The sequence below is a fragment of the Lissotriton vulgaris genome, chromosome 12, assembly GCF_964263255.1.
Source record: "Lissotriton vulgaris chromosome 12, aLisVul1.2, whole genome shotgun sequence".
Classification (NCBI taxonomy): domain Eukaryota; kingdom Metazoa; phylum Chordata; class Amphibia; order Caudata; family Salamandridae; genus Lissotriton; species Lissotriton vulgaris.
Genome location: NC_141700.1, coordinates 597,324,375 through 598,313,258, shown reverse-complemented (window position 1 = coordinate 598,313,258; position 988,884 = coordinate 597,324,375). Strand labels below are relative to the sequence as shown.

Here is a 988,884-nt window from a genome sequence, read left to right as displayed (position 1 = left end):
CTGCATGCGCTGGAGAAGCAGAATCTGAAAGAGACACGTTAGTGATGGATTCCTTACCTTAGAATATCCCCAGGCGTCAGACTGGATCCGGAAAGTTTTTTGTCAGCAATACTCCTGCGCGTTGGTAGGTGGTGTTGTGCGGCTCTGTGTCCGTAGCGGGCGTCTTACGCGCCGAGATGACGTCACGTAGACTACTTAGGCGCCACTTATGTGTGCTGACGTCAGTTCTTTCTTTTTCCTCGCCAGCAAGCGCTGGCTGTATTTGAGGAGAAGGAAAGCTCACCAGAGCTGGAAAAGGGCATAAGACTGTCTGGAATCCTGCACATCCCAGAAACTATCTTCGATGCGCAGAGCACGTACCTTAGTCACTGTTTGACTAACTTTTTTGGGACTTTTGTCTGTCCCCTTTTTGTGTCTTTGATTCCTGGTGCCAAGTAGGGATGCCTTGATTTAAATCCTGTGGGGCCTGTCGCCATACGATGTCGGTGGCGGACACCCATGACGGTTGTCTCTACTGTCTGGACCGCGACCATGACTCTCGGTCATGTTCCAACTCTTTGGCCATGGCTCCGAAGGCTTTGTGGAGCGGTCCCGAAAGCTGCTGGAGGCCCGGCAGACGGAGGTTAAATTGCAAGGCTGACCTGTGGTGTTTTTGTCTAATTTTACAAGCTAAGGGTTCGAGGGTGAGTGCAAATAACATTGGCGACAGTGGGCAGCCCTGTCTGGTACCACGGGTTATCTCGATTGTGTCTGTGTTCCCATTTATTCTGACTCTTGCTCTAGGTTCAGTGTATAATAGTGATATCCATTTTAAAAATGGCTCCGGAAACCCCATCCGTCGTAGAACTGTGAACATGAAGGTCCACTCCACAGAATCCAAGGCCTTTGCCGCGTCCAGAAGGGCCACAGCTGCCGGTATGTTTAGGTCTAGCTGATGGTATAGTGCAAATATGGTGTGTATGTTGTGAGTAGTAGACCGTGTCGGCATGAAGCCCATCTGATCTGGCAGCACCAGAGTACACCGTAGTGGCTGTATTCTTGATGCTATAATTTTGGCGTCTATGTTAATTAGGGATAATGGCCTATAGGAGTCTCATTCAGTTAAGTCCTTACCTGGTTTCGGGAGTGCTATCAGGAGTGCCTCACATAAGGATTTTGGAAGTGTACCTTCCTCATAGGCCTCATTTCAGCAAGATGCGGAATCAGTAGATCTCAAAATTCTTTATAAAACTCCCCTGGGAGTCCGTCTAGTCCCGGCGCCTTATTGTTTGGGAGGGAGCTAATTGTGTCTATAATTTCGTCCTTAGTAATATGGTGGCAGAAATACTCCTGATGTGTATCAGGTAACCATGCCAGTGCCTCATCATCCAGGTACGCATTTATTTCAGATGTGGAGACCTCTGCCTGAGCAGTGTATAATTTAGTATAGTATTTGGTAAAACATTCTAAAATAGCTGGAGTGTCATACACTGGTTGGTGTTGGTCGTCCTGAATCTGAGTTATGAATGCGGTAGTGTGCGCAGGTTTGACTTTATAAGTCAGTGGGCGCCCAGGCATCCCACCCTCTCCATAACACCTAGCTGTGAATTTGCATGAAATATATTTTATCTCGTCATCTGTAAAGTCGTGATATTTATCTGTCTGGTGTCTGATTTCCGCTAATATTGAATTATTCGGAGTGACTTCAAATTCTGTTTCAAGTCTTCTAATGTGTGCTTCTGTAATTTTTAGTCGTTGTTGGATATCCTTCAGGATGCCTGCGTGTTTACTAATACAATGCCCCCTAACAGTCACCTTAAATGCCTCCCATAGTATCTTTGCGCTGCTAACCGAACCCGAGTTGTGATCGAAAAATTCTACTATCGCGTGATGCAGTTCCCCTCGGAACACCTGGTCCTGGAGCGCAGTTTGTCTCAATCTCCATGTAAATTGTCTCTGAGTGTGTGTCGGAATCGCCAATGTGAGGCGTACCGGGGCATAGTCTGACAATGTTTTAGGTAAGTGCTCTATTTCAGTGGTCCACATGCACACGTCCTGTGTCAACAACCAGTAGTCCAGTTTGGACCATGTACGGTGTGTTAATGATAGGCAAGTTCCTTCCTTACGGTCTGGGTGTCTTAGTCTAGTAATCATTTTTAATAATCTTAGATGAAATGTTGAATGAACTCAAGGTTTTGATCTTGTGACCATGAGCTGAAGCAAACCCCTGAAGTGATCTGGAGTCAATACATTAGTCAACTGAGCCTAGGCAACAACGCAGCTTCATGTTATTGCCAGTAAGCTGGCTGCCTCTCAGGACAAACCGGGTACATTACAAAATTATAACACCAGCCACCAAAACCATCCATGGTCCCTCTGATACACTTACCAATAACAGTTCTACCAGCAAATTAAAATCTGCTAATCGCGGCTGCCTAACTTCACTCAAGCCGGGCTGTGCAGCATCCAGAATGCAGGCCGTCTTAAAGTCCCACATTAGAACTCCCTTCATTGCACATCTGTCCAGGCCCTTGCTACAGGAGTTCATTAGAACCCTAAAAAAATCACTTCTCGATTCTCAAAAAGCTACTATTAATAACTACCCTAGAGGACCATCCAAAATAATTAATATTCACATAAACCAGTTATGGGTGGCGGAAACTGTCCTGTGACACACATCATGTTGTTGCTGCTTAAACTTTGTCTTGCATTCTCCCTCGCGATCTGTTTGTCTGTGCTATTTATTATTGATCATACAGTGCATTTTTAAACTCCTACCCCAATCTACCAATTCATGTAAACCATCCACTCTGTCTATGGTCCTATATACCCAATAATTCATAAACTCTCCTGTCCTGTTGTACGACATTGTATGCTGCTAGCAATAAATCAGATCCAAGTGAAAAATTTAACAGTCCCAATCATCAAATCAAAAATTGTAGAAGATCAGACACCAGAAAGGTACCTTGTCCTTGGGATGAGGATCCCACAGGAAGTGGTAGGTGAAGGGGAAGCACCAGAGACCTGGTGGTCTCCTGGTAGGTATCATTGGTGGGAAGTCCGCCAATCTTTTTTTTTTTTAACAACATTTATTGAGTTTTTGTGGTACATTACGGCCAGCGCCGGTTGCATATATTTGGGATACAGTACATTACAGAATAGTACTAACATATTCAAACAATAATAAAGTCTGTGGACATATGGTGGCCAATCATAATGAGCTCAACCATCCGCCAAGCGCAGTGGACGAACCGCCTTTCCATTGTTTGCTTCAGTAAAGCATGTTGTATCCTACTACCAGGAAAATAGGGAGAGGGTATTTTGCCTGTGCACCTTTGAGTGAGGGATGTTAAACCATTCCTCCGTCTTGGAGGGAAAAGAAAGAAGGCAATATATTTGGCCAGACAGACTTCTGAGCGAACCGAAAATCGAAAACTGCCTCTGGTGAAAAGTAAGTTGAAATTTCGGAGTCTCTTTATCGCGTGAGGTCATTAAAAAAACAATATATGCCAATCCGATATCACAGATATTCACTGTTTTGTGCTACTAACCCGGAGGCATAACTACTGGCACTAATTCATGAACTAGAGAAACTCACCGTGGCATCGGGACTTCACATTAATTCTTCAAAATATGAAGCCGTAAGCTTCACAAACAATATGGAAGCAATACATATGACTTGACGGACTTGTGGCTTACTACTAGGCCCAATCATATCCACTACTATTTAAGGAAACAAGAGACACTATATGAGATCAATTTCCCCCTCTGCTGGATACTTTATACAAGACTCTACAACAGTGGAGTCGACTGGAGCGCTCATATTAACGTTTTTCAAAATTAACTTCATCCCAAAATTATTATATATCTCGCAGACAGTTCCATGACGGTTCTCTAAAGAAACACTGACAAACATCTAGTTGAAAATAACAGCATTTATGTGGGAAGGCATGACCTCCAGGGTGGGAAAATCCTTCAGTAACTATGTATCTGTAAGAGGCATATGTTAGTTATAGATTCCTTACCGTAGAATTACCCCCAGTCATCACACTGGATCCAGAGAATTTTTCTCTAGCAGTACCCCTGTGGGTCGAAAGGTGGCGTCGGTGGACTCCGCGTCCAGCTTCGGCATCGTGGCCGCTGTGATGACATCGCAGTGTCTACTTAGACGCCACCCCTGCGCGCTGATGTAAGTTAGGACCTTACTTTCCACGCCAGAAGCGCAGAGCCATGAAAGACACTGACCACTAGTGCACCACAACTAGGGCCCTGCAAGGGAGTCCCTATCCCTAGAAGTCAGTACGCAGAGCGGGGAGGATGGGTGGGACGGTAAGGAATCTATAACTAATATATGTCTCTTACAGATACATCGTTAAAGAAGGTAAGTAACTTGTTCATCTGAGAGAGATAGTTACCTTAGAATAGATACAACAGCAATACCAACCCCGGAGGAGGGTCTGCAAACCTCTGGAATTGACTATCCAGGCTGTAGTGCATGGTGAAGTTGTGCATAGATGCCGCCTGCCTGATGTCAATAAGTGCGTGACAAAGCAGTAGTTGTTGCCATAGCTCTAGTCAAATGAGCCAGCAGCCTCACTGGAGGTTCCTTTTTTGCTAACGTGCAACAAAACTTTATACAAAGGACAACCCATGTTAAAATGGTACACTTTTGGACAGCCCGACCTTTCTTGGCACCCACATAGCCAACAAAGAGTTGAACATTCATTTTGTGCAGTCAAGGTAGAAAGACAGCGCACGTTTAAAGTCCAGATGGTGGAGTCTGCCCTCCTCCTTGGAAGGTTGGGGAAGAAGGAAAAAGGTGGGCAAAGTGATGGTTTTTCCAATGTGAGAAGTTGTAACCACTTTTGGGAGGGACAATGGTCTTGTCCTAAGCACCACTTTGTCCGGATGCACAGAGAAGAAAGGGGGCTTAGAAGAAAGAGCTTGAGGCTCACTCACTCTGTGAGCAGAGGTGAAAGCAACAAGGAAGGCTGTCTTCAGAGTGAGTAACCTGAGAGGACAGTTGTGAAGAGGCTCAAAGGGAGCACACATAAGATAGGTCAAGACAAGGTTCAAGTCCCACTGGGACATTACGAAAGGAGATGGAGGAATTAGATGAGTAATACCCGTAAAGAACGTATTTACAATAGGGGACTTGAACAAAGATGGCTGATCTGGTAGCTGAAGGAATACAGAGATGGCCCGCAAGATAGCCCTTGAAAGTACCCAGGGCAGAGCCTTGTTGAGTCAAAGAAAGTATATACGAAAGTACCTCTGAAAGATGAGCAGAACGGGGATCTACAGCCTTTGCTGTACACCGTGCCACAAACATATTCCATCGACAGGCTTATACGATTGTCGTGGAGGGACGCCTGGCTGCCAAGATGATATCAAAGACTTAGTGCCCAGTCCGGAGCCACAAGAATAACTTGGGCCCGGTCGCGTGTGATCTTCAGCACTCGGGGCAAAGTGGTATAGGTGAAAAGGCGTACAGGAGACTTCAGTTCTACTCGCGGCAAAAAGCGTCACTGAGCAGGTGCCACCTTGGAAATTCCAACGCGCAGAATTGCTGACATTGCGCATTCTCTTCGGTGGAGAACAGATCTAACCAAGGCTCTCCCCACCACTGAAAGAGTTCTTAAACCACCTCTGAGTGAAGACGCCATTTGTGATCCACCAGGCACCTGCGGCTGAGTTTGTCCGCCTTGGCGTTAAGAGAAACTGTCAGGTGTTGACCCACCAGGGTCATGCCCTGATGTTCCAGCCATGTCCAGAGACAAAGAGCCTCTTGACATAGGTTCCAGGGCCCCACCCGCCCTGTTTGTTGCAATACTACATGGCGTGGTGTTGTCGATGAACACCTGCACTACCTGGGGCCCTGAGGTCTAAGATAGGACGCAGGCCTTTGTCCTTCTTGGGCACCAGAAAGTAGCGGGAATAACAACCATGACCTACTTCTGGTGCAAGAACCCTCTCAATAGCTCCCTTGGCCAAGAGAGCTGAAGCTTCCTGGCGGAGAAGCACCAAATGATCCTCGAACCTGCAATAGAAAGACGGTGGCATGGAGGGAGGGGTAGTCTCAAAGGGAAAGAAGTGCCCCTTCAGACTATTTGCAAAACCCACCCGTCCGACGTGATGGTTTGCCAGTAGGGGAGGTGATGCGAATCCTGCTGCCCACTGGCCTTTGGTGACCCTGAAAAGTTGTACTAGGAAGGATTGGAGGCTGCTGCAGGGAAGGAAAGGGTGGACTGGTCCACCCGCTGACTCTCAGACCCGCATCACTGGGTCCCACATTCGTGGCCAAGCAGAGGCTGGGCAGCTTACTTGAGCCGGTGGCTTGACTGGGCCGGACGTGGTGGGGTGCTCCTTCCATAGCCACGAAAGGGGCGAAAAGGAGGCTGATGTGGACGAGACAACGCTGCAAGGCCCAAGGTTCTGGCCGTAGCTTGAGAATCCTTAAAGCGCTCCAGCGCGGAGTCTGCTTTGTCACCAAAAATGTGACGGCCATCAAAGGACATGTCCAGCAAGGCTGACTGGACATCCCCTGAAAAGCCAGATGTCCTCAACCAGGCATAGGGCCAAAGGGCTACCGACGTGGCAATCGTTCTGCCTTGTGAGTCAGTGGTATCCAGTCCACATTGCATTGTGAATTTGGCTGGAGCTCTTTCACCCACCACTGCTTGGGAGAGAACGGCCTGGGCCACCTCCAGGCACTGAGGCAGCACCTGTGTGACCGTATCCCAGATGGTATGGGAGTATCGGCCCAAGAGGCACATAGTATTCACAGACCGCAGTGTAAAGCCGAAGGAAGAGAACATGCGCTTCCCAAGATGATCCAGCTTCTTGGATTCCCTGTCTGGGGGAGCAGAAGGGAATGCGCCCTTAGAAGAGGCTCGGACCACCAAGCTCTCGCGGGAAGGGTGTTGGGTGAGGAAAACTGGGTCGCCCAGAGCCGGGCAGTGGCGGCGGGCAATCGTCATTTCCACAGGAGCCCCTGTGCTGGGCTTGGACTAAGTGCCCAGAAGGACGTCTGTGAGGGCTTTGTTAAAGGACAAGAGGGGTTCTAAAGAAGTTTCCCCAGGTTGAAGCACCTATGTCAGGAGATTAGTCCCGACTGCCACTGTAGGGAGCTCCAGGCCCCAGGCCTCGGTTGCCCTATGCACCTCCACAGCGTAATACTCTCCCTCCTCTGTAGCCACGGTAGTGGGAGAAAGCATGCCATGGACTGGCGTCACCCAGATCCTCTCTCCAGTCCGGTTCTTCCAACTGGTCAGCCAAAGGGTCTAGCGACCCCTCCCAGTCCTAATCACCACCATCATCAGGGTGATCGAGAACACCTGGGATGAACAAGGGAACAAAAGTACCCTTTGGCATTGGATTCAACGTCGGTCCGGCTTCGCGTCCATCTTGGGGAGGAGGATGGTGTTGGAGGGGGGTATAGCCAATGCCGGAGGCGTTGTCGCCGGGATCGGCATCGGGGAAGGTTGAGTAAGGTCTACCAGCGTTGAACCTAATCCAGGCTAGGATCCACGGGGACCCTCCGGAATTGAAGGCCTAGGGCCCCGACCGACTCTGCAGAGTCCGAAGGCACACCAGCGGAGTTGGGCTGCCCATAGATACGGTGAAGGGCTTCGTAAAACATATGAAGTTGGGCTGGGGACGCCCCAACTCCTGGAAACGGCGGGAGCCGCTGAGTCGTCCCTGAATCCAGCACCGGGGACGGAGCCTTAGCGCGACATTGCTCTGGGTCCCGCATCGCGTCAGGAGGCGAGGAGTGCGAAGACTTGGACGAGGTGTGGTGGCTCTGGGAACGGTCTCGAGACCTTCCCCTCGAGTGAAACCTGGAGCGAAGCAGCACCGACTCCTGGGCCTCCAAAAGCTTTCAGGACCGCTCTCGCAAAGGCTTTGGATTCGTGGCCTGGCAGTCGGGGCACTCCAGACACCAAAGGCACACGAGGTGTGGGTCCGTCAATGGCATCAGTTTGTGACAGACCTCGCAGGGCTTGAAACCATTCAGATGATGGGCCATCCCTTGCGCAACAGGAGTTGATTGCTCGAAGAAAGAAGTCGACAAAAGTAAAAAAAATCACTAATGTAGTAAGCTCACTCCAGATCTGCGCTAGGCTGGCGCAGAAAAAGAAAGAACGGATGACAGAACGCAGGGGCGGCATCAAAGAAGACAAAACATCATCCCGGCGACCATAACGCTGACGATGGACGCGGAGTCGACAGATGCAACCGTTCGACGCGCAGGAGTACTGCTAGAGAAAAATTATCCGGATTCAGTCTGATGCCTAGGGGTAATTCTAAGGTAAGGAATCTATAACTTGTAGTCTCTTTCAAACTGAGCAAGCTATACATTCGGGGTAAATCCTAATGATTATTTGCACAAATAATTTTACCCTGGCTCCCACCACATTTGAGAAGGAAAAACAAACTACTAAGCACAACTAACAGAACACAGTTGTCCACAAAGGAGGAGTGATGACTTACCCCCTCCCCATACTAGACAATCCGGAATTCTTGTGTCCGGGCCCAAAAGACAGATGTTTTATCAAATGGTACTCCATCAAGAGGCTATATTAGGAGACTTATTTGATACAGGCAAATTTAGGACCCCCCCCCCATCTTCCTGTTGCCAATAACGGAATTTAAGAGAAAATAATGCATACAGATATGATCAATTTTCCCATTGGGCGAGACAAAAGCACAAGACGGCAAGAACTAGAGCGTTAACAGATACAGAAATGCTACTGAGAAAAGGCAAAACTAAAAAGGAATTACCCAGCTATTTAGGGTCTTGTCTACTCTCCAAAAGCCCACCAACCATGCTTACATGGCTAAATGGGAGAAGGAGCTAGACCTGGACATACCAGAAGAGACATAGTTCAGTTTCTTGGCCAGGGCCCCCTCAACCCTAATCTGTAGTCAATACAAGAAGAACAGTTATAAGATACTAAAGATGTGGTACTTCACCCAGCACTCAAGGTTTGTGACTTCTACTATCTGCTGCAAACAAAACAGGTGATGGACAGAATGTGGATCAATGTCACACACTCACCCCAGTCCAAAGATCTGGGCCCAAATCCATCGTTTTTTTGCACTCCACACCACCCTGGGTTAGACAATGGCGATATGCAAATCAGCTCTGACCCTGTGCCCCATGGGAACAGTCCAGTCCGAACTACAAAAGCCATGTCCTTCCCAGAACGGAATCAAGCATCCGAGGACCGGACCGGTTTCGAGGTAACACCTCTCATCAGCCCGGCTAGCTTGACTCCAGTGGTGTGGAGTGCCTGGGACCCACGTCTGAGCATCCCCAGCGCACTTATGGCGGCAATTGCAAACAAAACAGGTGATGGACAGAATGTGGATCAATGTCACACATTCACCCCAGTCCAAAGATCTGGGCCCAAATCCCTTGTTTTTTTGCACTCCACACCACCCTGGGTTAGACAATGGCGATATGCAAATCAGCTCTGACCCTGTGCCCCATGGGAACAGTCCAGTCCGAACTACAAAAGCCATGTCCTTCCCAGAACGGAATCAAGCATCCGAGGACCGGACCGGTTTCGAGGTAACACCTCTCATCAGCCCGGCTAGCTTGACTCCAGTGGTGTGGAGTGCCTGGGACCCACGTCTGAGCATCCCCAGCGCACTTATGGCGGCAATTGCAAACAAAACAGGTGATGGACAGAATGTGGATCAATGTCACACATTCACCCCAGTCCAAAGATCTGGGCCCAAATCCATCGTTTTTTTGCACTCCACACCACCCTGGGTTAGACAATGGCGATATGCAAATCAGCTCTGACCCTGTGCCCCATGGGAACAGCCCAGTCCGAACTACAAAAGCCATGTCCTTCCCAGAACGCAATCAAGCATCCGAGGACCGGACCGGTTTCGAGGTAACACCTCTCATCAGCCCGGCTAGCTTGACTCCAGTGATGTGGAGTGCCTGGGACCCACGTCTGAGCATCCCCAGCGCACTTATGGCGTCAATTGCAAACAAAACAGGTGATGGACAGAATGTGGATCAATGTCACACATTCACCCCAGTCCAAAGATCTGGGCCCAAATCCATCGTTTTTTTGCACTCCGCACCACCCTGGGTTAGACAATGGCGATATGCAAATCAGCTTTGACCCTGTGCCCCATGGGAACAGTCCAGTCCGAACTACAAAAGCCATGTCCTTCCCAGAACGGAATCAAGCATCCGAGGACCGGACCGGTTTCGAGGTAACACCTCTCATCAGCCCGGCTAGCTTGACTCCAGTGGTGTGGAGTGCCTGGGACCCACGTCTGAGCATCCCCAGCGCACTTATGGCGGCAATTGCAAACAAAACAGGTGATGGACAGAATGTGGATCAATGTCACACATTCACCCCAGTCCAAAGATCTGGGCCCAAATCCATCGTTTTTTTGCACTCCACACCACCCTGGGTTAGACAATGGCGTCAACACCACTGGAGTCAAGCTAGCCGGGCTGATGAGAGGTGTTACCTCGAATCCGATCCTCGAATGCTTGATTCCGTTCTGGGAAGGACATGGCTTTTGTAGTTCGGACTGGACTGTTCCCATGGGGCACAGGGTCAGAGCTGATTTGCATATCGCCATTGTCTAACCCAGGGTGGTGTGGAGTGCAAAAAAACGATGGATTTGGGCCCAGATCTTTGGACTGGGGTGAATGTGTGACATTGATCCACATTCGGTCCATCACCTGTTTTGTTTGCAATTGCCGCCCTAAGTGCGCTGGGGATGCCCAGACGTGGGTCCCAGGCACTCCACACCACTGGAGTCAAGCTAGCCGGGCTGATGAGAGGTGTTACCTCGAAACCGGTCGGGTCCTCGGATGCTTGATTCCGTTCTGGGAAGGACATGGCTTTTGTAGTTCGGACTGGACTGTTCCCATGGGGCACAGGGTCAGAGCTGATTTGCATATCGCCATTGTCTAACCCAGGGTGGTGTGGAGTGCAAAAAAACGATGGATTTAGGCCCAGATCTTTGGACTGGGGTGAATGTGTGACATTGATCCACATTCGGTCCATCACCTGTTTTGTTTGTTTCTACTATCGGCTGGCATTTTTCAACAGAGAAACGGACCCAGGCCCACACGTGGTGATTTTGTGCTGACATGAAAAGATATTGGAAGGAAGTACTCCTCCAAATTATGACAATAACAGCAGTCCCCATACATCCTAATACACCATTGCTACTGTTTGGAGATACAAGGGTAGAACTAGTATACCCTCTTTTGTTTTTGATAATTAAGTTTGTTACATTTTTATACAAAGAAAACATTGGCAAGAATACACATTTCATTTGGAAAACAAAATCCCCCCCCCTCTCTTCCACCCCCCTCATTAGCAACGTCACACCCAATAATCACAGCAAAGGAAAGGAGTAGTCCATGAGGACCAGCAACAAGGGCGGAGTGGTATCGCTCACGGTGGCAACAAGCCGAACCATTTGCCCCACACTTTATTGAACAGTTCAGGGCAGCCCGAGCCTCAAAGAGGGACTCTTCTTGCACCCCACACCAATCCACACCCCTCCGCCATTTTTGCAGCGTTGGCGTCTCATCCTGTGACCAGTGGGCCGCAATATCTCTCTTTGCAAATGCTAGTGCTGTGCCCAGGAAACGCTTGTCTGCCCGGGAGCCATCTAATCTGTCAAACACCCCTAAGAACAAGTGTCTTGGGTCATGAGGAACTACCCATCCCAGGGCCTGCATCAGTTCCCGCTCCACCCCCTCCCACAACCGCCCCAGGGCCGTGCAGAGCCACACCATATGATAGAAGTCTGCTGGGGCGCCGGAGCAGCGCGCACAGTCCGCGGAGGCTCGTAGGCCCGCACGGAATAGGCGCACCGGTGTGAGGTAGGCCGCATGCAAGTAATAGATCTGGACCAAGCGCAGTTTCGAGGACGTGGTAAGAGTTTTGGGTGCCATAAGGGCATTGCGCCAGTCCGCTTCGTCCAGAGGACCCACCCACCCCATCCATCTCTCCCTAAGCCGATCCAAGGATGCAGGGCAGTTGTTCACCAGAGCTCGGTAAATTCGGGAGAGTCCTCCCTTCTCCAGGTTGCCCATCAGGACCTGAGCCTCTAGGGGGTTGAACTCTGGGAGGGAGGCAGGGTGGGATGTGTATATGGAGGGCATGACGGAGTTGCAAATATTTGTAGAATTGGGAGTGTAGGAGAGTGTGAGTATGTTGTAAATTGGAGAAGGAGCGCATGTGGTCACCCACACATCGCCGAGCTGCGTTATCCCCACCAGATCGCAACGGCGGAAGCCCTCCAACGAGGAGACCTCAGCCAGCCAGTTGCCATGCTAGAGAGGCGTCTGTCTGGTTAGCTTCCTGTCCCACTGTACCAGGCGAAGGGCAGCGCACCAGGCCGTGAACACCGCCCTGGTGATAGGGGACAGACTCTGTGGCACTGGGGAGCCGTAAAGGAGGCCTAGAATTCGTGGGAAGTCTAGGGTCGCAAGTTCCACCCGGTAGGCCGGATCGGACCAGCCGCTCGCGAACCAGTCATGAATCACTATGAATTTAGTAGCTAAGTAGTAATGAAGATTGGTGACTCCCATACCACCATCGAAGGGGGGTAGTCGGCAGTGGGACACGGAGATCCGCGATCTTCCGCCCCCCCCCCCCCCCCCCCCCACAGAAATCGAGTAAGAGCACCGTCCAGTTCACGGAACCAGCCAGCTGGAAGAGGGATCGAGGTGTTCTGCAGAATATATACAAAGCGGGGGAGGACCATCATCTTGAAAAGGGCACTCCTGCCCAGTGGGTTGAGGGGGCAGCGATTGCCAGGATCTTAGGTCCGCTTTCATGCGGTTGACCAGGGGGGTGATGTTAAGGGCCAATTCAAGTTCTGGCAGAAGGGCCACCCACACTCCGAGGTATTTAAAGGACTGCCTCCGAAGGGGGATCGTGTCCTGCCAATCAAAGCAGTCCCGGGAGGAGTGAAGGGGGACCAGGGTGGACTTTGCCCGGTTAAGGCGAAGGCCTGAGACCCGTTCAAACTCGGAAAGGGAGGCAAGCGACTTGGGGCCTGAATGCGCCGGGTCGGCCAAGTAGAGCAGGACGTCATCCGTGTATAACGCGATTTTGTCCTCATGGCTCCGGTCCCACATCCATCCCTGAATATGGGGATCCTGCCGTATGAACGCCGCCAGCGGCTCCATCGCCAGAGCGAATAAGAGCGGGGAAGAACTAGTATACCCTCTTACCACAGCAAAAGCGAAACAAATAACTCAAATGTTTCTGGACGTCAGACTAACCATATCATGGGTGTGGAAACAGCCCACAACACCCTCAAGTAATATGTGGCGGGCAAAACTACAAACCATAAACATGATAAAAAAATTAACAATGATCATTCACGATAAAATGCACATTCAAACCATGAAGTTTGGCAGAACAGCTTTTCCAAATGGATTTCCATTCCTACACTGTACGTTTAGGCAGTAATGCTTGGTAAGAACAATTGTTACTTACCTGTAAACAGGTGGTTCTCCAGTATTGGTGTCTTTCATAGATTCACATGCTTGAAGATTCCCCGTCGTCGAAGTGGGAGTCCCATGGTAAATATCATAGCAATAAGATGCTAATAACATAAGTATGTAAAAACAGAACACATAAAAAAAATACACAGTAGAAATGCATAGAAATACCAAGACATCATTCCTACATAGTAATACATGGCAGAGAGAAAAAACACTTGCAACATATCCATGTCATTATGTTAGTCCAAACTGCAGCCAATCAGGCGCAAGCACCCCTCCAGAACCTTCTCCTCAGAGCTCAGTCCCTCAGATTTTCGTAGCACAGGAGTGACAATAGAGTCTATGAGGAGAAGAGAGCCTCTGAGGGGAGGTGGGTGGGTTGCATGTGAAAGACACCAATACTGGAGAACCACCTGTTTACAGATAAGTAACAATTGTTCTTCTCCAGTATTGGGGTGTCTTTCATAGATTCACATGCTTGAATAGAATAGTGAGCAGTAGTAGCCAATAAAGGCTCGAAGAAACCATGCACCAACATGGAAGAAAACTCCATTGACTATAATAAAGGTATGCAAGTAATAACCATAAGCAAAATAACCATGATGGAGGAGGGAAGACAGCCGCTCACCTTAGTTAAAAAGATTGTGAAGCACTGCATGTCCCACTGCCGTATCTGCGTCATTGATGGCATCCAGGCAATAGTGTCTTGTGAAAGTATGCCTGCTGGACCACGTGGCCGCTCTGCAGATTTGATGAAGCGGCACACCGGCAAACAGGGCAGTAGAGGATGATATCGCCCTGGTGGAATGGGCCCTCACGGAAGATTGAAGAGGCCTGCCGTCTTGCTGATGGCAGAAAGCAATTGCTGAAGAAATCCAACGTGCAATAGTTGGCTTGGCAACAGGACGTCCCTTGCGCATGCGCCCATAGGCAATGAATAGTTAATCAGACTTGCGAAAAGGTGCCGTCCTATTGATGTAAAATTTAAGACACCTTTTAATGTCCAAGGAATGTAGGCGTTGCTCTGCCGGAGATTGAGGATTGGCAAAGAAAGTTTTTAAGAAAACAGGTTTGTTAATGTGAAAGTCATTAGGTACTTCAGGAAGGTCGGTGCGAAGCACTACACAGTCCGATTTGAAATGGAGGTTTAATGGTGAAAGCTTACTCTTCGACAGGATGTCAGAGCAAGGAGAAGGGCTACCTTCCAGGTGAGAAATTTTAAGTCCGTTCTGTGGATGGGCTCGAATAGTGCTTTCATTAGTTGAGCCAGTACAACATTAAGATGCCAAGTGGGAGGAGGACGCCGAATGGGCGGAAACTTCCAGAATAATCCCTTGAAAAACTGGTGAATGAATCTGGAGGAGCAGAGCGAGGTGGAACCATCTTGACGGTAGCGGGAAATCGCCGCCAAGAAGACTCTCAAAGTGGAATGTGAAAGTCCTGATTGAGCCAGTTGCAGAAAGAACGGAAGAAGCCGATCCGGAGTGGAATGAAGAGGATGAATATTGGCATCTGCGCACCAATGACAAAACCTCTTCCACTTGAGTTTGTAGGTTTTGACTGTAGACGGAGCTCTTGCCTGAGCGAGAATGTCCCTGCATACTGGTGAAATATTCAAACAGGCAAATTCAAGGTGCTCAGGTTCCATGCTGACAATTTCAAAGACGAGGGGTTCGGATGACATACTTGACCCCCGTCCATCGTGAGGAGATCTGCTCGAGGATGCAGAAGTATGGGCTCGTACTGGGAGAGGAGAAGTAGCTCCGAGAACCATGCTTGTCGAGGCCATCTGGGAGCGATCAGGAGGATGTGGCAAGGTTGTCCCCGCATCTTCCACAGCACGCGAGGAACTAATGGAATCGGAGGAAAAGCGTAGGCGAATAGATCGCACCAGTTCATCAAAAGGGCATTCCCGCACGATCCGGGGTGGGGATGCCAACTTGCGTAAAATGGGCATTTTTGGTTCTCCGGTGTTGCAAAGAGATCCAAGGATGAATGACCCCATCGTCGAAAGACTAGGTCGAGTGTTGGTTGGTGTAACTGCCACTCATGGGTGGACGACGTGGATCTGCTGAGGGAATCCGCTAGGATGTTGGAGACTCCTGGCAGATGAACGGCAGTCAGGGTGACGTGGTGACTGTTTGCCCAATCCCAGATCGACTGTGCCAGACGAGACAAGAGAGGAGATTTGGTTCCACCTTGCTTGTTGACATAGTGCATGCTGGTCGTGTTGTCCATTTGGATAAGGACTGACTCCCCCTTGATCACAGGATGGAACGACTTGAGGGCTAGATAGATGGCCATCAATTCCAGCCATTTGATGTGCCAAGAGCGCTGAGGCAGAGCCCATTTGCCATTGATCGACAGACCTTGAAGGTGAGCACCCCACCCTTATAAGGATGCGTCCGTCGTCAGCGTGAGTTCCAGAGAGGTGGTGAGGAAAGTGACCCCTGCCGCGATTTTGGACTGTTGCGCCCACCACTGGAGAGCCACTTTCATGCGAGAGGTGACACAGACTATGTCGTTGAAGGATCCGGTGACTTGACGCCATTGCCCGTCCAGTTCTTCCTGAAAAGGGCGAGTTTTCAATCTGCAATTCGGGATCAGAGAAATGCATGACGATGCCATCCCCAGAAAGGACTTCAAGATCCGGACTGTTTTGCGCAAATACGAGCCACGAGGCGGAGTATCTTCAGCTGACGCTCGTGAGACACGAACGCTTTGGCTACGGAAGTGTCCAGGGTAGCGCCCAGAAAGGTTCTGCAGAGAGCTGGGACAAACTGGGACTTCTCAACATTGATAGAGAGGCCGAGGGAGAGGAAGACCTCCTGACAGCGGTGAGTGTCCCGAACCAACTGGCTGCGAGATTGAGATTTGAGAAGGCAATCGTTCAGGTATGGAAACATTTGGATGACCTGGAGCCACAGGTAGGCCATCACAGGAGCTAACACTTTCGTGAAGACACGAGGGGCGGAGCGTAGGCCGAAAGGCAGCACCCGGAACTGGAAGTCTCTCCGTCCCACTCGGAAGCGCAAGTACTTTCGATGACGTGGAAGAATTGGCACATGAAAGTAAGCGTCCTGGAGGTCGATGGTGGTCATGTAGTCGTCTTGGGAGAGAAGACGCAAAATCTCCATGAGCGTGAGCATACGAAAAAATTGGGATTTGAGATATTTGTTCAGCGCTTGTAAGTCCAGAATCGGACGTCAGTCTCCTGATTTCTTGAGGATAAGGAAAAAATGGGAATAGAACCTCCTTCCTCTTTGAGACTTTGGAACCACTTCGATGGCGCCCTTCGTAATCATAATCCAAATTTGTTGGAACAACTCCTTGAGGTGGGGTGGAGGCGGGCCGGATGGAGGAGTGGGAGGAGGAATCCTGACGAACTCCAAAGCATGGCCCTTCGCTACAATTTCCAGAACCCAACAGTCTGAGGTGATGGAGGACCATTGAGAAAAGAACAGGGAGATTCGACCTCCAACTTTTGGGGGGAAGGCAAGTCATTGTCGTTTAGAGTTAGATCCTCTATATGCAGACTTTCCTCGATAGGATTTGGAGGACTGCTGACGGGAGGACTGCTGCTGCTGGGAAGAGTAGTGCTGATTGCCCTGGTTATAGGAGTATGTTTGACGAGATCCTCCACGAAAATTGGAGTTGGTGCCGCGTCCACGTGCGCCACGAAAAGGTTGTTTTCGGACCTGTAAGGTCCCTAAAGAGCGAGCAGTGTCAGTGTCCTTTTTAATGGCTTGGAGAGCCTCATCAATATGTGCCTCAAAGAGTGACTCTCCATCGTACGGCATATCAAGGATCTTTGCCTGTACCTCTTGACAAAATCACGTGGAGCAGCCACCCCTGTCGACGCAACACAGCTGCCCCTGCAAGCTGCCGAATCCAGTTGATGCGATGTCCACTGAGCAGTCTATGATCTCTTCAGCTGCTCTCTCTCCGTCCTGCAAAATTTTCAAGGCCTCAGCCCTGGAGGGCTCCGGGATGAGGGCTACAAGGGCAGCAATGTCAGACCACATCTGACGATCGTATCGCCCTATTATCGCTAAAGCATTTGCTGCTCTCACTGTGGTAGAGGCCATTGATGAAAATTTCCGCCCAATGGCGTCCAGGCGACGACCCTCCCGATCTGGAGGAGCTGTAATAGGTGATGCTGGGTTCCTTGAGCGTTGCTGAGCAGCTTGAGTGACCACCGAATCAGGCTTCGGCTGCGAAATCAGGCACGCAGGGGAACCAATGGGTGCCTTATATTTCTTTTCTAGGCGAGGCATTTGTGCAGGGATGGTATTTGGTGTCTGCATAAGTTTCAACCCTTCGTTCCATATGAAATCAATAATGGGGACTGTTAGGACCTGCTTAAATGGCTGATTCTTAAAATCATACAGAAAACAGTCCTCTTCTCTTTGGAATCTTGCCAGTTTAAACCGTTGAGCCGCTCTATCCATTAACTGATGGAAGCTGGCAATGTCCACTGGTGGGGAATCCCCAGGTGTCACTGGAGATGGGGACGGCGTCTGGATTTGGTAGTTGTCCCAATCAGCCATGGTGTTGTCGTCATCGTCATCATCCTCGACTTCTCCTTCTTCACGATCAGGGCGAACGTCATCCCCGTCATCGGCATAGACAGTAGTGCGTGTCCAAACTGACGTCTGGATTTGCGGGGATGGTGCAGATGGTGGTGCTAGCGGATCTACAGGAGGAGGTACTACAGGCACAGGTGCTGCTGGTACTGGCAAACCCTGATTGGATGGGGGAAATCGCCTGTTATAATCCTCCAACATATATTGTAGGTTAAAAAGGAGAGACAGAGGCAGTGTCGCTGTTGGAACCTGCACCGCTTGTTCTTCATCCTGAAAATAATTTCCTTCAGGTTCCTCACCATAGTCCTGGCACTTAATGACTAATTCCGAAGGACTGTGTGCAGCCCCAAAAGGGCCACCGTCTTCCTCTTCTGAACCAGAGTCCTCTTCAGAGCCAGTGGCAAACAATGGCGAAGGTGGCTGCTCGTCGTCTTGAATAGACAACTGGTCTACCGGAACCTGGCGACGCTGGTGTAGTGGGCCGGCGTTGGAAAGACCAGAACCTGACATTGAAAGTTGCAGCAATGATGCAAAAGAGGAGGTAGTCACCGTCGACGAAGTCGTCGTCGACTTAAGAGATGACGGCAGAAGCGTCAACAAGGAGGCAGATGAGGATTCCACCGTCGACGGCGCTGTCGTCGACGGGTTTTGCGTCGACGAGGTCTTCAACGTCGACGACGAAGTGGTCGTCGACGGAGTCGTCGACTATGATGACGATGTAGCCGACGACAAAGCACTCGTCGACGGGATCGACAACGAAGATTTAACAGCTCTCGCCGATGAAGATGTTGTCGACGACGAGTGAGTTTTCTGTTTCTTTTTCGTCGACGAGTGGATAGGAATCGTCGACGAGACATGTCTAGAGCCCATAGACATCTTCGTCGACATAGATGACGTCGACGTAACCGTCGTCGACGAGCCAGCAGCAGATGTCGTCACAGTCGCCGTCGACGAGCCGGAGACGGCAGATCTCGTCGTCGGGGCGATCGGCGACGCTCCCGTCGACTATTTTACATGTTTCTTGGTGGAAACATGACTGGAAGAAGCAGAAGACGCCTGAGAGTCATATCTCGTGGGTGTGGGCGAAGCAGGAGGAGATGAAGACACCGCAGGAGCCATAGAAAAAGAGCGTTTCTTTTTCTTTAAAAATGGAGAAGGCAAATCCTGTACACTGCTACGCTTACTGGCTGCTTTAGAAGTACTAGACATAAGGCTGTCTGGGTCAGAAAGTGGGTTATCCTTGTCCTCAAGTCTCTGCAACCAGAGGAGGAGATGACCTTCCCTGTCTTTATGGGTCTTAGTTGAAAAGGTCCTGCAAAATTTACATTTGCTCACCTCATGGTCCGGGTAAATACAATATATACACTTGCTGTGGGGATCTTCAGAGTATAAGCGCAGCTTCCCACAGGAAGAACAGGGTCTAAATAAAGACTTCTACTTAAAGGCATGTCAAACACTGGAATCCAGAAGAAAAGTTGAGAGAAACTGAGCAGAGCTCAGTGAGACTCCCTTGACACGACGTGTGGTAGAAAATCTGAGGGACTGAGCTCGGAGGAGAAGGTTCTGGAGGGGTGCTTGCGCCTGATTGGCTGCAGTTTGGACTAACATAATGACATGAATATGTTGCAAGTGTTTTTTCTCTCTGCCATGTATTCCTATGTAGGAATGATGTCTTGGTATTTCTACGCATTTCTACTGTGTATTGTTTTTTTTATGTGTTATGTTTTTACATACTTATGTTATTAGCATCTTATTGCTATGATATTTACTGTGGGACTCCCACCTCGACGACGGGGAATATTCAAGCATGTGAATATATGAAAGACACCCCAATACTGGAGAAAAGTATGTATGGATGACCAGTTTACAGTATGACAGATGTCAGAGAGGCACATGACATTCAAACGTAAACACATAGCTGTCCTATCTGTTGGAATGAACCCTTATGCCTTCTGGTGGTCCTTTGAGAGCCATCTCCTAGTTATCTGGAATCAGAGCACAACTGGTGGATACAATCCTTTCCAGCACTACTTTTCTGTTCATTGCTCCATAGAAATCCACAAGTAACTGGTAATCAGTTCTGTAAAGCTTTGATCAACAGAAAAGCTCCAAGCTTTTATGGATCAATCCTATTGAAATGTCCATCTTTAGAAGGGTAATGTGGTAGAACTCTGAAGACAACTTTTCTGGTAGAGAGTTTAGGGAGACTTGGCTGACCAAGCCTACAACTCCTCAACAATTCTGAGCAAAGTACTATCTCTTAGGAATGTAATCTTTAATACCAACACTCAACATCTCCGCTCCTTCTCAGCCGGTCTAAAGAAAGTTCCTAGATTTAATAGGGTCAGACTGGGTGGATGTGCTTTCAGCATTGCTGCGACAAAGCTGTGGAATGAGCTGGCACTTGATATCAGACAGTGTAACTCCCTGCTGTTGTTCAGAAAAAGGATTAAGACATGGTTGTTTCCTAGAATCTGACTCTGTCTTCTGATTACTGCCCACTTCCTCTGGTTCTCGGATTAAAATTGCCCTCTAAATTACGTATTGCAGCGCCAGGGTACCGCTGGGGTGTTAATTGCACTTAATAAATATTATCATACAACATGGATGGATGTTATGGTGAAGGTGTATGAAGACGGAATAGCACTACAAGACATCCATAAATATTACTCGACATCCCAAATATTGGTCATCAAAGACTTGGTCTTTTTGTTGGAAGAGAAAATCTCTAAGAGTTTATCCGGGCTATTTGACAATCCAGTATTCAACCAATTAGAAAGATGAACCAGAACACCCAACCATAGATATGAAATTACAGCACATGCTGAGTGCAGATCTTGGGTGGAAAAAAGTGTTGATAAATCACAAGTTGCCATCAGGGGGGTACAGTCCTAAAAGAAGTGACCTAGTTGGACGGATTCTCCAAGTAGGGCCCGAGCAGGGTGTCAACATTGGGGTACGTCTGGGACCAAAATAGTATAAAGTTTCTCATACAGCTGTAAACTGAATTCAGCATCAAGAGTACACAGGGATATTGATACCTAAGATTTAAAAACATGTTAATTATACGCATTTCCATAAATGCTTTACACTGGAGATCAATCTGAAATGAAGACCAAAAAGCCATTTCGCTTGTATATCAAAGACTGATAAATAATACCATTCACACAGATGACTTTCAGGAAGACTCTTACTCTTTCCATGGCGGGGACGGTGTCGCTCATTAAGATGTTGGTCCTCCCCAGACTTCTTTATTATTTCACCAAATTACCATTATACCTACCACCCTGCTTCTTCCGACCCAATGAGCGCTTGCTACGTGAATTTATATGGACCACATCGCAATGCAGAGTAGCACTTACGAAGTTGTATCGAACCGAGGGGGGATACCTCCCCTCTGCCGGCGGAGTGTGAGGAGATTTGCCTTCTCCGCGTTCCCCTGTATGCCCACGGTCAGTTATATCTGCCGTTCGATCAGGGGCAACTAGTTGTACCCAATCTAGAGCATTACTACTTAGCATCTCAACTACAGAGGGTGGTGCAGTGGGCAGCGGGACTAAATTTATAGGATACAGCTGGGGACGATGCTCCATACACATTAAATACTATTCTCTCCTTGTTTCATCCCTGTGGCAGGAAGTCTGCCCCTTCCCCCTGCTGTTACAAGTGGCTAATCGCTGCTTCCATACATCCCTGTTCCTCACCAGAAACATTAAAACATATGCTCCAGCGATTCCCCAGCTAGGGATGCCTAGAGGCAATGGGACAACCTCCCCGATAGACTTTGCCGCTTGGCACTCAACGGGTATACATATGCTGGGCGACCTCTACCAAGACGGTACACTCCTGCAGTACAGCGTTCTGACACAGGAGGAAGGAATATCGCCTAGACACTTTCTCATGCATGCCTCATGGATCAGTTTGCTGCGAAGTAAATGGGGGGCAGAACGCAAGAATTACAGACGCATCTAATGCTCCAGTATATACATGGTATGGGAGAAGGCCGACATCTCACTTGTTGGTTTGCAGATGCATTACGTCTACACACAGCAATAGATCTGACTCAGTTATGTGCAAAATGGGAGACAGATCTAGGTCGTCCATGCACAGTCACAGAATGGAATACAATTTTGGCGAACCCCACACATATTCCTCGCAAAATCAGGTTTAGACGAATACAACACATTATACACAGAGCATACCTGACCGTGGAACAACTGTTACTTTCATAGACATGATATGTGTTGTCCCAGGTGCTCTCAACACAATGCTGACATTATACACGTTATGGTCAAGTCCTAAACTACAACAATACTGGTAGGGGGGTAATACAACATTTATCCAATTGCACAGATAGACCGCTCTTGAACACATGGGGAACATGCATTCTGCCACAAATTGATTCCTAGATCTGGGCCTTGCAGTGGCCAAACGGCTCATAACGAGACGTTGGAAGTCTAGTGATTCCCTGTCTTTAATAGCCTGGTCCCACTCTATTCCCTATATCAGACAGCTGGAACTCGATCCTCAAAGCTCTTCAAATAGCTGTACACCCTGTCTCCGAAACGAGGTATCTCCGTTTGAGGAACCGGTACCTAGTTGCAAACGGAGGACCACTATCCACCCCTGCGGGGCTTATTCATTTCATTTCAAAATCTTTATTTCGGTTCCTTTAGACCATACAAGATAAATAAAAACACATACAGTTCCAAATACAAATAATGCAGTAAAAAAACCTTTACAAACAATTATACATAGGGAATATAATGGAAAGGGGGTTATGTGTTCCTATCGCCCCTTTGTTAAGACCATAACTACAAGTATAAATATGTTAAAAAAGGCATCATGAGTTAAAAAGAGGTTAACTCAGGGTTTTAAAACCTATTTCAGCAACCATTTAGTTGTACTCCCGGGGCTTATTTGGTGCCATGCTCCATATAGAACCGTATGAATAGGGGGGTGTAGTGGGGGGAGACATGCTGGTCTTACAGCCTACGATATGGACTTGCTGCTCATCTCGGGTGACTCGTTCTGAGTATTAGTATGCCTGGAGTCGATTGGTTTTATTTTTTAAAAGTTCAGAGATCTTACACTTGCTTGTAAACTGCATTTCTTATTCTGATATTACATGACGGATCAATCTATTATGCAATCTGAAACTAGCATCTACACTAGTGATCAATTGGACAACACACGCCTAACCACAATGCAATTTCTTTCTTTCTGCCTCATTGAAAAGTTTGGGACTGCTTAAGCATAGCTGAAATATGAACATACGCTACATATGTCAATTGATCTATGTAGTAAGCTACTGTATCAGTGATCTAAGTAATTTGTAATACTCCATTGTGGTTAACCATTGTAGCTGGGCACTGTGACACTCCCGAGACATTGAAAAAACATAAAGGAGACTCATTTTCGGTCTCCACAGCTGCACAACCTATTGTAATGAATTTAATGAATTAAATTCGTAATCAATGTATTATTTATTCCTTAATTTCAACCAAATCTATTTTATCCTTTCTTTGCTCTGCTTTCTTTTCAATTCATTCTATCCATTGTCCTTGGTTCTTTGGCTTTGTAAAAATCACAGGAGAATTGTTGTTTCCTTATGCCACATATTTATTCAGTCACCCAATGCATTTCGGGAAAAACTCCCTTCTTCGGGGGGTGTCTAAAGTACACAAAAGAGAAGTTTTACCTGTCAGTTAAATGGTAAACATGTTTTACAAAAACAATCGTTTTTAAACAACAACATTTTTGTACATGACAACAAAATAGCATCTACATTATTTTCTATCGCTCTCTCAAAGCGCACTCTATTGCTACCATGATTTTTATATGCACAAAATACTTCAAACGTTCCCGATAATCAACTGTTTCTACTCCCAATCTAAACTTTATTCAACATCACTGAATACTCGTTCTTTCCTGGAATAGTGCCCCCTCCCCTACAATCCTTGATTGAACTCATTCAAAGGCATCTGATATTTCGTGCTCACCGTGGCAATGGTTGTTAAAAAAAAGAGAGACTGCATCACCATCCTTGTTGTGCGTTTATCCCTCGGCGAAACCACTTTCCGATCCCACTCTTTACTTTACGAAATGGCTTTGCACAGTTCTGGTAAACGCTCACCTAAATCACCCTTCTCCCTTTGAGCTGCATTGTCACGTGGCCCACTAATTAGCATTGAAGCTCCGCACCGAACTACAGACGCTACGTTTCCTATCCCGCTCTAACTCCTTCCTGACACCACATCTCCCAGGACCCCTCCATTCTCCTCACAACAATGATGTAATCCGGACGGTCCCCTCCCGTACAGTTTCCATATCACTAAAACATATGAAACCCTGAAGTCCTTAAAATACCATTCACATGATAAATATAACTCCACAACCTCTATCTTTATGCATGTGTTCTGATACTTCACAATCATTTGTTGCCCAATGTCATTTAGAAAACTCTTTGTTTGTTGATTGTTTGTTGGTTTAGCGAGTGTGGCAAGGAAACCACCTCCTGCGCTCACAGAAAGTCAAAACTCAGTCCCATGTACTCATTGCTCCTTGCGCTTATTCTTGGGTGCAACCTCTCAGTTTGGGCGGAAAATTACTGATGACATTACCACATCCATATGTCTTGTATCTTTGCATTTTCTTTTTTTTTCCTTTGAAAATCATCAGTAAACAGATCAAACAAAAAAAAAATGAAATGAGCCTTTCCTGAGGGGGGTGGGTTTACTCTCCCCAAATGTTTTGAAGGCGACACGGTCAGTTTGATTTCTGAACTGTTTTCTGAGTTGTGTTGTTCTCTGTTCAGCTATTTCAAGATTTGCATTTTATTCTCAGCTTCATGCTTTTATGAAAAATGACTGACTGACTCTTTACCATGTATTTACTTTCTGTCATACCTTTACACTTTTAATAAACCTGCTGCCAAAAACAGATGTCCCCTGGTTGGTTTCCCTCCAGCTTCTTCTCCACCCTCTTCCTCAACAGACGTACCAGACTCAGGCTTAGCCGATGATTTAAGGTTAAAGGAGTCTTTCTGGTCACTCTCTTGCTTTCCCCCTTCTTTTTGGAGGCATCATATTGTAGGCTTTCCAGATTAGCCAGGTGTGCTGTTTCAAGTTGTGTCAAGGGGGATCACTCACACCCCCCACCCCCTTATGAAGATTCCCTTGTGCAGTCATTTGTACGCTCCTTTTAGTGTACTCTGTTGAGCCTTGGAGCCCAAATGCCCTTAATCATCTTAAATCATTTTTTAGACAATCTCCATACCACAGCCCCCCAGGCAGGTACTAACTCCCACAAATGAACTAGAGTGCACCCCCACCCTCTGGATCAACTCCTTCTTGACTCCCTCATTTGGGGCTTCGAAACGGCCCCTCCATGTCACAGCGGTTACATTGGGCCAGGCCTCTCAAACTGCCCAGGAGGGGATCACAGCTGACGCCGTCTTGAGCACTGCCGTGTCACCCTGACAAGGCCTCATCAAGTTCCGAGACTGGCAGCAAAGATCAGCCATCCAGAAGCTCCCTGTCGGCTCCAGCTGCCACCAGCCTCACAATGCAGTTCCTTGGTGTCCTGCGCATTTTAGAAGGGCTAATCAATCAAACAAATTTGTAAAGTGCGCTACTCACCCGCTAGGGTCTCAAGGCGCTGGGAGGGGGGGAGCCGCTACTGCTCGAACAGCCAGGTCTTGAGTTGTTTCCTGAAGGAGAGGTGGTCCTGGGTCAGCCATAGGTGGGTGGGGAGGGAGTTCCATGTCTTGGCCGCCAGGTAGGAGAAGAATCTTCCTCCGGCGGTGGGTTTGCGAATTCGTGGGACAGAGGCGAGGGCGAGGCTGGTGGATCGGAGCTGGCAGGTGGGTGTGTAGAATATGAGGCGGCTGTTGAGGTATTTCGGGCCCATGTCGTGGAGAGCCTTGTGTGCGTGGGTGAGGAGTCTGAATGTGATCCTCTTGTTGACGGGGAGCCAGTGCAGGTCTTTCAGATGGGCAGAGATGTGGCTGTGACGAGGGATGTCCAGGATGAGTCGTGCAGAAGCGTTCTGTATGCACTGGAGTCTTTTCTGGAGTTTGGCTCTGGTTTCAGCGTAGAGGGTGTTCCCGTAGTCCAGGAGGCTGGTGACGAGGGCCTGGGTGACAGTCTTCCTGGTTTCGGTGGGGATCCACCGGAAGATCTTTCGGAGCATGCGCAGGGTGTTGAAGCAGGATGACGAGACGGCGTTGACTTGCTTGGTCATCATGAGGGAGGAGTCCAGGATGAAGCCCAGGTTGCGTGCATGGTCCGTTGGCTTGGGTGCGGTGCCCAGGGCAGGGGGCCACCAGGAGTCGTCCCAAGCAGAAGGGGATGGTCCCAGGATGAGGACTTCCGTCTTGTCTGAGTTCAGTTTCAGACGGCTGAGCTTCATCCATTCCGCGACGTCTTTCATTCCTTCCTGGAGGCTGGCTCTGGCGGTGGCGGGGTCGTTTGTGAGGGAGAGGATCAGCTGGGTGTCGTCGGCGTAGGAGATGATGTTTAGGTTGTGTTGGCGTGCGATGGCTGTGGGAGGGCTCATGTAGACGTTGAAGAGGGTGGGGCTGAGTGAGGATCCTTGCAGAACGCCGCAGATGACTTCGGTGGCCGCGGATCGGAATGGGGGGAGGCGGACTCTCTGGGTTCTTCCGTCGATGATCGAGATGATCCACTCCAGGGCCGCTCCTTGGATACCGGTGTTGCTGAGGCGCTGTATCAGGGTGCGGTGGCATACGGTGTCGAAGGCTGCTGAGAGGTCTAGGAGGATGAGGGCAGCAGTTTCCCCGTTGTCGAGCAGGGACCTGATGTCGTCGGTAGCTGCGTTGAGAGCAGACCTCGGTGCTGTGGTTTGCTCGGAAACCGGACTGTGAGGGGTTGAGGGATCCGTTTGTCTCGAGGAAGGCGGAGAGTTGTTTGTTGACGGTCTTCTCGATGACTTTGGCCGGAAAAGGGAGGAGCGAGATGGGGCGGAAGTTCTTGAGGTCCGTGGAGTCCGCGGTGGGTTTCTTCAGGAGGGCGCTCAGCTCGGCATGTTTCCAGCTCTCCGGGAAGGGGGCGGATGCAAAGGAGCTGTTGATGATGTTCCGGAGTTGGGGTGCGATGATGGAGTCGGCTTTGTTGAAGATGTGGTGTGGGCAGGGGTCGGTTGGGGAGCCGGAGTGGATGGTGTTCATCAAGCGGGTGGTGTCTTCGGTGCTGACAGGGGTCCAGGTGCAGAGGGTGGTGGTGGGGGGCGTTGGTTCGGTGGTTGGGTGCGTGGTCTGTGCGCCGAAGCTGTTGTGTATGTCGGCGATCTTGCGGTGGAAGAACGAGGCGAGTGAGTCGCAGAGGTCTTGCGAGGGTGTGATGTCGTTGTTGCAGGCGCTGGCGTTGGAGAGCTCTTTAACGATGCTGAAGAGTTCCTTGCTGTTGTGGGTGTTGTTGTCCAGACGTTCTTTGAATGTTGTCCTTTTGGTGGTGCGGATCAGCTGGTGGTGTTTGCGGGTGGCGTTCTTGAGGGCTGTCATGTTTTCTGTTGTCTGGTCGTGGCGACAGGCTTTCTCGAGAGTGCGGCAGGTTTTCTTGGAGTTTTTGAGGACGTTGGTGAACCACAGGGCTTTTTTGCTGCCGGTTCTGCTGGGAGGGTTCTTCAGTGGTGCGAGGTCATCGGCGCAGTTGGTGAGCCACTGTGTGAGGTTGCGGGCTGCTTCGTTGGGGTCCATCGTGTTGGTGGGAGGGTTCCGGCTGAGGGAGGTGGTGAGCTGGTTGGCGGTGATATTGCTCCAGCTTCTGCGGGGAACCTGTTGCGGGTGGTGGTGGGTCGTGGTTCTCCTGAAGTTGAAGTGGACGCAGCTGTAATCTGTCCAGTGTAGTCCGGTGGAGTGGCTGAAGGAGATGTGCTTGCTGGAGGAGAAGATGGGGTCAAGCGTGTGGCAGGCGTAGTGGGTGGGGGTGTTCACCAGTTGCTTGAGTCCGAGGTTGGCGAGGTTGTCCAGCAGGGTGGCGGTGTTGCAGTCCTTGTTGTTCTCCAGGTGGAAGTTGAGGTCCCCATGGAGGATGTAGTCTGAGGAGGTGAGGGCGTGCGGACTGACTAAGTCTGCGATGGCTTCGCTGAATTGTGTGCGTGGTCCCGGGGGTCTGTAGATGAGAGTGTCTCTGAGGGTGGTCTTGGGGTCGGTGTGAATCTGGAAGTGAAGGTGCTCGGCGGCGGTGAGGGTGTCGTCGGAGTTGGTCGTGATGGGGATGATGTTTCTGGGGATGATGGCGATGCCTCCTCCGGTTTGGTTGGCGCGGTCCCTCCGGGTGATATTGTAGCCATCCGGGATGGCTATGGCGATGTCGGGGGCCGAGGAGGCATTCATCCAGGTTTCTGTGAGGAAGGAGACGTCTGGTGAAGTTGTGTCGAGGAGGTTCCAGAGTTCGACGGCGTGCCTGTGGACGGAGCGGGTGTTGAGCAGGATGCACTTGAGGTGGTTGTTGCTGGTGCTTGGCTAGGCGGGTGCGGTGCAGGTTCGGAGGCAGGTCTGAGAGAAAGCCAACTTGTTAGAGCATTGAGGGACACATTTGAATGTGTTCGCTCCCAGCCCCCAATGGAAACAAGATTTAATATTCCAAACCCAATACAATTTTGGTGGTAGTGATATTTGTTATATGTCAACTCCCATTCCCTCTGTCTGCACATAAATCTAGGTCCAACACCAGCCCCTCTGTCTCCCTGTGTCCATCTATTTTGTTTTGTGATAATCTGAAAATTAACAATCAATGTAGCCTGAACTGCAAATTAACAGTGAAAGTAGCTATAAAACTAAGGGCCCGATTAAGATCTCGGTGGATCTGGTCCTGCCATCACTTTTTTGACGGATTCACCGCCCGCCTACGTGGCAGACCACCCGCTCGATTTAGATGTTGGCATGTCCATGGACGAAAGACCGTCCGAGTGATGCCAACTCCGCCAGGATTTCCCGACGGCGCCATAGGCTAATGCGGCTGTCGGAGGACCTACAGCCAGAACTACTGCTACCCTAATCACGATGTGCCTTTTTGTCAGGACAACTGTGGTGGGGATATCTCCATACTTGAGTTGGTGGATTTGAAGGAAATGCAGTAAAAACATAACCTTTTTTTCTGTTTCCCACTTCCGTTTCTGTCTTGAACACCATTGTCCAGGTCTGTCCTTTGCTGATGCAACTTGACCACAATGCTCATCAATTAAATTGTTGCCAGGATCAAAAGTAAGTTTTTTTTTACACGTCTTACTATGAATCATGTGTTAACATTTCCTTTAGCCTTGTGTATTTTTTAACATTGCCCTTACATGCAATTTTATTCTTATGTGTAATGCATTAGTGTTCGTTTTACAACTTATCATTTTTAAATGAACACACCTGTATTGAAATTTTCTTTTTATGTGTGATGGTTTGTGGGGCTTATGGGTGTACATTCAATAGTGTGTGCATGTTGTATGTGTGCTATGCTATATGTGAAAAAAGCCTGAGCATGACATTGCCTACTTATATTTTTAAATCACACACAACCTATATGTGTTGTGACACATTATAAAAGTGGTATTTACCAGTCTCCACTCTACCTGAGACTCACTAAGTCAGGAAACCGCGCTTGGAACAACGCAAGCACAATGGGGAAATCTAAATTGGCTCAGCGCAAACCCGCCGGCTTGACGTCAACAGAGTACTGTTAACCAGTTTGCTGCGTCGACAGAGGTGCGCAACTTACACAATGAAACAGTTTAGCGATGCGGATGACGATTTAGCCACCACACATCTAAATAGGAAGATGGGACTCTATCAGCTCGACAGAGTACTTGTAACCGCCACTAGGAAGGGATCTAAATCATGACCCTAGTTTTCAAAGACCACATGATACCCTTAGGTAACACAAATATCACAATACTGCCTTTCACAAAAAGGGTCTATTCTGTGTATAGTTCTAGTATCAATATAAGTTTGAAGTGATTCCGTTCAATAGATTTTGCTGCAAGGGAGAACGAAAAGGTTTATTGGATCTAAAATAGAATATCATTTTTAGGTCTCGCCTGAGCCAGCGCTGCTCTGCTAGGCATTTAGTAAGTGGGGTTTCAAAGTGCTACCAAAGGCTCTTGCTGGACTCAAGCTTGCAGTTACGCTCGCAGCTGCCATCTGGCATTCTTATCTTTTCCTCATTAAGGGCATCGCTCAAGCGCATCGCTCGCGGGCACCCTCGCGATCACTTTCTTGGTGCGGCCACGCGGCCGCATCGCTGGCGATTACTTTCACTTTTGCGGCGCTCAGTGCTCGTTTACTGTACTCTCTGTATGCACAGACCCATCGCGAAAATGACTGTCCCTAAAATGTACAAACGTTTCTTCTACTTTACACTCCGTTTGTCAGAATCAGTGTTCTTACAGCGTGCGCGAGTTTGTACTTGTTAATCTTGACGCATTAGCATCACAAGTGCAAGGTAATTTATCATCTCTCACTGTAATGTAGTCGCTGGCACTGTGTGCAGGACAGTAGGGGACAAGGTATAAGTGGCTCAAACCATAAATCAATTAGAAAACAAAGCTTATGCTCAGTGCGCTATTTTAGGCAAATTATAGCTCACAAAAGACTGCCAATTGGGAGCCGGTTCCCAGGTGTGTGCTCTTTCCCCGTACGCAATCAGGCAGAAAGATGCAAATCTTAAGATTGTGAAGGTCTTAACATTTATTTAGCTTGTATATTTTATGAAGGCTTTAAAATGCGAGCCAGGCATTCGTGCGCACATTGATTTTTTTTCCCCAGCTCAACTGACATGGAATTTAAAGTGGGATGAAATGTGTACTTCCTGGGCTGATCTTGCAGTGTGAGGTGTACTTAATCAAAGCTGCTGGTCTGTCGAAAGCTTGCCAATGCAAGCCAGGTGGGCACGGAGAGATTGTACTACTGTGGGCATAATGGCCATTCACATTTCACACAATGTGACACGCGACTGTCAGTGAAATATCTTTTATAGATCTCAAGCCATTCACTGGAAATCCACACATTCAATGGACAATAACATTACTAAACATTATAAAGTAGGAAAACCCTTATTACAAACCACGATAAATGCCCTAATAGCAGCCAAAGTGCACCAACGCTGTCGTGTGAATGTTGTAAAGAAATAGTATTCGCTGTATATAATTCAGAGAGCATCTTGAAAAAACGCGTGCAGCGGGCTCCTTTCAGTGAGGGAGTTTTCTCACTTGGCAGCATTTTCACTACACCTGTTACCACACTATTTGTTTTTAAACATATGGAGGTCGGACCACCTAACAATCTTTTTCAAACACTTCACTTTGCATTGCATTGAACCTCTGATAAGTGTCTTCCACTTAATACTCCTTATGTAATAATGAAATAAAGACATGATTTTCTCGCCCTTAAGAAGAACACTTTTTTACTTGCTCTACAAGAAGGTGCAAGCAAGACTGTTCAGGTTTATTCATGGCTTATTCAACAGCGCTGGTCCACATTAAAAAAAATATAAAATGACTGACCATTCTACAAAGCACACACAAGTACCTTGACACTACTTAACATCAGAACAGTAACAGAAAAGCAAAATACGAAACCATGCTCTCACAATTTCAATGTCTCCCTAGAGTCATTGCACAGGGATCAAGACTTTACAGTCCACCCCAAGGTCTTCAACACAATGGAATTGACGGGATGCAAACTGATCATTTATAAATGTACCCAAAATGTTCTCCTACACACAAAGAACAGTGTGGAAAAGTGAACTCCAAGAAGCATAGAAATGCAAATTAGTGACATAATGTACTATTTACTTCCCTAGCAATACTGATCAAATGCATGAACCCCAGACGCAGAGAGGCCGGAGCCGAACATTCAGTTACAAACAGTCTCTCACCTCCAACGAGCACAGTTCCATTCCCCCGCTACTGACTACGCGAGGCCGGGCCACGCCCAGTCAATCTCCGCTTCACAAGGCCATCACTCCGACAGCCTCGCCCACTCAGCTCGGTAACCCTGATTTGCCAGGGTCGCTACAACGGCCGGTGGTGTCGTACAGCGATTGTCGCCATGTATGGCAGGCTGTGAAACATATTTAGCAGGATTTTCTAGTACCTAATGCGGAGCTGTTTACAGCACGTCCGCACTCTTGGCCATGCCCCCACTATCATTTTATCGTTTAATGCACTTTTTTTGTAAAAAGCTTCCAAACACGCCCTCGGTTGGTTGTCTCTAATGACTTGCCCTTAAACTCACTCACCTCTGTTCCTACCCGTGTTGGCTTGCCCCACCCTCCCTTCCTACTTCCTCCTTCTGTTGTCTGTGTTGCCCTTACTCCTCCCTACCTCCTGTTGTCCATGTTGACCCCCACCTGCCATAACAACAAAAAACAAGCATTGGCATAGCCAATAGGTCTCGCTTTTGGGATCTTCTAAGTATTTAGATATGCAGCACAATATCCTTGGTGCAAAAACATCAACTGTTGCATGGCTAAACATTTATAAGGTCCCAAAGGCGAGACCTATTGGCTATGCCAATATTTGAAATTTTTTGTTCTTGAGGGAAACCGGGCTAGTGCCAGGAGGGTCAAGGGTGAGTGGCAGGGAGGTGAGGAGTGAAAGCCAAGAGGGACAAGGGTGACTGTCACGCCATGGGGTGAAGAGTGAGTGCCAGAGAGGTGAGGAGTGAGTGCCCGGGAGATGAGACTTAAGAGTCAGGAGAGTCAAGGGTAAGTGCCAGGGATGGGAAGGGTGAGTGCAGAGAAGGGGGAAGTATGAGTGCCAGGGGTGAGGGGTAGCTGCCAGGCCAGGGGGGTTAAGGGCTAGTGCCACGGAGGTGAAGGCTGAGTGCCAGGTCAGGGGGATGAAGGGCGAGTGCCAGGGAGATGAAGGTTGAGTGCCATGGAGGTGAGACATAAGAGTCAGGAGGGTCAAGGGTGAGTGCCAGGGAGGGGAAGGGTTAATGCAAGGGGTGAAGGGTAGCTGCCAGGCCAGGGGGATGAAGAGCTCGTGCCATGGAGGTGAAGGGTGAGTGCCAAGGGGGCGAGTAGTGAATGCCAGGAGGGACAAGGGTGTCAGGGAGGTGACAATTGAGTGTCACGCAGAGTCAATACTGAGTGCCAGAGAGGGAGAAGGGTGAGTGCCAGGTGTGAGGAGTGACTGCCAGGCCTGAGGGGTGAAGAGTGAGTGCCAGGGAGGTAAGGGGTGAGTGACAGACTGCAAACAGTAGTAAGCTGGGGTCTAGAAGGAGGTGCAGAGATCATCACCCGTTGTGTGCCAGGCTGGGACGCACCAGTGCCAGGCCAGACTTGGGTGGATGCAAGAACCTCTGAAAGGCGGGTGCCAGGTCACTCGTAACCTTAGTACAGGAGTGGGGTGCGTAGGAGAGTGTAACATCTTAAAACAATAAACTATTCAAAATCCTGAATACTCCACTTTATGGTCTTGCAACCTTATTTGGAAAATAATTAGCAAATGAATGAGCTTTTGTAGTGGATTTGCAGCTTGTTACAGCAACTTATTGAGATAAAGTTTGCATTGCAAATAAGCCAAAGCTAACACAATTTGAATTAGGAACGGTAAGATTCGCAATGAACTAGAGACAAATTAAAAAAGGACTCCAGGATTGAACAGAGGATAGAGAATAATAAAAATGGGGGCAATAATGGTCTCCTTTTCACAGCTGACAGCCAAAAAAACAGGGTGTTGTGGAGGACTCGGATTCTAGTGGAATCAGAATGTTTAAGAGTCAATTTTTCATAAAACTTTGTTGCGGTTGTGTGTGTTTGTGGGTGGTTGTGTGTGTGGCTAAGTGTGGTTGTGTGTGTGAGTGGTTGTGTTTGTGGGTGTGTGAGTGGTTGTGGGTGTGTGTTTGGTTGTGGGTGTGGTTGTGTGTGTGGTTGTGTGTGTGGTTGTGTGTGTGGTTGTCTGTGTGTTTGTGTGTGGGTGTGTGCATGTTTGTGATTGTGTGTGTAGTTGTGTGTGGTTGTGTGTGTGGTTGTGGGTGTGTGTGGTAGTGTGTGTGGTTGTGCGTGGAGTGTGTGTGGTTGTGTGTGTGTGGTTGTGTGTGTGGTTGTGTGTGTGGCTGTGTGTGGTTGTGTGTGATTGTGTTAGTGTGTGTGGTTGTGTTAGTGAGTGTGGTTGTGTGTGTGTGGTTGTGTGTGTATGGTATGTGTGTGTGGGTGTGGGTATGGTTGTGTGTGGGTGTGTGTGGGGGGTTGTGTGTATGTTTGTGTGTGTAGTTGTGTGTGTGGTTGTGTGTGTGTGTGGTGTGTGGTTGTGTGTGGCTGTGTGTGTGGTTGTGTGGGTGGTTGTTTGTGTGGGTGGTTGTGTGTGTGGTTGTGTGTGTGGTTGTGTGTGTGGTTGTGGTTGTGTGTGGTTGTGTATGTGGTTGTGTGTGTTTGGGTGTGGTTGTGGGTGTTTTTGTGTGTGTGGTTGTGTGTGTGGTTGTGTGTGTGGTTGTGTGTGTGGTGTTTGTGTGGTTGTGTGTGTGTGGTTGTGTGTGTGGTTGTGTGTGGTGGTGTGGTGTGTGTGGTGTGTGTGTGTGTGGTTGTGTGTGTTTGTGGTTGTGTGTGGTTGTGTGTGTGGTGTTTGTGTGTGTGGTGTTTTTGTGGTTGTGTGTGGTTGTGGGTGGTTGTGTGTGTGTGGTTGTGTGGTGTGTGTGGGTGGTTGTGTGTGTGGATGTGTGTGTGGATGTGTGTGTGGTTGTGTGTGTTGTGGTTGTGTGTGTGCGTGGTTGTGTGTGGTGTGTGTGTGGTTGTATGCGCGGTTGTGTGTGTGGTTGTCTGTGTTTGTAGTTGAGTGTGTGGTTGTGTGTGTGGTTGTGTGTGGTTGTGGTTGTGTGTGTGTGTGCGTACTGTAATCCATGCAAGTTGCATGTTGGGAGCAATTAAATTAGGCCCAATACCAATTTGTATAGTTGGTAGGTATTGACGAGCAGAGTAAATACGTGGCCGTGCACGGAAGATACTACAAAGTTTCAGACCAATACGTTTATTCATAAGACTAATAATAATAAGACTATTTTGATGCAACTCGAAAAAGTTTGCACACCATGGTAATTTACATTTGGATTCAAACGAAAGTGATCGGACGGAGGCAGAGGGAAAAGCACGGGAAATAAAAACATTCAACTTAATGACCCGTGACGGAGGAGACAGATGGCGGCTGCGCGCGTGCACGCAAGCGTGTAGCACGCCAGTAGCACTTTGAAAACTCACCTACTAAATGTCTCAGGCAAGACCTAAAAATGCTATGCTACTATCTTCACTGACTGCATTATAACACTTTTTTCCCTCACACCCTCTGCCCTTATTGTTGCCTACTACTCTTTCATCTGTTTACCTACCACCCTGCTCTCCCTCCTGCTAGCAATAAAGCAACACGCATTGGCATAGCCAAAAGGTCTCGCCTTTGGGACCTTATAAGTGTTTAGCCATGCAACAGTTGATGTTGTTGCACCAAGGATATTGTGCTGGATAACTAAACACTTATAAGGTCCCAAAGGCGAGACCTATTGACTATGCCAATGCTGGTTGACTTTTTCCTTGTGGTCAGATCCATACGACATTTGGAATACTGAAACAGCCAAATGCACTAACTGGGTTCCAACTTTCGTGCAGATTCAAGCTGGCACCAAAGTTATTAGCAAATTAAAAAAATGCACTTTCTATTGACGATAACCATTTATAGCTGTCCCACCTGTTTCTATGTTGCCCATATAGGCCCTTCACTACAAATAATTTCTAGAGACACTTCTGCAATCTCAAATACGGTGGCTAAACATAATGGTCTGGAACACAGTTACATTAACTAGTTTTGCCACATGGAGGAGGGGGGGGGGGATGAAAACAACGGATTTCAATTATTAGCAATTATTAGTTGATTAGGTTTCACTTTGAATAAATGATTCCTTTAATTATTGCATTTCCAAATCATTGTGACTTTTAATAACCTTTATTTTATAAGTGTTTGATTGCATCATTTGGCACATATCAAAGGCACATTAGAAAATTACATGAAATTATAAGTTACTTAGTACAAAAATATAAGTGTGACACTTCTTCCGCCGGAATACAAGCATTTGCAAGACTGTGCATATATGTTATGCTTGGAGTTAAATTTTACTGGCTTGCCACAAGCAAAATTATTTTATCAGCAGTGTCGTACAAAATCTGATAAAACTGCATTTTTTTACACAAATATTTTTCAATATAGTACATGACAACCTTTACATGAATATCAGCTAACACATTTAGGTTTGATTTGCCTTTACCACAAAAAAGGAAAACACCTAACACCCTTTGCTTGTGCTGTTGAGATTACCCGTGCCAAGACATTAAATAATTGTTATTGTGCTTGAGCATGTCAAAATTAAACTAACAAATTTGATTTTAGTTAGCAGCATTGCATATAAGCACGAAGTGTGAGAGTTGGAAAAGTGATTTGTTCCAAGTTGTTGAGTTTTTTTAATTTAGTACAAATTATTTTTCAAGAGAGAATTTGACCTTTCTTGTTTTAATACATGCATCTTTCACATAATGTTAATTCATTTTCATCAACATTTTATGAGTATTGCTGTATATTTACTTTCTGGTACCGAAGACAAGGAAACAACAAACTTTTCGTACATTTTTTTTAAATACACTTAATAAGGAGAATTTTACACTATAAACATTTGCATTAGTGATACAACTGGAGTACGTAGGCAAAATCTACACCTATTTTTTTCTTTTACTGGAACAATTCTAAACTAGTGCCTTGATAGATGAATTTCATTTTTTTGCATGCAGTCTCAGGATTGGGCAGTTTTTTCTTGTTGAGGTCCTTGGCTTATGGACTGTGGTGGTGTTTCTAGAACAGAGAATTTCAAGTCCAGTGAGCATCGCCTGTGTGCTTCGTCACACAATACTTCGTGGTCCTTTTCAAGAGGAAGTCTTTCTGAGGCAGATTTACTTTTTGTAATACCCTCCTCTTGAAGGGGAAAATCAAACAGTCTTAGATTCTTAGGATTTTGACTGCACACCTGTAACTCTTTGTCTATGTGTTCATAATCTCCACAGCTCTGTTCGGACAAAGGGCTACTGTGATCTGTACAATCTAATATATCGCTACTGTCACTGGTATTTCCCAGGGCCTCTGATAAACACCCCACTTCAACCGTGTGCCTTCGATGCATTGGTTTTGTGTTTTGAATGGTTTCAACATCTTCTTCACCACCAAAACCACCATCATCTTCACTTGCAGATTCATCCCCATTTTTTAAGCGATCACATTCGATCCTTTCTGAATGTTCAACGTGTTTCAGCTTACTTTTATCAAAGCTTTTAATTTCCAACTGTAAACAAAAATAAGAATGGATTATTAGTTGAAGAAATGCAAGTTGACAATCCTATTAGCACCACACTTAATTTATGTAGACATATGAATATACTATAACAGAAAGCTAGGAAGAAGTAAAAGTATAACGAATGTTCCATTAAGTTAAGGAACATTCTTTTTCTGTTGAAAATCAGAGGCACATTCCACTTTCCATTTTTGAAAAGTACATACTTTAAACTGGAAGCAAGTTTCAATCACATAAAAAATCATAATGAAGCTCCTTAATTATCACATCCCGAATACCTGCGCCTTCAAACACACCAACACAATGAAGCTCACATCTCAAAAATACTTCTGACCAGTCTTCTAACCTAAAACCATGCAAGTGGTTGGATTTTTCAATTTCAGATAGTTGGACCACATAACTTTATTTTGAGAAGCATGAAGGAAGTATATTCATCTTGCAGATATGAAAACAAATACATATCTCATACCTTTGCATTTGAAATTTTGATAAAATCTTTATAATTGTAATTGTTGAAGACTGCAAAAAAGTGATGAATGCAGATTCGTAAATCAATCTTCAGCATTGGGAATTGCCTTAGAAACCATACAGCCTCTTGTGCTCATTTGGGGTATTGTGAACAAGAGCAATCATATCAAATCGATGTTGACCTTGCCCTAAAAGGGAGTTGGCTAGCTAAAAACTGACAGGCACTCTAAACCTAAGCACATTCTGGCTTAATGGAGTATTATCTGTGAACTGCAGCCTCAGTGCCTTTGGCACAGCAACACCCTTCCCAAAAGAATCACGTAGACAGCGAAATGTGAAGGATGGAAATTTGTGAACTAACCTTACTCACTGGAAATCCATCTGAGTAGAACTGCATTCCACTGTGCTTGTCGCACCTGTGAGGGTCAAGCTATAAATGGGCAGCAAGCACTTTGACATGAAAGCAGTAATCAAGAAAAAGAGGAAAGGAACTACTTGAATGTCACATGTAACGGAGGGGTGTGCTCAAGATTGGGAGGAGGGAGGTCAAAGGGGGGTGAAGAAATGGATTGTAATCCGACATCTGTCAAGATTTTCCTGAATAAAGCAGTTTGTTGGACAAGATTGTGATTCTAGGTAAAGACGAGAGCAGAGCTTAACAAAAGAAATTTGAGGAAGTGGTGCAAGAAAATGTGCTCTGAGCAGATAACCATTGCTAAATAAGGTCGTGGGACTAAAGAGTGGTTGCTTTATTTTGTATGCAACTCAACTCTACAGGGACTTGGTGGAATCCCTCCACCATGACATCTGCAAAACCAAGCCTTTATCCAATACTGACCATGTGGCAACAACTCTAATTCTAAAACAAATATTAATAAAGTGCCAGGATAAAGTCAGACAGTAAGTTATAGGTCTTGAATGCTTTTACTTGACTTCATGTACGTCATACATTTAAAGGTGAAAACATATGTCATTTTGATGTTCTTCATAAGTGGTCCTCACCCTGTTCACACAGTGCATCATTGTTATGCTGTATGTGAGAACCAAAACATGCTGGCCCTGCACAGAGGAAACAATAGTTTTCAGAAAGAGTATGATTTCCCACAACACTGACAATGATGCAGAGATGCTACATCTCTTTGATACACAGTGTGTTCAATAACAGATTTTGTCAATCAACTCCCCACCTGCTGAGGGGTACAATGGTCACAAATGAGACTTGTGGCGTGTCTGTTGTGACTGGGTCTACCACCAGAAGATTGTGAGGATGTGACCATCAGCACAGGCTGTATGCTTAGCATGTCGTGTGGGTTACTGAAGAACTGGTTCCCATTGTAACCTGTGGCATCTCTACAGTTTTGTGTGGGGCCGATTGGTCTGCACCAGCCTGCCACTTCCAGGCTTGTTTCAGACCCCCTGAGGTGGGAGCCTTGTGCTCTAGTGGGTCAGAAACAAAGCCTCCTCTGAGTGGAGGTGCTTCACACCTACCCTCAAGAAGGAACAACATTATGCTAGCCAGGGCCTCTCCAGCTAGCCCCACTTTCGGCAGCAAGGTCGGACGGAAAATTAGTAAGCAGGAGGTGTGTCCCCTGTCTCAGCCAGGGCCACCCCTAAGGTGTCCTGAGCTGAAGTTATCCTCTCCATTGAAATTCCTCCATATTGTTTGTGAGGGTTTCAGCCATTAGGATTAGGGGTATGCCGCCTGCCCAAAGGGAGTGGACATACAAGGGGTGTAGTCACACTAAAGGTAAGTAGCCCATTGGCTACTTCTTTCCAGCATGTTGTAATTCCCCTAAATTGAGTTTAATGGACCCCTGAACCTTAATCCTTAGATTCCTGGAGAGCTAAAGAAGAAGGACAAAAGAGCTGTACCAGCAGTGAAGACTCCTGACAACTGACTTGGTCCCAGCCCCACCAGCCTGTCTGCAGCCCTTGAAGAACCCTGCTCCAAAAAGCGACTCATTCTGCGGGCTCAGTGACCTCTAAAACCCTGGGACGACTGCCTGACTTCCCCAAAGACCAAGAACTCCAAAGGACAGCAGCCATGTCCACAACAAAAAACAACAACAATAACTCCAGTGCCCTGCTGAATTGCAGAACCAGATCTCTGGAACCACTTCTGCACCAGACGCCTCTGGTCTGAGTTGAAGTGTCCCAAGAAGGTTCCCCAGCGGTCCTGAGCTCGAGTCCAGCCTAGGGTGACCTCTTCTGGACTCCACAATGATGCCTGCTGCCTCAATACGAAGGGTCCCCCAATGGCGACCGGCTCTGGTAAGACTTTTTCGACGTTCAAAGACACGTCGCACCGGTAGTCCCCAGGCCTTGGGGAGTTCCCCCAACTGTGTCCTTGAGTTCTTCAGTATCTCAACTTACCTCCAGAGCCACCGGTTTCCTTCGTCCAGCTTCTGAGCCTGCAGCCTTTGTCTGAGACCATTGTTCTCCACTGATTTGTATTGGGTGCCCAACACCTGTGTTGGCACTCCACCTCTGTGCCGGAGAGGTTGTGTGTTTGATGCTGCCCCGTAGCCTTCCCACACTGCAACAAAGTATCTTTGGTTCCAAGTAATAAACATACAAAAAGTAATACTTTTTACACACAATTGGTCTCGGATATAGTCATTCAGTGTGGGTAATTATTTCTTGTCCGAGTGTGTACAACACATGTTTAACTCAGCCCTTTGATAAGCTTAACTGCTCGTCCACACTGCCACAAAGAGAGCATTAGTATTATCTACTTTAGTCTCTGTAAAGCCTCTGGGGATCCACTGGACTCTGTGCACACTATACCTTACTTTGGTATAGTATATACAGAGCCAGCTTCCTACATGTGGTTTCGTCCATTCTGATGATGACTGCACAAATAACCTCAAGGGGTCGAAACGTTGACAAAATAATAGTGTACTGTACTTTCTATGTAATCTAGGAGCCTGCAATTCTAAGCGTTTAGTTGAAATAACTGTGCATCCTCCTTTGTCTCTATTTATGCATACACTGTGTAGCACTAGCGCACTTCTTATTTGCTTACCTCATGTTCACTGCACAATTGCTTTGCTTGGTAACACCTCTCTAATTTTGAATGTATATATTAACAGACCTAAATCAGTTTGTCTTCTTAAGATTCTAAATATTGAATAATCAAAAAATATATTCTTTCTAGTAAAACCAATCTACGGATGGTTATTCACTAGGTTACTGTGGGATATCAGAACTGACTTTGGTGGATTGAGAGATAAACTAAGATGGAGGAGAATACAGATAGTCATTTGCATTTGCTGAGATGAGATGCTGCTTCCAGCGACACAGCCTTTATCAAGCAATCGTCATGCTAGGGGAAGATGTGAGACCCAACTCCCAAGCAGTGGGCTCCAACCATTACCATAATTTGCTGGACTCTAAAAGATGTTTCGAGCTAGGTAGGGAAGAGCCACAAAATGAAAATGCTGTCCATCCACCACAAACCTCAGTGACTTTTGTAGCAGTGCCATATTTATATAAGGAAGTATGTGTTATGCAGTCCAACAAGAGCAACCTGTCTGAACCACCAAGGCCTGATTAATTTATGTTGGGGGCACCATCATGAACTTCTTCCTGTACTTGCTGTGAAAGGGAGGGGGTGCATATTCAGCCAATGTGTGAAAGTTTCAATGTTAGGGAGTACCTGATCTAATTTTCCAGATGACCCATTGGTATGAATTGTTCATCCTACATTTTATGGTTTAAATCTTATTATTCTAAGCAGGGCATAACATAAACCCACTTACATCCGCAGGTCCGTTGGGAAAAAAAGAGACAATAAATCAATATGAGAGGAAAAGTAGAAGAAAAAGGGTAAACAAAATATTTTTTTAAAAGGACAAACAGAAGGAATACATACACTCGAGAAGATCATCATATATCCAAAAAGAAGTTAAAGTGTCTCATATGTAGGTTGGGTAGAGAATAGTCAGAAGGTTTGTCACTCATCCGAGATAGCTGGTTGAATGAGGTAAAGTAGGCGCAAATAGACAGGACAGTTCATTAAATTTGGTTGCTAAAAATCAAATACTAGAACCCTATGTTTTATCAACCGATAGAAGACTATTAGTGACAGTCGCCATTAACTTCTCTTATCCCACGAGTTCCCATGGTATATGAAGCCAATCCAACTTTGTCGGGATAACATTGGTACCCCAATGGGACACACCACCTGTTTAGTGGCTCCAATCATTAGTGTGATGGCTGGCCCATGGCATGATTTCAAGGAATACGTCAATGCATTTTGGGAGTCCCAACAATATATAACTGGGGAACCTAGGCACTTCCGTCCCATGAATTTGATCAATATCGGCCAGAATTTCAGACCAGAAGTGATGGATTTTAGAATACAGTGATAACAGGTGCGTAAGGGTCCCTGCTTGGCCGCATTGTCCAATTCCTGCAAGGGCGCCCCTAGCCATTAGGTGATTCTAGCCAGAGTGTAGTACCAATAGTGGGCTCTCTTAGGGAATATTTCCATCCCCACTGAGTTGCAAGCCGACACCCTGGCCCTGTGTACTATGTCATGCCATTCCTCAGGCGTGAACGCACGCTCGCACTCTTTTTCCCCACCTACGTTGTGCCAGAGTTTTGGCGTGTGATATGGGAAGAAGGAGGAAAGCATATATATCTGAAAGAATGTGTTTATCTGATTGACATGTAATTAGCCCTTTTTCGAATTTGGTCAGCATCTGACTAGCATAGGGGCGCATCCTATATTTTAGAAGAAACTCAAAATTCTTCTTCCCTCAGGGGTTGTGCAGCTGAAAGATAGCTGGGCATAAACAGATCTTGGAACGTGAAAGTCCATGGTAATATCCAGTGACGATGTGGGCGATCCCTGTGGGCTCTTTTGCCCCATATTTGGTCAAAATAGAGGATGTGGCATTACTTTTCAAGCATTTGAAAGAGCTGCCTACTTTCTTTCTAAAAAGCCTCCTGTTGCGTCAATCAACCGAGTTGGTATTTCTCCTGAAAAACCAGAAGCATGCATCAAGGAATTGTGTCTGTGCCTTTTTTTCGGACAATACATTTTATTAACATTGTACAACCAACGGGGAGTTCCCCCGGCAAATAACGTTCATGCAAATCACGGATTACAGATATAAAAGCTACTGATGAGGGTAGCATTTGAGGAGCAATACCGCAGTTAAACCAACAACCCCCACCTCCCGCCCCCCCTCCTTGCACCGCATTTCCCATTAAAAACATTGTACAGGCAAATAAACATATAGGCATATCTCCACGGTGGCCAATCCGCGTCTTGAATTGAGGATTCATTAAATAGTAAGTCTGTCAAAAGGGTCGGAATCTGCTGATGGTGATAAGAGGGAGAGGTCTATGCCCCGATAGGTAGCCCATGCTTTCCAGATCTTCCCATGCTTCTGTGGGCAGCCTCGGGCTTGAAACACCGCCACTTCGGCTGACATACACTTGTCTAAAGCAGATTTCCAGGCCGCCACCCCGGGTGGGGGTGGGGTGGGGGTGGGGGTGGAAGAGGACTTCCACGGCTGCGCGATGTCACTCTTGCAGCACCAGACCGTGTGCAAAATGAAACCATCGTCAGACTGGCATCTAAGGCATGTGGGGGACGGGATAGCTCCCATCTTCCAGAGCCGGAGACGGGTGTAGTACACCAGATGAAGGTATTTAAACTGGATTAATCTGTATCTGGAGGACACTGCAGAACCTCTGGGACTAGTGAGGGCCTCAGTCCAGTCATCATCAGAGAGGGTCGGTATATCCACCTCCCATGCTGCTCTCGTCCGGTGTAGGTTGGTCTTTGATTGTGTGGTCAGTGTCTGGTAGAGTTGGTGAATGTTATGTTCTCCTAGATCTCCCATCAACAGTCTACCCTCTAACGGGTGAAATTCTGGAAGAGTCGTATGGTTTTTAATCAGGGGAGACAGGGCGTGGCGAAGCTGAAGGTATTTATGGAATTGAGACTTGTGTAAGTCAAATTCCTCCTGCAGCCGTTGGAAGGATTTAAGTGTGGGCCCACGCATTACATCACCTAGCGTTGAGATCCCTATATCGTCGAATCTGCGGAATCCGGTCAGAGTCGCGACCGGTCGGAGGCACGTGTCCCGCCAGAGGCGGGTCTTGCATGTCAACAAGCCCCACCAACCCAGGGTCTTAGAGACGCTCCTCCATATCTGTATCACCGTGCGACAGGCCGGGGAAAGGGTCCTCAGGGTAGAGTTGCTATATAGGAGATCAAGCAGGGGATATACCTCCAAAAAGAGTCTCTCCACCGCGTAAGCCGGGTTATTGTGCGGGTTATACCACCAGTCATTAATGACTAGCAGCTGGGATGCAAAATAGTAGGACCGCACGTCTGCCGCCGCCATGTCCCCACAGTAAGTAGATTGGACACAGGTCGCCAGAGCCACCCGAACCGCCCTGCTGCCCCAAAGAAAGCTATTCAAGAGGGCATTCATTTGACTGAACCACGATGGCGGGATTTGATATGGGTAGTTTTGCAGTCTGTACAGCAAATGTGGCAATGACACCATTTTAAAAATTGCGGACCTACCGTATAAGGACAGGGGAAGATGAGACCATATCGTCGTCTCATCCTGGACCACCGGAAGCAGAGGTGCAATGTTAAGCGACCACGCCACGGTAAGGCATCTGGTAATGTGAACCCTGAGGTATTGAAACCCCTCATTTGCTATGACCCGTTGCGAGGCCCAGTCCTGACGGCCCTGATCTCCGCAGATAGAAACAAGCATTTACAATGCAATGGTCTCGGCATTGTTAAAGTTAGAGCTATTGCCATTGCTCATGATATTATTTTTCTAGAAGCAGCAAGACACTGTACAGGGCAAATTTTATTGCAGCAGGAGTCAATCACCAGATGTTAGACACAGAGCAGTGGGGGCCGGAAACCGGCTGAGACTGGATTACAGAACCAGGGGATGATGGGGGGAGCATGTGTCACTGGGGACTGGATCGACGCTGAACAGCACTCTTCGGGGTTTGTTTGGACATTTTTACATGATACTGATTTGCAATTTGGGATGGATGTACCCCTGGTGCAAAGAGGCGCAAAGCATCAGGAGAAATGATTTACTATTAAAATAGTCTGAGGTAGCAACTGCACCGCACAAGCACCCTGGCTGCATGGAGCAAACACACACGCATCTGGACAGGGACAATATATCCAGGATTACACGTGTCTGTAAAGTGCTGCGGCCAAAGTATGTGGTTCAAGCTGTCCCATACAAGATCTGTGCTCAGAGGCACACCATGGGGCTTATTTACAAGAGGCCTGTGCCGCCAGAGCATCACTTTCTTTTTACGCTGCGATGGCGCTGGCCTCTCAATCATTCCTATGAGGTGAAGGCAGGCCACCCTGCGGTGCGTTGCCTTACTCTGTGTCAAGGAGGTGTTCTATCGGGCTTTGATGTGGAAGTTACAACACCCATGGATTTTCATGTTGCCTCAGATTTACAAAGTCACGTAAACCTAGTAGTGCAGTGCCAAAACCTAACTCCTCCCCAGAGCAGGCGTAACAAGGAGAAATGTTTTCATTTCTCCTTGTTTTCTCCTCTTTCCATGAGTGCCTCATCCTCCATGGATTGTTTTTGTGCAGGAAAGCGACTGACTCTTCCTCGTGCCTGGCGCTGGCTGAAAGGACAGGAGTCTGTGTATCTTGTAAATACGGTGCATTTCTGCCCTTTCAAATTGGCGTGGGGCAGCGCAGCAAGAAGACTTGTGGTGCTGCCCTATGCCATTTTTTGTGAATGAGGCCCAGTGAGTTTAAACTAAATATAAATATGTGTGGAAAGTAAACAAACAAAAAAAGAAATAGAAGAGTAAGCGTGACAATAAAGGCACAGAAAATAATGTAAAATAAGCAAAAAAGTACAGGATAAATACAAGAGAAATAAAAAAGAGAAATTAAAATAAACAGAAGAAAGGAGAAAATTAACAAAAGGCCACTAAATACAAGAAACACAAAGCAGGAAAGAGTAAACAGGCAGTGGGAAGATAACAATTAAAAGTGAAGTAAAGAGGGGAGGGAGAAATAAGCAGTAGGGAAGAGTAAAGAAAACAGAAATGCGGCAGCGGAAACAAGAAGAAGAAATAAACGAAAAAGAGGAAATAAACCGCACATTGGCAAATGAAAGCGTGAACATGTGACTTTCAACAGAACTAGCATTTTACATTTTATTTCAAAATATGCAGCTAAAAACGCATAATAACGTTGCCAAAGCGAAGCGCTCGGCTCTTTTAAATGAGTTGCCTCTAAACACTTTAACTGTGAATTTTAAGAATAATAGAACCAACGGGACTAAGGCACTAAACCTCAGAAGGATAAACGGCTGAGCTGGCCCGGCCAAGACGGGACGAAAAGGCTCGACAGGCAGTTTCTATGATAGTCACTGCAACCACTGCCCAGCTCACTGAGCTGTCTCGTTGGAATATATTTAAAATAAAGGTCAATTAACGAAAAAATCAATTTAAGGAAAATTCCACAAATGACTTGCAGGGAGAGAAAATAACAGAATAAACTCAAGAAATATAGACAGCAAAAGAATAGAAAATGCTAACAGGGACAAACGTGTGCCCGAAGCGCTGCCTGATCTCATCCACTCTTCCTAATCAAAACCACCCAATTTGCATAAAAAGGACAGATTACCCAACACACAGTTTCTTTGCCGAATTTGTGTTTTCGTAGCACGAATCGGGTGGTAGATTGTGGTGCTAAAATCTGGAATTACCTGCTGAAGCTGTTAAAGAACGCGTAAAGCGCAAGTTTATAACTATTTATATCAATGCTCACTCGTGGCATGGAAGGGGGTTTACAAAAGTCACCATTTACCATATAAAACACCATTTATCGCCATTCATTCCTGACCACAACTTGGTAAAACAGCCGATAACTGAAATAAATAAATAAATAAAAATAAAAAAATTAACATTGGAGTGGTATAAATAAAGTATGGGGCCGTTTTTGTTTTAACATGTTAAATTTCCGTCTGCAGCTTGTAAGCGAACGCTTTACACGTAGACACCCCCCCACCCCCCAACCCAACCCTGTCGCAGCTGAAAAAACACAATTCAGGTAGAATGAGTGTGAATGCTGGTGCACCAATATGAGTGTTTCACTATTGACCCGCATGGAATGAACGCCAAAGCGGGGTCCGCGGCGCTGTCTGTTCACAGCACCCACGGGTGGGGGCAGGTGCGCGCACAATGCAGCGCAGGGGGGGGGGGGAGCTTTAATAGCTGCATTTCAAGAGATTCACAAAGAGTTGGACAACTGCTGAGGGCAAACAACGGAAGCGTGCTCTTGTAAAACAGAAAGAAAATAAAAAGGAAATAAAAAGACGGGAGCAAACAATCGGAGATTAAGAGAAGGGCCAAATTTAACAGAATGGACGAAGGGAATAGAAAACAAGAAACAACGGCACAAACAGGGGGGCAGAGGCTTACCTCATGGCCTCGGTAGACGCTGCTCGGAAAGCACAGCGTCCTGTAGGGATTCGGGGGCGTGCTCTCCCCTTCCCATTGGCTGGAAGGTAAAATTCCAGCCAATGGGAAGAGGAGAGGGCGGGACTTAAAAAAAGACCCAGAAACACCCCCGAATCGCGTCAAGGTGGGCCCTGAACTGAGTGACGCTCCTCTCCTCCAATGGCTGGCCAGCATTTACGAGGCCAGCCAATGGAGAAGAGGGGCGTGTTCAGGCCCCCATACTACACACATAAGATTTCGGCTCCGCCCACTGCTTACGCAGTGCGACGGTAGCCGAAACCTAAAAAGTATCGACTTGGACGGGTTGGCGTGTAGCCCTGTCGTTTTGCCAAACACCAGCAGAATTTGTAACACCCTCGGTCCGGTGACCCACGGGTCAGAGAAAAAGAAAAGCGCGTCGTCTGCATATAGTGCAATTTTATATGAATATTCCGGGGACCAAACAAAACCCCTATATGTCGCGTCCAGGTGCACCCACGCTGCTAGCGGTTCGATCGCCAAAGTGAAAAGAAGCGGGGAAAGAGGGCATCCCTGCCGTGTTCCCCTCCGGATATAGAAGGGATCTGAGTGGTACTCGCACAGAGCCCGTCAGGTCTGTGTATAGTAGTTTAACATAAGCTCTAAAGCGGGGCCCCAGATTCACAGCCTCTAGTAGTTTAAAAAGATACGTCCAGCCCAGAGAATCGAAAGCCTTATCGATATCGGCTAGGAGGACCGCCGCGGGGTGTCCCAACCGTTGGGCTTCGGCAACCGTGTTATGTGCCCGTCTTATGTTATGTCTGGTGGAACGTTGCAGCATAAAGCCTGACTGATCCAGATGGACGAGGTCCAGAATACAGGTGCGGAGACGATCCGCCAGCAACCTCTGATCGAAGTTCAAAAGAGATATGGGGCGATACGAGCCCGGGTCCTCCGGTGGGCTGCCCGGTTTGAGGAAAACGACAATTTCGGCGTGACGCCAGTCCGGAGGCAAGATCTCCTGCTCGAGCGCCTGGTGTAAAGAGCCGAGAAGATGGGGCCCAGTGGTCCCCATATGGGGGCGCAGGAAGTCACCAGGGAACCCGGTGGGGCCGTGTGCGCGGCCCGGGTGGATATTAGTGAGAGCGGCCTGCAATTCGTCCAAAGAGATGGGCTTGTCGAGGGCAGTGTCTGTGCCTTTTGACCATTCCCCTGTATTCCCTTCGAGTTAAAAGCAGTGTTTGTTTCGATGTATCCATATTGCTCGTGATCAGTAGAGAAAACTATGCATCAGTGCTCAGGCAGAAGTCAAGATAACGGGCCAACCATCTACCATAGTGGACTGGAATATCAGAAGAGTTTGGGGGAGGTATTTAAGGCTCTTGGGCCAACAGCCACTAACCTTTCTGATTTAGCTGTCCAACTTTTTGACACTGCCAGGGGACACACCTCTGGGAAGTCTAAATCACCAAGCATTCTGGGTTGCAATGGTGCTCAGAAACAAACCAAAAGATTGGTTTAGGTGAGGCTGATTGGTGTTTTTGGTTCATCAGTGAACAAATAGCAAAAACACTTGTTTCTGCAAAGCTGCACTCAGTAGGTGCCTTGTTCAAAACTAGATCTCTGCAGACTATACAAAAGATGTAAAAGTATTTTTACTTTAAAGGCAAGGTTAAAGATAGTGCTTACCATGCGATAGGAGTTACCTTGCGCTTACTCGAGTGGGGGGCTGAGAAGGAAAATATTACTTACCCTGTAAGTATCTGTTTCTGGCATGTAGTGCTGTAGATTTGCATGCTGTGCATATTCCTGCCATACAGTTTTGGGCTCAGACATGTGCAAGTCGTTTTTCTTCGAAGTCTTTTAAGACATGAGGTATGGTGACTCCACCTATTGCTGATAATGCACATGGCAATTGGCTCCATTGTTAGATTGTTTTTCCCGCTTGGATGTATATGAAGCACGGAGATGTAGGAGAGGATGACTATGCAAAGGAAGATTAAAGATTAAAGAAAAATGTTTCTGAAACTTTTAAAAGGCTCCCAGGGAGGACGTTGGGCACAAGTACATCTAGATGACTAAATGCCAAGTAAAGATGCTTGCAGGGTACATAACATTTTCAGTTTGTGTGATACAGTCCTCCCTAAAGTGATGGCTAGCCCGAAGATGTTGACGATTTTAAAAATGTACATAGGACAGCCTGGCCAACACTAGCTTGATGCGAGCTAAAGCATCCACAAAGTATAGTGTTTGGTAAAAATGTGGGGAGTAAACCACAGATCTGCTTTGCAGATGTCAGCTATAGGAATGTCTCCCAAGAAAACCAATGTAAGATCCTTTTTGGAGGTTGAGTGGGATCTGGGAGGGACAGGTAAAGGTTTTTAGCTTTGATATAACACGTATGTATGCATTTGACTAACCAGGATGCTATACCTACTTTAGAGAGAGCACGCCTTTGTGCGTTTTGAAGAGGGAGATAAGGAGCAACTGAGTCTTACGGAAGGGTTTTGTCCTACCACTGTAAAACATTAGGGTTCTCTTAACACCTGATGTTATGTAGAGCACATTCTGCAACTGATTCTGGGTGTGGAAAGAAAACTGGGAGTTCAATGGTTTGATTAAGGGGAAAGCTAGAGACTGCCTTAGGAAGGTATTTTGGGTTTGTCCTGAGGACTACCCTATCATTGTGAACTTGGAAAAAAGGTTCCTCCAGCGTAAGAGCCTGAAGCTCACTCACATGCCTGAGGGAAGTAACTTTCCAACAGACAAGAGTTCAGTGGCTCAAAAGGTGGGCCCATAAGCCTTGTGAGAACAATATTGGGGTTCCACATGGGAGCTGGTTACTCCCACGGAGGAATAATCTCCATGAAGGCCTTGATAACAGGGACCCTAGAAAAAAAACGTGTGTTCTCTGTTTTGAAGGTAGCCCCAATGGCAGCTAAGTGAAGAATGATAGAAGAATAAGCAAGACCTGACTTGTGCATGTGAAGCAGATATCAGAAATTCAGCCACTTTTAAGTTACTCTGTCATAGCAGTAATGGATTTACCGTCCCCCAAAATATAAATCCCATAGGATATAATGGGATTTATATTTTGGCGAACAGGATATATGTCACCGTTGTGACGGAGAAACCCATCCACCATCTCAATCAGGCCCAATGTCTTGAACTGCTGGTTTGAAGCGGTCAATATGTCTAGGAAGATAGTAGTACGCAAACAGTTTCCATTTGGCTGCATAGACCGCTCTAGCAATAGGCCTGCATGCTTCTTTGAGGGTGGGCATACACTCTGAAGGTAAATGGGGGTATTAAAACTCTAGGGCTTCAGGAGCTAAATCGCAAGATTGGGGTGTCTGAGTGTGCCCTGATTTTGTGAGAGAAGAGGAGCTCGGTTGGGCAGCTACTCGTTGGGCACTAGAGACCGGTTGAGGAGAGTGGTCAAACCGGGCTGTCTGGCCCAGGTAGGGGCTACTAGAATGAGAGTGAAAAGTCTGCAGAAGCTTTTGAAGCAGAAACAAGCATTGGCATAGCCAATAGGTCTCGCTTTTGGGACCTTAGAAGTATTTAGGTATGCAGCACAATATCCTTAGTGCAACAACACCAACAATTGCATGGCTAAACACTTATAAGGTCCCAAAGGCGAGACCTATTGGCTATGCCAATGCTCGTTTGTGATGTTGTCGGTGTGAAAAAGTAGTGTGCCGATAAATTCCTCTGCGTACATGTGCCAGTACTGTTGGCATATGTGTTCTCTATGTGCGCTTTTGATACCGCCTCTCTGTGCAAGAAAGCCTTACATAACTGGAATGTTGGATGTGTTTTAGGAATGTACAAGTGTCATGAAGAAGGCACCTAGGTGCTATTAAATTGACCACATTTCACATAGGCCTTGATATAACATAAACTTAGGCTGCGAGGAGAAGAGTTCTCAAAGCCTTTCCAAAGGCATAGTGATTTTCAAAAGTGGTGGTCCAGTTTGTTCCAGAGTACCACTGCGTGTTCACTGATAATTCTTCTCTTTCTGATCATGCTTTCTAAAAATTAGGGACAGAAAGAAGGACGAAATACCATGATGAAAACGGAACTAAAGGGACTACAGCAAGACATTTTTCAAAGCAGACGGGGTAACTTAATAGAAGGCTTGGTTACAAACACACAGAACCCTGAAGTCTCTATGTGGCGTTAATTGAGAACCCACGGTAATTATGAAATGCTGAAAGTAAGCAACCATTGTCTTTTTTGACGTCAGGCTTTCTGATACTGAAGAAGAAAGGCAAACAGACAACTAGTATAATGTATCGTCAACAAACCCAAAGTGATCCTGAATTCTTTATGGTAATCGGTCAATGAACGGCATTCAGGAGACGGGACTGCTGCCTGTTGAGCTATTGGAAGGACTACTGCTTTGCCTGGGAAATACCTGTGCAAAGGGATACTGGCATCCCTTTGGTCTCCCCCAGTGATCTTGTGAGGCTTGTTGGCTTCCCTGGGCTGATGGGCAGAGGCACGTGGTGAACGCTTTCTTCCTGGTTGTACTGTGCTGGGAAGCACGTGACGAGTGCTGGTGAAAGGGCCCTTGGTGTGTGGAGCAGCAGGAGGGGAGAGCTTGTTAAGGAAGAGCTCTCTCCCCTCCGCCCTGGCAGCAGGTGAGTGTGTGCACCCCCAGTGACTTGCGGTGCCCTCCACAGTGAAAGTGCGTGGTTGAAGTTGGAGCACTAGTTTGTGAAAATTGCCAAGTGCGGGGGAAGTGCTCCATTTTGGGGAGAACTGCTGTTGAGCCAGCATGCTTCCATAGGCTGGTGCTGAGTGCACCAAGTGGGAGTGCCCTGACTGCGAGGAGCCGCTGCAATAACGCCACCGACCACCAGTTGCCCAGAAACCAGGAAGTGCCTGAAGAGGCTGCACCAGTGGGCGGGGCCTACCGGCACAAGAACAACACAGGAACATTGAAGCCGTCCTGAGGCCGTACTTGAGAACGTCCTGCAGAGAAAAATGGGAGGGCCAAAAGTTGGTGTGATCTCCTGGGTGCCACTAAGGAGGGCAGTGGGCTCGGGGAGAGTGTAAGACCGGGCCTGGTGAGGTCATGGAAATTACTCACCTGCTCAGTGAAGGCGCAGGCCTGGGGCAAAAGTAGCAGAAACATCAGACACACAAATTCAGCCCGGTGACAAATAAGGAGGGAGGGGAAAAAGGGAAGGGGTGATTAGAGGGAGGGAGGGGGAGAAGGGAGGGGGTAGTGAAAGCAGAGAGCAAGGGGGTGGAAGAGCATTAAAACGAAAGTGATTTGCGCCCTGTATGGCTTAATGGGCCATGACAAAAAGCCAGATGGTGGCTCTGCGCATACACACGCGTGTAACCGCAAGCTTGAGGCCAGCAAAAGCTTGTGGCAGCACTTTGACAATCCACTTACTAAATGTCTCGCAGAGCAGCGCATGCACTGGCTCAGGCGAGACCTAAAAATGGGAGAGGTAGAAAGAGTAGGCAAATATTCCTGACCAGATCTTGCTACTCTCCTCGAGTGGGGGTCCGTCCGTGCGAGTGGACCAGCCATCTTGGGAGTAGCTGACCAGCAGAGTGGGCACTGAACTTGCTCCTCGGGTAAATTTTTAATTATTTCCTGGCACTTCCTTAACATTCTGTGCACTCGCTCGGTACATACCTGAGAGCAGAGGAGGTCCGGGCTAGCTGCGTTTCACTCTTCGAATGGGGTCCGTCCGTGCGAGCAGACCCGCCATCTTGAGAGTAGCTGACCAGCAGAGTGGTGGTCTAGTGTCCAGGACTCAAGGGGGCACAAAAGCCGACACTGGAGCGATCACGCTGCTTGTGCGGGCAGCTCAAAGTTGGGAGGCTGCTTTGTTGGAGCTACGGCTGTGGCTTCTGTCATTTAAAAAAACTGCTGTTTTTAATCTGGTGTGGGATACGTAACCTGGGGGCACTGAACTTGCTCCTCGGGTAAATTTTTAATTATTTCCTGGCACTTCCTTAACATTCCGTGCACTTGCTCGGTACATACCTGAGAGCAGAGGGGGTCCAGGCTAGCCGCGTTTCACTCTTGCTACTCTCCTCGAGTGGGGGTCCGTCTGTGCGAGCGGACCCGCCATCTTGGGAGTAGCTGACCAGCAGAGTGGCGGTCTAGTGTCCAGGACTCAAGGGGGCACAAAAACCGACGCTGGAACGAGCGCGCAGCGGGCGCGCCAAAGGCAAGTCTGTCTGCGCTCATCCGCGCCAAGGACGAGCTCAGCGCCGGAAATGCTGCTCCTCCAGGGCCAGGACGGGGGCCTGCTGCAGAGGGATAGACCAGACGGTACACCAGTAATGAACTTACTATTATTGGTGAGAGGGGAAGTGATAAAGGGACCCTCTTGCTGTCTCATACGGCTTTCCCTGTAGTGGACTTTGAGGGATGACTCCTTAGCAGGTGGGCTTCTGAATGTGAGGTCTCTCCCTAGACACAGTGTTGATATACAACTGGTGTTGGAGACTCACAAATTAGACTTCCTGTGCATGACTGAAACCTGGACTGTGCCGGGGTGTGAAGTTGATGCTGGGAATGCTTGCCCACCAGGGATTAAAATGCGCCATAAGCCCAGAACTAGTGGGAGGGGGGTGGGATGGGGGTGATTTTTAGAGATGTTATTGATTTGAACGTCTTTAACATTGAAGAGTGCAACGGCTGTGAATTACTTGGTTTCTCCATTAAGAACTCACAGAGGCCTGTTTTAACGAGTATCATCTACTATAGACCTCCGAGGGTCTTTACGCTTGCCCAGCAGCAGGCGTTACTGGAATTGTTTTCCAATATGGCCGTTATTCATAACCATCTGGTGATTCTTGGGGATATTAATCTGTGGCTGAATGGCACTTTGAACACAGGCTTCCTTAATATGATTCACTCGTGCGAGGCCCTTGGTCTCTCCAAGCGAATTTTACAAGCTACCCATACAGGAGGCCATCGGTTGGACCTGATCTTCTCTGAGATCAACCTCCTCACTGTTGGGGATGTGCTACCTATGGCCTGGACGGACCATTTTCTGATTAAGTTCTTTGTAAAGACAGGCACACCTATGGCAGGGACATCTGGACAAGCAAGGGAGTATGTTAGTAGGGACTGGAAGTCCCTTGCTCGGAAAAAAGACGTGTCACCCACGTTCGCGGTTGAGGAGTGCTTTACCCCCGCCTTACAGGCTGAGGTGAATTACGCTGCCCTCTGCTCGAAGATTATCTCGGTGCTGGACACCTCTTCTCCTTTCAAACATCATACGAGCAGGGGCAGACCCTCTGCACCATGGTTTACAGACAGACTCAAAAAACTGAGACTGGAATGTAAACAAGCAGAGAGAAGGTGGAGGCATGCGTACCTGGATAGTGACAGGCTGGCTTGGAAAGCTAAGCGGGGGGATTACAAGAAGGAGATTCATAGAGCTAAGGTAGAATACTTCTCAAAGGTGATTCTCGACGCCCCGAATAGCTCTCGTAGCATTTTCAATATCCTGAATAATCTTACCAGTCCAGAGTGTGCCAAGAATGAAATCCCCCCTCTCAGGAACTCTGCGAGAACCTTGCCAGGTTCTTTCAGGATAAAATCAAATTGATCATTGATGACCTGGGGGTGAAGCAGCAACAATCTTTGGTAAAAGCTGATTGCGATAGCCTGCCGACTCCCGGCGCTCTTTATGAATTGGGAGGAGTGGAGTCCCTTGCAGAATTTGCACAGCTGTCTGCAGAGGAGTTCAAGGAAGTGGCCTTTGGTATAACATCTGGGTCTCCGCTTGATCCGCTCCCATTAAAAATCTGGCAGGAATACGAGTGTGAGCTCTTCCCTACCCTTCGGCTGGTGTGTAACCAGTCACTTGCTACGGGAATGGTTCCACCTCAGTGGAAACAAGCGGTGGTGACCCCATTAGTGAAAAAGCCCTCCCTTGACCCGGACTGCCTTAAGAACTTTAGGCCCATCTCGCTCCTACCCTATCCAGCAAAAACTGTTGAGCGGGTGGTGGCAGGCACTCTCTCCAAACATCTTGAACAGCACAAGCTCCTGGAAGACGTTCAATTCGGCTTCCGTCCAGCTCATGGCACCGAGACGGCCCTTGTGACCGCACTGGATGAGCTACGCTGGCGGGCAGACAGGGGACAGGCAGGGGTTCTGATCCTGCTTGACCTGTCTGTCGCCTTCGATACGGTGAACCATGACATCTTGCTGGACAGGCTGAGAGAGGTAGGAGTTGCAGGGAGTGCCCTTGGGTGGTTTGAGTCGTTCCTCCAGGGTAGGGTACAAGCTGTGTCCCTTCCTCCCTTCCAATCCGCCTTCTCTACCATTTCGCATGGCGTCCCTCAAGGCTCGGCAGTTAGCCCAATACTTTTTAACATCTATTTGAAGCCCTTAATAGCGGTCATCAAACATTTTAAGATCAAACTGGTCAACTACGCTGATGATACGCAGCTGATTCTGTCCTTGGAGGGAAATGATTCTACCTCCCTGGAGGAATTCCACAACTACACGAGAGCCACTGCGGAATGGCTGAAAGCCAATTCGCTGCAATTTAACACCGGGAAGACCGTGGTGTTATACTGCCCTCGGCCCTGGATACAATCCTCTCTACCTAGCAACTTCTGGCCAAGGGACTTCTCTACTCTGGTCCAGCCTGTGAGGTAGTCCGGAACCTGGGTGTGATGTTCAGCAGCGATCTCTCCCTGGAGGCGCAGGTCTCAAAGGTGGTAGCTAGCTGTCTGACCATCATTCGCCTCCTGAGAAAAATCTTGCCCCTGCTCCCGCCTACTGCTCTGATAGAGGTGGTGCGCTGCACCGTGCTTAGTAGGCTAGACCATTGCAACGCTTTGCTGCTAGAGTCCCCACGATACCTTATGGATATGCTCCAGAGACTCCAGTCTGCAGCTGCTAAACTAGCCTTAGGGTGGCCTACGAGATCCTCCTCTTCAGGGGCTTTGGCTCAGTTGCACTGGCTCCCAGTGTGGCAGAGGGTGATTTTTAAGTCCCTATGTCTGACCTTTAAAGCCCTTCACGGTTTAGGCCCGGCATGTCTACAAAGGAAGTTTTCTTGGCATGTGCCAGCCCGTAACCTACGCTCCTCTTCGGCCAGGATGGTGACCGCACCGAGGTTCAGGAGATCCAGAGCAGGAGGTAGATCGTTTAGTGTGGCTGCGGCCAAGCTCTGGAACTCTTTGCCTATTGAACTTAGGCAGGTCAACGGCCTTCTTGCCTTCAAAAGGCAGTTAAAAACCTGGCTCTTTCCCCTCTCTCCCTAATCCTCAGCCTGTTAATAGCTGCACCAACAAAGCTGTCCTCCTTTCTTCCTCGAGTCTGCTAGCGCCAGGATGCCTCTCGAGGTGACAGTGCACTCTATAAGTGAAATAAATAAATAAATAAGATCATCCATAGTGCATTGCCAATTGACTCGATGTGGGAACCTGGAGGTGAAGTTGGGCATTTACGTTTCTTGACGGTGGTAAAGAGGTCGATGTGGGCTAACCCGCAATGGTGGTGGAAATATTGGAGCAGACCTTAGGGTTGGAGTTCCCACTTGTGGACATGTTGCTGCCTCCTGCTGAAGAGAATATTAAAAAGAGTGGGAACCCAATCTACCCTAGCAGGTTTGGGCAATGAAGTTTTCAAAAAAGGAGGAGGATTGCCTACAAGGGATTTTGTTTGTCTAGAACGTTTAAAATTGTTTGCAAAACTGTTAAGGTCCCACCCTCTACAGTGGTGGATAGCAGAATGAATCAAAAAAGAAATTCAATATAATCACAATTTATCAATTGAAAATGAACAATGAATCATACACTGGGAAACAAAATATCTTTAAAAAAAAACATTCATATATTTAATATATATGTATTTTAAAATGTATCAGGGAAAAAAGCAACAACACATAGTATGTAAGGTGACGTCAAATAACCTATACAATATACTATGTTGACATCTCTATGTCATTTCAAACAATCAATGTTATACAGAGAAAGATGCTCTAGTCGACGTTTCGGTCTGTCAAGGAAATGAAACCATCAGACCCTCTTAGGACAGAAGGTTGACTGTAGCTCTCTATATAATACAATGTAAAATAAACATATTGTAACACTGTATAAGAACAATCTGTTTAAGAAAAGCACCCGTGTGGAAAATGAAGAATGAGTGATTAAACTCAAGCCGTCACCAAAAGACAAAGCTCTGAGAAATTGATTTAGGAAAAGCCTTTATTAGTATTACTTACAAAAAGGTTTAATGATGAATTGTAACCGGTCACTTCTGTTTGGCAGGTATAGATGTTTAGATTATTTTAATAAAGCTGGAAGTTAGAAAAACAATTTTACTATCCAGCTAGGGACGATGTAACTCCTTAGAATTTTGTGATTAAAGAGGAGATAATTCTACACTTACATCGAAAATGTGGACCTGTCGCTATGTATCAAACAGGTTTTGAATGAAGGTCCAGCTATCTATTAGCGGCACCGCTGTAAGATAAAACATAGTTGTTGGAATTGATCGGTACATTTTTGAAAACAGACTGACAGTTTTGCATACGACTTTGCTGTCTATAGGTATCACGTTATTCATCCCATCAACCATATGAAAGTGTCCTCGCATGTCGATATATCCCTAACATTCATATCTGGTGGCATTATTTCGATAAAGATTTATTTAAACCGAGCAAATCACTGCTTTGTATTCGAAACACTATTCACTTATTTTACATGGCGGATTTGTATACCGTTGGGAGATTTAAAAATGCATCATGTGTCTTATACGAGCAACATAACAAATAAAATCTATTAGCTATTTAATGTCTTTCTGTCACTCAATACGAGGCATTGTGTAACCCATTAACATCAAAGTTGTTTAGGGGGTTCGACCCCTCGTTAAGTCAACCACCGATGGAATATTGAAACAACGTGGCTTTTACTTAACATTTGACCCAGCAATAGCACACTTGAAGTGGCGTCGGTTCAAGGATTTCTGACTATTGTTATGACGGAGGACGGCAAAAGGCTCACCTTTAGTCAGTGCCAGTAAAGTCGTGGACAGGTATTACTGATATTTAGCCTTCAAGGATAGACGGTTCTGTGAAAACGACAAATAAATTTAGCGCCTCATGTTACTTATCTTAATCGTATTTAAACAAAGAGGTATAGTTTAAACTACTTGGCTGCGCAAACTTACTGGTCGTGCCTTCGCTAGTGGGTAAAATCCAATTAGTTGTGGCGTAATGTTGAAACATCTGACCTGAAAGCCGGTAGCGTTTAAATAACCGGTCATGTGATGTGGAGAAAGTAAACAGTGATGTTGGACTGATCGTCCCAGAACAGTTGGAACGCCATCTTGGAGTGGTTCAAGATGTTTTTAATCGACCTGTAATCATTGTCTGTTAATATTATGACAAAGTCAAAGAGATATATTCTAAATACATCTATACATAGTGAATACCCTGTTTAGGGAAATGCTGGCCAAGTCATATTCACATAGCTGATTATGCGATGTATTTAGGCGCCATCTTTAAAAGAGGCCGTTACACGATTAGTAGTTAAGTTGTGCTCAGTTTGAAAGAGAAAGAAAAGAATACACAAGGAAGATTTAGAATGAATAAGTATTCTCATTTAAATATCATTTCAATTCATTTAAACCATCTTTTGATTCCTTAATGGCAGTTAAACCACAAAGAAAGGGGAGAAACAATATTAATACAATTACTCCTTTTCAAAAAGCATGATGAACAACACGACATTATGTATCAAAAAGTTGCATTTCTGTACTGAATCAAATCGGTGCATCAGTTCATATATGCTGCTTGAAGATAAATCTGTCACATTGAAAACTGTTATTTTGTTTGATTCTAGTTGATAGTTTTTTTTACAGAACCTATAAACAGTTTAACAATGTACTTTATGATAAAATGATGTGGATTTAGAAGAACATCGAGATCTCGTTTTGGATAGACATGTATATCAAAGACTTGCTGTCTAATCTTACGGTAACTTACATCAAGGTATAATTATGTGAAACAGTTCGATCTTTAGTATATCAACTTAGAAAGACATAACTAAACGTCCGTGTCACATCTTTTGGAACCATTCAATAACTTATCATTTTTATGTATAAAACAAGACAGAAAAACATTACATCTTTATAAGGTGAATATTTGTTACAGATAAGAAATGATTACATATCATTGTTCGTTATTTGCAGGTGGTTAATTGCACTGGCTATACAGTTAGTTCTAGAACAAGTACTATGTAACACTGGTGATGCACTTATAGACAGGCTAGGCTATGCCACTCAGTAGAAGAGTTTAGTCCTTTGTTTATGCTATCTGTCCTGCAGATCCATTGATTCTCTTTTAGAGTGAGTAGTCGATCTACATTCGATTGTCTAATTGTTGGTTTCACTACAGTGATGACCCACCGTAGCATGTCTTTTTCTGAGTGTTTAAATTCCACGTAATGCCCTACTAGGGGTGCTGTTTCTACCCTGCAGCGGATTCTTGATTGATGTTGCAGGATTCTCTTTTTAATCATTTGAGTGGTTTTCCCTATATAGTGAAAACCACAAGGGCATTGGATACAGTACACCACGTTTGTGGTGTTACAATTTGAAAACTCATTATTGTCATTGATTTACCATTGAGTTCAAAAGTTTTCATATTTTTCGTTGTACTGCAAGCTGCACAGTTGGTACATCGGTAATGTCCAAGTACTGGTGTCAGTTGTCTCATATTGTCAATGGTGTGTCTATCTTGTGTTTCATAAGCATGGACTAACCGATCTTTAATATTGGGTCCCTGTTTAAAAGCAAACATGGGTGGTTCTTGAAATTCAGGGAGACCGTTAAGCAATGTCCAATGTTTTTTCACATTTTTTTTGATGTCGTTAGTTGCTGTTCCAAATGTTGTGACACAAACCAATTTTGGTTGAGGACATTTTGCATTGACTTCCAGTAGCGCTGACCTATCATTGTACCAAGCGCGCTTGAGGGATTTCCTTAGTAGTTTAAACAGAAATATCGGTATTGTCAGCAGGTCTGTCATTTGTACCAACTCACCAAAGTGATCTCTTTGATACAAAACTTGAACTTTACAGATTTTTCAGATCTGTTAGACGTAAAAAAAAAAAATCTCGGATAGAACATCAAATATTGTACTAGATACAACAGGATTACACCATCGATCCACTTTCTTCCCACCTAATGCTTTGATAGCAAAATAATTGATAACATTTGAAAATGCTATAATTACCGAAATCGAGCATCTCTTTAAAAAGAAAGTGTCACTTAGACACAATCTTACAAAAGAAGAACAGATCTCCTTGAAAAATTTACAAGCCTTATCCGGAACAATAATCAAACCCGCGGATAAGGGCGGTGGTATTGTTCTTTGGGACAAAGAAGCATATAGAGTCGAGGTACTTAAACAACTGTCCAGTGAATTGAACTATAAAAAATTACTCTGTGATCCATCTAAGAAACTGTCAGAGCCAATAGCTTCATTGAGCCGTGAAGGCTTTGATGGTGGCTGGTTGAGTGCTAAAGAGGCTTCTTTTTTGATCAATACATCTCCCACAGTTCCAGCACTTTATATCCTCTCAAAGGTGCATAAAAACATCAGCACACCCCCCGGCAGACCTATTGTGTCGGGTTGCAATTCAATCCTTAAGCCTTTGGCCCAGTATGCTGATTTCTTTATTCGACCGTTCGCTACTGGGTCAGATGATTCGATCAGAGACACTACATCGGTAATCAATGCAGTGGATGGACATTACTTTGACCCTTCTAAAGAACTCTTAGTCACGATGGACATTGAAAGTCTCTACTCAAACATCCCTCAACAGGAAGTTTTAGACATTATACAACAGTTGTTGGAAGAGAGAGAAAGACCTCATAAAGTACCCACACACTTCATAATTGACTGCATTAAAATATCGATGTGTAATAATTTTTTTCTATTCGAAACCAGCTTCTATCAACAACTAAAAGGAGTAGCTATGGGGGCGGTTTACGCCCCCGATATAGCAAACATTTATGTAGCGGATTTCGAAAAGAAGATCATTTTTGACACTCTGAATCCATACAAAGAAAATATAATTAAATACCTCAGGTACATCGATGATGTATTTATCATTTGGAGAGGTAATCAAGAGGAGTTGCAAAATTTTCACTTTTGTCTGAATGGCAGGAATCCACATCTACAATTTACAATAGAAAGCAATGATTGCAAAATGAGCTTTCTAGATATAGAAATTAGGGTGGATAGTGATAATGTTCTGTATACGACCCTTTTCACAAAACCCACAGCAAGAAACACTTTGCTTAAATATTCAAGTCATCACCCGCGGGCTTTAAGTGACGGCCTCCCTTTTGGCAAGTTCCTGCGGCTCCGTAGGAATTGTAAAAGGGAGGACTATTTCTTTGAAGCAAGAAAGCTCAAAGACAAACTGAAAGCTCGGGGTTATCCCAATAAACTACTAAGGAAATCCCTCAAGCGCGCTTGGTACAATGATAGGTCAGCGCTACTGGAAGTCAATGCAAAATGTCCTCAACCAAAATTGGTTTGTGTCACAACATTTGGAACAGCAACTAACGACATCAAAAAAATTGTGAAAAAACATTGGACATTGCTTAAAGGTCTCCCTGAATTTCAAGAACCACCCATGTTTGCTTTTAAACGGGGACCCAATATTAAAGATCGGTTAGTCCATGCTTATGAAACACAAGATAGACACACCATTGACAATATGAGACAACTGACACCAGTACTTGGACATTACCGATGTACCAACTGTGAAGCTTGCAGTACAACGAAAAATATGAACTCAATGGTAAATCAATGACAATAATGAGTTTTTCTAATTGTAACACCACAAATGTGGTGTACTGTATCCAATGCCCTTGTGGTTTTCACTATATAGGGAAAACCACTCAAATGATTAAAAAGAGAATCCTGCAACCTCAATCAAGAATCCGCTGCAGGGTAGAAACAGCACCCCTAGTAGGGCAATACGTGGAATTTAAACACTCAGAAAAAGACATGCTGTGGTGGGTCATCACTGTAGTGAAACCAACAATTAGACAATCGAATGTAGATCGACTACTCACTCTAAAAGAGAATCAATGGATCTGCAGGACCGATAGCATAAACAAAGGACTAAACTCTTCTACTGAGTGGCATAGCCTAGCCTGTCTATAAGTGCATCACCAGTGTTACATAGTACTAGTTCTCGAACTAACTGTATAGCCAGTGCAATTGACCACCTGCAAATAACGAACAATGATATGTAATCATTTCTTATCTGTAACAAATAATCACCTTATAAAGATGTAATGTTTTTCTGTCTTGTTTTATACATGAAAATGATAAGTTATTGAATGGTTCCAAAAGATGTGACACGGACGTTTAGTTATGTCTTTCTAAGTTGATATACTAAAGATTGAACTGTTTCACATAATTATACCTTGATGTAAGTTACAGTAAGATTAGACAGCAAGTCTTTGATATACAGGTCTATCCAAAACGAGATCTCAATGTTCTTCTAGATCCACATCATTTTATCATAAAGTACATTGTTAAACTGTTTATAGATTCTGTAAAAAAAGTATCAACTAGAATCAAACAAAATAAGTTTTCAATGTAACAGATTTATCTTCAAGCAGCATATATGAACTGATGCACCGATTTGATTCAGTACAGAAATGCAACTTTTTGATACATAATGTCGTGTTGTTCATCATGCTTTTTGAAAAGGAGTAATTGTATTAATATTGTTTCTCCCCTTTCTTTGTGGTTTAAATGCCATTAAGGAATCAAAAGATGGTTTTAATGAATTGAAATGATATTTAAATGAGAATACTTATTCATTCTAAATCTTCCTTGTGTACTCTTTTCTTTATCTTTTAAACTGAGCACAACTTAACTACTAATCGTGTAACGGCCTCTTTTAAAGATGGCGCCTAAATACATCGCATAATCGGCTATGTGAATATGACTTCTCCAGCATTTCCCTAAACAGGGTATTCAGTATGTATAGATGTATTTAGAATATATCTCTTTGACTTCCTCATAATATTAACAGACAATGATTACAGGTCGATTAAAAACTTCTTGAACCACTCCAAGATGGCGTTCCAACTGTTCTGGGACGATCAGTCCAACATCATTGTTTACTTTCTCCACATCACATGACCGGTTATTTAAACGCTACCGGCTTTCAAGTCAGATGTTTCGACATTACGCCACAACTAATTGGATTTTACCCACTTGCGAAGGCACGACCAGTAAGTTTGTGCAGCCAAGTAGTTTAAACTATACCTCTTTGTTTAAATACGATTAAGATAAGTAACATGAGGCGCTAAATTTATTTGTCGTTTTCACAGAACCGTCTATCCTTGAAGGCTAAATATCAGTAATACCTGTCCACGACTTTACCGGCACTGACTAAAGGTGAGCCTTTTGCCGTCCTCCGTCATAACAATAGTCAGAAATCCTTGAACCGACGCCACTTTAAGTGTGCTATTGCTAGGTCAAATGTTAAGTAAAAGCCACGTTGTTTCAATACTCCATCGGGGTTGACTTAACGAGGGGTCGAACCCCCCCTTTCTAAAAATAGCACTAAACAACTTTGATGTTAATGGGTTACACAATGCCTCGTATTGAGCGACAGAAAGACATTAAATAGCTAATAGATTTCATTTGTTATGTTGCTCGTATAAGACATGATGCATTTTTAAATCTAACGCACTGGAAGGAGGAGTGATTCCACCCCTCGCCGGGTGCACTGCTTTAATGTCCAGGCATCACAAATTATGCCACACGTTAAATCTTTTGTTTTCTTCTTCTTTATTTTAATCACAATAATCCACATCTTGTTACATTCTTCTTATTTTCACATCTTTTCGCTCTGTCACAAGCGGGAACGCTTACATCTAGCTTTATTCTAAATGAGGCAGAAATGCTAATCCAAGCCTTCTTCTGCGCCACGATTGCACATGTAAGTTTTGTTCATGTTCATTAAAATCCATATACCCAATGCATTTCGGGCCTTTAAGTTTGGCCCTTCGTCAGGGGTTATCTAAAATGCAAAATACATAATTAACTCTATGTTCCATTCAGTGATACTGCATCTTAAACTCTCATAACATCTTTATCAAAACAGAGCTGTTGCTTAAACTAACGTTTTCCCGCTAATAAACGTAGCCTACCGCTACACATTATCCTGAATACCTCTACTCCCTTCCATGTCTTTCCACCTTGTTGTTATACTCCCCATGTATCCCAAAGCCTCCCACGTCATCTGTCTGCCCTTATCCCCCCTCCAGAATGCTCCTTCCTATGTGCGCCTCTAACCACGTACTGATATTCCATTGCTTAATGCACATTCCCCCATTCTTTTTCATCATTGCATATGCGTACCTTTTTACAAAATAATCACGTTCTCGTGCTTGCGTCTGCTGTCTCATCAGACTTCTGTTAAACTCCTACGCTTTTCAATGTGCACCCGCCTTCTTGAGCCTAAAGTTATCCCCGCCCCTATGTTGCACCTGTGCGTGGTTAGTCCACTACCCTTCCTTCTTTCGCGCTGTTGTTACACCATCCCCTCTTAATCACCGCCTACAGGCCCCATGTTGCAGTTCGTGGTCCATTCTAAATATCCGGCATCCTTAATCCTCACTGCTAACATTCCGAAATTCACCACATCAATGTATTCAACATAATTGCCCCGCCCTCCCGTAGATGTCAACTAACGTTAGTTTTCGTCTTGATATGTGGGGTGTATGTTATTCGTCCCCCAAATTACTATGTAATCTAATTACAATAACACTGATAAGACATATAACGTTCTCTGTGTACCATGCTTAATTCATGAACCTAATGAAAGCTGTTGCGAACAACTGGTTAAACCATCGTCCTGCTTGTGACATTTTTAATCTTTCATCAAATTTTATCAAATGTCTGCGGTGGGTGCTCCGAGGTATTTGGGCTGTAAAATGTCGAACTGCACTGTATAAGTTTCACGGTGCACACCTTCTTTATTTCACATTCAGTTGTTTTAATCATTTTAGTCGTCTTCTGTTGCGTGCTTCCCCGAAAAAACGCGGACAGCCCTGCCACGTTATTTGAATATAACGCACTGGAAGGAGCAGTGATTCCACCCCTCGCCGGGTGCACTGCTTTAATGTCCAGGCATCACAAATTATGCCACACGTTAAATCTTTTGTTTTCTTCTTCTTTATTTTAATCACAATAATCCACATCTTGTTACATTCTTCTTATTTTCACATCTTTTCGCTCTGTCACAAGCGGGAACGCTTACATCTAGCTTTATTCTAAATGAGGCAGAAATGCTAATCCAAGCCTTCTTCTGCGCCACGATTGCACATGTAAGTTTTGTTCATGTTCATTAAAATCCATATACCCAATGCATTTCGGGCCTTTAAGTTTGGCCCTTCGTCAGGGGTTATCTAAAATGCAAAATACATAATTAACTCTATGTTCCATTCAGTGATACTGCATATTAAACTCTCATAACATCTTTATCAAAACAGAGCTGTTGCTTAAACTAACGTTTTCCCGCTAATAAACGTAGCCTACCGCTACACATTATCCTGAATACCTCTACTCCCTTCCATGTCTTTCCACCTTGTTGTTATACTCCCCATGTATCCCAAAGCCTCCCACGTCATCTGTCTGCCCTTATCAGATGACGTGGGAGGCTTTGGGATACATGGGGAGTATAACAACAAGGTGGAAAGACATGGAAGGGAGTAGAGGTATTCAGGATAATGTGTAGCGGTAGGCTACGTTTATTAGCGGGAAAACGTTAGTTTAAGCAACAGCTCTGTTTTGATAAAGATGTTATGAGAGTTTAATATGCAGTATCACTGAATGGAACATAGAGTTAATTATGTATTTTGCATTTTAGATAACCCCTGACGAAGGGCCAAACTTAAAGGCCCGAAATGCATTGGGTATATGGATTTTAATGAACATGAACAAAACTTACATGTGCAATCGTGGCGCAGAAGAAGGCTTGGATTAGCATTTCTGCCTCATTTAGAATAAAGCTAGATGTAAGCATTCCCGCTTGTGACAGAGCGAAAAGATGTGAAAATAAGAAGAACGTAACAAGATGTGGATTATTGTGATTAAAATAAAGAAGAAGAAAACAAAAGATTTAACTTGTGGCATAATTTGTGATGCCTGGACATTAAAGCAGTGCACCCGGCGAGGGGTGGAATCACTCCTCCTTCCAGTGCGTTATATTCAAATAACGTGGCAGGGCTGTCCGCGTTTTTTCGGGGAAGCACGCAACAGAAGACGACTAAAATGATTAAAACAACTGAATGTGAAATAAAGAAGGTGTGCACCGTGAAACTTATACAGTGCAGTTCGGCATTTTTAAATCTCCCAACGGTATACAAATCCGCCATGTAAAGTAAGGGAATAGTGTTTCGAATACCAAGCAGTGATTTTGCTCGGTTTAAATAAATCTTTATCGAAATAATGCCACCAGATATGAATGTTAGGGATATACCGATATGCGAGGACACTTTCATTCGACACATTATATGTTTGTTGGGATGAATAACTTGATACCTATAGACAGCAAAGTCGTATGCAAAACTGTCAGTCTCTTTTCAAAAACGTACCGATCAATTCCAACAACTATGTTTTATCTTACAGCGGTGCCGCTAATAGATAGCTGGACCTTCATTCAAAACCTGTTTGATACATAGCGACAGGTCCACATTTTCGATGTAAGTGTAGAATTATCTCCTCTTTAATCACAAAATTCTAAGGAACTACAATGTCCCTAGCTGGATAGTAAAATTGTTTTTCTAACTTCCAGCTTTAATAAAATAATCTGAACATCTATACTTGTCAAACAGAAGTGACAGGTTACACTTCATCATTAAACCTTTTTGTAAGTAATACTAATAAAGGCTTTTCCTAAATCAATTTCTCAGAGCTTTGTCTTTTGGTGACGGCTTGAGTTCAATCACTCATTCTTCATTTTCCACACGGGTGCTTTTCTTAAACAGATTGTTCTTATACAGTGTTACAATATGTTTATTTTACATTGTATTATATAGGGAGCTACAGTCAACCTTCTGTCCTGAAGATGGTCTGATGGTTTCATTTCCTTGACAGACCGAAACTTCGACTAGAGCATCTTTCTCTGTATAACATTGATTGTTTGAAAAGACATAGAGAAGATGTCAACATAGTATATTGTATAGGTTATTTTACGTCATCTTACACACTAGGTTTTGTTGCTTTTTTCCCCTGATAAATTTTAAAACACATATATTAAATATATGAATGGTTTTAAAAAAAAGATATTTTGTTGCCCCGTGTATGTGTGTATTCATTGTTCATTTTCAATTGATAAATTGTGATGATTTTAAATTTCTTTTTTGATTCATTCTGCTATCCACCACTGTAGAGGGTGTGAACTTAAACAGTTTTGCAAACAACTTTAAATGTTCTAGACAAACAAAATCCCTTGTAGGTAATCCTCCTCCTTTTTTGAAAAATCCTGCTGAAGAGGCCTGCAAAATCGTTCTCTACTCTTGGTATGTATTGTATGTAACTCTGATGGCTTGTCCACCGCCAAATGTCCTGGGCTAGTTGAAACAACTGCAAAGAGTGTGTCCCACACTGTTTCTGAAGTAGAACATGGCAGTTATGTTGGTTCTACAAATGAGTACTACTTTTTGTTGGAGACTCGGAGGGAACACCTTGAAGGCTAGCTGGATAGACATCAACTGCAGGTGGTTGATGTGAAGACCCTGTTGATGGGGTATCCACATCCCTTGAACAGTCAACTCCTGTAAGGGCGCCCCCAACCAGTGGCAAGGCATCCCTAATGATGGTCATTTGTGGCACTGGGTCTAGAAAGGGCCGGCCTTACATTAGGCTTTGGCATTCCACCACTGCAGAGAGAGATGAGTGCAGCCTCAGATCAACACTAGATCCTCCCAATGACCCTCTGCCTGTGATCACTGCTACACCAGGCACTTCTTCAATGGGCACATCTTCAACCTTGCATGGGGGGGGGGGGACTATAGCAATGCAGGAGGCCATCATGCCAAGGAGGTGCATGACCTTTCTGACCTTTACCTGACGATCTCCCTGAAAGAGAGCGCGCAGTGTGTGGAAAGTCAAGAATCCTTGCAGAACTGGGGTATGGTTTACCTGTGACTCCTAGAGTCATATGTGTTGGTGATAATGACTCCTAGGAAGGGTTGGATCGGAAGCGGCTGCAAATGAGATTTTGTGTTATTGATGTTGAAGCCTAGGCAGTGTAAGAGATGAATGGCAACTTGCGTGTGTCCTAGCCACTGCTGTCTGTTATGCTTTGGATCAGCCAATTGTCGAAGTAAGATAAGATGTGGATACAGTTCCTTCTGAGGAGAGCGGCTACCACAGCAAGACACTTTTTGAACACCCTGAGGGCTGTGGTTACCCCGAAGGTCACTACTTTGAACTGATAATGCTGACCAATTACCACAAACTGGAGTAACTGGCGATGTGCAGGGAGGATGGGACTGTGGAAGCAGGCTTCCTTGAGGTCGAGGGCAGTCATGAAGTCACCTTGCTGAAGTAGTGGGATGACATCCTGGGGCATCACCATGTGAAAGTGCTCTGGCAGGATGTATTTGTTGAGGGGCCTAAGGTCGAGAACGGGCCTTAGTGACCCATACTTCTTGGGAATTAGAAAGTACAAGGAATACACACCATTTGCGCAATGTTGTGGCAGCACAGGTTCTACACAACCCACCTCCTTCCGGCTGAGGAGTGCGTGCAACTTTTCCTGAAGAAGGCACATTTGTGTCTGCTGGTGCGGATGTTTGGTGGTGTTAAATTGAGTTCTAGACAATACCCCTCTGCTATTATGCTGAGAAGCCTATGGTCCGAAATGATCTTGGCCAGCGGAACAGAACCCCCTGTAGTCTTCCCCCGACATGTGTTCTGTTGTATGGGGTGAGGGAGGAGTAAGGGACTCGCCGTTTTGAGGCACAGCCTCTTTGGCGGCTGTGTCTCTGCCCTTTCCTCTATTATTGCTGTTTTAGTACCCTCCCACTGTAATAGCCCTGAGAATGTGTCTGTTGCTATTGTTGGCTGGGGAATGAAGTGGATGCCTCAGGAGTGGTCTTTTTAGCCCCTCCACGGTATTGGGGACAGTGAAAGGTGCCACAGACAGATGTCTGTTGTGTCCCAATAGCCTTAGCAGTCTTGCTGTCTTTTTTAAAAAAAAGGAAAAATATTTTCCGGCATCTGGTCAACTTGCAGGCCGAATAGATGCTCCTCATCAAATGGCAAGTTGACTGGATGCTGCTGCACGTCTGGCTTCAACCAGACACATGGAGCCAGACGTGTCGGCAAAGGAGGACACTACAGATAATGCCCCACTTGCCTGGGTCTGCTGCATCGAGGGCACACTGAATGTTGGTATTGGACATAATTTTACTCTCTGCCTTGCTGTACTGGTCTGGGAGGTGTTGAAGCAATCCCTCCATTTCACCCCAGTGTGCCCTATCACACCGGTAGAGTAACAATGAAATTTGCAATACAGGCTCTGTCTTTTTACTCTCCCTATTAGGAGGGGGCATCACCTGTACTTTGGCCGTTGGCATGCTTATGGGCGGTATGGACAAACAGGGAGGTAGGTTGGATTTGGCCCCTACTGTAAGGAGGATCCGAAAGGGATGGATTGTATTTTTTTTAGCAACCCTAAGGGTGATCACTTGGTGCTTTACTGGCTCTTTAAAGATGTTGGGGACAGGCTTGAGCATACCCCTTAACATGGGTAAAAATTGCATAGACCTTTGGGTGGGGGAGAGGGTCTCAATCACAAGGCAGTTATCCTCCTGCTGCTTATGCATTTCTACCTTGTGGAAGGTGGCTGCCCTCTGAAGGACCTCATGATAAGAGGTAGTGTCATCCGTTGGGGACAGATTAGCGGGATAAAGTGAGATCAAAGTCATAGTCGTACATGGGGCCCAGGGGCATGTCATAGGGAGACCTAGAGCTGTCTCCACCAAAACCAGAATGAGGGGATCCCTGAAGAGAATCAGGTGATATGTCTGCTGGTGGTGAGGAGAGGAGAGGTGGGTGGGGAGAGGAAGGCAAAGTAGGAGAAGAAAGGTGAGGTGGAGGTCGGCAGGGAAGAGTAGGAGGTAGAGAGATGTCTCGGTCATGGTGCTAAGGTTTCTTGGGTGCGGACTCCATTGGTGGGTTTAAGTGCTTTATTAAAAGTCAGTTTCCCTTTGGGAGGAACAGGGGCCAATGAGGTGGTCAAAGCCGAAGTGCTTGGCTTCGTCATGAACTTCAGTGTCGAGACCGGGGAGAGCGCAAGGTCAAAAGCAGCAAGTCAGTTCCAGCCATAACCTTGTGGCACTGGTGGACCGTAAGCCTTGTGGCGGACTTACGAGCTCGACCCCGTCAAGGGTGATGCTCAACTTCTTGATGGTATTGAGGGTTGGGAGGCGGCAAGTCTGTACTTGCTGCGGCCGACTTCGATACTGGACGCTGGGCATGTGGGAGCTCAGCCACTTCGGTGGCAGAGCCGCATCTCTCCTCCAGTGTTAAGACCTGGGCCTCAGGCCCAGAGGTCCCTGGTTGCAGAACGCCTTCGATGTCCCGGTTCCTAAACAGGTCCAGAGTGTCCTCGGCTTTCAGGTGTGCCAGTGAAGCAGCTGCTACGCGTTACACACCGTAGTATCGGAGGGTGTTTTTGTTCCTGAAGGGGCGGCACGCCAAACAGAAAGACAGAGGTTTCACATCTGATGGAGGTCGATCCTCGTGTATTTGGCTTGACATTTCGGGCAGTACCGGAATAAAGTCCTTTCTATTACAGACAGACCATTTTTGGACATTGCGGAGCCGATGGATTCCAAGAGAAGTGATGCCCTGTGCAGAGGGTTGGAAGGTCTTGGTTTAGAAGGAAGGCTGCGTGACTCTTTGAACAGAAGAGTGTACGCGAAGATTGTAAGCACTGATGAGAGTGGTGAATATGAACAGGCACAGCGACACCACTATGTAGCATCGACCTGGAACTCAGTGGGACATGTCTGATTCCGCCGGTGGAGAAAAAACAATCTAGCAATGGAGCTAATGCTCATGTGCATTACCAGCAAAAGGTGGAGTCACTATACCTTATGACTTGAAAAACTTCTTGCAGAAAAACAACTTCCACACATATAAGCCCAAAACGTGATGACGGGAGTATTATGCACAGCATGTGTATCTAAAGCTACACACACCAGGAGCATAATATTTCTTGAGGGGAAGGTGGAGAACAGGCACATTTTCAATCGAAAAATTACATATTTACTCCACTAACATTCAGTAAGTCAATCAGTGCTGTGCCATAACATGCTGTTTTCCACCTCAAGGTTAAAAGTGAAAATAAAACAACTTAAGCTTTGTCCTTCTAGTCCATCTGATGTTATTTGGATAAAAAAGCTGTTATAAACAGATATCCATATAGAGGAAAACGTTAATTACCTTCAGTAATTATCTTTCTGGTGGATACTTAATCTTCCGGCACATTCCTCATCTGTTGAATATTCCCACTCACAGACTGGATGAGGAAACATTTTATATCTCTCTTACACTGATAGGGGTCTCTGTCTCTACCTTGACACCGGAAGTCACATATAGAAGTAATGTCAAATAGCCATCTATCGCCCACCCAGCACACTGATGTCAGTTCCCCATCTATTTTTCGGTGCTCGGAGAGACCAAGGTGAGAAACAACAGATCGGGGGAGGTGAGCCGAAAAGGGGAGGAATCTGAACTTAGAAAGAGCGTTACTGAAGGTAACTTACTTTTTCTTCAAATGAATACTTCTATCTGCAGATTCCTCAACTGCAGAATATAATCTAAAGTAGTACCTCCACACAGGTGGTGGGTCAGAAACAGAGATCAGATGTGTAAATCCTGGAGCACCCAATGTACAAAATGGCCCTGCCTTCTCATCACTGAATCCAAGCAAGAATGCTCAGCAAAGGTGCGTCAGGAAGCCCATGTTGTTGCACAACTTTCCTCGGTGGTCCATATAATAACTGGCTGCACTACAGATGTCCAGCCAGTGTAATGGCTCTTCCTCCTTCCGCAAATTAGTCTGTCCCTGGCCCAGAGCATCATGGGAACAGGGCAGACCAAACTACCAAGCCAATTCTTTTACTGGAAAGGAAACAAGCTTCCGGGGACCGGTTTCTGGCATTACAGCTGTCTTTGGTCCGGCTTGCTTGAATCCTGATGGTGCAATGAGCAAGGGACTCACATCTGAGTATACCCTTCCACGCTTGTGGTGGACAAAACGATTCAGAAAAGGGGGTGGTGATGGACAGAGTATCTGAATTAAGCAGAACACTCGTACCCAGTCAACAGATCAGGGCTTGATCCATCACTGTTTTTTAGCTCACTGCACCATCCCAGCTCAGAACCTGGCTACATGCAAATTAGTCTGTCCCTGGCCCAGAGCATCATGGGAACAGGGCAGACCAAACTACCAAGCCAATTCTTTTACTGGAAAGGAAACAAGCTTCCGGGGACCGGTTTCTGGCATTACAGCCGTCTTCGGCCCGGCTTGCTTGAATCCTGATGGTGCAATGAGCAAGGGACTCACGTCTGAGTATACCCTTCCACGCTTGTGGTGGACAGAACGATTCAGAAAAGGGGGTGGTGATGGACAGAGTATCTGAATTAAGCAGAACACTCGTACCCAGTCAACAGATCAGGGCTTGATCCATCACCGTTTTTTCTGTTGACTGGGTACGAGTGTTCTGCTTAATTCAGATACTCTGTCCATCACCACCCCCTTTTCTGAATCGTTTTGTCCACCACAAGCATGGAAGGGTATGCTCAGACATGAGTCCCTTGCTCACTGCACCATCAGGATTCAAGCAAGCCGGGCTGAAGACGGCTGTAATGCCAGAAACCGGTCCCCGGAAGCTTGTTTCCTTTCCAGTAAAAGAATTGGCTTGGTAGTGTGGTCTGCCCTGTTCCCATGATGCACTAGGCCAGGGACAGACTAATTTGCATGTAGCCAGGTTCTGAGCTGGGATGGTGCAGTGATCTAAAAAACGGTGATGGATCAAGCCCTGATCTGTTGACTGGGTACGAGTGTTCTGCTTAATTCAGATACTCTGTCCATCACCACCCCCTTTTCTGAATAATTTGGATTTGGGCTTTCCTTTGTGAGGGGGCGAAAAAGCAACAACGTTTTTTAGTTTTATGAAAGTCTTTAGTTCTGTTGATTTAATATATCAGAGCTCTTTTTACATCTAATGTATGAAGAGTCCTTTCCACAACCTAGTCTGGTTGAGGAAAGAATACAGGTAGCTCAACTTATTGGTTAAGGTGGGAAGGGAAGACCACCTTGGTAAGAAATTTTTGGTTGGTGGGAAGAACCACCCTATCCTATCATCTTCTAGAGTTAGTGCCTGGAGCTGACTGACATGACTGAGTGAAATGATGGCAATTAAAAAAGCGACCTTTCAAGATAGAAACTGTTGGGAAAAATTATGTTGTGGTTCAAATGGTGAACCCATAGGTCTTGTGGGAACAATGTTAAGATTCAAGGTAGATGCAGGTGGAACTCTAGGTGGGATCCCTCTCTTAAGACCTTCCATAAAAGCTTGGATGACTGGTACTTTAAACAAAGATAAGTGTTGCCTATTTCGGAGATAGGAGGCCACTGCAGTCAGATGTAATCGTATGGAAGTGAAAACAAAGCCAGAAAGTTGTAGATGTACAAGGTAACAAACAATGTTTTGTATTGTAGCATTAAATGGACTGATACTGTTATGACAGTAACAGACAAATCTTTTCCATTAAGCTGCACAGCATGCTCTAGTAGAAGGCCTACAAGCTTCTTTGAGAATGGTCATGCATTCTAGTGGGAGACTGAGATAACCAAACTCTATGATCTCAGGAGTCAAATCGCTAGGCTGAATTCCCTGGGATTCAGGTGCCTGATTTCTCCATGGTTCTGAGTCAGTAGGTCAGTGTTAAGAGGAAGCTTCTCGTGGGGAACTACTGACAGTTTGAGCAGTTATGTGAACCAGGGCTATTGGGCCCATGTGAGAGCTACTAGTATGAGTGTGAGGGATGTTTGCCTGAGCTTCCAAACCAGAAGAGGATGAGGCAGAAAACCGTAAACAAATATACCTGACCAATTCATCCATAGAGCATTGACCTTGGATAGTGGGTGTGGGAACCTGGAGGCGAAGTCTGGGCATTTTGTGCTGTCTGTGGTTGCAAACACATCTGTGTGTGAAAACCCCCCCTTGTGGAAGTAAAGGAGGAGGACTTTGGAGTGGAGTTCCCACTTGTGGACTTGTTATTGCATCCTGTTGAGGAAGTTACCAAAATCGTCTGTTACCAAGAGGTGTTCTGCTAACAGGTGAATGTTGTGATGTAGAGACGAACACCAAATGGTCTGACATAGGTGTGATAACTGTAGTGAATGTGTCCCCTCCACTAATTTTTGTACATAGTTATCATATTGTCCATCTGGAGTAAGACATCTTTGACGGTCAGGTGAGGTAGGAACACTTTATACTACGTGAACAGCTTGAAGCTCTAGGTAGTTAATGTGGAGACTCTGGTGTTTAGTGTCCCAGAGACCCTGGACTAAGATTGAGTAAGTGAGCCCCCCAGCCTGTCATTGATGCATCCGTTGTCAGGATGATGTGTGGAACAGGGTTGAGGAAAGGCTGCCCATTTAACAGGTTTCTGTTCCACCACTGCACAGAGTGATGAGTGCGGCTGTCTATCAACACTAGGTTATCTAATTGACCCTGTGACTGAGACCACTGTTGTGCTAGACATTACTGAAGTGGACATGTGTAGCCGTGCATGTGGCACTCTGGCTGTGAGAGGCTGGCCTGGTATATGATGTACACTTATGTAAGTGGACACCCTGCACCAGTCCAGACAACCCTTTTGGTGATTTAGAAGGTCTTAGACAACCTTAGAAATCTCTCTAAGTAGTAGCTGTGGAGCGCAGCCTTCTGGCTTAGTTCAGAAGGAATGTAAAGCAGCTTGTTTTTACCAGAATGCAATCTTATAGCTATTAAATGAAAAAGAACCACACACTGGATTTATAAAAATATGTATTATATAATACTCACTAACACATTCAGATACCTCCTACCCGGAGATATACACAATACTTTGCATAGAAATTACGGAAATAGCACAGAATACACAGTGGACCCAAGGGACTGACCAAACCATATACTAAGAAAGTGGTTTAAGAATACGACTCGTATCAAGACAATGTCCAGAGGACGTAGAATTGCCAGGGACCAAAGGATCCACCCAAGGTGAGAGACTAGGAGCCCCACGGAGACAGTGTGCAGTGTGGTGTAAGTCCTGGATACAATTTTAAAAATTAAGGACCCTTCCCATTGGACCCTGAAGAAATCCCGTGGAAGACAGATGGTTGGAGAGCCACCCCACCCATGGATACCCTATGACCCATTTTACCTACACCAGGGAAGCCAGGTGCATAGATGTGAAGTGGTGTTGGAAACCGCTGTTGAACCCAATGCAGGACTTAGGAGAAGTGCCTCTGCTGGAGAAGGAGAAATTGTCCAGTGGAATCCGAAGATGGATTCAAGTTGAAGACTTCCTGCAAGCAGAAGGGACAGAGTCTATATCACTCAGGGGTGACCTGGAGACCTGGAAGATGAATGCCCACCGATGTAGGGAGTTGCAGGAGAGTTGACAGTGACCTTGACTCTGTAGCTGAGAGGACAAGGAGACGAAGACCAGGAGCCATGCACATGCTGTCGGATGTCGAGAGTTGAGGGGTCAGTGTCCGCCGGGAGCACCAACAAGGCGTGGCAACTGCAAACGAGGACGTCGAAGAAGGTGCAATGTCGGGACCAACAAAGTCCAGGGGACTCACCAAAAGTAAGGGAGACAGGGCAGGGCCGAGCAATCAGAGGAGCCCAAAAGAAACAAAGTTGACCCTCAACAGGATCCACAGGCCGGAGGCACTGGAGTTGGAAGAGGACCTCGAGCAGCTCACCAAAAGATACAGGCCACAGTGCAAACAATGCGGTGTTGACAAAGATTCTAGTCACTGGAGATGCTTGAGGTTGGGGCTACTTGGAGCCCGAAGATCTTGGTGGAAGGGAGCCAACAAGCCTTTGCAACAGCAGGTCGATGTGTGGCTCCCATGATGGATACTAGCCTCAAACTTGGTGAGACGTCAGAGCAGGCTCCGAGAGCTGTGGCGAACCACCACCTGTGATGCTGAGCCTTTCGGAGTCCGTAGGAGCTCAGGATCAGTAGACCCGTCAGCTTAGTTGCGGTGTCTGCAGATGCAGGGAAGTGACTCCATCACTTCAAGGGAGATTCCTTCAGGTGTCTTGGATGCCCACCAGCCTTGGAAGGTTCCTGTATGGTGCACTGGCACAGACAATGCAGCAGACTGAAAGGGGGACAAAAGCAATCCCAAACAAAGCTAGGTGAAGTCGGGAGTGCCCAGACGTTAGAAGTTGAAGTGGTATCCGAATTGAATTGTGTCACCCAATGAATCGAGGGACCTACACCCAGGTACGCCCTTAAGTACCCTAAGGAAACGTTTGGGACAATTCAGGGGACCCTCCTAAGAGAGGGTTTGGACAGTGGGGAGGATGCTCCCATGTCCCCTGTCCAGTTTCACGCCAGAGCGGGAGCCAACGGTTCCCAGAGCTGTTTTGAACTTGACTACGCAAGGAGGCACCAAATGCGCCCCTCATCTAGACTGAGTGGCACTGGCAAGCGCACCCACCTGGCCCTAATACACTAAATCCTGTCTGGGAGGTGGTCACACCACCCTGTGACAGGATAGCTATTGTTCGGCCTTCCCCTGCTTGAGCTTGGCTCAGCAGCAGGAGGGCAGAATCGTGCCTCTGGTCGGCAGCAGCCACGTTGTCTTGAAGACTGGTATCGGGAACAGCAAGAGCCTAATGGAGGCCTGTTCCAGTGCTTGGAATCATACCTACAATACCGTTGACGGTGTGGAAGATATGATTCCAACAGGTTAGATAACAAACATTATAGGATTCGCTGCAGCTGATTTCGAGATGGTCATCGCGTAGTTATGCGTGGCCCCTCTATATGGTATATGGCTGCTTCACTTACAAACTGGGAGAATGGACTCTGTAGGATGCAGGGGTGTCCTGTTCATGCAGGGGCACCCTCACACTTAGAACCAAGCACCCTGCCTTCAGGATTTATAAGGCCTGCTATAGGGGTGACTTATAGCTTTTAAGTGCATTGACCCTAGATATAGGAAACCTATATCTTTTGTAAGTGGTGTTAGCACCAGATTACACAGGCTGCAATGGCAGGCCTGTAGATGCATTTTGAATGGTCTCCTATGGGTGGCATAATGCATGCTTCAGCCCATGGGGAACCTCTGGAGTACCTCTGCCCTATGTACCTTAGTACCATATACTAGGGACTGATAAGGATACCCCAGCATCCAATCTGGGATGTACCCAAGTACTTACCACAACAATTTAAAGGAGAAAGCAGAGAGACTGGAGTCCTAATTAGCAGGATCACAGTCAGACTAGTCAAAAACAGCTTAGCACCAGGCAAAAAGTGGTGGTAACCATAAAAGCAGATCCTACTTTCCTACACTGGTGATGCATGATATCATACCCAATAAGCACTTGATAGTTCTGGCTGTCAGCTGTTGATTAGGCTGGAAATGTGGTATTAGTGTCTGGATATTTTGGATTCTTGCTGTATTGAGATAGGCTAATCCCATGTGTGTGTTTATGATAGCCCTTTGATACAGTTGAACCTATAAAGGCTGAAGAAGCGATTTCTGGAAATTGATAGTGAAGCCTAGCTGATGGAGCAGGTGTATGGTAATTTGAGTGTGCTGTTGACACAGAGGAAGAGTGCTGGCTTTGATAAGCCAGTAGTCAAGATATAGGAAGACATGGATGTTTTGTCTGCATAAATCTGCTGCTACCACTGATAGGCATTCGGTGAATACTTGAGGTGCAGTAGTCACTCCGAATGGGATGACTTGGAATTAGTAATATTTACCTGCTATCACAAATCTTAGGTATTTGCGTTTTGCCGGAATATGAAAGTAGGCGTCCTTTAAGTCTAGGACTGATAGAAAGTCGCAATGATTAGAAGTGGGATCATGTCTTGGAGAGTGACCATATGGAAATGTTTTGACAGAATGTAATGATTTAAGGGCCATTGATCTAAGATTGGCCACAAAGATTTGTTCTTTTTAGGGATTAGGAAGTACAAGGGGTGACGCCTGACCCCTGATGTTGTAGCGAGACAGATTCTGTAGCTCCTTTGAGTAAAAGAGCTTGAACTTCCTGTTTGAGCATTGTTTGGTGTGCCAGGGAGAGCTTGTGAGTGCAAGGTGGAATGTTTGGAGGTGTGCTAATAAGCTCCAGAGAATAACCATGTTGGATAATGTTCAAAAACCCACTGCTCTTATGGATATGTTATGGATTGCTAAGTGGGGAGAAATTGTTTTAATCTTCCCCCGTCAGGTGCAGAATGATCTGGAGAAGGGAGTCACTGCTTTGTGGTGGGTGCAGCACCATGTAGGGAAGCACCTCTGCCTCTAACATTGGAGTTGCTGCCCCTGTAGTAGCCTCGGGGAATGGAGTGGTGACTCTGGCCTAGTGGTACGAGGAAGATGCATCAGAAGATGTTTTTAAGCCCGCCCTATAGGAGGAGAAGCAAAAGGAGCCATGTGGACTTGGTGTTTGTAACGCAACCATGGACTTTGCGACTTCTATGTTCTTTTTCATTTTCTAAAGAGCCTGGTCAACCTTTGGGTCGAAAAGGTGTTCTTTTTCATAAGGGACATTTAATAGGCTCTGTTGGAACTCTGGCTTAAAGTCAGCTATGCGCAGCCAGGCATGGCGGCACAACAAACCACTTGTGTTACTGCTCATAGCAGCAATGACTGTGGAGTCTAGGGCACACCTAATGGACGTGTTAAAGAAAAGCTTGACCTCAGCTACAAACTACTGCCCTCCATTTCGTCCCAATGGGCTCGATCGTATCTGGCCAATTCCCCCATGGTATCAGCAATACCCCGGCAACTGGCAGACTGCGCTGCTACTCTCTTGTCAGAGGCATCATAAGCTTAGTCTCCTTATCAGGAAGTGGAACATCACTCGCAGCATGAGGATTAGCTTTCTTACGGGCATTTGAGACAACCAGGGAGTCAGGTGGAATTTGCCCTCTGATATAAATAAGGTCTGACTATGAGGCTTTATATTTTCCTGGGAATGATGATACAGGCTTGTGCAGGATCTTTAAAAATATTGTCTGTATGTCGTAGCATACCCTTGAGCATAGGGAGATATTGTATTGCCTTATCTGTAGTGGAAAGGGTTTCTAAGAGAAAATCCTCTTCTAAAGGCTCCTTATGGAGTGATACCTGATGATAAGCTGCAGCCCTGCCAATAAGCTCCTGATAAGAGGTGGTGTCATCAGGAGGAGATGGCGCACCAGGGTTCAAGTCAGGATCAGTGCTTCCTTGAGGGTCAATGTTGTAGTCCGACCAAGGATCAGGGGGCTGTGGTGCATCGACTATCATCCCCTGTCCCATGCCCACCTGTGAATGAATGTGGGGACCCCTGAGGAGTGATGTTTGATAAATCACTCTGAGAGGTAGTGGGGAAGGTGAAGTTGGTGGAGATGGGTGAGTAATGGGTGGTGGTGGAGAAGATGGTGTAGGAGGGTGCAAGGGACTCGTGGCCTTGTCAGTCGTCTTCTTGGTTGGCATCGGCAGATCAATGGCCTCTCTGAAGGAGAGTTGATGCTTAGAGTGGGTGGCGCAGAAACCAGTCTTGGCCAGAATGCACCCAGTGTAAGGCTGTATTTGCCTCTGGCGGGAAAAGAGTTTCCCCTGTATTTTGTGGATAATCGGTTCCACTGGAGTATCAGGGTCAGATATCTGTGCCCATCTCAAAATCTTTGGAGTGGAGATGGATTTTTTGTTTCGGTGCTGAAGTGGTCGGTGCTGAAGATGGGGCTGGTTGGCTGAGCACCAAAATGGTCGGCTTTGGCTTAAGTTTCGGTGCCGAGAATGAGGGCGTTTTTTTTTTTGTTTGTTTTTTTGTTTTGTTTTTTGAGGGCGGGGCATCCAAATCGGATTTTCCGGGGAAACCATGGCCTGCTGGCAGTGGTGGCCTGGGAGACTTATGTCTGGTCGGAGTCTGATGTTTTTCGGGTGGCAGGATGGGGACTTCAGTACTCACAGTATGGTGACCTGGTGGAAGGTCCTGCAACTAGAGGTCTATTTCTAATTCGGAGTCAGAACCTTCAATGGAAAAAGCCTTTGCTCCAGAGGCCCCATGGAGTGCCTCCTCCTTGACATCCTGGTGTCCGAATATGTAATGCATTCATCTCCTGCAATGTGTCCTTTGGTCTCGTAGAGTTTTCTTCGATCCAAAAATCGGCAAGCCTCGCAATCCTCTTCCCTGTGTTCTGGAGACAAACCAGTTGCAGACCTGGAGAAGGTCGGTCCGTGGGTACCTGACATGGCACCTCGGGCAGAAACGGAAAGGAATCTGTTCCATCCGCAGGACAGTCTATGGTGAAGCCGAAGGGGATATAAAGATAGGTCCAGAAGGTGAGGCCCAAAGATCCACTGTTTGAGAGCATTGATCCGATGGTCAATAGTTTTCTGATTTCAAAATTCAAAGGTGGGAACACGTTCGATAATACCGGCGAGGGTACGGGTGAATCTCGAACTGAAAGGAGTCCGAAATGGTCTTGACTTGGAGCATAAGCATAAACGTCCGAACCAGACGGCAGAAAGAAAACAAACAATGGAGGCGATGTCCATGCGCATTATTACCAAGAGTAGGAGTCACTTTACCTCATGACTCGAAATACTTCTGTGATTAAAAATAACTTGCACACATCTGGATCCAACACTAGATGGCACGAGTATGCAAAGCATGTGTATCTACAGCCACACATTCCTTGAATGAGATGTACTGCTTTTAAACTGATGTTTGTCTAGTAAACAAAGTAAAAGTATAGTCCTCTCTTTAGACTGGGTGTCTATTTTTCAACAACAGTGCCGGTTTTCTGGTCACATAGTAGTTCACAAGTGAAGACCTCTGGAGCGGTTTATATATGTAGGTGTGGGTCCGTTTTTACATCTGGGGACCATCTGAACGATCTGGGATTGTGCTCCAACTTTTACCTTCAAATCAATCATTTGCTATGATAATTTTGTGGAGTGGTGTGCTGTTTGTGATTAGAGTTGTATGTGTGCTGGTATGAAAGTGTTGGTTGGCATGTGGGCTGCTGTGAGGATGTGATTGAGTTTGTTTTATGTATATCCTCTATATTAAATAATAATGATCTTTATTTAATGCAATGATTTATGCTATTATGATGTATTGAAAAAAATTGGTCTTTTATTTAATAAAATCTTTATAACTTTGTAATCATACTGTGAGATTTTTTATGTGGGGTTCAGGATTCAGTATAAATATATTAGTACCTCCCCGCGGCCTACACCTGAACATTATGGGCAGGTAATTCCCTTTTGCCTTGTTCTTTACCTTTCCCCATCTACCTGCCTTTAAGTGATGAGGGGTCCCCCTTCTTTGTAGTATTTCTTCACAGCCTTAAGCTGTGGGGGTTGTTGCCTTTGTTCTTATTGAGATTACTGCTGTTGATTCATATTTTTCTGCGTTTTGTGTTTATTTTTCATTGGTGGTGGTTTGCATTCTATCAATACATGTGCACCTAAATTTGATGAATTTTTAATTTTCATCTATCTTTTGATTGTTCTTTCATTTTTTATTCTCTATCTCTTATTTTTTCTTTTTTGTATTTTATTATTTGTTCCCTAACTATTGAATTTTTCAGAATGAAGAGCATCAAAACCTTCTGTTTTTCCGATGAAGATTTCGCCAAAATGATCGGCGCTTCATCAGGTAGTGACAAACAATTTACTTTGTCAAAAGGATTAGAAGGTGAATGGACCAAACTGTTAAATCTTAGGAAAAAGTCCAAACGGACAGAATTCCATGCCAGATTTATGCTCGACTATCTTAAGGCAGGAACCATCCCAATTGGACTAAGGGTTCGCAATATTCCTGGTCTATTTGTGGAGATCAGACAGTTCCTGGAGAAATGGGCTTTAATATCTAACTGATGCTCCAGGGACTGGATGATGCTCATCATTGAGACTGCGAGGGAGGTCATAGCCATTCTAAATAAGGAGATAGAGGAGTTGGAGGAGAAACGGAAACAAGACAATGTGGTAGAACTAGGCAAGAAAAAACTAGAGGAAATTGAGGCTGAACTCTATTCATTCTCAGAATACCTACTAAAAAGGAAAACTGAAGTTTAGGAAAGACATCCGCCTCTTTTCCCAAGAGCGTGCCTACCCATATCTAGCTAGCAATTTTGATAGCAACACGGATGGCCAGAATCAACAAGGTGCCACCCCTAGATGGGGGAACCGACGAGTAACCACCTTCTCAGACACCACCGATTCAGAGGGTGAGGGGTCTGGCAACTATGATTCTAATTATGACCCTAATTATAACCATTCAAGTAGGCAGGAATCCTTTGATAGACCACCCTGATCGAACGTTTTTTTGGGAACCGCCGAGGGAATTTCCGACCAAGAACTCGGAACCCCCCATCAGGGGAGTAACCATCAGGGTCAGGGCCAGCCCCAAATGTACATTCGAACCAGACAACATCAGTACTGGAAAACATAAAAGGTATTCCGGTTTTTAATCTTTCTAATGTGGAAGTGGAACCGGATACTGTTGGATTTTTATCAAGGGGCCTCTCATTCGTTCCGAATACCAACTTTTGTAAGTTTGAGTTTCTGAAGGATTTATATTTGTTCTTCCGGAAGATCAGACTTAGAAAATTCTTTCTAAATAGACCCCCAACTGATGTTACTGATAACAAATCAGGCTTAAAGCCCCCTTCCATCTTTACTCCCACGCTTTAGGATATTGGAACCGAGGTTTGTGTCTTTGAAAAAGCGGTTACCTCTAAAATAAACAAAATCTTGAAATTTGTCCCCAAGCCCTCCTCCAACCTCTCCAGAGATGAAGAAATGACCCTTGCATCTCTCAAGATGAACAAATCTCTCACGATCAAACCTTGTGACAAGGGTGGGGGTATCGTTATCTTCGATACCTCCACCTATATCGATAAAATGAACCATATATTATCTTCCTCTGATCACTATGTCGTAAATATTTAATTTACCATCTTAATTTCTATGCAGGTAAGTACTTAATCAATAATAACTCAATCGGAAAGAAAGAAAACAGAGTCCGTGGTGTTAGAGTTCTTAGGGGTTTTATTCCTTAAAAAGGAATGGTCATGACCTGGATATCTGGTTCTTACCACCACAGGGGTGTAAGAAGGGATAGAGCAATGTTTTATTGACAGTACATAGCTTATATACTTAATTTACATCATAGAAAACAGTGTAGTAGGCGGAACAGCTGAGAGTAGACAAGATAACAGCATCCACGTGTTACTAGTACGTAATCAGAAGGCGTGGACTAGGCGTAACTGGAGGTGTGTTCTAGAAACGTCACAGGTAGGTGTCACATGTGGGTGGCACTAAAACAGAAATGTTGCAATGTCAGCAGAAATCGGAAGCTTGGATGCGCGCGCAGCTGCATGACGTGTGATTGGCGTGAAACTGGAGGGTGCAGGGGGCTTGACATTTGCACTGACGGAAAAAGAGACAGAAGTCTGGCATGTCAGATCAACTTGTGCTTCTATCATATCTGATATCTGATGTTTAGGAACTGAGCTATCTGGGCGGAAAGGTCTCTGGGGCAGAAGCTATTCTATACTGACTGTGAGTGCGTGTATAAGCGCCTGAGTGTCTGCATGAGAAGTGTGGGGGCATGGGCCTTCCATGGGAGCATGGTAACAGAGGCTATGAATTACTTGCACGGAGACAGGCCGGCCCTTTGGCTCTGCAGCTGGGGAATGTTTACTGAAACTAGTAGGCAGGAATGCATCTTCGGAGAGGAAACAGATAACTTGAAGGTTGAATTCATTCTTGGCAGGCAGCAGGCTGAGCTAAGCGTGGTGGGCCGCGCTGGAAGTAAGGCAGAGTTCACGGGTACGGGGCAGCCTGGGCAGCCTGGGCTGAGGCTTTCAGAGTCAGAAGGAAGAAAGAGGCTCGATGGCAGAAATTCAGGGCCTACTTTGCCAGAGCTGAAAAACATGTAAAGTACACTACAAAAAGACGTTGGCATAGCATACTTAGGAACGGACTATCCAACCCATTCAGGGTGGGTCTGAAAGAGGACATGTTAACGTTGGACGCAAATGTATTTGCGTCTTCATAGCTGGCACAGGAGGGAAGTTACATGCACTTTAACTCGTACATGGAGACGGTGGGGTACACGATAGGGAACATAACTTGACCAAAAATTTATATTTCCTCATTCCCTCCTTGTTCCCTACGGACCCTTCATGATATATCGATCATCATAAATTGATCAGTTTGTTCTTGTAACATAATTTGTTCGTCTCTCTTCCGTTGTCTGTTTGAGAGAAAACTGGAATGTTCAATGCACGATGTGGCACACAGTCCACATATCGCCGGCCCACACTGTAGGCACAGGCAGCAGCTGAATATTATGACAAGGCCAAAGCCTAGGAACGATAGGATCTTCCATCCCCAAGCGGACAACGTTGTCCAGAACCAACCGGACCAAGTCCAGGTGCCTGGAGTCTGATGTATTAAACTTGCAATTTTGTGAAGACGTGTAATAGCTTTGTATACAGATGGCGCGTTTTCTGGAATGAAAACACAGCAACTTGACCCGATGACCTTACAGGCTCCACCTCTATCTGCCAAGATGACGTCAATAACAAGACGATTCTGAAGGACAACAACCCGCATGGCAGATTGCTCCTCTGTTAGGTTACCTAAGGCGGAGGCAGTTTCATGTACTACGGCTTCAAGTGTTCTAGTTAATTTACGTATTAATTTACTGTTTTGGACGGGGCCTAAAAAGAAAAAGAATCCTTTATTAAAATCGGTGTACTGTTCCCATGCCGTTTCTGTATAGTCGACAAGTGGGAGATCTCTTCGGAGTCTATTCTTTACTAGATTTGGGTTTCTGTGATAATCAGGAGGGGCTAGAAAAACAGGTGGCAGAAGGAATGCAATATAACAGGTACCATCCCAATCTGGAGGCAGACGTATGTATGCGGTATGACCACAAACAAAATAAGAATGTCGGGTAGCTTTAAAGGACGATTTACCATGATCACTGAATTCGACCACAGTGGTACATTTACTATGACCTAAGTGTACTGAACCTTTCTTCCTGACACATAATTCACCAGTGACTGGTAATACTGACATAGCGGGTAGAGCTGGTGCAGCTTCGGATTCAACAGTAAGAATCATAAGGTTAATTGTGTAATTACTTAATCCATATACTTCATTTTCTAGATCAGTTCCTATTCTAATGGGGAGTCCCTCCTTATCAGGGTAACAGACGTTGAGCAGGACTAAGTTCAGGTTTCCCCAAACCCAGCTCCCGTCGAGAACAGCAATATCAGGATCTAAGGAATTAATTATTTTGAACCATGCACCACAGGAGCCGTTATGAGTGAACGGGTACGGAAAGAGGGGCAGAGCTCCCTTGTAATTCTGGTAGGGAGGGAGTCGGCCACATATCCAGCAGTTTGTAGCGTTGTTAGTCTGATGGGAGTGATGTAGCATACTAATAAATGTGTTGTTGCGCAGCGCAAGTCTGTAAGAAAGTTCATGTGGAGGTAACTCGCTAAAAGAATGTTCAGCAGAAACATTGTAAGCAGATTGTTCACGCTTGAAAATAGGGCAATAGATTGGAAGAAGTACACTTGCAACAATTATCAGAATACTTAGAAAAAACATAATTAATAATGTCACTATACAGTGACTACGCAGTGATTTGCAGTATGTACGTTTCTTGAATTGTCTCTCTCTCTCTCTATCTCGATCTAGGGGATACATGTCAGAAACTATTTAACCGATTCACCTAGGGGAGGACTTAAACAATTAAACTGTCTGACTTGCTAGATCGAAGCTTGAGTCGATACTCCTCTTGGGGAGTTTTCTCTCGTTCAGGTAATTTAAAGTCACTAGGTTTAATACAGTCTTTGGTGGGGGTGGGCGAGTCAAGGTCTGGTTTCAGTTCGTTGCATAATTTAATATGACTCGTGTGGACCCACCCCTTTCTGCCCTCCAACTTCACTGCGGTCCTCGTAGTAAGAAGGACGGTCTTCGGTGCTTTCCAGCGGGGCTCCAGCGGGCTTTTCCTGTCAAAATTCCTCACTAGGACCATGTCGCCAGGACGGACATCATGCGGCTTTACATCGGTGTTGTCAGGAAAGGCTGCGGCAACCTGTGAACGACATGATTGGAGTGCAGACATCAAGGAGGCAAGGTAATCTGTCAACACGTTACAATCAACATCGGTAATTTTCTTAGGAATGGGCGTCCCCCACATATTCGGTGGTCTGCCAAAGACCACTTCGTACGGGGATAGTCCTGATCTCGAATGTGCAACCATTCTCATATAGAACAGTGCAACTGGCAGGGCGACTATCCAGTCGACCCCTTTCTCCTGGCATATTTTGGCAAGGCGGATCTTAAGTGTCTGGTTATGCCTCTCTACAAGGCCTGCGGCTTCGGGATGTCGGACACAGTGGAATTTCCACTGATATCCTAGCAAAAGGGAGACATGCTTCATGAGTTCGGATGAGAACGGCTGTCCGTTATCTGAGTACACGACACGAGGCAGGCCGTATCGTGGGAAGAATTCTCGAACCAGCTGCTTGGCAGTGGTCGGGGCAGTGTAATCTGAGACTGGGTATGCTTCGGTCCAACGAGAAAGTGCACAAACAACTACGAGGACATATTTGAATCCTCGACAACTGTCCATCTGGATATAATCCATCTGGAGGACTTCAAAAGGGTGGTCGGGAGGATGAAATCCACCTTGCTCTACAGGGACGCTTTTACCTGGATTGAACTGACAACAGATCATGCAAGTACGCACTTTCTGTTTTGCTGCCGCTCGTAAGTGTTTGTTGTACCAGAGATTCTGTAAACTGTCTAACATAGCTTTTTCTCCTAGATGTGCAGGACTATGTGCTGTATTTATCATGATTTGAACCATTGAGTCGGGGAGGAACCATGTAGGTTTTCCCTTTGTGACCCATCCTTGATCTGTCTGGATCCCTCCTAGTTCAGTCCATTTCTTTATTTCATCTGAAGTAGCATGTGTCTGAATATCGATTACGTCTAGGGTGGGATCCCTGACTGACATACACTGAGTTGGTACTATTGTCTTTGTCACATCAGTAGTCTGGGTGTGAGTCAATGCTGTATGTTTTGCTGTCTGGTCTGCCAGGTCGTTACCCTGGGAAACAGAATCTGTAGCCTTAGTGTGTGCTTTACACTTCATGACTGATATGCCCGAGGGCAAATGTATTGCTTCTAATAGTGCTTGAATGAGGGGACCGTGTTGGATCTTGGCACCATGAGAGGTCAAAAAACCTCTTTCTTGCCATAACATGCCGAAGTCGTGTACGACTCCGAACGCATAGCGGGAATCAGTGTATATGTTGACATTTCTGTTCTTGGCTAGAATACAAGCTCGGGTCAGAGCGATGAGCTCCGCCGCTTGAGCAGACAATGTGTCAATACGGTGTGTTTCTTTAACTTCAGTTTCAGTGGTCACTGCATACGCGGCCACTAATTCTCCTGTACTTGTTCTCATGCATGAACCGTCCACATAAAGTGTCAGGTCTGGATTTGTCAGTGGAACATCTGTTAGGTCTCGTCGAGGTTTTGTTACTGTATTAATGATCTCTATGCAATCATGCGGTGTTGGATCTATCATAACTGCAGGTAACAATGTTGCGGGGTTCAGGATGCTACAGCGTCTGATTTCTATGTGTGGCTGGAATAGTGTCAATTCATAACCTGTCAATCGTGCTATGGTCAAGTGTTGAGTCTGGGTTCTGTTTAAAAGAACCTCTACAGAATGTGGAACTTGAACTGTTAATGGATGTCCTAAAACAATTGAATCGCTCTGTCTGATTGCTAATGCTGTTGCTGCTACTGACTTTAAGCACGCAGGGAGTGCCTGGGCTACTGAATCCAATGTACTTGAAAAATAAGCGCAAGGCTTATGTGAACCTGCTTGGTCTTGAGTGAGGACAGACAGTGCTGTACCCTCACGTTCTGTAACAAAAAGTGTAAAAGGTTTGCTGTAACATGGTGTCGCTAGAACTGGTGCTTGGCATAACGCTTTCTTTAATTCCTCAAAGGCTTGTGTATGTTCCTGAGTCCAGGGAAGGACAGTCGAAGTCGCTGCCTCCTGTGTTGTTAACTGAATGAGTGGTTTGGCTAGAAATGCATACTGAGGAATCCATTGTCTACAGTACGAGGTGAGGCCTATGAAGGCCCGCACTTCCTTTTGTGTCCGGGGTTGTGGCATATTTACAATTAACTGAATGCGATCGGGAGTGAGCTGTCTCCCCACTTTGGACAGCAAGTGACCCAAGTACACAACTTGCTGAACACAGAATTGTAGCTTCGAAGGAGACACCTTGTGTCCCTTGTCGGCCAGAAAATGTAAAACTGTCAGTGATGCTTGTTCACATTCGGGCTCACTTCGTGCGGTGATCAGCAGATCATCGACGTATTGCAGTAAAGCGGTGTTAACTGGCATTGTGATACAATCAAGTTGTCTTTTCAGTGCTTGGCTATAGATGCTGGGGCTTTCTGTGAATCCTTGAGGTGCGCGTGAAAATTTGAAACTGCGTCCATTTAAACTGAATCCGAAGAGATATTGGCTCTCTGGATCAATAGGTACGCTGAAGAAGGCGTTCTTGAGGTCAATTACAGTAAAGAACGTCGCTTCTGAATCAATAGCAGTCAATAAGGATGAGATGTCGGGAACCACAGGGTACTGTGGAATAATGCATTTATTCAGTTCTCTTAGATCAATCACCAGCCGATATACTGGCGGTGCATTGGGATCAGTACGTTTAAGAATCGGAATGATGGGTGAATTACAGATATTGGAGTCGGTCTCTACGACCACTCCCTGGGTAATGAGCTCTTCAATGATTTCCAGTAAAGCCACTACAGCATCGGGTGGTAACTTGTATTGTCTGATTCTGGGTAAAACTACACCTTGTTTGAGTGTAACACGGTATGGGGTAATGTGCATACAACCTACATCAGTTGGGCCTTTTGCCCACAGGTGATCTGGTACATTTTTCAATCTGACATCAAACTCACGTAACATATAATGACCCTTGAAATCCCGCAAAAAGAGTCTGACTCCCTCCGGGGAACAGCAGATCACGGCTCCTAGAGCCTTCAATGTTTTAATTCCTAACAGATTTTCTGGACATGATTTCGTAAGTAACAAGTCAGTAACACGTGATAATGGACCCACAGCCAGGGGAACTGGTTCTGATACCTCATTTACAATGGGCTGTCCTGAAAAACCAAGGGAAACATTCTGTGAGCCTGAGAGGGGTGCCCCTGGAACTTCCTCATGGCTGATAGTGGTGCGACTTGCCCCTGTGTCAATTAAAAACTTTCTGTCTTTTCCCAATACTTGACTATGTACATAAGGACCCTCTTGATCTACAGGAATCTCAATAAGAGGCAAGCCACCCTCCCTCTCTAGGCTGTTTCATGTATATCGTGGATAATCGGGGTAAGCGGACTGGGCATACTGGTACATTTGTTGTGAAACTTGCTGGGTCGCGGAAATGGGCTGTGGCTGTGATACCGCTACTGTCTGTGCTGTAGATGATGAGGTATGCGTAGGCTGTGTATTCTGCATGGGCTGTATATTCTGTGAAGACTGATGCTGGTTATGGTCTTGTCTAGGCGGATGCGGTCTTTCTTTAGTTTTACCTGTTGCTATGTTATGTTTCAGAACCGGGCATTCGTGTACGTAGTGACCTGGCTGCTTGCAATAGTTGCATGTCCCTTTAACGGGAGCTGCGGTGTGACCTGTCTGGGTCGTACCCTTTCTGTGGCCGTCGGTTGGGACCGACTGGGCTACTAGCATTTTCATTTTTGTGTCTTTCATACGTTTCTGTTCCTGATCCTGTTCTTCCCTAATTCTGTTCTGATGATATTGTAACATTTGTAACATCTGTGATGGCGTATTGGCTTGCCATGTACTCTCGACCTTGTATACACGGTTTTTAACTGCTAACAGGGAATTTTCGACTAACTTTGATACAAAAAGATGCGGGTACGACTCGCTACTTGGTTTAAGACCACTATTAATAATGAAACATTTCTCGAATCTTGAATAGAAGTCACTAGTATCTTCGTCGGGTTTCTGTTTACAGGCTGATATTGCATCCCAGTCTTCCTTTCTAGTTGTCAATAATCTTGGCAGAACCTGTACTATCAGACCTGGCAATGCTTTAGTTTTCTCCCCAAGGCCTACCCCTGGGACACGTTTGTTCTCTTCGTCTTCTATTTCTGTCCATACGATCTTTTTCTCTCCCACCTCCCATTCTTTTTCTTTTAGTTTCTCGTAGATGCCCGTGGGCAGCAGTACCTTTAACATTTTCGTGATATCTTCGTACGTATAATCCCCCATCAGTAACATGTCTTTAAGCTCTCTATGAAAACCTGCAGGGTCTTTATCATGGCACGGGACTAGTTTCTTCATTTCTAACAGTTCTAACTTAGTCAAAGGCGTGTGTACATATACTCGTTTCAAGTTATGATCGTCACCCATAACTGGATGCACTTCTCGTAAGGGGTTCTGACTTTCAATGCCATGCCGACGTTCCATATGATACATTTTCCTTTCTGGGGGCGGGGTGGGAACATATTCGGAGCTTATGAAAGTGTCATATCTATGGCGTTGTTCTAGAATTATTTGAATTAATTTGGTACTTAAACCTCTCCATCTATCCATGAGTAGTTCTTGTAATGTTTCGTGTAAGGGACCTGGATCAGAATGTTTATTTCTGTATTTCGTGAGGAGGTGCTGAATCATGTACACACCTGCTAATTTCTGCTCGTCTGGGGAAAGGTTCAGGAATGTCTGTGCTACGGTGTCATCATTGTATATATCCGGATTTTCAGTCCATAATATGGCTGACCGGGCTAGTTCTTGTTCATCCATAGAATTGAGTACATGGTACCCTACTCGATCTCGAAGCCTTTTATCAGTTTCCTGGAACTGATGTTCAGCCGAATTCGGGTTTGTTAAGGCAGAGAAAAGAACTCTCTTGCTTTCTGGACGGATGCCTTTCCTAAGGTAAGTTCCCTTACCTACATACGCTATAGTGTCTGTAGTCTTTTCTGGTTCTTCAGGTTCTTCTTCCCCCTCGGAGGAAGCCTTTTCTTTCTCTTCTTTGTGTAGGTCTATCACCGCTTTCCTTATTTTCCTATACATACTGGCTATGCAAGTCCCCTTGTCGTGTTTTCCTTCAGATATATTTTGACCCCACTTGCTGAGGGCATCTAACTCACCCTGATTTGTCTCAGGCCTGTCTCGTTCTCTTATTAGGCAATTTATAAAAAAACGTAGTATCTGTCCTTGAACGTCAACTTTCTGATGCTCCATGGCATCCTTAATACTGTCGGGGTCTTTCCCAGTCTGAATAAACTGATATATTCTATCTAGGTGCTCTTTCATTCCTGGAAACATCATCAGGAAATCAGTAGCAGATCGTAACCGTAGTGATGCCATTATCATTCTATCGTCTTTGCCGGGTACTGGATCATATCTGCAAACTGTAAGTTGTCCTTTGAATATATCGAGACGGGGTGATTTGTACGTGTAGGGACTCTGCAAGTCCCCGAGCTGTAACCTGCGTGTTAATGGTGGAGTCTGGAGACCCCCCATCGCACCTCCTGAGGCGGAAGCTTGGGCATTATCTCTCTGTGTAGTCTGTATCTGTACTTGAATTTGTCCTTTAGTAGGGTCAGGTAGACGTGGCTTTGGTAGATTAACTTTAGGTATGGGAAGTGGCGGAGGGGGTGGTACTGGCGGAATGTGATCTTGGGGCAGGTTACCACCCCCGTCCCTGTCGTTAGGCAGGGCGCGGACAGGCAGATTGGTGTAAGCGGGTGCTACATCCTCTAGATAGGAATTCAGGAATATGTCTTTAGTAGTCTTGTGAGTTACTTTAGTTGGAACCAATGGTGACGGCAGATTTTTCGGTATTTCTGACATGGCCTCAGGCGAACCCTCGGCCGCGAGATACATACCGTTTACGAGGTTATTTCGTGCACGGTCTATTTGCTCTGATTTTACTCGGATCCCCTCAGTAATTAATTCGTTTTCTTGGGCTTTATCTGATTCTTTAAGTCTGTTCTCTCTACGTAGTTCTTTTTCAGTACGCTTATGTGATTCCTTACGCCAAAACTCTATGGCGTCTTTCTGAGATTGTCTGGCTTTCTTTTTCCATAATGCTTCTTCTACCTTCATGATGCACTCGGCATCCCATGTTCCAGTAACTGGCCATCTGTGTCTCTCGTCTAGATGCTTAGTATAATCGGCCCATAAATCTAGATACACTATGGCATCTATGCCATGCTTGTGATACATAAAGTTTCCAGGAGTATCCTTAGGGGGGATAGGAATTTCTTCCTCTAGTATCCCTTTCCTAGTTCCTATCTGCTTTAACTTGTTGAAAAACGGCATCTTGTTTACTCAGTACTGAACGCTCAATCCTTGCTACTTAATACTGGATACAGCTAGTTATACAAGAACACAATAATGCACATTAAAACAGTCACACTCATACCACGACATTAATCACATGAAGAAAAACATTTAAGAACACTTATTACTACCCCCTATATCAGATGTACTGCTAAACAGCACAGATACACTGCTGAGAACAGTGCAAGAACTTGAATTATCGGATGTACTGCTAAACAGCACAGATACACTGCTGAGAACAGTGCAAGAACTTGAATTATCGGATGTACTGCTAAACAGTACAGATACACTGCCTAAAACAGTGCAGACCGGACTTGTGTACCCAAACCCGTCTAGATACGTCCCAGCAATGGTACTCACCGGGAAGCACGGAAAGCAGAAGGCCTCGGAAAACTCGACTGGACTGGACTGGACCGGACTCGACTCGACTTGACACGTGGATACTTCGGAAAACTGGTGGGCCTCTTGACACCTCGGACCTTGCTTCTTTCGGCTAGGCTCTGGTCGGGATCCTCCGCACTCCTCACCGCCTCGTCTGGGTACTGATCGCAATCTTCGTCACCTCCGTGGGCCAGAGGGAGATACAGGAAATCCTGCCGGTACGCGTAGTTTCCTTCTAACTGATGGCAGGGGACAGAGCTTGCAACGCACCAACCGGCGCGTGAGGTGGGGGAGGGGTCCCTATTCGGGCGCCAAAATGTCGTAAATATTTAATTTACCATCTTAATTTCTATGCAGGTAAGTACTTAATCAATAATAACTCAATCGGAAAGAAAGAAAACAGAGTCCGTGGTGTTAGAGTTCTTAGGGGTTTTATTCCTTAAAAAGGAATGGTCATGACCTGGATATCTGGTTCTTACCACCACAGGGGTGTAAGAAGGGATAGAGCAATGTTTTATTGACAGTACATAGCTTATATACTTAATTTACATCATAGAAAACAGTGTAGTAGGCGGAACAGCTGAGAGTAGACAAGATAACAGCATCCACGTGTTACTAGTACGTAATCAGAAGGCGTGGACTAGGCGTAACTGGAGGTGTGTTCTAGAAACGTCACAGGTAGGTGTCACATGTGGGTGGCACTAAAACAGAAATGTTGCAATGTCAGCAGAAATCGGAAGCTTGGATGCGCGCGCAGCTGCATGACGTGTGATTGGCGTGAAACTGGAGGGTGCAGGGGGCTTGACATTTGCACTGACGGAAAAAGAGACAGAAGTCTGGCATGTCAGATCAACTTGTGCTTCTATCATATCTGATATCTGATGTTTAGGAACTGAGCTATCTGGGCGGAAAGGTCTCTGGGGCAGAAGCTATTCTATACTGACTGTGAGTGCGTGTATAAGCGCCTGAGTGTCTGCATGAGAAGTGTGGGGGCATGGGCCTTCCATGGGAGCATGGTAACAGAGGCTATGAATTACTTGCACGGAGACAGGCCGGCCCTTTGGCTCTGCAGCTGGGGAATGTTTACTGAAACTAGTAGGCAGGAATGCATCTTCGGAGAGGAAACAGATAACTTGAAGGTTGAATTCATTCTTGGCAGGCAGCAGGCTGAGCTAAGCGTGGTGGGCCGCGCTGGAAGTAAGGCAGAGTTCACGGGTACGGGGCAGCCTGGGCAGCCTGGGCTGAGGCTTTCAGAGTCAGAAGGAAGAAAGAGGCTCGATGGCAGAAATTCAGGGCCTACTTTGCCAGAGCTGAAAAACATGTAAAGTACACTACAAAAAGACGTTGGCATAGCATACTTAGGAACGGACTATCCAACCCATTCAGGGTGGGTCTGAAAGAGGACATGTTAACGTTGGACGCAAATGTATGTGCGTCTTCATAGCTGGCACAGGAGGGAAGTTACATGCACTTTAACTCGTACATGGAGACGGTGGGGTACACGATAGGGAACATAACTTGACCAAAAATTTATATTTCCTCAACTATAAGAAAATAGTGAGGAATCCTGAGCCTGCCCTTAAACCCCGTATATTGCGTATGGTTGAGAGAGCAGTTGACATGGGTCACATCCGCGAGAAAGAAGCAGAGTATTTGACTCCCAACTTCACTAGGATGCCCAATATTTATGGGGTCTCCAAGACTCACAAAAATCTCTGTGATCCCCCACTAAGGCCGATTGTGTCCACCATAGGATCGGCCACAGAACCCATGTCCAAATATATCGACCAATTTTTAAAACCTCTGGTCTCGTCCTTGGATTCCTTTGTAAAGGATACGGGTCACTTTTTCTCGAAAGTGGAGGGGATCCCCTACCTTCATGACAGGGAACTCCTGGTCACCCTTGACCTGGAGTCCCTGTATTCCAATATCCCCCAGGAAGGTGCGATTAAAGTTCTGCACGACATCCTTGCGTCTAAACCCGAGATCAGTAATGCTCCTTTCATTGTTGAATGTTTGGAAGTGGTTCTCTATGAGAACTATTTCGAGTTCAATAACTGCTTATTTCAACAGATCCGGGGAATAAGTATGGGCGCTGCGTGCGCCCTAAGTATAGCCTGCCTATACATGGGATTTTTTAAACAAATCTATATCTACAATGAGATGGCCCCCTTCCATGAAAAGGTTCGGGCCTGGTCACGGTTCATTGATGACATTTTCTTTATATGGAAGGGGGACCAGGAATCATTGAGTGAGTACATCATGTGGCTCAATGCTGCGGATCACAATCTAAAATTCACCTCACATTCCAGCAGTGATAGGATTGAATTCCTTGATATTTGGGTGGAACACCAGAATAATGAAATCTATGTATCTTTATTCACTAAGCCAACTGCACGAAATACCCCTTTGCAATACAGTAGCTTCCATCCGCGCTGTCAGAGGGACAGTATCCCTTTTAGTCAATGTCTCCGTATTAGGAGAAATTGTACAGACATTAAGGGCTTCCTTCTCCAGGGTGACATCCTGAAGGAGAAGTTGATTCAACGTGGGTACCCTTACAGACTTGTCAAGGATTCCTTTAAACGTGCTAGGTATTACAAACGGGAGGCCATGTTTGAGCATAAGGATCAAGACCCTGTGGACAAGATTGTGTGTATCACCAGACATTCCAACCTAAATAACAAGTTACAACAGGCTGTCAACTCTTGCTGGTATCTCCTCAATCTAGGTAACGATCAGGACCATCTGCCTAAACCCATGTTTGCGTTTAGGAGAAACAAAAATTTGAAAAACTACCTTGTGAAAGGGAGATTACCTGAATCTCAGAACCTGTCCCAAACCTCCATCGTGGGTACGAGTCCAGTTGTGGGCAACCATCGTTGCGGAAAGTGCCAAGCTTGCCCCAATGCGCTAACATTGTTACGCCGTCACGCACTGTCCTTCTGACCAAAATGAGCAATTGCCGCACCACCAATGTGGTATACATTATCCTTTGTCCTTGTAATCTCCCTTATGTTGGTGAAACCGGGCGGGAGATTCTCCTCAGAATGGGAGAACATAAATCTAACATTAGGACTGGTAAACTAGGTGTGCCCATTGTCTCTCATTGGCTTCAGAACAACCATTTCGAGAATGATTTGAAATGGTCGGTCCTGGAGAAAATTCAGGTCTTTCCTGGTTCTGACCCTACAGCCATACTGAGAAAAAGAGAAGTCTTCTGGTTATACTATCTTAACAGTGTGGAAAGGGGCCTAAATGAGGAATGCCCCTGGGCGAATGCTCTGTTACCATGAACTCCCCGCTGGAAATCTTGTGCTTAGGAAAGTCCTGCGGTTATGGTATCTACCGCCTTTCCTAAACTCTGCCTTTGAATACTGAAGTTGCTTCCCTTTATTCTTTATATGTGGCCCTATATGATTTATACAATTTTTAGGTTTGTGTATCCCCCCCTAGTGGATAGGAAAGTTCTTGCGGTTGGGTCATCTACCGCCCTTCTCAGAATTATAATTGAATAATGAAGTTGCTCCCTTGGGCCCTACCTGACCTATATTCTCATTGGCCAGTCTAGCACATCGAGTGTTCCACTATAATGTGTTAAGAAACGCTCTCGATGGCTGTTTCTAAATTTCTATACTGCTTTGTTTAATTGAATGAGTTCACAGATGTCTTATCTATTGGTGAGCCTTTTTGTTTAAAATTATTTTGTGTATTGTATTTTCATAAATTGAGATCCTTGGTGTAGTGAGTCTGCTGCGGCATCTTTACCATATTCTATAGTCTTTATGGCACTCCCTTGACAGGTTACTTGCTAAAGATGGCCGCCCCCGGAGCTTGAAATCTGCCCTAAAAAAATGTTGGTCAGTCTTCTATGACTTTAACGCACTTTAGTTTTGCGGTTTTAGATCGACCACACTGATAGCCATTAACGCACTCCCTTGACAGTGTACGTACTAAAGATGGCCGCCCCCGGAGCCTGAAAGCAGCCCATTATGAAATCTTGGTCCGTCGTCTATAACTTTACCACTCTCTAGTCTCGCGTTTTTAGATCGACCACTCTGATGCCGACACCGGCCTTGTTGTCCTTTTAAATCGAGCCTTTAGAGACTCCTGACCTGACTGGCGACCAGTTTGGGACCCGGCGCGAATCCGTCGTGAGGGTGGACGTTTGAAAGTCTGTGATCTCCTGGAATCACTACTGGTAAATATACTTAATAACACCCGTTCAATAGTCTGGGGATTTGCTTATATCCTTTAGTCCCAGAAGCTTTTTTCTAGATTCCCGGCGGTGCGGGGAGTACATAAGTAATACATATGTACGGGTGGTTTTCCAGTTGTGCCCCCTTTTCTTCAATTGTATGAGACTCGGGGTATTGTGCATATCCTGGAGTTTCCGAAGCCTGCTGTAAACCTACGGCGATATGGAGTGTATATAAGCAATATTAGTGTACGGGTGGCTTTCTCGTGTTGCCTGTTTGTTACTTGTATGAGGCCAGAGGTTCCGGGCTATCTAACCTGCCCCGGACCGTTAATTTGTCTGGATGATAGCCGGCTGATAAAAGCTTAGGCATACCGGCAGGCTCGGTTAGGGAACTATCCAGTTCCCAGCCTTTGGGTGCACATAAAATATGCAGAAAGACCAGGCTCCGAAGCAATCTCATACGCCAAAAAAAAACCCCTTGCGGGACTATTCACAACTTATTGTTTTGTCTACATGGGTTTTTTTAACGAACCTTGCAAATGAGATATCCTATATAATCTTTTCAGATATCCGCAGTGCCTTGTGAATTATTTACCTGACCGTGGAAATCTGCCTCGGAGTTTACCCGGCTGTTGTGGACCGACATTGCCGTGGAATTTTATTGGATAGGACTAAAAAAAATTTACTTTTCCAAGAAAAACGTATCGGTATGTGTCATCTGCCCTATAACTGGCCCTCCTTTTTAACAAACGATATAGTGCCATGGTTGACTTTTGTCCTGTATCTATTTTGCCTTGCTCTCCTTTTGGTCTGATTAGAGATAGAACGGAAGCCCTCCTTATTTGGACTGTACCTGTTGAGGCCTATAGTTTCACCTGAATACGTGTTGCGCCTCTCAACTTCGAGAATGGTATTTGTCTAGCTGTACTTAAGAACATCTTGATGCATGTGGATCTTAATCACCTTGGGATGTAGAAGTGTGATATATTTATTTTTGGGATTTTATTAAATTCCTGTTTGGTGCACATTAATCACTTTGTCTTGTAAGTATTCTCTTTTTAGTTTTCAATCACTGTTTACACTGGGTTTGAAATCTTGGTGCTTTTTGGATTCTGTCTAAATACCTTTATTATGTATATCTGGATGGTTTATTCCTTTTGAAGCACTACTCTAGACATGGAGTGTATTGTTTATTTTCACTATGTTGAAAAACTACCTGACTTATTAAATATGAATCATGCAGTCTCTCCCCTTTAATCAATAATGATTGCTTATTTTGATTGTCCTGAACCTCATATGCTGTCCTGTGAATTTTAAAGTATGTATGTATTTTCTTCACAGACATCCTTCCCCACTATGCCTTTGTATACTCCCACCCTGATGAAGGTGTAGCCCCGGCTGGGGCTATACACCGAAACACGAGTTTGTGTTTTTTACATCTGGGGACCATCTGAACGATCTGGGATTGTGCTCCAACTTTTACCTACAAATCAATCATTGGCTATGATATTTTTGTGGAGTGGTGTGCTGTTTGTGATTAGAGTTGTATGTGTGCTGGTATGAAAGTGCTGGTTGGCATGTGGGCTTCTGTGAGGATGTGATTGAGTTTTTTTATGTATATCCTCTATGTTAGACCTGTCTGCTTCTGGGGATGTTCTAACCATCATTATTTATTTTTGTCCCCCTTAGCCTCTCAGAGTTTCTATTTTTATTTTTATATAACCACCAGGAATTTTTCAGTGCTGTCAGGGGGCTAGGTGTTCCTTGACTATGACGCCATTTTCCCCTCATATTCTGTGAGGCCTAGTTATGCTCCTGGAAAATCTAGGGACACTCAGGAATGAATCTAAAATGGTGTCCACCAACTGCCATAACGGACATTCCAGGGGAACAGGCCCATAGGCTAATATGAGGAAGGTTCCAGAAACATCTAGTGGCTTCCAGAGGTCTCAGGCCACTCTATAAAAGGCCAGTGACCAGCAGCCATTTTGTGCAGTCTCAGGAGTGACCAGTGAGGAGAGAGGCGACGTGTGGAGGAGGATTGCGCACCAGTGGTGACCAGATCGACCTGTAGGCCGGCTGTCGCGTTATTGGGAAGTGCCCCCTTTCAGGCTGACCAAACCCCACTGTCACACCCTCCATAAAGTGTGACCAGAGACTTTGTGACTAGTTTGAAGAGCCCGGGTCGTGTTGTGAGAAGACCCTCGTAAATTGCGACAACGCAATCCCTTTTGTGTGTCTTGTACACCTGCCCTGAAAGCTATGGGCAGATCTGGAGGACATTGAATCAGCGCTGTGCCACCCGGCTGAGGAACGTCAGACCCATCCCATTACCCTCGTGACTGACCCTCATCCCGTGAAGTAAGGCAGTGACGCCGGCGGAGTCTCCTACCTGTGTGGAGCGCCGACAGCACGTCTGTTCCACACGCGAGCGGAGTGTTCAGCTGACCGCCTGTGAGGCGCGTGCGGAGAGCCCAGCTGACCCGCCTGTGGAGGGGAGAAAGTATCCGTCGCGTCAGAGGAGGTGCGCCAAGGCGGAGTCCGGAACCAGGAAGAAGGGCCCAGCGTGACTGAGGAGGCGTGACGAGGCGGAGTTTCACCCTGTGGTGAACCGGAAGGAGGCAGAAGCGCCGCCACGGTCCCGCCCGAGGAGCGACCCGTCAGGCAGAGGAGGCTGCAGCGTCGCCACGGTCCCGCCGGAGGAGCGACCAGTCTGGTAGTAAGCTGTCCCGTTCCCCCACCCCGAAGCCGACTCCACGAAGGTCCCGTCATCTGCGCTGAGGTCAGTCAACTGAGCGCAGGAGTGTCCGGACGGATCGCTGCACAGAACAAGTAAGCAGGGATCAAGGGGAGAGCGGGAGGCGGCAGCGCCGGCTGGCCAGGAGCACGGAGGCGGCCACAGTAAGAGACATAACTGATTAACTGAGGAATTGCCGGGGTTTATGTTACAGGCAACTTGGCTATTGGATATTACAATATATGGGCATTGATAACTCCGATTTTAACAACGAAAGGGGGAGAAGCAGCGAACAGAGGAAATAAAACATTAAGCTCCTGTGCCTGGCAAGTTAGCATCACAAGTTGGGAGAAAGGGGGCCAGTAACAAAAAGGGCCCAGTCGCATCCACTCGTCCAGCTAGTCCTTTGCCTAGCGACAGTTCCCATTAGGAAGGTGTAGCCATAGATTAGATATAGGGCAGCACTATTAACTTGCCTTATCTCTTCTAGCCATCTAGCTGGCTGCCTGATCTGTGAGGAGCACGGTTGGGGGTGGAAATCTAATGAGCTGCTCTGGAATCTGAGAGGAGAGGGGTAATGTACATGCCAAGATTATAAGAAGTTGCGCATTGAACCTGTAATGTGAATTTTCCCTTCTGTAACCATTGATTGAAGAAGTAATGTTGTGGAATTGACAATAACTTATCTCAAGTGAAATGTACCTGTGATTTACCATTGATATAGTGAAAAGTGTATTGAAGTCTGCGTAACATGTGTGAATTTATGCTGAGCCAAATGTAAACAGATTTTTGCATAAGAAACAGAAGGAACATTATTTTTATAAAAGGTACTGGTATTTTTCTAAACTGGTGCAGTGTCTTTTATTTTAGTGGTCAATCATTGAGTTACTGTGAGTGGGCCTTGTAAGCACTTAACCAACGCTCTAGAGTTTAGCTGTTCCTCTACTGAGCCAGGCTACCCTATGTAGTCTAGGATACCCTAGGTCTAACATAATTGGTGGCAGCGGTGGGATAACGGATTTGTGCTTACACTCACTTAGTAGTAATGCAGTGCCTACCACGGGACCACACCTGGAGTTTTCTCCCTGCGGCCCTCCTAATCTGAATTTTGCTTTTTCTAAATTTACTTCTGGTGGTGGGTGGAGGTTGACCCCAGGTCACTTTTTGGATTTCTCCTGTGTAAAAGTTTACTCTCTAAGTGGAAATGGAGGTAAATGTGGAAGAGCTGGAAAACTATACCGTGACCCAACTAAAGGACTGGTGTCAGCAGCAAGGGTGTTTTTTAAGAAAGGCGCCAGGAAAGGCGAGCTGCTGACCAGTATCCGGGCATGGGTGGAGGCTCATTCCGGGGAGGAAATAGATCCAGAGGGGAGTGACAGGGACACAGTCCTTGAGACCGCAACACTGTACCAGGCGGGAGGGGGGAACCTTTTAACAGGTCCTAGGACACCTTCCAGAGTGGGCAGCAGCGTCTCGGAGAGGGGTTTGACCGACGCCGAGCTAGAGGATAGGAGGGAGGAGAGGAGGATGAGATTAGAACTAGCCAGGATGGACATGGAAGGGGAGGACAAGAGGTTGGCACATGAGCGGACCATTAAAGAGATGGATTTACAAGCCCTAAACCTAAGGTCCCCCAAATCTGAGAATGGTGGCAGCGAAACCAAGTTGAACCCTAGAGAACCCAGACCCTACTTACCCAAAGATGTCATGGCTAGCTATGTACCCAGTGATGATATTGCAAAATGGCTAGCCGCCTATGAGGTCTCACTGAGGGCCCATGGGATCTTGGAGGCCCACTGGGGGGGTTGGTATATAAATACATGCCACCTGCTGGCAGGGATACCTTGCTGGCCCTGGAGCAAAGTGAGCAGACCTACTACCCTGCTATGAAGGTGGCGCTGATAAGGAAGTTTGGGTTGACCCCTGAGAAGTATAAGCAAAAGTTCCGGGGTAGCCACAAACTAGGCACGCAGAACTGGGTGGACTTTTTGGATTACGCCAGGAAGGCCCTGGAGGGTTGGGTGAAAGGCAGCGAAGTAGGGGACTATGAGGGTTTATATGACCTCATACTCAAGGAACACCTACTCGAGAAATGTCTTCCCGAGCTACGACAGCATCTGATGGACAGCAAGCTGACCAGCCCCAGGAAGCTTGCTGAGGAGGCGGACATCTGGGTTAGTACCCGGGTGTCAACTAAGGGGACTGGAGGGGATTCCCAGAAGTCTGGACAGGGCGCCCCCCAGAAGAAAGAGGGCGGGGATAATAAGAGGGAGTTCTCAAAAGGTCCACAAAATACCTCGCAAGGAAGGGGCAGAGGATTCATCCCTAAGAGTAACCCCCCTCGCAACCCTAATCCTGGCCAAAGCCAGCAGCCAAGGGTTGTTCATTGTTTTGAGTGTGGTGGTGTGGGACACTATAAAGGAGATGTGAGATGCCCAAAAAGACCACCCCCTCCCACTGGAGGAAAAGCCCCGGGAATAACTAGTGTAGTGCTCGGGGAGGAGATGCCTTTGGGTAACGGAGGGGAGCGGGCGGGTGTCACTTTAGAGTCCCTGGGTGATAAAGAGATGGTGCCAAAGACCCAACTGCCCTCTAATACTACCAAGTATGAGCAGTGGGTCACCATCAACGGCCGTAGAGGGGAGGCTCTGAGAGACACAGGAGCCAGTATGACTATGGTAAGGAGTCAACTGGTGTCTCCAGAGCAGGTCATCCCAGATGTACTCCATCCCGCCGTGATGGCTGACGGCAGATTGGGCCACTATCCGGTGGCCGAGGTTCCCTTTGAGTGGGGAGGGGTTGCAGGTCCACTTCGAGTTGCCGTAAGCCCTGCCGTGCCTGTTGACTGCCTGTTAGGAAATGATATGGAGCACAATGCTTGGAGGAGGGTGGAGTACCAGACTCACTCAGATGCTGGGACCTCCTGACTGGGCCTGTGTCAGCACAAGGTCCACGACTGCCCGAAGGGGGAGTTCACTTACGCTGGAGCCTGGAACAATGGCCCAGCCGGCTGCCAGAGAGGAGAAGGACAGGAGGCCGGAGGACCCTGCCTCGGCATCTCCGCCTCGTGAGACGGACGGGCCACCTGCGGAGGTGGATCTGGAGTCCACAGGGGAAGATGTTGCTTCCCTGGAGAACCTACCCATCCCTACTGAATGGCATGTGGAGGGAGGTCCTTCCAGGGAAGAGTTCTGCAAAGCTCAGAAGGAGTGTCCTACTCTTGAGGGGCTGCGGCAACAGGCCAAAGCCCAGGCAGCAGGGAACATTGTAGGGAGCTACCAGATTTACTGGGAGGATGGACTCCTCTACAGTGAGCCCAAGGCACCCGGACATGGTTCATCCAGGGCCTAGGTGGTCCCTCAATGCTTTAGAGCCTTTCTTTTGGAACTGGCTCATGAGATACCATTGGCAGGACACCTAGGACAGGACAAGACCTTTGCCCGGCTTGTCCCCCACTTCTACTGGCCTCGAATGAAAGTGGCGTCTGACACATATTGTCGGACGTGTGTGTCTTGCCAAGCCAGTGGGAAAACAGGGGTGAAGCTAAAAGCTCCCCTGGAACCACTACCTGTCGTTAGCACCCCCTTTGAGAGGGTGGGCATCCTGGTTTTAGTGGATCATGCCACACGGTACCCAGAGGCAATTCCTCTGAGGACCATCACTGCACCCGCAGTGGCAAGGGCCCTGATGGGGATCTTCACCCGAGTGGGTTTCCCCAAGGAGGTTGTGTCCGACAGGGGGACTAACTTCCTTTCAGCATACATGCGGGCTATGTGGAAGGAGTGCGGTGTTACCTATCGGTTTACCACTCCTTACCACCCACAAACCAATGGTCTTGTGGAAAGGTTTAATAAAACCTTGAAAGGTATGATAAGGAGTCTACCTGAGAGCCTGCGGAGGAAATGGGACGTCCTCCTACCCTGTCTCTTGTTTTCCTACAGGGAAGTGCCACAGAAGGGAGTGGGCTTCAGCCCCTTCGAACTTTTGTACGGGCACCCTGTACGGGGTCCTCTCAGCCTGGTGAAAGACGGATGGGAACAGACTCCCAGGAAGCTTCCCCAGGACGTGGTGAGCTACATGCTGGCCTTCCGGAGCCAAATGGCTAAGTTGTGGAAGCAAGCTTCTGACAACTTGGAGGCCAGCCAAGCAGTTATGAAGGAGTGGTATGACCACAACGCTCACCCAGTGGAACTGGAGCCTGGACAAAAAGTGTGGGTGATGGAACCTGGAGAGCTAAATGCCCTCCAGGACCGTTGGACAGGCCCCTTTGAGGTTTTGGAGAAAAAGGGTAAATCCACCTACTTGGTGGATCTTAAGACCCCGAGGCAGCCCCACAGGGTGCTGCATGCCAATCGCCTCAAGCCACATCATGAGAGGCCCGAGGTTGTCTTAATGATGGTGACCGATGGAGCAGAGGAAGAGGAAAGCGAACCTCTCCCTGATCTTCTCTCGTCCCAAGAAAAGGATGGGTCGGTGGAGGGAGTGATTCTCTCACCATCCCTGACTCCTGAACAGCAGAGAGATTGCCGCCAGATCCTGGAGCAATTTTCTTCTCTGTTCTCCCTTGTCCCGGGTAGGACCCACCTGTGTACCCATGACGTGGACACAGGAGACAGCCCACCGGTGAAGTCTAAGATCTACCGGCTGTCGGACAAGGTGAAGGCCAGCATCAAAAGTGAAGTCGCTAAGATGCTGGAGCTAGGAGTGATTGAACCTTCTAGTAGCCCTTAGTCTAGTCCGGTGGTTTTGGTACCAAAAGCTGCCCCGCCGGGCACCACACCTGAATTGAGATTCTGTGTGGACTACCGAGGCTTAAATTCCGTAACCAAGACTGATGCACATCCCATCCCACGGGCGGATGAACTTATCAACCGGCTGGGAGCTGCCCAATACTTAAGTACCTTTGACCTAACTTCAGGGTACTGGCAGATTTCCCTTACCGAGGGGGCGAAGGAAAGGTCAGCCTTCTCTACACCTCAGGGACACTACCAGTTTCGTGTGATGCCCTTTGGGCTCAAGAACGCCCCTGCCACATTTCAGCGGCTGGTGAACAAGGTCCTTTCTGGTATGGAAGCTTTTTCTGCTGCTTACCTGGACGACATTGCTGTCTTCAGTAGCAGCTGGGAGGACCATTTGCAGCACTTGCAAGCTGTTCTTCATGCCCTGCAACAGGCTGGCTTGACAATCAAGGCCAGCAAGTGTCAGATCGGACAGGGGTCGGTGGTGTACCTAGGCCACTTGGTGGGCAGAGGGACGGTGCAGCCCCTCCAGGCAAAGATTGAGGCTATCATAGCCTGGGAGCCCCCCAAGACTCAAACTGAGGTCCGAGCCTTCCTGGGCCTCACTGGATACTACCGTCGCTTCGTGAAGGGGTATGGCACCATCGTGGCACCCCTCACTGAACTTACTTCCAAGAAACAACCCCGACGGGTAGTCTGGACGGAGGCTTGCCAGCGAGCCTTCATGACCTTGAAACAAGCATTGTGTTCCGCTCCAATACTCAAGGCCCCTGATTTTGCTAGAGAATTCATTGTCCAAACAGATGCGTCAGAACATGGCATTGGGGCAGTGTTATCGCAGCTAAATGATGAGGGCTTGGATCAACCCGTGGTTTTCCTGTCCAGGAGACTACTCCCCAGGGAACGGAGGTGGAGTACCATTGAGCGAGAAGCCTTTGCGGTGGTTTGGGCTCTGAAGAAGCTGCGGCCATACTTGTTTGGCTCGCACTTCCTGGTTCAGACTGACCACCGCCCCCTTCGTTGGCTAATGCAAATGAAGGGGGAGAATCCCAAGTTGTTAAGGTGGTCCATCTCCCTACAGGGAATGGACTTTCGGGTGGAACATCGGCCTGGATCGGACCATGCCAACGCAGACGGTCTATCCAGGTATTTCCGCCTTAGTGATGAGAACTCCCAAGGGATTGGGTAGCTCCCCCCACTTTCAGCTGGGGGGGACGCGTGTTAGACCTATCTGCTTCTGGGGATGTTCTAACCATCATTATTTATTTTTGTCCCCCTTAGCCTCTCAGAGTTTCTATTTTTATTTTTATATAACCACCAGGAATTTTTCAGTGCTGTCAGGGGGCTAGGTGTTCCTTGACTATGACGCCATTTTCCCCTCATATTCTGTGAGGCCTAGTTATGCTCCTGGAAAATCTAGGGACACTCAGGAATCTAAAATGGTGTCCACCAACTGCCATAACGGACATTCCAGGGGAACAGGCCCATAGGCTAATATGAGGAAGGTTCCAGAAACATCTAGTGGCTTCCAGAGGTCTCAGGCCACTCTATAAAAGGCCAGTGACCAGCAGCCATTTTGTGCAGTCTCAGGAGTGACCAGTGAGGAGAGAGGCGACGTGTGGAGGAGGATTGCGCACCAGTGGTGACCAGATCGACCTGTAGGCCGGCTGTCGCGTTATTGGGAAGTGCCCCCTTTCAAGCTGACCAAACCCCACTGTCACACCCTCCATAAAGTGTGACCAGAGACTTTGTGACTAGTTTGAAGAGCCCGGGTCGTGTTGTGAGAAGACCCTCGTAAATTGCGACAACGCAATCCCTTTTGTGTGTCTTGTACACCTGCCCTGAAGGCTATGGGCAGATCTGGAGGACATTGAATCAGCGCTGTGCCACCCGGCTGAGGAACGTCAGACCCATCCCATTACCCTCGTGACTGACCCTCATCCCGTGAAGTAAGGCAGTGACGCCGGCGGAGTCTCCTACCTGTGTGGAGCGCCGACAGCACGTCTGTTCCACACGCGAGCGGAGTGTTCAGCTGACCGCCTGTGAGGCGCGTGCGGAGAGCCCAGCTGACCCGCCTGTGGAGGGGAGAAAGTATCCGTCGCGTCAGAGGAGGTGCGCCAAGGCGGAGTCCGGAACCAGGAAGAAGGGCCCAGCGCGACTGAGGAGGCGTGACGAGGCGGAGTTTCACCCTGTGGTGAACCGGAAGGAGGCAGAAGCGCCGCCACGGTCCCGCCCGAGGAGCGACCCGTCAGGCAGAGGAGGCTGCAGCGTCGCCACGGTCCCGCCGGAGGAGCGACCAGTCTGGTAGTAAGCTGTCCTGTTCCCCCACCCCGAAGCCGACTCCACGAAGGTCCCGTCATCTGCGCTGAGGTCAGTCAACTGAGCGCGGGAGTGTCCGGACGGATCGCTGCACAGAACAAGTAAGCAGGGATCAAGGGGAGAGCGGGAGGCGGCAGCGCCGGCTGGCCAGGAGCACGGAGGCGGCCACAGTAAGAGACATAACTGATTAACTGAGGAATTGCCGGGGTTTATGTTACAGGCAACTTGGCTATTGGATATTACAATATATGGGCATTGATAACTCCGATTTTAACAACGAAAGGGGGAGAAGCAGCGAACAGAGGAAATAAAACATTAAGCTCCTGTGCCTGGCAAGTTAGCATCACAAGTTGGGAGAAAGGGGGCCAGTAACAAAAAGGGCCCAGTCGCATCCACTCGTCCAGCTAGTCCTTTGCCTAGCGACAGTTCCCATTAGGAAGGTGTAGCCATAGATTAGATATAGGGCAGCACTATTAACTTGCCTTATCTCTTCTAGCCATCTAGCTGGCTGCCTGATCTGTGAGGAGCACGGTTGGGGGTGGAAATCTAATGAGCTGCTCTGGAATCTGAGAGGAGAGGGGTAATGTACATGCCAAGATTATAAGAAGTTGCGTATTGAACCTGTAATGTGAATTTTCCCTTCTGTAACCATTGATTGAAGAAGTAATGTTGTGGAATTGACAATAACTTATCTCAAGTGAAATGTACCTGTGATTTACCATTGATATAGTGAAAAGTGTATTGAAGTCTGCGTAACATGTGTGAATTTATGCTGAGCCAAATGTAAACAGATTTTTGCATAAGAAACAGAAGGAACATTATTTTTATAAAAGGTACTGGTATTTTTCTAAACTGGTGCAGTGTCTTTTATTTTAGTGGTCAATCATTGAGTTACTGTGAGTGGGCCTTGTAAGCACTTAACCAACGCTCTAGAGTTTAGCTGTTCCTCTACTGAGCCAGGCTACCCTATGTAGTCTAGGATACCCTAGGTCTAACACTCTATATTAAATAATAATGATCTTTATTTAGTGCAATGATTTATGCTATTATGATGCATTGAAAAAAATTGGTGTTTTATTTAATAAAATCTTTATAACTTTGTAATCATAATGTGAGATTTTTTATGTGGGGTTCAGGTTTCAGTATAAATATATTAGGACCTCCCCGAGGCCTACACCTGAACATTATGGGCAGGTAATTCCCTTTTGCTTGGGTCAGTTGCTGCACCAAGGAATGCTTAGTTCTTTTGTTAATAAATCTGCACACAAATCATATTCCAGAAGATCACATTGTAAGTCTAATTTCTTCAAAAAACGATGGAGAAGCTAATAAAGCGAACAGAGGTCAAGTACAATGTTTGGAGTGTTTGAGTGAATGTAGAAGATTACATAATTTCATGATAGTTAATATGGTTTCTTGGTCCACACAGCAAGCTGCAACATTGTAGAATTAGAACTGATCAAAAGAATATAAAAACTGACCTTTTAAGTAATACATAACACAAGCAGAACTACCTGCCCACTGATGCTTAGTAAACCTTCTTACTTGACTAAGGGGGTATAAAGAATAAGAGCCTGATTTAGATCTCGGTGGAAGGGTTACTCAGTCACAACGGTGAAGGATATCCTGTCCACCGAAATATCAATCCTGTAGTCGATAGGCTCCAAGTGGCATCGTAGTCCGAGCCAGAAGTGACGCCTGCATCACCTATATAGGCACCACCTCGGCGCGTTGACTTCAGTTACTTTTCACGACTTTCCAAGCCAGCAGCGCAAAGCCATGAAATGCAATGACACTGGAGTGTGCAAGCCAGGACCATGAAAGGGATTTCCCCAAACCTTGAAATCTGTCTGCAGAGCAGGGAGGATGGGTGGGTCGGTAAGGAATCTGCACCTAGATATTGTCTCTACCAGCTAATGTGTCACGAAAGGGAAGTTACTTGTTCATCTGATAGAGACATCTCGCTGCACATTCCTTACTTTTGAATAGATACCCAAGCAATACCATCCCTGGTGCGGACAAATTCTAAACCAGAAAGTCCTGAAGGACTGAACTGGTATAATGCCCATCCCTGCCGCCTGGCCTGGCAGTTTGGGCTGGACAGTTCCCATTGGGCGCAGGGTCAAGACTGATTTGCATATGGCTGGGTCCAAACTAGAATAGCATGGTGAGCAAAAAAATTATGGATTTTGGCCCAGATTTCTGTACTGGGGTGAATGTATGACATTGTTTTGCATTCTGTCCTTCAATTGTTCTTTTTGGACCGGACTGTCCGGGCAGTAAGGTTTGGAGAATGAGTGCAGGGACACCCATGTGGCTGCCTGGCAGATGGCCAGGAATGGCACCCCAAGTGCTAACACAGTGGTGACAGCTCCTTTCTTTGCTCCAAAATAACACACGAAGAGTTGGTCGCCCACCTGGAACACACTTGTGTGATCAAGATCGAACAACACTCTTTTTGGTCCAGACGGTGGAGTCCCTTCTCTTCTTTTGAGGGATGCTGAGGAGCGTAGAAAGTGGGCAAGATGACGGATTGGCCCACATGGAATGGTGTTACCACTTTTGGCAAGCAAAGCACCTGTTTATCTGGAAATGTTGGATGATAAAGCGTCCGGCTCACTCACCCTCCGGGCAGATGTTATTGCCACACGAAAGGCTGTTTTGATGGTGAGCAGTTGGAGGGGACAATCATGAAGAGACTTGAAAGGAGCTCCCATTATGAAAGTGAGAACTAAATTAAGATCCCACGGAGGCATAATGAAAAGAGAAGGAGGGAATACCGCTGGAGGGCTCCCCTACTGGATCAGGAAGGCTCACCTCCCTGGCACTTACGCGCTAGTGCGATACAGACATACAGACCCTGGGAGACCTATACCAGGTTGGCGCACTTATCCCATATAACTCCCTAGTGGAGGAGGAGGGGATGCCACCGGGACAATTCCTCACGCACCGCTCACTGCTTATGACCTTGACCGCCACATGGGCAGACATGTCAGCGGAGCCTAGCCAGCACCTCACCATACAATACCCTCATGTTATGGGGCGCAGGAGGCATCTGATCTGCTGGTTTGCGACGTCACTGCGCACACATACAGCGATTACCCTAGAGCCCCTACGACGTAAATGGAAACTAGACCTGGGGAGACAATTACAAGACAGAGTGGGAGAGGGTGCTGAAGTGTCCAGTGCGCACACCCAGGAACATGCGGTTTAGACAAATACAGCTGTTCATCGTGCACAGGGCGTACCTTACACCTAAGGCGATCCACGGGTAATTTCACCGCACGGATGCAGCGTGCCCCAGATGTGCTGAACCTGGAGCTGGGCACATCCACATGCTATGGAGCTGTAACTGTTTACACACATACTGGTGCAATATCAGCGAATCCCTACACGTGAGCACAGGCCGTGACATACCCTTTGACTGGACTACATACCTTCTACATCACTTTCGCGCACACCGGCCACAAAAGTGACATCCCGGTTCCTCGACTTGGGGCTAGTTGTCGCCAAGAGACTTCTCACTAAGAGGTGGAAGGCAGGAGACCAACCTGGTGTACAAGCATGGAGACACTCGTTCTCCGCATGGGTGAGAGCTGAGGGGACTGCCATCCGGCGAGAAGAGACACTAGGACTAAGGAAAGAGCCCATAGCTACTCAGTGGGAGGGACTACTCCAGACACTTCAGCGGGAGGTAGAACCAGGCTCAAGGGGACAAACTGAGGAAGGGGTGACGAGCCGGGTGTGACTGCAGGGGTCACGTACACGAGGTGTCGCGCTGTTTCCTGTACTCGACTGGTTGAATAGACACCTTGGGGGAAGGCAGATGGCGCCAGTGAGGGGGGTGGCATCCAGCCCAGTGTGTTGTGTTGTACTGCGAGGGGACGGAGGGATGGGGGTGTGCGGGGACACTTACACCTACACTGGCATCAGCACTGGTCTATGTTGTGGTTTTTGTGTTTGGTTTTGTTTGCTTTTCACTAGAAGACATCTGTTCAGCAGCCCAAACGGATTCAACTGAGACTTTATATGCCGGACTGAATGGAACATGCGGACACTACAGTGTAACCCCAACGTTCATGAGGTGTGCTGAATACTGAACTCACACTCCTTCCGGTACGGAGGGTGCCCTCCGTACAATTGTCACGTCCCAACCTCATGTACCATTCACAAGTTCCTAACATTGTGAAGTGATCCAATTTATGGTTAGACATAAGTGTATGTTGCCTATCATGTACATGTAAGCCAAAATTAATTAAAAACAGATTTAAACCAAAAAAAAATGAAAAGAGGAGGAAACATAGTTACAAGTCCTTTAAGAAACAAATTTACAATAGAGAACTTAAATAAAGAGGGTTGGGCAGACAGCCGCAAAAATGCAGACAATGCAATTCAAGGCTGTTTAAAGTAAATATCTTCTTCCCCAAGCTAACCAGCCTCTTGAATTCCCTGTCAGGGGGTGGAGAAGGGAATGCACCATGGGATGTAATTGCTTGGACCCCCAAGCTCCCAGGGGTGGGGTGTTGAGTGAGAAAGAACGGGTCCCCAAGTGGCAGTGGGCAATTGTCTTGTTTACAGGAGCCCCTGTGCTGGCCTTGGGCCAGGTTCCCAGTAGGACAATCTTTTAGTGCTTCATTAAAAGGGAGCAGTGGTTCGGAAGCTGAAGCTCCCGGTTGTAGCACTTACATCAAGTTGTTAGTCTTGACTGCCACAGAGGGCAACTCCAGATACAGGACCTCAGCTGCCTTCTTCACCACGATGGAATATGATGCTTCCTCCTCAATATCCACAATAGGAGGAGAAAGCATATCAGTATCTGGGGACGTGTCCAGAACACTGACATCACAGAGTTCCTCACAACAGTCCATATCCTGACCTTCTCACCGGTATTGTAAATGGTTCAATTACCCCCCTCCCATTCTTCCCTCAGGCCTAACTCTTCAGAATAGGGCTCATATTCAGACCTAGGACGCAGAGATCCTGCTGGCACAGACGTCGGTAGACATGGCTCTGGCTCCATGTTGTATGGTATCAGAATAGGGCTGGTGCCGCTTGTGGCTGCCGGGAGCATTGGCGTCTGGGCCCGCACCTGGGAAGATCACACAGGCACGACTGGCGCCGGTCCGATGGGGGCCCATTAGAGCCGAGGCCAGAGCTGCAGCTGCAGGATCAGATGGGACCTCCTTCTGACCCAGCGGGGCCTGAGGCAGGCCGGAGGGGTCACACTGATCAAATACGCAGCGCAAGGCCTTGTAAAATTCTTATACTTGAGATGGGGTTGTTTCAGCTCCTGGAAAAGCTGGGAGGCTCAGAGTCCGGACCGGGAGATTGAGGGTAGGAAAACCGCCGACCAGATTCCGACAGAACTGATACTACACCTTAGTGTCTACACCAGCCGGTACTGATGCTGTGCATCCTTGACACTAATGGGGTTGTTTTTAAATCTACAGGTACCACTTTTTAGGGTGTTGTAAGGGTGGTCACTACCTCACTTCACCTAGTTGTTGACTTCCACCAAAAAGTGAAGGTAGATCCTATTTGGTCCTGAAGAATTGCCAGCTAACAGATAAAAGGGCAAAAAACATGTTGACCTTTTTCACAAGTGCATAAACTTCACATCCTTAGAGTGGAGATATGCGCCCTTCTACTTTTAATTAGGGTGGGGGCCACCTTTCATTAAAATTATTTTGAGTGGACCGCCTTCCTTATTTTAATCATATCCCCATCACCTACACTGACCTAGGGCCCTCACACATACTTCACCCAATTGCATAAGGAATAAAGATCTCCGCCAAGAAGGCCCCATCGCGGGTGCCGATCGGGTATTGCAGCGCCGACCCGATAAGGAGCAGACCCGATGATAAAGCAAGACACCTAGCTGGCTGGGTGTGTGAGGGTCTTTTTCCGCAAGGAGAGGATTCCTCTCCTGACCTTTTAACTCTACACCACTATGTGGAGCCCATGATCACACACAACTACCTGCTTTAGACGTTAGGAACTGCATACCACTATTGTAGAGGCTAAGAGTCTGCTCTGATGATTCTGAAGAACCATGCCTTGAATTTTGATGCTCCTTAGTAGTCTCAGCTGACAGACGAGGGGAATTTGAAGCACACTTCGACTTCTTATGCTTCTTCCCCGAATGTTCCAATGACCTGGAATGGGAGGAAGACGACTCGGGGCTTCTGGAGCGGTCCTGCAACCTCCCTCTCGATCGGGACTGGGATATCCACGACGTTGCCTGCCTGGCCGCTAGCAGCTTCAGGGACCACTCTCTCAAAGCTTTCGGTGCCATGGCTCGGCAGTTCGAGCACAACTTGGAGTCGTGGATGCGCTCGAGACACCACAGACACACATGGTGTGGATCTGTAACTGACATGGCACAATGGCAGGCGCCACATGGTTTAAACCCTGTCTTTTTCGAAGACATCCTTAACAAATCCAGGAGAAAGAATTCCTCAAAAAATAACGTGACAAAACATCAAAATAATTCCTTCAAAAACTGACAGAGGAAGGGAGAGCTCTTTCTCCGGGTCAACACTAATGGGCGCATAAAGAAAAGACAGACGTCAGCGCACAGAGGTGACGCCTATACAGGTGACGGGTTGTCACTTCCAGAGCAGACATTGCTGCTGCCTGGAGCTGATCAACTCCATCTATTGGCGCTTTAGGGTACTGCTCAAGCAAAAATCTTCCGGTTCCAGTCTGAAACCTCGGAAATCAAATAATCTTTACATCACATCCGGCACATTTCCATCCTAAGCGCTACCTTTTCTCATCCTGCTTTTCACTGCCTGCTCTACTTCACTCCATATTTTAATTGGATTCAGAACACAAATATCTAGGAGTATGGTATATATACTTATTTTTTTAAAGATTTTCTTCTGTTGAGTTCTGAGAAACCTACACGAAGGAGGAGATCAATCTGGCGGATGGGATGGCATGGGAGAGGAAGCAGATAAAGTGAGGTAGAGTTGAAGGGAGAGAGATCAGTTGACAGATGATGCTAATGGAGAACGAGGCCCGGCTACTAGAGAGCTTTAAGGTAACTGACAGAGTTTAGGGCATAAAGAGACAAGAGAAGACAACCAGAAAGTAGGTATGTTGTGCGTGCCATTGTTTTCTCTGCTGTTTCAGGTTCTCCATAGGTCCCTTTCAGACAAGAAGCAGTGCCAGCAGTAGAATGAAACTAAGGTACTATAACATGCAGGGAATGTCCAAGCATTTGGGTCGGAACCAGGAAGTGCACCAATAAACAAAAGTGGATTATATGTGCTAAAGTATAATTTTACTTTACTCTTCAGCAGCCATGTTCATTAGCATTTTTGAGTTAAAAAAAAATATAAAACTATCTATATTACCTGTAATAAAGAAAAAACAACTGGATAGTATTTGCATTTCAGTTTAAATAATTAAACTCAAAATCACGGAGATAATTTTGCATTAACACCAGGACATGCAGATTAATCAGTAAGTTAACTAAAGCAATAAAGAAACATCAAATATCCTACCTGATGCACTGTCTGGTCATCAAAATTGGGAATGCTTTTGTCTCTTGTTATCGTTGTCCGCAAACTCTCTGTTCTATACATGAAATAACAATGAAGAATAAGACACAAATACATTGCCTGATGTATAGGTATACATCAATTAATACTCAAAGTTCAATCCTATAACTCCTTGAAAAATAAAATTAGTCTTATTCTTGCATATTCTACCCTGAACACACTGCCCACCGTCACTTTTTAAACAGCTTATCCTATCTTCTAGCATTCGACTGGGGGCATGTACATTTAACACAGCCAGGGGACCATTTTTTGGAAGCTAAATATCTACAAAATGCATGTCCACCTCTAATTACAAACTAATAAAAGGCTCAAACACTTGGCTGGTGAGCAGCCCAGACTACTATAACACTACCTTGCTTCACTCACCCATCCACCACCGTTGAAGGAGTCTTTAACTTTGCCTCATGTGTCAAATTTAGTGTCCCACATAAACATCCTACCTCATCAGAGACCACCAAGTTGGTTGGCTGACTGCTAATCTAAGAGCAGTATGCAATTCTACAACCTATTATTCAGAGCTACCTTTCTTCCAACATTACACATTTGGCCAAAGGAGTGGGCGTACCTCTCATAATTTGCTGTAGCGTAATTACGTGAAATTACAGCAAATTATGCTGAATTATGCAAGGAGCATTACCCTGCATCTAGTGCTATCTTCTTAGTGCAAAATGCACTTGTGTCCAAAATGGACGCGAGGATGCATTTTGCACTAAGAGAATACTGCCAAGTGCAACAGGGCAGAATCAGTCAGATGCCGCTGGTGCTCTGTTCTTGTGATAGGCATTTCCCCCTAAATCACTCCAAATGATACTAGCAGGAAGTAATCTTGTGTTCTATAACCTCATCTATCATACTGTTGTCACCTATCTACGTTTGTGACTGCTAAATACAGGGTTAACAAGCATTGGCAAAGCCAATTGGTCTCGCCTATGCAAGAGCTATTGGCTTTGCCAATGTGTTTTAGCCATGTTGTACACCAGTGTGGCTGCTGTTTAGCATGGCTAAAACTTAGTGACGTAGAGAAGAGTGGTGTGGAGTGTCGTAGAGTGGAATGGTGAAGAGTAGAGTGTCAGAGCGGAGTGACATGGAATGTTGTGTATTGGAGTGGCATGGAATGGAGTCGCGTGGCGTACAGTGGAGTAGAGTGAACTGGTGTAGAGTGCATTGGTATAGATGTAATTTGACAGCGATTAGATTAAGCATTAGCAGAAGACATCTTAGTTCTAGCCATTATCTTGACATTTAGCGGACTCCATTTTGTATTTACGGCAGCCATCTTGTCTGCTACATGCTGCCTCGTGCCGACCATGTGCTTTGTCCTATCTTCCTGTCCACGGCGCTTGAAATCTGCCCGGCAACAAGTTATATTTAGCATCCCTCACTTTTGCGCATGTCAAATAGGGTCCACATCTGTTAGTGATTAGTTCCAGATAGGAATGTGTTTGCCGACCCCCAAAACTGTTAGCTCCTCCCTGATCGATTGTGGCTCTCAATATTACCTTATATGTACATAAACTGTGCTCTTGTGTTTGTACCGCCTTCTTTTGAGCCCATTTGCGGGTATAAATAAACCATGCTTTCTTGGCTCGTGGTGCTACTTCTTGCAATACCGAAGGGTACTATTTGAACCGTAGCACCACCTCATGAGGTGTAATAAATGTTACTTTTTCTATTCCAGTTTCTGTGCCAACTTCTTCCTATTGGTCTGAGGACTTTGTGCAGAGAAGGGCAAACCCCTTGCACTAGCGGGTCTGGCTGAGGCCTGCTACAACATAGAGAGTTGCAGTGTAAAGTGATATATAGAGTGCAGAGGTGTAGGGTGCAGCGCCACAGAATTCATTGTCGTCCAATGCACATTATAGAATGCAATGGCATAGGTTAGAGTGTTGCATAGTAAAGTGCAGTGGCATAAAGTGCAGTTGTGCAGAGTAGAGTGTCAGACCGCAGAGGCGTAGAGTTGTGCAGAGTTTAGTGCTGGAGAGTGCAGTGGCGTACAGTGAAGTGGTGTAGAGTGGATTACTGCAGACTGAAGTGGTGTAGAATGGAGTAATGCACAGTAGAGTTGCGTAGAGTGAAGTGATGCAGAGCAGAGTATAGTGGTGTACAGTTCAGTGGCATAGAGTGCCATGCTGCAGAGTATAGTGACATATAGTGCAGTAGAGTTCTGTAGAGTGAAGTGGCGTTCAGTGGAGTGAGGCAGAGTAGAGTGGAGTGGCAAAGAATGTAGTTCTGCAGAGTATAGTGCCGTAGAGCTTCAGAGGCATACAGTGCAGTGGCGCAGAGTGGAGTAATGCAGAGTACAGAGGCGTGGTGTGCAGTATTGCAGAGTGGAGTGCAGTGTGGCATAGAGTGGTGTCGAGTGCAATGGCATGGGGTTAACAGTCATGTAGAGTGCATTGGCTTAGAGAGCTGCAGAGTATATTGGCGTAGAGTGCAGCAGCATAGATCAGTGGCGTACAATGCAAAGTCATAGAATACAATGGTGTGGATTAGAGTGGTGCATAGTAGATTGCAGTGGCATAGAGTGAAGTGGTATAGAGTGGCACAGAGTGCAGTGGCATAGAGTGCAAGATAGAGTGGTATAGAGTATAGTGGTGGAGAGTGCAGTATTGCAGAGTAGAGTGTCAGAGTTTAGTGGCCGTTATACCTTTCATCCTTAGAGTGGTCTTTTTGCAGTATCTTATTGTTAGCCTTAAGACTCTGAGCACTTTACCACTGCTTATCAGTGCTAAAGTGCATGTGCCTTTCCTCTAAACATGGTAACATTGGTGTAAATACAACTGGCATATTTAGTTTACTTATAAATCCCTTGCAAAGTGGCATACCATATAACCAGGGCCTGTAACTTCAATGCTACTAGTGGGCCTGTAGCATAATTTTTGCCACCAAAACAAGTAGCCTTTCAAACCAGTCTCAAGCCTGCCCCTGCAAGGCACAGGTGTGCAGTTTACTGGCACTTCAACTTGCCATTTAAAAATATTTGCCAAGCCTCAATCTCCCCTTTTATTACGCATAAGTCACCCCGAAGGTAGGCCCTAGGTAGCCCCAAGGGTAGGGTGCTGCGTAAGAAAAAGGTAGGTCATGCACTTTTAAGTTCTGCATGTCCTGGTAGTTACAAAACACTCAAATGTGTTTTTCACTACTGTGAGGCCTACTGTCAGGACCGTGGTGGTGAGTGCTGGTTTGTGTGGGAGTGACAGGAAGGCGAGTAAGCATTTTCAGGCATCAGTTAAATACCCACATTGGAAAAGGCAACATGCTTCAAATAGAAGTCTGTTAACCAGCTTAGTCAAGAACTTGCAAATGGCGAATGAGACAGTCAGAGGATTTGATATGACAGTCCTGGATCAGCGCTCTAGTGTTTCCCAGCGCACGAGAGCCAGAAGATTCAAACGCACTTGTTTTGGTGAGAAACAGTGCACTTCAACTGTAGCGTGAGACGCGTCGCGTCTTACGATCGAATTTGCCTTCTGTGAGAGATTCTGTGAGGCGAGTTGGAGAGTGTCTCAATTTTGGAAACCGGCAGAGCAATTTATTTCATTTCCTTCGAGCTTCAGTGTAAGCGGTCGAGTTTTTTTGCATGCACAACTAAGACTGTATTATCTTTAACGTTGAAGCGCTTACGAAAAAGTCATACGGACTTTCCTGGCAAAGCGGGTAACAGCTTATTCCTTTTCTCCTGAAGTTTATTGTGGCAAGAACGCTTGGCTATCTCATATCTTGTGTTAAGGTGCCTCACAATAAGGAGTCTGCTATTCAAGAGGAAGACATTGTTTGGTAAGCCTGTATCCTGTGGATTCCAGCAGGAAGATAAGGTACTGTTTATTTGAGCGTCAAAGATTTAGTCATTATTTTAATGGACTCAGTAGCAGGAAGTTAGATACCATACTTGGTGTCACATGAGTATTCACAAGACATGCATGCAAGGTCAATAATTCTACAAAGACTGAATTTGAGTATAGACCTAGCAAACTGATAAGAGAATTCCAAGAGACTTTATATATGGAATAACTCTTCAACATAGAGAGAAGCAATTGCCTCCGGACCGTAGGGTATGAAAGTGTAATATTTAGTAATAAGCATATAGAAAGAAATTGGTAGTATGTTTGTTGCATGACTGTTTCTTCCCCATACAGATTCAGTATATCTAGTCCCATACAGTGACGCTGAGGCACTGGAGGTGTCCAGTGAACATATCTTCCAAGGCAGTCTCTCTTTCTATCCACTTCCCCTTTCCCCCCTGCTGTTGCCATCACCAGGAATTGCCTTGCTGGTGGGGATACTAGTGGTGGGGCGTTGGGACCATCGTCGACTCCTGTGGAAGTTGTTTGGTCTCCTGACACCTACTCCTCTCACAGGCTAACATTGGAAATTCCTTAATACACTTTTAAGGTGTAATTACTGATTAGCAGGGAGTGGTAGTATCATGTTTGATATCTTTGGAATGGTAATGGCAAATTCTCTTTACTTGTGAAGATGGATTAGACATTACTATTTTAGAAATGTCACTTTTAGAAAGTTGACATTTCGCTCCTCTTACTACTCTGTGTGCCTGCAGCCTGTCTCCAATACACATTTGGGGTGGGTGACAGCTTCACTTTGTGCATTCCCTCTAGACAGCCAAAAACACAAGTACGTTAGGTGTGTCTGAGCACTCATCTGCATTCTGATGGCCCTTCTTGGACAGAACAGGAGGGAGGAGCTAACCCTTGCAAATGAATAGCTAGTGTCCTGTCCCTACACAAAGGGCTAAGTATCCCCTGCTGACAGTTTGGAGCCAGGGCTGGGAAGAAAGGACTGTGTGCACTTCAAAGACCCTTCTTTGAAGCCACCCCACTTCAAAGGCACAACTGTGTAGAAGTACTGGGGCTCTGACCCCATCAAATCAGACACTTCTTGAACTACAACTGGACCCTGTCAGAAGAACTGTTGTGCTGCATCAAAGACTGACACTCTGCTGTACTGCTGACCTAGAAAGTTTGTTTTTCTGCCGTGCTGCCCTACTGCCTGCTGCTCTCTGACCCTGCTGAGGAGAGCTCGACTTTGCCCTACAAATGAAGTAATCTCCAAAGGCTTGTTTGCTTGCCTACTGTTGCTTGAGGCTCAGGGCTAACAAGGCCTTTACCCCTGCTCCTGTTTCACTGGAAGTGGACCCAGATACTTGCGCCAGAGAAATCGACACATCTGCAGTCTGCAAGTAGCAGAAAAGGTGCATCAACCCTGTTGCGGGTATAGAACTGGCACATCACACTCAGAACTATCGCATTGCGTCCAGAACCACAGCTTTGGAACCCAGGCATCGCCGCCACTGCATGAAGAAGATAGACTCATTGCCTCTCAAGCGTGAATTAGCCCGGTGCATTTTCTTTGGAACCACCGCACTTGGAACTGGCGCTTCGCTCAACAGACACAACGCATTGCTGAAATGCGTGAGGAAAATCGATGCATCACCTGAACTGCTGGCCAGACATCGACGCAATGCTCCTCTGCACCCCGCATCTCGCTGTTGCAACCAAATCAAGGTACTCGGTTTACCAGTCCTGTGTGGCTCTTTTCCCCAGCCTGTGCTCTATTGCAGTCCGCCTGAACGGTTGACTTTGCCCCGGTCCAGCGCAGCCAGGAAACCCCCATAGGCACCTCTTACTGTTCCTAAGAGCTAAAACTCATTTTATTCTTTAAAAATTCATAACTCAACTTCTACTTATTTAGTTTTTGTTGATTTGGTCTTGATTTGTTGATAAAATGATTGTCTAGTTTTCTAAACTTCTGTGGAGTCTTTTTGAAGGGTTTTCATTGTGTTACTGTGTGTCTGCTGCACAAATACTTTACACATTCCCCCTTTGGATAAGCCTGACTGCTCTGTTCCAAGCTACCCGAGGGTGAGTACAGGTTATCTTTTAGTGTGTATCTGACTTACCCGGAATAGAGTGGTGGTTCCCCAATTGGACAGGGTGCACACCTCTGCCAACTAGAGACCCCATTTCTAACAGTGCCAGGGAGTGAAATGTTGCAGAGTAGAGTGTTGTAGAGCGCAGTGGCGCAGAGTGGCGATTACAGCAGTGGCGTAGAGTGCAGTGCTGCAGAGTAGTTTCAGAGTGGAGTGGTGCAGAGTAAAGTGAAGTGGTGCAGAGTAGAGTGAGGTGGTGTAGAGTGGAGGGGTGCAGAGTAGAGTGCAGTGACATAGAGCAGAGTGGCATAGAGTAATGGCACAAAGTGAAGTGGTGTAGAGGGCAGTGGCATAGAGTGCAGTTGCACAGAGTAGATTAGAGTGGCGTACAGTGGATTGGCATATAGTACACGGGCGTGGAGTGGTAAAGAGTAGAGTGTATTGGCATATAGTTCAGTGGTGTAGACTGAATGAAGTGGCCTTAACTGGAGCAGTGTAGAGCGGAGTGGCCTAGACTGGAGCTGTGTACAGAGGGACGGCCTAGACTGGAGCTGTGAACAGTGGAGCGGTCCTAAACTGGAGCGGTATAGAATGGAGCGGCCTAGACTGCAGTGGTGTAGAGTGGAGTGGCCTAGACTGGAGCTGTGAAAAGTGGAGCAGCCTAGAATGGAGCGGTTTAAAGTGGAGCGGCCTAGACTGGAGCAGTGTAAAGTGGAGTGGCCTAGACTGGAGCAGTGTAAAGTAGAGTGGCCTAGACTGGAGCAGTGTAAAGTGGAGTGGCCTAGACTGGAGCTGTGAAAAGTGGAGCTGACTAGACTTGAGTGGTATAAAGTGGATCGGCCTATAGTGGAACGTTGTAGAGTGGCGTGGCCTAGACTGGAGCAGTTTAGAGTGGTGTGGCCTAGACTGGAGCAGTGTAGAGTGCCATGGCCTAGACTCGGGCGGTATAGAGTACCGAGACCTAGACTGGAGTGGCGAAGAGTGCCGTGGCAAAGAGTAGAGTGTCCTTGATTGCATTGGCATAGAGTAGAGTGGTGTAGAGTAGAGTAGAGATGCATGGAGTGAAGTTAGCAGACAGACCATTTCACTGATAAAAGTATACAGCGGTTAAATAATGTGTGGAAACGTCATTCCCTAATGTATTGAATTGTTTTGATCGTTTTAAAGTATTAGTTTCTGCCACACTTCAGAATTAGCAAAAAAGGTGTTTCATCTGGGCTTTTCTACTTCTGAAAGATTTGCACAGTTCATTTAAGGACATTTACGTTTTGCTGTGTGGTAGAAAAAATAACATCATACAGCCTTCCTCAAGCACTCCCCTAGAGCCAGCATGATTGTCACATAAATCCTCTCACTTTTAAGTCAGAGAAAGAAAAGTAAACCCCATGCTCCCTCTGAAGACAAACTCTGACATTTGACCTCTGTCTTTGAATGCACAGCAAATGTAACAAGATAGGAACAAGATTTAAAGGCCTGTTTACTGAAATTGAGCACTGGTAGAAGACTACAGCTACAACTACTCGAGCTGGACAGCCTGAAACAAAGAGAGCCGGCAAACAGGAAGCAAGCAAATGTGAGATACAAACCCATGGTAAACAACGGAATTGGATTCTGAAGGAATCTTTCCAAATGTCCCCCAATATGTTGTTGGCAAACTAGACAGGTGTGCTGTCTAGAAGGCTTAGACCTAAAAATACAGCTTTAGGTTACATCGGTATGAAATTAACCGCTGGGCATTTTTGTACTTTTCCACTAAATGGCATCAGGTCACTGCTTAAATGTGAAACTCAACACAAGAACAGAAGACTAATGAAAGGAATACACACAGTCTAACAAAGCTAATGAAATAAGAATACCCACACAGGTCACCATACTTACTTGTTAAACTGATTTATCGATTGGACAAGGTGTGCACGCTTCCTGCGCACCTCATCATCTATCATTTTCTGTCTTGGGTTAGAAGATGCTTTGAAAAGAAAGGAAACACGGTCATCTTGAAATTTCGTGCAGATAAACTACTTATTTATTATGAAATTGTCCTAGCTACCACCAAAATTCTGCTTTGTATTCTTTATAAAAACACATAACATCTTCAGCTAGGCCCCTAAACATTTCAAAATAATAACCACTTGTAAAATTGTAAGAGCTGTAACCATCAGGTTCATGTGACCAACACCATTTCTAATGTGGGTGAAAGCAGAACGAATATCCGCTTTTTAAGTCGAGCCTAGAGGCAGCGCGCATGGACTACTCTGCAAAGCATGCTGTAATCCCTTCTGGGGGCATTGAACTCGCCCCTGCTTTTTGATTGGTTGCTTGGTCTGCCTTTAAAAATTCTATTGCTTTCATTGGTGAACAGTGTTAATTTGTCCTGCCCTGTTGCTGTTTTGTTACTACCCTGGCGACCTCCCCGCTCCATGGAGCTTTTTACTAGTGGCCATATATTTCTTTTACTGCACTACTTTTCTTTCTGCCCTCATCTCGCCACTTTTGGGTGAACGGCGCTGCCTCCAGACCCTGTTCTCTTATTCTCTACGTGCCTTTCACCAACACCTCATGCTTGCCACTTTGAAAGCATCTGTTATTAATTGTTTAAGATTTTACGCGGCCCTTTAATAATTTATAAACTGCGCCACTCTGCACGGACAGTGCAACTCCTCCCCTTTTGTTGGTTGCATCCCCTGTAGCTCTCACTACAGAGGGGCTGTGGCTGCCAACCTCCCATTGCGGCTTACGTAGTCCTGCAGCTCATCAGGCTTATTAGGGCGAATTGGATTCTCTCTTTGGATCCTTTTGAGGTAACTATTTGTATATAACTGTGCCAGTGTCTCTACTTTTTTCTTAATCTGCCTTCCACCTGAGGTATCTACTTGTCATGCTGCAGGGGGCGCAGTCTCAGCCTGTGTCAAATGGCTCTCACGTGTGCATCTTACTCTCTCCCAACACTTGAGTTGCCCAATGTTTTTGGAGCCTGGAGCGGCATGTACGGCTCCTAGGTTGCTGTTGTGAACAGATGCTCTTTGGGTACCGGGTGGCGGAGCTCCATGGGCAGGTACAGAACGTGTTGGCAAAGCTGTTGTGTTTGAAATATTTGGATTTGAGCTAAGTGTCTACAGTGTTGGGCTCGCCTGGTGCATTTGCCTATTTTGCTGTCAACAACCTGTTCGTCCGGCATAATCTGGTCTTTAAATATATTTGAACGTTTTGCTACTGGCATATGTCTGTGGAACGTTTCTCAGAGGTGCATGTGTATTTGACAAAGGCCATGCCCATGTGTGTTCATGCTCATCTGTTGTAATTTTGTGTTTTATTGGGCATCTGTACTGTTCAATGCCAACATGTTTTCCCGGTCAGTTTAAACACCCCCTGTCCATAAGTAATAGGTGTTTGGGTTTGGATTGGAGTGAGGAAGCAGGAAGAAGCTTGAATTTTTTCAGGAGTTATAAAAGCACTGTAAGAGCAGAGCTGGGGTGGAGAAGTGTGGCTCAATGGTTAGAGCGGCAGACCCTGATGCAGAGGTCTAGCCCGGGACCAGGGTTCAATTCCCCGCCTCGGCGGGTCTTGGGCTCAAAAATTCCACAGACCTGATAATTCTCACCTCGGTGCCTATTCTAATCATAGAGTCCCACTCTGCAACTCTGGGTAATAGCTTGCTTAATCTCCACAACGGCCCCCACAACGCTAAGGATGCCTGGCCTTCACCCTGGGGGTGCCCAGGAGTGGACGCCTCACAGGGAAAGCCAGGACGGGTTCCACAGCGGTATTCGTACAAGCGCCTTGAGACCCTTGCGGGTGAGTAGTGCGCTATACAAGTATCAATTTAGGGTTTTGATCCTCAACCAGCGGTCGAATTGCATAAGTATGGAAATGGTGATCCTGAGCACGGTGGAAGCAGGATAAGATACGCGATTGGTCTTTCACCTACAGGTACTCAAGTGTAAACTAAAAAGCACACCCTTTATATAAAAACATTTATGGATGTTTAATTGTTATATGGGAGATGCATTTTTCCAGTAGGGAAGGTCAGTCGGGTTAATGCAATCACTTCAGATGTGTGTATAACTATATAGGAGGAGGACTGGGGCCCTTGCAGAGGCCTGACCTCTCTGCTGGGCCCATCTTGTGGCAAGATGTCTACAACCTGGCTTGATTCTCCCTGTGCACAGGCGCATCAAGGAGGGAAAGTCCAGGGGTCAGCCCACTGTAGACTCAGCGCCAGGGCAGGCGTATGTGTCACTTAGGCTCACTACAGGGCTCTGTAGGGCGCAGATGTCAGGCCCCCGGGCAGCTCGGATTTAGGGCTTTGGCGCCACCTGGACTGCGGTGGATGGCTTGGATATGGGGAGACTGGGCCTGGCTGAGTGTGCCCAGGGTCTAGGCGGGTCATTGCAAGGACTGGGGGGGGAGGTGAGGGGGGGAGGGGGAAATCGGTGGAGGAGGCCCTCTCCCAGGATCCCACGCTGCTCGATTGGTGCAGCCGGATCCACCACTGCCCCAGTCTTCCCCCCAAAGCAGTCAGTGGTGCGTGGGAGTGACTGCGCCGGATGGGCCCAGACGTCCTCCAGCCGTTGCCCCAACACTCACCGGGAGCTGCGAGGAGTCATAGGCCCCGCCCGGGCCGCTGAAGTCGGGCCCCCCGGACTGGGGGCTCCTCAGGTGGGCTTCTCGTTCATTTAAGAGGTTGCCTGCAGAGGGGGGGGGGGCAACAGTGTCTTCAAGCGGTTTCACTCCTCCGCCGACCGAGATGGCGGTCGAAAAGGCAGTTGTGTCGCAGTGTGGCCCTAGTCATAGCCCCCTCGGCGCCAGGCCCCTGGTCCAGCAGGGCTCACAGAAGGCCACCTTCAGAAGGGTGTTTGGGGAGGAGCTGATGATGCCTGCAAGGGCTTTGTTCACCCTCTCTCCGCCACCTGAAATGGCGGCCGAAAAACCACGGTGCGGTCCCAGCTGCATCTTCCCCGGCATCAGGTCCCACAGCGGGCAAGGGACACGGTTAAGGGTCGCATCGACCAAACGCCACTTTACAAGTCTTTGGGGGATGAGGGGCAGTCCCGGGCCCCACTGCCCTGACCCTTGAATGGCCCCTGGAACGTCGGGTTGGCCGGCACTACCCCGTGTCCCCGCCCAGTGTCGAATTCAGCAGCAGAGTTGCAAGGCAAAGACTCCAGGAACCTTGTCAATGCAGACCATGGCCCTCAGGGAGTGGGGGACCGGAAGCCTTATGCTTGGTTGGGAGATTGATGCCCAACCCCCTCAAAGGTGGTGCTCAGCCTCAGCTTGGAGACTGGCAATTGGAGGAGGAAAGGATTTCTTCTGCTCGTTGTTGGGGGCTGATTGTTTCTCTGCCTCAGAGTGTAAACTGGGCTGAAAAGTAACCCAACAAGGGTGCTGAGCTGCGGTTCCGCCTCAATATCTTTATTTCCTTTGAGGCAAAGAGGGGGTCACCTTCAGATCGATGCGCCGTTGGGCGCAGAGTCGTGAAAATAATGCAGCATTTTCTTAGAGAGAAAGGCGAGGCAGATGGGCCTTGTCGTGCTCCAGGGACAGACAGAGGTGGCAAGTCTGGTGGAGGTCTATCCAGGGATACTGGAGTTCTTTCTATCACAGAACAATCATTTCAGGGTAAAATACTTCAGAGTTGGCCCCAAAGGGGAAGAGGCCCTGAACGGGGTGTTGCGTATTTTTGAGAGGCTGAGATTCGCAACGTAAATGAAACGGTGCAGGACACACCGATTGTCAAACCTAAGTAATCCAAAGTTAGGAGAGTGTGAACGGGCCAAAAGAGGATACCAAGAGGCTTGGATCCTAGAGGCTCTGCGGAAACAGACAGCAGAGAAAAAGGAGCCGATGTACATGCACATTATGAGTCATAGGTCGAGTCACCATATCTCAGGACTCAATACTTCTTCGAATGAAAACAAGTTGCACACGTCTGAGCCCAATACTAGATGGTAGGAGTATGCAGAGCATATGTATCTACAGCCACACATGCGACAAACAAGAGGATTTTTTATGTTCTGCAGAACCTATTTTTCAGATGCTTTTGTTATTGATTTCCTTAGTGCTGTTCCCCCAATGCGGACTGCTTCTAAACACGGGAGCCATCTCTGAAAGGAATTCTACAAACTGCATTATAGTTTTATAGCATCTCTGTAAGGGAAATACAAAACAGTGCACAGACATTGGAACAGAATGAGGCAGGGGGCACAGAAACACAGCACACAGTTTGTGCACATATGTGCATAGTGGTCTATGTAGACGTTTGAGCTGGGTAAAGTGATAGCTATTTTGAAATGTAGATATTTTGTTTGGATAGCAAAAAGTGTGAAAGAGTCAGATGTCCATGCATAATTGTAACCCCAACCATTACAAAACCCATCTAAAACTGGTCCACAGCATTCAACCATGAATGACTTGGGATCCTAAGACCTTTATCAATCCACTGACATTTATCCTTGGTTTGCTGTAATATATATTTTTCTGCTGAATGACACATATATTAGGACCTTCTAAAGGCTTTTATTTTACAACTAATAGATTGAACTGTTACTGATTCAAATGTAAAATGTAAATTAATATTTCTAAAGTGCATTGGTGTCTGTTGTCCCAGTTAGAAATTTATGATTTAAAATGTAAAGTTCCGCCAATAATGAAATGCACTTTTTGGCAGGAAAAGTATGTATGCCAACATACACATTTAAGAAAGCGGTGCACTATGAAAGGCAGCCCAGTGTTGCAGTTCAAGATTATTTTGGTCGTCTTCACATTTGAAAGGAAACCGAAAAAGTGGGCTTGCAATAAAAAAGGCCCATCTCATACAACATTTGGCCTAAGGTGTTGAGATTTAGCTCCTGCCAGCAAGTACTACAACACGCACACCTAGGCTTTCAAAAATTAGTATTGAAGCCCAAAAGTGTGGAGTGGGTGAAGCTAGCAATGTTACAGAGCTTTAAGTTCAGTCAAATTTAATGATAAACTGACATTATTTTGAATCTGATTTGTCTGAAATAGAAGTGTCTGCATGAACTTTTTAGGCGTTTCGGGACTGATTTAGATCTTGACGGGAATGATCCCACCATCGTTTTTTTGTTGGCCTTCCCGCCCGCTGCCTTGGCAGTACACCCTCCCCATTTTGATATTGGCAGGGCATTAAAGGGAAGACTGCGCGGTCCTGCCCACTCTGCCAGAATCCGTCCCCTATGTCAACAGCATCAGAAGCTGAATCAGCTGTTTGTTGGAGGGAGTCCCGCTGAGATTCCTGCTCTCTAGATTATGAAGTGCCTTTCCGTTAAGGCAACTGTGGCAGGGAAACCTCTTAGCTCGGGCTGGCGGAAACAAAGAAATAGAGGTTGGGACTTGCCTTTTTTTGGGGTCCCACCACTGATTCAATCTTCAACACCATTGTCCAGGCCCTCGCTGTGCCGCTGCTACTTGACCAAGATGCTCAGCCACCCAGTTATCGCAGGATTCTAAGGTAGGCTTTTGTGGTGGGTGCGCGTAAACAGTCAATGCTGTGTGTGTGTTGTTGGTGTGCAATGATATATGTAACAACAGTGGCCAGTACACATTATCTACATGTACATATTGACATATATACAACATATATGTGTCCTGGGAAGTAAATAGGTATTACTTAACTGTCTCCATGCCACCATTGCCCCACTATGTTAGGACTCCACTGCCAGTACAACAGGAACATCTAAATTGGCTGGGTGCAATCCAACCGGAAACGGAGTACTGCTAGCCAGCAGAAAAGACTGCTACTTCGGAGGTCTCCTGTCTATTGTTGCAACATTTAAATAAATAAGTTGGCCTGCCGTCAACTCAATGGAGTACTTGGAACTGCCACCGTGGTGGGATGGTGGTAAGACTGCCAAGATCTAAATCGGGGCCTTAGTGACACTGCCCATGCCTTGATACTCAGGAAAAACCACCTAATGGCCATTACTCTTTTCCCATTACAGTAAAAAGTCTAAAGGGAAAACCAGCGATATAATAGAACCATAGAGAGGGTAGTGACAATCCTCTGATATGATGGCCAAGTTGAAGATATTGTACTGCACAACATGCTTATTTGAATCCCCAGATAAACTTCTGCCAGCTTACTCTTCTTACCTTGTTCAAAAGACTTTGGAAAGATACAAAGGCATAGATTTAAAATGCAAAGATAATGTGGGAGTATGGCCATTTTGATAATACATCTACCATTAAGGCCTAGATGTTATTAATCTAATTTTTTTAAGATCAGCAATTATTTTAAAGTAGGGCGTTGTAATTAAGCTCAATGATATCCTTTAATGTTATGTATATTGCTCAGAAAAGTAACCGATTCAGCCTAGTAAGGCAAAGCTCTGATCTTAGAGCAGAGACATTACTCACCACCTGCTTTTTTATCAACATTAAGCTTACATCCGGGAAGCTGCTCAAATTGTTTGGCAGCCTTTTTGATCGCGGTTACGGCACTAGAAGGGGAGGAGATCAAATTAGCAAGGACTTTGAGATATAATTTGTGAAGGCATAAAGAAGGAAGAAAAACGGTCTTTTTTGAAGATCTAGGGATCAAGGTACAGCGCAAAAAGCTGTGGTGAGAGGAGAGAGCCTTGCTGTGTACTCTTGTTCATCTGAATAGGCTCTAACGAGCACCTCCCACAAACAATACAGGCAGTCAATGAAGTGTACAAAGCTAGAACACACTCCAGAAAAGATGGGCCGAAAACCATTGACTGCATCCCCACCACAAAAACTGCAAAGAGAATTTGTCAAATGCCTTTTCGACATCCAACAGGTTCATCCTAGCAGGTCTTCCCTCCATAACGAACCAATGCAGTTATAACTATATTTATGTGAGAGGTTGTATCTCAACAAGTGATGAATCAATGTAGATAAGAAGGTTGGGACCAATGGGTCTCTTCCCTGGGGTGGGTACACCCCCTATTATTCCACCCACCAGTGGGAGGGGGGCATAGGCCTCACTCTAGTTTGGCTTGGTTCCCCCATCTGCAAGATGGTGGGGACTGAGAGTTGTGCTCCACCTCGCCTCCCCCACCTAAGTGGTGGAGTTGGCAGAGGTTGGAGCATCAGTCTCAGGCCCGTGGATTATATAGGGGTTGTTGCTGGCCCCAAAGTGGAGGGTGACCCTGCAGAGGGATCGAGGGGCACAGTTGACATCAAGGACAGATCCGCCAGCAGGACCCCTTGTATTCTTAGGGCCTGTAGGCACTCCAGAGGGATCTGGTGGAGTATGAACTAATCGCAACATGTCTCTGAATTCCCGAATCTTTTGCAGTGTTGCAGATGGACCCAGGAATGTGGGTTGCATTGGGATGAGGGCTGGAGTCAGTTCTGATGACAGGGACAGGGTTCGCGGCCTGGATGTACCAGGGGCATTGTGCGACTTTGTGGCGGGAGTGACGGGATGAAAGGGAGCAGTGTTTGGATTTTTAGCTCTTATTCTTCTTTGACTTACCGGATGACCTGGATTTTGAAGGTCATAGGATAAATTGCAAGAACATGGCTTTTCGTTGATGCTCCACAACATATAACTAGGCCTTGCGGTCCCTGATGGCCTTCAGGTTCATTTATGTGCATTCCTCACACATCATTGGATCATGTGAGGAGCCTACACAGTACACACATCCGTCCGGTCCGTCACTGTCATATGCTTATGACAATCTTTACAAGGTTTAAACCTTGTTTTTGGAGGAGACATGCCCCTTGCACACTGCAGAAAGGTTGAAGAAAAAAAGAGTTTGTGCTGACAGAAGTTTACAGAGTGTGCTCTAGATCTACAGTGGATGGCAAGGATAGAAAGCAATTGGCGTCAGTGCGCAGAGATGAGGTATATGTAGGGCCCAACGTCACTTCTGAGGAAGTACGTACCCAACGCAGAGCTGCACAACGCAACCTCTACGTGCAAGAGAAAACTGCTGAGAAAATCTTTGAGATGCAGTCTGGTGCCTGGGGGAAAATTTGCAAGATGAGGAGTCTGCAGTTAGAAGTATCCATCACAATGTATTGTCCTGTGGTGAGCTATGAATTTCCCACCAAGCCCTAACTCTATAATGACGTCTCCAGAATGCAAGAAGGAGCTTCACACTGCCAAGTGGAGGAAAGAGTGGTTGGGAATGATAGGGAAAGAAAGAATAGTTATGGTACTGCTCTCTGGCACCGCCTGTTTACTTGTTAATTGTTGAAAACTGCTAAAGCTTTGGTTTGGTGTTGGGCCATTCTGGTTTTCCTCAAGACTGAAAAGCAAAGAGGCCAAGATTACAACTTAGAATAACAGTGATATCTAAAGTTATACTTTCTTTCTTGAACTAGTTGCATACAAGAATAACCACCCTTTCATACCTTTGCCTAGTAGAGTTGCCTTTCATATTGCTACATTGTAGGTGAAGCCTGAATGGTTCAATCAAATTTGATTTAGCGAGTTTTTACTCTGAGCAGACTATCCTTTGCTTAAGAAGTATATCACCCCAGTGCTTTATTTCATGTGATCACAAACAGTAATTCATATAAGCAGTTAACGTCACTGCCTCTTAACCTAATTCTCAAGCAGCATTTACTTCTCTACCTTTTATCAAGCAGTTATTCCTTTTTTTCAATTTCACAATTCTTCCTTAATCGTGATTGAATAAAGTGAAGTAATTCACTCATGTGCTCCAGATGCCTTGATTAGCCATCAAATCTATCATGTACTCAAAGTTACAGATTTCAAATGCTCTCTCTAATTTTTTCCCCCTCCAATGCAGTGCTTTACTAATGTTCTTGTCTTGTATAAAAATACATTCTTGCTGTTGGGTGGAGCATGCTACAGAAAACTATAAAGATTCTTTGAAGAATTGGCCTAACCGCTAAGGACCAACAGCTTTGAGAAACTGCACAGCAGTGCCTTACCTCTGGGTTACTGACTCGTGTTTTTTTCCCCTCTTTGAAGGTGCCCACTGAGGATAGGACAACCTCAGAAATTAAGGACTCTCTACAACTGACAAAACAAAGGTAAGTTATTTTCTGCAACAAGAATAAAATAGAGATTCTCCCTTGCTCTGTACTTTTGAACTGACCAGGTTTGAAAGGATAGCTCAGTATCATGTGATTTCCCAAAGTTCAACAAGGATGGGAAATTGGGAGAATCAATGAGATCATTCAACCTGTCACAGTAACCACCCAATTCACCCAGCTTGGATGCGAACTACAGATTTTTTTGGGGTTGGGGTTGTGGGTTTACATGTTACGGTCGTATGATTAACAAACGGGTGTATGGTAATCACAGCTTCAAGTCTCAAGTACAGCACAGTTGACTAACTTTATTGACTTGCAACATTTCTAAGAGAATGTTAGAGTTAGTCCCTCTGTGGGTAGCCACAATTCCATCTCTTCCTGAGCCCTAAACCCCTACTGCAAAGGAGACACTTTCCTCTATAGGAGGACCTAAAGGTGAATCCAGGGCAAATGCTGGAGAGGTTTCCAAGAAAGATGCCATCTAAGTGGTTGTCTTTAATGCCAGAAGCATGACAGTTCAAATCTGCCCCCAAAACACCCTCCACACTCTGCTAGTACAGCTATTGATAAGGGGGCGGGTTGAGGGGGGTCGGTGGAAGGTTGGGGAGATTTAGCTGGAGATGGTTCCATATTCAAGGCTAGAACTGGTAGAGGACCAGGAGCTGACAAAAGACCAGAAGGCAGGGCTTGCATCATAAAGATTACGGCACAATACAGAACCATTGACAGAGTAGGCTGACTTTGGGCCACAGTGGGCAAGGGGACGGGGCCTCCCGGATCAAGTCCAACAGGAGGCTCCAATGGATCCATGACCCAGAAAGACACACTACAAGGAACCCGGATGAATTTAAATTTCTGCAACACTGCCTCCCCGAAGACTGTAACCTGCTACAGAGCGGGTAGCTTCCAACAGAACCTAGGCACATTAGTTCCTAGTTTGGCATGAACTGAAGTTGGACGCAGAGGACAGACTAAGTGTGAGATCACCAACTGTGCAATAGCTCCATGGATTGGGAGCGCCTAGATGTCAAGGAACTTTGGTTATGTTTTTGTGTTTCTTCCTGGACTAATCCTTAAGACTGGTCTTTTGACTTGACATTAGACCTACCTGGCGAGGGCTATCTTACCAACACCAGCCTCACTTCCAGTATTCTACGATCTAGAGATTGGCCTATTTGTCCCTAATGGCCTTAAAGTGTCTCATGGAACTCTTGTACCATAACTTGGAGTCATGCATGGTCCTGAGGCACTATAACCCGATGTTGTGTGGGTCCGTCAATGACATCTGCTTCTAACATGCACAGCACAGCTAGAGACCTGTTGTCTTCGAGGGGGACATACCTACACACTGTCTAAGACTTCAGACTTTGGTTAAAAGACTCAGTAGCAGCGGAGTTCCGGATCTGCTATAACGGTTGTGAAAAAAAGAGGAACAGAGATCGGAATGCAGCTGTGGCGTCTTTATGCATCTCGGTGTCATCATGTCCAGAGGCAGGATGGCGTTGTACCAGAGATCAAAAGTGTCACATATTTCGGGCAGGAGCTATTGCAAGAATTTCCAGATTTAGGATGACCCCTGAGGAGGCTGTTACTGCTGGCACTGCTTGCTACGCTGACCAAAGAGATCATGAAAACAGCATCCATGGCAAAGTGAACATGACTCCTGTAGCTCTATTTGCGTAATGCAGTTTCCACTCCTTGCCCTTTCCTTAGAACCATATAGGAGTCTGTTGACCGGTTAGGTACAAGGGTTGCGTCAAACCTAAGAGGCCATTGGTGGTGAAAGAGCGCTACTAATGCATGGCATTGAGGTGAATAAGTCAAACCGAAAATTGCTTGGGCTTAGTTTGAAATGCCCCATAAAACCAAGTGTCTATTTCTCTATTCCTTGACAATTTTTCAAATTGAAACAGAAAATATCAGGCATAAAGTGAGGTACAAGTACAACACAACAGAATTAGACACCTTGAAGTGCGACCTCAACTGTACACAGGAAACTTTCTAAATAATACTCACAGAAAACAAATCTTTGCCACTAGCTAACATTACAATCCCATAACCCCTTTTCAAATTCCATTAGCACTAGCGGCCTTCTGAGAGGTTTACAGCACTTGAGGACATAACCTTGACCTTAGGCAGATAATCTTTAGGCTGGTAAGATTAACCCCAGGCTATCTATACCAGTTATCCACTCACAGCGGTATCTACTTACACAACCTTTCTTTCTTAATTAATGGCCACAGACACCTTCCTAAGAGCAGGCATGGAGCACAACATAGGGCGGGAAGCATAGACTACGAAAAATAAATGCTTACTTTTCTTCCTTATCTTGGCATTGCGCCTCTGAATAATTGTTGTTACTGGTTCTTCCACTGGTACAGAGGTTCCATTTTCGGAGGCAGCTTGTAGTAGCTTCATAATCTTAGAATTCTTAAAAAAATACAAACAATGCAAATAAAAATGAATACCTGAGTTTCCCAAAACTGCTCAAGAAACCTTTGTGTAACAAAGATAAAAGACATTCTAGACGTGCATTCATTTTCCAATGGTGGTTTACATCCTGAAATAATCACTTTGTGATGAATAAATCTCCTAACTAGCCTGTGCACAAGGGTCAAAGGCAAACGTGAAAGTATAGAACTGGCTCAGTTACAGTTCTTTATAAATCTGACAACAGAAACTGAGGTGTAATCACATTTCAAATTACTGTCAGAAAGAAGAAAAAAACAGCAAACAAAAATCGTAATTTTAGATTTTACAAAAAGCTTCTTAGAATGTTCAGTAAACCCGCATAAAAGAGATTTCTAGAAAACAATACCGAATGCCAGACAAATTGATTGCCAAACCCAATCTTTGTCCTCTTTCATTAAAAGAGTCGTAAACTGGACACCTCAACTGAGCTGTGGAACTGGGAGTCCACTTTCATTAGTCTTATAAATAGTTGAGCAGCTCCATTTAAAGTCTTAAATTCTGGCAGACAGGGTTGTGAAAAGCTGCAGGGGATGGTATACGAATAATGGTGAAGATGATGAAACAGTGGTTTGAATATCAGAATATAGTATACAGAAATACCGTCTGCCATAAATATTGTGGCCTAAATAAGGTGTACAGAAATGTCATCCCACTTGGTTTAGATTTTTTATTATTAAATCCACTGGGGCAATATCTTTGTAAATGATATTTAGGACACGATTTTTATATCCGAAGATTTTAAGACTGTTATAGAAACATCTGTGGAGGTTTCTATAGCAAACCTTGAGAAGTTGTATGATGATACTAGTCGTTTGAGCTAGAAGAACAAGTTACTTTCCTTTGCTAATGACTTACCTGTTAGAGACGATCTAGACAGAGATTCCTTAACTTAGAATATTCTCCAGGCGTCAGATTGGATCCGGAAATTTTCAAACAGTCGCTCTGCGTGCCGGTAGGTAGCATGAATTGCCTCTGCGTCTGTGTCGGCGTCGTCGTCTGCCCTGGGTGCGACTTGCGCTGTGCCTGAGTGCTGACATCAGCTACTTAACGTGACATTTCCTTGCCAGAAGCATGGTGCCACAACAGAATGCTGATGTACTAGTGTGCAGACATTTATTGCCTAACAAAATGAGTTCACAGAAGCAGAGTGTATGGGAGGGTCCGCTAAGGAATCTCCAACTAGACAGAGTCTCGTATAAGGCGTTACCAAAGATAAGTAACTTGTTCATCTGATAGAGGCTTCTAGCAGCAGATTCCTTACCTTAGAATGGATACCAAAGCAACCTCTTCCCGAAGGGGAGTCTGTGGACTGCATTATCCTTAGCAGTCCTGGAGGGCCGAATTGATTAAATGCCCATCAAGCTGGACCCAACAGTCTAGGCCACGGGTACTCATAGTACGGCCCGCGGGCCGCTAGCGGCCCGGCAAGCCTTCCCTGGCGGCCCACGGACCTTGCAGTACCCGTGTTTTATAAAAACATTTTTAAAGAGTGTCTGCAACCGGAGCACGACTCCGAGAGACTCTGCTGCTCTGTGGGGGCCGGGTGATTCATTTCAGTGATAGCCAGAGTGGAGCTGCAGGGGCCTAAGAAGAGGAGAAATACAAAAGCCCCATTAACATACAAATGGTCTTTTAAAGACCTGTGAAGTGCTCGGGTGCGGCTGTGTGTGTATGTGTGTGTGCCCGGGAAGCTGTCTCTGCCCAGGCACACAGAGGCAGGGTGAGATGACAGAGGGAGGTTAAGGGAGGGAGACCAAGGAAGAGGGAGGGAAAGGGAGGGAGACCGAGGAAGAGGGAGGGAAAGGGAGGGAGACCGAGGAAGAGGGAGGGAAAGGGAGGGAGACCGAGGAAGAGGGAGGGAAAGGGAGGGTGAGTGTGACCGAGAAAGGGAGACAGAGAAAGGGAGACAGAGAAAGGGAGACAGAGACAGGGAGACAGAGAAAGGGAGACAGAGAAAGGGAGACAGAGAAAGGGAGGAGGGCGACAGAGGGAGGGAGACAGAGGGAGGGAGGGAAAGGGAGTGAGGGAGTGAGGGAAGGGGAGTGAGGGAGGGAGTGAGGGAGGCAGAGGGAGGGAGGCAGAGGGTGGGAGGCGGAAGTGAGGGAAGGGGAGTGAGGGAAGGGGAGTGAGGGAAGGGGAGTGAGGGAGGGAGTGAGGGAAGGGGAGGGGGGTAGTGAGGGAAGTGGAGGGAGGGGGGGAGTGAGGGAATGGGAGGGAGGGGGGAGTGAGGGAAGGGGAGGGAGGGGGAGGGAGGGAAGGGGAGGGAGGGGGAGGGAGGGAAGGGGAGGGAGGGGGAGTGAGGGAAGGGGAGTAAGGTGAGTGAGGTAAGGTGAGTGAGGAAAGGGGAGTGAGGGAGAGAGTGAGGGATGGAGAGTGAGGGAGCGAGGGGGGAGTGAGGGGGATTGGGGGGAGTGAGGGAGATTGGGGGGAGTGAGGGGATTGAGGGGAAGTGAGGGGGAAGTGAGGGGGGAGTGAGGGGGATTGAGGGGGAAGTGAGGGGGGAGTGAGGGAAGGGGAGTGAGGGAAGGGGAGTGGGAAAAGGGGAGTGAGAAAAGGGGAGTGAGAAAAGGGGAGTGAGAAAAGGGGAGTGAGAAAAGGGGAGTAAGAAAAGGGGAGTGAGGGAAGGGGAGTAAGGGAAGGGGAGTAAGGGAAGGGGAGTAAGGGAAGGGGAGTAAGGGAAGGGGAGTGAGGGAAGGGGAGTGAGGGAAGGGGAGTGAGGGAAGGGGAGTGAGGGAAGGGGATTGAGGGAGGGAGAAAGCGAAGGGGAGTGAGGGACAGAGAGGGGGAAGGGGGAGCGGGGGAAGGGGAGTGAGGGTGAGGGAAGGGGAGTGAGGGTGAGGGAAGGGGAGTGAGGGAAGGGGAGTGAGGGAAGGGGAGTGAGGGAAGGGGAGTGAGGGAAGGGAGTGAGGGAAGGGAGTGAGGGAAGGGAGTGAGGGAAGGGAGTGAGGGAAGGGGAGTGAGGGAAGGGGAGTGAGGGAGGGAGTGAGGGAAGGGGAGTGAGGGAGGGAAGGGGAGTGAGAGAGAGAGGGAGGGAAGGGGAGTGAGGGAGGGAGAGGGGGGTCGGGGAAGGGGAGGGAGGATGAAGGAATGGGAGTGAGGGTGAAGAGAGGGTCAGGGACGGTGAGGGAAGGGGAGTGAGGGAGAGGAAAGGGGAGTGAGGGAGAGGGGAGGGGAGAGGGGAGGAGAGAGGGAAGGAGAGAGGGAAGGAGAGAGGGAAGGAGAGGGGGGGAAGGAGAGGGAGGGAAGAAGAGGGAAGGAGAGGGGGGGAAGAAGAGGGAAGGAGAGAGAGGGAGTGAGACAGTCAGAGTGAGGGAGAGTAAGGGGGTGAGAGGGAGAGTAAGGGGGTGAGAGGGAGAGAGGGAGATAGAGGGAGGGAGACAGAGAGAGATAGAGGGAGGGAGACAGAGAGCGGGTAACAGAGAGAGAGAGGGAGACAGATAGAGAGAGACAGACAGACAGAAAGAGAGAGAGAGAGAGAGACAGAGAGAGAGAGAGAGAGAGAGAGAGAGAGAGAGAGAGAGAGAGAGAGAGAGAGAGAGAGAGAGAGAGAGAGAGAGAGAGAGAGAGAGAGAGAGAGAGAGAGAGATGTGTCTACACGGGTCTGGTGGCTCAGTGGACGAAGACGTCCGCTGCAGGGACCTGTGTTCAACCTCATAGTCACAGTTTTTTTTGTTACTCTAGCCCTGTCCCCTTCCTCACTGACCCCGCCCCCACCGGTATGGCCCTCGGACACAAACCACACTGTAAATTTGGCCCCCGAGAGAAAGTTTGTGAGTACCCATGGTCTAGGCAATAGTGTTTGGCAAATGTGTGCAGCAATGCCCACATAACTGTCTGACAGATATCCAGAACTGGGTCTCCTCTAGCTAACACAGTGGTTGCAGCTTTACCTCTGGCGGAATGAGCTTGTAAGCCCACAGCCATTGTGTAACAGATTTTAATACGAAGGACAATCCATCTGGAGATGGTTCTCTTGTGAACTGCCTTTCTTTTATATGTACCCGTAAAACCAACAAAGAGTTGATCGCCCACCCAGAAGTCTTTGGCGCAATGGATATAAATGACAGCGCTCATTTTGGGTCCAAACAGTGGAGTCTCTCCTTTTCCTTGGTAGGATGCGAGCGTGCAAAGAAATTAAGCACTGTGATACTCCACTCCACATGGAAAGATGTAACCACATTTGGAAAAAGGAGGCATTTATCCTAAGGAGCAGTTTATCTAGTAAAGCGGTTGTGTACAGGGTTGAACCAAAAGTGACTGCAATTTGCTAACCCTCCTTGCAGATGTTATAACCACAGGGAAATCTGGTTTGATGGTCAGCAGACTCAGACAGCAGCTGTGCAAAGGCTCAAGTGGTGAGGACATTAAGAAGGTGAGGACTAGATTCAGGTCCCATTCGGGCATGATGAAAGGTGTAGGGGGAACATGTGCTGTTAACCTTTCAGGAAACGAGTCGCAACAGGTGGCATGAACACAGAGGGTTGATCTGCCAAACCCAGGAAGGCTGATATGGAGGAAAAGCACCCTTTAACTGTGCCCAAAGGAAGGCCTTGCCGGGCAAGGATAAAGGCAAACAAAAGGACTTCATACAAGGATCAATGGATTTGGCAGTACACCAAGCCACAAGTTTTCCCCACCCGTAGGCATAAATAGTTTTAGTGTGAGGAGACCTGGCTGCCAGAATGACATTGCATGCTTCGGGAGGGAGTTCAAAAACCTTCAACTGTTGCCACTCATTGTCTATGCATGTAGATGAGGAGTGTGCAGGCTCAGGTACAGGACCCTGCCCCGTTGCTGTGCCAGGTGATCCTCCAGAAGGGGCAGCCTGATAGGAGGACAGATGCTCAAGCTCAGGCCTTTGTGATATCAGACTCTCCTTGCTCAATCCAGGCCACTAGGATAACTTGAGCTTGGTCATTCTTGATCTACTTGAGAAATCTAATCAGGAGTAATATCACCAGAAAGGCCTATAGGAGCCCTGAACTCCACTTGCGAGGAAATGAGTCTCGAAGCGAGAGCCGCTTCAGAAACTCCAGCATACAGAAGTGCTGACATTGTGAGTTCTGGATTGAGGCGAAAAGATCTATCCAAGATTCTCACCAGTTGTAGAAGAGACATTGCACAACCTCCAGGCAGGTAAGCCATTTGTGATGCAGGAGGCATCAATGGCCAAGTTTGTCCAACCTAGCATTTAGACATCCGGCCAGGTGTTGTATAACCAAGAAAATATCCTGACGTTCTAGCCATGCCAATAGACGCAGAGCCTTTTGACACAGGGCCAATGACCCCATCCTGTCCTGCTTGTGCAATATCAACTGGTGGTGGTGTTGTCCCTCTACACCTGAACTAGACTTTCCTTAATGTGAGTAATAAGGGCTTTCAATGCCAGGCGAATCGCTCAGAACACCAGCAGGTTAATCTGGAGCTGAGAAACTACCAGAGACCTCTGATCTCCACCTCTCTCAGATGGCCACCCTAACCCAGGAGTGATTGACGTATCTGTCACCATAGTCCGCTCTATGTGCGAAAGGAGAGGGGTCTTCAGTTGATCCAGTTGCAGTTCATCAGCCACTAATGCAGATCTTTTGCAGTTTCCTCTGATATCGGGATCAGGTCAGAGAGATTACCCTGATGCTGCGCCCACTGGGACATCAGGTGCTAGTGCAGACCCCGCATATGTCAGCAGGCATACGTTACCAGCAGGATGAAAGAGGCCATAAGGCCCAGCAGCCTCAGAGCCAATCTCACTAAAATCCAGGATAAAGGCTTAAACATTGCAAATATAGTCTAAATATCCTGGACTCGCCGTTCCGGAGGATAGGTCTGAAACTGCACTCTGTAATGGATATCTCCAATGAAAGGGAGACTGCGGCACTGTGGTAGTAAACTGCAGTGAATGCAGGAGGTACGCTGTAGCCTGGGGTTGGGAGACGACTGCCTGGGGTGAGCTCACCTTCAACAGCTAGTCCTTGAGGTAAAAGATAACTGGAACCCGTGACCTCCGCAGTTGGGTTGCATCCATTACCATCACTTTTGTGAACATCCAAGTGTAAGGCTGAAAGGGAACACAGCAAGCTAAAAGTGCTTGTGGCCTACCCTAAACCGTAGGTAACGCCTGTGGGCAGGCACCGGATGGGTATGTGAAAATAGACGCTCTGCAAGTACAACACTATCATCCAATCTCCAGGGATTTGGAGGCTATGGCTGCTGGAGGGGTGAAGAGTGGTTTGTCAAACTGGGCAGACCTCTGGCCTGGGGTCCCACGGGCATTGTGGGTACTGTGTCCGCAGCCATGAAAGGACTGGGAGACCTATTGGCCTTGGTGGCTGGGCAGGAAGGGAAGCGGTTGGTAGCTCCTATTGTAGCCATGGATGGTGCATAAGGCTGAGCGGGGCTGGAGTGGGGCTAGAGCAGGGCTGTGGAGAGTCCTAATGACCAGGCAGTGGCCTTGTTGTCCTTAAAGCTCTCAAGTGCGGTAACTACCTTTTTGCCAAAGAGGCAGTGCCATTAAATACTATCTCTATAAGGGATGTCTGGACATCCCCCAAAATGCCAGCAGATCTCAACCAGGCGTGACGGAGTGCCACTGACACAATCGCTCTGCCTAGCGAGTCGGTTGCATTCACTCCACTGCTTATGATGAACTTTGCTGCGTCCCCTAAATCAGCGATATCCTGGGTCAGGATGGCTTAGGCCTCCTCCGATATTATGGGCAGCACTTGCCCAACAGAATCCCAAACTGTGTAGAAATATCCGCCCAACAGGCACGTGATGTTCACCAACAGCAGTGCAAGGCTGGCAGAAGAAAAAATCCTCACGCCGAAGGAGTCCAGCCTCTGGGATTACCTATTCAGTGATGTGGTAAGGAAGAAGCTAGGGTTGACTTTGCAAGTGGAGGCCTGCACGATAAGACTCTCTAGGGTGGAGTGCTGGGGGAAGAAAGCTGGATCCCCAGGAGCAAGGTGGTTGTGGTGTGTAATCGCCCGGTGCACAGGAGCCCCTGTGAAGGGCTCGACCCATGTCCCGAGGACGACATCTGTAAGGGCTTCATTAAATGGGAGGAGAGGTTCTGTGGGATGACTCCCAGCTGAAGCCCCTCTGTCAAGACATTTGTCTTGGCAGCCACCAAGGGCAACATTAGATCCAGGACCTCATCTACCCTCCTCACCACCATGACAAAGGAAGCCCTTTCCTCCGTAGCCGAAATAGGAGGAGAAAATAAGCCGGTGTCTGGGAAGGTGTCCAAACCACTGGCCTCCACCAGTTCTTTGTACTAGTTCTCTTTTCTCAGATCCCTTCCAATTGTACGCCTGACAAGGCCTGTCAAAGAAAGTAGGCTCTGACTGAGGTTTGAGTTCGGGCCACCGCCGGAATTAACGTCCAGCAACGCCAGTTCGACTCTGTATTGGAGTCGGGTATGACAATGAGGTATGTAGCACAGGGAACAACGTCACTGGGACCAGCTATGGGAAGGTTGCAGTCTCGCGACTAAAGCCTATCGGAATCCAAACAGATCTAATGGCTTGGCTGGTGCGGAGGACAGACCTGCTGGTGAGAATCCAGTTGTGGTACCTGCTGAACCTGTGGAGCCTGCAGGCACTCCAGACCAACTCTACATTCGATTTTACATAGCGTTTAGAGGCAGGCTACCTTCCACTTTTAGCCATAAGCCTTATTTAAAGGCTGTCCATAGCAGCTAAGGTGGAGCACACTGTGTTTGCAGCACAGTTGCATCCCAGGTATGCCCAAAGCACAGTACTTGTCCTGCCACCACTACGAAATCACCCGATACTGCGGGAGAGAAGATCAATCCCACTCCTCCTCAGCACCCGTAGCCACAGCCTATCATTTATACCGACTATGGCAGACAAGAACCATGGAAGAAGGTGGGAAGAAAAAACAAGACCAGGTATTTTGGACCAGCACTTGTGGTGAGGTATTCCCTTCCTCTGTGTAGACTGGGACCCCAAGGCAACCTAAAAAAGGCAACAGAAGGTAGGTTAACACCACAAATCCATACTCATACGCACATGATTAGGCATAGCACTTGGGCAACAGCAGAGAACTCTCTTACCCCTTACACAGGTTCCAACTGCTCTATATGAAGCTGTAGGTACTGTCCCAATACGGTGTCCTCAGCACACTTATTTGAGCTAAACTGTACAGAAAATCCAGGGGAATTAAGATTCCAATTTCCATAGAAGAAAACAATAGTCCCAAGAAAAAACACCTGATTCCAAAAAATAGAAGAACAGGGGAAAAAGCCAAAGACACAGCAAAAAAAACCTCTTCAAACTGAAGAGGGAAGGATACTTCAGTACTCAACCTCTAAATGGGTGCACCCATAGGAGAAACAAAATATCTATTGACCACTAGATCTTTACTGGACTCTAGGAGATCTCCAGCCATGGAGAAGATAAAAAAACAAGCATTAGAAATGCAATAGGTCTTGGATTTATTTGAGTTAGAGCTAATGGCATTGTAAATGGCAATGTCTTTTAGCCATGTGTTATGGAGCGTATGCCTGTGGTGTGTAGTAGAATTATGTGGGTTGGATTGGAATTGTAGCAATGGTGGCATGCTGCGCTTTAGATTAATATGTTTAAAAGTAAAGTGCACCATACTGCGATTGCTACAATAGTTAATTGTGGATGCGTTAACAATTGATGTGTACACTGATGGCTGGTGGTGTGTGTGCCTGTAAAAATTGTGCACTGATGGCTGGTGGTGTGTGTGCTTGGTGGAAGTGTGCACTCCGGCTGGAGGTGTGTGTGCTTGGTGGAAGCGTGCACTGATGGCTGGTGGTGTGTGTGCCTGGTAAAAGCGTGCACAGACGGTTGGAGGTGTGTGTGTCTGGTGAAAGCGTGCACTGATGTCTGGTGTTGTGTGCCTGGTGGAAGCCTGCACTGACAGCGGATGGTGTTTGTGCCCAGTGAAAGCGTGCAGTGACGGCTGGTGGTGTGTGTGTGTGTGGTTGTGTGTGGGGTTGCGTGTGTGGTGGTGAGTGTGTGGTGGTGTGTGTGTTGGTGAGAGTGGTGTGTGGTCTTATGTGTGTGGTCTTATGTGTGTGGTCTTTTCCTGCGCACTCACTCTTACTCTGCAGTCACTCTGCAGTCACTCTGCTCGCACTCTGCTCGCACTCTGCTCGCACTCTGCTCGCACTCTGCTCACACTCTGCTCACACTCTGCTCACACTCTGCTCACACTCTGCTCACACTCTGCTCACACTCTGCTCGCACTCTGCTCACACTCTGCTCACACTCTGCTCACACTCTGCTCACACTCTGCTCACACTCTGCAGCACTCACTCACACTCTGCAGCACTCACTCACACTCTGCAGCACTCACTCACACTCTGCAGCACTCACTCACACTCTGCAGCACTCACACTCTGCAGCACTCACACTCTGCAGCACTCACACTCTGCAGCACTCACACTCTGCAGCACTCACACTCTGCAGCACTCACACTCTGCAGCACTCACACTCTGCAGCACTCACACTCTGCAGCACTCACACTCTGCAGCACTCACACTCTGCAGCACTCACACTCTGCAGCACTCACACACTCTGCAGCACTCACACACTCTGCAGCACTCACACACTCTGCAGCACTCACACACTCTGCAGCACTCACACACTCTGCAGCACTCACTCACACTCTGCAGCACTCACTCACACTCTGCAGCACTCACTCACACTCTGCAGCACTCACTCACACTCTGCAGCACTCACTCACACTCTGCAGCACTCACTCACACTCTGCAGCACTCACTCTCACTCTGCAGCACTCACTCTCACTCTGCAGCACTCACTCTCACTCTGCAGCACTCACTCTCACTCTGCACACACTCTGCACTCTCACTCTGCACTCACTCTCACTCTGCAGCACTCGCTCTCACTCTGCACTCACTCTGCAGGTTTCAGAAAGCTCTCCACCCATCAGCGCGTCGTCAATCTGCACACACGCTGCACTCTTTTTTGTTTTTAAAGTTGGCAGTTCTGTGTTCAAGTGCCACAACCAGTGCTGTGAAGCAAAGTTGCAGATGTGGTTGCCACAGACCCTTCTCCTGAGGATGCTGTCTGCCCTTCCAAAAACAGCCAAGAGAATACAAGCCTCTACCATCTGTTGTCACGCACGTTTTTGTATTATAGGTAGCCCGTAGAAATCACCTCAAGTGAATCGTGTGTTCCATTATACTGAGAAGTTTAATCAAGGGTGACAAGTGTTCCACAAACTCTCTCCTTTCTATTTCACTCGGCTGTGCGTGTTCTCTAGCATGCACACTCACAACGTAAACCTCTTGATCCTAGCCAGTACCCAACTATCTTCTCTAGGTACGTATGTACGGGTACCAGTGCTTAACATGAGCGCGAGCCTATTTATAGAATTCAGCATCCTCAAGGAAGCAAGTGAAATTTACTGCATTGGGATGTAGTTCTCTGTGAAAATGCAGGTCTTCAGAGCCATTTTGAATTACAGTAATGTTGTTCAGTTTTAATTCCTTTCTATGTGACTGTATAGCCTTTAGGGATATAGTAACGCTAACAGACAACAGATTGTAAAGTGCAATTTTCATTTTGCCGACCCAGAGAATATTGGGATATAGCAAAAGTGGTGGAACTGGTATGGAAAGAGGCAAGGGATGGGAAGTGTGAGGTCATGTGTTCACAACAGGTGTGCATATTTTTTTTTTTGTACTGCAAGAGGATCAGCGACTGCTCGCATACGTTTAACTTTTAACTACCTCTAAGAGCAACAACTTCATTTCATACCTGGAAGGCTCAAGTACACATTCAATTTAAAGTTGTTTTTCCGATGAAACATATGCATCACAAACAACATATGGTAAAATATATATAAGCCTTTTAATTCCAATGTGTGCATAAGCAGATTTTGTTGGAAACAAAGCGTGTCTCGAGACAGGGAGCTTGGCCACAACTCGTTTGGATAAAATGAATACCTGCTTTATCCTCCACAAAGACAACCTGCAAACATCATCTCCAGCATCCTGAAGCCCTCATTAATCACTCTGTGAAATGTATATGATCAGATTAACGTAGGCATCGTCGTCTCCTGGTATTAAAAACATACTTTAATAGAACCAAGCCTGTTTCGTCATTCTTATATTGCCTCTTAATCACAAGAATACAAAACCTCCTGCAGATGGGGTGAAGGGAAACGATGACCGCACGCGCTTTAATATTTATATGAGTAATTGTAACACAGCACGGATAATGCGAGGTTTAGCAACTTAGCAATCAAGATATAAGGATGAATCAACTCTCCTTTACAAATCACTGGGCAGAACTAATCTAGGATATTACTGGCAGAAGAGAGCCGTATGTATTGATCACAGGGATATGTTCCGGATAAGCTTAGCTCTGTACAGATTAATAGAAGTGTTTTTCATGATTTAACAAAGCCACGGGCGTGGCACCATCTTCTGATTTAACCTCGCCCCGTAAAGTTCAAGAAGATAAACACGCACAGCTTGGCTCCTCGCTGTACACAGCGCCCTTGAATACCCCAGTCACACTCTCTCTGCTGCAAAAATACACTGAAAGATGCTGCACATTTCTTAAAAACGGACTAAAATGGCAAGAGTGAAGTTCAACCCGGGCTCAAGTGAAAACGACTGAGAGGCGAATCGTGAACAATTACTTTAGCACAACAAACCAGAAAGGAGGAACCTCTGAGCAGCGATAGAAACCGCCTTAAAATGTACTAACATCTCGCTCTGTGTTACGCAACATTCCGAAGAGCAGCAGGACAGATGCGTAACTCCGCATACAGATCAGGCGCATGTAGTGGACAGAGGGTTTAGAGACGCACACTTCCTTCAGTGGAAAGGACAGATTTTCTCTCCCGCCTATGGCCTATTGCGCGCTCTCTTCCGAAAAAACACGCACGAGAAGCCCAATCGGAATGCAGCTGCCAAAACAAAGGACGAAAATTCACGAGCAGCCAGGAATTTCTTAGGTAGCTTGTCGGAAACGCTAACTACAGGACTTTTGGGCTACGCAGTGTGACGTAGGCCCGAGCCCTAAACATGGGGAAACACTGGGAAATAAACTAAAAACGCAGCAGCGTTTTTAACACCGCTACGCATACGATCCCATAACCATAGCGGCGAGACAAAAACAAAATATACGCAGAACTAAATAGGAAGAGGGGAACAGGCATAAAATAACCTCAAATCTTCCCCAACCACAGGAGAACAAGAACGGAATGTCCCGCTAAATCGAGGAATCCAGCGTAAGCTTCTCAGTCCAGGTTACCAGCGTTCAGCTCTCCGGATCCACACAACAGGAAGTCAGGCAAATCGGGACAACAGGAAGTTCTGGGACTCCAAGATTACCAGCACAGACCTTCTGGGTCACAGGACGGGGAAAGAAACCAAGCACTGATTAAGTGCTGGAAAGGAGGTTATATACTCTGAGTAACCCCGGCTACATCCCCAAGTGCACGCCCAATCAAGCAAGCATGGCAGGCAAACAGAACAAGTAACAGAGGTAAGAGAACACCGCTCCGTTACTTCCCAACAGTAGTCTTAACCAGTCTCATGCCAGTCATTAATGGTTCAACCTTTCCCCTTCTTTGGAGGTATATGTTTGCTGCTGCTGCAGTCTAACCTCTTCAGACGGGCAATCTATGTATGAGATCTCCAGGATTCTTGCATTTTAATGGAATATTTAACAATGTTCTCTTAAGACACTGCTTCAGCCTTTTGCGGTCAAGTGTTTTATGTATGCTGACAAAATCCAGCTTTCTCTCAGTCTCACATCTGGGAATCCTTCGACCACAGTTGACATAAAAGCGACTCTGTCAACTATCTAAAGGCGGCTTTCCATCAATCAACTTGAACATGTAGGTGATTTTTTTTGACAACTATGCATTCTACATTTTGGAATTATGAATCCCCGACCTGGCTCCAAGGGACTTCTCCATAACTTCATTGACTGTTGACAAAAACCTTTGTTTTTTGTATGACTCTCACTTGTGCTTTTATATACAGATCACAGAGGTCACATAAAAGTTCCTTTTTTCAATTATACTGTATTTAACATATACCCTTTCTCCATTTTAACTTGAGTAAACCAGTGTAACCATGTGCCTTTACTTCAGGTTCAATTAAGGTAACAATGTATACCTGGGACTCTTAAAAAAGTCCCTATCTTGTCTGAATATGGCCCAGAATGTGGCTGCTCACATACCTTTAAAACAGAGTGAAACTAAAGATTTGACAACTGTGATAGCTCAAACATATTGGTGTTTATTGTTGAGAAAAATTAGGTTATTGCACGTTTGACTTTTTTCACAATGTCTTTCAGACTACTGACACATGGTTCAACTGTAACTTACTTTTTAAATTGGAACCCTCTATCCTTTGATGTCCTGTACTTTTTCCCTTGAGATTCTACCATGCTGTAATACGGGTAGGTGGATTAGCTTTTTGTCCCCATATTCAGTGTGCCCTTATTTATGCAGCTAACTTTTAATTGTACTTTCCACATCTCTCAAGAAAGCTTTATAAACCTGGTTTTCGAATTTTATCTCATTGCCAGGTGAAGGTGTACATTATGTTACATAAAATTACCTCAACCTTCACAAAAAAATTACACAGAGGAAACAAAGATACAAAGGTTCATCTCCCTATTGGATGCAAAGGAGAAAATGTGGGTACCTGTAGGAACTCCTAGATGCAAATAAAAATGAAATTTGGTGAATCCTTAGCATGTTAAAATCATATAATGTATCTGTAGACTCACTGCTATTGATCATTGTGATATTGTTGTATATGTGCCTCTTGTTCACAATTCAATATTCACAATAAAGAAGGCTAAAATGAACAAACATTTCACCTTAAAATGTAGATGTGCTTAAATACCATTTGACCTACAACCGAGTAGTATATCGGGAGTCGGAGGAATATGACTGAGCAAGTTATAAGATGGAAGATGGCTACAGTACCTCATGTGCATAGTCCATGGGTGTGCGCTGTTGTTTGTTCCAGACGTGCACCAAGGCTCCATAGTGAAGAAGAACCTCCACCACAACCTCGTGGTTCCCTTTTACTGCCTCGTGCAATGCAGTATTTCCCTTGTTATTTGAAATGTTAACTGAAGCACCATTCTAGAATGAAGCCATTGAAATCAAGTTAACATTATGTTGTGTGGAAGAGTTAAACAAACAAACACATCTGTAATGAAACAAACCTAATTAAATATTCCTCCTACGTAGAGACCAGCACTGAAACATTCAGCCAGTGATGGACTAATGCCCTAAATGTTCTTAATCTAAAATCCCAAAATGGTCATCTAATCCTTTATCCACTCCTCAATAAAAATAAAAAATAAAAATGCCAGAGCAGAAGACTGCAGAATGTATTTTACTCTGGTGCAGAAAACATTAATAACCTCAACAAACACTATGGCCCAAATTAGGAGTATTGTGAGATTCCCAGCTGCTGGCATTATTGTTACAGGCCAGAATGTCCCCAGGCAGTTCTTGCAGTTAGGAACTGGTCAGAAGGGGTATAAAAGTAGTACTGCCCATCAGTCCCTACTAAGTTTCAACCACAACCAGAAATGTGTAATAGGGTGGTAACCAATGTACTGTGATTTTTGGACTGGTTTTTTAATTGTCATTATGTATGTTTACTTGTGAATTGTAGTAAATGTCATTGTTTCACTTCTATTCACTTAATCACGTGTAAGTCAATTGTATGCTTTTGTTGAATTTTGTTTATGACAACCCCTTAAGTATATGTACATCAGTGTCGTTTATATAACTAATGATTTATAAAATAATGAATATACAGGATTGAATCCAAAAATGGTGTGTTTGCTCAGTTTTTAATTGGATATTTGTAATTCCAAAATAACACTGCAAATATTATCTATCTTAAGGACAAACAAAGCAATTGTTTTTCTTCCCAACAGAACCATTGTTGCATATATAGGCATTATTGTTACAGGCCAGAATGTCCCCAGGCAGTTCTTGCAGTTAGGAACTGGTCAGAAGGGGTATAAAAGTTGTGCGGACATGCAATTACCAGTAGGAACTCCATACATGGGCGATGGATTATGGGGCGGGGCGTAAAAGGAGGAGAGGGAGAGTTGAGGTTACAGGGTGGGAAGTGGTACTTGAAAATGGAAATATGTTGCTTTTTGGGTGCCCACATGAAGTACATGAACCGAACCTTGCGGATGAGGCCATCACAAAATATTTTATCAGTAAATGATCCATGAGGCAATGAGCCTTACATTTTAATTATAATACTGTAAAAATTATAGTTCAAAAGATGAAGACTGACTGTATGTAGTTGACTCCGACTGAGCAGCACACTGTCGTATTACTCCTTCTCGTAAAATGATGTTGCATTAATAAAGGGTATTTCGTACCTGGAAGTAGGAATTCATAATCCTGGGAGAAAGAGATTGGGAAAATAAAAAAGGAGCAGGTGTCCAGGAGAGAAAGGGGAGGAAGGAGGGCAAAGGTGAAAGTGTTGCACTGACTTGGCCAGTTAATAGGTCAGGATTATTTACCCTTCTCACTGTGGTTCAGTATAGTTTCTGTAGGAGCTAGGTATATTGTCCTAGTAGATATACTTTTCTTATTGAAACGCACCCAAGGAGGTTTGTTTTTCTGTAAGTAGATGTCAAAGGTATCTCAGTTTCTTTGATGAGTGTAGAGAGTATGACTTTGACTAGTTTGTGCATCTAATAAAGTATAGGCAATCCCACCATGAAAGGAAAGATAAGTTTGCTGAGCTTATCCTTTCTGTGAGGATCAGTTTAGTGCCCAGTAGTCCGAGAAGCTCAATCAAGAGGAGATTTGGTTGGTTGAGGCGAGAAGTGGGTTTGCATGCAAAGATACCTAGGGATGCTGTAGACATCAAGAAGTACTTGGATATTGAATATTTTTTTATGAAATCTTTTATTAAAAGGCAGATAGCATTGGCATTTGCATAACAAATGCATGTTTTATCTATCACCTGCTTCCACCTTGCAATTCCAGCAGAGCTTGAAATCGAGGAGGCCTACTTTGTGTAGCCTGTCTGAGGTCCATAACACGTTATGTGATGGCTATAGTCTTGTCTGAGCTAGGGGAGGTGTAATTTTTCGGAAATAATCTTAATTTGGGTAGACTATAATTGAGGTAAATCATAATTAGGAACATATAGGTTGATAATAAACAATTCAGTGTTATAGTTTTTGCTGTTAAAATTAATCACCATCATGAACAATCATTGTCTGGCAAAATAATTTTGATGTTTGATTTTTTGGAGACATGTACTTCTTTTTGCTTGCTGGGGAACTAAAACAATCTTCTATCCAACTATATTTAAATTGTAAGACGTCCCTGGGACCCGTTCTGGTTTTCTTTAGAAGGATTATAACCCCTATAAGTTTGTAACAAAAGTATAAAATATTTTCTCTTCACATGGTAATTAAAGCTCTTCGTGTTCAGACAAAGAACGTTTAAAATCTGGTTATTTATCTATAGTAGCAAATATTTACTCTAGAGTATTGCATAGGATGGTAGCAGCTTTTATATCCCTAATTGGCATACTGTGAGTTTTGAATTGTATCCTTATTAATGTGGTATTTGTTGTGAGTGAGCTTGCCTGGCTTGCGATAAGGTTGTGTAACTCAGTGACGGTGTTACAGCATAGTTTAAACATTAGAAGGGGTCAGTAGTCGTTTTGAGAATCGGCTGATGTCTGGGCAAGCCGACGACAACATTTCACTGGAAGAGATGGAAAGAGGAGAGAGAAGGGCGTTGAGAGACAGAAGAGAGAATAAACTAAAAAAAAAAGAGTTCATCCGAATGCTTCCTGTGAGAGCACCAAGGCTCTTAATCCCCCTGCATGTCAACTAGAGTGCAGAAAGCCATGAGCATTGACCCATCAGTGCTATCTACACAGTAGATTTGGTAAGTACAGCCTTATCGAAAATACAACTTCTGTCATGATCAACAAACAGATTCTTATATAACTATGAACTAGGGCGTACATGATTCTAGTGCAATGCTTATCGCTATAATTGCATCCTTTAAAGACAACTGGCAGAGTTATAGTTGCATTGACTATAGAGCTTCCCAGAGAACTGGGCATCAGAGGTTGTTTGATAATGGGCGATTAGTCTAGGCATCACATATGAGTGGAACAAGGCTATCTAGATGCTATTGGTTAGACTTAGATGTTATGCATTTCTTGCCAATCTTTCTCTTAAAGCCCACCTTGGAAGCATGTTGCCAAGGTTAACAACTATATCGGCTAGCTTTCCAGTAGATTTGGGTTGAAAGGATTATCAAACATATCAAAGTATTGAATTGTTATGTAAGACCACAGATAATATTTAGAAGATACATTGATCAATTTAGTGAGTGGGATATGTTGTGAGTTGTATGCAACATACAAGCATCCATTTATTCTTACTTCCACTGACTTTCCAGTGCTTATGTAATAATGAGACTTTGGTTTGAAGCAACAGAGGTGTTGGCAGAACACTTCAGGCTTAATCAACGCAACCTGCTTAGAGGTAAGAGTGTAGACAAACTAGATACCATATCACATTAAGAAGCATTCACTGAAGATCATGGGTTTCCCCCTGAAGGAAATGCCAAATTTGACTCCATTCCATGGAATTTGCTGTGCTTTTTTATATGGTTCAAAATATCCTCTGAATGTCTGTATCCAAAAGGTCCACAGATTAGGTCTTAGTGGTTTCTTTTTTCTAAGTGATTCTGGTGAAAGCTTCCCCAATGGAATTGTGTGTGCTGTTTCAATTCTCAAATGTTTTCTGAATTATATTCCCAGAGTTTAGGTACTGATGTTTCTAAGAACGCAGTGCTAGAGTGGGCCTCATTTTCTGAGCCTTCTCAAAGGCCAAATTGCCTACGGTCTCCCATGCAGTTGAGATCCTCTAGCTCAGTAACGTCTTTTGTTAGTGTCACAAGTTTAGCAGGCAGGGATACTGTGTTTGCTATTTTTCATCTTCTCAGGGAATTATTCTGGATTCCACTTCTGAGATTCTGTTTCCTAGATCTTTTAAATATTTCATTATACCCTAGATCTCAGTTTGCATACTATCAGTATTGGAGTTCTTTGCTTGTGCCAGTTCATGTAGGGCCAATATTATTTGGAGACTAAGGTCTATGTAATCTTTCAGATCCCATTTTGGATTTATCGGGAAGTCTGGGAGAGGAGGGTCTGATTTAGTTGTTTTCTGACCTGCTTTATTTTTTTGTCTGTGACCTTTTTATTTCTTTGGTCAGACATATTTGGAAAAATGATCAAGTACTTGATCTATGAATAAAGAAGGTACAGTGCTTCCAAAAGTGGGGTTTCCTTGGTCATGCTGGAGCACTGTACTATTTTTACAAACCAAAGACTGTGGTGCCAGGTAGATGCTAGTTAGAAACGAGCTAGGTGTTTCCCCTTAATGCACGGAGGCTGGGTTCAGAGAACGTCTCAGAGGTAGTCTCTTACAGTAGATGATCAATTAACAGACACTTAAAAAATGAGGCCTAGATGCAACGTGCTCATCCTGACCAGTGTACAAAAGGGTACAAAAATTATTTATTGCGTGATAAATTAAAATCTTTGCAATCGAAAACTCATTCAAGTTAGTCTATATTAAAATTAATCATAAATACAATTAGACAGGGTATAAAATCGATAAAAATACATATGACATTCCATTTCTGAGCAAAGTTAAAAATACAGTGCATGAACCAGACCTCCTGACCAGATCTTGGAACTAACACAGTGAGCTGTGTGACTGTTTGATTCAATGCATGAACCAATACACACAGACTTAGGGCCTCATTTATATGCTAGTGGAGAGGAAACTGTCACAACAGAGTTCCCCACCTGCCAACATAATCGTCTGCCTGCCTGAGTCGGCTCAGGGTTTGACGGTGGAGACTAGTCCGCTTCACCCGTGGTAAAACTCCTCCGATGGCCCCGACAGAGTAAGGGCCGTTGGAGGTTTGGATGTAGGTCGCCTACCTGATTTAGATGGGCAGATGCACAGCGAATTTTCAATGTCTGTCATCGCCAGGAAAAACCTGGTGGTACGGGGCATTGAAATGTGCTCTTGTACCTTCGCCATGGAAGAAAACTCAAATGGAGTTGGGGGGCACTGTGTCTATTATCCCAATGTTGGATCTTCTTTTGGAAAATAAAAAAACGTTATAAGTTTGCCGTACAGCACGATCATGTTGAGGGAGCCTTACAGCAAACGAACAATGAATTGAAGGAACCGCCATGATGGCGATTTCTGACAATGCTATAAAAATCTGCTAGGCCAGCAGACATTTTTTAATTTGGTACGCGACCTCAGTCGGGGCGAGAGAGTAATTTTCTCGTCGCCCTGTAGGAGCGGGCTGCCCCCCAACTTATAAGTCAGGCGCTTACAGCTAGATGCATCAAGCGAAAAACCATTCGCAAAGGGGCAGATTCTCAGAATCTGCCCCTCTGCGACCGGTATTTATGCATTTGGGATGCATCATCCCAAATGCATAAATTGCTATTTGCGATTGCATTTAAGGAATCTCAAATTGAGATTCCTTAAATGCAATGCATGAATGTAATATAGCTAGCGATTTTGCTGATAGGGGTCGCTATTTACCGTGAAATCAAACTTCATGGTAAATAGCGAAAACTGTGAAAAATGCACTAAAGTGCATCTTTCAAAGTTGTATGTTACACACACACACATGTCCTTGGGACATGTGCGTGCGCAATACCAGTGTCCAGGTCAATTTAAGAGGTGCAACAGGATGTCCTTTGGACACCCGTCACCCTTGAGTTTGCATTCTCAAATTGCGATTAGCTAATTGCTAATTGCAAATTGAGAATTTCCTCCCCATTCATTCCTATGGGCCTCTTGGCCCATAGGAATCAATGAGATGTCATTCCTTATTTGCGAGTCGCACTCTGCGAGTCGCAGATAAGGAATATTTAGGAATTGCTATATTTTAGCAAATCCTACATGCATCTGATTTTGCGAGTCCCTAAATGCGAATCCTTAAACTTCGCAATTAAGGACTTGCAAAATCGAACGTTGATGCATCTAGCAGTTAGTTGTTTAGGGCTTATGTCAGTGTAAGAAAGTGGTTTTGTATACACTGGACCAAAGTAAGGTATAGTGTGTACAGAGACCACAGTCCCCAGTGGTTTGGCAGAGGCTACAGTTAGATATAACCTTACTCTCTAAAGTGGAAGCTTGGTCGAGCAGTAAGGCAGTATCAGAGGACAGTGTAAAGCATTTGTTGTACACACTCAGTCAGCAAATGGCCTCACACACTCAAGAACTGAACTCTAGGCCAATTGTTTTGTATCAAAAGATATAGTTGTTTTATTTTAGAACCAACAAGGCATCAAAATATACTTTCTCAGAATGATTACTTTAGTTAAATACTTTTCAAATAGGCAATAGACTCTTCGAATACAATAGTTACAGTTTGTTGCAAAAGGCAACACTATTTCAAACACAATGCAACATTGAGCTCAATAGGAATTTCTAGTTAAATGCAATTAATTACTTTGTAGATCACTTTTCTAACCACAGGACTGGATCCTAGATTCAGTCCCGGGACACTAACTGTAAACAGTTAAGTAAAAGCGTTTTGGTTACAATAGTGATTTTTAAGTAATATTATTGCATTATAAAAGTTGACAGAAACTTTTCTGGATGAAATTACCAATGTTATCCTATGGAAGGAAATTCAGTTTGCAGGTAAAGTATGTTTACGTTACTTTTGTAATCCAGTGCTGGGCTCCTAGGTTCAGCATTGGGACATCTATCTAAAAGAAGCAAGTAATTACGTTTTTATGGTTGGCATGATTTTTAAAGAATATTTGTAAGTTTCAAAATCATAATATAAGAAACTTTTTCAGCAAAAAGCAGGCAATGATATCCTATGGTTAAAATTACTTTTCAGGGTCAGTACTGAGCTACAAGATGCAGCACTGAGGTCTCTCCTTATAACAGGTGAGTAAATCGGAATTCGTTTTTCGGCTGATTTTAGATGAATATTTTAAAGTTCCAAAACACCACACTTAGAAGAATTTCCAAGTGAAACCAGTCAATGTTAGCCTACGGAAGAAAAGTGAGTTATCAGCTTCTAGGTAAGTACTCGACTGGCAGAGTTAAGGTTCTGGGCAAATACTTAGGGGTCTTCCAGGGTCAAGTAGGTACAGTTGGTACACCCTCAGCGGCACAGGGGCAGCCGGATGCAGAGGTAGGTAGGCTCAATGTTATCCAATGAGAGGCACAGGGACTTCGGTTGGTGGCTGCTGGCTAGCAGGCCACGCAGCGGTGGGAGCTGGGCTCCTGGTCACTTGCTCAGGGCAAATGGGGAAGCAGGATAGAAAAAGGTTGCACTGCCAGGGGCACTCGGGCGGCTGGGTGCAGGGTGCTTTTGAGCAGTCGGGCGCTCAATATTATTCAATGGAGATCTTGAAAAGGGAAAAAAGGCTGCAGGCTCGGGGACGGAGAATCTTTAGGAGCAACCAACACTTCGAGGGGTAAGTTGGGATCTTGGAGGATAGGCAGGCACCCCGGAGTTCGATACAGGAGGCCGGGGGGGGCGCCAGGTGAAGGGGTGTCTTTTGACGTCGGGAAATTTTACCCTCTGCTGGCCGGGGTAGGAGGGGTCCCTGGTTCTGAGGCTGCAGGCGTCATCTGGGTCATCGAAGTGGGTCCTTGGCCACTGGATTCAAGGTCAGAATCGCTGGGGGGACGTCTGCAGGGTCTTTATCCACTCGGGCACAGGCCGGGCTCGGCGGGTGCAGAATGGGCTGGATTCGCGGTTCCTGGCTGGTAACAGGGGTATTGCTGTTTGAGCATAACCACTGCTCGTTGGAGTCCCAGACTCTAAGAGGGTCAAGGCAGGCAGGTCCTCCGGGGGCTCTCCACCCAGGGGACCAGCAACATGTCTGCTGTGTGGCAGCCTAGGCAGCCTCTCAAACAAGACATGGATTGCAGGTTAGGTTTCAGGGGGCATCTCTAAGATGCCCTCTGTAGAGCATTTTACATTAAATCCCGCACTGGCATCAGTGTGGGTTTAATGTGCTGAGATGTTTCGTATCAAACTTGTCAGTCTTCAGTGTAGCCATTATGGTGCTGTGGAGTTTGTGATGACAACCTCCCAGAACCATATACTCTTAATGGCATCACTGCACTTGCAGTGCTCAGGAATGGCCCTGGGTACTGTAGGGGCACAGGGCTCATGCACCTGTGCCCACACCACTGGCATAGGGCACCCAGCTAGAGGGGTGACTGATGTATGCCAGGGCAGTGAGTTTGTGGGCATGGCACACAGGGAGGTGTGCCATGGAAACTCTTTGTTTAGTTCTGTACCAGGACACTCAGCCTGCAAAGGCAGTGTGTGTGTGTGTCAGGGTACAGGGCCCCTAAGGGTGGCACAATAAGTGCTGCAGCCCTTAGGGGTTTTCTCTGGTCACAATGCCCCAGGTACCTAGGGTACCATTTACCAGGGGATGACATGTGGCCAGAGATGCGAATTGGGTTTTAGCTTCAATACAGTTTTAGGGAAGAAACACAGGCCCCAGGCACATGATTGGCAGGAGCCCAGGGCACACTCAGTCAAAGCACATCAGCAATTCAGCAAAAAGTGGGGGCAAACCATGCAAGAAATATGGCAATTTCTCACAGTCAGCCACAACTGTTTACTACAATTGGACACTCTGAGAGCTCTTGTTAAGATAGAGGGGACCATATGTTGTGAAAAAGGCAGTATTCCAACCATGTAACAAACGTGGAACCTTAAGAAACCATCATCAAAAACACTTGTGTGCAGACTTTTAATATTGGAATCTTGTTACCTACAGATTTTTATGAGAACATTCCACAGAACAGGTAGGTGGAAGGGCATATGAGAAATCTGCAGTTAGATAGAATATCTACCAGAAAAGTTGTTATCAAAGCTAAGTAGCTTGTTTTTTTTAATAGAGAGACTTTTTAAAAATTATTATTCTTTTTTATTTGTATTTTTCGTAACATTTACAACAATAACAAAGCGCAGTGCAATACTCATAAGCGAATCTGCCGGTCCGGTCTGAATACCATTACGTTTGCCATAATCTGTGCACGCCATTACAGTTCTTGTAGCACAAAGTGCTAATCCACAACTACATCAAGGAGTACTGTATAACGATATACATTTCAGAGACATCACTGTACATCACAATCTTGAGGACAAAACAGCTGCAAAATTAAGCCATGTCACATAGGGTTCCCATATGTCTCTCGGACAGGATCTGGTCAGCAGAAGTTCCCAATAGTTTGGTAACTGTGCACTACAGTATGTCACACTTGTAACCCACTCCTTCGCCATCGGAGGCAGGGCAGCCCCCCAGTGTAAGGCCACCTGTCTTTTGCCATTAAAAGTAACATTTCCGGCAGTTTACGTGATTTATGTGGCACTGTCTCAATAACCCCCAACAGGGATACCAATGCAGGCTAGGTCCAACCCAGTAATGGCTTTTATGTGGCGTAGTACGGTGATCCTGAAATTTGCTACTGGTTTGCACTGCCATGCCAAATGTAAGAAGCCCCATCTTATATAGTTGTATGGGAGTGCAGTAGAGGTACTTAAAGTGTATAAGCCGGAGACGCTAATTGGGCGTCAAGTGCTCCAACTGTTTACAACTGAGACTCCACTGTTCATCTGTAATACTGTCCCCCAGCTCCACCTCCCAGGCCCGACAAGAGGTCGGGACAATGATCGGAAATTACTTTTGTGTGCTGTTGTAAATGCGATAAATGAGTTTCCGCCCTGATTCCACGCTAACAGGTTTTCCAGAGCCGGCAGCGAGCCTGGAAATGCGGGGAGTGTGCTCTTGCAGGATGCACAGGGCGGACAGTATAATAGCATATGTAGAGCTGAGGGGGTTGTGTGATTGCCACCTACCTTAATATTATGATTAGACTCGCGCTCCTGTGCCTTGCGTTCCATAAGCGGGGGACAAACAGATTGTTAGGGAGTGGCATAGACGGGCGTATAGTATATCTAAGTGTGCCCGCTTGCGAAGACCTTCCCACGGCCATCTCATAACTTGGACCGGGTTTATTTCATCGCAGGGGCGCTTGTATGGGTGGAATAGTGCCGTGAACAATGGGAGAGGTGGCGCCCTATCTACTTCTATTGCAATGTGTGGCTGAAAGGGTGTAGGGTACACCCAGAAATGTAAAAATTGTGCATGTGTACTGTATGAGTAGAGGACAAAGTCCGGGGCTGCCATTGCCCCCCTGCGCTTGTGTTTGTGGTAGTGTCAGGATCTCCCAAGATATCCTAGGCTATCCCCCAGCCCACACCAGGTCAATCATAAGTGACCTGAGGCGGTTAAAGAAGTGCACCATGAGTGGTAAAGGGATGTTAACAAATAGATATAGGAGTTTAGGCAGAATAATCATCTTGACCACCGCTTTGTGGCCCGGCCGTCAGAGGGAAAGGGTCTTCCACCTTCTCACCTGGTCTTCAATCCAGGCCACCAGTCTGCCGTAATTGGCTGTCCATAGTTCCTGCAGGTTACTGTTGAACCATATGCCCAGATATCGAATCGGGCCTGACGCCCAGACGAACGGATAGTCAGTTGCAAAAGCCTGAGTTCCAGGCGTACGCGGGAGGAGCACGGATTTGCTCCAGATGAGGTCTACTCCGGCGAGTTCACCGTAGCGTATGACTTCACGTGTCATGGGCAACAATTTGTCTTTGGGGTTCACCATTTATAAAGTTATGTCGTCCGCATACATAGACATGGTGAGAGCCCTGGTTGTAAAACCAATCCCTCTGTTGGTATGGTGCTGCCGCAGATGCGCCGCCAATGGTTCTGTTGCGATAGCGAACAGTAATGGTGATAGAAGACAGCCCAGTCTGGTGCCTCGTGTGATAGCTAGCGGCTCCGATATCAGTCCATTCACCCTGAACCACGCCGTGGGTCGCGTGTTGAGAAGCTGGATTTGCTGGATGAAGACTGGACTCAGGCCCATTCTTCTGTGAAGTGGGAACAGGAATCCCCACTCCAGGTAATCAAACGCCAGGGTAGCGTCCAGGAGTGCCGCAATCGTAGACACATGGGGGGGGGGGCGAGGTAGTGCAGCAGCCAAAATAGTGTTCTAAGATTATGTGATGTTGATCTACCCGGCACAAAAACAGATTGGTCCGGCCGGATTATCAATGGTTGAAGCCTGGTGGCCAGAAGTTTGGTGAAAATCTTGGTATCCAGATTGATTAGTGAGAGTGGGTGGTATGACTCACATTGCTGGGGGTCCTGGTCTCGTTTTAAAAGAGTAATTATGATAGCCTCGCGCATCGATCCAGGAAGGATCCCCTCCTGCAGTGCCTCCTGATATACCGCTAGGAGGTGGGGGGCGAGCAACTCTGCGTATTCTTTGTAAGATTTTGAGGGGCTGCCAATGACCCACCGCACATCTTAGACGTTGAACGGTATGTCGAGGTGCTCTGCTGAACCATATTAGCTCTATGGAGTCAAAGTAGTTTTCAAGAACCGAATCTGGGGGGTTGTTTGAGATGTGTATAGTTGTGCATAGAATTCCCGCATGGTAGCAAGAATATCAGGTGGAGAGTGTACCATTAGTAGGAGTATTGAGCGATGTGATGAAGATGGAGCCCCATGGTGGTCGCAGGTGTCTTTCCTGGCCTATCTCCCTCGCCATTTCTACGCGTGGTTGCATGTTTGTGTAGGAACTTTATATCCCTATCAGCCTCTTCCTGATACTCGGTTAATTTACTGCGAATACACCCCAGTATTTCGGCTAACGGTGTCATAAGATTCTGTTCTTCCAGGGCATGCAGCTCGGAGTCAAGCCTACGGTCTCCACAGAACCCATGTTATGTTCAAAGTATTCTGTAATCTGCGTGTGGAGCTCCTCCCTGAAAGCTGCGTCAAGCAGAGAGTTGGGTGGTAAGCACCACGTGAATGGCTGTATGTAGGGTTGGGTACCTGAAGGGTCAGAGTGACTGCTCAATGGTCCGACAGAGTGCAGGCATGATGGGCCGCCTCCAACACCAAGGAATGCAGATCTTGGGATGTAAACCAGAAATCCAATCGCGACCATGCATTATGTTGCTGCATAATACAAGTGCCCTCCTGAGTGTTAGGATGAAATACTCGCCATGTGTCGAATAAACTATAGTCCCCAATCAGTCCCTTCAAAACCGCGGCTGCCAGTGGGTGATATGTACTTGAGGTGCGGACCCAGTACTCAAGCGTCAGTACTGTTTTGAAGTCTCCAACCCAAATTAATGCGGCGTCTCCCATGGATTGTATTTGATGCCACTCCTGCTGGAAAAAAGTGGGATCATCCACATTTGGGCTCATAGACGTTGGCGATGAGAACCCGTTGGTGAAATAATGCCCCCAGTACTAGTAGGTAACGCCCTTCTGGGTCACTGACTACCTTGATTGACTGCCAGGAAATGCCCAATCTGATTAACGTTGCCACCCCTCTGGAACAGTTGGAGTAGTAGGATGTAAATACCTTGCTCCACCTGGGGGACTTCAATCTATCGCAGGCTGTAGCCCTCATTTGGGTTTCCTGTAGGAGGCACACCTCGGCTGAATGTCTTGTGGGATATGATTGCACCAGCCGTGTCTTTCTATGGTCATTTAGACCACGGACATTCCAAGTAATGCATGTTAACTTAGACATACAGCTAGAAAAAAATATATATCTCTGTGGCGGCTAGAGTCCCTGCTTTTAGGCGTGTATTCAGTAACTCCCTGTAGTAACTCTCCTGTTGTGTGATGGCAAAGTCTGGACAGTGACAGGTATTCCCATTTTGTAAAATATCCAGTAAAGAATATGATGAGCACTGCAATAAACAAAAACAAACAGTAACATCCCCAGCCCACCCACCACCCACTCCAACCCCCCAATCAGGTTGAGTATATAAAACAGACCACCCAATAATTAACAGAACCCCTAAGAAGTAAGACTATAGGGAATCATCCCAGAGGGGGCGTGAGGTTGCCGGCATACTACCCTGTCGCATCGCAGCAGGGTGGCCGAGCATCATTAGAACTACCTAAACACATTGGCATGTTCAAAATCAATAACATGGAGGATGATAATAGTTACTCTCAATGATACACTGAACCAATCATAAGACAGGATCACTTTTGGGACACAATGTAGAGGTATATTTACTAGTCATTGTCACTTAGCTGACTCTGTGATGAGTTGTCTTTATCACAACCTTTGCGTGCTGTTGGTGTGCGTGTTTGGCAAATTTCAGTGCGGCACTCGCCTCCGTGAAGAATAGAGTTTTGCCGCTAGTAAGTACACGGAGTTTGGCTGTATCCAACATTGAGTATTTAGTTCCAGTTTTCTGTAGCAGTTTCTTGGCTGGGAGGAACTCTCGTCGTGCTGCCTGGACCGCTTGGGTGAAGTGGGGGTATAGTGAGATGGAATTGTTTTGGTATTGTAACTCCCCCCCCCCCGTTCCCGGCGGAGAACAGGGTCTCTGTCTCTGTAGTTGAGCAGCCGAGCCAGTATTGGCCTCAGCAGAGCGCCGGGAGAGGATCAAGGGTATGGTGAGCACGTTCCACCAGAAACATGGCTGACAGGTCAGCTCCAAACAGGTCCTGCAGGAGGCACTGCACGTATTTCTCCATGTTGAGTTGTGGAAATCGATAAAATTTAGGTATACATAAGCGGCGTTCATTTATGTTCGCCACAGCCACTGTTGAGAGCAAAGTAAAGATCGTGAAACAGTGCCAGCGCCATCTTGTCTAAACAGAGCCTTTGCGTGCGCGTAAGCAGCATCCATTTTAGATATTGCAGCCATTTCATTCCCTGCTAGTCACCTATGATTCACCCTGACCTCGCAATCATCCCCAGCATCCTGGCCAAGCCTGAACACAGGTACTAGGGTTGTAAAACCTTGTCAGCCTGACAATGCCCCGGAGTCACTTCCCGCGCCAAACCCACTTGTCCCTTCATCCTCCATGCACAGGCAAGCCCCCTTTTATAACCTCCTTTCTTGCACCTGGCCACTCAGTCCGGTCTCAGGCACTAACCGACCCCTGCAGACATAGTTTATTGCCCCCACACGGCAGGACTTGTAGCACTAACAAAGAAGTCTGATCTAATCACTAGCGCGACCCCTTTGATCTGACCGATCCCACATGTTTTAGGTCCTGTTGGAATGTCCAGCTGCGAGATATCGGTCATCTGTAAGACCTGGGTGGGGGTGGGGGGGGAGCATTTGCTGCTGTATTTGTGTGGGAAGTAGCTTAAGGCGGGGATTCCAAGGATGTTTCACTATGTAATAAACCGGTGTCAGGAATGTTTGACCATGCAATAAACTAGCAAGAGAAATGTATAAAAGGCCATGCCACAGAGATGCAGTTAGAGCACCTCCTGATGATAGCCCCGGTGTCAGAAGTGATGTGTTCTCCTCCTGGAGTAATAAACCTGTTCTTCATTTTCCACTTTCCAGCGCCTGCCTCGTTATTTTGATAACTAATATTAAGGTAAATTAGAGGTGGTTTGCACCAAGCGGCATCGAAAGTCTTGGGAGTCACAGCTGCTTTTTACAGGGTATATTTGTGGACTCTGGAACACCGGTAATGCGTACATTGTTTCTCCTTGAGTGAGCTTCAAGGTCTTCATTGTGCGCCTTGATGACCTCCAGTACTTTGTCCATACGGAGAAGGTGATGCTGCGTTTCCACCTGGCGATCATCCATGTCAGAAACTCTGTTTTCTAGTGTGTTCAGTCGGGTTTCGTGTTTATCCACTCTGTGCAACACTTGATCCATTTGAGCAGCAAGAGAATCTATCTTAGAGTCTATTTCTTTAAGGCAGAACTTTACGTCTCGCTGCATGGTCTTTATGTCTTCCTCCTGCTCCGGTTCTTGCTGCGTTTCTGGTATGATGGTCTGTGACATCAGCTCGATGTCCACTTGCCTAGTGGTGCGTATTTTAAAAGTTATTCTTGGTTGTTTGTTCTATGCCTTCCCCATCGTAGCTCTGCGCTGTGGCAGTACCATCCAGGGCAAGTGAAATCTCCAGTTGTGCTCGAGTGGGTGCAAACAAGAAGCAGAGGCCACACCACCCTCTCAGTGCTGCTACCCGGTGCTTGCTCACAATCTCAGTTGGGGTCTCGGTCGGGAGAAAAGGGGAAGGCACATCTACAACGCGGCAACCCAGCCTATGTCACGGGTTAAGGAAGCCGGAGCCTCTCGAACCGCACTCCAGAGAACCACCGCCCGCAACACCTTGCATAGAATACTGCCCGTCTTCCACTTCAGCGCAGTTAGGCCTTTCCCTCTGTGTTGCCCTTGGCAGGCACGATTAACGCATCCCACCAGTCGAATCCAGCAAGTTCACCTTACATCGTCACTGAGCCTCCGTCAGGGCATCCGTGTGGTCCGGCACCTCGCTGCCCACTTCCACCAGTCCTGCCGTGGCCTTGTTGCAGCACAGCAGCCCCCACAGCCAGATGCATAGAATTTTATCAAGCTTGTGGGAAGAGCACCCTGCGTCGCCGAATTATTACAGCCTTGCCCTCTGGGTTCTCCTCGCCGGGTGGGTCAATTCAGCACCCCCTCTTAGTGCCTTGAATTATGTGCTTGCCCCTCACTGGCCGATGCTCACTGCACCCAAGCACTCTACTCACTGATGCGGAGTGCTGATAACTGAGTCCAATTGGAGCGCACCAAGTCTTGCACCGAAGTTGGTCGTGAAAGTAGTGCCCAGTCACAGCACATTTGCAGCTAGTGTCGTCAATTGTGGAGGGGGCCCCCGCCAGTCCCCACAGCAGCTCCCTTTTAAATGCGGCCTCCGTACCTCAATATTGTGGGATCAGTCCTGTGCACTTCGCACTGCCTCTCCTTCTAGGCCCCTGCGCGGCCTCGATGGTGCTTAGATGCCGCCTCCATCGGGCGCGTCAGCAGTCCTCCGCTTCAGCGCTGTAGGGCGGCTCCGTCACCTATCACCAGCGGGGGTGGAGCATCCCAGAGGCCCACTCCTCAGCAGGCCTCTTGTAATCACGCTCCGCTGCGGGCCCGCCCCTCACGTCACGCTAGTGTGATCAGGCTTTACATGCTGGTTCAGGCCCCGGGACCCACCTCCGCAGCTCCACTTGCCTCTCCACATGGGCGCGTCCCTCAGCCGCGGCCCCCCTATCCAGGTAGGCAGAAGGCCGTCACCCAGACACAGCGATGAGCGCACCCCGAGGGGGGGGGTGGGCTTTGTCTTGGCCCGGAATCCCGGCTCGTGCGCCGCCGGAGCTGGCCGCCAATTCTCAGCGGCGATCACAGCAACAGGCAGCCGAATGTCAGAGCACAAATTACAACACTGCGTGCAGCTCAGTTTTCTACATGTGTGCCCCGTACTTGGGAGGCAGGATGAGGCAGTTTAAAGCAGAATAATTGCCGGATAGTATGCTCGGCCAGCAGAGCCCCTTTACCAAGCAGCCATCTTCCTGCTCGGCTTGTCCACGTCCCCTTGAATAGAGACTTTTAACTGTAGATTCCTCACCTTTTGAGTAGATGACAAAGTAGAACCTCCCAGGCAGTGGATCTGTGGAAAGGCGTGAACTCTGAAATCTTGCACAACCGATCAGATGAAGTGAGTCTCCAGCCCAACTTGATTGTCCAGGCAATAGCGCTTGGTGAGGGTGTGCAAGGATGCCCACATTAAAGGGAGTGAGAGGCCATGGAGAACCCAGCCGCAAGATGGCTGTTGGCCTGAATGACAAATCTGTCAATTACCCGTACAAAATAAGGGCATCAGGTCTAGCTCAGCAGCGCCTGGGCACTCCTAAATGAGCTGCACCAGTGGCGCCCAAAATCAGGGGAGAAATCAGAGCCGGGGGCCGCCTAGTGGAGACAAGCATACTGTGGCCTGGGGACTGGTGAAGGCACTTCTCTGCATGCTTGCGGGCAGAACGTAAGAAGCAGAGCAGACAGGGTACTTCTGAGTAAGTGAGTGAATGAGTGCTGGCGGGCCTTTTGAGATTGGGTGGCTCACGCACGACAGTTGGCGCCTGATCAGCATGCCACTTTGGAGTGCATCGGGCCTCCGCGGGCCGCACTGCGGTTGCAGCCTAGGGGAGGGCTAGGCGGGGACCTGACACCCATAATTCGGAGGTGGGAAAAGGAGAGTGAAGTAAGTGATGGGACGCGGTTGGCTCCAGGGGTGATTCTGATTCTGGCAGTACTGGGCACGTTCAGAGCCTGGGCCACGACACAGGAGGTTGGCTGGCAGGTAGCAGCTCCCCTCTCCTTGCAACTGCCTAGATGGAAGTTGGAGGACTATCTATGAGGATTGGAGTGAGGCCAGTGCTGCCAATTGGTGCCTGCTTGTGCCCCCCTGGATTGGGCCCCTGTGGTGTGGCGGCCCAGCAACAGTGCCCTATGCCACATCCTACTAGAGGAGTCTAGCACCAAGCAATGAAATACCAGCACACCAATTTGGCGCATGGGCACCTACATTGGGTGGTTGGCAGGGATGGCCTGGGTGGGACTTCTTGTGTCCCCCACAGCTACCTGGGGGTGAGGTAGACCATCGAAGGACCAGCGAATGGGCGGTAAAATCGAATTGCTTGAGACATATCTTATGAGCATGTGGCTTACTGAACTACACCTGGTGCGCGATAGGGAAAACAGACATGAGGCAATATAAGTTGACTTTCGAGAATTGCACACAGATGCGTATGACAGACTCACACCCGGATGACCAGCTATCAGGTCAGGGGAAGGGAGAGGGCTCACCTCACCTCTTGGCCCTAAAGCAAAGTCTGAATGCCATTGATACAAAAAGAGACATGCTGGCAGACAGATTCGACCGGCTCAAAGAGAAGGTAGATAAACACGAGAAGCGAATAGATCAACTTGAAAGTCACAGATCAGACGTGGAAGACATGCACTCCTCGGCCAGGGAGAAGCAGGTCCTGGAGGTTATTTGCAACAAAAATGAAGTCTTGGAAGCATAACAGGAGTTCCGGAATCAACTACAATGGGTCAAATGTAGAATTAATTTGAAACGAAGATTCCCACTCTATTCGAAGATGCCCTTTCAGCCATGCTCATCATTAAACGAGGCCACACGTCACTGGGCCAGCGGCCTCCCCCGGTTGCGCCAGTCTGTTAAACTATAGAGACAGAGATCTCACACTGAGATTGGCAAGAGATAGACAGCCTCCTATACCAGGGCAATACAATGTCCTTCTTCCTGGATTTCACAGTTGCTGTACAAACGGGATTGTATTCCCATCAAACGCTCACTGCAGAAATGGATACTTAATAATCTCGGAATCCTCTAGCGAAGCTTTGAATCCACCACTCTGCATTACTTTACATACCTGAAGGAGACTGCCAAGTTTTTCAAGGGCATTCCTGTGCGGAGGCGCTGAGCTGGGGCATCTTAGTGATAATGACTGATGTGGAGACTCCTACATAACGGACGGAAGGAGAATGTCCCGCTAGACAGCTGACAGAAATGGCCATTTTACAGACTCCTCTCCCAACTAGGAGATGGAAATACGCTAGACACTTGAGCACTCATGCCGGAGACTTGGACTAGGAAAACACTAGGCACTGTTGATCTTATCCTGTTCCAGGCACAGACCTTCGACCTGGCTGGGAGTTTTGGGCCTCTGGATCTCCCCCTCGGGATGATTCCCTAACTATCCTCTTTGGACAATTTGGGTGCAGTATGATGGGGGTGGTAATATTTGGCCCGATTTGCACACCGGGCTTTGCAAGGCCATGGTCCCTCTATCCTTCAACAACTGATCACTCCCACTACTCCGAATAGACCACTCCAGTCTGGGAATTTACATCTGGCGTCTATCCCAACTATCAGAAAAATAAGATGTGGTTGCTCATTCAGCTTTAATGTAGCAAAGCTTTGGTACTCCTTACTACCAGCTATTTGTGCAATAGAAAACGAGCTACGCTTCCTGAAAGCAATCAGAAGCAGGCTCTTTATATAGCTTAGTCCTTAAGGGTCTCCCTTGGTTGGGATGCTGCCTCAAACACAGCGCTGGGATGCCATTGGGTCGCTGTGAGCTCTATAAACAATGTAAATACAAATTGAATAGAAGTAGATTGGGGGGGCCAAAGTGAGAGGTTGGCTGCATGTTGGGGGTAATATTGAAGCAAGATGCATTTTGTCTGCAATGTGTATGGCTGGCTCCCCCCACCTGTTGCCACTCAGCATGATAATGCTTGCTTCTTAGACTGGCGACCCTAGTATGCATGACCAGCGATTTTACTTCCATCGCCAGCTTTTAATGCTGTTGATTAAATGTGTGACTGGGAATATAAGGGGGCTCAATGATAGGCGGAAGGCAAGATAAGAACTGGTATATTTGCAGTGGCATGGCATAGATATTTGTCTCCTACAGGCATTGCACCTCACCAATGGAACTCCGATGCGCCTGCGTGCATGTTGGATTGGGAAGCGACAAATGGCGTATTCTAACTATGCATGCGGGCTATCAGTGCTAATCCATAGGGGCTGTTGTGACTCACGCGTCATGTCTTATGCGATCAACAAGGCCGGTATGTTATGCTATCCGGCACGCTGAAGGGCCACCCCTTGAAGGTAGCATCAATATATGGCCCAAATGTAGATAACCTCCATTTCTTTGTGGAGATCTGGAGTTTGGTGGGGATGCTTGGGCCAGATTGAATTACTTGGGGAGGGGATTTTTATGTGGTCTTGGATGCTAGCTATGACAGGTCCAGCGACTCCAGATGTCCACAGTTGAATGTGGCCACGCAACTGCATCATAATGGCTGATATTCACCTCACTGACCTCTGGAGATCTTGCCACTCAGGAAGAGCAGAAGGTAAGAGCATATCACCCGCAAACACCACATGGTTGAGAATTAATTATTGGCTAGCGACAAGAGATGTAGATGTTTGGACCACTAACATCCTGCACCTTATGCAGATGCTCTTTGATCACGCCCCAGTCCTGTAGAAGATGACCTCCTCGGACTACATAACAGACGCTTTTGCATGGCGCTTATTGGCTGGTGTCCTTTATGACCTTGTCTTTTGTAGTGAGGTCCTATTGGCCGTTAAAGAATACATTGAACACCATGCCCAGTCTATATTCTCTCCATCCACACTGTGGGAGGCCTTTAAGGTGGTGATCCGGAGGGTTTTCATAGCAAAGCTAACTGGCGTGCTGCAGGCATTGCTTGGGGATGGTGAAGCTAATAGCGGAGATCTGCGCTCTGGAACTCCAATACTTTGCGACATGTCTGAATTTGCGATAGCAGCCATTCTTAGTAAACTCACAGAGTTTGATGAAACAGCACATAGAGAAACCCATTATTAAGGAAAGGAGGACTGTGCCCGATGCTATGAAGAGGGGGGATAGGGCGGGTAAGACTCTGACTATTATATAGTTGAATGAACGGATGAGCAGCATGTTGAGGTGGAAGCTATACAAGGCGAAATTACGATTTTCTTCTCGGAGGTTGTTCGGGTTAACACGCTGCCTTGTGATAAGGCTCCCGGCCTGGACAGCCTTACAACCACCTTCTACAAAGAGGCATGCCCCACTCCTGGCTCAACAGCTCCTCGCAATGTACGAGGAATCCCTGTCGAACGGTATACTCCACCCTTTTCTTGGAGAGGCATTGATTGGGATTATATTAAAACTAGACAAAGATCCCCAGTGCTGCAAATCATACTGACTATTATCTATGATAAATACTGATAATAAAATGTTAGTGAAATTGATACCCTCAAGGCTACTCCCACTTCAACCGAGTATAGCACGGCCATATCAGTCTGAGTTTGTACCCAGATGGTCAACGGCCCATAACTTGCACACCTTTTTTGCCCTTGTACATATCACTGACCCGTATCTCGGCACAGCAACGGTCCTCTTAGACCCAACCAAGGCATTTGATTTCTTCCAATGGCCTCGTATTTTTAAACTACTGCAGCGCCTTGGAGTGGGAGCACAAGTTTATCAGACTAACTGGCCTGTTATACACCCAGCCAGTTGCTACACTTCGGATTAATGAAACGCATGAACATCACTCGCACTGCAGCCTGGCCTCTATTCCCCACAGAGTTCTTGTCTCCATTGCACCAACGACGTCACTCTGTATGTTAGGAACCTGCAGGATAACTTGGACCCACTCATCAGATTTCAGTTTTGTGGCATTATGGATATCAATATCAACTGGGATAAGTCAATCATATTCCTGATTATGGCTGCCACCAGGGAATTTGACTCAGAGTTTGTGAGGGAAGCAGTCTGAAAATTAGGGATCTGGCTGAGCCATTATATGGATGAATTGCAGTGAGCTAATTATGGCAGGCTGATGTGCTGGTTGGGGGAACTGGTGGAGGGCTGCCTGAAGCTCCCGTTATCATTAACCAGGAGACTGGCCATTGCTAAGATGGTGGTTCTCCCTAATTTTCTTTCTCTCTTAATAAACCTGGCTCTTCCCCTGCTGGCCTACTTCCTCAGGCAGCTCAGGTCCCATCTGGTGACACTGGCGTGGGCGGGCGAACAGGCACGAGTGGTGTGGAAGATAATGACACTAACCTTTGAGCAGGGGGGGCAGGGGCACCAGATATGGGTGTGTATTGTACACTATTGGCTCTACCCTAGACAATTCCAGCCGCAAGTGGCACCTGAACACAACCATGTTTTCCCGTGGCCACTTCGGATGCCTTTGTAAATGCCCCCCTAGGCGACTGAGGACACGGATTGATTCAGTAGCTTGGACGGTGTGGGCGTGGAATGAATTACAGCGGAGGGTGGGCTGAACTGCTTATTCGCCCCGTCAGTACTGATTATTAGCCATACCTCATTGCCTATTACTCTGGACGCTGGCAATCCATTGGCTACAGCTGCCGGGAGGGCACCTTTGCTGCTCCACAAAAGACTCTACAGGGCCTGCAGCTTCACTATTGGACACATTCACCTATGATCAACTACAAGCTGCTGTGCGGGTGGTGTATGATTCCTTTCCAGAGGCCCCTTACAAATTTCTGGTCCTGGAGACGACTCTCACAAGCCTGTCCCTGCACAGGCTGGTCATGAAGCTATATGCAGGAGACTGTGCCGGTGTGAGTGCGCAATACCCGGCAGGCATGGCCTTCAGACCTTAAGTTCCCCCTTTCTGAAGAGCAGACAGAAATATTGCAGTACACAATCCAGGGCCCTGTCCCCAAACAATAGGCTGCATTTAATTCATTTGAAATATCTTCATGGGTTCTACCATATTCCGGCGGAGATGCACAGGATGGGTCTGGGCGATACAATATGTGCGTGCTGTACGGAGCGTCGATTTCTTGCATTTGGTGTGGGACTGGCCGAGGTGCAGCACTTCTGGGAAACAATCTTGGATGACTGTGACAAAATCACATGGCATGCCCTGAGCGTTCAGAGTTGATTCTAGGCTACATTAAGGAGGCCCTGCCTGAGACGCGCAAACTGACCGCTATCCTGATATTGTGGTAGACCCCAGAAGCCTCGGAAGGCCAGGTGTCTGCAGGATGTGGCCTCCTTCCAGGAACAGCTAAATGCTTACTGGAAATTGATGCCCACTAAACCTCGCCCCAAGGATAGATGGTCCCCTCTTGATATCTACTTGAAGGAGCTGGAGGAGGATGACTAGACTGCTGCCGCCCAAACTCCAGCAGAAAATTATCATGAGACGCCCCCCAGGTACAAGTCATGATATTTAGACCACATAGTGTGGTATGACATGAGCTGTGACTGCCCCGGGAAATATGTTGCACTAATTGTGGACGCCAACACTGCAGGTGGATTTTCAAGCTGAGTAGTTGTTTCCTCCCTGTCTCCCTCCACCCCATTCCAGGACATGTGCTGTACAGTTGAAATTGATGAAAACATTGTACTGCGCATACTGTACTTCCTTTTGTTGTACACTGTTTTGCTTGACAAACTCCAGTAAAAAGTTTTTTTTTTTTTTTTTAAAGGAGGCCCACATAGCTGCCTTACAAATATCCAAGACTTGCACATCTCAAGCTAGTACCATAGTAGAAGCCTTTGCTCTAGTAGAATGGGCACGTAATCCTGTTTTCTGGCAATCCAACTAGAGATGGGTCTCTTTTGCACTGCCTTGCTGTCTTTTACTTCAGAAAACTCGCCAAAAAAGTGGTTCATCTCATTGGAATTTCCTGCTTCTCTCGAAGTAAAAGCTGAGCGATCTTTTAGGATCCAGAATATGTAATTGCGCTTCCTCTTTCGAGGGTTGAGGCAGAACATACAAAGAAGACAAAAAAAGTTTACTGTTCTAAATGAAAGGATGTAACTACCTTAGGGAGAAATGCTACCCTTGTTCTAAGGAACAATTTATCAAGAAAGAAGGAATCATAAGTAGGCACCGATGACAAAACTTGAAGCTCACTCACTCGCCTAGCAGACATACTCTCTCGCCTAGCAGACATACAATGAGAAACAATGTCACCAAAGTCAGCAATCTTAAAGGACAACTGTGCATAGAATAAAAAGGCATACACATTAAGTAGGTTAAACCTAGATTCAAAACCACTGTGGCATTACAAACTGTACAAGAGAAAACATGGCTCAACTCCTTAACAAAACTCATCACAACGTGATCTGAAGAGATATAGTTGAGCTTCCAAATGTAAAAAAGCTGAAAGGGGTGTGTGACGGGGTGGGGCGTTCTCGTGAGGGACTGGACCAGACACGGGAATGGTGGTCAGTAGTTCCCCTCTCACCGGCTTCTGTCCCCTCTCAACAGCAGCCCGATCAGTATTGCACTGAGGAATGGAAACCGGAGAAACAACCTCTATGGAGCCAAGAGGAAGGAAACGGACACTGCTCCTTTAACTGGGACAACACCTTTTCCCTGACTGATGTCATCGCGCCAAGCACGTTAAAAGGAGGAGGAACCAGGAAGAAGACGGATGGCGTTTCCCAGGTGGAAGAAGGAGACGAAAGCGAGTGGAGGAGAAGAGAGAACCCGAAGATACTGGAGGAAGAAGACGAGACGGGCCAGGCGTGGAGTTCCACCGACGTCCTCAACAAGCCAGGAGGCCAACGATCCCACGAGCCGCCCTGCCACGTTCCCACGGGAGGAGCGTGGCTTAAACAGGTACGGGGCAGGGTAGCGGGTTGGGTGGGACGTCGCAACCAGCCTGCCACGTAAAACCCGCATGTACATAGCTGTATAATCCTGTACAGTCATAAAAAAAATCCTACCTTCTTCACGAGCACCTGAGCACTCTTGCCGCCCTTGTGTGAGCACTCAAGCACTAGGTTTCCTTCACTCCCGGCCCTCAGATACACTGATTCCTGACAACCGTCCTAATCCCTGTGTTTCTTTTCTTTTTCGGTTTGGTACCTAATTACGGAGGGAGATTCTTGAATCTCGGAGGACCCATCATCCCTTCTATACCGCCTACAGCCTGGATCCCCTACGAAACACCAAGGTGGACCCGGCGGCCTTCGCACGAGAGAGGCTCTCCAGTAGAAGGAGAAAAGTGTTTATAAAAATAAAGCCTTCATTAAAATCCCTCACGAAGGTGTCTGACTCCGTTACTCCTGCCCCGAAACAACTGGTGTCAGAAGTGGGATTTCCACCACAGTCAGTCTGTAGCAGCGAGATGGACGCCCTAATCCAGCATATCATAAAGGGGCAGTAGAACGACAACTCACCTCTGCCCAGGCAGACAGAGAGATGTTCCAGAACACTATAACTGCACAAATTGAAAGCCTCCATAAAGCCGTACCCATCCCAAACGTGTCGGCACCCGTAGAAGGCAGAGCCCCTGTCCCAAACCCTTCCGGAATTGCCTTACAGAAGTTTGGCCATGGAGAAGATCCTGACGCATTTCTATTGAATTTTGAGCGGGCCGCTAGAGCGTTAGGTTGGCCAGAGGAGAAATGGCCCTTCTTCTTAGCCCCATTACTGACAGGCGAAGCACAGTTCGCCTATCAGGTGGCCAACCCCATGGGAAACACCCCATATGACATTATTAAGGAGGTAGTCCTAGACCATCTAGAACTGGACACAGAAGCCTACAGAGTCCGTTTTCGGAAAGAACGGGGGACCCCTGGTGAAAATCCCCAAACCTTGTTTTTTAGACTTAAAATGTCCGCAGATAAATGGTTAAAACCCGAGACCAGCACCAAGGAACAGATAATGGCCAAAATCTACCTTTAGCAATTCATGGAAGCGCTCCCATATGCCTCTCAGAGGTGGCTGAGACAGCATTCTGGACTCACCATAGAACAGGCCATAGAGATGGCAGCTAACTACGCCCGGGCTCAACCCTGAACCCTGGGGTGGGACCATGAAAAAATTAGTAAGGGACGTCCTCACGCCAAAGTAGAAAAGAAACCGAAACCTGGGTTAGATATCCTACGACCAAGACAGCTCAGGATGGACTCTCCTATCATGCGTGGACCTCAATGCTTTGAGTATGGCGAATGGGGCCACATTGCACGCCTATGCCCCCGAAAGCGACCAACAGAAGAGCCTATGGAAGTGGGGTATCTACCCAAGATGGTTCTGTACTCCGCAGAGATGGGGTCATCCTTTTATGCGAGTGTGAGGATGAATGGCTACTCAGTAAAAGCCCTTTTAGATTCCGGGTGTAGGCAATCAGTGGTCCAAGAACGCTTTGTCCTCCCCAACCAATTTGTCCCAGGGGCGGTGGTACACATACGCTGCATACACGGGGATGTCAAACCCTATCCCCTTGCACAGGTAACCATAAGACCTACAGACAAAGAACCATGTATAGTAAAAGTAGGGGTGGTAGATTCCCTTCCTGAAGACCTGTTCCTGGGGGTGGATAACCCGGAGTTCCTCACCTATTTCAGAACACCATCAATAGGCCGTCCAAAGTTGTAGACGGACCGATACCTACACTAATAACTCCTGAACCGTGGGTCCTAGACCGTAGTTTTAGATTTGCACAAGCAGACGACAGGACCCTATATAACGCCTGGGAGAGTGCACACGTTTCCCAAAATGACCATCGTCCTTCTTATCCCCAATTTGTGATACAGAATGACTTACTGTATAGAGAGACTGAAGCAGGAGGAACAGCTCAGCTATTGGTGCCCGTATCCTTCCGGGATCAAGTATTATATTTTGCACATGCCCACCTCACGGCTGGTCATTCAGGGAGAGAGAAGACCACTGAGAGTATCTTGCGCTATTTCTACTGGCCTGGAATATTCAAAGACGTACAGAATTACGGTCTGAAGTGTGAGATTTGTCAGCGAAAGAATACACACAGACCCCCGGCAGCACCCTTGCGACCCCTACCTATCATCGGCACCCCCTTTGAGAAAGTGGGTATGGACTTAATAGGTCCCCTGCCAAAGCCATCAAGGGGTCATTTATACACCCTGGTAATTGTCGACTATGCCACAAGGTTCATAGAAGCCTTCCCATTGAGGGCCCCCACCACGTCCAACATTGCAGAGAAGTTTGTGGAATTGTTTTCAAGGGTCGGATTCCCGAAAGAGGTCCTAACGGACCAGGGGACCCCTTTTACATCACGTCTGATGAAGGAAGTCTGCGAAACCTTAGACGTACGTCACATTCGGACTTCAGTCTATTATCCGCAGACGGATGGACTCGTGGAACGTTACAATCAGACACTAAAGACCACATTAAAAAAAATGCTTACGGCACAAGGACCGAGTTGGGATCGCCTACTACCTCTGGCCCTATATGTACTCCGGGCCCAAAAACAGAGCAGTCTAGACTGCTCGGCCTTTGAGCTGCTGTATGGCCGTCATCCGAGGTCATTGTTGGAAATGACGAAAGACGCCTGGGAAACTGAGGAAGAACAAGAACAAAAATCCCTACTCGACTACACTCTCCAACTGAAGTCCAAGTTGGGGAAATTAAGGGATCTCGCATACTCCAATCTGGAACAACAAAGGAAGAAACCGAAGAAATATTATGACTGCGGGAAGAAGCTCAGGAGACTGAAGGTCGGAGAATGGGCACTACTCCTCTTGCCTTCCTCCTCCAGTAAAAGCAAGAATGAGTGGCTGGGTCCCTACTTGGTGACAGATACTATTGGAGACACAACGTATAGGTTACGGCTCTCCTCCTCTAAATCCCAATGTTACCATGTCAACATGTTAAAAAAATGGGTTGGTCCTGTCCCTAAAGGAATGAACCTAGCAGTACCCACAAGGCCAAAAACCATGTCCACAGTAGACCACCTGGTTATAAATGAAGAACTATCTGCCCCGATGAGAGAAGACCTGCATAGTACCCTGTTACCCTTTTCAGATATCTTCTCTGACTTACCCGGGAAAACAACGCTGGTCGAGCACGCCATTGAAACACACCCTGGCAAAATGGTGAAGCAGAGGCCCTACAGGATCCCAGCAGCTTGAAGAGAGGCGTGAGAAGTGAAGTAAGGGACATGTTAAGACTTGGGGTTACCCGCCCCTCAAAAAGCAGTTGGGCGTCCCCAATCGTGATGGTTCCAAAACCCGACGGATCAAAACGTTTCTGTATGGATTTCAGGGCCCTTAATGCCATATCTACCTTTGATGCGTACCCCATTCAGAGGGTCGACGAGCTGATTGAGAAGCTTGGAGATGCTGTATATATCACCACCTTGGACCTCACAAAGGGATACTGGCAGGTGCCCCTCCGTGAGGAAGACCGGAAGAAAACGGTCTTCATAACCGATGATGGACTATATGAATTTACGGTTCTTTCTTTCGGCCTTCATGGAGCACCTGCCACATTCCGCTTAATGAACACTGTATTACAGCCATTTCCTTCATTCAGTTCGGCGTACCTGGACGACATAGTAATCTACAGCAGAACCTGGGAAGAGCACTTAGAACACCTATCCATCATCTTAACAGCCCTAAAACAGGCCGGGCTACACGTAAACGCCAAGAAGTCTTGAGCAGCTTTCAACCGAGTGAAATATCTTGGGTATGTGATGTGAGGCGGTACCATTGCCCCCAGATTGAAAAAGTGAAGGCCATCAAAAGAACGCCCTTTCCCAACAACAAGAAAGAACTAAGAGCTTTTTTAGGGCTGATAGACTATTACCGCCGATTTATCCCTCGGTTTTCTGAATTAGCTGCCCCCCTGACCGACCTCTTATGAAAAGACGTCAGACCCAGAGAACTACAACAGCCCTCTCAAGAAGCTCTGACCGCATTTGAGAGCCTAAAACAAACACTCACTACCAAACCCGTCTTGATATCCCCCCGATTTCACCAAGACCTTTATTTTAGCAACTGATGCCTCAAACTTAGGGATAGGGGCAGTCCTATCACAGATGGGGGGAGGACGGGCTAGAACATCCTGTGCTTTATGTTAGTCGCAAACTATTCCAGAGGGAATGCAAATACCCCACAATAGAGCGGGAGTGTCTCGCTATTAAGTGGGCTATCGACAAACTGCAGTACTATCTGGAGGGGAAGCCGTTCATCCTCTATACTGACCATGCTCCCTTGAAGTGGATGTACCAAAACCAGAGCCACAATCCAAGGGTTCTCAGATGGTTCTTGTCTTTACAGCCTTATGCCTTTACTGTACGACATAGGAAGGGCATAGATAACGGGAATGCGGATTACCTGTCCAGAGTCTTCCCTCTCCCCGATAGGTAGAAGCCAAGGGAGAAGGTGTGTGACGGGGTGGGGGGTTCTCATGAGGGACTGGACCAGATACGGGAATGGTGGTCAGTAGTTCCCCTCTCACCGGCTTCTGTCCCCTCTCAACAGCAGCCTGATCAGTATTGCACTGAGGAATGGAAACCGGAGAAACAACCTCTATGGAGCCAAGAGGAAGGAAACGGACACAGCTCCTTTAACTGGGACAACACCTTTTCCCTGACGGACGTCATTGCTCCAAGCACGTTAAAAGAAGGAGGAACCAGGAAGAAGACGGACGGCGTTTCCCAGGTGGAAGAAGGAGACGAAAGCGAGTGGAGGAGAAGAGAGAACCCGAAGATACCGGAGGAAGAAGACGAGACAGGCCAGGCGTGGAGTTCCACCGACGTCCTCGACAAGCCGGAGGCCAACGATCCCACGAGCCGCCCTGCCACGTTCCCACGGGAGGAGCCTGGCTTAAACAGGTACGGGGCAGGGTAGCGGGTTGGGTGGGACGTCGCAACCAGCCTGCCACGTAAAACCCGCATGTACATCTATACTACTATTATAAAGAGAGAACACAAACCTTTGAGCCAGGTAAACTCGAAAAGTACACCACCAATCAAAACACCCAAGACATCTTTGAAAACCTCAGGGCAAGCAGGACATAGGCTATTAAAAATAAAAAATATACGTTGTTTAAAAAATTTCGAAATAAAAATAAAGTAGTCCCTTGCACGTAGAGCCGGCCGCGACGTCTTCGTGATTACATCATTTGCGTTTGCGCTCCCTGGCAACACTTCCGGAAATGGCGCAGAAGATCGCGACCTGCTGGGAGGACTGCAGCGGCCCTGCTTGCTGCTGGGTGAAGTGGCGGCCTATGCGGGCGGGTCGCATGGAGAGTGGCGGCCTGTGCGGGCGGGGCGCCTGGAGAGTGGCGGCCTGTGCAGGCGGGGCGCCTGGAGAGTGGCGGCCTGTGCGGGCGGGGCGCCTGGAGAGTTGCGGCCTGTGCGGGCGGGGCGCCTGGAGCGGGACCGGCGGCTCAGGTAAGGATCAGGCTCTCCGGGACACGGGCGGGAGGGGGCCGGGGGCAGAAGTGCACGCAAGCCTCAAATGCTGCCCCCAGCCCCTTTCTGCCCCAAGCAACGCTGGGGCGGGCTGCTAGTAGTTGTATAATCCTGTACAGTCATAAAAAAAACCCTACCCTCTTCACGAGCACCTGAGCACTCTTGCCACCCTTGTGTGAGCACTCAAGCACTAGGTTTCCTTCACTCCCGGCCCTCGGCTACACTGATTCCGGACAACCGTCCTAATCCCTGTGTTTCTTTTCTTTTTCGGTACCTAATTACGGAGGGAGATCCTTGAATCTCGGAGGGCCCATCATCCCTTCTATACTGCCTACAGCCTGGATCCCCTACGAAACACCAAGGTGGACCCGGTGGCCTTCGCATGAGAGAGGCTCACCAGTAGAAGGAGAAAAGTGTTTATAAAAATAAAGCCTTCATTAAAATCCCTCACGAAGGTGTCTGACTCTGTTACTCCTACCCCGCAAGAGGGTGCTAAATAACCTTTAACCACAGCTACAGAAAGGCCTTGCAGGGCAAATGACAAACAAAACGAGAATATCGGAAAGGGAAGCTTGTAAGGGTTGAACATGACCAAAGTAACTCCACATTACGAAGTTCTCTCACTGTCCAACATAAACAGTCTTTGTAGATGGATGCTTGGCTGCTAGGATGAAGTCAATTACTTGAAAAGGAAGATCATATCCCATCAGTTGTTGCCGGTCAATCTTCCTGCATGAAGGTGTTAATTGCCCAGGTTCGGGTACAGAACCCAACCATATTGCTGTGACAGGAGATCCTGCCAAAGAGGCAACCAAATTGGAGCAACGATGCTCATGGCCAGAAGTCCTGGGAACCACACACTCCTCGCCCCCAGACGGGAGCCACTAGGATGACTTGGGCCTAGTCTGTCTTGATTTTCTCGAGTACTCCAGAAAGAAGAGGTATGAGTGGAAAGGCATACACGAGTCCCAAGCCCCAATGTAGGCAAAAGGCATTCCCAGGGAAAGACTACCTTGGGTACTCCAACTCTCAACATTCTGGACATTGTGTAGTCTCTGCAGTGGTGAAAAGATGGAAACAGTTCTCCCCACAGCTGAGTAATACCCTGTACTACCTCCGAGTGTAAATGCCATTCGTGATCCGCTACCCCATGCTGGCTGAAATCGTCTGCTCCGACGTTTAAAGATCCTGCCAGGTGTTGGACAATCCGATATATGTAGAGATACAACTATGTGGCCAACATGCACACTATCTTATAATGTTAGAACTCAATGATCAAGGGATTTTATCAATGATGTGCTACAACCACCAATACGCCCTGTCCCCTTCGCGTCAATGTGGTGAATCCTGAATAGTGTGCAAGAGGGATGGCCCTTATTGCTAGTGGAAGCATGATTCCATTAACACGCAGGTGTTATCAACTGGTTCAAAAATTAGACTCAGGCGGATTTAATCCATAGGTTGAATGATTTACTGGTCATTCAATCAGCATTGATGAATATGCATGCTGTTTAATGCATTGAATGACCAGTAAATCATCCAACCTATGGACTAAATCCACCTCAAAGAGTCTAATTTTTGAAGAAGTGAATTTGAACCAGTTGGTAACACCTGCGTGTTAATGGAATCGTGCTCCCACTAGCAAGTTGGGCCGTCCCTCTTGCACACTTGTCAGCAATCAGATATATGCCCTGATCATTCAGTCACTTCCAAAGATTTACAGCTTCTAAGCACAGAACCAACAACCCAACTCTGCCTTGCTGAAATACAATATAGCGGTCGTATTGTCTGTGAGTACCTGAACTCTTTCCCTTCTGATTTTCAGAAAGAAAGCTTTTAAAGCCAAACAAATTGTTTGAAGCTCCAACAGATTTGTGTGAAGCCAAGCTTCTGCCGGAGACCAGAGTCCTCTGATCTTCATGTCTCCCAGATGGCCTCCCACAACCAGAAACAATGCGTCCGTGACTGCGGTTAGGTCCGGATGGGATAGGGAAAGAGGTCTGCTTGCTGGACCAATTACAGTTGAGTAGCAAACACTGCAGGTCTTGACATCTGAATGGAATCCTACAGATTTCATTGGTGCTCAGCCCACTGAGACTTCAAATTCCTGAGCCTGCATGTGCCACCTGGCATAGTCCACAAGCAGGAGGCAGAAGGCCCGGAGACACAGAGGTCTCAGAACCGCACTTGCTGAGACTTAGGCTGCAGTCTGAAACATCAAGATCATAGCCCGAATGTCCTGAATTCACTGAGGCAGCGCTAAAGCTAGAAAAAAACACCATATCTAGGATAGCCCCAATGAAAGGAAGCCTCTGTGAAGGAGTCAGGTGTGAATTCGGCACATTGATAGTACATCTAAACAGTACTAACAGGTCAACTGCCATCTAGAGATGGTTCGCAACTGTTGGTGGCAAGATAGCCATCAACAGAAGTCGTTGAGCGGTGGAAAGACTGGTATATCCAATCCCCGTAGATGGGCTGCAACCACTGCCATCACCTTTGTGAACACCTAAGGTGCACTGGTCAGTCGAAAGGGGAGGACAGAAAACTGAAAATGTTCCTGTCCCACATTAAAACGCAAGTAACATTTGAGATTTCAGGATGGACATGTGAAAATACGCATCCAGCAGATCTAACGTTACCATCCAGTCTCCTGGGTCCAAGGTAGGTACAACTTGGGCCATAGTGAGCATTGTTAACTAGTCTTTTCTTTAAAACCTTGGGTGCTAGTGATATTTCCCCTCCCATGCTGAGCTTTGAATATACCCATTGTTTGTGACAAGGTCAGCTCGTCACAAGCACAGCACAGGTAACACCCATGACGAGCTGACATTGTCACAAGCATCGCAGGGGTTAAATAAAATTCAGGGACGAAGACCCCCATCGTTTTTCAGTATTAGAAAATAACAAGATAAATAACCTGTCCCAATTTCTGCAATTTGAACGCTCTCAATTATTTCCTTTGATAAGACAGCCTGACCTTCTTCCTGAAGAATTAACAAGTAATCCACCAGTAGATATTGTGGTGGTGGAATGTTCAGAGGGAACGACTGAAAGAGTAGGGAATAACCTCGTGCCACTTTCTGGAGCACCCATTGATGGGATGTATTTCTTCATTTTAGGAGATGATAGGAGATTCAACTTCCAACAGGGAATCATGTCTTGGAAACACTGTAACATAGAGCTCTACTTCTCTCCAAAACGGCTTGGTGCAACAAAGGGCATATCCATTAGTGAGACCTGTACATCACTGGAGAATCTTGTGGATTGCATCCATGCATACTTTTTTTTTTTAACTGTATTTTTCCAGTTATAGAATTGCGGTCACAGTGCATGGCAAACATCAATCCAATACATCAATCAAATCATCCCTGACAGCAGTAAACCTAGAAGTCATAACACAGTGTAACCCCTGAAGGAGCAATCCAGTGTCAAAACAGACCAGCCCAACCCTCCACCCTCCGCCCGCAATCCCCAGCTCAACTGATCCGATCCCAGTCTGCAATATTGTCTAACTTAGAAGAGCAACAAGGCTGAATTGAACATAAAGGTCTGACAGGGAAAACACGGTTAAAAGCATAAACAACCATCCCATTAGCCCACTCCCTCAGGTACCAACCCATCATCCACCTGAGATGTAGAAGTTTGCATGGTGGCCGCAAAGTATGATCTCAGCGGTCCCCATATATCCCGCGGCCGTGATGCAGTTGGCAGGAGACTAGCGTATGTTTCAGTGTTAGTGTTGCAGTATGGCAGACTTCCCAGCCAGTCCTGAAGTGGAGGGGAGGATTTCTGGCCCCAGTAAATAGCCACCATTCTTTTAGCCAAAAGCAGCCCCAGTGACGCTAGTCTCCTGACTTTCCTAGGAATTTGTACAGTGTATCCCATCAGGGCAATCTCGGGAACGGGGACCAAAGGCAGCCCAACTATCTTCCCACGGGTCGCGTGAACCTCTTACCAATAGGGCTGCAGCCGTGGACAAGACCACGCCATGTGAATAAAATCAATGTGCGGTGCAGAACATTTCAAACAGGTATGTGGCCATTCAGCGTCAATTCTATGTGCCAAGGCTGGAGTAAAGTAAGAGCAGCGGAGAAATTTAAAATGTAGCAGCTTATGGCGACTATTAAATGAAATGTCTTTGGTGGCCTCACAGCCCTTAACCCATTGTTCATCAGTGATGGTGCACCCCGTGTCTGCCTCCCAGGCTTGTCTGAGGCCTGAGTCATTCGCCGGCATCATCCCGGCGCATGCCCTGCACATTTTGGAAATAAGGCGTGTGCCGTCATGGGACTCCACTACCAGAGTGAGCGGAGGGAAAGAGTCCGGCTCCGCAGGGTACGAGGAGAAGGTAGCGCGCAGCGCAGATTGCAATCGGGTCAGCAGGAATCGCGTCATGAAGGAGCAATCAGTGAACCGCTCATTCTCGTCTATTGAAAAAACATGCCCCCTGGGAAAAAAAAAAATCGCCCACTTTTGTGATATCTAGTGTGGTCAATGTGTTCTGCACCAGCCTTTTCCCAGTGATCGAGAGCCATCGGGCATTGGGTAGGGGCAGGCCGGAGGAGTATAGTAGTGTGGCACCAGTGCGCCTCTTCAACTTATCCCACGCCCAGGCCATCGAGGATACTGTCTGTATGTCATGTTTGTCACAAGGGAACCCCCAAGGGAGAATTTCGCGCAGCTCATTAGGCAGCACTAGGTCTGCTTCCAGACGCAGGAAGAAAACTCGCGCATCCGGGTGGAGTCAGGCGAACGCGTAGTGGCATTGTGCATCTAAATAATAGAGCTGGAAATCTGGCACATTGAACCCACCCTTGTCATACGGCAGTGTCATGATCAACCAGCGAACTCGCTGTCGCCTCCCGCCCATACCAAACGAGTCATAAGCGTCTGCAAGGTACGAGAGAATCCATCAAAAAGGGGGATTGGGATGTTATTAAAGAGGTATAAAAATTTGGGGAGCACCACCATTTTTAATTTAGCTACCCGGCCGGCTATGGACAGAGGCAAACGCAGCCAACGTTCAACTTGCTCCTCTAATTTATGAAAAGCCTGCCCGTAGTTTAATCGGATTATGTGGGGGTGTCCAGGTGAATATGTATGCGAGATACTTAACCGAGTCCTGGCACCATTCAAGGGGGAATTCGTATTCCCATTGGGTCGTGCAGGTCGTAAGCGGGAAAATAGTCGATTTGTGCCAAAACTGATGATTTCCCGAATAAGAGGGGACAAATTGATGTGTGGCTCTCGGACGTATAAGATGGTATCATCGGCATACAGAGAGGCAAGTAGGGGTCCCGTGTGGAACTGTAGTCCTCTGTGCAAATATCGTTCTTGGAGATGCCGGACTAGCGGGTCCATGGCGAGAATGAAGAAAAGCGGGGACAGGGGCAGCCCTGCCTGGTCCCGCAATGTAATCGAAACGGCCTGGACAGGGTGCCGTTCAAACGGAGCCTAGCCGATGGGTCACTGTATAGCAAGGACACCGTTGAAATGAAGCCATAGGGAAAACCCGTGTGTTGCATCACTTCTATAAAGGAAGGGCCATTCTAAAGAATCGAACGCCTTTTCCGCGTCCAGTAACACAGCGGCAGCTCGGACGTCTGGATTAATCCTGTGCAGCAAAGCGAACAACGTGCGGAGGTTCAGAGATGTAGAGTGCCGGGGAACGAAACCCGACTGCATGGGGAAAATGATATACTCCATTAATTGTGACAGTTTATTGGCCAGTACTTTTGCTAGAATTTTGTAGTCAAGGTTCAATAGGGTCAGCGGTCAGTACGACCCGCACTGTTTGGGGTCCTTGCCGGGCTTTGGAAAGAGCACAATTACTGCTTCTCGAAGCGTGGGGGGCAGGGTCTGCCGCTCTAGAGCCTCAGCGTAAACCTCAATTAATTGAGGGACCAAAATGTCCTTGAATTCTTTATCAAAATCCCCTGTGTAGCCATCAAGCCCCGGGGCAGAGGAGCCTCGCAGGGTGTCGATGGCCAAAAGAACGTCAGTGACTGATATAGGCTCAGCCATAAAGTTGAGCATGTATTTCTCCAGAAACACCAGTGCGATCTCGTCTAAGTAATCAGTTTGGGCAGCACCATCCGTGTCAGCTTTGGAGGAATATAGTGTGGTGTAGTATTGCAGAAATTCGTCCCCGATGGCTGACGTGGTGGTGAGTGTGTCGCCGGAGCCGGAATGGAGCTCCGTAATGTAGGATTTATTGTAAGGCGGTCTCAGCATATGTGCTAACACCCTGCCAGGACAGTCACCCTCACTGTACTTATGTGCTGTCTGGTATTTCCCCATGTACAATATTTCCCTCTCCGCAGTGTCTCTGTATTCCGAAAGGAGAGCGAGTCTCTCCGCCCGATCATGTGGATTCGGGCAGGTCGAGAGTCAAGAGTCCAGCTTGGCAATGTCTTGCTCAATGCGGGTCAATGTGTCACGAAGGTCCCTGAGTACTCCAGACTGTTTGGAGATACAAACCCCTCTCATGACTGCCTTAAACCCTCCCAAAGTACCGCCGCCGTGTCCATTGAGCCAGTATTTAGTTTGAAATAGTCCTCAATGACCTCGCGCACTTCAGCTTTAAAAACTTCGTCTAGTAGGGCCCTACTGGGGAATCGCCACTGCCGCTCATACCCCTCTGGTCGTGGGAAAAGTAAATGCAGGAGAACTGGGGAGTGGTCAGAATATGTGCTTGGGAGAGTAGTGAGAGCTAAACCAACCCACCACGCAGGGCGAAAGCAGCCAGTAATCTATTCTCGACCATGTACCATGTGGGCCAGAATAGTGAGTGTAGTTTGTGAGGGTGGGATTGCGTTGTCGCCAAATGGCAATCAGCGTATACTGGGCGCAGAGATCCTCCAGGGCCCGTCTAGCCCATGGTTTAGCGTCTGGCGCCGTAGATGTGCTAACTAATGTAGTGTTTATTAATAAATTCAGGCCCCCCCCCCCAAGGATGAGCGCATCAGAGTTATGTTTTACAATCCGGGCATTGAGATTGTGGAAGAAGTCGGGGAAATCGACATTCGGAGCGTATATGTTAGCCAGGGTGACTCTGTGCCCGTATAGGGTTCCTGTGACTATCACAAATCTGCCTCCCGGATCGCGGGTCACATCAATAAGATTAAATGGCATTCTTTTGTTGATCAGTATGGCAGTGCCTCTAGCGTAGTTGCTATAATTAGCAAAATATCTATGTGAGCCCCAGCTGGTTCCGAACTGAGCCGAATCAGTAGAGGGGAGGTGTGTTTCCTGTAAATAGATAATATCCACCTTATGTCGAATGAGATAGTGAATCACCTGGCGGCGCTTACGCGTGATATTAAGGCCCCTGACATTCCAGGTCATGAGAGAAAGAGCAGTGGGCCCCTAAATATTACCTAAACAAGCCATCAAAGGAGCATTGAAACACATGTCTGTCAGGACTGTGAAGCGAACCAAACGTAGCATGCAATGTGAAACTGGAAAGAAACCTAGAACATTCGTGGTGTGCAAACTTCCCCATAGCCCCCCACCCCCCGCCCTCCACCCAGCCACCTATCGTCCCCATGGTGGCCCACCCCTAGCAACGTAACACGCTCGGGAATCATAGTGGTCGCCGTGCAATTCGCTTCGGTACAACAGTGGAACCTCAAAATGCAATTAAATAACGTTGCGGATACACCAGGGGGTGGTGGCAGCTCAGAATTAAGCCGGCCGAGTGCCGCATATACCTATACATATCAAAATAAACAGTACAATCTCCCTCGTTCACAATGTGAATCACATATGGTCCTACAATATGCCCTCATTCAGCACCAGTGTTTGAAAACAGTTCTGCACTTGCGTCGGAGCCGGTGTGGGGAAGCCTGTGCGGCATCTTCAGAGTTCTGCGAGGGCCGTGACTTGTACGTGCGGCAGAATTCCTGGGCCTCTGTGGGGGAGTCAAAAATCTGTGACCTGCCACCCACGTCCACCTTGAGCCTCGCTTGGTAGAGCATGCCGTATTTGAGCCTAAGATTGTGCAGTGTAGCCTTAACCCGAAAAAACTTGCGCCGGGCCTCTTGGACCATCGGGGTGAAGTCAGGATAGAATGATAATTTGGAACCTTGCCAGTCCACATTGCCACGTTCTCTTGCTGGTCGGAGCGTGGTGTCTCGGTCTCTAAAGTTCAGAAGGCACGCTACAATGGGTCTAGGAGGGAGGCCGGCATTTGGCCTAGGCCCGAGCGACCTGTGGGCCCGTTCTACAACAAAACCTTGGGTAAAGGCCTCCCTCCCGAACAGATCAGACAGCAACCCTTCAACAAAAAGGTCCATTCGGCCCATGGATTTCGTCACGGGGACTCCCATTATGCGGACATTGTTGCGGCGTACATGCGCTTCCAAGTCCTCGTTTTTAATGGCCACTTCTTTAAGTAGCCGTTCTGCTCTTTCCAGTCGCTTCAGAGACTGCGCTGTCCCGTCCTCCAGGTCGGACACCCGAGCTTTAGCGACGTCAAGACGTCTGTCGTGGCCCTGTACCCTGGCGCCCAGCGACGCAATCGTTTGATCAAGGGAATCAAAGCGTGAGTCCAGCGCCTTGAACCCCGCTTTCATTTCCAGCAGCAATGAGGCGACGGAAGCCTCAGAACTTTCGGGAGGTGGAGCGCCAAGGCCTTTTTCCGCCATGGCCGTGCTATGCGACGTAGCGTCTTCTGTAACTTTTTCAAATGGCAAGGTTCTCTGCCTAGGATCTTTGCGTCCCATTCCGAGACTTCAGGCCAGCAGTCGGGAAATGGAGAGGGGCGGGGAAGGGGGGGTAGTGTGACACTCACTGGCAGGAAGCCTATTGAATATGTCCATAGGCTTCAGGAGCCCCAGGGCGCAAGGGCGCAGGCCAGTGACAGCTCAGGTTCCAGGCTGGGGACCGAGCTGGTTGTTAAAGTCTGGGCAAGACGGTGGCGCCACCCTAGAAGCCACGAGAGTAATGCAGCCAGTCGAGAGTGACCCAGAGCGGGTATGGCGCAGACGGGTTAAGGAGAGAGGGGGGGGGGTAGGGGGAAAGGTGTCTCACACTGGCAGCGGGCTTGACGACCGTGACCATGGGCTTCAGGTGTCCCATGGTGCAAGGGAGCAGGCTGGGAGCAATGCAGGTACCTGGATGGGGACCAAGTTGATTATTGAAGACTGGGAACAGCAGTGTCAACTCTTCTGGAAGCAGCGCAGATGATGCTGCTGTACGTGGGTGCCCCAAGGCCGGCAAGGTGCAGGTGACCAGCGTACAGAGGGTGGTTGCTGTGTCCTCACGACGTGGAGGTGGCAATTAACCTGCCGCAACCTAGATGCAGTTATCTGGGAAAGTAGACCAAGTTGCAGCGTGTGTGGCCCAGCGCCGACCCGTGATGTTATGTGGTCATTCAGTGAATCAACACGGCTATGCTCAGCGTCGGGTACTGCTGGGCGGCTGTAGAGCGCACACCGGCCTGCATCGGGGCCGCCGCAGCCCCAGACCAGCGTCCAGCCCCCAGCGTGTGTAATGGAAGGGACCTTCCCCCCCTTAGCAGGCCCAGTGTATCGCGGCTGCGGGGGGGGCACGGACCGCCAGCCCAGCAGCCGCAACGAAGCTGCGTAGCAGGCGAGGGGGAGCACGCAGAAATCACTGGCAATACTCACCCGGTCCGTTGGTTTGCAAGACAGCGGGCGCTCCAAGGATGGCAGTCGGACGCTCCTCGCTGCGCAAAGGGCAGCAGAGCCGCTCCGCCCCCCCAATGTCCTCTGGACGATGATCCTCCGCAATCTGATGACGGAGGCACCTGGCGATCAGCTGATCCTGGGCCGCTTCACTTCCACCGCCATCTTGTCTGTATTCAGGCTCACAGTGAGGGCTATATGTGAGGGAGATCTCGCATGAGGCCAGCTAGACGCTGGAGTTTCGCAAGCTGGCGGCCATCTTCGCCGCCGGCTCGGCCACGCCTCCGCATCCATGCATACTTAAGAAGGAGAACACTGGTAGTGACTACCCTATCAAGGCAAACTGTGGTATCCAGGTTTGTGTAGACAATATATTTGCCCATGTCCTGTCTATCATGTATCACCTGGGCTAAGAAGTCTCTAAGACTTTTTTCCCAAGCCACCAGCAAGATTTTGCTGGCCATGTCCCAAAGGGCCTGTGTGTTGCGGCACAGCAGACAAATTATATTTATGGGCTGAAGTGCTGGACAGGAAGAAAAAAGACACTCACCAAAAGCATCAATCATCTTGGATTCCCAATCCAGAAGGAGTGATTGGAAAGGAGTTTGGTTTCACCTTACTGGTCAAGGTTAGTACAAGACTGTCTGGCTTGGGGCGCTTGTAAGGAAATTAGGGTCGCCAGGCACCAGTTTGTGACATTTAGCGTACTCACACGCAGGCTAGAGCACTAGAGCACCTTTCTTTTTTTGGAGTGAGTGGTGGGATGAGGTCAAGTCCTACTTTGCTTTCTTACGTTTGTGTTTGAATTTGTACTTACTAAAGGAGTTCCAGCCCAAATTAAAACAGTTGTGGGAGCGGCATAAGGGTTAGGACTGAGTGACTTGGAGAGTGAGCAGGACCCACATAAATACTGCACCATCTTCTTCTGTTCAGGGACATACAACGCTGCCTCCTGGTCAGGGCACACTTATAACACAACTCCATGTCCTGAGCTGAGACGCCAAAGACACAATTTCTCTGTGTCCATGACATAGCTTAAAACCAGTTGATGTCTGTGAAGATTTCATTTCCTAGCACACTGTGGCATCATTTAGAAGTCATCGGAAAACAGACAAAAACAGTAGCGGGTCTGCATCAGAAGGCTTCTAAAGAAAGGAATTGATGTCAGCACACACAGGTGAAGCTTAGATGCAGCTGCGCTTTGTCAATTCCGGGCGATATGGAGCTGCAGGTTTTCACCTAGCGGCGTGCTCAAGAATGACTATGAAAAAGTCTTTGGATCCAGTCTGGTGTCTGGGACATATTTGTAGGTGAGGAATCTGTGGTTAGAAGTCTCTAACAGAAGAACAATTTACTTACCTTCGGTAGTGCTGCTAGCAAAGGCTTGGCCACCAGCTTGCGATTATGCTCACAAGCGCGCGTGCCTTGCTCCACACCTTCCCGACCAGCTCCTGCCTTCGGAAAATTAAATGCTGCTTAGCAGTGCTTTCGCGCACGCGCACACAACTCCCTCCGCCTCTCTATCTCTCTCTCCCGCTGTAGCCCCCATCTGTGCATTGCGCGCGGCCAATGCTTGTTCTGTCTATGCTGCCTGGCTAGTTTCAATACCTGAAACTCTAGTCACAATTTATTGTGTAGTAGCATTTCAAGCCACCTCACGCGGGTGCAGTTATGGCACCTTCTTACGTTTGGTATTTGTCTGCGCTGTGAATAGCAACTTTTTCCATTCTTTAAGTGCACATTTAGAGAACATGTCACTTCTGAGGCACAATTTCAAACATTACTTCCTTTCTGAAAGAATGTGGTTTGAGTGGGTGTATGTGAAGCAAAGCGGACAGACATGGCGGGATTTTCTAGTGAGTTTCTATACTGAGCCCGGGCCTAAAGAAAATAATTTATTTTCCAATGTTCTTTCTATTAATTGTCTATCTGAGTTAGGAACAAACATGGATAGTTTGCTTTTCCACTTCATCTATCTACCCAGCATCTAGGTAGTGGAAAGCAGAGGCATTACAACAGGCAAAATGGCGAAGTGATTTAAACATTTATTGCCTCCATGTGCAAGTCATGAATTCTGTCCATCAACTGTGGTTTTTGCATGAATTCGACAGGCAGCAGCAAGAGCAACTCAACCTTACATCCTTCTAAAGTCTGTAAATTGACTACCATTAAGTTAGGTAATAGTATAACTCATTTCCAGCGCTTAGATGAGGTGCAGCATGTAGTGCTATATTAAAAGGACTCTGTACTTTTGCTTCACTTGACAAAGACCGGAGCATCATTCATGAGTATCTAGAGAAGCAGTTGTCCCAGAGTACCGTGCTTTGCACCCCCTGGAGTTTAATCAATGTGGCTGCTGATCTTTTGTGGTAGCTCTCCCACCTGGTTCTGTGTGCGCGTTACCAGGTCACTGCCCGGCATCCGCCTGCGTTTTTCAATAAGGAATGAAAAAAATAGGTATATTGACCAGTCACCAGGGTTAAAGGCCAAGCTTTGCCACTTTAGATACTGCCATCAGTCATCAAAGCATACTACTGCGAAACAATCTCACAGGTGTGTGCTAGTTTAAATATGGAGTGTTAGGGTAGAATTCTTTGATTATAGGACTAGAAAAATTATTATGGTGCATCATTAAGGTTATGCATAATGCTACATATGCATAGCATGTAAAACTTTAAACCAACAGCACAGATACACTGCCTAGTGCAGGGCTGCATTGGAACTTTAAATAGGCCCGAGGCACCACAAAAAATAAAGGTGGTCCTAGTACTAAAAAGTGGTTCCCATGACAAAAGAAATAAAGAAGAGGCCCACATTTGCCAATCAGGGCAGTTTTGTACGTGTAAAGACATGCTGTATAAATACATGTGTGCTGTATTACATGATTTTATGCTTGCTGCTGTCAATTTTTGTGGCGATATCAGTGATAAAACTGCCCACCAGATTACAAAACAGGCCCAAAAAAACAGGATCACACACTGCCCTGCCAGACCAGCCCTTCTGGCACTGCCAGACTGACCTAAAGGCCAGTCAGACTTTGGCCTAGTGTGCAACCAGACATACACCCCAATATGCTAATAATACACAGGCTGGTTCAAGTAAATAACCCTTCTAATATTTCCTCAAATTTGGTCATCTGACTGTGCATTCCATATATAATTCTCTCATATGACACAATCTTAAACAAGTCTTGTAGCCTAGAATCTTAAATTGGCACTTGTGTTGACCTTGATCTCAATATCAATATTTTTATACGGTCGTAGATGTTGAGAACCATTTTTCATGTTTGTGCGTAATTTCTGGGATGTTTAATGTATCATGTAGAAGATCCTGCCGAGTGAAGCAAGACCTTCTAATTGCTTTTTCATTCCGTCTTAATAGTGTGTCCAGTAGTGATCAAGTGCATGACACTTGCACAGCAGATGCACACCTCCAGCACTCAGCTTCACCATCTGTAACCTAAACTAGGACTAGTGCCATCGGTGCACAAGTTTAAAATATCCAACTTTCAGCCTGGCTTCCCGCAGAATCACATTTCTCCATTCTTCATCTGAAAACGTAACCATCAATTAATGTTCGCACCAATGTCTGAGGTTTTCAGTAGTAAGGGGTGAAATGCAATGATCAGCAATAACTCCTAAGAGCCCCAACACAGCCCATTTATATATCTTCCAAGTGTGCAAGTACCTGGGCACTGCACACTGGACCTTATTTGTAGGATTAAGGCCAAACAGTTTATCCAAGCAATATGTTTCTTACGGATATTGTCAGAAGTGAGAGTGTGGCAGATCAAATTCAAACTGAAGATCAGCAAATGACTTAAAAGTCTGCCAGGCAGCAAACCAAGTGCAAGTACGCTTTATCCTTTCAGATCATCAAGGACAGCCTTGACGCTTCAACAAACATGTCACTGTTGTGCCATAAGGGCACACCTTTGCCCAACCCACACTTAATCTCATGTGAGCTATGTGTTAAGCATATAACAAACAAGCATTGGCATAGCCAATAGGTCTCGCTTTTGGGACCTTATAAGTATTTAGTTTTGCAGCACAATATCCTTGGTGCAACAACATCACCTGTTGCATGGCTAAACCTTGTACCTTATAAGTGTTTAGCATGAAACAGTTGATGTTGTTGCACCAAGGATATTGTGCTGAAGTTATCTAGCACAATATCCTTGGTGCAACAACATCAAGTGTTGCATGGCTAAACACTTATATAAGGTCCTAAAGGCGAGACCTATTGGCTATGCCAATGCTTGTTCTGGTAGCGACTATCTAACAGATTCCTCACTATAAATATTCCCCAGGCATCAGATTGGATCAGTAAACTCTTGAGCAGTACCTCTGCATGCTTTTCGGTGGTGTAGGAAGCTTAGTATCGATGTCGCATGCGGCTGATGTGTAGTGCACGGTCCTTACACATTAGGTTAATTCATGACTATTTCCATGCCAAAAAAGTGAAGCCACATCAGAATGATTTTTGCCCAATGTGAAGAATCTATTGGGATCTGTTCAGTAAAGAGCCTCCTTTGCAGAACGTGGAGGATGGAGGGGTCGGTTAGGAATCCGCGGTTAGACAGAGTCACAGTCAGAAAAAGAGTTAACAAAGGTAAATAACTGATTCTTCTGACAGATATCGAACTGCAGATTTCACACCTCAGAATGGATACCAAAGCAATACCTCCCTGAAGGTGGGTCTGTAAATTGGCTTAATCCAAAAAGTCCTAGAGGGCCTTACGGGCCTTGCGGGCAAAACGACAGTCCTGACTGTCCAGCCAGTCGTGTTTTATGAACATGAGGAGTGATGCCCACTTAGCAGCCTGCCAGAACTGCAGGACAGGTGCTCCACGTGCTAATGCAGTAGTAGTGGCTTGGGCTCTGGTGGAATGTGCCTGCAAGTCTTCAGGGGCCTCCTTTTTACCTAGTGGATAGCAGATTTAGAGGCACAGTACAATCTGTAGTGTCTTCCCACCCGGGGTACCCACCAATGACTATGCCACACACGGAGTCTGGTCTCACACGTTTTCATTTCTCTGCATGTAACCACGTCAACATTCTAAAGGAACCTTCAAAGCAATGCACTCTATCCATTACACCATAGCTCTACGGAGTTCATCAGGAGCCAAAAGGGTTTCGTCATTGTTAACTCGCACGACACTACATCGCCCCTTCTTTTAAACAAAAACATACCAATTTTTCAAAATATATACATTTACATCTCTTCAATTAATCTCTTTGGCACTGTAATAATTCGACCTGAACATGTTGTGTGAAGTTGAGACCTGCCACCATTAAGATCTAAAATCTGCTGCGATGGTGAAAAAGTAGCAGAAGCCACTTGTGCTTCAGAATCAGTACCCCTTTACCATGAAATCTGGTGAACAATGAATCAAATACAGAAAGTGAGAAGAGTCTCTGGTAATAGACTCCCAAGGCACTGGGCAGTCACCATGCTTCTTTAAGGTTGATACCACTTAAAAAGGTTCTGAATCAGATTTTATTTTCTGCATCTGACGTGCAAGCACTCTGTCTCCTCTCAGGAATATGTCTTAATTTTTTTGTTTCTGAACCAAGTACGAGTCCCTTGTAAGAGTTGCATTCTCATCTCTTTCTCTCTGATTGGTCCACTGAGGTATCTTTGTTGTCATTGTTCTGCTGAACATTAATGTTGCAGGACTTTCACAGGTTGTAGAGTGAGGTGTTTAACAGTAAGCTATAGATGGTGAATTTAACACAGTTTGTAAGGTAAGTTTCTAAAGTGCAGCACACTGCACAGCTTTTTTTGGCACACTCGTGCATTTCTCCTCAACCAGTCCATTGGACTGCGGCCACAGATTTGGCTCTTTTGATGCTTTTACTCTGTTGATCTAAAATGTCTTTGAAGTCCTGTCTATTAAAAGGCAGGTCATTGTCAGATTTTAGGATGGCTGGAACACCCCATGTCGCAAATATGCCATCCAGTCTCTCAATGAGTTGTTCTTGAGTAGCAGATGAAAGGTCTTCAATTAATGGAAATCGCTAGTATTCGGCCACAATCACATCAGATGAAATCCGCTGTCGAGTGGACCAAAAATGTCAATGATTATTCTCTCCCAGGCAGGCTTGGAGAGTTCTGACATGTTTAGGGTGTAATGAGTATTTTTTGTAGATAGGCAGTTGCATAGATTACAGGCCTTTAATTCCTTCTCAACTTTCTCGTCGAAAAACCAGACTATGTCTCGGAGAGCTCGTTTTGTGGCAACAATTCCCCTATGTCCTTCATGGGCCACTTCAATCATTTTCTGCTGCAGACTCTCTGGAATCAAGATTCTTGACACTCGCAATATAACTCCCTCTTGAGTTATGCACTGTTCATCTTTGACATTTCTTTATTTTTGATACTCACCCTCACTGGTGAGAAATCACGTGTGCTGGTTTCACGATTGATGTGTAATCAGATCTTTCAACTTTTGCATGTCATTATTGTGGCTGTGATAATCTGGACTAACAAAATGGCATCTGGTGTGCTTGATTTTACGATTGAGTTAATATAAGCTTCAGTTGACTTGGATAGAGTGCCACGACCTTGAAAGGGCACTCTCAAAAAGAGTTCTGATCCTTCCTGGATGAGGCACAATTTTATAATTGTACTCTTGTAGCCATAATCCCCAACACTCAATGCAAGAAGGCAACATGGCCTTTGGATTGCCAAATATTGTTAATGTTATTGAGACTTGTAGAGCGCACACTTACCCTAGGGTGCCCTGGCGCTAGCTCCCTGACCGTGGCGTAGTTGCAAAAGAGCCAGGTTTTTAAGGCCTTTCGTAAGGCCAGAAAGCTCGGGGCAGCCCAGATGGAAAAGGGTAATTCATTCAAGGCCTTGACAGTGCATGTAAAGAAGCATCTACCTACCCAGTTAGCTTTTTAAAATATGGATACCACCAAGCTTTTTGCGCCAGCCGACCGATGTGCCCTGTTGGGAACATACCAATTAAACTTCTGTGTGAGATATGATGGGCCTATGTTGTGAAGTGCCTTGTAGGCAATGGAGTTTTTTGGATCACAGTTTTAATTGAGCAAAATTTGGGAGTGCGAGACAGAAGTCACACAGCTGCATTTTGCAACACCTGTAACTTCATGTGTGCCGCTGTATGTTAATACCCATATTATTGCTATAGTCCAGCTTTGACAAAATCAAGGCATGCATTACAGATTTTTAGAAGTCTGGGGAAATGAAAAATAAGATATTTTTAATCATTCTTAGAATAAAGAAAGTCGATGGCACCAAGGCATTTATCTGATTGCCGAAGGAGAGCTTATTGTCTATGATCACTCCCAGATTTTTGCCTTTCACGACCAGAGTAGGTAGTGATCCCAAGTCACCTGGCCACCACCCTGGGGAACAGAAAGAGGGTTAATTTCAAAGAGTACAACCTCCGTTTTATTGGAATTAAGTTTTAGTCAATTACTGCTCGTACAAGAACTAACAGCTAAGATGCAGTCACAGAAGTTTTTGCCAATGATCTTGTGTTGGTTGGAAACCGCAACGACTATCTGAACATCATCCGCGCAAGGCAGGGAAAACTGAAATGATTCAATTACGGGGCCAGGGCTGCAACAAACATTAAACAGAGTTGGACTGGTGGAGGAACCCTAAGTGAAAAAAGTGTTCTGAAGTATAAGGATCTAAAGCAACAAATTGCCTCCTATCTGCAAGAAAGGATCGCATGAGGTTAAGGGCTGTACCCTGAACTCCTAAAGCTGTAGACGATCCTCCAAGATGCCATGATGGAGGTGTCAAAGGCTGCAGAGAGATCCAAAAGTATCAAGGCTACCTCACCTCCCCCGTCCAATGCCTCTCTGATTTCCTCCACTGATTTAATCAAAGCTGATTCTGTGGTATATCTGCCTCTAAATCCGTTTTGCGTATCGTCCAGCAAGCTATGCTTGGTAATGAAGGAATAGAGTTGATGATTCATGGTTTTCTCAATCATTTTCGCATGCAACGGAGGGTGGGAAATGGGGCGTAAGTTGTTCGGATCGTTAGGGTTTTGGTTGGGTTTCACAGGAATTGGTAAAATGTAAGCAACTTTCAAAATGTTGGTTAAACATCCTGAAACAAATATGGAGTTGAACAGCATCGTGAGATTATCAACGATGTTGTCCGGCAACAGTTTTAGAACTGCTACTGGGCAGCGATCTTAAGGAGAACCTGATTTCGCCGGGACGATAAGATCTCACACCTGGTTTGAGGCAAGTGGAGCAAAACTAGACAAGGAGGACAAATCTGGAGTGGCTACTGACTCTGTACTTTCAGAATAGAGGTAGCGTCTAAAGGTGTCCTAGGGCAGTAGATGTCATTAAAACTGCTGCAACAAACTCGCCCCCCTCCAGAACTCCACAAGACGACATAACAAGAAAGCAAACTGGTTCACCACAAAACTCATGCTGATGACTGGAAAAGACGTGGAGAAACCGCAAAACTCCACAAGCATGCTCCGCCTACAAAACAGCCACAACAATACACCAACTCATCAAATCCACAAAGAAGAACTTCCTCAAAGGCAGAATCCTCTCTAACACGCACAACTCCAAGGAACTCTTCGCCATCATATAGGAATTTGCCAAACCCAACAGCAAAACAACGGACGTCCCTCCCTCCCAAGACCTCAACAACAGACTCTGCTCCTTCTTTCACCTCAAGATCAAGACACTCTACGACAACTTCAACGACCAAGACCTCTGCACCGCCCCTCACCCCTACCACAGGAACGACACCCAACAGACCCTACTTACTTGGTCCCCACTCACGATAGAAGACACACTAAAGACAATTAAGAGCATCCACTATGGAGCAGCTTCTGACCCCTGTCCGCCGATCATCTTCCACAGGGCCGTCAGCCACAGCCATCGCACCCGAGCTACGTCAAACCATCAACAGTTCCCTCGAGACCGCCACATTCCCCGACAACTGGAAGCGTGCCGAAGTCCCCTCCTGAAGAAACCCTTCGCAGACCCGACGGATGTCAAGAACTTCAGGCCCATCTCTGTTTCCTTTTGCAGTAGGGGTCATCGAAAAGGCTGTCAAAACACAGCTAACTCACTTCTTCGAAGCCATCAAAATCTTAGACACCTCACAATCTGGATTCCACAGCAACCAATCAATCAATCAATCAATCAAAGAACTTGTAAAGCACGCTACTTACCCGCGATGGTCTCAAGGCGCTGAGGGGAGGGGGGGGGGGGGGGGGGGGGGGTTGGTGTAGCGTGCTGCTACTGTTCGAAGAGCCAGGTCTTGAGGAGTCTTCTGAAGGTGAGTAGGTCTTGGATCTGCCGTATGTGGATATGGAGGGTGTTCCAGGCTTGCTGGCGAGGTAGAAGAAGGATCTGCCGCCGTAGGTCGTTCATTGGATGCGGGGGACGGTTGCGAGGCTGGCGGAGTGGAGTTGGCAGGTGGTGGTGTTAAAGCGGAGTCTGCTGTTCAGGTAAGCTGGTCCGGCGTTGTGGAGTGCTTTGTGTGCGTGGATTAGGAGCTTGAAGGTGATCCTCTTGTCGATGGGGAGCCAGTGTAGGATTCTCAGGAGGGGGGGTGATGTGGATGCGGCAGGGGACGTTAACGATCAGTCGGGCGGAGGCGTTTTGGATGCGTTGTAGTCGTCGCAGGTGTTTGGCTGGAATTCCTGCATAGAGTGCGATGCCGTAGTCCAGTCTGCTGCTGACTAGGGCCTGTGTCACCGTTCTTCTTGTTTTGGTCGGGATCCACTTGTAGATCCTGCGAAGCATGCGGAGGGTGTTGTAGCAGGAGGAGGAGACGGCGTTGACCTGTTTAGGCATGGAGAGGGAGGAGTAGAGGATGAATCCTAGGATGGAATTCATGACCTTGCGTGTCTCATCGTCGTTGACGTTGGACCAGGAGGTCAGGCGGTTGACGCTGGTGGTGTTCACTGGGGGGGGTGGGGTCTGGCGTAGGCGGGGCGGTCGTGGTGTTGAAGCTGTCGTGGATGTCGGTGATCTTGCGGTGGAAGAAGATGGCTAGTGAATCGCATAGTTCGTGTGAGGGCGGGATGTCGTTGGCGCTCGGGTTGGAGAGTTCCCTAACGATGCTGAAGAGCTCTTTGCTGTTGTGTGCGTTGTTATCCAAGCAGTCTTTGAAGGAGGATCTCTTGGCTAGTCTGATGAGCTGGCTTTCTTGCTGGTGTGGCTGTTTGAGGGTTTCTTGAGCGGGGCGAGGGTGTTGGCGCAGTCGTCGATCCACTGTCTGAGGTTGCGGGCTGTAACGTCTGGGTTGGTGGGGTCGGTGGGTGGGTTCTGGGCGAGGGTGGTGATCAGCTGGTCTTCTGTGATTTTGCTCCAGCAGCGGCGAGGCAGCTTTGGGTGCGGTGGTGCGTGGTAGGTTTCTTGAAGGTGAAATGGATGCAGCGGTGGTCGGTCCAGTGGAGTTTGGTGGTTTGGTCAAAGGCGACGTGGGGGCCTGTGAAGAAGACGGGGTCCAGCGTGTGGCCGGTCGCGTGGGTGGGAGTGGTGACGAGTTGTCTGAGGCCGAGGTTGGCGGGGTTGTCGATCGGGGTGGCAGAGTGGCGTCGTTGTTGTTCTTGAGGTGGAAATTCAGGTCCTCGAGGAGGATGTAGTCCGTGGAGGCGAGTGCGTGGGTGCTGGCAATAGAGTCGCTGAACTGAGTCCAGGGTCCGGAGGGTCTGTAGATGAGTGTTCCTCTGAGCGTGGTGTTGGGGTCGGTGTGGATCTGGAAGTGCAGGTGTTCGGCGGTGTCGTCCGCGTGGGTGGCGACCTGGAGGGTGGACTTGTGGACGATAGCTATTCCTCCTCCGATTCCTTAGGCGCGATCCCTGCCGGCGATCTTGTAGCCGTCCGGGATGGTTATGGCGATGTCGGGCGCCGAGGAGTCCTTCCACCAGGTCTTGGTCAGGAAGGCCACGTCTGGGGCGGAGGTGTCGAGCAGATCCCAAAGCTCGACAGCGTGTTTGTGAGCGGAGCAGGTGTTGAGTAGTATGCAGCGGAGGTGGTTGGGTCCACTCCTTGGAGGTTTGGTGGTTCTGTCGCAGGTGAAGCTGCAGTTGCGTCAGGAGAAGGGTCCGTGGGTCCGTTTCAGGGCAGCCTGGAAGCAGGTGGGGTTTCGGCCAGCGTTGAGTGCGTGGAGGCTGCTGGCGTCGTAGTGGAATCTGGTGTCCTGGCGATTGCTGGGTCCAGGGGTTCTGGCGCTGGGCGCGGTCCAGGAACGGACGGGCGCAGACCGGCTTGCCTTAGGCGCATCTTCAGCGCGCCAGCGGCCGCCATTATAAGGGTAGGTGGGAGGGAGGAGCAGCTGGGAGGCGGGTGGCAGGGGTCAGCGAATGGGCGTGGGGCCGCAGCGGCAGGAACTGCAGGGAAGGGGAATGGGCACGGAAGGCAAAAGCGGATACAATGGCGCAAGTGGCAAAAGGGGCACAAGTACACAAAACAGCAAGAGGGACACAAGCACGCTAGCAAGACAGAACAGCAAGAGGGACGCAAGAGGCAACAGGAGCGAACAAGCATTTGCAATGCAATAGGTCTCGCATTATTAAAGTTAGAGCTATTGGCATTGTAAATGGCAATGCCTTTTATTTGTTTTTGCTTTTAAAACATAAATAAAAGGCATTGTCATTCTATGCTAATAGCTTAAACTTTCGCAAAAGTGAGACCTATTGCATTGCAAATGCTTGTTTAAAGGACGCCCCACTGTAACTCTGCACTCACTGTCACTCTGCACTCTGCACTCACTGTCACTCTGCACTCACTGTCACTCTGCACTCACTGTCACTCTGCACTCACTCTGCACTCACTGTCACTCTGCACTCACTGTCACTCTGCACTCACTGTCACTCTGCACTCACTCTGCACTCACTGTCACTCTGCACTCACTGTCACTCTGCACTCACCGTCACTCTGCACTCACCGTCACTCTGCACTCACCGTCACTCTGCACTCACCGTCACTCTGCACTCACTGTCACTCTGCACTCACTGTCACTCTGCACTCACTGTCACTCTGCACTCACTGTCACTCTGCACTCACTGTCACTCTGCACTCACTGTCACTCTGCACTCACTGTCACTCTGCACTCACTGTCACTCTGCACTCACATTTCTATTATGATATAATGCGATTTTAAGTGATATAGTGCAGGCTCATACTATCGATTCAGTATATTATAAAGCGATGAATGAATACAACACTTTAGAATATTTCCGTTTCCCACGTGTCATGTCAAAAGCCTGGCATTTCTTGCCCACGTCGATGCCATGGCTGTCACAGCCTTCTGGGAAGCCGAACCTTTTGTTTCCCCGCCACAGAATGAGATCTGCATATTCAGTGGAATGCAGTCACATCACAGTTGCTGTGTTGGGGTGAGACGTGTTGCCAAACAGCTGCTGCTTTGTCTTGCTGCCCCAGAGGTCCCACGGGAGCGGGCCATTTTTCGGGTTGTGTTTTTTGGACACGCATGGGATACGCTGTATAAAGGAGGGAGCTGAGGAGCGGCACGTACGCGCGCAAAAATAAACAACATGGAGTGTAGGGGGTTTGGGAGTAGAGTTGGGGGTCGGTGAAAGTGGTGCTGGGTAATTGACATTGAGGGGGGTGCTAATAATGCAGGCTTTGAAGGGGCCAAACGCAAGCCAACAATAGCAAAATGTGAGCCATCACTAGCAGCTATTAAGTACTTATGGGTCTGGGGGTGCAGTGGGAGCTTCTCTGTAGCACCCCATCCCCAAAAAGAGCACCTGAACAAAATATAGGATGCTTGTGTCGCTATTATAGAATGCCTCATTCTGTTGGATAAATTACATAAATTCGTTTATGATAAGTAATACTAACACACAAGTCTGAAAGCAGCGCCGCGAGGCAAGTAGGGTGTGATAGTAAGCGCTATCTAAAGCAGAAGCCATTTATCTTTTCAAACGTACACTCTCATGTGACAACCCAGGGCTGTACAGAAATGACGAGGCCGCCAGAGCTAATGACGCGTGTCCGCCCAAGATATGAAATGCCGTGATATTTAGAATAAAACATGATGAGTTCAGGGTCTGAGACCCCACCATCTGTGATTGTGGCAGCCCACCTAGTCGCCACTCCGCCCCAAAGCCTGCTCCATGATCTTAGTAAGTCCTAGTGTAGATAGGACGTGATTAGTAGCCGGGAATCTGTGTGCCCGGCCATGCTGAAGTGAGGAGTCGGGTTGTCACGAGCTAAGTTACTCTCGAAGTATTATTGTGAGGGTTCTGGGGACATGCATGTAAAAGTGCTTTGTCACGAGCTAGGGTATGCCTGGAGTGCAGAGCAACCATTTGGTCTGGGGCGGATTGCATGCACTGATGCATCGACATAGCTTTCACAAATTGATTCTGGTATCACTACCTGGTCTGGATTCAGATCAACGTGTGCCTTGCTCAGAACTTCACAGCCTCCTATCAGTTTTTACTGTGCACGGCTAACGCAGCACGGTCGTGCTCTTCCTCGTCTGTTTGAACAGGACTTCCGCAGCTTTAGACTCCCGGGCGCAGGCTCCTCACAACTCCAGCACACAGACTAGGCTGGACCGGGGCACCCACCGCTGGAGGTAGCAGACAGATCACCACTCCAGGCACCCGCAGCCAGGGGAAAACAAAGAGCACTCAAACGATTGTCCAATCACAGCCCAGGGTTCTACAGAGGGTGTGACGGACGTCTCTGCTGGCGCTGTGGTTGGTCAGTGCCTGGATCCGTCAGCCGACAGTCACGTGCAGCCGTCCCCGGGCAGGGTTCACGGTTATCTCTCTGACTGAGCGCGCGCGCGAGAGCCCCGCGGAGGCTGCAAGTAATGGCGGTAAGTGGGGCTTGGGGGGGGGGCTTGTATGTATGCGGCTTGGGGGGGGGGGGCTTGTATGTATGCGGCAGCGGCTGCCGGGAGGCGCTTGTATGTATTCGGCGGTGGCGGCGGCGGCCGGGGGGGGGTTCTCTGTATGTGCGTGCTTTTGCAAGAATGACACCTTCAATCGCGCACTGAAAAGAAGGAACGAAACACTTTAACGCCTTTAAGTAAAGTCTGCGCTATATAAAAATGCCTAATGACGCATTCGTGCAAAGTCTGCTATATAAAAATGCCCATATAATAAAATGAGTACTTCATTAAAGCCTAAAAAGCGAAAGCAATGAACGAAAGCGATCGCGCTCTAAGAAACGAAACCGAAAGCACGCTCACACAGACAAAGAAACATGCTGAAGGAAAAAGCGCGTGCACGCAGTGAAATCCAGCCGAAGAGAAGCGCGTGGCACTTTCTTGTCCTTCATTCCCCCGAGTCAGCTAGCTATAAGTCTCCACCTGGACGCATCCTTCGGATGCTAATTCCAGGCTCGACCTAAAAAGCACAAAAAAACGGCAAAAGGGACACAAGTGGGGAGTGAGACAACAGTGGTCAGTGGGCACAGACCACAGGCGGCAAGAGCACTGGTGGAGCTGCAGCAGGGGGGGGGAAGCGACCTACCTGGTAGGGTCAAGGGTCAAGAGACCCCCTCCTCCCCACCACAGAAAACAACCACGCCCCCCTTGATCAAGGCCAAACAACGGCCTTCATCTTCCTGGACCTTTCAGCAGTTTTAACACTGCCTCCCACCGCACATTAGCCACCGGACTCCACGATGCCAGAATCAGAGGAAAGGCCCTAGACTGGTTATGCTCATTCCTCACAGGCAGAACACAGAGTTTAAGACTCCTGCCCATCCCCTCAGAACCGAGTGATCGAATGCAGAGTACCCAAAGGATCCTGCCTCAGCCCCACCCTCTTCAATGTGTACATGGCCCCCCTCACAATGATTGTCAGAAGCCATAGGCTCAACATCGTTTCCTACGCTGATGACATCCAGTTCATCCTCTCCCTCACCAAGGAACCAGGCACAACTTCCAAGAAGAGATGAAAGCTGTCACAACCTGGATGAAGCACAGCTGCCTGAAACTCAACTCTAAGAAAACAGAAGTCCTCATCCTCGGCTCTACCCCCTCCACATGGGAAGAAACCTGGTGGCCACCCGCCCTCGGAAATCCACCCACCGAGACCGACAGTGCAACAACCTCAGCATCGTATTGGACTCTTCACTAGTTATGAATCACAAGCTCAACGCTGTCTCCTCCACGTGCTTCAACACCCTCTGCATACTACGCAAGATATTCAAGAGGGTCCCTCCCGACTCGAGGAAAACGGTCACTCACGCACTCGTCACCAGCAGACTGAAATATGGCAATGCCCTCTAAGCCAGAATCAACAAAAAACTCCACAAACGCCAGACCGTCCAGAATGCCGCAGCCAGGCTAATCCTCGACATCCCACGGCGCAACCACATCACCCAACACCTCCCCGACCTCCGCTGGCTCCCCTGTCGAAAGAGGAATAACTTTCAAGCTGATCACGCATGCCTACAAAGCCCTCCACAACATAGAACCTCAGTGACTGCCTCTCCTTCCACGCCCCTAAGAAAAACCTCCGCTCAGACGACCTCTCCCTAACCACCCTCCCACACTTCTACAGGACCAGAGCAGGGGAAGGTCTTTCTCTTACCTCACAGCCAAGACCTGAAATGAACTTTCCCTTCACCTCGGGCGAAGCCCGACACTGCACTAATTCAGGAAGGACCTCAAGACCTGGCTCTTCGAATGACCCAACGAAGCTGCTCACAAGGCCCCCTCCATCCCCCAGCATGTTGAGACCCTAACAGGTGAGTAGCAATCTCTACAAAAACCTTATTGGTTGATTGATTGAAAAATAACTTTGACTTTGTACTGAAAGTGCTTGGCAATATTATCACACAGCTGCTGTGTTCTATCGATTTTTGGCGTGCAGGGAGATGTAAGTTTCCTAACTGTAATAAACAGTTCTTTGGAGGAAAGATTTCACACTCTCAATTTTCTGTGCATAGCACTTAGTTTTTTCCTAAACTAAGAGGTATTTGTAGGTATCAGACGTTTATATTTGTCCTTCTCTGGCTGGCATACACAACTCTCCTAAGATGTTCTGGTCTTTTACAAATTAGGTTTTGTGGTTTTAGCAATTCGGAATACCAAGGGGCTGAGAGGCGATTAGGACCTACATTAATATTTAGCTCTAGTGCGACTGTGGTCACAGCTGCATCCAGCCAGCTCAAATAGGTCATAGCGTTTCTGTCAACATCCATGCTAGAAACCAGTTGTGACAAGAGGAGAAGCTCCTGAAGAGTATGCAGGCTGATTTTATTCCAGCTGTGCGTCTTTCTAGGGTTGAGCATAGTCTTAGAGGTGGCTGTGCCATGTGGGAGGGCTATGTCGAATAGAACAACAGAGTGGTCAGACCAGATTAAAGGCAAAGTACCTTTGAAATGAGACTAGGTGACTAAAAAATATGCAGTCAAGCGTATGGCCCCCCTACATGTGTGGGTCCCACCACCTGGTGGGATAAACCTAGAGAATTCATAGTGTCTATGAGGCGTGTGGACTCTGGGTCTGAACCAGCTTCTAAATGGAAGTTCAAGTCTTCTAACATGTTAGTAGAAGAAGAAGCTAGTCTATCTTTAAGTAGAGTACTGATATTGTCAATATAAGGAGCTCTAGGGCTGTGGGCATGACAGATGGAATTAGTTACTTACCTGTACACTATAGTTCTCCAGTATTATCTTTCATAGATTCACATGCTTGTATCTTCCCCGTCGTCATGGTGGGAGTCTCACGGTAACAGAATGACCAAAGCAGTATCATAGAGAAGAAAACTGCATAGAAAAGCCCATAGGGACTGTAGCATTTGGAAACCAGACCATCTCATTATTTGGTCCAAAAGTCAGCCAATCAGCATTGCTGCCCTGCCCTCACACTCCCCAGCAGAAGCTTCCTGCCTCAGATTTCCGTCCCCGAGTGAGAGACATGGATAAATACCGAGAACAGGTTCTGCCTGAGAAACGGGGAGGCGGGCGGGCGCATGTGAATCTATGAAAGATAATACTGGAGAACTACAGTGTACAGGTAAGTAACTAATTCCTTCTCCAGTATTACATCTTTCATAGATTCACATGCTTGTATCAGATTAGTAAGCAGTGCTCACAAAATTTGTAGCGTTTCCAGGACAGGACCCAGAAGGAAGTTCTGCAGCAAGGCAATGATATAATAATAATATCAAAAATAACACCATATATGCAGATATATATATATATATACATGTTCAAACATAAATGAAAATACTGTATAGAAATAAAAGTATACCATCAAATCATACCTTACTGAAATAGGCGTTTCAGAACAGCTTGTCCCACTGCCGTGTCCTCTTTCCACGCAGTGTCTAGACAGTAGTGTCTTGTAAATGAATGCACGCTCTTCCACGTTGCTGCTCTGCAGATGTCAGGCAGCGACACTCCTGCGAACAAGGCCATTGAAGTCGCCATCTTCCTTGTGGAATGTGCATTCACTTTAGAACAGAGCGGCTTACCCGCTTTCTCGTGACATTTCAGGATAGCTGATGATATCCATCTGGCAATACTCAGTCTGGACAGAGGAAGGCCTTTCCTTTGACCTTCGAATGCAATAAATAATTGTTTGGATTTGCGGAATGTCTTTGTCCGTTCGATGTAGAACTTTAGGCATCTAGAGATGTCCAGAGAGTGCAATGCCCTTTCTGCTTCCGATGAGGGATTGCTGAAAAAGGTAGGCAAAATGACAGGCTCATTGAGGTGAAAAGACGTAGAAACTTTGGGAATAAAAGTTGGATTTGTCCTTAATATAACCCTGTCCTTGCGGAATTGTAAAAAGGGCTCTTCCACTGAAAAGGCCTGAATTTCGCTAACCCTCCTTGCTGACGCAGCGCAAGCAGCAGGGCTGTCTTCCATGATAGGAACTGTAAGTCTGTTTTGTGTATAGGCTCGAAAGGTGGCCTCATAAGTTGTGACAGGACTGTATTGAGGTGCCACGGCACTGGTGGGCGCCGGATGGGTGGAAAAACTCTAAAAAGTCCTTTGATAAATTCCTTTATTATCCTGGAAGACCAGAGAGATGGCTCGTTTGGCTTCCTCCTGAAACGTGATATTGCTGCTAAGTGCACCTTCACCGAGGCATGCGACAGGCCTGCCTTAGATAGTGACAGCAGGTAAGGTAGAATACCTTCGGGGTGTACTGCTAACGGATGTAAGTTTTGACTGTCGCACCAGTGGCAGAAACGGGTCCATTTCGCTGCACATGTCTTGTTTGTTGACATAGCTCTGGCTTGCGAGAGAATATGCCTGCATTCCTGCGTAATGTTTAGGTCTTGGAATTCCCGCTCATGAGGTTCCATGCTGACAATTTTAGCGATTGCAGATCCGGATGCAGAATCTGACCGTCTTTCATGGAGATGAGGTTCTGGAATGTCGGAAGCTGGATCCTGCTGCCCTTCGACATCAGAAGTAGTTCTGAAAACCACGCCTGCCTCGGCCAGGCGGGTGCTATCAGTATGACATGGCACGGTTCCAATCTCATCTTGCGAAGTACTCGCGGTATGAGTGGGAACGGAGGGAACGCGTAGGCAAACCTTCCTGTCCAGTCCATGTGGAATGCATTTCCCCTGGATCCTTGCTGATGGTACCTGGACGCAAACTGAACGCACTTTGAATTGTCTCTGGTTGCGAACAAGTCTAATGTGGGAATGCCCCACCTTTGAAACAGGTTGTGAAGCTGAGTGTCGTGCAGTTCCCACTCGTGCGTCACGTTGGAAGTGCGACTCAGGGCATCTGCCCTTACGTTGAGGACTCCCTGTATATGTTGTACTTGAATTGAAATGCCGTTGTTTATCAGCCATTTCCAGATTCTTTGCGCCAACGTCGACAGCTGTTTGGATCTTGTTCCACCCTGTTTTAGCAAGTAAAACATAGTCGTGGTGCTGTCCGTTTGAATAAGTACCGACGATATGCGTATCCTGGGAAGGAATGCTTGAAGCCCCAGAAACGCCGCTTTGAGCTCCAACATGTTTATGTGAAGCTGTGCTTCCCAGTCTGACCAAAGGCCCTGAATCTCCAGCTCTTGAAGATGCGCACCCCATCCTTTCAGCAAAGCGTCCGTTGTCATCACGTAGTCGTGATCTTGAGGCATAAAGTGCAAGCCCTGGTCCAAGTTCTTCTGAACCTTCCACCATGACATGGCTACCTTCATACGGCTCGTGATGGTAATTCGATCCTCGAAGGTTCCTTTGGACTGAATCCACTGCTCGTCCAGTTGTTCCTGCAAAGGCCTCATCCGAAGACGGCAGTTTGGTACCAGTGGGATGCAGGATGATATCATCCCCAACATGGACTTGTACATTCTCACAGAAGTGGACCTTTTTGTCTGGAGTGACGTCGCAAGACCCATTATCTTTCTCATTCGGTCTTTGGAAGGATAGGCCTTCACTGCTCTGGTGCATATCCATGCCCCTAAGAATTGGATGCCCTGGGCCGGAGTCAGCAAGGATTTCTCCAAGTTGGTCCTTAGTCCCAAGCGCTGAAAAAGCCGAATGCAGGACTGTAGAGATCTTGTTGCCTCTCTGAATAATGGACCTGTCACCAGCCAGTCGTCCAGATATGGGTAAATGTAATGCCCTTGCAATCTTAAGTGGGCTGCCACCGGGGCCATGCATTTGGTGAACACTCTCGGGCCGATTTGAGGCCGAACGGCAGTACTTTGAATTGAAAGTGGCGACTCTCCACGATGAATCTTAAATATTTCCTGTGCTTCCGATGAATGGGAATATGGAAGTACGCATCCATGAGATCCAAAGACGCCATGTAGTCTTTTTCCTTTATCAGTTGTAGGATCTCTTGCAACGAGAGCATTCTGAAGGGTATTTTCTTTATGTATTGGTTCAGATCCCTCAAATCCAATACCTGTCTCCATTTCAGGGTTTGTTTCTTTTTGATGAGGAAGAAATGCGAATAGAAGCCTTTCCCTCTGAGATGTTGCAGCACTTCTTCTATGGCTCCCTTTTGCAGAAGCGAGAGAACCTCCTTCTGCATTTCCTGACGATGTTGGTTGAGCCTGAGCACTGGGGGATGATCTGGTGGCATTTCTACAAATTCCAGAGTATGACCCCTGCTTATGACATCTAGAACCCATTTGTCCGATGTTATGGACATCCAGTTGTTGAAGTATTGAGACAGATAGTGGTCGTTTTCCGGGATCTGCTGTGTGGGGAGCGCCGGCCTGAAATCATGGACGTCTGTTAGACTGTTGATTCTTCCTTCTGGTGTTTGTTTTGCCTCTAGACTGCTGCTGGAAAGAGGAGTTGGAGGACCTGTACTGGTTGTTGGCATTGTATTGTCGATATCCCTGTTGGTTATAAGGTTGATATCGATTGGTCTGAAAAGAGGATCTTTGATTGAATTGACCTCTTGCACCCCTTTTACGAAAGGACTGAAACCAAATAAATAAGTTTTCGCCATCAAAAGGCATATCGACAATCTTTGCCTGCACTTCCAGGCGAAACGATGTTGCTCTAAGCCAGCCTTGCCTGCGAAGCGAAACTGCCCCAGCCATCTGTCTGAAGGCCATAGACGAGACATCCATGGCGATGTCGATTGATTCGGCAGCAGACCTAGCTCCATCTTTAAGGATGGCCGCCGCTTCCTCCTTCCTATCTTCCGGTAGCGCAGATAGTATGGGTGCAAGATCGGACCACATTTGCCTGTTGAAACGGCTAATAAGGGCCATTGCATTGGACGCTTTAATAGTAGAGGCTGCCATGACCGCAAACCTCTTACCGGCACCGTCCATTCTCCGTCCTTCCTGGTCTGGTGGCACCAAGGAAGTAGCCACCGGGTTTTTAGAATTCCTCTGCGCTGCCTGCGTCACAACTGACTCCGGTCTGGGGTGCCCTATAAGACAGGCTGCTGCAGACTCTGGCGCTCTGTACTTTTTTTCAATCCGAGGAACAGAAACCGCTATGGAAGCCGGTGTTTTTAAAATCTTTAGGCCCTCTTCCCAGATATGAGGGATAATAGGTATTGAACGAACCGATCTTTTGGCATCGTCCTTGAAATCATACAAGAAACATTCCGTCTCCTGAACTTCCACATCCAAATTGAACCTCTTAGCCGCTTTCTCCATGATATCATGGAAACCTCCTATGTCTTGAGGAGGGGAGGAAGACGGTAGTGGGATAGGTGACGGGGCCGATGGCAAAATGTAATCATTCCATTCCTGCTCCGAAGCATCATGAACAAGTTCTCCTTCTTCAGGTTGTTCATCCTCGTCGGATTCTGTTAGGTCATCCCTTATAGTAATTACTGGCGGTGATCTCACCACTTGTTCTTGTGAGGCAGAGCTTGTTTTTGGGGGCTGTGAAGAAGGCACCTGCATAGATGGTTGAGAGGTGTTTGCCTCTGGGAAACGACGGTAGTAGTCGTTTATCATGAACCTAAGGTCAGATACAAGAGACACAGGTATGGAAACCGTCTCCTGCCGCTCTTCCTCACGTGATTCCTCTTGTTGCTCCTCCTCCTCATTATAATCACCAGATTCTTGAAAAGACTCGTATCTGGAAGATTAAGTTCTGTCCTTGAAGGAATATACTTCTTCTTCGTCCGTGTCCTGACTCTTTATCTGAAGCTGGGAAGGACTGTAGGCGGCACCTGAGGACTCCTCTCCATCTGAGTCCTGCTCTAACAATGAAGAAGGTGGTAAAGGCGAAATCTGCGTCCATGAAGTGAACTCCGCAGATTTGCTGATAGTCGCCGAACCCCTAGTTGACTGAAAAGACCGAATAGAGATCATGGTCTTCGACTGTGGCGATTTGAAAGCTTTCGCCGTTGACAGAATGATTTTCGTCGACGGGACCATCGTCGACGGAGCCTTTGTCGACGGGACCATCGTCGACGGGGCCCCCGTCGACATCCTCGACGTCGAACCTGTCGTCGACGGTCTCTTCGTCGACAGTGAAATCTTACTCGTCGACGTTGTTGTCGTCGACGCAGCTTTAGATCCTATCGTCGACGAAGCCGTCGTCGTCGACGAAGTCGTCGACGGAGCTGAAGTCTTCACCACAGATTTTGGAGCAGAAGCTAGGGAACTGGTCGATGGAGCAGACCCAGACCCTTTCAGATTTGACAGCTTCTTCAGAGGAGTAATAGGAAGAGAGGATGTTGCTTTCTCTTTTGTTTTACTCTTTTTAGGCTCCACTTTCTCCTCAGAAACAGAGGCCTTTCTCTTCTTGGGTGTCATTTGAGAAGATTCCTCCCCAGAATCTGAGCCTGATGTGGCCTTCTTCTGAAGCCATAACAGCAAGCGAGCCTCTCTGTCTCTAAGAGTTTTGACAGAGAAGGTTCTACAGTATTTACAATCCTTAGCAACATGTTTAGGATGAAGACAGTAAAGGCAGTCCTTGTGTGGGTCCTCAGAGTAAAGCCTGGCCTTCCCACAGGATCTGCAAGGCCTGAACAGCCTCTTTTTAGAGCTGTCAGCCATAATGAAGAAAATAGGTACACACAATACCTTAATCCAGAAGACAGGAAAATAGATTCCAAAAGGTCAAAAGTTCACTCAGGAACAGTAAACTGAGCAGAGCTCAGGGAGACTCCTTTCTCACACGAAGGCGGTTGGAAATCTGAGGCAGGAAGCTTCTGCTGGGGAGTGTGAGGGCAGGGCAGCAATGCTGATTGGCTGACTTTTGGACCAAATAATGAGATGGTCTGGTTACCAAATGCTACAGTCCCTATGGGCTTTTCTATGCAGTTTTCTTCTCTATGATACTGCTTTGGTCATTCTGTTACCGTGAGACTCCCACCATGACGACGGGGAAGATACAAGCATGTGAATCTATGAAAGATGTAATACTGGAGAATAATATGCCCTTAAAGCAGTGCTGCGTAGTGGCTTGGATGTTAAAAGCAAGTGCTTCACACTCCTGAGAGGGAGAAGCTAAAAAGGATATATGACAAATGTCTCTCAATATAAAATAGCAAGACCCTCTCTCATTCTTCCGGGTCTGACAAAAGCGTGCACTGCAAAACTAGGGGGGAGTCGCTTCCAACAGGCTGGGACCCGAGGCAGCATCTGTCCAAGTTACGGTGAGAAACAATGTATCCAGATGGTGGTTTTCAATAAACTCAGCACATTCTAAACTGTGCTTTACTATTGATCTTGCGATGACAGCGCAGAGAAGGGGCTTATCGCTCTCTAACCTAACTTTGTTAGAAAAAGTGGCCTTTAAGGAGGAGGAATTGGTGGCACATTCAAAGAGCAGCTTGGGAAAAAAACATGACAAGAGGGATATGACGAGAGTAAGGGTTAGAGTTAAGATCTATAGTTAGACATGGCCAATCCGACCTACCTTTGTTATTCAGTGCCAATAATTCTATATTGGAGTAGCGTAATCAGTTACCAGTGTAAAAGGCTTTGCGTACAGGAATACATGAGTGTTCACACATCCATACCACGCCTAAACTTTCTTTTTCAGGTTGTGAGTAAGCATACTCTGGTTGGGACAAACTCCTACTTTCATACGCAACAATATGCTTTCGAGCATTTAGCTGTCCGCAGTGCTGTGCAAGGATAGCACCTGAACCAATTTGGCTAGCGTCAACAACAACCTATGTATGAAGTTTTGGATTGAAAAGTGCCACTTTTTTGATTTTCTTAAAACTGTTCTCCCATCCATGTGAACACTGAAATTCAACACTCTTAAGTCAACTCTCTCAATGGAGCACTTACAGTGGCAAAGTTTCTAGAACAATAGATGGCCATATCAAGAAATTAATGCACCATTGAAACATCTTTGGGGGGGGGGGGGGGGGGGGATCAGCAACTGATAGCGCTTGTACTTAAGCAGGATCTGGTGTTATGCACCCATCAGAAAAGATATGGCCAAAGAACTCTACGTTGGGCCTGATTTAGTGTTTGGCTCACCGGGTTCCTCCGTCACAACCGGGATGTTATCCTGTCTGCCGTATTAAGAGCCCATTATATCCTATGGCACTTGCAATATGGCAGACAGGATATCTGTCACATTTGTGATGGAGTAACCTGCCCACCAAACTCTAAATCAGGCCTTTTGTCTTATGGCACTCATATTTATCTGCATTCAAATTCAAACATGCATCAGCCAGTAAACAACATACTTGTGTTAGAGTCTTATCGTGCTCTGTGGGTAGCTTCGAAAACCAATATATCATCACTATAATTGAACTCATTCATGATAGGCTGTACGATACGTCGAATGATGTCTTGAAAGAGTTGAGCTGCTGATGACACACCAATTTAGCCTTTTGTATTGAAACCGACTAACGTGTGGAAAATCTTGTAATGTACCTGCAGTTTTCTTCGAGTTCCAACTGATAACCTTTATTCAAATCAAGGCAAGAGAAAATGCTGATATAATGACACAATTAAGTTGGGCAATGTGTGGATCTGGATATCGTTCTCATTCAGTGACCTTGTTTGCCTGACGTGTGTCAACGCATATGCATACTGCACCTTCACTGTTCTTTTTGGCACTACCATGATGGAAGAAACCCATGGTGATGGACTCAATGATATGCTGAAGTACCAATTCAAGGTATTTTTCATTTGTAAATGAAAAGCAATTTGCCTAGGTCTTTGAGCAACAGGACGGACATCCTCATTAATATGCAACTTTACTTTCATAGTCTTAAGCTAGACTTACTATTTCATGGAGAGCATTCATGTTTCAGTTCACTGAAATCAAGTCCCATATCAGCAGCTGTGCTGAAGATGAGTAGACAGGCACTTGAGACTGGCACATGGATGTGTTCTTGTACCTTCGTTTTCTTGTGTTTCATCGTCACTACAAATAAACCTTGACTTTTTAAGGGTGTTGATGCAGTCCATGTATACACTTTTGTTTTCAATGGCATAAATTGCAGTAAGCTATGCAAGTCATTTTATTTCTGCTAAGGCATAATGTTTATCGACGCACCACTGTTGATGTAAAAAGCTATCAGACAACCATTTAGTTTCAGTGTAATTTATGTCGACTTCACCTGGACTGACATTTTTCTTCACATACGGGCCAAACATGTGCAAAATCTTTTTGAAGTAAACGTCCACATGTCACAAATATATCTTCACCTTCACTTGATACTGATATGGATGTACTGTTTGACGATGAGTTAGATGACAATCGACTTCATTCAGTGTCGATTTGGGGTATCGGACGTCACTGAGGGTTTTTGTGGGTGCAGGTCGAACGTAGTTTCTGAAGCATTGCAGTGGCCATTTTGCCTTCGGGCCACAATACACTTGTTTTTCCCTTTGCAAACCCACACAAAATAGTTCTCCTTCCCACAGCCCTCACATATCTACCCAATGGCAGGACATTTACCTTCATGTGGAAACAAAAATTCACATCTAAAAAATAACTTCTTGTTACGTGTAGACATCAGACTTTTGCTTTGACTTACTGTTCACACTCATGACGGATTCATTCTGGGCAACTCCAGTCCCCATGTCAGCAGCTTCTCAATCAGCACATTCTTCAGCTCTAGCACCTATTAACACTCGTTCCAGACTGAGTTTCTCTCAGTATTCGCCGTCTGAATGAATCAGACAAGCACCAATGAAGGACCCTCAATTGTATGGCTTCTTCATTAAATTATGTATGGCTTCTTCATTAAATTAATTGAACTTAACAGTGTTTGATGAGTGTGTCAAGATTTCTACAAAGTCATTGATGATTTTGTCAACTTTCTATCGTTCTTGACTGAAAATATATCTTTCATAGTCAACATTGGGCACTGAATTGAACTTAACATTCAAGTTTCTCTAGTCTGACTGTATGTGACTTCTTTGTCAGTTCATGCCATTTTCTTTATGACTTCCTTTATGATATTTTCTTTATGATTTCCTTTACGCCATCACCAGCAAGATTTTTGAGGTATTTGATCATCTTTTTGTTATCGGTCTCTTCAAATCTCTTTTAACCGGAATGATTCTCCAAGAGAGAGACGCTTTAGAAACTCCAACACGCAGAAGTGCTCTCATTGCCGATTCAAGGAAGTGGCAAATAAATCGCCACAGGGTTTCCCAGTTCTTGGAAGAATCCTTGTGCCACCTCCGGTTGCTAATGCGATTCATGATCCATAAGGGGTCAATGACTGAGTTTGTCTGCCCTGGCATTCAGAGATCCCTCAAGGTGTTGCACAGCCACGAAAATATCCTGACGTTACAGCCATGTTCAGAGCCGCAGGGCCTTCTGCCACAAGCTCCACAACCCCACTCAGGCCTGCTTGTTGCAGTATCACATGGCAATGGTGACACTTGGAAGTGGTGTTGTTTATGAATGCCTGGACCAGCCTTCACTTGATGGATGGTAGGAAGTCCTTCAATGCTAAGTGGATGGCCCTCACCTCCAGTAAGTTGAGGTGGAGCTGTGGCTCTGCCAGGGACCAGAGAACTTTAATCTCCACCTCTCCCAGATGGCCGCCCCATCCCAGAAGTGATGCATTGGTCATCCCTGTCAACTCTAGGTTGGTGACCCAATTCTGGTTCCGCCAAAAAGGGGGGCACAGCAAACTGGAAATGCTCCTGGCGCATGGTCAACATCAGGTAATGCCTGTGGGCCTGTAGGACAGGAATGTGGAAATAAGAATCCTGGAGATCCAGCACTACCATCCAGTCTCCAGGATCCAGGGCAGTCATGACCTGAGCTAGAAGGAGCGTTTTAAATTTCTTTTTTCATAGGAAGGGGTTGAGATGGTGAAGATATACGACAGGGCCAAGGTTGTTTTTACTTTTTTGGACCCATAAATTAGTGGGAATAGCAACTACAATCTACCTTTGATGCTGGTACCCTCTCGATGGCTCCTTTAATGGGAGCAATAGCTCAAAAAGATAAAACAAACTTGATTAAAAAAATAACTTAAGCGGCTCTCCGGATCATCACTGTTGGCGCAAAAAGAAAGGAACTGTCAGCGCTCTGTGAAGGCGCCTACACAGGTACTGCAGAGGTCACATCTGATGTGGACAACACTGATGCGAAGTCGCTGACTTGCTCAGAGGTACTGCTTAAAATTTTCCATATCCAGACTGACGCCTGGGGAAAATTCTAAGGTTAGGAATCTGCAGTTATTAGTCTCTTTCAGAAAGCTTTCCTATCCTGTACCAGGATGTTTTTTTCCAAGAGGTTTATTTGGACTTGCATCTGAAGTGTACTCCTTAACTCTTGTCACCAGATCTTGAAATTAGACCTTCATACGGTAGGGGATTCATCTAATGGTACCTTACCTTGCCCTGTATATAACGATCTCTAAATGGTCTTAACATCCTTAAATTCTCTTGGTTCTGTCATAAGGGATCTGAATTTGCTCAATGGACATCGCAATGTTCTTGTATTGTCGATATTCTTAAATCACGCTCCATGCTCATCAAAACCTTTGCCTTTCTTACCGTCAGGTGGCAGATGTCTTGTACAAAGCAGTCACTTTGCTTTTCGGATATACCTCAATTAATCTTTGAAAGTTTGTCATTGAGAGGAAAGTGATTTATTATATGATGTAGCTGTGCAACCTCACCATGTAAAATAAAATCACAATTCCATATTGGGTCCAGTCACATTTGTTTGTAAAATCTTAGCTCCGTCCTGGGTAGCTGTGGCTCAGAGCGGCCAGGCTTTATCAAAGGAACAAGTGTAAAGCATTAAGAAGTACCAAATAGTTCAATAAGAAGAAAATGCAAGACAATAAAAATCTGATATCAATGTATAACAGGTTATAATTTTATCTTCAAAAAGACACCTCAACAGCAGAAATCCACTTGAGGGTTTCGGAGTTATGAATTTTTAAAGAGACAATAAATCACAGTTTTCGACACATCGTAATAAATCATTGTAATCTACCGCAGCTCATGGTTAAGGGTTAGCCACAAGTGACTTGAAAAGGGTTCAAAGGGAACGTTTGGGAAAACCAACAACGGTAGGGAGCCAGTCATAGGAACCAATAAGGTCCAGTTGAACAGTTACCTTGCAGTTAAATCAGTCTCCAGGCCAGTTCTAGGGTCTATGGATGAACTTTCATAAAAATCAATGGAGTGGTCCTGCTATAAGGGATGCAGGATGCTGAGCCAGTATCGAGGGTCTTTCTGTGACCACAACCTAGCCCACAAACATGGAGCGGCAGTTACAGCAAAACCAGTGGTTCCCTTTAACTAGCAGAACTTTCTTGCTGGGAGACCAAATTGCACTCAGATGACTATCCTGGGTCCAGCAGATAGATGCAGGTGAAAGCTTTGAAGGTCAGGACTCGGTTTCCTAGGTTTCCCTACCTTGGTGTCTAACGACAATCAAGCTTCTTAATGCTGGGCTCTCAAAGTTGCAGACGTCTCAATGGCCCTGTGAATAGGGAGTCGGCCAACTGACGCTTGGATTCACACTCACTCTCCGGGGTATAGGGATGACTTTTCCTGGAGCAGGCCACCACAGGTACAGCCCTTTCTTTGCTAGCCCTAGGTGCAACCTCTCTTTTCTGGGTCCAGGGAACAGCAGGACAATCCTTCTGTATTTTCTCTAGTATATATGTAATCAGAGTTCTGGGTGCCACTTCTTTTTCTGTTTCTTGGCTTTGGGGATATGGCAACTACAAGCCAATGGGCTAACAGGTCCCCTCTCACCTAGTGATAAATTCCAGCAAAGTGTGGCATTTGGCTAAGGCAGAATGCACCATTCTGCCCACTTCCAACATGGCAGAACCTTTCTCTTGATGTGCACAGCTACTTGTCCACCCCAGAGGTGTAGACCTGGGGTCCACATGCCCAAGGAAAAACTTGTTTGGTTATGACTTTTTCCACTCGATCCGAGATGCCAGCCTGAATGCTAAAACAAAAGAGCAGCCCCTCTTGTTTGCGACTACCATTTGCCCATCAAAAGTGGCTTCCCCTTTGAAGCTTGTCTTTTGAACTCACACCCAAATGGGCCATCCAGCCAGGACAGGGGGTGGCGGGGGGGGGGGGGGGTTGTCACACTTCAACTCTTTGCAGATCCTTTGTGTTCCTTCCTGAGGCTCATTCACACCTGATCCCAGGAGGGCAGAAGGCTGTCTCGAGGACAGCTGCTTTTGGCATCTTATCATATTTAGTAGTCCATTCAGAACTTTGCACTGCTAAGTTCTGAGCATGTAACACCATACTAGTCTCTCTACAGTAAACATAGCAATGCAGGTTTTTTTACAGTCATGGCATGCAAAGTTGATAAAACATGTCCATCTGTTTAATATAATGCATTCTGCGTTTTTGGGCTTGGTAGGTCTGCCTTAAAGATAACTTACAAATATAAACAGGCATTCACAAAGTCAATAGGTTTCACCTATGGGAAATATATTGGTTTTGTCACTGTTTTTTTACACATGCTGCACAGCAGCATGAAGAAAGATGGTGGAGGTGGGTGGAAATACACTGGGAGGAGGGCGAAGATTGGGGGAACAAACAATGGACAGCGAGAGGAGGGCAGGGGTGGAGGAGTGCAACACAAGTGTGCAGCGGGGGATTGAGGAGGGAGAAGTGACATAGGATAAAGTACGCGATTAAGAGAGTCCAAGGCACAAGAGAGAAAGCATGGGGGCAGGCTCAAAGAGAGAAAGACCGCGAGCAAAAAAGTGAGAAAGGGTGAGGAAAGAGTCGCAAAGAGCGAGAGACACTGAGCGCGAGAGAGACACAGACAGCCAGAGGAGGCAGAGAAAGAAAAAAGAAGTTGAATAAGAAAGCAGAAGAGACTGAGCAAATGAGAGACAGCAAACAAAATATTCATATTAAGGGTTTTGGAGAGTGATGTGGAGAAAGGGAGAGATTAAAGGAGGAACCTACAGGGTAAGAGAGTAGATCTGGAGTGTGAGCAAGGAGGAAGAGAATCAGAAGAAGACAGTCACAACTGCCCAACGACAGACTTGCAGACGAGACCCATCTTTAAAGAGGGTGAGTTGAGCTGTACTCGCGAGAGGTGCTTGACTTTAGCAACAGTGTCACCCAACACCGTGCAAAAGAAGCAACAACTTGCTAAACACATGTTGGCTGTGGGACACCTTCACAACTATTGGATCTTGGCTGTTAGAACATGTGAAATTTATAAGGCATTGTGTTGAATGGAGGCATGAAGTCAAGTGGTAATGTCTTGTGGAGACATAAAATATATATTTACAATTGTATATACTGAAATATGTTTTCCTTATATATTTGTTTAACAATTATACTCCTTAAGGCCTTATTAAGAAAATAAATAATATCTCCCCCTGGCTCCCTTCTGTTGTCTGTCCTGTACGAATAAAAGTGAGCTACAAAACCCGGACTGGATTTAACTTGAACCGCAAATAGCAAGCTCTTCTTGCATCATACAGATCTGAAGCAGACCGGATCCAGTGACTAACCACACCGTGAACCCACGGCTTAACCTGCAAAATCAAGAAAATGCTTCCTAATAGTGTCACAGGCCTTAAAGAGAAAGGCCGAGCACGGGTGTTCACTCCCTACTTTGACGAACTCTGCTCTACAGACTTTCCAAATGGTGACTTCCTACCACCAACGTTTTCCCCATGAGAACAACTCGGTGATCTGTCATGGGGACTGCTTCATATGGCCACCAGATGGCAGCCACAGCACATACACACACAAGCTTTCGTTTTCTATGTTTAAACTAAATGTAGGTGGAATTGGTGCAGAGCTAAACACCATCTTTTGTGCTCACGAGTTGCTGTCCAATTTAGGTGAAATGTTAGAGCCTAGACAATAATACGGCAGACGTATTTATCAGGCATTTCATAAGCCTACTGATGGCTCTGTAGACAGACATGCATTGCTGGTGCTTGAATTTCACATAGAAACATGCGCACAAATAACATTAACGCATTGAATTTTAATATAACTTTATGCTGTAAGCTTTAAAAAATGGAAGCCTATCAAATAAAGATTAAACAGTGTCTCTATTATCTGAGAAGTGCCGTAAAATAAAGGAAATTTAAACAAATATGAAATAACAGTGGAACACCAGCAGTGCTTTCATGATGTGCGCCTTTCGTTAAAAGCTTTGGGGGCCGAGGAGCAAGATGGGCTGCAAAGTGAGCACTTGTAATGTTTGTACACACAGGGAGATTAGAGCATCAGACAAATGAGTGCTGAAGGCGGAGGATAAACAAAATAAGCACAGAGCTGTGCAGCAAAAACATTTTAAAAGGTTCCCCAAAAGTGGATGAAAACAGTACTTGGGCCTCGGGACACTGATAAGAGCAAACATACGAGGAACGACAGGCAATAGGATGCTACAGCTAATACAATCGGAGGAAAAGTAAGTGGCAGGCACGGGAACCAATGAAAAGCAAGGGTGACGGATGCAAGACCCTTTAAAGATTTATATTGAATACAATAGATTTCACAAGCAGGCAGGCGCGAAACCAAAAAAAGGAAGGTCTTCGCGTTTCTATTGGTGTAGATTATAAAATGAGCTGCAAGCCGGCAATAGTAGGCTGAGAGTCATGCTTTACTTTGTCATACTCATGGTGGTACAATAAGTGCTAGAGTCCACAAGGAACAATTTAACTTATAGGCCCTAGGTACCTCTAGTACCATTTACTAGGGACTTACAAGAAAATAAGCTTATGTCAATTGCGGTTAAGCCAATTAGACATGTACCTTTTTAAGGGTCAGAGCACTGGTACTGAAGCCTGGCTGGCAGACTCGGTGTACTTTCAGAGTTAAAAAACCAGCAGCATCAATCCAAAACTTGGGGGTAATCACGTAAACAGCAGTATTTCCTTACATTTATTATATATCTAAAACATGATTTGTCTAGCAGAAACAAGATTTAACCTTTTTAAAAGGACAGTGAAGTAAAGTGTTTCCCCTAACTGTACAGTTGTGGAGAAGTGTGGCTCAATGATTAGAGCGGCAGACCCTGATGCAGATGTCTAGCCCGGGACCAGGGTTCAATTCCCCGCCTCGGCGGGTCTTGGGCTCATAAAATTCCACGGACCTGCTAATTCTCGCCTCGGTGCCTATTCCAATCATGGAGTCCCACTCTGCAACTCTGGGCAATAGCTTGCTTAATCTCCACAACGGCCCCCACAACGCTAAGGATGCCTGGCCTCCACCTTGGGGGTGCCCAGGAGTGGACGCCTCACAGGGAAAGCCAGGATGGGTTCCACAGCGGTATTCGTACAAGCGCCTTGAGACCCTTGCGGGTGAGTAGTGCGCTATACAAGTATCAATTTATATTTTTACATTTACATTTTGTCTGAGACACCTGGACACACTTCTGACTTTGCCTTGACCGGACAGCCGCCGTCTCTTCCTAAGTGGACAACAACTATCAGCAAACATAACTGTAAGAAAATGCCTCTTTTTGTATGGTCACCCCTACGATTTTGAGCTGATGATACTGTTTTTTCAACTTGGAGTGCACAAAGGCATGCTAATTTGACCTCCGTGGCAGTGTCCTGACCCCAAACGATGATCTTACATTGGTTATACCCAATTGGCATAGTCTAACTTACACATAAGTCCCTAGTATATGGTACCCAGGGAATGTACGTTACAGTGTCACCCCAGGAATTGAAGCACTGGTAGTGCCACCCTGGGTATGACAAAGGTAAAACAAGACTTCCAGTCCACCATTAGAGACTGGAATAGCAGTTTTAATCTCCTAGCCCCACTTTGTCATTTAAAGCAATGGCAAAGCCAAACCTCACACTGCAATATGTGTAAGTCACCTCTATGGCAGGACTACTGCGCCTAAAAGCAGAATTCAGCATATTTCACTGGCAGAACATGCATTTTACATCATCTGGCAGTAAAAATGTGAAACAGTTTTGACTTGGTCGGCCCATTTGCGAGTACAGGGTTAAACGCTGACCACTCAGTTGTGCTAACTCCTGAACAGTGCACCCAAAGTTAGTATACACCAAAATATTAAACAACTCGTTACATTGAGCTCAACTTAGTGCTAAAGTCAAAATTAATGTAATATTTTGCAATGTGCAACTTTTACAAAGCTGCCACTTTTTGTTGCCTTTAGTCTCCTGTGTCCTTGACGACTGCACAAAGAACCTGTCCCCGAGAGGGCTTATTGCCCTCTTGGAGAGACGTATGAAAGGCACCCAGGAAAGGAGACAATAGAAGCCTGCACCGAAGAGAGGTGTTATCTCCCTCCTGCAGGAAGCCACACAGGTGTTGGCCCAAAAGGTGAGCTTCAAAGGAAAAGCTGCCTTTGAAGGGCAAATGGCTAACACTTGGAAGAGGGGCTGCTCCACTATCTAGGACAGGTAGACAGGCTGGCACTAGGGACAGGAAAGGGGAAACCAGCTGCTCTCCCATGCCCTTCTTAGTAGCCACACCTCTGGGTTGGGCCAGAGAGCTCTGGGTGCCGAGAGCGGGGTTCTGTCATGTTAGGAGTGGACAGAACTGTGCACCCTGGGATAGCCAGATACCATACTTCCCAGGGAGTGGTCAACAAAAGGGAGGTAACCTAGTAGTCTATTGGCTACTGGCCGCATTAACCCAGAGGTAACTTTGAGCATATAAAGGGAGCCCCTAGCACCCAGAACTCAGATCAGGACTGGAAGAAGGAACCAAGGAGGACTGCCTGCTGCACTGAGGAGCTGGCAAAGAGGCTGCACTGGTGTAGGCTGCACCTAGTGGCTAGCAAATTATAAGGGATTGTATCTGCTGTGTGCTGCTTGTGGAGAAGTCATGTACGGAGCCAAGCTGAAGCAAGGGACTCCAAGGGTCAGTTGGGTGACCGCCTGGTCGCAGCACAAGGCCACAACAGCTGAAGAAGCCTGCTGGGGCAAGTTGGCAGCCCAGAATCTTCACACCGCTGCCAATCACTGCTGTGCAGCACCAGAGACCAAGTCCCAACACAAAAAACGGCACCAGAGTCCATTGGACCCAGGAGAGTCTTCGGAGTGCAGCTTGGTAGCCCAGGAGACGTGTTATCAGCCAGGGAAGGATTTGACTGTGACCATGATACGGGGCGACTAGACTTCTACAAGGACCAAGAGGACTTTGAGGGACATCAACACTGTGGCCAGGACCACCTCACCCCATCTGTGGACTGAGGAGTAGCTGCAGGAAGAACACAGTCGGCCGCATCTGCATCTACATCATCCTTGAGCACTGTGAACAAGTAGTGTTCTTGTCCTAGAAGGGGACCAATTACCAAAACCAGTACCTTGGGTATGTCCAGGATCCAAGCATTGCTCCTACGTGAGTGGCCTTCAGCATCATCTGACCTCTCCTCCAGTCTGCTAACTAGCTCATGCAGGACTCTAATGGAACATTGGTAGTCTGCTGTCTGGGGCCGTATCGCAGCTAGAATTATCTCCCCTTTAGTCATATGAGTCGAGAGCTTCTGGTGGTCATCCCTTATGTAGCTTAGTTCTGCGACTAAGGACCGTAAGTCTCCAGTCGCAGGTCTTGGGGGTTGAGTAGGAAGGTGCAGCGACAGGCAGGGCCGACTAGGTAGTGGGACTGTGCTTCAGATCATAAGACAGCACACCATTTTCCCCCTTACTGTGCGGCCTACGATCCAGCTGTCGTACATAGTGCAGGGGACATGAAAATAGCTCAATTCACGGGTGGTGTGCCACTGTCACTCAGTGCACCTCCTGAGGATAAAAATATAGCACAGATGCCCGGCCCAAGAAGCAGATTAAATGTGTTAGCAGGGTGGAAAGGGCAGAGCGCTGCTAAGCACATCCGCTATCGTAGCCTGCTTGGCCACGCCCACCTAAAATCCAATAACGCAGTTTATTGGAAACAAAAGCTAAAATCCAATGACGCAATTGATTCTAGCTTTTATTTCCATTAAACTCTCGAGGGCAAGGAGAGTTTCAACCACTAAGCAGTATAATAGTAGAAAAACAAGAATCTAAATCATGGTTCATGTAGCACATTTAGATAAACCACCTAAATGTAAGCCTCATTCACTGTTCGATTGCACCACATTTCCGTGTGTTTAAGATGCACTGCAAAAGACACAATGACAACATTTTCATCCATTTGATCAAGCAATCAGTGATAAAAAAAAGAAAAGAAAATATTCCTACCTCTAACAATAATGCAGCAACTTCATGCTGACCATTCAAACAAGCATACATCAAAGGTGTACTTCCATTAATATCTTTCTTATTCCCTTTTGCATTGTAATCAAAAAGACACTTCACCACCTACAAGACAGAAAAAGTGTTATGAATTTTAACAATCTCTTTTTTTTTTTAAAAAAAGGGAAAAAGTCACGGTATGATATTTCCACTAGCCAAATACAGAATTTGAACTGCTTTTATAAGCTTTTTTCGACAGGTTGTTCCCACTGGTATTAAATTGCAATGACATAGGTCTATTTACAAGTGCATATTAGACATCCTATATCGGGTTTCTCCAATGAGTACCTCATGAGCTACTGGAAACTCACCAGCTATCTGTAAAGTAGCTCTCCTGTGTACAGCTCAGCCTACTGAATTTTAAGTTTTAGCTGGGGAGAATTGATATATGTGTAACACAATTGACAGTGTATATTCAAGACTAAATTATGTATAATACCTACCTGAACAGTCGCATCTTCTTCCACCAACCATCCAGACTCCTCCTCTGTTCAGGAATCCTTTTTGCAACCATCCCACGCATACACAGAACCGTATCAGGAGAACAAGCAGTCTCTTACCTCACTCGTAGAGGGTGGAACAACCGCCCTCTCCAAATCAGAGCCTCCTCCTCCTTTCTTGAATACGCAAGAAGCTGAACACCTGGCTTTTCAACCTTAGATAGAGCTAGGCTCACACACCTATGCAGCGCCAGGATATCCTCATGGGTGATAGTGTGCTTCACAAATACACAACATATTTTCAGAACTCAGTTGAATTTTGGAGAAAAATGGCTACATTTCCAAAATATATTTAGAGTGGATATTGGGATATTGGTTTCAAATCTTTTTTATTTTCTGTCGAAAACACATACCACAGTGCTATTTAAAAAAATAGCGTTAAGCCTACAACCCTATCCAAGGCCGGCCGCGTGACTTAACGATACATTGACAACGTTAGGATTCTATATAGTAAGCTATATTGTACACAGCGTTGCGCCTACAACCCCCAGAGGGGCTGGCCACGTTCCATATTGCATAGTGTAAAGTCATCTATTCCTGTGGTAAGGTTAGACCCCCCAAGGCCCATCTTCGTAACAAACAGGCAACTAGCCCAAACTCGACAATCAGCCCAACAGGACCCAGTAACCCAAAGAGGAACAGAGAGAAAGAAAAAAAGGATGGGCGAGAAGAGGGGGAGACAGCACAGCGAAAGTAAGGACAGTGTGCGCAGAGGGGGGACGACCCGGCGTCAGTAGCGTTGGGGTCGCAATGCAGGAGGATAGTTATGGCAGCAATCTACTCGGATCAGGGGGAGCAATGGCATCTTTAAAAAGGCGCAGCGTCCTGAGCTTGGTGGGCATGTAGCGCGCATGTTCAACAGATCAGAGGTAGTTAATTAAGGGTTGCCAAACAGTCTTGAAACGTGTGTCAAGTGCCTGCAGTCGCGCTGTGAAGAGCTCCAGCGTGACAACATGCCATAAACGCGCAAACCAGGCCGCGATTGGAGGAGCTTCAGCTTTTTTCCAATACAGGGCTATAAGCTGCTTGGCCGCTCCTAACATTTGGAGCGTCAAGATCCAATCGCTCCGGGTGAGCGCCTTCAGGCTAGCAAGTTTAATACCTAGTAGGATTGTGCTCGTGACTTCAGGCAAGGGGAACCCAAACACCCCCCCCCCTGATGTGGCAAGGACCTCTTTCCAGAATAGAGTTAGCGACGGGCATGTCCACCAAATATGAATAAAGTCCCCCGATGCAGACCGGCACCTCCAGCATAGGGGAGAGGATGCAGGGAACATCCTGTGCAAGCGTTGGGGCGTGTAGTACCATTGAGTCATGAGTTTATAGGCGTTTTCCCGCTGTGGGATGCTACAATATATTTTGGGGATATCCTGCCATAATCTACACCACTGTGCGGGAGTAATGTCTGTGTCCGACACTGATTGCCATTTGCGTTGGTAATGGTGAGAGGGCGGTGTCTCTGGATGCTGCAGAATCTGATAGACCCGGGAAATCAGCCCCTTTGATTCTACAGGGTTTCGGGCCAGTCTCTCAAAGGGGGTGAAGGCGCGTGTAGCCGCCTGATACATTTCCTCCTTGGACACCCAGTGTCTCAGTTGAGCGTATTGCAGCCCTGCTGCGGATGGGACACAAAACTCCTCCCTACACTGAGCTAAGGTCTTAAGCATACCTCCCTCAAATAGGTCGGTGATCACCCTGCAATCTCCTTTCGTCCATTTGGCAAAGGCACGGTGTGGTATGCCGGTGGGTAAGAGGGATTTCCCTCTATCGGGGTGTGCGGTGAAGGAAAAGTCGGAAGGCCTCTGCGTACAGCTACTTTATCCCATATCTCAAGGACCGTTCTTGTGGGTACCGCAACATAGGCACTCTTTGAGCGTGCCGCCCGATGATGCCATACAAGGTCCCAGATGGTTCGCCCCGCCACACCCGAGCCATATGCAACCATCCCTTCTCACTCTCTGTCACCCCCCATTCCACCACATATCGGAGGTGCGAGGCCCAGTAATAGTCCACAAGGTTGGGGCAGGCCAATCCCACCCTATCTCGCGTCGCCATCAGGAGCTTCTGCGAGAACCGAGGCCGTTTCCCTCCCCAAATGAAATTCGTAATATCGCGCTGGAGGCCTCGTATGCAACGCAGCGGAATAGGCATAGGGAGGCACTGAAATAGATATAATATTTTGGGGAGTATCGACATCTTGATGGCGTTAAGTCTGCCCAGCCACGACAGCGCTAGAGGTCTCCACCTCCGTAGGTCCTCGAGGACCGCCCTTTGACATTCCCGCCAATTGACTTGCGTCCAAGAGTCTAGAGAGGGAGTCACCCGGAGGCCAAAGTAGCGAATGTGCTGGGAGGCCCACTGGTATGGCACAAGTTTCTCCAGAAGGGGGATCTCTTCCTTTGGGATAGTGAGATTGAGGGCCCAGGACTTGCCATGATTGATCTTGAGGCCAGAGGCCTGCTCAAAGAGGCACAACGCTGTATGCAGTGCAGGGAGAGATTCTCGGGGGCGTGTCAGGGTGAGGATAAGATCATCTGCGAACGCCACCTTATTTTCGCGTCCGCCCATGAGGATACCATGTATATCAGTCGCCTGGCGAATCATCTCCGCTAGCGGTTCCACCACAAGGGCAAATAACAAGGGTGAGAGGGGGCACCCCTGCCTGGTACCCCTATGAATAGTGAACAGTGCCGTAAGTTGCCCATTGATCCGAATCCTAGCCTGTGGGGCAAGATACGGTGCCATGACCCGAGTGATCATATTCTGACCAAGCCCGATCTTACATAAAACCGCCCGCAGAAAAGTCCAATCCACCCGGTCGAACGCCTTCTCCACATCTAGCGACAGAAGACAGGCCGGGATTCCCCAATGATGTACTTTCCCCACTAGATGTGCAATTTTGCGCACCTTGTCTGCCCCCTGCCGGTTGCGGATGAAGCCAACCTGATCCGGGTCCACGAGACCTGGCAAATGGGGGTCCAGACGCTTTGCCAAGAGTTTGGTGTAGATTTTAAAATCAGTATTGAGCAAGGCAATGGGGCAGTATGACGCACACAGTGCTGGATCCTTCCCTGGTTTCAGGATTAATGCAATCTACGCCATACCCATATCGGAGGACGGGCCCTCGGTATCAGTAAAGGAATTATACAGCCTTAGGAGATGAGGCCAAAGCTGTGACTGAAACATGCGGTAGAAGAACAAAGGAAGACCATCCGGATCCGGGGTCTGCCCAAGGGGGATATCTCTCATGGCTGCTGTTACCTCTTCTTGGGTGATGTGACCTTCCAGAGTCTTTGCATAATGCGGGTGTAGCGGCGTCCCCGTGTAATTACTCAGGACGTCCGCCACCACATCTGGAGGTGCCTCTTCCTTATACAGGGCAGAATAGTAATCCCGGAACACCTCACACTTGTCCCTCTCCGAGGTGACCCTTGTCCCATCCGGAAGCTGGATATTGGCTATGTGAGCCTTGGCCGCACGCTCCCTCAAACGCCCCGCCAGCAGCCTGCCCACCTTGTCCCACCCCCTCGAAATATCTCTGCTGCAGGGCCAGCAAAGACTTTTCTGCCTTGTTGGTGCGCAGAAGTCTCTGTTGCCTTCTAAGGTTAGCGAGTCGCCACCTGGACTCCAGTGAGGGTCTACCCTGATCCCGCCGTTTCTCTAGCTTTATATCCTTGGCCAGGCTATCCTCCAGAGACCGAGCCTCACGCGACTGTGCAATTGAGAAAGTAGTGATATGACCCCGAATTGTGGCCTTGAAGGTGTCCCACACCACAGGGAAAGGCATCTCTGGCAGATCGTTGCTAGCAAAATAGGAGTCAATGGCACTCCTAATGCTTTCTACATCGGCCGCATCCAGGAGGATACCCGGCGGCAAGCGCCACTTCGCTTCTCGAGCAGGGCAACTCGACATGAGCATGATCCGAAAGGGAAATATCAGACATGGAGACCCCCAACATGTCCCGTATCAGGGCGTGGGAAATAAACAAATAATCAATACAGGAGTATGAGCGATGGGCGTGGGAATAGAAGGAGTAATCCCTCAACCCCGGGGAATGGTAGCGCCACCCATCGAACAGTTCCAGGTCTGTTACCAGCCCACGCAGTGCTGAGGACATGGCCCCAGCCCTGCTAAACGAGGCATCACTGAGATCCCAGACTAAGTTATAATCCCCCCCCCCCCAAATCAGCGAGGGGTCCCCTTGCGGGACATGCTCTTTCAGGAGCGTCCGGAGGTAACGATCCTGCATCTGATTGGGTGCATATACATTACATAGAGTGTAAGTGTGCCGCCCAATCCCCACACTCACTCTGAGAAAGCGTCCATCCCCGCCCCTAAAGGGCTTGGTCTCTCCTCGCCTGATGCCAGCTCTGCACAATATCGCTACACCTGCTGTCTTGGTGTCCGCCGCAGCCCAAAATTGGAGAGGGTACTTAGGGTGAGCCATGCACCCTTTATCAGCCTGCAAATGATGGGTTTTCTGAAAAAATAGGATGTCAGGACTCTGCTGCAGAAGATAGCGCCACGTTTGCCGCCGTTTATTGGGGGAGTTCAAGCCCTTGACATTAAGTGTCAAGACCTTCAAGGGGCTGGGTAAGTTAGCAATCATTACAGAATCCAGACAGGGCTCGTCCACGCCCCTTCATCCCATCCCCTCAGCCGCACACAGACGCAGGAAGAGTCATCCATTCCAACCTACACAGAGCGCCGCTGCCGCAAAGTCCCCCACCCAACGCACACATAGAAGGGGAGAGAGAAAGGGAAGAAAACCAGTGAGAAAAAGAGAAAAAGGGAAAAGATCAAGAAACAAAAAGGTGGCCAGACAGGCCACATATCAGTGTATAACATCAGCAGCATCCAACGGGGCTGTACTATACTGCCCCATGGACAGGGCATCCTACACCCAAGGGTTCGGATACTCTCAGGGATGTTACTCTCTCAGGGGCAGTCTGGGGGAGGTCTTCAGTAAGTTCCTAGGTCATCTAGAGGGAGGATCCCGACACCCCCCACCCCATCGACCGGGAGCTGGGGCGGGAATCACAGTGTTGCAACAGGTAGCAAACCTAGGGAGGGGAGCACTTGAGCTACGGGATTTTGTGTCCTAGTGCGTGGCAGGTGCCTGCCCAGATGATCATGGAGTCGATGGGTGCGAGGTGATCTCCTCATGGTCTCCCTCGAGGGACTTAATGTGCACAATGATGTCTTGTTTGGACTGTCAAGCAGACTGCTCATCTACACGAGGCGAGCGCCGATGGTGCTGAACCGTAGTCCAGGATAGCTTGGCTGGGATCCGCTCCTTCCTCCGCGGGCGAGTTGGGCTGGACGGCGGGCACGCCAGTAGGCGAAGTAGCTGTGCCGCCTCCAGATAGGTCCGTACCACCTTTCGCTTGGCCTCCTACTGGAAAATAAGAGCAAAAGGATGGCCCCATTGGTAGGGGATGCCCATGGCTTGCAGCTTCGCTGTCACCGGCTTGAAGGCCTGTCAACGTCGTAGGGTGTTGGGCGCCAGGTCTTGGAAGATCTGTATCTTATGGCCCCTGAAGCTAAGGTCTGGCTTGCCCCTTGCTGCACATAGGATGGCCTCCTTCTCTGTAAAAAAGTGGACCCTTGTCAAGATGTCTGGGATAAGCCCGGTCCTCCCCGCGGGCCTGGAGACCCAGTGGGCCCGATCCAAAGCCGGCGGAGAGGCATCATCATCGCCCCAGACTTCGTGGAGGAGTTGCGCCACGTACGTCAGGATGTCCTTCCCCTCTTCCCCGAGAGGAACCCCCCCGGATGAGAAGATTATTCGGGCGGCTCCGTTTCTCCGGATCCTCCTGCTTCACCTGTAGCTCTATGTTTTGCTCCTCCAAGCACCGCCAATCACTGCCACAAGTGCTCTTGGTCTTCTGTACGAGCATCCACCGTCTTTTCCAGCCAGTCCACCCGGTCTCCCAGGTCCGTGACCTCTCGCCGAAGGTCCCGCACGCAGGTGTGCACCTCAGAGTGTAGGGAGCCAATTTCCATCTTAAGCTCTGACATGAAGGAAGACATAAATGCCTGTGTCACCGGCATCGAATCCCCGGCGACTTGCGGTGCCTCTTCCACAGGAGCAGTCGCCCCCACCTCTCCCCACATCGCTACCACAGTGTTGTCCCTGGGGGCCGCCGCTTCGGCCTTGCCCCCTCTGGAGCGTGTCACTGCCAGTTCCAAAACGCTCCGCATGCCGCCCGGCAAAGCACTCTGTATAGGTAGGATGCAAGGTAGTAAGGGAGGGAAGTCCCCCGCCCCCCGCCGCTGTACTACATATCCGACAGTACCTAGGGCCGCAATCGTGGTATAGGTGCAAGCTGGTCACTCCCCAATTCGTAGCCCAACAATGTTCTCAGGGCACCCCACTGAATACCTCGCAGAGTGCAGTGTAGTCACCCCCAGTTGCACTCGGGGTCGGGGATCGCGCAGGCAGGGCAAACAGCGCTAGGCCCCAGAGCACAGGCGAAGAGTCAGTGTCCGTGGGCCACTCTGGGGGGGACAAGCTCTGGAATGGAGGGAGAGCGCCCGCCTCAACACGCTCCCCTCCAGCGGTGGTATCACTCCCAACACACGGGCCCCAAGAGTCAAATTTTCCTACCTTCTGAGGCAGAGGCTGGATGCTAATGGGGCTCAGCCAGCGCTTCCAGGCCGCTCCCGAGGGCAGTCACAAAATGGCGGTCTAGGGCGCCGCCGCGCAGCTCTCCCCTTGCTTCCCCGCAGCAGCCTGCCCGATTCCACCCCACGTAGATGCTCTCCAAGCCCCCCAGTCAGCAACACACTGGAGGATGTGGCCCCTAGTCCAGGTACAGGCCGTTGGGGGGCGGGAACACTCAGGGGCCAGAGTCGCCATGCCTTCCTACACACGAAGGCAAAATGGCAGGGGAGCGCACCCAGTTCTGCTGCTCACCTTCAGGGTCCGCAGTCTCAGGGGGCAGAGTCCACTTCACAACGAGGGACCTCACCCCCGGGGTCCCCTCCGGTCTCTCCTCAGGGCCGAAGCAGCCCAGTCTCCTCACCGGCAGTGCCAACGGCCCGGTCACGAGTCACCGGGGGCCTCCACAGGTCACTCGCCGGTTCACCAGACTCCGGTTACTGCAGGCGCCGAAAGGTAGGGTCTCCGCCTCCACTGGTCTGCTCCTTCCCGAAATTTCTTGGGCGGGGTGGGGGGAAAGCCGCCAACATCGCTCGGGGCCTCCGCTCTCCAAGCCCGATCAGCGCTCCTCCCCAGGTCCCGGGGCCTCCGCCAGCGCCGGAGGATCAATGGCGGCGGTCCAGTCACCCATCCCTGCTCAGCACCGTCCCGGCCTCTGCAGACCCCTCTGCCGCCAATGGGGTATCGCACCACACCACACCACAGGGTTCCAGTGACCCCCTCAGGGCCGGCAAGCTGCAGGACGGGGCTCCGTGCAGGATCTACAAGATGGCGGCTCCCGCCTCGGGGCCTCCGCCTACCCCTCGCCGTCGGTCCTTGTCGTCGCCGCAGGCCGCAAGATCACCGCACTGTAGGTGCCCCAGGTCACTCTGGGCAGCGTCCACTCCCAGGAGAGCAGTTGTAGCACCTCAGCTCCGCTATAATTGCTTATGCTGGTGGCGGATGCCGGGAGCTCCCCCGAGACACGTCTCACCACATCGCTGGCAAGACCACGCCCCCTAGAGTGGATATTTGAGTGATAAATCATATTGCCTAAGGAAGACTATTTGCATTACATTGGTATCAGGGACTTTACAGCTATGGCTGTTATGTATTTCACATGTAGAGGCATTAGAAATGGCCCACACCTTTTTTTAATTCTTTTTTTTACATTTCTGCTAGCAACCCTGCCTGATGAACTTAAGCGATCCCTGCTAGTAATCTTGGGGGCACTAAAGTAATCGTGTCTCACATGGCCACTATTACAACACTAATAATATTAGTAGCTCATGATGATTTTCATAGAACTTAAGAATCTCTTAGTACAGAAAAGGATGGACTCCCTGTCCTTTATATTCTTCTTAATTGATCCCATGAAACAAAGCCGAGCTGCTAGACAGTTGTCACTTGCCCAAAATTACATCAGTGTTTGCTATGCTTCAGAAACAACTTAAGTACCTTTGGGAACACTTTTTCTGGATGGATACTCCACTTAAGTATTCACCACCCCTGTATTTCACACATTCTGCACACTTTGATACAAGAAGACTAACAACTGTGGAAATAAACAGTGTGCAACACCAAACACTGGACCTTATTAATCAAAGGAATGCCGCTCAATAGAATGGACAGATAGGTCGGTGCTGGGAATCTGCTGTTAAACAGAGTATCCAGGAGAAAGAGCACCACTGATTGTAAGTAACTTGTTTTTAAAGGGATACTTCTAACTGCAGGTTCCTCACCTTTTGAATCGATACCAAAGCAATAGCTACGAAAAGGGGATGGGTCTGAAAAGTGAACTTCACCACTAGGAAGACCAGCAGGATCGAGCCGGCAAAATGGCCCTCCCTGTGGATATGAAAATTGAAACAATAGTGCCTAATGAAGGTGTGGATTGATGACCATGTTGTAATCTGGAAGATGTACAATAACAGAACACCCCATGCCAAGGTCATAGTGGTACCTTTTGCACTAGTGGAAAGGGCCCAAAGCCTCTCCGATGGGTCCTACTTGGTTACGGCATAGCACAGTTTGATATAAAGGACAATTCACCCTGATATGGTCCATTTGTAGACCATCAAATCTATCTTCGCATTGGCAAATCCAACAAAGAGTTGGTGGCCCACCACCTGCTCTGGTGCAAATTTTTCTTCTCCTTAAAGGGATATGGCGGGAAAAAAAGAGTGCGATGGACTTACCCCACATGGAAGTGCGACACAATCTACGAAAAGAAGGATGCTCTAATCCTAAAAACCAATCTGACAGGAAAGAAAGTGTTCTAGGATGGCAACACCAGTAAAGCCTGAAAACATCCTGAGAAAATCGCAATAAGGACAGTTTTAAGAGCCAATAACCTCACTAACTCTGCATAGTCCTAAATGGTGTGCACATCAAAAAAAATAAGAACCACATTAAATTCCCAAAGTGACATCATAAAAGGCACAGACGGAAATATATCTATATAAGCTCTTTCAAAAAAGGCATCACAATAGGTGATCTGAATAAGGCGGGCTGATTGGGCAAACAAAGTCTAAAAAAGCTGCTAAGTAACTTTTAACAGTGCCCAGAACACACCTCCCTGGACCAGAGGTAATAACAACAAAAGGATATCATACAATAAGGCTTCAGGAGGGAAGCAGTTCCAGTGGCCAGCACAGACAGACTTGATAGAAAGGCAGCGAGCAGCCAGGATCATATACACAACATTCAATGGCAGCAAAATTACTCAGGTGGTTCCACTTAATCTCCATACATAAAGGTGTAGATGGTCTAGTTTCGGGTGAAGGACCATGCCATGCTGCTGAGGCAGCATGTTCTCCCAACAAGGTAGCAGAAGTGGAGGGCATAATCCCAACACACCAGTTCAGAGCAACAGACTCTCTGGACTCAATCTGGGGCTATCAGGGTGAGCTGCGATCAGTACTTCTTGAGGTTCCTTCAGACATGTGGAGTGAGCAATAGTGGCGTAAAGGAGGGTTAAACCTCAGTGAGCAGAGTACAATTCTCCCAGAGAAACCGGAGGAGATAATTTTAAGGTTCAAATGGTCAGACATTGTGCGTTTATGGGGGAAGCAAACAGATCTACTATGGGCACACCCTACTGGGCAAACACACCATGTGTCACTTTCTAATGCAGATGCCACTCGTGGTTGGCAAAATAATGCTAGTGAGTTCATCTGCCCTGATGCCGAGTGAGCCAGCTAGGTTACTTACCTCCATGAAATCCCATGAGGAGTCAGCAACAGATGCAGAGCCACCAGACAGGCTGAAAGACCTCATGCCGCCTTACTTGTTATAGTACACCACGTGGCAGTTGTGTTGTCTGTCAGAAACTGGACAGACCTACCCATGATAGAAGGCAGAAAGGTAGGCCTGGACGGACTTCTGCTATGTGGAACTCTTCAAAGTGACCAAAAAACTCTGCTGCGCAGAGTTCCGCAAGCCGCGGAGTGCATTTGGTCATGCCATTCGCATTGATTTTCAGAACCGGGTGTCTGTCCCACGCTGTAAAATCAGCACGAACTGCACCATGCGCAGCGCAAGAGGACGTTGCTTCTTTTTTTGACGCTCAAGTAGATTTTCTACCTGAGCAACAGCTTTCTCAACACAAACTGAAGATTTCTCCACGTGTGCGGTCGCGACCATTTACGACCCCCTGCGTTGAGAAATCTCGCCTGGCGGTGGATTTTCCTCACTTGCAAACTTGATGTTGGCAAGTGCGAGCAAGGAAAAATCTCGGCTCAGCAGAGTTGAGTTTTTCAGAACTTCACGAAGCGCGCAAACTCTGACCAGAGCGGAGTTCACCTGCCACGCCTACGTTGAGGGTCACACTGCTCCAGACATTTGATAAAATAGCGCTGCTGCATCAGAGACCAAAGTCCTCTGATCTTCATGTGGTCCAGGTGGCCCCCACATTCCATGTTTGATGCATTTATCACAAGTGAGAGGTTTTGATAGGGTAAGGAGAACTGTCTGCTACGTGTTAGATTGGCATCCGTTATCCACAACTGAAGGTCCCGGACCACCTTGTCTGAGAAACTGATGTTGTCCGACAGGTATGCACACCACTGGCCTCACTGTAGCCAAGGGTTCCACTGCAGAGCATGTATGTGCCAATGAGCATGAGGCACTAGCAGGGTACATAATGCCAGGAAAGCAATTGGTCTCATAAGCTTGTGTGCCAGAACAAAGCGTCCTACCTGAAATATTGGGATTAAAGCCTGGATATCCTGGACTTGCTATGGTGCCATGCAAATGAGCAGCTTACCAGGGAAACTAGAAGGAGGTTTGGCCCATGCCACAGAAAGGCCATCTGTGAGGGAGTCATTTAAGCAACAACGGGTCAGACGTAGATAGCTCAGGTTGTGGAATTTTGGTCATGAAACTAGCTTCAGCGTGTCCACAGTAGGCAACTGCACATCCAAGACTTCCATGGTCCTGCATACAACCACAGCAAGGGAAGCACTTTGTCAAGTGAAGAATAGGGGCAAGGGGTGGGTGCTAAGGGCCCCAGAGTGGACTTAAGGCCAGTCTCTGGAGAAGTGTCAAGGCTACTAGCACTCTACAAATTCAAACAAAGACCTTCATCAGGTGAAGTGAGGGTGGCAAAGGTGATCCTCTCCTCCTCAATATCATTTTGATAAGGTACTGGATCATACACATGGAATGCATCAAATTCAAGCCAATATCAAAGCAGGAGAGCAACACAGGAGTCATCCAAAACAACAGGTCTCGCTTTAGTTATTTTATAGTGTGACATAGGATGGGAGTGAGCTGAAGTTGCCTCAGGTTCAGACACTGAAACCCAGATCTTAAACAAATTATTTGGCTAACAGATCCCTCTTCCACGCTGCAAAAACATGTAAACAGATTATAGTCACAGCATTAAATTTGATGGATGTTTTAACACAGGAGGAAAGGAATCTGTAAAACAAGACTGGTATGTTAACTGGTATGTTGAAGCTGGTGAGGTGACGTTAATGACGAGTAAAATGAGGAGAAAATAATTCTGAAAGGCAGCAAAGTTTAACAGACATTTAATAAAACTTGAAAAGTTATTCAATCTGTGTTCTGAAAGTGAATAAAGTCAAAATTATATACTAAGTGTTCAGGCATCTTTGCTCCACAGGGCACAAAAACGTACTGTCCTGACTGACACTACACTGCAATGCACATACTTTAAAGCAGCTTGGCTGCCTTAAGGCTACAGACACAGAAGTACCTCTAACAGTGCTTATACTTCTTGCTATATGTTCCCTTTTAGTAGAGGAATAAAGAGTGTTTTTCATGTTGTAAAAGTTTATTTAGATTTTTGATAAATTAGGTCTTTAGACTAGTATTTGTTTCAAAATAATTTTATAAAGAAAAGATGTTTAAAAAACAAGAATGTTGGGATCCCAGAGTTATTCAAAGAGTATGTAGGAAGCATACGGGCAACATCCTGAAAGCAGTCTCTTAACCACATCCGCGCTAGTGGAATTCTCCTTCTATGCTGAGTTTTTTAAAAACCCATGTTACATGACGAGCTGGGCTCGTCATCAGCGTGCGAGGAGGCTACACCATGACGAGCCCAGCTCGTCATGAGCCTGGAAGGGGTTAATGAAAGTATGGCTGACCTACACTTTGATCCAATGAGAATACTGACAAGAAAGCCTCCAAAGAACATTCTGTGTGGACTAGAGAAGTAACTGGTGAACTAATTAACAGCTTATCAAAGAGGCCACTTTCGACACCCCTATTCTATGTAACCCATCACCGAAGGAGGTGTAGTTTGTGCTTTCTTCTACAGGCAGTGTTCCAAAGTGGAGAGTGGGGTGAGGAAGAGACAGATAGGGTAGCATGACATTTTTACAAAAACGTTTTAAGCCCTAAAGTTCAGTTTAAGATGTGCAAAATCTGTAAATGTCGGGCACTAAAAGCAGATCCTGCGTGGCAGAATAAGAATCTGTGGACTTTTACTACTATGGAAAAGCTCCATGTGTAGTGAATGTTGTGTATCCGTGGCCACATAGGTGTTCCCAGGAGAAGAGGATCATTGGGAAGGTAGAGAAACCCAGAGTCATAAGATTCTCATCCATCTCAATAGTTTTCAAAACCAATATTCACACTTAAACTTGGTGCCAAAAACAGCGGAATTAATGATGCTAATTTGGTTTAAAAAAACACCAACTTCCCCATCATTTTTGAGGGCGTGGTGTGTATCCCTGTCAAAGGGGGAAATGGTGGGCAGAGAGGGTTTGAGCACAGAAACTCTGCTCTCCTGCAAATAGGTCATATTCTATACACAGGATCTGAGATGGTTTTGAATGCCATGAAAAGTACACCTTTACAGAAATTGTAGGCATAAGCATATAAATTGTAATAGACCTCTTTCTTTGAGAGCGGCCCTGACATTGTAATATTCATAATAATAATGGCTTGAGGCCTTTACTTTTAGATTCTCATACATTTGCCAGCTACTCCGAATACTCTACAACATATATTCAACAAAATACAACAGGATAGTCTTTAATAGTTCAGTCAGGTGCCATACCTGTTTCGCAATAGGCCCTTCCAAAAAGCTCAGTTTACCTGCATATTTCCTGCTTGGCAGGCCAGATGAAGTGGTACAGCTTGATTTGCATTTCTTGCACCAACACATGCACCATGCTTTACCAGAAGAGAGACCAAAACAGCATGCCCATATTGTGCAGCGATATGCAAAGGAGTAAAGCCATCCCGATTTGCAACATTCACTCCAAGTCCATTAGCTGGGACCTTGAGGAACTTCTGTGGGAAAACAATGCAATGGTTTATGTAACACAACAAGTAAAATATTTAATTAAAAAACTGCAAGCATGGTCATGAAATTGGTCAAATAAACGTAAAGGTAAAGTAATCTGCATCATCTGTTTTCTTCAATCAATCACATCTTTATTTTGTATTCAAATAAATGGATAAAAAGTACATAAGATCAAATAAAACAGAAATTCAGCACTGGTAATTATCAAAAAGATGATAAGTTCATGAAACAGCTATACATTGATTTAAAAAGTCATAGAACCACATACATATAACAGCGTTTCCCCACTAATAGATGGTAGTGCAAGTTGTAAAAGTGTGCCCCATGTGGATTAACCTCTCGGGCGCGGCCGCGATTCTGCGCGGCGTTTTTTTAAGTGGGCAGGTTTATGACGGCCCCCAGCCCTCATCAGCACACGCCCACTGAGGGCCGTCATCAGCATCGAAGGGGTTAAAGTGCATTTTACTGATTTTAAGTATGGCGAGCAAGAAATTATCAAACATAAAACATACGAATAGAGTTTCCAATAATCGGAAAGTTTCAAGAGCTTGTTTGTGGGATCGGATACAGAATTTTTTCAGCAGTGGGATAATTAATTTTTTCCGCTCCGCCGTGTAGAGTAGGCAAAAGAATAAAAGGTGTGAAATCGCTTATCTTAACCTCAGGAAACCGGAGTTCACACCCACACTACATTTCTTATCTTATCGAAACACAAAATCTGAATTAACAACCACACAATATGAGGGGCGTATTTTTTACCTGAATGGAGGCATGGCCCCATGCAAATGAGGCAAAGCCTTTGCCTGTGGGCCCATGCCGTGTATCTGACATGCATGCAAAGGAGATTGCAGGAGGCATAGAGGTAAGGCACCCAGAAGACAGCATTTGGTACCTCAAAAAAAGTCAGTCAGAAAATGAACTGGACTGCGGGAGATGGGGGAGGGCTTCTCTCTTCCCAAAACAGGCCAGTTGTAGAACCGTCTTTCACTGCTGCAGTCTTTCCAGGGTAGGAGACCCTGAGGCGCCTCGCCTGACTCCAAAATGGCAGCTGTCCCTCCCATTTTCAGGATTGGTGCAGTGGCACCCCAGAGGCACCCTGAGGGGGGAAAGCAGTAATAGCAGGGTCCCAGGATGAGTCTTAGCAATCCTTGAAAAGGACCCAGATGTGGGGACCCACGGGGCTTTCACTCCTTGCCTGACCTTAAGATGGCCACTAGGGGAGACTTTCCACCGCAAATTTGCCTCTGCTACAGAAAAAGGCAATGGTTCTAATTTTTCAATATGCAACAGGGAAAACGTGGCATCTTACATCAACATAAATTGCTATTTCAAAGTCAAATTAAAAGGCAGAAATAACAGGCTTGTGTTCATGTAATCCCATGGAACGCAACCATTTTTTAACTTTTGCAAAGTCCAGGCAAACTGCATAACAGAACGCAATTGATTTTGCCCATGATACAACATTGCAACATCTTCTTGTACAATTTCAACCACAGATGACACAATGTTATCTAAAGTGTAACTTCGGGAAGAAAGGGTGTTAATGCTATTATCTACAACAGCAAGCACTTTCTCTAAATTGGCTTGATCTATAGCTCTAAGCCTAGAAGCAGCTTCAATTTGAGACAGTTTCCAAACGTCATTGTAAGCAGCATATATTCATCTTTTCGATCTGCCACCCGCAGGGCCTTTCACAAAATCATTTAAATCTACAGTCTCAGTGAGTTGGGGCAAATGCGACTTAAAAGACGCTATGGATTGATGTCTGAGCCAGCTCTGGCATAATTTGCCTACAGAATAGGTGGTGACTGAATGGTGAGTCTGAAAACGGGGATCAATTTTAACCGCCGTGTAGCCAGGGGTCAGACCCAGAAAGCGGTGCTGGCAAGAATCCACACTTTTTTGCCATAGCAACCAGCCTTAGGGATTAATGCTGGAAATATTAAAAGAGGAATTAATTAACAATGCCTGTATTTCACTCAGGGGTGTACTGGTAAAATTATTCCAATTGGGATGTTCACCCAAATCAGGAAATGAAGGAGCATTTAATTTTTTAGAAGTAGCCAATCCAAAACATGTGGTTTGTGAAATAGTATCATTCAGAAACAACATATGGTTCGGGATGAGACATGCACGATGCAAAGCCTCAGTGCCTGGCACTTGCCAACTTTTAGAACCCCAAACAGCTTTAATATCAAAAGTATCTCTCCACAGTTCATAGCCCTCAACAGCTAACCGGTCTATAAAGGACTTCAAATAAAGTAATTTAGTGTGGGTAAGTCTAACCTTGGAAATTGACTGTCCAGTCAATTTAAAATAAAAAGCATTAGGGTTGAACTGATCAAAATCATTAAAATAGGAAAACTTATTCAAAAATGTTCTGGAGCAGCCTTCCACTGGTGTGGGACAATGTTCCCACTGCGTGAAATTAACCATGCTTCTAAATGAGCTAGTCTTATGCAGAAAGTGATTGCCAAAATGTTGGTAACAATACAAATCACAATAATTCGCAGATTCTAAATATAAATCTTCAGCCTCACAGGCAGCATAATATTTCAAATCAGTAAATAAAGCTTCAACCGTTTTTACATCCCAATCATCAGAGCGAATACTTTGTTTAACCACATCCCCCATAGAATTATGGAGCAGATTGGGAACATTAATAACCTCTGTGGGACCATGTATCTGGAACTTTAAAGCATCCCATACAATCCCATCTAAAACGGGCCAAGCAGTTAAATTCACAAATGTCTGGTCCCTCTTCATGATGTACGAAGAGGAGTGGGGGAGCCAAAGTTCCATCAATCACTCGAATTGAAGTTTTTCTTCAACATGGTGTCCATTGATAAAACGGAAAAAATATACCACAAATCCTATGGACATGAACAAAAAAATTGCAATCAGCACCAGCCAAATGCAAGTCCAAGGGGGAATCAAAAAAAGTTTTTTAAACCAGGTTGCAAAAATCGAAACTTTTGAAGGTGACTTAGATGTGGAAGAGCCAGTGTCAAATGAAAAACTGGAACGGATTAGCCACACGGGTCTCCAAATCAGGCATGGACAAGTCAGTGGGGTATGTATATTCAGTAGTATTAAGAGGATAACCAGCAGGTTGATTCAATAAAGTATTTGTAAGTGGACTCATTTCAACAGCAACATCAGGCCCGATGGGAGGATCCGGGGCCAAAACAGAGTGTCGCACCATTGCTGGACACGAAACCGCAGGCGTCATACTATACAGAATCGGCCACCCTGTGTGGTTTGACATTGTCAATGGAAATGTACCTGTTCCCCTTTCGCCCAGGAAGAGGAGGTAAAATGACTGTTGTTGTACCCTGCACACCAAGCACGGCAACTGGAGCTCGATAGGAAGGACCAAATTCTTTCTTGTTGTCGTTCTTCTCTCGGACCAGTTATCCAACCTTGGGTAGCCAGCCGACTACCGGAATCTGCAACACAGCTTCAGACATGGAGGGCACATGTTCCTTTGCAAGACTGTCTCTGGTCTTTTGTAGGTTCTGCAAAACATTAGAATGTTCATCTACGTCAAAGGATGCCGCTCCCCCGCCATGTCTAGCCCATCAAGGTCCGGAACAAACATCTTGATGCCAAAGAGCATTTCGTATGGAGTCCGCCCACCCAGAGACCTTCTAGAGAGATTATTAAGTGCACGTTGTACGCTATTCAGGTGGGTGAGCCAGTCTCTGCCAGCACCTAACACCTTCGCTGTCAATGATTGCTTTAAATCACAGCGGTTCATCCGCTCCACAACACTATTGCCCTCAGGCCGGTTTGGAGACGAAAATTTGACTTGGACCCCCAATGAAGCCATGGCATCCTTGTACGCCTTAGAGGCGAGCGCTGGACCCTGGTCCGAATGAAAGGTACCACACACAAAAATTCCCACAAAGAAACGCAAATCTCTAACGACAGTTCTAGCATCAGTGCTCCTTTGAGGCCACACCCACACTAAGCGCGTGCAAGAGTCAACTGCAACTAAGATGTACTTATACGCAGTATCAGAGGAGAAAGGACCGCAGTGATCTAAATAAACACACGCAAGTGGCTTATTAGATATGTACAACTGAGTTTGGGGCGGGCGTGCAGCGGAAGAAGGCTTAATTTGCTGACATATGCCACATTGAAGGACAAAATCACGTGTCTGTTTATACAAATCCCGCCACCAATACTGCTGCTGTAGGAGAGATACAGTAGCTGACACGCCGGCATGCGCAGACGCCATCCCGGCATGGGCCGCTGTAATCAAAGCTTGTCTGCGGTCCGCGTTGGGAATCAGTCTATCACCAACGTCGTTAATTCTCACATAAGGAACTTTATCGGGACTTAAGTGATGAGTACTTTGAAGGGAACCCCTTAGGATATTTATCTCCCTTCTCAGTTGCGGCAATAGCTGCCAAGATGTCATCATCAATCTTACTTTTGGAACGTGTAATCGCTGCCACTGCAAATGTTGCTACTGCTGTCTTCGCTGCCTCGTCTGCGAGACAGTTGCCAACAGCGTGAACCCCAACGTGCTGATGACCCAGAGTATGAATTACAAAAACGAGTGGGAGACGTTCTTTTAGCTCCACCACTCGAACCCAGATCATTTTATGTTTTATTGTGCGACCTTTGGAGTCACGATAATAATTTTGAGTCCAAAAGGCTAGATTGTCATTGAAAGACTGTACACAGTAGTAGGAATTACTCACAATAACAGTAGTTACACTGCGGTCCGCGTACTCCAATGCAAGCATCAGAGCACGTAGGTCTGCTTACTGGGCGGTACAGTCCCCTAATGTCTGTGTATGCACGACATCGGACTTGAATTCACCATCCACCATAGTACCAACCACAATTGCGCAGGCTGCGGAATACGCGTGTCTAGAAACTGTAGCCGCTTGAGCACTTCCATCAGTGTAAATGATACAACAAAAATCCTCAAGTGGGCGCATAGTCAGAGGAGCAGGATGAACAAACTCATACTGTAAGAACTCCTGACTCTGCAAAGAGGAATCGAAAATGAACGTTACATCTGGGGATGTCAAGGATGTAGCCCATTGTATCCACAGAGGGTGCAAGGCCTTGGAATTAGGTACACTGGCCTTCGTCACTGCCTCCAAGGCAGGATACGGAGTAACAACCACAATGCGTTTTCCCTGCTAAAGTGCACGTTCCTTAAGAATCGCCATTTGCACTGCTGTCAAAACTTTTTCCACAGTGGAAAACTGCAACTCGGCTGATGTGTACAGGTGTGACTTGTAAGCAATAGGAACTGTGTCTCCCTCATTAAAAGTGAGGTACGTGAAACCCACCGCCCCTGGCACGATTCTTATTACCAGGTTCGTGTGGTTATCACGAGTCAACAAGAATTTAGATTCAAGTAGGTCAGCCTGCAAAGATTGCAAGATGGCTGAATGTTCTGGCAGCCAGCACGATTTGGAAAAAGTAGGTTGTATCAATGCATAAAGCGGTTTGATACGCTGGGCATATTCCGGAATATATGTTCGTCCGAAATTCAAAAAGCCCAGTAAGGATTGTAGCTTCTTCAGCGCTGTGGGAGCCCGTAATAGTGCGCATTTCTCCAAGAAGTGAGGAGCCAAGCCTCTACCTTCATTGTTGAGCTCGTAGCCCAGGAACAACACTGTGTACTCTGCAATGTGTGATTTCGCAAAATTGAATTTATAGCCAAAGTCCGCAAAACGGCAAATTATGCGGTCAACATGGCACATATGCGGCCATAATTCGTCGTCTGAGATAAATGTCATCTACATACGAACATGCATCTGCGTCGAGCCTCTCCAGAAGAGAGACTATCCGGCGGCAAAAACGCCTGGACTATTTATGAAGCCCAGAACCAATCGAAGGAATTGGAGTTGTTTGCCACCATAGGTAAAACTCGTCCACTGACTACTAAGGGAGGACAGATTATGGGCAAAGAAGCCATTAGATTTGTATAGTGTGGTTTCGAACCTTTTACGTACTAGACTATCCACAAGAGCAGAACTGTGAGTATTCTGCACCGCACACGTTCGACAATGCCAGTTTAAGTGGCGGTAATCCAATACCAAACGTACGAGCCATCTGGGTTGGTCACAGTAAAAAGTGGGTTATTCATCGGAGACACAGATGTTTCAATCACACCTTGATATTCCAATTGTTCAAGGATTTTGGCAACAGAGGCTTTCGCCTCACGCCGTATGGGATATTGGGGTTGAGGCTGTGGCATCGACAGCAATGGAATCTCATGTCGAGGGGACAACTTGTCCCATCCACAGTGAGTACGGTACAACGTCGGCGTAAGTGCCTTAGCCCAATCTTCTGCAAACTGCAGAGCCTGCTTCTTCGGCACAGTGTGCACGAAAGCGGGGAGGATCACCTCCTCCCCTTGTGGAGCGGCTAAGACAAAAGGTGGGGGCCAGTTGACCTCCGCCAACAAAATATCATACGTAGTCGTTAGATTTTCCCCAAAAAACCCTTTTATGGTACGTTCTATCTCTCCTTCAATTACAAGGACAATTTCATAAAGCCTTTCAGAGGGAGCCACTCTAGTGTCAGCTGTCTCCACTACCACGAAGGTGTCAGTCGCTGTCACCCTCAGTAGTGGACGCAGGGCCTCTCGAACAATGGTAATCTCTGCCGCGCTGTCCAGCAGCGTCAGCACCCATGTCAGATTCCGAAGCTGCGTTCTCACTTTCTGTGGCATACCTCGCTGTTACAGCAGCAACTTTCCTCTTTTGAAACTGTGGTCTTTGACGTGGTGTCTCGTCCTGCTTGGCTTTTCCGTCAGCCTTACAAGGCAGCTCACGGCTCTGTTGGGCACCTTGCCCTCTGCCGACACCTCCTCCACCGGTGGCTGTTACCGATGTTTCCTGCAAAGAGCGATGAGAACGTTGTTCAGGAACCTGAAACCTATCAGGTGACTTAATAGTACTGCGGTCGCGCAAATCATATTTATGCTCAACAGGGGCAGGTGTAGGTGAAGCCGACTGGAACCCTGTTTCTGTTGATGCTTACGCTGTTTTTTGTTCTTACTCCAATTTTGTTTCTGAACTTTCGGGCGGTCATTCTTATCAGATGACCCCTGCTGAGTTTGCTGTTTCTTTTTCATCGCGAAAGGCTTAACACCTAAACTATTACGGCCTACGGTCTTATAAACCTCAGTAATAATTCTCGGTAACTGACGGGGTTTGTCAGCGTCAGAGACTTCGCGCAGAGCATTAGAGACTTGGAAACTTACCGCACCCACCTTGACATTTGCAAGGACGAGATCACGTACCATGTCAAACATTCCCACGAGACGCATCCCCAACTCCACAGTCGCCTCCGGTCTGTGTTCATCCTGAACACGCTTGATCACAGAGGGCAGGACAGTCATTGAAGGGGTCCCGAAGCACCTAGTGTAGACTGCTGCAAAATAAACCCCCAAGTTGTACACTCATTTACGTCAGGCACTAAGTCTTTCTGCAAACTCACGGTGAGAATCTGTGTTTCTCAAGAGGACTTGTATTAGGGAACACAGCTTCCAGTTGGTCGAATTTCTCGGCAAGCCAAAAGGCATCTCTTCCTTATCCTGGGGACGCTTGCCCATGACCGCATTAACCATGACGGGACTAAGTTTGAGTCCACCACCGTTAACTGGATGCGCTGCCCCACCCGGGAGGTTGCGTGTAATGTAATGAACCAGACCCCTATTGACTGCAATTGCAGAGTCATACAGAGGTCTCAGTTGCTGAGCTGTTAACTGCCCCGCCTGAGGATGTGGGGTGTAGGCAGCCAAAACAGGCCAAGTAGCGCCAGGAATGGACAACGGCCCTTGTCTGACCACTGTAATAACGTGTGAGAGGGCGCCATTAAACCAAACGGCATGCTGCCAAGCAGAAATTGGAATTTCCACTGTCTGATATGGAGTGTACACTGCAGGAGCATCAGCAGGGGTGTAAGAGTGAAAAACACCAGAAACTGCATCAACCGCGGGAAACGTCACCCAGGAGTACTACAACTCAAACGGGTATGTCACTTCAGCTGAAACCAAAACAAGCATTAGAAATGCAATAGGTCTCGCAGCATTAGAGTTAGTGCTTTTAGAATTGTTAATGGTTTTTTTTGTAAATCTTTAGCATGAGGTTGAGGGTGAGTGAGGGTGAGTGAGGGTGAGGGGTTGAGGGTGAGTGAGGGTGAGGCTGAGGGGTTGAGGGTGAGTGAGGGTGAGTGAGGGGTTGAGGGTGAGGGGTTGAGGGTGAGTGAGGGTGAGGGGTTGAGGGTGGGTGAGGGGTTGAGGGTGAGTGAGGGGTTGAGGGTGAGTGAGGGGTTGAGGGTGAGTGAGGGTGAGTGAGGGTGAGGGTGAGTGAGGGTGAGGGTGAGTGAGGGTGAGTGAGGGTGAGTGAGGGTGAGTGAGGGTGAGTGAGGGTGAGTGAGGGTGAGTGAGGGTGAGTGAGGGTGAGTGAGGGTGAGTGAGGGTGAGTGTGGGTGAGGGGTTGAGGGTGAGTGAGGGTGAGGGGTTGAGGGTGAGTGAGGGTGAGGGATTGAGGGTGAGTGAGGGTGAGGGATTGAGGGTGAGTGAGGGTGAGGGATTGAGGGTGAGTGAGGGTGAGGGGTTGAGGGTGAGTGAGGGTGAGGGGTTGAGGGTGAGTGAGGGTGAGTGAGGGTGAGTGAGGGTGAGGTGTTGAGGGTGAGTGAGTGAGGGTGAGTGAGGGTGAGGGGTTGAGGGTGAGTGAGTGAGGGTGAGTGAGTGAGGGGTTGAGGGTGAGGGGTTGAGGGTGAGGGGTTGAGGGTGAGGGGTTGAGGGTGAGGGGTTGAGGGTGAGGGGTTGAGGGTGAGTGAGGGTGAGTGAGGGTGAGGGTGAGTGAGGGTGAGTGAGGGTGAGTGAGGGTGAGGGTGGGTGAGGGTGGGTGAGGGTGAGTGAGGGTGAGGGAGGTTGAGGGTGGTTGAGTGAGGGTGAGTGAGGGGTTGAGGGTGAGGGGTTGAGGGTGAGTGAGTGAGGGTGAGGGGTTGAGGGTGTTTTTCCAATTGTTTTTATTTTGTATATTAACTTACAATGCCGGTTGCGTATTTTGGTTGCACTCCTTGAAGTTTGTTATAAAGTATTTAAGTGGCATAGTAACATTACAGCTGCCGTGATTTGAGTGCTTAAGTTCAGTGGTGGTTTATATTTGTCTCCTTAACAAATAACAAGAACATACATGGCGTAACCGAAAGGCTTGTGGTTTAAAACAAGCAATGTGCTGTCCTTGGCACAGGCGCAAACGTTCACCACTTGCATGCATGCTGGGCATGCATTAGTGAGGTTAACCAATTGATATGTCCATTCCCCGTCACAGGGTTGTAGGAGGCAGAGGCACATGGGCGGGCGGCGGGAGAGGGACGGAAAGAAATTACAGGAAGGGGCAAAAAGGGAGAGGCAGGCAGAGACCGCGCGGGAGGCGAGGGCCTGCCGGCGGGGAGACAGGCGTGCACTCCCTGAGAGACCGAAACAGCTCTCAGAGAGAGACAAAACTACAACCGCTTCCCTGCGGGTGAGACTGGTGTAGGTTGATGAGGGAGGGACCGAGACTCCCGGGGGAGAACGAGAGCGTCCGCCATGGGCCGATGGAGAGTGGACCCTGAAAGAGTGCGAGAGACACAACTGACTCCCTGTGGGCTAAGGGAGAGACAGAAAAGAGACGACTCTCGAGGAAGCGTCGGAGCAAACCCCACTCCTGATAGGAATTCAGTTTGTTAAGATTAAAACCAAACTGACCTCTGCCGATAGAGAGGACTTAATGTGAGGGTTTAAGCGAGAATGGCCTCTGTCAAGAGATAGGACTTCCGTCTGTGAGGGTTAAAGAGAAACTGGCCTCTGTCAAGAGATAGGACTTCAGTCTGTGAGGGTTAAAGAGAGACTGGCCTCTGTCAAGAGATAGGACTTAAGTCTGTGAGGGTTGAAACCAGACTGGCCACTGTCAAGAGATAGACAGGCCTTCAGTTATCCCACATTACTGGCTTTGAACCCTCATTTCATCTTGTCTGACCGTTCTCACACAACCACACTGCACGTTGTGCAAGACATCAACATTGCATTTAGGACGTGGCTTCTTGGGCAGCTGCCGACTTTACAATACGTTTCACTTCCTGACAGAACAAGAAAGGGTGGAGGGGGCAGGGGAGGAGGGGTCCGGGGAGGAGGGAAGGGCCAGAGGGACTTGATGGGAGTGGTGGGGAGGAGGGGGAGGGTATAGAGAGAGAGAGGAGGAGAGACAGGACAGGGGGAAGCAGCAGAGACACGGCGGGTAAAATAAACAAATAACACGGCGGGCAGGGGAGGGGGCGGAGAGGGGAGAGGAGAAATGCGACACGGAGGGAAGGGGCGGAGCGGGGAGGGGGCGGAGAGGGGAGAGGTGCGACACGGCGTTAGACGGAAGGAAGAGAGGGGAGGGGGAGGAGAAAGAGAAATGCGACACGGCGGGAGGGGGCGGAGCGGGGGAGAGGGTGTGTGTGTGTTGTTAGGAGACGGACGTGCACGCGCACGCGCTTTTAAGGTCAATGCGCATGCGCATAAGCTTAATGCGCATGCGCATTGACCTTAAAAGTCACGGGCACTGCAAGGAATCGCCACGATTCCTTGCAAGTTAGATAAAGAGTCGATGAGCCCCTATAGTCTCGCTTGCTCGATGCGCATGCGCATCGACAGGCGAGACCTAAAAACCACTGCCTGTCCCTCCATAGAAACGAGGTATTCCTGCAAATGATTACGCACAGCAACAAGACTGTGTGCTGGGAAGTCAACCGCAGCCATATAGAAACCGTAATAGTGAAGTACAATGCAATATGAAAAGGCATAACTGTAGGAAGGTGGCTACCTGACTATGGTTACCCCAGATTTTTTTTGCCTTGTGTTTAGCTGGTTTTCGACTTAGTTGGCCTGGTTCCCTGCTAATCAGGGCCCCAGGCTATCTGCTCTCTCTGTAAAATAGATTCCATGTACCCTAGGTGCATAACTAAATTGGCTTGGGTCACCTTATCAGCCCCTGTACAGAGCACTATAGGTGCCCAGGGCATAGGTGCATCCAAGGCCTACCAGGGGCTGCAGCATATCTTTTGCCACCCCTGGCTGGCTATCCAAAATTGACACAACTGGCTGATCACTCAGCTGGGGCAAGCTGGTGTAAACACCCCTTGCTTAGATATAGTATGCCTATATCTAAACCTAACTGGACACATATAAACCTATAAGTCACTCCTATGGCAGGCCTTAACAATCCTGGAGGCAGAATGCGTGGTTTAATGTGAAATGGGGCTCTAGCATGAGCTGAGCCTGTCTGCAGCTGTCGGGACCAATTCCCTTAGCTGTTCCGGGATAATGCCAAACCATATACTATTAAGTGCATTATAATCCTCGCGGTTATATTGTAACTTTGGTTTGGCTTTATCAAAACATGTTGTGTTATGTGTCATACGATTTGGAATACTATCCCCTCGACAGTCCTGTCGACGGGGATAGCATTCCACCCCTCTAGAGGGTGAAGACATGTTACTTTGCTAAAACGCGGTTGATTTTTAAAAGAGCCTCAGATCCACAAAATGGATGCTTCTACCACAGACACATGTCTGACCTCCTGCTGCTGACCGAAACTCAGCAGAGGAGGCCTGGACAAAGGCTTTCCTGTCGCAGGGAGGTGTCACACCACCCCAGACAGGAGATAGTGGATTGTAGCAGGGAGGTTTGAAAGAAACCAGACACTGCCTGGGGAGCACAAGGCTTCCCCTTGCATAATCCGGTCAAACCGGTTCTGGGGCACACCAGCCCCAGCTCCAGTGCGACCTGGACAAAGGGAAAGGGGTGTAACCACCCCCTTCCTGGGTCCCACCCATAGGAGGGGACCTAGCAGGATATCCAGCCCCCTAGATTGGTATAAGAATGGGAGCAGTGCCAACGCACTCAGATTATCCTGATGAAACATTTGAAACAAAACTCTGGACCCTTCGACATCCTACTCAACGTAGAACACTGAAGAATCTCCCTTGTGGTCAAGGAGTGACCACCCTGTGCAAACAGGCACCATCCAGCACCTCGACCCTTGCTTTGTTGCAGTTCCCGCCGGAACTCGAGCGACAGAGATCGACGAGATCAAGCTTGCCTGCCTTCTTACAGCCCGATCCACAGTCCCTGCAGAGCTGAGACCCGTGGAGGCGACCGGAAGCGTGGGGCACGCCATCTTGAAAAGGCCACGAGACGCTGACTGTGCAGCCCACGAGTGACCCTCGAAGCTGTACACCGGGGTTTGAGAAGCCCCAACCCTGAGCCACTCTTGCACCGAAGCTCACCCCTCTACACTCGACGAGTGCTGCGTGGGGCCCTTCTGCTTTCTTTGGGTCGACGCATTGGCCCGGTCACTTGCCAGCTGGCTTGTGGCCCCTGTGCCGGCGAAAACCTAAATACAACTTGCGATTCTGGTTGCTCCAGACTTGCACCCGCTCCTCTGAAAAGGAGCACCTGCTCTAACCCTCCTGGTCCGAGTGAGAAGCAATCTTCCAGTCCTGCGTGGATTGCTTTTGCCAAGTGTTGTTTGCTCCAATCTTGAAGCCGACTGCGCCGACGGCGAGAGCCTGCGTGGGACAGATCGTGACCTGCTCCTGGACGTCGCAGATGCCCCAGAGCCCACGTGACAGCGGAGAGAAGCTCCTCGACAACCACCTGATTGCGCCCGACATTGCCTGGTTCCGTCCTGGTTCCACCCTGGTCACTGCTGAGTGACCCAGACTCTGTTCCCTCTGCTTTCAGGTACTCTACGACTGTGATCCGCCCTTGGATCACACCGGACACTTCTCCTTCCTATCGCCTGCAGCATCTTCAGCTTCAAGCACCAGCAACCTGCGTGACGAAACCCGACACAACTTCGACCCTATGCACCCGCTTCCTGTGGGTGAGGTAACTCAACAACGCCGGTGTTCCCACACTGGTACACACCTCTAGTGTATGTGTCTCAAGTTTCATCCTTGTAGGTTAAGCGGAAGTCTCCTTTTACAGTAACTTTGCAACTTTTACGCACCATTGACATTGCATTGGTGCAAGCCGCGCTTTAAGCGCTGCACCCGAATCCCGCGGGCTTTTCCCGACTTCAGCATTGCTAGTACCGACTGCTCCCAGCGATTCCCTAGGCCCTAGGCCTAACCACTGTTTGATTGGTATCTCTTATACCACTTTCTTAATATATGGTTTGAGTGGCCACCCGCCCTCATCCATAATTGTGCAACTTTCATATGTTATACTGTGCTTTTGAATTAACGCTTGTGCCCCTTTGCTCATAAAGAGTACTGGGGATTATTTTAGAAATAAACACATATATTTTTATAATATAATACTCGTGTGGTGTCCTTTCATTTGATATTACAGGATTGTATGTGGTAAAACAGCTCGCTTAACACGACCTCTTGAGTTAAGCCTTTAAGGCTGCTTAGTCCATGCTACCATTAGGATAGCTTGTCTAATAAGGTTGACTTACAACCAGACACCATAAGGGTTGTTTGGACTGATACAAGGTGGTTCCAGAATTGGAAACATCATATATCAGGCCAACTTCTCACATTGGTGAGCAGCGGTGCGGATTTGAGCTTGCTGTCGTTTTACCATTGCAATCTTTTTATCAAATTGAAAGATCACATCAAGTACCTTAGGTACATATAAATCAAAAGCTTAGCATATTTAAGTTCTACTGAACTTAGTAGTTGTAGATTAAAGGGATTAGCACACCCTGACTACAACTCACTAGCAAGGTACAGTAGGAAAACACTTAGTGTAGGTAAGTGCACCACTTGCACCTCACTAGCAGTCATGTCTGACACAGTAAGAGCTTCAGGCTCTGCCCCTGTGACAGTTGACCTTACCAAGGCAACTTCCAGCTATGACAAACTTAGCCACAAAGACTTGAGTGCCTTGTGCATTGCAAGAGGGCTAAAAAGGGGTAGACACCCCACCATTCCTTCCCTGATAGCCATCCTGGAACAGGATGACTTAGATAAGGCGAGTGCAGCTCCCTTAGATTTAGGAGATGGAGTGAACCCCCCTGAGAATGAGACAACTCCAGAAGAGGAAGAAGAGGAGGAGGAGGAGGGCTCAGAAGTAGATGAGCCTGAGGATCAGGATCAGCAGGGTAACCAGGTACATGTTGGTAGGGTTAACCAGGCCAACTTGGACCTACATGGGAATGGAGAGGGCCAGCACCTCCCCAGACCATACACCATATTTCCTTCAGGCAATAGAAGAGTGAGATCCCCTTCCAGGGAGTCTCACATTTCTAGTGTCTCAAGAACCTCTCAAAGGGGAATGACTTCCCCCCAGAGAAGAGAGCATAAGGCCAGGATGAGGGCTGTAGAACTCCAGATAGAGAGGGAAGAGTTAGCCCTGGCCCAAGCTAAACTTGCTTTAGCAAGGGAACAGAAAATGTGTGGCTTAGATGCCACTGGTGGCAGCAACATAACTCCTAGAGAGAAAGACAGGTCCTATAATACTAGAAACCTGACAAAGATTGTGCCCCCCTACACAGAAGGGGATGACATCCACAAGTGGATAACTGCTCTTGGGAGAGCCTGCATGGTACAGCAGGTTCCTGAAGAACAGTGGGCAGCAATCTTATGGTACTCCTTTTCTGAGAAAGGGAGGGACAAGCTCCTCACTGTCAGACATGAGGATGCTAAAAACTACAAAGTCCTGAAGAGTGCTCTGATAGATGGGTTTGGCTTAACCACTGAACAATACAGGTTAAAGTTCAGAGACATCCAGAAGACACAGACACAGGACTGGACTGATTTTGTAGATTGTGCAACTAAGGCTCTGGAGGGTTGGCTACATGGCAGCAAAGTACATGACTTTACAGGATTGTATAATTTGATTATGAGGGAGCAGATCCTAAGTAATTGTCAGAACCAGCTCTTACACCAGCACCTGGTGGACTCAGATTTGACCTCTCCCCAAGAATTGGGAAAGAGGGCAGATAAATGGGTCAGAACCAGGATTAGGCCTAAGAATCAGGACAATAACCAGAAGGAGTCTACCAAGCCTCAAGATAAGGGTGGGGATAAAAGTAAAGAAAAGACTTCCCCAGGGCCCCAAAACTCCAAGGATGGGGGTGGGTCCCAAGACACTTCTTCAACTCAGAAAACACCTTATTGTCATGCCTGTAAACAGGTTGGGCATTACAAAACAGACAGCTGTTGTCCCAAGAATGGCAATAAAGAGAATATCCCTCCAAAGCCAGCTCCAACACCTCCTGTTACTGTCAGCAGTAATCCCCCAGGAAGTGGGAGCACACCCAGGAATCTGGGTGGGTTTACTTTTGGAGCCCAGGTAGACCCTGGCCTATCCAGGTCCCCATCCCCAAATGATCTTGTTTATGAGACTGGCATGGGGTTTGCCAACTTCTCTGATTGCCCAAATACATTGAGCAAATATAGACAAGAACCCATCATCAATGGTTTGAAAGTTGAAGCTTTTAGAGACACAGGGGCTAGCATCACCATGGTGGCTGACTGTATAGTCCCCTCTAAGCAACTTTTACCTGGTGCCACATACCAGGTAACAAACATTGATGGAATCCAAACAAATCATCCCATGGCAGTAGTAAGTCTCAGCTGGGGAGGTGTCACTGGCCCAAAGAGAGTGGCAGTGTCACCAAACCTGCCTGTAGACTGCCTACTTGGCAATGATTTAGAAATCTCAGCCTGGGCTGAGGTTGAACAGGAAATCTATTCTAAAATGGTAAATGCCACTGGAAAGGTTAGTGGGGCTGTGACAGCTACAGCCCCAATCCAAGATGTCCTTCCTGAAAAGGTTGGTAGGGCTGAGCAACTCTCAGCCCCATCTTTAGCTAACTCCCTTCCTGAACAGAATAGCAGAACTGTTAAGATAACAGCTCACACCCAAACCAAGTCTCCTCCTGAAAAGGTTGGTGGGGCTGCGATGGCCACAGCCCAAACTCAAACTGACATATGTGTTGTGAAGCCTGAAATGATGGATCACTCCACACAAATTGAGAGCATGGAGGAGGAAGAGAAATCTCCCCCTCACCAGACATTAGGACAGGATCAGCCTCCTCAGGGAACTGATCTTACCCCTGATGAAGGAACTGTCCCAGAGGTTGTTAGGCCTGGCCTGACAGAGCCTCTGATGGCAGTGGACCCTTCTTAGGTGGGACCCAGTCTGGAGCAGGTAACCTGCCCCTCTCAACCTTGCCTTAGTCAGCCCAGGGCTGCAGGGGACAAGAAGGACAGTGAGACCCAGAGGGCCCCCTGTCAAATAAAGCACCCCCATCAACAGATTAGGGGCACCGAAGCTAGCAGCCCTAGCCAGGTGAAAACTTTAAAAACTCCTGAGGGAGCCCCCTTAAAAGTAGTTAGGGACCTCCCACAGAGGGATTCTGTTGGGCACAGCCAAACCTGGGACCCAAAGGGCCCAAACCTGAACTGTCCCTCCAGTAAGCCAAAACAAGGGACCCAGCCTCCAGCTGTAGGCAGCCAGAGGTTGACCCTGAGAGCACAGTGCAACTCAGTTGAAGAGAGGAAGGCATACATGGTGGAAGATAATTGGAGGAAGCTGAGCCCTAAATTAGTGGAGCCTCACTTCAATACTCCATATCCAAACCAGCCTCCTAACTTGCAAAAACACACCCAAGGTAGTGATTCCCTATGGTGGAGAGCCTCTAATACCCCAAGGGTGAGGGACTGCTTAGTAGACCATGAGACAGGGGGTACTCATGCTAGTGCAGGTACTTCCTTATATGGCCACTCAGGCAATATAGGCTTACCTGGCCAAGGATAGCCTTATCTCCTTTCGTTTGGGGGGGGGGGGGGGGGGGTTATGTAGGAAGGTGGCTACCTGACTATGGTTACCCCAGATCTTTTTTGCCTTGTGTTTAGCTGGTTTTCGACTTAGTTGGCCTGGTTCCCTGCTAATCAGGGCCCCAGGCTATCTGCTCTCTCTCTAAAATGGATTCCATGTACCCTAGGTGCATAACTAAATTGGCTTGGGTCACCTTATCAGCCCCTGTACAGAGCACTATAGGTGCCCAGGGCATAGGTGCATCCAAGGCCTACCAGGGGCTGCAGCATATCTTTTGCCACCCCTGGCTGGCTATCCAAAATTGACACAACTGGCTAATCACTCAGCTGGGGCAAGGTGGTGTAAACACCCCTTGCTTAGATATAGTATGCCTAGGCTATATCTAAACCTAACTGGACACATATAAACCTATAAGTCACTCCTATGGCAGGCCTTAACAATCCTGGAGGCAGAATGCGTGGTTTAATGTGAAATGGGGCTCTAGCATGAGCTGAGCCTGTCTGCAGCTGTCGGGACCAATTCCCTTAGCTGTTCCGGGATAATGCCAAACCATATACTATTAAGTGCATTATAATCCTTGCGGTTATATTGTAACTTTAGTTTGGCTTTATCAAAACATGTTGTGTTATGTGTCATACGATTTGGAATACTATCCCCTCGACAGTCCTGTCGACGGGGATAGCATTCCACCCCTCTAGAGGGTTAGGACATGTTACTTTGCTAAAACGCGGTTGATTTTTAAAAGAGCCTCAGATCCACAAAATGGATGCTTCTGCCACAGACACATGTCTGACCTCCTGCTGCTGACCGAAACTCAGCAGAGGAGGCCTGGACAAAGGCTTTCCTGTCACAGGGAGGTGTCACACCACCCCAGACAGGAGATAGTGGATTGTAGCAGGGAGGTTTGAAAGAAACCAGACACTGCCTGGGGAGCACAAGGCTTCCCCTTGCATAATCCGGTCAAACCGGTTCTGGGGCACACCAGCCCCAGCTCCAGTGCGACCTGGACAAAGGGAAAGGGGTGTAACCACCCCCTTCCTGGGTCCCACCCATAGGAGGGGAACTAGCAGGATATCCAGCCCCCTAGATTGGTATAAGAATGGGAGCAGTGCCAACGCACTCAGATTATCCTGATGAAACATTTGAAACGAAACTCTGGACCCTTCGACATCCTACTCAACGTAGAAGACTGAAGAATATCCCTTGTGGTCAAGGAGTGACCACCCCGTGCAAACAGGCACCATCCAGCACCTCGACCCTTGCTTTGTTGCAGTTCCCGCCGGAACTCGAGCGACAGAGATCGACGAGATCAAGCTTGCCTGCCTTCTTACAGCCGGATCCACAGTCCCTGCAGAGCTGAGACCCGTGGAGGCGACCGGAAGCGTGGGGCACGCCATCCTGAAAAGGCCACGAGACGCTGACTGTGCAGCCCACGAGTGACCCTCGAAGCTGTACACCGGGGTTTGAGAAGCCCCAACCCTGAGCCACTCTTGCACCGAAGCTCACCCCTCTACACTCGACGAGTGCTGCGTGGGGCCTTTCTGCTTTCTTTGGCTCGACGCGTTGGCCCAGTCACTTGCCAGCTGGCTTGTGGCCCCTGTGCCGGCAAAAACCTAAATACAACTTGCGATTCTGGTTGCTCCAGACTTGCACCCGCTCCTCTGAAAAGGAGCACCTGCTCTGACCCTCCTGGTCTGAGTGAGAAGCAATCTTCCAGTCCTGCGTGGATTGCTTTTGCCAAGTGTTGTTTGCTCCAATCTTGAAGCCGACTGCGCCGACGGCGAGAGCCTGCGTGGGACAGATCGTGACCTGCTCCTGGATGTCGCAGATGCCCCAGAGCCCACGTGACAGCGGAGAGAAGCTCCTCGACAACCACCTGATTGCGCCCGACATTGCCTGGTTCCGTCCTGGTTCCACCCTGGTCACTGCTGAGTGACCCAGACTCTGTTCCCTCTGCTTTCAGGTACTCTACGACTCTGATCCGCCCTTGGATCACACCGGACACTTCTCCTTCCTATCGCCTGCAGCATCTTCAGCTTCAAGCACCAGCAACCTGCGTGACGAAACCCGACACAACTTCGACCCTATGCACCGCTTCCTGTGGGTGAGGTAACTCAACAACGCCGGTGTTCCCACACTGGTACACACCTCTAGTGTATGTGTCTCAAGTTTCATCCTTGTAGGTTAAGTGGAAGTCTCCTTTTACAGTAACTTTGCAACTTTTACGCACCATTGACATTGCATTGGTGCAAGCCGCACTTTAAGCGCTGCACCCGAATCCCGCGGGCTTTTCCCGACTTCAGCATTGCTAGTACCGACTGCTCCCAGCGATTCCCTAGGCCCTAGGCCTAACCACTGTTCGATTGGTATCTCTTATACCACTTTCTTAATATATGGTTTGAGTGGCCACCCGCCCTCATCCATAATTGTGCAACTTTCATATGTTATACTGTGCTTTTGATTTAACGCTTGTGCCCCTTTGCTCATAAAGAGTACTGGGGATTATTTTAGAAATAAACACATATATTTTTATAATATATACTTGTGTGGTGTCCTTTCATTTGATATTACAGGATTGTATGTGGTAAAACAGCTCGCTTAACATGACCTCTTGAGTTAAGCCTTTAAGGCTGCTTAGTCCATGCTACCATTAGGATAGCTTGTCTAATAAGGTTGACTTACAACCAGACACCATAAGGGTTGTTTGGACTGATACAAGGTGGTTCCAGAATTGGAAACATCATATATCAGGCCAACTTCTCACAATAACTGGGTAGTAATTCAAACAGAAAACCGTTTTAATTAGATCAAGCTTGAATAAACCTATGTTACTATAGGTAGGTTATTTATCCGTCACTACCGTCAACCGGAAACAATAGTGAGGGGGTCGTAGACCGATATAAGCACTACTCGAGTGTCTCACAATAAGACCACACTCGTTGGCGGCGCCATGTTACAGGGATTCTGCGCAAACACAGAACTGTGCACAAAGACTTAGGACCTCAGTGAATTAGGGTTTGCCAAAACTCACCTTAGTACCCACAATCCCCTACCAGACTAGCAATCAGTGTCACATTAGCTCTTCGTCCTATAGCAAAGAAACCAATGCCCCGACTCTTGACCAGGTCACTCCACTCACCGCACGGCCCCCGTGTGCCCTGGTCACCGCTGTTGCCTCTATTCGCCGCCACTCCTGCTGCCTTCTCCCCTGTGTGCTGTTGCTGCTTCTTGGGCTTCCGCCCTCAGGCTTGCCCCCTCGCCGCTTCCCCCGTGTTTGTTTTCCCGCCATTGCTGCTTCTTGGGCCTCTGCACTCAGGCTTGCCCCCTCGCCGCTTCCCCCGTGACTGTTTTCCCACCCTTGTCTCCCCCCTGCTCCCCGCCGCTGCTCCCCTGTGGCCCCGCCCCCTTCCTTCCTCCCGTTCCCCATTCGCCACCCCGCTCCTGCCTCCCAGCTGCTCCTCCTTCCCACTTCGCCATATATGGCGGGGACCGCGCGTACGCGCAGCGGGCGCACCGATGGAGGCAAGCCCGTCTACGCCTGGACCGTGCCCAGCGCCAGAACCCCTGGACCTCGCCGGAGCCAGCCAACCCGACGGAGATACGACACTGCCACCCTCCACACACTCAACACCGGCCGACAGCCAGCCTGCTACCAAGCCACCCCGAAATGCACCCACGGAGCCTTCACCTGCCACGCCTGCCACTTCACCTGCACTCGGTCCTGCACCGCGCAAGCCAGAACAACCGCCAACAACACCCACCTCAAGTGCATCCTACTCAACACCCGCTCCGCCCACAAACACGCCGTCGAACTCTGGGACCGCCTGGACAAAACAACACTGGACGTCGCCTTCCTCACGGAAACCTGGATGAACGCCACCTCAGCCCCCGACATCGCCATAGCCATCCCGGACGGCTACAAGATCATCCAGAGGGCCCGCGTCAACCGAACCGGAGGAGGCATCGCCATTGCCCACAGAAAAACCATCCTCATCACGACCAACACCAACGACACCCTCACCGGCGCGGATCAGCTTCACTTCCGGATACACACCGACCCCAAGACCACCCTCAGAGGGACCCTCATTTACAGACCCCCGGGACCTCTCTCACATTTCAGCGAAGCCATTGCAGACTTCATCAGCCCGCTCGCCATCGCCTCCCCCGACTACATCCTCCTAGGAGACCTCAATTCCCACCTGGAGAACGACAAGGACAACAACACCACCACCCTACTAGACAACCTCGCCACCCTCGGACTCAAGCAACTGGTCAACACCCCCACCCACTACGCCGGCCACACACTCAACCCCGTCTTCTCCTCCAGCAACCACATCTCCTTCAGCCACACCACTGAGCTCCACTGGACCGACCACAGCTGCGTACACTTCAACGTCAGGAAAACAACGACCCACCACCGCCCACAACAAACCCCCCGACGATGCTGGAGCAAGATCACCACCGACCAACTCACCACCTCCCTGAGCCAAAATTCTCCCACCAACACTACGGACCCCAACGAGGCAGCCCGCAACCTCACACAGTGGATCTCCGACTGCGCAGATGCCCTTGCTCCACTGAAGAACACTCCAAGCAACCACGACAGCAAGAAAGTCGCAACCTCAAAGAATCCAAGAAAACCTGCCGTGCCCTCGAGAAAACCTGGCGCCACAACCAGTCATCGGAAAACATGATAGCCCTCAAGAACGCCACCCGCAAACACCACCAGCTGATCCGCACCACCAAAAGGACAGCATTCAGAGAACGACTGGACAATAACGCCCATAACAGCAAGGAACTCTTCAACATCGGGAAAGAGCTCTCCAACCCCAGCAACAACGACATCACGTCATCGCAAGACCTCTGCAACTCTCTCGCCACTTTTTTCCACCGTAATATCGTCCACATACACGACAGCTTCGGCGCTCAGAACTCTTACCCTGCCACCGAACCTACGCCCCCACCACCACCCTATGAGCCTGGACCCAGGTCAGCACGGAAGACACCACCCACACGATGAACACCATCCACTCGGGCTCCCCAGCCGATCCCTGCCCACACCACATCTTCAACAAAGCCGACTTCCATCATCGCATCCAAACTCCGGGACATCATCAACAACTCCTTCGCATCCGCCACCTTCCCGGAGAGCTGGAAGCATGCAGAGATCAACGCCCTCCTGAAGAAACCCACCGCAGACCCCACAGACCTCAAGAACTTCCGTCCCATCTCGCTCCTCCCCTTCCCAGCAAAAGTCATTGAGAAAACCGTCAACAAACAGCTGACAGCCTTCCTTGAGACAAACGGCTCCCTCGACCCATCGCAGTCCGGATTCCGAGCGAACCACAGCACCGAGACTGCCCTCATCGCAGCCACCGATGACATCAGGACCCTGCTTGACAACGGAGAAACCGCTGCCCTCATCCTCCTCGACCTTTCGCCTGCATTCGACACGGTCTGCCACCGCACCCTGACAATCCGCCTCCACCACGCCGGGATCCAAGGAAAGGCCCTGGATTGGATCACCTCCTTCCTCTCCGACAGAACCCAAAGAGTCTGTCTCCCGCCCTTCCTCGCAGAAGCCACCAAGATCATCTGCGGCGTACCTCAAGGCTCCTTACTTAGCCCCACCCTCTTCAATGTCTACATGAGCCCCCTCGCAGCCATCGCACGCAAGCACAACCTCAACATCATCTCCTACGCTGACGACACCCAACTGATCCTCTCCCTCACCAACGACCCCGCCTCCGCCTCGGCCAAAGCCAACTTCCAGTACGGCATGAAAGACATCGCGGACTGGATGAAGCTCAGCTGCCTGAAGCTGAACTCTGACAAGACGGAAGTCCTCATCCTCGGCCCATCCATCTCCGCCTGGGACGACTCCTGGTGGCCCCCTGCCCTGGGCCCCCCACCCAAACCCACGGACCACGCACGCAATCTGGGCTTCATCCTTGACTCCTCCCTCACGATGGCCAGACAAGTCAACGCTGTGACTTCCTCCTGCTTCAACACTCTCTGCATGCTCCGTAAGATCTTCCGCTGGATCCCCACTAGAACCAGGAAAACGGTCACCCAGGCCCTGGTCACCAGCCGTCTGAACTACGGGAACGCCCTCTATGCTGGGACCACTGCCAAACTACAGAAAAGACTCCAGCGCATCCAGAACACATCAGCACGACTTGTCCTGGACATCCCCCGACACAGCCACATCTCCACCCACGAGAGACCTGCACTGGCTCCCAGTCAGCAAGAGGATCACGTTCAGACTCCTCACCCACGCACACAAGGCTCTCCACGACTTAGGCCCCGAATACCTCAACAACCGCCTCTCGTTTACACGCCAACCCACCAGCTCCGCTCCGCCAGCCTCGCCCTCGCCACTGTCCCACGGACCCGCAGAGCCACCACCGGAGGAAGATCCTTTTCCTACCTGGCGGCAAAGACTTGGAACACCCTCCCCACCCACCTGCGACACACCCAGGACCATCTCTCCTTCAGGAAGCACCTCAAGACCTGGCTTTTCGAGCAGTAGCGGCATTCTCTCCCCCCCCCCCCAGCGCCTTGAGACCCTGGCGGGTGAGTAGCACGCTCTGTAAATGTTATTGATTGAATGATTAGACAACCTAGAACATGCGACTTAGGACCATCTCAGGAATGGTGGGAAGTGAGAACACTCTTTTGTTATACATTCATACCAGTCCACAACAGGAATAAAATAGAGACACGATAAGGTTAAAATGTTTATTTTAACAACGTGATGTCAAGCGCAGTATTTTAATTAACATAAGCATACATATGATTAATAATAATACGGTCAGCATGGTTACAATTCAATAAAATACAAAAGGAGGAATCCTATTATAATGATAGAGCAAACAGGTGATAAAAGCGCCTATTTAAAGCACCCTCCCTATCTAGGAACTATGTATTATAAAACTATAGAAGGTCTCTAGAGTTTTTTTAGGGGGACCCCATTTACCTGTCCGCTCAGTAAGTGTAAATTACATCAGGACCAGTTAGTCTCTCTGCATGCCTCGAATCTTCCAAGTGTGTTCAATTCTGGCCAGTGTGCTATGATAAAGGCACCAGAACCCTACTCGGCTTGCAGCTGCCAAAATGTTGTGTCTAGAATGTGTAAGGACACACCGATAAACAGGCTCGCACGTTATGATGACCTTGGCGGCTCAGCACTCACTGTACAGACTGAGGGCACAATGTATGTCTAGAAATTAGAAAAACAAACCTTTTCTTATACATAGACCTTCGTGAAAGCTAACTCAGCAAAAGCAGTGCCGTGTGCAAAAGCGGCAAAAAGGAAAAATGGCGTTTAAACTCTTAATAAGCCATGTTAACTTAACATGCATGCAGAAAGAGGCCCATAAATCATACAACATCATCTCAGGGTTCAACACTCTACTGGTCTAGTCTGGAGTAATCAGGATGGCATATACCCAGCCTGTCTTAATCTACTTTAAAACTTGGGGCAGGAGAGGCTAAAGTGGCAGGAGAGGCTAGGGAGGCAGAGGAGGAAAGAAGTACAGAAAAAAGATGTCCCACTGCACTGCAGGTGAAACACATCTCCCGAGGAGCCCCAGGACAGAAACTCTTGCACACAACATTCGTGGCAGTGTATTTTCTCAGCAGTGGTGATTTAACCAAGGCACACTCCACCGGGTGAAGATGCCTCGCACCAGCCCCTGACAGAGATGCCATTTGTGGCCCACTAGATGGCATCTGCTGAGCTCTTCGACTTTGACAGTCAGCCATCCCGCTAAATGGTTTACTGTCAGGGAGATCCCTAGAAGATACTGCCATTTCAAGGGATGTATTGTCTGCTGGCAACTGGATTCTCAACCTAATGCTGCACGATAGATGTGTTATCTATAAAGACAGAAGCCCGCTTCCCATTGGCGGATAGTAGGAATGTCTTCAGAGCAAATTGGATGGCCCAAACCTCCAGAAGGATCCTCTCCCAGATGAATGCCCTAAAACAGAGATTCTGCATCTGCCACTACAGTGAAGTATGGAGAATTGCCATCCATAAGCCAGGGTGGTGTCCAACAGCCACCACAGAAGATCCTTGGCTGCTCACTTCAAGATGCAGAAGTTGTATGAAAGGCAGTCCTGATGCTGTGCAAACTGCAGATTGAAAGGCCCGCATGTGCCAACAGTCACTTGGAATCAGCAGGATGTGTAAGGCCAAGCCACAGAACCCAGGAAGGAGTCTGAAGCTTTGGGATTGTATCCTAAATATCCTGGATTCTCTGTGGGGCTAGAAAGGAACTGAACACCAATCTATCCAGGACACCCTAACTAAAGGGCCTCTTCTGTGCGGCTGCAGATGGGACTTACGCTGGCTCACGGAGAAACCCAAAGATGAGAGATGGGTGACCACTGTCTATAGATGGTCCATGACTGACTGCAGTGAGCAAGCTTTCAGCAGCCAGTCGGCAAGGTACAGGGAGACATGCATCTCTGATGAGCCAGGATGACTAGCATCACCCTCTTAAATAATCAAGGGTCTCAGGTGAAACCTAAGTGTAGAATGACAAATTGTCAGGATTTTGACATCCTGTCGCTAGAGGTCACTCACAAGGGCCCTTTACAAACCTGCCTTCATATCAGTATAGGTCAATATGGACATCAATACTTACTATACTTAGTTTTCCTTCAACTTTTAGAACAGGTTTCTGCTCCATGTCTATGATGCATTATGGTCCATGTAGTTCTCTCTGTCTTCAGACAGTTCCTAGATCACGTTCTGTGGTTGTTTCCTGTTCACTAGATTTGTTCCTGGATCTTACGGTTATTCGGACCCCTTTATGTATGCATTCCGGACTGTTCTCTATATTTGCACTGATCCATGCTCCGTTCCAGGTTTTCCCATTTCCTTTTTCTGTCCCCTAATTCCCTTGGTCTTCCCATCTCCAGGTCCCAATACAGCCTTCCCTTCATTGGTGGTTCCCTGATTCCCTGTACCTGGTTAAGTCCTTGCACCTGGCGTTCTCCCTGTACCTGTGCTCCTCCCCTGAGGTTCCTGCTACTTCAGCCCTGTGAGAGCAGAGTGTAGTGGCTTGCAAATGACTTCTATTGAGTCTCCTTGTGCTCTGTGTTCCTGCTGCTGCTATTACAACCTTGGCCTTAGTTACTGCTTTCTTTGTTTCCCTGTCCCCATTTTCTTTTTTTGTGCTTTTTTGTTGTATCGGTTTCTTCCCTAGTTTTCCTGCATCTGCTCCTGTCTTAGCCTTTGTTCATAGTCGCCTGTTTGCACTCTTACTTGTGTTCAGTGTTCCTGTTTGTCTGCATATTTCTGTCTTGCCAGGTTTCAGTGCAGATCTTTCCTAGCCTTGTTCTAAAAATTTCAGCCCTGTTCCTGAACCCTGATTCCAGTCCTGCTTTTGTACGAGCCGAGTTACTGTTTTGGTGTTCCTTATTCTGTTCCCTGTTTGTTCTATCTTGTATTGTTATCTGATTTTCATTGCTTCTTAGGGTGCCAGTTAGATTCTAAGGCTTGTACCTTTGGCAAGGAGAACCGCCCAGCACACCTTCTCCATAGGAACTGCTGGATGTCTCCCAATACTCTGTGACATTAATGTGTGCCTTACTTTTGTAGAAGATCTTTTCACCTCACAGAGTGATAATTTCATAGTTTACCTACTTTATATTCCTGTTGTGTGTACATGTGTTTTCCCTGCAGACCTCCAGTGCCCTATTCACAGCCTGTTCTAACCTGCTTCAGTCCTCAGCTTCTGTCCTGCTATCCTTCCAGCCTTCTGGTACGGTTTTGCTTGTATTCCCTTCAGAGACCACACACAAACCCAGTAATTAGCCTTGTCCTACTCTCACCCAGCTAGTCTGCTAAACGATCACCTAGCTAGTTTCCTGCTAGACCCTGACACAAATTGGTAATGGTTTGCCCCAACCACAAACCGAAGAACGAGTCAGTGAGATTGCCGAATCGGCATATGGAAAGTATTCATCCAGAAAATCAGAGGGCAGCATCCAGTACCCTAGACCCATAGCAGTAAGGGCCCAGGCAAGAATTAACATCAGGAAGGTGTTCAGGAGCTAAAGACTTAGAACAGGTGTGAGACTGCCATGTGTTTCGAGCACCAAAAACACACAGCAGAAGTCACCCTTGTGCCCCTCCCCAGGCCTCCAGGAACTTCTTTAAGGCCCTTTGTCCAGTTGTGATATGACTTCCTGTGCAAGAATAAATACATGCTTCACTGAAGTGTGAATAGGAAAAAGGTGGAAGATGAGGGGCAGTAAATGTGAAGGGGAGGGCATAATTTGGTTGCTTACTTTGAAGCACCAACTGATCTGAAGTAATAGCATGTAAGGCAAGTAGGAAAATAAATATTATATTCAGCCTCCTACTGGTAGCGCATGACCACGGAAGTGGAGCTTTTCTGCAGTTGCGGCAGGTGAAGAGGAAGAAGAGGACTGCTCACATTGGTGGGGTCTACGGCCTCTATCACGACTGTGTTCTCTTCACCCATGAAAAGGCTTTGTAGGCTGTTGCACAAGTTGAGAGATGCCTTTGGCTATATACAAGACCATGACATTGTCCTCTGAATATTTGATGCGGTTGGTGGAACTGATGGACCTGCGAAAGTAAACCTAATGAGAGAGCCTAAATGCATCTATCCATAAAGCACTTCACAGCCGAAACCGCTTTTTTCAGGAGAAGCCTGGAACCATTAAAAGGCATATCGATAAGGAACACCTGCATGTCTCAAGAGAATCCTATTGCATGCATCAAGGCATTACGTATATTCATTTCACTGGTGCCCTTGGAACAACCCAAACAATTTGCTATGTTGAGGCCTGCCATCAAAACATATTCTGCCCCTCTTTGGTTGTCTGGGCAAAAGCATTCCTGAATTTGTCAAGGATAGCCGGCAAGATCTTACTGGCCATGTCCTCAAAGGACATGAGTGTACCGACCCAGGAAATGTATTGTACCATGTACTCAGAGGGCACCTCAGAGGTGTCCCCTGAAAACTTACCAAACCTGGTGTGGTCTCTGACTGGCTGTAGGCAGTCAGCCACCACCCGACATGTTTCTGGACCCCTGGCTAGAAAGCCCCTGCTCCCTGGGACCAGAAAAAATGCACATCCTGGACAGAGGTGTCTCCTCTACCAGGATGGGCCAGTGTAAATGAGGGAAGCTTCAAATGCCTGCTGCCTTTGTAATGCAACCCTCAGCCTTCGCTAGTAACAGCAGATGGCAGCCCCTGGTTTACACCCACAATTTGGGCGGAAAACCGGCAGGAAAAATTCAAAAGAATAGGAGGTGTGCCCACCTCTACTAATTCCACCTCTAAGGTGGGGAATGAGAGGTGAAGCACAAATTTCAGTCCCCGCCATATTGAAGATGGAGAGACCCCTCCAATCAGGACTAAGGTGCCCATTGGCCCTACCCGTTACTCCCCTAAAACGCCTGCTAAATTTAGTATTTTGGTGGCTCCTCCAAACCTAGAAACCATATTAAAGACGACCTCAGAATAAAGAAGACAACCCTGCTGAGAAGACTGAAGACTATGACTGCCTTGACCCCAGCCCTACCGGCCTGTCTCCAGCATCAGCGAACCAGCAAATTGTCTTGCAGCAGGTGACCTCCGGGAGGACTGCTGCCTTCGAAAAAGACTCCAATCTCTAGATGACCTGTTCTGAAGAAACCTACTCTAAGGACTCCGGATCCCGGCGGATCCACGTCTCCTGCTCACTCTGCACCAGACACTGCTCCATGGCCAGGGTCTGAGTGGATCACCTGTGCAGTGAAGTCTCCCTGGCAATCCTGACCTCATGACCAGTGTTGGCTGACCTCTCCTGCTCTCCACAACAGTGCCTGCAGTGTGAATCCAGAGGCTCGCCCAGACCACGGCTGGATCCGGTAAGTAGACTCCGACATCCAAAGGCACCCTTGCACCCGAAGTCCCTAGGCCTTAGTGAGCTGGAATGACAGTGCCCTTATGACCCCCTACATCGCTACTTACCTCTGCTGTCGTTGGTCTTCCTCCTGCAACCTCTAGTGCGACTCCTGTAGCCGCTTTGCCAAAGGAAGAATCTCTATTGAAAAGCACCGGGTGCCAGGCTTTGAAATTGCACCCTGCACCGGGCCACCCCTGTGCCGCTGGTGGTGTTTGTTTGGTGCTGCTTTGTGGCCCGCCCTGTGCTTAACCTAACTCCTAAAGTTTGGCCCCTGCAACCGATCTACTTACCTGCAAGCAGCGTGGCTTCTGGCATCCCTTATCTCCACTGGAAAGCATTGGGCAGAACTCCAATTTTGGCCTCTGCACCCGGCCACCCCTGTGCTGCTGTTTGCACAGTTTTGGTACTTGGCCCTTGCAGATTTTTGGCCCCAAAGAGTGGGATTGTAAGTGCAGTACTTACCTGGTAAACCACAATATTTATTTCCCCATAGGACAACATTGGACTGTGCTGCAAAGTTTCGAAGTGTCGATTTTTCCAAGTGAAAATATTTTTTATTAAAAACGTACTTACCTTATTACGAAGACCTTGGTCTTAAAATAAAATACAAAGTATATTTTTCTACAATTCGTCTGGATCTCCTTCTTGAGTCATGTGTCATTACTGATCACTGTTGTACAATAAATGTCTTACACTGTGTTAGGCCTAAGGTGCTAGCCCACACTACCGCTAATAGAGCTTGTTGGGTTCTACATTGAGCCCTGTATACTTTTGGGAAACCCCTGGACTCTGTGCACGGTAGGTGGCAATATCATACACAGAGCCACCTTTCCACAGTTTTTTGGAAATAGTAGGACACACAGTCCGGTACTGCATCAGCTGCCCTCAAGCGCAAACAGGGGACTTGCACTCAAAATCTAATAGGGCATCAGATTGCAATGCCCCATCAACCTTTGTGCTGGATACACTAACAGCACCCAGCTCAGAAGCGCTCATGAAGTCCCAATGCCTTCTTGGCATCAAATGAGAGGTGTGCCAACATGGTTCCACCTCTTTTCCCTACTTCGATTAAAGGAATGGACTTCTTAGTATTGTTCCCCGTCTGTCTCCACATTATGAAACAGACCTCGGTGGGGTGTATTCGAGTCGGCATTACTTTTTGGGTTTTGCATTGCCAAAATAGATGTGAGCAGGGTAGCACCAGTGTTCAATAATAAAATCAGTCTAGATGGGGGATCCCTCTGTTGGAGGCAAGTTTGGTTTAAGTACTGACTAGATGGACACAGTCGTCACAGTTTGGTGGTCACCTTAGTACTACTACCTTGTTAAAGAACCTCGCAAGAATCTGGAGCAGGTGCGGTTCAAACACTTCAAAAAATCTGGCCATCAAGACATCCCACCCTGGCAGTTCAGAAAACTTCAGGTTCTTGACGGTTTACAGAATTTCTTCATTGACAATCAGTGCATTTGGGATCGTCTGGTCGGTTTCTGACTGCCACAGGACTGCTGCACTCCCAATACAGGAATTTCTCTTCTGTAGTCTCTGGAATAGAATTCTTCATAGAACTCTTTGAGGCGGTACAAATGTTCACTTTCTCCAATGCATATAGTGCCCCTGGTTTTAATCTCTGTATTGAAGTAATACACTTACTTTCCTCTGAGAAGGCTTGCCAACAGCTGTCCAATTTCACCAGCACACAGTTCGGTCTGTGAACCTCTGTTGTGTGCCACCTCAGAGCTCATCAGCTCTCTGTGTATGCACTGTGATTGTGCGTTTCTATGTGTTTTCTTCACTTCTACCAAGTGTGCATTTAGTCTGCTAAACAAGATTACCTTTATTTTCCTAAGCAGCCTGCACCCACTATCATTTGTCTCCTAATTCCTACTATCAATGCATCCCAGGGACTCTTTAGAGTAACCTCCCCATTATCATTTGCAGATCTCTACCATCCCAACTCTCTTTCTTACCTGGGCTTTCCTCTGTGGTCGTGACATAACAAGCACCCCTCCCCACACCATTCTAATAACTAGGTCCATGTCGCTCATTCTTCATGCCAATCCAACCCATTATTCTGTCCACTAAAACAGACTTTCTGAAGGTGTTCTATTTGTTTTTTGCCAACCTTCCAGAATCTCTTCAGTTTTTGGTGTGCTGTTGCAACTCTCCCATCTCACACTGCAAGACATTCTAGTTTAGACTGCTGGGGATGTATAGCTGAATCATCTGCCTGCTGCTCGGGTTGCACTTCAAGCCACAGGAAGTTTCTTTCCTTTGACAAAGATACTGAAGTCTATACACATCCTTTTCATGACAATATCATTCTAAATGGATAGTTCAACCTGTATCTTACTATTCAGGATTTTAAGAAAGTAGTCAGTTGGTGATTATCGTTCCATTTCTGAAAGGTCACTCGAAATAGATCTTGAAAAATTTGAAAGGCCACTCCATTGAAGGACACAGGTCTGCCACCATGTAATGTTTCCATAATTCATTTCATGTAAATAAAATGGTGGAGCCTTACCAATATAACCAGGGGAAAATAGGGTCTTCCTAGACCAGGACGTCACTCGATGCACTCTATTAATATTGGTCAGATATTCAAGAACTGATCCCAGCAACACTTCATAGAGGTACTGGATGAGTTTCTTTATATCTGTATCCTTCTCACCCCTTTGGGGCTCCAAAAATATGAAAGTTGTTCATGCATGATCTGTTCTCTAGGTATTTTGACATCTCCTGGAATACTAAACATTCTTCTTTAGAAAGTAGTAAACCTGCTTTGAATGCTTCTTAGTTGGCTGTCTGATCATCCATTACCTTCTCAGGTGCATTTACTCTGCATTTACTCTGGCGTCTACCTGTGCAACATCTTTATTAATCTTTTTATGTTCCGCTTCAGCTCCTCTTGAGGATCTGATTCCAATTTTGATGTCAAGGAATAACTGCTGCAATAAAATCTGGTTATGGTCTTGGTTTGCAAGGTTGCCACCCTGTTGTGAACTTTATCACTTCGCTGTAGTTGCTTATGGTGGCCCCTTCTTTTTTCTTTGCACCACCATGTTAGAGCAAGTCCTTAATAATCAAATCCCTTTCCCTACTGGATTTTGCCATTCTTGTTTCTGCCTACCATTTGCTAAGGTTTGTCGACTAAAGGTATGTCTGACAGCGCAACTCCTTTACACTGCCATGACTGGGATCAGTATATCGTGCCTGGTTTAGCTGTCATTTTGTGGTCCTTAGAGTGTTAGTGCCAATAGGGAATTATTCAATATCAACACAATGAAGCAGCTCTTTACTTTAAGTTGAACGTCACATTAAGTAATAAGCATGCAACTCTTCAGCACAGTCACCCTTCAGTCCACCTGGCCCAGTTATTTTCCCCTGTTGGGGGGGAGGGAGGGGGTCTTGTTTACTCTGTGCATCACCCCAGTTTATGGTTAATTATCATGTCCACTCTTCTGGCTCTTGAACCCCAACCACAGGGATCTGTTTTTCTTCCTTCATTGGCTGGTTATGCAGTGGTCTGCCACCCTGCTACGCTAGTATACAAAAAGAGGGTCCCAGTGAACCGTTAAACATTAATCACATTTATTCACAATAACATTAGATACATATACTCATTTGAGCGCATTGCTAGGCTAGTTTGTCATCTGGTCACGCACATCCATGGGACTCAGGTTTGGCTTTGCTGGTCTTTTGTTGGGAGCCTTTCTCACTGTCTTGATCTTAGCAGCTACTTCAGTGACACACTTCAACAAATGCGGCTATCTTATCAGCAATGAGATGATTCTTGCTGTTTCCTTGCTATGGCCATCTCAGCCCTCCTGCAAGGATGTATGACGTTACAACGCATACTTTTACCACGCATGCCTTTACAACGCAGTTTTTACATCGCAAACCTTTACAACGCATAGCGCTTTGGGGTGCTGGATAGTGAAAAGTTTAATTTACTATTTCAACTCCAGTCCCCGTGGACACTAGGGAAGGTGTTGGATAGTAAATTAAACTTATTCCCTATCCTAGAGCGCCCCCCAGCGCAATGCGTTGTAATGGTTTGCGTTGTAATGGTTGCATTGTAATGGTAGTGCGTTGTAAAAGTTTCGTTGTAAAGTTTGTTCACCCTCCTGCAATGATGCATCCAAGGAGTTATCATTTAATTCTAAAGAATGTGCCACTTCCTTTCCACCCTGAAGTGGGGCAAGTGACTCTCTGCTAATCAATGGCAGATGCTGGGAATCAGATCCATGCATCCAGAGCCATCTTGGACTAGACTGTACTCCCTCATCCCATGAACGGATGCTGTTCGAGAACTAATCAAAGAAGCAACTATTAGGCAAGTGCATACCCAAGGTTATGTCTTTGGTTATATCAACGGAGACACTCCTCTCCCGCACAGCGCCTTGAGACCCTCATGGATGAGTAATTACGTTTTAGCAACCCTGATTGATGTTCTTATTTCAGAATTTAGAAGAAACCATAATTTGTAACAAACAAAAGTAGCAGAGAAACATGGATTATAAATGTGTACTGTTTAATAGATGAGATCTCTAAACTGCTGCTGTAGGGTAAGTCTATTTCCCTGTGCTTTTTCTCTTTTCTGAATTACAGTTCAAATTCAAATAGATTTCTCTCCTTTTCAGTTTCTCTTCTTTACCCTTACAGGGCCATGGTCTCACTTTTACAATCACACGTTTAGACTACTACTCTTATTGGAATTATGTTACTTCTTACTTCTATGTCTCACATTTTTATTGCTTGTCTTCACAAATAACAACTGTCCCTCTACGAAGGATGAAAAGTTTCACTAGTCACAATTCTCTACTTCTTCCAAGTACCCCACCAATTCTAATTCCGACAGATGTTTATTGTTTGACATCTACTCCCTTCAATGATTATAGGTTTTCTAATAAATGAAAAAATGAATGTCGTTTTTAGTAGCATAAAATGGAATCTCTCCAAGCAAAACACCAATTGATAGGGCTTCTCCCTCCAGGAGGGTTCCCTTGTTCTTGTTCTTATTTGGATTCAGTGCATTTAAGAGAAATATAATTTCTGAAAAAACATTTACATTGAAAAACAATTCAATGGTTTATGAAGATTTCAATTTCAATCAAAACATATTGAAGTGAAGCCATACTGATATTCAATGAACCCCTCCTTTTTCATGTTTGTTCTATAAATATTTCTGAAAACCTAACCCTAAACTCAACCATAATCCCAACTCATCTGAGTCCTAACTGCAACTCTAAACTGTCCCTTGCCTTGGCCTAAACGCGTTCGTTAACCTTAACTGTAGACACACTATTACCAAAACCTTGCTCCTTACCTTGTCGCCAACACTTACTTTGAATTTTAAACTCAAATCTATTGCATGGACCATAATCTAACTCTGCTCCCACTTCTGATGCTATGATTACCCTCCCTGTAACACTATTAAGACCCAAACTCCAATCTCAACACTTACCCGAACCTTAATCGATACCATTACCATAGATCTGCCCGACAACTCTCAGACCTAACTTTCACACGTACTTACCATAATACTAAGTAGACCCTAACGTTCACACTTACGCTAACAACAACCTTAAACATGTGACAAAATTACAAAAACATGCTATTTTCTAGCTTTATCTACAGCGAAAAACAAAATCTGCTGTTCGCCAGGAAATTGTTTGTCATGTGGCCCAGACATAAGTGGCTGTTTATAGGAGAAACAACATGTCAGCACCGTTAAGCAGAGAAACGTTGGCTCTTCTGGTGAAGAGAGCATTGACATAACCCCAATCCTAGGGTGATCGCACTGTGTGAGATTTCACGCAAGAATAGCCTACAGGATCTACTATATTCGCATACAAGGAGACTGTCAGATACAAAAATGTGCTGTTGCAGACGGATCCAGAACACAAAGGCATTACTCAGACTTGAGGCACTGCACGTTGTTGAATCTAAAACCATAAAGCATCTAGCTTCCAGGTTGTGAGATGTCTTACCATAAGAAATCAGACTGTCCAATCCGGTCATAGAAACATCTTTAAAACACACTTGTTTGTTAGTGCCTCATGAAAGAAATCCTACTACATTACTACCTGATCATAAGAACTGGATTGATTGTTCCTCATTCTCGGTTACTGTTTTTTATGTAGTGACTTTTTTTCCTTTCTTTCTTATGCTAAATACTTTACAATGAGGTAGAGCGTCAAAACACATAGATAAAAAAAACATTAATAAACCCAAGTGTGTCCTTGACTTTAAACATTTTCTCAACTTTGAACTGAACCTAACCCTACCCCTAAAGGTAGCACGAATACAAACCTTAATGTCCTAAACATGATGAAATATGGGTCTCAGGTTTGTATTCAGATGAAACGAGGAATACTGTGTACACCAAATGCTACATCCAACAAAGGAAGACCATAAGCTTTATTTCAAGTTCAGAGTCCATTTTCCTTACAAATAACCTCATTTGTTATAACATGATATTGTATTGCATATTAGTTACAGGTCTCTCTCTGCAGTATTGTAATTTGTTTCTCACTCTCTTTATACTGTTCAAGTCAACTTACAACCAATTGTTGCAAATTGTGTACTTAGCATATCACATTTTATATGTCCATACTTCTTCCTCTAGAATATAGACTGTGCCCACAGGATATAAACTCTACAAAGGCTCAGTGGTAGCTATTTCTGACTCAGCCCAGTAACTAGCACTGACACACTACCTACTTCAGTATGTACATTTCTGCTTCCATTCAACTCCATCAACAAATTTATTTAAGGTGCACATCAACCCCGTTTTACAGGTCAGTATCTGTAAATCTCAAAATGGATGCATATACAGTGACTGTTCCATCCCCTCTTACTCGCTCACCTCTAACTTTGTTATTGTTATTCTCTTCTTCATAGGTTCTCTTTGGCCTTTTCTAGACTTCCGTTCTGAACTACACCTCCCTTTTTCTCCACCGTTTTAGCTCAGTACAGCTCCATTTTGCTGTTACAATAGCCATTTTCTTTTTACCTCCCTTACTAGTCAATAACTGTTTTAATGCCTGTCTCATTTTAGGTTTCCCTTATTGCTAAAAAAGGACTCCAATGTAAAATATATTTTGATAAAAGGTCAAACTGGGGAGAAATCAAAATAGACTCTAAATTCACAACTACACTATGCATACCCTTTTAATACTTATATATAGAGGCAACTCCCAGGGAGATTGCACTGTAATTACAGATATTTAACAGATAAATAAAGCAAATTCAATAACAAAAGAAAGTGGAAGAGATTATGAGCAAAGCGTTGTGCGGAAGTGACCACAGACTCCCTATGCTACACAATACTAAATCTGTTCATAATGTTTTAATTCACCACTGTTGTAGCATCAAGTATCATCTAAAAATGTATTCCTCAGGAGCACTTTTGAAAAGACTTCACTCTTACAAAAACTTCACTCAAAATGTTTACCTTTTGTGCAGGACCACACTTAGCACATTGACACAGAGGGTGACAGAACTCGACTTTCTCTGTCTGGACAGCTTCTTCTATTTCATCAAAGTCTTCATCCAGCCACTCAAAAAGATAACGTACCTAGTACAAATGGAATAAGAATACTTACAATTTATTATATATTAGAACATTAGTTTATGCTGCATATTTTGTCTTATGTTTAAGAGTCATTGGGTAAGGGCTGGTAAAACCTTTGGCTATGCTCTCACAAAGGAAAGGCATCCTAAACAAGAATTACATATTTGGATCCATCCACTTTACAAGTTAAATAAACGTCAGTGAAACTAAGCATACTGCCAAAACCCAAAATAAACAACCCAAAACACATTTAATAAAGCCTAAAACAAGGCTGTTGTGTCCTTAAGCCTACCCATGGCATACAAAGTAAAACCTGAAAGAAATAACCTTCAAGGTGATTCTAATACTCTTAGTCCTCTTTAAACCTCCTTCACAACAGGCTGGAGATATCCTACAGATGCCAGCATGACTGAAATAAGCTTCTCTAATAAAGTAGTCATTTTATAAGGTTTTAGCTCGATTCCAGTGGCAGTGAACATTTGCTTGCCCAGGATCCAAACACTTCCCAGTGCATCATCAAGTGTTCTCCCTGAGGTCCTACACGTTTCATACTGGCATGCTAGGCTGCAGTAGGACATACATTCCGAAGAGAAGATTACACAGATATTGTTAAGGAGTAAGACAAGTAAAGTATGCTAATCACCAGAAAGACCACATCACTTAGTCTGTTGCACTGTTTTCACACATTGGGAACATTATTCCACAGCAAAGAGTTTTTCAAAATGGAGAAAGCATAGGCAGGACAAGAATTTTAGCAAACAATCAACATAACATTTTGGAAGTCAGACTTAGCTTCTACAGTTGAATGTTTACAAAAAGCTTTGGAGTGGACCATGTTGCTGTCAAAGATCTCTGCAATTGGTAGATGCATCTAAAAATCCAATGACTTGCTGCTTTGCTCTGGATGAATGAGGAAGAGGTCTCTGAGGAATGCAAGCTCCTCAATGCTTGCAGCATTTTGAATAACACATGCCTATCTAAATAGCAATACTGCCTTTGCCTGTGTTGGTGAATGAATAATTGACACACATTTTTTATAGCACAAAACGGCTACTCAGATGAGTGGCCTGGTGCTGACAGAAGTGGTTAGGGGGAGCTATGGTGCACTTCAAAGGTTTGAAAAGCCAAGTTTTTAGGCGTTTCTTGAAGACTGAGATGTCTGAAATGGAACGTAGGGCAACTGGAAGACTGTTCCAAGCCTGAGCCCCCAAAAATCCAAAAGATCTATCACCCATCCGAGCCAGGCGTACTTTGGGAGTACGAGCACGGTCAGAGGAGGAGTAGGCTCTAAGATCGGGCTGGGATGTAGTGATTGACTCCTTTGTTTAGGTAGCCAGCTTCAATCCCATGGAGGGCCTTGAAGAAGACAACACAAGCTTTAAATGTGATCCATTCCTTCGATCTCAGCCAATGAAGTGACATAAGGAGGGGGGACATCGGAGACCTTGGTTTAGGTTGGAGGATCGCCCTGGCAGCAGCATTTCGTACTACTTGTAGGCGCTGTAAAAGGTAACAGGGAAGGCCCAAATACAAGACATTTGCGTAGTCCAGTCTTGATGTCACCAAGGCCTGGACTACTATTTTCCTGGATTCTATTAACAAGAGAGGAAGGAGGTTTTTCAACATACGCAAGGTGGCAAAGCAGGTGCCAAACAAAGTTTGGACCCGAGACTTCATAGACAAGGCGTTACAAAACTCCAAGGTTTCTTACAGCTAACTGCTCTGTATGTGGAGACGAGTATTCTTCAGGCTACCATGCTCTCCAGTTACTGATACCAGGTTGGCCAAAGAAGATAATCTCAGACTTATCTGAGTAGCATTTGAGCTGGTTCGCCTTAAGCCACTGAAAAACCTTAGAGAGACAGGCTCTGATATGAACACAGTCGAAATCTGCTCGTTTTTTGCAGGGAAAATCATTTGTGTGTCATCTGCGTAGGATATGATGTTTGCACCGTTTACCTCTGCAATGGATGCCAACGGGGACAAGTACAGATTAAAAAGAAGAGGGCTAACAATGGAGCCCTGAGGAACTCCAGCCCTTAGGCCAGGCATAGGAGTGGAAAAAGGGGAAGGCCACATCTCCTGGGCTCTGTCTTGCAGGAAAGAGTCCAGCCAGGACAATATTGTCCCGCCGATTCCCAAATTCCTCAGTCTGTCAATGAGTCTCTCGTGTGGGACAGTATCAAATGCTGTAGACAGATCGAGCAATATCAGGACAGCCCTTCCACCCTGAGCCAGTATTCCTCAAAAATACTCAGTTACTTCTAACCCAAAATGCCCTGCAAACTTCTAAATTTCTTTAAAATTGCACATTTTTCTTGCATTTCTGTGACTTAAGCTTCTCGAATATGCAGAACTCCAGACAATACTGGCCACCTAGTATTCCTCCACTTGTCCCTGATACCCCACTTGCATGGCTTGGCCTAGTGCTCGCAACAGGAACAGATCAAACCATGATCAACAGGAGTCCTAGCAGGAGGTAAAATTAGAGGTTTTCAGGGCAATGTGGGTAAGAAAACTATGTGGGATCCAAGCAAAGCACTCCCCACTGGCTTCCCCTGGGGGTCTAGTTTCAGTTATCAGTGGAAAAATGAGCGGTGTCCTTGTTGTGTGTTTGGGGCCTTTCTGGGCATCGACACTAGGCCTACAGACACAAGTGAGGTACCATTTAAATCTGGAGACTTGAGAGAATAACGAATAGTAGAACATTAGTTATTACCAATTGGATTTCTCTGCCTTTGTGCCTCCCAAATGTAAGTCAGTGTGCAAGAAAGAAGACCGAAACATACCCTCTACAGGTTAGTACCACTGCTCCTTTACTCCCTTACGGGTGTACGTCAGAAATGTATAAGTTTCCTTCTTACACATTTCACTCTCTATATTTTACCTCATTCATTGTTGTATAGTTGATTCACAATGGAAAACCATTGTAAGGTGCAGCTCAGTTGTCTCTAGGCGCCTTTGGTTCTGGAAGAATCTACAAAAGTTATTTATCTCAATCACTAAAAGGGTCGAAATGGCTGTCGCCTAGCATGACAAGAAGTTACAGATGAAAACAGTTTCTTCTGGAAAAACCTGAGGGATTTTATACAAATGTCCCCTTGTTGAATTCGTAATGTTGTGTACTTTCCAAGACTCTTTAGCTTTCTAGGATCACACATGGATTTCAGATCATTTTCAACCACAAACTGGAAATAGGTTGAAAGCACAAAAATTAGAAACAATTAGCACCTCAGTGAAAAATGGCAACACTGTGGTAAAAAAAAATTTTTGATTCAGCTCTCCATGTTCCTGAAAGCTGTTAAGATGGGGACTTTACCATAGCAAACCGTTCATTGAAGTTCTTAGGACAAAAGCAAAAAACATTTATGCAGGAGCACTTTTTTCAGTTTTTTTTTAAAACCCCAACATGTAGCTACATTTTGGCTGTTTTTTGGGTTTCACATAAGGAATCCCCCATAATTGGAAGATGTCCTGGAGCTTCTCTGGGTGAAGATGCCACTCATGGTGGGCCGGATGATAATGGCTAAGACTGTACGCTCACAAGTGAAGCACTAAGGCCAGGTGATTTCCTACCATGCAAATCTGATAGTCCTGAGCCCATGACCAGTCGTAGAGCTTCTCTGTAGAGAAGAGACAACCCCACTCCTCCCTGTTTGCTGATGTACCACATTGTAGTGGTGTTGTCCAGTATGACTTTGACAGACAGTCTGTGAAAGGAAGAGGAGAGGCTTTGCGAGCCACACGCAATGCCCAAAATTCCAACAGATTGATGTGTAACATCTGTTCTTCTGGAGACAAGAGGCCCCTGATCTCCAGTTCTTTCAGATGAGCTCCCCATCCTAGTGTGGAGGCATCCATGATCACAGTGGCCACCAAAGACAAGAGTGAAACGGTCTCCCTTAAGCCAGGTTGCTGCTCACACGCCACCATTGTAGAGCTGCTGCAGCGTCCCTTGAAATGTTAATGCATGCTTAAAGATCTTTGTAGTATTCAGCCGATATCTGTGAAGGCACCACTGGAGGGCCCTCATGTGCCAGTCTGGACTGATCGCTCCATTCAGAAATTTCTGAATTATAGCCATAATGTCTTCAATCCTCTGAGATGAAGGAAAGTCTTGATTCAATGTGGTTTCCAATACTGCTCCGGCTTGTTATTAAAAATATGAAGTCGAGGACAGGCACACCGGCAGCTTTTCCTAGCAGTGGCCGGCAACTGCTTGAGAGGAGGAAGAGCTGCATTCAGAAGTGCAATTATCTGTACACTGCTCTAACGGGACCGCTCCCTCCTCTCCGTCCCTGGGTCCTGCTTTTTTTTTCTTCTTCTTTTTTCTTTACCTTCTGCCGCCCCTCATGTCTCCTTTCTTTGCTGCTGTCTGATTTCAATAATGGAGGGCCTGAATAAAGCAATGAACAATTACATAGACGATTTGCTTGGACCAAGAGATCCTAGGGTTAAAGGATGGCTATTTTTGGACAACTACATCCCCACATTTCTCTTCACTGTCTTGTACCTGTTAATCGTTTGGCTCGAACCAAAGTACATGAAGAATAAACAACCAGTTGCTTGCAGGGGCATTCTAGTGGTGCACAATACTGCCCTTACTTTGCTGTCGCTGTACATGTTCTATGAGTTAGTCACAGGAGTATGGGAAGGCGGATACATCGTGATCTGTCAGGACACTCACAGTGGAGGGGACGCAGATATGAAGATCACTCATGTTTTGTGGTGGTACTACTTCTCCAAGCTCATCGAATTCATGGATACGTTCTTCATACTGCGCAAAAACAACCACCAGATCACAATTCTCCATGTCTACCACCATGCTGAAAATCTGGTGGTTTGTTATGAATTGGGTGCCTTGTGGCCACTCCTACTTTGGTGCCACCCTTAATAGCTTTATCCATGCCCTCATGTACTCTTACTATGGACTGTCTGCTGTTCCTGCACTTCGCCCATATCTCTGGTGGAAGAAGTACATCACTCAGTGCCAGCTGACTCAGTTTGTGCTGACAATGACTCAAACAAGCTGTGCGATATGGTGGCCTTGTAAATTCCCTATGGGCTGGTTGTATTTCCAGAACTGTTATATGATTACTTTAATTATCCTCTTTGCAAACTTCTACATTCAGACATACATGAAAAAGACGTCCTCAAAAAGGAAAGAGTACCAGAATGGGTCCACAAGTTCTGTGAATGGGTACACCAAAAACGGCTCTTCCCTGGACAACAATGTGAAGCAAAGGAAACCAAGAAGGGATTGAAAACCAAATAAATGCTATTTTGCTATCTTATACGATTGAAAACATTTGATTGTAAGCACAATAAAGTTGTGCACAATACTTTTACAGCTACAGTCACTATCCCTAGCTAGAATAACGCGATTTATGTAGGATTTAACCAGTGCAGCCATGTCTAAATATTGAAACTACACAAATAATAGATTTAATGTTTTGTAACAATGGGATAGTAGAGGCCCCGCTCCTTAGACTGTGGAAGAATGTATTATTGTAGTAAAATACACTGCTGTTGCCTTATAAGTAAATCCAGTAGGTGCTGAATAGTGATTCTTGATTTGATAGAACTGTATTCCAAAATTCATATTTTGTGTACTTGCCATTGTGCTTGTAATTTAGCTGTAACTTGCAAGATGCTTTTTTAGTAGCTAGACATATGCCTTAAACAACATTTTTTACATGCCAATCCCAATGGTCCTTGCAATATATTCCTGAGAATAAAAAATAGAGAATGCTTCAGCTTTTAAGTTGATTCATTATCCGGAGTTTAAAAAATATTTGGAAAATATCTTTACATCTGTGGAGGACATTGAGGAGTGACTGCCTCATACTAAGCTGTAATTGTTAGCCAAACCGTTTTATTTAAGAGAAGACAGATATGCAGTCACAGTCCTGTAAGATGCACTTATCTTTTTTATCATAGCTCTTTATTTTGTACTTGCAACTAATATGTAATATTAGCGTGCCACAAATGTGTGGGCAGTTCTTCATGTGTATGTTTATTACTGTATGTTTAAGACTTGAGTGTGGAGGTGTTCAGTTAAGAAACTTAAGTGACCTACAAGACAGGTTCCAATGAAAGAATGGTGCTGTAGCATGGAAGCTACTGGTATGTTTGTATGTATAATTACAGTCACACCATACCCAGGACTTTAAGTAGCATCGAAATTCGAAGGGCAGTTTTGAACTTTAAACTGTCTTCAGAAGTAAAGCAGCTTTCGAACCTTTTTTTTAAATTATGCACTGACGAAATAATGTATTATATGCGTTTCAAACGTGCCTGGTATGACAGACAAAAAATGAGAACTCTAGAAAGTATAACCCGTCTAACCAATCATGAAAGATCGGAAGTTGGGTGTTTTCAGTTAAGTATGTTTGTTGGATGTGGACCATTTTGCTAGGGAAGGTACTGGTTAGATAACGTGAATATTAGCACGAAGTGAAGTACACAATAATTAAGTGTTTTCACTTTCATCATTTACTATTTTGAATTACTTTATGGTTCTTAATCCTCAAAAAGTAGGCGGGTATTGCATTCCATGTAGCTGCAAGGAGTCGGGACACAACATGCCCTGATTATTTTCTAGGGATGAGACGAAAAAACAGGTACCTCCTATTACTCAATAAAGCAACTTCCTTGTTCTGTTCACATTTGTGAAGAACTGTCATTGTGCCATTTCGGTTACATTTCAGTGCCTGTACAGAGGTTGGTGAGATTTTGAAGCACAGCAGCTAAGTGGATTTGTGTCTAGTGTGGCTGGAAAGATGGCATGGCAGGGAAGGGTGACTGTATATTAAAAACAAAAAAGAAACACTTGTGGCCTTTGATAAATGCAGATGTTTTCTTCTTCCTCTGTCAAGAATGTTCCTGTTGCACTCTTTGGGCTTTGTGACTCAAATTATGAGGAACAGAGGCAGTTGGGTCGATGCCATAGATAAAAAACATGAAAAAAGCCTTGCTGAAACAGAACACATAAGAGTAGGGTCCATATTTTGAAGCGATTAAGTCTGCAAACTTGAAGTACGTTTTGAACTCCACCTGAGTTGTAGAATAATACGGTTTATCGCCTTGTTTGTTAAAAATCTTTTCTGCACCTTACTCGTTCAAAGAAAAATGCAAAATAATATAGTAAAAAATTAAGTTCCAAGTTTACATTTTTTTTTTAAAAACCCCTATAACAGACGAGGTAAAAACAATTAAACAATGTAAGTCCTCAATGGGGCTTAGAGCTGTTTCAGTGTGCACATTCCTTTTTCATTCTACTGGCACTGTACACAAAGGGTTTCCATTTAACCTTGACTGCTTGATATCCTTCAGATGTGCTTCGCCAGTCATGCAATATATAGTACAGGGTTGTCAGTTTCAAATGTTTTAATATTTTGTTTTATATTTATAAAGTTGGATATCAGTTTACTTTGTTGAAATTTTACACATCATTTTTAGGGGATTCACCAGTTGTCGTGTTGGCCTTGTGGACTTGTTTAATGTCCGTTTAAAAGGAGGCACATTTCTGTTTATCAGAAGTCTTACTGTTTATTCATTTGCAGCATTGGTTTACAAAGTCTTTGCATTCTTCTTGCAACAGAAATCCTATTTAAAATAGTGCTGTCTACAGTAAATGATTTAGACAACAAATCCCTTGAGCGCATTGTGGTATACCTACATTGTTAAATAATATCATCCATTACCAATAAAACATTTTTGATTTTAAAAAAAAAACCTGAAGTCGAACAGTTGAATTGTCTCCTGTAATTGGTAAGACACAAATTCCGGAGTCCTGGCCTTGAAAAGCAAGTCGTCCATGTAAAGGAACACAGAAATATCCTTCCTCCAGAGGTGAGCTGCTACCACCGCCATCCCCTCTGTGAGGACTTGTGGTGCAAAAGGAAGAAGGGCAAACAGACTGTGGTCAGATCCAACCATGAAGCGGATATACTTCTTATGTGACTGCAGGATAGGGATGTGGAAATAGGCATCCTGCAGTTCTACAGACACTGCCCAGTCTTCTGTGTTCAGCACAAGAAGAACTTATGCTAGAGACAGCATTTTTAACTATTCCTTTTTGAGGAAACAGTTCCAAATCCTTGGGTCTAGATTCAGAAATAGACTGCCGTCCTTTTTGGAGTATCAGAAAATAACTGGAGTAACATCCCTATCAATTTTCCTGCACTGGAACCAATTACACGTGAGTAGAAGGAATCAGACTCCTTGTTGAAGATTTTGCAACTGAATCAGTAGAAGAGACTCCAAGAGGGGAGGTACGGGATTGTGGGGAGGGCGGTTTTTGGAAGGGTTGGGCATACCCTCTTTCTACAATTTGTAAGATTCAAGGGTCTGATGTGCTGGACTTTCATGTTTGAAGAAAGGAGGATACCTGTCCTCCAACTGGTAGAACGTAACAAGGGCTGCTTTCTTGTTGTGGCAGGAGAAGAGAAGGCATCGGGAGGAATAGGTAGAGCTCGCTGTCTACCTCTCTGTTGCCTGCAGAGCTGATTAGATTGTAGCTGCATGCAGGAAAGTGCCCTTTTTGTAGGGTCACCCCCTACACTTTTTGCCCCGATGATGATGGTTAGGACTCAGAGTACACTGGAGCCTGCTGCCCAGGCCCCAGTGCTCTCTCCCTAGAACTGATATATGTGAATTGGTAACCCCAATTGGCAAAGGACTTTAACCCCCTTATAAGTCCCTAGTTCCCTAGTATATGGTACCAGTGGTACCCAGGGCATGGGTGTTAAAGGGGTCATCAGGGCCTGAAGCACTGTTTGTGCCACACTGAGTGACCCAAGTAAACTAATGACGGCAGGCATGCCATTGCAGACTGCAGGAGCAGTGTAAACTACACGAAATCTACTTTGTCCTAACCATGTGTTGCAAAGTCAATGCACTATATTTAGGTCTCGGCTAGATAGTGCACAGGCAGTCTCTTCGAGACATGTGGTTTACTCATTTCCTTCATTCCCGTTTGTGAAGGCATGCCTGTGCCATGCCCTGAGCTTGTACTTGGCTTTGCCCTGGATTATGGACCAAGTACTTGTGTTCATCCAGAGTTGGGTTTACTGAAGTGTGGATGTCGTACTCAAGCTGCCTGCAATAGGTTGCAATATAAGCGCTGTGGAAGGATGGGCAACTCTCAGCCTAGCACAGCTCAGTGACAAGGCTTGCTTTAGCTAAGGACTGGGCTGGTCACTGTAAACAGCAGGCAGAGAGCCTAGGCTGCTGGTCATGGAGGAGCACTGCCTTTTTATCTCCCTGTGTGATGCTGAGCGGTTTGCCCTCAGTCATTATAGTAATTCAGTGGTAAGCTTTTTCTTTTACTCCCTACTTCATATAATTTACAATAGCTTCTAGTATTGGTAGTAATAATGGCATTCAATGTTACTGTATTCTTAGATAAAAGTTTACAACATTTTAAAAAGAGCTATAAATACACAGCGTATATTGGTGGAACCTTATGATAAAAATAAGCATCGCTAAATACAAGCAGAGAGGATTCAGCTGAACAGTGTTTTTTTCAAGCAGGTAAAAAAGAAGTCAGAGCACATAATGAAACGGACCTTTGCACATGGAATTGAAAAGATGTGCAATATACGCAGAACACAGACCTGTTGTCAAAAATAGATCTACAGCATACAGGCAGAGAAGTAACAGATCAAATTCTTATGCTTAGATTATGAAGTGATGTGCAACATACTCAGAACACAGGTCTGTTGCAAACAACAGATCTGCAAACAAAAACAGGTCGCAAGCTCGTCTTGCTCAAAGGCTGATGAAGTACATCCAGGCAGTGCACATTTAGAGCAAATTAGGAAAGAATAGTGATAGTCAGAGGAATATTGTAAAAACACTTCGCTCTGCCCAAACCCAGAGAGAACTGAAGCAGTTTTGATAATTTTAAAACTATTATGAGTAACAAAAATTACAGCATTTAAGAACGTGTTACCATGGTACTGGTGGAATTGACAGAGTCCAGTTTGGTTGCAACCATCCGGAGAAAGTTAACAGTTTTGACATTTAGTAATGGGTTAGAAGGATTAAGGCTGGCAATGATTGCCTGCCGGCAGGCACGTACTCCCAGCTGAATGAACTCGGCATGTAGAAGAATTCTCCTTCACTGCAGCGACTGAGGGCAGATACATAGGATGTGGACTAAGGATTATTTTCGCATAAATGGCAACTTGTGTCATAGGGAAATGAGCGGTGCCAGCCCGAAAAAATGAGCATGAAGATTCCATTTGTCCAGTCTTAATGTCATTAACCTTGCCTAATCCATATAGGGTATGTGCAGGAAATGTAGTTCTGTTGCTTATTGGAAGAATAGGATTTTATAGCTGACCATGCAAGGGAGCGCTTGCTTAACTCTGACAAATCCGCAAATTATGACAATTTATTTGCCATGGATGTTGTTACATTTTTAAAGACCTGGTGACAGAGGTGTTTACACCAGGCCTCAGAAAGGGAGAATTCTACCAATGTGTCCTTGAGATCTTGCCTGTATGACTATATTGAATCAGTGCCCTCTAATTCGCACCACTTAAGACAATGCATGGAGTCGGGTGGTGCCGATCTGAGCAAGTGACAGAAGTTAAGGAAAGAGCTGCCTCTGGCCCAATGCTGTTTTATGATCATCAGTGTATAGCAGGTGTGTAATAAGATGGCCTCCTAGCTTGGATGGATGGCACTTTGCTTCGCCAAGGTGCTTTGACCAGTCAGCTTTGTATAGATTGTATAGCAGTCTGCTTCAGCCCAGAGTTTGTGGGAATCCTCCTTGAAATACAAGAGCTTTCGCCTGTTTTGATCCACACACAAGTGTTGGCCTGACAGACCCCAGTCCCGCAAGTTGTGCCAGAGGGGGACCTCTTGAAATGCTATCAAAAGCGACCTTGAAGTCCGCAAAGCAGAAATAAAGTGGTATTTTGTTTCCAATTGCTTTCTCACGCGTGAGGGCCAGGGCCATCAGATTCGAGGCGGTGTCACACTTGTCTCGGAAGCCACCTAGATGTTTTGTTATCTGATGATCTGCCCAGGCTCTCAGATCATCAAGCAACAAGCTGGTGTAAAGTTTGGCGTCATTATCTATTCGGGCAATAAGTACCCGGTGGCGGGGGTCTGATTTCGTGTCTCCTTTACAAACTGGTTTAATAATGGACCCTCTCTGAGAGTCTGGGATGATGTTAGTTACACGCAGTATTTGAACAGAGGCATTAGCACCTCAGACCAAAAAACAGGGCTGGGTGTAAATAAAATAGTATTAATTTGAACAATATTTGAACTTCCTGTGAACCTATTTTATCAGATTATTTCAATTAGGTCACTTCATTATTTCATGTCTGCTGTATATTTTTGCTTCTTGCAAGTGTTGCTCATATCAAGGCAAGTAAATAGTACATTCCATATGGTAAAAACAAAGATACTTTGTTGGATTTTGAAGTAACTTTTAAAATGTTATGTGATGTGTGCTGTATGTTATGTTATGTTATGTTAATATAGTCTTTTATAGCGCACGACTACTCCATAGAGTGTCCCGGCGCTTTTATTGACAACCTGTAGCAGAAAAAAAACACAACACAGTAAAATAACGCGGACCAGCAGAAAGAAAGAAGAGCGAACTAAAGGGCAAAGAGCCAGGTTTTAATGCCCTTCCTAAAAGTCAGCCAATTAGAGGTGCTGCGTAATGCAAGAGGCAGAGTATGATTTACATAGCAAATATTTCTAGGGCTGAGCTAGTGCATGGGCTCTAAGATCCTAACTGCCCTTCACCCCCACGCATGTTGTGTTGCTTGACTTGCTCCCCAGCCCCCCCATTATTTAGCTTTTTTTACTTTCTCCCCAATCGCCCTTCGCCCTATGTCGTGTTGTGGCTCGCTAAGCCCCTATTGTGTTGTTTGGTTCCCTCTCCCTGTTTGAATCGCTGCTACTCAAAATGACTAAAAGACATTGACAACACAAATAGCTCTTTGATTGCAGAGACCTGTTGGCTTTACCAATGCATGTGAATATACACCAGTCACCCCTATGAAAAGCCTCCTAAGCCCAGGGGTAAGGGGGCATTATATTAAAAGGTGTGGACATGCAATTAACATGTAAGTGCAAATTTGTATGCCCCTATAGTGGCCTTTACCATTAAAGGACACTATAAGGGATACGGTTTATAGGATATATGGGCTGGCACCTGAGCAAATCCGAGGTTGGCAGCTCCCTTATAATACCACCTAAATATGTTGTATTTGTTATCAAACAACGTGCCTCATCACTCTGGACACAAATCTTGTGCTGAGGATGATGTGGCATGAACCCATGTGTCTACCTTCGAAGTTGCCCAGCTGGTTGCCCAAACCTTTCATGTGCTCTGGCTGCCAGCTTGCACTTGCTGCCACCAAGACAGGAACCTGGCCCCCAGCCAGGAGGTGTGAACCTCCACAGGAGTAGAAAAACAAAATCCTGGACATGAAGGTGGTCACACCTTATCCCTGAAAGGCTGGCTAGCAAGTGGTACATCAAGGGGGTGAGATTCAAAGGCTGCACTGCCTGTGATATGCAACCAGGCTCCTTCCCAAAAGAGGAAATAGCCCTCGCCCTGCCCCCAGGCACATCCGCACCCAGGCAGGCAGGAAAGGAAAATGTCACTTACCCATTAAGCATGTGTTCTTGGCATGTACAGCTGTAGATTCACATGCTTTCCATACTCCTGCCATCTAGTGTTGGGTCCGGATGTTTGCAAGTTGTTTTTGTTCGAAGAAGTTTTTCGGGTCACAAGGTAGGTGACTCCTCCTTTTGGTGATAGTGCGCATGGGCATCGACTCCATTGTTCGATTGTTTTTTTCCGCCATCAGGTTCGGACGGGTATTGCTGCGCGAGGTGTACACCCTCAGAAGGCTATTACGCCGCTAGGGTGGGCTACCTCTCTGTAGAGCTAAGGAAAACTTCTGCCATTGTTAAAAGTCGTAGAATAGTGGGTTCTGGGTAGAAAAGTTGACCTTCATCCTCAAATGTGGTCACTTCAGGGGCAGATTAGCTGCTAGGGCTAGTAGCCCATTGGCCTCTTGCATCCACACACCTAAATCCCTAAATGTAGGATTTAAGGGCTATCCCTTGCACAGAACATTCGTTCTGACTTGACTTGCAAGAAGGAAAAAAGAAGAGACTTGTGTCTGCGACAACAGAAGCTGCACTAAACCAAAGGCGTGATGCTCTGCACCTGTGACAACCTTCCTCGAACTGCACAAATGCGTCTCGTCCTGAACCAAAGTTTGGTTCCCTCAGACCAAGGGACCCCGTTGAAAGCCAAAGGCATTACCAGATTGCCTAGACTAGTGGCACTAGTCCTCTGCAGCCGCAGGTAAAAACAGCATACCAGAACCAAAGAATCGCTGGCCATCAGGCCCTTGGAGTGATCGCCCAGAAGTAGATAGTTCAGTGCATTGAGGGAAATGTAGTCCTGACCGCCACAAAGTTTCAAGTGGCTACCGTGTTCCCCAGGACCTCCGGATGTTGAAAACCCCTTTCTGCTGTGCTTACTGCTGCCAAGGCTTGTTGGCCGACTGTCTGGTAACCAGCCCCTTTACTCTACACTGCACCTCGAGGGAATACCGCAAAACCTCCATCCAAAGTCAGCTCTGGCTTAGGTGTTGACTTTTTGCACCCTGTTCTCCACCAGCATCATGTGCAACTCTGAATGCAGGCTTCTCGAGACAGGTCAAACTGAACTGACTGTCGTGGCTTGGTGGTGGGACCCACACCTTTTCTCTCCTTGGGTTCCACGCAACTTGACCTGCGAGTGATCTATTGGCTCTACCGCTTTCTCCCCATTGACTGCAATGCAAACGTTCTGCAGTATTGAATTGTTGCGATTTATGCTTTCTTTTAAAATGTATAACTCTGGTTATATGCATCTGACCTCGTTCGTTTTGGAGTTTAAATTAATATAAAAATCTGCTTTATTTGAATAAATTGGTGTCTGAGTTATTTTGAGTAGTGTCAATTACTTATCGTTCTATGTTCGTACTCTGAAATGCTTAACATATGTTCCTCTAGTAAACCCCAACTGCTCTTTGCCACTCAACCAGGACAAAGCTAAAGATTTATTACTGCAAAATCAAGGACCCTCTTTGGAGTATTGCATAGTGAAGGACTAACTAGCACCACCACATAATACTCCACCTTTCTACACTGCTGCTGTTGTTGCAGGTTGTATTGCTGTCTGACTTGAAAGGAAAATCTGTGGTTAAAGACTTAAAATTTCCTGTACTGCCTTTGGCCTTTAATTAAAGTTTGAAGACCTAAGGATCTGACAGTAGCTTTGCTGTCATTGAATTGTTCTAGAGCAGTTAGCCTTTGCTCAAAAAAAGTGAGAACTCTCAAAGGGAAGGTCTAATAAAGAGTATTGGACATTCTGGGACAACCCAGAGTTCCTGAACCAAGTATGGTGATGAAGGGATTATTGATGTACCAATAGCCATGATTGCTGAATCTGCAGTGTCCAGGCCAGACTGGTTCAATTGCTTGGTCGCAGCTTACCCGTCTGTAATCAACTCAGAAAAATGTTCTCTAAGAACGTCTGAGAGTTTGGGGTTAACACCGTGGATGGAGCCTTGCAAAGCATGAACATATCTTCCTAGCAACTAAGTGGCATTAAGTGATTTTAATACCTTGTTGTCTGTTGAGAAGATTTTCTTAGCAAAGGGTTCCATCTTTGATTTCTGGATCCCATGGTAGATTGGAATAGATCTTGGGGTTATTTCTGAGGAGTATGAGGCTTGAACCACTAAACTTTCAAGAGATGAGTGGGCTGAAAGAAAAGTACGATGGTTGGTTTCTGGCAAATCGCAATAAAAAGGCACAGTAAGGGGCAAATTGAATGGGAGAAGAGGCTCAGATGTATGAGTGGAGGAATGAAGGACAGCCTATTGGGATGTTAGGCTTTACTTCTGTTGTTGGTAAATTTAGGTCCAAGGTATTCGCAGCTTTCCTTTCCACTGTACAGTAGGAGGTATGCCTGAGGCAGATAAGAGCATCCATTTCGGAGCTGTGTCCAGGCCACTTATATCTTTCAGAACTTCATATCTAGATTTGACTGGTTATGTTCATCATAGTCATCTTCACATTGATCATCTTGGGGAGCAATCTGACCCATGAAAAATCATCCATCCTCTAACATTCTCTGCCCCTTCCTTCTTGATCTATGAGGCCTCATGTGAAAGCCCAATGAATGAGGTTCTGGAGGAGGTAGCAAGAAAGGTCTAAGTGTAGGGGATAGGCTGTGTTCCTGCTGATATCGATGGAAGCGGAATCGGTGGAGTGTCCAGTGGCACCGGAAAGCTGTTGGGTTCTGGCAATGAAGGGGAAGGGCTGGGTTCTCAGAGAGGTGGTGACATCCTCCTTAGCGCCAATCCCACAGATGCTGGAGCCAGCAATGGATTCACCCAAGAGACCGTGTCAATGGGTAAAAAGGAGTAACCAGCCTCAGCTGAAACGGAGTCGGCATTCCTCCTATATTATATATGACAGGGGACCCATGGGGGCAACACGAACGCCAGTTGATGAATCCGTCCCCGGAGCCAGGAAGTCGGGGTATTGGGCTGCTGACTGAGCAACAAGGGAAACTGGATCAGACACTGGCGCAGGAGATGAGTCAGCAGGAGACAGCGCCAGTCTATCTTCTTCTTGTGGCGGTTGCACAACGTCCGATTTTGGACGAGGTGAAGCCACAGGTCACCAGGATGCCAGTCTTCTCTTCTAATTTTTTCTCAGAGATAATTTAAAAGATGGATGAGAAGGTGATCTTGACCTGGGGTGTGACTTCCGACAACCCCGTCTTTCCTCTTGAGCTCTGGCCGTAAACGTCTTAGCCTTACCTTAAGTGCCTTGGGGTGCATCTTCTGGCAGGATCCACACTTGTTGACTTCATGGTTCCAAGGCACAAAAGAAAGATTTCATAAGGGCCTGTAATAGACATTTGACCCTCACTAGCTCAGCATGGTTTGAAGCCAGAGCATTTTGGTTGAGACATTTTGATGAGAAATGCACAGAAATACAAATTAAGCCAGAGAAATCGTCTAATAACGATTACCTTTTTCCTGAGAAGTTTGACCGGAATGGGTTGATGGTGCAGAAAAAGGAGACCGGACGACAGCACACAGATGGGGGCGCTTTATGGCTCCAGTGACATAATGTGGTGCTGCAAGCGAGGCAAACTTGGAGCTGGCACCCCTTCCTGGTGTGGGAGAGCTTTTGGAGAAAAGTTTTAGGAATCTATAGATAGACGTATCCATCAGAAAGGGCTTAGCATTTTAGGTGAGAAAGGCTTAGCTGCCAAAGGATTAAACTGATGGAGAAGCAAGCAGAGCTGGAGGCTTTAGGGAATCAGTGGCTGGTCTTGACACCAATATTAATCTGGCAAGATTGAGAGGTCAGGCTGCATTCTCACGAAAGTCTGCCTAGAACTCTGTCCCATTATTTTTCGAGTGGTTTAAATATGGTTTTCATTCGGGATGGCTGATGGTATTGTCTAGTGTAGTGATTCTTAACCTGTGGTCCACGGACCCCTGGGGGTCCCTAACGCCTACTTAGGTGGTCCACGACTCTCTAGAAAATGAAATAATATTAGTAGATTCATAAAGTAGATACACATAACCATGCAAAATCAAAAAACTTAAGCGCTCTTTAAATTTGAAGAAATTTGAAACTGGAGGCGAAAAAATAAGTTGGTATCTTTAGCTTGATTTGTAGGAACAGTCCAAGTACAGAGAAAAGTAGTGCGGATGATTACTAGCCTCAACTGAAGCCCTAGTATGCTCCGACAAAAAAAGAGAATTTATTAGGAGCAAAGAAAAGTCAAAGTAATATGGTGGAGAATAGCATATTGCTTTGTTTTTTAGAAATAAACCAAAACTCAGAAAAGGCGCCAACCTTTCCATCAAAATTATAAATTCGATTTTTGTAAATTAAAGAAAATATTTTATAATTTGTGTATCTTCATGATTACTTGTTTCTGTAGTTTTGCATAGTTGTTTGAGGTTCAAATCTTATCAATTGTTTAAGCAGGGGTCCCCAACTTCTAGTATTGATTCAGTGAGGGTCCACAGAAGTCAAATGATTAGGAACCTCTTGTCTAGTGCAATTGAAGCCTACACAGTGCAGAACTTGGAATATAAAAGTCTCACCCAATCCGGAAGCCGCTTCTGACTAGAAAAAGAAAAGCGCAATCATCATCTGTTATGGAGAAAAAGTTCTTCATGTTGGGTTAAGTGCCTGCCAGGTGGTTCCACGGATCCGGGCTGGAAGATGGCCGCTACTGTGGGAGGCACTGCCAGCTGGGAGTAACCATTTTTTAAATGACGGGGCAGTATTCACGTTAGTGGCATGTTGGTGGCACTTTGGCCAAGGAGGGATAAACTGGTGCTGTGAAGACAGCATTGTAGGTCAAGCGGCTTCCTCCCTCCCCCTTGCTGCAGCTCCTAACGGGATCCTCGTCGCGCTGCTCTTTCTCCCCTGTGGAGCCCACCCAAGAGGAATCTAATAAGGACTGGGCCCCGGAGGAAACTGTCCAACAGACACTACTGAGAGATCTAATGTACCCCTCCACTATAGCTATAGTCCTATGTTGCAGCACACTCCAAATACTGTGACATTACATGTGTGCTTCGGCTGGCTGATTCCAGGGGTATGAAGGCACCATCAAGTGACTGCACGTGCTTCCCAGTGAAACAACATTGCGGGGGAGTGGGAGGCTCCACTGTGCCTCCTTGAAACAAATCTGGAAAAACTCTTACTGTGCTATGAGCTGGTAGGCCCGATGGTCCCATGAGTAGTTGCTAATGTGGTGGCGCTGTGCCCTCAAACACCAGATGGGCAAACAATACAGTACCAAGGCCAGGCCAAGCTAAACCTCAAGAGAAAGAGACCTATGCGATCCATCAGTAGTGATACGAGCAGAGAACATTTGATAGATAGATGTCTTGTAGAGACTAGTGTATAACGAAAACTTGCTCACTGAAATGAGACACAGCCTCGCACTGTTGATTCTAAGATCGATACATTGACCAAGAGATTAAACCAGGTGAGCGATAAAATTGATAAGCATGATGACTGCTGAGATCAATTAGAGAGCAGAGTGTATGATATTGAACAGAATGTCACGTCTCAAAACTAACACCTGCTGATAATGGGGAAGGTGCTTGAGATTATTAAGTCTAAGAATCAGGATCTGGAGGAACACTCCATGAAAAACAACATTAACATTTTTGGAATCTACAGTTATGGACAAAACCAAAACATATATAGAAAATATTCTTCAATCCGCGTTTGATGAGCAGCTCAGAAGTATGTTCTCTGTTGAATGTGTACACCGCTCACTGGAGCTGCGTTCTCCACCGAGTTCCTGCATCCAATTATCGCCAGTTTACTTCACTACAGAGACCGCAACACAACATTGAGGCTTACAAGGGAGGGAGGAAATCTGCAACACCAGGGAAACAAGGTCTCGATCTACCCAAATTTCACTCAGTCTGGTCAACCTGCTTGCAGAGAATTCCTGCCTGTTTAACAGTTACTGATATTATTATTATTATTATTATTAATTGAAATTTGTAAAGCGCAACTAAACCCGTAGGCGTCAAGGCGCTGAAGGATGGTAGGCAAGGAGCTCAGAAATCGCCAAGGAATGAGTTACAGATATGCTTCTTGAAATAACCAAGTCTTAAGTGCTTTACAGAACAAGGCATGGGATGGGATCCCCTCAAGATCGTTGGGGAGCGTGTTCCAGAGTCTAGGCGCAAGGAAGCAGAAGGCCCTTCCACCCCATCTGACCTTGGATATTCGGGGGACAGCCAGCAGGTTTTTACTGGAAGAGCAAAGTGCCCTACCAGGGGTGTAATAGGCCACAAGAGCACGGATGGCTTCCGGCCCAGTCCCATTAAGGGCACGATGAGTAAGGCAGAGAGCTTTAAAATTAATCCTCGCCTGCATGGGGAGCCAGTGCAGGTTCTTTCTGATAGTCGTGCCCGAGGAGCGTTTAGGGACATCCACAACAAACCGGGCAGCCGCATTCTGCACAGTCTGGAGGCGCTGGACCAGACCACTGCTAATGCCCAAGTATAGCGCATTGCAGTAGTCCAGCCTGGATGCAATGAGCGCAACTGCAACCTGTTTGCGAGCATCAGGGGAAAGATAATGAACAATTTTCCTAAGTATCCTCAGAGCGTTACAGCAGGTCGACACAGTTCTGCTGACCTGTTTGTCAAGCGAGTGAGTAGTGATAAAAGCCGGACTATCAAATGCCCTCATATGTCTGGCCAAACTACAGGTCACCATTAACAGAAAAATATCATTTACTGACCCTAAACTGGGTACAAAATGTTGCTACAGACACACTCAACAGGCTCCAGAAGATGCAGGTGACACAGCCAACAGCCTAGCGGGTCACTTCAGTGACAATGACTGATTTCACAGCTCTAATTCATCGGCTCCTACCAAGCAGCTCACAGTAGACAATGCCAGACTGACAAACACCAAAGACCCTATGGCTACACCATATACTTGATTCTTACCTATGCAGGCTGCCATGGTGGAGCACCTGAAACCCACTACACAGTGGTGTTTGGTTTCCCTATTTGCTCCTCGACCACCAGTCTTCATCTAGAGATGTACTGTCTACTCAGCAAACTGAGTAGACACTTGCATGGAGTCCAATTGGTTTCCCCTGGTCCTTTTTAGGTCTCGGCATCGAGACCTATTGCTGCCGAGTTCGCTCTCAAGGGACACAGAGCGGTGCACGAGCCGATCAGACATTGTGGACGCGCTTAGCAGGCCGGCCGAAGGCAGCACACATACAGAGACGGACGCGCAAACACACAGGCACACACACATCCCCTCCCTCACCACCCCCCCCCCCCACCACACACACTCACCGACCCCCCAAACTCACCTGGCTCTTCGGGTCAGTCTCGGCAGCAGGCAGACTCGGAGCTCTGCGTCTCTTCATCGGTGATCCTCAGCCTCCGTGCACGCTCACGGCGACTGCGTCTCGTGCTGCATCACCGCACTGTTTCGCGCCCGGCGATCCTCAGCTTGTTTTATTAACGTGGAAACCTGACATATGCTGACTGCCGGCTATTTTAGTAGAACACATTTTTTTTTCAGTTTGCGGTCAGGAGACAATGGGGAGTTCACACAGCCATTAAGGACGTTTATGGACTAACGAGTTCCAAATTGTGTCCATGTTGTGGTGTACGTGTACCGAGGACAGTTATGATGTCGCTTGTTATACAACATACATAACATACACCTTGCTTTCTTGGTATACAGCATAACATACTCTCTGAAAGAAGCACGCCCGCCCTTCGTTCGAATCTTTGTTTGTTGTGCCTTTTATTAACTTACATAAATACTCTGATTCAATGAAGATTTTGCGATTTGTCAAGGAACTGCGTTCTTCGGGAAGTACCCTGGCAAATCAGTGTACACATCTGATACCGGAGTACACGAGTCTGGTTGGAGAAAGGGTTTCTGTCATACTTTCCTTGAAGTTGTACATCTGAATTTCATTGTGCACAATATTACATGATGTTAACTAAAATGTTGTCCAACGAGTAGAACAGTAGAATCACGGTTGTCCAAAAAGGCAAGCATCTATACTTTCTTGCCATCTATTATTGTATGGTTTAAAAGGCTGTGCTTCACATCAAGTACGGTTCCATAACGTTGATTCTTCTTTGAAAGCTTGCTTACAGAAATAATGAGAATGCATTTAGGCATGCAGTATTTTATGAGCACAAGTGACATATGCCATTAAGCTCTAAAACACAATGACGAAATCAGGAGTACCTAGAACTGATGTCAGATGCATTACTACTATACATATATGCTGGTTGTTGCTAAGAAGCACTGACAATTCACACCCCTATGTGGTCGAAGTTTAGAAATTATGAAAACCGATCCTGTGTGTGTAACTGGTTGTGGGGGGAGGGATTGTTGCTGGCAGTAGTATGAGGGGGCTTGGTCAGAGATGCAGGTATGGCTGTAATTATTTTGTTTGCCTTTCACATGGAGGTAACTGCAAATACAATATTTGGTCTAGCAACAGATTTAAATGATATTTAAACATGCTGATGGTTAAACATATTTGGAAAGTGAACCCTGCAGTTAATAATGGTCAACAAATGTTCTAAATTGGTAATGTGTTGCGAAGAGAGATCTATGCCAATTGAATCAAAGCCTGTGACATACAGGTCACACACTTCTTTATGTTAGATATATTGTATTATTATGTGTTTGCATTTATACAGCGCTTCAAACCACTGACAGGTTCTTAGGCTTACTAGAATAGGGACAACATGCTACAACTTTGGGAGTGCTTGGCGGGAAGAATGTTATTTTTCTTTGCTGTGAAAACTCCATATTTTTGCACCATGAACCAAAGAATTTCTGCTTGTAGGATGTGTGTGGTAGTGTGGTTGAACGTGTAGGGTGGATTGGTGTGGGAGAAGTAGGAGGGTGAGGACAATGGAATGTTGGAAGCTGGGATTGTTACGGGGAAAAACGGGAGACAAGGTAAGATACCAGGCACCCTTATGCTCTGCCCTGCTAGCTGCAATTGTACTTAGATCAAATAAAATTTTAAATCTTCCTAGCTACAGAAACAATCACCTCAATGGCAACAAGCTGGAGCAGTCCGGACGGAGTGAGGAAGCATAGGTTGTGAGTTGATATTGGCAGTTTCTTATCGGCTGGTTGCGTGCAGACAAGCACAAGGAAAAGACAAACAGATGATAGACGGTATGCAGAGCAAATCAAACATTCGCCCCCAGTCAAGAGATCTGGGTTAAATCCATTGTTCTTTTGCTCACCATGCCACCCCTGTTTAGACTCAGCCATATGCAAATTAGTCTTAACCCTGTGCCTCATAGGAACAGTCCAGCCCGAAATGCCAAGCCAGGTCCTCCCTGGACCTGAAGCAAGCATCCTGGGACCAGTTTCGGGGTTTCACCCCTCGTCAGTCAGGCTAACTTGAATCCAGTAGTACAGTGAGCCGGAACCCACGTCTGGGCATACCCGGCGCACTACGGCCGAGAAAGCAAAAGAAACACAGATGATGGATGGAATGCAGAGTAAATAAAACATTCACTCCCAGACTAGAGATCTGGGTTAAATCCAGCATACTTTTGCTCAACATTCCACCCCAGTTTAGACCCAGCCATATTTATATCAGTCTTGACCCTGTGCCTCATGGGAACAGTCCAGCCTGAACTGCAAAGCCAGGTCCTCCCTGGACCAGAAACCAGCATCCTTGGACTAGTTTCGGGGCATCACCCATCATCAGCCAGGCTAGCTGGAATCCAGTGACACAGTGAGCCCAGGTCCCATGTCTGGGCCTATCCTGCGCACTTAGGGCGAAAAAGCAAAAGACACACAGATAATGGACAGAATGCAGAGAAAATCAAACATTCACCTCTAGCAAGCACAAGGAAGCAACATTTTGCGGCTTCAGCAGCAGAACTGTTTGGCAAGTCTCAGCCTCATTGCGGTAGGAAGGCCGGTTAAAGTGAGGAGGTGTGTCGGAGTTTCAGGGAGTGAGGAGGTGTGCCAGTTTTTCTTGGAGTGAGCCCCACCAACTTTAGATTGTGATGCTAAGCAGCATTTCGGGAGGCCATATTAAGAGTTTTGAGGGATGTAGTGTTCCATACTTTCATTCTGTTTTTACATTGTGTATCATTTTTAGGTCGAGGCCTCGTCCGCACTGCTGTGAGCAGTGGGCGGAGCCTAAGATTTAATGTTGTCCAGTATGGGGGCTTGAACCCGCCTCTCTTCTCCATTGGCTGGCCTCGTAAATGCTGGCCAGCCATTGGAGGAGAGGGCCGTCACTCGGTTCAGGCCCCGTCTTTAGCAGATTCGGGGGCGTGGTTTTTTTGCAGTTTTTAAGCCGTGACGTCATCCGTCACTCAACTGCTAAAAACACGCCCTCGAATCGCAAAATGACTGTGTTTCTCCGAGGCATTTCTGCCTCGCCTCAGAGAAACGTGGTCGTGTGGAGCGCTCCTCTCTTGTTTGGGGTAGGCGTGGATAATCTATGAACCAGAAGGAAAATGTTGACATGTAAGAATCTGAAGGTGGGGGCGGCACTGGACGTGCTTTGAGGAGCTCTGCAGCCGGCCCCTCGTTAAGCATGTAGTATCCTACGCATCCTGATGTTACTGCCCTAAAATCTGCTCCCGCTGTGCTGTGCCCTGCCTGGGGGCCCTGGAGGGAAACGTGATGCAATAAATGGAGCTGTGGCGCTGCGGCCGGGGCAGTGTTGGCTCCTGCGGCGCTGTTGGCCGTAAAGATCGTGGACCTATGTGACTATGGGAGACCCTCTTTGCCCGAGGTTTAGTGCCTGCCTGTGTCTGTTCCCTGCCCCCCGTCCCCACCCACCCCCCGCCTGCTACCAGATCGAGGTGAAATCTAGTACACTGGCTGGAGAATCGGCCTACCAGCTCTCTATGTCCCCGGTATTTCACACTCTGGGGTTCACGGAATCGGAGCTGGTCATTTACTGCGTTTACACTTCTCTATTTTTAGATCTCCGGCATTCCGGCTGCAGAGCTTTAGCTTCCAGGGAAATAGCTGCAGACAATTGGACGCAGCGATTTCCCCTGCGCGGCCGAGGGGCAGGGACTGGGATGTGGCGAGAGCGCAGACTGGCCTGCGCGTGTCCGTGGAGGGGTGGGAGAGAAGGGCGGGGGCTTGTGCACATGTCCATGAACCCTCCAAACACCCGGAGCTGTATTGCCTCCATGGCAGATACTAGGGCGCTAATGATTCAGAAGGTAGCTCAGTGGGTTAAGCGCACGCTGCAGAGAGTGGTGCCGCTTGCAGGTCGCTTGTTTTGCTATTTCGGATGGCTCGTTTCCATGCCGGGGTTACAGAAGTTCATGCCCGGGCTGGACGGTTCTTCTGCAACCAAAGGACCTGAGTGAAGGACAGAAAAGCTGTGCAGTCACGCGCTATGGGGAGAAGAGCCAAAGAAATTAGAAAGCGATTAGGAGCAAAGCCTTTTTTCCTGTTTTTATGACGTCTTGCCAAGCCCAACAGTTACCTTCCAGGCAGAGAGCTGCTGCTCTCCTCCGGGACACGGGGATAGATGCAAGGGGTACCAATCATGTCAACAGACCTCAACCAACAAAAACTTCAATTCATACATATAAAATGCAACCATATCCCTCTCATTACTGGCCTGCAACGTGCAGTAATGTGCCAGCCAACGCCTGGCGCGACAGTATAGAAGCTCACCTCCAAACCTAATGCACAGGACGTACTCATTGTGAGTGATGAGCAGTGTAAAGGTGAAGATCTCGAGTGTGTGGAGCCTTCCGCATTGTTTTCCATATACGTATATCTAAGTATAAGGAGACGGTATATACTTCTGAATGGGTATGTCCATAACCAAATAAAAAGATTGTTGAATTTTTTTTAAGCATTGTGACTGAGACTGAACTGTTGCTTCAAAATGTAATGTCTCGCTCTCCTGCAGTCCCCTGACTTAGTCCAGGGCTCTGTCCGGGTGCACCTTCACTCTGTCCTACAGTCCTGTCTGGATGCTCCGTCACTCTGTCCAGGGCTGCAGCTCCTGCTCTGCTCTCCTGGAGTCCCTTGACTCAGTCCCGGGCAGTTGGTCTTTCGACCCCAGACCTGCCGCTCTGTCCGGGGCTCCTTCACTCTGTCTGGGTGTCAGCTCACTCTCTCCTCTCTCGCCCGTCTCCCTGCCCTGGTCATTGCACCCTCCTTCTTGCCCCGGGCCCCTTCCGTCTGTCCCAGGTGGCTCCTCCCACCTTCAGTCCTGCCCTCAGACACCCCCTCCCGTGCAGCCCCGTCTCTCTGCCCCGTTCAGACTCTTTCATCTCCTCTGCCCCCCTCCTCCACGCTTTCCGGAGCAGCTGCTCTCCCCCCACACCCCAGCTCTGCCCCTTCACCCCCCACAGGTGCTTGATGCACGGAGGATGTGGAAGAAATTAAATATGTTTCAAGTATACACTTCTATTTAGTGTAATGGGCATTATACAATTTCATGAGTGTAACAGTTGCAAAGGCAAGTAGTGGTGCTATTTTAATTAATACAGGCAAAGCAGCTTTTAAATTTAATATTTCAAATGATTATTTTAGGGGGGAAACGGATTTGCGGACATTGTGCTAATAATTATAGGAAACCGTACTAAAAAATGTTAATTTGCTAATGTGAAGATTATTAGGAATATATAAGGTTGCAGTTTAGGGATGTATGGGGTGGCTTTATGGTTTTATGTCGATTTTATGTGTTTCCAACAGAGGATACATCATATCAAATACTAGTAATCTAAAAGCGTTTTAATGTTTAATAAATCCACAATTCTAATACATTGAAGATATAAATGCATACTTGTAATTTATATTTCTTCTGTGCCAAAGTATGTGGGCAAGTATGCCTAAAAAGTGTTGACATTTCTGCATTTTACTACATTTAGTAGGATGGCACACAACTCTATGGATTTAGGCGGTAGGTTTCTGTTTCTTCAGCAGACCGGCACCGACTGATTCCAGCCTCTGATCTTACAGATTTTCTTGAGGCTTGAGCAGGCCTCCGCAATGCACTGACGTGACGCCCTTGCAGTGAAAGAAAAAAAAAAACATACTAACCATTGCAAGCAGACTAGGGATAAATGCTGAAGCTTTTCTGGAAAGTTAATCTAGAAATGTCTTTAGGAGGGAGAGAGGTCAACAGCAGTAAATGTTTCTGCAACAAGTGTGTAACATTTTATATATTGTTGTTATAAAATTGATGCATATGATGGATTGCCACTTCGCAGTACTGATGATAAGGTCTTGGAAAATATTTGGCTCCTTAATTCGATGAAGCAGTGACCGAATTTGTAGAAGGCCAGGCTCTGAAGGAAGAAGTTTCAGATTTAGGGGTCTTTACCTTGGTTCATACTGCACATATGGCAAGCCTGTCCCTTCAGGGTGAAATTTCTTGAATGTCTAATAATTTTTCATGCCCCACATTAGGCAAAGAGCTAAGCATGTGCATCATTTTACCGCAAATGCAGTGAGGCTTTTTAACAGCGGACTAATTGTATGTGATTCATAAAGGTCTCAGTATGCTCACCAGACATGTTCAGAGGTTGCTATTGAAGCTTAACCCGTTTAGGGAAGTGTTGATGGCGAGATAGGAGGAGGTGTAGTATTTAGATCAAATAAATAGATGTATACAGGAGTTCAAGCAGAAGTTGTTAGCAGGAATTGCACACATTTTATATTGAAACCAGCTACATTGCTTTTCTGACAACTATCACTTGGTATTCAAAGGGGCTTGTGTACACATTGGTTAATTGAGAGGGTGCAATTGTCCTTTTGTTTTTCTGTGATAGTGGCGACTGGCACAGATGGAGCTCTGTGTTTAAATGGATTTGTGTAAACGTAAAAATGTAGGTGGACTGCTTCCCGCTTCCCAAAATGCAGATACTGATGGTTAAGCTCAAGAGAAGTTTAGTCATTCATACTGGCTCTCGAGTAAATGTTGCAAGGTGTTCTCTCCCCTGTATAGCGTGCACTCTTCATTTGTCGGAGTATGTATTTTAATTTAAGGGTGGGATTTTGTTCTTTTCACTGCTCTCAACCTTTGTGTGTGTGTGGGTCTGTGTGTGTGTGTGTGTGGCTCTGTGTGTGTGTGGGGCTCTCTGTGTGTGTGTGTGTGTGGGGGGGCTCTGTGTGTGTGTGTGTGGGGGGGGCTCTGTGGGTAGCTTTTTTTGTAGGTGGCTCTATGTGTGGGTGGCTCTGTGTGTGTGGGTGGCTCTGTATGTGTGGGTGGCTCTATGTGAATGACTCTGTGTGGGTGGCTCTTTATGTGTGTGTGGCTTTGTGTGTGTGGTTTTGTGTATGTGGCTCTGTCTGTGTGTGGCTCTGTCTGTGTGTGTGGCTCTATCTGTGTGTGTGTGGCTCTGTGTGGCTCTGTGTGTGTGGCTCTGTGTCCGCTAATACTCTCTACTTCTCTCTAATGCTCACCTATTGCCATTGTAAACGACAATACCATTTATTTATGTTTTTAAAAAAAATGAAAAAAATGCCATTTGCAATGCCAATAGCTCTAACTTTAATAAAGCCGAGACCATTGCATTGTAAATGCTTGTTTCTTTTCAGACCTAGTCTGGATATGGGGTGGAAGAGAAGGGGTTTCTTCTTCAGCAGATTGGGGGTGTTGAAGTGGGTGGGTGTTGGAATGTATTGATTGTCTGTTTAACGTGTGCCTCCCCAAGATCTTCCAAGGGGAAGTGCTTTTGTCTTGCCAACACTACATCTTTTCCTGAGGTGACCATGGGCCGCCACCCTGCTCTACAACTTCAATAATGGGGTTCCATTATTGTACTCCAGGAGATGACGGAGTTACTGAAGTGAGAGAACTAACGGCGGACTCCAGTGGCTGGACCTCTTCACTATGTTCCCCAAGTAGTGGTTAGTAGTGTGATAAAAGTCGGTGTGCACAATCAGCTCCTGTACCCGCCGTTGAGGGATGCCAACTGCTGATGACGGAGTTACCTTAATTTAATGGAACATCCGAGGCATGAATGACCCATGCAAGCTGCTTTAGGTGTTTGTGTATCTTAGGGGACATAATGTGGACATTAGACTGCTGCAGGAGCTGCACCTTACAGGGCACACTAAGACCAGGCAGCAGGAGGGATGGATTTGAGCGGCTGGGGCACATGTAGCTTCCTACTACATGAGGGGAGTGGAGATTGTCATTAGAAAGGGAGTGTAAGCGCCTACCCTAAATTCCATGGGTATTAAAGAGAAGGGATATATTATACTGCATGTCATCCCTATGGGTGAAAAGGCCATGATCACCTGTGCTTATGGCCCTAATAAGGAATGTCCAGACCTATCAATAACTATATGGCATAAAACTACTGGCTTTTGACATTCAACAGACATATGAAGCAGGGATTTCAATGTTGTACTGAATCATGAAACGTATAAGTCCCACTCAGCATGGAGGCCCCACCCACAGGGAGCCCTACAGCTGCAGCCCATCACGCCTGACCGTGATCTGGGTGATATTTGGATGCTTATACGCCATAAAGGCCTTCAACTCACTGCAGTGGCTGAATTTGTTTCCGTTACTTAGCAGGACTGGGTTTTGCCCCACCTTTACCAAGTGGGTCAGGATGCTTTACACATTAACCCACTGCATGCTAATAAGTGAACGGCACTAGATATCCCTTTCTTCTCAATTAGCATGGACACCTTACAGGGGTACACTCTGACTCCATCCTGTATGCCATTGCTATTGAGCTTAACTGTGCCAGCATCATGCCGGCTGCTAAATTACACCGTACAGAGACTCGTGGTCTTGTATGCAGACTATTTTACAGTCTACGTTTGACAACCTTTAAACAATCTTGCACCAATGTTGAGAAAATTCCTTAGATTCAGCAGCGTCACTGGGGAAACCACCAACTGGTCCAAATCTGATATTTTTCCCATTGATCCCTGTTACCAACCAATTCAAAATTGAATCTCCACTTAAGTAGGCTGTATCCACTGTCAACTATCTGGGGATCTGGATCTTAGAGTTATCAATGTAGCTTGGAAATAGAATTACGGGAGAACTGCTGCTTGGCTGAATGATCACACTTGTACCTGGGTTAAACTGCCGTTCTCTATAGCAGTTGATAAAATGGTAATTTTTACATAAATTTCTCGGTTTGTGAACATCCCCATTTCACTGATAATAGCCTTTTTAAGTTGCATTAGCACTCTTCTTGTTGAGTAGACATGGGCTGGGAAACAGCAGCGTTTTGCATGGAAGGGTGTTCCAGCAGCATGTTGCAGTTGAGGCTCAAAGTCAATCACTTGTTTATTGGACACAGTGATTTGCAAACCTTTGACGCGGCCTAGAAGTGATATCATTACGGGGAGATGCAGGGTGTGGAACTGCCTGCGTACGTAGTAGGGCTCGGTGGACCGGCCTGTATTTGAGGTGACTACCTTTGGCACGGAATCAAATGCTGCGAATGATATGTGCAGACATGCCATCAGTTGATACACATGCTCATGATAGGGGATCTTAAGGAATATAGGTTGTAATAAAATGTACACCATTCAATATAGTCCTATACCATAGACTGTATAGCTCATGCAAAGACGTACACTGTACATTCGCACAGGACCCTCCCCAAGCCTCCAAGCACTGGACTCCAGGTGCAGAGCGGGCAGAAAGATAAATCCTATTGTCAGGAGCAGATGGAAGAATACTGGACCCTTCAGCCTCTCAGGTCTAAAGCAAACACAAGGAGACAATGGACAGAGCGCTGAAACTTTTCAGACACTCATCCCCAGTCACAGATCTGGGTTGAATCCATCATCGTTCTTTAGCTCACTTCCCCACACCAGTTCTCAGGTCCAGACTAAAAAATATTTTGTGTCCATTCAGCATGAACCTGGTCGTGAAAGCCATACGAAACCGGATGTTGTGTGATGCTATGCAGAGTGAGGTGATGGAGCCAGATAGGATGTAGCATGTATTTGCATTTGGCTGCCTATAGTATGGTGATGACAGGGTAATAGTAGCCCCAATCCCCATTTAAGTTTTTTTAATACCAAGTAAATGCCTAGCGAATAAATGTATTTTGTTTCTTTACATTGGATTTTAAGAATCACTCTCTCATGGGCCCCACTTAGATTTTAGAAGTTGCTTTCTGTCTCCAGGTGTAGGCCCGCTCGCTACCAAACGCTGTTTCTAGAGAGCGAGGACTGCCAATGATGAAGCATGAAACCTGCTGTGTGAGGACAGTCCTTTACATTTTTTTGAGATGCCCAGGACTCCACTAATCCGTGCTTAGTGCTTGTCAGAATTCTGTCACATTTCTGAAAACAACTATTCATTCAGGGTATCTTCTTTTTGAGTGTGTATAATAGGTTCAGTAAGTTCCAATGTATTAATACTTTGTCATGCACCTATATATCTAATTGGGGTTTCACCAGCTGTTTCGGGGGAGATGTTCAAGTTGTACGTTGATATTAAAAAGCATTAATAAATATATTTTGTTTTAAAACGTGCCTGCCAGAATACCATGCCCTTAGGATATGCATGGAGGAGAAACTTACCAGAATCTAGCACTGGAAGGAAGTATCGGTCAGAAAATCAAGCTAGTAAAGTGTGGTGGTAAGAAAAGTGGGTCATGGGGAACATTCTAAAAAAATGTGGCAGAGGTGTTCATCAGAGAACTGTGCCAATATGAAAACTCCTCAATCTCAGCCTAGCCAAATAATGGTCATTATCTGGCTTTCCCCAACTCTAAAGAGACATTCATAGCCCTTTATAGGAAGGACTCTAGTATGAGTTCTAGCCCGAGATCCCTTGCAATCATTAAGGACTAAACTACAATTTGAGATGAAAGGGATATGGGCTGTTGCCTGCTAGGTGTGATGCAGGACAATCACGCCCTATCAGAATTTCGGGTAGGAGAGCTACCAATCACCATCAAGAAGGCTAACTGAGTAAATACTTTCTACAGGTTTTAACTCTGAATCAAGGTAAGACTAGTTCAGCCTTCCATCCTTTAAAGCAGTTTCACTGAGTACCTTCAAATTAGATACTTATTACACTTGTTACTGATAGCATTTTGAAACAGCAGAAGTGCAACATTAATAGAAAGATGAGCAACTGATTTTGAAAGACCCAGTGCTATCTGATCAGTGGGATCACTAGGCCTACCCCATGCTTATGGCCTTACTGCATCAAGGTATATAGGATTCAGGCTCATATAATCTCGTACTACTGTACTGCATTTTAAGTGAGACACAAGAAATGATGCAGGGACTGAATGAGGATATGGCATTACACCAAAGTGGCCAACTTAGGTACTAGGCAACCAGGTTCGTCTCTCTGCGTTAGCTTAACATCCTGTGATTCTGGGCAAATCACTTAATCTCCCTGTGCATACAAACATGTGTGTGGCTTGTGTAATGTAACTGGTGCTCATGTAAAGCTCTCCAAAACCTTTGGGCCGAGTTTGAGCTACATAAAATTGCAACAACCAAACAAATTGCATCTCCTTCACTGCTGAGCGATTTGGGCTGGCCATTTATTTTGTTGGGTATTTCTATGATGGGCGGAGGCCAGTTTTTGAAGGCCTAGGGCCACCACTGGGCCTTCATAAAGACTCTCCAACATCCCAGGATTTACTGCAGCAGGTACAGTGGGGCATAAGAGGGAGAAGAAAAAGGGAACAAGACAGCGCAAGATTAAAAAAAGGTGTGGGTTAGTTTGAACATTTTTCATTCCCAGTCGGGCCTTGCTGCTAAGAGAGCTAGTACTGGGATCTCGCTACCAGACAGACTGTGTGCTGTTGTAATGAGCAACATGGCCCCAGAAAAAGAGTGAAACACATCTTACTTTAAAAAGATATAAGTTAAGATGTATGCATTTCACTTATCATCTGAGATAAGCTAAAGCCACCAATTGCTGAATGTCAAACAATGATTAAAAATTCTTGAGACCTTTTTCTCAGGGCAAAACTTCACCGTTGCTTTAGCTCCAATCAAACTGCAAATCGACATATCTAAATAATGTTTTCATATAAAGATAAAGTGTTCCAGAAATGTGGTGCTTTACAAGGCACAACTCAAAGATCAAAGAGGCCAAAAGCGGTAAAGAAAAACTCAAAGTAATCCTGCTTCACTGACTGCCTGTGTTCAACCTGGTTAAATCCTGTAATCTTGGATTTCAGGCGATAACCTAGGACTGTGACCACTCAATACAGGAGAATCCCTTTGCAGCTTTTTCCACTTTAAGATTATTAGGTTTAAATGAAAACGACAAGGACCAGTGCAGTTAAACACTTCACCTTCAATAACCCACCATATGAGAAGAGTCCTGCTTTTTTAAGGTACAACTTCTCATGTGCATAAAGCACCCTTTAACCCTCTTTGAAAAGCTTTAAGCCAGGAGAGGCATATGCTAACGATATGATATTTTTAACCCAGAGTTCTCCCAGATGACTCAGATAGTCCTCACTATACATGACCTGAATGTGTTCTCACATGCAGACTTTGTATATTACAGCTACTTACAGTGCTGCACTTCATTCTAGTTCTTCAGTTGCACTTTATACATTTTACCAATACAATGCAGTATATAATGGAAGGTGCATTACTGTTTTAAGGTGAAATGCGCATCATTTTTACCACAACATGCTAATTAAAATACAGCAACTCGCTACACGACCCAAAATAAAGCATTAAAATGTGGGATTATCATTTGAGATTGGTACAGTGTTTTAGATAGCTTCGAGTGCGAGTACATAAGTTAGTGAGTTTGCAGGTGTAACAGTATCAATGGAGAGGTAAGAGGTCCTGTCACCAGAGAGACCCCTCAGCTCTCCAGAGAGGCGCAGGAGTGCATCTGAGAAAATCTCAATACATAAACCCATGTTTAATAGAGAAGAGCCTTGAGGGAGTTTAGCAGACTCTTGCTGAGAATCTGTGTTGTGCTGAGAGGTCGGAGTTTGAGTGGCTTGGAACTACAGAAAATGTCCCTGTTGCCCCATGGAAAAAGATCTCGGATTCAATCAGGCATTGGCAAAGCCAATAGGTCTCACCTTTGGGGCGTTTGCTTTGCCATGGTCTACAGCATACCTGATCATGTGCAGCATGGTTAAAGGAAAAAAAGTGAAAAAAGGTGCTATGATGTGGTGCCATAATCATTTGCTGATGCACGTGTGCACTTGCAAAATGAGGCAGTCATTCTAATTTCCAGAGTTGAATCTGTAAATAAATATGTAATACAAAAGCACTTTTTTGTGGAATGGAAGACATGCTAGGCAGCAGGTGGAGTGTAGCAACAGAAAGAGCTAGGCTCAGGGCACAGAGGACATGGGTAGGGAGAAGAAGGGTGAGGGAAGCAACACAAACGGCAAGTAGGAAGGAGAATCAATGGGAAGAGAGCAACGTGGAGCCAAGCAGGGGAGAAGCACATGGGCAAGGAAGCACCATGGGGAGTACAAGAAGGTGAGAACAAAATGGAGAGGCGGCAGAAGCATACAAGGGACAAAGTGCAGGGGGAGAGAAGTACACCAGGGACACATAAGATAAACAAATGCCCTCCTTTGGAGTGATTAACCCAAAAGAACAAAGATCTTGATAATGATGAAATGGACAGACACAAATAATGCTTCCATAATGAAGGAGAGGTCAAAAAAGGGAAAAACGAGTAAGAAGGAAATCTCAATAAAGCTCATTAAAAAAAATGATAATGAGAGTGGCAATAAAGACAACTAATGGAAAGACAGATGCGGGCTCTGTCTACTCTAACAATAGATTGTTTTGCCAAGGCGAGACCTAAAGAGCTGAATAGTGCCAAACGAAATATGGTGAAGCATTGGGGCTCAAGCTGGATCCTGTTCTATGTTCAACTCCCCACCTGGTGTTCCAGTGAGAATATATATGGCGGTGGCAGAGAGGTGTAAACAAGTTTTTTTACCCATTGACAAACTGGCGCCAGAAGAAGATGAGCCCTGAAGCCCATCAGAGTCGGGTAGCCTGAAGGATGCACAGGAGCTACTGTGGAAGCTTGACAAGACAGCACTGTCATATGATGATGGGCGGCCCTTTGCTGTTAGAAGCATGACGGCGAACCATGGTAGTGGCACTGAGCAAAGGTGCAGGTCCATAGCGACTGTCTCTTCTAATTACAAGGGTGGGTGCTTTATTGCAGCTTTAGAATTTGAGAATCTAGGAAATGGTTTATGTCACTGAAAGAAATTAAAACAAGGGCTACAAAGAAGAAGGAAACGTCACTACCTTGCAAACCAACATCTGTTTCATAGATAGGTTCTTTGATGTCATAACCCTTAGAATATTTAAGCCTGTGCGAGATGATTCTGGGGCACCTTATTATATGAGATATATTCTTAAATGGTAACTAATTGCTATTTTTCAGACAGATACATTGCAATGGACAACACATTTGTGCTTTTCTTTGTATAACATGCTGACATCTTTGGGTTTCTGAATTCCTGGGAAATACACAGCTAATATGGATAAATTGCTTGGCAAAATCGTTTTCCAGTGATAGTGTATGGGATGTGAGGCTTCCTTGTTCAAATAATACACTGTTGTGGAATTGTCCCTCTGTATCCGAACTTTAGCCATACTTTGAGATAGTGCAAAGGCTTTCAGAGAAAGATGACCTGCCTTGGATAGTAGGAGATTGTTTTGATAATGAGATTCTCTTTCTGACCACAACTCTCTTAACATGGGATTTTACAGCTGTGTGCTGTCCAATCAAGGATGCACATGTAACAATATAACAAACCGAAAGCAGATGTCCTACTTGTGAAGAGTTAAAGCATATCTTCCAAAGAACTCTTTATCTGCAACCACTTGCATACACTGATCCTCCAGACATTGTTGCACAAGTCTAGTATCTGCTTTGGCATTCAGGAGGATGAATATGGCTGATACCATAAAGAACAGGTGGGACTAAATCAGATGTGCTGTCAAGGTCAGAATACTCCGTAGATGACGGCATTACTGTACAATCAATGCAACTACGCTGTCCAAAGGGAAGGATTCTCCCTGGCGTCTGTCTGATTGTCTTCCTGTATATGATAGAATAAGGGCCTTATTTGGAGTTTGGCAGTCAGGGTACACCATCAAAAAACATGGTAGGCGCTCATTCCATCATATCACAAGTGCATCATAGACAATGGCACTTTAAATGCAGCAGATAGGACAGTTGCTAAGTTTTGACAAAGTATCCTGTACGCTAGACTCTAAATAAGGCCCCAGACTAAGGTGGCCGTGCTTTTCAGAAAAGGGTGCATATGTTCCCAGATAGAAGTAGGGTGGCAATGACAAGGAGGGGGAAATGCAGAGAATATAGTAAAAGTTCATGCAAAACACTGGTGAAATCTCATTGTGGTTTCCTATCCTGTGGCCTGTGGGTTACACACCGTTTCTTCTAATCTAGAGGTTGCTAAGGATTTCTTGGTGGTGACCCAGTCTAGGCTGGATGGGGTCAGTCCATGACAGGCGGTGCTAACTCCTTTTTAGCTTTTGCCTGGCGAAAGCTGCGCTCTGCGCAGCTTTTTCGCGCAGGCGAAAACCTAATGTTTACTGTGTGTGGGTTTGGGTCGGCCCTCGTCATTCATTGGCTGGCTCCATAAATGGAGCCTAGCCATTGGATGAGGGGCCTGTCCGTCAATGCCGGACCAGACACGGGGGCGTTCCCGAGATTCTTTGGCTTTTGCCGACGTCACGCGACGTCAGCCGAAAGCCGGGAACGCCCCCGAATCCGGTCCGGCATTGAAGGCACCCGGAAGAAGTCCAGGTGAGTGCTTGCTTTAATTTCCCGCTGTTCCCACCCCCTCTCCTGCTCGCAGCGTCTCCCGTCCCCGTTCCCGGCCCCCTCCCGCTGGTGACCGTGCTTTCCTGTTGTCTCAGCCAGGCCCGCTCCCCGCAGACTCCCCTCCCCCTGGTCTCCGTTGTTCCCACCCCCTCTCCTGCTCGCAGCGTCTCCCGTCCCCGTTCCCGCCCCCCTCCCGCTGGTGACCGTGCTTTCCTGTTGTCTCAGCCAGGCCCGCTCCCCGCAGACTCCCCTCCCCCTGGTCTCCGTTGTTCCCACCCCCTCTCCTGCTCGCAGCGTCTCCCGTCCCCGTTCCCGCCCCCCTCCCGCTGGTGACCGTGCTTTCCTGTTGTCTCAGCCAGGCCCGCTCCCCGCAGACTCCCCTCCCCCTGGTCTCCGTTGTTCCCACCCCCTCTCCTGCTCGCAGCGTCTCCCGTCCCCGTTGATGGCCGCGCAGGTGGCCTCGGCCGCAGCCCCCCCTTCAGGCCTCGGCAGTCCCCCGGAGCTGAAGCCAAGCGGGGGACCCGAGGAGCCGGGCGAGGTGGCCGCAGACAGCGGGCCGGAAAGTGGCCCGACGAAGAAGAGGCCTCTCCTCCCGGCGGCGGAGAGCCGGCCGCCCCCGAAAGCAACGGACCCACCAGCCCCCCGGAGCCTATCAGCCTGGTGGTTATGGTGCGCCCTACCGAGAGCCCCCAGAATCTTACTACCCGGCATACCCTCCCTATCCAGGCCGGGCCTACCCGCCCTACCCTCGCGCTAAGCCCTACCCTGGAGGCCCCCAGCGCTTCCTAGGGGGCTCTCCCACCGCCACCCCGACTCTGAACCAGTTGCTGACCGCGCCCGCCCGCGCTTACCCCGGCTACCCTCCCGAAGGTCCTGACGGAGCCCCGGCCCCGCAATATGGAGGTCCACCTGGAGCTGGAGGCTGGGGGGCCGCACAGCAGAGAGGACACCATGGACCTGCCAGTCCCGGCAGCAGCGGGCAGCCCTTGCCCAGGACTCCGCAGGTAAGAGAACTGGAAAGTGGGGCAAAACATGCGATTTATAGAGCCCTGTGCTTCCAAGGGAAGGTATGGTTGGCAAGAGGAACGGGGGTGGGAGGTGGTATGGAACAATGGGACGAAGCATTTTATAGTTATTTTTTTTAATGTAAAATAAGAAGTTACAAGATAAAAGCTCCTTGCAATACGGAATTTTTTCAAAACAAAAGTTGTCCGACCTCGCTGTTGCTGCTCGCAGCTGGGCGGAAGTGCGTCGGGTTGCAGCGGGTTTTTCGGATGCTGCAGCGCTTTGTAGCTCTGCTCGGATAGAGCGGCGGCTGTTCTCTCCCTGAGCATTGGCAGGTGGAGCAATTTTTGCCAAGGTTATGGATCGGTATCTGCTGTTCCTCACTTGGGAGAGTAGACCAGAGCCCGGGATTGCCACCAGTGGAGGTCTGTTTTGGAAATGTTTTTTTATACTGCATGAACACGTTCGATAAAATACACTCATTCTCCTCGTGTGATGTAGGTCAATGTCCTCTCTCTTTTGGTCTTCCTGTCTTTGAGATCACTGAACGAAAAATTCACTTGCTGTTCTCCACAATCTAAGGGAAGGCAGGGCACTCCGTTCTTATATTAGTATCATGGGCTTCCCAGGAGTTAACTAACTATACGAGCAGTTCTTTGTCCATCTTTGTGTATTTGCTGCTGTATGTGTATTCTGTTGCAGTGTCTCTATGTGCCTGTCCTTTTATTTGTATGACTGTCGGAATGTGTCTCTATGTGCCAGTTTGTGGATTGTGCCTGCTTGATTTTATATTTCTGTGTCCGTTTGTTGGCGTTTCTCTGTGCCTGTCTTTCCTTGACTTTGTGCCTTTCCCCAGTGTGTGTCTGCCTCTTCGTGTTTTTGTGTGCCTGTCCGATCGCGTGTCTCTGTGCCGTTTTCTGTCGGTACCTGACATGAAGTCTTTCCCTGAGCCCAAGGTTGTGCTTGGCGATGTGCGGGTTGGCCTGTTGTCCGTTTACCAGGATACTTATTTTACCTATCTTATAATGTGCGCAAGAATTTATGTATATATTGTGTGCGGCAATTTTGGGTCTATCGTGTGAACGAGTTGTGGTGTACTCGGGTCTACTGATCTTGTTTGTCGCTTCTTGTCTGGCTACATGTGTCATTTAATTTTGCCAAGGTTATGGATCGGTATCTGCTGTTCCTCACTTGGGAGAGTAGACCAGAGCCCGGGATTGCCACCAGTGGAGGTCTGTTTTGGAAATGTTTTTTTATACTGCATGAACACGTTCGATAAAATACACTCATTCTCCTCGTGTGATGTAGGTCAATGTCCTCTCTCTTTTGGTCTTCCTGTCTTTGAGATCACTGAACGAAAAATTCACTTGCTGTTCTCCACAATCTAAGGGAAGGCAGGGCACTCCGTTCTTATATTAGTATCATGGGCTTCCCAGGAGTTAACTAACTATACGAGCAGTTCTTTGTCCATCTTTGTGTATTTGCTGCTGTATGTGTATTCTGTTGCAGTGTCTCTATGTGCCTGTCCTTTTATTTGTATGACTGTCGGAATGTGTCTCTATGTGCCAGTTTGTGGATTGTGCCTGCTTGATTTTATATTTCTGTGTCCGTTTGTTGGCGTTTCTCTGTGCCTGTCTTTCCTTGACTTTGTGCCTTTCCCCAGTGTGTGTCTGCCTCTTCGTGTTTTTGTGTGCCTGTCCGATCGCGTGTCTCTGTGCCGTTTTCTGTCGGTACCTGACATGAAGTCTTTCCCTGAGCCCAAGGTTGTGCTTGGCGATGTGCGGGTTGGCCTGTTGTCCGTTTACCAGGATACTTATTTTACCTATCTTATAATGTGCGCAAGAATTTATGTATATATTGTGTGCGGCAATTTTGGGTCTATCGTGTGAACGAGTTGTGGTGTACTCGGGTCTACTGATCTTGTTTGTCGCTTCTTGTCTGGCTACATGTGTCATTTAATTTCTTCATATATTCTTGCGAGCATGTTGGGCTGCATTGTTCCTTATGCTGTGTGCACAAACCATGCTTCCAGGTGTTTGTGAGGTTGTCTTTCTGTCTGAGTGTAACTGACTCTGTTGTGGACTGTGGTATGCATGCGAGTCTGTCTCTGTATTAGTTGAAGCTTGTTGTTTTAGATTTTGATTCCTGAATGCGACACAAGTACACGGATCTCAGCGGGCTGAGTTCTGAGATTTCCCAGTTGATAACTAGTGATTGTGGAACGGTGAAACCAGCTATTACCAGCGAGTTTGGGTGAACTGTTTGGTAAGTAGCGCTCAGGACTTGAGGGATACCCGGGGAAAATGAAATAATGATTACCCCTTTAGGGAACCTGGGTTTGCCATCCTGGCTTTGACGAATGTGCGGTTCTGATTCGAGGCACATGTTTGTTTTTATCTGTCCCTCTTACAGAATTTGTCCCCATGTGACTCTCCTTCATGAGTTTGACAACTCACTGTTGCCTTTGAGTCATGCCCTAAACCCAGGAAGCTGATACAGTGAGTGCAGATAGTGCTTACTCTGTGAGAAGAGGTGCCGAGCCTCTGAATACTGTTTTTGAGAACCGAAGGGCTAGTTGGGGTTATGTGCCTTAGCTCCTGACATCTTCCTTAACCTGGTTCACGTTGTTGTATGTGATCCCCTGTCACATAATTCGTTGCTCCACTGTCACATAATTTTTTGCTCCCCTGTGATGCTGTGTGTGTGTGTGTGATGCTGTGTGTGTGTGTGATGCTGTGTGTGTGTGTGATGCTGTGTGTGTGTGTGATGCTGTGTGTGTGTGTGTGTGATGCTGTGTGTGTGTGTGTGTGATGCTGTGTGTGTGTGTGATGCTGTGTGTGTGTGTGATGCTGTGTGTGTGTGATGCTGTGTGTGTGTGTGATGCTGTGTGTGTGTGTGTGATGCTGTGTGTGTGTGTGTGATGCTGTGTGTGTGTGATGCTGTGTGTGTGTGTGATGCTGTGTGTGTGTGATGCTGTGTGTGTGTTGTGTGTGTGTTGCTGTGTGTGTGTGTGTGTGATGCTGTGTGTGTGTTGCGGTGTGTGTGTGTGTTGCTGTGTGTGTGTGTGTGATGCTGTGTGTGTGTGTGTGTGTGATGCTGTGTGTGTGTGATGCTGTTTGTGTGTAGGGCTGTGTGTGTGTGGGGGTGGGCTCTGTGTGTGGCTCTGTGTGCGTGTGGCTATGTGTGTGTGTGGGGGTGTGGGTGCAAATGCAATAGGTCTCGCATTTGCAAAAGATTAAGCTATTGGCATTGTAAATGACCATGCCATTTATTTATCTGTTTTCAAAACTAACACATAAATAAACAATTTGTCATTTAAAGTGCCAATAGCTCTAACTTTGTCAAAGGCAAAACCGTTGCATTGTACTTGGTATCGAATCCAACAGCGGCCATGATGCTATGGAAAGAAAGGACAAAGCATATTGACCCACTGTTGACACTATGGAAAGAATGGAGGAAGTATCAAAAAAAGACAGGTGGAGCATAAGAACCGAGCTAGGGGATGCTCATCCATGAAAAAGGAGACTGCTGTTCTTTCCATGCCCTCAGAAAGTTCTCTTTAGGCCACAGCCCCCTAGATTTGAAATAGCTTGCTACCTACCATTTTCAGAACAAAGAAAGGGGTGTGGCAGTTATTTTGATGAGAAAAGATAATGGGCCAGAAGGTGTGTGTGTGGGGGGGCTCTGTGTGGGTGTGTGTGGGGGGCTTTGTGTGGCTGTGTGTGGGGGGGCTCTGTGTGGGTGTGTGTGTGGGGGGGGGTTTGTGTGTGTTGGGGGGGCTCTGTGGGTGTTGGTGTGTGTCATTTGCGAGAGATAAAGCTAGTGGCATTGTAAATGACAATGCCATTTATTTATGTTAAAAAAAAACATAAATAAAAATAATGTCAAGAGCAATGCCAATCGCTCTAACTTTAACAAAGGCAAAACCATTGCATTGTAAATGCTTGTTATCTCCTGATCTGGGAGTGATTGGGACAGTGCTGGGCCAGTTTTAGGTCAGTCCTTAGATTAGAGGAACTGTTTCCAGTTTGATGAGACATATGATCAAGGGCAGAACTGAGGCTACTAGCCTGGGTCTGCTCGGGTTTAATCCAGAGTTTTAGTGTCCCACCCACTGTTGAAGAAGGAAGTAGCTGGGTTCAAATAAAGTTGTTCAGTTATTGACAAACTTAGCATACTCCATTTCCAAGTGGGTGTTATTTGCAGCAATGCGTACTTTGTTTCTCGTACACAATACAACATATTCAAACATTAAAAACCCATTCAGAGATTAAAAACCACACCCTATGTAGGTAGAAAAATCTTCTTAGGTTATTACCAGACATGGGACTACAGAATGTGTACTAGCTTCCTATGCTACAGTGTTAAAGGTGAAGAATTTGAGGTTCATTAAGCCAAACAGTCAACAGAGCCAACATCCCACTAAGAATGGTCCAATTTAAAGCTCCACCGCCCATAGAGGTAGATCAGAAAGAAGCAGAGAAAGAAAACCTGTGTCTTGGTAAGGACACTGCTGGTAAACAGGGTGTCCCTGTGGAAAGACAGCCTTTGAATACAGAAGGTTGGCGGAAAGATGTAGATTTGAATAAGATTTAATAATAGGCTTTAAAAGAGCAACTGAAATAAACAAACATACCTAGAAGCAAAATTAACGATTCAACAAAGTCCTAAACAGTAAAATGTTTTTCTCTCCAGGTTTTGTTTACAACAGCTGGAGTAGTTCTTTGCGAAAGGTTTTGGCACACAATACCGTCTGGCAGGAAAACAAAGCCAGAGGAAATGTCTCTTTATGTCGTGGAGCTGCTCTCATCATTCACATACATTGCACTGGACTGGAAAACTCCTTTAATCTAAAACTGGCTCAGGTTTACATTCTGCAAAGAACTCTAAAGCTGGTTGGTCGGATTACAGGAGAAAAATAAACCAAAAACACCTCTTCGGAATAAAATGCAAATGGAAGAGATGGAAAAGAAAAGCAGGAAAAGATCAACAACTAACTTTTGCAGAATATAAAAAGACATGTTGTTTGGTGCAGCAAGCATTCAACCTGCCATTTAAACTTTAAGTTCAACTAAAACAGGACACCTCAAATTCCAAACTTTACTTACTTAAAGTGGAGAAAAACGCCCCAGACTGGAACACCAACTACAAATGATACCATCCTATGGGGATCTATATGCCCAGAGCAATCTCGTAGTTTTTATTGTCAGAGTAAACAATAAAGCAAACATGCCGTCCTTCACAGAGTGATAAATACCCAGTGAAGCTATATTACAATCGACTTTAGGGAGTAAAGGAAAGAAATCATCAGCATAGAAATAATGCTTCAGATCATGTCTTTATATGGTTTTGTAAATATCTGCAAACATTTTTAAAAGGCAGGACAACCTGACCAATCAGAGTGACAGTCCTCTTGCAACCAGGAGTGAATTTAAGGATTGATCACTGTAGCAGCCCTCTCATATTCGACCTAGAGGCCTTTTACGAGAAAAGAGCCAGTTTTGCCTCTATCGAGTACATCCTTGAACAAAGTTGAATTCATTTTGAAAGCATAATGGCTATGGTAATCTTGAAAGTTTAGCTTTTTTCTTTCCTGGCACTATTCTTCATCTCAAACTCTACACTTGGCTACTCTGTTCTTTGGGAACTGACCATTCAGATCTTTAGGTACCTGCATCAAAAGCCATAACAGGCGTGCCATGAACTAACCATTAGTGTAGGTCAAGCAAGAAATCATAGGCACAACATGGATTCAAGTCAGCAATTTAAAGATGTCTTTCAGTGCATTCCAGCTTGAATAACCTCTTGCATCATCATGCGCAGCATAGTTCTCCAGCTAAGCTCCTTACTTCGCTGTGCTAATCAATGGATGCTAGGCCATTCATTACTTTGATTGCATGCTTTATGAACCTTAAAAAAAGAGCAGTAAGCTGGCCTGAGTCACCCGTCACATACGATTCTGCTGCCAGGGCACAAGTACGAATGTTTAGCGATCTTAATATAGGCTTTAACCAAAATGTATGTAGCTCTAGAAGATTACGACAGATGCATACAATGAGGTAATGATTCACCGATTCAGATGCAGCCCTACATAATAAATGCAACCGATCTGGGACACTTTTTAATCTGCCGTACCAGTGAGTCTTTAGTGGAATTGATTCAAATCTGTAGCACATCACCTGCCTTTTTAACTCAAGAGACCATGGTTGCTGAAAATATGAAGCAATATTGGGGGGAGTGGGGGAGGGGGGAATTGTAACCAATCTGGTCAATTTGCGACCACTATGTCAGTGATATGGGGGAGTTGTAAAATGCAGGTACCAGTATGTAATGAGACTGGTTTCTGAATTATTTCCTGTCCAACATGCCTAAAAGCAGCTTTGCGCGACTGTCGAGTAGTTTACTTATTAGTTTACTCTGAATGGCACTGTTCCAAAGCTCTTTAGCTTCTAGATGACGTTAGGACAACTCCAGAATAGGCGGATTCTAAAAAAACATTGTCAAATACTTTTTCGATGTGAGGCAACATCTTACTTTTATATACAGTAATGAAAATGTAGGTATTTTCTTAAAGGGTCCATCCAGTATAAAGGAAAAGTTCTCTACCCAGTCAAGCATCTTTAAAAATACCAAAAACAGGCGTTCTAGAATGTTGCTTTGTCTTGTGATACCAGATGAGGTTGTGAGATACTGCGATATTAAAACCTCAATGGCTCCTTTACAAGACTATCTTCAGTATAGCACACTAAGTACATTCTTTGGACATAGCAGCCTGATTTCTCAGCTTTATGAGCTAACAGAATTCCCTAGGAAGAAATTTCTTTAATAACCTTAGGACTTTGGGGAGTTTTCCCCGCTCACCAGCACACTTTATAATGGTTTTAATCTTGTATTTCAGAGAAGTACAAGAGGCAGTCCACTAACCTGTAGTGGATTTTCTCCCTTCATGGCGCACTTCCGCCTGGTAGCTGCTAATGCCCCCGTTGCTGCTGCTGACACTCTGGTCAAGAGTTTGAGGCCCTCTTCCACCCGCAGGTTCCTGCCTGTGACTCATACCTGGTGGTCTAGCGGCAGACCATCTCTGCTCTGCTGCGAGGGCTGCCCCTCTGTCTCAGCTTTTGGCTTTTTCTCCTGTTAAGGTAAAGCCTGGGCAGCACGCATGTGTGGTTCTGTGAGGCATGTAGTATTGAGTTAGGGATGTGAAGCTCCACCCACTCTCCACCCATATGTTTAATTGGCTTGTGTCTTTGTACTCGGTAGATGCTGCCTTCTGATTCCTTCATCGCCTTGTTAGTCCCTCCTTAGTACCGCCTTGTCTTCTTTTGAAACCTCCCATGGTGACTGCCCCTTTTACTTCTGTTGCGACAGGATATGTTTGAATTCGTATGTAAGCACTATTTTCTTCAATGGGTTTTTCGCTACAGCAAGCACAGCATAATTTCCTTATATTCAGCACACCATGCGCACTTTCACTTTCAAAGCTGCTGTTCCAGAAGAGAGGAGACAACTAAAGTAACGCTTTAACTGTCCCACTCTGTAAAGTGGCACTGATGTGTTTGTGTGTGACTGTAACCAATCTGGTCAATTTGCGGCCACTATATTTTGCTTTATTTAGTTATTTTCCCATATTCAGAACAGTTTTTTTCATTTATTTACCTCTTCCGTTCGAAGGCTGCAGTTTGGAACAAAAATGGCAAAGAAAGACGACATTTTAACAAAAGTGTTTCCTTCTCTTTTGAATCCATATCTCAGCGGAACGAATGAAGGGGAGGAAAGAGAAGGTAAGAACCACTTGCTGAAGTCACGGTTTTCCTTCACACAAGCTTGAACGAGGGAGGACATGGGGGTACACCGACCACAGACTCCCCTCCCTCCCGTCCCCCTCCGTCCCAAGGCTGCAGTTTGAAAGGAATACACCGGAGAAGACATTTCCAACAAAATGTTTCTTTCTTCTTTGAACCCATTTCACAGGGGAATGAATGAAAGGGTGGAAAGAAAAGGTAAGAAACGCTTGTTAAAGTCACGGTTTTCCTTCAGCAAGCTTGTAAGAGGGAGGACATGGGGCTCCAAGGACCACCTCACCCCAGCTCCCTTTCACCCGAGCTGGTAGGACAGGATGCAGTGAAAGCGCAGTGCGAACACAACTCACCACCCCACCCCGCTCACCTGCCAACACGCATTTGCAATGCAATAGGTCTCACATTTGCGAGAGTTTAAGCTATTGGCATTGTACATGACAATGCATTTTATTTAGGTTTTAAAAACCAACACAATGAAATGAAAGCCATTGTCATTTACAATGCCAATAGCTCAAACTCTCGCAAATGCGAGACACCTCTTGCTTTTCAAATGCTTGTTTTGCCTTCATTTCTGCTCTTTGTTTGATTCCACCTATGCCTCTATTCTGTCTTTTTCCTTTTTTCTCCTTTTTTCACCGCCCTCACCGCTGCGATCCCTTGAGACCCCACCCCCGCCAGTGACCCTTCCCGCTTTTTCCCACTTTCCAGCTGTCCAGCTCCCCCCACAGCATTACTTAATGCAGCTGGCGTGCCAAAGGCAAGCTCGTCTCCGCCTGTCTGCGCCTGGGCAGCGCCCAGAGTCAGGGACCCTGGTTCTCGCACTTTCCACCACTACGACGCCAGCCCCCTCCTCGCCCTCAACTCAGGATGCCACCCCGCCTGCCACCTCGCGTTGCCGAAGGAGACCCGGGCACCCTTCACCTGCCGGAACTGCAGCCACACCATTAGGCCAGCTACCCTCGCCGCCCAGCCAACAAACCTCGTACCCGACTGGCTCAACTGCATGCTCCTCAATGCGCAATCCCTTCACAAACACACCACAGAAATCTGTGACCTCCTTGATGCCGCCTCCCCAGGCATCACCTTCTTCATGGAAACCTGGACCAACCCCTGTTCTGGACCGGACATTGCCATCCCAAAAATCACCCGCAAGGACCGCACCAACCGACCAGGAAGAGGCATCGCCATCATCCACAAGAACATCCTCCGTCTGACCATGCACTCAAACAATCTAAAGACAACCATGGAACACTTCAACTTCCAGATCCAGACCAACCCAAACACCTTTCTCAGCTGCACCCTCATCTACAGGCCCCCTGGCACCCACCCACCATTCACTGACGTCATTGTAGACTTCACTGCACCCCAGGCTCTTGCACCCACTGATTACATCCTACTCGGAGACCTCAACATCCACCTGGTCAAACCCAGTGACCAGAACAACGCATCCCTACTGGAGACCCTCGCAAACATCGGACGCAAGCAGCTAGTCACGGCACCGACCCACACAGCCAGACACACGCTAGACCACATTTTCTCCACCAGTGGGAACCACTACTGCGTACATCTGGTTGTTTCCACGCCCACCGCACACCACTGCCCTCATCGCCCCCCAGTCGGAGCTGGAACAAGGCCACCACAGGACGTCTCGTAGACTTCCTCAGCACGATCATTCTGCCAACTCCAACAGATGCCAACACAACTTAGGGCGCAACCTTCATAGATTGAGCTCCAACTGCGCCAACACTCTGGCACCCCTCAAGAAGACACCTGGCAAGCAACACTCAAAGAAAGCAAGCAGGTTCACTCCTGCCCTCTACGAGTCCAGACGTCTCAAGAAGAGATGGAGGAACAACAAAACCCTGGAAACCCACGCAACCCTCAAATCCGTAGTCAACGCACACCACCTTCAACTCAAAACCACAAAGAAAACGGCCCTCCACGACATACTCAACGCCAACGCACACAACAGCAAAGAATTCTTTGCCATCATCAAGGAGTTCGCCAGGCCCAACAGCGAGATCACGGACGTCCCACCCTCACAAGACATCTGGAACAAACTTGCCACCTTCTTCTACCACAAGATCAGGCAGATCTACGACAGCTTTGACACCCACCACCACTGCACGCAACCACACTGCACCCGATAAGATCGTGCTCAACTGGACTTCGCTCACCACAGACAACACACTCAAGACTATGAAGAGCATCCACTCAGGAGCCCCATTGGATCCCTGTCCATATCACATTTTCCATAGAGCAACCGCCTCCAACGCTTCTAGCTTTGCCGCACCATCAACTGCTCCATCGAAACCACCACCTTTCCCGATGACTGGAAACATGCAGAGATCACTCCCTGCTGAAGAAACCGTCCGCCGACCAACAGACCTCAAGAACTTCAGACCTATCTCCCTCCTTCTCTTCGCAGCCAAGGTCATCCAGAAGGTCATCAATGCCAAACTCTGAGTTCATCGAAGAGAACGATGTCATGGACACCTCCCAATCCGGCTTCCGAAGCAACCACAGCATTGAGACCGCTCTCCTCGTCACCACCAACGACATCCGCTCCCTCTTCGATTGTGGTGACACCAACGCCCTCATCCTACTGGACCTCTTGGCCGCCTTCAACACAGTCTCCAAAGGGACCGTAATCACAAGACTCCACATTGCCGGCATCGCGACAAGGCACTGGACTGGATGCACTCCTTTCTGACCTGCCGAACACTGCGAGTCAGACTACCCCTGTTCCTATCAGAACCTACAGAGATCAGCTGCGGAGTGCCCCAGGGCTCCTTTCTAAGCCCAACACTCTTCAACGTATACATGGCCCCCCTCACAGCCATCGTCAGAAGCCACAGACTCAACATTGTCTCCTACGCAGACGACACCCAGCTGATCATCTCCCTCACCAACGAACCCACAGTCACCAGAATCAACTTTCACAAGATGAAAGACATTGGTACCTGGACAAGACCAAAGTAATCATACAGGGATCCACCCCTACAGGCTGCGACGACTCCCAGTGGCCCGCCACACTCTAAACCCCTCCACCCTTAGGGCCCAGGCATGCAACCTCTGCATCAAACTGGACTCCATGCTCACAATGAACCGCCAAATCAATGCAGTATCCTCATCATTCTTCTACACGCTCTGCCTGCTTTGAAAGACATTCAGCTGGATCCCCACAGAATCCAGAAAGACTGTCACCCATGCACTCATCACCGAAGCTCTTCAGCTTCTAGATGACTTTAGGACAACTCCAGAATAGGTTGATGCTAAAAGAACATTGTCAAATACTTTTTTGATGAGAGGCAACATCATACTTAGTTGCTTGTATATACAGTAATGAAAATGTAGGTATTTTCTTAAAGGGTCCATCTAGTATAAAGGAAAAAACTGTTTTCTCTACCCAGTATAGCAAAAATATAGGTGTTCTAGAATGTTGCCTTGTCTTGTGATACCAGATGAGGTGTTGAGATGTTCTGTGACAATAAAACCTAAATGGCTCCTTTAAGAGACTATCTTCAGTATAGCAACTAAAGTACCTTCTTTGGACAAAGCAGCCTGATTTCTCACCTTTATGAGATAAAGAAATTCCCTAGGAAGAAAATTATTTTTTAACCTCAGGAGTTTGGGGAGTTCTACCTCTCACCTGCCCACTTTAAAACAGTTTTAATCCTGTTGTTTCAGAGAAGTACAAGTTTCAACAGTTTTTTGGGGGAGAAAACTGTCCGGGGGGAAAAACTTGTGAATTCCCACAAAAGTGAGGTTGGAGGCATTCTCAAAACTATGCAGGCGGTTGTACTCTGGAATACCCACAAACCACTGTTTTGAGCATATTTACTCGCATGCTAAATGACACCGTAGTCATGCCATTCTACTTAAAGGGAACACATTTATTAGTGCAACTTCCCATTTTGTGCCTCACAAAGCTGAATTTACATTCGTAATACTGCTATTGTACCTTGTACTATAGTCCAGCAATGGTGTTATTGACACTAAAGCAACATGGAAATGAGCCTCTGATCCGGCTTGGTTGTAAAAGGCAGCATTTTACCTTTAAGGGGGTGGGGTGCATTCCACCGCAGCTACCACTCCACCTGCTTCACTAATGATAGCTACACCACTGACTATGCATGTACTCAAAGTTTAATTTGGGATCAGTCTTCTTGGTAGAAATCTATGCAGAGCTTCAAATGGCAGTCACATCGTTTGAAAGAAAATAACCACAATGTGAAAGAAAATAACCAATCAAACAAAAAATCTAATTAAAAAAAAACAGTAATCTGTCGGTACACATAAATCCAGCTTACCACAAGCTATGTAAAATAAGATTTTAAGGCCTTTAAGATCTTTCAGTTTATCTAAAAAAAAATAGTAGCACATTTATATGGCTTTTCTGCATTTAGACACAACTTAAATTAACATTTATTTTGTACAAATGATGAAAGTGAGAGGTTGACAGAATCATTAAACAATACATATCACAACCTATGTTTATAGTGTTTGTTAACCAGAAAGCCTGATCCTATTCAGCTGTAATTCTATGGTGAAACCAGAATGGGGCATTGCGGTGTTCAGATGATCACATGGGTGTATTATTCTATAGTGTGCCCGTATCCCCTAAAAATATATTTTTGAGACTTTGAGGTCCTATTTATGATAGGACACTGCTAAGTCAAGTTGGCATGGTACTGAATCGGTGCCGATTCTAGCCATGGACAGATGACAGAAGACAAAGGTCAAACATCAGTTCTGATATTGCTTGACTTATCAGCCGCTTCGGACTTGGTTAAGCATAAGATACTGCTGTCTAGATTAGTAAAGATTAGAAAGTGCAGATGGGACACTATTGGACTGGATCACATCTTATTCAAGAAATTTAACTCAAACTATCTCAATCCCCTTTTTTTCGCTCAAAGTTCAGAACAGTGAAGTACGGAGTACCTCAGGGCTTGGCTCTGATCCATATTCTTTTAAATATTTACTTGCGTCCTCTAATGACCCACTCATTCGATCCTATGGTATCAGCTTTGTCAACTGTCAGATGATACCCGGTTGATCCTCTCCTTAGACAATGACAGACCAGTGTCACTAGAGGTATTCCATAACTGCCTGAGGGAGGTTGTGAAGTGGCTGACCAATAACTCTTTACAGTTTAATAGAGACAAAACAGAAATTCTATGTTGCTCAGCCACTGAACCCAAGTAAACTCTCTAACTTCTGGCCTTGGACAAATAAGAGCAGTCCAGAAACATTTCAGTCGGTGCATAATCTAAGAGTTTACTTTGACAATACGTTATCCATGGAGACCCATGTTAACAAGACAGCTGCAACATGTTTTGCACTGCTTTAACGTGAGGAACAGTTTACCTATGCTACCACTATTAGCAAATACATTAATATTTATATTACTATTCTAAGCAGGCTTGACTTCAGTAATGCCCTGCTATAAGGCACATCAGATTAATAAGACTTCACAGAGTTCACGTTGCAGCAGCAAAGGGTCACTGAATAAACTAAAAGAGTATACATACCCTTACAAAGAAAATTCAAATCATATGAACCATCAAGAAACTTACACCCATCCTCTGCTGATCTCCTATGTATCCCGAAATTTCGGAAAGTGAGACAGGGAAGGCAGGTGTTCAGTGAGGGCAGCATAGTTACGGAACGAGTTACCAGCCACCTTAAGAGCCAGCAAGGACCTTCTTCAGTTTAGGAAAGCTCTTAAATCCTGGCTGTTTCCTAAATAAAATAGCTACACTGAAGTAAGGGCCTGTTCGCAAATTATCTAGTTTTTCCCCTTGTCGTCCGAGTCTAAATAAGGTCACAGACAGGATACCTTTGATGTGAAAGATGCGCTCTACAAATGTCTGATAATATTAATTGACACTGCTGAGGTACTTTAGTAATAACAGGGAGTGACAGGAGGCAGCCCACTGCTGTTACCATTTAACAAAGACAGGACACCGCTGAGCGAAAGCTCACACAGCATGGAGTGCAAACTTCACAAAACAAAGCTAGAGGATGCACGCCCCAATGGAGGCCTTTAGCTTTGATCAAAACTGGGGGATAGCTCAAGATGCTGTGAGAGTAAGCAATGATTAAAAGGGGAGAAAGGCATAACATTTAAGACCACATCTTACGTTTAATCAGCCTGTGTAAGGAACACAATGGATAAGGAGGTGCCTGCTTTGGCATTTTTGTATATGACTGGAGAAGGGACTCAAAGTCTATTTTAAACTCCGTAATCTCGCTCTCGTGGCCCAAAATGGTCTTCCAGACCACTGAAGGCACTTTGCAACTAATCACTGGGATGCATATATAAAAATGATATTTCAAACTATTCTTAAAAAATGGAGAGATCTACAATACGATGTTTTGTTTTTTACAAAATGCCAATAAAAATAAAAAATTAAACTGAGAAAAAGCAAAACAAAAAATGCAGCATATCTCCAAAAGAACTCACAAAACCTGCTCGTTGTCCTGCTGGTGGTGAACTCTGGACTGAGTGGACTAGAAATTTGACCTCTCGTTTAAAAAAGAATAACTGCTCTATAAAATAGGTATGCATACATACATGACTTTTGGTCAGCCTTCATCATGCGTTGTTTTGTTCAAGCGTCTTTAACATTTTGTTTCCTCTCTCCACAATGCACAGCATTGAACTATGGGTCACCCCACTTCAGCCAAACTGAGTGGACTTCAATTTTTTTAAATTAGCTTTAAACTTTTAAGGTCTATTGCATTGGTTTATAAATGTAAATGGTGTGTTCTCTAAACTTACGGCCTGATTTTGAGTTTGGCAAATGGGTTACTCTGCCACAAACGTGACAAATATCCCATCCGCTGTATTAGAAGTGCATTATGTCTTATGGCACTTGCAATAAGGCAGACAGGGTATCCATCAACAAGTTATCTGTCCACCAAACTCTAAATCAGTCCCATCAATTTGGATTTAAAAGGCTGTAATTTGCATTCGTGTGGACTAATTCTCATACAGCTAGATTCTCTCTGTGAACAAATAATCTTATCAAAATTTCTAGACCAAAGGAAGCATCTCTCTTCTGAAGTATGCCATGTTTCTCTAACTCTACCTTTAGTCATAGCTTCCTGTATCAAATCTACCTCCCACTAAAACCCATGGATCCAAACTCTCAAGAGGAAATACAATGTGAGAAGGAGTCTGTTGCCAGTGCACTGTGAGTTTTTAATATCTATGTCATAGAGCGTCAAACTAGACATACTTACAGCCAGTGCACAAACACTTTATGGGATAAAGTCAAAGTTTCTAAGCTCAATTACTACATTACTACATGGATTATGTACAACATGTCAATGACAAAAGAATTAACTGCATGTTCAAATGTTATGGTGAATAAGAATGTGAAATCAAAATTACAATATTCAGCTCCTGCCCATGGCTACTAAATAGTGTGCGAATATCAGCCTACGCTTTGAAGTAAACCATCTGAGTTAACCTGTCACCAAACCTTGTTTGTCACACATCACCTTTCTGTAGGGCAAAACAATATAACCGGTTTTTAAAACATCAAATGCAAAAGTAATAGTTAGCATCTTGTAGTGGAGTTTAACCTCGATGCCCTAATGAGATAATTTTTAAATTAAACTTTAGATCATTTAAGATCCATTTTGATGTTCCTTTTAAGAAATGGGCCAAGCACCCATCTAGGGTCTTCACTTTTATCACAGACGACAATCTCCAAGGACAATGGACGAGTCTTTGTCCTACATATAAATAGAATGCTAAATTTTAAAGATTTTTATTTTACGAAGGCATAATATACTTGTTTATGTAGTATGAAATATAGCTGGATTAACTCACCATTTCGAGATCACCATCAGCAACAGCTCTAAGGAGTTTATCTACCTATATTAAAGAAGAAAAAAATGACACTTTTTTTAATAGTGGACTTAGGCTACAGTCTCAGAGATAAATGCAATGTCCTTGTCAACCTCTCAATTGGATACTGTGGGGTTAAAAAATGCCTAGGGCACATTCATTTTTATCATTTGTAAGTGTTTGAGGTACACAGTAAGAAAGATAATCAAACCTTTCAATGCACTGTTGATCAACTGAAAACGAAAATGCTCATCTTGAGACATAATAAAAAAGCAAATCTATATTGAAACCCAGCAGCAACATTAAATTTCACTGGTTTAAAAACAGCATAAAATAACAGGTATTAAAGACAAACAACTAACAATACAATTCCAAGCCTTCTTTACAATGTGAGACAAAACGTCACTGACCAGTAGATTCTAAATAATATAATTTGTATTTATGTTGATGCCTTTTAATTGACAATACATTCTCTTGATTGTATCAAACAAACAAGCACTAGCATAGCCAAAAGGTCTTGCCTTAAGTATTTAACCATGCATCACATTATCCCGGATTCAACTGCATCTACTGCTACTTCACGTGCAAATGGTAAACGACCACCCACACCCAAGGATGGTTTTCTGAGCTACTTAATGAAAATATGATAAAGTCTCTTTAAAACTGAAAAAAGTGTATTTCTTTAACAACAAAGCTAAAACCAGTATAAAGAGGTACACCGTTTGACAAAGTTTAATGACACGAAAATCATTTCTTTAATTTAAGATATATTTATCAAGGTTTATATAGAGCTAACATGACCTGTGAGGGTATCAACCCGCTTTAGAAAAAGGGGGAAGTAAGAGCTAAGTATGGGGCACATGCATCAAGCTAGGCAATTGCGATTCCTTAATAGCGATTATTAAGGAATCGCTATCAAGGATTCGCAATTGCCTATGCATGTAGGTTTTGCAAAAATATTTGCGATTCCTACACATTCTCAAATTCGCAATTAAGGAATGCCTTCCCATTCATTCCTATGGACTTAGAGGCCCATATGAATGAATGGGAAGCCATTCGCAATTTGCGAGTACCAAATACGAACTCACAAATTGCAAATGCAATTTGAAAGTTGCTAGGGGGCCTTAAAGGCCACCTTGATGCACCCCAAATGTGGCATGTATGCTCATGTGGCGCACATGGCACTTGGAAAAATCCACTTTTGTGTATTTTTCAGAGTTTTTACAAATTACCATCAACTTGCAGTTGATGGTAATTAGCATTTCCGAAATGCTAAGTCGCATTTAGGAAAGGCTTTGATGCATCCCAAATAGGGAATCGTAATTTGTGATTCCCTAACAGCATTCACAATTTAGGTAATCACAAAATTTGCGATTACCTATATATTGCGAATGGGTTTTGGGTTGATGCATCCCAATTGCCTAAATACCGGTCGCAAAGGGGCCGATTCTGCGAATCGGCCCGTTTGCGATCGGTTTTTAGGTTGATGCATGTGCCCCTAAGACACAGACACAAGAGCAAACAGTCACATATACGAGAGGGATGCAAAGAGAGCAGATTAACCAGGTGATAAACTAGACCTCAACAGTAAGTCAGTAATATAGTAGTCATGATCAACAAGTGAGAAAAAACACGGAAAGGATCGCGGGCCAAAAAGCGTGCTCTTAAGGCAAAAATCTGTTCATCAGAAGTGTTTTCACTTCTTTTTTGAAAGAGGCGTAGACAACATCAGGAATATTGCAGAGAGTTCCAAATTTTTGGGGCGATGCCCAAGAAGGCTATTTTGCAAGTTTTCTTTTTGTGGAAAATATGGGGTTTCAGAGGGCTGGTACTACTCGATGATGGCATACGCCCGATAATTCTAGCTTTTGTGCCAAATACCTAGGGGTATTAAAAGGTGGAGGTTTGAGTTATGCACACAATTTTTATTACATTCTTGCCTCATAAGGGAGACATTTCAGGGAATTCAGATCTGGGAAGATGTGCTTGTTCCTTTTAGTTCCTGTGACGAGGCTTGCAGCAGAGTTGAGAGAATCCCTTAGAGGGGTCAACTTGTATCTAGGCAAGCCACAGAGTGTAGCACTTCCATAATCCATCCTAGGCAAGACGAGAGCTTAGACCGCAGAGTTAAGGTCGCCATAAGGAAAGAAGGGTTTTAGTTTCCTTAAAATGCTTATCTGATAATTTGCACCTTTGGTGGCAGTACAGATGAGCTCCTGCATGTTCAGGGATTTGACCAGGGTAATTCCCAAAGATCTTGCAGAGTCTATAATGTGAAGAGAGCTGTTACAAGTAAGTCCGATATAGAATAGTGTTGAGGACATGATTTCTACTGGGGAGGAGATTTTCAGATACAATTGGGTGTTGTCTGCATACATATGATAGTGAATATTAGAGGATGTCAAGGAGTCTGCTAGGGGTTCGATTAATACATTGGAGAGTAGGAGAGAGAGTAATTCCCTGTGGTACCCCCATGGTGACCACGGTGGGCTTGGACAAGGATTGATTAACCTTGACACTTTGGGATCGGTTATGGAGGAATGAGGTAAACCAGTGTAGGACGGACCCTGATAAACCCATCCTCCATTCAATTAGATTTAGGAGACTGTCATGTTTGATAGAATAGAACTCTGGTCAAGTGAAGGAAAAAAAGAAGACATGATTCACTCTGGTCCTGCACTTTTAATAAGTCAACCACTATGTCAGTGAGTGCCGATTCTGTGCTATGCCCTTGACGGAATCAGCTTGGTATTCGTCAAGGAGATGGAAATGATCTATGTGGTTGCAGAGCTGGATCTGGACACATTTTTCAAGAACCTTAGCCTGGATAGAAATGTTGGATATTGGGTGGAAATTGGTAAGATCTGAGCAATCTGCAGTTGTTTTTTTTCCAAAAAATTGGTTACTTGCCCTAATTTTAGGCAGTCGGGGATAGTACCTTGGCGGACCGAAGCATTTACGATCTTAGTACATAGAGGGAGAGTAGATCATTTAATCTCATTGAAGATATTTAGAGGTAAAGGGTCGATGAAATAATTAGAGGGTTTCAACGCTATAAGAATGATGTGAATGTCAATTTTGTTGAGGGGACTAAATGTGTGCCAGGAGGCATTGTTTTTTGGGAGAGCCCAGGGTGAATAGCTGGATCAGTAGTCTGTATGGGATGCGACAAGATGTGTAATATCACTGGTAGGAGCTTCCACGCTGACTTCAAATCTTTTTCAATGTTTTCCCAAAATGAAGGAAGCAAAATCCTCGCAGTTTGGGAGAGTGGTGGCCCACGTGCCGAGAAGGTTTGGTAGGTTAAGTGATTGTTGCTTGACAATTGCAAAAGGTTTCTTGGGTCAATTTCTTGCTTGCTCAAGCTGGGTTCTAAAGAAGTTGGCTTTAGACATTCTGATTATTTTATTATATGTTTTCCTCACTGATCTTAAACATTTTAGGTGCTCCATTAAGGGCGAGGATCTCCAGGTTCTTTCTGCTAATCTCAGGTTGCGTCTTTCAGTATTAAGGCTGCCGCTGAACCAAGGTTTTGAGACTTTGTTGGATATGTTTTTTAGTTTAAGTGGGGGGAGGGGGGGGGGGGGATCGAGTCAAAATAGAGGTATTTAGTGATCAGTGAGGTCGTGATCATCTACCATGTCCATCATGGGAGTTATGGAGTTGTAACTGAGGATAGATAAATAATAAGGGTTTATGTTCTAAAAACTTCTTATCCATTGTTTTGGTTTCTTTGATTGAGCTCTTTTCGGGATCACAACCGCTTTGATGAGGAAGATGATATGGTAGTGGTCAGGCCAGTCGCAAGAGACAATGGAATCCAGTGTGATTTTGTCCGTTTTTTCAATGATAAGGCCTAAGCTCTAACCCTTGTGAGTAGGGCTGTCACAGATTGGGTCAAAACGAAGTCAGATAGAAAGGATTTAAAGCTGTCACTGCATGGTCGTCAGGTTATTCCAGTCCCCAAAGAAGATCTGGGAGACTTGATGATCGTCGTTAGTTGAGAGGACTTCCGTTACTTGTTCAATGATAGGTAGATTGTCTCCAGGAAGGTGATAGATCGTGTGAAGTTTGCGAATGACTATTGTTGGAAGCGATGCAGATGCAAAGATATTCACAAGCTGGGGGAGCAGTGGCTTCTGACTGATTCACGGAGAGGGCGTTATGGTAGATGCATGCTACTCCTCCCAGGTCTAAGAGTTCCATCTATTTTAATGATGTTGTGACTGTGGGGGGGTACGGGGGACTAGTAAGCACTGTTCCCTGCAAGGTGCGAGCGCGCACCTCTGTCCTCCCGAGCGTGCAGTGGCTTGTGTGAAGCAAACACACGCAGCACATCCTGAGAGAGCGTTCTAGCGCCGAAAGACAGAAAATGCTCATGCACTTTCTTTTCTAACTAGAGCGCGGCTGCGGGGTTGATTTTGGGCCTTTTGAAAGTATTTATGTCACACAGCCCCACAGCTGAGCTCTATTTAGAAAAGAAATGCAGCAAGTCTACAAACACGAGGTGTGCTTTCAGAATCATCTGAAAGCGCACGTTCATGGTTTTATAATTGAGGCATTTCTTTTCTAAATAGAGTGCAGCTGTGGGGCTGATTGTTTGCCTTTTAAAAGTATTTATGTTAAATGCAGCCCTTAATGGGCGCTGTAATTAACAAATACTTTCAAAAGGCCCACAATCAACCCCGCAGCCATGCTGCATTAAGATAAGAAAAGCAGCAAGTTTAAAAGCACAACGTGTAAAGTACCTGTTGTGCTTTTAAACTTGCCGCAAAGCCAAAAGGACTAAAAGCGCTACAGTGCCCAACCCCCCCCCCTCCCATCGCCCCACCATCATGTGTCTCAGCTCGGGCTGCTGCGGCTCGAGCTGGGCAGTGTCTGGAGTCCTCGGAAGCTTGTTTCCGGTCCAGGGAAGGCATGGCTTGGCAGTACGGGCTGGACTGTTCCCATGAGGCACAGGGTCAGACTGATTTGCATATAGCCATGTCTGAACTGGGGTGGCAGAGTGGGCTAAAGAACTGTGATGGATCAAACCCAGATCTTTTGACTGGGTGCGAGTGTTTGATTGGTTCAGATGCTCCATCCATCACCACCCCCTTTTGTACCTGGAGTCTTTATTCCGGCACACCCAAGTTTTTCACGGGTCTTTAAAGACTATTTGCATATTTACATACCTTTGTAAACTGGTTACCAAGACTTAGTTTTTGTTCTGCTTACAGTACGCCCTGGGCACCCACTCTACCTATTCCTTACATTTGTAGGAGTGGCAAAAGAAAAATGAGAGTCATGATTTGTTTAAAGAACTTGCATAGACCTGCCTTGACACTAAATAGGGTTATAAATACAAAAGTATGTATTCATTTGTAATGTCAATTATCTGTCTTTGTTCCCTTTAATTATCAGTCATGGTTCGTTCAGGCAGCCCTAGAATACAATTAAAAGTGCTTTCTATTTAGATTTGCTGTATGCACAGATAAGTGCTGCAAATATTGCTTTAGGTGACTTATTTTTGTACCGTCTGGGACATAAAAATAATGAGCTGGCAACCCTAATCATAAGACTGGAAGTTGACAGCAGGATCAGCACATTATTATTACCCTCGATCCCTGATTAATGCCATAATAGCAATAGTTTAACATATCTGAAACCCTACGCCGCTGTCCATGACAAGCTGAGCTACTTCAAATGTCTGGGAATGCACCCTGCATTCAGACAACTCGCTCCTCATTCTCGCCCTTCACTTTCCTGCTCACCCTGTACTCACAGTGATCACAATACATGCACACTGATCACCATGCACTCACACCATTCACCCACTCAATCTGCACTCACAGTGATCATTTTGGACTCACAGTACACTTGTGCTGTTCACCCTGTACCACACCCTGCAGCTACACGAGCACACTACTCACCCTGCACTCATGTGATACTTCACTCACCTGTCCCCCTCACTGCTCAATCTGTAGTCTCACTCAAACAAGCCCATCACTAACCATGCATTACTTCGTCCCACTCTGCACTCACATCTGCACCCAAATTCATATGGTCACCTCACTCACCCTGCAGTCACTACTCTTACCCTACTCACACGGTTTCATCGCTCACTGTGCACTCTTGCACCCACATAGCGCAGAGGGTTAATGTGCCTGCTACAAAGAACGTGTACCATGCAGATCACAGAACTGAGTGTGAGTGAACTATGAGCAGAGCTATTAAAAAATTATATGTTTGTTAGACAGGTGCTATAGAGTGATGAGGTGCATTGTTGGTGAGTGGTAGTGGGGGAATTTATGAAGGAGGAGGAGGAGGAGGAAATGTGGGAGGGGGCGCCCAAAAAGACTGTTGCACAGTGTGCTACCGGTGCTAGGGCCAGCCTTGGCTGTGAGTGTTAGCCCCCTCCCTCCCCCTAAAGTTCAGGTCTAGTTGCTCCCCTGATCACAGCATCTGTCATGGGCTTCATGTAACAAATTCTATCAAAAGGCAAACCATCAGCCCCGCATTTAAAAAATAAATGCAGCAAGTTTTATATAGTGTGAACTCAAACCAAAATTATTGGAGCGATTTACACGTTTTATTTATTTGCATGCATGGGGAGATTAATTGATTTGCTGAGAATCACAGGATGTTAATCTGACTCAAGACTCAAAACCTATCTCCTAAGTTGGAAACTCAAGCATTAAACCACAACCTCTACCAAAAGAGTGGAAACATTTTCAATATTATATACAACTTTATGCAACAAACAATCATTGACAAAGCCAATAGTCCTGACTTCTTGTAGGTGTAATGGTACTTGTATTATATCTGGAAGCAAAGACGGAAGAAGCAAAATATCAATCAGGTGGCACACAAAACTAAGATTTTTAGCTTAATTGCTTTTAAGCCATGCCCTTAATTGCATTGGTCACGCCCCATTGACACACCCGATGGTTTTGTCATCCCACATAAAGCCCTGGTGTACAGGAGCGATCTGGTTCTTGGCACACATAGCCTTGGCTGCAGAGCACAGAGACCTTACTCTGCCGCACACAGAGGAAATAAATTAGAGGGAACATAGCTAGTAAGTCTAAATTCGGGGGAGAGGAACTGTTTAGCCAGGTTTCTGTAAGGACAATGATATCGAACTATTGTGTGAGGATGAGGTCATAAATATCAGACGCATGAATGACTGCCGAGCTGAAATTGAGAAGCATGCATTTTAGGTGGTTATTGGTGTAGACAGTGAGGAGGAGGGCATGGATGTCAATATCTGATAGGTACTCGGCCAGTCTCCTGGGTCGAGAAAGGGCATTAGGGAGAAGTATTGTTTTCCAACTAAGGTGATGAGTGTGAAGGATGTGGGCAGGCATTGTGACAGTTTGGGTACCAGACCGATTTATTAGGACTCTGTTGGACCTTTGAATGAGCAGCAACTCTGTGGTGATGGATATAAGTCTCTGTAGTTCATCCTTGAGGCGGAGCAGATTAAAAGAAATCTCGTCAACACGAGATTCCACGGAGGTGGGTAGTTGTGGGGGGTGAGGCCAGGTTGAGAGGGGATTCAAGAGTGGAAGAATGAAGGATTTCTGGCTCAGGAAGGTATTGCAAAGGGACAGTCAGTGTGGTGGCAGAAATAGAAGGAAGGAGAGAGAGAGCGAGGGGATTATGTGTAGGAAGGAAGACCTAGATGGCGACAGGATAGTCCTGTTAGGGTATATGGATCCAGATGTCTGGACCGAGGGTTGAATGTAGGAGTACAGGATGGACCCCCGAGGGAGAACTCGGGGGCCGGGGTGAGGTCATGAGGGAGGGATTAGGTCCTGGAATGAGGGAGTCCATGCTACTACTAGTAGGGGCGTATGGAGCCTGAGGCCTGGGTCAGCTCATCACTTAGTGAGACTTCAACTATACAGGATACATAGAATCACAGGGTAGGCTGGCAAGAGACGGGGTGGGGTAGCCTGGGTTAGTAGGGGGTATGGGCTAAGTGATTCTGGGGTAAGTATGGGCATCCCTAGGGATGCAGGATTGAAACCAGGGGAGCTAGAGTTGCTTTGGATGGGAGATGAGATCTTATTGTTCACAGCCCTTCTGAAGATGGAGGAGATCCAATATTGCTAGTCTGTCATTCAAAGATTGAATTAGTATGTTCCCATCATTGTATAGGGATATAGTAACGTCTCTCATACAGAAAAGCTAGGGAGATACTGAAAGTCTAAGACCGTGGAGTATTTCCTAGAGTTGGTGATTCGGAGTAAAGGGCATTCTTCCATTGTGCATGTCTTTTAGAGTAAAAGATGAGGTCACTAGTTAACGTTCCCTTACTAGAGCAGAAGTATGGGTCAAAGATAAGAGTCTCAGGATGGGATATGAGGAGTCTGTGTTTGAAGCTTTTGGACGCATTTTTGGAGATTAGGAAGATTCTTAGTTGCGAAGGGGTTAAGACCTGCAGGTTCTAGTTTTATGTACCTTGCTTTAGGAGAGATAGTGGACATGATGGCTGACCAGTTACCTCCCAACGGAGATAAGCGGTAAAAGCCCAGAAGGAGGGTTCCGAAGAATTCCAGATCGCTCTCCAAGGTCATAGGATGCGAGAAGAGTTAAGAGAAAGCTTTAAGTAGGCTGGTCGGGCCCTCAAGTGATCGCTTAGGGAGAGGAGCAGTTGTCCGAGCTAACAAGGGAAAGCTCATAATGCAGGCCACATGTGCACTATAGCAGTTTCAGCGTGCAGGAAAACAAGATTGTGATGGTATCAAGTGGTGAGTGAAACCCTCTCTGCCCTGGGACTGCGCCAAGCTACCAAATTATAGTGAGGCATTAAAACCCAGAGACATTCCAAGATGGCCGCTCCATACTGAGATCAGGGTTCCTAGAGGTAGCCATTAGTCGTACTTTAGTTTCTGGAAATTCCTCATACGATTGACTCCTATGACCCTTTCCATTCGAGGGCTGGGGGCTGCCATCTTGGGAAAGTGCAACAAGTAAAGAGAAGGGAGGGAGGGACACATAAAATAGAGGAAAGGCCTCCAATGGTCCTACAGACCAGTCCTGGGTAGCCAGAATCAGCCTCAGGGTTTGCCCAGGGTCACCACACTCCCAGTATCACACCACAAGTCCTGGAAAATAGCAAACACACCCTTCTGAACATAAAGAGCACAAGGGCAGAGTAGGGAGATCTATGCTACACCTACCAGTGCTAGCAGCGCACTCTAAGTGCTGCTAGGTGGCAACAATGTAAGGGCAGCAGGGCCTGCCGCCTGTAACCCAACTGGAGCTCCCTGTTGTTTCATGGGGACCCAAAGGCGAGCAAGAGTCATTCAGAAACACATTGAAAAGTAGCAGCATGGCCTCCTTGAAGGTCTCGATCTGCTGTGGAGCCAACAATGGCCCAGGAAATTTAGGACGACCTGGACCAGCTGAGAATTTTTTTCTGTGGATGGAGACTTCGAAGGGACGCGTAATATACCTGCGCCTTGTCTTTGGAGTCAGAAAGCGGGACGGGGTTGAGAACTGCTTCACTTTCTTATCCTTGGGCTTGGACTTGGACTTGGACTTAACAAAAGACTTGGAGTGCGAAGTTGAGTGGTCACAGAAAAATCCTTAGGAACAATACAGAGAATAAGTCAGCGTCTGCGATTTGGAGTCCAGTGGGACTTACATGAAATCTGCAACATCATGTGTTTGGCAACATACAGCTTTTCTTACCGGTCTCAGATCATATACAGGTGCATGATGATGCACTTATGACACAACTTAGTAGTGAACAGAAATCAAAGACATACTTCATGCAAGTCTGTGACCACCATCTGTTTCCTGCAGTCCTGGAAGAGCTTGAAAACTGTTGGTTCGGGAAGAGACATTTTTCCTTAGCACACTGGTGACATCATTTTAGAAGGTAATCTGAAAACCAACAAATTCAGGAGTGGAGGTCCGGGTCCAGTCATAGGCATGGAAATAGAAGAACTGAGGTCAGCGCGCGGGGTGGCACTTATTTGCAGCTCCACTATGCTACTTCTGGAGTAGTTTGGAGCCAGCTCTGTGCTGCAGAATGCACACAGTAGTATTGTTATGGAAAAGTTTTTGGGATCCAGTCAGTTGCCTGGGAAGAATTTTAAGGTGAGGAGTCTAAGATTAGAAGTAGCCATCTGAAAAAAATATTTGCATAGTGTGGGAACTGGGCTCTACCTACTTAATATCCCCAGATTTTTCGCTTACTGACTACCCCGTTTTGGAGTTTTCTTGTGGGTGTGTCTCACTCAAGGTCAATTCTGTGGAAACAGACAGAGTGCTACTTATCAGTGCCATATAAGCTCCCCTACTGTGCAGCTGGTTAGGAGGCCCTGAGCTAGTTACACACAAATGTGTGTGGGCTGAGCATGAGAGTGTACCATAGGGCATGAAATGGAGAATCCACCTGACCCCACTGAGAACAGGGACCTAAGGATTTGGACAGCAGATGGCACCCAAGGACTAGGGGTGTCATCTCCAGGGCCAATGGTGCTGGCCCCCTTACGCCCCTGAGTGACAGTAGAGAGATTGACCTGCTTGGGTTAGAGGGGAGAACCTGGAGGGTTCAACTGGAACTTCTGTGGACTGGTCCTAGAAATGGGTGACCCCATCAAGAGAAAAGCCTTTTGACTCTGCTGCTGAAAGAGAGGTGCCACGGGCCTTGGGAATACAGCTGGGAGAGTACTCTGCTGGCAGGCTGTGCAGGGGGCTGCGAAGGAAGATCACGGGTGAAGGTAGGGGCCAGGGGCCAAAACAAAGCACAGATGCTGCAGCAGTGGTAGGAAATCAAGCCCCAGAAAGAAAACCTTGAATGCTTGAAAAAATGCTGCTAGTGGAGAGAGCTTGTCTCCCCACCACCTTAGTCAAAATCGCCCCAAAAACCGGAGGTAACAAAGAATTGTCCACGGGGTACGAGGTGGTAAATCAAGCACATATTGCTCTGCTACACATTTTTCAAACTACCCTGGGGAGAGGCAAGCCCCCGGCGTCGGAGCAACCATCTTCATTCATTTTCAATGGGAGGGGACGAGCGTGGGGCCCCTTGCCCCTGAGAACACCCACCTGTAACACAAAACCCTCTCTTGACCATGGGCTCCAGTTTTCGGGGACCAAACAATGTTCCATGCTGGACACTCCTCACTGGGCCGTTTCTGTGGACACCAGCATCCAACCACCACCATCACCGCAGACAGGGTTGGCAGGAGGAAGGCAGTTTGCTGCTGGGGGAGTCCAAAAAATGAAACCAGCTCCTGCATGGTGCACAAGAAGCATGCCACTCATGGGTAGCTGGCGGGGTCTTTGAGGCTTTCCCTGCCATTCCCAACAAAAGGTAGCACCTGGGTGCCCAAGTGGGCACAGGCACCTGATATTGCAAATTGTGGGGTTGAATATTAAAAAAATGAAAGCACCATGGATAGTCTGTCAAAACGTATTCAAGTCGCGGATGCTGGAGTACAAGTGCAAGACATTGCAAGAGTTATTCTCGAGAAATACAGGATCTTCAGGCAAGATTGACAACACAGGCCCGGAGGAAAAACTGCGATTATTCTGAAGGACACATTCGCCTGCACAACCTCATGGCATCTTTACCTCTTTCAACAACATATCTTTCAAAACACCCATCACCTGGGCCAACCTGGCCATTCCTAATTTCACAACCTACACCCCCTCACCACAGAAGAATTACCACGACAGGCCCTGCACGCCGATGCTGGAACAACAGAACAGAAGTGGTTTGGGCTCCCACCCTCCACAAGAACCAGCCCGAACACACAGTCCACCTATCGAGCAACATCAACAACTGGATTACTGCCTACGCTGATACCATGACTTCTAGCAAGCGAAGTCAACTAGCAAAAAACACGACCACAGGCCATGGAGGAACTTCAAATTACCAAACGGTATTGCAAGACGGAGGTGGAGAGCAAGCCAAAAAGAATCAGACAAGGACATGTTCAAACCTGCCCGAGGAACTACCCATACCAGATCCAGGAAACTAAGAGGAAGCCCTTAGCCGAACGCAGCAACAACAGCAGCAAAGAACTTTTTGCAATCATTAAGAATCACCTCACCCACAGCAACCACCAGCAAAAGCACCCCAACACAGGAAATTGGTAACGAACGCTCAGGATTCTTCTGCAGCAAAATCACAGCAGTATACAACAACTTGATCCGTAACTGGACCCTAGAAAATTGGTAACAAGTCTACCAATATTGGAAAAAGAGAAACACCCTGACCACATGGAACACTATTACTGCAGAGGAAACCGCCACAATCATGAAATAATCCACTCCTTGGCCCGGTCTGACAAACCCTGCCCGCACCATGTCTACTATAAAGCGTTCATCACTATCAAGGAAACTCACCCTCAACACCTTGAATGACACAGCCACCTGTCTGGAAGTAAGGAAATAGGCAGCTGCCAATGCCTTCCTAAAGAAGCCCACAGCAGACACAGCCAAGCTTGTGAAATACCTACAAAACGATTCCCCTCCTAGCATACCCAAGCAAAGTCCTAGAAAAATCCATCAACAGACGTCATGCCAACTACAGCACCAAACCAAAAGTACAGAGACAGACCACAAGGCAGCAACAGACTACATCTGGATGATCCTTGACAGAGAACTGCAGCCGTTATCTTACTTGATCTCTCTGCGGCCTTCGACACAGTCTTCCACCGCACCCTGGTCCAACAACTGCACAAGACTGCCACCTAATCTCCCATCCTCCAATGCATATGCACATTTCTTACCAGAAGAGCACAAACCGTCAATATGCCACCTTACTCCTCTGAAGCCTGGGAGCTCATTTGCGGAGTTCCCCGGAGCTCCTCGACTAGCCCACCCTCTTGAACATCTACAGATTTCAGATAACAGATTTCACCTAAGCACACAACAATGAAAATATTCACATACGCCGACAAGATGCAACCGATACTGTCCTTCATGGACAAAACACTCATGCCAAGGAAAAATTGTAACTCCTACATGACTGAAGAGGCCACCTGAATGAAGTCCAACTGCCTTAAGTTGAACACAACAAAACTGAAGTAGTGATCTTCAGAAAGGATGCACCACTGCGGGACTCCACCTTGTGGTCTATAGACCTCAGACCCACTCCCACCCTAAGCCCACAAGCAAGAAACGTCAAAATCCTTATCGACAGTAAGATTGACATGTTCGCTCCACTCAACGCTGTCCCCTCGACCTGCTTCCACACCCTGAGAAAAATTGCTGAGAAAAATGTACAAGTGGCTACCAAATGACACCAGGAAGACAGTCCTCAAACCCCCTTCACCAGCAGACTGGACTATGGGAATGCCCTGTACGTAAGGATCATCAACAAAACTCACAAAAAGACTACAGACCTTTCAGACTGCAGTCAGGCTTGTTCTCAACCTCCCACGCCAGTTTCACATCACCCCACACCTAAGGGAGGTATGGCGCAGCAACCAGAGCGGCTGACTCCGGAGCTCGGGGCTCATGGTTCGGTCCCAGGCACCAGTGGCAGCTCAGCTCAACATCATGCATCTCTGGGCAATAGCTCACTTAATCTCCCAGACAGCCCCCAACACCTTGAAACCCTTAAGGAGGATAGGTTTGTGCTTTACAGACAGGAATTATATATTATGTTAGGGAACTCCACTGGCTCCGAATACACCAGCACGCACAGTTCAACTTTCTTATCCACACATAAAAAGCTCCTCATAACCCAGGCCCCTCTTACCTGAACAACTGCCTACATTTCCACCAACCCCCCAGGTACGTCCGCTCAATCGCACTTTCATTAGCACACATCTCACGCACGTCAGGAGGTCCCACCTTTTCATACATTGCTCCTAAAGCATGGAATGACCTCCCACACCATATCAGAACCTCCTCTCATCTTGACTTCCACAAGAAGCTGAAGCCCTGGCTATTCGAGGAATCCTCTCGAGGCTAGCCTCACATTCCCACAAAGCACCAGGATACCAGCACAGAGGATAGTGAGTTATAAAAATACACATAACATAATAAAACATTTCTTTAGGAGACTGCGCGCTCCCTATACCTTTGCTCATAAAGGGAGTAAGTCCACTGCCAACACAACTTTGATCGTCCACACTAACAGGCATGCTCACCTACAGGATGAGTTCCTGAAAGGCAACTGGAGCACAGTCATGGTACAATCATTTTCAGAAATTCCCTAACTACAAGATGCATCTTTGGACACTAAACCCTATCACTGGATTACACCACCAAAGACAGCCTCTTTTATCATGCTGAAGCAACCACAAGACGCCAAACCATGCAGTAAAAAAAACTCCAGAGTATAGAAGTACCCCTCACATATTAGAAATGGGACAGATGTTCCTAACAGGCTAAGCTTTTCATCTATTCTTGAAAACACTGAATGTTTGATTGTTAAGTCTACAGCATACAAACAATACAGCAAGATTCCAATTTAAATAATCTAAGTCAGTAAAGACAGTACACACCATGGAATTTAAAAAAATGAATCCATCATGTCTGAGTTGTTAAGGCAGGTAAATGCAATGCAGTAAATATGGTATTCTCCCTCTTCACCCATAAAATGCTGCCACTTTATGAAAAGCTACCTCACATTAGTAACCGTAAAGTTAACTCTGAGGCATGTCCTAAAACTAAAAGTCAGCCCGGACGTATCTCTATATAATCTCTTAATGGCTTAACTCAGCAGTCGGGGATTTTCCAAGGCATTCAACTACTGGCATGAGGAGGGAGACACAAATGGTGTTCATCATTCAAAAATGGGGCTTATTCCTGATAAGCAAAGCGTGTCCCAAATGTAAATACAATTAGAGAAAAGTAGTGCGAAAATCCCCTTTAACCAAACATGTTCTTAAAAGGGTTAACTTCAATAAATATTTTTCTTTAGTCACTGCAGTTTTATTACTTCTCGATTTTCCCATGATGATTATATTTTGTTTTAGGAGTAAATACATTTTTAAAAGTTCCTATCAGGAACCTGAAGGCGATCATTCAATAAATAAGCTATTCAAGTTTGCTAGAGCTTTACATGATAATGTAATACAAGGGAAGAGCTAATTCAATGTAAAACATCAAATTATATGGACGAGCCGCCTAGATGCAGGAAAATGTTTTACCGGTAACAGTCGGTTTGCACCTGGTTTGGATGCAGGCCCACATGTTACGCTCTCCTGACATTTAGTGGACAGTATTTTAGAACATCTGGGTGACTGAGTTCAGAAACAATTACATGCAGCTACCATTTGGAAATGAGTTCCTCTTTACAAAGTCAAAATATGGGTTATAGCAATCATGGGAACGTTTAAAGAATGATAGGCGCTCCGATTCCGTAGAATGCAGCCCTAAATGAATAGTATACAAGTGTGTTGGAATCTTGCTCAAAAAAAGCAGTTCATTCAAACAAGTGGCCGTCAGCGGAGGCAGGCTTGCCAGATCAAGCAAATGACACAGAGTTTCACTTTTGGCACATTATTGTACTAACAGACAGGCCCATAACACTAGTTAGTGTTTCTTACTCTTTGTACACCATCAATTGCAGATAAGGCTCAAATGCATGGCGAGTGCAAATAACCAACATTAAAGACTTACTCTAATATGGTCTAAAATACCTACTTTAATATAGTTTTTGCTACAGTATTTGAGCTTACCTCTTTATAATTGTTTTTTCCTTCTTCCTGTTTGGGATCAACAGATAATGAGGACAAACTGGACACTGATGACCCTCTGCTGAAAGTATCTGCGGAAAGCTGGGGAGAACGACTCAGTGACTGCAATGATATCAACACAACATTTTGAAGATAATTTAGTGCTCTTTAAATTAATACAATTTATTGAACAAGTTTATATGAATGTGCAAAGTACGTTACCTCAGACGTGCTTGGTCTCCTTTCAACTCTTGTATGGTTAGATTCCAATAAAGATAAAATCTAGATTAAAAAAATCAAATGTGGAAGCAAGCAAGAAAAAAAAAAGTTACAGGTCTGTAAATCATCAAGCATTATTGGTACATTCATAAGCCTTGCATGTTTTTTGATGAACCAAGCCCCCTATGCAGCTGCGGCCCAAAAACCATTGGGTCCCATAACCCCATTCAGAAATGAAATCATTAAGTGTTTTTAATTCCTGGACGTGGGGAACAAAGGAAATATGTGATTTTGCACTGATTTCCGCTTGATATTTCTCCATCCCAGGTCCCTTTTCCTGTGCAGATTTAATCAAATGCTTGTTACCAGCCAAAATGAATTCCTTGATTCTCATAATCTGGATTTGAGTGCTAAAATCTATTGGTAGCCTCTCCGCATCCTTATTGCTTAAAGCACATTCAGGACATTATAATAAGCCACAAAGTTTGCATAATAGATTTATTATGGACAGTAAAAGACAGCAAAGAAAGTTTGTGACAAGCTGAGAAGGGAATGGAGGTTTCCTGTATATCTATGGAAGAAACCAACACTGGACAACCATAGGTCAGGTCCACAATATTTTCTTCTTCAGCATTGGATGTGCCATAGAATCACATTCTTGATTGAATACAATACTTAGAAGCAGGAATGTAAGGAGGTGGGGGCTAAGGAATAAAGCATATCTAACCATGTACATCATACCTCAGGATCCTTGGGTTTTACATTTGAACACGTAACTTATAAGCACCTTATTCGCTCATGACCCCCATTTATTTTTTGTTTATTTTTTAAGGTAAAAAATGTACATTCATTATAAATAAAATACAGAACACTCCCAACTCTATCTAATGGTGTTATCCATTAAAGGAATTCACCTCCTTAAGATCCTTATAAATCTTACTGAGTTGGGTAAGTTCTAATTCGGTCTTAAGTGTGGCACCTTCCAACTGTTTCTTTTTCTACCCGCAACTTATCACTCAATCTTCCATGAGGTGTTCTTAACCCATAGAATATTTGCTGATGTTACACTATATGTCTGCACTTCAGCACCACGCCAATGTGCTGTGGTCTAGTGTGGAAGTGGATTATATATATATATATATATATATATATATATATATCACCCTTTAGTCCACGGGTTCTTAACAAATAAGGAGGAATCGACACTGGAGTGAAGTACAGACCAAGGATCATTTATTTAGCCTTCATGAATGGGTGCCCATCCCCCAAGTACCATTGAGATACTCTAGGAGAAGCACACTGACCGATGGGTTACATGGGTTTTATAGCAAAAGATCACAAACAAGGGACGCCCAGAGGTAAATAGAGCTTTGGGAAAAACACACAAATGCAGTAATGGCAAGAGTTGACAGCCTCGGTGTCTTGTGCAATTGCTACGTCCTAAGGCTGAACAACAATTTATGCTATCTGAGTACACTTTACTTGAGGATTAACCATTGTCTGAAAAACCATGAGTAGACGGCAGCTGTTCTTTTGCGCCGACTCTGCATGTATACACAGCCTAAAATTCCCAAATCTAGATTCTTTACTCATGTTTATACAGATGCAGTGTCAAGGATAGAGCCAGGCTGGAAGCAGGGCAGGGGTGAAAAATGGATGAGGCATAGTTTAATCAAAAAACGAGAGAATCAGATTTCCCATTTTAACACTAGCACACACTAAACAAAATATTAAAAAGAAATACTAGGATACAAAATAATAATGCAAGTAAATAGTTAAAATGCTAGTGTAATGGAGGATGAGACTGGAAAAAACAAGTAACTTTCATAAATGTTTGGTTCATATTTGCTTGTAGTAAGTGCAAGCAGTCTGTGTTGAAAAATGGGCCTACAAACTTCAGAGTTTCAAAGGAAAAATATTTGACAGTATCTTGATGACAAAGGGACTACTAGCTCTCAATGAACACTCATCATAGAAATGTCCATTCAAGGCTGGAAGTGAATGAATTGCTTTGCTATGAAAGAGCTTATCACAACCAACAAGCTGGAAAACTTCAGCCCAATGGCTGAGTTGCAATACAATTTTTACAGTGATGAGCAGATTATGTTTTTTTTTTTAATTATGATTAGAAAGTAGACAACTGTTCAATTGAACAAGCAAGATAAAGTGCTTTAAATAATCTTGAGTAGCGCCAGATCTGCAAGAAGCAGCCTTGAATTGGTGTTCTCTGGCAAATTTAAGGAACATTCTCTAATCATTGGTCTTCTTTCTAATAGTTAGCATCTTTAAAATACCCCATATCTTAATACATGAATATTAACATTTTAACCTTATCTGCAGTTGCTTGTCATAGCAATTTTTCACCTTCTAAAGAAGAAACAATAAACATGCTAGTTATATAGGATGACAGGAAGGCCCAGTGTAAATTAACTGGCAACAAGAGAACACATTGTGTTTTTAATTTTTAGATAAAAGAGAAAAACAATAAAAAAAATCATAAAAAAGCATGGTAAATGGCTGATCATTAGGCTTAGGGATTTCTTCTTGTGGAACCTCTGCAAATGTTGGGAAAGATACAATTTGTCAAATTATGTCGGTTAAAATGGACTTTGGGTTTATTTACAGCTTAGAGGATGTCAGACATGGCACTTTAAATTACCCACTCTGTTTTGATCATGCTCTTGCATGACCCCTGCAAATTTAGTATATTCCTATGAACAAAGGTGCCTGTTACTCTTATGGTGTTCGTCTGCCTCCTAAGTCTTTTTTTAGAGAACCTGCTATCCTAATAAAACCCTCAACCAGACATGTTGTCTTAATGAGCACCAAGGAGCAGTGTGTGTTAAAATATTTTTTTTAAATCAAGTCAATTATATGAATGTCATGGCAAACATGACTTCTGCCAGGCTGTCTTGCAATTACATAGATTTTTACCTTGTAATGTTACTTGCCATTCTGGACTACAATTTATTTACATGCCACTAAGGATTTGAACGTTGGGACTGGCTTGGTTTCTTTATCACTAGGGTCTCAAGTTAAGTGCTAAGTTTGTTAACCTTCTTGAAATGTAAAAAAACCAAAACATTATGCCTGGCAATGGTATCAACGTGGTGATTAATAGAAATTGAGATTTTGGCATCGGGCCCATTGCCAAGGTCAATGAAACAGCTGCCAAAACAGCCACAAATTGTAGCGGAGAAGCATTTGAAAGAACAAACTTTTCCTTTAAAAGGAAACAACCCTAAATATTTTCCTCATAAGGTCTTTAATCCAAGTTTAGTCTCTTCACATACTTTATGTTGCAGGTTTTCAAGTGTCTTTGATCAGCATGGTCAGGGATATTTAGGCACTGAAAACTGATAAATAGTGGTATGCCAATTAATGAGCCCGAGCACTCCCTTCTTTGATGGTTTTTACATAAGTGAGCTATCCATGAGTAGGAGAAAAATTATATACAAGACGTTGTGTCTTGATGCAACTTGGAAAATATTAACAGGATCACAATTTAAGTATTTCTATTTCATCACAAAATGTGTATTCATCAAAGTTTGTACTGGTGTTGGCAAAATGTAATTCTTATCTTCCGATTCAATAATGTGTAACCTATCATAAAATGTTTAATCTTTCACAGGAAATTGAATCTTATTTTTGCAAGTGTTTTACAATTTGTACCTGGTGAAATTGACATCTGCAACAAAATACCTTGGTTGAGATCCATTAGGGCACTCATGAAGAACTTGGGGTTGGAAATCTACTGGACTACACCTGTGAAGATGCGTTTGATCTCTAGAGCAAGGGTCAAACAAATTTACTGGGAGTTAATTACTGTGGAAAACATGACAAAGTCTTAGGGAACGCATTCACTGTCGTATATGCATTTTAAACCTGCCATTCATTATGAATTAACCATAGACAAGATGGTTCCTGATGATGCATGGAAACTGCATCTTCAATTTAGATACAGGACTCTACCAACCATATTGTTTTGTAGTAAATGACAAGTGAAGGCTTTGCCTGATAATTTGTGTCCAGAATGTTCAAAGGGAGGGGGGGGGGATCTTTAGTACATCTACTATTTTTTGCCCTCGTTATAATAATCTTAGCTGGAGCTGAATCATCCCCCAGTACAGGAATATTGCCACCAGACAACACCTCGAAGCATATAGAATTCTCAGCACAGACTCAAGTAAAGTAGTGGTGTTTGGTATGGCTTACTAGTTGATGGCTCTGGGGATCAGGGCATTTAAAGAGCATTCTAAGGGCAGAGAACTACCGATGTGGGAACTGCGACTATATTAGCTCATTCCTCTTGTCCATTTAGCTTCTATTTGTTGTCTAGCCGAGCAGAGAAAACTGAAATTGCAAAGGCTCTTACTCGGATTGTTTTTCTTTATGTGGTCAACACGTGCCATGACTTTATAGAAAATAGGATGGAAAAGTGCGATTAACTCAAGCTATAGTTGCACAGGTCACTTTAATTGATAATATTTACTGCAAACTGTTGTTAAAATGGCCTATGTCTCTGGTCGCTACCATCTAAAAAGGAGCAATCCAGTCCACTCTGTGACAGTTGATTGTATGCTGTCACCTAGGGGCCCATTGATGGCCAGGAGGGAATAACTTCTTAATTGTTAATTATGTCATTTTAAAGGCACGAGGTCTGGCCTATACACTTGCAAATGGATTGTGCTGTTACTATGATTTTACTTTTTATCTTGGGAGGACAGGGTTGAGATTTATCTTGTGTATATTTAATTCTGTGATCCTTTTTTTAACATTACATATATTTATTATTTACGTATGATGTACTTTCTAAGATCCAAGTGATCAAAATAAAGTTTACTATGATGACATCAGCAATTATCTCATTCTGAACAAGCAAAGATAAGTTTGGTTTTGAGAATATATACAACTGTATTTTGCAAGCAAGTAAGGACATTTATAAATTAATAGAATTTAAATAAGCTTAGTAATGTTGAGGGAGTAAAGGGGGCAATCTTTTAGGGCTTCCAGGTTGTGAAATATGGGTGAATATCTAAGCAAACCTATTGACTGATGTCACATAGAAGAAGCTTAATTAAGGCATGTTTCCTCACTGAATAAAAAAATCAATCGCACCCAGGTATGTCTAGGGAGAGAATGGCTGAAATACAGTCTGCGATAACCCCAGGCATCCATATACATTACCTGATTTTCCAAAGGAATGTTTGTAGCAATCCAAGTTTCATTTTTTTTGTTTACATTTGTTTATTGGGTTTTAGCATTCATTATGACATTTATGGCTCAGTACATTAGTGCAATGCTGTGGAAATACAATAATATACATTCTCAAGCATGAGCATTGTGCTGTCCAACCGTTTTATAACTGTTTGGTCCATGGTTACATAAATCATGTTCCTGCAACGTCTGTACTGTGCATCTTATAATATAGAACTGTCATGGGGAGTTGACACACCTCTCTCAGCGCGTTAGCAACCCTATATCTCATTTAGGTGGAATCTGTCGTTCCGGGTGTACATGACGGGGTCGTTGTGATGTGTACCCCTTGGTGTTGCCGTGTCAACCTTGTCTATGTGCGTTCCCAATAAATCTTTGGCGGGGGACACCGCCAGTTCGAACTAGCAAACTTTTCTAACTGTTGAGGCAAACAATTGGGAGATAGAAACGTAGGGGGAGTGGGAGTTTTTCAATTGAGCTTTGGTGGGATTTCTCTTATCCCTGGAATCCTGCTTCTGTACTATGTGGGGATGTGGTGGTGTGTGCAGGGCAGAGGGGCCCGGGGACACGAGCCCCTATGGTAATCCTCGTGTTGTCGAGGGGTGACCATTCTGTGTGGGTACCACTCATGGTTGGGCCCGCGGTGGCGGACTTTGTCGTGGCACCTCCGTAGTAGGGGGGGCCGGAACGGCCAGATGAACTTGGGATTGTGAGGGCATGGGCGTCTCTGGTGGGTTCGTTGCCTGTGTAAATTCATGCATTAATTGCGCCCATTCTAAGGAAATAGGGTGTTTGCGGATTCCCTTCAGTTCTTCCTCCCGGAGTGTCTCTTCCTCTGCTTTCCCCCATTTGTTCATGGCGCCTATCCAGGCTGCTTCCGGAGGCCCCGTAGGGGATCTCCAGTACATGGCTATTCCCCTTTTTGCCAAGAGGATGGCTAGGGACATAAATTGATATTGTACTTTCTCGGACTTCCGCCTGCGGAAGATCCCGAGCGCACATGCCTCCCATGTGGACATAGTCGTGATGTTGGTGATTGCCCCGAGTGTCCGATGAACCCTGTCCCAAAAACTGTAAAGTGTGGGGCAGTCCCAAAACATGTGTTTAAAGTCTGCTGCGGGGGCTTGACATCGGGGGCATGCAAAGTGTGTATCTGGGAAGAATTGATGGAGGCGGTGCGGTGTGAGGTGAGGTAGGCTCTGTGGAGAATATTGAACTGTATGTTCCGGAATCGCACATTTCTGGAAACTTTTTTGGGGTATTCCAGAGCTGTGTTCCATTCTTTATCATGGACTACCCTCCCCATGTCCGTTTCCATTTGACGTAAGGGCTGAAGAGATGGGAGGATCAGCTCACGCACAGCTTTGTAAATCCAAGTGACCAAATGACGTCCCACTCCCATGTGTAATATCGCGTGGATCACTGGGTGCGTTGGAGGTTCCCCTGTGTTAGGGTTCCAGTACCTACTGCTGCTATCTAGAATTGGTCTGTGTATTAGAAATTGCCCGGGAGGGAGATCGTACTGCTCCATCATCTTGTCATATGTCTTCAACTGCCCCTCTTCGAATAATGATTCCACCTCCGTGACAGCCAGATCCGTCCATACCTGGAGGGCAGCCGTAGTGTAGTATGCGTCCCCTTTTGAAAAGCAGACCAACGGCAGTAGGGGCGAGTACGGTGGCGAGTTCTAGAGATGCGATGTATTCTCATCATACAGGTGCGGGCTATGAACACCTGTAGTGGCCGTGTGCGTACAGGTTTAGTACCTGGCATTAGCAGCCTGTGGAGTGCCGGTTGTGGCATGGGGCCTTCCGTGGTAATAGTCTCCCCTACATGGCGCTCCGCCATCCAATACGATAACCATTGGAGTTGTGCCGCTAAGAAGTATGCTTCAAATGCCGGCGCTCCCAAGCCCCCTCAGTCGTAGGTAGGTATAGTGTTGACAACGCGACCCGTCGCCGCCCTCCTCCCCATATAAGCTCAGTAAGGAGACGGTCTAGCTCTTTAAAGAATGTTCTCGGTGGAACACCTGGGAAGTTAGTGAAATAGTACAATACTCGGGGACCATTATCATTTTTGCCAGTGCCACTCGGCCTATGGGGGCTAGTGGTAACGTTTTCCAAAATCCTACTGCCGACCTAAGTCCTGCTAGCTCCTTGTTTGAAATTGGATCCCTGGCTGGCCAGGGCTCGCGCCAAAGTCAGTCAGAGATCACCATTCCCAAGTCAGGGCAAGGGAGTTACACACCAAGATAACCCCTGCTCACCCTCTAGGTAACGTGACGCGAGCAGCAAGGCTAATCTCGGAGAAGATGTGTAAAGCGTTTGCGCGCGCACCCAGCAACAACACCCAAGGCCCGCCACAAAGGAAACTCCACACAAGGTTATATAAAAAATAGCCTTTGTATTATAGTAAAACACATTAGATAAAAACAGACACTTTACAATGTGCCAACAGGCACGGGCAGAATTTACAGGGGATTATGTACAGGACAGGGCCACATGCACTTGTTGTAATTAGAACTTTGTAGAAATAATAATACTTAGCACATAGTGCATGTAATGACTGTAGCACCAAAATAGTACATGTAGCACCCAACCAGTAATTACTGGTAAAGGGTAAGTACCTCCTACGCAACCCTAACCACCTTATGACAATATTACGCAGGGAACCAGGACCTTACTTAGCAGGACCTATGGAAGGAAAAACAACCACCTAGGCATAAAACACATAGCAAAGGGAAAGAAGCAAAACACATGATGCATAAAAACATTCAGAGGTGTAGGTAGAACAATTGCGCAGAAATCACATAAGGCGAGTAAATCACAAATTGCGGTAGGTGCACATAGGCACAACACTAGTACTGTCCCTCAGGCCAACTGGCCTCTCAAGGGCTCAAATGCCCTTAGTCCAAAATGTCAGGGCAGGCTGCACAGGCAGCCAAGAACAAACCTAAACGTGGCAGCTGCCCACTAAGTGCTGGGCAGCTGAAAGGCAATGTGAACACATGCGTTTGAGCCTCGTGGGCTCAAGAACAACGATGGGGCCAAACATAGTGGAGCCTCGCAAGCTCTGGCCAAAGCACTAGTGTCCCCCAAGAGCCTCGTGGCTCTAAATAAACAGAATGGCCCACTGAGCCTCTCTGGGCTCGAGCACGGTATGTCTAGGAGCCTCGTGGCTCTCAATAAAAATGTGGGGCAAGGTGGGAGTGGCCCGCTGTCAACCGGGACCGCTCTACCACTAAAGGAGAATGCCCCTGGACAACTGAGTCCCTCTCGGGGGACTCTAGAACAATGTGGCACCCCAGAGCCTCTTGGGGCTCGACAAAAAAATGGGCCGGTCTGAACCTCTCGGGCTCTAAATACACAAATTGCCCCGAACGTTGGAGCCCCCCCTCTGGGGACTCAGAAATGCACAAATGCCCCCTGAGCCCTTGGGGGCGCTTCCACAATTCGGCCGGTCGGGGGAGTCCCTCTTGGGGGACTCTGCATCAAGTGAGGCCCCACTGGCCTCTCAACACAAAGGCACTCGCACTGGAGGTGAGGGGCGGGCACCTGCAATGTGCCCCGACGACCCCCCTCTCCTTCTCGGCCACTCACCGGGTCTCGTGGCGGCTGGCGGAGAGCTCCCGCTCCTCGGGGCCCTCCGATGTCACGACCTCCTCGCTCTGCTCCGGGGCTCTCCCTCTCTCTTGGGAGCCCCGGGGTGGGGGGGAACGGCGGCAACTCTGGCTTCTGTCTTTGGATGCAGGAGCACGGGGTGGGCTCCCGTCTGCTTCCTGCTTTCTTTTACTCCTCCCCCGATGACGCGGCGGGAGGCTCGGCCTTTGGTGGATGTCCGCGGCTTCCCTCACACGGGAAACTCGGCCTCGGGGCAGCGGCGGTGAAAACACGGGGTTGATGAGGGGTAGGCTCCCTCCTTTAAATCTAAATATAAAGCGGGGAGGGCACTCACTCGGGGTGCAAAATCGGTAGTTCAAACGGGTCAAATGCCGGGTGGGCACCGGCTGAGAACGAGGGAAGCGCTCTCAAGCGCTAAGGACAAAATAAAGCGCTCCCAGGCGCTATAAATAAAATACAGCGCTCCCAGGCGCTATAAGCAACAATACAGCTCCAGCAAAGTTCTTAGGCAGGCAGGGGGGCAAGGCTGGGCCCAGAGCCAGCTCACTGGGCCTCCATGCAGGGAGGCAGTCCAAGTGGCGTTCCTCCTGGCGCCCAGCAGCAGCAGCCCCCCTCAGATAGGATCCTGGAAGAGAACCACATAATGGGGACACAGCCCCTTTTTATACAAGTAAATCCTTTGTCTGTAGGTGCAGGCTGGGGGAAAAACCAGGCGCAGCTGGTTTTGGAGTACTTTGTTTTCCTCAGCCACCCTTTCCATTCACTAGGGAGGCTAGGGTCATTAGACGCACCACAGGGGGTGGAGCCAGCATTGTGTGGGGAAAGCCCAGCCCTATTCAGGACCCAGGTGCACCCCTCCCTCACATCACTCATGCTAATCTCTCCACTCACCACCGGGGCAGACCCATCCAGACTCCTGGAGCCAGGCTCACCAGCCAGCTCCAGCCAATCACACTCCAGCACCCTTACTGCACACACACACACCAATGTCTAGAAGTGGCACTTCCACACTAGACACATTCACACCACAACATCATTGCGCAGTATTCAATCTCACGAGTTCGCACATACCAAACTCGAGCCTGCACTCCCCACACATCAGGAATTAAATATGGACACACACATTCCCAATGCATTCCTATGGGAGGACAGGCCAGCCTCACTACACGCACGCACTTTACTCTGGGACACAGGGAAAAAGTGTGCAGAGACCAAAAATCACTAACACAGATCACATACTAAAAGCAAAAAGATTAGGGGTGAACCTGCCAGAAGGGCCAAGTCCAACACGCCTCATGATGGTTCCCCTCGTACAGATCCTCAGGGGTGTGGTACAGTCGCACTCCCAGATATCTAGGGGCCTCTGCGTTCCATGGGAGAGATTGGGCACCAATCCGGGCCTCGAATGGGGCCAGGTGAGGGTCTTAGCGGGTAGATCGTGGATTTCTCCCAGTTCACCTTAAGGCCCGAGATTTCCTCGAAGTCTCTGAGTGTTCTCCAGATGGCTGCTAGATCTCTGGTGGCGTCCCGGACATATATTAATAGATCGTCCGCATACAGGGACACACAGTGCATTGTGTCTGCTAGGGGAATTCCCCAGTCTTCTCTCTCCCGTCGCAGGTGGATCGCTAGGGGTTCCACCGCAAAGGCGAACAGGAGGGGGGACAGTGGGCATCCCTGCCTGGTTCCTCTCTCTCCTGCGAACCCTGGGGAGATGTATTTGTCCATTCTGACCCTAGTAGTGAGGCGCGTGTAGAGGAGCCTTGTATATGCTATTAGATTCGGGCCGATATTGTTTCTTCGAAGGACCTCAAATAAATACGGCCATAACAGGGTGTCAAAGCCTTTTCAAGGTCTAGAATTAGGCACGCCGCGTTGGGAAACCGCCCCCCTATCGTGTCCTGTATGAGCAATCTAAGTTTCATACCGTATGCTACAACTTGCTCATCCACATTAAAATCTCCACCCTCAAAAGCAAATGTCCCTGGGCCAATATTAATGACAATTATTCTTACATCTTGAGGAGCAATGTAATTCCTTTGAAACCTCCACCATGATGGTTTCCTACTAGTGTGCCATTGTTTTGAATGCGTCCCAGCAGCTGAGAAGTGCCTTCATTCTCTCTGGGAATAAATAGTGAACTGTTGCTCTGGTTAGAAGTTCTAGTAAGGTGGGTTGTTGGATCCAAGGGCAGAATAATAAAGTTGTGAAAAAGAGGAAGTTATATCTTGTATGGAAAAGAAATTTAAAAAATGGCTATCCTACACCTAATATTAATCAATAACAAAAAAATTGATCATAGCTTGTTTGGCATTCAATAGATAACATTCAAATGATATTTGAATGCTGCATCAGTACCATCCTGTTAACTGCTTCTAAACAAAACAAACAAAATGAAAATAATGTGTGTCAAAAATGGATATGTTTCCAAATAGTTTTTTTATTAAAAAAGGAGAAGCAAATATTTATTTTCAGCATACCCTTGAGCTTCTCATTTAACCTGCGTAGATTTAGAAGGGCCAGATCCAAACAAGATTTTAAGTACATCCATAAAAATGTTGATAAAAATTAATCTACTTCCTAGTTCATACATTATGGCACTTACTTACCTAAACTGCTGCAAGGAAACTTATTTGGCTTTTTGCCACACCTAGGTCTACTAAATTACTAGTTGTGTTCGAGACCTGACTCTCCTGGACCTATGCAAGACATGCCTAATTAAACAAATAAATAAAGTGGAAACAAAATGTGTATTTCTGTAAAAATAAACAATACCTTGGGATTCAAAGCACATTGCATGGGAGTCTCCTTCATTCGGTTTTTTATGTCTGTTCGGGCTCCGTTCTGTAACAGCACTTCAATAATTCCTTGATAGCCCCATCTAGCAGCTATGTGAAGAGGAGTGTCTCCTTTTTCATTTCCAATATCAAGTCTGCAAGAGTGCACATCATAATACACCAATGCCTTCACACACTAGAAGAAAATAAAGAGAAATGCCATCCACATCCAATGGCAAAACAGACTTATTTTTTCAAACTCTTAATCTTATAGACACCAACAAAAGTTTATCATATATATCATATTAGAGAAAGATCATGGATCAAACAAAACCATGTCTATTAGATATGTGGTAAAAGTGTATATCAGTTGCTCTGTCCAAAGAACAGCACAACAAAAAAGAATTTTAGTGTGGAGTTGAGGGCCTGGATGTAAAACAAAGAATTCCCAAATGTTGAACAGAGGCAGTTCCTTAATAAGGTATTGTAGTGTAGTTCCTATATTCCCAATAGGCTCTGCGCATTGGAATAACATACTATATATTAGACGTAGGACTGAGGTCGACTAGGTCTCTATCGTATATATTAAACTTAATTGTGAGTGCCAGCTAGCTCAGAGGTAACTAGAAATGTTCTCGAATAAACAAGAAGGGATTAGTTTCAGACAACCGCATAAACATGACAACTTTGTTTCCCAAGAATAAGAAATCAATCTCTAGAGTCGCGGAAACAATAGATAACTATTTTACTCAGTTCATCGTGCATGCTTCGTTTCACCAGAGGTGCTGAGAAAATAGAGAGACAGGCTTTTTCAATAAAAAGTATTTATTGAACAGTCTTCTTTCTCAAGCATAAGAAATGTACTGCTACAATCTTAATACTGGTTATAAAGTACAAGGTATATAATACAATAAGTATTATAAAGTAGTACTGTAAAAGCATGATATGGTTTCTAAGCCATAAAATACCTAAAATACATACAGTGATAAAATAATAACTAAAAGTACTCAACTGGTGCTTCTAAAATACGCCTACCCCGGTGTACCTAACCTACGTCTAGAACAAGGGAAGAAGTAAGTGAGGTGCAGCTTAGGTTTTGTATTCTTTGCCAAGAATCTATCCAAGAATTCTCTAAGGGTCTAATCAGCTCCGTACCTTGGTTTAGAATGAAGGAGGTCTTGTATCTCTTTCTCAGAACTCGATTTCCCAGCAACCCGCAAGGATAGCCTGGAAACACTGGAGCTGGATTTCTCGGCAGGAGAAAAGACAGCGTCTCTCAGTGCGTCAGCTGGAGGGTCGGCTTCCTTCGGCACTTGCTGCTGCAGGGCGTCAGGCAAGAAGTTAGTCGATCTGCTCCAAACCACTGTGTGTTTGTCTGGGCAAATGAAGGCATATTTATACTTTGAAGGTGCAGAGTTTGACGTATGATTGGACTTAATAACGTCACTCAAAGACTCAGTTCTTTGAAAACTCCTTGATTTCCTAGATAAATTAGTATTCAGGCGAGGGGAAGTCCCTAGCTGCTGAAGGCGGGTTTTTCTAGGAAATCGTTGTTGTTTCTTGGAACTTAGTGGAAGTAGCCATGCCGTATTTGGGCTGCATAGGCTTAGTCCAAGTATGGTAATGATTTCTATGCCTATATAAGGATCTGGTAATTTATACCTATATAAGGGCATAAATCAGGAAAATTACACTAGGGTCCTAGATTCATTTACAACAGTATTAGGGCTAGGCTCTCTACCCATCTCAGTCTTTCATTATTATTAAACAGTACGAGCCCTTGCACTTTTTGATTGGAACCCATCCACTACTACTGATCTAACTCCACTGTGCAGGTTTGGGTAAAGATATGGATGAATGTTGTTCATCCCCCCCAATACCAAATGAAAGACATCAGGATGAATAAGGTTTTAAAACGTCTCTGAGCAGCAGGGCTTTTCAATCCCATCTGAGACTTTGAGGAATCATGGTTCAAGCATTTGATGCATTTCTTAATTCTCATGTTGCAGGTTGTAGTGGGGTCTGATTTCAGTGGCTCCACCCACAGCGTTTAAGAAGATGATAAAGGGTGGAGTCGAAGATGAGCCAAAATATAGCCTTGGTCATCTTGTCACTGGGGGGAATGAATGAAAGGCAGTTCCCAAACCTTCCTTTGCCAGCAGAGGCCCGGTCAGTCTCCAATTTACTAACAAGTACTGGATAAAATGTAATTCAGATATCCTTGCAAGTCTACCCATTACTATTGGTGACTTGTCTGATGAAATTATTCCATCTCTGAATCATGGCACAAGTACGGCCCTCTCAGTACCGAAACCCCCAATGTCTACGCTGGTCTCTTTGGAATGTGAATGGCCTTAGGACCAAGGTGGTCCTACCGGACTGGAATAAATGTATCGAGGAACACAATATCTGTTTGCGCCAAGAGACATTGTCTGTGAACCCTATATTCAAACCAGGGTCCCTTAACTTTCATGTTACACAAAAACCCATTCCGTGTGAGCGAGCCTCGGGTGGTTTAACTACATGGGTCAGAAGTTCACTTAATCGTAAATTCCGACAACTTGACATTGATTGCATGGATATTCAGGGCATCCTGCTCACAAACTATAAAAATCTTATGATTGCTCTTTTTTTGTATTTATGGCTTCTAAAACCTTGCAGACCCTTGAGGACTCTCGGGAATGAAGTTCTCTTCAATATCACCTTATTCTGTCAGGGGATTTCAACACCACTATGAGCTCCTTGACATAGATGATGTCCAGCTAACTAATGAACATCTGGATATTCCTCCTATAAAAATATGGGACATAGGCTGCTCTTCAGCTTAAGGCTCTTTCTATTGAGTATGGGCAAGGGCCACCAATGGCTGAACAAGATCAGACTTAAAAGGGTCCCACATGATCAATAAACAAAACCACTTGAGCAGTATCGACCATATTCTAGTGGATTTAGGGCTATGGCCAAAAGTTGATGACAGTCCTTTAAGGAAGGACGGAGAGCGATCACAACCCACTGTCTCTTTCTATGTCTGCCTATTGTGACAAACACCCCTCAAATCATTGCCTACTTTCCTATACAAGGGAAATCAAGTCTACAAATAAAATGCGGCACCTAAAGTAGCGCCAAGTAGTAGCCCTTCCGGATATCTTATCTGCCATTACTCCAAATGTTCTCCCCTAAAAAGAGGCAGACTCTAGGAGTGATGTAGACTTTGCAACCTTTACTGACCTGCACAAAGTCTTTTTGAAAGTATTTTGTCATACTTTACAATCTTTGGACAGCAACCCAAGAAGCACCCCCCCAAATTTAGCTCTTGGTTTAATGGGGAATGTGGTGATCTAAAAAGAATTTTGGTACAGGTCATAAAAGCAAAGGATGTGGCAAGCATTCCTGTTACAAGGAATACTTATAAAAATGGCTTTAGTTAAAGCAAAAATCTTCATGAGAACTCAAGGAATCAAGAACTGAAAGTTCCACCTCAACTAAAAAAAAACCCCCAAGGTTTCCCTCTATGAATACTGAAGGTTGCAGAATAAGTCTACCTGAGGAGTGCCCCACTGGGCGGAGATGTCCTGGACTACCTCTGGTAGAAGATGCCACTAGTCGATAGCGCAAGTTGTCTGCTCTGACATTCTGAGACCCCACTAGATGATTGGTGATGAGCCAGGTCCCTTGATGGTGTGCCCAGGACCACAGTCTCAAAGCTTTCAAGCATAGGAGGTGAGACACCTACTTCTCCTTGTCTGTTAACGTACCACATCGATGTTGTGTTGTCTTTCAAGATCTGGGAGGACCGACTTTGGATGGTGGGAAGGATGGCCTTAAATGGCAGCTGGATTGTCTGCAGATCCAGCAGATTGATGTAAAGAACCTGCTCTTTTGGAGAGCAGAGGCCCCTGATCTCAGATCCTCCAGATGGGCTCCCCAGATAATGGTAGAAGCATCTGTCACTACCGTAGTCACAGTCAGAGGTGGAGGGAAGGCCATAACAAGTTCGCCACGTTCCTTCATCAAGCCACTTCCACTGCATTGCTGGTGAATATTACAAAACATCTTCCCTGTACTGGAGCCACTGTGTGTAGGCACCACTGCATGGCCTTCATGTGCCGAAGTGCCTATGTGATCAGGAGAAGGGTTCTCAAGGCTGGTACTCTTTCACCTTGGTGAAATGATGGGGCCATTTCCTGGATATCAGTTATCCTCTGAGGTAGAAGAAAGGCATGGTGAAGGGTGGTATACAGTAATGGCCATATGAAATGGAGACACTGGGAGGGTAACAGGTTAGATTTGGGCTTGTTGATCGAAAACCCAAACCGTACAGCAGAGATGCTGTTGACTGCAGATGGCATGCCACAAGCCCTGGCGAACTAGCTCTGATTAGGCTGTCGTCCAGATATGGGACAACTGGGATGCCTGACCTTTTGAGATGATCTGCAGCTGCTGTGATCTCCTTGGTGAAGACTTGAGGTGCTGATGATAGGCCAAAGGGAAGTACTGCAAACTGGTAGTGGGTACAACCAACTACAAATAGCAAGTACTTCTGGTGTGACGGTAGGATAGGGACGGTGAAATACACATCATGTGGATCAAGTAACACTATCCAGTCTCCAAGTTCCAATACCAGTAGAACTTGAGCTAGGTTAAGCAGCTTGAACTTTTAATTTTCTAGAAAGAAGTTCAGGTCCCTGAGTTCCAAGATGGGACAAAGACTGCTGACCGTTTTGGGCACGAGGAAGTAACAGGCGTAACATCCCTGGTCCCACTCTTGCTCTGGCACTAACTCCAATCCCTTTCAACAGAAGAGTTGCAGTATGGCTAGGCGGTAGGAGGGTGGAGAAGAGGGAGGGGAAAGTGATAGGGAGAATGTAACCTGAAGAAAGGGGATGGCTTAGCTCTTTTCTATGATTTGAAGGAACCCCGCTGTCCGAAGTAAGACCCTTCCACACCGGAAGAAAATGAGAGTACTGCCCTCAAAAGGCTCCAGGTGAACTTGGGGAAACAAACTAGACCGGCTTGCCTGGCAGGGCGGAAGAGGAGGAGGAAGAAAAAGGAGAAGGGTAGCAAGGCAGATACACTGTCCTTTCCCTGGCTCTACCTCTGTATTGCCAGACAAGAGGATTAGGGTGCTGTGAGAGTTAAGGCTTATAATGTCTTGAACAAAAGGAGGGGGAGAGGATGTGGTCCAATGGCTAGGGTGGTCGCCCTCAAATCTTGGGAACCGTGTTAGAGTCCCGGCAATGACCCTTAATATCCTGTAATTCTGGACAAATCTCTCAATCTCCCCATGCCTAACAAAAATGAATGTGTCTTTGTGTAAAGCGCTCCAATACCTGATACCTTTGGGTAACGTTTGCGCTATATAAAACTCAAAAACAAAAAAACAAAAAAATCCCCTCTAAAAGATTAAAAGCTGGCGGTAGTAGGAGCTGCAGTGTAGTGGACTTGCTGGTTTTAAAACACACTAAAGCTGTATCAGCCATATCACCAAAAAGTCGTACCCCATCAAAAGGAAGGTTCATAAGTTTTGATTGGAGTTAAATGTGCAGATCCAAGCATGTCTCCAAATGGTCATGGAGGTGCCCATTGGCCACAGAATGTGCAACGCCTGATTTTATAATGTAATATTCAACAGGCTGTTAACAAAACATGCACATATAGTTGCAAAAGGGAAAACAGGGAGACTCAAAGGGTTTAAAGGATATGCAAGGAGCATTTTGTACTTAGAACAAGCATAGAAAACAAAAGTATCAGCACTGATTACACTGGATGTGGGTGTAACCCCAAAAACTTGTACACCTAAGTGCTCCTGAAACACAAAGTGGATGGCGCTATAGACAAGTGACACAGCGAAGAGTGGCGCAGGGTGGGCAATAGTGACAATATTTACAAGTTACTCTAAGGTTCACAAGTGATTATTTAGAAAAATGTATTACAGAGGATTAGCAATTTTGTGAACCAGAGATTTGCGCCAAGAGTTGTGCTGGGAGGTCAACAGCGTTTCGACCTGTAGTAAATTAAGGTCATCTTCAGGACCAGGTAAAAATGTTGTTTGTGCTGACCTGGGTATGGATGTGGATGTGGATCAGTGAATCACAGAGATAGGTTGGGGAAGCCAGAGGTCAAGATGCACAACCAGCTGGGGTGCACAGGAGTGATTTTCAAGGGGCTGCAGGAACGCTGAATCCAGGCAAATGGTTGGGGTCCAGCAGTATGGATTGTGACCGGTGTCATCACATGGACATCCGGTTTACGAAAATATGGGGGCCAACTACGGTTGCCAGACAGAAGAAGATCCAGATGGACCTCTACAAGGATCATTGACCCTTCCCTAGGCCATCAATTTCCAGCCCCCAGACGCAATTGAAATAACGCCTGTTATCGACCCCCATATCTATGTAAACTGGATGGCAATGCTCACTGGTGCTCGATGCGCCAAAAGGAATGCTGTGCCACCTGCAGCTGGACGATAGCATTGACCTACTCACCTAGCTGGACTGCTGGAGTGGAAGAAGGGATTTCTCCATGCTGCCAAAAAGGGGTCTAATATAGTTTAATTAAAGCGAATAAAGGGTTCGGACGTTCAAGAGGAATGCAAAAGGACTTCTGTGAGAATGCTGGTCTTGGTTTCTGTGGTGGGAAGTTGTAAAATCCACAACTTCGACAGCCTTCAGCATCAGCTTGTGGAACTAAACTACTTCAGGCATTGGTGGACCAACTGGGAAGTCCATAGCTAGCTCAGGAAATATGTCTATACCACTGGCAGAGGACATTCCTTGAAATTCATAAGAATCATGTCCACTCCCTCCATATGACATGAAATCAATAGGGTCAGAGTGCGTCCCAAAAATGTTTCATGCCTTCCTCCTCTGAAAGACGTTAGGTATCCCTATGGAATTTGATTCGAGGGGTGACCATGGCTGCTGCATCTGTGGTGCTGCAGCTGGCATCGGAGGTGGTGGTGGTGGCAATTGCTGAGGTGCTGTGTATCTGAGCGCCAGTTCTGAACAGTGTGGCTCTGGCGCTGGTTTAATCGGAGCGGTGTGGAAGAGTGTTGGATGCAATGGCATGAAAATCGGAAGCCGGTAAGGGGCTGCCAGCTCCAAAGCCTACATAAAAATATATTACATAGTGTTAAGGTACACCACTGGGTCCAACCCTGAGGTTAGGAACTCTAGGAAGAGTGGGCCACATTCTGAAAATCGGGCGGTGGCTGCACAGGTGGCAAAGGTCCGGCAGACTCAGGTCAACTAACTCCTGCTTCAAAGATGAAGGTCCTGTGGAAGTCTGACAGCAAAAGGGAGACTTACATTTAGAGTGTTTCTTCGACCTCCTATGCTTCTATTTTTAGTCCACTGATGAGGAGGATGGAGACCTAAAGTAATGCAGTGGACCGCTTGCAGCATTGATGGTCTTTCCTGGACCTGGCCATGAAGAGCTTAGTCTCCCGCTTTTTTATAGCCTCAGGGTACATGCTGAGGCATGAAAAGCAGCCACAGGATGCAAGGTCTGGACCCAGGAACCAAAGACAAACTGTCTCTCACAAACCTTGCAGGGTCTGAACCCTGATTTCCTGGGGAGAGGAGGAGGGAGAAATGGTACCGCTTCGAAATAATTTTTTGTGGGGAAACTCCAAGAGAACAAAGCTCAGGTCCAAAAGCGAAGGTGCAGAAAAAAAACGGAATGGAGTCGTTGCCCTGGGGGGCAGATGCTTTATAGCCTTGGTGAACTGATGTCACTTCTGGCTTCGACAGAGTCCAGCGCCCTCTACCGGCGACTTTAGAGCTTTGACGTTTTCAAGATCCAGTCTGGTGCCTGGGATAGTTCTACAGGTGAGGACTCTGCAAGTAGAGGTATCCATCAGATGGTTAGTGGTATCAACCATTAGTTTCATACTGCAGACTAAAGTGCAGCTTGTCCCCCCTTTTCAAGGAGAGGACACAGTACACAAAGTAAGCTTGAAGTAGACTGTTCTGGAAATGGGTGCTCAGCCTCTTCAGACAGACAGGACCAACTCCTTTTGCAATCATTCAAAAAAAAAAAAGAGATACCTCCTGCACAAGTGCCAGCAACGTCTCTGTGACTTCCAGTCTGTGCACACTGTTCCTCCACATAAGGACCAGCCAGTATGAGCTCAAGCAAAAGTTCAGACATGTTTTGCAGGACCTCACACAGAGTTCAGGCTCTAGCAAGATGTGAGCATCACTGCCTTTAGTTTCCAGTGATGATGATCTCCATAAACTAAGATCTACAGAAATCCAAGATAAAGAGAACAAGCATTTGCAATGCAATAGATCTCGCATTATTAAAGTTTGAGCTATTGGCATTGCTAAATAATTCAACACCAATAGCTCAAACTTTAATAATGCGAGACCTATTGCATTGCAAATGCTTGTTTTACTGGTACATGCCTTGTCCAAATAAGAAAAGTGTAGACGTTTAAGCAATTAAAACAGTTGTTCGCGAGGCAACCTGATACTTTCAGAAGCAAAAGGCAATTAACACTACAAGTAGCGCTCTATAGACAATTTAATTTCCGTATTAAAAATTAAAACTTGCATCCCTGATTTCTTTAGGGCCCAACATGCCAACTGCCTATTCTAAATCATTACGTTTCCCTCCAGATCTAGTCAAAGCAATATGAATTGTTTTTTTTCAAAGGAGTAAATAAGCTCTCCAAGTAATTACTCAGGAGACATAGTAAAACCGGGAGCCATCAATAACGTCCGCCACTGACAATTCACTGCTCAAAGTTGTTCCGAACCTGCTATTTGCCTTTCCTCCACAGCTTCAGGGGACTGCCAGATGCCCAAACTTGTTTATCCAGAAGGAGATTTCCTAGACAGATCTCCTTTGTTCTCAGGAAAACAGGAAGTGCTGTGAGTCTCCGGAAAATATCTACACACCCTGGCTTCCAACCTAGAGTCTCCAAGAAGGGGGAGGGCAGATGGTTTTATCGAGGGTGATACCATCAGGAAACAACAGAGGCAAACTAAGTATTTGAGGGTGAGGAAGATGTGAGGTGAATTAGAGTCAAACGGAGAGTGACAACTTCCAGATTAGAGGCGTATTAAGAACCATGCTTATCTGAGGTTAAGAGCACTCAAAAACAGGATAAATTCCTCTTATCTGGTCGATTACATTTTCTGCCACCAAATCCCACGTCTCTGTAAAATAGTGGCTCGAATCAGATGGGGTAAATAAAAATCAGAACCGCAAGGCTAGGGCAAAGGAGAAAATACAATGACGGGCTAAGGGGGGGCGCGCCCCGCACCTTCGCGCCATGCGCCTGCCGCTTGCACCAAGGCTTGTTTGAGCTCCGTGATGCCATCCTCAGCAAAGGCGCAGATTAAAGCTGCTGTTGGAGTGCTTCTTCAGGGTCATTATCTTAAAAGCTAGCCGCCTTCACTTCTGGGGGAACAGGAGCACTCAGCAATCTGCTTGTATCCCCCCTTTTGCAATTGGTTTTATCTGCCGCTGTTCCGCTGACTATTACAGCTTCACTTACGCACCAAAGTACCTTTTTAAAACTTTCACAGAAGAACTATTTGCCTTCTCTCAGGTTTTTTTAAACTCTTTGTGCAGTGTGCTAGAAGTGTTTGCTATAAAGCAGACAGCTTGTGGAATAAGGCTGGTGGCTACAGAGGGATAGTGTGGCTTTAGCCCTGCAAGCGGCACTGAAAGTGATCGCGAAAGCGATTGCTATTGGGGAAAAATAAATAAATAAATAAAAGAACACGCTCGCGAGTGGTGTGCGTACCACTGCGAGCCATATGTTTTCAATTATCGCGCCCGTGTCCGCTCTGTTTGAAAAAAACACGCAGGCAAAGCCCAATCACGCAACCCAAAAGGAAAAGCACACGCATGAGTGTGTGCGATTCCAGGGTCCGTTTTCAAATCTCAGACAAAAGGGCTCTTGCCCCTGCATGAGCACTGCTGCGCAGTGCAACGCAGGGCGCGAGCCCTAAAAAGCTGAGCAGCGCTCAGAGTGACTCCCGTTTACAACGATGTGCAGTTGAAAATCTGAGGGTCTGGCTTCTGTGTGGAGTGTTTTAGAGGGTGCGGATGTCTGATTGGCTGTGTTTCAACTTTGTTTCTTTTTACAAAAGGACATGGATGGGCTACTGCAGTGACTGTGCAATGCATTGTTGCCTATGATGATATGAATTACTACTATTATCATTTTACCGTGAGTCTCCCTCCTCGATGGCGGGGATAATTCAAGCATGTGAATCTATGAAAGAACCAATACTGAATAAAGGAATATTGAAAAAAAGAGTAGACTCTGTGTACTTGATTAACCTGATGAGTATTCGACATACAAACTTACTAGGCCTGAGATACAACCTAGCCGTACGCTGAGTGCAATGGGTATTAGGATTTAAACGTAGGGCTAAGACAATGGCATTCAAAGATTAGGAGATTTGAAAAAAAAGGCTTGGTAAATTCCGAATTTAGTGTATTCAAAAAGAGGTTACAATATTAGCCCTAGCATAATTAGAGGTTTTTTTTCTAACACTTCTCTGATATAAGAAATATACTGCCATAATTTGTCAACTCACTCATTTGGACAAGTCGATTTTGTACAACATAACATTTTTGTAATAGCTAATCCCAATGACAAATAGTTTATTTGTTAAATTCTACATATTTTTTGTTACGGTCATGTATATAAAAGAACCATTAAATTACTTTTTATCAGAAAGTTCTGCCTTTATAGGTGGGAAATTTAAAGAGCAGGGGATTGTGAATGGCATATGTTTAAGGAAGGCTCAATCTTTAATTCTCTTAGATCCTCAAGTATCATGCACTACACCAAGGAACGCATCTAGTTTCCATCTTAAATTTGGAAAAAAGTCAGTTTGCGTTGACGCTCATTAATTAAAAGTGATGTAAACAGCATTATTGGCAGTAACTTTAACTGCCCTCAACCTCAGCAGGTGCCACAAGATTTAAATTCATATAGTAAGCATTGTAGCACACATTTTCATGTAATCAAGAGTTCAGTTTCAGAACACAAATTTGCAATGCAAAAATAATAAAAATGCTTAACTACATGAAGACATTTTAATAATATCCAGCTACATGGCAACAATAGTTACTCACATCTTCATGGCCATATGTGCAGGCTAAATGAAGTGGCGTGTTTCCATTATTATCTTGAACATCTGTGCTGGCTTTATAGTGCAAAAGGAGAAGCTTTGAAAACAAAAACAACGTTACAAATGTATGGTGTTGCTTGCCTTAGTATAATAATAAAAATAGAACCCAAGCTATGCCCGTTACATCTCAATGACCCTTTAAAACTCCACAAACATGTACTTTTTCATAACATAAAATTACCTTTGCCTTTACTATCTACCATGAACCTACGAAACCAAAACCCACTGCAAATCCATGTTTGAATGCTGGAAAATATGGTCCTCCCTTACGTTACTTAACCTTATGTTTTGAATAATGAACATCCTCATCCCTCCTCAGGCCCTTTCTAAAAGTATCTGAAATGCACATAGTGACAAATGTTATCCCCTTTTTGACCCCTCAACCTTCAGGTTTCATTTTAAAGTGGAAATTAGATTTTATTTTTTCCTTGCATAATATGAACCCGGAAAAGAGAAGTGATTTTACAGACAAACAGAAACACAAAAGAATGTTTCATTACATAAAAGCTGCACGGATTCTGAAAATATGCACCATTGGTTAAATCACCCATTTTGGCTATAAAAAACCTCAAGGGCAGATTTTCGAATACCAACAGGGTTTTATTTTCATCCCACCACGGTATGCAACGAAGTGCCAAACCAGTTGTGCTATGGTAGTATTAGGTGGCTTACTGTAAAGAACATGAAGCAAAACGCTGATATTGGAGTACAACAGTCTGGGAAAGAGAAGAGTGCCTTACAAAAGTCAAAAGTCAACATGTATTATAGAGAAGTGTTTTTAAACACTCACAACATGGAAGGATCTGTCTCAGGTGATAAAAAGCCATCCTTAATTTGCAATCAGAATTAAGAACAATAGAGACAACGCCAAATTGAGCGTGGACCCATGTTCTTTATTGTACTGTATGATTTAGCCTGGAAAATATATATCATTTATAAATTTAAAGTCTAATAAAGTACCACATTTCAGAGGTAGTTTTGCAAAAAGTTTACACTCATTGTCTATTTCTTTTTACATAGTAAAAAAACATTGTTGTCATCAAGTTAGACATCCTCTTCTTTTGCTGCAGAAGGTAAAACCCCACTGAAAGTTACTTCTGTCACAAGCAATCCACTGTAGCGGTCTGCTAAAAACTGCCACGTGAAAAGTACATTAATACGACTGGTAAGAGTATTCAAATTATTGACAATGTTAGCAGGTCAAGGTTCTTAGATTTAATGGATTGCAAGCATGGCCCATCAACAAGAATAAGTCCAATAGCAGTGTACCAAAAATAAATCTACAAATCTTTGATAACAATTAAACTTCAAAAAGACACTGGCTTTATACTTAATAGACCTATTTTAGAGACAGAAATTCACAAAGGGGCTCAAGAACTAGCTCAACATGAAATTAATAACATTCCCCTTTGCTGTTCAAACCACAATAAAGTTGCAAGTCTCCACTGTGGGAAATCTAAGGACTGAGGAGCCTAGGGTTCTGAACACTTTCATGCTTGCAGGAAGCTGCAAAGTGGGAGGTGTATGCCTTTATTTAGTCTGCAAAGGTAAACTGCCTTCCAGACCTTTGGGTGGAGTCTGGACCAACAGGATACACTGGTTGTAAACTTTGAGAACCTTATTGTATTCTAGATAATCCTAATAAACTAATGTTTGACTCCATCAAATGTTGCACCAATGTGGCAGGTGATTTCATTATAAGACCTTGAGCTACATGTTTGGAGACTAGAAAAGGGTAGGTGAAATTTTATCTTCTGATCATAATACGTTTTCATTTTTTTATGTGCATCTATATTCCTCAGTAATTACCGTTCAACAAAGTAGCTTACATTGTTTTCAGGATATTCCACTTTAAAATGCACTGATGTCTGGCGGGTTCCTTGGGATACTAGTCACCAAAAGTTAAATTAGGATGCCATAGCATAATTAAAATTAGGAACATCTTCTGGGCCCGATTACTTATCTATAGAAGTTTTCAACACACTAATTGATTTAATGACACCAAAGTTAGCACAACAATAGCCTTTTGAAAGTTACCAAAACCTTTCTCGTATTTCTTGTATGTTGGTCTTCTACTACACAAATTAGACAAACATTTCACAGTTACCTCGAATTATCAACCTGTTGTTAATCAGAATTGATTGTAGAGTACTTACGAGGCTTGATAACATCAATTCAGAGTTCAGGTAAACCAGATAAGTTTCAGTTTGAGCAATAATGGTTCATCAAATATGTGCTTGTTATATTACCTATTAAAACAAACGAATATAGAAGAAAGGAAATAGCTGCATTTGCATTTGAAGCAGAGACCTTCTTGTAGCACTCGCTTAAATGAAACAATATGTATGATAACTTTCTCCATCTCATACAATGTTTATGACTCCCAAGGGCATTCGTATTTATGAGTGATCCCAACTTCTTTTTTACTCCTATCTTGAAGGTGATTAAGCTGCAATCATCTTTAACAAATAGTATATTAATTACTGATAAGTTTAAGATTTTTCTTATATAAAACCATTGCTAATTAAGAACTAACATGAAAGAGTGAACTGAGGTGTGGATACGATATTTATAAAGTTTTTAATGTAATGGTAGGGTGTTTACTATTACATTTGATCTGGTGAAGTCAATTTAAAACGATCATATTTATATTACTGGGTTATAAATACACTTCTGTTTCCAAAATATGTACATCCACTTATGATTCCAATAATGCTGCTCCATTTGGATCTTTATAGAAAATTAAATGCCCTCATTACTACATTTCTGGGAGCAGGCTAAATACCCACACCTCTGCTGGCTGAGGTAGAGGGAGAGATAAAGCTACAACTGGAAGAAAAGTCACAATAGTTAATACATATTATGGTATGTTCACCTTAACATACCCAAAAGAACTGGCTAAGTGCAGATTATAAAATAATACAGAAACAATGGAATGGGTTCTGAATTAAGAGAAGTTGGTTGCCCCTACTGGAGGGAATTCATTGCCCACTGGAGAGACCCTGATGTTTCAAGAAGACAATGACTCAAAAGATTTACGTTCAAGAACATCGAGCAGAATGTTAAGATGCATAGTCATCTTGCCTCAAGTAATTTCAGAATCTCAATTAAGTCAATTAAAATACTTACATTAAACGATAAGCTGCTCAACAGGCCCATAAGGAAAGGAATAGGTCTTGTTACACTTAAACAAGTTACTAATGCCAGTGGTATCAAATCATTTGACAGTTTACATTCACAATCCGGCCTAGCTATCAGTCTGAGGGAAAGAAGTGTTTTGGACTGAAAACCACCCTTAATAATTCTGAGTTAGAGCCAGAGGTGAGGAGTTGGGTAAATAATCAAATGCTACCAACGCTTCACATATGTATGTGATTAAAAGATGAACATACTGCCATCATCAAAAGGAAGTCTAAATTGAAAATTGAAAAGGGAAGACAGTAAAACAAACTTTAACTATGATTGCAGGAATGGCTTATGGACCAGATGCTAAAAGCGGTCTTCTTTTGCTGGTGTAACACAGATGGTTTGCTTTTTTAGATAATTCATTCACTGTGAAAAATGTTACATTTATTTACGTTTCAGCTAGGTGAATTGATATGATGGGATTGCAGTTCTCATGAAGGAACTCGGCAAAATGCAGTTGAGTGTAAAGGTTTTAGCACAAGTTCTTTAGAACTGACTAAATCTACTATTAATTTTAAAATTGATCATTTCTGGCAGATGGGGCTTACAATGACCAATTTGAAAACTGGTGGAATTGAATAATAAATGCCACTTGGCTAGTGACTTTTGATGACTGAACAGGAAACAGTTCAGTATGTTTGACTGTTTATTTAATACACATATTGAATCAATCAATACTTTATTCGGTGGCAGTTGGCCATCCATAATAGCAATATATAAAAAAACATAAAAATATAATTCATGTAATTGAGTCAAAATATACGCGCAATTCTACAGGTGGACCATATAATACTAAGAATTTAAAATGAGATCACAATACCACTATGTAACGTTGATAAAGGACAAATGTGGGTCAATAAAAATCCAAAAAATATAAAAGGTCTTCACATCTAGATGAAATGATTCCCACATTCACACAAAGTTCCTAGTGCATAGTTGGCTGAAATTCAGCTAAACTAGAGCAAAGAAGGGGGGACAAAAACCTTGTATTGGGTCTGCCATGCACTCCCCATCTGTCCCAGCAAACAGACTTAGAATTATTTTTTTTTTCTTTTGGGAACATAGAATGGCAGCAGATACACAAGAAATAAAATACACTTGGCGCAGATTACGCCACTCGGCATTACAACATAAATGTACACACTGTATCTTGTTACTTTGAAAGAGGTGAAAAAATGTTCTTTCTGGTGTAAAAGACAGCCTATAAAAAGGATGCCATACTGCAGCAAATCTCCAGAGTGGGCACAGATTGTAAGTATAGATACGCAGGTCAACATTGAGTGAAATGTGCCCCTCTTATAAAAGGTATAAATAGTGCTTCCTCTGGAGGGTACAAAACTTGCAAAAAAAACACCACTTGCATAGTATTCTGTTCCATTACATCACTGCAGAGACAGCTAGATAAAAACTGACCAATCCATGAAAGGTAACTAATTTTAAGCGGGTCAGCACAAACCTATGTCTTGCATTTAAAACTGCTTTAATATAGGGTTGCATACCATAAATACTTAAAATCAATTGATTTTTTTGAGAACACTAGGTATACAGATTTCAGATGCAAGTCTAACATTCTCCAAATGGGTCATTTTTGTAAAAAGTTTTTTTTTTCAAGTCTATGCTATTGGGAGCTAGTGTTTCATGCTTCTCAAACTACTCGGGATGACCCACATCATTACAGAAACGTTGGATATAGACAAGCCATAGAATGCGCTGATATAGACTTGATTTAAGACAGTCCTCGATTATTGCACAATTTAAATCAGTATGCACAGAAGTCCACACTTTATACCAAAGTAAAATAGGCTGTAGTAGGATCAGATCAGTAATGAATGGAGCTCAAAGTTCGGCGTGACATACCTGTACTGAAGTACTTTTCAGGATGGCAAGATGATATCTAAATAACTTCTTCTCCAACCATTGAATCTCTCTACATTTCTTTTATCCCCACATGCCTGCACCATAAAGTGCAATATTAAGACATTCAACTTTGTAGATTGACATCTGTACGGGTGGATTAGAACCCAGTTGTTTAGACAACACTCTGAGTGCCATAATGGCTTCACCAAATTGCTACTTCCTATTTGAAATAGCCTTCTTCCATAGGCACTCTTAATCGAATAAAGTCCTCAGATACGAAAAACTATTGGAGATGCCTATAGTTGCACCATGTATTTTTAGGTCTTGGCAATTAGTGGTGTTCTTCCCGCATTTCATAACAAAAGTGTTTGACTGGTTTACTAAAAGACCAAGATCCTGCATATATTCAGCAATATTGGTCAGCAGGGACTGATGGGCGAAAAGAGTACGTGCCATAGGGATGGCATCGTCGGCATAGAGGAGAGCCAGTACAGGGCGAGTCCCGACTTGTGGGAGATCTTTTGACGATGCTACGAGCACCGCACCTACATTACTTATATAAAGGGAGAATAAGAAGGGGGCCAGGAGACAGCCCTGCCTCACCCCCTCTCCACCCCAAATGCTTCAGTGCCTTTCCCTCAAACGCCATATCTTACCCTAGCTTTACAGCCAGAGTACAAGTCCCTCAAAAAACTAATGATCGGCATCTCTACCGCCAGCTCTTTCATAATTGACCACAATTTGGTGTGCATAACACAGTCTAATGTGCAGGAGAGGTCAACAAAAGCTAAATACATATTTCCTTCTTTGATTCTAACATATTTCCCAAGTAACATACTTAAATTAAGGCTCTGCTCAATTGTTCCAAAGCCTGAACGAAAACTGTATTGTAAGTCTGATAAAATGCTATGTGTATCTGCCCAATCTTGTAATCTATCCAAAATAATGCGGCCCGTAATCTTCACCAGGGAGTCAAGTAAAGAAATTGGCCTGTAGCAGGCCAGATTAGATTGATCTCTCATTTTATAAATAGGGACGATAATTGATTAGAAGCGGTCGTCAGGGGGAAGCTGCTAAGTTTGGGCGCTTACAAATCTAAAATCAAGAAACAAGAAATCAGAAACATGGAAGAGCAAATTACGTCCGGAAACTCCTCAGAACCGAAAGAACGGTTAGAAAAAAAGGCCCTGCAACGCAAGGAGAATCTATCCGATTATCTGGAAAATATAGTAAGAAAAAAAATGGGAAGCAAGCAAATTGTCAAACCACGAATATGGGGAAGGATGCGGAAAAATGCTGGCGTGGAGAACTAAGACAGACCAGACAAGGAATACAATATCTTGTATTAAGAATAACCAAACGACACTGAGTTCCGAGGACTCCGTGATCAAGCAGGAGTTTGCAATGTTTTTTTCCAAACTATATGAAGGAGATATAAACCCAACCGACGACAAAATCAAAAAATATTTAGATACCGTTTCATTACCATCACTAACGAAGGAGGAGGAGAATGAATTAAATAGTGAAATCAAAGTCGAAGAAGTAAGAACGGCGATAAAGAACTTGAAAAGAGAAAAAGCTGCTGGCCCGGATGCTTAGCCAAATTAATTTTACTCAGCACTGAAGGACTCAGTGGTAGTCCAGCTAACAGATTTAATAAATAAAGTTTATATGGACCAGGAAAATATTCCTGATTCTTGGAATGATGCTACGATCAGTATTATCTTAAAAACAGGAAAAAACCCGAAACACTGTGAATCCAACAGGCCAATTTCATTGCTAAATTGTGACTACAAAATATTCATGCAAGTCATAGCAAAGAGGCTATCCACAGTGATACCCAAACTTATCCATCCAGATCAGAAAGGATTTACAAAAGGCAGAGAATTACACGAAATAACACATGAACTATTTGCAACAATTGATATAGCCACCTGTGAAAAAATGCCTTTAACCATAATCACCTTCGATGCAGCCAAAGCATTTGATAGAGTAAACTGGGCCTTTTTAAACCACGTCATCAAAAAATACAATCTAGGAACAAGATTTGGCGGTACGATAAAAGAAATTTACAAAAAAACAAAAGCAAAAATATTAATCAATGGATCACTCACCAGTAATATTGAAATACAAAGAGGGACAAGACAGGGGTGTCCACTATCCCCCCTCATATTTAATCTTTATATCGAGCCACTCGCATGCTCCCTGAGAAATCACGCCTCAATATCCCCTTTCATTTACCGCATGTGGTCAAAGAAAGTGGCACTCTACGCGGATAACTTGATGATATTTACAGATAACTATGACAATTCCACCAACGCAATAGAGGACACGATTTCCAAATTTGGCAACGTATCAGGATATTTAACAAATCAAGCAAAAACTGAAGCCATGAGCTGGAACACACAACCCAATACAACATACTCGAGAAATAAAAAAATATCTGGGGGTTAACCTGGTCAATGAGTTGGAAACAATCCCCCAACTAAACTTGTATAGAGTCCTCACAGAAACAAGAAGACTACTCAAAGTGTGGGACGGGCTACCCCTAACCTTTCTGGGAAGATCTAACATCATAAAAATGTCAATCCTACCTAAGTTCACATACCTATTTAACACCATTCCCCTGGAATTCCAGAAACATGCATTAAAGAAAATCCAGGGTGAACTAGCCAGCTTCATTTGGGCATCTAAATGTACAAGAATTGCATGGAGCAAATTAAGGAGAAAGATAGAGCAAGGAGGAATAGCCAGCCCAGATCTTTTCGAATACTACAGGGCTTTCCACTTCAAGAACATGAGACCCTTACTTAGAAAATATCAAGCCTACCCAAACTTCCTACAGAATATGACAGGCAAAGTGGATCATTTTTTATTCAAATTCGGCCACCCAAAATTGAAAAAAATAAATAAAACTAAAGATCCTATACAACGCGGCAAAAATTTGGTACCAAATTAGAAATACAGTAAATATACCATATTACAGCAACATGGCACTGATATGGGATTCCCCTGGTACACCAGATTGTTTAAAAGATTCCTTGGCTCTACCATTAAAAGTAGCTGGAATTGAAACTTGGGGGCAACTCCTAATAGACAACTCCATAATTACGTGGGACCAAATTTTTTCAGCCACTAACTTAAACTTATCTAAATTCAAGTTCTACCAGTTGACCAGTTGGGCTAATTCTCTAACAGAAAAAAAACGGGAAACGAAGGCTTAGAGAATGAAATGATAAAATCCCTAGCAATAAAAAAAAGAAGTATCAAAATGGTACTGGGCCCTTGTAGAGGCCGGAGAGGAAGATGGCTCAGTTCCCGAAACAACATGAAGGAAAGATATGCTGGATCTAGACCTTCATACTCTCTGGCAAAAATCCCTAGAAAAATGCTGGTCCAGCCTAAAAGCAGCAGCTCTGAAAAGAAACCACTTACTCACAATCCATAGGTCATACTGGACCCCAAAAAGACTGCCGAAATTTAAAGGAGCAAACATAAAGTCCTGCCCCAAATGTGGATTGGAGAAGGCGAACGACATCCATATGTTCTAGGAATGCCCACTACTCACCGCAATTTTTTGGCATGAAGTTGGTAAGACGATAACTATGGTACTGGGTCATCAAATAGATGTAAGTATTACTTTAATTATTTTTGGGATTCCGCTTACAAATGAAATGGAGATAAGTAAACTTACTAAAAAGCAGGAAAAGCTACTGTTTGTATTAATATTATTGGCAAGGAGAGAGATTTGTATCAACTGGATTAAATCAGCACCTCCTTTGCATGCAAACTGGCTAAACTCTATACTAACAACGAATAAACTAGATAGGAAAGGGAACATAAGCAAAAAGTCACATTTTTGGGAACTATGGGAACAGTACTTCCAAGCAGCTAACTAATACCTCTGAAAGACCCGCTAACCATATCCAATGATTAAAACGATGACAATAATTCAGGTGGAATAAATTCTGCCGAGTAGCCAGGATGGCTAGCTCCCCTCCTTTGTAAGAATCAGAATTGTTGATAATGATAAAGGATAAAGGAGAAACCTGTTTACAATCAACACATAAAGGGATACTCCCCATCCAAGTATGAGAAACACGGGGCAGTGATGGGACAGAACATTGAAGGAACAGACTCCCGAAACTCCTTATACATACAATCGCAAAATGAGGATAAAGAAAAAAAAAAAAAAAAAAAAAAGATGATATCTAAAAAACTTCTTCTCCAATCATTGAATCTCTCTACATTTTTTTATCCCCACATGCCTGCACCATAAAGTGCAATACTAAGACATTTAACTTTGTAGATTAACATCTGTACAGGTGGATTAGAACCCAGTTGTTTAGCAAACACTCTGAGTGCCATACAGGCTTTACCAAATTGCTACTTCCTATTTGAAATAGCCTTCTTCCATAGGCACTCTTAATCAAATAAAATCCTCGGATACGAAAAACTATTGGTGATGCCTATAGTTGCACCATGTATTTTTAGGTCTCGGCAATTAGTGGTGTTCCTCCCGCATTTCATAACAAAAGTGTTTGACTGGTTTACTAAAATACCAAGATCCTGCATATATTCAGCAATATTGGTCAGCAGGGACCGATGGGCGAAAAGAGTACGTGCCATAGGGATGGCATCGTCGGCATAGAGGAGAGCCAGTACAGGGCGAGTCCCGACTTGTGGGAGATCTTTTGACGATGCTACGAGCACCGCACCCACATTACTTATATAAAGGGAGAATAAGAAGGGGGCCAGGAGACAGCCCTGCCTCACACCCCTCTCCACCCCAAATGCTTCAGTGCCTTTCCCTCAAACGCCATATCTTACCCTAGCTTTACAGCCAAAGTACAAGCCCCTCAAAAAACTAATGATCGGCATCTCTACCGCCAGCTCTTTCATAATTTACCACAATTTGGTGTGCATAACACAGTCTAATGCGGAGGAGAGGTCAACAAAAGCTAAATACATATTTCCTTCTTTGATTCTAACATATTTCCCAAGTAACATACTTAAATTAAGGCTCTGCTCAATTGTTCCAACGCCTGAACGAAAACCGTATTGTAAGTCTGATAAAATGCTATGTGTATCTGCCCAATCTTGCAATCTATCCAAAATAATGCGGCCTGTAATCTTCACCAGGGAGTCAAGTAGAGACATTGGCCTGTAGCAGGCCAGATTAGATCGATCCCCCATTTTATAAATAGGGACGATAATTGATTCGGCCCATGTTGGTAAAAACCCAGCAGTGCAGCATGACTTAAATTATCATTACACTAACTACAGTCTTGATTTGATATGTGCTTACTGTTACGTTCTGGAATCCCTTCTGGCAGGCAAGGTGCAGAGGAGTTGATCCATGGTAATCTGTGGCATTCACTGCCGCCCTTTTTGATACCAGCAAGTCAATGAATGGTGCTTGCCCTTCAGGGAAAAAACACACAGAAAATTACATTTCTTCAACAAAAAAACTGCAAAGCACACTATAAAAGCATTTCTGAAGCTTTGTCATAGCTTGCATTTTTATAAGTGGCGAAAAAAGTGAGAGTCACAATCTTTTAGTCATCAGTGTCCTAAAAGGCATTGTCATGGTCATCTCAAATTGAGACTGCTTACTCAGAAATAAATACAACTATTACAGGATTAAGGGACTCGCTCTATTCAAACAACCCACTGATGAATACCGTTTAACTAGGAACTAAAGCATATGAAGGGAAGGCTTCTACAAACAACATAAAATATAAACAGCTGCACCAATTTGAGTGGATGAGATTAAGATGCTTTGGTACATATTTAGGTTCTCACAAATGATTCTTCACAAAATTCAATTGATCAAAATGGGGCATACGAAAAGGAACAGTCCTAAAGCCCTACTACACTTCCTTCTCAAGAGATAATCATTGATCTTTAATAGTTATCAGGTAATAGGCATCCCTAGGCTTATTTATAACTAAAAGGAGTTGTCTAAATTATGAATGAAATCAAGATGTCTCTTCAGAAACTATTTCCGTAACAGGGGAAACCTCCTTAACCCCTTCCATGCTGGTGACGAACCCCAGCCGTCACGCTCTGCGGCGCTCGTGTGCTGATGACGGCTGGGGTTCGTCATGGCCCGCCCCTGTTCTTTTGTTTACCGCACAGCGGCGGAAACAGCCCAGCATGGAAGGGGTTAAACCTTTCTGCACCAAGAATGGTGATGCTTTTGGTTCTTAAGGAGATAGATGCAATGCATTTTTTATTGAGCCTAATGTCTATCCATGTTTTGTAAATAATCATCAGGTACCTAATGGCCAACAAAGACTGTGCATGCTATTTGTAGCTGTCAATACAAAACTGTGCAAGGATATGACTGTGATGAACAAGTTATGTAACATTGGCAAAACCCTTTCTGGTAGATATTCTATCTAACCGCAGATTCCTCCTCTTTAGAATATTCCCCAGGAGTCACAATTGATCTCCCAGCAGTGCTCCTTTGTGCTACCAGGTGACACCATGCAGCTCTACGTTGACTTCAATCCTCACCAGAAGTGATGGAGCATAGCCACATAAGCTCCACCCTGGAACACTGTCGCACTCTTTTCGTGCCCTCTGACACTGAGCACAAAACAACTGGCGGTACCTGTGAGCGGATCTCGAAAGGGGGAAATTCCCATCCAGTGTGAGCTGGTTGTCAAGTTAGTAGTGCTTCATGAACGTGCGTAGGAACCCCCATACTAGAGGCCCATGTGACTAAGTGTGTGTCTAGCTTCATCGAATGCTCAGATTATCTAGAGCCTAATCAAGCTGGCTTCCGTCCGGCACACTTAACCCGAGCCTGTGATTCCTGCTGTCTTGGACACCCTTAGAGCAAAGGCAGATAAGGGAGACCATCAAGCCTTGGTACTCTTGGATTTGTCGTCCGTGTTCGACACGGTCGACCATAAGTTTCTGTTGAACCGTGTTGAGCAGACGAGCCTACGTGGACCCGCACTCGGCTGGATAGAATCTTTCCTTGCGGATCGCACTCAAGCTGTGAGGCTTGGAACCTTTACTGCCCCCAAGCTCACTTGTATCTGTGGGGTCCCGCAGGGTTCCTCTTTATCCCCGTTGCTTTTCAAATGATATTTAAAGCTATTGATCCACTCACTAAGAAATAGAAACATTACCATCTTTAATTATGCTGATGACCTACAGATCATTTTCCCACTTGGTTCCCCGGACGCCGTGGTTGAGTTTCAGGCAACAATGCTTCACATCCAGTGTTGGATGGATACGAACCACCTGAAGCTCAACCCGGGTAAGACGGAGCTGGTATTGCCTGGGAAGAGTGGGGACAGCTGGGGCTCACATTTCTGGCTGGTGGAACTCCCCCACCCCTTCCGTCTCGGTGAAAAGCCTAGGGGTCATCATTAACTCTGATCTCTCGCTCCGAGGACAAGTGGGAGCAGTGATACTCAAACTCAATCTATCTAGGTTTGCCTGTTGGTCTACAAAAAAGACTTCAAATGGTCCAGAATCAGGCAGCTAGACTGATTTATAAGCAGCCGAAATGGCTGTCAGCCAGACCTGGACTGGAAAACCTCCACTGGCTTCCGGATGCCCAACGGGTAGCCTTTAAGACTGGATGCTTGGCCTTCAAGGCCTTGCATGGCAATAGTCCTAGATTCATTAGCAACATAATCTCCAGGTATACTCCTTCGCGTAATCTCCGCTCAGCTCACCTCTCCCTGTTAACCACCTCATCTTTTAGACACAAACGACAGGGAGGATGCAGTTTCTCTCACTTGGCCCCCAAATTTTGGAACTCTCTCCCCCTGACACTCAGAGACTGTGACAACCTTCTAAGTTTCAGGAGAGCTTTGAAAACATGGCTGTTTGAGAAAGCATTCTTCTAGCACCCTGGCCGCAACAGTCTTCTTCCAGCGCCATGAAACCCAATGGTGTCCGTGCGCTTTATAAATGGCTATTAACATAACATAACATTACATAATATAACCCATGTCGCAGCCTGACAGATGACAAAAACAGGCACTCCACATGTCAACTCCGTAGCAGCAGCCTTGGCTCTGGTGGACTGAGCCTCAAGTCATTTTGGAGGCAGCATATTGGTCAATTAATAACAAATCTTCATGTAAAGAATATCTACCTACATAAAGTCCTTTTCTGCACCACCTTACCGTTTTTGCCCCAGAGACCCCTCAAAAAGATTATTGAACACCCAATGATATTTGGTGCGATAGATGTAAAAGATTAAGGCTCTAGTTAACTATTCGGCTGAAGAAGAGGTAAGAGCTGCTGGAAGGCTAGCACATTTTGTGGGCTTCAGTAGGTTTAACACTTCCAATAGAAAGGGCTGGATTTGGAGGGATTGTAGGTGAGATTTTGTGGCATTTCTTGTGAATTAGAGGCTGAGTAGGAGTGAGATGGTAGCCTAATAGTCTGCGGGGAATTGTTGCGTGCTTTTGCCCTTGACCAGCCAATCTTCCAGGCAGGGAATACATGGATACCCCTCCCTTCTCTGATGGGTGGCTACTCCCACTGGCATTTAGCGAAGACTCTTGGAGCGATTGTGACACCAAAGGGGAGTACCTTGAACTGGCAATGATGACCACTTAGTATAAAGTGGAGCGGAGGTAGCACCGGTGAGTGGGATGGATGAGGATGTGAAACAAGCATCCTTGAGGTCTAGTGCCACCATGTAACTGCCTTATTGCAATAAAGGGATGGAGCAATTTAGAGGCGTGAGGTCCAAGATGGGTCTGAGGAAGCAGTCCTTCTTGGGGATAAGGAAGTAAAGAGAGTAGCCCCCCTTCCCCTTTGACGGAGGGGCACCAGCTCTATAGCCCCTTTTTGGAGGAGCGCTTATACCTTGTCCTGAAGAAGGATAAAATAGTTTCTGTTAAAGGTGTGAGTGAGGGGTGGGCTGTTGAGAGGGGGTATGAGATGTTCTGGCAGTAGCTGTGTTGAACCACTGCTAACCCCCACTTGTCTAATGTGATCTCCTGCCAAAGAGGGAGGAAATTCTGCAGGCTCTCTGACAGTTCTTATGTGATCGGAGTAGACACAGCTAGTCAATGTCTGGAGGTGGAGGCCCCTTTGCCAGAACCTATCTTGTTCCTGGCCCAGTTAGCATTGCCCCTATATCCTGTTATTGCTGCCCCTATAGGCACACCAGTTGTACCACTGTGCTGCCTCTTGATGGAATGATTGCTGCTGCTTCTCAAATGAGGGTGTATAGCCCGCTGAAGCAGCTTTGGAACCTCCTCTGTACACACCGGGTCGAATAGCACCTCGTAAGGGTATTGCTAGGTGGAAGGGGTGTACCTTCCCTATAGGAGTGGGGGCAACTCTCTGGTGAGGGAGAAGGCAATGGAGGTGGTTTTGGTGATGGAGGACGAAGTGGAGTTGGAGGTGATGGAGGAGGAGAAAGAAGGGTAATATAGGAGAGAGGGCTGTTGCTTCTGCCTTTATGCTTCTTGGGCGTAGGAGCTGAAGGGTGCTCCAAAGATAGCTGTTTCTTGAAAGCTATTTTCTCTTCAGAAGCAAAGTCTCTGAAGGTACTGCTGGAGTGGAGAATATAACCATCTGGGGATTGATGGACTCTAGTAAGCCCTGCTCGCGCCTCGCCAGAGTTTAGCTCCGACCTTACCGGATACCTTTTTAACCCCTTCAATGCTCACGACGAGCTCAGCTCATCATGCAGCACAGTGCCCGTGTGCTCATGACGAGCTGAGCTCGTCATGACCACACCCGTTTTAATTGTGGTCCAGCACAGGAGGGGAATACTGCACGCAGCGATGTGGTTAAGGCATTTCAGCTGCTTGCAAGTGTATTTCTTTTCATTGTTTATCTTTATTCACTAACCTTATTGTGGGAATAATGTTTCCGATCTGGGCAGCACCCGGATTCGCCATCCTTGCTACGCTTATCTGCACTGTTGGGTTGAGTTGGCGCCTGCCTCGTTCCGCCACGGCTGCTGTGCCGATTGCGGGGAGGGTGGAGCCAACTCTACCACTTTCCCTCACTTCCGGCCACCAATCACTTCCGGTGGGTCACGCTCCAGTCCTTCACCAGCGCCACTGTATTTAGGGGCTAGATGATGCGGACGCACAGCGGACGAGCGCAGTGGGCGCGCCCAAGGCGAGCCCATCTGCCCCCGTCCGCACATGGACCGGGCCCAGGCCACAACCCTTGGCTCTTTTACCTCCCTGGTCCACAGATACACAACTAAGGAACTGTTACAGTTTACTAAGGCCAAGAATAATTGTTGTATTTTGACCCCTTGTGAAGGTAGGGCAGATTGCTCTTGTGACTTTTTACTCCAAGAACATAAAACTATTAGAGCGCTCCCCTCTCCCCGAGCAATGATTTACCAAAACACTCAGCGATAATATTCACTGTGGACTCACCAATGTCATGTCCCTCGCTAGGCACAAGTAAGAAACTGCACACATGATCTCCAGTTTCAAATGAGATATGCTTTTTATTACAGAAACCTGGGCAGATGCTGCCTCTGACCCGGACTTTGTTACTTCAACCCCCACGGTATTTCGTTCTTTCAGAGTTGATAGGCCAATCAAACGAGGGGGTTGGAGTAGCAATAATTTTTAGGAAGCAGTTTGCAGCGACCTTTTATCCAACCTCCACCCGCTTCTATGAGGCCCTACAGTTTGCCTTCAACTTCAGCACTAGGAAGACCTTTAGAGGCATCTTACTCTATCGCCCTCCTAGCGCCAGAAGCACATTTAACCAGAATTTAGACAGTCTTCTAGAACCAACTCTCACCAGCAATGAGTTCACAATTCTGGGAGACTTTAATTTTTATCTCAAAGATATTGGGGACAAGGAGAAGGTCGCCCTACTAGACACACTGGGGGCCTTAGGCTTATCTGAACTGGTACAAACACCCACCCATGAGGCAGGGCACACACTGGATGGCATTTTTACCTCGGTGCAGGACTAATACTAACAGAAACCTTCCCATTGACATGGACAGATAACTCATTACTTAAGTTCGACTTATCAGTCCCCATTGTCCACAATAGGACCACAATACCCCACTCTCTCACCTACACAGCCTGGAATAAAGTAGATAAACTTGCGCTCCAAACACATTTGGAGAATACACGACCACTGCTGAATGTAAGCGGTCACTAAATACACAGACTGGCTTAACAAAGCAGTTAAGGTCTCAGTGCCTACTAAGAAAACCTCAGGGAATCGGAGCGTTTCTTCGGCCCCCTGGCTTTCCGACGCTTTGCGGAAGGAAAACAAAAATGCAGTCGATTGGAAAGACGCTGGAGAGTGAACTACCACACAGCGGATAAATAAGTTAATAAAATTACACTAATCCAATATAAAAACCTACTGATATCTGAGAAAAAGGATTTCTTCACTAAGAAGATTGAGAAAGCTAAAAACTCATCCCAAAAGTTGTTTGGGGGTAGTAAACAAGCTGGCCTCCTTATCTAAGAACGTAGGTATTAAGGGCGATCAAAAGTTTTGCGATGATAGCACAGTGGCCTTCAAAACCAAAGTTATGGAGATCTATAATGCTTTCGAAGACACGTCAGCCCACTCTCCCACCACACGACTTAGCAGCCCGAGTCCAAGAGAAACACCCTCCACTGTTTCTCCCCAACATCATCGGAGGCAGTGGAAAAATACATAAGAGAAGCTAAGTCAGAGTCTCATTATTTCACATGCCCGCCTGCTTTTCTGAAAGGGATCGCGGAAGTGGGGGGTCCTGGGCTCACAGAATCTTTAACTCTATGTTCAGCTCAAGCAACTTCCCATCTAGACGGAAAGATTCCTCCATCCTCCCATTGTTAAAAAACCCCAACCTGGATGTGTCGAACCAGAACTACTATCATTCCATAGCGTGGCTGCCGCTCCCAGCCAAAATAGTTGAAACGATTATGAATACACAACTAACCTAATCCATCCAGGAAAACGATCCGCTGGATCACTCAGTTTGGCTTCAGTCACAAGCACAGTACGGAAACGGAACGGAAAGACGGTCCAGTCAAAGCTGGATTATTGTAATGGGATGTACCTGAGCATACAGAAGTAATATCTAAAAAAGCTTCAGACTGTTCAAAACACATCTTCTCAGCTGTTGGTAAACATTACTAAGTACAAATCAGTTTCCAAAGAGATTCATAGTATTCACTGACACCCAGTAGCACAACAGATCAAATTTAAAGCCCTATGTTTAGCATACAAGGGATTGAGCCACACAGGACCTTCCTTTCTCAGAAATCTTTGTCTGGTAAGAACCGGCCAGACACCTACGTTCCACAGGGGCCAGACTCCTGACCATTGTTTCCTGTAAGCTGCGTGCATCAATCACCTTGAGCGTGCAGTGTGGCGTTTGAAGTGCGAACAGCGGCAGATAAGTTAAGCAACAAATGCCTCCTGCACCTGCTGCATTTCTTTTGTTAAAGGGGCGCAGCCGTGGGGGGAGATTGTCTGCCTTTGTAAAAGTATTCATGTTAATCGTAGCGCCCGATAATGCATTGCAATTAACATGATTACTTTCACAAAGACACACAATCTGCCCCACAACTGTGCCCTATTAACAAATGAAAGGCAGCAAGTCTACAATCACAACGTGTGCTATCAGGAGATTCTGTAAGCACACGTTGTGCTTCTAGACTTCCTGCCTTTCTTTTGTTAGTAGAGCGGGCAAACTGTGTGTGAATAGAATGCCTGGTGCAAGTTCTTAGAGGAATACGCCTGGACAAAACAGGACAACGCAACAACAGCAACCTGTGGATTGGACTTTTTTTGTGCCTCAGGAGTAATAATACTTTCGGGGGACTTTGACATTATAAAACATCAACAGAAGGCAACATTTTCATACTGCGCTTTGCAGGATAGGTTGTTAGTAATCCTTCCTTCATCAAGCCTCCTGGGATGGAATTGATATGTGCATTTGAACACATTTCATTTCATTCGGTGTGTGATGAACTGTTGTGTTTTATACACACGCCACTGCCTGCTTCCTTCTTTTACAGTTGGTTCCCTTCTGCCACTTCTCTCTGAGCTCTCCACTTCTCTGTTTCACTGAAACGAATGCATCTCCCTGCGTCCCATATAAAGCCCTTCACCTGTGGTGAAGGCAAGGCTTTAAGTGGGTCGGGTCCTGCTGGTTTTTGCCATCAGCCACAGAATGAAATTTTTTTTAACTCTGCAGCAGTGCCACTCTTCACTGCCTTTGATGTAACTAAAAAAATACTTATTATAGTTCTTTCAGACCTAAAGCATTTTCAATGTTATATACAACAAAGCCATAGTTGTTGCCCATTTATCTTATGCAACTAACAACCATTGGCAAAGCCAATAGTCTTGGCTTGTTGTAGGTGTAATGTTACTTGTTATATTATATATCTGGATGCAATGACAAAAGCAGCAAAAATACCTGATGGGCATCATACTATGCTAAGCACAGGTTTTAAGCTTATTGTGCTTTTAAGCCATGCCCTTAATTACATCGGGCACGCCCCTTTGAGAGACCCCGCCAGTTTTTTTTATCCCACTTAAAGCCCTGGGTGACGGCGTGTGATACTAGGCTCCTTGAGAAACCCACTGATTGAGCAGAATAATACGAGTGGAGCAGCACACTATGCTAAATACAGATTTGTAACTTGTGTTTTAAGCCACTCCCTTAATTACATTCGCCACGCCCCTCTGAGAGCCACCCCCAGTTTTTTTCAACCCACTTAAAGCCCCGACTACAAGCATGACATGCTTTGATGTGCCATTCCGTGGTGTCAACTGACTAAATTCACGCCTGTGACTCGCTGCAGGGGAGAGCGAACAGAGACAGCTATATTATTGTTTCAAAAGGACCAGCTGCAAAGTTCCTTGCCTTCACCAATTTTAAGGCAATAATAAATATGTCATAATAACTGTGGTGATTAAGTTCTGCCTGGAGAGAGAGAGGAATTTGCTCTAGTGGAGGTTTTAAGGTAGCGCAAAGGGTTAATATGCCTGCTGCAAAGAACGTGTACCAAGCAGATCACAAAGTGCATAGAATGAAAATTGGTTAGCAGGTTACTACTTTTGTCAGAGAGATAATTTTGTTTCTTGCAGTTTTTAAGTTAAAATCCTAATATAGAACAGTAAACTATTAATTGTCATCAAAGAACTTCATGCATACTGCAAGGTATAAATTAGAGCGTTATGATTTTTTCCCCAGTCATTTATTATCCTAATGTTGGAAAAAGGGTTCATTTGGGTACAAAGCGATTCTTATGAAAGAGAAACCCTAACCATGGTTTTACATTTTAAATTCCAAGTTTGTTCTTATCCAGACAAAGCACTCTTAAACTATACTGCCTACCAGTATGAATGACATCACTCCTTCACCTTGCAGTCCTCTGTCATATGTAACATTTCTTACACACTGATTTGCATACCTATGATTGATTGGCTATGTTGAATGTGCGTGCAATGTAAAGTACACCATACACTGGTATGAGTGGCGCTATAAAACGAATTAAGTGCATCTCAGAGAGAGGGTAATGGAGACTTGAGCGGCACTGTTAAAAGGTAATAGTGAGGGAATCACTGGCAGAGATGGTCATTGAGGGGCGCCAACAAACATTGTCTCACAGGTTGCCACCAGCACTAGGGCCGGCCCTGTGTCAGTCGTATTGTTTGCCTCTGAGAAAGTATTCATGTTCATTGCAGCGCATGACTGGTGCTGCGTTTAACATGAAAACTCGCACAATCTGCACTGATATTTGTCGCTGCACCCACACGCGCAGCCGGGATCCTGGTGCACATAACCTTGTACTGCGCACACAGAGGAAAGGAATTAGAGGGCGCATGGCTCCTGACAGTACAGAGAAATCGATCTACAGGCTGGGGCAGCCGTAGTTTCCTCTATGGCACTGCAAAACACTGGAATACGCTGCCTATTGAGCTCAGAAGCGCAGGCTCCCTCACCATCTTCAGGAAAGGGCTAAAAACCTGGCTAGTCCAGAATTAGACACCTGGCTGGGCGTATTGTGTTCATAGCACCAAGATAACCCCGGGTATTCGTGCGCTCAATAAATCTCATTAACATTAACATCCAACACCTCTTACAGTCTCTGTAGGACCGGTTGTTCTGAGTCATTGGAGCTGGCTGTTGACCGCATCCAATAGCAGTTTTGGTGCCGGTGACAGTCGACAGTGGGTTCGAACGGGGAAAGGCTACCTTGTCGGTACTGAGGGTGATTATATCTTCGAAGATCCTCGAGGCTTGTGGAGGAATCTTGGGACTTGACAGCTAAAGAGGGTTGGTGCCTGGGGCCGAGCGTGGCACAAACTCTGAAGCCTTTGTTTGTGCCTACTTGATCCCAAAGGCTATGGAGTCCCCAAAAGGTGTGTGTGGTGGTGGGAGGAGTCGATACACAACCCTTTAGGGGGTGATGCTCTGTCTGTTCATGAGGCCTCTTCAGAGGCTTGGTGCGGGAGTCTATGTCGACCATACTGTGACCCTTGCGGAGGGCTTCATGTGAGGACCAGAGGTTTTTGAGGAGAGGAAGAAGTCTTGTACTTCTTACTCCTTGATTAAGTAGGATGAAAACACCGCCTATTGGTTGGGTGACAGCAGATGAGGCAAAACGCTGTAAGACCCAGCATCCTCACCTTTTCCAGAGTTGAGCAAGCCCTCTTCTCGGATGAGGTCATGGGTGTTGCCAGAGTCTGGCTGCTGCATCTTCTGTTGAGCCCACCTTCTTGCTCATCTATACCGGAGTCGTCTTTGAGTGTAATGTGAGGCAGGCCTGGCATGTAGTGTTGCTTGGGTCACAGGAGAGGCAGAGGTGCAAACCTTGTGGTCACTGGACCATAGATATTTGGAGTGGCACTAGGGACAGTAAAGGAATGGCATCAGTTGCATCACCCTGAGCGCATTCCCTATGGAAACATCATTGACTATCAGTATGCAGTCCCGAAAAGAGGGGCCGAGACCCTGAGGTGGGGAGTTTGATGTTAAGTCTGTCTCTAGAGGTTGTTGCTGAGAAGAACGTGGGTGATGTAAGCCTTTCCCGAAGATAGAAATTAAAGTTTACAGTGTGGGCCTGAGTGGAAGAATGAAAAACGGAATGAAATTCAGAGCCCCAGTAATACAGGTCTGAAGGCGAAAAAGAAAAATCTAACATGTAGTCAGTGCTCATGTACACTGCCAGCTAAGGGAGGAGTCACTGTGTATCTTTTAACTTTAAAGACTTTCTTCAAATAAAATGAACTCAATAACATATGCATCCAACACTAGATGGCAGGAGTATGCAGAGTATATGTATCTAAAGTAACAAATGCACAGATACCCGAAAGCTTAGCTTGCAGGGGGTCTGTCTTCCGGACTCCACACGAGGCCACAAACGTGTCCCTGTGCCTGGCGTAAAAAAACTTTGTGGAAGGGTGCCAATCAGCCAGGATGACGTCTTCAACTGTTGGTAAGTCAAATACTGTTGGCTTCCGCTGGTCAAGCTCCATGCATGAAAGTGAAGATTGTGCAGGTTCGGGTGATGAACCTGCCCTGCTGCTACAACAGAAGATCTTCCCAATGTGGTAGCTTGATCGGAGGGCAGACACACGTCAACAAGTTCTAGAACTCCTGCGAGCACTGAAAGAACGGCCAGTTCTTAGTGACATCTTTTATTGACGTCTTATGTCCAACCTTACGTCAAACACGGCACCTTCCAGGTATAAATATACCAGTGTTTGCCTTAAGCAACACACGGTGGTGTGGAGCAGAGCGGCTATCTACTTATCTGAAGCCCAGCTGATGCGAGTGCCGAAGGAAGCCGTCCCTCCCATTTGACGCACTGAGAAAGACGCTGTCTTTTTCTCCTGCCGAGAAAATCAGCTCCAGTGTTTTCAGTCACCCTTGCGGGTTACTGGGAGATCAAGTCCTGAGAGCGAGATACAAGACCTCCTCCATTCTAAAAGCAGGTATGGAACTGATTAGATCCTTAGAGAATTCTTGAGTCAGATTCTTGGCAAAAACTAACTTAACTTAAACTGCAGCTCATTTACTCCTTCCCACGAACTAGGCTTAGGTTAGGTACATCGGGGTAGGTGTATTTTGAAGCACCAGTGGAGTATGTTTAGTCAAACTTTTATCATTGTATCTAACTGTATATATTTTATACCTTTTAAGTATCATATGGCTCAGAAACCATATCAATGCTTTTACAGTATTATTTCATGATACTCTTTTTACTGTACGCACTTTACTTTATAACAAGTATTGCAATTGTGGCAATTCATTTCTCTTGCATGAGAAAGAAGACAGACTGCTCAATAAATAACACCTTTTATTGGAAACGCCCATCTCTATTTCTCTGCACTCTGGTGAAACTAAGTATGCACGATTGACTGAGTAAAATAGCTATCTGGAGATATACTCCTTATTCTGGGGGAGCAAAGTTGTCATGTTTATGAGGTTGTCAGTAGCTGAATCCCTTCTTGTCTAATCAGGGAAGTTCACGCCTCCCTGTTTATTCGAGAAAGTTTCTAGTGACCTCTGAGCTACCTGGCAAACCTAAATTAAGTCTAACATATTCAATAGAGACCCAGTCGACCTCAGTCCTACGTCTAAACTATTGTTTATGTTATTCCAATGTGCAGAGCCTATTGGGAAAATAGGAACTACACTACAGTACTACACTCTGCTGACCCAATCTGGGGCAACTAGGATGACTTGGGCACAGTCCTTACTGATCTTCTTCAGAACTCAGTGTAGGAGAGGCAGAGTCGGGAAGACATATAGGAGTCCAGTGTTCCACCACAGTTTAATTGAGTCTCCTAGAGAGGACTTGTTTTGAAACTCTAAAGAGGAAATGGTTGGGCACTGCATGTTCTCAGCGGTGGCAAAAAAATCTAGCCAGGGTTCTCCCAATTGCCAGAAGTTGCGGTCGCTCCCCTCGCTCTCCTCGCTCCCTGGCTCCTGCTGAGATCGTAGCGCTTCATCAGCTAAACGGATTGGTGCTGGTATCGTTGCGCTCCATTTACGCTATTGTCCTTCCTATTGTGGCGATTACTGGGGCTGGTATCGTAGCGCTTCATAGACGCTACTGCATTTGCATATTGGAGCGCTTGTGTGCCGAGTAGTGCTTTTACTGCTCGCATTGTGTACTGTAACCTTGTTGTAACTGTGCCTGCGCCCCTGCCCACCCCAACCTCGTCCGGTCTCCATTTATTTATTATTGCTGCCATCTTGTTCCATCTTGATGTTGTTGTGCCTTCCAGCCCGCCCCTCCCCCCGCTCCCGCCTCCCAGCTGACACTCCCTTGCCCCTCCCCCCACTATCCATTTATGACAGATGCTTTTGCACGCAGCGTTCACGCGCAGCGATCGCGCCCAATGCGCGCCAAAGGTGCGCCAAAGGTAAGCCCGTCTACGCCCGTCCGCGCCTGGACCGCGCCCAGCGCCAGACCCCCTAGCCCCCGCAAACCACACTCCTCCCGCATAACGTATGACACCGCCACCCTCCTACCCCTTAACCCCGGACGCACACCACAATGCTACGAAGCTGCCCCAGGACGCACCCACGGTCCCTTCGCCTGCCACTCCTGCAAGTTCGCCTGCATCAAGACCCACACCAAATCCACTAACTCCAAACACAGCTCCGACTCTAACCACCTGAAGTGCATCCTGCTGAACACCCGCTCGGTCCACAGACACGCCACTGAACTCTGGGACCTACTCGACACTGCTTCTCCGGACATCGCCTTCCTTACAGAAACCTGGATGAACGCATCATCAACACCCGACATCGCCATAACCATCCCGGACGCTTACAAGATCATCCGAAAAGACCGCACCAACCAAACAAGAGGAGGCATCGCCATCGTCCATAAGAACACCATCAGAATCACGACCAGCTTCGACGATAACCTTGCAACCGCCGAACACCTCCACTTCCAGATCCACACCGACCCCAGGACCACACTTAGAGGCCCCCTCATCTACAGACCACCAGGAACCCGTAAACAATTCAGCGAAGACATCACTGATTTCATCAGCCCACATGCCCTCACCTCCAAGAACTACATTCTACTGGGAGACCTCAACTTCCACCTGGAAAAGAAAAACGACAGCAACACCACCACCCTTCTGGACAACCTGGCCAATCTCGGACTCAAACAACTTGTTGACACCCCCACCCATGTAGCCGGACATACGCTCGACCCAATCTTCACCTCCAGCAAACACATCTCCTTCGATCGCACCACAGCTCTCCATTGGACGGACCACAGTTGTGTTCACTTCAGCTACAAAACTACCTCGACCTACAACCCCCCACAACCTATTCCGCGAAGAAAATGGAACAAAATCACCACCGACCAACTCCTCACATCGCTCAACCAAAACCCTCCCGCCCTCTCATCGGACCCAAACCAAGCTGCCACCAAACTCAAACAAAGGATCACTCACAGCGTTGACGAATTAGCACCCTTGAAAAACCACCAAACCAAACAGGGTAGCAAAAAAGCCCCATGGTTCAACGATGACCTTAAGAAAACCAAGAAACTATGCCGTACTCTCGAGAAAACATGGAGAAAAAACCCAACCACTGACAGCCTGACCACCTTCGAGACAGCCACCCGCAAACACCACCAATTGATCCTATCCACCAAGAAATCAGCATTCAAGGATCGACTCGACAACAACGCCCATAACAGCAAGGAACTATTCAACATCGTCAAAAAATTTACCAACCCCACCGCAGCCTCAAACGACATTACTCCCTCCCAAGACCTCTGCGATTCGTTATCCTCCTTCTTCTACAACAAAATCGCCGACATACATAACAGCCTTGAGAACATTTCCAAAGAACAGTCCACTCCACCCACCTCCGAACCTAAACCGCCCTCTAACAACCTTAGCGCCTGGAACCCAATCACCACTGAAGACACCATCCGCCTAATGAACTCCATCCACTCAGGTTCGCCAACCGACCCCTGTCCCCACCACATCTTCAACAAAGCAGACTCCGTCATCGCACCCCATCTCCGTTATGTCATCAACTGCTCCTTCAACTCCGGTACCTTCCCAGAAAGCTGGAAACACGCCCTACTCAGCGCCCTCCTGAAGAAACCCACAGCAGACCCCTCTGATATTAAGAACTACCGCCCCATCTCCCTCCTCCCATTCCCTGCCAAAGTCATTGAGAAAGCCGTCAATAGCCAGCTCGCCGCCTTCCTTGAATCCAACAACTCCCTAGACACCTCACAGTCCGGCTTTTGAGCCAAACACAGCACCGAAACCGCCCTCATTGCAGCGAGAGACGACATCCGAACACTACTGGACAACGGAGAAACAGTTGCCCTCATCCTACTCGACCTCTCCGCCGCCTTCGACACAGTCTGTCATAGCACCCTCATACAACGCCTCAGCAATATCGGCATACAAGGAAAAGCCTTGGACTGGATCATCTCGTTCCTCGCCGGGAGAACCCAGAGAGTCCGACTCCCACATTCAAATCAGAGGCCACCAAAGTCATCTGCGGAGTACCACAAGGATCATCACTCAGTCCCACCCTCTTCAACGTTTACATGAGTCCCCTCGCATCCATCGCGCGACAACACAACCTTAACATCATCTCTTACGCCGACACCCAGCTGATCCTTTCCCTAACCAAAGACCCTAACACCGCCAAAACCAATCTTCACGAAGGCATGAAAGAAGTAGCCGAATGGATGAAAAACAGCCGCCTAAAACTTAACTCAGACAAAACGGAAGTCCTCATCCTAGGTTCACCCCCCTCGGCCTGGGACGACTCATGGTGGCCATCGGCCCTGGGCACAGCACCCATACCCACAGACCACGCACGTAACCTAGGCTTCATCCTAGGTTCCTCCCTCTCGATGACCAGACAAGTCAACGCCGTCTCATCCTCTTGCTTCAACGTACTTCGTATGCTCAAAAAAATCTTCCGTTGGATTCCCACCGAAACAAGAAAGACTGTCACCCACGCACTGGTCACTAGACGACTGGACTATGGAAACACCATCTACACCGAAATCACAGCCAAATTACAGAAAAAACTCCAACGCATCCAAAACGCATCAGCCAGACTCATATTGGACATCCCTCGTGAAGCTCACATTACCGGTCACCTGAAAGACCTCCACTGGCTTCCGGTCAACAAGAGAATAACGTTCCGTCTCCTCACCCACGCACACAAGGCCCTCTACAAACTAGGACCCGAATGCCTCAACACACGACTGTCCTTCTACACACCCACCCGCCAACTAAGATCCTCCAATCAAGCCCTCGCCGCAGTTCCGCGCATCCACAGATCCACCATGGGAGGAAGATCCTTCTCCTACTTGGCGGCCAAGACCTGGAATTCTCTCCCCACTCACCTCCGCCTTACACAGAACCACATTTCCTTCAGAAAGGAACTTAAAACCTGGCTATTAGATAAATAATGCACCCCCTCCCCCAAGCGCCTCGAGACCCTCTGGGTGAGTAGTGCGCTATACAAATTAATGAACTTGAACACTAAGATGTGACCGGTATAAGCAATCTGCCAGGTACCAATGGCTGAACTCATCGCACCTGGCATTCAATAACTCCCACCAGAGAGTGCAATGACATTCCAATGACCTATACAGGTGCATAGCCTCCTGGCACAGGCAGAGGACCTCACTCCACTCAGATTGTTACAGAACCACATGGAGGTTGTGTTGTCCATGAGAACGTGGACCATCCTTCTATTGATGGATGGTAGGAAGACCCTGAACTCCAGGCAAATGGCCTGCAACTCCGACAGACTGATCCGGACGCACCTTTTTTCCTGTCTGAGATTAGAGTTCTCTGTATTATACCTCCACCAGATGATCTCCTTAAACGAGAGGGGTCTGCTTGCGGTCAACCACTGAAGATCTTGCGCAGTCTCCTCCGAAACCTGGATGACATCCGATTTACTTGGTGCTGGGTTCACTAAGACTTCAGACCCCACTGCAGAGTCTTCATATGTCACCTGGCAAAGTGGACAAGCAGGATGCAGGAGACCAAGAAATCTTAGAATCACTTTCACAGAGATCCAATCCTGAGGAAGAAACATCTGAATCATAGCCTTAATGCTAATGAATTATTGTAACAGAAGAATAGCCTTGCACTGCACTGTGTGCAAGATCCCTTCTATAAAAGGAAGCCTCTGTGAAATTGACAGGTGTGACTTTAGCTCATCGATAGCGAACCCCAATAACGTCAGGGGTTCACAGTCATTATCTGAAGGTGGTCTATGACTGACAATAGCGAGCCCAGCTTCAACAGTCGTTGAGGAAGGCAAAAACTGGTATCCATAACCTGCAAAGATGGGTGGCAACAACCACCATCATTGTTGTGAGTTAAGAGGGACACTGGTAAGGCCAAAAAGGAGTATGGCAAACTGAAAGTGCTCTTCGCTGTTCTTGAACCACAGGTAATTTAAGTTGGTCTGCAGGATGGGCACATCAAAGTATGCGTTGTGCAGGTTCAAGGATACCATCCAGCCACCCAGATTCTGTGAAGACAGAACTTGGGCCAGTGTGAGCATTTTGAATTTATCCTTCTGCAGGAAGGATTTCAGAGGGTGAAGATCTAAAATAAGATGAAGGCCTTTGTCTTTCTTAAGCATGAGGAAATAGCCGAAGTAACAACCTTTACCTCTTGCAGAGTGCAGTACCCTCTCAATTGCCCCATGAGAAAGTACAGCTTGAAAACTTGGCAGCAAGATGGCACTTCTGAAACCGATCTGATGTGGAAGGAAGGTGTGGTGGGATGGAAAGATATGGGAGAGCTTAACTCTGCTGCCTACCTGGAGGATCCATCTGTCTGATGTAACAGATTGCCACCCTGTAAGAAAATGTTGGACCCTGCCTCCCACAAGGTTTTTGTGTGCCGCTTAGAGCAAACTAAAGGAGCTTGGAGTTTGACGCTAAAAATACAAGGGACTGGGAAGATATGTGTCCCTGGTGACCCGTGTGTTGCCTGCTTGGCCCTGATCCCTGACCACGAAAATACTGGGGTGACAGCAGGGGGTGGGAGAGCTGGCTTTGCATATACACCAAACCTCTGCAGTAACCTCAAAACTAAGAAGGAAACTGTCTGCGGGGGTCAAAATGCCCAAATAACGGAGTGTGGCCTGTTCTAGGGTACAATTAGGATTCACTTTGCTGGCTGAAGCTTGCACCACTAAAATTCTCAAGAGTAGGATGGATGCTGTGTTAGAATATCAGTCGCCAGGTGCTGGTCTGCGACGTTTGGCTACCTGCCTGGTGCCGGTGAACTAAACGAGGTTTAGACGAATTGCCCATTAGCATATCAGTTAGTTAGGGCTTTGTTGAAAAGTAATAGGGGCTCAAAAGAAGCAAGTCCAGACTATAGAAGTTATGCAAGGACATTTGTTTTAACTTTAACAGAGGGTAGTTGCTGATCCAGGGCTTCAGTAGCATGTGATAACTACAGAAAAGGAAGTGCTCTCCCACAGTGGCGACTCAAAGGAGGAGATCAACCCAGTATAAGGGTCAATATCAAGCCCCATGGTATCCTGCATATGCATGCATAAATGGTCATCACCATAATCTGAGGATAAATTATCCCCATCATCACCACTGTCATCTCTAAGTGGTAGCCAACCTTGGTCAGAATCGGAACTGAAAAGCTGATGGAGCCACGGAGTACGGCTCTGTGGTAGAGGGAGTATTAATGTCGTACTCAGGCTGTACGATAACTAGGTGCACCACAATAGAGTTGGAGTGTGCCCTCAGCCAGGGACAAGATACATCTGGGTCAGTGTTTGACACTGGGATCAGTAGCGGAGCCCCCTCTGGAACCAGCGATGCTGGGACCATCGCAGTCAATAAAAGAGGGACTGGGAGGGTAGGGGGGTGGGGGGTGGAGCTTGCCTGAGCCCAGGATGGCAGTGTAAACCGAGAGCTCAGTCAGACTATCTAAAGATACGTAATTTGTCCTGCATCAATCCTGGCTGTTAAAGGCTAAAAAGCAGTAGCGCCTATAAAGGAAGCTGCTCTGACCATTTTGAGTTGCTTCACAGGGGTGTGAGGTGCCTTGGGACGACGCGAGGCGTAGGAGAGCGATCTGGCCGGACGCCGGTGTTCTGCGGCTGGGCTCGTGTCGCAGCTTGTGGCGGAGACATAATTGGACTATCTGCGCACTCTACGAGCCTGCGGGCGAGAGGGGAGGGAGTTCGGTAGGCTAGCTGGAGGTCAACATTGCTGCTGACCCTCGCTGGAACTCTGGAGTGCTGCGGGAGAAGGAGCTGCTGAGCCCCTGCGTTGCGGAGGCCTGCGGAAGAGAGCTGGGTCCATCTGCTGTGCCCCGGAGAGATGCAAGATCTGCGTAGCTGGGGTGAGCGTGCTCTATGCTGACGGGCTACGAGAGTTGAAAGCCTGTGCTACTTGCTGCTGTTGGCTGCCTATCTCTCCCGCTATCGGCTTCTGGGTCAGTGGGGACCAAGGCAGAGGGTTTGTTGTAACCGGAGGAGGTACGCACTACACCATTGTGACCACAGCCGCAGGATTCCCAATACTGCATGGCGCTTTGTGCGCGGCGAGGGGGAGGTGTTGTGGCGCATCAGCGCTGTGGCACAGACACTTGAGTAGGCCCCCAGGCATTGTACTTTGAAGGCTGGGACAGTGTCGACCCCCAAGACGCAACGGTGAGCATTGCCTCTCCTGCTGTGCCCTTTGTGCTGCTGCTCTTAGCCAGCCCTATCTTGGGCTCTGCTGGAATTTGTCCCTGCCCTCTCCCCCTAGACACGGGATCATTGCACTTGGAGGCTGGGACAGTGTAGACCCCCAAGACGCAACAGTGAGCATAGCCTCTCCTGTTGTGCCCTACGTGCTGCTGATCTAAGCCAGCCCTATCTTGGGCTCTGCTGGAATTTGTCCCTGCCCCCTCCCCCTCGACACGGGATCAGGTGTGAGGCGCTGTGAGGAGACAGAGACCGGGGGTGCTGCGCCTCTTACATCACCAGTACTGGAGACACGTTGGGCGGGCCATTGGCTCCCATAGATAACAAGATAGATTCTTTATCCTACTGTATGGATCGCATGACGGAGCGCATGGACAAGCAAGTCGAAGGGATGGACATGACTGTGAGAAGCGTTACGGAAGTTGAGGAAGCACAGACTGAAATGGACTCATTGCACAAACAAATGGGCAAGCTTCTACTGACATCACACAACAAGGCGGAGGATCATGAAGCGAGGTCCCGTAGAAGTAAAATCTAAATTACCAGGCCGCCGGAATCCACAAGCGTCGGCAACATGGAGTTATGACCACGATGCTGGGCCGTGACATGTTTTCCTCAATGTTTGTGGTGGAGAGCGCGCATTCCTCGCTGGGCCAAAAAGCCCTGCCTGGTGCCCCGCCTAGGCCCATTATCGTCAAACTGTTAAATTACAGAGACAGGGATACAGCTCTGAAGGCAGCCCACGAGCGACAATCACTTCAGTATGAGGGGTCAACCATCTCTCTCTACCGGGGGGTCTGGCCAACAGCATGACCGGTTAGGACGTGCTAAGACGGAGCTCCCGCCGAGCTGCCTCAAGATCCGACACCATACCACACTGTATCGTACCTAAAACGAAGACGGGGAAGCTGCAGGTGTCCTGCATCACCTGAGGGCGAGAGACGTGCAATATCCTGCGCCCAGAACGGAGAAATCCTTCCGAAATCGTCCGCTCGTGCGCCAGACTACATCAAGATGGCGGCCGCCAGTGCTCGAGTGAGCAGAGCAAAGTAACGGCTGGAGCTTGGCCCCACGGATCGGACCTGAGGAAGGTAGGCGGCGATACAGCGAGCCTTATACACCCCGGACTGGCGCCTACATCAGCCTCCCTTTTCCGGCGGAGAGCAGCCACCGCAATGCAACCTACACAAAGATGGCGCCCGAACTAGTGTGGGATCGCCGGCGGCGCTGAGACCCGCGATCCGGTCTCCAGACTTACTGGCACAGGGAATCTAGCGCTAGACCCGGTAGGACGCGGCGGCTACCAGAGGGACGCGATGTGAGCCGCCCCTTCATCGACGGCGGGAATACCCGGGGAACGGAGGACTGGCCCCGCCCACTTCCTTGAGACCCAGCTTGAGACCCAGCTTACAGGATGGCGGAGTGCGGTCGAGTCACACCGAGGTCTGGAACCCTGTGGAGCGGCAGGGTGAGTGCACAGGCGCGGCAGGCGCCGTTTTCACCTGAGATGTTAATCTGGCCACGGTGAGAGAGACCAGCGGGGCCCCGGGACCCTCACAAACCAAGGGGCATTCAGGCGGGCATACCCCCGTGATTCAAGGGCAGAGGAAACTGCGGTGGGGCGTGAGATTCGACACAGAGGCATCAGGGGATGAACGACCCAGTACTCCGATAAGGCGCAGGTGATTGTGGCCCTTTTGCCGGCCGGACTGCCCTGGGACTGCAGTGGCGACCTCCGCTGGGTGTGACAGGGCTAAACTACACGCGTTGAAAGGCGCAGAGTGCACCTAGACGCCCTTGGCTGGCGGCGTGAAGTGAAACGCCGGGGACCCCCCCCGGTGCTGATAAGGAGGAGACGTGAGAGTGGGGGAGGCAGATCCCCAAGGCCCTTGCGGACGTGGATCTGAGCACTACTCCTGAGGGATCTGAGCCTACGACACCCTGAGAAGCCTGGGAGCAACTTCAGACCATATCCTACCCCCACCTGGGAAGAGGACGGGCTGGGCCACTGCAACTCATCATGGGGAAGAGGGAGACACTACCGAAAGGGCCCAAGCAAGGCCCGATGGATAACTTTGCTGCGCCGCGCCAGGTGGTGACTGGACTCCCGGCCCACGCGCGGACACCGACCTACTGATGGAGGCCATCCAGGCGTTGCGTACCGACATACAGGAGTCAAGGGCGGCATTGGAGACCAAGATTGGCGAGGTGGGCTCGGAAGTGACCCTCCTGCGACAGGATTTTCGGAATCTATCGGACAGGGTCACCAACGCGGAGACCCGGATGGGTGAGGCGGAAGACTATCACAACCTTGCAAAGAGACATGGCGGAACTCCAGGCCTCTCATCGGCAACTCCTTTGGAAAGTGGATGACGCCGAAAACGGGGCCCGTCGCAACAACCTGCGCTTTGTAGGATTTAGAGAAGGATGCAAGAAGTCTGACATGGTGGCCTTTCTGAAAGCCTGGCTGATGGATACATTCCCGACGGCGCAATTCTCGCCCTGTTTCATAATAGAGAGGGCGCATAGGGCCCTCCTTGCCAAACGGCCAACGGGGGCAAGACCGCGCCCGATCATTGCACGCTTCTTGAACTTTGCCGACAGGGACTTGATTTTGAGAGAGGCAAGGAAGTTGGGGGAGATCCGGTTTGAAAATACACAGATCATGATCTTCCCGGACTACAGCCAGGAGGTACAGAAGCAGAAGCGATCCTTCGATGCGGTGAAGGCGAAACTAAGAGACCTGAAAATCGCCTACATGCTACTGTTCCCGGCGAAACTTAAGGTGCTCTTTAATGGACAGACTCTCTTCTTCACGCACCCAGAGGACGCCTGGCAGTGGCTGGAGGAGCGACCGATCCTCAACAGCAGAGAGATCGCCAAACGGGATCTGCTAGACAGATCCATGAGAAACGCCACCCACTGGGAAATTCCTAAGGCTCAGAGACTAAAATCTAGGAGATCCAAGAGGCGGACACCAGTGACACCGTACAGAGGTCAAGGCACAGGGATGGCGCGAAGGGGGCGCTCGGCCTCGCCAAACGGGGCGACCGGATCAGGGACGAGATTTGCAGTACTGCGCATCACGGCACGCTCGGAGGGCGAGGACGAGGAGGCTCTAGACAGTCGCACTTCGGGAGGAGAAGAGGAAGAGGAAGAGAGACAATCTGATCACCCACTAGTACAAGAGATCCCTGTGCTGGAACAGGACTTGTCAGGACAACACAGTGCACCAGAATCTGAGACTCCGGACTCTAAATCATAAACTGATGTGGGCCTGGCTATGAGGCAAACTATGTATCTCACTGCATAGAGGTGTGGATAGCACCTCTGATACCAGACGGTTCCATGGGACTGGAGTGGCAGCCGGTCACAGGGAGCACGTAAGTTGGCACCCCTTTATGTTCTGTTTTACACTTTTGTGGTGTGTTTGAGTGTTTGGAAGGGAGGGTTTGGTGGGTGGGCGACAGGCCTACTCCTACGGAAAGCCATGTCCCGTCTTGGGGCAGATCTGGAAGGGAGGTGGGGAGGGGGAGGGGGGAAGGGGTTTCCTAGTTTGTTGGGGCAGGGGAGTGGGCGGGAAAAGTTGGCAGCAGAAGAAACACGAGCGAAGGGTCAGTCACGCGAATTGCACCTCTACATCACCTCCGTCGGGAGGGATTGGGTCTTCTACAACCATAGCGTTTTCTGATGGCAGATACTATGCATACACCTAGGGAGGAGGGCAAGGGGTTAAGGATCCTGACATGGAACGTTAATGGACTGGGCTCTAAGGTTAAGAGGGGCCTAGTGCACAACTATATAAAAAGAACTGACCCAGACATTGTTTTCCTACATGAAACGCACCTCAAGGGTACCCAATGGGCCTTCATCGCCAGGGGCCGTTACAGGGTACTGGCACATGCGGGATATACATGCGACTCCATGGGAGTGGTGGTTGAGGTTAAAAAGTCTCCACCCTTTACCGTCACCCACACATGGCTAGACCCACAGGGTAAAATGTAAATGTATGTAAATGTAAATGTATTGGCATTTATATAGCGCACTACTTACCCGTAGGGTCCCAAGGCGCTTCGACCGCTGCGAAACCCTTCCTGGCTTCCCTGAGAGATGGTCCCTTAATGGGTATCTCCAGGGTGAGACCAGGCATCCCCGGCGGTCTGATGGGGCCGTTAGTGAAGATGAGGCAAGCTAATGCCCAGAGTTGCCGAGTGTGATCGCTGATCAGAGTGGGCACCGAGGCGAGAGAATTATCGAGTCCGCTGACCCTGGTCCAGAAACCTGCCGCGCCGGGAATCGAACCCTGGTCCCGGGCCGTCCTCTGCTCTCGGGTCTGCCGCCTCTAACCAGTGAGCCACACTACTTCACATACGCTGCAATACAGGGCACCTGGAATAGACGCACATATACCTTGGTCTCGGTCTACGCACCTCCCAAACTGCAAACACGCACGAATACCGCTCTCACAAACATACTCTTGGACACAGCGGACACCATGCAGATAGTGGATGGAGACTTCAACGACGTAATGACTACACACCTAGATAGATCTGGGGTCAAGGCTGGAGGGGAACATAGGACTGCGCTGTGCGACCAGATGACCACAATAGGCTTGACCGATGTATGGAGATGGCTCCACCCGACACTTCGCACTTACTCATACTATTCCGGAGCTCACCAGACGTTTTCGCGCCTAGACTATATCTTCATGTCCCGACAATATCTGAGTCTGGGGGATGTCGCTGACTATAAGGCCAGAGAAATATCCGACCACTCACCGTTATACGTGAGAGTGTGCCAAAACTGTGGTATGGACATGGGGTCCTGGCGCCTCGCGGCATGGGATCTCCAGAACACGGCAATACTAAAGGGTGTAAGAGCTGACATCAAAGTATACATTGTAGAGAATGAAGGCTCGGTGGACTCGAGGGTCACACTGTGGGAAGCCCTAAAACCGGTCCTACGAGACAGACTTAGGTCCAGATTAAGGGAGGAAAGACGGAAACTTCAGACGGAGCTAACAGCCCTGGAAATGGCTGTACTGAGATGGGAGAAAGCCTACACAACCCACAAGTCTAACGACTCCCTGAGACGGTTACTTGATGCCCAGAAACAATACAGGGAATTAGTGACTAACGAGGCCAGGACCCAATCCTTAGCCACCCTCCATAGATTATATGACGTAGGAGACAAATCAGGGAAACTTTTGGCATGGCTCAGCAAAAGGGAACGAGCGGTGCGATGGATAGATAGCATCGCTAAGACTGGAGGAACGTTGGTAAACACGGACACGGAGATAGCAGAGGCGTTCGCCACCCATTACGAGGATTTCTATGCAGCTCGGGACCTAGCTACCCCTGAAACGGCCCTCCAGTACTTGGAGGATACCAACCTACCGACCATACCCCATGAGGCCCTGGAGGCAGACATAACATCGGACGACATCACGGCGGCCATTGCCAGGCTTCGGCCAGGCAGGACCCCTGGTCCGAATGGTTTCCCACCAGAGCTTTTTAAACGCACAGCGGACCTACTGACCCGCCATCTTAAGGGCCTATTCGCCGGCGCTTGTGAGGAAGGTAAACTACCACCAGATCTCGCAATGGCCACGATCGTTCCAATTTATAAGGAGGGAAAGCCAAAGGAGACCTGCGCCTCCTATAGGCCGATCTCCCTACTCAATACGGAAGTGAAAGTGCTGGCAACCATCATGGCGACCCGCTTGAGGATGGTCCTAACAGACCTTGTGCATTTAGACCAATCGCGCTTCTTGCCTGACAGGGCTACGAAATTTAATCTCAGGAGAGCCCACAACTGGCTCCAAGAGGTGGCGGGAAGAGACGACCCACACTGGATCCTCTCCTTAGATGCCGAGAAGGCGTTCGACGCGGTCCACTGGCCATTCTTATTTGCTGCACTCCACAGATTTGGTTTTGGGCCTAAATTTATTAAATGGGTGCGGTTACTCTACACTGACCCTAGGGCTAGAGTGAGGGTAAACGGGAGGCTCTCTTGTGAGTTCCAAATCCAGAGGGGCACTAGACAGGGCTGCCCCCTGTCCCCCCTCCTCTTTACGCTCGCCATAGAGGTGCTCGCGGCCAGAATCCGACAAAATGAAGACATCTATGGCTTCACTAGTGGAGATGCGGCATTAAACATGGAAAAGATCCTGCTTTATGCGGACGATGTCCTGCTTTACATCACCAAACCAGCAATCACGGTCCCTGAGCTCTTTAGAGAACTCGAAAGATACGGAGGGATGGCAGGCTACAAAATCTATTGGCACAAATCAATTCTCTACGATCCGGGGGGACGGAACCAATGGGGGAGAATACCGGAGGACCTACTGACAACAACTGAGGGCTTCCAATATCTAGGGATCTACATAACGGCGGATACGAATCTCTCGTTCCAAAGAAACTTTGAACGGATCATCTCTAATGCAGTAGCAGATATGGACCGCTGGAGACAGCTCCCACTGACACTACTGGGCAGGGCGGCCATGTACAAAATGATTATACTACCGAAATTCCTATACGCCCTGCAAAATGAATACTACCAAATACCGGCGGCGGTCTTCAAAAGGATACATGGGGATCTGCGGTCCTTTCTTTGGCTAGGGAAGCAAGCTAGGGTGGCCCTGTCCACGCTTCAGAGACACCAATATAGTGGGGGAATCTCACTCCCAAACTTGGAGGCCTACTACTGGGCGGAGCATTTGACCCCAATCAATGACTGGCTCCATACACCGGCAGATCACCCAACGTACGCGTTGGAAAGAACGAAGCTGGCGCCCACTAACATTTTAAGATATCTCTATGGGAACGTCAGTGGGGCACCCCTTCTCCCCGCCACATCTATAACGCTCAGGGCATGGGCGAGAGCCACGCGTCGCATGGGCTGGGAAAAGAAGCCCACACGGCAGACACCGTTGTGGCACTGCCAATGGTTGACTGAGTTACACAAACTACGCCGATTCCAGAGATGGGACGACATAGGCATATCCACAGTAGGAGACCTCATAGCCAAAGGGGAGTTGAAATCGTTCCAAGCCCTTCAGTCAGAGTTCGGACTCAATAAAACGCAACATTTTAAATACATACAATTACGGCATGCGTGAATAGCCCAAAACATTACGCTTACTGACATTCCTGAATACGCACCACTGGAAGGGAGGCTCTTACAGGAACAGATGGTGGGACAGGCAGTGTCCTTAACATACAAAACATTAACTAACCACATATTGGGCGACCTAACCAAACTTAGACTCACCTGGGAAGCAGAGGTAGGGATGATGGAGGACCTGGATTAGGAGATGGTACTGATGCATCCCCGGGAGGTGACAATAAAAGCTAGACTATGACTTATTCAATTTAACTTTCTCCATAGAACATACTTTGATAGAGTGCGTCTATGCAGGATGGGGAAGATAGATGAGCCACAATGCCTCCAGGGGGCGGGAGACTTTTTCCACACGGTATGGTCCTGTGAAATAATACAGAGATACTGGACCCAGATTTTTAGGGAACTGGATGAGGTCCTTGAGGCCTCGATACCCCGGGACCCCAAGTTAGCACTGCTTGGAATGACGAATGAGGTGGATCTGAGTCGCCCACTACTTATTTTCCTAGTCCTTGCATTGGTGGTCGCCAAACGTGATATAGCTAAACACTGGGGAGCACCGGATCCCCCAGACTTCGAGGAGTGGAGAAGGGGCCTAGACTTATATATGGCAGCGGAAAGGGTCACGTATAAGGCGAGGGGCTGCACGAAGAAGTTCCATAGAGTGTGGTCAAAGTGGAGGCACTACCATGGGCTAGATGGGGGGCTGTAGGAAGGTCCTTATCGGGAGGGACAATGGGCCGTAACCCTGGGACCGAAGGGATTTCTACCTGTGATCCCGACTAATGCTGCTGATCCCACAAGGAGCCGGGCCCCATAAGGTACGGCTGATCTAGAATACTTGATTGTCCCGGGAGGGATTGGGGGTAGAGGGGGGAGCAAGAAGAAGTGACTGAAACATCTGTCTATTTGTTGGATATGTACACCTTGTACGAACTGAACTTGTGTGTTCTTTTGCCCACTGGGGGGGAGAAGGGTGGGGGAGGGCTTAGGTTACGTTCTAAAATCAAAAATGAAGAAACTTGGATTGCCTGTGTACGTCCACGGGGGGTACTCTCTACTAGATATATTACACAACATATACTCGCCGCCCAACCCCAGGGATGTGGGCTAAATGGCTGTGTATCCCTTCCTGACACCAAGTAACCTCAACTGTGAGACCTTATTGTTACTGCGGACTGACTGCACCAATGGCTCCTTCTGTATCTGCAATAAAAATCTATTAAAAAAAAAAAAAAAAAAACCATCTCTCTCTACCCGGACTTTACAGTACGTGTCCAGGAAGCACACAGACAATTTGTTCCGTTGAAGAAGCAGCTAACAGATTAGAATCTTGACTACGCCATGTTGTATCTGGCGTGTCTCAGAGTGAACCGCCTTGGCGGTTCCTGCATCTTCACAGATCCAAGGATGCTGCAGAAAGCTCTGAAAGAATGGGCAAAAAAAAGCCCCCTGGCAGGGTGTCGCTCACCCTTGAGGGAGCGATGGGTGGCAGTCTCAATGACCAGGACTGATACCCAGGATCACCCTTATTGCAGATAAGACTGAGTTTGTATGGGGCATTGCAGGAACTGTTAATTATTGTTGCCTTGAACATATAGAGGGGGTAGGGATGATGGGGGACCCACTTGGGATTCTTGCAGTAATAGGTACGCTAAGCAGCAAAACTGCAAGGTTCAGTAGCAATGAAGAGAGAATTGTTAGAAGGAGATTTTTGAATGCTATTGTTGAAAACAGATAAAACTATATTGCACACAAATAATAATGTGTCGAAATCGGGGTTCAGTGAATTTTAATCATTTGTGCATCACCAAGTAAAGTGTCTTGATTTGTTTTGACCCTATTCAATTTCTTGTTTCCATCATTATGTTTAAAAACATTTTTTGTTGCTTTTACAATGAAGAACAAAAGGCAAAAGTAGTGGAGTTCATAGTGCATGTGGAAACATCTATCACACAGTTTTAACTGTTTTACTTTAGCACTGGGAAACCCTGTTGGAAAACTGTGCGCTTTATAAATCCTTAAAATAATTAAACTGGTACATACCAAGTTGTGCTTACTGCTGAATGTATACAGTTTATTTACAGGTATGTACATTATGTTGAGTACTACAGAAAAAGAAATCTCACAGCCTTTCCTTTCAAAGTTTTTACCCTGTATTTCTAGCGGGATCTATGACGCAGACCACAGTCGATTGTTTAGTGTTTTTTTAGGTCTAGCCTACGCAGCGCGCATGCGCAGCATAGGAAAAAGACCTTTAGCCATCGATTCAGTTTTAAGGCCAAAAAGATGCAAGCGTTGTTGCATTGCTTTCATTGGCAACGCGTGCACGTTTGGAGATGCCCTTGCGGGAACGAGCAGCTGGCGCCATATGTTATCAATTATCGTGCCTTGTTGCCCGCTCCCGTAAGGGAATCCAGCGCAAGCCCCCTCCTCTCTCCCCTCCCCCTGCTGCCGCACACACTTGGTTTCTTTAGTTTCTGAGCATGAGCTCGGTTTGTGACCAGCGAGAAAGGTTTGTAATTGTCTTAACAGGTTTCATTCTGCCGCTTCACCATAACATTTCAATGGCAATTAAATTCAGTGTTTCACGTTCTCCTGTCGTGTAAATGTGGTTCAGTATATTTTGGGGGTTCCCTCTGGATATTGGGGTAACTCTAGCTTCTCATTGGTTTGATGTGAGTTCAGAAGCGGCGTACGAGCCCTGGTCGCGTTTGACGTGGATGCAGACGATGAATGACGCCTCGCGCCACTCCCCCGCCACTTTCCCCTCATCTCATTATGAGCCCCGCTCCATGAAAGGGTGCTCTTCGGGGATTCCAAAGCACCCCCAGGGTGCTGAGCGCCAGAGGGGCGCTGGTGCTCCCTCCAGCAGTCTCCATATGACTGAGGTCCAAAGAAGAGTGTGTGGGGGTGCAGTGAGGCACCTGACCAGTACACAAAAATGTTGCACACATGCATTCAGAGGGCCGGGCACGGCCCAAGGGCTTAAGTAAAGGTGTTTAGACTGCTTGTGGTCGGAGCACAGTAAGAACCAAACCTAAGTGCTGTGTGTTATTAGCCCTAAGCTGCAAGATCCAGGGGGGTGCCCACTCTCCCTGACTTCAGCTCACCACAGGGGTGACTACATTTGTTTTCGCTCAGGGCGCTCCCTGAGAAAAAGTCAACTGTGAGTGCAGTCTGTGCTACCTGTGCCACTGCAGGGGGGAGACTGCAGCTGCACTGGGACAGCACATATGTTATGCCAACTCTGATTCTCTGTCCCAGCCTACACAGGGTGACCTACACCACAGACAGGGGCACGGCACACAGTCTGTAATTCATCAGTAGGGAGGCAAAGAGGCTGGTGAAATGCACCACAAACCGGAAGGGAGGACAATGGGGCTTTTGAGAGATGATACCCAAGACAGGGTGACAAGAAGGGTCTTGCTGTGCTCCCAGGACTTAGACACAACCTTTATTGCTTTGTCATTTAGTTTGCCCTAAAGCTGGGGTGTCCAAAGTAGGTTCAGGAGGGCTGCGTCCATGGCAGAGTTTTAGAACATCCTCATAAAATTAGATTTTATAGTTTACATATATAGTGGCTATCAACAAAGGCAGACATGGTTCTGGCCACCCTGGATCTTCTTTGGTCCTGGCTGCACTACTTACCCGTGTGTACCTACAAACCCCCTTCACATTGTTTTAAGGCCATCCACATCTTTTACTTTGCCCTGACTCTTGCCATTGTGCCGTCCCAGGGGTCAAGTCAGGACTCCAAGTCCCATGATGCAAGAGTAAAACCACCACTGGGTGACCTGCTCTCAAAAAATCATCTGAGATTACCCATGCTTCTCGAAGTTTCATTTTTTGAGGGTCTTTGCCTTTTGTACCAGGGCATGCTCTTTGTCTGCACCTCACTGTGAATGAAACACCAAAGTGTTTATAGGTGTTGTCCTGATACAGAAGCTAAGATATACCTCAGAGTGCCAGGAAGGGTAAATGCCAATGTCAGGAAGCTCACGAGCGACTGGCTTCACTGCATTAATGCTTTTCATGTATTATCTGTCCGTTTACGTGCATCATTTGACGGGTATTTTACAAAGCAGAAACTATACAAATTATGAAGTATCATAAATTTCAGACACAACAACCACGAGTTTCTGCCCTAAGTAAAGAGAGCTGTGTTTTTGAGGGGGTGTTGGTTAAAAGTGTTATGCCGCACGAACTAGATCTTTTTATTCTTTACCTTGCAGGGTATAGGGGTCGCTGTGACACCCAGTCAAATCCACATGCCCTGTATCTGCGTCTAAATAGTTGAACGACCCCAGAAGCACACCAAACTGCGATTCCTTTTGAGGACGGAAGGGACTATTTTTGTTGCGCCTTATTGTTCCTGGGGAAGGTTTCCTGCCCGCTGAAAAGTTGCAGTGAGGGGGCGGGGTGCATGACTTAAAGGGAAAGGCTCCACACTTCACATCAAACACCCCTGTTTGGTGGTGGGAGCAGACGGCTTGAAATCAGACATCTCGTTAAGGTTAATTAGGGGTCATTTGGCTGAAGTGCCAACCCCAGAAAAGGTGTTTTTCGCAATGCGTCTTCTCTTTGAAATGTGCCAGGAGAGCATTTTGGCTGTATTGCCTGCCAGCCTCCCCCTACTCAACATTCACGCAGAGTAATGGCTTTTGGAAAGAAGATGCGAGCTCTAGGGAGAAGAGGTGAAGCTGTGCGAAAAGACCAGCCTGGCTTTTATTTAAACACATCTTGCAAAAATAAACACACATCCTTGTTTGAAAGGTGTGCTCCTATAACCCACCGTGGGAAACGGGCTTCTGCGTTTTTTCTTCACAGAGCTGATATGCACATTTAAACCGTTAATTCAATATCTACTGCATGATCCCGTTTCTCTTTTAAGGAGATATGGAAATAGTTAACCTGGTCGTCCAACTTTTGAAAGATTTTTGTTCTGCTTAATAGAACAACTGGGCACGTTTTGTAAATAGCTTGTAATGTAAATGTGGTAATGTTGATTTTTCCATTTTTATATTTTATATTGTGGCTGTTTCACTCTGGCATGGGTCATCGTTGTACAGACTGGTGCCCCGAAGGAACAAGCATTGCCATAGCCAATAGGTCTCACTTTTGGGACCTTATAAGTATTTAGTTATGCAGCACAATATCCTTAGTGCAACAGCATCAACTGTTGAATGGCTAAACACTTATAAGTTCCCTAAGGCGAGACCTATTGGCTATGCCAATGCTTGTTTATTTTTAGCGTTATTGGCATGATCCAAGGCTTTTGGTAATATCACTCCATCTTCTTCGAGAGGCTGGAGAGTCAGATCACTGGGTTGGCACTCGCGCCTAGGAAAGCCACGGCACTCCAGGAGTGTGGCCGGGAGCTAAGTCCTGCCGGCGGCCTCCTAGCTTCGCAGTGACTCTTCTGTCACAGACGGTTCTTTCTCCTCCGGATGGTAATCTCTGGCCCTCAGCTTCTTCTTTCAGGCCGTCCGGTGTTCTCTCCTCCATGATTCCAATGGTGTCTGTCGGTAGGAAAATGCTACTTACCAGTATGCATCTGTTCTTGGCATGTAAATCTGCAGATTCACACACTGTGCATAGATCGGTATCTGGTGTTGGGCCCGGATTTTTGCACTTTGTTGTTGTCCTGGAAAAGTCTTTGGAAGTCATGAGATAGGTGACTCCTCCTTAGGATCATAGTGCGCATGGGCATCGGCTCCATCTTCAGATTGTTTTTTCGCCAGCAGGGAAATGATGGAGTTTTGTGAGTAACAGAAAAGATGCCCATGTATGCTGTATCTAAATAGGATAATACTGGAACAGATAAAGGTAGCCGGGGAGGCAGATGGGCGTGTGTGAACCTGCAGCTCTACATGCCAAGAACAGATGCATACTGGTAAGTAGAATTTTCCGTTCGAGGCATATGAGCTGCAGATCACATACTATGCATAGATTGTATAGCAGTACTCCACCTTAGCGGCGACCAACAGTATCTGTTGCAGTTGTTTGAAATAGTGTTTTGAGTACAGCCTTGCCCACCCTAGCTTGTTGTTTTTCTTGCACATCTACACAATAGTGTTTTGTGAATATCTGCGGTGTAGACCATGTAGCTGCTTTGCAGATGTCATCTAAGGGAATGTTCCCTAAAAAAGACATTGAATCCCCTATTTTTCTGGTAGAGTGGGCTTTAGGGGGAATAGATGATGTACGTTTTACTGTTTGATAGCAAATCTGTATGCATTTGACAATCCACCTTGCAATTCCAGATATGGGGTTGCCTTTATGTGGTGGCGAGAAAGATACGAAAAGTTGTTTTGTTTTGCGAAAAGGTTTTGTTCTGTCAATATAATAAATGAGTGCTCTTTTTACGTGTAGGTATGAAGAGCTCTTTCTGTGACTGTTTGTGGCTGCGGGATGATGTGTTGGATTAACACATCTAAAGGATTGATGTTGTTATTGTTGCAGTATATGACGAATCTTTTCCACTTAGCTGTGTACGCAAAATTGCCTGACCAACTTATCCATATCACATTGCCTTTGGACAATGGGTGTGGATATCTGGCAACGAAGTTTGGGCATTTGGCATTTTCGTGTGTGGCGAAGAGATCTATCTCTGGCTGCCCCCACAACTGGAAAAATGGTTGAAGAGCTTGCAAATGAAGTTCCCATTCGTGAATCTGTTGCGTCTGGCGACTTAACATCTGCTATGTTGTTCTGGACTCCTGGAACGTGTTGGGCTAGGAGAAAAATTTTCTGAGGAAAAACCCATCTCCATATGCTATGTGCTAGCTTAGAGCTGTATAGAGTGTGTCCCGCCTTGTTTCTGTATGTATTACAATGCTGTTATATTGTCGGTGCGGACTAGGACAGCTTAGCCTGATATTTGGTTTTGGAATGCCTTTAACACTAGGAAAATGGCTAGTAACTCCAGGTGATTTATGTGTAGCAACTTTTGTTGAGGTGTCCACGTGCCCTGTATAGTGTGATGTAATAGATGAGCTCCCCAGCCGGAGAGCGATGCGTCCGCTGTTAGCACTATCTGGAGAACCGGCTCGATGAACGGATGTTCTTTGGAAAGGTTTTTGGTGTTCCACCACTGCAGAAAGCGATGGGTGCGACCACCAGATCTGTTAGCTGAGCTTGGTTCCACTGACATGCTAAACATTGTTGTAGGGGACGCTTCTGGAGTCTTGTGTGAGGTACTCTAAATATGCAAGAGGCCATCATCCCTATCAACTGCATAAACACTCGAGCTGGAAGAGTGTTGCGGCTGAAACTGTGTTATGAGGGTTTGTATGCTTGCTATCCTGGGTGGACTGGGATATGCTAATGCTACTGAGGTGTTTACTGTGCCACCGAGGTACTGTTGTATGCGAGACGGTAGTAGGTGAGACTTTGCGTGGTTTATGGTAAACCCTAAGTCGTGGAGTAGTTGGATGGTGGCTGAAGTGTGTTGTAGACACTGGTTATATGACTTGCCTTTGATGATCCAGTTGTGTAAGTATGAGAAGACGTAAATTTGTTGTCTTCTTAGATGAGCTGCAACTACTGCTAGACATTTGGTGAATACCCTGGGTGCTGTGGTGACTCTGAATGGGAGTACCTTGAATTGGTAATGCTGACCGTCCACTACAAACCTGAGATATTTCCTGTGAGGGGTGTGAATGGGAATATGAAAGTAGGCATCCTTGAGATCTAGAGTGGCAAGGAAGTCTCCTTGTGGGAGCAGAGGAAGGACCTGTTGAAGTGTGACCATGTAAATATGGCCTGATTGTATGTACAGGTGTAGGGGTCTGAGATTCAAGATGGGTCTGAGAGAGCTGTCCTTCTTTGGAATAAGAAAGTACAGAGAGTAAACCTCTGTATTTTGCTGATGCAGGGGAACTGGTTCTATTGCATATTTTTGTAGGAGGGAAATTACCTCTTGCCTTACAGCGATAAGTGTTCTAGAGACATTGGGCGCTGTCTGGGTGGTATGTTTGGATGGGTAGCGGTGAGTTCTAGACAATAACCTGATTGAATGATTTGTCTTAACCACATGTCTGTAGTAATGTTGTTCCAGGCAGGTAGGAATTGTGTTAATCTTCCCCCGACTAGAGTGGAATGGTTCGGGGGGGAGTGGAGGGAAGTCATTGGGTGGGGTTGGAGGTGGAGCGATTATTGTTGGTTTTGCCTCTACCCTTGATATTAAGAGGAGCGACAAAAAGAGCGCCTGGGAGCTTGCGATTGCAAGGCTCCCATTGATTTATCTGTGTCAGTATCTTTTTTCATGTTTTCTAGAGATGAATCTTCGGCAGGGCCAAAAAGGTGTTGCTCATCAAATGGCTGATTAAGTATTGAACTTTGCACCTCTGGTTTAAACCCTGAAATGAGTAGCCATGCAGGTCTACGTAGAAGGACACTTGTGTTAATGGCTCGGGAGGCAGTATCTGCCACGTCTAGAGCGCAACAAATGGAGGTGTTTGTTATGAGTTTACCCTCCTGTATAAGATCGTTGGCTTTGGTCCTGTATTTGTCAGGAAGATGTTGCAATAGGGTCTCTAGCTCATCATAGTGTGCCCTGTCATATCTAGCCAGCAAAGCCTGCGTTTTGGCGATTCACCATATATTGGCCGTATGTGACGCAGTGCGTTTACCAGAAGCGCCAAGAGTTTTGATTCCTTGTCTGGAGGCGGAGCCTCCCCTGACGTTTGTGAATTGGCTCTTTTTATGGCATTGGAGACCACTAAGGAATCCTATGATATTTGTCCCTTGATGTAAACAGGGTCTGTAGGGGCAGACTTGTATTTCCTCTCTATCCTGGGGTTAATAAGCCTAGCCCTAACAGGATCTTTGAACACCTCAGGTGTGTGTTTAGTTACCCCTTTTAACATGTGGAGAACAGAAGTGGGCCTTTGTGATGTATCAAATGTGTCCATTAAAAAATCTCTGTGAACGAGTTGGTTGAAACCTCTGGAGGGGAAGGCCTAGAGGGATACATGTCCTCCTGTGGTACGTTAGGGACAGCTGGTGTGTTATAATCATCCCATGGGTCTGGGGTGTAAGGTGGGCTGGGATCCCCAAGTGGTTCATCATGTTCACCATCCCCCCTTCATCAGAGGTGTCATCATCATCAGCTGGTGGAAGAGATGGGGGTGGAGATGGAGTAAGGGAGTGGTGTGGAGATGGAGGAGGAGGTGGAGAAGGTATTCTGAGAGGAGATGTTGCAATGTCTCTCTTCTTTGGTGGAGATGGAGCCGGTAGATGCATGTCCATTGTTCTCTTTTTGGAACCAAGAGTAAGATGACCTGTCTTTGGGTCTTTTAGAAGAGTTTTTTGCTTTGGATCTAGTTGAAAAAGCTCTTCTGATTGCGGTTGGTCTTTAGGCAACTATTTTTTCGGTTCCGAAGGCTTGCGTGGAACCGGTTCCGGAGTGGCTTTATGCTCCTTTGGCTTGGAAGTGCGAGTTGTTTTAGCCGATAGCTTTTTTGGTACTGAGGATTATTTTGGCTCCCAAGTCTGAGAATTTTCCGTCTTGAGTGGCTTTTTGCTCGGTTCCGATGACTCTTTTGGAGCGGGGGGGGGGGGGGGGGGGGGTCGGTGTCGACAGGTTTTGGTGCCAAGAGTGTTGACGTGGAGGCAGTGGTCAGCACGGAAGGGGACGGCATTTTCTTTTTGGGTGCCGGGGTTTGTGTTTCGGCACTGATGGCAGGCTGACTCGTCCCGAGTGGCCTGTAGGCTTATTTGTGGACTTTTTAGCCGGGCCCGAAGCCAGGGCATGAGAAGTCTTTTGTCGGTCTGCACCTGGGCCCGAAGGTGAAGGTGTTAACAAAGCCTTTTTGGGGATTGGGGGAAGTGGGCTGGGGTCGACGTCACTACTTACGACCCGCTGCCCTGAAATGATGTCTTTGGAGTCCTGGGCTTCAGAGGCGCTGAGGAGGCCTTCTTCGACTCGCTCCTGTTCTGGTACATCGACGCCCTCTTGAAAGATGTCGTCTGGAATGGACGTCGACGATCGAGCCATGGTTGTTCGAGCTCGACGATCCCGAATATCTTTCTTGGAGCGGAAGGAGGCGCAAGCTGGACAGTCTCTGGCCTTGTTCTCCGGCGAAAGGCAGAGGTTACACACCTCATGAAGATCTGTGTGTGGAAACTTGGATCCACATTGAAGACACTTTTTAAATGGAGTCCTTTCCATGAGCCAGATATCTTGGCCTAGGTAGACCCGAAGAAAGCATTGAGGGCAAAATAAATGGAGCGTAGAGGGGAGGGGCATGGAAGGAGAGAAAGGGGGGATAGGGGAAGAGACAACAGGGAGAGATGAAATGAAGTCTGTCTAAAGGCCGACTGGGTAGGTGATGACCAAGAAGGGAGACCACGGCCCATCACCCTATAGCTAAACCAGGTAGCTCCATCGGGCATTCGACAAAATAGTTCAGTCTCAATACATTGAGAGAGACGAAAAGGAGAGACAAAAATAGAGGGAGGATGTGGGAAGAGACGACAGGAAAGACGAAAGGAAGTCTGTCTGAAGACCGACTGGGTAGTTGACTTCCAAGGAGGGATTCCCCGACTTGTCTCCCCTATAGCTAAACCAGGTAGCTCCATCGGGCATTCGACAAAATAGTTCAGTCTCAATACATTGAGAGAGGAGAAAAGGAGAGACAAAAATAGAGGCAGGATGCGGGAAGAGACGACAGGAGAGACGAAAGGAAGTCTGTCTGAAGACCGACTGGGTAGGTGACGTCCAAGGAGGGATTCCCCAACCTGTCTCCCCTATATCTAAACCAGGTAGCTCCATCGGACATCAGACAAAATAGCTAGATCTCAAATGATGAGGAAAAATTTGCAGATAGACAGGGTGGGGACTAAGGGTCAGGACAGGTGAAGGCAGAGGTCAGCAGCAAGAAAGTGTAGAGGAGTAGAGCGAGGTGATAAACAGGGTGGGGACTAGGGCCATGACAGGTGAGGGCAGAGGTCAAAAGCAGGAAAGTGGAGAGGAGTAGCGCGAGGAGTGGTATGGGGAAGGTAGTTCGGCAAGAAGTTCCCATGGATCTGGTGGGCTATAGTTGCCAGCTTAGCCAATGTGCGGGTACTCGGCTGGGAAGAGGGAAGGATGAAGGGGGAAGGAGCGAGATGACGACAGGAGAGACGAAGGAAGGTCTGTCCAATGTCCGGCTGGGTAGGTGACGGCTGAGGAGGGAATCCACAGCCCATCTCCTCTATAGCTATCGGGGTGAATTGAATTTTCCTTTGCTGCTTCCTTAACTGTATTTGAAAAACTTAAAAGGAATAATTAGTTTGGTGTCTAAGAACTAATAACATTGGTAGTAGAACAGAAATGAATTCACAAGTCTGTTTTGTGGTCTCGAGCTTATGGATATTATTAATAGTTATGCTATAGTATGCAATTTTATAGCCCACAAAATCAATCATGAGGTGTATCCAGGGGTAAGTAGTTAGTGGTAGGACCTGTAACTCAATTCCAGTCAAAAATAAACAAACTGATAAATCAGTTAAGTGCAGCTAGTTAAATGAATAACCTGAAGAACAAAAAACAATGGTGTATAATTAGAAGATATTTTTGAGACACAAAGTACAAAACAGAAACTAAAGGACTTAATATTTGGCTTCCTCTATAGCCTTCTGCTCATGCTAGAAGGAGCTATGATACCTACAAATCACGTATATGTATGTTTTGTAGTGAATCTGTAGTAACGCTAAGCCACAATATTCTTTTATGTCCATATTTTCTAGAAGAACATAGGGTTAACTTTTTTTTAAATGACAATGCTCAACAGCCATAATGGTACTACACTTTTAATAGAGGCAAAATATAATGAGCTCTGTTATTGATTATTTTCAAAGGAGAATCAGGAGATACCTGACAAGTAGAGAATGTTGCTACAGTTAAAAGCGGAGATACCCCTTTGGGGGTCTATTCAGGCGCTTTACAAGAATATAAAATAAAATAAAAGGTGGAGCATTGTGTTTGTTGTTAGAATGTAATATATTTTAATCGCATAAATGGAATTTTAAATGTATATTGGACTATCTTGCAATGAAAGGTAAATTATCTACATTTTCAAAACATAGATCATAATTTAATTAGATAAAACAATCTTGTCACAAGCCATATACAAGGTTTTCTCTTCAACATCCATAGCATGCCAGAAAAAAGTCTTACCACAGATAGCAGCAATGTGAAGTGGTGTGTATCCCCTATCATCTCTGGAAAATGGAGTAACAATAGAAGGATCATTCAACTTCCTAAAAAGAATACAGTACATCCGGTATTAATAACTATGATCCACAAATCTTCCGTTAAGTGCTGGTAATCAAGCATCTGTGTGGCTCATAAGATAAATAACTAAAACAGTTTACTGTAACCCATAACCTCCACAGCATCTTGCCACTTTCTAATGTAGATGGATGCATCAGGTACTTGAGAGTGGTCATCACTGCCTAGAGAGATGCTTTACTCATTACAATTCTTATTACATGAGGGTAAGTCACTTGAGCTACCTTTAAAAAATAATAAATTAAAGTTACCCCCTCTTTATTACCAAGTTACAAATATACTTGATCCATAAGAACTTTTTTATTAGTATACTCAAGCAGGACAGACATGTATATACTTCACACAGAGGTGGAAGAGGGTCAATAATATCAACTGAATGTGGGAGAGGAGGACTTAGAACACTGAAGGCCACCAATATGTAATACATCCATTGTGTCCTCGCTTTTTTCATGACAATCATTGATTCAAGAGGAAGTAAGGAATGTCACGACTGGAGAAAAGAAGCTCTTCGCCTGCTCTTACAGATATGAATCGGAAGGCACTACCTGGGTTCAGAAACAAGAGTGCAGTCTCTACCTTTATAAATGGGCATGCATAAACATTCTGATGAATAAAGCAACTGGAGGTCACAAAAATCTCAATGTCCCTACCATTGATTTTGAGTAACCCCTTGCACTGTCACCCCAAATTTAATTAATAATTTCGTTTAGAACCCCTGATGTCATTACTACAGAATCTAACCAAGTACAATATGATTTTCATTCCCATTAAAAAGATTAACAAAAACCTAAACCTGCTAGAAAAAAAACAGTAGATTGGAAATGGTGAGCATTTGATGCAATCCTAGATTTTCTGAAACCCTCAGCCTCAAAGTGAAGAATATATCAATGTTCATAACTACACTATTTTCAAGAAATAGTTATTTGTGTTTAGTTATTCTTTTGAAAACTAAGAGGCATTTCAAAATATGGACTACTTTATTGCAAGTTAAGACAACAAAGACTATTCATAATGAACTGGTTATTTCCCACAGACTATTTTTCATTCAGTGGAATTCCAAATATTTAACAAAATGTCATAGTTCCAGTTCTTCTAACTCCTAGATAGCTCACAGAAGTGGGATACACAAGTTTGTGCAAAACCAAGTTTATGATAAATAGATTAGCATGACTATGAAAAGACCAGAACATGACAATTCAATAATTTAAATGTAACACAAAAAGGGATGGATAGGACCAACCATAACAATGTAAAAGTCTATATTCAATATTGTTTGCTCTTTGCATAACAGCAATCCTATAATGATTCTATTAGTTCTTTTCTACAGGAATATTTTTAACAGTTATTATTGTAAGTGTGGATTGTTAAAATTTGATTGGTGAAGTGCTAAAGATTCATCCTATGAAAAAAGTGAACCAAAACTTAATCAGCACACCATTAATTTATTAGGCAAATCTGTAAGTAAATGCATACACACACACCGTTGCTTTTGAACACTATACCTTACCCTGAAACCAGCTTTTCACAACAGTCACAGGAACAAAGAGGATGGCATAGTTTCTGTACAGTATCTTCCTCACTTTCTGCTTGACTTAATAACCTCTCCACTTCTTTCTGGTTGCCAGACGCAATGAGCTGTACAAGCAATAGACCAAATTAAATATCATTCAATACTTTGTTTTATATATTCTGAGAACGTGGTTTATCAATTAGGGTAGATTGGTGTCCACCACAAGTACTAAAATAAGTGTCCTGTTAGGCCAAGTCAAAGCTTTCAATAAGTTAAATTTGAGCTGAACCGAAGATTGCTATTGTACAGAGCAGGCGGGCTTAACTTAAAGAAAATATGTAAAGCATTTAGAAGTACCAAAGCAGTTAAAAAGTCGAAAACACAACATAATAAATTACAATCCTATTTTTTTTTATTTCTTTAAAGTTTTCTTATTTTGCAGCATCGTTAATACATTAATAGTTAGTGCATGAGGAATTATCAGTCATCAGTTATACATGCTGAAGATAAAAAGGGGACAATAAAAAACATATAAACAATATTTCAATTGACCTTGAAAAAATAAGGTGCTACAGATAGGACTGTATATGCAAAGATTTGCATATCTGCTAAACAAAAGCCAACTGTCGATTAATAGCGGGAGGCAGACCATCTTTCATAAAGAGAAATTAGAAAAGAAAAATAGTCAAGCTGTCAGTGAGGGTCTGTACTGAGCCCTATCTTCCTTCAATCTACAAATTGGTGCCCAAATACGCCCGACAAGCATTCTCCCTCTTCTGCTCTTTCTCTCATAAATCCCCTTTTCCAGATTAAAGATGGCAAGCAGCCTAGCAATTGCTGGAATGTCGGCCATTTTATCAAGCCAGGCAGAGGCAATACAGATTCTCACAACTGCCATGGCCACGAAAAGGAAGTATTGAGACGGATCATGCGTATTGCCACTGTTAGTCCCCAGAAGCATTCATTCGGGCATTAATAGCACATTTACATTCAAAGTTTGGTCCAGGAATTTTTCAATTTCATTCACTAATGTTTTATGCAGTGGGCAAGTTGAGAACATGTGAACTATATCCGCATTGGTGCTATTACAGCGGGACAGCTAATTCCTTCCCCCCAGTGCGCTATCTTTGCCAGGGTGTAATACAGTGAAAATATGGTTTTAAAATGCTGGGCTTGCAGCCCTGCTGAACACAAAATGGTCTGACCTAAGTCTAAGGACTCAAGGAATCCCTCTTGGTCTACACTAAGCTTATCCGTCCATTTCCTCCCTGCTTCTCTAGATCGTCCTACTTCAGCAAATAAAGTTCTGCATAGATTCTCCTAATGGTGCACTGCTCATCATCCCTTACAGCCTCAATTGTTTTTACTTCCCCGAAGCCACTAAGTCCGCCTTTTTTGCTTTCTTGAAAACTACATACCTGTAAATATTTTAAAAAATGTCTTTTGTCAATTGAAAATGTAGCTTGAATGTCTCCAAAAGATAGAGTTCCCTCTGGCCCTATGAAATCGCCTACCTTACGGAATCCACACCCCTCCCACTCTAACATTACACTATCGAAGAAAATTCCCCGGAACGTAGGGTTTCTGTACATCTCAGTATAATAATTGACTCTCCCTAAACCGTTTTTTTTTTTGACACAGCCCAGATCTTAAATGCTGCCACCAGAGTTTTAAATCTTGTTATTTTATAGTAACTAGGTTCACTGTATTTAAGCAGACAGTTCCACGCATCCTCCCCAAGTAGTAACTCATATACATCTGGAGAGCCGGTTTTTATCCATGGGTCTTCAACAGTCCTGCCTACTAACCCCCACATGTATTGAAAATCAGCAGCCCAATAGTACATTCTAAGATCTGGGACTGTTTTACAAGTACGCAAAGGTGCAACACTTATTAAAACAGGTCAGATACATTATAAATGACCAGGCCCGTATCCATAGTGTTCTTCAAATCTTCTTTTATTCAAAATGTATTAAAAATCACTCTTAATTGGAAAGAACAGTCAACGCGTTTCGTCCAGACAGATGGACTTCTTCAGGGCATAAGAGGATAATGGTTGCACTCCTGAGTAGTGCAACAAATCAAGGTGTCCATAATGAGTGGTAACATCAAGCAAATTAGTAACAAAGTAAGTTCACAGGACTTTCAGAAAAAGACAGTACAAGTAATCCTTGATTGGTAGCCAAGATAACCAGCCTCATGATAATGCTGGCAAGAGAATCTATCCAGCAGTTTCATCATAATACATGATCGCTCGGAGTAAAAGTGGACAGTCACCTAATCCTGCCTGTATATGACAGCGATCCGACTCCAGGGAAAGCTAGGAGAAGATGGCGGCTGACTAAAAAGCTCAGTCGTGAGCTCTCTGCCTGAGAGACCGTAACCTACAGTATGCCCACCAGAGGTTGAGGAGCGCCAGGGAGAGGAGCGAGAGCAAGGCGGGTAGAGGAGCAAGGAACAGATTATCTCAAACGAAGCCTTACCTGGGGAGAAGTGTGTCGGGACGCTTGCCGCCGGCGGGCTGTGAGTCCTGCTAATCCCACGGACTACCACTGCAGACTACCACTGAGAGGTGTGGAAAAGTGCGGGGGAGCCACCAGTTCGTTCGGCTCATCATCATAGTTGTTGTTGCCGTCTAACGACTGGGTGAGGAGCGAGAAGCAGTAGCGGGAGCAGGAAAAGCGATGAAAACGAGCCGCTGATCGAGGCTCGACATGTGCGCCGAAAGGAGCCGCGGAGCTGACTGTACCGCGATCAGCAACCAGCGGCCAGTGAGAGTGCACCCGACACAGTACTGGGCGGTTGCGGGCGAGCCGGGAAGACGAAGCCCTGCAAGGCGGCTCATCGTTCACCAGTGGTGTGGGCGGAGGCGGCCAGAGCGCGCCTCATCAACACGAGGACCGCGCATAGCTTGCCTTCCGGGGGAGAGTGGCAACAGCATCCCAGGAGAAGGCAGGGAGAGGGGGCAGCTCCTCACAAAGCAAAACCACTGTACCAGAGCCGGAGCCAGGGAGAAACACCAGCGTTGCAAGGCAGAGAAAGGGGGCAGCGCGACAGCAACAAGTCCCGGTAAGAGACCTATCTGTATGCTCATTTTTTGATGGCGTTGAGGCTGGGAGGTCAAGGGTGGGCCCGAAAGCAGCAGCATTGAATAGTGAGAGGGGGGTAACTGAGAGGAGAACATCTAAACCAGGCTCTCCTACAAGAGTAAAAACATTAATACTATCAGCAGGAAACCTGGAAAGATCCAAGGCTCCCCTCACAGATAGTAAAAGCCCGACAGAAGGGAGTAATACTGGAGGGGGCTATAGCTTGAGAAGCAGACACCTGGAGATTAAGGAATCAAAAAATGCTAAAGAAAAAAACAAGGATAAGGATAGGGACAAAGACAAGGACAAGAACCAGCTTATCCCCAGAGGGGCAAAGAGGAGGAACAAGAAGCACATCGCAGGACAAACTATAGCGCCCCTATCAAGAGCGACCCGTCTAAGCCTGGCACAGCCCGGGCTTAGTAGTGCCCAAAAATCACTCCCTCACTCCGATCCTTCTTTAAAGTTCAGGAAAAAAGCGGTTCTAGGGAGGAGGGAAACAGCGAGCGAAGAGACTTGGGGTCTAGTAGCCACGCTTTAGTAGGAATCAACCCAAATCCTCTCCTATTTGCACCACAAATTTCGGCAACACTAAAAGGTAGAACCATGGCAGAGAAGCCAAAAGAGGGAGGTTTCGGACTACCGTCAAGCAATAAATTCCAGGCTCTCGTAACTCAAGAAATAGAAATAGACAGTGGAGGCGAGGCTGCAGCGAATGCCATTCACCCTATACCTACGCTGGATCCAGCACCATCTCACAGTACAGACCCCCGTCTTGACCACATTCACAGTAACAGCAACAGTAACAGTAGTAGCTCTGACAGCACTAGTAGATCACAGGCAGAGAAAATTCTGGGAGAGATGATGAAAGAACTTAGGGATACGTTTGCAATCTCTGAAAGGAACCAGACTAAGATTCAGGAAGCCTGTGAGACACTAGACCAAAAAATAAACACCCTCATAGACAGGGTCACACATGTGGAAGGTGAAATAGAAGCCCTGAGCAGAAAAACAGAGGCGAACCACAAAGAAATAAACAAACCTAAAACTAGAGATTCTGACATCAGCGAGAGAATGGAGTCGCTAGAAAATCATGCTAGGAGGAACAACCTCAAAATTCTGAACATACTGGAAGGCTTAGAAGGGGATGACATAAAGTGATTCATAATCCAGCTTCTTGAAGAATTAATCCCCTGGACCAAATCATCCAACCTCGCTGAAGAAATCCAAAGGATACACCGTGATCCCTTCAGGAAGGGTAAACCAAGGAAAAATCCCAGGAAAATATTAATCAACTTTATGACATACTCATTGAAGGAAAGGATTCTGAGCGAGGGATTAAAAACTGTGTCTTTCTCCAAAGATGGATGGACCTGCAGAATCAGATCAGATATATCAAAAACTACTCAGGACAGGCAGTAGGAGTTGGGCCAACATATGCCAAAACTGAGGGCACTCGGTGCAAATGTTCAGATGCGTTTTCCAGCATCACTAAGAATTATGTGGAATAACAAAATGTTCAATATAAGAGATCCAAATGAAGTGGAAAAGCTCATGGAGCAAATTAAAACACAACAGGAAGACCGCTGTCACTACCACTCCCAATAACCTAAACAAAATCCGCTAGGCCTCAGCGGACCCAAGCCGGTGGGAAAGAAATAAAACGTAATCAAACTAAAGGGCAGGGGGCTCAAAAGGGCATATTCATGCCCAAAAGAAGGAAGAAAAGGGAGGCTTCTCCGGGGAGGGGGGAAACACATGTGAAATCAGACGAAACCGATGTACATAGACAGCATTCATTTCCCTTCTTCTCCCACTCCTCTCCCTGTGGGCTCCATAGATACTGTAAATTATTGATCGTATCACCCTGTCAGTAAGAACCCGTACCCTTATGCATATGTACAGCCATTCCAGGCACCATGGCCTTCCTACCCACTGGAATCCCCAGCTTCCCTCCTGTGCGTATCTTGCACTCTCTCTCTCATGTATAGACCACAAAACCCTTTCCCTTTGCACGATCCTGATGTGAAAAGGTAACCCTCCTGCTCGACCCAGGCCTTCCTCATTTCCCTCTCGAAGAAGCATCCTTCGCCTCAGCTGACATAGCCCCCCCCCCCCCCCAGTTGTATCTGACTGCCCCTGTTCTCTCATGTACAGGTCATAAGATCTCTCTCTCTCTCTCTGCGCGACTCTGGCCCTGCATGCACCCTGACCCCCCCCCCCCTCCTTCTCCTCATATGAGCAAGTCATAAACCCTCTTCTTCCACAAAGCCCTGTCCTTGAGAGTCTCGGCCGCGCCTGACCAGCACCCCCTTCCCTTCCATGAATGCCCCTCTATTGACGAGCCCTCCCTCCGCGCTCGATTGTCCACGTAGGCATGAATACCACTCCTTTGATGACCCCTTCCCCCGAGTTCGGCTGACCACACATGTCCGAGGCCATCGCCTAAGCCAGGAGATACCATTTACTGCCCTTATTGTATGCCTAGCCACCCCACCCCCTGGGCCATGATCAGGCGCACACATCCTACGACACACTCAGCTGCATGATCGCCCTCCCCTCTTATCAGCAGGTCAAGGGTCCCCATTGTGAACGTATGTGGAGTAGGATCATCACGAGGATTATAGGAATGTTTTCCTTTTGCAACATACTGACCTGATTGTATCATCAAATGTTCTGCAATGTATAAAAGCAAGAGTCTCAAGCTCACTTGTTAGAGCACCTCCCGATGGCACCTTGTTTCGTGTCTGACATGACAGGCTCTCCTCATGAGAATTAAACTCTGTTCTTGATTCCTGCTTCCAGCGCCCGTCTCTTTATTTTGGTAATTATTCAGAATGGGAACTAAGAGGCGTCTTGCGCCAGCAGCCTGGGCATCGATGGTAATGCGGGCTCGTTTTCCACAATTGGCGTCCCAACGCGGGGTCCATCAGTGACATACGGTCCAGTAAGAGAGATCCAGACGATGAGGTGAACATCTAAAATGATCAGAGTATACCTGCCTTGAGAGGGCCCTCGTCCGGCTGCCGATTGAATGAACTTCACCTATTCTGAACGGACCTCTCTTGAGTGACCTACTGTCCTGACTGGAATCCCACAGGACTGCTGCGGTAAAATCATGGAGTAAGAGAACGATCGGGCGCTGGAAGGAGGAAGGCGAAGAACTGCCCACACGGTCCGGTCCGGGTAAGGTCGCGTAAATGCGACAAATTGTGAAATGATTGTTTGTTGGATAATACTAGTATTACGCTTTGTTGAAACCCTCTGGAGATTCACCGTCTGCAAACGGAGAAAACAACAGGCTCTCTCTTTGCAAGCAGTGAAGGATAGGTAACGCAGACTTTTGTCCCCATTGTAATCCGTCGTGCCTATCTTCCTCCCCCACTGTTTCCCGAACTGTCGTTCGTGGATTATTGTCTGGAGATTCTTTGTCTGCAAACAGGGAAGAACAAGGTCTCCTTTGCAGGTAGAGAAAGAGTGGGCAACGATAACTTTTCGTGCCCACTTATTCTCCCCACTGGATTGTTTGATTGGCCGATTATTCGGTATTGGTTCATTTGAGGTATTCACCGCCGCCAAACAACGGAGAATAGAAATATTCTGCCTAGTCTTTGCCCGCTGTGATAAGATAGGTAATGCAGACTTTTGTCCCCATTGTAATCCGTCATGCCTATCTTCTCCCCACTGGTTGGTAGCCTGTTTTAGCCCGGACCGCTTATTAGAGTTGAACTATCCAGCTCCACTGGAGGGCACACCTAATAAGGACCTGTTCATTAAGTGTGGACTAGTCGCTATGGCTCATAATAGGTTATGGCATAAAAATACAAGAAAAGGAGTTGGGCGAAATCAGTAGGCCACTGAGGAGTTATCAACTTCGTTAAAAGTAAAATAAAAAAACGTTAGAAATAATTCGTAATAAGAAATGTAAAATGGCGAAAAGATTCGATAGCAGAACATAGCCACGAGGTAGCTAGGCTTCACTGCCTGTTCCTGTTCCCAACATGTCTGCCTCATTGCCCGCCCCGCCCAAATAACGGCCACATGAAATAGAAACAACTCAATAGGTACCTACCCCCATTCCGGAAGCTCCCGAAGTGCAACAGGTCCGCGGTTACGCCCATCCGGAAGGCGAGGCCTGGAGGCACGAGGGACTCGCCTGGCCACGGTCAGGAGGAGATGATGTTGGGCAGGCGGTCCAAAGGATGACAAGGACCTCTCCATCTTCTCCCTTCTGCCGCCCTGCAGGCCGCGGGGAGAGAGGGGGCTGTCTTGCCTCGGCCACCGACCACCCCTCTCTCTCACCCGATCCGGCTTTTGCCGAAGGCCGACGCCAAGGCGAGAACGGCGGCGAATCAAGTAGTCCCGCCACATTTCAAATTCGCCGCATGCCATCGCCTGCTGGTCCAGAGCCGAAGCCAAGGCAAGAACGGCGGCAAATCAAGTAGTCCCGCCAGATGCCAAATTCGCCGCCTGCCGCCGCCTGCATAGGTGCAGGCAGTCCCGCCACATTCCACGCTCCCTGGAGAGTTGAAGGTAGTCCCGCCACATGTCGCCAAGGGAAGGGGGGGGGGGGCTGTCTTGCCTCAGCCGCCGACCACCCCCCCCCCATCATCAATGGCTGGCACGGCCAATGTCGAAAACGATGGAGCCGGAGAACGGCGCGGGGTCGCTGGAAGGGGGAGGTGGCGCGAACGACCCTCCCCCACCTCCCTCCAGGTGGAGGCTTCCAGCGACACCCCAACACTCTTTGCTTAAAGAGGGTCAACATCAAAAAGAGGTCTTCTGCCCAGGACGGGCACCCGCTCCATATCGCCTCTCCTCGACCTTGAAGATTCTATAAGAGCCGGGGGGCCCCCGACCCTCTGCATGGGTGCCCCCGCCCCCTTCGCTGGGAACCACGACATCGGTGCTACTCCTGCCGGCACCAGACTCGGATCGGAAATGGCTAAAATGCCGCCACGGCACAGGCTTGTTCAGTTCCGGAGGAACACCAGAATGACCCGGTAGGAAAATTGTTGCCGCCCTTCCCACTCTTTGACTCATGGTCCATATTGTTAGACTGTTAACCACATAGCACAAGACTTTTTGAACTGCCAACGGAAAGTTCTGGGCCAACCATGTGAGACTAGAGACACTCTGGCTGTGCTGGAACTTGCCTGACCCCACCCAAAATGGCGCCGACACAAAATGAGACGTTTTTTATGAACTTTGTTGCACCCTGATTGCGCAAGCTTTTTACCCCGAGATATATATAACGTTTGGATAATGAAAGTAGATATGAAGGATATTGAGTATGTGCTTGGACAATGAATTGACTTAAGGGTGGGTACCGATTATGAGTTGAAAAATGAATTGGTGTAATTTAAGGTAATGAATGAACATTGGATAATGTATTTATGAATTTATTAAAGATGAATTACTGACATGCATCATGCTTGCTCTGTAGGGGAGTTTAATATGATTTTATTGCACTGCCGCACTTTATGCAATGAACTGCCACCAGCTTCGTTCTTCCCATGTACAGTTCCAATCTGCTCCGTGGCTAGTCCACCGGGTTGTAGGCCTGTATTTATGTGTCAACACTTTTTATTAAAGGTATTTTGAAAACGAAAGCATAGTTGTAGCGGTTGCATTAATGAGTTTTGAATGTATTACTACTGTGAGCAACGAGAAAGTATGATGAAGGTAAAAGGTTAAAAAGGACCCGATATTTAGCAACCACACTATGTTTCACAGGCAGCCGGAAAGGAGCTTTAGAAGTCCCAAAACGACACCACAGAAATGCCACCTGACCGCCACCCTTGTACCCGATCGAAGGGGGTTACGACCAAGTAGCTCATGTCACGCAGATCGTCAATGATTATCTGTCTGACCTTTCTGGTCCATCTGGGCTTAAACGCCGTGATGGTAGGGAAATGCACTGCGTGGAAATAGGTCGAGTATGTGGTAGGTAAAGCATTTCCGGATTACTGCACGTTGATGAGGTTTTGAATGTTGCCCCCCCCACCCCTTCTTTCTCCTCCCTTCTGCAGGTCACGTCGGAACACTGGCTGATGTATGGATGAACAACGACCGAACCGCCGATGAGGAGGGGAAGAAGGGAATATGAATATGGTCCTTATGACAAATAAAAGTTTTTAAAAGACGTAGACTTAAACATGACTGTTCCTCCTTAGAGCATAGCAACGGGAGGATGGACTGACATAGAGACTGGACAGGTATTGAATGACAGAGAAGAATTAACTAGAAACAACGCGTAAAATAATGTAACTGGACGGTTTGACTAGGTAGGGAAAGGACAAAGAAAAATTGTACGGGTAAGGGTTGCCACGGCACCACCCGCCTAGGGAGTTAGAAATGTTGCCGATGTTCAAAATGCACTGCCCCCTTTTCTCACACTCTTACAGATTTAGCCAAACTGTCCGACTGTTTTCCCGATCAATATTTGCCGCTGCCTCAGCCTGGAGAACTTCCCACCACAGGAGGGAACAGAAAAATGGTTTAAGATCCAACCATGGGTAACTAGCGCAACCAGGTTAATTTCTGATCGACCAACCGAGGTGTGAGTATTGGTGATTGGGAACGCTCGCAGGCATGACAAGCGAGAAGGGAAAGGGGGGGAAGGGCAGAAAGAGCTAAGCACGTAGATAAATAGGATAGTAACGATACATAAAAAAAAAAAATATACAAAAACAGATCTTGTAGACTAACAATTGTTTCCTGTCTTGTCATGAATGTCTTGTACATGCGTAATATATGTGCCGTCTTCCCTGTCTGAGTTTGTGTGTGTGTAACGTACGAATTTATGTCTCCCCTCTGTCTGTATCTGCGGGTCGCCTGACCTTTGCCGTTCTGTGTTGTGAGCGCACTAAATGACCTATTTTCGTACACGTCTCTCTCTCTCTCTCTTCACTCCTTTTTATCTCTCTTTCTCTCTCTCTCTCTCTCCCTCTCTCCCTCTCCTTACATGTCATACGTGTACCGAATGGCTCGTTTAGATTGCGGACGACTCTCACTCTCTATGAGAGTCCCCCCTATCTTCCCTCCCCTTCTTTGGTAAAATTGTGCCCCACCGGCACCAGTCCGATTTGACACATATTTGAACGCGAAGGGGTTCAGCGAAATTGTCCGAAACTAAAATGATTGTATCTCGCCATGTTACTGCCTCTCCTTTCTGCAAAATGAATGAACTTGAAATTGGCTGAGAAGGAAAGGACAGGTAAGACGACTAAAGTCCCCCAAATCTGGCCATTTATAGGGGAACTGTATGTCAATGGCATCCTATGTCTGTTCTTCAGAAACGAGCGCCAACGTCTAGACTGACACCCAATACCCAGATTGTCCCACCCCCTTTGCACCCAAGCGCAAGCGCCCGAAGCATCCCTGCCCCATTTTTGATAGAACAACTTCTGCTGTCCCGGGTATAAACATAATGACCATGAGTAGCTGTTGACCCTTGAGGAAATGTTGTTTTGCCCGACTCTCGATGATAGCACCCCCGCCCTGTCTGAAAATATGATTGTTCCTGAAAGGAAATGCTCTGTAATATTGAATATGATGTGACGCACAGTTGATGGAAATGTCATTTATCCTCATGTGAGTTATAAATAGGACAATGAATAAACCTGCCATAAACTCAGTAGGAATGCTGATACATGCACTACTTGGTAATAGACCTCTGACTGTGACCGATGAGCATAAGAACTCAAATGCGGAGGATTGAGGGAGGAATTCATATGCGTAGATGTCTTCTTCTGCCATTTCTCTAAAACGTTGTCTTGTACCCATTCAAAGATTCACGATCACCGGAGGAGATGGGTCAGATGTGACGTTCAGCCTGACTGCAGACCTTGGGAGACGTATGACATCGACCAGAAGTGGAGCTGCAGAGCGACAAGGCACGGGACGAGACCGCAATTTCAACGTGGAAAATGAAAAATGACGGGCCGCCTCGAAGCCCTCCGACTGCTAACCCACGTGTGCCTGGAGTCTCCGTCTGCCTTCTTTGGGCCCGATTGATGGGCCTGCCTGCTTGTTATCCTTTGCTCCCTTGGTCCCTTTTGTGTGTCCCAGGAACTCTGACCCAACTCCGCTCGCTCTTTCTCCTATCGACTATTTGAACCACATCCACCCACCTTCCCACGTGACTTTCTGCCAAAGGAAAAAGCTGCAATTATATGGGAAGAGGGTGTTGCCACAGAACTATAGGTGCCGAGCATAAGGCGCCGCCAACGGACTGTTTAGGGAACAGGACTGTGGTCTAACAGCAGAGGACTGACCGCACCCTGCAACGTGTAAGGATCGAACCGAGCTGGACCTATAGCTCCACCGCCGGTGCTCAACAGCGCCAACGAAAGTACCCGGATTAGAGCCTACCAGTGATGGCTCGCTGATAAAAGACACTGTGACGAAGAGATCTTGTGTATTGAACTGAATTCCGCTCTCAACTATCTGGTCAAAACTGTTCATTGGTCACATTTTTTTAAGTCAGAAAGATTTATGCGATGTAGTGCGTTTAATTGCCAGGAACACAACGAAGAAGTAATTTCCTATGTACTGTATTCTTCCCATCACCTTGACTGTCTATGATTGTACGTCACATGTTAGTATCGACAAAGTGCTAATTCGTCAACGATGCTTGTCTACCTGTAATGCCATCAGCTGCGAAAATGATTGCTGCTATGTAAAAAGGGGCGACTGTGAAATCAGACGAAACCGATGTACATAGACAGCATTCATTTCCCTTCTTCTCCCACTCCTCTCCCTGTGGGCTCCATAGATACTGTAAATTATTGATCGTATCACCCTGTCAGTAAGAACCCGTACCCTTATGCATATGTACAGCCATTCCAGGCACCATGGCCTTCCTACCCACTGGAATCCCCAGCTTCCCTCCTGCGCGTATCTTGCACTCTCTCTCTCATGTATAGACCACGAAACCCTTTCCCTTTGCACGATCCTGATGTGAAAAGGTAACCCTCCTGCTCGACCCAGGCCTTCCTCATTTCCCTCTCGAAGAAGCATCCTTCGCCTCAGCTGACATAGCCCCCCCCCCCCCCAGTTGTATCTGACTGCCCCTGTTCTCTCATGTACAGGTCATAAGATCTCTCTCTCTCTCTCTGCGCGACTCTGGCCCTGCATGCACCCTGACCCCCCCCCTCCTTCTCCTCATATGAGCAAGTCATAAACCCTCTTCTTCCACAAAGCCCTGTCCTTGAGAGTCTCGGCCGCGCCTGACCAGCACCCCCTTCCCTTCCATGAATGCCCCTCTATTGACGAGCCCTCCCTCCGCGCTCGATTGTCCACGTAGGCATGAATACCACTCCTTTGATGACCCCTTCCCCCGAGTTCGGCTGACCACACATGTCCGAGGCCATCGCCTAAGCCAGGAGATACCATTTACTGCCCTTATTGTATGCCTAGCCACCCCACCCCCTGGGCCATGATCAGGCGCACACATCCTACGACACACTCAGCTGCATGATCGCCCTCCCCTCTTATCAGCAGGTCAAGGGTCCCTATTGTGAACGTATGTGGAGTAGGATCATCACGAGGATTATAGGAATGTTTTCCTTTTGCGACATACTGACCTGATTGTATCATCAAATGTTCTGCAATGTATAAAAGCAAGAGTCTCAAGCTCACTTGTTAGAGCACCTCCCGATGGCACCTTGTTTCGTGTCTGACATGACAGGCTCTCCTCATGAGAATTAAACTCTGTTCTTGATTCCTGCTTCCAGCGCCCGTCTCTTTATTTTGGTAATTATTCAGAATGGGAACTAAGAGGCGTCTTGCGCCAGCAGCCTGGGCATCGATGGTAATGCGGGCTCGTTTTCCACACACACCGCAGAAATCCTCACCAAAATTTTTTTTAAAAATGGTGTCAATGGGTGGGGAGCAAAATGTGGAAAAAATCAAAAAATAACAAAGTCCTAAAAGCAAGTCAAGAGGAGTTCGGTGGCCGACATGCAAAATGTGGGAAACTAACCAAGGATGGCTAGCACAGTCGCAAGAGGGAAGGAAACAAAGTTCAACATTTTAACATAAACGTAAATGGGCTAAGAATAAGAAAACTGAGATAAAAAATTCTGGAATATCTAAAAAACAGGGACTGTGAAATAATAATCACTTAACTAAGGAAGAATGGAAGCCTATATGCAAAAATCAAAGCTGGATAGAGCATTGCATCTGTACGAGCCAAAACTGCAAAACAACTCATACACGGTGGTTGGCTACTATGGCCCAAATGTAGATGACCCTGAACCACTTCAAAACCTATACTCCCATCTCCTGGCAGCCAACTCACCAATAATAATGGGAGGAGACTTTAATATCCTGTACAAGATCTGAGAAGACAACTTCGAAAAGCCCAAAAGAAGTTAAAGTCGGCAGACCATGGTACAAACCAATGGGCCAGCTTCCGTGCTCAGCGAAAGGAATATAAAAAAATGATCTGGAAACTTAAAAAGGTCAACAAATGATAGTTTTTGGTCAAAAATAATATATAGTTCAAAATTACAGAACACAGATATATTTTGTCAAACAATAAATCAATGAACAAGACCCTGTAACGTCTTAACTTCAAATGTGCAGGAATCAGAGTGGGCATCATTCCTTGCTTCAAAATTTACGGACACCACGTTAAAAAGCTATTGTAGTGACCTTTGTCCAAAAAGTCTAAAAATAATACGCCCCGCGGAATATCAAGTGAGCCAGACGAGGATCAATAAAAACAGTAATGATCTGAGTACAGACTTTCAGAACAATCTATACACAGCGGAAGAGATAATTAAAATTATTAAAAGAGCAAAATCAAATGGGGCTCCAGGCCCGAATGGTATTCCACAAACTGTGTACAAATATTCACCGGAATTTTGGGGGCCTTGCCTGGCCGAACTGTACTCAGATGTCCAAAATTTAAACCAAATCCCAGAAAGCTGGCAAGGATCAATATTCATGCCAATTTATAAAGGTGGTGAAAGATCCAAACCGAACAACTATTGTCTAATAGCGTTGCAGGATGTTGAGGCAAAATATTTTGCAACACTACTTCTAAACGATCTGGTCACCTGGTCGAATGAAAAAGAGCTGATCCCCATTAATCAAACGGGGTTTAGGAAGGGGATTGGAACTATTGCCAACATCCTATCCATCACCATGATTGCGGAGAAGTGTATGAGTAAAAAGCAGGATCTAAACATGTGTTACGTCGATCTTCAGGCGGCGTTTGACAGTGTCGATCGTAATTTATTGTGGACGAAACTGAGAGCATGGGCCATTCCGGAAAGTATTTTACGGGGTTTGCTCCTATTCTATTCGGATACATGGTCGCAAGTAAAAATAGGTGATGGCACTCGGTTATCGAGAAAAGTCCCTACAACGATTGGTCTCAAACAGGGATGTGTTCTCGCGCCTCATTTATTCAATCTCTTCATCTCGGATCTAACAGGGCAATTGAATAGTTGCAATGCTTATCCGCCGAAACTAGGTGATTTACAGCTCAACCATCTAGCCTATGCCGATGACATAGTGCTCATGAGTTTAACGAAGGTGGGTCTAACCAGATTAGTAAACAAACTTTCGGTTTACCTGCTGGCAAATAAACTGGCCTTAAACATCGCAAAAGCAAAAACTATGCTGATAACCAATCGCCGCGGATCACATCACACCATTTGGTTAAAAGGAAAACCATTAGAGAAAGTTTCAGCATATAAATACTTGGGCTTCTACCTTGACGATAAGCTTAATTTAAAAGAACAGAAGAAATATCTGACTCAAAGAGCGGGAGCCTTGATATTCAGTTTAAGTACGTTGACAAAAAAACTGGAAGGTCCATCACTCAAACCCTTATTAACTGTGATGGCCAACAAAGTTCTCCCAACCCTGACCTATGCAAGTGTGGCAATGCACGGAACGGACGCGGATCTATTGAATAGTTTAACAACCAAAATTTATAAAAAGGTTTTAGGATTACCCAGTATGACATCACCAGCGCAAATGCGACTCGAATTTGGATTAAAAAATGAAGCCCTGGGCAGACTATACTCATACATTAAGATGTGGTATCAGATAAAGCAAAAAAGCAGTTAATAGCAATCTCAATACCTATTTATGGCAAGAACTTCAATCCCCAAAAAAATCCAAAGCCAATCAATTCCTTACGTATGCTTTGGAGGCCACAAGTTCAAAAACTCTATGGGATACAAATTTGTCATTTGCTTTATTAAAAAAGATATTAAATAAAGCAGCTAAACTTCATTCACTTGTTTTGGATAAAGAAATTTTTTCTCATCGTTCGCACTCTTGGATGGTGATAAATGGCTATAAGACACTGACACCGGCATTGTACTTGGAAACAACTTACTCCATTTTTATCAAAAGGAAGCTGATGTTATTGAGATTTGGTAACTTCCCAACATTAGCTGAAGAACCAGCTTGAAAACAGCTGGCAGCTGTCTCATCTCGTTTGTGTGGCAGCTCCAAAGAAGATCTTATACACATAATTTGCCTTTGTAAGTCGCTGTCCAAGGAACGGACATATTATTTAAAGAATAGTTTTCGGATCAAGAGGTTGCGAACATGTAGATCTGCCATTATTGGATGCCTAGATACAACTGCTCCTCGGTTACATTGTAAGCTGGTGAAGTTCTTGCAGGCATTTGAGAAACGCATTAAACAACATGAAGAAATCTAATCCTAATGATTTGAACTATTGCACAATGATGTAAATATTGATCGGAAATCTTTGAGTTTTACCTTTTGCCTTATAATTGACGTTTTATTACTAATCTTAATGTATTTTACAAAACAAAACAAAGCATTTTTTATATAATGGATGTGTTTTATCTTCTAAATTGTTATGGTTTTAATTAACTGAACAATAAAGTTTAAATAAAAAAAAAATATATCCTGTTAAACCCCAAAGAAGATCGTTACCCGACCGGAAAATCACTCACAGCGCCGAAAATGAGAGAATGGGTTGGAATCTGTATAAAGGATCTAGGGATTGTGGATATATGGAAGGAAAAAGGGAATAAACAACACAAATTCACATTTAAAAACAAAAGGCTAGGTCATGATTCCAGAATCGATTTCTTCCTGATTAGCAGGAGCCTAGTTGAGCATACAAAAAAAGTTTAACACATCCCAGAACACATATCAGACCACTCTGCAGTACAACTCAATCTGGTTTTAATAAACTCTCCCCTTATTCAAAGGTGGACAGTGTACAAGAAGATTTTCCTGGACCAATCATGTATTGACAAACTAACAGATGAGACGCAACAGTTCTTCGAGCTAAACAGAGAAGGAACGACAAAACAAACAGCTTGGGATGCATATAAAGCTTTTACGAGGGGGAACATCATGAGCATAATGGCACACAAAAATAGAGAGATAAGAACCTTTTTAGAAAACATTGAAAAAGATCTCATGGGTTTAAACATAGAACAAAAAAGAGCCAAGACCACCCAGGAAAGTCAGGAATGGGGGGAGAAATTGAAAAACAAGAAAACAGAGTTGAGTGATTCCCTGGAAACAACAGTTAGAGAAAGGTGGGAAGCTAGCAAACTCTCTCAATATAAATATGGAGAAGGTTGCGGATGGATTCTGGCCTGGAAAGCAAGAACTGAACAAACCCGGAATAGGGTCACAAAGATACAGAAAGTGGGTCAACAGGGACAATGCTCGGAAAATTATGAAATTAGGCAAGAATTCACTGCTTTTTTCACGAATCTGTACACGGAAGTGTCTGCTTGCTCCAGTGACCAAATACAAAGCTTTCTAGATAAAATAGAGATCCCAATGGCCTCCCCGGAACGGAAGTCAGATCTCAACCGGGAAATATCTAGGAAAGAGGTCCTAGACGCAATAAAGAACCTGAAAAGAGGAAAGGCGGCAGGCCCAGATTCTCTACAAAATGAAACCTACCTGGCTCTTCAGGAAGCTATACTAGCTCCCCTTACTGAGCTCTTTAATGAAATATTTCTAAACAATCACAATCTCCCCAACTCATGGAATGACGCAATAGTAAGCATTTTATTAAAACCAGGCAAGGACCCAACCAAATGCGAGTCATATAGGCCAATTTCCCTTCTGAACTGTGACTATAAAATCTACACACAGATTCCGGCAAAAAGATTAGGGGCAGTGGCAGGGTCCCTGATTCACCCAAACCAAAAGGGATTTATTAAAGGTAGGCAGATATCTGAACTATCGCATGAGTTTACCACCACTATAGATATTGCAACCCAATACCTTACAACTTTGGCAGTCATAACATTTGACACTGCTAAAGCGTTTGCCAGGGTTAGTTGGCCCTTCCTGAGTGCTACTTTGGCTTAATTTAATCTTGGGAATAAGTTTGAGAATGCCATAAAAACATCTACAAAAACCCAGCAGCTAAAGTATTGGTCAATGAGGCACTCACGGATAGTATACAGATAAAAAGAGGCACTAGGCAGGGGTGCCCCCTAGCTCCCCTACTATTCAATTTCTATATAGAGCCCTTTGCATACTTATTGAGAAGAGAAGAGGGGATTATACCTTTCACTCAACAAGACTGGGAGAAGAAAGTTGCCTTATTTGAGGATGATTTGTTGATATTCACAGGCAATCTAACCAGCTCACTCCCAAAGATAGAAGACATTATAGGCCAGTTTGGGGCAGTTACAGGCTACCAGGTTAACCAATTGAAATCCGAAATAATGGAGTGGAACGATGTGTCCAGAAATTCCCTAGTGAGGGATAAAATAAAGTACTTAGGAATAGAATACATTCAAGACATTGAAGGGATAGCCAGCCTAAACTTCATGAGAATACACAAAGACATAAGAAAACTTCTCAAGACTTGGTCTGGTCTACATCTTTCCTTCATAGGGAAGTCTAACCTAATAAAAACGACAATACTACCAAAATGCACATACCTGTTTATCTCTCTCCCACTGGATTTTAATAAAGAGCAGATCAAAAAGCGGCAAGGAGAGATATCCAGATTTATCTGGGCTTCCAAGGGAATAAGGATTGGCTGGAAGAAATTAAGAAGAAGCAAGGCACAAGGCGGCATTGCCAGCCCAGACATATTGGAGTACTACAGAGCCTTTCAGTTCAAAAACATAAGGATACTCTTAGGCATAAGGGAAGTGTGGCCTATGCACTGGAAAGCAATAATCGGCCCGGAGGAGATCACTATCTATACAAATTTGGACACCCCAAAATTTTTAAAAAGATCAAACTAAAGACGGTAAAAGCGGCAGCAAGAACATGGTATGATTTAAGATCTACCCTGGCAATACCTTATTACAGTACATTTTCACCAATTTGGGAATCCCCAGGTACCCCTGATTAACACTGATGAAAAAATGTATTGCACTGTAATTTGTTATTCAGATTTTAACTTTTTGTATAACTGTACCATGTCTTTTATGATATTAATTTTATCGAATAAAGAATATTTGACTGACTGTCTAAAAGACGGTTTAGTGACACCCTTAAGGGAAGCCAACATAAACTACTGGGGTCAGTTGATAAAAAACAACAAAATTGCAGAATGGGAGATCTTACATGAAGAAACTCAGGGGACATTATCCAGATTCAAGTATTACCAATTAAACAGCTGGATAAAAGGAGTAAAAGAAAACCTACAAGGGGATGACATCATTGAACAAAAACTTCTGAATACAAAGTCATTTAAAAAAAGAAATATCATACTGGTACTGGGCATTGATAATATCAGGCGAGAAAGAATACAAAGCCCCGCATGAAATTTGGGGAAAGCAATGCCCGACCTCGACATTACAAACTACTGGCAAACCTCAAATATAACCGCTGGTTATGTAGTAAAACCTGCTCCACTGAAGAAAAACCACCTATTTACGATACACAGAGCGTACTGGACCCCTAAAAAGCTCTCAAAGATCAAAAATAACCCAGTAAAAAAGTGCCCTAAATGTGGGGAAGAAAGAAAGAGCAGATGACCTGCACATGATCCGGGAGTGTGTAATGCTGGAGGAATACTGGGACCAGATTGGTAAGACACTTTCCGCAACGCATTGAGGTAAGCATGGAATTTATTATCTTTGGGGTTGTTATAATGCACATCCTACCACACTGTCTAAGGGCCAGGAAAGCATTCTTTTTTTACTAATTCTGTTAGCCAGAAGGGAAATTTGGATTAACTGGATAAACCAAACACCACCACGATACTCCGACTGGCTTAACTTAATATGAAGGGTATATAAGCTGGATAAACAGGGTAAGTACAGTAAGAAAAACAGTTTCTGGATCTAGGAGGGTCCAATGATTAAGGCAATGGTAATAACGATTTCAAGCCGGGTCTTGAACCGAGTAGTCAACATGACTAGCTCCCCCTTCTCTGATAATCGTGTACCTAGATATGGACAAAAAGGGGCCCCAGAGGACAAGGTAAACTGCACCTCCCGAAGGACAAAAAGTGGCCACAGTGAACTAGGTACCAACCGAACAATGGGGCCTCTGACTCCTCCGTATTCTAAAAAAATCTTGCTTGACGAGGACTAAAAAAAAATGTTTTTTTTTAAATGACAGCGATTCGACTCCAGAGTGCTCCTGCGGTGTGACGACAGTAGAGGGTACTGCCCGGCCTCCCCTATCCCTTGGTGGTGTCATATACCTTAAGGCCCTCCTTGTTTTCCTCTGTGCCCATATAAACCCATTCAAGAGATTTTCCAGCATTGTAAACCATTGTTTCTCTATTTTTAATGGTATGACCCTAAATAGGTAAAGCACTTTGGGTAGGAAGATCATCTTAACCACGTTACAACGTCCGAACACAGACAGGTGGAGGTTATGTATTCTGTCAAAGTCTTTTTTTGCCTTTGGTTTACTGGGGCGATATTTCTATCTACCTGCTGCCCCAAGTCTGGCGTAATGCTAATGCCTAGGTATATTGCAGCATCAGTTACCTGGGGGTTGTCCAGTTCGGTCTTCCTGCTCTTAACTATCTGAGTCTTCTGCCGGTTGAGTGCATACCCAGATATTGAACCAAAGGCTCGGGCTTCTTCATCGATTGCGGCTAAAGTGGGATGGGTATGCCCAGACGTGGGTCTCTTGCTCACTGAGCCATTGGATTCAAGCTAGCCTGGCTGAAGAAGGGTGACATACCCTGAAACAGGTCCCAGGATGCTTGTTTCTGGCCCAGGGAGGACCTGGCCTGGCAGTTCGGTCTGGACTGTTCCCATGAGTCACAGGGCCAAGACTGATTTGCATATGGCTGGGTCCAAACTGAGGTGGCGTAGTGGGCAAAAGAACGATGGATTTAACCCAGATCCTTTGACTGGGGGAGAATGTTTGCATTGTCAGCATTCCGCCCATCATTTGTTTGCTGTAACACTAGGTATATTGCTGCGTCAGTTACCTGGGGGTTGTGCAGTTCTGCCTTTCTGTTCTTAACTATCTGAGTCTTCTGCCGGTTGAGTGCATACCCAGAAATTGAACCAAAGGCTCAGGCTTCTTCGTCGATTGCGGCTAAAGCAGTATGGGGGTCGGGGGTGACCACAGCGATATCTGCGTAGTCCAGTATTTTTGTTTCGAGCCCATGAAATCCAATTCGCTTGATTACATTGTTGGCCTCCATCTTTCGGATCCGCAGGTCAATGTATAAGGTAAAGAGCAGAGGGAGCAAGGGCAGCCCTGGTGCTCTGTGTGATTGATAGTGGTGCTGTATACCCCTGTTAAGTTTCAATGGGCAGTGCTTTGTACAAAGCCTGTATTGAACTGATGAAGCGATACCCAATACCATATTAACTCATAGCCATCCAAAGATGGTCCCAGGAGACTATCAAATGCTTTTTCCGCATCTAGGAGTACCAAAGCCATAGGATCCCCTAAGCCTTTCTGCTGCGTAAAACAGATTTATAACCCTGCGAGTGTCATCTGTGGTGTCCCTCCCTGGTTTAAACTTGTGCTGGCGTGGATCACTTTCCCAATAATATAATTTAAGCATGTCACCAAGGCCTTAGACAGTAGTTTAGCATCATTGTTCATTAGCGTGATGGGTCTATAAAAACCTGTCTCTCTAGGTGTTTTGCCCTTTTTAAGGAATATGGTAATATCTGCCCCAGCACAGGATTCAGGAGTTGAGCTCCCTTGCTGAGCTGGACAGACCGTATCGACCAGGTCCGCCCCTATTATATTGAGGAAGGTTTTATAAAATTCTAGTGGGATCTGGTCCGGTCCTGCAGCCTTGCCAGAGGGTAGACTACTAAGTGCACCATAGATCTCCCCAGTAGGCAATAACGTCTCAAGTGACTCCGCATCTTTGGGGGTTATACGCTGTATGGGTATATCACTTAAATACTCGCGCATCAGACTCTCACCCCACTCGTTGTTCCTCACAATACACATTTTTATAGTATTGCTGAAACTCTTCCCGAATCCCCGGCGAGCCCCTAATAAGATTCCTGCTAGAGTCTAAAACTTCGAGGATTTTTCCTGCCATATTCTTTTGTCTTAGTCGTGCTGCCAAGACGTAGCCCACCCGCTTGCTGTACTCATAACAGTGCTCCCTCCTACAGAGGAACCTTTCAGCTGCCTTGGCGCCGTAATGTTCCCCCTCTCTGCCTTGGATAAAGACAGCTTTTTTTTAACCTTTATTTATAATTTTTCAGGTATAGCATAAGATCAACCGTACAGAAATATGCATCTTGACATAAATGATAATATAACATTGTGACATTGAGACTTGTCCTTCCACGTCCATTTCCAGACTGCATTCTAATTACAGGAAGCATCAATAGATAGTTATGTTTGGTTCTAGTTAAAGCATTCTACACATCAATATACGGGTCTATCATTTGTAATGTCACATTCACGTACACAGGTATGTGAGCTTATCCCTTACTCGTGTCCTACAATCGGATTAGTCAGTCAAGTCAAGTCAAAGAATTTATATAGCGCACTACATACCCAGAGGGTCTCAAGGCGCTTAGGGAGGGGAGGAGGATTACTTGTCAAATATCCACGTTTTAAGTTCCTTTCTGAATGCTAGGTGGTTCTGGGTAAGGCGAAGGTAAGTGGGGAGTGAGTTCCATGTTTTAGCAGCCAGGTATGAGAAGGATCTGCCTCCCATGGTGGTCTTGTTGATGCGAGGTACAGTGGCGAGGGCTTGGCTGGAAGAACGTAGTTGGCGGGAGGGGGTGTAGAAGGACAGTCGTGAGTTGAGGCATTCTGGTCCGATGTCGTAGAGTGATTTGTGTGCGTGGGTTAGCAGTCGGAAAGTGATCCTCTTATTGACGGGTAGCCAGTGGAGGTCTTTCAGGTGACCAGAGATGTGTTCGTTGCGCGGGATGTCTAATATGATCCTGGCTGAGGCGTTTTGGATTCGTTGGAGTTTCTTCTGGAGTTTAGCGGTGGTACCTGCGTAGAGGGTGTTTCCGTAGTCCAGTCGGCTCGTGACCAGAGCATGGGTGACTGTTTTTTCTGGTTTCGGTGGGGATCCAGCGAAATGTTTTTTTGAGCATGCGGAGAATGTTGAAGCAGGATGAGGATACGGCGCGGACTTGTCTGTTCATTGAGAGTGAAGAATCCAGGATAACGCCTAGGTTCCGTGCGTGGTCTGTCGGGATGGGTGCTTTTCCGAGGGCTTCCGGCCACCAAGAGTCGTCCCATGCAGAGGGGGATGTACCTAAGATGAGGACTTCTGTTTTATCTGAGTTCAGTTTCAGACGGCTGTGTTTCATCCATTCGGCAACTTCTTTCATTCCTTCGTGTGGGTTAGTTTTGGCGGTGCTGGGGTCATTGGTGAGAGAAAGGATCAGTTGAGTGTCATCCGCGTAAGAGATGATGTTGAGGTTGTGTTGGCGGGCGATGGCCGCGAGGGGGCTCATGTATACGTTGAAGAGGGTGGGACTGAGTGAGGATCCTTGTGGTACGCCACAGATGACTTCAGTGGCCTCGGACTTGAATGGTGGAAGGCGGACTCTCTGGGTTCTTCCGGTGAGGAACGAGGTGATCCATTCGAGTGCTTTTCCTTGTATTCCGATGTTTCTGAGGCGTTGTAAAAGGGTGCTGTGGCAGACTGTGTCGAAGGCTGCAGAGAGGTCGAGGAGGATGAGGGCGACTGTGTCTCCATTGTCCAGTAGAGTTCGAATGTCGTCTGTTGCTGCGATGAGGGCGGTCTCAGTGCTGTGTTTTGCTCGGAAGCCGGACTGTGAGGAGTCGAGGGATTTGTTGGCTTCGAGGAAGGCGGCGAGCTGGTTGTTGACAGCTTCCTCGATTACTTTGGCCGGGAATGGAAGGAGCGAGATGGGACGGTAGTTTTTGAGTTCGGTGGGGTCCGCTGTGGGTTTTTTCAGAAGGGCGGTGAGTTCAGCGTGTTTCCAGCTTTCCGGGAAGGTGGCGGAGTTGAAGGAGCAGTTGATGACGTCTCGGAGGTGCGGTGCTATGACGGAGTCTGCTTTGTTGAAGATGTGGTGAGGACATGGGTCTGTGGGGGATCCTGAGTGGATGTAGTTCATCAGGCGGATGGTGTCCTCAGTGGAGATTGGGTTCCAGTCGTTAAGGGTGTTCAAGGGGGGAGAATGTTCAGCATATGGTTGGGTGGGTTGGTCTCCGGGTTGGTTGTCGAAGCTGTTGTGGATGTCTGCAATTTTGTTGTGGAAGAATGAGGCTAGGGAGTCGCAGAGGGCTTGAGAGGGGGTGATGTCGTTGGAGTTGGCCGAGGGATTGGTAAATTCCTTGACGATGTTGAAAAGTTCCTTGCTGTTGTGGGCGTTGTTGTCAAGTCGATCCTTGAATGCTGTTTTCTTGGCCTTTCGGATTAGTTGGTGGTGTGTGCGGGTGGCGTTTTTGAAGGCGTCCTTGGTGCTCGTGGTTGGGTCTTTTTTCCAGGCCTTTTCAAGGGAGCGGCAGAGTTTCTTGGACTTCTTAAGATCATCGTTGAACCATGAGGCCTTCTTGCTGCCAGGTTTGCTTTGACGTTTTTTCAGTGGAGCTAAGGTGTCGGCGGTGTTGGATAACCATAGGGTGAAGTTGGCGGCGGCTTGGTCTGGGTTAGAAGAGTGGGCTGGGGTGTTTAGAAGGAGCGATGAGGAGATCTGGTCGATGGTGATTTTGTTCCAGTTTCTTTGCAGAGTTGGTTGGAGGTGGTTGATGGGTTTTGGCTTGTTGTAGGTGAAGTGAACGCAGCTGTGGTCAGTCCAGAGGAGATCCGTTGTGTGGCTGAAGGAGACATGATTGCTGGAGGTGAAGATGGGGTCGAGTGTGTGACCTGCGATGTGGGTGGGGGAAGTGACCAGTTGTTTAAGTCCGAGGTTGGCGAGGTTGTCCAAAAGGGTGGTGGAGTTGCGGTCGTTGTGCTTTTCAAGGTGAAAGTTGAGGTCTCCCAGAAGGATGTAGTCTTTTGAGGGGAGCGCGTGTGGAGTGATGAAGTCCGTGATGTCTTCACTGAATTTTGCGCGGGGTCCTGGTGGTCTGTCGAGGAGGGTGCCTCTGAGTGTGGTCTTGGGGTCGGTGTGGATCTGGAAGTGAAGGTGTTCGGAGTTGGCGAGGTTGGCGTCAGAACTGGTTGAGATGCGGATTGATTTTTTATGGACGATAGCGATTCCTCCTCCTGTGTGGCCGGTACGGTCCTTGCGTGTGATCTTATAATCTTCAGGGATGGCAATGGTGATGTCTGGGGCGGAGGAAGCGTTCATCCATGTTTCTGTTAGGAAGGCGACGTCTGGAGAGATGGTGTCTAGTAGATTCCATCCAGTTGAGTCGTTTATGACAGTAATAGCGACTATAATATCTCAAATCCAATCAACAGTCAGAGCAAAAGGTGGGCGAAAAGGTACATATCTCATCTTTACTAATCAGACACCATTGACAATTCGGGATCCCCCTCATCAGCACGCAGGAGATAAACCTGTACTGGGCCCCATATGCCCTTTGGCCTAGAGGCCAATGGCATCAATACAGCATGTATTGAAGTTTGCTCTTGACAGTTTATGGCCTCTTGTATCCAGTCCTTGAACTTTGGGGCCCTTCCCCTCCCCCAGCGACAAGCCACGCTACGCTTTGCCAATAACTGTAAAACAGCCATGAGTTTTCGTTTGCCCCTAGGGATATGCGCTGTATACCCCAGTAGCATGATCAGGGGGTCTCTTTCTAAAGCAATGTCCAACATACTGGATATGGCCTCATGCACCTGTGTCCAGTACTCGTACACCCCAGGGCATTCCCATGCCAAGTGGATGAACCCTGCTCCAGCCGCATTACACCTCGCACATCTGTCATTGTCAGATAGGTTATACTTTTTTTTTTATAATGTATTTATTGAAGATTACATAGTAAATGACAGCATTTGCATATTACAAGGACATATTTATGTCCGAAAAAACCAGGCGTTTTTTGACATTTGTGCTGCACATTTCAAGAGGATAAGGTTTTTCTAAACAACCAACAAATCAGGCTAACATCAGCACAGGCATGAAACAAATATGATAGTTCAACGTTCTTGTACAAAATTAGGATAAATAAACATATCATACAGAGTCAGTGCACTTTTGATGAACAAATGATATATCTCAACAGGCAGGTACAGGTGAGTGTTCATCACATCTAATATCCACGTTAGGCTGGAGCGAACAGCATAATAGTTTTAGACTTGATACCACATGATATATTACCAATGTGTTGTAAAATCAGTATTGGATAAAGCCAGCTTAAACAGTAAGTTATCCAGTGGTGTACCCAGCGCCAAGGAAGCTGCGAGCTCCTCTTCTGACTTCATTAAGGACTTGTACAGCGTTCTCTCTCATTGCACCTCGCTCTTCTGTCAGTGCAGGTTATAGCAGAGTGTCTCCCTTCCTGACCCCAGCTTTAAACATATATGAAACAATACCACAACTTGTGCGCCTCCTATTGATATCCCAGAACCCATTAATCCATTTGCTTATATGCGCTACATACTCTTGATGCTTTAAAAGCCTTCTTTCAAATGTCCACACCCGCTCTGATCATCCAACCCTTGCAAAAGTGACTATTAGAGTTAAGACATTATGATCCGAACTAATCCGGGGTTGCTTCTCTATTTCACACTTAGGTATTTGCTGATGGGAGACAAAGAAGTAATCTAGTCAAACAACTGACTTGTGGGGGGCTGAGAAGAACGTGCTATCCAGGTCAGCTGGTTTTAGGTGCGGCCACACATCTGTTAGTCCTTTATTTTGTACTAAATTAGTGAGAGCTTAAAGACCTTCCTCTTTCGTCCCATATATTTATCCCCCGCTTCCCCCCAAAGTCCTCCAAAGCCATTAATATTAAAATCACCACACATTATTATGAGGGTAGGCCACTGTGCAAGCTCTGTATCCAAAAATTCGAAAAGCTCGGGGACATCTGCAGCCGAGCCATAGACTGAACATAAAGTGAAAGTGGGATCTTGAAGCATACATTTAACCAACACCCAGCGGCCCCACCGATCCGATTGGCTTCTCTTAAAAGACATATCCCCCGCCGAGAAAGAATGGTGACTCCTCTCGTTCCAGTCCCCTGCTTAGTATTGATAAGTTTATACCCTAGTTGTTCCAGTATACTCCCTCTAGTGCCCTCTGCGTGGGTCTCCTAGAGACATATAATATCAGCCAGGAGAGTTTTCAAAATTCTTTCTGCTCTTTGTCTCTTGCCCAGATCATTTGAGCCACAAATATTCATTGAGACAGTTCGTATACTCATTAAATACAATTCAACAGTTTGCCTACCATAATAATATCTTTAATGTATCCTTGCAATCCTACATCAGTTAATTTAGAAATCAGCCTGCTCTCGCCCGTTCCTGCTCCCACTGTCCCGCCCCCCAAGTCCCCCATCCCCTCCCTACACCCCTTGCGAGCAAATAGGTCAGCTACGACCTATGTGTGGCAGCCGAGCCTCACAGCTCGAATCGCTGCAGAGTCCTCACCCCGATCCCTTGAATACACCCACTGTGTTACACACCCGGTGAAAAGGAAAAAAAAAAAATCAATATACATTGTGACTAGAGGCTTTTCTAAAAAGGCCTGCAACTCATATACAAAAGTCTCAGCCTACTGTGGGGCCCCCTGAGAAACTGTGCAAATCCATACCTTCGCTTTAGCTTCATTCATCTCATTCAGGTACTCCTGTGCCTTGATTTCAGAGGTAAATATCTGCACCCTCCCATTCAGAACAACTATGAGCTGAGCAGGGTATAGCATATATGCTTCATAGCCGGTTCCCTGAAAGGAGTTATCATTTGTCGGAGCCTCAATCTCCTTTTGACCACAATATGGCAAAAGTCCGGCTGAGCAAAGAATGTGTGCCTCTCAAATGTACGCTTTGCATCCGGCCTTGCTCTGTCCAGTATGGCCTGTCATAGGAGAAAGTTGCTGATAAATATTAGGACTGCCCTGGGCCAAGCCATTTGATCCGTTGTGTTGCCTTTTCTTTGTGTCATTGGAAAGAGATGCGCCCGCTGGACATCCATGTCCCAGTTCCATTGAGAGAGGTCAGGAAATGCTCCTTTGAGGAGGTTTACAACAAAAGATCTAGCGTTATCACCTTCAATGTTTTCTGCAAGGCCCAGCAGTCTCACGTTGTTTCTCCGTTGCCGGTTCCCAAAGTCTTCAAGTCTCCAGGGCACATCCTCCGCTTGTTTGTCGTGCAACTCCCTATATGTCTGCAACTTCAAGACTTCTTCTTCCAGAGTCACGGTTCTCTCCTCTACATGAGCTACCCTTTCTGCGATATTGGTGCATAGTTTATTCACCTTCCGAAATGACCCCTGCAATTTCTTAGTAGCTTGATGCGCTCTACGACTCTCCTGTCTAGCTTCACCCTGCTTCAGCTTCAGGGTGGAAAACACAAGATCAATAGAAGGAGGGGTGGCAGGATCAGCTACAGAGATCACAGATTAAGCAAGCCCCCCTTGGGCTAGGGCTTGTGCCTCATCGTCATCCCACACCTGACTGGTGGAGGAGTAATCCCACTCAAGTTTGCGGGCTGTGGCTATGTCTGACTTAGGAGGGCTGATTCTCACTTTATTCCTACGCTTCTGGGTGAGGGTCTTTCTGAGCGGCCCCCCTTGAGTAATGGAGGAGTCCCCTGAATCAGTTCCATCAGCTGAATTGCCTTTGCTTGAAAATTAAGTATCCGTATCATTGGTAAGGGAAAAGAACTGGTCTCCCTCTGAGGATCCCAAAGCTGGTTTTGTCCACAATGAAATCAAATGTTAACTCATAACCCCCCCTTCCCCGGAGCATAGCTAAATCAGGGACATCTGTCACAGTTATAACTGTTTGGTCTTTACCTTTTTCCGTGAACTCCGCCCCAAGAATTCCAGTTTGTTCTTGCACACTTCCCCCATTAGCAGTTGTAGACACTAGCGGCTCCTTTTGTGCTACTCGATCAGCCGCCTCCTCTCCCTGCAGCCCCAGCTCCGGTCCAGGCTGTTGCAGCAACATTGTATCCCGGAGGGTGGCGGTGGAGCCACGCCGGTCACAGCAGCCTCCTTTGACCTGGACTCTACCAAACTTGGGGTGTTCACTTTGCCGCCAGTGGACGCCAGCGCGAAAGCCTCAGCAACTGAAGGCTGTCATGAAGAGCCCTCCACATTAGCTATTCATGGCTTGTTCTATCCCTCCGCACCACCATCTCGCACTTTGGAGCTAGCCTTCTCCGTCCTCAGAGTGTGTGCCACGCCGGGTTGGATTGAGCCATGTCCCACTGCTGCTTCCGTGGCAGCTACCTCCTTCGGGGGCTCCTTCTGGAGTGCCTTCACTGGCTTGTTGGTCTTTGGGCCCTTCGTTCCTTCCTGGATCGGGCGTCTCCGACATGCGTCTGCCGCTGTGTGGAGTCCCAGTCGCGCCTCAACTGTAGAAGTCAGTCCCTTCAGTCTCTGGCGGAAACCGCTGTCGCACCACCACGAGATCCACCGATCAGCAAGGTGGGTGTGCATCAACGTGCCGGAATTTTTACATTTCTCAGGGTGAGAGCTCAGCAGCAGCTCTCACAGCAGTAAGACGGCAGCCACCTTGCTCTAACAATTACAATCCTATTTATAAAAAGAAAATATTTAATAAGCAAAATGACATCGAAGTCACAAAATCCAGTGAGGGGAACTCCAGTTAAGATTTTTTTTTAAAGAAGATTTTTTTTAAAGAATTAGATGAAAATAGCTGCAAAAAGCAGACAACACCAACGTCCGTGATTGGAGGCAGCCCACGATGCATTGTGGGTCAGATATACAAAGTAGATTGGTCATACTAGGGCCTGGAATTAAGTAAGTTTGAAAGTTTTTAAGTCTCAATCTAAAATGGGTCTTTTTTGTTCGGAAATTTTTTTTTCCACACGGGACAAAGCTGAAATGCAATTGGATGTCATGAAACTACTACTCGGATGCTTTTTGCTTTTACCCTTTTTGAAACTGGGTTGTTGGTGCAGATATGTGCACAATTATTCCAGTACTATTGTACCTTGGCAACAATATTGCTGCTTTAGTAATGATAACCCACATGAAATCTCCTATTGAGACTTGTGGACTAAGTTCTTACTTCCTATTTGATATACTAATTCTGTAAATTTTTAAAGAACTATCCCTTGATGGTGCATACACCATGACTGGAACTTCACTGCATACTTACGTGACTTGTTAGAATATTTTAGTGGCTTATAGAGTGTGATGGAGGGTGTTTCTCTGTATTTGTCTGGATACTTTTTCAGACTTACCAATACAACTTATTGATAGCCTGCAAGAAGTCAATCTGGGGAAACATCTGTTGGATGTATCAGATCGGTCTAATGATCTGAGGAAGTGATGTATGAAAAGCTCACAATATTCAACATACATTCGAACAATTTATTGTACTCTATGTACATGGATTGTACTTCAATTAACATTGCTTCTATACAAGTTGTATAGGCTACATCCGGCTGAATTTCAGTATATTGGATGTCAATCTATTTTCTTATGGACTACTGTATATTGTATTTTTGTAACAGAATAAATTTCACAATCCTGTAATTTTCTGTATATTATGCTTGCATAATACTTGTTGTGTGTGCCAGACGAGTTAGGTTTACTTTTCGCAATAGATTCCCTTGAATCTCTGGAGAAAATCTATTGAAAAAGTAACCAAACTTCTTTTGGAGGCCAAACAACCACAGGAGTGGACTTCCAAGGCCCCCCCGGACCTCAGATAGAATGCTTAGAGACTCTCAGGGTTTCAGGCGCAAGGCAACAGCAAAGTCCAGTCACTGTGCAGTTGCCACTAGTAAGCTGGGAGTCTTCATAGGTATGTCCTCTTCAGATTGTTATGTTCCTAGAGCCACCCAGGGAATCAGTCTTATGATTCTTGAAAGTCTTACTGTCCCGGGATCTCAGGTGGAAGGGTCCCAGCCTCCTCAGGACCCAGTCAAAGATGCCAAGTGCAGCAGACTCAGCCAGTATGGTAATCATTTAGCAGTGTTCTGATGAAGGTGTAGCGGGGCATTTATGCTTGGCACTAGCTAATGATTGGAGAGGGATCCTGGGCACTCTATAACCAATGGCATAAAAGTTCCCAGAGGCAACCCTGACCACTTTTCCAGTAGCTCCTGTTTGCCTTTAAGCAAGTAGGCCCAACATGCCTCTGGTCATGGCATTTTCAAAATGACAAAAGTATTTTGCCACATCAAACTTGGGCTGTGAGGGCTGTGGGTGTGTGTAGGAGAGTCATACGGAAATCGCCAATGTCCTCCTACATCCAGCACTTAAATCCAGTTTAAAGTAGGCACTGTACCCAAAACAACCCCAGAGGCAGAAGTTTAGTAAGAGAAAAGTAGGGTTCAGGAATCAGACAGGGAATGTATAACAAATGTCTTGGCATCCTGAACTCTCCCTTTCAGGTATGCCCCAAGTGTTAAATGTGGCTCAACAGACCTGTCATGCAGGACTTGACAATGTGGTATCAAGAAGATGTCCACAGACACCACTCTGAATATTGTGTACAGTTCAGAGGAGTCATCTTTGCCCATCAGAATAGCCTATTGTTTGCTCCTGGGAGATACTTCACACCTCTTGCACCTATTTCTCGGCTTGAGCCAGCAGAAGATAATGGCAATTGGCCTTCTGACAGTTTAGGCAAGTAAAGGGTGCATTTATAAAAATTACTTTTCCTTAATATTTATTTCAGATGTGACTTTCACCAATAAATTGGATATTAGTAAGTATTACATATACTGTTTTTTTTTTTAACTTGTCCCATTCCGGAAAAACAATAATAGTATTTTTTATGTTTAAATCTGTTTATTGCAACTTTATGTTGAATAACAACAAAAGATTAACGACACCGTACATAAAGGTGAAACATTAGCATCGCCAACTGTTGCTACAGAAGTGATTGTATGCGTTTAATGTGGCATGCATCAGAGATTAAAGGGGTCTATATGAAAATGAGTTACTTACCTGTAACTACGGTTCTCCAGTATTGGTATCTTTCATAGATTCACATGCTTGAATCATCCCCGTCGTCGTAGTGGGAGTCCCAGGGTATACATATAAGAGCAGCAGATAAAATTACCATAGGCTACCATGCAATGAAAAGTCAGTGGAATAGCCTAGCCACCTTCTTTTGTAAAAAGAACCAAATCCAACCAACAGCCAATCAGCCGACAGCACCCTCTAGAACAATCCCAAGAAAGGCTAGGTTCCTCAGATTTTCCAGCACAAGTGTGCAATTATAAACCTTAGAGAATAAAGAAAGCCTATTCGGGGAAGAGGGTGGGTCGCATGTGAATCTATGAAAGATACCAATACTGGAAAACCATAGTTACGGGCAAGTAACTCCTTTTCTTCTCCAGTATTGGATCTTTCATAGATTCACATAATTGAATCAGAGTAGCTAGCAGTTCCATAAACATGCATATTTAATAGTACTGTAAAATAACCGCTTGTATCTCAGAGGATGGTGGGTTATAACATACATGCCAAGATAAAAACCTTAATGAAATAGTACTTAACATATCAATCATATAAACATATATAAACATATATATAAATGTATATATCAGATAAGAAAGAAAACCTCTAAAAATAGAGGCCTACCTTATTCCAGGCAATAGTGCCGCATGAAAGTATGAGCATTCTTCTAGGTAGCGGCACGGCAAATCTTGTCTAGCGGGACATCAGCAAAGAGAGCAGCAGAAGAAGCCACTGCTCTTGTGGAATGTGCCTTGGTTTTGGTTGTAAGCGGTTTACCCGCCTTTGAATGGCCCAATTGATTAGTGGCAGCCATCCATCGTGCAACAGTCCCTTTTGTAACAGCAGATCCAAGTTTAAGAGGTCTATAGGATACTAGAAGTTGATCCGTTCTGCGCAGATTCTTTGTCCTTTGCAAATAAAACTTAAGGTATCTTTTTACATCTAAAGAGTGAAGAGATTTCTCCACTGGAGATGAAGGATGCGGGAAAAATGTAGGATTTGTCCGTAACATTACATAATCCTCTGTCAAACGTGAGAAAGGTTCTTTAATGGTGAAGGCCTGAATTTCACTTACTCTTCTGGCCGATGTAAGTGCGAGAAGCAAAGCTACCTTCCATGAGAGAAATTTGAGCTCCATCTTGTGGATCGGCTCAAAAGGTGGTTTCATTAACTGCAAAAGGACCATATTAAGACGCCATTCTGGTAGAGGAGGTCTAATAGGAGGAAAAGTTCTGAAAAGGCCTTTCCTGACCTGTTTGATGATGCAAGCGGAACAAAGAGAAGAGGCGTCAGACGTCCGTCTATATCGTGAGATGTCTGCGAGGTGTACCCTTATTGAAGCATTCGTCGGACCTGATCTTGCCAGAGATAAGACAGGATTTTTTCTGTGGAAGAGTCTAGAGGGTGAGCATCATTGCGATGGCACCAAGAACAAAACCGTTTCCATTTCAGTCTATATGTTTTAGTAGTAAACTCCGCTCTTGCCCTGGACAAAATATCTTTACAATCCTGAGGGATAGCTAAATCCTTGTACTCATTGTACTCAGGTTCCAGGCATGCAATTGAAGACAAGCTGGGTGCGGATGTAGGATCAGCACCTTGTTCATCGTTAGCAGGGTTGCTGATGAAGGAAAGCGATAAGGATTGGATTGCAACAGCAGGAGCAGCTCCGTGAACCAGTGCTGACGAGGCCAATGTGGAGCAATGAGAATGAGTTGGCACGGTTCCAGTTTCATTTTCATCAAAACTCTGCAGATCAGAGGATATGGGGGAAAAGCGTATGCAAAGATTCCTGACCATCTTATTAAAAACGCATTCCACCATGACCCTGTCTGAGGTTCCCTGCTAGCAAAGAACCGGCATTTCCGGTTCCCCTGAGACGCAAATAGGTACAAGTTGGTTGCTCCCCATTTTTGGAAGATGTGGTTGAGAACGGATTGGTTGAGTTCCCACTCGTGATTTGATTGACTCAACCTGCTCAAAGTGTCTGCCAGGTTGTTTTTTATTCCTGGGAGATGCTCCGCTTAGATAGTCATATGATGTTGTAAAGTCCATTCCCATATCTTTTGGGCGTCCTAAGATTGGATAGGAGATCTTGTTCCTCCCTGCTTGTTCAGATAATGCATGCAGGTGGTGTTGACCATGTGTAGGAGGACTGAGGATACTCTTATCCTTGGGAAGAATGACTGGAGGGCTTGAAAAATTGCCCGTAGTTCCAAAAAAGTGATATGCATTTTGGCGCGAGAGAGACTCTATTTGCCGCTTATTTGGAGGTCTTGCAGATGTGCTCCCCAACCTTCCAAAGATGCATCTGTTGTCAGAACAAACTCTGGAAGAGGAGAAAGGAATGACAGTCCCAGAGGGAGATTGCGAGGAGATTGCCACCAAAGAAGTGCATCCTTCATGATCAGAGTTATTCGAACTATGTCATCGAATTACTCTGATATTTGAAGCCATTGGGCATCCAACTGCTCCTGAAGTGGTCTCGTCCTTAGTCGAGCATGAGGTGCCATGAGAATGGCGGAAGACATCAACCCGAGAAAGGATTTGAGGAGACGTACAGTAGCGCACTTTCTTCTGTAAAGGTCGTGAGCCAGAGATGAGACGGTGTTCAATCTTTCTGTTGACAAGTATACCTTGTTTTGTAGAGTTTCTATTAGTGCTCCTAGAAATGTTAGTCGATGAGGAGGGACTAGAATGGATTTTCGGAGATTGACTGCCAGCCCGAGAGAGCGCAATAGTGTTAGGCAGAAGGAGATGTCTTCTGAAGCCTGGTGAAGAGAAGGGGCTTTTACCAGCCAATCGTCGAGGCATGGGAAGATCTGTAGGCCTTTCAGCCATATGAATGCTGCCACAGGAGCAAGGGACTTGGTGAAAACCTGTGGAGCTGAGCAAAGGGAACGACCTTCAACTGACAATGCGCTCCTGCCACAGAGAAACTTCGAAATTTTCGATGTTTGGGGTGGATAAGGATATGGAAGTATGAGTCTTCGAAATCGAGCCTTGCTAAAAAATCCGAATGGTTCAGAAGTTGTAAAATCTCCTGAAGAGTAACCATGTAAACGGATTTCTTCAGCAAGTATATGTTGAGTTTTCAGAGGTCTAAAATGGGACGCCATTCCTAGACTTCTTCTTTTCTATCAGGAAAAAGCGAGAGTAGAAACCTTTTCCTTTCTGAAAGAGTGGAACACGTTCTACTGCTCCTTTTTAAGCAATATCAAAGCCTCCTTCTTTAATAACTGAAGATGCGGTGGTGTGGATCTTTGAGGTGGGTGATGAGGTGGCGTTGTGGTAAACTCTAAGGCATGGCCATACCTTATTCTATTAGGACACATTTGTCTAATGTTATTTCTTTCCATTGATGCAGAAAATGTGAGAGAGGGGTTTTCCTCCGAGAATAGAGAGGAGCGGCAGGCGGCGAAGTGCTGTCACTGTTTACAGACCGAATCTCTGGGCTGAGACTGTTCCTTTCGTCTAGGCTGTCTGGAGTAGGCAGCCCGTGGTGTTGCACGATATTGCTGGTGCTGCTGGTAGGATGGCGGTAAGAGGTGTAGGTTTGAGGCTGGTGCCTTTGATAACCTCCTTGAAAAGAATCATTTCCTCTGCCCGCGCTCCACGAAAGGGGGTCTTTCTGTATTGGAGCGTTCCTAGAGTCTTAGCCGTGTCCATATCTGTTTTGATGGTTTGCAAAGCATCATCAATATGCTTGCCAAAGAGTGTTTCACCATCAAGCGGCATATCCAAGACTTTGATCTGTACTTTAGGGCGGAACATAGTTGCTTTCAGCCAACCCTGGCGTCTCAGGACAGCGGCTCCAGCAAGCTGACAGAAAGCTAAAGAAGCAATATCCATGGAAGCATCAATAATTTCAGATGCTGACCTTTCTCCTTCAAGCAGGATTTTTCTAGCTTCCATCTTCTTGTCTTCTGGAAGGACATCTAAGAATTGGGCAATGTCCGACCACATCTGTTGATCGTACCTGGCTAAAATTGCAAGAGCATTGGCAGCTCGAACAGTTGCTCCTGATGTGGTTGTGAACATTTTTCCAATATTATCCAAGCGCCTCCCTACTCTGTCAGGTGGAGTAGTAATGGGCGCTAGAGGGTTCCTCGATCTCCGTTGTGCGGCCTGTGAGATAACGGAGTCAGGCTTAGGATGACTTATTAGACACGCTGGAGCATCGTCCGGAACCTTCTATTTCTAGTCAATTCTGGGCAAGACAGGAATAACTGTGGCTGGTGTCCTCATTACTTTTAATCCTTCTTCCCATATGTGGTCAACAATAGGTATAGATCTAACCGATTTTCTACATATGTCTTTAAAATCATAAAGAAAGCAGTCTGATTGCTTAACTGTTAGGCATAGTTGAAAATGTGAGGCTGCTCTCTCAATTAACGGTACAAAAGGGGGTGGTGATGGACGGAGCATCTGAATCAATCAAACACTCACACCCAGTCAAAAGATCAGGGTTTATTCCATCACCGTTCTTTAGTCCACTCTGCCACCCCAGTTCAGACATGGCCGTATGCAAATCAGTCTGACCCTGTGCCTCATGGGAACAGTCCAGCCCGAACTGCCAAGCCATGTCTTCCCTGGACCGGAAACAAGCTTCCGAGGACCGGTTTCTGGCATTCCAGCCGTCTTCAGCCCGGCTTGCTTGAATCCAGTGGCAAAGTGAGCAAGGGACTCACGTCTGAGCATAACCTGCCAACCGTTATGGCGGCCAAAAGCGGTACAATTGTACCGATTTTCTACATATGTCTTTAAAATCCTAACGAAAGTAGTCTGATTGCTTAACTTTTAGGCATAGTTGAAAATGTGAGGCTGCTCTCTCAATTAAAGCATGAAAGCCGCCAATGTCTTTTGGAGGAGACGATCATTTGTGGAGATGGAGAAGCTGATGTTGATATGACAGTCATCCCATTCATCTCCTGTTTGACTTTCCTTCTGAGGGTGATTATCGTCAATTTCTCCCACATCAGAGGTGTCTAGATGTTGTTGCGGCCCACTACTATCTCCCAACGGGGTGGGTGCAGACACAGGTACAGAGGTACAAGGTGGTGAAACAACAGGCGGTGGTGGCTGCGGAGGTGGAGGAACAGGTGCTGAAGCAAAACGTGTACAATAGTCTTGCAATAAATCCTGACAGTCTTGAACCATTGCGACAGGAAGGTGGACCATAGGTTATGAAACTGGCTCAATTTATTGCATTTTTGCATGAGGAGGGTGATATTCCTTGTTTATATAGACCTCGTCATCATCATTCTGATATTTTACGTGCAATTGGGAAGTAATATTGGCAGGTCCAAACATCCCATCATCATCAGATTCCTCCAAGAATGTTGAAGGAGGTAAAGGAGAAACTATCACAGGATTTGCACAAATTGCCTCGCCGACGGTGTCGTCGACGAGAACGTCGTTGACGGATACATTGGAGTAAGCTGCAAGGAAGATGGACGCTTACGACCAGGCGTGGGGTACATCGTTGTCAGCTTCGTCAAAGGTAACGGCGTCTGCGTCATCGAGGGGGATGTGATAGAATAAGATGAAGCCGTCATCTGTATTGTTGACAAGATTGTCATTGACGTGATTGTAGACGGAACCCCTGTCGTCGACGAGGATGCCGAAGAAAAGGTTGCAGTCGTCGTCCGTATGGCGTCGACGATGAGGTAGATGGCGGTACAGCAATTGTCTCCAGAATTGTCGTTGATGGGACAGTCGTCTAGTAAGTTGGCGGCGATGGAGATTTTGTCAACGACGAGAACGGAAAGATTTGTTTAGAGGATGATTTTTTCATCAACAGTGATTCTGAAGTTAACGCCGTCGGTGGTACAAGCTTCTTTGAGACATCTATCTTCATGGAATGGATAGAATAATATTTATCTTTATTATGGCTTTTCTCCTCAGTAGGAAATGCAAGCTTTCGTTTTTGTGAGGCACCTTCCTCCTCATGATAAGACCTTTTTGATGTATTTTTCTTGGAAACGTCAGGAGTTTCAAGAGATCTCTCTCTCCTTTTTGGGGTTTCCTTTGAAGCCAGTCAGGTAGAGCTTTCCTCATCCTCAGAGAGAACATCAGATTTCAACTTATGTTTTTGTAGCCAAATCAATAATCTACCCTGCCTAGCCTTGAGGATTTTTGTAGAGAAGATTCTACAGATGTTGCAGTCTTTTACCTTGTGTTGAGGGTAAAGGCAGTAGATGCAGCTCTTATGTAGATCCTCTGCATGCAGCCTCTTTTTCCCACATGATCCACACAACCTGAGGAGACCTTTCTTTGGAGATTCAGACATTTTTGATAAAAATACTGCATGAAAACTGGAAATCCAGAGAAACTGAGCAGAGCTCAGGGAGACTCCCTTTCACATGACATGCGGTAGAAAATCTGAGGAACCTAGCCTCTCCTGGGATTGTTCTAGAGGGGGCCATCACCTGATCGGCTGTTGGTTGAGTTTAGTTCTTTTTACAAAAGAAGGTGGATAGGATATTGCACTGACTTTTCATTGCAAGGTAGCCTATGGTAATTTCATCTACTGCTTTTATATGTATACCGTGGGACTCCCACTACGACGAAGGGGATGATTCAAGCATGTGAATCTATGAAAAAAACAATACTGGAGAACGGTAAGTCACCCTCATGCAGGAGTAACTGTGCTGTCTGCCTAAGTAATGTGCGGCTCGTTGATGATCTGTGTATGATATAACGAGTTTCCGAACCGTGGGAGTTGGGTTCAACAAAATACAGACAAAATAACTCGGGGAGGGGGAGGAGATAATCACCCTTGACCTATGGCCGTGAGGTACTACATCAGGTGTTTATCTGCTTGTAGCAGGTGTTAAGCAACTATGTTATGTCTGGATGAATAGAGATTGAGGGACACTGCCCCACCTGAGTCACTGCATTAGTGACAGCAATTTGTGGCATTAGAGCTGCTTAGACTCCCGTCCCCTCTAGTATATCCTCAGTGGGCGTATCTAGCTTCTCTAGGTCATTCACAATAGTCCCCAAACCACTAGCTAGGGGAAATTTGTGAAGTCCCGGCAGGTCTTTCCTTTGCAGGGCCACACCCTTGAGCAATAAGCGGTGCCAGGCCAATGCATGAGGGACCACTGGTGTTTTCCATCTCTTAGTTATCAGGCATTTTGCTGTAACTAGGCCCAGGTCTAAGAACTGTGAGCTCACCCTGTTCTTCTTGCCCCTCTCAAAGAGGTGCAAAATATACACCTTCCAGTGAAAAGGGATGTAGCGCTCGGTGCAGCAGGCTAAAGTGGTCGCTATGTCGGTCCAGTACTCTCCCATGGCAGGGCAATGCCATAGCATGTACAGTAGATCTGCATTGGGCAAACAGCATCTGGGGCAGACTGAGTCAGTGCAGAGATACAATAATAGTATTTTAATCTACACTCTGGTCGTCTACAAAGAACATCTAGGTCTGCCACCATGCAATAGTTTTTAGGGCCTTGTCACTGTAGGGACATGCTGACATTAATTTTCAATATGCCCCACTTCTAAATACCATACACCTTACTTTGTGGGCTACAAGACTTTCAATAGGGGTGATTTACTAATATTTAAAAGCGACGTTTTCACCAGTTAAAAAAATGTTCTTTTAACCCCTTCCATGCTCATGACGAGCTCAGCTCGTCATGAGGTAGCCTGGAGCTGTGCTCATGACGAGCTGAGCTCGTCATGACACCAGCAAAATGGCAATTCCCAGCACAGGATGGGAATTGCCTTAGCAGCCATACTGTTAACATGTCGCACTGTGGTTTTACACTACAGTAGTCATGCTACAACGGTAGGCCTGATACCATGTTTTCCTTTATCACACTTCAGAAATCACACAAAAAGTGTTGCAATCTATAGATCATAATTTAACCTTTAATGCCATGTGTATTTTCACGCAATATATTTGTGGAATACAGAAAGGTTAAATAAGGCAATAAAGGATTTTGCCAATTTCTACATGTTTTAGGGGGTCAAAGCATATACACTGAACAGCAATGTCCCAGGGTGCAGAGTCTAACATTTTACAATAAACTTCATAAAGAAACTGAGGGTGACCATGCGAAAAGGGCATTTCCTCACATATATCTTTTGCTTTGTCAAAAAAGCTACTTGTAAAGGACGATGGGAAATTACAGATAATCGAATCCAAAATTATGTAGTCCTTATTGCAAGCAACAGTTCCGAGTGCATCATTGGGAAAATCCCATTTCTGGAAAAAGAGAAAGTTACTTACTTTTGTTAACAATATTTTTCATGGTTACTTAATATGCCCATAGATTCAAAATAGCCTAGACTGAGGCAATCAGAATCAATTGTGCTTAATCTTCCCACACATTTTGCTGGACCTTTGACAGAAGCAGTATCATTGAAAATGTATGCAGCAAGCCCTGAAAACTGAAAGGCATCCCCAGGGGGAACCATTCCCCGAATGTGTATAGCACAACACCAAAGACACTTCCTATAACAGGCTATGGGGAACGGATCTGCAATGGGTAACTCAAAATGAAGACTATCATCTCTTCTCTGTTACTTCAGAATGTAGCTCTCGCTCATAGTCCCCCTAGTAATAGGTGACCACAAACATCCACTGTCACACTGTGGAAGACTGCAAGGCGAGCCGCATGCAGCTCCAGCGCGTTTTTGAGAAAAAGCTACTTCATAGACCAAAAAGCACACATCCTCATGTCACCATAATAAGCACCCCAACCCAAAGAGAAGGTGTAAGAATGTGCCCTCTTTTTGCATGGTTGCCCCCACTTTTTGCTAAACTGCTGAGGCACTTTGACTGAGTGTACCCTGGGTTCCTGCCAAACAGGTACCCAGGGCCTATATTCTTTCCCTAAAACTACATTAAGACAAAACCCAATTGTCACTCTTTGGCCACAGGTCAGTCCCTTGTAAATGGTACCACATGTACCAAGGGCACTGTAGACAGGGAAAACCTCTAAGGGCTGCAGCACTTATTGTGCCACCCTTAGATGCCCTGTACCTATACTCACACACAATACCTTTGCAGGCTGCGTGTTTTGGTGCAGAACAAAGTGAAGAGTCGACATGGCACACATCCCTGTGTGTCATGCCAACAACTCACTGCCCGGGCACAGGTCAGCCACCCCTCTAGAAGGGTGCACTATACCAGTGGTGAGGGTACAAGTGCTCGAGCCCCGTACCCCTACAGTGTCTAAGTAAATTCTTAGACATTGTAAGTGCAGTACTGCCATTAAGAGTATATGGTGCAGGAAGTTTGTCATTACGAACTCCACAGTACCATATTAACTTTACTAAAAACTGGGAAGTTTGGCATCAAACTTCTCAGCCCGTTAAACCCACACTGATGCCAGTGTGGGATTTAATGAAAAATGCACAAAGATGGCATCTTAAAGATGCCCCCTGAAAAAAAAGACCTATTCCTAGTTTCCAGGCTGAGTGGTTGCTTACTAGCTGCCACCACTAGACAGGTTTCTGGACCCTTGGGTCGAGAGCCTGCTGCTCTCGGGGGTGGTCTGAAAAAACACACATACTGGGACAAGGTGACAAGCCTCCTCCCCAGGATGGGCAGGGTCCATGAAGGGAAAGCTTCAAAGGCTTGCCACCTTTCTGAGCTTCCCCAGGACTTTGCTGCTTCCACAACTGGCCCCCAACAGTTGTGATCCCCACTTTGAGCAGGAGAATTGGTGGGAAAACCAAGTGAGGAAGGGAAGTGTGCTCACCTTTGCCAATCCCCCCCAGGGAGGGGGGAGACTAGGTGAACCACAACTCTCAGTCTCCATCTTGCAGATGGGGGGGACCCAGCCAACCAGAGTAATGTAATGTAATGTGTCTTGTAAAGCGCACTGCTGCCCTGAGGCGTCGTGGCGCTGTAGACCGCTGGGGAACCCGTCCTGGCTATCCCTGTGAGATGGTCCCTACTGGGTATCTCCAAGGTGAAACCAGGCATCCCCGGCGAATGTGGGGGGCCGTTGTAGAGATGTGGCAATCTAATGCCCAGAGTTGCCGAGTGTGATCCCTGGTTAGAGTAGGAACCGAGGCGAGAATTATCGAGTCCGCTGACCCTGGTCCACGACCCTGCCGCCTCGGGAATTGAACCCTGGTCCCGGGCCGTTCTCTGCTTCTGGGTCTGCCACCTCTAACCAGTGAGCCACACCACTCCACCAGTAAGGCATATGCCCCTCTCCCACTGGTGGGTGGCTTAATAGGGGCTGTACTAACCCCAAGGAAGGGACCCATTCGTCCCAACCTTGAATTACCTGCAACGTCCCTAAATCTAGTATTTAGGGGCACCCCTGAACCTTGGCTTCTCAGACAAGAACCGACCAAGAAGAAGAAGGACTGAAGAGCCGTGCTGAAACTAAGAAGAGGAGGACACCCACTGACTTGGCCCCAGCCCTAGTGGCCTGTCCCCACCTCAAACCTGCTCCAGCGAAATTCCTGTGTGTCCTGCAGCCAGCAGCCTCAAGAACCCGAAGGACCTGCCCTGCCTGTCACAAGAAAGACTTTGTCTCCCATGAGCACTGGATTTGCTCACCCACAGACACTGGTTTCAGCCAAATCCGCGAGTCTGCACCACTCTAAACCCAACGCCTACGGCCAGAGTTCGAGTGGCCCAACACCACAAAGGAGGTCTCCCCGGCCATCCTGACCTGAGATCTGGGCTGAATTTGAGCAGGTGCTTTCAGGTGCTCAGCAGCTGCACTTCTTTCACAGGGCCGGGGCTACAATTTCTGAACCTGTAGGTGGTGGTCTCAATATTAATTGTTCAATTCAAAATAAAAAGAATAACATACATTGCATGGTGACTGGCTGGTAAATGTTCATAGGCAGGCCGGCATATGCCTGTCCAGGCAGGCATGATTGTGTATCACCACGTTAGTGATGAGGTCATCAGGCTGATCACAAATCCAAGAAGTCATCGACAAATTATGGCTTGCATTCTATTCCCCTAGTCTGCTGCACCCTGCTACTGCCTGTGCCTAAACCTCCAATTGGATAATTGTAGCTGGGGGCTGGCTCATGACGGAGTTGAGGCAAGGAAGCTACAAGAGCGCATTTGGAACTTGAGAGTGAGGGCTCTTGAGGAAGTATAAATGAAAGAAAGTGTGGACTTTCCACGTGTTGCGTAGCCAAAGTATCAAATCCGGCAGCCCTGCATTGCTGCTATCCTCAATGTGCTCAATGCCGCTGTGGCCCAACACAACTTTTGTGAGCCATGGCGTCACCAGTAGAATCTGTACGCTGCAGCCCAGAAAGGTCATTGCTGAGCATGAGTGAGTCCAGTAGGCACCACAGCCATACATAGCGGCATTGGAAGCATTACTACTGGGGACAATGCCTGTGCTGTAACAGGCAGGAGGATCACAGCAAGCTGAGCAGTGGATGTCGATGCCGTCGTCATCCCTGGCCCTACTAATTACAGGCAGCACTAGCAGTGACATGACCTTCTTTGCTCAAGCAGCCGCCTGTTCTGCAATAAACCCAGTAATACCACACTGATTAATATATGCAAAAAAGCATTTTCATTTGGTGTACATTTTGTTTTTGCACTCTGTGTAGGTAAGAAAGTAAAACACGTCATCTTCCGCTTCTTTAGGAATGACAACAGGAAAATTCAGAGTTCAAAATAGCAGGGACATGTACAGGCTGACGACAGGGGTCACATGCAGCAGCAGTGCTAGAGATGAGAGACAACAAGAGTAAAGAGGAGAAGAGACAACAAGAGTAAAGAGGCGAATAGACAACAAGAGAGGAGAGAGAAAACGGAGCAAAGTAGAAGAAAAGGAGGAGAGCAACTCAGATACAAAGAGAAAGCAGCCATGATGTGAAGAGAGCATTAAGAAGAGAGAAGATAGAATGAAAGAATGTGTAGGACAGGACAGGTGAAAAAAAGCAGACCAATGATAAAATGGAGGCACAGCTAATCTGCTAGAGAGTGATAGTAAAGAGCCAAGATGGAGGGGAGAGAGAGCAGAGCATGGATAAAAGGGGAGAGAGAGCAGAGCATGGATAAAAGTGAAGAGAAAAAAGTGCAGGGCTAAAATGAATAGAGGGCAAATCAGAAATACAGGGTGTGACAAAGGTGACAGAAAACAATTAGAGGGGTGAGAGGATAAATTCTTAGAGCAAAGACTTAGGAGACAGACAACAGATCAAGGTTAGAAGATAGAGACTGAGGCAGTGAGAGTGTTGGAAGTGGGGCTCACCGGAGGAAGACGGGAGCAGTGGCCTCCTTGGCAAAATTTTCAGCACCTGCTCTTCTTTTTTTTAACAAATTAAGCACTGTCTCTGACCTGCCTCAAATCTCCAAGCAAAGCCTGCAGCCTCTTTCTGGAGGATCCCCCCGACAAATTGGTCTGAATTCAGTCTTTGAGTGTGTGGTGACATTTCTTGCCTGAGTTTGTACCACAAATGCTTAAGACTACCCTCTGATAAAGCCTTACAGCTCGCCCACACTACCGCCAATAGTGTGTAAGGAATTATCTACTTTAACCTCTGCCTACCTTTGGGGTTCCACTGGATTCTGTGCACACTATACCTTATTTTCGTATACCGTATACAGAGCCAGCTTCCTATCGAGGGCGTATGAGACTACGGTAGTCTTGGCCTGTGGAAGGTTGTAGAGATGACCTACCAAATGGTTGAGAGGGCCATCCATCAATATAAATTCATGGGAATCGAATGGAAGATCTGCATCTGAACCGAGAGGTTTCTATGATGTTGCAGCCAATCTCTTTTCTCAATTCTCAGGCACAGCTAAAGGCCTCTCACCTGCCAACTGGAATGAGACACCAATAGAATGCGCAAGCCCATAAGACCAGGCAGACATAGGGTGCGCAGAATCATTATCAATGTCTGAATCAAAATCATTCCCTAAATATTCATTATCCTCTGAGGAGCAAAAGTCTTTATGTAGGCAATGTTCAGCAACACTCCTATAAAGGATGTAGGAGTAAGTTGAGACTTTTGGGCATCGATAGTAAAGCACACGTGAGGGAGGAGTCACTGTGTGCTTAAGATGTTGTCAGGAACCGCAACTTCTCTCATGATCGTGGGATTGAAGCTGCCACAATTATGAGCACTTTTGTAAAGGGGCATGGCAGAACAGTAGAACGGTTAACTGATAGTGCTTGGACCCCCACCACCATAAAACCTCAGAAGATAATGTTTGCGATCAAGGAGGCTTGGCAGACTGAAGTATGCATCCTGGCAACACAGGGAAGCCAGTAAACGCCCCATATAAAGGGCTACATTTTTATCTTGTCCTGCTGTAAGAAAGTGGCTCTGTATATACTGCACCAAAGTAAGGTGCAGTGAGTCAAGCAGTCCCCAGAGGTTTGGCAGAGGTTAAAGTTAGATATAACCGTACTCTCTAAAGTGGTAGCTTGGTCGAGCAGTAAGGCAGTATCAGAGGATAGTGTAAAGCATTTGATGTACACACTCAGTAAGCAAATGGTCTCTCACACTCAAGAATTAAACTCCACGCCAATTGTTTTGTATATAAAAATATATTGTTGTTTTATTTTAGAACCACAGGTTGGTATAAAAAATACTTTCTCAGAATGAAATGCCACAGTTGAATACTTTCAATGAACAGTAGACTTTGAATGCAATAAAGTACAGGGGTTGCAATATGCAATATGCAACACAAACTTAACACAATTATAACATTGAGCTCAATGGACATTTTAAGCAAACTGCAATATAATTACTTTAAAAACGTTTTTCTTACTCAGGGCTGGATCCTGGATTCAGCCCTGATGCATCTCCTGAAAACAGTTGAAGGAAATCGTTTTTGTTAAACAGACGATTTTTAAGGAATATTTGTAAGTTGCAAAAATTAACACTTAAGTAGAATTTCTGGTAAAAACCAGGCAATGTTATCCTATGGAGGAAAATCAGTTATAATCACTTTTTCTGGTCAGTGCTGACTGCCTAGTTCCAGCATTGGGAAAAAGTGAAAATCAGTCAATGTTACCCTATGAAGAAAATGTAAGTTATCGGCTTTCAGGTAAGTACTCGACTGGCAGGGTTAAGGTTCTGGGGAAAGACTCGGGGGGGGGGGGGTCTCCCAGGTTCAGGTTGGTACTATAGTTACACCCTCAGCCACACAGTGGCAGCCTGGTGCAGAGAGAGTAGGCCCAATGTTAGCCTATGGGAGGTAGGGGGCCTTTGGTTGGTGGCTGCTTGCAGGTAAGCCACAAGGCTGTGGGAGCGAAGCTCCTAGTACCTTACTCAGGGCAAGTGTGGAAGTTGAACAGAACAGTTGGTGCACTCCCAGTGACATTGGGGCGGCTGGGTGCAGGGTGCTTTTGGGCCGTCGGGCGCCCAATGGATTTCAATGGGAAAGCTGAGAGACGAACAAAGGCTGCAGGCTTGGGGATGGAGATTCTTCAGGTGCTACCACCACTTGGAGAGGTAAGTTGGGAAGCGGTAGGTTGGGTAGACACCCAGGAGTTGGGCACAGGGGGCCGTGGGGCGCCGGGGTGTCTTTAGGCGTAGAGAAATCTTACCCTCTGCTGGTCGCGGTTGAAGTGGTCTCTGGTGTTGAGGCTGTAGGCGGTCAGGAGCATTGAGGCGGGGCCTTGGGTGCTGGATTCTTGGTCACAGTCGCCGGGGGGGATGTCCTCATGGTCTTTGTTCACTCGGGCACTGACCGGGTCGGCGGGGGCAGAGTGTGCTGGATTCGCGGTTCCTGGTTAGCACCAGAAGCTGCAGATATTGGAGCAGAGCTACTGCTCGTAGGAGTCCCAGTCTTTAGTTGAGCAAGGCAGTCCGGTCCTCCCGGGTTTTCGAGGTTGCTGACCACTGGAGACGCCGGGGTTTAACAAGAGCAGGTTCAAGGGTCCACAGGCCGGTAGGGCTGTGGCCAAGTCAGTTGGTGTGGTCCTCTTGTTAGCAGCTGCACGGCAGGTCTTCTTTCTTCTTGATCTCCTTGTAGTTTCGGAATTTGGATCTGAGGAAGGAAGGTTCAGGGTGCCCCTAAATACTACATTTAGGGGTGTTACAGGTAGGTAAAGGGCATGGACCAATGGGTCCCTTCCCTGGGGTGGGCACACCCCCTAGTCTGCCACTCTCCAGTGGGAAGGGGGCAAGAGCCTGTCCCTTGTTGGCTGGGTCCCCTCATCCTCAAGATAGCGGGGACTTGAGGTTGTGCTTCACTTCACCTCCCCTTCCCCACCTTAGGGGTGGAGTTGGCAGAGGTGGGCACACATCTCTTACTCACTTGTTTTTCACGCCGGCTCTCCCGCCCAAAGTGGGGGGTAGAACCAGTGGGGACCAGTTGCTGAGTAAAGCAAGTGGTCTGGAGAGGCTCACAAAGGCGGTATTGCCTTTGAAGGTTCTCCTTTGTGAACCCTGCCCATCCTGGGGGAGGAGGCTTGGCACCTCGTCCCAGGATGTGCATTTTTTCAGGCCGCCGATAACAGCAACCTCTGGACCCAGGGGTCCAGAAACATGTCTGGTGGTGGTGGTGGAGCCTCAGCAGCCACTCAGTCAGGTCACTGGGAGTTGGTTGAGTTTCAGAGGGCATCTCTAAGATGCCCTCTGTCGTGCAGGTTACATTAAATCCCCCACTGGCACCAGTGTGGGTTTAATGTGCTGAGATGTTTGACACCAAACTTTTCAATCTTCAGTGTAGCCATCATGGTGCTGTGGAGTTCGTAATGTCAACCTCCCAGCACCATATACTCTTAATGGCAGCACTGCACTTACAGTGCCTAGGAATGGACCGGGGTAATGTAAGGGTACAGGGCTCATGTACCTGTACCCACACCACTGGCATAGGGCACCCGGCTAGAGGGGTGACTGAGGTTTTCCAGGGCAGTGTTTTGTGGGCATGGCACACAGGGATGTGTGCCATGTCGACTCTTTGTTTTGTCCTGCACCAAGAACGCAGCCTGCAAAGGCAGTGTGTGTGTGCGTCAAGGCCCAGGGCCGCTAAGGGTGGCACAATAAGTGCTGCAACCCTTAGGGGCCTTCTCTGCTCACAGGGCCCCGGGTACATATGGTACAATTTACCAGTAACTGACATGTGGCCAGAGATGCCAATTGGCTTTAGGCTTCATTGCAGGTTTAGGGAAGGAACACAGGCCCTGGGTACCAGTCAAAGCACATCAGCAAGTTAGCAAAAAGTGGGGGCATACCAAGCAAGAAAGAGGGCACTTTCTCACACCTGCTGAATGAAGAGTGGGACTATAAATGTGATTTAAATGTTACCAGATCTGAATAATGAACTCTACCTAACTTATCCACTCCCAGTAACAACTCAGGCACTCATAGCTAACTGTCCTGTGACACACTACCACTTAGCTTTAAAGACAAAGCGGATAAAATGTTTAGAAACTTTGACTACTCATACAGTAGATGCCAAAAAACCTGACCCTCCCCCTCCCCACCAAGACAGCTCTATCCTATGCTACCCTCTTAGAATCTCCACCCACCTCTTCAGAGCTAGTCACAGCAATACTCAATGAATTAAAATCCGATTCCCCACATGATCTCTGCCCTCCTGCCATACTCAAGCTTGCCCCAGAAAAGATTGCCACCAATCTTTCATCCATTTTTAATCCTATGTTTCCATCCAGAATCTTCCCAGGGGTTTGGAAAAAAGCATCCTTCATCCCCTCAAGAAAGAAATCCAGTTTGAATCCAGCAGACCCCCAACACAAACCGTCATACATCCCACATTCCTCTTCCCGCCGAAATCGCTGAAAAAATACTGAGCACACATTTAGCTCAATTTATTCATAAAAACCAGCTCTTGGACCCATCTCAGTTTGGTTTAGGCCCGGGCACAGCACAGAAACAGCCCTCATTAAAGCCAACGAGAAATAAGAGCTGCCATAGACAAGAGGGGCACTGCGGCCCGTGTTCTCCTCGACCTAACATCAGCATTTGATACAGTTGACCATAAAATATTGGCCAACCATCTAGCTTAGATAGGAGTGTCAAATAGGAACCAATCAGTGACCTTAGGTTGCTACGAGTCCTCTTCTTTTACCTTACCTTGCAGGGTCCCTCAGGGATCCACACTTAGTCCTACACTTTTTAACATATATGTCTCCAATTCGTCCTCTTTAATGAAACAATACAACTTCACACCTACCTCTACGCTGATGACACTCAACTAGTAGTATCTGCTTTCAATAATGACCCTACAGTGCTTATGCACATCTAGGACTGTATGAGGGCAGTCAGTTCCTGGCAATGTCTGTAGCTCAACTCGGGGAAAACTGAGGTTGTACTATTCGGCAACCTATTTCCCACCTGGTCTCCTTCCTGGTGTCCAGATGAGCTTGGTTCCTTTCACACCCCTCTATCAAGAGCCAAGAATCTTGGTTTTTATGTTGACTATAGGCTAAACTATGGTGCTCAGGCTTTGGCAGTCATCCCATCTGCCTTCTTCACTCTTAGGATGATCAAAAAAAGCATAACATACATTCCTACTAACTCTCTAATTAATGTGGTCACTGCATTAGTTATATCAAAACTAGATCAATGCAATGTCCACTACTTGAATATTCAGGAAAACGACATTAACAGGCTCCACACAGTACAAAATGTTGCAGCCAGATTAGTCCTAAAACTGCCTGAATTCCATTCAGTATCTCCTGGAATCAGGAAGCTTCACTGGATTCTTGTGCTAAGTCATGTAAAATTTAAAGCTGTGTGTGTAGCTCATAAAGCACTACACAACATGTGTCCTGAATTTCTGAGACCCAATTTCCATTGGTACATTTATAATAGGCCCCTTAGCTCTTTGGGAATTAGGCTAGTACTCTTACAGTCCCCAGAGTCAGGAAGTCCAATTGGGATGGAAGAAGTTTTGTTACTGGGACTGCCAAACTCTGGAACAGTCTTCCGCCCCATATCAGGGCAATCCCCTCGTAGCTTCACTTTAGGAAAGAACTTAAAACATGTTTATTTGTTTTTTAACAATTAGGGCATTCTGTTTTAAGCTCCAGTTCAGCTAGCACCAACACATCTTAGAGTATTTGTGCACTGTACAAGTTGCAATAACAGAACATGCCTTTAATTGGCTTATGTGGTTTTCTGTCACAAAATATCACACATATCTAGTGGATAAAACCTTCAGCTCTTGCATCCCCCAAGAAAACACTAATTGCCTACACATTTATAGATGCAACATCTTTACCTTTGTTAAAACCTGCTCCAGATCACCCAAAGTCTATTATCCAATCCACACAGAGACAGACCTTTGCCGCAAGTGGACAATTCAGGACACAGATCTCAGATCTTGATCAGTACAACCTGCACAATAGACCCACTCTAGGCTCAGCAGAACAGAACAAGCAAAGAATGTGGGCTATGGACGTAAGAAGATGTAGAGAAAAGCCCTTGAAAGTGAGCTAACAGCCTTCTGCCTAACGTGCGCTGTGGAACAAGCACATTATCTGAAGAAAGGTATGCAGACATTACACATAAGCCAGGAGATGACTCCAAGAGCACTTAACACATGATATTATCTTTTAATTTTCACTTTAAATCCCTCTTTCATCTCATTAAACCTCATGCGCAAACCAAGACATTGTATTGCTGATGGACTTCGTCGTGACCATAGCCACACTGTTAGCATGTTGATCATTTATGTAATCAAAAAGATGAACCCATCACACTAATGCTTATGCAGTCGAATGATGTAAAGCGGTTGCCAAGCAAAATGTCAAAAATGTATAATAGTACAAATAATTTAATTAGAATATCTGTTTAGGGTGGCACCTCAAACAAGCAATCAATTGGTGTTGAAGACATCTGGGACAGCATGTTCATTCTCTGCCTTAAAAACTGCTTATCAGTGATTTCACCAGATTCCTAGAAAATAAAACACATTATTACAAAACTGTAGATGTGTTTAAATAGTTGTCTTCTATTTGTAAAAGATACAAATGTGCAGAAAAAGACATAAAAACATACATTTTAAATAATCAAGACTTAAATGGTATTTAGTCTAAAATATATGAGCGTCAACAGCAGTATGTCATTTACTTTAATGAAAAAACCTCCCTTCTTATATATATTCTCTCGCTCTCGTTGCACCTGACGGAAAATCACTCTCGGGTGGGTGCTTTTCATGCGGCGGTACACTCCACAAATTTTAGCTCACCTTCTCCATTTTGAAAGAGAAATAAGCACTCTTGGGTGACGTTTACTCGGGGTCTTTATTCAAGTCAAACAAACAAGTTTTGGTGACCTGCCTTCCTCGGTGTTTGTCAACACACCGGGAAGCTGCCATGATTTTTAAATGTTCTCAATGGGTCTCACAATAGAAAAGGGACCAAAACATTATCAACGCCACATGCGCCATTTTTGAATGTGCAATTCTAGCATTCATCAATGTTGCTCACTGATTGTTCATTACAATTTCTCAGAGGAAACACTCGTATTCATAAGACATTTCAATTCATTCAAGCAATGTTATTCGAAATGCATTCTAATACGCAATTATGATTAAAAGTGAAAAAAATTATTCATAGTTCGCCGTGTATCGGTCTACACCACTTTCATTCACAGTGTGTCCGTACCAAATGCATTCCGGTTTCCTAGCACACTGTGACGTCCCACTTTGGGTTTTTTGACACTTCTATCGCCGATATACGGCGAGATGTTCTCCGGATTAGTTTATCCATTGGATCGGCTTTGGTCTCTCTCAGTCTAACCATGGACACACATTACTTCAATCTGCCACGTTAAATACATAAATTGAAATTATCCTGTATTGAATTTTTGGATCTTCAATTGGAAATAGTCAATGATCAACTAACATCCAGACTTTATCGCAAGAAGACAGCAGGGAGTACCCTGCTCCATGCAGAAAGTGGTCATTCCAAAGTTCTGATTTAGAGCATCCTCTATGGGAAATTCCTCCGGGCTCTGAGGAATTGCAGTTCAGACAATGATTTTGAAAAAGAATGTGAATGCATGAGTGAGAGGTTTCTGGATAGGGGTTATAACCTCAAATAAATTGAGAATTCACGCACTAAAGCTGCCAAATTCAAACAGGTGGAGCTGCTGGTTTCTAAGGAGAAGATCAATAAAGAAGATGACAATATCATTAGATATATAACAAATTACAATTCAAGCTCACAAGATGTGAGAAAATGTCTTAACAAACATTGGAGAATTTTAAAAACAGAACCAACATTGGAAGGTGTTAATGATTCTCCGAACATCACATTTAGGAAGGCTAAGTCCTTAAAGGATAAATTGTGTAGGAATGAAGTCTCACTCATAAAACCCCTAAGTACTGACATTCAAGGTTTTTATACCTGTATGTCTTGCAAAGCCTGCAAGTTTACTTCCAACGTAAAAAATATTTACTATCCTGTGACAGATTCAGAAAGATCGATAGAGAAACATCGGACATGCCATTCGAATTTCTGTGTATATGTTTTGGTTTGCCCATGTGCTAAAAAATATGTGGGCAGCACTCTCTTTGCTGCTAAAAAACGTATTCTGGAGCACATGAAAGCAATACAAAACAAGGATAAGTTGTCTCCAGTGGTGGAACATTTTGAGGAACTCCACAGAAGTAATCGTAATTTATTACGATTCTTTGTAGTTGATTGGGTCCTTCCTACTGTAAGAGGTGGGGAAAGAATTCAGAGATTGCGCCAATTGGAGTCAAATTTTATCTTGGAACTGTGACACTAAGATTTCGGGTGCCCTCAACTCTGAAGCAGAGTTGTCCTGGTTTCTGGGTGAATAACCCAATGGGACTACTTTAAATATTCTGACCTTTTGTAAATATTTCCTCTTGGTGATAAGAAAATGAATGACCTTGGCCCTCGATGCTTCTAGTACTGTATATCTGTAGGATTTTAATTATGTTTTTAGTGCACCCTCACATTTATTCATTTGCACTGTTTCCGTTTTGTAATTTAGAAAACTTGGTTCGTGCCATGATTTGTGAATTTGTTTTCCCCCTTTAGGTGGTGAGAAAATATGGAGAAAGACAAAATTGAAGAACATTTATACCACTGTTGTTGTAACCTTCAGTAGGAAGCTATATTGTATGCCCAAGAGGGCAATATAATTTAGATTGTCGATTAACCCACTTGGGAATAGCACTTTGAAAGTATAATTACTGCCATTTGTGTAAAATCCCACTTGGGAATAATATTTTGTAAAACGTAATATTTAGTTATTGTGTAGAGTCTGGAAGGACATGCTTGATTACTTAACTGGCATAACAACGTATTACCTCGAGAGTATAATTACTGCCACATTAATTTTACCCACTGGGGAAGAATAGTCAATAGCAGATTGGTTGGCAATTGTATAATATCTGGAGGTAACTTGCTAGATTACAAAATCAACAAAATAATGTAGTCTCTCTTTAATCTCTATGAGGCTATTTGTGGTGGTTTTTCTACTTTTTCCATTTACTAGAGTTAGCGTGTGTCTCACTGCCATAAAGAGGCATTGCTATTTGAGCATTATATTGGGGATAAACTATAAAGCCTTAGTATGGAATGTTAAGAGCATTTGGCAGTATTTTGCAGTTTTTTTCGGACGATGATAGTAGGACTACAAAATGTCGTATCCGAGTTTACAACCATTGTGATTACATAGGGTTTGTAGAAATCTCATAATCAGTTAAGCTATTCTAATCATGTAATGAATTTCGTATTGAGATTAATATTTCCCGTTTGGAACAGATTATGTGTAAATGTCATATGAAGTTGGATTTATGTGCTCATTTCACCCTTACAAGGTGGCCGACATTTTTCAAACCAAGTTTTGACTATTCAGTCCACTTTTTATGTCACTTGTCTGCCTGCACATTGAACCCAATGAGTAATGTGTATATATGTAGCATCTTAAAAGTAATGAATTCACCCGTGACCAAGGCGGTTTCGCCGAAACGTGTTGGGTTTGTTTGCGGCTTGGAGTCATGAAATAAACTCTTCCCAAGCTCTTGGATTGTGGTATTATTACGGAAGGAGTGCAAGCATGCAATTTGTACTGTAGATATGGATATATGTATATATATATATATTACCTACTGGCTATCGCCAGTAGGTATATATTGTTAGGATTATTTGTCTATGGAACTTTTGAAAATTCTATGTCTAATAAATTTGGCGTTTGTGGACGGAATCGGCTGAAATTTTCAGGAAAATGGCACATTTTGTTTCTGAGCAGCCCTTGAAAATTTGGGGGGGTTTCCTCAAGGGGGGGCCGAGAAAAAAGGGGGGTCCCAAAACGCGTTTTTCCCATGTTAATTTCCATAGGGCGGTTGGACTCACTTTTAGCTCGAACGGCTGAATGGATTTGCACGAAACTTGGCAAAATTGTAGGGACTGTTAGCCCGATGTGCCTTTGCTAGGTCTCAATATATGTGCTCCAGTAGTTTTTGAGAAATTAACGTTCAAAACAAGATATATATCTGTAACAGCGCTCCGGGCTGCGCTCCGGTTCGCTTACTTTTCGCGAAACGGAACTTTGCGCGCAGAAAGCTGATTGGCTCCCCGGTGTCTGTCAACATTCTAAACAGTCCGGAGCGGCCGCCATCTTATCTCTCGGTAGGATGGAGAGAGAAGAAGAGGTGAAAAACGAAGGGGGAATTTAATGAAAGGGGGCAAGGTATACCCCTCTTGACCCCCTAGGAATGTTGTTGGGGTTATTAAAGGGTCCCGTGAGGAAAATAAAAAAAAAATGATTTTTCACGGTAGAAGCGCTTCACGGGCCGCGAACTGGGCCGCGAACTGGGCCGCAAACTGGTAGCGAAACGGGAATTCGCCATTTTGTGCTTCGTTTTAATTAAATTACTAGGTATAAGGGGGTGCGGGAGACGTATCCTAATCCCCTATGTTTCATGAGGGTGGCTGAGGAGGCTCATATATGTTGATACATCTCTTCCAGCGGCTGTGCGTGAGCTTTTTATTTTTTTTGCTGCGTGACGTCTGTTAACGTTCGATTCGATGGAAATCAGGAAGTGTTGACCGCCAATTTGTCACTGCGATAAAATATTTTGTTATAAATGAATCCTTATTGATAAACATTGTCTGCGCCATCTTGCCTTTTTTCCAATGCCACAATTTTGTCGTGCACGGCAGCCATTTTAGATGCCAGGCTGGTCCCAGGCTATCACCTACCCCTGCGGATGTAGTTTATGGCCCCAGCTGTAGAGAATCCAGACATGCCAACCCTCCCGATTCAGGCGTGAGACTACTGATTTCAGTGCTAGTCTCCCGCCTCCCGATTTCTGCAAGCAAAAACCCGGGGGCATATTACCAACAACTAGCGATAATGTTTGTCTCTAACTTGTTTAGAGACAAAAATTATCGCCGCACATCGGCGATTTTTATCGCAGATAAACCTTGCTATTAGCAAGGTTTATCGCAAATGCGATAAAAAACGGCCGCAATGCATGAATATCGCTGAAAAGTCAGCGATATTCATGTATTATCGAGCAAATGCTCTTAGCCATGTTATCCACCTCCCATTGGATAACATGGCTAAGAACTGCTCAGGGCACTATCACTGACATGCAAAGCGGGGCCCACGATGGTCGCTATCTCCTTTTAGCTGTCACTAACTGGTGTTAGCGACAGCTTGGTAATAGGGAGATAATTTTATCTCCGCTTTCTTGGCTTTTAAAGCCAAAAAAGCGGAGATAAACCCCCTTGATAATATGCCCCATGATTCCTCGGGGGTTTCAGCTGACAGGGCTTGGTATTGTGTTACGTGGTAATTCTTCCAGGAAACGTCAGAGGGTCGATGCAGGGGTTCTAGAAGGGGTGATAAACCATTTAAGCCTCATAAACAAGCGCATGGTCTTTTAAAGATCTGTGAAGTACTCGGGGCGGCGGTGTGTGTGTGTCCTCTTTCAGGAGCGGGCGGGGGGGGGGGGGAATGCCAGCAACTTCCAGGCTAGGCAGTGTTCAACACTTGCATCACCCTTTCTCTGCCTGCTATTGCGCTCCATGCTTCGGAAAGGTAAGAAAAAGAACGTGCATTTGAGTTTGAAATGTCCGATCCTGTAGCAGTACACTTGCAAAGCCCACACATGACAATAACCCGATTCAAGGCCCCATTCACCCGTTTAAAAAAAAATATATAACACTCCAACAAAGTAACATTATAAAACTTTATTAACTTTTAAATATAACGAACGGAACAAAAACTGTAAAAACATTTAAACATTTTTCACCAAAAAAAGCAACAATTGTCAGAAGCTGTCTTTTGTGCGAATAGTCCCAAGGCAGCACAACGTGCTGAGTTCTGGACGGCACCCAGGTGATGTCGCCTGGGTGCCGCACTGGTTTTGGTATCCTACAATGCTGCTCCGAAAATTGGCGTGGGGCGTCCCGGGTGGTGGTCTCGTCAGTAGCGGTCTGTTGTGCGAATAGTCCCAAGGCAGCAGAACGCGCTGAGATGTTGATGGCACCCAGGTGATGTCCAGTAAACTGCCGCACTGGTTTTGGTATCCTACAATGCTGCTCCGAAAATTGGCGTGGGGCGGCCCGGGGGGGGGGGGGGGGGGGGGGGGGGCGTGGGGGAGGCGGCGTGAACGGGCTTCCCCAGGTGGCGGCCATCCAGCTGAGTTGCGCCCGCTCTTGCGGCTACAGCGTCTCGCTCACCATGTTGTTGAGTTGCTCCCACTCTTGCAGTGCAGCGATAGGCGGCTGCCACGTGACTCTTAAAATGGCGGACGGCTCTTCGGTTTTGGGCCTGGTCCACTAAAATGGCTCTGGGACACCTTGGAACTCGGACGCTTGCCTGCTAGGGCTTGGGCTCCATTCTCGAAAAGCGTCCCCTCAGCCGTGAAGATTCTACAAAAGTCTTGGGGGCCCTCGACTCCCGCAGGCTTCCGGTGGGGAGCGGCTGCCATGATTGCTCGCGGAATGACCACGACGGAGCCACGAGATGGTGGATTGCGGGTGCGCGATATATAGTTAGCGCTTATAACTATATATGGAATTTCAATGGTTTTATGCGAGTAAAATAAGGTTTTGTAAATGCAAATCCCTAACTATATATGGCCTAAAACCAATGGTTTTTTCATTGAATTTTCAAGGTTTTGTAAATGCAAATTCCTAACTATATATCCACTATAACCTATGGTTTTTTCTGTGAATTTCATTGGTTTTTTAATAGCAAATATGAAAAGCTTTAAAATGTCAAGTACGTGATAGATAAAAACATTTTCGTATTTATGCACGCTGATGTGCTTTGAACGCTGCACCCCCCCCTCCCCTCTTTTGTCTTAGTAGTACTCTCTCTTTGCAGATACTGAAGGGTAGTTAACGCAGGCCTTTACCCCCGTTGTAATCCGTCGTGCCTGCTTGTCTCTCCATTTGATTGATTGTTGTCCAAGCATTTACTGTTTTAGAATTGGTTCTCTTTGGATCATTCTCTATTTACAAACAAGCACAAAGTCGCAATACTCTGTTTAGTCTTTGCAGATAGTGAAAAATCGTGTAAAAAAATAAAAGTAATCGGGCAAAATCAGTAGGCCACTAATTGGATCTCTTTTTGACCTCGCTAAAATAGAAATATTAGGAACAACCCTTCATGAGAAATACGAAAATAGTGAGATGAACTGAGCTCCACACCATGAGGGCTGCAAGACAGCTCGGCTCCATCACCCATCCCGCACAAAATAACGACAAACCCTATGCAAATATTAAAAATATAGACAACACACCAGCAAAGAAACAGGGTAAAACATTTTATTAAAAAACTATTTACATAACGTTGGTTTATAAGATGATGTCAGTAGTGGACCGATGTGTGAATAGGTCGAAAGCAGCACAAGGCTCCAAGATCCGGATGGCAACCTCCTGGATGTTGGGTGCCATAGTTCAGAGTTCTGAGTTTGAGCCTTTTTCAATGCCTGTGCTTTGTTGAATCAAAATGGCGGCTTGACACAAAGCTGACTCAAGCGTTGCTACTGATGCTATGCAGACCAAAACTGGTTTTCAGTTTGTACATTTTTCTAGATTTTTCAATCCAAGTTTGGTTGACTTTGTAGAACGATGGCTTCAAATTTTCAACATACGGTGTGGTGGCGCTGACTGGGAGGGGGCGCTTCGCTCCTGCCCCCTCCCCAAGTAAGATTTTCATACGTGAAAGTACGTTAATGGTTTTGGTCCCTGAGTTGCTTCGATGTCACTGCCATTCTCAAATGGCATAAGTTCTGGATGTTGGGTGCCATAGTTAAGAGTTCTGAGCAGTGCTTGTAACACTGTCTGAAGCTTATTTCCACCTACTGCAGCTTCACTATTCTCAAAGTAAGTGAGTGTCGTTTGTGGACCTGACTGCATTAGAAAACAATGTGATATGTTACCTTCCTAAACAGCTTGACGGAGGCCCCTTAGGGGCGGTGTGATGGCCATGGACTCGGAGAAGACGCTTGGCTCCGACACCCTCCCCAAGTCTTATAGCACTGGTGTAGCCTGAGATCGCCCCCGACATAGGCGGCCGGCTCCCGGGGTCCGGCAGAACTTTTTGCCTTTTGATGACTCTTCAATTCTGAACCTTGTCCCACAATCCGTTTGACCTGAAGACACGCTGTAGTGGGGCGCCCCTTTACCGTTTCAGTTGCCATTCCGCCCGCTTTTGCTACACTGTGCCTCTTCCGCCATTCAGCTGTTTACCGCCCGCTCTTGCGACTACAGCGTCTCGCTCATCATGTAGTTGAGTTGCTCCCACTCTTGCAGTGCAGCGATAGGCGGCTGCCACAGGACTCTCAAAATGGCGGCCGGCTCTTCGGTTTTGGGCCTGGTCCACTAAAATGGCCCTGGGACACCTTTGAACTCGGACGCTTCCCTGATAGGGCTTGGGTCCCATTCTCGAAAAGCGTCCCCTCAGCCGTGAAGATTCTACAAAAGTCTTGGGGGCCTCCGACTCCCGCAGGCTTCTGGTGGGGAGCGGCTGCCATGATTGCTCGTGGAATGGCCACGACGGAGCTACGAGATGGTAGTGGTCTCATGCTGACGCCAGCTTCAGTCTGAATGATCCAGAAACAAGGTGGGGCTTTCATCGTTTGGGAAAAAAAAATGTTCTAAACCAATGAAAAGTGTTATTTTTAGGTCATATGACCAAGACTTCCATCTTTAGGAAACCAAAAGTAAAATGAACCAATGAAAAGTTTTATAAACAAGTCACATGACCTGTTATGCGGCATAGGGCTACAAAAAGCGTAGAAAATCCGTTGGCACGTGAGGCGGCGTCAGTAGCGGACCGATGTGCGAATAGGCCGAAGGCAGCACAACGCGCCGAGATCCGGATGGCACCGAGGTGGTGTCCAGCAAATTGCCGCACTGGTGTGGCCATCCTACAATGCTGCGCCGAAAGACGGCGTGTCCAGCTGAGTTGCGGTCACTGTTGCGGTACAGTGACTCGAACGCGCCGAGATCCGGATGGCACCGAGGTGGTGTCCAGCAAATTGCCGCACTGGTGTAGCCATCCTACAATGCAATGCAATGCAATAACATGCAAAGTGGCGTACCAAGATGTTAGCAACTGGAAACAGTCCCTAACATCGCTTTCTCCTATTACCAACTTTTGGAGATATTCGCGCTAAGCGCGAATATCTCCAAAATCTAACACCTGCCCTGAGCAGTTCTTAGCCATGTTATCCAATGGGAGGTGGATAACATGGCTAAGAGCATTTGCTCGATAATACATGAATATCGCTGACTTTTCTGCGATAATAGCAAGGTTTATCTGCGATAAAAATCGCCGATGTGCGGCGATAATTTTTGTCTCTAAACAAGTTAGAGACAAAAATTATCGCTAGTTGTTCGTAATATGCCCCCGGGTTTTTGCTTGCAGAAATCGGGAGGCGGGAGACTAGCACTGAAATCAGTAGTCACACGCCTGAATCGGGAGGGTTGGCATGTCTGAATTCTCTACAGCTGGGGCCATAAACTACATCCGCAGGGGTAGGTGATAGCCTGGGACCAGCCTGGCATCTAAAATGGCTGCCGTGCACGACAAAATTGTGGCATTGGAAAAAAGGCAAGATGGCACAGCCGCTGGAAGAGATGTATCAACATATATCAGCCTCCTCAGCCACCCTCAGGAAACATAGGGGATTAGGATACGTCTCCCGCACCCCCTTATACCTAGTAATTTAATTAACGAAGCACAAAATGGCGAATTCCCGTTTCGCTACCAGTTTGCGGCCCAGTTCGCGGCCCGTGAAGCGCTTCTACCGTGAAAAATCATTTTTTTTTTCTTTTCCCCACGGGACCCTTTAATAACCCCAACAACATTCCTAGGGGGTCAAGAGGGGGATACCTTGCCCCCTTTCATTAAATTCCCCCTTCGTTTTTCACCTCTTCTTCTCTCTCGATCCTACCGAGAGACAAGATGGCGGCCGCTCCGGACTGTTTAGAATGTTGACAGACACCGGAGAGCCAATCAGCTTTCTGCGCGCAAAGTTCCGAAACGCGAAAAGTAAGCGGACCGGATCGCTGCCCGGAGCGCTGTTACAGATATATATCTTGATTTAAACGTTAATTTCTCAAAATCCACTGAAGCACATATATTGAGACCTAGCAAAGGCACATCGGGCTAACAGTCCCTACAATTTTGCCAAGTTTCGTGCAAATCCATTCAGCCGTTCGAGCTAAAAGTGAGTCCAACCGCCCTATGGAAAACTCAATGTAAAAAACTCGTTTTGGGACCCCCCTTTTTTCTCAGCCCCCCCTTGACGAAACCCCACCAAATTTTCAGGGGCTGCTCGGAAACAAAATGTGCCATTTTCCTGAAAATTTCAGCCGATTCCGTCCACAAACGCCAAAGTTATTAGACATAGAATTTTCAAAAATCCCATAGGGAATTAATCCTAACTATATATACCTACTGGCGATAGCCAGTAGGTAAAATATATATATATATATATATATATATATATATATATATATATATATATATATATATATATATATATATATATATATATATATATATATTTTTCTTTTATTTTTTTTTGTTTTTGCTCTTCTGAGTCCAAAACTGGCATGGAATTGCAAGTACATGCTGATTGGACCAAAAAAAAATCTCAAAAGAAAGTCATAACGTACGAGTTACTTCCCTTCGGTAACAATATATCTGGTAGAGACGATTCTAGCAGCAGATTCCTTCACGTAGAATTATCCCCCGACAAGAGACTGGATCCGGAAACTTTTTGCCACAGCATTCCTGCGCGCCGGGGGCGGGGCAACATCATGCGACTCCGCCCAGGCAGCGTCCGCACACGTGACGTCCGCGAGGTCACATAAGCCCCGCATCGGCGCGCCTATGTCAGTTTTCTTCAGAGAACTTTTCCGCACTACAACACGGAACCACCAAATAAAAAACTGTGGGAGCATGGGAACAGTGTGCGAAAGAGCATACAAAAAGGAAACCCCATAGAACCAGTGCAACACCGCAGGGACCAAGGGTAAGGAAGAGAGGAATAACAGAGCAGAGCCCTGAGCAGCCACCCAACCTACACATAGACTGCAATCCCCCATCTCTCCCCCGGAGACATGGAACCTGCGCCAAAGTCATGTACACGTACAAGGCCTACAACCACCCCCTGAACAAGGAAGGGGAGATAGTACCCACAGGCAGGAACGACCAACCTCCACCCACCTCCGCCTAGAGGGCATCCACCCCCACGAAACAAAGGTAAGGCGCGACCAGAGGGCCGCAACCCAGAGGTGGTAGGGGGGGCCAAGCCCCAAACAGCAAGAGGAAGGGAGGAAGGAAATATGGGAGGAAACCTCCCCGACCTGGAGCCGCCATAGCAGCGTGCGATAGGAACACCAGAAGCCCCACCTTCCCAGAACCAAGAGAAGGGAAGAACAGACAGCCACCGTAAATAGCAAAAGACGGTACTCGCAGAGGACAAGGCCCCCACCGGGAGGCAAGTACCAAGGACCAGCCCAGGGGTCCTCGCAGAACAGGGAGGAAGGGCTGGCCGTGAAGGAATCTGCGGCTAGAATCGTCTATACCAGATACATTGTTACTGAAGGTAAGTAACTCGTACATCTGATAGAGACTACTAGCCGCAGATTCCTTCACGTAGAATAGATACCCTAGCAATACCCACGGGGAAGGAGGGTCTGCAAAAGGACCCCACCAGTCTGGACAGGACAGTAGGCCCACAGGGGACCAGCTCCGTAGACCAGGGAGGCAACCTCGTCCCTACCAGGCAAGAGGACCCCCAAGTCAAACGCCAGCAGCCCCAGAGGGATGTAGGAGGAAGAGAGGAGACCCATAAACTCACAACAGAGGAACCAAGGACAAGGCCTGAGAGGCCGAAACACCCCACTACGCCCCCAGGGCAACTGAGCTTCCACCCAACACCAGGACAGGCAGAGGAACAAGGAGAAGACCAGAGGGCTAGAGGAACCAAGGAAGAGGCAGCCCACCCAGAGGGAAGGCAACAGGCCAGCCAGAATGGCAGCTATAACCATAAGCGGCCTGAAGCATGAAGGACACTGAAGCATCCCAGCTCTCAGCACAAGAGCAGGAAGGAGAGGAATGGCCAGACCTACCATACAAGGGCCCCGCACACAACCTCAAGAAACAATAGCAACATACAGAAACGCCATGGAGAACGGGCACCCGAAGGCAACCAGCACTCCCCAGCAGAGCACAGCTATATAACAGCTACCACTACCGCACATAGGGTACGGTAAGTCCCAAAACACGAGAACCCTCTTTGGAAAAACTACCGCTGCAGAGGAGAAAGCAAAAGAGCCACGGGAAAAAAACAGCCCAGCGGAAGGCTTGACGTCAGCCCAAGGAAAAACAGAAGGCCTAATCTCAGGACCAAGTCTGCTTAACAAGTCCAGCAAAAACACACATACAGGCAACAAGGGCTGTCCAGCAGCCAACAATGCCAAAGTCCCAGCAAGGAGGACTCGATGGCCAGCAAATACCATCTATAGCAAGGGCATCCAAAGGCCCAAACCCAGCTCAGTTCAGCAGTCACTCAGGAGGGAAAGGAGGAGGGGAAGGAGGACGAGGAGGAGTACAAGGAGGAGGAGGAGGACGGAGCCCACGCCAGGAACCTCTGGATGGCAGAGTCAGCCGGAGCATGGAACAACAGGATGCCATCAAACGGAAGATCAATGAGTCGCTCCCGAATATTCTCAGGGAACACGCAGTCCCGAAGCCAAGCATGGCGACGGAGGGAGACTGAGGAAACCCTAGCCCGGCCCAACATCTCCGAGATGTCCAGAGCGGAGTATAAACGCCGCTAGCTCCCGACCATCCAAAGCATGATGCCGTAAGTCCACCTGAACAGTCTCCTGGGAAGCTGCGGAACCCAGAGCTCAGCCGAGTCCCACGGGCAAGAGGAAGCCCTCGCCAATACACACAAGGTGTTAAGGGCCCGCAGGGCCGCGCTGGTCGAGCGAACATGTTTCGCCCCCAAGAGTCCAGCCAGCAGGCCTCCCGAGACGGACGAGTCAACAGTGGTGGCAGGGAGGGAAAAGCGGTCCTTAAGAGCGGACTGGCAGCAGACGGGTGGAGGGAGAGGCACGCCGGTTACGTGGCACCGGAAGGTGACGGTGCAGAAGGTGTTGAGGTACCTAATTTCCCGAGGCAGGATGCCTCCAAGCTCCCTTCAGAGAGGAAAGGAGCGAACCCTCAAAGGGGAGGAAGATCTCCCTCCCACCGGAGCCCTGGTGGAGAACCTCCAAGAGATGGTCCGCCGGAAAATGAGCAATCGGGTCCCCCAGGGGCAGAATGCTCGCAGCTGTGGACACGCGTGCGCGCAGGCCTTACCCGCCTCTGTAGAGTCTTGCGGAGAAGAAATCAGCTCCTCCATGGGTGACAGCTATAGACTTAGACGGCCATCTCCGAAGCCAAGCGGAACGGGCAAGGGCCAGACCTGAAAGCCAGAAGGCACCTAAGAATGGGGTACCTGCCGCTCCTCCGACGAGCACCTCGGCCTCAGAAAGGGCGAGGAGCCACCCTCCCACGCCGGTAAAAAAGACACCACGCGGCGGCCAGTCTCCGGGTAAGAGGACATCAAAATGCAGCCGGCCTCCGGAGAAAAGGGAGTGTCTGAAGACGAATTCGCCGCACGACCTCTGCGTAGAGCCGTGAAGTCTGCAACCTGAGGTAGGACGCCAGCACCATCCGGCGCCGAAGGAGAGACCGGATAGGGCTTCTCCAAGTCACACCGCACCGGGGATCAGAGTGGGGACCGGAGCCGAAGTGGCCAAAGGGTGGCGCCGGAACAGCGCCGACATGACCTCCATTGAGGCAGCAGCCAGCGTGTTGAGACGGGAGGGACCGGGGGAGTGACCCGAAGTCCTCCGCCAGCCGCGGTCCAGAATGTCGCTGAGGCGGTCCAGCGACCCATGTGGAGGTGCCAAAGACAACAACCTCCCACTCACCCCCGACGAGGAAGCTGCCTGCGGGGAGGAACGAGAAAGGCCCGGAGGGGGACGAGGGGAGGCCACCGACCCTTGTGGCGCTGCCCGAAGCAGATACCGGCGCCTGAATGGCATTAGCTCAGCCTTGGACGGGGCCTTCGCCTGCCTGAGGGCCGAGTGGGCTTGGGGATACGACCCGAGCCCCGGAGACCTCCCGCGACACCACAGGGACTCCGCGGGAGTTTGCAGCGAGGCAGAGGCGCTGTGGCGCGGAGGGACCCCAGAGGGGCCGCACCCCAACAGCACCACATCCTCCAAGCCTGGATCCAAACCAGTCGGCACCGGAGGCCCCGCGCGAGGCGAGGGATCCGTCGGCGCCCCAGGAGGGGGAAGGAGGAGGGTACGTCAGCGAGACCAACAAAGCCGCCGCGTCTGTCTCCATCTGGACTCTTGACACCCCCTCACCAGGAAACAGTGGATAGGAGGACGACACGCGGGGCCGCATCACTCGCAGAGAGCCCACGCGCCTGGAAGGCCGGACACCAGCCCCCAGGGACAAACTGCAACACTTCCCCACTGGTTAGCGACGCTCTTGCGACATCAGAGAAGGACGAGGATGATGACCATGCCGAAGCCGATCGAGGGGAGGAGGTCAACCTGGAGAGACGCGCCAATAGAAGTTTCATTTGGCGCTCCCGCCGCGACTTCGGCTTCAACTGTTGACACGCCTCACAATCAGTGGTGCTGTGATCCTCCCCCAAGCACCACATACAAATGAGATGAGGGTCCGTCCCCGACATAAGACGCCCACACGACGTGCAAGTTTTGAAGCCCGAAGGCATTCGCACACTGTTCCACCAGATAAAAGACAATTGGTGAAGAGAAAAGGGCCCCAAACAGGCCTGCAGCAAGACCGGATCCGCGTTGCACGCGGAAAAGGAAAAAACTGACATAGGCGCGCCGGGGCAGGGCTTATGTGACCTCGCTGACGTCACATGTGCGCACAACGCCTGGGCGGAGTTGTGTGATGTCGCCCCGCCCCCGGCGCACAGGGATGCTGTAGCAAAAAGTTTCCGGATCCAGTCTCACGCGTATAAATAAATCACTCTCCTTGCGTAAGCCGAGTCAACGCCTTACTCCCACATGAGACCTTCACCGATTCCCGCAGCCTATTCTCTGACGCTGCATTGATTGCATAAAAATTGTGTGCGTGTGTATATATATATATATATATATATATATATATATATATATATATATATATATATATATATATATATATTCACTGAAAAAAACATAGGTTTCACACCAGTTATAGTTAGGAATTAGCATTTAAAAAACCTATTAAATTCACTGAAAAAACCATAGGTTTCACACCAGTTATAGTTAGCTGGAAATTTTACTGACATAAAACCATTGAAATTCCCACGTTATAGTTAGTTGGACTCACTATAACTTGCGCGTGCAATGCACTGCTGATGACGTCACATATTACATCACTCATGACATGGTCAGTGACATCACTCATGACATCACTGATGACACCATCCAGTGAATGTGTGTCTTTCTGAAAAATAAATATTAGTGAGTAATATTTAAATATTTAAATATATGTATTAGTGTTTCACTTTGTGTATAAGTGGATGCATGGGTTGATGAGTAGCTACATGTGTATGTATATGGGTTATTAGATGTTTTTTTTAATATCAGTATCTATATGGTTTGGTGGGGGTATTACTTAGCACATAGATGCATGAGTGACTGATTCTGTGTTTGTATGTGTTTTGAAGACAGCATATGTGTAGGACTGTATGGGTGGATGAGTGTGTATATGTTAGTGAGTGAATGACTGTCTCACTAGTGTCTTTATCAATAACTATATATGTTTTAATCTAGTATATGTGAATATTGATGTATTTTAGTGAGTACATGTGAGAGTGAGGGATTGTAAGAGTTCCTGTTTAAATTAGTATGTGTTTCTATAAGTGATTGTTTAAGAGAGTAAGTATGTGTAAGTTTCCTTAGAAGTAAAGTGGTAGTGTGTGTATAGCTGTATATGCAAATAAATAGATGTTCAATAATTTATTTGTATGTGTGAGTATGTGTGTGAGTAACTTTTGAGTGACTGTCGGTGTGTAACAGGATGTATAGGTGTATCACTACATATCATGAGTGAGTACATGTATGAGTGACTATATAGAACTGTTGGTGAATGAGAGGATGTGTATATAGAGACTGGAATTATTGATTTTGTTGTTGTAACTGGTACGGGTATCTGCATGGTTTTGAAAATTTTAGTTTGTATTTTTGAATATGTGTTTCAAGGGTTACATTACAGTGAAAGGAGGTCTGTCACTGTGTCACAAGGATGGTGTCATCAGTGATGTCATGAGTGATGTCACTGACCATGTCATGAGTGATGTAATATGTGACGTCATCAGCAGTGCATTGCACGCGCAAGTTATAGTGAGTCCAACTAACTATAACGTGGGAATTTCAATGGTTTTATGTCAGTACAATTTCCAGCTAACTATAACTGGTGTGAAACCTATGGCTTTTTCAGTGAATTTAATAGGTTTTTTTAAATGCTAATTCCGAACTATAACTGGTGTGAAACCTATGGTTTTTTCAGTGAATTTCATAGGTTTTTTAAATGCTAATTCCTAACTATATATAAGGCCCCAAACCTATGTTTTTCCTTTTAATTTCAAAATTTTGTTAATAGCAAATGTCTATAGCTATAAAATGTAATATTTTTGAAAATGAATGAATCCTATATTTTATTTGTATTTAAATTTTTTTTTTAATGTATATATATATATATATTTTTTTTTTTTGTAATTTTTTTTACCCTGGAGCGCTCCCGGGGCGCGCCCCGGTGAGCGCCCCGGAAAGCGTAGTCTTTTGTAGCGCCCCAGGGCGCGCTCCGGAGAGCGTCCCGTTAGCGCTATTGCCGCGAACGAAAACATCATCGTGACGTGTTGCATAGCCGCGTCCACGTGATAAGCACGGCGTAAGCGCACCCGGAAGCACTCGAGCGAAAACAATTGTGCAACGTAAACATGTGACGCGCTTACGCGCGCGCCCGGGGGCGCGCCGCGTAAGCGCGTCGGTCATGTGACCTGAAAATAACACTTTTTATTGGTGCAGAACCGTTTTGGTTTCATAATGATGAAATCCCTGGTCTTGTGACCTGAAAATAACACTTCTCATTGGTCCAGAACAGTTCTGTTTTCCAAATGATGAAAGACCCCACCTTTTTTCCTTATTCTGACTGTCCTTTGACTGAGGAAGACCTGTTTCAACAATACAGAGAACTATTTTGTACTTTGAAATGGCTACTGTAGCAGCAACAGCTGGAGCATCTGCACCACCACCACCACCACCACCACCAAGAGGACCACCACAACAGTACATTGGTAGACAAGAAGAAGAGGAAGAGGAGGAGGGGAGAAGATGGCTGCCTGAAGAGAATACCCCATACAAGCCAAGGCCACACATTGTATGGGAGGTTTTTTCAATCCCAGAGGGCAAGAAAAAAGTGAATGCGCCCAAAGTAACTTGCCTAATCTGTGGCATGGAACTCTCAAGGGGCAACCCAAACAAAAAATATTCATTTGGTAACAATACCATGATTAGGCATATGACCCGCAAGCATCAAAACAACTATTCTGCTGCACAGTTCAGGGAACTGGCCAGTAACCTCCCCCAGTCTTCAAGGACCACCTCCAAAAGAAAGCAACCCACTCCATCGGGACCAGAAACAACCGAGACGATGCCTTGTATTCAACAACGATTTGAAGATTTTAGAATTACATGCATTCATTGTGGCAAGCTGATCTCCTATGGGGAAAAGAGTGTAAAGCTCATCGTCCTTGCTGGTGACAATCACAATTGCCCCAAAAAACCCTAATTTTTTCAGTTTTTTTGTTTTTTGCTCCAGTTGAGCCATTTTCAATTCCCTGTTTTTTGTTTCAACCCATAAAAATAACAAAAAAATAAAAAATAGTTCATAAAAGCCAAAAAAAGTACAAAATGTTCAAAAAACAAAAAAAATTATAAAACAACAAAAAGAAGAAAAAAAACAGTTCTTTTTAGAACTACCTCCAATTTATAAATAAAGGCTACATTTTTTTAAAACTCTGTCATTCTTCTTTCCCCATGGGCCGCTCCCCGGTCCGCTCCCCGGTGCGCGTACCGGGGGCTCCCCCCGCGCAAATCAAAAAAATAAATAAATAAATGTTTGCCCAGCGGGGCCCTTTTATAACCCCCACATCAAACCTAGGGGGTCAGGGGGGGTCTACTCTGCCCCCTTATGGTCTTTTCCCCCTTTGTTTTAGCCACCTCTTGTGTCTCGATCCTACCGAGACACAAGATGGCGGCCGCTTCGGACTGTTTGGAATGTTTACAGACACCCGAGAGCCAATCAGCATTCCGTGCGCGTGTCGCGCCCGGTGCGCGTACTGGGGCGCGGCCATAGATATGGAATATGCTACTTACCAGTATGCATCTGTTCTTGGCATAGAGGGCTGCAGAGTGGTACATTATGAATAGATCGCCATCTGGTGTTGGGCTCGGATGATTGCACTTGTTTTTCTCTTGGAGAGTCTTTTGTAGCTTGGTGACGCCTCCTTTGGTTGCTAGTGCGCATGGGCATCGGCTCCATCCTTAGATTGTTTTGCCATAGTAGGGTTAGATGGAGTAGTATGATAGAATACAGATAGAAATGCCCATGTAAGTGTATCTAAATAAGATATTGTTGGAACAGACACAGGTTTCCGGGGAGGCTGGGAGGGCATGTACCACTCTGCAGCCCTCTATGCCAAGAACAGATGCATACTGGTAAGTAGCATATTCCGTTCGAGGCATATGGGCTGCAGATGGTACATTATGAATAGACTATACAGTAGTTCTCTCCCTAGCGGTGGTTGCCCGTGTCTGTTGCAACAGTCTGAAATAAAGTCTTTAATACAGCTTGTCCCACTCTAGCTTGCTGTGTTGTGTGCACCTCTACACAATAGTGCTTTGTGAAGGTATGCGGTGTAACCCAGGTAGCTGCTTTGCATATGTCATCTAGTGGAATGTTTCCCAAGAATGCCATAGATGCTCCTAGTTTACGTGTAGAGTGAGCTCTAGGAGGAAGTTAATGTCCTCTTTGCTTTTAAGTAGCATATTTGTATACATTTTACAATCCATCTGGCAATGCCTGCTTTAGGGATGGGATTGCCCTTATGCCTAGGAGAAAACGCTACAAATATCTGTTTTGTCTTTCTGAAAGTTTGTGTTCTTTCTATATAATACAATATTGCCCTTCTGACATCCAATGTATGTAGGGCCCTTTCCGCTACTGTCTGTGGTTTTGGAAAGAAGACCGGTAGTTCCACTGACTGATTGATGTAGAACGCTGAAATGACTTTTGGCAAGAATTTTGGGTTTGTTCTAAGAACCACTTTGTTTTGGTGTAACTGCATGAATGGTTCTTGAATTGTAAACACTTGCAACTCACTTACTCTTCTGAGTGACGTGATAGCTATGAGGAAGGCCACCTTCCATGTGAGGAATTGTATTTCACACCTATGCATAGGTTCAAAGGGTGGTCCCATTAGTCTGGTGAGTACTATGTTGAGATTCCAGACTGGGGAAGGTGGTAGTCTTGGTGGAATGACTCTTCTGAGTCCTTCCATGAAAGCTTTAATTGCTGGTACTTTAAACAGGGAAAGATGTTGTCTGTTTTGTAGGTACGCCGCTATAGCTGCGAGATGAACTCTGATAGAGGTATATGCTAAGTTACATTGCTGCAAGTGTAGTAAATAGCAAATAATCTGTTTAGTGGATGCGTCCAGAGGGTTGATGTGATTACTGTTACAGTGTACAGCAAACCTTTTCCATTTTGCTGCATAGCATGCTCTGGTGGTAGGACGTCTTGCTTGTTTAATGATTTCCATACATTCTGTAGGTAAGTCTAAATATCCAAACTCTATGACCTCAGGAGCCAGATCGCTAGGTTCAATTGTTTGGGATCTGGGTGCATTATTTCTCCATGGTTCTGTGTAAGGTGCATGGGTAATAATCTTAGCTTTTGATGTGGTACCTGTGAGAGTTGCAGTAGCGTGGTGAACCACGGCTGTCTTGCCCACGTGGGTGCTACTAGTATCATTGTCCTTGAGTGCTGTTGCAGTTTCCGAACCACTAATGGAATTAGTGGGAGAGGGGGAAAAGCGTAAGCAAATTTGTTGGACCAATTTATCCATAGCGCATTGCCCTGAGACAGGTGGTGTGGGTACCTGCTTGCGAAGTTTTGGCATTTTGCGTTCTGATGATTGGCAAAGAGATCTATCTCTGGTTGCCCCCATCTTTGGAAGAATGGCTGCAGTATCTGGTCGTGCAGCTCCCATTCGTGTACTTGTTCTGACTCTCTGCTTAGGATGTCTGCTATCTGATTTTGAACTCCTGGTAGGTGTTCTGCTAACAGATAGATCTTTTGAGGAATGGCCCATCTCCAAATGTCCTGTGCTAGTTTGGATAGTTGGAGAGAGTGTGTCCCCCCTGTTTTTGAATATAATACATTGCAGTCATGTTGTCTGTTCTGATCAGGACTGCTTTGTTGGTTATTTGTATTTGGAAAGCTTTTAATTCTAGAAATATTGCTAGTAGTTCTAAGTAGTTGATGTGCAGTTTCTTCTGCTGCACACTCCATTTCCCCTGCACTGTGTATTTGTCCATATGCGCTCCCCATCCGGAGAGCGATGCGTCTGCTGTCAGTATCAGTTGTGGAATCGGTTCTAGGAACGACCGTCCCTTGGAAATGTTTGTTGTGTTCCACCACTTCAGAGAGCGATGCGTACAGTCGTCTACCAACACCAGATCTGTAATCTGACCGTGAGCCTGATTCCACTGTGTCGCTAGACACTCCTGTAGTGGACGCATTTGTAGTCTGGCATGTGGTATTAGTAGTATGCAGGAGGACATCATGCCTAACAGTTGCATAAACACTTGTGCTGGTAGTGAGTGTTGTGGTTGAAATCTTTGTATCAACATGACCATTGTTTGTATCCTGATTGGATTGGGGTATGCTTTGGCTCTTTCTGTGTCTATAGTAGCCCCTAGGTATTGTTGAATCCTGTTTGGTTGTAAGTGGGATTTTTTGTAGTTCACTGTAAACCCTAGGTGGTGCAGTAATTGAATGGTCTTCTGTGTGTTCTGAAGGCATTCTTTTTGTGACTTGGCCTTTATGAACCAATCGTCCAAGTAAAGGAAGACATGTATTTGTTGTCTTCTTAGATGTGCTGCAACCACTGCTAGGCATTTTGTGAACACTCTTGGTGCCGTTGTGACCCCAAACGGAAGGACTTTGAACTGATAATGTTGTCCTTCCACTACAAACCTTAGGTATTTCCTGTGGGCTTTGTGAATTGGGATTTGAAAGTAAGCATCTTTTAGATCCAGTGTAGAAAGAAAGTCCCCTTTCTTCAGTAAAGGAAGTACTTGTTGGAGCGTGACCATGTGGAAATGTTCCGAATTTATGTATGCATTGAGAGGTCTGAGGTCTAAGATTGGTCTTAGAGACCCGTCTTTTTTGGGGATTAGGAAGTATAGAGAGTATACTCCTGTCCCTTGTTGGTGTTTTGGAACCTTCTCTATGGCATGCTTTTGTAGCAGAGATAGTACTTCTTCTTTTAACAAAGTCAGATGGTCTTGACTCATTGGACGCTGTTTGGGGGGGATGTTTGGTGGGGTATCTGTGAGTTCTAGGCAATAACCATGTTGGATAATTTGTCTCACCCACTTGTCTGATGTGATGTTTTCTCAGACAGGTAGGAACTGTGATAGACGTCCCCCGACCGGTGTTATGTGGTCTGGGGGGAGTTGTATTAAGTCACTGTTTTGGGGTTGGGGAGTTACGGTTATTATTTCCGCGACCTCTACCCTTGTTCTTGTTACCTCTGTAACCACCTCTTGAATTACCTCTGGGTGATGTTGGCGTAAAAGAGGTAGATTGCTGACTTGTTCCTGTACTTTTTGAGCCCCCTCTATAGGTGGATCTACGAAAGGAACCCCTTTGTGTTGGCTGTTGTAATGCTCCCATTGACTTAGCCGTTTCTGTGTCCTTTTTCATCTTTTCTAAGGTCTCATCTGTGCCTGAGCTGAAAAGTGTCTTCTGATCAAAAGGTTGGTTCAATAAAGATGTTTGTACTTCTTGTTTGAACCCTGAGACTCTAAGCCATGCATGTCTTCTTATCATGATACTGGTGTTGATGGATCTTGCTGCAGTGTCTGCTGCGTCCAGTGCGCATTTAATGGAAGTGTTAGTTATTATCTTTCCTTCTTGTATAAGCTGATCTGCTCTTTTCTGATGTTCTTTAGGGAGATGTGTGATGAGCTTTTCTAACTCATCATAATGGGCCCTATCATAGCTTGCAAGTAGCGCTTGTGTATTGGCTATGCCCCAGCTGTTTGCCGCTTGTGATGCTACTCTTTTTCCTGATGCATCTATTAATTTTGACTCCTTATCAGGTGGAGGGGCTTCTCCTGTAGATAATGAGTTTGCTCTTTTGCGAGCATTGGAAACTACAAGCGAGTCCAAAGGTACCTGTCCCTTGATAAATATTGGGTCCTTTGGGGCTGTCTTATATTTTTTATCAATTCTTGGGTTCAACACCCTAGCCCTCACTGGGTCTTTAAATATGTCCGCTGTGTGACTGAGAAGACCTTTTAGCATAAGTAGAGTACCTGATGTTCTTTGTGCAGTAGGTAGTGTCTCTAATAAGAAATCCTCTACTTGAGGTTCTGCATGTAGTTCTACCTTATGATATTTTGCTGCCCTATTAATGAGCTGTACAAAACCTGTGTTATCATCAGGTGGTGAAGGTTTTGAGGGATATAACTGCGGGTTGTTGTCATTATCTGACCCTGCGTTATAATTCTCCCATGGATCTTCCTCATCTGGGATAGAGTCATCATCCCCATGAGGTTCTCCCTCCCCTGTGTCACTGTCTACATCTGTGTGAGGTGTGGATGGTCTCGGTGTACAAGGTGGAGGAGTAGTTGGCATAGTGTGAGGAATAGGAGAAGAGGGTGTGACTTTAGGTTGAGGAGAAGTAGGAGGAGTTGTATTTGTCCCCATTGTTCTCTTCTTAGAAGCAAGAGCGTTGTCTTCTAGCTGTTCATTCTTCCTCTTCTTCGTCACCACTTTGCCAGTTTGTGGATCAATAAACAAAATCTTTTGTTTCGGATCCGTTTGTTGATCATGTATCGGTACCGAAGCTTTTGGTTCCGAAAGGTGCCTTTGCTTCCGATCGTCAATATTTGGTGTCTTCGGCACCGAGGATTTGCTCGAGTCCGATTTTTTCGGTGTCGAATGAGTCTTCGACGTCGAAGAATGTTTCGGTTTCGACATGGAGTGTTTCGATGCCGAGCTTTCCCTTGCATGAAGCTTCGGTGTCGAAGTCGATGTCGACCGTTTCTCGGATCCGACATGGTGGGAGGCCGAGAGTTTCGGTTTCAGTTTTGTTGGCGGGGCGTCAGTAACTTTCTTCTGCGGTTTGACCGGGCTCGAAGGCGGGGTCGTTACCACACGGGGTCGGTTTTTTGGTAAGGGGACGTCGTCACTCACGGTTTGTTGAACGTCGAATTCCTCGACCTCCGACTCGTCCCCTTCCGACCCCGACTGTTCTTCCTGATCCTCTTCTTCTTCTTCGAGGTTCTGGTCTTCGAACAGCTCCGGGATCGCCTCCGACTGCATTCTGGAAACCTCGTGTCTTCGAGCTCGACGGTTTCTAATCGTCGACTTGGAAGAGAATGCTGCACAGGCTTCGCAGTCCCTGGATTCGTGTTCAGGCGACAGGCAGAGGTTGCACACCTCGTGTAGGTCCTTGTGTGGGAACTTAGCATCACACGTTGGACATTTCTTAAATGGAGTCCTTTCCATGGACTCCGGGCTTGACCACGTCGAGAAAGGCCTCCTGTTCGTCGACGTAGATCAAAGTTTTTCTTTGATGTTGGAATCGAAACGCGTCGGAATGGAAATGAAATCGCGTTCGATAACAATACCGTCGAATTGGAAAGGGAGTTCGCGCCGAAAGTTTACTTCTTTCCGAAGTCGATCTGGAGCGCTTCGATCCTCATCCGAACCCGATGGCGGAAAAAAACAATCTAAGGATGGAGCCGATGCCCATGCGAACTAGCAACTAAAGGAGGAGTCACCAAGCTACAAAAGACTCTCCAAGAGAAAAACAAGTGCAATCATCCGAGCCCAACACCAGATGGCGATCTATTCATAATGTACCATCTGCAGCCCATATGCCTCGAACATATATTTTTTTTAACCTAAATTACTCAAAATCCACTGGAGCACATATCTTGAGACATAGCAAAGGCACACCGGGCTACCAGTCCCTACAATTTTGCCAAGTTTGGTGGAAATCCATTCAGCCGTTCGGTCTAATAGTGAGTTTGACCGCCCTATGGAAATTAACATGGGGAAAACACGTTTTGGGACCCCCCTTTTATCTCGGCCCCCGCTTGACGAATCCCCCCAACATTTTCAGGGAAGGAGCGGAGCGCCACGAACTTTGAGAAATTCACGAAGATTCGTCCACCGGCGCCAAAGTTATTCCCAATAGAATGTTGCGGATTTCCTATGGAAAGTAGATCCTAACTATAACTACCTACTGGCGACTGCCAGTAGGTAAATATATACACACACACACACACACACACACACACACACACACACACACATATAAAGTAATGTAAAATTGTTTCTTGCTGGACCGGTCTCCTTGTACTGGTATGCTTTACCAGTCTGTTTTTGAAAATACTTGATTTGTGTATTTTTCTGTACAGTCCCCCTCACTTCCCTATTACGAGCCCACACTATCCTGTCTCCCCACCCCCCCCATCTTTTGCAACCTTATATCTAAAATACTCAATTGTGATTTGGATTCTATATGCATAGAATAAACAGACATTATTTGATTATAACTGTTTTTGGTGCATTTGTTTGACATTAATTGAGTATGGTGAATAGATTCCTGGAACGTAGTGTCTCCCCATGGGTTATTCAATATCTGTGTTGAACACATATTAGATAAATTCAGAATTTATTTGACACTAAAAGAAGTCACGGACCAATAGTCTTTCATTCCCACATTATGCCCAGGTCTGGTGATGATTTTTGGGTTACTCCAGTGTTTGTAACGCTAATCCTTCTTATAGAGCGTAGTTGGTGTGAAGATTTAGTTTTGTAAAGGTAATTTAAAATTGAGTGTAACAGCCTGCCTGTGCTAGTCAGAACTGCACAGTGCAAAAAACACTTTTTGCTACATCACTGAATGATAATATAACTCATGATGTCATGATTTTTAAGCCACAACATAATGAGCTCAAAGCGTGTGTTGCCCTGGTCTACTGATGTCAGGCCAGGTCACAGGAGTGAGGGGAATCAAGCCAGCCCTGTGGTTACCACTAGAGAAAACAGTGGGGAATGGAAAATGCCTTTGCCTAAAATGAATTACAGCCTGCTGGTTCCGTCCAATCTTGTGATCCCGACTCCACTCCCCAGCTACTCACAGGCTATGCTACTTTCGGATGATCGTGGTATACAAATCCCTCAACCTTGCTAGATTTCCATGTGATTGACTGAGCCCTAGCCATACAGGCCTGCCATCGGAGTTCTGCTATAGCCCCACAGACATGCAATGGACCGTGTCACAGCTGTGACATTAGCCCGAACAACATGACATGCGAATGACTGCCTCAGACATGACGGCCTGCAAAATCACTGCAATGTATATACTTCATGCTCGTCAACTGATGCAAACTTTCAATTGCAATTAGGCCAACATTTTATTGCACTCTATACCTACAAGAAAAATTAGACCCAATCCACACAAGTTTTCCCCAGCCTGGTGGAGAGGGGAAAAAAACCTATGAAATGATGGTGATGCATTGGGGGTATTGTGGGCTTACAGTCAACATCACAGTCATCATGACTTTACCTATGGTCAACTCCGAGGTTGTCGAGGGGCATAGAGTTGAGTGGAGTACAGTGTCAGAGTGGAGTGGTGTTGCATAGAGTGTTGTACGGTGCAGTGGCATAGAGTGGAGTAGTGTTTTGTAGATAGCAGTAGAGTGGCGCAGAGAGGAGGAAGAGGAGTGGAATGGAGTGCAGCAGTGTGTCACAGAACAGAGGGAAGTAAAGTGGCATGGAGTAGCGTAGAGGGAGTTGCGTAGAGCATCGTGGAGTGGAGTAGTGTCAGAGTGGCGTAAAATGCCACTCTGTTCTAAGAGCTAGTTGTAAAGTGGGATTCCTACCATCTTGGGGAGAATCAATCATTGTCCCCATTTACAAGAAAGGAGACCGCCTAAATCCAGTTTGCTATAGGCCAATCTCCTTCATAGACTCCCTAGTAAAGGTTAATCTTGGACAGATTACAACAGTGGGAAGAGCTGCTCGACAAATTATCTGACCTACATTATGGGTTCCGCTCCGGGATTTGGACTATACAACAGTCTCAATTTAAGCCTGCTCATTGGCAAATATGTTCAGATCAAAAAGGGGCAGATGTATTTAGCCTTTGTCGACCTTTCATCAACCTTGGATTGTGTAATACACAAAAAATTATGGCAAAAACTGAGTGACATGGATGTGGGAATATCGATAATTGGCTTTTACGAGACCTATACACTGGGTGCAGAGCCAAGGTTAGATTTGGTGTAAATGGAGAAAGTACAGACATCTTCAGCGTGGAGAGATGAGTGAGACAGGGGTGCGTCCTGGCCCCCTTCCTAATATAGATATATAGATATATATATACACACACAGTGTGGAGGAGGAACTAGTGGCAGTAGTAAAAGATCTTCTGCAAATCGAATTACGCCCAGTCCTGGCCCTCTTCTATGTTGACAATGCTGTCCTCATGGCACGTACACCACTCGCCTTGCAATCACTGATCAACAACTTTGTGAATTATATGTAGAATCTAGGGCTTAAAGTCAACCAGACATTCATTATGAGGCGTGGTAAAAACAGTAATAAATGTAGACCCATAGTAATAAATAGATCTAAAATAGGGTTTACGAGACCTTCTCCTATCTCGGAGTTCTGTTTGATAAGGAGGGGCTGTGGAGGAAGGCCATTGAAAACAGAAGGAGCCTATTTATCAAGGCCTGCTGGGCACTGAGATGTTTTGCTAATCGTCTGGGAACAAACCCTCATATGATGAAGATCTATAAAACAAAATGTACTAGTATAACACTTTATAGGGCCGGCATATGGAGACACAAGACATGTCCAGAGCTGCAAGCAGTAGAAAATGAATATTTGAGATATGTCCTGGCAACTCCAAAAAGTACATCAGTACATGTATTACACTTGGAACTTGGCATACCCTTACTTACAAACACAATTAAAGTCGAACCTATTTTACTCTGGCACAAAATCTGGACATCAGAGTAGACAGCTTTTAATAGATCGCTGATTGTGGATTGCCTTAAATCAACTTCACATTTGTCCATTCCATTGATAGTGTACAATGTACAACTGTTTCTCAAGGACAGGGATCATTTAGAATATTTTGAGAATCCAGAGTCACACATTTGGAGAACCTCGACCTGATATCCGAACTCCCAAAACCTTCCGTTCTTCACAATCAATTGATTTCAACTTCTTTTAATATAAAGCCTTATCTTAAAGCCGTTTTAAATTCGCAGGACAGATTTGTTCTTACATGCTTAAGATTAGATAGATTCCATCGACTATACACTTTTCCTATTATGAACGATTGGTCCACAAATTTGTCAAATTGTCTTTGCGACAGTAGGATGCCCCAAAGTACCATGCAGCTGGTTCCTTCATGTAAATTTTATGCACCCCAAAGGAAGCTGTATATTTTACCTATCATAAAACACCAAAGCTTTACACAATGCCGCCCTGCCTACCTGTTGACTATCTTTGCCTTCCCCCGAAATTTGCTGTGAAATGTCCTAATTTCTATGGGCCGCTTTCTATGTTGGAAAAAGTATGATTTTAACTAATATCTAGAACATATCTATTGTAAAACATAATTTAGGGGCCTGTCGACTAAACATAATCTGAATAACTGTACTTTGGAATCTAGGATTGAAATTATTGTATATTTTTACATTAAAAAAAAAATAGTATGGACCTTGTTGCATATCCAACAAACAGGAACACCTCGCTGGCAGAGAATCGTTTATAACCTGAAGTGATGGTTTTAAATGTACAGCTCTTAACGTTTGTAATGAAATGTACTTGAAAGATGTTTTAACTTGTGTGACTGCTTTTATGGATACCTTTCATTATGACACCGAATAAAGCAAAATATGGCATAAAGTGGGTGTAGTGGAGTGGCACAAAGTGGAGTGAAGATTGAGTGGAGTTGTGTTTAATAGAGTAGAGCGTCCTAGAGTGCAGCATCATGGAGTGGAGTGTCCAGGAGTGACTTAGAGTGAAGTGGTGTAAAGTACAGAGTAGATTGGCAGGGGGCACAGTGGCATAGAGTGCCTTGGTTTTGAGTAAAGTGATAGACCGCATTGACAGAGTGCAATTGTGTAGAATGGTGTCGAGTAGAGCAGAGTGCCGCAGCGTAGAGTGAAGCAGCGTAGAATGAAGCAGCGCAGGGTGGAGTGGCGCAGGGTGGAGGCGTAGAGCACAGTGGAATAGAATAGACTTGTCAGAGTAGAGTGAAGTGGCATAGAGTGAAGTGGTGCAGGGTAGGGTAGAGTGGAGAGGTGCAGGGTAAAGTGCAGTAGTGCAGGGTAGATCAGGGTGAGGTAGAGTGCAGTGGCGCTGAGTGATGTAAAGTGGTACAGAGTTGAGTGGTGTAGAGTACAGTGCAGTGGCATAGAGTGCATTGGTGCAGAGTACAGTGGCGGAGGGAGCAGACTTGCAGAAAAGAGTGTCGTAGAATCCCCTGGTATAGTGTAGAGTGCCGTGGTGTAGAGTAGAGAGCAATGGAGTAGAATACAGTGGTGCAGAGTCAAATACAGAGGCATTGTGTGCAATGATGTAGAAGGACGTAGTGTGCAATGGTGTAGAGTAGTGTAGAGTGCAGTGGCGTAGTGTGTTGTACAGTATAGTGGTGCAGAGTGCAGTAGTGCAGAGTGTATTGGTTTTGAGTATAGTGGTATAGAGTGCATTGGCAGGCAGAGAGTGCAGAGGTTTAGTAGAGTGGGAAGAACGCACTGGTGTAGAGTACAATGGTGAAAAGCAGAGTGGAGCGGCATGGAGTAGATAGTTTCAGAGTAGAGTGATGTGGAATAGTGAAGGGGAGAATGGAGTGATCCATGGTAGAGTGTGGTGGCATAGAGTAGTGGTGCAGAGTGCACTGGAATGAAGTGGTACAGAGTAGAGAGCATTGGGATTGAGTGGAGTGTTTCGAGTAGATAGGCACAGAGTGTAGTGGAATAGAGTTCATTGTTGTAGAATCCAGTAGAGTGGGGTAGAGTCCAGTGATGGATAGTGCAGTCTTGCAGAGTAGAGTGTTGTAGAGTGAAGTGGGGTGGCCTAGAGTGTAGTGGTGTAGAGTGGTGCAGAGAAGAGTTGTGCAGAGAACAATGGCATAGAGTACAGTGGTGAAGAGTAGAATAGAATGCAGTGACGTAGAGTTCAATGGTGTAACGTGCAGTGATGTACACTCCAATGGTGTAGAGTAGCATGCAGTGGCGAGAGTGCAGAGGTGCAGACTGCAGTGGCGTAGAGTGCATTGGTTTTGAGTAAAGCTGTGTAGAGGACATTGGCAGAGAGTGCAGTGGTTTAGAGTAGAGTGACGTATAGCGCAGTGGTGTGGAGTAGACTGGTTCAAAGTAGAGTAAAGTGGGACAGCATAGAGTAGAGTGGCAGAGTGGAGTGGTGAACAGTGGAGGGGCAAAGAGTGGGTATAGTGCAGTGGCATAGAGTAGATTGTTTCAAAGAAGGGTGAAGTGGCGCAGTGCAGGGTAGAGTGGAGAGGTGCAGTGGCACAGAGTAATGGCGTGGAGTGGTACAGAGAAGAGTGGCATTGAGTGGAGTGGCTTGGTTTGGAGTGTAGCACAGTGCATAATATTAATAATAATTACCATTTCTTGAGCGCATGGCTACCCTAAGGCATCCCAGCGCTAGCGGGAAAAACAGGCAAAGAGGAGTGGTTACCAGTTAACCTTCGTGTTTTCGGACCTGGGTGGACTATCACATCACCGTTGGCGTCGTATGCGAAACAAAGTACGGAATTTGGAACTAACTAATAAGGTGCATTGCACTGAACCTTTTTGGAGCCGGAAACAGACTATTTGAGCCATATTGCAAGCATTAGATACCTTGTAGTGAATCCCAATATGATAAGGATATCTGTATAAGAATTGAACACTGGAGGATTACTCATCGATTTGCTAGGACGTGGAATAGAAATTTCCGCGTTAGCCCTGATGAAGTCCGCTGGGATGAAACGCGTTGGCTGTGTGGATCAAGAATAAAGAAGATTTTTCTATGAAGACAAGTCTCCTTAATAATCTGTGTGATTTGTGTGCATATTGTATGCTACTAAATATGTGCCTCTCTGAGCCAGTGTATTGTATAATCTTCTGGAAAAGCCAGGTTTAAGAAGTAGAGTAGAGATGTGTAGAGAGGCATAGAGTGAAGTGGCACAGAGTAGAATGGCATAGCGTTAAGTGGCAGAGAGTGCAATGTTGCAGAACAGAGTGTCCTAGATTGCAATAGTGTAGGGTAGAGTGGTATAGAGAGCAGTGGCATAGGGTAAGTGGAACAGAGTAGAATAGAACAGAATGGCGCAGAGTACAATGGTGTAGAGTGGCGTAGAGTGCAGTGGTGCACAGTAGATTGGCGTAGAGAACAGTGGCATAGACTGCAGTGATGTAAAGTGCCTTGGCATGGAGCAAAGTGGCACAGAGTGCAGTGATTAGAGTAAAATACAGTGGCGCAGAGTAGAGCAGCACAGAGTGGATTGTTGTGGAGTGGTGCACAGTAGAATATAGTGACACAGAGTGCAGTGGCGCTGAATACAGTGGTGCAGTGTAGATTAGAGTGCAGTAAAATGGATTGCCATGGAGTGCACTGGTGTAGAGTGGAGTGGTACAGAGTAGAGTGCAGTGTTGTAGAGTAGAATGGCATAGAGTGGAGGGGTGCAGGGTACAGTGGAGTGTCCTTGACTGGAGTGGTGTAAAGAGCAGTGGTGCATCGTAGAGTAGAATGGGGTGGGGTAGAGTGCATTGGCATAGAGTGGTGAAGAGTACAGAGGCGTAGAGTGAAGTTGCATGCATTGGTGCAATGTGGTGTGGCGTAGAGGTGACACGTAGAGTGGAGCAGTGCAGAGTGGAGTCCAGTTGCTTTGAGTGCTGCAAAGTGGGGTAAAGTGGAGTATGCATGGTGTGGTAGCACTCAGCCATTACAAACAAAATATCTTCAATTGAAATGACCATTACATTTGTTCAGACATAGCTTTACTGATAAAACTATACTGAGCACAAACTATAATAATATGTGGTAACGTCATCTATTGACTGCTTTTTTTTTTTATCGTATTAAAAAATTTGTTTTTATCACATTTCAGAATTACCAAGAATGTGCCTCATTTGAACTTCCTAAATTCTGATATATTCTGCAATATGTGCACAATTCATTTATAAACATTTACATTTTGTTGTGAGCTAGAAAAAAAAACATTGTGCAGCCTTTTTTCCAGCACCCCCCCCCCCCGTTGCAAGAATGATTGTCACATAAATCCTCTCTCTTCAAAGTCAGAGGGGAAAAAAAAGACACCACCTAGCTCCCTATGAACACAGAGCCTGACATTTGACCTTTGTCTTAGAATGTACAGTAAATGTGACAAGAGAGAAACAAAATTCAAAGGCCTGTTTACGGAAATCAAGCACCGGTGGAAGGATACCGTAAATAGGGTGTGAACCACAGAAGGGTTGAGCTCAGGCTGGACAGCCGAAAACAAATAAGGCCAGCAAATTGAAAGCAAGCAAATGTGAGTTACAAAACAAACACAACGCCAATGGTAAGTCATGGGAAGAGTGCATTCCCAGGGAAGTTTTCCAAATGTTCCTAACATGTTGTTAAAGAAGACAGCTGTTCTGTCCGGTAGGCTTCGACCTAAAAAACCGGACATGGAATGTACAAACATTGGTTATACACTAAAAATCCCACCAATAAATATCCTAGCATGCTGCCAAACACCCTATAAATTAGGCAAAACGTGACTTCAGAATGGGATATTGGAAGCTTGTTTGTTGATTGGAATGTAGGACATTTTAAAATTGAAGAGAGGGGATCACTGGATTAAGTGCTAAGATATGTTCGAACACTAACAAAATTGCAATTTCGTTTTCAAGCTCCTCTATTACACAGCATTTTAGCATGAACTCTAGAAGTATTATCGTACAATCATTTAAGTTTAAAAGGGCAAAAGGGGTTACTCACAGATGACTTTTCAGACAGGTTTCCTTGGCGAATATATTCAACTGCGGCTTCAACAGAGGTCAAGCAGTACCCTAACTCATCCTTCACAGTGGAACAGAACCGGAAATTTTTTATGTAGCTCAAATTTGCCATCCTTAAAAAAGCAAAACACAGACAATCCTTATGCAAAAAGGAAGTATACAGCGTGTTTACAATTCATTTAACAAATAACGAGTCCACATCTAATTCCTTTTTGGATAAGTCACACAAAAAAACAAATACCACCACAGCGTCCAACTTTGAGAATGATAAAAAATTATTCCAATGTACGAAAACGTTATGTTAACATTGAAGAACGAGTTGGTGGTCTATCTGGTCCCAGGGGAGAGTTTCCAATTCTAACAAACTGGAATACATATTTTTAAGTCTTTGCACTGAGGACTAATTGGATGCATGATTGTATCAACCTTCATACTAGCTATACAAAAGACTGGATTTAGAGTTTGGCAGAGGGGTACTTCATTACAAACTTTCACATCCTAAATGCACACAAAGATCTAACGGCAAATTAATTGGGAGCATGCACTATACCAAATAGATTCGGTGTAGCAATGTGCACTTTTGAATTGTTTTAGCAGCTTTTAACGTGTGCATTTTAGGCTTGTATTAAGTTATCCCCATTGTCAACCTGTAACCCAATACCATATTATAACAGCAAAGGAGAAAAAACTGAAAAAAGGGAGAGCAAAGTCTGCGGCTGGATTACAATTGATGAACCAGAGTGCAAAAAGGATTATGTTACTTACCCATTAAGCCTTTTTTCTTAGCATGTAGAGCTGTAGATTAACATGCTTTGCATACTCCTGCAATCTAGTATTGGGTCCGGATGTTTGCAAGTTGTTTTTCTTCAAAGAAGTCTTTCATCGTCACAAAGTAAGGTGACTCTTCCTTTCGGTGATAGTGCGCATGGGCATTGACCCCACTGTTAGATTGTTTTACTGCAAGAGGGTGAGAATGGAGTAAGTAAGTGTAGCATAGAGATGTCCATGCGTATGAATGTATAAACAAGAACCGAAACAACTACAGGTGCCCAGGGAGGCGGGTGGGCGTATGTGAATCTACAGCTCTACATGCCAGGAACAGATGCTTCCTGAATAAGTAACAAAATCAGTTTGAGGCATGTGTGCTGTAGATACACATGCTTTGTATAGACTACCTGTAGATGTTTGAAACAGTGTTTTAAGTACTGCTTGGCCTCCATTAGCTTGTTGACGTGCTAACCCATCTACACAATAGTGTTTGGTAAATATTTTTGATGTAGACCATATAGCTGCTTTACATATGTCAGCTAGAGGAATGTTACCTAAAATGCCATAATAGGCCCTATTTTGCAAGTAGAATGCGCTCTAGGGGGTATGGATAAAGTTATTTTAGCTTTAGCATAGCATGTTTGAATGCATTTACTGATCCATTTTAAAATGCCAGATTGGAGTTGGGATTGTCTTTGTGAGGCGGACTAAATGCAACAAACATTTGTTTTGTTTTGCAAAAATCTTTGGTCCTTTCTATGTAATACAATAAGGCTCTTAACATCAAGCGTTTGAAGAGCTCGCTCTGCCAGAAACTACTTTGGGAAGGAATTTGGGATTGGTGCGAAGAAGTACCCTGTCTTTATGGAGTTGAAAGAAGATTCCCTTTAAGGTTAATGCCTGTAGTTCACCAACTCTCCTCAATGAAGTGATTGCAATGAGGTAAGCAACCTTCCATGAAAGAAACCTTAAAGAACAATTATGCAAAGGTTCAAACGATAGACCCATGAGTCTTGTAAGGACAATGTTAAGATTCCACACTGGTGCAGGGGGAATTACTAGTGCTATTACCCTTTTCAAGACTTCCATGAAGGCTTTGATTACAGGAACTTTGAATAGGGATAAATGCTGTCTGTTTTGCAAATACGCAGCTACCGCTGCAGATGTATAAGCCGGTCCAGTTTGCTGTAAGTGCAACAGGTAACAATGTTTTGTACAGAAGCATCTATAAAATTGATTTTATTGTGATTACAGTGGACAGTACATCTTTTCCACTGTGCTGCATAACGTGCTCTAGTAGTGGGCTTTCTTGCTTCTTTCAGAATAGTCCTACAATCTGGTGGTAGATTTAAATATCCAAACTCTGATTTCAGAGGCCAAATTGCTAGGTTTAGTTCTTTGGGATTTGGATACCTAATTTCTCCATGGTTCTGAGTGTGAAGCCTGGAAGTGAGATGCAGCTTTTGATGTGGAACTACTGACAGCTTCAAGAGGGTGGTGAACCATGGTAGACTGGCCCATGTGGGAGCTACTAGAATCAGTGTGAAGGATTTTTGCCCTATCCTCTGAACCAGAAATGGAATGAGTGGGAAAGCGGCAAATATCCCTGACCAGTTCATTAATAGGGCATTGTCTTCGGAGAGTGGGTGTGGGAACCTGGAGACGAAGTTTGGGCATTTTGCGTTGTCGACTGTGGCGAACAGGTCTATTTATGGGAATCCACATCGTTGGAAGTATGGAAGGAGAACTTGGGGATGAGGCTCCCACTAGTAAATTTGCTGCCTCCTCTGCTGAGGATTTTTTACCCCTGGGAGGTGTTCTGCCAGAAGATATATTTTGTGATGCATTGCCCAATTCCAAATGACTTGAGAGAGGCGTGACAGTTGGAGAGTGTGTGTCCCCCCTGTGTTTGTACATAGTACATTGCTATCATGTCTGTCCAGGCTAGGATAGCTTTGTCTATTAGGGGAGTCTGAAAAGCTTTGAGCGCTAGAAGCTCTAGATAGTTGATATGGAGACTTTTGTGCTAGTTGCTCCACAGGTCTTTTATTGTGTAATGCTGAAGATGGGCACCCCTTCCTGTCAGAGGTACGTCTGATGTGAGCACAATCTCTGGAACAGGGTCGATGAAAGGGCGTCTTTTTGATAAATTTTGTGGGTTCCACCACTGCAAAGAGTGATGGGTGTGGCCGTCTACCAACACTAGATCGGTTAATTGACCGCGCGAATGATTCCACCGACGTGCTAAGCACTCTTGTAGGGGACGCATGTGGAGTCTTGCATGGGGTACAATTGCGATGCAAGACGCCATCATTCCCAGCAGTTGCATGAACACTCTGGCTGGTAATGATTGGTTGGATTGAAATTGTACTATCATAGACTGAAAGTTGTGAATTCTGGCTACATTATGAGAAGCTAGAGTTTTGATAGGGTCTAGACTGGCCCCTAGGTACTCCGACTACCGCCAGGCATTCGGCAAATTCTCTGGGAGCAGTAGTCACTCCAAACTGGAGTACTTTGAATTGGTAAGGTTTGCCTGCTATCACAAATCTGAGGTTTTTGCGATGAGCTGGATGAATTAGAACATGAAAATAGGAGTCTTAAGTCTAGAGTAGACATAAAATCTCTCTTTTGTAAAAGTGGATTTACCTGTTGAAGTGTTACCATGTGAAAGTGCTCTGACAGTATATATATATTCTTTAACTCTCTGAGATCCAGATTAGGTCTTAAGGACCTATCCTTTTTATGGTTCAGAAAATAGAAAGAGTAAACCCCTGAACCTTGGTACTGTACTGGAACTGGTTCTATAGCTGCTTTTAATAAGATAGATCGCAATTCCTTTTTGAGCAACTGCAAATGGTCTGGAGACAATGTGTGAGCGCAAGGCGGAATGTTTGGAGGATTAGAGGTAAACAATGTAGGATAATTCCGATCACTCATTTGCCAATTGTTATAGATTGCCAAATGGAGAGAAACTGTTGAAGTCTTCCCCCGACAAGTGTAGTATGGTTGGAGGGAAGCGTGGGGGGAAGTCACTGCTTATTAGGGGAAGGGGAGTTAAGGGGTGTGGTGCCTCTGCCCCTGCCTTTAGAGTTGTTTCCTCGATATCCTTCTCTAAAAAATCCTTTTGAGGAGCAGGACTGGTTATTACCTTTGTAAGAGAAGGTATTCTGGTCTGAGGTGTGTGGTTTTGGACCCTGCTCTGTAAAAGGAGCGACAAAAGGAGCCTCGGTTTGAAGGAGGCTAGAGCAGTCCCATAGACTTAGCCACTTCAGTGTCCTTTATTTTCATAAGCGCCTGATAGACCTCAGGACCAAAGAGATTTTTTTTGTCAAATAGTGCAATTAAAATAAATAAGCATGTCTCCTGAGTAAGACGCTAGAGTTGACCTCCAAAGCTGTGTTATCAGCAGCATCTAGAGCACATGTTATTGAAGAATAGGAAATTAGCTTTTCTTTCATTCACCAAATCTTGCACTTTTGCTCTATGCTCCTCTGGGATATATTGGAGCAACTGCTTCATTTCATCCCAGTGTTCCCTGTCATATCTACTGTCTAGGGTAGAGAGGATTGCGCACCGAGGGGAACTCGAAGAACAGTTTCGAAATGGAGCGCAGCAATATCCCTCCAAACACGATGGCGGAAAAACGAAAACTAACAATGGAGTCAATGTCCATGCACACTATCACCGAAAGGAGGAGTCACCTTACCTCGTGACTAGGAAAGATTTCTTCAAAGAAAAACAACTTGCAAACATCTGAATACTAGATGGCAGGAGTATGGAAAGCATGTGTATCAACAGCACACATGCCTCAAACCTGAATTTCGGCTGCAGATGTACGACAGCAGGACACTTGATGCATGAGAATGCACAAAGAGCATCACCATTCGGCTTCCAGATCTAACCAGTATCTCATGAATAGAGCCTTTGCCAGAGGACAAGTCAGGAACTACAAACGTTCGTCTCAGTTAGAGTCCTGAGAAAAGAGTACCGTAGGGAATTTTGAATGACCCACGTCTGTGTATAAAGGGGATGTTAATTGACACTAAGGGGTCAGAAGCGGATAGCCCACCCATAAATGCAGATTATATAGAAGATAATTTAGAACTTGGGCCTGCAGGTGAAGACTGATATATATTGGTGGTTTCAGTGATTCCGAAATTATGTCGCACCTTGAATTCCACATACACTTCATTAAACTGACATTCTAAAAAATTAGATATCTCAGAGGCACTGCTACAAACTCAGGTAACTTCTCTACCTCAGGTGCTGAAAGAAGTTTTTAAAGATTAAAATCGTGGATTGGAAACACTAGTGACAGTGAAATAAGTAGATTTGATGAGCAAAATCACTCCTTCAACTGAAATACTGAAATGCACAGTGAGTGAACACTGATACAGGCACCTGCGGGTGCTGAAAGAATCATGTTAGTATAGAGTTCTCCACCTGCTCGCCTGGAGTATTAGGATGACTTCAAAAAGAGCAAGGAAGTGCCTTTCAAAAAATCACTGTTAAATAAAGAAGGAGAATGTTGGTTAATGTACTATCTAAAAAGCCACACACACACTTATGTGCAATTCAAACATTTGGGCCCATTATTAAAATTAATTGTATTCTGCATCCTGGATAGGTCTAGGGATCTCTGACAGCTGTGTGCTTGCCTCCCTGTTGTTTAACCTATACACCACAGATGTTAAGTTGCCCAGTGAGCTGGACTATACTAAGATTGATCAATAGGGGTGTTATTAAAATATAAAAATCTATTAATTGTCCAAAACCAGTATTGTAACTTTTTATATAAGTAAACAGAAATAGAGTGTAACATTTAGATGTCAGGGCCTTCCCCTAGCTCTGCCATTTGGGAATCCAGCTTTGGAAGAAAAATGATTTTAGAGAACATATTACTTAGTTGAAGACTAAGTCAGTTAAATTAGTAAATGCCCTTTCTACTTGGATCTCTTCAGCCTGACTACAAATCCCACAATGCATGTAGTTAAAAGCAAATGTCTACTATAATTAACCTATGGTTTAGAGGAGCTAACAGGTTGTCAGAAAAAGCACTTGATTTAGCACAATATAATCTGCTCTGCTCTCTATTGAATTCATCCAGGTATAGCTCAGAACCAAATAGCCTAAAATTTGGAGTGTTCTACCTATCACTTGGAATGAAAGCATGGTTTGTGAAATTCAGCTACCACCTGCATTCTGAAGACCCAGACTGAATGAAGGGTTAATTTGGAAATAAATTGGTTCTGGATAATAAGCAAAGGCCCTGGATTAGATAATTGGGAGCCATCTGTAGACATACTTGGAATAAAGTGCCTATGGAATGACAGGCACTCATTTGATACATTAAAAGGGGGTTCTGAAGAAGAATCTAAAACCTTTAAATGTTTGTGTTTATTATGAATATCTACACTACTTGCAAACTAGAAAAATGCATGTTTGGTTCAGACTGTACCAAACAATGGTAAATTGAAAAAACAAAAAAGGGAGGAGAAGCTACGCATGGAGCATGATGGTCGCCTAGGACCTCGGCTCCGCGTAGCTAGCCGCCCAGCTCGGTGATCCTGTTGAATATCCTGGGGTCGGAGTGTGCCACCCGCTTTCGCGGTGCCGCTGAAGTCCCGACCGTTTCTCCGGTCCCGCTGCGGTGATGGGGGCCGGAGTCGCATCGAGAAGTAGTTGCGGCCTGTGGGGCGGACGAGCCCTGGGACCCGAGTGACGTCGGTGGCCGGAGCGCAGCGGTGCCGGCAACCGGAAGTGTCCGGGCCGGCCCACGAGAGGAGAAGGAGAAAAGACATTGCGCATATAAGGCTGCCACCCGCTGGCGGTGGTGCTACTGGGGGTTCTGTTTGTGTCTCCGGTCCCGCTGTGGTGATGGGGACCGGAGCGGAGCTCAGTGAGGAGCGGCGCCCGGGGGGGCAGAGAAGACAAGACACAGTGTGAAGCTGGTGGCTGGAAGGCGGTGGGTCCACTGCGGAGCCGGCGGCTAGGAGTATCCAGACAAGCCCGCTGTGGGAGTGCTATTGAGTCCCGTGGAGCTGGGGGTGCTCCCCCCCCAGTACTGAGTGGAAGACATCTGGGAGCGGCGCTACTGTCAGCGAGGAGTGGTGGTGACCGGCGACGTCGGCCTGCGGGCCCTTTGGAACGTCAAGTATTGTTTTGCTGGGGTCTGATCCTTGAGGGCATCCGGTACCTTTCTGCATCTGCCCCCTGAAGTTTTCATAATCATCATAATAGCTTTCTTTTGATAAAAAACATATCTTAAAAGCTGTATAATCCAGAATAAAAAGCTATACAATTAAAAACAGAATACATTTTAACAAGTAGTTGATGTACCAAAATTATTTGACTAGCAAAAACCATTAAAAACCAAGTAATAAATAGTAAAAATAACATTTTCAGCGTAGAAAAAAGTGCAATGTATAGAGAACGGGAGACACATAGCAACAGGAGTATTTAAGAATTAGCATTCAAGTTTCTTGATCCAATACTCCATGCCCATCTTAGAAATTTAGAGAATCCACAAACATAGAGATCCAGTGCGTCGGATCTAAAGCGCGACGTGGTGGCTGCGGGTACCCAACTGTTTGCAAACTGGTTTGAGCCAGTGCTCCCTTGGCGCTTTCTAGGCTGGACAAGCAAACATAACATGTGCAATTGACTCGAGAGTAGCCTCACAGCTTGGGCAGGAGGCTGATGTTTGATAGGGAGGCTTCCAATGCGCAGTCAGCTCTCGTATAGGAAGTGAGCCTACCCTGAACTCAAAATACAGGGCTCTATCATATGGTTTTTGTATGACATCTAGGTAGGGTTCAAAACGAGTAAGGTGCTTGTGTTGCATGAACTCCTTTGTCAGCCTACCTATTTGGGATTGAGGAGACCCTTCTTACTGACCCAAAACCAGTACGCCTTCTTAATTTCTGCCTTGGGTGGAGAGGTTCTATTTATCCATGCCTCGTTAAGATCTAGATCAGGGGTCTCCAACCTTTTGTGTAGTCAGAGCTACTTCTGGCCAGTGAAAATTGTTGTTAGCTACTGAACCCAAAGCAACTTGCCCATTTTTCCGAGAGACACCCCACGTCCAGTTTCATTGACTTTAAGCCTAATTTCATCAGAGCCCATACTGTGCCTTTCTGCCCTCTGTTTCACTCGTTTTCCCCTTGTTTTTTGTGCCCTTCTGCCCTCTGTTTCACTTGTTTTCCCCTCGTTTTTGTGCCTTTCTGCCCTCTGTTCCACTCGTTTTTGCTTCGTTTTTTGTGCCCTTCTGCCCTCTGTGCCACTCGTTTTTTGTGCCTTTCTGCCCCGTTTTACTCGTTTTCCCTTTGTTTTTGTGCCCTTCTTCCCTCTGTTTCACTTGTTTTCCCCTCGTTTTTGTGCCTTTCTGCCCTCTGTTCCACTCGTTTTTGCTTCGTTTTTTGTGCCCTTCTGCCCTCTGTGCCACTCGTTTTTTGTGCCTTTCTGCCCGTTTCACTCGTTTTCCCCTCGTTTTTTGTGCCCTTCTGTTTCATTCGTTTTCCCCTAATTTTTTGTGCCTTTCCGCCCTCGGTTTCACTTGTTTTCCCCTTGTTTTTTGTGCCCTTGTGCCCTCTGTGCCACTCATTTTTTATGCCTTTCTGCCCTCTGTTTCACTCATTTTCCCCTCGTTTTTTGTGCCTTTCTGCCCTCTGTTTCACCCGTTTTCCCCTCGTTTTTGTGCCTTTCTGCCCTCTGTTCTACTCGTTTTTGCTTCGTTTTTTGTGCCCTTCTGCCCCACACGTTTTTTGTGCCTGTGCCTGGCGTGTCGGTGAATTATTCAACATTATTCAACATAACATGCATTAAAAAAAACAGATTCCTATGTCACTAAACTATCTGCTCGTCCATTGAGCTTACCTGTGGTCGAAGTCACGTCTCTGCTCCGTACTGCTCAGCACTGGCACCCATCGCACAATGGCAGACAGTGCGTTGCCAGCACGTTTTCAGGTAACAATGACGTCACAGGAGTCAGACTCTCACGAGAAGAGTCTGCAGCTCCAGGAGAGGAGCGTCATCCTCTTCGCCCGCCCCCACCCTGGCTCCAATCCGAGCGGCTAGTTTGGGTGAGGGCGGGCAAATGGAGCCAGAAAAGCTAATAGCCCATGAAGGGGTACACGAGCTACTTCTGGGGTCTCCGCGAGCTACTGGTAGCCTGCGGTCGACCGGTTGGAGACCCCGGATCTAGATCATGCAAGAGTTTTTTTACATCTTTTAACCATTTGATCTTGTGCCTCCCATCCAAACTCATTACTTCGCTTAACCCCGCTGCTTATTTTGACAATTCTGGTGTCCGCCATAAGCGGGCCTACAACAGGAGGGGGCAAAGTCTTGCAAAATCTCTGAGTGAGTGGCACCCTAGGTCTTGCAGTAAAGGCTTAGTGAGGGTCCTCTGGGGGAGCATCATTAGCTCTTTTAAAAATGTATTTTCTGATCTAACAATTTGATCTGTGTTGGTAAAACCCCAGAGTTCGGCGCCGTAAAGGGCCGAACTCACTCCTCTAGCCTTGTAGATAGCGATGGCGAGGGCGATTGGTCTGCTCATTGAAGAGCGATGTTATTTAAGTATTTCCACCGCTACCCTTTTATGATTCAGGAGCATTTTTTGCATGTGAGAGCTCCAGAGCATGGAATCGGTACTACAAATGCCTAAGTAATCGAATGTGGTAACCCGCTCTAATGGGACGCGATTTAGTAGGGGTGGGTTCCTAAGTGTCCTTGGCGGGTTTAGCACTAGGAACTTTGTTTTCGTCGTGTTAATGACCAGCCCTCGGTCGGTGCAGAATGATTGAAAGCTGACCAAGAGACTCTGCAGGCCCTTCGGGGTCTTTGAGATGAGGAGGGTATCGTCAGCGAACAGGAGGGTGGGAATTTTTTCGTCCGCCAGGGCTGGAGCATCAGATGGTATTCGTTGTAAATATTCAACCACCCCATTCACATACAGAGAGAATAGGGTGGGAGCTAGTACACATCCCTGGCGTACGCCCAAGTTCACTGGTATGCAAGCGTTTTTTTGCCCTTGAGAACCCCATCTCACTTGGGCATAGTTGTCTTCATGAAGGCGAACTAGCATGTTCAAGATGTTCCTAGGGACCCCCTGCTCAGCTAGCACCTGCCACAAGCGCCCACGAGGGACCAGGTCAAAGGTAGTCTTTAGGTCGATGAATGCAAGATAAAGGCTGCCTTTGCCTTTCTGGACCACCTTCCAGTTAAGGAGGAGTAACCTGAACGCCTGTTCAATTGTCCCGGTGCCTCCCCTAAAGCCTGCTTGGTAATCGGATGGACCCTGTTTTCATCTGCCCCTGCCAAGATCCTCTCCAGCACCACCCGGCCGACAACTTTTTGAACTGAATCGATCAGGCTTATTGGGCGATAATTGGCAGGGTCGTCCCTGGCCCCCTTTCTAAAAATTGGGACGACCTCAGCTCCCTTCTAGGAATCAGGAATAGGGAAGCCGGTATCGATGGCATTAATTAAGATGGTAATACATTTTGCCCATTTTACAGGGTCTGCACGGAGGAGATCCCCGGGGAGGCCATCGGGACCCGCTGCCTTTGCTGGAACAATTCGCCGAATGGCGGTTTCCACCTCCAGTTCAGAGAAAGAATGTCTGTTAGGTTCCCCAGAGCCTGTTCTGAGATCGATGGCTGGGCCTTCCCACGAAACTTCGTCTGCATCAAAATAAAGTTTCAGGAAGTGGTCATACCAGGTTTGACGTAATATATTGTTAGTGATTGATTCAGAATCAGGCCGCGTCTTGCTGCTAATCAAGTTCCAGAAGTGGGTAACATCCTTCCCCATGCTGGCTGTTTTCAAGGCTAGTCAGTGCTGCTCTTCTCACTCTTTCTTAGCTTTGGACACTACCACCTTATACTCCCTTCTTGCTGACCGAATCCTGAGGGGAGACTTACTTTTAACAGCCAGAATCAGGGCAGATTTTTTGCGTCTACAAGTATTCATGTACCACATATCATTAGCACAAGGCTTCCTGCGCGAAGTATGGGGCCCGGTTCCGGCAGTTGTACGGAAAAAGGTTCCCAGGTTGCTAATAGTTTTCTCGTAGATTATGGGTATCTTAAGGGTGACCTCTAGGTCTGTCAGGGCCTCTTCCATTCTGTCTCACTAGGCAAAGCTAGTTGATGGGTTGGGATAGTGTGTGTAGGGTGATTGATTGCCGGCCTGTTTTACCTGCTGGGTTAGGACTTTTTGGCAATGAATCAGGGGACTGGGAAGTAACTATTGATTTGCATGACATATGGTACGACGCTAGGGACTTTACAGAAGCTCTTAGGTCTGAGACTAGAGATTTCAGGTCCCTCACCTCTATTGTTAGAGAGTTTATGATTGATATTAAGATCGAAGTCCTAGCGCTTAAGTCTACCCCACACTCCACTTGTGCTTCATTCGGGACTTCCATTGAGACCTGGGTAGTTAGATCATCGGGAGAAGCGGATTCATCGACCAAGGCAGAGAAACAATTGGAGCAAACTATAACGGTAGGCTCCCAATGACTCGGCCTGTGCTGTGTCAAGGGCTGGGGAAGTGTCTGAGAGGGCAAGAGGATAACGGGATCTGGGCTAGACTGTCTAAAAGACACCTCTTTGTTACCAGTAGAGGTATTCGAGCAAGGCAATTTGAGAAACATCTGGGGTATGTGGATATGGGTTAACTTAGGGTGTTTATCAGGTTCATCATTCTGTGTGTTGGTGGTGTCTAAGCTTACAACAGGGTCTGCCACTATTATACTTCCACACTCATCCACAAGCGTTTCAATGCGATCCATGACATGAATTTTAGGCATCTTATTATTCCTTTTCTTTACCTTCTTTGCTTTCCTGGGCCCCTGTGTTGTATTCTATCCTACAGCCCCCCCTGCCCCCTCGATAGCTTTTCTTTAGCCCATGGGAATAGACCTAAATGGCCAACGTGACACTTCCCAGGTTTTTTTTGGTCTTAGGAGAGAAAAAGTACCTTTAGAGGCAGTCACGGTTGAAGTTGTACCGGCTGCCCTGCGCAGAAGACGCCTAGAGACTGGCAGACCGGGGGCCGGGGGTCGTGAGGGTGAGAGCCCTGCCCATCTCGGGCATGGTGAGGATGACAGAGGCACTTACAGACGCACTACTCTCCCTCCTTGTGCTGACAGGGGGCGGAGGTTGGTGCTGGAGCTGATACAGAAGTCCGGTTCCGTGGTGGATCTGGTCGCAGACGTGGCCAGCCTCCTCAATACATTTGGGCACATCGCCCAGTTTTTGCTGCCGCCCCGGGCCTCATTATCAACTTGGACTACTGAGATTTGAAGCTGAGCCGGAGCGGCGAGTCCCACCGGGAGGTGACTAATATGGCGGCCAGGGGAGATCCAGACAAAACTCTGTCCAGATCCTCGAGAGGTGCTAAGCAAGTCCAATCCAACAAATTGGACAGATATACCATGCCTAAAGGATCACCAGTGGAGGCAAAAAGGTCCCAAATGACGAGTGGTGACTCCTCGGACACGCCGACTGAGCTAACACTATCAGATGTGACGGCAGCTATCGAAGGAGTCCAGGCTTCCTTAAGGCAGAAGATGGGGTCTCTTGACCGCAAACTGGACACTGTGACAATAGAAGTCAACCTTATCCGTGCGGACCTCGCCAAAGCAAATGAGAAGGTCAAGTCCTTAGACATAAAGACTGCCAGCCTGATAGGTGATATGACGCAACTTCAGCAGGAGGTATGTGATCTCAAAGCTTCTCGGATGGATAAGAAGCTGGACGATTTTGAGGGGAGGGGCAGATGGAATATTATACGCATCCTTGGGGTCCCTGAGAAGGCGGAGGACCCGGCACCGGATCTATTTGCCAAGGACCTTATTCTCAACCATCTTAAACCCAAGGGACTGGGGAATTTATTCACTGTCGAATGAGCTCACAGAGTGCCAGGGGGCAGGCCCAAGCCCAGTGCTCCTCCCCGGCCGATGATTGAGAGGGTCCTAAATTTTAGGGACCGAGATGTAATACTGCAGGCGGCCCGCACGAGGGGACCCCCTCCAATATGAAAATGTCTCACTCTCCATCTTTCCAGACTTTACACAACTCGTGCAGAAACAACGTCAAAGCTTCCTGCCGGTGAAGAAGAAACTGAGAGACAAGGGCTTGCGATATGGAATGATGTTACCAGCGAGATTGAGAGTGGGGGCGAGGGGGAAAACCTGGTTCTTCGACAATCCTGGGGTGGCGGCAGATTGGATTGATTGCTTCCACTCGACTGAGTCGGAGAGACATAGTCAGGAGGGGGAAGGGGACCAGCAGGTGGGCGAGTGAGAGTGGAGGGTGGGAATGAGACACTGAGAAAATGGTCAACTGGGAGGCTGTCCCCACTGTGGTATAGAGATGTGGACGCGGGTCCGTGGCGGGCGAGGGGATGACTCCGAAATGCTGGATTAATGATTGGATCAGAGCTAGGGGGTGCGTAGTACATCGATTCTCCTCCCCGTTACTATATGTCGTTAGAGTGTTGAGTGTGAGTGTGGGGAGACAGGCACACTGCCAGTTGGGGATGGGCGTAAGCCGCAAGCAGGGGTGCAGGGAGGGAGGGGGGATCCAGGGTCGGGAATTTTGCACTGTTTGGGGGTTTGTTTCAGTGTTTATTTTATTCATTTCAAACATCAGGAGATAATGTGGCTAATGCGACGATTCTATACCAGTTCAATGGCGGATAGTGGGAGGAGGTCGGGGATAACCGTGCTTAGCTGGAATGTGAATGGGTTGGGGAACAAAATCAAAAGGGGCATGGTCAATCAGTTCATACGGCAACACTCCCCTGACGTGGTATTGCTGCAGGAGAAGAACGTGGGGTGCGTGAGAAGCACTCACTTTTAGAAACGCTAAACCTACTTATGGGTTGGTGCTATGATTGTAAGGGTTGTCACTCCCGGATTCAACTGTGGTTAAGACTAGCCAAAGGGTTAGTCCAATCATGCACTGTTCACTCGGTGTATTCCCACACCTATTCTGTTTCGAAATTCAAATTAATTCTTGATACCATCAGTATTCATACTTTTTTAATTTTCTTAGTTTTCACCACAATTCATTTTATGTAATGTGAATCATTAATTCTTCATGATCATCTCAAAACTGTAAATTGCATATACATTTACATTTATACATAACATTATTTTCCTTAATACATGTCAAAATCAATCAGCATTAACATTTAACACGCCCGATGCATTTCGGTACCCTCATGGTACCTTCCTCAGGGGAAATACTAAAAAAGAAGAAGAACGTGTGTGTTAATTCATGAGCCCATGGTAGCTAATTATGTATATGTTTCCTAGTTATTATATGATCATAACTTGTTAAGGATGGTACCAACGAAGTCTCCCTACAGAGTGGAAAAATATCTGTTTGTTATATGTATTCTCACAATTCCATTGTGAGTTTAAACATTGTCGACGTGTGTCTCTTACCTAGAGGTATTCTGAGCTGGGGCTATTGCTGCAATGAAGACCATAAGTATAATAGATTAAGACCATACCTATGCGTGCTTCAACAACCATATTTAAGAAATTCTATGCAATGAAATTGCACAGCCTACCTGTGTGTAATGATACCTTCTACGGGAACCAATTTGTTATTGCAAAGAAAACAGTGAGAAATGACGTTAATTCTCTTGTTTCTCATAAATATAAGCTGTTTCAAAATGCATTATTAAGGGTCCTACCTCAAAAGATGGTCTGCGTGTATCTGTGAAAAAACAGGCACGAACATAATACAACCGTTATTATCCTCAGTCTAAAGTGAACGGTGGCTATGTAAACAGCCATTTATTTCCATAGCGCTACTCGGATTGTAATGTACCGTATGACATGTATTCTCGATTTCTTTATCGGACGCCAAAGATCCCGGGACGTTGTCTCCGTTGTTGTTTCCTGTGTTTGTAGTCGTCTGTATTCACGGACACTAAAAACGGACTAAAGTATACCAGTGCCGAGCACCATCTTCGAATGGAGCGAAACTAGCTTGATCGTTTAAATGTATTGATAAACTTGCGTTGTGCTCTGTTTCTAATATTTGTGGTATAAGGGCTATATCTTGGCGGCCGCCTGAGTGTATAAAAGCGATCTATATCGGTGGATGTGTGAGCGCTTCACTTGAAACAAACTCGATATTGTTTGCTGTGAAGTGCTCATGCCTGCTCGGGCTCCATCTTGGAGCGGTATATTACAGTACAATGTTGTTGACTAATGCCAATTCAAGTAGTAAGGGATGACGGTCCACTACAGATAGTATTTGTGTTGAACCCTCATTTTAAGTTTACACCTGGGTGTGATGTCTACTGGTTATTGAAAAATACTCTGTGTTTTGAAATTGAAATTATAACTTGTGCTGCAGAGATACAATAATGCATTTTGGTGGAATGTACACTGTTACATCTATAATGAAAACATCACTTCAAACTGAAATTGCTAACAAGCAGTAATGAAAAAGTATATAAAAAATGTATATATAAAATTTTTGGGACTCCAACTCAAAATCAGTAGTTGTATTGGTGTAGTATGGTGTTTAACCTGCTCATAATCATGTTGCATTGTGTTCTATTAGGTGAACATCATTAGTCTAAATTTACAAGAGTATCTATGTTGACTCTCTTTTATAAGTAACATGATAGGTCATATCTGTCATTCAACCCCTTTGGGGACATTGTTTGTAATGTCTTAATCCAAAATAACTCCTGTTGGAGTAATTTTTGTCTATTGTCTACTCCCTGTTGCATTGCTAGCTTTTCGATTACAAAAAAACGTAGTTGGGAGATTGAGTGATTCAATTCTTTCCAATGTTGTGCTAGCCGTGATGCTAATGTTGAGTTTCTAATCTTGCTCTTATGTTCCGTCACCCTGATCTTGATTTTACGCTCGGTTTTCCGACATACATCTTGCCGCATGGGCATTTGATTCCATAGATCACGTTTTGTGTGTTGCAGTCACACGTATGTCTCAGCTTTATCTTTTTGCCTGTTGTTGGATGAGTGAAGGTGTTGCCTGTTATAACATTATTGCAGTGTATGCAATTTTGACAACGTCTTGTTCCTTTGTGGACTGTTGTTGCATATTGTGGTTTTGGATGTTTTAAAATTTCTTTCAGATTTCTCCCTCTAGTGTACGCGTGTAGTGGTACTTCCTTGAAGAGGCCCTTAAAGTCAGGTTCTGTTGCCAGTAGTCCCCATCTTTTGTTGATGATTGTTTTGATCATTTTTGACTGAGTGGTATATTTAGATACGAAAACCATTTTGTCCTTCGTGGTTTTTACTTGAGTTTGTAACAGGTCCTTTCTCTCTAGTTCGATTGCTTTTTCTTTGCTTTGCTGTAACATATCCATTGGGTACCCTCTATGTTTGTATTTGAGCAAATGTTCATCCATCTTGATCAAACCTGTTTGTGTTTCTGAACAGATGCGCTTAATACTTATGAGTTGTGAAAAAGGTAAATTACTGATTAAACTCCTTGGATGAAAGCTGTTGTATGCCAATGCATTATTTCGATCTGTGGGTTTGGAATATAATTCAGTGCGGAAACCAGTTTCAGACTTGATGATCCTTACATCTAAAAAATCTATACTCTGACAGTCAATTTTATATAGAGGGTACCCAATGAATATGTTACAGCAAAGCAAAGAAAAAGCAATCAAACTAGAGAGAAAGGACCTGTTACAAACTCAAGTAAAAACCACAAAGGACAAAATGGTTTTCGTATCTAAATATACCACTCAGTCAAAAATGATCAAAACAATCATCAACAAAAGATGGGGACTACTGGCAACAGAACCGGACTTTAAGGGCCTCTTCAAGGAAGTACCACTACACGCGTACACTAGAGGGAGAAATCTGAAAGAAATTTTAAAACATCCAAAACCACAATATGCAACAACAGTCCACAAAGGAACAAGACGTTGTCAAAATTGCATACACTGCAATAATGTTATAACAGGCAACACCTTCACTCATCCAACAACAGGCAAAAAGATAAAGCTGAGACATACGTGTGACTGCAACACACAAAACGTGATCTATGGAATCAAATGCCCATGCGGCAAGATGTATGTCGGAAAACCGAGCGTAAAATCAAGATCAGGGTGACGGAACATAAGAGCAAGATTAGAAACTCAACATTAGCATCACGGCTAGCACAACATTGGAAAGAATTGAATCACTCAATCTCCCAACTACGTTTTTTTGTAATTGAAAAGCTAGCAATGCAACAGGGAGTAGACAATAGACAAAAATTACTTCAACAGGAGTTATTTTGGATTAAGACATTACAAACAATGTCCCCAAAGGGGTTGAATGACAGATATGACCTATCATGTTACTTATAAAAGAGAGTCAACATAGATACTCTTGTAAATTTAGACTAATTATGTACACCTAATAGAACACAATGGCAACATGATTATGAGCAGGTTAAACACCATACTACACCAATACAACTACTGATTTTGAGTCCAAAAATATTTTATATATACATTTTTGATATACTGTTTCATTACTGCTTGTTTGCAATTTCAGTTTGAAGTGATGTTTTCATTATAGATGTAACAGTGTACATTCCACCAAAATGCATTATTGTATCTCTGCAGCACAAGTTATAATTTCAATTTCAAAACACCAAGTATTTTTCAATAACCAGTAGACATCACACCCAGGTGTAAACTTAAAATGAGGGTTCAACACAAATACTAACTGTAGTGGACCGTCATCCCTTACTACTTGAATTGGCATTAGTCAACAACATTGTACTGTAATATACCGCTCCAAGATGGAGCCCGAGCAGGCATGAGCACTTCACAGCAAACAATATCGAGTTAGTTTCAAGTGAAACGCTCACACATCCACCGATATAGATCGCTTTTATACACTCAGGCGGCTGCCAAGATATAGCCCTTATACCACAAATATTAGAAACAGAGCACAACGCAAGTTTATCAATACATTTAAACGATCTAGCTAGTTTCGCTCCATTTGAAGATGGTGCTCGGCACTGGTATACTTTAGTCCGTTTTTAGTGTCCGTGAATACAGACGACTACAAACACAGGAAACAACAACGGAGACAACGTCCCGGGATCTTTGGCGTCCGAGAAAGGAATCGAGAATCCATGTGTATACGGTACGTTACAAACCGAGTAGCGCTATGGAAATAACTGGCTGTTTACATAGCCACTGTTCACTTTAGACTGAGGATAATAACGGTCGTATTATGTTTGTGTCTGTTTTTTCACAGATACACGCAGACCATCTTTTCAGGTAGGACCCTTAATAATGCATTTTGAAACAGCTTATATTTATGAGAAACAAGAGAATTAACGTAATTTCGCACTGTTTTCTTTGCAATAACAAATAGGTTCCCGTAGAAGGTATCGTTACACACAGGTAGGTTGTGCAATTTCATTGCATAGAATTTCTTAAATATGGTTGTTGAAGCACGCATAGGTATGGTCTTAATCTATTATACTTATCTATTATACTTATGGTCTTCATTGCAGCAATAGCCCCAGCTCAGAATACCTCTAGGTAAGAGACACACGTCGACAATGTTTAAACTCACAATGGAATTGTGAGAATACATATAACAAACAGATATTTTTCCCCTCTGTAGGGAGACTTCGTTGATACCATCCTTAACAAGGTATGAACATATAATAACTAGGAAACATATACATAATTAGCTACCATGGGCTCATGAATTAACACACACATTCTTCTTTTTTAGTATTTTCCCTGAGGAAGGTACCATGAGGGTACCGAAATGCATCGGGCGTGTTAAATGTTAATGCGGATTGATTTTGACATGTATTAAGGAAAATAATGTTATGTATAAATGTAAATGTATATGCAATTTACAGTTTTGAGATGATCATGAAGAATTAATAATTCACATTACATAAAATGAATTGTGGTGAAAACTAAAAAAATTAAAAAAGTATGAATACTGATGGTATCAAGAATTAATTTGAATTTCGAAACAGAATAGGTGTGGGAATACACCGAGTGAACAGTGCATGATTGGACTAACCCTTTGGCTAGTCTTAACCACAGTTGAATCCGGGAGTGACAACCCTTACAATCATAGCACCAACCCATAAGTAGGTTTAGCGTTTCTAAAAGTGAGTGCTCCTCACGCACCCCACGTTCTTCTCCTGCAGCAATACCACGTCAGGGGAGTGCCGCCTTATGAACTGATTGACCATGCCCCTTTTGATTTTGTTCCCGAACCCATTCACATTCCAGCTAAGCACGTGAATTTCGAAACAGAATAGGTGTGGGAATACACCGAGTGAACAGTGCATCATTGCTGCAGGAGACACATCTCATTGGTAATAAGTGCATGGCCCTTCATAGGGGGGCTACAGGTTGGTGGCACACCCGGGGTTTACGTCCGGGTCACAGATGGGGGTTGGTATCCTTCTTAGGAATTTCTTTCCCTTTGCCATACAAGCCACATGGTCAGATCAGAGAGGGAGATATATAGGCATCTCAGGCCAATGGGAGGGTAGAACAACTACATTTATGTCAATCTATGTCCCACCGGGCCTGCAAACAGACACGTTCTGAGACCTGGGAGCTATTTTTCTGACTTTGCCACTGGGGACCCTTGTACTGGGTGGAGATTTTAACGCAGTCGTTGATGGGGAGATGGATAGGCACCCAGCTAGACTGTTACGCCCAGTGCAGAGATGGTTACCTGACTTCTTGGACACCACAGAGTTGGTGGATGGCTGGCGGCTGCGAAATCGGAGTGCTATGTGTTATACATACTTATCCCCAGCGCACCATAGCATGTCTAGAATAGACTGCACGCTAGTCCCGGCGGCCCAGGTTTGGGCCGTCAGAGAAGTGAGACACATTGGGAGGGGCATTTCCGATCATCCCCGGTCTGGACGCAGTTAGAGTTTGATCAGTTCGCGGCAGACAGGATAGCTACCCTTTGTCCTTGGTACTTTCATGACCCAGTCATCAAAAAAGATGTAGTCAAAGCGATGGACAGTTACTTTGTGGACTTTATGGGAAACGTTCAAGGAAGTAATACGGGGTAAAGCTATCGCTAATGGCCATGAAAAAGAAGGATAGACAGGCCGAGCTGGAGGAAGCAGAGGAGGCAGTGATAGCTTTAGATAGAGAGATAGCAGACGCTGCAACCCCCGGGGGTCTTCACCATCTCAAGCTAAAGCAGGATGAAGTCGGAGGATTGGCAAGGGGGAGGGCTGAGGCGCAGTTTAGAGAAACCCAGAGTCGAGTGTACGAGCACGGAGATAGGGTGGGAAAACTGATAGCGTGGCTGGAGAGACGAGAATGGGTGTCCAGATTGGTGCCTGAGTTGCGGGAGGGAACTCTAAGGCGATAGTGGACCCACAGATTATTGCAGATAGATTTGCAGACTACTACAGCGAGGTGTAACTTGCAGAGGGAGGGTATTCAGAAGAAGAGAATAAAGAGCTGATCAGAGATATAAAAATGCCCCTGCTCACTGAGGAGAACCAAGCTTATTTGGACTCCCCGTTAACCCCAGACGAAGTAGCGCAGGCTATCAGAGGGGTTAATTCTGGCAAGGCGTCGGGCCAAACGGCATCTCCATCAAACTATATAAGCTGAATGCTAACAGACTTGCCCCATTCCTCCGCTCCATGTTTATGGAGAGTAAAGACATAGGGGAGCACCCGTATGACCAACAAATAGCTAATACAGTGGTTATCCACAAAGAAGGGCAACCTAGGGAGAATTGCTCGTCGTATAGGCCCATTTCACTTCTAAATGCGGAGCCCAAAATATTGGCGAAATTGTTGGCCACAAGACTGGCTAAGGTTATTACCTCCTTAATACATCCGGACCAGTCGGGCTTCATGCCGAGTCGTAACACGGCTCTTAATTTGCGGCGTTTACACGGGGTCTTGGGACGAGTCGCCGCCATCCAGGTACTGGATGTGGTTGTGTCCCTAGACGCTACCATGGCGTTTCACAGAGTTGAGTGGCCCTATCTCTTCGTGGTGCTGGGGAAGCTCAGATTCGGGCCGGAAGTTAGGGGTTGGGTGCGTCTCCTTTACTCTGCCCCCCTGGCCCGAATTGTTGTGGTTAATAATCGTAAGTCTGCGGATTTCCCGCTGAGCAGAGGGACAAGACAGAGATGTCCACTGTCCCCGCTCCTGTTTACACTTGGACTGGAGCCATTGGCGACTTGGGTTCGGCAGGATCGCTCTATAAGGGGGCTGCGATGGACCCTTGAATGGGAAGATAAGATTTTGCTGAATGCGGACGATATCCTGCTTTACCTCACTAATCCCAGAGCATCCTTGATATGTTTCCTTGATGTATTGACCATATTAGGACGGTACTCAGGATTTGCCATTGACTGGTCTAAGTCGGTGCTCTTAGTCCTGAAGGGAGACAAACCGGTACTCCCCGAGGCCTGCCCTCTGCAGCTGGCACAGTCAAGCTTCAGATACCTCTGAATCTGCATCTCCCTGGACCTCGGGATCCGCTACGCCAGTAATTTGACCCCCCCTCTTGCCCGCTTAAGAGGAGACGTGACACGCTGGAAGGCACTTCCCCTGTCTCTTCTGGGCAGAACGGTACTTTTAAAAATGCTAGCCTTACCCAGGTTTCTGTATACGTTACAGAATGCTATGGACCCAGTACCTGCGTCCTATTTCCGGGAGGTGGAATCTCTACAGAGACAGTGGCTATGGGACGGCAGACCTCGTATTGCATATTCAAAACTTACCCTCCCCTGGTATGACAGGGGATCGGACTGCCAGATCTTAGGGAAATACTACTGGGCCTCCCAACTGGCAGCAATTAATCACGGGATATACGGGGCCCCAAATGACCCAGGCTATGCAATGGATCGCTGGTTGATGCCAGAGGGAGTCTATACCGGGGCGCTTTATGCAACATCCTGTGGATCTCGTCTAACGGGACCCACTCCGCATGCAGTCCAGGTCTGGCACACAGCAAACAAGCACCTCGGATGGGAGGGGAGACTCACGCTTGCCACCCCCTTATGGAGTGCGGAACAATTGGGGGCACTGTGGAGGTCGAAGGGATTCAACAAGTGGGATCTTATTGGCATCACCTCTATTGGGGATGTCTGGAAGGGTGACTCGATTCAGTCCTTTGAATCCCTGCAGTCACAATACCAGCTTAATGATGGGGGCATTTCCGCTACCTTCAGGTTAGGCATGCACTGCTTACTCATATCCCCCATGGCTCGTCGCTTCCTGAGGCCACCCAGCTGGAAGAAAGAGTGCTAGACGGACACATCCCGGAGAAGACTATCTCCTTGATATACAGGAAGCTGATAAACCACATGGGATATCCCCTGGGGCGTTTGAGGGAACAGTGGCAGGAAGAGGGCCTGCAGTAGGATGACGAGGACTGGCAGATGGGTGTATCAACCCCACGAGTGGTGGCAATCCCCATGAGACTCCGGTTAGTGCAGCTAAAAATTCTGCATAGATCATATGTCACTGGGCCAAGCTTGGTCCATATGGGCCACTCAGAGAAGGGGGAATGCAGGCGAGGATGTGGAGAGATAGGGTCGTTTCTACATATACTGTGGCACTGTGTTAGGGTCCAGGAGTTCTGGGCGAAGGTCCACGATACGTTGCGAACGGTTCTGAACTCGGAGCTGGGCCCGGAGGCACGTAGGTGTATTTTAAATGTCTGGGAGCCAACAGACCTCAGTGCCTATCAGAAACAGTGGGTAACCTTGGCGCTCACGATAGCTAAACGTAACGTGGCCCAATGGTGGGGAGCCAGCCAACCCCCCCCCCCCCCCGGGTGGAGAAATGGAAGGAGGACTTGGACTAGAGTATGTTCAGGGAAAGATCAGTGTATTTGGCGAGGGGCTGTCCCAGGAAGTGGAATAAAGTGTGGGAGGCCTGGAATGCTTACAGGGGAGATATATGTACACCCCCGGCGGAGTCTAGGGACACCGAAGTGCGAGAGTCCCCCTGAGTCGCCACATGTATTTATTTGCAATTAACGGAAGTATGAAAATGTCATTTGTTTATTGAGATATGCTGTAACCAGTCACCTGATGTTTGTTGTTTCTTTACTGTTTTTATCTAATAAAAATATTTTTTTTATAAAAAAAACATGCATAAAACACACACATTTGTTTATAAGCAAAATGGCATGAATTAAGATGGAAATCTAATTATCTATATTCATGCCGGCATCAGACGATAACCTATATTTACCTAACCTCATTTTTACCACTTTCCCCTGCATATATTAGGGGGTCTTTGGATCCAGAAGTACAAGGAAAGAAGGTATGCCGACTGTGGCGATACCAAACAATCATTAGATCATATTTTTAATTTTTGCCCCAAACTACTGACTGAAAAATATGAATGTTTAAAAAAATTGGATTGGTTTTATGGTGCAAATTTGCTAGAAGTGAATGTGCAGTCCCTAAGAGACAAACGTATATCACACAGGGGCATTTGCAAAATTCTTGGACGGTTACATATAAATATTTAATTTGTGTTCGTTGAATATAAACATGCTGGGTTCATTTGGATTAACAGAGCTATAATTCGAGTTGTGTGGGGCCAACATTCCCATTTTGTAATTAATCTTTTGTATTGTTTGTTTTATTGTTTGAGCTTGTTTTGTCATGGTTAACAGTTTTATACCTTCTGCAGTGTAGGGCGACAGTCCCATGCCTCAATCAACATGTTGAAATTGAATATGTTTTATTGTCTCAACGATACTGGAATATTTTTAATAATTATACCAAAAAGTCTAGCCATCACTAAACTAAATAACATCTGTAAGTCTTTGAGCAACAGTGGAGTGAGGTAATGTCATACTTGTACATAATGGTGTGACCCAGAATTTTCAGATAAAGACCTGTGCAGTTGTCACATATAGACCAAAGCGAGTCAATGAGCAAACCTAAGTTAAAAAAAACAATTGCATATTTAATTAAGTGCTTGGAAGCTTCCAAGGACAATGTGAAATCTGGCTACTATAAGTTGATTCCACAATTTCAGGAAAAACAATACAAAAGAACCAATTAGAAGCAGAAGGGAATAAGCTGCTTTTTATTTGGGGGATGGGGTGGAATTTGATATTCTGCATTATAATTTAACTTATTAATTTACATAATACACTTCCAAATAAAATCCTATTACTAAAAGAGCTACCCTCTTAATGCTTTTCTCCAATGTGGAGGTAGATAAAACTGGTCAAAGCACTAGTTAAACCCCTGGGAATGCGCATTTTGTTTTACATAATTTATATTTACTAAGTATGATTATTTTATGGTCATATACTTCAAGTATCTACAATGATTATGGCTTTTATATTAACTTTCAAGGAACAGAAGTTTGTGGTCTTATTTGTCCTAGAATGTACCAGATTATGGACATCATGTACCTTTTGGACCTTGCCCTTCATTTTCCTTCTAATTTATAAATATTTTTCCACTTGGCATTTTTAAGTTTCGCCTCGCCAAAGGCTGCGCTCTGCGCAGCTTTTCGGCGCAGGCGAAATCTATTGTTTACAATAAGGGCTACAGCAACGTCCCCCGGCTCCCATTGACTAGCTCCATAAATGGAGGCTAGCCATTGGAAGCCGGATCTGTCTGTCAAGACTGGACCAGATTCGGGGGCGTTCCCGCGATTTTTTCCCTCTCCGCCCCTCTGTGCGCGTCATCTCGGCGGTGGGCGTGTTGTTTTTTTTTTCTGTCAGGGCGCGTTTTCTCATTCCGCCGAAGATGGCGCCGGGGACCGTCGACCACTGTTCCCCATGCTCAATGCTCAGGTAAGCAGCATTTTTTAAAAATTGTGTTTTTATCCTGTTCCCCCCTCCCGCTCTCCGTGTGCCCGTTCCCGCCCCTGCCCCCCCCTCCCGCTCTCTGTGTGCCCGTTCCCGCACCACTTTATAATGCTTGTTTATATTGACAGTAAAGGAGAACTTGCCTTTTACAAGGCTGGGTAATTTTTCCGGAAGGATTATCAAATCTAAAGAAGATCCTATCAACGAAATTGTAAACATTTCCGATTGTGCCAGACGAAGAGAGACACGAGTGTATGCAATTTGGGTAATTCTAAATGCAATATAAAACAAACGGAAATACTAGCTCCTTGAAGGGAAGGCGCCCTGCGGATGGCAGCCAGGTGCTACGCTATTCCATGCTCGCAGCTGCCATTTAACTGCACCCACAGGGTGCACACAAGTGCGCCTGCTTCCACTAATCAACTGCGGAAGCAGCGCCGCAATCAGCCCGCACAACAGATGAACACGCACCGTCAATTGTCTGTTTTCACTTGTGGAGCAGAAATGATTCAGAATCAAGACCAGAGGAAGAGAAGCCGGAGCCAGCACAGCATCGGATGATGCCACATCTGTATCCGACGCACGGCCTGTGGGAAGCACAAAGACACAGCTGCGCCCACCCGGACTCCGAAGAATGGAAGTAATCAGCTCCATTCAGGATGCTGCACTTTCTTTTTTTTGCCACATGAAAAAGGCTCGTCTATTTCTATATGTATGTTTATATAGCGCTATCTAGCTTCCAGAGTGTCAGAGCACTGTGCCGTTGGGAAGCAAGAGATATAATACAAATCAGTAAGCATGAAGTGCAGTGCATTATTTCGTTTACTAATGGTGTAAGCATTTATACAGCAATATTTATAAAAGGATGTTGTCTTTTATACTAGGACGCATGCAGTAACCCTGCTGATTTTCTATCTGGATCATTTTATATGTTTGGTGCTCGTGTTTCCGGGGCGCCTCCGAGAGGTTGATCTTGAAAGAAGTTTCTTATTGTGCCTATCAAGACCCGTCTTATGTGATTTTCATGTCCCTTATTATTATTCTAGACGTAGTTTTTGAGTTTCCTTTAGAATACTCTTAATCATGCAGCAAGGGCGGTGGGCGTGTTGTTTTTTTTTTTTTCTGTCAGGGCGTGTTTTCTCATTCCGCCGAAGATGGTGCCGGGGCCCGTCGACCACGGTTTCCCCTGCTCAATGCTCAGGTAAGCAGCATTTTTTTTAAAATTGTGTTTTTATCCCGTTCCCCCCTCCCGCTCTCCGTGTGCCCGTTCCCGCCCCTGCCCCCCCTCCCGCTCTCTGTGTGCCCGTTCCCGCACCACTTTATAATGCTTGTTTATATTGACAGTAAAGGAGAACTTGCCTTTTACAAGGCTGGGTAATTTTTCCGGAAGGACTGTCAAATCTAAAGAAGGTCCTATCAACGAAATTGTAAACATTTCCGATTGTGCCAGACGAAGAGAGACACGTGTGTATGCAATTTGGGTAATTTTAAATGCAATATAAAACAAACGGAAATACTAGCTCCTTGAAGGGAAGGCGCCCTGCGGATGGCAGCCAGGTGCTATGCTATTCCAGGCTCGCAGCTGCCATTTAACTGCACCCACAGGGTGCACACAAGTGCGCCTGCTTACACTTATCAACTGCGGAAGCTGTGAGAGCTGTGAGGGCTGTGAGGGCTGTGTGGGCTGTGTGGGCTGTGTGGGCTGTGTGGGCTGCGAGAGCTGTGAGAGCTGTGTGGCCTGTGTGGGCTGTGTGGGCTGTGTGGGCTGTGAGAGCTGTGAGAGCTGTGAGGGCTGTGAGAGCTGTGAGAGCTGTGAGAGCTGTGTGGGCTGTGTGGGCTGTGTGGGCTGTGTGGGCTGTGAGGGCTGTGTGGGCTGTGAGAGCTGTGTGGGCTGTGAGAGCTGTGTGGGCTGTGAGAGCTGTGTGGGCTGTGAGAGCTGTGTGGGCTGTGAGAGCTGTGTGGGCTGTGAGAGCTGTGTGGGCTGTGAGGGCTGTGAGAGCTGTGTGGGTTGTGAGGGCTGTGAGGGCTGTGTGGGCTGTGTGGGCTGTGTGGGCTGTGAGAGCTGTGTGGGCTGTGAGAGCTGTGTGGGCTGTGAGAGCTGTGTGGGCTGTGAGAGCTGTGAGGGCTGTGAGAGCTGTGAGGGCTGTGAGGGCTGTGAGAGCTGTGAGGGCTGTGAGGGCTGTGTGGGCTGTGTGGGCTGTGTGGGCTGTGAGAGCTGTGAGAGCTGTGAGAGCTGTGTGTGCTGTGAGCTGTGAGAGCTGCGTGGGCTGTGAGAGCTGTGAGAGCGGTGTGGGCTGTGAGAGCGGTGTGGGCTGTGAGGGATGTGTGGGCTGTGAGGGATGTGTGGGCTGTGAGGGATGTGTGGGCTGTGAGGGATGTGTGGGCTGTGAGGGATGTGTGGGCTGTGAGGGATGTGTGGGCTGTGAGGGATGTGAGAGCTGTGTGGGCTGTGAGAGCTGTGTGGGCTGTGAGGGCTGTGAGGGCTGTGAGGGCTGTGTGGGCTGTGTGGGCTGTGAGAGCTGTGAGGGCTGTGAGGGCTGTGTGGGCTGTGTGGGCTGTGAGAGCTGTGAGAGCTGTGTGGGCCGTGAGAGCTGTGTGGGCCGTGAGAGCTGTGTGGGCCGTGAGAGCTGTGTGGGCCGTGAGAGCTGTGTGGGCTGTGAGAGCTGTGTGGGCTGTGAGAGCTGTGTGGGCTGTGAGAGCTGTGTGGGCTGTGAGGGCTGTGAGAGCTGTGAGGGCTGTGAGAGCTGTGAGCGGTGTGGGCTGTGAGAGCGGTGTGGGCTGTGAGAGCGGTGTGGGCTGTGAGAACTGTGTGGGCTGTGAGGGCTGTGTGGGCTGTGTGGGCTGTGTGGGCTGTGAGGGCTGTGTGGGCTGTGAGGGCTGTGAGGGCTGTGTGGGCTGTGTGGGCTGTGTGGGCTGAGAGAGCTGTTGGCAATGTAAATAACAATGCCATTTATTTATAAGTAAAAAAAAAAAAAAATCATGAGCAATGCCAATAGCTCTAACTTTTCCAAAGGCGAAACCATTGCATTGTAAATGCTTGTTATTATTGTTGGTAGACAGGAGATTAGTTTAATGTGTAAATTTTTTAAGTTCTAGATTAGAAACAGTTTGTAAATTACCTCTTTTTCCTATATATTAATTTACAACCTTGTATATTATATATTTATGCAATTCAACTTTTAATTTAAATATGGCAAGTAAGAAAACACAGCTATGCTCAAATTTTTTTAGCAGTTAACTAGGGTCAATACACCTTAGAATTGTGGCAGAAGAAAATAAAATTGATTAAAAAGGTAACATTTCACCATTAGCATGTAGTAAAAGATTCACTATCACTCAAAATGAAAAAACAAAACAAATAATATAAATTATACTACTTCTTTCCTGACAAGAGAAAAATGCAGAGGTACTGAAAAATGCAAATCAAAAATAATAAAAAATGGTGCTGATAGACAAGAGAAAAATGCAGAAGTAATATGGCATTGGGTTTAGCTCGAGATATTTGCAGGTTCTTTGGATTTTTGTCCTGCTCCCTGGCTTAAGGCTGGCCCATTAAAACAATCTCAGTTAATTATTTAAAAACAGAACATTAATAAAACCATGCAAGTGCCTGAAAACAGCTTTGTTTGAGTAATCAAGTGTCACACACAAGAGAAAGCCTGGAGGCATATTCACAATACAATGTCCATCATTTATGTGATTTACAGAAGAAAGCACAGCAAGTAATTATGTACTGAAAAAAATAGGGCAACGTACCAGTTGGGAATCTCCGTTTTCACAAGCAAATACAAAAGGACGGAGAGGAGATCATCCGCACACATTGCCTCCATGTTCACTGTCAAGACAGCATGGAAAGATTACAGTGAAAAAGGGGCAGGTTAACAAAAAGGGGCAGGTTAACAAGAGTTCATGCATTTGATTTTAGTCTTGTGCATTCACTTGATCTAAAGAACTAAAGTAGCTCTGTTCCTCTGTCTCATGTTCTCATGTTCCACTATCTTTCTTTTGAAGACAGGAACAACGTCTGTAGATTCCTGTATTTTAGTTGGGTATCATGCATTTTGTGATTATGAGCCAGTGTTCGGCGATTTGGGTTTACAATTCAAAGGATTCTTGGGTTTAAGGATTATGATTTGTTTGGGGGCCTGAAAATGAATGTTCTACTTTTTTAGTTTTTTTGAATGAGGTCTAATCTATTGTTTTTTGGGGACGGGCCCATGGGGAATAGATATAACATATCTACCTCTACACAGGTATGTTCTTCCATTTAAGCTCTCAAACACATTTCTTCTAAAAATTCCAGAGACTAAAACTCTGGTTGTTTCATTTCAGCACAGGCTATGATGCATGCTACACACTTCCTTCTTTTTCCTGTTATGGCACATATTGCTGGCAGGGTATATCACTAGACGAGCAATGGTGCCATCTCTGTGGGTGAGCTGGGAACACCAACAAGTAGTATCTAAGTAAGTCCTACTTCAAGCTGCACTTTAAACTCCCTCTATATGCACATAATTCATATGTACACTGGGGGTGAATTTGATGCCTGTGGAAGATGCCAGATTGACAGCAATGGAGCCTGAAGTAGCAGGGTAAATGCCTTGCACTAACCACTAGCAACATTTATTTACTCCCAACAAATACCTCCTCTTCACACTGTCCAACAATGGCAGGTCCTCACACTGTGTACCAGATTCAGCTTCGAACAGTGTTCTCTGGTGCCAGCATCTAAGTCTGGTCACCAGCCCCATGGCCTTATACGGTTCATTCCTAACACTAGGCACCAGTGCCAACCCTAAAATAGCCACAAATGCGAGCTTCTCTCAATTCCCAGACCTATTCTATATTGTACTTGCTATTAATACTGCCCAACCGTGCCATCACTTACAATATTGTTTCTTATCCTGCACTCGGCGCCAGATGCTCAAACGTCTGAGCGGTGTGGGTTTGCACAACTGGTCACCAGTAACCACTACTTACTCTGTCCAACAATGCTGTCCGTAAGACCCTATTCCACACAAAACTTACCACCGCCCCCAACAAGGTCAGCTTCCCATACTACCAACCAATGATAGGTCTTGATGCTCACCATCTACGTAAGCTCTCCATACTCCAAAATCAGTTCATGTTCAGCACGCTGCCTACATGTGCCAGATCCTCAGTGGCCATAACACGTTTCCTTGTGTTCCTATCTGCCCTCCCCACACACACTGCCCAATAGTGCTAGTGTGCCAGATTCCCCACCATGTGCTCTTCCCACTCAGACTACAATTTTCAAAGCCTCACCCGGTTCCTGTGCCTTACATTGCTTGCCACATCCTTATAGTATGTCCCAGAATGAGCTTCTCAAAATGCTCAGCAGTTTTTTACATTTGCATCAAGTGCCATGTCCTCAAATCGTATAGAAGTATCATCACCGTGCATGACAGCTTATTACACAGACCTCAATGCTTGCTTCTTATTCTGTTCGCCAAGGACAGCTCCTCTCACTGCTCATCATTGTCTGCACCTTACACTGCCTACCAATGGTAGCTGTTCACATTGTCTGAGCTAGATCTTTCTATATAGTCCACTGCAAGCTCCTTACACTCTTCACCAGTGGACTCGCAAGCAAGTACAGTCCCAGACAAGTAGGGGATGGAAGGACCACTCCAACTGAGAGAAGTCAGCAGCCCTTCCACTAAGCTAGATCCCATACATTCTGAGCTCGGAGCTAGTCCATGTAACAGTCAGAATCCATAGAAGGAAAACTCCAGTAATAGCCAATGGAATGGAGCCTGAGGAATCAAATGAGCAAGCATTGCATCCATGAAACACCTGGTTACATACAAGCCAGAGATGGCATGCATCCTCCAAATGGATGATGAATGACCAAGGAACCTTTGAAAAAAGGAACCCAGCTGGCTCACTAAGTAAAGCAATGAATGACACCTGAGGCAAAGTACTACTTGGAACAGATGGAAACTCTGTCAGGCAACCGGGGAAGAACAAAGCAACGGTATAAAAAAATATTGGCAAACAAAATCACTGCCATCTCTCGGGGAATAGCAGCAAGCATTTATTACTGATTGAATGAGAGTGATTATGCTAGAACAGAGTCTAAAGGGCATCTTGGGGAATCTACGTTCTAGGCTGTAAAGATGTTTACAGACCATGAGAGTACATCAAGAGTAACTGCAAATGTTGCCTTTGATGGTGGCATCAATGAGTTATCCAAACTCCAGAGGCAGAAGAGTTTCTGTGTGAGGCACCAGAGGGCACCAAGGGGAAGGACCAGGAGACTGCTCTAAATGTTTACATAAGTATTAAAAGGGCACTTCAGGAAGAATCCCATATCTATCCTTTCGCTGTGACTCCAGTTAAAGCCCAAAATAACAGCTCAAGGATCCCATGGGCATCTAATCCCTGTCCCGGTCGAAGGCTCTGAATAGAGCACTGGGCAATATTTGGATCAAAGCTAAGGCATCTTGAGGCAAAGCAGGTGTAATAATCCATGAGCTTGCCTTGGGCAAGGGCAGCAACAATGCCCTCAAGGAAAGGGCAAGTCTTTAATGGGGATGACCCAGGTAAAAACTCTTAAGGAATCCTGGGCTTAAGTCCAGTATAATGCTCAGGTTTAACTTGGTATTTAGGCTTTGAGATGATCTAAAACTTCAATGGGAGGCCCAGGAGAACCCTTGTATAAAACCTAAGTGGCCATTTGGCAATGATTGGCTTACAAATGCCAAATATCATCCAACATAGTCCATTTAGGGCATTCTCTTCCTGTGACCAGGCATCCTAAAATTTCCAACACCTCCTTAGTTAAACCCACAAAAATAAATGTCATCTCCCCACCCCCAAAATCAAACAGATTCAATCTGGCATTTATTTAAATGAGCTGAAACTAGCAGATTTCTCAAAGTCTCTGTAGTCAGGAGTAAATCCACTGGGTTTTACATTTGAAAAAATCCTCTCATTCTCACATATAAACAAACTTTAAAAAAAATCACCATCTATCTTCTTTCAGTTAAGAAAATTCAAGAACCATGCTTTCCTAGCCAATTTAAAACAGCTGCTCACACCATGATTTAGTTTCTGATTAGACTTTGGAAATTACATTTAGGCCAGAATTTCTTATCCCTCACTCCCCTGAGGGTTTTTTTCCATTCACAGCCAAGCAGATGTGAGAAGGTAACACTCACTTTACTAGGAGACCCCAACATTTTAAACAAAATTAATATTGAACCAATCCTTCTCAGGAGCATAGACCAGCTATTGCAATCCCTATCCCACACATCTGATAACTCAACCCGCTTTCATTTCCTTCAGGAAAATGTTGAAAACCCATATTTTCCAAATATCTAAATTAATCCACTCCACTAGGTCACCCTGCATATAAACAAGTATGCATTTTTGAACAATTCTCCTACCTAGTTTTTGCTCATCTAAAACATGTGTTCACTGTTGCAGTCTGCTCACTGCTAATGTATCAGGAATCTGGTTCCTGGTAAAGAACACTACCACCACCTGGTGCAGACTGTTTTATAAAAATGTTCAACAAAATAATAAGCGAGGCCACAGTTAGGTCCTGCTGCAACCTGGTCGACTGCGAGGCCCCAGAGAATATATCTGGAGGAGCAGAGTTTTTAGTGCCAGTAGGCACTTCGGTCAAAGCCTCTAACACATCCTGTAGAAAGCCATTGAAATCATCTCCAATTCACAACCCAGTGAGACACTGAAGTCCCTGGTCAATGCACGGAACACCAAATTTTTCCTATGAAACCCCTTTGTGGGATGTACAGGTTAGGAGTCAATTAAACGTGGCAGAGGGAATACTGGTAATTGATTTATCTTTTTACTAGTTCACCACTCTGGCAACAAATAATGCATAACCTATGACAAAAGGTGTGGTTCATGCGCACTACGAAGCAATAGGTTTCCTTCATTATTTTGGAGGAGGGGCAGCTGTTTTAGAGATATAGGTGCAGCAATAGTGGTTAGGCAATTTCTGTCAATCAGATCAATAAAACTTAAACAACTAACTGAAATGGGAATTGAGTCGACATAACCAGAAAAAATATACAATAAGACAACTACAAATACCAGATACACACACCAGGTCTTTGCCTGTTATGACAAGAAAAAGATACATTTTAAATGGTTTGTTTTTATGAACTTTCAAAGGTGAATGGGGCTGTCCAGTATACAGTCTCCTGCTTCATAGGAAAAGAACAATAAGGTATACTGCTCTGAAATCAACTAACCAGGCATCCAATTTAGAGGCCCGGAATGTTTATAATCACCAGAAGAATGAGTTTTTAGAAGCAAGTGCCCCCACCCACCCACAGGTGGCATGCATCATCATTGGGCCTGCACCTATTTGGGCTGGTGCTGAAATGTTGAATGCGCCCATCAAAAGGTGTGCTCTAAAATGGACTATATATATTTCTAAGAAGAGCTGTTGATACAAGTGGCAATATCTATGTCAGGGTCAAAAAAAGTAAGAAAAGCCTGAGGATGTGATGATCCTGGCTTCTCCTGAATGGAAACGGTGTAATCCAATAAACAATTATGAGTGTAAGGTCAACATGTTTCATCTCTAGATTATCACATTAGATCGAGTGCCATTTCTTCAGGACCAAAAACTATATAGATGTACCTAATCTAATCTTCACTCGGGGAGAGTAAGATTACTCTGCAATGAGTGTCACCCTATCTCCATGTTTGGTGTCTAGTGTAACTTACACTGAAATGTGTATGCACTTGCAACTGGTGACCCTCCTTTAGTAATGTCTAGGCACCTTGGTGATCATGATCACTACAGCTTCAAAAGTGGTGGTCCATTCACCTATCCTATGTCCACGATCCCGGAAGTCACATACATATTTAACAATTGCAGACCTCTTCCTGATAGTTAGAATACAGTAATGGAATATAAAATATCTCAATTGCCGTTATAAAAGGGACAAAGTCTGGAATCATCTCAAAGTCTAATGCCCATATCCTCTGCATCCAGGAAGATGATCTGTAATTCTGTCTTTGTCATTTTCAGGCACTAATATTACTTTATGGCTTTTATGGCATCTATGAATGCGAAACATAATGTGCTTGGAATGTCCATCTTTTTTTCCCACAGAGTTCCTATTTAATCTTAGGGATCAAAAGAAAGGCAAGAATGGTAAATATTATTGGTTACATGAGTTATATTTGTTCAGGATGTCACTCTAGCAATTGTGTATTCCCCAAATACAGGCCAGGCCTTCTTGCTTCCTTTCTTTCAAACATTAGCGGAGTTTGATTCTGGTATTCAAGTATACTAAATCTCTTCCGACAACACTTAATACTTCCTGATCAGTTCTACTTCGATATGGGCTGTCAGACTTATGAGATGAGATGGTTCGCTTGAAGAAAAAAGTTGTGAACAAAATCAACTGCTCTCTTCACAAGCTGATAAGGCATTTGACCTAGTGTGATACTCTTGTCTGGGGTTCTTCGGACACACAGAAGCTGGCTTTTATAGCTACATAAAACCTGTGACTAGAATAAGCCTCAATGAGTCCTTGACTGAGAAAGTGATCTTTCGAAGGTACACTATACAAGATTACTCGCGGTCTTCCCTACTATTCACTTTGATTCTTGGCTGCTTGCCCAGCAGATGACAGAATATCCATGTTTTCACTTTGGAGGAGGCACATGAAGTAGCTTTTGATGATGACCATATATGTGTTCTCAAGTTGGCAACTGCATTCAGATTTGCCACTACTGGCTCAGTTGGTTACCTTCGAGAGGGTGCTAGGCTTTTAAATAAATCTGACTAAATCAGAAGCACTCAACTTCCCTGCAATTCCACTAGGCAGCAGTTGAAATTACTTACCTGGGAGTGAAGCATTCTGCCTTAGTGCTGACCATTTTCCAAACCAAGTACCCATGTCCCTAGATGAAGCCTAAAAAGAATCACCTAATATGAAGCCTACTGTATCTCTCTTGGCTCAGCAACTTCTTTTTTTTTTTTTTTACTTTATTTAGCAGTTTCATGAAAAACAACAGAGCAAGGCACTGAGCTGATTAGGCTTTTAGAAAGACCCAAGTCAGTCTTAAGGTGGACTCATTATACACAACTCCTAAATTGTACTATCAAGTAACCCAACTTTGCATTAAGATATACTGGATCTGAAAGGAATCCGATAAACTTAATTCCCAATCAATCAATCAGGGAATTGTAAGTGCGCTGCTCACCCGTGAGGGTCTCAATCGCTGAGGGGGGTCCACAGATCTGTTTAGCTGAAGGGCAAGATCTTGAGGGTCTTCCTGAAGGTGTTCAGGGAGGGGACGCATCTGATGTCTGCCGGTAGCTCGTTCCAAGTCTTGGCTGAATTGGAGAGAAGAACCTTCCACCTGCTAGGGCTCTGTGGATGTGCGAGGTTTCGGCCAGTGCGAGGTTGGATGATCGGAGGTTTCTTTTGGGTACGTGGAAGTTGATCCTGTCATTGAGGTATTTGGGTCCGTTGTTGTGTAGGCATTTGTAGGCGTGCGTGAGGATTTTGAAAGTGACTCTGTTCTCCACGGGGAGCCAGTGGAGACTTCGTAGGGGTTGACTAATGTGTTCGAGTCGGGGGATGCCGAGAAGAGTCTGGCAGCGGTGTTCTGTATTGTCTGGAGTTTGCCGAGTAATGATTTGTTGATGCTGGCATGGAGTGCATTTCCATTGTCCAGTCTGCTGGTGATGAGTGCGTGGGTGACTGTCTTCCTTGACTCACGGGGGATCCACTTAAAGGTCTTGCAGAGGGTGTTGAAGCAGCTGGAGGTGACGGCATTGACCTGGACCAAGCATTGATTTGAAGTGCTTTATTGGAAATTCATAGCGATTAGTAGTCCACCCAACACACACGTTTTTGGCCTGGACCCATTTGATCAATGGAAGCAAGAGAGTCTATTACTTGATCACAATCGAACTATCCAATCTGGGGTACAGCAAAGTTGTAGACTCCCATTATAGACCAATCACAAAATATGGCACACGCTGGCATAGTACTGTGGAAGATTTTGTGAAGTTACTCGTTTTGGACTGTAATCTAATGGCCTGATATTGTCCATCTACAAGATATTGTCAATAAACCTGAAGTGAAGGAAAAATACACGAGGAAATGGAAACAATTCCTGGGCACACAAATTAGTAAAGAAAATGAAATTGATCTTTGGAAAGATAATATCGGTATTATGAACTTTCAGGATAGGTAAGTATCCTATAAAGTAATGTTCAGATGGTACCTTACACCATGAAAACTCAAACACCTGCATTTGCACACAGATCGTAATTGCTGGAAAAAATATGGTGCTCAGGGAGAAACAATTCCCATTTAGTAGAGATTTCCCAACCTAACTAGTTCTAGGATGAATGCCCTCCTCCTGGATCTGAGACTTCTAAATGTTTGCCTTCATGATGAGGCAAGACAGAGTGACCTTGTGATCCTCAGGGCGTGCTGGATAGCCGCAAAGCTGCCCACAGCAACATCTTGGAGGCAACAAGATTGGTCTTACGTTTTACAATGTCACAGGGGAATAGACAATGGAAAAGCTGATGACATAAATGATGATGGGCTAGGTTTGAAAAAAAGTGTTGAGTGATTTCCTATGTATCTGGAGGCACACACACACACACACACACACACACACACACACACACACACACACACACACACACACACACACACACACACACACACACACACACACACACACACACACACACACACACACACACACACACACACACACACACACACACACACACACACACACACACACACACACACACACACACACACACACACACACACACACACACACACACACACACACACACACACACACACACACACACACACACACACACACACACACACACACACACACACACACACACAGGTAGGTTGACTATTTTGGAATTCTTTGCTTAATATGGAGTGAGAAGTTTATGTTTGCCTGGGGCAGGGGGTGTTATGTCCTTTACAAATACTTGGAAAGTAGTGATAAGCATGCAACGATCTCTCTAGTAGTGTGGGGTGGTTGAGGGATTTACATGATAAGCATACATGATACATCCGACAATGGTAAACTGGGGAGAGGGGGTGTAGAGAGCTGGGCTTTAGTTGCAGTTACACCCCCACATTTTGCCTCCTTTTTAGCTACTAGATGCGTATTTTCGCTCTGACTGCACTGAGGCCTGCTAACCAGGCCTCAGTGCTAGTTCTCCTTCACTAAAACAAGGTAAAGCCTAATTGGGCTACAATTATCTAAGGACTTTAGCACCACTGTAAGTCCCTAATAAATTGTACTCTAGATACCTAGGGCAGGGGTACTAAAGCTAAGGGCTGCAGCATATATTATGTCACCCAAAGGGACCCTCCCAAAAATTCCACACAGACTGCCATTGCAAGCTGCGTGACATGGTGCAAACCATGATTGAAACAAGCATTTGCAATGCAATAGGTCTCGCATTAGGAAAGTTTGAGCTATTGATATTGTAAATGACAAATTCTTTATTTATGTGTTGGTTTTGAAAATTGCGAAATTAATAGCTTTTTCATTTACAATGCCAATAGTTTTAACTTTTGCAAACGTGACACCTATAGCACTTGTAATGCAATATCTGTTGTATTTACATGACTTAGATGTATTAATATTACAAATAACAATGGCTTTTATTTATTTTAATAACTAATACTTAAATAAAAAGGTTCTTGTAGTTTATAATGGCAATAGCTTAAACTTTTGTAAATAACTTTTGGGAAGATTATGTTCAGTGTATTTTATAGTGATGAAAATCCAAGAACAGAAGTGAAATATTAACATCTTTTTGTGACATTTGTAATAAAGCTTGAAACATTGAGAGAACATTTTAGAACCAGCTGTTGAATGGTTGCACAGAGTGATGCTGTGGCCTTCAGTGGCGCCGAGTGATGCTGTGGCCTTCAGTGGCGCCGAGTGATGCTGTGGCCTTCAGTGGCGCAGAGTGATGCTGTGGCCTTCAGTGGCGCCGAGTGATGCTGTGGCCTTCAGTGGCGCCGAGTGATGCTGTGGCCTTCAGTGGCGCCGAGTGATGCTGTGGCCTTCAGTGGGGCCGAGTGATGTTGTGGCCTTCAGTGGCGCAGACTGATGCTGTGGCCTTCAGTGGCGCCGACTGATGCCGTGGCCTTCAGTGGCGCCGAGTGATGCCGTGGCCTTCAGTGGCGCCGAGTGATGCCGTGGCCTTCAGTGGCGCCGAGTGATGCCGTGGCCTTCAGTGGCGCCGAGTGATGCCGTGGCCTTCAGTGGCGCCGAGTGATGCCGTGGCCTTCAGTGGCGCCGAGTGATGCCGTGGCCTTCAGTGGCGCCGAGTGATGCCGTGGCCTTCAGTGGCGCCGAGTGATGCCGTGGCCTTCAGTGGCGCCGAGTGATGCCGTGGCCTTCAGTGGCGCCGAGTGATGCCGTGGCCTTCAGTGGAGCCGTGGCGTTCAGTGGAGCCGCGGCGTTCAGTGGAGCCGTGGCGTTCAGTGGAGCCGTGGCGTTCAGTGGAGCTGTGGCGTTCAGTGGAGCCGTGGCGTTCAGTGGAGCCGTGGCGTTCAGTGGAGCCGTGGCGTTCAGTGGAGCCGTGGCGTTCAGTGGAGCCGTGGCGTTCAGTGGAGCCGTGGCGTTCAGTGGAGCTGTGGTGTTCAGTGGAGCTGTGGCGTTGAGTGGCGCTGTGGCGTTGAGTGGCGCTGTGGCGTTGAGTGGCGCTGTGGCGTTGAGTGTCGCTGTGGCGTTGAGGGGCGCTGTGGCGTTGAGGGGTGCTGTGGCGTTGAGGGGTGCTGTGGTGTTGAGGGGTGCTGTGGTGTTGAGGGGTGCGGTTGCATTCAGTGGTGCCGAGTGATTCTGTGGCTCTGAGTGATGCTGTGGTGTTACATGCTGTTGAATTTCTCGAACTATTAATTAATTAACAAACACTACCTAGACTGAGCAGACGGTATACATGTTCCTGGACAGGCCCTGTCAGAGCAGCTTTAAAATATGGTGCGCTCTGTTTCATGCGCGAGCGCCAGTATGCTCAACGATAGACACAGTGCAGGTTCAACATATTGAAATAGCACCCGACAGTAAACCTCTTGACATCTAATGGCATCCATTGGCAAAAGGTAACAGGCGCTTGGGTAATGTGAACATAATATAGCGACCTAAAACTCAGACAAGTTATGAAAATTGAAAAAGAGAACTAAGCAGTGTAGGCAGTAAATGCGACGGTGTAACTGACATCAAATTTATAACCCCTGCTGTGAACCAGGCCAATTAGACTGTTCGCAAGAGAGAGAAATGAGAGATAGCTCAACTCTGACAAAAAAAAATCCCACTCCATGGCGACTGAGAGCCCGGGGCTATTAACACCTCTCAGTTTACGATTAGAGGCCAAATAGGCGCGGGAGGGGTTGAGATATACCATAAAACCAGGTGGATTTTAAAGTGGGCGCTGTGCTGCAGCATAAAGTTTAATCAACTTTATGCTTCAGCACGGCTTCCGCTTCCGTATTATCAGTACAGATGCCTCCCTTGTTTATAATACGAAAAGATGCGCCTTCATTGTAAGTGGCCTGACAATGCATTTCCATATGCTACACCCGCCACATCAGAAAAGATAAACCCTGCATTAACATCTAATACATCTTTGTTCATGTCCACGATGCCAAAGTTTACATGGCAAAAATAAAATACCTCAAGACATCGATCAATGCTTTTGTAGTGCTTGAATTGTGGACAGAGAGGGGAAAGAGTGTTGAAAGATGAGGCAAGCAGGGGGAGACGAAAAAGGGAGGAAGAGGAAGGCAATTTGAGGGGAATGGCAACTGAGAGGGAGCTTAACACTGAAACAAGGGTGAGAAGCATGGAGAGGGAGATAGAGAGAGCGAAGACAGGGAGCCCAAAAGTGAAGCAAGGGTGAGAAGCACGGACAGGAAGCCCTAAAGTGCAGTAGGGGAGAAAAGCACAGAGTGGGAGCCCTAGAGTGCAATAGCGGAGAGAAGCACTGAGCGGGAGCCCAAGAGTGCAGCAGTGGAGAGAAGCAATGGAGAGGGAGCCTGAGAATGCAGCAGGGGAGAGAAGCACAGAGAAGAAGCATGAGAGTGCAGCAGGAGAGAAAAGCACGGAGCGGGAGCAGAAGAGTGCAGTAGGGGAGAGAAGCACAGAGAGGAAGCCTGAGAGCGCAGCAGGGGAGAGAAGCACGGAGAGGGAGACCGAGAGTGCAGCAGGGGAGAGAAGCACAGAGAGGGAGACAGACAAGCAAGGGAAAAGAAACACAGAGAGGGAGCCCGAAAGTGCTGTTAGGAAAAGAGGCGCGGAGAGGGAGCCCGAGAGTGCTGTTAGGGAGAGAGGGAGCCCAAGAGTGCCGAGTGATAATGTGGTGGTGCTGAGGTAGCGCTGAGTGATGATGCTGAGTGGTGCTGTGGTGGTGCTGAGTGATGCTGTTGTAGTGCTGGGGTGGCGCTGAGTGATGCTGGGGTGGCGCTGAGTGATGCTGGGGTGGCGCTGAGTGATGCTGGGGTGGCGCTGAGTGATGCTGGGGTGGCGCTGAGTGATGCTGGGGTGGTGCTGAGTGATGCTGGGGTGGTGCTGAGTGATGCTGGGGTGGCGCTGAGTGATGCTGGGGTGGCGCTGAGTGATGCTGGGGTGACGCTGAGTGATGCTGTGGTCGTGCTGTGGTGGTGCTGTGGTGGTGCTGAGTAGTGCTGTGGTGGTGCTGAGTGGTGCTGAGGTGGCGCTGAGTGATGCTGTGGTGGCGCCGAGTGGTGCTGAGTGATAATGTGGTGGTGCTGAGTGATAATGTGGTGGTGCTGAGTGATGCTGGGGTGGTGCTGAGTGGTGCTGGGGTGGTGCTGAGTGGTGCTGGGGTGGTGCAGAGTGGTGTTGTGGTAGTGCAGAGTGGTGCTGTGGTGGTGCGGAGTGATGCTGTGGTGGTGCGGAGTGATGCTGCGGTGGTGCTGAGTGATGCTGCGGTGGTGCTGAGTGGTGCTGCGGTGGTGCTGAGTGGTGCTGCGGTGGTGCTGAGTGGTGCTGCGGTGGTGCTGAGGTAGTGCAGAGTGGTGCTGTGGTGGTGCGGAGTGGTGCTGTGGTGGTGCTGAGTGGTGCTGAGTGGTGCTGCAGTGGTGCTGAGTGGTGCTGCAGTGGTGCTGAGTGGTGCTGCAGTGGTGCTGAGTGGTGCTGCGGTGGTGCTGAGTGGTGCTGCGGTGGTGCTGAGTGGTGCTGTGGTAGCGCTGAGTGATAATGTGGTGGTGCTGAGTGATGCTGGGGTGGCGCTGAGTGATGCTGGGGTGGCGCTGAGTGATGCTGGGGTGGCGCTGAGTGATGCTGGGGTGGCGCTGAGTGATGCTGGGGTGGCGCTGAGTGATGCTGGGGTGGCGCTGAGTGATGCTGGGGTGGCGCTGAGTGATGCTGGGGTGGCGCTGAGTGATGCTGTTGTGGCGCTGAGTGATGCTGTGGTGGCGCTGAGTGATGCTGTGGTGGCGCTGAGTGATGCTGTGGTGGTGCTGAGTGATGCTGTGGTGGTGCTGAGTGGTGCTGTGGTGGTGCTGAGTGATGCTGTGGTGGTGCTGAGTGATGCTGTGGTGGTGCTGAGTGGTGTTGGGGTGGCGCTGAGTGATGCTGTTTTGGCGCTGAGTGATGCTGTGGTGGCGCTGAGTGATGCTGTGGTGGCGCTGAGTGATGCTGTGGTGGTGCTGAGTGATGCTGTGGTGGTGCTGAGTGGTGCTGTGGTGGTGCTGAGTGATGCTGTGGTGGTGCTGAGTGATGCTGTGGTGGTGCTGAGTGGTGTTGTGGTGGTCCTGAGTGATAATGTGGTGGTGCTGAGTGATAATGTGGTGGTGCTGAGTGATAATGTGGTGGTGCTGAGTGATAATGTGGTGGTGCTGAGTGATAATGAGGTGGGGCCGAGTGATAATGAGGTGGTGCCGAGTGATAATGTGGTGGTGCTGAGTGATGCTGTGTTGGTGCTGAGTGGTGAGTGGTGTTGTGGCAAAAATCTCTTAAGCGCAGACAAGGGCCCACAGACCGGAAGTTTAAATCAACGGGAAAGACATTTTACACACACAAGAGCGAATGGGAGATTAAGTTGAGGTATGCAGCTGATGTTTTGAAGAAATTGTGCACCTTTCAACATATTTCACGCTGTAGTTAGCATGGTTTATCTCCAGCCAGCACACGCAGAGGAAAATACAATCTTTTAAACGCCAATGCCAGTCACTGACGATGCTAATAAGAGCTAACAAATTGCCCTACAAATGTACCCTATTTCTAAATAAAGAATTCCTTGAGCAAGCAGGATACCAAAGCAACGCAGCATGTTCAGGGACCTCTCTGCAAATAGGGAAATGCTGCGTTCATGTGGAAGGGAGCATCAAAGGGCTATAATTAATCAAATAAAACCCCACTGCTTCAGGGGCTTTGTGTGCTCGGATGGTGGGTGGAGGGCTTATAATGAAGCAGAAGTGGTATCAAAACAGCCAGTGATAAGCCAAAATCATAAACATACTGGCATCATGGTGCAAGGCACTCACACGGGAGAAACAAAGGCAAGCTTTCTCCGACCGTGTTTGTCAATCCAGAATTCCCTGAGAATGTAGCAGGAGTCATTATTCAAAATAGAGCAGGATACAAGCGATGCAGAATGCAGCGACCTCTCGGCAAACAGAAAAATGCTGTGTTTGTGTGGAAGGGCACATTGACGGGCTAAAATATACAAGTAAAATAAGCATTAAAGCATTAACCTCTATCATTGCTCACTGGAGTACCGTGCAGAAGACATATCCAAGGCAAGCCAATTTAAGCGTCTGGAATGAATTAAAATAATACACGGAAATAATTCACGAAAGAGAGGAGGAGGCGGGGAAGAGAGATTAAGAAGAGGTTGCTTTCGCTAGGGAGGAAGAGGTGTGAGGTAGCTGCGAGTTATCTCTAAATCTGTGGGAAAGAAATGCGTGCCTAGAGGGAGAGCAGTGGAGGAGGGGTGGCAGCTGCTCGTGCACTGCAAACGTGGGGCGGAATATTGCCCCACACACAACAAGCAGGATTAGGTGAAGCAAGACGGGGAAAGACAAAACAAATCGGGTGGGGGGGAGGCGAAGTAACACCCAGTTTTGAATTATTACTATGACGGAATTGCTTGTTATTTTCTGTAAATTGGGTTTTAGGAGGTATGCACTGCGGGCTAGAACGTGACTTACAGAAAACACCAACAAGCAATTCCGCCATAGTATTGAAGGGCCCCTGCACAGCGATATGAAATTCACATTAAGTGCTATAATACCTTCAAGGCAGCTGGCAGTAAAATAGTGCGTCCGCAAAATGAAGTTAACACCCAGGGGGAGCTTTAGTTCAAATAAAGTGTCCAATTGTTTGTGAAAAAATGCTTGTTTTGTTTGTAACTAAGCACATTTGCTCAAGTTACTTATTCTCAGGACAACGGATTGGTTAACACAGGTCGATCCTCATCGCAAAATCACATCCAAAATGCTGCGCTGGTGGTGTTAAGGATGAAACAGTCTATGCATATTGACAGCAATACTGAACAGTTGAAATACCCGTGTGGGCTCAGCTCTGCCGCATTCACAGTATGAAAATGGCTCACAGGCACATACCGCCTAGTGCGCATTCTTGAAAAATACGGCAGCAATATAAGAGCCCTTCATGAGCTGCCTGGTACGGGTCACAGAGTGCAACAAGCACCTGAGCTTGTATACAGAATTTCGAACTCTTTAAATAACAATGTAATAAGATGCACACTTCGACAACAGTATTGTAACCGCCTACAGTCACAGATGACTCAGTTAAATTAACAACACTCTTAGCTTTTGTATACTGAAAAGATGTTTTGTGTGTGATGGGTGAGGGGGTGGCTTGGAATGGGTGTTGAGTAGTTCCTCCTAGCCGCACTAAAGTTACTCTACGCCATGTTATAACAAAGAAGGGTAGAGGCAACGTAGACAGGGCTTTAGGGCTGGGTGGTGGGAGTGGGGGGAGAAACAGAAATGAGAGCGACTTAGCGAGATCAAGCAGCGACGGGTTGGGTGAGGGATTGAGATTATGCCGGACGCCTGAGTTAAAGTGAAAGCGAGTCCCCGTGTTAAAGTAAAAGCGGGTCCCTGTGTTAAAGTAAAAGTGGGCGCCCATGAGATTGAACGCAGGGCCCGTGTTATTGGAAGCAGGCGCCCGTGTTAAGGAGAAAGCGAAAAAAAGCACTTGTGAGGAAGGAGGGGGTGTTCTGCTGGAGACGGCTGTAGAGAAGACGGAAGGAGAAGGCTGCTGGAGGTGCCGTGAGTACAGGTACCTGAAGGGGAAAGAGAACTTGAAAGAGGGCTGTAGAGAAGACGCAGGGAGAAGGCTGCTGGAGGTGCCGTGAGTACGGGTGCCTGAAGGGGAAAGAGAACACGAAAAACAAGTTCCTGGCATTGCTGTGGGGGGACGGGCCGGGAGCGCATTGGGGCGGGAGCAGCAGCCTTTGATGTGCGAGCGAGTGGGAGGGAACACCATATGGGGTGTGATTGAGAAGTGAGGCCAAGCGCGCGCTGGGGAAGCGTCGCGCTTGAGTACCTCACATGCATTGGGGACAATCCTCGCTGGTTTCAAGAGTTGTTTTGCCTTCTATACTTTCGCAGAATAACGCATGCCCGTTGGTTCAGCGAGACCTAAAAAGGAGGAGTAATCTCTGCACCAACTTGATGTACTGTCAATTACATTCTGCAACATATATTTATTTTTCTAAGAGGTGGGTGAAAACTATTGATTTCTTCAATGTTCTAATTACATTGCATATCCAACCATAGTTCTTTTTCACCAAATTGAGCAAGGGTTTGCACTTCATTACACCCTATGACTGTTAAGGGGACCTTATCCTCATACATTGTGTCCTGAGCACCCACCATTCCTGAATTCTGAAGCTAGATTTAAAACCCAAATTGTTCATTTCTCCAAATAACCTACTTCAAACTCAGACCTATGAACTGGTATCGTCTTGGCCTTGATATCTAGCTAAGCATATAAAAAAACACAATTACAAGCCAAAAACGCAAAATTGTGCAGTATCGTTTTTTTTTTTAAAGGGACATTTTGAAATAAAAGGTGATTCAGTTCATGCAAAAGGTTAAAGCATATATCACTTACAATTAAATCTCATCTTTAGAAACCAGTGTTTTTGAACGGAGGAAACAGGTTGATATAAAAAACTAGGACATCATTTAGAGTTGGATGGATGGGTTGTTCCATCACAAATGTGACGGATATCAAGTCCTCCTTACTACACAAGTGCATTGTACGCTGTGGCACTTTTGTTAATGGATGCAGTGCCTGACCACCAAACTCTAAATCAGGCCCTAAATATTCAAAAAAGAAAAATGAAAGTTTTGAAACAAAACTTTAAACTCCCAATTTTCTGCAGTGTATTAAAAATAATCTGCATAACTGAGGATTATGTGAACTACATACAATTTTAAAGAGCAATGAGAGAAAGCCGATTGCTAAATCTCGGACACAAACCTCTTTGGCTTGGAGACTGCATTATATTGTGAACCACCTGCTGCAGACACATCAGCTTCTGCTGTGGAGAAGTGCATTTATTCAGGTGACCCAATTCTCGCTTCGCTCGAGGTATGTTAACACTGTCAAAAGATGAACACATAACAAGGTATATTAATTCTCAGAAGAAATAAATGTTTCTTTACCTATTTCATTGCATCAATATGAAGTTGGCGTTTGAGCAGAAACCGTCATCTAAAAAATGAAAACAACAAACATTGAGTTTCAACTTTTTAACTGAACAAATGTGATCCCAGAGAAAACTCAGTAAGTAAACGTTAATTTAATGAGAAACATTTTCTTTACAAATACACATGGTTGATCTACAGTTAAATCAGCTTGTGTCTGGATCAAGGCTCACTGATCAGACTAGAAGGGGTTTCTTCAGGCCCTGACCACTCACAACTTCCAAGTGTTCCTCACAGACCATTCATGTGCTACAGCAGATAACAAACCAGTGAAAGGTAGAGATGGCAAACGTCCATGTTCTTCCTCTGTTTTATGGTCTCTGAACCTGCATTCTTCTTTTCAATGATTAGAACATCCTCACATAAATAAATGAGCTCATGTGCATCTCTCTTTCAGAAATTCCATAATTTATTTCAAAACATAAGAAGCCAAGAACAATGTTTTGGGACACAAAACACAATTTGCATTTCTTTTAACAGGTTTTAAGCTCTTATTAATTTATAACTATCTGGCTAAGTAGATGATTTTAATGGCAATAAATTCAACATAAATTAGGAGTTTAAGAACTCTTTATAAAATATAACTTGTAAATAAGCTGGAATTAAGATTTCCAACTCACTTTGAACTGAAATTAGCTTTAAAAAATAAAGAAGCAACAACAACATTTTCTACAACGTTAATAAGGGGACCTTGACTGCTCAAAAAAGATTGCATCTAGACGTTAAGGGAAGTACTTATATGTAGAATAGGAAAAGTAATACATTGGCACCCAATCACAGGAGAACAGGTGCAAAATGTAGTTTTGCAAAAGATCAGCAATGTAAATCACATTACTGCAGAGGAGGCATTACACACATAATAAAGAGGCTAATATAATGACGAACTCCTCACACCAATGTCTGAAAGACTGCAGGAAGAGGAAGGGACCCACATGCTCCGGTGGTGTCAAGGTTCATGAGTACTGGTCTGATGTCCTGGAATAAACAAATTAAATGTTTATTTAAAATATATACATCATCTGTGCCTCATTTTTGGTTATATCAGGCAGCTTGACTAACATTTACACAAAATGACACGTATCATGAGTTTGGAGTAAAGATTGATGGGAAATTAGTTGTTTGTGAATTGTAAGAAAAGCAACACGGGGAAACCAGTTCTGGTGGCCCCTTTTCATCGAACCACTTTTTATAATTTTTCACCACAATGACTTTCACCACACTGAAAAACTCAGTGAAAGGCCTTTGTGGTGAAATAATGGATGCTGACAGCTGGACCAAAACACTAAACTACATTAACGAAAAATTAGACAATCATGACAAAGAAGTACATGAACGGAAATTAAGAAAGTTCAGAAGAGATACCATTGACTACAAACTGGACGAAGTCTATACATGGGTTAAGCCTATGCCCAAAAACGCACATACACAAAACCTGGTGCATCATCATCCGAAGAAAGTGTGGTGATGGATCAAGTTATCTACATCTCGTTCATGTTTACAATTGGCAACAAGCTCTGCAGGAACATTAGCAGAGACAGAGATAAATGTAACATCGAAGGACTCTTTTTTAGAAGCAGGACAGACATCAAATCATCCACCGAAAGACAAAAGATCCTCAAAAACCAACCAACCAGGAGGGAACAAAAGAAAAAAACCTGGAGAACCCTCAGAGGAATCCAAAGAGAACTTAGTAATGAAGATCTCGGAAAAGATACTCAATACATTGGATTTATCAGTACTTAACAGAGGTATGTCATTTGTACCAACAAATGCAACCACCACCATGGAAACAGAAATATCAGTTTCCACGTTTATGCGTAAATTGAGATTACGTTGGTTCTTTCCTCATATGGCGTAACCAACAAGTAACCAGCCACAAGTTCAAACCGAAAAGTACTTTAATGACCCCTGTATCTCACAAAACATTAGATACAATGGAAGTAATAAAATAAAAGAAAGCTTTTGAACGTCTGCAATCTTCAGGGAATAAACACCAGAATCTTACGGGGAAGGAACTTAGAGTACTCAAGAAATTAGCAGATGACGAGAGTATCATCTTTCAACCAGCTGATAAAGATACCAACACGGTAGTGGTGCTACCTAAAACCCAACCGCCCTCCACGCCCTGTACCAGTTACCGCCCTATATTGCGAGACAAAGATCTTTGCCTTGGTATTAGCAAACAGATTAAAACGGATGTTGCCAACGTCGGTGCATCCTGATCAATGTAGCTTTATGCCCTCTCAGAACACCAGACACTGCATCCGTTGACTTCATGCGACCCTAGCTCACCGTCATCCTCTGCCTCCAACTCTAGACTTTCTCCTAATTGACTTTGAACGGGCGTTCAATACGGTGGACTGGGACTACCAACAGGAGGTACTCATCCTTGTGGGTTTCTGCCAGCGCTTCCGCAGCATGGTCCGTGTTCTTTACTCCCACCCTACATCCTGAGTACGTATTAATGGCATTCTTTCGGATCCCTTTCCTATAAATCAGGCACTAGGCAGGGGGCCCCCTATCCTCCCTTCTTTTTGCTTTAGCCATGGATCCTTGGCCCAACTTATCTGGACGTATTTGCAATACCAGGGCTGGGCATGGGCGACCTCGGACCTGGGGATCTGGGTTCCAGTCTCTGTAACGACGCCAAAACATCCTGTGATTCTGGGCAAATCTCCCCGTGCCTAAAATCAATGTGTGTCCTCATGTAAGGTAACTGGTGCTATGTAAAGCGCTCTGATACCCGATTTGGTTCGGGTCTAGTTCGCGCTATATAAAACTCTGCAAAAAAAAAAGCCGGAGCCTTGGTCGCGATGAACAGCAATTACAATGATCAAAAATTACAGGAACACGTCTTGGATCAGTAAACGTACATCCCACTTGACCTGAATCCCACCGAACCATTCAAGAATACCCTGAACAACATCTTGGAAAAAGCACTAGAGTTGGGTTGGATCGATGACAACATTAAAATATGTTATCATCAGAATACCTGCAAAGAATATATATCGACGAAAACCCTCCAACTGGATGAAAGGAAGGAATCCCAGGCAGAGAAATACAGGTGGGGTTCTTTATTTGAAATCCTTGCAGCCGGGCATAATGCATTTCGGATTACACTCCTTCCTCAGACGCCCATAGCTGCTGTACCTCATGTCCGTTGTGCACAGATTGAGTGTTCACAATCTTTGTAGAGTTCACTAATGACTCCGCCCCCGCTCATGTGATCATCCGCTGTGTTGGAGTCAATATGGAACTTCAACTCCCAGAATGCTGTGTGCCTGGTATAGCGTGATGGGGGAAACAAAAGTTAAATCTTGTGTTTGCGGGCGTTAGTGGAGCTGGGCACATATGGTGAAGTAAATGCTTTGGCATTATAACCCCTCGAGTCCCCGCACATAGCTTCAACCTGTCGGACGCTGGTTAGGCTGGAACATGGAATGGCGACAATGCACCACCGCCTCCGTGCAGTCACGGTCCGCTTTGCTGCAGTGTTCCTCGCGTTGCAGCACTCCGAAGGTGGGATGCCTGAAGTCAATACCTTGACAAAGACGTAGACTGCTTGCGAAGAACACCAGTGAAGCAGGCAACCTCTTGATGAAGCGGAATTCCTTAACGTGTCTCTGGCTGACACAGAAATATCGACGAAAACCCTCCAACTGGATGAAAGGAAGGAATCCCAGGCCGAGAAATACAGGTGGGGTTCTTTATTTGAAATCCTTGCAGCCGGGCATAATGCATTTCGGATTAAACTCCTTCCTCAGACGCCCATAGCTCCTGTACCTCATGTCCGTTGTGCACAGATTGAGTACACATTGAGATATATATATATGCTCCAAGTTACCCACAGGTAAGGAATGCACTCATCCAGCAGCCCTTAATTCAGCAGGTAAAGGACTTCACTGCATCCCAGTCTGCAGCTTCTCATGTCTCGATTGAAAGCCTGACGCGTTTCTGAGCCTACGCTCGTCTTCAAAGGCTCGACTTGAGTTGACGCTTTGACACTCCCACTCGCACTGCTTTGTGGGACTTATAGTCCGTGTCTCTTCCCTGTATGGGTGCGTGTTCTGCCATTTCACAGCCCTGGATGGGCCCCTGGATGCAGATGTCCATTGATCCCTCGGCTGCTGCTTCACAGTAGGCTTGGCGACTTCCGGCTCATGACCCCCTGTGGTTTTTGAGCGGGGGGGTGCATACCTTCGCGGCTGGGCTGCCGCGTGTAAATGAAAGCTCCAAGTTACCCACAGGTAAGGAATGCACTCATCCAGCAGCCCTTAATTCAGCAGGTAAAGGACATCACTGCATCCCAGTCTGCAGCTTCTCATGTCTCGATTGAAAGCCTGACGCGTTTCTGAGCCTACGCTCGTCTTCAGAGGCTCGACTTGAGTTGACGCTTTGACACTCCCACTCGCACTGCTTTGTGGGACTTATAGTCCGTGTCTCTTCCCTGTATGGGTGCGTTTTCTGCCATTTCACAGCCCTGGATGGGCCCCGGGATGCAGATGTCCATTGATCCCTCGGCTGCTGCTTCACAGTAGGCTCGGCGACTTCCGGCTCATGACCCCCTGTGGTTTTTGAGCGGGGGGTGCATACCTTCGCGGCTGGGCTGCCGCGTGTAAATGAAAGCTCCAAGTTACCCACAGGTAAGGAATGCACTCATCCAGCAGCCCTTAATTCAGCAGGTAAAGGACATCACTGCATCCCAGTCTGCAGCTTCTCATGTCTCGATTGAAAGCCTGACGCGTTTCTGAGCCTACGCTCGTCTTCAGAGGCTCGACTTGAGTTGACGCTTTGACACTCCCACTCGCACTGCTTTGTAGGACTTATAGTCCGTGTCTCTTCCCTGTATGGGTGCGTGTTCTGCCATTTCACAGCCCTGGATGGGCCCCGGGATGCAGATGTCCATTGATCCCTCGGCTGCTGCTTCACAGTAGGCTCGGCGACTTCCGGCTCATGACCCCCTTGGTTTTTGAGCGGGGGGTGCATACCTTCGCGGCTGGAATGCCGCGTGTAAATGAAAGCTCCAAGTTACCCACAGGTAAGGAATGCACTCATCCAGCAGCCCTTAATTCAGCAGGTAAAGGACATCACTGCATCCCAGTCTGCAGCTTCTCATGTCTCGATTGAAAGCCTGACGCGTTTCTGAGCCTACGCTCGTCTTCAGAGGCTCGACTTGAGTTGACGCTTTGACACTCCCACTCGCACTGCTTTGTGGGACTTATAGTCCGTGTCTCTTCCCTGTATGGGTGCGTGTTCTGCCATTTCACAGCCCTGGATGGGCCCCGGGATGCAGATGTCCATTGAGCCCAGCCGCAAAGGTATGCACCCCCCCCGCTCAAATACCACAGGGGGTCATGGGCCGGAAGTCGCCGAGCCTACTGTGAAGCAGCAGCCGAGGGATCAATGGTCAAAAAATATATTATATATATATATATATATTCATTCCAACAAAAGTACCTTCTGCTTAAGGACGCCACTCCACGAAAAATAAGTTCACAGAACCCTTTATTTTGTGAAACCAGCTCAGCTTTCCAATTGTTCATTACCTTCCCTGACGCGTTTCAAAGCAACATGCTTCTTTTTCAAAGGGAAAAACACAATCTGTCAGCCACAGATCTGCACAGCACATTCTCCAGCCTTCAATCCGTTTTTTTCATCAATTAACCTCCCCAGAGGCCTCACTTTAGCAGGTGTGTAAATTTGTGTGCATTCTGGGGCTGGAAGTCTTTGTGCTGTGCCCAATTCTTCCCCACCAGTGGGGTCTGTGTATTTGCTTGTGTCATATGGTTATTACGTTTCCATAGATTGTGTTAAGTTAGCATGTGCTTATTAAATGTTTAAACGCCATATTTTCTTTCTGCTTCGCTTTGCACACGACACCTAATTGTTATTTCAGCTTTTAACCTAGACGAAAGATGTGATTTATTTAAGAATAATATATTATTGTACTGGTATCAGTCGCGCCTGGAACACTTGGTACAACTGTCTGCACACTGAGAACTGCACACTCTAACACAAGGTTACTGTAGGCCTGATCCTCGCACTACGTTAGTCATAACACAAATAATGTTTGTGCCAACTTTGGGCTTTACGTGAGTTCAAGATACAGTTACAGGGAATGAGAAAACACACTTGATGCTGGACATGCTGAGAGCTGGTAGCTGTTGATGTGATCTCCTCCTACTGAGAATTTGAGGTATGGGTTCGCCCAGCTAAAGCCCAGATGAGACCTTCTTAGATATAATATAATATGCTAATTAGGGTGCGCGAAATATAGGTGATACAGAATTCTATAGATTTTTGCATCATAATATGTTATCACAATTTGCTTACTATGGATTAGTGACTATGCTGCTGACTCTGACTTTTATAATATGTATGTTGATATTATACAAGATACTGCGTTTGAGAATGTTGCATTGAAAAAATAAACATTTCAAACTTGCACGTGTTCTCATTGCCTCCCAGTTTCGGTTTGGAATGATAATATAACGAAAGAGTGTTCATGTGTTCCACGATACCTGAGGTATTCTAAGTTCATGTTCTGGATTGTCTAAGACATCGGGGAGTATTCACTTCCGATGAGATACTGTAGCTAGCCTGGTAAGGGGATTTCTGAAACATAGGTGAGTTGTGGGTCACCCTGACTCACCCAGGTTCTAGGTCTCTGTGCACAGTTCTGTGAGAGAACGGAAACCCTGCGACATGGCGCCCATACGTTGGTTGGCCTTATAACATGACACTCGAGTAGTATATCATTCAAACCTTAACGCCTACATTCCCGTTTCCGGAAAACGGCAGTGTCGGAGAAGCCTACCTATTTTTGAAATAGGTCTTTTTCAAGCTTGAATCTATCTAAAACGGTTTCTTTGAATTACTACCCAGTTGTGCTACAAAGTATAATTTGTTTTTTCTAGTTCCTGTGCTAACATGGCTCAAGCCGTGGACATCCCGCAGCATAGTCGCATTGCGGTGCGTGACCATTTGCGGTTATATGATGTTCCTGTGGAAGGCTTGGCTGTGGTTCTGGTGGTGAGCGCGGAACATGCTTACCCGTACGAACTGTTTTATTCGTGGGTGACATTTCCAGAGGTGGACGCAAATACTGGTGTGTTCCACACATACACTGCTTCGGTTGTACCGGCGGCGTACGCTCCGTACAGAGCACTGGAGGTACCTATTGACGCTTGGCAGCATGGAGTTTGGTTTGGTGGCGCCCTACCGCACGCTTTGACCGCTCCGAGGTTAGGTCCTTTGTCCATTCCGGGCACTAATTGGCCTGCTTTGGGTGGATTTACTCCTCACCCTCGACGTAACGCTTGTAACGTAGCTGAACTGCGGCAACTTCATGAAGTCGCGGTGGGAGTGATTAGAGCGCTTGTTCATTACATTGGCCGTAATGTTCAGGACGCGGCCCCTAGAGGTGCACAGCTTCGAGCAGAACATGCTGGTCTGAAAATCAACCCGGTCATGGTTAATTCCGTGATGGGCAAAAAGCCCCTAGAAAAGGACGATTTTCCGTTCTGGCTTGCTGAGAAATTCGGCCAGCTGGAAGCTGTGTTTCCTAATACGAGTCCGGGTGATAAGCACCGGATTCTTACACTGAGTTTACCGAAAGATCTGGCTCCTGACCTTGCTGACTGTGAGACCTGGGGAAAAACGTTTGCAGCGGTCTATTCGAGGTGCTATGGCTCCCCGTCTGTGACCAATCTAGGTGGGGTCCTTAAACGTGTTCAGGACGAACACGGACCGGAGGCGGCTGTTGAATTAGGCATGCGCCTATGTGGCTCCTTTGAAGTGGTTTGCGGTGTGATCCTTGCCAATGTCAAGGGGGATGCAGTGAACTTTCAAGTTGCTAACGCGTTAGCGTTGGTTCCCGAGCCCGACCGACCCCGACAGTTAGCAAAGATTATTGTGAATGCTTACAAAATGGTGGGCCGCAATGCAAAGGGGGTTAAAACTTTTCCTGATAAGGAGAAGAAACAGCCCCAGAGTCAGACATCGGAAACTAGTGGTCAACAAAAGACCAAGAAACAAAATTGGCCTAAAAAGCAGAATCAGGGTAAGCAACAACAACAACAAATACAGGTTTCTGCTCCTGCGTCTCCATTGCCTGCGCAGTCGGATCGTGTTTATGATTTGCGCGACCGCGCGATGATTAAATCGCCTGAGAGGTTTCAAGCTTCTGAACAACGCTCTCCTCGTTCCTTTCAGGACTCATCGGCTCCGTCAACCGGTGGTGGAGGGGGCGGCAGGGGCCGGGGTGGCCAGCAAGGACGTGGTCAGCCCCGCCCGCGTTCCAGTGGAGATCAGCAGGAAGGCTCTACGCCCAAGAGACCTCAGTTTGCCACGAAGAAAGTCGCTGCCTTGACCGCGCATCGTTATGCCGAAGATAGTGAGAACGCGGCTTCGGAATCTGACGTGGGCTCTGACATTGCTAGACAGCGCAGCAGAGATTACCATAGTGAGAGAGGCCCTCCTTCCACTGTTGAAGGTGACAGCGACTGACATTTATGTTGTGATTGAAACAGCAGATACGCATGTTGCTCCCCCTGAACGACCTTTTGAAATTGTCCTGTTAATTGAAGGTGACATGCAGCGAACTGTAAAAGGGGTATTTTGGGAAAATCTCTCGTCTACGTATGACATTTTGCTTTCGGAGGCTGACTGGCCCCCACCTTTTGTTCTCGCAGCTCCGCGAGGGGAGGAGGTAATCCTACCCAGCTTCGCGCACACAGTGCCGAGGGTGGAGGCGCTGCATTTTGCAGAAGAGTGGGCTCTGGCGCTTGCGCCGGCTGTGTACCGCAATCAATGTGGCTGGGATAAATTGTCACCAAGCCATGAGATTCCTTTACGGTCACAGCCTCAACCACAATATCCCATACGGCGTGAAGCGAAAGCTTCAGTCGCAGCTATCCTTGAACAATTGGAATATCAAGGTGTAATTGAAACGTGTGTGTCACCGATGAATAACCCCCTTTTTACTGTGAACAAGCCGGACGGCTCATATCGTTTGGTTTTGGATTATAGGCATTTGAACTCGCATTGCCGTAACTGTGCAGTACAGAATACGCACGGCTCTGCGCTAGTGAATAGTCTTGAGCGTAAACGGTTCAAAACCACGCTTGACATTTCCAATGGTTTTTATGCACATAGATTAGACGGTCTAAGTTCCCAATGGACCAGTTTTACGTGCGCCGGAGTGCAAAAAATTTTTAAACGACTCCCAATGGGCTACAAGAACAGTCCTGGAGTTTTTTCCGCACGCATAGTCTCTCTTTTGGAGAGCTTCGACCCAGTTGCTTGTTCGTATGTGGATGACATTTATCTCACAGACGACGATCTTTGGGAGCATCTGTGTCGGGTAAATAGCATAATTTGTAACTTTGCTGACGTGGGTTACAAATTTAACTTTGCAAAGTCGCACATTGCAGAGTACACGGTGTTGTTTCTAGGTTACGAGCTTAGCCATGAAGGGAAGGGTTTAGCACCCCATTTCCTGGAGAAATGCGCACATTTGTGCTCTCCGACAACACTGAAAAAATTACAATCTCTTCTGGGCTTTCTGAATTTCGGGAGGACTTACATTCCGGAATATGCCCAGCGTATCAAGCCTTTGTATGCTTTGATACAACCAAATTTTTCCAAATCATGCTGGCTGCCTGAGCATTCGGCCATTCTGCAGTCTTTGCAGGCTGATTTGCTCGCTTCTGAATACTTACAGACTCGTGATAACCAGACCAACCTGGTGATAAGAATTATCCCTGGGGCGGTGGGTTTCACGTACCTGACTTTTAATGAAGGAGATACAGTACCTATTGCTTACAAGTCACACTTGTACACTTCGGCTGAATTGCGTTTTTCCACTGTGGAGAAAGTTTTAACGGCTGTGCAGATGGCAATTCTTAAAGAACGTGCCCTGTCACAAGGAAAGCGCATGTTGGTTGTTACCCCGTGTCCTGCCTTAGAGGCGGTTACGAAAGCCAGTGTACCTAATTCCAAAGCTTTGCACCCTCGGTGGATTCAATGGGCTGCGTCCTTGACGTCCCAGGATGTCACGTTTATTTTTGACGCCACTTTACGGTCGCAGGAGTATTTACAGTATGAATTTGTTCATCCTGCTCCATTAGCAATGCGGCCGTTGGAGGATTTCCATTGCATCATTTACACTGATGGTTCGGCGCAGGTTGCGCATGGCTCTAAACATGCCTACGTTTCCGCTTGCGCCATTGTGGTCGGTGCCATGGTGAACGATGAGTTCGAGTCTAGTGTCGTGCACACGCAGACGCTTGGAGACTGCACCGCACAATTAGCAGAGCTTCGGGCTCTGATGCTTGCATTAGAATACGCGGATCCTTGTGTGACGACTTTGATCGTAAGTGATTCTTACTACTGTGTCCAGTCTTACAATGAAAACTTGTTCTTTTGGATTCAGAATGATTTTCATGATTCCAAAGGTAGCACAATAAAACATAAAACGATCTGGGTCCGAGTGGCGGAACTTAAAGAGAAGCTGCCACTTGTGTTTGTGATTCATACTCTCGGTCATCAGCGCGTGGGGGTCCACGCTGTTGGCAACTCGCTTGCTGATGAAGCAGCGAAGTCAGCGGTATCAAAATACTTAGTTGCAGCAGTCACGAGGTCCAAAAGCAAAATAGATGATGACATCTTGGCAGCTATAGCTGCAACGGAGAAGGGAGGTAAATATCCTGCGGGATTCCCTTCTAAATACACATACCACTTAAGTCCCGATAAGGTTCCTTATGTGAAAATCCCTGAAGTTGGCGAGCGTTAGCTTCCCAACTCGGATCGCAGAGCTGCTTTGGTTACAGCGGCACATGAAGGTGTGGCGTCTGCGCATGCGGGCGTCTCGGCCACTGTAACTCAGCTACAACAGAGATTCTGGTGGCGGGGACTGTACAAACAGACGCGTGAATATGTTCTTCAATGTGACATTTGCCAGCAGATTAAACCTTCGACTGCTGCGCGTCCGCCTCAGACACAGTTGTACATCTCGAATAAACCACTTGGATGTGTTTATTTGGATCACTGCGGTCCATTTTCTTCTGATACTGCATATATGTACATCTTAGTAGCAGTTGATTCATGCACACACTTTGTGTGGGTATGGCCGCATCGGAGCGCTGATTCACGTACTGTCATAAAGGATTTGCGAGTCTTTGTGGGAATTTTTGCCTGTGGTACCTTCCATTCGGATCAGGGTCCGGTTTCGATGGGGGTCCAAGTCAAATTTTCGAGTCCCTACAGACCCGAGGGTAATAGTGTAGTAGAACGAATGAACCGCAACTTAAAGCAATCTTTGACAGCTCGAGTTATAGGCACTGGCAGTAACTGGTTAGCCCACCTCATAGGCGTGCAGCGTGCGCTTAATAATCTCCCTAGAAGGTCTCTGGGTGGGCGGACCCCATACGAAATGCTCTTTGGTATCAAGATGTATGTACCTGACCTTGATGGGCCGGACTACAAGGCCCAGGCCGGGGCCTTTGACGTAGATGAACATTGCAATGTTTTACAGAATCTACAAAAGACCAGAGACAGTCTTGCAAAGGAACATTTGCCCTCCACATCGGATGATGCGTTGCAGATCCCGGTAGTTGGCTGGCTACCCCAAGTTGGAGAACTGGTTCGAGAGAAGATCGATAACAAGAAAGAGTTTGGTCCCTCATATCGAGCACCAGTTCGAGTCCTTGGAGTGAAGGGCACAAGAACAGTCATTTTACCACCACTTCCAGGTCGTAAGGAAAACAGATTTATTTCTATTGACAATGTCAAGACACACAGGGTGGCCGATTCTTCATAGCATGACACCGGCTGTATCCTGTCCTTCCATGGTGAGGCACTCTGTGCTGGCTATTACATCTGGTGCAGAACAGGAGGTGTCCCTTGAGATGCCTGCCATATCCAGTCCTTTATTAAATACTATTCCTGATACTAACATTGATGAGCTAAACTACACTTATCCTGCTGATTTATCGATGCCTGATTTACAGACCCGTTTGGCAGGCCAGTCCAGATTCTCTTTTGACTCTGTTTCGGAAACTTCAAAGAAACCCACAAACATTGCAAGATATGCCACGTTGTTTAAAAAACATTTTTTAATTCCGCCTTGGACATACATTTGGTTGATCCTATTTTCATTCTATCTTTTTATGTCAATTAGTTTTGTGTTTTATTTTTTCCGCCTGATTGATAATCACTACGTTAAAGAAAGAACAGGAATTCGGTACCTTAATGGAACATTGGCCCCTCTTTCCTCTTCACATTCTGCGCACAGACTGAAACGAAACTTAAATACAGTTAACATTACTGCTTGGCCTGTCCTTGATGGGATTGTGTGGGATGCGGTTAGGTTTCAGATACATTGGCCTACTGAAGTGATTAATGTTCCAAATGTGCTTAGAGTAAACATGGGAGATGTGATTAAACAAAATGTACCTTCTGATGATTGGGATATTCAGGCCGTAGAAGCATTATTCTCGGATTTGAAGTATTATGCTGCCTTCGATGCTGAGGATCTGTATACAGATTCTATTAATTATGGTGATTTGTTTTGTTTTCAACACTATGGTAATCATTTTTTACATAAGACAAATTCCAGGAGGGTTGCTGTAAATTATACACAATGGGAACATTGCCCTGCTCCATTCAGTGGCAGTTCCAATACATTTCTGAAAAAATATACATATTTTACAGACTTTGATCAGTCTAATCCCGAGTCATTTTATTTTAAAATGACACAAAAGCCCATTTCCAAAGTTAGACTTACCGATACAAAATTGCTGTATTCGAAGTCCTTTTTAGACAGGTTGGCTGTAGATGGCTACGAGTTCTGGAAAGGAACAATTGACCTTAAATCGGTTTGGGGTACCAAAGATTGGCAGGTACAAGGCATTGAGGCTTTGCACCGTGCATGTCTCATCCCGAATCACATGTTTTTAAATTCGACCATTTTCCAGACAACATGCTTTGGATTGGCTACTTCTAAAAAAATTAAATACACCGACCATCCCAGATTTAAATGAATATACAGGTTGGGGTAATTTCACTGGTTCCTCCATTCAAGAGTTGCAAACTCTTTTACACAATTCGTCCTTTAACATTTCCAGTTTGGATTCCAAGGGTTGGCTGGTATGGCAAAAGAGTGCTGATTCTTGCCAGCGCCGTTTTATGGGTTTGGCTGAGGGGTTCACAAAACTCAGGCCCGATCCACGTTTTGAAGAAGACTATACTGTCACGACTTATTCTGTGGGGAAGCTGTGTCAAAATTGGTTACAGCATTCCACTTTAGCTGCAGTTAAACTACATCTGTCTCAATTACATGATAATGTGGATTTGAACGATTTTATAAAAGGCCCGGCTAAAGGTAGATCTAAACGATGGCTGTATGCGATTTACAATGAAATTTGGAAAGTTAACCAGGTTGAGGCTGCTAAACGCCTAAGGGCTATTGATCAAGCTAATTTAGAAAAAGTGCTTGCAGTGGTTGATAACAGCATTAACACGCTTTCTTCCCGAATTTACACGTTGAATAATATTGTGTCTTCTGTTGTCGACATTGTACATGATGAAGTGTCCGTGTTATATCATGGTCAAAATCAATTGCGTTCTGTGATGCAGTTTGCGTGGACACTACAGACTCTTAAGTCTGGTCGAGTGCCATGGACTTTTTTGAACGTATCATCATTATTTGCCCCGTTTAATTTGACTGAAAAACAGCGCATGTTGTCAATGAGAGATGCAACATTTTCTATGTTACATATTGAAAAATTAGAATCCCTGCCATTTTCGGTGGCTGAAGTGACTGCAGCAACATGGCTTATTCATGGTGTTATAACATTACCTTTTGCTTTGTATAAATTTACAAATTGTATGAAATATATAGCCATTGGGCGATATGAACCATTAGGCAGCGCTTTCCTCCATGAGACATGGTCCTTACCATACACTTACAGATGCCTTAAGGAGGGCAATGAAGTGAATCTGAATGGTGAAGAATGTACACAGTCGCCTGACCGCTCACTTATTTGCAGACACATCCAGTTGCATGGTTCTTGTAATCAGGACAAACCTAATTTGGCCTGTGTTTTGAAAGGGACACCAGTTCCTGCAATAGTTCCCACGTTCACGTTGTTGTCCAACTGTAGTTATTTACTTTTGAATAACGAGTTTTGTTGTGGGTTAGAGGCTGGTATCGCATATGTGGTTACCGTGTCTGAAAGGGTCGTTTGCTGCAAGAATGTGTTGTATCCACCCACGCATGGGAATTCAGAAGTTTTAATTTGGCCAAGAATACCAACCTTGAGAGCTGAATTCAATGGTTTAGGCCGTATAAGAGTCCTTTTGTCTCAAAAACAGGTGGCCCTGAGCTCTGCCCGCGAAACTTATGTCCTTCACATAGCAAACACACGCACAGAAGTACAAGCGCTTTTAAGTACTGATTTGCCGTTTCATTTTTGCGAGCTGGTTCATCAAATCTTTAATGCCTCCTCCACATCCAGCCTCGCTCATTTTTTTAAAATGGTTAGCAGTGGTCTCGTGACTACATTTGAAAAAGTATTTGGTATTATCCCTGCGTTCTTTCATTCTATATTCGCTAGTCTGTTTGGCGGATTTCCTGTTTTGCTGGCTTTGGCTGCAGGCGTTCTGGTGATATTTTATTTCATAAAACATGGATGCCCATCCTGCGCAAGGAAACGCACAGCACCTACTGATGCAGTTTCGCAACCGGATGCTTGATTATTATGGATCCCTGCCGCTTGCGACTTTAAGCACGGCTTTTGGATTATCTTTCAGATTTTCCTATTTCACCTGTGTCCAGCCTGTGTTTCATTGCCTGAGCTGTGATTTCGACTGGGCCATTGATTTGTGTCTCTGTTTACCGACTTCTCCTGACGTCGACTTTGATCAGCTGATGTCCCCCGTAGTGGCTCATGAGTTGGTCTGTTCTGGCGAAAGGGTTATGACTGTGGCAGCGATGCATGGACTAATGGGTCAGTGGGACATATTCGCAGCGGCGCATGACTTTCTGGCACAGAGCGTTCTCGAGAACCCACTGAGTTGTCCTCTGATGTTGCTAGAGGATTCGGTGCTGGAAGAGCACGTATGTTCTTTCCCATTGCTTAATTGGATGGCTGAACTGTTTTCGGATGATGACAGTGATTTCATGTTGGAAGCTGTTGCTACATATTTTGCATATTCATTCAACGAGGAATGACTCTGAATACTTCCATCATTATGGCACGTGACTTTTTAGTAATTCTGAATGGTGCCAGTTTCAATACGAACATTCGATTTTTTCATATGTTCTAGGCCTATTAATTATAGTTAGGCCTCAAGTTCGACTTTTTATATTTTGTGTGGCCACTATAGGCATTCATACATTTTTTTGTATTTTTTAAATTTTACATACATTACATACATTTAGCTTGGCTCAATATCATTGAACTCTGCTTTCAAGTCTTGCCTCTCATAGAGTATTGGCTTATATATTTGTCTTTTGACCGTCCTCGGATCATTGGGGGGGTGTCATATGGTTATTACGTTTCCATAGATTGTGTTAAGTTAGCATGTGCTTATTAAATGTTTAAACGCCATATTTTCTTTCTGCTTCGGTTTGCACACGACACCTAATTGTTATTTCAGCTTTTAACCTAGACGAAAGATGTGATTTATTTCAGAATAATATATTATTGTACTGGTATCAGTCGTGCCTGGAACACTTGGTACAACTGTCTGCACACTGAGAACTGCACACTCTAACACAAGGTTACTGTAGGCCTGATCCTCGCACTACGTTAGTCATAACACAAATAATGTTTGTGCCAACTTTGGGCTTTACGTGAGTTCAAGATACAGTTACAGGGAATGAGAAAACACACTTGATGCTGGACATGCTGAGAGCTGGTAGCTGTTGATGTGATCTCCTCCTACTGAGAATTTGAGGTATGGGTTCGCCCAGCTAAAGCCCAGATGAGACCTTCTTAGATATAATATAATATGCTAATTAGGGTGCGCGAAATATAGGTGATACAGAATTCTATAGATTTTTGCATCATAATATGTTATCACAATTTGCTTACTATGGATTAGTGACTATGCTGCTGACTCTGATTTTTATAATATGTATGTTGATATTATACAAGATACTGCGTTTGAGAATGTTGCATTGAAAAAATAAACATTTCAAACTTGCACGTGTTCTCATTGCCTCCCAGTTTCGGTTTGGAATGATAATATAACGAAAGAGTGTTCATGTGTTCCACGATACCTGAGGTATTCTAAGTTCATGTTCTGGATTGTCTAAGACATCGGGGAGTATTCACTTCCGATGAGATACTGTAGCTAGCCTGGTAAGGGGATTTCTGAAACATAGGTGAGTTGTGGGTCACCCTGACTCACCCAGGTTCTAGGTCTCTGTGCACAGTTCTGTGAGAGAACGGAAACCCTGCGACACTTGCAGATGAAATTTAAAACAGTGTTCATTATCCGGTTGTTTTTTTTTTCGAGGAATATAATAAATAAAAGGAACCGGCATGCCTTTCTGAGGCCCACTGGAGGGCTTGAAAAACAACCATATATATATATATTGGTGTGTGGTGCTACTTTGGAATAAATACCTTTTGCACAAAACTTATATATATATTTTTTCTCCCGGAGATGCACAAAAATCCCATGGACCCGCCCTTTAGACCCATCGTGGCAGGATGTGGTTCTATACATGAACCAGTGGGTAGATATTTGGACCACTACTTGCAACCTCTGGTACAATCGTGGATTTCGTACATTCAAGCTACAACAGATTGTTTGAAAAAACTAGCAGAGAAACAGCCTTTCATCAAAGAAGACAGGTGGTTGTGCACAATCGATGTAGTAGCATTGAATACTTCCATCCTTCAAAATGAAGGCCTGGAAGCAGTTGAATGGATGCTGTTAGGAGTAGAATATGAAGAAGCACAGTACATTCTTCTATTGGAATTTGCTGCACTTCAGCTTGTATCATAGATACGTTTCATGAAAAGGTACTTTTTTCTACCAACAAACGGGAACGTATATGGGCTTTCCGGGGGCACCCACATATGCAAATATTTTAATGGCGAAATTTTAAGATACCTACATCCGTCAAAAAGAGGCATGGCAAGAGCACTTAGTGATTTACATGAGAGTCCTGAATGAAGCTCTAATCTAGTATGTTTGCATACACATCAGTTTTCTAATGTGTAATTAGCACCTTTTGGTAGTGGGTGTTTTGAGCTGGGAGCACCTCACCCCAACTGTAAATTGGTACAATATTAATTCACACAAAATGTGATCATATTGTACATTTCAATTTTGAGGTGTGGTATTTTCCCATTTTTGGGACCACTACTACCTCACTTGAATTCATGAAATCTTAATTCCTGTTTAGCAACTGTGAGAAAGTGCTTGCTTGCCTTGGTATGCCCACACTTTTTTCTGAACTGCTGATGTGCTTTGACTGAGTGTGCCCTGGGTTCCTGCCAACCAGGTACCCAGGACCTGTGTTCCTTCCCTAAAACTGTTTTGAAACTAAAACCCAATTGGCATCTCTGGCCACCTATCAGCCCCTAGTAAATGGTATACCCTAGACACCCAGGGCATGGTGACCAGAGAAGACCCCTGAGGGCTGCAGTACTTATTGTGCCACCCTCAGGGGCCCTGTACTCTGACACCCACACACTGCCTTTGCAGGCTGAGTGTCTAAGTAACAGAACTAAACAGAGAGTCGGCATGGCACACACCCCTGTGTGCCATGCCCACAGAACCCACTGCCATGGCATACTTTAGTCACCCCTCTAGCTGGGTGCCCTATGCCAGAGGTGTGGGTACAGGTGCATGAGCCCTGTGCCACTACAGTACCCAGGGCCATTCCTGGGCACTGTAAGTGCAGTGATGCCATTAAGAGTATTTAGTGCTGGGAGGTTGTCATTACGAACTCCACAGCACCATAATGGCTACACTGAAGACTGACAAGTTTGGTACCAAACTTCTCAGCACATTAAACCCTCACTGATGCCAGTGTGGGATTTAATGTAAAGTGCACCAGAGGGCATCTTAGAGATGCCCCCTGAAAACCTAACCTACAATCCACGTCTGGGCTGAGGGGCTGCAGAGGCTGCCACACAGCAGACCTGTTTCTGGACACCCCTGGGTGGAGAGCCCCGCTCTCCTGGGCCTGCAACAATGCACATCCTGGGCGTGGTGCTAGGTCTCCTCCCCCAGGATGGGCAGGGGGAAACTTTGAAGGCATGCCGCCTCTGTGAGCTTCTCCAGACCATTTGCTGCCCCCAGCAATTGGCCCCCACCAGTTCTGACCCCCACTCTGGCAGGAAAAACTACGTCAGGAAAGGGGTGTGCTAACCTATGCCAACCCCACCCCTCAGGTGGGGGAGACGAGGTGAAGCACGGCCCGGGCTCCGGCCATCTTGAAGATGGGGAGCCCTACACAATCACAGCTAGGCTCCTGCCCCCCTCCCACAGGAGAGGAGCAGGCTAGGTGGTGTACCGACCCCAGGACAGGGAGCTATTGGTCCCTGCTCTTGCCCTACCTGTAACGCCCCTAAACGAATATGCTACTTACCAGTATGCATCTGTTCTTGGCATGTAGGGCTGCTGACATTCATATCTGTGCATAGATCGCCGCCTCGTGTTGGGTCCGGATGATCGCACATTGTTGTCCTGGAAGAGTCTTCGAAGTATCACGAGATAGGTGGCTCCTCCCCTGGACTACAGTGCGCATGGGCATAGACTCCACCCTCAGATTGTTTTTAGCCATTGTGGCCAAGATGGAGTGAAACTAAGTGAATGATGACCATGCTAGAAGTATGTGTGAATGCTGCAGCCGCTACAGGCGCCGGGGAGGAGGGCGGGCGATATGAATGTCAGCAGCCCTACATGCCAAGAGCAGATGCATACTGGTAAGTAGCATATTCGGTTCGAGGCATATGGGCTGATGAATTCATATCTGTGCATAGAATACATAGCAGTCCCTCCATTACCGGTGGCCGCCCGTGCCAGCTGCAGCAGTTTGGAAAAGTGTTTTTAGAACAGCCTGCCCTATAGCTGCCTGCTGTTTGGAGTGCACATCTACACAGTAATGTTTTGTAAATGTGTGTGTGGTAGACCATGTGGCTGCTCTACATATGTCTTCCAAAGGAATATTTCCAAGGAAAGCCATGGAGGCCCCCAACTTGCGGGTGGAGTGGGCCCTTGGTGGAATGGTGAGTGCGCTTGGCTTTCTGATAGCAGATCTGAATACATTTAACGATCCACCTGGCTATATCAGCCTTGGAAATGGGGTTACCTTTGTGTTGTGGCGCAAAGGCAACAAACAGTTGTTTAGTCTTCCTAAAATCTTTGGTCCTATCAATGTAGTACATTAGGGCCCTTTTGACGTCAAGTGTGTGGAGCATTCTCTCTGCAAGTGACTCTGGATTTTGGAAGAACACCGGTAGTTCTATAGTTTGGTTGATATGGAACTGAGACACTACCTTAGGAAGGAATTTAGGGTTAGTGCGAAGCACCACCCTGTTAGAATGATTTTGAATAAATGGCTCCTGGATAGTTAGTGCCTGGAGTTCACTAACTCGTCGTAGCGACGTAATCGCTATAAGGAAAGCCACTTTCCATGTCAAGAATTGAATCTCGCAGGAATGCAGTGGTTCAAAAGGGGGACCCATCAGCCTGGTGAGGACCACATTGAGGTTCCACTCTGGAGCTGGTGGCGTCCGTGGAGGAATGACACGTTTGAGTCCTTCCAGAAAGGCCTTAATGGCAGGCACCCTGAAAAGTGAGAGGTGCTGTCTGTTTTGGAGATAAGCAGCCATTGCAGATAAATGTATACAAATGGAAGCATAGGCCAGATTACATTTGTACAGATGTAAGAGATAACAAATGATGTTTTGAATAGATGCATCCAGCGGGTTAATGTTGTGGTCTGCACAATAAATGACAAACCGCTTCCACTTCGCCGCATAGCATGCTCTGGTGGTGGGCTTTCTTGCTTCCCGGATGATGTCCATACAGTCAGGAGGTAAGTTGAGGTAGCCAAACTAAGACTTCAGGAGCCAGATCGCCAGGTTGAGCTGTTGCGGATCTGGATGCTGAATGTCGCCATGGCTCTGCGTCAAAAGCCTGGGTGTGAGGCGCAGCCTTTGATGCGGTACCACGGACAGTTCTAGAAACGTGGTGTACCATGGTTGGCGAGCCCACGTCGGAGCAACTAGGATGAGAGTAATCGAGTGCTGCTTCAGCTTGCGTGCCACCAGCGGTATTAGAGGTGCTGGGGGAAATGCGTACGCAAATCTGCCTGACCAGTTCATCCATATCGCATTGCCTTGCGATTGTGGGTGTGGAAACCTAGCGGCAAAGCTTCGGCATTTTGCGTTCTCCTTTGTGGCGAACAGGTCTATCTCTGGATGACCCCACCTTTGGAAGTACGGGTGGAGTACTGATGGATGTATCTCCCACTCGTGCATTTGGTGGCTGTACCTGCTGAGCAGGTCCGCCATCTGATTGTCCTTGCCCGGGAGGTGTTCTGCCATGAGGAAGAAGATGTTTCGCTGAATGGCCCACTTCCACATGCTCTGAGCCAGATGAGACAACTGTGGAGAGTGTGTACCTCCCTGCTTCTGAATGTAGTACATGGCCGTCATGTTGTCCGTCCGGATCAACACGACCTTGTTGCACAGATGTACTTTGAAGGCTTTTAGTGCCATGAAGATCGCCATCAGTTCCAGAACATTGATGTGCATCTTCCTTTGCTGTGGTGTCCATAGTCCCTGCACAGTGTAGTGGAGTACATGAGCTTCCCATCCCTGGAGAGAAGCGTCCGTCGTCAGGATGATCTGTGGCACAGGCTCTTGGAACGGTCGTCCCTTGCAAAGGTTTAGTGGATTCCACCAATGCAGAGAGTTGTATGCCCGACCGCTCACCAACACTAGGTCTTTCAACTGTCCGTGAGCCTGAGTCGACTGACGTGCTAAGCACTCCTGAAGCGGACGCATATGTAGTCTCGCATGCGTGACTATGGAGATGCAGGAGGCCATCATGCCTATCAACTGCATGAACACTCGCGCTGGAAGCGAGTGTTGAGGTCTGAATTTTTGTATCAGCAATTGAATGCTGCTGACCCTCACCGAATTCGGCGGCGCTGTGGCTGCCAGAGTTTTTATCGTCGCACCCAGATACTGCCGTATATGGGCGGGTTGCAGGTGGGACTTTGGGTAATTCAGTGAGAATCCCAGATCGTGAAGAAGGTGAATGGTGTGGGACATGTGGGCGGCACACTGCTGGGCCGACTTTGCCAGGATTAGCCAGTCGTCCAGATAAGGGTAGACGTGAATGTTCAGTCTCCGAAGGTGTGCTGCCACTGTCGCCAGGCACTTTGTAAACACCCTGGGTGCCGTGGTGACTCCGAAAGGTAGAACCCTGAACTGGTAATGTTGATTTTGGATGGTGAACCTGAGGTATTTTTTGTGTGACGGGTGCAGCGGAATATGAAAATACGCGTCTTTCAGATCTAAAGTTGCGAGAAAATCTCCCTGACTGAGCAACGGTAGGACTTGCTGCAGTGTTAGCATGTGAAAGTGCTCCGACAGAATGTACTGGTTGAGGGGTCTGAGGTCCAGTATGGGTCTGAGGGACCCGTCCTTTTTTGGTATCAAGAAGTACAGTGAGTAAACTCCTGCGCCTCTTTCTTCCGCAGGCACGAGCTCGATTGCCCCTTTTTGCAGCATGACGAGGACCTCCTGCTGCAAAAAGTGCAAATGCTCAGCGGACATAGGACGGTGTCTTGGGGGTATGTTGGGTGGAGTGGATTTTAACTCCAGACAATAACCGTACTGTGTAAGCTGTGTGACCCACCTGTCTGTGGTGATGGACTGGCAGGAACTGTTGAAGTCTCCCCCTGACCGGTGTTGCGTGGTCAGGGGGCAGTGACAAGGCGACACTGTTTGTTAGTGGCGGAGGAACTGGAGTTGTTGTTTTCACGACCTCTGCCTTTGGGGCGGTTTCCACGATATCCATCTCGACTTTGTTTGGTGTATGTGGTCTGCGTGTTGCCTTTATAGTACTGTGGTTTGGGAGAGCTGGCCTCTGGAAACACCTCTAGTGCTTGAGCGATGAAAAGAACCACCCCTGAACTGCTGGGACTGCAGAGCCCCCATGGACTTAGCAGTTTCAGTGTCCTTTTTGATCTTCTCCAAGGTGGTGTCCACCTCTGGACCCAATAGATGATCAGGGTTTACTGTCTGATTAAGAATGGTGGTCTGTATCTCCGGCTTAAATCCTGAGATTCTGAGCCAGGCATGTCGTCTCAGCAGGACACTAGTGTTGATAGCCCTGGCCGCGGTGTCAGCCTCGTCCAGTGCACATTTAATAGAAGAATTGGATATCAGCTTCCCCTCTTGGATGAGCATCTCAGCTGCCTCTTTGTATTCGTCTGGCAGGTGCTGCAACAGGGTCTCCAGTGTGTCATAGTGTGCCCTGTCATACCTTGCTAGAAGTGCTTGTGTATTTGAAATGCGCCAGATATTGGCCGCTTGAGCTGCCACCCTTTTCCCTAATGTTTCAAACACCTTAGATTCCTTATCTGGGGGAGGAGCATCACCCGTTGTTTGTGAATTAGCCCTCTTCCGGGCATTAGAAACAACAAGAGAGTCCAAAGGAAACTGTCCCTTGATGTAAGTAGGGTCACTAGGTGCCGGTTTATACTTCTTCTCAATTCTAGGGTTTATCACCCTGGCTCTCGTAGGTTCTTTATAGATCTCCCCAGAATGTTTTAAGACACCCTTCAACATAGGCAAAGTCTTGACAGTCCTCTCTGAGACGGAAAAGGTTTAAAAAAGAAAGTCCACTTCAATGGGGTCAGCATGGAGCTGGACGTCATGATTCTTAGCTGCCCTTTCAATGAGGGCATTAAACGCAGCTGAATCCTCTGTAGGCGACGTTTTCACAGCATACATCTGAGTGTCTGGGGTAGAGTGAGGATCACCTGGGTCAGCACCAGTTGCCCAGGGTTCATTGGTATCATCTGGCTCAGTGTAGACAGGATAGCTGTACTCATCATCATCATCATCATCATCACCATCCCCAGTGTCCACATCTGAATAAGTGGGTGAGACATCATGGCCACGTGGAGAAATCGGTTCCACAAGAACAGCGGAAGTGGAATCCTTCTTTTTCTTCAGTGGAATTTTATAGGACTCCATTGGCTGTTCCGGGGCAATTTTCCGCTTATGAAGGGAAAGTCTGCCTGTTTCGGCATCGATAAAATGTTCTTGCTGTTCTTCCAGCGAAGATTGTCGATGCTTTACGGCCGGGACCCCCGTCGTCGACTTCGGCACCGAGGACACCTTCTCGGGCACGTCGGTGACCATCCTAGGGGTGAAAGCCTTCGGCGCCACTTTCGGCGGCAACGTGAAGTGAATGGGCGTCGACGCTTTCTGAGGTTTATCTACAGGCTTCGAAGGTGGAGGAGCTTTTGGCCCGACACTTGAGGCCTTGTCCTTGATGCGCTTCAGGGAGTCCGCCACTTGCTTGGAGAAAGCGGCGGACGGGCGCGTCGACGGAATCCTTCGAGGCACCACCAGACGTGGACTCGTGGGTTGTGCCGCTCTTGGCCTTGTCTTGTCGACGCGGAGTCTCGAGAACCTTCGGGTCACTGAGCCCTTTGTCGGGGTCGACCGTCTTCGGCGCCGATTTGCTCGACTTGACTGCCCTGACCTTTGTCTTCCGCGTGCCAGACTTAGTCTCGACGCCCTTGAGCTGTTTCTTCGGATCGACAACGCCCTTTTGCTTCGTCGGCGCCGACAGGTCCGAGGGCTTTGATCCGACCAAAGCTCAAAAGCACCCTGCACCCAGCCGCCCGAGTACTGCTGGCTGTGCCACCTTTGTCCTATCCTGCTTCCCCCTTTGCCCTGAGCAAGTGACCAGGAGCCCAGCTCCCACAGCCGCGTGGCCTGCTAGCCACCAACCGAAGGCCCCCTGCCCCTCATTGGCTAACATTGGGCCTAAAAAACCACTGCACCCGGCTGCCCCTGTGCCGCTGAGGGTGAATCAACTGTACCTACCTGACCCTGGGGGACCCCTGAGTCTATGCCCAGAACCACAACATCACCAGTCGAGTACTTACCAGGAAAACTGTAACTCACTTACCTGCCATTGAATAACATGGACTGGTTTGATTAGAAAAATCTTCTAAGTGCCTACTTTTGAAAACTTGAAATATTCATATAAAATCATCTGAATTCCGAAGTACTCACAGAGGAGCCTGTACTGTACCTTGTAGCCCAGTGCTGAAACGCAAAAGTAATCCCTAGCGGGTTTACTAGTAACTTCTTTTTTCTCCGTAGGAATCCATTGTCTGCTTTTCTATGAAATCTCTTCTAAGAGTTTACTTTTGAAAACTAGAAATATTCTTTAAAAAACAAATACTACAACGTAATTAATTACCTGTTTTGAGTTGAGACCCCAGTGCTGGCCCCAGGAGACCAGTACTGGATTACAAAAGTAACGAGATCGTACTTTACCTGCAACCTGAATTTTCTCCCATTGGATAACATTGCCAGATTTTTGTTGAAAAGTTTCTAAGTGTGAACTTTTAAAATAGCTTTTTATTCCTGAAAAATCACTACAATACCTAAAAGGTTTTTGCTAAACTGTTTTCAGCTTGGACCCCAGGACTGAACCTAGGAGCCAGTCCTGGAATTACCAAACTAATCTACAAAGTAATCACCTGTGTTTATATAAGGAAATCTATTGAGCACAATGCTAAATTGTGTGTAGAATTGTGTTGCCTACTGCAACCCCTGTACCTATTGTCTTTACAAAGTGTATTGCCTCTCTGCAAAGTACTCATCAGAGACCTCTCATATTGAGAGCAGTATATTTTTGATGCCCGTTGGTTCTAGAAATAAAACAACTATATCGTTTGATATAAAAACAATTGGCCTGGAGTTCAGTCTTTGAATGTGTGAAACCTTTTGCTGACTGAGTGTGTACAACAAATGCTTTACACTGTCCTCTGATACAGCCTTACTGCTTACAAGCTACCACTTTAGAGAGTAAGGTCACACCTGGCTTTAACCTCGCTTATACCTCTGGGGTTTGTGGACTCTATACACACTGTACCTTATTCTGGTCCAGTATATATAGAGCCACTTTCTCACAGCAACACACTGGCTGGAAAAAAAACACATCATACCACAACTGAGGTTCACTATCCTCGAGAAAATATTCACTACAAAACACAGAAACACTAACCAAATGTTAGCGCAGCGTGAGACAGTCTGGATTAAGCATTTAAATACATTGATACGTCAGGGGTTAAATGATAAGATAGAAATTACATGCTTTCTCTGAACGTTTATATGTTAGAGGGATGGCATATGGAATACTCAGTGGTATGATGTATTAGAAACATAAGGTTTGATGTAGGATTGTAATATGGTTACAGGTCAAGCAATGTATTAGTGTATATAAGGCTGTTTTATGGTCTTATTATTGGGGTTATGTTGACTCACGATGTAGATGATCAAAGTTGCTCATGAATCATAGGCCAATAATACTGGTTTAGGTGACAGGCTTATGGAATTTTAGGAGGGGGCACTTTTTTCTTACTGGTTATAGTTTTCAGTGATTCTCTTTCGCTGAGGTCTTTGATGCACTTCACCATTCATATTTTATCACCAAGTAACATGGAAGCAGTTCGCGTAGTTCACCTTTTGTGTTAAGGTAGATGACGCGACTGCAGTTTCGATTATCTTTGCACACGTTCTTACCTAGCAAGATGGAAGAAGATTGTGTAGTCCACTGTTTGTGGACATGATTGATGACGTGATAACGGCGCGAAGGCGCACACACACATCTAACGTGGAAGCACTGAAATACCTCATAGTGGGTTGATCGGGGATTTCTCTTGGCAGCAGTTTGCACTATGCGGTAGTGCCAGTGGTTTAACTTCGTGAAGCGTATTCTGCTGAAGGATTGATATTGAAATTTGGATTTGATCTTGCATTTAGGATCGGTTGCCTGATTGTATAGCGGTCACATAGGCCCATCGAATATACTCTGTTCCACACCATTGACCATTGTAAGTAATACACGCATAAGGGCTATTTAGTCATTTATAATCATTAGCACGTTTCCATTAATGGGCAACTTCGTCGTCCTTTAAAGGTTTGTTGTGCTAAGGCTTTATCATAACACTACAAGAGCCTAACAGCGTGATGTTCAGGGTGGGTAGATGTGTTGCTACTATGGGCTGCGGTTCATAACATTTGAGCAAGTTCTGGGGATATAAGGTATAAAGATCATGTGCACTCAGTACTGAAACGCTCAGCATTTGGTTGAGAGAAATACGGAATGCATGTTGCACTTTGGGGTAATGCATAGTGACTCGCTGTTCAGATTGCATGCGATGGGTCACTAACCACATACATTTTAGTTTTGGCATGAGCCAATCACACCTTATAACGACAGGAGTACTCGCAATCACAGCATGGCTACTCTGAGCACCTACATCAAGTACTTGGCATGAACCAATAAGGGCTAAGAGAGCCCGTAATGTTCATATGACTTCCTGAATATTGAACATGATTATAAATGGGTTTTATTCATTATTGATGACGGGACCTACCCGAATTGCATTGGGAATACGGCATTGAACATTTCTTGTGCATATCTTCTTTGTAACACAATGAAATGAGATGAATGTATCATAATTATTGTATGTTTTAAAGTTGCAACACTTAGATGTATAGGTTGCGAAAAACAAGAAGTTTAAAGAAAAAGTTGAAATAAATCTGCAATACAATTGCATAAAGATGAATTGATGAAAAAGTGGACGTGATGGTTGAACCTTATGGGCATGCGTTGTGCACTTGATGTGTGTGGCAAGTTTGTACACACCACCACAGGGTTAGTTTAATCAACAGGTGCAGGTCAGGTTTCAAGGTTGCACACAACGGATAAACTTTAGTTTATACATAGAATTTTCGTTAAAATATATTAGACTGGTGTGCAGGCCACATTCACAATTTTACTGAGTGGCAGAATAGCCAGTCTGACCCCGTCCAGGTTTCATTCACTTCTTCCAGTGGCTGCAGCAATATTCTGTTCACAATTTGTCAACATTAAAATATCTAAACAGGATTCGAAGATTTACCAATCCCTTCACTTACAAAAATGGCAAGCATTTTAAACAAACCTAAATATGTCTAAGTTACAGAACTTTTCAACTTACTTCAAAACATAGCAATTTGTTTCATGATTCATTGTCAGCTGTTCAAATGTATCTTCTCCTGTACTAATATTGGGTGATTATGTATGCTTTCATTATAAAATATAGAGGCACAATTGCGCCGCCTGCAGTGAAGGTAAACGTTTCACTTCATAGGAAATTCCATTTCTGCACCTTTAAGAACTCTACACCCAGGTCTGCACCAAACAGTGTTTCAAAGGACATCTAAAAGTGTTAACAAATGCGCTGTAGAGTGCTCAAATGATCTTAAAGTTACAAAAGACAATCCTCAAATGTTGCATCTACATGCAAATTAAGGACAAGTTAAGTACCTTCCAAAATGCTATTTCTGGCAGAGACTATCTGACCGTATATCCATCTTCTTTTGAATCCTCCCCAGGCATCAGACTGCAATCAGAAACTTTTCAACTGTACCTTTGCGTGCTGGAAGGTGGCATGGTGCGGCTCAGTAGTGACAGCGTTCTGTTAGGATGTCAGCCTATATAGGCTCCATTCCCACACACTGACTGCAGTTGCTTTCGAGATTGTCTGCTACCCTAGAGCAAACCCCCAAAAGCAAATTTGTAGACATTGCCCAGATTCCTAGACTTAGGACCTTATTAATGGACAGAGGCAAGTCTCAGAATGGGGTGGATGGGAGAGTCAGTGAGACATTTGCGGATAGAGTCTCTGCCAGAAGCTAAGTAACTTGTTCTTCTGATAGAGACTTCTAGCCACAGATTTGTTACCTTTTGAAAAAATAGCAAAGCAATACCTATTCGGAGGTGGGCCTGTGAATGAAGTCAGAAGTGCTGCAAGACAAAGTGGGCAAAATGACCCTCTCGACCTACCGGACCTGTCCAGGTAACGGTGCTTCATGACTGTATGGAGGGAAGCCCACATATGCAGTGTTAGCAGCTTTGGCCCTGGTAGAATGAACTTTCTGTCCTTCTGGAGGCTGCTTTTTGACCAATGTGTAGCAGATTGTAATGCACAGCACGATTCAGCACTTCTGGTTCTCTTGCACTGAACTGCCTTGCCTTTTTTCTTGCTAGAGAACCCCACAAAGAGCTGATCGTCCACCTGATTGTCTTTAGTACGATCTATGTAGAAGCTCATCTCTCTCTTGGGGTCAAAGATATGGAGTCTCTCTTCCTCCTTAGAGGGTGGAGGCAGAGCATAGAAAGTAGCACATTGATAGGTTGGCTGACGTGGAACGGTGTCAATCCCTTTGGCAGAAAGGGAACCCTCGGCTGCAGACCCAGTATGTCTGGGAAGAAGTTAGTGTATGGTGGAGTGAAAAAGCAGTTAAAGCTCACTCACATGCTGTGCAGAGGTGACGAGGAACACTATCTTAATGGTATGGAGCCAAAAAGGACAGCTGTGAAGTGGCTCCAACTGAGGAAACATCAGTTAAGCAAGGGCCAGATTAAGGTACCATTGGGGCATTACAAAAGGAGAGGAGGAAAACGTGTTGTAGCTCTTTCAGAAATTGCATCACAACCGGTTACTTAAACAATGAGGGCTGATCAGGCAGCCATAAGAAGGCTAAAAGGGTAAAAAAGATAACCCTTAACCGTGCCAAAACCAAAACCTTGCTGCGCACATGAAAACAAACAGAACTACAGACAACCTGGCTTGGAGGGTATCAACTAGTTGTGTGTCCCACTAAACCACAAATGTGTCCCAACGACTGGCATATAGTTTGTCGAAGGGAACCCGACTGCCTAGATGTCATCAACAACCTCTGAAAAAAGGTTGCAGCTGTTTAGATGGCACCACTTAAATTCTCAAGCAAGAAGGTGGCGATTGCGAAGGCCCGGGTGCAGAACGTTGCCCTACTGCTGCTACAACAGGTTCTCACCGAAGGGCAGCCTGATCAAAAGACATATACTCAAGCCCAGGAGTTCTGGATACCATCCTTTCTGTGCCTAATCCGGAGACACTAGGATGGCTTGGGCCTGGTCTGTCCTGATCTTCTTGAGATATTGGGTTAGTAGTAGTACTGGTAGGAAGAAATATAGGAGTCCCGGGTTCCATTCGATGCAGACCGCGTCTCAGAACGAGAGCAACCTTGGAAACTCTGATGAGTAGAAGTGTTGACAGTGCACATACTCAGCAGTGGTAAAAAGATTTAGTAAAGGTTATCCTAATTTGTGGAAGAGACTTTGGGCCACCCGATGTGAAGACGGGAGTCTGCCAGAGACTGGAGACCTCTGATCTACACCGCTCACAGATAGCGGTCCCAATCCAGAAGCGATGCATCGGTCACTACTATCAGATCTGGGTGGGGAAGGGAGAGGGGTCTGCCATTGACCCTATCACAGTCCAGCAACCACCACTGAAGATCTTTAGAGTCTTCTCTGAAATCTGAACATGGTTGGAGAGGTCCCCTCACGGTTGGGCCCACTGGGACTTGAGATCCCACTGTACAGCCTGCATATGCAACCTGAGGTGCTCAACCATCAGTATGCAAGAGGCAATCTGTCCCAGCAGCCTCAGAGTCGACCTCACTAAAATCCAGGACTGAGGTTGAAAGTTTAGGATCATAGCCTGAATGACCTAGACTCACTATATGAATGTCAGCAGCCCTTCATGCCAAGAACAGATGCATACTGGTAAGTAGCATATTCCGTTTGAGGCATGAGGGCTGCTGAATTCATATCTGTGCATAGAATAAATAGCAGTTACCTCCTTACCGGCGGGTGCCCGTGCCAGCTACAGCAGTCTGAAAGAGAGTTCTGAGAACAGCCTGTCCTACAGCAGCCTGCTGTTTGGAGTGTACATCTACGCAGTAGTGTTTGGTAAATGTATGTATGGTGGTCCATGTGGCTGCTCTACATATATCCTCTAGAGGAATGTTACCCAGGAAAGCCATGGAAGCCCCTAACTTGCGTGTGGAATGCGCTCTAGGGGGAACTGTTAACGATTAGCCTTTTGATAACAGATCTGGATGCACTTAACAATCCACCTGGCTATACCTGACTTGGAGATGGGGTTGCCTTTATGTTGTGGAGAGAAGGCAACGAACAGCTGTTTAGTCTTCCGAAAGTCTTTTGTCCTGTCAATGTAATACAGGGGAGCCCTTTTGACATCCAAGGTGTGCAGTGCTCTGTCTGCCACTGAGTCAGGGTTAGGAAAGAAAACTGGCAGTTCTATGTTCTGGTTAAGGTGGAACTGCGAAACCACCTTTGGCATGAATTTAGGGTTGGTGCGAAGCACCACCCTATTTGCATGAATTTGCAGGTAGGGTTCCTGAATCGTGAGGGCTTGCAGCTCACTGACCCTCCGCAGCGATTTAATAGCCATTAGGAAGGCCACCTTCCAGGTAAGAAACTGTATTTCACAGGAATGGAGTGGCTCAAAGGGTGGCCCCATGAGTCTGGTGAGAACGATGTTTAGGTTCCAGACTGGTGAAGGGGGGTGTCTGGGAGGGATTACTCTCTTAAGTCCTTCCAAAAAGGCTTTAATGGCAGGCACCCTGAAAACGGAAAGGTGCTGCCTGTTTTGAAGGTAAGCGGCTATGGCCGCCAAATGGATCCTGATTGAACTGTATGCCAGGTTGCATTGGTACAGATGCAACAAGTAACATATGATGTTTTGCGTAGATGCGTCCAACGGATTAATGTCATTGTTGGAGCAGTAAATACCAAACCGCTTCCATTTGGCTGCATAGCAGGCCCTGGTAGTCGGTCGTCTTGCCTCCCTGATGATGTTCATGCACTCAGGAGGCAAGTTCAGGTATCCAAACTCTATGACCTCAGGAGCCAAATCGCAAGGTTCAACTGTTGGGGATTTGGGTGCTGAATGTCGCCATGGCTCTGCGTGAGGAGGCTGGGAGTGAGGCGCAGCCGCTGGTGAAGCACCACTGAAAGTTCCAGGAACGTGGTGTACCAAGCTTGCCGTGCCCACGTTGGAGCAACCAGGATGAGTGTCATGGAGTGCTGTCGCAGTTTGCGCGCCACCTGAGGTATGAGGGGGGCTGGCGGAAAAGCGTACGCAAATCTGCCTGACCAGTTCATCCATATCGCATTGCCCTGAGACTGCGGGTGTGGGAACCTGGCGGCGAAGTTTGGGCATTTTACGTTATCGCTTGTGGCGAAGAGGTCGATGTCTGGATGACCCCACAGTTGGAAGTATGTATGGAGTACTGACGGGTGGATCTCCCACTCGTGCATCTGATGACTGTGGCTGCTGAGCAGGTCCGCCATTTGGTTGTCGACACCCGGGAGATGCTCCGCCATGAGGAAGATGTTCCTCTGAATGGCCCACTTCCACATGCTCTGGGCTAGGTGAGACAATTGCGGGGAGTGCGTGCCTCCCTGCTTCTGGATGTAATACATGGCGGTCATGTTGTCCGTCCGGACTAACACGACCTTGTTGCACAGGTGCAACTTGAATGCCTTCAGTGCCATGAAGATTGCCATCAGCTCCAACACATTGATATGCATTTTCTGCTGTTGTGTTGTCCATAGTCCCTGCACTGTGTAGTGGAGGACATGCGCTCCCCAACCCTGGAGAGATGCGTCCGTAGTTAGCACTATTTGTGGGACAGGCTCCTGGAACGGTCGTCCCCTGCAAAGGTTTTGTGGATTCCACCAATGCAGAGAGTTGTAAGCACGACCGGTCACCAACACTAGGTCTTTCAGATGGCCATGAGCCTGGTTCCACTGTTGGGCTAAGCATTCTTGAAGGGGACGCATGTGCAGTCTCGAGTGCGGGACTATGAATATGCAGGATGCCATCATACCGATCAGTTGCATGAACACCTGCGCTGGGAGGGATCACTGAGGTTGGAACCTCCGAATGAGCAGCTGCATGCTGTTGACCCTGGCAGGGTTCGGCTGCGCTGTGGGGTGTTTAGTGCCGCGCCTAGGTACTGTTGCACATGGGCTGGCTGCAGGTGAGACTTCGCGTAGTTGAGGGAGAACCCCAGACTGTGAAGGAGGTGAATGGTCCGCGACATATCGCGGCCGCACTGCTCGGCCGACCTGGCCTGAACGAGCGCTGCCACAGTCGCTAAGCACTTGGTGAAGACCCTGGGAGCCGTAGTGACCCCGAACGGCAGAACCTTGAACTGGTAATGCTGATTGTTGATAGTGAACCTGAGATATTTTTTGTGACTTGGATGAATGGGAATGTGGAAATATGCATCCTTGAGGTCCAGGGTGGCTAGGAAGTCGCCCTGACGGAGCAGCGGCAGGACCGGTTGTAAGGTTAGCATGTGAAAGTGCTCTGAAAGGATGTATTGGTTGAGGGGTCTGAGGTCTAGAATGGGCCGCAGGGACCCGTCCTTTTTTGGAATCAAGAAGTACAGAGTGTACACCCCTGTACCCCGCTCTTCTACAGGCACGAGTTCTATGGCTCCTTTTTGCAGCATGGAGAGTACTTCTTGCTGCAATAAGTGCGTGTGCTCTGCGGACATAGGACGGTTTCTTGGGGGTATGTTGGGGGGGTGGAGGTTAGTTCTAGACAATAGCCGTACCGGATAAGTTGTCTCACCCACCTGTCTGTTGTAATGTCTTCCCAGAGAGGTAGGAACTGCTGGAGTCTTCCCCCGACAGGTGTTAGATGGTCGGGGGCAGTGACAAGAAGTCACTGTTTGTTGGGAGCGGAGGACCTGGCGTTGTTATTGCCGCGTCCTCTCCACTTGGCGCTGTTCCCACGGTATCCACCCCTGGTGTTTTTCGTGTAGGTAGACTGCATGTTGCCCTTGGCGTATTGGGAGTGCTGTAGAGCCTGTCCTCTTGTGGCTCCCCCGCTACCGGAGCGACGAAAGGAAGTGCCCTGAAACTGCTGGGACTGCAGAGCCCCCATGGATTTCGCCGTCTCAGTGTCTATTTTCATTTTTTCAAGTGTTGTGTCAACCTCCGGTCCAAACAGGAAGTCCGGGTTAACCGGCTGATTGAGAAGAGTAGTTTGGATCTCGGATTTAAAGCCTGAGATGCGCAGCCATGCATGGTGTCGCAGCATCACGCTAGTATTAATTGCCCTGGCTGCTGTGTCCGCTGCGTCCAGAGCGCATTTGATTGACGCATTTGAGACTAATTTTCCCTCTTGTATAACCATTCCTGCACCTTCTCTGTACATATCAGGCATGTGCTGCACTAACTGTTCTAGTGTATCGTAGTGCGCCCTGTCGTATCTAGCCAACAGGGCCTGTGTATTGGCTATTCTCCAAATGTTAGCGGCTTGCGCTGCCACACGCTTTCCAGACGCTTCAAAGATCTTTGACTCTTTGTCCGGAGGGGGAGCGTCACCACTGGTTTGAGAGTTAGCCCTCTTGCGTGCATTAGCCATCACGAGGGAGTCCAAGGGGAGCTGTCCTTTGATATAGGTGGGGTCCACTGGGGCAGGCCTGTATTTTTTGTCGATCCGGGGGTTAATAACCCTGGCTTTGGTTGGCTCCTTGAAAATGTCCGGTGCATGCTTGAGGACCCCTTTAAGCATGGGTAGTGTTTTAGTGGAGCGTTCAGATGTTGAGAAGGTGTCAAATAAGAAATCCTCCTCCACTGGCTCGGCATGCATGTCGACGTCATGGTTAAGGGCAGCACGTTCAATTAATGCATTAAATGCTGCGGTGCCCTCAGTTGGAGATGGTTTGACATTGTAGGACTGAGTCTGGAGCAGTATGGGGGTCATCAGGGTCATCGCCTTGATCCCCTGCCCCTGACCATTGATGAGAGTCATCCTGATCAGGGTCTGTGTGGTAAGAGTATGCCATTTGGCCATAGTCTGTATGTAAGTCCTCCTCAGTCTGAGCTGGAGAATGAGGCACATGTTGCGAATAGTCCTGAACAGGCTCAAAAAGAACAGGAGAGGTAGATGAAACCATCTTCTTTTTGAGGGGAATCCTGTAGCCCTCCAACGGATGTTCTGGCGTGACCTTCCGCTTTCGACAGTAAGCCTGCCGGTCTCCGAGTCAATCAAGAGTTTAGCCTGGTTGTCATATGAAGGCTCATGATAGACGACCTGTTCGTGCGTGGACTTGGAGGACACCTTCGACGTCTTGGAAGCCTCTGCGGCTTCATGGCGTTCTAGATGCTTTGGGCGGGCCGTAGGCGGAAGTCCACACTTTATTTGCGCCGAGCCCGTAGGTTTCAAGCCTGAAGCGGCTGATTCGGGCCTCTTCGACACCTGTGTAGGCCGCTCGCTTGCCCGCGTCGAGTTGAGCTCCCGGCGCGTTGGGCCCCCATCTTTGGGCGTCGCCGACACCTTCGGTGCCTCCTTGGTTGTCAATTCTGCGCGTTTTCCAAGCATAGTCTTGAGGCCAGGCAGGTTTGTCTCGAGACTTTTCCTCGACGGAAGGTCTTTGGTCTTCTCGCCATGTTTGGTCGTAGACGTCGGCGCCGACGCCGAGCCCTTCGAGGCGACGTGCTTGCTGGACGAGGCCTGTGTCGATGACCCAGTCTTGGAGCCGACGGCCATCTTCGACGCCGAAGGATCGTCGACAGCCTTTGTTTGGACGTGCGTCGACGTCGAACCGACCACCATCTTGAGTAGTTTCGGTTTCGATTTCGGCTCCAACTGTTTCGGTTTCGATTTCGTGGAATCGACCGATGGCTCCTTGGAAAGGGTCTTAGCATGGCTTTGGCGCGGGGCTGTAGACCGTGCAGAAGGATCTTGGCTAAGGCCTTTCGGCGATGCCTCGACCGGAGCCGGAGGGGGCGGTATGGTAGTGTTAGGCCCCGCAACTGTGGGCGGGCTCGGCTCTCCATTGGAGTCGTCATCGACGGCCCCAAGGGCCTCATCGTCGTCCCCTACCTCGACGACGTCCTGGTCGTGGATGTATTCCTCAGCTTGGTCGTCCACCTCGAAGTTGGAGTCCTGCTCCGACGCCGGTTCCGACATTTCCTCGGGAACGTCTTCTTCGTCCTCCTCCCCTTCAGGGAGGACCTCTTCGTCTCCGGCATCGAAGATGTTCGCAGGTGCAGGGGCCGACTGTTGGGCTGACTGCCTCGCCGCGCGTCGAAGTTTGATAGTTTTCTTCGAGCGGAACTTCGAGCAGGCGAAACATTTTGACTCGTCGTGGTCGGGGGACACTGGGTGCACATCTAAGTTGGAGTATTTCGAATTACAAACGGGACACCGCTTGAACGGGGTCCGTTCCATCGTCGATGTAGTCTGGGCCTGTGTAGTCGAAATAAATCTCGTCTTTCGATGTCGATTGTAGAACTCGAAAGGGACAGGCACCGAACGATACAATACCGACGCTGTGAAGGCCTTTTGGCCTTAGGAGTAAGAGTACAAGTTTTGGAAACTGGAGTCGAGAAAGGACATCCGAACCCAATGGCGGAAAAAAACAATCTGAGGATGGAGAGGATGCCCATGCGCACTGTAGTCCAGGGGAGGAGCCACCTATCTCGTGATACTTCGAAGACTCTTCCAGGACAACAATGTGCAATCATCCGGACCCAACACTAGGCGGCGATCTATGCACAGATATGAATTCAGCAGCCCTCATGCCTCGAACAGTAAGGTATATGTTATGTTATATTTGTAAAGCACTAAATTACTGGCGGTCTCTACGCGCTACAAACCATAAACCCAGGCATTTTAGAATACTTGCAGATAGAGCAAAACTTGGGGTAGACTTATCCAAACGCCTCAGCGAACAGAATGGTCTTGAGTTTCTTCCTAAATAGAAGGAGAGTCGCCTACCCACGCAGACTCTCTGGTAGCTTATTCCAAAGCTGGGGAATCACAACCGAGAAGGCAGGTCCCCCCAAGGTGGTTCTGTTAAAGAGCGGTCAGGCCAACTGGTGTGTCTCTGATGAACGAAGGCAATGACCAGGCACATAAAGCTTCAGACGATCTTTAATGTAGCTGGGCGCCACTCCATATTAAGCTTTGTGTGCAATGCACAGGCCCTTAATTCTGATCCTCTAGTTAATAGGGAGCCAGTGTAGCTGCTGTAACAAGGGTGTGGTGTGTGTTCTTCTCGACATTTTGAGGATCAGTCGTGCTGCATAGTTTACGACCACCTGAAGTTTCCCCAGACGTTTTTTGGGGAGTCCTATGTATACTGCGTTGCCGTAATCCAGGCGTGACAGAAGGATTAGTTACTTACCTGTAATCCTAGTTCTCTTCCAGGGGTATCCTCATCAAAGTCATAAGCATTAGAATATTCCCGCCCATGCGCTGGATCCCGGAAACAATATATTATATGTGCCCCACATATATATAGACATATATATATAAATATATATATATATATATATAAAAATAAGCAATTGCAGCCAAATAAAACAGTAGAGCTGGAATATGCTGTGAAGAATTTCCACCATACATGTGTATTTGCATTAGAAACATGAGAAACAACACCAATGCTTGTTTAGAAACTGTTTTAATGCTTAGAAAGCAGTAGAAATTCTTATAACACACTGTAAGCATATACAGCTCCCAGGCTGCATTGCAAATACCCAGTCTAAAAAGACTGAAAAGCTAACTTGTAGCTGAATGTACTAAAACTGACGCTGTGCCTTTAAGGCACCTCTGCCCCTAGCTTCCCATCATGCCTCAGGGGTTACAGTTAGGTCAGTTGTTCTTTTCGGAGACTGAAAACCAAACCATGGTAATAACAGGTTAAACACATCTCCTATTTAATAAACAAAGTCCTTTGTCCGGGGAGGTGGGAGGGTTGCTTATGACTTTGATGAGGATACCCCTGGAAGAGAACTAGGATTACAGGTAAGTAACTAATCCTTCTCTTCCAGGGGATCCTCATCAATAGTCAAAAGCATTAGAATAGAGTAGCGAGCCTCACCTCATCCCTGCGGGCAAAGGAATCAACAGATAACATTCATAGTCGTGGGCCCAAAAGTAGGCCATATTCTACCCAAATAGGTTTCTAAAGGAGGCTTGCCCTACTTGAGAATCCGCTCTGGAATCAGACTCTAGGCAATAATGCCTTGTAAAGGTATGGACTGATTTCCATGTAGCAGCCTTGCATATTTCTGACATAGGAATGTCATGCAAAAACGCTGTTGTGGCTGCTTTCCCTCTAGTGGATTGAGCTTTGGGTGATTGTAACAAAGGTTTGCCAGCCAGCTGGTATGCTAGTTTGATACATGAGACAATCCATCTGGAGAGGGACCTTTTGGCTGCTGCAAACCCGGTCCTCATTGAACCATAATAGACAAAGAGTTGGTCTGTCTTTCTGGTGTCCTTCGTTCTTTCTAGGTAAAACTTTAGCACCCGTTTAAGATCCAACGAGTGCAACGACCTCTCAGCTGGGGTCGATGGGTTAGGAAAGAACGACGGAAGGGTAATCGTTTGATTTATATGAAAATCCGATACCACTTTTGGAAGGAAAGATGGGTGAGCCCTCATTACCACTCTGTTGTGGTGAAACACAGTGTAAGGTTCCTTGGTGCAGAGTGCTTGTATCTCGCTAACCCTGCGCGCAGAGGTTATTGCCACCAAGAAGGCCGCCTTCCAAGTGAGATGCTGCAAGGAGGCCTTGTGTATAGGCTCAAACGGTGTAGACATCAGCCTGGAGAGAACCAGGTTCAACTGCCAGGGAGGAGAAGGATTTCTCACAGGGGGATAGACCTTCTTTAATCCCTGAAGGAAATCCTTAACCACTGGGACCTGAAAAAACAATGTTTGTGTAGGTGATTTTCTGTACGCTACTATGGCAGATAGGTGAACCCTAATAGAAGCGTATTTCAACCCTGATGTAGCTAAGTAAAGGAGGTATGGAAGGACTACCTCTTCTTGTCCTTTGGTGGGATCAAAGCCATGGTCCTTGCACCAAATGAAAAATCTTTTCCACTTGAACGCATAAGACGCCCTTGTGGAAGGTCTCTTTGCCTCTCTTAAAATATTCATACATTCTGGAGGCAGATTTAAGTGCCCATATTGCAAGACCTCAGGAGCCATGCAGTCAGGTTCAGCGACGGGAGGTTGGGATGCAGGATCCTCCCGTTCATTTTGCTCAACAGGTCTGGCCTGCACGGCAGGCGTCTGTGTGGACACAGCGACAGATGTAACAGGTCTGGATACCACCATTGTCGCGGCCAATCCGGAGCAATTAGGATCATGTCCATGCTCGATCTGATGAGCTTGGCCACCACCTTCGGAATCAGTGCCAGAGGAGGAAACGCATAGGCGAACATTCCTGTCCACTCCAGCAGGAGAGCGTTCCCTTGCGTCCCTGGCCGGTGGAACCTGGACGCGAAGGCGTGGCATTTGGCGTTTTTGTCGTCCGCAAATAAGTCTATGTCTGGACGACCCCAGCAACGGAAGAGTTCTTCGACTACTTCGTCGTTTAGCACCCAGTCTGGCTGATCTTCGAAGTGCCTGCTGAGTGCGTCCGCTTTTGTGTTTAGCTCGCTTGGAAGGTGTACTGCCACCACCGACAGTCCCCGAGCCAGAAGCCAGTGCCAGATTGTCTGGGCCTCCAGAGACAAAGGGCGAGATCGAGTTCCTCCCTGCTTGTTCAGATAGAACATAGTTGTAGTGTTGTCCGTCTGAACCAGGATTTTGTCCGTTGTTATTGCTGGAAGGAACGCTTTGAGCGCCAGATGAACTGCTCGAAGTTCCAGCATGTTGATGTGGTATGTCTGAAGGTTGTTCGACCAGCGACCCTGAATCTGAAGATGACCCATGTGAGCACCCCAGCCTTCTAGAGATGCGTCCGTTACCACAGACAGCAAAGGAAGAGGTTGCTGAAAAGGGACTCCCTGCAAGACATTCCGAGGGCGAGTCCACCACTGTATTGAGGTCAGTGCTGCTTGAGATAGGATGATTCGATCCTCCCAATCTCCAGTCGCTTGGTCCCACTGATCTTCCACAGACTCTTGTAGAGGTTGCATCCTCAACCTGGCGTTTGGTATTAGGAAGATGCAGGACGCCATGGAGCCCAGTAGAGACGCTACTTCTCGCACCTTTGGACGAGGAAACTGAAGTAACTTTCTGCATTTCTGCCCCATGGAAGATAGTCTCTCCTGCGAAGGAAACGCTCTTCCTAAATTTGTGTCTAGAACTGCTCCCAGATAGTGGATAGTTTGCGTGGGATGCAGGACCGACTTTTCTGTGTTCACGTGGAGGCCGAGCCTGTGTAGTTGTTGAAGACACAGGTGACAGTCTTTGGTGGCTTGACGAGGGGACGGACTCTTCAGGAGCCAGTCGTCTAGATATGGGTACACAAAGAGACCTTTTTTGTGCAGGCATGCCGCTACCACTGCCATGCACTTGGTGAATACCCTTGGTGCGGATTTTAGTCCGAAGGGAAGCACTTTGTACTGGTAATGCTTGTTCCCTACCAGAAATCTCAAGTACTTCCGATGACCTGGTGTTATAGGAATGTGGAAGTACGCGTCCTGTAAATCCACCGAACACATCCAATCTCCAATTTGTAGATGAGGACATATCTGATGAAGTGCCAGCATGCGAAACTTCTCTTTGACCACCACCTTGTTGAGGGTTCGAAGATCCAAAATCGGTCTGAACTTGTCCTCTTGGTCTCTTTTGGGGACTAGAAAATACCTTGAGTACACTCCTCTCCCCCTTTGGGATGGGGGTACCTCTTCGATTGCGTTTTTCTTTAAGAGGACGCTCACCTCCCTTTTGAGGAGTTTTAGATGGTACGAGCGAGTCTTTTTTGGAGGAATCGGTTGTGGTCTCTTCCGGAAACGTAGCGCATATCCAATGCGCAGTATATTCAGCACCCACTGATCTTTTGTGATGCTGACCCACTCTGCCAGGTGTTGCGAAGCACTTCCTCCCACTGGAGTGGGTAACGGCGCCAGAGGAAGCCACTGCTCAGGCCTTGCCTCCTCTAGGCGTGGTCGAGGACTGATGATGTCCGCCTCTGCCTCTGCCCGATTTTCCTCCTCTGTATTGCGCCTTCCCTTGTGGCTTGTTTTGAGACCATTGAGGGGTTTGAACCCTCTGTTGGCCTCCCCGGTTCTTGTTGGTCTTGAAGCGTCGCTTGAACGGCTCTTTCTTTTTCTCCAGACCAACCGCCTTCACTGTGTCCAATTCTGTTTTCATGCGGGTCATTTCCTGATCGGCATGCTCCCCGAAGAGTGAAGATCCTGAGAAGGGCAGGTTGAGGATGCGCTGCTGGGCATCTGGTTTGAGACCAGTTAAACGCAGCCAAGAAGATCTCCTCGCACATACCCCATGTGAGTAGGCATGTCCTGCTAGAAGGGCGTTATCTGCAGATGAACTAATCATTTGGTTCGCCACCAAACAGCCCTCCATCACTGTTTCCTCAAAGTCCTTCTGGTCCTCCTTGGGCAATTTCTCTTTGAATCGTTCCGTGGAGTCCCATAGAGCTCTATCGTACCTTCCGAGAAGTGCTGATGCACTAGAGACTTTCAGGGATGAAGCTGCTGTGCTGCACACCCTGCGTCCCCAAGAATCTTGAGTCTTGCTGTCTTTGTCAGGAGGAACTGAAGAAGAAGGAGCGACTGTGTGATTCTTCTTAGCTGAGGCTACTATAACTGAGTCCGCCGCAGGCTCTCCCTTCACAAAGATAGGATCCGAGTCGGCCGGCCTGTATTTCTTTTGGATACGTGCCGGTACCGCCCTGATGGTTGCTGGCGTGAGGAAAACCTCTTTGATTGGGTCCATTATCCCTGGAACCAATGGGAGCAAAGGCCTTGTATATGATTTGTGACGGAGGGTCTCAAAAATCACAGTAGTGGACACCTCTGGAACAGCCATCTCTATATTAAGTTTGTGAGCACCCCTTTGTAAGACGTCCAGATACGTGTTAACGTCGTCAAGCGGGGAAGCTCTGGAGCGAGGGCTGTCTGCCAGCGTTGGAGAGTAATCCCCTTTAGAAGATCTAGATGAAGATGAAGAGGAGGATGATGGAGTTCTCCTCCTCCTGTGGTGAGATTTCTCCTTCCTCACAGGTGATCTTCTAGGTCGTTCTTCCCTTCGAGGAGAACGTGATTCCCTCTGATGCTCCCTTCGTGGAGATCTCGATCTCTCAGTCCGTACCTCCCTTCTCGGTGTTCGAGATCTGGGTTGCTCCCTCCTTGGTGATCGGGAGACCCTGGGGGTATGAGACCTGTCCGCTCTCCTCTCTCGTGAGCGTGATCGGTGACTGGTAGGACTCTGTCTGTCTGCCTCTTCTGCCAGCTGCTGAAGAGGGGACCTGTGTTCTGGACTCAAGTACCTTTGCAGTCTCTCCGTCGCTCCACAATCCTTCCATTTACTCAACGGACCATACCATCTTGGCGAGAGTCTTGCCTGAGTGATATACCGCCGTTGGGGTGTCTTTTGCACCGGACTCCTACTCCTAGAAGAGGACCTCGATGAACCAGAGGTACTAAAGGAGGAATGGTGAGAAGCAGATTGTGTCACTAGGACTGTCGAAGGCACTGAAGGAGATCTCTGTCTCACCGGTGTTGAAGGACGTCTCAAAAGTCTTTCCCTCGACGTTGAACGCCTCTTCGGCGTCGACGGAGTGATAACCTTCGACGTCGAATGCTTCGACGTTGACCTGTGGTCCCTCGACGTCGATCGGCGATGATGAGCCGACGACGGAGTCTTCTCCCTTGACGTCTAACGGCGTCGTCCTGCCTTCGACGGAGGTCTCGACGTCGAACGGCGTTGCCCTGCCGTCGACCGAGGTCTCAACGTCGAACGGCGTTGCCCTGCCGTCGACGGAGGTCTCGACGTCGACCGACCTTGGTCTGTCGGCGACGGAGATGACAATCGACGTTGTCCTGTCGTCGACGATGCTCGGACGTCGACCTGATATGCGACGGCGGAGGATCGGACATCCTCGGCGTCGAGCGCCGACGCGCCGACGATGATGATCCCTTCGTCGACAGCGAGCGTCCGAGGGGGCTCTTGCTCCTCGACGCCGAGCGCCTCCGTGGAGACGTCGGCGGAGGTGTCACACTCTTAGAAGCCTGTCGACGTTGAGACGACGGCGGGTGTGATCTGTGCCTCGACGCCGATCGTCGCCTGGTTGACGACGGCGGAGGTGACTTAAGTCTTGACGTCGATGTTCTCGTCGACGGTGATCTCGTGGCTTCTCTCGACGCCGATCGTCGCCTAGTTGACGACGGCGGAGCATTCTTCGTCGTCGGTGAACTTCTTTTCGACGACGACTTCCTCATCGACGCCGGTCCCGAAGTCGACTGAGTTTTTCCTCTCGAACTGTCCATCAGATGTTGTTTTTTCAGCGCCGAGCCCGGTGCTGAGGTTGATGGACGCTCTGACTTGCCTTTGGAGGGAGTTCTGGGTCTCTTCGAACTCTTCCTCTCTGTAGATCTTCCTCTCATGGATCTCTGGGCCAGACCATAGAGCCTGTTCCTCTCTCTGTCTTTAAGAGTCCTGTCAGACAGATTTTTACAATGTGAACAGTCTTTAGGATCATGATCCTCTGGCAAGCATAAAATACAGACCTCATGAGAGTCTGTTTTTGCCTTCTTGTGGCCACAAGAAGGGCAATCATCAAATAATGAGGGCATCCTGACAGGAAAACCTCACAAAAAATCGACTGCTAGGCAGTTATTTACTTGACCCTGATGTTAAAAGTCAAAGTAAATCAAAAAATTGTTCTTTAGAAGATTTTCTGACTGAAAAAGGTAGAAAAGTGTGGAGCTGTGAATCCAGGGTCCTTCCTGAAGGAGCCGGAAAGAACAACTGACCTAACTGTAACCCCTGAGGCATGATGGGAAGCTAGGGGCAGAGGTGCCTTAAAGGCACAGCGTCAGTTTTAGTACATTCAGCTACAAGATAGCTTTTCAGTCTTTTTAGACTGGGTATTTGCAATGCAGCCTGGGAGCTGTATATGCTTACAGTGTGTTATAAGAATTTCTACTGCTTTCTAAGCATTAAAACAGTTTCTAAACAAGCATTGGTGTTGTTTCTCATGTTTCTAATGCAAATACACATGTATGGTGGAAATTCTTCACAGCATATTCCAGCTCTACTGTTTTATTTGGCTGCAATTGCTTATTTTTATATATATATATATATTTATATATATATATGTCTATATATATGTGGGGCACATATAATATATTGTTTCCGGGGTCCCGCGCATGGGCGGGAATATTCTAATGCTTATGACTATTGATGAGGATCCCCTGGAAGAGAATTAAAGCAAACAACATGGTACACATGGGAGCAAATGACAGCAAGGGTACAAGTTTCCGTAGTTGCTTTCTCATTCCCACACAGCTTCCCACTACCGCAGCTACCTGATCATCCATCACTAACTTGGAATCTAACCTAATACCCAAGTTGCTTGCAGCTAGCAACGGTATCGGAGTGGTGCCAAGCTCTTGTGGCCAAAAGAGACGGGACCAGGGGTTAGCCCCTGTAGCGATAGCAAGAACATTCATCTTGTCCGGATTTACTTTGAGTGAGTTCAAAGTCATCCGATTTATAGTAAACCCAAGGATGTTCTGTACCTTAAGCTGTGCCGTACAATCTGTGTACGAAAGTAGGTTTCTGTTGCAGTAACCCCCCCCACACTTTTTGCCAGACTACTGATGCACTTTTTCTTGGTGTGGCCTGGGTCCCTGCCAATCAGGTTCCCAGGGCCTGTGTTCATTCCCCAAAACTAACCCAATTGGCATCTCTGGCCACAGGTACCCAGGGCACTGTGACCAGGGAAGACCTTTAAGGGCTGCAGCACTTATTGTGCCACCCTTAGAGGCCCTGTACCTTTACACCCACACACTGCCTTATGGGGCTGCGTGTTTTGGTGCAGAACAAAGTAAAGAGTCGACATGGCACACATCCCTGTGTGCCATGCCTACAATCCACTTCCCTGGCATAGATCAGTCACCCTTCTAGCTGGGTGCCCTATGCCAGTGGTGAGGGTACAGGTGCATGATCGCTGTACCCCTACAGTATCTAAGTCCATTCTTAGGCATTGTAAGTGCAGTGCTGACATTTAAGAGTATATGGTGCTGGGAGCTTGTCATTACGAACTCCACAGCACCATAATGGCTACACTGAAAACTGAGACGTTTGGTAACAAACTTCTCAGCACATTAAACCTACACTGATGCCAGTGTGGGATGTAATGAGAAATACACACAGAGGGCATCTTTGAGATGAACCCCTGAAAAACGACCAGCCTCTGGAGGGTTCCCTGACGGGTACACACCAGCCTGCCACCACAAGACATGTTTCTGGACCCCTAGGGTGGGAGCCAACGCTCCCTGAGCCCTGAAACAAAGCTTTTGCTTTGGCGGAGGTGTTCACACCTCCCTCAGGCCAGGAAGAGCCCTCTGTGGCAGGGGAGCTTAAAAGGCCTGGCAACCTTTGTAATGCAACCCCCAGCCTCTCCTGCTATCAGGAGCAGGCCCCCTTCCTGTCTCCCCTCTCTTTCGGCGGGAAGACAGGTGGGAAAAACTAGCCGGCCCAAGTGGTGTGCCCACCTCTGCCAACTCTACCTTTCAGGTGGGGGAGGAGTGATGAAGCCCACTCTCCTGTGCTCGCCATCTTGCAGATGGCAAGCACTCCCCAATCAGGACTAGGGATTGTGCTCACCCCCCCACGTGGGGTGAGCCCACTAAGGGTGTAGTCACCCTAAGGTAAGTAGTCCATTGGCTATTGACCCCAAGACCCCTAAAACTCCCCCAAAATACAGTATTTGGGGGGCAGACCTGAACCAAGAAGGGAGATCCAGAAACAACAAGAAAAGAAGAGAAGAAGAAGGGCGAAAAGCCGTGCAGCGCTAACAAGAGGACGACGCCCACTTACTTGGTCCCAGCCCTACAGGCCTGTCTACCCTTGAACTTGCTCCTGCGAAATCCTGTTGTGTCCTGCAGCCAGCAACCTCAAAAACCCCAGTGGACCTGCCTGCCTTCACTTCAAAGACAGAATCTCCCATAAACACCAGACTTGTACAAACTGCAGCTTCTGGTGCCAGCCAGAAACCACAAATCCAACCCACTCTACACCCGCCGAATCCGGCCCGAGCTAGAGTGGAAAAACACCACGAGGAGGTCACCCCAGTGATGCGGCGACCCCTGACCTGCCTCAAGTCCTCCAGATGATGCCTGAAGCCTAAATCCAGAGGAGCCCCCCTACCGCGACGAGAGCAGGTAAGAAAATCCGACGTCCCAAGGCACCCCTGCACCAGACGCCCCATGGCCTTGTGCGCCCAAACCAACAGTGCCTAACCAACCCTCAACATCCCAACTTACCCCTCAAAGTGGTGGTCGCACCTGGAAGATCCTCGTCCCCGAGCCTGAAGTGTTTCTTTGACCCAGAGGTTCTCCATTGGAAATAACAGGGCACCCGACCTCAAAACAGCACCCTGCACCCGGCCGCCCTAGTGCCGCTGAGGGTGCACCTTTGGTGCTACTTTGGTCCCCAACTTGCCCGGAGCTAAAACTCTAGGAGCTTTGATCCCACAACCTCGTGGCCTGCTTGCCAGCAGCCACCAACCGGAGACCCCCTATGCTCCATAGGATAACATTGGTCCTCAACACTCCAGTGCATTACTGACCCCAGGAAGACCCCTGAGTCTAACCCCAGAATGCAAATGCTACTTACCAGTATGCATCTGTTCTTGGCATGTAGGGCTGCTGACATTCATATCTGTGCATAGATCGCCGCCTAGTGTTGGGTCCGGATGATTGCACAATGTTGTCCTGGAAGAGTCTTCGAAGTATCACGAGATAGGTGGCTCCTCCCCTGGACTACAGTGCGCATGGGCATCGACTCCATCCCCAGATTGTTTTTAGCCATTGTGGCCAAGATGGAGTGAAACTTAGTGAATGATGACCATGCCATGAAGTGATCTGTGAACACTGCAGCTGCTACAGGCGCCGGGGAGGAGGGCGGGCGATATGAATGTCAGCAGCCCTACATGCCAAGAACAGATGCATACTGGTAAGTAGCATTTGCAGTTCGAGGCATGTGGGCTGCTGATTTCATATCTGTGCATAGAATACATAGCAGTCCCTCCATTAGCGGCGGCCGCCCGTGACAGCTGCAGCAGTTTGGAAAAGTGTCTTGAGAACAGCCTGCCCTACAGCTGCCTGCTGTTTGGAGTGCACGTCTACACAGTAATGCTTAGTAAATGTGTGAGTGGTAGACCATGTGGCTGCTCTACATATGTCCTATAAGGGAATGTTTCCAAGGAAAGCCATAGAGGCCCCCAACTTTCTGGTGGAGTGGGCTCTTGGTGGAATGGTAAGAGTGCGTTTTGCCTTTGCATAGCAGATTTGAATACATTTCACGATCCACCTAGCAATACCAGCCTTGGAAATAGGGTTACCTTTGTGATGTGGCGCAAAGGCAACAAAAAGCTGCTTAGTTTTCCTAAAATCCTTGGTCCTATCAATGTAATACATTAGGGCCCGTTTAACGTCAAGGGTATGGAGCATCCGCTCCGCCAGTGACTCTGGATTTTGAAAGAACACCGGCAACTCAATGGTTTGGTTGATGTGGAACTGAGACACAACCTTGGGTAGAAATTAAGGGTTAGTGCGGAGCACTACCCTGTTTGAATGAACTTGGAAGAAAGGCTCTTGGATTGTGAGGGCTTGCAGTTCACTAACCCTCCGTAGCGATGTAATTGCTACAAGGAAAGCCACTTTCCACGTTAAGAACTGAATCTCGCAGGAATGTAGTGGCTCAAAGAGAGGACCCATCAGTCTTGTAAGAACCACATTGAGGTTCCATTCAGGAGCTGGTGGAGTCCGTGGCGGAATGACTCTTGAGGCCTTCCAGAAATGCTTTGATGGCAGGCACCTTGAAAAGTGAAAGGTGCTGTCTATTTTGGAGGTATGCGGCCATTGCAGACAGGTGAATGCGAATGGAAGTATATGCCAGATTACACCTGCATAGATGGAACAGGTAACAGATGATGTTCTGAATAGAAGCATCTAATGGATCAATGTCGTTGTTTGCGCAATAGATGACAAACCGTTTCCATTTTGCCGCATAACATGCTCTAGTAGTGGGCTTTCTAGCCTCCCGAATGATGTCCATGCAATTGGGAGGAAGGTTGAGGTAGCCGAATTCTAGGACTTCAGGAGCCAGATCGCCAGGTTGAGCTGTTGCGGATCTGGGTGCTGAATGTCGCCATGGCTCTGTGTCAGAAGGCTGGGTGTGAGATGAAGCCTTTGATGCGGTACCACGGAAAATTCCAGAAACGTGGTGTACCATGGTTGGCGAGCCCACGTTGGAGCAACTAGGATGAGGGTCATCGAGTGCTGCCTGAGCTTGCGCGACACCAGCGGTATCAGAGGTGCTGGGGGAAAAGCGTACGCAAATCTGCCTGACCAGTTCATCCATATCGCATTGCCCTGCGACTGAGGGTGTGGGAACCTGGCGGCGAAGCTTTGGTATTTTGCGTTCTCCCTTGTGGCGAACAGGTCGATCTCTGGATGACCCCACCTTTGGAAGTACGGTTGGAGTACTGATGGATGTATCTCCCACTCGTGCATTTGGTGGCTGTGCCTGCTGAGCAGGTCCGCCATCTGATTGTCCTTGCCTGGGAGATGTTCTGCCATGAGGAAAATGTTCCTCTGAATGGCCCACTTCCACATGCTCTGAGCCAGATGAGACAGCTGCGGAGAGTGTGTGCCCCCCTGCTTCTGAATGTAGTACATGGCCGTCATGTTGTCCGTCCGGATCAACACGACCTTGTTGCACAGATGTCCTTTGTATGCCTTTAAGGCCATGAAGATCGCCATCAGTTCTAGTATATTGATGTGCATCTTCCTTTGCTGTAGCGTCCATAGTCCCTGCACCGTGTATTGGAGTACATGCGCTCCCCACCCCTGGAGAGAAGCGTCCGTTGTCAGGATAATCTGCGGCACAGGCTCTTGAAACGGTCGGCCCTTGCAAAGGTTTTGTGGATTCCACCAATGCAGAGAGTTGTATGCCCGACCGCTCACCAACACTAGGTCTTTCAACTGCCCGTGAGCCTGAGTCCACTGACGTGCTAAGCACTCCTGAAGCGGACGCATATGTAGTCTCGCGTGTGGGACTATGGAGATGCAGGAGGCCATCATGCCTATCAACTGCATGAACACTCTTGCTGGAAGCGAGTGTTGAGGTCTGAATCTTATCAGCGACTGAATGCTGTTGACTCTCACTGAATTCGGCTGCGCTGTGGCCGCCAGAGTGTTTATGGTCGCACCCAGATACTGCCGTATGTGGGCGGGCTGGAGATGGGATTTTGGGTAATTCAGTGAGAACCCCAGATCGTGCAGAAGGTGAATGGTGTGGGACACGTGGGTGGCGCACTGCTGGGCCGACTTTGCCTGAATGAGCCAGTCGTCCAGATAGGGGTAGACGTGGATGTTTTGACGTCTCAGATGCGCCGCCACCGTCGCCAGGCATTTTGTGAAAACCCTGGGCGCTGTGGTGACCCCAAAGGGCAAAACCTTGAACTGGTAGTGCTGGTTTTGAATGGTGAATCGGAGGTACTTTCTGTGTGAAGGATGCAGTGGAATGTGGAAGTACGCATCCTTGAGGTCCAGAGTTGCTAGGAAGTCCCCTTGCCGAAGCAGTGGGAGAACCTGTTGCAGCGTGAGCATATGGAAATGTTCTGACAGAATGTAAAAGTTGAGAGGCCTGAGGTCTAGGATGGGCCTGAGGGATCCGTCCTTCTTTGGAATCAGAAAGTACAGGGAGTAAACTCCTGTACCTCTTTCCCGCAGGGGCACGAGCTCTATTGCTCCTTTTTGCAGCATCACGTTGACTTCCTGCTGCAACAAGTGCAAGTGCTCGCCGGACATAGGACGGCTTTTTAGGGGTATGTTGGGTGGAGTGGATGTGAGCTCCAGACAATAACCGTATTGGATAAGAGATCTGACCCACCTGTCCGTGGTGATGGACTTCCACATGGGCAGGAACTGCTGGAGTCTCCCCCCGACCGGTGTTGCGTGGTCGGGGGGCAGTGACAAGGCGTCACTGTTTGTTGGCGGTGGAGGACCTGGAGCTGTTATTTCCACGTCCTCTGCCTTTGACGTTGTTGCCACGATATCCACCCCGACCCTTGTTGGTATAGGAAGGTTGGGTGTTGCTCTTGTAGAATTGCGTCGACTGTGACAGTTGACCCCTCGAGGTGCCTCTATTATTGGAGCGACGAAAAGAACAACCCCGAAACTGCTGGGACTGCAAGGCACCCATAGACTTCGCAGTGTCGGTGTCCTTCTTCATCTTCTCGAGGGTGGTATCAACCTCTGGGCCAAACAGGTGGTCTGGGTTGACTGTCTGGTTTAAGATGGTAGTTTGAATGTCTGGTTTGAAACCGGATATCCTGAGCCATGCATGTCTACGAAGTAGAACGCTAGTGTTAATTGCTCTTGAGGCGGTGTCAGCCACATCCAGAGCGCACTTAATTGAAGCATTGGTGATAAGCTTCCCCTCCTGTATCAACATCTCTGCTGCTTCTTTGTATTGATCGGGTAAGTGCTGTAAAAGGGTCTCTAGAGTGTCATAGTGCGCCCTGTCAACGCGCCAGTAGCGCCTGTGTGTTGGATATGCGCCATATGTTGGCTGCCTGCGCAGCCACCCTTTTCCCCGAAGCCTCAAATACTTTTGATTCCTTGTCTGGAGGGGGAGCATCACCCGTAGTTTGTGAGTTGGCTCTTTTGCGTGCATTGGAGACAACCAGGGAATCTAGAGGCAACTGTCCTTTGATGTATGTAGGATCAGTGGGCGCTGCCTTGTACTTTTTGTCGATACGTGGGTTGATGACTCTTGCTCGGGTGGGCTCCTTGAAGACTTCTGCCGCATGCTTCAACACCCCTTTTAGCATTGGCAAAGTTTTTACAGTTTTCTCAGCAACTGAAAAGGTGTCAAAGAGAAAGTCGACGTCTACTGGGTCAGCATGGAGATCGACGTCATGATTGGCTGCCGCCCTTTCAATTAGAGCATTGAAAGCTGCAGAGTCTTCTGTTGGGGAAGTCTTGGCTGAAAAAAGCTGTGGCTCCTGCCCTGACTGCGGGTCCCCAGGATCGCCACCAGCAGACCATGGCTCAGTCACATCCTCTGGGTCCGAGTAAACTGGATAGGAATACTCATCCTCGTCGTTGCCATCACCCTCCTCCACATTGGAATGAGTGGGTGAAAGTTCATGTGCCTGTGGTGATACAGGCTCCATAGGGGCAGAGGCACCAGCAGAGTCCATCTTTTTCTTAAGGGGAATTTGGAAATGCTCCAATTGTGGTTCAGGGGTGATCTTTCTTTTAAGGAGAGAGAGCTTTCCTGTGTTGGCGTCGATGATCACTTCTCGACGTTCCTCTTCTGCCAGCGGTTGGTGCCGTGGGCTAGGACCACCAACAATGCCTTCGGCGTCGAGGATACCTTCACGGGCACTCCGGCTCCAGGTTTTGCTGTGAAAGCCTTCGGCGCCGTCTTCTATGGAGAAGTGTGGCTTAGGGGATAGAGGCGGCAGACCCGGAAGCTGAGATCAGCCATGGACCAGGGTTCAATTCCCCGCCTCGGCGGGTCTTGGGCTCAAAAATTCCATGGACTCGATAATTCTCGCTCCGGTGCCTTCTCGACTCACGGGTTCACACTCTGCGACTCTGGGCAATAGCTTGCTTAATCTCCACAACGGCCCCTCGCGGCGGGATGCCTGGCTTTCACCTTGTGGATACCCTGCGGGGGTTATCTCACAGGGGAATACCAGGACGGGTTCCCTAAGCAAGCGCCGGGAAACCCACTGCGGGTAGCTGTGCGCTATACAAGTTCAAATACATTTACATTCGGCGGCAACGTGAACAGAATCAGCGTTGGCGTCTTCGCCGGTTTTTGAAGAGGCTTGGGCGGCACAGGGTCCTTCGGCTCGACTGCTGCGGCCCCCTCCCTAATACGCTGAAGGGACTCCGTGACCTTCTTAGTGAACGAGGCGGAGGGACCCACCGGCTCGAGGGAGTCTTCAGAAGCTGGTTTTGGGATGGCGACCAATGACGCAGTCTTCGGAGCCGACGCAGTTGCCCCCTTGGCCTTGTCGAGTGGAAGCGGGACAGTGAGAGACTTGGGGTCGTCCTGCCGCTTCTTTGTGTTGAGTGGCCTTCTTATGGTCGTCGGCCTTCTTGGTATCGATGCGACTTAAGTGCGTCGACCATCTTCGGCGCCGATGCAGCCGCGTCGGTCGCTTTAACCTTTGGCTTCGACACTGTAGTCTTCGGGTCAGCCATTTTGGCGTGGCCCTTGAGCTCGACAGCCATCTTGGATTTCTTCGGCGCCGAGGCCTCCGAAGTCTTCGACCCGACCAGCGCGACTAGCGCTTTCGGTTTCGATACGTCTGGCGTCGAGACCGATGGTTTCACTTTCGGTTTCTGTACCGTGAGTCGTGCCGTATCGATGTCCTTGGCCGGGCCGGAAGGCGGAGCCGTGGGACGGGAATCAAGGCTTTGGGTAAGGCCCGAAGGCGATCCCTCGGCCTGGGCCTTAGAATGGTGGCTGGCCCCAGAGTCAGTTTGAGGAAGCTCCTCGTCCGAGCTATCCTCTACGGTGGCAAGGGCCCCATCGTCGTCCCCTACCTCCTCGACGACTTCATCGATATCCTCGTCTTCCGCGTCGTAGTCTTCTTCGACCTCCGACGTCGGGTTAGATTCTGTGATATCCTGGATAGTGTCGTCGCCGACATCCTCTGTGTTGAAGATGTCTGCCGGAGGGGGTGCCGATCGCTGGGCCTGCAGTCGCGCAGCTCGGCGGAGCTTGAGTGTCTTCTTCGACCGGAACTTGGAGCAGGCCATACACTTGGCCTCGTCGTGGTCCGGCGACAAGCACTTATTGCACACTGGGTGCACGTCGATATGTGGGTACTTTGAGGCACACACCGGGCACCGCTTAAATGGACTTCGTTCCATGATGGAAGTAGGTTGGAGCGTCGTGTAGGCCCGTCCGCGCCGAAAGCACACGGAAGGGAAATGTTGGTTCGGAGCCGATGAAACAAACGAACCCGAACGATAGACAATACCGACGCGAGTCCTAAAGACCTTTTGGTCTCGAGCAAAGTAAGTTAAACAACTATCGATTCCGACAGAGGGAACCGAAACACATCCGAACCCAATGGCGGAAAAAAACAATCTGGGGATGGAGTCGATGCCCATGCGCACTGTAGTCCAGGGGAGGAGCCACCTATCTCATGATACTTCGAAGACTCTTCCAGGACAACAATGTGCAATCATCCGGACCCAACACTAGGCGGCGATCTATGCACAGATATGAATTCAGCAGCCCACATGCCTAGAACCTTTAACTCCCACAGTCGTTTACTTACCTGCAAACTGATAACCTGTTTTTCGTCCATAGGATAACTGACAATTTTCCATCAAAATAACGACTAAGTGTGGAGTTTTGAAAACTAAAGATATTCTTTAAAAATCGTACAAATAACCAAAACGTGTTTTCTCACCTGTTTGTAGGACATTTCCAAGTGCTGAATCTAGGCATCTACCACAGAGTTAGAAAAAGTAAAATAAAAGTAACTTACCTGCAATTTGTTGACAAAGCCTATTCATTTCAATGTACAGTTCCAAAAAGTTTAAGTGTGGAGTTTTGAAATCTGAAAATATTCTTTAAAAATCGCACAAATAACAAAAACGCATTTACTCATCTGTTTACAGGAAATGTCCCAGTGCTGAATCTAGGCATCCAGCACGGAGTTAGAAAAAGTAACATAGCTATATGTGAAAAAAATCTTCAATAAAAAATATTTTTAAAAAAAAGAAAAAGGTAACTTAAAAGTAACTTGCCTGCATTTATTGAAAAAGCCTATTCATTCCAATGTACTGTATTGGCTAAGTGCTGCATACTACTGCTCCCCTGTAAATTAAACCAAGTACAATTTCTACTGCATTCTCAAACTGTTCTATATCCAGTAACTTATCACTGAAAAGTATTTAACACCTTCGCTGCGTCGGCTATTCCGCCGCAGCGCTAAGGGGGCGGGGGGCGCGCGGTGCGCCCATGCTGGTGACGGAGCCGCTCAGTCACCAGCCTCGGTTGAGATGTGTTCATGACGGAGCGGTTCCGTCATGGCCCCGCCCGTTCAATGGAACGCCCAGAGTAGGCGCGGCGAGCGGGCCATGTCAGAACCGCTCCGTCATCAGCACAGCGCTACCGCAGCTGATTAATGCTTACCTATGCCAGGCTTGCTTGGTTCTAAAAATAAACAGTATATTTTTATATAAAAACAATTGGCCTAGAGTTCAGTTCTTGAGTGTGTGAATTATTTTGCTGACTGAGTTTGTACATCAAATGCTTAACACTGTCCTCTGATACTGCCTTACTGCTCCACCAAGCTACTACGATTAGAGAGTAAGGTTCTATCTAACTTTAACCTCTGCCTACCTCTGGAGACACTTGGACTCTATACACACTATACCTCATTTTGGTGTAGTGTATATATAGAGCCAGTTTCTTACAATCTGCAGGACCAACATGTCCTACATGATTGCCTGCCAACCAGGTAAGAATCGGTGGATTCTATCTCCACCAAGTGACTGTGTCCACGTAAGGGCGCACTTAGGAGGTTTGGACGGTAAGGCCGCAGGGGATGATGGGGTCAAGGGTGGTATGCAGACTAAGTGGCACACTGATCTTGTCCAAGGGAGTGGTGTATACATCGGCATCTACCACAAAACTGCTGAGTTCCCAGTAAGGGTTGGACATGCTGGCGGTAAGATACGTCTCGCTCAAAGATGCGATGGAAACATTTTGTTTGCTGTAATGAGGCGGGAAGCCCAGTAAGTTTGCGATGGCGCTGCTCAGCAGCATCCCAACAAACAGCTGGGTCTAACAGAGAGACCAGTCCTTAACACAGACTCATATGTTCCATGTAGATCCCATTAACAGTGCTCTCTGTTCTTGTTGCAGTTTACGAAAAAATAAGGAAGATTAATTTCCCTTACGAAGCCTACTGGTCTGGACAATGCTTCATCGACTGTCTGCACATTTATGATATATTATCGATGCCACTAATGCTCCTCTGGATTATGGTCTGGTCCACGATGACCATGAGCTTTTAGGATAAGAAGCTCTTCTGGGATATTAAGATATGGAAAGGCCCGGTTTGGGAACTTTGTATTATTTCAATTGACTGAATAAATTTTATTGTATTTGTGTGGGAGAATATATGGTCTAGTCCTGAAACCCACCAAAACGTGTCAACGTAATTGATGAACTGAATCTGTATAATATTGTGGTCCAATAGATGGTGATTTCTACATTACATCGTGTATCATGTACAATGATTGAACGGACTGGTACCACTTAAAGATACAATTGTTTATTCTCCTCTCGGTCTCTCCCTTTTCATTTAAATGTAACAATTTACTTTTGCGCCAAATTGTAGGGTTTTTAATGTAGGATTTATATTGTTGTTGATTATAGGCAGGTGATATGATCACTGTTTTACCACAATATATATATATATATATATATATATATATATATATATATATATATATATATATATATATATATATATATATTTATATATATACACACACACACACACACATACTGAGAACATTTTAAATAGTAAACAGTGTCTGTGAACACGTCATTAAAGCTTGGCGCTTCTTCATATTGTTGGTGTGGTACTGGCATTGCTTGAAAAGATACTCTGGTATGATAGTAGCTTCAAGGGTGTTTGAAAAACGGTGTGAAACATATGCATGTAGTATGGTGATTTCCCAATGGAAGATTTAAATTTTACGGTTACTCTTTAGGGAATCCTACATATTAGAGGCCAAACATGAAGCTCCAAGAGACAAAGTACCTGATGAACACTGCACAGTGCAAAAATAATAACATAACTTCACAATGAGCATAGGGTCATTGTAAGTCACACTGCAATATGCATTGCACTAACTGCAAACCTTTTCAAGCTACAAACGAAATGGGCAAATATGAGTCTCACTCCTTGAGAAGAGCAAGCAGCACGTCAGTGCTTTGCAGGAAATTAATGGTTACCAAACTTTCAAAGCCACTGTTTAATCGAAGCACAATACATTACCAAAACACCATATCGAGATAGTGCAGTCAACAGAATAAATGATTATTCTTGTTCTATTATGTGGTGGATAGTACCAACCATAGGGGATCAGAAAATGAATTTTCTCGTCAGTCATGGGCGTAAGGGCTTACCCAACGCTAGTGTCAGTAACTTATGCTTCCCAGCCAAACCTGATATCTCCAACACGTGAGCCTCACAGATGCTAGAGGTATTATGGCCACCTGAAGGACCAAAATTGGGGAAGAATTGGTTGGCTTGGGGCTGAAGCCACCAGTGTTGTCACAGAACTAAAGTGCATCATAGATGCCATGGAAAATGCAGCACGCATGGAAGGTGGGCCAGATGATCTAGGTGTGGGTTATAAACTCAATACAGACAGCATGCCTCCCAGAAGGCTGCACCTGCTCATGTGCTACTTTAGGAGTCTGGAAGCATACTAGCTGTTAAATTTTATTTTGCAAGTGAAGGATTACATCTGAAGAGGATGAGTCAGACCACTGCTCCCTGGACCTATTCTTGTGATTCTTAATAAACAAGTAATCCTGCAAAAAATAAAGAGGACTTAATGTGCCTTTGTGAGGCACTGGCTTCTTATAGAGATGATCTGTCGCTGGGAAGAGATCTGCATTTGGTTTGGATCCATCCTTGTTCAAAGTCCTAATATTAGATTTCCTTTCTGCAACCATATTCATGTACCTGATTGCACAAATTAGAAAGCCAAGTCTCAAGTTCAAGGTCTAGGCATTGCATGCGGCTTAAGTGAAGGTCATTTATCTGTCTGAGACCCAAAGAAGACAGAGTGCAAAACAGTACAAAAATCTGACATCTAAAGATAATAACCAAAACTCGGTATGTTTTTGAAGTGCCATTCTGGACCCATTTAGTCGTATCTTACAACACCATCCTGTGCCTTTCTGGACCCATTTAGTCGTATCTTACAACACCATCCTGTGGTTAAGAGGATGGTGTGGGGAAGGAGTATCCATTAAAGGTTACCTTGACCAGAGACATCCTCCCAACACCCAGAAAGACTATTTGCTTGAATACGACTCACTACTAAGGGGGTTCAAAAGATAAATGAGATTGCAGTTTTGCAAATAGGTAATGTTATTATACAATGTGCTGGTTGTCAAGGTACAATTAAACGGATATTACTAAAGCTCTAGTCCTGGGCACTGGTAGGGTTGCTCACTCAGCTGTATTCGCTTCTACATGGTATTGATACAAATAGCTCCAACGAGCTTAACTGGCTTGTCAAAGGTAGATGGAAGAGGGGTGAATTTCAGACATTGATATCCGGTTCACCTAACAAACCAAGCCCTAGACTAATGCACTTCATGCAATTATGTTCATACTGTACTGTGGATTGGAGGACTGCAGAAAGGAGTTCCTTTTTATGGCTTTTGCCTGACAAAAACGAAGAGAGCTGTGGGCATGAATCTCAAATTGAACTTTCATCTGATCTCATATGACTTCATAATAGATTTTCGGAGTTATCAACCAGGTCAATATTACTTTTAAGCAGGTCATTTTGTTCAAAATGGCACTGTTCCTCACATTCTTCAATGCCCAGCTAAACAGGGCATAGACATCCCAGCACAGGTGTTGAGATCAAAGGAGAGGGTTTTAGAAAGGTACTCTGTGGAACTGCGGTATTATCAGAATATCCTGCACATGGTTGTATTAGCTTTTTTCGATATGAAACGGTAACAAGCGTTTTTTTTTAAATAATGTAGACTTATCAAACTGCTCCCATCTTGAATGGTATGCAGTACACAGGAGGTTAAAAGAAAACACAAACAAAATGAAGACCTACACCTCTCCCAAATATCCTGAGCCAAATATTATCACTTTTTGCTTGCATCCATCAGCTCAGGAGTCCTAATAAGTATAAAATGCAGTGACACCATCAAAGGCACGAGGCACTATGTTTGAGCACACACTAAATTAAAAACCCTTCATTTCTTATGCAAATTTAAAGGAATACCATTAACACATTACTTACCTAAATTCAGGCTTAATTCCAATATCTTTCTGTTGAAGATCTTGTAGGCCTCGTGTTATTTTATTGAAAGCAGCATCCTAGCAAATAAAGACAGTAGTAAATTGGAAGAACAAGTTTTGTTTATTAACTTTGAATTATAAATAATTCAGACATACCTCACTTGCCTCTATAGTTCCCACGCACCTAAAGATCAGTTCATGAATGCCATGGTGTACATACATCTGTTAATGAAACAACATGTTTAAAATCTCACCAAAACTATACATACATTCTCATTTTTTGTTTTTAACCCATTCACAAGCACTTACTTCGACAGCTTGTTTTATCTGATTCATCTGAGGTTCCTGTTTCGCAATCGCTCTCTGAAAATTGTAAAGACAATTGTGATTACTATGCCCATTTTTTTTGTCAAACAAAATGAGAGCACATAAAAATGCACCTTACCCAATGAGAATCTCTTAATAAATGCTGAAGACATTTTGTGTAAATTGCATTGACAGAATCCTGTAAAAAAAATTAAATGCATTAGTGATCAAGTAGTAAATGGCTTGTTTGTTTCTACCTATGCAAAGATGACCAATTACGTTAACTACAAAACAAAATTCAAGATTTTTAATTTAACGAATAATACTTTATCACAAATCGACATGTAGAGCAACAATAGCAACAAGAAAGGCTTCCACTATTACCAAAACTAAAAGCTGGCCTAATTGAATCAAGAAGTGTGCATAATAAATGCTCACAAGTATTTTGACTAATTGTAATGTAAATAGAAATGTGAATGTTTACCTCAGACAATGTATTCCCAGCTATTAGACAGGAAAAAACATATTGTAGGATTGGTAGAAGATTAACATACATACTATGCCCAAATGCCTGTTATGCACTCTCCTGTTCTTACCTCTTGCCTTTGTAAAGCGCTCTGATATCTGCAAAGATCTTGTTCGCGCTATATAAAACTTTCAAAATAAATAAATAAATAAATAATATACTTATTTATATATTCTAGGTGTTTTAGAAAGCACCAGTATGTTGCTTTACAGCCACTCCACACAGAGTTGGAAATGTGAGGTGCTGAAGAGTGAGGCTAAGACATGAGTCACCTAATTGAATGTCTATGCCTAAAGACTCTTCCTTCAGAAAATCTAGAAATAGGAACTTGGCTATTGTCCTCTGGTATGTAACATTGGGCATGATCCTTTCAGGAAGGGTTAATGTGGGATTTCATCAGCAGCCAAATAGATTCTCGGGGAGTAAAGATGGCAGCATCTTGATCGGCCATGTGCAAGCGCCTCTCCCTTCAAGCATTGCTTTTTGAGTTTAAGGGAGAATGAAGGCAATAACGAAATGGGCAGTGGATGCTCAGGTCAGCTTTTTATGAGCTGAGTAGGCAGAAAAGAGCGGACTTTTGAGCCACGCTGTGTTCTGCATACTTAATGCGATCCGATTTTAAGGCAGCATCACTAGAACCAGGTAGGAGCTGCAGGCGCCTCTCATTTAAACGTCAAGGCAGTCTGCTTCAGAAATGGCCCCGAAGTTCCTCCGGTCTATGTCGTCATTTCGGCGAGTCAGCTATGGAGATGGCCCAGTGGAGTCTCTAAGCAGGTAATCTTTTATTTTTTTATTTTTGAATATCTTTATTCGGCAATATATCACCATAAAAGAATACATATATACATGACATTTCAAATACCAATAAAAGATTATAAAATACGGTAAAAGCATGGACACCTCATTCGTCAATTTCCTGGCAATAAAATCGTCCTCAGCTAATGGAACCTCCAAATTGTAGTTTCAGTAAGCGGGAACGTGTCATCCACGCACTTCCCAAAAATTTAGCCACCCCACAGATCATGCTGGCAGATGAAGAATCTGTAGAGAGGACACGTAGTGCCTGGCTATGGCACCTCAGCCCTAATTCCCTACAGACGGGTTTCAACCAAAATTTCCGCGCCCCTTTATAAGCTGGGCAGGCGAAAAACAAGTGAGCCACCGATTCCTTAGGGGCCGCACAGCCCGGGCATGCACGCGAGCGAGCATCTGTATTCAACCATCTCACCGTAAAGTCATGAACCGGGAGCGTCCCATATAGCAATTTTAGGTACAGCGCTCGATCCAATGGTTTGGTTATTAGGTCGAGAAAGGGTTCCAATTTACGCACACACTTAATTGATAAAAATTGGTCAGTAAGAGTGCCCAAATTCGTAGACCTCGTAGCGTTACTCTGTACCCAGTCCCAGTATAGTTTTTTTATAACATCTTTGGGTGGTGGTGATTGCAGCTCCCATGCCTCTTTTAGACCCAAGCTGAAAGCCAATTCCTTCAGTTTATTTAGCCATCCTATTTTTTTTACAAGTGTCCAGTAGTAGTAGTTCATCCAGCCCTTCTGCGTACTTTGCGAGCTCCTCGGTTCTTCTTAGTCGGGACCAGAATAACAACGGGCGTAGCCTCACCAAGTCCTTTACTGTTTTTCTGCCCAGATCTAATCTTAGAGGGATCATTGGGGTGGAAGTGGGAAGAGCTACCACTTTCCTAAAAAAGTTGTTTTCCGCTCTCATCAAGTCAGAAACCCCTTCAAACCCCCACAGTTCGGAGCCATAAAGTGCTGCAGGAAGAATCTGACCCTCATAGATGGTCATAGCTGGGGAGACCGGTTTACTAGTTGATTCACGGATCTCCTTCAGCGTCACCCCGGATACTCTTCGATGGTTTAATAACATTTTGGAAAGATGATCCTTCCAGGACATGCGGTTGTTAATCCGGACACCAAGATAGTCAAAAGACTCGACCAGCTCGAGGGGGGCGTTATTAAGCACAAAATTATTTTTAAATCTTTTTGAGGGTGCAAAAGCCATCAATTTGGTTTTCGATGTATTGATAGTTAAGCCTCGGGTAGTGCAGAAGGAGCTAAACTGATTCAAGAGTTTTTGTAAGCCCACCGGGGATTTGGAAATTAATAGGGTGTCGTCAGCGAAGAGAAGTGTGGGGATTCTCTCCCCCGCCAGGGATGGGGCATCCGACTCCTCCCCCTTTAGATGGTCAACCACTCCGTTTACGAATAGGGAGAAGAGGGTCGGAGCCATGACACAGCCCTGTCGTACTCCTCTCCGCACTGGGATCCTGTCTGTAAGTTGCCCCTGGGAACCCCATCTAACCCTCGCATAGTTCCCCTCGTGCAGCTTTATGATTAGGCTCAGAAGACCACTGGGGATACCCATCTCTCCTAGAATTTCCCAAAGTTTTGTACGAGGGACCAGGTCGAATGCAGTTTTAAGATCGATGAAGGCCATATACAAACTGCCCTTCATGATAGTAACCGCCTTCCAATGGATGGCAAAGAGACGAAAGACCTGGTCCATTGTACCAACTTTCCTTCTGAACCCCGCCTGTAAGTGGGAGAGGATACTAGCCTCCTCTATCCAGTCGCCTACTCTTGAAATGATGACCCTGCCGACCACTTTCTGGATTATGTCTATCAAACTGATGGGTCTGTAATTCGCAGGGTCATCTCTAGCCCCCTTCTTGTACACAGTAACTACCTCAGCCCCTTTCCAGGAGTCTGGAACCTGGTGTCCCCTCGTGATCAGATTCATTATAATCGCAATTAGTTTAGCCCAGGCCTCTGGCTCCGCCATCAACAAATCCCCAGGGATCCCATCCTGCCCAGCGGCTTTCCTAGGGGTTAGGTGTCTAATCGCCAACACTACTTCTCCTGTTGAAAATAAAAGGACATTATCATCTACGGGATCCCCTTCACCCAGGCTATTCTCCCCCGGACTAGTTGTTTCTTCCGAGTCTCCATATAGGGATGAGAAATGTGTAAACCATTGCTGGCAAGTTATATGATCAGCCAATGGTTGCGATTTTCTCTGCCTAGATCTATTGACCAGTTCCCAAAAAAGGTTTGGGTTCCTACTACTCACAGCATTAGAAAGATCCTGCCAATGCTGTTCCTCCCACTCCCGTTTGGCCAATGATAATGCTTTCAGATAATCCTTCCTGGCCGCTCTAACCAGCGAAGGATCCCCCGAAAGCAGAGCATTTGTCAATTTTTTCCTTTTGCTCTTACAATGATCATTATACCATGATTTGCTAAGAGTAGAGGGTATAGCAGGAGCCCTATTACTTTTTCCCTTCGAGATAAAAAATTGGCCAACTTGATCTATTGTGGTTTTATAGGCAGAGTCAAGGGAGGGGTGTTGGTGATTGGCGGTCCGATTTTCACCAACCCAGATTTCTAAGTTGGAAGACAAACCCTCAACCATCGCTTTGATGCTTCCTATATCGTCCTCATTAAGCTTAGCCTTATCCCATTTCAGTTTACGGTTATTATTAAATGGGATAACTTCTTTAGTTGTTTTTAAGGTGGCCATCGCTCGCCTGTCGTTCAGAACACCCCAATTGAACTTGCAACACAGGGGATTGTGGTCACTATCCTGACTTGGGACGACCTCCATATCAATCAGGTCCGGCCAAAATCCAACATCCATTAGGATGTAATCGATTCGGGACGGCCCTGAGAGTCTATTAAAGGTCAATGCCCCTGACTGATCAGATATAGTCCTACCATTAAGGGCTCTTAATTTATGGTCCCTTGTCAGTGCATTAATTTGTATGGCCCTAGGTGACCACTTCCTAACAGGGGGCAGGGAAAGAGTTGGAATGGACCATTTTGAATCCTCCTCTTCGATTCCTAAGGGGTCGTCTCCGAGAAGGGGTTCAAATGTACAATTGAAATCACCCCCCACAAGAATTTTAGCTGAGCAGGGGCAATTGGCTAAGGCCGAATCCAGGGCTGTTAAGGTCAAAGAGGGAGAGTCACCCTGTGTCCCTCTTGCATAAACATTAAAAAGGTCAAGCCTTACGACATCGTCCCCTCCTTTTGCCGAAAGGTGGAGTATATCGTTACACTCCACAATATGGCTTGTGACCACCCAGTTCAGATCTATTTTTATCCAAACTATGAGACCGCCCGATGGTCTGCCCTTTCCCTTACTTACTGCAGGCACAAAGTGGGTAGTATACCCCGATTTATGTAGCGGAACAAGACTCCATGACTCCTGAAACAGGCAGACATCAAACTGCTCAATGAGTGTGTGCCACTCCGGGATTTCTAACTTCCTCTTTAGCCCGGCAATATTCCAAGAAAGGAGGTTTATTATCCGCCTTCCTCTAGGCATAGAAGTGTAACCCACCTTGGGCAACCTCTCATTAACCACCCTAGTCAAAGGGCTCCCCCCCTCCTGGGCCAATGAAATGGGGGTTGCGAGGCAACCAACCATGCTCGTCACGGGCCCAGCTGACCTAGAATCCTCAGTTATGTCATTGATGGTCACCATATGGTCTCTAGATAGACTAACTTCTTCAGTACCAATGCTACCCCAAGGTGGACGAGGAACCTCATCCCCAGGCAGTTCATTATCATTTCCCCCCCCCCCCTTGCCACCAACTTCAATCGCAGTCTTCCAGCCCTGACAGCTGGGAAAACCGATTGTAGGTATCCAACGGGGTAAAGGGTCTCAGGTGGTTCATACTGGAACCCTGGTTCAGCATATGTCTATGGGGGACCATGGACCAGGCAGAGTGTAAATCAGGCACCCTAGTGAACTGATGCCCGTACTGGGGATGATTATTAATGTAGGGTGGTATAAAGGGCGGCCTATAAGATTGTGGTCTGTTTGAATATTTGGAGTTGGTAACTTCTGACCTGGGGTAGAAGTATGTTAAAGCCCGTGGGATAACACAGGTTTCCCCATTCCCAGGTGGCCAATTTAGGATGTAATCAGCTGCCCGAGGGTCTCTAAAATTGACCACCACTAGGTCCCCCTCGATATCTTTAGTTCTACTTCCCAGCCAGTTGATCCGTCTAACATGAACTATGTCCCCATCTATGTTAGGTGCTATCGGCCTGTGCAACCGCAACCAATGGATAATTTTGTTTTTGAGGTCGGCAAATCCCTCCTTCTTATTTTCAGTTAACTGCGGGACCCCTGTTAGAATCACCACGTAGGGCACAGCTTCTGGGGGAATCTCTACTTGTGGGACCCTTTTATGAGGTATTCTACTTTTTCCACCATCCCCGTGTGCACTCTGATTGTTGCTCGTCGAGGCCTTTAAAGATGGTAATCAACTAAGGAACGCCCCCACTGGCGAGACAAGAAGATGAGATGACGGCGAGAGACTGCAAACTCTAATGCCAGTAAAAGGGGCATTCAGCCCCCAAGTTGCAGAAATATTCAAAGTGCCTATTACAATAAAAATATATCCTGCAGGTTAAAAAAAAGACAACTAAGCCGCCCTTCTGTCTTTGTTGGTTGCAGGAAGCTGGCTCTTCATATAGCGGATTAAAAAAAAAGGCACACTGTGTAAAGAGTCCTGGCAACCCTTATTGGTTCAGAAAGTCAAAAATTATAACACTAAACACTCATTTTTTGTGGTAGTGTGGGCGAGCAGTTAAGGCTTATCAGAGGGTCCTGCTAAGCATTTGTTGAACTCACAGAGAAAACAAATAGGACCGGCACTCAAGAATAAATCTGAGACGAACTTTGAAAAATAATCGTAATTTTTTATATACATTTTGATACCCAAAAATGTGTTATCAAGTAAGTACCTTTTTAAATGACGAATTTCACAGGTAAGTGAACAGTTCGCTTGAATACATCTTTATGCAGCAATGCTGCCCTAAGGGAGAAAAGGCATATGTTGCATACAGTTATTTACTGTTGGTTTCTGGGGTCTCCTTCTGGACTTATGGTCGTAGGGGTTGAAGGTCAAAGTACCACCAGAAGCTACTCGTTACCTGATCTAGGGGGTCCAGGTGCAGGTTGGGTTGGTAGCTTTGCCCTAAGCCAGTGGAAATAATGGGGGCACCTAGAAAGAGGCTGCAGAGGAGGACTTGGGTTCAAGTCCGGAAGCCCCCAAAGGGAGCCTTGGGTCACAAGAATCCTGGAAACAAGGGCACAGCAGGTTCGTCGGTACCCGGGCTGGGGCACTCAGGGGCAAAGGGGACATTTTGGCCATGCTCTGTGCATCCTAGGGACTGGCGGTTGTCTGTCTCGCCAGTTGAGGGAGCATGAATCAGGACAGCTGGACGATTCTGCGAAGTGGGTATCTGCGGTGCTCACATCCCTAGATGGCTGCTCGGTCACGGTGCTGTTAGAGTCCCGCCAGTACTTAAAAGCGCCTTGGTTGCTGCAAGGAGTCCGGTATCCTGAGTACTGTCCGGTGCGGCTTCAGTTGGTACTGGTGTCTTCTCACTCGGAAGGTGGGGGGGGGGCAGATTTGACCTTTAGGAGCACAGGTATCTCTTCCTGGGGGCTACTGCATCGGGCTGGCCGGGGAGCGGCAACACAATAAACCAGAGTTGTGGGATACCTGCAAACTGCAGGGGAGTGTGACCTCTACTCACAGGGAGATTGCTGCCAATTTGCGAAGGGCTGGCAGTCTACCAAGATTTTTGGTAGTTGCTCAGCTGCAGGACGATTCTCTCGGTCACAAATGTCTAGACTGGTGCCGCAGGAAGGGGTTGGCACCAAAAGTCCATAGCAGTCTTCAGTTCACGTTGTCTCGCAGCTCTTCTTTGTCCTCTTCTGGATCAGTCAAATCTAAGTTCCTGGCATCAGGGGTGCCTCCTAAATACTCAATTTTGGGGCACTAAGGAGAGTGACAGGTAGCAACCAATGGGCTACTTAACTTTAGGGCAACTACACCCTCTATATGACCACTATGTGGAAAGTGGGCATAAACCAGACCCAGTGATCCTAATACCACCAAGGCCAGGATGGTGGAATTTAAAGTATCATGTTCACATCAGGTAGCCCACCTTAGGGATGGAACTAGCCTGATGGGGAACACGCCTCCTGATTAGCTAATCTTCCCAACTGTCCTCGTGCCAAACTGGCCTAGGGCGGGGGGTGGCATTTCCCCTGTCTGGGAAGCCTTGGGTCGCATATCAAAGGTGGCAGAGGCCTTTGAAGCCTCTTGCCTGGATATGCCGATTACTTGGCCATCCTGCTTGGAAGATAAGGCAGCCTGGGCAAGCATTGTTTCTGACCTCGGGGAGTGCGGGTCTCATCAGTAGGGGGTCAGAAGCATGTCTGTGGTAGTAGGGTGGTCTACACTAGCCAGCCAATACACTAATACTAGGTAGGTTTTCAGAGTGCACCTCTATTAATAAAACCATCACTGGAATCACTGTGTGCCTATTAATATGAGACGTTATGATACCAAACATTGCTCGATTCAGTGAAGCCATCATGTAGCTAGGGAACTCATAATTACCAGTGTCCAGTATATGTACTTAAAATGGCTTCCCTGTTCACTTGTGCGGTCTAAGTCGATTCTTAGATATTACAGGGGCATGCCTGCTCATGCAGAAATGTCCACAAATGTAGTCTAGTGCACCCTGCCCTAGGGCTGTAAGGCCTGCTGATGGGGTGACTCACCTATACTGCATGCAGTGTCTGCAGGCATGACACACAGGAAGTGTGTGAAATACTACAGGAGTATTACCCGTAAACCAAGTTGGGAATGGGGTAGGAAGGTAGAGAAAAACAAACAATATCCCAACAGGTAATATTCAGGTGACAATTAAGTATGTATGCTGAAAGCATTACTAGTACCAAAATAAGGAGACTGAAAACAATTTAGGGTCTTGATTTGTTATTCATCATAAATTTAAAAAGAGAAAATGGGGGGGAAAGGGAAAAAACAGGATAATTAATAAACGATTGTACAGTTATGGCAGCACTGTATGAACAAATCAGGAAGTGTGACATGTGTCTTCACTTTCCTCCGCACCAAATCACGCAGCCTGCAATTACAGTATGCATGAGTCTGCTGAGGGGTCCCTTAAAGTGGCACAATACATACTGCATAGGGACAATCCAACCTCTTAGTGTGCTGCAATGCTTTCTGTAGGGCTATAAATGATGGGGATGACCGGTACTGTAACTATCCCAGCGCTTGAGTGTGATTTGCCCTATAGGGGAAAAACCAGGTCTTCCATTTTGAATGCCATGTCCGCAAAAACAACAGCAAAGTCTCTGAAAGGCTACGGGTCTTAAATAAACATACAATCAGACAACCCAACAGACTTTTAACTATGAATTGAGTAGAAAAATCTGGGACCAGCAGGAATTGGGGCTACATGGTAAAGTCACATTATGTCCACTCTCTGCAGCACCAAAATCCACAGAACCAAAGGTTCTGGAGAGAGAAATACCAATGGCTTTAACCATCTCATACTTCAACTACAGTAGGGCTAACCAATGCTCAATATCCCAAAGTTTAATGGGAAATGAAACATATTTGCTCTCCTAGCACACTGACCGTTTCAAAGCTTTCTCCTTCAACTCTGCGAGAATGTAATGAATGTGGGAAGGCGATTAAATCAAAAATCAACAAGGAGAGTGTGAAGTCTTCGCTAGTGTGTTCAGTTCTCTAATAGGAAGCACCAAGAAGGTAAACCACAGAAACATTTTTGTTTTCATGTATTTCCCACTTAAGATTACAAAAAAGTCAAAAATTGCCTCTTGTGAAGTTGGATGGCCACAGATGAAGATATTTAAGAAAGAAACAAAGGGTTTGTTGAAACTTGCAAACAATTCAGGAAGGAGTGGAGTGGAAAAAAGGGTTAATGGGAGCATAATAGATGTAAAAAGTGATGAGAGAAGAGGTGGGTCTACTAGTGGAACAGACTAAGTGAAGCTCACAATAGAACATTTGTTTTCATTGACCAGTGATGACAAAAAAACTAAATCTCCTACCTCATTTACAGTCCAGGGAATTTGCACACACATGATAAAAGTGCCCAAACATTTTGCACAGTCCTTGAAAGCCCCAAAAGAGTAACCTCACTGTCCAATCCAGGAGCTTGAGTAACTAAACCTTCTTCAACACAGCACATTTTAAATGTGTATATGGTACCCAGAAAGCCAGACCCTTCCACACAATCCGCTACTGAACATTTTCAGTGTGGTACTCGAAAATGCAAGCCAATTGATAGAAAAAAGTAAAATACATAGGCCATTAAAAACAAAAGAAACATTCCAATCTTAGGTGTCTCTAAGGTGCAAAATTCTGACTGAGGGTCATATCAGAACTGACTTTCAGCAAGGAAGCGGAAAAGGGTTGGTCCAGGAATCATTAGGATTCAAGATTTGATAATACGATGTAGAAGCAGAGCAGGCGGAAGAGCCTTCCCCTATGTCGCAGCCAAGGCCTGGAACAGGCTCAACCTCAACATCAGACGCTCCCCTACCCTTCAAACTTTCAGGAAGAACCTCAAGGCCTGGCTCTTCGACTGACTGGAGCTGCACTCCCCTCTTGATTGATTGATAGAGAGTCATGATTTGGGAATTGAGGGATTGGTTAAAATGATAGTGCCAAAAGCAATCTTTTAAAACCACAAAGGACGGGGTGAAAGGCAATGAATTTTGACCTGCAGCCAAATTCTTTACCCAATATCCACATCTACACATTCAGAATAAGCATTTGCAATGCAATAGGTCTCGCATTAGGAAAGTGTGAGCTATTGGTATTGTAAATGACAAATCTTTTTAATATGTGTTGGCTTTGAAAATATATAAACTAATAGCATTGTTATTCACAACGCCAATAGCTTACACTTTCCTAATGCGTGTCCTATTGGCTATGGCAATGCTTATTGGTAGCAAGCAAGGACAGTGCTGTTGTGGTGCTAGATGATGATGTGGTGGTGCCCCCGAGTGATGTGGTGGTGCCCCCGAGTGATGTGCTGGTGCCCCCGAGTGATGTGCTGGTGCCCCCGAGTGATGTGCTGGTGCCCCCGAGTGATGTGCTGGTGCCCCCGAGTGATGTGCTGGTGTCCCCGAGTGATGTGGTGGTGTCCCTGAATGATGTGGTGGTGTCCCTGAGTGATGTGGTGGTGTCCCTGAGTGATGTGGTGGTGTCCTTGGGTGATGTGGTGATGTGGTGGTGTCCTTGGGTGATGTGGTGTCCGAGTGATGTAGTGGTGTCCCTGAGTGATGTGGTGCAGCAGCACAGAGACTGAAGCTAAGAACACGCATGGTTGAGTGCTACAAAGCGTGTTCAGTTTCAAAGCACAGAATGATGGAGCCGGGAAAAAGCAAGGGGAAACAGGAAAACACAGGGAGAGAGTATAATGATAGAGGCAGCGAGGGCTGGAGCTTGGACAGCAATCAAGTACGGGGTCGAGAAGGCACTGAATGGGAGAACAGGGAAAACACCCAGGGCCAAGGAAGGAAGATGCAAGCACACAAGCAAAACAAGCTCTCGGCTTTGTTGTGGCGGGGGGCGGGGCAGTGGGAGCTGGAGCGCATTCCTTTGAAGTCTGATGCGGGGCGGGGGACCGGCAGCCTTTGAAGTTTGATGGGGGCTGGGGAGCGGCAGCCTTTGAAGTCTGATGTGAGGCACAGACAAATGGTGGTGTGTGACGTGACTGGTTTGTGCACGCGCATAGATCACATGAACTGTGTCTAATCCGCCGTTTTGGTAGACTGTTCTTTTCCCCTTACTATAATCTCGCCGGAGCAATGCGCAAGCGCATTGGCTCAGGCGAGACCTAAAAACGGTTACGCCCAGGCATTGTTCTAAAAATCTAATAAAGAAAAAAACTGAATCTAAAGTCACAGAACATCATATTTAGAATTAGTTAAAATCCCCAATGAATTCAGTACCTATGCTCCCATCATAACCCATTTTGACCTTTACTTTTCCAGATTTCTGTTTCCCATTACTTGTAGCCATGTTTGACAATAGATTTTAACATCTGATCATATTTAGCCATTAACTTAATATATTTTTAGTCTGAACTAAATTCAAAGCTCCTAGCTCTCCCCTTTCCTGACCAAAACATTGTTTCATTGTTCATCACACCGCAATATCAACCACAACTTGCGTCACTTTCCCATTAACCTTGGCTGCATTTAACTAAATCTTTGAAAACTCTAATCTAAAATACCTACAATGCCACTTATGTTTTTGGTTAAGAATGCTTCGGTGTCTTCTTGATAGGTAGGGGTACGAGGCAGGGGTGTCCCCATACCCCTTCTTGTTTGCCCTCACCACAGAATCACTGGCATATAGGATCTGCGACCATGTGGAGATCCGGGGCTTCCGTCCCTCAGATAAGACAGTCTTCGAACAAAAGATCACTCTGTATACGGATGACTATCTCCTCTACGTTACCGACCTGGTCTGGTCCAACCTTTGCTTTTTCGACTGGAGGAATATGGAGGCTATTCTGGATTGCGTTAATTGCATTAATACGATACCTTCCACAAGAGACTACTGTTGTTTCTCCTCTCCCCCATCTCTTGACACATACTAATCTGCGGTTTAAGTATTTGGGGATATTTCTGGCACTTCAAAGAGATATGTTTTGAACGCATCCTAGAAAGGGTTATACGTGTTTGCCGTGAAAATATGGAGAGGTGGCAAGGTCTACCCCTTACACTGCTAGGGATGGCCGCTATGTTTAAAATGGTACCACTGCCCAAGCTATGCCCTCCAACACACATACTACCTGATTCCATCAGAGACCTTCTCCACAATAGGTGACCTATGGACCCTGCTGTGAAAGGGTATGCACCCCAGAATATCCCTATCAACTCTCCAACGCAACTAATAAAATGGGGGTATAGCTTTATTATTATTTTATTATTTCTGCATTTGTAGAGCGCCTGGTTACACCAGCTGGTGTGTTTCCGCGCTATAAGACCGCTTCACATTGTTAGAAATCTGTATCTTCAGTTTAAGTGCTATTATGATTCTTGTGTGTACAACCATGTTTTAAATTTTTTCCGAAAGAGTTTCTCCGATGATTTCCCCCCTAAGGGTCTGGGGGAGGGAGTTCCAGCTTTTTGGTACCAGATAGCCGAAGGATCGTGCTCCCATTCGTGCCCTCCTAATCCTCAGTACTTTCACCAAATGTTTCCCTGTGGATCTCAGTTGTCTTCCTGTCTCATAAGGAGTCATCAGGTCATTGAGGTACAGTGGACACCTGCCATGCAAGATTCGATGCCCAGTGCACAGAGCCTTAAATTTGATTCGTTTCTGGATCGGTAGCCAATGTAATGAATTTAGTGCATTCTTTGAGGATGCTCTCTTTGGCAGACTTAACACAAGACGGGATGCCGCATTCTGGACAGATTGCAGCTTTTGGAGCCCTTTTTTGTTTGCACCAAGGTACAGCAACTTTCCATAATCTAGCCTGGAAGTGACTAGTGCATGGGTCAAGGTCTTTCTTGCAGCCAGAGGTAGGATATCTAAGGTCTTCCTCAATATTCTCAGGATTCCAAAACATCTACCTGCAGCCCTTTTGATTTGGGTCTCAAACGATAGTCTATGGTCTATCAATATCTCCAGGTTCTTCACATCCATCCTTGGGGTTGGAATCTGACCTAAGCTTGCTGGCCACCAAGCTGATGACCAGATAGATGGAGTGTTTCCGACTATCAGAATTTCCGTCTTGTTTCAGTTGAGCCTTAGACAGTTATCTGACATCCATCCCGCTAAATCTTTTAGGCAGCTTGCAAAGCTACTAGCCGCTAGAGCAGATTTTTGTGTTAAGGTGACCACAAGCTGTGTGTCATCTGCGTATGACACTATTGTCATGCCATGTTTCTCCACTATTTCGGCCAAGGTGGCGACATACAAATTAAACAGCGTTTGGCTCAATATTGAACCCTGTGGAACACTTTGATGTGTTTGGAGGTGTGCGCGTCTTGTGACACCTGAAAGCTTCGCCCATGCAGGTAAGAAACCATCCATTTCAGGTCCGTCCCATCTACACCCCCCCTTCTGAGTCGGCGTATTAACATTTCATGTGACACCGTGTCGAATGCTGCGCTGAGGTCTAGAAGAACCAGCGCAGTTGTCAGACCTATGTCCACCCTCTTCCGTACTGACTCAGTGGCATAAAGCAGTGCTGTCTCAGTTGAATAGGATGATTTGAAACCTGATTGTGTTGTATGCAGTAGGACATGTGTCTTAATGTGAGCCCCTAACTGTATATTTACCACTTTTTCCGCTATTTTTGAGAAATAAGGGAGTAGTGAGACTGGACACAGGTTTTCCAATATGTTCACATCCGCTGTCGGCTTTTTTTTATTGGGCGGACAATGGCATGTTTCCATAAGGCAGGTACCTTCCCTTCTTTGAAGGATGTTTCTAACAGCTCCTGAATACGCGGTAGTATTGTATTTAGTCCAGCACAAACTACCTTAGGTGTAGCTGGATTGAGTGGTGATCCCGATTTTATGCTCCGTGCTATCCTTTCGAGCTCTTCTAGGGAAGGAGGAGTAAACTGGGAGACACTATTTCCCCCCCACTCCTTCATTTGTTCCTTATCGTTTGGATGTCCATTACGTGCGCTGTCTGGGAATGTGTCATAGATTTTTCTGTGAAGAATTCTGCGAATTTATTGCAAGTGTGCACAGAAATCTTGTCTTCCATACCTATATGGGGGATGAGGGACCAACCATCTTCTGCCAGCCCCTTGGGTGGCCTGGGCCAATGACACAAAGTCTAATGGGTTACATGATAAGGTCACTAGAGACATGCCAATGTGGGAGGAGAGATGGCTGCCTGAATTAAGTAAGCAGAGGGTGTTTGGGGGCTGGAGCTTGATGGGGATTTCTAAATTGGGCAACCTCATCTGGAATAGCGATTTTATGTCATTTTCCTCACTCCAGCGTGAATATGGAATGCATGGGAATAAATCTCTCAAGTACAGCACGGGCTCCCAGGTAAAGGTATGCCAGACTCTGCGCGGTGGTAAAGGAGGCTGTTGATAAAAGAACTGGAAAGGGGTGCCATTTCCTCCACCTACAGGACCCTCATTAAGAATAAGCTACACACCCTAACAGGCTTGCAGGAGAAGTGGGTGGCTGATGTGGGAGGTATGGAGGATACCGACTGGGAAGCAGCCTTAATGCATCCCAATAAAGGCACAGCTCCGGCTGGTTCAGTTTAAGATCCTTCATGGAGTCTACTACGATAGGAACCTACTCCATGACATGGGAAGGGCCTCTGATTCGCACTGCTCAATATGTAACAATACAGAGGGTTCCTTTTTCCATACCATCTGGAGTTGTCCATGCAAACATTTTATCGGAGTGCCGTCATTGGAGAACTTAGTGCCATGTTCTTGCTAGCTTAGGCCCCAAGTTTATCCTTTTGGGTAGCCTGGATGTTGATTTTCCCTGGGCCCAACAGCTATTTTATGGACTCAGCCTGGTAGTGGCAAAGAGGGATGTGGCTCGCCACTGGGGAATGCCCCACATGGCAGGTGTGGAAAAGAGGAAAAGATATGTATATGATGGCTGAAAAAGTCTGGTGTAAAAAGATATCATAATATTCCCTGGAGGAATTGATAGAGGGAGAAGAGTTGGATTGAGATGGGGCTGGGGACAATCATTGGGTTCATGCCTGATAACATTTTTGTTTGGTGTTGTATATGGTTATTGTTTTGTACACGCAAATGATGGGAACTACCTGCACGTGTGTGGTCTATTATTTGCTCATGCTGTACTATCAATGAAAACTTCAATAATAATAATTAAGAAAAAATTACTTTGTTATCAGAATGATGCAATTATATATATATATATATATATATATATATATATATATATATATATATATATATATATATATATATATATATTGCTGTGCCCCGAAGAATAAAATTATACTATTTGATGAGCACCAAAAGAGTGCCACAAAGGACTCTTATTAGTGAGTTAGGAAGGAGGATCAGACTAGGGCTTCAAACCGGTATCTAACAAGAACAGAGTAAGTATTCAATTTTGGACCAATGTTAACCCCTCCCCTGCTGATGACGGAACCGCTCCGTCATCAGCTACGGTTGGGCTGTGCTGATGACTGAGCGGTTCCGTCATGGCCCGCCCGCCGCTCATGCGCGGCGCGAATTCCGCGCCTGCGCTGAGCGTTCTATTGAGCAGGGCGGGCCATGACCGAACCGCTCCGTCACCAGCACAGCTCAACCGTGTCTGGTGACGGAGCGGTTTTGTCATCCGCATGCGGCCGCCGCGCGGCCGCCCCGCCCCGTTAGCGCTACGGCGGAATAGCCGCCACAGCGAAAGGGTTAAAGAGAAGCATCAAGTAGAAAGCAACAACAAATGCATGCAATTAAACAAAAAAAGGCGAGAAACAAATATTGGCTATGCAATTTATGAGATTAAGACAAGTGCTCTAATAGTGAGGAAGGAGGACTAAACTCAGACTGTACCATGCCAAATATCCTTGAAACGCAAGCGGAGTGATTCAGGCACTTAGGTAAAGTATACCACAGCAGCACTGGTTTCTCTCTAGTAGCAGGCCATGGGCGAACTTCCTCTATGAATATGGTACGGCACAATAAGTCTTGTAACATAACTGAATGAGTAAAAAAATAACAAGAGATGTTCAAAGAGTTCAATGAAAGAAAATGTAAAAAAATCAAAAATGATACCTGAAACATCTATCTCAATAAGAACCTGCGCATTGGTGCCTATGTTACCCCTTGACTAAGGGATCAAGAAGAAAGCACCTGACACACAGTAAACTGGTGCCACATGCCCTATCCACTGCCTGTGGTTTCCATTCATTGCCATTCCAGAGTCTCTCAGCATCAAACATGAGGCTGTCAAGAGACTATCTGTAGGAAAAGAAGCCAACACTGTGACATCACTTTGGTAAAAGTGCGAATGGCATTTTCACTTTTGATTAACCAATGTCAGTGCCTGCAATGGTTTCAGAACACAGGAAAATAGTTGCGTCAATAGACCGTTGAAACAAAAATGTCCACATCAACCAATAGGGTCAGGCTGGCTAAACTGCAACCTAGAACAGGTCAATGGAGTGCATGCCCCTTGTGAACATCTAGGCTCCCTTTCAGACAGAAGTCTGAAAAAAGTGACATTTGAACCTGCGAGGTCAGGACACAAAGCACTTAAACCAAGCCGGTCTACCTTCTTTCCATTAGAAACAAACATTTTTCACACTTAGATTGTAGGGAAGAAATAACTTTCAACACTTAGACACTTGTAGGGGGTAAGTGTTTTTTTTCTCTGCAGACACAAAATTTGTATACATCACGATCATCTTCAAGATGCTTGCTTCTTCTCCTCACAGTATAGCAAGCATCCTAACAAAGGTGAGCATGTATATTATTTTCTGTGCAAGCAACTTCAGTTCTTTGGAGAGGTAGTGATTTTTTTAAATTCTTATAGTTTAATGGACTTCACTGGTTGCACAAACTGTAGAAGCAAAGATGCAAGATCTTTTTCCCATCTTGTTTTAAAAATGCTAACTCAAGTGAAACCCAAATGAAAAACTCAAGCATAAAAGACTTTGCAGGTGAACATGAAACTTACTAGTGGCCATGTTCTCCAGGAGTCTTGTTGAAACAGGATTTTAGAAATGAGTTAATGAGATGGCTGCGAGCAGGCTAAGATGATGGGCCCCTAAACCGGGGTCTTTACACCACCCATACCATCCTCCAAGAATCCTGCTGTGATCTGCGCCCTACCTGGGCCCATCCATAATGCGGCTGCTGTATATAGGAGCGGAGGACTAGCGACCCCCCTAGAAAAACTGAATGAATCCATCCCAAGTGGTCTGGATTAGCAGTGCAAGTAACGAGACAAATGGCAACAGCAGGGAATGCTCTCCTGGTAGAAAAGGGCCTTAGGGTGCCCAAGAGAAGCAGGAACAAAGGACTGAAGTAAGCTGCACTTTTAATCTTGTTCCCGCCGCCCCTGCAGCAGATCGGACTCTGACCCAGCCTATGTGTCAGAGTCCCATCTGGCCTGGGCCGTGGTCAGTAAACAGGCCTGGACCAGGCGAGTGATGCCTAGGCTGTGCACAGCTGGTGATGGGGAGAGCAAGAACTGCCACCGCCCTTCAGCACCTTTTGCAAACATTATTCTGGTATCACTGTTGTGAACATTCAGAGATATTGGCAAATAGAAGCACTGGGGTGAGGGGGTAGCTGCGCAACGGCCATGTGGGGGTTGGGTCCCCAGAAATAAACCTTGATGACATCAGTGGGTATGGAGACAGGCATGATGCACTTATGCCTGGCTGGGTGTGTTGTGGAGGAATGGAGGGAGCGATGTCGGCATGTGCTTCCAGACAAATACGGGGCTGACCACCTCTGAATCTGCATAATGGAATCCGGTCCTCTCCCTAAAACAGCTGCGCCCGCGACTGGTGGAGAATAAAAGGTTCCTTCGCCTGCTGACCTGGATTTTGCCTGAATGGCAGACTACACTGTAATATGGGGGTGCTACGAGGCCTGTCTCTTGAGGGGCAGTGCCTGACGTGATGGGCAGCTGCTGGGGGCTTGTCTTCCGCCACCCACACTTTAACAGGAGCCTGCTGGTTCTGACTTTTATGTAGAATTACTAGGAATCAGAGACGCCTGTCCCCTCAGCTGCATCTCTGTTAGTAAATAGACTTATGATTAAACAATCTACCATCTCCCTCCCATCTGGGACCTATGCTCGGCCAACCTCGCACGCTCTAAATGTCCATCGATCAGGGGGACACTGCCATCATGGGTAAGAGGAGTACCCATCAATCATAGTCAAAAATTCACTGTCAGACCAGGGCACCTCAAGGCAAGTTGGCTGTGGTGTTGTGGTAAATATTTAATTACCGTCCTAATTTCTATGCAGGTAAGTACTTAAAATAAAATAACTCAATCGGAAAGAAAGACACAGAGTCCGTGGTGTTAGAGTTCTTAGGGGTTTTATTCCTTAAAAAGGAATGGTTCTTGAACCGGATATCGGATTCCTGACACCACTGGGGTTCAGGAAGGGATAGAGCATACTTTATTGACAATACATAACTTTTATACTTAATGCACATAATGAAAACCAATGCAGAAGGCGTAACAGCTGAGAGGAACAAGATAAGAGCACACACGTGTTAACAATACGTAATCAGAAGGCGGGAACTAGGGCGTGCACAGAGGTGTGTGCTAGAAACGTCATATGAAAGTGTCACAAGTGGGTGGGTACATGGCAGAATCTTGCAATGTCAGCAGAAATCTGAGGTCTGGATGCGCGCGCAGCTGCATGACGTGTGATTGACGTGAAGCTGGAGGGTGTAAGGGACTTGACATTTACACTAGAGGAAAGAGACAGAAGTCTGGCATGTCAGATCAACTCGTTCCTATATCATATCTGATATCTGATGTTTGGGAACCATATTATCTAGAAGGAAAGGTCTCTTGGGCAGAGGCTATCCTATACTGACTATGAATGCGTGCATATGTGCCTACGTGTCTGTGTGTAAAGCGAGGGGCCATGGGCCTACCATGGTAACGGGAGCTATGAATTACTTGCATGGAGACAGAAAGGCCGGGCCCTTTGCTCTGCAGCCGGGGATTGTTTATCTATTCTGCTAGACTGGAATGTGTTTTCAGGAAGCTGAGCTTGGCTATACTGATAACGTGAAGGTAAAATACTGTCTTTGGCTGGCAAGCAGGCCGAGCCAGGCTCCGCTCGCCTCGCAGGGAGTAGGACAGAGTTCACGGGGGGGGCATCCCACGTTGCAGTTTCAGGAGGCAGAGATGACTTTGAAAAGAGGTTCGATGACAGAAAACAGGGCCTAACTCACACAGAGCCAGGAATACGTGAAAGTGCACCATACAAAGACGGTGGCAAGGCATATTTAGGAACGGAATATCCGACCCATTCATGGTGGATCTGAAAGAGGACACGTTAACGTTGGACGCAAATGTATTTGCGTCTTCATAGCTGACACAGGAGGGAAGTTACATGCACTTTAAGCTCGTACATGGAGACGGTGGGGTACACGTTAGGGAACATTTCTTGACCATAAAATGTATATTTCCTCATTCCCTCCTTGTTCCCTACGGACCCTTCATGATATATCAATCTTCATTAATCCATTTATTTGAGTAGTTAGCATCATCTGCTCATCCTTCTTCACACGGGTTTTAGAACGTTGACTTGAATGGGGAGTGCAGGATGTGGCGCACAAGCCGCAAATCGCTGGCCCACATTGTAAACATAGACAGCAACTGAACACTATAAGTAGTATTGTTCCAAGGAGTGACAGTATTTTCCATCCCCAGGCTGAAATAGTAGTCCAGAGCCAACCGGACCAAGTCCAAGTGCCTGGATTCTGATGTATCTGACTAGCTATCTTATGGAGACGTGTAATAGCCTTATATACGGACGGAGCATTATCTGGGATGAAAACACAGCAAGCTGACCCGAGGACCTTACAGGCTCCTCCTCGATCAGCTAGTATGACGTCAATAACAAGACGATTTTGAAGAACGACAAGTCTCATAGCAGACTGCTCCTCAGTCAAGTTACCTAGGGCGGAAGTAGTCTCTTTTACTACTGCTTCAAGGGTTCTGGTCAAGTGACGGATAGAATTACTATTAAAAATAGCTCCTAAATAGGGAAAGAAACCTTTATTGAAATCTGTGTACTGTTCCCATGCTGTCTCAGTATAGTCGACAATTGGGAGATCTCTTTTTGGTCTGTGAACTAGACGGGAATTTCTATGATAATCAGGTGGAGCTAGGAAAACAGGTGGCAGTAAGAATCCAATGTAACAGGTCCCATCCCAATCTAGAGGCAAACGTACATATGCTGTCTGACCACAAATAAAATAGGAATGACGTGTAGCTTTGAATGTGGACTTGCCCTTATCACTAAATTCGACCACAGTAGTACACTTACTATGACCCAGGTGTACGGAACCATTCTTTCTGACACATAATTCACCTTTGACTGGTAGTACTGACATAGTGGGCAAGTCTGGCTCGGTTTCGGATTCAACATTCAGAATCATGAGATTAAGTGTAAACTTTCCTAATCCATATACTTCATTTTCTAGATCAGTCCCTGTCCTTTTAGGAAGTCCCTCTTTGTCAGGATAACATATTTTATGCAAAACTGTGTTCAGGTTTCCCCATACCCAGTTACCCTGATAAACTACGGAATTTGAATCTAAGGAATTAATCAAACTGAACCAGGCTCCACATGAACCATTGTGTGTGAACGGGTACGGGAAGAGGGGCAGAACTCCCCTGTATTTCTGGTAGGGAGGGAGTCGGCCACATATCCAACAATTAGTAGCGTTGCTGGTCTGATGAGTGATGTAACATACTAATGAATGTATTGTTGCGCAGCGCAAGTCGGTAAGACAACTCGTGAGGGGGTAACTCACTAAAAGAATGCTCGGCAGTATTATTAGAAAAAGAATGTGCACGTGTAGCAATGGGAAAATAGATATGCAAAATTATACTTGTGACAATAATAGTAAGACTTAAAGAAAACATAATCCATAAGGTAACAATACAGTAACTTTTGAGAGCTTTGCAATATCGTTGCTTCTTGATCTGTTTCTCTCTCTCTCTCTCTCTATTGGGGTCTAGGGGATACATGTCAGAAACTATTTAACCGATTCACCTAGGGGAGGACTTAAACAATTAAACTGTCTGACTTGCTAGACCGCAATTTTAATTTATACTCCTCTTGCGGAGTTTTCTCTACCATGGGGAGTTTAGAGTCACTAGAATCTGGGCAGTCCTTTGAGGGGGTGGAAGAGTCAGTCTCTGGCAACAGTTCATTAAATTTTTTAATATGACTCGTATGGATCCACCCCTTGCGGCCCTCGACCTTGATTGCAGTCCTCGTGGTCAGAAGGACGAGCTTCGGCTCCTGCCAACGGGGCTCCAGCGGACTCCTCCTGTCGAAATTTCGTATCAGGACAGTATCTCCGGGACGGACATCGTGTGGCTTCACGTCAGTGTTGTCGGGAAAAGCTGCGGCAACCTGTGAACGACATGATTGGAGTGCAGACATCAAGGAGGCAAGGTAATCTGTCAGCATATTACAGTCAACATCGGTTATTTTCTTAGGCATGGGCGTCCCCCACATATTTGGTGGCCGGCCAAAGACCACCTCATACGGGGATAGCCCTGATCTCGAATGTGGGACCATTCTCATATAGAATAGTGCAACTGGCAGGGCGACTATCCAGTCGACCCCTTTCTCTTTACATATTTTAGCAAGACGGGTTTTCAGTGTCTGGTTGTGCCTCTCTACAAGGCCAGCTGCCTCGGGATGTCGGACGCAATGGAATTTCCACTGATATCCTAGCAGGAGTGAAACCTGCTTCATGAGCTCGGATGAGAATGGCTGTCCGTTATCTGAGTACACGATACGAGGCAAGCCGTACCGTGGGAAGAATTCTTGAACCAGCTGCTTGGCAGTGGTCGGGGCAGTGTAATCTGGGACTGGATATGCTTCGGTCCAACGGGAAAGTGCACAAACAACTACGAGGACGTACTTGAATCCTCGACAACGTTCCATCTGGATATAATCCATCTGGAGGACTTCAAAAGGGTGATCGGGAGGATGAAATCCACCTTGCTCTACAGGGACGCTTTTACCTGGATTGAACTGACAACAGATCATGCAAGTACGCACTTTCTGTTTTGCTGCTGCTCGTAAATGTTTGTTGTACCAGAGATTCTGTAAACTATCTAACATAGCCTTTTCTCCCAGGTGTGCTGGACTATGTGCTGTATTTATTATGACTTAACCATAGAGTCGGGGAGAAACCATGTAGATTTTCCCTTCGTCATCCATCCCTGATCTGTCTGGACCCCTCCTAGTTCAGTCCATTTCTTGATTTCGTCTGGAGTAGCATGTGTCTGAATATCGATTACATCTAGTGTGGGATCCCTAACTGTCATACAATGTGTCGGTACTATTGTCTTTGTCACATCAGTTGTCTGGGTGTGAGTCAATGCGGTATGTTTTGCTGTTTGGTCTGCCAGGTCGTTACCCTGGGAAATAGAGTCTGTAACTTTAGTATGTGCTTTACACTTCATGATGGATATGCCTGAAGGCAGATGTATTGCTTCTAACAGTGCTTGAATGAGGGGACCGTGCTGGATCTTGGCACCGTGAGAGGTCAAGAAACCTCGTTCTTGCCATAACATTCCGAAGTCGTGTACAACTCCGAAAGCATAACGTGAATCTGTGTATATGTTAACGTTTCTGTTCTTGGCTAGTATACAGGCTCGGGTCAGAGCGATAAGCTCTGCTGCTTGAGCGGACAGTGTATCAATACGGTGTGTTTCTTTGACTTCAGTTTCGAAGGTCACTGCATATGCGGCCACTAGTTCTCCTGTACTTGTTCTCATACATGAACCGTCCACGTAAAGTGTCAGGTCTGGATTGGTCAGTGCAACATCTGTTAAGTCTCGTCGGGGCTTTGTTACTGCATTAATGATCTCTATACAATCATGCGGGGCTGAATCTGTCATAACCGAGGGTAACAATGTGGCAGGATTTAGAATGTTACAGCGTCTGATTTCTATGTGTGGCTGGAATAGTGTCAATTCATAACCTGTCAGTCGTGCTATAGTCAGGTGTTGAGTCTGTGTTCGGTTTAGAAGGACTTCTACAGAATGTGGAACTTGTACTGTTAATTGGTGTCCTAATACTATTGAATCGCTTTGTCTGATTGCTAAGGCTGTCGCTGCCACTGATTTTAAGCACGCAGGCAGAGCCTGGGCCACTGGATCTAATGTACTTGAAAAATAAGCGCAAGGCTTATGTGAACCTGCTTGATCTTGGGTGAGGACAGACAACGCTGTACCATCACGTTCTGTAACAAAAAGTGTAAAAGGTTTGCTGTAACATGGTGTCGCTAGAACTGGTGCTTGACATAAAGCTTTCTTTAATTCCTCAAAAGCCTGTGTATGATCCTGAGTCCAAGGGAGGACAGTCGAAGTTGCTGCCTCCTGTGTTGTCAACTGTATCAGTGGTTTAGCTAGAAATGCATACTGAGGAATCCATTGTCTGCAGTACGAGGTGAGGCCTATAAAGGCCCGCACTTCCTTTTGTGTCTTGGGTTGTTGTAACTGTGCAATTAACTGAACTCGATCAGGTGTGAGCTGTCTTCCCCACTTGGACAGCAAGTGCCCAAGGTACACCACTTGCTGAACACAGAATTGTAGCTTCGAAGGAGACACCTTGTGTCCCTTGTCGGCCAGAAAATGTAAAACTGTCAGTGATGCTTGTTCACATTCGGGTTCGCTTCGTGCGGTGATCAGCAGATCATCGACGTACTGTAGTAAGGCAGTGTTAACTGGCATTTGGATACAGTCAAGTTGTCTTTTCAGTGCTTGGCTATAGATGCTGGGGCTTTCTGTAAATCCTTGAGGTGCGCGCGAAAATTTGAAGCTTCGGCCATTTAAACTGAAACCGAAGAGACATTGGCTCTCTGGATCAATGGGTACACTGAAGAAGGCGTTCTTGAGGTCAATTACAGTAAAGAACGTCGCTTCTGAATCAATAGCAGTCAATAAGGATGAGATGTCGGGAACCACAGGATACTGTGGTACAATGCATTTATTCAGTTCTCGTAAATCAATCACCAGCCGATATACTGGCGGTGCATTGGGATCAGTACGTTTAAGAATCGGAATGATAGGGGAATTACAGATATTGGAGTCGGTTTCTACGACCACTCCTTGGGCAATGAGCTCTTCAATGATTTCCAGTAAAGCCACTACAGCATCGGGCGGCAACTTGTATTGTCTGATTCGGGGTAAAACAACTCCTGGTTTGAGTGTAACACGGTATGGTGTAATGTGCATACAACCTACATCGGTTGGGCCTTGTGCCCACAGGTGTTTCGGTACATTTTTCAATCTGACATCAAACTCCCGTAATACATAGTGACCCTTAAAGTCACGTAGGAAAAGTCTAACTCCCTCCGGAGAACACCATATCACTGCTCCTAGAGCCTTCAGTGTCTTGATACCTAACAAGTTTTCTGGACATGATTTTGTGAGTAACAGGTCTGTAACACGTGATAATGAACCTACTGCTAGGGGGACAGGTTCTGATACTTCATTTACAATAGGCTGTCCTGAAAAACCAAGGGAAACATTCTGTGAGCCTGAGAGAGGTGCCCCTGGAACTTCGTCGTGACTGATCGTGGTGCGACTTGCCCCTGTGTCAATTAGAAACTTTCTGTCTTTTCCTAATACTTGACTATGTACATAAGGACCCTCTTGATCTACAGGAATCTCAATAAGGGGCAAGCCAACCTCCCTCTCTAGGCTATTTCATGTGTATCGCTGATAATCGGGATAATCAGATTGGGCATACTGGTACATCTGCTGCGAAACTTGCTGCGTCGCGGCAAAGGGCTGTGGCTGTGATACCGCTACGGTATGTACTGTATGTGGGGGAGCATGCATAGGCTGTATATTCTGTGAAGTCTGTTGCTGGGCCTGGTCTTGTCTAGGCTGACGCGGTCTTTCTTTAGTTTTACCTGTTGATATATTGTGTTTCAGGACTGGACATTCGTTTACGTAGTGACCTGGTTGTTTGCAATAGTTGCATGTCCCTTTAACAGGAGCTGCTGAATTACTTGTCTGGGTCACACCCTTTTTCTGACCGTCGGCTGGAATCGACTGGGCCACTAAGATTTTCATTTTCGTGTCTTTCATACGTCTCTGTTCGTGATCTTGTTCTTCTCTAATTCTGTTCTGGTGATATTGTAACATTTGTAACATCTGGGATGGCGTATTTGCTTGCCATGTACTTTCGACTTTATATACACGGTTCTTAACTTGTGTCAGGGAATTCTCGACCAATTTTGTTACAAAAAGGTGCGGGTATGACTCGCTACCTGGTTTCAGGCCACTATTAATAATGAAACATTTCTCGAATCTTGAATAGAAGTCACTAGTATCTTCATCGTGTTTCTGTTTACAAGCTGAGATTGCGTCCCAGTCTTCCTTTTTAGTTGTCAGTAATCTTGGCAAAACCTGTACTATTAAACCTGGTAATGCTTTAGCTTTGTCCCCAAGGCCTAGCCCTGGAGTACGACCTTTTTCCTCGTCTTCTATTTCAGTCCAAATAATCTTTTTGTCTCCCACCTCCCATTCTTTTTCCTTGAGTTTCTCGTAAATGCCCGTGGGCAGCAGTACTTTTAACAATTTCATAATATCCGTATACGTGTAATCTCCCATCAGTAACATGTCCTTAAGTTCTCGGTGAAAACCTGCAGGGTCTTTATCGTGACAGGGCACTAGTTTCTTCATTTCTAACAATTCCAACTTTGTTAAAGGTGTGTACACAAACACACGTCGTAGGGTATTATCATTATTCATAACTGGGTGTACTTCTCGTAAAGGATTCTGCCTGTCAAAATAAAACATTTTCCTTTCTGGGGGCGGAGCTGGAACATATTGTGGGCCTAAGAAAGCGTTATATCTGTGCCGTTGTTCTAGAATGATTTGAATTAACCTGGTACTTAGGCCTCTCCATCTATTCATAAGTAGTGCTTCTAATGTATCAGGTAAAGGACCTGGATCAGAATGTTGATGTCTGTATAACGTGATGAGATGCTGAATCATGTACATACCAGCTAATTTCTGCTCGTCTGGGGAAAGGTTCAAAAATGTCTGTGCTACTGTATCATCATTATATGTACTAGGATTGTCAGCCCATAGTACTGCTGACCGGGCTAGTTCTTGTTCATCCATAGAATTTAGTACATGGTACCCCATTCGTTCTTGAAGAATTTTATCGGTAACCTGAAACAGATATTCAGGAGAACTCGTTTTCGAGATGCCAGAGAGAAAAACTCTCTTACTTTCTGGACGAATGCCTTTCTTAAGGTAATTTCCCTTACCTACATATGCTATTATTTCTTTAGCCGAGTCTTGTTCCTTTGGTTCGTCCTCCTCGGAGGAATTATTCCTGTCGCTATCTCCATCCTTTTCTTGTTCCTTTCTTTCGTGTATTTCTATTACTTCTTTCCGGATTCTTTTGTACATACTTGCTATACAACTCTGTTTATCGTGTTTTCCATTGGCTATATTCTGACCCCACTTGTTTAGTGCGTCCATCTCGTCCTTGTCTACTCCAGGCCTGTCTCGTTCTCTTATTAAACAATTTATGAAGAAGCGTAATATACAACCTTGAGTGTCAGCTTTCTGGTGAGCCAGGGCCTCTTTAATACTTTCAGGATCTTCCCCAGTTTGGATAAAATGATATATTCTATCTAGGTGTTCAGTCATTCCTGGGAATAACACTAAGTAATCTGTAACTTTTCGTAAGCGTAGAGATGCTAACAACATCCTGTCGTCTTTACCGGGTACTGGATCGTATCTGCAAATTGGAAGGGGTTCTTTAAGCATGTCGTAACTTGGTGTTCGGGGTGTACGTTGCTTTAATACGTCCCTAAGGTTTAACCTATGTGTTTCTGGCGGGGTCTGGAGACCTCCTGTCGCACCTCCTGTGGCGGAGGCTTGAGCATGACTTGTCTGTGGAGTCTGTGTAAGTAACTGAACTTGTCTTTTACCAGGATCAGGCCCAAACAGATTCAGTGTATTAATCTTGGGTGTAGGAAGTGGTGGAGGAACAGGTGGAACAGGATTTCGAACAGGTGAACTCTGTTGCGGTACGGGCTGGGCATTGTCTTGGAGTGGGTTGCCACCACCGTCACCGTCAGTAGGCGGTACGTTGGTACGTGAATTGGTGTAAGCGGGAGCTACATCGTCTAGATAGGAGGCAAGGAATATGTCTTTGGTGGTCCTGTGACTTACTTTAGTCGGAACCAATGGTGGCGGCAGATCCTTCGGTATTTCTGGAGTGGCTTTAGGCAAACCCTCGGCCACTAAATACATGCCGTTTGCAAGAGTGTTTCGCATGCGGTCCACTTGTTCCGCTTTTACTCGGATACCTTCAATAACTAATTCGTTTTCTCGGACCTCATCTGACTCTTCTCTATGTTTTTCTGCTTTTCGGAGTGCTTTTTCTGTACGTTTATGCGATTCTTTACGCCACAATTCTATGGCATCTTTCTGGGATTGTCTGGCTTTCTTTTTCCATAGCGCTTCCTCTACTCTCATGATGCACTCGGCATCCCATGTTCCTGTAGCAGGCCACCTGTGTCTCTCTTCCAGGTGCTTGGTATAATCAGCCCATAAATCTAGATACAGTATGGCATCTAAGCCATGCTTATGGTACATAAAATTTCCAGGAGTGTCCCTAGGGGGGACAGGAATTTCTTCCTCTAGTATCCCTTTCCTAGTTCCTATCTGTCTTAATTTGTTGAAAAACGGCATCTTGTTACTTGATACTGGACACTCGATACTTGTTACTTACTCTGAACACAGCTAGTTACACAAAAACACAGTTATGTACATCAAACAGTCACTCATACCACGACGTTTATCACATGAAACATTTTGAACACATATGGACTACCCTTGAATTCCAGAAAACGAGAACAAAAATCGAAACCTTGAATACTTTATATACTGCTAAACAGTACAGATACACTGCCAAGAACAGTGCAAGAACTTGAATGCCTGATGTACTGCTAAACAGCACAGATACACTGTCTAAAACAGTGCAGACCGTGTTTGTGTACCCAAACCCGTCTTTACCGGATACATAATAATGCACCCGTCTAGATGCGTCCCCAGCAACGGTACTCACCGGGAAGCACGGAACAGAAGGCCTCGGAAAACTCGACTGGACTGGACCGGACTGGACTCGACTCGACTCGATGCGAACACTTCGGAACTGGTGGGCCTCTTGACACCTCGGACCTTGCTTCTTTCGGCTAGGCTCTGGTCGGGATCCTCCGCACTCCTCACCGCCTCGTCTGGGTGCTGATCGCAGTCTCCGTCACCTCCGTAGGCCTGAGGGAGATACAGGAAATCCTGCGGGTACGCGTAGTTGTCCGTCTTGACTGTGGCAGGGGGCAAAGGCTGCAACGCACCAACCGGCGCGTGGGGTGGGGGAGGGGTCCCTATTCGGGCGCCAGATTAATGTGGTAAATATTTAATTACCGTCCTAATTTCTATGCAGGTAAGTACTTAAAATAAAATAACTCAATCGGAAAGAAAGACACAGAGTCCGTGGTGTTAGAGTTCTTAGGGGTTTTATTCCTTAAAAAGGAATGGTTCTTGAACCGGATATCGGATTCCTGACACCACTGGGGTTCAGGAAGGGATAGAGCATACTTTATTGACAATACATAACTTTTATACTTAATGCACATAATGAAAACCAATGCAGAAGGCGTAACAGCTGAGAGGAACAAGATAAGAGCACACACGTGTTAACAATACGTAATCAGAAGGCGGGAACTAGGGCGTGCACAGAGGTGTGTGCTAGAAACGTCATATGAAAGTGTCACAAGTGGGTGGGTACATGGCAGAATCTTGCAATGTCAGCAGAAATCTGAGGTCTGGATGCGCGCGCAGCTGCATGACGTGTGATTGACGTGAAGCTGGAGGGTGTAAGGGACTTGACATTTACACTAGAGGAAAGAGACAGAAGTCTGGCATGTCAGATCAACTCGTTCCTATATCATATCTGATATCTGATGTTTGGGAACCATATTATCTAGAATGAAAGGTCTCTTGGGCAGAGGCTATCCTATACTGACTATGAATGCGTGCATATGTGCCTACGTGTCTGTGTGTAAAGCGAGGGGCCATGGGCCTACCATGGTAACGGGAGCTATGAATTACTTGCATGGAGACAGAAAGGCCGGGCCCTTTGCTCTGCAGCCGGGGATTGTTTATCTATTCTGCTAGACTGGAATGTGTTTTCAGGAAGCTGAGCTTGGCTATACTGATAACGTGAAGGTAAAATACTGTCTTTGGCTGGCAAGCAGGCCGAGCCAGGCTCCGCTCGCCTCGCAGGGAGTAGGACAGAGTTCACGGGGGGGGCATCCCACGTTGCAGTTTCAGGAGGCAGAGATGACTTTGAAAAGAGGTTCGATGACAGAAAACAGGGCCTAACTCACACAGAGCCAGGAATACGTGAAAGTGCACCATACAAAGACGGTGGCAAGGCATATTTAAGAACGGAATATCCGACCCATTCAGGGTGGATCTGAAAGAGGACACGTTAACGTTGGACGCAAATGTATTTGCGTCTTCATAGCTGACACAGGAGGGAAGTTACATGCCTCTTAAGCTCGTACATGGAGACGGTGGGGTACACGTTAGGGAACATTTCTTGACCATAAAATTTATATTTCCTCAGTGTCTTCAGGACCATAACCTGTGGAACAGGACAGCATGTCATCCAAGGAGGAAGCGTTAAGTCAAGCCGTCAATTACTCCAGACTGCCCTTAAAAGATAAGATGGAGGAGCTCTGAACAAATAGCTCTACTACGGCTGATCTCTGCAAGACAAAAGAGCGATTAACGGAAGCGGAGACATGAATCTCAGGATCAGAAGATCAGATCTCTGCAATGCGGGTCCAACTTCTAGAGGCCGCCAAATGCCTAGAAGATAGCTGAGAATGCAGAAAGGAGATCCCAAAGGAACAGTATTCGAAATGTGAGAATAATACTCTTATAGGCTGGTTAAAATCCTTGGTATACCCCAGGACACTTGTCCCACTGCTTTTTTGTGAAGCATGCACATCGGACTCTGATGGCATGGCTCTCTCATGGTGAACCCTTAAAATGTGTTATTGTGCGCCTCCTCAATTACAACAACAAGGACACTACCCTTGAAATGGTCCACAAACTGGTGACAGTTACTCAGGAGAATCACAAAATCATGCTCTTCCCAGAGTACATGCGAGCAGTGCAACAGCAACAATGCTCACTCCACAGTCAAACAGAAAATCATGGCGATGCAGCTGAAGTATGTGTTGATGTACCTAGCCAAACTCAGGGTTCCCTTTAGCGGTAAGCCTTTTTTCTTGGATAAGTCTGCAGCTGCGTGGGTCTGGTTTGAGAAGAGGCATCCAGCAAGTTCAGACAGAGCCTAGAAGGACTAGAGTGACAGACACTCTAAACCACAATAGAAAGAATTCGGCTGCCCGGAGAGAGTCCTGCACCCACGAAGACTGGTGGTAAAGGGAGAGGTTTCAGCTGACCAGAATGCAGAGATAGAGACGTTGCTCCCCCATATCCGCCTTCCCTTGCCACCTGACAGTACTATGTGCCTGGTGCTACCAACAGAAAATGAAATATTCCAGGCTGGTGGGGTCTGGTGAGACGGCCCAGTTTGAACACCCAATTAAAACAAGACCCCGATACAGCATTCTGCAGATCATCCAGAAGCAGAAATGTGCCCCTCTGTTGCGGATGGTAACAAGAAACATGCTTTCACTGCTAGATGATGGGCGAGGTGCATCAACATTGAACGACGCTGGAATCTGGGGATCACGGTTCGATCCCTGGCACCGGCGGCAGATTAGCCCAGCACCATGTGACTCTGGGCAATAGCTTGCTTAATCTTCCCGACGGCCCCCAGCGCCTAGAGACCCTTGCGGGTGATTGTGCGCTTTACAAATGTGGATTTATTATTATTTAATCTGGTTCCACTGTTAATTGTTCACTGCTCTTGAATTGGGCAACATATGCTTGTGGGGGTGGAATAATGAGGTGGGGGAGGGAGTGAGAAAGGTGGAGCTGCAACGCAGAGATGATGGCTGTTCATTGTTAAAATTGCTTTGTTTTGCTACAGGTCTGAGGTATCATGCAGCAGAGCGGTTTGTTCCTAAGGTTCTAATACACAATAGCATCTCGATACACAACAGTCTCCTGAGCTGCTGGTGTAAGCCTTGATCGTTAGACGAACATAACATATTTACAAAAGATTTATTGGACCCAAGACATATGTCTGTTTAGCATTATACTAGAACTTACAGGCGTAGAAGTCCTTCACTGGGGATGCACTAGCTATACACACAATTATCCATGACATGATCATAGGCCACCATATAATAATCTCCTGGATTGTTAATGGGTTGAACAACAAAATCAAGAGAGGAGCTGTGATGCTTTACACCAAGAAATATGTTGTTAAAACCCTTTTACTCCAGACTGTCCCACTGTAGCTTCAAACAGGCTTCGGCAGGAGGGGAGGATGGGGTAACCATCCTTTTGAGGAAGACATTCACCTTCAGGTTATTTGACAAAAATAGCAGACACTTTGGCTGCTTAATCATTTGAGGGAGAGTAGTGGGGCAGCTGTGGACGCTTGTTAGTGTACATCTCGAGAGGACACATTTAATCATGCTTTAAATATCCTATTAAACGTAACATGAGGGATGAATATTGTAGGTGGGGATTTCAAATTAGTAATACACCAACGCTAGATGAATACAGTGCATCCGCCGTGAGAGACACAGGAGCCTTGGGCAACCTCCTCCGGTCATGTTGATGCATGGTGTAGATGGAACGCAACCAAGCAACAATTCACTTTTTACTTGAAAGTATGTTATGTTACACGTTTTGTAAAGCGGGCAGCTGCACCAGGAAAGGGACGTCCCAGCGCTACAACTGCAAAATGTTATAGGCACTGAAGTAGAAGCACAGGAGACCGATTAAGCAGGAAAGAGATGTGTTTTAATGGCTTTACGGAACAATGCATGGTTTTGGATGCTTCTGATACTCACAGGAAGAGAGTTCCAGAGCTTCGGAGCGAGAACGTTAAAAGACCATCCTCCTGCCCGAGCTTTTGTTACCTGGGGGAAAACCGCCAGGTGCTCTACCATTGAGCGTAGCTGGCGGGTGGGTGTGTGTGTGTGTGTGTGTGTACGGCAAAGGAGATTGGCCAGAATATCAGGGGAATGAAGGTTCAGAATTCTGTGAGCCATACAAAGAGTTTAGAACTGAATACGTTTTGCCAATGCCAGCCAATGCAGTCTGTGGATAGTGTCAGTTGTAGGACAGGTTCTCGGCACGCCGAGGAGTGTCCAGGCTGCATCATTTTGTGCCCTTTGTAGGCAGAGAATCTGGGCTCTGCTTGTCCCCAAGTATAGGGAGCTGGCATAGTCCAGCCTAGATAGGAGTGGAACCAGCCCAAGGCATGGCCTCCAATACCAATCTCCTCTAAACGCACCAGCAAGATCTGGTGGGACACTGTGTCGAACGCAGCGCTTAGAACCAAATGTATCAGTCCTGACGTGCGACCGACGTCCAACGCGCCCCATAGAGATTCAGTTACAGCCAGAAGGGCGATTTCCGTGCTGTGATGTGGGTGGAAGCCTTTCTGGGAAGGGTCAAGCAGATCATTATTTTCGCTAAACCTCATGAGAAGAGAGTTGATGTAAGCTTTGGCGATCTTAGATACCCACAGAAGGAGAGAAATAGGGCAAAAGTTCTCTGGTATTGAGGCATCCAGTGTGGGTTTTTAAAGTAAAGGGACCACCTTGGCCAGTTTCCATGCTTTGGGGACTACCGCAGAGGACCGAGATAGGTTTTTTGTTGTTGTTTTTTCTAAGGTTTATTTATTGATTTTCATCAAATAACAACCATAAAGTTCAACAGCATGTATACACAGGTACATTCACAGAGTAATACATTTACATAATACTGTAGCACTATGGTGGAACAGTCCAGCGCTGTCTGCGTTTATCATACATGACCATTCTTGAGCAGTACAGTGTCATTAGTTCTCAACCATAGATGTCAGATATGTAGTTGATGGTTCCCATAGGTCACTTGGCCTAGAAGCATTAGGTAACTCTACAGCATAACAGGTGATTTGGTCTTGACAATATGACATAACTCTTATCCACTGCTTATGCTGCGGTGCAGGCCTGCCACCCCAGTGAAGAGAGACTCTACGCTTTGCTAGCAGCAAAGCTAGGACTTTCAATTTTCGATGAGCAGCTTTAATCTTTAGTACATTTCCTAACACATATTTGCAGAGTACAGGCTATCTGTTCCCCCATCATTTTGTTAAAGTGTGTATAACCTGCAATCAAAACTCAGACCTTTGGACACGCCCAAGCTAAATGTAGAAAATCCGCATTTTGAGTGCTGCATCAGGTACAGCATGCTGAGTCTCGTAACCCGTATTTGTACAGTTGTGCCGGGGTATAATACATTTGGAGCAGATACTTATAATGTATATTTTCTGAGATTACCATTTGCGGTCAGTTGGCTTGTCAGTTTGCAGCACGCTGCCCATTCATCCTCTGTCAATGGGTTTGGGAGTACGGCATTCCATTTCTCCATTGGTCTTGCCCCAACCATTGCGAAATCAGTTTGTGCAGCCCTATATAATTGGGTGACTAATTTGGTTCGTGTTTGCGTTGTGTAGATTAACTGCAGCGTCTCTAATGTGGGCGACTCGTCTGGAAAGCACGGATATAATGCTTTCAGTGTGGCTAACAGTCTGCAGTAGAGGAACGTTAGCATCGCAGACCCATCCTTGCCCTCCACAAACGACAGCCCAATAAACTTTACTTCCAGATATAGATCCTCTTTTGTGCGTATTCCTGCTTCGTGTAGTATTTTGATTGAACCTGCCTCATTTGTTACTGATAGGTCAGTATGGTGGAGCATACAAAGGGAGTTTTTGGGCCTTCCTCGCCAGCTCCTGACACACATGTGCCATGCATTGCACTGTATCTACTTCTCCCTTTTCAAACATAGTACTGGTATTTACAATCAGGGCTTTAAGTGGAACAGAGATAGGTTGAACAGTTTGCAGAAGGGGGAGAGAAGCTGAGGTAGGAAACATAATTCCAAATCACACAAAGACTACATTGTTATTCCTATGGTAGAAACAGCAGCTTTAACACAGGAGTGTATCCTGCCTAGGGGATCTCAATAATAAATATTGAGGTGAAACTGCTGGCATACGTTTTTGCCACCAGGCTATCCAAAATAATATGTACCTTAATACACAGTGACTAGAATGGCTTTATGCTCACTAGGAGCCCCAGACACAGTCTCAGATGCTTTCAGGTGGCCCTTGTGAAATCAGCAGCCAGGTGGCCGGTGGACTTGGAGAAAACATTTGACATGGTCCATTACCTTTTCTGAATCAGGTATTCTTGAGAAAGACCTTTAGCACCAGATCTGAAATGTGCCCAGGAATCGGCATAAAGTGCAGCAGCTTAAATAAGGGTGACTGGAGTGCTAGCCTCCCCCTTTCCCATCGGATGTGGCATGCACCAAGGTGTCCTCTCTCACTGCTTAGGTTTACAGTTGTGGCAGAGTAGATGCACCTGAACGCGAAGGTGCCTGGCTTCGGGTGGCATGGTGGAGAAGAAGATAGAGAGTCACTATAGGCTGATGATCTGTTCCTCTATATTCATTGGCCAGCTAATACTGTTCCACCCCCTATCCATATGCTTTAGATATATAGGGAAGCATGTGGCCCTTGGGTTAACAGGGTAAAGTTCACTTACCGGACAGTGAGGGGCGAGCCACCAGCAATGTTGCTTGACACCAAACTACAGGTCACAGTACACCACTTCCATTACCTAAGCATGATCATGGTGAATGATGGAAAACGTGCTGGAACTCAATATTGCCCTGCTTCTGAAGCAAACTAAATGCAAAGTGACTGGGTGGGCAGCTTTTCCCCTTAGTCATAATGGTACCAGGAGCACTCTCTAAAACAGTTATACTTTCATGCCTTCTCTATGCCGTCCAAAACTACCCTTATCCACTCGTGAGAATTCTTTCAGCCTCTAAGATCAATGCTTAGTAATTTTTCATAGGCTGGTAGTACACCACAAGTCTCCTTTGAGAAATGCATGCCATCCACCATTGAAGCCAGGCTGGGAATAGCAGATACACAGCTATGCTACTGGATTCACAGTCACACTTGATGACTGTTTTTGGTGATAGATCAGACTCTGTGGTGTGACTAGAACTACACCGATTAGAACTGTAAGACGCGTTTGCTTTACTGTATGGAACTCCCATCCCAAGTATTCTACCACCTACCACAAAAGCACCACTAATATATTGGAATACAGCCCTTAAGTGGATTCAGCAGCAAGGGAAACTATCCAATAAAGCCCCACTGTATGGCCCTAGTCGGTTTACACGTGTGGGACCTCATTAGCATTTCCAAGTTTGGAGAAGTGTGGGTGCAGAGCCACATTAAAGCATTCAAGCACATTGCAAGAGATAGTTTGCTCAGCAATACCCAACTTCACCATGCCCTGAAGGTGTATAGAGAAAGGCTAAAAGCAGTACGGAACACAACTCTGGGAACTAAAGTAAAAATGGAGCAGATGGGTAAAAAAAAGATACATCTCAGATGTATAAATCCCTGCTTCTCAATGCGTCTGACCCTCTTTTGTACGTGAAAAAGAGATTGAAGGCGGGTCTGGGCTGCTCAAGAATGACGAATGAGCAGAAGCAACGATGGCTACATACAAATTGGCCAAGGTTTTTCATTTGAGGCACACACAACTCAAAAACTACTGATAATGCTGCCAATAAATTAAAAGTACAGTATTCTAGTGTTCTTTAAAATATCCTGATCCTAACAATGAGAGCTCAACCAAACACTTTTCCTGATGCACTGCAAAATGGGATATAAACCTAAGATTTCTGTAGGACCAGAGAGTAATATTAATCTTTTTGGAGTCTGACAAAACCCTGCACACAGGAAACTAGTGGAGTTATGGAGAGATGTTCTTTCTGTTGAGTAGGGTCCTTGCCTGCAGAAAAGATGGGGGTTTTGAGTAGGTGTCATGGCTTTACACCAACCAGGGGAGCACTAAGCAATTCCTTAAATGGAGGCATTAAGGAAAGTATCAGTTGGATTGGGAAGTTACATAGGACAGGAAAACAAATAAAACCTTCCCAAGTACCCCGCTGTATTACTGATGTTCTTCACGCCAGAATAATCTGTACAGCGTATTGCGCTCTTCACATCCTGTATCAACCACTCACTTATGTCCAGCAACACCTGTATCCACCACCAAATGTCTCATCTACAGTGCAACTATAGTGTGCTATTAAACTGTACAATTCAAGTAATGTCCAAAGGAGTTTATTTTTCAAAATGGCAATCAAAGGTCTCAACACTTGTACACTATTTGCCTTAAGACACAAACAGGCGATTACAAATGTGGCATATGACTGAATTCAAAGGCTAGGTTTCAAACGTGTGTTTGTGCAAGTTTTATTAGGGCTCAGGACTAGCTAGGTAAGGAATATTGCTTCTATTTGTATATCAATGGGCTGGCTACGCATTCACTGTTGTTCAGTATCTTCACGGTCTCTCCTCTTCTTACACTTTTATTATTCCTGGACTTCTCCCTCACAGGATCACACTATGAGCAGTATTTGGTGGGTCTGTCAGTGGCCTTTAAACCAGTTGATCTGTCTCTGGGTAAGCAATCAATACAGTCCGTACCCGAAGTATATGATGCACTTAACTCCAGCTCAAACTCTGGAGCTGTGTTTCCAACTGCGTCCGCCTGAATAATTGAAGGGGGCGAACACAATAGTGATGGGCTGCTTAGCCGGCATCCTCTCACACACCCTATCAGGTAGGAAGGGAAAATACATGCAACTGACCTTCATTTCCAGCATGTAATAAGCAAGGCAAAGTACTCTCTCTATAGAGACCAGCCTTTGCCTTTAAATGTAAATTCCTCAATGTAGGGTACATCAATATATCAAACAGACTTTACCAAGTACTGTAGGGCTGCAGCCATGTGCAGTATTGCCTCCTCATTTTGACTTGTACACCAAGAAAGGGAGGCTGACATGATAATACTGTGTGGCTTCACCCATTCTGAGCTGACAAATCCTGCATAATTGTTCTGTTTTTCTCCACAAGAATGCAACTAGGTTTTAAATTTCAAAATCTGTGCAGAGAAAAACCATCACATGGAGTAATTTGCAAACTTTTCTTATACGTGAAAATAAGGGACCTGGGGCCATATATATGAAACAAAATTTTGTTTGTAACGCCGAAATTCGCTGAATTTCGGCGTTTGCAATTCAGGTAAGTGGGATGTAACAGCCTCGCAAAATAAGGAATCGCAAAATAGTGATTCCCTATTTTGAGATTGCATTTAAGGAATCGCAGATTGCTATTCCTTAAATGCAATGTAAGAGGCACAGAAAATGTGCAATTTGACCATAAGGAATCGCAAATTACCACCAACTTCAAGTTGGTGGTAATTGAGATTTCTTTGAAAAAATTCATTTTTTTGCATTTTTTAATGTGCTATGTGGCACACATACATGCCCTTAGGGCATGTATGTGTGCCACATGCGCACACATGTACATTTCAGGGGTGCAACAGGGTGTCCTTTTGGCACCCTGGCACCCTTGAATTTGCATTTGCAATTTGCGATTCTCTAATTGAGAATCACAAATTGCGAATATCTCCCCATTCATTCCTATTGGCCTCTAGGCCCATAGGAATGAATGGGGAGGTATTCCTTAATTTCGAATCGCAATTTGTGATTCGCAATTAAGGAATATGTAGGATTCGCAGAATTATTTGCTAATCCTACATACATCCCATTTTGTGGTTCTCAAATACCGATTCGCCAAAAATAGCTATTTGAGAATCGCAAAATGACTTTTTGATACATATGGCCCCTGGTATCTAAAGCACAATGGGTGAAGTGTTAAGAGTAAGCAGGTAAAGTGTCTAGAAATGGCTTTGGGCGTGAACAGATTTGATTGATAAAGCAGAAAAATCAAAGATAAAGCAAATCATTAATTGAATTTTGAGTATATTCTTAGACCCTATATTAGGAAAAGACTAACATTCATAAACATTACATTAAGAGATACAATGGCTTGTGAGATTACCTACATGTAACTGTTTCACACATGCCATTTCTGGTTTTTACCCAAGCAGACATCTACTTCATTCATTCATTCAGATTCAGCATAGATGAAAACAGTTATTTTAAACATTTGAACTACTCACTATATAATGTCGGAGACTTTTTCTTTCGTATTCCTTAAACGAACCGTGAAATGATACAATGATCTTATCAAATTTTTCGGTGTGTCTTCCTAAAAACTCTGTTGCATCTTCTACGTTTTTCAAAGAATATGAAGCTGATGTCATTAGAGGTTTTTCTAGGGAAAAAACATTGAAATGCCTTCTTAGAATGTTAATTTATCAATGAAGATGCATATTAGCTGGCAGTTCCAATCTGGCAAAATAATATGCAGCACTATTTTAGATGTGTGACTGTTTACATTAAAGTATGATCTTGTATGAAGCCACATACTATCAGTTGTTTGACAGTTCTCATTTCAAATTCAAATATACTTTATTCGGCTTTGAAAGACAAAACCATAAAAGTTCATGATAAATACAATTTACAATCTATATAAAAACATTTTAAATGACTAGAGTACAGTAAGGAAGGGTCCCTGACATAAAAAGTTATTTTCCGCTACAAGGTTATGGCAGTATCAAAGGAGTTTGTGGTTTAAACACAGGAGTTCATGATTAGCCTTTGTTATATGTCCAGATATTCAGGGGGGAAAGCCCGGGATTATGGGGTAAAAGTCATGTAGGTCCCATATTGATATTGGGCCATCTCTTACTTGAGGCGGACAGGTTTTCAAAAAAGGTACTATGTTTCGGTCCCTAAATCTCACGAGTACCAGGTCCCCCACAACGTCTTTGGGAAGAGAGCCCAGCCAACCAACCCTTCTAACACTCCTTATTACTCCGTATAGATTAGGAGGCAATGGTCTATTTTTTGACAGCCAGAATTTGGTTTTATTGACTAGATCATATTGTCTCTCACTTTTTCCTGGTGGGAGAGAAGGTACGCCCGCAAGGATGCACACGTATGGGGCCGCTTCCGGAGGTAAATGGATAGAATTAATTTTATTTTGACCTACTCTCGGTGCGGTCAGCTGTGGGAGGGAAACTTTAGTGGGGAATTTAGGTGTTTGTTGCCTTGAAGCAGTAGGGCCAGTGGGTTTTATTTGATGCCTTTTATCCAGCACAGGTGGTTTTGAGCCTAGATGTGTAGGAGAAGTCTTAGGGCGATTGGGTGTAACACTGTGTTTGCCAACCAGCGGATTTAAGAGAATGGCTTTCTCTATCTCGGAAAGCCGTTCCCCTAACAAGTTCATTTTTTCTAGTAAGGGTGCTATCATGGAACTAAGCAGTTGTTCGATAATGGGTATTATTTGCAGTTGGGAAGGGGGTGCTATGGCTTCTGGAAACTCCACAGACGGAGGAATCATTGGGGAGTTTGCAGTGGATGGAATTTTAGAATTATTTCCACCTTTTATGACATCGATATTTTTCCTTTTTGTAGATGGGATCTGAGGGGACTCATTGCTTTGTGTATTCGGACTGCAAGATTTATTAACAAATATGGGTGAGTCTAGAAGTGTAGCCTTGTGTGAAAGTAAACTCACATTTGTGGGCAAAAGGGGAGTTTCTAATGAGGCGTATGTGGTTTTGCAAAGGAGGTTCAGCTCATCTAACAGGGAGCACGTTTGCCCACTGCTGTCTTCGTAGGTAAAATGGTCCACCTTGGTGGTCATGATGGTATAGGAATGTAGGACCTTAATATGTGAGAGAGTCCACTAATAGGAACACAAAATACTTACAGGGGGTCTATACCTATTATATAGTATGCCTAGGAAGTGGCAACCAAGGGGGGTGGCCCGGCCCGTCCTTTTCCGGCCTTTGAGGGCCGTGGAGGGCCCGCCCTTTGCCCGGGCTTCGCCCCGGGCTATGTCCCGCGTGCGTCCCGCGTCGCGGGATTAGGAGCTAGATTTAAAACACTCCAGGCAGGGGGGCGGGAACGCCGAGGGAAGAGGCAGCAGCTGGTGAGCACAGAGACTGCTGGACCTCGCAGTCCCTCGGCGTGTGCAGCAGTCTTTCCCCTGAAATAGCCCCACTCGGATTTACAAGCGCTGGCAGAGCGCACAGGTCCCACGTCGTCCCTTCAGGCACAGAACCCTCTGTGAGCGGCACCCGCGAAGCGGGGGCCGCGATAGGTAAATGAATAACCAGGCAGGGGGGCGGGAACGCCGAGGGAAGAGGCAGCAGCTGGTGAGCACAGAGACTGCTGGACCTCGCAGTCCCTCGGCGTGTGCAGCAGTCTTTCCCCTGAAATAGCCCCACTTTGATTTACAAGCGCTGGCAGAGCGCACAGGTCCCACGTCGTCCCTTCAGGCACAGAACCCTCTGTGAGCGGCACCCGCGAAGCGGGGGCCGCGATAGGTAAATGAATAACCAGGCAGGGGGGCGGGAACGCCGAGGGAAGAGGCAGCAGCTGGTGAGCACAGAGACTGCTGGACCTCGCAGTCCCTCGGCATGTGCAGCAGTCTTTCCCCTGAAATAGCCCCACTCGGATTTACAAGCGCTCGCAGAGCGCACAGGTCCCACGTCGTCCCTTCAGGCACAGAACCCTCTGTGAGCGGCACCCGCGGAGCGGGGGCCGCGATAGGTAAATGAATAACCAGGCAGGGGGGCGGGAACGCCGAGGGAAGAGGCAGCAGCTGGTGAGCACAGAGACTGCTGGACCTCGCAGTCCCTCGGCGTGTGCAGCAGTCTTTCCCCTGAAATAGCCCCACTCGGATTTACAAGCGCTGGCAGAGCGCACAGGTCCCACGTCATCCCTTCAGGCACAGAACCCTCTGTGAGCGGCACCCGCGAAGCGGGGGCCGCGATAGGTAAATGAATAACCAGGCAGGGGGCCGGGAACGCCGAGGGAAGAGGCAGCAGCTGGTGAGCACAGAGACTGCTGGACCTCGCAGTCCCTCGGCATGTGCAGCAGTCTTTCCCCTGAAATAGCCCCACTCGGATTTACAAGCGCTGGCAGAGCGCACAGGTCCCACGTCGTCCCTTCAGGCACAGAACCCTCTGTGAGCGGCACCCGCGGAGCGGGGGCCGCGATAGGTAAATGAATAACCAGGCAGGGGGGGCGGGAACGCCGAGGGAAGAGGCAGCAGCTGGTGAGCACAGAGACTGCTGGACCTCGCAGTCCCTCGGCGTGTGCAGCAGTCTTTCCCCTGAAATAGCCCCACTCGGATTTACAAGCGCTGGCAGAGCGCACAGGTCCCACGTCGTCCCTTCAGGCACAGAACCCTCTGTGAGCGGCACCCGCGAAGCGGGGGCCGCGATAGGTAAATGAATAACCAGGCAGGGGGGCGGGAACGCCGAGGGAAGAGGCAGCAGCTGGTGAGCACAGAGACTGCTGGACCTCGCAGTCCCTCGGCGTGTGCAGCAGTCTTTCCCCTGAAATAGCCCCACTCGGATTTACAAGCGCTGGCAGAGCGCACAGGTCCCACGTCGTCCCTTCAGGCACAGAACCCTCTGTGAGCGGCAGTTCTCATTTCATCATAGATTGAAATTAAACAACATTCACTCAGAGATAAAACCAAGCAATATGGTGCAAATTTTACGGAAACGGAAATTTTAAACTGAATTGAAATAAATCTAGTCTACCCGCCATCACCAATTCAGGCTCTTTCAGACTTTACAAAACCCGTAATTTCCTTGGCAGACCAATTTCTATATATTCAGCTCCCAGTAACAACTTAAATTCTTATTTTTCTGAAAAATGTTTCATCTGAAGAAAATTTGCAAACGGGTATTCAAATGTCTCCCAAATCCTTAGAGAAGAGTGCATTAACATCACTAAAAACATAAAAAAACAGAACTATATCTCTGCAGCAGTACAAATGGGGACATCTATGCTTCCACACAACTGAGAACACACTCTGATTCTGAGAAGATACTTTTGTAAGTGGAGCCTGTAACTAGTGCTCAGACCAACAAGGTGGGTACTCACCCTTTTATGTTTGTCCGCAGCTTTGCAGTTGCTTGTACCTGTTTCAAGCTGTGCCCATCTCTACTCATTCTAACTAAAGGGTGCTAATGGTGAGGGCCGTCCTAACAAGCTTACACTCACCATTCTGATGCCCCCCAGCGTCTTCAGACCCTTACGGGTGATTAGTTTGCGCTTTACAAATACCAAGCTATTTATTTATTCTAAATTGTTCCTTTTGGAACTATGCCCTAAGAACTCTATTTAAGCCTTGTAAATAACAACACAGCTACCCAGAAATTGCAAGTTTCTCTAACAGAGTCAGCAACACGGAGTCTGTGTTGATCTCATTCTAATTCTGCTCCTCCATCAAACATCAAATCAAATGGCTTGCTTATTTACTTCAACACTTAAACGCATATTTGGTATTCTACCTGTAAAGTTAATCTAGTATTCGAAGTCCTTTGCATCTCCCTTGACACCAAAATGCACAAAAGCAGACCTGCCTGCATGAAATGAGGGAACACCGAACATTTTGTTGCATGTGGGTAACTAATATATCTCTAAATAGTCCCAAAGGATGATGTAGTACTCTTCAGTAAAACAGAATTAAAGTTCTAGAGTAATAAAGTAGCTTGGTGGTTTTGGTAATTTTACAATGTTACTAGTACTCAACTGCAACTACCTCTATCCCTTGACCAAGTGCATTCCCTTACATGTCCCTTGAACAATAACAGAACGCTACAATAGGACCATCAACTTTCCTGCTTTCAAACCACACCAGCGATAATTCAAAGTTTGTAGGGGAGACTCTAGACATGGTGGACCAATTTAGGTTTTGGTCTATGGTCTGGGGTTGTGTATTCTCTTTTGTGCACTCAGGCCAATAGTGGAGTACTCCATGAACTTTTCTTGTGCAAGATGGTTGTACGGTTTTTGCGAAGTTAATGCACTGTTTTAAGTTGTTTTACGGTAAAACTTCAGTGCCCTATGGCCGAAATAAAGTATTTTACTACTGGTAGGGGAGTAAAATAGCAACCAGTTTATGCCACAAGACTCAAAATGTATCCACATGTATAATTAACTTGTAGGTACCTTTTACTAATGGCACAAAGATTTCCTCACTTGAAACCGAATCCCACTGCGGAGCACTCCGAGGTAGGGGGGAGGGGATAACGGGGCAGGGGGAATAAAAAAAAAATGCAACTCAGAAATACTCAGAGATGACAGCCAATGGTTGTGAGATACATATATATATTGCAACAAAAGCGAATGTCGCTTCCATGACCCAGGGCCCTTGAGAGGTGTCGCACTGCGCCAGCGGGACACGCTGGACATTCAATTTACTACTACCAAACCCATGAAGTGCACTCTCAGGCGAATTGTAGAAACAGCAAAAGTTTATTCAGTTCTTTTCCTTTTCTCATGTAGTCCTTTACTACGAGGTGTAGTCCTTTCATTATGCAGATATGTAAACCTTGCTTTTTGTGGCCATTGCGTGAACAAGACTGTGCCAACAATCGAAACACGTTACAGAACCAAATAAACTTTTGCTCTTCCTACAAAAAAAATAATAACACAGAAACAAATAAACTTTAGCTGCTTCTCCAATACACCTGACAGTGCGCTTCGTGGGATTGGAAAATATATATGTATGATCAAGCCTGCGGGTCTGGCGAAACGCGTCCGAAGGGCTGACTTGAATAAATTATTGGGCAGCACATAGTATCGTCTATGCGTGGTGTTTGCTGCGTGTTTGAGCGTCAAAATATATATATATATATATATTTGCTGAGGTGTGCCGTCTCCTCGAGGAAATAAAAATTAATGCTCACCTGCACCTGAGGTCTCCTCTCTTCTTCCTGCGCAGCGGTTTCCAGGACTGGGCTCCGGGCGAGAGGTAGCAGGGATTGATATATATATATATATATATATATATATATATATATATATATATATACATATACACACACACACACACACACATACACACATACTGGCGGTCGCCAGTAGGTAGTTATAGTTGAGACCTAGTTTCCATAGGAAAAGCATTTTTTGTTTTCCCAATAACATTTGCGTCGTTTGACGAATCTTCGCAAAATTTTCAAAACTAGTGGGGCGCTCCGGTCAGCTCCTATCTTGAAAGTTTTGGGGTGATTGGTCAAGCGGGGTCTGAGAAAAAAGGGGTGTCCCAAAATGTGTTTTCCCCATGTTATTTTCCATAGGAATCTTTAGACTAAGCTACAGCCCAAACTGCTGAACGGAATTACACAACATTTGGCAAAAAGGTAGGTCTTAGTTCAGAGGACCTCAGGATACAAGTGGACTTCATCCTCCGAGCAGCAGTGCGCCATCATGATGTCATTTGAGAGGTCATCAGTGATGTCACTGACCATGTCATGCATGATGTAATATGTGACGTCATCAGCAGTGCATTGCGGGGGCGCGAGTTATAGTTAGCTGAACTAACTATAACGGGGGAAATTCTATGGTTCTGTACGAGTGAAATGTTCAACTAACTATAATGTCCCTGAAACCTATGGTTTTTTCAGTGAATTTGTAAAGGTTTTTTAAATGCTAATTTCTAACTATAACGTGCCTGAAACCTATGTTTTTTTCAGTGAATATATACATATATATATATATATACATATACATACACGCACACACATATATATATATACATACATATTTACACATATACACACACACGATATATTCACTGTAAAAAAACAAAGGTTACAGGGAAGTGGTTACAGGAATATTATAGTTACGCTCAGATTTTACTTGTACAACACAAAGGTTTACGTGACAATATACCTTGGCCTTGTAATATTAAGATTTATAATTTTAATACAAAAACACCGAAATTCAACAATAATAGTTTACTGAGCTAACTAGAACTTGCACCCCACCTTCCACTGCTGATCACCTCACATATTACATCACTCATGATATGTTTAATGACATCATTGATGAAATCACTGATGACATCCCAAATTACACCACTGAGGATATTTCAAATGACAGCCCTGATAACATCATCCAGACCCCAAGGTACATCTAGACGGAATGTTTTGTAGCGTTTTTAATGCTAATGGGTGTAAGCTATAGCAACATGCTTGGTCTTCTAATGGGTCTTGGGTGTGTGAAAGGAGTGCGCTCTCTGTGAATTGTTGCGCACAGCGCAAAGACTATACGCAGCAGTGACTTGTCAGCTCAGGTCTCTCCACAAGAGGTCGGCTATCTGTAAAGGTTTTTCTACAGGGTGAAGGTTGTACGTGGTGAGTGCTTCCTGTCCTAAGGGGCCTGGATTGTCTGGAGGAAATGGGCACTCCATCAGAGACTGTGCAAAGGAGCCAATACTGTACACAGCAGGCACTTGCCCACAATGACTGCTTGATTGCCCTCAAGAGGTTGGCTCTCAGCAAAGTGTTCGGTACAGGGTGAAGACTGTGAGCAGTAGGGCCTTCACCACCTAAGGGAACTTGGGTGTCTAAAGGGAGGGAGTGGGCTCTCCGTGGTGGGGTTCCTCATAGGGCAAAGACTGTTCATGGTATGTGCTTTCCTATCCATGTCTGGTTCTTTGCCCACAAAAGAATGGTTAACGGTAAAAGGTTTGGTACAGGGCAAAGATGGGCATAGTAGGGGTTTGGCCCCCAAATGAGGCTGAAGAACTGTCCACAGGATGAGGATCCTGTGCAGCAAATGCTTGCCCACCCATGTCTGGTTGATTGCCCACATGAGGTCCGATATTCATAACGTTTTTACCCAAGAGGCCTGTGTGTCTGAAAGGTAATTTATGCTTTACATGATTCAGCATCACTTAGTATTTACTTTCATATATGAAAAGTTATATTTGTTTATTGACAACTTTCAACAGCAGTAGGTTAGAAGATGTGATCAGTAATTTGATCAGTGATGCCATTTGAGAGGTCATCAGTGATGTAATCAGTGAAGTCATCAATAATGTCACTGAACATTGTAGCAGGGATTCTGCTCATACACAAAACTGTGCATAGAGACTTGGAACCTCAGTGAAATAGGGTGTACCAAAACTCACCTTAGTAGCCAAAATCCCCTACCAGACTAGCAATCAGTGTCTCGTTGGTTCTTCCATACCCCCAATGATTAGACAACCCAGAACATGGAACTTTGAATACCTCAGGTAATGTGGAACACATGAACACTCTTTCGTTATACTCTCATACCAGTCCAAAACGGGGAGTAAATGAGGACACGTGCAAGTTTGAAATATTTATTTCTAATGCCGTGTTCTCAGGCGCAGCGTCTTAGCTAATACAAGCAGACATATTATAAGCAACAAGATTATCAGCATAGTTATTATTCCATAAAATACAAAAGGGAGAAAGCATGTTAAAATGCTAAATAGAAATAGGCTAGATTACACCTAGATATCACCCTCCCTTGCTAGTAGGTTATTTTAGATCTACAGAAGGTCTCTAGGGCGGCCCCATACCTCTGGTCCTAGTAGAAATGGATCACATCATTTTCTACACCGGCTCTATGCATGCGAATGTTCTCCAAGTGTGTGAGCATGCCTGCGCAGTGGATTATTAAATGAGCCAAAATCAGAGGTGGCCACAGCTGCATATATGTTATGTCTAGAACGTGCGCTGATCAGACCGAACAGCAACCACTGTGTTGAACTAAGCTTGAAGGCCCCGGCACTCACTGTTCAGACAAAGATAACCAAGCAAGGCTGCTACTATAGGAAAACATATTATTCTCGTGTGAAGCAAAACAGTCTGCTAGATTCTAAACATTTATAATAATATGTGCAATGTGCAAAGGCAGCAGAAAGGAAAAATGGTGTTTAAACTTCTAATAAGCTCATGCTAACTTAACACAGTGTAAATGCAAGGCTCATCCCCATGATAACAGGTCAAGAGTGATGTTATATATGTGAACATCATAAGAAGTGCATGGCGGGGCGCAACTATACATCAATACTTGCATCTTCTACAGTGCACAGACAAGAAAAACCCAGAGTCCATGCGACAACATTGATAACAGATCTGTTCAGGATATACAAGGACAAATCTTCAGACAAGAACCAAACAGTCCCAATAGTCGCAGTCAGCACCAGAAACCCAACTGCATTGTAGACATTCCTGTACCACATGGCCACATATTACCAAATCAACCTATCCCCCTCATAACAACCCACCCAGAGCCCACCTACTCTCACCGGCTTGTCAAACTCTACAACTTATCAGGTCACAAATATCCATGGGAACAATACTAATTAATCAGGCATCCACTCTTCCAGCAATCCACAACAATAGGACTAAGCTAGGGGGGGACAGACCCACGCACATCCATTTATAGCCATTGACACACTCGCTCACTCCGATCCACTCCCAATTTGTTCGCCTGATTCCGAACTCAAGTCCGCATCCGCAGTCCTGAGATCCACAACCAGTCCCTCCCACGCCTGCACCGCCTCCAGTGCCCTATCATGGTGGGATCTCTGGGCCTGCCGCAGGTGAATCACGCTCTCACTCTCCGCCCATTTAAATAACGTTACTTTCCACCCGGCAAACCTAGGTCCCTTGGTTGCCCTCCAATGGATCGTGATCTCCCTCTTGGCCAGCAGCAATCCCAGATCTAGAAATGTACTAGTTATTTTCGTTTTGCTAGTGTGAGGGAACCAATGCAATAAGCAGGTACCCTTGTCTGGGTTAGTCTGCTGCTCTGTAATATCAGACAATAGCGCCACTACATCCTCCCAATACGTGCCTAATTGCGGACAACCCCACAACGGATGTATGACGTTACAACGCATGCTTTTGCCACGCATGCTGTTACAACGCCAGTTTTACAACGCAAACCTTTACAACGCATAGTGCTTTGGGGTGCTGGATAGTGAATAGTTTAATTTACTATTCCAACTCCAGTCCCCGTGGACACTAGGGAAGGTGTTGGATAGTAAATTAAATCTATTCCCTATCCTAGAGCGCCCCCCAGCGCAATGCGTTGTAATGGTTTTCGTTGTAAAACCTGCGTTGTAATAGCACTGCGTTGTAAAAGTTTTGTTGTAAAGGATGTCCCCCCCCCACAACATATGCTCCAAGTCTGCATTCACTTACTTACAACGGGGGCACTGTGCTGTATCCACATGAAAGTACTGGTTAATCTTTGCCAGGGTGAGGTATGCCCTATGCAGTATAAATAAGTGAACCAATTGGAATCTGGCATTTCTTGTGCTCTTCCAAGCTCTTTTAACTAACTGCGGCCAGACTGTGTCCGGTATATCCTTACCAATGTCCGCCACCCACTGTTCATGTATTTTCCGCAGTGGCGGTAAGCCCTCCCCAAGCATTCGCCGGTATAAGCAGGTAACGGACAGGCCCCCTCCCCAATATTTTTGAATGGCAGCCACCAGAGCCGTATGGAGTAAATAGTGGCCCCGCGGGAGGCCGAACATCTCTTGCAGCGCACCATATGGCATCAAAGCGCCGTCCTCGTACAGGTCTCCCACTACCTGCAGGCCCAGCGACTCCCACTCAGCCAGCGCTGACCAATCCCCCGTGCGGGAGAGCAGTACACATACCTAGTGGTATTTCTGGAGCATATGACAGAGGCATCCCAACTCTACGGTGGTACCGCCGCCAACAAAGCCGCAAAGTACGCTCCTCAACAGACAAGGAACTCATAAATAGTCTTTGCTGGAGAATCACAAACGACAGTACGTGACGGGGGATATCCGGCTCAACATCCCGCTCAGGCCCCTGGAATTCCAGCTCCACCACCTGGCTGAGACCCTGGAACTGTGCCGCCAAATAATACAACTCAAAATCCGGCACTGCAAGGCCCCACTCTGCCCTCGGGCGCACCAACGTATCAAGTGCTACTCTCCTCCTTCCGTGTCCCCAGATGAAACCACCAACCATAGACCGGAGTTGTTGAAAATAAACCGCAGGAATCCACACCGACAGGGTTCGAAAATAATAGAGCAATCGGGGCAATGCCACCATTTTCAAAAGGGCCACACGACCCGTCACCGAGAGCGGCAAGGTTCCCCAAAACTGCATGCTACTCTTAAGTCCCTGCAGCGCCCTATCAATGTTACCATCCACTAAGTCTTCCTGGGAATGGTATATATGCGTCCCCAGGTAGGGAAGACAGCGGGGCTCCCACGTTATGCCCTGCGCAGTAGCAGGCGGGTCGCATTTTGGGGCAATCGGAAAAATACAAGTCTTATCCCAGTTAACTGAAAGGCCAGAAATTTCCCCAAACCTATGAAGCAACTCACGTGCCCCTTCCAGGGCAACCTCTGCATCCCTCAAAAACATCAAGAGATCATCAGCATACAATGATATATAATGTATGGTGCCACGGAGGCACAGGCCCTGGTACGCCCTCCCTAACCTGGCTCGAATAGCCAATGGCTCTATGGCAAGAGCAAATAACAGCGGGGACCGGGGGCAACCCTGCCGAGTACCCCGCCCCACTGGATACGACGAAGAGACAACCGCCCGGACCTACACCCTAGCGCTTACCCATGAATACAACATCTCCGTCCATCTCACATAACCCTCCCCAAGTCCAAAGGCCCTCAGAATAAAGAACAGATAAGGCCACTCCAGGCTGTCAAAGGCTTTCGCAACATCCACTGAGAGGATCACGTCCAGCCTTTCCTCATCATACGTCACACCCACAATTTGTAGCAAGCGGTGTACATTACTAGCAGTATTACGGGTGGGGCTATATCCAGCCTGATCCGGATGAATCAAACGCCCCATATGCGGGAGGAGTCGAGTGGCCAGTATACGGCTCAAGATTTTATAAACCGTAGTGATCATGGCCAATGGGCGATACGCCGAGGGATCCTCAGGAGCCTTCCCCGGTTTATGTAGGGGGATAATCACTGCCTCTCTAGCAGAGGTCGGCAAAACTCCCAACTCCCTGGCCTCACGAAAGATCAACAGCAGTCTAGGGGCTAGGACATCGATATAGGTCAAATAAAACTCGATGGGCAAACTGTCCATACCCGGCGTCTTGTTACGCGCCATCTGCTTGATAGCGCACCTAATCTCAGACAGTGTGATATCCTGACCAAGGGAGTCGGCTTGTTCCGCTTCTATGCTAGGCAATTCTAGGTCCCCCAGGAACTCTTGCATGTCAGCTTCATCAGCCTGCAGCCTACTGCAATACAATTCTGCATAATAGACACAAAATCGGGCATTAATCCGATGTTGAGGTTACTCCAAGCGCCCCGTCGGGGAGGCCAACGCCAATATAGGCGCACTCCTAGGGTGGGGACTAGCCAACCACCAGTGCTTAATTTGTAAAATTTTAAGTGCAGGTGCTCAAATCTTTTTCGGAGGCCACACCTACTTTTCTCTGGCTCCACCCACTCCATCCATTGGCTCCGTCCACATCCTCAACTGGTACTTCGAAAAGACAAATGATTTTCAGCAAGGGAGGAGCCTTCCTCATAATAAGGTTTTGATAGGAGGTTCCCCTGCCCTATGAACATTTTGAAAAAGATTCAATCAAAAGTGCATTTAAAGCACAAGTTTGGAATAAATTAGCTGAGATCACTAATACATTGAAAAGGGACAATCACAGTGCTCTATGTGCTGATTTGAGCTAAAGGACAATACTGGGATAGGCGGGTGTGCCCTTTTTAATAGGGAGTCTATGCATTGACTGAGTCTATGAATTCAAAAAGATACAACTTTTTCATACTCTTTATGCAGTGCTGTGCTGTACAGTATTTGGGTCGGTTTGTAGAACCATACTACTACACAAGAATTGTATTTATTCACTCACTTTTCAGAGCTTTGCTCTATATGTATTTCATATATTTATATGTACTTAAGTATCACAAACTAAGCTAGCTATTTAATGCTGTTCATTCTGATCAAAAATGTTATTTAAACATTCCATCTGTCAGCAGATGTTTGCATTGTAAGCGTTTTATTTGTTCACTCGAACTCCAATGCCTAGCTAAAGCGAATTTCATCCAATTAATTTGAAGGCCGGGCCCTCACCACATCTGTATTTCATTCAGTCTACAGAGCTGTGCTGTATATCTTTCTCATTTATTCAGTTTGCAAAACCATGCCACATATGCATTTTATTCATGCATTCCGGTGTCTAGCTCTTGTTTTCAAATGTCTTTTTTAAATATATAGCATGTGTTACTACTCTAGATTGCACAGTTGAGTAGGTGTTTGGAATATTGCACTCAAAAAGGTACCTAGTTCATCCATACAATGATTAAGGTTTCAGTCAGCCTTGCCAGAATTCAGGTGGAGCCAGCAGGTCAGTTGAGACCAGCTCGAGATAGGATTGAACTACACTTTCTAATATTTATTAGAAGCCAAACTTACGAGTAAAATTGGATTTTTAATAAATATCAAGGAAAGATAACTTTTACAAAGCTACCTTTTACATGTTTGAAGCTCCACATTTGCTCTTTAGCAGTAGTCCAGGGGGTGATTAGCCCTGATGAGGTGTGAAAACTGCTGACAGCAGAGACATGGCTTGGGTGTTTGGAGGTGTCTACTTTCCCTGGCAGAAAAACTATTGTGGGTATACTTAGGAACTTAATTCACTTCCAAAGGGCCTCCCCTGACACAAGCAAATGTTTGGTGACACCTGGAAAGACTCCAGCTTCTGTCCTCCCAGTCAGGCAGGTACCAAACCAAATGGGGGAGAGCTATCTTAAGGACTGTCTTGAAGTGATCATAGAGGATGGGACTGTTCATTATCCTGGCCACACCTGTGAGTAGGCACATAGGTTCTGCACAAGAGAAGAAGTATTTGCCCTGTTGGATTTTGGGAATCAGGGGCACTGTGGGATTGTATGCAATACGGCAAACAAAGAACAGCTGCAGATGTGGATAGTGTAACCTCTGAGAACTTGGTTCACTCGTTGGTTATAGAAGGGCCAGGATTCACCCCTAGTCACCAGTGAGTGCCAGGTATAAATGTGGTATCTTCAAACCTGCTGTCTGTGACCTGAAGGACCTGCTCCTTCTTATACACAGGACAAAGAAGTAGACTCCAAGGGTCAGTTGGCTGACCTCCTGTGTGGCTAAAGGGCTACTAAAATCTGCAAGTGGCCTTTTCTTGAAGTTTCCAGCTGCCCAGTACCAACTGTACCTGACCTGGGCCCTGCTGGAGCCCCTGCTGGAGTCAGCCTTGTCCTCCAAGTGCTGTTTCTGAGGTCCATGGACTCTTGGCTTTGCCCACCTTGATTTCTCCTACCTCCATACCAGGAACTTGTTAAAGGTGGACTTCCCGACATTAGGAGGACAAGGACAAACCACCACAGTCTATCAGACCAAGCTGAGACCTCACTGGGCTAAGAAATCCGGTTTCTCACACTCAAAGCATCTCCACAGTAGCAAATTCCAGTCCACACACCCTCGACCGGAAGGTATGCAGCCTTGTGAAAGTCAACGATTGGTAAAGCTGCAGCCTTGCCTTACTGAAGGATTCTCAGCTCCAAAAAAGAGCCTAAGGGCCTGACTTAGAACTCATCCAACAGGTTACTTCGTCACAACGGTGGCGGAAATCTCGTCCGCCAAAATATAAATCCCACTATTTCCTATGGGATTTATATTTGGGCGGACGGGATATCAGTCACTGCTGTGACTTATTAACCAGTCAGCCGAGTTCTAAATCAGGCCCCAAGTCCAAGGTAAAAATCCTGACCGTGCGAAGGTGCCAAAAGTATACCAATGTAGAGTGGTCTTTTCTGGCCACATAATCTCAATTTCTCTCACTCTGAGCTATTTCCACCAAAACCATCAGTTTCAGCAGTACCTCACCCAATGCCTATCTGCCTTTGCAAAGATATCCTCGGACACAGCCTGCTGTCTTACCATGCTGAAGGATTTTGACTTTCAGAACACAGATTAAATACCAAGGTAAACCATGCAACATCATCCAGCCAGGGCTCCAGCACAGTCGGCCTCAAATTGTGCCTAGGTCCCAGTCTACTGCGACCAGTGACTACCATTATGCTTTGTTTAAAAGAAAGAAGTCCCAAAAGAATGGACAGTTAAGGATATGCCCAATTTCAATATGTACTCCTAAGGGTATATTTATTTATCTAAAAACAGCATGCCATCAATTGGGCGGGAAAGGCAAAGGTACAATGTGGTATATTCAAATTATAACAGTATCGCAAAAAAGGGGCAAATATGGATTATCATAAATTACTGACACAATTCCTAATTATAATGATGATCATCACAATATATGTTTGGTAAAACTCTGTTTGGATTTATTCGTACAAAAAATTAATTCATCATTCAAAATCACAACATTAAAAACATCATATTATACATTTTATTAAAAATTAAAGAATAAAAACGCAAAGAATCAAAAAGAGTCGACGCGGCGTTTCGGTTTTCTGTTAGTACACCTTCAGGACTGATTCTTGTTCCAGATGGAGTTCCTTCAGTCGGTGGCACACACCAACTGAAGGAAAAGAGAACGGACTGCCAGGAGATAGGAGCAGGGAGGCCGATGTAAAGACAGCGGGTAATGACAAATTGATGAGGCCAGCCCCATTTTGTCACAGTGTTCTCCACTAAGAACGGACCCAATTGAAAGCGGACCGTATTGGAAGCGGCATCGAGACTTTAGTAAAAACTCCTTTACCTAGCTTGAATGGTTAACGACAGCAACGATTACAAAAACGGTGGCTCCTCCTGGCAGTCTAAATCCAGCAAGACTACATCCTAATTACAGAGACATATATTGATGTTGAACAATAGAGACAGATGACAACAAAAAGGAACGTTGTTAAAACTTCTCTACCAGGGAGAGACATCGCACTTTGCTAATCGAGTACAGCATCCTGTGACGGGTCAATCATCTAAAAGCCCATAGAAATGTTGTCAATCAGCATTTTCCAGTAGAGATATTAACTCCATCTGGAACAAGAATCAGTCCTGAAGAAGGTGTACTAACAGAAAACCGAAACGCCGCGTCGACTCTTTTTGATTCTTTGCGTTTTTATTCTTTAATTTTTAATAAAATGAATAATATGATGTTTTTAATGTTGTGATTTTGAATGATGAATTAATTTTTTGTACGAATAAATCCAAACAGAGTTTTACCAAACATATATTGTGATGATCATCATTATAATTAGGAATTGTGTAAGTAATTTATGATAATCCATAATTGCCCCTTTTTTGCGATACTGTTATAATTTGAATACACCACATTGTACCTTTGCCTTTCCCGCCCAATTGATGGCATGCTGTTTTTAGATAAATAAATATACCCTTAGAAGTACATATTGAAATTGGGCATATCCTTAACTGTCCATTCTTTTGGGACTTCTTTCTTTTAAACATTCTTCCCCCCAGTCCCCTACAAGTCTGCGCGGGGTCCTCCTTTTCTTTGAAAAAAAATACCATTATGCTTTCACTTTTTGGCGCTATTTTCACTCAAGATTTCAAATTTTCACATTTTATCCATTAAAGTTTATTTTTTCTAATTTGGATTTGGGATTTTTATTGCTTGGTGTTTTGACTCTTTATGCAGTACCAAAACAGTGATAAATACATTAAACATGGTCCTAAGCAAAGCCGGTCTGCTCTGTGCCATAGCTATCAGTGAGTAGAGCTCTGGTTAATTTAATTACTTTGAGGGTTCAAACTGACAACAGTTGTGATTATGCCTAGAGTTGGGCAGTTGCCCAACCCAAGTAATCCAATTCCTTACAGAAGACCCAAAGCCCTACAATGAGTCAATGGCCTGGTGTGTTCTTCCCTAACTTAATTTGCCTCCTGAGCCCAACTTGCTGCGTGTACAATTAGATTACAAACTGCATTTAATAATGAATAGTTAATTGTGGACAATTGTTTCTGTGTAAACAGCTTACCATCCGTGAGAGACTGTTGCTAAATGTAATCCTGGTTTGCGCAACAGTAGAAATACATACAAGTAAATTCACTTTGCAAAATAAATATTACATATTCAGATGTTAGGTAATTTACTATAGGCAACTACAGTGGAAGAAACTACTTTGCAGTGGAGGAAAGGTAGAAGTTCAACACTTACATTGGCATCAGTTAATAATCATTAACTAACAATATTACATCTAAAAGCCCACATAACAGTAAATGTTGTCTTCAAGCAAATATGAAATCATGTTCCTTGACTCTCTTCTTAAGTCCAGGTTTAAACGTAACCACCAAACATACAAAGAACACTGTGATTTGCCCAACAACTAAGCATATGCAGTTCTTTTTAACTTACCTGAACTTTCATCTTTTTCTAGTGGACGGTCTATACATAATATGCTAAAACTTTCTTCTTTTTCATTGTAAAAGGTTTCTTCAAACAGGACAGGTACAGTGAGATCCCATGAAAAGCCAGTACCTAATTTGATCTGGTTGCCTTGTATTGTAAGTCCCTGAAATTCAACAGAATCAATATGAACAAATGAAAACTGAATTTATTTTCCTTATAAATGTAGACGTGACCTGCAATAAAAAAAAAACAAGTTACTATCTTTGGTTATTACTTTTAGTGGTGGATTAGAGCAGATTCCTCACCTTGAATTTCCCAAGGAGCCAAACTATAGCCAGAAAACTCAAAAGAAGTGCTCCTGCATGCCAGCTGGTGATGCCGTGCGACTCCACTTTGATGCTGTTCCACTCCGGAAATGAAGTGTGAAACCACATACAAGCACCACCCATGCACGCTCACGTCCGTTTCTTTCATGACCCATCAGGGAGTTAATCAGCAAATTGCTTTAATCACTGTGTAAATTCCTTAACACAGACATTTAGATGGAAAGGAGACAACTCTACAGAATGGGGACGTCGGAGGGCGGTGAGGAATCTGCTTAGAGTATTTATCAGAAAAAACATTACCGAAGATAAGTAACTTGTTCTTCTTATGGATACTTCTAAACACAGATTACACACATTGTGATTAGATACCAAATTAGTACCTCCCAAGGAGTTGGATCTGTGGAATGGCTCAGACTAAAAAGTCCTATAGAACCAAACAGGCAAAATTAACATTCTGACGTACCTGTTTGTCAGAGCAGTAGTGCATTGGGAACTTCTGCAAGGATGCCCACGCAGTACCCTGACCGATATCGAAGACAGGCAGTTTGCATGCCAATGCAGTGGTAGGAGCCTTAGCTTAGTAGAATGAGCATTCAGACCTTCTGGAGGCTGATTCTTACACAAGAAGTAGAATATCTTAATACAGAGAACCATCCATTGCAAGATGGTCTGCTTCTGCACCACCTTGCCCTTACTTGCACCAGGGAACCCCACAAACAGCTGATCCTCCACCGGATGTTCCTTGGTATGATCAATGTAAAAGCTGAGCGCTCTTTTGATGTTTAAACAATGGAGTCTCTTTTCTTCTTTCAAAGAATGAGGCTGAGCAAAGATGGTCGGAGGAATTATTGCTTGTCTGAAGTGAAAGGGTGCCACGACTTTTGGTAGAAACACTGTGCGAGTCCTGAAATCCAATTTGTCTGGAAAAAAGGTGGTACAAGGAGAATGTACAGAGAGGGCCTGGAGCTCATTCCCATGGTGTGCTGATGTTATCGCAACCATCAAGTCCATTTTAATATGAGAAAGCGCAATGGCAAACTCCATTGTTTCCAAAGGGGTACACATGAGGAAAGCGAGGACCAAATTGAAATTCCATTGTGGCAACACAAAGTGGCTTTGGCAGAAACATGTATAGCAAGCCTCTAATAAAATGCATCATAACCAGTGATTTAAACCATGACAGTTGGCCTGGTAAACGTAAAAAAGGCTGTTCAGCCCGAAACGTAACCATTAGCCATGCCCACAGCCCTGCTAGGCCAAGGACAAAACAAACAATATATCCAACAGCTTTGCCTGCAATGGGTCCATCTGGCAAGTACTGCACCAAGCCACAAATTTATCCCAGCATCTGGCATACATAAATTTCGCAGAAGGGTGCCTGGCTACTAAGATAACATCAACAACTTCGAGAGGGAGGTCAAAGGAGATTAACTGTCACTGTTCAATGTTCACACATGGTGGTGAAGGTTGAGCAGGCCTGAAAGCAGAACCCTGCCGTTCTGCGGCGATCAAAGATCATCTCAAAATGGCAGGCTGATCGAAGGACAGATGCTCCGGCCCAGTAGTTGTGGGTACCATAGTCTCCTAGCTCAATCCGGAGCCACTAGACTGAGTTGAGGCCCAATTGTTCTTGATCTTTTTCAAAATTCAATGCAGAAGATGTAGCAGAGGGTAGACGTACAGGAGTCCCATGCTCTACTGCATGCAGAATGAGTCTACGAGGGAGAGCCTTCTTGGGAATTCCAACGCACAAATGTGCATTCTGGTTGGTGGCAAGATGGAGCCACGAATCACCCGACTGCTGGAAGACGCTATGCGCCATCACCAGGTATAATCCCAGTCGTGATCAGCTAAGCACACGCAGATGAGTTTCTCTGCCCTGTTTAAAGATTCCATCACTTAGACTGCACCAGCTAAATGCCCTGACTGCTCTGCCAAATCCAGAGGTGTGGCTTCTCATGGTGCAGAACCCAAGACCCAAACCTACCCTGCTTGTTACAGTACCACAAAGCAGTGGTTTTTCCCATGAAAACCTGAACCAGCCTGCCCCTGATGGTAGACAGGAAGACCTTCAATGCCAAGGGTATCATCCACGACTTCAACAGGTTTATGTGGAGGCGGAGTCCTCCAATATCCACCTCTCCGAGAAGGCCTCCCCAACTCAGAAGTGATGCAGCAGGTCCCACCATCAGTACTGGGTATGATGTTATGGTATGGCGTGACAAGGAGGGGCATCTGCCACTGGCCCAACTGTGGGAGAGCAGCCACCACTACAGATCTTCTGCAGTCTCATTGGACACCTGGATAGAATCAGACAGATTTGCCTGGTGCTGGGCCCACGGAGACTTCAGATCCCACTGAAGTTCCCAAAATGTCCCAAAGGCATGCACGACAAGCAGAATAGAGAAGTCAAGCAGGCCAAAAAGTCTCAGAGCCTTACTCACTGAGACCCCGGACAGAGACTGAAACATCAAGATGATAGCTTGAATGTCCTGAACACCTTGGTCCAGAGGAAAGGCCCAAAAGCGCACCGTATCCAGGATGGGTACGATGAAACTGTGTCTCTGCAAAGGAGTCAGGTTTGATTTTGGCAGGATGGTTGAAAGGTTCACCATTGTTTAGAGGTGGTCTGCAACTGACTGTGGTGAGCCCACCTTCAACAGATAGTCTTCGAGGTAAAGGGAGACTTATTATCCCAGACCACTGCAGATCGGCAGTGACAAACCCATCACTTTTATTAACTCCAGAGGGGCAATGGTGAGGTCGGAAAGAAGCATCGCAAATTTAAAATGCTTGTGGCCCATCTTGAACAGACGGTAGCACCTGTAGAATGGTGATGTGAAAATAGGGTCCTGCAGGTCCAACACCACCATCATGTCCAGGACAGAAAGACCAGGCCTTGCCGAGGAAGGCATTGACAGGGCAAAGATCTAAAACAGGATGTTGCCTTCGTCATTATTCGGCACAAGTAAGTAGCATTACTAATAACCACTTCCTACTTCCAGGCACTCCCTCTATGGCTCATTGGGCTAAGTGCCTGCAAATTCTGGTGCAAAACAGACAGATGGTCCTCCAAAAGCTCCTTTGATGTAGGTGGTAGCTGCATCAGGTTGTAAAGGAATGGCAGAACACAGCCCCATTAGACAATTCAGAGGACCAAACTGTCAGATGTAATGCTCTGCCACCTCCAAAGGAAGTGGATGATTCTGCCTCCTATTGAATGGCTATGTACCAGTAAATGTGCAATACCGAAGTTTTTAGGTAGTTGTCAGAAGGGCAGGGACTTGGGGTTACATTGCCCCTGATGGCCTGGTGGTAGTTGTCTGTTGGGCCCACTGCTCTAAGCTTGAAAGGACATGGAGGGCTGTTGTGCTGGTGGCAAGGTTTGCCACTAAGCAAAGCCATTAGCTCCAAAAAGGCCAAAACCGCTGGAGGGATTGGCGGAAATGTTGCTGTGGCTCTGTTCTCCTTAAAACGCTCCCGGATCGAACCTGCCTTTTCACCAAACAGGTGAGTACCGTTGAAGGGCAAGTCCATAAAGGATACCTTGATGTCTCCTGAGAAGCCTGTGATCTGTTTTCACGCGTGGCACCTGAGCACCACGATTGTCCCATTAGCCCTTCCTAGACAATAACTGTTGTCTAGGGCCAAGCTGTGATACATTTTGCTGCATGCCAGCCATCCTGAATGATTTGAGTCAATGAAGCACGTACTTTTTCTGGGGCTGCAGGTAAAATCTCACCAACCATGTCCCAAAGTGTGTGGGGATAGCGTCCAAGAAGGCAGCAGGCACCTTAAGACATGGCTGGCCGATGAGAACATTCTCTTCTCAAACATTTCCATCTGTTTGGATTCTTGTCAGAAGTCATCGGAAAGGCGTTCAAGTTGACACTGTTGGCGGTCATCTGCACCACCAAATTCTCTGGGTTGGATGTAAAATTAAAAAGTTGTAGACGCCTGGAGCCTGTATATGGCGAGGGGGTGATCTCTTGATTAACCAGAAAGCCAAAACATGGTTTTCCCAACTGCCCAATAGTGACTCAGTGAGGGAATTTTTGATGCACCCTGGTGTGCCTTGGCAAGCTAAAGTACCTCTCTAAGGACATTTGTTTTCACCTCCATAGTGAGGGGAATGGGGTGAATTGTAGGAGTGTTATACCAACCCAGTATCGGATGAGGTAGCTAACCCACTGCCATCCCGTAGATCCATGTACCACCTGGCTTCATCATAAGGGTGGGGCGGCAAACTCTTCCTTATCCCCTCCATTAACATCTCCATATGGCTGGCTGTAGTCAGAGCCCAAGTCAAAATGTTTTTATTTATTGTCTGTGCGCGACTGTGTGGTAGAGGGATAGCATCTGAGTCTAAGTATTGAGTATTGGCTGTCAAAAATTGGGACCCAGGTGCAGACTTGGTTGAGGTGAATTTGGTTTGGAGACCACAATGAGTTGCAGCCCCTCTTCCACCGTCAAGGTCCGTGTCACCTGCACAGATTTCAGGGCTGAACACAAAGTCGGCACTGACGCTGGTGTGGAAAAGAAAGCAAGTTCACATAGCACAAGCAGTGCCAATACTAGACACATTGGCAGTTACCAGACTGAAGGCCCCTGAAGCTTTTTAGGGTCCTAAGGTGAACTTCCGGAAAAGTGTCAAAGATATGCAGCATGGCTCTTAAAAGGCATCGATCTCCTGCAATGTCACTGATGGACCTGGGATGCATTAGGAACAAGGACGGAATCAGCTCCTCAGCAGACAGGGAGCAAGACCTGGAGGCTCGGTGACACAGAAAAAGAGTGGCAGGAAAGCACAGATTTCTCTATGGGCTTCTTATATTTTTTTCTAGGACTTACCGAAAGAATTTGACTACGAAGATGATCTGGCTTGGGAACAACTTCAGTAATGGGAGCTGGTCTGCACTCTCAACTTCAAAATAGAATCAATGGAGTGGTGCACCTTAGACAATACCCAAATGTGCACTCTCAACTTCAACCTGCAGAAGGACCGGTCCTCAGATGACCTTAAGATTCATCTGTGTGCAGTCGTCACACGCCTTTGGGTCATGCGCCGACCCCAAAACCAAAGACACATCTTGTGGGGTCAGTCTCAGATATCTGTTTCTGACAGTCCCTACAAGGCTTAGCCCTTGTAGTCTTGCTGATAACATGCTCCACTTAACACTGGAAAAATTTGAAGGAATAAATCACTTCACAGAGTGAACAGAAAGAGGATCGGAGCTCTGCATCTTCGTCTGAAGGTGCAGTAAGAAAGGAACTGAAGTCAGCAAGTATTAGTGGCGCTTTTATGCAGCTCTTCTCGTCCCTTGCTTAGTAGAACGGTGTCAATGTAGAGTTGTATAGCACCACCTACTGGCGCAAGAGCACTGCTTTTGAGTTTTCCAGATCCAGTCTGGCACCTGATCATGTCCACAATTTGCGGAATCTGCAGTTAAATGTAACCATAAGAAAAATGTTTTCCACAACTGCCTGGTTTATTTTTTATGGGCTGATTAATTCCAGTATTTTGCCTGTTTCTACAAATCTTTGCAAAAAAAGATCCAAATGCATAGGCAGATCCAATGATTGACCCTTCATCACATATTTAAGTAAAGTAAGGAAGGAATCATAGAACAAGCATTGGCATAGCCATTAGGTCTCGCTTTTGGGGCCTTATGTGTATTTAGTTAGGCAGCACAATAGACTTGGTGCAACAACATCAACTGTTGCATGGCTTAACACTTATAAGGTCCCAAAGGCGAGACTCATTGGCTATGCCAATGCTTGTTCTGTAAGGCCCTGTATTGGACCTTGAAGTTCTGTGTTTCCTAACAGCATTTCTGTTCCAGTTAGTTTACATTACACACTCACTCCTTTAACTCTGGTCTACACTTCTAAATGAAGGGATACGAGTTAAACACTGGCTGTCTTTTTGGGGTTTCTGATGGCATGGAATCCTTGCCTTGCCTTAACATATGTGAGCCACGACACCCTCCGAAACTTGCCAGGTGGAGTTCTTGTTGGCATAACCCCTGATTTTCCTTGCATTCATTTATAAATTCCGTTTATGGCATATAATACATGAATTGTGGTCCCATTTCTTTTTCTCTTTGAGGCAACCATCTTTCACCACCTCTTATAAGCGTAAGTGCCAGTGATGGTACGCACACTATTAGATTTTCTGTTCAAAATGCTCCAAGTTAGTGTATACACTAACCAAAATAAAAGCAATTCCAGACAGATCTGTTCAGCTTAACACAGGCCGCACAGCTTTTAGGAGACAGTAGATAGATTCTGTATATCCTTTAAGAGTTTGAGCATTTTGATTGATGGTAGAGGTAAAACATGGAACCGCTTTTTGGAGTAAAATGCAGCTTGATGCATAACTTTTCTTTCATTTACAGTGGAAGTATATTATATATATATATATATATATATATATATATATATATATATATATATATATACATACACTAACCAAAATAAAAGCAATTCCAGACAGATTCTATTGTTGTAATGACGGCCCCTAAGCCACTGTGGCCCTACTTCGCAGTCGGTTGCAGCAGTACGAGGGGACACGGTGTGGCGATCGTGGACGTTTGGATCCTTTCCTGGAGACATTTGCATCACCTACCTGCGGAATGACAGCGAGCCTTCACCGACGTGTTTTCCTAACTTCCCAAGCCGCCAACCTGGAGACATAGCCATGATGTATCCTGGGAGTTGCAGTTGGGACATTTTTACAACGAGCAACAGGTGTGCAAAAACATTTGGGGAGGGGCATTTAAGGCACGCTTGCTTACAGCAGCAGTATTGGGTTGATAGGATGCAGGACTCCACGCAGTACAGGGCGCTGAGGAAGGCAAGATGCCGAAATGCATTCGCCGCTGCTGTTTTGATCCAAAAATAAACGTGTCTCCGTGCTGTGAAAAACCCCTCTGGCCTCTGATTGCTTCCTTGGAGGTGATGTTTCGTGATATATATATATATATATATATATCCATTCACAAAATCCTGTCTTTTGGGAACAACAACGAGGAGTGGACCCAATCTGGTGCAAATCCTTAGTGCTTTATTTTGTGCTAGTAAAAAGCCAGCATGACGCGTTTCGCCTCTACCAAGAGGCTTGATCACATGACATGTCATCGACATAAAGGAAGATATTTATAGTTTGTAAAAAGTGCGCCAACATCAACAGTTCATTTCATATGTATAGAAAGTGAAGAAATACTGTGTGCAAGCTTGCAACATTCAAATAAAGGACATTATGTCCATAACAAAACCGTTTGTTTATAAATATAAATACATAGTTTAAAAATATATCTATGTATAAATATATACATTTGATTATTCTCAATTTGTATAAAATATAAATTCATATATCTACAATATGTACATGTCTATATACGGGGCTCGAAAATTCCACTCGACCGCTCGCATAGTCGAGCTAAATTTAACAAGGACGAGCTGTTTTTAAGTCCTACTCGCCCTTTCTGGCGAGTAGGAAAACAAACCAACTTTTGTCCTCGGTCTGTGAAAACGAAGCAAATGTGACAAGATAACAAGATTTAAAGGCATTTTTATTGCTCGCAAAGTTAATGAGCAATAAAGACGTCTTTAAATCTTGTTATCTTGTCACATTTGCTCCACTTTTACAGACGGAGGTCAAGTAGGTTGCAGTTAGGTCGAGGACATTTTTTAAGGTACTAGTCCTGCAGGACTAGGACAATTTTGGGGGATTTTTCGAGCCCTGATATATACACACTTAATACACATGTAAATATGCTAAAAACGGTTTTACGTTTAGATTGAAGTCCCATAAAAAACATTGCTGTCTTATAATACGTTCTTCATTAATCATTATTTCATATTCAATGTCGTAACTGTATTAATGCAACTGTCCTCACTTTCTCCGATTAAACTCATGTGAGTAATATAGGCCTATAGCCTATAATTGACTTTGCATTCACTGATTTGAAACTCCTCCCCTGGGTGCTGTATAAAAAATAAGTCAAAAGTAAATAAGTGCAAGTGCTGCTTAAAAAAACCTATACAGTATTAGCAAACTTTGCCAAGTCCGTTATGGGACCAAACTAGAATCTAATTACCCCAAATTAACGGGGAATGATTGTAATAAGAGCTCTTATTGTATTACTTCACTAGCCTGATCCAATTATGCTCCTATTTAGGCATGTTGAAAAAATAGCTCTGTTTTAATTCTACATTTAGTTAAAAAAAAAAAAAGGGGGCAACCCATATCAGTGTGATATTTGCGTAATGGGATGTATGCAAATCTTCAGTCGCATTAAGACCCCCCGGGCTTTTACTATCCATCTCCAATATATAATGTGTCTCTAGTAGTCTCAGTTTAGCTTCCCTATCCCCGCCCCATTTAAGGGGTGGGCTGGTATATACTAGAAAGTTCTGGAGATGTTTGGGGTCACTGTTAGGTTGTGACTCCAAATGCCGAGCCACCAGGTATGTCTGATCTTTCCCCGATCTTTCCCTGAGATCCCCGAGATTGCCCTTATGTGCTGCAATGTTCGTTTGGGGGCGGGCAAGCGGGTACTGCCCACATAACATAGCCCACACGGACACTGCAGCACATAGACCACATACTCCATTTTACACGTCAGTCTTTTGCTGATTGGGATCGTATTGCTTTTGAAGGGACTTACATAGTGAGTCTTATTTATGCCAAAGCGGCATGCTTTGCAAGACATACCTTTCTTGAAACCTTTGCTCAAGGCCATCAATGTACCTGAAATATTGTGTCAATGCTATTGCTTACCAAGGCTTTGGCCATAGATGGGATCTTCGAAATGTTAACTCAGGTTTGTTGGCCACCAAACCCCCAATTAGTGGGTCCCTTCTCACTAGATTCCAATTCCAGGTAAAGATATTTCGAACCTTGGAATGCTGTCTGTTATATGTTACAATGGCTCTTGCCTGTAGCTGACCACTATTGACTTCTGAGGCTGTCGACTTGGTTTTGGGGATCAAAGCCTGTTGTCTTGCGATTGACCTAGTGCGATCAATGGCTTTATCTATTATTTCCTCTGCTTATCCCCTTTGCATGAAGCGTCTCTTACTCGCCTCCTGGACCTTAGCACAATCTAAGTCTGAACTGCAGATCCGTCTTAATCTTAACATCTCCCCATACGAGATGCTGAGAATGAGATGGTGTGGATGTTGACTTGTTGCATGTAGCAACGTATTCCCTGCAGTTGCCTTTCTATGTAGTCTAGTTGCCAAGTTGTTGTCTTTAACAAACACCTCTAAGTCTAAAAAGCTTACTGATTCTTTCTGTATATCTGATGTAAACTGCAAGTTAAAAGCATTCACATTCAGCTGTTCAACAAAGCTTTCAGCACTGGCCTTGGACCCCCTCCACACCATAAAGAGATCGTCTATATATCTTAGATATAGCATAACATTTTCAGACATGATAACCCTGTGTTGGTCCATGAGGACCCGCTCCTCTCACTGCCCCATGTGCAAGCATGCGAAGCTCGGAGAGAAGCAGGCCCCCCCCTGGCCACACCTCGCATTTGCTGATATATCTGGTAGTTTCAACATACTGACAATCATTTTATTATGGTTCATGCAATTCATGGGACGTTCGTCCAAGTAATGTTCCACGGCTATAATGCCGTCCCCATGTGTGTGTGTATATATATATATATAAACACACCAACCTCCGTTCTCCTGTCGCAATCGCCTTAGCTCTCGATCGCGCTGGAAACAGACACGGACCAAACATGAGATGCTGGTTTTCAGAGTTTATTCAGCTGTCGCCATAACGTTTCGGCACAAAGCCTTGATCACATGACAGCGTAACCACATTTTCAAAGCGTATTTAAAGTGCACAGTGCTGTTTAGTGATTGGTTCATTTGAAGTTACCATCATTAGGCATTAACATAGTAGGCGGACTATACTTTTAAAATAGTACGATATTTACAACCATTCACAGCAACATTCGTAATTATTGCATTTTGCCGACCATTCTATAATATCGGGATAAATCCCTAAATATTGACATAAAATACTGGGTTGAATCCCTGTATGTAAACAATGAAGCATTGATATATCCCTTAATGTAAACATAAAATCCTGGGTTAAATCCCTGAATGTAAACATTGGAACATTTGTCAAATTGTCAGCAACAGTATATAATTTGTGAATATGTCCTATTTAGTAATACTTTATTTCCTACTGATTATACCCCAACCCGTGTAAAGTGCTCCTGTGTGTAATAAAAAAGTGAATTGAAAACAATAAACAAGGACTGAGCTGTTTTTACATAATTCCTTTTAAATTATTTCTTATTCATTATTTTCTAGGCTGTACCCAGTTTCTAAAATTTCTCCCTCGATTTTACACTGTATGGTTATACCAATTTATTCAAAACATGTTTTCTTGCTACGCCTTTTATGTACATAGATATACAGTTCTCCCATTCTCTTTCTTTTTCCTCAGGTTATCAAACACTGTACGTAGTATACATGATATATTCCTACTACATATACTCATATGTGTGTTCTGATTTGTACCACCAACGATTAGGTCATATCTTACATGCCAAATTCCTTCTTCATATTTCATTCTATTTACAATATTATACATATGTGTATAAAACAATCCTTAAAATTCTCATATAAGACCATTTCTCATCTCATTTCATATATATACACCCTATTCACACAGTATCCACTATTTTCAATTTAAAACAGCATTTACTCCATTCCTTTCTCGTTGGTTTTATTTATGTAAGCATGTGTACAAATCTTCAGTCACGTTGAGCCCTATTGGCTGTTTGCTGTTGAATTTGAGTATGTAGTTGGTCTCCATTTTACATATATATATATATATTAAAAAAACTGGTACACAAAAAAACCCTACAGAACCAAAATATCATGGAAGACTGTCTCCTGATGACAGGTGCTTCATTGCATAAAACCAGCTTCAAAAGTCCCTGAAATGCTCAAAGGACATGAAATAACAGGAATTGGTCATTTGCTTTCATTGATTGGCTGGAAAAGGGAGAAGGAATGTGTAATTCTTCCAACAGCTCCCACTGTATTGCATGAATTAAGTACATACATATTTTTAACTGTACCTTGACTTGATTTGCCCCACACAACTAACCCTAGCTATGATCTATTGTTTTGAAAGAAAGCCAAATTTACATAAACTTTACTGGACAAGTTAATAGCTAGTATTTAGGGGTATTATTCTATGATGAGACCAATGTAAACCCAGGTCCCTTATTTGTCTTACTGTGGGCCACGTATACTCGACTTGAGAGAGCAGAGATACATTAAGTCTGTTCTTGATTGCCATCACATGACGCTGTACAGTGAGATGCCCCATCAGGTAGCTATTAGACCAGAACCTGGCATCTGTTGCTGTCTTCGGGGTACCGCGCTGCACACTTTATTTAAGAATTGTGGACATGTGTCAGCCTGCCCTCATAGGTAAACAGTCTACCGCAATCTTCTGCTCTTTCCACTTTTTGTGCACTTCCGCCTTACCTGCTCCATGGACGTTCCTTTGGGAGGAAGCGGCCTCCCACGTGACCTCCAGCGGAGAGGAATTCAGGAATAGGAAGTTGGTAGAGTCTGACATCCATGTGCACATCTGGTATGAAGTATTTCTGAGCCTGCGGTAATCAGTGCGCGCGCTCTGCTCGGTGAGTCAGAGATCAAAAGATTAGAAAACGACGCAGACATTCCAGTAGACAAAAACAACACAGGATTTTCGTATGTGTGCTAATGTGCTTTGAAAGGCATTGGCTTTATCTTTTTTTACGCCACTTGATCTTGCAGGTCAGTTTACTTCATCACTGGAGCTGCGTGTTCAACTTTATCCAGGTGATTGGCCGCTTCCTTGGCAGGACGGAGTTAAAGGGGCTGAGCCAGACACATTCTTTCAGTGGCATCATTCCTGGACTAGACGTGCAATTAAACAAGCATTGGCCGCGCGAGTGTAGGCAGTTAGTTCATGTAAGAATTCTGGGCGGGAGAGTAAGGAGCTAAACGGGGACCCCGGGAGTTGTTTCTGAAATTCTTTCCTCCTCATGAAACGAACAGACGGCGGGAAGCACAGTGATTTTCAGTGGTGCATGTGCGCCCACCACTGCAGTCACCAACAAGCCCGGGAGTTGTGTGCATGCGCGCACGCTAAGGTTATATACAATGTATGTAGTAGGTTGGGTTCTGCATCGCTCCGCGCCTAACTCCTCCATTCACCACTATCCTGACATCTTAGATGCCCACTTGAGTAATGTAACATGCTTGAGGACTATGGGTGTGTTTGCGGTCATATGGAGGGAGGTGCGGCACTAGCGGTACTATCGTTGCTGTGCCCTTTCTCCTATGTGTCGTTGTGGTAGTACTATAAAATGGTGGACAATGCTGCTTAATACAGAGGCAGCTGCGGATGAGACCTGTGACTGGCAATAGTGGGAGGCATCAGTAACCTGTAGGAGGGCTATTTGCGGCCATCCAGGAGTTGGCTCAGCACTGGTGGCCTCATTGTGGTTGTGCCTTTTCTCCGGTGTGTCACGACAGCCGCATCACAAGATGGCGGACGGAGCGACTCAATACGGTGGAGGCCGTGGAACAAGCCTATGGCTGGTAAAGAAGCAGAACGAAACTGGAGGCAAAAGAAAATATATTCTGCAACAGTGCATTGAAGGCAAAAAAGAATTCAATTTGAAGACAAGCCAAAATATACAAGTTCCACCGCGTGTGTGAAAATAGTGCAGGAGCATCTTGAACACCATGCTGGTGATGGGAGGGGATTTATTAGAAGCCAGAAGCTTTTTCTTCAAGTAGCCATAAGCCAGGGGAAGAGACGTTTCATCTGGAGATTAAATCAAAGCCCTGCGGAGAGCACAGTGATATAAAGCAAAGCTGGGGAGAGGCGCGCCTCAGCAGATCAGGGTGTCATTTAAAACAAGACGCGCGAAAAGGAAATGAAAGAAGATGCGCAGCCGCGAGACACGCTCTGTGGTGGGGGAGGGGCGGAGCGAGGCGCTTGGGAGAGCAAGCGGGAGGAAAGCCAGATAGCACCTGATCGGGCGCTGAAAGCTGGCGGCTGCATGCGTGCTTAAACGCAAATCGCTAGGCGAGCAAAAGTGTGTGGTGACACTTAAAAAGCCCAGTCACTAAATGTCTTGCAGAGCAGCGCATGCGGTGGCTCAGGCGAGACCTAAAAAGCTCCTTATGAACATGTAAAAATAAGGAAACTGTGACCAAATTGGAATCAGCAGGATCCACCATAGGTGGTTTGTTTCAGGGACCAGACACTGGCATGCCCATCACAGGAGTTCGACACCGAATATTGACCAATTTTATTTTGGACAGGATTATCACCCTATCCAGAGCAAAGAGAAGGAAGAATTGGAGCAAATCTGTAGGATTAGGTTTAAAAGAGCTACCAAATCAATGGCCATGGAGAGAAGAGAATGTGTCCTGACAAACTTCCTTTCTCTCCCATTTGCATAAGAGGTTATTTTAAGGGAGTGAAGTGGGAAGTAATATGGTGGCATAAGGGGAGCCAGATCCTAAAAATCTTCTATCCCTGAAGCAGATTCTTAAATGGGTGTGAGGCAGGGGTTTAGTCACGAACGAAGGTGACGTAACTGGACAAGTTTTCCTTCTCTTTTACAGAGAGAATCATAAACCAGTACCATCATCGGGTGAATTATTTGTGTCTTCACATTTGATTTAGTAAACTGAATGGAGAATAATATTTTGACTCCACATATTCTTACAATCAAGTAACCAACCATTCCCTCCCCAAAATAAAAAACGTACCTTTCCATTTAGTGTCTGAAATCCATCCTCTACATGTTTCAGAACATACGAGTCGAAAGGGCAGGTAGAATAAACAGTGCTTGAAAGGCTGCCTTTGCGCGGGACTAAGATCTAAATGAAAAATACACACAGCCCATTACATTCTTTTGATAAACTTGAAACATTGTTACATAATTGGAAATTCTTTTTTTCTCTCATTATTCTGAATCAGCAATATACTGAATGGTCAAGGCAGGATTGGCTACATAAAGGGAGGATTACTGACATCAAGTTAACAAAGGGGGGAATTTGTCATTGCCAAGTCCTTGAATGGCAACAAGCTATATATGAAGAGGGGAAACATTGGTAAAATCAAGTGAAATAAATAGCATATAAAAGGAGGAATGAAACTGAACGGGAAGCGTTCAAGACAAGAGGGATTTTGATAACACCTGGGGTCTGATGAGAGTTAATTCTAGAAAGGCAAGTTTGAATTAGAAAACGGTCCTTCTCCACACAAAATGTATTCTCCTTACAAAATATTCTGATAATGGCATTTTAAATCATTAAATTGGAGACTTACGTGGCATTGCTGGGACAGTGTGTCCGGTTTCAGTTCCAGGTGCATCCTTGAGCCTTGTGTATCTGCCACAAATCCTTACCTCCTTCCTCAGCTAAAGGGGCAGCAAAGGTCCCCTATGGCTGACTCTGCCCAATAGATGGTCACACCACCCAATGATAGGAGATTGGGGGATCTGTGCCAACAGATTAGGTGGCTTTAATACCCCTATTCACCCACGAGACCTGGCGTGCACAAGTTTGAATCCTTGAATGGTCCACTTGGCCACTCATTCTTATGAAGTGGAGTTAAAGAGTTACATTGAGATGGGTTCTAACAACACACCTGAGCACCACAATTCAATTCGGGCTGTGGTATGCTATGTAAAACAATGTGATTAAAATGAAGGTACCCTATTTCTACAGTTTTAGATATATACAGTAAGAAATTCCTAATTTTTCCTTTATGTATTTACATTTAAAAATGGATGACAAGGGTATCTGGTGGTTGCCTGAGGTATTTTCAATGCTGCCAGTCATGACTGCTATGCCGATGACCGGTAAGGGCGTTAAAGACAGAAAAGTTTCCTAATGAGGCTTAAACAGGGGTAGATGAGCAAAACGTTTACACTTAAATGTGCACGGTTTCAAATTAACGTATTGATTTATCATCCATGTGCTTTTAAATCATTGAAAAGTGTCAGGCACTGAAGTAGGAGTATACTTTTAGCAGTTAAATCAATGTGGAGATATGAGTTTCCGCTTCAATGTTTTCACATAACTCAAAAGAAATGTGGGTAAACATAAAATTAGAAAAAAATGAATATGGAAAAATAAATCTAGAAATGTATTTTAAAATAAATACCTAAATAAAATTGCCCTCATTATATTTCTATAAATTCAGCCAACCAGATGGCTCACACTAACTGTTTACACGTAACTGAACATAGGTAATATAGTTTGAGATTGGGGCTCACAGTTTTATGTTTTATTTTGCTACATTTCCATGTGTATTTAGCCATATTTATTTTTTGTTGATTTTTTCTGTATTTATCAATATTTTGTGCTTAGAGTAAAAAATTAAGCTGAAATGGGCATATTTCTACGTCTACTTAACTCCCAAATGTTTAACTCATGTTTGAATGTCTAATGGGTTTTAGCCATTTACAGTACAATAGTCATGTGAAATAATTTGCATTGTAGAAGGGCTTAAACAGCTATACTGCTGCAGTAATACAAGTTTCATTAGGATTTTTTCTTTTCTTTTTAACTCGCCTACCTGTCAATCTGCACAACTTTTGACCTAGCTCACATTACTGGCAATCGTCCAAAAGGAAAGCTATTTTCTGTACTTTTCCGTATTTAATAATCACTACGGACAGAAAAATAGATTGTTTTCAAAGTATATTTCTCTGTAAAAATCAGTAAAAATGGAAAACTGGAAGCCTTTCGATACATAAATAGCAATGATGCAGGCAACCAAATGATGGCTTACAATAAAGGCATTTGGACAGTCTGGAGGGTACAGCATTCACAAGCATCACAGAGCATAGAATCATGCAATAAAGCAAGTAAAAGCGTAAACAAAGAAATACAAATATTTACGACCCACCCAACAAGTATTTTAGTACCACCAATTCAACCCTGAAGACAGAAAGACAAATGGAGAACTTTAAAAAACCAGTAAAAAGCATTTTTAAAGAGCAGCACTGGAGACATTTGCGGGCGATTTAAAAAAAAAAAAACACTTTAACTTACAATGCCATGGATTTCGGCGACTTTGTTGTAAAGATCAGGGCGTCGTTTCTGAATGGCCAGATAGAAGGGATTTTTCAAAATATCCTCATCATACACAGCCATAAGGACTTCCGCCTCCCCAAAGTTGAAAGCTTCCTGCCAAGAAAACCGCGAAGAATCAAACCAATTTTCTATACAATTACACGCAGAATTTCTACGATCACATAAATGAAATAGGTGTATAAAGTCTCTAGCTGGAGTGCCCAAATCATGGGAGATTCGTGAATTGTATAATTTACCTGAAACAAAACAAGCAGATACGCGTTATGAGGAATTAAAGTGCCAACGAACCGGGTCCTTTCGGTCTTGAAAAAACTATAACATGACATAAGCCTCTAGCGTCAGGGAATGTGATGTGCTTAATAGCACAAGGACCCTTCTGTAGTCTCGGATCTAGGAATTACATGTGACGGCGAACACGCTCTAAAACCTCTTCAGAAGTGAGCATGAAAGGATCCGACGTGGTTGTGGGTGTCAGAGGGCCAAGGAGGGTCTGAAAACAGGCTCCAGCCCTGGCTTCGCGTTTATACATGGTCACATGCGTCACTGAATGAGGGCCAACTGATGAGCGCCACTGATTTGTACAAATAAAACAACGGGACTAGAATTATTGTATCGGGCCTGTATGGGGCGAGGTGAAAACTTTCGACGTTCAGCGCTTTTCAAAATGCAACGAAAGCAGGACTGTAAACAGGCCGGTAGGTCTCGCCTCCTGACAGCGACTTCCTGTCACCATACACATACATAAATAATAATATGCAGTAGAGAAGAGTGGGCGTTTTGGTCAGCCCCCTTCTTCCTCTATCTTTCATGTTTTTCGTCGTTCCTCTATCTTTCATGTTTTTCGTGGTTCACTGTTGTATAAATAGCTGCCCACCAGGGAATTTCACAGTTTCCCGTGGGTGAAAGGTCTAAACAATTAATAATCAGCCCGAGTTTGGCTCATACTGCTTGCTTCCTCTCACCCATGTTGTCATACTTCCCTTTTTCTCACGTCACGTCCTGTCCCCATTCCCTCGCTCACAGTTACAGCTCTTGTCCCCGCTGCTCCGCTGGTCCCTGGTGTATGCGCCCCTTCCCTCTCGCAGCATACTTCTTTGCTCCCAATCATTTCTTATTCTGTGTCAGTCGCTCCCTACCTTCCTTGTGGAGTCACGACTCCAGCATCCTCCACGCCCAGCATCCAGTCTTTTAAAAACAGAATCAGTCAGGGGTGCTGGAACGATCTCCAGAGTGGGGGGTGCTGGTCAGGAGTAGCACTTCAGTAAAAGACCTAAGGATTTTAGACAAGTCTGGTGTTCTTGAGAATGCAAGTGTATAAAGTTCCAAATCCCTTCTATGAAAAGTGGCAAACCCCAAGGGCACCTTTATGGACTCTGCGTGCGCTCTAACTAAATGGCTCTTGGTGCTGCGTATATATCAAAACAGTAGCTGGAGTGAGTGGCAAACTAGTTTTGAAAGCTCCGTGAAGATTCATCAAATGGTGCCATAGTTATTAGCAAAACAAACAAGCACTGGCGTTGCCAATAGGTCTCGCAGTAGGAAAGTTGGAGCTATTGGTTTTGTAAATGGCATTTGATATTTATATATCGTTATTGGCATTGTCAATAACAATATATAAATATCAAATGTCATTTACAAAACCAATAGCTCTAACTTTCCAAATGCGAAACCTATTGGCAACGCCAGTGCTTGTTTCATCCAATGTCTACTCCTTCGGCAGTGAATCGTAGCCCTGGTGCACTTTGTGATGCATACACACTTCTACAGTCGGGCAGGCGTAAGGCCATTGATTTACATGGGGTGGTGTAAAACTGGTGATATGGGGAGTCAAGAGACAGGGAAACCCCAGGCGCATAGAAGTCTGTGGACGTTGGCTCAGTCAATTGGAAAGTCAGCCTGACAAAACAGTAACCAAAGTTGCAGCAGTTGTCTGGCAGAACACCCGCATGGCTGCCCTCCTAAAGTCCCGGCTTGCTACTGAAGTGCCTTCTGTCACTTTGGACTTTGGGGTGCATCTGCAACCTTGTGGGTCATCGGATTTATTGGCACAAGCTTCCCCATCCGCCTGCTACATTGGTACATGCAGTAACTGCCTGACCCAGAGTAGGAATCGTCACATAGATAAGAACCAGTTTTGACTTAAGTGTAAAAAGAAAAAAGCTAAAACGCCATATTGAATACGTTTGCCTTCAATGGTCTTGGAGGACGTATGAGAATGAATTTGCGTTCCAGCATTTATCTGTAAGACTAGGTTCAATAAGAATTTTTCTTTTGTAGGAAGTTGTTTTGCAAGACGGAAGCCTCGGGCCTCTCCCATTCAGTGAAGATTTGAAAAGCAAACAGACAGCACATCCCAGTGTTGTGTCTGAATGAGCCCATGAAGTATGCGTGTAGTAAAGTGGTAGCGCGCCGGACATGTTGCATCAGGAACCACTCAGCACAACCTACGGCATTTTGTTCTTCCCAATCATGCTTGTGTCATAATGGCGCCCCTCCCTCTCTGCCTCACCACCTGAAAGCCCTGGGCGTTTCATTGTCAGTTTGAAGGAAGCCTTGCTCCACATTCGCAATGCACTTTATTTATTGGCATGTGATACATATTTCACTTATGTCCCTACAAACTTGCACCTTTTTTATCTGTCACTTCCGGTCACCACAGGAAAAGTTCAGTCGAGAGTAGCAGAGGGTTAGCCAGACGTGCTGCTTTCCACCGATATGACCGTGTGAGGTCATGTCATTTGGGAGTGATCGTGCAAGAGAAGGTACCTGCAGGATTGCTCCCCAGAACCATGGCTGAATATGTGAGCAGGGCAGCGCGTAAGTGACTCAAGTATGTGGATCAAAAGAAAAGTGCGATTTAGTGCATGGGGCCATATTTACAAGGCCGGGAGAGAAAATAAAGAAAAAATGAGGCGAGAGTGGAGAAGATAACGAGATAGACGAAAGGAGGGTCCGGCTGGGAGCTGGGAAATAGGCTAAAAGGGCTGAAAGGGAGGGGAGAATGCACGTAGCACATTCCAATGAAGTCTGGTGGGGGGCGGGGGTGGGGAGCAGGCATATGGTGTTTGAGTGAGCAGCCTTTGATGTGCGAGCGAGTGGGAGGAGCTGATATGAAGTGAAATGAGTGTCGAACACTTTTACATCAGGTGGCTGTTCTCCTTTTTGTGTGTCAGTTTTCATAACACATTTATCCTTTGTTTTCTACCACAACCCCCTAACTTTAGAAAGATACACTAGCCAGGTGCTTGCAGAAAATGTAAGTCGTGAGCGCCGTTCGTGAGACAACCAATTGACCCAGGCGATGTAAAATAGAAGGCTTTATAAACCAGCATTGGTAAACATGCAATCCCATTTGCAAGAAAGGGTTCCTGTCACCCCTGTAGCACCCATCACTGTATAAACTCTGATACGTGCCTCTTCTCTTTGAAATAGATAAATATCCCGCCCCTGCATCGAGCCCGGAATGTTACACTGCATTTTATGGGGAGGAAACAGTTGCTGAAAAGGCTGGCTTCATTTGGAGAGCGACCTACCTCTGTCTCCGCAGTCCACTGCGTCTGAGGTGGATAACTCGGACATGTCGTTGGCTGGTGCAGGCTGTGCATGAATCGCTTCAGTTTTCTTGAACAGGGCTTTTAATATTGACTCATTCAGGCTGCAGTTATTCACATTCTCTGTCTGGCAGAACACCCGCATGGCTGCCCTCCTAAAGTCCTGGCTTGCTACTGAAGTGCCTTCTGTCACTTTGGACTTTGGGGTGCATCTGCAACCTTGTGGGTCATCGGATTTATTGGCACAAGCTTCCCCAGCTGCCTGCTACATTGGTATATGCAGTAACTGCCTGACCCAGAGTAGGAATCGTCACATAGATAAGAACCCGTTTTGACTTAAGTGTAAAAACTAAAAAGCTAAAACGCCATATTGAATACGTTTGCCTTCAATGGTCTTGGAGGACGTATGAGAATGAATTTGCGTTCCAGCATTTATCTGTAAGACTAGGTTCAATGAGAAATTTTCTTTTGTAGGAAGTTGTTTTGCAAGACGGAAGCCTCGGGCTTCTCCCATTCAGTGAAGGTTTGAAAAGCAAACAGACAGCACATCCCAGTGTTGTGTCTGAATGAGCCCATGAAGTATGCGTGTAGTAAAGTGGTAGCGCGCCGGACATGTTGCATCAGGAACCACTCAGCACAACGTACGGCATTTTGTTCTTCCCAGTCATGTTTGTGTCATAATGGCGCCCCTCCCTCTCTGCCTCACCACCTGAAAGCCCTGGGCGTTTCATTGTCAGTTTGAAGGAAGCCTTGCTCCACGTTCGCAACGCACTTTATTTATGGTCATGTGATACATATTTCACTTATGTCCCTACAAACTTGCACCTTTTTTATCTGTCACTTCCGGTCACCACAGGCAGTGTTTGCGGGGAGAGAGAGGGGAGGTGCTGGTGTGGGAGGGGGGAGGTGCTGGTGTGGGAGGAGTGCTGTTAGGGCAAGGCTGTGTTTGCGGGGAGAGAGAGGGGAGGTGCTGGTGTGGGAGGGGGAGGTGCTGGTGTGGGAGGAGTGCTGCTAGGGCAAGGCTGTCTTTGCGGTGAGAGAGAGGGGAGGTGCTGGTGTGGGAGGGGGGAGTTGCTGGTGTGGGAGGAGTGCTGCTAGGGGAGGAGAAGCCTGATGCCGGATGGGGGCGGGAGAGCCTGGGAATGCGAGAGGCTGGGCTTGCATGCGATGTGCGTGCATGTACACGGGAACTGCAAGAAAACCGCGGGGCTGAAAGCCCTTGGTTTGACTTGTGTTTTGCCGACATGAATTCTCGCTCCGCTCGATGCGCTTGCGCACATCGATAGGTCGCGAGACCTAAAAATACCTTTCCCATGGAAAATAGGTCCTAACTATCTGGGGACCGGCATGTACTCATGCACCCTGCATGTTTAACTTTATAAATATGAGGTGGTAATAAACTTTGCTGCACGAAAGGTTTTGGTTCCCCACCATTTCATTTCTACTCCTGGTGCTGCTGTGTGCGTTGAACGAGTGAGCCATGGCGTGAATTTTAGAAACAGATACACACACACACACACACACACCACCTAGTGGCGTGCTTTTCCAAAGACTGAGCATTTTTTGGTTTGCTAATAACTTTGACCCCGTTTGACAAATCTTCATGAAACTTTCCAAAACAAATGTTTATCCACCTCAGTTCCTTCCTGTAAAGGTTGCAGGTAATCAGTCAATCAGGAGCCAAGGAAAAAGGGGGGGTCCCAAAATTTAAAATCCCCAGGCATTTATTTACAATAGACTTCTTTAAGACAGGTTATAGCAAAAACTGCTGAAAGGAATTACACCAAATTAGTCAGGAAGCTAGATCTTGGTCCATAGATTGTGCTTTTTTTTGTGAATTGGTGTAAATCCGTTAACCAGTTTTTGAGAAATAAAGGGTAAAAAATATAACTGCATATTTTGGCAGTTGGGCTCACAAGAGTACTGTGAGACTCCAGCGAGAGAGCAAAATCAAAAATGGAGGCCTAGGATTGGCCGAGAGGCCCATTTTTCCGGTGAGCCTTCACATAGTCCTGCGAGAGTGAGCATTCCGATTGGCTGGCTGTTGCAATGTTAGAAATGAAATGGCCACCATTATGGCTTACTGTGAATAACTGGAGGTATTGTGGAAATGAAGTAAAACAAGCCTAGCCATTGCCAATAGGTCTCGCCTTTGGGACCTTATAAGTGTTTAGCCATGCAACAGTTTATGTTCTTGCATCAAGGATATTGTGCTGCATAACTAAATACTTAAAAGGTTCCAAAAGCGAGACCTATTGGCTATGCCAGTGCTTGTTATTTCTAGAAATGGGATGAGCCTAATTCGTAGGGTTCTTCCCTCAAAACAAAGAGGGTAGAGAGGCAGGAAGGAGGGGGCACAGGGTGGGGTTTTGTCCACAGAAGAAAAAAAAAACACACATGTTTGGCTGAAGGATTGACAGCATTTTTTTCTGACATGAGGGCATTCCTCGGAATGATTTCCACACACTTGAAATTAATGTAATGAAACAAAATTACAGGAAACGAGTTAATGGGAATGCTTTCCCCAGAATGCGGGTGTAGCTTCCATTGTGCAGCAGGTGAAGTGACACCCGGTCCTGAGGAGGGGTTTGAACACTGAATAATTACTGGGTTTATATACCTCAAACAGCAGCGGGTGGGATGGGGTGACTTCTTCCATGCACTAGGGCCAATAACACCCCTGGTAAGTCACTGTTCCAGAACACGTGCTTTTAGGTGCGTTTCACTCCAGAATTGACTGCAAACCTAGGTAGCAGGCGGCAGCAATACAGTTACATGCATTAATGTATAAAATACAACGATCTGGTTATACAGCGCTGGCTGTCACTTGAGGCAAAATAAGTAACATGTCAATGCGAGACTAGAGTCCAGATCACCAGCCCTCCAATGTGAACGTGTGACAGGCTCATGGAGGGCAGACTCGGCCCCGAAGCCCAGCCGTCCACGGCAGAGCGACGCATCTTTGTTTTTTATTCATTTATTTCTCATGCCGCACCCACCCCGGTGCCAGCTTTGATGAAGGGACTGCGGCGGGTGTGGGGACAAAGATGGCAGCCAGTGGCACGAGGGCCGCCAGGGATAATGTATGCAGATTGTTTGGAGAGCAGCTGCGTGCTTTGTAAATTTCAAGACATGTCGGTGGCAGAGGTGGTCTGCTAACGAGGGGGTCGGAGCCGCGCCCCATCAGTCTCTGCCACCACCAGGACATGTTTTGGGAGCCAGTTGATGGAGGGCGTTCCTTCTATTGGGGCGGAGGGAGTAAGGGGCTGGCGGCGGAGGGGAGGGGGCGAGCTATGAGAGAGCAAGTGCCTGGGAGTAGCTAGATAGGTGGAGTGTGCTGAGAAACACTGAGATTCATTCATATATACACCCATGCGTGCAGGAGAGACACGAACATTCATTCACGTGTACACCCATGTGTGCAGGAAAAACACAAACATTCATTCATGCATTAACGCATATGAGCAGGAGCTGCGCGGCCGCGAAATAAAATAAAATAAAAAACAGCGGAGATCGAAGCAGTGCCCGCACAGCTGCCCCCTGTTCTATATTCGCATGCAAGCTGAGCAGAAGCGCTTCCAGCTTGCCAGGGTGTTCTTAAGCCTCTCAAAGCAATGCGATCATTGCGGTGCTCCAGCCCTTCCACCAGCTGATTCTAGGGAAGAAAGAGGAGCGAGGATTAATAGATGCAGGCTCCGTGTCAGTGCCGACATGATTACAACAAGCTTAAACAAGTAATTGCAAAAAATAAAAAACGCGAGTGGTGCGCACGCATTGCCGGCCACCAGCTTGCTATAAAGTGCTGTGCACGTCACGCGCGCTTGTGCGCGTTCTAGCAAGCTGATCGCCGGCAAAGTAGCATTTCTCAGAGCTACTAAATGTCTCGGACTGATCAGGCCGAGACCTAAAAACAATATAAGCTGGAGTCCAGCTCGACCTAAAAAGGGGAGCAGAAAGGCATGCTGCCCCCTAGATCTAGAAAGGAGGTGTCTCGGGGATAATCACTGTGACGATAATAAATGTATATTGTTTTAAACTAATTTTTACTATCTTGCAGGATCATAAATAGTAACAAGCATTGGCATAGCCAATAGGTCTCGCCTTTGGGACTTTATTAGTGTCTAGCCATGCAACAGTTGATGTTGCATCAATTACATTGTGCTGCCTAATTAAATACTTATAAGGTCCTAAAGGCTAGACCTATTGGCTATGCCAATGCTAGTTACTCTTTCTGCCCGGGGGAAGAAGGGAGGTGGGTGTGTTCCGTAGAGGGCCTACTGACAGGGAGGCGGGTGTGTTCCGTAGAGGGCTTACTGGCAGGCTGTGCTCTGAACTGCCTGGTTTGGAGCACAGTCTAATTTGGTTTATTGAAGCCACTGTTTGTATATATTTTTTCGCAGAGTTTTATATAGTGTGAACTTGACTTAAGGGTATCAGAGCGCTTTACCTGAGCACCAGTTACATTACACAAGCACACATTAATTTTTGTTGGGCACAGGGGGAGAGTTAGTGATTTGCCCAGAATCACAGGATGTTAAGCATCGCTGCCTAGACTCAACCCCAGTTCCCCCAATTCGAGGTCGACCGTTTTCTGCAAAGTATGTCCCCAGACATGTTTATGCACAACAGTATCCTCTCATCATCCTTTTGAACACCAGTACAATATAATCTCCAGGGCAACCTCTCTATCTTTCACGCAGAAGCCTGTCTGCTCAGATGTGGTCATGTTGTCTCCTCGGTGTGCACCGATAGATGTCGGTGAACAGGGGGGGGGCAGCGGTGCTGCTGGTTGGGAAAGTGAGAGGAGAAGATGAATGAACGAGGGAGGGAGACGGGGGAGAAGGGGTCAAAGAGAGAGGGAGACGAAGGTACGGGTATAAAGATGGAGAGAGAAGGAATCAAAGAGAGAGGGAGTGAGCCAGACCAGAGAAAGAAAAGTGGCGGGGGACTGAAGGAGAAAAGAGTGAGACATGAAGAAAGAGAGAAGGGGTTAAGGGATGTGAGAGATGAGGGAAAGTAAGAAAAATAAATAAAGAACGAGAGAGGGGTGAGAGAAAGAAGAACATACAGTAGCCACTAGATTAGGGCATTTGTCCAGCTATTAAGAAATATCTCCAATTGATAATTTAACAGGCAAGTAAACCACTGGAGCTCTTCTTCCTTCTAACATGCACTGTCTGAACAAAGCAAAAAAATAGCTTTAACAATGGTCCAGGTTGATCCTAAAGGGTGCTATGATCACAGACATCAGGGGCATGACCACGTGACAGTTTATCCTTAAAAATATATTTTAATATCAGCCTGATAGCTGCATTTTTATAGTTATTTTCTTAATTGTATGCAGGTGATGCAAAACCCGACTCACAGCCCACTGTTATACAATCTTCAATACGTCCACAGAGGAGTTTGGCACAAAATGCCCACTTTTTACATTACTTCCTAAGTTTGTTTTTATTTGATGTATAGGGAGATATAATTACTTTACCAGAATCACACATGGCTGTAGGTCAAGTGGAGGCGCCTGAATTGCAACCTGGTCGCAGAGTTCCGAAGACAGTTATTCAGCCACAAAACCACACCTCCCCTGCACTCCTTTTTCTAGAGTGTTAATTCAGTGGGCAAAAAAACCTTGGATTGGGGGTCCGAGAGTGTCGCGTAAGCTCTCGGCGTTCAATCGGGCTTCAATTTATCTTTGTGACTATTAACAGCCGGGCACACAGTGCTAAACTGCTACTTACACAGATGTGTTTCCCATTATGTTTTTTCATCGTCTAAAATAATTTTTATCCCCCCCCACCGACCAAAAACGAAGTTTAAAATACTGTCTGTGCCAACAGGACCAAGAAAGAGAAGATTAAAAACTTTTGAAAAATTGACAAGTGATCTGCTTACCTCACTTTGCTGTGCCACGTGGCGAGCGCGAGGAGGGAGGTGCAGCCGGGGCTGCTGCTGGTGCTGCTGTGAGGGCGAGCTTTGCCCCCTCCCTCCTTTTAAGCAAGTGAATGAATCAGCGGCTGCAGTTCTCTGTGCACATCTGCGCTGGGAGTCAGCACCAGTCAAATTCCCTTGTTTTTTGCAATCCCAGATTTTCCTCCGACTGGCTCCCCCGTCTAACTGTGCAGGAGGAACTCCTGATCAGGGAGAGACCTGGGCAGAACTGAGGGGCTGTCTCTCCTCTGTGCCGACTGAAAAGCGTGGACTGCGGTGGGCCACCGGCGCGCGGTCATTGATTTCCCAGGACAAGGAGTCTGAAAAAAAAACGTTGCAGGAAGTTTGTGGTCACTTGGGATTGTAAGGAACGGGCCCACAGACCGACCAATCAGACGGGGGAAGAAAATCACGCAGTCCAAAAAGGAGGTTCATATCGTTGAAAAGTGAGGCTGAGTGTTTGAGGAAAGGGTGAAGAGCGGTTATCAGCATTTGATGTCTGTTCCATTTCCATGTTTCTAGATATAACTCTGACCACATTCTCAGAGATTCAGACGGTTACATTAATTCTTTGACGGCTCACTGTCACCACAGTCTTGAAGGAATGTGTCATAATTATTACCAGAGGGACAAATGTCGAAGGGAAAACATGACTATAGCATATACTAACAAGCATTGTGCAGAGGAGTAAAAGTGCAAAGCGGAGCTGCAGCGGCACGAGCAGTAGGGATCATGAAAGCTGGAGTATATATACGAATATATAAGTTACAAAAAATACCCACTGTTTAAAAGAGGGTAAATAAGTCTCCGTGTTATATGAGCGCATGTGTGTGAGGGGAGAGGAGATATCGCAAGGCGACTTCCTAGGGGCTCAGTCCATGTCCAGCGTTTACTTGCGGGAGCGAGCGCAATAATTGCAAACAGATGGCACAGCTGCTCGCTCCCGCAAGGTAAACGCAGTACATGCATTAGGGCTCATTGGAAACAGTTCAGAACATGCACGAGTTTCCAATAAAGGCTGGAGCGATTCCAAGAGGTCTCCGAAGCAGCGCTTGCGCGTTGCGTAGGAGAGACCTAATAAGGAGTAGAAGAGTTCTCAATACACCATATTACAGTGGTTCCCAAACATTTTTGACCCGTGGCTCCCTTGACCTAATTGGCAGTTGTCCGTGGCTCCCCATAAATAAGGACATAAGTACGGCCTCTGGAGTACTTCCTGCCGGCTTCCTAAAATAATTGGGATGCAATGAGGTTAATATAATCATGTTTGTAACAAAATAAAAAGATAACAGTTGTTTAATAAGAACTCGTTAAGTGAGAAACAATACTACAAGATTAATAGCCATATGTTTCCATGCACCTTTTTTAATCATACAACAGTTACATTAAACTTCTGTTTAATAAAATATCTCTTTGCAATACTTTCACATCAGCGTGCCAAGCAAGCTGGATCTTATGATCTAATGTTGAGGATTCACTCTCGCCACAAACACAAATCATGGTGGCAAAATGATACAATTCACAGTACAGTTTGCTGAAAGAAATAAATCAATAAAATGTCCATAGGAACTTCAGTCACTTAAGAAAATCTTGACCATGCACTTTAAAATTGTCTATCTATTAAAAAAAAAATCAATATAGCATCCTGCTTCACTTCTACACTCCTCTTTCTTTGACTGTTCCATCCTAATGTGTGCACGGGTTTCCCCAGTCCAAAAAAGCTGGAAAATTGAAATACTATATATGTGGCATGGCATGAAATGCTGTTGCCAACATTTATAAAATGTTGTTGCCAACATTTATAAAATGCAGTCCAACGATGTAATGAGCTCCGTGGAGCCCGCCTTTTTACAGTAAAATTATTAATCAAATACCATGCTGATCTTCGCCCAACCTCTGTTTTACACCCGTACCACTAGCATTATTTTTACTGTAAATTTCACAGTACAAATAATGCTGGCGATACGGGTGGTTGGGGCGAAGATCAGCATAGTATTTGAAAAATAATTTTACCGTAAAAGGGAGAAGACTGAACTCACAACTGGAAAACCTGTTTCAAAAAGTGAATAAATAGGATTTTAAAGATCCATAGTAAATATTTTGGATAATACTAATTATACATTCTAGAACAAATCGCAAGCTCTGTGACACCATGTCCAGTAAAAACTGGCCAACTCCCCAATTCTCACAGACTATCCTCACCCTTTATGTCTAACCTCATGATTGAGGAGGAGGAGATGTGGCCTAATAGCTAAAGATGCCAACTCTCAACATCCTGTGATTCTGAGCTGGGCAAATCACTTAAACCCCCCCCCCCCCATGCCTAAAACAGCAGCCTGTAGTCTGGCACGCTTATAAAATGTCTGGTTCTCATGTGAAGCATGAGTAACAAGCACTGGCGTTGCCAATAGGTCTCGCAGTAGGAAAGTTGGAGCTATTACAATTGCAAATAACAATGCCTTTTATTTTTATTTTGCATGTTAAAAACATAAAGGGCTTTGTCATTTACAAAACCAATATCTCCAACTTTCCTACTGCGAGACCTATTGTGCACTGCACAGTGTGTGTGAAAGTGGCACTGCGTGGGTGTGAGTGGCTTTGAGTGAGTGGCGTTGCGTGTGTGAAAGTGGCACTGCGTGGGTGTGAGTGGCTTTGACTGAGTGGCGTTGCGTGTGTGAAAGTGGCACTGCATGGGTGTGAGTGGCTTTGAGTGAGTGGCGTTGCGTGTGTGAAAGTGGCACTGCGTGGGTGTGAGTGGCTGAGTGAGTGGCGTTGCGTGGGTGTGAGTGGCGTTGCGTGGGGGTGAGTGGCGTTGCGTGGGGGTGAGTGGCGTTCCGTGGGGGTGAGTGGCGTTCCGTGGGGGTGAGTGGCGTTGCGTGGGTGAGTGGCGTTGCGTGGGTGAGTGGCGTTGCGTGGGTGAGTGGCGTTGCGTGGGTGAGTGGCGTTGCGTGGGTGAGTGACGTTGCATGGTTGAGTGGCGTTGCATGGTTGAGTGGCGTTGCATGTGTCAGAGGCTAAATGTAGCACAGGGAGACCTCCAGCGGTAAGACAATCAAAAACAACTTAGAGGGGAGGAGCCAAGATGGCGACCGGAGCAGACGCTTGAGCTCCCGGCTCCGTCGGTCTCTGGTTCCGCGATGATATCCTGCCTGATATCCTGCCCGCTCCTGGCGGTGAAACGTGTGCGAAGATGAGCTGATTAATCCTGTGCAATCTTGAGATTCCAGCTTGCCCGGATACCGGTGATACTCGAGGAGGTGTTCCCCGCCCTGGACCCTCGCCCCTCGCCGGCCCCTGGAGACTTCGCAACTACCGGATCTGCCGACACCATTCCAGGCTGAGTGGTCCCGCCCGCACTGCATACCGAGGTCTGCCGCCAGCTGGGTCCCGCTGGTGGGGGCCGACAGACTGCTGTACCCAGCGCCTGGAACATGAGGGCTGTGTGGTAAGCCCCGGGGGAACGAGTCTCCTGCTTCGATCTGGTGGAGCGCGCTGGGGGAGGTTCGGCGATCCGGCTCGCCTTGGACTGCCGACTCCTTCTTCTGTTACCTAACCTGCAGCACAACAGCCTTACGGGACGGGCGCTTGGCTTTCCGCGATCTTTGTGGCGACATTGACTGGAAGGGAGCTTGTCTTTGCTGCAGACCCCCCTCCCCCCCCCGCGGCCATTTTACCGTCCTGCGGCAATCATGACCTTACCGGATTGCCCGCGGTTGGAGGGAGAGGACCCGGTTCTGACCGCAGATTGTTTGGATCTCCCAGCGTCGAGCGCCAGCTCTACAGTGCCGACTCGGCTCATTGTCAATGCGGGGACGCAGCCTCCACCATCCTTAGGCTCCGTTTTGGCCGCCCTACGAGATCTCCATTTGCAAATGCGTAGTGGCCTCCGGGCACTATGTGAGCAGTTCGACTCAATGTTATTTGCTGCGGGTCGGGAGCGCAACATTTGTGTCCAGCACAGTGTGGATTTGTCTTTGCCGTCACGTGGAGATACAGTGGCTGTAAGTGGATGTGCTACATTGTTGTCTGCAACTGATTTCACCGGCGCCTATGGCCAGCTGCTCGCCCATTCTGCTGCCGAAACTTTGTTTCCCTCTCCTTCGAAGCTTGAATCATTGTTGCCTGCACTATCGAGCCTGAAGAGGAATCCGGCTGCGCAACTCGTGGCTCCCTCGAGGGCTCATTCACTGTGGTTTTCGCCTCATCCTCTGCTGAACTTTTGTGCTCTGGAAGCCCTGTTGGGACTATGTGAAGTGGACAAAGGGATTTCTACAGATGGTCGGCGGCCATTTTATTCTCCTGACTCGTCTTCTTCTTCTGGGCGGCCATATTGTCTTTGTGTGCAAGGGATGCGGGGCCTTCATATGGGAGCTGGTTTTGTCTTACACCCACGATCGGGCCAGGGTTAGGCTGTTTAATAGTGCTACTGCTTCATGGGTTGGCGGGACTGGAACTGGATGGGGTCTGCATTAGGTTGGGTCAGGGCTGGGTTCTATTCACGCTGTTGGTTGCTTGGCTGGTTGGACCGGGATTGAGAGTGGTACATACTTGTTTACGTCGCACACGATATATTGACTTTCCCCTAATTGTTTCTGTGCTAATGCCTGACTCTTAGTAGTCGTAAATAGAGTGGGGATAGTGTTCCTGACTGAAGAGCTGGGACGGTTTGGTTTGGCTCCTCCTCCCGCTTCCCTGGTAGTTTTTTGGGAGTCGCAGATTAGAAGGGTCTAGTCTCACTCTCTATATCTCAGAGTGTATATTTTTATTATTTTCTTCTTTTTCCTTCTTCCTTCCTTTTACTTTACTGCATTTCGGGTTCTTTATGGGGCGACAGGCACATTGTCGGGGGGGGTAGGCCGTAGCCTCCGCATTGGTGTAGGGTGGGGGGGTAGATTTTATTTCTCTTATTTAGTTTCTATGGGCTTTTTTCTCACTTTTCTGCGCTTTCTTGTACTGTTTTCCTTTCTGGGCCTGTGATAGAGAATGGTTGGGAGGGGGTAGCACTGGGAGTGGCACGATTCTGGTTTCTGTCGTCTGCTTTGTTATTCCATTGTACTGCTACTCTGGTGCGATATTCATGCAATTGCTGCCATTATTAATGCTGCCTACTCATGTGGGAACTACTATACGGACTCGGATCTCTTTTGCCTTTATCCTTTATGGACTTTTGTTAATTCGGAAAAAAATAATTAAAATTAACCTTTATTTCTCCTTCCCCCTGACGCCGTGATTTTCCAATATACATGTTGTTATGTGCTATTGTATCGCCTGACACCATTGGGGGACTGTATTGTTGACACCTGCGCTCAAAAGTCTTGTGGCCGGCCGGATGGTTGTAGGCCCGTATTTGTCTTTCTGCACCATGCGCAATAAAGGTTTTCAAAAATTTAAAAAAAAAAAAAAAAAAACAACTTAGAAAACATTTCACAGTATGAAAAGATCAAACTCATAAACGAGCGTGATACACCTCAGCTAAAAATCATGATAAATAACACACATTAGAAGTGAAACTGCAAGTACAGAAGGACCAGCTTTGCTTGTTTAAAACTCCCACTTCAGGCAGATGAGTGTAATGTGTCAAGCGTCTTGTGCACATGAGCAGATCGTGGAGTCTGAGAATGGCAGCCGAAGCAAATACAAACAAGAGGAATGACTGTGAGGCGCATTGGTGTGAAGCACATCAAAGGGCTTCTCCGCTCCTAATTAGGTGAGGAGAAGCCGTTTCAGGAAACTGAAAGTACGGCCGGCATGCGGCCGGCCATGAATAATTAGGGGAGGAGAAGCCCTTTGATGTGCTGGGCTGGCTGGCCCTGAATGCGCGTGCATGTTGAACAGCATGAAAACCGCGGGGCTGAAAGCCCTTTGGTTTGAAGATATTTTCGCCACTTGAATTCTCGCTCTGCTCGATGCGCTTGCGCACATCGATAGGTCGCGAGACCTAAAAAGGCAGGCTCCACTGAGCTCATTACATTGTTGAACTGCATTTTATAAATGTTGGCCGTGCCACATATATAGTATTTTAATTTTCCAGCTTGTGTGCATGAGTTTCCCCAGTCCAAAAGCCAAGATTCCTAATGCTGCTAATCAGCACTATACTACAGGGAAATCATGTTGTACGTGCAAAACCACAGCCTTGAGAAAAAAAGAGAGAGGTCTTTAATAACTGCAGGGATACTGTCGATCACCAGGGCACTGGCATGGAGCATTTTCAGTCAAATCCCTCTCAAGAGATCATGACCTAAAGAGCTATGCATCGGGCTTGGAAAATGGGCTGTTGCTATGTCATGCATAACTGTTGATTTCACTTGGAATTGTGTGATGCTGTGTCATTCTGCAAAACTTTTCAATGAAGTTGGTTATAGGAAGTCAAGATGGGCAAAAATCTTCTCATCATAGCGGTAGTCTGATCTCGGCAGATTGTGAGAGCTTTCTAAAAGATAAAGACTTCAATATGTAAAAGCAGCACATCCCTTAACAGCCAAGATTCCATAAAATGCAGTCCAACGATGCAATGAGCTCTGTGGAGCCCGCCCTTTTACAGTAAAATTATTAATCAAATACCATGCTGATCTTCGCCCCAACCTCCGTTTTACACCCGTATCGCCAGCATTATTTTTACTGTGAAATTTACAAGATCGGCATGGCGTTTGATTAGTAATTTTACTGTATAAAGGCGGGTTCCACGGAGTGACTTAAAGTTAAAGGCAAGCAGTCAAAGTCAAACACAAAAGAAAACGGACCACACAGGGGGGCCATGGCAATTTCAACACCACAACCACCCTAGTACTGTAACAGTAACTAACCTTAGATGTGACGGAGAGGCTAACACGAGGCACGGTAGACAGCAACAATGCACCTGAAATGGTCAGAGCTGCGTGTATAATGGAGACTAGGACTACTCCTGTGAAAGCACGTACGTCCAACACGTATACGTACGCACGTATTGCGACAGTACTCTCGGGCCAAACCATGTTCACAGAATATGCAGGGGGCATGTAATTTACAGCTGACACACAAAATTTCAATTTCCCACAACGTGCGCGCGGCGCCCCTGGCACCTCATGACAGCACACCGGGGTGCCGCGGCGCACTGTTTGGGAACACGGCCATATTAGCAGGAATGCATATTGTGGTCCTTGTTTTTAGGAGGAAGTGTGTAAGACATAAGTATTGTTATGATTAGAAGGTTAAATCTTTTTTTTCCAAATTATGTTACGATCTCAAGAGACTCTCGCAGGATTGTGAAATGTAGAAAGGAGTAGGTGATCTTTGAATACACTATAGTATGCACATTTGGCACTGTAGGAAAGAGTGGTCCAGGAGATGGTGTTTATCAGAGTGTATTATTTACGCCCATTTGCTTAAGAGTTGCAAGTAGAGTACAATCTCTTCCCTCACCCCACTATGCACACCTATTAACAGAGAGAGGGATGTTAGCAGGGAGGACAGTTCCTCTCCAGTCACAACTCTGTGCATCTGTCATCTGAGAGAGCAGTTGCAGCAGAGCAGAGAGACCAGTCGCTCAGAACACACCCTACTATGAACACTTGCCATCTGAGAAAGAGGTCTGAAAGGACAGGCCAGTCCATCCACACACCCTATTGCATACACCTGTCATTTGAGAGAGAGGTCTCAGAGGAGAGGCCAGTCTCTCCACACACCCTAACACGCACACCCGTCACCTGAGAGAGAGGTCTGAAAGGAGAAGCCAGTCCCTCTCCAGTCACAACTGCATGCATCTGTCATCTGAGAGAGCAGTTTCAGCAGAGAGGCCAGTCTCTCAGAACACACCCTACTATGCACATACGTCATCTGAGACAGAGCTCTGAAAGGAAAGACAAGTCCATCTAAACAGCCCACTACACACACCTGTGATTTGAGAGAGGTCTCAGAAGAGAGGCCGGTGTCTCTCCACACACCCTACCATGCACCCCTATCATCTGAGAGATGGGTCAGAGAGGAAAGGGCAGTCCCTTTTTGCTCACTACTACACACACCCATCGTCAGAGAGAGGTCTCAAAGGAGAGGCCAGTCCCACAACACAACCTTCTATGTACACCCATTATGCGAGAGAGGGGTTTCAACGGAGAGGACAGTCTCTACACATGTGGTATGATTGGGTGGAGAACCAGAGATAGCTCGAGTTGTCCTAGGTGTTTTGAGGGAGAAGGAAGTCTGTTTGAGTTCTACTCAACAGAAGTGAATTTATGTTGAGCTGAAAGAGACTGGTGTCTTCATCTGCATTTAACAAAGAGTTTCAGTCTCAGGTATTTAATAATAAATGTAATAAACGTTGATGTGAAATGTCAGTAAGTGTACTAATAATGTTGGTAAACTTATGCTACACAAGATTTACAGAGAGAAAAGCGGTTTGTAGAGGTGTAGATTTCTCAATATAGCTTTTGAGAGGTAGAAAGTAGAGAGACATCAGCAAGCATTGCAGATATTGTAAAAAATGAAGTCTATGTAAAGGAAGCAGTGTTTCACAAACTATAAAAGAAAGATTGTGGAATGTGTGGTTACAAGCCTTAGTCTTTTTATGAACCTCACTGCACACATACTTTAGCCCTATGAGGTGTTTGAGTGATGATATTGCTATTTCTACTGTGAAACACAGTGGTGAGAGTTAGCAAAGGTATATGAAGATTAACGTGTTACTTTATAAAATGTTATGAAAGCAGGTTCATGGCAGGCTATAATTTAAATGTGAAAATATGAAGAAAAAAAGTTATTTGCGGTGTGGAATTCTTCAAGAGAAATGAACAACAAGTTACTTGTGTACTCGTTATAAATATGTGATTGTGGGTGAAAAATGTAGTAAAGCTTAGACAGCACAGTGATGTATCACGGAATATCAATTATTGATCAGTATGTAACTTATCTTTTCGGTTATTTTCTTTTTTTTTTTAAGGAGGAAAATGGAAACTGGTCTCTGAGGAAATAATTATCTGCTTACATAAGCAGCAAAAAAGAGCCTTGTTAAGTCAAGCAGGATTACTGTGCTGTTTAGCAATAAGTACCTCTTCAGGTACAGTGTATTCAGGTTGGAAGGATGTGCAAGTGTCTGAACAGTTGTCTAGTTTAACAGCACAAGTGAACTATGCACGAGCTATGTTTTGTTTGCAACCTAGCCTATTATGAAACAATAGAAAGCTGAAGGCTCTCTGGTAGGCTAAGGTGGCTAAAAGAGAGAAAAAGAAGTGCTACCTACATTACAATCCAGTAGGCAGATCATTTGAAAAGCAAATCGGTCTCTGCAATGTAAGAGCTATTGGCTTTGTCAATGTCAATGTGTTTCAGCACTGCATAGCCAGATGGTAAGTCTTCCCCAGGCAGATGCAGCTCCCAAGCGCCCGCAGCTAATTCACAGTTACTCATTTGTGTAACCACGGGCATACATGAACAGGTAATCTTTTTACCATACGGCAATGTAAGGCGCTGGCCCATGTATTTAACTTAGTGATATGTACATCAACTTGATTACAAAGGTCGACACCAGACAATGCTCTGCAAAGAAACTTTTCCAAAAGTGAATCATGAGTGTTTAAGGTGGGCGAGACAAAAAGTTGACAGGGAGAGCTGAGCCAAGGCTCTGGGTGGCACCAAAAGTTCATTCATGATCACAGCAGTGAAAGAGGAATTATCTACACATCGTTCTTACTTGTAAAGTGATTTAGCACTGGATAAAAGTATGTGAGCACTGGATAAAAGTATGTGAATGCGAAAGCTTTCAGAAATTTGATTTATCCTTGAGAAGCGCCCACTTAGAGTCATGCCTTCATCAACTCTGAGCAAAAAGTTGGATGTAATAGCATAACAGCATGAAAATCAAAAAAGGTACACTGACAGTTGAAAGAGGCCTCGTCTTTCTTTGGCTTGAGGTAATTTTAAAACTGTTCATTCTGTGGCATTACTTCGTGGCACTCTGAGTGCGTGCCAGGAATACTTATAGTTGTTAATGGGAAAGATCCTCTCCTAGCCCTGCCCTTGGAGGGGAGGGGCTGTCCCTCCCTAAAGAGAAGCTATAGGACTGATCCAACTCTCAGAAAAAGTGGTAGAGGGCGATGACAAAAATGATAGAACAGGATAGGGGGAGAACAATAATTTAGATTTACACATGAAATGTTGTAAAAGGAGGTGGACTGCAGAGAAGTGAAGAGAGTGGCTGGGTGCATACGAGGGGGGGGGGGGGGCTAAATGGCACAATCTGGCCAGCAGGTGCGGTGCTGGCAAGTTTTGTAAAAGGCTGTGTCTCTTTTAAGGTACAGTTTTGGGCAGGGTCCCATGAAGTTGGTGCACAGGTTGTGGTTCGGAAAGTTTTGAACTGAAGGTGCAGAAGTGGGTTCTCTGTACTTTACACGGAGGCTGCTGTCGCCCGTTACCCTCCTAGCATGGAGCAGCTAAGCACCCTCACCGCCGCGTGCTGTGCGGAACCACCACCAACCACCTTGGGGATGGGACAAGAAACAATATAAAAACATGATTTACAGCACGGTTCTCTGAGCTAGTGAAAAACACAACTGTTCCTGAATTGGACTTTTAAACAAAGAAAAAAGAAGTTCCTAAAATGGTCATTAAACAGGAGGAGTGGATGGATAGTGGTAATTGGTCCCTGCTCTCGGGGAGGGCTAAACACAGGAAGCAGATGACACATGCATGCCATGGACAAATGGGGAGAAAGATTAGAAGAGCGACAATGGAGCCAGCAAATGGGAAGCCTGTGGGCGGGCTGAAGCCCACAAAGCATAAAGATGTCTCTTTCTGTCTAGAGCTGAGACCTAACAAAAAGATGGGGGGGGCGTTAACCCTTCTGATGAATATCAGAATTTTTTTTTGTTTTATATTACTAAAGTGGTTTGTTTAATTTATAGCTGCTGATGTCCTTTGTTAATATAGTTGTTGTAGGTTTGCATTGTTCAATTGTTTTGGTATAATAAAAAAGTTTGTTACTTTTGATTTCTCGGTTTAACACTTATTATAACTTTGAATTTTATTATAGTACTGCAATATTGACTAAAACTGGCAGTTTACAAAAGAGAGGGTACACCATTTAATACTCTATTATGGACATTCATCACTATGAAGAAAGGTATGAGCAGAGAGAGCAGTCTCTACCCATAGCCTACATTGCACATGTGTTATTCTGGGGAGATGTCTCAGCTGACAGGGCAGTGTGTTTTCATATCATAGTCTGTATAGTTGTATGCAAGACAGACTTGAGCATAGAGGTGATTTCATCCCCACACCTTACTTGTACATCTGTCATCTTGGGGAGAACTGTGACCAGAGAGGTAAGGCTCTTTTCACACCATTCTTTGCAAAAAACTACCATCATCCAAGACACAGGTCACAGGAGAGAGGCAACTCTCTTCCCACACAGACTTATCATACAAGAGAGATGTATGTGTCAGCAAACAGAACAGTTCTTCCCTATAGCCTACAATGCATACCCGTCAGCATGGGAAGAGGTATGAACAGACCGATAATGTATTATGACATCCTATTACAAACACCTCTCACCTTGATAAAATGTGTTAGCGGACAGACACCACTGTGTATCCCTCCTGTTCTAGGGAGAGGTGTCAGTAGTGAGGCCACTGCTTGCCTACACCGTACTGCTCATCCACGTTGTCCTGGAGATAGGTGTCAGTGGAGAACGACATTGTTTCCATACACACTAATATATAGGGCTGTCATGCTGGGGAGGGCTGAGACCGGACAGTCAAATCAATTCCCACAGCCTAATATATATGGTTATTTATCTAAGGAGAGGTCTCAGGGAAGAGGTCAGTACTTGCTAAAAACTTACTATGGAATTGTAAGGTCTTACATATGAGGTTTGTACTTTCCCCACCCTACTATGCATACTGCTGACCCTGGGGAAAGGTGCGAGTGGAAAGGCAGTGTCTCTTTACACACTGGTTACCTTCATGTGAGGTCTCAATGGAAAGGCCAGTCTCTCCCCATACTCTACTATATACAGATGTTATGCTACAGAGAGGGGTCAGTGAGAACACAGTGCCTCCTTACACCCTACTGGTATACTGTGACGAGTCTAATTTGAGAGTCTACTTTCTCCCCACACCCTACTAATGGGTACTATAAGGCATAAGTACTGTAATAAAGGAAAGTGTAAATTTTTCATATAAAAAAGGTTACGATCTCGCAAAACTCTTGCGGGATTGCAAAAAAAGTAGCGATTTAACTTTTTATAGTAATAATAATAATAATAATAATAATAAATGGACATAAAGTAAACAAATGAGTGTCTGTGTGCTATGTACCAATGATAGTCTCATACAGATAAAACAAGCTTTTTTCATAAATCTAAGCAATTTTTTCCCACAATTATATAATGGTTTGCATTTCATTAATGTAAACACAATTAATATACCCTATTCAGGTGTATATAAATTATACATACATCAGGATATATTCAGTGTGAATGCTAAGTCCATTATAAAAAGTACAATCTCGTGAGATCAAACCAGGAAGCCCTTCCCCCTCGGACTGCATGCGAGGGATTGCCTCCGTGGCTCTCGAGAGAGTCTTGCGAGAGCTTAGGAGAAGAGGGAAAAAAGGGAAATATACTAAAAACAATGTGGATCATTAAACTATAGGTAGCTCTGCAAAGAGTTGTTTTTGTTAACAGTCTTCAACAATTATAAAAAATTAATGTTTTAAAAAAGATTGTGTTTTTTTTTTTAAAGGGTACAACAAAAACTTCAACTTGAAGTATTAAATATCAACCACCTCTCCTTAAAACCAAAAAGGAAAAAAAACATACAAAAAAAACAAACTACTGCCTAGGGGGCACATGTGCTCTTGGATCAGCTTCTCCTGGGTAGATTTGCTGGTCTCTGATGAAAAATGATCTGCTTACGCAAACAGCAAAATAGCGCTTTATTAAAAAATCAGGGTTACTGTCCGCTTGTGCACTTAGAACCTGCGCAGGCACAGTATCTCCTGGAGCAAATGATGTTGAAGCCCCTGTAGAGGTTTCTAGTGCCACAGCAACAGCCAACCCTGGCTTTTCAAGCCTTTGTGGCTGCACTGACCTCAGGTATCTACACATCCTTTTGGTAATCATGCTATATTGTGCATTTCTCCTGCTGAACTCTTTGCTTCAAAGTTTACAGGTAACGTACTTCACAGAAACGTTCTTGCTACCGGGCCTAATTGCAAAGAATTGCCCCACAAAGGATTCCTAGGGAGGCTGAGATAGATTAGCTGGTGCAGCTTGCCGTGACTGCTCATTAGAATCTGATAAAGAGATCTTTGTGAAGAAAGGCAAACGGGAAAGGAGGGCAAGTCAAATAAGCCTACTCTCATCAAAATCCAATAGTGAAACAAAGCAAAAAAAGATGGAAGCAACTTCTTCTAAATAAAGATATCCATATGAACCAATCCCAATCCTTTCTTAAAGTGCGGTTCCTCTCCTGACCCTACCACTAGATTCCCGCAGGTGTCTTGCAAGATCTTGAAAATATTATTGCTTTATATATTTAAAGGAGCAATTGATAATAAATATTTCCAAGCTAATCAACATCTGTAATGTCTTAATTAGTTACGAATTACAAGAAACCACTGTTATAAAATTAGTTCCAACGGTATGATGTTGAGGGTGGATCGCGAGATCCGAACAGGAAGCACAGCCTATTCGGAGTCCACACAAGGGATGGTGTGCTCGACGGTCATTGTCTCTCCTATGTCAACACTGACAAATCAACCTTATCCAAACATCAGTGCCCCAGAGTAAATTATTTATTATTTTAGCACTGCCCACTGAATTAAGATGGAGTTGAGCATTCACACTTTGTTATTTACTAAGTGTGGCCATTCAGACTGTGTGTGTTGATGAAGTATGGTTCCAGTTGTTGCTTCATCCAGTGATTGGCCAATGCTTTTGTACGTTAAGGCTGGCTGGAACAGTCAGAAGCAGAAAGCCTTCCTCCTCTGTGCGCTTTGGTTAGCCAGGCTGTGTGCCACCAGACAATGACCATGTCAGCTCCCATGGGGGTCCATGGCAGAGAAAGTTCGGTTGCAGTCTCCTTAAGCAGGGGCTTTGGTAAAGGCTGCCCGTAGGTATGTAACAACAGCATGAAGTCAACAAAAAAGTAAATTCCATATTTTGAGACAAGATGCAATTGACAAAATGATATTCTTGAACACATTTTACGCTTTCTGTAAAAGACAACTTTATGTTTTGGGAAAGTGGAGTACATTTGTAAAAAAAGAATAAGATGATATTTTGAGGAAATTAAAATGATTACACCTGATGCAACTTGTTGCGTGTTTATCCAGGTTCCTGGTCAATACTGTGACCTTATGCCCCTATTCGGCTATAAATCCATTTATTCCCTATATTGGCATAACCGTTCAAGTGCGATTTTCTGAAAAGTCATCTCTGGCCTCACACGAACAGAGCCACATTCCAGCATAGTTCTCTCTGCCACTTCCTTTGCGACCAATTAGTGCAATGACAGAGCAGTAGTCACTATCTGATATTCCTAGATAACACTCCGAGTTCTTCAACAAGATAAAAACTTAGCAAACCTGGAAATCCCCGCTTGCTATGTTTTGATTAGTAATGGAACTCTAATGAGCAACTGATAACTATGACTTCCTAGTGACATCTTTAATTGACGTCTTATGTCCAGCAAACTTGCGTCAAACCCGGCACCTGTCAGGTATAAATATTACCAACGTTGCCTTAAGCAATGAGAGCTGTGAGCTGTGAGCTGCATGACCCTGTGTTGGTAAATCTAGCACTCTGTCGCTGCAGCCTGCTATCCTGTGGTGTTGAAGCTGCTGATACCATTATCGCCGCTACAGCGCGAACTATGGTGCAGTATGCTTAAGGAGCTGAACAGCCGTCCCTCTGCGAAGACATCCAGCAGATTCCAGCTGCCCGCGGACGCTGTCCCCCCTCCTTCCTCGACGCGCTGAAGAGAAGCCGTTGCCTTTCTCGTGCAGAGAAATCCAGTCCCGGCGCTTCCGGTTTACCCTCGCGGGTGACTGGGATATCGAGAGTGACCCCTGAAGGAGATACCAATCCTCCATCATTCTATTCAGAGGTATGGTGTTGACTAAACCCTTAGACGAGAATTCTTGAAACAGACCTTGGCAAAACCAACTTAACTTAAGCTACTTACTTACTCCCCTTTTCACGTGTTAGGCTTAGGTCAGGCACACTGGGGTAGGCTTAGTTAGAAGCACCAGTTGAGTATGTTAGCCTAATGTATATATGACTGTATATATGTTTTATTACTTTAAACCATTGTATGGCTAAGAAACCATATCAATGCTTTTACAGTTCTATTTCGCAATACTCATCTTACTGTACGTACTTTTTATAATAACAATTATTGCAATTGTGGCAATACATTTCTCTTGTACGAGAAGAAAGACTGTGCAATAAATGTTAACCCTTTATTGACAAACGCCCGTCTCTCTATTCTCTACATCTCGTGAAAGTAAACTGCACTAGACTGACTGAGTGAAATACTTGTCTATTGTTTCACACGACCCTAGAGATTGACTCTTGATCTGAGGAGCAAAGTTGTCATGTTGCACGGTTGTTGGAAAACTGAATCCCTTCTTGTCTGTGCCAAGGAAGCTGATCACTTCCTATGCAGAGAAGAAAGTTTCCAGTGACCTCTGAGCTAGTTGGTAACACAACCCAATTAAGTTTAGCATAGTCAGTGGAGGCCTGGAATATCCGCAGTTCCACGTCGATACTACTGTTTATGTTATTCCAATGCGCAGGGCCTAGTGGGAAACTAGGAACTACACTACATGGCGCCCAACGTTTGGTAAGGCGATAAACTAACGCAAGACAGTAGAGTAACTCAGTCGTGCATATTTCACACAGACCCCTTTCTCCCGTAAATACTCCAATAGACGTCTGGAGTGGGTGAAAGGTTAAAATCCGCCCGACCTTAGTAGGAAGAGATTCCTATGTAAAGCTCCGGTTTATTCAACGTTGAAGGATACAGTGTTCCAAAATATTGTGCACCTAATCTTTGTCTCCTTGGAGACCTACTCTGCAAACCTTGCATTTTTACAATGCCAGAAAATAACGGAACCTCTGGGGCCGCAGTAGATGCGACTCAGCAAGGTCCCGAATACACAGACCCGGATGCTATCGACATCCCGGTCCACTTAAGAAGATCTATAACGTTAAAACTTATAGAAAACGGACTGACACCTCAAGGTGGTACAGTAATTTTCGTGATAGAGGCTCACGAGTATCGGCAGACAGAGGTATTCTATTCATGGATAAACTTTCCAGCGGCAAACGCTACAACACAAGAGTTTCACTATTACAAAATAGAGAAACCTCCGGAAGAGTACGCTCCTTTCGAGGAGATTGAAATTCCACTTAAATTTCAAGAGCACCTGCTCTGGTTTAATGGCGCCCTAAAACACAATGATCACATAACCAGGCTCGGTCCACTAGGTAGACCAGGAGCCACGTGGCCGGTTCTAGCCAGCTACACACCACATCCTGACATTGTAAGAATGTCAAGAGAAGAGCTGTTAGTACAGCTAAACACATTAATAAAAATACATAGGCAATTAGTACAATATGTAATGCGGACTGCAACAGTCCAGCCAGCTGTTAATTCACACCAGATGACCCCTCATCAGGGGAACACAAATAAAATTACACCACAGAACATACAGTCATGTCTTGGTAAAACACCCGTAAAACGGGAACAAATTCCTTTCTGGTTAGCACAGAAAATCACTCAAATAGAGGCAGTATTTCCTGATACTATCCCTATTGAGAAACACAGAATCTTGACCATCTGCCTTCCTATGGGAATCGCACCACACGTGGAGGACTGTGACACTTGGGGTACAGTCTTTGCTTCCATTTATACAAAAACACACGGTGTTCCGTCTATGGCGGTAATACCAGAAGTGCTAAAACAGATTCAAAATGAATTCGGTCCAGAGCCCGCTTTAAATCTAGGTATGAAATTACTGAAAGACTTCAAGCAGGTCTCGGCTATATTACTAGCCAATATAAGAGGAGAAGCAGCATCTGTGGCGATTCGCCAGAAGTTGAAGGAAACAGATATAAAAGATCCTGTTGAGCTTGCAAAAATCATAGAAAAATGCTATGAAGAATTAGGTAGAGACAGCTTGGGTGGGAAACCAGTAAAACCCCAACTGCTCGAAAGTCCTGAAAAATTATTTATTAAAAATAATTTAAACACTCCTAAAAAGAGCTGGGATGGAAATAAACAATCCACTCCCATGGAAAAAGTTTTCCAGTCCAGAGGAAGGTCTCCTCGATGGAGGGAAAGAACTCCGACTCGAGAACGCCAGTCTCCCCAGAGGGAGCCCTCTGAGAAAAGATATAACCTTAGAAATAGGGATAATCTGAAAAAACCTGATAGATATCAAAGTATTGATACACGTCCCTCTCGATCTTTTCCACAGAATTCGGAAAGAAGAGGACGGTCAGACCCAGGAGAGCACACCAAGTCCAAAGACAAGGAACCTGCTCAAAATAAGAAATCTCAATTTCAGAAAAAGAAGGTAGCCAGTATTAGAGTAATCAACCATGCCGAGAATACTGAGGACACAGTTGAAAAACGGGGAGTGGGCATTGACAATGTTGGACAGTGCAGCAGAAATCAGTATAGCGCGCAAGATCTTGATGAGTCATCTGGAGACAGTGGACACGAATGAGTACATTCAGGTTGAAACTGCCGACGCTAGACTTAGCGAGCCCCATAAAATATACGAAATAACATTGCGTATGGAGGGTGATAAGACTAGGAAAATTAAGGGTCTATTTTGGGATAAGCTCTCAAAAGGCTATGATATTCTGTTAGCTGAAAAAGATTGGCCCCCAGAGTTTGTCAGGGAGTGCCCTCGTGGCGAAGAAGTGATTATGCCTGCCTTCTCGAATCACATACCGATTCACAAAAAATATACATATGCAAGGAAATGGGCAGTGGCCCAGGCACCTGCATTGTATAAAAATCATGTAGGATGGGATGAGGATTCACCTCCTCACAAAATCCAACTAAAAAGTGAACCAACTGCCCAACGGCAGTATCCCATAAAGCAAGAAGCAAAAAAACAGGTCAGGGAGATCTTAGATCAACTTGAGTACCAGGGGGTGATTGAAACATGCACCTCTCAAATGAACAATCCTTTGTTTCCTGTCTCCAAGCCAGACAATTCATATCGTCTAGTTTTGGACTACAGACATCTTAATACATGTTGCAAAACTTTTGCAGTACAACACTCGCATAGTGCAGCCCTAATGAATAACCTAGTTAGGAAAAAATATAAAACGACATTAGACATATCTAATGGTTTCTTTTGTCTAAACATTGCACCGGAAAGCAGATATTTGACCGCTTTCTCCGCATTTGGGTCGCAGAAAAAATCTGTCGACTCCCACAGGGGTTCAAGAACAGCCCAGGACTATTCTCAGCTAGGGTAACAGAGTTACTACAAATCTATGATGATGAAGCATTATCTTACGTAGATGATATCTATCTCACAGACGACGACTTGGATACTCACTTGAAAAGAGTGAACACCATTATACTTGGGTTCGCAGCAGAGGGTTACAAATTCAACTTTAAGAAGTCCCGAATTGCCCATCTGACAGTACTATTCTTAGGGTACGAATTATCAAGTGAAGGGAAAAGCCTAGCGGACAACTTCTTAGAGAAGTGCGCTGTACTCCAAGCTCCAAAAACGCTGAAGAATTTACAATCCATATTAGGTTTTCTGAATTTCGGAAGAACTTACATTCTAAATTACGCAGAGAGGGTTAAACCTCTCTACGAACTAATTAAACCTGATTTTAAACAAATCAATTGGACTCAAAAACACACAGAAATTTTGAGATCACTGCAAACAGACATGTTAGCAAAAACAAAATTAGATACACGTGACAACACACGTGATCTTGTGATCCGAGTCATCCCAGGAAGATGCGGATTCACGTACCTAACCTCTAATGAGGGAGAAAAGGTACCAATAGCTTACAAATCACATTTGTACACAAAGGCTGAAATAAAATTCAGTTCAACGGAGAAAATTCTAACTGCGGTTCAGACTGCTGTAGCGAAAGAAAGGCCCCTAGCACAAGGTAAACGAATAATAATCGTAACTCCTATACCGGCTTTAGAAGCGGTAACTAAAGCAAGCATTCCTAATGCTAAAGCTTTGCATCCGAGATGGATTCAGTGGGTTAATTCTCTTGCTGCAACAGACGTAGTTTACGAATTTGATCCTAACTTAAAAACACAGGAATTTTTACAATATGAATATGAATGTCCTCTGCCAATTGAAATCCTGCCTCTCGAAGAATACGGAAGTATTATATATACTGACGGATCAGCACAACCCGCAGTTGGGGGTAAGCAAGCTTACAGTGCTGCGTGCGCGATTGTAAAAGGTCGCTGGCACAAAGGAAAATTTAGACCACTGGTCACCAAAACACAATCTCTAGGAGATTGCTCGGCTCAACGAGCTGAATTAGTAGCATTTAAGATGGCGCTAGAAAATTCTGATCGCGAATTCCCCACACTAATAGTGTGCGATTCTTTTTATTGCGTACAATCTTATAATGAATACTTGCAGAATTGGGTGGAAAATGGTTTCAAAGATGCAAAAGGTGGCACAATAAAGCATAAAATGCTTTGGGAACAGGTAGTTCTTCTACAAAAAGAACTACAAAAGACTCACGTGATACATACACTGAGTCATCAACGTGATGGCGTTCACGTTGCAGGGAATTCATTGGCTGATGAAGCCGCGAAGGCAGCTGTGCAAACGGCTTCCGTAGCTGCGATAACTCGGTCACAAACAAAAATAGACAGCGATATTCTACAAGCTGTCAGTACATCAGTAAAAAATGATAAGAAAACACTCCCAAAAGGCTTTCCTGAAAAGTACTTGTACTTAACGGATACAAATAATGTTCCTTTTGCTCGAATCTCTGGAGTGGGGGATAGAGTAATTCCAAACAGGGAACACAGACTAGGACTAATCAAAGCGGCACACGAAGGGCTTGCTTCTGCACACGCTGGCGTTTCCGCAACAATATCACTATTAAAACAGAGATATTGGTGGCCTCGCTTGAGAATACAAACTAAAAAGTATGTATTAGAATGCGACATATGTCAAAGGATAAAAGTATCAACAGTAAAACGACCAGCGCAGACACCCCTTCTCATCTCGGATAAACCATTTGCATGCGTTTACCTGGACCACTGTGGTCCCCTACAAAGGGACGGCAACTATAGATATATCATGGTAGCAGTGGATTCCTGTACGAGGTTCATATGGATGTGGCCCCAGCGCTCGGCTGACGCTAGAACGGTTATAAAAGATTTGTGAGTCTTTATCGGCACATACGCAATTACCACGTTCCATTCTGACCAGGGTCCTGCTTTCAGCTCTCGAGCTTATAAGGAGGCCATGGCCAGCATGGGAATTGGATTGCGGTATTCTTGTCCGTCGCACCCCGAAGGGAACAGTGTGGTAGAAAGAAAAAACCGTGACATAAAGCAATCTATAACAGCGAAGGTATTAGGTTAAGGCGCTGGGTGGGTCAAACATTTAATAAGTGTCCAGACTAGACTTAACAACATGCCAAGAAATTCTCTAAAAGGTTTCAGCCCATACGAACTATTGTTCGGAATTAGAATGCGAGTTCAGGACCTCGATAGTCAAATGTCAGTGGTACAAGAAGAAACAACGCACTTTGATGTAAAGGATCGTTTGGCTGTTTTACAGGAACTGAATGAACCAAGAAAATCATTAAGCAACATAAAGTTAAAGCAACAGCCAAGTACCACTGACGAGGCACCACCGCAACAGCCCCAGCAAGGCCTGTCTGGATTCCAAAGATTGGGGATCTAGTCAGAGAAAAGATCGCGGTTGAGAAGGAATTTGGGCCTTCTTACAGAAAAGCAGTACTTGTCTTGGCAGTCACTGGAACAAGATCAGTTGTGCTACCGCCCCTTGCTGGTAAAAAGGAGAACAGAGTTGTGTCTATCGATCTGGTAAAACCACAAGCATGTGGCCTATAATCAACAGTAGGCCCAGTGGACTCCCAAGAAACAACAGAATACCCAAACTTGCAACAATCCAAGAGGTTCAAACTGAAAGACTAATCACATTCGATCAGCCTGCAGTGCACAATGAAGGACTATGCAATAATGCCATGGAACTCGTGCCTCTTGAAACACAGATTGAAACAGTTCGTCAAGAAACAACACCAGTCTACACTAATGTGGCATCAGAAAGTGCTACCGAGAGACAGATTGAAAGAACAATCCCATCAATTGACAGAACTGCCTCTGGTTATTTCATCAACTTCGACAACTTCTCTGAAGATCAAAACGACCCCGAAGTGATGCCAGAAACAAAAAAGTATTCTAAAGAAAATACAACAGGACTCCTTCAACAAATCAAAGAACTATATCTGGATTCACCGTTGATTGAGCATTGGATTATCTCAGGGGTATTCATACTCCTACTATGCCTAATTTTAGTTTTAATTTTAGGGAAGTTTATTACAATTGAATGGACACAGCAAGTCAGAACATCAACCTAGTCCTGAAACCACACAGATCATCCCACGTGAAGAAAAGAGAACTGTCAACAGTAAATGTCACAGCAATTCCAATACCTGGTGGGGTTGTATGGGAGAAAACAGACTATGAGATCTATGGTCCGGTCGAAATCCTGAAGTATCCTCATCAACTAAAGGTTTCCTTAAGTGACTTTGTGACACCAAGTACATTCTCTGATGATTGGGACTTTAACAGTATTAATGACATGATGTCTGATTTAGTAATGTCAGCTAGATTCACAGATCATGATTATTTACAAGGTTCATCTAGTTATGAGCAGTTATTCTGTTACACCCACTATGGGGATCATTACTTGCATAAATCTGCACAGCCTAGAAATGTTTTTATGTATAATCAATGGGAACATTGTTCTACACCTCCTAAAAGCAGTTCTAAAGCATTTTTTGAGAAATTCAAATACTTCTCAGGGTTTAACACCAGTGATGCAGAAACGTTTTATTACAAACTGTTAGATAAAACAGGAATGAAAACAATGCTGACAAATTCTAAATTGATATATTCAGAAGCATTTTATGACAAAATGATGACATTTGGTTTTGATTATTGGAAAAATAATATTGAAACGAAAACAATTTGGGGTACAAAAGATTGGCAGGTGCAAGGCATTGAAGCACTATTTAGAACCTGCATGATACCAGAACAAATGTTGTTTTTAAATGACACAATACACCAAACATCTTGTCTTGGCCTAGCTAAGATCAAAGACCTTAAAACACCGTCTATACCAAAGCCAATACCTGAAAATGCAACCGCAGATATTGAGTTAGACGTATCACAAATTCTACATTTCAACAGAACACATCCTGATTGGAAAAAGTGGTTAATCTGGCCTACAGACACAAACAGCTGTCAAGATAGATTCCTGAATAAAACACAGGGGTTAAAAATGACCAGATTAGACTCGAGATATTCCCAGAGACAACATCCAGGGATTATAACAACATACAGTGTAGGGAAACTCTGCCTCGAATGGCTTACTTCGTCCACACTGGCTGAAATTAAGCAACACTTGTCTTTACTAAAAGATGGTGCTGATTTGCGCGATTTCATTCTTGGACCACGCAAACAGCGTCAAAAGCGTTTCATAGCGACCAGTATCTATGCTGCTTACAACGAGGCTTGGAAAGTAAAGCAAATTGAAACTGCTGAAAAAATACGAGAAATTGATCGTATTAATTTGGAGAAATCACTTTCTGTGGTAGACAATGGGTTAATGACTGTCTTCCAGAATATATTCGTTGGACAATATTGTATCCTCTGCCTTTGATGTGATAGACAGAGATTTGCTTATGTTACAACATGGCCAGTCTCAATTACGCTCTATTATAGAATTAGGCTGGACGCTGCAAAATCTTCGTTCAGGCTATGTGCCTTGGCGTTTAATCAACACAACGTCATTATTTTCTAGTTTTAACCTTACTGATAAACAGATCAGTTTGGCACAGAAAGGAGCAGACTATACAATCCTGAGCATCGAAAAACTCGAGAGATTACCATTGACAATGTCAGAGAGTCCTGTCATTGAATGGATAATACACGGAATTATCACAATTCCGATAACAACTTTCCGATTTAAAAAGTGCCTTGAGTACATACCTGCTGGCCAATATGAACAATTGGGTAAAGGATATGTAAAATCTATATGGAAATTACCATACACTCATTCTTGCTATAGTGACAGCGACAAAAATGTATTTCTTAGTGGTGACAACTGTAAACATTCACTAAGCGGTATACTTTTGTGTCAGGGTATTAATTTACACGGAGCATGTGATGGAAATTCAAACAACCTTTCATGCCACCAGCTAGTCACACCTGCAACTCAGATAGAGCCCTTCTTTATGCAACTTTCGAACGGGAGTTACATTCTTAGAACGGATCACAGATGTTGTGGCCTCGTGCCAGGGAAAAGTTATCTAGTAGAAGTAACATCCATGGTCAAATGCTGTATGCAAGCATTGTTTCCGAGTGGGCCTCCAGACATAGTGACTCCCATCTGGCCTCGTCTGAATCTCTATTCTATACGAATTGATACTTTAAGCAAAGTTAAATCTGTACTTTTACAGACAACAGTGCCTATAACGTCATCTAAAGAGACGTATGATCTTCTAGTTGCAAGGACAGCTACTGAAGTTCATGACCTTTTATCAACAAATTGCCCCGTGCATTTCGTAGAAATGTTCAGCCAACTCCTTAACATGTCTAGTGCAACAAGCATCCCAGGCATATTTAAGACAGTCTTTACGGGACTGCTAGCACCCTTCCAGGCAATTTTGGGAATCTTTCCTAATTTTGTGCACTCCATTTTTGGCGGCATACCGTTATTTTTGGGACTCGTCGCAGGGATTTTATTTTTGACCCTCCTGCTACGTTATGGCAAGCCTCGGCTCAGACATAGCTCCCATGGGAATGGAAGAGACAATCCTAGCAATGCGCTACCGGGACAGGATAACTAACGTCCTCGGATTGGCCAGGCTGAGAGATCTAAACATGACCTGGTTCCTTTCATTCAGACCGATATGGCAAAATTGCATTTTACCTGTGCTACGGTGTATGCTTTGCGGCGATGAATGCGTGTTGGACATCTGTCTTTCACTTCCATCAGCAGTACCAATGGACGTCGATACTTTGCTCAGTCCAATAACGGCTCACGCATTGTGTTGTCCCCAGCGGCTACCAATCCTGATGACAGCATTCGTGGAGACTCCTGTGCTACAGCCAAGTGGTAACAGTGGAGCGAGTGACAAAAGCAACATCACCCAGGTACAACGTTCTATGAGCATTGCTGATCCTGCCTTCGATGACAGCAATCATTCTCACACCTGCCAAGTTACAGCGCTATCTAATTTGGTTGAACTATCACCTGAATTTGTAGACCAATTCTTTGAGAGCCTGTCTGATACGATGTTCTCACCCGTACAGAAACAATAACTTTTAAGAAGCTTTCCGACACACAGCGTTCCCATGAACTCTGAATTCGGCCTTCAGTTTTGATCAACAATAACTGCCAAGAGCTTTAGAAATCTATTTTTTGAATTGGACAATTTTTCTAACATTGACCTTTTTTTGGCACGAACAATTCTTTGCTTAACGTAAAAACTATTCTTAGAGAACAGAAGCTTCACACTTCTATTTCTAAACACATCTAGAGACATAACAACATTACACCAGCCTCTAGCACACATGTTATTACAATGCATTTTTATGTGATGATTTATCTCGCTTTTCTTCTGTCAGAGATACTTCATGTGTAATTCTTTATGCATAATCGTTCAATGATTTCATATGCAATAATTTTTTGAATGATTTATATGCTTTTAAAAAAACGTACAGTACCTAAATTTCATGTATTACAAGTACGCCTATTTCGAATGCATTTATGTATTTTGGGGTGGGCAATGTTACACATACATCTAATTGCTTTAGTTTTAGTAATTTTGATGGACATTAACCCGTGGAGTGGGTGTTGCGTGTTTATCCAGGTTCCTGATCAATACTGTGACCTTATGCCCCTATTCGGCTATAAATCCATTTATTCCCTATATTGGCATAACCGTTCAAGTGCGATTTTCTGAAAAGTCATCTCTGGCCTCACACGAACAGAGCCACATTCCAGCATAGTTCTCTCTGCCACTTCCTTTGCGACCAATTAGTGCAATGACAGAGCAGTAGTCACTATCTGATATTCCTAGATAACACTCCGAGTTCTTCAACAAGATAAAAACTTAGCAAACCTGGAAATCCCCGCTTGCTATGTTTTGATTAGTAATGGAACTCTAATGAGCAACTGATAACTATCACTTCCTAGTGACATCTTTAATTGACGTCTTATGTCCAGCAAACTTGCGTCAAACCCGGCACCTGTCAGGTATAAATATTACCAACGTTGCCTTAAGCTGTGAGCTGTGAGCTGTGAGCTGCATGACCCTGTGTTGGTAAATCTAGCACTCTGTCGCTGCAGCCTGCTATCCTGTGGTGGTGAAGCTGCTGATACCATTATCGCCGCTACAGCGCGAACTATGGTGCAGTACGCTTAAGGAGCTGAACAGCCGTCCCTCTGCGAAGACATCCAGCAGATTCCAGCTGCCCGCGGACGCTGTCCCCCCTCCTTCCTCGACGCGCTGAAGAGAAGCCGCTGCCTTTCTCGTGCAGAGAAATCCAGTCCCGGCGCTTCCGGTTTACCCTCGCGGGTGACTGGGATATCGAGAGTGACCCCTGAAGGAGATACCAATCCTCCATCATTCTATTCAGAGGTATGGTGTTGACTAAACCCTTAGACGAGAATTCTTGAAACAGACCTTGGCAAAACCAACTTAACTTAAGCTACTTACTTACTCCCCTTTTAACGTGTTAGGCTTAGGTCAGGCACACTGGGGTAGGCTTAGTTAGAAGCACCAGTTGAGTATGTTAGCCTAATGTATATATGACTGTATATATGTTTTATTACTTTAAACCATTGTACGGCTAAGAAACCAGATCAATGCTTTTACAGTTCTATTTCGCAATACTCATCTTACTGTACGTACTTTTTATAATAACAATTATTGCAATTGTGGCAATACATTTCTCTTGTACGAGGAGAAAGACTGTGCAATAAATGTTAACCCTTTATTGACAAACGCCCGTCTCTCTATTCTCTACATCTCGTGAAAGTAAACTGCACTAGACTGACTGAGTGAAATACTTGTCTATTGTTTCACACAACCCTAGAGATTGACTCTTGATCTGAGGAGCAAAGTTGTCATGTTGCACGGTTGTTGAAAAACTGAATCCCTTCTTGTCTGTGCCAAGGAAGCTGATCACTTCCTATGCAGAGAAGAAAGTTTCCAGTGACCTCTGAGCTAGTTGGTAACACAACCCAATTAAGTTTAGCATAGTCAGTGGAGGCCTGGAATATCCGCAGTTCCACGTCGATACTACTGTTTATGTTATTCCAATGCGCAGGGCCTAGTGGGAAACTAGGAACTACACTACAAACTGGCAACCTGATGTTTTATGGGCGGTTTCAAAGACAAGTTTATAATGGCACGAAGAGCTAACTGCTTTGAACTTTGCATCACAACTATGAATGTATTGCAGAGTTTTGTTTTATGAATCATTTTCCATTGGAACAATGAACTTCTCGGTTTCAGAAAAATGGTACTTGGTGGCTATATTTGAGTGAAGTCTTTGTTTTATTGTAACTTTTTAAATGTTTTAGTTTTTAATTTTATATTTGAACACTAAATACAGTTTAGCGTATTATTTACCCATTTCATTGTTACATGCTGTGATATCTCATCCAATAAAATCACGTCCTGAGAGGTAACTGATGTAAAAAGACACATGACGTCAATTAATGACTTGGAATCACTTTGTGCGTTCTCAAATATTGGGTTGACTTCAATGGTTGGCGACAAAACTGCAACCTGGTCCTTGACTCAAAAAGACTGGAGAGCCTCGTTCTTAACTTTTTACATTGACTGCTGGCAACTTGATAGAGAAGCCAACTGGGGAGCTTTTGTCCCACGAAAAAAAATCCAATATGTGGAAAATATCAGTGTTAAATAATTTAACACAACACTACAGAACCATGCAAAATAATTCCCGATTCTTGATCTCACTCAATAGTCAAGCCTACTCCATTACTTGACAAGTAGTCTGGACCTCTAACAAGGGTACAATGTTGAACATTACCGCAGGAGAAATACACCTAGGAAGGAGGTACATGCTTATTTTAGCTCCATCTTCCTCACTGCTATCAACATTTAGTCACTGAATGAATTCCTCTAAGTTTTTCTGACAAGGCCACTTACCCTCCAAAAAATACATTAATAGAAGCAGCATTTAACGGATTAGATTTCAAAACATAAATGTGAGGAACCTTGGAAATCCTCAACATAGGATGGCTGGCCAGAATACAATCGAGTGAGCTTTAAATCTTCCTCATTTTGTATGTAAATTCAAAATTAAACGACGGAATTATCGACCTAAACATCCCAATTATTATCATTGAAAACAAACTTGTCTAATAAAAGTTTGACAGCCCCATTATTATAGGACGATGCAAATTCTTGGAAATAAAAGGTTAACATGAGTCACTTAAATTGCATCTCTCTATATTTTATTGTTACAAAACATTGTTGTGTTATTAGTTTTCTTATACAATGAAAATCTGATGCATAGTCAAGGCAGCTGGAATTATGGGATTTTGCCCGCCGCACAGTTTTCCTCATAATTATGGATTTGCTGCATTTGCCATATGATCTATCATCTGCCGCATAAACTCCAGACTAACTAAAAAAGTGTTCCCAGCTCAAATGATCAAAAGTTACAAAAAACAATAAGTCGCGGCCGGCCCAGGGGGTTGTAGGCCAGAATCTGTGTATAATGTTAAAGGTACAATAAAGGTCTTTGGAAAAAAAAAAAAAGAAAAAAAAAGTTACAAAAAACGCAGGTAAACTTGAGGCGACGAGGAATACCTTTAAAAAAAGTCTGGCTAGTCACTTTCTTGCTGCTTATTGCAGTAGTTGGATATTAAATTGGTACTAAGGAGGTGACATCTTTTCCCAGTGTTAGTATGTGTAGAAATTATAAAATAATTAAGTAATATCATACTGCTGTATAAAGCCAGTCGACCTGTGCATAGGGTTGGATTTTATAGACTCCAGGCTAAGTTAAGTACACAAAGTAAAGCGGCAAAGTGAAAGTTGTTTGTTATTTACGCCAATCAGACAGGCCAAATCATCTCTACACATAATACGACCGGATATTCTTGATCTTTTCAGACCTACTCACATCCTCTAAAAAACACTTGGAAGTTCTTTTTGGTAAAATGTAAAGCATCCTTTCACAAATGTCAACAAGCAATATCGAAAAACTGTCTTAAGTGCATGGCATATTAAAAGTACATGAAGATCAGAAGAAGGGGAATGTGCGGATGCTCATTCGGTCAGATTACGTTTTTTACACTTATCAACCAACTCCTTTCAACCCGCAACTGATCATCAAACTAACAGGTCAAAGTAAAAAGATTCTGCCGAATGATTACAACGTTGCCCAGGCCCGGTGGGCGGCACTTGGGAACATGATCGCAAAGAGAGATATTGCGCAGCTGTGGGGTTCCCAACGGCCTTCCACCGTGTCGGTATGGAAGGAGAATATAGACTGGTGCAGGTTTAGAGAGAAGACGGTATATTTGGCTAGGGGCAAGCCAAGGGCGTGGAGTAAAATTTGGGGTCAATGGAATGCCTACCGAGGGAACATCTGTACGCCCACGTTTGAAGACACTCCGGACATTTCTCTGTCTCCCTGATCCTGAGGTTCCTGAAATAATTTACTCTTTTTTCCTGATTGTCTGACTTCCTCACTGCCTCCCCCCCTGGTCATCTCTATTGCCCTCCGGATTCTCTATCCGATAATGCAGGTCCCCCCCCCATCGGAGCCCGACATGTCTAGACGTTTTTCGCCTTGAGGTTTTTTTTTTCTTCTCTTTGTCCTTTTTCTAAAAAAAGAAAAATATCTATATCCTGACTACATCCTGTGTTGCTGAGAAATGTATCCTGCACTCTGCTGGATCTTTAAGGGATCAGTCGCTGCTTTGTGGTGTCATCATTGCTTTACATGTACTAGCGGCTGGCCCCTGTGGTTGTAGGCCCATACTTGTAATTATGTTGTTTTGCTCAAAGTTTAAAAAAAAAAAAAAAGTAAAAAGATTCTGATCACTATAGAGCAGCCCCATGGCGGTTCTCAGATCTGCCTCATCTGTCATAACTCTGAAAACTGGTGTTACTTTGGGATTCATTCATTCATAAAAATAAGTTATGCCGCACTAGGGCAATCAATGAATGTAAGACCGAGTAATAAATGCTCAATATTATGAAGAAACACAAATATTTAGAGACAAAAAGTAGTACATGTATAGCACTATACACATAAACAGTACTTAATTTGAAATTTTCAAGCAGCAAAGGTGCTACAGTGGTTTATCAAAGTAACCAAACAGTTTCCAAAGGTACAAAAGTACGGGTATTGTGGCTGTTGTATAAATAGATAAGTCATTATCCTACTTTACAAGCAATCTCTTAGTCTAAATAGGTATAAAACTAAAATTAACTACTTTGGTAACTCACATGAACAGAAGAAGCATTTCCAACTGGAAGCTGAAGGATGAGAGAGAGCTTGTCGCACCTTAATTTGTGGGATAAGAAGGCCCTATGTTGCAGACAGAATTGTCAAAGATGGACTGTATTGCTGGAACTTCCTTTAGAGGTGCACCAAACAGTGCCTTACACGAGGCTAGCATCTGAGGCAGCTAGACTAACTGGTAACAGAAGTGGAATAGTCAGGCAGCAGTATTTAACGGCCCTGTAACAAAAACGGCCCCCTGGGCACAAAACTGGCCCCCACCTTTGCGGTGCACCTGGGGGATTGCCCGGTGCCTGCAATGGCCAGTCCAGGCTTGGTGGAAATTTACGGCCTCTTCAGAAGATATTTATGGAGATAAAAGTATAATGCACTTGCAGGAAGCATTCTCGCCCAAAGTGATGAGATTGCAACCTGGATCAAAATAGGCTTGCAATTATTATTATTATTATTTTTTTTTAGAAAAGGCATTTTTCGTAATCTCTTGATTAAGAGAAAACATATTAAGCTTATCCTAATAATCTGAGGGGCTTAGGGAGTCTATTCGAACTTCTCTACAACAAAATATGGAAAAGATTTCTCATAAAAATGGAGGTGGTTTTCAAATCAATCAATCAGTAGATTTGTAGAGCCCTTCTCGTCATCTGTGAGGGTATCCAGGCGCTGGCAGGGTCCAGTTGATTAGCCAAATAACCAATTTCAGAGACTTTTGAAATTCTGAAAGAGATGGGGAGGACCGTAGATAAAAAAGGTAGTTCACACCAGGTCTTCGCTGCTAGGTAGGCGAAGGCCAACATCCACATCTGCTACGTCTGATGCAGGGGTTGAGGGTTAGAGAAAGGGATGCAGATCGAAGGTGTCTGGTGGGCTGATGAAATTTCAGACGTTGGTTGAAGTAGGCGGGTCCACAGTTGAGTAATGCCTAGTATGCATGGGTCAAGAGCAAGAGTGATGAATATAGGTAGCCAAGTCAGATATAGGAAAGTGGTAAATAAGCAAACGAAAAAGACAGAGGGACATTTTTGTATGCCTAGTCACTTGCTGTCTTTTAAGTACCTGGCACTGCTTACTAGTTGAGGCAAGCAGGGTCTTCTGTGCAGAGCACAAGGAAAACCCCTCCCCTTAACCTGTAGTCAATTACTTTGGCAGCCAGACTCCAGAATACAAACAAAACAGGAATTTAAACTCACCCTTCGACTGCATGTCAAGTCTGGAAGATGCAAAACTAAATTCTGACAAATTAACATTGATTCCTTACTATCCTTTGCTTTCCAAGTCTCGCAGAGGCAATGCTTGAGCTGTCTCTTCGAGACATGTTCTATTCAGGGTATGGGCATTAAGCTCCACCCATGTTGCGCTCATGTTTGGGTCTCGTAGAGAGAGACCTAATGCCGTCCATCTACAAAGCTGACTTTTACGATCCGGATTTGGCCTCAGGCATTCACCCCAGCAGCATTTCTCCTCCCCTTACCATTTGCTCCTGCCTCTGAGAGCTTCAAAGGGATCTGCTTCACACTTCACGGCCGCCGTGACTCACATTTCTCCTTCCTTCGTGCCCAGCCCCCCTCCCAGCGCTGCCTTGTTTTCCATAAAGAAGGAAGGGACAAGGGAGAGACGTGAGTAGGAGAAAAGATGACAGAAATTAAGACTTAGTTCAAGCATCCGACTAGCTACTAAAATGCCATTGTTGTAACAGCCATGTACAGAAATTATTTAAAAACCATTTAAACGGGAATATTTATCCCGGAGAAGGCGCATATCTGGTATTTGATCACATCGTGATTTCTTGTGAGAATAACCGAAAACCATTCTACTTTGAATTGTCGGCCTTAGTTAAGATAACAAAATAAATAAATAACTAACAAAAAAAAAAACGTGCGACTCGCCAACACTGTGACTGTGTCCATGTTGACATGACACCATTCCACTTCCAGGGGCCTCGCCTGTATTACCCCATCTAATTTTATTCTTTTTCTTTGGTTTGTTCTGACATTAAGTGAGCGGCAGTGCCTTATACATTTCTTCAAAAACAGAACTCCAAAATGGACGTGTGCACCGCGAGCGATCTGCGGGAAAGCAATGCCGGGCTCCATAGCAGTGAGTGCTGCATTTTCTACCGCATTTCTGCAATAGCTGAAGGTCTGGTTCCTCCTCGCAGGGAGGGGCTCTCAGCCCATCAGTCACTCCCTCCACCCTACAATATGTCCTGCTTTTCGTGCCAAGAAAAGCGATTTCGTGAAAAGCGGCAGGCCAGCATGTAGGTGCAAAAGTGATGTGTGCTGCAGACTGAGCTGCGCTGATAAAGGGACGCTTCAGTGGCCATTTGTGAATCAAATGTCTGCAGTTAATACTAAAGCTTGTTCGGGTGGTGTGGTTATTTTTTATGTGTGGGAGAGCAACCTTTATCTAAACTGTTATTTAGAAATGGTACGTTTTGTAGGTATTTGCTGTTTCTTTGCAGACTCACCATCGCACCCCCTTACACACCCTCTCACCTCGCACACCCTTTCACCCTCACACACCCTCACTCACCTTCACCCCTCACACACCCTCACTCACCTTCACCCCTCACACACCCTCACTCACCCTAACCCATCCTCACCCATCCTCACCCATCCTCACACACCCTTACCCATCCTCACACACCCTCACCCATCCTCACACACCCTCACTCACCCTCACACACCTCACACCCCCTCGCCACCCTCACTCACACCCTCACGCACCCTCACTCAACCTCACACCCTCACCCTCACACCCCCACCCCCTCTCACACCCACACATCCTTACCCTCACACCTTCACCCCCCTCACCTCCCTCACCCGCACACACCCTCACCCTCACACACCCTCACCCTCACACACCCTCACCCTCACACACCCTCACCCTCACACACCCTCACCCACCCTCACACACCCTCACTCACCCTCACACACCCTCACTCACCCTCATCCTCACCCTCACACCCCCTCACCCGCACACACTCACCCTCACACACCCTCACACCCCCCCACCCTCCCAACCCTCTCACCCTCACACATCACACCCTCGCCCTCACCCTCACACCCCCTCACACACCCTCACTCACCCTTACTCACTCACCCTCATACACCCTCATCAGCATAGCATAACAAAACATAGCATACAAACAAAGCATAGGAAAACATAGCATAGCATAACAAAGCATAGCATAACAAAACACAACAAAACATACCATAGCATAACAAAACAGCATAATAAAACAAAGCATAGCAAAACAAAACATAGAATAGTATAACAAAGCATAGCATAGCAAAACAAAACATAGCAAAACACAACAAAGCATAGCATAACAAAGCATAGCATAACAAAGCATAGCAAAACAAAGCATAGCAAAACAAAGCATAGCAAAACAAAGCATAGCAAAACAAAGCATAGCAAAACAAAACATAGCAAAACAAAACATAGCAAAACAAAACATAGCAAAACAAAACATAGCAAAACAAAACATAGCAAAAACACAACAAACCATAGCATACATAACAAAACATAGCATAGCATAACAAAACACAAAGCATAGCATAGCATAACAAAACACAACATAGCATAACAAAACAAAGCTTAGCATAGCATAACAAAACATAGCATAACACAACATAGCATAACAAAGCATAGCATACCAAAACAAAGCATACCAAAACAAAGCATAACAAAGCATAGCATAACAAAACATCTCATAACAAAGCATAGCCTAGCAAAACATAACAAAGCATAGCCTAGCAAAACACAACAAAACATAGCATAGAATAACAACACACAACAAAACATAGCATGGCTTAGCCTCATAGATGCTATTAAACATTCCTCCCCAGTGCTGCGCTGTCCATTGGAACTAGTGCTGAATGGACGTCCAATGGACGTGCGCAGCACTGGGGAGGTAGTGCTGCCGTCGGCCAATGCACCGAGGCAGCACTTAAGGGGTTAACAAAACATAACAAACATATAATAGCATAGCAAAACACAGCATAGCATACCAAACACAGCAAAACATGGCATAGCATAACAAATCATAGCATAGCAAAACAAAGCATAGCATAATAAGTCAAAACATAGCATAGCATAACAAAGCATAGCAGAGCAAAACATAGCAGAGCAAAACATAGCATAACATAGCATAGCATAACATAGCATAGCATAACATAGCATAGCATAACATAGCATAGCATAGCATAGCATAGCATAGCATAGCAAAACATAGCATAGCATAACAAAACAGCATAGCATAGCATAACAAAACAAAACATAGGATAGCAAAACAAAACATAGCATAGCATACAGCATCACTCAGCACTACCACAGCATCACTCTGTGGCACCACAACATCACTGAGCTCCACCACAGCATCAATCTGTGCAACCATTCAACAACAACTGGTTCAAATATGTTATCTCAATGTTTCAAGCTTTATTACAAATGTAAGAAAAAGATGTTAATATTTGACATATGTTCTTGGATTTTCGTCACAATAAAATAAACTGAACATAATCTTCACAAATGTTATTTACAAAAGTTTAAGCTATTGCCATTATAAATTACAATAACTTTTATTTAAGTATTAATTATTAAAAAAATTATAAACCATTGTTATTTGTAATATCAATACATGTAGGTCACGTAAATACAACACATATTGCATTACAAATGCTATAGGTGTCACATTAGCGAAAGTTATAACTATTGGCATGGTAAATGACAAAGCTATTAATTTCGCTATTTTCAAAAACAAAACCTAAATAAACAAGCATTGGAAATGCAATAGGTCTCGCATTAGAAAAGTTGGAGTTATTGGTATTGTAAATGACATATGTTATTTATTTGTTGGTTTTTAAAATTGCTAAATTGATGGCTTTGTCATTTACAATGCCAATAGTTATAACTTTTGCGAATGTGACACCTATAGCATTTGGAATGCAACATATTTTGTATTTACGTGACTTAGATGGCAGCTCTTGTCGTTAGGCCACATCTCTAGAGAGCAGGAGAATGCAGCAGGGGAGAGAAGCACAGCAATGCAATAGGTCTTGCATTAGGAAAGTTTGAGCTATTGGTATTGTAAAGGACACATTTTTTATTTATGTGCTTGTTTTGAAAATAGCGAATTAATAGCTTTGTTATTTACAATGCCAATAGTTTTATCTTTTGCAAATGTGACACCTATTGTAACACAATATGTGTTGTGAGGGTGAGTGAGGGTGAGGGTGAGGGGTTGAGGGTGAGTGAGGGTGAGGTGTTGAGGGTGAGTGAGGGTGAGGTGTTGAGGGTGAGTGAGGCTGAGTGAGGGTGAGGGGTTAAGGGGGAGGGGTCGAGGGTGAGGGGTTGAGGGTGAGGGAGGGTGAGGGGTTGAGGGTGAGGGAGGGTGAGGGGTTGAGGGTGAGTGAGGGTGAGGTGTTGAGGGTGAGTGAGGGTGAGGGTGGGTGAGGGGTTGAGAGTGAGTGAGGGTGAGTGAGGGTGAGTGAGGGTGAGGTGAGGTGTTGAGGGTGGGTGAGGGTGAGGGTGAGGCTGAGGGGTTGAGGTTGAGTGAGGGTGAGTGAGAGTGAGGGTGAGTGAGGGGTTGAGGGTGAGTGAGAGTGAGGGTGAGTGAGGGGTTGAGGGTGAGGGGTTGAGGGTGAGTGAGGGTGAGGGGTTGAGGGTGAGTGAGGGTGAGGTGTTGAGGGTGAGAGAGGGTGAGGTGTTGAGGGTGAGAGAGGGTGAGGGGTTGAGAGTGAGTGAGGGTGAGGTGTTGAGGGTGAGTGAGGGTGAGGGTGAGGCTGAGGGGTTGAGGGTGAGTGAGGGTGAGGGGTTGAGGGTGAGTGAGGGTGAGTGAGGGTGAGTGATGGTGAGTGATGGTGAGGGTGAGGGGTTGAGGGTGAGGGGTTGAGGGTGAGTGAGGGGTTGAGGGTGAGTGAGGGTGAGGGGTTGAGGGTGAGTGAGGGTGAGGGGTTGAGGGTGAGTGAGGGTGAGGGTGAGAGGTTGAGGGTGAGTGAGGGTGAGGGATTGAGGGTGAGGGGTTGAGGGTGAGTGAGGGTGAGGGTGAGTGAGGGTGAGGTGTTGAGGGTGAGTGAGGGTGAGGGGTTGAGGGTGAGTGAGGATGAGGGTGAGGGTGAGTGAGGGTAAGTGAGGGTGAGTGAGGGTGAGTGAGGGTGAGTGAGGGTGAGTGAGGGTGAGTGAGGGTGAGTGAGGGTGAGTGAGGGTGAGTGAGGGTGAGTGAGGGTGAGGGTGAATGTGAGTGAGGGTGAGTGAGGGTGAGTAAGGGTGAGGGTGAGTGAGGGTGAGTGAGGGTGAGGGTGAATGTGAGTGAGGGTGAGTGAGGGTGAGGATGAGGGGTTGAGGGTGAGTGAGGGTGAGGGGTTGAGGGTGAGTGAGGGTGAGGGGTTGAGGGTGAGTGAGGGTGAGTGATGGTGAGTGAGGGTGAGTGAGGATGAGGGGTTGAGGGTGGGTGAGGGTGAGTGAGGTTGAGGGTGAGTGAGGTTGAGGGTGAGTGAGGGTGAGGGTGAGTGAGGGTGAGGATGAGTGAGGGTGAGTGAGGGTGAGTGAGGGTGAGTGTGAGTGAGTGAGGGTGAGTGAGGGTGAGTGAGGGTGAGTGAGGGTGAGTGAGGGTGAGTAAGGGTGAGGGTGAGTGAGGGTGAGTGAGGGTGAGGGTGAGTGAGGGTGAGGATGAGGGGTTGAGGGTGAGTGAGGGTGAGGGGTTGAGGGTGAGTGAGGGTGAGGGGTTGAGGGTGAGTGAGGGTGAGTGAGGGTGAGTGAGGGTGAGTGAGGATGAGGGGTTGAGGGTGGGTGAGGGTGAGTGAGGTTGAGGGTGAGTGAGGTTGAGGGTGAGTGAGGGTGAGGGTGAGTGAGGGTGAGGGTGAGGGTGAGTGAGGGTGAGTGAGGGTGAGTGTGAGTGAGGGTGAGTGAGGGTGAGGATGAGGGGTTGAGGGTGAGTGAGGGTGAGGGGTTGAGGGTGAGTGAGGGTGCGGGGTTGAGGGTGAGGGTGAGTTAGGGTGAGGGGTTGAGGGTGGGTGAGGGTGAGTGAGGGTGAGGTGTTGAGGGTGAGTGAGGGTGAGTTAGAGTGAGGGTGAGTGAGGGGTTGAGGGTGAGGTGTTGAGGGTGAGTGAGGGTGAGGCATTGAGGGTGAGTGAGGGTGAGGCGTTGAGGGTGAGTGAGGGTGAGTGAGGGTGAGTGAGGGCGAGTGAGGGTGAGTGAGGGCGAGTGAGGGTGAGTGAGGGCGAGTGAGGGTGAGTGAGGGTGAGTGAGGGTGAGTGAGGGGTTGAGGGTGAGTGAGGGTGAGTGAGGGGTTGAGGGTGAGTGAGGGTGAGGGGTTGAGGGTGAGTGAGGGTGAGGGGTTGAGGGTGAGTGAGGGTGAGGGGTTGAGGGTGAGTGAGGGTGAGGGTGAGGGTGACTGAGGGTGAGGGATTGAGGGTGAGGGATTGAGGGTGAGAGATTGAGGGTGAGGGGTTGAGGGTGAGTGAGGGTGAGTGAGAGTGAGGGGTTGAGGGTGAGTGAGGGTGAGGGGTTGAGGGTGAGTGAGGGTGAGGGGTTGAGGGTGGGTGAGGGTGAGTGAGGTTGAGGGTGAGTGAGGGTGAGTGAGGGTGAGGGTGAGTGAGGGTGAGTGAGGGTGAGGATGAGTGAGGGTGAGTGAGGGTGAGGGTGAATGTGTGTGAGGGTGAGTGAGGGTGAGTGAGGGTGAGTGATGGTGTGGGTGAGGGGTTGAGGGTGAGTGAGGGTGAGGGGTTGAGGGTGAGTGAGGGTGAGGGTGAGTGAGGGTGAGGTATTGAGGGTGAGGGGTTGAGGTTGGGTGAGGGTGAGTGAGGGTGAGGTATTGAGGGTGAGGGGTTGAGGTTGGGTGAGGGTGAGGGGTTGAGGGTGAGTGAGGGTGGGGGGTTGAGGGTGAGTGAGGGTGAGGGTGAGTGAGGATGAGGGGTTGAGGGTGGGTGAGGGTGAGTGAGGGTGAGTGAGGGTGGGTGAGGGTGAGGGGTTGAGGGTGAGTGAGGGTGAGGTGTTGAGGGTGAGTGAGGGTGAGTGAGGGTGAGGGTGAGGTGTTGAGGGTGAGTGAGGGTGGGTGAGGGTGAGTGAGGGTGAGGGGTTGAGGGTGAGTGAGGGTGAGGGGTTGAGGGTGAGGGGCTGAGGGTGAGTGAGGGTGAGGGGTTGAGGGTGAGTGAGGGTGAGTGAGGGTGAGGGGTTGAGGGTGAGTGAGGGTGAGAGGTTGAGGGTGAGTGAGGGTGAGAGGTTGAGGGTGATAGAGGATGAGTGAGAGTGAGGGTGAGTGAGGGGTTGAGGGTGAGGAGTTGAGGGTGAGTGAGGGTGAGGGGTTGAGGGTGAGTGAGGGTGAGGGTGAGGGGTTGAGGGTGAGTGAGGGTGAGGGGTTGAGGGTGAGTGAGGGTGAGGTGTTGAGGGTGAGTGAGGGTGAGCGTGAGGGAGGGGTTGAGGGTGAGGTGTTGAGGGTGAGTGAGGGTGTGGGTGAGGGGTTGAGGGTGAGGGGTTGAGGGTGAGTGAGGGTGAGTGAGGGTGGGTGAGGGTGAGGGGTTGAGGGCGAGTGAGGGTGAGGTGTTGAGGGTGAGTGAGGGTGAGGGTGAGGTGTTGAGGGTGAGTGAGGGTGGGTGAGTGAGGGTGAGTGAGGGTGAGGGGTTGAGGGTGAGTGAGGGTGAGGGTGAGTGAGGGTGAGGGGTTGAGGGTGAGGGGCTGAGGGTGAGTGAGGGTGAGGGGTTGAGGGTGAGTGAGGGTGAGGGGTTGAGGGTGAGTGAGGGTGAGAGGTTGAGGGTGAGGGGTTGAGGGTGATAGAGGATGAGTGAGAGTGAGGGTGAGTGAGGGGTTGAGGGTGAGGGGTTGAGGGTGAGTGAGGGTGAGGGGTTGAGGGTGAGTGAGGGTGAGGTGTTGAGGGTGAGGGTGGGTGAGCGTGAGGGTGAGTGAGGTGTTGAGGGTGAGGAGTTGAGGGTGAGTGAGGGTGAGGGGTTGAGGGTGAGTGAGGGTGAGGGGTTGAGGGTGAGTGAGGGTGGGTGAGGGTGAGTGAGGGTGAAGGGTTGAGGGTGAGTGAGGGTGAGGGTGAGGGTGAGTGAGGGTGAGGGGTTGAGGGTGAGGGGCTGAGGGTGAGTGAGGGTGAGGGGTTGAGGGTGAGTGAGGGTGAGGGGTTGAGGGTGAGTGAGGGTGAGTGAGGGTGAGGGGTTGAGGGTGAGTGAGGGTGAGAGGTTGAGGGTGAGTGAGGGTGAGGGGTTGAGGGTGATAGAGGATGAGTGAGAGTGAGGGTGAGTGAGGGGTTGAGGGTGAGTGAGGGTGAGGGGTTGAGGGTGAGTGAGGGTGAGGTGTTGAGGGTGAGGGTGGGTGAGCGTGAGGGTGAGCGTGAGTGAGGTGTTGAGGGTGAGGAGTTGAGGGTGAGTGAGGGTGAGGGGTTGAGGGTGAGTGAGGGTGAGGGTGGGTGAGCGTGAGGGAGGGGTTGAGGGTGAGGTGTTGAGGGTAAGTGAGGGTGTGGGTGAGGGTGGGTGAGGGTGAGGGGTTGAGGGTGAGTGAGGGTGAGGTGTTGAGGGTGAGTGAGGGTGAGTGAGGGTGAGGGTGAGGTGTTGAGGGTGAGTGAGGGTGGGTGAGTGAGGGTGAGTGAGGGTGAGGGGTTGAGGGTGAGTGAGGGTGAGTGAGGGTGAGGGGTTGAGGGGCTGAGGGTGAGTGAGGGTGAGGGGTTGAGGGTGAGTGAGGGTGAGGGGTTGAGGGTGAGTGAGGGTGAGAGGTTGAGGGTGAGGGGTTGAGGGTGATAGAGGATGAGTGAGAGTGAGGGTGAGTGAGGGGTTGAGGGTGAGTGAGGGTGAGGGGTTGAGGGTGAGTGAGGGTGAGAGGTTGAGGGTGAGGGGTTGAGGGTGAGTGAGAGTGAGGGTGAGTGAGGGGTTGAGGGTGAGGGGTTGAGGGTGAGTGAGGGTGAGGGGTTGAGGGTGAGTGAGGGTGAGGTGTTGAGGGTGAGGGTGGGTGAGCGTGAGGGTGAGCGTGGGGGTGAGTGAGGTGTTGAGGGTGAGGAGTTGAGGGTGAGTGAGGGTGAGGGTGAGGGGTTGAGGGTGAGGGGTTGAGGGTGAGTGAGGGTGAGGGGTTGAGGGTGGGTGAGGGGTTGAGGGTGAGTGAGGGTGAGGTGTTGAGGGTGAGTGAGGGTGAGGGTGGGTGAGCGTGAGGGAGGGGTTGAGGGTGAGGCGTTGTGGGTGAGTGAGGGTGTGGGTGAGGGGTTGAGGGTGAGTGAGGGTGAGGGGTTGAGGGTGAGTGAGGGTGTGACCATATCCATTCCAGACACTGATAATTAATTGGCGACAAAAGTTATTATTTGACGTGGCATATCTTAATTGCTAGGTTTTTTAATTACTAGTTGATGTTTAATTTTTGTAATCATTTTTTTAAGTATGCACCTCTTAAAAAATAAATAAAAATATTGCTTGTTATGTATTTCCATTTGTAGACCTAGAATAGTTATGGTGCATTGTATGTAGCTTTAAAAAATAAAAATGTAGACTGCTCAATGTATTTCCGTGAATAGATGCAGGTTGCCTCTTTCTGTCAAATAATATCCCTTGTTCAACTTACTATACGGGTTTGAGATGGTGGAAGAGCTGCTTATCTCTTATGGAGATAGATTATCTGGGGGGAGGAAGGGCTCCTAATGGGAAGTGTAGACGGGGAGAAATTGAGAAAAAAAAGCTGAGCAGGGAGGGTTTTATTGCGGCTATCTGTTTGCCAGTGGGGAGGAGAAATGCAGGCCTGAGGCAGAGCACACGCTGAGAAGCTTGTGGGAGGGGGGCTGGGCTGCCTTTGATCTGGTAATGCGAGGCAGGCAGGCAGGGGGCTGGTGGTATTGTGCACGCGCTTTTTAGGGCTTGCGCTTGCGCAATGACCTAAAAAGCACATGCACTTGAAGAAATCGCCAGTGGTGGATCAACACTGGATAAGCCGTAATAGAGCTTCGCCAGCGATGCGCAGAAGCGCATCAGCAGGAGAGCCCTAAAAATGTGTCATTTACAATACCAATAGCTCAAACTTTCCAAATACGAGACCTATTGCATTGCAAATGCTTGTTTTCATTGGCACTTTTGACTGTCTTTTCCAAGTGCTTTTGTTTTTTTGGTTGATCTTTTCTAGTCCCTCCTTAGTACCGGCGTTGCTCCTGTTGTACCCGTCAATAAGGACTGCCCCTGTTATGTATTGCACAGGATGTGTTATTTACCATGTGAGAGCACTATTTTCTTTTTGAAGCACACTGGCATGCTGCGTTGGAGCACCGATAACGGCTGCCGAGCAACTTTGTTATAGTTCGGCTTGCCCAAATCCTTTTTTAGAATTTTTTTTATTTTTATGCAGCGCGGCATCCAAATCTTGATCTTCATGGCAGCTGCGCGCCTTTCATTTTTTTACTCTCACCTCCGGGCCGTTTTGAGTTTCAATAATGGTGGCAGCGCAACTTCCTTATAGCGTGACTTGCCCAAATGCTTGGTTTTTTTTATGCGGCACGTATGTCGGCTGTGCAATTTTCTTACAGCGCAGCTCTCCCAAATACTTTTAAAAAAATGTATATTTCTTTATAAAGTGTGGCATGCCAAGCTTGGTGGGCATTTTTGTCAGCACAGCGCTGCTTTCTGAGGGTGCATGTTCTGTCCTCAGTCTCACAATGCCCTTCCGCTTTGGGTCTTAACCCCTCCCCACCACCTCCCTAATGCAATAGGTCTCGCATTACTGAAAGTTTGAGCTATTGGAGTTTGAAATAATAATGCACTGCCAATAGTTCAAAATGTCATTTTGTTGTTGTCCGCTGACTGCAGGACTGCCTCGTTACAGGTTTAATTTTCAATATTTCTAAAGATTTATTTTTTCAGCATAGACACAGTTGGATCAAAACAATTGCAGTAACGAGCTACGGCAATCTTCTGCAGAAACGCCATGGCTCCAGAGAGGCTGTAGCTGGGGTTAAGGCGGAACTTTGTATTTCCGCTCTCCCTCTGACGTTCCAGTTCGTACATTGCATCTTTACTGGTTGAACTTACAATACACCACAAAAACACAGCGAACCGTTCTCCGGTGGAATATGCGGTCTCATGCAATGCTGCTTAGTGCCGTCTATGCGGATGCATTCAATATTAAATGCTCTTTAAATGCAGCATGTGCGTGAGAAGAAGCGTTTCTCCAGCTTGCTCTAGTTGTGTCTGCTTCCACTCTAGGGTCTCAGGCAGACCATACTGGGGTGAAGGAGCACCTCGCAAATACACAGGAACATCTGTGCCAGTCAGCCTGACTGCTGTCTCTGCATTCTGCTGGACTTGATATAATCCTTTCTTAACAGGGAATTTAGTTAATTAGAAAGGTCAAACAGATCAAAAGGCTGGAGCCAACCGTAGGTCCCTCAATGCTCTGAGCTCCTGGTTGGTAACACATTTGACTCTTAATTACAACAGCCTGGAATTCCTGAGCGTAAAGGGTTGTCAATAATTCCCCTTCACGCCAAATACCCAGCTTCCCAAATAGAGCACCTTTAGTGAGTTAGCTGTCCTTTGCATTGTTTAAATAATTATAAAAAATGGTGAACGTATTTGTGTTTCAGCCATACTTTATGGTACAATTAATATCATAGTGGCATGCAATGTAATCACAAGGCTGAAAGCGTTTTGATTTGTTAATGTCACCAAAACCCTAAGATGTCATTATATGACCCATTTGTCATTTTTTCAAAAAATACTATGGTTTCAACATCATAATGGCAGCCCTCATTCCCTCTGCAGAGCTTTACCATCGTTAGGGCCACAAGGCTTAAGTGACAAAATTATCTAAATCATGAAGAAGGTTATTCAAATTATGTTGGACAAGCGGACAATTATGTGGCACATTCTCAGGCAGAATTGTTAGCAGGGCCAGTGGTAGTATGCGATTGTGCGATCTGGTGATTTTTGCATACTTATAGATAAATTGCATTTGATACATAATTCATCATCTGCTGCATATTGTGCAGATTTTAAAACAAAATGTGGTTAGAACGCAAACAGTTTAAAATGCAGCAACATGTGTTGCCGTACAGCGTTAAGTCGTTTGAAAAGGTTAATTGGCTGCTTATTGCTATTTGTGGGTGTTAAATGAGGCGCAGCCAATGTCCAGATACTTTTAGCAAGAGTACCAAGCATTTGTAATGCAGAAGGTCTTTCATTACTGAAAGTTTACGCTATTGGAGTTGCATTATTGTTTACAACGCCAATAGCTCAAACTGTCAGTGACACGAGACCTATTGCATTGCAAATGCTTATTAAAGAAGAAATTAAAAGCTTTCACCACTGTAGCCTTACATTTTGTTTAGAGTTTTATTTGCCTACTAAAAAAAGGCGTTCAAAAGAATCCTGTGCACAAGGGAAAAATATCTTGTTCTGATGAATTTAGGGAAGAACTAGGATAACAGGCATATTTTTCTATTCAGAATACGAAAACTTTACAAAACCTTTGCTTGTTCACGCACCCACTGTTTAATATATTATGGAAGAAGAAAATAGGGCAGAGCACAGAGTAAAAATTATAAAAAGACAGTAAGCGTGTAAGGCACAGGCTGCCATTTTAATGTGCAAACAAGGCCACTTTACTCCAAGCTGGTGCTCTAATCGGCAACCTCCGATTTAAATGAGCATTAAGCAAATTCACCTCAGACTGAAATAGCTTAAAGCCATTTTCGATTTGGCAGATGGTAGCATGGAAAGAGTTTACAGTGGTGATCTCTCACCTAATCCATGGTGGACGAGATTACACATCACAAATAACTAGCTCTAACCCGCTTAGAACCGGCACAGAGCAAGAAGCATGGTGGCATAAAGCAGACAGCAAGTGCTGGGGGCTGGTGTGACACAAGACAAACACCTACAGGCGAGAGCAAAGCTCCATATTCATGCAAATCCGTGACCGGGTCAGAGGCACGGTCATACTAGGCTACAAAAGATTTAGACAACCTTCTTAGAACAGGTAAAAAAAAAGCAATCCCTCTACTGTAGCTGGTTTAGTCACTCAAATGAAGGAAATCAATTCATATGGCAGAGCCCCGAGGGAGCTAACCCCATTACAGTCTTAATTACATTTCAAAGCCTGACAAGCTAGACTTAAGAATCTGTGAACTGCATTGTATATATAGAAATGGAGACTTTAAGCAATGCTTACAAAAAGAGTGTGCGGAGAAACGGACTGTTTGCTAGAATTTTGGGAGGGAACCATTTCCAAAAGTAGAAGTTAAAATATACTTTATTATACCTGTATAATAAATTGTTCGATAGTATTATAAATACGATGTTGACAAAGCCTAAAGGAAACCTCTAGGATTTGATTGAGTGGTTAAGACGGTGTCCTACCGCTATGAGAAGGAAGAGTTACAGGTCGACCGATTGTTGCACACAGGGAAATGAGACACAGTCTCTTTGGTTTGGATACTAATATTCTACAGTAACAACAAAACGAAAAGCAAACATTAAAGATATTTATTAATATATATATATATATATATATATATATATATATATATATATATATATATATATATATATATATATATATATAGTGCCCCGCCGTTGTCAAGACGGATCCACATTGCTCTAAACCGGAGCGGTGAAGGGAACGAGGGGGGCCTGAGCTGCCGGGATATATTGTCAGCACATCGGCGCTGTTCACGCTGCATTCCACTCAACGGAGTATAATATTTTAACAACGGACTGACTGGGGCACCCACTGGGTTGTTATTTGGCACACATTCCAGGCAAACTACACTGCAAAGACCAGAATGCACTTTTGCCGACGCCCATGGGGTCGGGGTTCTAAATTCAAATAAAACATGTGCGTGAAATCATGCCTCCTGTTGTCCGTGATGAGCCAGTGATCAAGGGCGGGACCACGCCCGAAACGCGTTTGGCAGCATTTGGAAGTACGTGTGTCAGGCTGCTGTCAGCGGCATTTGTGTTTTAACCTCCTCGAGTGTGGCACTTCCAAAAGGTAGGTAGGTAGATATATATATATATATATATATATATATATATATATATATATATATATATATATATATATATATATATATCCCCTCAACACAGGAAACCCATTTGAAGTAAAGCAACACGAAGGTGAGAATGAGCTCACGTCCAGCAGGCACCATCGAGGAACAGCCAAGTTCAATGTGTAGACACATTTCAAGGGTAAACCTTTCTTCAGTGGCGTGTTGCAGAACGACTGGAATCGCTGCTGAAAGCACAAACATAAGTTCCAACACCTGCCCCAGTGGGCGTGGCCTACCTATGGCCTTGTGGGTGATGTAGTGCTCTCCTTATTTAACCCAGTGGGTGTGTTATCACAGTCTCTCAATAACAGTGTATAAATAAAGCAAATCTCCAAGGCGGGACCTGCTCCGCTTTATGGCTGACAACTGGAGCTTTCGAGCTGGCTCCCCCCCCTGTAGGGGCACCAGTCCGCCTTCGCTCAAAGTCTAGCAGTGTGTATAATATATATATTATACACACTGCTACACTTTGAGCGAAGGCGCTTTCCCCAACTACAATTTATCCACTCATTGGGACCGTGACTACACGAGGAAGCGTCACTTACTTAGGTGATGCTAGCAAGTTGGATTCGAGATCTCTTCGGCAGGGTGAAGGTGCAGGAGAGTCACTTTTGCCCATATCAGGATTAAGGTGGAGTGGAGAAGAAGCAGTCACCGCCCACTGGGGAGCACATGCGATGATTGACTGCTTGACTCGGAGTAGCGGGTCCCTGGACACACCTCCCTCTACCTGCTGTGACGCCTTGTCGAATCGCAACAAGGCATCTATGTACTTAATGTGGACACCTGGAAAATCCTAATCTTAAGGCGGCATTTGAAAAAGTCATTACGATGAAAAGCGTCATGCCGACACTTTGATTCTCAATGAAAGTGATTTTCCTGATGCACCTGCGTGTGGCTCGTTGTTTTCAAGGGATGAGAACATGGGTGTATATATATGCAAGAAGAAAAAGACAAAAAGCAGCAGCCAAAGAAAAAACAGTGGTTCAAAACGAAAAGATAACAGATTTAACAATCACTAATCTAATCTATCGACAACCACGTTAACAACAGCTGAAGAACAACTTCTTGCATTTGGTCTTAATTTCTGTCCAGAGAGTTCATTCAACTATTCCAGCACGAGGGCTGATGTCTTCTGTTTCATAAGGAAATTGAAATTAAAAAAGAAGTTTTTCACTATCAAATCAGGAGGAACCGCGGACAGCCAACATAACAAGGAACAGTCAAGTAATCCATCATTTCCAGAGGTGCAGTCATCTGATGCCAGCATTTTATTGACAATGCATGGTTTAGCAATATCAGTGTCAGAACAAGGCAATTTATCTGACGAGGAAACAATAAGCACACAAGAGCGTCTTAGGGGTATCGAAATAATGCAAAGAGGAGCAGGAGAAAGTCTGTTTAAACCGAAAAGCATCTTCACTCCCAATATGCCAAAAGACGCGATTGACATTTTCCATGAGGGCATTGTTGAGGATTTGAAAAAGCTAAATCATGCTGTGCAGAAACAATATCACCACAAAAAGAAAAACTACAATTTAGATCAATATACCAAGTTGATGAAGAAACTATCAGAAAATCAAGAGGTAATAATAAATAAATCTGATAAAGGGGGCAACATTGTCCTGTGGCCAAGACCGGACTATGTAAAAGAAGCCATGAGACAATTGAATGATGCACATTGCTATACAAAATCAAATGGAACGGAATATAAAAAAGCAAAAGAGAAAATAAAAAAATGTTTGTATGAGTACAAAAGAAATGGTTTAATATCTACAACAGAATTTAAGTTTCTCCATGTGGAACATCCAGTGATTCCAATCCTTTATTTAATACCGAAGGTGCACAAAATGGTCTCACCAACGCCAGGTAGACCCATAATATCCGCTATCAACAGTATGGCGGAACATGTCTCCCAATATATAGATTTTTACCTCCAAGATCATGTAAAATGCCTTCCAAGTTATGTGAGAGATACTAGAGATTTTTAAAATAAACTTGGCAGTTTCAAATGGGAAAGTGACTGGTGTCTAATCACATTAGACATTGAGTCGCTTTATACAAGTATTAAACATGAAGCAGGCCTGCGGGCAGTTAACTATATTCTTGGTACAAAATCATGTGAATATAATGGGCACAATAAGATGTTGTGCGAGCTGACCGCCTGGTGTCTGAACAATAATTTCTTCTTGTTTGACAAGGAAATCTGGAAACAGGAAAGAGGTGTAGCAATGGGATCCTGTTTCTCCCCCAGCTATGTGTGCTTGCACGTTGGCAGGTGGGAGAGACAGGTCCTTGATTGCACACCTAACAGGCACAAAGTGAAGTACTGGCTACACTTCATAGATGAAGTTTTTGCAATATGTGATGGTGATTTGAAAAGTGCGGAAGAGTTTGTCAATATTTAAATATGAATTCTTGCAATTTACATTTTACGTCCAATATCAGTTATTCAACGGTTGAATTTTTGGATGTACGTATTACAGTGATTGATTCAATTTTGGAAACAACCCGTTCAGGAAAAGAACTGCTGGCAATAGCATTTTGCATGCCAGTAGTAGCCATCCTTGTCACCTAATTGAGAGTATCCCGTTGGGAGAGCTGCTAAGATTAAAACGTATTTGCAGTTCCCCACAGGAATATGACAAATGAGCAAAAGAGATGATGGATAGATTACGAGATAGAGGTTATTCTAAAGCTACTCTCTCTAAAGCCTTGGGGAAAACTGGGAAGCGAACACGAGAAACATTATTAATCCCTAAGGCCAAAGTGGTAGTAAAAGAAGATGAAAGTCCCCGATTGATAACCACTTTCAGTAAACAAGAAAGAAAAATCAAATCCATTGTCAAAAAGAACTGGCCCATTGAAGAAACTTGAAAAAGGCTCTTAAGAACAAACCAAGGGTCCCTCGCACTCATCAAAATTCTGCGCTCTGAATATAAATCTGTTTTGGCACTCCGCAAAAAAGACATAAAGAAAAACATCAGGGAGTCTTTACTTGACCCATCAACCTTGGGCAATAGTGCCAAGTTCTGGAGCATAATCAATAAGCCGATGTTTGATGATCCCAACGCTGCCAGCCTTGGAACAATCATACCCGAGAATGAATGGATCTCCCATTTCAGTCTAATCTTTAAGAGCGACGATCCCCAGGTGATGCAAGCACCCAAACTTCACAAAGAAGCACCTTTGCTTTTCACAGTTAAAGAAGTTGAAAAGGGGATCCGTTGTCTAACCAGTAACAAGGCCCCTGGTCCAGACAGCCTTCCCCCAGACCTATTTAAATCAAATATTCCCTTCTGGGCCCCAATCCTCACGGCGGTTGTTAATGCTGGTGCTGAAATTGGGGCTCCAAAGTCCTGGGGTGCCTCAACTATTGTACCCGTTTACAAGAAGGGCGACAGAAACAACGCAGCATGCTATAGGCCAATTTCTTTGATAAATTCAGTCGCCAAAGTAGTGGGAGGGATCATTTTAAACAGGCTGACCACATGGGCCAAAAATAACAACGTAATGTCGCCCGTTCAATACAGCTTCAGACCAGGGCACTCAACAATATCGCAATGCCTGAATCTATATCTAATTTGTGGCAAGTACACCCTGGCCAGAAACGGAACACTAAATATGGCCTTTATGGACCTTTCATCGGCCTTTGATTGCGTTGATAGAAGCAAACTCTGGGATGTCCTGACATAAATGGGAGTTGAAAAAAAATCTGATCAACTTTCTGGCCGACCTTCACAGTGATACACGAGCAAACGTTTGTTATACTAAAGACTTGAAAGTAACCAGAGACTTCAAAATAAACCGGGGGGTTAGGCAGGGCTGTATTTTAGCACCATTTCTTTTTAACCTATACATAAATGGTCTTGAGGAGCATCTTTTAAAAACAAATACGGATTACCCATACATCGGGAAAAAGGGCGTTCCTGTTCTGCTCTATGCAGACGACGCCGTTCTTATCTCCAGAACTGCACTTGGCCTCCAGATACTACTAGACTCTTTCTTCGAATTCATGAACTTACGGGGCCTGTGTATTAACAACACCAAATCATTTGTTATGAAGGTAGGTTCTGGTTCAAAAAAGACCTACCCCTTCTCTGTTAATGGGGAAAAAATACCAACAACAAAAACTTTTTCATATCTTGGTGTATTGTTTGACCATAAACTCACATGGGGCCCCGCACTAAGAAAAAAGAAGGGAGAATTAACAAGGACCAACGTTGCAATAATTGACTTCGCGCGCAAAATGGGTAATACACCAGTGGTTGCTCTGATGAAATTATACCAAGCCAAAAGTACTGCTGTCGCCTGTTATGGGAGTGATCTTTGGGGCTTTGTCCCAGCGGGCGACCTTGTAATCACTGAAAATAACTTTCTAAAACAAGTTTTGTGTTTACCGAAGAGCACAGCTAATTTCTCCACTCACGAGAAACTGGGTATGCCACACCTAGTGGACAAGATCACTGTAAACCCCTTGTTGTGCTGGCTAAACTGCTGGCTGAACGATGAAATACCATCCACCCAAAACATTCAAGACCTGGGTAGGCTGGATCTTTTTCTAACACCACAGCAAGTATCCAAGTATGATGTATCATATGTAAAAGGACACTTTTTTGTTGACCCGTCAGCTTGCTAGGGAAGAGACTGAACTGAAGAAGACTAGTGTGATGAGACATGTTTTAACCAAATCATGTATACAAATTGAACCATACCTATCCTGGCCTATTTCCAGATATGAGCGCTTCCTGTTGACCAGATTCCGTTTTGATCTATTTCATTTAATGCTAGTCGTGCCGAGTGGAGCCCATAGGGGGGCAAGTGTTGCCAACTTGCGGCTGCGACAATAAGTCTCCGCAAGACCTGGCACACTTTTTATTTGCATGCTCATATTATGCGATACCGCGGAAAATATTTTTAATACCTCTTTTTAAAAAATTGAACTTTGTGCAAATAAGGCCAGCACTACTATATCTTCAAATGCTGCACTGTGAAAGCACTTTTTTTACATGTAATTTTTTTAAAACAGCCCTGAAATTCAGAAAAAGCATGGAAGGTTAATCCCTATCTGAATTACGCTACCCCTGTAAATATGTCTCTGATAAATAGTATACTTATATTTGCTCGTGATTTTACATGCTATCTTGTGACCCCTTGCACCTATTGACTTGTCTTTTAACATGTGATTTGTATATATATGTATTTTATTGCACTTTTATGACTGTATTACACACAGTCGAATAAAGAAATTTTGAATTGAATTGAACTGGCCCATTGTGCTCACTGATGGTGTACTTGGAAGTAGATTACCTAAATCACCGACAATCCCTTTCAGACGAGCAAGATCTATGAGAAATCAATTGGTTAGGGTGAGCCCGGAAATTAAAACATATGGTACCTGGCACAAAGCCGAGAACAGGGTTCTTCAAATGCTCATCATGCAAAGCGTGCAAATTCGGATTGAACACAACCCATTATACCACTCCATTCTCAAATATGAGTGTAGCCATTAAGGGCAGTTATGGATGCCGCACTGAGTATGCTGTGTATGTTCCGACGTGCACCTGTGGACTACGCTATGTGGGTAGCACTAAGCTACAGGTGCACGTCAGAATTTTGCAGCATCTCAGGGCTATAGTAAATAGCGATGCGACATATCCTGTGTTGAGGCATTTCAGAGCAGCACACAACAGTAATTTGAAATGCCTCTCCTACTATGTAATCAATGCAGTAGCACCATTACGGAAAGGTGGAGATAGGGAAAAATTGCTAAGAAAATTAGAAACTTGCATGATAATCGAGTTAGACAGTAAAAATCCTAATGGGTTGAACAACACCGAAGATTTACAGCACTATTTATAGATATGAGCATCTATGGATTGTTGCACGAATGCATGAATATGAAATGGTCAGGACTGTGTAAAGTCATTGGAAAAATCTCCAGATGTTGTTGACAATGGTTTAATCATTAGATGGTTGCATATGAAATCCTTTGTAATATATTCCTCTAGAAACCGTGAGTAATTTTAATAGTAATTGTGTGTTGTTTACTTTTATGGGTAATAGATTTTTTATTGTGTGGCACTAAGCACTTTAAATTCTTTAGCACTTTGTGTAGGCCTCCATTAAGCTGAACCAGGGTAGGTGTCGATGTAAATATGCATTTATGCAGAAATACAAACTCTTTGAATATTGTAAATCAAACTCCAAATTTTGATAAAAAATAGGGCATCTTAATATCCAAGTAATTGTAAACAGCGCAGTTATATACTCCCATTCAAAATCGAAAGGATACAGGGGAAAAGCTGTTCAGCACTGTATATAAGATTTGTATATTTATAGTTTTAGTCATTGAAATTATATTTGTGAATTTTAGGTATTTTGTGTATATTTATTGGTATGGATATTGATGTTATTTATATATTTATTTATTGCATAATGTTGCACTATAAATTTGGGAGTGGTTTGGTGTCACTAAGGCATTTATGCCGATGAAGAGAGTTGATGTTTACATCTACATACACAGGGATATTTATTGTATATATATCTCAAAAATATCCACCAGGAGCAAACGGCACTCCACAGGGCTTGCGTGAAACAAGATGTAGTTTAATCCATCATGTTAAACAATCGGTAAAAGATATATATATATATATATATATATATATATATATATATATATATATATATACACATATACATACACATATACATACATATATATATATATACACATATATATATATATATATATATATATATATATATATATACACACATATATATATATACACACTTCCTCTTAGTGCAGATTTAAAAGGCTGTACATTAATGTCAGGAGGGCATTTCGGCCCAAAAAGTCAGAATCACATTTCAGTGTTAAGAAGCAGAGAGAAAGGACATGCATTTTAAGGTGATGTTTTTGAGGCAATAAGTGATGTGATGCTTGGTTAGTGAGCGGAAGAGTGGGGTGGCTGAAGCGAAAGTAAATGATGGGGGGACACGGGGCAATGGATTCCTTTCAAAACGAGCAACATTATACGAGTTCAAAGACCGAAGAATAAAAAGCTGGGTGGAGTTTATCATTCCTTGCACCTATGACTGCATACCACCACAATTTTGGGTCCACATATTCGACCTACCATTAACTGCGAATCCTGAAATTCGGTTTCCCCATAATTTGGGATTAATATAATTACAGACAAAAAATAAATAAATAAGGTTAGTATATAGGAAAGTACTAGGGATTTAATATACATAAACTATATGTAAAGCTAGAAGTAAAATAAAAGTCAAAGCGAGAGCAGGGTTTAGAGGATTATCCCGATTTAAAAATTGACAGAAAAAAATATATATAAATATATATTAAATCTATAAACAAAAGATACATATATACAATTAACAGCTCAAAAAAGAGGGGTTGGGAGGGCTTAACCCCCCCCCCCAATTACATGGGAGGGGTTAAAGGGGTTGCCTCAAAGGGTGGTAGGGGGGGGGGGCTAGGGGGTTGGGGCAGAGAGGGGAGGAGGGGGGAGAAAGCTGAGAAATATGGTGATTGCAGTTGCGGATGCGGTTTCAGGAATATAAATTGTGATATTAATGTTAAGGTTGCTAAAGTCTTGTTCGCTTTCTTTAGCAGATTTGGTTCAAAATATACTTGCATCATAATATGGCAAGGATAAAATGGTGTTCCTGGAATGTGGCAGGGCTCAATGATAGGAGAAAAAGGGATCAAATGTGGGGGCTAATAAGGATTAATGCATTTGATATAATATGTCTCCAGGAGACCCACATTCCATGGGCAGAACAGGAAGTACTGAAGGTCCCGGGGTTCAATCTTTTGGTATGTACTAGTCAAACAACAAGGACAAGGGGGGGTCGCCATACTAGCGAGATCTTTCTTGGGGGAGGCTACGCGTAAACTGGCTGATCCTCTAGGCAGGTGGGTGATCGCAGAGCTTAAGAGCGGAATCACAATATGCTCCATCTATGCCCCTAATCAAGATGACCCCTCAGTCTTTAATGATCTGGAGATAGAACTTGCATCTTGGTCTCAGATACTGATTTTTTGTGGAGACTTTAATATTTCTTTGCCCAGAGCTAGCGCAGTACAGAAATATGTTGGTCGCAAGCCGAAAGTATATAGTGCTGTCTCCCAATTAAAAGAAAGTTTAGGTCTGGTTGATCTATGGGACTTAAAGCAGGGTCAAGACCCAGGGTATACATATTTTTAGCACCCACATAACAAATATGTTCGTATTGATTATATTTTGATGTCAAGCAATCGGGCTAGTCCGGTACAAATCAGTAAATTACCCAAAATTATTTCTGACCATAATCCCTTATCGCTTACTCTTTATATAAACAACATGCCCAGACCCCGCTCAAGTTGGTCTTTTGACAAAAAACTGCTTGTAAATAATGAATATGTAGAATATATGAAAAAATGGGCGCAGGGGTTTATGGATTATAATCGATACAGTACATCTAGAAATATGGTCTGGGACTGCTTTAAGGCCGCAATTCGTGGGGAGACAATCAGCTACGTGGCTAGACAGAGGAAAGAGGAGGCAAGGCTTCATGAATTACAGCTACAAAAACTAGCTGAATTAGAAGAGAGACACACTAGGCTAATTGCACTTGAAATGGATGGTGGCTCGATTTTAAGAGATATGGCGATACTAAAAGCGGAGATAAATAATAAACTTACCAAAACGAGGGCAGAGCTATACCAGTCCCACCGAAATAAGATTTATGAAATGGGAGATAGGGTGGGTAAGCAGTTGGCACTCCGAACTCGCCAAAGTCAATCTCTTAACTCGATTACGCGTATCGAGTCAGAAGGTCAAGAATATACAACACCTGAAAATATTCTAGAAGTTTTTCAAAATTACTATGGGAAATTGTATAAGAATGAGGACTCTGAGAATCCCAAGGTAATTAAAGAAACATTATCCAAATGGGCAACCGACCTCGAAAATGGATCAGGAATGGATAATGTTACTAGGCTGGATCTAGAAAGAGACATAACCCAAACAGAAGTGGAAATTGCTCTTACAGAGCTAGCTTCGGGAAAAGCCGCAGGGCCCGATAAAATACCACTGGAGTTTTATAAAATTCTGGGCAATATCGTATCGCCTATACTTCTTGATTTATTTATTGGGATTCAAGTTAGTGGCATTCCTCCCAGGTCTTGGTTGGAAACCAATATTGTTATTTTTCCAAAGAAAGATAAGCCCCCCATCTGCCCTCCTCGTATCGACCTATTTCCCTTATAAATTCAGACTCGAAACTTTATTCTAAGATCTTGGCTAATCGGCTCAGGGGGATCATTGAACACCTCGTCTCCCCGTGGCAACATGGCTTCATTCCGGGCAAGGGTACTATGGATCATACCAGACGTGCTATCGCACTGTTTGATGCCGCAAATGCTACGGGGGGTCAGGTGTCTATGGTCCTCCTGGATGCCGAGAAGGCCTTTAGCTGGGTTTCATGGGCATTCTTGTGGGCAATACTAGAACAGATTAACGTTGGACCGTGCTTTATGAAATCTATCAAGGCAATGTATTTCTCACCGAAGGCTAGGGTATTGGTAATGGGCCAGGAATCTGGGTTTTTTGACATATTTCGGGGGACTAGGCAGGGATGCCCATGCTCTCCGATCCTTTTTGCCCTCTATATAAATCCTCTCATTTTAAAATTACTAAAGGCTGAGGCAATTAAACCAGTTACAACGGGCCCCTTCCATACAAAAATATTAGCATACGCCGATGATGTGGCTGTAATAACTTCACAACCCACTGAGGCTATAACAGAAATAGAACAGATTACTCAAGCCTTCGGGCAGCTATCGGGATATTCCATAAATAGGGATAAAACGATGGTCATCTGTACCAATAATGTCCACTTTATCGATCCTAGAAGGGTAGAATCCGCTGTATATCTGGGAGTTCGAATATCTGCCAAAATAGACGAGATTGTTAAAATTAATTATGAACCGTTGCTTCAAAAAGTAAAGAAGGATCTTAAAAGGATCGACGGACTACATCTCTCAATCATTGGAAGAGGCAACTTCCTCAAAATGAATATTCTACCCCGGATCCTATACCTGTTCCGTGCGATTCCTCTACTAGTGGACGATAACATTTTAAAAGGCTTAGAATCCCATATGACTAAATTTGTGTGGGGATACAGGAAGATAAGGAGATCTACCCGGAAGCTCTCACTACCTATTACCAGAGGTGGACTGGCAATTCCTGATCTAGGATTTTATTTATGGACCGCTCTTCTTCAACAGATGATGTCATTATTTCATGTTAAACCGCTGGAAAATGCGATATGGGCTAATTACATACCTTCAATATTTGAGTTGTCCATTGGAGACAAGGCTAATGGTTTGTTATTAAAGCAGGTCGAACCCTCATACTTTAAGAAAGTAAAGTTTAAGGTTATATCAAGTGCCTGGGTAACGTGGAGGAAAATTACAAGGTATATGAAAATTTCGAAATACAATAGATATATTTCATTATGGCATTCATCAATACTACCACCTCAAATTTATGACGCTATTTCTAGACGCTGCGAAACATTAGGAGTATTAACTATAGGAGATTTTTTACTTCCCACTTATGGACATAGATTCCAACAACTTCAATCCAAATTTGCCATCCCAAATAATAGTGTATTTAAATTTATACAAATTAATACAATTTTAAATCTAAAAATTGCTGATATCTCTTTGGATAATATCCCTTTAATCGAATGTATGTCTAGACCCACAACTAGGATTGGTACTATTTATGACATTCTAATTGAAAACCAACAAGAGGATTTAGAATCTACTGAAGTGGGTTGGTCGAGGAAATTAAATAATCTTAATGTGGATATTGACATGTCTTTGATCCTATCGACACAGTTGTTTATGTCGTCTAATTTGAAAGCTCAACTCTATAAAACCATCTAGGATTTATATTTTACCCCTGCCAAACTCTGCTTGTGGGGGAAAAGGTCTACTTCAGAGTGTCCAAGGTGTGGTAAAACTACTGCAAATTTATTACATATGCTCTACGAGTGTGACAAACTACTAGTATTGAGAACAATGATTGCTGGTTTCTGGCAGGAAGTGTTCGGGCATCCAGTAGCCCAATCTCCCACTCTTTATATTTTGGGTTACGATAACACTCTGAGTCATACCAAGGCGGAAGAAGTATCTCTCTTCTTGGGTACAGCAGTGTATAGAATTATATTAACAGCCCGTTGGAAGGATGCCGATCCCCCTAACTTTCAGATTTGGCTTTCCCGGCTGTTAGGTATGTACAACCAAGAGAAGGCGATTTTCGCTTGTAAAGGAACAAAATCGAGAGCACGTGGTATTCAGATTTGGAAACCAATTGATAATTGGAAAAATGACATTAGAGATGGTGTATAAATGAGTGCAATCAGGATAAAATTGTTATAGTTTTTAGCATTCCCGCTTCATTTAAGTTAAGTTATCTGCTTAATTTGACTGTTTGTTATATTTACTGAATTCTTTTTGGTTTTTTTTTCATTGTTTTTTCTGTATCTGTATCTGCAATTGCGAAAAAAAAAAAATGGAAATATAAATGTGTTAAAATATTGCATATTAAAATGTTTACAAGAAAACATTTGCCTTAGAATGGATACTACAATCTATCTTCTTCTACTTTATCACAGCTTTATGAGACTGATTTAGAGATGTATTGGCTGGGATCGATTCTACCATGCATGCCTTTGTCATACTGCAATGTTATGTACTGTGGATAATGGCTCAGCTTGGTTGTTCTTCTTACAGGGGACATGGGCCTTTAATTTGTCTGATCTTTGTCATTTATTCTATAATCAATAAACATAATATGAAAATAAATAAATAAAAGAAAACATCTATATAGTCAGTGATGCATAGCTAAGCATATAAGTAGGGTATTTCGAAGATATATAGCACGGGGACTGAGTGGGCTACCAACAGTTTAAAAAATGTTTGAGCTATTGGCATTGTAAATGACAATGTCTTTTATTTCGGTTTTGGGTTTTGAAACATAAACAAAAAGGCATGGTCATTTACAATACCAATAGCTCAAACTCAAGCAAATGCAAGACCTATTGCATTGCATCCGTTCGAGTACCACACCAAACGAGTGGTAGGCACATGCTTTGGCACGCTGAGGGTCCTTAGGAAGACACTGGACTATCTGCCTGTGACAGCTAGGAAGACCATGGTCCATGCACTATTAACATCAAGGCTGGACTATGGAAACGTCCTATATTTGGGAACCAATGCTAAATGTATTCAGAGGCTGCAGCGCGTATAAAATGCGGCAGCCCGTCTGGTTCTGATGCTGCCCAAAAGAGCCGCCTCCAAGAGAGCACTGAGAACACTGCATTGGCTTCCAATTAGGGAGCATGTGGCATTCAAAGCACTTTGTGTTGGTCACCGTATCCTACAAAGGAAAGGACCCACTTACCTTCACAACCCGTTCACGCCGTACCACCCGAACCGTCAACTGAGATCTAGCAGGACAGGGATGGTGCTGGCGCCTAAGTTCAGCAGAGTAAAAATGGGAGGACATTCTTTTTGTGTGTTGGCTGCTCAAAAATGGAACAGACTTCCTCTGGAGCTTCGGCTGGAGGAGTCAGAGCTCAAGTTCCGCAAAGAGCTGAAAACATTCCTGTTTCCTAAAGATTAGGGCCAGGCTCTGTTCTGTTAGGCTCGAGTGAGCAGAATTAGCAGCTGAGTGGCTTAACGTGGCAGTCCATAGCACGGGACACACTAGTACAGTGTAACCAGGCGCTTTACAAGCTTAATAATAATAATTATAATAATAATAATAAAGGGCCTTCTAGACCGGTTGTTAGATTGTAAATATCAGAGGAAGAAATCAGCCTGCGACGTCTTCAAAGTAGTGATAAACAGTGCAGTGAAGATGTGTAAGTGTTGTAAATTACACAGACACAAAGTGTGAAGTGAGAGCTACAAATGATCCGAGCTATAAACACTAACAAACCACTCCAACACCTTTTGCACTGTGATTACACTGTCGCAGCTCAGGAGGAAGAACAGGAGTGGGGCTATTTCCTGCCCTCTCTGTGATTTAAGTGTGCAGTGTGGCATTGCGTAACGTCATTGCTATCTTTGGCCAAAAAAAAACCACTCCGGCTGTAGTAGGGCCCTGGCTTCACCTCCTGGTGCGGGCGGGCTGTGCTTTATGGCAGGCATGGAAGGCATGGAAGGAGGGAGGGATGGTCTCAGCTGCAGCTCCGGCCTCGTACAGTGCCCCTGCTATTACTAATAAGCAACATGGGTCGAGGTGGTAGTATTGGTGGTGGTGGAATTGGTGGTGGTGTTGGTATTGGTGGCGGTACTGGTATTGGTGGTGGTGGTAATGTTGGTGGTTGTATTGGTGATGGTGGTGGTTTTGCTGGTGGTGGAATTGGTGGTGGTAGTGGTATTGGTGGGGTTGGTAGTGGTATTGGTGGGGTTGGTGGTGGTATTATTGGAGGTGGTGGTACCGGTGGTGGTAGTCAACTACTGAGGACCCCCAAGGTGATATAAATAACTTCTGACAGAAAATGAAAATGTCTGCGTTCTGAGTGTGTGGGTGGGTCGGTTGAAAGTGTGTGGTGTGGCATTAAAAATAAAACCCTGAAACACAAACAAGGGCAAAAGTCTACATGCAACTGAAGCGGGGGCTCCTTTGCTCGGAGACGGGCTGTGCCATGTGAAGGGGGAACCCACCAGCTCCCAGAACAGCTCTCATTTCGGAGAGGTTTTTGTTTCCACACCTCTGATTCCTGCCTGAAGCTCTGTGTTAAGCTTTGCTCTGCCATTTGGGAAGATGTGCATAAAGAGGATGCTCTGTCCTCTCTGCACACCCTTCCTACCCTTGAAATGAAGTAGCGCCCCACAAGTGGCACCATGTCGCCGTGTTGCGACTTCCCCAGCACTTTGAGGAGTGGAGAGAAGGAGCACCTCGCTTGGAGCATCCTGCCCTCACGTTCCTTTCCTTTCTGCACTTAAGACATTTAAACAAATATTTGCAATGCCACAGGTCTCGCATTTAAATGCGAGACCTATGGTGTTGCAAACAAACGGACGCCATTGTCCCTGCTTCGAAAGTGAATGCGGGCATGGCGCCCTGAATGTAAGCGAAGCACATCGTCATGCCTAGTGTAGGAGCTGCTGAATAAAGAAAAGAAAGTACACGTACTGTATAACAACCAAGTGAAGGGGCAAGTAGCTATGGGAGGATACAAATGACGACACGGCCATACTAAGGAGGGGCTAACAAGTCTATTAAGGAATCAAACTCCAGAATTTACGAAGGAGAAAGACACAAGCTAATGAAAAATATGGGCAGAAATTCTCCTCCGTACTCTACCTACAACAGATTGCCAGAGCAGTGCTCGCGCACTGGCTCAGGCTCGCCCTAAAAGACTAAAGCTATCAGACATGTTAGGTATTAACTTATTATCACAGTTAAAAGAATAGCCGTCTATTTACAGTGCTTTATCTATAGTACTTTATTTGCAGTAGTTATGTACGCCACTCAAATTCTCGGGAACAGCAAACAAGTCAGACATTTGGGAACCTAACCTAAATCTTCATCAGATAAAAAAAATACATACAATGGCTCCAACAAGGACGTGATAAGGATATTTTTGGGAGCAGGCATTGAATAGAAGTAACAGCAGTAAACAATAACTCCGACAAGTCACAGGCCACCCTTTGAGACACCTTAAGTGGTCCTTTGGTATACATTGATCTCTGAGGCAGCAAGCCGCAAGAAGGCTAAGGATGGGTATACATTCGGGTGTCAAAACATATTGCACAATAGAGGTATATCAGGGGGCCAGGAATTTTTAACCAATGAATTGTTGTACTTGCTCAGAAGATGGGTAAATGTTTTAGATCATGCATTTGCAATAAATAGAGAAAGATAAGTGTAACTTTTATTCTTGCGCAGACAGTCGCAGATTCAGAGAGCTACCTCGGTCACTTTTTGACCAACTTTTTCTCAGCTTGTATCGAGGCACTTTCTTTCTTGTTTTAAGTGTGCTAGGGACATGTCCCCTCCAAAACCCATGGATTTTCTACCTTGCAGGGAACATAAGACAAAATTATATGACTAATCCCCATTTGGCCTGCCTTTGTTTCTTGGGATTGGGCGCGACACCAAGATTTCCTCCAGACGGTTTGTCAGTGTACCCAAAGGCGATTCTGCAGCGCAAAATGAAGCGCTTTGTGGCTTGCAATGGAAGACCCCACGTCATTGCTGATCAGGGCCGAATATAAAAAAAATGAGGAGTCTCTCTGAAACTCTTCTGTAAGACAGGATTCATACTTTTGATCTGGTGGGCTGAAAATCTGTATAGGGTGCCACTCCAGTTCACCAGGGGTCAAGTAGCCTTACAGAGACAGAAAATAACTCCTCAGAGCAACCCTTCCACTATTTTTCAAAATTGCGGTTATAATAGAGGAAGTGGAGAAATATGTAGAAGTGAAATAAATAATAATGGTTTTTAATCCTTTTATGTTTACAGCAAACAATGTTTATGAGCTGAATATGAAAAAGAAATAATGTTTATCACTCCTGTTTAAGACACATTTTCATAGTTCACTTTGTTTCTGAAATCGCTTCTGGGACATTTGCAGATTGTTGAACATTTGAGAAGAGCATATCGACAGGGACATCTTTTGCAGCACAGGTTTGCAAATACGTGTAAGTACTGTAGGTTGAAGCTTTAGAAATGCCTTGCAGGGCACATGTCTACGAAGACTTAAGAAATCTCTTGCTTAAATCTCTGCGTACCAAGCTGTCTACAATGAGCAACAATCGATTGGAGAAATCTTTCCTGTTGATCTTGTACTCCCGGGTTTAGGACATTTATGGTATGGATCCCTAACTTCTATGGATCCAGTGTAAATATTGACTTGTTTAAAAGTCAGAGGACATGTGGCTTGACTCAATATGTACTTAAAGAGTTTGAAGAAATGAGAGAGGAGATGCCCTCAGAAATTCTTATACAATTCAGTTCTGAACCCACTAGCGCTGGGCGCCCTGCCTTAATTTTGTAACAATATCTCTATTTCAAGCACCTCTACAGGTGACCCTGACATAGTCACCTGTTCTAGGTTTACAGAGGGAACAGGATTATGTTTTAATAAAGAAAAAAAACACTTACACGAGCTTGACTCCGGGAATACCGTTCATGAGAAAATTTGTGAAATCAAGTAGCAACATTTCCTTGAACAATTACCATACATTTGATGATAAGGATTGCCTATGCATCCAATTTCTCCATGTACTTTTTTTACTCCATGCCATGAGTTTACCAATGTTTCATCCCTCCTTGTATAATCATTATCAGTATAGAGTAGCATGCAGAACGTACTCCTTCTCATACAACATTTTGATTTGTAGGCACATTCGATCTGTTTCGTGTTGTGAATTTGCAGCCTCTAATCCCACTAACAGCACCTCTATAGTCTATATCTACTTATAAAATGGGAAGGCACTCTGGGACTGTTAAACCTCTATGTAATAGAAAGATCCTGCAATAATCACCCCTACACTTTAGCCAACATTACCAGTGGACAGCAATTGGAATCCATTGCCAGAATAAAATTTACTTTGCTTACTTTTATCTCTTCAAAAATTAAGACGAAATCTGGGGAGGTTTGCGTTGCATAACATACACTCGATATGTAGATTGGAGCATCAGAGGATGTTTATCTTGTCTGAGGTCTTGCAATCAAAAACCTCATATCAACTCATTTAAGTAAATCATGAAAAGATTTTAAGATGTTTTGCCCAATTGCAAGTAACTTAACAAATCTAGCTTAGATGATGGTATACTGGAATCTCCCATAAACATGATGGGGATATATGGCCAAGATAGATTATAATGGCAGCATTGCTTCTGGAATATCAACCACAGGGCCATTTTATGACACTAGAGGGATGACACCTAATGTAATATGAATAAGAGAGAATATCCAAGCCCCAGATCTGCCTCAGTTTTACATTGGTCATTGTGGAAGCCCCTGAAATAGGACAATATTGTGCCATAAAAGGAAAAAGTAAAACAGTATCTTGTACCTAGCTGCAACTCTAATCCCCCTTGAGTACTGTCTTTTTCCATGAGATATGTGGGCATTTTCTAGTATCGTAATTATATGCTTCATTGTAGGTCTGAAGTATCCGAGCAGGTCGTTGTATTTCTCAGGATTGGTCAGGACATTAACATTGTTTTAGAACGGTCAATTCAGCCACACATTCCTTTTGTTCATGGTTTCATTGACTAATATCAATATTTTTTTGTGCAAGCTTCCAGTCTTTACGCCTTCCCCTCTCTTTTTCTATTCCACACTCACCTTATCTACAATAGATGTAACTGTAATACACCAGCTCCGTTTCTTGGCTCTTTCTTCAGTTTCATTTGTATTTCTTAGTGGTCTCTGAAAAGTCATAACAATTTTCTTTTAAACTTCATAAAATGTTATATGTTTTTACCTGCAAATAATATTATAAATTACTGAAAAGATTCAGCATGGACCTGTTCCAATAATCAAATGTATCCTTCAGAGGAAGGCTTTTTAATTTTTTTAAAACAAAAATGATGCCAATGTAGCTTTAGTAATGATAGCATTAATTAACTGAGCCAGAATATGGACATGCCTTTACTGTCACTGTCTTATCAAGAAAAAGATGTAATACTGTTTTTTTGGAGTTACATAATGTCAGTGCCAAATAAAGCATTATTGAAATTCAGTTTTGCATCCTGAACCCATCATTAGCTGCTAGTGTGCCTTTCGGTCATGGTGCAGAGGGGGAATGAGAGGCTAGCAATGCACACTTCCCAAGAGATGTTCATGGCAGGCACTCGCATTGGGTTTTGGTGGCAGTGCTCTTCTTGCGGCTACCTGGGCAGCATTTTGAGGTGGGCTACCCAGGGGTCTAGAACTGTGGCCATTTCCTCTTCCTCTTGTGCAGCTACATGCCACATCATTGTTGAGTGTGTAATCTCTCTTCACTACTAAGCATGTGCTGGAGATGCTGTGCTGTGACGCTGATCTGACGTCCTGGAATCGGCTCAGGTGCCAGGGATAGGTCACCAGTGACGGCTATTGGTTGCAGGTTCTCCAGTCTGCAAGGTGATGACCTGCCTATATATTAAGGAAGATCCCAATCTAATATTGTGGTAGCTTCCTGATGAGTTACTTTGATGCAATTTCTCTAAGTCTATACACAATCCACATTTTCCCCCTTATAAATGTAATTCATCTTTGTGATCACTGCATCACAACATGGTTAAACTGCAGTTGATTTCAGCTGGTTTGGCACCCCATTGTCTTTTTTATTGTTTATATTTTTCCAGGCCAGACTACAGCCTTGTCCTGGATTCTCATCTACAATTTGGCTTATATTCTCATATATAGCCTCTATACAACTCCGTTAGGACTGTTCAATACCTGGTCCTTCTTCATTCTTCGCCTACTAATCTACAATCTGGAATCTCCACAATCCTTTACAGGAGGTTTTTGCCTCCTATAGTGACTGACTCTGGGAGACACATGCTTCTACCATGGAGTGGTGCAGTTGCTACTGAAAGGAGTTGCCCTTACTTTGGGCAAGCTATGTCAAGGCTACACGAACATTCCTGGTGTCCAGCCGATAACAGCTGGTGGAATGCTTCCATGCATGTAGTGCAGGAGTGTTAATAGTATGTAAAGAAAGGTAAAAGCCAGGTCAGATTTATTCATGACAATTACTAGCTATGTGAACTATTTCACGGTATAAACAACAGATGTTCCATGGGTGTCTTAAAAATGTATCATGAATACTGCCCTCACCAGATGCACGATAGGACAACCCTGTTCAATGTATGCTACATTCTACCTGTGAACATTGAACACTACTAGCTGAAGATGCTTTAACAACAACAGGGACTGTATTGCAGTACAGCACTTCCTAACCTTAGACACGAGTATTTGGATTCTTTTATTTCGGCAAAAAAATGTCTGTTGGGACTACAACCAGCGACTACAAACCTGCTCAATAAATGTCTGCTCAAGAAGGACAGGCAAGATACGTGGTACTTCCATGAGGTCCTGTTTGAACAAGGTGAGATTACAGACTGTGTTAAGGACTGCCAGAATTCCACTGCAGTTTGAATATCAGGCATTTAGTTCAAAAGAAATGGTCACTGTCCTGACATCCAGGAGTCCCTGTTTACATCTAGTGTTAACTGCGGGCATGACTAATTTTATATGTCCTGTACTTTGTATAGTGCAGTCTGGACAGCTCACATATTATGTATGCATCCTGCCTCCGTTATGACACTTCTTTGTTTCACATTGAGGGGTTGCTAGCTCATGACACATGTAACCTTTCTGTATGCATCAAAACATGCACACAATTACCAGTACTGTAGTTGCCATTAAATATGCCACTTCATTGCAGCATGGATCCTCCCTACACAACAGCAGGTCTAGGGACAAAACCATTGCATCTTCATGGCGGTGCTTGCATTTTCATTCTTTGAGCCAAATGAGGTCTGCTTTCAAAGAAAATATGTGCAGGTGTAGCAATACCAAGCAATTTATACACTTGAAAGTTTCCATAAGAATATTGCTGCATAATTCAACGGTATACAGGTATGGTGAGGAACAAATGTGGCAGGCAGCAAATGCAGCAGTGTGATTCTTTTATGTGGTTATGGCAAAGATTCTAATGTGCGGTTATTTTGTCCAGTACTGATGATGTTTGTGAGGCACTTTACAGAGCTCCTATTCTTTGGCAGCTGTGATTATGTCTTGCATTGTGAACTCTAAAACTGCCACCTTTTGATTACCTCTTTGTGGATAACTGTGACAGTAGTTAGAAAGCTTACTCAGAGTATTTGCATGAAAAGCCTTTTGTGTATATTTCACCCCTTCTCTTAAACCTCTTTGTAGGGGTTTCCTCCCCACTGCCCTTTAGCTTCCATTGGAACAGCATGCGCCGGCCACCAGACTGATATAGAAGAATAGTCGCTGCAAACACTCTTGCTCAACTACTAACAGTATGTTGCTTGGCTGTCACTCTCCCTCTTAGTTTGAGTAGATATTTGCATCAGACAGTCTTGTAAACTGCAATGTCTGAACTTTTAAACTTACATGTTGTTGGGCTGCATTTTGCCACAGTTTAGTTTGTGCTGCTAGATAAGCTATTCAAAACCAAAGGGGATGACGGACGAAGTGTTGAACATTGCAAGCACTCACCCCCAGTCAACTGATCTGGGTTTAATCCATCATTTTTCTTTAGCTCACTCCGCCACCCCAGTTCAGACATGGCCATATGCAAATCGGTCTGACCCTGTGCCTCATGGGAACAGTCCAGCCCAAATTGCCAAGCCATGTTTTCCCTGGGCCAGAAACAAGCATCCTGGGACCGGGCAAAAGAACGATGGATTTAACTCAGATCTTTTGACTGGGGGAGAATGTTTGCATGGTCAGCATTCCGTCCATCATTTGTTAGCTGCAACACTAGATAAGCTATTCACAGTTGTCACACTCTCTACTATAGTGGGAGGACTTGTCCTTTTACTGATGTACTATCTTTGATCAACCTTTTTGTTATAAGGCTGGATTTTGGGGGACTTGTTGCACTCTTACTTCTTTTGGAGAAGCATGTGATGGGTTGCAGACGGCTATATAACTGAGTCATAAAGAAAAGGCAAGCCGGTCTGAACACCGAATGGTTCAAGGTGTCAATTTCTGGCCTTCACGCAGTAAGCAGCGACTGTCTTTGCTTGCCTGAGATAACAATCTGCCGTTGGATGATTTTCATAGCAGTTCACATTCAGGAGCTATTAAAAGCTTATTACTCAATACTGGTTCTCAGAGTAAAAACAAATTCTCATTATTTAACTGTGGGCCAAGATAGAAGATATCCATTTCTTTTTCTCCAATTGAAAATTTGTTTCACAATTCATCCGTTTGTGATATTTCAATATTTTGAGTCTGTAGAAATACTGGTAGTCAATATTTTACTGCCTCCTAAAGTGTACAATAGATAATCCCACTAACCCAGAACAACCTACTACTTTTAGTTCAGCTTTTGCTCTTCTAGATAAGAAATAGGACTGACCTAATTTTTACTCATATTGACAATATTCAGGTCTTTAGATGCCTTCAGAGCGGTTAAATCACTATCCACTACAGTTAGAATTGTTCTACAGCCTTAAACTGCTAAATTGTATGAAAGCCTATGCCATTAAGAATAGATCTTCACTATTGAGAGTCATTTTGTTAACTGAAAATATATCTACTGGTGCAGAGAATTTTAACAATTTTATCATCTCAATTCTAGATTCCTGGGTAGTGATTAGGAGATACATTGTTTGTGGGACTGTCCGCAGGCTCTGTAGTACAATGATATTTCGGCATGTGACACTTCTATGTGAGGGGCCGAATGTCTACTTGTGGACTGACTAAAGCCAAGAACATTAAAAAAAAAAATTTTAAAGAAAAATCCCAGTGTGTACAAACATACAAGATTATCTCAATTTTTCTACCTGTAACAAGCTTTTTGTCCCCATTCAAAATAGTCGTCTGCTGCCGCTTTTTCCTCATACTGAAAAGTTACAATCTACCACCATCACTTCTATTATCCGTTTGCCACCAATCAGCCTCCACACATGCTCTTCTCTTTCTCAATTCTTTCAGAGGATACATTGCATGCCAAAATTGACACCATTAAATTGGGCTTTCATTTGGGCACATTCCTGTAGAACTACATCAAACATGCCAGTGAGGTCAATTTTCCAGCTCTCACTCGGAGATGTAGTCTATTCTTCGATACTAGAATGGCTCCTGCTATATAGAAACAAGCGACTTTTGTCCCTCTACACTGGATCCTGCCTATTTGATCAATTATTGGCCCATTTTCCTAATTCCTTTTCCAACAACAATTATTAAAAGCGTTGTGCCTCGGATCGAGGCCAATATTCAGATACTATTAAGGCAAGGTTTGGCCCCCAAAATAGCACCAGGTCCATTCTTATCATAAAATGAGAAGACATAGCTGCCTTATTTTAAAAAAAAATTCTAATGCCATGACAGGGTCTACTACTCCCAGCTAATAAGGTTTATATTTGAATAAGGAGTGAAGGAGCAGGCACTGGAATGTCTGGCCTTTCTTGTTCAGGGAAGGAGGCATGTGTCATCTACATCTCCTTTCCATCCCACCTTTAAATAGCTTACTTGAGGGCGGAACTTGCCTGGTTCCAAGATGGCACCAGCATAGCATAGCTCCGGAGACCCAGCTACACATTCCTCTAAGACAACGTCATAATTTATATCACAGGCAACTACAACTTAACACGCTTTCCACACGTAGCACCCGACAGGCGCTGTAACTGCAGAGATCGCCACCCGAACCACGCACGACAACGTGTGGCAGAAATTGGACCCGAGCGTGCAGAGGCCACTGCGATATTGAAGCTGCTTGAGACGGGGTCCCCAAATATTGTGGGTAGCGGAGGGGGGCGCTCAGCGTGGTGAGGTGTATTAATTGGTGTGGGGGCCCCCCGGGAACAAGTAGGCCACAGTGGAGTAGGGACGTAGGGTGTGGGGAGCGGGCCCAGAGCGCATGCAGCGTGATGAAAAATTGGAGATACCGGCGATTCGGCTGCTGCTCCTGGATCACGCAAGATCTGCGCGGAGAATGCACAGTGTGTACAGAATTTAACAGACCGCCAGAACAGAGGGCTCCAAGCTCGGTCCGTGGTGGGGCTTCTGAGAACACAGTACTGCCCTATGTGACTGTGGCCGGCAGACATATGGGCAAGATGTGATAGACTGAGCTGGCGCATTACTGCAGTCTGGTGCTGCAACAAATGTCTGGTTGTGCATAACAAGGCCACCTCAATAGTAAACTGCAACGCACATGATTTTTGTTAGAACGCGCAATACAGACAGTTAACCCACCTTGATAAAAGTATGACATTGGAAGCGGGCTGAAACCTCGAGCAGTACGGATGTTCACAAAAAGTATACAAAGGCAGGTTTGAATCCTAGAGCAACATGCCCTGGACGGGAGCAAGGGTCTGGAACACAGAACGGCAGGGGGCGAGTAAGCACACAATAGGGAAAACAGCTTGCAGCCCCCGCAACTATATTCCTCAAACCAAAAACCTTGTGAACCGCGATGGGGAAAACTGATAAAACTCAAGCTAAACTTCCCTTTGAACTGAGGAAATCTACCAGACCTAAAGATAAGGATGCTGCCACCCTGTGCTTGGGTTCTGAGGCCGCAGACCCTCCAGAGGACGAGGACCTTAAACAAATTCCAACTACTATGCAACGCTGCCTGACAAAAATGGAACAAATAGATGCCCTCTTGTTTCGTATGGACGGGATGTCAGAAAGACTGGATAAACAAGCAGAAAGGTTGGATAATGCCAAGAAACTAATTTCAGACGCTGAAGATACAATAAATGCAAACTCAGAAGCGCAACAGAAAGTGGACAAATTCCTGCATGTATTGCAAGCAAAGATAGAAGATTTGGAGGCAAGGTCCAGGCGAAATAATATAAGAATAGGTGTGGCGGAATCTACAAATGTAACGAACATGGAGCAATATGTGGAGCGACTGTTAGTGGAACTGCTAGGTAGAGTCACCTTCTCTGATATATTTGTAGTAGAATGCGCCCACTGTTCTTTAGCACAAAGGATGGCCCAAGGGTTCCACCCCGTCCAATAATAGCAAGGATATTGAACTACAGGGACAGAGATGTTGCACTTCGCAAGAGAATTGAAAGTGTTGTGGCATGAAGGTGCGGAACTGGCTATTTACCCTGACTTTACGCAACAGGTACAAGAGGCTCGTTGACAGTTTCTCCCAGCAAAGAAAAGACTGAGAGAGATAAATACAGAATACAGCATGATGTACCCGGCCAAGTTGAATCATACCCAAAGGTAAAGTCCATTACTTCACGGATCCCAAGTTGGTACTCCATTTCCTCAAACGCAAAGGAGGACAGAGGAGCAAAAGACACTCCTGATTCCACTCCCAACGAAGATGACGACACTCAGGATGTGGAAGAATGAACAGTGCTGGTAGATATTAGGGAGGAGTACGCTTATACCAAGAGAAACTATCAGATCGAACTGTAGAGAACATGTTCCTCAGGCGGTTGGACTTGCGGGCTTACTGTCTTATTCCATTCCTTCCCCTCCCCCCCTGCTCTCTTTGCTATGAGAGGCGGAGAGGGTGCAAGGTTGCTTCAGAATTGCAGGGGCCCACCCTGGAAGCCCAATTCAACCATGGTCCTGTAATCCTGGTAAGACTATTTTAATGTACGCAATTTGGACTGTGGAAGATACATGGTCACTAGGTCGGGATGATCAGACAGCTGAATACACCTGTGAATTGTAGTAAAGGGGGAGATGAATATATTTTTAAACACATGGAGACTTTGATCACAAGAGTGGGACAGCTATACTGGCGTCAAAATTACTAGCCGGGTTTTGGGAAGGACCTGGGGCAGGCAACATCCACCCCCATATGTTATACACCTTATCTTAATAGTAAACTGTTATTTGGAGTACGAAGTACACAGTGTTGGAGGGGGTGGGACTAAGTTCAGCCATGCAAAGTTTAATTGCTGCTGGCGTGGGAGGGTTGTATTTAGGTATGTTTTTGAGTTCCAAGTTACTAAAATGAAGGGAAATGTACTGTTTGACTGGAAATGCTAGAGGATTACAAATTCTGATTGTATACATGCAGACGTGACTTATAAGGGAAATAGCGAAGCCAGCACGCAGATTAGATTTATTACATGGAATGTGAAAGGGCTTAATTACCATAAGAAAGTCCGAAAGGTGGTAGCATACCTTAAAAGACATGCAGAGCACATCACTGTACTATAGGGGTAATACTTCACACACAATAGTAGCACACTCTCCCAGCAGAATTAGCTCTGCCGCTTCTGCACAGCAGGATTCTCATCACATGATACCTGTGGAGTACTGATATGCTTAGACTGTAAATCAAAGATACAGTTAAAGGAAGTTCATGTTGACCCGGGTGGCAGGTACGTAATGGCAATCTACATCATAGATAGCCGTGGAGTAGTGCTGGTAGGGGTATATGGCCCAAATTACAATGATCATTAGTTAGGACTGCGAGTGTGGAACCAGGCAAGGCTGCCCACTCTTACCATTCCTATTTGCCCTGGCCATGGAGCCCCTGGCCTGTGCACTCTGCAGCCACGTCATTGACTGGGGCATACGAGTGCACGCGCAGTGGCACATAGTGTCCCTGTATGCGGATGATGCACTGATTTACCTCTGCAACCAGGGTGAAGCGCTCCAGGGCTTGGTTGAATTACTAGACGCCCACGGATGGCTATCAGGCTTAAAAATCAACTGGGATAAGTCAGTTCTATTCCCGATGTCACCCATCCCAACCGAACACAGTCAGCGACAACCTCCCACACCACTTACCAGAGCATTTGACTCGTTCAAATACCTAGGAGTCCAGGTCTACCATTCCCCGTTTGATCTTATCAACGGCATCCTGGGTAAGGTGGTCACCACCGCCAGAGCGACACTTCTGTTTTGGACCACTCTTCTGCTCTCCCCCATGGGCCAGATAGCTATATCTAAGATGCTCCTCTTCCCCAGGCTCCTATATTTTTTCACCGTCCTCCTCTATAAATCAAACTAGGAGATATTCTAAGATTTGAGGTCATTACTATTATCTTTGATATGTGGCAACTCCACGGCAAGGAGCGACCTCTCGAAGCTTCACCTCCCCATATCGAAGGGAGGCCTAGGAGCACCTAACTACGAGCTATACTATGCAATCACTCAGCTCCAGTGGCCCATGCACTGGTTCTCAAACAATAACTTGGCTGAGCTAGACTCCTGGGCAATGGTGCTAATGCAACCAGACCTGCTTGAAGGTATATCGGGCTCTAAAACCCCACTCCAGGGTGTTGTCGGATGCACCTTGCTCTGGGCTGCCCGTAAGGCCTGGTTAGACTACGTAATACTCAAACGTTGTCCTCCACTGTATGCCCCAGATCTCCCAATTGAGGTATTACCAGGGAGATATACCCGCCTAAAGCTCCTGGAACTGGCTGAATGGCAGGCGGCCAGCCTGACAACATGGGGTGACCTTTTCACTGACTCTGGTCTGTGCGATTTGGACACTCTGATGGATGAGTACGGTGGGTCACCCGGAACGTTCCTCCTTTATGCGACATTAACGCAGCATGCAACACGTACTTCAGGGCACACGAGTACGAAACCCCCAACTTCTGAAGCCCTGCGGACACTACTGACACATAGGACAGGCAAGAGGGCTATTACGGCCATCTATTCCTCCCTTAGAATAGACACAACCCCCTCATTGTCCCCACTGCATGAATAATGCGGCTCTCTCCACTGAAATAACAGACAAGCAATGGAAGCAGTGCATAGGGAACTCCAAGTCCATTTAATTGAATGCTAGACTAAAATTCACTCAATTCAACTATTTACAAACACACGTATTTAACTCTGCAAAGGCTGAAGTGAATGTACCCGACCTCCATCGATATATATCCCAGATATCATAACTCAGGTGCTGACTTTGTCCATATGGTCTGGACATGCTCCCACATCACAACATACTGGGGCGGGGGGGGGAAAGTATCTGAGATACAGACAACAGCAACGGGTTCCACAATCTCAGCTCAGGGTGCGCACTACTTGTTAGGCATCACAAAACGGAATGCCTTTTGAAAAAAGTTCAACAAATTCTTGGACTTGGTGCTGGTTCTGGCCAAACGCACCTTGGCTATGGCCTGGAAATCCCCAATGGGCCCTTCCACCAGGCACTGGCTGATTGCCAAACACAAGATACAGGAATCCCAGACCCCACACCCAATGTCTAGGACACAACCTGTAGACTGGCATCACTATATAACAACTATAGAATCTAGCCTTCACGTCACACATACTAGCGGGTAACCTGTCAGCGACGCGGACGCCCCCACCAGCGGATATGCCTGGGACACTCTACACATATACGCCAAGCTATACACTAAAGAGAGGCGTTAAGATACACACAAGCGTGCGCAACGAACGGACACAGCAGGCTCATTACCTTGGTCAGACTTGGTCACACCCCCCACACAGTACGGCATTCCGTACTGCACAATTCCTCCCCTATCTTATTATTGAAGTAAACACCACAGTAGAACCCCGGTAGTTCGCACCACGCATGAGCGACACATAAATCGGCACCATAGTTATAGTAATCATAGGACAGGCATATTAGTTAAGTGGTATTATGTTTTTCATATTATGTTCGGCTGCAGCTTTGTACAGTACCATCTGTTGACAGATTCGGAAGTGAATTAATGTCATTGATAAGTATCTGTAACATAGAACATAATGTTTTGCTCCCCCACATAGCGGGCATAAAAATACAAATGGAGATGTACTGTAATATATAGTTTATTATGTCGTATTTACAGCTGTAAGTTGTGTTGGGCAAAAATTTAATAAAAGAATATTCACCCAAAAAAAAATAAGTGGCCGCCTGTGCTCATAAGTCGGGTGCGGGATAAAAGTTTGACCTTTTTAAGTTAGTTATCGGCATTCCACCAGGCTTTGGCGATAGGTTGAAGCAGAATGGGGTAGAAGGCAAGGGCGAGTAAGTGTGAAATTCCTTTATAGTGTCTCCTCTGTGATGTATTTTCTCGCCTTATTTTGGCGAAGTTACTGTTGCAAGAGACATGGTTATGTCATCATCCACATAGGTATGAGGTGTGTTACGAGTACTCTTGACGTTATGCACCTTTTTAGCAATTCTAGCAGCCAGACCATGTATGCCCGACTAGCATTGAATGCATGAGCAGGCATGTTACATTGAATGTTCTGCACACTGCTCACTCCCACGGAGAAGCAAGCAACTGGAAACTGTGGAGACCCTGCTATGCACCAATGAGCAGAGAGGTCCCAGAATTAGTTTCCAGGTTTGCCATGCACGCCCCATGAAGAAGCAAGCATGCACGAAGAGGTGAGGACAAGAGCAGTGCTTGCACACCTCAAGGACTGACATTGAAAACCCCTTTTCAGAACACACACTAACAACTAAAAATGTATCGCAACTACTTGCCAAGGCACCACAGTACATGCAAAACTCCACCTGCAATGCATTCTTCCAGATGTTGAAATGTACTGAACCCAAGATATTAAAGAAGCTTGGTCATAGAAACTGTTGAACCTTTTGATACTTAATGCAAAGATGGTGATGAAAAAATGATGGCCGTCGCAACAGATTAACCCTGGGGAGTTGAGGATTTTATCCTAAGGGTCCCTCGGAAAAGGAGAAATCATGTGTGAAGCTGCGGAAATTATGTTAATTTGAATCGTATACTAGTACCAGGATACAAAACAATGCTTTTCAATTAAATATAAGGTGCAGGTTCACAACAACAGCCACACCGGAAACAGGCTCCACCATCAAACACCCAACGTAACACGTGTAACAAAAAAGGTACGAAAAAAGAACGACAGGCTGCTATGGTATTAGGCGCACATATATATAAGACCATGAGCACACAAAACACGCCCATTGTGGGTCAACAGGGAGAAGACGTGCAGTAACACTTCCAGCCCACATAACCAACAGCATGAAACTCAGTTTGTTGACCAGTAGATCTCCAATCACTGTTTTGTGAGGAACGTTATGCTTTTCTACAGACATTATATCAACCACTTTGAAAAAGCTTAAAGTATACGTGCACGTAGGCATTTGGGACGTATGTTGTGCCAAGTTAACCATGTGCTGCCTTGCAGCACACTGCTCAAAGTCAATCTTTTATTTATGCGTCTACATGCGACTCAGTCATGATACCAAGAATGAAGGAACTTCAAACAAAAGTATCAAACACATGCCCGTTTATTCTTCACATAATTATTCAGCATTTAGTAATGGATTCATTTCACAACATTCGATTACCAATTCAATATTAACATACTACACTAGTCAACCACGTCATATTTAGTGAGATGTATCACCAACAAGAGAAATAACCCATGTCTTGTGAAAAACATTTTCTGGATAGCTCAACGAAAATCTACCAGTGGATCCATTTGATCACTCTGCGGAAGGGCTTCTGCACATGGGCCAAGGAACAAACACATCATGCAACGCTAGTAAATCATCTAAATGTTGAGGCCGAAGAAACGTAGCTGACACATTTGTGGCTGTAGTTGAAAACTGTTTATCAGAGCATTTGCTAACTCAAATATTTGAGCAACCCTTAAAGGATCTACCAAGCTTACTTCATTTTACATTTCACAATTCGGGTATAATTGGTACCATTTTTGCCGTGATTAACATGAGGCATTTTTTTGTTTAAAGTGACACCAAATAAGACGATCACAAATCTTGACCTGTCTCGGCTGAAAAGTAAACTCACAACTCACATGACGTTTGAACGAATCAGAAATAATGGCATCTGACTATGGTATCAGAGTATTCAGGTACACGCTTTCGTGCGTCTATGTAGACACGAGGTCATATTCTATTTTATGCGTTCAGATAAACACCATAATCCAATTAAAAGATAACTGCAAACTGATTAGGCAACAATGGAATATGTTAACTGCTGCGAGTTTTCAGTTCTAACATGATAATTCACTACAAGTAGGGCAACAAGTAAAATATGTTGCGGGGCAGTAGCACAAACATGTGTATGTACACACATGCCTAAAACTTTATCCATATGGCAATGAAGCATAGCAACCAGTATACAGATGCACTGAAGGACTGCAATATGGCGCTACCAAATGAAAAGAATGTGTGCTTCTGGTGTACTGCGTTAATCTTGTGTACTAAAGGTTCAGCGAAATTATGTAGGAAAGTTTTATACATACAACCTACCTCTTTTCTGGGAAGGGTTCTTAAAAATCCGGTTGCCTGTCTCCCTTGTTTTCAACTCGTTTACTACTTCAAAAACTGAAAGCAGAATAAGCCAATCGGAAAGCAACGTTTATAATGATTGGCAGGCTAGGCAACAGTACTTGGATGGGTTGAGTGACATAAACGCCACACTGAGTCCGTAATTGGTTAGAAAGGAAAGGGCCGCCCCGGAACGGGCTGCCCAGTCGCTCCGGAAGATCCCGCCCTCGGAAGTGATGAACCAGCTGCTCTAGAAGGGGCTGCGCTGTGTACCCGGAAGTGACTGTTTGTTTATCAGCGTATCTAATAGGCATCTGGAGTATTTTGTTACGTTGAAATGTGCTGAAGTTTTCTCGGATCCTTTACTGGTGATCAGAATTCTGTCGCTGTGAGCCGCACGTTCTACCAAATACATGAGTGATGCAGTAAGAGACTTTGTGTAACGTAACTGGTGCTTATGTAAAGCTCTCCAATACGTTCGCACTTTGTTTAACTATTAGAAAGATAGAAAGCATGACAAGTAGGGGTCTTGATTGTGGCCAGATGTGCCCGATTTAGGGTTCCGACATCATCTTTTAAATCGCAATGGGGTGGTTATGTCACCTGTGAAAGGATAAGAGGTGGTTGAGTCGCCTGGTCCGGGAGAGCGTGGTAATTGTATTTATAAAGTGCTTACTACCAGTGACGAGGTGTCGAGTAGAATGCTACTCCAGAGCCCAAAGTGAATTAGTCGTGGATTAGTATAATGAAGTATGTGTTAATTTGAGCTGTGGACATGCGGGTCTGGTAGTTGGATTGAATAGGTTGACTTTAGCTAGGGTGACTATCAGGCGCGCAACACCCATTGGAATCAAAGAGGCAGGCAGCACACACTCTAGCTCTCAAACGCAGGATTGTGAGTTCCACGAGAAAGGGACCACCACAGAACGAAGAGTGTAACTAGGGATAGATCTCTGGAAATGTGATTGAATAAAGGTGGTGCCAGAGTTGTGGGCAGAAATATAGTGCTTTATTAACCGTTGAAATTAATGCACCTGGTAGCCAGGAAACCATGCATAATTCTTCAATTGCCAGACAATAGTTTTGCTCGTTATGTCAGGGGCCAGTCCAAGCGCCACATTCTGCTAAGCTAAAATCTAGAGAAATATTGGAATACAGTTGAATTGTGAGGTGCAATGGTCTAGGCAACTGCAGCTTGATTTATTGTTTTGTGACATTTCTATGGCAGCAAGGAGATGGGGCTGTAAGTGTGGCGTAAGAAGTGTAATATAACACATGTGGCCTCTGTTGCAAAGGACATGCCCTGATGCTCTTGGCATAGAAGCACATAGGCCTTGCTCATTATGAAGAATTTTGGAAATAAAACCAATGTAACTAGTGTTATATTTTCATCCAAACAAAAGTTGGGAGCCCACCAAGTAGAAGGAATTTTAATAGCTTATCATTAGCACAACTCCCATGTTAATTCTGAGCACTATTGACCGGGGGCGTGACTTGGAGCCATCTGCAATTGCCGCACACTAGAGGAGCTCTGGGCTTGTGAGTGCTGAAAGCCCAACATCGGTAGTCTCATCCGTTCCTGGCAGTGAAAAACGGAGCAGGGAAATATACTAAAACCCCAAAGGAAAGATCAGAGTGGCCGAAATCCCCGGGTAAATTCGAGAAATGGTGACGGGAGCTGAGGCTACGCAAGGCCTGTAAGACAGCAGAGAGTGAGGGGAAACCGAAAGTGGAGGTCAGTGCTGAAGAGATCCGTCGGACTGGGAGCAGGATAATTGAATGAGCCTGCTCTGCAATCCTCAATCTCCTGCAGCCTCAATGCTCCTGAGCCAACTCCCTGGATATCGCGCCTGACGGGAGCACCAGAGCTCCAAAATAGTGTAGCGCGCGGGCCTGAGGGAGGTGTAGCCTCGCAAAGGGAGCAGGTGCGTGGACCAGCCCCAATGCGACAGAGGCCGGTAAGCAAGGCATTCGAGGGCCACAGTGCATGTGAGGACCACAAGGTCAGCGGTTGGGGCTCCAAAACTGTGCAGCGTGTGGGTCCGGCCGGGCCCGAGGGAGGTGGAAGTCTCGTGAAGGGAACAAGTGTGTGGACAAGCCCCAAGAGCTACGGAGGCCGCTAAGCGAGGCATTTGAGGGCTGTAGTGCCGTGAGGACCATAGGGTCAGTGTTTGGACTGGGGCAACAACAGGGGTCTCTAGGCGCACCTAAGAACTGGATTCATAGCATGGCCTGAGATCGTGGGGGTGGGGGCGCGCAGAGAGAGGAAAAGGGCACGCTGAATGAGCGAGCTATTGGACAGCGCCCCCCCCCCCCCCAAACAGTTGGCAGGGTATGCTCAGACGTGAGTCCCTTGCTCACTTTGCCACTGGATTCAAGCAAGCCGGGCTGAGGACGATTGTAATGCCAGAAACCGGTCCTCTGAAGCTTGTTTCCGGTCCAGGGAAGGCATGGCTTGGCAGTTCGGGCTGGACTGTTCCCATGAGGCACAGGGTCAGACTGATTTGCATATGGCCATGTCTGAACTGGGGTGGCAGAGTGGCCTAAAGAACAGTGATGGATTAAACCCAGATCTGTTGACTGGGTGTGAGTATTTGATTGGTTCAGATGCTCCGTCCATCATCACCCCCTTTTGTACCGCTTTGTTCGCCATAAGTTGGCAGGGTATGCTCAGACGTGAGTCCCTTGCTCACTTTGCCACTGGATTCAAGCAAGCCGGGCTGAAGACGGCTGTAATGCCAGAGACCGGTCCTCGGAAGCTTGTTTCCGGTCCAGGAAAGGCATGGCTTGGCAGTTCAGGCTGGACTGTTCCCATGAGGCACAGGGTCTGATTTGCATATGGCCATGTCTGAACTGGTGTGGCAGAGTGGGCTAAAGAACGGTGATGGATTAAACCCAGATCTGTTGACTGGGTGTGAGTATTTGATTGGTTCAGATGCTCCGTCCATCACCACCCCCTTTTGTACCCCCCCCCCCCCCCCCCCCCCCAACAAGCCTGAGGAGCCAGAAACGAGACCTACAGGGCTAGAATCAAGAGGGGTGGCTAACAAAAGATTTCACCCACAGAGACAGGGGTTGGTGCTAGGAAGTAGAGTGTATTCAGGCCGTTTTCACCTGGACACATATCCGTAGAGGGTGGCCACCTGGAGATGGGGCACGGACCTACAACTCCTCTGAGAAGGCACTGGAGATAATACTCTGTAGATGGCTGAAAGGGCATCAACACTTGTAAATAAGGGACCATAACTGTCCCATTGGAAGTAAACCTCCTGAGGGCCGACTTCAGGAAAACTTCTGAAAAAGTAACAACTGGGGAAGAAAATATCATACAGTTGCAAGCCACCACGCAGGGTCTTGAGGACCAAGTGAAGACCCTCAAGCAGCAACAAGGCACCCTAGCAGCTAAACTCTAGGATCAGGAAGGACGTGCGATACGCAATAGCCTGCGGGTGGTTGGGGTGCCGGAGGGACTGGAAGGACCTAGTGTAGAGCTCTTCCTGGAAGATTTGATCACACCTGCACCCCAAAAGAAGGTCAGACTTTTTCACTATTGAACTAGCACACAGGACCCAAGGCCCAGACCGGGGGCACCTCCTAGAATGATCATTGCCTAAGTCAATCAATCAAGACAATCAATCAGGACACTTCTAAAGTGCACTACATACCCGTGAGGGTCTCAAGGCGCTGGGGGGGGGAGGTGGGTGTTGCTACTGATCGAAGAGCCGATTCATGAGGAGTCTTCTGAAGGCCAGTAGATCTTGGGTCTGCCGCAGGTTGGTGGGGAGGGTGTTCCAGGTCTTGGCGGCGAGGTGGGAGAAGGATCTGCCACCGGCAGTCGTTCTTCAGATGCGGGGGACGGTGGCGAGGGCGGTGCCAGCGGAGCGGATATGGCGAGAGGGGTGTAGAAGCTGAGTCGTCTGTTGAGGTATGCTGGGCCGGTGTTTTGGAGAGCTTTGTGTGCGTGGATGAGGAGCTTGAAGGTTATCCTCTTGCTGACGGGGAGCCAGTGCAGGTTCCTCAGGTGGGGTGTGATGTGGCATCGGCGGGAGATGTTGAGGATCAGACGTGCCAAGGCGTTCTGGATGCATTGCTGTTGTCTCGGGAGTTTGACCGATGTTCCTGCGTAGAGGGAATTTCCTTAGTCCAATCTGCTGGTGACAAGGGCCTGGGTGACTATTTTTCTAGTTTGGATGGGGATCCATTTGAAGATCCTGCGGAGCATGCAGAGGGTGTTGAAGCAGGATGAGGAGACGGCGTTGACCTGCTTAGTCATGGAGAAAGTGGAGTCGAGGATGATCCCTAGGTTGCGTGCGTGGTCAGTGGATCTTGGAGCTGTTCCCAGTGCGATCGACCACCAAGAGTCATCCCAGGCCGAAGGGGTGGGTCCGAGGATGAGGACCTCCGTCTTATCTGAGTTCAGCTTCAGCCGGCTGTTCTTCATCCATTCGGCGACAGCTTTCATTCCTTCGTGGAGGTTGGTCTTTGCGGGGTGTGAGGGTCTTTGGTGAGGGAGAGGATCAGCTGGGTGTCGTCTGCGTAGGAGATGATGTTGAGGTAGTGCTGTCTGGCGATGTGGGCGAGGGGTGCCATGTAAATGTTGAACAACGTCGGGTCAAGGGAATAGCCCTGGGATACGCCGCAGATGATCTCGTTGCCATTTGAGTGGGGGGCGAACGGTCTGAGTTCTGCCGGAGAGGAAGGAGGTGGTCCAGTCCAGGGCCTTCTCTTGGATCCCGGCGTTGTGGAGGCATGTTCGTAGTGTGCGGTGGCAGACCGTGTCGAAGGCGGCTGACAGGTCCAGGAGAATGAGGGCCGCTGTTTCTCCAATGTCAAGCAGGGTCCTGATGTCATTGGTGGCGGCAATGAGAGCGATTTCGGTGCTGTGATTGCTGGGGAACGCGGACTGGGACGGGTCCAGGATGCTGTTTTCCTCGAGGTAACGGGTCAGTTGTTTGTTGACGATTTTCTCGGTGACCTTCACCGGTAACGGAAGCAGGGAGATGGGTCGGAAGTTTTTGAGGTCCTTGGGGTCCGCCTTGGATTTTTTGAGTAGGGCGTTGATTTCGGCATGCTTCCAGCTTCCCAGGAAGGTTGCTATCTCGAAGGAGATGTTGATTGTTTTCCTGGAGTTGAGATGCGATGGCGGTGCCGGCTTTGTTGAAGATGTGGTGAGGGCATGGGTCTAGCGGTGATCCGGAGTGGATGGTGTTCATGATCTCGCTGGTGTCTTTGTCGCTGATCTTGGTCCAGGAGAGCAGGCGGTTGGTGCGGGTGGTGGACGTGGGGGCGGTAGGTGTTGGGGGGGGTCGTGGTGTTGAAGCTGTAATGGATGTCGGCTATCTTGCGGTGGAAGAAGGTGGCTAGTGAGTCGCACAGGTCTTGTGAAGGTGGGATGTCGTTGTTGTTGGAGCTGGGGTTGGAGAGCTCCTTCACGATGTTGAAGAGCTCTTTGCTGTTGTGTGCGTTGTTATCTAAGCGGTCTTTGAATGAAGCCCTCTTGGCGGTTCTGATGAGTTGATGGTGTCTGCGAGTGGCGTTCTTGTGGGCTGCGCGGCTGTCCGGAGTACATTTGCAGAGCCAGTTTTTCTCCAGTTTTCGGCATGTTCGTTTGGAGGCTTGGAGGTCTTCGGTGAACCAGGTAGCCTTCTTGCTGGTGTGGCTGTTGGAGGGTGCCTTGAGCGGGGCGAGTGTGTCGGCGCAGTTGTTGATCCATTGACTGAAGATTCAGGCGGCGTTGTCTGGGTCGGTGGGGTCAGCGGGTAGGCTCTGGGGGAGGGTGGTGGTTAGCTGGTCTTTGGTGACCTTGCTCCAGCGGCGTCGAGGCATCTGCTGGGTGCGGTGGTGCGTGGTGGGCTTCCTGAAGTGAAGTGGATGCAGTGGTTGTCGGTCTAGTGGGGTTCGGTGGTGTGGGTGAAGGTGACGTGGTTTTTTTTTGTGAAGAATGGGTCAAGCGTGTGGCCTGCTGCGTGGGTGGGTGTTGTCACTAGCTGTCTGAGTCCGAAGTTGGCTAGGTTGTCGATCAGGGTGTTGTAGTTGGTGTAGTTGTTGTTCTCGAGGTGGAAGTTCAGGTCCCCGAGGAGGATGTAGTCCGTGGAGGCGAGGGCGTGTGTGCTGATGAGGTCGGCGATGGAGTCGCTGAACTGTGGTCTTGGTCCGGGGGTCTGTAGACTAGGGTTCCTCTGCGGGTGGTGTTCGTGTCGGTGTGAATCTGGAAGTGCATGTGTTCGTCGGTGCTGAGGGTGTAGTCTGTGTTGGTCGAGACTGAGAGTGTTCCTGGGACAATGGCAATTCCTCCTCCAATGCCGTTGGTGCGGTCCTTGCGGGTGATCTTGTAGCCTTCCGGGATGGCTATGGCGATGTCAGGTGCTGAGGAGGGGTTCAGCCAGGTCTCTGTCAGGAAGGCGATATCTGGGGCGGTAGAGTCGAGGAGGTCCCAGAGTTCGACGGCGTGTTTGCGGGTGTTGAGGAAGGTGCATCTGAGGTAGTTGGCTTCTTTTGTTGGTGGTTTGGTGGGCCGGATGCTGGTGAAGCAGCAGGTCCGGCAGGTGAAGGGTCCGTGGGTGCGCTTCAGAGTGGCTCGGTAGCATGTGTGTTCTCATCTGGGGTTGAGTGCGTGGAGGGTGCTGACATCGTGGCGGAGTCGGGCAACACGGGGGCCAGGAGTTCTGGCACTGGGAGCGGTCCAGGCGCGGACGGGTGCAGACGGGCTTGTATTAGGCGCGCCAGCGGCCGCCATATATGGGGTGGGTGGTAGGGAGGAGCAGCTGGGAGGCGGGAGCGGGGAGGCCAAAGGAGGGCGAGGGGGGCGGGCCGCAGGGGACGCAGCGGGGGGTGCCGAGGGCGGGTAGGGGTGGTGATTGAGTACAGAAGGCAAGAAGAGGGGGGGCAGTGGGGAACAAAACGGGGTCAGCTGAGCGCACAATAACAGTAGGAGTCCAAATGACGAGTACAGTAAAAATAGGAGATGCAATAGCACAGGTCCTACAGCTGGCCTCTAACCCTGGCAACAGCAGCAGAGGCTGGCTGGGAGCACTGGCGCAATCAGGTGGAGCTGCGCGGGGAGTGGAGCAACCTGCCTGAAGGCAGGGTTAGGTCGTCCTCAATTTTAGGGATAGAGACATAATTCTACAAACAGCCAGAACCCATGGAGACCTACACTACAAAAATGCAACAATCACTTTTTCCCAGATTTCACACTTTCAAGTACAGAAGCTACGCCGCAGTTTTGAGGCAGTTAAAATAGAGCTATGTGCTAAAGAAATGAAGTAGATGATTTTCTACCCGGCACGACTGCGAGTAGTGGCGCAGGGGAGGTCTTGGTACTTCACCACACCAGAAGAAGCCTGGAAGTGGGTAGAAGGATGGCGTGAAGTGAAGCAAAAGGTGGCAAAGAACAGAGACTAACGAAAATCCCAGAGCTCTGGGGACATTGACCGACCAGCAGGATGGGCAGCAAAGAGTTTGATATACGGTGATAACCGGAAGAAGCATCACCTGGACAGAGAGAAAAGTGTTGTTTGATCTTGAGTGATGGGGGCTAGGGAGGGCTTGATGGCGGACACAAAGAAACCACTGGATAAGGACTTGCTACTGAGCCACTGCACAGGGTAACAAACTTTAACTGACATGGAAGGGCTGGAAGTGTGGATGAGAACGGAGTGAAGAGGGAACTCCAGCCCACCCTAGCGTGAAGTAGTTCTATGGGGTGACAGGCTCACTGCAGGTAGGGGAGGCAGTAGTTTTAAGCCAGTCAAGGAGGGAAGCAGGGTGGGGGTGAATTTAAAGGGGGTTTGTCCACACCAGGTGGGGGTGTTTATTAGTTTAGTTAGTAGTTATATGCTCAGGGACATGAAGCACATGCGTACACGAAGAAGTAAGATTGAAAGTAGACAGAAAGATGAAGCCAGAGGGCGAACAGATTCAGGAAGTCACAACAAGGGACATAGACAAGAACACATCTGTAGTAACTTGGTCCAGGTTGTAGTGTCTCAAGAGTATTTATTGAAGTAGTTACATGTCCAGTTGTTCAGTCCAGGACTAGCCCCACCAGAAGCAGCCAATATGCTGCTCAGCCCATCACCAACTGTAATCTCTGACCCCAACATTCCATGTTACATAATTCTGGGAGGAACTCACCAGCAGAGCATGAACACATTGAAACCAGGATACAACATATCCTCCTGTCTTCCAAAAGAAAAACAGAAAAGAACACCATAGCGGATAAAAGGAGAAAGCAGAAGCTAGATAAGCAGAAGAGAGTAAAGAGAGCCAGGGAGAGAACAAGAAGAGCAGTGGGAGACAATAGAAATAAAAACAACCAGGTAAAGATAATTCATTACCCATCCTCCCTTCTCTATATAACCAAAGAAAAGAAAGAGACAGAAGAAAGATAATGAAAGAGTAAAAGGAGAAACCATCAATGACTACCACCTGCACACCCATTGACCAGAAAGGTATGTGAGAAACAAGTCATAGCAGGAGGAAACAAGAAAAAAGAGAAGCAGAGAAATACGAAAGATTACTCGTACTACTCCATCGCATAATGAAACAAGCATTGGCATTGCCAATAGGTCTCGCTTTTGGGACCTTATAAGTATTTACTTATGCAGCACAATATCCTTGGTGCAACAACATCAACTGTTGCATGGCTAAATACTTGTAGGGTAGCAAAAGCGAGACCTATTGACTCAGTTGGAGGACACATCCCAAGGACCAATGGGCCCAAACAAACATTGCTCCTATTTGTTTTAGAAGGCCGGGCAAAGATCCTGAATAGCAGAACGAGCATCTGTCATTTAAGAGCCTGAACACACCATGCCACATATCGCAACGTATTTCTGTACTTTCAGAAAGACAATCGCACACTCTGCACTGAACATGGGAAAACTTTCCTTCACTGCAATACCTACGTGAACCCGGAATTAAAAGTAATCATTTGACGGAAAGGATTATATAACAAGCCAAATTACATCCTACCTCTCTTTACAACAGAAATATGCTTAAGAAGCAAACACGACAAAAAAATGTATACAGTAAATTACCAGAAACATGAAAGAGGTGCAACATTTTACAGAGATGACCTGGACTAATGAAAGTGCACATTACATCAGGGCAGTTTGAAATTAACTCTCTACCAACAGGGCAGCCATTTTAGTGCACTAAACACTTAGATAAAAGTCTATTCTAAAGGCGTAAAAAAATCAAAATGTCATCTTTGTTGAAAGAACAATGACTTCAGGTATCAGTAAGAGGTGTAGTCTTTTAAATACACTACAGTTCAAACAGAAAGACTGGCAAGATAATCTATGCAGGTCGGTTAAAGGCAAAATGGAGGCCTTTACAAGAGATGTGGCATGCAATGTCTGGGATGTAAATAGAAAATGACCTATCTCAATGAGCGGATCTAAAAAAAAACGAGTACATTACACTCCCAATCGAGCCTACGAGGCTGTGCTAAAATAGGAGGAAAACCAATACAATCAGGAATAGGTGTTCCTATGAAATTAGTATTATATACATTTCTCATTAATGCCAAATCCCATCCAGGCCAAGTCTATATTCCATTTTAGAAGAGGAAGACTGAATTTCAAACAATGCACAAAAAAATAAAACACGTTATCAAAGAGAACACATAGACAACAAGAAGAGCAAGTCATGGAAACAGATAACAATAGGAGGTAATGTGTAGGGAAAGGATGCAAGACAGTGAAGGTAAATGAGCGATGAACTATTAAAACAAACCTAATCAGGCTATATACTGATACGGTGTGAACAGAGGCTGCTCCAGACAAAGTAACTAACGTGACCTGCCAAGAAGACCTAGCTTTTCAGTGGGGAGCCAAAACTCTGAAAACTAAAAAGAGGACAACATGAGATAAGAAGGCATGCACATGGTATTTCCCCTGTGAAAATGTTATTTAGTTTCATATGTGTACTCCTCTAGAGCTCCGTCACAGGTAGTTAGAAATATCACTATATTTAAAGAACAATTACGAGGACGGTGCTGAATCCCAAGTGCTTCTAAGATACTAGTTATGACATTCTCTATAATGCTATAGATGCCCTTCCAACACTCTTTAGACACAAGCATAAGGACGGGTAATGGAAATTTTTAGAATTAATACGCATCTATCTGGCGAGAGAAAGCAAAAGTGTTGGCAGGGACGCGCTCTGTGGTGGGGGAGGGGCAGAGCGAGTCGCTTGGGAGAGCAAGGCTTAATGAGCCATGAGAGCCACATGGCGACTGGCGCGTGCACACGTTAGTGAACGAAAGCTTCAGGTCAGGAAAAGATTGTGGTAGCACTTTGAAAAGCCACTAACTAAATGTCTCAGCGAGACCTAGCAATGAATACTAAATTAAAAAGAGCACTGGGTTAAAGAGTTAAAGGCGAGACATGAAGCATAAAACACCCAGTGTGACGTAACCCATGTGTGGGAAGTTGGCCTGATATATGATGTTTCCAATTCTGGAACCACCTTGTATCAGTCCAAACAATCCCTTATGGTGTCTGGTTGTAAGTCAACCTTATTAGACAAGCTATCCTAGGGGTAGCATGGACTAAGCAGCCTTAAAGGCTTAACTCAAGAGGTCGTGTTAAGCGAGCTGTTTTACCAATCACAGTCCTGTAATATCAAATGAAAGGACACCACACAAGTATATATTATAAAAATATATGTATTTATTTCTAAAATAATCCCCAGTACTCTTTATGAGCAAAGGGGCACAAGCGTTAAATCAAAAGCACAGTATAACATACAAAGTTGCACAATTATGGATGAGGGCGGGTGGCCACTCAAACCATATATTAAGAAAGTGGTATAAGAGATACCAATCGAACAGTGGTTAGGCCTAGGGCCTAGGGAATCGCTGGGAGCAGTCGGGACAAGCAATGCTGAAGTCAGGAAAAGCCCGCGGGATTCGGGTGCAGCGCTTAAAGCACACGCATGCACCAATGTTAAGTCAATGGTGCGTAAAAGTTACACAGATAGAGTTTTAGGATACTTCCGCTGAACCTAGATGGACAAAACTTTAGACACAGGCCCTAGAGGTGTGTACCAGTGTGGGAACACCGGCGTTGCAATGTTACCTCACCCACAGGAAGCGGGTGCATAGGGTCGACGTGGCGTCGGGTTTCGTCACGCAGGTTCTTGGTGCTTGAAGCTGAAGATGCTGCAGGCGATGTGAAGGAGAAGTGTCCGGTGTGATCCAAGGGTGGATCAGAGTCGTAAAGTACCTGAAAGCAGAGGGGACAGAGTCTGCGTCACTCAGCAGTAACCAGGGTGGAACCAGGACGGAACCAGGCAAGGTCCGGCGCAATCAGGTGGTTGTCGAGGAGCTTCTCTCCGCTGTCACGTGGGCTCTGGGGCATCTGCGACGTCCAGGAGCAGGTCACGATCTGTCCCACGCAGGCTCTCACCGTCGGCGCAGTCGGCTTCAAGATTGGAGCAAACAACACTTGGCAAGAGCAATCCACGCAGGACTGGAAGATTGCTTCTCACTCGGACCAGGAGGGTCAGAGCGGGTGCTCCTTTTCAGAGGAGCTGGTGCAAGTCTGGGGCAACCAGAATCGCAAGTCGTATTTAGGTTTTCGCCGGCACAGGGGCCACAAGCCAGCTGGCAAGTGACCGGGCGAACGCGTCGAGCCAAAGAAAGCAGAAGGGCCCCACGCAGCACTCGTCGAGTGTGGAGGGGTGAGCTTCGGTGCAAGAGTGGCTCAGGGTTGGGGCTTCTCAAACCCCGGTGTACAGCTTCGAGGGTCACTCGTGGGCTGCACGGTCAGCGTCTCGTGGTCTTTTCAAGATGGCGTGCCCCACGCTTCCGGTCGCCTCCACGGGTCTCAGCTCTGCAGGGACTGTGGATCGGGCTGTAAGAAGGCAGGCAAGCTTGATCTCGTCGATCTCTGTCGCTCGAGTTCCGGCGGGAACTGCAACAAAGCAGACGTCGAGGTGCTGGATGGTGCCTGTTTGCACAGGGTGGTCACTCCTTGACCACAAGGGAGATTCTTCAGTCTTCTACGTTGAGTAGGATGTTGAAGGGTCCAGAGTTTCGTTTCAAATGTTTCATCAGGATAATCTGAGTGCGTTGGCACTGCTCCCATTCTTATCCCAATCTAGGGGGCTGGATTACCTGCTAGGTCCCCTCCTATGGGTGGGACCCAGGAAGGGGGTGGATACACCCTTTTCCTTTGATCCAGGCCGCGCTGGGACTGGGGCTGGTGTGCCCCAGAACCGGTTTGGCCGGATTATGCAAGGGGCAGCCTTGTGCTCCCCAGGCAGTGTCTGGTTTCTTTCAAACCTCCCTGCTACAATCCACTATCTCCTGTCTGGGGTGGTGTAACACCTCCCTGCAACAGGAAAGCCTTTGTCCAGGCCTCCTCTGCTGAGTTTCGGTCGGCAGCAGGAGGTCAGACTTGTGTCTGTGGCAGAAGCATCCTGTCAGGCACCGTCTCTATGCTCCTCGGGGCTGTGCAGAAAAGCCTATACCCACACCCACACAACAATCCCGGAGCCTGAAGTAATCAACACAGACTCACAGAATAGTTCAGTGAGCGCCGGAAAGGAAGGGAACAGCGGGGAGGGAGATCTGTAACGACAAAGGACACGATGTTTAGAACAACACTCCCCCCTTCTTCCTCAATGGATTCCTCTTAACAACCAGTCTTAAACAATTCAATCCTGTATCTCAACCCCTACCTGAAAAGGAAAATAACGAAGACTTTGTATACAGGAGAGATAGGCTTAGGGTACTACCAGAAACTGAACTGCAGCCAACTAAAAAAGAACAATGAATACAGTAAGATGATGTAATATTCCCTGAAGGTTGCATGTACATAACATCATATCTTGACATACCACATTAGTTCTGTGTTCTGATATGGGCTGCCCTTTTCTTTCTGGTTAGATACCCCCCCAGGGGTCTCTCTCCTGCACTGAAGAAAAACAATGAAGAAAAAATTGTGCACATAAGGAAACAAAGAAGAACACTGCAGGTTACTTCATCAACATCTCTTTCTTTTCCTGAAACGAAGTGATCTATGAATCTATATGCAAAAAGGGATCCTGGAATCACAGGAATAGTCTTTTATATAGCAACGTGAATTACTCGTGTAGCAGTCTTAAGTTCAAACCGCCTTGACTGTGAGCCTGAGTTGCAAAATCCAGAAACAAGCTCTTATGCTTTCCAACTCCTCTTCAAACCTCGAACAAATAACCGAATTTTCCCTGCATGAGAAAGCAGCCTCTCTTCTCCTCCAACAGGGAAAACTAACGTGGGTTCTACTGAAGTACAAATGTTAATCATACAGTGCTTGATACACACCGCCGCGTGTATCTGAGGATGGCTACCCTCGAACCCAACGACACCCAGCCGGGCGCCTCCAAATCATAATCCAAAAAGAAGGTTTGTTACTCACAAGTAAACCGCTTACTCTCTCTCTTACCGACCAGAACTCCAGCTCGGCAAGAATTATCGGCGCCGTCAGCAGTTTCCGCAGCGTATTAGTTCCTCGATTGGCGTGGTTTGCGTCGCTACGGTGCGTAGCCGCTTGTGTTGCTGGGAAAGGTAGTTCGGTCTTGAAAGAGTGCCGAATGCCAAGCTTTCCGCGGACAGCGGCACACTCTGACCATAATCCTGACAGTACATCCCCCCTCACAAGGGGCGCTGTCCACGAGCGGGCCGGTCAGGATGCAGTCTATGGAACCGAGACACAAGCCTGGAAGCATGCACCGAACCCGCCGGTTCCCAGGAGTTCTCCTCCGGGCCATAGCCCTTCCAGGAAAGCAGGTATTGCAGTCGCCCTCTGACCCACCTAGAATCAAGAATCTTCTGCACCTCATATTCACGATCGTGCTGCACCCAGACAGGCAAGGGAGCACGACGTACAGGGACAAGAGAGGGCTTCAACAAAGACACATGGAAAACAGGATGGATTTTGAAATGAGCAGGCAAACGCAATCTAACAGCCACAGGATTCACCCATTTAACCACCCGATAAGGACCAATGAACCTGGGATTAAACACACTATATTCCGAAATCTAATGTGTTTGGTGGACAACCACACCAGGTCGCCCGGCTTGTAGACGGGGCACGGCCTACGATGTTTGTCCGCCTGCGCTTTGTACTTCCTCTTGGCCTGAACAAGATTCCTACGCGTCGCCAGAAGAATTCTGCGAATACGCACCAATCTTGTCTTGACATCCGGCAGCCTAACAGTGTTACTAGGAAGCACCAGGGGATTAACCCTAGGGTGATGACCATATGAACTGTTGAAAGGAGAATGCCCCGTAGAAGAATGTTGCGTGCTGTTGTACGCCAGTTCTGCCACCCACAGCCAATCTACCCATGAATCAGTATCAGCCTGAACATAACAACGGAAATATTGTTTCAAGGTTTGATTAAGTCTCTCCGTTTGGCCATCGGACTGATGGTGAAAGCTTGTGGATAAGGAAGAAGATATGTGTAATGCCGCACACCAGACCTTCCAAAAGCGTGCTGTGAATTGGGCCCCTCTGTCCGACACTATCACCCTCGGGAGACCATGTATGTCAGTAGGAGATGGGCTAAACGACCCGCTGTAGGGACTTGATCACAAGCTATAAAATGTCCCATCTTTGTGAGATAGTCCACTACGAACAAAATGGCCGTTTTGCCTTGATCCTTGGGGAGGCCAACGATGAAATCCACAGAGAACCTCTCCCATGGTGCTTCAGGAGTGGGCAGAGGTTGCAAATAGCCTTGGGGCTGTTGACGGTCTGACTTCATGCGGGCACACATCACACACTTTTCTCCCCAAAGGCCTACATCGAGGCGAATAGAAGGCCACCAGAACTGTCTCAAAGCCTTCTCAAGAGTTTTTGCCCATCCCATATGACCTGCACTGGGCGTCTCGTGGCACCAGTTAAACACAGTTCTCTGCAAGGCTTTGGTGGGAACAAGCACTTGTGACCCCTTCATGGCCACTCCCTGTTTCATTCTCCACTCAGGATGGTGACGAAGCCATGTTCTCCAGGCACAGGACTGTATCCCTGTACGTACTGCTTGCAAAAAGTTCTCTGAATGGGTAACACCCACCACTTTGGAGGGATCAATGATGGATCTGTGTGGGGTTATGGTGTGCATGGCAGGGTTTTCTTGCCGGGTTAATGCGTCAGCCTTTTTGTTGTTGACCTGCGGGCCTGTAGGCAACGATGAATCTATACTCTTCAAAAAAACATCATCCAGCGTAACTGTCTGGGGGTGAGATGACGGGCTGCTCTTATGAATTGTAGATTACGATGGTCGGTATAAACGGTGACTTGATGAGCCGCTCCTAACAACCAATGTCTCCACTCCATAAACGCATCTCGTATTGCCAGTAACTCTTTTTCCGCTATGGTATAGTTTATTTCTGCGGGACTGAGTTTCCGTGACATGAAAGCAATAGGATGTAAGTTACCGGTGGTTTCCTGCCTTTGTGATAGAACCGCCCCTAACGCTACTTCGGAGGCGTCAGCTTCCACCACGAAGGGCAATTCCGGATTGGCATGAGCCAAGACAGGAGCCTTGGTAAAAGCATCTTTTAATCCATCAAAAGCACCTTGTGTTTCAGCATCCCAGAGAAATGGAACATTCTTTCTTGTGAGACGGGTTAAGGGGGTTACCAAGGCAGAAAACCCACAAATAAAGCGTCTGTAAAAGTTAGCAAACCCCAGTAGACACTGGATGTCTTTGACCGTGCATGGACGAGGCCAATCTTTTATGGCTTTAACTTTTCTTTCTGCCATAACCTGACCCGATGGTGTGAGCATTACCCCCAGGAATTCAACGGTGGTCACATGAAATTCACACTTTGTGATTTTGCAGTAGAGACGATGATGCTCCAAGGCTCCCAACACCCTGCTCACATGTATGCGATGTTCTTCTGTTGAGTCAGAGTAAACCAGAATGTCATCAATGTAAACGACTACGAAGAGATCCAGAAATTCCCTTAGGACCTCATTCAAGAAAAACTGGAAGGCGGCAGGGGCGTTACAAAGCCCGAAGGGCATCACCAGATATTCGAAGAGCCCATACCGCGTCTTGAATGCCGTCTTCCATTTATCCCCCCGTCTTATGCGAACCAAGTGGTATGCTCCTCGCAGGTCGAGCTTAGTGTATATCTTGGCTGCTCTGACTTGTTCCAATAAGACAGGGATCAATGGCAACGGGTACTGGTTTTTGACTGTGATGGAATTGAGGGCACGATAGTCAATGCAGCACCTCTTCTCTCCGTTCACCTTGGGGATAAAAAACAAAGGCGACGATGCAGGCGATCTCGAAGGACGTATGTACCCTATAGCCAAATATTTGTCCAAATAAGCGCGTAAATACTCGTTTTCGGGCACCGTAAGAGCATAGAGCCTTCGGTTCGGAACAATGGATCCAGGGATAAGATCGATACGACCGTCAAAGGCTCTATGTGGTGGGAGCTCCTCGGCTTGCGTGTCGCTGAACACCTTTTCGAAGGCCGAATAACAAGAAGGTAACACCACTTCTTTCTCTGCAGCAGTGGCGATGTTATGTAACAAGGCCAGGGTCCGTGATGGGCACTCAGTTGTTACCATGCATTGTTCTTTACAAAACTCAGAAACAAAATTAATCGTTTTGGAGGTCCAATGTATATGGGGTTCGTGTTTTTGGAGCCAGGGAAGTCCTAATATGATACCATATTGTGGGGCTTGGATAACGTTGAATGATATCATCTCTTGATGCGTACCGTTGTGGATTAGTTTGTACTCAGGTGTATGGTATTTTATGGGACCAGCTATTAATTCACTACCATCCACTGCGTATACCATTTCGGGTTGTTTCTTGGTGATAAGCTGGATGCCAAGTCTTGCGGCTTCTGCATAATCTATGAAGCAACCAGTTGCCCCAGAGTCCACCATAGCATTGATTTCTTTTTCTCTGGACTCGACCATCAGTGACATGGCCAAAAACACATGATTCTTTTCTTGATCACAACCAGGAGTAATTGAAGGGATGATGTTCCTGCTTGAGGGTTCCCCTCCTTCCACTCTCAAGCACTGGAGTTTTCTGCCTTTTTGTCAGAAGCTCCTGCTGCGACTTGTCCGGTCTTATATCTTCCGGTTTTGGGCTTCACAGGACACTCCCGTAGATAATGCCCCTTTCTCCCACAATACAAACAGAGGCCGTTTTTCCGCCGATGTTCCTTTTCACTGAGGGTTAATGCAGCCCTGACTGCTCCTATCTCCATGGAGTCAGAAGTAGAGGTGGTCTTTTCACCTCCGCCTCCTCGATCATAGGCCGCCACTGTCGGCTCTTTCTTCTTTAGTTCACCTTTTAGCTCCCTCATCCTGTGATCCAGGCGTAAAGCAAGTTCAATAAGTGCTGAACAGGTACGAGGTTGCGGATCGATGTGTGCCAACACGTCCTTCATGTCATCGTTCAGGCCTTGATAAAACAACGCTGATTGCTTAACTTCAGGCCAATCAGTTTACGCTACCAGGCGACGGAAATTATTCAGGTAGGTTACTAAGTCAGAACTACCCTGTTTAAGGACCAATAGTTCTCTGTCAGCTGAAAACGTCTCAGCTCTACGGTCAAACGTTTTTTCGAACTCTACTCTGAATTCATCCCAATCATAAAGTAAAGGGTCATCTCTCCTAACCACTGGGACTGCCCATTGTGCAGCTTCCCCCCCAAGGTAAGAAATTAGAAAAGCCACCCGGGCCTGGTTAGTGGAAAAAATCTTTGGTTTACACATAAAGTGTAATAATACTTGAGTCAGGAATACCTGGACCTTTTTGTTGTCCCCATAAAACCGTTCAGGGGGAGCTAGTGGTATCTGTGTGGGCATTTCTACAAATAAAGGAGGGGGTAGGTGTAGTGTGAGCCCCAACATCAAAAGGATTCCCCTGCAATCGATCCATTCTGGCCCTTAATTGTGCGTTCTCAGTTCTGGAAGCCGCCACTTCTTTGTTGGAGGCTGCCAGCTCTGTTTGAACCAAGGCCATGGCTGCCAGAACGTCGTCAAGCGAGTCCATTCTTTTCAACACAGCCAAGAGGAGGACAGTATTCTTGGTCCGATAATTCTGTCAGGCACCGTCTCTATGCTCCTCGGGGCTGTGCAGAAAAGCCTATACCCACACCCACACAACAATCCCGGAGCCTGAAGTAATCAACACAGACTCACAGAATAGTTCTGTGAGCGCGGGAAAGGAAGGGAACAGCGGGGAGGGAGATCTGTAACGACAAAGGACACGATGTTTAGAACAACACCCCCCCCCCCTTCTTCCTCAATGGATTCCTCTTAACAACCAGTCTTAAACAATTCAATCCTGTATCTCAACCCCTACCTGAAAAGGAAAATAACGAAGACTTTGTATACAGGAGAGATAGGCTTAGGGTACTACCAGAAACTGCAGCCAACTAAAAAAGAACAATGAATACAGTAAGATGATGTGATATTCCCTGAAGGTTGCATGTACATAACATCATATCTTGACATACCACATTAGTTCTGTGTTCTGATATGGACTGCCCTTTTCTTTCTGGTTAGATACCCCCCCAGGGATTCTCTCTCCTGCACTGAAGAAAAACAATGAAGAAAAAGTTGTGCACATAAGGAAACAAAGAAGAACACTGCAGGTTACTTCACCAACATCTCTTTCTTTTCCTGAAACAAAGTGATCTATAAATCTATATGCAAAAAGGGATCCTGGAATCACAGGAATAGTCTTTTATATAGCAACCTGAATTACTCGTGTAGCAGTCTTAAGTTCAAACCGCCTTGACTGTGAGCCTGAGTTGCAAAATCCAGAAACAAGCTCTTATGCTTTCCAACTCCTCTTCAAACCTCGAACAAATAACCGAATTTTCCCTGCATGAGAAAGCAGCCGCTCTTCTCCTCCAACAGGGAAAACTAACGTGGGTTCTACTGAAGAACAAATGTTAATCATACAGTGCTTGATACACACCGCCGCGTGTATCTGAGGATGGCTACCCTCGAACCCAACGACACCCAGCCGGGCGCCTCCAAATCATAATCCAAAAAGAAGGTTTGTTACTCACAAGTAAACAGCTTACTCTCTCTCTTACCGACCAGAACTCCAGCTCGGCAAGAATTATTGGCGCCATCAGCAGTTTCCGCAGCGTATTAGTTCCTGGATTGGCGTGGTTTGCGTCGCTACGGTGCGTAGCCGCTTGTGTTGCTGGGAAAGGTAGTTCGGTCTTGGAAGAGTGCCGAATGCCACGCTTTCTGCGGACAGTGGCACACTCTGACCATAATCCTGACACATCCATTTTGTGGATCTGAGGCTCTTTTAAAAATCAACTGCGTTTCAGTAAAGTAACATGTCTTCTCCCTCTAGAGGGGTGGAATGCTGTCCCCGTCAACAGAACTGTCGAGGGGATAGTATTCCAAACCGTATGACACCTTACACAACATGTTTTGATAAAGCCAAACCAAAGTTGCCTTATAACCGCGAGGATTATAAGGCACTTAATAGTATATGGTTTGGCATTATCCCGGAACAGCTTAGGGAGTTGTTCCCGACAGCTGCGGACAGGCTCAGCTCATGCCAGAGCTCCATCTCACATTAAACCACGCACTCTGCCTTCAGGATTGACAAGGCCTTCCATAGGAGTGGCTCACAGGTTTATATGTGTCCAGATATAGGTTTAGATATAGGTATACTATATCTAAGCAAGGGGTGATTACACCAACTTGCCCCAGCTGAGTGATCAGCCAGTTGTGTCAATTTTAGATAGCCAGCCAGGGGTGGCAAAAGATATGCTGCAGCCCCTGGTAGGCCTTGGATGCACCTATGCCCTGGGCACCTATAGTGCTCTGTACAGGGGCTGATAAGGTGACCCAAGCCAATCTAGTTATGCACCTAGGGTACATGGAATCCATTTTACAGAGAGAGCAGATAGCCTGGGGCCCTGATTTAGCAGGGAACCAGGCCAACTAAGTTGAAAACCAGCTAAACACAAGGCAAAAAATCTGGGGTAACCATAGTCAGGTAGCCACCTTCCTACACAAACCCCCCCAAACGAAAGGAGATAAGGCTATCCTTGGCCAGGTAAGCCTATATTGCCTGAGTGGCCATATAAGGAAGTACCTGCACTAGCATGGGTACCCCCTGTCTCATGGTCCACTAATCAGTCCCTCACCCTTGGGGTATTAGAGGGTCTCCGCCATAGGGAATCACTACCTTGGGTGTGTTTATGCAAAGTTAAAGGCTGGTTTGGATATGGAGTATTGAAGTGAGGCTCCACTAATTTAGGGCTCAACTTCCTCCAATTATCATCCACCATGTGTGCCTTTCTTTCTTCAACTGAGTTGCACTGAGCTCTCAGGGTCAACCTCTGGCTACCTAAAGCTGGAGGCTGGGTCCCTCTGTTTGGCTTGCTGGAGGGACAGTTCAGGTTTGGGCCCTTTGAGTCCCAGGTTTGGCTGTGCCCAACAGAATCCATCTGTGGTAGGTCCCTAACTATTTTAAGGGGGCTCCCTCAGGAGTTTTTACCTCACTAGGGCTACTAGTTTTGGTGCCCCTAATCTGTTGATGGGGTGCTTTATTTGACAGGGGGCCCTCTGGGTCTCACTGTCCTTCTTGTCCTCTGCAGCCCTGGGCTGACTAAGGCAAGGTAGAGAGGGGCAGGTTACCTGCTCCAGACTGGGTCCCACCTGAGAAGGGTCCACTGCCATCAGAGGCTCTGTCAGGCCAGGCCTAATAACATCTGGGGCAGTTCCTTCATCAGGGGTAAGATCAGTTCTCTGAGGAGGCTGATCCTGTCCTAATGTCTGGTGAGGGGAAGATTTCTCTTCCTCCTCCATGCTCTCAGTTTGGGTGGAGTGATCCATTATTTCAGGCCTTACAACACACATATCAGTTTGAGTTTGGGCTGTGGCCATCACAGCCCCACCAACCTTTTCAGGAGGAGACTCAGTTTGGGTTTCTGCTGTTATCATAACAGCTTTGCTATTCTGTTTAGGAAGAGCTTCTGCTAAAGAGGGGGCAGAGAGTTGCTCAGCCCTACCAACCTTTTCAGGAAGGACATCTTGGGTTGGGGCTGTAGCCATTACAGCCCCACTAACCTTTCCATTGGAGTTTACCATTCTAGAATGGATTTCCTGTTCAACCTCAGCCAAGGCTGAGATTTCTAAATCATTACCAAGTAGGCAGTCTACAGGCAAGTTTGGTGACACTGCCACTCTCTTTGGGCCAGTGACACCTCCCCAGCTGAGACTTACTACTGCCATGGGATGATTTGTCTGGATTCCATCAATGTTTGTTACCTGGTATGTGGCACCTGGTAAAAGTTGCTTAGAGGGGACTATACAGTCAGCCACCATGGTGATGCTAGCCCCTGTGTCTCTAAAGGCTTCAACTTTCAAACCATTGATGATGGGTTCTTGTCTATATTTGCTCAAGGTATTTGGGCAATCAGAGAAGTTGGCAAACCCCATGCCAGCCTCATAAACAAGATCATTGGGTGATGGGGACCTGGATAGGCCAGGGTCCACCTGTGCTCCAAAAGTAAACCCACCCAGATTCCTGAGTGTGCTCCCACTTCCTGGGGGATTACTGCTGACAGTAACAGGAGGTGCTGGAGCTGGTTTTGGAGGTATATTCTCTTTATTGCCATTCTTGGGACAACAGCTGTCTGTTTTGTAATGCCCAACCTGTTTACAGGCATGACAATAAGGCTTTTTCTGGGTTGAAGAAGTGTCTTGGGACCCACCCCCATCCTTGGAGTTTTGGGGCCCTGGGGAAGTCTTCTCTTTATTTTTATCCCCACCCTTATCCTGAGGCTTGGTAGACTCCTTCTTCTGGTTATGGTCCTCATTCCTAGGCCTAATCCTGGTTCTGACCCATTTATCTGCCCTCTTTCCCAATTCTTGGGGAGAGGTCAAATCTGAGTCCACCAGGTGCTGGTGTAAGAGCTGGTTCTGACAATTACTTAGGATCTGCTCCCTCATAATCAAATTATACAATCCTGTGAAGTCATGTACTTTGCTGCCATGTAGCCAACCCTCCAGAGCCTTAGTAGCACAATCTACAAAATCAGTCCAGTCCTGTGTCTGTGTCTTCTGGGTGTCTCTGAACTTCAACCTGTACTGTTCAGTGGTTAAGCCAAACCCATCTATTAGAGCACTCTTCAGGACTTTGTAGTTTTTAGCATCCTCATGTCTGACAGTGAGGAGCTTATCTCTCCCTTTCTCTGAAAAGGAGTACCATAAGATTGCTGCCCTCCGTTCCTCAGGAACCTGCTGTACCATGCAGGCTCTCTCAAGAGCAGTTATCCACTTGTGGATGTCATCCCTTTCTGTGTAGGGGGGCACAATCTTTGTCAGGTTTCTAGTATTATAGGACCTGTCTTTCTCTCTAGGATTATTGTTGCTGCCACCAGTGGCATCTAAGCCACACATTTTCTGTTCCCTTGCTAAAGCAAGTTTAGCTTGGGCCAGGGCTAACTCTTCCCTCTCTATCTGGAGTTCTACAGCTCTCATCCTGGCCTTATGCTCTCTTCTCTGGGGGGAAGTCATTGCCCTTTGAGAGTTTCCGGAGACACTAGAAATGTGAGAATCCACTGAGGGAGATCTCACCCTTCTATTGCCTGTGGGAACTAGGTTATAGGATCTGGGGAGTGCTGGCCCTCTCCATTCCTATGTAGGTCCAAGTTGGTCTGGTTAAGCTGGCCAACATGTACCTGGTTACCCTGCTGATCCTGATCCTCAGGCTCATCTACTTCTGAGCCCTCCTCCTCTTCTTCCTCTTCTGGAGTAGTCTCATTCTCAGGAGGGTTCACTCCATCTCCTAAAGCTAAGGGAGCTGCACTCGCCTTATCTAAGTCATCCAGTTCTAGGATGGCTATCAGGATAGGAATGGTGGGGTGTCTGCCCCTTTTTAGCCCCCTTGCAATGCACAAGGCACTCAAGTCTTTGTGGCTAAGTTTGTCATAGCTGGAAGTTGCCTTGGTAGGGTCAACTGTCACAGGGACAGAGCCTGAAGCTCCACCTGCGTCAGACATGACTGCTAGTGAGGTGCAAGTGGTGCACTTACCTACACTAAGTGTTTTCCTACTGTACCTTGCCAGTGAGTTGTAGTCAGGGTGTGCTAATCCCTTTAATCTACAACTACTAAGTTCAGTAGAACTTAATATGCTAAGCTTTTGATGTATATGTACCTAAGGTACTTGATGTGATCTTTCAATTTGATAAAAAGATTGCAATGGTAAAACAACAGCAAGCTCAAATCCGCACCGCTGCACACCAATATGAGAAGTTAGCCTGATATATGATGTTTCCAATTCTGGAACCACCTTGTATCAGTCCAAACAATCCCTTATGGTGTCTGGTTGTAAGTCAACCGTATTAGACAAGCTATCCTAGGGGTAGCATGGACTAAGCAGCCTTAAAGGCTTAACTCAAGAGGTCGTGTTAAGCGAGCTGTTTTACCAATCACAGTCCTGTAATATCAAATGAAAGGACACCACACAAGTATATATTATAAAAATATATGTATTTATTTCTAAAATAATCCCCAGTACTCTTTATGAGCAAAGGGGCACAAGCGTTAAATCAAAAGCACAGTATAACATACAAAGTTGCACAATTATGGATGAGGGCGGGTGGCCACTCAAACCATATATTAAGAAAGTGGTATAAGAGATACCAATCGAACAGTGGTGAGGCCTAGGGCCTAGGGAATCGCTGGGAGCAGTCGGGACAAGCAATGCTGAAGTCAGGAAAAGCCCGCGGGATTCGGGTGCAGCGCTTAAAGCACACACATGCACCAATGTTAAGTCAGTGGTGCGTAAAAGTTACACAGATAGAGTTTTAGGATACTTCCGCTGAACCTAGATGGACAAAACTTTAGACACAGGCCCTAGAGGTGTGTACCAGTGTGGGAACACTGGCGTTGCAATGTTACCTCACCCACAGGAAGCGGGTGCATAGGGTCGACGTGGCGTCGGGTTTCGTCACGCAGGTTCTTGGTGCTTGAAGCTGAAGATGCTGCAGGCGATGTGAAGGAGAAGTGTCCGGTGTGATCCAAGGGTGGATCAGAGTCATAAAGTACCTGAAAGCAGAGGGGACAGAGTCTGCGTCACTCAGCAGTAACCAGGGTGGAACCAGGACGGAACCAGGCAATGTCGGGCGCAATCAGGTGGTTGTCGAGGAGCTTCTCTCCGCTGTCACGTGGGGTCTGGGGCATCTGCGACGTCCAGGAGCAGGTCACGATCTGTCCCACGCAGGCTCTCACCGTCGGCGCAGTCGGCTTCAAGATTGTAGCAAACAACACTTGGCAAGAGCAATCCACGCAGGACTGGAAGATTGCTTCTCACTCGGACCAGGAGGGTCAGAGCGGGTGCTCCTTTTCAGAGGAGCTGGTGCAAGTCTGGGGCAACCAGAATCGCAAGTCGTATTTATGTTTTCGCCGGCACAGGGGCCACAAGCCAGCTGGCAAGTGACCGGGCCAACGCGTCGAGCCAAAGAAAGCAGAAGGGCCCCACGCAGCACTCGTCGAGTGTGGAGGGGTGAGCTTTGGTGCAAGAGTGGCTCAGGGTTGGGGCTTCTCAAACCTCGGTGTACAGCTTCGAGGGTCACTCGTGGGCTGCACGGTCAGCGTCTCGTGGTCTTTTCAAGATGGCGTGCCCCACGCTTCCGGTCGCCTCCACGGGTCTCAGCTCTGCAACGACTGTGGATCGGGCTGTAACAAGGCAGGCAAGCTTGATCTCGTCGATCTCTGTCGCTCGAGTTCCGGCGGGAACTGCAACAAAGCAGACGTCGAGGTGCTGGATGGTGCCTGTTTGCACAGGGTGGTCACTCCTTGACCACAAGGGAGATTCTTCAGTCTTCTACGTTGAGTAGGATGTCGAAGGGTCCAGAGTTTTGTTTCAAATGTTCCATCAGGATAATCTGAGTGCGTTGGCACTGCTCCCATTCTTATACCAATCTAGTGGGCTGGATTACCTGCTAGGTGCCCTCCTATGTGTGGGACCCAGGAAGGGGGTGGATACACCCCTTTCCTTTGATCCAGGCCGCGCTGGGACTGGGGCTGGTGTGCCCCAGAACCGGTTTGGCCGGATTATGCAAGGGGCAGCCTTGTGCTCCCCAGGCAGTGTCTGGTTTCTTTCAAACCTCCCTGCTACAATCCACTATCTCCTGTCTGGGGTGGTGTAACACCTCCCTGCGACAGGAAAGCCTTTGTCCAGGCCTCCTCTGCTGAGTTTCGGTCGGCAGCAGGAGGTCAGACTTGTGTCTGTGGCAGAAGCATCCATTTTGTGGATCTGAGGCTCTTTTAAAAATCAACCGCGTTTCAGTAAAGTAACATGTCTTCTCCCTCTAGAGGGGTGGAATGCTATCCCCGTCGACCGAACTGTCGAGGGGATAGTATTCCAAATCGTATGACACCTTACACGACATGTTTTGATAAAGCCAAACCAAAGTTGCTATATAACCGCGAGGATTATAAGGCACTTAATAGTATATGGTTTGGCATTATCCCGGAACAGCTTAGGGAGTTGTTCCCGACAGCTGCGGACAGGCTCAGCTCATGCCAGAGCTCCATCTCACATTAAACCACGCACTCTGCCTTCAGGATTGATAAGGCCTTCCATAGGAGTGGCTCACAGGTTTATATGTGTCCAGATATAGGTTTAGATATAGGTATACTATATCTAAGCAAGGGGTGATTACACCAACTTGCCCCAGCTGAGTGATCAGCCAGTTGTGTCAATTTTAGATAGCCAGCCTGGGGTGGCAAAAGATATGCTGCAGCCCCTGGTAGGCCTTGGATGCACCTATGCCCTGGGCACCTACAGTGCTCTGTACAGGGGCTGGTAAGGTGACCCAAGCCAATCAGGACCTCCCCTTGTTTTTTTGCTGACTATGTAACCTATGTATATATAAGGCCCCTGTTCTCTGTACTCCTTAGACTGGCTCCTACAGTGGCCTGAGGGTACCGTATGACGCAGTCTCCCTCATGTGAGGTTAATACATGCATTGTTTTATATTACAGCTTCCGTGCCAATTTCTTCTTTGTTAGTTTAAAGGACCAGGTATATCAGTGAACCCCATAGAAGGTTTCTATTTCTTCAGGAGAGGTAAAGACAACGTGCACTGAGCAATGGGATTAGGACCCTCGCAAGACACCTCGAGTGGAGGTAAAACGTTGTGCACCGGTAGTGCACTGTAGTGACAGGATTGGAACCCTGTGTAAGGACACACCTCGTGGAGAGGTACAGACAATGTGCACAGAGCAAAGCGAGACACCTCGAATGGAGGCCATGTGTAATGCACATAACAATTGGCAGAAGACCCAACAGACACACCCCACAGAGTGTTCAAGAGTTGTGCATTGTAGGAGCGGAACTACAGTCCACGCAACACACCTCGTGTACTTTGAGGTAAAACGTTGTGCATTGTAACAATGGGCGTAGAGCCCGTAAGGCACACCCTTTGTAGGGTAACAGAACGAGAAACGACAACCTCGTGTGAAGGTCTGTTGTTGTGCACTGTAGTTACAGGGAAACCATCAGGACTGGAACCTAGAAACGAAAAACAACATGTGCTGTAGCAAACAGACATTGTGCACAGTGTGAGGTCAGTGTAAAATTAGAATACAGATATCCTTGGTAGAGGCAAAAAACGTTGTATACTATAGGATGTGACTGGAACCCTCACAACTCCCTATGTAGGGTAACAGTAAGACATAAGCGTGGCAAAGATCTCTTGCAGTGTTCCAAAACGTTGGGACTGAGACCTTAGTGTAAAGACATGTTGTGAACGAATACCTCACTCGAGCAGTGTGAGAGACCCCAACTTGCGCAGACCAACAACAAACTGCAAAGTAAACTGTAATGTAAATGCCACTGACCGTGCTGCCTAACGGTCATTTTAGCATTGTTGCAGCACGTCCAAGTGCCTGTGACACTGAAGAAAACATACATACATAGCTTCTGTGCGCCCAGACATTAAGAATCCAAACCAATGAAGCAATAGCACATGGCGGAAGAATGACCATATTGAGCAACAAAGTGTCTTTAACCTCTTCGCTGCTAGGCCTTTTCTACCCCCTGCACTAAGCCTTTTTTGGGCTATTTGGGGTAATTCGTGCCTAGGCCCCTGTAACTTTTTGACCACATAAGGTACCCACGCCAAATTTGCGTCCTTTTCTTCCAGCATCATGGGGATTCTAAAGGTACCCCGGGTTTGTAGATCCCCCTGGAGGGGTCCCAGAAATTAGCCAAAAGACAGCAACATTTTGTTTTTGGGGGGTAGGGGTTTGGGGGAATTGGAAAAAAGTGCTGCAAAAGAAAGCGTCTGGATTTTTCCCTGCAAATGGTATCAGAAAAAGGTTTGTGGGGCTTAAATCACCATTTCCCTGCTTTTAGGGAATGACAGACTTTTGTCAGAAAACCAACATGTTTTGGCATTTTTCTGGGACATAGCCTATTTTTCTATTTTTTGAACCTCCTTCCAGTTAATTGTAGAAATGAGTATGAATCCTGGAAAGCTATACATTTTAAAAAAGTAGACAAAATGCTGAAATCAGCAAGGGGTCATTTGTGTAAATCCATCAAGGTTTCTATATAGAAACTAATAGTTAAATATAGGAAAAATTGAAAATTAGTTGAAAAAAACAGCTTTTGTGTCAACGTTTTCACCTGTAACTTCTTCTAATTATGACAGCTCTTTGAAAGCAATATACCCTTACATCCACTGGACCTTACTGGTTGTGGGGATATATAGGACTTGTAGGTTCACCAAGAACCCGACGAACCTAGAGTCAAAAACTGAGCAGCGTCTTGCAATGGTTTTTTCATTATATACCGGGTATATTATTCTGGGGAAATGTATACATGGAAAATTTGGTATGAAAGACTCCTATGTATTTCGGAAATGGGAACAAAATATAGAGTTTAGAAACAGGTATATATTTGCACATTTACGAAATTGGGAATACTCATATTGTAAGTTCCGGCCTGACTGCTCGAAATGCGGAGGCAGACACGCCTTGGTGAATTGTTTTGGGGGGAGAGGGGCGGGACCGCAAGCAGAGGGCCAGCTGTGGTACCAAGGGGGTGTTCAGGAGGGGGGGTAAGGTGCAGCAGCCTGTCGGGGCGAGGATGCTGGAAGTGCGGGGACAAAATGCGTGTACGCGAATTAGGGGGTCAAATTTTGGGGCAGTCTCACGAAGTAGGAACAAACCAGAAGGCTGCGTAGGCGGTACAGGCAGGATTATCTTCAATTTGCTTTGGGGGCTGGGTGGCCCAGGAGGGGGGACGGACAGACAGTTTCATACAGCAGGGGAATACTTAGAGGGACGCACAATAAATAGGTCAAGGAAGGGCATACGGTTCCACGACGTGGCCAAGTCAATGGGAGTGACCACGGGCGTCGTGGTAGTGGGTTGACGTGGCCATGTCACTGGTAAGTGACCACGGGAACAACTTAGGCAAGATAGGACAGGAGAGGCTGCAACATATTGTCAGCTTTCCGAAGGTTTTCAGCCCATCCGGAGGTTGGGGACCTAAGGGGCATCCATTTCGGTATTATGGTACGTGGGCATAGCACTGTTTATGGGCGGCTTATGTCTGGCGCATCCCTCAGTTTTTGCTTCCAAAATCATTCTTCTAATAGTTATTTTCCGGGCACACGAGTCACCGGTGGCACTGTATTACCTGGATGACTTCCTTTGTAACGGCACCTCCGACTCCACGGTATGCCAGGAACACTGGACAGTTCAAAGAGTTCATGAGTGGTATGGAGGGCCTTTAACAGTGGTCTACCAAGGGGCCCGGCACATCTGGAATGTTAGGCGTGGAATGGTCAGTCTGCATGAGGGAGACTCGTCGGATGCTGGGGATGCAGTAGCAGAGGCAGGACGGACTTGGGTGGATGACGGGCGGGGGTGGTAGGCTGGGTGGCCCGGGAGGGGGGACGGACAGACAGACATTTTCATACAGCAGTGGAATACTCAGAGGGACGCACGATAAATAGGTCAAGGAAGGACATAAGGTTCCACGACGTGACCAAGTCAATGGGAGTGACCACGGTCGTCGTGGTAGTGGGTTGACGTGGCCATGTCACTGGTAAGAGACCACAGGCGCTACTTAGGCAGGATAGGATGCGAAATACAGTCTGCTTTACGACTGCTTGCAGCTCACCCGGCGCATCCCTTGGATTTATTCCGAATTATTCTTACGGTTGACCCATCTGGCCATCCGGTCAAACGTTTTTTCGAACTCTACTCTGAATTCATCCCAATCATAAAGTAAAGGGTCATCTCTCCTAACCACTGGGACTGCCCATTGTGCAGCTTCCCCCCCAAGGTAAGAAATTAGAAAAGCCACCCGGGCCTGGTTAGTGGAAAACATCTTTGGTTTACACATAAAGTGTAATAATACTTGAGTCAGGAATACCTGGACCTTTTTGTTGTCCCCATAAAACCGTTCAGGGGGAGCTAGTGGTATTTGTGTGGGCATTTCTACAAATAAAGGAGGGGGTAGGTGTAGTGTGAGCCCCAACATCAAAAGGATTCCCCTGCAATCGATCCATTCTGGCCCTTAATTGTGCGTTCTCAGTTCTGGAAGCCGCCACTTCTCTGTTGGAGGCTGCCAGCTCTGTTTGAACCAAGGCCATGGCTGCCAGAACGTCGTCAAGCGAGTCCATTCTTTTCAACACAGCCAAGAGGAGGACAGTATTCTTGGTCCGATAATTCTGTCAGGCACCGTCTCTATGCTCCTCGGGGCTGTGCAGAAAAGCCTATACCCACACCCACACAACAATCCCGGAGCCTGAAGTAATCAACACAGACTCACAGATTAGTTCTGTGAGCGCGGGAAAGGAAGGGAACAGCGGGGAGGGAGATCTGTAACGACAAAGGACACGATGTTTAGAACAACACCCCCCCCCTTCTTCCTCAATGGATTCCTCTTAACAACCAGTCTTAAACAATTCAATCCTGTATCTCAACCCCTACCTGAAAAGGAAAATAACGAAGACTTTGTATACAGGAGAGATAGGCTTAGGGTACTACCAGAAACTGCAGCCAACTAAAAAAGAACAATGAATACAGTAAGATGATGTGATATTCCCTGAAGGTTGCATGTACATAACATCATATCTTGACATACCACATTAGTTCTGTGTTCTGATATGGACTGCCCTTTTCTTTCTGGTTAGATACCCCCCCAGGGATTCTCTCTCCTGCACTGAAGAAAAACAATGAAGAAAAAGTTGTGCACATAAGGAAACAAATTTATTTTATTTATTTCTTTCGATTTGTATAGCGCTATATAACCCTGGGGTCTCTAAGCGCTTGTCCAGTAAGCACCGCAGGAAACCAAAAGAAAGACACTTCCCAGAAATTTATAGCCCTCCCCAGGCCTTCTGGAAAAGAACAGTCTTCAACCTCTTCCGAAAGGTCAGCAAATTAGATTCTTTGCGCAAGTCCGCCGGTAGACTATTCCAAGCCCCTGGGAGGGTGTTCGAAATGGCACGACCGCCCACTGTCGCCAATCTGAAACGAGGTTGCATGAGAAGAGTTGCCTCAGCAGATCTTAGCACCCTGGCAGGTTTGTATGGAATCAGGCGGGTCTTAATGTATCTTGGTGCCTTACCATAAAGGGATTTATGTGCAATGCATAACCCTTTAAAGAGCACCCTCTGCCTTACTGGGAGCCAATGTAGCTCACGCATAAGTGGGGACACATGCGTGCTCCTGGGTTTCTTATGAATGAGCCTAGCGGCATCATTCATCACCATCTGAAGTTTGTCTAGGAGTTTTTGGGGTAAACCCAAATAGAGCGAGTTGCCGTAGTCCAGTCTTGCAAGGATCATAGCGGAAACCGCCCGTCTCAGTGTGGAATGGGACAGTAATGGCGCAATTTTCCTAAGTTGACGAAGCATGCCAACACAAGTTCCTACCACCGTGGTAACTTGTTTCCGCATGGAAAGCTTGTCATCCACATAGATGCCTAGGCTTTTTACAGCCACTGCCGGCTCCGGGGGCGGTCCAAGTTCCCTCGGCCAGAATCCATCATGCCATGGATTACCAGCGATGGTAATAGGTAGAACTTCCGTCTTGTCCGGATTAATTTTTAGGGAGTTCAGCGACATCCAATTAGCTGTATGCTTCAAGATGGTTTGCAGATTTGCTGGCGCCCCAGGCGTATTATCCAGTTGGATAATGATTTGGGTGTCGTCAGCATAGTTGTATACCTGACAATCCATTTGATTCAGGAGTGCAATCAATGGTTGAAGATATATATTGAATAACAGGGGCGACAAAGCCGACCCCTGTGGCACTCCACAAGAGATTGGTGTTGCAGTAGAGAGCAATTCTCCCAGCTGAACTCTTTGTGTCCTCCCTTGTAAAAAAGAAGCAAACCAGGCGTGGGCTGTGCCCTGGATGCCGAAGTCCCTCATCCGCGACAGGAGTTGTTTGTGACAAACGGTGTCAAACGCCACGGAGAGGTCTAACAGCACCAGGGCGCCGGGTATCTTCTTGTCTGCCCTATTTCGGAGCTCATCTATGATGGACAGCATTACCAGTTCCGTGCTGTGATTTGCACGGAAGCCCGATTGGTTTGGTTCCAACAGACCGTTCCTTTCTAGATGGTCAGAAAGGTCGGCCAAAACATGCTGTTCCAGCACTTTGGCCAGGAAAGGGATCTGGGAAATAGGCCTAAAATTTTTTAGGCATTTCACGTCTGCCCCAGGCTTTTTTAGCAAAGGGATCAACCTTGCTTCCTTAAAGGCAGTGGGAACCTTTCCTGATGCTTAAGATGAGTTCAAAAGATTCAGCACCTCCTCTTCTATTCCTGGCATAGCCAGTTTGAAGACGTCGGGGGGACAAGGGTCTGCCTGGGAGCCAGACTTAACTCTCCCAGTGAGCAGGGACAGTTCCTCTTTCGTAATGGGAGGAAGGAAATCCAGAGGTCTATCCACCAGCTTTTTAGCCGACGTAGTCAGTGGGGGGCAAGCATGTATGGGAGTACAGGCAATTTCCGAATTAAGATCTTTAATTTTGCTGGTGAAGAAGTTCTGAAATCTCTGGCAGTCCTCTAAAGTGAACTCCGGCCTTTGTTCTTTTACTTTCTTGAGTTCATTTAGGACTCGGAAGATTTCCTTTTGAGGATCTGTAGCTGTGGTGATCCTTTCCTCATAGAAGTCCGCCTTCCTAGCTATTATTGCCCGCTTATAATTCGCTAATTCAAGCATATAGATACTTCTCGCCTTAGTATCATAGGCTTTGCGCCAAGCTCTCTCCGTCTTGCGCAAGGCCCTCTTTTTCTCCCTTAGAGAGTCGTTGTACCAAGGGGACCTCCGGCCTCTATTTACTAGATTGACCCTACGTGCTGGCGCCACATGGTCGACCGCACTTCGAAGCCTCTCCTCTAGGTTACTACAGAGGGCATCAGGATTGTCAACTAAACGGGTCTGAGAATAATTCGCTAAAAGATGTGCCACCATCTTTCCTCCATTGATGTTCTTCCATTTCCTCACCAGCCTCTGGCCTTCTGCCGGTTTCGTTTTATGTAAGTTCATCAGGAGATCTCCCTTCAGTAAGTGATGGTCCGACCAGACACACGGTTGTGAGGTCGTCGGTCCCTGTACCGGCATTGACGTCCATACTAAGTCAAGCGTGTGACCTTTCACATGTGTCGGTCCCCTTACTTGTTGGATTAAACCTAGCGAGGATAATGCCTCGTCAATGTGGCCAGCCTGCCCTTCTCTTGGGGTAAGTTCCCAATGATAATTGAAATCTCCCAGGATGACCAAATTATCAAACCTCGAGCGCATGTCCTGCACAAGTTTCAAAAATAAATCCGGGAACTCCGGCATGGCCCAGGGAGGACGGTAAACTACCAGGACAGTTAAACAATCTGTCCCCAGTCTAAGTTTAACACCTAGAACCTCCGCCCCGCCTATATCCTCGGCCAAGATTGTTTCTCCACGCATACGGTCGGCAAAGAAAAGTGCCACCCCTCCACCTCTTTTCTCTCCCGCTCTATTGCGATGTAGGACCGAGAAGCTTGCCGGTAGGGCAGCCACCAGATCCGGTAGCGAGGAATCCTCCAACCATGTCTCCGTGATCCCCAACACGTCGAATTCCCCATCCTCCAGCAGTGAATACACCTCTCCACTATGTTTCTGGAGAGAGCGGGTGTTTAACAGCCCATAGTGCACAACCCCCGCTTTATGAGTGAGAGGCCGGCCAAGATTTTTATCTTGAGCCTTCCAGAGTCCTGACTGTCGGAGCGCCGCCTCGCTCCCCTCCTCAAGTGGTGAGCGTCGCAAGTTTATTTCCAGAAGCTCACCTCTGCCATATATAATGCGCGAACCAGGGGTTCTGGCCCCGGGTCCCGTCTGGTCCTGGATGGGCATAGATGGGCTTGCCTCTGGCGAGCCTCCGGCGTGCCCATGGCGCGCCCGCTGCGCGCATACGCTGCGCGTTAGCATAATGGCAGGTTTAAATGGGCTCCTGTGTGCCTATCACGTCACCCAGCAGCTAGACTAAAGATGTCTGCCGCAACCGGCACTACCTCACCCAAGATGTCCCCCTCGCAGGAAGAAGCAGCTAAAGGCCCGCTAAAGCAGCGGTGAGTGTTTCCAAATTTTAGGTGCTAGCAATGTCCTAACAATCCCCGTTACCCTCTCAGACAGCGCGGCGATTTAATTCAAAAGTAAAGCGGCTAAGAGCCACGAGCATTTAAAATGGGTAAAATAATAGTTAATAAGCGCGACCCAGTGGCGCCAATCACGCGTGCAAACAACTTTAAAAATCGACAAGTATCCTTCAGGACTGCAGCGCTTACCTTTCAGGGGGAGCGCCCAAGCCTATCTGTCTTAAATGGGCTCCTGTGTGCCTATCACGTCACCCAGCAGCTAGACTGCTACCCAAGATGTCTGCCGCAACTGGCACTACCTCACCCAAGATGTCCCCCTCGCAGGAAGAAGCAGCTAAAGGCCCGCTAAAGCAGCGGTGAGTGTTTCCAAATTTTAGGTGCTAGCAATGTCCTAACAATCCCCGTTACCCTCTCAGACAGCGCGGCGATTTAATTCAAAAGTAAAGCGGCTAAGAGAAACAAAGAAGAACACTGCAGGTTACTTCACCAACATCTCTTTCTTTTCCTGAAACAAAGTGATCTATAAATCTATATGCAAAAAGGGATCCTGGAATCACAGGAATAGTCTTTTATATAGCAACCTGAATTACTCGTGTAGCAGTCTTAAGTTCAAACCGCCTTGACTGTGAGCCTGAGTTGCAAAATCCAGAAACAAGCTCTTATGCTTTCCAACTCCTCTTCAAACCTCGAACAAATAACCGAATTTTCCCTGCATGAGAAAGCAGCCGCTCTTCTCCTCCAACAGGGAAAACTAACGTGGGTTCTACTGAAGAACAAATGTTAATCATACAGTGCTTGATACACACTGCCGCGTGTATCTGAGGATGGCTACCCTCGAACCCAACGACACCCAGCCGGGCGCCTCCAAACCATAATCCAAAAAGAAGGTTTGTTACTCACAAGTAAACAGCTTACTCTCTCTCTTACCGACCAGAACTCCAGCTCGGCAAGAATTATTGGCGCCATCAGCAGTTTCCGCAGCGTATTAGTTCCTGGATTGGCGTGGTTTGCGTCGCTACGGTGCATAGCCGCTTGTGTTGCTAGGAAAGGTAGTTCGGTCTTGGAAGAGTGCTGAATGCCACGCTTTCTGCGGACAGTGGCACACTCTGACCATAATGCTGACACATCCATTTTGTGGATCTGAGGCTCTTTTACAAATCAACTGCGTTTCAGTAAAGTAACATGTCTTCTCCCTCTAAAGGGGTGGAATGCTATCCCCGTCAACAGAACTGTCGAGGGGATAGTATTCCAAATCGTATGACACCTTACACAACATGTTTTGATAAAGCCAAACCAAAGTTGCCTTATAACCGCGAGGATTATAAGGCACTTAATAGTATATGGTTTGGCATTATCCCGGAACAGCTTAGGGAGTTGTTCCCGACAGCTGCGGACAGGCTCAGCTCATGCCAGAGCTCCATCTCACATTAAACCACGCACTCTGCCTTCAGGATTGACAAGGCCTTCCATAGGAGTGGCTCACAGGTTTATATGTGTCCAGATATAGGTTTAGATATAGGTATACTATATCTAAGCAAGGGGTGATTACACCAACTTGCCCCAGCTGAGTGATCAGCCAGTTGTGTCAATTTTAGATAGCCAGCCAGGGGTGGCAAAAGATATGCTGCAGCCCCTGGTAGGCCTTGGATGCACCTATGCCCTGGGCACCTATAGTGCTCTGTACAGGGGCTGATAAGGTGACCCAAGCCAATCTAGTTATGCACCTAGGGTACATGGAATCCATTTTACAGAGAGAGCAGATAGCCTGGGGCCCTGATTTAGCAGGGGACCAGGCCAACTAAGTTGAAAACCAGCTAAACACAAGGCAAAAAATCTGGGGTAACCATAGTCAGGTAGTCACCTTCCTACACAACCCCCCCCCCCAAACGAAAGGAGATAAGGCTATCCTTGGCCAGGTAAGCCTATATTGCCTGAGTGGCCATATAAGGAAGTACCTGCACTAGCATGGGTACCCCCTGTCTCATGGTCCACTAATCAGTCCCTCACCCTTGGGGTATTAGAGGGTCTCCACCATAGGGAATCACTACCTTGGGTGTGTTTATGCAAAGTTAAAGGCTGGTTTGGATATGGAGTATTGAAGTGAGGCTCCACTAATTTAGGGCTCAACTTCCTCCAATTATCATCCACCATGTGTGCCTTTCTTTCTTCAACTGAGTTGCACTGAGCTCTCAGGGTCAACCTCTGGCTACCTAAAGCTGGAGGCTGGGTCCCTCTGTTTGGCTTGCTGGAGGGACAGTTCAGGTTTGGGCCCTTTGAGTCCCAGGTTTGGCTGTGCCCAACAGAATCCATCTGTGGGAGGTCCCTAACTATTTTAAGGGGGCTCCCTCAGGAGTTTTTACCTCACTAGGGCTACTAGTTTTGGTGCCCCTAATCTGTTGATGGGGTGCTTTATTTGACAGGGGGCCCTCTGGGTCTCACTGTCCTTCTTGTCCTCTGCAGCCCTGGGCTGACTAAGGCAAGGTAGAGAGGGGCAGGTTACCTGCTCCAGACTGGGTCCCACCTGAGAAGGGTCCACTGCCATCAGAGGCTCTGTCAGGCCAGGCCTAACAACATCTGGGGCAGTTCCTTCATCAGGGGTAAGATCAGTTCTCTGAGGAGGCTGATCCTGTCCTAATGTCTGGTGAGGGGAAGATTTCTCTTCCTCCTCCATGCTCTCAGTTTGGGTGGAGTGATCCAATATTTCAGGCCTTACAACACACATATCAGTTTGAGTTTGGGCTGTGGCCATCACAGCCCCACCAACCTTTTGAGGAGGAGACTCAGTTTGGGTTTCTGCTGTTATCATAACAGCTTTGCTATTCTGTTTAGGAAGAGCTTCTGCTAAAGAGGGGGCAGAGAGTTACTCAGCCCTACCAACCTTTTCAGGAAGGACATCTTGGGTTGGGGCTGTAGCCATTACAGCCCCACTAACCTTTCCATTGGAGTTTACCATTCTAGAATGGATTTCCTGTTCAACCTCAGCCAAGGCTGAGATTTCTAAATCATTACCAAGTAGGCAGTCTACAGGCAAGTTTGGTGACACTGCCACTCTCTTTGGGCCAGTGACACCTCCCCAGCTGAGACTTACTACTGCCATGGGATGGTTTGTCTGGATTCCATCAATGTTTGTTACCTGGTATGTGGCACCTGGTAAAAGTTGCTTAGAGGGGACTATACAGTCAGCCACCATGGTGATGCTAGCCCCTGTGTCTCTAAAGGCTTCAACTTTCAAACCATTGATGATGGGTTCTTGTCTATATTTGCTCAAGGTATTTGGCAATCAGAGAAGTTGGCAAACCCCATGCCAGCCTCATAAACAAGATCATTGGGTGATGGGGACCTGGATAGGCCAGGGTCCACCTGTGCTCCAAAAGTAAACCCACCCAGATTCCTGAGTGTGCTCCCACTTCCTGGGGGATTACTGCTGACAGTAACAGGAGGTGTTGGAGCTGGTTTTGGAGGTATATTCTCTTTATTGCCATTCTTGGGACAACAGCTGTGTGTTTTGTAATGCCCAACCTGTTTACAGGCATGACAATAAGGCTTTTTCTGGGTTGAAGAAGTGTCTTGGGACCCACCCCCATCCTTGGAGTTTTGGGGCCCTGGGGAAGTCTTCTCTTTATTTTTATCCCCACCCTTATCCTGAGGCTTGGTAGACTCCTTCTTCTGGTTATGGTCCTCATTCTTAGGCCTAATCCTGGTTCTGACCCATTTATCTGCCCTCTTTCCCAATTCTTGGGGAGAGGTCAAATCTGAGTCCACCAGGTGCTGGTGTAAGAGCTGGTTCTGACAATTACTTAGGATCTGCTCCCTCATAATCAAATTATACAATCCTGTGAAGTCATGTACTTTGCTGCCATGTAGCCAACCCTCCAGAGCCTTAGTAGCACAATCTACAAAATCAGTCCAGTCCTGTGTCTGTGTCTTCTGGGTGTCTCTGAACTTCAACCTGTACTGTTCAGTGGTTAAGCCAAACCCATCTATTAGAGCACTCTTCAGGACTTTGTAGTTTTTAGCATCCTCATGTCTGACAGTGAGGAGCTTATCTCTCCCTTTCTCTGAAAAGGAGTACCATAAGATTGCTGCCCTCCGTTCCTCAGGAACCTGCTGTACCATGCAGGCTCTCTCAAGAGCAGTTATCCACTTGTGGATGTCATCCCTTTCTGTGTAGGGGGGCACAATCTTTGTCAGGTTTCTAGTATTATAGGACCTGTCTTTCTCTCTAGGATTATTGTTGCTGCCACCAGTGGCATCTAAGCCACACATTTTCTGTTCCCTTGCTAAAGCAAGTTTAGCTTGGGCCAGGGCTAACTCTTCCCTCTCTATCTGGAATTCTACAGCTCTCATCCTGGCCTTATGCTCTCTTCTCTGGGGGGAAGTCATTCCCCTTTGAGAGTTTCCGGAGACACTAGAAATGTGAGAATCCACTGAGGGAGATCTCACCCTTCTATTGCCTGTGGGAACTAGGTTATAGGATCTGGGGAGTGCTGGCCCTCTCCATTCCTATGTAGGTCCAAGTTGGTCTGGTTAAGCTGGCCAACATGTACCTGGTTACCCTGCTGATCCTGATCCTCAGGCTCATCTACTTCTGAGCCCTCCTCCTCTTCTTCCTCTTCTGGAGTGGTCTCATTCTCAGGAGGGTTCACTCCATCTCCTAAAGCTAAGGGAGCTGCACTCGCCTTATCTAAGTCATCCAGTTCTAGGATGGCTATCAGGATAGGAATGGTGGGGTGTCTGCCCCTTTTTAGCCCCCTTGCAATGCACAGGCACTCAAGTCTTTGTGGCTAAGTTTGTCATAGCTGGAAGTTGCCTTGGTAGGGTCAACTGTCACAGGGACAGAGCCTGAAGCTCCACCTGCGTCAGACATGACTGCTAGTGAGGTGCAAGTGGTGCACTTACCTACACTAAGTGTTTTCCTACTGTACCTTGCCAGTGAGTTGTAGTCAGGGTGTGCTAATCCCTTTAATCTACAACTACTAAGTTCAGTAGAACTTAATATGCTAAGCTTTTGATGTATATGTACCTAAGGTACTTGATGTGATCTTTCAATTTGATAAAAAGATTGCAATGGTAAAACAACAGCAAGCTCAAATCCGCACCGCTGCACACCAATGTGAGAAGTTAGCCTGATATATGATGTTTCCAATTCTGGAACCACCTTGTATCAGTCCAAACAATCCCTTATGGTGTCTGGTTGTAAGTCAACCGTATTAGACAAGCTATCCTAGGGGTAGCATGGACTAAGCAGCCTTAAAGGCTTAACTCAAGAGGTCGTGTTAAGCGAGCTGTTTTACCAATCACAGTCCTGTAATATCAAATGAAAGGACACCACACAAGTATATATTATAAAAATATATGTATTTATTTCTAAAATAATCCCCAGTACTCTTTATGAGCAAAGGGGCACAAGCGTTAAATCAAAAGCACAGTATAACATACAAAGTTGCACAATTATGGATGAGGGCGGGTGGCCACTCAAACCATATATTAAGAAAGTGGTATAAGAGATACCAATCGAACAGTGGTTAGGCCTAGGGCCTAGGGAATTGCTGGGAGCAGTCGGGACAAGCAATGCTGAAGTCAGGAAAAGCCCGCGGGATTCGGGTGCAGCGCTTAAAGCACACACATGCACCAATGTTAAGTCAGTGGTGCGTAAAAGTTACACAGATAGAGTTTTAGGATACTTCCGCTGAACCTAGATGGACAAAACTTTAGACACAGGCCCTAGAGGTGTGTACCAGTGTGGGAACACCGGCGTTGCAATGTTCCCTCACCCACAGGAAGCGGGTGCATAGGGTCGACGTGGCGTCGGGTTTCGTCACGCAGGTTCTTGGTGCTTGAAGCTGAAGATGCTGCAGGCGATGTGAAGGAGAAGTGTCCGGTGTGATCCAAGGGTGGATCAGAGTCATAAAGTACCTGAAAGCAGAGGGGACAGAGTCTGCGTCACTCAGCAGTAACCAGGGTGGAACCAGGACGGAACCAGGCAATGTCGGGCGCAATCAGGTGGTTGTCGAGGAGCTTCTCTCCGCTGTCACGTGGGGTCTGGGGCATCTGCGACGTCCAGGAGCAGGTCACGATCTGTCCCACGCAGGCTCTCACCGTCGGCGCAGTCGGCTTCAAGATTGGAGCAAACAACACTTGGCAAGAGCAATCCACGCAGGACTGGAAGATTGCTTCTCACTCGGACCAGGAGGGTCAGAGCGGGTGCTCCTTTTCAGAGGAGCTGGTGCAAGTCTGGGGCAACCAGAATCGCAAGTCGTATTTAGGTTTTCCCCGGCACAGGGGCCACAAGCCAGCTGGCAAGTGACCGGGCGAACGCGTCGAGCCAAAGAAAGCAGAAGGGCCCCACGCAGCACTCGTCGAGTGTGGAGGGGTGAGCTTCGGTGCAAGAGTGGCTCAGGGTTGGGGCTTCTCAAACCCCGGTGTACAGCTTCGAGGGTCACTCGTGGGCTGCACCGTCAGCGTCTCGTGGTCTTTTCAAGATGGCGTGCCCCGCGCTTCCGGTCGCCTCCACGGGTCTCAGCTCTGCAGGGACTGTGGATCGGGCTGTAAGAAGGCAGGCAAGCTTGATCTCGTCGATCTCTGTCGCTCGAGTTCCGGCGGGAACTGCAACAAAGCAGACGTCGAGGTGCTGGATGGTGCCTGTTTGCACAGGGTGGTCACTCCTTGACCACAAGGGAGATTCTTCAGTCTTCTACGTTGAGTAGGATGTCGAAGGGTCCAGAGTTTCGTTTCAAATGTTTCATCAGGATAATCTGAGTGCGTTGGCACTGCTCCCATTCTTATCCCAATCTAGGGGGCTGGATTACCTGCTAGGTCCCCTCCTATGGGTGGGACCCAGGAAGGGGGTGGATACACCCTTTTCCTTTGATCCAGGCCGCGCTGGGACTGGGGCTGGTGTGCCCCAGAACCGGTTTGGCCGGATTATGCAAGGGGCAGCCTTGTGCTCCCCAGGCAGTGTCTGGTTTCTTTCAAACCTCCCTGCTACAATCCACTATCTCCTGTCTGGGGTGGTGTAACACCTCCCTGCAACAGGAAAGCCTTTGTCCAGGCCTCCTCTGCTGAGTTTCGGTCGGCAGCAGGAGGTCAGACTTGTGTCTGTGGCAGAAGCATCCTGTCAGGCACCGTCTCTATGCTCCTCGGGGCTGTGCAGAAAAGCCTATACCCACACCCACACAACAATCCCGGAGCCTGAAGTAATCAACACAGACTCACAGAATAGTTCCGTGAGCGCCGGAAAGGAAGGGAACAGCGGGGAGGGAGATCTGTAACGACAAAGGACACGATGTTTAGAACAACACTCCCCCCTTCTTCCTCAATGGATTCCTCTTAACAACCAGTCTTAAACAATTCAATCCTGTATCTCAACCCCTACCTGAAAAGGAAAATAACGAAGACTTTGTATACAGGAGAGATAGGCTTAGGGTACTACCAGAAACTGCAGCCAACTAAAAAAGAACAATGAATACAGTAAGATGATGTAATATTCCCTGAAGGTTGCATGTACATAACATCATATCTTGACATACCACATTAGTTCTGTGTTCTGATATGGGCTGCCCTTTTCTTTCTGGTTAGATACCCCCCCAGGGATTCTCTCTCCTGCACTGAAGAAAAACAATGAAGAAAAAATTGTGCACATAAGGAAACAAAGAAGAACACTGCAGGTTACTTCATCAACATCTCTTTCTTTTCCTGAAACGAAGTGATCTATGAATCTATATGCAAAAAGGGATCCTGGAATCACAGGAATAGTCTTTTATATAGCAACGTGAATTACTCGTGTAGCAGTCTTAAGTTCAAACCGCCTTGACTGTGAGCCTGAGTTGCAAAATCCAGAAACAAGCTCTTATGCTTTCCAACTCCTCTTCAAACCTCGAACAAATAACCGAATTTTCCCTGCATGAGAAAGCAGCCGCTCTTCTCCTCCAACAGGGAAAACTAACGTGGGTTCTACTGAAGTACAAATGTTAATCATACAGTGCTTGATACACACCGCCGCGTGTATCTGAGGATGGCTACCCTCGAACCCAACGACACCCAGCCGGGCGCCTCCAAATCATAATCCAAAAAGAAGGTTTGTTACTCACAAGTAAACCGCTTACTCTCTCTCTTACCGACCAGAACTCCAGCTCGGCAAGAATTATCGGCGCCGTCAGCAGTTTCCGCAGCGTATTAGTTCCTCGATTGGCGTGGTTTGCGTCGCTACGGTGCGTAGCCGCTTGTGTTGCTGGGAAAGGTAGTTCGGTCTTGGAAGAGTGCCGAATGCCAAGCTTTCCGCGGACAGCGGCACACTCTGACCATAATCCTGACAGTACATCCCCCCTCACAAGGGGCGCTGTCCACGAGCGGGCCGGTCAGGATGCAGTCTATGGAAACGAGACACAAGCCTGGAAGCATGCACCGAACCCGCCGGTTCCCAGGAGTTCTCCTCCGGGCCATAGCCCTTCCAGGAAAGCAGGTATTGCAGTCGCCCTCTGACCCACCTAGAATCAAGAATCTTCTGCACCTCATATTCACGATCGTGCTGCACCCAGACAGGCAAGGGAGCACGACGTACAGGGACAAGAGAGGGCTTCAACAAAGACACATGGAAAACAGGATGGATTTTGAAATGAGCAGGCAAACGCAATCTAACAGCCACAGGATTCACCCATTTAACCACCCGATAAGGACCAATGAACCTGGGATTAAACACACTATATTCCGAAATCTAATGTGTTTGGTGGACAACCACACCAGGTCGCCCGGCTTGTAGACGGGGCACGGCCTACGATGTTTGTCCGCCTGCGCTTTGTACTTCCTCTTGGCCTGAACAAGATTCCTACGCGTCGCCAGAAGAATTCTGCGAATACGCACCAATCTTGTCTTGACATCCGGCAGCCTAACAGTGTTACTAGGAAGCACCAGGGGATTAACCCTAGGGTGATGACCATATGAACTGTTGAAAGGAGAATGCCCCGTAGAAGAATGTTGCGTGCTGTTGTACGCCAGTTCTGCCACCCACAGCCAATCTACCCATGAATCAGTATCAGCCTGAACATAACAACGGAAATATTGTTTCAAGGTTTGATTAAGTCTCTCCGTTTGGCCATCGGACTGATGGTGAAAGCTTGTGGATAAGGAAGAAGATATGTGTAATGCCGCACACCAGACCTTCCAAAAGCGTGCTGTGAATTGGGCCCCTCTGTCCGACACTATCACCCTCGGGAGACCATGTAACCTCACCACGTATGTCAGTAGGAGATGGGCTAAACGACCCGCTGTAGGGACTTGATCACAAGCTATAAAATGTCCCATCTTTGTGAGATAGTCCACTACGACCAAAATGGCCGTTTTGCCTTGATCCTTGGGGAGGCCAACGATGAAATCCACAGAGAACCTCTCCCATGGTGCTTCAGGAGTGGGCAGAGGTTGCAAATAGCCTTGGGGCTGTTGACGGTCTGACTTCATGCGGGCACACATCACACACTTTTCTCCCCAAAGGCCTACATCGAGGCGAATAGAAGGCCACCAGAACTGTCTCAAAGCCTTCTCAAGAGTTTTTGCCCATCCCATATGACCTGCACTGGGCGTCTCGTGGCACCAGTTAAACACATTCTCTGCAAGGCTTTGGTGGGAACAAGCACTTGTGACCCCTTCATGGCCACTCCCTGTTTCATTCTCCACTCAGGATGGTGACGAAGCCATGTTCTCCAGGCACAGGACTGTATCCCTGTACGTACTGCTTGCAAAAAGTTCTCTGAATGGGTAACACCCACCACTTTGGAGGGATCAATGATGGATCTGTGTGGGGTTATGGTGTGCATGGCAGGGTTTTCTTGCCGGGTTAATGCGTCAGCCTTTTTGTTGTTGACCTGCGGGCCTGTAGGCAACGATGAATCTATACTCTTCAAAAAAACATCATCCAGCGTAACTGTCTGGGGGTGAGATGACGGGCTGCTCTTATGAATTGTAGATTACGATGGTCGGTATAAACGGTGACTTGATGAGCCGCTCCTAACAACCAATGTCTCCACTCCATAAACGCATCTCGTATTGCCAGTAACTCTTTTTCCGCTATGGTATAGTTTATTTCTGCGGGACTGAGTTTCCGTGACATGAAAGCAATAGGATGTAAGTTACCGGTGGTTTCCTGCCTTTGTGATAGAACCGCCCCTAACGCTACTTCGGAGGCGTCAGCTTCCACCACGAAGGGCAATTCCGGATTGGCATGAGCCAAGACAGGAGCCTTGGTAAAAGCATCTTTTAATCCATCAAAAGCACCTTGTGTTTCAGCATCCCAGAGAAATGGAACATTCTTTCTTGTGAGACGGGTTAAGGGGGTTACCAAGGCAGAAAACCCACAAATAAAGCGTCTGTAAAAGTTAGCAAACCCCAATAGACACTGGATGTCTTTGACCGTGCATGGACGAGGCCAATCTTTTATGGCTTTAACTTTTCTTTCTGCCATAACCTGACCCGATGGTGTGAGCATTACCCCCAGGAATTCAACGGTGGTCACATGAAATTCACACTTTGTGATTTTGCAGTAGAGACGATGATGCTCCAAGGCTCCCAACACCCTGCTCACATGTATGCAATGTTCTTCTGTTGAGTCAGAGTAAACCAGAATGTCATCAATGTAAACGACTACGAAGAGATCCAGAAATTCCCTTAGGACCTCATTCAAGAAAAACTGGAAGGCGGCAGGGGCGTTACAAAGCCCGAAGGGCATCACCAGATATTCGAAGAGCCCATACCGCGTCTTGAATGCCGTCTTCCATTCATCCCCCCGTCTTATGCGAACCAAGTGGTATGCTCCTCGCAGGTCGAGCTTAGTGTATATCTTGGCTGCTCTGACTTGTTCCAATGAGACAGGGATCAATGGCAACGGGTACTGGTTTTTGACCGTGATGGAATTGAGGGCACGATAGTCAATGCAGCACCTCTTCTCTCCGTTCACCTTGGGGATAAAAAACAAAGGCGACGATGCAGGCGATCTCGAAGGACGTATGTACCCTGTAGCCAAATATTTGTCCAAATAAGCGCGTAAATACTCGTTTTCGGGCACCGTAAGAGCATAGAGCCTTCCGTTCGGAACAATGGATCCAGGGATAAGATCGATACGACCGTCAAAGGCTCTATGTGGTGGGAGCTCCTCGGCTTGCGTGTCGCTGAACACCTTTTCGAAGGCCGAATAACAAGAAGGTAACACCACTTCTTTCTCTGCAGCAGTGGCGATGTTATGTAACAAGGCCAGGGTCCGTGATGGGCACTCAGTTGTTACCATGCATTGTTCTTTACAAAACTCAGAATCGAAATTAATCGTTTTGGAGGTCCAATGTATATGGGGTTCGTGTTTTTGGAGCCAGGGAAGTCCTAATATGATACCATATTGTGGGGCTTGGATAACGTTGAATGATATCATCTCTTGATGCGTACCGTTGTGGATTAGTTTGTACTCTGGTGTATGGTATTTTATGGGACCAGCTATTAATTGACTACCATCCACTGCGTATACCATTTCGGGTTGTTTCTTGGTGATAAGCTGGATGCCAAGTCTTGCGGCTTCTGCATAATCTATGAAGCAACCAGTTGCCCCAGAGTCCACCATAGCATTGATTTCTTTTTCTCCGGACTCGACCATCAGTGACATGGCCAAAAACACATGATTCTTTTCTTGATCACAACCAGGAGTAATTGAAGGGATGATGTTCCTGCTTGAGGGTTCCCCTCCTTCCACTCTCAAGCACTGGAGTTTTCTGCCTTTTTGTCAGAAGCTCCTGCTGCGACTTGTCCGGTCTTATATCTTCCGGTTTTGGGCTTCACCGGACACTCCCGTAGATAATGCCCATTTCTCCCACAATACAAACAGAGGCCGTTTTTCCGCCGATGTTCCTTTTCACTGAGGGTTAATGCAGCCCTGACTGCTCCTATCTCCATGGAGTCAGAAGTAGAGGTGGTCTTTTCACCTCCGCCTCCTCGATCATAGGCCGCCACTGTCGGCTCTTTCTTCTTTAGTTCACCTTTTAGCTCCCTCATCCTGTGATCCAGGCGTAAAGCAAGTTCAATAAGTGCTGAACAGGTACGAGGTTGCGGATCGATGTGTGCCAACACGTCCTTCATGTCATCGTTCAGGCCTTGATAAAACAACGCTGATTGCTTAACTTCAGGCCAATCCGTTTCCGCTACCAGGCGACGGAAATTATTCAGGTAGGTTACTAAGTCAGAACTACCCTGTTTAAGGACCAATAGTTCTCTGTCAGCTGAAAACGAACTCTACTCTGAATTCATCCCAATCATAAAGTAAAGGGTCATCTCTCCTAACCACTGGGACTGCCCATTGTGCAGCTTCCCCCCCAAGGTAAGAAATTAGAAAAGCCACCCGGGCCTGGTTAGTGGAAAACATCTTTGGTTTACACATAAAGTGTAATAATACTTGAGTCAGGAATACCTGGACCTTTTTGTTGTCCCCATAAAACCGTTCAGGGGGAGCTAGTGGTATCTGTGTGGGCATTTCTACAAATAAAGGAGGGGGTAGGTGTAGTGTGAGCCCCAACATCAAAAGGATTCCCCTGCAATCGATCCATTCTGACCCTTAATTGTGTGTTCTCAGTTCTGGAAGCCGCCACTTCTCTGTTGGAGGCTGCTAGCTCTGTTTGAACCAAGGCCATGGCTGCCAGAACGTCGTCAAGCGAGTCCATTCTTTTCAACACAGCCAAGAGGAGGACAGTATTCTTGGTCCGATAATTCTGTCAGGCACCGTCTCTATGCTCCTCGGGGCTGTGCAGAAAAGCCTATACCCACACCCACACAACAATCCCGGAGCCTGAAGTAATCAACACAGACTCACAGAATAGTTCTGTGAGCGCGGGAAAGGAAGGGAACAGCGGGGAGGGAGATCTGTAACGACAAAGGACACGATGTTTAGAACAACACCCCCCCCTTCTTCCTCAATGGATTCCTCTTAACAACCAGTCTTAAACAATTCAATCCTGTATCTCAACCCCTACCTGAAAAGTAAAATAACGAAGACTTTGTATACAGGAGAGATAGGCTTAGGGTACTACCAGAAACTGCAGCCAACTAAAAAAGAACAATGAATACAGTAAGATGATGTGATATTCCCTGAAGGTTGCATGTACATAACATCATATCTTGACATACCACATTAGTTCTGTGTTCTGATATGGACTGCCCTTTTCTTTCTGGTTAGATACCCCCCCAGGGATTCTCTCTCCTGCACTGAAGAAAAACAATGAAGAAAAAGTTGTGCACATAAGGAAACAAAGAAGAACACTGCAGGTTACTTCACCAACATCTCTTTCTTTTCCTGAAACAAAGTGATCTATAAATCTATATGCAAAAAGGGATCCTGGAATCACAGGAATAGTCTTTTATATAGCAACCTGAATTACTCGTGAAGCAGTCTTAAGTTCAAACCGCCTTGACTGTGAGCCTGAGTTGCAAAATCCAGAAACAAGCTCTTATGCTTTCCAACTCCTCTTCAAACCTCGAACAAATAACCGAATTTTCCCTGCATGAGAAAGCAGCCGCTCTTCTCCTCCAACAGCGAAAACTAACGTGGGTTCTACTGAAGAAAAAATGTTAATCATACAGTGCTTGATACACACCGCCGCGTGTATCTGAGGATGGCTACCCTCGAACCCAACGACACCCAGCCGGGCGCCTCCAAATCATAATCCAAAAAGATGGTTTGTTACTCACAAGTAAACAGCTTACTCTCTCTCTTACCGACCAGAACTCCAGCTCGGCAAGAATTATTGGCGCCATCAGCAGTTTCCGCAGCGTATTAGTTCCTGGATTGGCGTGGTTTGCGTCGCTACGGTGCGTAGCCGCTTGTGTTGCTGGGAAAGGTAGTTCGGTCTTGGAAGAGTGCCGAATGCCACGCTTTCTGCGGACAGTGGCACACTCTGACCATAATCCTGACACATCCATTTTGTGGATCTGAGGCTCTTTTAAAAATCAACTGCGTTTCAGTAAAGTAACATGTCTTCTCCCTCTAGAGGGGTGGAATGCTATCCCCGTCAACAGAACTGTCGAGGGGATAGTATTCCAAATCGTATGACACCTTACACAACATGTTTTGATAAAGCCAAACCAAAGTTGCCTTATAACCGCGAGGATTATAAGGCACTTAATAGTATATGGTTTGGCATTATCCCGGAACAGCTTAGGGAGTTGTTCCCGACAGCTGCGGACAGGCTCAGCTCATGCCAGAGCTCCATCTCACATTAAACCACGCACTCTGCCTTCAGGATTGACAAGGCCTTCCATAGGAGTGGCTCACAGGTTTATATGTGTCCAGATATAGGTTTAGATATAGGTATACTATATCTAAGCAAGGGGTGATTACACCAACTTGCCCCAGCTGAGTGATCAGCCAGTTGTGTCAATTTTAGATAGCCAGCCAGGGGTGGCAAAAGATATGCTGCAGCCCCTGGTAGGCCTTGGATGCACCTATGCCCTGGGCACCTATAGTGCTCTGTACAGGGGCTGATAAGGTGACCCAAGCCAATCTAGTTATGCACCTAGGGTACATGGAATCCATTTTACAGAGAGAGCAGATAGCCTGGGGCCCTGATTTAGCAGGGAACCAGGCCAACTAAGTTGAAAACCAGCTAAACACAAGGCAAAAAATCTGGGGTAACCATAGTCAGGTAGCCACCTTCCTACACAACTCCCCCCCCCAAACGAAAGGAGATAAGGCTATCCTTGGCCAGGTAAGCCTATATTGCCTGAGTGGCCATATAAGGAAGTACCTGCACTAGCATGGGTACCCCCTGTCTCATGGTCCACTAATCAGTCCCTCACCCTTGGGGTATTAGAGGGTCTCCACCATAGGGAATCACTACCTTGGGTGTGTTTATGCAAAGTTAAAGGCTGGTTTGGATATGGAGTATTGAAGTGAGGCTCCACTAATTTAGGGCTCAACTTCCTCCAATTATCATCCACCATGTGTGCCTTTCTTTCTTCAACTGAGTTGCACTGAGCTCTCAGGGTCAACCTCTGGCTACCTAAAGCTGGAGGCTGGGTCCCTCTGTTTGGCTTGCTGGAGGGACAGTTCAGGTTTGGGCCCTTTGAGTCCCAGGTTTGGCTGTGCCCAACAGAATCCATCTGTGGGAGGCCCCTAACTATTTTAAGGGGGCTCCCTCAGGAGTTTTTACCTCACTAGGGCTACTAGTTTTGGTGCCCCTAATCTGTTGATGGGGTGCTTTATTTGACAGGGGGCCCTCTGGGTCTCACTGTCCTTCTTGTCCTCTGCAGCCCTGGGCTGACTAAGGCAAGGTAGAGAGGGGCAGGTTACCTGCTCCAGACTGGGTCCCACCTGAGAAGGGTCCACTGCCATCAGAGGCTCTGTCAGGCCAGGCCTAACAACATCTGGGGCAGTTCCTTCATCAGGGGTAAGATCAGTTCTCTGAGGAGGCTGATCCTCTCCTAATGTCTGGTGAGGGGAAGATTTCTCTTCCTCCTCCATGCTCTCAGTTTGGGTGGAGTGATCCATTATTTCAGGCCTTACAACACACATATCAGTTTGAGTTTGGGCTGTGGCCATCACAGCCCCACCAACCTTTTCAGGAGGAGACTCAGTTTGGGTTTCTGCTGTTATCATAACAGCTTTGCTATTCTGTTTAGGAAGAGCTTCTGCTAAAGAGGGGGCAGAGAGTTGCTCAGCCCTACCAACCTTTTCAGGAAGGACATCTTGGGTTGGGGCTGTAGCCATTACAGCCCCACTAACCTTTCCATTGGAGTTTACCATTCTAGAATGGATTTCCTGTTCAACCTCAGCCAAGGCTGAGATTTCTAAATCATTACCAAGTAGGCAGTCTACAGGCAAGTTTGGTGACACTGCCACTCTCTTTGGGCCAGTGACACCTCCCCAGCTGAGACTTACTACTGCCATGGGATGATTTGTCTGGATTCCATCAATGTTTGTTACCTGGTATGTGGCACCTGGTAAAAGTTGCTTAGAGGGCACTATACAGTCAGCCACCATGGTGATGCTAGCCCCTGTGTCTCTAAAGGCTTCAACTTTCAAACCATTGATGATGGGTTCTTGTCTATATTTGCTCAAGGTATTTGGGCAATCAGAGAAGTTGGCAAACCCCATGCCAGCCTCATAAACAAGATCATTGGGTGATGGGGACCTGGATAGGCCAGGGTCCACCTGTGCTCCAAAAGTAATCCCACCCGGATTCCTGAGTGTGCTCCCACTTCCTGGGGGATTACTGCTGACAGTAACAGGAGGTGTTGGAGCTCGTTTTGGAGGTATATTCTCTTTATTGCCATTCTTGGGACAACAGCTGTCTGTTTTGTAATGCCCAACCTGTTTACAGGCATGACAATAAGGCTTTTTCTGGGTTGAAGAAGTGTCTTGGGACCCACCCCCATCCTTGGAGTTTTGGGGCCCTGGGGAAGTCTTCTCTTTATTTTTATCCCCACCCTTATCCTGAGGCTTGGTAGACTCCTTCTTCTGGTTATGGTCCTCATTCTTAGGCCTAATCCTGGTTCTGACCCATTGATCTGCCCTCTTTCCCAATTCTTGGGGAGAGGTCAAATCTGAGTCCACCAGGTGCTGGTGTAAGAGCTGGTTCTGACAATTACTTAGGATCTGCTCCCTCATAATCAAATTATACAATCCTGTGAAGTCATGTACTTTGCTGCCATGTAGCCAACCCCCCAGAGCCTTAGTAGCACAATCTACAAAATCAGTCCAGTCCTGTGTCTGTGTCTTCTGGGTGTCTCTGAACTTCAACCTGTACTGTTCAGTGGTTAAGCCAAACCCATCTATTAGAGCACTCTTCAGGACTTTGTAGTTTTTAGCATCCTCATGTCTGACAGTGAGGAGCTTATCTAGGATTATTGTTGCTGCCACCAGTGGCATCTAAGCCACACATTTTCTGTTCCCTTGCTAAAGCAAGTTTAGCTTGGGCCAGGGCTAACTCTTCCCTCTCTATCTGGAGTTCTACAGCTCTCATCCTGGCCTTATGCTCTCTTCTCTGGGGGGAAGTCATTCCCCTTTGAGAGTTTCCGGAGACACTAGAAATGTGAGAATCCACTGAGGGAGATCTCACCCTTCTATTGCCTGTGGGAACTAGGTTATAGGATCTGGGGAGTGCTGGCCCTCTCCATTCCTATGTAGGTCCAAGTTGGTCTGGTTAAGCTGGCCAACATGTACCTGGTTACCCTGCTGATCCTGATCCTCAGGCTCATCTACTTCTGAGCCCTCCTCCTCTTCTTCCTCTTCTGGAGTGGTCTCATTCTCAGGAGGGTTCACTCCATCTCCTAAAGCTAAGGGAGCTGCACTCGCCTTATCTAAGTCATCCAGTTCTAGGATGGCTATCAGGATAGGAATGGTGGGGTGTCTGCCCCTTTTTAGCCCCCTTGCAATGCACAAGGCACTCAAGTCTTTGTGGCTAAGTTTGTCATAGCTGGAAGTTGCCTTGGTAGGGTCAACTGTCACAGGGACAGAGCCTGAAGCTCCACCTGCGTCAGACATGACTGCTAGTGAGGTGCAAGTGGTGCACTTACCTACACTAAGTGTTTTCCTACTGTACCTTGCCAGTGAGTTGTAGTCAGGGTGTGCTAATCCCTTTAATCTACAACTACTAAGTTCAGTAGAACTTAATATGCTAAGCTTTTGATGTATATGTACCTAAGGTACTTGATGTGATCTTTCAATTTGATAAAAAGATTGCAATGGTAAAACAACAGCAAGCTCAAATCCGCACCGCTGCACACCAATGTGAGAAGTTAGCCTGATATATGATGTTTCCAATTCTGGAACCACCTTGTATCAGTCCAAACAATCCCTTATGGTGTCTGGTTGTAAGTCAACCGTATTAGACAAGCTATCCTAGGGGTAGCATGGACTAAGCAGCCTTAAAGGCTTAACTCAAGAGGTCGTGTTAAGCGAGCTGTTTTACCAATCACAGTCCTGTAATATCAAATGAAAGGACACCACACAAGTATATATTATAAAAATATATGTATTTATTTCTAAAATAATCCCCAGTACTCTTTATGAGCAAAGGGGCACAAGCGTTAAATCAAAAGCACAGTATAACATACAAAGTTGCACAATTATGGATGAGGGCGGGTGGCCACTCAAACCATATATTAAGAAAGTGGTATAAGAGATACCAATCGAACAGTGGTTAGGCCTAGGGCCTAGGGAATCGCTGGGAGCAGTCGGGACAAGCAATGCTGAAGTCAGGAAAAGCCCGCGGGATTCGGGTGCAGCGCTTAAAGCACACACATGCACCAATGTTAAGTCAGTGGTGCGTAAAAGTTACACAGATAGAGTTTTAGGATACTTCCGCTGAACCTAGATGGACAAAACTTTAGACACAGGCCCTAGAGGTGTGTACCAGTGTGGGAACACCGGCGTTGCAATGTTACCTCACCCACAGGAAGCGGGTGCATAGGGTCGACGTGGCGTCGGGTTTCGTCACGCAGGTTCTTGGTGCTTGAAGCTGAAGATGCTGCAGGCGATGTGAAGGAGAAGTGTCCGGTGTGATCCAAGGGTGGATCAGAGTCATAAAGTACCTGAAAGCAGAGGGGACAGAGTCTGCGTCACTCAGCAGTAAGCAGGGTGGAACCAGGACGGAACCAGGCAATGTCGGGCGCAATCAGGTGGTTGTCGAGGAGCTTCTCTCCGCTGTCACGTGGGGTCTGGGGCATCTGCGACGTCCAGGAGCAGGTCACGATCTGTCCCACGCAGGCTCTCACCGTCGGCGCAGTCGGCTTCAAGATTGGAGCAAACAACACTTGGCAAGAGCAATCCACGCAGGACTGGAAGATTGCTTCTCACTCGGACCAGGAGGGTCAGAGCGGGTGCTCCTTTTCAGAGGAGCTGGTGCAAGTCTGGGGCAACCAGAATCGCAAGTCGTATTTAGGTTTTCGCCGGCACAGGGGCCACAAGCCAGCTGGCAAGTGACCAGGCCAACGCGTCGAGCCAAAGAAAGCAGAAGGGCCCCACGCAGCACTCGTCGAGTGTGGAGGGGTGAGCTTCGGTGCAAGAGTGGCTCAGGGTTGGGGCTTCTCAAACCCCGGTGTACAGCTTCGAGGGTCACTCGTGGGCTGCACGGTCAGCGTCTCGTGGTCTTTTCAAGATGGCGTGCCCCACGCTTCCGGTCGCCTCCACGGGTCTCAGCTCTGCAACGACTGTGGATCGGGCTGTAACAAGGCAGGCAAGCTTGATCTCGTCGATCTCTGTCGCTCGAGTTCCGGCGGGAACTGCAACAAAGCAGACGTCGAGGTGCTGGATGGTGCCTGTTTGCACAGGGTGGTCACTCCTTGACCACAAGGGAGATTCTTCAGTCTTCTACGTTGAGTAGGATGTCGAAGGGTCCAGAGTTTCGTTTCAAATGTTCCATCAGGATAATCTGAGTGCGTTGGCACTGCTCCCATTCTTATACCAATCTAGGGGGCTGGATTACCTGCTAGGTCCCCTCCTATGTGTGGGACCCAGGTAGGGGGTGGATACACCCCTTTCCTTTGATCCAGGCCGCGCTAAGACTGGGGCTGGTGTGCCCCAGAACCGGTTTGGCCGGATTATGCAAGGGGCAGCCTTGTGCTCCCCAGGCAGTGTCTGGTTTCTTTCAAACCTCCCTGCTACAATCCACTATCTCCTGTCTGGGGTGGTGTAACACCTCCCTGCGACAGGAAAGCCTTTGTCCAGGCCTCCTCTGCTGAGTTTCGGTCGGCAGCAGGAGGTCAGACTTGTGTCTGTGGCAGAAGCATCCATTTTGTGGATCTGAGGCTCTTTTAAAAATCAACCGCGTTTCAGTAAAGTAACATGTCTTCTCCCTCTAGAGGGGTGGAATGCTATCCCCGTCGACCGAACTGTCGAGGGGATAGTATTCCAAATCGTATGACACCTTACACGACATGTTTTGATAAAGCCAAACCAAAGTTGCTATATAACCGCGAGGATTATAAGGCACTTAATAGTATATGGTTTGGCATTATCCCGGAACAGCTTAGGGAGTTGTTCCCGACAGCTGCGGACAGGCTCAGCTCATGCCAGAGCTCCATCTCACATTAAACCACGCACTCTGCCTTCAGGATTGATAAGGCCTTCCATAGGAGTGGCTCACAGGTTTATATGTGTCCAGATATAGGTTTAGATATAGGTATACTATACCTAAGCAAGGGGTGATTACACCAACTTGCCCCAGCTGAGTGATCAGCCAGTTGTGTCAATTTTAGATAGCCAGCCAGGGGTGGCAAAAGATATGCTGCAGCCCCTGGTAGGCCTTGGATGCACCTATGCCCTGGGCACCTATAGTGCTCTGTACAGGGGCTGGTAAGGTGACCCAAGCCAATCAGGACCTCCCCTTGTTTTTTTGCTGACTATGTAACCTATGTATATATAAGGCCCCTGTTCTCTGTACTCCTTAGACTGGCTCCTACAGTGGCCTGAGGGTACCGTATGACGCAGTCTCCCTCATGTGAGGTTAATACATGCATTGTTTTATATTACAGCTTCCGTGCCAATTTCTTCTTTGTTAGTTTAAAGGACCAGGTATATCAGTGAACCCCATAGAAGGTTTCTATTTCTTCAGGAGAGGTAAAGACAACGTGCACTGAGCAATGGGATTAGGACCCTCGCAAGACACCTCGAGTGGAGGTAAAACGTTGTGCACCGGTAGTGCACTGTAGTGACAGGATTGGAACCCTGTGTAAGGACACACCTCGTGGAGAGGTACAGACAATGTACACAGAGCAAAGCGAGACACCTCGAATGGAGGCCATGTGTAATGCACATAACAATTGGCAGAAGACCCAACAGACACACCCCACAGAGTGTTCAAGAGTTGTGCATTGTAGGAGCGGAACTACAGTCCACGCAACACACCTCGTGTACTTTGAGGTAAAACGTTGTGCATTGTAACAATGGGCGTAGAGCCCGTAAGGCACACCCTTTGTAGGGTAACAGAACGAGAAACGACAACCTCGTGTGAAGGTCTGTTGTTGTGCACTGTAGTTACAGGGAAACCATCAGGACTGGAACTTAGAAACGAAAAACAACATGTGCTGTAGCAAACAGACATTGTGCACAGTGTGAGGTCAGTGTAAAATTAGAATACAGATATCCTTGGTAGAGGCAAAAAACGTTGTATACTATAGGATGTGACTGGAACCCTCACAACTCCCTATGTAGGGTAACAGTAAGACATAAGCGTGGCAAAGATCTCTTGCAGTGTTCCAAAACGTTGGGACTGAGACCTTAGTGTAAAGACATGTTGTGAACGAATACCTCACTCGAGCAGTGTGAGAGACCCCAACTTGCGCAGACCAACAACAAACTGCAAAGTAAACTGTAATGTAAATGCCACTGACCGTGCTGCCTAACGGTCATTTTAGCATTGTTGCAGCACGTCCAAGTGCCTGTGACACTGAAGAAAACATACATACATAGCTTCTGTGCGCCCAGACATTAAGAATCCAAACCAATGAAGCAATAGCACATGGCGGAAGAATGACCATATTGAGCAACAAAGTGTCTTTAACCCCTTCGCTGCTAGGCCTTTTCTACCCCCTGTGCTAAGCCTTTTTTGGGCTATTTGGGGTAATTCGTGCCTAGGCCCCTGTAACTTTTTGACCACATAAGGTACCCACGCCAAATTTGCGTCCTTTTCTTCCAGCATCATGGGGATTCTAAAGGTACCCCGGGTTTGTAGATCCCCCTGGAGGGGTCCCAGAAATTAGCCAAAAGACAGCAAAATTTTGTTTTTGGGGGGTAGGGGTTTGGGGGAATTGGAAAAAAGTGCTGCAAAAGAAAGCGTCTGGATTTTTCCCTGCAAATGGTATCAGAAAAAGGTTTGTGGGGCTTAAATCACCATTTCCCTGCTTTTAGGGAATGACAGACTTTTGTCAGAAAACCAACATGTTTTGGCATTTTTCTGGGACATAGCCTATTTTTCTATTTTTTGAACCTCCTTCTAGTTAATTGTAGAAATGAGTATGAATCCTGGAAAGCTATACATTTTAAAAAAGTAGACAAAATGCTGAATTCAGCAAGGGGTCATTTGTGTAAATCCATCAAGGTTTCTATATAGAAACTAATAGTTAAATATAGGAAAAATTGAAAATTAGTTGAAAAAAACAGCTTTTGTGTCAACGTTTTCACCTGTAACTTCTTCTAATTATGACAGCTCTTTGAAAGCAATATACCCTTACATCCACTGGACCTTACTGGTTGTGGGGATATATAGGACTTGTAGGTTCACCAAGAACCCGACGAACCTAGAGCCAAAAACTGAGCAGCGTCTTGCAATGGTTTTTTCATTATATACCGGGTATATTATTCTGGGGAAATGTATACATGGAAAATTTGGTATGAAAGACTCCTATGTATTTCGGAAATGGGAACAAAATATAGAGTTTAGAAACAGGTATATATTTGCACATTTACGAAATTGGGAATACTCATATTGTAAGTTCCGGCCTGACTGCTCGAAATGCGGAGGCAGACACGCCTTGGTGAATTGTTTTGGGGGGGGAGGGGGCGGGACCGCAAGCAGAGGGCCAGCTGTGGCACCAAGGGGGTGTTCAGGAGGGGGGGTAAGGTGCATCAGCCTGTCGGGGCGAGGATGCTGGAAGTGCGGGGACAAAATGCGTGTACGCGAATTAGGGGGTCAAATTTTGGGGCAGTCTCACGAAGTAGGAACAAACCAGAAGGCTGCGTAGGCGGTACAGGCAGGATTATCTTCAATTTGCTTTGGGGGCTGGGTGGCCCAGGAGGGGGGACGGACAGACAGTTTCATACAGCAGGGGAATACTTAGAGGGACGCACAATAAATAGGTCAAGGAAGGGCATACGGTTCCACGACGTGGCCAAGTCAATGGGAGTGACCACGGGCGTCGTGGTAGTGGGTTGACGTGGCCATGTCACTGGTAAGTGACCACGGGAACAACTTAGGCAAGATAGGATGTGACATACAGTCAGCTTTACGACTGCTTTCAGCTCACCCGGCGCGTCCCTTGGATTTATTCTGAATCATTCTAACGGTTGACCCATCTGGCGACAGCACTTTGATTGTGGTGTCTGTTTAGCTGATTGACGCTGCCAAGTCACTGGGAGTGACCATGGGTGTTGTGGTAGTTGGTTGACGCAGCCATGTCACTGGTAAGTGACCACGGGCGTAACGTGGACAGGAGAGGTTGCAACATATTGTCAGCTTTCCGAAGGTTTTCAGCCCATCCGGAGGTTGGGGACCTAAGGGGCATCCATTTCGGTATTATGGTACGTGGGCATAGCACTGTTTATGGGCGGCTTATGTCTGGCGCATCCCTCAGTTTTTGCTTCCAAAATCATTCTTCTAAAAGTTATTTTCTGGGCACACGAGTCTCCGGTGGCACTGTATTACCTGGATGACTTCCTCTGTAACGGCACCTCCGACTCCACGGTATGCGAGGAACACTGGACAGTTCAAAGAGTTCATGAGGGGTATGGAGGGCCTTTACCAGGGGTCAACCAAGGAGCCCGGCACAGCTGGAATGTTAGGCGTGGAATGGTCAGTCTGCGTGAGGGAGACTCGGATGCTGGGTATGCAGTAGCAGAGGCAGGACGGACTTGGGTGGATGACGGGCGGGGGTGGTAGGCTGGGTGGCCCGGGAGGGGGGCGGACAGACAGTTTCATACAGCAGTGGAATACTTAGAGGGGCGCACAATAAATAGGTCAAGGAAAGACATATGGTTCCACGACGTGGCCAAGTCAATGGGAGTGACCACCGGCGTCGTGGTAGTGGGTTGACGTGGCCATGTCACTGGTAAGAGACCACAGGCGCTACTTAGGCAAGACAGGATGTGACATACAGTCTGCGTTATGACTGCTTGCAGCTCACCCGGCGCATCCCTTGGATTTATTCCGAATCATTCTAACGGTTGACCCATCTGGCGACAGCACTTTGATTGTGGTGTCTGTTTAGCTGATTGACGCGGCCAAGTCACTGGGAGTGACCATGGGCGTTGTGGTAGTTGGTTGACGCGGCCATGTCACTGGTAAGTGACCACGGGCGTAACGTGGACAGGAGAGGTTGCAACATATTGTCAGCTTTCCGAAGGCTTTCAGCCCATCCGGAGATTGGGGACCTAAGGGGCATCCATTTCGGTAGTATGGTACGTGGGCAAAGCACTGTTTATGGGCGGCTTATGTCTGGCGCATCCCTCCATTTTTGCTTCCAAAATCATTCTTCTAATAGTTATTTTCCGGGCACACGAGTCACCGGTGGCACTGTATTACCTGGATGACTTCCTCTGTAACGGCACCTCCGACTCCACGGTATGCCAGGAACACTGGACAGTTCAAAGAGTTCATGAGTGGTATGGAGGGCCTTTAACAGGGGTCTACCAAGGGGCCCGGCACATCTGGAATGTTAGGCGTGGAATGGTCAGTCTGCATGAGGGAGACTCGTCGGATGCTGGGGATGCAGTAGCAGAGGCAGGACGGACTTGGGTGGATGACGGGCGGGGGTGGTAGGCTGGGTGGCCCGGGAGGGGGGACGGACAGACATTTTCATACAGCAGTGGAATACTCAGAGGGACGCACGATAAATAGGTCAAGGAAGGACATAAGGTTCCACGACGTGACCAAGTCAATGGGAGTGACCACGGTCGTCGTGGTAGTGGGTTGACGTGGCCATGTCACTGGTAAGAGACCACAGGCGCTACTTAGGCAGGATAGGATGCGAAATACAGTCAGCTTTACGACTGCTTGCAGCTCACCCGGCGCATCCCTTGGATTTATTCCGAATTATTCTTACGGTTGACCCATCTGGCGACAGCATTTTGATTGTGGTGTCTGTTTAGCTGATTGACGCGGCCAAGTCACTGGGAGTGACCACGGGCGTTGTGGTAGTTGGTTGACAGGGCCATGTCACTGGTAAGTGACCACGGGCGTAACGTGGACAGGAGAAGTTGCAACATATTGTCAGCTTTCCGAAGGCTTTCAGCCCATCCGGAGGTTGGGGACCTAAGGGGCATCCATTTCGGTAGTATGGTACGTGGGCAAAGCACTGTTGACGGGCGGCTTATGTCTGGCGCATCCCTCTGTTTTTGCTTCCAAAATCATTCTTCTAATAGTTATTTTCCGGGCACACGAGTCACGGTGGTACTGTATTACCTGGATGACTTCCTCTGTAACGGCACCTCAGACTCCACGGTATGCCAGGAACACTGGACAGTTCAAAGAGTTCATGAGGGGTATGGAGGACCTTTAACAGGGGTCAACCAAGGGGCCCGGCACAGCTGGAAATTTAGGCTTGGAATGGTCAGTCTGCGTGAGGGAGACTCGTTGAATGCTGGGGATGCAGTAGCAGAGGCAGGATGGACTTTGGCGGGGGGTGGTAGGCTGGAGACATCGGCTTCGCGGATGATGGTAAGAGAGACCGGGGGGGTAACAGGTGACAGGGGCGACAAAGATTGGCAAGTGGTGGACGAGGGTGTGCTAGATGCGTGGCAGGAAGTTTATAGCGTGGTTCTGTTGGTTTCGTCTGCTCACATAGTTTTCTATTTCAGGTTTTGGCGTGGGCCCCCTCGCCATGGTCAGGATTATATGGATTCAGGCGTGCTTTCATGAAGCGGGCCTGGGACAGGGAGCGGCCCTGCGTTTTTTTAGCAAAGCGGTGTACTAAAGTTATCTTCATGATCTTGTTAAAAGGTTGGGGAACAGTTGTTGGAAAGAACTATGATTTCATTATATGATATGTGGGTGTCTGGTAAGTGCCGCGACGTGTTGTAGATGCATATGGGGCGGAGTACGAGGTGCACTGTGAGGTATTTTTGCACAGGGGAAATTTCAGTTGACTCTGGGGTCTTTTCGAGAGGAGATGGGGTGCACTTTTCACGTGGGGTTATGGTGTCAGGAGTTCTGGAGATTACAATAAGGTTAGGGGTTGGAAGGTACAGTACCGCTATAATAGTACTCCTAGTAGGGCGGGGGCAGAAAATAGGGGAGGCGGCTTTGCGCTTAGGCTCCGCCCCCTCTTTTTCCTGGGTGGCGGGTTTGTTCTAAAGTTGGCCAGATTGGCAGAAGTTTGGAGTTACATTTTGGGAAGTTTTGGGGGCAGAGCCAGGGAAAGGTTAGGCAGGTAGGATACGTTTACATAGAGGTTGGGTAGCTACAGTTGCAGAAGGACAGATAGGGTTGTAGGTTTTATTAGAGGGCAGGAGTTTGGAACTGCAATACGGTGGAATAGGATTGTTATGGAATGTTATGTAATGTTATGTTGTCGGCAGGGTGGGGGATTTTTATGTGGGGATCGTAGGGGTGGGGGTGGAAAGTATGGAGGAGCAGTTATTGATGTATGGTGAGGTTTTAGTTTGTAAGGCAATGGCCTAGGTTGGACTTAGTGATATGCACCTGTTTTCAATAAAGCGGCCTTTTTCACTCACAAAAAATGGGTCTCTGTGTTGGCTGTCCCCCTCCCTCCCAAGGGGGGATTGGGGGGCAGCCGAGCCTGTGAGGTCTGCCGCCTGGGCAGTTTGGGAGGTGGAGGGACGGCCGGCACCGGCCATTTTGTGGTAAATTTTTTGGGCTCTGTGGGAAATAGCCCAAAAGTAGCCCAATACAGTTTATAGCCCAAAGGCTATGTGCTGTTTGCCCCCCTCTCCCAGCCACCATTTTAGGTTTGGTGACCTGGTGCCTGGGAGGGTAGCTGTAATCAGTTTTTGCCTGCCCGCCCACCTTTAAGCTTGTTTTTTTTTTAGGGGCGCGTTTCTGGACCGTCCTTGTCATAGTGGGTCTTTTTGTTGGGAACAGGTGCATAGGGTTACGATGGTTGTATTTTTATGCTGTCGCTGGAAATAGGTGCTGCGGGGTTGTTCTAAAGTTGGCTGATTGACAGAAGTTTGGGAAGTTTTGGGGGCAGGGCCAGGGAAAGGTTAGGCAGGTAGGATAAGTTTACATAGAGGTTAGATAGCTACAGTTGCAGAGGACAGATAAGATTGTAGGTTTTATTAGAGGGCAGGAGTTTGGAACTGCAATACGGTGAATAGGATTGTTGTGGAATGTTATGTAATGTTAAGTTGTCGGCAGGGTGGGGGATTTTTATGTGGGGATCGTAGGGGTGGGGGTGGAAAGTATGGAGGAGCAGTTATTGATGTATAATCAGGTTTTAGTTTGTAAGGCAATGGCCTAGGCTGGACTTTGTGATATGAGCATGTTTTCAATAAAGCTGCCTTTTTCACACACAAAAATGGGTCTCTGTGTTGGCTGTCTCCCTCCCAAATCCAAGGTTTTCATGATGTGTTGTTGCACTATGTGCTGGAAACAAACAAAGACGGACCCTTTTCAATTGAATCAAAAATAAAACTAAAGAATGCATTTTACAAACCAGCAAAAACAACGGTCAGATTGTCGTTTCTAAGCTGAAAGATAATATATTGACAATTAAGGCCGCATCAAGGTTGCAACATTACGTGGTATAATAAATCATAAGCGAGAAAACAAATATAAATACAATTTGTATGTTTTGAAATATTTTTTTTTTCTTAAAAACACATAAGAATAGTTACATTAAAACATTAAAAAGCAATTAAGGGTCTGAACCTATAAAGTTCTAATACAAACAATATGAAATTCTTAAAATACAAAGCTCATAAACACATTTCAATGCAATCCAATACACATAGACACTGTGATCCTTATGTATAATGTTCTTAACAGTAGAACAAATTTGTTAAAAACAATTAAAAAATTGATATAAAATTGTGGAAAAGAACTGTCACTGGGCCTGAGGAGGAAGATGAACCAGTTTATCTACAGGGTAACGGGCAAATGCAATGAATACTGAAGGAGTGACCCTTGCTGAAAGGAGGAGCTCCGGGCTGGGATAAGCGCCCGCTTATTTTAGAGGGCAGCGCAGTCAGAAGATGCTGTGGCATGGACCGCTCTCCGGCCCCTGTGCAGCTGGCGATTTCTTCCGGGGCGGTGGGTGTTTATATTCTGGTGCGGCCGGGGGTGGGACCTGTCGGAGCGGGTGGTCCATCTGTTCAGAGCGGTGATATTTATTTTCTAACCACTTGCAGGGTTTAAGGGACTGGACGACCAGTAAGACCCTCCTAGTACTGCCTCTTCGCCTGTCAATCACTAGAAAGTAGAGTTCCCATTGCCTCTCCCTGCCTTCAATCCGGGCAATCGGGTTAGAGTCCTTTTCGTGGCTGAAGAGGGCTAGAGTCGTACCCAGAACTGAGGTAATCGGATTTAAAGGCCGCCACCTCTGACGTTGGCGGTGAGACGCTTGCTCGTAAACCTCTCGTCTGATTTCGGGAGGGCTGTCACGGCGAAGACCCGTTTCTACGGACGGGGTTTCCTCCTGGGAGCACGATGCGGTAATTTTGAGCTTCACTCGGGAAATACCAATACTAGTTCCACGCAGCGCTAAGGAACGGTGTTCCGCTTGGGAGACTGCGCCATCGTTTCTATGCGCTTTCCTTCTGGTGCAAAGAAGATGCAATAGTTCCAGGCATCGCGTGCCCGCCTGGAAGGGGCGTATAAAGATTCCAGAGCATAGCACTCACAGGAAGAGGAGACATTAATTATACGGAACATTCCCCAGGGCAGAGAATGTCTTTATTCCAACGGACTGTACTCCTGCTAAGAAGGTAACGACTTTTCACCGCCTAGTCCTTCATACCATGCAAGTGGACACAAGTATTCCTAAGCAAGAAGAGGACAGAAACCCTTCACTGAACTCAGTACTTTTTGGAAGAGTTTACGATCAATTCCAAGCGATACATTCCTTGAAAATGGATCATTCCAAGCAGAGCTGCATGGGTTGTAAATTTGGCCGTTAACTACTGTGCTTATCGTGGGAAGACAATACACTAGTTTTTGTGTGTAGGGTTTTCATGTGGATACTTGGATTGCAACGAAGAGGATACAAAGGTGTTGAGCCCCAACCACACCCACAATGACACAAGCAGTTTCGGAATAGAGAAATCACATTTTTATGTAACTGAGGAACTGCCCAGCTCTGCACTTAATTCTGGACCACCCCAGCCCTCTTATTCTGCGGAGTCATGTTGAAAGACGAGTGCAAGACCTTGCTGGATGCTCTCAGTAGGGTGGCCGCCTGCTACCGGCACATGGTCCTGACTATGGGTGGGACATCGGACTCGCAGAACCTGCGAGAGGAGCTGAAAAAGACGCGGCAGAAGGCACAGGAGCTCGCTGTGGCCAACAGGAACAAGCTCACGACGGCTCTGAAGGATAAGAGCATCAGCAAGGAGGACCGGGCAGAATTTGAGCGGCTCTGGGTGATCTTTTCCACCTGCATGGACCTCCTGGAGGTAGACATGAAGCGTGCTCTCGAGATGGGGCAGGAGTTCCCCTTGAACGTACCCAGGAAGTACCTCATTCAGAGCGGGATGAGTGGTGGCACCTCCGGGGTGGCTGCCCGGGCCATGAGCGTCCAGACCATGAGGTATGACGCAGACCACAATATTGATGTGGTCGACTTGAAAGACCTGGAGAATGAGATCCACCAAGTGGACGAGATGATGTACGAGATGGAGATGAAGGTGAATGTTCCTCGATGGACAGTGGAGGCCAAGCAGGACCCTGGGGATGAGCTGAACTACTCAGCCAGTGCTGGGACCTCCTCTGTGGGCATGATCTCTTTGGACGAGAACAAACCATTCTGTGACCTCAGCAAAGTTTTAGCTGGGATAATCTTCACAGCAGTGCTGATCATTGCTGTAATTTTAGCTGTCTGTGTGGTGAAACTCTCCTAGGACTATCTTTTATTATTAGCACACAGCGCTAGTCTACAAAGTTTGCAATCATTAGGTGGGACAAACCATCATCTTTATTTATTTCCAGCATATAAATTATTTTGTTTTTCTCTGACAGCGACGTACAAGCAGATGTGATAACATGCCATTTTACGATGATCACCTCAAAAGGTTTAGTAGACATCTGCTTGTTACCTAGCTTTGACTTCGGTAGCACAAATTAGATTAGGGGCATGAGACGAACCGAATGCCCCATTATTAATATTTATGTGTAGGGCAAAATTTAAAAGGTATTTATTTTTTACAGATGAATGTTTACATTTTTTTTACCCTGGTATAGTGCATATATTTACGTATGTATGTAGAGTGGGTTAGGGTATAGAAGCCTTTTTGCTTCAAAGCTTAAACGGATTTTTGGTCTATAAATAGATTGGATTTCTCTCTGTTTTTTTTAAACTGTGTTATGCATATTTTGATGCCAGTTTTTCTAAACAGCTGTATTTTTCAGGATCTAGCAACTGTTTTTGTAATTGTATTTATTGCTGTTGTAGAAGGTATGGCACTTAAAACTGGAACATTTTAATAGACTATTGGAATGCAAAAATTCTGTAGTTGTTTAACGCAGAATGTACTCTTTACTGTTGCACTTTCATTGCCACATTTTATGCACTTTTCATGACCGCTTCACTGAACGCGCCCCAGCAGAGAAAACCGATGCTGGGACTTTCCATGTCAATGACAATCAGTAAGTTAAATCCTTCACGACACTAAGCTCCAGATATTGGTTAAAGCTGCTTCAGGTTGTATGCAGGGCACAAAAACAACAGATAAGATTGCCTGTCTCCAGTAATTGCCCAAGCAATTTTTTGGGATTCGTTGCCTTTTCTGCATTGCTAAGGGCATATAGTAGCATACCAGTAGCGCAGGTTCATGCAAATTGACTGGTTGTGAAGAAGTCTGTCAGTTTACAGAAGGGTTCCCCAAAGTGGTGGGGTGCAGCTCCAGCCAGATCAGCAGGGATTACACGGTGTTCAGCTAGTCTGTCGTAAATCGTAACCAACTAGTTACTTTGAACATATAGATAGCAGGGTCACCACACTACCGAAATTGGATTAGTTATAGAAACTGAGTTAATACAGTTTCTTAACACTTGGGAAAAACTGGTCCTTGGCCGGAAATACTGTCATCATCAATCAGTATTGTCAAATGAAAAGGATAACATGTTATTTGATGTGGTTTGTAAACTTACTGCTTTGTTTAGAGAGAGATTTGTATGTATTAGGTGAGCCTCGAAGAAGCAAAGTACAAGTATGAATTTTTAGTTCTATCTTTAGTGTTTGTGTGTCGGCACCTCACAGCGGCGTCCTCCTTACTACAGCCTGCTTTGCATGTTTGGATTCTGCAGTGTTAGGCTTGAGGGGTCATTATTAGGCAGATGCCTTCGATGAGAGCAATGATCTGCTGATTAATGGTGGCCAACCTCCTGGACTTGATGAGACCTTTACTTCCACTGTGAATTAAGCCGCTAATGCCTGGAGCGGCCGATCTCATTGGCTATAATAAATCCAATAAACAGGAGGGCTGCTATTTTTGCTTCCTTTTTGCACCTTCATGTACTTTTGAAAACAAAACTTTTTAGTCAAACTACTTTTATGTATAGATCATAAATTTGTTTTTTGAACCACTTTGAACAATCAGTTTATTATTGATCTTTTCCCAGTACCACCCTTTCCCTTTGCAGAGTTTACAATAACAGAAATATGCAGTTTTTGTGGTGTCAACATCCCACATAAAACTTTTGTAAACTGATTATTTTTAAGTAAATGGAGGCGTTTTCATTTCAAACTTACCACGTGGTGGTACCTGCCACAGTTTGATGTTTTGTTAAATACACATTCACTGATTCTCCGCTAAGATGACATACTAAATAACCTTACAACATCCCTGAAGAAGAGCCTATTTCAGGGGCGATATGGTAACAATCAAAATCCCAAAGTCTTTGGAACTTAACAGTTCTGATTAACTGCACAACCTATGTTCCTCCTAGTCCTCTGCTCATGCCCTCACACATCTCGGAATATGTAATTAATGTTATCACTGCTAACATCATGTGACATGAACATTTGCAACCATCTGGGTTTCCTAGATGGCATAGAGTACACAGTGAATGGCCTGTACTACATTCTGTATGTAGTGGATAGCCATGCCTGCTACATCAATGCACATTCAGCATGGCCTGTGGCCAAGCCCTTTATGTAGAACTTGCAGGTGTATCCTATGTGTAGTTGTTAGGTCTCGGCTATAAAGCGCATGCTCTGTTGCGAAGAGACCTGTTGTTTTCAATTCGGTAGGCTTCAGCCCGCCCATAGGCTTACCATTTGTTTGCTCCATCTTTCCTCTTGTATGCTTCATTCCTGTTTGACAATAACATGAATGCGTCATGACTTTTCCTGTGTCTGGCCCTCCCTCGGAGCATGGGCTAAGTACTTATGTCCATCCACTGCTCCTGTTTTAGGAGATACTTTTTTCTGTGTCTTTGAACACTGCATATGATTACTTGTGTTTTCACTCACTCTATCTTCTCACACCTGTTGCTTCTCAACCTTTGCAGATCAGCTTTATTATTCACCTCTTCTCCCACTCATGTGCTGTTTCTGTTGCATTTTGAAAGTTGCTTATGGTGTTTCATTATTAAAAAAGCAAACACATAGAAACAGACATTCCCAAATGTAGCAAGGCTTTTAAAATTAAGCTCCACAAGGCATGTTGTATATCAAACTTGGCTTCACCCACATGTCCTCTTTTTTATTTTGTTTCACTTTAACTCTCCCAGTTCACCCACCGTTCCCCTCTCATTTAAACATAATTGCATGCTTCTGGCAGATGAGTCGCAACAGAGCACACACTACAGGTCAAACTGACAAAAACAGCTCTGCTGTTGGGGGCTGGGCAAGCTCCCAGGAATTGGCCAGGCCAAGGAGCAGCTGTGAGAGCTGGGCACAGGCAGTTGCTACTCAGGCACTTTGCATCAGTTTCCTTAAGAGCTGCTACTCGTGTGTTCTTTCCCAAATGTCTTATTTCACCAAAACATTTTTCTTCATTATCGCGCTTGATAGCGATTTCAATTATGTGAGTTCAGATTACAACACAGGCTGGGTGATAGCGCAAGAATTTCAGCTATGCTGAACAGCAGCCGTGCTGCGATTGAGCCTGGCTAAAAGACATTGACAACACCAGTAGTTCTCGGATTGCCGAGACCTATTGGCTTTGCCATTGCTTGTTGTAATTGCAACACTCATGGCCTCAACAAAAACCTTTCCATAGGGCTTATAGGGTAGAGCCTTTGGCTATGTTTTTACCTGCTGCAATTAAAGGCATTGGGCCTGTGCTCGCTTCTTATATGGATATAAAATCCACTTACACATGCTTCTGGCTTTTTCCTGTGTTGCTACATGTTAAATAGTGTGAGCCCCTATTGAAATGATCAGATCTAAAATCGTGCATGACATTGACGACTGACAGAAATTGCAGTGATTTCATTGAGATTCATTTGACCTTTTCATGTTTCTATTTAACATCAGTGTTAGGTCAGCTGTTGCAGTAACTGACTTTCATGCTGAAATTTAGAACAATTGAAAAGATAACTTGAACATTGAGAGACTCTGTGACTTGTAGTTAAGTTTTACACACATTTTCAACTTTGGCAGGCAGTTTCTGTGAAAGTCTTAAGGTGGCTGCTTATGAAGCTGTTCATGCACGTTCTATTTCACAAGGAATTGAGTGGACTTGCTGCTTCCTCCACACCAATGTAGTGTCTAGATTCTACATTTGTTCTTACATTGAAGATTAGAAGAGATCGGTTATTCCTTTCATTGAACCACTGCAATACTTTTAAAACAACCACTGTAACAAAATGTTCCTTCTGCTCAGTGCTAATAAAGAGATTATCACTGGAAGTACCCGCCTTGTTGCAAACAATTACCTGTATTGACTTTGACTGGTGGATTTTTGATGGACACTTGTAAAGTGAGATTGGCCTTCTAGAACCAAAGGTAATGGGCTAGACTGTCATGGAAATGTTACAAAACTCCATGTTGGACCGTTGGTGGGTTTTTTCTTTTTGGTCAAAGGCATTTGTGGTCCACTACCAACTTTTTGAAGTGGCAGCTGCTGTAGGGCTCTAGGTATGACCATGTGTGTGTTTTTCCTTTCAAAGATAAAGCACTGGTATTTCTTATTAAGTCCCCTTATAGGGACTTTTTGGAAGTTTGCAAACACCGTGAGAAACTTTTTAGTGTTTTCTTTATTTCAAACTTCAAACACTGGTCATGATAGTTATAGATACTTTGGAACACAATTCACCTGGAATTTGAAAACCTGTAATCTAGGCTCTTAAACATGTATTCAAATGTGGATGTAATTTGCAGCGAACCATCGTTTTGCCTTGTTCTCCATAGTAAATGTGCATGTTCTGCATGGTAATTGGCATCAATTCTGGGAAATGCAGACACACGTATAAGAAAGTAGTAATACACACTCAGCCAAACATGCTTGACAGTTCAGGTCCCATGGTTGTGCTGTCAAGGCTCCTTTGTGTCAGATCTGGGCAGTCCGAGCCTTCTGTTGTGCACAGGCTGGGTATGCTCAGGCTTTCAATTGAATAGGGCTGTCTGCAGTAGATTCAGCAACCTGAATGTGCTACAAGTTAGAGTACGAGCTGCAGACAGCACAGCTTGGAAATGCAGAGTGCCAAACTCTGCAGCCATTTGTGTTGTTCAGAAGCTTTGAAAAGTGAGATTGAGCTGGCCCTTGAGCGATTTCTGAACTCTGGTCTGTGAAGATCGAGAAATCAAGTAATCTGCACTATGAAGCCTATATGAAACAATTGTTTAACTTGCACCCTATCCTCAGCTCTGTGTATCTACCCGCCTTTCTGAAACAAACACAAAGTAGGGAGAGCTCTGTGAAAATACTTTTGCACTTCAGTATTATATAACTTAGATATTTATTATATAAGGCTCTGTGTTCTTATGTGAATCTAGATAGTGTTATACTTACAAATGTTTTAAAGGGACACCTATTACCAAAGTGCAAGACATTAGTTAATATGTTTCTTGTTTAATTCACGTATAGGTGTAATTTTCCTCAATTAGCAATCTGCTGAACAAAACATTTTCTTAAAGTATCACTACTTGGAGACATGTTACAGCCTTACTTGTATTATAGATTGTATGTTTCTCTTTGGAGTTCTAGCTACTGTTCACCAAAATGTAGATTTATAATTTACGGGTTAACAATATGTGAATTATCACAAAGTAAATGGAGTAGAGGCAGGAACATGATAGGGTAATCAATGACATGGTTCATGGTAAACAGCACTTTTTAAATTGTGGTTCCCACTGGAATATGTAAATAGTACATTCCCTCAAAGCATTTGAAAAACAGTTGATCTCTGCATCTGTTCTTAACGCTGTATTCGCATAAACAACCGTTCTTGTTGTTTTTGCCTCCTTTTAAACTATGCCAAATGTAAAATGCCAGTTCACACTTCAAGCTAGTTTGAAGGAAAACAAATTACGTTTCAGGTGTAAGTTATGTATTTGAAATTATTTAAAGCACATGTCAGAACAGTGATCATAAAGATCCTTTTGTGTAATTTGCATATAAAATGATGAATCTTTATGACCGGAATACTTACTCACGCTACATAGGAAACTGGATTGTGATGTGACATTTTGGAGACAAAGTAAGAAAATAAAACCACAAAGAAAACAATACAGAATTCTACAACTGTTGTGGTGTCTGTTTGTATTGGTGGCAACTAAATGTTCCAACAAAGAAAGTGATGTGAGTTTTGAGTTATCATAAATTCTACCCTAGAAGGTCATAGATTTACTTCTTTGTGTGCATTTGCCAAGAACATAGATTCTACAGTGGTCACGAGGGCTTCCTCTTTTAGGTCTCTCCTACAGACAGCTTTTAGCTCTTTGTTGTCGAAAGACCTATTGAGGACTAAAACAAAGCTTACACTAGGATTTGGGCTAGTCCATTGCGTCCCATTGGTTGACTTTCTTCCCAAATGCTTGCTTCTTATTCAGTTACATTCCTTCCTGCTCTTGGGTTTGTCACTCCCCTCTTTAATGAGAGTGTTGTGGGTTTTTTTCTCTCCGACGTGTGCTGCCTCCATCCTCCAATACCCACTGCCTTGCTCCATCCTTCCTCATCTCATCCATTGATTACCCCTCTTTTTTGCTTTTTTAATTTCTTTTTCTTTCTCAAGAGCCTCTATTGCTTCTCCTTCATTGATTTCTTTCTTTCCACTCCCATTGCATGTTTAAAAAAATAAAAAAAACTGTTATTAACTTTTTTAGAAAGCCGGATAGCTGCCATTGCTGCCTGGCAGCTCCTTTTTTCAAATGCATTTTTAAATTATATTTTTTATTTTCTGTGGCAAGATTGTAATCCTCCATCTTGGAATGGTAAATAAAAAAATAAACAAAATGGCTACCATGTCATGCCGTTTGTGCTTGCATACGTCGGAATACGTTAGTATATACGTCGTCATGATAGGCTGCTAACGTCATCACACATACATGCACATGTATCATGGGACTTGCAAGTTGTTGCACTTGTTTTTTGATTTCTGTTTAGGGTCAAGCCTGCGAGAGCATATGCTAGCGCATGCACCTCACTTGCGAGACGCTCTTGTCCCCAAAAAGGGCTTGAGCCCGCTTATTGCTTACTCTTTGTCCACTTAAGTCTCACTCTTCTGTGCAGCTGTCTTAATTTGTCAGTGCAGCCGAAACGTCATTCCTACCGCTTGTTGTGGAGCAGGGACCAAGCACAGATTAATTCAAGGTAATTAGTGCCCTTCTGCTGCTCCAGACGAGATTCAGGTACAATGTTTTGTCTGCCAGCTGAAACGTCACTTTCAACGCTTGTTTCCTGCTTCAATCGCAAAGCCTCCAAAACCAAACTGCCGTTTGGTACCAGGACCAGCTTTGTTCCAGTTCATGTTAGAGTCTGCTGAATATGCAGAAGGTTGAATAGCAGAGTTCTTAAAGCTGCAGAAGGCACTGTCCAAATGGCCTCTACATTCTGATTCCACTAAGGAGAGATCCATCCACTATACTGGAGGCAACGCCACCATGAATCAAGATGGCAAACATACATAGAGGCCATCTTGCGACACGGCGGATCAAGAAATGTGATCAATATAACAAAATGTTAGTCAAGCGTGGAAGTAGATGATAGAACTCAAGCGTCCCTCTTCTGTGATCCACAACTTAGGTGCTAGACCGCACCCTCATGTTGCACTGTAGGAAACTAGAGCATGCTTTAAAGATATGAAGCCATTTTGAAAATGGGAGTACTTCTATAAGTAGTGTATACGACTATTTCAATCTTGGGTCAGATCCCTGCTGTAAAAAACACATTATTTATAAAGCAAAGAAAAAATATATAGTCCTCTACAAGCGTAAGCATATGCATTTTTGTACACGGACAAGCTGTTTGAAACACACTTAATGCAGCGCTAGCATTTGCATTCCTTAACCATTCTTAATTGTGTTTGAATGCATTTAATTCTGTTACATCACTGTTTAATTTACTGCTACATTGTAAGAAACACTAGTGAATGACATTCCTGTACTTTGACCATAGAATGCGTTTAGTGGTCACCTGACAATTTTGCAAGAATCACTGCTCTGTTATAGCGTACTCGATAAACTGAATTACCTCTAGATGCTAGGTGTTAACACCCTATTTAATGGTACTGATTGTATCGCCTTAGAAGACTGAATGATTTTGTTTGCAGGGGAGTGATTCACTTCTGTTGTGCCCAGTTACGGTTAGATCTCTGCTATAGATGCTTTCCTTATCTGAGCTGTTTTGCCGGATTCCGCCAAGTTCCATAGCACACTGTTATCTGGTAAAAGTTGTTCGGCTTCTCGCAACAGCATTATTGCAGTAGCATAATTAAATGTAATCGAATGTCACTGGCCGCAATTACATGCCCTGGGGACGTCAAACGTGCCTACATCAGCGCAGGAGGAAGGGGCAGAAGAAAATTACCTCGCCTTGTATTTGTTGCTGTTTGCTTTCCTCACTTTGCCTCGTTTTGCAGCTACATTGGTCTTGTTGCACTAACAATGGGGGATATGAGCGTACATTTGGAGAGCTAGCATCATGGGATCTTCCATGGTTTGGTAAACACCTCTGAAGTTAAGGGCTTGCGCCAGAGCTGGAGAACAGTGTGTTTTCTTGAGCTGCTCATTTTCTCGTTAACAGGCATGTACTTCCTAGGGTGATCAACCGTCTGTAATTTTCATGGACTGTCCGTAAATTACCCCTAAAGTCTGTTGTCTGTGATTAATGTCTTAACGGACGGCATTTGTACCAAAATTTAGCCTCACAGGTAAATAACAAAAGTTAATTTCCAAAATTTAGATTCCCCAGCTGATGTGCAAGGGAGTCTCCTCTGCTGCATTCTGGAGGGCGGGGCAGAGGGCTAAAAAGCAGTAAGCCTTTTGAGGTCGAGCGTGAGCCAGCTTGCAAGTGCTGCTCTGCCAAGAGCTGTGGTAGTTCAGTACGGAGAGAAGCTTCGTCCACTCCCCTGCCCTTATTTTTCATTGGCTTGTGTGTTTGTCCTTTGTTAATGCTATCTTCTGATTCATTATGAGGCATGTTAGTCCCTCCTTAGTATAGCCATGTCGTCATTTGTATCCTCCCATGGCTACTTGCCCCTTTACGTGGTTGTTACACAGTGTACTATTTTCGTCATTGAGTTTCTTCTAGACTAGGCACAACAACGTACTGTGGTGACAATTCAGCGCGACGTGCTCGCTTTCATTTTTAAAGCAGCCGGCTGAGGCACAATGGCGGACTTTCACGTTTAGTTGTGTGCAGGGCCGGCCCGAGGCATGTGCAAAGTGTGCACCTGCACAGGGCCGCCAAACACCAGGGGCCGCCACGACGAGGATCCGTTCGTGAGTCTAGTGGTATAGTAAATATTTGCATATTGTGTGCAGTGTTTAATGAAGCCCATGATTATTTGGTCCACTTCTCCACCCACTTTGGCTAGTTTAAAAATGATATTTGCGCAGAGCGGTATTTGCTCAACTACTTTTATTGTCATATAAAAGCATATGCAGTTTAAAATTCCTAGCAAGTTTAACGAGCTGCCCCAAATCCTGTTTGCATTTTATTAATGATGACATCAGCGATCACAGGGACACACCCCATAAATTAGGCCCACACAACTCTCCTTCGAGTCTGAGCTGCATTAATGCCATTTTCTCGATTACAATCGGCTGATTTTGCTGAGCCCTGCATGTTGCTTCTGTTTGGGCCAGTCGACTCGCATCTACGTGCTTGTATAACAGAGCGTGGTCATCGATTACACATCCTGGGATCTAGGCTGGGGAGCTGTAAATACTGTGTTTGAAGGGGCCTCTGGCACTGGCGGCCCCCTGGCAGTATTTGGCGGCCTCCGGCTGAGCGGCTCCGACCCCGGCTGCTAGCAATGGCAGCGCAGTTCCGTTGTTTGTTTTACTTCTAGTTTCACAATCACTTTGAGTCAGCCAGCAGTTTGGGTCCCAGGGCCGTCAATCTTAGCACTACCAATGACGTTGACGGCCCTGGGACAGCCCCCGCGCGCTGTGCTCAGTGCGTTGCAGCCACCTGCTGCTAAGCCGCGCTTTGTGACGCGTCACGACGGTGGTGGTCACGCGCTCCCGGCGCCAGCGAGTGCGTGCGTCGTCCGGCATCTCGACTCTTCCCGATCCCGTTCCCCGGCCCGACCCTATTTGGAACGGTGCGAGCAGGCCAGCCTGGTGGTGAGAGTCTCAGCGGACTTGCAGGTATAACACAACAACAAATAGATTAATTTCATTTTCAATGATCATTCTGTGAATATTACAGGCAGTAGGCACTGTTGTGCAATGTGGGTGCAGCCGGCCTCGAACAGTCACTCTTACAATGTTGAAAGTTAAAGTAATGGCTGAAATGGGGCTGAGGGACCTGCAAGCCAGGGCCAAATAAGAAACGTTCTTGATTCTGCTCAATGTGTGGTATTTATGTTTTTTAAGACTCATAGGGTTAATTTCAGAAAATACAACTTCTTTACCGGCAGCACAGGTACTCCTATGAAAGCACTACTAGTATCCTCGAAATGTTTTTCCAAGTCCTGGCTGTCCTTCTTATGACGTGCACCTCGAAAATCGAGATCGAACATTTCTCATTAAAACAGCTTCAGTGCAAATTCGAATGAGACTCCTAGAAAAATGATATCCTTTGACCTTTATTCCGAAACAATGCTTCTTTTACGAGCTCCTTTTTGTTGCTCCAAAAAGCTCTGCACACGATATAAAACTTATTTTATTGCGCCTTCTGTGCATGTAACCTATTAATTCAGATAAGCAACGTATATACTCATACACTTGCTAGTACCGGACGAGTGGCAGCCGAAGAGTTACACCTAATCATCTAACGACTTTTCTGGACGTATTATTAAAACACCTTCCTGAGCTTCGTCCCGTCCGGACCCCCTCTTCCGGGGCCCCCACCTACGCTCCCTGCACAGGGCCACCATGAGCCTAGAGCCGGCCCTGTTGTGTGTGAGTTAAGCGTGGGTCCTCTGTTCTCCGTTTCACTACCAGGGACATTAAAAAAGTAACAAGCATTTGGCATTGTAAATGACAAAATTTGTATTTATGTGTTGGTTTTGAAAACAGATAAATAAATGGCATTGTCATTTACATTGCCATTAGCTTAATCTCTAGCAGTCACTTTGCAGTCACTCTGCACTCCCTAGCACTCCCTAGTCACTCTGCACTCCCTAGCACTCCCTAGTCACTCTGCACTCCCTAGCACTCCCTAGTCACTCTGCACTCCCTAGCACTCCCTAGTCACTCTGCAGTCCCTAGTCACTCTGCACTCTCTCTACTCTGCACTCTCTCTACTCTGCACTCTCTCTACTCTACCAATAGCACTTTCCCACCTCTCAAAGACCAGCAACCCTACTCTACTAAAAGTCTAACAGAGTAGCAGTCACTATATCACAAGCACTCACAGACAAGCACCACACACTACCAGCAGCACTAACAACCCTCCGAGAGTAGCAGTCACACCCCTCACAGACTAGCACCACACACTACCAGCAGCGCTAATAACCCTCCGAGAGTAGCAGTCACACTATCACAAGCACTCACACCCCTCACAGACTAGCACCACACACTACCAGCAGCGCTAACCCTCCGAGAGTAGCAGTCACACTATCACAAGCACTCACACCCCTCACAGACTAGCACCACACACTACCAGAAGCGCAAACCACCCTTCGAGAGTAGCAGTCACACTATCACAAGCACTCACACCCCTCACAGACTAGCACCACACACTACCAGCAGCGCTAACAGCCCTCCGTGAGTAGCAGTCACACTATCACAAGCACTCACACCCCTCACAGACTAGCACCACACACTACCAGCAGCGCTAACAGCCCTCCGAGAGTAGCAGTCACACTATCACAAGCACTCACACCCCTCACAGACTAGCACCACACACTACCAGCAGCGCTAACAGCCCTCCGAGAGTAGCAGTCACACCCCTCACAGACTAGCACAACACACTACCAGCAGGGCTAACAACCCTCCGAATGTTGTAGTCACATGCAACTAAAAGCCCCCCCATCCACCACAGACTAGCAGTCACACACAACTGGAAGCATATTCACTCCCCTCACCGGCTAGCATCCACACGCTACCAGGAGTACTTTTACACATTAGCAGTCACACATTACCTTCACACCCCACACAGATTAGTAATAACACTACCGGCAACACTCACACCCATCACTACTGAAGCACACCAAGTAGGAAACACACTTTTCTAATATAAATAGAGGTGCATAGTACAAATTCGCTTAATAAAGCAAACCTATTTTAATGAGGCAACCAAGCACTCTAGCACTCACAAAAACAATGAAATGCCTGTATTGGCAGAATGTTAGTAACGGTTTCTATAAATGGTGGACATTCTTAAAATAGTGAGGCCTACTGGCTTTGTCTATTCCAAATTCTTCCTTTGCTTCATTTAAATATGCCCAAGCTTGTAAATCAAATCAAATCAAATAAGCTTTATTTGATATTTCAAAGAATATCATACAAGCATACATAGCAGAAGAAAATATAAAACAATTCATTTGATCAATTCATTAAAATAGATAAAAATGGAAAAGTGTATCGGAGAAAATATTACCAATTAAAAAGAAAGATCAGGGGAACCAATCTTATCATGATTAAGCATTATTATAAAAGAATCTAAAAAAACAGCATGTTTATATAGGGCCTTGCAGAGATTTCCTAAATTTAATCAACAACTTCAAGTACTGTTCCATGATACAAATAACTTCTCTATCCTCTAACATCTGTAGGCGCTCATAGGCGTCCTTACAAGACCTCAGTCCCCATCTCTTTAGTAAGGGGTTCAATAATGTTTTCCTGAGAATCGCATAATAAGTACAAAATAAGATGGTATGGATATTTGATTGCACAGAAGTATCATCGCATGGACAAGGACTCAGATTTCGGGACCAATCATTTCCTACTGGAAAAGTTATAAGACGGAAAAATGACCCCAGTCTAAATCTGGCAAGCAGCATTCTAGCATAACAAGAAAAGTCAGTAGACAGGTATGCTTGAAGCCCCTTGTGCTGCGTCACCCTTTGGTACGCCTGGAGTGTTGTATTTAATTTTTGATGGTTCCATCTTTTAGTCTCCAGGTGATCCAATAGAGTTTTTCTCAAGTTTTTTCTTGAAATAAGATCCAAGGTCAAAGGATCAGAAAAGTACTCTGGGTGACCAATTTCCACAAAAAGGTTTTTAATGTAGGCCAGCCATTTCGTGTGTCTTGCCCCCTCCTGTTTGAGAATGTCCAATATCACTTCGCGATTCAGATCTGTTTCAATAGTGGTCCAATTTTATGCCACAAAAGTGGGGCTCCACTTTAATTAAGTCTGAAATAAATGGTAAGTCTAACTCAATGTGCATCATGTATATGGAAGTAGATTTGGGTGTTGCCAATAAATACCTTAGGAAGTTATTTTCCTCTATTTGAATAGAGGCAATATTTTTTTCAATGCCCCAAAGGCCGGCCCCATAGATAGCTGTTGAAATACATTTTGTTTTATAAAGAACAATTAGCTGTTTAACAGGCCTCCCACCTATTCTTCCGGCAAAGTCTCTGAGCCCACCAACAGCTCTAACAAGGGCAAGTTTCCTCATTTTAACTGCCGACTTCCAGGAGGCATGTCGGTTTACAGAAATGCCCAGATACGTGAAATTGTCCACTGTCTCTATTCTTTGCTCCTCAATATAAATGGGGCATGATCTTTTATTTATCTTTTTATTGCAGACCATTGAGTAAGTTTTCCTAATATTGACTCTCAGGCCTTTATTGTACATAAAGTCTCTGAATGCCGTGACTGCCCTTTGTAGCCCCACTCTAGTTTGTGAAAGTATAGCCGCGTCATCGGCGTAGAGCAAGATAGGGATTGATTGCCCTGCCACCTTTGGATAATCACATTCAAAGTTTTTTAGATGATCTCCTATTGCATTTATATAGAGGGAGAAGAGCATTGGGGCCAATATGCACCTCTGCCTAACCCCTCTATTTATGGAAAATCTTGGCGAGCACTCTCCTTTTGGGCCATATCTAACTCTAGCTCCTGCGTTTCTATACAAATTCTTTATAAAGATGAGTATTGATGGATCTACTCCTAAAAGTTCCAGTATATCCCAAAGTTGTTCATGGTTTACACAGTCAAAAGCAGAGCTTAAGTCTACATAAGTGACATACAGGTTTCCGTTTTTTGTATCAACGTATTTGGACATAATAAGATGTAGGTTCAGAGTTTGTTCAACTGTACCTCTCCCTGATCTGAAGCCATACTGGAATGTTGAAAGTATGTTCTTCTCGACTACCCATGCTTCAAGACGCTTGTAGTTTTCTGGTTGTCTTTTACTTCTTGCCATAATGTTCGAGATAATTGATTGTCAAGGTAATTTTTTATACGATACCAGACTTTCACAATTTGACCTTTTCGGGCATAATGCTGATTGTTTATCCCAAACTCCAACCTCACCTGTGCTTGCGAGGCATTACCCGGTAGGTGGAATAATATCTTGTAGGTTTTCGCCACTGCGTTGTTAATTATCTGTGCATCTTTACCATTTAAGACTTCGGAGCCATATGTCAAGGTTGGTAGTAGTTTAGCAGATATGATCTTTAATAAGGGACCATATGATAGTGTAGTTAACTTCTTTATACATCTGCAGTGATCACATTAACCAATTCAGGTTTAAAAACATAAGATAGTCCATTTCCCATGGATTGGTTTAACTTTTATGTATTTTTCAGTGCGTTGTTTTATATGTAGCCACTTGCCGGTGAGAGATCAATAAAGGCGTTACAGAATATTTAGCTCTTTTTAGCCGCGCATTTAATAAAGCCTCTGCGCTTACTGACCCCTGTCCCCAAGGCACTATCCATACTTTTTTTTTAATGCATTTCAACCGCTGCGTTGAATAGCTTTGAGGTGGGCGAGCTAACAAATCAACAAGGAGAGCTATCCAAGGGTCTGGCTCAGATCTTAGAGCCTGTGCATGAACCAAGTCCTGATATGTTTGCTTTGTAAATCATCTAAATTATGGTATAATTCAAGAGAAGTGTATTTGAAGCATTGATGTTAATAAGTCACATTAAAGTCTTATCAAGTACAATAGGTTTTTGTACAACTTGTATTCGAAACTCGCATATTTGAAAGTGCTTTCATACACATTCATGAAGAAAAAAGACGTTAGTAAGGTAAAACATTTGCCTAAGATCACACAATTTAAGAAGGGAAGTAGCAGTTTATCCCGGTTTTCTAATATAACTTTGCACAAATCGGCCAGGAAATGGGTGTTTGTCTTTCCTTATGTTAAGGGCTTTGTTTTGACTTCTTTGTGCATGCTTCTGCAGTTTTTATATAGGGTGAACTCGACCCAAAGGTATTGGAGCACTTTACATGAGCACCACTTATATTACACATGGTCACATTCATTGTTTATAAACATGGGTAGAATAAGCGGTTTGCCCAGAATCACAGGATATTGAGCCGTTACCGAGACTTAAACCTGGTTCCCCAGTTTCAAAGTCAGCAGCCTTCTCCCTAATGCCTCATCTTGGGTAAAGGGAAGGAGCGGAGGCATGCAGAAGTCACATGACAGCTCAGCTCGTAAGGGGGTCAAGGTTCCAACAGGACCTCGAGCTGAGGCAGGCTTCAGACTCAAGTCTGGCTCAAGCTTTCAGTGTCGCGCTCACCTCTTCCGTAGCTATACAATGTCTGCAAAGCCCATGATATTAACAGATGGTGTCATGCCCTCCCTTACCTTCATTATGAACCTTTTTATTTAGATATTGTGTCAAATTAGCATGTGATCTGTATTTATTTAACTTAGTTTACTATTCGGTTGGTTGGTTGATAGCTTTATTTCGATATTTGGGATATCTTAAAAGCGTTTACATAGCAAATTTAAAAACAGTGCATCAATAAGAAAAAAAGACTGACATTAAAAACATCCAATGGGGAAGAATAGTAAATTGATCATAATAAGTTAATTAAAAGGAATTAAATTGAAATAGACAGTCTTTTTAAGCGAACCAACCAAGCCCATTTTAAAAACTTAGAGACAGCACAAACAATATTGGGGGCAGTGTCCGTTTGTAAAATCCGTAGGGCCACCAAACAATCTCGAATCCCCAGTTCTCTACAAATTGGTTTAAGCCAACGGGATCTTGGTCGCGCATAGTCCGGGCATTCAAAAAGGAAGTGTGCCACGGTTTCACGTCTGTCAATACATAAGGCACAGTTACATGAAGTCTGGTTAGATACTTTCCATCTAGAAACAAGATCCGCAAGCGGTAGGGTCCCTAATCTAAATTTAATGTAAAGAGCCCGATCCATGGGGATGGTAATAATGTCAAGGTATGGCTCAAGGGCAACAACGTCTTTGATTTCCAAGAAGGCTGCGGTGGATTTGCAGTGTCGCTGGTTGCTAATGAGCCTGGCTGAGACCCATTCCCAATAGAGCTTTTTCAAGGTCTCCTTGGGGGGTGATGAATGTGTAAACCAACAGGAGCCCAAGCCCAGATCCCCAAGCAAATGTTTGATGTCTTTAAGCCATTTGATCTTGTGCCAACCGTCTGAATGCATCACCTCCGCCAATCCGTCTGCATAAGATTTAAGTTCAGGGACTCTCCACAGGCGAGCCCACAGCAGGAGTGGTCGAAGGCGTGCCTGATCCTTGATTGCCTTACAACCTGCATCCAGAAGTACTGGGACTGTCGGAGTACTTATCGGAATAGTCAACAAATCCTTAATGAATTTGTTTTCTGCCTTGGTCAGGGAGTCCGTATTGCCCAGGCCCCATAACTCTGCTCCGTAGAGTGATGCAGAAACTGCCCGGGCTTTGTAAATGTCTAAAATCGGAGCTACACAATGTTTCGATGAGTTGTTATACTCCTTTAGCAGTGCTCCCCCCACCCTTTTGAGGCCCAGAGTCAATTTGTTTATGTGGGGGGTCCAACTCAGTGTATCGCTCAAGCGAATTCCCAGGTAGTCAAATTCTGAAACTCTTTCGAGAGCAATCGAGTTCAGAATAGGCGGGCGACCAAGTTTTCGCGGTGGGTGCATGATAAGGTACTTTGTTTTGTCCACATTAATGATGAGTCCTCTTTTTACACAAAAATCCTGGAAGCGGTCTAGAAGCTTTTGTAGACCTTGAGGGGTTTTCGAAATGAGAAGGGTGTCGTCGGCAAACAACAGGGTTGGGATCTTTACGCCACCCAGAGTGGGGGCGTCTGCTGGATCTTCAAGCAGGTGCTCGACCACAGTTTACTATTCATTTTACAGGGTTGTACAAAAACACTGTCTTCTGGGTTTAAAGGGGATTGAGAAAAATACATTAATGTAGTCAGTGTTTTAAGTGCAGTGTGTGTGACTGTGAAACCTGGTTACAAATCCCGGATTTCCTATATGGCTAAATTGTGTGATCTTAGTCAAATCAATTTACTTCATGTGTCTAATTTACTCGATAGTGACAGTTGAGAGCACCTTCAAGTAGTTCAGTTTAAGATGGACTGTTCACCAGAAACTCACTTATATGTTTTATTAGCCTGGAATGTTCCACCATTCATAACAATAATATTGGCCATGATGTAAGAGACACCATATAAATACATGGCTGAATGCACGGGATTGCCCAAGCGTCGCCCATGTAACGCCTACCTGACATTAGGTAATGCAACTGTATTGTGTTACTTTTTTTTTGTTTACAAAGCCATACCAATCAGGTTTTGCACCAGTGTGTGCTAGAAGAGCTTCTTTAAGCTAGCAAGGCCAAGCTTATCAGTCTCATTCCTGAGATGACTCACATTGATAACTGAAAACAATCTTACCTCTAGTGCTACCAAGAAACACTGATTGGTGAGGACGGTGGAGGTAAAGCAACAGGTCACACCCGGTCACACTTTCTTTCATAGCTGCTGGGTGTCTCCATGCCATGCTAGTCACATTCTGTCAATTTTTTTTGTAAACTAACAGAGCAATACAGGGGTGCTTCATGACCAAAGAGAACAGCTTTAGGCTACCCACCCTTGGATTAATTTAAGTCGTTCAGAAGCACTCCCTGCAATCAACTTCTCAAAGGGTAAGTTGAATCAAAGTGCTTTTCTCTAGTTTTCACTGCTTTCTCTTGCTCTTTCCGCCATATTTTTGTGTGGCTCCTCCTTGCTTTTCTCTCGTTTTCAATTCTTTCTCCTTGTGCTTTCCCACATTTTTGTCAGTATCCTTGCTTTCCCCCCCACTTTATGTGCAATCTCCCAACGCAACTCTCGACCATCACCTCTCTCTTTTCTGATTCCCAGGGCCCTCTTCTTCGACATATGCCACAATCTACTCATACGTTTGTTTAATCTTTGCATGTGCTGCAATAGTATGTTGATGTCCCCTGAGCAAAGAAACTGCGGAGAATATTAAACTGAAGGCCAATACTTTGGTTGAGTTACGTTAGCACTGTCAGCCTTAAAAGCTGTGTGACTTAACCTTTACTTTGCTGTCCCAGTGTCAGTGTTTTTTAAATATGACTGCTAGCTTGCTAGGGAACCAGGGATCTGAGTATTTTTGTTTGCAAGGCTGCTGAAAACTCTGCAGACCATTTTGCTCTAAGAAATGCCCAACCACTGCCTCAACAGTTTATGTAGAGTAGAGTTTAGGCGATGTTGGTGTATTCCACAATGGGTGCAAAAGTGAATTTATTTTACATGTTTAAAAATGAAGTAGGCGATGAATCTACCTTTCCTGAACTGCACGATAATGAGCTCTCCCCCATCATGTCCACTGTGTGTTCATGTTGCTTTTCTATGGCTGCCCATGCCAGCAGCTTTATTTTACCTGGTGATTCCTGGTGATCATTTGGTCCATAGCATTGCCAGTCTACTCTCATATGGTTGGTTGAGTGACCAGGGTGATGTCCAGAGGTTTACTGTGTAGCATGCTGTCTCATGGTTCACTGTGTGTCGAGGCTGCTGTGAAATGTTAACTGTGTGTTCAAGCTGCTGAATGATGATTCATGGTTTGATCAGTTTGGTGAATTAGGATTCTCTGTCTGTCCAGGCTACTTTATGATTTTTCCTGGTGTGACTTGGCTTCTGTCTGAAGGCTTACTTAGTCTTAGTGAGCTAGTCTGATGGTTAAATGTGGCTAGGCTACTGTATGATGGTTGACAGTGTGATATGTCTGCTATTGCATGCAAACACTGCTGTCACTCCGAACACTTTTATGGGTAGGCTGCTGTTTGAAGTTCCATATGCGCCAAGTCTTGGTCGAGTTATCCCTCAATACGTTTTAAGCTAGCCCAGCAAATAGTATCTTTTTAAACTGTACTTTAGTATAGCTTAGAACGTGCTTGGGGGCTTTTTTAGGAGATGGTTTGGTGCATATTTACACTAACATTGAGGGTTCTGCAATACACAGTGGATTGCTTGAGGTGGGACATAAATGAATGGGAGAATACTGATGGACATGTCATTACTTTTTAAATAGTTTCTGTTGTGTACGGAGTTAATAATCTCCCCCATCTGAGGATATCCAACCTTCAGTGGTATATGAATATGCGTCAAGTGTCATTTATGAAAGCCCTCTTAAACTCATTGAGATCTGAAGACATAGCCTAGTACGAAGATGTCTTAACCATCTTTCATATCAAAATAGCTTGCAGTGTCTGCTAATCTCCCCATAGTTTAAACTACTCTACCTTCCTTTTCAAACATGATTCTATATTAGGAGGAACTTTCTACAATTCAGGAATAAGGTGTCTGAATGTTTAAATTGGACATATGAGGCACATCAGAAATTTACCCCTCGCTCTCTAGCCATGGGTGGGTAATGCCCTTAACGCAGGATGCCAACGTTTTGATTCACCTGTAGGTCCACTTGAGACAAGCCAAGATAATTTAATTTATTTACAGAGGCATATCAACTTGGTCAGATGCTTTTATCCAGTAAGTCCCTTTCCACCTCTGTACCCATGTACTTTATTCACTGAGTCGTAATGTAGGACATGTATATCAATCCCAGTAATGCTGCCTTTAGCCTTCATCCTTTCTACATCAAAAAATTGGGTACTGAAATTGGCAAAATGTTCCTCTTTAACCAAATTAATGAGTTAACGTGCAACAGAACACAATGTATCTTCTCTACAGCACCAACCACAAGAGCACCCTAAATATACAAACCTCATTCCCTTGAACAACCAGCCTAGGACCAACTGCACAACGTCTAGCAAACTATCACACATACCTCCCAGCCTTATTAGTCTGAGTTGAGATGGTGAATGGGCAATAAAGATGCCTTTAATGCCTTTAAATTTTGTTTTCAGTTTGTCACAAGTGCTAGTGTACAAGAATAGAGAGCAAATGTCAGGCTGTATCAACTGACACATTTCTGCTTATTCCTTTAACATGTGGCTTGGTGTTCACAAAATTCTTTAACTTTGCATTCAAAGACAAAAGTATAGTAAACTAGTTGACATTCTTCTTGGGATGGTAAAGGGCGTGTCAAAACAAAGTCTGTAAGTTTTTTTTTTAACAACCAACAGCTTTTAAATACCTGTAAATGAACTGTGGAAATGTTTCAAAACCTATCAGCAGTTAGGAAACCACAAATGGACCACTTGTTTGTAATTCAGAAGTGTGCTTGAAACAGAGATTTAATAGGTTCAAAGCAATCAAGACACTTTATTTGGTTATGTTCAAATTATACATATTTTCTGAAACCACATTTCCGAACATTACTGTTAAGGCACTATATAGTTTTATCAGTAAGACTGCATGTTGGCGTTTTGCTGCCATTTCAATGGAAAATGTTCTGTATGTAAAAGACCGCACCTTCTTTCTGACCTACAATAATGCCTCAACAACATATACAGTTTCTAGTCTGTAGCACACTTCTGTGCATCAGTGAGAATCAGCAGTTTACAGCTCACTGAAATGACCAAATCAGTATACTATTTGCCACATACAGGTAAAATAAGGAGAGCTAATATAGGTCTAGCCAGGGCATTAAATATCAATGTCTATTACTATCTAACTTATCTGGCCCACAATAATACCATAGCACTCCCCAGTATGCAGCCAATTATAGCTCATTAAGACTGGCTAATAACTCCCTTTTACTGCTTAATGCTCTTACACTCACACAAGACCTGTCAGCTGTGGGTCTTATCCATCACTCAGTACTGTACCAGCCCCTAAACCATACATCACCAGCTGAACAGACTTGGAATGCTCAAAGCGATTTAACACATAAAGCTGGCCACTCGGCAGACTGCACTCTAGTCCAGCACTGCAAGTCCCAGTTAGCTACATTCTATGCGTGGCGCGTGCCACCTCACGATGGCACTCGGATACGAGATGCTAGTGACAAAGTCTATCCCAGCAGATCTTCCCGACCACTTCTTTCACCAAACATGCCTGCTCAGGACCATGAACTGTAAACCAAATATAAGACTGGATAACCCAGTGCAGTAACCATATAAATAGATCATGATCATATGAAATACCACAAAAAGACCGGCACAGTTTCCCAAAGCTTTGCGCATACCGAAAAAACGTGAAGTGCACAATTGTCTCAACCTAATATAAACTTATTTTGACTTGTACTTATGTTGGTTGTCAATTTACTTACACACTATTTCGCGACCTCCTCAGATGTGTCTGTAAAACGTACCTTTTGGCCTGAATTTGTGTCCTGAATTTTTACACTCACCGTCCTGAATTTGTACCCATGCCAGTTGGTCAGCCTAGTACTTCCCCTGGGCTGATGCCATCACTTTTACCAGAGGCAATAAACCAGTGTCTCCCCAAAATATGCAGAGGAAAAGAAGAGTCCTGGAAGGTCAATGCTTAGTTTTCCCTGACCAGTCAACAAATGAAACAGCAACCGGTTTGCTTACATTTCATTGCCTACTTGTGATATCCTGGTCAGAGAATAATACAATGAAAACCCTTCTGGGTGCAGTATTAGATCAGTGGGTGGAAAGTGATAAAAGGAACCTTGTCTATTAAAGTATATCAATAGACATAAATTAACCAATAAATTAATACGGATACGTTTCAAAGCGCCACACATGACCACATTTCACTTCAAAGTATTTTAAAGGTAATGCCTACTCATGACGAAGCACCCATTTCATGCTTGATGTTTAAATAAATGATGTCATCGATGTGTAGTACCGCGGTCGTGTTTGGGTGATAATTTTCATAACATTAATGAACGTTAACATTAGCAGAATAGTTGACTGGATTAATAGATTTACGGCAGAAATATATATGTGTGTAACTCGAAGGGCATTCTAAGCGTCTGTCTTGCTTTGCCCTCCCAAAATATCACTTTTACACGGTGGCTCAAACACGACAAAGCAGGAGACGTATAACACAACACCACCTAGAAAGGGGGTTTCACTTTACAAAATAAAACACATCATAGACTCTCTTTTTGAATAAGGCTTGGGGTTTATTTATGCAATGCTCTCTAACAGAAAGGCTTTCCCAGATGTCAAATGAGTAACATTCAAATATATATATATATATATATATATATATAATATATGCAATAACAACACACTTGGCAAATGCAACAGTTAAATGCATAAATATTAATATGAATAAATGAGCAACAAATAATACTGGACGTCCTACAAGAAATCAGAAAGATATATACACTAAATAAATCAAATGATTACTTTGGATGCGCACTCTGACTCAATCACACATCACAAAAAAACACCTCAACTGATTATAGCCGCTGGCCACACATCACAATAACATTAATCAAAACTCAAACACTTCACCTGGTGCAATCTTCATCCTCACTCACTCCAGACTGGGGACTTCTAGCCGAAGCCAGGAGCCTCAGCAACCAGATTCCTGTACTGAAGATGCATCCATCATTCAGACTCAAACAATCCCGGTTCCTAAGTCAACAACCCTCAATTTATAGTCTCAAAACACACTAGAAGGTTTGAGAGTCTTTCCTTCCACTCCAAGGAAGCTTACTGGAATTGGCCACCTTCCATGCAAGCATTCCAGGGCAAAAGGAGTTCCCACGTTCCCTCTACATTCTCACATGTTCCAGCCTCTATCTTAACAGAGCTTACGAAAGCCTTTGGTACATTCAACAATCTCTCCTAAAACAAAGCAACCTTGAACATGATTAACCCAAACAACTTGCAAACACTCTGGAGGCCAGTCTGTGCGTGCAAAAAAAGCTCAAGCAAGACAGAGTCAGAATTCAGGATGACATGAAGCCATGTCAAAGCCAATAGTAAGAACTTCATAATACTTTCCAATGTACAACACAATGCACATTTGTGCACCACTGCCTATAGAATCACATACTTCATCTCTCAATCGACAACAACATGCACATTTGAGCACCACTGCTCCTAACACTGCACTTCAAGACCAGAAAGTACATTACACACCCTTCTCTCTCTCATACTTTCTAATGCTTTTCCCAAACGTTTTGTTCTAGGCAAGCTGTTCTACTCTGTGACAGCTTCCACTTTAAGGCTGCAAGATTACACAAAAGGAAAAAGGCAGATGCAGGACATATATTCAGGCTAGGGTCGAAAGACAATTAAAATCATGGTAGTCAAAGTCATCTCGTGGCGTCAAACCATAAGAGTGCCTCTAGCACTACATCCTCCCAACATTGACAATTGTGTAACAAGACACAGAGTATTGCTACATGGTTGTCTGCTTTCTGTTGTGACAAGAGGAAGGACTCATGTTTTGATTTTTAAAAACCCGTTTATTTTACCTCCTTTCCAAAAACAAGACTTTTTCAGCTAGTTAGATTTACAGTCCGTCTTTGGGATTGCACAAGTTTTTTCCATGTTTACACACAAGACACAAAGATAATATTTCATGTAGATCGTACATTAAAGTTTGAAATTGGCCACCTCAACAAACATTTTAAGGGCATTTTTTTTATACTAATGCTGCATTGCCCTGTCGCGTTGATTCTTTCCCCCTCTCATGTACAAAAAAAGCCAAATGGTTCTCACATATTCAACCGCTTTTTGTCAATATTCTTTTGGCCGCAGGGCAAAATGGCTAAAAGTAAAGAAAATAAAATTGCTGTGACATATTGGCTATGTCATATCGCTTTTTTCTTTCTTTACTTTCAGCCATGTTGCACTGCGGCCACGCCGCTGTACAACATGGCTAAAAGCCATTTGCAAACCTTAAGGATATCGTATAGGCGAGACCTGTTGGCTTTGCCAGGGCTTTTTTTTTCTGATCTGTAAAGCATTAGCAAAAACATTGGCAAAGCCAATAGATCGAAATGGTGAGACCTACTATGATGCCAGCTGGCGACAGAATCTTAAGCCTGCAGTGAGATCTCTGCTCCCCTCCATCCTCTTCCAAAAGTATATATACAAAGCTTCATGCTAATAATTTCTCCGTAGATCTCCAGAAAGATCCTTTCCTTTCCTTTCACAGGAGGATGTTCAAGTGAATAACCACTTTCGTAAGTCCTGGTTCACATCAGTGCTTGACAATCTAGCTCTACTTAAGGTATCCTCTGTTTATCACTTTACCTTCCCCCTCTTTGGCCTACCGAAGCATTGGCTACTGATAAACAAGTGTGGAAGGACTTGAATCGTACATCGTAATAAAATTATGTTCTGAACCAAAAACCGATCATTTTCTTGAATTGAAAGGGACTAAAAAAAAATTAAAGGTTGCACTTTCATTTCTCTATACTGTCCACTTAGCCACAATGGATACCTCCACTTAGCGCACAAAATATGTTTGTCCCCAAACTCTAACAGGGCTGTTTGACTATTAATAGTTTGTTGACAGCTTTCTGTTCTTCTCCAGATTAGGGCCACACTCAAACAGATTTTTTTGTCTTTGTGCTAGAGTGTATTAATTAATATGTAAATAAACTCCGGGAAATCTGGCTGTCCTGTCGATCCTTGCAACTGGAGGTTTTAAAGCTATTCACTACTAGTATAGTTCCTCAACTATGCATCTTGATCAAATCTCCCTTTAAATCTAAGCTTGTCCCAGTGAATGAGAAAAACCTTGCTTTATCCTCTTAGTAAAGAAACCATACTTGGACATCTCTGTTTTAAGTATTTACAGACATATCCCTCTGCTACCTTTCACTGTTAAGGTAGCGGAGAAGGAAAATGCTTTGATCTTCTCTGTTTTTAGAGCATGTTCTCCTAAAATACCACTCAAGCTGGCTTTCAACTTTACTGTGGAAGGGAAATCTCAGTCAGGCAGTCAGTCAACTTTATTTCGGTGCGATGAACCATAAAAGTGCACAGCACAAAGATATGTTAAATACGTAAGCAATTCAGAGATATACAACGCACCCCAATGTCAGTATAAAATATTAAAAGGAAAACTCCAGTCATAATGCATCAATTAAGAATATGCTACCCCAAAAACTAAGATCAGAACCAGTGGGACAAAAACCTCAACAAGAGAAACATAGAAAAGGTGCTCCTGAGGGCTCCGCTATGTCACCCGGACTATTTATATTATTTTCTAATGAGGGCAGATCAGCGACTCTGTGGGATGGTTAAAATAAAATGCTCCTTCGGTCTTTATATAGAACAGATGAATTTTCTGTACTATGGAACTTTAGACCGTTGAATATCTCCCATCGTTTGCAATCATCATGAAAATGTTTTGGTAAAATCTTCTGACAATGAGGGTCCTTGTACCAGAGATTTAAACCCAGCATTCAAACCATTCGCGTACTCAGGAATATAAAAGGGAGGTACAACCGTAAGAGGGTTTTTTATAGAATGGCCCTAGTTGTAGACCTTGTTCAAACATTGTGCACCAATGGGTTAGATCATCATTGTCCTAACAATCTTGCCCATAGCGTTTTCTAATGATGAGGGCCCCCTAATAAAATTTACAGCTGCAGTGCAGATGTCAATGGAGGCCAATGAATACAAACATCTCATGCTTTTTTATATGTACATGGGTGTTGCTTTCTCAATAGAGGCAGCAAAAATATTGCTCTTGTTTGGTAAAGTGCACAAAATAATGTAAAGTGCAAAGTTTGGACCAGTTGTCAGAGGGACATGAGATAAGTTGATCTGACCACCCTCCTTGATGTGGAAATGCTGCCCAAAAGTGCACTGTGCCAACCGAAACCTTGTTGGGTAAAATCTATATTGTGATTTAGTGCTAACTACTAAGTAAAATTGTAAATGCTTAGCCGTAAGACTATGCCCCACAGGACACTTCATTTCAAAATGTTCCTGCGACTGCCGGTGACGATTGTTAGCACTGATAGAAAAGGCCATTTTATTGCTGTCTTTGGCTATTGAGGTCATATTCTGAGGGTTGTCATAAAAGTCCTGTAATCCAATTTCTAGCAGTGTACATTTCAGGTAATGAAACCAGAGAATCTTATCAACAGTAGAGACGGTCAGACAGTCCCCCATGATATCTCTCGAGAAGGTCCAAATCTTCAGATAGCCAAATCTTTACCCATAATAGCAGAGGAACAAGGCCAACAAGGTCCTTTATATAATCCAGCCCTAATTAAGAGTGCCAGAGGTTTGTGGGTGCACTTTTCGGTACAATCAATAGTCTTCTGATAAAATTATTCTCTACAATTTGAAGCTTATTGCTCCTGCTATACTCTCAAACGTCTGCCCTGTAAGTGGCGATGGATAGGCATTTATAGAGAGCTAATAGTTATTTTACAGGTTTTTGACCCAATTTGGCAGCAAACCAGAAAAGAGCATCCGAGGCTCTAACTGAATGCTGCTCTCTTAAGGTCAACAGAGAATCCCAAGTCAATTGAGCATTAAAAAGGTTACTCAAATACGAAAAACTTTTGACTTTTTCTATCTCTTTTCAAGCATCAGAAAAGTTTTTGATTTTGTAGACTTGGGACCACATACCATGATATACGATTTGTTAAAATTAACTTTTAAATCAAGTGAAGTCTCATTACTAGCTGTCCGTGACAAGCTTTGCATGGCTGCACTCTTAGACTCATTTTCTTCCATCTTTGTTGCTCCCTTCGGCATACTTATTTGTTCATTCAATCAGAACTTCATGTGTTACACAGATAACACTAAAATTATTTAGAATGAGCATGGGAACTCGGCTGAGGCTCAAAATAATTTTTGTAAATGACTGAAAGCTCTTTCAGAATGTATGATGCTTAATTGCCACTGCGTGGAGATGTGGCTGATCATACCTCCCAAATCATTCTGACTGTAGGCTGGTACCAAAGGAGTCTCTCCAAGTTGTGTTGGGAGTTTAGGTATAACTGAGAGCAATTCATACAGAATGTGAAGAAAGTGACATGCAGTCTGTCTCCCCCTTGGATATGTGACTGTATTCCAACCCACAATCTCCACATCAGAGCACCAGTAGGCTGGAAGCATTGGAGGGCCCCACCCTGGGAGGTAACTGAGCCTGTCCCTGGCCTCCCAGCATGTGTGAGGCAGAACAGTGATGTTAACTTATTTTTATTTTTATTACAAGTCTTGCCTCTTTTGGTAATGCCCTTAGGCTAACTTTGATTTTTTTTTGTATCCCTCCATTGTTCTGACGGACATTTTTATCATTTTTTTCAAGGGTTCAAATTACCAATCTCATTTTCTAGTTCTTATCATTTAATCTTGTTTTAATTATTATATTTGTTTTCTTTTTTCTACATTTATTAGACAGCCTCCTAATTTGTGGCATTTCTACCATGGATAAATCTTGTACTTTTAATTGTAACTGTGTTTTACCTAACGAGGCACTGACTTTTTGGGATTCCATTCTTGGTTCTCCTTATTTAGTCATCCTGAAGCTAACAGTGACATTTTGAACTAAAAGTATAAGTGTGTGTATTCACAAATATATACATGTAGATATGTAATGTGTGTGTTTGGCCAGGGCTAAAGCCTACATTTGGTTTGATGGAAAGGTGGCACCCTAGGAGCTTGACATCAGTGAAGTGGTCGGCGGAATAGTGACTGCAGGTGCTTGGGCACTCAGTTTGCTGGGGAACTGAGGGCAAGATGCAGGGTGTCAATCATCAGGGGTTTATAAAGCAGGCTACTCACCCGTGAGGGTCTCAAGGCGCTGGGGGAGGGGGAGGGTGCAGCTCCGGATCAGTCGAAGAGCCTGATCTTGAGGCACTTCCTGAAGGTGTGCAGAGTCGGGGAGTGTCTGATGATGACAAGAAGCTCGTTCCAGGTCTTGGCTGCGATGTACAAGAAGGCTCTTCTTCCTTCTCTGGTTTTGCGGATGCGTGGGCTCTCTGCCAGGGCGAGGTCGGCGGAGCGGAGGTTTCATTAGGGTACGTAGAAGGAGAATCTTTCATTGAGGTATTTGGGTCCGATGTTGTGGAGGGATTTGTTGGCGTGTGTGAGTAGCTTGAAGGTCACTCTCGTCTCGATGGAGAGCCAGTGGAGGTCTCATAGGTGCTGGGTCATGTGCTCGTGTTGTGGGGTTCCGAGGACAAGTCTGGCTGCGGTGTTCTGTATGGCTTGGAGCTTGTGTAGCAGGGTTTTGCTGATTCCTGCATAGAGGGCGTTGTCATATTCCAATCTGCTAGTTATGAGTGCGTGGGTGAAGTTTTTTCTGCTTTTGGGGGGATCCACTTGAACGTCTTGCGGAGGATGCGGATGGAGTTGAAACAGGTGGAGGTAACGGCGTTGGTCTGGGGGTTCAAGGTGAAGGAGGAGTCTAGGATGATACAGAGGTTCCGGGCGTGGTCCGTCGGGTGGGTGGGTGTCCGAGGGCAGGGGGCCACTAGAAGCTGTCCCATGTAGTGGGGGAGGGTCCGAGGACTAGGACCTCAGTCTTTTCTGAGTTTAATTTTAGGCAGCTGTTGCTCATCCAGGCTGCGACATCTTTCATTCCTTCTTGGAAGCTGAGTCTGGTGTCTTCGGGGTTCTTCATGAGGGAGAGGATGAGCTGGGTGTAGTCTGCGTAGGATACTATTCTGAGCCCATGCTGTCTGACGATGGCGGCGAGGGGGGCCATGTAGATGTTGAAGAGAAAGAGGCTGAGCGAGGATCCTTGGGGTACTCTGCAGTTGATCTCAGTAGCTTCTGAGACGAAGGGAGGGAGTCTGAGCCTTTGGGTTCCGCCGGAGAGAAAGAAGCGGATCCAGTTGAGGGCGCTCCCCTGTATGCCGGCGTTGTGGAGTCGGGCTGCAAGAGTCAGGTGGGAGACGGTGTCAAAGACTGCGGAGAGGTCTAGTAGGAATAGGGCCGCAGTGTGGCCCTGGTCGAGTAGCATGCGGATGTCATCGGTTGCGGCAAGTAGGGCGGTCTCGGTGCTGTGATTGCTGTGAAATCCGAACTGTGAGGGATCGAGGATGGCGTTCTCTTTGATGAAGGTGCTCAGTTGGGTGTTGATGAATCTCTCAGTGACTTTGGCAGTGAAGGGGAGGAGAGAGGAGGGCCGGTAGTTTTTCAGGTCAGTCTGGTCAGCCGAAGGCTTCTTGAGGAGTGGCTTGACCTCTGCCCGCTTCCAGTCACCGGTGAAGATGCCAGTGTCGAGGGAGGCGTTGAGGGTTCAGCCTATTTCGGGTGCTATGGCGGCGGCCGCTCTGTGATAGATGTGTGGCGGGCAGGGGTCCGTGGGGGCTCCTGAGTGGGTGTTCTTCATGTGTGGCCACAAGAGGGACTGATGGAGTGTATTCAAAAGGCTATGAATGCAACAGAGGAGGGATTGAGTGTCTCATGGAGCAGCAGAGGTGCATTGATGATATATGTTGGTAAGCAGAAAGGGTCATGAGACTGGCTGTCCTGCACAGGGCTTGGTTATCAGCTCTTAGCGCCCACTGAGTGGTCTTGGGGTGGGGGAGGTGGTGTGGTTGCTGCAGGGGGACAGTGAAGGTTGGTGATAGTTGACAAGGTCTCTAGGTCTACATTAAACAATGCTCATGATTAGGTAAGTTTTTCCTGGGCCTGCTAAGCGTCTCCTAGGTACCCTAAGGACTAGCAGGGAGTGACATATGTAGCCTGATTGTAGTGCGAGGGTGTTGGACTTGTCCTCTCTGCAGGGTCACATCCAAACTTTTGGCCTTCTCCCCTCCTGATTTCATAATTAGTTTGTGTTTTTGGCATTAGGACTCTGTGCACTTTAGCACTGCTAACCAATGCTAAAATGCTTGTGATCTCTCCCTAAAACATGGTAAAATTGGGCTACACCTGATTGGCATCCTTAATTGACTTGGTTGTCTCTAGTATGTAGTACATGTACACAGGGCCTCTAAATTAAATGCTTCTAGTGAGGCTGCAACACTGATTGTGCCACCCACTAAAGTAGCACTCTAAACATATTTCAGGCCTGTCATTGCAGAGCATGTGTGTGCAGTTTTAAACTGACAATTCAACCTGACAAAATAAACCTTTTGCCAAACCTAAAGCTTCCTTTTAGGGCATATATGTCACCCTTAAGGTAGGCACTGGACAGTCCACATGGTAGGGTGCATTGTATTTAAAAAGGGGGACGTGTTTTGTTTTTTAAGGTTTACAAGTCCTGGTAGTGAAAAATCCCAAAATGTCTTATTCTGTACTCTATGGCCTTTCTTTACCATGGGATACTATTGGGTTACCTTATAGCATTTCATAAGTGTCAACGTTTGATTGGGAGGCGGTAGAAATGTCATGTTTGGACTCAAATGAATTGTAATTTAAAATTCTCTTTAATAGTAAAGTCAGAAATTATATTTTTGAAAAATGGCGCTTTTAGAATATTGGTATTTTCATGCCCAAAAGCTTCTAAGTCCTTCTAGTAGTTTCCAACTGCCCGGGCCTGTTAAGAGCTTCCACATTAAGAATGTGTATTGGACCCAGACAACAAACAATTGGGGACTAAGTGTGGGCAGGATGGGCCATCCTGACAGAATGGTTGGGGATGAAGCTGCTCCCTGACCCACTTAACATTTCAAAGGGCTTACCTTCAGCACGCACAAAGGAACCCAACACTAGTCTTTAGCCACTCAGGACTTCTTGGACCCTTGGCAGGGAAAGGGAAAAACTTTCCATAACTAGGTGTGGGGTTAGCCTATTACATTTCCAGACTTCAAAGGATGGTACCAGGTATAAATATTGGACCTTCTGAGCTACTCCTCATGGTCCTTGCCTTACAGAGGACATCAGAAGGGCTGTCTCGAATCCCCAGAGGACTGCCGTGCTGCTTGAGGCCTGCCATGTACTTCAGAGAGCCACCCTGCTGCTACTAGAGGACTGCCCTGCTGCCTGAGATGTCCTTATACCATCAGAGGACTGCCCTACTTCTTGAGGCCTGCCTTTCCACTTGAACCCAGGACTGCCAGACTGACTCCAAGGGCTAATTGGCTGACCTCCTGTGTGAGGTACAAAGACATAACAAGCTCCAGACACCTTGAACCCTGCACCTGGTCTCTGCTGGAGTGAGTCCTGATTCCCCAAGTGGTGCCCCTCCAGTTCTGGATCCTTGGTGGCGGTGCTGAAGGTGCTACTCCTGGCTTCCCTAAATGTTGGGACTTATAAAACATTTTACCAAAAAATGGCTTGAGAGCTGACAGAAGACCCAGACCTGCTTGCCAAACCGCACAGGGTGCATTGCCGGTCAGCCTGAATCCATGGTAGGTCCCACTAAGTTCTTCTCGGCAGCAGAAAATCATTTTCAGCAGGACCTATTACCGAAGGCATCAAAAGGTAGAAATCTTAACCATGACTCCATCGAGAGGCTCCACTATGACAACACCTTAACCTTTTACACCACCAGTTGTCTTGCCGCCTGAACTTTACCTTAAAAGGAACTTTTCTACAAAAATTCTTTTAAGTTCAAAGTTTAGTTGAGACTCGGCCTAATCCACCTTGTGTAGTTGAATTATGCTCCATTATAGTCGGCCTTAAATTTTGACTTTGCCCCGGTCTCACACAACTAGATAACCGCAATTGGTGCTTTGATCTGTTACGCAGTATTTTTCATGTAAAACTTAAAAAAATCATAACTCTGGTTCTACTGATTGAATTTAATCTGTTGTGGTGTCCTTTTATTTATTACATTTTTCTCTATCTTGTTAATTTAGCATGGGCTTTTTCTTGTGTTGTTTTCACTTTATTACTGTTTGTGTGCTGCTAAAAATACTTTACATATTGCCTCTAAGTTAAGCCTAACTGCTTTTGTGCCAGGCTATCGGAGGGTTAAGCACGGGTTTATTTAGTGACTTTTCTAGGTCACCCAGACGAGGATGTTTTTTTCACATAGTTTTATATAGCGCAAACTTGACCCAAATCGGGTATCAGAGCGCTTTTCATAGCACCAGTTGCATTACATGAGGACGCATTTATTTTTGTTAGGCACGGGGAGATTACGTGATTTGCCCAGAATCACAGGGGCGATCCCGCTGGTGAGTGAGTGGTGTGCGACCCCACCCCCTTTTGAAATGTTTCAGAATCACAGGATGTTCAGTGTTATTGCCGAGACTCTAACCCAGTTCCCCAGATTCGAGGATGACCTCCCTAGCTGTTAGGCCAACTCCTCTTTCCGGATTGTGGTTGCTGCTTGAGTAGGGTTTTTACCCCCTCATTAAAAAACCCAATTTCTTGTGTATGTCTATGTCTATGAAAAGGCAGAGTACATGTGGCTGGGGTTTGGCCAGCTCTGAGAGCAGCAACAGAGTCAACTTGGAGGTGACTTGAGGGTGAATAATGGTCAGTAAAAGCTGAGTGACCGCTAAGGGTGTTTGATGATCGATTGTTGCTACCAGAGAACTACCCAAGAGCCAGACGAAGGTGTTTTAGGACTGGCAAATTTCCTTTTGTGGTGGCTCAGGATTAGCAAGAAAGTGGTGTAGCTTGGGGTTTCTTAGGGTTCCCTGAGGGTCTTTATGGGTTGGCTGAGTGTTGGTGAGGGCTAGATAGTGTGTCTGACAGCTAGGTGACCTAATGTGAAGACCAGCTAGTCTCCTTGGTGCTACTATAAGACGGATGATGGTAGGCTGAGGGCCCTTTTAACAGCTGAGGGTGAATGAATGCATGCTGATGCACTCCAAAGACTCAAGAGAACATGCTCTAAAGCATTGCCAATGAGCCACTGGAAAAGCCGATAATTCCCAAAGGAGAGAACTATTGGCTTTGTCAGTTCTGGTTTATTTTAATCAGGGGAGCCTTGAAATAAAAAAATATGAAGACCACTGATATAGTGTGACCCCTAGGCCTGATGTATTTGGACTTGAGTTCTTTTTTGAAGCCACTGCATATGACCATGGCAGCCATTCTTCAAAGGATGCACTTGTTTGTTGGTGATGCCTGGAAGTAGTGACACAGAAGTAGTGGAGCAGGTCACAGTTATTTGCCAGTAATAGTTTGTACTGAAGAGTTCAAGTAATGGCTGTATTTGTCAAATAGTATATGTCTGATCGTAAGGGTCTCAGATTAAATTGCTATAATCAGTTGCCTTTAAGTAGGTCAAATACAGATAAAGGATGTCTCAGCTATCTCAGAGAGACAGTGGAGAAATGTCACTCAATGCTGTGAAACTTGTACAACAATTAAGTAATGTAAAGAGGCAAGTACGGTTATATCTAGTGTCTAGGAATGAAAATGCAAACCCCTAACAACATATGAATGAGATGAGGAAGCATTGCATACAGATTTCTTTCTAAGGACTTAAACTAAATTTCCTCCATTTAAAAAAAATAATAATTCGAGTAAACTGGCCATGGTTTTTTACTTTGTGCAGAAAATCTATCACGGATGCTTAAACACAAAAATTGTCTCTGTTCCAAATTGAGCAATAGATTTGGAGTAAAATATCTATCACTTTTGGAAGGTGCAAAGTTGGATTGAATTCTCTGTTCATGGTAGGTAGAGATACAACAAGAATTTGCAATGCAATCAGTCAAACCTTTGGGACCTTATAATTATTTAGCGATGCAGCATTACTGCAACGTAGCTTCGCTCACATGTATTTTCACCACAATGGACATCCCCAGTTGATTGTAATCTCAACACAGGAAAGATCCAACGGCTTCCTGTGATTTTATATATATATATATATATATATATATATATATATATATATATATATATATATATATATATATATATATATATATAGTCTCTATTGACAAATGCGGTAGCCGAAACGCATCTGAGTGTGTGTTAACCCAATAAAGAACTTGTTGGGTATGTTCCTGCGAGTGCTGTGTACTTTATGGTGCAAAATAGCTAAGGTCCTGGAGATCAGCGTGGTGTCCGTCATCCCGCATACGAAGCACCCGGTCGGGAGTGAAGGAAGCCAGACGGAAAGTGAGCTCGCAATATATATATATATATATATATATATATATCCAAACAATTTACCGTCTTTGCTTTGCAGACAGAGAGTCGAGGCCCAGATTAGCTTTTAAGTGTTTTTATTCCGCAACACTAGCACTCAACGCGTTTCGCAGCCTCCGCCGCTTTCTCACGAGTGAATAGCAGTGTAATACAATAAAGTTTTATACAATAACAAAAAAGGCTCATCATGTGACTTTTCAAGTGAAAGTGAAAACATACTCTTGTGTATAAATGTCTCATTTTTAACTTTTTTGCATACTTTGTCACGAGTAGGTTAAATTAACTAAACATAAGCGTAAAACATAATACGTTATTTAGCAGTACATTTCGGGGAATTTCAGTCCGTTTACCCTTCACGGACTACTGCTCCCACAAGTCAGTGTTTTTAGAGGTTTACTCGCCCTTCACGATAATTGTTTCTCCTGAATTTTCTTCATTCAGAATTACAACTACAAGTTTACATAAATTATGGCTATATCATTGCCGAGTATTATGCATTCATTTGCGCAGTGCTGTGCTGACGGACGGTTTAGCATTTCATTTGCTTATGAAAGCTTTGGCCCCGTTCCTTTACGCGGGACTAGATTTGAGTTGCTCCACTCATTCTGCACACGCTGTGACTACACTGATAATTTTACAGTGGTATTGGCTTCATGCATAAAGCCCCAGTGGGCTGATCCGCTGAATACTGCTGCGCGCACTTTATCCTCACGCGCAGCAGTATTCAGCGGATCAGCCCACTGGGGCTTTATGCATGAAGCCAATACCACTGTAAAATTATCAGTGTAGTCACAGCGTGTGCAGAATGAGTGGAGCAACTCAAATCTAGTCCCGCGTAAAGGAACGGTGCCAAAGCTTTCATAAGCAAATGAAATGCTAAACCGTCCGTCAGCACAGCACTGCGCAAATGAATGCATAATACTCGGCAATGATATAGCCATAATTTATGTAAACTTGTAGTTGTAATTCTGAATGAAGAAAATTCAGGAGAAACAATTATCGTGAAGGGCGAGTAAACCTCTAAAAACACTGACTTGTGGGAGCAGTAGTCCGTGAAGGGTAAACGGACTGAAATTCCCCGAAATGTACTGCTAAATAACGTATTATGTTTTACGCTTATGTTTAGTTAATTTAACCTACTCGTGACAAAGTATGCAAAAAAGTTAAAAATGAGACATTTATACACAAGAGTATGTTTTCACTTTCACTTGAAAAGTCACATGATGAGCCTTTTTTGTTATTGTATAAAACTTTATTGTATTACACTGCTATTCACTCGTGAGAAAGCGGCGGAGGCTGCGAAACGCGTTGAGTGCTAGTGTTGCGGAATAAAAACACTTAAAAGCTAATCTGGGCCTCGACTCTCTGTCTGCAAAGCAAAGACGGTAAATTGTTTGGATTAAATGGGGTGTGGCGAAACCCCGTCGAGGCCCGCCACAAACGAAGAGGCGCCGGCATGATCTTCGCTAAGCTGTTTGGATATATATATATATATATATATATATATATATATATATATATATATATATATATATATATATATATATATATATATATATATATTCCAGTTTAGTGGCTGATGCCATTATTAGCTACTTTACTGTTTTTACTTGTGCTTCTGTGATTAAAAGAAAAATATATATATATATATATTTTTCTTTTGATGATTTAGTGATTAAAAGAAAAGAAATATATATATATATTTTCTTTTAATCACAGAAGCACAAGTAAAAACAGTAAAGTAGTTAATAATGGAATCAGCCACAAAATTGGAATGCACCTAGATAAAATACTTTGGCTAATCACAGGTCTGCAATATGGGAGGTGGGAAAAGATTACTGGGTAGGATAGCTCGGCAAGTTACACTAATATAGAAGTAACCAATAAGCTTTTAATAAGCGCCGCAACTGACACATTCAATAGCTTTTGCTGCTTAACCTCGTAAGGATGAGAGTCCCAGTCAACAGTGCTAATAAGAAAGATTTAAGCACTTCATCACGTAAATCAAGGTCAAACCAAGGTCAAACTCGGCCCGCAGACACAGTAAAATTAAAGTAACAAACTTTTTTGGAACGCTTTATTAAGTGTGTATGTTCTCTAGGAAATTAAATATTTTTCAAAAGCTAGCAGACATTTACCAAATGTAATTAAAAACTTTTGTTTTACAGTCATTCTGAACAATGTGTGCTGTGCACATTACAAATATGTTGATTTCAGTATAGGCAGTGCATGGCAATTCACAGGCATAAGCGAGCAGTAAGATAGCTCAGCAAGTTATACAAATAGAACAGCACGCAAGAAAGTTTCAGTTAGTTGCAGGACTTAGTAATCTAATGCTTTTGCTGCTTAACAATAAAAGAATCAAAGTGCAATATCAGTCAGTCAGTCAGTCAAACAAGCTTTATTCGGCGATTGTCATAAAAGCAGTACATTAAAACAATTCATGCAATAGAAAAAGAGATAAAATTCACACAGAAATACTACAAAAGCTAAAATCCATCAAGATGAGAGAATTTCATCAAAACTAAGTACATCAGGAATCATAAAATCAATCATAGAATTACTTATTCCTTTAAACGTTTGCTTCTAATGACCCATGCCCATCCCAAAAATTTGGCAACTGCTATGTATATTAGGGGGCTGGGATTTGTGCAGATAATTCTAAGCGCCAATAGTCCACTCCGAGTGCCCAACAGTTTACCCATTGGACGTAACCATGCTCTACGCGGGGAGGAATATGCTTGACATTCGAAGAGCAGGTGGCAAAGTACAATATAGAAATGTAAATAAAGATATGTAAAAATACCAGTCACTTCACTTAGCAGTGAGAAGTAAGCCTAACAAGCTGGTAGAGCTGGGGCATAGACAGCAACAAAATTTTGCAAAGCGATTGAAAATAGTTTGGAATTCTATGTCGGGGGGGGGGCAAAAAGGAAACCGGAACAGAACTCAAAGTAAAGCAAATACATAAAGGAGTAAAGTGTGTTACTTTTCGACAATCAAAATCACATTCAAAAAAACATCAGATGGAAACGCATTTTAAATACGAATAATTTGAGTTATTTGTTAAGGTCAGAAACAATGCAACTTCTCAAAACTGCCAAGTATATCAACGTTTGCAAATCTGCGCATAAAGCTTGCCCACAGAAACATTTTTTGAGCTGATTTCGCCAGCAAACATTTTTGAGGTATACTTTTCATGCAAAAAGATATTTTTTCAGTCTCTGCCTAGAACAACATGGTTTTTGTGGGGTTAGTCACAATCAGTGTTTTTTTTTTTATTTCAACAATTTTTATTAGCAAATTTTCATATATACATACAGTACAGTGATAGCATTGCCTCGCGGGCTCCGTAGGGGTTACAACGGGCTTGGCGGGCTACATGGTGGGCGTATATCACTCGATCGATTGTATATGTATGCCGTTGAGTCTTGTTGCACCCTTGTACAAAAATAAAGAGATGAAGAGAAGAGGGTGAAAGGAAAAAGAAGTGGATAACTGCATATCCTAGACTGAACTTGACTAGCACTAGTAAAGGAACAGAGGAAAACTCGAGCAGATCCCAAATTATCTTTGCGATTATAAGAATGTCAAAACAGCCACCATCCATCACACTTCTGAACCTCAATGCCCCTGCCAGGACTGCCTGCCGCCCCCTTCTCTGCCAGCTGCACTGGCTTCCTATACGCGAGCGGGTTAAGGTCAAAGTCTGCTGTACCATCCACAAGGCTTTATTTAATCTTGGCCCCGCCTACCCCTCCGAGAAAATTACACCTTATCTGCCTTTCAGTTCCCTCAGCTCGGGATTTAAGTCTCTTCTTGTTGTTCCTCTAGTAAAGAAATCTAGATTGGGTGGGAAGGCTCTTTCCCATCTCGGTCCCCTATACTGGAACAAACTTCCTCTGCATCGAAGACAATGTTCAGACCACCTACAATTTAGAAAGCAGCTTAAAACCACTCTTTTCCGTCTGTGATGTTGTAATTCAGCCTCATGTTTTACCGAACATCCAAAGCGCAGATATACCCCTTCGGGGGTCGATTCAGGCGCTATATAAACAAACAAACATGCAGAAAGAACGCGAAGAAGGTCAGGTCAACTATGGGATGAATGGATAGATCCAATGAAAGTAGATGGATGACTGAGTTGAAGGGTGGGTCACTCCTGGCTTGACTGATGGGTGAATGCATGGATAGGTGGACAAGTAGATGAATCAAAGAATGTATGAGTGTATGGATGTTCAAGTTGTTAGATTAATAGTGTATATGATAATGTGTAAATGGATCAGTAAATGCATGTGTGAATGGGTGGATGAGTAGGTAGGTGGATGGATGGATGAATAAGTGATGGGTAAGTTTGTAGAAGGTTGTAAGGTGAACTTATTAGTGCCTTTTTTGGCTGATCATAAGCCTAATTGTTGTGTGGGTTCCCAGTTTTTATTGTTCATTCCACTATTCAAATATATCAAATATAGCCTACAGCAAGCATGAATACATGTTTTCTCACATGTGTTTTGACAGCGCCTACATTTACTGCATCAGTGTCTGTGATTTAAATCGCATATCTGTACATAGAAGAGCACCCCCTGGAAAACCAGCGACACAGAGTCCAGTCACACAGTCGCGATTTCAAATGCACCACCATCATGCACAACTCTGAGTGTCTCACAATGGGAACTGTGCTGTAAACGACATTGGGATACTTTAAGAGTGCACATTCTGCTTTAGAGAGCCAGCAGCACAGCAGGGTATTTAAAGGGCTCCATTCCAAAGAATGTCTTGCCACAGCATGCAGCACTATGGTGCTTCAGATAGAAGTAAATAAAGAAGTATGAGGCCACTAAAAAGAAACACATGTAGGAAGCCTGATGTGTTATTATTTTTTTTAAATATAAGCAGAAATGTGCCATGTAATCCATTTAAAACATTAAACAAAGGCACGCATAAAGCAAAGAAATACGCATAAAACAACAAATATTAGAAAATCAAAAATCCAGAGGCCACTGAAAACAAACAAATGCAAAAAGCCTGGTGTGTGTTTTTTTTAAAAAACATAAGCATATTTCCGGGCGGCCGTGATAACTAAACCTGGTGTATCACCGTGTAAATAAATGAAATGTACCCATAAAGCAACAAATAATACTGCAGCAGTAATAATGCACCAGACTACTCGTAGGGACTGTGTGCGTGTCGCTGTGCAGCAATACTCTATGGGACTAAACTTCTCAGGAAAGGTGGGACATGCACCCACCATTAGTAGGCTACAATTTTTAAATGGCACACAAAAGTCAATCCAAAACGTGGGAGGAGTCCGACCCCACAAAGTACAGACAACATATTGCCTAACAGTGCATGCACTGTCTAGGCTCGACCTAAAAAGGACACGTTATGCTGTAAGATGCTTTCTGTAAGCATAATAGCATGGCGTTTTGCTCTCAAGGGGAGCAATAGCTACTGCTGTGAAAGTGGAATTTTCTCAGATTGCTGAAGGTCATCGTAAAAGCTCTTTCTGTCTTTCAAAAGAACTGTACACAGTCTTTCTGCATCACGACATATTTTGCTAAGTAGTTTCAGAAGTCAATGTCCTTGTCTTCTCATTTGTTTTGTCGCTGTTGTATTTTAAAAACTGCCCATTCCAAACAGTAGATAGTTTCTTCTTATTTTATAGCGGTTCTTGTGCAAGTATTGTATCTGGTTAGTTTCCTACCTCCATACCCACTCACCCAGCTTACTCACTTTGGAAGAAATGCTTTAACCTGACCTCCAGACTGCTGTGGAGGCAAATCTGTGTGTGAACTGAATGTGGAACTGCGGGCTCCTGAGGTCTTCTCCCAGGAGGAGCAGGTTGCTAATCTCAAATAGTGTCACCTGCAGCATTGCACCATGAAGGCGGAGTTTCCAATAAACGTTGCTTAAAAAAACAATGGGTGCCTCTAAGACTCTGGGAAAAGATGTTTTTTTTAAGGGTAATTAGTCTCCTCAGATTTCTTCCTCTGTCCTCTCATTACGAAAAGTAATTGAAGTGAGAGCTGCCTCAGCCTGCGTCTATCGCATCATTGGGGGGGGTCAGGCTGGATTGGTCATTGGAAATGCCTGCCTTTGTTCCTTAAAGCTTGAAGAAGTTGCAGGCTCAGGCTTTGCAACACAAGAATGCAACATGGCGTTGGTGACCAACCAGGGCCTGGAGCTGCACAGACTTCTGAACCCCTTCCTATGAAGGCAGCCTGTCATCCAGAGAGTCTTCCATTTCTCCATCCCCTTCCTTGGTGCCTGATCTGAGTACTCTTTTGCGATCTCTGTCCGGATGATAACTCTTGTTGAACACAGCTTCTACATGAACACCCTTTAAACTCTCCGCTTCATGTCCCCATGTAAAAAGCATGTGCACACTGCTCCAACACATTCCAAGTATGTAGCTGGTCATCCTCTGTCCCATGACCCATTGCTAGCATTCTTTCACTGTTCCAATAACTGAGGCTACCTCCATCCACTGTCTCCATGCAAATCCATATCTGACGGTAACCTTGGCCTCAGAGTCGAAACCAAAGGGGATGATGGACGGAGTGTTGAACATTGCAAGCACTCTCCCCCAGTCAACTGATCTGAGTTTAATCCATCATCATTCTTTATCTCACTCCGCCAGCCCAGTTCAGACATGGCCGTATGCAAATCAGTCTGACCCTGTGCCTCATGGAAACAGTCCAGCCCGAACTGCTAAGCCATGTCTTCCCTGGACCGGAAACAAGCTTCCTGGGACCGGTTTCGGGCTATGGGGTGATGGATTAAACCCAGATCACTTGACTGGGGGTGAGTGCTTGCAATGTTCAACACTCCGTCCATCATCCCCTTTGGTTTATCCCTGGTCAAGCGCCAGCCACAATCCATTGCATGATGAACCACACAAAGTTTCTACATTAACTTGGGCTTAACCCTGGGTCGCTTGGCACAAAAAGCAATCAGGCCTAACTTCGAGGCAATATGTAAAGTATTTATTTGCACACAAACAGTAATAAACTGAAAGTACAACACAAGAAATCCCACACCAGTTTAGAAAAATCTAGTATTATAGAGTACATTTTAATAAATTATTTGACGCCGAAATGACAAAAATCCAGTCATTAGAACCGGAGTTATGAATTTCCAAAGATTTTTATTGAGAATAGCCTCAAAAAGCACAAAGCGCCAACTATGGATATCTGGTCTCGCTGCACTGGGTCAAAGTCACAAGCTCAGGCTGACTGCGGTGGAGCGCAAGTCAGCTACTGTCACTATATTATTCCTGCTTAAAGTTTACCTTTTCAAATTAGTGCCAAAAGTCCTGTTTGCAATGGAGGGGCCTTCAAGGAGTAGGGAAAGGACTGCGGGAGGCTGTTGGAGTAGCCCAACGAGTCGGCCAGATGTTGCTGGAACACCATGTTGGAGGCCCCAGCAATTGGTTGGTGATGTAGCATGAAGAGACAGCTGCCGGAGCTTCACATTGAACGGCGGTGAGGTCTCAGCACGAATGGGCCCGTTGACAATGAGCTCAAAAACTTCAATATAGCTCTTTGAGGCCACGCCAAGGGTCCAGGACCTCAGGGGTACCACTTAGGGGTCAGGAATTCACTTCAGCTGGGTACAGGTGCATGTTCAGTAAGTTAGGGATCCCTTTACATCCCTGAGTCTCAGATTAGGAGGCCATCAGACTTGCCCTTGGAGTCACTCTGGTAGCCCTGGGTTCAATATGAAGTTGCTGGTCCAGCTCTATCCCAGGCAAGAGGACAGAAGTTCAGCAATGCAGCATGGCAGCAGTCCTTTCAGTGGCACATCAGCCTCTCTTCCTGGCAGAGTCCAGAGGTCCAGGACTATACTAAAGAGTTGGTGTCAGAGGTCCCCTTTTTATACCATGGTGCCCTCCATCTGGTATGTGGGTGAAGCTTATAGACAGTGGTTATAAAGTGCATGAAATTTCCTGACTCCACTTCCCTGGCTCCAAGCTGGCTGTAGTGACAATGTGGAGGTGATAGATCCTTTGTGTGAGGGCAGAGAATTCCCTATTCAAGTGAGGCTGCACTTAGCTCTGCCCCTCCCATCATGCCAGCAGATGGCCCATTAAGGCACACCTAATCCCTCTATTGTGTGACTGTCTGAGAGGAATTCACAAATTCTGTCACTTACACTGTCATGTGTCTCAAGAGAGGCCACAGGCACAAAAGGGCAGGAAAATGCCAACTTTCTAAAAGTAAAAGACACACACATGATGGACGAAATTCAGAGCAAATCTGACATTCACCCCCAGTCAATAGATCTGGGTTAAATCCATTGCTCTTTTGCCCACCGTACCACCCCAGTTTAGACCCAGCTATATGCAAATCAGTCTTGACCCTGTGCCTCATGGGAATAGTCCAGACCGAACTGCCAAGCCAGGTCCTCCCTAGACCGGAAACAAACACCCTGTGACCGGTAGCGGGGCATCACCCCTCATCACCCAGGCTTGAATCCAGTGGCACAGTGAGCCCGGGCCCACATCTGGGCATACCCTGTGTACTTAGGGCGAGAAAGCAAAAGATACACAGATGATGGACGGAATGCAGAGCAAATCAAAAATTCACTGCCATTTAGTAAATCTGGGTTAAATCCATTGTTCTTTTGCTCACCATGCCACCTCAGTTTAGACCCAGCCATATGCAAATCAGCCTTGACCATGTGCCTCATGGGAACAGTCCAGACCAAAGTGCCAAGCCAGGTCCTCCCTGGACCGGAAACAAGCATTCCAGGACTGGTTTCGGGGCACCACCCCTCATCAGCCAGGCTAGCTTGAATCCAGTGGCACAGTGAGCCCGGTACCCACATCTGGGCATACCCGGCGCCCTTAAGGGCGAGAAAGCAAAAGACACACAGATGATGGATGGAATGCAGAGAAAATCAAACATTCACCCCCAGTCAATAGAACTGTGTTAAATCCGTAGTTCTTTTGCTCACCATACCACCCCAGTTTAGACACAGCCAAATGCAAATCAGTCTTGACCCTGTGCCTCATGGGAACAGTCCAGACCGAACTGCCATGTCAGGTCTTCCCTGGACCTAGACCTGAAGGCGATCGGCCATTGCAGGCTCTCATATGACAGCATAAGCATAAATCTATCATTTGTAAGGCTGGCTTAGATAGGGATGATATGCATGGGCCCAGTAGCTACGGTATGCCCAGCGTTTGGTCCTCATAACCAGCAGTAGCAGTAAGAAGAGCAGAGGGTTAAAAGTAGATTTAAAATCACTGCCCACTATAATGGCAGCCTCTCTGCCAGGCTTAGGTAGCAAGTCTCTCAGTAAAGTTAAAACGGGAGAGCCTGAGGTTTTTGTAGTACTTCTGTTATAAACATCAAATAGAAACAATGTTTTCTCACGCCAATATGAGATGATTTTTAGTCCAAGAACATCAGGCGAATCTTTGCTCAATTGTCTCACGAGACAGTTCAAGGAAATGCTAAGCCATATAGTAAGGCCACCTGAGGGCCTACCTCAGCTGCGGCCGGTGCAGGTAAGAGTGATGGAGCGGGTGATGGGAGGATTCAACATACAACGAGGATGGAGAATAACATTTTAAAAGAGAAAAACACGTACCTTGCGTTCACCGCATTGCTGAATATGCGATGCAGTGAGTGCTAGGTGAGGGGTTTTCTTCGTTTTAAAATGTTATTCTCCCTCCTCATTGATGTCAACATCCTGTCCCCCTGCCCCACCGCTCTTACCTGCACCGGCCACAGCTGTCCTACCTGCCGGGGATCTACGGACCAGATCAAAAATCGTTTTGAAGCCATGCCTATGTGATGGCTCTATTTCCCAGTTTTCTTGAAATAGGTTGACATCCCTGGAATCAATGTAGGACCCCCAGTCTGTTTGCAAGCTCTTGCTTCTGAGTCCTGCAATATTCCAAGATATTATGGATAAATTACTAGGCTTGATCATGAGGGCCTCTATGGCCAATGCATACCCCCTGGATTTTTGAAAGGGGGCAGTGTTTTAGCAGGGCGAGAATAATGAGACAAGTTACAAATGTTTTCGGGGTTTTCGATTGACATTGAAGCCCCTAGGGGCACTCTGCACAGTTATACTCGAAGGGGCAAGAGTCCCTAGTGACTCCATTCACACTGCCAGTTTTAAAGAGGGTTGGGAGTGGCGCTCTTCTTCATCTGGACAGATGGAATACGGGGCTTGAACTGAGTGAGTGAGATGGGTGGAGGGAGGGTACATGCCTCTAGTGCCTGCAAACCATTTACAATGGACAGATGTTCGAATTGCAACTTAACACAATCTGAGTTGTTACATGTGGAAGGAAGTGGGATGGATTGGATAATACCTGAGTGATCACACTATACCATTTCCTAACCTACCTAATCCAATGAACGACTTTGATCATCAGGGAGGCCTCATCCTCCCTGGTGTGCGCTTACAACTTTGGCAACGCAGGACTCCATGGGGCACTTTATTGTTCTGTGGTAGCCAGCCAGAAGTCGTTGAAGGGACTGCTTCCTGGGGCCCTGTGATTTCTGGACCTTGTGGTCCCGGTGATGTTAGGTGCGAGCAAAAAACAATGCGGTAACCCCCATGCTGCGGGACTCTGTGGTGCGCTTTATAGTGCTGTGGCGCGGCCGGTTGGAAGTCGTTGCAGGGACCTCCTCCTGGGGCCCTGTGAATGCTCGTCCTTGTGGTCCCAGTGATGTCAGGTGCGGGCAAACAATGATGTGGTCACCCACCTCAATAATCCAGTTTCTTATATTGTGTAGAAAAATACCAGTATCATTGAAAAGTTCAATGTCTCATGAACTGCAGCACTTCTTTTGCCATCCACTAGTATCACGAAGCAAACATTGGCATAGCCAATAGGTTTTGCCTATGCAAAATATATTCGCTATGTCAATGTTTTTACATATTGCTCAGCAGTTAAGCTTTTGTGCGACATGGTTTAAAGGAAAAAAAGTGCTATGATGTGGTCAGCATTGACTGAGTCATAGAGCTTTTTTTCTGTAAGCCATATTGCACAGAAACTCAACTACTGTGCAATATGTAAAAAAACATTGCATAGGCGAAACCTATTAGCTTTGCCAGTCCTTGTTTTGGATGGTGACTGGTTATTTATTTTGGGGGCAGCCTTAAGTTAAAAGAATATGTCCACCATTTTAAATACACAGCATCCAGCCCTCTGAGCTGTTTGGGCCTACCTAAGGGTAACATAGATGTATTGAAAAGGAAGGTTTAGGCCTTGCACAAGGTTTGTTTTGCCAAGTCAACATGGCACTTTAAAACTGCACACACAGGCTGCAATGTGAGATATGAGGCAGTTTTAAAGGCTTCCTACATGGGTGGCAAAATAGGTGCTGCAGGACCACTAGTAGTGGGAAAGTTACCGAAGTCATCCGAAGGTAGCTATAGGTAGGACCTAGTATTCATAGGAAAATCTGTTTTTGACTTACATATAACTTTGGCAGCGTTTGATGAATTTTTACGAACTTTCCCCCCAAAAAGAGGCCACCTTAAATCGGCCTGGGGAGGGGGTGCCACGTGGCCTCCTGCCCCATTGAATTTTGGCTGGGGTCTCTGGAGCCATAATTGGCCTGGAGAAGGGGGGAGGGTGGGCGTGCCCCCTCCCCCATTGAATTTTTGGCCAGGAGATGGGGTCCCCCGGAGCCAAAATCACACCCGGGGGCTCCATCCCCAACACAAAGCAAGTGTGTTTTCTGTGCAATTCCACATCGAAAGACGATCTGAAATCCTCAGTGGAGATGGATGCATTGTTGATCTATTGGAGCACAATCTGTAGTGACTGCGCAGTGGGTTCTTTCTTGACCTCTCCTGGTGAGAGCAGAGTCCATGGTTCTACCTTTAAATTACAAATCACCTGTAAGCCCCGCCCTTTTGGCCCCACCCTGTCCACCTTATTAGTACGCAAAGGTCTTCCCACCTTTTGCCATGATGATAGACAACTTACCAAAAGTCCCCCGGCACGTTTCTCACCGATCTTGGGGGCGAATTCTTGATGCCAAGGACTGTGAGGACATCTCTACCAAACAAAGAAGCACTTACTTTATATAGTTAAGACAAAAGACACTTGTTTGGTGGAGATTTTCCTCTTTGTAGTCTCGTTCTCTTCTCCATGAGAGGATTCATGTTATCACAGATTTCTGGATGAAAGGAGGTAGCACTTGATAATTATGCAATAGAAAGTACTTCAGTTGGAAAGATATTTTGTGCAAAACTGTGTACTCTTATTGGATAAAGAGGCAGGTGAGGTTCGTTCTGGCCCAGTCACTTACACAGCTACTGACACACCCACTCTGACACTTAGATACCCACTCAAAACCCATTAAACCACTAACACACCCACTCACAGACCAATACACCCACATAACCACTCACACACCCACTCACAGACCCATACAGCCAACCACATAACCACTCCCGCACCAATACTGCCACTCACAGACCCACTTACAGATTCATTCAGCCACTCCCACGCCCAATTATAGACCTATACAACTAATCATACAACTACTCACGGACCCATATTGACAGTCACAAAACCAGTCACACACCCACACGGCTACTCATGCATCTACTCACAGATCCATACAGCTGCTCACACAGCTACGGACACACCTACACAGACACTTAGACACCCACTCCCACACCCATAAACCACCCACACACCCACAAAATCACTAACACACCCACTCACAGACCCATACAGCATTTGTTTTTGTATGTGAATTTGTAAGGTTTTTCAAAGAAAATCCTAATTATAACATCCCTGTAAACATATATATATATATAACTTTGTATATATATATATATATATATATAAAAAAAATCCTAATTATAACATCCCTGTAAATATATATATATATATATATATATATATATATATATGTATATCTTTGTTTTTATATATATATATAACTTTGTGTATATATTACCTACTGGCGGTCGCCAGTAGGTAGTTATAGTTAGGATCTACTTTCCATAGGAAATCCGCAACATTCTATTGGGAATAAATTTGGCGCCGGTGAACGAATCTTCGCAAATTTCTCCAAGAAAATGGCCCGCTCCTTCCCTGAAAGTTTGGGGGGATTCGTCAAGCGGGGGCCGAGATAAAAGGGGGGTCCCAAAACGTGTTTTCCTCATGTTAATTTCCATAGGGCGGTCGACTTCACTTTTAGCCCGAACGGCTGAATGGATTTCCACCAAACTTGGCAAAATTGTAGGGACTGGTAGCCCGATGTGCCTTTGCTATGTCTCAAGATATGTGCTCCAGTGGATTTTGAGTAATTTAGGTTAAAAAAATATATATATCTATGGCATCGCCCCGGTACGCGCACCGGACCCGCGACTAGCGCACGGAAAGCTGATTGGCTCTCGGGTGTCTGTAAACATTCGAAACAGTCCGGAGCGGCCGCCATCTTGTGTCTCGGTAGGATCGAGACACAAGAGGTGGCCAAAACAAAGGAGGAAATGACCATATGGGGCAGGGTAGACCCTCCCTGACCCCCTAGGTTTGATGTGGGGGCTATAAAAGGCCCCCACGGGCCAAAAAATAAAAAATGTTTTTTTTTTCGTTTTACGCGGGGGAAGCGCCCAGTACGCGCACCCGGGAGCGGCCCGGGGAGCGTTCCATGGGGAAAAAAGAATGACAGTTTTTTAAAAATGAAGCCTTTTTTTTATAAATTGGAGGTAGTTCTGAAAAGAACTGTTTTTTTTTCTTCTTTTTGTTGTTTTATATTTTTTTAATGTTTTTTGAACATTTTGTACTTTTTTTGGCTTTTCAAAACAGTTTTATATTTTTTTTGTATTGTTTCAGGGGGAGAAACAAAAAAAAGGGAATTGAAACTGGGTCAACTGGAGCAAAAAACAAAAAAAGAAAAAAATTACTTCTTTTTGGGGCACTTGTGATTGTCACCTGCAAGGACGATGAGCTTTACGCTCTTTTCACCATAGGCGATAAGCTTGCCACATGCAGTACAAGTGATTTTAAAATCAGCAAATCGTTGCTGAATACAAGGCATCATCTCTGATGTTTCTGGTCCCGATGAAGTGGGTTCGTTTCTTTGGGAGGTGGTCCTTGATGACTGGGGGGGGTTACTGGCCAGTTCCCTGAGCTCTGCACGAGAATAGTTGTTAGGGTGCTTACAGATCATATGTCGAATCATGGTATTGTTACCAAAGGAATACTTTTTGTTTGAGTTGCCCCTTGAGAGTTGTTCTTTACAGATTAGGCAAGTTACCTTGGCCGCATTCACTTTTTTCTTTCCCTCTGGGAGTGAAAAAAATTCCCATACAATGTGAGACTTGGGCTTGTATGGGGTATTTTGTTCAGGCAGCCATCTTCTCCCATCCTCCTCTTCCTCTTCCTCCTCCTCCTCTTCTTGACCACCAATGTACTGTTGTGGTGGTCCTCTTGGTGGTGGTGGTGGTGGTGGTGCAGATGCTCCAGCTGATGCAGCTACAGTAGCTATTAGAAAGTACAAAATAGTTCTCTCTCTATTACTAAAACAGGTCTTCCTCAGTCAAAGGACAAAGTCAGAATAAGGAAAAAAGGTGGGGTCTTTCATCATTTGGGAAAAAAAAGGCCTGAACCAATGAGAAGTGTTATTTTCAGGTCACAAGACCAGGGATTTAATCATTATGAAAGTAAAACTGTTCTGCACCAATTAAAAGTGTTATTTTCTGGTCACATGACCGACGCGCTTACGCGACGCGCCCGCGGGCGCGCCCCGGGTCGAGTCGCGTAAGCGCGTCGGAAGTTTACGTTGCGCGATCGTATTCGCTCGAGTGCTTCCGGGTGCGCTTACGCCGTGCGTATCACGCGGACGCGGCTACGTGATACGTCACAATCATGTTTTCGTTCGCGACATTGGCACTAACGGGACGCTTCCCGGTTCGCGCACCGGGGCGCTTCAAACGACTACGCTCTCCGGGGTGCCACTGGGGCGCGCCCCGGGAGCGCTCCAGGGTAAAAAAAAAAATAAAAAAATAAATTGTTTAAAATACAAATAAAATATAGGAGTCATTCATTTTCAAAAATATTACATTTCATAGCTATAGACATTTTCTATTTACCAAATTTTGAACTTCAAAGAATAAAAACATAGGTTTGGGGCCTTATATATAGTTAGGAATTAGCATTTAAAAAACCTATGAAATTCACTGAAAAAACCATAGGTTTCACACCAGTTATAGTTAGGAATTAGCATATAAAAAAACTATTAAATTCACTGAAAAAACCATAGGTTTCACACCAGTTATAGTTAGCTGCAAATTTTACTGACATAAAACCATTGAAATTCCACGTTATAGTTAGTTGGACTCACTATAACTCGCGCGTCTAATGCACTGCTGATGACGTCACATATTACATCACTCATGACATGGTCAGTGACATCACTCATGACATCACTGATGACACCATCTTTGTGACAGAGTGACAGACCTCCTTTCAGTGTAATGTAACCCTTGAAACACATATTCAAAAATAGAAATTAACATTTTCATAAAAATGGAGATATCCATACCAGTTACAACAACCAATTCAGTAATACCACCATCTATATACACATCCACTCATTTACCAACAGTTCTATATAGTCACTCATACATATACTCACTCATCATATGTAGTGAAACACCAATACATCCTGTTACACACCGACAGTCATGCAAAAGTTACTCACACACATACTCACACATGCAAATAAACTATTGAACATCCATTTATTTGCATACACAACTATACACACTACCACCTTACTTCTAAGGAAACTTACACATACTTACTCTCTTAAACAATCACTTATAGAAACACATACTTATTTAAACAGGAACTCTTACAATCTCACATATACTCACTTATAAACATCAATACTCACATATACTAGATTAAAACATATGTCGTTACTGATAAAGACACTAGTGAGACAGTCATTCACTCACTAACACACACATATACACACTCATCCACCCATATAGTCCTGCACATATGTTGTCTTCAAAACACATACAAACAGTGAGTCAGTCATTAATGCATCTATGTGCAAAGTAATACCCCCACCAAACCATACAGACACTCATACTGATACTAAAAAAAACATCTAATAACTCATATACACACACATGTAGCTACTCACCAACCCATGTAGCCAATTATACACAAAGTGAAACACTGATACATATATTTAAATATTTAAACATTACTCGCTAATATATGTATTCACTAACATACACTTAATAAGCCAGTTAACCAATCAATTTTTTTTTTTAAAACATTCATTAAAACATTTATTTAAACATTTATTCTTCCATTGACCTTTACATATACATATATAAAAAATATTTATTTTTCAGAAAGATACACATTCACTGGATGGTGTCATCAGTGATGTCATGAGTGATGTCACTGACCATGTCATGAGTGATGTAATATGTGACGTCATCAGCAGTGCAGTACACGCGCAAGTTATAGTGAGTCCAACTAACTATAACATGAAATTTCAATGGTTTTATGTCAGTAAACTATAACTGGTGTGAAACCTATGTTTTTTTCAGTGAATATATATATATATATATATATATATATATATATATATATATATAAGAAACACAATCTTCACAACCTCCTTCTCGGGGAAATGAAGACACGGACCCCAGGCTGTAGTAAGGTAGATTTATTTAACCTCTCAGGCGACGCGTTTCGAGCAACAAGTGCTCTTGATCACACAACATACACCTGGTCAGCTAACCATTAAATACTTTTTTTTGATAGTGATGCTCCACCTTTCCAGTGAGTCACGTATTACATAGACGCAAACAAAATACTAGGTTATACAACGCATGAATGCAAAATGAGAACAATAAGGGCACAAAACCAATATTACTGCATGAATGCAAGATCTCCTTAAATCGTATACAATTTGAGATAAAATATCCTGGAAATGAGATTTCATAACTGCTGCCAATCTGTAAATCAGACCAAATGAAACAATGTATATACAAATAAATATAGACCTATTTACACTAATTACATACATTATACTTAAATACACAAATACCAAAAATATAATATTTTGGCCTCAATATGCATAAAACTAAACCAGGTCTAAGATAAAAACATATATGAACAGTTTAAATCCATGTATACGATGAATGCAATCTTATTGCTGTCAATAATAAAGTGCCTAATGTGCCCTAAGTGCCCGCATATCACTAATTACCCAAACCTATTGGTGCTCAGAATTTTAAAATTAAATTAAAAATTTTGAATATGCCTTAAATTAATCAAAAAAGGAAAAGAAAGAACTTTAGAAAAAATTATTGTTTTTGTACACTATTTACAAAGTTACGTCTGGTTGTATAACAATAACGGGTGAATTATTTCAGCTGGAAATTTCATGATAGTTGAATTCTCACATCAATTATTCACCCATGAAGCAACAAGAGCCATTCCGATTTCAAAATTCATAAATGCGATTCAGTTCTGGAAGTCCCTATACGATAAAAACATAAATTAATGATGTATCAACCACTGACGAAATACTGAAACACACATACATGACTAAACAAATGAAATGACTACAAAAAATGATGTAAATCTTCTGTGGTGTTAAGACCATTCGGGTATTTGCTATCAAGCTCAACTATATATTCAGTCTCCTTTTTCCTCAGTAATTTTTCTCGGTCTCCCCCTCGTTTGAGAGGGGCCACTGCATCAATGACAAAATATGCCAAATTGCTTAGATCATTGTTGTGAGTTGATCTAAAGTGGCGAGCTACGGGGTATACACTGTTGTTATTGACTGTTGCACGCAGATGTTGTAAAATTCTGACGTGCACCTGTAGTTTGGTACTGCCTATGTACCGTAGGCCACAGGTGCACGTCAGAACATACACTGCAAAGTCACTGTGGCAATTATAATTCCCTCGAATAGCTTTACTGATCTGACTGAAAGGCGTATTGTAGTGCGTAGTATTAATGCCAAATTTACACGCCCTACACAAAGAGCATTTATAAAAACCATCTTTCTGTTTGAGCCAGGTGCTGCCACCACCGAGCTCAGGACTTGATTTCACCAAACTATTGTGCATGCTTCTAGACTTTTTATAGGTTATTGTAGGTGTAGCTGGCAGTGTGTCACTAAGGAACCCATCGGTCATAAGAATTGGCCAGTGCTTCTTAACAATAGACCTAATTTGTCTTTCCTGTTTGCTAAAGGACAAAATCAAGCGAGGAATATCACTATTGCTTTCTGAGTTATGTACTTCAGTTTTCAACAGAGACTCCCTAGATCTCTCACGACTACGTCTCAAAGCACTTTCCAAAATGTTATCATCGTATCCTCTAGCTTTAAGTCTGGTGATATATATATATATTTCCCAATCCAAATAATGAACATGGATGGATGGATGGATGAAAGAATGAAAAGATGAATGGAAAGAAAAGCAAAAGGATGAATGGATCAACTTGTGAACAGATAGGACATTGCATGGATGCAAAGGTGAAAGAGTGGATGGATGAATGGATGGATGGAATGTCGATTGATAGTGGGAAAAAGGAAAACATGGATATATTAAAGGATGTAAAAGAGAAAGGCTGGATGGAAAGGTTGGAGGGGGAGTGGATATTTGAGTGGATGTAAGCAGGGCTTCAAGTTGGTTGGGGTCCCTCTGGGTCTCAGACCCAATAGTAATTAAAAAACGGACTTTGAAATGGGTCCCTTTCGAGCCATGTATTCATCTCCATATTTTACAAGCTAAAACTCTGATCGATTTGTAAACAATGAGTGTAAACATTACTAAAATAACCAATGTCGTTCCTATTTATTTCTCGCATGGTCTGCTTACTTTTTCATTCCCTAAGAGTGTTTGTTATTTCCAGGATTTTGTGTTACTGTATTTTTTCTTATATCACACAGTGGCATGGGAAGCAAGCCGAAAACCACTGCAAATGGTGGATTACCAGCTCGACTTTCGAGGCTTTGAACACTTGATGACCATAAGGGGTGTGAAAACATGGCAGGACATCGGCACCAGCCTCAGCAAGCTTTTTTGGGGGGATGGGGAACGGGACAAAGTGCCTCTTTTTAGGTACTTCTCAGCACAAAGCCCCACTCCCTCCTCTCGGGGTGTTTTTTTTTTGGGCAGAGGTCTGTTATTTGTTGGCACTGCGGTATGCACACATTGTCCTTGGGTAGCAAATACAGCTGCTTAGCAACCCTTTTCTAATACATGACTTACAAGTGGTGGTTTAATTGAGCAGGCAAGAGAGTCTGAAGACAGCAGACTCCAAATGTTTTGGGTCTTCACAATCGGACTACTCTTTCGAGTGGAGTGTTTTAGGCATGATTCAAAAGACCAGAATGGCATTGCAACAGGTGCATTCAGATCTCAGACCTTTTTTCCCCTAGTTCTTCTAGCCTTGTGCCTGCACATCTATATAGATTTGTATAAAAATTATAGATCCTGTCCAGCTCTCGCCCCCAAATTAATTCAAGTGACCTCAATTCTATGGGGGAGCTGTTAAAGAAGTTGAAATGGGTGTTCCTGTCTTACTGGCGCCTTCCCGTTTCATTACTGGTTGGAAGAGACCATGCAAATCAATTCAGGAGACCAATGACTGGCTCCTAGGCTAAGGATCCAGTCCCAAGGTGGCGGTTTAAGATTAATTAGCACCTCATGCATGCCACTTTAGGCTGTTTAACTTTAGTGGCCTACAATCTAGTTGTGATAATTTTTATAACCTTTATATAGTTCAACTGGTGTCATCAACTGCATTAAAATAAATAGCATACATATTGTGTTGGGAAAACAATATTATGTATATCATTGTTATAGAAAGAAATCCAAACCTTTCTATGGTGGATAACAGAGAAGTGGTATCAAAACGCCATGGGGCCAGGAGTAGTATATGGCGTTTGCAGGGCTACACTTGTTGGGGTGCTGAGGATCAATCCGCTGTGTCTGACAGGTCGGAACCGAAGTTGAGGACACCCATTTATCTCTGATCGTTGGAGGACAGACAGTCTGCTCATCAGCCACCCCGATAGCCGTTGTGGGTTTTCATTTAGATCTTAACGGGGGGCCATATTTTCTCACATTTTTGTTCATTGTCGTTTAATAGAACAATTCAGTTCTTATTCATATAGACTGACCAGATCTTGGCTCACCAGACTTTTACTGGAGTGTTACTTCTTGATTCCAAAACTGCACTAATGTGAGATGGGCGGCAAGGAGGAGGGGAGATATGAGTTTGCCAAAGGGGAGCATGAGCCGGTATGAAGAGCGCTCAACTGGGGCCCCCACAGAAGAAGAAGCGGATCAGTTGGTAGTTTCACTCTCATGATTGCTTCCACCATGTGCATGATCTCCTCCCAGTAGGAAAGAACCTTGACACAGGTCCACCACATGTGTAACATGTCCCCCCTCTTCCAGCAACCTCGCAAACATAGATTGGAACCACTACATATATTTTGTGTGCGAACTAGGGTAAGGTACTATCTGGAGAGAAGTCTGTATGAGTTGCCTTTATATTTTCACACCCTCAACACACACAAGAACCAGCTCCGCTGTAAACAGGCGTCGCAGCACACTGGAAAGACATTAGGTCTTTCCAGCGGGAACCCAGTGATGAAGCATGTCACCACTAGGTTGGTGAGTGAGGGTTCTTATATAACTTGTTATATGTGTTGATTTTTCCTACCTTTCTTTCCCTTTTATTCAACCCTCACATTTTTATTTGAGGTTTCTTTGTTTGTACTTTCACTCTTCCGTTGTTTAAAAATAATCTATTAGGGGTAAGAGAGTGAATGAGTATACCCTTACTCTCTCTTTGTTAGCATATTGTCTTTATATTGAACACATATGGAAGATGTCCCATATTGCTTCCAAAGTGTCATCGTTTATCTCCAGTTCTAGGTCTCTACCCCATGTGGATGTGTTAAAGTAAGAGGGGGTCCTCTCTGTATAGGAATGGTTTATTGTGGAGTAAAGGAGGGAGGGTCCCTTTTCTTCATTTGGTCATGAAAGAGAATCTCAAACGATGTTTTCTCCATGATTGATTGTGTGTGTATCTCTGTTACCTGCCCAGTGTAACAGTAGGTTTAATCTGTATTTGTCGCGTAGTTGGAGATGGAACTGATCCCTGCAAGCATCTGTCCATAAACGTCCCATCCCCATACAAGTTTCTTTCTCATAGTGGACCCCTTTGTTTCCATAAGTCCACTGTGAGAAGCGCAGATCAGTCATGCCCTTTGGAAAGTCAGGTTTGTGGGTGATCAGGGTTATCAGGGTGGGGTATGTGGTCATGTTCCATCTGTGGGACGCTGTGTCTGGGTGGGCCAGTAGTATAGCAGTCAACCAGAGGAGAATATTGTTGGTTGATCTGCATTTTCACTGTAGCCATGGTAGGTGTGATAGGGGGACCTGAGTGTAATGTTTCTCTGCTCTCTAGTAAAGAGTGGCGGTAGGGGTTTGGTGCCAGTAGGGGTTTGGTGCCGGTCCAGCGCTGGCTTTAGTTGGGCCCCCAGGACATAAATCGACCACATTGGGAATGGGAATTCCCACCCCTCCATCTGCAGGCCTCCTGTAAAGTCTAAGTCTAGATACCCTGGGAGAGGGAGATGTGTTAACCCACAGGAAGGTAAAGAGTCTATTTTGAATTTGGCGCTGCTTGGGGCTTTGAAGCTGGAGGCCTGGAAGACAGAACAGGCGGGGAAGAAATTATGACGTTTTTCGAGTGGGGGGGCAAGTACTGCCTCAAGCTGGCCCCAAGGGCACAGTGAGCACCCACCCGGAATTATGGTGACCCTAATTTAGGATAAATTGAAACGATTGACAGCTTTTAGTTTTACCAGGGCATTTTGTCATCGCGAGTTGATCAATGTAGTACTGAAATATCACCCAAGATGGCGGGCGTCATTATTTTTGTCAGTAACGTTTTACTTGAATTTCAAAATAAAAGCAAGAAACGCGTCATATCCGATTAGTACAGCAAAACAGTAGTATACATTAAAAGTTTCAAAAGAAACTACTGAAATCAAGAGTTTAAAATAAAACTAAGAGGAGAGCGCGCGACGCGGCAGCCAAGATGGCCGCTCCTACGTGAGCTCTGTGTACTCGGCGGCGCTCCGAGCACGAAGGGACCGTTTTATGTTGCCGTTTCCCTCTCAAAAAGGCTGATTTGCACGTCGGAAGTCCTCCTGTGCCCCTAGATATGTGTGTGGCTCTCAGTGCTTCATCCTACGTGGCACTATGAGGTAAAAACTGACTTTTCCGATATCGGCCGCCATTTTGGTTTTTTTTCTTTTTACCTCTACAACTCTTCAGGCATTTCTACTTGAACCATCTTATTTTCAATGGCGTTTCTCCTCAAAAAGGTCTGCCTTAGCTGCTGCCCACGCTACTGTTGAGCTTTTGCTCTCTATGCTCCCTTTTTCACAGATTTACATGTGAAGGAGTTGATTTCTTCAACAGTGGCCGCCATTTTGTCTCTTTGAGGGTGAACGAGGAATTAACTTTCTTTTTTTTTCTCTCCAATCTCATTGACATGGATTGGTGCCCTTCTTGCCTGCCTCATTGTGCTTAACCTTCGTTCGTTCTGTTTTTTTTTCTTCAATTCAAGGGCCTGTACGCTGCTTAAAGCTTCTCCTACCTCCGTGTGGTGTTTCTCCTCAATAGACTTGCAGTATAATATTTTACCCTGCTAATTCTACGGCTTTGTATGAGCTCCTGCTTGCTCTACGCATTTACTGCGGTTTTTTTGGTTGCTTTTTTTCTGAGCTCCCTGTGGTGGCCTCCTTGTCTCTCCTTTTTGCTGGTGCATTTGTGTGAGCTGCCTGCTCACTCCCTTATATTGAGCCCCTCGCTCTCACACAATGGAACCCACGCAGAATTCTAAGGCTTCCTCTGCGGCAGCTGTAGCACGCAAAGACTCTACATCTTCTGGCAAGCGCCTCAAAAAAGATCCTCCTTCGCCTTCCAAGTCTCCACCTCCTGTGACGCTTGAGGATATTATGGAGGAACTTCGACATATTCGCCCCTTCATGGCGGATACCACCACAACTCTTCAGAGACTTGATGAAAAATGGTCTACTCTAGACAGAAGGGTAACTGATGTCGAACAACAGATAAGTGATGCCCGGGATGTTGCCGCCAAGGTTGTCAGTCTCACCAAGGAAGTCGAAATGCTCAAAAAAACCTCTGAGGATTTGGAAAATCGAAATAGACGCAACAACCTACGCATTTATGGTGTTCCAGAAAATTCGGAAGGGTCAGATATCATTCATTTCCTGAAGTCTCAACTACTGCCTATCACTGGTATCCCTAAACATCTGGACGTTAATATTCAGAGGGCGCACCGTCTTGGCTCTAAAAACTCTTCTGCTTCCTCAAAACCCAGGGGCATTATTGCATATTTTCTCCTCTACTCAGACTTAATTACTATTCTTCATTCGGCTAAGCAGCATAAGCAGCTAGTGTGGTCTGGTCACAAGTTATTTTTCACTCAGGATGTATCCAAGCTGACTGCTGCTCGTCGCAAGGAATTTTTGCCTGATGCCAGATATGGTCTCATCCATCCGTGTTTCTTCAAGGTCACATACAAAGAAAGGTCTTTTAGCTTCGATGATCCAGCAGATTTGCGGAAGTGCATCAACACTAATAAGGAGGATTCCATGGAACATAGTGGCACTTGATGTCTAATTGTCTCTATCCTTTTGTCCTGTAAATTTTTGCTGCACCTTTTCGTGTTCTGATATGTGTTTTTCTCTTCCTTTGTTTTTCAGATACACATTCCAAGTGTTTGATCCTACTTCTCCTCCGTTGTGTTGTTTCACCGTATGAAATTCTTTTTTTTTTTTGTCACACCCCATTATGCCGTCTTTCCTCATGGTTGTCTGGTAAGTCTCCTTCATTTGTAGTACATTGTCAGGCTTAGTCTCCATCTATTCGTGTTATTTTTATTTTTCCTCTTATGTACTTTTTTTTATGAGGCTTTGTCTTTGACTTTCCTTTCTGTAGTGGGGCCGTCTTTCCCTGTTGCTCCCGCTCTCACTTCATTGTCTGTTTTGCTCCTGATGTGTAAGGCTAAAACCCTTCGGTTTTTTGCCATCCCGTTTTTTCCTCTTATCTTATGGGAGTTTCTGCCTCCCATTCCTCTTTCCTCTTTCTTCTCTTTTGCCTTCTCTTTCCTCCTCTTCTCATTTAGCCTTTTCTTTACTCTCTTTTTGCTTATTTTCCTTATCACTCTTTTGGTGCTTTTTTCGGTAGAATGCTCTCCCCTTCTCTTTTTTATATTAACTCATTTTGGCTTTTCATGCATTTCCTTGTTCTATTTTCTGTGCTTTCCATCTTCTTCTCTATCTTTCATCAGTATTCTTTCATATTTCTCTCTATTCTTTCTATTTCTGGTTGAATGAAAGGTCTCAGAATAATTTCCTGGAATGTTAAAGGACTTCGCAAATCAATTAAAAAACAACGTGTCCTTTCTCACCTAGCGAGACTGAAATGTCAGATTGCTCTTTTGCAAGAAACGCATTTGACTTTGCAGGATTTATCTTCATTGCGTAAACAATGGGTTGGAGCAGCTTTCTGTTCCCCAGCTGTCCATCGTAAAAATGGTGTTATTCTCTTGTTTCACAAATCGTTAAATGTTCAAGTATTGCATGAATCTCAGGACTCTGATGGTAGATGGTTGTTTTTAGAATGTATGGTTAACAATGTTAAATTTTCCTTTTGCAATGTCTATGGTCCGACTGGTGTCGATAATGCATTTTGGAATGATTTTTCTTCCCTTCTTTCCTCACACACCTCTGAAAACCTCATCTTGGGGGGGGGACTGTAATCAGCTCATGGACCCCTTTTTAGATAGGAAATCCAAAACTAGGTACATTCCCACTAAAATGCAAAAGTCTTTTCATAAGGCAATCACATCCAGAGGCCTTATTGACTCCTGGAGAATATCTCACCCTGACTCTCTTGAATTCTCCTTTTTTTCCCCGGTTCATACCTCACACTCCCGTATTGATTACATATTTCTCACTCAACATGCATTCCAGTTCATGACTAATTCAGAAATTGGTTCTATTCTTATTTCTGATCACGCTCCTATTATTCTGGATATGGACTTTCCCTCCCCTATCTCCACTTCCAAACGCTGGCGATTCAACAATTCCCTCCTCTTAGACCCTTTATTTGTTGAGCATCTAACTTCGTTTATGACAGAATTTTTCCACACTAATCTTCACTCAGTCTCTGAATTCTACTTTGTATGGGATGCTTTTAAATCCGCTGCTAGAGGTTGTATTATTGATTTTGTGTCTCGCAAAAAGAAGAAAGCCATCGCCCAATCTACCCACATTCTTACACAAATTAAACATTTGGAGCACTTATATTTTACTACTAATTCCCCTGATACGCTGCCTTCTCTTATTCAAGCCAAAATGCAGTTTAATAAACACTCATGGGACTCCGCCTCTAATAATCTTCTTAAATTCAACGCAAAAATGTATGGTGGTCGCAATAAGGCGGGGAAATCGCTTGCCAATTATCTTAAAATTAAAAAGCAGAAAACCAATATTATTTCTATTAAGGATTCTCAAGGTGTCTCTCATTTTTCGGATGCTAAAATTCTTGAATGTTTTGTTGATTATTATTCTAATATTTATACTCCAGAGTCCACTCCGTCTCCATCACAGATTGATTCCTTTTTCCAATCCATACCTAAACCCTCTTCAGATGTTGTTGACCTCTCCTCTTTAGACGCCCCTATATCTGATACGGAAATTCTTAAGGCCATTACTCTTTTACCCAAGGATAAAACGGCTGGTCCTGATGGTTTTACTGTGCGTTTTTATTTGCATTTTAAATCTGTTCTCATACCACACCTACTTTCCTTAATTAACTCCTTTCTTACTAAAGGCGAGTCACAAGGTTCATTTACTCAGGCCATGCTTTGTCTCCTTCCTAAAAAAGACAAAGACCCCACTCTATGTAAAAATTACCGGCCTATCTCCCTTATAAATACTGATTGCAAAATGTATGCAAAAGTCTTAGCCTTGCGGATTAATCAAATCATCCCTGATCTCACAAACATATATCAATCTGGCTTTGTTAAAGGACGCTCCATTACGGATAACTCAAGAACTCTTCTCAACATCATTAATCTCGCTTCTAAAATGAAAACCCCTATTGCGGCCATTACATTGGATGCCGAGAAGGCTTTTGATTGTGTTAATTGGGACTTTATGTTCGGGGCCTTAAGATGGCACGGCTTTAGTCCTCATATCATCCGTTACATTCATTTACTATATTCTGCTCCCTCTACTTCCATTTGGGTCAATGGTGCACAATCCAATTACTTTCCCCTTCATAGAGGCACGCGGCAAGGTTGTCCTCTTTCACCCCTTTTATTTGTCCTTGCTTTAGAACCATTCTTAGAAACAATTTGTCGATCCTCTTCCTATTCTGGTTTTCTTTATAAGAATGTTGAGATTAAATATACAGCTTATGCAGATGATATTATGCTATATGTCTCCAATCCATCCACCTCATTACCTGCCCTCTTTTCCCTGTTACAGGCCTATTCCCTAGTCTCAGGTTATAAATTGAACGTTGATAAATCTGAAGTTCTACCTCTTAATAAATTTTGTCTCTCTCATCAGTTTCATGGCTCTGGTTTTGAATGGACCCCTACTCACATTAAATGTCTTGGTGTTCTTTACGCTAACACTATCAGGGAAACCATCAGACTTAATCATAAAGATGTTCTTAATGGATTGCTAGCGCGTGTTCGACCCCTGAAGCTTGAGCCGGGGGCTGTTATTTTTAAAATTGTGTGCATTTCTTAAAATCGATTTTCGTTTGATTTTTGCTATTATTTCATTTTTTTAAAACTCACTAAAACCAGGATCATCCCGCACTTGTCCCCTCTCCCTGTGCAGCGGAGTCAGCGCTGACGCTGTGTGAGGCTGGGCTTAGGAGGCCATATTGGGGGGAATTAGGGTTGGCGTTCGAGTTGTTGCTCGCCTCACACCCGCCTCTAACCTGTATAAAATGATGTCATCTTCCCGTCCGCGCAGCGGGCGGGCGCAGCGGGCGCGCCGGCGAAAAATTTCCGTATTTTTACTAACCTGTTTTGAATTCAGGTTGCCTCTGATAATTTCGCGACTCTTAATGATTGTCGGATATGACGGTTCTTCTTACAATTCAAGAAACCAATATGTGACTCTAAGGTAAAGAGCATATCAGGAGGAAGCGATGTTAATATCTCATGATTATATGTTTTCTTGAAAAAGTTTTTGTAAAAAATGGGGTAATATTAAAACTGAACATTAACTATCCTACAAACTATATGCATTTTGAGTGCATTTTGAGTGCGAGCAACTGTCAAAATGAAGTGTACGTAATTGACCGTACAAACTTAACTTTATATTAGTAAAAATACGGAAATATAAATGTACCTACAGACTAAACCTCAGGTAGCTTATGACTAAAGCTAAGATATTTTGATCCATCCAGGTTTTTAACCTAATCATCTTCGGTGGCTCCTCCGGGCACTTTGAATATCTGTACCTATAGAGAAGGTAATTTAATACATCAGTACCTTTGATTATACTGTTATAATAAAATAACCAGAATCGTTTTGAACATTTTCTATGACTTCTTATCACACAGTTTGAGCGAGTACAAAACCGCTAAGAATATACTGTCTGCCGGATGATATGAATACATAGATTCATCCTACATCTTCAGCAGGTACTAAGATAATATTCATATACAAACACCCTAACAGTCTGAGGATGCTATCTTAGTGATAATGGGATATAGTGGCCCAGAAACATACTAAAGAGTGGCCAATGGTTATCTTGATCAGTTCCATCAGAGCAGATCATTAGTCCACAAGGGGCAAGTAAATCCCTCATTGCGGGAAAATATGACTGTTTATACTCTATGGAGAGAATAAATTGCCAATAGCAGGATAGCAGTAGTAAAAGTTATGTAGTAGTGTAGACAAGTAGTTAATTATTTTTTTGTTTCAATTTCTTAGACATCAATTCAATTTTGTGAACGTCCTGAAGAAGGTGTGAAAACTGAATAAAACACCGAAACGCTGCGTCGACTGTGTTCACCTGTTTAGTTAGAATTTCCCTTTACTACAGCCGGACCTATTAGCTAGTCTAATGACCCAGGTAAAATCAGGCTCCCCCAGCGACTCGGCCCCTCCTGGCTTCTTAAGAACCGTGAGCCAGACCATTCTTCCGGTTCTGCTAAAGGTACTCAATGCCTCAATTTCCACCAATACAGTTCCCCCTAAGTGGAAAGAAGCCAGGGTGAAGGCACTTGCTAAAAAGCCTAATTTGAGCGTTACCAATCTTAGCAACTACCGTCCAATCTCCCTGCTCCCCTGGGGCAGTAAGCTACTGGAAAAATATATCAACAGCCTCCTGACCAATTTCCTGGAGGAAAATAATCTCCTTGATCCCTCGCAGACCGGCTTCCGCCCCAAGCATGGGACGGAGTCGGCTCTGTTGGCGGTCCTGGAGGAAGCAAGGGGCATCTTGGATTGGGCAGGATCGGTGGCAGTCATCCTCCTCGATCTCAGTGCCGCTTTTGACACTGTAAATCATACCATCTTGTTGCAGCGCCTCCGGGAGATTGGGATTCAAGGAGGAGCGCTGGAGTGGATTCATTCATTCCTATCCAGTAGACAATTTCAGGTCTTTGAGGGAGCAACTATCTCCTCAAGCAAGCCCCTGGACTGTGGAGTCCCGCAGGGCTCCTCTTTAAGCCCGACGTTGTTTAACGTCTATATGAGGCCACTGGCTGGGGTCGTGCGTCCGTATGGTATTAAGATCGTTACCTACGCAGACGATACCCAGCTGGTGGTTTCCCTCACGCGGGCTGGAGACCCTGTGAGTACAGTGGACCTGGCGGGATGTCTGAGCGAAGTCAGTAGATGGATGACCCTGTCTTGTCTTAAACTTAATGGGGACAAGACAGAGGTCATGATGTTGGGACATCTAGCACCATCTACAATTAATCAGATCTGGCCTGCGTGCCTGGGCACCCCCCCAGTCCCCAGGGATGCTATTAAGAGCTTGGGGGTTTGGCTGGACAAGTCCCTGACGTTCGACCACCAGGCAGTTGTATTATCTGCCACTTGTTTTGGCCTCATTAGAGTACTGAAGAAGATTCTCCCTTTGTTACCGTTTGAGGCAAGACAAATCGTGGTCCAGGGACTGATACTTGCGAGGCTGGATTTTGGAAATGCGCTCTATCTTGGGGCTCCAGATTCCACACTAAAAAAGTTGCAGGTAATTCAGAATTGTGCGGCCCGGACCCTGCTCCAGCTCCCCCGCAGGACCTCTGTGAGAACCGGACTGATAAGATTACATTGGCTTCCGGTGAAAGAGAGGATTAGTTTTAAATCCCTTTGTGTTGCCCATCAATCTTTTTGGGAAACTGGCCCATTGATCAGTCGCCCGTTAATTACTCCCTATCTTCCCAGCAGACAGCTCCGGTCTACTAATGCCTTATTGGCTGTTGTGCCTAAGGTTAAGAGGTCTAGATCGGGAGGTCGTTCCTTCTCCCTGAATGTGTCTAAACTGTGGAACAGTTTACCTTTCCATCTCAGGTCCAATCCGGACCTCACCTCTTTTAGAAAAAAACTAAAAACCTTTCTGTTCAATAAATAGTTGTCACCCAGTATTTAGCCTCACTGAGAACATCTGTTAGCTTTCAGCGCTGGGACGCCTCCGGGCAGCTATTATGCGCTTTACAAAACCCATTTTCATTTCATTTCATTTCAATAAACGTACTTCTCTTATTAAGGGTTGGTCTCCCCTCTTTTTATCTTGGTGGGGTCGTCTCGCAACAGTTAAAATGATGCTACTTCCTATTGTTAATTTTTGTCTTTCAATGCTCCCTATCTCTCTTCCACTTTACTTTTTCAAATCTATAAACCGTCTGCTAACCAAATTCTTATGGAATAATCGTAAGGCTTGTTTATCTCTCTCTCGTTTACAACAGCCCAAAAACCTGGGTGGTGTAAACTTCCCCAATATATCTTGCTTTCACTTCGCTTTCGCTCTTAAACAGATTTGGTCTTTTTTGGATGATTCAGTTTCTATCCCCATAACTGCTTGGAGCTCATTGGAACTTGAGCAAATTGCTCTCTTTTCTTTCCTTAATGCCACTCGTCTTTCTCATCCGCTGGCACGTTTTCTTGCCCCTACTCTCAAACATTCTAAGACACTCTCTTTATCTCTTTTCCGCTCTTTTTTATCGCAAGCTGAATTACATTCTCTTATTCCTATTTGGTATAATAAATCCCTTAGACTCAATAACAAAGCTCTATTCTGGAAGGAGTGGATTGATAAAGGCATTATCAATTATACTCAAATATTTAAAGACAATACCCTTCTCACTTTTCCTCAGCTCTGTGATACTTTCCATATCTCTAATGCACATTCCCCTCAATATTCTGCTCTCACACTTCCTCTCACTGATTTAATTTTTCAGCAATCCTCATTACCTACATCTTCCCCTACTTCTCTTCCTTTACCAAACTTTTCACTTCCCCTCAAAGCAGCTGTAATTTATAAGACACCCTTTTTTTCCAACGTTACGAGAACAAAAACTAAACTGGAATTACTCTGGGAACGGGACCTAGCTCAGGAATTTTCATTTCAGTCATGGGATGCTATTTGGTCTAAAATACATTCTGTATCCCGTTCCGCCAGCACTACACAGACATGTTATTTTTTCTATAATAGAATCTTTTTTACACCTCAAGACTTATGCAGATTCAAATTACTTGAGACTCCAAATTGTTGGTCCTGTTCTCATAATATTGCTGATCTTATGCATATGTTTTTTCATTGTCTTCTTGTTCACTCTTTTTGGTTGAAAGTTTGGTCGCAATTGAACAAAATCCTGAATACAACTTTTCCTTTTGAAATTGTACACATTTTCTTAGGTGGTTCTTCATCTATTTGGAATGTTCATTGTGATTCTCGCAAGTTCATAGACCTTGCCTTGGCAATTGCCTTTCAAGTCATTACCACCAATTGGAAAGATGCTTCTAAAATCTCATACATTGCTTGGTGGAACTTGCTTTGTCATCATCACAGACTTGATCGTGCCTTTGCCACCACGACCACTTTGTTAATCAAAAGGGATTTAATATGGTTGCCACTAACTGATTTTCTTTCCAAACATGTTTGAAGTTTTCTTGCCATGTGATGCACCTTTTTCTCTTTTATTTATCTTCCTAATATTTTTTTTGTCTTATTATATTATATTGTATTCTCATTCAAATGTATCAGCTATTTTGTTAGGCTATTCCCATCTTCTCTTCTCTTCTTCTTTTTCTCTTTCCCCTTCTTCTTTTTCTCTTTCCCCTTCTTTTCTTTTCTTTCTCTCCTTTTCTCCCTCTCTTCCTCTTTTCTCACTCTCTTCCCCCTTAAATAAAATCTTTAAAAGCTTTTTCCCTTAGTAATGTTTTTATATCCCTTATGGGAACATTTTCTTCATTGGCATATTTTATTAATTGTACTTTAACCCTATTCTTTTTACATTCTTTGTATTGGTGTTTACATTGCATATTTACTTCAATAAAGCTTTTTAAACTTTAAAAAAAAACTAAGACAGTATATTTTTAATAAAATTATTGTAAGAAAATCTTAGATTTAGAGATATATCTACAATACAGATACATAATAATGTGAATGCAATAAAGATAATATAGTGGGCGACAGTCTTAAAGTCTGTATTCAGACAAAAGTGGTGAAGGCTAAAACTCCTTTCCATTGAGAGCGTTCATTGTTGATCCGAGTTTATGACAAGCACTGGTAAAGGAAATATACAGTATATGACAAGCACTGGTAAAGCCATTAAGTCCGGCTTTAATGTGCTAATGCATGCAAACAACATTTGTGCATGTCTGTGACCGCGTACGTAAGCACTTCGATCCCTTTTGAAAGCAGTGAATTGATTTAATTCAGAAATATGAAGGACTCCTTAATCTCCCCCGGTTGAAATCTTTGACCTTGGAGTTAAGCAGACATCAGCAGAGAACGCCTAACTCATGCAGCTATTTTATCAAAGGTCTGCACTGCTTACAGTGACTCGTGTACTTCTGCGCATTAAACACTGGTTAAAAATAGCAAGGTCGCTTTAAACAGAAATGTATTTTATGAATGTGAGGGATGTATTTACAAACCTGTATTGCAAAAAATGTATAATTTGAATGACCAATACAACACTTCAATGAAATTTTGAGTCAACATATTTAACCTTCACAAATTTTCATTATTTAAAACGTCGTTTTGAAAGGCCAAAGGATTACAGCTCCCGAAATGCTTTCTCTCCTAATACGATTATGCTAGTCTTTTAATGCCGGCCAGTCTGGCTAGCGTTGACTCTGCACAGCGGGCACCAGTCATTCATTGTGATGTTTGTCAGACACACACGCAAACCCACACATTAGAGGGTGTGGTGATGCGGTCAGAGCTGCTGATTTAGCTCCTCTGGTACTGGGTTCGAACCTCGGCGTTGGCTGAATACCCTCTGAATCTGAGGAAAACACTTAATCTCCCCGTGCCTAAAAGAAACGGATGTGACCTTGTGTATGTAACTGGTGCATATGTAAAGAGCTCCAATGCCCTTGAGCGAGTTCGCGCTGTATAAAACTGCCACCCCCCACACACAAAAAATGCGGGTTTAGTGAAGAGCACAAAAGTTTCCATGAAACGCTGTTTTCGTTTAAAAAAATATATTTTTTAAAACAGCTATTTCTGTATTAGACAGGAAATAATCTACCTATTTTACAGAACAGTGGCTTGTGTGCATGTATTTATTAATGGCATAGTAAACTGACCACTGATACTTAAAGCGAAAATAAATGTTACAGGGCAGTGAAGAGGTGATCTATCTGTCTGTCTGTGTGTCTATCTGTCATCCAGTTGAATGGTACACGCGAAACGCTTTCTGCAGGACTTTATAGACATTTAATCCAAGACGCGAAAACCTGCAATCCACCCCTCTCAAGCCCCTCCAATGACCGCCCCCCCCCGCAATACAAACGTACAATCAAGGCCTCATTCAAACTAATTAACAGATGTCCGCATTCAGAGTTCCGAGCATATCTGTGTCGAACTTTCAAGCACGCTGTAGTGAAGACACAAAGGCCAAAGATGGGGGTACCATGATTTACTCCTTCTTTGTCAATCACTTCCCTCAGAATTCCCGCCACCCACCTCCCAACCGTCAACCCCCCAACGTTCCAAACCCCAAGGTGACAGGTGTAGAAACGGAAAAAGGGAACATACAGACAACAAAATTCAACGTGCAATGATAACATTTCATTAAATGAACTTCCAGACCCTACATCTCATGAACCCTTTTAAAGGAAAAGTTAAAACAGGACAACATCCTTAAGCCTTGAAGGTATCCCTACATTAAGGGAAGGTCTGCCATTAGATCTGTCCTGGTTGCTATCTGTTTGCCTCGAACTAATCTCGACTCTACCACAGGTGGTTTGGGATGATTTATCAGAATTGCTCAATATACTTATTAAAGGGTTATGGTCTGTAGGAATGAGAAATGGTTTTCCCCACAGGAACCTTATGAATGTTGCCAGTTCCCACACTCATGTCAAATGTTTTCTTTGGAAAACAGAGTATTTGTGTTCTGAGTCCTTCAATTTGCGTGAAGCAAAAGCAATGAGTTGGCTACCATATTGTTTGTTTTGACTGAGTACTGCTCCAAGCGAAATCTGGTTCTCATCAACAGTCACAATTGAATGAAGAGATCCATGAAAGGATTTTATTGAAGCTGCATTTTGTATTTCCTTTTTTTTTCAAGGGCATGCTCCTTTCACATGTTGCATTCCGGGTGAAGTTAGTGTCCTTTTTAACTAACAGATGCATTGGTTCTACCTTATCTGAATAGTTCCATATGATTTTTGAATAAAATTCACATAAACCCAGAAATGATCTTAGTTCATCCTTGGTCACTGGACTGGAAGAATTTACAATTGCTGAGATAAGGCTGGGTTTAGGTTTCACACCATCTGCGGCTATAACATGCCCCAAATATGTCTTCCGTTTTTTTTTTATATACAATTTTCCTTTCTACGAGTTGTCTATGTTATAGACGGAGCGCTGTTTGCTGTAGAATACAGATGCCTTAAGGTAAAACTCCCACTCGGGGGCGAAGCTTGCCTAGAAACAAGATGGCAGCTAACTGAGAAAGCTCTGGCGGCCGCCACAAATATCCAACAAAATCCTAGAAAATAGGTGTGGGAGCACACTGCTTCACCTCCCAGCAGAGTCGCCCCTAAGCATCTTGGTTGATGCAGTCCGACAAGCGAGTACACTTGCAAAGTCTTTAGAGTGTTTCACCAGGTGGGTGCAGATTAGTGCTGGCCATCTCTGGACACGTGTTTCTAGATTATTATCTGTCATCAGCAGAGATTAGGCGTTATTTGGGGTTGCTGAGCAGGCTGCCGTATCCTTGGAACGTAGTATCTCTCCAGGCGCGCAGGTGCCTCTCCACGAGCTCGTCAGCCCACAGCGGCTCGAGGGCAGCCTTTCAGTAGAAAATAGGTGTGGGAGCACACTGCTTCACCTCCCAGCAGAGTCGCCCCTAAGCATCTTGGTTGATGCAGTCCGACAAGCGAGTACACTTGCAAAGTCTTTAGAGTGTTTCACCAGGTGGGTGCAGATTAGTGCTGGATCCCGCACCTACGCACCGGAGTGGTACTATACCTGGCAGATATTGGCAGCCATCGGCGACCCCAGAACACTGCCTATCCCTGCTGACGAGGGTTGAAAACCCGAAACACGTGTCCAGGGATGGCGAAGACAGCGAAGATAGCAAGATCGAAAGATGATGCACCGCGAACACTCTACTACAATGACCAGAGTCCTCAGGGGTAACTTCCGCCGGTGTTTGAGTAGTGTGCGACCCCACCCCTCTTTGTAACTTAAAGCTCCCTTGAGCAGCGGGCTGACGAGCCTGGGATCCCGCACCTACGCGCCGGAGTGGTACTATACCTGGCAGATATTGGCAGCCATCCGCGACCCCAGAACACTGCCTATCCCTGCTGACGAGGGTTGAAAACCCGAAACACGTGTTCAGGGATGGCGAAGACAGCGAAGATAGCAAGATCGAAAGATGATGCATCGCGAACACTCTACTACAATGACCAGAGTCCTCAGGGGTAACTTCCGCCGGTGTGTGAGTAGTGTGCGACCCCACCCCTCTTTGTAACTTAAAGCTCCCTTGAGCAGCGGGCTGACGAGCCTGGGATCCCGCACCTACGCGCCGGAGTGGTACTATACCTGGCAGATATTGGCAGCCATCGGCGACCCCAGAACACTGCCTATCCCTGCTGACGAGGGTTGAAAACCCGAAACACGTGTCCAGGGATGGCGAAGACAGCGAAGATAGCAAGATCAAAAGATGATGCATCGCGAACACTCTACTACAATGACCAGAGTCCTCAGGGGTAACTTCCGCCGGTGTGTGAGTAGTGTGCGACCCCACCCCTCTTTGTAACTTAAAGCTCCCTTGAGCAGCGGGCTGACGAGCCTGGGATCCCGCACCTACGCGCCGGAGTGGTACTATACCTGGCAGATATTGGTAGCCATCGGTGACCCCAGAACCCTGCCTATCCCTGCTGACGAGGGTTGAAAACCCGAAACACGTGTCCAGGGATGGCGAAGACAGCGAAGATAGCAAGATCGAAAGATGATGCATCGCGAACACTCTACTACAATGACCAGAGTCCTCAGGGGTAACTTCCGCCGGTGTGTGAGTAGTGTGCAACCCCACCCCTCTTTGTAACTTAAAGCTCCCTTGAGCAGCGGGCTGACGAGCCTGGGATCCCGCACCTACGCGCCGGAGTGGTACTATACCTGGCAGATATTGGCAGCCATCGGCGACCCCAGAACACTGCCTATCCCTGCTGACGAGGGTTGAAAACCCGAAACACGTGTCCAGGGATGGCGAAGACAGCGAAGATAGCAAGATCGAAAGATGATGCATCGCGAACACTCTACTGCAATGACCAGAGTCCTCAGGGGTAACTTCCGCCGGTGTGTGAGTAGTGTGCAACCCCACCCCTCTTTGTAACTTAAAGCTCCCTTGAGCAGCGGGCTGACGAGCCTGGGATCCCGCACCTACGCGCCGGAGTGGTACTATACCTGGCAGATATTGGCAGCCATCGGCGACCCCAGAACACTGCCTATCCCTGCTGACGAGGGTTGAAAACCCAAAACACGTGTCCAGGGATGGCGAAGACAGCGAAGATAGCAAGATCGAAAGATGATGCATCGCGAACACTCTACTACAATGACCAGAGTCCTCAGGGGTAACTTCCGCCGGTGTGTGAGTAGTGTGCGACCCCACCCCTCTTTGTAACTTAAAGCTCCCTTGAGCAGCGGGCTGACGAGCCTGGGATCCCGCACCTACGCGCCGGAGTGGTACTATACCTGGCAGATATTGGCAGCCATCGGCGACCCCAGAACACTGCCTATCCCTGCTGACGAGGGTTGAAAACCCGAAACACGTGTCCAGGGATGGCGAAGACAGCGAAGATAGCAAGATCGAAAGATGATGCATCGCGAACACTCTACTACAATGATCGGAGTCCTCAGGGGTAACTTCCGCCGGTGTGTGAGTAGTGTGCGACCCCACCCCTCTTTGTAACTTAAAGCTCCCTTGAGCAGCGGGCTGACGAGCCTGGGATCCCGCACCTACGCGCCGGAGTGGTACTATACCTGGCAGATATTGGCAGCCATCGGCGACCCCAGAACACTGCCTATCCCTGCTGACGAGGGTTGAAAACCCGAAACACGTGTCCAGGGATGGCGAAGACAGCGAACATAGCAAGATCGAAAGATGATGCATCGCGAACACTCTACTACAAGGACCAGAGTCCTCAGGGGTAACTTCCGCCGGTGTGTGAGTAGTGTGCAACCCCACCCCTCTTTGTAACTTAAAGCTCCCTTGAGCAGCGGGCTGACGAGCCTGGGATCCCGCACCTACGCGCCGGAGTGGTACTATACCTGGCAGATATTGGCAGCCATCGGCGACCCCAGAACCCTGCCTATCCCTGCTGACGAGGGTTGAAAACCCGAAACACGTGTCCAGTGATGGCGAAGACAGCGAAGATAGCAAGATCGAAAGATGATGCATCGCGAACACTCTACTACAATGACCAGAGTCCTCAGGGGTAACTTCCGCCGGTGTGTGAGTAGTGTGCAACCCCACCCCTCTTTGTAACTTAAAGCTCCCTTGAGCAGCGGGCTGACGAGCCTGGGATCACGCACCTACGCGCCGGAGTGGTACTATACCTGGCAGATATTGGCAGCCATCGGCGACCCCAGAACACTGCCTATCCCTGCTGACGAGGGTTGAAAACCCGAAACACGTGTCCAGGGATGGCGAAGACAGCGAAGATAGCAAGATCGAAAGATGATGCATCGCAAACACTCTACTGCAATGACCAGAGTCCTCAGGGGTAACTTCCGCCGGTGTGTGAGTAGTGTGCAACCCCACCCCTCTTTGTAACTTAAAGCTCCCTTGAGCAGCGGGCTGACGAGCCTGGGATCCCGCACCTACGCGCCGGAGTGGTACTATACCTGGCAGATATTGGCAGCCATCGGCGACCCCAGAACACTGCCTATCCCTGCTGACGAGGGTTGAAAACCCAAAACACGTGTCCAGGGATGGCGAAGACAGCGAAGATAGCAAGATCGAAAGATGATGCATCGCGAACACTCTACTACAATGACCAGAGTCCTCAGGGGTAACTTCCGCCGGTGTGTGAGTAGTGTGCGACCCCACCCCTCTTTGTAACTTAAAGCTCCCTTGAGCAGCGGGCTGACGAGCCTGGGATCCCGCACCTACGCGCCGGAGTGGTACTATACCTGGCAGATATTGGCAGCCATCGGCGACCCCAGAACACTGCCTATCCCTGCTGACGAGGGTTGAAAACCCGAAACACGTGTCCAGGGATGGCGAAGACAGCGAAGATAGCAAGATCGAAAGATGATGCATCGCGAACACTCTACTACAATGATCAGAGTCCTCAGGGGTAACTTCCGCCGGTGTGTGAGTAGTGTGCGACCCCACCCCTCTTTGTAACTTAAAGCTCCCTTGAGCAGCGGGCTGACGAGCCTGGGATCCCGCACCTACGCGCCGGAGTGGTACTATACCTGGCAGATATTGGCAGCCATCGGCGACCCCAGAACACTGCCTATCCCTGCTGACGAGGGTTGAAAACCCGAAACACGTGTCCAGGGATGGCGAAGACAGCGAAGATAGCAAGATCGAAAGATGATGCATCGCGAACACTCTACTACAATGACCAGAGTCCTCAGGGGTAACTTCCGCCGGTGTGTGAGTAGTGTGCGACCCCACCCCTCTTTGTAACTTAAAGCTCCCTTGAGCAGCGGGCTGACGAGCCTGGGATCCCGCACCTACGCGCCGGAGTGGTACTATACCTGGCAGATATTGGCAGCCATCGGCGACCCCAGAACACTGCCTATCCCTGCTGACGAAGGTTGAAAACCCGAAACACGTGTCCAGGGATGGCGAAGACAGCGAAGATAGCAAGATCGAAAGATGATGCATCGCGAACACTCTACTACAATGACCAGAGTCCTCAGGGGTAACTTCCGCCGGTGTGTGAGTAGTGTGTGACCCCACCCCTCTTTGTAACTTAAAGCTCCCTTGAGCAGCGGGCTGACGAGCCTGGGATCCCGCACCTACGCGCCGGAGTGGTACTATACCTGGCAGATATTGGCAGCCATCGGCGACCCCAGAACACTGCCTATCCCTGATGACGAGGGTTGAAAACCCAAAACACGTGTCCAGGGATGGCGAAGACAGCGAAGATAGCAAGATCGAAAGATGATGCATCGCGAACACTCTACTACAATGACCAGAGTCCTCAGGGGTAACTTCCGCCGGTGTGTGAGTAGTGTGCGACCCCACCCCTCTTTGTAACTTAAAGCTCCGTTGAGCGGCGGGCTGACGAGCCTGGGATCCCGCACCTACGCGCCGGAGTGGTACTATACCTGGCAGATATTGGCAGCCATCGGCGACCCCAGAACACTGCCTATCCCTGCTGACGAGGGTTGAAAACCCGAAACACGTGTCCAGGGATGGCGAAGACAGCGAAGATAGCAAGATCGAAAGATGATGCATCGCGAACACTCTACTACAATGACCAGAGTCCTCAGGGGTAACTTTCGCCGGTGTGTGAGTAGTGTGCGACCCCACCCCTCTTTCCAACAAAATCCTATTGCAGATTATGCACTGATCTCCCCGAAACAAGCTGAACGCTGCGGAGGCAGATAGCGCCAGCACCAGAACCCAGAATTTCCACGTTCTGTGGGCAGCCTCTGGCACGGTTGCTGCGGGACGGCTGGGGCCTGCAAGAGACTGCTTGCGGCCTGGAAAGCAGAAAACAACGAACGCAGCAGAGGTTGAGATATACCTCACAGATAAAATATCATGATTCCGGTGGGCTGCAAGCGCTTGTTGTGAGCTGATCCGGTGTGAGGAATTGCGGCCCCGGCGAGTGCGGACATGCAGAAAGACGAGCGGACACCGGCACCACATGTGGGAGCAGCCAGTGGGCGGGGTCGCTGAGGAGCTCTTATCGGCTGTGACCGACGGTACGCGACTCCCAGAACTACTCCCCAAGTAAGCAGCAGCATGGTGTGTGGAAAAGGACCCCACCTTGCACCCCTCTCCCCCCACCTTGCACTCTGGGTGGTGGGGATTTGCTTCCGGGTCAAAGGTGGGGAGCCAGAGGGGTTAAAAGGCCGGGGGAGCACGGGAGGCGCCCTCTTGTTCCCACGCTCCCACCATGATTGCCCCCTCGCCTCATCGAGGCTCTAGTGGAATTCATCGGATTTCCTCCGCGCCTCGTCGAGGCGCAGATTAATTTCTTTATTGTATTTTTCAGGCGGCAGGACTCGTTTCAGGACTTGGAGGCATCGTCGCAGCGCGTCGAGGCGCAGATTAATTTCTTTGTTGTATTTTTCAGGCAGCAGGACTTGTTTCGGGACTTGGAGGCATCGTCGCAGCGCTCCCTCTAGTACGGACCGAAGTGGGAGAGTTCACTGCTAATTTGTTGCAGGCGCGCTGAGGGGAGGTTGTTCAGCGCGCGCTGGGGTGTGTGTGTGTGTGTGTGTGTGTGTGTGGGTGTACTTGTAGAGCGCACTGCGACTCCATGGAGTTCCCTGGCTCTGAAGACCGCTGGGGAACCCGTCCTGGTTTTCCCTGTGAGATGGTCCCTTTCTGGGTATCTCCAAAGTGAAACCAGGCATCCCCGGCGTCTGTGGGGGGCCGTTGTAGAGATGAGGCAAGCTTAATGCCCAGAGTTGCAGAGTGTGTTCCCTGGTTAGAGTAGGCACCGAGGCGAGAATTATCGAGTCCGTTTTGACCCTGGTCCACTACCCTGCCGCGTCGGGAATTGAACCCTGGTCCTGGGCCTTTCTCTGCTTACGGGTCTGCCGCCTCTAACCAGTGAGCCACACCACTCCACCGCCGGGATAGAGTGCGTTAGAGTGCGCTCGCCCAACACCCAGGCTAGCTGGTGTGTCGCGGTCACAGTTGCGTGGTGCTTACGGCCAGTCTGTGTACCTCCAACTAAGTAAAGGGGTCAGCGTTTTGCTTCTAAAAGTAAGGCAGTGTGAGCACGACTTGCAGGGGGGTCCGGGCCGAGCGGTGCACTGTGGTGCAATTTTTTCGGTTTCCACACAGGCCTCTTCCTAGCGAGGGTCACATTTGGCAAGTCGCTTCAGGGGGCTCGATACGAGAGGCTGCCTGAAACTTCACATTGTGAAAGCAGGTTGTGAAAGCGAAGCAGGGTCGTGCCTGGTTAGTATTTGGATGGGAGACCGCATGGGAAGTGATTAATCACAAAGCTACACAGGCGAGGGGGGGCTGATATAAAATACTGGTTTCATGGTATAGGATTAAGGGCAGGCCTGGTATAATTGCTGTTGGTTAACACTGTGTTAGAGTACTGTTAATGAGCACAATTTTTTGTTTCATTAACATTGAGGGTGCAGTACAGTACTTTCCAGGCGGAGGGTTTTCTGGCTTAGTGAACTACTGCCATCACGATAGGGTCCTGTGTCCGTCCTCATGGTTATAGGTTCAAAACACAGTGGGTCCATTTAATGTTAAAAGGGAGCAGCTAACAGGAACAGGGTTTCTTGGTGATATGGTAATTTATGCTGGCGTTGTTGCACTGTTGCTCAGGAAAGAGGTGCTGGGATTCAGCTGCAAGGTGGTAATTTCTTTTAAGTGCGACAGCACGAACAGTACTGTATGCTAACTTTCTTTTCATCGTAGGCCATCACTGAGGGGCACTGCGGGCTGAACCAACGGAGAGTGGCGCGGTGGACAACGCTATCAGAGGACACAGGCAGGCCTGCATTTCACTGCTTCTATTGGGCCGCCGGGCTAGAGTGCGTTAGAGTGCGCTCGCCCAACACCCAGGCTAGCTGGTGTGTCGCGGTCACAGTTGCGTGGTGCTTACGGCCAGTCTGTGTACCTCCAACTAAGTAAAGGTAAAAGCCAGGCAGTCCCTGGTGGGTGCAGGAACACATCGTGCTCATAGGTTGGGCATAAGTGTAGATGGTTTACCTGTTGCAAGGCAGGAGGATAGCTAGTGGACGAGGCGCTAAGCGTTCCCGCATGGAGCATATGCTGCAGGGCATGATGTGCAAGATGACAGCAATGGCCAGGAGATGGGGGAAAGTAGACCAGATAGGTAGGAGCGTGGCGGAGCTCAGACAGAGGCTTGATGATCAGGCTGAGCCCGCTGGTAGACCCAAACGGGTAATAGTGCCCCCTCAGCCCAGGGGGATTTGGATGCATTGCCCAAGCGGGTCAGGGCCAAGAGGGGTAGCGGTCGGGTCCCCAAGCCACAGGGAGAGGGGGGGCTTCCTGGGGTGGATGTATGTCGTTACTACACATGCTTTTACAACGCATGCCTTTACCACGCAGGTTTTACAACACAAGTCGTTACAACGACTTGCGTTGGGGGGCGCTGGATAGTGAATAGTTTAATTTACTATTCCAACTCCAGTCCCTGTGGATAGTAGGGAAGGTTTTGGATAGTAAATTAAACTATTCCCTATCCTACAGCGCCCCCCAGCGCAAGTCGTTGTAACGACTTGCTTTGTAAAAGTTGCGTGGTAAAGGTACTGCGTTGTAAAAGTTGCGTGGTAAAGGTACTGCGTGGTAAAAGTTGCGTTGTAAACGCTGTTCCCCTCCTGGGGTGGTCCCTGAGGGAGGGCTTACGCCACCGGTGGCTCCCATACATACTCCCAAAATCCCGACAGGGGTACCGGTAACACCGGCGCCGGCCTTGCCAGCACCAGCACCAAGCATAGTGCCCCAGGTGGTTCCAGCGGTAGTCCCGATGGTACCCGTGTTTAACCCGGCACCTATTCCGGTACCCGGCACAGGATCCCCCATACCAGTTTCAGCACCTCCAGTGGTTGGTCAGGTACCTCCAGAGCTGGCAGCGCAGATAGCGGCTGTACTCCCATGGCTAGGGATAGGTGGGATGTTACCTTCTTCAGTGGACGCCAAGGAGGTAGGAGAGGACCCCTCTGCAGAGGCCCAAAAGATGGTAGCAAGGATCATGAGTGCTCAGGGTAGTGGAGGGGTGGGGGGGTGCAAGCGCGCCTATTACTCCACAAGCAACATGTCCGGCAAGCGACTCGCAAAAGACAAGATTGTTGGAACAACGCCAGTCCCAGAAAGTGGTAAGGAGGTGGCATTACCAGTACTGGGGGAAGATACAATACCCTCCAGGGGGAAAATCTTGCCCAACATGTAACACAAGAAGTTAAGGATTTGATCTGGGCAGGTAAATATATCAATATGTTTTCTCTGCTGGTTGATAACAGGGAAATGGAGTATGCTAGGAAGCAGAAGGACTGGATGTTGCCAAGCGAATGGCGGGGCCAAATGGCAAGATTCAGGGTGGAGGAGACATTGATGAACTGGATTAGAGCCTTTTCGGTGTTTATGGCGATTACAGCCAAGAGTTTCCAAAATTTGCAGTCAGAGATGGCATGTTACCAGAGTAGGATTACTATTTTCAGTGAGAAATATGGAGGGGAGGGGTGGAAGGAGTACGACATGACCTCCAGGAAGGCTAAAGAGTTTGACCCAGCACTATCCTGGGACAGGGTGAATTCCATTTCATGTTATGGCCAGTTCACGGCCGGGCAACCAGGGAATGTGGGCCCAAGTTGGAACAAAAGCTACCCCTCCAAACCCCAGCAGCCCTTTCGGCCAGCACAGGGGGGTGACACGGCCACTAAGACGGGGAGCAGTTGTGGGCGAAAAGGGGTGTGCTGGGATTTTATGCACCAGGGCACAAGGCACTTATAAGTTCAAGCATGCATGTTCCATATGTGGCCACCCTTCCCACCCTGAAACAACCTGCCGCTCTAAAGGTAACACCTCTGGAAACAGGGGAAGAAAGAAACAACATTAAGGGGGGAGGACGGCTGGTAGATCATTCACCCATTGACGTTCTGGCTATCACTCCTTGGCTGAACAGGTACCCAGACCATGCCTCTGCAAGGATGTTGCAAGAAGGTTTTTTGCAGGGCTTTAGGATCCCAGCGGTGGGATACACCGGGACACCAGAATGTAGGAATCAACTCTCAGTTAGGCACAACCCAGATGTTGTGGCGACAAAAATTGCTAAAGAGTTGCGCTTAGGTAGGATAGCGGGTCCTTTTAATGTTATTCCTGTACCTAATTTTGTTTTCTCGCCCCTCGGCGTGGTCCCAAAGAAGGAGGAGGGCGAGTACAGGCTCATTCATAACCTATCAGCGCCTAGGGGTACCTCTTTAAACAACGCTATAAATGAAGACATTTGTAGTTTTAAGTATGCATCTTTTGACCAGGCAGTGGAGATGTTGAGGACTCTCGGACCTGGGGCCTTGCTGGCCAAGTCAGACATTGAATCTGGTTTTCGGCTACTGCCGGTCCATCCCCTAGATCAGCGCCTGCTAGGTTTTGCTTTTCAAGGGAAATTCTATATGGACATGTGTATGCCCATGGGTTGCTCTGTTTCATGCGCCTACTTTGAGAAATGTAGTTAATTTCTGGAATGGGCTTTTAGGTAATCAACAGGACATCACCATGTCTGCATTACCTGGATGACTTTCTCTTTCTGGGCTCGGCAGGCTCACAGGAGTGTGCGTGGGCATTGCAGGAATTTTGCGTGCTCATACGGGCTTTTGGGGTCCCGCCGGCACCTTGAAAAACGGTGAGTCCGGCTACCAACTTGGAATTTTTAGGCATAGAAGTGGAGGGTTGTTTAAGGTTACCCAAAGACAAAATCACGAAATTTAGAGCAGCTCTCCAGCAATGTTTTGTTAAAGTAAAAGTGACGCTCCAGCAGCTCCAGCAGACTATTGGCCAGCTGAACTTTGCACTAAGAGTAATACCCATGGCACGCCCCTTCTCAGTCTCAATCTCGCAGGCCATGACGGGCCTGTGGGAGAAACACCATCGCACTAGATTGTCGGCCGAGGTTCGCCAGGACATGCGTATATGGATTGTATTTCTGGAGGATTTCAACGGCAGAGTAGTGTGGTGCGGCCCCCCCACTACGTCTGCTGAGTTAGGTCTATGGACTGACGCTGAGGGCAGTGTGGGGTTTGGCGCCATCCTTGGAAACAAGTGGGTGGCCCAACGGTGGCCTGATCAGTTGTGTAATCATTCTGTGATCTTCTGGTCAGATAACATGACTGTAGTTGAATATATCAACCATCAGGCGGTGCGGTGTAAGTTTATACTCCGCCTACTGATAGAAATTGTGCTGATTTGCATGAAACTGAATGTACAGTTTAGGGCCAAACATGTCCCAGGGGTGTTGAATAACGCAGCTGATGCGCTTTCTTGCTTTAAGATGCAGGTATTCAGGGAACATCTACCATCCGCAGAGGCAACACCTGCACACTTCCCAACAACACTCTGGCAAATTGGTGCCCCCAGCTACAGAACCTCGTGGCAGCTAGCCCAGCGCCCAGGACCAGAACAGCTTACGAAGGGGCGTTTTTGTCTTATTGCTCCTTTTTGGGACAGGACTGGGCAGAAAAATGGGATCAGGAGTGGAATTTCACTCAGTACATGGATGCATTGCATAAAGAGGGGCGCTCAGCAGCGACAGCTAGCAGACGCATAGCGGCCGTATCTTTCTTGGCGCAGCTTAAAGGGGCCAAAGATCCCACAAATAGTTTCATCGTGCGGAAGGCACTGAGGGGGTGGCGGCGCCTGCAAGCAACTGCCACAGATTCCAGACAACTGATAGGTTTAGAACAGCTGGCATCATTATTGAAGGCCTTGTCTGACACCTGTAGTTCATCAGGGGAGGTACTCTTATTCAGAGCCGCCTTTTCATTAGCCTTTTATGGGGCATTACGGGTGGGGTAACCCGTCCTGGTTTTCCCTGTGAGATGGTCCCTTTCTGGGTATCTCCAAAGTGAAACCAGGCATCCCCGGCGTCTGTGGGGGGCCGTTGTAGAGATGAGGCAAGCTTAATGCCCAGAGTTGCAGAGTGTGTTCCCTGGTTAGAGTAGGCACCGAGGCGAGAATTATCGAGTCCGTTTTGACCCTGGTCCACTACCCTGCCGCGTCGGGAATTGAACCCTGGTCCTGGGCCTTTCTCTGCTTACGGGTCTGCCGCCTCTAACCAGTGAGCCACACCACTCCACCGCCGGGATAGAGTGCGTTAGAGTGCGCTCGCCCAACACCCAGGCTAGCTGGTGTGTCGCGGTCACAGTTGCGTGGTGCTTACGGCCAGTCTGTGTACCTCCAACTAAGTAAAGGGGTCAGCGTTTTGCTTCTAAAAGTAAGGCAGTGTGAGCACGACTTGCAGGGGGGTCCGGGCCGAGCGGTGCACTGTGGTGCAATTTTTTCGGTTTCCACACAGGCCTCTTCCTAGCGAGGGTCACATTTGGCAAGTCGCTTCAGGGGGCTCGATACGAGAGGCTGCCTGAAACTTCACATTGTGAAAGCAGGTTGTGAAAGCGAAGCAGGGTCGTGCCTGGTTAGTATTTGGATGGGAGACCGCATGGGAAGTGATTAATCACAAAGCTACACAGGCGAGGGGGGGCTGATATAAAATACTGGTTTCATGGTATAGGATTAAGGGCAGGCCTGGTATAATTGCTGTTGGTTAACACTGTGTTAGAGTACTGTTAATGAGCACAATTTTTTGTTTCATTAACATTGAGGGTGCAGTACAGTACTTTCCAGGCGGAGGGTTTTCTGGCTTAGTGAACTACTGCCATCACGATAGGGTCCTGTGTCCGTCCTCATGGTTATAGGTTCAAAACACAGTGGGTCCATTTAATGTTAAAAGGGAGCAGCTAACAGGAACAGGGTTTCTTGGTGATATGGTAATTTATGCTGGCGTTGTTGCACTGTTGCTCAGGAAAGAGGTGCTGGGATTCAGCTGCAAGGTGGTAATTTCTTTTAAGTGCGACAGCACGAACAGTACTGTATGCTAACTTTCTTTTCATCGTAGGCCATCACTGAGGGGCACTGCGGGCTGAACCAACGGAGAGTGGCGCGGTGGACAACGCTATCAGAGGACACAGGCAGGCCTGCATTTCACTGCTTCTATTGGGCCGCCGGGCTAGAGTGCGTTAGAGTGCGCTCGCCCAACACCCAGGCTAGCTGGTGTGTCGCGGTCACAGTTGCGTGGTGCTTACGGCCAGTCTGTGTACCTCCAACTAAGTAAAGGTAAAAGCCAGGCAGTCCCTGGTGGGTGCAGGAACACATCGTGCTCATAGGTTGGGCATAAGTGTAGATGGTTTACCTGTTGCAAGGCAGGAGGATAGCTAGTGGACGAGGCGCTAAGCGTTCCCGCATGGAGCATATGCTGCAGGGCATGATGTGCAAGATGACAGCAATGGCCAGGAGATGGGGGAAAGTAGACCAGATAGGTAGGAGCGTGGCGGAGCTCAGACAGAGGCTTGATGATCAGGCTGAGCCCGCTGGTAGACCCAAACGGGTAATAGTGCCCCCTCAGCCCAGGGGGATTTGGATGCATTGCCCAAGCGGGTCAGGGCCAAGAGGGGTAGCGGTCGGGTCCCCAAGCCACAGGGAGAGGGGGGGCTTCCTGGGGTGGATGTATGTCGTTACTACACATGCTTTTACAACGCATGCCTTTACCACGCAGGTTTTACAACGCAAGTCGTTACAACGACTTGCGTTGGGGGGCGCTGGATAGTGAATAGTTTAATTTACTATTCCAACTCCAGTCCCTGTGGATAGTAGGGAAGGTTTTGGATAGTAAATTAAACTATTCCCTATCCTACAGCGCCCCCCAGCGCAAGTCGTTGTAACGACTTGCTTTGTAAAAGTTGCGTGGTAAAGGTACTGCGTTGTAAAAGTTGCGTGGTAAAGGTACTGCGTGGTAAAAGTTGCGTTGTAAACGCTGTTCCCCTCCTGGGGTGGTCCCTGAGGGAGGGCTTACGCCACCGGTGGCTCCCATACATACTCCCAAAATCCCGACAGGGGTACCGGTAACACCGGCGCCGGCCTTGCCAGCACCAGCACCAAGCATAGTGCCCCAGGTGGTTCCAGCGGTAGTCCCGATGGTACCCGTGTTTAACCCGGCACCTATTCCGGTACCCGGCACAGGATCCCCCATACCAGTTTCAGCACCTCCAGTGGTTGGTCAGGTACCTCCAGAGCTGGCAGCGCAGATAGCGGCTGTACTCCCATGGCTAGGGATAGGTGGGATGTTACCTTCTTCAGTGGACGCCAAGGAGGTAGGAGAGGACCCCTCTGCAGAGGCCCAAAAGATGGTAGCAAGGATCATGAGTGCTCAGGGTAGTGGAGGGGTGGGGGGGTGCAAGCGCGCCTATTACTCCACAAGCAACATGTCCGGCAAGCGACTCGCAAAAGACAAGATTGTTGGAACAACGCCAGTCCCAGAAAGTGGTAAGGAGGTGGCATTACCAGTACTGGGGGAAGATACAATACCCTCCAGGGGGAAAATCTTGCCCAACATGTAACACAAGAAGTTAAGGATTTGATCTGGGCAGGTAAATATATCAATATGTTTTCTCTGCTGGTTGATAACAGGGAAATGGAGTATGCTAGGAAGCAGAAGGACTGGATGTTGCCAAGCGAATGGCGGGGCCAAATGGCAAGATTCAGGGCGGAGGAGACATTGATGAACTGGATTAGAGCCTTTTCGGTGTTTATGGCGATTACAGCCAAGAGTTTCCAAAATTTGCAGTCAGAGATGGCATGTTACCAGAGTAGGATTACTATTTTCAGTGAGAAATATGGAGGGGAGGGGTGGAAGGAGTACGACATGACCTCCAGGAAGGCTAAAGAGTTTGACCCAGCACTATCCTGGGACAGGGTGAATTCCATTTCATGTTATGGCCAGTTCACGGCCGGGCAACCAGGGAATGTGGGCCCAAGTTGGAACAAAAGCTACCCCTCCAAACCCCAGCAGCCCTTTTGGCCAGCACAGGGGGGTGACACGGCCACTAAGACGGGGAGCAGTTGTGGGCGAAAAGGGGTGTGCTGGGATTTTATGCACCAGGGCACAAGGCACTTATAAGTTCAAGCATGCATGTTCCATATGTGGCCACCCTTCCCACCCTGAAACAACCTGCCGCTCTAAAGGTAACACCTCTGGAAACAGGGGAAGAAAGAAACAACATTAAGGGGGGAGGACGGCTGGTAGATCATTCACCCATTGACGTTCTGGCTATCACTCCTTGGCTGAACAGGTACCCAGACCATGCCTCTGCAAGGATGTTGCAAGAAGGTTTTTTGCAGGGCTTTAGGATCCCAGCGGTGGGATACACCGGGACACCAGAATGTAGGAATCAACTCTCAGTTAGGCACAACCCAGATGTTGTGGCGACAAAAATTGCTAAAGAGTTGCGCTTAGGTAGGATAGCGGGTCCTTTTAATGTTATTCCTGTACCTAATTTTGTTTTCTCGCCCCTCGGCGTGGTCCCAAAGAAGGAGGAGGGCGAGTACAGGCTCATTCATAACCTATCAGCGCCTAGGGGTACCTCTTTAAACAACGCTATAAATGAAGACATTTGTAGTTTTAAGTATGCATCTTTTGACCAGGCAGTGGAGATGTTGAGGACTCTCGGACCTGGGGCCTTGCTGGCCAAGTCAGACATTGAATCTGGTTTTCGGCTACTGCCGGTCCATCCCCTAGATCAGCGCCTGCTAGGTTTTGCTTTTCAAGGGAAATTCTATATGGACATGTGTATGCCCATGGGTTGCTCTGTTTCATGCGCCTACTTTGAGAAATGTAGTTAATTTCTGGAATGGGCTTTTAGGTAATCAACAGGACATCACCATGTCTGCATTACCTGGATGACTTTCTCTTTCTGGGCTCGGCAGGCTCACAGGAGTGTGCGTGGGCATTGCAGGAATTTTGCGTGCTCATACGGGCTTTTGGGGTCCCGCCGGCACCTTGAAAAACGGTGAGTCCGGCTACCAACTTGGAATTTTTAGGCATAGAAGTGGAGGGTTGTTTAAGGTTACCCAAAGACAAAATCACGAAATTTAGAGCAGCTCTCCAGCAATGTTTTGTTAAAGTAAAAGTGACGCTCCAGCAGCTCCAGCAGACTATTGGCCAGCTGAACTTTGCACTAAGAGTAATACCCATGGCACGCCCCTTCTCAGTCTCAATCTCGCAGGCCATGACGGGCCTGTGGGAGAAACACCATCGCACTAGATTGTCGGCCGAGGTTCGCCAGGACATGCGTATATGGATTGTATTTCTGGAGGATTTCAACGGCAGAGTAGTGTGGTGCGGCCCCCCCACTACGTCTGCTGAGTTAGGTCTATGGACTGACGCTGAGGGCAGTGTGGGGTTTGGCGCCATCCTTGGAAACAAGTGGGTGGCCCAACGGTGGCCTGATCAGTTGTGTAATCATTCTGTGATCTTCTGGTCAGATAACATGACTGTAGTTGAATATATCAACCATCAGGCGGTGCGGTGTAAGTTTATACTCCGCCTACTGATAGAAATTGTGCTGATTTGCATGAAACTGAATGTACAGTTTAGGGCCAAACATGTCCCAGGGGTGTTGAATAACGCAGCTGATGCGCTTTCTTGCTTTAAGATGCAGGTATTCAGGGAACATCTACCATCCGCAGAGGCAACACCTGCACACTTCCCAACAACACTCTGGCAAATTGGTGCCCCCAGCTACAGAACCTCGTGGCAGCTAGCCCAGCGCCCAGGACCAGAACAGCTTACGAAGGGGCGTGTTTGTCTTATTGCTCCTTTTTGGGACAGGACTGGGCAGAAAAATGGGATCAGGAGTGGAATTTCACTCAGTACATGGATGCATTGCATAAAGAGGGGCGCTCAGCAGCGACAGCTAGCAGACGCATAGCGGCCGTATCTTTCTTGGCGCAGCTTAAAGGGGCCAAAGATCCCACAAATAGTTTCATCGTGCGGAAGGCACTGAGGGGGTGGCGGCGCCTGCAAGCAACTGCCACAGATTCCAGACAACTGATAGGTTTAGAACAGCTGGCATCATTATTGAAGGCCTTGTCTGACACCTGTAGTTCATCAGGGGAGGTACTCTTATTCAGAGCCGCCTTTTCATTAGCCTTTTATGGGGCATTACGGGTGGGGTAACTGCTGGCTAGCGGCAAGCAGGACATGCTAGGGGGTCTTCGGCTGAAACACACAGAGATACTGGGCGATACGCTGTTGATTACCATACATAAATATAAAACTGATCAGGAGGCCCGGGGGGATAGTCTGGTACTACACCGTGCACGGACTAAACCTTGCTGCCCAGTGTTCCATGTAGAGGCCTTTATCAAACAACGAGCTTAATGCATGCAGACGGGACCCCATTGACCAGGTTTCAATTCCAAAGAGTGTTGGCAATGACAATTGGCAAGGCTGGTCTAAATGCAAAAGATTTTGGGACACATTCTTTCAGGATAGGGGCAGCCACTGAAGCGACAGCTAGAGGGTTGTATGTGAACAGTGTGAAAAGGATTGGGAGATGGTCTTCCAATTGTTACAAGCGTTATGTGCGGCTGCACATGTTGTGAGGTACCCAGTAAGTTACGCTGACACCTGTCTTGTTGTTTGCTTGTATTTCAGTTTCTCGAGCCTGTCACGCAGGGCGGAAACTATTACCGGATCACCAACAGCAAGTATCTTCATCACGGCGGACCCAGGAACATAGGAAGGAGACACAAGTGGTTTGGGTGGTTGGTCACCCCTATGTGAAGCGCATTAAATCTGTTTTCTTTTCAGGCAAATATAGACAGAGGGCGGAACAGGGAGGTTTTAAGGTTTCCTTTCATGGGAGGGGTGGTCTTTCCCTCAGTCAGTTTAGTTGTTTTTTTACAGAATTGCTCGATAGGCACACCCCACCGCCCTCAGTGGTTATCTTACATGTGGGTGGCAACAATTTGGTAAGTCTGGGCAAGAGGGTCTTGATGGAAGAGATAATCTCAGTAGTGAGCTGGTTAGCCAAAATACGCCAGGGCTGCACCATAGTGTGGTCTCAGATGATCCCTAGGCTGAGTTGGAGGAGGGGGACTCTGTCAAGGCGTTGAATCACTCGGTAAAGAGGACCAACAACAAGATAGAGAAATTATGTCGGTCACCTCAACTGCAGAATATACCACATGGGTGCATCTGGGGGGAACATCTCTTCTTACAAGATGGGGTCCACCTGACTAGGGCAGGCAACGAGCTGTTTATGGAGAATATTTTGGCATGGCTGGGAGGGTTCTAAGTAGGCATGACCTTTCAGGAGAGGAGGATTGGGGGGACCAGATAGTCGGGCAACTATGCTGGCCTGTGGCAGTAAGGTCATGATCGGTGAGCAGTCAAATTAAGTTCCTTAGGGGGCGTCACCATTTTTGAATGGGGTCGCCCGGGGGGGGGGCAAGTGGTCTCTCTTAGAACTCCAGGGGCGGTACATCCGCTTGGTTGGATGGGTGCGAGGAAGGGGGGAGTCCCGCTTTCTTTGGGCTGGTTAGCCATCCCGCTTGTGCAATATAAACGGCGCAGAGTGCAAGGGCCCCCCTTTTGGGTAATGGAGTTCCCAGAGCGTAAGGGGGTAATCGGGAGGGGGGGAAGTACCCTCTCGGTAAACGGGTCCTCTGTGCATGCGCACTCATACGTGAGGGCGTAGCTGGTTAATAAGGATCTGACACCAGTTAGCGACCTTGCCGTAGGCCCAAAACTAGGATAAGCAGAAAAAGTTATAAGTATGATGTTAGATTCGTTTAGGAAACACCCTGTATTAGAAATTTGTTAAGGTTAGCCCTTTGATACCTGTCTACATTGATTGTAATCTAATGCCAACATTTTTCTACATAAATGCTTGTGTAAATATTGTTTATTTCAATTTTAATTTGTTTTCATGTTTTAATAAATACGGGCGGGGGTCGCGAGACCCCCCCCTTCCAAAGAAACACCTCTCATGTCCAATTGCTTTAATTGTATTTCGTGGTGGTGTCCAAGTCGGGGGAGGGGGTTGGTCGGTAGTCCCTGACCTTCTCGCCTCGGTGCCTAGTCTAATCATGGGTCCCAATCTGTGACTCTGGGCAATAGCTTGCTTAATCTCCACAACGGCCCCAGCAGCGCTGTGGATGCCTGGCATCACCTTGGGGGTGCCCAGGAGTGGGCATTTCACAGGAAAGCCAGGATGGGTTCCACAGCGGTATGCATACAGCGCTACGAGGCCTCCGGGTAGAAGTGCGCTAAATAAATACTCTACATTTACATATGGATGCGGCAGTGTGAAGGACAGCTTAAAACTCCCACGACCACCCAGAGGGATCGTGGGGCCAGCTCCAGAGTGCCTGGGGAGCTCGGCAGGCAACTGTGCTGCGTGGTATATGGGGCGGTGCGCCGCGGAATAGATTATCCTCCTGCTGCCGCGATGGGTACACCCAACTTGGCCTGTGCGTGCTGGTGGTCAGGTGGGTTCGAGACGCACCCTAGGTTATAGAGTAGCTACATGATTGTAGCCTGAGGCGTGCCTGCCCTGCTATCTCTGGAGATCGAGGTGAAGACATAGTGCCCCGACATAAGGGGCGGACAAGTCTGGACAATCGGAACTGCAGTGTAGCGATCAGCTAAAGTGAGGCCTGGTGTGCATGAGTATTTCAGCGGAACCCGGCCTGGCAGTCATGCTTGTACCTTGGGGCCCCATCTAGACCCCATGTATTTGAAAGTGAAAAGTAGCAGTGGCAGCAGCGGTGAAGCTGTTGGTGTGACCCACTGAAACCGAATCCAGAATTCAATCGATCCACCACCTTGCGCTGAAGTGAGGAGCCCCAAACAGAAAACGCTCAGTGGGACTCAAACACTAGCCCGCATCGGCTGGACTGGCAGAGTAAGGCAGGCAGGCATATGCTGGGGTGGAGTGGCCCTAAAGGCAGCACAGGGATGGTAGGGAGCTCTAGGTATCCAATATATCACCACTACGCACCACAGTCCTCCCACTTGCAAAATGGGCACCTACAGCCATACCCCCGTTGAAAGGCTTTTGGTTGATACGAATTCTCTCTGAACGTGCCCACGCCCCACAATTGACACTTCACCTAACATAAATCGAAAGGGGCAGCTGGCTGGCGAGGTATAATACACATCAAGTAAGTTCACACGACTTAGATCGTCCTGATAGGTTTCGTTTTCCGATGCCCCGCCCACTTACATTTACATTCATGAGTTAGCATAGTGTGTCTAACTAATGATGTATTCATTTATGCATTTACATTTATATTCTCCATCTCATTATTCATTTATGCGTGTTATGTTATTCAGTTTTCTTAGCTTAGCTTGTGTGCCACCATTTTGGGGTGCTTCTCTCTGAGTGGGAGTCGCACTCGCTCATTCCCCCTCCCGTAGGAATAGGAAAAACACTGAACGCAGCAGTTTTTGTCTCTTAGCTAACTGTGACCGAAACTAATAACAAAAACCTAATCAGTAATGTTCTCATGCGCTGGAGATGCTGAGGCCCGGCTCCGCGGCCTTGGGCAGAGATAACCAAATGTTGCTATTGCAGGTGCAGATGCCTCTTGTGTGAGGCCATTGTTCACCCTCTCCGGGGTCTAGTACTTTTCCAGTATGGGCGTGTTTTATTTTGCTGTACCATGTTATAATGTATTGCTGTGATGAAATGAGTCAGTCCTCTCGGCGCACTCTTAGGGGTGAGGTCGGACAGGGCCCTCTCATATGGGAGTTTGTGGCCTAATAAAATACTATGTTTACCCTCCTCCTCTGTCCGGCTGACTTCTTACTTGGTAATTATAGGTGAGTGCAATAAGTCACTCGGGTGGATTTGAGCCACGCTTATCAGATGGCACCCGAACAGGGACCCTGCGATAAGGATCTTTCTCACCCGTAAGTGGGTAGCAGAAGGCCGGGGACCCTCTGGTCGGCACGGTGGGTCCGGGTACCCATTTGATGCCGAGCTTGGTTCTCACAGCGCTGCCCCACCCTGCTGATCGGGAGAGGTCCCGGTTCATGATCCTGCGCCGGGGTCCGGAAGGCGGAACTTTGGAGCTGACCGTGTTGGTCCCAGCAGCCGGCGGTGGAGAACGGTAGAGGTCGGTACCGCGTATAGAAGGTTAGTGGTCTGACTGTTGATTGAGGGAGCTGGGACGCTCCAAGAGACTGGTGTGTCTCCGAGACCGGCGTGTCTCTAGTGGTTGGAGGAGCCTGTGTGCTCCTGGGGCTAGTGTGCTCCGGGGAACTCAGAGTGCGAGTGGTGCTCTGACAGACTTGGCGGATGTTGGGTGGACATTTGTTTGTGGTCATCCGACCGGGTGGTACTGCGGCGTGGATCAATGCGGGCGGATTCTGGGACTCACCCCGAACCCCTAGTGTGTGTGGTTTGTTGGGAGCGGGTCTCGGGTCTCCCGTGGTAAAGTGCGCAGCGATCTGTAGTGCCGCCCGGGTGGCGGATGTGTTCCCCAATCTCGGCACAGTGAGTGTACTGTTCGGTCTGCGGTAGGGTCCAGGTTACCCAGGACTTGGTCAACGGGCCTTGTCCCATTTTGGTAACAAGTGTTTGGAAGGAATTTGACGCATAGGAAGCGTGAATATATGTGTGTGTGTTTAGTAGTGATTGTGCAGTCTGGGTGTTGGTGAGAGGGTGAGTGTGAATTTTGTGTTGGTGTGTGATTGAGTGGGTGAAGATGCCGTGTTTCAGTAAGCTACGGTGCCTCGGGTGCTGCTGCTGCGCCTCGGACACTAGATTGGCTGAGAGCCAACCCGCCTCAGTGGAGGACTCACCTAATTTCGAGATGTATGTTAAACATGGATTGACTCCAATTTTGTTTATTACTTTGTGGCACAAGTATACCAAGGGTAACGTAAATTTGCAATGGCCGTTGACTGGTTCTTTCGATGTGGCAAAACTAGATTATTTACAGGATAGATTATTTGCTAAGCGTAGCCGCCAGAGTATGTTCGATTCCTTGAGGATGTGGCAGAAAGAAGTAAGGGAACGACAGATGAGAGAGGAGAAGGTGGCTCAGAAGAGAGCAGTGCAGACGATGGCACAAAAGGCGAGAGAACATATTAAGAAAGAGAATGAGACACAGATTGGGCGTGCAGACAGACTTCATAGGTCACAGACGGATAAAAGCTATGTAGTAAGAGAGGAAGAGCGAGATGAGATGGAGGACATTTTGAATGTTCGGCCCCCTCCCCCGTATGCTCCGCAATCATTGTACCCCGTGTTGACAGGTTCTGCTTCCCCTGCGGTGGTTTCAGTTCCGCAAACGGTTGCTCCTCCCTTGTTCGGCACCCCCACTTCCTCTGTTTCGGCCCCTAATTTGTTGAGAGATGTTGAACAAGCATTGTCTTCTGTCACCTCTTCCGTGACCGCGCCCTTGGTTTCTTTCTTTGCGGTGAGCTCCCCTGCCCCCTCTGCGATTTCTTCTGCACTTCCCACTGTTTCTGCTAGCGCTACCCCCCACGGTGAGTTGACGACCCCGACTCGAGGTGTCGGAGGTGGGATACTTACCCAAGTACGTAAATTGCTTACACGCTCTACTGTTGGGGTGGATGAAAAAACGATGGTGGCCAATCAGGCTTGTCAGTGGGCTAGGAGTCCTATTTATGTACTGGAAGACATCTGGTCCACAATTAAGGATTATGAGCCTCTGATGCAGCAGCATGCTTTATGGCATATGTCAACGACGCTGATAGCGTTGTGGGAGCAGGGTTATGGTGGAATGGCGCCCCGGGTTCTATATGACATTAAGGACAGAGCCTATAGGGCTAATACTAGTATGAGGGATGTGTTACAGAATATGCAGACTTTACTGGAATATAGAAATGAATTGCCGTCAGCAGGAGGGCCCTATTTTGCTGGAGTGCATCCAATGCGCAAAGTTCACCCTATTTTCCATCCTGAAATGCCTGAAGTGGTAGACCAAGTAACTAATAATGTGACCAGAGCTCGTGTAGAGGCTCGTTTCCAGGAACAGTGGGTATACACGCCTTGGAAACGGAGCGAGGTGTTGGCGCTGAAGGTGCAGTTGCCCGACTCTAGAAAAAACCCGACTGCTTATTACAAAGAATTGACGGAAGCAGCTGCCTCGACGGTCATGACTTTAGCTGCCATAGAATTGTTCTTTGGGTTACTGGTTCCGGTGGATGTGTGGAGGCAGGTGAAGGGTACAGATCATGCGGAGGAATTGGGAGGTACTTGGGAGGAATTTAAGGACTGGGATAAGGAACGGAAGCCAGGGGAAAAACCGAAACCTGAGATTTTAGCATTACCGGGACGAATAATAAAATTTATACACTCTCTTATTCCTCCAAAGAAGGTGGATTGGGATAAGTTGACTGCATGTAGACAAAAGAAGGATGAAGCGGTTTCGGATTTCTTCACTCGTTTCAAGGAAGCCTTTTTGGATTTTAGTGGTCAGGATCTCTCTCAGGATGGGGGCTTGCGACTTTTCGTGAATAGGTTTGTAACTAACGTGTTACCAGAAATAGCGGCTAGATTGCAGGCATCGGAGAGTACGTGGACGACGTCCACCCCCTCTGGTATTCTGAGTATGGCTCAGTATTATGAACATAGAGAGAACGAGAACAAAGACAGACAGGAAAAGAAAGCCAAAGACTTGAAGACAAGGGTGCTGCTGCAGCAGGTGTCGAAGGGTCGGGGACGTGGAGCCCCGCCTATGGTAGCGGGTCGGGGCGGAAGTAGTTACGGAAGGGGAGAGAAGAGAGAGAGTCTGGGGCCGAACCAGTGTGCGAACTGCAAAAAGGAGGGGCACGGGTGGAGAGATTGTCCGGAGCCCCGGTCCAATGTTGGACCAGGCAGAGATAGAGGCCGTGGTGAATTTCGCAGGGACGACAGACAGTTTGATGAAGGAAGGCGACCAGGGAGAAATTGCTTTGACGGAGAGAGGGATCGACAACATTTTCAAGCTGAGGGTGACCATGACAGAGACAGACAGTACTACCACAACGCATACGCATTGGATGATATGACTGGCTTCTCCCATAACTAGGACAGCGTAGGACAGAGCATGGGACCAGTTTCTGTGGATGTTGATCAATGAGGACACTATGTGACTGCGGATTTGTTGGGGTCTCCTCAGAAATTTTTGGTGGACACGGGTGCTATGAAAAGTTCTGTAGCACGTTCTCAGGTCCCAGGGGCGGCTCTGTCTGGCAGGAATAATGTTTCCGTTGGGTTCTCAGGTACTCCGGTAATGTTTTTATGTTTTTTTGCGATTTTTATAGCGCGAAACTACCCAGGGGTGTCTAAGCCTCTTACACTTACGATTGGTCCTTTTACCATTGACTCTCCTTTCCGTTTGACTTCGAATTGTGGCGAGAATTTGCTGGGTTTGGATTGTTGAAGAGATTGCATGCCACCATTTACTGTTCTCCGGACGGTGTGTACGTCACTTTGGGTCCAACTGTCGCGCGTGCGCAACAGTGCTTCTCAAAAGACGAGCCTCTTCCAGCTGAGTGTGTGGGGATCCCGGAGACTTTGTGGGCCAGTGGTGATACTGATGTGGGAAAGGTGGATATTGCCCCCGTGTCCATCAAGATTAAGGTGGGAGCTCGATTGCCCCGAATACCGCAGTATAAAATATCTAGGGACGGTGAAACGGCTTTGCTACAAATAATACAGGATTTGATACGGTCAGGTATAGTAGAGGAGACGGCCTCTAACATTTGTAACAGCCCCATTCTCCCGATTCTTAAAAGACCCTCTGCTGATGCAGGTGATGGTGCACCTGATGTTTATCGTTTTGTGATTGATTTACGCCACATTAATAAGGTGGTTGAACCCCAATATCCGGTGGTCTCTGACATTACAACGATTTTGACAATGATCCCTCCCACTGCCAGATATTTCTCTGTTTTGGATTTGAAAAATGCTTTCTTTAGTATCCCGGTACACTCTGATAGCCGTCATCTTTTCGGATTTTCATTGGCTGGCCGCAGCTTCAGATTTTGTAGAATTCCTCAAGGCTATACCGAGAGCCCCAGCATTTATAGTCAGGCTTTGAAGGCTCATTTGGATGATATGGAACTCCCCGAGGGCAATGTTTTATTGCAATATGTAGATGATCTTTTAATAGCGTCTGACACCGAAGATGGGTGTCGAGATGCCACAGTTAAATTGTTGCACCATTTGGCTCGAAATGGACACAAAGTGTCCCTTTCTAAATTTCACTACTGTCGACAGGAGGTCATCTCCTATCGAAGGAGGGGAGGAGGTTGACTCCGGAGCGCATCAAGGCGATAACTAATATGACTGTACCTAACACGCAGCGAGAGGTGCATGCGTTTTGGGGGATAACCTCGTATTGTCGCCAGTGGATACCCAATTATGCCTTACTAACCAAACCCCTTCTGTATCTGACTACTAAGGAGGAGTGCGAAACCCCTAACCTGGACTCCAGCATGTCAAGAAGCTTTTGAGTCACTGAAAACTGCTTTGTGTTCTGCACCTGTTTTGGGAACTCCTGATTACCAGAAGCCTTTTGTGCTTTATATACATGAGGCGGAAGGTTGCGCGTTGTCTGTCCTAACTCAATATTTTGGAGGGAAACAGAGACCTTGCGCTTATTTTTCTGCTATGCTTGACAATGTGGCAAGAGCGTTGCCGAGCTGTCTAAGGGCTACAGCGGCTGCTGCGGTTTCAATTAGACAATCGGCGGGGCTCGTGCTGGGTTCTGATCTCACAGTAATGGTACCGCATGCTGTGGACACTTTATTGAACAAAACGCAGACGCAGCATTTAACTAGTGCTCGTCTTACTGGTTATGAGCTCACAATATTCGCACCCCATGTTACGATTAAAAGATGTGCCACTTTGAACCCAGCCACGTTGCTACCCATCCCTTCAGATGAAAAAGACGATGAAGTCCATGATTGTTTGTTTCGGACAGAGGAGGAGACGAAGGGAAGGATAGATTTAACGGACACCCCCCTAAATGATCCCAACGGGGAGCTGTATGTTGATGGTTCCTGTTTTAAACTTGCGGATGGTACCTCAACTGCAGCATACGCAGTCACAACATTGAAAACGGTGGTGGAGACTTCTAGGGTCCCGTACCACTCAGCCCAAGCTGCAGAAATATTAGCATGGATGCGAGCGTGTGAATTGAGTGAAGGACTGGACGTGAATATTTACACTGACAGCCAATACGCCTTCGGCGTGGCTCATAGCTATGGGCGACTGTGGGCAGAGAGAGGGTTTTTGACATCACACGGACAAAGGATCCAGAATGGTCCGTTGATATTACGACTATTGACAGCATTGACGCTTCCCAGACGACTGGCCATGATCAAATGTAGTGCACACAAATCGGTGGTGGATGATATAGGACGGGGCAATGCACTTGCAGATCAGACAGCTAAGGAGACAGCTAGGACAAAACTCCCACGAATGTTTGTGGCAGGACCAGCTAGGTGGGTACCGGACGTTGACATGTTCATGAATACTGTGCAAAGTGTGCGGAACATACAAGTAAAAGGGACTGAGGATGAGTTGAGGGCATGGAAGGATGGTGGGGGACGGTTGGACTCGGATGAGTGTTGGCGGGATGTGTCAGACAAAAGACAATGGTTACTCCCGGACGCATATGTCCTCCCAGTGGTGACAATGGCTCATGGGCCAGCTCATATTAGTGCAAAGGGAATATTTAAATTACTGGACCCGGTGTGGAGTAATAAGAACATTTCCAAGATGGCAACCCATTTATTGCAGCAGTGCATGGTTTGTTTAAGACATAATCCTGGAAAGGGAACACCTGTTCCGGTTGGCAATTTTGCTCCTCCGACTTTTCCTTTTGAAGTGATCCAAATGGATTATATTGAAATGGAGAGAGTCAATAACCTTAAGTACGTCCTGGTGGTGGTATGCTCCTTTAGTAGGTGGGTGGAGGCTTTTCCAACTAAGGATTGTACGGCTATCTCAACAGCTGTTGATAAAGGAATATTTATCTCGCTACGAATTGCCCCGGGTGATCTGGAGTGACAATGGCACATATTTTAATGCCGAATTGATGAAACAGATATGTAAGGGACTACAGATATCACAGAAATTTCATGCAGCACGACACCCCCAGGCTGCGGGTTTGGTAGAGAGGTTCAATGGGACTCTGAAGTTAAAGATGGCCAAGATACAAGAGAGTTCAGGGTTACGTTGGCCAGACGCACTCCCCCTGGCTTTACTTTCCACTAGAGTGACAGTCAATTCCACGACAGGTGTCTCACCCCACAAGGTTATTTTTGGCCGTCCGGCCAACGTGTGGGGTGTCCCTAGACCTAAATGTTTCTCGGAAATAGAATATCCTTTGTTGATAGATTACCTGTATGCTTTGACTAAAGATCTCCGTTCTGTTCATCAGCAGGTAGCAGACACCCTGAAGCCGCGGCCGGAGGGGGAAGGACACACCATACAACCCGGGGACTGAGTTGTCGTTAAGAAGTACCAGCGGAAGTCCTGCTTGGATCCAAGGGGGTCGGAGCTGAGGCAAGTTCTCCTCACCACCCGCACCGCACTCCGGATCCAGGGCCGCAAGGCGTGGACACATGCATCCCACGTGAAGCGCGTCCCACTGCCACTGCCATATGACGAATGGGTGAGAAACGGCGTCGCTGATGACAAATGTGAAGTAGTTCCTCTGTACATACCCTTTTCGGATGCTTTGTTGAGGGGTGAGGAGCCAGATCAAAGAGAGGAGAGGCCGGCTCTGATTACAAGTGGTGAGGCCTCTCCTGATCACAGTGAGCAAACATCAGCGGATAAGTCCCCTGCCATTGAGCCCCCCCATTCTGTTCACGGATCCAGAGGTGCGAGGGAGCCCTCGTTATAATCTGCGGCCCAGGAAAGGAAGGAAGGAGAACTGAGCACTGGAAGAAGGGCTGAGATAGGGACTTAGAAGAGAACTGTGCTGAAGAATAGTTAAGTGTTAGGGACGGACTGCTGGTAAGGGCCCTGGTGCACTGTCGAGACATTGTCAAATGGGACACTAGGATTACGCCTGGGCCCGGATTAAGTGCTCCTGAATTGCAAAAGCTGTGCGACTCCGTCGTGGGATTAGGGAACGAACAATAGAAGCCTGCCTGTGAGGCTTTAACGGACACATGGAGAAGATCCCTTCTGAGGGTGAAGAACCCCCCTGGCCGGCTTCGGTGTGACTGTGACTGGTTGATTACTTTTTTAGTTTAGTTTTGGACTTTTAGTTAGGGAACATGTACCCCTTTGGTCGTCCCATTCCTGAGGAGGAGCAGCCTTTTGCAACTCCTCGTAGACCAGAACCCGACTCTCCATGGCTCGCTTTGTCACGAAAAGGGAAAATTGTGGCCATTGTGATATTCATCATTGTATTTCTAATAATTCTTGGAATACTGTTTTTCCTAGATGAAGCCTATCCTGTTCATATGTTTATCCCTACCCCTCCTGCCCTTCCCAAGCACAATATGGTTACTGTTGATTATAGTGAACAATGTTTGCGAAAAGGTTACAGTGATAATGTTTTTATCAAGACTCTACATCATGCCCATGCTGTGTATAATGTGACAGATTGTTGGGTTTGTGGGTTGCTACCTTCTGCTGCCTATAAAAAGGATAGATTGCTGGCACTCCCTTTAACTCCTGTGAATAGTTGTGTGGGATGGTACACTTTAATTGGCATGGTGAAATTCTTTCAACAACCTAATTTTCTAGATCCTCGGTTACCTAGTAGGGGATCTACCTTGACAATGCGAGTACGCCCTATGCCCACCTCTTCTCTTGGACAGTTGTTTACTGACGGACGTTTCGATAAGGCATTTCTGGAAACATGCTAGAAGAAAGTGGGACGATTTGTGACTCCTAACGACACTGACAAAGTTAGGGAGAGTTTTCTACAGTTGAACTCCTCTCTGGCTTATAGACACCCTCCTGTGCCAAATGGTTGTAGTCATTCTTTGGTGCCCCTGGCAGTTGTTGGGCCCTCACCATTCTTCTGTATCCTGGGGAGGGGCCCTATAAAGGTTGGGAACAGTTCTTGCAATGTGACTGCTTCGAGTCGCTTGTCCCTAAGTCCTTCTTTGGTCACTCCCCCGAATATTTACTTTGTTTGAGGAGATAATGGATACCTGTGGTTGCCTGAGGGTTGGGGTGGGATCTGCTATCTGGCTTACCTGCTTCCTCCTGTCTATGTAGCACCCTCAGACTATCATAAGACTCATCGTCGGTTTGCTATAATGCCTGGACAGCGTCAAAGGAGGGCACTCCAAGTTGAGGATGTGGATCAGACTGATACTTCTTTGCAGCAATGGACAGACTTTTCTAAGGGTCTATTGCCGTTCTGGGGTCCCATATTTAACAGTAGGGCTATTCGGAGACTGTCAAGGGTGATGGAGAAAGTAGTGAATACTGAGGCAGACATTGCAGCTAATATGTCTGTTGAGATGCAGTCTATGGGATTATTTACGATTCAGAATAGGATGGTGCTTGACGTCATTCTTGCTGATAGGGGTGGAGCCTGTCGCGTCATCGGGACGTCTTGCTGTGTGTACATTCCTGACTCGGCCCCCACTGTTAACTTAGCTGTACAGAAACTTCATAGATTAGCGACTGAACTTCATCAGGACACTGGTACTTGGTCACTACAGAAATGGCTGTGTGGTGTTTTCTCCTCTTGGGTCTGGAAGATCTTGAAGGGTGTTGTAGGAGTAGTGGGTATATTGCTGACTTGTTGCCTATGTGTTTATTGCCTTCCCCCCTGTTGCTCCATGTGTGCCAGTAATTTGCAATCTCTTAAAAGACCGACCCGCCAGTATCCTGTTTCTAATGACATGGAGCTCCATGATGTTCACTGGTTGATGCTTATTGATGATGATGTTTTTGCTTGATATGTTTCCCCTGTTCCTAGCATGATGTGTAAAGACCTTATCTTTTAGCTAATAAAGGCTACGCCCATGTTAGCCACACAATGCTAACAGGAGGGTCTGATAGGTTTCGTTTTCCGATGCCCGGCCCACTTACATTTACATTTATGAGTTAGCATAGTGTGTCTAACTAATGATGTATTCATTTATGCATTTACGTTTATATTCTCCATCTCATTATTAATGTATGCGTGTGATGTTATTCAGTTTTCTTAGCTTAGCTTGTGTGTGACCATTTTGGGGTGCTTCTCTCTGCGTGCGAGTCACACTCGCTCATTCCCCCTCCCGTAGGAATCGGAAAAACCCTGAACGCAGCAGTTTTTGTCTCTTAGCTAACTGCGACCGAAACTAATAACAAAAACCTAATCAGTAATGTTCTCATGCGCTGGAGATGCTGAGGCCCGGCTCCGCGGCCTTGGGCAGAGATAACCAAATGCTGCTATTGCAGGTGCAGATGGCTCTTGTGTGAGGCCATTGTTCACCCTCTCCGGGGTCTAGTACTTTTCCAGTATGGGCGTGTTTTATTTTGCTGTACCATGTTATAATGTATTGCTGTGATGAAATGAGTCAGTCCTCTCGGCGCACTCTTAGGGGTGAGGTCGGACAGGGCCCTCTCATATGGGAGTTTGTGGCCTAATAAAATACTATGTTTACCCTCCTCCACTGTCCGGCTGACTTCTTACTTGGTAATTATAGGTGAGTGCGGTAAGTCACTCGGGTGGATTTGAGCCACGCTTATCAGTCCAAAAGATGGTCTGTTTCCTTTGCTGTTACAACACAGAGGTTTTCAGAGACGTGTATACCCGGTGTCACACTGGCAGCAGCGGGAGCCTTAACCCCTGTGTGGCAAGACTCAATCAAAATTGCAATTCCATTTGCGTAAAACCCCTAGGCCACGAGAAAATACACCCACAGATCCAGAGGCAACATCTGAAGAACATGAGGTGGCCCCTGACCAAGACCTCAAACAAATCTTGCGCACCATGCAGCATAGCCTATCGAAAATAGACAGCAAAATTGATGCTCTATCGTTTCGCATGGACAGGATGTCAGAGTGCCTCCACAAGCACAGGGATAGACTAGATACGGTAGAACAAAGAGTCTCAGGTGCTGAGGACACGTTAAACACAGAAGTAGAAGCATGCAACGCAAGTGGCAAACTCTTACAGACGCTTCAATCCAAAGCCAAAGATCTCGAAGCAAGATCAAGACGGAATAATACCTGCATCTTGGGAATTGCAGAGTTAATGAATACTGGAAATATGGAGCAGTATGTTGAAAAAAGTTTGGTCAACCTCTTAGGGAGAGACACTTTCTCTGAAATTTTTATAATGGAATGCGCCCATCGTTCTTTAGCACCCAGGCCAATCCCTGGGGCACCTCTGAGACGATAATAGTGAGGTTGTTGAACTATAGGGATTGTGACACAGCCCTAAGGAAGGCAAGAGCAGTGGGGTCATTGAGACTGGAAGGCTCAGAGGTAACCCTCTTTCCAGACTTTACCATGCAAGTACAGGAAGCGAGACAAAGGTTCCTCCCCACCAAAAAGCAGCTCTGAGAACTGAATCTCGAATACAGCATGCAATATCCAGCTGAGTTGAGGATAAAAAAGGACGCCAAGGTGCACTCCTTCACGGACCCAAAGGCAGTTATGCAATTCCTCAAGCACAGGGATCCGTCAACCAGGCGCAGAAGCTCCCAGGACAGCCCTCGCCAAGGAGAAGGAGAGGCACAAAATGCTGAGGATGAATGAAGCAGTTGCGGACACAGTAAAACTCTCCCATTTCTTTGAAAACACCATGTCCTTGTCTATGGGTGGGGTAAACGAAGCTTCTGCAGAGTGGCTGTTACGCTGGTTCTGATGTACACATGACTCACTCCGATAAGTAAAACAAACATCGCTTGCGCGATTATTGCATGCCAAACTGTTATTGGTAAAGTCTCTATTAGAGATGTAGTAGAATAAGGCATGTAATGAGATATTCTTCCACGGCATGCATTTGTAATTAGATAGTAGCTGGCAACTGTAACTCCTGAATAGGGGTGAATATATGATAGAAATGTGGCATAAGATGCCAGAGCTAATAGGTAACATCTGCCCCCAACTGTTACACACTTTTCAGAATGTACTGAATTGGGATGCATATATGGGTGGTGGGGAGGGCTTCAGTGCGGCTATGGATGTCGGGGTGACTCTTAGCGTGGGGGAACGTTTGGGTTACAGTTATCGAAGAGTTTCAAATTGGGAGGAGGGTAGCGTAAGGGAGGGCATTGTATCGTTCATGCCAAGTTGGGGTTTGCATGGCGGGGGTGGAGGGGTTATGATTTTATTTTTAAACTCACAGTGTGCATGCGTTACATTCAGGATACTCAGGCATTTACTCCGCTCTTCTGGGAGGGTGGGGTGCATACAGCAGGATCAGGTATGAACGACACAGTTGGGGCTAATGCAGGGTCACAGTAACAAAGTAAATTTTTTAACTTGGAATGTGGGAGGCCTTAATGATTCTATGCAAAGTTGTAGCTTACCTTAAACATCACAAGGTTGATGTGGCTCGACTCCCGGAGACAACCTTGCCCCCGGATAGCAATATGCTCGCACGCAAGCATTTACATGGCCAATTTCACGCCGCTGGGTTTGCCACTCATGCCAGGGAAGTGCTCACCTGGGTTAACCCAAAATCAGGGATTACAATAGAGGGACTTGACATGGATCCCAGCGGTAGATATGTGCTATGAAGATGTTATGGGAAAGGGGTGTACATGCACGTAATAACATTTACGGTCCCAACTATTATTTCCTCAAATTCTTTCATTCATTACTCGAGCGCATGTGGAAGTGTCCTCCTTACCACTAATATGGGGGGTGATCTCATCTGCATCCTCGATCCGTCGTTGGATTGCTCTGGGGGCCCACCTCGTTGCCTCTCTTCTGCTGCTAGAGCCATAAGTGATGCTGCTACCCAGTTAGACCTCTTGGATGTTTGGCGCATGCATTCCCAAGGCGCAGGGGGCTTCACCCATTACTCATCTCTGCACAACCTTCACACCAGAATTGATTATTGGCTAATCTCCAGATCTTTGTTTTCTCGTGTGTGCTATTGCTCTATTATGCCCGATCCTTTTCTGATCACTCTCCGATACTGCTGGAGATGGAGATTCCACCAGGGAAGCCAGCTCCCTCAAATTCTTTCATTCATTATTTGAGCGCATGTGGAAGTGTCCTCCTTACCACTAATATGGGGGGTGATCTCAACTGCATCCTCGATCCGTCGTTGGATTGCTCTGGGGGCCCACCTCGTTTCCTCTCTTCTGCTGCTAGAGCCATAAGTGATACTGCTACCCAGTTAGACCTCTTGGATGTTTGGCGCACGCATTCCCAAGGCACAGGGGGCTTCACCCATTACTCATCTCTGCACGACCTCCACACCAGAATTGATTATTGGCTAATCTCCAGATCTTTGTTTTCTCGTGTGTGCTATTGCTCTATTCTGCCCGCTCCTTTTCTGATCACTCTCCGATACTGCTGGAGGTGGAGATTCCACCAGGGAAGCCAGCCCCCTTCACATGGAGGTTCCCTCCATACTCCCTTCTAGACACAGTCTTCAAGTCTGAGTTGGCCAAAGTCATAGAGAGTTTTTTCGAGGTAACATAGACACAGTCCAGCATTTTTCTACGGTATGGGAAACCTTTAAAGTAATTATTAGAGTGGTTGCCATATCCAAGCATGCTGGTGTTCTCCGCTCAATCAGGAATCGACCGTTGACCCTAGAGAATTAGTTGACCAGCTTGGAGAGTGAAGTCCTGAGCGGGGATGACCCTAGATCCGCAGAAGACCTTAAAAAAATACTGGAGGAATACCATGAGAGAGCGGACAGCGAGGTGAAGCATATGGGGAAATACGCTGTTGCTAAAACGTACGGTGAGAGCAAGAGGCTGGGCTCAGTACTCACATCTCTGTTGTGGTACAATAGGTAATCTGGCTTGGTGACTGAATTACTAGATGCTGTGGGGTGTTCACTGAGGGACCCTACAAAGACAGCTGATGGATTTAGCCAATATTACACGGATCTGTATTGTTTCAGGGGGGTGATTGATGACTCTGTAATTCTGGATTACTTAGAGCATATTCAATTGCCATGGTTTACCAATGAGCACAGGGAACACTTAATGAGCCCACTAGATCCTAACAAAATACGTACAGTGCTTAGTTCCATGTGTGATGGCAGTGTTCCGAGCAGGATGGTCTCACCGTGACTTTTTATAAATCATATATAGAGCTACTCATTCCTCACTTGATCACCCTGTTTGAGGAGAGGGGGAAGGGTGATAAGGCAGGCCCTAATACTAACATTACTGAAGCCGGGTAAGCCCCCAAATGAGTGTTTGTCTTATAGGCCACTGTCACTTTTGGACGTGGATACCAAAATATTTGCAAAAGTTTTAGCAAACAGGCTGGCTCAGTTGGTCCCACTCTTGGTCGGCCCGGAGCAGGTGGGCTTCGTGCCGGGGCGCACTCTGTCATATAATCTGAGGACAGTCTTCAGGGCAATTCAGCATGTTAAGCCAGAGGTCAGGGTTGCTACGGTCTTTCTCGATGCCGAAAAGGCTTTTGACTTGGAGAGTGAGCCTTTATGAAAGCATTGTTGAGACGATTTGGCATGGGAGAGTTTCCTTAAATTGGTATTAGTTCTTTACAACACTCCAGTTGCCAGGGTCAGAATTGGAGAAGCAGTCAATGGACCAATGAGGTCGCGAGGGGCACCTGACAGGGCTGCCCTTCATCTCCATTGCTATAAGCCTTAGTGGCGGAATCTCTGGCGGTGGCCCTAAGGGATTATCACGGACATAGTGGGATCCGTTTTCCTAATTACAACCTCAATGTGTCTGCATACGCTGACGATAAATTATTATATGTTTGTGACCCGGGGACCAACTTAACCCCTGTACTGAGGGAGGTGACGAGCTTTGGTGGAATTTCTGGTCTCAAAATTAATTGGGCTAAATCCATTATTTTTCCTTTGACCCCGGCCATGACGCCCATAGAATTAGAATTCCCCCTAAAGTGATCCTCTGACCCAGTGCGCTACTTAGGCATCCAGGTCCATTTGGATTCGGAGCTGGTGCTCAGTGAGAACTGCGGCAAAGCAGTTACCAGGTTGGAAGAGGATGTCAACCGATGGATCCATCTACCGTTGTCATTAATGGAGCATATTTCACTTATGAGGATGGGTGTCTTTCCCAGATTTGTATTCTTGTTCTTAAACGTTCCTATGGTGCTTCTGAAGCACATGCAGTCATTCGCTCTCTGTTAGTGCGACTGGTCTGGGCTGGGAAACACCCGCGAGTCAAATGGGAAAGTCTTACATTGCCATACTCCATGGGCGGCCTGGGTGCCCCGGTTCTAGCATTATACTATAGAGTGGCGGTGGTGTCCCATTCACAATACTGGTTACATGGCCCGTTGAACCTCCCACATCTGCAGATATAAAAGGTAGCGGCTGTCCCCTCCCCTTCCCCTAATGCTGTTTCAGCCTCCCTCTAGGCGGTCCAGTATTCTGGACTCAATCATTTCCACCGTTTATGTTTGGCAGAACTTATTGAAAAGGCAGGCGGGCGCCCTCTTGTATTCCCCTTTGACCCCTGCTGAGTGATGTCACTGGCTCCCTGTCAGCACAGAAGTAAGTAAGTAAAGTTTTTATTGCACAATTATTTAAAATCATTGCAATATGCAAGAATACAAAGAGACGGTAGTAAAAACGTTCGAGGCTGTTAAAAACTAAAACAGCACAGAAAAATAAGTCCTACAGGTCCTCACCACGCTCGGTATTACTAAAATGGGTGATTTCTTTTTCGAGGGTAGAGCCCGTAGGTGGGATGAGGTTGATAAAGGCCCGTATTACACGGTGCTTGCAGGATTTCACTTTTATAGGGTGAGGCACGCATTGCGGGAGCTGCTCAGGGATGATATGTAGGTGCCACCTTAGTTAGTTTCCTTTTCCTTTTCTTTTGCGCACTGCCTCTCCTAAATAAGATGATTTCCACTTTTTATGACAAGTCACAAGAATTCAGAAGGACACAATTCACCAAGACTAGGTTGGAGTGGCAGAACGACTTGGGTGTGTCCCTAGACATGTCATATTGTAATACGCAGTCAGAGTTGTGTAACAAACCTTTACCCCCACAAAATTGTCCCAAACGTTTCTGGGGGCTATATCAGCAATATTTGATTGGTACAGAAAATGGTGAAACGGAAGGGAATGATACTGCCTCACTTTGCTAGTTTGATCTTTGAACAATCCAGGGTTTCTCGTTCTATCTGCATTTGTAGGGGGTCTAAGGTCCCCAGTGATTTCTGCTGGTTAAATATTGTATGTTACTGTTTGGTCACGAGTGGTCACATGTCTGTACTGTACATCGCCCCTAGTGGTTATGCCCTGGATCTGTGTAACTGCTTTGAGTATATAATGTATTCTGCTTATACTTCCGCACACTGTGTGTTCTAATGTTCCTATGTAAAACAATTTAAAACAAACTCCCACTCTCCTACTCATACTGGGTGACCACTCACATTCCACATTATTTGCCACCAAAAGGTTGATTGTGCCCCTTGCCTTTATCCTCTTTACCATTGCTACTTCAACAGTTATGCACTGAATTTCTATCCAACCCATTCCTCACCTATAACTCACCTCTGTCCCATGTCCACTCTGCACTTCCTCCACACATAGCAAAGCATAAGGTTAGCAAAGCAAGACTCTGCCAGGTCACTCCAATCATTGGCTAAGAGGTAATCTGAGGCTTCACAGTGTGAGCTCCAGATAGCCTGATAACTTTCATCTCACAAGTCTCAGGCACCTCTTTTGTCTTCATAGGTTCTCTGGGACTGGTTCCCCTGGCCAAGCTATTGCTTTCTTTTGACCATTTTCTAACTACTCCATGTGCCTGACCTTCATGAACATAATTTCTCCTCACAGGCCTTTGCTTTCTTTCAGTCCACCCATGACCCCTTTCCCTGCTCTGACCAGTCCTTATTTTGCCACTGCCCTTATTCTGTGTTAATGTCATTCTTGCTCTGCTATAGCACTCTCTTCGCTGTCTCTGAGCTCATATTGTGTATCTGTTGACCTGATATTGTGACTGTTCTTTGGCTGCTTTCATGTTACATCTGGCTGGATTATGCATTCTGTCCAGTTCTCTACCGTTACGCTGGTTGCCATCAGTTTAGGACTCTCTTTGTCACTTCAATCTTTGGTTACAATATCATTGCATCCAAGTGGATTTTTCTATGCATTTTCTTATTGGTGCACTTTCATTGCATCCTGTTAAATATGATTTTGTTCATTAAGGTTATGCTTCTGTTGTGGTAATGACTTTTGCCTTTTCTTCTTTACTCCTACAGTGTTCTCTTAACAACCTCCCAGTGGAGCCCCCGCAGCTCCCACAGTGTGGGGGCGGGGGGGGGGGGCCTCTGAGTTCCAGGGGTGCCCTCAGCAAAAGTGATAGGTGGTGGGCTGAGGAAGAGGGGGGCCCTCTGTATATTTTGCAGGGGAGCCCGCTCAAGTTTTGTTACGCCACTGTAACCTTCTAATGGCATCGCCATTGCTGGTTTATTCATATGGATATGGTATTTGTGTTGCGCAAATCTAGCCAAAAGGCAGCAGAGTGCTCTGTCTATGCCAAAGCCTCAGTTCATCTGCCCTTTTCTGGTGTGAAAATAAAAACATTTTTCCTTTTTTCCATCCCTCCTCCCTGCCTTTCGTCCCAAACCTTTCCGACTACTATGAACTCCCAAACATCCTTCTCAAACCTTTGCCCCTCCTTTTTTAGCCATACCACACAACTAACAAGCTGACACGACCACTACTTACAAAAAATGTACAACTAATAACTACATCACTATAATTCTCTCCTCCTTCCAAACTTATCTTTTCAATTCCATTCCTATCACTGTCTCTCTACTCCCAACTCTGCTAAACACACATGAAATCAAGAGCACAAATCTAACGCAACTAATGCACAAGAGAAGAACATTTTACTAACCTACTAACTTAACAGTCAAAAATATAGTTCCCTTTGAGGTCACTCATCTTTCAAATCAACCTACAACCATCAAATTACTTCACAGACATTTACCCAGTCTAGAAAGAGCCAAGAACTCCACAGAATATTGAAATATTCCCATCTCCAAATTTAATAAGGAATATTTTTCTTTTTTTCTTCCAATGTATCTGTTGCAATTACACATCAAAATCAATATTAAAACATGTACATGAAACCTATAAAAAATACAATAATAAAAATTAGGGAATATAAAGTGGGAGAGACAACATATAATACAATCACATTTGTCATAAAATCAAGTTAATTTGTAGGAATTGGTAAGAATACCACTTGTGTTTCTATGTGCCACAAATTTAACAAACTCAAGGTATCAACGTGTTTCAGTGGATTGTGTAAAATAAAACCCCCTTCTTCAGGATAACAAGAAGATATATTCCTCTCCTAATGATATTTTTATAAAAACCTCTTTTTTAAATAGCTGGTCCCCTTCATGTCTAAATATTTGACTGTATCACAGGGGACTGGAAAACGCTATGGGGCCCATTAGCATAGCGGGCGATGGCGGTAGCGATCCGCCCGCCAAAACACTCCGCCGGATGGCCATTTACCCCCGCCATATTAGCATGGCGGGGGGTACGTCACAATTGCCTACTGGGCGGAAAAGGCCCATTATGATGTGTGCGGAAAAAAGCCTTTCCATGGCAAAGACTCCGCCATGAAAGGCATGCTGTGTTTACTTTGCGGGCCCCCGGGGATGTGGGGGGCTGCACCTGGGGGGTACCCATGGTAACCCCTACATTGACATTCACAAGGTGGCAGGCACCGCGCGGTGTCTGTCACGTTGTACAACTTGCATTTTCAACATTGTGGCGGGTGCTGCTTACAGCACCTCCTGCCACAATGTTGAATATGCGGGATGCGACCGCCAGGGTGGTGGTTGCATCCTAATTGGCAGTGCGGGTCCGCCACACCACTGGCGGCCGGTCCCACCACCGCTAGGGTGGCGGGCGTACTGATGTCCGCCCACCATCCTAATTAGGACCTATGTGTTATCCAGCATCCAAAATTCAGGTTTCCATAACCCCCCTTCGAATATAGGTGTGGTCAGTCATCTTATTGGCACCGGAGAAAAATCAAGGAGCTAAAAAGCTTACCTGTGTTAGTTTACGCTGGGCAGAGAATAGCCCAGTTACATCCTAGAGGCAGAAATGCTCTCTTTTTACCAGGAATCTCCACACGTACGTAGTGTCTCGAGTAAAGTGTTTTGTAAATGTTTCTGAGACTTAAAGATATATAGTACGCTATACTGTGTAAATTAAATTACTATTCTTTCGGTACTACTGAGTGATACTATTTCTACCATATGTAATCTATGCAGCTGTGATACTGTCTGAATTTGTGTCTGAGTGCCTATCTGAGGTGTTGTATGGTTGTGTGTGAGTAGGTATGGTGAGTGGCTGTATGGGTCAATAAGTGGGTGTGTGACAGGCTGTATTGGTGAGTGATAGGGTGTGTGAGTGACTGTATGGGTGAGTAAGGGGCTGTATGGGTGGATGAGTGTGTGTGTAAGTAGCTGTAGGGGTGAGTGAGCAGCTGTGTGAGTAGCTGTATTTGTGAGTGAGTGTGTGTGTGAGTGGCTATATGGGTGAGCAAGTACCTGTATTGCTGACTGAGTGGCTGTGTGATTATCTCCATGAGTGAGTGGGTATGTAAGCGGTGTTACGGATGAGTGAGTGGCTGTTTGAGTGGGTATATGGGTAAGTGAGTTGGTGTGTGAGTAGCTGTATCACACAGTAAGTGTCTGAGTGGCTGTATAGGTGAGTGACTGGGTGTGTTAGTATTAATTTCAATGTGTAAATGGGTTTGTAAGTTGTTTTGTGAAAGAGTGAATGTATGCACGAGCAGCTATATGGGTGAGCGAGTAGCTTCACTAGTAGCTGTGTGGATGAGTGAGTAGCTGTGGGTGAGTGAGCGGTTGTGTAAGTGGCTGTATGAGTGAGTGACTGGGTGTGTATCAGTAGGGATTGTAATTGGGTATGTGAGTGGTTGTGTGGGTGTGTGAGTGGTTGTGTATAAGACGTTGTATGGGGTGTGCATGAGTGTGTGAGTGATTCTGTGGATGATGTCATCAGTGATGTCATTTGAGATGTTATCAGTGATGTGACTGACCATGTCATGAGTGATGCAATATGTGAGGCCATAAGCAGTGCATTGCGGGGGTGTAAGTTATAGTTAGCTCAGGTAACTATAACTGCTGAAAGTCAATGGTTTTGTAGGAGTGAAATGTAAGTATACCTGTAACGTCCCTTGTTACCTTTGTTTTTTTCAGTGAATTCCTAATTTTTTTAAATTAAATTTGCTAACTATAATCTCCTTGTAACATTTAGTTTTTTAAGTTACTTTCTATGTTTTTTAAATTCTATTTCCTAACTATATAGTCCCTGTAACCTTTCTTTTTTTCCAGTGAATTTCTAAAGTTTTTTCAAATCTACTTATAAACTATAACATCCCTATAACAATGAACTTTCTAGGTATTTTTTTGAAGTTTTAGTTCCTAACTATGACCTATAATGTTTGAAAATGGGTGTGTGAGTGGCTGTATGGACAGCTGAGTAAATTTGTGAATGGCTGTAGGAATCTGTGAGTGGATGTGACAGAGTGGCAGAATGGGTGTATACGTAGTTGTTTCAGTGTCTGAGTCGGTCTATCAGTAGCTCTGTGAGTGATTGGACCAAAATGAAAGCTTACCTGTTCCTTTATCGGACAAGAGTCTACAGTTTTGCACAAAATGTCTACTCAGCTGGAGGGTTCACTGACAAAGCATCGACACCCAAAACATCCCCATACCACAATATCGAGTCATAAATATAGTTGTCAAAAATAGCGACATCCTATATTTGTAAAGGTAAGTACAAAAATATTGAAACAAAAATATCGATGACATATAGATGTAAAAAATATTTTTTATATAGTTAAAATAAAATAATAAATATTAAATAATAAACTTAATTAAAACAATAGATTAAATATACATTTGAACAAAAATAACAAATTAACTCAACCTAAAAAATTTAAACACACATATGTAATAATTGTTATATATATTTACTGTAAAACAATTAATAAACGAATTATTTAAATTTATTTTATAATTTTTAAATTATATAAATATGTAAAAAATAACTCTATATATATATACCAATAACATAAAATGTACGTTAAAAAAATTATATTATTAATTAAAACATTAAACTATTTCAAAAATATTTAAACTTAAATTTCCCAATCTAATCAATGCAATAGTAGGGAAAGTGTTGGATAGCAGAGGGGTAGAAATGACTATCCCCACTCCAGTGAGTGCAACAGTAGGGAACGTGTTGGATAGTGGAGGGGTAAAAATTACTATTCCCACTCCAGTCAGTCCAACAGTAGGAAACGTGTTGGATAACAGAGGGATAACATTTACTACTCCAACAGTGTTGTAGAGCAGAGAGGTAAAATGTACTATTCCCACTCCAATGAGTGTAACAGTAGGGAAAGTGTTGGATAGCTGAGGGATAGAAATTACTATTCCCACTCCAGTGAGTGCAACAGTAGAGATAGTGTTGGATAGCGGAGAGGTGAACATTATTATTCCCACTCCAGAGAGTGTAAGAGTAGGGAATGTGTTGGATAGCGGAGGGGTAAAAATTACTATTCCCACTCCAATGAGTGCAACAGTAGGGAAAGTGTTGGATAGCGGAGGAGTAAAAATTACTATTCCCACTCCAGTCAGTGCCACAGTAGGGAAAGTGTTGGATAGCGGAGTGGTAAACATTACTATTCCTACTCCGGTCATTGCAACAGTAGTGAACGTGTTGTAGAGCAGAGAGTTCAAAATTACTATTTCCACTCCAGTGAGTGTAACAGTAGGAAAAGTGTTGGATAGTGGAGGGCAAAAATTACTATTCCCACTCCAGTGAGTGTAACACTAGGGAAAATGTTGGATTGCGGAGGGATACAAATGACTCTTCCCACTACAGATAATTCAAAATTAACAACAAACAAAATAACAACCAGAAATATTTGAAAAACAAAAATATATAAATATGTAAAAAATGAAAATACAAATATATTTAATATGATAAATTAACAAAAATAAAAACATATTATAATGTTAAATACATATCACTATTACCTACAAATATTATATTAAATGAAATATAAAATATTTTACAAACTTTCATTTTATTTGCATCCTACCCTATAACACCACACATTTCAAAGCACACATCTAAATTAAAAATAAAATGTACTTCCATAATTACCATCATAAATGATCAATTAAATAAATATTATAAATTAAAAAACAAACTAAAACCCACAAAAATAAATTACTTTCCACCCTTTACCCCTATAAATCCCACAACCTGCACCTAAAAATAATTACACAATTTTCATATTTAATTGTCAAATAAATAATGAATATTAATTAACAATTAGTTATTAATTAATTAAAAATAAATTACATCTCACCCTTTACCCCTATAAATACCACAGCCTGCACCTAAAATTAATGACATAATTTCCATATTTAATTTTCAAATTATTAATATTAATTACCAAGTTAATAATTAATTAAATATACATTACTTCTCCTCACAATTAACACTATAAAATATCAATGAAATCATATTAATAAATGAAAAAATATAATTAATGTATTATATTTAAATTACTTCCCACCCTATTACCCTATAAACTCACTTCCCGCTAGGGATCTACAAAATGCTGAATGTAATTAAAATAAAATTGATATCTACTGAAAATGTAACACATATATTAAAAAACATCAATAATATTTATACAAAAAAATACATTACATACATTTAAAACATATACTAAAATACATAACACTAATAAAAAAATAGATATTTTAAACAACTATATTTTTGCAAACAATATTAATGACTTCTATAATTTTAAAAACAATATTTCTTATCTTAAATTTGATATTCTTGCCAACAATATTTTTGCTGTCGATATTTCTCACTGATGATATTTAGGATTCGATATTCCTGTAGTTCGACATTTCCAACTCGTTATTTATGTCTGAACACCCAACTAGAGTTCTTTCAGCTGGTTAATTAGTAAGCGCTATCAGGTTGAGTATATGTGTACTGCATATTCTACAGTACACCTGTGTAATGGGTGAAGAAAACATTTCTACTGAGATGTGGTGTACGTTTTAGCAATGTGATTGTTCTTTATACATATATTGATTTCCTGAAATGTGTGATAAAATGAAATCTCCTATAGAGAAGACAGCGAGAGTACAAAGAACTGTTTCACACTCAAGCAAGTGTTTGTCCCCTCAACTAAATTAAGTGCATCTTTGTTTGGTGGAGATGTCTTCATGTTCTACGGCATCAAATGCGCACCAAAAAAACTAAAGAAAATGTGCTGAGCAGTAATTTGCTCAGCAGTACATCATCCTGGGAAAAAGTGGGAAGATTTTTTTCATACTACTAAGGTGGGGCGGGGCCAAACGGCCAACGCCTTCTGGTGTTTTCCATATTTATATACTTGTAAAAATATAAAGGGTGAACCAGATATTATCCTCTCACCAGGAGAAGAAAAGAAACAACCTACTTGTCACTGTCACTACAATTAGCACTGTGTCCATGGGGGTCTGTGACTGGATGTGTGATTATGTCAATAGGTCTCTGAGTGGATGCACGAGTGTCTTACTGGGCCTGTGCATTTGTGTGTGAGTGGGTCTGTGAGTAATTGTGTGAAAGTGTGAGTGAGTCTGTGAATGGATGTGTGAGTATATGACTGGGTCTGTGAGTGGGTGCATGAGTGTCTGAGTGGGTCTATGAGTGGGAGCATGAGTGTCTGATTGGCTCTGTGAGTGGGTGCGTGAGTCTGTGAGTAGGTGGGTGAGTCTCTGAGTGGTTTTGTGAGTGAGTGCGTGAGTGTCTGAGTGGGTCATTGAGTAGGTGCATAAACATCTGAGTAGGTCTCTGAGTGTGTGTGTGAGACTGGCTGTAGCAGTGTAAATGGGTCTCTGGTGAGTACATTAGTGTCTAAGTGAGTATCTAAAAGGATATTTTAAAATTTTTGTGTTGATATTCGCAAATTTTTTGTGACGTTACACGGGGGTACGCTATGCATCACAATGAATTCCCGAATTATCGCACATGGGAAAAAAAACTGTTATTTGATGTCTTTTTTACAGAAGGCATCCCTCAAAGACTCCTTTACCACACCCTTTGGGGTCAGGGTACCTCTCCCATGACCCCTTATATAATTTTAAACATTTATTTTCACCTCCCTCAGGACTGTGTCCCATTAAATAAAACTACAACCACAACTTTCTACACAGGTTGCATCCAGCCAATCACCGCATTCCTGTTAGTGCCCTTTTTAATGTTGCAAAATATTCACAAAGTCTTCTCGACCATTGACATACAAATTTAGATTTTGTTTATTATCTCAAACTACCAAACAGATTCAGACGAAATTACAAAAAACATGCTTTGTGGACCAAGATCTAGCTTTTTGCCAAACATGGTCTTATTCCGTTCATCGATTTGGGCTGTAGTCGTGTCTAAAAACCCTGTGGGAATTAACATAGGAAACCTACTTTTCCTTGACCCCCCCTTTTTCTCAGTCCCTACGTGACTGATCATCCCGAAACATTCCATGTACAACTAGACCTAGAAGGGAACTTTTTGGGTAATATTTTCAAACTGCGCCATAGAGATAGGAAAGTCAAAAAACACTTTTCCTATGGAAACTAGGTACTAACTATACCTACCTCATGTCAACCACCAGTAAGTAATGTTTGTGTCTATCTATCTATCTATCTATCTATCTATCTATCTATCTATCTATCTATCTATCTATCTATCTATCTATCTATCTATCTATCTATCTATCTGTATATATATATATATATATATATATATATATGTATATATATATATATGTATATATATATATATATATATATATATATATATATATATATATATATATATATATATATATATATATATATATATATATATATATATATATATATATATATATATGTATTCGGTATGTAAAAGTCCAAAAGACCAGCAGCTGGGCAGCTGGATAGACGAAGCAAGACCCAATGGATAGTGCAGAATTTCTTTATTTAGAGACCCAACACCAGTCCGCCATGAGGCGTTTAGGCTTCACCAAGCCTTGATCACTTGATCACATGACACTGACATGGGGGCTGATGACCCATTTTAAAGTGCACAGTGTTAATTTACATAATGGATATGGAAGAAATACTATCACAGTCTTAGTCGCGTATTGCACAACATACAGGCTTAACCCAATTCTAGCATTCTGAACCATACATCAGCATAAAATGTTTATTTGCAAATATTCAGTTCTAGATAGATTACCCTCAAATTTGCACAATATTATACAAATAAGTAGGTAGTTGGAGGCAATTACGAATAATGTTAAAAACACCTACGCAAGTAATCGGTTTTAAAACAATAAATATTCACAATCATTGCCCCAACTGCTAAAATGTATATACAGTTCTACTGTATGCTTGAGTATCTGCAACAGTAAAAATCTAAAACCACAGATTAGTGCCAGAACATTTAAAAAACGATATGATAAGTATTTTTAAAACTGGCAGAAATTCAGCCCAAGTGGGCATAAAGTGCAATAGATGGGTTAATTCCATGTGAAAAGTTGCATTGTAAACCAAAGAGAGCGGTACCGCCCAAGTGGGCAGAAACCACTGTGCAAAGTACGCTATAATCCTTGTGCAAAGTTGCAAACGAAACTCCATTATACAATTCATATAAAGTGCTACCAGTGAGTTTAAAATCATAGAACAGATGTTAAATATCATGTAATTAAATTTGTGTGGAGGACTTATTGGTGGGGTAGTTCAAGGATATTTTATACTCTTTACTATATAGTAGGAACACAACACTGTTAATTGCTGTCTGTACAATACATTATCAGAAAAGTTACTTAAAACTGACTGTTTATAAGTAAGTGTAGCAGTCATCACTGGTATTGAGCCCGTTAGGTATCTTGGTGTCTAGTAAGGATGTGCCTAGTCTCCAATTTCCTTAGCAGGGCCTCCCTGTCACCACCTCTCCTTTGTGGGGGTACAGTGTCTATTACAAAATAGATTAAGAGTGAAGCATTTCTAGCGTGAACCTTGTCAAAATGCCTCGCAACCGGATACGCTGGATCTGCATTAGTAATAGCTCTCAGGTGTTGTAGGATCCTTTTGTACACCTGTGGTCTGGTACTCCCCACGTACCTCAGACCACAGGGACATTCTAGTACATAAACTGAGTATTCCGATCTACAGTTCAACTTCTCTTTAATCTTAAAGGGAGTAGGAAAAAGTGGAGACAGGTATTCTGATCTGCTGACCCCGTTTTTGCAGGCTTTACAAGTGGAGCAGCGCAAGAAGCCCCTACTGCCGGACAACCATGAGCCCGTGGTTACTTCAGGGCTACTTAAAACTAGGCTGTCTTGCATGGACCTGGCCTTTCTGTAGGTGATGTTAGGGGATTTGTTGAACAGTTTTCCTATTATCAGATCACTTTTGATCAGAGACCAATGTTGTTTTATGATTTTATGTATGGCCTGATGTTGATTACTGTATCCAATAATTAAGCGAACTTCATTGTATGTTGTTTGTTTGTGGACTCTGACAGTGCTTGTTGTTGGGTCCAACAGAGTCTTCCTGTCGCAGTTGTTCGCTCTTTTCGTGGCACTATCAATGCAGGAGTTGGTATAGCCCCTATCCAGGAATCTGACCTTACATGCATTTTCTGCTGTCTCACAGTCAGTACTGTTGCTACAGATTCTCCTGATGCGGAGCATTTCCCCATAGGGGATGCTCCTTATCAGGTGTGCAGGATGGTGACTACTTGCATGCAGTAAGGAGTTGCCTGCCATGGGTTTACGGTAAAGCCTGCTTTCTAACTGGCCTTTGTTGACAAAGAATTCAACATCTAGGAACACAACAGCTTCCTCACTCATGTTGCTTGTAAACTGTAAGTTTAGTCTATTGATATTGAGTTCCTCTATAAATGATGCTGCCTCCTCAATAGAACCCTCCCAGATAAAAAAGAGGTCATCTATATATCTCCACCAAGTTTTGACCTTGGTGGTCATGGTCAGGTTGTAATCCACCATGAGGACCTGCTCCTCCCAGTAACCCATGTGAAGACATGCATAACTGGGAGAGAAGCAGGCCCCCATAGCTACTCCCCTGGTTTGCAAGAACAACTGATTTGAGAAAAGGAACACATTATTTTCCAGACATAGTGCAATCATAGCCAATAACATTTTGGAATGTTCCTGGTAACAAGGGGGTCTTCTCTTGAGGAAATGTTCAACTGCCCTAATAGCATCCCTATGTACAATGCTAGTATATAGGGACGACACGTCCATTGCCACTAACAAATACCCCTGTTGCCATTTGAAGTTGGCCATTTTTTTGAGCAAATCACCCGTATCTATCTATATATATATATATATATATATATATATATATCCAACTCGAAGTTGCCTTTAAAAGCCCCCATGTCAGTGTCATGTGATCAAGGCTTGGTCAAACACGACGATCAATATCCAATGATCTTTAATGGGGAACACAGCAAGGAACCAGGGCTGCAGCACAGCAAATATGTCCAGCCTGACGCGTTTCATGCGAAAGCATTTCTTCAGAGGCAATCGGACTTCAGGGCCAACAGCGCGGTATTTTCAGGCAGCACTTTTATGTAATAAGGCACGCCCTGATGGGCGTGGCCACTCCCGTGGCTTTATGGAACTTGTGGTGCCATGTATTACTCAAGTGAGTTATCGTGCTGAGACTCCAATGTACAAAAATAAAATCAAATGGGGTGTGTTGTCAAGCTCAAAGTCCCGCCATTTACTCATTTCTCCAAAAACCGGCTCCATGTCCCACATGCGACAGCGTCGGTTGGCGCTGTCACTGGAAGGCTGTAAACAGCCTCTGGGCTTCCTCCTCGGCTCAGGCAGGCCGCAACCACATCAGTTGGATGTTAATTTCCATAGGAAACTTTAGACAAGGCTACAGATCTAACGGGCGAACAGAATTATCCCAAATTTGGCATGGAGAAGGGTCTTGGTCTAGAAAGCATGCTTTTGTTTATTTGGTGTAAATCCATTCAGTAGTTTTTGAGAAATATCGAAATTTACAGATATTGATATTTGGGAATTCTGCCATCTCATTGGCTGAGGTGTTACGAGCACGAGCTTGCTGCTGATTGGCTGCGAGCGGTGCGAGCGGTTGCAACTAGGAAGCGTTGGCCGCGATTTTGTGATTTCGAAACGAGTAAGGGGAAAAAAGGGCAAAGAGAGTAGGAAAGAGGAGGATAGGAGCACTTTAACCTCTGTGGAGAGTGCGAAGCGAAGTAGTCACTCCTACCGGTCTGAAAGTGCGGTGTTGCTCAGAGTGACATGGTGCTAAGATGAGATGCTGCTACACTCAGGTATGAAATCAAGAGCCGAAACTGTAAGCTCATTGCTGTAAAGTGATGTTCTCTGGTCTTTGTAGCATACGTGTGCAAGTAGTGTTAGTCGGCGTTTATACCATACAGGGAGTGGGAAATGAACTACTGACCGCTACAGTGCATGTATACTATACCGGAGGGGAAGTACTCACGCCTACCGGTGTGAAGACTCAGGGATCAAACCAAGCTGATTGCTGTAAAGTGATGGACTCTGGGCGCTATAGCATACTGGCCACTGTAGTATAACTGTGTAAGTAGTGTTGGTATGCGTCTATATTATACAGGGAGTGGGAAGCGAACTACACACCCCTACTGGTCTGAAGACTCGGGGATTAAACCGTGCGCCTAAATCGTGAGCCCATTGCTGTAAAGTGATGTGCTCTGGGTGGTGTAGCATACCTGTGGAAGTAGTGTTAGTTTGCGTTTATAAAATAGAGGGAGTGGGAAGCAAACTACTCACCCCTACCGGTCTCAAGACTAGTGGATGAAACCATGAGTTCATTGCTGTAAAGCCATTTGCTCTATGTAGTATTCTAATCTAAGTAATAGTAAAATGATAGTATGTAATTCTAGTAGAATGTAAGTATGTAATGTTAGAATGTAGGGCTGTCATGAGGGTAACCTTGGGGAGTTTGTACACAGTGCTGGAGAAGATGGTTGCCTTGCTGTCTGCTCCTGTTGGTGGCTGTTTAAGCTGTCTTGTTTTCCTGCAATAAATCTACTTATCGGATCCACTGCTGTCTGCCTCTTCACTACATAAATTTGACGACGAGCAGGAGAAGGTAAAAAGAAGGCAGCACTCACCAATATTTTGAGCTTGCTTGCATTGTGCTGTAGACCCGTTTTCTTTGTGAAGCTGTTTTTACTCCTCCCAGGGTCGCAGCTCTTTGAACTCGTCCTCCGACCTCTGGTGGGACTTACATTTTTAGATTTTGGGCTTCCTCTCCCTCTTCAGTACACTCTGGTCGCTGTAATACACATGTGCAAGCAGTGTTAGTATGCGTTTATACTAATTCTGTAGTTATGCAGTAACCAATGCATCATGGTCCTAGGGAGGGCCACCTTCGAGGCGCAGCTCATACAATGTCCTGGGGTGTGCATCTGCAGGACATTTATGTTTGCTATTAAAGGGCGGGTACATGGCTTCCACCCTGTGATAGCAAATCCTTGTTTGCCTCATTGAATCGAGAGGAGGAAAACCTCGTATCGCTTTAATAGAGCGGATCCGGATGGTAAAAATGGAAAAAAAATGAAGCAGGGTCTCACCCGTTCATTTAAATGAGTCCCCTGGTGAGTAATGTTCCGGGCCAATCCTATTATTATATTGCAGGGTCTCGGCAGCACTGGGGACCTTAATCTCACATGTAAATTAGGCGGGGGAGGGCACAGAGATGTTTCGCAGCCTAGGGGATCGCCACGTCCCAGGGAATTGTTTACTAATTGTTCTGGGGGCTTCAAGGCCAACTCAAGTCTGGGGATCACCACCCTCTGGGGCTTTACTTAAATATGCAGGGTGGGCCTTTGGTTCAGTAATCACACGGACAGTACTCATGGTGTTATAAAGTGATACACTCATAGAACCCTTGCAGTTGTAGAATTAAGCAGGCTTCATTTATGTAATAGTCTGTTGGTTTATATTTGGTAGGTGCACCGCAAAATTACAAATGTTTTCCCTCATAACTTCCCATAAACAGCCGATTTTCACAGTAAACTACAGACAAGAAAAAGAAGACCCATACACTCACTTATTTATTGGTAAAATAAATAACCTTTATTAAAACAGCACAAATAAATGGAAACGCAACTTTATTCGAACAAACAACTGTATAACATGAAGTAAGTGGGTAGGACTCCATCGGAAGCAGCGTACAAAACCTGCAAGACAAAAAAGATACATAAGTATGTGTGCCATGTCCAAGAGAAAAAGAAAGGTAGTCAGAATGAAAAGAAGATAGTGAGAATAGGAAAGAGAGGGAGTGGGTGGAAGGGAGAAGGGGAGGGAGAGTCAAAAGAACAGAGGGAGGAGGAGACTGAGCGTTGGCCTACTGCACCCAGCCCTCACTGTTTACCTCCGGTCACCCGTGTGTCTAGGACGCTGGGGTCCACGAGAAAGAGTGCAGCCAAGCAAGCCCTTAAAAGGAAACAGATATGAATGAGGCCAGAGATTACATTATTATCTACAGCAACATCGCTAGCCTGAACCTGTGCACCCAGGCTGCTGCACCCCAGCTGCCTTCCCTCGTACTGTGCTCAATTGCAGCTCCTGCGCACCAAGGCTTCACTGCTCACCTGCCACCACCGGTGTGTCCAATAACGTGCCAGTTCAAACTCCGACTTCGGGGTACCCCTGTCAGGGTGGCACAACAGGTCTCTGGTCGGGGACTGTGTCTAGATACCACGATGGAAAGCGTCAGAATGCCTAGGGCATCGTCACGGGGTGAGCACCCGCTGCGCCCATTTTGGTGCATGCACCTCAGTGTCTGAAAAGGGAGAAATCATATAATGCTGGAAACGTCTTGAGGTAAATTAAGGTTTATTTCAAGCTTAATAGAGAACACCAGTTGAGTGCAACCTTCCTTCTTGAAGTATGATCTACCAACTGTTAGTGGTATTCGTGGTTCAAAGAGGAGTAGGAGTGCACGAGAATAGACAAGGTTAAATAATAAAATGTTATGCCAACGTTTACGTACAAATTAACAGAGCGCATGCTAGAAGCATAATGTGCTCGTGTAATGCAGTAGCGCAAGCCTGTGTGCATTTTCACTTAGTAATTAGCTCACTACAGTGTTCCAAAAGCCAACGCCACGTGTCTGTAGGGCAGTGGTGCCCGCTGGCGCAGGCCTACAGTACGGTCCAGCAGGTTCTTAAAACGAGACAGAGATGTGAGTGAATGAGGTCAGAGATCACATCATTACGCATGGCAACATCGCTTGTTTGCACAAGCGCACCCAGGCTGGTGTACCCCATCCCTCCCGCAGCACCGCGCTCAATTACAGCCCCATGTGCACCCAGGCCCCACTGCTCACCTGCTGTCATTGTTGTGTGTCCAAACACGACGGGCAGCAGTGTTCACAATTCATATGCAGTGTTGATTGCCAGGATGGTGTATACCTCATGGATCCCTTTTTTTTATTTCGGAATTGTGATATGCGAGATAGATTCGGCCATATCACCTGAGGCTGTGTGGAAGAACTGGGACATGTGGCGTCATCGTTATCATATTCATATGTACGCAAAGTAGGCTGTGCTTGCATACTCTAGGCCTACGTAGGGTTGTGAATAATTATTATGGGGACCTGGGCATTGTTCAGTTCTTGCCTGGCCAGGAAGTGTACTTATGGGTATTTCTGATGCAGTTTTGACGTCGCAGAATGCGCAATTTACATTAATGTAGCATGTACTAGGAGGGCGGCAACTATCATTAACGAGATGCTTTTCAAAAACATTGAATGGACAACATCACATGTTGTTGTCAAGGTTGTAGATATGCGCAGATACGAATGTCAATGGTGTGCTGTATTATTGAAAGTGTTGCTATCACAAAGCGCACACATGTGAATGTGCTCGGATGGAGTAAGGATCAGCAGTGAGGCTACGTCATACATAGTGATAACACTCATTACAGTCAAACAATGCATGTCAAACAAGAATCTGAAAGTCTCACATATGACACACTACTATAGTGGTAAAGCCTGACAACAGAGCATACTGCAACACAAATCTACTCATTACTCTTTACTGTTTATCACATGTGATCTAGGATGTGCACTCTGCCCGTGCTGATGATACCCCTTTGAGCCACCAATACCCAGGCCGAAAGGCAGCACAATAATGTGCACTCACACACACTAGGGGCATCGTGTAACACACATTTGTTTTTTGATGTAACGGTTCAAATGCATTGCCATCACACGTGGTAGGCTAATGTACAGACCATGAACATTGATCAAGATCAATGTTGCATGTTGTGTGTAGTATAAGATATGTGTACACAGCAAAAAACTTTTCAAAAAAGATCTCTAAGCAGAAGGGCAGTGTCTCATCAAACGCTGTAGAGAGTATGACTAAAATGGGTGGGGTCCTCCAACTGTTACAATGGGAAATGTTATGAACTAATCAAATGCTTTTTTTGAAGGTCACATGGCAATCGTGCATCGAGCGCACAAGGAGGCCGCAACCGACGCGATTTTAAGAAAATATATTTATCATAATATAAGTTTATTACAGTTAGAAATATATAAATGTTTAAAATATTTTAGATTATCGCTTGCTCTCATATACACTTTAAAGTTATTAAGATATAGTTTTGAGACATAAAAAAAATGAGGGAATGGCATACCCGGCGCGACACCATACGTCTATGACGTAACACAGAGCCTGGCAGCGTGCACTCATCGCATACGCAACGCGGAGAGGGCATGACCCCATACGTACATGACGTAACGCGTGGCTTGGTACTGCGTACCCGTCGGATACCAAAGTAGCAGCTGGCGCGACCTCATACATATATGATGTTAAGCGGTGCCCCAAACCCGTCGGATATGAAATGCGCATAATTTACGAGTTTAGCAATATGGCGGATAGGATTTACGTGGTTGTGGAGCTCGGTACACTATCGGTATGAGACTGCAGTTATTCCCCCAAAAAATATATACATATTTTTTGGGGAAGATATAAAACATTACATCATTTTTAAAGTAAAAAAATTTATAATAGAGTTCCAAAATATTTTTAAAAAAAATAACATTTAAAAAACCTTAGATATTCACTGAAAAAACCATAGGTTCTACAGACGTTATAGTTAGGAATTAGCATTTAAAAAACCTTTGAAATTCACTAAAAAACATAGGTTTCAGGGATGTTATAGTTAGTTGGACATTCGACTCATATAAAACCAGAGAAATTCGCCTGTTATAGATAGTTGAGCTAACTATAACTTGTGCACCCGCAATGCACTGCTGATGTCACATATTACATCACTCATGGTCAGTGACATCACTGATGACATCTCAAATGACATCGCTGATGACATCACTCATGACATCATCCTCGTGATAATCTGATGTACATACTGATGCCCTAATATAAACTTTGATACACCCATTCTAAAATGCAGACTATTAAATTTGAAACCAACACACAACAATGCCATATACTACATACCACTGACTATTTCCTAGGTCTACACACACATCCAGTCACTTATGCATGTAGTTACTCATCAATACAGTACTATCATATGCACTCATACATCTATAAATACAGTCACACTCTGCCACTCATACATAGAGTTACTCACACACCTAGTCAGTAATGCAAAGAATCAATCACATACCCATTTACTCATGTATACAGTTATACACACCAACTCCATTATTTATAGACACACCACATCACTTATTTATACAGACACTAACACATATTTACTGTCTTATACAAACACTGATAAAAGCAGACACTTATTTATACACCCACTCTTCAAATAACTTACTCTCACGTATAGTCATTTATATACTCCATCACTCACACATAGTGCCTTAAAACATATGTAGTTTGTCACAGATATACCACTGAGACATTCATTCACTCACCAACACACCCATACACACACTGTAGTGTAGTTCCCATATTCCCAATAGGCTCTGCACATTGGAATAATACATCCTATGGATTTGTTGTAGGACTTATGTCTACTAGGTCTATATCGAATATATTAAACTTAATTGTGAGTGCCAGCTAGCTCAAAGGTCACTAGAAACTTTCTTGAATACACAAGAAGGGATTAGTTTCTGAAAACCGCATAAACATGACAACTTTGTTTCCCCAAGAATAAACGTATCTTAAGAGTCGTGGAATCAATAGATAGATATTTTACTCAGTCAATCGTGCATGCTTAGTTTCATCAGAGGTGCAGAGAAATAGATAGACAGGCGTTTTCAATAAAAGGATTTATTGAACAGTCTTCTTTCTCATGCAAGTAAAGTGAACTGCTACAATCGTAACACAGGCTGCAAAGTATAATGCGTACAGCGAGAAGAGTATTATAAAATTATACTGTAAAAGCATTGTATGGTTTCTAAACCATAGATAAGTACATACATAAATAACAAAGGCTAAAAGTACTCAACTGGTGCTTCTAAAATACGCCTATCCCGATGTACCTAACCTAAGTCTAGTATGAGGGAAGAAGTAAGTGTGGTGTAGCATAGGTTTTAGTTTATTTGCCAAGAATCTATCCAAGATTTCTCTTTAGGGTCTAATCAGCTACATACCTTAGTTTAGAATGAAGGAGGTCTGGTATCTCTGTCTCGGGACTCGATTTCCCAACACACCGCGAGGGGAGCTTGGAAACACTGGAGCTAGATTCTCGCCGAGAGAAATACAGTATCAGTGCGTAAGCTGGAGGGTCGGCTTCCTTCGGCACTTGCTGTAGAGAGCTGTGTCGGGCAAGTAGATAGTCGAACTGCTCCGAACCACCTTGTGTTTGCTAGAGCAAGTGAAGGCATATTTATACCTTTAAGGTGCATAGTTTGACATAAAGTCGGGCATATTAACGTCAGTAAAGAACCCCAAGGGAATGGTAGTTCTTTGCAAACTCCATGAGTTCTTGGACAAATCATTATTCAAGCAAGGGGATGTCCCTGACTGCTTAAGCCGATTTTCCAAGAAATAGTTGTGGCTTTTTGGTACGGGTGGAAGTATTTGTATTTGGACTGCATGGGCTATGTCTAAATATAGCTATGATTTCTATGTCTATATTAGGGCAATGTGAATTGTACCTATATAAGGGCATGAATCGGGAAATTTCGCTCGGATCCTAAAACGCCATACAACACCCCCTCAACTTTATTATGTTCGACATTACTAAATTCTAAGCATTTAAAACATATCTAAAGCATGATGTGTAAAAACCCCACCAAAGAAGATTACTTCGTGCCCCCCCAAAAAAAAATCAATTTTGGAAAAAGTCAAATCGTAGAAAAATAGAGTTCTAAGGTTAGAAGTTTTGTTTTGAAAAGTGAAGGTCGAATACAGAGTCCCATAGAACTCTGTGTGTTAATTTCAAAAGTCAGTCTCATTGTTTGGAGAAAACATCAAATCTTCTAAGCTGGTAAAGAATTTGTCTACCACAGTAGTTGAAAGTTGGACCACTTTGTTAAGTAGACCGGTTGCACAAAAATGTGCATCGCCGTCAGCGTTAGCCGCATTAGCAATGTTTGAAGGAGATGAAGATGGTACCTGTGGGCCTGTCGATCCACATATCTCACCGTCAGCAGATTGCATCTGTGAGACCTCAATGAATGCCGTCATCAGTATTGGCAGCCGCTGGGGACAACACAATACATGGGCCGTTACCGAACCAAGCAAAGTATCAACATCCGTTGGTAGGACTGATGGGAGTGTTATACAGATGTGCAACACGCATTCTTCTCCACATAGCAGGCATCGCAGAACAGGTAAGATGCAATCTTGCCAGATTAGTCGGAATGATAGAAACCACGTGGTATTCAGATCTCTTAAACGAGCCAAGCCCAGAATCTCTAACTTGTGCTCACGACACTTCATTGCCAGGAGAGTGTTCTCTATGGTAATCTGGGTGTCGCTGGTGACCGAACTTGCCATATCGGAGCAGAAGGAACAAGAATAGTAATCCTGCTATGAGTCCCAAAATGAGAGGCAGGGTGCCAAACACAGAGTGCACGAAGTTTGGAAATATGCAGAGGACTGCTTCAAATGGTGCTAACAGTCCCGAAAAAACTGTCTTAAATACATGTACAATACCACTGATATCAGACATGTTTAGGATACGACCTAACATTTCTACAAAATGTATAGGGCAATTTGTCAATAAAAGGGCATGTATCTGCCGAGGACCTTGCAACTTGTAGTTCATACGTCTCTTTGGACGAGGTCAGTGGCACAGTTTTTTATAAAAGAATGTCTTTCATTCTGCTTAAAGTATCAATTCGTATAGAAGAGATGTTCAGTGAAGGCCATATTGGCGACTCTCCGTCTGTCTTAGTTTTAGGAAACAATACTTGCATACAAAAAGTGACCCTGGCCGACACAGTTACGAGATAGTCTATTCCTGGCAATGTGGCACAGCAGCTGTGATGATTCAACATAATATAGCTTCCGTTAGAAAGCTGCCCAAAAATTGGATCTATCACCGCAGCTGGAGAATTTTGCAGGTGGCAGGATAAGTCGGTCGAAAAACCATCACAGGCTCCATGTAAATTAATACCCTGACATAAAAGTGTACCGCTTAGTGTGCTTTTGCAGTTAGTACCACTAAGAAATACTTCTTTTCCCCCACTCAAACATCTGTGTGTATATGGTAATTCCCAGGTTGACTTGATGTATTCTTTACCCAACCTTTCATATACGCCAGCTGGTATATTTTTCAAACAATATTGAAAATGGAAAATTGTGACAGGCGGAGTGATTGTCCATGTATTAGCCATTCTGTTGCAGGTTTTTCTGAAACAGTTAATGGTAATCTTTCCAGTTTCTCAATGCTCAGCACCGTATAGTCTGTTCCTCTTTGTGCCAAAGTGATTTGTTTATCTATGTATTAAATGTTGGTAACCAGTTATGAACACTGGGCGGTCAGCAATTTCTGGGAAAGTAATAGCAAATAGTGCAAAATGGTGCTCCAGGAGGACACGAGGTTGGTTACCACAACCCCAATATCATCCATTGGGTGGAAATAACATATACAAAAGAGCCCCTCTGAGCACACAATATTCAAAATCAAGTGTTCAATCAAATCTGTCTTATTAATATGCGGAGGTTCTGTCAGAACATTCAGGTATGTAGTCTTCCAAATTGTTTATTACAAGTTCCAGGTTCAAATCCAAAGAAAACAGCTCCAAAACAAACATCCAACACGTGTTTTGTCTCGCTAAATATAGCAATCGACTTCTTCAGGGCTTATATTCCACATAATCTTCAATGCAATAATCCTCAACGGTATGTAATCCACCACACTAGAATATGTTCTCACTCAAAATCAGTCTGTCAAGTCCCTCAATAGATCATCCCATTCCCGAACTCGGAAAATGCGCAATCACACCCCCCCGTCTAGTCTCCAAAATCAAGACACCTTCAAAGTAGTCCGTTTCTCGACAGCAATGCAATATCCTCAAGTATTCAAATCCAAATGTATCTACAAAAAGCTTCAAGAGTACGTGTTCGAGAGTAATCAGCAGCTCTCACACAATATGATTTGTTTATCTGTAAGGTTAAATACAGAAAACAATGACGTGGTATTGATTAGACGCTATGGCACATATCCAGAACGAAGATTTTGTAACGTCCAGCCTAAAAGCATTATAGAACGCAATTGCGACTGGCCATGCTGTAGCATGAGCAAGTCCTGTTCCATTATGTCTATGGCAGAGGATACTATGCTGTCCAAAGAATACATTCTGGATGACAGAGTTGTTAACCCATTGTCAACTACATAGAGAGCTTTCTCTAAATTAATATGAGCAATTTATCGTATTGGTTCTGCAGTTTCTGCTTGTGTCCCTTTCCAAGCTTCATTATAAATGGCATATATACCAGCATATATAAAACGTTTATGACGCCGTTTCGCAGGACCTTGTAAGAAGTCCCTTAAATCAATGCCATCTTTAAGTAAAGATAAGTGTTGTTTTACCTCTGTTAGTGTGGATTTTTGTAGCCACTCAAGGCACAGTATTCCTACACTGTATGTTGTTACTATCCCTGGATGTTGTCTCTGGACATATCTTGGATCTGGCCTAGTGAATGTAAACCCTTGTGTATTATTCAGAAATCTATCTTGACAGTTGTTTGTGTCTGTCGGCCAGATTAACCATTTCTTCCAAACAAAATAGAAAAGAGCACCCTGCCAGAGTAAATTACAAATGGTCCTCGTTAGCCTTTGGTTCCACGTCGCCATTGGAAGGGAATAGAAAAAGCCCCTGCCGTCTGGAAGCGTATCGACTCTTCATCCACCCAGGGATTCACTCTTCCCCCGAATCAGCTTTTTGAGAGAGAATGGGTGCCGATTGAAGCCCTCCTCCCAGCCACCGGTTGATACCCAGACGCGGCCATCATACCCCCGCAACTATCAGGGACTCGTCTCTGTTGCATCTCTTGGAAGGAAGGGGAAGCCATGAAGCCCCCCTTCCCTGCCTCCTCTTGATGGTTAGACATGGTCATCATACATCGAGTGCTGCTAGTATATGATTGCAGAACTTGATTCATTGTTACTTCAAACAAGAACCCCCGAAGAAAGTACTGTACTACTGCTTATTTTCAACTGTTCTTGGAAGGAAAGAAAAAAAGAATTTCCCTCTTGACTGAATAAGAACCCTTTTACCTACTAAATGTGGAAATTCGGACCCTGCTAAACCTGATAACGCTTTGAAGGCCCATTTATTACAGCATGTGTGTTTCCCTCCCTGGCTACATCTGCTTGCCCTGACGAAGGTGCCTTACACCGAAACGCGCGTCGGCGCTACCACCAAGGACGGCAACATTATACCATCTAATTTGCCCTCTCTCTGTTGCACCCCCGTCCATGCAACCATAAGTCCATCTTTTTGTTGCAGGCTATGTGATATCTATCCGTCTGAACTGTCTGAATGTGTATGAGTCTGAATGATCCCTGAAGGTACGAGTGTTTGTTGAGTTCCCTTAATTGCCCTGGATTGAGTGGAACACTGAACTGTATGATGATGTTTCCTTCCCTACATGACATGAACTATTACATTGATTGTTTTTATGAATCCCTGAACATTTAATCCTTGAATATTTTTTATAAATATATACATAAAAATCAATAAAAACATATATTTTCCATAAAAAGTATGATTTGAATCACTTCTATTGGTTGTTCCTGGCTCTGATACTCGGCTAATATTGCTTCTCCTCTAACACAATTGGATCCCTTAGAGGACCATTTGTAATTTACTTTGGCAGGGTGCTCTTTTCTATTTTGTTTTGATCTCCTCCCTTCCTGCCTACATCTCTTATCGCTCTGGGGAACCCCCTTCTATTGTATATAACCATTTCTTCCAATCAGGATCAGTTCTGTTTTTAGTAAAATTGTTTTTACGTCGAACCCTCCTTCTGTAGTGTTTTTACTATCAGGTGTAGGTGTAGGTATGGACGGTTTGTTTACATTTTTTATCTTAGCTAGGCCAAGACAGGATGTCTGTAGGACAGTGTCGTTCAAAAACATTATTTGTTCAGGGATAATGCAGGCTCGAAATAAAGCTTCTATTCCCTGCACCTGCCAGTCTTTTGTGCCCCAGACAGTTTTTGTTTCAAGGTTGTCGCTCCAAAAGTCAAAACCTAACAAGGACAGCTGGGCATAAAAGGCTGCAGAATAAATTTGCTTAGTATTAGTCAACATATTTTTCATTCTTGTCTTATTAACATTTTTAAAGTAAAATATTTCCGGATTTGAGACATTGAAACCTGAGAAGTATGGAAATGTTTCATAGAATGTTTTTGAGTTACCCTTTGGCGGCGTTGGACAGTGTTCCCATTGATTAAAAGTATAAACATTTCCAGGGTTTGCAGATTTGTGCAAATAATGCTGACCATAGTGATTATAACAGTACATTTGTTCATAATCGGATGAACCTTCTAAGTATTCATGTTTTGTAAATTTTGCAGACATCTCTATGTCTGATATCATATTATTAACAGTCTCAAAGTCCCAATCATCAGAAAATGTACTGGGTGAAACAAAGTCATTCAAGGAAACCTTGAATTGGTGTGGAATCTTCAACAGCTCTGCAGGACCAAAGATGTCATAATCAGTTCTGTCCCAAGCTGTACCACCAGGTATAGGAACGGCTGTGATGTTCACTGATGTCAAGTCTCTTTGTTCACAATGAGATGATTTGTGTGGCTTGAGGAGTAAGTTGGTGTTCTTACTTGCTGTGTCCATTTTACTATATCTTCCATTTATCAGCATTCCCAAACTTAACACAAGAATTAGACAAAGTAGGAGAAAAAGTATGCCTAGCACAATCCAAAGTTCAACCCATAGTGAAACCAGATACAATTGTTAAAGTTGCTGAAAAAGTTCCATTAGTTGCTCGTTAAAAGTAGTATTTGCTGGCGTCATATCAGGCTCACTGGGATCCTCAGAAAACTTATCAAAGTTAATGAAATAGCCAGAAGCAGTTCTGTCAATAGGTATTGCATCAGGATTACTGGAAATCACTGGAGCTACTGGATCCTTTGTCATATTAGTATAGCCACTCACTGCTGTTTCACCGGGCGGATTCCTGATTGCTGCTGGAGGCTCACCTTCGGATTTCGGCAGGCGCGGCTCCCGCTCCACGGGCGTGCCGCTCTTCCTGTTTGCACCGCTGCGGGACTGTGAAGCAGGGACAGGACACACCTGCAGCCTCTTCCCGCAACGGCTACGCCCCCCTGCCTGGCTGCCTATAACTTTTCGCGGCACCCGCGTTGCGGGTGCCACTCACTGCTGTTTCACCGGACGGATTTCTGATTGCTGCTGGAGGCTCACCTTCGGATTTCGGCAGGCGCGGCTCCCGCTCCACGGGCGTGCCGCTCTTCCTGTTTGCACCACTGCAGGACTGCGAGGCACGGACAGGACACACCTGCAGCCTCTTCCCGCAGCGGCTACGCCCCCCTGCCTGGCATCCTATAACTTTTCGCGGCACCCGCTTTGCGGGTGCCATTCACTGCTGTTTAATCGGGCGGATTCCTGATTGCTGCTGGAGGCTCACCTTCGGATTTCGGCAGGCGCGGCTCCCGCTCCACGGGCGTGCCGCTCTTCCTGTTTGCACCGCTGCGGGACTGCGAGGCAGGGACAGGACACACCTGCAGCCTCTTCCCGCAGCGGCTACGCCCCCCTGCCTGGCTGCCTATAACTTTTCGCGGCCACTCACTACTGTTTCACCGGGCGGATTCCTGATTGCTGCTGGAGGCTCACCTTCGGATTTCGGCAGGCGCGGCTCCCGCTCCACGGGCGTGCCGCTCTTCCTGTTTGCACCGCTGCGGGACTGCGAGGCAGGGACAGGACACACCTGCAGCCTCTTCCTGCAGCGGCTACGCCCCCCTGCCTGGCTGTCTATAACTTTTCGCGGCACCCGCTTGGCGGGTGCCACTCACTGCTGTTTCACCGGGCGGATTCCTGATTGCTGCTGGAGGCTCACCTTCGGATTTCGGCAGGCGCGGCTCCCGCTCCACGGGCGTGCCGCTCTTCCTGTTTGCACCGCTGCGGGACTGCGAGGCAGGGACAGGACACACCTGCAGCCTCTTCCCGCAGCGGCTACGCCCCCCTGCCTGGCTGCCTATAACTTTTCATGGCACCCGCTTCGCGGGTGCCACTCACTGCTGTTTCACCGGGCAGATTTCTGATTGCTGCTGGAGGCTCACCTTCGGATTTCGGCAGGCGCGGCTCCCGCTCCACGGGCGTGCCGCTCTTCCTGTTTGCACCGCTGCGGGACTGCGAGGCAGGGACAGGACACACCTGCAGCCTCTTCCCGCAGCGGCTACCCCCACCTGCCTTGGAGGTATAAAACTACCCAGCTCATTCCACGACGCGGGACGCACGCGGGACGGAGCACGAGGCGAAGCCCGGGCAAAGGGCGGGCCGTTTGAGGCCGTTAGAGGACGGGAGAGACCGGGACCGGGCCACCCCCCTTGCTTTGGCTCCACTGTGTATCCGGCACATCTCCATACAAATATTGGACCAAACTCTGTATCAAGATGACCACCAGAGAGACACGGAGTAAAAGCACTTTGGCTGCAGCGGGTTCTGCTAAAGGTACGCTGGAAAACTATTTTGCTAAAGCTGGCACTCAATTGATTGATGAAATCACGGTCCTAGAGAGGCGCATTTCACAAGAACTAGACAGGGCAAGGAGATCTTCCATGGGCCCTCTGGCACATGCTAAGTCCCCTGCCAACAGAGCCAATCTTACACCAAACATTGAAAACACTGACCCTAATAATGAGACATTGGGCCCTGTCAATTCTCCTATGAATACAGATACATTAAACTCTACCTCATTTAGTATTGCAAAGGACCTGAGTGAATATATTGATATGAGCATGTTAAACTTGCCGCAGAGCCAACCACACTCCATCCCACCTACCACTGTAGCCCTTGTTCCAGATGTTATCATTGACTAAGGCATACCTAATAATCCTTTGCAGGGGGCAAGGGAAGGAGCTATTCCTAAAAGGAAAACAGATGTCCAAAACAAAGGGAAAAAGAAGACAAAAACTACCAAGCTTAACCCTATCCCCGAGACCAATAGACCTGGCTCAATCAACACAAAAAACAGACCCATTGATACAACTGAGGCAATATCTTCTGAGGTATTGCTTGTAGAGGCAATAGGACACAACAACACGCACCTTCTCGATACCTCTAGTGAGGACATCACGCTAGCAGACATAGGTGCTCTCATGAGATCCCTACTAAGCCCTCTAGAAGCACGGTTAATAAAGATGGAAGCTAGGCTAGTAGCTATAGAAAAATCAACTGTCCAGGTAGCTGACAGTCTAAACAGATAGTGGGGGCGGCAGAGGGGGCGCAGAGTCAAAGAATAAAAGGGATCCCCCAACAAGCTCAACAAAGGACAATAAGGCAGTCCCTCTGGTGCAAAAGGCCAAATCAATCCCCCCCCCCCAAGCACGACTAACCAATCCAAGGCCAAGGCAGACAATCCCAATCCACCCACTAACCAACAACTATCGAATCCCCACCCCCAGACTAACCCCAACCATACTAAGGATAATACCCAACCCTCAAATGAGTCACACAAAGCACACAAATCAATTCCACCAATAGTTGAGGCACCTGGGAATACCAAGAAGTTTAGAGCAGTGTACTTACCTGCGGAGGCGAGCCCCTATACAGTGATTTTAGCAGGGGTTCCTGAGCTGAAAACCACCTACAAGGAATCAACAGCTTCCTTGAAGAATAAGGTGGTTAGTTGGCTATCCATGTACAGACCTTTACCGCAAAGTATAACTGGTGAGGTCCTGATGGTCAGAAGGGTTCCATGGGTAGGCAGTTCAAAGAAAACCATCCATGGAGATTGTGTCCTGGTTAACTTCAGAGATCCCAGGACTGCCTCCTATATTTGTGGATGGCACCCGGACGACCAAGGGAGTAACATCAAGTCATTACCCCTTTCCTTCTTCTATCCCCCATTGAACTACGAAAGGGATGTGGAGAGATGGGGTAGGTTCCCAGAGAGGGGGGGGCGGGTGGGATCATAGCGAGAGAGTGAACTTCAACTACCCCAGAACCCAACAACAAGCGATTTTCACACCAACTTTGGAGGAGGAGGGTTGGGAAACCTATCATGGTAGGGGAGGCGGCTGGGGTGGAAGAAATAGAGGAGAATACCATCCCAGAGTCCATCCCCCGACATACTTTCCCACATTTAATAGATACAGCGAACTAGAAATGGTGGATTGACAGGTAAGGCCCCATGGCAAGGAGTATCTCCATTGCCATAGAGAGGGTCTCGAGGGAACCACCACACCCTGTAGTCCTACAAATGAAGCAATGATAGAGACTAGGCAGATTGAAGAAATGAATCATAGTAGGGATGCAAATAAAACCATAATTAAGCTCCCCAATAGTAACAGGGAAGCAGGAGAAGCACAATGACTTTTGACCTCAGCAACAACGCTCACGGGTAACATAAATGACCATGCCCCCTCTCCAACATCACCCACAAACCCCAGGCCTCCCTCCCTGAAAATTATTTCATGGAATGTGGCAGGCCTGGGAAATAAATGGGACCAACCGGATTGGATATCCTTCATTGACTCTAAAGACATATGTCTTTTTCAAGAAACCTGGGTGAGGGAAGAGTACCCCCCCCTGGCTTTGCAACACTTTATATCCCCGCGATATGGGGAGGTAGGGGACGCCCCTCTGGTGGCCTCGCAGTATGGGTGGCAAATCACTTGGGATGCAGGGCCACACGCCTCCCGCTGATCAGTCAAGATATATTAGCTGTGCAGCTCGATTGGACAAATTCCCGTAGACTCGTCTTGATAAATGTTTACTCTAGATCAGTAAATATAGCACGAGAATCGACCACCATTGAGGAACTTTCAGCTTTCCTTAATGAACTACCCACGGGGATCCCAATCGTGGTGGGAGGGGATTTTAACTCACACTTTGAGCCTCTTGCTGGCCTCCTGGATGGGTCCTCACTAGAAGAGGATGCTAGATGGTCAGTTCCTCCAACGGTAGCCCCTCCCCCTAGAGCATGGACCCCACTTGCCCTACAGATCACCGCCCTAGCTCTCAAACATGGTCTCAGGGCATGCAATGGCCGCACTAAATCTGACAACCCCAGTAAATTTACTTTTAATAGAGTGGGCAGGGAGTCAAGAATAGATTACGTTTTAGTCCCATTGTCCTCTTGGCAACACATCATTGATTTTAGGGTACTAGCCAGAACAGACAGTGACCATAACGCCCTAGAATTGGACTACGCCGTCCCTGGCAAGGAGAGTAGGGACCATGCCATGGTGGCGGTAAATCCAAATCCAGGCCTCCTTCTCGAGAACAATAGAAAGAGAGTAAGGTGGGAAAAATTGGCTACTAGCAGGGAAAAATTATCCAGCCTTTACACGAGAATAATCCCAATACTAGAAAAAGTTGGTCTCCTTAGTGTGGAACCAAGTTCCCGGGAAACCCACAAACTACTGGGGCTGGTACATGAACAACTTGTTAGGACCTTGGCGATAGACCTTTTTTCCAAGGCTCATAGTAGAGGTGCTGCCTACCACCGGTCGACATGGTATAATGCGACATGTCGCAAGGCAAAAGGGGATCTTGTCTCTTCTATTAAAGAAGTAGACTAGAGATATAGACTAGAAGACAGGCATACAAGAAAATGGTCAAGTGCTAAGATGGAGTGGGATCAGAACAAATGGGAGGAACTATCCAGTTCCTTAGCAGCTAGGGATTCCCGAAAGTTCTGGCACATCGTTAACACGGGGTCCGAAGACCTAGCACCTGCAACAGAACCCAATATTGCACCAAGTGTATGGCAGGAACACTTCCAGTCCCTCTACACAGAGGAAAATGGGGCCAAATGTTATCCATCCCCATCTGTCACTAATCATTTAGAGGGGGACCTCTTCACAGAAAAGGAGGTGAGATCAGGGATTGCGGGCCTACCACTGGGCAAAGCGCCGGGGTTGGATGGTCTTCCAGGTGACCTGTTTAAACAGGAGCCTGATGTATGGGCCCCATACCTATTGGTACTATTCAATGCAGTTCTGAGGGGCATGGATGTGCCTTGTACTTGGCTGGGAGCAGAGGTTGTTACTATATTTAAGAAGGGTTTGCCTCTGCTCCCAGCCAACTACAGGCCCATAAGCCTCATAGACGTGTCCCAGAAGCTCTTTGGGAGGCTCATACTAGATCGGCTACAGAGCTGGATGGAGGAATGTGATATTCTGAGCCCATACCAGGCAGGTTTTAGAAGGGGGATATCTACAACTGATCAGATATTCCGTCTGAACCTCATTTATTGGAAGACTGCACTAATCGAGGGCGGCAGCTTGTACATGGTGTTTGTGGACTTGCGAGCCGCCTTCGATTTGGTGCCAAGATCAAAATTGTGGACCGTATTGGCAGATATGGGTGTCCCAGCAGATATCCTATCCATCCTAGTCAAATTACATCAGGTGTGGCAGGAATGGGGACCTTACAGACAAATTCCCCGTTGACAGAGGGGTGAGACAGGGCTGTGTGCTTGCACCGACCCTGTTTTGCCTCTTTGTGAATGGGGTAATCGCCCACCTGTCCAGGATTAGTGACATTGATGTCCCTAAATTGGATGGCAGCAGGGTGCCCGCCATTATGTTTGCGGACGACACCCTGCTGCTGTCCAAATCCCCCATGGGAATCCAATAGGTACTGGATGGTTTTCTGGAATTCTGCACGGAAAGGAGACTTGAGATCAACGCCTTAAAAACAAAATACATGATCTTAAACCCCACCCCCTCAACACGCCTTACCCCTATGCTTGGTACAGTCCGCTTAGAGAGGGTCTCCACGTTTGAGTACCTGGGGGTAACTCTAAACGAGAAAATGACCTGGGAAACAAACAAGATTAAAGCCAACATGAAACTTATGCAGCTAGTGGGTGGCATCTCAAGGATGGTGAAGAACTCTACATACCGTCCACTGGGTCCAGTCATTCAAATTTATAAATCACAGGCCAGGGGGGCAGTCACATACGGGGGCGAACTGTGGGGTCACACCACTGCTCGAAAATTGATGTATACAGAAAACAAATTTATCAGGCAGATGGTAGCTCTCCCCACAAGTTCACCGCTGCTTCCTTTGAGACTCGACCTGGACATCAGGCCAATCGCAGACGAATTGGGACTCAAGCCACTAACCTTTTGGCGACGACTCTGGAGCAGTAACAATCTCACCAAATACAGGACTGAGCTCCAGGAGTTCCTAAATGTACCAAATGCAAGTGCTATCCCATGGCTAACATATATAAAAAGGTCATTTGAGACCCTTGGCTTATCAGAACTCTGGACCGATCCGGAAAATGCAAGCACCAGGATCTCACAGAAAGCTTATTACGATCTAAAGCTTACTGTTGCCGTGAATGAGACGCGGGTGGGCTCCCTGACAAACGTATTCATCCAAAACAAAGACTACTATTCTTTCGAATGTGTTTTGGATGGTATGACTCCCGCGCTAACCAGGAAGCTCTTTCTGCAGTGGCGGTATGGTACTCTACCTCTAAGGTCATTTACAAGCTCATGGTCTACACCCGCGGCTACTGAGCGCTGTCCAGCATGCGCGCATCCCCAAGAAAATGACTCACACGTGGTATTTTTTTGCGAACCTTACCAAAAAATCAGAAAATACTGGCTTATTCCCCTCCTTAAAAACATGGTTTTAGAAACTTTTTACCTGCGTACAGAATTCTGAAGACTGATCCTTCTCCACAGATAGTGTTCGCAGTGGCAAAGTATTTAACGGCAATGTGGCACACACGTTCACGCTTTCTTAAGCTGGACGCGGACTCTTAATTCCGTTTTAAATAAATTGCATTTGGTTATTGGTTTTAGCTCCTATCGTGGACAATTTGACTTATAGCGATGAGACCAATTTTTATAATCATTGTTTTTGATGCATTGTACAAATTTTATGTGATTGTGATGTGTGTACATCTTTTATGATCTTATTGGTCGAAATAAAGATTTCAAACGTAAAACGTATAGTCAGATGCTACATCATTGTAGACAGTAGTGTCTTGACGGACTGGTATTTGGGTCTCAAGAGGCACAAGTTCCATGGCTTTATTGCCTTAGTCCTTACTTTTCACACTGCATATTCCTCAAAGGTGATGAGTCTTTCAGTTTGAACCTCTTGGATAGTAGCAAGATTTGGTCGTCTGCTACATCTTTGGAGTCCAATGGGACTACTACTTATGATTGGCCACATGATGTGGTTTTACCAGGTTGATAGATACAAACCTGTTCTCTTTTCTTCCAGCAAGAGGCGGCAGTAACACTGTTCTTGATCTGTGGATTGCTAGCACAGGTACTGCTTGTCTGTAAGAAGGCCCAAATTCCTTCCTGTCCGCGATCTTTTCTCTGACTAGATCCCCAATCTTTGGAATCCAGAAAGGCCTTGCTGGGACGGGTGGTTCCCCTTCAGTGGTCGTTGGGTTCTGTAATGTGTTGCTTTGACTTCTTGTTTCATTTAAGTCCTGCCAAAACAGCCAAACGATCTTTGATATCAAAAGGTTTTTGTTCTACCACTGAAGTGTGATGATCAAGGTCCTGAACAATCATTCTAGTACTAAAAAGGCTTTCATTTCCACCCAGAGAATTTCTTGGCAGATTATTTAGACTACGTTGGACACTTATTAGATGTTTGACCCATCCGTCACCCGAGCTTAATACCCTAGCTGTTATAGATTGCTTTATCTCCTGTTTTTTTCTCTCCACTACAGAATTTCCCTCAGAATGGAATGGACTAGAATACCGCAATGCAACGCCCAGATTGGCCATTGCCTGTTTGTAAGCTTCGGAGCTAAACGCAGGACCCTGGTCAGAATGTAGCGTGCCGACTGCATATGTGCCGATAAAGACTCGCAAATCTTTTATAACAGTTTGGGCGTCAGTCAAGCGCTGAGGCCAAATGAATCTTGAGCATGAATCGACTGCGACCATGAAATATTTATAGTTACCATCCCTCCGTAAGGGACCGCAGTGGTCCAGGTAAACGCATGGTAATGGTTTATCTGAAATTAAAGGGGCGTCTTCGCCGGGCGTTTCACTGTTGAAACTTTCATTTTCTGGCAGATTTCACATTCCAAAACATAGTTTCTGGTCTGTTTTCTCAAACGTGGACACCAGTATCTTTGTTTTAATAATGACACTGTGGTGGAAACACCTGCGTGTGCAGAGGCGAGCCCTTCATGTGCTGCTAAGATTAGTCCTAATCTATGTTCCATATTTGGAATTACTCTATCCCCCACTCCAGGGATTCAAGCAAAAGGAACTTAAGTTGCATCAGTTATATATGAGTATTTGAGTGGAAAGCCTTTTGGTAACGTTTTACCGCTGTCTTTGTTGGAAGCGGTGACAGCCTGAATTATTTTGCTGTCTATTTTTGTTTTCGAATGAGTGATTGCAGCTACGGATGCTGTTTGTACAGCTGCCTTCGCGGCTTCATCAGCCAATGAATTCCCTACAACGTGAACCCCATCACGCTGATGACTCCGTGTATGGATCACAGAGTGTTTTGTAGTTCTTTCTGTAATTGAACTACTTGTTCCCAAAGCAACTTATGCTTGATTGTGCCATCTTTGAAACCGTTCTGAATCCAATTCTGCAAGTATTCATTGTAAGATTGAACGCAGTAATAGGAATAGCACACTATGAGTGTGGGGAATTCTCGATTGGTATTTTCAAGAGCCATCTTGAATGTCAAGGTTTGAGGCATTCCGGTAATGTGCTGACTGACATCGCGCAAAAAAACAGGAAGTGCCTCAAAAGACTACAATTCCCAACAGGCTTGGAGACACATGTTGTCCGTGCGCCGGGAGTCACTCCAAAGCAGGAAGTAAAAGACTGTCCGAATTTCGCCGCTTTGCCGATAATTCCTGTGAAGTTCCCGATCAATGCTCGTCCTCTTCGACAGCCCGCAGGTTGTGGTAAAAGTACATTTTTCTTTGATTATCCCCAACATCCTGATCTTCAAGGGGGATTTTGTTCCTATTGAAGCCTTGTTGGGTTTCACGCGGCTTCCCTGTTGGCGAGACGGCAAAGGCTGTCTTTTTCAGGGTAGGCTGTTCTGGTTCCAGAGAGCTCACTCGGCTGAGTGAGTCCATCTCAACCGTTGGCAGAGACTGGCTGGCTGCCGTCTCATGCGGGGGAGATTTGTTGCCTTGTGTTAGCGCTTCCCCATTGGATGAGACCTAATTTTCCATGGTCTCTTGCGGGGAGCCTTATTGCTTGATCACTGTTCTTTGGCTGTAATTCTAGGCATTGGAGTTTCGCTGTCCACACGTTGGATGTTTACGTAACATTGCCATATCGTTTGCCAACATCTTATTTTGTGCACTATTTAAAAGAACTTGAACATCTTATACAGGCAATATTAAGGATCACAACTGCCTGTTGTTATTTTATGTTAAATCTTGGTTGTTCTCTATATATGTTCTATCCTAGGAGAGAGGTGGAAACTAGGGTCTCATACCAGTCAGACTAAACAAACTCCAGAAACAAACTGAAAATTTTCAAGGGTAGGTAGGGAGCGTATGCAAATGTATAATGGTTCCTGATGTTAGTAGATGTATCTTACATATGTCCTTTTGTTCTCCATCAGAGTTGTAAGAACCCAGTATTCACCCTACTCTCTTCTGGCATCAAAAGAATACATATTTTCCTTTACAGGTAGGAAGTGTAGTCTTTAGTGTTACTGGTAGTGGGAGACACAGGGTAGAGGAAAGGCTGATACATGAAAAGATACTTACAGTGTGTTCCTTTATTTTTTGTCTTACACAGATCTCCCTCCCTGCTGTTCCCATCCTTTCCTTCCCTCACTTGATTATCCCAACAGTCTGTGTATATATATATAGTTCAGACTTGGAGCCGTCGAGTGGTGGACCCCATTTGAGCATCAGCACAATCCCGAAGATTCTGGAAAGAGGAGCCTGACATTGAATGCCTGTAGTTCTGTTCGCTCAGCTGTACAATCTCTGAGAGATTGCGTTTTTGTGACCATAGGTCGGAATTTACCATCGCGCCAGCGACCTTTAATGATCGCGCACGCAGCTCTATAAGCTTGTTTAACCCAAATTGCGGGCTGGGCTGATCCGTCTGTATAAATTATACATTCGTACTGTTCTAGAGGCAGAATCTCAGCTGGCAGAGGACATTCTTGTTCGTATTGTAGAAATTCTTGTGTTTCAAATAGAGGTCAAAAACATATTCAACGTCTGTTGCAGCAAGAGAGTTAACCCATTGTATCCATCTTGGATGTAAAGCCTTTGCATTCGGAATGCTTGCTTTTGTCACTGCCTCTAAGGCAGGTACAGGAGTAACGACCATTATGTGTTTACCCTGTGCGAGGGCTCTCTCTTTCGCTACTGCAGTTTGAACCACTCTCAGAATTTTTTCTGTAGAAGTGAATTTCATTTCAGCTTGTGTGTACAAGTGCGATTTATTAGCAATTGGTACTTTTTCACCTTCATTAAAGGTTAAGTATGTGAATCTGCATCTTCCTGGGATTATTTTGATTACAAGGTTGCAAACGTTTACGCGTGTCTGCATATGTGTTGTTGCTGACCTGCCTGTTTGCACTGAACTCAAAATTTCTGTGTGTTTTTGAGTCCAATTAGTAGTTTTGAATTCAGGTTTGAATAATTCGTAGTGAGCTTAACCCTTTTTGAGTAGTTTAGAATGTAAGTTCTTCCGAAATTTAGGAAACCTAGAATTGACTGTAAGTTTTTCAGCGTTTTTTGGAGGTTGGAGCAACGCACACTTTTCTAAAAAATTGGCTGCCAGGCTTTTGCCTTCACTTGTTAACTCGTATCCTAGAAAAAGGATGTTGAGGTGGGCAATTCTTGATTTCTTAAAGTTGCATTTATATCCTTCAGGGACGAATCCAAGTATACGGGTATTCACTCTGTTCAAGTGCCTGTCCAAATCATCGTCTGTTAGATAGATGTCATTGACATAAGATAATGCCTCATCATCATACGTTTGTAGTAACTCCGTTACTCTAGCTGAAAATAACCCCAGACTATTCTTGAATCCCTGGGGGAGACGACAGAAGTGACGCTGTGTCCCCATAATTGAGAAAGCGGTCAAGTACCTGCTTTCAGGTGCAATGTTTTGACAGAAGAAACCGTTAGAAATATCTAATGTGGATTTATATTTTTTACGCACAATGTTATTCATTAGTGCTGCACTGTGTGCATTTTGTACTGCAAAGATTTTGCAACAAGAGTTTAAATGTCTGTAGTCCAAAACTAGACAATATGTATTGTCTGGTTTGGAGACAGGAAACAAAGGATTGTTCATTGTCGAGGTGCATGTTTCAATCACCCCTTGGTATTCAGTTGATCTAATATCTCCCTAACCTGTTTCTTAGCTTCTTGCTTAGCTGGATAATGCCTCTGTGCAGTTGGTTGTGTTTTTAACTGTATTTTATGGTGCGGAAATCCTCATCCCATCTGGGATGGGATAGGATAGGATTTTCGGCATAGGTGTATTTTAAGTGAATTGGAATGTGACTGGAGAAGGTTGGCATAATGATGTCTTCGCCATGTGGGCACTCCCTGACAAATTCTGGTGGTCTGTCTATTTCAGCTAGAAGAATGTCATAACCCTTAGAGAGCTTCTCCCAAAAGAGTGCTCTTATTTTCCTAGTTATGTCCCCGTCCATCCAGAGCGTTACTTCATATAACATATGGGGGACACTAACCCTGGTATCGGCATTTTCAACTTGGAAGTACTCATTCAAGTCGACTGTCTCCAGATGATCCTTCAAGATCTTGCGATCTATGGTGACTTCTGCTGCTCTGACCAGCATTGTCTCGACCCACTCCCCGTTCTTGAGTTGTGTCTCCAAGATCCTTGGCATGTCTGATTTTTAGACCTGCTACCTTCTTTTTGGTGAATTGAGCTTTCTTATTTTTTGGAATGTGTTGATCGTCTTTGGACTTCACACATTCTTCCTTGTGTTCTGACCGTCCTCTTCTTTCTGATTTTTGTGATGGTCTGAAAGGTACGAGAGGAACGTGTCTCAGTATCTTGATATCTATCAGGTTTTTTCAAATTATCCCTGTTCCTGAGGTTATACCTCTTTCCAAAGGGCTTCTTTTGAGGAGAGCTTCCTCAGGTTTGAGAATGCTTCTCTTTAGAAGTTTGTTTAGTATTCTCCCACTTCTTTTTAGGAACAGTGAGAGTGTTTTTAATTAAAACCATTTCAGGACTTTCTGTTAGTTGGGGCTTGACTGGTTTCTCACCCAAACTATCTCTACCTAGTTCTTCATAGGATTTTTCAATTATTCTGGCCAGTTCATATGGTTGCTCAGTTACATCAAATTCTCTTAATTTTTGGAAGATCTCCATGGATGCTGCCTAACCTTTATTATTAGCTAATATTATAGCTGAGACCAGTTTGAAATCTCTTAGTAGTTTCATACCAAGATTTAAAGCAGGCTCTGCCCCTTATTCATTTTGAATCTGTTTCAGGACATCTGGTATAAGTGCCATAGACGGAACACCATGTGTTTTTGTATAGATTGCAGCAAAGACTGTACCCCAAGTGTCGCAGTCCTCCAGGTGTGGTGCGATCCCCATTGGTAAACAGATTTTTTAAATCCTATGTTTCTCATGTTGGTAGTATCAGGAAATACTGCCTAATTTTTTCAGCTATCCAGAATGGAATTTGTTCCCTTTTTGTGAGTAATTTACCAATGACTGATTGTATAGTGTATGATGTGATTTTATATGTGTTCCCCTGATGAGGGGTTTGTTGTGGAATCCTTATAGGAGGTTGGACTGTTAGAGTCCGCATTACATATTGAACCCATTGTCTATGTATTTTGATTAGTTGTTTTAGTTGAACTAATAGTTGTGCACCCGTCATTTCTTCAATGGCAGGGAGTGGTTTATAGCAGGCTAGTACCGGCCATGTTGCTCCTGGTCTACCTAGTGGACCGAGCTTGGTAATGTGATTTTGATGTTGTAGGGCGCCTTTAAACCAGAGCGCATGCTCTTGGTAAGTTAGTGGAATTTCAACATCCTCCAAAGGAGTGTGTTTTGTTGGAGGTTCTCTTCTTTGTAGAAGTGAAACACATGTGTTATCAAATTTGCTTCAGGGAAGAAAATCCATGAATACACTACCTCTGTCTGACGATATTCATGTGCCTCTATGACCAAAATTATCCTACCACCTCTTGGTGATAGGCCATTTGTTATAAGCCTTATAGTGATGGTTTTCCTTAAGTTTTCCGGGATGATTATAGCATCCGGGTCGTCTTGTTGGAAACCATGTCTAAGCCTGGTTGGCCTGCAGCTGCTGCAACTCCACCGGTCCCGTTTTCAGTAATTTTGTTGGCTGAAAGTTTGCAGAGCAAGTTTCAAGGAAACAAAGGTAAGGTGCACAATATTTTGGAACACTGTATACTTCAACGTTGAACAAACCAAAAACTAATACATCGGATTTTCGTCCTACTCAGCTATGGCGGTTATTTTATCCTTTTAACCACTCCAGACGTCTATTGGAGTATTTTAAGGGAAAAATGGGTCTCTGTGAAAAGCAGGACTGAGTTACTCTAGTATCTAGCATTAAATTAGTGTCTTACCAAATGTTGGGCGCCATGTAGTGTAGTTCCTATATTCCCAATAGGCTCTGCGCATTGGAATAACGTATCCTATAGATTTGACAAAGGACTTATGTCTATTAGGTCTCTATTGAATTTATTAAACTTAATTGTGAGTGCCAGCTAGTTCAGAGGTCACTAGAAACTTTCTCGAATACACAAGAAGGGATTCGTTTCTGACAACCGCATAAACATGACAACTTTGTTTCCCCAAGAATAAACGTATCTTCAGAGTTGTGGAAACAATAGATAGATATTTTACTCAGTCAATCGTGCATGCTTCGTTTCATCAGAGGTGCAGAGAAATAGAGAGACAGGCGTTTTCAATAAAAGGATTTATTAAACAGTCTTTTTTCTCATGCAAGTAAAGTAAACTGCTAGAATCGTAATACAGGCTGCAAAGTATAATGCGTACAGCGAGAAGAGTATTATAAAATAATACTGTAAAAGCATTGTATGGTTTCTAAACCATAGATAAATACATACATAAATAAAAAAGGCTAAAAGTACTCAACTGGTGCTTCTAATATACGCCTACCCCGATGTACCTAACCTAAATCTACTACGAGGGAAGAAGTAAGTGTGGTGTAGCATAGGTTTTAGTTTCTTTGTCAAGAATCTATCTAAGATTTCTCTTTAGGGTCTAATCAGCTCCATACCTTAGTTTAGAATGAAGGAGGTCTGGTATCTCTGTCTCAGGTCTCGATTTCCCAACACCCCGCGAGGGGAGCTTGCAAACACTGGAGCTAGATTCTTGCTGAGAGAAAGGACAGCTTCTCTATCAGTGCGTCAGCTGGAGGGTCGGCTTCTTTCGGCACTTGCTGTAGCGAGATGTGTCGGGCAAGTAGATAGTCGAGCTGCTCCAAACCACTGTGTGTTTGCTAGAGCAAGTGAAGGCATATTTATACCTTGAAGGTGCCTAGTTTCACATAAAGTCGGGCATAATAATGTCAGTAAAGAACCCAAACGGAATGTTAGTTCTTTGTAAACTCCATGAGTTCTTGGACAAATCAATATTCAAGCTAGGGGATGCCCCTGACTGCTTAAGCCGATTTTCCAAGAAATCGTTGTGGCTTTTTGGCACGGGTGGAAGTAGCCATGCCTGTATTTGGTCTTCATGGGCTATGTCTAAATATGGGTATGATTTCTATGCCTATATTAGGCCAGTGTGAATTGTACCTATATAAGGCAAGAATCGGAAAATTTTGCTCCGATCCTAAAACGCCATACAACAACACTAACTCACCCATACAGCCCTTCCCAGATGCACTTTTGAATCCATAGAACCAGTGAATCACCCACTCAGACATCTATGCACAGAGTCATACACCCCCCCCCACCCACCCACCCAGACACTCAGGGACCCATACAGATACTCAGACAACAAATCAATAACCCATATGGACACTCATGTAGCTATTCAGCAACCCATGCAGTTGCTTACACACCAACTGAGAGACTAAGACAGACTTTCACACAGTTTAGTCACTAACCCATGCATTCAGTAAGACACGTTCAATCACTCACTTATACAGTCAGTCACACACCTACTAAATAATCCCTTCAGGCACTTGTGAATGCATTAATTCTTCAATACACCTTGGCATAGATATATATGAAAAATATTTAAACTTTACAGAAACAAACATTCACTGGATGATGTCATCAGTGATGTAATTTGAGATGTCATGAGTGATGATGTCACTGACCATGTCATGAGTGATGTAATATGTGACATCATCAGCAGTGCATTGCGGGTGCGCAAGTTATAGTTAGCTCAACTAACTATAGCAGGCTAATTTCTCTGGTTTTATATGAGTAAAATGTCCAACTAACTATAACTTCTCTGAAACCTTATGGTTTTTAGTGATTATATTTATATATATATATATATATATATATATATATATATATATATATATATATATATATATATATATATATATTCACTGAAAAAAACATTGGTTATACACCATATATAGTTAAGAATTAGCATTTTCAAAACCTTAATTTACTCGCACAAAACCATAGAAATTCGAATATATAGTTAGTTGCAATAACTATATATCGCGCACCGGCAATCCACTGCTGATGATGTCACATATTACATCATTCATGACATGGTCAGTGACATCACTGATGACATCACTGATGACATCTCAAATGACATCACTGATGACATCACTGATGACGTCATTCATGTGATAATACGATTAACCTCTTCAGACTCTAATATAACCTTAGATACACTCAGAGTAAACAGACACTCACAGATTGTCACTCATCCATGGAGTTACTCATACACCTAGTCAGTCTTGCAAAGAATCAATCACACCTCCATTTTCTCAACTATACAGTTATACACACCTTACTTATTCAAACATATTCTAACACATATTTACTCTCTTATACAATCACTGATACAAGTTTTCAATGATCCATGCAGCCACTCACACATTCACTAGCTCTTATACACAGTAATTTATATATGTGAACTCTCATATGTTCTTTGTTTTACATATGTACTTACTTTGACATGTAGCATTGAGATATCCATTCACTCACCAATACACTCATGCACACAGTCAACCACCCATACAGCTGTTTCCACATGCAGTTTTGAACCCATACATCTAGTGAATCAACTGTTCATACATCTATGCACAGAGTCACACACCTCCCAGACAACCACACACACACACACTCACTCTCCCATACAAATACTTGGGCAACCAATCAATAACCCATATAGTTACTCATAGGTACTGATCAACACATGCAGCATCTTACACAACAACAGACATACTGATGCACACATTCAGACAGTTTAGTCACTAACCCATGCACTCAGTGAGACACATTTAATCATTCTCTCATACAGTCAGTCATGCACCTACTAAATCCTTCATCCAGACACTTATACATCCACTCATTCTTCAATATGTAAGACATATTTTAACTTTACAGAAACATACAGTCACTGGATGTTGTCATCAGTGATGTCATCAGTGATGTCATTTGAGATGTCATCAGTGATGTCATTTGAGATGTCATCAGTGATGTCATCAGTGATGTCACTGACCATGTCATGAATGATGTAATATGTGACATCATCAGCAGTGGATTGCGGGTGCGCGATATATAGTTATTGCAACTAACTATATATTCGAATTTCTATGGTTTTGTGCGAGTAAATTAAGGTTTTGAAAATGCTAATTCCTAACTATATGTGGTCTATAACCAATGTTTTTTTCAGTGAATATATATTATATATATATATATATACATACATACATATATGCACCTAAATAAACATATATGTCTACACCTATATGTTACCTTAACTGTGATTCATTTACTACAATATACATTTGCTACATTGTTTTCCATAACAAGATCATTTAGAGCGCATACATTTACAACAAATGCTTGAATTGTGTGTGTATACATTGTAAAGTAGGAGTGACTTTCAAAAGATACATATTCAAAGGGTCGGAAGCTTATCAGCTAGAGATGCCAACTTTGGAACTGGGGAACCAGGTTTGAGTCTTGGCATGGGCTCCACATCCTGCGATTCTGGGCAAATCACTTAATCTGCCTGTGCCTAAAAACAAAAATGAATGTGTTCTTGTGTAATGTAACTAGTGCTCATGTAAAGCACTCCAATACCTTTGGTTCGAGTTATCGCTATATAAAAGTGCAAAAAAAGAAATAATTACATCTTTTTCCGAATTTGAAATGGTTTATGTTTTGCTTGTGAGTTTATACGATCTAAATTATAAACTGCCAGTAGATGGCAGTGTTCTTTTGCAAAACAATCTGTTTCTTGTTTTAAGTATAGGATAAACAATATTTTAGGGTGCAAACAAATTCATATTATTACAAAGATTTTAAGTTTTGTGTTTACAATCCACATGTGCGCCTAATGCATTTTAGGTTTGTAGAGGTTTTGAACATGTTATACAAATTTGTATTGAAGAGTAACTCTGTGTGCAGATGACAGTTCACGACTTGTGCCCATTACATTCTTAACAAGTTTTTTGGTTCTGCATAAAAAGTTTCCAACAGGGCAAAGATTCTACATAGTAGATACAAAGTATTGTAAGCAGCCAAGAGACTTTAAACAGATTCTGATTAGCATGTCACTTTCAACATAACATAGAAGACTGTATGCATCAGGTACTAACCCTGTAAATGTGCTGTGTATCTTTAAAAGATGTGCTATCTGTAAAGCTTTCCCCACAGTATGAAGGCTGCACACAATATGACTTTTACTTCTTCAGACTGTGGGTATTTTTTAATAAATAGTGTCTTTGGACAGTTTGACATAGAGTGAACTCTGTTCTTAATAGATAGTTTTTTTATACTCTGTGTTGTATTTCTCATGAGAATTTCACTATCTGAAAACAGAGTGGTACAGAGTAAACTCTCAACAAGAAAAGAGGGAACCTCTATTCTGACCTATATTTCTTTACACAATAACATTAAAGTTTCATCAAAATTACATGCAGGATGCTACAAGAAACATGAAGTCATTCACTTAGACTTAGTATTTGTATTTTATTTCTTTCATTTATTTTCTATCATTTTCATAACAATTTTGTTTTTCTAATTTTCTAGTGATTATTTTATCAAAATTACAATACAGTGACATGGTAACATATGTACAAATCAGTTTAAAATGCAAGGTGAAATCATGTCTATACAGAAAACCCCTAAACAATACATATAAGATTGCTCTCACTCATACCATCAATCATACATACTAAATCTTTCATACTGATTGTCCTGGCATTACTAACACAACAGACAACAGTGAAAAAAAGTGAAAAACAAATAATGTGTCCTCTAGTAGACTCCTCAAGATGTAACTACAACCCGTCGTTTTAGATCTTCCTTTTTATTGTGAGAGTTAATAGTCTTTTGTGATTTTTTCCTTTCTTCCTTCGGGTTTGATTTAATTTTGTGTGAGGGTCTCTGGTGCATACGGCCTACGTATGTTTCTGTGATGTCAATACTTTGCTTCACCTTCTTCAGGGCCAACATGAAACTGGACAATAGACAGGTGCATACATACTATTAAAACCAGGGGGTTCTCATTATCTGTGTCATTGGCGACACTTTCTAGACGTTATTAGCGATATTGCGCTTGTTTTCTGATTCTGTGTGCAGATATTAGATCCTAAGAGCTGCTGGTCCACGATGTGCATCTGTGTGTAAAATGTTTGGCTATAGCGCTTTCTGTGGCTTTAACCGGTCGGTCGGTACTACTTTATAGACCTGTGATCAAAGATTAACTCGTCTTAAGGGGGGCGCCTCCGGCCGATGTCTCTGCTCTCCATGCCACTGGAATCAAACTATCCTGGCTGATGAGGTCTGAAAGCCCGAAACCGGTCCTAGGATGCTTGTTTCCAGTCCAGGGAGGACCTGGCTTGGCAGTTCGGGCTGGACTGTTCCCATGGGGCACAGGGTCAAGACTGATTTGCATATGGCTGAGTTCAAACTGGAATGGCATGGTGAGAAAAAAAACGATGGATTAATGCCCAGATCTCTGTACTGGGGTAAATCTATGACATTGTTCTGCATTCTGTCCATCAACTGTTGTTTCTGCATTTGTCACCCCGAGTGTAACGGGTATGCTCAGACGTGAGCCCTGTGCTCTCCATGCCACTGTAATCAAGCTATCTTGGTTTATGAGGACTGAAAGCCTGAAACCGGTCCTAGGATGTTTGTTTCTAGTCCAGGGAGGACCTGGCTTGGCAGTTCGGGCTGGACTGTTCCTTGGGTCACAGGGTCAAGACTGATTTGCATAAGGCTGGGTTCAAACTGGAATGGCATGGGGAGCAAAAAGATCTCTGTACAGGGGTGAATGTATGACATTGTCTCATTCCGTCCATCAACTTTTGTTTCTGCTCTTAAAAATATTTTGGTCCTAGGGTCTCCAAGGCCGAAAACTGCTTGGGATGGGGGCTGCGCCCTCCCTCTCCTTAAATATACCTGGCCCTGGAGGATGTGTTCCTCGGCCCCTAAATGGATTTGGAAGGAGGGCCCTACTGAAGTTGCCTCCACATACATATATACATACATATATGTGTATATTAAAATGCCACAGTCATTTTTTTTCTTTTTGCCAGGATCGTGGCAAACCTACAGTTTGTTTTTTTGAACACAGGGGTCCCTGCCCCCTTTTTTACTGCAGGACAGGGAACACAGAACTGTAATGGCTGCCAGCAATCGACTGAGCTGAAAAATGACAGAAGTTTTTTATCACTCTGGGCATAATATTACAGCTTTGGATTAGTAGAATACCATCCAAACCAAACTGGAATGAATAAAAGCAACCACTGGCATGTGTTTCCCTCTAGTTAGAGTTCATCAGAAATACCTAGGCTCTCTCCAATATTGTAGAACGCCCCAAAAATGTGATTACCTAAAATTCATGTAGGTCAGTTCTCCCACAGGTTGATCTTGTCAAACATCTGGGCTGTAATTCAAGCCACTGTTATCTCCAAAATGGATTAAAGCTATGATACTACATTCAGTGGCAAGACCGATATTCAAAAATGTATGACCAGATTACTCCAGTCCTATAGGAGCTTCATTAATTAACTTTGAAGGTCAAACTTGCATTTTTCACCTTTCAGACCATCATTCCTTCACTCTGACCTAAAGATACACAGTGGTACTAACATCCTGAGAAGCAAAGAGATTATTTCGCTTCAATTACAAAGATTCATTATTGCTTCTTCCCCTTGAAAATAGTATGTTCCCTCCAGCCTTTAGCATATAAGAATGCCTTTTTGCTTCTTTCCTTGACCTTACTGTCTCACATTGTTTCTTCCGCCGTCCTTTATAAATGGACTTCACGTTTTATAATGTTCTCTTGTTCCGTCTTCACTAGCATATTCTATATAATTAGTTCTGAGACCCAGGTTTAAGAATGTATTGTTAGCTATGAAGCGCATTGATCCTCATCTAGGACACAATTGCTTAATTGTCCTTACAACCTTTCTGTTGGGAGAATTATCTGTCGGTGATGTCTGTAGGTGGTTTGTTTTCTCTTTCGAGCGGGGCCGGACTGCCCATAGCGGGCCCCGGGTGCTTCCCCGGTGGGCCGCTAGGGTGGGGGCCGATTTTGGACCCCTGGGGGGCCTTTTTTTTGGTACCGGGGGTTGGCAATATCGGCCCCCAGTAACAAAATCGGCTGAAACCAGCCCTCGCACATTGCTTTGCTGCACTCCCCCTCACTCCAGGGGGGGCTGGCTGAGCAATGTGCCAGGGCCGGTTTCTGTCGGACTGGCCATAGTGGGCACTGGTCGTTTCCCTGGTGGGCCGCTAGGGTGGGGACCGATTTTGGACCCCTGGGGGCGTTTTTTTGTTACCGGGGGTCGGCAATATCGGCCCCCAGTAACAGAATTGGCCGAAACCAGACCTAGCACATTGCTTTGCTGCAATCCCCCTCACTCCAGGGGGGGCTGGCTGAGCAGTGTCCCAGGGCCGATTTCTGTTCCCAGTCCCACCCTGCTTTCGAGTTGAGTCGGTGCTGGCGGTGGCGTTTTGTTCATTCAGCTACCCGAGTGTGGCATCTCTACAGGGGCAACTTTTGTGTTTGAATAAAATGTGGCTGGCTCAGTCGTGGAGATGCCCCACTGCTTTGGATGCGGAGCTACACTACTGGGTAACACGAGGGGGGGAGGGGGGAGGTGGTCTGAGCCACTGGTAAATATTGGCATCTGAAACAGCGATTCAACATTTCTTTCCGCCCATTGGGGTATAACATTTTTTACGGACTTTGAGAGCAACCCACAGGGGTATAATGCACTCTAGGTTGACACAAAACTGCAAGTACCATCATGCTCCTGTGCCGACGCCCAGAGGGGCGGGACCTGTAATCAAGAATAAATCATCTGCAATATTCAATCCTCTTGTCGTCCGTAGTCAGTCAGTGAACAAGGGCATAACAGTGCCCGAAATGCGTTTGGCATGCAGTGAAAGCCGTGATGAGAATTAGAGTTCGGTGCTGCTGGTGGCGTTTTGTACATTCACCCTCCCGAGTGCGGCATCTCTACAAGGGCAACTTTTGTGTTTGAATATATATATATATATATATCATTTTATACAACATCACCAGAGCAGCAGCAGGGAACTCAATTTCTATGTCATTGACACAGTCCTGGCCAGCAGACAAGGAGGCAACAGAGAGGCAAATTTGCGCAAACTGGAAACCAGGTACATTTAATAGCTAAACACTATGCAGCCTGGGGGACTGAACGTCACGGAAGATCTCTATACCTGTTTACACTTGGTCACTTTTAGACAGCAGGTTTCTTTCCCCTATAGCGAGTGTGTTGAGCCTGAATACACATAATACAATTAAATGGTGGTTTTTATGAGGATATTAACTTACTATTTATTTATTTATTATTTTAACTTGATACTGGCTCGCACCCTTCATCATAATCGGGGATTGTGAGTGTCATCTGACTGCCTCTGTTTTCAATTTGAGTGTCTATATTGTTTCCAGGATGGTCCACGAGATATATGTGCATGTATATTTATCTATATATTTATTCATATCAGTATTTATTCATAGCACAGTTTTCACTTTATGTTTCTCTCTAAAAGCAATTCATGGTATTGCAAGGGACCTTGCTTACCCAGTTCTCAAAGTATCCCCCTTGGTCACCCTGTATTTATATTTATATCTATATCTGTGTATATATGTATGTATGTATCCATTTTTATATATCTAATTTTAGGGGTATTTGTGGGTATGTGTGTATTTATATTCATATTTATATTGGTGTTTATATTTATGTATGAGTCTGAGGTTTTCGCATCTAATGTAATATGAGATTTTATATTCGTACATCTGCCCTCTGATTTTACAGTCAGTTAATCTTTCTTTCTTCCCTTTTCTCTCTTCCTGTCCAAATGGAAGCCCAGCCAGCAACCGTGTTCTTTTGTACCAGCAATTAGACTGGGCCCAGTCTTCTTGTTTGAACAGGCTGTTGGTTAGAAGAGTGTGGTTCATGTTTACAATCTTGTTATGTTTACACTTTTTTGCACTTAGGCACCAGTATATCCAAGCACTTTATTTTTAGGGTCATGATATGAAGTATATATAGACCGTTGGGGATTTATCCCAGTATTACTTTTAGTTGGGTGACATCCGCATATAGAAAAGCCTTATGTGTAACTGTCCCTAACAAGAATATGTACTGTAATTTGGAGTTTTGCTTCAATTGGAACATTGGTATTGTACCTGTATTTTCCAGAGACAAAACTGCTTTTACTCTTCATTGATTGTGTACTAACCGTGTATTTTACCATGATTGCACATGAGGTCTGTTTACAATGTCTGTGCATGCATGATCCTATCAGAATGCAGCACTTGCACTTTAAAAACTCACCCTTCACACATACTCGCTGTCATGTGATCAAGGCTCAGGCGAGCCGAAACGTTATGAAGGCGACAGCAATAAAAATATTCGAAATTTACCGAAATTGTGGTCAGTGCTTTGTTCCTGATCGTGGCTGCCGGTGGAGTTGCAGCGCGAGGGAAGCGAAGGTTTTGCATATATATATATATATATATATATATATATATTCACTGAAAAAAACATTGGTTATAGACCATATATAGTTAGGGATTAGCATTTACAAAACCTTAATTTACTCGCACAAAACCATAGAAATTCGCATATATAGTTAGTTGCAATAACTATATTTCGCGCACCCGCAATCCACTGCTGATGATGTCACATATTACATCATTCATGACATGGTCAGTGACATCACTGATGACATCACTGATGACATCACTGATGACATCACTGATGACAACATCCAGTGACTGTATGTTTCTATAAAGTTAAAATATGTCTTACATATTGAAGAATGAGTGGATGTATAAGTGTTTGGATGAAGGATTTAGTAGGTGCATGACTGACTGTATGAGAGAATGATTAAATGTGTCTCACTGAGTGCATGGGTTAGTGACTAAACTGTCTTAATTTGTGCATCATTATTTCTGTAGTTCTGTAAACTGCTGCATGTGTTGATCAGTAGCTATATGAGTAACTATATGGGTTATTGATTGGTTGCCCAAATATTTGTATGGAAGAGTGAGTGTGTGTGTGGGGGTGGCTGGGAAGTATGTGACTCTGTGCATAGATGTGTGAGCAGTTGATTCAGTAGATGTATGGGTTCAAAAGTGCATGTGGAAACAGCTGTATGGGCGGTTGACTGTCTGCATGAGTGTATTGGTGAGTGATTGGATTTCTCAGTGCTACATGTCAAAGTAAGTACATATGTAAAACACAGTACATGTAAGAGTTGACATATATAAATAACTGTGCATAAGAGCCAGTGAATGTGTGAGTGGCTGTATGGATCATTGTGAACTTGTATCAGTGATTGTATAAGTGAGTAAATATGTGTTAGTATATGTTTGATTAAGTAAGGTGTGTATAACTGTATAGTTGAGGAAATGGAGGTGTGATTGATTCTTTGCATGACTGACTAGGTGTGTGAGTAACTCCATGGATGAGTGACAGTCTGTGAGTGTCTGTTTACACTGATTGTATCTAAGGTTATATTAGAGTCTGAAGAGGTTCATCGTATTATCACATGAATGATATCATCAGTAATGTCAAATGAGATGTTATCAGTGATTTCATCAGTGATGTCATTTGAGATGTCATCAGTGATGTCATCAGTGATGTCATTTGAGATGTCATCAGTGATGTCATTTGAGATGTCATCAGTGATGTCATCAGTGATGTCACTGACCATGTCATGAATGATGTAATATGTGACATCATCAGCAGTGGATTGCGGGTGCGCAATATATAGTTATTGCAACTAACTATATATGCGAATTTCTATGGTTTTGTGCGAGTAAATTAAGGTTTTGTAAATGCTAATCCCTAACTATATATGGTCTATAACCAATGGTTTTTTCAGTGAATTTTCATGGTTTTGTAAATGCAAATTCCTAACTATATATGGTCTATAACCTATGGTTTGTTCAGTGAATTTCATTGGTTTTTTAAAAGCTAATATCTATAGCTGTAAAATATATTCTTTATTACGTGACGTATCACGTAGCCACGTGAGACCCTCATGACGCGTCGCATAAACGTGACGTATCGTCTCTGCAGCGCAAACAAAACCCGTAACGTAAGCGCGCCAGAGCACGCTTACTGATATATATATATTTTTTTAACCTTAATTAGACAAAATCCACACGTGCACATATCTTGAGGCCTTGCAAAGGCACATCAAACAAACAGTCCCTACAATTTTGCCAAGTTTGGTGGAAATCTATTCCTTTAAATTATATTTTACTGTTTCTCTTGGTTTTCCCCTTGTTACGCTTACCGGAAAACACAAGATGTCGGACTCCCGTTACGCTGGCGGTTAGCTGCCCGGTTGGCGTACCGGGAAGCGCCTCTACCCCGAAAAATCGCAATTTTCTTTTTTTTTCTTTTGCCCCGCGGGGCACTTTAATATCCCCCTCATCAATCCTAGGGGGTCAGGAGGGGTCTACCTTGCCCCCTTTCCTTCATTTCCCCCTTCGTTTTTCACCACCTCTTGTCTCTCGATCCTACCGAGAGACAAGATGGCGGCCGCTCCGGACTGTTTACAATGTTGACAGCCAATCAGCTTCTCCTCAGACTCCCGTTACGCTGCCGGTTATCTGCCCAGTTAGCTGCCCGGTTCGCGTACCGGGACGCGCCTCTACGGCGAAAAATCGCATTTAAAAAAAATTTTTTTTGCCCCGCGGACCACTTTAATATCCCCCTCATCAATCCTAGGGGGTCAGGAGGGGTCTACCTTGCCCCCTTTCCTTCATTTCCCCCTTTGTTTTTCACCACCTCTTGTCTCTCGATCCTACCGAGAGACAAGATGGCGGCCGCTCCAGACTGTTTACAATGTTGACAGCCAATCAGCTTCTCCTCAGACTCCCGTTACGCTGCCGGTTAGCTGCCCGGTTAGCTGCCCGGTTCACGTACCGATTTGCGCCTCTACGACAAAAAATCGCACATTTTTTTTTTTTTGCCCCGCGGGCCACTTTAATATCCCCTCATCAATCCTAGGGGGTCAGAAGAGGTCTACCTTGCCCCCTTTCCTTCATTTCCCCCTTCGTTTTGGCCTCCTCTTGTCTCTCGATCCTACCGAGAGACAAGATGGCGGCCGCTCCGGACTGTTTAGAATGTTGACAGACACCGGAGAGCCAATCAGCTCCGCTTCGCAAAGCTCCGTTACGCGAAAAGTACGCGAACTGGTGCGCTATCCAGGACGCTGTCACAGATATATACATTTTTTTAAACGTTAATTTATCAAAATCCACTGGAGCACATATATTGAGACCCAGCAAAGGCACATCGGGCTAACAGTCCCTACAATTTTGCCAAGTTTCGTGCAAATCCATTCAGCCGTTCGAGCTAAAAGTGAGGCCTAACGCCCTATGGAAAAATGAATGGGAAAAACGCGTTTTGGGACCCCCCTTTTTTCTTGGCCCCCCCTTGACGAAACCCCCCCAAATTTTCAGGGGCTGATCAGAAACAAAATGTGCCATTTTCCTGAAAATTTCAGCCGATTCCGTCCACAAACGCCAAAGTTATTAGACATAGAATTTTCAAAAGTTCCATAGAGAAAAAATCCTAACTATATATACCTACTGGCGACCGCCAGTAGGTAATATCTGAGGTTGATGAAGGCAGCTTGACTGCCGAAACGCGTCCCTGTTATGTCCATGGGTCTGATGAAACTTGCACAATAAACGAGAGAACCCCCACGATGAAGTGTGCTTGTTTCTTAATCTGAACCGATTGGGGAACTATTTTTCATATATATATATATATATATATATATATATATATATATATATATATATATATATATATATATATATATATATACATATATATATATATGAGAAATTAATGATGGAGATTATATTACCTAAAAAATATTACTAGAAAGACTTTGCCTTTTCACTACATTGTCAAGGTAAGTATGTATTTGCCATCCTTACCTCCACATCTACGTATCTAGACTTTGTGATGTAGTGGTTAGATCGATGTAGTGGATGCAATATTTTTGCCATATGCTGTAAAACATGCAATATAGCACACATCCACATAAAATATATAATTAAATAATAATGCATATTAAATTGATCAGTTATTCTAGTGTGTGTATATATATATATATATATATATATATATATATATATATATATATATATATATATATATATATATATATATATATTACCTACTGGCGGTCGCCAGTAGGTATATATAGTTAGGATTTTTTTCCTATGGGATTTCTGAAAATTCTATGTCGAATAACTTTGGCGTTTGTGGACGGAATTGCCTGAAATATTCAGGAAAATGGCACATTTTGTTTCTAAGCAGCCCCTGAAAATTTGGGGGGGTTTCGTCAAGGGGGGGCCGAGAAAAAAGGGGGGTCCCAAAACGCGTTTTCCCATTCATTTTTCCATAGGGCGGTTGGAATCACTTTTAGCTCGAACGGCTGAATGGATTTACACGAAACTTGGCAAAATTGTAGATATGGTTTGCCCGACGTGCCTTTGCTATGTCTCAATATATGTGCACCAGTGGATTTCGAGAAATTAACGTTTTAAAAAACAGATATATCTGTGACAGCGCTCCGGTTAGCGCCCTGGCTCGCGTACCTGACGCATAACGGAACTTCGCGAAGCGAAGCTGATTGGCTCTCCGGTGTCTGTCAACATTCTAAACAGTACGGAACGGCCGCCATCTTGTCTCTCGGTAGGATCGGGAGACAAGAGGTGGAGAAAAACGAAGGGGGAAATTAATGAAAGGGGGCAAGGTAGACCCCTCCTGACCCCCTAGGAATGATGTGGGGGCTATTAAAGGGTCCCGTGGGGCAAAAAATAAAAAAATAAAAATTCGTTTTTTTCGCGGTAGAAGCGCTACCCGGTACGCGAACCGGGTAGCTCACCGGTAGCGTAACGGGAGTTCGCCATTTTGTGCTTCGGTCGAATTTAATCATAAGATGGAGGAAAAACAATGTGGGAAATGGGTATAAGGGGGCACGGGAGACGTATCCTGACCCCCTAGGTTTTCTGAGGGTGGCTGAGGAGGCTCATATATGTCGGGAAAAAAAATGAATTTTTGAATTTTTCGCGTGGTTAGCTGCCGGTACGCGAACCGGGAAGCGAACATAAGTGAAAATTAGTGAAAAAAGGTACATTCGAAATTTTAAAAGAGTAATTATAGTTAAGGTAGCTCTGAAAAGAGCTTTTGGGTTCTGTGTAAGTTCTAGGTACTTATTAGTAGGTACCAATACACAGTCTTAAATTTTGTATGAAAACTCTGTTTCCCTCATCTGAGAAGTGCACACCATCTCCTCTGTAGATATCTTGCATGTAGTAACACAAGTTATTGTTGTAGATGGAGCCCATTCCATGGTCTCTCATATAAGCTGAAACAGACTTATTTACATGCTTCATCGCTTTCTCAATTTGTGGACAAAATTGATTGGACCACCTCCATTTCTGTCTTTGGCATATATTGGAATATACCAAGGCAGTTTGAGGAAAAAGTGCCATCAATTGCTCAAAGGTGTCCTTTAAAAGCATTTCCAGACCTTCCCCAGTCAAAGTGCCCAACTCATTTCCTCCACAGTGCACTATTATGAGGTCAGGGTTTGGCAAATGCAAAAAGGTTTTCACCAATGGTATCAATTGGTGACATCTCAATCCTCTGTGGCCAATCCATTTGATTTCCACATTTTGTAAATTGAGGTTGTGTAAATTTCTGTTATCAGCATACCTGTGAGCCCAGTGGATGTAGCTATGTCCAAGAATCCAGACAGAAAACATGGTGAGAGGAGGTTCTGCTGCAGTCAGAAGAAGTGTGGGAATGAAATGGCAGTTGAAACAGTAGGAGTTTGTAAAGAAAAAAAACTGCGGAGTTTCAGTGCTAATGATTCACTAGCAGTGATTGGTGGATTTCCATTTCTGAAAACAGAAAGTTAGGGTGCATGGATGTGTTCTTTGAAAGATGTAATTTGAATGGTTAATAAAAAATGATTTTAAGAAACATTGCAGTGGATTAGCAGGTGTACTGAGAGTTCAGAGTTCATTTGAAACATTGTTCTGTGAACTTGTAAACATGAGAGGTCTTTCAGGAGGTAGTTGCTATGGAAAAAGGGCAGAAAGGGCAGAGGGGGGAAGGCTGTTGATTTGAAAAAAGTGAGGGAAGAGTTTTGATTGGGTGACATGAGAGATATGTGTGATGAAATACAGCATTTCTGTGCCTTTGTTGGTTGCAGCCTCTGGAGTGCATACCCTTTGCTCTGCTAAAGAAAAATTGGTGTGTGTCTGAGACTGTTTTAAAATTCAAAAAGCATTTGCTAAGGTGAGAAAAAATTCATTTAATTTAGATAGAGACTAGTATGCTTTTGGGAGAAAATTAGGAAGAAAGTTGTGTATTTAAAATGTTGCTTTGTGTCAAATGTTTTACAAAAAGATTTTGTTTCTTTGAGAAATTGTAATTGGAGATAATGTGAAGTATTAGTACTGACAGGGTGTGCCTGTACATAGGAGCTGTGCTGTGTTTTCAAATTATGACTTGAAAATCGTTTTTATGGAAAAGCAATGCTTTTTAAATTTAAGAGAAGGAAAAAATGGTGTCTGCTTCTTTAAACAAATATTTCACTTGCCCCATGATTCAGGGAGAATAATTTGCTTACTTGATGTGTATAAAAACGTTTCTTGAAGTCATTTAGGTTTCTTGATATGTACTGCTAGAGTTTCATAGCCAGCATGGGGCATATTTACAAGACCTTTGAGCCACTTTCAAGTTATTTTCCCCATGTTAAAAGTGATGCAAAAGTGGTGCAAGGGCCTTGTAAATACGCCCTCATGTGTGTTAGGGCATTTTAAGTCACTTCCCCATGAATGGGGAAGAATAATTTGCTTACTTGATGTGTTTAAAAACGTTTCTTGAAGTCATTTAGGTTTCTTGATATGTACTGCTAGAGTTTCATAGTCAGCATGGGGCATATTTACAAAGTCTTTGAGCCATTTTAAGTCAAAAAACACATTTTCAAAACACATCAAGTAAGTAAATTATTCTCCCAGATTCATGGGAAGTAGAAACAGATCCTTTGAGCACTCCCTGAGCACATAGTAATATAAAAATGTTGTACTCTTTACCATTAGTCTGACTTTTTTTTATAATTACTCTACTATTATATCTTACATTTTGAAAGAAAATGAATATTGTCTTAAACAATTTTTAATTTATAAATAAAATTTTATTGATAATAATTTTAATAATCTTTGGAAATTTCAAGTATTACTTCATCTGAAATTTCATGATCTTTATTTTCATAAATTGTCTCTTGTTTTTCAAAATTGTCCATAAATTCCAACAGTTGTTCGTCTACTGTCACATTAAAAAAATCGTCAATATTGTCCTGTATTTCTGATTGTACTTTGGGTTCCTGTGCTTCTTTATCCATAATTGCTGTTAAGGTAGAATAAAAAGAGAGAGAGAAATAGAGTTTAAGTAAGAAACTTCAACATTTTTATTTTTAACTTAACGTGTACTACATAGTTCTGAGTTTTTAAGAGTGAATTTATGTTTGGGCAGTGTATTGTACCAGGCAGGAAGTAGAAATATAAAGTACTGCATGTGATCAAGTCTAACTCAATCCATGACTACAACAGAGAAGCCTAACTCAATATATAACTATAACTGAGGGACAGTAAATATCTACCAGGAAACGTTTTTATAAAAATAACTTTAGGTGCACAAAATATTTCTCCTTAGAAACTATTAACTTACCTTTGGAAAAGTGCCTTAGGTTTCTCAGGAAATGCTCTGTAAATATGCCTCAGGGAGTTCCAGTCAAAATGGCTGTCTTTCCCTCTTATTTTTCACATATATTCATGTAGCAAACCAATCAAATGTCAGCACATAAAAATACAACTTGAAAGTAATGTTATCATTGGTTGAAAATGTCAACTCTTTCTAATGTGTTTTTGCCATGTAATTTACCTCAGGTTATTTAGACAGGGCTACAACTTGAATGGCTCTATGGAATTCCATCAAATTTGGGAAAATGGTAGGGATTGGTATGTAGTAGGGACTATTCAAAATTTGGTGAAAGTGTCTCCAGTGCTTTTTTGGTACATTAACTTCCCACATTTTTTTTTGCTACGTGTGCCGTTGCGCGCCCCGGTTCGCGCACCGGGTAGCTTACCGGCAGCGTAACGGGAGTCCGCCATCTTGCGTTAAGGTCTAATTTGGACACAAGATGGATGATAAACAATGCTGGGATTGTGTAAAAGGGGGAAAGGGAGACATATCCTGACCCCCAATGTTTTGTGAGGGTGGATGAGGAGGCCCATATATGCCCAAAAAAAAGAAAAAAAATGTTTTCAAATTTTCGCGCGGTTAGCGCCCGGTGCGCGAATTCGGTAGCGCTCCGGAAAGTGTAAATTGTGAAAATTAGAAAAAAAAAAGTTACATTTAAAATGTATTTAGAGTGATCATAGTTAGGGTAGCTCTGAAAAGAGCTTTTGGGTCTGTGGAAGATTTAGGTACTTATAAGTAGGTACCAATACACAGTCTTAAATTCTGGATGAAAACTCTGTTCCCCTCATCTGAGAAGTGCACACCATCTCCTCTGTAGATATCTTGCATGTAGTAACGCAAGTTATTGTTGTAGATGGAGCCCATTCCATGGTCTCTCATGTAAGCTGAAACAGACTTATTTACATGCTTCCTCACTTTCTCAATTTGTGGACAAATTTGATTGGACCACCTCCATTTCTGTCTTTGGCATATATTTGAATATACCAAGGCAGTGTGAGGAAAAAAGTGCCATCAATTGCTCAAAGGTGTCCTTGAAAAGCATTTCCAGACCTACCCCAGTCATAGTGTCCAAATCATTTCCACCACAGTGCACTATTAAGAGGTCAGGGTTTGGCAGATGCATAATTTTTTTTTATAAATACATATAAAATATATTTTTCTTTTAAAAGAAGAATACATTTTACAGCTTTTGATATTTGCTATTAAAAAACCATTGAAATTCACTGAAAAAAACATAGGTTATAGACCATATATAGTTAGGAATTAGCATTTACAAAACCTTGAAAATTCACTGAAAAAACCATAGGTTATAGACCATATATAGTTAGGGATTAGCATTTACAAAACCTTATTTTACTCACACAAAACCATTGAAATTCGCATATATAGTTAGTTGCACTAACTATATATCGAGCACCCGTAATCCACTGCTGATGATGTCACATATTACATCATTCATGACATGGTCAGTGACATCACTGATTACATCACTGATGACAACTCAAATGATATCACTGACAACATTACTGATGACATCATTCATGTGATAATACGATGAACCTCTTCAGACTAATATAACCTTAGATACACTCAGTGTAAACAGACACTCACAGATTGTCACTCATCCATGGAGTTACTCATACACCTAGTCAGTCATGCAAAGAATCAATCACACCTCCATTTCCTCAACTATACAGTTATACACACCTTACTTATTCAAACATATTCTAACACATATTTACTCTCTTATACAATCACTGATATAAGTTTTCAATGATCCATGCAGCCACTCACACATTCACCGGCTCCTATACACAGTAATTTATATATGTCAACTCTCACATGTACTGTGTTTTACGTATGTACTAACTTTGACATGTAGCACTGAGATATCTATTCACTCACCAATACACTCATGCACACAGTCAACCACCCATACAGCTGTTTCCACATGCAGTTTTGAACCCATACATCTAGTGAATCAACTGTTCACACATCTATGCACAGAGTCACACACCTTCCAGCCACCCACACACACACACTCACTCTCCTGTACAAATACTTGGGAAACCAATCAATAACCCATATAGTTACTCATATAGCTACTGATCAACACATGCAGCAGTTTACAGAACAACAGATATAATGATGCACAAATTAAGACAGTTTAGTCACTAACCCATGCACTCAGTGAGACACATTTAATCACTCTCTCATACAGTCAGTCATGCACCTACCAAATCCTTCATCCAGACACTTATACAACTTTAGAGAAACATACAGTCACTGGATGATGTCATCAGTGATGTCATCAGTGATGTCACTGACCATGTCATGAATGATGTAATATGTGACATCATCAGCAGTGGATTGCGGGTGCGTGATATATAGTTAGTGCAACTAACTATATATGCGAATTTCAATGGTTTTGTGTGAGTAAAATAAGGTTTTGTAAATGCTAATCCCTAACGATATATGGTCTATAACCTATGTTTTTTTCAGTGATTTTTCAAGGTTTTGTAAATGCTAATTCCTAACTATATATGGTCTATAACCTATGGTTTTTTCACTGAATATATATATATATATATATATATATATATATATATATATATATATATATATATGTCATCAATCAAAGTGCCCACAAGCTTAGAGGAGCACACTACGGTTCACCTCCCATCCAGGACTTTAAATTCAGCCTGCTGCAATGTTCTGTTTGCTGAGCCTGACGCGTTTCAAGGAAAACCTCTTTTTTAAAGGCTGCTGTCTGTGTACTTCTTGTGCAATGGCTGCTTCACGTGGAATGAAAGGCGCAGTGAGTGCTTTTTTTCGTTTTTCATCGCTTTTATTGGTAGCTGGCCCCTTCGTAATTCCAGCTGATTACATACTGCCAATGTTGCATGCTGGGACAGTGGGTCCCAGGCGCCTTCATCAAAGTTACACACAATTTATATTTTATGTCCTTAAGTAGGATTGTTGCAGGTTGAATGTGTGGCTCACCGTGCTGAATATTACCAGGAAAAGTTCCCAATCTCAGCCTCTCATTTGGTTGTGAGATGGTGCCTCCTCTCTCGGCAGGGCTGCAGAGTGTAAATACAATCCTACTTAAGGACACAAAATATAATTGTGTGTAACTTTGATGAAGGCGCCTGGGACCCACTGTCCCAGCATGCAACATTGGCAGTATGTAATCAGCTGGAATTACGAAGGGGCCAGCTACCAATAAAAGCAATGAAAAACGAAAAAAAGCACTCACTGCGCCTTTCATTCCACGTGAAGCAGCCATTGCACAAGAAGTACACAGACAGCAGCCTTGAAAAAGAGGTTTTCCTTGAAACGCGTCAGGCTCAGCAAACAGAACATTACCGAAGGCTGAATTTAAAGTCCTGGATAGGAGGTGAACCGTAGTGTGCTCCTCTAAGCTCGTGGGCACTTTGATTGATGATATATATATATATATATATATATATATATATATATATATATATATATATATATATATATATATATATATATATATATATATATATATATATATATATTCACTGAAAAAACCATAGGTTATAGACCATATATAGTTAGGAATTAGCATTTACAAAACCTTGAAAATTCACTGAAAAAACCATAGGTTATAGACCATTTATAGTTAGGAATTAGCATTTACAAAACCTTCTTTTACTCACACAAAACCATTGAAATTCGCATATATAGTTAGTTGCACTAACTATATATCGCGCACCCGCAATCCACTGCTGATGATGTCACATATTACATCATTCATGACATGGTCAGTGACATCACTGATGACATCACTGATGACATCTCAAATGACATCACTGATGACATCACTGATGACAACATCCAGTGACTGTATGTTTCTGTAAAGTTAAAATATGTCTTACATATTGAAGAATGAGTGGATGTATAAGTGTCTGGATGAAGGATTTAGTAGGTGCATGACTGACTGTATGAGCGAGTGATTAAATGTGTCTCACTGAGTGCATGGGTTAGTGATTAAACTGTCTTAATTTGTGCATCATTATGTCTGTTGTTCTGTAAACTGCTGCATGTGTTGATCAGTAGCTATATGAGTAACTATATGGGTTATTGATTGGTTGCCCAAGTATTTGTATGGGAGACTGAGTGTGTGTGTGGGTGGCTGGGAGGTGTATGACTCTGTGCATAGATGTGTGAGCAGTTGATTCACTAGATGTATGGGTTCAAAAGTGCATGTGGAAACAGCTGTATGGGCGGTTGACTGTGTGCATGAGTGTATTGGTGAGTGAATGGATATCTCAGTGCTACATGTCAAAGTAAGTACATATGTAAAACACAGTACATGTGAGAGTTGACATATATAAATAACTGTGCATAAGAGCCAGTGAATGTGTGAGTGGCTGTATGGATCATTGTGAACTTGTATCAGGGATTGTATAAGAGAGTAAATATGTGTTAGTATATGTTTGAATAAGTAAGGTGTGTATAACTGTATAGTTGAGGAAATGGAGGTGTGATTGATTCTTTGCATGACTGACTAGGTGTGTGAGTAACTCCATGGATGAGTGACAGTCTGTGAGTGTCTGTTTACACTGATTGTATCTAAGGTTATATTAGAGTCTGAAGAGGTTCATCGTATTATCACATGAATGATATCATCAGTGATGTGATCAGTAATGTCAAATGAGATGTCATCAGTGATGTCATTTGAGATGTCATCAGTGATGTCATCAGTGATGTCACTGACCATGTCATGAATGATGTAATATGTGACATCATCAGCAGTGGATTGCGGGTGCGCGATATATAGTTAGTGCAACTAACTATATATGCGAATTTCAATGGTTTTGTGTGAGTAAAATAAGGTTTTGTAAATGCTAATTCCTAACTATATATGGTCTATAACCTATGGTTTTTTCAGTGAATTTTCAAGGTTTTGTAAATGCTAATTCCTAACTATATGGTCTATAACCTATGGTTTTTTCAGTGAATTTCAATGGGTTTTTAATTGCAAATATCAAAAGCTGTAAAATGTATTCTTCTTTTAAAGGAAAAATATATTTTTTATGTATTTAATATAATTTTTTTATGTATATAATTTTTTTGCGCTACCGGTCCGCGCACCGGGTAGCTTCCCGTTAGCTCAATTTGGTGACGCGACCCGATCTGCGCACCGGGAAACGTTCCGTTAGCGCAACTGCCGCATTCGAAAACAACATCGTGACGGGTCGCGTAAGCGCGACGTATCGCGTTGCCGCGTAATGCGTCTTATGACGCGCCGCGTTAGCGCACTCGTAAGTGCTCTGGAGCGCGACCCGAGGCGCGAAGCGCAGCACCCTGGAAGCGCTCCGGGCGCAGAGTGGGACGTGTGACGTAAGCGTAACAGGTCATGTGACCTGAAAATAACACTTTTCATTGGTTTAGAACATTTTTTTTTCCCAAATGATGAAAGCCCCCACCTTTTTTCCTCACTCTGATTTTCATCTTTGTGAGAGGAAGACCTGTTTCTGCTTGTTCAGTCATGGCATCTGTAGTAGCTGCAGCTGGTGGACCCCCACCACCACCACAACCACCTAGGAAGGAAGGACCACCTGCACAGTTCCTTCCAAACCCAGAGGAAGAGGAAGAAGAAGAGGAAGAGGAGGTAGAGCCGAGGCAGTTCTTGCGTGAAGAGCCCCGGCAATCCCACCGCTTAGACCATTTTATATGGCAATTTTTTCCTTACCCTCGAGGGCATAAAAAGGTCAATGCCCGGCTGGTGACATGCCTCATTGCGATGCAGTTCTGTCCCGAAGCACAGACAAAAAGTATAGTTTCGGAAACTATACTATGCACCACCACATGCAGAGGTGGCATCCAATCAATTATAGCGTTGCTGAGGTGCGTCACCTCCAGGATAACCCACCAATATTATTTTACTGTTTCCCTTGGTTTTCCCCTTGTTACGCTTTCCGGAACGCTACCCGGTGCGCGGACCGGGCGCTAACCGTGCAAAAATTTGAAAAAAAAGGCTGTTTTTTTTTTACATATATGGGCCTCCTCAGCCACCCTCAGAAAACCTAGGGGGTAAGGATATGTCTCCCGTGCCCCCTTATACCCATTCCCAACATTGTTTATCCTCCATCTTGTGACTAAATTCGTCCGAAACACAAGATGGCGGACTCCCGTTACGCTACCTGTGAGCTACCCGGTTCGCGTACCGGGTAGCACTTCCACCGCGAAAAATCGAAAAAAAAATTCTTTTAATTTTTTTGCCCCGCGGGGCCCTTTAATAGCCCCCACATCAATCCTAGGGGGTCAGGAGGGGTCTACCTTGCCCCCTTTCATTCATTTCCCCCTTTGTTTATTTCCACCTCTTGTCTCTCGATCCTACCGAGAGACAAGATGGCGGTCGCTCCGGACTGTTTAGAATGTTGACAGTCACCGGAGAGCCAATCCGCTTCTCCTCGCGAAGTTCCGTTACGCGTCTGGTACGCGAACCGGGGCGCTAACCGGGATGCTGTCACAGATATATATATTTTTTTGAACGTTAATTTCTCAAAATCCACTGGAGCACATATCTTGAGACCTAGCAAAGGCACATCGGGCAAACAGTCTCTACAATTTTGCCAAGTTTCATAGAAATCCATTCAGCCGTTCGAGCTAAAAGTGAGTCCAACCGCCCTATGGAAAACTCAATGTTAAAAACACGTTTTGGGACCCCCCTTTTTTCTCGGCCCCCGCTTGACGAAACCCCCCCAAACTTTCAGGGGACGCTCAGAAACAAAATGTGCCATTTTCCTGATAATTTCAGCCAATCCCGTCAATCAACGCCAAAGTTATTCAACATAGAATTTTCAGAAATCCCTATTAAAAAAAATCCTAACTATATATACCTACTGGCGACCGCCAGTAGGTAATATATATATATATATATATATATATATATATATATATATATATATATATATATATATATATATATATATATATATATATATATATATATATATATATATATATATATATATATATATAATTTCTATGGCAAAATGAAACCCCTCATTTTGTTCCTTTTCAATTTAAATGTATTAAGTGTTACCACTGTATTCCAATCATGATGACTTCAGGTGTGCCATACTTTTGTCATAAGTAAGACTGTTAGCGTTCTAGTTGTTCTTTAGAACACTCTGGGACATTCTGTCATTGGGCTATAGTTGGGCTACATCTGGCTGATATTTGGGCTACATTTGGGCTCTTTTGTCTCTGGTGGCCATCTTGGGAGACTGCATATCAGAATTTTTTTAATGAAATATAAGAGGATTTGAGAAGTCACTCAAAATGTGCCCTAATTTTTCTTTCTTCAGCAATAATCATATTTTCTATGGGAAAATGAACCCCCTCATTTTGTTCCTTTGCAAATTAAATGTTTTAAGTGTTAACACTTTATTCCAATCAAGATGACTTCAGGTGTGCCATACTTTTGTCATAAGTAAGACTGTTAGCGCTCTAGTTGTTCTTTAGGACACTCTGGGACATTCTGTCATTGGGCTATAGTTGGGCTACATCTGGCTGATATTTGGGCTACATTTGTTTTTTTTTGTCTCTGGTGGCCATCTTTGGGCTACATTGGGCTACATTGGGCTACATTTGGGCTCTAACATATATATAGCCCAATGTAGCCCAATATAAATTTTTTAAAGTAAATTTTTGGAAAAACCACTGGAGCATATATATCTTGAGACATAGCAAAGGCACATCGGGGTACCAGTCCCTACAACTTTGCCAAGTTTGGTGGAAATCCATTCAGCCGTTCGGGCTAAAAGTGAGTCCAACCGCCCTATGGAAAACTCAATGTTAAAAACACGTTTTGGGACCCCCCTTTTTTCTCGGCCCCCGCTTGACGAAACCCCCCCAAACTTGTGTATCATACCAAGTATCATCACAGATCCCACGCTCAACTTTCCATGGCCCCACTACCTGGAAGCCACAAATATTCAATTTACAACACAACAATTGGAAAGAAGCGGACACTATATTGTTTTGTTTCCGGCCCAAATTTACGCAATCGAATTTTAGCATTAGATTGCCTGAATTTGGGCGGGAAACAAAACAATATAATGGACGCTCCCTTCTGATTGATTGTTGTGGTGTACACTTAATACAAGGTGTTTGGGCAGCGTCATCAACAAGATGTCTGCTTTGATCTTGACAGCAAGGCTCATTATCTCCTCTTAATCATTGTGGTTTCAGGACGGATAAAACTGACCGGTTTGTTGGTGGGCGAGTTTTACTTTTGGCTATATTTCATTGCCATTTTTGAGAATTTGATGTCATGACGAACTGCATCATTTGTTCAGTAGGTTGGGGAGATTAAAACTGATGTGTACTCATTTTTTTTGTTCTGTTTGGATAACAATGAACTTTATACAAGGTTCATTCACAATCATTCTGCCAATGCACGGGTTTGCCACAGTGCCTAATTTTATTGTTGAAAAACACAGTCTTTAAAGCTATCTTGTGTTCCTAGTTAGTAAGCTAAAAACAGCGGCTGTCATTAAGAGTTCGGTTATAACACTAATTTGAGTGCAATCCAGAGCCTAGGCTGAAATTGCCTTTATGATTCCTGCTTTATTACCGCATGCAGTAATAAAGCATTCATGTTCAGGGCCAAACCTTCAGGAATGTGTTTCTGGGAAAAGGCCAAGAATGACAGAATACGGCTAAACACGGCTTGACGTGTGATGGGATATAATGACTTTTGTCCTGCACCACAGATAAGCAAAAATATAGTAGACAAAAATAAAAAACACGAACAAGGCTATAATTGGCTTTATTCATCCAGGAGTAACAATGGGCAGTTTCCCGCGTAAAATGTGCAGAAAAGAAAGATAAAACTTCTGTCACTCTCATCTTTGTGCAGGAATACGGTAATAAAATATTGCAGCAGATGGATAAATCTCTGATATGGTGTTTGGAAGCATTTTCATTCTGAGGCAAGGTATGGGAACCTGACTTCATGTGACTACATGGGACACTCTGTTTGAGTAGCTGAGCGCTCTACAAAACACTGGGTAACATAACATAACATAACATACATGTGTGCAAAGGTTTTTTCATCAGTGGCATTTTAAAAAATGTTCACTTTGTACCCAATTTGCATAGTTTGCTTATTTTTGCTAGTTCACTTTCGCATATTCAAAGTTTTTCTACATTGCAAAGTAATTTTCCTCGCATAGCGATATAATCTGCACTTTAAAAAGACCTTACTTGAAAAAAAAAAAATTTGGCTGTACATTTTATACAAATTAATCGACCTTTTTGCGTACCTGAAAGCAGTCCAAAGGGATGCCTGGAGGGCGTCAATCCATTGGCTACTTCGAATTGTTCTGCCAGGGGTGCAGAGAAATCTGCAGAAGTGAATCCAATCCAAGGGGCAGGGGGTGGGGAAAGTGTATGTTTCAATCAATCAATCAATCAATCAATCAATCAATCAATCAACGCTCTTGAAAAGCGTGACTATGCACCCGTTAGGGTCTCAAGGTGCAGACAGGGGGGTGGACCTGCAGTTCAGACGTAGAGCCAGATCTTGAGGTCCTTCCTGAATCGAGGCAGAGACGGTGATTACCTGAGATGCAGAGGCAGGGAATTCCAGGTCTTTGCAGCAAGGTAGAAGGATCTTCCTCCAGCCGTGGTCTTGCAGATCCTTTCGATGGTGGCCAGGTCTCTTGGGTGGAGATGAGATATCTGGTGGGTGTGTGGAAGGAAAGCCGGCGGGTGAGGTATGCCGGTCGGTGTTGTGGAGGGCTTTGTGGGCGTGGTTGAGGATGTGGTCTGCCATGGAAGTTTGGGGAATTCCAAACTCCTCATTGATCTCTTTCTACAATGGATTTACTCTAGTGGTGAGCAAAATTTTCCATAATTACCATTCACATAATTACATGACATTCGCCAAAAGTTACACAAAATTGCATGTAATTATGTGAATAGTGTGTCCCTGCCTTTCAAAAGATGCAAAGATGCATACTGCATTGAGTAAATAGCGTGAAACAGCATAATATTCAACACATGGAGCAGTAATTTTGAACAGGAAGTGGCACTCTGACTCTAGCCTGCTCCTTCCTAGATGTGTTCCCTAACTTGTCCCAATCAATGCAATTTCTGCCCATTTCACAAATTTTTTCAACAATCTTTTCAATTTTTTGTTACCTTGCATGCCCCTATCCTTTTATTTTTGCATTTTTCCCACTGTCTGTTTTGCTTAATTTTTTGTTACCTCCTCCCAACAGCAATTACAGAGGCAGGCAGGTTGCCACAGGAGGAAGTGGCTGCCGTAAGCTCCAGACACTGGTGTGCGGCTGCCACCGCGTGCAACATTTTTTGTAGCTGAGGAGTTGACTGTCCTGGTGTTCTATGCACCATGCCACTTCCCCCTCATGTTGGCAGCAGGCCAGGCTAAGGGGTACAGCATTGTGGAGCAGACCCTGGTCAGGGGGAGTGTGCAACACAGCATGTGCCTCCACATGAGGGTCTCAAGCACCGAACGACAGGCCAGGCGACACTGGGCTGGCATCCTGAACTGGGAGCAGCACTCGCTCAACCTACTCGCTATTGAGATGGCAGATACAGGTTAGTGACATTGTGATGTTTAAAATGTAGTCACTTTATTCTTATTAGTTTGCAGAAGGTGTTATTTACATCACAGATATGTTTAAGTGATTACATATGTCTACTTATATATTTTTATGTGTTTTATATGTAAATGCATTTATATACTTATATTCACTGAAAAAACAAAGTTTAAAGCAATGTTATAGTTAGGTGTTGAAATAAGTTAAAAACAAATGTTTAAAAAAACAAAGAAATTCCACAGTTATAATTTACTGAACTATCTGTAACTTGTTCCAGCACCATGCACTGCTTATGACCTCACTTATGACAATCCTCATGACATGTT

At 45.6% G+C, this 988,884-nt stretch overlaps 2 protein-coding genes and 3 pseudogenes across 5 annotated transcripts; 4 read left to right on the top strand and 1 right to left on the bottom strand.

Annotated features, from left to right (window-relative positions):
- Positions 1-36,005: 36,005 nt before the first annotated feature.
- On the bottom strand, positions 36,006-755,891 carry ANKRD27 (ankyrin repeat domain 27). Of its 3 annotated transcripts, none has more exons than XM_086945455.1 (30): positions 755,754-755,891; positions 743,198-743,281; positions 671,504-671,638; positions 669,209-669,319; positions 655,071-655,227; positions 637,985-638,139; positions 599,699-599,758; positions 599,563-599,616; positions 599,410-599,475; positions 599,255-599,331; positions 541,812-541,933; positions 525,057-525,135; positions 496,679-496,811; positions 464,621-464,713; positions 414,353-414,480; positions 412,732-412,814; positions 374,064-374,179; positions 363,657-363,749; positions 352,552-352,749; positions 340,943-341,002; positions 340,724-340,843; positions 325,062-325,106; positions 272,915-273,037; positions 236,497-236,694; positions 222,729-222,848; positions 148,363-148,524; positions 134,232-134,346; positions 122,797-122,884; positions 114,975-115,047; positions 36,006-37,402 (listed from the first exon to the last, which is right to left on the bottom strand). In XM_086945455.1, the coding sequence occupies exons 3-30, from the start codon at positions 671,603-671,605 to the stop codon at positions 36,860-36,862; spliced, it is 3,474 nt and encodes a 1,157-aa protein (XP_086801581.1). In that variant the 5' UTR covers positions 671,606-671,638; positions 743,198-743,281; positions 755,754-755,891; the 3' UTR covers positions 36,006-36,859. The 3 variants fall into 3 exon arrangements, with proteins under 3 accessions (XP_086801581.1, XP_086801583.1, XP_086801582.1); XM_086945457.1 differs by having other exon boundaries at positions 340,724-340,822; positions 755,754-755,836; XM_086945456.1 differs by lacking the exon at positions 743,198-743,281 and having other exon boundaries at positions 755,754-755,854.
- Positions 250,518-252,787, top strand: LOC147677806 (uncharacterized; annotated as a pseudogene).
- Positions 277,294-278,620, top strand: LOC147677805 (very long chain fatty acid elongase 5 pseudogene; annotated as a pseudogene). The gene has a single exon (XR_015302452.1). The product of XR_015302452.1 is annotated as a very long chain fatty acid elongase 5 pseudogene (transcript).
- Positions 755,892-817,399: 61,508 nt separating the features above from the next.
- Positions 817,400-821,404, top strand: RGS9BP (regulator of G protein signaling 9 binding protein). The gene has a single exon (XM_086945454.1). It carries the CDS (start codon positions 818,433-818,435, stop codon positions 819,144-819,146), a length of 714 nt encoding a protein of 237 aa, XP_086801580.1. The 5' UTR covers positions 817,400-818,432; the 3' UTR covers positions 819,147-821,404.
- A 93,484-nt stretch (positions 821,405-914,888) lies between these two features.
- Positions 914,889-916,535, top strand: LOC147677802 (uncharacterized; annotated as a pseudogene).
- The last annotated feature ends 72,349 nt before the right edge of the window (positions 916,536-988,884 follow it).

Coding starts and splice junctions, on each gene's coding strand:
- ANKRD27 (XM_086945455.1), bottom strand. CDS start 671,605: ATGGCTGTGTATGATGAGGATATTTTGAAAAATCCCTTCTATCTGGCC. Junction 638,140..655,070: donor AGAAAAAGATGAAAGTTCAG/GTAAGTTAAAAA, acceptor TTTTTTCCCTAG/AAAAACCTCTAATGACATCA. Junction 236,695..272,914: donor AGTGTGGTCCTGCACAAAAG/GTAAACATTTTG, acceptor GTTTTCCCACAG/AAGTTCCTCAAGGTCCCAGC.
- RGS9BP (XM_086945454.1), top strand. CDS start 818,433: ATGTTGAAAGACGAGTGCAAGACCTTGCTGGATGCTCTCAGTAGGGTG.